This window comes from Chlorocebus sabaeus, chromosome 25, assembly GCF_047675955.1.
Source record: "Chlorocebus sabaeus isolate Y175 chromosome 25, mChlSab1.0.hap1, whole genome shotgun sequence".
Lineage (NCBI taxonomy): Eukaryota > Metazoa > Chordata > Mammalia > Primates > Cercopithecidae > Chlorocebus > Chlorocebus sabaeus.
This window is the reverse complement of record NC_132928.1, coordinates 80790102-81943534: the sequence shown is the minus strand read 5'-3', so window position 1 is coordinate 81943534 and position 1153433 is coordinate 80790102. Positions and strand designations below refer to the sequence as shown.

Below are 1153433 nucleotides of genomic sequence, written 5' to 3'. Positions count from 1 at the left end.
ACTGGCCTGAGGCTGTTTTGCAGTTAACTTTTTTTTTTTTTTTAATACGTAGAAGGCATACACTCTAAAATATAATAGTAAAAAGCATAGCGTAGTAAAAACATAAATCAATGACATCGTTGTTTAGTATCATTATCAAGTACTATTTATTGTACATAACTGCATGTGCTGTACTTTTATACAACTGATAGCACAGGTAGGTTTGTTCATACCAGTGTCACTGTAAATGTGTGTAATGCATTGTGCTATGATATTACAATGGCTATGTCACTAAGTGATAGGAACTTTTAAGCTCATAATCCTATGTGACCATCATATTTGCAGTTCATTGGTGACCAAAACACCATTATGTGGCCCATGACTGTATTTCTATGCATGCTGATACACAAAATGTAAAGTATCCTTATTTTTCTTTTGCCATCAGGTAGAGTTACGTTTATGCCCAAAACACTGGAAAATAGTTAGTTCACTGACTACAGAGGAATTCTGATGGGCTAAGACTAGGGTGAAAATGGCAAGCTATATATGTTACATATGTTAAAGTATAAACAAAGAAGTGTGCACATGAACACAGGTGTGTGTGTCTACAATTGTATTTTATATAAGCCGATTTTTCCCTCACAGTAAGAAGCTTGCAGTTATTAACTATAGCAAAGTCTTCTGGTCTCCTACCCCAATAGCTGTTCTCCCTTTCTTCTTTAGTGACAAAACTCTCAAATACATAACTGCCCCCAAGTAAAAACTACATTTCCCAGCTTTCTTTGCAGCTAGATAGCTCCCTATGACAAATTCTGGACAATGAAATGCACGTGGAAGTGTTCTGTGCAGTTTACAGGAAGCCTCCTTAAAAGACTGTGAACATGCCTTTTGACCCTTTCTTCTTGGTTACTTTCCACTGTCTGGAATATGGATGTGACGGTTGGAGCTTGGGCTGACTTGATGGACCACAAGGTTGAGAGCCACATTATAAGGAGGCTGGAGAGGAGAGTTGGAGGAAGCTTCTTAATTTAATGACTTTCTAAATTTACCATACCAGCCCAGGATTGCATCCTTCCCAACTTCATTTCTATAAGAGATAAATCAACATTGGTGGAGATATACATGGGTGCAGCCATTATGGAAAACTGTGTGGCGGAGGGTGAGGGGGGTTCCCTAAAAAAATGAAAATAACACTAACATATGATCCAGCACTCCTATTCCTGGGTATCCATCTAAAGGAAATGAAGTCCATATGTTGAAGAGATACCTGCACTCTCATGTTCATTGCAGCACTATTCACAATCGTCCGGGTATGGAATCAATCTAAGTGTCCATCAACAGATGAATAGATAAAGAAAACATGGTATGTGTCCAGCGGAATACTAGTCAACCTTTAAAAAGGACATCCTGTCATTTGTGACATAGATGAACCGAAAGGCTGTCATGCTAAGTGGAATTAGACAGACACAGAAAGACAGATACTGCATGATCTCACTTATACGTGGAATCTAAAAAGTTGAACTCATAGAAGTAGAGAACGGAATGGCAGTTACCAGGGGTGAGGAAAATGAGATGTTGATCAAAGGGCAGAAAGGTTTATTTCTGAGGATAGACAAGCCCAGTGTGTTCTCGTTGGGTGGGAGAAGAATGTGGGACCCTCCGTTCCATGCAGTTATTCAGAGACCAATCTTTTCCCATCTCGGCCATTGGAGACTCCAATCATCTTCCATATATGGCCTCCCAAGTCCCCACAGAATAGAAATAGGTATCACACAAGATTATATACAAGGAGATTTAACATGATCCATGCCTAGGGTGGCATTTGACACTTCTACCGACATGTTGTTGGCCAGAACTCTGTCGTATGGCCCAAAATTAACTGCAAGAGAGTCTGAGAAATTTAGTCTAGCTGTATTCCCAGAAAGAAGAAACAAGAGCATAGCCTTCTCTTACCTAGTAAATAAACAGAAAATATAGTTTCCAATATCCCCATTTTAAATTTATTTTCTAAAGGCCCACTTAACAAGGGCCACATGCTCAAGGATACAACTCACTATGTCACAAAATCATCTTCTTACGTCATCTTAATATTGAAGCATCTAAGACTCAAACATTTCTAATAATGGAAGATGAGCTCTCCAAAATGGTGTAGCTTTAATCTCAAGCCCTGGCCAGCTGCTGTTCTTCTTGTTCTTACTGCTGCCTTTCCTCCTTGTTTGTGTGTTTTTCCCATGATGAAGCGTAATTTTTGAACATCTATAGAAGACATTAAGAAAAGCTTCCATAGGGCTCTATATCCCAGCACTTTGGGAGGCCGAGGCAGGCAGATCACGAGGTCAGGATATCGAGACCATCCTAGTTAACACGGTGAAACCCCATTTCTACTAAAAATACAAAAAATTAACTGGGCGTCATGGCAGGCGCCTGTAGTCCTAGCTACTCGGGAGGCTGAGGCAGGAGAATGGTGTGAACCCAGGAGACGGAGCTTGCAGTGAACCGAGATCGTGCCACTGCACTCCAGCCTGGGCGACAGAGCAAGACTCCATCTCAAAAATAAATAAATAAATAAATAAAGCAGGGCATGGTGGTTCATGCTTATAATTTCTCTATTCAGGGTTTAGCATCATTGTCAAGTATTATTTGGGAGGCTGAGGCAGGAGGATCACTTGAGGCTACGAGTTTGAGACCAGCCTGGGCAACATCGCAAGACCCCATCTCTAAAAAAAAAATTTTTTTGAATTAATTAGCTGGGCATGGTGGTGCACACTTGAGGTCCCAGCTACTTGGGAGGCTGATACAGGAGGATCACTTGAGCCTGTGAGATAGAGGCTGCAGTGAGCACTGATTGTGCCCCTGCACTCCAGCCTGGGAGACAGAGCAAGACCCTGTCTCAAAAAAAAAAAATTCACTTAACTGGTAGTCTGTGAGCATATTGCTAGAGACAACAATGGATCATTGAGGCGATAGAGCTTTTTCATTTCCTTTTATACTACTGTTGTGTATTTTGTAGGCTATTGTTATTATAACCTACCTGATACTTGTGCAAAATAAGATTATTGAGGGTATTTTTTTAACAGGGTTAGACACTTCAAAAACAGACGGTCAGACAGACAGATATATAGATAGAATTCTATTTTCCTCCAAAAAATCAATCATGATGGTTTTATTGAACCAACATTTCCCACAAATTCTGGACAATTACCAAAGACAATCCATTTCAGGAAACATGATTGAGATAAAAATAATAGATGCAAAAGGAATAATGTTTAAAATTCCATTTCGGCTTAATAATGAGTTTGTGGCCTGCATCATAAGGCAAGTTATTATCCATCACATTTTATCATGAGACTCTTTCTTGCATTTTTATAAAAATTTTAGAGCCTCTATTTTCAGAACTGCCCAGAAGATGTTGTTACTGTTCACTGTTATTTCCTTTGATGGTTTGATTTTTGAAGTTCAGCTCTTTTTCAGAGTTTTGAGGCACATGATAGGCAGAAGGTAAATTTTAGCGGATTTGCCTATTTCCTAGGGGGAAAATGAAGCAAGATTTAACACTTTGGCTTGTTCACTGGAAATACAAAAATGAATTTAAAATTTTTCTATTAACTAAAATCTGAAGTATTGATGTTTATTTAGGGTACAAGATGAAATGGTACAAAAATGCTTTTCTAAAACCAGGAAACAATTTGAAGTTATAAATGAAAAGACTTTTGATTTGTTTTCTGTATGTTTCAAGAAAGCCCCATGTGGGGGTTGTTTGGGTTTGGGATTACTGGGGTCACATGTCTGACAGTCCTGCCACAGAGCAGGCACCGAAATAGTTTTTGAACCATGAATGTGAATGACCAGGACCCCACAGGCCTGAGAGAAGAAGATCACGAAGAGGGTGACTTGAGAGGCTGGAGGTGGTCCTCATTTCTGGTGAGGAATGAGAGGTTGCCTGAGAATGCCTAGCCCTGCAGCCCACAGGGAACCCTCGCATCTCTAAAGAGATGTAGAGGATAAAGTTCCTAACATGTAATGGTGTGATTATTCCCCTCGCGTCTACCATAAGGAAATCACCAACCATCTGCCAGAGGTTTGTGGCTTAGGGAAGGAGGAGGGATTGCTCAGCTGCCTGACCGTGGCTCTGAGCTGCAGGAAACCATCAGGAGTTCTACAGCCCTTCTGTGCCTTCCGGTGTGGAGGCAGAACTAGACTAATCCCCTCTTTCCCTCAAACCGTTCTCCGTGTATCCAGGCTTGTAGATCTGACCATGGGCCTCCATCACTAATTCACAACCTTTAAAGCTCATCAGAATCGCCTGGGGGTTTTTCCCACAATACTGGTACCAGGGTCCCACCTCAGACTTATTGAACCCAAATCTCCAAGGGTAGGGTCTTGGCGTGGGATCTGAGGATATGTGCCTTTTAAAGCCTCCCTGTTGAAGCCGTTACTCGTCAAAGATCAAGAAGCCCTGTCCTGGCTTATCTCTGCAGTTGAACGAAGCGTATTGTTACTTGAGGCTTTGAATGCAGTTGTCACAGACTTTGGTCACCAGCTTGATCTGAAAAGACTAAATTCATGTCCTCAGTCACCAGTGACTTAACCTCACTGCAGTCTCTGTCCCCACCCCTAAGAGGCAGGGACTAGTCTGGGTATCTTTATAACGTGCCACCGTCTTAAACAACTTATCCAATTCCTAACCATCTGGACTGAGTTTCTGTGAACATATGAATACTCAAAAAAAGAAAGACTGAGTAAGTGCAGGTGGGCTATTAACAACTACAAAAACCGCAACAGTCTGGATACTCATTTAACACCATTAAAAAAATTAATGCATTTCTTGGTAAATAAGTGGTTAGAGTTTTATTAAATATGCCTAAGTTTTTTTCTTTAGAAAACCCAGAAAGTAGATCATTTCCCGTTCAGAACAACCTGGTCTGTAACCAAAGATACTTTCAAACAAGAGGCCGGTCAATGTCAAAACACTGGATTACAGTTATGAGACTATCAAATAACTAAAAAATGAGATTATCATTTTTCAGTTTCCTTTATTATCGCCAGTGCTCAAACTACAGACACAAAGGAAAAAAAAAGACTACTTGGGATGAACATTGTATGGAATTTTTTATTTAGCCTGCTGTCTTTTTGAAATACCGATTTTCATCTATTCTGAGTCTTTTGATATAGATCAGTTAAACTGGAATGAACAGTCTTTTCATCTAGTTTGCCTCATCCTAATAACAAGAATGAAGTGTGCTTTTTTCCCTTTCAGTGGTTTATAAATAGTCCTTATAAAACTGCCCATTACCTTTTTATACATACTAAGCTCATTACTGAAAAATTGCAACTCCTCACACCTCCAGGCCTTTCTACATCTAAATGAAACTCTTTCCACTTAAATGTATATGGCAGGAAAAAATCAGCAAATACGAATGTTCGAACCCCAAGGGGGCAGCCTGCACACAGATGAAAATATGACCATGCACATACACAGTTTCTGTTGCATGACACCAGGCCTCGAGGAGAAAACCAACCCTTGCATAAAAGATCTCACAGAGATAAGTAAAAGAACCCAGTGCTCTGGTATATCCAAATTCAGATGTAAACTCAAAAAAGTCCATAGAAACCCTGACATTGTTTCAAAGCACAGCATAAGATTAATAGTGCATAAACCACAGCACACTTTTGTTAAATTCACATTTACTTAATAATACATATCACCAACTTTGCAGTCAGATCTGAGGCAGCAGGCAAAACAAGTTATTTTTAGGAGTCTGGCCAAGGACCATTTGCTCATTCATGAGAGTGTGCTTTAAGAAGTCCAAAGCCAAGATATCAAGATACACCATTATCCAGGCATGGCTGCAGGGCCAAACCGCCTCACAAGGGGAGTGCCATCCGCCACCCAGGGAACCAAAGGAGAGACAATGTGTGGTTAACACAGGCCCACTGCTATTATGAGAAAAATAGCCAGGAGCATAACCGCTGATGGTGATCAGGGCATTTGATATTCAAAGTATGGCTTACTGGTTGGTTTGGCTAAAGATCTGGCCAAGAATCTAACAGGCAAAATTTATCTGAAGACCAATTTGCTTCTTAGGAAAGAGAGTCAGGTAAGGGACCAACTATGGCAGCAATTTCAGCTCACACGGAAATGCACCTTGCTTGGTTCCCACCGCTTTGCTGGCAGTTTCCTAACTGCTACCAAAGCTGCAGAACCAAAGCTTCCAGTTTCATCAAGATGAATTGCAGCAAATCAGAAGTGATTGGGACATACAGAATGCCTTATTGATGTGATATACCTAACATGGGCCGGGAAGGAAGAGCAATAAGAAATACCTTGGGGCCAGGCATGGTGGCTCACACCTGTCGTCCCAGCGCTTTGGGAGGCTGAGGTGGGCGGATTGCCTGAGGTCAGGAGTTTGAGACCAGTTTGGCCAACATGGTGAAACCCCGTCTCTACTAAAAATACAAAAAAAATTACCAGGCGTGGTGGCGCATGCCTGTAGTCCCAGCTACTCAGGAGGCTGAGGCAGGAGAATTGCTTGAAACAGGGAGGTGGAGGTTGCAGTGAGCCGAGATCATGCCACTGCACACCAGCCTGGGGGATGGAGCGAGACTCCGTCTCAATTAAAAAAAGAAAAGAAAAGAAATGCCTTGGGAAATGAAGGATATAGAATACCTGATTCATTTGTTTAGTTGTCAAGGCTTTGTTGAGCTTTTTTTCACATGCCATGTACTGTGGCAGGCATGAGGGATATCAAGACACACAGAACACCACCCTGCCTTCTAGCGCTTCCATGCATCCTGGCATCTATGAATAATAATATTGCAAACAAATACACCACTCTCACTACAGTTCCTTGAGTTTACCCTAAGAGAAAGGGGTTGGAACCTATTCATTTTTGCATAAATGATTCTCTTTCTGACGAGTGTGACAGTGTTGCCCACTCACTTTCCCTTAGGTGGAGCCTTGTGACTAATTCTGTCTGATGGACTGTGGACCTGTGAATCCTACAGGTCGGAATCGAACAGGCAGCGCCCAACGCTCCAGCTGTCTCATCTCTTGCCAAGGCAGTCAAGGAAACCTCCTGCCGAGACGGCAGAGCTGCACGTGTTACAGCATGAAGGGCGGATGCCGGGGAGGGTCACCCAGCCTGCAGCGGACCTCAGGAGTGAGAAAAGCCATTAAGTCACTGAGACGTGGAGGTTGTTTTTTGTTTTTGCTTTTGTTTTGTACTGCAGTATAGTACCTGCTTAATACCATTCATAAATGTCTGTTTTGCCTAGGACTTTTAGAGAAGACTAGAAATCACAGACTCTGTAGAGATGAAGAGGCTTTATGGATTAATAGACTTACCCAGTGCAGATCAATCTCCCAGTGGAAAGAGATCAACTTCTCCCACTGTGCTTTTTCCTCTCAGTGTAGCTGTCACAGAGACTGTTCCCAAGGCTCTAAGGTGTTAGAGCCGCTGCCTCCCTCAAGCCCTCTGGATGCCACGATGCCTTCAGGTAGTCCAGCCTCAGCACGTCCCTATGTCTTTTCTTCCCAGTTTACTGGAGGCAAGATTGGGATTTTCCAAGTGAAACTTCGTTAGTAAGAAATGGAGATAAAATAAGTACAAATGTATAGAAACAGATGGATTTGCTGAGTATAGATTTCTAATCAAAGTGTATTTGATCTTCCTTTTCCAGAACATTGGGAAGATATGTTTTGATCCTTGCATCCTGAACGTGTTCAGTCCAAACATACCTAAAACAGAAAGGGGAGTCTGAGGTACCTCATGACTTGGCCAGATACTGGCTTTGCTTATCCACCCAAGATTACAACATAGGAGACACCATCTTTTCTATGGAACAATCATATTCCCTCCTAACAACACAACTCTTCAATAGCAATAGTCTCATTAACAATTAATTTGTGATGCTAGAGCACTTTGTGTGTTCCAAGTAACAGCTATAGCATTGTGAACAATAATAGTTATTGCTGTATTTTAAGTCTATTCATGCACAGAAGAGAGTAAGGAAGTTCTTTATAATGTAAATGATTCCTGAGTTCTAGAAATTCAGTTTACCCTTACAAATATGACTCAATTTCAAATTATTCTGTTAAAATATATAATTGTTGGGGCAATAAACTTTTGTTTAGTTTTCAATTCTTTAAAAATAAAGAATCTATATTGAATCTTATTTTGAGGTCAAAGAAAGTGACCACAGATGGAAAGTTAATGCTTTCAAGGTACAGTTTAACTCTCTGGAAGGAGTAAATCATATTTATTTCTGGTTCAAAAAAAAATTAAATAAACTTTCTTCTTATATGTACCTTTTTTTTTTTTTTTTCTTTGAGAGAGAGTCTCACTCCATTGCCCAGGCTGGAGTGCAGTGGCACGATCTGGGCTCACTGCAACCTCCACCTCCTGGGTTCCAGTAATTCTTGTGCCTCAACCTCCTGAGTAGCTGGGATTGCAGGAGTACACCACCATGCCTGGCTAATTTTTGTATTTTTAGTAGAGATGGGGTTTTGCCATGTTGGCCAGGCTGGTCGCGAACTCCTGGGTTCAAGTAGTCTGCCTGCCTCAGTCTCCCAAAGTGCTAGGATTACAGGTGTGAGCCACTGTGCCTGGCCATGTGTACCCTTTTTTTAACCTTCTGTAAACTCAGTGTTTCATAGCGGAGTATGATATAGTGTTTAACAGCACAGACTCTGAAGGTGGATTCGTGGCTTTAATTCCTCCTCTACCACTTAACTACCTATGTGACCTTGAGCAAGTTCCTCAACCCTCCTGGGCATTATCTAACCCGTAAAATGGAGATTATAACTGTCCCTGTCTTAAAGAAGTAACTGACATAGTGCATGCAATTAAAGTGTTAGTTAAATAGAAATGAAGTGCCAAGTGCAGTGACGCACGCCTGTAGTCCCTGCTGCTCTGAATCTCTTGAACCCAGGAGTTCAAGCCTGCGGTGTGCTATAATTGTGCCTATCAGTAGCCACTGCTCTCCAGCCTGGGCAATATAGTGAGACCCCATCTCTTAAAAAAATTTTTAAAATGCACGAACTACCTGGGAAGTCAAACACCAAGAATACAAATTCTTGATTCTCCATAATACTCCAAGGTAGAAGGCAGAAAAGAAAACATTCCTAGGCTGACCTCCATAAGAGCGATGGGTACAGGCTGTTTAGGGAACCCAAATTCAGAAGACTCTCAGAGGCTTTGGCTAACTACATGACAGCAAATGACTCTCTCACATATACCAAAGTCAGACTAAAGATTTTCTAGGGCCAGCAGAATCCACTGGAGCACTGCTAGTGGGACTAAAGCTCACATGGGCATGCCCAGCTCAGCTGAGCACCAACCGAGCCCTGGCATTGGTGGTGTACCCACATTTGCACCTCTGTATTAGGGAATCCAAGAGCTCTGACAGTCAAAGAGATTTGTCTGTTTGTTTGTTTGTTTTCGTAAGTGAAGAACAAACTCATTTGGCATCAAAACTTGTCCTGAACTGAGATGAGGCTATTTGGAGTCTTTATTTATTTCACCGAGTGAATCTTCATATGTTTCGCTCCAGAAACATTGATGAGTTTGCTTATCAGTGCTGCCCCAAGCCTTCCTCGGATGTCATGTTATATGATGTTTGCACCATGTTCCAAAATCTGCAAAGTCCTGAATTCCGAATCCCATCTGGCCCCAAGCATTTCAGATGAGGGATTATGGACCTGTACCTTCTTACATGTGATGATTTCCCCTTGGAAATGGGGAGGTCATTGACAGCTCCAGGCTGTCTCCAGTGTTGGAATGTGAGCTTCATGGAATCTTCCTCTCTTGCCACCTCAAAGCCAGAAGGTGGAAAAAAGGATGGAGCCACCAATGAACGAGAGAGAGAGACAGACTTTGACAAAATATTATAATAGTTCCAGTAAGTCTTTTCTCCTGAAACTACTGCTGTGTGAGTGTGAGGCTTGCTGTAAAAATGTGTAACAGGTGTCTGGATAGGAACTGAGATACAGAAGGCATGGGTGATCAAACCCTAGAGTCTTAGCAACAGCAATATTCCCTCCCTCAATAATCCATGGGTTGAGAGTTAGCCCTAAAGAGTAAGAGGGTGTCTGGGGATGAGTGCGGAAACATCAGCTCTACACAGGAGGTGTATAGACCACAAACTGCTCTAACAGAAAGGCTCTGCTGCCTCCCACACCACATTTATGTTTGCATTTGGTCAGTAATTCCTTCCCCAATCTCATCCACCTTGCTTATTCAGAGCGTCCCAGAAGGCAGCCAATAATAGTTAAAGTGATGGGCAGGCAATTCCTCCCACTCATCATGGGGGCTTGGATCCTGTCGTCGCTGATCTTTCTTATGGATTAGACCAGGTGCCTTCTAAACTTCTCACCCATAAACTTAACAACTCCTACAAAACGATGCCGCCCAGATGCCTGCAGGAGCGCTGCTACCTCCTGAAACTTAGATGATTGTGGCTCAGAGCTCCAAATCCTCATCCTGCAGAAGTTAAAACCCCTCCCCAATGAACCTATGAATTCCTGGTATAGAAAATCTGTCTTTCTCATGATCACCTCTTCCTACAAGTGTTCTCACTGGACCGTACCAGAGACCCATAGGTGAAACTTAACTTCTGCTCCCAGAAAATGCACTCACAAACAGCAAATTAAGTATGGAATAGACTTATGTAAAGATCTGGAGGGAGGCAAAGAAGATGTTTACTTTGCTATGACTCAAAACAAGTTCAAACTGAATATTAGACATCACAGTGCTTTAAAAATAAAATCACCCACTCTGTTATAGGGCATATTGGATTTTTGCTTTTGTTAATAGCTGTAACCCAGCACCATCCAACAGAAAAACAATCTACATGTGCAATTTAATATTTCCTGGTAGTGGTATTAAAAATTAATTTATTGATTTTAACCTATCTTATTTTATCCAATATTGGGAACTTGAACTTCAACATGTAATCAACATTTAAAAGTATTAATGATTTTCTTTAACATTCTTTTTTTCATAATGTCTTTCAACACAATGTATATTTCACACTTATTGAGCTCATTGCAAGAGCTCAGTAGCCAAATGTGGCTCATGGCTGCCTCAGTGGCCAACCCGGTCTTCTCTCCACCCCAGCCTCCCTTCCTGAACCCTTCCTCACCACGCTCACAAATAGTCCCAGGAAAGTCCAAATTCCTCTTGATTTTACAAGCCCCTCCCTGGTATCCGCTCCTATATCCCGGACCTATTTCTGCTTAGTCAATTTCTGTTTTTAAAGAGCCATTTTCCTTAGACATGAGTTGGACTTTGAATAGCAATTTCTTTTCTTCTTTTACCATGGAAACCATTATCATCATCTCAATCCCACAGAGAGGGAAACTTGAGCCCCAAAGTTAAAGACATCATAGATAACACAGTAAGACCATGGCAAGTGCCAGGTAAGCCACAGCTCCTCTGGTGTTGCCTTTCCGCTCCAAAAGGTTGAAAGCACAGGGCCCAGAGCTGTGGACTGGCTGAGTTGTTCCCCTGATTTCCTCTCTGGGTCCATCATGAGCCTGTGTGGGGCTCCCAATGTCCTGGGCTCAGTTGGACCTTTGCTTTTTCCTCTCCCTACACTGTCTCTGACAATGAAATCTTCACCTCAACCTTCAGTCCCATATCTCCAGCTGCCTACTACACACTTCTCGACATTTGCATGTAAATCAGAATTCCTCCCGCCTCTCTCTCTGCCCCCACCACCCTCCTGCTGTCCTATGTACACACTCCAGCTGTTTGTAAGACATAGTCTCTGTCAACCCAGAACCCGGGTCACCTTGGCCCTGCACCTCTCTCGTGCTCCACAAGTTACCAACTACAATTTTATAAGTGTGATTTTGAGACTTTTAAGTGGTAAATTGAATGTTATGAGATAATTTTACTAACTTTTAAACACTATTAGAATACTTGATAGAATTTGAGAGTCACAATATTCATAACTCCCAATTTAACTGGATTTATAAAACTTTAAAATCGTTGGAAGGTTTTCTTTGTTAGGGTTATTAACTTAAGCCAGAGCAGATATTTGAGTTGCTTAGAAAGCTAATTAAGTGTATTAAGTTTATCACTGCAGTTTAAAATGCTTAAAAGAAACTAATAATTAACATAAATGGCACTAATAGTTTAAGGGGAATTTAGTCCTTTCAACTCAAGCCAGTCAAAAACTACTCAACGGGCTGGGCAAGGTGGCTCATGCCCGCAATCCCAGTGCTTTGGAAGAGGCTCATGGGGGAGGATCCCTTGAGGCCAGGAGTTTGAGGTTACAGTGAGCTAGGATTGCGCCACTGCACTCCAGCCTGGGTAACAGAGGCAGGAGAATTTGCCTGAGGCCAGGAGTTGGAGACCAGCCTGGCTAACATAGTGAAATTCTGTCTCCACAGAAAAAGAAAAAAAGGCTTTAGGAAACTAGGCTTTTATATTTGTCATTCTAATAAATTAAATATTACACGAAAATGCCCAGGTCTGTTGTGCCCCTTGAAGATGTGGGGAGGTGGCTTCTCAACTCTTTAAGCGACCATGAGGTCCACTGTTGGGCGTCTTTGATACTGAGTTGGTCAAAGAAGACCAGAGTCAGGTCATTTTCCAGTGGGAATGATGGCTTAGTGGTGCCACAACAGGCAAGGAGAGGGGCCGATGGGGCAGGGAGGATGGGGCGGAGTGGAGAAGGCAGCCACCCATCAACTTTGAGAGAGGCTGGAGCCCCAGAAAACAGAAGAGCCCTTTGCACACATGCTTCAGCTTGGTGCTATTCTCAGAGCTCTTTTGAGGGTACCTTCTCATCTGCCCTCAAGTGCATTCATCAGCCCCAATCGTTCAGCCATGGCAGCTGACACTCCATGAGGGTTGGTGACACGTTCAAGTCCCAGGCCTACAGGCAGCAGAACCTGAGGTGGCCTCTGTGCCTCCTGATTCCTGGTTCTCAGGTTGTCACCACCACACTCCACTGTCCAGAGAAATCAAACACAAACTCTCATGGAGAAGCAGAGGGGTCTCATGGAGCAGATCAATCAAATCTGTAAGCACATATTACATGACCGTCTTGAGATAAGGCTGAAAAATACTTGCCATGGCTTTCATGCTTCTGTACCGTGTGACTATTGTCTCTCTCAGTGGGCTCCATTTTAATGACACAGCATTGTCCCCAGCAGGAGACTGTCTGGTGAATACAAGTGGGGCCAGCAGTATTTAAATCACATTCAACACTGTAGGCACTCCAAGATGGAAGGAGAATTCCCTAATTAAAGTTTTGTTAGATGGCTGTCTTCACTGTTATTAATTTTATCAAAACAGGGCTTCCTTATAGTGTTTCAGGGGTACCATCTTCAGAATTAAAAATCTGCTTTTGAGGAAAATGGGGGGAGAGGGACACAGCACAAAGTAAAGGATATTTCAGATGCTTTAATAAAATAAGAGGCAGAAAAGAAAATAAGGCAGTTAGCCCACGTATGTTTTTGTTTGTTTCAAAGCCATTATAATTAGGAGACAAAATAAAAGATCAATATATCAGACCCATTATCAGTTGCCATTTTAGTCATCAAGCCATATGCCTAGCATGTCTCTTTGATAATAGCCAAACACAAACATTGGGACAAGAATGAAGAATTGCTATAGTACTAGGGAAAAAACAAAACAAAACAAAACAAAAAACAAAACAAAACAAACAAAAAAAACTAGTTATTCCTCTTCCTTAGAGCTAACTTTTGTCACTTATTTGAGCTATAAAAACAATAATGCTATATGTAGGGTTGTTAGATTTAGCAAACAAAATACAGGACACTCAATGTCTTAGTTTCTTTTCATACCTGAAACTGAGTACGTTATACAGAAAAAAGGTAGATTTGGCCCATGATTCTAATGGCTGAAAAGTTCAAGACTGGGCGTCTGCATCTGGTGAGGGCATTAGGTTGCTTCACGATGGAAAGTGAAGAGGAGCCAGTGTGTGCAGAGGTTGTATGATGAGAGAGGAAGCAAGTGAGAGTGGGAGGTCCTAGGGTTATTTATTTATTTATTTATTTTGAGACCTCCATCACCCAGGCTGGAGTGCAGTGGCGTGATTTTGGCTTACTGCAACCTCCGCCTCCTGGGTTCAAGCGATTCTCCTGTCTCAACCTCCCAAGTAGCTGGAATTACAGGCACGCACCACCACGCCTGGTTAATTTTTGTATTTTTAGTAGAGACGAGGTTTCACTATGTTGGCCAGGCTGGTCTCAAACTCTTGACCTCAGGTGATCTGCCTGCCTTGGCCTCCCAAAATGCTGGGATTACAGGTGTGAGCCACCATGCCCAGCCGGTGCTAGGCTCTTTTTAACAACCTGCTCTCAAGGGAACTAACAGTGAGAACTCACTGACTCACCACTCTCCACCCCCGAGGGCATTTTTCTATTCATGAGGGATCCACCCCATGACCCAAACACCTCCCATTAGCCCCACTCCCAACACTGGGGATCAAATTTCAACATGAGGGTTGGCAGAGACCAATATCCAAACTATAATACCCAGTTAATATTTTCATATGAGTATATTCCACATATTGCATGGGACATATGCAATGTTTAGCACATGACTTAGACTAAAAAATTGTTATAAAAATGTTCATTGTTTATGTTTAATTCAAATTTAATTAGGTGTCCTGTGTTTTACCTGGCAACCCTAGAGGTATGGTCATTGTGGTTATGCATGACTAACGTGTGTTTTTTGCAGTAGCATCTGTGAAATGTCCCCCTCCCTTCATTTTCCTCAAAAGCAGATTTTTGTTTGTTTGTTTTGTTTTGAGACAGAGTTTCACTCTTGTTGCCCAGGCTGGAATACAATGGCACGATCTCGGCTCACTGCAAGCTCCGCCTCTGAGGTTCAAGCGATTCTCCTGCCTCAGCCTCCCGAGTAGCTGGGATTACAGGCATGCTCCACCACGCCTGGCTAATTTTGTATTTTTGTTAGGGACGGGGTTAATCCATGTTGGTCAGGCTGGTCTTGAACTGCCGACCTCAGGTGATCCGCCCGCCTTGGCCTCCCAAAGTGCTGGGATTACAGGCTTGAGCCACTGTGCCCAGCCCGAAAGAGAATTTTTAATTGTAAAGATGGTGCCCCGAAACACTATAAGGAAGTCTGTTTTGATAAAAATTAGTAACAGTTAAGACAGCCATTTAAAAAAACTTTAGAAAAAAAATTAAACATGTAGCACAGGCAGAGTCTTCTTTAGTTATCATTTCACTGTTGGATAAAGCAGTCTTTCCTAACCTGATAGAGTTTCCATCTTAGAAAAGTGGAGTCTGGAGGAAGGTGACCAGGGTTACTTAGCTAGACTGCAGTGGAACAGAGTTTAGATCCAGGTCTGTACAAGTCCAAAGCAGCTCTTCATCATGACCCTGTATCACCTCTCAGACATAGAGCAAATAATGCAGGCAACTATTACTTTAAAAAAAAAAGTGGTAAAATACACGTAACAAAATCTTAACGATTTTTAAGTGTACAGTTCATTAAGTGTTAAGTACATTCACATTACATTGTACACAGTACATTGTTGTGCAAACAATCTCTAGAACTCTTGTAAAACTGAAACTGTGTTCTACAAAACAACTTCTTGTTCTTCCTCTGGTCAGCCTCTGGCAACCACCATTCTCTTTTCTATCTTTATAAATTTGACGGCTGTAGATACCTCATAGAAATGAAGTCATGCAGTATTTTTCCTCCTGTGACCTGCTTGTTTTCACTTAGCATGATGTCCCCAAGATTCATCCGTGTTGTAGCGTGTGTCAGAACTCCCTTCCTTTTGAAGGCAGAATAGTATTCCGTTGTATGGATATAGCACATTTTAGTTGGCCCATGGATCCATGGATCAACACTTGGGTTACTTTCAACTCTTGACTATTGTGAAGAGTATCGCTATAAACATGGGTGTCCAAATATCTGTTCAAGACTCTGCTTTCAGTTCTCTTAGGTATATATGCAGAAGTAGAATTGCTGAATCATATGATAATTCTGTTTTTAATTTTGTGAGACACCACCATACTGTTTTCTACAGGGGTTACACCACTTTACATTCCCACCAGTGGTGCACTAGAGTTTTAATACCCCACATCCTCACCAACGCTTGTTATTTTCTGTTGTTTTAAAAATAGTTGTCTTCCTAATGGATGTGAGGAGGGCTCCAGGACAAAATCCATGTCTCCATGACAAAATCAAATAAACTATTAGAGTTGATTTTGTTTTTGCTAATCTAATTATTTGTTTTGTTGGAATCTGAAGAGATGATTTTACAGTTGTTTATTCTATTACTATTATAATGAATGCTGCCATGGTTATTATTAATAGTAATGAGTAGTGTACACTGAGCACCTACTGGAACCAGACATCAACTGGGTGCTATGCCACCATTCTCATTCAGTCCTTGCAACAACCCTACAAAATAGATGCTCACCAGTACTATTTTCACGTGACAGATGAGGAAAAGGCTGCCTAGAGAAACGTTCAGTAACTTATCCAATGTGATGAAACCTTGTAAAGCTGGGATTTGAATCTAAATATTCTGACTCCAGCAGGGAATGGAGGCTCACACAGGTAATCCCAGCACTTGGGAGGCCAAGGTAGGGGAATCACTTGAGGCCAGTTCAAGACCAGCCTACGGAGTGAGATGGGGCAACGTCTCTATAAAAAGAGTGAAAAAAATTGCACAGGCGTGGTGGTGCACACCTGTAGCTTTAGCTACTCAGGAGGCTGAGGAAGGAGGATCATTTGAGCCTGGGAGTTCAAGGTTGCAGTGAGCTATGATCACACTATTACACTCCAGCCTGGGAGACACAGTGAGACCCTATCTCTAAAAAAATAAAAATTTTAAAAAAATGAGTTATTGTAAACTCACTATTTAAAAACCCAAATATTCTGATTCCTACACATGACCCTTTCAGTGGAGCTTCATAAGAAAACACCACCACCGGGTGCGGTGGCTCACGCCTGTAATTCCAGCACTTTGGGAAGCCAAGGCGGGTGGATCACGAGGCCGGGAGACCTAGACCATCCCGGCTAACACGGTGAAACCCCGTCTCTACTAAAAATACAAAAAAATTAGCCGGGCATGGTGGCGGCGCCTGTGGTCCCAGCTACTCGGGAGGCTGAGGCAGGAGAATGGCGGGAACCCGGGAGGCGGAGCTTAAAGTAAGCCAAGATGGCGCCACTTCACTCCAGCCTGGGTGACAGAGCGAGTCTCCATCTCAAAAAAAAAAAAAAAAAAAAAAAGAAAGAAAGTAAAAGAAAAGAAAAGAAAACAACACCACCCTCCCACTCAAGTTGATCAATTTGAGGGTAATTAAAAATGTATTGTACCATGGGACCTTCTGAATATGACTCCTTACAGAGAACTTTAAAGCTTCTTTTTAAAACCTGCTTTATTAAGCTATAATTCACCTGTCATAAAATTCACCCATTTAAAGTGTACAATTCAGTGGTTTTTAGTACGTTCACAGATACATGCAAATGCCATCGTAATCAATTTTAGAACATTTTCATCACCCGAAAAAGAAACTTTGTACCCTTTGGCCATTGCCTCTTATTTGCCTGATTCCTCCTGCCCCTAAGCAACTACTAATATACTCTCTGCCTCTGTTGATTTTCCTATTCTGGACTTGCATATGAATTGGATCACATAGTATATAGTTTTTTTGTGACTGACTTCTTGCACTTGGCATAATGTTTTTAAGGTTCATCCATGTTGTGGCATATATCAATACTTCATTCTCTTTTATGGCCAAATGAAATTCCACTGTATGAATATAGCACGTTTTAATGGATATTTGGGTGGTTTCCACCATTTGACTATATGAACAATGCTGCTCTGAACACTCATGTTCAAATGTTCGTGTGGACATGGGTTTTTATTTCTCTTGGCTATGTGCTGTGTTAGTGTCTTTGGGCTTCTATAACAAAGTACCATCAACCGGACAGCATATAAACAACAGAAATTTACTTCTCACAGTGCTAGGGACTGGGAAGTCCAAGATCAAGGTACTGGCAATATATTAGTCCATTTTCACACTGCTATAAAGATACTACCTGAGACTGGGTAATTTGTAAACAAAAGAGGTTTAATTGACTCACAGCACAAAGCACAAGTGCTGCACTTTCAAAGCATCAGGTCTCATGAGAACTCACCCGCTATCATGAGCACGGCATGGGGAAGCCGTCCCCATGATCCAGTCGCGTCCCACCAGGTCTCTCCCTCCACATGTGGGGATTACAAGTTGAGACGAATGTGGCTGGGGACACAGAACCAAAGCATAGCAGGCAGATTCCAAGTCTGGTAAGGGCCAACATTCTGGTTCATCGATGGCCTTATGCTTGATATAAACTCACATGGTAGAAAGAAAAGGGAGTTCCCTGGGACCTCTTTTATAAAGACATTAATTCCATCCATAGGGACCTGGTCACCCATGACCTAGTCACCTCCCAAAGCCTCACTTTCAAATATTGGGCATTAGGATTTAACATATGAATTTTAACATATAAACATTCAGTCTATAGCATACACTTAGGAGTGGAATTACTGAATTCTATGGTAACTCCATGTTTAATCAGTTGCGGAACTGCCAGACTGTTTTCCAGAGCAACTGAAACATTGTACATTTGCATCAGAAACATATGAGGGTTCTGACTTTCCCATATCCTCCCAAAACTTGTTATCTGACTTTTTTATTCTAGCCATCCTGGTGGATTGAAGTGATACCTTGTGGTTTTGATTTACATCCCCCGTGATGACTAACAATGTCAAAAACCATGGTATTATTATACTTCTCTGTGAAATACTGCACACACTCCTTGCCTTTTGCTGCAGTGACAGACCTGGGTTCAAGTCCATGCTCTGCATTTAAAATTGTGACTGTGGACAAATTACTCAATCTCTCGGTGTCAAGGTTCTCATCTGTAAAATGAGAAAAGGTCTGTAAAGCACTGAGATGTGCACCTAGCAAACAGCATTCAATACATATGAGCTGTTATTATTACAAGGCAGTGAGATAATATCATACATGAGAGTGATTGGTGCTTAAAACACTTCAAGTGCTTTCTCACTGCCTACAGAGTAAACCCAGGGTCCTCTGTACGGCCCACAAGTCTGATTTGTATCTGCTTCTCAAGTTTTATCTCCCAATAATCCACGTCAACCTCTAGGTTTTGATAACACCACACTACTTGTAGTTTTTCCAAACACCATGTCTTATCATATCTCCACGACTCTGTTTATGCCCTTCCGTCTGTCTGAAAGCCCTCCCCAGTTTTCTTGGCCCCAGTTAACATATCCAAATCCTTTAGGACTCAAAGAGATTGGGTTGGGGCCTCTCCTGTGGACGTTCATTGCTTATCTTACCTACTGTTTTATATTGAAATGATCTGTTAGGGGTCTACCTCCAAGATGCAGAAAACACCTACTGTGTGCCAGATAATGTGCTATGCTTTGTGCTATGCAGAATAACATATACGGTTCCTGCTCCCACTAAGCAGAGTCTGAAGGCAAGCAGGGATCATATTTTTTTGAGCCTTGTGATATCCTCAAAGCATAACACAAACTTGCCACATAGTGAGTGCTTTAAAATGTTGTCAAACCAAGCAGAATCGGATTTGTAGAGAAAGGGCAGCCCAGCCCAGTTCTGAACTTCCTCCTAATACGTGTGTTTTGTTGAGTGTTTTAAAGAAGCTAATGGGCAGGGCAAATTCCGGGTAAAATTAAGTGTGTCTCTTAGTCTCATGTCCACCCTTTAAGCTTTCTCTTGTAGGGCCACCAGGCCTCAGATACCCAATGTTATCTTAGCTATGTGTGGGCTCCTGGTTCCCTCTGCCATCACTGTATTTCCCCCTTTCTTTTGCAAAGCAATGGCTAGAAGTCATTTTATTAAAGGAATTCATTCCTTTTAGATTAAGCAGAAACTCATGTTACACTTTCTTGCTTAAAATTTATCCTGGCCGGGCGTGGTGACTCACACCTTTGGCACTTTGGGAGGTCAAGGCGGGTGGATCACTTGAGGTCAGGAGTTCAAGACCACCCTGGCCAACATGGTGAAACCCCATCTCTACTAAAAATACAAAAATTAGCCAGGCGTGGTGGTGAGCTCCTGTAATCCAAGCTACTCTGGAGGCTGAGGCAGGAGAAGTGCTTAAGCGCAGCAGGCAGTGGTTGCAGTGCGCCAAGATGGTGCCACTGCACTCCAGCCTTGGCAACAGAGTAAGACTGTCTCAAACATACATACATACGTACATACGTACATACATACATACATATATACATAAATGCGTAAAATAAAATCTCTCCTATGCTCCTTTCTCTATAGTGTCAGCCTTTCTGACACAGAAGTCCAAATGTGAGATTCTCCTCTCATATACAGCAAGGAGCTCTTGCTGTCTGGGACACACAGATGACACCACTACAAGGAGAGACGTAGTCACTCGACCAGCGCAGAAGCAACATCTAGAATGGCAAATTTCTACCAGAAGTGCCTCAAAGTGCTGATGATTTAAAGTTAATCCCGTTAATATAAAGTTAAACTGGTTAAAAGGATAAGCTCCTTACAGAAGATTCATTTAAGAGGGAATTTTAATGCTGGCAACTTCTACAAGGCAGTGTGAAGAGACACTCTGGGGGACTGAAGTACAGCATCCTCAATGATCAGCATCCTCAGTTACAACTAATCTGTGTTTTTCCTGATGGACATTAGTGGATCAGGTCATCCATGTAATATTATATCAGATATGCAATAATTTGTAACATTATATTGGATAATATGTCCTGACTAATAAAATTCAGGAGTTCGGTCCAGCAAATAGAAAGTAGTCCAGGAAATAAAGTTATCTCCTAACTACTATGGCCACCCAACCTCTGGGTTCTTCCCAAGACATGGCCTCAGACCTCTATCGGGGACGACAAGTGTGTGCCCTGTTGGATAACGATGCATGACTCTTCCCTACCAGAGTGTGAATCCACAAAGGCAGGTCCACTGGCAACTCATCTCTGCTTCTACAGTGCCCAGTAGATTCTGTGGTCCAGAGAAAGAACCAGAAACTCTTGTTGAATGGGAGAAAGAAGAAGGTCAGGAAAGAAGGAGAGGGATAAAATAGAACCCAAAGTTGCCTCCGGCCCCATAGGGCCATAGATGGTCACTATCCAGTGACTTAGAAAGTTAGGAGCAGGAAATGGCATCGTCTGTGCCGTCAAACCACAAACGAGATTCCCTTTCGCCAAAAGGTACAACAGTTGCATTTAGTCGGTTTTACCAAGAGCTCTGTTATTTCATTTAGTTATCACTTCAGAAGTTACCTAAACTTTTTATCAGCTACAGGAGTGATTAATGCTGTTGTGACTGAAGAAGTTACCATAATAAGACTCTTCCCATTGTTCATAACTTTCTAAGATTTCTGTGTCTTTGGCCAGGCGCAGTGGCTCACACCAATAACACTTTGGGAGGTCAAGGTGGGAGGGTCGCTTGAGCGCAGGAGTTCAAGACCAGCCCTGGCAACATAGCAAGAATCTGTCTCTACAAAATTGTTACAAATTAGCCAGTTGTGGTGGCATGCATCTGTAGTGCTGGCTACTCGGAGGGTTGAACAGGTAGGGTTGCTTGAGCCCAGGAGTCTGAAACTGCAGTCAGCAATGATTGCACCACTGTACTCCAGCCCAGGTGGCAGAGTGAGACCTTGTCTCAAATGAATACTTAAGTAAACAAATAAGTAACAAATTAATAAATAAATACACGTCAGTGTTTTGATTAGAGTTTTCTCCATTTTCCATCAGTCCAAAGGCAGCTTTTGGGAGTTTGGGAAATAACTCTCACATTACTTTTAATTTGGTCAAAATTAAATCCTCATTCTTTCCCTCTTACAATAAAACACAAAATAGAAATAAAATATAGAACCAAACACCTTCCCAGGGTGAATCAAGAAGAATTTTGGGTTCAAGTTAGGAAATACTAATTATTCTCTTTTTTCTGAGTCTTTAAAAAGTGACATTTTTTATTACAAATATTGCTTTGCCTTTTCCACAGGCATAATACATTTTACCTTTAAACTACCCAAAGCCCCAGTGTTAAATTGTTTTCCTTCAAAGAGGATGTAATTTCATATTCCACCAGCACAGCATTTTCAGGCTTACCAATTAAGTCTGTAGAAGAAATTATCACCCTTCTAGTTCCAATCCCTCTTACCTAGCAAAAACCGCAGAATGAAGTGGAAAGGCCCGCGTAAAGGTTAGGGAAGCACTCCAGTAAACTGAGTGAATGAACATGGATGCTAAATTTTGAAAGCACCATGAATGCTGGCTGTGCTTTGCATTAATTATTAGCACAGTGTTCCCTCATAGAGAGGAGATACGTCCAAACTTGGACTTTCGTGACAATTACACTTGGAGTTTCATTTTCCCTTTCCATCTTTGTCAGCGCTGGCACCAAGCTTGCTGTTGTATGTCTGGCTCTATCAAACAATAAAAGTAACCCATTTGAAAAGTCAAACAACAGGAGTGGTTTTTAGGAAACCAGAAGCCAAACTGATTCACCAGGTTGGCCTCCTTCCCAGGGAGAGAGATAATGCTAGCTGGTCGCCGCCGTTAGCCTGGGCAGGAGCAGAGCGATCGCACTTCAGGATTCCCGACTACACGACTGGCCAGGCGAGTTAAAGAATGTCTAGGGTGAGAGCGATAATGGAGGTGACTCTGGGTTGGAGCAAACCCTGAATTAAGTTGGTACATTCAAAGTTGCCATAGAAACCCTGTCTGAATGTCCTCGCTTCAGCAGAATTGATTTTATGTTTAAATGTTAATATGCCTCCTTATACTTAATGATATACAAAGTAGACAGAAGATGAATATGGAAGAAAGAAAACGTACTCTAACATCTGAAATACTTAAGCCATTAAATAATTTCCCAATACTAAGTCAGCCTTTGAGACGGATTGACCAAAGGAGAGGTAGCGTGGGTTGCCACGACTGGGAGCTGTTTGGGAAAGTCCTTATGCCTTTATGTCAAATGCCGCTGCACTCTCAAAGGCACTGCTGTAATTCAGCGAACCCAGCTTGTGCTTGAAGCCAAATGAAATGCAAAGTTGCCTTTCAATAGCAAACCTCACTGAGGAAATGCCAGTTAGCAATTGTGAGAAGTTTCAGCTACTGTATTTTCACAGATTGCATTTTTCCACTCCATGTCCGTGAGAAAACATTTGGAGGCTCTTTAAAAATGGTTACATTATCAATTAATCTATAGTATGTTTTAAATAAATATTTCTATTAAATGTAACAAAAACCGGCATTTGTATTGCTTGCACCTAAATTATCATCATCATTGCAAAGCAGATGTGGAATGCAAGCCGAGGCGAACAATCGGCACTGTAATTTGCCCAGTAACATTGTTTTAGATCTAATTAGTGCTTATGCAAATCCTTTACAAAAATGTGAAAACTGCACCAGGATGTAATTGTTTAATGAATTTAGTGCAAAGCACATCTGCATAAATTCCATTTTAGCTGAAAAAACTAAGTTCAACTGCTATTTGCTCCAGAGCCAAAACATTGTGAATTGTGCCCACTGTGCTTTAGCCCTGCTCTGCTGGCTTGGATATTTCAAATAAATACTACAAAGTTAAAGCCTCCAGCTGCAGACCAACCCATCTGTAGATGTTTGTTATATTTGGCAGTATCGTAGAATGATTGTGCCTTCCTGCTGGGAAAAAAAAAAAAAAAAAAAAAAAAGGACGGGGGAAAAAAACAAGGTTTTGTCAGCAAAAAAAAAAAAAAAGTAAAAGTTTGAACTATTCATTGCTCGACAAAAGTTTTGAATTTGAATCTAGCTTACCTAGCAGTGAACTTTAAACACCTGTTCACATGGGGTCTACCATGCAAACCAGAATACTACGCTTTTTTCCCAGTTCTCCCCAACATTCCATTTCTGTTAAAAATCACAGAAAATTGAATTGGACACAAGTTTACTAAAATTGGAATTTAAGCACTTCCTTTAACTTTTCAGAGATTTTACTAGTCACTTTTTGTGGTCAGTGTTTAAACACAAAAATCCATGACTTCTATAAAAGGAGATAAGGTAATTATGGATACTTACATGATTGTCTGGGAAGGGAACACTTCTCCATTTCTGGTTTTTTGCTTTTCCTTTTTCTTTCTGTTTTGGCTTCTCTGGTTTTTTGGTGCAGCACAAATAAACTGCCAAATGAATAATGGTTCCTGTACAAATAGAGGTGGGATAGACGGCAGGGCTTGAGGATGGGAGCAGTGTGGAGATGTTTGGGTCTGAGTTAGAAGAATTCTGCAAAACGATAAACAACAAATATCATTCTTCAGCATTGAGCCCAGTGTTCCAATTTAGGCTGGAACAACCCTGAAAAGTATGCCATCGATGTTCTGATGGAACCAGAAACTGTTGTTCTGTTTCTGTTGGTTATCCATTGTAGATCCATCTTGTCTCAGTCTGTCTCAGGTTAAAGTTCCCTGGAACCGGTCTCTGTGGATTCAGAGAAGAGCCTGCAGCACACTTAAGTGAGGCGTGTTGGTGAGTCACCTGTGACGGAGTTAGGGCACAAGACTGGGTGGAAAGAGACGTTGACTTCTGGTGCAGCTGCAGCCGGGGCCTCAGCCAACCACACGGGGTGCTTCCGAGCTGGGATGTCCCTTTAGTGTTGGATGGAATTGAGACATTGGGGCTGAGTCTTTTCACCCCTGCATCCACCAGGCATTGGACATGATGTTTGTTATATTTGGCAGTATATTTGGCATGAGCTGCCACTGGGGAGGAGTGCAGGCTTGGGTGGGGAGTTCCCTTTGGCTGAGGGACATCTGTGAGCTGACTGCAAACCCTCCCAAAGGCTAGGGAAATGGTGCCTGGGTCCTGAGCAGGGGTCTGGACTGTAAGTTACCACATCCACTCTCATATGCTTGAATCTACTTACTCTGTATTATTGATTTCACCCCGTCTGGGAACCATGCCTTCAGGATTCTCTTTTTATCTTGTCCTGGAGAAACTTCAAAAGGAAGGTTAGTGGGAGGAACTACAGTCTCTGTAGCTATAGCTGGTCTTGACTCTATAACTTCTACCCATCCCCTCACTCCAGCTCTACCCATTCCATATTCCCCTCACCTCCAGCTAGCACCTCTGCTGATGCAGGTGGCTTACACAGTGGGGTGAAACTGAGCCTCATCCCTAGGACCCTGGTCACCTGTGCTTTCAGGCTGTGCATACTGAACTTGTCTGCTTATCATCACAATTTGCCAGGGGACACCAATAGACACCAAAATAGATCACCTGCATAGCAGGCATATCGTTTCCTGCCCCAATGTATAAATAGCAGCCCTACCTCCTCCTGATGACCAGAGTCAATTATTCCCGCCAGGAGGGAAACTCTTCTCCTTGCCTGTTAGTTTCTGGGCACAAGGGTCCTGGAAGACCTGGTGGCAGCTATAGCTTAACGTTTCTTTCTTTTCTTTCTTTTTTTTTTTTTTTAGAGATTGGGGTCTTCCTCTGTCACCCAGGCTGGAGTGCAGTGGTGCAATCATGGTTCACTGTAGCCTCAAACTTCTCGGCTCAAGGGATCCTCCCGCCTCAGCCTCCAGAGTAGCTGGGACTACAGGTAGGCACCACCATGCCTGGCAGCTTAAATTTGTGTGTGTGTGTGTGTGTGTGTGTTTGCGGGTGGAGTCTCACTCTGTGGCCCCACAGGCTGAAGTGCAGTGTGTGTGTGTGTGTGTGTGTGTGCTTGTGTATATGTGTGTTTTTGTGTGCGTGTGTGTGTTTCAGGTGGAGTCTCACTCTGTTGCCCTGCAGGCTGGAGTGCAGTGTGTGTGTGTGTGTGTATGTGTGTGCTTGTGTGTATGTGTGTGTTTGTGTGCGTGTGTGTGTGTTTCAGTTGGAGTCTCACTCTGTTGCCCCGCAGGCTGGAGTGCAGTGTGTGTATGTGTGTGTGTTTGTGTGTGTGTGTGTTTGTGCGTGCGTGGGTGGAGTCCCACTCCGTTGCCCCGCAGGCTGGAGTGCAGTGTGTGTATGTGTGTGTGTTTGTGTGTATGTGTGTGTGTGTGTGTGTGTGGGTGGAGTCTCACTCTGTGGCCCCCGCAGGCTGGAGTGCAGCGTGTGTGTGTGTGTTTGTGTGTGTGTGCACGCACACGGGTGGAGTCCCACTCTGTGGCTCCGCAGGCTGGAGTGCAGTGGCGTGATCACAGCTCAATGGTATCTCCATCTCCCACGTTCAAGTGATCCTCAGCCTCCTGAGTAGCTGGGATTACAGGTGTGTGCCACCACACCCAGCTAATTTTTATATTTTTAGTAGAGACAGGGTTTCATCATGTTGGCCAAGCTGATCTCAAACTCCTGACCTCAAGTGATCCACCTGCCTCGGCCTCCCAAAGTGCTAGGATGACAGGCGTGAGCCACCGTGCCCGGCCCCTGGCAGCTTAAAGTTTAAAGGGACTCTTGCTCTGTCCCCTGGCTGAAGCGTCCCCTCCTCAGAAGCAAACCCTCTGACCCCACAGATCCCAGAGTAGAAGAGATGGGAGGCACAGATTCCCTAAGTGGGCTGCTGGGAGGGATGGTGAGCAGGACTATGCTTCCCTTCGCGTTTTGGTTCCCAGATGTGTGAATTCTACCTCCTGGGGACACAGTACCATATAATGGTCACTGACTTACGGTCCTGGAGGATATGCAGAGTATCATCTTCAAGGCAGTCCCTGAACTGATCTTTACAAGCCTGTTTCATCTCTCCACCAGACCAGCAGCTTCTCAGAGGTAGAATATGGGATAGGACAAGCAGAGCCCATGGTCCAATGCTCCTGCTGCACCTCCTTGGCTGTAAAATTGATTGCTTGGTCTCATGCAATGTGATGTGGGCTCCCATGTCAGTGGAGTAAACACTCTGTGGGCCTTCAGATAGTCACTTAGGCCCTGTAGGCAGGAAAGCTAAACTCATACCTGGAATATGGATCAATTCTAACCAAGATAAATCATTTCCTCTTCTGGAGTGGAAAGGATGCAAGGAATCAACTCCCTGCTAAGTGGCTGTTTGGTCTCTTTGCGGGATGGTGCTCCATCTGGGGCTCCGCATTTGTCTCTATGACTTGCAGGTTGGACATTGAGAAGTAGTAATGACTAAGTCAGCCTTAATGAGTGACAGCCCATGCTGCTGAGCCTACATGGACCCTCCATCCCTGCGGTAGCAGCCACCATGTTTATATACCAACTGTACCATCATGTAGGCGACCATGAGAGAGGCTAGCTGACATGGACGGGTGAATCGCTTTACAGCGAAGAAGTTCCAGCAGGGAGCATTTGACCATGGGCTCTACTCATCCTGTCACTTATTATATCTCCTAGAAGCTGCTGGCCTAATGGAGAGACGAGGTGGGCTTTTAAAGGAGCAGATTAGCTACCGACTTGAAGATGAAACCCTGCATTCTTGGGACACCATCCTCTAGGACCCAAAGTCAGTGACCATTATATGGTACTGTGTCCCCATAGGTACAATACATGGGCCATTGTGTTTATTTGGGTGTTCGGTGCTTCTCCTGCAGCAGATGCTCTCTGGTGGGCATTAAAAGGTGACTCAAGGCCTCCTCCCAGTGTTCTATCCACATGCCTCTTCCCCAGAGTCCTTGTCCCTGATATTCCCATTCTTGCTCCTCCCAGGCCCCTGGCCTAGCCTTTTGCCATCACCCATGAATCTCTGTGTAGGTCACTTTTTTTTCCTCAAAAGTGAATGATGACACAGTCCAAAGTTCCTCCTATTGGGAGAAGGATTTTCCCCTCCCCTTATCTTTCAAGGACACTCCTAGGAGGGACAGCATGCAGCCACTGTTCACTTTTGGCTTGCACCCACAAGCAAATCTGACTCTTCCACACACTAAGGTTGGCCTTTTTCTTCCTCCATCAGTTAATCAATAAGAGGCCCTGCAGCCCTCATGGTCATGCAGGTGGTCATCATAAATATGAATGGAGTGAGAAGGGCTGTGTGGCAGGGGTGGGTGACAGGAGGGTCTGGGCCACCTGCTTATCCAGCTCCGCTGTGTCCACCTGCCCTGCTGATGCTAGATTCTGGATGTGTTACTTCTATTTTACAATGGATTGCTCCTGGGCCCACCTGACCTTATGACTTGTTGGGTTGAATAGAACCCAGATCATCACGGGCAGTCAGGCCACATGGTCACCTGATGTCCCATGTTCATTTCAACCAAGGTCCATTAGCATGCCAGGAGCTATACTTTCAAATGGTATATAATTCTCTGCTGCAGATGGCATGGCCTTGCTCCAGAACCCTAGGGGTCTACATTGTGAATCTCCTATTGGGCTTGCCATAAACTCCACATGGCACTCTTTCCCACCCAGATACTTCTAATAACAGAAGGTCTGCTGATCATACGGTTCAAGCAGCAGGGCTGCCTGCATCACAACCTAGACCTGACGCAGAGCCCTTTCCTGCTCTGGACCCCACTCAAAGCTGACAACCTTCTATGTCACTTGGAAAATGTATCAAAGTCGTATTTCCAAGGAGGAAAATGCTGCCTTCAGAACCCAAAGAGTCTTACCAGGTGATACGCTGTCTTCTTAGTGAGGGGAAATATGAAATGCAGTCAGCTGTTCTGTACTAAATGTTCATGGATATGATGGACACCTGAGTGTTTGTGGGGTTTTCTCACATCCTCTAAAGCACATATGTTAGCAGATCTCTAATTACTTGCCACATCTTGTTAATGTGAACCTATTAACTTGACGTCATCAAATTAGTGGACCAATATAATGTTCTTCAAGTGTCCAGACAGTCCAAGTTCCCTCTGGACTAAATTATTGCAGGGAGAAGAGTTAATGTATGTTTGGGGAGAGGTGGTAAATGTGTACTGTCATCCACTCCATGTGAATGTAACCTGCTTCTGGTACTCTGTTCTGACAGGAATAGCAAAGAACACATTTGCCAAACCAAGGCCACACACCACATACCCGAGGATGTGTTACTACGTTCTAGCAAAAACAACTACAACGACAAAACCGTGTCTGTAATAATATCAGAAATTGGAACTATTACTTGGTTGAGTTTGAGTCTGCATAGTTCACATCCTCTAGAGTCTTTCTGGTCTTTGCGGGGCCCAGGCTGGTGAATTAAGTGGGGTCTGTGAGGAGAACCACTACTCCTAGACACTTGAAGTCTTGTGGGTGGCACTAATCTCTACCATTCTCCCTGGGATGCAATCTTGATTTCATTTTCATTTACTCTTTCAGCCAGGGTAGAGGGGCAGTTTCAGAGTTTTGTTTATTTGTTTGTTTGTTTGTTTTTTGAGACAAGGTCTCGCTCTGTCACCCAGCCTGGAGTGCAGTGGCATGATCATGGCTCACTGCAGCCTTGACCTCCTGGGCTCAAGTGATCCTCCCACCTCAGCCTCCTGAGTAGCTGAGACTATAGATGTATGCCACCAGGCCCAGCTAATTTGGGGGGCTTTTTTGGTAAAGATGGGGTTTCACCACATTGCCCAGGCTGGTCTCTAACTCCTGAACTCAAGCGATCCACCCGCCCTGGCCTCCCAAAGTGCTGGGACGGCAGGCATGGGCCACTGTGCCCGGCCAGAGTTTTCCTATTTAACCTTCACTACTACAATAGTTATCACTCCACAAACTCACAAGTGAAGAAATCAAGGTGGGGTTTTACCAAAGACCAAGTATGTCCATTCCGACGACACACTGAGACTAAGAAAATGAGCATTTGGTAGGTTTGAAGACCCGGGGGACCCACTGTGAATCAGACCAAGCCCAGGTCTTTATTAATCACGCAATGCTCATGCACCCTGTTCTAACAGGAGGAGCACGATGATGCTGCACATCCTCAGGTATTAATGTGAACACAGACCTTGCATCCAACAATCCTGGAAATGTCCGGGTATCCCTCTTCCCCAACCAGATGATTACCTCAGTCAAAGGCTATAGGTTCCTTTGGAGAAATATTGGACAAATCATCATCATGTACAGTTGCTATGGTGATACAGAATCCTTCCTCCTAAGGACCCAGGTTCTCCTTCAGTTAATGGATTCCAGGTCTGAAGACTGACCCACATGTAGAAACTAATAAGGGATCATGATGTTTTAATAGGATGGCTGTCCTTGGCCTCCTGATCACTCATTCTTAATTTCTTTTAGGGTACAGATTGAGCAATACCCTTGTCGGCTCCAATCTGTTTTGCTCCTAGAAATACCAAGCTCTATTAACCATTACGATAGCTCTCTGCAGAGCACCCCCTTCCCAACTCTATCCCAGATGCCCATTATAGTAATTACACCCACTTTGATTCTGCTCGTTAAATCTATTGTTTTGGAATCTTTTCATCCTCAATGCTATCAGGAAGCCCAGTTCTGTAACAACATCTCCCGCCATCAGTCCCTGCCTGCAGAGGACAACCAACAGTGAGCTTCTCCACCATATCAGAAGCCCCTTTTATCAATAGATTCCATACTGCTTTGGAGGGGATGTTTTGGGATCCCTTAGAGTACTGGATCCCTATATATTCATTGATGTGGATCTGGATCCTCATGGGATTTCTCTCTCACTTTCTATAGCATCATCAGAGGATTCCCATATAACAAAGTCAGCTGGTAAGTTTTCAGGATTGAATAGTATTCCCAGTCTAGCATGTCCACTTATCTGAGCCTTTTGATCCCTTCCTCCATCATTTTCCACAGAAGTTCTAGTCGTCCTGGTAGCTCATCACTCTTGCTATACTTCTGAGTGCCAACCTAACAGTGTATTCCTAGAGCAGAATCTCCCAGGTCCTTGCCAGGATGTGTAATTCCATAGCATGGGAGAGACTTCCCATATCAACAAACTCCCTTGTCCAACTTTATAATCCTTTCCCTCTCGATCTCGCACTTTCAGGATCCAGTCCCATACATACATTCCCAGCTTCTGCTGTTGTGTGTTTGCTAGTTCCTATGGATTCTTCAACATATAGTTCCCTTCTTCCGTCACCAGGCCCAACATTTCCCCAACCAGGTTATGCTCTGACTTGGTCCTAGTGGTTGATCTGACAGGGAGTGGATGTGGGGGCGGATCCTGAGGTGGAGACGGGTATGTGCTGCCTTGCAAGGTGAAGACCTCCGCATCATTCTCATGGACGCAGGGGTGGGGGTGCTAACCTCTAACAGGGAGGAGTGGGCCACTTCTGCAGGCTTGAGGACTGCGGAGAACCCAGCTTTTCAGGGCTCACTCAAGAGTGATCAACCCAGATATCCCCATCCCAAGTCTCAGATTCCCACTTCTTCCCAACCAGGGCCATGATCTGGGCAGAGAAAACTTGCTGGGATTAAGGATCCCGTCTTCTCTGAAGCTCCACTAACTTTGTAATTGAGTCCTAGGCATGATCCTCAATTTATTTGTTCTTATTATTTGCCTCTGACTTCAGGAGATGGGGAGCTCTTCACGTGCTGCTAAGGAGGTCCTCCAACTCTCACACGTTGCCTTAAATTGGTGGTTATTCACTCGCAGCCTTTCATTGTCTTTCTCCAGTGTATTGGCGTCGCTCAGAAAGAGCTGTCTGATGTCACTGTACTTTCATTACTGTTCTCTCCCATATCCCAAACTCCTCAAGCACCTGAGGACCCCTCAATTCATCACTGGTGAAAATGTTAATAACTGCCCACTAACTATGCCAGGGGATTGTGGATGATCTAATTTCCAAAGCCCATTTCAGAGTAGGCACACTTAGACCTGCCTCCTGGCACTGTCTTCTACTAGGTAATAGATCTGAGGCACATTTCCATGCAAGAAGGGACTTAGGGAGCATTGGAAGAACAACACCTAGGAGAGACTGAGGGGAGAGCAGGATTCTCAAGCCTTACCTTGGCAATCAGGCATCTGCCGATTCCTAGCACCTCCCGTCTCTTTAAGTTGTCCTAACACCTTTATCTTGCACCCTTTGTAGAGACAATCCAGGCTTCTGTGGTTCTAAAGCAGCTTCTAGATGAGGTAGAGATCAAATCCCTTCGGCTCAAAACATTATCCTTTCAAATCAGACAAGTACAGGTGCCCCCATAGTTTCTCTCTCTGTGTCTCTCACTCCACTCCTCTCTTCAGCCACATACACAGACACACATGCACACATGCACTCAGGCACACACACTTATGCATGCATGAATGTGTGTACAAGCACAACACACACACACACACACACACACACACGTACACTCCTCTCAGAACATGTTCATCGGCTATTAGAAAACTCATGTCCACACCATCACCTCTCTAGGGATTTGGGTGAGAAAAAAGAGGCATAGAAGGCTCAGAGATTATCATTAGATAGTGGTTTCTTTGCTTGTTTTATTGTTGGCTTATTTTCTGCATTGGCAGATAAACGGAGGAAGTAAGCGGGGTGGGGGCTGGGAGGAAGCATCAATTTTCCCCCACGGGTTTTCTTGAGTCCATATTCCTTCACCCAATTCAGCGTACACTCTTCACCAGGAAATGATGTGGTTTTCAGTCTCTTCCTCTGTTTTTGTTTGGTTTTGCTTCTTGAATAAAGTCTTCTTGATATACGCCTTCTCAGGAGCGTAGCCAGGCTTCCAAACCTGTGGGATTTATTTTACCACAGGACTCACCACTCTCTGACAAGTACATTTGTAGAATCCAGATCTTTAGTTCTCTCTTATTCTCACTTGTTTCTTTCTTTCTTTCTTCCCTTTTTTTTTTTTTTTTTTTTTTTTTTTTTTTTTTTTTTTTTTTTTTGCCTTTTCTTGGTTTTAAGAGAGAAAGCAACTGTGGTTACTGTCAATGTTTATTCTCACTGGAAGATATAAAAGGTTTACCTATATTATTTTGAAGGATTTTCTCCTCTCTTGCCTCTGTAAACAAGACTGTGGGAACCAGATTACTGATCATAATTATTTACAAAAATTATTCCATAACCTATTAGGAACCACATTACTACAAGTAGAAGATCTAGCATCTTAATAATATATATCACCATTTAGAGAGACTGAGAGTGACAGGATGCACTGGCATAATAGTGCCGGGGCATTGGAAAGATGTTTAGGACTCTGATGAAGGGTCTGTTATATAGGCACTTGTCATCTACATTTTTCTGATGAAAAGCAGGGGGAAAATGGCTTTCCTTAGCAGAGCTCCATATGAGCCCTGAAAATAGAGCACAGATATGAGAGCACTGCAAATAAGTACCTCCAAACTAACGCAAAGCAGGGAACTAAGTCAAGCAGCTTTCCCTATTCATATTGAGAGATGGGAAGAGTTATAGTGAGTAGTAAAGCCATTAGGCAGCCACTGGAAAGAAAAGAGAAAAATAATATGCCCACAGCTTAATATAGAATACCTAAGCATTAACCTTCAAAAAGACTCACACAAGTTGCAGAAATGGACACACAAAGAGAATGGGGCTTAACAGGGACTGGAGTGGTGTGTTCAACCTGGGGAAGCAGATACAACCACAACTCTTCCAAGTAGGAAGGTCATTTGCTTTGCCTCAGCTTGCACAGCAGCGTGGCCAGTTCCTCAGCCTATTCTAAGGGGCTGGAAGAGCCCAGTTGGTTCAGATGTCCCCACCATGAGACTCAAGGGAAGTCCTGTTCCTCTCAGACGCTGGGGTCATCTTACTCCCTTGTCAGCGATGGTTCAGGAGCAGATATGACACCAGTTCCGTCCAGTGGTCTCAAGGGGAGATCTCCTGGGGCCTTCTAGGGAAAGGACCTTCACACTTACAAAGAAACATAATGAAAAATGGTTTCTGCCTCCTGTTGGATGTTGTTGTGTCTGCCTGTGTCCTGGTAAGTGCAGTGGTTCTGTTACAACCATGAGACCCACTAGGGGAGATCAGCCCACGTCAGGTGAGCAGAGCAGGCAGGCGGAAAGAACCAGAGCTTCCAGGATTGCTTCTTTGCTTAATCAGCCGACTCTGGCCACGTCCTGTGAGTCCTCTCTTTTAGGTAAGATAAGACTTTTTGAAAACTACACTTGTCTGGGCATGGTGGCTCACACCTGTAACCCCAGCACTTTGGGAGGCTGAGGTAGAAGGATTGCTTGAGCCCGGGAGTTTGAGACCAGCCTGGGCAACATAGCAAGACCTCACCTCTACAAAACATTTTAAAAATTAAAAAATTAGCCAGACGTGGTGATGCACACCTGTAGTCCCAACTTCTCAAGCGGCTGAGGTGGGAGGATCACCTGAGCCCAGGAGTTCAAGGCTATAGTGAGCCATGATCCTGCCACTGCACTCCAGCCTGGGTGACAGAGTGGGATCTTGTCTAAAAACAAACAAACAAACAAACAAACAAAAAACAACAAAACCACTTTATTTTTTAGAACAGTTTTAGATATACAGAAAAATCGAGAAGATGTATAGCGAGTTCCCATATATCCCTCACCCAGATTCCCTCTTATTAACATCTTACATTAGTATGGTACATTTGTTACCATTAATGAACCCATATACTGGATATATTATTACTAACTAAAGCCCAGAGTGTATTCAGATATCCTTAGCTTTGCCTGATGTTCCATTCCAGGATCCCCCAGAACACCACACTGCATTTAGTTGTCATGGTTCCTTAGGCTACTCTGGGCTGTGATGGCTTCTCAGATTTACCTTGACAGTTTTGAGGAGTAACGGTGAAGTATTTTGTAGGGTACCTCTGTCCTGTGATTTGTCTGATGTTTCTCTCACAATCATACCGGGGTTATGGTGTTTGGGGGAGGAAGACCCCAGAGGTAAAGTGCCATTTTCGTCACATCGTATCAAGGGTACACGCTTTCAACATGATTTATCACTGTTGATACTAACCTTGACCTCCTGCCTGGGGTAGTGTTTGTGAGGTTTCTCCACTGTAAATTTACTCTTCCTCCCACCCCTTTCTATACTGTATTCTTGAGAAAGAAGTCGCTATGGGCAGCCCACCCTGAAGGAGTTTGAAGCGTGGCCCACCTCCTTGAGGGCAGAGTATTTACATAAATTATTTGGAATTCTTCTGCGAGGAGTTGTCTTTTCTCCCCCATTTATTGACTTATGTATGCGATCATTTATTTATATCGGTATGGATTCCTGGATATTTACTTTATACTTTACGTTGCAATCCAGTACTACTTTATTTTGTTGTTAAAATTGTTCCAAGTGTGGCTGTTTGGAGAGATATTATGTTTTTTTACAGCTATATTCAGTTGGGTTTTCTGGATTTTGTAGCCAAAAAAATCCCAATTGATATAGCTTCCCTCAAAGAAGAGTTTGCTAGATCGTAAGTTTGCAATAAGTTAGCAGAGTAATGCTTTAAAATTTTTTAGCAAGGTATACACAAACAAGAACATTGCATGGAAACCCTACATTTACCCTTCTTTTTGTACTGCTTGACCCAATCTAATTAGAAAAAAAAACCAAACAGATCATCATAGTCAGAAAATGAATACTGGTCTTTGATCTCCTACTAATTGGCTGAGTGCATCATAAATACAGTGATCAAAATAACAAGACCAAAAACTGGGACACCATAGTTAACTACACTATAAATATTCAGTCACCTGTGTAGTTACCATTGGTAACGAATCACTTTTGTTAAGAAATAAAATAAAATCATAGGAAAAGTAAAACCACACACACAATTCCGTGAAAATTCATGTCAGCCAATATCATACTTTAATATTTGATGTGGCTGGGCACGATGGCTCACGCCTGTAATCCCAGCACTTTGGGAGGCTGAGGCAGGTGGATCACAAAGTCAGGAGTTCAAGACCAGCCTGGCCAAGATGGTGAAACTCTGTCTCTACTAAAAACACAAAAATGACCCGGGCGTGGTGGCAGGCGCCTGTAATCCCAGCTACTCGGGAGGCTGAGGCAGAGAACTGCTTGAACCCGGGAGGCAGAGATTGCAGTGAGCCGAGGTCGTGCCACTGAACTCGAGCCTGGGCGACAGAGCAAGACTCTGTCTAAAACTAAAATTGATGTCCAGATGTCTTCGGAGACCCTCATATGTCTGATCACCCAGTATCATCAAGCAAGCCTCTGAGCCTTACTGACAAGCCTTGAAATCTGTTAAAAACAAAAGCGACAATATTTCGCTACCGGAGCCACAGGGCTTATTTGTAAAATTGAAAATAAAATGATAACTGCAAAAATGTTTTAAATACTTAAGTACTGTCAAAAAACCAGGTGTAATTCAATACCGTCAACTCCCGATTACACACACTTGTGGACCAATTGGGGGATGATCTAACCAAGCACACACCACTTCTTTGGTCCTGTTCACAGCATTGGAAATCCCAGACACACCACGTTTTCTGTGGTTAAATCAAATAAAAATGAACATGAAGAGCAGCTGAGAAGAAAACGAGTCAGGGCATGACAGTTCTCTGTGTGTGTGTGTGTGTGTGTAGTCTGGATGTGGATATTTTTGCATGTGGATGTGTGTGTGTCTCCCTGTGTGTCTGTGTGTGTGAATGTATGTAGATGTGTATGTGTCTGTGTGTGTCTGTGTGTATATGTGTGGATGTGAATGTACGTTTCTGTGTGTGGATGTGTGTGTCACTATATGTGCGAATGTGTCTCTGTGTGTATGTGAATGTGTGTGTCTCTATGTCTGGATATGTGTGCGTCTATGTGTGTGTGTCAGTCTTTGTGTGGATATGTATATATCTGTGTGTGTCTATGTGTGTGCGGTGTGTGGGGGTAATATGGGGTACACAGGATGAGCCTGTATCTAGCCTCTACCGGTATTGACAATGGTGGCAGAGGTGCTGGATTAACAAGGGCAGAGGGAAAAGTACCAGGTGATTAGATGGGGAAGTGGACAGATGGAGGCTGGAACTGAGCTGTTCTTTCTTTTCCAGCATTAAGGGCAGAGCCACCTCTTTCCTGACCAGCAACTCTCTCCTCAGTCTCTGTCCACAGGCCAGTGGCAAACTCCAGCAAGGGAAATTGGTCCCAATTCACTCTTTCCCAGGAAGAGCTCTGGTCGCAATGCCTGAAACAACCAGCAGGGGAGGAGCAGGACTCTCGTCATTAGATACTTACCAGGTTACTATTGTAACTTGCAAAACTCTGGCCCAACTACTAAGGAGGTGAGGGGAAGAGTAAGAATTAGTATATGGCCTAGGCCGGGCACGGTGGCTCATGCCTGTAACCCCAGCACTTTGGGAGGACGAGGCAGACAAATCACGAAGTGAAGAGATCAAGACCATCCTGGCCAACATGGTGAAACCCCGTCTCTACTAAAAATACAAAAATTAGCTGGGTGGTGGTGCACGCCTGTAGTCCCAGCTATTCGAGAAGCTGAGCCAGGAGAATCGCTTGAACCCTGGAGGCAGAGGTTGCAGTGAGCCGAGATTGCGCCATTGCACTCCAGCCTGGGTAACAGAGCAAGGCTCTGTCTCAAAAAAAAAAAAAAAAAAGGAGTATGGCCTAATCAGATTTTAATGGAGAAAGCATGGAGTAAAAGAATTTCTAGTGGCTATGGGACAGGTACAGGCTTTGGGAAGGTGTAGTCTTAAAATTTTAAAATAATTGACTATTTCTAAAACTGCAACATTTCACACTAAAACGTAGATCTCTGGTTTCTCTTGGAAGTGTACCTTCTCGCAATCTCGGTGGTCATCATCTCTTATGGGGACTCTTAGCTGACGCTAAATGGTGGCAACCTTCTCCTTAGTCTAGAATCTCTGGTTTCCAGAGTTCCCATATACCCCCTTGCTTCCTTTCTGTCGTTCCCAACCTATTTACTCATTTAAAGTACCTATCTGACCTCAGCATTTTGAGTTTACAGTCTCTGTTCTATGGAGGAGAGGAAAGAAAATGAGGAGAGGTCAGGCACAGGCATTAAGATTTCAGATTTCGCCAAGGAAACTGGGCTTATGGAAGAAGAAGCTGAAAGGCTGAAAAAGGAAAAGAATCTTTTAAAAGATAAAATCTATTAAATGAATAGCACAAGTTAGATATTGGGAAATCATCCTGACTAAAGATTTCTGAGGCTGGACACGGTGACTCACACCTGTAATCCCAGCACTTTGGGAGGTCGAGGCAGGTGAATCACCTGAGGTCTGGAATTCGAGACCAGCCTCGCCAACATGGTGAAACCTCTTCTCTACTAAAAATACAAAAAAATAGTTGGGCGTGGTGGTGGACCTATAATCCCAGCCACTTGGGAGGCTGAGGCAGGAGAATCGCTTGAACCTGGGAGGCGGAGGTTGCGGTGAGCCAAGATCATGCCATTGCACTCCAGCCTGGGCAACAAGAGTGAAACTGTCTCAAAAAAAAAAAAAAAAAAAAAAAAAAAGATTTCTGAGAAAAAAATTTTGGGGAAATCCAAATGCTATCTTTCTGCGGTGTTGAAACAAAACTACCATAAAAAATGAACTGGGTGTTCTTTATCATAAAGGACTTTGTAAAGCACACATTTACAAGGGTTAATTATGCCCAGAATTCCAGGAAACTCTGGAATAATTCCCCCTACGTTAGGATATTATAAAAAAAAAAAAACTTTTAAAATTACTCTGAGACCATTTTCCTATATACAGTTCAATGGCAGATTCAAATCAATCCATTTGGTGGGTATTTTCCCATCTTTAAAAAAGTGACTGAATTCAAGTTCTAGGTGTTAGAATTGTAAAAGAAAAAAAAAACATAAAGAGGGAAATGAGCTTGTATGGAGGTGTCTAAGTAAAATAGCACCATGTGATTTAAAATGTTCCACATATGCCCCCCGCAAAGCTCTTAATATTTGAGAATAAAATTACCACATATGAACCGGAGCCACATGTGGCCAGAGAGGCTCACAGTGAAATCAGCAAGAAACTGCTTATTCAACCTCTTCAAACAAAAATGAATTGTTTTGATGAATGAGAATTCTTTAATGAATTGCCATATGACATGCCAGTGATTTTTTTAATGTCAAGCAGAGAAAGTTTTTATTTGTCTTTTGTTCAGCCATAGCTACTTAAAAATAATAGAAGGTCATGGCCAGAGACAACACTTTCATTATGGCCCTTGAGACACAGGATGTGCCTACACTGAACCCAAAGGGACGGGGATGGGGTGGGTAGAGTTCCTGAATCTCCAACTCTTGGCCTTGTCCTTGTTTTTCTATGTAGAGACGTGTGGTGGTGTCTTATGAATCCAGTGGATGACATTTGGATTCCAGCAGAATCATGTTCATATTTCTTTTTAGTTTTTAAAAAATTGTGTGGGTATATAGTAGGAATCACATCATGGGAAATGGGGCATTCATTTCCTTACATACTTATCCTTTGTGTTACAAATAATCTAATTATACTCTTTTAGCTATTTTAAAATGTACAATTAAGTTATTATGGACTATAGTAACCCTGTGGCACAATCAAAGAGCATGTCTTATTCATTCTATTTTTTAATGTACCCATTAGCCATCCACATCCAGATTTCATACATCCTACTCTGTCAGCAGAAGTGCTGGGTCGCCACATTTGAAACTCTAGGCATATGGTCAGGGATAGCATGTGGACAACTTGGGGGATGTTGCCTGAGTGGGGGTGGCTATTAAAGTCAGAGTTGGAAATGAGAACAGGAGGGCACCCGAGGACTAGTCTGTTTTCACCTACACTCACACTTCTGACACCAAAGGGAGAAGAGTTATCCCACACCCACCAATTCTTCAATTCTTGGTGGACACTGTGTGTGTTATAGTTTAACCCAATTCTGATGCTAACTTCCTGGAGTTAGCATAGACCCCTTGGGTTAAGGACTCAGTCCCACAATAAGACAAACTAGTTGATCGCACAACAGGGTGATGATAGTTGATAACGTCATCATACATTTTAAAATATATGTGCCCCACAAATATATATCCCCACTGCAGATGCCAGTCGCTCACCCCATCTGGTCCTGGCCTCCCAAACTCCTGACTGACCGACTGTAAATCACCTGTTGCCCCGATTCCCCTCCTTGGGTTTGATAATTTGCTAGAATGGTTGACAAAACTCAGGGAAATATTTACTTATGTTTACTAGTTTATTATAAAGGATACAACTCAAGAATAGCCAAATGGGGGAGATGCACTGGGCAAGGGATAGGAAAAGGGGCACAGAACTTTCATGCCCTCTCCGGGCACGCTTTCCTCTCAGCACTTCCACGGGTTCACCAACCCAGAAGCTCTCCAAACCTCATTGTTTAGGGTTTTTATAGAGGTTCCATTACCTTCATTATGTAAGCATGATTGACTGATAAAATCTTTGGCCATTGTTGATTAAGTCAATCTCTTGCTCCTTTCCTTTTCCTGGGTGGTGGGGCTAAAAGCTTCGACCTCTAATCACATAGTTCATCCTTAGGGGTTTTGTCACCTCATTAACATAAACTAAGGTGTGGTTGAAAGGGACTTGTTATGAGTAACAAAAGATGTGTTAGGGGTGACCCTAACACAATGGAAATTCCAAGGGTTTTAAGAACTCCGTGCCAGAAACTGGGGACAAAAACCAAATATATATTTCTTATTATATCACAATATTATGCACGGCAAGGGTACAAATGGAAGAGCACCATCAAAACCGAAGGTCTGGAGTTAAGAGAGCAACATGCACCTGAGATGCCCAACCAGGAGCTTCCCAAGGGCTCCAATGAGCCAGGACTCAGCATGTGGAAAGACACAGCACTGGCAGACTTGCAAGGAGCACCCCCTCAGGCCTCACCTTTGAAAGGCATCAACCATGGCCCCCTTTTAGTGTTCAAGTGGACATTTGCACTTTTTCCTGCCCCATGTCTGCCTGTCTTCTCACCCTCAATCCACCAGGGTTTTGTGGGGCTAGCCTCATTCCTGGCCCACGAAGTGGATGTGAGACCTAGGCTGTCCCTGCAGAGCACCATGTGTGGTGGCCACAGTGACATCTGGGTGGTCAAGCTATCCAGGCCAGGACAATTAGAACAAATGAGACTCCATTCAAAGCCTTTTTTTTTTTTTTTTTTTTTTGAGACAGAGTCTTGCTCCATTGCCCAGGCTAGAGTGCAGTGGCACAGTCGTAACTCACTGCAGCCTCAAACTCTTGGGTTCAAGCCATCCTCCTGCCTTGGCCTCCCAAGTAGCTGATTCTACAAGCATGCACCACCACGCCTGGCTAATTTCTTTTTTATTTTGTAGTGATGGGGTCACAGTGTGTTGTCCAGGCTGGTCTCCAACTCCTGGCCTCAAGAGATCCTCCTGCCTTGGCCTCCCGAAGCACTGGGATTATAGGTATGAGCCACCATGCCTGGCCCAATTCCAAGGCTTTTATTGGAACTGTTGGGGAAGGGGAATTCTTTCTGTGGGCATCCTGAGAAGGTGAATGTTGGTAAGGCCATAGATACCAACATCCACTTACCACCGTAAAAAGAGTGCTTCCCCAGAACTAAGCTGCCCCAGGGGAAATGTGAGCAGGATTCTTAGGAGACCACTTGAGCACCGCACCCCACCAGACCAGATATCAACCCTCCCCTCTCTCAACCCTGCATTCCCATCTTTGCTGCAGTCATTTGAGTTGGGATTTCATTCACCTGCAACTAACAGTCCTGACACTTACCTTGAAGCTGTGGAGTTCTAGGCATGAGTCAAGAAACAGTGCTAGAGAAAAAGAGGGAAAGGAATAGTGAGTTTGAGAGAAAGACGAAAGCACAGGTCTTGGGTGCCGCGCTGCCATCTCAGTGAGTCTGCCTTCCTGCCAGAGGGAGTCTTGACAGTTGCACCCCTTTACAAAACCCTTGCGCTACACTTCATTAGGCTGATCGAATCACCTGAAACCCATCCGTTTTAACAGCAGATCTGCGTATTATGAAGGTTAATGAGAAGCAGCCACCGTGGAACAAGGTACGGCCATCATTTAGCCATGAATTATTTTCCTATTTGTTAGAAACAAGGTAACTGTTTAACCAGATAGGTGTTCTGGCTAATAAAATATAATGATTAATAGAAAGTTAGAGGTTACTGTCCAGTAAAATACCCTTAAACTGGACTTGAGTACACACGTTCGGTATCTCTTATTTATTTTTATTTTTTCATTTATTCAATAAATATGTCACGGTGGCTCACGCCTGTAATCCCAGCACTTTGGGAGGCCGAGGCAGGCGGATCACGAGGTCAGGAGATCGAGAGCATCCTGGCTAACTTGGTAAAACCCTGTCTCTACTAAAACTACAAAAAATTAGCTGGGCATGGTGGCACCTGCCTGTAGTCCCAGCTACTTGGGAGGCTGAGGCAGGAGAATCACTTGAACCCGGGAGGTGGAGGTTGCAGTGAGCCGAGATCGCGCCACTGCACTCCAGCCTGGGCGACAGAGAGACTCCATTTCAAAAAAATAATAATAATAAATGAGTAAAGTATAATAAAATAAATATGTATAGAGAACCTAATATGTGAAAGGCATTACTCAGGGAACTGGAGATATAGTGAAGAAAAAAAGAAATGATAATTCCTCTGCCCTCATGAAGCTTATATTCTAGTGGGAGGAGATCAGTGATAATTTAAAAGTACTTTTAAGTGCTATGCAGAGAATTAAAATCAATCCATGAAATAGACAGTGACTAGACAACAGTAAGATACTTTTGTAGGAATTGACAAGGTGATTTGAATGGAAATACAAAGGTTCTATAATCGTCAAAAACATTTTGAAAAGGAATAAAATGTAAGGACTTAACGTTACTAGATTTCAAGAGAGTTTTTCTTTCTGGTTGTCTAATTTCATCCAGAAATAATACTTGGAGAAATTAATATCTCTTTTCAAAGTGTAGCCTACGGATTACTTAAAAGAGCTTTTCAGACAGTGTAGCTTCCTGAGCACCACCCTAAATCTACTGAATCAGAATCTCTAGAAATGGAATCAAAACACGGATTTATACAAACTCCCCAAATGTTTCTGTTGTATACTAAAGTTCGTACATAACAATGTGTACAAGGATGTAAACAAGAATGATTAACCTGCCTCTCAAATCTCAGATGTTCATAGTGAACCCTGACAGTTTCTGGATTTCTTTTCTTTCTTTTTTTTTTTTTGAGATGGAGTCTCGCTCTGGTTCACGCCATTCTCCTGCCTCAGCCTCCCGAGTAGCTGGGATTACAGGCATGTGCCACCATGCCTGGCTAATTTTTCATATTTTTAGTAGAGACAGGGTTTTACCGTGTTAGCCAGGATGGTCTCGATCTCCTGACCTTGTGATCCGCCCGCCTCGGCCTCCCAAAGTGCTGGGATTACAGGCATGAGCCACCGTGCCCAGCCCGTTTCTGGATTTCATTAATTCTTGAATAAATTTTTAACCACCGACTTGATACAAGATTTGGTGTTATTGGTTAGAATGAGAACCACGTACTCTAAAACCAGATGTGAGGGAGTCAAAGTTGTCATCCTGTTGTGAAACTTTAATAAGACGTTATTTTCAGCAAGACAGAAATCCACTCCCCTGCATGAGCTGGGGGACTGTGGGAAGAGCCAGTATCCCTGAGAGCAAAGCTTAGACTCGTCCTTAAGTATCTGCACAAGTGCTTGGTCGGCATCTGTGGCACACCTTGTAAAAGAGATGTGTAATGGGTCTACTCCTGTGGTTCTCAAAAGAAGACAGTTTTGGTCCTCAGGGAACATCTGGTAATTTCTGTAGTCATGTTTGGTTGTCACGACTGGAAGAGGGGTGCTACTGGCATCTGGTGGGTCGAGGCCAGGGCTGCAGCTACACATCCTACAGTGTACGAGATAGGCCTTTCCCCCTCAACCCCAGGAAAGAACTGACAGATCCAAAATATCAACAGTGCTGCTGTTGAATGTGCTAATTCAAAAACCTGCAGGGAGGTAAGCAGACTGACCCAGTGATGGGGCGATGCTCCAACACTGAGACATGAAAGAGGAACAGGGAACCTGAAGCCTCCCTGAGTGGTATTATGAGGTCTTGCCTGCACGTGCATTTTTCCCACTGAATGACGAACTCTCATTCAGTTTGCTTCATCTCCACATCCTCACAGTCAATCGTTTGCTCATTCAAAGAATGTTTGTTGTATGCCTATGTTGTGTCAGATGCTAGAAATCCAACCATAAACACTTCTTGGCTCATAGCCCACAATCTATAACATTTTGTTGAGTGATTTTCCCATTACATTTAAGAATTTTTGTTGGGTACAAATATATGATGGGTAAGATGCCATAGGCTAAATATTGCATTTTATTCTGTGGCAACACAGATGTTTATGATGTGAGAGCTGTAGGTGAATGTGTATGGATTCAATGAGAGTTAACGAACAAACAGAACTGGGAATCCCTAGTTTAAGAATCCAGAGAAGTACCTTAAGTTGATGTGTGAGCAGGTGCTAGGAGTGAAGCCAGGACCACTGAACCCACTGCCATTTATTGACCCCTTAACCTCACAGATAGGGTTTGGCTGTGTATCCACCCAAATCTCATCTTGAATTCCCAAGTGTTGTGGGAGGAACCCAGTGGGAGGTAATTGAATCATGGAGGCCAGTCTTTCCTGTGCTGTTCTTATGATAGTGAATAAGTCTCATGAGGCCTGATGGTTTTAAAAAGAGGAGTTCCCCTGCATGAGCTCTCTTTTTCTGATAGTGAGTTTGGCTGTGTCCTCACCAAAATCTCATCTTGAATTCTCACAAGTCATGGGAGGCACCCAGTGGGAGGTAACTGAATCATGGAGGCAAGTCTTTCCTGTGGTGTTCTCATAGTATAAGTCTCATGAGACCTGATGGTTTTAAAAAAAGGAGTTCAGGTTGGGTGCGGTGGCTCATGCCTGTAATCCCAACACTTTGGGAGGCCAAGGCGGGCAGATCACGAGGTCAGGAGATCGAGACCATCCTGGCCAACATGATGAAACCCTATCTCTACTAAAAATACAAAAATTAGCTGGGCGTGGTGGCGCATGCCTGTAGTCCCAGCTACTCGGGAGGCTGAGGCAGGAGAATTGCTTGAACCCAGGAGGCAGAGGTTGTAGTGAGCCGAGATATTGCCACTGCACTCCAGCCTGGTGACAGAGCAAGACTCTGTCCAAAAAAAAAAGAGGAGTTCCCCTGCACAAGCTCTCTTTTCCTGCTGCCATCCATGTAAGATGTGACTTGCTCCTCCTTGCCTTCTGCCATGATTTTGAGGTTTCCCCAGCCACATGGAACTCTGAGTTCTCCATTAAACCTCTTTTCTTTGTAAATTGCCCAGTCTCAGGTATGTCTTTATCAGCAGGATGAAAACAGACTAATATACCCACCCTCACCCTTCCTCTCCACCCCTGGAAGCACAGCCCTGGGCAGCTTAAAATATGACCTCCTGTGTGGCAGCTACAGACCCTGTCACAACCTCCATGATGTCTAGGGCCATAACACATAAGCAGAGGAGAGTGGCATTCAAGGGACGGCTAAGAATGGAACATAATGACACAAAATGTTAGCTTGGTATAGTGGGATATAGTGACTCCAAGCCACTTGGAGAGGCATCTGATTAACCCTCAATATCTATTTTCCCTTTAATAACCAAACTTCCCAAATTTGGCAGGGCAATGGTGACCAAGCCAAGGGTTTTATTTCCCCTACCTTCCCAGCAACAGATGTAGCATATGAGCAGATTGCAACCAATGAGATGTGAGTGAAAGAGACACCTGCCACTTCTGCATTACTTTGGTCCAAGGAAGCTGCTCACTGTGCTTTCTTCTCCCCTCATCTCGGCTGGAACCCTGATGTGTTGCTTGTGAGCCAGTTTTATTGGATGGGACAGCATCTCAAGGGATGGCAGATGACAACAGAGAAGGAGTCTGGGCCTCTGGGATAAGCCTGTAGAACAGGGTCAGTGTGCCACCCTGGATGCCCTACCACCTCAGACGTTCATGTAAAAGAGAAATAAATCTACCATCTGGTCTAACCCCCTGCTTTCCGTCTCTGTTAAAATAGCCACACCAAATATACTAACTGATTGAAAAGTTGAATCTGTACCCGAAAGTGCACACAAATCTCAGGGCACCCACCCTATTTCTGGCCTTTATACTGAGTGGGCTCACGTAGTATTATAGAAGGCAGCAATGGTTTCTAAATCCCAGGATCACGGCTTGGCCAACCACATCAGAGTCAGCAAGCCAAGGAGCTTCTTAGAAAATGGATTCTGGGCCAGGCCTGTAATTCCAGCACTTTGGGAAGCCGAGGCAGGCAGATCATGAGGTCAGGAGTTTGATACCAGCCTGAAACATGGTGAAACCCTGTCTCTACTAAAAATACAAAAATTAGCCAGACATGGTGGTGCGTGCCTGTAATCCCAGCTACTCAGGAGGCTGAGGCAGGACAATCGCTTGAACCTGGGAGGCAGAGGTTGCAGTGAGCTGAGATCATGCCACTGCACTCCAGCTTAGGCAACAAGAGCAAAACTCCATCAAAAAAAAAGAAAAAAGAAAAAGAAAAAGAAAATGGATTCTGGCTGGATGCAGTGGGCCTGAATTCCCAGCACAACCCTATCTCTAGAAAAAAAAATTTTTCAATTAACCAGGCATGGCTCTGTGCTCCTGGAGTCCTAGCTACAGGGAGGCTGAGGCAAGAGGGTCTCTTGAGCCCAGGAGGTCAAGGCTGCAGTGGGCTCTGATCACACCACTGCACTCCACCCTGGGTGACAGAGATATACCCTGTCTCTAAAAAAATTTTTGTCATGGATTCTTTGGCCCCAGCTCTGGAGTTTCTTATTCAGTAACCTGTAGAAGGGCTCTAGCACCTATCATTTTATCCAGGTAATTCTGATGTGCAGCTCCTAGACCATAACACTCACTCCAGGCATTTGCTACTTCCCTGCTCTCAGCCTCTGGTGTTCAGGTCACTCTTGGACAGTTGCATGTTCAGGTCACCCTTGGACCCCCCTGTCTGGGGGTTCGTTCGGAGTCTTCTCTCCAGCTTACCATCTTTGGCTCCCTACCTGCTTCTCACCAAGTGTACATGTTCCCCAGGTATGGCATCACCAACAGCTTCAAATAGGAGGCCTCCCACCACCAGCCAAGGCCTGGAGGAGCTTCCACCAGAGCAGCTTGCTGTCCTCCACAGTGCCAGCCTCCCTGCCAGGAAGAGAACTCAGATAGTGGGAAATGTGACAAGAAAAGCTCAGCCTGGACTACCCTGCAATGGTAAGGGTAAACCATGTTGGCGTATTTTGTAATACCTGGAGAGAACCAGGGCTGCTAGAGTCCCTATGAAATGAAAACCGCGGGAGGTTTTCCTATGTTGCAGGCAAAGATTGCAGGCACAGCTGGTCCTGGGTGGTCACTCCTCCAGCCCAGTTCCTCAACTCATGTAAACACAGAGAACCCCTTGCAGTCCCCCAGGAAGTGATCTGCCACTCATGGATAGTTGAGCCCTGAAGAGTTCTTGGTTACTTCCTTGAATTACTCCAGAGTACTTCTTGGACATGTCCTAGTAAAGATCCCCAAGGAATCCCTCTAAGTCATTCATTTCCTATGAATCAGCGGGAGGGCTTGCTACAACACAGATTGCTGGACCCACCCCAGAGTTTCATTTTCAGTGGCTGCTACAGAACAAATGCTTGTTGAATTCCTGACCCTCAGTGTGATGCTATTAGGAGGTGGAGACTGATGATTACGAAAGCTCTGTCTTCATGAATGAGATCAGTGCCTTTATAAAAGAGATTCTGGAGAGCTCCCTTGCCCATCCCACCAGGTGAGGACACAGCAAGAAGGCGCCATGTATGAACCAGGAAATGGGCCCTCACCAGACACAGTGCCTGCTCTGGGACTTCCCAGGCTCCAGAACTGTGAGAAATAAATGTCTGTTGTTTAGAAGCCACCCAGTCTATGGTACTGTATTGTGGTAGCCTAAACAGACTAAAACAGACGTTCTGGGGCAGGACCTGAGAGTTTAGATGGCTAACAAGTTTCAGATGATGCTGAGGCTGCAGCATGAACTTCTTGTTGTGGCTCATGGGGTTCAGGAAGATTAATTTTCTCCAAGTGGAAAAAAGGTCAAAAGGGTGGAAAGGGAACTGGCAACAGGAGACAACACAATATCACAGACAATGGAATGTGGCAGAACTCTTGGATCTGGTTCTGTCCTGCACTGGCTGTGCAGCCAATGCCTTTGTCCCTTTGAAAAACATTTTTTTTTTCTGTAAAACTGGGGATATAATACTTGGTTAACAGGGTTGTTGCGATAATTAAGTGAATAGTGTCTATGAAGCTCCTGCAGTGCCTGACTCAGGTATGCAGTACATGGCCAGGAAATGGTATTTTAAGCCCCTACCTCAGTTTCCCACAATTGGGCCCTAGTAAGTTTGATGACATTGTTTAAAAAAAGATTCAGAGGTCATTAGACCCCAAATGTGGATCGACTCTTTTATTGTGAGTCCTAGAGTGAGGGAAGGCCCTTATCCTCATAATTTACTCTGCAACATTCTGTGAACATTTTCTGCTTTACCTAAATAGTTCTCTGCAATCAAGTCACTCACTAGACGAGGGAATGAATTTCATTTTCTTTGAAATTACACATAAAAGGGGGATGTTTTCCAGGAAGATGTCCTTATAACTTTGGTAATTTATGTCAACAGCTCATTTGCCCTGTAAGGAGTTTTCATTGTCCTTTCCAGTGAAAATGTGAGAGGAAGCGACGTGGTCAAAGTCTGTAAAATCCTAGCATCAGCACCGCCAAGAGCTTCAAGTGTCTGCCGGTCCTCCTTTCTGAAACAGCAAAGCCGGGAGCTCAGTCGCCTCCCTATGCTGAGATCCCAGCTTCTGTACGTGGAACCTCCTGAAAAATCAACCACACCTTTTTCTGTGTTTCAGGAGTCGGTTGTACAATTTGTGAACTACCCAGATGTTTTGCTTCTACCTTCTCCTTTTTTGGGAGCCATTTCTTTTTTACATCTTCAAATCCCTGGTAGAGGTTGGGCACAGTGGCTCATGCCTGTAGTCTCAGCACTGGAGGCTGAGGCAAGTGGATGCTTGAGCCCAGGGGTACGACACCAGCCTGGGCAACAAGGTAAAACCGTGTCTCTACAAAAAACACAAAAATTAGCCCAGCACGGTGGTGCACATCTGTAGTCCCAGTTATTCAGGAGACTGAGGTGGAAGGCTCACCTGAGCCAGGGAAGTTGGGCCGTGATTGCACCACTGCCCTCCAGTCTGAGCAACAGAGTGAGACCCTGTCTAAAAACAAACGAACAAACAAACAGACAAATAACAAATAAAACACTAGTGGAGTGTTTTTTGCACAGTTGGCTCAATAAATATCCCTGTCTGGCTGAGTAATGTCTTCGGCCTGCCTTTTCAACATTTTTCTGTTCATAAGCTCCAAAGGAGTTAGAAAAAAACTAAAGGAAAAGACTATCAAACAGGTGGCACTGATAGATGTGTGGAACAGACTCTGGGGCTGGGTGGTGGGAAGAGCTTATGAAATCCAGAAAGATTGACGCTAGTGGCTCAGTAGCCATATTGAAGAATTGCCAAGACTAACCCATCCAGGTTCTTCCCTACCCACTGTTGCTGGGATAGGACTTTCAGATCCCCTCCTGGTTATTTTACCTAATGGTTTTCCCATCATGTTCACCAACTTATTTAGAAAACATTCTTCTCCTACAAAAGGCAGCAGAGTGGGAGGGTGGGAAGGGCTGAGAGCTGAAAAACTACTATTGGGTACAGCGCTCACTATTCAGGTGATGGGTGCACCAGGAGCCAAGACTTCACTACGACACTATATGGGCAGGTAAGAAACCTGCACTTGTACTTCCTAAATATAGAAAAATGTTTTTTTTGAAAGCAAACTTTCCTAGAGCAAGGCTCTGAGCAATGAGTTGATGCTCTGTGGAAGTAACCAAAGTGGCCCATTAGGAGCCCACGGAGGTAGTCAAAGTGGTCTATGATTGCAACAGGAGAGCAGGACTAACGAGAGGAAATGGCTTGACTATAAGCATCCCAATTCATCACCTGTCTCCTTTCAGGGTTCCCTCTTGCAATGAATAGCACCATCATCCATCTAGTAGTTCAAACCAGTAATCCAGGAGTAATTTCTGGCATTTCCCTCTCTCTCAAACCCTCCCATATTCAATCCAGCATTATGTCCTACCCATTCAAGTTTAGCACGTCAGGGTCTCTCACATTGGTCTGTTTTCTGTACCTTCCGCACCACCCCGGTCCAAGCCATCACCTCACTTGCAGAACCTGTGACAGCCTCCCAGCTGGCCTGCCTGTGGCCATGCCCGTGCCTTCCACTGTGGCAGAGCGGCCTTTCCACGTGCCATCTGATTGTGTTACATCTCTTCTTAAAAGCATCCAGTGATTTCCATTTGCTTTTAGGATAAAGACGAAACTTCACGTGACCTTGCATAGTCTCGACATTGACACAGTGCCTGGTGCGTAGGGGATCCCCTTAATAGGTGTTGAGTAATTAATACGCCACATCTAGCTGTTGAACCCATGAATAAATTAATGAGTGAGTAGATGGATGAGTGTGCCTTAGGACTTCCCCTTAGGACTTTGCAAAATCTCTCCAGCCACCAGCTGAATCTTGAAGGAGTCTTCATGCCATGACAACAGACACAAGGCTCTAATTAAAAACTAAGTTCTACTGTGGCCCAGTGTTGTGGATCTCAGTTCACAAAGCATTCTCCTCATACATCCCACACTTGATCCTTGGATTCCTTTTTCTGTAACCCACCCTGGCAATGATTGGATCACCTCATCCATTTCTCTTGGTGCATAATCTTACTTCTCAGGACTTAGGATTCTGGTTGTCTTCTAAATATGCTTTCATGATCTATCATGGCTCCTGTGCTCCTCCAATGTTACGCATCCCTTGGGCCCCTCCTTTCCTTGTTTTCCCCACATGGGCAGCCCCTACCTAGCTCAACCTAGGTGCATGGGAAAGACCCACACATAGCCAAGGCCCTGAAAGTTTCAGATGTCTGGGTCCCTAACCCCAGAAACATTAGTTCAGTGTCTCTTGGAAGGGTTCCAGAATCTGCATTTTAACTAGCATTCCAGATAATGTATTGTGCTGCATCTAGACCATAGCACCTACCCCAGGTATTTGCCTGTGAGTGCCTTCTGCTAATTCTCTTCTCTCAGCTCCCTGTACCTGCAGGCCAGATGGCACCTTCTTCTATACCAAAGTCTGAAGGGTATAGCCCAAAAAAATAGCTATCCCTGTATAGGCGCAGTGGCTCATGCCTGTAATCTCAACACTTTGGGAGGCCGAGGCAGGCAGATCATGAGGTCAGGAATTTGAGGCCAGCCTGACCAACGTGGTGAAATCCAGTCTCTACTAAAAATACAAAAATTATCCGGGCATGGTGGTGCACGCCTGTAATCCCAGCTACTCAGGAGGCTGAGGCAGGAGAATCGCTTGAACCCGGGAGGCGGAGGTTGCAGCGAGCTGAGATGGTACCACTGCACTCCAGCCTGGGCAACAGAGCGAGACTCCGTCTCAAAAAGTAAATAAATAAATAAGAAAGAAAAAAGAAATAGCTCTCCCTCCAATACAGTGTTTCTAGAACCATGAAGTACTGCCAAACTATAGTTTCATGGATAACATAGTCTAAATTCTATTTGGGACTAGAGTTGTAATAGAACAAGAAACGACGAGACCCTTTCTATATCGTCATTATCATGAAACATGTGATCAGTTTACACTTTACAATTCCGAGTACCCCTCACATAAAAGAACATCTCATGAAGATATTAGTATAAGTTCTCGCACAGTATAGGTGCTCAATAAACATTCTTTGAATGAAGAAATGATTTAAATTTTTTCTCCTCCACCAAAAAACACCCTCTCCAATAGTTACATTAATGGGTTGCCTTTGAAATCAGGGCTGACAATTGCGTAGATGTCCTCATAAGCACTTTTCCATTTTCTATATTTGGAAGTTGAAGGTCAAACACCAAGCAACTGAATCCTATCTGACTGAAAGCAGACTTACTGGTTGGACTCAGTGTCTTGGCTTCTGATAAGATGAAATATTAATCAGACCATTGATTGTGTTTTGAAACTGTCTCTTTTTATATCTAGAAGCTATTCAAGTACACTTAAGATACCACGGCTTTCAGATTTTACTCTGAAGGCCCTACCAATCGAATGTTGGAAGAGCTTTGGTTTAAGTCAAATGACAATTTCTTTCATATTTGGAAAGACAAATGATAATATATTAGGGCTGGAAAATAGCGAGGGAGCATGGGATGCTGACCCCATCCACTGACCCTAACCTGGAGACACTCCAGAAGAGGTAGGAGGCTGAGTCTGGAGGACCGTAGAGCCAAGCTCAGCAACTAACATGGTACAGTGTGGTCTGGAATGGAAGGCAGCCAGAGCCACTGGATTCCTTCTCTCCTGTTGTTCCCTTTTCCCTCCATTGTATCTGCCTGGGGAGATCCCCTTGTACAGGAACACTAGCCCAGAGCCTAGGGAAAGTGGGGCTGGAGAAGTAGCATGAGGGTAACATCAGCACCTGCTGGAATAGGAAACAAGCCAGAGGCTGGCAGGAGTCTGAGCATCTTCTCCCTGCCACCCACCTACAACCACCTTAACTGGGACAGAAGTCCTGGGTAGTTCCCTGGGGGGTGGATGGTGCAGAAAGTAGGGAAAATAGAAAGTAGTGGAACAAGTATGCAATGAGGGTCTGTTCAACCATAGAGGCAGCCCCACTCCCCAAACTGAAAGGAGCCTGAAAAGCATAAGCAAGGCTTTCTCCCATCTCCCACTAAAGGCAAACACTGGAGCCAATGCAGTTGAGAGTCCCAATGGAATAAAAGATGGGTTCACAGAGAAAAACAACAGAACCACTGCTCCAGAGGAAGCAAAAGTAATGGGAGAGACAGAACAAGAATTTTAAACGAGCACAATTAATAGCCTCCAGCATAAGTGGGAGGACTTTGGATACCTGCAAGAGGCACAAGTGACTACGAAGATAAAACTATTAGAAATATTGTATACAGAAATGTATAATTTCCAAGGAAAAGATTTGCTGGTAGATTAAATATCAGAATGGATACAGATGCAGAAAGATGTAGTGAGCTGGAATATCAAGTCGGAGAACTCCCAAAGAAAGCATCAAGAAAGGAAGGAATGTGAGAAAAGCTAAGCAGTGTGGAAAACAGAAGTAAAGCTGTCACTCTCTGCACAATAGGAGTCCTCCAAGGAAAGAAAAAAAGTAAACAGGGAGAAAAGTACTTGAAGAAATAATTTTCAGAATTAGAGAAAGGTTGAAGGCTTCAGATGAAAAGGTCTCATCCAGTGTTAAACAAGATCAAAAAGGGTGGGGAAAAACAAAGTTAGATACTACACAGTGAAATGTAAGAATACCAATGCTAAAGAGAAAATTCTAAAGGCTGACAGAGGGAAGAAACAGGTCACCTTAAAAAGCGCAAGAATCAGATTGCTATGAGGATTCTTGATAGCAGTGGAAAAACATCTTCAAAATAGTGAAGATAAGGAACTTTGAACCTAAACATTTATATTCAGCCAATCTTTTACTTAAACGTGAGTGCAAAATGAAGATTTTTTAATCATACTGAATCTAAGGGAAATTTATGCCACAGTTTTATGCCCCTTTGAAAGAATTCTTGGTGGATATACTTCAAGAAGGGAAATTAATCCAGAAAGAAGCAACAAGGCATTAGGAAATAAAAAGAAGTAAATTATTGATACATGATACAACATAATGCGATCTTGAAAATGCTGTGGTAAGTGTAAGGAACTAGTCACAAAAGGCCACTTAATATATATGAAATGTCCAGGACAGGCAAATTCATAGAGACAAACAGTAGATTAGTGATTGTCGGGGACCAAGGGGAGTAGGTGGGTAGTAACTGCTAATAGGTGTGGGGTTTCTTTTGCGGGCGGTGAACATGTTCTGGAATTAGACAGTGGTGATGGCTTCACAACTTTGTGAGTATACTCAAAACCACTGAACTGTATACTTTAAAAATAATTTTTAAATAAACAGAGAAAATAAATATTAGGGAAGTCAATTTAAAAACAGAAATAAGCTGGGTGCAGTGATTCACACCTATAATCCCCGCAACTTGGGACACTGAGACGGGAGGATCACTTGAGCCCAGGAGTTCAAGGCTACAATGCACTATGATCACGCCACTGCACTCCAGTCTGGTCAACAGAGCAAGATCCTGTCTCTTAAAACCAAAACCAAAAACAGATGAAATTACTGCAAATTTGATTTTGTCACAGTATCAAAAAACAAAACAAAACAAAACATGAGGAATGATTCTCCCTTCCACCTCCCCACACACCACAAATATCTATAGCAGACCAGTCTTAGACCTCCAGGGAATAGCAACCACCAAGAAGGAGGGTAAAGGAAGACGAGACCAAAAATCATACCGTCTCAGTCTGTTTTCTGTTGTTTCTAACAGAATACCTGAAACTGGGTGATTTATAAAGAAAAGGAATTGATTTCCTACCATTCTGGAGGCTGAGAAGTCCAAAGTTAGAGGCAGCACGTATGGTGAGACCCTTGTTGTTAGTGGGAACTCTTTATAGAGTCTTGAGGCAGTGCCATCACGTGGCAAGGGGGCCCAGTGAGTTACCAGAGAGCTCAGCTCTCTCTTCCTCTTAAAAAGCCACCAGTTCCACGCAGTGACAACCCATTAATCCATTAACCCATTAATCCATTCATGGAGCCAGAGACCTCATGATCCAGTCACCTCTTAACAGCCCTACCTCTCAATACTGTCACATTAAGGAAAACTCGTATCAACATGAGTTTTGGAGGAGATAGGCTAACAGTGGTACATATTAAGAGTGTCTTCTTATTCAGGGGAAAGATATACATTTTTATACACTTTAGGCATTGATAGGGAAGAAGAAATGTAAGTGGAAATCTAAATAAAGCAGGGGATAAGCACCAGAGAAATAGCAATATCTGGTGTAGGTGTACCCAAGCATTTTTCACATATTATAATAAATATTCATTTTTTATAAATTATTTTCCTTTTATTTATGCCCTTTTAGTCTTTTAATAAATTCATATACTGTATATACATGAAATATATAGCATATAAATAAAATACATTTTATATCAATACACAAATTTAAAATATTTTATTTTTATTTGCTATATATTTACATGTAATATATTGATAAGTACACTTTATATTTAAAGTGCATTATATTTGGAGATATATTTTCTATAAATTTTATATCAAGGTAGTAAACGGAGCATTGCAAACCTTTGGAGGTTTTTTTTAGAGATGAGGTCTCTCTATGTTGCCCAGGCTGGCCTCGAGCCCTTGGGTTCAAGCAGCCCTCCTGTCTCAGCCCCATGAGTAGCTGGGATTACAGGAACCCACAGCCAGCCTGGCTCAAACTATCATCTCTGTGTTTAATGGGGCTGATAAGCAACTAAGCCATCCTTGGATGTGGTCTTGCTGACTGGGATCTTTCTCACTTTTCTCTGTTTTTCGTTTGTTTGATTCCCACCACTAGAAAGCAAGCTCCGTGGACAGCATGCTCATTGGCTGCCTGTGATCTGCCTTATCCGGAATGCCTCACATCTGCCCCACCGGGCACCCTCGTGGGTACCTTCTGTCCTGCCTCCCACACTCCTGGCCAGTGGCCCCACCTGCCACCCTCGTGGGCACCTTCTGTCCCACCCCCCACACTCCTGGCCAGTGGCCCCACCTGCCACCCTCGTGGGCACCTTCCGTCCCATCCATCCCCCACACTCCTGGCCAGTGGCCCCACCCACCACCCTCGTGGGTACCTTCTGTCCCACCCCCTACACTCCTGGCCAGTGGCCCCACCTGCCACCCTCGTGGGCACCTTCCGTCTCATCCATCCCCCACACTCCTGGTCAGTGGCCCCACCTGCCACCCTCGTGGGCACCTTCCGTCCCATCCATCCCCCACACTCCTGGTCAGTGGCCCCACCCACCACCCTCGTGGGTACCTTCTGTCCCACCCCCTACACTCCTGGTCAGTGGCCCCACCCACCACCCTCATGGGTACCTTCCATCCCACCCCCCACACTCCTGGCCAGTGGCCCCACACACCACCCTCGTGGGGACCTTCTGTCCCACCCCCTACACTCCTGGTCAGTGGCCTCACCTGCCACCCTCATGGGTACCTTCCATCCCACCCCCCACACTCCTGGCCAGTGGCCCCACACACCACCCTCGTGGGTACCTTCTGTCCCACCCCCTACACTCCTGGTCAGTGGCCCCACCCACCATCCTCGTGGGTACCTTCTGTCCCACCCCCTACACTCCTGGCCAATGCAGCTATGGGGCTGGAAACTTCTCCCAAAGAGCCAGGCCAGTTCAGCTCGGAAACCCCACAAAATCAGAATGAGGGGATTGAAAGTGTTTTTGTTCGAAGAGCTCTGGCATGTAGGCCACAGTCCTTCCATGAAACGTAACAAAGTGGGGTAGTCCACCCTTGACCACTTGCCAGCACTGTACAGCAGAATCTGCTTGGGATCAGCGACTGCTACAGGAGGTACGGGCCTCACCAGCTTTGTACTTTAAATGATTCCCAGCACAGCCTCTTCACACCATGCATTGTCCCTTTGCAGCAGAAGGTACGTCCAGATTGCCCCAAGCACCACCCCATCCCAGATGTTCCTGTCAATGTCCTACCAAGAGGGTTAGAGCCTTGCAGGCAAGCAGATCAAGCTTGATGTGGGAGGGGACTCAGATCAGCCTGATGTGGGAGGGAACTCAGATCAAGCACGGCCCCTGGGGCCAGAGTAGCAGATTTTTTTCCCTTTTTTTTTGAGGTCGTGAGCATAGTACCCAATAAGCAGCAGACTGTCTCAGCAGCTGAAGCCGTGTAGAAGACCGCCTTGGAGGCTGGGTGCATGGCCTGTAATGCCAGCACTTCGGGAGGCCAAAGCGGGAGGATCTCTTGAGGCCAGGAGTTTGAGATCACCTTGGGCAACATAGTGAGACCCCATCTCTACAAAAAAAAAATTAAAAAGTAGCCAGACACGGTAGTGAATGTTCACAGCCCTAGTTACTGGGGAGGCTAAGGCAGAAGGATTGTTTGAGCCCAGCAGGTGGAGGCTGCAGTGAGCCATGATGGCACCATTGCCTTGGCAACTGAACAAGGCCCTGTCTCAAAATTAAAAAAAAGTTTTGATTACACAAGGATGATAATGATTCCTTCCTAGGGCTGGCTATAGGGATAAATGAGAAAACATATTTCAAGTGTCCGACTGTGTCTAGCATGTTGTCAGCAGTCAATAACTGATAAAGAGAGCAAGAATGAACGTGCCTAGTCCAGTGTCTGCCTCATGACTGTCACTTACTAAGGCAGCAGGCAGCTCTTAGGAGAAGAGAGAAACAGAAAATCCAAGTTTGAAGGAGGTGGGTCAAGAACAGCAAAGAACTGCAGAGGGTTCTTGACAATATCTGTAAAAATAAATTTTTATAAAATAAATTCATCTGGGGAATCTATTTTGATAAAGTGATTTCTTACTTGATAAAAAAGTCATTATAGAATTGCTTTAAAAAGTAAATCTTTTTCAAGATATCATTCCGCTTATCACAAATTTACTTATATGCCACTTCCCTGAGCAAATTTATTTCTTGGAGTGACCCACATCTATATTAATATTTTAAATATCTTAATAATAGAAAAAGGGTGAATGGATGCTCACTACTTCCCTGGGGAAGATTACAAGAAATTAGCTTAATTCTAGTAAAAAGGGCTTAGCATAGGCATGAGGAAGAGCATATTGGTATTAAGGGCAGTCACAAACACAAAGAAATTAAATTTGCTTTGTGAATGCCTTCGTATAAATCATTAGACACCAAAGTAGCTTCTGACTTTAGCAGCCTATTTCAGAATCGAGGGAGTCAATTAGTGGAGATCTCTTGATACTCACAATTTCTGTATTTTTCAAATGCACTTCCAATCTCGTTATTGGACATCTTTAGATTGGAAAGGAATCCGAATGGTCATTTCATTGAATCCTAGCACTTTCACAGGTGACGCCTGAGACACAGGAGGTAGAGCTGATTTGGCAAAGGTTGCACAGCCAGTTGACTACGCACTTGAGGGGGGAGACCACATCTCCCCGATACTATTTCAACGTTCTCTCTATCTACTGTACTGTGTTATTGCCACCGTTTTATGCTCTTTTGCTGCTGGACTTAGTCTTTATTCCTTCAGCTGCGCCCTCTATACTAAATCTCAGTTGAACCCCAAACACCTTTTTGAGCCTCGTTGCTCAGTGTCAATGGTCCCCGGTAGTTCAATACTTTTCTCTTTCTACTTTGTTGAGACCCTAACCTTAAAGCAAAGGCTCCATCTCCTTCAACGTTACCATTGATGGAAAATAAGTTCAACATGTTTAACAACAATAATTCATGACATTTGATTCTAGTCATAAGGTGCTGCAGGTGTAACTTACGACTTTCACCATTGAAACCATAATTTCTAGAAATGGAAAGAGTAATGTGAGAAAATATTCTCACCACTGGTGAAAAATCACGTTTTCACAGGGTTTGCAAACAGGGAAATATTTGTGGTTTTGTCTCATATGTTTTGCTTTTTTTTGGCAAAAGCAAAAGGCAGTTTTCTTTGCAATGAAAACGGCCTTTCGTTTTCGCCAATGCCTCACATCCATTTTTGCCAAGCAAAAAGCTGTTTTCCCAGGAGAAAACAGCTCAAGCTGAAAGAAAAGTGAAGCACGGTTTGTAAAATTTCCCTCTTAGAAAACAAAAATCACTCCACTCAATGCAAATGCCACCTGAGGGCCCTTGCATGGAGAAAGATAATGAGGGAGTCATGGTTGAACATATATGTAAACAAGCTTATCTAGAAAATAAAAATAAAAAAAAGTCCAAAGTCACATGGGTGGCAGTTTTTAAATGATGCCCAGAATTAGTAGGAGTCCAGTGTTTACCTCTGTGGTCCAAATGAAAAAACTCCTAACATGGTGTTTGTTGGTTTCCCTATGTCATTTACTCTGGGATGGCTTCTGGGTTAATAATGACATTTGCCATCTTGTTATTATACTATGATCCATTTTGACACTCCCCAGAATCCTCCAAATTAGGAAAGACAGGCATTATCTCCGTTTTGTGTAAGTTCACCCGACATGTAGTGGCAAGGAAGGCATGTTGCCCACGTGGCTGGTTTAGACAAGGAGACTGAGGCCCACTTGAGTCACTTTGCCAAGGTGATTTAGCGCCGGAATCTGGGCCAGAATCCAGGTCTTCCAATTCCCTGTTCCTTGTGCTTCACCCGAGTGCTCTTCATAACAAACTCGGATCAGAATTTCCCGATGTGGCCATGGAATTTGTTCTTATTTTTGTTCTGTTTTGTCTTGCTTTGCATTTCCCTGAGGATGATATCTGTAAACCTTTTGGTGTATCATAGCATAGTCTTTAGCAGGTCATTGCTGCTGCTAGAAAGATAACTTCACTGTGAAAAAAATCTGAAGTTTCCAGTAGCCATTCCCATTGCAAATAGATGATACAGCAACTGTCACCTTTATAGAAGTGGACCATTTATTATATAGAAAAATAAAAAGATTGAAACCAGCTTTGTTGAACAGCAATATTTAATGAGCTATTCCTTGAGATAGCCACTCGGGATTTTTTAAAATTCCATGTATTAAAACAAAAGCTGTAACCAGATTGCAAAATGACCCTCAAATTCTTAATTTGTTTAAAATAAGACATTTTATTCTAAATTTCCACATATATCAGCATTCTTGTTTCATAGCTTATTATTTCCCATTCAAGCAGCCACAAAAGATAAAAGTAAATATTTTACATATATTTCAATCCTAGATGTGGACATTCAGGTAAATCTTGGTGTGCCACAAACATACCTCCATTTGCCCCTCTATCTATCCCAGTCCTAACCACCCTCTTTGAATAAAAGCTCAAGTCATACCTCCTAGGAGAGCATTAGACTTCTCTGATCTTCCACCTTTCCCAGTTTCTCCATCTGTGCTAATCTGCACAACAAAATTTACCACTCACAACACAGAATATACTCTTAAAAATGGTAAAGTTTATGGTAAATTTTATATGCATATTTACTCCAACCAAAAAAAATTAGAAAAAAAAGTATGGGTTTATTTTAACCAAGGCCATGCTTAAGTCTAAAGAGTTTAAAAAAAGGCACTTATATAATTTTTTCCCTTAAAAATGTACCACTTAACTGTACGTTGCCTGGATTGTTTCACATGTATACATTAAATCTTTCTAACTTATTGAGAGAAACTTCCTGAAAGCTTAAACTATGTCTAAACCTTTTCTAAGTCTCTCTCAAGACTTCTAACAGTACTGTAGCACAGCAGATCATACATCAATAATTATTGATTAAAAAGACTTTTTATAAAACACACCTCAATTTGATGCTTCTCTTAAAGGTTTAAATAAATATGTGGAAGGCAGCTTCATGGAAAATCATAAAATCTCATCTTACTGCATTTTATCTCAAAATTCTCAATTAATACCACTTAACCATTTTTTTTTTCTTTTTTGAGGTAGTTTTGCCCTGTCACCCAGGCCAGAGTACAGTGGCAGGATCGTGGCTCACCCCAGCCTAAAGTTCCTGGGTTCAAGCTATCCCCCTGCCTCAGCCTCCTCTGTAGCTGAAACTACAGGTGCATCTTACCACACCTAACTACTTTTTTAGTTGTTTTTCTTTTGTAGCGATGGGGTCTTGCTATATTGCCCAGGCTGGCCTAGAACTCCTGGGCTCAAGCGATCCACCAGCCTCTGCTTCCAAAAGTGCTGGAACTACAGGCATGAGCCACTGCACCTGGCCCCGCTTTGTTCTTTATTCTTCATTATGCTTCACATTTGTAAGGAGGAGATTTCACAGAAGCAGAAACAGAGCATACCCTCTGGTAGTAAACAGCAATTTGCAGTAATGAACTCTGATACCTTGGACAGCGCCTTGGCACGTTGTGTGGTTCAACATTCATTCAATTGACTGAGTGGGATATTTGATTAAGTGAGCCTTCAGACAGCAAACAGCTAGGAGAAGAGGAGTGGGCAGGGATGGGCGCCGCAGGAAAAACGGCAAAACAGTGATACTCAATTAGTGCATTAGTGCACTTCAGAAACCCCTAGGGTACCACTTGGAAGCCTGAGGCTTCCTGTCTCTGTATATCACAGGAGGCTGGGGGCTCCCCAGAGTCTACATCAACCAGATGATGGCAGGACATCTGGAGCACGTCTGCCAGTGCTGAGTTGTCCCCACACTGACAAGGGGAGAGGAGGCTGGGGCCAGCTCTAGCCCCCGTGGCTTGGATGCGTAGAAGCTGCTTGCCTTCCAGCGCGCCCTCAGTTCCGCCAGAGCAGGGTCAGTGTCTGTCCTCCTTCCCTCTCCAAAGCGAGTGTTAAGAAGCTGACATTTACCAAAATGAACAAACACCTGCTGCCAGTGACTCGTGCCCTGAGTAAGGACGCTCAGAGGAGCATCTAGAGAGTTTGCGATGAGAATCAGAGGCTCTCGATATTATGACTCTCACTTGCTGTGCATGGCATTTATGACAACCAGCCATACCCCTGCAAGGAGGAAATCCTTATTTCCATGCTTTTACTCTGGGGAGAGAGAGGTAAACAAAAGTCTGCAGGTTTCTTCTTGAGGTCTATCCCAGAGTCTCAGCTTCTTGTTCCTTATTTCTCATATACAGCAGTTCATTTATATTCCACTGGGCTTCTGCACATAAAATTCATCTCTGTGTGGGCGGAAGTAGCCCCAACTTACTTCCGTGCTGTTCACAGAGTTATTTTCATTATTGGTACATTATGTGCTATCTCTGAAACTCACTGTACTTGAAGAAACAAGTATTGGACTCTGGAGGGGTAAAATCTAGTTTAATTGCCTTAACTCTCTTGTTGCCATCAGGGTAAGCATTGTTCCCCATCACCCCTCATCGCCTGCCTATATCACTGAACCTGGGTCTGTGCCTTCAGTAATGAAACTGGCGTGCATCACAGGGACTTAGAATTCAAATTGTGCTCCATGCCGTCCATTTCTATCATGCAACTGCAAATAAGTAAACTAATTTGGCATGTTCCTTAGCCTCTGCTGACAAACAGTCAGACACCGTGCAAGATCCTAAACATGATCTTAAACATAATCACAAACACAAGTGAGGATTTGGCCTGGTCGCGGGGAGAGAGAGCTGGCATTTGTTGAATGCCTTCCATGGGCTACACATTTACACAGGTCTTATTTCATTCATCACGCCCATGCTAGCTCTCGGAGGTGAATCTTGCTAACATTATCTGGTGGATGAGAAAATGGAGGTATGGAGAGGTGAAACAATTTGCCAATGTTCATGCAGCTAATTGGTGGCCGAGCCAGGATTTCAATCCAGGACTGCCTCCTTCCACATCTCCACCCTTTCTTCCCTGCTCTGCGGCCTCTCCTGGCGAGTGCAGGACCTGTGAGACAAGGGCTGAGATGAAGCATCGCTTGCAGTACAGCAAAAGAAAGACCCCAGTGGACCTGTCTGGGATGTCACAAATGCATTCCACGCTGCCCTACATATAATGCTGCAGTGTTCACAGAAAGAAGCAAGGCTCCTTGCCACTAAGCCCCTGGGGAGGCAGCTGAGCTATAGCTGGGTTCCCACATACTCTTTCTATCATGTTCTCAGGCATTTTAAGGCATGATTAGCCTTAAATTATTCCCTAATATTAGACTCTGGTTTTCCTGCTTCCAGAGATAACAGGATATACCCAAGAGGGCTACAAAAAAATTAAAACAGCATTCCTTTTAAAACTAAGCTTTCAGAGTAAAGAACATGAAAGTTCTGTCACGACAGGCTCTAGAGGCAGCCTGGCCAGGTCCAAATGTGAGCTCTGCCACTTACTACCTGATGGACCTTGGTCCATTTGCTCCCCCTTTCTGTGTCTCAGTTTCCTCATCTGTGAAGGTAGGAATCATAACCATACATATTTCACAAAGTTGTGGTGGGATTGCCCGAGTTAATGTACGCACAGCACTGAGATGCTACCTGACCCTTGGAAAGGGCCTGCTGGCCATTGCTGCCCTATAGGCACATTTTCCCCTTGCCCTTGTGCCAGTGACCCTCAAGAGATTTCTCTGATTCTTCTAGATCCATGACACGGTTGACAGGAGTCCTTATGAGCACTTAGACTTACTGGGCTTGGGAGATTTCGTTTTTGTTTTCTGTTCGATATGCCATTGAAACAGGCCCAGGGGCCAGGTGGGGTGGCTCACGCCTGTAATCCCAGCACTTTTGAAGACCAAGGCAGGTGGATCACCTGAGGTCAGGAGTTCAAGACCAACCTGACCAACATGGTGAAACCCCCATCTCTATTAAAAATACAAAAATGTAGCCAGGTGTGGTGGTGGCTGCCTGTAATCCCAGCTACTCGGGAGGCTGAGGCAGGAAAATCACTTGAACCTGTGAGGTGGAAGTTACAGTGAGCTGAGATTGTGACACTACACTCCAAACTCCAGCCTGGGCAACAGAGTGAGATTCTGTCTAAAAAGAAAGAAGAAAGGAAGGAAAGGAAGAAGGAAGGAAGGAAGGAAGGAAGGAAGGAAGGAAGGAAGGAAGGAAGGAAGGAAGGAAAGAAGGGAGGGAGGGAGGGAGGGGAAAGAAAGGAAAGAAAGAGAGAAAGAGAAAGAGAAAGAAAGAAAAGAAAAGAAAAGAAAAGTAAAGAAACAAAAAAAAAAAACACCAGACTTAGGTTCTCTCCTTTGTATCCATGGATTTATCCCTCCTTTCAGGCTTCTGTTATGTGGGAAAGGCAAGAAGGCAGTTTTCAATGCCTTGTGCTGGTAATGCCTCTGACTGAGAATAGAACCTACGTCACATCCTTCCCATTGGCCTTTCCCTGGCATCTCTCTTGACAATGCTCCATTCCATCTTACCCCCATATCCTAGGCCGTGGATGTGTTCTGTGTCCTACAATTGTCTTAGAGCCTCCAAAAGAATCACTGAAGTGAAAGCTCTTGGCCTCAAGGACCTTCCAGCCTGTATCCTTTTGTTAGTTTTTCAATGTCCTTTGCATTGACAAGAACCCTACCTATTGACTGGCTGTCTTTCTGCTGGTAATAGTCTGGCATCCACGTATATATGCAGACAAGTTTGCTGAAGTGGGCAATGTTTATTCTATCCTTGTAGCTTAATGTGGCTGTAGTTAAGAAACATGCCTGAATGTATTCCAAAACAATGATTTGTCATGTCTCTTTTCTCCTCCATTTTTACAAGTTGACATGTTTGGAAATGTGCAATGAGATGTTTTCTTAAAATCATGTCCAACATTGAAGGATGACTAGCCCACATTTGGGGGGCCACGCATTGTTTTCAGCATAGAAAAAATGCAAAGAACAAAGCAGACAGGTCCTCTGCACTGGTGGAACATGCATTCTAACGGGATAAATGGCCGATACACAGACGACAACCAAACAAGCAGGATCATCTGTGTGGAGTGCTATGAGGGAATAAAGGATGAGGAAGAGGCCGAGCAGAAAGCTGGGGGAGGTTGAACGGGGGATATGACAGAGAAAAAGGTGGCAGTGCCAGGGCTGAGATTAAGCACGTGGGAAAGTCCTGTTTGAAGCAGTGACATTTAAGTTGAGACCTAAAGGGAGGAGAGAGCCAGCACTTAAAAGTTAGGGGAGGGCTGGGCGCTGTGCCTCATGCCTGCAATCCCAGCACTTTGGGAGGCCAAGGTGGGCGGATCACCTGAAGTCAGGAGTTCGAGACCAGCCCTACTAGCATGGTAAAACCTGATCTCTACTAAAAATACAAAAATGAGCCAGTTGTTGTGGTGCATGCCTGTAATCCCAGCTACTCGGGAGGCTGAGGCAGGAAAATCACTTGAACCCAGGAGACGGAGGCTTCAGTGAGCTGAGATCGCACCACTGCACTCCAGCCTGGGCAACAGAGTGAGACTGTCTCAAAAAAAAAAAAAAACCTTGGGGGGCCCATTCTAGGTAGAAGCAATAGCAAGTACAAAGTTCCTAAGGCAGAGAAGAGCATAATATTCAAGCCAGAGAAGGAGGGCAAGGGTACAGCACAGGATTGGAGATGTGGACAGCTGTCACATCACACAGGGCCTTGGGGATCATGGTAAGGAGGTTGCATTTGATGATGAAAACATGTCTAACATATTAGCAACTCACACCGCAGGCTGGGCTCCCCACGAAGATCCTTCCTTCCTTTCACATGGCAGACACTTCCTCCAACTTTAACAATAATTGCCTACACCAGGATTTTTCAACAATGCTAAATTAAAGAAGAAAAAGCAGAGGAAGGAAGCAAGTTTTAAAGAAACTTTGCCAATCTAGATGGAAAGGGGAAAAAATACATCTTTAGTCCCTGTGCTCCTATTTTTAAAGCTGTGGTGGCTCTCATCTGGTGTGTTAAAGATGACAAAGATTGGTCAGTGAACAGCAAATTCAGTTCCTTTTAGTAACAGTTTTAATTGCTTTAATGTGAATTCTGGGTATCGGAAAGGGAGAAGTTTATCTGTTACAGACCCATTCAAAATTCCAGATATAATTCATTAATTCTTTTACATAAATAACATAGTTTATTCCTTATTCCATGACCTGAACTTAAATTCAGATAAGACTAGGGCAGCCGATTTCTCTGTTATGTGCTAAAAAATCAGAGTCCAGTGTTAAGAAGCAAAACCTAGAGTAAAAGGGTGACATAAATCCCTTAGATAAACTAGATATTAAATGCTTCACTCTGTATAATTTGTTAATGTAGGCATTAAATGTCATTGCCCCATTAAGAGAGTATCTATTTCTTCTAGATTGTGGTTCAAACTGTTATTTTAAATAGCTGATCAAAGACTACTTAGAAAATGAATGCCATTTAGTTTTCAAGGTCTCTTATTGTTTGCTTTAATTTATCTTAAGATCCTACTCTGCTCTGTGTCACATTCAAAATGAAAAGGAAGACTGCACGAGAATGTTCACTGTCCCCACCACAGTGAATAGAGGAAAAAGAGAAACCCCTTGACTTAGGAATACGAACTTTCTCCCCGGCAGATTTAATTAAACATCTAAATGTTAATAAAGCATTTGTCAGTGGACTCTTTAATTACTTTGAAAGCAATTCACTCCCCCACATTCATTTTCCAGATGAGAAAGTGGAGAATCACAATGATTTAGGAAATAATCTCTAGCACAATGCATTTTGTAATCTCTAGCCAGGAAGAAAACATCTTAGTTTGTTTTCTTTCTTATAAAATTAATGCTAATCATTGTCCTCCCATGTATTTGAAGCCTGGAAGTAAAGATCTCCTCAAATTTAGAGAAAAAAAAAAATCACTTTCCTAACAGCTCCTCTTAGAACAGGCTCCAAATTGCAAAATAAAAATTACAGCATATATCTCTTCTCTGTATTTATATCTTCTGTATTTACATCAGAAGTGAATTTTAATTTAAGAGGCACAGCAACTTGTATTTTAAGAACAAATTAGCCTCATTAGCTAGTGCAAAATGCTGCTCCTCCAGCTATCATTTTGAGATCCTTAAAAATTAGATTTATCTTCCCTTTGCCTTCAGAAGCCAGTTCTCAGATTAAATGACAGCCTTCAGCCACACATAGAGGTAATATTGGCAGATCAGTTGTTGCTTTTGGTCACTGCCTTTGCTGACATCCAAGTACTAAAAAGAAGGAAAAGCGAAGCCATCTGACACCAGCATTTGTCTGGGGAGCATTATTAAAACCAAGTTTTAAAATGGCGACTTCTGAGAGGAACTTTGTAGAGGAACAAGTATCCAGGAAGCTTTCTGGGGTCCTGATAGATGAGCAGTTCCACCTACTTCTTCAGTGTTGAAGGGTCGTGGTCAGGGTAAATCTAACGGCTTTGGAATGAAAAGTATGATAACAATGTAAACTCATTTTTTTTTTCAGCCATGGCCCTTCTTTCACTCCCCTAAAAAGACACTTTAATAATCTCATAGCTAGTTTCCCTCCTTGCAAATTTTAGTTCTCCCTTTTAAACTACAATATATGCTTTCACGCTAATTACACTTCAATCATTCTTGAGTTTTCCAGATAAAAGATCAGGAAAACACTCTTCCATTTCAATGCTCCATTCCTGTTACTTTTAGGCCCAATCACACAGTCCATTTTTCTCATAAATCAGCCCATCGTGTTCATCACTTTTGTTGCTTTATGCTGATTTCCCTCTAGTTCTTCTATATCCGTCTGCTCCCAAGATACACAGACCTGAACACAATATTCCAGGTGTGTCTTTGCCAAATGCACTAAATTACTCCACCTCTCCCTCATGATGTGATGTCTCTACACATACAGCACCAAATCACATTAGCTTCTGTGGCATATTGCAAACTTGTCTAATTTGTCGTCTAGTCTCCCCCGGTCCCTCTGGCATTACTGTGTTCTGGATTTTTCCCTCTTGCTGGTTACCTTTACAGCTTTTCCCCTCTCTAAATCATTGAGGTTACACCTGTCTGACTTAATTCTCATTTTGTTTGATCCTTTCTATATTTTTAACCTCAGAAACCCTGTGTAGCATTTCTCTTTATTCACTGGTGTGTTTCCAATACTTCCTGATTTAATTTCATCTGCAAATCTAATTAACAGGCTGTTTACTACATTTTTTTTTTTCACGTTAGAAATGGACCTGCTCAGAAAAAAAAAGCACTAACAGGGATTCCCGGGGCCCTTCTCAGCTCCTCTCCTACTGGGATAGCCTCAGAAAGTGCAATTAACTTTCTCCGGCTCAGGGGATGGCTGTTTCAGACACTTTACACCATTTTGATGGACAGCTGTGTCTCTCCCCTAATCAGCCAATTTGGAGATAGAACAATTACAAAAGACAGCAATTACGGGATGCAGTCTGTCATTGTGAAGACGGAGGTTGAGAGAAGGAAGAGGAACGAAGAAATGACCCAAATTTAGAGTCAGATGCTAAAAAGATTTCAACCCTATTAAGGGAGTGGACCCAAACAGGGGACTCTGAAAAGCAACGAAACTCCTAGATTCAGGGAGGGAAAAATGCAGACCTGCTTTTCTAGTAAACCTCTAGCCCATCTCCTAGATTTCTAGTAATCAAAGACCAACAATTGTTTTTCGTTGTTCTTAAAGATTCCAAGAGTTTCTTAAAATCATGCTCTGCTATTTAAACAACTACTCTTAGGCCAGGGACAGTGGCTCATGCCTTGTAATTCCAGCACTTTGGGAGGCCAAGGCAAGTGGATCACCTGAAGTCAGGAGTTTGAGACCAGCCTGGCCAACATGGTGAAACCCCATCTCTACTAGAAATAGAAAAATTAGCCAGGCGTGGTGGCGCGCGCCTGTAATCCCAGCTACTCGGGAGTCTGAGGCAGGAGAATCACTTGAACCCAGGAGGCAGAGGTTGCAATGAGCCGAGATCATGCCATTGCACTCCAGCCTGGGCCACAAGAGTGAAACTCTGTCTCAAAACAACAACACCAACAACAACAACAACAGAAACAATAAACAATTACTCTTAAGGTGTTGTATTGTATCTCTCTGATTTTTTGTTATAATTTAAGTAAAATCCACTTTGTTTTTTAAAGTAAATAAGATGACGGGCAAGATCTGTTTCAGAATGATTACAAATCACAGGGCTTTGAAGAGATGTCCTTTTACTGTTTCTTCTTTGGGCTCAGTAATTTCAAGTTCTTGATCTTTTGCTAAATTCACTTTAGCAATTGTCTCAAAAGTAACACATACTTTCTCCATATCCAGTGAAAAGATCTAAAAGTGGGTTACTAACCAATGAGAAAATATTATTTCCCAATTTTAATGGTTATGGTCTTATCAAAACATTAGAAAAACATCATAAGAAACATAATATGTGTCTCCAGTTAAATATGTATTTAATGAGGATGCTTTTTAATTAAATGTATTTTTAATACGGAAGCAGAAGCACAAAAAAGGCAATATGTTTTTTAAAATCAGGTCTCTGGCAGAAGTCATGTTGGAAACTTATGGAGCTTAATAAAGAAATCCTTCCCAACATAGATTGTACAAACATCAGGAAGGAGAGAAACGAACTAAAAGGATGGTTGCCAGGGAAAACTTTTTCATATTTTTCAGGGAGAAAATCACATTACAGGATCTGATGAATAGTTTACAAAAGTCTTATACCTTACCTCTCTCCAACTTTCTTCTCTTCTTATACAATAAGGAAAATGAAGTAGGAAACTACATAAAAATCCAACTTTCCTGTGAGTATAAAAAGGAAGAAAAGGGTTATAGACAGAGATGCCCAGGAGAGACAAGAATTACGAAGACAACCAAATGCTCACTATCAGGTAAGCTGAAAACAGATGGTAGAAAACTTCTGACACCAAACTTTCCTGGAACCCTGAAGCAAGTGGAGTGTGCTCAAATTGGAAGCTTCCACAATGCCTTGGACAGACCTAGGCTTCAGAACATCTGTAGGTGAAAGTAAACTAAATATTTTCTCAAGAACAAAATGAGGTAAGTCCAAATTAGATAGAGCATTGACTGTGAGTACTGGCTTTGTCCTTTCTTGGACATAAGATATCTGTTCTCTTCCTATCTCAGCTTTCTCATCTGTTAAATCTACTCAAATATCCTCTCCCACTGGATCAATTGAATTAATGGAAGTGAAACCTCAAACTTCATACAGAAATAAGACATTTCTCCTAATCAAGATTTCACAAAAAGGCCGAGCACCGTGGCTCACGCCTGTAATCCCAGCACTCTAGGAGGTTAAGGAGGGCTGATCTCCTGAGCTCAGAAATTCAAGACCAGCCTGGCCAGCATGGCGAAACCCTGTCTCTACAAAAAATACAGAAGTTAACTGGGTGTGGTGGTGTGTGCCTGTAATACCAGCTACTCAGGAGGCTGAGACAGGAGAATTGCTTGAGCCTAGGAGGCAAAGGTTGCATTGAGCTGAGATGGTGCCATTGCACTCCAGCCTGGGTGACAGAGCAAGACTTTGTCTCAAAAAAAAAAAAAAAAAAAAAAAAAAAAGGATTTATCAGAAAATGACCAGGCTTGACGGTTCATGCCTATAATGCCAGCAATTTAGGAGGCCAAGGCAGGAGGATGACTTGAGCCCAGGAGTTCAAGACCAGCCTGGGCAACATAGTGAGATCCTGTCTCTCCAGAAAATTAAAAAAAAAAAAAATAGCTAGGCATGGTGGCCCATAATCCCAGCTACTTGGGAGGCCGAGACAGGAGGATAACGTGAGCCCAGGAGTTTGAGGCTGCAGTGAGCTATGATCGTGTCACCACACTTCAGCATGGGTGACAGAGTGAGACCCTGCCTCTTTAAAAAAAAAAAAAGATTTCACACAACTTGAAATGTTTATTGTTACTGAGAGTGTTTATGGTTACTATTAATCACCACTGGAAAAACATTCAATTCTGTATTTATTAATCCTAAACCAATGATATTAACACTTCCATTTTCAGACAAGGGAACAAATAAGGATTAAAAATATTTAAAATATTCAAAATGTCTATTTAATACTTAATTGCATATAATTCTGATTCTATTTATTCAATAACAATCTATTTGAAACAATCCAACTTAGTATGCATTTTTCATAGGATTTCAATTATGAATGTTTATATTTTGGAATTACCCTATCATTTAACTGCTTCTAAGTAGTTTGCTATATTTCCATGTATTCTACTCCTTTTCTTTTCTTTTTCCTTTTTTTTTTTTTTTTTGAGGGGGGGACAGTCTTGCTCTGTCACTCAGGCTGGGAGTGCAGTGGCACAATCTTGGCTCACTGCAACCTCCACCTCCTGGGTTCAAGTGATTCTTGGGCCTCAGCCTCCTAAGTATCTGGGATTACAGGTGCCCACCACCACAACTCACTAATTTTTGTATTTCTAGTAGAGATGGCGTTTCACCATGTTGGCCAGGCTGGTCTCGAACTTCTGACCTCAGGTAATCCACCCACCTCGGCCTCTGAAAGTGCTGTGATTACAGGCGTGAGCCACCGCTCCTGGCCCCTGTATTCTATTTATGACCACATACTTATTACCAATGATGGAAAGTAAAAAGCAAGTCATGCAATACTGACCATATTGAAATTACCAAACATTTGATAGTCATAGTTGAATTGCCAAGCAATGAATGATACAGCAGTATAGTTAAGTTCATTTAGCCACTAGGATTCCTGCAACAACTGGATCAACCATTTTTAGACTGGTTACGTATCAATGAACTGTTGATGAACTTTGGTTGCAAATATGACGAAAATTACCCAGACTACAAATATTTACTCTGATTACTGCAATTGTTAACTGATCATGTATTGATCTAACCTAGTATTCATTGGTTAACCTGCAAATGGTCATGCATGTAGACAAAGTGTGTTATAATTTAGTTTTAACCTCCAACGAGATATAGGCAAGAAAAATACATGTAAAATGTGCTATGAAAAATTCCAGATATATGTGTGTGTGTATGGAAAGTTGGTATTGCCCATTGGAAGTTTGGTAATAAAATGAATATCAAAGAATATTTGTTAACAATTGAAGGACTCCCTGGTGATTATACAAAGAGATTGAGATAAAATTAGCAATATCCATATGTGAAAAGAAGCTTGAAAACAGATGAATACAGTCTTAAGCATCAAAAATGTATACCAGCTGAATGCATTGAGCAATCTTAGCACCACTAAACACAGGATGACTAGATATCATTTGCCCCATAATGTGTTGTAATAGGAAGTACACCACCAGCTATGCAATATTCTTGCCTAAAAAATTGAACTTGAATCCCAACAAGCCTAGAGATCTAAATACCAATTCACAGGAAATACAGGAGATAGAAGACCAGGTTAAATGTCTTTACAAGCCAACAATGGGCCAAACTCAGAACGCAACATGTTCTATGGACCGATGATCTAGTTTATCTAACTAATCAGTAAAAATGAAAAAAAGAGAGAAAATAAACTCTAGAGCCACTATCAGAACCTCATTTGAGTCCTGATTCGAACAAACTAATTGTACAAATGTACCACTGAGACAGACAGAGGACTCTGAGGCTAGACTAGATGATGTTGAAGAAATTAGATGATGTTGAAGAAATATCATTCTGGGTTGTTGTGTTTTTTAAATTGCCCTTGACCATTAAAAATGAACATTGAAGTATTTCAGGGTAAAATGACATTTCAGATTTACTTTCAAACACTCCAGGAAAGTGGGGAGAAAATATGTGTGTGGATGGCAGGGAGAAAGATGAGACAAAGTTAGCAAAATGTTAGTAATGGTTAAACCTACATGATGGGTATCTGAGTCTGTCTACTATCTACTTCTTTAGTATGTTTTACATTTTTTCACACTGAAACATTTTTAAACGAGTAAATGAATCTACACTCCATTTAATTGTTTATTTACATAACATGGTGATAGATATCAGCACAGTAGTTTAGGGGAATAAATGGCAGCTTAAATCTTGATTTGCTTGCAAGTTCTAAACTACGAATCATCAATAAGTTCAATTTTAAACTGTAGTGAAATAATAGCCCAGTAATCTCCATACAGGACTACTCTGGTTTTTATTAAAAACAAATCAAAAAACACGAATTCTTACCTATCTCTCTTTTCCTCTTTTCCCACTTCCAGCAGACTCGCAAGAATGAGCTGCTTTACAGCTACATCACTGCATCTTCATAACCATCCCACGGCTCTCCTGGTAGGGCAAGGGAGGGAAAACAGTGCCTTAGCACCAGCAAGCTCATTGCTAACACACCTAGGGGCTATACCTGATCCACGAATTGATGCTTATCATTCCAAAAAGAGCTGGGACTGGGGTCTTGTTAGGGGTCTGTAGCTGATGCATCAGGAGAATGCAGAGAAAGTGGAAGAAGATGAGGTCTTAAAATTAATATATAAGTTTACCTTTAATTTTGTTTTGCATTTGTAGATGGTTTTATTTTAGGTAAATAGGCTTTATTTTTGTTCACCAGCTCTCCAACATAGTTTTTAAAATTATTATTATTATACTTTAAGTTCTAGGGTACATGTGCACAACGTGCAAGTTTGTTCCATATGTACACATGTGCCATGTTGGCGTGCTGCACCCATTAACTCATCATTCACATTAGGTATATCTCCTAATGCTATCCCTCCCCCTTCCTCCCTCCCCACAACAGGCCCCGGTGTGTGATATTCCCCTTCCTGTGTCCAAGTGATCTCATTGTTCAATTCCCACCTATGAGTGAGAACATGTGGTGTTTGGTTTTCTGTTCTGATTCTCAACATAGTTATTTTTTAAGCCTGGGAAAAAGATGTATTCCAGTTTACCATGGGCAGAAAAGACAAGCTGCCCTGTATGAAAACGTCCCCATTCACACCCCGTTCCCATAAATCCCAGCTCACATAGTACTCAGAAGCCCTCCAGGGATAGCAGAGAGGTGTAATGCAGAGCAACCACTTGAAGGGTGGAAGAAAAGCACATCTGATGTCTTGGAGCTAAGAGAAGGAAAAGGATATTTACATAAGATGAGCCACCAATACATCGGGAAGTTCAATGTGCTTAGAAAGAGACAGTGGCTGGGACAAGCATAGGGGAATCGAATTGCTCCAACAAATTGCATGCTTCATGTTTAATTTTCATTTAATTCCTGAAGAAGGTAGGTGCTCAAAGGAATGACTCACCCTCATCCTCATTCTTCAGAAAAACTTTTGCTGACCCCTCAAGCGTCAAGGCCTGGAAATATCCTCATTTGTTCCCCTGAATTGATCATTTTCCATAAAGTACTTATTGGTGAGGAGAAATGTTCATTTGAGGTTCAGCCACAGAGTAGTGTTTCAGACCAAGGCAAGATGTACAGGGTGGACATGTCCAGCCTCTTCCTCCGAACTGATTTAGCTCTCATCATCTTTGTGGCCCAAGAGAACAGGAAGCCCTCTCACCACCTCCTCCATTTCTTAGTTTGTCTATGTCACAAAAGTGCAATTAACAAATTAATGTATCTGTTTTAAGCAGAAACACTGTTGTCAGCTTAGTCAAGAAATGAACTAGAGTTCAGTGATAGAACTAAAGTGCTGAACAATAAGAATAGTTTCGTTGGGTTCAACATGAGGTTATAACAAAGTAGAAGTAATGGAGAAATTACAATCAGATATGTTAAAATGCCTTTAACTTATTGGGGTTTTTTTTTTTTTTTTAAATCAAATAAGGTAATATATGCAGGGCCAACTGGAAATAAAGACAGCATGTTGTTAATGGTCAACGACTTGACACCAGGGAGAATTAATTAACCCTTAATGTAATGGTTCCCCAAAAGTCTCCAAATACATCTAAAACATTCGCTGTGCTGCAATAATCGTGAATAGAAGCCGATTCATGGTGCTGATTTAGTTCAATATTAACTGAAAATCTAAATAATTATGGATTTCCTTGGGGACATAGAGTAGGTGACATCCAACCAGTTTTTCTCATTTATAATTTCCCATGGGGGAAAGAAGCTAGTTTAAATATATGTATAAAATTTAAGACTTTAAGGAAGACTGAGGCCTGATTTGTTTGGTTTCTTCCTAATAGAAGTTTAGTTATTGTTAGTGAGGGTGATTTTTTTAAATTCTGAATATTGATATTTCTTAGACCACAGGTTCATTTTTTTCCACAAGAATTTGTGGAGTACCTACTATGTTCAAGAACATGTGCTTACAGATTTAAGAACCCATTGTTTAATCCCTTGTTTTGGTTTTATTATTTCTAACAAAGTAATCATTTTTAGCCTTCCTGTGACATGACTGGACTTTAGTGCCAATAAAAAATATTAGAAGAAAATAATTTCTAGCCACTAACAAAAAAGATGCTTTGTTCTTTCAACTTTATATCTGATATTAAATGTCATTACCCAAAAGATTATACTATATTGTATTTTTATTCAAGCCCAACTTACAGCATTTTAGAGGAAATTAGAGCCAAGTCCCATTGGTATTTGAAAGTGGCAATATCATGATTTCTCCATATTTTGTATTCCAGCATTTTTTCTCTTTTCCCAACCTGTTCGGTAGACAGGTTTCCAATTTTGGAGCACATCTTCAAGTGTGATTCTACAGAAAATTGTATATAATTGGGGAATACTCACGATATTTCAGAAACAAATAACCCTCTAAGTTGATAACAAACAAATTTTGGTTCAAACGCAAAGTGTACTTTCATTTCCAAAAATCTGACCTTTATTTTTCACAAAACTCCTATGAAGAAATCCCATTCATGAATTTTATCTATATCAGAACAAAAATATCTAATTACCTCTTCTATGAAATCTGTATTTATCAATTATGGCTTTCTCGGGGAAATTCTAATTTGCAAAAATGTTCCATATTCCAAGCTTTAACAGTTGGAGGTGGATGTCCTTAAGGATGGAGGGGAAAAAAGTTCTTTTTTAAATGGCACATTTACTAATTATAAAATGCTCTTATCTCTCTGCAGCCAAAGCCAAAATGAACATGTGCCTTGTACTAAGAAATCCCAGGATTGTCACAACTTGTGCCAGCTGTTGAGGTTGTGACACCTGTGCCAGCATCGCCAGCTCTGCCCACTGTCATCTGTTCCAACTGTTCCATCTGCACTGTTTGTACCAATTCTCCCATTTCTGCATCTGCACCTTCTGCAGAAATGTTTCCAACAATGCCAGCTGTGTCATTGGTGCCAAATACGCCAGATGTTCTATTTGTCCACCCTGGGCCAAATCAATGCAGTTTTGTGCTCATTAGTTTTAGCTGGTAGATTCTATTTTACAATTTTTTGATTTGTATTTTGATTGAATCCAGGCAAAATCCCCCTTTCAACGATTTTGCGTCTGTCCATCTTTTTGCAACCCCAACTTTATATCTGATAACATGAAGTTGGTCAACGTTATTCTGATCTTATTAAACCAGCCCGATATTAAGTGTGGTACAGCATTTCCTACCGTGTAAGACTATATATTGCAAAAACCATGCAACATAGGGATAAGTTGGCAAAGTAATGAAAAAAGAATACACTGGGTCCTGATAAACAAATTGAGAATGCTTGGAAATCAATATGTTGAGCCGATTAGAGTCATCTATGGCATAATATCCTATTAAGCTGCCTGTTTATTGGTCTTTTAATTGACAGAATTATACAAGTGGATTAATGTTTATGTTATAGACTCCCATTTTCTCGGTTCTGCTCTAGAGAGTATTAACCACGGGTGCACACGGGTGGTAGGGCCAGACCTCCTGCCCTTGCTGTTTCCTGGTAGAACTAAGCAAACTCAAAATCTGGTCCTCCGGCTTGAAGCTAGCTTCTCTCTCCTCTCCCAAATGTCAATTCTGCTGCTGCCAGCACAAACCATTCTTATTCATATGCTCTTCCAGCTTTACAGTTGAAAAAAAAAAAAGTACTTTCCTACTCACAACCCTAATATTCTCCATCACCACACACAAAAAAATAGCGTTTTTTTCTTTTCCTTTCGCATTCAGGGAAGTCTTTTTAAGGCATGCTAACATTCATCTCTGAATTTTAACCCAAATTCTTTCTTCTCAAATCATTTGCAGATGTGGAGGCTGAGCCCAGCGTTTGCCATTTGAAAAGCGAGGGCTTACCAAGAATAGGCGGTCCAGAGGACGTGAGGCTACCTCCTATTTGCCCACCCTGGATCATTTAACTTGCTCTTTCCGATAATGAAAGTTGCATCCATACACTAATGCTTGAACGTGTTAACGATAACATTCTTGACAATGGATAATAAGTCAGCTTACAATCATGTCCAAAGATTTGCACGGGGTCTATATATGTGATGACACGCAGTGAGGAAATATGTCAGCAACTTTATTCGGTTTTCAGAATCCACACAGAAAACACTTAAGTTTCAGACGGGCGCTGGCTCACACCTGTAATCCCAGCACTTTGGGAGGCCGAGGCGGGTGGATCACCTGAGGCCGGGAGTTTGAGACCAACATGGAGAAACCCTGTCTCTGCTAAAAATACAAAAATTAGCTAGGCGTACCATCCTGGCTAACACGGTGAAACCCCGTCTCCACTAAACATACAAAAAACTAGCGGGGCGCGGTGCCGGCGCCTGTGGTCCCAGCTACTCGGGAGGCTGAGGCCGGAGAATGGCGGGAACCCGGGAGGCGGAGCTTGCAGTGAACCAAGATGGCGCCACTCACTCCAGCCTGGGCCACAGAGCGAGACTCTGTCTCAAAAAAAAAAAAAAGAAAACACTAAGTTTCCACAGTGAATCCCCAAGTTCCTCTAAAACGAATGAACTTATCAAGGTTTTTGGCTAAAAAATCCCGGTGATGTCTTATCTTCCCAGACAGAGGTCTGTATGCGGAGGCGCCAGCCCCACGTGGCAACTGTCTCAGCACGTGCCAGTATTCCTGTAGGAGTCCAGCACCTTGCACTCAATCATACTCTTCCTTTATAGGGTCCGTGATTCTCTCTCTGCTTCCTTCCTTCCTTCCTTCCTCCCTCCTTTCCTCCCTCTCTCTCTCCCTTCCTTTCTTTCCTTCTTTCTTTCCTTTTTCTCTCTTTCTCTCTCTTTCTTTCTTTCTCTTTCTCTCTTTCCTTCTTCTCCTTCCTTCCTTCCTTCCTTCCTTCCTCCCTCCCTCCCTCTCTCTCTCCCTTCCTTTCTTTCCCTCTTTCTTTCCTTTTTCTCTTTCTTTCTTTCTCTCTCTTTCTCTTTCTCTCTTTCCTTCTTTCCTTCTTCTCCTTCCTTCCTTCCTTCCTTCCTTCCTTTCTTTCTTTCTTTCTTTCTTTCTTTCTTTCTTTCTTTCTTTCTTTCTTTCTTTCTCTTTCTTTCTTTCTCTTTCTCTCTTTCTTTCTTTCTTTCTTTTCTCTTTGATGGAGTTTCACTCTTGCTACCCAGGCTGGAGTGCAATGGCGCGATCTCGGCTCACCTCAACCTCCGCCTCAGAGTAGCTGGGATTACAGACATGCACAACCACGACCGGCTAATTTTGTCTTTTTCATAGAGACAGGGTTTCTGCATGTTGTCAGGCTGGTCTCAAACTCCCGACCTCAGGTGATCCGCCTGCCTCGGCCTCCCAAAGTGCTCGGATTACAGGCGTGAGCCACCGCGCCTGGCCACTGATTATTTCTTAATATACCAAGTCCTTCACTCTTCTCTCCAAGTTTTATCTGTTTCTGATCCTTTCACTTTGAAACTTTTCCTAATCTTCTCTGAATACATAGAGGAGATAGACTAAATATTACTTAATTAAAATGGTGGCTCTCTATCAAAATGTGCCCAGCTCCTAACTTGAGGGATCCCATCTGAGCCTGCTGACCCTACTTCCAGAAATGCCACCAACGTTTCCATTCTAATTCCCTGCAGTACAACATGCCAGGAGGCAACATCCTTATTTAGGATTAAAATAATCTGTAACTTGTTGGGAGTCCACCCTGTGCCTTCTCAGTACATTTTAATTAGTATAACTTCTGCTCCCCCTGACAAAGATGTTTCCCATGGTGTTTGGGCCCAACATATTCACCGCCTTCATTGATATGAGTCACTTGAATCCTTGCAGGAATCCACAATCATGGAAAACAGAGAATTGAGTGTCAGAAGTGCCAGGTAAGCATACAGAGCTGAGAATGTTCTTCTTCATCTAGCTGGCCTCTTTTATATAAACTCTTAATATGGTGACCATGAGAACCTTCCGATTTGCAAATAGAAAATCACACATTTCAGGTTCCAGTGCAAAGCAGAAAAAGGCCCTGAATGTTTATAGAAATGTGCAATCATTATGTTTAGCTTCCCTTTTTAGATAGTTGTTTTTCTGGAATGAGTAAGTCACCATGGAGAAAAAGACTGTCTATTGATCCTCTGGACATCTGGAGTAAACACAGAACCTCAGTCCTCTTAAATTTCTCAAGTACTGCTCTACCTGCTTCCTCAATCTCACTGTCCATACTTTCAAATTTGGAAGAGAATGGAAAATCTTAGCTTCTTCATTGCATCATTATTGGGTGTATTCGTATGCACTAAACATCATTCTTTAAATCACAAGCATAGTAGCAGCTCTATATTAACGTTCGTGAAAATAATGTAAAATGTGTTCATTAAAATAGTGTCAGTGCAACGACTTACACTGGGTACCATGATCCAGCTACTTCAGTTACTATATGCTTCAGTTCAGTATTTCAGCTCATTGTCATCATTTTCTCACTCATTTCTATACTGTTAATTTTTTAGGAAAATGACACTGTTTGACTCACTAAAATTCTAAGATTTGCATTTGGCTTCTAAATGGAAGTCCTCAAACTCCAGTGTTGATGTACAGAGATAAATTCTCTACCTCTAGAAATGAAATCTATCAAAACGTAGAAGATTCTCCAGATGTTTTTAATAAGGAAAAGAATGTAGAAGAGTTTGAAGGAACAGAAACAGAGGTTAATAGAAAACAAAGTAGGGTAAGGACAGAAAAAGAATAAATCACTGCACCAAATCAATAAGATATATGGGCAGAAGTGGAATGTCCTGGTTAAATGAAACAAAGAGATCAGAGATCATTAGGAATGAATGACTCACAAAGTTACTGAACCATCGAGTAGAAAGGAGTTGTAGAAATGCACTAATCCAACCAGAAAACTGAGATCCTGAAAGGTTAAGTGGTGTATCCAAGCTCACACAACTCATTAATGGCAAATCAAGCCTCGAAAGAATCTCTTTGTGCCTTAGTTTCTTGATCTGTAATGCAGGGATGATAATAATAGTACCTAACCCATAGAGTTGTTGTGAAGATTAAATGAGTTAATGAGAGTAAAGCACTTAGATTAGGGTCTGACAGATTGTAAACACTATGTGTTAGCTATCGTCATCGTCGTCATCATCGTCATCATCATCATCATCATCATCAGGATATTTCAACCTGTGTGATTTAACTTCTCTAGGATCCTACTAACTGAATCTTGCAAATCTCAGCATCAATTTAAAGTCCTACTTTTATCCTGGCTACTCAGAAGGCTGAGGCAGGAGGATGGCTTGAGCCCAGGAGTTCGAGGCTGCGGTGAGCTATGATGGCACCACTGCACTCCAGCCTGAGTGACAGAGTGAGACCTTGTTTCTAAAAACTATTAAAATAAAGTCCCACTTTTATCTTGGGCTATAGGAGCATCTTATTTGCATAGTTTTATTCTGACCACCAAATTTTGCATTATGAACAAAGAAGTTGGAATCTGAGTCTGGAAGTAAGCAATGGCACCAGCACTTGATTTCCTGTGTACTCTCTGGCACAGGACGCAGACATCCAGCTGACGGAGGGGACTCCAAAGTGTCCAAGTTAATGGAAGGAAGCAAAGTCACGATGAATCTAGACTGAGAAATGGCACAACAGTATGACCTGGCTTTAGAAAGAAAGCACACTCTCCATCAGGAGCCTCTCACACGTACCCAGGAAGATACTTCTCACTTACCTCTTCTGTGCCGGTCACAGGCATGTGGGTTCTTGCTGAGCAATAGAAAGAACAAGGCCACAGGGATTCCAGGAAGAATAAAACAAAAACCAAAAACACTCCACTCAAAATGGAATGAGTTAACCATGTTGAGAAATTAGGAGAAGACAGAAAAGAAATGATAGTAGCATATCATAAAAATAATGTCTTATAATTGCAAAGCACTTTATACTTCCCAGTTGTTTACTATGATCTTCTGATACTAGGCTTCAGTATTTGCTAGCACACTAGAATCCCCTGGGTGGGCAGCCTCTGAACAGTAGAATGCCAGATCAATTGACTCACAATGTTTTAGGGATAAAGACCACATATCTGTGTTTGTAAGAAGCTTGCCAGGCTATTCTGATGCACCCAGAGGGTTGAGAAACCACTTTTCTAAGCTCAGTCTCTTCATGAGAGCAGCCTCTAAACAGAGAAATTTCAATGCATTTAAATTAATTATTTAGAACTTCAGAAGTCTGAACTCCAAACATGAAACTTTGCTTCATTGAAAAGATTAAATTGGGTTAATGTTTCCTTTCTAGGTTCCTGTTCTCAGATTTCTTTCCTGCTTCATCTGAATCCATTCAAGCTGGACTGAATCTCAAAAGCTAGAGATAGAACATTAGCTCCTGGGTTAGCTCCATATGCTCCTGTAGGAGTTTGCATCTCTGTTAACCTTGTTACAACTCAAGATCCATTATAACAAGTCTTGTGATGAGTGATGATACAGACGGAAACGCGTTAGAGAGGCGGGCCACTGCACTGGTATTCAGCGCTATCACAAATACACAGTGATACCTAAACCTCATTCATAGCATCAAAGTAGGAATCCATAGTGTATTGGACATATACTAGATAACTTTTTCCAAGCAAATGTTTCAAATCATAATGAAAGCAGTTCATAGTACTTTTGTCCATGTAAGCAGAGTTTCCTAACCTGTGGGCTGTGGCACACTTATGTGGCCCAGATGACTCATGGGGGTGCCAAGATAGTGACCCCGTCATCCTGGGTACAACCAGAGCTTCTGTGCTAGTTGCCTTTAGACATTAACTGTCTCACTCCATTGGCCAAGTATTACCATCTTCTGTATGTGCCATGACGTGAAGAATGTTGGACCCCTGAATAGCACAAGCCAAGCACCGGAGCAGCACTCTCTAGACATCCAGATTCCTAGACCAGTATCATGTTTAGAAGAAGGAGGAGGAGAAAGAGGAAGAGGAGGAGGAGGAGGCAGCAGCAGTAACAATGTGGGGTTCACACGTTTTTATTTTGAATATTAATACAAAGAAACTATCACCTATGACTATAATTCCATAAAAGAAAGAGGATTGTTGTGCTATTTCGAAAATGCTTTCATTTTAAAGTACTTTACATCATGCAAGAGCCTGCAGCCATAAGATACAGTACCAATAAAAGATTTCACAAGAGGAATTGAATCTTTTCCTCCTGAATTTTATTTTGAAAACTTTTAATCCTATTGAAAAGCTAAAATAATCACAATGAATATCAATAGCCCCCTTAGCTATATTCACAAATCATTTGCATTTTTGCTTTATCTCCATCTAACTTGTCTTCCTAAAGAACCATTTGACAGTTACAGAAGTCATGTCACTTCACCCCTAAATATTTTCTCATGCATCTCTAAAGAAAACAAATATTCTCCAAAACAATCACAATACTGTTGTTTCACCTAAGACAATTAGCATAAATTCTAATAATCTAATAGGCAGTTCATATTTGAATTTCCCCAGTTGTTTTAGAAGTGTCCTTTATAGATTTTTTTCCTTCCAAGATTGAATCCAGTTCCATTTATTACACTTGGTTGTTATGTCTCCATAAGGCCTTCAACCTAGAATCCTCCCTGCACATTAAAAAAAAAAAAAAAAAAAAAAGGTTTTTCATGACCTTGACTCTTTGAAGAAAGAGAAGTTGTCTTGTAGAATGTTCCACATTCTAAATTTGCCTATTTACTGATTCAGGTAGAAAGAGCATTTTTAAAAACTCTACAATAGAGAAGAAGGATATAATCTCAGACTAAGTGAATCCGTCGATTTTAATGGAGAAATTGTCTCCTTAGTCTCTCTTCTACTCCCTGTGAAGCGTCAATGACTTGGTCGCAGAATGGCACTTTCCACAGGCCGGCATTAGGCAACCTTCATCCTACAGAATAAAAATGATTCCACCACAGTCCATCCACCTGTCAGTGATACCCCTGGAATAAGCCCCCAGGTTCAGAGGACCGGCCTGAGTTCTGCCAATGTTCACTTAGGCGCTAGGGCAGTTGCTCCTTCCAATCAATCTAGTAGGCTAAGATGATTTTTATCTTACCCTGGATATTGTCTGTGCTCAAAGGAAAATGTTCTGGGGCTCAGGGTCTACTGAACAATTAACTAAAAGAAACTAGAATTCTACATCTGCTGGCATGCCCACGAGCCTCATGTTTTAAAGAGGTGCAAGGCACCCGGGGTACTGCTGAGGACTGGAGTAAGGCTTGCAGATGCCACAGGGTGGAGAGGCTCACCGTGCCCTATCACCCCCTCGCCTGCTTCCTGAACTTGCTCAGTGCCAGGAATGTCCGAATTATCATATGCCCCATTTATTTCAGAGCTCTCCAGTCCTGGATGATAAAACAGAAACATTCAAGCATGAGTGAAGCTCTATCATGGTACCCTGACTTTCATCAAGGGACTTCTTTAGTGATGCTGATGAGGAGGACAGCGTGTGCACACAGAATTCAGGACAGAGAATGACTGCAGGCGGGGCCACTGATTCCTCCTGGGAGCCGTCCACCAGTGTTTGTGGGGTGCCAGTTTTCTTCCTCTCAGGGGCAAGACTGTGCCCCCCGCTCCAGGTGCTGTTCTCCATGCCATATGGAGCTTTCCCTGCATCCTGTAAGGTGCATTCCGTGGCCAGGGAAAAGACTTGCGGCTGCCTCTGTGTTAATAGCTGGTCACTCCGTCCCTGAAGCTGCACCTCCACCCTGCTGATGAGTGCAGAATACAATGAACACGACAAGGACAGAGCTCACCTAAGTATCATAATTCAGGTGCCAATTGCTTTCAAATGGGCATTTATCTGCTTCTAAAAAAGACTTGCCGCGGATTACAACAGACATCGCCCACCTCAGCCCCTCCATTTCCAGCCAGCCGCTCCTGTGTCTGCTTTGTGCCATCCCTGAACTCAGTGCTTCTCTGAGGCCTTGATGGCTGTGTCTCAGACTGGGTTCAGCCAGAGACGGCAGAGACTGTGCTTGGTGGCCCCATTGCCCTCCCCTCGGCCGGCAATGTGTCCTCTCATTGCTTTCATCAGCGTGTCCTCGTCATCCACTGTATCTCAACAGGCTGGACCCAGCACTGGGTTTTTACAGGTGAATAAGACAGGGCTTCTGGTTGAGGGGTTTTAATCAGGCTGGGGAGACATATAATAATGACCGTAGAAGCTCGCGAGAATTTTAATAGCGGGAGGCATTCAAGCTGCCTGGGTGAAGTGGAGAAGATTTCTGCTCAAGCCACGCGGTGGGGAAGCACCAGGCCTTCCCATTTCAGGCAGACTAGACAGTGTGTGCTTTTTATTTCAGGGAAATGTAAACTTGATGAGCTTGATAGGGTGATTGATGAGATACGCTGAGTATCAGAGGGAAGAATCATCAACTTAGAGGTTTCTAGCTTGCAAACATCAGTGCCATTCACTAATAAAGGAAATTCTGAGCAATTGGGTTTGGGGCAGGACAGATGAGCTGTTCATTCATTTATCTTTCAAAAATATTTCTTTTTTTGTTTGTTTCTTTGAGGCAGAGTTTCACTCTTGTTGCCCAGGCTAGAGTGCGATGGCGCCATCTCAGCTCAATGTAACCTCTACATCCCAAGTTCAAGCGATTCTCCTGCCTTAACCTACAGAGTAGCTGGGATTACAGGGGCCCACTACCACGCCCAGCTAATTTTTTGTGTCAAAAATATTTCTTTAGCACCTGTTGAACTGTGCTAGTTTGGGACATATTAGTTTTGAGTACCATCAGAGTACCGATGTGAAATGTTAGTTTAACTCATCTTAAACATGAATCAAGCTCAAAAGGGCAACAGGGATGGAGATATCCATTAAGAAGTCATCAAGGCCAGACACGGCGGCCCACATACGGAATCCCAGCACTTTGGGAGGCTGAGGAGGACGGGTCACTTGAGCTCAGGAGTTAGAGACCAGCCTGGCCAACATGGTGAAACTCCGTCTCTGCTAAAAATACAAAAATTAGCCGGGCATGGTGGCGGGTGCCTGTGGTCCCAGCTACTCAGCTGGCTGAGGCAGGAGGATTGCTTGAGCCTGGGAGGTCAAGCCCGAAGTAAGCTGAGATTCTGCCACTGCACTCCAGCCTGGGCGGGAAAACAAAACAAAACAAAACAAAAATCTTCAGTGTTTTTCCCAGGAACAAATTCTGCTTCTTCGAACCCTATTTCCTGTTTTGACCATATCCTTTCTGTGGACACATGGTCTCTCTAGCTGGGCTAGTGAATATTTATTTAGCATAGTTAGTCACAGAGTGGCCCCTGTTCCATGGGTCGGGGAGAAAGCCTCATCTTCTTATGATTCAACCTGATGTTCTGAGTTTTTGAGGTATCCCTTCCATCCCAGCCTATACTCTCCAAATTAATTATGGAATTTTTTTTTTAAGAAGCGTCTGAGTACAAGACTGAGACTTAAATAACTATATAATGCTTAGGAATCTCCTATATAAAAGATCAAACTGTTCCGAGGAGTTTATTTTCTTGTCACCTGCTATAAGATTATTCATTGCTATTTTATGGCCAGTATGTTTATGTGGTTTGATAATGGCTATTTTGGCAAAATAAAATAAAATAAATAAAATGTGGTTGTCATCTAGATCTTGCGCAAAACATATGAATTATTTCAATGACGGGACAAGATACCACCAGGCGTCATGACACAGCCTGTCCGGACTGCACGGGAGGCTCTTGTGGGGAGAAGGGGAGAAAATAAATCTCCTGGCTACAGAAACTTGCAAACCACAAATTGTAAAACAATAAAATCATATCAAATGCCACCACCTCCTTTAGGGAACTCATTAATCCCAGCACTTTGGGATTGGTCAAAACAAGGAGCTACATTTCTTGAAGATAAACCAGGCAGCCTGTGTTGTCATCACTTGATTGAACTTAGATCCTTCATTGGTATCCCAAGGTGATCAGATACCTTGTAATGGAAATTCCCCAGTTATTAACAGCACAGCAGCACTATTGTGAGCCTAAGTTCTCAACTTGGGTAACAAACAGCATTGCAATCCTCCCTGACTCATCCCTCAGGCTGTTTCACCAGGGCCCAGTAAACTGAGACTTTGGCTCTTGGCTGCTAACATTCCTCTGGGATTCTGTGTGTCCCATAAGACAAGAAGTCATTTGTAAGATCCAACATGCCTGGCTCAGAAGTAAGCACAAGTGTTCATAAACCCTTCAAAAGATAAACACTGTATTAGGGACCCAGCATCTAATAGGTGAATTTAGGGGAAGGAAAGTGTGTTTGTTTCCCAGGTCCACCACAGTAAAAGTGCGGAGTGGTTTAAAACAACAGATATTTGGCCGGGCGCCATGGCTCTGTAATCCCAGCACTTTGGGAAGCCAAGGTGGGTGGATCATGAGGTCAGGAGTTCAAGACCAGCCTGGCCAACAGACTGAAACCCCGTCTCTGTTAAAAATATAAAAATTAGCTGTGCATGGTAGCATGTGCCTGTAGTCCCAGCGACTCAGGAGGCTGAGGCAGGAGAATCGCTTGAACCCAGGAGGTGGAGTTTGGAGTGAGCTGAGATTGCGCCACTGCACTCTAGCCTGGGCAAGAGTGAGACTCCATCTCAAAAAAAAAAAAAGAAACAACAAAAACAAAAAAACCAAAAAACCACACACATACACACCAGATATTTAACCTCTCACAATTCTGGAAGATTGAAGTCCTCATTGATAGCGTGCAGGTGTCTGCAGGGCCATGCTTGTTCCGAAGGCTCCTGGGGAGGAGACCTCCTTGCCATCCTAGCTTCTGCGACTGCTCGCAATCTTTGGCATTCCTTGGTTTGTGGCCTTGTGTGTCTGTGTCCCTATGTCCAAATTTCCTTCTTCTTATAAGAACACCAGTCATTGGACTAGTGCCCACCTTAACCCAGGACAACCTCATTTTAACTTTATTTAACTTTCAAAAATCCTGTTTTAAAGTAAGGTCACACGCACAGGTATCAGGGGTTAGGACTTAAATCTTTTTGGGGGGACACATTTCAACCCACAATAGAAGGGAACTGCAGGTTTTTGGCCTTTGTTCTTTGTCACAAAAGACATAAAAATTTTATTTTTTTTACAAATCCTGGAGGCTACAAATTTTAAGGAAAAAAAAAGTTTCAAAGTTATGTGAAGCAGAGAGGTATTTTGCCATAATTTTAAAATGCATTCTAAATAATTTTAAAAATCCACAAATTTGGAAATGTTATTAGCATTACTTAATTTTATTTTGAACTTTTAACATGTGAGTCAAACATGCTAATAGAAGTGATGGAGACGTACAGAGACAGAACCCCCATAGCGTGGCAGTTGTGGGGATCACTGCGCAGACATGGAAGCGGAAGTAAAAACAATTCTTTGAGCCCCCAAAGATTAGAAATGGGCAGTAATACTTTTAGCACCTCTATATCCTGTCAGTCATTTTAAACATCTAAGACTCCCATTGTAGAAACATGGCACAGAGAGTCCGGAAACTAAGGTTAGATAGATATTTGCAAACTGTAACTGTCCTAGTGTCAATCACAAGAAATTCAGTGGGTGCCTCACATAACTAAGCACTGATCATCGATACCAAGACCAGATACGTGATCTAAATTAGCAAAGACACACTCCATGCTGCTTGGAAAAGAATTACCATAGATGTTATGCTTTGACATGCTTATCTCTTTCCGCAACACCAAATCGCTCTCACATCTCCACAGTAAAATGTTTTTAAAGCAATTTGCAGCTCTGTGGGCCACACCCTGCCTGGACAGTCACTTTTACAATCCTGACTTTCTCATGGAGCTAAACAGGTGAGGATCAGCCCCTGGATACTAGAATCTGGAACAAATGGATTTATAGCCACTCTAAATTGAAGATAGGCTCTGTCACTCCCACTAATATCTGCAAGTCATTGCAAATAGAAAGGACAGCAGGACTAGCCAAATCTATCTTTGGCTTTCTAAAGTCAGTCTCACTGTGCACTGCTCTCTACCAGAGTAAGACTCAAGAATAAATGATTTTAGTGAGTTTTAAAAAATAAATTAATGAATTAACAATTTAAAAAGAATAAACGAGCAGTTTTTTTCTGCCATTCATCTGAGCTCCTGTGAAATAGTTCCAAACAAGGTTGTGCCCAGTTAAATGGAGGAAGAGACCTCAGAAGTTGTCTGGACAGGCGAGGTGCGGTGATTGATGCCTGTAATCCCAGCACTTTGGGAGGCAGAGGTGGGTGGATCACCTGAGGTCAGGTGTTTGAGACCAGCCTGGCCAACATGGTGAAACCCCGTCTCTACAAAAATACAAAAATTGGCTGGGCATGATGGCGGGTGCCTGCAATCCCAGCTCCTGCGGAGGCTGAGGTGGGAGAATTGTTCAAACCAGGGAGGCAGAGGTTGCAGTGAGCCGAGATCCAGCCATTGCACTCCAGCCTGGGCGACAGAGCGAGACTCCATCTCAAAAGAAAAACAAAACAGAGAGAAAAGACATTGTCTGGACAGGGGCAGAAAATACTTAAGACTTACGAACTAAGCCTCCCAAGTCAGTGCCCATCACGTCGATTGGCCAAGCTGCACTAGGAGGCTCTCCATCGGAGAGCACGGAAAGCACATGCTGAGACTTCGCTATCCTAGAGTAGACACCTGCCAGCTGGAACTCGCATTTAAGATTCTCAACAATTAACAGTCACCCTTGCTTTCTTTCTAGGATGCTCTTTCCAAATGCCCTGACTGTGCTCTGCACGGATCACTGAGTCTGCTTTTTCCTCTGGGTGACAGATTCCTCCAGGCAGGGACCTTCTCATAGTCACCCCTGAATTCAGTATCTGATGCATACTAAATGCTCAGTAAATTTTTGCTCAATGAAAAAAACTGTCTCTAGAAAAGACAGTATACGAGGCCTGCCTTTCCAATTTGAGTACAAATTCACTGTATTAGACTTTAATCAAAGTGGTTAGTTCACAGATTACTAAGACAATGAGATGTGATTTGTGTGCTTATGTTTTCATAGGGACAGCAACAAGGGTGGAGTTAAAGTTTAGGGACCCATTTTGGAAAATTATGGGTTTGATGGCAAACTCTAATTGCCAGAAGAGTAGGACGAAGGGTTGGAGTGGGGGTGGGTGAGCGCTAGGGGGCACTGGGGCCCTGGAAACAAGCATTTCTCCACTTTCATAAATGACTTAGGCTGTTTCTACTATTGCTCTTCTCAGCAGATCAGGCCAGTTTAAGGGTAGCCTAAGGCATACCTCTCATGTGCTAATTACCAACAACAATGGCAATCTCTTTTTAGAGGTGAAGCTAGAGAAGTTCCTAAGTTGAGAAAGCGTTCCTGCTACCACACAGCAGAGGTAGGCAGGTGGCGGAGGGCTCAGAAGACTCGTCACCTGTCTGGCTTGCTTCCCTCTCGTCATCCTGTCCCTGCAGCAGGCAGCAGCTGTGTTCCTGTTTTGCCCTCATGGCCTCTGAGACACTAAACTCCAACCTATCTGGTTATTTTTTCTCCCCAGACTCTTACTTCACCATCACAGCAGAGACTCAACGTGTGATCCAAGTTTAGTGCCTTTTTTCCATGCCAAGCAAAGTGGAGTCATATGACCTTGGATGAGGCATCTGGTACACAGGTAGAGGTAGCATGCAGCAAATGTGGTTTAAGATTCAGGGACCCTCACTTGAGGATTCTTTGGAGGCTCTGGGAGGGCACTCAGCAATACTGCATTTCTCATTGTGTAAAGTTCTTCAGACGTGCGTAAACACAGACATATGTCCATAGACTCACGTTCTATAAACTTTGGCCCCCATGCCAGGATCCATCCCTGGTCTCACATAAAAGCTCTTCTTGGACTAACTACACTGTCAGGCAGCCTGACCTGGCCTAGAAAATTCCATTCTCCAAATCCAATCCCTCAGGCTCTTCCCGGGTCCCACCATCAACAGCCCTCCATGTCTCCCCATCTGTTTATCACAGATTACGACTCCTCTCTGATCTTGCTGAGCTTTTCTTGACCAGAATCTGGGGTTGTGCAGATAACAGCTTTGTCTCTGCCTTGGCTTGCTTCTTCATTTTTTCTAAGACTTCCTTTTTCTAGTTGTTTTTTTGGTTTTGTTTTTTTGTTTTTGTTTTTGTTTTTGTTTTTGTTTTTTTGCCATGGAGAATCCACAGTTCTCTCCTGTTTTTAAAGGCACGTGTCCTGATACAAAATACAATTCCATTTGGTAGTAAAAATCACAGAACTACTGAAAGGTTTGTTTTGTTTTATTTTTTTTGAAGCGGGGTCTCATTCTGTCACCCAGGCTAGAGTACAGTGGTGCAATCCTAGCTCACTGCAGTCTTGACATTTTGGACTCAAGCAATCCTCCTGCCTCAGTCTCCTGAGTAGCTAGAACTACAGATGCATACCACCATGCCTGGCTAGTTTTGTGCGTGTGTGCATTTTTTTGTAGATATGGGATCTCACTATGTTGCCCAGGTTGGTCTCGAGCTCCTGGCCTCAAGCAATCCTCCCACCTTGGCCTCCCAAAGTGCTGGGATTACAGGCACGAGCCAGGGTGCCAGGCCTGAAAGTCTTCATGTAAAATTAGGCAGCAGGATTCAAGGTCAGCCTGGTTAAGACAGATTCCTGAGCATTTGTATCTCCCTTTGAAATGATAATTTGGATTAAACTTCAGATTACTAGTTACTGTTAGTTAATGAGTCCATCTTCATTTGGGCATCTCTCCTTCCACTAGGTGATATTAGGGAAGCAGCTCTTATGACATCATCTCAGAGAAGCCTTCTCTAAGTTCATCAAAGGAGCAAGTTCTTTCCTACCCCAGGGCATTTGAACTCCCTTTTCCCTCAGCCCAAAGTACTCTTATTCCATACTCATGAGTGGGCTCATTCCTTCTCATCCATCACAGCACATTATTAAACATCACTCTGGCTGGGCGCTGTGGCTGACGTCTGTAATGCCAGCACTTTGGGAGGCTGAGGCAGGCAGATCATGAGGTCAGGAGTTCGAGAGCAGCCTGGCCAACATGGTAAAACCCTGTCTCTACTAAAAATATAAAAATTAGCAGAGCGTGGTGGTGCACACCTGTAATTCCAGTTACTCTGGAGGCTGAGGCAGGAAAATCGCTGGAACCCAGGAGGCGGAGGTTGCAGTGAGCCAAGATCATGCCACTGCACTCCAGCCTGGGCAACAGAGTGAAACTCCGTCTCAAAAAAATAAATAAATAAATAAACATCACTCTGGTGAGTGGTCTTCCCTGTCTACAGTAAATTTGCTGTCATTCTCTCAGGGCACGTTTGTTTCCTTCTCAGACTACACAATTATATAGGTATTTGTTTGTTTACTTCTCTTTTTTTCTGAGTCTTCCTTTATACCATAAGCTTCATGAAGGCAAGAATTGAGGCCATCTTTTCCTGCATTGTGACCGCAGCACACATCATAGGCCCTAGCCTACAGGCTCTCCATCGATGGCTGCGGAAGGGCTGCTATTGCCATGACAACAGGCCAGATCATTTCCCTGGTCCTGGCTTTTTTCACAATCCAGGCAACAGAGGTGCAGCACATTTGTCCCAGGCTCGTAGCAGAGCGCTCCCTAAATAGTCGGAAACGAGGGAACTTAGTTATTATCAGCGTCTCTTTCCGAGTTCAGGAGTTTTCCTTTGCCAGGTTCCTGGTGTTAGTGAGGCATCTCCAAGGCCTCTATTTTCTCTCCTACACACACCTTCCCCAACAAGCTGGCCTGCAGACTGACTCAGCAGGGGCAGGCCAAAGGAGATGCACAGCGTTCCGACTGAATGGTCTCACCAAGTTCCACCGAGGGCTCCCTCCACTACCTGGGACAGTGGAGTTCCCAGAGATGCAGGCGTTATTTACATAACTCTCCCCTGCAGAGGACACAAGCAGCCGAGGTTTGCTTCAACACCAAGGACAGCTCTTCTGAAAGGTGGGCAGGGAAACCTTCCGCCCTGGTGCGGAACAAGCTTCCAGGGACTCAGCCCTGTGTCCCACTCCCTCCTCTGTTAGGGTTCTGGGCCCCTCTTCCCCTGTAATAGCCTCAGAGGTTCAGAGGGCCACTAGAAGGTTATACTGGGTTCAAGGCCAGACTTCACTCAGCCCCTGAGCTCAGGGACTCTCCCTTGGAATGTAGTATCTCAGACTTACACCTGAGTACACGAAGAATGGAGTATAGGGGGCCTAGGGGGGATGGGGTGGAGGAGGGGAATCCCAGCTTCTTCCATCAGGAATTTACAGTCTAGTCCAGTCTGGGTGAGTCTTGGCAAAATATTAACTTGGAAGTTATTTGTTCCGACTGCCTTTTCCTTCTGTTCGTTCCTACAGAATGGGGTGTTTATGTGAATGCTGGCTCAGATATCTCAGAAGCTAGAGCTTGCGTCTGAGATTAATGGGAACAAAGTAGGCTCTTCATATGTCCTAGGAAGCTCGAGGACCCCACTCCTCTATTAGCCATAGGGGTATGGACATCCTCAGAGACTTGAATCAAAACATGGCTTGGAACCAGAGACTGTTCCCCTTGGAACTGTCCCCATAAGGCAGTCATGACATGGTTAGTGGCTCTGAGGCCAGTATAACTCTGCAGTCCATTTGCTCTGAGAGAGCAGTAGAGACAGTTCAGAGAGGATGAACTCTCACACCCCTGCCTATTGTAGCTGGCAGGAAAAACTTCCAGCAAAGGGTCACATTTAAGGCAGAATGAACTGTTTCTTAGGAGTTTTGCCACCGCAGACAGAGTGCTGCAACCCAAGGGAACCAGCAGATCTGTGAGTGCTGGGCAGTGCAGACAATGACTGCATAAGAGGCCTTGCTCAGATGTCAGCACTGTGCTGTGTTGTACTTGGACTTTTGGCATTCATTGATTGATTGAGAAGATACACAGTGACAAAAAGATGCTATGAATTCAGTAATTCTTTTAAATGGATCGCTATCTCATTAGACACAGAGGCATCTGTACACATTTTCGAAACATAATGAAGATATTTCCATAAGACATTCCACATATAAATATCGGTGGATATGTAGATGCCTAAATTCTTTGCAACGCCCCTGCACTGTCCAGGCATCTACAGCCCTCATATTCTAACCACTGGTCCAACATACTATGTCAAAGGGCCTAGCCCTTCAGGAACGATGCAGGCAGCCATCAATATGCTTTATTCAATGCGGTGACAAACCCAGGCAGTAGCCATCCCCTCAGGAACCAGAAGCCAGGCAGAGGCTTAGACTGCGGACCAAGTGTTGAGGGGGCACAGGCCATGGATCAGCTCCAGGGAGGGAGGCTGGCGAGAGCCATGTACCATGCAAGAACTCCACCCGGGAGGCTGGGGCTCAGGGCAGGACTATGCTTAGTAGAGGCTATTAGAGGTAGGGGTGCTAGAACAAGGCAGGCAGCCATCGACGGATGCAGCATCACAGGGCACAGTGGGATGCAGAAATTCAAGGGGCATACAGGAGATCAGGGCTTACCCTTGGAGCTGGTTGGCAGCAAAGGACATTGGCAGGCATAGAAAGTTAGCAGACGTGGCACAGCGTGGCATTCTGAATCTGCAGGGGCATTTGATTGAATTCTCAGAGCTATTGGATGGGGAATCGGGCTGAGATTGCAGACATCTTTCTATCATCAGGATCGATTCTAGGACCTGGGGCCAGACGGAGCCAGCCAGCAAGGCTGTCAGAACAGTCAGCAAGGGGGACTGAAGACAGCGGCATTGGAGGCCACCAGGCGCTGCTGGCCAGCCTGAGCAAACAGCAGAACGCCCCAGCCTCCTCAGACAGGATCACCCAGACTCAGAGCACACCAGCACACGCTCCCGAAGCTTCTGAGAACTCAAGTAAGTTATTCAGGGGGGAAAAAAATAGAGCTATGGAATAATTTCTGAGCTTCCCCTCTTTATGCACTCTACATACATCATTGCATTCCGTGGGGGAAAACATTAATACTTGGGGCCTCACTTCCAAAAAAAGAAAGTAAGAGTGAAGCAGCTTTATGGGCAGAATCTTTGTGGGCTCTCTTGATTCAAATCCTTATTGTAATTCAGGAGCCAGAAGCTTTGCCACGCCGCCCCCACAACTCAGACTGAAGCTGCCTCTCCAGACTGGAAGAAACAGCTCCTAGAAACAGCCCTCTCCGCAAGCCCTACAGAAACAGTTCCACATCCTTTGTCTATGCATCAAAAACAGGATGATTAATGTAGATGATGGTGGTGCTTAAAAAAGGATCACTGAGACCCAGGGATGTTATCTAACTGCAAGTTTCTCAAAAACGCTTTTCACAAACCTCAAAGCACTCCCCGCATCAAACATACCCAATGGAGCAGCCATAGAAGGCCAGGAAAATACATCGAGATGAGTAGTGTTCAGAATAGTAAAAAGTTCTAGGGATGACCTAAAGTCAAGACAATGCACCATGGTGGGGAGGGAATTCTGCCCTGAGACTGGCATTCATGGATGTCATAAATAAAAACTTCAATAAGAAGGAAAAGCACAGCCCGGGAGAAGGGCAAGCACATAGCTGGTCGGGAGTCTCATGGTTGCTCTGATAGGTGCCACACACTGCCAGCCCCACCTGAAAAGGATGACTTTTTGGCAGGAAAGGATTATAATTAATTCGAGAGGGAATTTTCTTAGCCAGGCATGGTGGTGTGCACCTGTAGTTCCAGCTACTCCAGAGGCTGCGGCAGGAAGCTCACTCGAGCCCATGAATTCAAGGCTGCAGTGGGCTAGGATTGCACCACGGCACTCCAGCCTGGGTGACAGAGTGAGACCCTGTCTCTAACAAAACAAAACAAAAACAAAACAGAGGAAGGATTTTCAAATGAGGCTCATAACCTTCCTTCTCTTTCGTGCTAGCTCAAAAATCCCTTTAGGCAGTAAGGATTCCTACTCAGGCTAGAGTTCCTACACAGCTCATGCCCTGAGATATGCACCTGCTTCCACCCTGACCCTGGCACAGGTACCTCTTCTACAGACCAGATGGGGTGCCCTCCTTATTTTCTTTCCTGCTGGCCACTCTCATTATAGGATAAAGTTTCCACAGGCAAGAGGAGGTATGGCTGGTCCCCTTCCCACTTCATCCCTTCCCTCCCCAACACTGGTAAAGTTTGAAAGGTATAGTTAGTCCCACATGTCAGCAGGGCTCAATAAATAATAAGAACAGCCCCACGGGCTGGCCATTTACCATCTGCCACATATGGGCTCTGTGCCGTGTGCTTCACCTGGGAGATACTGCCTACTGGCTTCTTGTGTGGGGGATACATTTGGTTGCCCACTCAACCCATCCACGCCTCTCTTCTTTCCTCCTAAGGGAATACTGACCAACCTCTCCCCCATGACACTCAAGTGACACATGGGAAATGGACTCCAATCCATCTCCAGAGCGAGGTGCTGATGGGTCTAAATGAATTATAGTGAGCACATTCTCCCTGCCAGAGATGAGCCGGGGAATGCAGACACAAGCTTATGGCCTTCCTTACCAACTGTGCTAGCCTAGGGACAGGCACATGAGCGTGAACCGAGTAGATCAATCAGTCTGAAGGACAGGACCCCTGATCCATGCTTTCGCTCTCTCCATCTGGATGTAAACAGAGGAGCACGTTCCCCCTGTTGCTGTTGGTAGTCATCTGGGTACCATGGGGGAAGCCATTCTGAGAACACAGCTGACACATGGAGACAGGTTAGGTAAGGAATCATTGAGAGGCAGAGCCAGAGCCCTAATCATCCACACCCAGAGCCTGCCCTGCCTCAGAACTTCTTGATATGCGAGATGATAAATACCCAGATTATTTAAGCCAGTTTGAATCAAATGTTACTTGCAGCCAAAAGCATCCAACTGTTATATGTGGAGTAAAATCCTCCTCCCTCCATCCCTCTCTTTGTCCCTCCCTCTCTTCATTCCTTTCTTCTGTCTCCCTCCCTCCCTTCCTTCCTTCCCAGTCTAGCTCTTCTGCTTTTCCAGCTGTGTGACCTTGGGCAAATCTTTTAACCTCCTGGTTTTCAGTGTCCTCATGTCGAATGAAGGAGCTGGACTAGAATAACCTCTAAGATCCCTTCAAACTCTAACATTTATAATAAAAAGATTATATCATATAATACTTCTATGAAAAAGACAAGTATCCTTGTTAAGTAGGTAAACCACTGAGATTAGTTCAAACTAGTTCAAACTGAAAGCAGAGAGTTGCCAAGGCAGTTAAAAAAAAAAAAAAAAAAAAAGATGGCTTGAGAAGACGTGAGGTAACCTCCCATAAGCAGCAGGCTTCAAGTCAATGAACACAGAAAATCAATGAGGTGAAAACCATGTACCCCTGAGAATGAATGAGGTGAAAATAAATTGACCACAAAATCGTATATTCCCTTTTACACTCAGCCAATTGCAGTCACTCTGTTGTGCCTCCTGGCTCCGTCTACCCAAAGAAAATAAGGAGAAAGGGCCCCAAAGCCTTATTCATGAGAAAAGGACAGCAGAAAACACTGGAATGATTGGAGAAAGGAGTGTTACATGGGTCAAGAGGCTCTGAGAGTCCATCTCCAAGCCATTTTTTTCCCTTCTGCATTCACATGGATGTTCTGCTCATTCTGAGTCTCTGGTATTGCATATGCTACAAAGACAAAAGACTGTTTCAGCCCAGAATAGGTTTGCCCCAATAAATAGCTGTCTGGGGAGGCTGCTGCCCCTACCTATCTACTGCTTTCAGTAGTAGGGATGCAGTCAAGAAACCATGAGTACAAGTAATCAGGTGGCAGTCAGTTCAGGGATGAGAACAGGGAAACATTATTCTTAAGAAGCCAGGGACAAGCAAGGTATTCTATGTCCCAGGTAGCAATGGCAGTGAGAGCCTGGGAACAGCACTTTTGGGATCCAAATAAGGAAGGAAAGAGAATGCTTAGTCATGCAGGAAGGAAAGAGAATGCTTAGTCATGCTATCTGGGATCCTCTAAAGAGGTCTTCCATCATGCAGCATGATTCTGGCATAAAAAGAAGTTCTACAAATAGTTGTTGCATTGATGACTAAATTGGGTAAAAATACATCTAAGTGAGTGGAGATACTTTATGGCAACAGGTAGAGGGGAAATTGAACAAAGGCAGGAGCAGTTGGGGATTGTGTCTGAAAATAATAATGGCGGGGGTCCGATGCAGCAGCAAAATAGTTATACTAGAGCTTCTCAACCCTGGTTGCCCTTAGAATCACCTGAGGAGACTGAAAAATAATAGCCATGATACTTGAACCCCAGCCCAAGAAATTCTTATTCAGCTGGTCTGCTGTGGGGCTCGAGTTCAGGTCCTCTGGAGGAGATAAAAACATGGTTCAAACCAGCTCTTACAACTGACTTTTTAAGTACAGAGTTTTGACAAGCAGCTGCTAGGGTGTTTAGTGTGATATGAGCATGTTTCTGCTTTTGTCTCTGCCCACCACCGAAGACCTCTCCTCCACAACTTCATGGCTTCCTCTTTACTTACAGGTTAAACATCCTGGAACAGGGTGGACATGGTAGCTCACCCTATAATCCCAGCACTTTGGGAGGCTGAGGTGGGAGGATCACTTGAGCCTAGGAGTTTAAAACCAGCTTGGGCAATGTAGTGAAACTCTGTCTCTACAAAAAAAAAAAAAAAAAAAAAAAAAAATTAATTAATTAGCCAGGCATGGTGGTGGGCATGTATAGTCCCAGCTACTCAGGAGGCTGAGACATGAGGATCACTTAAGCCCAGGAGTTTGAGGTCACATTGAGTCATGATTGCACCACTGCACTCCAGCACCTGCCGTACAGAGACCCTGTCTAAAATAATAATAATAATAATAATAATAATAACAACTCTGGAACAAATAAATGGCTTTCCTATGCCTTCCTTATTTGCGATTCATCAACCGCAATGTCATCCTTCACACTTTGACATGTCCCAGGGAAATTTCTGAACTCCAAAAATGATGATTAAAAAGAAAAAACAAAACTTTTTAGGAAATTGAGTTATGAGCACTTGTCAAAGTTTTCTTTCAAACTTGATTAAAAAGAAGAGTCCAGAAACGGAACAATCGAAAAGATTTCTTTCTTGGTAGACACATTTGTAGGGGCAAAGAGAGGTTTTTGGAAAAGAAGACCTGGTTCAAAATTATTAAATTCTTGGCTGACAGTCAACTGGGTGGGTAGAATGCTAATTTCTCAAAGATAGGTTATCTAAGCTCATTAAAGTCTATTTTAAAATTGCTTAAGCATTGTATCAGAAATTTTAGTTTCTTACCAGAAGGAAATGGGACATACATCATGAGAAAAGTTTTCCCCAGACCAGGTCTGGGACAATTTTTCTTCTAGAGTCAATATCTTGCAAGTCTCAGACAAGAGGGCATTTCCCTTTTAAAGCAAAGAAAATCATTTGGCACAATCCTCTACTCAACCCTAACACCCACGAGCCATGTTTTCAGACTTTGTAGGAAAAAAAGTTGTCTGATCCAAGATTTCTATACCTGACAATAAATTTTTCACACGTGAGGTCAAACTAAAAATGTTTTTGTTCTGCAGGGATTCTAAATGTATTCCACTTTATTCTCTTTCTGAAAAACTCACTCAAGGACGTACTCTAACAAAACAAAAATTAAATTGAAACAAAATTTCTAGAAAGAGGGAAGCAACCTGTCAAATAATTACAGTGAATAATTAAGTAAAATTTAGAGTGAAATAGGTGATGAAATGTTTCCATAAAATATAAAATGAGACTCCTTAAAATAGAAGCTGTTGTAAACAAACAACAGTAAAAAATAGCACCATCACCTCCAGTCTCTTCTGTGACACCTGTTCCCTATCAGGTGGTGCGAGAGAGTATACACTTGAGAGGCCCATGAGTCTCCTGCCTGGTAGACTGAATTCTTTTTCACTAACTGAGCTGGCTTTTAGCAACATGCCTCCTCCCTCAAGCAGCACCAAAGGTTGAGGCGTTCTGAGCTTACTCCTAAGCATGGCAGTCCTTAGGAGTAACCCTGAAAAGACTATGAATAAAGCCAGAGATTACAGTCAGGGTATAAATACGAAAATACCCTGCTCATCTCAAAGCAGAGAGCAATTTTCAACTCCTCCAAAATACCTTCTACAAAGAGGCCAGAAAAGCAATTGCCTGGTGCATAGTAGGCAATCCATACATGTTTGTTTGGAAGGAATCGATAGTCTACCTGGCTGATTTACCTTTCCACTGCAGTGATGTAAAAGAGTATATCGGTAAGTAACATACAACCATAGTAAGTAACTGTAACACTATCTTGTTACGTAATTTCTTAGAGGTCAAATCATAAGATTGGAGGGCAATAACTTTATTCCTGACTACACATCTACATGTTTGTGGGCTCCAGAATGCCGTCATGAAGCCTGCGGACACTCAATGAGCCAGAGGAAGAACTCTTCCCCAGATATTGTGCTGCGGAGGGTCAGGCGTGGCTTTTGATTCATGAGATTGTATTTTCAAATACATTCATTCAGCGGAACAAAGTACAGGTAGCCCCTTGTATCTGTGGGTGGCACATCCATGAATTCAACCAATCACAGATCAAAAATATTCAGGAAAAAGTGTGTACTGAACAGATACAGACGTTTCTGTCATGTCATTATTGTCTAAACAACACAGTATAACAACTATTTATATAGCATTTACATTATATTAGCTATTAGAAGTAACCAGAGATGATTTAAAGTATGCAGGAGGATGTGAATAGGTTATATGCAAATGCCACTCTATTTTATATAAACGACTGGACAATGCATAAATTTTGGTATTTGCAGGAAGTCCTGGAACCAATTCCCCCACAGATACTGAGGGATGACTGTTGTGTGTGTTGTTCAAACACAGTTTACTTAAACACTTATTGAGCCTTTAGGAGGTGCAAGCAGTGCTGAGTACTTGGTCTCTACGTTTTCTGAATTATTTTTATGCCTTCTCATCTGACCATCATAAAATCCTGGGAAGGAAGCATGGATTATTATCACCACTTTACAGAAGTGAGAACTGAGATCCTGCAGGGTCAACTCTCTGATCCAGAGTTAAACTTTGTAGAACCAGGACTGAAAGGTGGATCTTTTGACATAGTCCAAGAACGAGAAGGAAAAAGCAAAGAATGCAAGATGCAGCTACCCAATGACCGGAAGAGCTGTCCGTGAGCACAAAAGGTATGTGGACCCACTGCAAAGCCCCAGCCACTCACCACACAGCCCTCCCAGCACCTGATATTACTTAGTTCACATACACTATGTGTGAGGTACAATGCCAAGGAGTTTCATGCACATTTTTTCATTTAAACTAATAATCTCTGTGAACCTGCATGGCTATCCTTTCTCTCCCCTGAATGTCTCAAGCTCTTTCCCATCTCTAATCATTTGTTCTCACATTTCCTTTTATGAAATGCTCTTCCTGTGGGTCTCAGCACTCCCCAGAAAGGCCTCCCTTGAATACCTCATTTCAAGGTTCTCAAATATTTTGACTGTTTCTCAGGACTCTTTTCATACCAAAAAGACAGAGGGATTTTGTTTATATGGGTTATTTCCCATCAATATTTCCTTATTAAGAATTAAAACTGAGAAATTTAAACAATTTTGTTAATCCACTTAAAATAACAAGTTCATTACATGATAACATAAATCACCTGTTTTTATGAGAAATGAGTAGATTTGTCCAGAGCAGTTAGTGAGAAGAGTAGCATTGGTTTACAGTTTTGCAACTTTCTTTAATGTCTAGCCTAAGAGAAAACAACTCAATTCTCATCAGTATCTCTCTCATTATTCAGTCTGCTGGGATGTATTCTTTTGGTTGAAGTATATGAAGAAAATTTGGTCTTGTGCAGTTGTATAATTGGAAAAAGGAGGAGTATGTTAATAGCTTTTTCAGATAGTTGTGTATATTTTTCTTTGATATTATACCAACATTTGATATGTGGGAGTTTCTAAAAGCTTAGTGGCAATGTGGAATCTGAAATTGTATCAATGAATGTTTCTACTCTATTACACTAAAATCCATTGGCACACATGCACTTAGAATGGATCTTTTTCCCATTTATGGTTTTGTAACATGCACGCTGATCATTTGAAAATAGTAGTTGACTGAGCTATGGAGATTTCTCAGATGTTGACATTGTATTACACAAAGTTTAAAAAATCAGGTTCATTAATATCAACATTGATCTCATTAGAAAAGTAAGCACTGAGATTCTGTCAAGTTCAAGGTGGAAGATATAAGATTTCTAAAATTCCAATTTTCACTTTAAGTTCAAACTTTATTACTGGCAACAAATACTTTCAGTTACATTTTTTCTTTTTTCTTTTTTTTTTTTTTTTGAGAAAATGTCTACCAGTTACCCAAGTCATAATAACAATAATTTTCCTGTCAATGATCTTTTAAGTAAAAGTGGTATTCCATGAAAAAAGCAGCTAGTTTAGCTAGCAACTCAAACAACTGCACAAATGCTTTTCCTCAAGATAACTAGAGTATTTTGGTATGTGGCAGAAATGCTATATGCATACTTCCTATTTTCCTCCAGAACATTTTTTAAACGTATATTCAAAGGTTGAGTTTTAATAAAATTTAAACACTTCAGTATTTCATCAAGAAAACGTACAAATAAAACTGGCATACTATTTGTTTGTTTTTAAGAATGTATGGTGGTAACAGGTACAATCACTACTAGTACAGTTTGGTGGTATTGCTTGACTCTTGCTGAGGTGCAAGCAGTTTTATCCATTATGACTTTTATTTCATCAGTGCAAATGTAAATACAATGAAAAAAGGAGGCCAGGCATGGTGGCTCATGCCTATAATCCCAGCATTTTGGGAGGCTGAGGCAGGAGGATCGCTTGAGCCCAGGAATTTGAGACCAGCCCTAGCAACATAGTAAGACCCTGTCTCTACAAAAAATTAATAAATAAATAAATTAGCTGAGCATGGTGGCATGAACCTGTAGTCCCAGCTACTCAGGAGGCTGAGATGACAGAAATGCTTGAGCCTAAGAGATCGAGGCTGCAGTGAGCCACGATTGTGCCACCACACTCCAGCCTGGGCAACAGAGCAAAAGTCTGTCTCAAAAAAAAGGAAAGGAAAGGGAGGAGAGGGGATGAGAGGGGAAAGGAGGGGATGAAAGGGGAAAGGAGGGGAAGGAAGGGGAAGGGAAGGCAGGGGAAGGGAATGGGAGGGGAAGGGGAAGAAGGGGAGGGGAGGGGAAGGGAGGGGAAGGGAAGGGAAGTGGAGATGAAAGGAGGGGATGGGAGGGGAAGGGAAGGGGAGAGGAGGGGAGGGGAAGGGAGAGAAGGGAGGGAGGGAGAAGGAGGGAGGGGAAGGGAAGCGAAGGGAATGGCAGGGAAGGGGAGGGGAAAGGGAAGGGGAGGAAAACATCTTAGCATTATTATAAAAATTATCTTGACTTTGTGGGCTCCCTGAAAGGGTTTCAACCTCTACCACCACTCCCTGCCAAGAGTCTGCAGACCACATTTTGGAAAGTGTTGCTTTTTCTGAAAAGGTCCCCTGGGATTGCGGCTCACCATGGTCACTTTCGTCATTCACTATAATATGTAATTCTCATTGTGTCTCTTACCTTCTATCTGTTTTCCCCATTTGAATATAAGTTCCATGTGAGAACTATGTCTCTAGGCTTAGTAACTGCCACGTTGTAGATTTTTAATTTTTTGGTTAATCAATGCATTTTTCTCATTTTCCATATAAACAGGCCAACACTAGGGGGGTCACTGCCTTGTCCCAAGCTTGTAGTGAGAGGAAAAGCTAGGACCAAGGTTTGAAACTCAGTCTCCTGCTTACTCTTCTGGACTAGTCATCAAAAACAGTAAGTTAATTATTAAAAAAGAGCTTCCACAAAATCCCATTTTATTCCTAGCTATAATAAAAAGAATAGATTTCAATGTCTGCAAGACCTAAAGAATGTCTTTCTGACATTTGTTTGGTCGGCTGGTTTTATTGTGGAAAAGAATGCCATCATGCCCAGTTAGAACCCTGGTTTTTAGTGGGAGTGCACTTCTGCCTATCTCTGAGCTTGGAACAGAGATGTTTGAGAGCAGAGGGCCAGGTGGGAAGGGATTGCTGTTCATAGTCCATAGCGTGGAGGACGAGTTACATGCCCAGGTGCAGACAGTTCAGTCCCAGCTATCCCCTACTGCCCAGAGCTCACAATCGCCTGCCCTACCTTCTCTCTAGCCAAAGGGAATTTGAAATTCAGAGGACCCACTTAGAATGCAGCAGCAGTGAGAGGTTACCAACTTCATACCACTCACAGACACGTAAAATGTTAAACTAAGAACCTAATTCAGACACCCACATACTTCTCTCTCACCTACCCACTCCCATCCGGGTTCAGTATCCACTCCAACATTCTGAATTTTCCAAAGGCTACATGGACAGAGGCACAAAAGGACCTGAGGTCATGTGGCTCAGAGTGACCAGGCTTCAACTCACCTACTTTTGTTGTTGGTTGTTTTTTAGTTAATTTTGTTTTGTTTTGTTTTTGTTTTTGAGACAGAGTTTTGCTCTTGTTACCCAGGCTGGAGTGCAGTGACACCGTCTCAGCTCACCACAACCTCCGCCTCCCGGGTTCAGGTGATTCTCCTGCTTTAGCCTCCTGAGTAGCTGGGATTACAGTTGCCCGCCACCACACCCAGCCAACTCTTTTTGTATTTTTGGTAGAGATGGGGTTTTACCATGTTGGCCAGGCTGGTCTTGAACTCCTGACCTCAGATGATCCGCCCGTCTCAGCCTCCCAAAGTGCTGAGATTACATGTGTAAGCCACCGCGGCCGGCCTGTTGTTAAGAGACAGGCTGGAGTGCAGTGGTGAAATCCTAGCTCACTGCAGCCTTGAACTCCTGGGCTCAAGTGATCCTCCTGCCTCAGCCTCTGGAGTAGCTGGGGGTACAGATACATCACCATGCCTGGCTACTTTTTAAATTGTTTGTAGAGAGGGAGTCTTGCTGTGTTGCCCAGGTTGTTCTCAAATTCCTAGCTCAAGCGATCCTCCTTGGTCTTCCAAAGTGCCGGGTGAACTACTTTAAAAGGCATAATAGTAAGCCAGAGACTCGGGTTCTCATCCTAGTCATGTAGTTATTTTCTCCACCTCAGTCCTCTTACCTGTAAACTGATGGATTATGCACATAAAAGGCCAAGCATCAAATGTTTGTTCCGTTCTAAGATGAGTCACTGAAAGGTCTGCAGCAGAGTGAAATCCCTATCCCATCAGATCTGAATCTGCATTTTAAGAGAACCCCAGCGTATGCTTGGAGTTTTCTCTTTTGTACATCACCTACCTTTTTCATAAGCTGTCCTCCTTAACCACCCCGCAGTTCGGTCGTGTGCTGTGCAGCTGGCCCGGGGCGGTAAGCAATCAGAAGGAAACCAGGAATGGGCACCGCACTCCCCTCTATTTGGAATCACGAGGAGGGCCTGGGGCGGCTAACATGGACCAAGCTGAGGGGACTCACAGGCCCTTGGGCCTCCTGGAGCCTCCTGGATGCAGAACCCGGTGCCCGCGGGGAGGGCGTAGTGGCTGCAGGTGGGGCCTGCCAGGGGCCGCGGTGGTGCCTGCCAGGGGCCGCCGTGGTGCCCCTCCGTCCATGGGCTTGTGTTCCTGCGCCACTGGCTGCAGGGAAATCTTCAAAGGCATGAGCGGAATGAGCCGAGGCTGCAGCAGTGCATTATCAGCCGGCTCGCCCCTTTCACAGCCAGGGCCATAATCCCCTCTTTGTGCTCCCTGAGTCATTTATAATTCCTCTCCCTTTCCAGGTCCAAAGACGCGCAGGAGACCAGCCTCCTTCATTCGTTAAGTCGCTTTCTGTCATGCATGGGGTAGCTCTGGGCCCCGTGGCAGAGATTCCAGCGAGTTCCTCGACCCACAGAGTCCCAAGCAGCTCTTCCCACACTCTGCAGTCTGGAGGTGGTGGTGCATTCTGATGAGGGGAGGAAGTGGCCCGGCCACAGCCTGGGGTCTGAGAGGGGGCCTCCCAACCCAGCCCTTTCAGGAAAACACTTTGGGGGCCCCTTAAAAGTTAAAGTGGCTCTGCTCAAACAAACCCACAACACCAGCAACAAAAACGGAATCCACGTTAAGAGGTCCCGGGGAAAGGATTAGGATTAGCCCTCTCTTTCAGACTCACGCACTGCTCAGGATGGCAGGATCCGGTCCAAAATTGCAGGGTTAGGAGGAAAACAGGGCAGCTGGGACTGAACTTTCTACTCCTGGGATGACTATTGTCCCTAGTATTCCACAGGATGCCACTGGGTAAAACTTAGAATTTAAGAAAGGCCTTCAAGACAGAAGCAGAAAGAAAGATTCCAGCAGGGGGCGCGGTGGCTCACGCCTGTAATCCCAACACATTGGGAGGCCGAGGTGGGTGCATCACTTGAGATCAGGAGTTTGAGACCAGCCTGGCCAACATGGCGAAACCCCGTCTCTACTAAAAATACGAACATTAGCCAGGCATAGTGGCGGGTGCCTGTAGTCCCAGCTACTCTGGAGGCGAAGGCAGGGGAATCGCTGGAACCCGGGAGGCAAAGGCTGCAGTGAGCTGAGATCCCACCACTGCCCTTCAGCCTGGACAACAAAGCGAGACTCTGTAAGCAAGCAAGCAAGAAAGATTCAAAGGTGGAGGTTGGCAACCAGTAAGAAACAGACAACAACCACAACAACAAAGAAACAGAGAAAGAAAGAAACAAAAAATGATAGCAACCTTCCTTGAACACTATCTAGATCAAGATGCCAGGTACAGGTAGGGTTGGAATTGCACCACATTCTCTGAGTGTGAGATAGATCATGTTATTCCCATTTTGCAGATGAGGGCACCAAAGCAGAGGTATGTGTTAAACAAATTTGGGATTGAATGGAGGAGCTCTGCTTAGTACCACTCCTTGTCTGTTTTGCAAAACCTGGCTAGTTGGCAGACCCTGGGGAATGCCATGGTTTGAGGAAAGTTCTAGCTCCAAAGTTTACACAGGCCACATCATCTCTTTGAGCCCCAGTTTCTTCATCAGGAATGAGGGTGATAATTGTTGACTTTTCAGGTATGTTGTGAAAATCAAATGAGATCATGTGTTTGCATGAACTTTGCAAAGTAGAAAGCATTTAGCAAATATAAAATAATTTCCCATTATCCTAGTCCATCCCTGGAGGGAAGGCCTTAACCATATCTGCTGAGAAGGGCACCCGTATGTACTCATCATCCATCAGAGAAATTTCTACCTCCACCATTTGTTAAATAGACATTGCAAAAGCCCATTTTCCAAGGGGGCCTCCTTCTTTAACAGAATTCCTTCTTCAGTATGTTGAATATACTGCTGAATTTCAGTTGCCTCCCACAGGTATTTCCTTATAACTTAGAAGCGAATTAGCAGGCATCATGATGATTCTATGGTTAATAACATGGTCTAGGGAAAAACAAAACAAAACAAAACAAAAAACAAGCCTGGCTTTTTTAAGCCTGGTGGCTGAGCTAGGAAAGTCACTGACTATGTCTTTATTTGCTGCTCTGGTCACAGCTCTAGAATGATTGGGGTGAGGTTTTCTCAGGCCCACCCCTGCCTTTTAAATCCTGTATGAGGGCATGCCTGAGAAAAACCAGTCAGGAAAGCTTGGTAGAGATGCTTCTGGAAAGAAAAAGGGAGCATGCAAGATTCTGCATATATCTGGCCTGGAAGGGAGTGTGTCTTCTGCAACGTAGTTGAAGGCAAATGCCTCCCTAGAACTCTAGAACCGGCATACGAAGATCTAAGCCCATATAATAGAGTGCCTCTGGAAGAAATGGCTGCCGCGAGGTACACTGCGGCATGGGCCCAAGTGTACTTCGGACTTGTGAATATTGCTCTATGCACACAGCAGGAAGCCTTTTAATGGATTGATTGGTAAAGTTATTGCCTGTTGCCTATTACATGAGTATCTGTGGCCTATGAAGATGCAAGTCAAGCTGGGTGTGGTGGCTCACGCCTGTAATCCCAGTACTTTGGGAGGCCAAGGCGGGTAGATCACCTGAGGTCAGGAATTTGAGACCAGCCTGGCCAACATGGTGAAACCCCATCTCTATTAAAAATACAAAACTTAGCCAGGCATGGTGGTGCACCCCTGTAATCCCAGCTACTTGGGAGGCTGAGGCAGGAGAATCACTTGAACTCAGGAGATGGAGGTTGCAGTGAGCCAAGATCATGCCACTGCACTCCAACCTGGATGACACAGCGAGAATCCATCTCAAAAAAAAAGGATGCAAGCCAGAACTTTCTTTTTACATGGAATTTTGCTCTTGTTGCCCAGGTTGGAGTGGAATGACATGATCTCAGCTCACTGCAACCTCCGCCTCCCAGGTTCAAGTGATTCTCCTGCCTCAGCCTCCTGAGTAGCTGAGATTACAGGCGCGTGCCACCACGCCCGGCTAATTTTGTATTTTTAGTAGAGATGAGGTTTCACCATGTTGGTCAGGCTGGTCTCAAACTCCCGACCTCAGGTGATCTGCCCAGCTCAGCCTCCCAAAGTGCTGGGATTACAGGAGTGAGCCACCGCATCTGGTCACAAGCTAGAACTCTTATGAAGACCTGAGAGTCAGGAAAAATTTGCATCTTTTAAAAAAGCAGCATGTTTTTTTCTGTATGAAAATGTGAATTCTGAAATTGAGAATATGTTCCTTAATTTTACAATTTACCATATTTCCCATTTTCCTCTGGTAACCAAGAAACTGAGATCCAAATTTGTCAGTCCATTTTAGCAGAAGTGTAAGATTTTATGATTTTTGGATTGTAGTCCTCCAATCCTATCCATATTTTCCATAGCCCTGATTCAATATTTTGTCCGGTACTATATAATATATATTGTAGATACTGTACCCAGTCCATCACGGAATGTGGTTATATATATTTATATTTATACACACACACACACACACACACACACACACAAATAAAATAAAATAAATGTTTCCAGGACCATCTACCTGGGACCCTGGGATTAACAAACATCTAAGAAGAGCTGGCTGGCGCTGTAAGCCTGGCTCTTCCACTTACCCCTTAAGACATTGACTTTACAGGAATTCAGTGAGAATTAATGATGCAGCTGCTTCAGAGAACTGTAAGCTACTTTAGAAGCAGAGAATTTCTCAGTAAAGCCCCAACAACCAAAGAAGTTCGTCTTCTTCTGAATCCTAGCAATGGTCCAGCTCTTGATGAATGTGGCCTTGCCCCAACCCCTGCCGTGCTCTGTTCCTTCCCACCCACCTCAGCCCCGTGGCTCCTGTTGATTTGTTTTCACAAGGTGGTTTGTTTTTCATATAACTTACAAAATTGTCCCTTGGGCTTCTGAATTGAGAATGTCTAGGTGGCAAAGCAAAATCCGAATGATAAGATGCACCAGTACATATTATTATCATTATTTGGTATATGAAAGAGTCTGCTTGTGTTTCATAATGGAAGACTGGCAAGTAAGGTACTGCTGTCTGAATATGTCCCATTAAGGTGGTAGGAGATGAGATAGCACCAGGGTCGATGCCACCTGAAGCTAAATTATCACTTAATATACATAGTGAGCAGCTGATGTCCAGAAGTGGGCATCAAGCTCCTTGCTAACATGATGAGCAATGGCCATCTGTCCCTACAAAGCCAGGCAGCGTGACCTTCAGTCCCAGGCGTTGCTAGCATCATTCTTTCCCATGATGAAGGATGAGAAAAAGAGCAGCTCTGGTAATTCTCTGTTATTAACAACAAGAAAAACCAAAGTTCTTGTCCCTGTTTTTATTACATATTTTCTCCTAAAAAAAAATCGAGGGAGAATCAACAGGAACCTGGTGAGCAAGTGAAAGCTGAGAGCTGTGATTCTATTTCCTTAGAAGGAAGACATATGCATACACTTAATATGCAATTGAAAAGCAAAGCAGCACACATGCATTATACTGGAAATTCCTTCATGTTTTATTAATTTAAACTACATGAAAATATCTAGCTGGAACAACAGCCACAGCTCAAAACCTCAGGCCACTGAACCTCTATTGACGAACGGCGAGAGTCACTCTAATCTGTGACTACTGTTGCTGGCATAGAGAAAGTAAACAATAATAGAAGGAGGTGAGAACAAATCACTACAAAGATAAAACCTTGCCAGTGAGGGGTTTGTAATCTGGATTGACTCATTAAATTCTTATGTGAATTGAATGCATTCCCCCATTTGTGTCCTGCATTCTTTTCTGTGTCTGTCATGCAAGGGATCGTTAGCATCATCAGAACAAAAAGCGAGGGAAAAGTGAGCGACTGCTTCTCGGTGGGAATCCAGCATTTGACAGAGAGCAAGATAACCATGTCCAAGATCAACAACACCAGACATTATAAAATGTTTCTCTAAGCCTGAGCGGTTCTCACAATATCAAGCAAATATGTATGCAGTGTGTTATTTTTGTAAAGAATTCTATTTTTCCATAACCTTTTACTTAGCTCTCAGGATTTTTTTAAGTTTTTTTTTTTTTTTTAAGAAAAATGTAAGTCATTTCCTAAGAACTTGGTTTAATAGACCATTTAAAGAAATAGGAAACATATAATATAGGAGTTGCTTGGTGCATTCCCTTAGCATGTGTTAGATCAGGAGGAAAAAACAATTAGCCACGGCTTAACTGTAAGGATTATTCACTGTTGCCCTCACGAGAGTCTGGAGGGGTGGGTGGGTGCAGGGTAGTGCAGCAGCTCAACGGGCCAGACTGTTCCTGCTCCTCTGTTCCACCATGCTCTGTGGGTTGGTTTTTCATTCTAATAGTTGTCAGCTCAGAGTCCAAAGTTAGTTAACAAATCTTCTGGTATCGTATTCTCTCACGGGCATCCCCAGCAAGTGAGAACGGGGCAGAGGCAAAAATATTTTGCCTTTGCTGGGCTCCCTTTGGATTCGGGAGGGGAAGCCGTCTGTAGACTTCCGTTTGCATCTTATTGGCTGCACTGGGTCTCATGGCCACACCTAGATCAATCACTTGACAAAATGAAGATAAGTTCAGGCCCATCGTGACTCACTCCTGGAATAAAATCTTTGCCCAATTCCTGCTGGAGGTGGGGGGTGGGGGGCAAATTATGGGCAAATGGCTGTTGCATAGGCAGGGAACCCTATCTCGATGTCTATCTCAATAGCCCAGGTCGCCGCCTCCTCATTCTCCAAAACCCTTCCATCCCACGGCGCTTCCTTGAACCTTCTCAAGAATGGCTCATGTAAAGTAGCTGCACACCAGGTGGGATATTATATTTCAAATCTGTTTCCTTTTTGCGTTTCCATATATTTTCCTATTATTTTTCATTCTTCTGTTGGTCTATGTATGTAATTTTGCTTCTGGCAGCATCTGTCTCTTACTCTTTTGTTTGTCTCTGCGCCTTCTCTCCTATCACCTCTCATGTTTAAATAATCTTTTACTTGTACATCTACTTATCCTATACTTCTATTTCTCTAAAAGTACAGAAATGCAGTAAGTCTGCTTATGGCTCCTATATTCAGGGTTATATTGCTAAAGCTGTCACTTCGGTCTCTGGAATCAGAGCTGTCAAGAGCAAGACAAGTTCCCTGGCCAAGTGCTCTCGAGGGCAACAGAGAGTGGGGCCAGGGGCCAGAGGCCAGAGCTCAGCACTCACTACAGGGGCTTGCGACTGGGCTGGGAAGCCCACGAGGGTCCCTGCCCCATTTATCACCCATGAGCAACCATCAGACACATTTAGTTGGGAAACACACACACACAATCTTTGAAAGAAGGGTTCCTATCAGACTGTCCAGTCAATAACAGCTACTTTCCTCCCCTTCTGCCATGCAGGGCCCAGCTCTGTACCAGGTCCCAAGAACACACCTGACCTGAAGCAGGACAGGCTCAGACAGCTCAGCTCCCACACCCTGGCTCTTAGGGTTTGTCCAATCCCAATAGAACATAATAAGGAAACTGCTGATTTCCTTCAAAAAGAAAAAAAAAAAAGGAAAGAAATCCAGATCTGCCTGGGTTAACAAAGAAGGGAGGTTCTCCCTGTAGGAAGAGGCAGCAGGATTTTGAAGCCCAGATGATCATTCTCTGGGAAGGCTCACTAATTATCAACCGCCCCACAACCAAGGCTGGCCTTGCCGGGGCAGGTCGCGGAGAGCCTGCATTCCCTCCCCGTGTGCCCGTGTCACCTGCCTTTTGACCTCCTGGGTTACGGCTGAGGCCAGGTTGCAACATATAAACAAGAATTTTCTAAAGAGACAAGAAGATGGCAGTAAACAGAAACGACTCCAATTTAGCTTCCGGCAAGTCTCCTCAGGGTGTGCCTGCAGCCTGGCTCTAGCTCCTTTATATCAGAAGCTGTCTACGAAAGAGGGCTCTGTGGAACGCCGAAGGCCGAAAGCAGCTCCAGACGCCCCAAGCAGTACTCCTCAACCAGGAGCAAGTTTGCCCCCCAAGAGGTATTTCACAATGTCTGCAGACATTCTCGGTTGTCACAACTGGAGGTGATACTACTGGAATTTAGTGAGCAGAGGCCAGGGATGTCACTAAACATCCTGAAATGCACAGGGCAGGCCTCACAGCAGGGAATTTTCTGGCCCCAAATGTCAGTAGGGCTGTGGTTGAGAAATGCTGCCCTGGAGGAAGACACTAGTTCACCTTTGTAAGAAAAACAGGGGACTGTGGATCTGATTCTGCTAGCATTATCCCATCACCATCACCACCCTGGAGGCTTCTAGGGGAGAAGAAGGGCAGGAAGGACTGCGTATTGGAAAGTCACCAGTGATCACTGCAGCTCATGGGAGAGGGAGGGTGTGGTTACCCCACATTAAGCCTGAGTAAGAGCAGACTTCAAGAAACCCATACCAGCAGTTTGACATGGGTCCTGTGGAATTTAGGAGAAAGAGGAGCTGGTAACCGGCTCTTCCAGGATACGCATCTAAACACAGGAGGCTGACTAGAGGAAAGAGCAACCAGAGGAAAGGCTTCATAGGGAGGAAGCTACACTTCTACCCACAGCACAAAAGAGCTGGCCTAGGGGTGCCATTAAAAAAAAAGGACTCTACCTACAAGGAGCCTTTGGAGGAACAGACACCCCCTGCACAGGGACAGATTGCTAGGATCCTAGGGGCTGAGCATGACCCACACGTAGCCAGAGGAAACGCATTGCCAGAAACAGAGTCCAAGAAGGAATTTTTTAAAGACATGGGGTCTTGCTCTGTTGCCCAGTCTGGAGTGCAGCAGTTCAATCATAGCTCACTGCAGCTTTGACCTCCCAGGCTCAAGCAGTCCTGCCTCAGCCTCCCCAATAGCTGGAGAAAGGATTTCTGAGAAACTCGCAAAGGGACTCAATGAGAGAAAGTCATTTTGGACAGCAGTCCCACCCAGAGGGGACCACTGCCAGACGTCAATGGTGTCCCTAACTCCCTGCACCCACCCAGTGCCTGACCCTGGGGAGCCAAAGCAGCCAGCCAGTGAGCGTGAGATGACGGAAAGCAAGGAGGGAGAATGAGCCGGCCGTGTCCTTCCCTGGCGGGTTTCGAAGTAGAAAGAAGGCCCAAGCTGCGGAGGAGAGAAGCTGTTGTGTGATAAAAATATCACATTTTGAAACTGCACCGGGCTGAACCAGAGACATATGATTGTCAGACTGGACTGGGATTTTGGTTCTCTAAGAATAACCATCCAGGAATGTAAAATGGCACAGCTTCGGTGGAAAACAGTATGGCGGTTTCTCAAAAAGTTAAAAATAGCATTACTATATGATTCAGCAATTCCACTTCTGGGTATACACCCGAAAGAATGGAAAGCAGGGAACTTGAAAAAAGACATTTGCACACCCATGTTCTCATCAGCAGGGTTCACAATAACCGAGAGCTAGAAGCAACCCATGTATGCAACGACACATCAAAGGACACACAAAATGTGGTACATTCATACAGTGAAATACGATTGGCCTTAAAAAGCAAGGAAATTCCAACACACACTCCAACACGGATGAGTCTTAAGGATGTTATGCTAAGTAGTATAAGCCAGTGACCAAAGGACAAACACTGTATGGTTCCATTTGTATGAAGTACACGGTCAAACTCACAGAAACAAAGTAGAATGGTGGTTGCCGAGGGCTGGGGGAGGGGAGAATGGACAGCTAATGGTCGCGGGTGCAGAGTTGCAGTTTGGGAAGATGGAAAGAGTTCTGAAGACAGGTGGTAGCGATGGCTGCACAAGGATGTGAATCTACGTAATGCCACTTAAAAATGGTTAAAATGGTCAACTTTATGTTACACATATTTTACCACAAATTTTTTAAAATTTTAAACAAAGAAACAAATAATAACCACCAAGGTTATGTGATCTGACCCAGACTTCTTCCAAAGAGCAAGTTAGAGTGAGGTCATAGAGTAAGTTCAATGGGCTCACTGGGGTGAAATGAAGTCAGTTTCTACCTGCCTCTTGAGAAGTTCTGACCTGTTTAATAAACTGGTTACTCCTCTTTAATTCCCTGCCACTTGACAACGCCCCCGACTCTGAGCATCTTTTTGCTGCTGGCCCCTCAACCTGACTTCTGAGCGCTGATTTGTGACCAGGACCTCCATGTCCCTGGATACTTATCGTTGGTGGTGTCAAGAAAAGGACACCACATTTCCAGAGGGGCACACCTTTGCAGTGACCCCGCTTGGCTTTCTCTTTACGTTAAGTAAAACTGACCTTTTTTTTTTTTTTTTTGGACATAGCTCTATGACTTTTAACACATGTAACAGCTTTGCTTTTAAAATCACAATTATACAAGAACCCCTTCTAGTTATGGAGTGAGGAATCAAGATTACCTTACAGTGACAAAGAAGAGCCCTGTATCCCAGTCCTGTGGCTGAATTTCCTAGCACTTTCTCCCAGGACATTCGGGGGCAAAACCTTCACCTGCCTCTTCTTCTACTCATTCCCACAGTCAAGGCTGCCGCGCACATCAGGGGGGCTGCAGGGTGAGCACAATTTTCTGAGGGCTAGAAAGAGCTCCACCCTCTCCCCTCCCACAACAGAAGGCAAACATACTGGAATGCACGTTCATGCGAGTGACTTTATGTAGGCTTAGCCTTGAATCTGTCCTCACACATTTCAACGTTGCTGCTTTGTTATTTGTCATAAATTGCTTAATGGACACACTATGCAACAGATATCAACAACCTGATGACTGAGAAGCAATGCCAGCTCTTAAAGAGAACTTTGATCTGGTTTCACATCCTAGCTCTACCACTTCCTAGCAGGGCTTTGTCCTTGAAATCTTGCTACTTCACGGTTTTCATCTGTAAAGTAGGTGTACAGTTGTTAGGGGGATTAATAAGATAAAGCACTTCACACAGAATAGGTATTCAATAAATGACAGCCTTCTGTGCATGTAGGTGTGACCTAAAATGGAACCATGGAATTGCAACAAATAAAACTTCTACTTTTACTCGGGGTCTTATAGAAAAAAATTAAGAGACTCTTTCTGCTTCCATCACAAGACTAATGTACATGGCACAGTGCTTCCCTGGATTACATGTATCTGTTAGGGTGCTTTCAGTTACAAGAACAGAAAACACAGCTAAATGTACCTGAAACCATAGAACTGGTACTAGCTCGCAAAAGACTACAGGTGGAACAGTTTTAGGGTTAATCAGCGACTGGACCCACCTCTATGCAATTAAGCGCCTGGAATCTTTCCTTCTTTCTCAGTGCAGTGACTTTTATCTTCTGGATGATTGCCGTATGGTCCCAGGATGTCTGTGATAGCTCCAAGGGCTTTCTCCTTATACAATAACACATGGGGTAGGAAAAGGAGAAGTTTCTTTAATGTGTTCTTTTGGGGAAAAAAAAAATCCTTTCACAGAAGACCACCACGCAGCCATTTTCCTTATATCTAGTTGACCAGAATCGGGAAACGTATCACATGCCCCTGCTTAGCCAATTACTAATAAGGGGAAACAGACCAGCCGGAATGGTTTGGACCAATCAAAATTCACCCCAGGAGTGAGGTGGGGCTTCTTCCCTGAGTATGCGGGAGAATGAGTAGAAAAACAATTACCAAAAATGACATCTCTGAGGGTAGGGACCAAATCTAATGTGGCATTTTTGCTTAACAGAGGGCTGAGTGTTTAACAGATGCTCACTAGACGATAATTGACATGGCCATTCAGATCCTTACAAAAGCAACAGTCTGGTCTAATAAAAGACTTTAAAAGCACAGGTATATCCCTGATTACTAATCGCAGACAACAAATGTCTGGTAAGTCCCCCTTACATCCCTTGGTAGAAAAGCATGTCTCCTGGCCTCTCGGAAGGAGTTATTGGTCTAAGGAAGGATGGTATTTCCAATTATGAAAATCTGTAGTTATTCACTAATTTGGCAAATATTATTGAACAATTATATGTGCTAGATTTGGGGACACATTGTTGAACTTGATACATAAGGTCTCCATCCTCAGGAGCTTACGGGGGTGAAAAAGAGACATTAAACAAATAAACACTGTATTTATGGGCAATTCAGGAGAAGACTTATAAGTGCTAATGAGGGCCAGGATCCAAGAAAGGTCTAGGAATCAGAAAAGGTTTTACTGAGGAGGGGAGATTTAATGTAACAGCTGAGAAGGAAGTTCCCTTCATTTTAATTGGAAAAAGTTCACTGGAAGGTTAGATTTAAGGAAATCTTTGCGTGCAGGTGTGGATTTAAATGTTAATGCAGACAGAAGGAATGACTTATTTAAAACATTCAGCAATGAATTAAGGATAAGGAAGAAAAAAATAACCAGAGGTGACACGTATTGCAGCAGTATTTGTCAGAGAACTTGAAGCTTTAATTATGAAACAGAAAATCAAGTTTGAATACCTCCTTAGTTGAGAAAATTTAATAAATCTCTCCATTCTCATACTTCAACACTTCATATCACTGGCTAGTTACAAGGCTTAAAATAGAAAGGGCCAGTTGCTTTACAATTCAGTTCTGTACAATAACTTTTCCCCCACAAGCATCTCAAAAGCTTTTTCGGTCACAGCTGATTACATGGAAAGCCTTTATGACTACATATTTTATGATGTAGTTGCAAAATAATTATTTACTTATAAAATAAATATTCAGCCATTAATCTAGTGTTTTCAAAATAAGAATTTACCTTTTATCTAAGACTTTGTAAGAGATACCTGGCAACCCTCCGAAAAACAGGTCTCTCTCATTATGTTAACTGGATACATTTCAGCAGTGTGTTTGTGTGTGCTTGTCTTGCTGGAGAGGGGCCCTAAATCAAGTATGGCAGGTCCTCAAATACCGTCATTTGATTCAACATCTTTTCAAAATAACATTGATGAGAAAGGCCAGGTGCGGTGGCTCATGCCTGTAATCCTAGCACTTTGGGAGGCCGAGGTGGGGGGGGCATTGCTTGAGGCCGGGAGTTTGAGACCAGCCTGACCAACATGGCGAAACCCTGTTTCTAGTAAAAATACAAAAATTAGCTAGACGCGCACCTGTAATCCAGCTACTGGGGAGGCCAAGGCAAGAGAATCGCTTGAGCCCACGAGGTGGAGGTTGCAGTGAGCCGAGATCATGCCACTGCACTCCAGCCTGGGTGACAGAGTAAGATAAGACTCTGTCTCAAAAAAACACTGATGAGAAAAAAGCAGCGCTTCCCCACCAGGGCCACTGTCTGAGTTTGCACAGTCTTCCCATGTTTATATGGGTCTTCTCCAGGTACTCAGTTTTCTCCCATATCCCAAAGATGTGCACGTTAGATAAGTTGGTGTGTCTACAATATCCCAGTGTTAGTGTGGCTGTGTGTGTGAGTGCACCCTGCGATGGGATGGCATCCCATCCAGGGTCCAGGGAGGGTTCCCAACTGCTGCCCTGAACAACCAAGAGGGGCTCTGGCCACCCTCAATCCTGAACTGGAATAATCAGGTAAATAATTCTTACTTGTTTTTATTAATCTTTCTTAAGTGTGTCTATAGCTCACATTTATTTCAATATTTAATATTAGAAGGGCGTTGAGTCTTTATTTAGAATTGTGGTAATGTTTTTGTGACCAGAAATATGCTGTAATAATTTGCTTGTTTATATCATTTAGCCTATGGTAAATAGTTTTGTTATACTCCGTTTCACTTAAAGTTTCAGTTTCCAAGAGCTATCAAGCACGTTAAGACTTAACTGTACTATAATGTGTGTTTGTTCTCCATTGATTCCTACTAGGGTAATACAATTGTCAACCTAAGGGAACAAATAAATTCTGGAAGTGAAGGCTTTCTACACAGTTGTTGCAGGAATACGAACCACAGGCTCTCGAGACGAATGGTTTAACAACTCACCATCGGCCAGACAAGGTCTCTCTCACCCCTGCTGTATTCGCACATGCTGTTCCATTAGCCCCAAACCCTTCCCCTCACACCACTGTTACTCATGCTTTCAATGGGACCACAGACTCAGCTGACCACCATAGAGTCGGTGAAGTCACTTGTTAAATACAGGTTCCATGCCCTACCTTCGGAGATTCTATTATAACTTGGTACGGGAGTGGGGGCACAGAATATGAATTTTTGTCCCCTCCCTAAGTTCCTTCCAAAGCATGAGCAAATTGAGAACCAATGCTAACACCCTCTCCAAATACCACTTTCCCTGGAAATCTCACCCAATCCTCTCAGCTTCCTGTCTGTTCTCCTAAACATCATCTACTTGTAACCTGACTTTGGCACCAGCACACCCAACCATGTGCTTCCCTGCCTCTCCTCCTCCTCTGCCCCATGAACCCCTCCAAAGCAGATCCATCCGATTCCTCTTCCAATTCCTAGCACAAGGCTCAGAATCTTTGAACCTTTCATACATGGTTGTGGAATGAATCAATAAATAAACAACTCAAGAAGAACACGTTCACTATTTCTTGAAGACAAACAGGTTTAGTTGGGGGCGGGTCCTTTGGTACTCAGGTGTGTCTGCTGGAACGCTCTAATGTTGCTCCTTTCGGGTGGGCTCTGTCTCCAGGAGCAGATGACCTCCCTGCAGCGCCACGGGGACGGCCCTTCTTCTGTGAGCTCTGACTTCAGGCTCAACTCCAGGAGGCTTTCGGTTTCCTTTGACTAGGAGTGGAGTTAAAACAGTACTAAACTTTAACAACAGACGTTTAACTGCACAAATTGCAGCCTCGAGAGTCCAGGTTCTCAAAGGCATCGTATTTGAATGAAAGAGAAACATGTGTGATTTGGGGGAGACTTCTGAGTGCATTTTAATAGGGTTCTACCAATTAATTTATCTCCTGGCTTCCACAAACACCATAATAAACTTGTCATTTTCTGAGAATTAACTCTTCGATTAGACGTGTCTGGACAATTGCATATTCACAATCTTCTGAACTCGTCGCCATACTTGGAGGGCAAAGTGGACGAATGCAGAAAAAAGAAAGAAAACAGGGGCCGGCAGCGTTGGGGTGCGCTTCTGCGGCGGCGCTACAGCCGCGCTGCTGTGAGGGGGCTGAAAACACGGGAGGCGACGCTGCCTCTTCCAAAACACCGAGAACGCAACCGGAGGACGCAGCCGCTCAGGAATGCCTGCGTCGCGATGCTCATTGACCATCGCCGAGCTTAAGTCTCGCTGCCTACGCGTTCACAATATAAACAGGAAGGATTAGGGTGACCCCGCGTCCCCAGAGACTGAAGCAGGCCGGGGAAAGCTCTGGTTACCTTGCATCCTGAGCAGCCTGCCCCTTGATGACAAACGTCCCAGATTCGGGCATTCTTTTGTGGTTCATGGGAAAGCGCTGCTAATCCGTGCGAGCCCGCGCGCGCACGTCTCGGCCGCATTCAGCTCGCTCGCACAAGGCGCTGGCGGAGCTCCCCGGCCACAGAGGCCCGCGGGACGCCGGCTGCCCCCACCCCCGGCCCCGACCTCGCCGCTGGGCTTGGCGTCACCTCCACGTGCGTGCGCGCCTCGAGGTTCTCGGTGCAGAAGCGGGTGGGTGTGGGCGTTTGGGGAGGGTGAGGAGGAAAAGCGCTGGCTGCATGGAGAAAAGGGAAAAGCAAGACGGATCAGGTTGGTGTTTTTCTTCCAACCTGTTCTTGCTCGCTTCTCGGCTCTACCCAGGCTGTCTCCCACTTTTTAAGCCCCTCCTTCCCCGCCCCTCTCTCCTTTTCCATCCTCTTCGCACTTTTCAACGCACCAGGTTATAACAGCCTTGCAGGGAGTGGCTGAATTGTAACGACTCTGTGAAGTAGGCACATTTTGCAGATGAGGAAACTGAGGCACACACGATCCCGGGGGGCACTGGATGTGGAACCAGGCCTCCAGAGCGCGCTGTCTCCACCACTAAGCTACAAGTTGCTGATGTCACTAGCAAGGACTTCCCTGTAACCTGCGCTGTCACCCTGTCATAAACACATCTATGTTTCCATCTCAAAGGCCTCATTTAGAGAGAGCAACGAGTTCACACGCCAGTCACATGGAGAAGACGTGGAAGAGACAGTTTAGTTTATCAAAGCGTTTTCCACCAGCAAAGGCTGGCCCAGGTGGAAGTTCTCTTGCTTCAGTAAAGGCGCAGGTTCAATGAGCGCTCCCACCTCCACCGGCTCCTCTTTCCCCTCAAGGAACTGAGGAAGAATCTTTACCTCTGAGAAGGCGGTTTAAAAACCAAGCTGTGACAAACATGGATGACAAATGATCTCCTTGGTATTCTGGAAAATACCGGAAATAATATGCTACATACCTGGGAATAATGTAATAATTCCAAAACAACAAGGCAGGAAACAAAATCTGGAAAGTTCAGGAAGATTTGTTAAGATTTTGGAGCATGAGTCAGAAAACTGTGTTGAATGTGTTGGAGCAGGGGGAGGGGGACGTTTCAACTTCATTACAGATTAAAGAAATGAAACAGCCAAGAGATATCAGATTTCACCTATGAAGCAGGGAGTGGAGGTAAGATCTAATGATGTAAAATATTGCTGGTGGGAATGCACTTAAGAGATGATTTGGAAATACTTATCAAACGCCTCAAAATATGTGTATTTTTGACCCATTAGTTCTATTTATGGAGTTTTATCCTAAGATCATAATTTACAATATGCCAGATAACTTGGATAGAAGAAGAGTCAATGTGCTGTTCTTACTTCCAAAAGAATGGAAACAGATCCACATGCCTGTCAATAGGGAACTCTTCAGAATGTTGTAGTAATCCGCATAAACAAAAACTGTTGGCGATATATTGGTAACAGAAAGAAAGCAAATCTGCATATCACAGTAGCTTTTTTGAAAAAAAAAGTATAAGGAAATATGTCTGGAAGAGCATGTAAAATGTTAACTGTGCTTAAAGGCTGTGAATGAGTTTTATGTTCTCCTGTGTTTCCGTATTTTCCAGTGTATCATCAATGAGTACCTATTATATGAGTAATAAAGAACATTGAAATACTGATTTTTAAGGAAAAAACAAATTTCTCTTTCTCCTTAGTAATTGACGAGAGCAGCCTCTGACTCAAAGGCAGGAAAGTCCTCCAAGGAGGTGAGAATACTCATCCGGCGACGTGACTTTCATCATGGAATGTGAATCTTGCCACATGGGTGTCAGGTACCCATGCAAAAGCATGTCCTTCAGTCAACAACAGAGAGTCCACGGGTCTTAGGTTCACACCGGGGAATTTAACTGAAAAGTGTTGTTATCCAGTGCTTGGCCAATGCCTATCCGAGAGAAGTGATATTCACAGAAGACAGTCCACACGGTTTGCTGACCACTTGCTCCTGCAGGTGTGCTTAGCATACTTTAACTGCACAGCGGTGAGATCATTAGCTCTGCGCAAACCTCATTCAACGAGCACTCCACAGAAATGCCTTTCCTGAGTTATGCTTTCATGTTTTACCCTTGACTTCCTTCTGGGTTTGAAATGAAGAGATCATATGAAAAATACCTTTTCTATAAATCACTTGCTGCAGAGGTTTTGAATGTTGTACACTGTCTCTGTGTGTTGACCCTCCTGATGAAATCCCCCCAGAGCAGTGATGTTTAAACTGAGCTCCTGGAAACTGCTGAGGGGGCTGAGGGACCAAGCTCCTTTTCCATTGGAGGACTCTACTTTTACTTGTTCTATCACAGATGCCAAATACATGACAACCACAGAGCTGCTTAGGAAAGACACAATCTGATACCACCTTGATCAGACCTAGTTTGGGATGCTTTAAAAGAGGGAAAAGAAATTCAACACAGATTTAAATCTCTGCTTCTGGAGGTATGACCTCACAATTGGAAGATTCTAAATGTCACTGAAACAAGCCAGAGATCAGTTTTTTAAAAGAAACAATAAAATGGCCAAGCACAGTGGCTCACGCCTTTTAATCCCAGCTCTTTGGGAGGCCAAGGCCAAGAGATCAAGACCATCCTGGCTAACACAGTGAAACCCCGACTCTAATAAAAATACAAAAAATTAGCTGGGCATGGTGGCGGCGCCTGTAGTCCCAGCTACTGGGGAGGCCGAGGCAGGAGAATGGCATGAACCCAGGAGGCAGAGCTTGCAGTGAGCTGAGATCGCACCACTGCACTCCAACCTGGGCGACAGAGCAAGAGACTCCCTTTCAAAAAAAAAAAAGAAACAATAAAATAAGGTAGGCACGCTGGCGCACACCTGTAATCCCAGCACTTTGGGTGGCCAGTGCTGTAGGATTACTTGAGCCCAGGAGTTTGAGACCAGCTCAGGCAACATAGTAAGACCTTAGTCTCTTTAAAAAAAATAAAAAGGAATAAAAAAATGATATTGTGAAAATCACAAATATATACTGTATTTGTCTCTCAGGACTATAGTAACAAAGTACCTCAAACTGGGTGGGTTAAAACAACAGAAATATATTGTCTCAAGATTCTGGAGGCTAGAAACCTGATGAAGGTGTTCACAGCACCATGCTCCCGACACCGATAGGGGAGAATCCTTCTTTACATCTTTTAACTTCTGGTGTTGGTTGGCAGTCCTGGGCATTCCATGGTTGGTGGATACATCATTTCAGTCTCCAGCTTCGTCACCACATGCCTATCTTTTCCTCATGTGTTTCTCTGCTTTTCTTGTAAGGACACCAGCCATATTGGAGTGAGGGTCCATCCTGCTCTAGCACGACCTCACCTTAAGTAATTACAACCACAACACCCCTATTTCAAGTAAGGTCACATTTTGATGGGCTAGGGATTAAGACTTCCACGTATCTTTTAAGGGGACACAATTCAACTCATAACATTTTCCTACAGCGCTAACGTTTTAAAAACCAATTGTCTGGTCTTGTGTAAATGATATTTGTATCTTGAAATAAAATTCCAATGACTACATCATACCCTAGATTAAAAACCTGTATCCCAATGGCCAGGCGTGGTGGCTCACACCTGTAATCCCAGCACTTGGGGAGGCCGAGGCAGGCGAATCACTTGAGGTCAGGAGTTGGAGACCAGCCTGACCAACATGGAGAAACCCTGTCTCTACTGAAAATACAAAATTAGCTGGGTGTGGTGACGCGTGCCTGTAATCCCAGCTACTCCAGAGGCTGAGGCAGGAGAATGGCTTGAACCCGAGAGGCAGAGGTTGCGGTGAGCTGAGATTGCACCTCTGCACTCCAGCCTGGGCAACAAGAGCAAAACTCTGTCTCAAAAAAAATAAAAATTAAAATTAAAAAATCCATGTTTAGTTTCTTCATATCTAACCTGAACAGGGATGGACTCGAATAGAAAAAAAGAAAAAATAGAGTGTGCTTCCAATGAAGGCATTAAAACAAACTCCAAAGCCATAATTATGAACAGAGGGGAGCCACTGTGGGACTGCGGGCCTCAGTATTTGGGGTCCGGGAGTGCATGGTCTGTCTGTGCAGTGGCTCACTGGTCACATCATCCACTGTGGGCACATCATCCACTACCACAAGCCTGCTCTTCCGCCATTCTCCTTCACTGTGGGCTCGTCATCCACTACCACAAGCCTGCTCTTCCGCCATTCTCCTTCACTGTGGGCTCGTCATCCACTACCACAAGCCTGCTCTTCCGCCATTCTCCTTCACTGTGGGCTCGTCATCCACTACCACAAGCCTGCTCTTCCGCCATTCTCCTTCACTGTGGGCTCGTCATCCACTACCACAAGCCTGCTCTTCCGCCATTCTCCTTCACTGTGGGCTCGTCATCCACTACCACAAGCCTGCTCTTCCGCCATTCTCCTTCACTGTGGGCTCGTCATCCACTACCACAAGCCTGCTCTTCCGCCATTCTCCTTCACTGTGGGCTCGTCATCCACTACCACAAGCCTGCTCTTCCGCCATTCTCCTTCACTGTGGGCTCGTCATCCACTACCACAAGCCTGCTCTTCCGCCATTCTCCTTCACTGTGGGCACGTCATCCACTACCACAAGCCTGCTCTTCCGCCATTCTCCTTCACTGTGGGCTCGTCATCCACTACCACAAGCCTGCTCTTCCGCCATTCTCCTTCACTGTGGGCTCGTCATCCACTACCACAAGCCTGCTCTTCCGCCATTCTCCTTCACTGTGGGCTCGTCATCCACTACCACAAGCCTGCTCTTCCGCCATTCTCCTTCACTGTGGGCTCGTCATCCACTACCACAAGCCTGCTCTTCCGCCATTCTCCTTCACTGTGGGCACGTCATCCACTACCACAAGCCTGCTCTTCCGCCATTCTCCTTCACTGTGGGCTCGTCATCCACTACCACAAGCCTGCTCTTCCGCCATTCTCCTTCACTGTGGGCTCGTCATCCACTACCACAAGCCTGCTCTTCCGCCATTCTCCTTCACTGTGGGCTCGTCATCCACTACCACAAGCCTGCTCTTCCGCCATTCTCCTTCACTGTGGGCTCGTCATCCACTACCATAAGCCTGCTCTTCCACCATTCTCCTTGACTGAAAACGGCACCGCCATCTAGTAGGTTATTCAGACAAACCAGTCTTGACTCCTTCCTATCCATCTCTTCTACCAAATTAATCTCCAAGACTTACCAGTTCTCCCTCGTATCTTTTGAATCGATGTGCTATTAAAAATAAAGATTGGCATTTAGTACACACTTCCCTCATCTCGGGCACAGTTCAAGTGCTTGATGTGTATCAACTGTTTTAATTCTTAGTACAACTCTATGTAGTAGGCACAAAGACGATGTTGATTCTAAAGATGAGGATGTGGAGGCACATAGAGTAATGTTAAATAACATTCTCAAAGTCATAAAGTAAAAAAAGACAAAGCCTGGATTCAAACCACAGATGACTGCCTTCTGAACCCATCCTGTTCTTAATGACAGTCATGTACAGCCCAGAAAGCCTGTTACTCTTCCCTAAAAGTTGGTATTCCCCATCAGAGCTGAGCATTTTATACCTCCCACCTCTTTACCCCTTTCCTCCCTCCCTACCCTCAGCTGATGACGTTGCCTTCCGAAAGAAACCAGAAGCCACCAAATCTATAAACTGGCCTTCGTCAGTTCCCAGCTTTTCTTTTCCTTTCCTTTTTTTTCCCTTTCTTTCTTTTCTTCTTTCTTTCTTTCTTTCTTTCCTTTCTTTCTTTCTTTCTTTCTCTTTCTTTCTTTCTTTCTTTTTCTTTCTTTCTTTCTTTCTCTTTCTTTCTTTCTTTCTTTCTTTCTTTCTTTCTTTCTTTCTTTCTTTCTTTCTTTCTCTTTCTTTTTCTTTCTTTCCCCTCCTTCCTTCCTTCCTTCCTTCCTTCCTTCCTTCCTTCCTTCCTTCCTTCCTTCCTTCCTTCCTTCTTTCCTTCATAGAGACAGGGTCTGGCTCTGTCCCTTAGGCTGGAGTACAGTGGCACAAACTTGGCTCATTGTAGCTTCAAACTCCTGGCCTCTAGCAATCCTCCCATTTCAGCCTCCTAAGTAGCTGGGATTACAGGCGTGTGCCACCATGCCTGGCTAAGTTTTGTTTGGGGTTATTTTGGCGGGGGATACAGACATGGTTCTCACTGTGTTGCACAGGCTGGTCTTGAACTTCTGGGTTTCAGCCTCCTAAAGTGCTAGGATTACAGGCCTGAACCACTGTGCCCAGCCAGTTACCATCTTTTCTATCACCCCAGTTATAATGGAAGAAGTATCTTTCCTTGCTCTTTTAAAAGCCGGATTTTGATATATTTATTTATTTATTTGTGATGAGGTTGGAACTGTCACACATTGAAGACTATTTTTCTTTCTTTCTTTTTTTGCCGGGGCTAACCCTTTTATTACCGGTATAACATTGTTAATTAAAGTTTTTCTTTTTTTTTTTTTAAATTTCACTTTAAGTTCTGGGATACATGTGCAGAACGTGCAGATTTGTTACATAGGTATACATGTGCCATGGTGGTTTGCTTCACCCATCAACCCTTCATCTAGGTTTTAAGCCCCACATGTATTAGGTATTTCTCCTAATGCTCTCCCTCCCCTTGCCCCCCACCTCCCTACAGGCCAAGGTGTGTGATGTTCCCCTCCCTGTGTTCTCATTATTCAACTCCCACTTATGAGTGAGGACATGCCGTGTTTGGTTTTCTGTTCCTGTGTTAGTTTATTGAAAGCAATGATAAAAGCCAGATTCTTAATCTGGGGTCCAGAGATCCACAAGAGGCTCATGGGGAGAATTCAGATGTTTTGTGAATTTAGGTGGGAAAAATATTACATCTCTATTTCCACTAATCCTACAAACCACAGTCATATTAGCAAGACGTTTACCTCTGAGTAATAGAAATCACAGATGTTTTGCTATTGCACTATAGTTTTATGGATATCTCCAAAGAGCAAGTATATCACAATGCTCATCACAATTTCAAAATTATAATAGTTATTAGACCCATAGATATTACTATATATAAGATTGTCTTTTAGGGGGGCTATTTTTACTATTAACCCCCTCCCCAATCTCTAGATGGATAAAGCCAGCTCTCTGCTATCATCTCTAGTTGACTGTCTAATAAATATCTCAAAGTTAATCCATCCAAAACAGAGCTCTTGATTCTCCTCCCCAAACCTGCTGCCCATATCTCAGTATAGAGGTTCCATCATCCATTCAGTGGCTTACACCCACCCCTAGGAGTCATTCTTCATTCCTCCCTCTCTTTCTCTCATCCTCCATTAACACGTTCCCTAAGTTACAGCTGCCAACTTCTTAGTCTACCCCCTTGGAACCTCCTGCGGCCCTGTTCACTCCACTCAACCTCACAGAACTCCTTTCTGTCCCTGAACCCTCCAGGCCTGCTGTCCTCTTGGGGTCATTGAACTCACTGTTGCTTCCTTTTGCTTCTCCAGATTCTCCTGTGTCTTTCGCTTCCTTATCCTCCGGGCCTCAGCTTAAATGTCATCGACAGCATATTTTCCAACCTGTCACTTGTATTTCCACACAAGTTGCTTGCTTGTTTCTTGTCTGTTTCTCCCTACTAGAATGTGAGCTCCATGAGGGCAAGAAGCTTGTCTGTCTCATTCGTTGATCGCATAAGAGACCATTAGCGATGTATTAAATGAATAAATGCTTAACCAGCCACTTATTACGCAGTTCTTTTGAAGATTAATCAAAACAATGCGAGTTCATCCCTCAAACTGTCCCACCTCATGGGGAGTGCTCAGTCAGTTCTCCCCCAACAGAGTCCTCACTCTCTCATAATACCACCACCACCACGGAGAGGATTCGTGCTTGGTCTGACAGATGCGTCCTCCTAGTGACACAAACACAAAACTGGAAATCAATTGGAGTCATAGAAGAGAATACGGCATGCACAAATAGAAATGCCTTTGGGGAATGCAGGGTCCATTTGCTAAAATAAATGCAGATCAGAAAGAATACACATTTTGGAGGGAGGAGATCCTGCCTGGATTTAAGTCCCTGTTCCTTTCCTTCCCACCATAGTATGTTAGCAATTTATTCAATGTCTCTGAGCCTCAACGTCCTAAGCTGTGCACAAGGGTAACAACGTGTGTACCTTACACGTTGTGAATGCTGAGTGGGATAACACACTTAGAGTACAGATAGCAAACTATATAGTATCATTTCCATTTGCCACTATAGCGAGTCCCCTAAAAAGAAGCAAGCACTTACAGTTGCAAGGAACCTTGCAGAGCTCCTATTTTGTCTTATTTTATGATATTTAATGTCGAAAAAAATGAAGATTTTAAAAAAATTTCCATACACTTTACAGAATTGGCAGTTGCAAACAAGGGGAATTTACCAAAAAATTTTTTAATGCCATACAAATTTCTTTCTTTCTTGCTAGCATTGCATTTGAATGAATCCTTTCCCAGCAATCATGCTGACTCGGATTTATATCTGTATTCAGCTTAGACTCCCACTGTTCTTTAGGGGTAATTTTCGAATCTTTCTACACAAATCGATATGCAGTTCCCATTGATAAAGAACAGCCTCAGAGCTTTTACCTCCTGCACACTATTTTGACACGTCAGCACCCTGAAGTTTTTATGTTCTAAGAAAGTAATTTGTCTAAAGGAAGAGGGTATTTTCAAACCATATTTCCAAAAAAATGTCAAATAACAAGAATAAAAGAAGAGATGAGCTTTGGAGTAAAAGAAAGCACCTGAATAAAATAAATCTCAAAAAGAATAAAAAGATCACGAGATAACGTAAAAAGGAAAATGAGAATCTAAACATTTATTAGAAGTGGAAAATGGAAGTGTGGCTGCATTCTTTTCCAGTTGGTTAAGTGACATGAAAATGTTCAGGAAACAGGAAAAGCAATGATTTCAAACCAGTGGCTTTCCCCTTTGAAAGACTCTTTTTTTTCTTTCTTTTTTAGAATTTCAGGATTATAAGAACAAATTACTGGAGTTAATATGCAGATACAAGTCCTTCATTATAGGTGATTTCCATTAGTAATTTTAATAAAAGTTATTACAACTTCAAATAAATACAGATAAGAAGTCAAGTTATAGTCTAACCCCTAACTACAAAATGTGACTAAGGCATTCTATTCAGTGAAAAACCTAATAATTTGAGGGTGCTCAAAGATAAAAATTGTAAGCGTCACCCAGTTATTCCTACACAATTTTGACCCATAGTCACCTTTTTTCCCCTGGATAATAGGATTTTGTTAAAGAACCCCAAACAACTGCTGATGAATCTCTTATTGATCAAAGCCCTTGAAACCAGTTTCTTAATTAAAGGGAAACCTTTTTCCCCAAGAACTTATTACTTAGCAACCTTTCACTGTTTATGTGAATCTATCCTGAAGTCTCTCATTTTAATTAAAAAGAAAAAATTATTTGCCATTCTATTCCTCAATGTTTGGTTCTGTTGCAAATACTGTTTCACATTCCATCTCCCTGCTCTAAAAAAATACATTCTTTTTCTGATTAGAAACAAATTCACATGGGCCAGGCATGGTGGCTCACGCCTGTAATCCCAGTACTTTGGGAGGCCGAGGCAGGCGGATCACTTGAGGCCAGGAATTCAAGACCAGTCTGGCCAACGTGGCAAAACCCCATCTCTACTAAAAATATATTTTAATAAACTAGCAGAGTGTGGTAGTGCATGCCTGTAATCCCAGCTTCTTGGGAGGCTGAGGCATGAGAATTACTTGAACCTGGGAGGCAGAGGTTGCAGTGAGCCACGATCGTGACTATACTCCAACTTGGGCAGCAGGGCAACAGAGCGAGAAAGAAGGAAGGAAGGAAGGAAGGAAGGAAGGAAGGAAGGAAGGAAGGAAGGAAGGAACGAAGGAAGGAAGGAAGGAAGGAAGGAAGGAAGGAAGGAAGGAAGGAAGGAAGGAAGGAAGGAAGGAGAAAGAAAGAAGGAAGGAAGGAAGGAAAGAAAGAAAGAAAGAAGGAAGGAAGGAAGGAAGGAAGGAAGGAAGGAAGGAAGGAAGGAAGGAAAGAAAGAAAGAAAGAAAGAAAGAAAGAAAGAAAGAAAGAAAGAAAGAAAGAAAGAAAGAAAGAAAGAAAGAAAGAGAGAGAGAGAGAGAAAGAAAAGAAAAGAGAAAAGAAAAGAAGGAAAGGAAGGAAAGGTCTTCACAGAGGCAATAAGCTAGGACTTTCATTCCAATCAGCCCGTTCCAGCAGCTGTTTAAATCTTCGTGCTCTAGTTTTGTTTGTCCACATTAGGGCTTTTGCCCAATCAAGCACCTTTGGTTTGGTGGCTAGTTACAGAAAAGAGGTTAATTTGAGGGAAGACTATTGGGTACTGATACCCTCAGGATGCTCCCAGGCTCATTAACACTCTAGTTATTTTCCCTTAAGTTGAGGCACTTATACAGCTTCCAAAAGGTTTGCACAACTTACTACTGCTATACAGATTATAGAATTAAGTAATATAGAAAAAAAAAAAAACAGCCATATCAAACCATAAGGCAATAATTTGCACTAAAGTTTGGAATTTTTTTTTTTTTTTTAAGTATTAAAAGATGCTGGCCAGGTGTGGTGGCTCACTAATTCCAGCACTTTGAGAGGCTGAGGCGGGCACATTGCTTGAGCCCAGGAGTTTGAGACAGCCTGGGCAACACGGTGAAAGCCCGTCTGTACAAAAAATACAAAAATTAGCCATGTGTGGTGGTATGTGCCTGTAGTGCCAACCACTTGGGAGGCTGAAGTAGGAGAATCACTTGAGCCCAGGAGGTTGAGGCTGCAGTGAGCTGTGTTCACACCTCACACTACTGTACTCCAGTCTGGGTGACAGAGTGAGACCCTGCCAAACAAGGAAGGATGGAAGGAAGGAAGGAAGGAAGGAAGGAAGGAAGGAAGGAAGGAAGGAAGGAAGGAAGGAAGGGGGAGGAAAGAGAGAAAAAAAAGAAAATGATGTTAGCTTCACGTGAAAGATTGTTATATTAATTCTATCTCCATGTCTGTCATGGTTCTCCATAACAAAATATCTCGAAAGACTACCATCTCTTGGTTTAAGCTGATTTTGACCGTAAACAGTACAAAGCACATTTGGTTTTGTTAGCTATAAAAAGATTGAGCTTGCATATAAGACACAAGTTCCTGAACAGAAAGGCCCAAGAATAACAAGAGGCTACCACAGCCACCCCTGGAACAATGGTGGACATTCAATTCTTTTCAGGAAATGTGAGAATCATAAATGGAGCTATTTGCAAACAGGAGAGGTAAATTTAAATTCTGAATGTTTAGGACCATACTAGCTAATCACGGGAGCTTGTAATAGATGAATTTTTGAGGGTCCTTATACCTCAGCCTTCTACATCTGTATATATATATCCTTAAATATTGAGTGGTAATTTAAAAATTCAGTCAGTCATTATTATCTAGTCTCTATTTGAGATTTAAAAAAAAACAGGTATCTGGAAACCTCATTTAATGCCATGAAGAGAGAAAGAAATTATATTAGCCTAAAGCACTGTAAGCCTGCCAGCTTATAGAGCACGCATATTCTCAATTACTGAAATAATTTAAAATAAAGTTGGTCATTTTCTTCCCTGTTTGAGTAGCATATGTTACAGTCAAGAGATTTGCTCACAAGTTTTGCCATCTTTCTGAATTGTCCTGTCCTCATTATTTTTTAAACATGTCAATAAGAGCAAACATAGATTGTGCACTTACTATGTCCCAGATATGATATGAAAACACTTCGTGTACACTCTTTCCCCTGCCATAGCGTCCATTTGACAGATAAGAAGCCTGAGGCATGTAGAGAATAAGTCACTTGCCCAAGGGTTTTCAAGTATGGATCTGGGATTTGGGTCTCTGGTGAAGCAGTCGAGATTCTTAGCTGCAAAAATAGAAACTGACTAGCTGGTTTTAGCAAAAAGAAAAAAATTATTTAAAAGATGATATGGAATTTCCAGGAGGGCTACAAAAACAGTCATAAGAAAATGGACTGGAACAGCCGAGCAAGGTGGCTTACACCTGTAATCCCAGCACTTTGGGAGACTGAGGCAGGTGGATCACAAGGTCAAGAGTTCGAGACCAGCCTGGCCAATATGGTGAAACCCTATCTCTGCTAAAAATACAAAAATTAGCTGGGCGTGGTGGTAGGCCTGTAGTCCCAGCTACTTGGGAGGCTAAGGCAGGGGAATTGCTTGAATCCCGGAGGCGGAGGTGCAGTGAGCCGAGATCGCACCACTGCACTCCAGCCTGGGCAACAGAGAGAGACTACGTCAAAAAAAAAAAAAAAGAAAAGAAGTGGACAGGAACAAAGGGAGACTATGCAGGAAGAACCACGGGCCCAATCATGCTACTATACCAGCCTGGCTGATTCCAATGTGCAGTCACATTAGACATGAGCAGCAACCTGCAGCCCCAACAATGCTAGCACTGGGCACCGGACATTGATGCCAGTACCACTGCTCTTGGATACCCTGGAAATCGGATTTTGCAGCTACCACTGCTGCCACCAGAAATAATCTTTCACTCTACCTGCATTTTTGTATCACCAGATCCTAATCTGAAATCTGCAGCAGGTGAGTCCAATTGGCTGAATCTAGGTCATGTGCCAGACGCCAGCTGCAAGGAAGACTGAGAAATGAGTAGTCTTACCCTTTTAGCTCCTCAATAGTGAGGGTGGGATCTAACTTCCACCAAGATTCCCATGGTGAGAAATCTCCTCCTAAGAAGAAAAAGGCCAGGTTTTTTTTGTTCATCACCAGATCTTAACCATTTATGCCTAGTATTCCATTATTGGAACTTTAAGCTTGTGGGAGTTATTTATATCCTACTGCTCAAAGTCATCGCCAAGGTCTGATTTTTCACACACAAAAAATTTTACAACCTCCAGCATAAATGAGTTTTAAGCATTTAGCATGATACCTACCACTAAGTAGATGTTTAACTAATATATGTGAAATGAACAAATGAATGTATGATCCAGTTGTCTCTGGGAGGGACGCAGGGAAAAGCAGGAAAACACTTTCAATAGCTAATAACACGATTGACGTGGGCAAACCAGAAAGCGCATGCAAGTGAAAGTTACAGGTAGTGGACGAGTTAGCATGGAGCCCCTCCTCCAACACACGTGGAAACTGCCAAGGCTAGCACTGGTCTGCTTCCTTACATCCTGGGTATGTCATCTCTACTGGCGGTCCAGATCCCCCACCCACCACAAGCCCTCAGTACTGGTGACTACAGCTGTTGCCAAGCAGACTAGAAACAGCTCATTTGAAGGCATGGAGAAAGCAGTGAGTGCCACCTAGGTACAAAAGGTTTTACAGGCATTATCTCATGTAATCAGAACTTCAACACTGCGAAGTAGTTACTCTTTGCAGCTCCATTTTACAGACTAGAAGAGCTAAGGCTCGGGGAGATCAGCTTGCCCAGCGTTATATAACTAGGATTTGGCAGAATCTGGCTTTGAGTCATATCTCATTGGCTCCACATCCATCCTCCTAAGCGCTACACAACACTATATAACGGAAACTTAAACTATAAAAATAGGTCATTGCGGAAGGCATTTCTGTTACAGAATTTACTAGCTTCACTGTCAACTTATCTCATTATTTCTTATTTCACATTTTTACAGGAGAAATCAGCCTACACTTGAGTTGGCTCCAGTGAGGGAAATGGAGGGCTGAGCTTGATGCTCTCCAAGGTTCTGAAAACCAATGTTTGAAATTTAAAATTTAACTGCCAGAGTAAAGGTAGCATCATTTTATATTGGCTCTTCAATTTTTACACCCAGGGCAAAGCCATCTGTGAGCGGATGAAAATGAAATAATTATGAAATTTAGGCAGTTCTTAAGAAACTAAGTTTTCAACACACCCACATCCATTCACTAAAATTAAGGGATATGAACTCTGAAAACAGACTTCCTTTATACATTTTTGGCTTTTCTCCACAGTTATGAAAGTCAATCCATGCCAGTAATGTCTAAAATCACGATGGGAATTTTTTGAGTGCCGCAGTAAATATATTCTCCTGGATATGTATCATCAGTCCTGGAATGTTGCTGAGGCCAGAGTAAGCATCTGGAACCAGGGTACCTGGTGGCATAGGCAAGAAACAGCCAGTGGGGTGACGATCAGAATCAGAATTGGCAGCCAGAGAGTCTGGAATAAGAAAAGAAATCAAAAGGAAAGGAGGGGAGTAAAGATCTGAAATAAAGAAAAAAAATACCCTAAAAGCTTGAAAAGGGCCAGGCAGAAAGGAGATGAGGCTGTGGCCAGTGGCAAGTCATGGCTTTCAATTCATGGGGAGAAAGGTATCATCTGCTGTCTCTTTACTCCTAATACCAACTGCAGCGATGCTGTTTCTTTCCAAGTCTTTCTACATAGCTCCACGGGGGTTGACATTGGGCTGGACTGACATCTGCTGCTACTTCTTGCTGCATTCTGTGCTATTTGGAGATATTCTATTGATATCATCCTTCTTTGACCTTGCTTCACTCTTCCCCCTCCCAACTCTCCTTCCGCTGTCCTATTTGTAGCAACCGCTTTAGTCCACTAACAAGGGCTCTTTTATCTATTGGTCCTGCTCTTGCTTTTGTTTCTCTTGTCTATTTGGAGTTAGCTTCTTGATAGAAAGCCAGCACGAATTCTCTCTTGTCCTTGAGAAACTGTTGAACATAGCTGACTTGCTATAACCAGCAGGTAAAAGGAGAAGCTAATTCTATATTTCATAGTAGTCTGTTTAGCAGCCTTAAACTTTAGCTAAGCAAATAACCATTTTCCTTTGCAGAAATTGTCATCCTGCCCTTATAATAACAATCCCAAGCCACTGAGTTGCAGAGACCACATGTGTTTAGAATAAATAAATAAAAAGAACTGAGCTCCTGTCATATGGATTCTGGCTTAGGCTGTTTGGATCCTGCCACTGCAGCTGAAGATGGGTTGCTGCTTACAGAATACTAATTGCTATTACTATTCTGAACTGATCTCTCTTGTGAAAGAAAAAAATATGAGAGAAAGCTCATTCTGGGTTGGTCACTCGAAATCCTAAGCTAACTTGGGAGAAATTCTATATGCCACCTATATACATGTATTCACATAGATAGATAGATAGATAGATAGATAGATAGATAGATAGACAGATAGATAGATATTACACACATATGCAAATGTAAATGTATAAACATATATATCTCTCCAGAATTTCTACTGAGATTCTTTTGTGGGTTTGTACCAAGTCAGAAGTATCATGTCTTTATAGTTATAAGTTTTGTGTGCTAACTTTGTCACAGCAGCCTGTCAACAATGTTTACTGTGGGCTTGTGTGTACACAGAACAGTAGAGGGCTGATCTTATTGTTTGCTTGGCTCTGTTTAGATAGAACAAATTGACCTGAAAGTCTGTTTACCAGAGATTCATCATTGATCATGTATTCTTTGATGTACCTTCTGTTTCGTGGATTTAACATCAGATGTTAGCAAACCTGAAGATAAGAGGAAAAGTATTTATCCTTGTACCTGGAGAGAGGTTTTTCTGGTTTGGTGGGAAAGCTAGGAATTTGGAATCAGGGGACCTGGGATTGAACCTTGGCCCTGCTACGTTGCTGGAGCATAGGCAAGTGACTGACTATTTTTGAGCTCTAGTTTACCACCTACAAAATAAAGGTAAAAACCTCTCCTGACTCTATCACAGGATTATCATCCGGATTAAGTGAGACCATAATGTGAACCAGCTTTGTAAACTAAAATACTCTACAAAGCAAGGGATTGGTAACTATGATAATAATTTAACACAGTGGCTATGAAATGGTATGAGCTGTCAGGATTAAGGATCACAGTTCAGAGGATGGCCACTTTAAATTATTGTCAACCTATTTTCCCAAGCACCAGTTAATACTATTTTAATAAATTCAAAATACACTTCCATTTTCTCCGGCTGGGATTTTATTCCATTGGATGAATTGTTCAAAACTGAAAAATCATTAGAAGGGGAAGGAAGTAATTTGATTCAACAAAGATCTTTTCATTTTAACAATATTCTTTCTAATGCATATACGGTAAAGAGGATGATTAAAATTATCTAGAATATATCTGAAAAACCTTACCAAAAAATGAAACAGTTCTGCATATTTTCTGGTTAATTACCTCCTCTCAGGTACCAAATTTATAACAGGACCATTAGGGAGATTTCTAGAGAGATATATCCTCAGTGAAGAGTATTTGAGTACTTGAATGTTCTAAGAGACATTAAACAGCTTTCCGAGGGCATCGTCTTCAGAGGCCTGCTCCTCAGGAGAGGGCCCATTCCTCCTTTCTGGCAAACACTAAATGAACTCACCACAGAAGAATGGAGGAGGGGGTTCAAATACTAGATCAAGGTTTGGGTTAGATCAGTAGTTACCATTTTCGGCTTATCAACCTTTCTCCCCAAGTTAAAAAAAAATCATCAGCTATCACCAGCATTTCATTTTAAAAAATGCAAAGGGTATCTTAACACTGAAAAAGTGTAATAAGTATAATCACAGGTTAAACAACAATCGTCCAAATACAGACAGTCCCTGATTTAACAATGATTCCACTTCACAATGGTGGGACAGTGATATGCCGTTTGGTAGAAACCATTCAAGTACCCATACAACCATTCTTTTTTTCATAGTCAGTATATTATTTAATAAATCGCATGAGTTACTCAACACTTTGTCATTAAGTAGGCTTTGTGTTCGATGATTTTGCCCAACCATATGCTAATGTAAGTCTTCTGAGCATGTTTAAAGTGGGCTAAGCTAAGCTATGATCTTTGGTAGGCTAGGTGTATTAAATGCATTTCCAACTTATAACATTTTCAACTTACGATGGGTTTATCAGGGTGTACCCCATCATACGTCAAGGAGCATCTGTATAATCCTTTAGCTTTTATTGAAGAACTGACATTGTCCTTAGAGTTCTTGTTTTATTGTGAACCTGAAAATCTTCCACTGAGGCCAGCACCTGTTGTTGGGCTAATATTTGGTAGAAGTTGGGAAGCCCTTTCAACCTGAAGATACTATGATCACATAAACATATTTAAATAAAATTATTTACTATTTTTCTAGCACAAAATAGCACTTTTCAATTAGAGTATATGAGCAGTTATTTGTAAAGCTATGGATGACTTTCAAATTTTGAGAGTCTCTGCCATCAGTGAGAGTTTTGATGAAAAACGGTTTGATACTTTCATCACTTAACTCTGGTTACTCACCATCATACAATGAATTCACTTAAATAGCTAACAGAAAGGAAACTAGAAAAAAATCAACTGCAGATTGTTCTCTATTGATAAAATTGCACAAGTTGTTCAGATATTGTAACAGAGGACATTTGACATTTTCCCCCAGGTGTAAGGAGGTGGCAGGTTCGATTTCTCAGGATGTTGCACCAGTGATTTCAGTTGCTCTTTGCCAGGGGTGTGGAATTCATCTGCTGTTTTCTATTTCTATTAGCTGTGAGTTTCTCTGCATTCAAGTTCCATCTGAGAGCCCAACTAAACTTAGCTCATTTTAGAGAGAACAGCTCCCACTGGGAAGGTGTCACTGGATAAAGTCTCATGACCTAGGTGTCTGAGAAATACAAGCTCTGCAGTTTTGTTCCTTAGGAAAGAGAAAAAATACATATGAAAATATCATCTTTGTTTTTCCTAGCCATCATCAGATATTTACTAGGCTGGGCCATTTTATGCCGAAGCACAAGAATCATGATAAATTGTTTCTCAACAGAACAAAGAATTTTTTAAAACAACTGATGTGTTTCCTGTAAGTGGAATGAACAAGATTGTGGCTGTGTCATAATATTCAGAACTTTATAAATGTGCTACACATAGCCTTTTCATTTCATGTTTTAGGCATTCTCTGCCCAGTAGAGAGGCTGAAATGCATAATTGTTTCTGTCTAAATCAGGTTTCCTTTTTTAAAGCTCCTGGAGGGACTGAGTTGATTTCTTGTCCTTATTTTCTCCCCATATTACAGCCTATCCTGAACATCAGCAAATGTAGAATAATGAGTTCAGGGAAAATTAACCCATACTACGCTAAGGCTCATACATTCATTCATTCATTTACTCGACCATCATTTGCTGACTGTCTACCCTATGCAAGGCACTGTGCTAAATTCTGGGGTTACCAAGGTGAAAAAAAAAAAGATTTCACAGTGTCATGGGATCTAGGTTGGCATGTATCAATCCAAAACTGGTCAGGCCAGTGTTTCTCAAAGTCAAAACTTTTTTTTTTAACCACAATCTACTGTAAGAAATAAATGTAATATCTCAACCCTGTACTTGTATACACGCATATACATATCTTCATACACAGGTACTTGTACAAACACAGGCACACCATACTCAACTGAAACAAAATTTTTACAAAACAAACTTCTTCTTTCTGTATGTGATACATCACATTATTTTCTCATATATTTCATTTAATTTGTTTTAAAGACTTATATGGCCAACTAAAACAGCCCACTAGTTAGTCACAATTAGCAATTTGAAAAACGGCAGTCTGGGAGTCTTTTGCTGTAGCTCCGTAAGCCGCTAAAAATATCAAGAAGTATATTGGACATAAAAACAAAAGACATTACTGAATTATGTTAGAGTACTTTGCTTGATCTACCTTAAGAAAGATATTGCTTATCTGAAAATATAGGGCATTCTTTGACATGGAAGTGGTAAGCGTAGCTCTAATTAGGTACCACTATATAAAGTGTAGTAAATGTAAGGCCTTGATTATATAGCAAATGATGGTATATGTGGGAAAAAATGAACAGATGAAAATTCCTTAAATTTAATATTTTGTTCTGCTTCCATTTGCCATGCTTACACACTACATCTTTTACAATCTAAAGGGAAGATCGAGGTGATGCAAATATCTGACACAGAAGTTTTCAGACATATGTCCAAACATTGCATGAAGCAGCAGAGGAAAATCCAAGACATAAATGTGCTAATTTTTAAATACATTCAGAGACTAATTGATAAATTGCCTCATCAATGTCTAAAATATTAGTGTTGTAACTGTTTCGTATTTTTCTCAGATATAACTGCCTGGTTACTTCATCTCAGTCTCCATTGGATTGCCCACTGTGACTTGCTCCCTGGATTGCTTTTTTTTTCATTCTGCATATTCTCTTTAGGGGATTCATCCATTCTCTTGCTTTGAACTTTTTCTTGAATGCTGAGGACTGGACAGCCAACCCAGATCTCCTTCAGACCCGTTAATCAACGCCTATTTGGCTGATCAACCTGGGGGTTCTATAGATACCAGAAAACAAACATATCTGAAGCCAAACTGACCTCTTCCCTCGTGATAAATTATTGCTTCTTTCCCAATGCTTCCTAACTCACAAAATATTACTAGATCAAATCAGCCTGTTCCTACCTAGGAGTCATCCTTTCTTAGGTCCCAAAGCCAATCAATCAAGTCCCTCAGTTCTGCCAATTCTACCTTCTCAATATATGCTTTAATTCACCCCTTCTTCTTCACACACATTGCTGCTGTCAGTTCTGGCCCTTGCCACCTCTCACTGGTGCAAAAGTCTTCCAATTAGTCTCCTGCCCCTGGCCTAAGCCCCTGAGCTACACAGGCCAGGTGGAGAGTCTTTCAGCTCCACCGTCTTTGGGAAGCTTCGAAGTGCCTGCTATACCCACTACCCTCCTCCTAGGGCATTCTTAAGCCAAATTACTTGTTATGTTACCACAAGCCCCACACCTGGCCACAGCTGATGAAAGAATCTGCCCCAGTGGTAGCTGATGGATCGCAGACCTAGAAGGAGATCCAGCATCAGAGACCTGCCCAAAAATGGGTAGGGGTAAATGACGTGGTTTGGCTGTGTCCCCACCCAAATCTCATCTTGAATTGTAGCTCCCATAATTCCTATGTGTCATGGGAGGGACCTGGTGGGAGGTAATTGAATCATGGGGGCAGGTCTTTCCTGTGCTGTTCTCATGATAGTGAATATGTCTCACAAGAGCTGATGGTTTTACAAAGGGGAGTTCCCCTACACAAGCTCTCTTGCCTGTTGCCATGTAAGACGTGACCTTGCACCTCATTCTCCTTCAGTCGTGATTGTAAGGCCTCCCCAGCCACATGGAACCGTGAGTCAATTAAACTTCTTTCCTTTATAAATTACCCAGTCTTGGATATGTCTTTGTTAGTAACATAAGAATAGACTAATACAGTGGGGGTGCTCTGCACTGGATTAAAAGTGGTTGCCAATCAAATCATCCCTCTTGGAGAGCTAAGACACACAAAGAAGCTGCAAAAAGCAGTTGCATCTCTGCATGAGGAGGCACCAGGGACTGCCCAAAGCTGAATGGGCAATAGGATAGCACAGGGGCCAGAGCTGTGGAAACAAGAAAAACGGGAACAACGTCATTCCTGGTTTTATGAGGTCTGGCTGTGCAGTGATAGACATGATTAGATGTCTTCCCTACTCTCCCCATGAATCCTTTCAATCATCCCCTATGAATTAAGCAAGGTTCTATTGCTTAAACCTCTAAGGAGCCCAACATTGCTGACCTCTTCCAATCCATCTTCTACATGGTTGTAAATGAGTCTCCAAAATACAAACATGGGGTTTGTTCCTGCCCCACAATTCCTTAAAACTTCCCCTCCCTCACAGTACAAATATCTCGAGTCCTGAGCATGTCATACCATCTGGCCCTGGCTTTTCTCCCCGGTCCGAGGCTTCTGCCTACACTCCAGTCCAGGTGAACTCTAGCCTATGCTGTGCTCTCTCACATGCCTGACTCTACACACACTTCCTTCGGCCTCAATCTACCCTCTTGTCCCCCTGATAAATTCGTTTTTCAAGTTTCAGCTCACACACTCTTCCCTCGGTAACACCTTTCCCTCGGTAACACTGTTTCCCGATCAGTGCCTTCTACAAACTCCCATGAAAGCGATCAGCATGCACATCGTAAACCTTCAAAAACTTGTAGTCACTCTGCCTCCAGCTGGAATGGGAAGGCAGGGCTTTGTTTAGTAATTCCTAGCAGCCTTAATTCCTTCCCTTGTTGAGCAAATACTTACTGGACACTTACATGCACGAGCCTTTGAGGATGCAACTATGAACAAGACAGGCATAGTCCTTGCTTTCCCAGAGCTATGGCGTGGCAGGGACAATCGGCATTCAATAACACAATGTGGTGGGTGTTACGTCAAGGGCAGAAGAGGGGACGTGGGAGGCAACAGCACAATTGGCGAAGGCCGTTGTAACCTAGATATTCACATGAGACCCAAGTGAGGAGCAGGGCTCCACAGGAAAGTTTTGACAAAAGAAGAAAAGGGGAAAAGGCAAAGAAAGATGTCAGCAGAAAAGGAGGCAGCACATATAAAACCATGAAGGTGAGAGAAAGCTTGGTACGTGCATATAAAAAAAATAAACTCTGTGGAGCTTAGAGTGTCCAAAGGTGAGTGGCAGATGACGAGGTGGGAGAGGGCAGTAGTCAACCCACTGGGGGTGTTTGGGACATGCTACTGACTTGGCATTTTATTCTAAGGGCCAGCGAAGGCTTTTAATCAGGGAATCTGATTTTACTTTTAATGATCAACTAGCTCTTGTGTCAGTTAGATGTGAGGCAGGGAGGTGAGTTAGAGGGCCATTGGAATAACTTAGGTAATCTATGGTGGCAGTGGAGGTAAGGGAAGTGAATGAAATGGGGAGATGAAGGGGCTGAATGATCAGGACTTGGTGACTGGTTCAATGTAGGTGTGGTGGCCTTGTAATGTGTCAGCTTGGCTGAGCTGAACTACCCGTCCTGGAATTCTCTTCTGTGTATATTTCCCGTGAAGGTGGCCCATGAGAGGGATTCTGGCAGGAGACTTGGAGGATGGAAGTGAAGTGACAGCCATCTTGTAACTCACACACACTTCATTGGTGGAGGTAGTGGCCAGGCCTGCTACTGCGCCACCCTCTCCTGGACCTCCTGTGACTTCTCCCACTGCTGATCTAGCTGTGGGTGTCCACGCAACAGCTCACACCACCACGGTCAGAGGCAACAAGACCTGACTCCGTCTCAGTCTGTCCTAGGGGCATCCAGCTCACGTTTATGGGTTCCAGGCTATTTTTATTGTCCTCTTTACATCTGCCTTTCCCGTCTGACTGCCCATTTAGAGGACTTTAAGCTCCAGCATCAAATGCAAAGAGAATAGCCTTTCAGAGATGCATAACCATAACACTATGTAAGATCAAATCTGTGCAACTAGTCCTTTAAAATGTGTGTATGTATATATGTGCTTTCTATTTAAATCTATCTACAAATTTATATATATGTAAAACACACACACACAAATCTTCTGGTGGTTCTGTTCTCTGATAGAACTCTGGCTGATGTAGTAGGGTTGACAGAGATTGGTATAAAGAATAATTTCTAGGTTTCAGATTTGGGCAACAGGGTGGATGGTGATGTTATTTTGAGAAAGAGAAATCCTGGGTAAAGAACATGTTTGAGGAGAAGATGAAGAATTCTCTTTTGGCCAGGTGAAGTACGAGGTACATGCAAGACATTCAATTCAGCAGGTGATCAAACAAGGCAGGTCTGAGCTTGAGACTTAAGCAAACAGCATCAAACATGCCCAGTCACAGTAACAAAATTTCAAAATAAAAAGAACCCAATGAAAAGCCACTTTAATACATTTTAATAATTCTGTACAATAAAACGTTAAAGCATCAGGGTTTCTTCTTATTCAGTATACAGTGAACATTAAAAAAAGTGTTGAATAGTTGAGAGGCAAATTTAGTGTTTTAGAACATGATAATAGCATGTGGTTTGCTAGCTGCTTATGAATAACCCAACTTTCTAACAGTTTTCATAAGTTACTGGAACACAAGCTTTATTAAAATTATAAAAATTATATCAATTTTCACTTTAATAAAGAGTAATAAAGATTCTCCTCCCTAGCGCCAGTTAGGAATTTGATAGTTTCATGAGATTCCCACTCCCACTTTCCCAGATTAAGAGAGCACAAGCAACTGCTTTTACAAATATCCTCTAAAGATCCCTCCCAAAGAGAGATGCTCATGACAATGGAAAATGGAGTAGGAAGAGAAGACGACGATGTATTTCAACTTCATTTATACCCACTAACCTATTTTCTCCCTATTATAATCTGTTTTTTTAATTGACAAATAAAAATTGTGGCCAGGGGCAGTGGCTCACGCCTGTAATCCCAGCACTTTGGGAGGCCAAGGCAGGCAGATCACAAGGTCAGGAGATTGAGACCATCCTGGCCAACATGGTGAAACCCCGTCTCTACTAAAATACAAAAAAATTAGCCAGGCGTGGTGGTGCATGCCTGTAGTCCCAGCTACTCGGGAGGTTGAGGCAGGAGAATGGCGTGAACCCGGGAGGCGGGGGTTGCAGTGAGCCGAGATCGCACCACTGTAGTCCAGCCTGGGCGACAGAGTGAGACTCCGTCTCCAAAAAGCTGTATATATCTATGGTGTGCACCCTGATATTCTGATATATGTAACATTGTGGAATGCCTAAGTCAAGATAATTAACATATCCATCACCCCACATACTTACTATTTTTGTGTGTGCGATGAGAGCATTTAAAATCTCCTCTCAGCAATTTTCAAGGATACAATACATCATTATTACCTAGAGTCACCATGCTGTACAATAGCTCTCCAGAACTTACTCTTCTAACTGAAACTTCCTACCCTTTGACCAACATCTCCCCATTCCCCAGGCACACAAACCTATTTTTAAGATGTCTGTCTGATGCTATTTTTTAAAAATTGATTGTGTCCTGAATTTTTTCAGCTCTCAGGCCTTTAGATTATGGTGCTTCTTTTTCAAATGACAACAATGGCCTAGCAACCTATGCAAATTATTACATCTTTCAAAATGCGCTTGTTTTTCTAAGGGAATAATATATACAAGGAGAGCCTGTCTTATTACAAAAATGCTCTTGAGATTCCTTCAGTTGCTCTAAATAAATAGTTGCATGGCTCATATTTGCACACAGTTTCAATATCAGGATGCCAATATAAAAAGAACCCACCCAAAAATCCCTTTAATAAATTTTAAGAATTCTATACAATAAAAATCTGAAGGCCAGGCATGGTGGCTCATGCCTATAATCCCAGTACTTTGGGAGGCCGAGGTGGGTGGATCACCTGAGGTCAGTAGTTCAAGGCCAGCCTGGCCAACATGGTGAAACCCCAACTCTACTAAAAATGCCAAAATTAGCTGGACGTGCTCGTGGGTGCCTGTAATCTGAGCTACTTGGGAGGCTGAGGCAGGAGAATCGCTTGAATCCGAGAGGCAGAGGTTGCAGTGAGCCAAGATCGCAACACTGCACTCCGGCCTGAGCAACAGAGTAAGACTCTGTCTCCAAAGGAAAAAGAAAAAAAAAAAAAAAAAAAAAAGCCTAAGGCTTTTATAGAGTGAAAATATCACATGATCTCAATATCCTTCATAATCATTTCATTGCATTGCGTGAGACAGGTCAGTATTCAGTTCTCATTCTTTCCAGGGATGAAGGAATACACGGAAATCAGGTGATTTGTGGTAATGTAGTAAGCAGCTGTGTCAAAACTAGAATTTACAACTTTTAATTCTTAATACTCAGGCTATTCAAGCCACAGTCCTGCAAAGTCTGCTTTCCCGATTATAAATGTCAACTATATTATTTATCTGAATTGTAAAATGAAATCTACCATAGAATTCCGTTTATTGCCTTAACTAAAAAATTGGAAAAATACAATCCTGGTGAATACAAATATTAAAACTATAGATAATCTTTTTTTACAAATTGAAAATAGCTTAATTAAACCAACAGAGCAGGTAAGGCAATTCTGTTATTTAATGACAACCCTCATCTGTTTGAAATAACCACCTTAATAATCAATACCGTGTTGAGACTTTCACCTAGCATTTATTTTAAGGGATGTCTTGTTTTGAACAATCATTTTAAATCCTAGTAAACTGAAGAATTAATTAGCAAGCACGGAGGCTCAGCAAACTAATGCTTTAGTCTGTCAAACCATCTGCTCAGGAGCACCCTTCTCCAAATCTTGGCATTATTGAGGATGGGGGAGCACAGTGCTTTTGATGCTTCTGCTGGTAGATAAGTTGCTCCTTGATATTTAACCATTCCTTCTTCCAAATACACAGGAAGAAACTCCATCTCAGAAAGAAGTTTATCAAAGTTCTGGCTCCTTTGGCACTCAGTCAGAACCACAGTAAGGCTAAGCTTTCTTTAAGGGCAAGGACCACATGATAAGATAGCTTATCTATGCAAATAAGTATTGTCCCTCCCAAAGTAGGGTCTGTTTTAATCCAACAGTTCTTCTATTCGTGTCATTTAAAAAATTCCATTCTTGGAATTTTCTTTCACATTGTTTTGCATATTTATTCTCAAACAGTGGGAAAGAATCCTAATCTATTTAATATGGTTGGGTATTTCATGGTAAAATGTTATGTAATTGTACACACCAATGAGACAAAATTTTACTTTATTTTTAAATAATAAGTCAGGAGGCAATTCAAAAAAGGAGTTCCAAAAATATGTTGAGCCAAAGACAACATGATTTAAATAAACATATAGCTTCTTCTAGGGGCTGCTCATATTTGGGTATAAAGTACTATCTCAAAAAAAAAAAAAAAAAAAAGAGTTTCATGTCCCTAAACATACCCAAAGTATTTACCAATTGAAGTGTAAACCTGCTGCTTCCCTCTTCTGATAACAGTACACAGATTTCCTTTTTTTTTTTTTAAAAAAAAAAAAAAAAAAAAGGCCCTCTCACCCACTCTCAGTCCATTTAGCCTGGGGAGGGCTGGGGCTGGGACAAGGGGAGTGCACAACTCAGACCAGATCAACCAGGCACATTCCATCACCCTTGGCTGCAATAATTGGTTCAGGGATCGGCCCTAACCCCAAGCTAGGCTAAGGAAATTTAATTCCAGGACTTTGGCTGAAACTATTGAAAGAGATAAACTTGCTTTCTTTTTTTTTTTTTTTTTTTTTTTGAGACGGAGTCTCGCTCTGTCGCCCAGGTTGGAGTGCAGTGGCCGGCTCTCGGCTCACTGCAAGCTCCGCCTCCCGGGTTTTCGCCATTCTCCTGCCTCAGCCTCCCGAGTAGCTGGGACTACAGGCGCCCGCCACCTCACCTGGCTACTTTTTTGTATTTTTTTTTAGTAGAGACGGGGTTTCACCGCGTTAGCCAGGATGGTCTCGATCCCCTGACCTCGTGATCCGCCCGTCCCGGCCTCCCAAAGTGCTGGGATTACAGGCTTGAGCCACCGCGCCCGGCCGCTTTCTTTTACATTCTTACCAAGTTAAGAATGTAAACTTGTAACTGCTAGAAACCATTATGGAGAGAACTTCCTGAGAATGTAGCCAGTACAGAGTAAGGCGGAGTTGAAAGGTGGAGAAAGAGAATCCTGACAACATTGAGTTGCTAGATCCAGCTCAGCCTGAAGCTGGCACCCTGAGCTTTTCAATTATATGAGCCGACACATTTATTTTCTGGACTGATATCCACTTGTGTGTTTCCATATGTATGGGTTCAGTCAAGGAAAAAAACCAAAATGTTATAACTTCTATGCATATATACAAACATAATGTGGCTTATGTCGTGCCCACTTAGCTTGTTATTGAGTTACTGCTATCTTTAAGCATTTGTGTAGTTCATTTTCCAATTTCATAGCTTCATGAAGTGTTTTTAATTTCTGATCTATTTTACAGTGCTGTAGATTTAGTGGGGGGGTGGGTGGTGAGGAAGAAAAGCTGGTTAATCTTTAAGGTGATTTTCATCAATGACCCCTTATGTTTGAAATAAAATGATTTTGAGTAAGATGTATCCAAAGCCAGCAATTTTAGCTTACCAGGCTAAGAAAATTTAAACCAGAAATCAACCCTGACATCTTTTACTTTCCCTGTGTGTTACAGCCTTCCTTTTGCCACTGAAGTCAGCCGCCCTTCAAGTCTTTCTGACAGGATAGTTTCTGGGCTATCATAAAAGACACTCCTGGTCTATGATATCTCAGCACAGTAAACCCATTACAGGCTGTTTTTCTGCAAGAATCTGATCAATAGATCTGTGTCCCCAGTGGTAGAGAAAGAACCAGCAGTGAGTCCTGATAAACCTTCTCTGGCATTGCTCATTTCCTCAAGTGCTATACATGGAACACACTTATTACTTTAGTCCTCTGCTATTAATAAGCCCTTCTTGAGGAAAAGCTAAAAGCTCTCATTCCATCCAGATGCAAGCAGTATGCAACACCAAGCACCTCTTTCCTGATGTTCTAGCAAAATTACTAACAGTGCATCATGACTCATGCATTCTCAAGCATTCCTCTCTGCACTAAAATCTGAATCCAGGGAATTTGGAGCAAGTTGCCTCTTGGCAACTAGCTTTTCAGAGACTGTAACTCACACCGTGGCTCTGCAGTATACGGTCTCTCCTCACAGAGAAAGGCGGTCACCACTGAAACATTCGCCCGGGAGTTCAGTCGTACATCTTTAAAGTTCCTCAGAGAAATAATGCAATGCGGCTCACTGCAAGCCCGCAGCATCTGCAGAAGATGTGTAAACCAGTCCTTTGCTGCAGACTCCGTAATGCCACCACTCCACATACAAGGAGGCAAAACAGCTTTCTTCTGTTAAGGTTCAGTGCGGAGAAGTAAGCACGCACCAGGCAGCCTGACACATGGAACCGAACGCTCAGACACAATACAATGATGTGTCTAAAATTTCTATCTGTTCCTTTTTCTACCAGAAACCCAATCTCTTGAGTACCCCACTTGCTCTGTGAAACTTGCCCCTCTGTCCTTTCTCTCTGTTCCTTTCCATAGTGATATTCTGGATAGTAAGTGCTTCTGAGAGGCAATAATAGTATTGGATAGCTTTAGTACATTTTTCAAGGAAAATATTCTGGAATCTTTGTGATAGAAAGTTTAGGAAAATATATTTCAACCGTCAAAACTTATATGAAGAGCTTTAACTAGAACCTACGCTACCCTACCCCATCTCACTCCCAAGTAAGGCTACGTTAAGGGGAATACCTGTTTAAAGGAAAAACAAGTATATGGGAAGCTATCGCCTCTGTCTTGGAATAAGTACTACCTGTTTGCATAAAATTACAGCAGGAAGAGGGAGAAAGTAACCCCCAGGAAGTGTGAAAAGGGCAGCGTGCTTCTAGAATACTGTTTTTCCTATGAAGTCTATTTTGGGGAGGGCAAGTAAGGGGAAGAGGTAAACATTTTACTAAAAGTGTGGATGTTGATACAGAATGTTGTTAAGGAAAACACTGATTAGTCCAAAAGTTGCCTCTTATTCTTGAATTCATTTCAAATAAAACTTTCTGTTTAAGATCTTTGAAAGAATTTCTTTTTTTTTTTCTTTTGAGACAGGGTTTCACTCTGTTGCCCTGGCTGGAATGCAGTGGTTGATCATAGCTCACTGAAAACTCAGGCTTCTGAGCACAAACCAGCCTCCTGTGACAGCCTCCCAAGTAGCTGGGACTATGGTTGTGCACCTCCACATCCAGCTGATTTTTTTTTTTTTTTTTTTTTTTGAGACAGTCTTGCTCTGTCGCCCAGGCTGGAGTGCAGTGGCATGATCTCAGCTCACTGCAACCACCACCTCCCAGGTTCAAGTGATTCTCCTGCCTCAGCCTCCTGAGTAGCTGGGATTACAGGCGTGCACCACCACACCTGGCTAATTTTTGTATTTTTAGTAGAGACAGGGTTTCACCATGTTGGCCAGGCTGGTCTCAAACTCTTGACCTCATAATTCGCCTGCCTTGGCCTCCCAAAGTGCTGGGATTACAGGCATGAGTCACCGTGCCCAGCCCACACCCAGCTAATTTTTAAATGTTTTGTGCAGATGGGGTCTCACTACGCTGCCAGGCTGGTCTCAAACTCCTGGCCTCAAGCAATCCTCCTGCCTTGGCCTCTCAAAATGCTGAGATTACAGGTGTGAGCCACCATGGCCAGGCTTTAAAAGAAATTTCTACACGTTACCCTGATAGTTGGTTTGAGCTTTCTTTTGTTATTATGTAACTTCCAACTTTGAGGAAACTACTAGTATTTATAGGTAGTATTCACAAATCATGCAAATTGAAAACATAAAGAAACCTTTAGTTGCAATGTTCACATCACCACCTAGAGTGACTAATTTTTCCAAATTAGTAAAGGAAGTTAGAACAATGAGTCAGTGAGTGGATCACCCTAATGAATAAAAATAAAATTTATGTTTCTCCCAGATGGACTGTATTTTTAAAATATTTATTAAGGTTTATTAATTTTCTGCCTGGATCTTGTTAATAGTTTTTCTCCATATGTGTTTCAATTCTTCAGTATGTTATAGTGTTTATACATGCACAATTCAATATTAAGTCATAGACATGGAATGGACCTTGATAGATAATCCAGATATACAAATAGTGAAGTACATTTTGATTTACTCAGGACTACAAATAGGCTAGCACCTTCTCTTGCCACACTTGAGAACCATTTCAACATTTAACACAACCTTTAAGAAAGAAAGATAGTCTGTGCTGCTCATCGAAATACCATCTACTAAACTATAAATACAGCGAAACCATTTATACGTCTGTTTTTTAGACCTTGTCAAATTTTACACTTAATTAGATTGGCATAGCAGGTCTGACCCTGTGTTAAGGAAATGCTCTTATTATAGACGGCAGCAAGTATATGAATCCACTTAAGCATTGTTTCTTTCTTTATTCAGCAAAGCTTCTGGAGCGCCTACTATGTGTCCAGCACTGTTGTAAGTGCTGTGGTGACTAAAGAAGACATGGTCTCTGTCTTCAGAGAGATTCATCAGTATAGAGGTGGCTGTGTAAACAGCATCACGGTAAAGGTTTTCAAAAGCATGCGGGAATGGCAGCAGAGCGACTTGTGCACAAACTAGAAATTACAAGCCTCTAGTTTTTAGTTAGTTTGTTTGTTTGTTTTGAGACAGACTCTCAGTCACCCAGACTGGAGTGCAGGAGCGCTATCTCAGCTCACTGCAAGCTCTGCCTGCCGGGTTCCTGCCATTCTCCTGCCTCAGCCCCCTGAGTAGCTGGGACTACAGGCGCCCACCACCACGCCCAACTAATTTTTGCATTTTTAGTAGAGACGGGGTTTGCACCATATTGGCCAGGCTGGTCTCAAACTCCTGACCTTGTGATCCACCCGCCTCCGCCTCCCAAAGTGCTGGGATTACAGGTGTAAGCCACCACATCCGGCCACCTCTGGTTTTAAAGGGCGAAGAGTTAAGAACAAGAGAGGCAGCTGGGCTAATGATAAATAATCTTTCAAGTTAAAAAAAGAAAAAAAAAAAAAAAAAAAAGGCCGGGCGCAGTGGCTCATGCCTGTAATCCCAGAACTTTGGGAGGCTGAGGCAGGCGGATCACGAGGTCAGGAGATCGAGCCCATCCTGGCTAACATGGTGAAACCCCATCTCTACTAAAAATACAAAAAATAGTGTGGCCATAATCTTTTCTTGAAGACAAAAGTTGAAGTTTGAAGGGAAAGACGCTAAAAATCCTCAGGGAATCAGTTTAGTAGCAAAGCAATGTGCAGATTGAGAACACATAACACGTGCCATGAAAGAGTCTGTGGGGACTTAAACACCAAGGTTCAGGAGCTGTGTAGAAGCTCAAGTATATTTCACACAAGCCTAAGCAGATGAGTGCAGCGGAATCAAAGAGAATAATAAAGTCCCCTCTTAATTAGAGAAGCTGAGTCTTATAACCCAGAAACCTTTTAATGCCAACCTGACTTAAAGTCTCAGATTTCTCATAGAAGTGGTCTGACTCCAAAAGAGTTAAGGATCCTTGAGTTCGATTTCCTTCCTTCTATTGCTTGTTGCAAATTCTAAAGGAAAATTGGGGCTGGAGGAAATCGTGATTACAAATAGATCAATTGTAAAGGTGCTATATTTGCCTAGGTATTTATATTTCTTTACGTTTTACTCTGGCGTAGTCCAACTGACTACACTATTCTTTAACATGTGTGCAAAGCCCTTGCAATTAAGAAATACATTTGTATAAAAATATATGTGATTAAAATTAATAATGTTTTTAACTCAGTTAATTATGCTTATGGGATTCTTGGCTCTTCGGCGGCTGAAGTACCATGAATCTGCACCCCCTCCACACACACTCATACCTGTAAAGGCAGCTTATCTTAAATGCAGGCAAGATGAAATAACAGGAACAGCTAACATCCGTTGATTTTTGCTATATGGCAGACACTGTATTAATTATTTTGCATGTTGTATTTTAATTAATTCTCTCAACTACCTCAGAATCTAGGAACCATAATTATCATCATTTTATATCTCAGGAAACTAAAAGGAAATTTGCACAAGTTTGCACAGTTGGCAAGTAGCAGAGCCAGAATTCCAGGCCACAGGAGATCTGACCCCAGAGCCCACTCTGTCCAGGATCACATGGTACAAATTTGCCTCTTTTTTCTTGAAATATAAGCAGCAGGAAGGTACTGTCTTCTGAGGAGCAAGAAGGAAACTAATATGGGTTAGAAATGTGAAAGTGGAAAATGAATAGAAGTTGTGAAGAACAGAGAGACAAAGAGCAGAGCTCAAACAAGACACATAGAGGCAGGGCATGGTAGCTCATGCCTATAATCCCAGCACACTGGGAGACTGGGGCTGGAGGATTGCTTGAGGCCAGGAGGTGAAGACCAGTCTGGGCAACATAGTGAGACCTTCATTTCTTAAAAAAAAAAAAAAAAGAAAGAAAGAAAGAAAAGAAAAGAAAAAGAAAATAAAAGAAAGAAAATTTTTAAAGGCACGTAACAAGAATGTCACTAAAAATAATTTTAGTGAGGTTAGCCAGGGTTCTCTAGAAAAGTAGAACCAAGAGGAGATAGATAGACACATGATTGATAGATAGATAGATAGATAGATAGATAGATAGATAGAGATTAGATAGATGACAGAGAGAGATTAGATAGATAGATAGAGATTTATTATGAGGGGTTGGCTCAGGTGATTATGGAAGCTGATAAGTTCCACAATTTGCCATCTGCAAGCTGGAAGCCCAGGAATGTCAGTGGTATAGTTTGAATTCAAAAACAAAGCCCCAAGAACCAGGGTAGCCAATGTTTGTAAGTCCCAGTCCAAGTCCAAGGCTAGAGAACTAGGAGCACGAAGGTCCAAGGTTAGGAAACACAAATGTCCCAGCTCAAGAAGAGACAGCAAATTAACTTTCTCCACCTTTTTACTCTGTTGGGTCCTCAGTGAACTGGACAATGCCCACTTGCACTGGTGAGGGCAAATCTTCTTTACTCAGTCTACCGACTCAAATGCTGATCTCCTCCAGAAGCATCCTCACAGATGCACCCAGAAATCACGTTTGACCAGCTACCTGGGCATCCTTTTGCCCAGTCAAGTTGACACATAAAATTAATTGTTATATTCCATGACTACCTTGCTCCCTTCCAATCTTGTTCCCCATCATTGAACTCTCTTTGTTTTATTCTATATACTTATCACAGCTTGAATTTTTGCTTCTTTTTAATCTTGATCACTTCCCACACTAGTAGTTCTGTTTCCCCTCAGGGTACATATAGCACAAAGCTACACCTTGCACATAATCCACACACAAGAAGCACTTATTGAATTAGTGATTGAATCAATCAGCTAATGTAATTTTCAAAACTAGAGGCTCTGTTCCCAATGATGTCTTTACCAGTCAACTATAATTTATGTTTGTTCTTCTCTAACAACAGGAGACACTACCTAGCACTTATTCTCATGGCTTTCGTCTCTGCCTCTTGGGCTTGTAATTCATATTTGCATAGCAGTCAAGACCCAGGGGCATATGGAAAGGAGGAGGTTGCACTTAAAGAGGGAAGTATGGATCCATTGAGATCAAAGAGAGACTAATTTTATTAGTAGCTTCTGTGCTACTTAAATTTGTCATTAAAATCATTTCAGAATCACCTCCAAAAGGTGATGTCAGATGGATAAGAGAATTTTGTTTCCACCATCTAGGGCCATGTGGAAGCACACGAGGAGGTGGAAGTATAAGGCAAGAGTGGGAGTGTTAAGCAGTTGTGATTTAAGAGCGTGGAGGTAGCAAATGTGGGAAGACGAGGGAATGACAGCACTCAGTTGAGCAGTGGGCTTAGCAATCTGGCAATAAACTGGGAGCTAACAAGGCCCACCTGGAGTGGTTAGTGACAAAAGAAACATTTGTAGCTCACCGAGAAGATTTAATTGAGGAGAAAATAATATGATGTTTGGCTAGCATGAAACTCATGCTGTATCTTGGACCCAACTTCTTTCGGAATTTTGAAACGGGCAAGAAATGACTGACATGTTTGTGCTTCTGGACTGAAAACTTGTTTCTTTGGTGATATTTTAGCACCCATGCCAGCATTATCGTTATTTGCTCCATACTGATTGTATCTTGATTTTCACGTTTCTTAACATGAGACATTTCATTATTGCGATCTTTCTTATTAAAATTGTTTTATTTTATTATTTGATTAACTTTTTGGCACAGATGTACTTTTTATGCTAATCATAGATTTGTGCCTTTTTAACTTTTTATTTTCCATCTTTTTCATGATAGTTCAACTTTGCTTTGTTATTTTATTTTTTTGCTGTATACTTATAAAACCTGTCTTCCATATTTAGTCATAAAAGATTCATTCACCTTAGAGATTCCAATATTCATTTTTTTAAAAGCCTACAGTCCATCTGTTACCATCTCCTCAGATATTAAATTTTATTACCCTTTGTTGTTTCCTGCAACTTTTGGCAGAAAAGACTATTCTCCAATAAGCCCACTTACTTCATATGGCAAAAAATGTATCAAGTTTTTGTCTGCATTCGCTATAGGGAAATTAAGCATGTCCAAACAATGTTTATAGTTACCACTTTTTATGTCATGGGTGCAGTGTGTAGGGTGGGGGATAAGTAGATCACAGATACAAAGGAAAGTCATGGAATTTGGAGTGCTGTATTAGTTTTCTATCACACTATAACAAATTACCACAACAATGGCTTAAAACAACATAAATGTATTATCTCCCAGTTTCTGTAGGGCAGGCGTCTGGCATAGCTTAGCTGAGTCCTCTCCTCAGGGTCTAGGCTGCCGTCAAGGCATCGGGTGGGGTGCGTTCCTTTCTGAAACTCAGGACCTTCTTCCAGCCTCATGTGGTCGTTGGCACCCTCTCATTCCTTGAAGCTGTAGGAGTGGGGCTGACTTTCAGCAAAGCCACTCGTGACTCCTAGAGACCCTATACAGTTCCTTGCCATGTGGTCCCCTCACAAGCCTTTTGACGACATGATGCCTTGCCTCTCAAGGGCAGCAGGGCACCTCATCCATTCTCATAAGGTATAGTCCCATAAAACCTAGCGTATACTCACAAGAGTAACTGTCCCCATCATCTTTGTGGCACTAGGAGTCAATAAAGACCACCCTGACTCGATGGACGCTCCTCTGTTTCTCCTCTGGAGCTATGTCAGGGGAGGCCTAGAAGCCAGTAAAGGAGATTCAGGGCTTCCATGATCATCCATCATACTATGGACTAAATTGTGTCCCCATAAAATTCCCATGTTGAAGCCCTAACCCCCAAAGTGATTGTATTTGCAGATGAGACAGATAAAAAGGTAATCAGGGTTAAATACGGTCATAATGGTGGCCTCTGATATGATCGGATTAGTGTCCTTATAAAAAGGGACACCAAGCTGGGCGTGGTGGTTCACACCTGTAATCTCAGCAATTGGGAAGGATGAGGCAGGAGGATTGCTGGAGCCCAGGAGTTTGAGACCAGCCTGGGAAACCTAGGGAGATACTGTCTCTATTTTTTTTGTAGTTAGCTGGGTTTCGTGGCACACCAAACTGGTAGTACCAGCTACTTGGGAGACTGAGGTTGGAGGATCAGTTTAAGCCTAGGAGGTCAAGGCTGCAGCCTGGGCATCAGATCAAGATGCTGTCTCAAGAAAAAAAGAAGGGACATCAGAGAACTAGCACATGTGCATGTGTCCTGCCAAGTTTCAGGTTCCAGCCCCAGTGGGTGGATGGGTAGTAGATAGCTGAAAGAACACTCGGGGGGCCATAAGCAGGTGAAATACGGCTTTTATTATGTTGTCTCTCTGCCAGCCTTTGTCTCGGCTGCCCAATCCAGCTGCAGCCCTTCTCAGCAGCTGGCTCTGTGGCTCCTGCCACCCCTACGGCTTTTCCTTACAGGGTTAGCAGCTTCACTCTCTCTCTCTGCATGTGAGCTGTAAGTACAGTGTCAGCATGGCAGTTATACCCTTTACAGACAACAGTGGCTCACAGTAAGTATGAGCTTACACAAACAGGTTATATAATGAGTGGAGCTGGGCGCCTGTGCTCCAAACTTGCTGAGTTACACTGGCCCAGATGTCTGCCTTGACCTATTCTTGACTAAAGCACATCTATTTTTCTTACAGCATTCTCTCTCTCTCTCTCTGTATCTCCTTTACTCACGTATCTGACAAAGGACTAGTACCTAGAGTATATAAAGAAGTGTCAGTTCTTTAAAAACTCAATGGTTCAAAACCAAACAACAGCAAAAAATCCAATTAGAAAGTAGACAAAGGATAATACATTTCACTCAAGAGGATATGTGAATGGCAATATGTACATAAAAAGATAGTCAACATCACTAGCTGTTAGGGAAATGGAAACTAAGACTACAATGTGCTATCACTACGTATGTATTAGACCAGCTAAAATGAAAAATAGTGACAACATCAAATGCTAACAAGGACACAGGGAAGATGGATCTTTCATACATTTACATTACTGATGGGAAAGTAAAATAGGACAACGACTCCGGACAACACTTTAGCAGTTTCTTTAAAATCTAAACATACACTTACTCTGTGACTCAGCAATTGCACTCCTGAGCATTTATCTCAGAGAAATGAAAACTTACATCCACACAAAGACCTATACACGATTATTCATAGCAACTGGATTTTTTAATAGCCCCAAATTGGAAACAACCAAAATGTTCTACAATAGGTAAAGAGTTAAATAAATTCTGATACATTCATACCATGGCATATGATTCCACAATAAAAAGGAACAAACCATTAGCACATGCAACAACTTTGATAAATCTCAAAAGCATTATGCTGAGTGGGAAAAAAATAATCTCAAATGGAATACTTCATGATTCTATTCATGAAATGTTCTCAAAATGAAAAAATACTATAGCGATGAAGAACAAATTAATGGTCGACAGGGATTATGGATAGTGGGGAGGCAGGGTGTGTGTGTGACTATAAATCTGTAGCATAAAGGAGATCTTTATGGTGATGAAATAGATCTGTATCTTGATTGTGATGGTGGTTATATGAATCTACATATGTAATAAAATGACATAGAACTATACATGCATGTTATGACAGCGTCAATTTCCTGGTTTTGCTATGATGCTATTGTTACATAAGACGTAACCAACAGGGAAAACTGGGTGATGAATACAGAGGACCCCTCTGAACCATCATTGCAATTTGCCATCACTCTACAACTATTTCAAAAATAAAAAGTTTCAAAATTTGAAAATCTGTGTGTGTTTATATACGTATGTATGTATCTATTTACTGGTAAAATTACTACAATCTTTAGGTGTTTTGTTTTGTTTTAATGATTTTTGAAGCCACTAATTTAGGACAAGAATATTTCTGTACCTCTACTATATTACCTAGTCTGTGTATTGGTGGGATGACCTTGAGTAAACTCTCTGAACTTCTGTTTCTGTAGTTGTAAAATTGGGATAGTTATACTTTACACGCCCACTGAGTTTTTCTAAGGGTCAAACAAGGTAATGTGAAAACCCCAACCCTCAACCTGACAAATGACAGACACTGAGTGAAAATTAATTTGTTTCCTTCCTTCTTGTTTTTCTTTCACTTTGTACTGCATTACGTGATGAATCCTTATTTTCACCTGGGTTTCAAGTACAATTCTGGCTCCATTATATCATGGTTTTCCCCTTTCTCTTTGATATAACACTTTTTTTTTGGTCAAGGTACAGTGGCTTTAACCAAGAGAGTTTCTACAATTATGAACCTTCTTGAAGAGGACTTGCTTAGGTTTTGGGGGTTTTGTAAAATTCTTTTTTTTTCCTTTTTTGAAAATTTCAGTCGCCCCTTTTCCAATGCTTTGCTTAGGTTTTTAAAGGAAATGATTTAGCTGGGTGCAGTGGCTCATGCTCCTGTAATCCCAATAGTTTGGGGGGCTGAGGCAGGAGGATTGCTTATGGCCAGGAGTTCAAGACCAGCCTGGGCAGCACAGTGAGACTTCATCTGTACAAAAAGTTAAAAAAAAAAAAAAGCCAAGTATGATGGTGCATGCCCAGGAGCTTGAGGCTGTGGTGAGCTATGATTGCACTACTGCACTCAGGTCTGGGAGACAGAGCCAGACCCTGTCCACCCCCAACCCAAAAACTAAAAATAAAAGATAACGATAATGATTCACAGCTGAGATAGATAAAGTGAAAGTCTGATGGGTAAAAAGAATGGAAGCTCTTTGTAGAAATGCTCATTCAAATACTGGAGCAGACGATGACTAAGATAAGCGTTTAGTGTCTTTTTGTGCCATAAAGTAAGAAAATTATCCAGAACTAAGGGGATCATGTCTAAAGGAAACAGAAGCCTAATCAAATGTATTTCCACAGGTTTAAAATGGTACAAATTGGGCATCAAAAAGAATTAGTAAGAAGGAGGCATCCAAGACAGTATATTCTCCTTAAATTCCCCGAAAAACATAAACAGCAACTAAAACAGTGAGACAGAAGATTCATGAGTGATCTCTAACAAGAAATCTAGGTGACAAGTATTTTTGTGGTCCCCCAAGTACACAACACCATCACCTACAGGATGTGAGCAGTATCCATATTTGCATTGGAGGAAAAAAGTAATGACCAATGAGCTTCTAATGGTCTTGAGATCATGACAACAACAAAAACCACCATGTGGTACTCATTACAAAGTACAAGTTCATCTGAGAACAATGGCTGAAACTGAGAGGGGGATCTGGAGGATAGAACTTATGGGCAAATTCACAGGAACCATGTTGTAATTAGGCCTAATGATAGAAAAGGTCGAATGGAGCAGTCTGGATCTCATAAACTCTCAAAATTAACAAAGTAAATCTCCCCTACAAACAAAATTCTGCACTGAGGGTAAACTACTGAAAAGAGAATCCAGATTAAGCAGGATTTGAACTACAAAGGCAAATAAAGAGAAAATCTAGTTAAAAACTGGAAAGCAGAGTAAGGAGAAAAGGGAGACAAATATCAGAAATTACTTTTGGTCACTTTGGAGGAAGAAAACCCCACACAGATTTTTTAGATCTCTAGAGCAAGAAAATCTCTTCTGCGCTTCTCCTGAAAGTATAGGAAAAAAGATTACGGTTAAATTTCATACAAAGTTATTATAAGCAAAAAAGAAAATAAGAGTAGAATAACATGTCTGTAGATAATAAAATCATACCACAAAAACAAGCCCGTAAAAAACCCATGAAAATTATAGTTTAATATTTTTAAAAACTAAAAAAAAGCATAGTAAAAATTATTAGACGACAACACATCAAAATTAGCAACTTTGAAAAAATCAGATAATTATTGAAAACAAATATTTAAGAAAACAGGTGACAGAGCTCAAGAAAGAATTAGAAAAAAATAATAATTTTAGAAATAAAAACAAAACCAGAAGGAATACACATATGCTTTAAGAGAAATAGAAAATGGAAATGCAGAAGTTTTAAAAAATAAAAAAAAATCAAGGAAAAGATAAGAATTTGAAAGATAAATATAGAAGATAAACAAAAGGCCAACATTCATGTAATAGGAACCTGAAAGAGAAAATCAAAACAATAGAACAGAATAAATATTAAAAATTATAATTCAAGGCCCAGCACGGTGGCTCTTGTCTGTAATCCCAGCACTTTGGGAGGCCAAGGCAGGACTATCACCTGAGGTCAGGAGTTTGAGACCAGCCTGGCTAACATGGTGAAACCCCATCTCTACTAAAAATACAAAAATTAGCCAGGCATGGTGGGGGTGCCTGTAATCCCAGCTACTCAGGAGGCTGAGGCAGGAGAATTGCTTGAACCCAGGAGGTGGAGGTTGCAGTGCGCTGAAATTGCACCACTGCACTCCAGCCTGGGCAACAAGAGTGAGACTCTGTCTCAAAAAGAAAAAAAAAAAGTTTTCTTTAATTCAAGAAAACTTTTTGAAATAAAAAACAACTTGAAACTATATATTGAAAGGGTACACAGCTAGTAAAAATGTTGGATTTTTTTGTAAAAACAATGCTTCAGACATCAAACAAAAAAACTAAGACTCTTGTAAGGAAGGATAAAAGGCAGATTGCCATCAGACTTTTCAACAGCAGAAAATGTAAATCATGGATTTAATATCCAGGAAAAATTAATTTCAAGTAGGAAGGTCACAGGTAAATTGCTACAAACAGGCAAGAACTCACATAATACTGTTCCCACAGGGACGTCCAAAAAAATCTACCTGAGCTTCAAAAAATGAAAAAGACTAGAGAAACATCGAAACAAGAACTAATGTTGAGCCTTATATAAGTAAATAGTCACAGGAAGAACTGAGACTAAATGACAGGGTCTACAATCATGATCTTACAAGGTCAAATCCAGAATAAAATAGCATAAAAATTATGTTAAAAATAGTACTTTATAGTGTTAAAGGCTATATTCACAATGAAGATATAATAGTTATTGATAGTTACATACCTAATAAAATAGCATGAATTTTCACAGAGCAGGAACACAGAAAAGAAAAGGAGAATCAACGAACATGCAAATAATAGAAAAATTTAGCAGAGTCTTCAAAGAAAGAGATAGATATAGAAGATAGACAAAAGCCAACATACATATAATAGGAACCCAAAAGAAGAAACCGAAGCAATAGAAAAGAGCAGAAAAGGTGAATTAAGAAACATACAAATAACAGAAAATTTTAACATAGTTCTCAAACCAAGACAGATCACAGGGATGACAATTTTAGTGAAGCCACCAAAAACCTGAATCAGTGAGGTAGATGTGCAGGCATATATTGAGCTCTCAAGTCCATTACTAGAAACTACCTACTTCTTAAATTCTCATCAATGCTCATGAAAAATGATCATATCAGGCCATAAAGAAAACCTCAACAAATTCCAAAGAATTGTCTGACAATAATGCAATCCAACTAAAAAATAATGACATTTTTTAAAAAACCAGAAAGCTCTTTCCTCCAGAAAAATTCAGTTAACAACATTTGATTCAAAGAAGAAACACAGGCTGGACACGGTGGCTCACGCCTGTAATCCCAGCACTTTGGAAGGCTGAGGCAGGTGGAGCACTTGAGGTCAAGAGTTCAAGACCAGCCTGGCCAACATAGTGAAACCCTGTCTCTACGAAAAATATAAAAAATTAGCTGGGCATGGTGGCAGAAGCCTGTAATCCCAGCTACTCGGGAGGCTGAGGCACAAGAATCACTTGAACCCGGGAAGCAGAGGCTGCAGTGAGCCAAGGTTACGCCACTGCACTCCAGCCTGGGTGACAGAGTCTGAGACTCTATCTCAAAAGATAAAAATAAATAAATTAATCAAATCAAATAAAATAACACAACACAAACAACATACTTTTTGGACAAATAACTATATTTTTCAAAACAAAAATATTTAGGGAGAATAACAACATCACTTTACATTTTTGCAAACTTCTTTAATGTCTGGCTTAATGTAAGATAACTGGATACTCCTGTCTGTTTCTGCATTCAATTTGTTACAATATGTTGTTTTGGTTGAGGTATGTGAAGATAATCTGGTTTCACACAGTTATGTAGGTGGGGAAAAGAGAAATATGTTAGTATCTTTTTTTGTGTACATTTGGATATTCATCTTTGATTTGATACTATACTAAAACTTGGCAAGGGGTAGTTGCTTAAAGGTTAGTTACAATGTGGGAAATGAAATCAGATCCATTGAACTTCTCATTGTTAAGTACATTAAAATCCATTTGTCTATCTAGCAATTTGGATGGTTCTTTTACCCACATGGCATCATGCATTCATCATTTGGAAAGTATTGGTTCACTGAGTTTTGTAGATCTTCAAAATGTTGACGTATTACAACATACAACACTGAAAAAATATACTTGTTCATATTATTACTGATCTCATCTATTGTAAGCTGTCAAGTTCACGGTGACAAGTACAATTTTTCCAAACTTCTAATTTCCACTTGAGAGCTCCAATGTTACCATTGGCAAAAAATACAGCAGTAATTTTCGTTTAAGTGTCAGGATCACTACATTGATTTTTGAGAAAATCGCTGCCGTATATTCAAGTTTGAATTACCATCTTTTGTTAGTTGTTCTTAAGTAAAAGTGGTGTTCCATTTAAACGTTTAAAAAGTGGCTAGTTCAGCTTGCAACTAAAATAATCCCACAAATGCTTTTACTCAGGATGTTATACTTCAATATGCAGCAGAAGTGCCTTATGTGTATTTCCAACTCAATAAATAGAATATTTAAGTGACATGTATTCAATAAAATTAATATTTTACTCCTTGATCTAGAAGATTTTTAAGTGAAATTTAATTTTTTTTTTTTTTTTTTTTTTTGGCAAGTACGTGTTGAATGGCACTGGCTACACTACAGTTTGTTGTGAAAGCCTTGATTTATGCTAAGGCAGTTTTCTCCACCATCACTTTTACACAATTAGTGCAAATGTCCCTACATGAACAAAGAAAATAACCTTCTACTAGTATCATGGAGATGGTTTTCATCTCACAAACACCCCTGAAAGGCCTTTGGATACTTCTGGGAGTCCATAGACTACACATTAATGAGCACTGGTCTAAACTCTCCAATTAAAAGGTAGAGGTTATAATACAGGGATTAAAAAAAAAAAAAAAAAAGCAAGATCAAACTATATGCTGTCTACAAGAAAGACACTTTAAATATAAAAACACAAATTGGTTAAGTAGATGAATAATAAAAATATACCGTGCAAATGCTGATCCTGAAGCAGCTGGAATGTTTATACTAATATCAGATGTAGTAGACATCATGAAAAAGTATATGCCCATTAGTAAAAAGGGACATTTCATAATGATAAAGGATCAATTTATTAAGAAGACATTATAATCCTGAATGTGTATGTACCCAATAACAATGATACTAAAGACATGAAGAAAATATAGCATAACTAAAAGGAGAAATGGTCAAATCCCCAATTATATTTGGAAATTTCAACACCCCTCTTTCAGCAATTGATAAAACAAGTAGATAAAAAATTTGTAAGGATATAGAAGCCTCAAATGACATTAACAACAAACCTGACCTAGCTGACATTTGCAAAACAATATATCCAAAAACAGAAAACATTCTTTCTTTTGGCCAGGCGCCATGGCTCATGTCTGTAATCCCAGCACTTTGGGAGGTTGAGGGAGGTGGATCACTTGAGGTTAGGACCCACCAGGTCTCTCCCAAAACACATGGGAATTAAGGGAGTACAATTCAAGATGAGATTTGGGTAAGGACAGAGAGCCAAACTATGTCAGCTCCCATCTCAACAAACTAAAACAAATTAAACTCAAAGCAATTGGAAAGAAGAACATAACAAAGACAAGACCAGAAATCAATAAAAATAGAAAATAGAAAAGCAATAGAGAAAATGAAGTCAAAAGATGGTTCTACGGTTCTATGAAAATATTTAAAATACTTTTCTTTTTCTCTTTTAAAAACCATATTTGTATTATAATTAATAAACTTCTATCTTGACTGATTAAAACATAAATAAGATTCAAATTACCAGTATCAGGAATGAAAGAAGGGCTATCACTATAAACATACTGATTTTAGGAGGAGTGTAAAAGAATGTTATGATTAACTTTATGCCAATAAATTCAACAATTTACCTGAAATAGAAAAATTTACTAAAAGACATGAAATGCCAAAACTGACACAAGATGAAACAGAAAATCTGAATATCTCCATATCCATTAAATAAACTGAATTTTTCAATGCCTTCCCAGAGAAAAAACTCTATGCCTACAGAGCTTTACTGGTGAATTCCATTAAATATTTGAGGTAGAAATAATGCCATTTATACACAAGCTCTTTCAGAAAATAGAGTAAAAGAAACACTTTGCAATTCATTTTATGAGGACAAAATAATCCAGAAAACAAGACCTTGCAAGAAAAGAATACTATAGACCAATATTTTTTATGAACAGAGATGCAAAATTATTTTAAAGAATAGCAACTCAAAATCAGCAATATATAGAAAGGATAATACATTGTGACCAAATGGGATTTATCCAGGGAAGGCAAAGTTGGTTTAACTTTCAAAAATCAACTAACGTCATTTACCATCTTAACAGAACAAAAGTAAAAACTAAATAAGTATCCCAATAGATGCAAAAAAAATGCTTTGAACAAAATTCAACATAAATTTTTAATAAAAACTCTTAGCAAACTAGGAATAGAAGAAATTTTTCTCAACCTTATAAAATACCGCAATGAAAAAACTACAACTAACATTTTACTTAATGGTGAAAAACCCCACCTCCCCTCACCATTTCCATTCAGCATGATACTGGAGATTCTAGCCAGAATAACGAGGTAAAGAAAAGACATAAAAAGGATACGTATTTGAAAGAAAAAATCAAATTGCCTATGTTTGCAGATGACAAGATCATATACATAAGGAGCTTACATAAAGGCTATTAGAAATTAATAAGTCAATTTAGCAAACTCCTATGATATAAGATCAATGTACACGTATCAATTCTATTTCTATATGCTGGCAACAAATCACCTGAAATTTTTTACTTTGTTAAAAAAGTACCATTTATAATAGCTTCAAAGACCATGGAATACTTAAGAATAAAATTAACAAGTATATGTAAGACCTATAAATTGAAAACTGAAAAAAAATTGTTAAGGAAAAATTTAAACTGCCCAAGTCAGTGAGATATGTCATCTTTATGAATTAGAAAATCAATTTCTTTTTTTTCTAGAAATTTGATTTCTTTTTTGCTTTTTGTGTTGTTGTTGTTTGTTTATTGACAGGATCTCACTCTGTCACCTGGGCTAGAAGGCAGTGGCACCATCTTGTCTCACTGCAACGTCCACCTCCCGAGCTCAAGTGATCTTCCCACCTCAGCCTCCTGAGTAGCTAGGACTAGAGGTGTGCACCACTATGCCCAGTTAATTTTTTTGTTTGTTTGTAGAGACCAATCTGGGCAACATGGTGAAACCCTGGCTGTACAAAAAAATACAAAAATTAACTGGGTGTGGTAAAGCAAGCCTGTAGTCCCAGCTACTCTGGAGGCTGAGGTGGGAGAATCACTTGAGCTCAGGAAGTCAAGGTTGCAGTGAGCCATGATTGTGCCACTGCACTCTAGCCTGGGCGACAGAATAAAGTTAAGCAAATGGCCCATATAGTCCAGTTATTGCACTCCTAGGTATTTACCAAAGAGAAATGAAAATACTTCTACCCAAAGACCTGTATGGGAATATGCATAGTAGTTTTATTCATCATAACCAAAATCTGGGAATAACTACAATGTCCAACAATAGATGAGTAAACAAATTTTGGGATATCCACACCATGACTCCCAGCAGTATTATGGAATAAATAACTGACACACACAACGTGGTTGACTCTCAAAAACAACATGCTCCACAAAGAAAGCCAGATACAAAAGAGTACATATTGCATGATTCCCTTTATATGAAATTCCAGAAACGACAAAACAAAGCTATAGTTACTGAAAGCAGATAAATAGTTCCCTGGGACCAGTTCCCCAGTGAGAGGTTGACTGCAAAAAGGCACGAGGGAGCCTTGCTCGGTGGGTGGAAATGTTCTTTATTTTGACTATGGTCATTGTTACAAAGGTCTATACATTTGTACAAATCTCTTGGAACTGTACATTTAAAATAGCCAGACATGGTGGCGCTCACCTGCAGTTCCAACCACTTGGGAGGCTGAGGTGGGAGGAGGATCATTGTAGTCCAGGAGTTCGAGGCTGCAGGAGTTATGACTGTGCCACTTCATTCCAGTCTGGGCAACAGAGTGAGACCTTGTCTTAAATAAATAAATAAATAAACAAACAAACAAATAAATAAATAAATAAGATGTTGTATCTTATGTAAATAATCCTTGAATAAAGTTGATTTTTTAAAAAAAAAAAGCTAGAAATTCAAATTTTTAAACTGTGACATTTGCTGGGTGTGGTGACTCACACCTGTCATCCCAACACTTTGGGAGGCTGAGGCAGGAGGCTTGTGGCCAGGAGTTTGAGATCAGTCTGGGCAACATAACAAGATGTCCTCTTTACAGAAAAAAAAAATTAAAAATAAAATAAAAAGTTTAAAAAAGTGACACTTAATTAAAACAAAAAAAACCTTTCAGGCTAAGGTCATACATCTGTGACCCAGAATTCTGCTCTACAATTTACCAAGTGTAGTAGCCAAGGTTTTCCAGAGAAACAGAACCAACAGCAGATATAAATATAAATATATATATATGTTATGTATAATATATACATATATATGTAGATGTATAATGTACGTGTTTGTGTGTGTGTGTGTGTATATGGAGATTTATTATGAGGCATTGGTCCATATGATCATGGAGGCCAAGAAGTCCCACAGTCTGCTGTCTGCAAGCTAGAGACCCAGGGAAGCCAGTTGTGTAATTTAGTCCAAATCCACGACCCTGAGAACCAGGGGAGTGGATGATGTAACTCCCAGTCAAGTCTAAAGGCATGAGAAGGGGGTTTCGGGGCTGGGGAAGCAGAGGGTGGGGGATAGGAGCACTGGTGTAAGTTCTGGAGTCTGAAGGCCTGAGAACCAAGTGCTCTGATGTCCCAGGGCAGGAGATGATGGATGACCCAGCTCAAGAAGAGTGAATTTGTCCTTCTTCCACCCTTTTTGTTCTATCGGGTTTTCAACAGATTAAATGATGCTCTCCCACATTGATGAGGGCAATTTTCTTTACTCAGTCTTCCAGAAACATCCTCACAGACACACCCAGAAACAATGTGTTACCAGCTCTCTGGGCCTTTGTGAGTCCAGTTATGACCCAGAAAATTAATAATCACACCAAGTTTTCTGACACGTCTCTTACGTTAACTTTACAACAACTATTGATTTAAGTACTATTGTTATCTCAATTTTACGATGAAGTCTCATTACATATTTTTCCCAATTTCACATAACTCTTATATAGCGAAGCTGGGACTCAAACCAGAATCTCAACTTTTCAAATCCTTTGTCTGATCCATTCCATTTTATAGTTATCAACAGGTTTTTCTAAAAAGAAAAAATTAATAATCCTAAGTCTCTCCTTCCTTAACACAATGATGAAATTAATGAGCAAGTTATCTTGAGCTACATCTAATTTCCTTTTTCCTATTGTTCAACAGGAATAGTCTTGTACTTAGCATCAGCATAGATCCCTTGAGTCCTTAACTTATTTAATACATTTGTAATGCATTAAGTCTCTCCACAGTTCAAGTTTCTCTTCTTAGGAATCTCTTACGACTTCCCTCATTTTGTGCTCACAGGATTAGAGTTTCTTTTATATCGCATACTGTTAACAAGTGTAACATGGCAGCCCAGCTCCTAAACTCCATAATCTAACTAAAGAATAGAGAAACATAAAATATTATGTAATTAACTTATTTAGAAAAAAACACTGTTCCTCCATAGTATACCAATGTAAGGTGGGCTACTGGAAAAGTGGTTGTTATCAAATGGCAAAATAATATTTATTAATAAGACAAATATAACAATGTATCTATAAATTGTTATGCTTATAAATACGTATACACACATGTGCTTCAGGGTTCCCATACTCAAAACAAATTTGGAACTTAATAAAATTTATATTAAAGTTCTGAATGTATTTCTAAGCAGGAATTCTTAACCAACCTGGAGAAAAGACCCTCCTATGAAATACAAAGTAATAATTCCTGTTTCCAGTTGTTGTGATACAAAACAACACCAACTGTTTTTTCCTAGTCTTTCACTCAACAATCAACACGGAATATTTCTGTGACCTCGGTCACCAAAATCTGTGGGGATTTCTCCCTACCAAGCAATCTTCGTAGCTTCTCCTGTGGGCACCAGCTGGGTGTCTTCTAATTCAATTCAGTTCTGACACTATCTACCTGGAGATAGCATTACATCCTCTAGGTTGAGGGTTCGGTCCTACAAGACTTCCCCCAACTTCAGATGCCAATCATAAGTAGTAGGTTGTCACTTACTCTTCTAACCAGCTATAAATTGGGATTCTTACAGCCCCCTCCTGCGTTCTGAATTTGCTGGAGCGGTTCACAGAACTCGGGAAACTTTTCATTAAGGAAAATATTAAGCAGTGCTCCTCAAAGTCAGGTCCATGGATTAACGTCAGCCTGTGAGTATTTGCTTTCGGTCCAGAAGACAGAAGTCCAGGAAGTGAAACGAAGCATTCTGAAACCTTTACAACAGTTTGACAGAGTACTTTTATGTCTGTTGAATCCAAAAATAAACATGTGGGGTTTGTATTTTGTATGTCTTTTTTCATTTAATTTTTTCCCCTAGTATTGCATGTTATTGTACTTTTTAAAAATACTAGGCTGTGATGATTAAAAGAAAAAAAAGGTCTTTCACCACAGATAATTTAAGAAGCACTCTACTAAAGGAGGTACTTCTGGAAGGATGATCCAAGATGCATGAAATAATGGAGAGGAAAGAAAATGGTAACTATTTGGATAAACAAAACAATTAGTGACTGTATCGACATTAATAATAATATCTTATGGGGATTTAAAAAATGATATTTAAAGATACGCTGTTGCAAAAATATATTCAGTTGGTAGGTGTGGAGATAATAGGGTTCGAACATTATGATTATGGAGACCAAAAAATATTTTTTTTGTTGTTGGTTTTTACCCCTCCCATCACTCTAGGAAGAGGGTAAAGGTACTGATTACCTTTAGGCTTCAAAACGGTAATTGTGTATGTTGTGATTTCTAAAGTCATTACTAAAATAACAGACAATGAGATTAGTTGCCAAATTCATAGAGGAAAGAAAATGACAAGAAGAAATCAGTCAAAAGAAAGGTAAGAACAGCATCAGGCTAAGGGTCATACGCACATGCACCACTAACAGGCCAGGACACAAATGCAAAGTCAGGTATATTAGGGAAACTTGAAGGCAGAGAGCAGCTGAAAATACCACCCAGGCTCTCACTTCTCAGTATTCACACAGAGAGGCACACCTGAGGAGCGGAGCTCCAGCGGAAGGATCCTGTCCTCTGTGATTCTATGTATTCATGAGGGACATGGAAGGATGCAAGGGTCACCAATGAGGCCCTCTAATAGTCAAGATTTCCTGGTCAAGAAAATGATCCTAGGTTAGGGGTTTCTGGAACTCAGCTAATAGTATTTTCTGGAAACTTGATGTGCTTTTATTGAGCTAGTTTCTTCCAAATGAGCTGCTTGTTAAGCTACAGAAAGTGAAGGTGAAAATTAGGACCATTTCTTTTAACAGGAGAGGAAAAGAAGTCTAGAATAGGCAGAGCTAATATAAACTATCAAATAGGATAGTGATTTTTTAAAAACATAGTTTTGTCAATTGTTATATTAAATGTAAATGAACTAAATCCTCTGGTTAAAAGACAAAATTTTCAGACTTCACTTTAAAAATCCACATAAAGTGTAAATATACAAAAAGGTTTAAAATAAAAGGACAAAAAAGGGTGCTCTATGTAAATACTAGCCAGACAAAAGCTGATATAGCCACACATACATACACACACACTCGGATATATATGTATATTATGTGTATATACATATATGTGTACATATGTGTGTGTATATATATACTTATAACCATATATGTGTGTATAGCTCTGTTGTGCTCTGTCTCTTCTCTGTATGCACACACACACACACACGTGTGCACACATAAATACACAGGAACACATACAGTCATGCATTGTTTAATGACAGAGATATATTTTGAGAAATCTTTCATTAGGCAATTTTGTCACTGTGCAAACATCACGGAATGTACTTACACAAACCTAGATGGTATGGCCTGCTACATACCTAGGCCTACTACACATCTACTGCTCCTATGCTGCAAACCTGTACCGCACGTTACTGTGCTCAATATCATAGGCTTACTGGTAAGTATAACATAATGGTAAGTGTTTGTGTATCTAAACATAGAAAAGGTATAGTAAAAATACAGTATTATAATCTTATGGGACAACTGTCATATCTGTGGTCCATTATTGACCAAAATATTATGTGGCACATGACTGTATGTCTGTGTGTGTGTGTGCGTGTGCGTGTATGTGTGTGTAGTTTTTAACATGAAATGAAAATAGATATTATGGTCAAAAGTATTATTAAAGAGGGTCTCTTCATAATAATAAAAGGTTCAATTCATCAGGAAGCCATAAGAATTCAAAATTTGTGTGTTTCTAACAACATTGCCTTAAAATACATAAATCAAAAATTGACAAAATGTCAAGAAAAAGATTTTAACATTCCTCTCTCAGTAATTGATAGATTATGAAGACCAAGAAAGATCAGTAAAGATATAAAATATTTTAACAATATAATTATGATTTTTAAAAAATGTTATAATGGACATATATAGAACACAACACCCAATAGCTGCAGAATGCATATGATTTTCAAGCACACATGTAGAATATTTACAAAAATTTACAAAAAGCTGGGGCTGGGACACAAAGCAAGCCTCATTGAATTTTGGGATTGAAATTGTGCAAAGCATAGTCTCATATTTTGGATAATTGAGAAATAAAATTCTAACGAGAAATCATAACACAAAAATGTTTTTGAACTAAAAGATAATTAAAATATGACATCTCAAACATATAAGACATCACTAAAGAAGTCATTAGAGAAAAATGTATAGATGTACATCCATATGTTGAAAAAGAAGGCAGGCACGGTAGCTTACACTTGTAATCCCAGCACTTTGGGAGGCCAAGGCTGGAGGATTGTTTCAGAAGAAAGGCTGAAGGTGAGTAAGCTATTCATCTATCTCAAGAAGTTAGAAAAAGAACAGCAAAATAAAACAAAGAAAGTAGAAGACAATAATAAAGACAGCAGCAATTAATGAATTACAAAACAAGTATAAAATAAAGATAGTCAGCTAACCCCACATTTGCATTTTTTAAAACACTGGTAAAATTGACAAACCTCTGGTGAGAATCAACCAGGAGAAGGAGAAGGAGAAAGAGAGAGAGTGCACTAATAACCAACATCAGGAATGAAAAAGAGGATATTACAGATTCCTAGACATTAAAAAGAAAATAAGGAAGTATTATAAAACCTTTGTCAATAAATTTGAGTTTAAATGAAATAGAGAAATTCCTAAAATAATCATGATATATTCATCCAATATCATGTAGCAGTAAAATGAAAAAATACAGCCACTCACAATATAGATGAAACTTAAATACGAAAACTAAAGAAATGATTATCGCAAAGATGGAGGAGTGGGTAGTGGTTACTCTTGAGGGAAGAGGATCTATGACTGGAGAAGAGCACAGTGCATCCTGGAGTTCTGCTTATGCTGCTTTCTGGACCTGGGTGGTATTAAGAGTTACATAGGTGTTTGCTTTAAAATGATTGGATTGGGCGGATCACAAGGTCAGGAGATCGAGACCATCCTGGCCAACATGGTGAAACCCTGCCTCTACTAAAAATAAAAAAAAAAGAAAAATACAAAAAACTGGCTAGGCGCGGTGGCTCACGCCTGTAATCCCAGCACTTTGGGAGGCTCAGGCAGGCGGATCACGAGGTCAGGAGATCGAGACCATCCTGGCTAACACGGTGAAACCCCATCTCTATTAAAAATACAAAAAATTAGTCGGGCGTGGTGGCGGGCGCCTGTAGTCCCAGCTATTTGGGAGGCTGAGGCAGGAGAACGGAGTGAACCCGGGAGGTGGAGCTTGCAGTGAGCCGAGATTGTGCCACTGCACTCCAGCCTGGGCAACAGAGCGAGGCTCTGTCTCAAAAAAAAAAAAAAAAAAAAGAAAAAGAAAACAAAAAACTAGCCGGGCTTGGTGGTGTGCACTTGTAGCCCCAGCTACTTGGGAGGCTGAGGCAGGGGAATCCAGGGGAATCACTTGAACCCAGGAGGTGGAGCTTGCAGTGAGCCGAGATCGTGCCACTGCACTCCAGCCTGGCGACAGAGCAAGACTCCATCTCAAAAACCAAAACAAACAAACAAAAAAGATGATTGCCAATCTACGTACATGTTTTATATACTTTCTACATAAATTTTACATTTCATAATTTTTTAAAAATAATACAGAACTAAAAAGAGTGTCATGTGGGTACATTATTTCACTCATGAGTTCTTTCTCTCATTCAAACACAGTATGTAGCACATTCTAACAAAAGCATATTTTTCTAAGTTATTAACACATGATTATGGAGGCTGAGACATCCCATGATTTACCTTCTGCAAGCTGAAGACCTAGGAATGTCAGCAGGACAGTTGGAAGGCCTGAGAACAGAGAGTCAATGGTGTAGATTAAGCTTGTCCAACCTGCGGCCTGAGGGCGGAATGTGGCCCAGGATGGCTTTGAAAGCATCTGAACACAAATTCGTAAACTTTCTTAAAGCATTATGAGATTTTTGTTTTGTTTTGTTTTAGCTCATCAGCTATCGTTAGTGTTTGTGTATTTTATGTGTGTGTGGCCCAAGACAATTTTTCTTCTTCCAATGTGGCCCAGGGAAGTCAGAAGATTGGACACCCCTGTAGATTCTAGTACTAGTCCAAAGTCCTGGGAACCAGGAGCACCAAGGGCAGTTCCAGCTCATCAGGCAGAGTGAGAGATTCCTCCCTTCCTCCACTTCTTGTTTCATTCAGGCCTTCTATGGGAGGAACTATGATCAGCCGCACCCAGGGAGGGCAAGTGCTTTACTCAGTCTACTGATTGACATGCTAATCCCTTCCAGAAACCCCTTTACAGACACACCCAGAAAGAATGCTCACTAGATGTCTGGGCATCCTCTTAAACATAATTAGCTGAGGGTGGTGGTGCACACCTGTAGTCCAAGCTACTCAGGAGGCTGAGGTGGGAGGATCACCTGAGCTCAGGAGTTTGAGGTTGCAGTGAGCTATGATCATGCCACGGCACTCCAGCCTGGGCAACAAAGCCAGATGCTGTCTCTAAAAACATTGAAAAATTTTTAAAAAAGGAAAACTCTTAGCCAGTAGGGCTAAAATGTAATCTCTTTTTGGAGTCCAGTTTAACTCTTCTCTTTTTGTCAAAGTTCTGCTGATGCTCTTCTAGTATCTCACACTTTTACTTTTATTGGTCTACGCTTCTCTGCCACTTCCTCATGTTTGGTTCTTTATTATTTGTGAGAAATGTTCCTTGTTTCTGTGACTGCTCAAAGATCACTTCCTTTAAAAATCTTTTTGGAAGGAAAAAATAGCTTCTAACTGGGAAGTTAGGTAATGAAAATGCTTTTCAACTGAATATAAATGTTGTCACCTGGTGCATCATTATCCAGCCTTTCTAGGGTTCCTATTTAATCTTTTCATTTCTACCATGTTGTAGTCTCTACCACAGCACACTGAACTAACAATTTGGGGCTTGTTTTTACATGCATTAGTTAGATATTAAGTATCGGGTGAATTGGAGAAAAGCATCAGGTTAATTACGAAATAAAAGGAGAGAAAATGTAAATGGATCTAAAAAGAACTTTCGAATTTGAATATGTTGTATTGTTGAGATATGTCCTTTAAGTCTGAATTGAAGGATGTGGCAAATAGGGGTGTGTTTTTTTATTTCAAAGTCAGGACATGAATCATGTAATTGGTAAATGGATTTAAAAAGCACTCTGGCAACAGGATTTAGGAAAGGCTTCTGGTGAACATAGAAACAAAGGAAGGAAAAGTGAGGGAAAACCCAGTTCCATCTTAAAATCTGATGTTTTGGAAAAGAGCTGGGGGTAGCTGCAGTCATTGGGCAGTCAGGGGTGGGGGTCTGAAGGCATGATTTGAAAATTTTAAAAGTAATTCTGGAATAAAGTATTTAATGGGAAACAGACTTGCTTCCTGTTGTTTCCCATGGCACAGGGATATTCATTTAAGAATAATTGGCAATAGAATAATTGTTATTTAATTTATAATGATTTTCTTACAGTGAATTGGATTGATCAATAACTTGTATATTTAAAAATTTACCTCTTCCTCTTTCTGAAGTCATGGTATTACGATTTGAAAAGACATTGACTGAATTTGGGATGGTCCTCAAACACAACTAGATTCAAAAGCTGAATAGATGGGTTGACAAATGAGGACACTGTTACCAGTTTAATCCCCATATGGGCCAATTAGTTTCACATAGAGAAGAACTCTGTTCCAAATCCACAGATTGCACCATTAACCCCAGTCAGCCGTCTCCAAATTGAGTGTCATTGATCACAAGAGGCCCAGGTATGAGTGTCGATAGCTCAGCACAAACCCATCATCACCTCCGAGAGCAGAGCCCTCCTGTTCTCTGATATATCCTTCATCCCAGACACGCCAGAGAACGTTACAGTAGGATGGAGAAGTTGAAGGCCCCTCTGTGCCTCCACTTCCTGCATCCCACAGTGTTATTAGAAAAGGTGAAAAATTGTAGTTATGTAGCTTCCATTTTTGTATGAAATCTACATGCTTTAGAGGAAATTGATAATAGCATTATTGATAAGCAATATGACTGACAAGCAACAAATGATTTATGAATTCATTTTATTAACACTTCAGGGTACCTCAGAAATTCTACCATTGCCTCAAAAGATGAGAAAAGCCAAACACATGTTTTATAGCTCTTAGAACCTTATTACTTCTGGCTAGTTTGTAGAGTAATAAAATTTAATGTCAGGAGTAGAATTATATTAAATGTGAAATCTGTAAAAGACGACACCTAAAGTACTCGACTGGTCTAAAATGTAAATTTTTCTTAATCTTGTTTATTCTCAAAACAAACCAAATCATACCTAACTTCTTGCTACAGAAAAATTTCAGAGCCATCCTTAACTTGGGACTCAGCCTGCAAAATCATCTCAAGGAGTAATTTGGGGTAAAATGAGGTCAGATTAAGGTAATTTAAAAATAGACATTAATAACAATAGTGCCATCCCTACCATCACTTCTACAAACCTATAATAGATGTTGTGGTATGTGGATTCATTTAGCATACTTATCTTTTGGTAATAAAATGTCATTAACTTCATGATAAAACTGATTTTAGCAAAAAGCTGATGCAGTGTTTCTGTGTAACAGAGCCAACACGCTTGGTTTTTTTATGAATCTCTTGAACGAAGCCAAACATTTGGAGAATAAAGGAACAATGATTTAAATCCAATGACTAGGGGTCTGGATAGATTTGCGATCCACTCCTTCTCAGGCAGGAATTACCTGCTTACAGGACTAGAGTTCATGGATATTTTCTAAATGTTGAAACGACTGTATTTTTCTTTATCTTCTGTCTGTATGATGTTTCTTTTTTGCATTCCTTGTCACTCTTATTTCTTATCTTAAAGAGACACCCAAATACTAAACAGTGTTTTCCCTCCCTTCCAAAAGTACTATAGTAAAGGTTTCAGAGAACTAAATAGCTAACCCTTTCTCCCCCTTGTAAATGTGGATCCCAACTGAGAAATACAATACAAAAAAAAAAAAAAAAAAAAAAAGGACACTGGCAAAGAAAATAGCAGCTTGACATTCGTAAAAACTGGATGGGAGGATGTGTATTAGGCCTACAGACAAATGGGCTTGCAAACACTTTCCCCTAGAACCAGAACAGTACATACCACACCCACAGGACAGGCCTCTTTTGGTAGGAGGGAGCATTTGGGCCAACCTGTCTTCCAAATAGGGGGTCCTAGAATGGGCTCAGTGCCCAGTACTTTCCCCCGGACTCCTCCATCAGGTAAGACTCTGGTGAGGCGGGAGTCAGGGATGACACGGGCCAGGAATGTAACTTTCATCCACGTGGAAACAAGAGGGCAGAAGGAAAGGAGGTTGTCCCACCGCAGAGCTGTCTGTTCTTTAAACTTGGATTTTCCCAAGGCATGCTGGAGTTCCTTCCCACAGTACTGACTGTGATTCTGAGGGGCCGGTGCTGTCATAAGGTTGATGTGTTTTCTCCAGTTGGATTCCCAGTGAGACAGACTGTGGGATGGAGACAGTGCTACAGGAAGTTTGTGGGGTGTGCTCTCACAATCAGTGCCTGTCAGGGGGTGAAGAAGGCAGGCTGGGGGGGAAAGTGCTGTGCAGTCACAACAAAGACCCCAGCTGATCTCCTGGTCGGGGCTGGGGGGATGGGAGAGTGATGCCCAGTGTGCCCATCTATACAGGCCAGCAGACTCCTCCTGAACTGAGGCAAGGGGGCTGGACTTTCCACCTTCAGACTCTACGGTCACCGAGAAGAGGGTGTACTTTGTGGTAGAGTGGTTCTCTCAGTAGATGGCAATTCCTAGAAAAGGGACTTAAGTGTCAGTGGCCAACAGTTCCAGCAGCTGGTGAAGTGGCTGCTTCCATCTTGAAAGGAGGGGGCTGTGGATCCGGGTAGTGACTGCGGCATCCACTACTTCATTGAAGGAAGCCGAACACAAGACATATACCACCTAATGCTCAAGGAACTCAACTGTGTTATGGTTCTGTCTTCATCCTACGTTATTTCCAACAGGCATCCAACAAGCATTGCCATGTGGCCCTTCCTCCTCTATGCCATGAAGCATGAAACCTGTTACATTTCTCCCAGCTCTCTACAGAACTCTATCTACGCACATCCTTTTCACATTCACTCTTGTCTTCCAGAGGTGTACGCCTTCCCTTCAAGGTGTATCCCTTTCTGTTGATTTTCCTCCCATATCCCTCAGAATCATTCCTTAGTATGTGATCCATTTTTTCCTTAATTTTCAAGCTCTCCCTCTCAACTAGTTCTTTCCTTTCCCCCATTTATATTATCCAGTTTCTCTCATTCTTTTTTAAAATTTGTTTATAATTTTTTTAAAGAGATGGGGTCTCACTGTGTTGACCAGGTTGGCCTCAAACTTATGGTCTCAAAGGATCCTCTCACCTCAGCCTCCCAAGTAGCTGGAACACCATGCCTGGCTCTTCATTCTTAATTTTTTTAAAAAAGAAGTTTCATCACCTTGGATCCCCTCCTGGCTATCATTCATTTCCCAAATTCAGGTGTGTAGGAAATGTAATATTATTTCTAGAACTCAACTCTATTTCTATTTTGAGCCTCCGTTTTGCTGCGTGGATGGAAAGTTCCTATCAGCCTGGGATTGTGATGGTGCTCTGGAGGGAAGGCAGTGGGGAGAGTGACTGCATGCGAGCAATTCATCTGGACAGAGAAGGGCTACTTGTCTTGGTTGTCCGTTCATACTGTTGTCCTCTGAGATATTGGTCATCTTGATTGTCCCTTGATTGTCAGTCCTCAAAGTTACTTCTGATATGTTCCTCTGTCCCCTCATTTCCATTTGCTGGTGTGCTGGAACCATGATGCTGATCCTGCACCATTGTAGGGCATGGAATCTCAGAAATTGTCCTAAAGCCTGTGCAAACTCAGAAATCCTGATCACACAGGGATTACTGTGTTGCTGCCCAGGTTACACTGGGCTCCAGGATGCCCTGAGGGGCATGACTGCCTTCATTCGCCATCAGGACATGTCTATGTCTGGTCCTTCCTTCCATCCAGGCTCCCTTAGGGAAAGGAAGCACAACTTTCCTCTTCTTTGGGAATCCTGAAGCCTGTCAGGTTGTTGACTCATCCTCTTTCTTGTGCTGTCCCCATGGGGCAGGTAATAGAACCAACCCTTCCCCAGAGACCCACCCATCTACTCCTGTCCTCTCTTCCTCTTGCTAGACTGACATTCTTTCTAGTGGTGGTGGCGGTGATGTGCATGAAACCTTGTTCTTACAGCATCACATCTTCTCCCTCATCCACTGTTTTAAGCCCCAGAGTCATTTCTATTTCCCACTGAGGGCTAGGCTTCTGAAACTAAAAAGCCAGAAAAGGTCCTTTCCTCATCTCTCTGCTCTGTCATCTGCTTCCTGAGGCAAGGATGTTCTAGTTCACTCAATAGCCAGTAAGGCCCATGGGGAGTCAGAAACTAGGGAACAACAGTTAGTATCCCGGACTACTGTAACGTGCGGCTACATGTAAGCAAAGTGCAGGCACAGAACTTGGCTTCCAGTAGGTTTCCCTAAATAATCAGTTTCTCCCCTCATCTCTCCTTGTTTCCCTCTTCCTCAGTTTGCCATTTTCTGTTCAACGAAGCTTTCGATCCCATTACACCACGAAATTACTTCAACCAAGGTAAGCGATGACTTCCCACTTGTAAAATTCTGTAGGCACTTATCAGAGTTGATCTTTTATTTTACCTCTGTGCAACATTCCCACTGCTTTCTTGACATTCTGTCTCACCTTGGCTTTCATAACTCATTTTATTCCTCTTCCTACCTATTTGACTTGTTTTCCTCCATCTCCTTTTGCCTTCCAGTGTTAGTGCTTCCTAAGGTTTGGCTCTTATATCACATTGCTGCTCGGAGCCACTTACCCCATGCTCTGATGCAAGCCTACATCCAGACCAGGTCTTTTAGTCAGATCCCTCCATTTCCATATTCAAAAATGAACCTGATATTAAATCAATAGAGTGCCCAGTGGAGCAGTTGGCACAAAGCAAGAACTCAACCGTGTTAGCTATTGTGTGGATTGCTCTATCTACCTGGAAGTCTCACAGGTGCATTTGCATTTTAACATGTCCAAAACCACTCATCTTCTTTTCTCTTTATAATCCGGCCTCTTGCTAGCCTTATTCTCCAAAATTAGCAACAATAACCATAGTGTGTGCATGTTCATCCATACACACATAGTCCATTCCTCCTCCCAGTGCCAGGGAGGGGAGAATTCTGGGCATCATCCTTCACTCCTTCTTCTATTTGCCACCCTTCTGCCCACTATCTAATTGCTCACTCCTGTTGATTCTATATCATAAGTTATTCGAGAGTCTTCCTTCTCCCTCTCCACTGCTCGTGTATTCATATAGACAGCTCAAACAGGACTTGAATTATCATATCACTCATGTCACTGAGACCTTCCCTGCACCCATTTCATTTTCTTGGAGTCCCCAGTGTTACTCTCTTGTGCTTTTTGGGGTGCTCTTTTCACTGCAGGAATGTCCTCCTCCCTCCACCTGATCGACTTCAGACCTCATTTTAATGCTTAGCTAAAATATCAATAACCTGTCTTTAGGTTGACCTGACTTACTCTCTCTTATTTCACTATTAGTTGCTCCCAGTGGTGTGTTCTCATATCCCTTTATACATATTTCTCTCATAGCACTTATTTATTTTATAGTCACTTATTCATGTCGGTCTCCCTGATAGCTGGAGCTTCTTGGAAGGAGACTCTATGTTGAACTTAAATCTATCTCTAGACCTTCATCTATAGAGAGAGTCGAGAAACGTTTATGGAATTAAGTTGAAGTGAATGCCAAAATAAGAACTGTACGATCTAAGGCTTAAAGCATTTTATCAGGGAAGACAATGGGACTAGGTAAATATGCAGATAAGTTTTACGATACCCTGAGTGGAGATTTAAGAAAAAGAGGGTTATCATAACCATCATCAAGGAGAGAGTGCATAAAGAGTAATGAAAGTTGGAGATTGTCTTTTTCCTCATTCTTCACAAATTTTCCCTTATGGATTCTATGAAGAAACTTCTGCTCATAAATATGATTTCTAGATGTCACATAACTCAAAGACTTTCTCAGATATTTGGAAGAAGAAGACAGCTATAAGGAAGTAACTTTTCAAAGATGAGAGGTGGAAAGAGACAAGGTAGGCAAGCATGACATGCGTATTTAGTAAATTGTTATTCTCTGAACATTGTATACTCAAGGATCCCAACAGCACTTTGAATGAAGAAAGAAAAAGTTAAGGAGTTTAAAGTAGGCCCCAAAGTCCAATATTTTCTCAATTTTTAATACCTTGATAAAGAACAAAGGAAAGCACACCTGTCTTTGGTAATCATAGACATTAAAGGGAAATCAAGGCAGTCTTACATTATTTTTAAAAAATCTGGCCAGGCGTGATGGCTTGTGCCTGTAATCCCAGCACTTTGGGAGGCCAAGGTGGGCGGATCACCTGAGGTCAGGAGTTCGAGACCACCCTGGCCAACATGGCAAAACCTCGTCTCTACTAGAGATTAAAAAAAAAAAAAATTAGCCAGGCATGGTGGCACACACCTGTAGTCCCAGCTACTCAGGAGGCTGAGGCAGGCGAATCACTTGAACCTGGGAGGCGGAGGGTGCAGTGAGCCAAGAACGTTTCACTCCACTCCAGCCTGGGCAATAGAGCAAGACTCCATCTCAAAAAAAAAAAAAAGGTATGTAAAAATCCATCATTTATGATTCATACCTGTATCTAGAGGTTTTCATAGCTCAGCATGACCTTTGTGCAAGTGACTGACTCTCATACAAATTGCACATTCATCCTTTCATTCTTGATTTTGTGGCATCTATACCACAGCATCTTCTGAGATAAAATTTCAAAGTGTCTAACTTTAAATTGCTTAATAAAAAATTTGAGAAATTACCTAAGGGCAAGAGTCTCTAAAAATATTTAATAGTAATGTAGGTAATAATGTATGAAAAAGGCAATTTGTTGGAACATATTTATCAACCAGAAATACAAACATGTAGAGAAGATACTATTTTAATTAATTTTGTGCCTTGAACACCTGTTAAATATCTTATTCTGTAACAGCTGATAATTTTTTTTTTTTTTCTTGAGATGGAGTCTCACTCTGTTGCCCGGGCTGGAGTGCAGTGGCCCGATCTCGGCTCACTGCCAGTTCCGCCTCTCAGGGTCATGCCATTCTCCTGCCTCAGCCTCCCGAGTAGCTGGGACTACAGACGCACACCACCACGCCCCGCTAATTTTTTGTATTTTTAGTAGAGATGGGGTTTCACCGTGTTAGCCAGGATGGTCTCGATCTCCTGACCTTGTGATCCGCCTGCCTCAGCCTCCCAAAGTGCTGGGATTACAGGCGTGAGCCACTGCACCCGGCCAACAGCTGATAATTTTTTAATACATATGAGCACACATCTAAATAAGCAACAGAGAAAATAGTTATAGCACAGAGAAGGTTTTTTTTTTTTTTTGAGATAGAGACGTTCTCTGTCACCCAGGCTGCAGTGCAGTGGTGCAATCATAGCTCACTACAACCTCAACCACCCAGGCTCCAGTTATCCTCTCACCTCAACCCCTTCAACCACCAATAGCTGGGACTATAGGCGTGAACCACCATGCCTGGCTAATTAAAAAATAATAATTTTAGCAGAGACAAGGTCTTGCTATGTTGCCCAGGCTAGTCTTGAACTCCTGAGCTCAAGTGATTCTCCTGCCTTGGCCTCCCAAAATGCTGGGATTACTGCATTTTGAGCCACTGCACCTAGCAGAGAATATGCTTTTTAATAGGAATTTTAAATTGAAGTTTCACCTGAGATCTCAAGATACAAAAGTACGAAATTTCAAGCTTGGTCACTATTATGAAGGAAATAATTCAAAATCTAATCTATGACTCACACACTCTCCTCCACTTAAAACATATAAAATAGTTGAGAAAATTCGAGATAGAAGAGGTTTGTGAAGGGGAGACTTGCGCTCATCACCTTCTGTGCAGAGAGAATAGAGGATGCTTCTTCGGCTTAGGCCGGGGGCTTCCATGAGTTTCCACGGATTGTGTGGAGAGCTTGGAATATGTTTCCTGCAGTGGGGGCTGGACACAGAGCAGGGGCATTTTGTGGACCGGAATCTGACTCCCATTCAGAAAATTGGGAAACAGCCTGCCCAACTGCTTGGAAGAGAATCACCTGCTAGGCAAAGGATGTTTCAATGGTTTCTGTGGCCCAGACAGAGTCCTATCGGAGGGATAGAACTTGCCTGGAGCCATCTGGAGTTGCGCCTATGAGACTTTCTCCCAGAGGGGTGAGAAGACTCCAATAGGACTGAATAAACCAAAGCTGAGGGGACATCAGGAGCGCTGGCTGAAGGTAAGGGTGCATTACCCACATCACAGAGACTGCAGTTCGAGTAGCCCAGAAGCAACTCTCCGAAAAGCCCCTGGACAGCTAGCGTTAAGCACATGCCAGCAGTCACATGGGTGTGCTACCTGTACGGAATACAGGCTTGTGTACTTGGCTTCACACTCTGCTCTCAAAGTTTTAAAATTCTTAACTCTTCTCCAGCAAGGGGCCCAGCATTTTCATTATGCACTGGGCCTTGCAAATCATGTAGCTGGTTCTGTGTGCTAGGCTGAGAGAGAGCAAAGCTGGCTGACAACAGTACCAGCTGGGTAAGAACTGTTTTGTCCTTCACCCAGAGACTGACTTGTGGAGTGGAAGGGGAAAATAAGAAGGGAAATAATAAGTGGAAGGGAAATAGAGAAGCTGAGCCTGCCTGCTTTCCCCACTACAAAGTTTGAATTCCAAATCAAATTTGGAGCTTTGATTCAAATCCAATTACTGAATCAAGATAGTGTTTGCAATTGAAAATGGTCATAGTTCTGTCTAGTCAACAGAAAAATTCTGAGACTGATTTTCTCCTACTATAAAAGGCCAGTATTATTTAATGAAATAGCACAGAATCAACAATTGAAGGACTTCATGGAGGGTTAAAATAGTGAGATGTAGATTTGAAACTTTTCAGTCAATTGTGAAAGTACTTTCATTAGCAGAAGAAACTGTGTTTTAAAATGGATGGGGAAACGTTCTGGAACAGGACAGTATTTACATGAGATAACCAAGGAAGAAGTTGAGGTAATTATCCAGGTGAAGGTTGGAAATTCACTGTTGTTATTTCACTGCTAGCTGTTGCATTGGAAAGTCCAATCCCCATAGAGCTGATTCAGAAACAACTAGAAATGCACACCACCTCAGGAAGTTAAAATTACATACTAAAATGAGGCTGTAGTATTAGAACATGTATTAATTTATCGCATACCACGATTCTCCTGCACAGCCAGGAATAATAATTGTGTATGCTTGTTGCTTTGGAATTAGAACATGAATTCTAGCTTGATGCTCCACAAGCAGTTATTTATTCGTGGTCAGTAACTTTCTGTGACCCAAGTGTCCTGAAATATTAAATGTAATGTCCAGAGATTGCTTTAGTTGCTAACAGATTTAGCTGTCTGACAGCGAGAATATGAATGAAAAAAATTTATTCATACTCTAATAACATAGCAGAAAAATAAAACCTGAGGACAAAATAAGAAGGAGGTTTCCACAGGGCTTTAAGTATCCCATAGCACCAGATTAGTGATATATCTGGCCCTCGGCTATGCTCACATGTTCTTGTACAGGCACCTGGCCTGTGCCTTAAGAAAGACATCAGGACTTTGGGAGGCTGAGGCAGGCAGATCACAAGGTCGGGAGATCAAGACCATCTTGGCCAACATGGTGAAACCCCATCTCTACTGAAAATACAAAAAGGAGCTACGCATGGTGGCGCATGCCTGTAATCCCAGCTACTTAGGAGGCTGAGGCAGGAGAATCAATTGAACCTAGGAGGTGCAGGTTGCAGTGAGCCGAGATCATGCCACTGCACTCTAGCCTGGTGACAGAGCAAGACTCTGTCTCAAAAAAAACAAAAACAAAAAACAAATTAAGAAAGAGAGAAAGAAAGAAAGAAATAAACAAACAAACATCAATCAGGGAAAGGGAGAAAAAGACGATTAGTACTGATAACTATTGTAATGACCTGTATGCCTTAGTCAGTTCGGGATGCTATAAGAAAAATATAACAGACTGGGAGGCTTAACCAACAGAAATTTTAGCTACAGTCTTTTAGACATTGTTCTATTAATCATCTAGGATATATTCACTAATTACAGCTGTAGACTTAATATGGTTATTTCAGAACCACTGTGGTAGAGTGCCAATATAGATTTTTGTATTTGGTTTGTAGCAGCTATTGTTAGATTAACATATTCACATTTTTGGTAAAGGAATCTTAGCTTGCTGACCACTCACTGTGTTTTAGATACTAATATTTCATAAAATGTAATTCACATAAGTTGTTGAAGTAGTTGTAACTACCATTTCACAAATAAGGAAATTAAGGCTTAGAAAAATTAAGCAACTTGCCTGAGATGAGACAAACTATGCAGAGAGAGGATTTGAACTCTGGTCTGCAAGTCTCCAAAGCACTTCTATGTTCTTTCCAATAAATCACTTTACATCCCAAGAGGAAAATACTATATACACTGTACATAGTACACAGATTTATTAGAGCCTTCATTAGAACATTAGAACATGTATTTCTTCCACAAACACGTATTCTGTGCCTGCTTTGTTCCATGCCCTCTCCTAGGACAACACACCCTTTCTATTAAGACAGAAGAGCAGTAACTTAATTTTCATTATGTGATGCCCTGGTCTGAATTTTTGTGTTTCCCCAAATTCATAGATTGAACTCCTGACTTCCAAAGTGTATTAGTAGATGGGGCCTTTGGGAGGTGATTAAGTCATGAGGGTTTGACCCCTCAAGAATGGGATTATTGCCCTTACAAAAGAGGCTCAAGATGGCTGGGAACATTAACTCATGCCTGTAGTCTCAGCTATTCAAGAGGCTGAGGCAGGAGGGTTGCCTGAGTCTAGGAGTTCCAGCCTACAGTGAGCTATGATCATGCCACTGCACTCCATCCTGGGTGACAGAATGAGACTCTTTCTCCAAAAAAAAAAAAAGAAAAGAAAAAGAGGTTCAAGAGAGTTCCCTCACTCTTTCTAAAATGTGAGGACACAGCAAGAAGTCACCAGCTACAAACCAGGAAACGGAACCCTCTTTACACACAAATCTGCTGGTGCCTTGATCTTGGACTTCCCAGCCTCCAGAACTGTGAGAAATACATTTCTGTTCTTTATATGCTACCTAGTTGATGGTATTTTGTTATAGCAGCCTGAATGGACTGAGACATTAGATGCTCTGAAATTCTAAATATCCTTCCAGTTTTAGTTACTCCCAAGAAATGGGGGAAGTACCAAGAAACAGCTCAGTATCAAACTTGGTCATTGGTAGTAAAGAAGAATGAACATTTTTCTTAAAATGCATAAATAACTACTATTGAGAAATGTTAATCTTAAGAATATTTGGTGTAATAAAGAATGAAGGCGTTCTTTGCAAAATTTATGAGGGACATTCCCAGGGATGAATATGCTGGCTGCATTCCATATTATTGGATGTGATGACAAAATAGGGAAGAAATCTAGCACACACTCTGTATGGAGTACCGACACACCACAATCGGCAGATTCTGCCAAATTCATATCGGCATAGTCTAACAGAAAGAACAATGTTATTTAAATAATAGTCCTAAATAATAGTAATTCGATAATAAAATCAAACATGCTTTTATTTTGGAAACTTATGAAACTACTATAGTCCACAAGCAAAAATAAAGCAGAAATAAAAACTTGTAATTCTTCAAATTCATGAAGCCGAGAGTATACAATCCATTCTCATATACTGAATTTTAGGGTTTAATCCATCTAAGATTTAATGCAATCTGACCAGACTGGGAGAAATATTTTGAGGTAGTATGGCTCATACGACACATTCAGTTCTTGTAAACATATTGACGCTAAATTTGGGAACAAAAGAACATCTCGCTGATAAGAGGTATCTAGTAATTCAGTAATTCTGGATACCCCGACTCTCAAAAGTTAAGTATTTAAAGTTTCAGACACTCTTTTTAGTGCTGGTGTCATAAGGGACTACTTTCTTAAAAATAAAAAGCAAGTTGGGGTACTATGGAATAAAAATATCACCTATTTTTGTGTTTTACAGCAAGAAACCTGTAACCCAGTAATTTTACCAATAGTGACTGTGAGAGGTCTGATAATTATGGAAACACTATGTATATTTTATAGATAAAACGAAAATAGGATGAAGTCTGTTTATTCATCAGCTCATAGCATGCTGGGAAATACGGGTAAAGGGGAAAGGCACGGTGGAAGACTTTCTCAGATGGACTGTGTTACCTCAAAACAGCAAATTTTGCTCCAGGGTGGTCAGGGAAACAAGCTTCCCTTACAAACGGATAAAACTGATTTTGTTTTAAACCCTTTTATTTGGTTTCCTACTCCTGTCCACAATCCCAACAGATGCACAGTTCATAAAAGATGTGAACCTCGAAGTATAAATATTAATGCCACACAGTACATAAATACCAGGGGGGCTATAGTATAAAAAAATGACTACCATCAGAAAGTTGTCATGACATAGAAAACAGAATGACGTGCATGTCAGGAGGAGGAACTCTTCTGCAGAAAGAAGCCACAGATATTAACAAAAATGTTGCAATGGGGGAAAATAACAGGTACATCAACAAGGGTAGAGCCACGTGGCGCGATAATAGGGATGCTGGCCAGGTGTTTCCAGAAGCGACAAAACTTGTAAACTTTTGTAACTTTCTGAAGTGCGCTGCATGGTAAAATATGGTCATTCTGCAAAAAAGTGTCCCCAATGCAGTCTCAGAAGTCACTGACTTCAAAATAAAGAAACAGCCTCTTCGTACTGAATGTAGTACCTCGTGGCTTTCCCAAAGTCATTGAAAACGAATATCCCTAAAAAGGGTGTGATTTTAAGAGTGAATTACCATCCGCCCGCTATCTGTGTACCGTGTGTGGACGAATGCTTGCAGCGAGCGGGGCGGAAGGCTGTTCGGAGAGGTGTTCTTGGGCTGCAGTGGTCTCCTGGGATAGTCAGGAATGGTTCGTGCTACGCACTGAGCCGGGGTCCCTCTTCCCCGAGGTGCAGTGGGTGGGGTCCGCGCCTGGACCGCTCCGCGCTCTACGGTTCCTTCCTCATTGGGCACCGCCCACCTCGTGGGCTTCCAGGTGCGAGCCCTAGCGCCGGGCCCATCTCCCCGAGGGGCCGCGGAGGGCCGGAGGAGACGCCCGGGGCCTGGCGGCGCGCGCGTCCGCGGCCAGGGCGGGTGGGTGGGTGAGCCGAGGAAACGGCGGGGCCAGGAGCCTCCGCTCCCAGGCCTCGGGTGCCCGCCAAGGGCCACGCGGGCGCGGGGGAAACCCAGAACTTCCCGCCCGGGAGCGACTGCCCCCGCTCCCGGCTCTGGCTGGCTAGGGGGATGTTCTCGCGAGAGGAGAGGGGGCGCGGGGCGCCGCGGGTTTGGGGGCGCGGGGAAGCCTGAGGACGAGGGCCGGGCAGGGAGGGGAGCAGAGGCGGCGGGCAGGGCCGGGGACGCGGGGAAGCCGCTCCCGCCAGTCGCCGAGAGCCAGCCCCTGACGTCAGGAGTTTTCCTCAAAGTCAACAACAAGCCCCGCGGCGGCGGCGAGAACCGATCGGCGGCGGCCCCGAGCGGGAGGAAGGAGGGGGCGGGGAGGCGGCGGGGGTCCCCTCAGCGAGGCGCAGCCCGGGAGGAGGCCGCAGACCCCCTCCACGCGCCGGGCGCGCCCCGGGGCCCAGAGCCGCCGCCCCGCCGGCGTGACCCGGCCCCCGCCCGAGCGGTGTTTTCTGGTGATGAATTTGTAGCCGATATCCGATTCCCATGTAGAGTCTCCGCCTCCTCCTCTCCCCGCCGCCGCCCTCTCTCCTCCCTCCCCCTCCCGCCGCCGCCGCCGCCGCCTCCCGCTCCAGCTCCGCGGCCCGGCCCGGCCGGCTCCCTCCCTCCCTCCCCTGCAGCCCTTCGCTTGCCCTCCCGCCGGCCGCACCGGGCTCCAGGAGGCCAGAGGCTCTGTGGGGTGGGGGGAGGACAGGAGGGGAGGAGGAGGGAGGGGGGACCCCCGAGTCGCCCCCTCTCCTCCCCCCGCCCCCCCCGGCTCCATCCTCCGCCGCCGCCCGAGCAGCTGCGGGGCCGCCACCGCCGCCGCCGCCTTTGCAGGTAACAGCCACCGCCCCCCACCTCGCCCCCTCCCCGCCTGGCCTCCACTCCCTCTGGGCCCCGGGCCCCGGTCCTCCCTCCCTGCCTCCCTCAGGCTGGGGATGGCGGCGGGGTGGGGTGAGGCGGGGGCTTCTGGGTTGTCACCGCGCCGGGGGCGTGGGCGGGGGCTGGGTCACCGGAGGCTTCGGGCGTGGGTGTGGGTGTGGAGGCCGGGGGATGCCCAGCGCGGTTGACACCGACACCCCCAGCTTTCCGGGGGAAGGTGGGGGGCGGCGGTGCGCAGCGGGCCGGGGGAGGGGTGTTCCCGGCCTAGCGGTACCGTCTGTGTCTGGGCTGCCCCGGCCCGGCGCCTCCAGTCTGCGCAACTCTCGCTGCTTCCCCTCTCCCCTCCCCGCCCGGGCCGCGCGGCGTGGGGAGGGGGCGCCCGCCTGGACCGGGGGCGGTGGCGAGGTTATATAACGCGTGGAGCGCCGGTGTCAGTGTGTTTGGGTTGGGGGGAGGGAGCCGTCTGCCGCGCGCCCTGGCGCTGAGGCTGTCTGCGCGTGGGGTGGGGTGAAGGCGAGGATGCACAGGCGTCCCTGGGGTCTCCTTCCTTTCCCCACCCTTCCCCGCCACTGGCGCGCAGGAAAAGACGGCACCGGTGGGGTGGGGGGGTGTGTGTGTGTGGGAGGTGGGTAACGTGCTTCTCTGTGTTTTTAATAGTAGTGGGGTTTTGATCCGCTTGGGAGTTGTGTGCTAAGAATAGAAATGTGCGGAAGATGCTGGGTTTGGCTGATCCAGTGATGCTGTCGCTGCTGGCGGCGGCGGCAGCTCTGGCTGCAAGTAAACAAACCAGCCTCTTCCTTGTCCACCTCCTCCGGCGCATCGGTCCGCATCAGCCATGATGCCGGTGGGGCCCTTCAGAGCCCAAAGTTGAAGTCTAGCTGGTTGCTGTGTTGACCCTGACGCCGAGGCGGGGTCGCCCCTTGTTTGGGATTTCCCGGGAATCTACAGTTAGCCTAGAGATAAAGAATCTCGTTGGGGTCAGGTTTTTCCAATACCGGTATTTACTTTTTGTGTTCTGAAAGCAGAGGAAATGCTTACCCATAAGTCAAAGCTGGGATGCTGACATTTCTTCCATCAAAATAATGTTGTTATGAAAATAAAACCAACTCAGTTCACCAGTGTGGCATTTTGGTTGAAAGCCTGGTAGTTTGCAATTGATGAAGTTTCCAATTAGAAAGTCAACAGTAAAACCTATGCATCTGTATTGGGTAATTTCTAGCTCTAATAAAATGTTCACACTTTGATTTTATTTGAGGCTGAAGATACAATGGCTTTTTGTAGTTAATACATTGACAGTTGTCTCAAGTCAACAGTTTAGACATGTGTTCCATATTTGGTAAAGCATGGTCGTATATATCTTTTAGTACTATAAATCACTAGGCAACCACTGGGTTTTGTCAGTGGTTGAAACTGACAAATGAGTGAAACTCATGGGTTTAGCTTATATATTTACTTAGGAGACCGAAGGTGGAAGAGTGTAATAAAGATGGTGTAGGAAATGAAGACTAGTCTTCAGAACTCGAGTATCACTTGCAAAATATGTATAAACGAATACAAACATTCCAGGAGGTGGTTGTCTAAAATATGAAAATATTTTATAATTAAAATAGCAACTTACTACTAAATTACTAGTTTTCCAAGGTTTATGATTTAATGCACAATCACATGCAAGATATATATCCAGACTGTAATTGTTTTCCTTTTGCCAGTACATTATCTTGACTTGGAAAGTTTACCAAGGAGATTGTACTTGAAAGTTTACAGGGAGATAGCACTTGAAGATCTTTTTGTTTTCCTTACTGGGGTTGACCCCAATATCTTTGATTGGCTTGAGGTTCCAGTTTTAAAGTGAGGGGGAACAAATATTACATGAATGAGACAATGTTGAAATTTAGATGAATGTAGGGTTTTAGTTTCCAGATGTGTGTTTGTATTGTGGATTTGCAGCATGTTTTCTTAGCATTTTAAAAATAGTCCAAAGTAATCCTGCAAAAATTACGAAATTATTATTTGTATTCATTTGGTTTTCTTTCCATAATTATTACTTGAGTGAATTGTTATCCAATTTAAAATTAATTTTCGGATTGATAATCTTGACATTGACTCTAAGTTGTATATATCAGAGTACTTTTAAGGTTCTGCTTTGGACTTTTAAAAAATTTTATAGATGTAAAATATTTTAAATAAGATTATATTTAACAAATACTGGAGTGTGAACTGTGCTGGTTTAATTAAAAACTTTTAATATTTACATTTCATTCAGAAAATCGCTGTCAGAAGGAATTTGTTTTCAGAATCATTGCAAATCTAAATAAACGTGTTGATTAAACTTACTAGGGAAAAAAATGAACTTAGGGTAGAGTCTTGTGGAAAGTAAAGACTTATTTTTTAAACTGTAGCTTTTGATGTAAACATATGAGAAATTTTCTTTTAAAAATTCAGTGGAAATTTCCAGCTGTCTGGGTTTCTTTAAAATGAGGAACCTGTTTTACAAATTGATTTTGTGGAAGTTTAGCCTTTACTTAAACTTTGTGTATTTTTGTGAGAAGATAGCCATGCTTTCTTTTGTTATTACATCTTTTAGTTCAAGAATTTGTCCTTGGGAAGATAAGGCAATCACTGTTAACCACTGTTAATTGGATGTTTAGCATGATTTGATAGGAGCTTGTTTTTATAGTGTGATTAAATTTTAAAGTGTTAAAAAGAAAAATTTAAGACTATCTTAGATTTGAGCAACAAAATGCAAGAACTGAAAAACCATTTTCATTTTTTTTTGAGCAAATCAGTCTTGTAATCTGACTTGCATTTTTATTTTTAAGTTAATATGCATTAATAATACACACAATTTTTGTTAGAAGATTTGTGTTACTCCAGGTTTCAGCGTCTGCATCAGTATTTTAAATCCTGGTCACCCAGCATATCTTCTTTTGGAAAGATAGTCCTGAATCTTCTGACAACAAATACTTTGCCCTGATCTTTTACATGTGATAGGATTAGATTCAGTTTAGAGTTATTGCTAACCAATGCCTGGTGAGCAGTTGCCATGTGCCAGGCACTGTGATATGTGCTTTACCTGTATTCATTTAATCTTTCAAACAACCCCTGCTACACTTTTGAAAGTGATTTTCACATAAGAAGAACTTATTGTGGCATTCTAAAAATACCTGTTATTTAAACTTCCCTAATTTTACAACGCTTTTAGTGTTTTTCTTGTTTGTACCTATTATTAGACTTAACAGTGACAATTCTAAATTTGCATAATTTGGTACAATAATTTCCATAGCATCAAGTTAATAAAAGTGTATTGACTGGCCCATTAACATACCCTTTCATTTGTTTAAAATGCCAAATTAGATACCTCAAATGTTTACATACTTTATTATAACATCATAGTCTTTCATCAAATTAGATGTAAACTCATTTTCTTTGCCAAGTAATCCTTGAATACTAATGGGTAGGTAAAATTAATATATGCTTCTTGACTTGTTGATGTGTTTTTTTAGTTCTGTTTCTTTTCAGTACCCTATCATCAACTATAGATATTTCTCATTTCTAAATATTATGAGGGGAAAGTAAAAAGATTTGCTAGAAGAAAACACTGGAATTTCAAATGAGAATTCTTCTTCCCTATATTAGATAATTCCTATATATATGGATGCATTTTAAAAATTTATAATTAGGGAGATTGCCAAGACAGATTTTAGGAGGATTTTACATGTATATTGGAATCTATATTAGATAAGAAAGCCTCTGACTATATTTGGGGGACTAGTGATAGGAGGGGAAGGAGGATAGTATTTTTCCGATAACGGAGCTTAGCCCAAATTTTGTCTTAATTGAAATGCTGTTTGAATGTTTTATCTTCCAATTATAAAACTTTTGAGGACATGAACTATGTATGTATAATCACGTCTTTCACTTATGATGCCATCTATATATGAAGTAGATACTCTGCAGATTTTAACTTGCAGAATCATAAATATTAGCTCTGGAAGAGCTATAAAGCTATTCCGAGTTCATCTAATGCTACACTTTTATTTTTATGGCTCGGGAAACTGAGGCACAGATAATTAAAGTGACCTTATACAGCATCACTCTGGGTGGGGCAGGGACTCAAGTTTCTTGGTCTTTCTGGTGCTCTTCCTAATGCACCATTGTCATGAACCTTGTTATAAGATTCCATACCTATTGGTTAGCTCAGTTTAATCTGGGGGTAAATTCTGTCAATCTGATTCTTGGTGTTTAATGGACCGTATATCAATTGCATTTTATATATATGTATGGATTTTTAAAAATTTATAATTAGTCTCCCAAGACAAAGTTTAAAATTGTTTTACATGTATATTAGAAAAATATGACCAACTGTGCAACCAAATTCTTTTTTTTTTTTTTTTTTTTTTTTTGAGACAGGTTCTCACTGTGCTGTGTCACCCAGGCACGGTCACCACTCAGCACAGCCTAGATTTCCTGGGTTCAGGTGATCCTCCCACCTCAGCCTCCTGAGTAGCTGGGACTGCAGGTGCCTGCCACAACTTCCAAGTAATTTTTGTATTTTTGGTAGAGATAGGGTTTTGCCATGTTGCCCAGGCTGGTTGTGAACTCCTGGGCTCAAGTGATCTGCCTGCCTCAGCCTCCCAAAGTGCTAGGATTACAGGCATGTGCCACCATGCCTGGCCATCTGAAGTTCTTTTAGTAGCAGTCCCCAACCTGTCCGTGGTATTATAGATGCCTTCACATAGAGGCAGCCTACACTTTGCATGAGAAATGGAGGGAATAATTTATCAATAGCTTGTTCAGTGATTTAGGTGAAACAGGAATCTAATAAGCATTTTTCTATTAGTTTCAAATTAAAATATTGAGTATATCACGCAGTACAAGTTGCTTTTTTATTTTTAATAATCGTGTTGATTGAAATGGCATTCAGATGCCCTAAACAGGAGTAGGGAAACGGCCAGGAAAATGCTTCATGTTTTTGTAGAAATGTTTTAAACTTAATAAAATCGATTTTTCAGAATTGGCAGTTTGGAAGAACTGATATGTTGTTTGAAAGTTGGAAATTTTGCCTATTCAGGTATTTTACCATATTCTGAACCTCAGGGAAGTTGTCTATAGAAAGAGTTTTAAGAAAATCCCACAAAGTGCTCTTTAGAGAGAAAGATATCCAAAGTGTATTGTTTATGTGGTTCACTTTCTGTATATGATGTGTATATTTTTAACAGGATAACAACTCCGAAAATAGGGACAGACTGCCTTGGAATTATTTGAAGTACAGAACAAATTACCTTGAATTTCCTTTACATTTCAGAATGTTTCTTGTCCCTCAGATCCTTCTAAAAGTTTGATATAGCCCTATGTATTTATTATGGTATATATTAGTTTCACTTACTTCTTGAAATCAGAAAATGCCATAGAATTATATTGTGGTTACCCTTGACCATCATTTGTTTTTCAAACTAGTAACATCCTGTTGTATTTGAACTTCAGATGTCCTTTACTAGTTCAGTTTGGCTGTCATACATAAATAATATTAAAAAATTGTAGGAAGCAAATATATTCTACATAGTATTAATTACAAAGAGTTTAGAGAAAGTTGTATTATTGAATTGTATTCTGGCGTTTAACTTAGAAATTCACTTATAGGAAATTATTAACCTATGAATTTTGTCCTTATTCGTAAAAAAAAGAGTTGGGAGCCTTTTAACTTTATGTAAACCTACTTTTAGTCTTCTGTTACTTCATTTGTGATGCCTTAGTTATATTTAATTTTTAATTTATTTAAAAATGTTTTACTTTTTGGACTTTTGAAAAATCTGATACAGAAAAAATGTTCAGAACTATTTGCAAATATTACATGTTTTTGAGAGTTCATATTGTGTTACTTGGTAGAAAACATAGCAAATTGATGGAAGACTTGCAGGTAGTCCTTTTTTTTATTTATTGCTAACTTATTGTAACTAGGGGAAGTAATGTTACTGGTTGGTCACAGGTTCAAAATTGTGACTGTAATAGCTACAGCACAGATTTGTTTTTTAGAGTCAAATGAATTGATATATGTGAAAGCTCTTTGATAAGTTACAAGTTTGGACAAGATTTTTAAAGAAACCAGTTAGTTTTTCTTACCAACCTGTAATAGTCCTTGTCATGGAGTAGACAATCGATACATAATTTATTGACTGAATAAGTATATGTATGTTACATATTTTTTTGAGTGAATAGTTTCAAAAGATGTTTGAAGAAATTTACTTTTTGCTTAAAATTGAATGGCTGGTTACTACAAGCAAATGTGTCTTTTACAAATTCTTAAAAGTATCATTAAGAAAATATGCCATTCTTTCCCATTTTTCTTCCCATAATTGATCATTTTGGTTAGCTTAATGCTATAATATATATCGATATATTGATAATATATCGATATGTATTTATAATATTGATGGTGGTTTTGCTTGAAGTTGAAACTTAATCTCAGCAAAAATGGTGAAAAGCTATCAAGAAAAAAGGATACGTTTATTGTGTTCTAGTCCTTGTAATTAATGGAGGTCTATAGGAAACATACCTTAAGGAATAGGGCACAGTATTTATTATCATTTTAATTATAATTTATATATAAGTGCTTCTTTAATGTTTAAATTCAGTTTCATTTTTAAGATGGCTCAAGACCATTCTCTCTACTAATTTATATTTGTTTGCATAGCCTGTTCTTTGTTATCTAAGGCCGCATCTTCATCATTCATCCACTCATTCATTTATTCCATATTTGCCAGCATGTGTAAGTGCTAGGCAGTGTCAGATTGCTTTACTAAATTATAATGTGATTGAAGTAAAATATGCAAAATGTTTTGTAAATTATAAAATGAAATTCAAATGCTATTACTGTTATCAAATTCTCAAGCAGTCAGTTCTGAATGAAGATACCTTTTGTGTAACTGTTTTAGGAGTAAAATCTAAGTGGAATCTGTCAAGAATTTTGTGTGAAACTTTATAAGAATGGGAAAAATTAAATTAGCAATGAAATGTTTAATGCAATAAGCTTAAAAGAAAAATAAACCCAATTATGTTATAGTTTGTTGGATGGAACACACTTTTAGAACAGTTAGGAATATAGAAGGAGGTGAACTTTTGTCTACCCTAGGAAACAGATGACAAAGTTCCAACTCGTCTTGTGGATTAGTGTTTTTAGTTAATATGGAAGACTGAATGGGACAGTATATGCTGTTGTGCAGGAGTGTTGCCGCTATAGGAAAATTAAAGAACATGGTTTGCTGCTTACTAGTCAATAGAACTGTTTATTTCTAACTTACCATAATTCCAGAGTAGTAGACCTATGACATCTTTTAAGTTATTTTCAAAGAATGTATCATTTTAGCCAGTAAAGACCCAGGGGCAATTTTTAAAGCTGAAAATTGTGGGTAATATTTGATAATAGTTTTAAGTGAAAATGGGTAAAGCTATCTCTATAATGTATGCTTGGGTTCACTGCCTCTGATGAAGATTATAAATTCTGTCCTGTTGATTTAACATACATTTTCACAGTTTAATCTTACACATATGAGCACTGATAAAAACATTTATCTAAAACACTAATTTTTAGAAACAGTTTCGTTACAAAACAAAATTCATTGATTTTTGGGTTGGTCTGGGTATTTCAGTGTATTGTTTTATACTGAAGAAGTAATGTGAGTGGAAAGAGCATATGCTTGATTGTCTGGTCCTGGTTGGCCATTTGGTGACTGTTTCATTTTGGACAAGTTACTTCATCTGTCTTGGTCTCTGTTTCTTCAGCTATAAAATGAGGGTCGCTCCAGCTTTAACATTCTGATAATAAAATGTTCACTTCGAAATACAGAATCAATTTTGTAAATTTTTTTTTAGTGTTCTTTAAAAAGATACTGTAATATAAGCCATTTTGATAGGAAAGTATGTATTTTATATATGTTTATTGGATATAATTTTTTGTTATTACTCATTATTACCCTGATCTCTCTCTCATTTCCACTCTAAGAATAGTAAGATCTGAATTGTCTTTTATTCATGTTATATAGTTGTATAGTTAAAAACCAAGAATGGCCTTAATAGATGTTGAGCCCCTTGCTACAAGTATTACCAAAGAGAAGGGCTACAGTGCAGCTCTTCTAGAGAGATCATGCACCAGTGTCTGCCGGTATTTGACTTATAATTCTTTATGCAGTATAAGTAGTTAACCTTTTCAGTTATGTAGCTCTATATTATGTAGGCAGTTGGCCATGTTGGATTCTTTAGGATGTTACATCAAATAAAAATGATGTTTAGATTCTTTATTGAAGGTTTTTTGGCTTTTTTTAACATGTGTGGTGAAATAAGTCCTATTATGTGGCCATTTCCTATGACAGTAATAAATTTAGGCTTTGCTGAGGTAGAGTTATACATATTTCTTTTAGAACCTTTAATATGCCAATAGTGACGTTTCAAGAGAATATGATTTGTGGAATTTCCCACTTACTAGCCCACAGGATTTCTCTTTTTCATCTTTATTTTCATTATTTTTCTAGAATTTCTCTAATTTAGTGTTCTGTCAAACAAATGTATTTTAGGAAAATACTTCCAGATTCTAATATCCCTTTTTTTTTTTTTTTTTTTTAAAAGAGACAGTGTTTTGCTCTGTTGCCCAGGCTGGAGTGTGTTGGTGCAATCATAGCTCACTGCAGCCTTGAACTTCTGGGCTCAAGTGATTTCTCCCACCTCAGCCTCCCCAGCAGCGGGGATTGCAGGTGCATGCCTTGATACCCAGCTCATTTTAAATTTTTCTTTTTTTTCTTTTTTTTTTTGTATGGACATAGTCTCACTTTGTTGCCCAGGTTTGCCTTGAACTCCTGGACGTAAGTAATCCTCCTGCCTTGGCCTCCTAAAGTGCTGGGATTACAAGCTAATATCCCTTTTTGACTCTCCACAGCAACAGACTCATGGTGATTTTGAGGAGTCTCAGCCTTACCTATAGGTTCTGCCTGTGACCTCATAATACATAAGGCTGGTGGTCTTGCTTTCAGCTACATAGCTTTTGTCAGTTTATTTAGTCAGGCTACATAGAGAATGTTTAGTCTTGATTCCTGACTGCTAAGTGGTTAGGCTCCACACTTAATTTGCATTGAAGAAAGACCTGTAATCTAATTTAGCACTAGGTTGGGAGTCTAACACTGAACTTAACTGCTGTGTATCATTTATCACAACCCAAGTTGAGAGAGTATGTTTGTGTAGTCCATCTATCCATTTTTCTAGTTATCTAAAATTTATGCATATGATTCTTGACCACATAACACTGGTGTACCTGGACCACATTTTTTGGTCCCCTTTGGTGCAAATGGATTTACTAATGTCATGTTGGCATTTTCCTTTTTAGTTTGAGAGCGACAATAAGCAATGACCCTGTAAAACTCATTGCTGTATATGGGAGGATGTTTTTGAGGACTTTCCTGCATACATCTTATGAAGAAGACTCATGGGATAAATTTGATTTTTGTCCCAGGAAAAGTTGTATTTCTTTTGAGGAACTTTTTTTCCTTTTTTAAAAAAATTTGTGCAGCGTGGACAATATAGGGGGACCCTATCTCTACAAAAAATTTTTAAAAAAATTAGCCAGGCATGGTGATGCCTGCCTGTAGTTCAGCTACTCAGGAGGCTGAGGTGGGAGGATTGCTTGAGCCCCAGTGGAGACTGCAGTGAGCTATGATTGTGCCACTGTACTCTAGCTTGGATGATGGGGGGAACCCCATCTCAAAAAAAATTTTTTTTTGGATACTGTAAATAGGAAAACCTATTGTATTATTTGCATTGTCTTCTTCCCAAGAACTCAATGCCAAATTTGTGGCTTATCTTTCCCCAATATGTGTGCCTTTACTCTGACTTCTTTTTATCTTAAGGCAGTGTAGTTTTGGAATGCAGGCTCTGGAGTCAGATAGCCTGGTTTCAGATCTTGGCTCCACATTTACTAGGTGTGTTGAAATGGAGCAAGTTGCTTTATCTTTGTGAGCCTCAGTTTCCTTATCTGTGAAATGGAATTAATAGTATCATCATAAGGTCATCAAGATCACATAAGAATAATAGATGTAAGAATCTGTAACGGTTCTTGGCACATGTTGAATACTCAATATTTTTTTCTACTTTCATATTCCCTTTGTTTCACTTTATAAGTACATAGTATGAAATCAATTATTTTTTAATCTCCCTAAAATATTTCTTGGAACAGGCAGAGTAAGAATACATAAATGATGATTGGGCATTTTATATCAGTTAAAGTATTTACGACCGGGTGTGGTGGCTCATGCCTGTAATCCCAGCATTTTGGGAGGCTGAGGTGGGTGGATCACGAGGTCAGGAGTTCGAGACCAGCCCGGCCAATATGGCGAAACCCCATTTCTACTAAAAATACAAAAATTAGCCAGGTGTTGTGGCACACATCTATAGTCCCAGCTGCTTAGGAGGTTGAGACAGAAGAATCGCTTGAACCTGGGAGGCGGAGGTTGCAGTGAGCAGATATCGTGCCACTGCACTCCAGCCTGGTGACAAAGTAAGACTCCGTTTCAAAAAAAAAAAACAACAAAAAGTATTCACAATTAGGGCTATTAACTTTTATTCTTTTCCCTCTTTAGCTCAAATACACATCACCAAACAAATTTTCTGTATTATTTGGGTAGGCGTGACTGGTTTTCTTAAGACTTTTGTTGCAGCCTCTTAGGTTAAAAGTTTCACTATCATTTGAAATTGGTCACAAGACTAGGGAAGTGCATTCATTATAGAACTATTTAACAAATAAGTTCCCCAGTTTGAAGAGCTAGACTTTTATGTGAGGTCAGGCCAGTTGAAGACATTTACAAAGAATTAGTTGTTTGTTATTGCTCTGTGAGTTGCAAGAATGGAAAAAAAAGAAATTCTTTCTTCAATACTTCCTTCCAGGCTGAGTCATCACTAGAGAGTGGGAAGGGCAGCAGCAGCAGAGAATCCAAACCCTAAAGCCGATATCACAAAGTACCATTTCTCCAAGTTGGGGGCTCAGAGGGGAGTCATCATGAGCGATGTTACCATTGTGAAAGAAGGTTGGGTTCAGAAGAGGGGTAAGTGCTCCACAAACCAAAAATAATACGGTTGGTAAGAGTGCTAGCAGTGAGTGACGTCTTAGAAGTTGATCTTTTTTCTGATGCTGTTAATCTGTGACATGCTATGTCTAGTAAGGGAGAAATGATATATTTAATATGTGTGTTAGGAATTTGCTTGTTATTAAGGGATTTCTTTGTAATTCTTGATTTTGCACATTTATAATCTAGTTAGGTTTGACTTTCTGGTATGTTGTGTGTATGCATGTTACAGAAAGTGTTGTATTTTCCTGTGGTGTCTACAGGTTCTATAATCTGGAGAGATACCTTTAGAGTCATTTAATATATGTAAAAGTACTATCCTGTATGCATTTAATCACATGTAAATAAGAGAAGCCAGTTTGAATGGCTGTACGGGAGTGGCTTAAAGTAGAAAAGGGGAAAGGGTTCACCCACAAATTCATGGATTAATCCCATAAATTAGGTAAGTAAAGTCCTGATGTAAAAGGCCAAACGAGGACAAGGATTTTGTGTGTGTGTATGTTTATGTTTAATTTCATATTTTTATTTTTCATTATCTAGGTTTAGTATACCTTGTTTACTCCTACTTTAGATAAATAACTTAAGCACATTATTATTTTTTATTATTAAAGGAAGAACCCTTCTATGTAAAGCTTGGTTTATCATCTGTGAGATCACCTGCTTATGTGGTCAATGTATTTATTAGAAATTTAGAGTTTACATTAGTTGCTAGGCAACTACTGTTTACCCACATGGCCAAGTTGAGTAGAATGAGGACTGTTCCATTCTCAGAACTTTTTAGTTCCTGTATATCTACTGCATGGTTAAAAGTTCCCTCCTAAATATTGATTTTAATATTCTTTGATGGGATGTGGTAAATACCTATGCTGAAAAGCTGTTGTCATAGTTAAATGTGATTATGAATTATTTTTTAAATGAGACTTATTGAGTTGTAACTTCTGTAATAAAATTAAGCAATGTAAAGTTATAATTTGATGAGTTTTGCCAGATGTATACAGTAGTGTAACAAACACTCTGATCGTGATATAGTGGTTATTTTCGTTACCCCAAGAAGTTCTTTGTTCTCCCTTTGCAACCCAGTCCTCATCCCTTAACCCTGGCAACCACTTTATCTGCTGTTACTATAATTGCTTTTCTAGAATTTCATATAAATGGACTCATGCAATACATAGTTATTTTGTGGCTGATTTCTTTTACATAGCATAATACTTTTAATATTCATCCATGTCTTGTACATCATTAGTTTTTTTTTTTATGGTTGAGGAGTAGTTATGGTCTGGATATATCACAGTTTATCTGTTAATCACTTGTGGACATTTGGGCTGCTTCTAGCTTTTGGTTAGTACTAATAGAGTCTGGACATTTGAGTTCATGTCTTTGTGTAATGTGTTTTCATTTGTCTTGGGTAATAACCTAGGAATGATATTGCTGGGTCATATGGTAAGTGTATGTTTAACTTTATAAGAAGTGTATGTTTAACAAACTGCCCAGCTGTCTTCCGATGTGCCTATTTGTATTGTCAAGTGTAATTTCTTTCAATGTCATTCTCCTGTTATGAATTGGGAAAGCATTTTCAGATTTTAGTGCTTTATAAAGGCTTTTCTGGTTTACTTTTTAATCATATTTATATTATTTTCCTACTTTTTTTGGAGGGGGATGGCAAATCACTTGAACCTTTTTGAGTTTTACTTTACTAATCTGTAAAATCTGCTTTCATAAGATTGTTTTGAGGGTTAAATGAGATGATGGATGTGGATGTATTTTGACAGTTCTAACAGTGTAAGCTGTTGCTATCTCCACATGTTTATCAAGGATTTAGGATGATTCTTGAGTCTGTTTAATTAATTATATCTTTGAAATACCATAATAGAAAGTATTTAGTCCATGGATTATGGAAAAAAAAATGAATAAGAATTTCTCATCATTTTTCCTGTAGTAGTCAGGGAAAGGGGTTCTAATAATGTGTGTTTATTTTGAGATGAATAGTCGCATAAATATAAGAATTTGAATAATACACAAAGGTATAAAATGAAACATAAAAAATCTACTCCCTATCTGTTCTACCTCCTTTGTCAGAGATAATTATTTTAGAACTTTTTTCCTATTTTTAATCTTATCATTATGCCAATTTTTAATATAATATAGTAAACCTTAACCTTCAGTAACCTAATATCTCCCCATTGTGAAAAATAGAAGGATTTAACTTTTAATACTGATTCTACCATCTTCCTTTTATTTATTTTTTGGTTGCCTTTATGATTAAACTTACAGCTGTTTGACAGTTAACTTTAGAGTGTTCAGACATTGTCTCTAAACTTGTCACTTCATAATTTGTAAAAAAAAATTAGCTTTCCTCGTCATCTTTCCGTTGAATTCCTCACATTCCCTTTCCAGATTGTCAACTATAACATTTGTTTTATATGTCAAGATTTATAATAGTTATATTTGCTGATGCTGAAAAGCAGTTAAAATATTACATTATATAAATAATATGGTTAAACAAAGTGGTATGATGAGATTCTTAGAGAGCGAATGGATTTATTTTATTTTATTTTACTTTAAGTTCTGGGATACATGTGCAGAATGTGCAGGTTTACTGCATAGGTATATATGTGCCATGGTGGTTTGCTGCACCTATCAACCTATCACCTAGGTTTTAAACCCCCCATGCATTAGGTATTTGTCCTAATGCTCTCCCTTACCTTGCCCCCTACCCCCGACAGGCCCTGGTGTGTGATGTTCCCCTCCTTGTGTCCATGTGTTCTCATTGGAGAACAAATGGATTTCTTACACTCTTTTTGTACTCCAGAGCTGCCATACTTTAATTTGGTTTCTAGTTTGGACTGTGGCTATTTTCCTGGATTTTCTTTATTTTTGTTTTATTTTTTTGAGACAGAGTCTCGTTTTGTCGCCCAGGCTGGAATGCAGTGGCGTGATCTCAGCTACTGCAAACTCCACCTCCCGGGTTCAAGCGATTCTCCTGCCTCAGCCTCCCAAGTAGCTGGGATTACAGGCACCTGCCACCATGCCCGGCTAATTTTTTGTATTTTCAGTAGAGACGAGGTTTCACCGAGTTAGCCAGGATGGTCTCGATCTCCTGACCTCGTGATCTGCCCGCCTTGGCCTCCCAAAGTGCTGGGATTACAGGTGTGAGCTACCGCACCAGTTCCTTTTTCTGTATTTTCTTTTTTTTTTTTTTTTTTAAGATGGAGTCTTGCTCTGTCGCCCAGGCTGGAGTACATTGGTGCAATCTCAGCTCACATCCTGTATTTTCTAATTGCCACATTTGCCTCCTGTTGGTAGAAGAGTTCATACCTTCATTATGTCACCTGGTTGTCCAGCTTTTTAATTGTACTGTTTGTTGAAATTCTAGTATGAAGTTACTTCTTTTTGGATATGATGCTCAACTAACATCATGTTATTTGATTTAATTCTTGGACAAATTCTATACTTTCTTAGATCTTACATCTTTCCACTTTCGATTTGTTTTACCATTCTCTAGAGTACTTCCTGAAGTAACTTTTTCAGGAGGAATGTGTGTGGGTGCTTGTCAATATAATGTTTGAAAACGTCTTTTTCACTTTCACACCTGATACATACATTGGCTGGGTATAGAATTCCAGTTTAAAATAATTCTTTAGAATTTTGAAGGTTGCATTCACTCTGCTGCCTTTTAGTAATCAGTTTTACTGATAAGGGATTTGATGCTATTATGAACCATTTCTTTGTAGGTAACTTGATTTTGTTCTCTAGAAGCTTTTTGTGTTGATGACTCCTTCCCCTTGGAATTATAAAATTTAAGGAGGATGAGTTACAATTCTTTTTAAAATTGTTATTTATTTTTGAAATTAAAAATTTGTTTTTTTAGAGATAGTCTTGCTGTGTTGCCCAGACTGGATTTGAACCCCTGTACACAAGATCCTTCTGCCTCAGCCTCTCCGAGGTAGGACTACAGGCTGTAGTCCTTTTTATATTCATCCTATAAATGTTGGTGAACCCTTTGAATATGAAAGTCTAGGTTTTTCTTCCATTCTGGGAAATCTTCTATAATTCTTTGATTACTTCTTTCCTTGTATCTTCTCTGTTTTTATTTTTCTGGAGCTTCGGTATAATTTTTCTTTCATTTTCCATGTCTTTTCCTTTTCTCTCTCTCTTTTTTTAAATGTGAGATTTCCTTTCCTTTTTCTTCCAGCCCTTTACTGATTTGTTTATTTCAGCTGTTACTTTATATTTCTGGGAACTTTTTCTAGTTCATAGTTATCTGCTTTTATCTTATAGATGTAAGCTTTAATATTGGGACACTACATAGATTTCACATTTTTTTCTCCTCTTTGAATAACTCTTTCAATTTGTTACAGTTCTTTTTTGGGTGGTGTTTTCTTCACATGTCTGGTAATCTCTGTTTGCCTGTACATTTATGAAAAGTACTAGATTCACTAGTAGTACCCTCTGTTTTTTTATTTTTGCCTGTATTTATAACAAGTTAGATTCACTGAATGAGGATTGGTGATGGTAGGAATTAACCGTACTCTTGAAAGCATTCATGGAAATACTAGGGGAAACTAAATTTGACATTTTTTTCCTCCACTATTTTTAATTTATTTCTTTAGAGATTTTCAGTATTATTTTAACAATAATTTTGTATTTTAGTCAGCTAAACTTGATTATATAGTTCATTGTAATTTGGCTGAATTTTGGTTCAAAGAATTTCTTTCAGAATAGCATTATTATTGACTGCTAATTTATCCTGGGCAGAATATTATCACTTGAACTTTGGTGTACTCATCTGAAAATAAATATGATAAGATCTGCCTTCTTTACCTCACAGTGTGGTTTTAAGCTTTATGAGATAATGTGCATAGAGGAGTGTTTTAAAATTGTGTGCTCAATAAAAGATATTGATATAGGCCAGGCGCGGTGGCTGATGCCTGTAATCCCAGCACTTTGGGAGGCCGAGGCGGGCGGATCATGAGGTCAGGAGATCGAGACCATTCTGGCTAACACGGTGAAACCCCGTCTCTGCTAAAAATACAGAAAAATTAGCTGGGCATGGTGGCGGGCACCTGTAGTCCCAGCTACTCGGGAGGCTGAGGCAGGAGAATGGTGTGAACCCGGGAGGCGGAGCTTGCAGTGAGCCAAGATTGTGCCACTGCAATCTGGGCGACAGAGTGAGATTCCGTCTCAAAAAATAAAAAATAAAAAATTGATGTAATAAAGTTATAATATAGTTACTACTTTGAATATTAGTCGTTTTTCTTAAGACTACATTTAGGCATCAATTCTTGTTATCTCCTTTCCAGATATAATCTGATTTGTACTTTTAATGTCAATAAGTTGCTTTTCAGTAAGTATCTTCTTAGAAAATAAAAAAAACGGGCTGAATGGTAAATATTCATTATTATGTAGGGTAAATGCTTTCCTAACCTTGGTTATTAGTGATATATTAATAGTGAAATCCTTTTTTTTACACTTTTCTGGACAGTGGAAAATGATAAGTACTAATTGAGATAACACATTACCATCGTATTGTTAGTGTTAGAAATGGCAGTAAAAGAAACATCATGGAGCAAATATCAAGTAAAGTATTGTCTGCATTTTCCTCCTCGATGGATCCAGGACAGTTCCTTACAACTTGGTTGCACATCAACATAGGAGGCGTCTGTGTGTATATTAAATACTTACCAAATTATCTTGCTCAAAGACGAGCCTGTACGTATGTTCTAGGTGACTCTAAATCTCCAAATTCGATTTCGGCACTTCTCTTGTTTCCCTTATAGCTAGTGGTAATATTTGCTATGAAGGTGTTTAGTGTATTAATAAAGTAGGAAATTTAACCAGTTTTAAAGGTCTAAATTATAGAATTAAATAAATTGCAATGGTATTAATTAAGGGCTTATTATAATTTATTAACTTTCATTTGCTTAATAAAACTTTCATAGAAACCTAAGTAGTCTTTTATAAATGTGGAAAGCTAGTTCCTTGATAATAAGTTAAAATATAATATATAACTAGTCAATTCATAATGTTACTGTTTTGAGATTGGCATAAATCTAAGAGGTGCTTTTTGTCATTAAAAGCATTTTGATGAAAATGCTGCATGCAAGTGTTATTTTATTCTACTTTTTGTATTAGTATCTAACAGATTGAACTTTCATATTGTATTCTCTATGTATAACCAGTTTTGGCTTTCAGATAACTTTTTCCCTTAGTTTTCCTTGTACTGACTTTGTCCTTTGAATAATATTTTTCTTATATTCCATGAAATGGTTTATTTAGATGAACTACAGTGTTGGTATCTGGTAATTCCAGGGTAAAAATTTTATGTCTGTGAGTTGTCTCACAAGATAGCTTAATTCCGCTGCACAAAATATACTTCAGCAACATAAAGATTGTGAGCTTGGTTATGCGGTAAGATGTAATTGTTGTTATCTAGTCAAATTTAACAAGTTGTTACAGAAAGCAAAATTTACATTTTTGAGTGTTTATCTAAGTTCAGGGGCCTTTTCTTCTCCTTTATTTTGTACATGCATGTGTTTTTTTTGTTCATTTTTTATTCACAAAATGACTTTAGAAATAAATTATAAAATGATTAGTAGAAAGAAAATGACAGTGTGATTTCCTGTTTACTACCCAGCAGCAAGCTTTTTCCATAGAGAGTAAAGAGCTGTGGTGGTGACTGTAAACCACATGGTACGGTAGAGAAGCTCACTTTGACTGTTGAGGTTATACATGGAGAGTAAACATAAGAAAATTAAATTTATTTTCTAATGGTATTGAAACTCTGAGATTTAATTAATGTATTTACAATACTGTGAAATTAGCTTTTCTTAGAGTTTCAATATATTATTTTTGAAAGTTTCAACCAATAGAATCACATGGAACAGACCATCAAATAAGCTTTCATATGCATTTTAGAGTTATTTATAGAATTGTAAAGTTGCTGTTACACACACGTTTGCTCCTCAATCGACAATCAGGTTTTATGTATTGATTTTGTAAGTTGAAGTCTCATGAAATTCACTTATTAATGTTAAAGATTTTCTTCCTAGATGGTCAAGTTATCTGTAGACATCCACAGTTCTGCTTTTTCCTTTCCAATCTTTATGCCTCTAATTTCTTTTTCTAATCATATTTCACTGGATAGGACCTCTAGTACATTGTTGAATAAAAGTGGTAAGAGTGGATATTTTGTTTTATTGCTCATGTTATTGGGAAAGCATTTATTTTACCACTTAAGTGTCACATTAGCTGTTCCTTTTCTATTGCTGCCCTTTATCAGGTTGAAAAAATTCTTCACTATTCCTAGTTCGGATAGTTTTTATCATGAGTGGGTGGTCAGTTTTTCTAAAGATTTTACTGTTTCTATTGAAATGGCCATTTGATTTTTTCATTTTATTCTGTTAATATGGTAATTACTTTCATTGCTGGAATAAATTCCATTTGGTCATGATGTATTTAAAAAATATAATACCAATTTGGACTTACTGATGTTTTGCTAAGGGTTTTTTACATTTAGAAGAGTATCGATCTGTAAATTTCTTTTCAGTTTTGATGTAATGTTTATGCTGGATTCAAATAATAGGTTGGGAAGCACTTGTTTCTCATAAGGTGGATTGTATTTTTTCTTCAGTGTTTGACAAAACGTATCAGTGAAGCCATGTGGGTTGGAGCTTTCTTTGTGGGAAGATTTTTGATAATAAATGAGATTTCTTTAGATACAAGGTTATCCATATTTTCTATTTCCTCTTGTATCATTTTTGGTAAATTGTACTTTTTAAGGATTTCCTTTTCATCCAAGATGTTCCTCTAAGTTACTGGGTGTAAAGATTTTAATATTCCCTTATCCTTATTTTTATTTTTTTAGTAGAGCCAAGATATGCTCCATTGCCCAGGCTGACCTTGACGTCCCTGGCACAAGTGATCCTCTCACGTTGGCCTCCCAGAGTGCTGGGTTTACAGGTTCCCTTATCTTTTGAATGTCTGTAAGATCTTAGGGATATCTCCTTATTAAATCCTGATATTGGTAAATTATGTACTTGCTCTCTTTTTTCCTTTGATAATCTTGCTAGGAGTTTATTCATTTTATGAAACTTTTTTTTTTTTTGAGACAGAGTCTCACTCTGTCACCAAGCTGGAGTGCAGTGGCGCAATCTCAGCTCACTGCAACCTCTGCCTCCTGGATTCAAGCCGATTCTCCTGCCTCAGCCTCCTGCGTAGCTGGGATTTACAGGCATGCACCACCATGCCCGGCTAATTTTCCCTTTTTAGTAGAGACAGGGTTTCTCCATTTTGGTCAGGCTGGTCTTGAATACCTGACCTCAGGTGATCCATCCACCTCGGCCTCCCAAAGTGCTGGGATTACAGGCATGAGCCACTGCGTCCGGCCAACTTTTTAATGATTTTTTAAAATGATCCATTATGTGGTCTATCATTTGGTCTTTTATTTTTTGGGGGTATAGTGTTATAAATGTCTAGTCCAGATGATTGGTAATGGGTCATAATCTTCTATGTCTTTACTGACTGATTTTTTTCCCCTCTAGTTCTGTCACTTAGTGTTACAGTCTCTAACTATGATTGTGAAATGTATCCATTTCTCTCTTTAGTCTACTTTTTACATTTTATATATTTTGAAGCTCTATTATTATTGTTTGAAGCTCCTTTATTGTTGTTATATCCTCTTGATGTATTGCTGCTTTTATCCTTACGAAATGTTCACCTTTTTCTCAAGTGATACTCTTTATCTTGGAATTCAGTTTGTATGATATTAATATAATCACTCCTGATTTTTTATGATTAGTATTTGCATCTTATATCTTTTCAAATATCCTATTATATTTAGTCTTTGTTTTGTATTTAAAATGTTTATCTAGTAGACAGCATATGTTTGGGTGTTGCCTTTTTAAAAAAATCTGATTTGACAATCTTTACTTTTTAAATGGGAGTTTTTAGGCCAGTCATATTTAATGTAATTATTGATATGATTGAGTTTTCTGTTTGTGTCATGTGTTCTTTGTGTCTTTTTCCTATTTTTTTTGCCTTTGTTAGGATTTAGTATCTTTTCAGTATCCTATTTTATCTCCCCTATTGGCGTGTTATTTATGCGTCTTATTTTAAAGCGATTTAAAAATTTATAGTTAATGTTATTGTTGGTGTGGTTGAACTTAGGCATATTGTTTTTTTTTAAAAAAAATTCCTCTGTTCACACTTTCTTGTCTTCTTTTGAGTTAATTGAATTTTTTTCAGTATATTCCACTAACAGTATGCATTCTCAACAGGAGTGGTAACTCTCCTGTAGGGCAATCATTGGTTCTTGGAAGAGGGTACAGAATATCCTTTTATACTACAATTGTTTGTGGCTCTCCGATCACATTATATAAACAGATATATCTGTGGTATTAACATTTCTTGGTGGGGAACGGAGGGATTTAGAGGGAGTTTTCTAAAGAGGCTCCTTAGGTGAGCCAAGGAAAAAACTTTTATAAACAGTTCTGTCGTCATTTTAGCTTGCATTGCTTTTTTAGGTATGGTTCTAAGGTAGTGGAATACAGAATACATGTGCAGGTTTGTTATATGGGTAAATTACATGTTGTAGGGGTTTGGTGTACAGATTATTTCGTCATTCAGGTAATAAGCATAGTACCCTATAGGTAGTTTTAAGATCCTCACTTGTCTCCCACCCTCTACCCTCAAAATACATCCTTAGTGTGTACTCTGTAAAGAACAGCCAGGGTAACTTTGGTCCCCAGAGGACATTTGGCAATGTCTGGAGACGTGGGGGGGTGGGATGGGCAGGTGGGATTGCTACTGGCATCTAGTGGGTAGAGGCCAGATATGCTGCTGAATGTTCTATAATGGATGGAACAGTATCCCACGACAAAAAATTTTCCAGTTCAAAATGTTAGTAGTGCTAAGGTTTAGGAACTCTGTTCTTGAGATTACAATATTCATTCTGAATGTATTACAGTCTATATAGGGTTAGTATTTTACTGCTCCATATAAAATATAAGACTCTTGCAATGCTATGTTTATATTTGCCCCCACTTCTGAGAGTGCCTTGTGCTGTTGTTCTCCTGTATAGTATATCAACATGTTATAAACTCTGTGTTATAATGTTACATATTTTTTGCTTTATTCATACGTCTTTTGAAGAAGAGCAGGAAAAGTATGGTCTTTCACACTTGTATACCTATTTGCAGTTAAAAAGTTTTTTTCCTGTAGATTTCATTTTCTGTCTGATATTTTTTTTCACCTGAAAAACTTTTCCTTAGCATTTTTTAAAAACTTTTAATTTCCAGAATACATGATGGGTTATATGTTATATGGGTAAATTGAGTGTTGAGGGGGTTTGGTATACAGATTATTTCATCATCCAGGTAATAAGCATAGTATCTTATAGGTAGTTTTAAGATCCTCACTCTTCTCTCACCCTCCACCCTCAAAATACACCCTCAGTGTATACTCTCTAAAGGACAGTGTGTACTCAAATGTGTACTCAATGTGTACACAAAGTACACCCTCAGCGTGTACTCAAAACGTTGAGTATACATTGTCCATGTATACTCAGTGTTTAGCTCCCATTTACAAGTGAGACCATGTAGTATTTGGTTTTCTACTCCTTCATTAATTTACTTAGGTAATAGCCTCCAGCTCCATCCATGTTGCTGCAAAGGACATGATCTCATTCTTTTTTATGGCTGTGTAATATTCCATGGTGTGTATGTACCACATTTTCATCTGCTGTTGATGGGCATTTAGGTTGATTCTGTGTCTTTTCTGTTGTCAGTAGTGCTGTGATGAACATATGTGTACATGTGTCTTTATGATACATGTATGATTTATATTCCTTTGGTCATATTTTCGATAATGGAATTGCTGGGTCGAATGGCAGTTCTGTTTTAAGTTCTTTGAGAAATTGCCGAACTGCTTTCCACAGCAGCTGAACTAATTAACATTCCCACCAGCTATCAAATTAGAATCCTATATACAATTTAAAAAATCCTTCAAAAATGAAGATGAGCTCAGCCACAGGGGCTCAAATTAGAATCCACACTATCAAATTGGAATCTATATATAATTTAAAAAATCATATATGTGTCTGGCTAATTTTTAAAATTATTTTTTATGGAGATGGAGTCTCAATAGCTTGTCCAGGCTGGTCTCAAACTCCTGGCCTCAAGCGATCCTCCCACCTTTTCCTCCTAAAGTGCTAGGATTGTAGGTGTGAGCCACTGTAGCTGGGCTCATCTTCATTTTTGAAGGACTTTTTAAATTGTATATAGAATTCTAATTTGATAATTGTGTTTTTTCATCATTTTAAAGATGTCATTTCATTTTCTTCTGGGTGCCATTGTTTCTGATGAAAAGTCACCTGTTGTTATTTTGACTTACTGTTTCTTTATATAGTCATGTGCCATTGATATGGTTAGGCTTTGTGTCCCCACTCAAATCTCATCTTAAAAATTGTAATCCCTACGTGTCAAGGGAGAGACTAGGTGGAGGTAATTGAATCATGGGGGTGGTTTCTCCCATGCTGTTCTCGTGATACTGACTTGAGTTCTTATGAGATCTGATGGTTTTATAAGGGGTTCTTCCCCTTTCACTCGGCACTTCTCCTTTCTGCCGCCTTGTGGAGAAAGTGCTTTCTTCCCCTTCACCTTCTGCCGTGATTGTAAGTTTCCTGAGGCCTCCCTAGGCATGCTGAACTGTGAGTCAATTAAACTTCTTTCCTTTGTTAATTACCCAGTCTCCGGCAGGTGTCTTTCTTTTCTTTTCTTTTCTTTTCTTTCTTTCTTTCTTTCTTTCTTTCTTTCTTTCTTTCTTTCTTTCTTTCTTTCTTTCTTTCTTTCTTTCTTTCTTTCTTTCTTTCTTCCTTCCTTCCTTCCTTCCTTCCTTCCTTCCTTCCTTCCTTCCTTCCTTCCTTCCTTCCTTCCTTTCCTTCCTTTCCTTCCTTTCCTTCCTTTCCTTCCTTTCCTTCCTTTCCTTCCTTTCCTTCCTTTCCTTCCTTTCCTTCCTTTCCTTCCTTTCCTTCCTCTTCCTTTCCTTCCTTTCCTTCCTTTCCTTCCTTTCCTTCCTTTCCTTCCTTTCCTTCCTTTCCTTCCTTTCCTTCCTTTCCTTCCTTTCCTTTCCTTCCTTTCCTTCCTTTCCTTCCTTTCCTTCCTTTCCATGTAGAGTCTTGCTCTATCACCCAGGCTGAAGTGCAGTGGTGCGATCTTGGCTCACTGCAACCTCTGCCTTTCAAGTTCAAGCAATTCTCCTGCCTCAGCCTCCCAAGTAGCTGGGACTACAGATGCGTACCACTGTGCCTGGCTAATTTTGGTATTTTCATTAACGATGGGGTTTCACCATGTTGGCCAGGCTGGTCTCAAACTCCCGACCTCAGGTGATCCACCTGCCTCAGCCTCCCAAAGTGCTGGGTTTACAGGTGTGAGCCACTGGCCCCAGCCTCGGGCAGTTCTTCATAGCAGTATGAAAATGGACTAATACAGCCGTATAATGATGTTTTGGTCCATAACAGATTGCTAATGATGGTGGTCCCATGACATTATAATACCATATTTTTACTGTACCTTTTCTATGTTTAGATATGTTTAGATACACTAATACTTACCATTATGTTACAGTTGCCTACAGTATTCAGTACAGTAACATGCTGTACTGAGCTCTCCCTCTCACTTTCCAGCTATTTTGGCAGCTCTGAACTCTGTCTCTTCAAACTAGTAAGACTGTAGCTTTCTGAGTTCTAGCCATTCCACTCTAGTTCCAAGGAATGGGAGAGCGCCTTGAGCAAAAAGCCGTATCAGTGCGAATCTCATTTGGAGTTCCCTTCTTTACAGTCAGTTTCCTTCGATTTCTGCTTGCTTTTGCAGCTTTTCTACTGCCTTCAAATTGTCATTCTTTATATTTTATACAGAGTTTATAATTTTATATGTAGGAGGGTTAGTCTGATACAAGTTACTATATGACTGGAAGTGAAATTTTGCTAGGTATGTGTTTTGATGTATGGATACACAAATTTAAGCTTCATGATTCACATACTGTTGTATTCCAATTTAATGCTTAAATTATGAGGAGAAGAAGTTTATGAGAAGTAGGAATGCAGGTTATAAAAATATATCAGGAATTATGAGGACTACAAGTTATAAGGAGTATGAAACCAATAGTTTAAACCAACTGAGTTCAAATCACTTACCTAGAAAGATAGCTTTTTCTTAAGCTCCTATGTAGAATTTCAAGCTAGAAGAGATTTTAAAAGTTATCTAGCCTTTTTTTTTTTTTTTTTTAATAGACATGAGTCTTTTTGTGTTGCTCAGGCTGGTCTCAGACTCCTGGCCTTCAGAAGTCCTCATGCCTCGGCCTCGCAAAATGTTGAGATTACAGGCAGGAGCCACTGTTGGTGGCCGCTCTAGTCTTACATCCATTCATTTGACAGATTTCAAAACTGAGGCCATATTTCAAGTTAGGTATAGAGCCAGGACTAGTTACCTGAGATTTCTTTATTGCTGATCTTAGGTACTTCGTATTTTGTTTCTTTCTTGACATTTAGAAATAGATTGGATTTCTTCAAAAAATATTTTGTATCTTGTTGGGGAGGGGCTCAGAAGTTTTGGGTGGAAAGATTTATAATCCTCTGAGTATGGAAAAGGGGGAGTATCTTCTACCTTGTGGAATCCTCATACTGTTTGAGTAATATTATTGACTGCTCTACTTCCCAGTGGAGAATGCAGAGAAGCTGTACCTCTTGAATGTGTGTTTTCTCTCGTTGAGTAAGTGTTTCCATAGTTACTATATCCTTTGACATAGAGAAACTTTCTTTAGTTTGTGTTGGCATTTTATAATCAGTCACATTACCTTTTGATGTGTGATAGCCCTGCACCTACCACCAATTTTCTGTTTTTGGTTATGCTAGTTTTTCTGCTTGGCATGTTTTTTCCCCTCTTTTTAAGTGAAAATCTCCTATGTTCTTCAAAGCCAAATTATTTACCCAGATCATGGTCTTACAAAATTAGAATGATTTCTTTTGTCTGTATAATATTGCAACAATTTCCTGTCTTGACCTCCTTATGACTTTTTATTGCCTTATTACATAGATGTGTTATTTCTCCTTTCTGTTGTAAACTCCTTGACAGCACTGTGTCTAATGCAACTTTATATTTTATACAGTTTATACTTTTCTTTCTGAAATACAGTTCATTATCTTGAGCACAGTAGTCTCTTAATCAGTATGTGATGCAAGAATGGGGAAGAAAATAACAATTTTAGAAGTTCAGATACCAGTATGCCACAGATACTAGGGCAAAGAACTAGAATTGGGACAGCTGAGGCAGGGTAGGAAACACAGACTAGATCACAGTTATGAAAGCAGCCTAATGTTCAGGAGAGGATTTTGGTAAGGGCAGCACTGGAATTCTAGAACCATGTTGTATATTTGTCAAGTTTTTGTGTGTAGCAAAACAGAACTGACAGGGTAGGAATTGGTAGATTTGACTGAATGGTTATTCCTGACAAAGATGGTGGGTTGTACCCTGATTGTCCCAGAATGGACTAGTAAATAAGGTGTCTAAATTAGGTAAGTAGAATAAAAGATTGAGAATATTGTAGTGTTTGTGGTTTGGAAGATTAATGCATATTTTAAGGATAATTTTTGCTTTACTCTTAGAACTGTAAAGTACCTCTGATTTCATGAAACCTAACTTTCTAAGCCTATAAGAAGAATCTTTTCTACTGTGTTTCTAATGGATCACTTAGATATTGTGGGCAACTAAAGTTGTGCTGTATCTGTTTCATTATTTAACAGCTCTGAGCACTGGTGATCTTTCTTTGCTCTCCTGAGCAATATAAAACAAGTTCTGTTTTCCATTTTTTTTTTTTTTTTTTTTTTTTGAGACGGAGTCTTGCTCTGTCGCCCAGGCTGGAGTGCAGTGGCTGGATCTCGGCTCACTGCAAGCTCCGCCTCCCGGGTTCACGCCATTCTCCTGCCTCAGCCTCCCGAGTAGCTGGGACTACAGGCGCCCGCCACCTCGCCCGGCTAGTTTTTTGTGTTTTTTAGTAGAGACGGGGTTTCACCGTGTTAGCCAGGATGGTCTCGATCTCCTGACCTCGTGATCCACCCGTCTCGGCCTCCCAAAGTGCTGGGATTACAGGCTTGAGCCACCGCGCCCAGCCCTGTTTTCCATTTTATAGGCCTTCGGATTTTTTGAGATTGCTATCATGTCTTCCCTAAAATCCCTTTTTCTAAGCAAAGTGTTCTCAATTCTTTATTGTGTTTATTATTATAAGACAGGGTCTGCAGCCCTCTCATACATAGTACAGTTGTCCCCCAGTATCCATGGGGGGTTGGGTCCAGGACTTCCTGGAGATACCAAAATCTGCCGCTGCTCAAATCCCTTAACATAAAATAGTGTAGTATTTGCCTACAACCTGCACACACCCTCCTGTATGCTTTAAATCATCTTTAAATTACTTACAATACCTAATCCACTGTAAATGCTATGTAAAGATTCTATGTAAGTAGTTGTTACACTGTACCGTTTAGGGAATAATGGCAAGGAAAAATGTCTGTAGGTGTTCCGTACAGATGATTTCTTTTTCCTGAATATTTTTGATCTGTGGTTGGTTGAATCCACAGATGGGGAACCCACAGATATGGAGGGCTGACTGTACTGGTGTCTTACTGTGGAAATAGCTCAGTTTGTCAATGTTTCTCTTACAATGTAGTGCCCAGAAGTGAATGTGTTACTGCAGATGTGGTCGGTGCAGGGAAAAAGCGCAGTGAGATTGTTAGCCTCTTCTCATAGTCTGTCACTGCAGGGGCCTTCAGTGCAGTTAAAGGCTGCAACCACTTTTTTTTAGTTTTACTCTTTAAGGGAACTTTTATTATATTTTGATTATATAAATCATTTACAAAGTCAGTTTATTGTCCAGACACTACCAGTTTACATTCCTAGCACTAATATGTGAAGGTTTCTACTTTCTTATACCGTAGTCATTGCTGGGTGTTACTCTTTTAGTTTTTGCCATCATTTTGCTGTTTTATTTTACATTTCTTTGTTACTGAGGTTTAACGTTGCTTAAATGAATGATTATTACTCTTGTTCTTTAAGTTTTAAATATGAGGCCTATCCTTAAACAGGTTTATAAATTTTATGTTCTTATTTACTCGTAAGAGCTTTTTGTGTATTGAGAATACCTTTATTTGATCTTTTTTGTTGTGAATATTTTTCTAGTTTGAATATAACTTTTAATGTTATGGTATATTTTTGCCTTGTAGAATTTTTTAGTTGTTAAGTAGTTTAATATGTCACACTTTTCCCACTCAGGGAGACCATTGAGGTCATACTTATAAACTCTTCACCTTTTTCCTTTGAGCATCATTATGATGAAAACATTTTGTATTATCTAAGTAATGTATTCTCCTTTAAAAGAGCCAAGCAGTAAATATATAGGGTATGGTGTGACTTCCATATTCTTTCTCAGAAATAACCACTGCCAAGTATGTCATGCCAATATAAAGCTAAAATTTTTAAAAAGTACTTAAGAACTAGAAGAAAATGCCAAACTATAGGTAATATTACCCCTTGTCAAGAGATTCGGATTGAAGAGATTAGGCAGGTACAGGAAGGGGGATAATTAAGGAAATGAGACTTTTACACTTTATTCGGTATAAACATTGCATCTTTGTGTTTTGCCTCACATTACATAAATGATATCGTAATCACTATGTCTTAGAGATTTATCCATGCCATTGGAACCTGGAACTCGAAAAAGAAAAAAGTGACTAGTTTGACTTAACCTGCTCTTAGTGAATCTATTCTTACTTCTTGTCCATCTACAATTTCAAAGTACATCTGATGCTTGAAACAACACGGGAGTTAGGGGCACAGACCACCTGCACAGTCAAAAATGCGCATATCACTTTCGACTCCCTCACAACTTCACTACTAATAGGTTACTGTTGACTGGAAGCCTCGCTGATAACATAGTCTGTTAACACACATTTTATATGTTTTGTGTGTAATGTACTGTATCTTTACAATGAGGTAAGAGAAAAAATGTTATTAAGAAAATGTATTAATTTTTCATCAAGGGGAAGTGGATCTCTTCATCCTTGATGTCTTCAAGTCGAGTAGGCTGAGGAGGAGGAGAAAGGGTTGGTATTGCTATCTCAGGCGTGGCTGAGGCAGAAGCAAATCCAGGTACAAGTGGAGTCATTCAGTTAAACCTATGTTATTAAGGGTCAGCGGTACCTATATATGTCATTTGAGTGTAATGGTTAAGAGGATGGGACTGAATTTCAAATCCTGGCTTTGCCATTTATTAGTGTCTGTGGGCAAAATCCTTCATCTGTCTTAAATTTCTCATCTGTAAAATGGAGATGATGAAAGTGCCTACTTTATATAGGTGTAAGAATCAAAGCTCATAATGTGCGATTAGCTCTTATCTGACTGCATGGGACATATTAAATAGTAAATAATTATTTAATAATCTGTAGAATATTACTAGTTTGACATCAACTTTACTAATATTTAGTATTTAATTCACCCCGTTCTTCTATATAGACAGTCAGGATACTTGCCCTTTTAAGTTTTTTTTTTTTTTTTTAAATCCTTCAGATGCTTTACATTGCTCAAAAATCACTGATGCTGACTGGAACTCAAAGTGATAAGCTACATGCTAACTATCAGTATCAGTGTCTTCATTATGATATTTCTCTTTGGAGAAGACCACTGTAAAAGAGGAGTTAATCAGTATTCTTTTCCTGTCAACTGGCCTTCATGTTGTACTCTCTTTCTCAGGCTTCATCTTTCATATTTTAAAAATTCATGTTTGTCTGTAGTAATTAGAAAAATTCATTATAGGATTTCCAAGTTCTAATAGTTGTTTTCTAGATTTGGTCTTCATTATGGTACTGCTCCTGTATTTTTCAACACTTTTTGTTAAATAGTACTAAAGCAATAAGTACATACATACATCTTTTTCCTCTCATTCAGGATTGGGTAAGGCCAAATAGTCATATTTTAAGTCTTTGGTTAAACTTTATGATTAAAAATGCTTGCTGTATAAGAGCACTACTTTCCGTATCTTACACAGTTGGGAGCTAAGACATTCCATCTAAAATTCCTGGGTCAAGAAATAGAGGCTTAAGTGTATTTTTTTAATGTAGAATACAAGCCAGTAGAAAAGCTAAAAATGAAAATGAAAGTAACAAAAATTGGGAAGAAAGGGCAAGGGTATCTTAATTTCTCAATCTTTATAGTAAGAAGTCAGTTGATGTGGTTAATAGGTGATAAATCAAGAAACATCCACAATGCCAAAAGTATTAAAAGTGGCTGTTTTTGAGAAGTGGAATGGAGAATGAGGGCTTGTGTATATGTGGTCTTGTGTGTATGGAAATGGTGGAAGAGATATTTTTGAGTCTTACATGCTTTTTTTTTTTTTTAGTTACACTTTCTACATGTATTAGTTAATAAAACATCCTACATGATTCCAGTTTATAAACATAAAAGCATACTTTTATATATTGGTGTATGAATGAAAGTGGATTGGATGGAAAAATACCAAAATATTATAAGTGGTTATTTCTGGGTATTGAGTCCTTCCTTATATTATTTTGTATTTTGTAAAATTTCTAAAATGCATGTATTTTATTAATTTATATAAAAATTATTAAGATAAGTTTTTTAGGACTTCCTAACATTTAATTTAATTTGTCACAGGTTTAATTTGTCACACTTATTTGGCACCAGAATGTTTGCTTTTTATTGTACAATTACTAGAACTTTTTTAAATTAAAGGAATTGTACATCATAGTCTTTGCATGCTTAGTAAGGTTGGCATTCTGCTGAAAATAACAGAAAACCTAGCCAACAGTAACAACAAGGGTATAGGTGGGCAGTTATAGTTAGCAGATCAGGATAGAATCATCAAAGATTGAAGCTATCTCTGGTCATCACCATTAGCTTGTTTGCTTTTCATATACTGGTTGCTGTAAGGTTTCAAGATGGCTGTAGTAATAATGGGCATTACATCTCTGTTCAAGGCAGTCAAATGGGAGATGGCTGGCGTCAGCCACACTGTCCCTTGTTTGGAATGCAGAAGCTTTCTCAGAAGCTCGCTATCAGACTTACTTTTCCAGAACTGGGTTATGTGCCGTTCCTAGGTGTTAGAAAGTGAATATTTGGCTTTCCATTTCTGTAGTGGGAAATGGCAAGAGCAAAGGGATTTGGTAGTTGATGTTGTGTTAGACAACCAGCAGTCTGCTACAGAAAGTTTTGGTAAATGTAACTAATGTTTGTACTTCAGCTCTCAATCTGATATCCAGAAGAGACAGTAGTCTTTCCAGAGGTCAGATTGAGAATTTGGCACGCCAACATTCTCTAAAATTTACTCTTGTTGGGGGTTATTCTGAAATGTAGCCATTTTGTTAGGTCCTAGGAGTACTAGGTTTATGCTCCCTTCTTTTTTTTTTTTTTTTTGTTTGTTTGTTTTGCGATGAAGTCTCGCTCTGTCGCCCAGGCTGGAGATGCAGTGGTGCGATCTTGGCTCACTGCAACCTCTGTCTCCCGGGTTTAAGTGATGCTCCTGCCTCAGCCTCCCAAGTAGCTGAGATGATAGGCATCCGCCACAACACCTGGCTAATTTTTGTATTTTTAGTAGAGATGGGGTTTCGCCATGTTGGCCAGGCTGACCTTGAACATCTGACCATAGGCCTGCCTTGGCCTCCCAAAGTGCTGGGGTTACAGGCATGAGCCACTGTGCCCGGTTATGCTCCCTTCATAAAAAAAAGATAGTTTTGGTATCCTGAAGTGATAATGAGTTATGGGATACGTTTGTTAAATTATTTCAATTAGTTTTATTCCGCTTGTAGAATCCAAATTCCTGTTTCTAGCCAGTAATCTGAGGATTATGAATTTTTAATGTAACAAGTCAATTATGTAAGGGTTTTCATTTTTGTTTTTAAGTTACAGTATGCAATGAAATGGATAGTCACAGGTTTTATATCTTATGACTCCACCTCTACCAACCCAAATAATGGTCAGCCAAAAATATCCAAATTTCATAGTTTGAAGTATTAGGTGTTACAGTTACTTGGATTTTCTTAAATCCACGTATTTTAATGGTTATTATCCCTTATTTTCTTATTCCTCTGTCACTGACTCCTTTCAAAATACTTTATGATGCAGATTTGAATAGTTGTCATTGTGATTTTTTTTTTTTTAAGTTCTGGGGTACATGTGCAGGGCATGCAGTTTTGTTTCATAGGTCAACGTGTGCCGTGGTGGTTTGCTGCACCTATCAACCCATCATCTAGGTATTAAGCCCAACATGCATTATCTATTTATCCCGATGCTCTCTCTCCCCTCATCCCTGACAGGCCGCAGTGTGTGTTGTTCCCCTCCCTGTGTCCATGTGTTTTCATTGTTCAACTCCCACTTGGAAGTGAGAACATGCGTTATTTGGTTTTCTGTTCCTGTGTTAGTTTGCTGAGGATAATGGCTTCCAGCTCCATCCATGTCCCTGCGAAGGACATGATGTTGTTCCTTTTTACGGCTATATAGTATTCCATGGTGTATATGTACCACATTTTCTTTATCCAGTCTATCATTGATGGTCATTTGGGTTGATTCCACATCTTTGCTATCGGGAATAGTGCTGCAATGAACATACACCTGCATGTATCTTTATAATAGATTGATTTATATTCCTTTGGATATATACCTAGTAATGAGATTGCTGGGTCAAATGGTATTTCTGGTTCTAGGTCTGGTCTTTGAGGAATAGCCACACTGTCTTCCACAATGGTTGAACTAATTTGCTTTCCCACCAGTGGGGTAAAAGTGTTCCTCTTTCTCCACAGCCTCACTAGCATCTGTTGTTTCTTGACTTCTTAATAATTGCCATTCTGACTGGCATGCGATGGTATCTCCTTGTGATTTTGATTTGAATTTCTCGAATGATCAGTGATGTTGAGCTTTTTTTTTTTTTTCATGTTTGTTGGCTGCATGTTTGCCTTCTTTTGAAAAGTGTCTGTTTATGTTCTTTGCCCACTTTCGAATGGGGTTGTTTTTTTTCTTGTAAGTTTGTTTAAGGTCTTTGTAGATTCTGAATATTAGCCCTTTGTCATATGGATAGATTGCAAAAAATTTTCTCTGTGTAGGTTGTCTGTTCACTCTGATGATAGTTTCTTTTGCTATGCAGAAGCTCTTTAGTTTAGTTAGATCCCATTCATCAATTTTTGCTTTTGTTGCAATTGGTTTTGATGTTTTTTCATCATGAAAATTTTGCCCATGCATATGTCCTAAATGGAATTACCTAGATTTTCTTCTAGAGTTTTTATAGTTTTGGGTTTTACATTTAAGTCTTTGATCTGTATTGAGTTAATTTTTGTATCTGATGTAAGGAAGGGGCCCAGTTTCAATTTTCTGCGTGTGGTTAGCCAGTTCTCCTAGCACCGTTTGTTAAATAGGGAATCCTTTCCCCTTTGCTTGTTTTTGTCAGTGTGTCAAAGATCAGATGGTTGTAGACCTGTGGTCTTATTTCTGAGATTTCTATTTTGTTCCGTTAGTCTGTGTGTCTGTTTTAGTGCCAGTACCATGCTGTTTTGGTTTCTGTAACCATGTAGTATAGTTTGAAGTCAGGTAGTGTGAGGCCTCTAGCTTTGTTCTTTTTGCTTAGGATTGTCTTGGCTATTCAGGCTCTTTTTTGGTTCCATAGGAATTTTAAAGTAGTTTTTTTATTATTCTGTGAAGAAAGTCAATGGTAGTTCAATGGGAATAGTATTGAATGTATAAATTATTTTGAGTAGTATGGCCATTTTCATGATATTGACTCTTCCTATTCATGAGCATGGGATGTTTTTCCATTTGTTTGTGTCCTCTCTGATTTCCTTGAGCAGTGGTTTGTAGTTCTCCTTGAAAAGGTCTTTCACTTCCCTTGTTAACTCTATTCCTATGTATTTTATTCTTTTTGTAGCAATTATGAATGGGAGTTCATTCATGATTTGGCTTTCTGCTTGTCTGTTGTTGGTGTATAGGAATGCTTGTGATTTTTACACATTGATTTTGTATCCTGAGACTTTGCTGAAGTTGCTTATTAGCTTAAGAAGCTTTTGGGCTGAGATGATGGAGTTTTCCAGATATAGGATCATGTCATCTGCAAACAGAGACAGTTTGATTTCCTCTGTTCCTATTTGAATACACTTAATTTCTCTCTCTTGCGTGATTGCCTTGGCCAGAACTTCCAATACTGTGTTAAATAGGATTGGTGGGAGAGGGCATCCTTGTCTTGTGCCAGTTTTCAAGGGGAATGCTTCCAACTTTTGCCCATTCGGTAAGATACTGGCTGTCGTTTTATTATGAGTGGCTTGTATTATTTTGAGCTATGTTCCATAAATACCTAATTTATTGAGAGTTTTTGACATTAAGGGATGTTGAATTTTATTAAAGGCCTTTTCTGAGTCTTTTGAGATAATCATGTGGCTTTGTGTTTAGTTCTGTTTATGTAATGAATTATGTTTATTAATTTGCATATGTTGAACCAGCATTGCATCCTGGGAATGAAGCTGACTTGATCATGGTAAATAAGCTTTTTGATGTGCTGCTGGATTCACTTTGCCAGCGTTTTAAGGAGGATTTTTGCATTGGTATTCATCAGGGATATTGGCTGAAGTTTCCTTTTTTTGTTTTCTCTCTCCTGGGTTTTGGTATCAGGTTGTTGCTGGCCTCAAATGAGTTAGGGAGAAGTCCTTCTTTTTCAGTTGTTTGGAATAGTTTCAGAAGAAATGGTACTGGCTCCTCTTTGTACCTCTGGTAGAATTCAGCTGTAAATCCATCTAGTCCTGGGCTTTTTTTGGTTAGTATGCCATTTATTACTGCCTCAGTTTCAGAACTTGTATTGGTCTATTCCTGGATACAACTTCTTCCTGGTTCAGTTTTGGGAGGGTGTATGTGTCCAGGAATTTATCAATTTCTTCTAGATTTTCTAGTTTTATTTGCATGGAGGTGTTTATAGTATTCTCTGATGGTAGTTTGTATTTCTGTGGGGTCAGTGGTGATGTGGTGATATCCCCTTTATCATTTTTTATTGAATCTACTTGATTCTTCTCTCTTTTCTTCTTTACTAATCTAGCTGGCGTTCTATCCTTTATTAATTTTTTCAAAAAACCGGCTCCTGGAATAGGTTTTTTTTTTTTTTAAGAGTTTGTAGTATCTCTGTCTCCTTCAGCTCTGCTCTGATCTTGGTTATTTCTTGTCTTCTGCTAGCTTTGTGGTTTGTTTGCTCTTAGTTCTCTAGTTCTTTTAGTTGTGATGTTAGGTTGTCAACTTGAGATCTTTCTAATGTTTTGATGTAGGCATTTAGTGCTATAAATTGCCTTCTTCACACTGCTTTAGCTGCATCCCAGAGATTATGGTACATTGTCTCATTGTCTCTTTGTTCTCATTGATTTCAAGGAACTTCTTGATTTCTGCCTTAATTTCATTATTTACCCAGGAGTCATTCAGGAGCAAGTTACTCAATTTCCATGTGGTCGTGTGGTTTTGAGAGAGTTTCTTAATCTTGAGCTCTGATTTGATGGCACTGTTGTCTGAAAGACTGTTACGATTTCAGTTTTCCTGCATTTGCTTAGGAGTGTTTTACTTCCAATTATGCAATTGATTTTAGAGTACGTGCTGTGTGGCACCAAGAAGAATGTATATTCTGTTGTCTTTGGGTGGAGAGTTCTATAAGATATCTTTCAGGTTCAGTTGATCCAGAACTGAGTTGAAGTCCTGAATATCCTTGATAATTTTCTATCTTGATGATCTATCTAATATTGATGGTGGGTTGTTAAAGTCTCCCACTGTTATTGTATGGGAGTCTAAGTCTCTTTGTAGGTCTCTAAGAACTTGTTTTATGAATCTTGATGCTTGTATATTGGGTGCATATATATTTAGGATTGTTAGCTCTTGTTGATTTAATCCCTTTACCATTATGTCATGCCCTTCTTTGTCTTTTTTGATCTTTGTTGGTTTAAAGTCTGTTTTGTCAGAAACTAGGATTGCAACCCCTGCTTTTTACTGCTTTCCATTTGCTTGGTAAATTTTCCTCCACTCCTTTATTTTGAGCTTATGTGTGTCTTTGCCCATGATTTGGGTCTCTTGAATACAGCACACCAATGGGTCTGGACTGTTTATGCAACTGGTCATTCTGTGTCTTTTAATTGGGACCTTTGGCCCATTTACATTTAAAGTTAATATTGTTATGTGTGAATTTGATTCTGTCATCATGATGTTAGCTGGTGGTTTTGCAGACGTGTTGATGTAGCTGCTTCATAGTGACATTGGTCTTTGTATTTCAGTGTATTTTTGCAGTGGCTGGTAATAGTTTTTCCTTTTCTTATTTAGCCTATGAAGCTTAGTTTGACTGGACATGAAATTTTGGTTTGGAAATTTTTTTCTTTAAGGATGTTGAATATTGGTCCCCAATCTCTTTTAGCTTGTAGGGTTTCTGCTGAGAGGTCTGCTGTTTGTCTGATGGGCTTCCCTTTGTAGGTGACCTGGCCTTTCTCTCTGACTGCCTTTAACATTTTTTCTTTCATTTTGACTTTGGAGAATCTGATGAGTATGTGTCTTGGGGTTGATCTTCTCATGGAGTATCTTACTGGGGTTCTCTGGATTTCCTGAATTTGAATGTTGGCCTGTCTTATTAGGTTGGGGAAGTTCTCCTGGATGATATCCTGAAGTATATATTCCAACTTGGTTCCATTTTCCCCATCTCTTTCAGATACCCTAATCAGTCATAGGTTTGGTCTTCTTACATAATCCCATAGTTCTCAGAAGTTTTCTTTGTTCCTTTTCATTCCTTTTTCTCTAATCTTGGGAAGATAGTCTTCAAGCTCTGAAATTCTTTCCTTCACTTGGTCTCTTAGGCTATTTATACTTGTGGTTGCATTGTGAAGTTCTCCTATTGTATTTTTCAGCTCTATTGGGTCATTACATTTCTCTCTAAACTGGTTATTCTGCTTAGCAGCTCCTGTCACATTTTATCATGGTTCATAGCTTCTTTGCATTGGGTTAGAACATGCTCCTTTAGCTCAGTGAAGTTTATTACCCATCTTCTGAAGCCTACTTCTCTCAGTTCATCTAAGCATTCATCTAGTTGTGTGCCCTTGCTAAAGAGGTGTTGTGATCATTTGGAGGACAAGAGGCAGTCTGGCTTTTTGGGTTCTCAATGTTTTTTTCATTGATTCTTTCTTATCTTCATGAGTTTATCCAGCTTCCATCTTTGAGGCTGCTGACCTTTAGGTGAAGTTTTTGTGGGGACTTTTTTATTGATGCTGCTGTTACTGTTTTCTGTTTGTTTCTCTTTTAACAGTTAGGGCCGGGCGTGGTGGCTCACGCCTGTAATCCCAGCACTTTGGGAGGCCTAGACGGGCGGATCATGAGGTCGGATGTATAAGGTATCTGGCGACCCCTGTTGGGCAGTTCTCTCTCAGTCAGGAGGCGCAAGATCCTGGACCTGATTAATGAAATCGTCCAGCTGCCCCTTGTCGGAGGGGATGCACTGTGCTAGGGATTATTGCACTCCTCTGGACTACCTGGATTCCTCAGAGCCAGCAGGGGGAAAGACTAAGTCTGCTGATCCATAGAGACAGCGGAGACAGCGGCTGCCTCTCCCCGCAGGGGCTGAGTCCCAGGGAGAGCAGAGTTCTGTTCCTAAACCCCTGTTGGAGTTGCTAAAATTCCTGCAGGGAGGCCTTGCCCAGTGAGGAGGGTTGGGTCAGGATCTGGCATAAAGAGGCAGTCTGGCCATGATCTGCCACAGCCACTGTGCTTTGCTGTGGGGAATTTCTCCTGGGTCCAAACCGTCTAGTCTCCCTGGCACCAGCAGGGAAAAAATGGCAAACTGGAGCTACAGTGTTGGCTGCTGCCCCTCTGGAGCTCAGTCATCTTAGACAGCGGGCAGCTACAGTCATGGCTGCTCTCCCTTCCCTGGGGAGCTTAGTCGTCTTGGACAGCAGGCAGCCGCAGTGATGACGATGGCCGCTTTCCCTGGGAATCTGGTAGTCTTAGGTATTCTCCAGTTGAGTGGTCGCCAAGCATCTGCACAGCTCTGTGCTTGGGACACAAGGCCCTGGTGGCATCGGCTCATAAGGGGGTTATCCTGATCCATGGGTTGCACAGATCTGTGGAAAAAACATGGTTTCCCGGGCAGGGTAGCACAGTCACTCACTGCCTCCCTTGACTAGGGGTGGGAGCTCCCGTTGCTCCATTGTGGCTCCCATGTGGGCCACTGCACCACCCTTCTTTTCCTCACTCTCCGTGGGTTGCGCCAACTGCCTAGTCAGTCCCAGTGAGAGAACCTGGATACCTCAGTTGCTGGTGCAGGATTCACTTCCTCTTTTTGTTCTTGGTGGGAGCTTCTGGCCGCAGCTGTTTCTAGTTGGCCATCTTGGCCCCTGTCATTGTGTTTTTTATGGACTTCTGCATAACATATTGCTGAAGAAAATGATCAAATTAGACTTGTTTAAAAAATTTAAGTCTTAATGGTTTTCATCAATTGTTGGGTAAACTTTATGTTAATCTTTCTTACCAGTTAGAGATACTGTATTTATTCAACACCAAGCCATTTTTTCTTAGTCCAAGAAAGTGTTATTGCCTTATACTTTTGAGGAGTAAAAAATTGTTCTTGTAAAGTAAATGAGCATATTTGTATCTAGTTTTTGGACAAACTAATTTCTTTGTTTACTTCTAGCGAAATACATGCCAGAAACTGGGATGTGTGAGATACTTAGATGAGGAAACACTTGCCCTGATGGAGTCTAGAGTCTAGTGGGGAAAAAAGACTTCAAGATGAGTCAGTTTCCTCATTGGTAAAATGGGGGTAATAGTACCTATCTATCTCATGAAGGTTATTGTGAGGAGTAACTGAGTTAAATTATGTAATAATGACTTAGAATTTTGCCAGGTACATAGTAAGTGTTGCATAAATGTTGGCTGCTGTTACTATTTCTACAAAATCGAGATTTGTATAAAGTGCTGTGGAAGTGCAAACTAGGCAGCGGTTGACTTTCTAGAAAGTTAGGGAAGTGATCCAGTTTTAATTTGCTCTCAATCCTGCTTCATAGTTTCCTTGTGCATAGTAAGTCCTCACAAACTGTTGAATGAATGAATGAAGCAAAGAATGAGAATATACTTACCTAAGTGGGATTGTTAAGACAGCTTCTTTAAACATCTTAAAATAGGTGTCAATAAAATTGGAAGATGTAATGTTACAATTTAGCATTTATCTTCCATGCCTGAGTTAATTCATGGATAGAAATTAGAATATTTTTTCAAGTAAGTAAATAATGGAAGATAGTTTAAGAAGTGAAAAAGCTGTTACTTTCAGCTAGGTTTTTGAAACAAGCTGGGTTTTCAAACTGTTTGTTTGCTTATTTATTTATTTGAGACAGAGTCTCGCTGTGTTACCCATTCTGGAGTGCAGTGGAGCGATCTCGGCTCACTGCAACCTCTGCCTTCCGGGTTGAAGTGATTCTCCTGCCTCAGCCTCCTCAGTAGCTGGGACTACAGGCATGCGCCACCACACCTGGCTAAGTTTTGCATTTTTAGTAGAGATGGGTTTCACCATGTTGGCCAAATTGGTCACAAACTCCTGACCTCAAGTGATTTGCCCGCCTCAGCTTCCCAAACTGTTGGGATTACAGGTGGGAACCACCGTGCCTCGCCTCAAACAGTTTAAAATATTATTTTCTAGCAGGGTCTTGAAATACAAGTATCTTATACTACAGACTACAGATATTATTCATGTATTTTGGCAGTGTTGTGTTGTTGTAGATCATTGTAGCTACATCAGTTACCAGTGCTGTATAATGGACTGCCCCAATGTTTATTGCCTTAAAACTATAATTTTTTTTTTTTCATGATTCTGTGGTTTGAGTCCATGGTTCTCTTGGAGATGTGACCTAGAGTCATTCCTATGGTTGCACTTAGAAGGTAGCCAGACTGAACTGAAAGATGCTAGAGTGGTTTATTCCCAGATTTGATGCTTGAATGTTGGCTCAGAGTGCCTCAGTTCTCCTCCATGTTACCTCTCTCTAGCAGGACAGCCTGGGTTACTTTAGAGCATGTTACTAACTTCTAAGAATAGAAGCCACCAGCTCTTGCAGAAGTGGCAGATCATTGTTCCAATACATTTTATTTGTGCAACAAGTTACAACATTCACTAGCTCAGATTCAAGAGGAGGAAAAATGGAGACCATCTCCTCATAGGAAGAATAATCAGGAATGTGTGGCCTCCTTTAATCCACCATGATAGCATAGCACCTTGTTATCTTTGGTTAGATATTTGTAGCCTATCCTCCTTATCTGCCCTTTCTCCCCTTATAAGTTTTATTTTTTATCTTTTTTCCTTAATTTTCCATGAATATTTGTAGTTTGTTTTCTGTTTCACTGGTTCAGATTTCTATTCTCTTGATACAAACTGTTTCTTTCTACAGTGGATTTTTGTTCTGCCTTTGTGTTGTTTTACTTTGTCTATGTGTTTTTCTTATCTTTTCTAGTTTACTGGTCATGTATCCTACATTTTAGATGCCTTTTCTTGATATAATTTAATTTTAACTTTATGTAATGCATTTAAAATTTTTTCTGAGAATATAAATAATAGGTGCAGTAGTAGAACTAAAGGTAGTGTCAGAAACAGTAGAGTGGTGCCTACCATGTTATGTTAGTGGCATTAAGACCCTGTGTCTTTGGTTTAGGGATCTAGTGGAACATGACCAGATATCCCCTTTTGCCTGAGATACCCTCAGCTTTTGATCATCACTACTGAGTTTTTACGTGTTTTAGTGAAAGTATGAATTACTCAAATGTTGTGATTTAAAACGTGGAAGATAAGCTGTTGATATGCTAGTTCAAAGAGCAATTCAAACTACTGTGTGACCTAGAAAAACACCATCTTGACCCGTGTAAAGGTGGAATGGCCATTCAGCTCCTATTCCCACCAGAAATGGAATTATAAGCCAAAAGCTATCATGAGCTTTTCCATCATGTGAGCAAGCCATAGTAGAAACCAAATAGGGTCTTCTGATGACTGACTACATCCCTGGCTAACACATTGCCTGCAGTTTCATGACAGACCCTGGTGCAGAACCATCTAGCTAAGCCACTCCTTTCCCACAGAAACTGTGTAATAAAACCTTATTGTATTGAAAATACTAATTTTGGGGGGTAATTATAGCAATAGATAATAGAGATTTTGAGCAGGGCACAGTGGCACACAGCTGTAATCCCAGCACTTTGGGAGGCTGAGGTGGGTGGATCACTTGAGCTCAGGAGCTTGAGATCAGCCTGGGCAAGATGGCGAAACCCCATCTCTATAAAAAAAAAAATACAAAAATTAGCTAGGCATGGTGGTGCATACCTGTGGTCCCAGCTACTTGGGAGACTGAGGTGGGAGGATCGCTATCTCTTAAGTTCTTGAGCCTGGGAGGTGGAGGTTGCAGTGAGCTAAGATTGTGTTACTGCCCTCCATCCTAAGTGACAGAATAAGATCCTGCCAAAAAAAAAAAAAAAAAAATAAATAAGATATATAGATTTTGGTATCAGTGGTTTTGTTTTGTTGTAACAAAAATGGAGTACTGTCTTTTGAATTTGGAAGTGGCTATAAGCTTGAAGGATTTTTAAGCATTAGTGAAAGCATGTAGAGCCTGGAGTTGACTGTTAGTAGAAGTTTGATGTAGAAATAGAAGCCTTTGAGAAGGCTTTGCTTGAGGGCTTAAAGGAAAGTGAGAAAAATATTAACAGAAACAACACAAGGAAAGGGAATCCTTGTTCTGTGGTGGCAGAACGTTTAGCAACTCTCATGTGCAGTAAGATGGAAAATAGAAAAATGTAAGCTATGAATAAGTGATCTAGCTAAGGAGGTTTCTTATCAGAACGTTGAAGAAGCTACCTAGTTTCTTCTTGCTGCTTATATATAAGATGTAAATGGAGAGAGAGAAGCAAAATGAAATACTGTTAAAGAAAAAAGAGCAAGGAACTGTAGGGCTGGAAAATTCCCAGCCTCTTCATATGATCATTAATACTAGAATTAAGAAATGGATTCTGGAAAAGATCCAATCTAGGACACTCATGGGAAAACATGATCTACAGATCAAGCTGAAGATGTGACTTTAATGTCCTTTACGACCTTAGAAATATCCAGGTGTTTTGAAGATGTGACTTTAAAGTCCTTTAAGATCTTAGAAAGATCCAAGGTGTTGCCTCAAAACACCTGCTGGATTTCAGAATTGCTATGGGTCAGTGACTCCCACACACCTCCTAATTGTCCTTTGTTTGAACAGGAGTGCTGATCGTAGTTTTCCTATGCCTTTTGCATCACTGGTCTTGAATTCCTGACCCAACAGAAACTGTGAGATAGTAAAGGCTTATTGTTATTTTAGAGCACTAAATTTTGTGGTAATCTGTTGATAGATAGCTGATGGAGTGACAGTTAAGTTGAATTTGGGAGACTGATAAGATGGCAGCCTTGCAACATTGGCAGGTAGTGGGGTTGCGGGAGAACATTTGATGCAGAGTAAAAGTAAGATCTCTGATTCCAAAGGTCATGATTTGTTAGAATCATGGGATGACTGTGTATCATTGGAAGATGTAAACACAAGAATATTTATGAATATATGTTCTATTAAAAACATTGGTAAGAAGAGTTTTATGATTATGTTTCTGACCAATAATTATTCCTAAGAGCTACAAAATTTTATGTGTAGAATGAGGAAGAATTTTTTCTACTTGTTTTATACTTAGATTGTGAAGTTATGTTTACATAGCTTATATTCTCAAGTTAGTTTATTTTGTAAAAATATTTAAAATAAATGTTAGATATAGTAGGGTTCTATACTTAATCTGAACTAAATCTCTTCAAGATGAGCCCCTCTATCAACTTACTAGTATTTACAGTGATTAGAAAGAAGAGAAAATTACCTTCACTTTTAACTTTTTATTTTAAAGATTTAAAAATATATAGAAAAGCTGGATGTATTGTGTACATGAGCACAAAAACATCCTTAACATTTTGTCACGTTTGCTTTACATATATTTAAAATTTTTGTTTTATTTTATGACCGAGTCTCACTCTGTTGCTCAGGCTGGAGTGGACCAAAGCTCAGTGCAGCCTCTTAACTCCTGGGCTCAAGTGATCCTCCTGTATGAGCCTCCCAAGTATCTGGGACTACAGGTGTTCACCACCACCTGGCTAATGTTTTAATTTTTAAGAGATGGGGTCTCACTAGATTGTCCAGGCTAATCCTGACCTCCTGGCCTCAAGTGATCCTCCTGCCTTGGCTCCGAAAATGCTGGGAATACAGGTGTGAGCCACTGTGCCCAGTTCATATACTTTAAAAAATTTTTAATTGAATCATTTGAATGGAAGCTGTAGATACCACTTTATCTCTAAGTTTTTCTAACCTGTATTTCCAAGGATAGGCTATTCATAATCACAGTATCATTAACACAACTAAGAAAAAACGTATTTCATAATTATGCCTAATATAGTAGTCCGTAAAAGTTTATAAAATTTTTAAAATTCAGGGTCCTTACCATATATTTGGTGTGTCACCTGAGACTGTTTTATTCTAGAAAATAAAAATCTAACATTATATTGCTTTCTATGACATTGATTCTAATTTTTTTTTTATTATGTACTTTTCTTCTTTTTTTTATTTCCATAGGCGTTTGGTGAACAAGTGGTGTTTGGTTACACAATTAAGCTCTTTAGTGGTGACTTGTGAGATTTTGGTGCACCCATCACTCAAGCAATATACACTGAACCAGATTTTGATTCTAATTTTTTTGAGGATTTTATATCAGTTGTTTTGTGAATATTCCACATTCTGAATTTGTCCAGTTTTTCCTCATGATTAGATTCAGGTTGAACCTTTTTTGGTGAGGATACTGCACACATGATACATACTTAAGAAGGTGATTGCTGGATCTCTTCACTGTAAAGATACATTTTTCTCATTTCTAAATCTGTGGGATGATAGTTCTCAATAGCCTTTTACCTCCATTGATGATATTGCCTGAATCAGTTTTTATATTATGAATTATAGGGAAATTGCTTTTTAATGGCATATGTAAGAGATCCATATTTGAGATCCATATTTGCACGGAAAGATGCATTACTACCACTGAAAGAACCCACTCTTGCCTTTTCTTTTTAGAAGTTAATGCATATTTGGATCATAGATTTGAAGGTATTTGTTGTTTGAGTTCCATGTATGCTTATTTTCCTTAATGAGTAATTTTCAAAAACTTTGATTTAATTTAAAACACTAAGTTAATGACAGATCTCTCAGATAGTTTTAGAACTCCTAACAATGAGACACATCAAATAGCTATGTGATATTTATTGAGAGCCTACTAAGGTACAAGGAAACACACTAGATAATATAATGTACTTAACATTAGAAGTTGTAGTCTGCAAGTCCTTACCCATTTAAGAAGATAAGACACATATGCATGTAAAGATAGAAGAATATTTGTGGCAGGAAACCAAAATGCTAAATGACTGGTGTAGTCAGTTAACGCTTTTGGTATTCACAAAGCTAGCACTTTCAGCTTTGACGCGTGCAAAGCACTGCAGGTAGATGAAGTGTCTTGACATTCTGAACTCGGACCTTTCAAGCGTTTTTTTCCTTAATAAATACTTACCAAGTGTGTGCCTGTCATGTTACAGCAACTAAAGAAACAAAAAGAATAAAACGTGCTTCTTGCACCTGGACATAGTCATTGGGTGAGATGAGAAACACAGGAATCTAAAATCATTTAAAAGTGCTGTAGTAAAGGTATCTGCTTAGTGCCATGGTTCTGTAGAAGGGAGAACTAGGAAGTCGTGTTCATTGGGTGATGGGTGTGTGGCGGGAAAGGCTTCACAGAGGAAGGGGCATTGGAGACAGATAGGAATTTTTTCAGGTGAGAAAGGAAGAAGGGTGTTCTAGGCAATAGAAAATAGAAAATAGGAAGCGTGCTGAGGCGTGTGTGTGTGCATGCCATGGTTTTGGGGGAGACAAGTGATGCCATTTTCAGAAAATTTGGGAGTAGTCATAATTTGGGAGGGAAAATGGTTATTCAGCCTTTTGTGTGTGTGTGTGTTGTAATTTTGCCTTATATTGGAGAACAACACAGTTTTAATGGTAGATAGAATTTTTCAGAGAAAGCATATGGAAAATGAACATTGAAGAATGGACTGAAGAATGAACATGAGAAACACATACTTTATTCAGGGAATGAGAGGAAAAGGAGACCTCTTTAGAGAAGTCCAAAAGCAAGAGAGCTAAAATGGATTATAATGTCATTGAACCAGCAGGCAAGATTTTACAAGAGAATAGTGAAATAACGCCACATACAGCAGTGTGCGTGAGGAAATGAAAGCTAAAGGGGCCATTGGATTTGACAGTAAAAGAAATACCATGAATTCAGTTTCAGGGATTTGAGGGGAGGGAGGAAGCTAGACTTTTGGGGAATAAGGAAAGAGTGATGCTTAAATATCAGATTTAAACCATTCGTTTGAAAAATCTGTCAGTGGAAAGTAGGAGAGCAATAAAGTGAGCGGCAAATTTTTTTTTTTTAAAGTTAGAGAAAATTTTTGTATATGTGATAGCAGAGGGGAACGTGCTAGTGTGGTAGGAAATACTATAGCTGGCAGAGAAAGAATAAGATGGAATGGAGGTTGGGAGGAGATGAGAACATAGGTGACATGGTTAGTCTTTGAAAGGAGGAGAGGCAAACTCCCAGTTGGTCCAGAGGGAAGGTGAGCATGAGGGATGAGCAGAGGGAAGGAAGAATTACTGAGAAACAGAAGAGGAAAAAAGAGGAAGCTTCTTTGTGATGGTTGTGATGTTCTCTGTGAATTTGGAGAAGGCAAAATCATCACAGTTTTAGAACTTCCTCTTCTATTTGTGTATCCTGGGAGTGCGAATGAAGAAATCTCTACCCACCTAACGTAACCTATAGTTGGTGAGTGGTATCGCAGAAGTCTGAAAAGCCAAGGGAGCAGAGTTGTGGTATGTTCTACCATTAGAAAAATGTTAATACAAACAAAATACCAGACACTGTAGCACTCTACTACTACTTAAAAATGCAGTTGTTGTACAGCATGGTGACTACAGTTAATAATGTATATTGTATTCTTGAAAAATGCAAATATAGTGGATTTTAAGTGTTCTCACCACAAAAATGATAACTATGTGAGGTAATGCATTTGTTAGCTAGATTCAGCTGTTCTACAATGTGTGTATACTTCAAAACATCATGTTGTATGTGGTAAATAAGTGCAATTATTGCTAATATTTAGAATAAGCTTATTTAGGAACACTAAATGTATTACTGGTTTAATTTCAAAAGTTTTGTTACAGTGATTTAAAAGTATATTTTAGATAGACAAAATGATTAATTGACCTAATTTTAAAATGTTTCAAATTTTGCAGTGTAGTGTTATTTTTAACTGAGGACTTCTCTCTGAGAATAGTCAGTACTATTAAAATTTTAAGCAGCACAAATCCAACTCAAGTTTAAGCAGTCAAGCAAAAAATTAAGACACAGTGGATATATTAGATTAAGTAAATGGGAGTCCAAGATGGACTGATCTCAGGCATGTGTGGGTCTAGAACTCCGATGATGATATCAAGGATCCTCTTCTGCTGTGAGGGCTGGCTCTGTTTCCACCTGCGGTGACTTCATTCTCAAGCAGGCTTCTGTTGTGTGCTTGTGGCCTCAGGGCAACATCATCACGGCTCACTGTCTGAAAGGAAGATAGACTCCTTCTCACCAGTTATGTGGTAAATTTCAGAGGTGACTCTGTTCCTCCTTAAGTCAGTTTTTCATCCCTTAATGTATCACGGTAGCCAGGGGTCAGGGGGACGGCAAACTTGATCGTCTGGATTCTGGGTTATGTGCTCATTTCTTGAAGGAGGTCACTGTGATTATGAGTTGTAGGGGAGTAATGGCTTTTAACATTTTTGGCACATTTCCTTTAAGTCTTATGTATGTGTGTGTGTGTATGTGTATATATGTGTGTGTGTATATATGTGTATATATGTGTGTGTGCGTGTGTGTGTATATATATAGTGTGTTTGTATGTACATGTACATCTTTGTTCTGTAATAAACCAAGTGGTCAAATGAAAGCCTTGTGGTGAAATCACATTCCTTAGGGGAAGGAATTAGTCTTTGATTGCTTATATAAGTGAGTCTTCACAACTTTTTTGGTTTATATTTTCGTAAAGATACAGTGGAAGCCTTTTCTTTTTTATAAGTAAAAATGTTTTTCAAGTACATAACCTAATATTTGTAAGTCCTTCACAGAAATGAAGTAACTCTACATGGATAACTTCAGTAGTAACAGAAAGAAACAAAACAACCATCCTGTCCCCCACTTGCCCCACCAACCTGGATTTCTCCTTGGATTGTGAAAGCAGTATGATGGAAGGGAAGGTACAGCTGGCTTTGGAGGCAGATAGATCTGGACTTTTAACGTTGTTGCGAGGATTTGAGATAATTATACATAGACTCCTTAATATAGTAGTGCTTGGCTCATAATAGGTGCTTGATAAGTGATAGCTGTTATTATAATTTTTTAAAAAAATTTATTGAGACAGGGTCTCACTCTGTCACCCAGGTTGGAGTGTGATCGTAGCGCACTGCAACCTTGAACTCCTGGGCTCAAGACATCCTCCTGCCACAGCCTCCCTAGTAGCTGGGACTACAGGTGTATGCAACCATGCCTGCTAATTTTAAAATTTTTTGTAGAGATGGGGTCTTGCTGTGTTGCCCAGGTTGGTCTTAAACTGGCCTCAAGCAATCCTCCCATGTTGGCCTCCCAAAATGCTGGGATTATGGGCATGAGCCACTGTGCCTGGCCTGTTAAAATTCTTACTGATAAGCATTGACTTTTTTGTGATGCTGAAAACCACTGGATGTGAATCAAGTCCTGGGTTTTAGTCCTAACTCTTTTGGTGACCAACTGTATGCAACCAAAATAGAAAACTACTTGACACACTGGGCCTTCGTTTTCTTGCCTGTAAAAATAAATGGATGGATTAGAAATCTTGTCTAGCTCTAAATTTCTACTATTTAATAGAGTAATTTGGGTTACAGAAAAATACAGAATTGAAGGAATCCTAGTATACTGTAAGAAAATTAATGATCTTGGTTTTGATGTAAAACCAAGAATTCTAGCTTCTCTTCCCAAACTTGCCAAACTTTGTTTCTTTAAAAACAACAATAATGACTGGAAAGTTTACCATAAAAATGCATCTTATTTATGTTCAATAAAATTTCATTTTGATTAGTGTCCCTAAAGTCTCTTCTAGCTCCAATATTTGATATTTCCTTTCCAATAAATTCTAGCCAGGAGTATTGCTTTAAATTATATATGTATAGCTGCTTTAGTCACAGCTGCCTGTCATGGTTTCATTTGCTACCATGTAGTTGTATAGTGTGGCGGGCTCATATGGACCTTTTCATAACAAAATTTGACCCTACCTTACCAGTAGTTAGGCTTCATAAGTGTATTGTGTTGGAGTATACCTGAGGAAGGAGAAATTATGCCAGCAAAAAAGTATACAAATTTACACACAGAAAAATTCTGACCAGGCATTTGGAAATGAGCTGTGACCTTGGGGCCACAGTCAAGATTCCTACAGTCAAGCCAGGTATTATTTAAGATGATTGTGAAAACCAAAGGAAATAATGTACGCAAACTTATTAGCATAGTACTTTCCATGTATATTAGCCCCCCACTATTGTTTTTATCTTATAGGAATATTTTTCCTCATATCAGATTTCAGGAACTAACATAAGATCATAAACAGTAACATTGTAGTTTGGGGTTTCGGTTGGCCTTCTTCAGTTTTTTGGATATGATTCCAGTAGCATCCATATAAAAATTGCATTAGATTTTCCATTGGATATTTGCTCTTAACTAAATGTGGCTGGGTAATTTTTGTAGACCACTACTGTAAGACTAGTGCTTCAGCTTTTTTGAAAGAGTTGATTAAATTGGTAAATATGCAAAATTGCTCTTGGTTTTTTGATGCTCCCTTCTACAAAGTCTGCTTTATGGCTATCATGATTTGAATTTGTTTCTTTATTTCTTTTTTTTTTTGAGACGAAGTCTCGCTCTGTCACCCAGGCTGGAGTGCAGTGGCCGGATCTCAGCTCACTGCAAGCTCCGCCTCCTGGGTTCCCGCCATTCTCCTGCCTCAGCCTCCTGACTAGCTGGGACTACAGGTGCCCGCCACCTCACCCGGCTAGTTTTTTTTTGTATTTTTTAGTAGAGATGGGGATTTCACGGTGTTAGCCAGGATAGTCTCGATCCCCTGACCTCGTGATCCACCCATCTCGGCCTCCCAAAGTGCTGGGATTACAGGCTTGAGCCACAGCGCCTGGCCTTTTTTTTCTTTATTTCTGGGTAGCTCTTCTTGAACTCTGTTTCAAAGAGTTACCCTAACCTCAGAATTCTCACACCTGGCTGATTGGCCTCTAGGGAGTATTCAGAAGGCGGTCTTTGCCCTATTATACTATTTTGTTGGCTGGATAAACATCAGTAGTGTTTAAATAAAATATTTAATAACCCTGAAAAGATTTTTTTTACCATTTTTAAAACTTTATCCATGGCATGGCAAGTCCTGTTTCATCATTTACATATGAAATACATGGGTTGATGGAATTATTCGGTCAAAAATGGGTTTTAATGATTTTTTTAAGTAGTGAACAAGAAAATTTGAATTATCGTTTTTTCTTTTAAGGATTTCATTCTTTGTTACAATTTCCATATCTCTCATAGTTCAGAGATAATAGAAATTGTTTTTAGTATTCATTCATTCATTCATTCAAGAAATGTTTATTTAATACTCATTATGGGATAGGCCCTGAGGACTAACATAGATAACATATCTTATATTTTAAAAAGCTAGTAGCTCATTTTAATTTCATTTCAGAATAATTTTGTAGTTGTAAAATAAAACAAATTTAAGCTATAAAGTCAATTAGCACACCAGTGACTTTTGGGTAGGCTAGATGGTAAACTTCATCTTTCCAACATATTTAGCTTTATTTAACTTGATGTTTCTGAAGTGTTTTGACCTATTCAGCCATCACCCCTATTGAACCCACTTTCAGAAATAATAGTTAAGTATTTGCTAGGTTTTCATTAACTGGAACTGAACATCGTTAGGTTAGTTATGTGATATTTACAGGGCAGAAATGGTGCATATCAACAGTATTTTATGGCTTATCCTAACTAGTTAGGTGACACTGTCTTAATTTGCCCGAGATAGTTCTGGTTTACTCTTGATGCTCCAGTGTGATTATTAATATGTAATCTCTTCTTTTTTTTTTTTTTCTTGAGACTGAATCTCACTTTGTCGCCAGGCTGGAGTGCGATGGCACAATCTTGGCTCACTGCAACCTCTGCCTTCCGGGTTCAAGTGATTCTCCTGCCTCAGCCTCCCGAGTGGCTGGTACTATAGGTGTATGCCACCACACCCAGCTAATGTTTGTATTTTTAGTAGAGATGGGGTTTCACCTTATTGGCCAGGGTGGACTTGATCTCTTGACCTCGTGATCTGCCCATCTTGGCCTCCCAAAGTGCTGTCATTACAGGCGTGAGCCACTGTGCCTGGCCCATAATCTTTTCTTTAAATCTTAGAAGTGCCCTGGGTAAATTATATGGTCGTCTTATAGCTAGCACTCTTAGTTAGAAAACGTATTATGTGCCAGGCAGCATTGTAAGCGTTTTATATATATTAACTCAGGCCTCACAGCAGCCCTGTAAGGTTGGTTTATCCTTGATTTACAGATGGGTAGACTGAGTTACAGAAAAGTTAAGTAACTTGTCTAAGATTGTACACCTAGCAAGTAGTAGGGTCAGGATTCAAACACAAGCACATTTGGTCCTAGAAGGTATACTCCTAAACGGTGTGCTTTTCTGGTACAGATGAGATTGCTCAGTGAACATGTTTAAGAGAAGGATGAGAGGACAGTACTCTGGAGAATACTGACATTTAAAAGCAAGTAAAGGAAATAGAAACTTGGAAATGAGGCAGAGAATAAGAGCTAAAAAAAAAAAAAAATGAACTTTAAGTTATATACAGAATTCAGTTACTTGGGTCCCCCCACTCCCCAAGAATTGTCTTCATCCTTTTTTAACTGGAAAGAAATATTTTTCTTTTCACTGTTTAATAAGTGCCCCAAAGTGCTAGATAGTTTTCCTGTGAAATACAGTAAAAGAGCATTTATTGATATCAGCTCCTTTATGTGTGCTTTGTTTAAAAATTAGAGACATTTTATTTTTTCTTAAGTAACAGAAATCAGACTTTCAAAAAAGCTTTTTAAACCTAGACTAACATTTATGATAGTTTTGTCTTAGATTTGAAAGTTAATTGTAGGAAAGTTATAGAGCCTTTTGACCACCCTATGGCCAGACTTCAGTGTTGTTTTTATTATTTCTACCTCATTTCATGTTGAGTCCAACTTCACTGTCTCTGTTTATCATCCTCTACCCCCAGTCTGAATGTTGAAGAATGCTAAAGTATATTTTATTGCTTCATTGACTAAAACTATGTTTCTAAAACTATGAATTTGCTTAATGAGTCAGCAACTATAACTATAATTAACAGTATAGTTTTTACAATCATAGCTTTGTGGTAAATGTGCAGTTCACAGAGTTTTAAATGTAAATGTTCAATGAAATTAAACACCCAAATCTCATTGCAATAGGTGGTATATATATATTCAGTAAGAGTCACCAAACATTAATTGAGGTTCTATTATGGTTAACTTTTCTACTTTGTACTTAGGGATAAAAAGATGAGTAAAATTGTTTCCTGCATTTTCCCCCACCCATTCCCTCCCCATTTTCCTTCTTTCCTGCCTTCCACAGCCCAACTGAGTGTCTACTTAATGTGCCAAGCACACAGTATATAAAGATACAAAGAGCTCAAGGATGTAAAGATTGAATGAGGATCTAGTGCCTGCCCTAGTTCATTTATCCCTTAGGAAGACAGACCAGTCCTATGTCAGCCAGCTCAGAAAAGTGCAATAACTATTGAAGCCAGGGCCACACCCAGTCTTGTCTGGGTTCACTACCCCACTTTCCACTCATACTTTAAGGATGAACAGAATTTAAGTCATCTAAAAGGAGGAGCAAGATTAAAACAGTGAAGGAAGTATGATGAGTAACAGAAAGGAACTCATTGGTGACTAATGAGAGAGCAACTGCTGTGTTAAGGGGTTGATGACCATGTTTGCCACTGTGGAGCTGAGGGTTAAGGAGCGAATGGGAAATGAGAAAGTAGACTTCAAAAAAGCTGGATGTTGTGGAGAGGAATAGAGAAAATTAGAGGTTGAATGTGTAGTAAGAGCGAGTGAATATGTTTTAGAATGGGGAGATAAGTGTGTTTGTTTGCTGTCTAGGAGTGAGCTATAGAACTGTCCAGGTGAGATGGAAAGATAAGAGAGAGAAGATATAAGAACAAAATCCTGTAGAAAATGAAATAATATCAAGAACATAAATAGAAGGCAGGGCACAAAGTCTCATGCCTGTGATCCCAGCACTTTGGGGGGCTGAGGCGGGCAGATTGCTTGAGCCCAGGAGTTTGAGACCAGCCTGGGTAACATAGCGAGACCATATCTCTACCAAAAAAACCCCAAAAAACCTAAAAATTAGCCAGGTGTAGTGGTGCATGCCTGTAGTCCCAGCTACGTGGGAGGTCAGGAGACTGAGGGGGAGGATCACTTGAGTCCTGGAAGTCAGGCTGCAGTGAGCAGTGGTCATGCCACTGCAGCATTCCAGTCTGGGCAACACAGTGACACCCTGTCTTAAAAATAAAAAAAGGCCGGGCACGATGGCTCACACCTGTAATCCCAGGACTTTGGGAGGCTGAGGCGGGCAGATCACGAGGTCAGGAGATCCAGACCATCCTGGTCAACATGGTGAAACCCCATCTCTACTAAAACAAAAAATTAGCTGGGTGTGGTGGCGGGCGCCTGTAGTCGCAGCTACTCGGGAGGCTGAGGCAGGAGAATGGCGGGAACCCGGGAGGCGGAGCTTGCAGTGAGCCGAGATCGCGCCACTGCACTCCAGCCTGGGCGACAGAGCGAGACTCCATCTCAAAAAAACCTTTTTCTTTGTTTTTTCATCCTAACTTTGAATTACTTCGTAAAGGTGTTTAGTGATCTATTTTATTATGTGGAAGCTCTTCTAATAGGTATACATGCTAAATCATTTAAGAATAATTAAATTAAAGGAACTATATTGTCATGTTATCAGGCATTCCTATATGAAAATGTTAGAAGCTCCTCTTTCATCTATACCTTCCCCACTGTTCAACCCTCCAATCAAAAGCACATTCTCTGTAGTAAGAACAGAGAATATCTATTTTAAGTGCCATTTGTGTCAAATTGTCCTAACTAGCTGTTGGGATTGGGAGGTGCTGTTTGGGTCATAAATAGCAAGTTTTCTCTCCAATAAAGCAATGTCTGAGAATCTCAAGATTCTTGTTTCGTAGATCTGGGTTGAGACCTAGAAGCCAGTTAATTCATTTAGCCTCCAAATGTCTATGGAGTGCCTTCCTATCGTATATCTATTACCATAGTGTGTGGGCAGTGTTAGAAGACATCCTACTCTGTAATTGGAGGACAGATCATAAACAAACAGGGTAATTTTATGTAGTGGTATTCTGTGAAGAAAGTACACCATGATACGTGCCAAAGAATTACCTGGCAGGGGAAAGGAGAGAGAGCTTTGCATAGAGTAATCTTGGGAAGTGTCTTTTGAAGAGAGAACTCTTATTTTTTATCTTGGTTTTTAAAAAAAAAACAAAGTATTTTTTAACTTGTAGTAAAATATATGTAACATAAAATTTACCATTTTAGCCATTTTTAAATGTGCGTTTCAGTGGCATTAAGTACATTCACATTGTTGTGTAGCCATTCACCACCGTCTACCTCCAGAACTTGTTTCATGTTGTACAACTGAAACTCTGCGGCCATTAAACAGGATTTTTTTGTTTTCTCTTTCCTCTCAGCCTCTAACCACCACCATTCTTTCTGTTTCTATAAATTTGACTGCTCTAGTGCCTCATGTAAGTGGATCGTACAGTGATTGTGTGGCTTATTCACTTAGCGTAGTGTCTTCGAGGTTCATCCATGCTGTGGCACATGTCCGCATCTCCTTCCTTTTTAAGGCTAAATAACATTCCATAGTATGAATGTACCACATTTTGTCTGTCCACCTTTGAACTGAGATCTGAAGAATGAGAAGGGGCCATGCAAAGAACTAGAAGAAGAAATGTTACAAGCAGAGGAAAGAACGTGTGGAGAGGCCCTGAGATAGCAATAAACTGGTTGTTGGTCAAGGAATAAACAGAAGGCCTGTGTTGTCAGGATATATTAATAGTAGAGAAAGTGGCTGGAAAGAAGGGTATTAAATGGGATCAGAGATAGACATACATTGGCTATATCGTTTTAGGCTTTGAAAGACCTTGGCTTTTAAGTGGAGTGGGAAGCTGCTTATTAGGAAGTTTTAAGTGGGTTAGTGACTTAATCTGATTTCCATGTAACAGCAAAAGCAAAAATCACCCAGACTGCTATGTGGACAAGCATCCTTGTGAATTCTAATGCAGATCTGTGTTCGCACTTTGAGAAATACTAATTTAGTTCGTAAGTCAGTATCCTGAGATAGCTGATTTCAGAAGAGCGCTCTCAGGGCTTTTGACCAAAAATGACAGATTGGCTATACCTGTATCTCCTCTCCTTTCCTAATCCCTGCCTAAATGGAAGAAAAACCAGAGAGACTGGGAGAGGTTACAACAGGAGACAGACGCTGCTATACCTTTTTGAAATAAGCAGATGGACAGGTGGTCACTGACTTTGCAGAGGAATCACACAGTACCTGTAAGTGCACAACAATACCTGTAAGAAGTGCAATACTGTGTTTGTCCGAAGCTTCCAAGAGGCTCAGTATTTGGAGGCACCAGATACTAAGGAAGATAGGGGTCAGAAATGGAACTGAAAACAGGGAAGCTGGTCAGAAAATCTGTGTACACTGACAGGTGGAATCCTACGATTTTCTCCCTATGTGCCCTTGTAGATGGGTGAGTTCCTTCACCACCAACTCCCTGGCCTCAGGAGAACAAGGTTTATTCTTTGCAAAATTCATGAAGAGGTGTCTGGACTTCGAAACCAGGGGCAGTGGATTGTTGCTTGGTTTAAAACAAGGAGATCAAGGGAAACCTAGGCCTGAACTGTAGAACTCTTAGCTGTCTTCCTCTGTTCTCCTTCCAGAACTCCACAGTCAAACCTGTCCCATCCTTCTCCTGTGGAAGACTGAAGATAACAGCATCTTCAGATACTGATAGGCTTTCTGCTGAGAGTACCTTAAGTGAATTCTACCAATTGTTAAGCCCTGTTCTCCCACACAGATCTTTCAGTCAGTTCTTTTCGGGGGCTAATTCTTAAATACGAACTAACAATCCAAGACTGTTGGTCATTTTGGGGAAGACTCCAACATTTAAAAAAAAACAGTAGACATAGAGAGGTAGAAGAGGGAGTGACACTTGGAACACTGGGAGAAAACAGATACCATAAGGGATCAAAAGAAAACTTTAAAAATCTCCAGTATTATCAGAGAAACATGTATTTCCCTCCCCACTAAAATGATAGTGAACACATATAAAAGCAGAAATCCATGAGGGTAAAGAGAACGGATGAGAGATGACAGCAGGCAAACAACGTCAACTAAATATTGGAAGCTGAGAACCTGGTGCGTGAGTGGTAACAGAATTTAGCAGAGCTGAGAAAGCAGAAACAGTCCTATGGTGTGGGTAGTTGTGTAAAAATTGGTATTCTTTTAATTAATGGTGTGCTTTGCTCTATTTGGACTGCTCGGTTCTTATTTTTGAGCAGTATGCTCTCTCCCAGTTGAAGCTGTTAATGGGCTGTCCACCAATGGAGAAATCAGAATGATTAAAATATAGTTCTTGTATTTTTATGGTTCTCTTAAGCAGTCGTGCATTATACTCTTCTTGTGTCTGAGCCAACATTTCATAGGTGTAGATAACACCCGTTTCTGGTGGCACTGACAGCAGGGTTGAAAAGAATGTTATAAAAGAAAATATGAGTAAAATTTAACTTGAGAATATGTTCCAAGTTTTGTTTGTAAAGTGGTTGTTTAAAACTTGATAGTTCTTTTTGATATAATGTTATAAATTGCAGTTATCCTAGACCAAACTTTAAAAGATGTTTCATTAGCAATTAAATGGGCATTTTTAAGTTCTCAGGGAAACCTAACCCCATTGTATAGTATTTTTTAATGAAGATACACTGGCTGGGTTATGCCTGTAATCCCAGCACTTTGAGACCAGCCTGGGCAACGTGGTGAAACCTCATGTCTACAGAAAAATTAGGCGGGAGTGGTGGCATGCGCCTGTAGTCCCAGCTACTTGGGAGGCTGAGGCAAGAGGATCACCCACCCCTGGGAGGTTGAGGCTGCAGTGAGCTGAGCCATGATGGTGCTACTGCACTCTAGCCTAGGTGACACAATGAGATCCTGTCTCAGAAAAAGAAAAAAAGCTTTTTAATGGTAAAATGGCTACATGGATTTAGATTTAGACTTGAATTCAAATCCTACTTCTGCCATTTTTCTACTATGTAACCATAGGTAAATTACTTAATGTTTCTGGGTCTCAGTAAAATGAGAATAATATCTAATCAGAGGGTAGTTGTGATGATTAATGGAAATTAAAGTAGATAAGCCACTCAATCGAGCTCCTAGACCCTAGGGAGTCAATAAATAGTCATTTTCTTCACTTATTTTTTAATTTTTTTAAAGAGACAGTTTTATTGTGTTGTTGAGGCTGGAGTGCAGTGTTGTGATCGTAGCTCACTGCAGCCTTGATCTCCTGGGCTCGAGGGATCCTCCCTTTTAAGCCTCCTGAGGAGCTAGGGCTACAGGTGTGCACCATTGTGTCTGGCTAATTTTATTTTTTTGTAGAGACAGGGTTTCAGTATGTTGCTCAGGCTGGTCTTAAACCCCTGGCCTCAGGAGATCCTCTTCAGCCTCCCATAGCATGTGGGATTACAGGTATGAGCTACTGTGCCCAGCTGTTGTTTTCAATTTTACTCTTCTGTGGTATGTGGTAAGAGGGAGCATTTGTTTTCTAGAGCCTACAGCATGTGTGGGTCAGTTGAAAATGTATAAAAATTTTGAGTTACGCACGGTGGCTCATGCCTGTAATGCCAACACTTTGGGAGGCTGAGGATGGAGGACTGCTTGTGCCAGGAGTTTAAGACCAACCTGGGCAACACAGCGAGACCCTGTCCCTAAAAATATTTTTAAAAATTTAAAAATAAAAATTTTGAAATGGAATTTGTGTCTTAAAATTCTGCCTTATTTATTTGCAACGTGTGTTTCTTGTCATACATTTGCTGTTATATGCTGGTAGAAAAAGCGTAGAGAGTGGACTCAGGCAATCCAAGCTCCAGCTAACCTCCTGTTCTACTATGAGCTAGATGTGTGACGTTATACATGCTCCTTCTTCACTTTGGGTGTTATTCCTGATTTGCACAGTGAAAAGTGTTTTATTACAAGATGATTTCTAGAAGTTTGTTTCTGTTCTAACATTAGGTGACCTGTGATATGTGAAGCTTAAGACATCTTTTTTCATTACTGGGTTTATATGGGGTGTTGAGGCTTGCAATACATTTACTGTTATAAATTCATCTTAATGTGTTTGAAGGACTTGAGATTATTGGAGATTATTACATTGATAGCTTATGTTTAGCTTTATTACTGGAAAATAGTTCTAGCTGTGAAATCTATTTTTGAGTGGAAATATGCTAGGAGTGGCCATTGCTTTTCTTCCTACAGAGATAAGTGATCTCTTGGTGTTGTACACATGAAGCTCTCACCTTTATTTTTAAAGTCATGGATTTTACCTTGGCTCCTATAAACGCTTCTCCCCTCCCCCACGTAGCTGTAAGCATTCTTACCCCTAGGATGATTTGGAATGTGTGTGTTTCAGATGTTTAGCGATTGTAAAGCTAATCTCAGCTTAATTATCACTGCCAAAGGAATCCTCTGACCCCCAGGGCCAGATCATATTGTTTGCTTTCATGGTATATTTTTCCCTTTTCATAGTCTGGGTTATGTATGTGTGTATAATTTCATAATATCTCATCAGCAAAACTGGAAGCTCTGGGAGGGCAGTGGTGGCATCTCCTTTGCTGACTTTCATCCACAGTGTCAGGCACATGAGTAGCAGCATTGGGGATATATTTTTGAATGAGTGAATAACATGTTTCCCCACAAATAATACATTAATAGAAATTTAATGGTAAATAAAAGCTCAAAATGTTTATTAGAATCATGATTGTAGCCTTTGTTATTACCAAACAGTGAATTTGAAAGGAAAGAATAATGAAGGTGTTTGCATAAATGACTTTTATTATTGTTTGTGCAAGAACAGTGAACGTTCCCTAGTACAGGAAGCAGCTTTAAAAAACTGCTAGCAGAACTAAGAAGTCAGACTGTCCTTGACCCCTAGATCAAATGTTTTCCAGCCTGAGTTTCCTTAAATCTTCTTCAGTTGAGAATAAACATTTTGACAAAATGGAAGATTTACTCTGTTAATGTTTGGTCTTCATAAACAACATTACTAAATTTGCTGAAACAACAAAAAGTTTCTAATTTTTACTAGTTTCATTTTTTAAAAAGTTTGTTTCCTTTTAAGTGCATAACACTTTACCATGAGCTCAGCTGTATTAGCAGATAAACATGTTGATTCATTTGGTCCAGAGCTGCTGAATGAAGCTTGCAGGAGCACAGTGTGTTGTTTATGCCGCCCAGGGGCAGAAGGTTTCTCTTCCTCTCCTCCTTATTGAGAGAAGGGGACTGGAGTAAGTGACTCCCCTTATTTAGGTTTGCCGGAATTGTTTACGAGGGAAGGGGGCAAAATTTCTTCACCACTTATCATTTGTCTCATTTAAATTTTTGTCGTTAACATAAAGTATATGCACTCATACTGTAATAAACATGTTAAATTATGAACTTGAATTGTGAAATTATGAAATTGAAGATTTGTGGCAACAAATTGAAGATTTGTGGCAACCTTGAGTCAAGCCAGTCTATCAGTGTCATTTTTCCAAGAGCGTGTGCTTATGTTGTGTCTCTGTGTCACATTTTGGGTAATTCTTGCAGTATTTCAACTTTTTTATTATTATGATACCAGTTATGGTGCTCTGTGATCGGTGATCTTTGATGTTACTGTTTTAATTGTTTTGGGGCACCATGAAACGTTTACCCATGTAAGGTGATGAACTTAATAAATGTGTATGTTCTTACTGCTCCAGCAACTGGCTGTACCCCTGTCTCTCTCTTTCCTGAGACACAACAATATTCAGATTAGTCCAGTCAGTAACCCTACAATGACCTCTACATGTTCAAGTGAAAAGAAGACTCACACATCTCTTTGGAAATCAAAAGCTAGAAATGATGAAGCATAGTGAGGAAGCTGTGTTGAAAGTTGAGACAGGCGAAGAGCTAGTCCTTTTGAGCCAAATGAATGCAAAGGGAAATTTCTTGAAGGAAATGAAAAGTGCTATTCTAGTGAACCCATGAATGATAAGAAAGCGAAACAGCCATGTTGCTGATAAGGAGAAAGTTTGAGTGGTCTGGATAGATTAGACCAACCACAATATTTCCCTAAACCAAAACCTAATCCAGAGGCAGGCCCTAACTCTTTTTTTTTTTTTTTTTTTGTTGAGACGGAGTCTCACTCTGTCGCTCAGGCTGGAGTGCAGTGGTGCGATCTCGGCTCACTGCAAGCTCCGCCTCCCGGGTTCACGCCATTCTCCTGCCTCAGCCTCCCGAGTAACTGGGACTACAGATGCCCTCCACCAGGCCCGGCTAATTTTGTGTACTTTTAGTAGAGACGGGGTTTCACCGTATTAGCCAGGATAGTCTCGATCTCCTGACCTTGTGATTGGCCCACCTCGGCCTCCCAAAGAGCTGGGATTACAGGCATGAGCCACCTCACCTGGCCCTAACTCTCTTTAATTCTATGAAGAGAGGTGAGGAAGCTGCAGAAGAAAAGTTGGAAACTAACAGAGGTTGGTTCGTGAGGTTTAAGGAAAGAAGCGGTCTCTGTAACATGAAAATGCAAGGTGAAGCAATAAATGCTGATGTAGTAGCTGCAACAAGTTGTCCAGAAGAACTAGCGAAGATCATTGATGAAGGTGGTTACACTAAACAATAGATTTTCAGTGTAGACAAAACACTCTTCTATTTGATGAAGAAGATGTTATCCTGGACTTCCATAGCTAGAGAGGAGTCAATGCCTGCCTTCAAAGCTTCAAAGGACAGTGACTTTCTTGGTTGTAGCTAATGCAGCTGGTGACTTTAAGTTGAAGTCAGTGCTCCTTTACCATTCCAAAAATCTAGGGCCTTTAAGAAATACAGTAAATCCGTATTCTGCCTGTGCTCTATCAGTGGAAAAACAGAGCCTGGAATCCAGCACATCTGTTGATAGCATGGTTTACTATTTTAAGCTTACTGTGGAGACCTACTGCTCAGAAAGATTCCTTTCAAAATATTACTGCTCATTGACAGTGGACCTGGTCACCCAAGAGTTCTGATAGAGATGGACAAGGAGATGAATGTTGTTTTCGTGCCTGCTAACGCAATATTTATTCTGCAGCCCAGGTATCAAGGACTAATTTCAACTTTCAAGTCTTATTATTTAAGAAATACATTTTCTAAGGGTATGACTGCTGCCATTGGCAGGGATTCCTCTGATGGCTCTGAGCAAAGTCAATGAAAAACTTTCCGGAAAGGATTCACCATTCTAGATGCCATTAAGAACATTCATGAACCATGGGAGGAGGTCAGAATATCAGCATTAACAAGAGTTTGGAAAAAGTTGAATTTCAACCGTCATGGATGACTTTGAGGGATTCAAGACTTCAAAGAAGGCGGTAACTGCAGATGTGGTGGAAATACCAAGAGAACTAGAATTAGCAGTGGAACCTGAAGATGGAACTGAATTGTTGCAGTATTATGATAAAACATTAATGGATGAGGAGTTGCTGTTTTTCTCTGTTTATTAAAAAAATTTTTTTTAGAGACAAAGTCTCATTCTGTTAGGTTGGAGCAGATACAGTGGCATGATCCTAGCTCAGTGTAGCCTTGAACTCCCTGGCTAAAGCGATCCTCCCTTCTTAGCCTCCTGAGTAGCTGGGACTACAGGCACACACCACTGTGCCTGGCTAATTTTTTTAAAAAATATATCTTTTGTACAGACAGGGTCTCACTTTCTTGCCCAGGCTGTTCTTGAACTCCTAGCTTCAAGCAATCCTCCTGCTTCGGCCTCCCAGAGTGCTGGGAATACAGGTGTGAGCTACCACCCCTGGCCAGGCATTGCTTCTTATGGATAAACAAAGTAGGTGGTTTCTTGAGATGGATTCTATTCCTTGAGAAGATGCTGTGAACATTGTTGAAATGACAACAAAAGGATTTAGAATATTACATAAACTTAATTGATACAGCAGTGGCAGGGTGTGAGAGGATTAACTCAAGTTTTGAAGAAAGTTTTACTGTGGATAAATAGTATGACACGTTACAGAGATATATTTCATAAGGAAGAGTCAATTGATATGGCAAACTTTATTGTCTCATTTTAAGAAATTGCCACAGCCACTCTAACCTTTAGCAACTACCACCTCAATCAGTCAGCAGCCATCAAGACAAGACCTTCTACCAGCAAAAAAAACTATGACTTGCTGAAGGCTCAGATGATCCTTAATTAAGGTGTGTGCATTTTAAAAGCATAATGCTGTTACACAGTTAGAAGACTATAGTATAGTGTAAACGTAACTTTAATATGCACTGGGAATCCAAAAAATTTGTGTTACTTTATTATGGTAGTCTGGAACAGAACCTGCAATGTCTCAAGGTATGCCTGTATACAGGATAATGTGTGTAGGTTATATGCAAATATTATACCATTTTATATAAGATACTTGAATATCTGTGTATTTTAGTATCCTTAGTGGGTCCCAGAATCAGTCCCCCGTGAATACCCGGGGATAGCTGCACTCACACATAATAAATTGATAGTGGAGATTCTATGAAATGTATATAGAGTTGTTATAATATGCCTAGGATGATCATTGGTATTTTGGAATAGTTTTTAGAATATAACCAAGATATGTGACATCTACTATTACATAAACCTGTGTTTGTTTCAGTATGTTTTTTTTTTTCCTATGTTTTGTTCCATGTTAGATGTCATGAGTTTGCAAAGGATAAACTATATTCCCTGCCTTCAAGTAGCTTACCATCCACGTACCATTTCCCAGAGTGTACATCATTAGCAGGTAGGTATTCCTCAAAAACAGAGTATTGTCTCTGATTAAGTTTCATAGATACCTGTACTAATCAAAATTGAAAGTTTTTTAGAATAGGGTTCTCAAATGTATACATTAGGGAATTCCAGAAAGTGACTATATGTTGCAAGGTTTTCCAAGCTTTGTCGACACATTTTTTTTTCTCATGAAACTTCTGTGGTGGGATCTGAGGGGAATGGAGGTGGAGGAGAGAGTGGCAGTGGTGTTTTTAGGAAGAAGATGATTAATGTAGGAGAGTAGTGGGTGGAACACCTAGGACGGTAGCTGTGTACCTGGCCCAGGTTCCTCAGTCCAGACGGTAGCAAGTCTGAAGACAGGGAGAGACTTCTTCCAGAAGATAACATTGATAGAAACCTGAGGCAAATTAATATACTCAAAGGAGCTTTGTCAGGCTGTTGAGTCTGGGGTGAATTGGGATAAATGTATGGTAGATAAGTATGTAGAAAACTAAATAAATGAGAAACCAATTATTGCAAGGGAAACAAAATGTTATGAAGGAAAAGAAAAGTAATTATTGTTTACTGCTTGGTTCAACTTTGAATACCTTATGTAGTTATAATGATACAAGCCTTAAATATTGATCTAACCAAAGTTAGGATTGTGTTGAGACATCAGGGGTGGGAAGTGTGAAGGATGCCAGGACCAGGAAACAACTATATCTCAGACTTCCTCAACCGACAGTCACTGAATAGACTAAGGAAAGCTTTTGGGAAAAGGAAATATTGGAGAGGGAGCTGGGACTAGTTGTTCATAACGAGCCTTGTAGATCTAGTTAATTTTAAAAAATGTGCATGGGTAACATTTATTTTTACCTTTATCAGATATTTTTCTAGATCAAAATTTTTACAATTGTTTTAGCTTCTCATTGAAATGTTGTCTTACTAGGTTAAAGTTTCACAGTGTGTAATTGGATTTGAAAAATGTAAATTCACTTTGTCGTTGCCTTTATGATTTAGTTACAAAGATCTTATGGATGAGATGATGACTGGCAGTTATTCCACACCAACCACTGTGGGACCAAGGTTGTCTAGATTAACCTAATCCTACAGTCCTTTTATTCTGTGTTTCCCACTCCTAAATTTTAAACTTTGTATCTGTATTATGCTCTTCCGTGCATGTTACATTACACATTGTGTTCTCAGCTCAGTTCTTACTTGGACCTCTTCTTTTTTTGTCTTCTTTAATTTCCTTTTCTTCACAGCTGCTTTAGCATGTCAGTAGCAGGGCTTACTTTGTGTGGTGAGAAGCTACTGTGTGCTTTTCTCTTGACCCTTCTCCCCAAACATGGATGGAAGGGCAGAACAAGAGACCTGTGGGTGAGTAGGAAGGGCTGAGGAATGCTATCACCCTCCAGCATTTCTGGTTCAACAGCTTCTAATCATTTTTACCATCTCCACCCCACCCCTCCCCCTGTGCTTTTAATAACTTCAGGGTTCATGATTGACTGGTTTACTATTATTTGCTTATTACATACTTGTTGGATTCAGAGCTCTTAATTGTTTGTAAAAATGAACTTACTAGTTAAATTTTGCTAATTGAAGTATAAAAAGGAATTGATTGAAGATATTTGTGGTCTCCTGAGCTGATGGGAAGGCCAGGCTGTTAAGATTGGGGCTGCACAGCTAGGAGCAACAATGCCACCATTCCTGAAATAGCTGTACAACAACACTTAGTCACTGAGTGTCCCGCTTTTAAAGACTGCTGTTCTTTTTTTTATAAACTTGCAGGTTGAGAAATTATTGCTTCTATTTTCAATTAGAAGTCTTTGGGAAAATTATGGGATGACTGGATTTGTGTATATCTATAATCCAGAGATAAGGAAAAAGAGGAACCCCAGATTTTCAGGAGAGGGAAGCGTAACTTTGTTCTACGTTGTGCTTGAGTACCTCTTTTTGATCAGGGTTAGAGGATAGCCTTAGGTCAGTGCATTTCCCTGTGTGTTTTTGTTAAAACATAGTTCAGATCCCTTGATTAAAACCCTCCAGTGGTTTCTTGTCTTATGAAGAAGAAAAAATCCTAACTGTTCTTGATGATCTTTAAGGCTCAGAATGATCTGGACAGAGGTATTTACCTTGAAGCTCATAAAGCATAAGGCGCCTCTCACTTGCATAGTATCTTTCTGAAGCTGGACTGAATTGGTTAAGGCCACTGTAGTTTTCCACTTTGTCTTCTTTCCTGTCACACACCTGATCCTTTCAGGCTGTCTTGGGTTGGACAAAGGCAATTCTGGAGTCCTAAGGAGAAGATGAGTAGGATATGTTTATGTGACCTGCAATCATTTTAAAGTTGAGTTGTTGCTAGCTGACTCCATGTAAGAACAGCTTCCAGGAATTTTCTGGCTGTGCACTCTGCCGGTGCGGCTGGCATGGTCAGAGGGTGCTTGGCCGAAGGTTTGCATAGCAATATGAATGCGTCCTATGACACATCTAGCCAACACTGGAAGACGGTGGGTAATGGACGAGAAACCAGGATTGAGTTTTTGCAAGTTTTTAAAAATATTCTTCTAATCTTATAACTCACATGTGAAAGAAACATGAGAGGTTTTCACAAATTCAGTAATTTGAGACATTTACATGGCATCACTAATAGTTGTGAAGCTGAAACTTTTCTAAACTATAAGTAGTAAAAAATAAACATTGATTCTCTATTGTAAACAAAAGACTGAACTATTTTCTGTGTTCTCTCTGTAGAAAAGTATATTATAAAATTGAGTTGGGGCTGGGTGAGGTGGCTCAGACCTGTAATCCCAGCACTTTGGGAGGCCGAGGTGGGCGGATCACGAGGTCAGGAGATCGAGACCATCCTGGCTAACACGGTGAAACCCCGTCTCTAGTAAAAATACAAAAAAAAAAAAAAAAAAGGCCGGGCATGGTGGCTGGCTCCTGTAGTCCCAGCTGCTCACACCTGAGCCTAAGGTAGGAGAATGGTGTGAACCCAGGAGGTGGAGCTTGCAGTGAGCAGAGATCACACCACTGCACTCCAGCCTGGGCAACAGAGCAAGATTTCATCTAAAAAAAAAAAAAAAAAAAATTGAGTTGGACAGTGGCTTGCACCTGTAATCCTAGCTACTGGGGAGGCTGACGCAGAAGGATCACTTAAGCCAGGAGTTCAAATCCAGCCTGGGCAATATCGTGAGACTGTGTCTCTAAAGAAATAATAATAATAAATAGCCAGGCATGGTGGTGTACTCCTGTAGTCCCAGCTACTTGGGAGGCTGAGGTAGGAGGATCCCTTGAGCCTAGGCCTTTGTGGCTGCAGTGAGCTATGATTGTGCCACTGCACCCCAGCCTAGGGGTGGGAAGGCGAGCACAGGAGGCCGTGAGGGCCAGCCCTGGTGGCTGTGGCTACTGTACATGGGTCAAGAGCGTGTGCAGGGTGAGGGCTATGGTGGTGCCCAGAGAGCAGTGCCCAGCATGAGGGAGATCATGGTGCCTGGAGAGCTGGCGTAACACCCAGCATGAAGGAGATGCTGGTGTGCTGGCTGTGGGTGTGAGCTTGCCTGGTGCCAGAACTCGGAGGGGCCAGACTCTTATTTAGTGTTTTTTAATGTGGTTGGCAGCTTCTAAAAATCTGTAATTTGATGTCGTTTCCTTTCTTATTCTGAATAAATACTCAATTTAGGACCTAAATTTGTTTTTATGGTTTTGTGTTCCTTTTTTTTAAAGAGGGCTCTTCCCCAAATTTTATAAGCTTTAAAATTCCATTGAAACCTGAATTCAGCCCTGGATTTCCTTGTCTGCCTTTTTAATCTTGTCTCATACTCACCCCTCATTCCCTGCAGTCTAGGCACTTTAATCTTCTGTTCCTCAAGTGGATTATGTTTGTTCTCATGTCTGGATTTCTGCACTTGCCTGGGCTCCTCTTTCCTTAGCTTTTTGAAGGATTTTCATTATGTACTTCTCAGGACAGGTGTCTTCTCAGAGAGTCTTAAAACACCCAATCTAAAGTATCTTTTCTCCCTCCCTCATCTCTGTCACATCATCCATTTTGTTTTCATAGCATTTATCAGCATCTTACTTTTTTATTTGTTTATATTTTTGTTGGCTGTCTCTGCCTTTTAGAATGTAAGTTCAGTGTACTAATATGAGAGCTGTATTGTTCACTGCTCTCTTCCCAGAGTCTAGAATAATACCTGGACTTATTAGCACTCAACAGGTATTTTTTGGATGAAAAATTACTAAAGAGCTGGAATTTGTACATTTTCTCATGTGTTTATAATAGTAGCATAATTTCTTATTGTTAATTTTGTGTTTGTGTATGGTACTGGTTTCTATTATCAATTGTATAAACTCTTTGGATCTTTTCTGCTGAAAATGTTGACTAAGTTATTATTTACCATTCATTTTGGTTGAACATATTTTGTTATGGACTATTCAGGCAGCCAGAAGACTATAGAGAAGAATAAAATGAGCACTAAAGTACCCATGTCCTAGCTTTGTCATATTTTGTCACCAGATTTTTTTAATGAAGAATTAAAAATTATTTTGTTAACTTTTAATTTACAAATTTTTAATTTTTTTTAAATTCACTTTGATTAACTGAAGTTTATGCATTCTTCTCTCATCTTACTCCTCTTTTTTCCCTACTTACCCAGAGGTATACCTAGTCCAGATGAAGACATAGGGTGGGGTACAAAAGGGGCCTGAGCACAGGAGCTTCTGTCGTGTGGAGTTAGGGTGTGCCACCCTGCTGGCACATGGATGCCATCACTAACCCAGAAGTTCTTCAAGCCCCATGGTTTTGGCTTTTATGTGTAAACATGATTAATCAAATCACTGGCCATCGATGGTCAGCTCAATTTCTAGCTCGTCTTTCCTTTCTAGAGGTTGAGGGTGATGTGAAGCTGAAAGTTCTAACCCTCTAATCAAGCTTTAGTCTTTCTAGTCACTGGCCATTATCCTGAACTGATCTAGGGGCCCCACCCACCAGTTCACTTCACTGATATACAAAAAACACTCTTGTCACTCCAGAAATTCTTAGAAGCTCTTGCATTAGGAACTGGGGACTGAGACCCCATTTATAACAAAAGATGCTTTATCAGTCAGGAAGCGGGAAGAGTTTTAGGAGCTCTGTGCTAAGGACCCAGGAGCTTGGGAGGAAGATAAAAATGTATGTTTCTTGCAATATCACAATATCACAGGCTTGAATACCAGTGTGTAAGGATCATTAGAAGCCATCTTGGAGGGTAGCTACCAGAGTCTCATGTTTCCTTATAAAATTCCTGAAGTTCTTTCATATTTACTGCTTCTTTAATCCACCCAGAATGGGGTGTGTATGTGTGCACGCGTGAGCGCCCATACATGTATTGTGTATGGTGTTAAAGGAATCTAATCTTACTATTCTTTCAGAGATATGCTAATTGTCCCAATTCCATTTGTTAAATAATTCATCACCATTGTTCCGTGTGTATATGGGTTTGCTTCTGGGTTCTCTGTACTAATCTGCTATGATCTGAATGTTTGTGCCTCCCTGCCTCCCCAAATTCCTAGTCGAAACCTAATCCTGGATATGATAGGGTTAAGAAAAGGGGCTTTGGGGGAGGTGATTAGGTCATGAGGGTTCTGCCTGCATAAATGGGGCAAGAAGGTACCCCAGTGAACTAGTTTAGCTGCTGCTTCCATGTGAGGACACAACAAGAAGGATGCCATCTATGAAGAATGGGCCCTTCCCAAACACTGAATTTGCTGGTGCCTTGAACTTGGACTTCCAGCCTCCAGAACTGTGAGAAATAAGTAAGTTGTTTCCTATGTTTATAAGCTCCCTACTTTATGGTATTTTTGTTATAGTTGCCCAAGCAGACTTAAGATGTTTTCCTTTAGCCTATTTTTCTGTTCTTATGCCAATACCACTTTATAAGTGTTGATCTCTGTAAGGCAAGTCTCACCCTTTTTGTTCTTCATGTTTGGCTTGGTTCTCTTGTCTCCAAAGGGCCATTAAGAGAGACTAGTTGGCTGGGTGTAGTGGCGCACACCTGTAATCCCAGCACCTTGAAAGGCTAAGGTAGGCAAATCACTTAGCCCGGGAGTTTGAGACCAGGCTGAACAACATAGCAAGACTCCACTTCTACAAAAAATGGAAAAATTAGTTGGGCATGGTGGTGTGCACTTGCAGTCCCAGCTGCTCAGAAGGCTGTCATAGGAGGATTGCTTGGGCTCAGAAGGTCGAGGCTGCAGTGAGCTGTGATTGTGCCATTGTGCACCAGTCTGGGCAACTGAGCAAGACCCTGTCTAAAAAAGGAATGATTAAATAAATCCATCAATCCATGTGAGTTTTAGAATCAGTTTTCCAGGTTTCATCAAAAATCTTGTTGGAATTTTGCTTATTTTATGGAACATAAAAATACGACCTTTTTGACTTAAAAAGTAATAGATACTTACTAAAGGTATTAGATACATTTAAAAAACTGTTAAAAAATCCATAGGCCCATCACCCAAACATCAACATTATTGTGGCATTAGGAATCCATAAAGATTTGATATTGTAAAAGTGAAATCATCTCTACAACAAAAGGTATATACTGGGTAAAAAATAGGGTTAATATTCTTATACAGTGTGCTTCTATAAATCATTAAGAAAAAGATAAATGACCAGTAGAAGAAAGGACAAAGAATATGAAGAGGCATTCCACAGAGGGAAGTACAAATGGCTAACTAAGTACAAATGGCTAAAAAGAGGAGGAAAATGTGAAGTAAAACAAAATGAACCAGTGCTTCCTCATTCTTACAGCGTTGTATATGAAATGAAAAAAGTTGGAGACAGTCTTTTTAAGTACTGAACAAAAGACGAATTGGCGAATGAATTCATTCATGCTATAGAATTCTAAACAACCATTAAAAAAAAAGATGTGCTAACATGAAAGATGTGCTAAGGTTAACTTTCAAAATGTAAGTGAAACAATAGTTTATATAATGTGGTATCATGTTTATAAAGAAAATTATATGTACATAATTTTTTCCATAGAAAAAAATTTTGGAAGACTATATAGCTCTATTAACAGTAGTTACCAAGAGTGTAGGAGTATTCCAGAGAAGAGACTTTAACTCTATTATTTGGATTTTTTAAAAAGAATCATGCCCTACTTTGCAATTAAATATAAAACATTTTTGGTGTAGTTCCCCTTAGTGTTTGTTTTTTCCCTAGGCATAAGTTTATTTACTTATTGTTTTAAATAGTGGTAATCTCTAGAAAGGAACAATTGTGCTCTTAACATTTTTCACTCAGTGGAAGGATTCATTCAGAGGAATATTTGATGGAAATTGGAGTTAGAATCAATCTAGGTTATAATTCAGATCTACTGAAAATTTTATCTTGACATAATTCAGCCCTATATAAAAGTTAGAACAATTGCAAAGTTCATATGCTCATTACTCAAATTTTAACATTTTTCCACAGTTGTATTATCTTTTTTCCTCTTCTTCCTTTCTTCCCTCCATTCCTTCTCTCTGTCTCTCTCCCCTTCTGTATATATTTTAAATATATTTATATAGATTTTAAGCATATTTTTAAATACTTAAATATATTTATGTTCAAATATATAGAATTTTTTCCTGAACCATTTTAGGGTAAATCTGAGACATGGTGCCTCCTTTAGTCTTACATACTTAAGTGCGTGTTTCCTGAAACAAAGGTGGTATCCTACATAATTATAGTTACGAAAATCAAGAAGTTAACATTGATATAATATGGTTATGCAGATATTGCTAATAATCACCTTTATAGCTCTCACTCTACAAAAAATAATCGTGAGTCATATGTTGAATTCAGTTGCTATGTCTTTCTAATCATCTTTAATCAGGAGGTACATCATGTTGCTTTGTCCTAGTCCTGGTAATGTTAAATTTGATCACCTGGTTACAGTAGTGTCTACCAAGTTTCTTCTTCATTATAAAGTTATTATTTTTCCTTCTTTATAATTAATAGGAATCTTGTAGTATGATTCTTTGAGATTATGTGGTTTCTTTGAGAATATCTGGTTGTTCCTCAAACTTTGGCCCTCCAATTTTGGCATTCATTTAGGTTTCTTACTTGAATACATTATTAATGATTTATGGTAATTTTCTAATTCTGACATTCCTTTTTCACTTTAGTTGGCTTTTTACTATAAGGAGGAAATTTCTTTCTCATGAATTGTGTCTTACTCAATGGGCTATAATCTTTTACTATCATCATTTATTTTGAAATGCTTAAATGATTCTAGATTGGGCCCATGAAAGCACTTTCAGGCTAGCTCTTCAATTCTTTTGACATGTCTCCATCAATTTTTGAGGACTTGCTGGGACAACAAGATATTCCACGCTTGTCATATACTTTCCTAGCTCTAGAAGCAGCTCTCTAGGGAGCTCTGGTTCTTCTTAGTAGAGAATAGTATTAACTTTCCTTTATTTTTAATTCTTTTATTCTTAATTATCTTTGTTCTTCATACAGTGTTTTTCTTTTCCCTATCTTGTCCTGATCCATTCTATTTTTGCACGAGTACTGTACTGTTTTAATCATTTAGGTTTTGTATTTTGGTTAATTATTTATCTTATTAAGTATTTCTATGTATTTGACACTGGTGAGCAACCACTCTTGCTTGTCCCCTGGAATCTCATGATCTCCTGTTTCTTTTTGACCTCTTTCAATGTTCTTCTCAGTCTTCTTTTGAATTCTTCCTGGATGAGGTTTTTTTTTTTTTTTTTGAGACGGAGTCTCGCTCTGTTGCCCAGGCTGGAGTGAGTGGCGCAATCTTGGCTCACTGCAAGCTCTGCCTCCCAGGTTCACGCCATTCTCCTGCCTCAGCCTCCCGAGTAGCTGGGACTACAGGTGCCCGCCACCACGCCCGGCTTATTTTTTGTGTTTTTAGTAGAGACGGGGTTTCACCGTGGTCTCGATCTCCTGACCTTGTGATCCGCCCGCCTCGGCCTCCCAAAGTGCTGGGATTGCAGGCGTGAGCCACCGCGCCCGGCCCGAGGTTTTTAAAGGGTAGCGTTCCCCAGGATTCTCTTTTTGCTCTGGAAAACCAGGCATTGTCACTGCTCAGATATTGCTGGAGGAGAATCTTCATGGTAGGAATCCCTACAAATTTTAGGGACAGTTTGACAAAATATATCAAGCTTATAAATGTATCTTCTCATTTCTGGAAGTGGATCCTGTAGGTAAACTTGGAAATGTTTGTTATGTGATATATACAAGGTAATTCCTACAACTATTGTGTGTAACAGCAAGAGATTTGAATATTATCAACAGTAATCCTTGTTAACATTTTTCTCCCTTTTTCTATTCATATCTGCATGCGGCTGGATTTTCTTCATATATGCCAAGACAACATACAGCAGCAGAGCAGGGAAAAGCCCAAATGTCAATAGGAAATTGGTTAAGTAAATCATGGTACAGCAATACAATGGAATATTACATAGTTGAAAAAGAATAGTAGGATGAGGTCCATTCAGTGACAAGAAAAAAAAAAATAGGAAGAATAGTATTTATATGGAAAATCATGGAAAAATCACTTCAATTTATGTAAAGGAGAGGAAATAAGATGATATAGTTGTATTTGCTTATATTGTCATAAACTCTGGAATGAAAAACAACTAATATTTTATCCAGAAAGCAGGCAGGGTTAAACAGGGCAGATGGATGAGTGTGATGAGACTTTTTACTGTATACCTTTTTAATGTTTGATTTTTGACATATACTATCTGTTTAATTCAATTAAAAAAAATGATTTCCAGTATAACTTAAACCTAGTTTTGACACAGCACACACTTAAACTTTGTACCTCTAAACCATTGGCCTACAGCACAGTATTCTTAACATAGTATGGAAAGCCTTTTGTCTGTCTCTATAGGATGATACTCTGCCACTTCCAGCTTCATCCTTTACATTCTAGTGACACTGAATTTCTAGTAGTAGTTCTCCACATGTGGTACCGTTTTATATTTGTGTATGCTTTACCTATATCTTCTTCATATCTTTTAAGAATCAGTTTGTGTCATCTTCTCTGGGAAGCTGGCCTCAACCCTTGCAAGGCTTAGTTGGGTGATTCACTCATAATACTTTGTATATTTGTCTATTATTGCTCTTATATTGCATTGTAATGATTAGCTTCTTTTTTGTGCTTAGACATAGATGCCCAAAGATTTGCTTTAGTGTATTTTTTTAACTGTATTCCCAGAAGAAAAGCATTAATGTATGTTCTTTGATGTCTTTTTCTGCAGGGTAGGTGCATGCCTCAAATAGCTTATAGTCTTTAATGGAGACATGCAGGAATGCAACTGACATAAGACGGAGTATCATAAGCAAGGTCATACTTTCAAAGAAAGCCAGTCTTTGAAATAAATCTTAAAGATGGTGCCACAGTCCGGATGGAAACATTCTAACAGGGCCTATTTAGGAGCCCCAGATAATGTGGGGATAGCTTCAGTATAAAGGATTCCTGCCTCAAGGTGAATCAGGGAGAAAAGGAAAAACAGCGAAAGATTGTAAGAGGTCTAACATTCCAGTCTAAGGAATTTGAATTTAAATATTATCTTGTGGGCAGAGTAGGACTATTTAATGCTTTTGAACAAGGAATCAGTATCTGTCCTTTCAGGGTGATTTTATGCTTTGTGTAGTGTCTTCCAAAAAAGATGAGAGATGGGGCACCTGTTAATATATTTTATATTATAAAGTACAGTGTTGAATATGGGATCAAAAAAGGAACAGCCAGCCACATTTCCAAATCCCATGTTTTTGACCAGATAGTCCCTTCAACCTAGAATTATGTCTCATTGGAGCAGTGAGATTCTAGTCATCTCAAGTTGTCATGAGAAAGACAACATATATGTTACTTCCACTAGCGATCCCTGATAAATGACTTCCAAATGTTATTAACTGTATCCTGTTCTCACTGCATTGTATTTATTTCTGTTACAATTTTTCTCATACCCTACCTGTTTTAAAGTGCAGGGGTCCCCAACCCCCGAGTGGGGTATCAGTACCAGTCTGTGGCCTGTTAGGACTGCCCCCCACCGGGCCACGGCCCCCCGCCGGGCCACACAGCAGGAGGTGAGCATTACCACCTGAGCTCCACCTCCTGTCAGATCAGCTGTGGCGTTAGACTCTCATAGGGACGCAAACCCTATTGTGAACTGTGCACACAACAGATCTAGGTTGCACGCTGCTTATGAGAATTTAATGATAAATGTAATGCGCTTGCATCATCCCCAAACCATCCTCACTCCCCATCCCTTGTCTTCCCCCAACCCCATGGAAAAATTGTCTTCCATGAAACCGGTCCCTGGTGCCAAAAAGGTTGAGGACTGCTGTTACAGTGTTTGCCTTAATCACACCCACAATTGCTTCCTCCTGGAAACCCTTGTTTTACTTTATGTAACCCACTCATGTAACACTTACTACATTGTATTACTGTCTGATAGCTTTTTGTTTATTTCACCGTCAAACCAAATATTTGTTGAATGTTTCACCAAACATTTCTTAGATGCCAGACCTCAAGGAAGTCATTCTTTGTCAGTTCATATGTTTGACTATGCTACTTGATTATCATTAGATATATGAATTCCTTAAGGACACCTTATTTTATTATTTTTTTTTTATTGCACTTAGCACAACTCATGATACATTTAGGTACTCAATCATATCAGAAACATCAGTGGAACAGTATTGGTTAAAAGCTGGGTTTAAATTCTGGCCCTATCACTGTATCTTGGATCCAGTGTAGGGAGGTTATTTAGTCTGTGTAAGCTGTAATTTTTTCTTCTGTAAAATGGGGGAAATAATAGTTTCTATCTGAATTAGTCTGTTCAAGCTGTCATAACAAAATTTCCTAGTCTAGGTGTTTTCTCACAGTTCTGGAAGCTGGATGTTTGAGATAAGGTGCCAGCATGGTGGTTTTCTGGTGAGGGCTTTCTTTCTGGCTTCTTGCCGTGCCTCACATGATGGAGAGTGAGCAAGCTCTCTTGGGTCTCTTCTGATAAGGGCACTAATCTTACGAGGGTGAGGGCCCCACTCTCCTGACTTCATCTAACTCTTATCTATTCCCAAAGGCCTCATTTCAGATACCATCACACTAGGGGGTTAGTGCTTCAACATACGGATTTTGTTACAGTCTTTAGTGGGGACAGACAAGCAGGATTAATTTATCGAAAGCATTCAGCAGTGTGCCTCTAACATAAAAATGTTTTATTTAACCTATCATTATCATCATCATTTTGACTTGGCCTAAAATTTTACATATGGGATAGTAGAGAAAAATTAGAAGCAATTTGGTGATTTTGCTCTTCATTGATGGAGAGTGTGTGATGACATTCATTAAGAAGGGCAGTGCAGGAAGAAAGGGAGAATTGTAGGCATGCTGTGGAGAGATGCTTTCTTCACTATCAATAGAGATGATGATGATTGTCAACCTCAGGTTTATGGATGAATCCTCAGAATGCTGTGAATAGAAGAAAAGAGTTGCTTTAGTGTTCTTTATATCTATGTGGCCTTTAAAATGCAGTCTTTTAATTTGTTTTTATTCAAATCTTTATTTTCTTTTCTCTGATTTAATTGATAGATTGGGTTTTTCAGTGAGCCTGGGAAAGCAGAAGTACCATTTTGATCTTTGTCTATAAATAATACTAAATTTATTTTGCTGGATTTTGTAAAGCTCTGTATCAAATATTTTGGATCTTAAATATATTTTGGTATTTTAAAAGTAGACTATAATCAGTTTCTGTTCTCTAACCTTTGAATTTAGAGTTTTTCTTCTCTAAGTTAATGAGTCCAGGACTGATTTTATTAGCTTTTCTGGAGATGTTAAGAATTCGTATTCTTTCATTTTTGGCAGTAATTGTCTCCACATTTGCTTTATAGAGTCCTCTTTGGTGGATCCCACAGGTGGGGAGGAAGCACAATGTGGGCGGCAAGCCACCCGGGTGCCAAGGCGAGGGACCGAGGACACAAGCCGTTCCAGTGTAATAAAATATATAAAATAAGAATAGTTATACTAGATATAGATAATAGATATGATTATATAGGGATATCATTAATCATTAGTTTGTAGCATTTACTCTTTATTCTTATATTATAATAATCCTCACTCTACAATCATAACCTAGGAAAAACCAGGGCATACAGAGATAGGAGCTGAGGGGACATAGTGAGAAGTGACCAGAAGACAAGAGTGTGAGCCTTCTGTTGTGCCCAACAGGGCCACCAGAGGGCTCCTTGGTCTAGTGGTAACGCCAGCGTCTGGGAAGACGCCCGTTTCCAAGCGGACCGTGGTCTAACCATAGCCTCAGTGCCAAGGAAAAACACCCGCTACTTAGCAGACCGGGAAAGGGAGTTCCCCCTTTCCCTTGGGGAGTTTTAGAGAAGACTCTACTCCTCCACCTCTTGTGGAGGGCCTGACATGAGTCAGGCCCGCCCGCATTATCCGGAGACCTAACTGTCTCCCTGTGATGCTGTGCTTCAGAGGCCGCACTCCTAGTCCGCCTTCATGTTCCATCCTGTACACCTGGCTCTGCCTTTTAGATAGCAGTAGCAAAATTAGCGAGAGTACTAAAAGTCTCTGATATGCAGAAATAATGGTGTAAGCTGTCTCTCTCTCTCTTCCTCTCTTTCTCTGCCTCAGCTGCCAGGCAGGGAAGGGCCCCCTGTCCAGTGGACACGTGACTCACGTGACCTTGTCAATCATTGGAGATGACTCACACTCCTTACCCTGCCCCTTTTGCCTTATATCCAATAAATATCAGTGCAGCCAGGCATTCGGGGCCACTACCGGTTTCCGCGTCTTGGTGGTCATGGTCCCCCAGGCCCAGCTGTCTTCTCTTTTATGTCTTTGTCTTGCGTCTTTATTTTTACAATCTCTCATCTCCGCACAAGGGGAGAAATACCCACCGATCTTGTGGGACTGGACCCTACACACAGGATTCATAAGATGGCAGGTGGGTGAGGGACTTAGAATCGAGGTTAGAACTGGCCAGGTGTGGTGGCTCACGCGTGTAATCCCAGCACTTTGGGAGGCCGAGGCGGGCGGATCACGAGATCGGGAGATCAAGACCATCCTGGCTAATACAGTGAAACCCGTGTCTACTAAACATAAAAAAAATTAGCTGGGTGTGGTGGTGGGGGCCTGTAGTCCCAGCTACTCTGGAGGCTGAGGCAGGAGAATGGCGTGAACCCGGGAGGCAGGACTGGCAGTGAGCTGAGATCGTGGCACTGCACTCCAGCCTGGGTGACAGAGTGAGAGTGAGACTCCATCTCAAAAAAAAAAGGTGGTAGTGCTTGCTCCTTAATAATAGGAATAGGCCTAGCGCGGTGGCTCACGCCTGTAATCCCCGCAGTTTGGCAGGCCAAGGCGGGCGGATCACGAGGTCCGGAAATTGAGACTAGCCTGGCTAAAAAGGTGAAACCCCGTCTCTACTGAAAATACAAAAAAATTATCCGGGCGTTTTGGCAGGCACCTGTAATCCCAGCTACTCGGGAGGCTGAGGCAGGAGAGTCGTTTGAACCCAGGAGGCGCAACTTGCAGTGAGCCGAGATCGCGCCATTGCCCTCCAGCCCAGGAGACAGTGCCAGACTCTGTCTCAAGACAGACAGACAGACAGACAGATAGACAATAGGAGTAAGGATGGGTGCGGTGGCTTACGCCTGTAATGCCAGCACTCTGAGAAGTTGAGGCAGGAGGATTGCTTGAGTCCCTAAGTGTGAGACCGTACTGGGGAACATGATGAAACCTCGTCTTTACAAAAAGCCAAAAATTAGCCAGGCGTGGTGGCACGCACCTGTAGTCCCAGCTACTGAGGTGGCTGAGGTGGGAGGATCCCTTGAGCCTGGGAGGTCGAGGCTACAGATAGCCATATTTGCACCACTGCATTCCAGCCTGGGTGACAGAGCAAGACCCTGTCTCAATAATAATAATTGGAATAAAATGTGAAATTTGGACATTACATTGTCTTGGTGAAATCTGTAAACACAATGTAATGGTTTTGAGTTTTTTCTTTGTTAATTTTATTAATGATTTATATGGCAGAGCGCTCATGCTCTCTGTATGTACCAGGATGTTATCACAATGCATGCAGTTGACAGTCCGGGAGAGCACAGAGCTAGAGCAAATAGCGTATCCTAACTAGATCTTTTCTTAGGCTGTAGTGGTTAAAAAGATATCCTTAAATTATGGTTTGGGGCTTTTTTAAAAATAACAAAAATTTCAACTCTTAATAAACACTGTTTTACGTGTGATAAGTAGGCAGGTATGCTTCTGGAACCACAGAAATCAAACTTGAGAGAAAACATACAAACAATTATGGAGAGACAGTCTCTAATTAACATGAACATAAAATAACCATCAGGTGACAAACCTTTTCACGAGAAAAATGATCTGTGCCCAAGATCAACATTATAGACATTAACTCAAAGCTGTGGTTTTATACACAAAGCAGTATTGCAGCAATAGTATAAACACAGGAAAAATTCTCGTTGTGAAAAGAGTGGAGCCTGCAAATGTGGAACTATATGAAAAAGGGAAAAGTTTGCAGTGTGTGGAACTATGGCAGGTGTTTATATTTCGTGGTGTAAAAAATAAATTGATATATTGGTTTACTAATGAATTTATGAACTTTTGGTGAATTAATTTAGAGGTTATTCTGTTAGGTGGGGCTAATTGTAAGAAATACTATAAAGTAGGAAAAGTTTGTCTCTAGGACCCTTTCATGGCCTTTTTTTACTTGCTCTTTCAAACCCCTCAGGTAGTGGTCACCATCCGTAGATCATTCTCTGTTCACTGTGTTCGAAAGAGGTCTCCAGGATCTGTAGGTTTTGTTAAGTTGTCTTTAAAATGATGAATAAACACACTAAAGTATTGATGGATTGTTTCACATTTAATTGGGGCTCTTGAAAGTCCAAACAGAATTTTCTCATGGTAAAACTTCAAACATGGATATCCATTAGGGGAGATATTTATAGAGAAGAGAGCTTTTTGAGTCTGCCCCTTAATTTACAACCTGTTGTCAGTTGGGAAGGAAATTAACATTGTTATATGCTTATTATATGCTAGTGTCTGAGTATCTGCGCTAGGTCATACATAGTATAATTTGATTCTCACAAAGAGCTTGTGAGTAGGACATTCTTATTCTCATTTTTAAAAACTTTTTTTTTTGTTGAGGGGGGGATGGGGTCTCACTGTGTTGCCCAGGCTGGGGCGCAGTGACTACTCACAGGTGTGGTCATGGCTCACTGCAGCCTGGAACTCCTGGACTCAAGCTATCTTCCCACCTCTCCCTCCCCAATAGCTGGGACTACAGCTTATTCAAGTTTTATAAGAGATAAACTAAAAGAGGCACAGAATGATGAAGTGACCTTCCTAAAGAGGCCACAGTGGAAGTAAATCGTTAAAATCAGAATTTCAGATTTCAAAGCCTCTACTTTTACCACCAAGCCAGTATTTCATAGTTATTTTATTCTTCCGTTTTACTCATACTTGGTGAACATGACAGTATCTTTACCCTCCAGAATTTCTTTACATGCCTCTAAAGAGATGATTCTCCAGTTTCTTTTTGAATCACCACATGAGACCATTCTGCTTGTCATTGATTAGTCTTACTTGAGCCTTTTGTGGTATTTTTAGTTGAGCATATAGAAATGCCTTATTAGCGGAGAAGACTGACAACTACAATATTCAGTTCTAAATATATTGTTAGGTTTTTGTTTTGTTTTGTTTTTTGCAGATTAGCTAACTCTGAAGTTTGTACTTAGAGCAAGTAAGTATTGGCAAGTTATGTGTGAATAATGTTTGGAATTATCACAGCAAGAATTAACAAATTTATTAACACTTTAGAATAGATGTATTCAGTATTATAAGCAGTCTTAAGATATCCATTCAACAAAGAGTTATGAAGTACTTACATGTGCCGGGGCTGTGTTAGGTTCTGCACAGAATATAACATGGAAAACACATGGTCTGTGCCCTCAATGAGAAGGTAGTTTAGGAGGGAGGCACACATGATGTAATTAATAGAATGCACTCTAATAATCATAGTAATGGAGGTGTGTAGTAGGAAGAGTGGGGGCTATAGGAAAGGAATAGTTAACTGTGTTTGAGGGACTCTGGGAAAGATTCAGAGAAGAGATTGTAGTTTAAACTGAGACTTAAATATTTTGACTATGAGAAAATTCATGGTCTGCTTGTACATTTTACATGTACAACATTTGCACGTACAGCATTTCCCTCACATGTACATATGAATGCAGTATTTCGCTTGAACATCTAGCCTCTTCCTTTTCCCCTGAAATCATACGTAATCATGTAGATTCTCCTTCCCCCATATATCTTTTTAGAAGGCTTCTCTCAGAGCTTCTCAGTTGTTTCCCTTTAGTTCTCTGCTCTCTAGCTTTTAAATTTCTCTGGCTTTTGAAAGCAGGCAGACTCTGTTTCTGCAATCTTTAAAACAGTAATGAATGAAGAATGACAACGGTGGTGGGAAATGTGGAAGAGAACAGGGTAATGGAATTAGGTCCCTGAACACTTGATCGTTTTTGCTGTCACAAAAATGGTTTTCTTCTATTTAGAATAATCGCCAGGCTTAAAAGTGTGACTAGGTATTTCTCAAACACAAAATGAAGTTAGGAAACAGCTGTCTGGAAAGGAACATTGTATTCTGTGGTATACTATTTTCTGGCACATTTTGGTTGTAAGGCTTTTTGGTGATACAAAGGATTCCACTCTGGTTGAGCTTACATATACATGCCTATCTCTGTCTTCTCATATACATGCAGCTTCTCCCAGACGGGCACATTGGTGGATGTTAAAGCAATTAGTTTTATTTGAAAAACAGCATGATATTATGGCAAGAGCTCTGGATTGGAATTAGGAGACTGAAATTCAGGTCCTACCTTGACCTATGATTAATTTGTTCTCTTTGAGCTAGTCAGTTAACCTCTCTTAGATTTTAGTTTTCGTGTTTATTAAATAATGGGATAGGATAACACCCTCTAAGGCTTTTCCTACCTCAGAAATTCTGTCATTTTATTATTGATGGAGTTAGCTGTTCAGCTGACAAATCTGTATTGAGTGCTTCTCACCTTCAGGCCCTGTGCTAGGTGCAGTCAAAAAGAGACATAGAGGAGAGATGTAGATCAATGGAATATAGTTGAGAATCTGGAATTTAAACCATACATATATGGCCAATTGGTAATTCAACAAGGATAGCAAGGTGATTCAGTGTGGAAGAACAGTCTTCAAGAAATGATGATGGTACAACCCAATTTCCACATACGAAAGAATGAATTTGGACCCCTTACCTCATACCACATATAACAATGAATGCAATGTGTATTAAACACCTAAATTATAAGAACTAAAACTCTTAGAATCTTTGTCATTTTGGGTTGGGCAATGATTTGTTACATTTGACACCAAAAGCACAAGCAGTCAATGAAAAAGAAAGTATACTTCATCAAAATAAAAAACTTGTATGTCAAAGGCCACTGTCAAGAAAGTGAAAAGGTCTTCAGCAAATAACAGTTTTTAAGAAAGTGAAAAGAATACAGTATGGGAGAAAATATTTGTAAATCATTAATCTGATAAGGACCTAGTATCCAGAATATATTAAAAATTCTTACATCTCAATAAAAAGACAACCCAATTAACAAATCTGAATAGACAATCTGAACATTTTTCTCCAAAGAAGATAATCCAATGGCCAGTAATACATGAAAAGATGCTCAACATCATTAGCCATCAGATAAATGCAAATTAAAATCATGTGAGATATCAACTCACCTGTTAGAATGTCTGTAAACAATGATAAAAAGTGTTGGTGAGGATATGGAGAAATTGGAATCCCCATACGCTGCTGGTAAGTTTGTAAAATGGTACAACTGCTTTGGAAAACAGCATTTCCTCAAAAACTTAAAACATAAGAGTTATAGGTCTCAGCAGTCTACACCTGAGTGTATTTCTAAGGACATCAAAGTCGTATGTTTGTACAAAACTTGTATGTGAATGTTTGTAGTAGTAATATTCATAATTGCCTCCCACAAATGTCCAATCAGCTGTAGAGTGGATAAGCAAATTATGATTATCCATAAAATGGAGCATTATTCAGACAGAAAAGAAATGAAATAACCTTGATAAGCTCAGCTAAGTGAAAAAAAAACTACACACAAAAGGCTACAATATTGTATGATTCATTAATATGAAATGTCCAAAATAGGAAAATCCATAGGGACAGAAAGTGGTTTCATGGTCAGGAGATGAGGGGACAAGGGAATGGAGAATGACTGCTACCCATGAGTTCCGGATTTATTTTTGGGGTGATGAAAAGTTCTGGTATTAGTAGTGATAGTTGCACTGCCTTGTAAATATAATAAAAACTATGGCTCGTATACTTGAAAATGGTGATTTTTATGGTATGTGAATTATATATGTATATATTTTTTGTTTGTTTGTTTGTTTTAAGGCGGATCGCTCTGTCGTCCAGGCTGGAGTACAGAGGTGCGATCTTGGCTCACTGCAACCTCTGCCTCCCGAGTTCAAGCGATTCTCCTGTCTCAGCCTCCTGAGTAGCTGGGATTAGAGGCATGTGCCTCTACACCCTGCTAATTTTTGTAGTTTTAGTAGAGATGGAGTTTCACCATGTTGATCAGGCTGGTCTCGAACTCATGACCTTGTGATCTGCCCACCTCTGCCTCACAAAGTGCTGGGATTACAGGTGTGAGCCACCACGCCTGGCCTATATCTCAGTTTTTTAAAAGATGTGGCACCTAACTAAAATGAACTATTTTTAATAGGGAAAGAAAAGGGTTCTGTAGGAGGATACAGAATGACATTTGCCCTACTGTGTGAAGTTGACAGCAGACTCCTGAAATAAGTAATATTTCAACAGAGACCTGAAAAATGAATTGGAGTTACTCATGTGAAAAAACTGTTAGCAATGGAAATGAGGAAACATGTAAGAATGTATTAGTTAACAGCTGAAAGCCAATTTTAGCTGTAACAGGTATAAGCTTCTACTTCTGTCGCTATGTAAGATTTTGTCAAAGACTTTTTGCCTTAAGTAGTGTAATTTTCCCATGGAGAACCATAGCAATATAATATTTGTTATAGAAAAAATATATATATATGTGTATATATATGTATGTGTATCTCCTAGCTTCTGGGTAAAACAGGGCATTTATATTTTATTTTTTGATTCTAAATATTTTTAAATTATAGTATATGGCATTTTGTAATTTTAAATATTCTTGAAACCAGAACCAAATTCTTGAATTTGTTTATGCTTGATTTTTCCCCCCTATATGTTTTATAAGGCAATTTTCTAACCTTTGATCCTATAGAACTTTTACTGTTTTCATTACTTTTGACAGTTTGAGATTAGTTTTGGAACCCTGTAAGCAAATAGTAAATATAAGTAGGGAAAATTAAAATATTTCTGTTTCCTGGTAGGCAATAAGACATTAAGAAAAAAATTCAAACTTATACCAAAGTAGAGAGGCAAGTATAATCAGCATCCATGTAATCATCACCAACTTCAAAAATTTTCAGCTCATCACCAATCTTATTTTATCTATGTATCCACCTACTCCTTTACCCACTGGATTATTTTGAAGCAAATCTCAGATATTGTATCATTTCATATGTGAATTTTATTATCTCTAAATGACAAATCTTTAAAAAAATATACTATTGGGTATTTTTTAACTTGAAAATACTTCTTTCTTGTGAGGAAGTATTATTTAAAACGTTATCTGTTAGTGGAAATACTCTATATATAAATTTTTTATTTGCTTATATATCCATTCTAATACATGTTAGGTATGTTTATAAAAATAATTGAGGTTATGAGAATGTGGTTCATATATTAGTCTATGCTCATCTTTGTGATTATGATTAATGAAACCATAGGCATGATAAAACTCTTCTCTATAGCCACTAATTATCTCCTTTTATCATAACCAATGGCCTTAACTCTGTTTTGCCTTCTGGGTGTGCCTATCATTTAATTTATTGATTGCCCCCTCCTTATTGAAACATTCATCTCCCACGGCTTCCCTGATGTTTGGCTTTCCTGGTTCATCCCTCCATTGGAGTGTGCTCTTTTACTGACGTGTTTTCTTCTGATACCTACATAATGTGACTATATCTCATCCTTACTCTGTTCTTGAGCCTTTTCTGCTCTCTGCAAATTCTTAGCTCTTCTGCTGTCTTGGCTACAAATCTTCTTTGTGTATCAGTGAATTCCAGGTACTTATTAAAATAACAAATCAGAGAACTTCACTTTAGTGTGTTGTAGTTGAAAAAAACTTCCCTATGGATATGCCATTGTCATCATAAGTTCAGATTTTTAAAAACTGAGACTATCTTCTTTTTCATTAATATCAATTCCCTTTCAGCTTTCCTCTACTGACAAATCACCAGACTAGAAACATTCATATGTTCCACCTCCTTCAATCTCCTGTGCATGTGCTATTATATTATCTTCTACTGTTAATTATTCCTTCAAAATATATATTATTTATGTTTTCATTTATTGCCTATTCTAGGCATTTTCTTCTTATAGGAAACTTTTCTTCACTACTCTGGTTGGCTAAATATTCATCTCTGTGATTCCATAAAGTCTATGTGTTCTCCACAATCAAGATAATATATTTATGTGTCTTTTCTTCGTTTGAATTCAAGCTCTTGAGTGGCTGAGATTGGAGATTGGGTATTGTTTATGTTTGTGCCATAGAACATGAGACATTGTAAAGCTTGTTAAATGTTAATTGAACTCCTAATCTCTTTACCTGTATTACTGCAATATCTACCTAAGCTCTTGCTTTTCCCTGGCAGAACATTGTGTATAATCTTAATTCTTTGTGAAGCCAATGAAGACAGTAAACTCTCTGTTAAAGTATCCTGTACATTTCCATCATAGGACTAATTGCAATTTAAAATTATTATTAATTTTCTTTTTTATTTTCTTTCTCCCCCTGGAATACCCTCTGTAATGGTAGCCTTACACACAGTAGGACCTTAGTAAATATTTATTGAATATGAATGGATGCCCCTCCTCACCAGTTGAGAGCAGTGCACATATATGTAATACAAATCGTTTAACAGTGATTACAAACCTTAAGCCTTTGCTCTATTTGCTACCAGACTGATCTTTCTAAAACAGTGTTTTTAAAAGTTCACTCAAACTTACTCTGTGCCAGACTTACAATAAGTTTTGGGAATACAGGCACAGATAAAGACGTAATTTTTGCATTTTATGGAATTTGGAAATAGGAAGAAATGCTTAAGTCTTCTTGGACAGGCCAAGAAAAACTTTGTAGAGGACACCTGATATCTTTAAGGTTTTTTTCAGCCAAAAAATTGTATAATTCACAGGTGCCCTTTTCTGTGGCAGTAGGTAAAAACCTGGGTAGCTGCAAAGAGAAGACAGACAGCTGCCAGCAGGGTATTTTTGGCTATTCCTGTGGCTGCCCTCATTCTGATTAACTTGAATGTTTACTCCAGCCTGAGGAGTAACTTTGGAACTTAAATCTAATTCCTTACTAAATAGAGATTATTTTTAGATTATCCATTGTTTTGTTAGCAGAGATAATTGAAAGGAGAGTTTAGTAATGTTTTATGTGACTTTACTGAAGCCAGTTCAAGCTTTATCATTTAATTTTTGCTTGGTTAACGAGGGAGACAGGAGACATTAGCACTTCGCACTAATGCATCATATAACTTATTTATCATGTTAATTTTCTCTTTCAGTCCTGCTAGAATGTAAACTCTGTAAGAAGGGATTTTTGTTCTTTGCTCGATAAATATTTGTGAAATGAATACTTAGGAAGTCATTGGTAGCCTTACCAGGGTAGTTTAAATAAAGTGGTGGAGGCAGAAGCTGGTTTACGTGGTTGAGGGTTGCCTGGGCTTGTGGTTCAAAATCAAACAGCAATGGTAGTAGTTTTTTTTTCTTTTCCTTTGGAAAGTTTGATGGTAAGGAAGATATTTATGAAAATTCTCTTCTTAGCCACTTCTGTTTCTTTTTACTGCTGGTAACTTATAAAGGCTTTTAAAATTAACATGTCCTCTTGTTTCTTTTTAAAATTTAAATAAGTTTTATACTTATTAAATGTATTACTGTAAGCCATATAATCTCAAATACTTAGGACTTTTTAGATTTTTAGAAAAAGCAAAAATTTTAGGTATTTTTCTCCTTACCCTAAATATACAGCTGTGAAATGATGTATCAATAAGTGGTTTTGGATTAATTTTATTTTTAACGTCAAATATGCACCAAAAGTAAATATATGTATAAATGAATTTACGTTATTCAGAATTCTAGAATTAGACATCTGTCTAATGAATGCTGTTCTAAATGTTGCTAAATGATTAATAGTAATTAAAAGGTTAAATACAAGCTGAAGAAAGCTTTGAATTTTGAAATGTTTGCAACAGCTAGTAATCTGACTGATGCAGACGTTTTTGTCAAAGTTGAAAAAGTTAGAGCTAATTAATTTCTTGGGAGACATATGATGAGATTGTAGGTGTGATAACATATTTGAGTAACATATGGTAGTTATGGGGCACCTTTCTAATGACTGAGCAGCCAGTTAAATATAGACTTTTTGGTTTCATTTATTTCATTACCATTCTTTGTTACTGTGTATTTTTAAACCAATTTTGTTTCCTATACTAGAGGTCAGTACTTGGGATTTTAACAATTTATATTTAAAATATTAATAGGAATACGGTAATTCTCTTTGAAATGGAAATAAATTTTAGTGAAAGTTTTCTTAAAAATACAGCTATTTCCTACCAACATATTTGTGTATTACACTTTTAAGATTAAATCAAATGTATAGAGAATTGTATTCTCAGTACCCAGTGTTTCACTCAGATTACTATTGAATGAGGACTTAAAAAATGTTACTTTTGATACACAGCACAAATGTATTTTTTCCCATAAGGATTCATTATTTGCATTTTGACTAATTTTCTTCCAGCCCCTTTTACTTTATAGTTTTATTTCAGTTTCTGAATATTAATAATGACAACAGATTAAAAGGGAATTAAAATTATTTTTATATCTTATTAAAATAGTATCTAACACCTTGGTAGAGAAAATTTTGATGTGAGAATTTTGCAAATAGAGGCATAAAGTGGCGACTTACAGTTTATGTTTTTATTTTTAAAGGTTGGAATTTTACCAAAATTTATATGATTGTAATCTGTTGTATAAGCCCCAAATTTTCTATCATTCAGAAATATCCACAGTGAAATCCGAGTCAGGGTAAAAATGTTTCTGTTGTGCTGCAGAGTCAGCCACTGGAGGGTGTTCATGTTAACGTCTTAGTCTCAATGTTCTGCTGATGAGATTGATGAAAAAGTGAAGACCATCCATTCACAAGTCTTTTGAAATTAAAGCAAAAGTACTCTTCGTGTCTAAAATGGAAATAAACAGAAAAGGAAAAGACTTTTAAACCTTAAAGCAAATACGATATTTAAATTCTGAAATTAGTAAGCAAATAACTGTCTTTTGCTTTTTACTCAAAGACACTAGTCAGTAATAACTGTAATTTTGAATATACTTAAAAATTATATGCAGTTATGAGGTTCTGATAAGTACAGAAACGTCCCAAATTTATTTACTAAACTTTTTTTTGACATTATTGTAGTCGTTTTCATTTAAACTTGAGTATATTATGAAGAATTTTGATGTGTACATCTGCTCTGTGACTCCTTCCTTATTTTAAATCTGTTGCAAAATTTGCCCTTGTCAGTTGGCATGCTTTTAGCCAGTAGTGATAAACAGATATCCATGAAGGGCTGCTAGAGTCTTTTGTCCTGAATGGGTTTTGAGCTCAAGCCTAAAGGTAAAATTAAGGCGAACTTCCAAGTGATTCACAGTAAAGCACTAGCTTCTCATTCATTGAATACAGTTGATAAAATTTGTATTATTATATAATTAGGATTTTAAAGACGGCAAGGTTCTCTGAAATATAGCTTACCAATTGGAAAATTACTTTAGGGGGATGTATTCTGAGACTGTAAAGTTTATATCATTTTTAATTGATAAGATTGTTATTATTAGAATCTTGAGAAACAAAAATTCTGAGTAGGCTATTTATTCACTTTTTAAAAATGTATGGGAATTTCAGTAGAATAAAATGATGATTTAGAAATTGGTTTTAGTTTATTAATTAACAGTAGTAAAATAAACGTTATATCATTTTTCTTTGTTAGAGTAATAAGCCGTACAATTTTGTATAGCTAGTAGGCAATACTTAATGGAGAATGAGGGGACAATTTTTCATTCAGTAGAAAAATTTGATATTTGATTTGATTTCATAGTTGAGTAATTATACTTAGAAATATCAATTTTTTGCTTTCATAAGTTGTTAAAATATTTTCTACTCGGATAAGTCTGTCTTTATGGTCATAAAGTAAGTAAATGACAGATATCAGACCCATAAGCCAACATTAAAATTCACTATAATATACTTGGCCCTAATCCTGAAAGCTCTGGTTCATTCTAGAAATGTTTCTGGAACAGTGAGTACATGATTTTGGGAGATTAGAAGATTTACATTTTAAATACAGTGTCAGTGATCTTTACCTTGCCATGCATAAATTGTGTTGCCAGATGTGCTTAGGTCAGTGTTTTAACCATTCACATATCTTATTTATTTTATGAAATTATTTCATGAGTCTTGAAGGGGGACTTAGGATTGAAATGAAGGGTTTGAGAGAAAGTATGTTAATAGTCTTATTAATAGTACGGAAAACAGTCCGTTTGGAGCGTGGTGCACTCTGTCACATAGAAACGGTTTTTGGATGCTTTCATAGCCATCTGTAGAGGGTGGATCATTGATTATACATCAGTCAGATTAAAAAGATAATTTTGACATTATCTCTTCTTCCTGAAATACCTTGCTTCTGAAAAACGTGTATGAGCTTGATCAAATTATTACAAAGGAGTTTCAGAGGGGGCATTTAATAAACATATTACATAGTAAATTTATTGTCTATGATTTTTAGTATTTTCTGTTGACATAAATTTAGGAACAGATGATTAGCAATCTAAACAGAATAAATGATTATTTTTCCTCTCTAGGAATGAAAGATAATTTTAATAAACGTAATTTAAGTATCCATTTCACATGATTTAGTCACTAAATACATGCCAGAATTTCTTAGACACTCAGAATTACTGAGAAGATATTAAACATATTCTTCAGAAATTTGGGGGTAACTGTAGATGTTTTTGTTCATTTACAGTTGCCAGGTATCCTGACCAAAATCTGTTCTGACTTTTAGAAATTGTCCTAGCATCCTCATTTCTTATGAGGTAGTAGATTTGGATTAGTGACAGTGCAAAGTTGAGACAAGAGAGATTCCAGGATAAAGGAACCAAAATTCTGTGCATTTTTGCTTCAATAAGAAAATACTTATTATATTTCTTAAAATGTGTACATATTTTTAAAAGTACATTTATCTTTTCCTTAAAAAATTTGACATCATTAAGTTAATGGTATCTCTTCCCAAGCTAACATTTCCTTCTTATTGAATATCAAACATGGTGCTATGGGCTTTGCTTGTAGTTATCATTTCTATGTGTTTAAATGGTTAAGAGTAAAGTAATTCATGTAAGTGGGATCATACAGTATTTTTCCCTTTGTTACTGGCCTATTTCATTTAGCTTAATGTCTTTAAGGTTCACCCATTTTGTACCATGTGTCAAAATTTCTTTTGTAAGGCTGAGTAATGTTCTATTGTATGTATATGCCACGTATTGTTTATCCATTTATCCATTGATAGTCTTTTAGTTTTGTGTGAAAATGTATTTATTTTTACCATATTTTTAAAGGATGTTTTTACTGAGTAAGACAGTTCTAGGTCAGGGTTTATTTTCTTTTATTCACCGAAGATAACATTCCTCTATCTAAATTATGATATTTAGCTTGTCCATTGAGTCTTTATTTTTGGACATTGTATTTTTCAGTTCTCAAAATTTGTTTCTCTTCCAAATTAGACATGTCTCTTGTATAGTTTTATATTTCACTGAGGAAAATTTCAACTTTGGCTTCTGTCTTCTTGTACATAGAGTAAATGTAGTTGTTTCATTTACACTCTGTGTCTGATACTTTCAGTATTTGAAGTCCCTGCTCTGGTGTCTTGGCTTATTAGATGCTGGTTATAAATACTGGCCATGCTGGTTATTATTCATATTAGTTATGTTACATAAAGGGGCCACAGATACTTCATCATTGCTCTAGGTGAAATACAGGGCTAGGTTCTTGCAAGTCTCTGGTCATATCTTCATCAGCTGATCAATTACATAACCTTGTTTTATGCGTGCTTCTGTTTAAAGACATCTTATTTAATATTATTTATTCATTGAACTCATGGCCACGAACACTATAACTCATGCCTGAATGAAGCTTATTTAAACAAACATTTACTCTCCATAAGGCATATCATAGCCTTCTTTTGCTGAGGAACACTAGATGAGACTTGAACACTATACCTGAGGGCCATTAAACTGAAATCACCAACAGGAAGCACAAAAATATGAAAAACATGGCACTAAATATACTGTGAAAAGGACATTGTTTGTAATAGGAGAGCTGAAGCAAGAAGGCTGAGTGACACCTTGTTCAGCCTCGTGTGAGAACATGGGCATCAAGTTATTCAAATTTTTTGCTGCTCTGTGCCTGCAAATGACCCCTAAAGCACCCAAATTTTTTTATCACAAATAATTTTAGGTGCCTAGGTGAATCTGCAAATACAGAATCCATGAATAATGAGGATTAAATGTGTTTGCTGGACATGGTATTTGAAAATTATTTGTAGAAATATGAAGCCTTGGACTGGGCATGGTGGCTCCCATGGCAATCCCAGCACTTTGGGAGGCTGAAACTGGAGGATCACTTGAGCCCAGAAGTTCAAGACTAGCCTGAGCAACATAGCAATATCCTGTCTCCATGAAAAAAAAAACAAAACACAAATGTAGTGGTACATGCATGTAGTCCCAGCTCTTTGGGAGGCTGAGATAGGAGGATACTTGAGCCCAGGAGGTTGAGGCTGCAGTGAGCCAAGACCATACCGCTGTACTCCTGTCTGAGCAACAGAGTGAGACCCTGTCTCTAAAAAGACGAAAACAAAATGAAACCTTGAGTAAAGTTATCTTCATTCTGTAACTGCTGGATGCTTTGGAGGCATTAGCAGTCCGGGAATAGCCTAACCCAAGTTTAAAGCCTAAAGTTTCCTGGTCTACTCAGTTGACATGAATCTAAGGTGTAGATCTGTGCAAGATTTAGTGTATTTTTTGGTTCCCCATTGACATTAATGATTAGCCATTTGTGATTCTAGCTTAATGTGGGAATTGATTTATCAGAGTCCTAATATTGTCTTACATTTTAAATTGTTCTCAGTGGAGTATTCATCTCAATTATTTAATCTGATATTTACAGAAGCAGAACCTTCCTTTTATCCTTCTTAATTTTAATTTCTCCTGCCTTGTGATTTTCATATTATCATCTCCTCTTTTTCCTCCTCCTTTCCTAGGTTTGTGAAGCATTTACTACAGTTGTTATAAGATTAAATAACTGTTCTCATTTAAGTACGTTTCTTAGACTTACACTAAGATATGGCCTTCAGATTAATAATGTAAGAAATAAGTTCATTGATTTTAAAAATAAATCTGGACGTTGGAACAAGACCTTGAATTTTTATTTTTTTTCTTTTTAATTCATAAAATTATTCATTACTCATGTTATTTTGGAAAGATATAGCATAAAATATGGTTTAATAATTTAGCTTTCACCTAAGTTTTTATTGTATTTTATAATACAGGATTGGCTGTCATGAAAAAGTTAAATCTGAGACATTCTCTCATCGAATTTGTCCTTGTGTATTATTTTATTTTGTTTTGTTTTGTTTTATTTCATTTTTTGGTGAGACAGGGTTTTACTCTGTTGCTCAGGCTGGAATGCAGTGCAGTGGTCCAATCATAGTCACTGCAGCCTCGACCTCCTGGGCTCAAGCTCTGCTCCCACCTCAGTTTCCTGAGTATCTGGGACTACAGTTGCACACCACCATGCCCAGCTGATTTTTGTAGTTTTATGTAGAGTTGAGGTTTTGGCATTTTGCCCAGGCTGGTCTTGAACTCCTGGACCCAAGTGATCCTCTTGCCTTGGCCTCCCAAAGTGCTGGGATTACAGGCATGAGCCACCCGCCTTTATTCTGTTTTTCAGGGAGCAGCCCCACTGATCCTACTTAACTTCAGTGAGAATGATTTGACTCTTCTGCTCAGAAACCTCCTGTAGCATCCCATCTCAGTAAAAGCCAAGGGTCCTTTCAGGGATCTATAGACTCTAGATGAGGTGTCCCCAACCCCCAGGCTGTGGGCAAGTACTGGTCCCTGGCCTGTTAGGACCTGGAACACACAGCAAGAGGTGAGGGAGCATTACCACCTGAGCTCCGCCTCCTGTCAGATCAGATGCCGCGTTAGATTCTCATAGGAGTGCGAACCCCATTGTGAACTCTGCATGCGAGGAATCTAGGTTGCACGTTCCTTGGACTAAATCTAACTAATGAATCTAATGCCTAATGATCTGAGGTGGAACAGTTTTAGCCCGACACCTTCTCCCCCTACCTCTTCCAAGGTCTATGGGAAAATTGTCTTCCATCAAACTGGTCCCTGGTGCTAAAAAGGTTGGGGACTGCTGCTCTAGATGATCTGGCTGTTCATTACCACTCTGATTGAGTTTCTACTACTTCCTCCCTTTGCTTCATGCTCTTATCATTGCAGCTTTTTTGTCTTCCTGGAACATGTTAGGCATTTCCCATCTTAAAGCCTTGCTATTCCCTATGTCAAGAAAGCTCTTTCCCACAGATATCTACATCGAGCTTCCTCACATTGTTTTAATTTTCCTTAAAAGTTACCTTCTCAATGAGACTTCCCTTGGTTACTTTAGTCCTCCCCAAAGTATTCTATTCCCTTCTTTGCTATGTTTTTCTCCTAGCATTTTTCATACTATGTAACCTTTTTTCTCCCTCATGGAAATATAAACTCCATGAAAGCCGTGATTTTTGTCTACCGTCCTCCCAGTGCCAGTCAAAGAGTCTGACACTTAATATTTGTCAAGTGAATAACAAATGAATGAAATTTATTACCATAACCTATTTAAGAGCCTTAAGTATTACTTAGATAGCTGGGTGTGGTGGCTAATGCCTGTGAGCCCAGCACTTTGGGAGGCCGAGGCGTGCGGATCACCTGAGGTCAGGAGTTTGAGAACAGCCTGGCCAAGATGGTGAAACTCCGTCTCTACTACAAATAGAAAAAAATTAGCTAGACGTGGTGGTGTGTACCTGTAGTCCCAGCTACTCGGGAGGCTGAAGCACCAGAATCACTTGAACCCGAGAGGCAGAGGTTGCAGTAAGCCAAGATGGTGCCACTACACTCCAGCCTGGGTGACAGGCAAGACTCCGTATGGGGGGAAAAAAACCCAAAAGTATTAATTAGATAAATCTGTATCAAAAAGTAAGTAGAGACTGCAAATGTAAGAACTTTGACATTGCATGTATTTTTATTTTGAAATAATTTCAAACTTACAGAAAAGTTCTAAGAATAATGCTTTTTCTTCTTTATCTTTTTTTCTGAGACGGAGTTTTGCTCAATAATGCTTTTTCTAATGAACCATTTGAGAGTGAGATGTTCCGTTACTGTTGATTACTTTGGTGCATTTTTGTAGCATTGACATTCTTTTATGTAAAAAGAGTGTAACTATTAAGGCAAGATATTAAAAGTGATGTATCAATCACTACCATCTAATCATCAGACCCCATTTAGATTTTGCCAGTTCTTTCGATAATGTCTTTCATTGCAAAATTCTAACCCAGGATCTGTGCATTAGATTGTCAGGGCTCTTTAGTCTCTTCATATGGAATGGCTTCACAGCCTTTACTTTTACAACTTTTATGCTTTTAAAGATTTCATGCCAGTTATTTTGTAGAGCATCCCATAATTAGGGTTTGTCTAATGTTTCTTCCTGATTAGATGTAGGTTGTACATTTTTGGCAGCAATATCACAAAAGTGATATTTTGTTCTTATTCTGAATTGATACTCAATTTTGGTTTATTCCATTGTTACTGATATTAACTTTGATCGCCTGAAGGTAATGACTACTAGTTTTCTCCACTGTAGAGGTACTCTTTTGTCCTTTGTTATTATTTTCTAAGGAGGTACTTTGAGACTATGTAAATGTTATGTTTCTCTTTCACTCATTAGTTTTAGCATTTATTGATGTTTCTTGCCTAACTTAGTTGTGACTAAGATGAATGTCAAATGGTGACTTTCTAATTTGTTGTTTCTTCAACATTCTTTAGTTGGGATTCTCTTATAGGGAATCTCTCCATTCATAGATTCATTATTTATTTATATCAGTATGGGCTCATGGATTCTTGTTTTATTCAACAAATGAGTCATAATGTTTTAGTGTTAGGTATTTTGATGTCCCGATTGTCTCAGATTTGGCCAGTGGGATTCCCTTCAAATTTCTATGTCCTTTAACATGTCTCCGTCATTCTTTGAGCACCTTCTTACTCTCTGGCACAATAAGGTGTTCCAGGCTCTGCTTGTGATATCCCTGCTTCAGCCCCAGAATCTGCAGTTTTCCAGGGAATCCTGATTCCTTTTTGTGTGGAGAATGATATTTAGAACTCTAAATCTGGGTATTAATTGTGTTCCCTGTATTGAGTGTCACTGTTGTCAAGCTCTTTCCTTAAAAATAAAATTAGGAAATAATTATATGACATACTCACTTATGGTTATGATTTCTGCATCTGTATATTAAAAACTGAATTTGCATTGATATTTCAGTTTCTGTCTCACACCAAAGAGTTCATTCTAGCTTTATCTTTTTTATATTTGTAACTTCCAGTGAGAAACAGGGGTTCAGTTATCTACAGTATATGACTTATATGGTTCATCTCCTGTATATAACCAATCTCTCAATCATGCTGGCCACTACTTCTTGTGGTCACTTCCTTGATTGGGCTTGACCCTTTCTCCTAGCTTCCCCTTACAGTACCAGCGGATTCTTACTTACTTTGGCCATGCCTAAATACTTAAGAAAAGAAAGGTCTTCACATTTTAATGCATACTTTGGGGATTCCCATATCCCACCAAAGCTTATGCTTTGAACTTTAGGTGAAATTGCCTTATGATAAAAGGGTTCTTTTACTGTCCATTTTTGATGATGTGGATGAGTCTTAGAGTTTTATTCCGGTCTTTATGATTTGCTGTTTTCTAAACTTATGACTAACTTAAGGCTTGTTATGATAAGATTTTTTTTTTTTTTTTTTTTTTTTTGAGATGGAGTCTCGCTCTGTCGCCCAGGCTGGAGTGCAGTGGCCGGATCTCAGCTCACTGCAAGCTCCGCCTCCCGGGTTCACGCCATTCTCCTGCCTCAGCCTCCCGAGTAGCTGGGACTACAGGCGCCCGCCAACTCACCCGGCTAGTTTTTTGTATTTTTAGTAGAGACGGGGTTTCGCCGTATTAGCCAGGATGGTCTCGATCTCCTGACCTCGTGATCCACCCGTCTCGGCCTCCCAAAGTGCTGGGATTACAGGCTTGAGCCACCGCGCCCGGCCATGATAAGATTATAAGAAAACACTCTGGGGACTCCTGAGAGTTTTCTTTGTAATTTATTATTATTTATAATTTTGTAACATAGAGAACATGATTAACATGAAGCTGTAAATTTAGCTAATAGTTTTGCTTTCTTATCAGCGAATCTATCAGTATACTGGTAATTGGAGAATTTCAAAGATATGCTTACACTTTAAACCCTCAATTTCTAGTGCTTCAGGTGGGTTTGCACATATGACAGAAGACAGGCAAGATAAAAAGGAACCAGTATAAGAATTAAAAAAGGAGGCCAGGCGCAGCAACTCATGCCTGTAATCCTAGCACTTTGGGTGGCCGAGGCGGGCAGATCACTCGGGCTCAGGAGTTCGAGACCACCGTGGGCAACATGGCTAAACCCTGTCTCTACTGAAAAAAAAAAAAAGAAAAAAAAATTAGCCTGGCATGGTGTCACCTGCCTGTAATCCCCGCTACTCTGGAGGCTGAGGCATGAGAATTGCTTGAACCCGGAAGGCGGAGGTGGCAGTGAGCCAAGATGTGCCACTGCACTCCAGCCTAGGGGACAGAGCGAGACTCTGTCTCAAAAAAAAAAAAAAAAAAAAAAAAAAATTAAAAAGGACTTGAGTGATACATTTATTAATTTGGCAAATATTTATTTGATTTCATACATATCAAGCTGTTCTGCTGGAAGATCGTGAGTCAAAATAGACACGGTTCTTGACTTCATGGAATAATTTCTTCACTTCAGCATTTTTGAACCAGATAATTCTTCTTCGTCATAGCAAGCTGTACTGTGCATTATAAGATGTTTAGCAGCCTCCCTGGCTTCTACCCATGAGATCAGCTGTCTCCAGCCTTTTTGGCACCAGGGGCGGGTTTCGTGGAAGACAATTTTTCCATGAACCTGGGTGGTGTGTGGAGAGGGGATGGTTTGGGGATGAAACTGTTCCGCTTCAGACCATCAGGCATTAGTTAGATTCTCAAAGGTGCGTGCAACCTAGATCCCTCGCATGTCTAGTTCACAATAGGGTTCGCACTCCTATGAGAATCTAATGCCGCAGCTGATCTGATAGGAGGTGGAGCTCAGGTGGTAATGCTCGCTCACCTGCTGCTCACCTCTGGCTGCGTGGCCTGGTTCCTAACAGGCCACAGTCTCCGGCCCAGGGGTGGGGGACCCTGCACTCGATAACAGCACCTCCTGTCTCTCCATCCCTCAGCACATTGGCAGTAACCAAGAATGTCTATGTTGCCAAATGTCTGCTGAGGTGGGGAGCACGTCACTACTCCTGGTTTTGAGTACCACTGCTCACGGTAAAACCAAATGCAGATACAGACATTCTACAGCTAATCATTCAATGTAATTATCAACTGTGATAAATGCTAATTATGGAAAGTACAGAGGGCCATGAGACTGTAACCAAGAAAATAATGACTGCATAATGAATTTGGAATTCAGTCAAATCAAAGTTTCTCTTGAGTATATAGTAGGTATTTGATATGAGAAAAGAAACTTAAGATGTGGTCTTTTACTTTAAGGATAAGCTGGCTGTGTATCTTCCAAACCAGTACCCTTTTAAGAGTGATAGAGTACTCTATTAGTAATGAAACTGGGACAATACATAGAGATGAGGCAAATTCTACATAATCTACTTCCATGCTTTCATTATCTACGCAAAGAGTAAGACCAATATATGAAACACACAGAGAATAATTCAAGACGGTATGTACATTAAGTGCTAACCTATGTCACATTATTAGAAGAGAGATTCTAATAATCTTCACATTATTAGAAGAGAAGATGTTACTTCTCCATCTTTGCTTTATAGAAGGCTTCATGGGAAAAGATGGGATTCCAGCTCTTCAATTTAGTTCTGGAGGTTTGCCATAAAATGTCTCAACATTCCTATTCAGTTATTTTACACTCTACTACCTAAGCCCCTAACCTGTTCAAGAGTTGTGTTTGACATAGCAGACAATAGAGAACAACTGGAGAGTCTTGATGAGGAATATATCATGATGAAATGGTTACAACTCATAGAAGAAACATTCATTTCTCTACCAACCTTGATCAGCATCAAGGTGCAAAAGAACAGTATTATATGACTATCGGATGTACATACTGAAAGAACATTTCTTTCTTAAACCAAATTCTGTAAGTTTTTTTATTGAAAACAGATTTCCTAGGATCATTTCTCTCTCTCTCTCTCTCTCTCTCTCTCTCTCAGTGGACATTGTTGGCTTGTTTCTCTTTCAACTTTTAGGATCAATTCTGAAGATACTAGATTTTGAGAAACTGTATGTTTAGGGGGAAAAGGGGAAGAAACTGTAGGAAAGTGAAAAAGCATACGCTTTCAGGTTAGTGCTGGTCTGCTTACGTAGGAACTTTCTGCATCCAAATACCTTGCTTTATATTCCCTAGCTTTCTTTTTAAAATGTTGCTTTTACTTCAATTTTTTACACTACTTAAGATCCCATTGATTATATATTTATTTAAGTTCATAGTCATGGTACTTAATGATTTTTAAAAAGGTTTAGGCATGTTCATTCACTTACTCCTTAGAAGCAGTTGGCATTCTTTGTGTTGCCTGTGAAATCGGATGGTGATGTAGGGCTTAAATTTTGAAATATGGGCCATTTGGAGAACTTAAGGCAAATCTAAATGTCATAACATGATGGAGGAAGCATGAAGACCTTGCAACTGGTAGAAACAACAAAAGGATGTAGGAAAAGAATATGTATTGGGAAAGGGGGTAGGAATTATGCCAAAGTTCCATTTGCCCACTTCAAATGTCTGCTTAGGACGAATTCTGTGCCTGGGAAAAGGGATGAAAACTTTAACTTCCTTTCCCCTGTGCTTTCATCCCAAGAGCCTAGAGTTAGAGCTGATTTAATGGTATAACTAGTACTGTTAAACCAAGCTAATAGGCCTTTATGACAGCATCCTCAGAGTTAACTATTTATATAATTGTTCTCTGGAGCAAAGCATTTAGAGTACCCAGAAGCTACAGTGAATTTCACACCACTTAAAAACCAAGGGACTACCTGCAAAGTGTTTCTGTTATTTTAAAATCTAAAGTCTACTTGAATTTGAAAAAATAAAATGAAAAGTTGAAAATAACCAAATCTAAGACTTTTGTGTAATTGAAATGAGGTTGTTTTAGAAAATTAAATTTGGCAAGTGATTAATCCTTAATAAGGAGTAATTGTTTTATCTATTTTAGGGAAAAATTAATTTAACAAACCTATTATTATGTGAAATTTAGGTAATGAACATGGGCAGTACATAATTTCCGTAACATTTATAGCATCGACCACAAAAAGGCTGAATTAGTGTCATCAAATACAAAGAATGTTCATTTCAGAATCAAAGCTGTTCGGAAAGCACTGCTCATGGTTACTATAATTAATTCAACATTTCAGGACTATTTAGAATTGTTATGTCATATCACTTTAGTAGATACACCTTTCAGATGCATATATGTCTGATTTTGGATAAATATATTTTTTGTACTTTTCAGTATACAAATTTTTTTCTTAGTTATAAATGTTCTCTCATTTAATGATTTTTGGTTTTGTATCAAAAGCAAAGAAACTCAGTTATCTTAAATAATAAAACAGAGGTCGCCCAACCTGCACTATTTTAGACCCTGTATACAGCATTTAACCCAGCTCACTGATTGGCTAGCCAATCAGAGTACCAATTCTGTAGTGTCCTCCACTTTTCCCTGAAGCTAGTGGAGTTTTGGTTGAGTGGGGTATAAATATGAATAGCAGATTAGCTAATTAAAATGGTCCTAGATAGTTGTAGGCTCCAGAACTGAAGTTCCTGGAGGACATCCAACCTCCCTGAACTCTCTTGATATCGAAGAACTCACCTGGAATAGCTACAGCCTACTTTTGTGTCCCCCTCCCCACCTTCCCTGCAAGCTCTGTTCCCCTGTGGGCTGGGTCCTGTTTCAGCTCTTCCATGTGTGTCTCAGGAACTATTCCTGTAGACAAATGTCCATTCAGCAATAGAATGCTTTTTCCAGGCTACATTTCTAAATCTGAGTCCCTATGTATCTTCCAGATCAAAGTGCCCCTCTCCCCACAACAGTGGAGTAGATTTGCCAGGGCCTTCTAGCAGAATATCCTGTCTGACTCCATCTTCACTAGACTAAGGAGAAAAAGAAAATCACAAAACAAAAATGAAGAATTTATCATTTTAAAAGATGAATATAGCATTCCCCCTTCCCCTAAAAAGAAATGAGCAACTGTTACTTACATAAAATGTAGATGCAACTGTACTCCTTGTAGGATTACTTATTAATGCTTTCTTGATATGTAAATCTAAATCCAAGCGTTTGGCATGAATGTCCGCTTCATTTATCATTGCCTTGGATATGCTTTAAAGAGTCTGTCACAGCTGGTCTACAAATGGATTTTTGCACACACCAAAACTTGCCTTGTGGCAGATGTTTTGTAAAAGTTGTATAGATGCTTCAAATATTGTTCTTCGTGATTCTGTGCTGCTAATTTTCCAGAAGTCCATCCTTCTCTTTCAGAGTCTTTTTTTTTTTTTGAGAAGCATTTAAAAAAATTATGTTGAGTTTGGTGTAAATTAGAGTTGTGACAAATTACAGAGCAGTTTTCACAAGTAAAATTGGGCCAGTTAGCTCAGAATTAGAAAATTAATCTTTTTCCAAAGCATTATCTCACTTTCTGTGTGTTTATAGTGTTTATAGACTAATAGTATCAGTCAAACAGCTAAAACAAAAGTCAGTTTTTTTCTTTTAAAAAACATTATTTTATCATTTCTTTTTAATGAACAGTTATTGAAGTATTAGCCTTCATTGGCTAGGTATGGTGTCTCATACCTGTAATCACAGCACTTTGGGAGGCCAAGGCGGGCAGATCACCTGAGGTCAGGAGTTTGAGGTCAGCCTGGCCAGCATAGTGAAACCCCGTCTCTACTAAAAACACCAAAATTATCCAGGTGTGATGTTGGGCGCCTGTAGTCCCAGCTACTTGGGAAGCTGAGGCAGGAAAATCGCTTGAACCTGGGAGGCTGAGGTTGCAGTGAGCTGAGATTGCGCCATTGCACTCCAGCCTGGGTGACAGAGCAAGACTCTGTCTCAAAAAAAAAAAAAAAAAGGATTAGCCTTAATCAACAAGTGTTTACTAATAACTTACCGGTAAAGAGTAGTATATTCAGATTTAAAACATTTTGAAGAAATACCCAGAAGTGGGTGGAGGACAAGGGCATTGAGCTTGCTGTCCTTGTAAGATACCGTGTGTGTGTGTGTGTGTGTGTGTGTGTGTGAATGTGTGTGTGTGTGTATGTGTGTGTGCATGCGAGAGGGGAGAGAAAGTGGGAGAGGGAGGCATACAGTAGTTGTAGGTTAACATAATAGAGAATTTCTAAAAACCTCAGGACACATCTAAAGATGATACAAAATGTATGTTAATGCAAGATAAAATTTGGTTTATTAGGGACAGTGAATTATGATTGGAAATAATTAGGGCAAATTTAAACAAAGAAGGATTCAAGCGTTACTTTGAAGGAAAGGAGGGTAGTAAGCAGCACATAATTTTGAGCTAAATTCATAGGCAAATCAATTTCTATTTAGAAACTGAAGCACTTTCTTTATAAAAGCAAGACTTCGCCTCTTTATTTGCTCAAGTGTATACAAGGCCATATTGCATTTAGCCTGTATGAGAAGGAGAAGAAAGGAGAGAAGGAGTTATGAGGGAGATTGAAAGAGAATAAAAAGATCGCTGCACTTTAGATGCCAAGCAAGAGCAATTATTACAGCATTATTTCAGGATTCAGGGACAACAAGGCCTGTGAAGGGGCCACTGATAACCTCATTGGTGACTTTGTGGAGATCAGTAGTAGTGATGGTAAGTAACAAATTGCCAGGAGTTGAAAAGTGAATGGATATTGAAGAAATGGAGACAGTCATCATAGATTTTTCTTATGAGTTGTTTTTGATAAAAGGAAAGAAAATAGATTACAGCAAGCCAAAGAAAGATGATTTTTGGATTGGGTGTTTTGAGCGTGTTCATAGGTTGAAGGAAAGGAGTCAAAATGCAGAGGGAAATTCAAAAAGATCCGAGAGAGATCATCATTTGACATAATCAAATCTTAGATGACAATAAAGATGGGACACAAGAAAGAGGGGTTAGTTCTTGAAAAGTAGAATGTATGAGACTTCCTTTGGTATAAGGGGGTATTCCGAATGTTTCAAGTAGAGAGCTGGGAAGTTGAAGTTATTCACATTTAATGGTTTCCCTGTTTTCTAGGAAGTAAGGGTATTATAAAATGAGAAAGATGGGGTTGGGGGATAGGGGTTTGAAGGGGGTAAAGAAGATGTGGCATGGTTCCTTTAGAAAACAGTCATGATCTAGTCAACTAGAGATGAATGAAATAATTTCCCAGGTTTGCATGAATTATGATAGATTTATTTGGTTTAGTTTCATGATTTAGTATAGCAGTATTCAGAAGAGTTCCACGTAAAATAGATTATATCATATACATAGGATGGAGACTGATAAGATGTGTATACTGAAAGAAAAAATGGATTAGAAAAATATAGAATGATCAGGGATTCCATAGAGAGAATGAGACAAGTAGAAGGGATCTTTTCAACTGAGAAAATAGGGAGAGAATGAAGGACTAGAAGTGGTAAGGAAAAGGAAGGAGGAAGTTCAGTAGAACTGAGGAAATTATAATATTAGCTTAAAATATTGAAGTTAAAGTATTCATGCAACAGTATGTGAGGGCCTGCCATGTGCTAGGTACTGTTCATTTGTATTTACAGCAGATGAAGTACCAAGTACTTCAATGGAGTTGCCACTAGATGTCACTCTGATTCGTATGGTAAGGCTAACCTTGACCACGTACTCAAGATTGGGGCTTTGAAAGTCAGACCTGTATAAACAGGCAATTTTTTATAGCCTATGCAGATCAGTTATCCAGAAATCTTATTCATGTAACTAAACTACTTTTGAGAGAATATTTTCATTAGAACAAAAACCCTCAAATTTGAAAACAAGCGATTGATACTGTCTTTGCATTATTGATTTATTTTTATTATCTTAATCACACTAAATAGTATTTCTCAGTGAACTTTAACATTTTCTGAAATTCTACATCGAAGTTTGTGAAGTTATTTTCTTTATATTGTTTTATTTACTTGTCTGCTTAATTGGTTCTGGTTTTATAGGGACTAATGAATTTTTATAAGCACTAATAAAGCTGCTTCTTTCTAAGTGGTCAGGATTGTGCATGTGAACACCAAAGTTGTGAGTATAGTTTTACTCTGTGTGGCCTTCCTATCAACTAGAAGGAAGAACACTGTCCAGCTCTTTTTTTTTTTTTTAAGTCCCATTCTTGTTTTCTACCCAATCAGTATAGCTTTGCCTCTTTATCTTCATGTTGAAATAAAGGGTCATGTTTAGAAAGCTTGTCAGAATTCCTGCCTATCCACAATTTTTTACAACTTGATTCTTTCAAAACCTCTGAACAATTTTGGATAGCTATGCAATATAATTATTAAACAAAACGCAAAAAACCAGACACACCAACAAACCATGTTGATTTGTCCAGAAACATATAAACAATACCCAGGCATACTATATGTCTTAGAAGATATATTTATGTTTGTGTATCTTCTTTTAATTTTTTCTTCATTTGACAGGGGAAAGATGTGAGATTATACAGCATTGCTAGAACCGTTGGGCCTTATCATAAAACAATTTGCAGGTCGTTATGGTGGAAAAAGCATAGTATCACATTTTTTGCATGTGCTATGCCTAGATATATTTCAGTGCTTGCTTCAGACATCATTTCATTACTGACTCTTACCGATCCTTGTGATTCATTATGATCTTAAGTAATTTTTAGCCATGTTTGCAAGAAACCTATACTATGTCTTAAGTGAACTGTCTTAAATTTATCCCTTTTGAATTTTTCTGTGTTTGTGGATAAAGTCGGTTTATAATAAGTCTAATGTGGTTTTCTATGGTAATTCCCAATGTAATACTAAGAATTTCATTTGGAAAAGTACGTATTTACTAAGCATGATTATAATCTATTTAAAAACAAATATTAAGAAAGCACTTCGCATCAAGTAGCCAGGAACAAAACCTGTGGCACAAACTTGGTAAGCCACAATGAAGGAAAAAAATATGTTGTTTGGAATAACTGACAGAAGATGCCACTGCAACTTGCTTTGAGAATTGTCAGACTTCCCCTTGACTGTAGAAAAAACTTATGTTTTTATTGTTTTTTTAAGACTGCATGTTGTTAGGTACTAACATTTTCGTCTGTTCATTGAAGATATCTCCCTTTAATGTCTTCATTTTCTCTTGGGAAAGAAGTCATTTTGCTTTGGACAAGTGAATGTGAACTTGCTGCATTTGCGGGGCTGTACTGGGTAGAATACAAGTACAAGAGAGAAGATCAGTTAAAACTTAGCAGCAGTGGCAATGTAATTTTACTTTCCCCAAATTTTGTTGAAGCAGTCATTAAGAATTACACTCTATAATAAAAAAAAGCATGAAAATATGATGCAAAAATATCCATTAATGAAATTCTTCTTGAAATTATCCTCTAATTCCCTTTTAATTCTGAAATTCACTTTGCTATATAACTTTCAAAATGAAACTTCTGGCATTTTTGCTTGTTCTTGGAAAAAGAGTTCATTTCTTTGCAGTTTTACAGTGAAAATATCCTGTATTTCTTTTTAGGAATATGTTCCTTTGTTATGCTAGGAACAATAAGTTTATTTAGATAATAGCCATCTACACTCTCTATCTCTAATCCCCAAAGGCCTTAACCTCCATTAGGAACAAATGTAGATTTTTGTTTGCTTGAAATAGCTTCCTGGGCATGTAAAAACCCTTTTGACATCATTATTTAGGGGCTCCCATCCTCTCAATGGAATCACAGCCTAATACAAAAACTTTGCAGCTGGTGAGCTCCCAAAGCCCCTTTTGATGATTGTTGTTAAACTCAGCATGGCAGCTTGCAGTTGTTCCTTTCCTGTACTGCCCCCCACCCCCCATGTTCATGTTCTTCATAACAATAAGAATTCTCCAGAGGTAAAACACAGGGCTGAAAATTTCTGATGCCTCCTTCATCCTCTTGTTTCTTCTCATTCATTTCCATTCTGAGCATATTTATAAAGTTAGTGGAGATTATCAAGGGAAAGATTCATTCTCTCTCTGTCTGTCTCATGCTTTACTGTCTCTAATAAACTAATTTCTTTAAAAACAAAACAAACAATTGAATATCAAAGCATTGAATATGCAGAGGTTACGAGATCCCTCATCTTTTCTGTAGAGTATGTTAGTTTCAGGTAAATTAGAAATCAGAGGTCCTGGCTGTGACTTAGTTTAAACTTGGAAGTTTCTTATGTCATACTATATTCTTTATTGATCAAATGAGGATACAGATAACCCAAGCAAGTGGTAATTAAATGATTTATTAACTCAGTGACACACTAATTGACCAGAAATTTTCCCTAAAGTTTTTGTTTTAACTGGCTGTATCAAGTATAGGCTTATGTTGGTATTATTTAGGGGAAAAAACATTCATCACTCAAGATAAAGCATGTTTAGCTCATTGAAATGTAAAGACAGAATACATTTTAATAGAACAATTACTTATGATGTGATTTAGATATTGTGAGAATAACAACCATAATTGAGAACGATCTAAAAAGACCTGGGACTGATAGGCAAGTTAGAAATGGATGTTAAATTATTGAAAAAAAATATATGGAGACAGACATGTTAGAAAATAAAGTACTCCCTATGTTTGAGTTTAGTAAAATAAGCATTGAAATAGGGCTAAATAGAAATAGAAACAAAGCAAAGTAAAAAAATCATTGAAGATCCGGCCACTGCACTCCAGCCTGGGCGACAGAGCGAGACTCCGTCTCAAAAAAAAAAAAAAAAAAAAAAAAATTATCGAATGAACCTGAAAGATCTTTTTGATTCCACATAGGGAATTTCTTTTTTTGAAGTTGTTGATACCTGCATTAAAGCTGTATTTTAGAGTTAATGCAGATTTTGCTACATTAATTTTTTTGAAGTTCTGAATACATTGAGTTTTGGAAACTATTTTCAGGATGAATACTACGGGTACTGCAGATGCTCACGTTATATAATTATGTGTCTTGAATTAATTAAATCCAACTTCAAAGGCATGTATCGGAAATTCCTTTGCATAATAAAACCTCCATTCCTAGTGCCAGTGATAAAATGAGCAGCAGAATGGTTTAGCTGGGGTGTCCAGTCTTTTGACTTCCCTGGGACACATTGGAAGAAGAATTGTCTTGGGCCACACGATAAGCTAAAAAAAAAATCTCAAAATAAATCCTATAATGTTTTAAGTTCGTGAATTGTGTCGAGGTACATTCAAAGCTGTTCTGGGCTGCATGTGGCCTGAGGGTCACAGGTTGGACAAGCTTGGTTTAAAGGGAATAGGGACAAATTCTCATTCCAGAGAGCTGAGTACTAACCAATATCATCTATTACCACATACTTTTGTGACCCTGGGCAAATCACTTTTCCTGTTTTTGTAAAATAAGAAGGATTGACCAAAAATCATCTCTAAATCCGTACATGTTTTAGTATGGTATGATCATTTTAAAATAAATAATTTTGACGTCTTATCTAATTTTCTTAAAAAGTGATAAGCCCAATACTTTTATTTTTGAGACAGGATCTCCTTCTATTGCCCAGGCTGGAGTGCAGTGGCATGATCATAGCTCACAGCAGCCTCAACCTCCTGAGCTCAAGCAATCCTTCCACCTCAGCCTCCTGAGTAGCTGGGAGTACAGGTGCACACCACCACGCCTGGCTAATTTTTAAATTTTTCGTAGAGGATAGGACCTCACCATATTGCCCAGGCTGGTCTTGAACTCCTGGGTTCAAGTTATCCTCTTGCCTCAGCCTCCCCCACACACACAAAAAAAATCCTACTAGGATTACAGACCTGAGCCACTGCCCCCAGCCTACTTTTATTTTAGAACTGAGAGCTTCAGTAAGATCATAACAGGAAAATTTAAAACCTCCCCCATTAATTGTAAAAGAACATCTTTTTGAGAAATTAAAACACTATTTTTTTTTTCTAATGAGCAAGGACTCATGAACACAGTGATCACAAATGAGATCCCCTCATGTTGATGAAAATAGCCATTTCAGAAATTATTGCTGAACATAGTAAAGAATACTGGAATTAATAGTTGGTGGTGCAAAATATGATAAAAGAGCCTGTTTCTGTTACGTTTAATAATTTTTTAAGGTAAACTTTTTCTTAAAGTATGAGATACGTAAGAGTAAAATAATCACAAGAATACAGCTCTGTAAATATTCATGAAGTGAGCACACCATGTAACACCTATATTTAAAAACGGAATATTACCACTACCTTATAAGCCTTCCCCTCCGCTACCCTTCCAGTCACTATGTTCCACCAAGCAAACGGGATGACTTCTACAGCATATATTAGTTTTACCTGCTTTTGAGTGTGAAATCATATAGCGGCTTTTTCAAAATTTTATTTGTGAGATTTATTTATGTTGTTGTTTGTACTAACAGTTCATTCAGGCCCATTGCTGTATTATATTTCCACTACATGACTAGACCCCAATTTCTCTGTTCTATTTTTGGATTTGTTTTGTTTTTACATTTTGGGTATATGTCTTTAGGTGTGCATACATACACATTTCTGTTGGCTATGTACCTAAAAGTGGGACTGCTGGATGATAGAATGTTCATATGTTCAACTTTTGTAGATGCTGTTAGATGCTTTCTTTAAGTGTTCTTTATATTCCAGCAGCAGTTTATAAGTTTCATGTGTTCTATATCTTCACCAACACTCGGTGACATTTTTGGTAGAGATGTGCCTCTCCCTATGGTTGCCGATGCTGGTCTTAAACTCCTGGGTGTAAGCAATCTTTCCAAAGTGCTGGGATTACAGGCATGGCAGGTGTAGCATCACCCCTGGCCAGTAATGTGGTTTTAATTTGTATTCCCCTAATAACTAATGAAGTGGAATGCTTTTTCATGTATTTACTATTCATTTGGAGTACTAAAATTTTATGTCACTTGCATTTTAAAACATCAAACTTTCCTATGCTAAGAAGGGATGTTGTAAATTGGCTATTTTCTAAAACGTTTGGCATAATCATTCAGTCTGTCTCGGTATTTGATAAGTTGTGAAATTCTTCGAAATTTTTTTTTTACTTAATAAAACTGTATTTCAAACCATGAAATTGATTTCAAATGCTACCTTCTAAGTGTTATTAAAACTATTTATTGATAGTAATTTTTTAAAACAAGACTAGAAAAAATGAAGTGATTTAAACAAACAGTAGTTTTTCCTTCCAGGGAAGTCTTCTCCAGGGAATTTCTTTGCCTGGATGGTCAAGTCCCTTATATACAAAGTTTTTCCTTCCAAGGTAAAATTATTAGGCATTGCAGAGGGTATAATTAAAAGTTGATCTGCCTAATTTTAGGTTTACTGGCCAATTACAACCTTATCGTTGAACACAGAGTTGGGAAGATTCTTGAACAGTGTTTTAGAGCTGTTTTTGAGATGGAGAGCAACTTTTCTATGTGCTCCTACATTTTTGAGCCTTCCGTGCACTTCCTTTGGATCTCTGTGACTAATTTCTGACCAGTGGATTGGGAGTGAAAATAGTATGTGTCACTTTGGCCTGAGGCAGTAAAGCGCTACCTCCTTCTGACCTCTTCTGTTGCAGTGGTGAACATGTACATGTTCTAAAGTTTATGTATTAAGCTAATGTTTGTTGTTGCAGTCAATTTTAAATGACCTGATAGAGTTTCATTTTAGTAAATGGTCTACACATTAAAAAAAAAAAAAAGATACACTGGAGTCCCTGAAATATTTTTATGCCCATAATTTTTTGGGAGTAGAGTGCTGCTTTTTAAAAATACTAGGGTTTGGAGAATATGCTTACGAAGAGAAGTCGGTTTATGATGGGAAAATGAAAAAGGACAAACGTTTGTTTTATCATTCTACCAAATGAGAAGAAAGCTTTAACAAAAAGAAATGTTTAAGTTTTCTGATTATCAGAGTTTTATTTATTTGTTTGTTTGTTTGTTTATTTATTGAGATGGAGTCTTGCTCTGTCGCCCGGACTAGAGTGCAGCGGTGCCATCTCGACTCACTGCAACCTCCACCTCCCGGGTTCAAGCGATTATCCTGCCTCAGCCTCCCAAGTAGATAGAATTACAGACACCCAGCACCATGCCCGGCTAATTTTTGTGTTTTTAGTAGAGAGGGGTTTCGCCTTATTGGCCAGGCTGGTCTTGAACTCCTCCCCTTAGGTGATCTGCCTGCCTCAGCTTCCCAAAGTGCTGAGATTACAGGTGTGAGCCACCATGCCTGACCTCAGAGTATATTTATTGTTTACATGAAATCCGATTATTTTCATAACATTAAAGTGATATTAACTAGTTTTGCTTTTTTTTTTTTTTTTTTTTAAAATTCAATTTAGGAAGGTGGTAACTATCAGAGAGGCATATGACACAGACTGTAGTGGCCCCTTGGTATCCACAGGAGATTAGTTCTAGGTCCCTTGGGGATACCAGATTCCAAAGATGCTCAAGTCGCGGCATAACATTTGCATATATTGTTCTATTGTTATTTTTTACTGTTTTTTTTTTTTTTTTTTTTTTTTTTAATTTTCTGTTTGTAGTTGTTTGAATCTGTGGATGAGAAACTTGGGTTCAGAATGGCCTATCACAAACTGAGGATTATGGAAAAATACTGTAATTTACAGGTTTTTTTTGGATAGTGTTAATACACAGATTACTCACAGTCTAATTGGAATAAAAATATTTAGAAAAATAAAGTCCTTTTCATCTTTAATTTCTAATTCTTTGCACAAAAGTAATTTTTTGGAAAAGCTGTTTCTTATTCTTGGTTTCATTTTAGAAAGAATTCCCAGCAACCAAAAGTAAGCCTGAGTTTGTACCAAGGTAGGAAGTATTTTACATTTTATCATGTCTGCTAGTCGTCTTCTATTAAATTACTTAAGCAACTTTTTATTATAGGAAATTTGGAAATATGAGATATTTAGCACAAGGAAATGATCTTAAATGGAACAAAACTGGTTAAGAAATTGAAGTGAATAAAAAGCATGTTATGAAAATATGCAACACTCTTATTGACCTAATTAAAATAGCTTATATAAGATTATTGTTGGACTATGTCCTATAAACTTACAAGGGAAATCTTGATTCCCTTTCTTTAACTCCTTATAGTTATTGCCAAGAATAATATTCTTACATGTATATTTTTACAAATATGTATGATAGAATTATCACTGTAAAAAAGTTTTATTTTAAAAAATATTGGCATGAGAAACAGATGAATGTTTCTTAATAAAGTTTTGAAGTAGTTATTTATTAGTGTTACTGGAAATGGGTGATTTAGTGTCACTTTTTGGGTCATGTGGATTTGTTTTGAGAGAGAAACAGAGAAACACTCAAGGAAACAAAAATCAACAAAGAGTAACAAAATTTCTGCAGAGAATACAGGTACCTGCTTGCATGAAACAAAGGTCCTATCATGAAAATACTAAAAGTCTTTGAAGAACTAGGCTGGAGTTTATACTGCTAGTATTCTTTACTGACGATATAAGGAACATATAGTTATATATGTGATGAAATGGACATTAATGATATACATTTCCCAGACGTAGGGCTAACACTTCCTTCAAAAGTCGGATTTCCGGGTGTTTCATAGCTTGAACAAATATTTTATGAGACCCCTCCGCTCAAGTTTTATACCCTAGAACTTAATAAATGTGCCTGGAAATTTTATGTAAATGAAGGATTGGGGTTTCTAGAGGTCATGGTGTAAGTCATTCTTTCTTACCTGGCCTTTGTACAATATCAGATACAAAATGAAGAGCAAAGATAGAGGCCAGAACGTACCTACTAATGATAAAAGTCCAAGTGGAGGTCTTAGTTTGAGAGCCAAATGACCTGCTGATTGAATTGCAGAACCAGGCCACCTTTTTCAATCTCACTTCATAAATAAGACAGTGCCATAGAGCAGGGGTCTTTTTCTGTAAAGGGCCAGATGGAAGTGTCTTTGTAGGCATTGTGGTTTTTGTTACAATTGTAGCTACTCTGTGATTGTAATGCAAGAAAATAGATAGGCAACAGGTAAGCTAATGAGAGTTCCAATAAAACTTTATTTAGAAAAACAGGCATCAGCCTTTTGGAGTTTGCTGCTCTCTTGCATAGAAGAAAAAGGCACATTTGCATTTTCTGCAGCCTACTAGTTTCAACAGGAAAACAGGGGCCCAGCAGAATCCTGCAAACCAAGGAGTTTTCCTTACCCGTTTTTCACCAGATAAAATACTCCATCTTACCAGAATTAGAGGGAGTAAAGGGAGAGAAAGAAACCTGAAATAATACTAATGAGCTCTCCTTGTAAGAAGTGGGGCCAATGCTTTTCTCACAAGTCCCTTGACACTAGAATTTACTCTGTTACTCAGGTATACTCCCCTTCCAGTGGACTCAGAAGAACCTATAAAACACAAAGTATTACTTTGTACTGCATTTTCCAAACTTGAAAGTCTCAGTGTTTTGGTGCTAATTTTGGCATAGTTTCTCTTGTTTTTTGGTTAGTGATAGTAAAACCATGTCATGAGCTCCCGGGAAGACCCTTCTCTTCCGGCTACATGTGGTGACATGAGGACTTCCTTTGGCATATTTTGGGTAGCTCAGATGACTCTGTGGATTGATTCATAGTTTTTGAGTGCCTACAAAGTATGAGGTATTTGGATAAATGCTGGGGATACAATAATGAGCAATAGTGACCCAGTTCTTACCCTCACAAGAGCTTGTGCTGTGTAACAGAAAGGGCTCTAAAAAGAAAAAGTGATCTCTGATTCGAAACCTGAGGGACTAGCAGCACATGCCAAAGGGGACAAAGTTCAGCATGTTCCGGGATTTGGAGAAAGCATCTTTTACCTGGGGAACAGAGTGTAAGGGGAAAGTGGAGATAGCTCAGGCTGGAAAAGGAGGAGGGAGCCTCGGTTGCAAAACCTCTGTAAGCACTTGGGTTTTGTCAGATCAACGGGACGTGGTTGAGGGGCTTTAAAGCCATAAGATGATGTGAATGATCTCTATTTTTGAATATATTCAGTCTAGGTTAGAAGAGGCAAAAATTGAAGACCTACAGTTCAGTTGTACTGTTCAACAAGGTAGCCATGGGCCAAAGTGGCTGCTGAGCACCTGAAAGGTAACTAGTGTGATGAGGAGCGAGTTTTACAGTTTAGTTAATTTTGATTTAAAAATTTAACTTACAATTTTGGGCAATATGTTTTCCTTTAACTTTAGTATTTTGATTGGACTACATTTCATGTAAGCTATTGAAAATTTAGAGTCCAAATTGACCTATATTATAGTGTAAAATTCACGCTGGATTTTGAGTTCATGATATAAAAAACAAGAATGTAAAATATCTCAATTTTTTCTATTGGTTGTATGTTGAAATGATCGTATTTTGGATGTATTTGGTAAAATATATTATTCAATTTAATTTTACTCTTTTTTTTCCTCTTTTATGTATGGCTTTTAGAAAATTTTAAATTATATGTATGTGTCACATTATGTGTCTTATTGGACTACTCTGGCCCGATACCAGTTCAGAGGCTCTCATAGGAATCCAGATGAGAGATCACCATGATCTGTCCTAGGGTTGGGGCAGCAGCATAAGGTGGGTGAATTTGGGAGTGATCTAGGAAATAAAACACAGGATTTGCCATTTGATTAAATGAGAGAGATGGTGAATTCGTTACAAGGAAGGAAAAGGGAACCTCCAAGCACAAAAATACAAGAAAATATATGGTAGCGGAATGGCAGATTCAGACACGTAAACAAACAAAAACAATGCACGTTATTTTTTATTGACAAACTAAAATAACGTAGTTAAAACAGTACTCTTCTACCATTGGATTTTAGCATTTTTAATGTTTGCTTTTTAGTATATACTACCTACTAATTGCTTCCTTAGAGTTATATAATTTTGTATGTCTTAGATTATAACTGAACACTAGATTTTACAACATAATGGTTTACCGTCTTTATTTCTGTGTCAGTATCTAGTCATCCTCAGCCAGTACTAAGTGGGAAGTGGGACTGGAGACGTTTATGTATACTTTTGAGCACATAAATTCTCTAAATATTTTCACATTTGATAATATAAAATTTATTTACATTTTCTTTAAGATGAAGCTTATTCCTTCTTAAAAGAACAAGTACTTTATTTACACGTGACGGTTTACTAGACCCCTCCCTAAAGTTGAAGCCCTAACAGTATCTGATGAATGTTAAACGTCTAATACTTTACTCCATTGTCCTCCTAAGAAATAAGATGCATTTCTAGCTTCATTTTCCAGTCTCTTAAGCTTATGAAAGTAGTCGAGACAGTTTGTTGACCCCAAAGAGACCTTTTAGTCTCTGGCTTGTTAGACAACAGAGTCTGTAGTCTTCATTGGCATTCAGATCACAGGCAGCCACTGGGCTCAGTGCAAAGCCAAGCACAGCTTTAGGATTTAGACAAAGCCACCCTGGCAAAGGAACCCAGTTGTCAGGGTAGCTGGCTGTATTGTAAAGAACTGTTGCATAATGGAGAGACCAAGTAGAACTATTAGGATGCAAATGTGAAAAAAATGGTGGAGCTAACCTGCAAAAACAAACATTTCTTTTTTGGTGAAGAGTCTAGTCATTGTTGCTTTCTTCTGTTTTAACTTCTGTGGGCCAGGGATGTAGTTGGTGCAATTTGAGTATATTAGTTATCTTCAGTCATGATGCTACCCTATATTACTTTAAAATGAACAGTTAATTTGTAGGAAGAGACCACAGTACTTCAATGTTTTGGAATCTTTTCATAATTTATAAGTGCATCCTACTTTAGTCTAGATCAATTTTATATGTGATTTTTATTCTAGATTAGATGGGAAATCCTTTTTGCTCTTGATTTTATTTCATCTGATTTATAACAAAATATCATTCTAATCATTATCATCCAATGACTTCTCCCAGTGGATTCTCATAAGTTGTCCTATTTATTGTAGAATTTTTGGCTCGAGGAAAGCTGTTGAAATCCTTAAAACAAGAATTGCTTTATTTTACTGATGTCTTATGGAAGTCTACCCTGTCCCTTTTCTCCTTTTCACTTTCTTTTGTTTGTTCATCCCTGCATTGAGTGCTCACTTTTTCTTTTGCTTTCTACTTCTTCCTTAGTTCTTTCTACTTTTCATCTTTCTTAGCAAAACATTATGGAACCCACACTTTGATAAATGCTGTGGTAGGGAAAGGGAAATAATACTAGTAAGAAGAAGAAGGAATAACAGAAGGGGCTCCTAACCTGGATTTAGGAGTCTGGGAATAACAATTACACCCGTACTGAGCTGTTACTACATGCCAAGCACTATTTTTGGTGTTTTACCTGAATTAATCTCATTTAATTCTCACAGCAACCTTATGAGGAAAGCGGTGTCATCCCAATTTTGCAGGTGAGTATGAGGCACAGAGAAATAAAGTGACTTATCCAAACTCACATTTTGTGTATGATAGAGCCAAGAAAGGCTTTCTAGAAGTTTTGAGTGTGAAGCTGAGATCCAAAGGTAGAGTAAGAGTTGCCTGGTACCCTGGGAATGGAAGCAGGTTATGGGAAGAGGGACCAGCAAAAGTGTGACCGAAAGGACTCTTGCACCTTTCTGGAAGTGAAAGTAGATTAGCAGGGTTTGAGGGATTCTGTGAGAAAGGGACTAGTGAGAAATGATGCTGGAAAGATTACTCTGTGTTCAGATAATTTACATATGTTATTTGTGTGTGATGGTTCCTTTATTCAGCAAATACTTGCGTCTATAAAATGCCAGTTACATGGCTGTTATCTGTTGGGAAGGTGGAAAGAAAATAGCAAAATAGGGGTGGCATACATCTGGATGGAGTTACATTGACTTTGAGGTGTTTTAAAGTAGATGAATCTTAAGCAAAGTCTTAGTACGTCTGTTTTGTTTCAAATCAGCATATGCCCTGACTTTCTCATTTTGTTGTGAGGCTTCCATTTCCTTATCTTTGAGCTTAGTACTTGCAAGGCTCCTAATTTCTTTAAGATTGCTGTAAATACCATTCACTTCATTCTTGTTTTGGTTTGCCTTTGAAACAGCTTTAAGAACAAAATATCCCTATAGTTGTTATTTTTCTGACTTTTAAACCTTTATTGGTAGAGCCATTCTTTTTTCTAATTCTTGCTTTTCATTTTCTTCCAGGACTATGATTCCTTTAGCCTTCTTTAGTTCCTTTCTTTCTAGTAAATTCCATTAACATTGGGCATCAAGTACAGCCATTTAAGGCCTTTTGTGTTTTTCTTGACCTCAGTTTTTTGGAATCTGAATGTGGATTTATCACTACTAACAATGATTGGCAATTGTAATTTCTGACATTGATTGCTTACTATGGTATGTGCCAGGCACTATGCTAATTGATTTATATAAAATAACTTAAGCTTTATAACAACTTTCTGTGGTAGGTGTTACCAAACTATTATCATCCAGTTTTCTAGTGAAAGAAATGGGAGTTTCAGAGGGATTAATGTTATCCAGGTTACACTGATAATAAGTGACAGAGCCAGGATTTGAATCCATGTATTTGACTACAGAGCATATACTTTTTACCCCCATCTCGAGCTTTCTGTCTAGCACTTGCATTTTCTTATTTTTACAGATTAAAAAAAGTATGTGGCAGATGGTTTAGGCTAAATATAACCAAGGCTAAATGCATCTCCCCCTAAATTACTTACCACTGTACTTAATATTTATTTAGGATGTATTTTGTGTTTAGCACTAGCAAAAGGAAGTAATTTTACTTTTTAATAATATTTGAAATACTTACTTTGAACTTCAAATTCATTCTCCCATTCTATTTATTCTTCCATGGCACTGTCTCAAACACCTGTCATTGGCTTCTCTCCTCTACAGTTTGACCCATTAGTGGGGTTTACATTTGTTTCCCACAGGTGATTGTGGCGAGCATGCACCCATTTTTGCAGCTGTCTAATAAAAAGATGGATGCTAACTCATGCTAACGGTTGTTGCTAGGTATGCCACAGTAGACTCTAATAAAGAAAAATGGTGAAAAACATTATGAGAGGAAATACAACAAAATATTTTTCTGGGTACAAAGTAATGTTACAAATTGCTTTTGGTATGAGTAGCCTGTTAAAGTTTCAAATATCATACTTGGATGATATTTTTAGAAACATCTTGAAAAATAGTCATGTGGTGCAGAATGATGTTTCAGTCAGTGATGGACTGCATATATGACAGTGATCCCATAAGATTATAATGGAACTAAAAAATTCTTACTGCCTAGTGACATAACATCATAGCACAGTGCATTACGTTTTTATGGTGATGGTGGTGTAAACCAACCTATTGCATTGCCAGTTTGGTATAAAAGTATAGCACATACAATTTTATACATTTCATGGTACTTGATAATGATAATGACCGTGTTACTGGTTTATACATTTATTATACTGTTGTCATTTCAGAGTGTACTCTCTCTACTTACTTTTTTTTCCTTTTTTAAAGGTTAACAGTAAAACAGTCTCATGCAGGTCCTTCAGGATATATTACAGAAGAAGGCGTTGTTATTGGAGATGACAGCCCCATGCACATTATTGCCCCCAAAAGCCCTCCACTGGGATGAGATGTGGAGGAGGACAGTGATATTGATGATCCTGACCCTGTGTAGATCTAGGCTAATATGTATGTTTATATCTAAGTTTTTAACAAAAAAGTAAAAAAAAAAATTTAAATAGAAAAAAAGCTTATAGAATAAGGATATAAAGAAAGAAAATATTTTTGTACAGCTGTACAGTGTATTTGTGCTTTAAGCTAAGTGTTATTACCAGAGTCAAAAAGCTAAAACACTAAAAAGTTTATAAAGTAAAAAAGTTATAGTAAGCTAAGGTGAATTTATTATTGAAGAAAAAAATATTTTATCATTGTAGCCTAAGTGTACAGTGTTGATGAAGTCCATAGTAGTCTACAGTAATATACTAGACCTTCATATTTACTCACCACTGATTTCACCCAGAGTCACTTGTAGTCCTAACAAGCCCCATTCATGGTAAGTGCCCTAGACAGGTGTACCACTTTTTTTTTTTTTAACCCTGTGTACTGTATTTTTACTGTACCTTCTCTATGTTTAGATTTGTCTAGATACACAGATACCATTGTGTTAGAACTGCCTATAGTATTCAGTACAGTAACATGTTGTTCAGGTTTGTAGCCTAAAATCTAGGTGTTTCTATGATGTTCACTTGGTGAGGAAATTGCTTAATGATGCATTTCTCAGAATGTATCCTCATCATTAAGCAATGCCTGAGTGTAATGGAGTAATGTGACCTGGTATTCTTTTTCCTTTTCATAGTTCACACTGTATATTTTTAAACAGTACTTCAGCGTTTCAGTTTATTTGTGAACTTTGATTTGTGCACTCATTTACACATTCATACATACATTCATTCACTCTTTCATAAATTCTTTACTGATGAAATATTATTTACTGGAAGTGCCAGTGAGGTACAGGAGATACAGCAGCACACAGTGCTGAAATAGTCACAGCCCTGATGGACTTGACAGTGCATTTATCATTGGATTGGATTTAAGAGAATTAGCTACTTTTTTTCTGTTGAGAGTTCATGCCATATTTGACTTTTGGATTTTCTGAGATTTATATTAATACATTTGAAAATCTTGGTTTTAGAATTAGACTGATGGTTACAGGTGTACCTCAGTTTATTGTGCTTTAATTGCACTTTGCACATATTGCATTTTGTACAAATTGAAGGTTTGTGGCAACTCTGTTGAACAAGTCTGTCTGTGTCATTTTTTCCAACAGCATATGCTCACTTCATTAGCATTTTTGGCAAAAAGTTTTTAATTAAGATACGTACTTTTTAAAAGACATAATGCTGTTGCACATTTAATAGACTAGAGTGTAGTGTAAATATAACTTTTATATGAGCTGGGAAACCAGAATTTCATGTAACTTGCTTTATTGCCATATTTATTGTAGAGGTCTGTAACTGAACCCAGAAGCTGTCTGAGATATAACTTGTATACAGATTTTGATTTGGTCACTACATATGTTTATGATTGTCAGGTTATACTTATTGGCATTCTGAAATTTTCCTTTTTTCACTTAGTGTTGTTTTTGTGCTCTGTCTGTGTGCAATGTAGTTACAGCTGTAGCTAAAGCTATTGGTAAGTTATGCCTTTTAGCTGCTGTGTAGTATTCCATTTGAATATGTAGTACTACTTTTTGTTTATTCTTTAATTGATAGACTTTTAGATTATTTCCCCTTTCTTCTAGTCATTTAATACCACAATAATTGAGGTCTCTTATGACTCAAAACTTTAAACAGCTTTGAAAAAGAACAATCTTTTGTCTCATTAATGTATATTTTAAAATAGAAGTATTTGAATTTTGCCTTTAGTATTTGTGATATTTTGCAGAAAGTTCCAGTTGAGTTAGTTTAAATTGAGTCTAGTTTGTGAGCTTTTCATACCTTACCAGTAAAAGTCCTGAACTGGTCATTTTACTTGGAGTGTATGAATTGGCATAGCACAGTACTGAACAGGTAAAAGGAAACAAAGTATAGGAAAGCAGCTAATTATAGTAATTGCAGCTGGTTTCAAAGTACTTCTAACAGTTTGTGCATAATGCTTACTTGAAAGCATCAAATGGGTGCTAGTTGTGAAATAGAACACCTGTTTGTTGTTGAGCATGTGTTTATGCAGATGATCGTTGTTGTCAAAGCACCTTGATGTAGAGTAGTCCTGTTTACATTTACATTCTCCCCAAAGGATTAACAGTGTTCTCTCAATAAATTTGCAGTCTATTCTCCTCTCAAAGGCTGCTGTTTGGAGGGTGGTGTGAAAGAGGCAACAAGTGCTTGCTAATCACTTGAATGTACATAATGAGCTACAGTCTGCTGCACTGGTTTCTTGTAGAACCATAACAATACTGATAGGCAAATGCACGTAACAATAGATGTGTCACCATATAGTCCTTGAGAGTGCTTGTTGTTTGTTCATTGGTATTTATTCTTTATTTTTCTCAACATGACTTAAATTTTTATTATCAGTACACAAACTCACTAAATAAACCAGTGTGTTATTTAACAACTCTGTCATCACTGAGAAGCAGTGTTGTAAATTTCTAGACTACCTAGAGTCTCAGGGTATTATTTAAAAACCCATTTGCTGTATTTAGTAATTCCAAAGATTGAGAAACATCCAGTCAGCCACCATCTCTTCCCTTTGGTAGACTCAGCAAAGGATTGGGGAAGCTTTATAATGGGTAAAAGAGGCAGCTTTAGGTATGCTCTGGTTGGAAGGCTGTTGGCATGGGAAAGCTGGAGGTGTGGGTATCTTGTGTGACTGGTCTGGGGAGCATCTTAGCTTTTTCTGTTTGGTCCTGGGTTGTTATTGCCCAAGTCCTGACTGTTCTGGGCTCTTGGCTGCAGAGTTTGTGGTTTGCCATCCTGGATTGGTTGCAAAGGTTGTGGCTCAGAGTTCTGTGGTTATACATGATCTCACTGTTGTCCATTTCATATTCAGCCTCTCAGTGGGTAGTGTTGTTAAGATGAGGTGAAATTTATTTAGAAAAAAATGTAAATCTATATGAAGAACAATATTAAGTAAATAATGTAGATGGCATATGAATATAACACAAATTGTGAAGGTGGTAAATGAAATTAGGAAGAAAGGAAAAACTGTTACATGGTAATTACGTATGAGGCATTTCACTGAGTGTTTTCCCATTTTATTTCATTTTATCCTCTTCAAAGCTCTGTAAGTACAATATCATAATCCTGAAATTATAAATGAGGATTCTGAGGGTTAGCGAAGTAGATTGGTCCGTGGTTGCGCAACTAATAAACAGGAGCTAGAATTCCAACCCAGAGCTTGCTGACTTGAGCTTACTGACTTGAACTTACTGACTTTTGACTCTAAAAAGAGGCACAAACTATTAGTTTACAAATGCGATCATTCCATGAACTGAGACTTTTCAGTGCTTCACTTCTAGTGCCTTCTATTTCTCTTCACAGAACACTCTTTTTGGATAAAGAGGGTTTAAAAAATAATCTCTCTATTGATTTTTAAATGGCTGCGGTGGCTAGTTTCCAAGTCTGCAACTATGTCCTTGCTTGTCTCAAGTTGGCCTCACTATGTGCGTAGAGGACGCCTTGGCTTATCCTAGTTACTGTTGCTCTACTGAGACCATCCAGTAAGAGTGACTCCGAGCTTGCTCATTACCTCTTCTTGCCCCTTAGTTCTTGTTGTATATCAAACCAAGTGTTTTCTAAATTCTTGTAGACTCTTTGTTCTCTGTTGCCTTATTATTGGTGATACTGCATGCCATTTATCTTAAAAGTATGGATGGCAGAAAACATGAACTGCTACAACATCTTAATATATATCTACAGCAGGCTATTATTATATATTTTTTTGCTTTCATTTTGGCTTGTGGTAGATGCTTGCATATAAGATTTTATGCTATGAGCAGAAATAATCGAAATGTCATGGGATCCTTCAGGTGTCACTTTGCCAGCCGGGAACCTTTGTGGCCTGTGGCGCTCTTACTTGAGTTTCGCTCACTCCCCCTGTGCTCGTTCCACCCACTCAGCCCGGCAGGCTGCACTCAGTTTGCCCAACCCGGATCGCATGCCTGACGAGGGCAAGCCAGGCTCAGAGCAGTGAAGGTGTGTGACAGAGCTAACACAGGGTGCGGCCACAGTGTGCAGCCAGGCGTGCTGGCTGCTGTGGTGGGGCGGGCAGCTCTGGGTGCTGGCACAGGTGCCAGCTCCTTGCCAGACTGCAGCTGGACCAGGCGTGCCACACGCAGTTTCTGGTGCAGTTTCTGGTGCCTGGAAGAGGGGGATGTGGTGGCACCCACAAACTTGGGGATGCCAGCAACTGCAGAGCCTCAAGGAGTGGGTGAGGCATGCTCTCTCATTCTCACCACCCGCGGCTTGGCGAGCAGGGGGAGCATGTTTCAGCTTGTTCAGTCCCACCACCTCACCCCAGCCAGCGGCTCCCAGGCTGGCCCAGCTCCACTGCCACTTCCTGTCACATGGGGCAGCTGCCCAATGCAGGCAGAAGGCAGGAGGTCTATAGTGTTACAGCTCTGGCTCAGGAAATCCTGAGGTCTGGGCTCCCAGAAGTGTCACTGCTCTTCACTCCTGCAGTCCAGCAAATGGGAGCATGTCACCACCCACAGTTCGGTAAGCTGTCCAGGAAAGCGTTGCAGCCCTGTTCATGCCCACTGTTGGGTGGGTCCTGAATTCTGGTCCTTTGTCCAGGAAGAATGAGGTTATGTGGACAACTGGAAGGTGAGCGAGGTGGAGAAGTTTTACTGAGTGACAGAACAGCTCTGCAGAGAGGAGACCCAAAGAGGACACACAGCTCCTAAAGGTATTCCTGACTTGTGTTTGAGTTCAGCTGAAGCTGGGGTTTTTATGGGTGCTGAATGGAGGAAGTGCGTGCTGATTGGTCCATGGGCAGGAGGACGTGTGTGCTGAGTGGTCCATGGGTGGACCTGGAAAAAATACCATTTGATTGGCTGAAAGGCATAAAGGAAATTCGCTCTCCAGGTTGTGGATTCCACCTGGAACTGGCAGCCAGGTTTTCAGGCTTCGTGCTGTGTGTAGCCTGAAGGTTGGGTTTCACTGGGGACCTGTCCCAATCTGCCTAGGAGTTTGTCTGCCTCTTGCCACTATCACAGTTTTATTTCTGAAATACACAAATATTTAAAGCTGTTAGGAAGGTGTCAGTAGAGAGACTTGGAAAATACAGGCAAGATGAAAGTAAATTATTCTGGTAATAAAATAACCCATTCTCATTAGGGAAAATGAAAAATATACATAAAGAAGAACACTATAATCTATTGTCCAGAGATATTACTAATATTTTATGTTTCCATAATCTTTTGTCTATGCACATATTTTTATATTTTTAAAATCAAACATTTGGAATTTTATATCTTGCTTTTTTTCTCTTAATATTGTAAACATTTTCCCATATCATTAAGGACTTTTAATAGCATTTTATAATTATTTACCTAACAGTTCTCCCTGATTATTAGACAGTTAAGATTTCAGATCTTTTTTTAAGGTAAACTTTTGTGCGTGAAATTACTGGCTCAAAGGATATGGTTACTTTCATGTCTGTTTATAATCTATGAGGCACTTGATTATTTTTACTGGAAAGGTTGTACCAATTTATGTTCTCACCATATTCTCATGCTTTAAACTCAGTGCATATGCTCTTATTTTCACTAGTATTTTGAATTCCATCCTTTTAATCTTTTCAAAATCTCAACTTTAATTATTCCCTCTCTTTTTACCAGTCTATCCCTCTCTGCTTTATCGTTCACACCAGCATATAAAGGTGCAATAGTATCTTCCATCCTAAAAAGAAAAGCCCCTCTTGACACGTTACTTCCCATTCCACTGCTGCCTCTATTTCTGCTTTCCTTTTAATAAAATTTATTGCATGGTTTGTCCACACTGGCATCTTTCATATTCTCACCTTGTAGTTAATTTTCTGCTCTAAATTCTAGTTTATTTGGATTTCTTACCCTCTGAAGAGTCTAGTAAAAATCGTTGACATCTGCGTGAACATTTTTCTCTTTCTTTTTCTCCATCTCTTAATATCATTCAGCACAAGTAGCAACTCAATTCTCGAAACCCAGTCTTGGTTTCTCCTAACTCATTGGCTCTTCCTTTCTGATCTTTTATCATTTCTTGATACCCTGCCTGATGCCTGCGTATTGGAGAGCCATGCGACTCCATCTAGGACTCCTCTCTCTAAGGAAGAACTAAGTTTCCCTGAAGTCCTTTTGGTCTCTAATAACTCTTTGCCTCTTTTGGGATGTCTGGCATATGACTCTTGCCTTAGAGTCTGTAGACTGCAAGACTGCAAATGAGTTTGTGCTTTTAGTGACATGTACTTTAAAACTCATTGATCTTAGTTTTATTAAGGCTTTAGATTTTTGAAAATTTTCTTTCAAGTGGTTATTCTTGGAAATGGTGAAGAACTGATAGCATATGACCAGACAGTTTTTCTGCAAAAGCATTGGTATTACCTGTCTTGTCCTGTCTGTTCCCGTAAAGTGTTACGTGAAATCTAACCTAGGTATGATCTAAATTCACAATTGCTAGTATGATGCATTAGCACGCTGTAAGTTCACAAGAACTCCTTGCATTATATTCCCGAATGATTAAAACTTAAAGTGGCATAGTATCAAGTTCTAGCTGCCCAAGTGTCTCCCTCACGACCTATAGATAGGAGTTTATTGCCTGTCACAGAAAGGGCAAACACCACCTGGTTAGAACTTTGGCAGTGTCTTGGAGGAAAGAAAGCAAGAATAGTATGTACTGAGAATCAAAGTTTGGTTGAGGTTGAGTCAATATTGGGTGTGTGTGTGTTTGATTAGGATTGGATGATGACCATTATGCAACAGCAAGGGATTCAAAGAATCTTACATGGTGTTGGGGCTTTCTATTGAAAAGTTGATGTGTGTTTCAGGAGTTTGCTGTAATGAACAATCAAACCATTTGCCAGGGTGAGGCTCTCTGAATAGTCAAGTCGTGTTAGTGTACACTGTGAGTTGTTTAGGGAGTTGGTAGTTTTAGTCTTCAAGTTGTATGTGGTTTCCGTTAAACTATTAATATCATAGGACTACAACATAATACTTCAAGCTCTTAGAATGGCTTTCACTTATTTTTGAGAGATGTAGCTGAGTGCTGTTTATAGTTAGGTCAATTCTTTAAACGCCAACATCTCTCTATGCCTAAATGTGAAATCAGTATTATAATTATTGTTTTTGTAAACTACTAAGATTATATCAAATTTTTTAGTTTGATACTTACAAAATAGTTATGATTTTTTTCTTAGTTCTCTTTTTTTCTTTGCTAGAAAGACTTTGAACTCTAAGGGTGGAGGTTCCTTTTCTGTAGACTTAAGAAAGAGGATGTGACACTTGGTTTCATGAGTTCTAAATACTCCAAGTTATTGTTGCAAGAATAGGGTTTTCAGTTTTGGGATTTCAACCTATAAATTTGAAGAGTAAGAGTCCTTATAATAATAAACTTTTGGGGCTGGAAGCAGTGGCTCACACCTATAATCCTGGCACTTTGGGAGGCTGAGGTGGGAGGATCACTTGAGGCCAGGAGTTCTAGACCTTCCTGGACAACATAGCAAGACCCTGTCTCCACAAAAAGTGAACAAAATTAGCTACGCATGGTAGTGCATGCCTGAAATCCCAGATACTTTGGAGGATTGCTTGAACCGGGAGGTCGAAGCTATGTTGAGATTGTGCCATCACACTCTAGCCTGGGCAACAGAGCAAGACCCTGTCTCAATCAACCAACCAACTAACTTACTTTTGGTATTGTAGTCTGGTTTATGAAGGCTGACCCTAGGATTAAATGTTGTCTTTTGTCTGCCCTTTATTTTTCTTCCCTTAACAGATGCTAAGTCGAACTGCCTTGTCCTGATTTTGACCCACGGTGTGTATTCAGCCTCAGCACTTATTATGTAGGTTAGGCTCCTTTTAAATGTTAATGGTTCACATTTATGTTTGTGTGAATTGCTCATTTTCTGTCATAACCTAGGGGTATGGAAGGAATCTGTTGAAGACCAAGGAGGTAGGCTTTACCACAATACTGACATCCCTCTTCTCAGCTCAGGCAGGGAGCCTTGGCTAGGCCACCTATTGCCACTGCCTAAGTAGAAGGTGATTGGCAGAATCTTATCTACTTTGCTTTGACTTTTCATTGCTAGAGTTTGTTGAAGGATGCCAGATGTTTGGGAAAACAAGTTTCTTTTTACTTTGTATCCCTATTCTTGCCATATTCTTACCTGCTTTTTTTATGAGGATGCCCTGGCTTGTAAGAAAAAGCAAGAAAAATAAAAATATAAATTTGATTCTTAATTTGAGCATTCGGACCCATTTTCAGCTTTATATATCCTTGGTCCATTTTTCTTCCTGTTATTTTGACAACTGTCATGGCTGTGGGACTGAGTGCTTGTTCGTAGATAAAGAACTTTCTCTTGGGTTGAAAAAGAGAATGTTGGTTGATAAGTTGAGAAGCTACAGACTAAGATTTTCAGGAAAATTGATAACTTCTTTTGAGAATTTACTGTTGTAAGTTATAGAAACTGAACTTAAATATTACCAAACAACCATATTAAATATTTGCCATATTTTAGGTTGTTCCCTGCATTGAGTTCACTTTATAGGTGTAAAATATTTTTACATTTAGTAGGTAGATCAAATAATATTAACCCCACAGTTTTTTCCGACAGGTTAAAAAACACCTGACTCTTCATCCTGGTAATTTTTCCAGATTTTATCACTGGAATTTACTTATACATCCTTTAATACCTAAATAATCAGTCTTGTTCTGTTATTATCTGCCTTTCATAAATAATTGAAATGGATTTGGCTTACATATTGGGGCGTGGGTTATCCTCTAGTTGGAACTCTAAATTTATCAAACTTAAGATCCGTTATAATGCCCAGCAACAGAATAATTAAAACAGATTTGAAAAGATGAGTAGTACCCACCAGCACACTAGACATTAATGTTGGAGGTATTAAATTCCAGATCTGCCTGCACTAGGCATTTATGAGAACTAACCTTTTAAAAAGGTCAATAGCTTTCCTATTCTATGAAGTGCCAGATAAATGAGTGAATGTGCATAAACACCTTTCTGTGTGTACTTTTAGCTATTACTTTGAAAATTGTAACAACATATATATTGCTTATCCATTTTGAATCAACTCTGACATCTTTTAGCCACGTATATGTGGCATATGTTTTTTTTTCATTAAATCAACCAAATTATATAAGCCAGTTATCACTTTCACTAATTTTTCTTGGCAATGGTGTTTTGGAAGAATTAAATATATTTGAACTGTGTATTGAAATAGTCAAAGTGACCTTCAAAAGGAATGTAATGATCTGAAACATATTTTATCTTATTTAGTTGTCACAAGGACCTTATTTGGGTGGTTATGCCCTGACCTTTAACCCTTGCAAATCTCCTTATGCAGTGAGCAGTGTTACTGTTGAAGTATATTATTCTTGTCTCTGAAGTAGAGACACACAAATGGCTGAGTTCTGTTCTGTTATCCTGCTAGATTAGTCACATATTCCTGGAGAGTGGTGTTATAATTTTTTTTCCTGCATCTTTGCAGATAGCATGGTGCCCCCATGGACTACCTCACTCACTCTAGTCACTAGTGAAGTTCTACTCATCAACCCTTCAAGTGATAGCTCAAGTTTCACCTTTTTTATATTGTCTTCCCTTGTCACCATTTGAAAGTAAACTCTTCCCTCTGAAACTGTCAGCACTTTCCAGAACTTTTCTTACTGCCTTTATTGCAGTTTCATTTCTTTCTCTCTTTTTTTTTTTTTTTTTTCCTCCTTCAAAGACAAGGCCTTGCTCTGTCTCTGAGGCTGCAGTGCAGTGGCCCTGTCATAGCTCACTGCATCCTCAAACTGCTGGACTCAAGCGAACCTCCTGGAAGTACGGGCGTGCATCATCATGCCAGGCCAATTTAATTTTTTTTTTTTTTTTTTGTCTAGACAAGGTCTTGCTATGTTGCCCAGACTGGTCTTGGACTCCTGGCCTCAGGTGATCCTTCTGCCTCAGCCTCCCAAAGTTCTGGGATTATAGGTGTGAGCCACTGTGCCTAACCCTACATTTGTTTCTTGTGTACCTGATTTTCCTTCTATACCGTAGGATATTTTATAACAATAGTTGCCTTTTCTTCATCTTTTTTTCCCTCAGAAACGGATATGTATTTTTTTGGCCAGAGATTTGAATGATTTAAGAATAATTTTAATTTAAAATTCAGTTTTTTCTCCCAGGAGATACTCAGCTCTTAAGTTAGTATTTCTTAAAGGGAAGGCGATAGTCCACCTGTATTAGAACCCCCTTAATCCTTGGTAAAAATGTAGTTTTCCAGAAAATGAAATTAGAACTGGTAGGTCTGGATCCTAGAAAACGGATGCATTTGTATTAAGTAACATGGTAAGTCATATTTACATGAAAACTTAAGACTCATTCTCTTAAATTATTATGGAAATCAATAAACATTAAGATACCGTAAGTCTTATAATGTAGAAAAAAATTCCTTTTGCATTTAAAAAAAATATGCCTTTGGACACTAACTTCCTTATTGATTCTCAGTTTTTGGTCTTTATTACTGATTTGCTCACCTAATAGTTCTCTGATGTATGTAGGTTTAAGGAATTAAAAATAGAGATATTACTGACTGAACTAATAAGTACGTAAAGCAGAAAATGGTACAACTGCACACTCAGTAATGGGTAGTCCTACCTTTTTCTGGATTCTTTGTTTTTTCCTTTTTTCCTCAATTTTTCTAGATTTTGGCCTACCTTGTTTTATCTCATTTGTTTGTTTGGTGTAACTTTTTCTTTTGAGGACTGCGGAGATGAGGGTCTTGTTTTCCTCTCCTGTATCACACAGCATTGTTACAGTGGGTTAGTAAAGCATTTCTGAGTAACTTGAGGATTATTTATATGTTTATTATAAAATGAAATTTGTTGTATCTGACTCAGAAAATAAGGATGTAAATTTCATAGGAATTCATTTTAAATGAAGTTTCTTGAGAGAGACAGCTTTAACTTGAATTTTGCAGCAGCATCTAAAATGAAGCCAATGAAAACACCTTTTTTTCCCCAGACAGATATTACTCAGGCTGGAGTGCACTGGTGCATTATGACTTACTGTATCTTCCACTTCCTGTGCTCAAATGATCTTCCACCTCAGACTCCCAAGTAGCTGGAACTGCTGGCAGGCTCCACTATTCTTGGCTAATTTTTTTTGTGGTTTTTGTAGAGACAGGCTCTTTACCTCATGTCATGTCCTCAAGCCCTCCCGCCTTGGCCTCCCAAAGTGCTGAGATTATATGCATGAACCACAGTGCTTGGCCTCAGTGGAAACACTTTATTCTTGATTGTGCCATTTTCCATAGGGATTGGTGGCTGGATTGTACTTTGTAGTTGTGAAAGTAATGGTGAGGTAAAGGCTTTGAGTCTAGGGGTCAGATCCTTGAATCAGTAGTAATATAAGTGAGAAGTATTAATGTGATGTAGTGAATTATCTATAATTTCTAGAGAACATTTAACTTGCATTCTTAGATCTGGAGATGGAGGGCCGGTTGATTCAGACTACATTGGCTTCAAAGTGATAAATTCTATATTCGCCTCTACTAGGACATATAGAAAAAGAAAATAGCTTCGAAAGTATGGCTCTTTCTTTCTTCTTTTTCTGAATAGTGACAACAGGCATCTATGAATAGTGATGAATTCAGGAAAACTCTTAGGCTAGACGTTATCTTGACAGTTGGTGGACAGATGCTCCTGATTTGAGTGTGAGACTGAGGTATTCAGAAAGCACTTCAAAACATTCTCCTATGCCAGCTAACATTATTTTCGTTATATTGTGATTGAGTTTTTAGTTGCTTTGTAATAATCCCTCAGATAAAGAGCCTGTGTGAGCTGGGAAAAGTATTTATGATTTATAAGGTCTGAAAAACAGTCATTTTTATAAATTGTTTTTCAGACCTTATTATTACTTATAAACTAATGTATTAAAACACATATTAACAATTTCACCTTGAACATTTTAAATGAAAATAATAAATCTTAATGTTTAAATGAAAAGTGGCCTTGATAATTTTGAAAATGGGTGCCCAGACTTACTGCATTTCTTGAGAAAGATTAATTGCTTCTTAGACAAGTTTCTTATGGTGATAGTTGTTTTTATATTGCGCATGTCTAACATATTATTTGAGGTGTAATTTGCCATGGTATTTCTTTTTCTGAGTTAGTTGATGTTTTATTGAAGACATGAATTGTTACGTGATTCTCTCCATTTAGGAAAAAATTTTCCATCTTTTTCAGTGGGGATTGGGCAGGTCATTCTCATCCAGGGTTCTCTAGTTTAGAATTTGTTCTTCTTCGTCTGAAGGAAGTTGTTAACTTTCTATGTGTATTGTAAGGGCCTTCTTTAACGTCATGCTTTGGTCTCGGGGTGCGATGATCACTAGAAATGGTGAAGTTTTGTGATGGGGGAATTGCCTTTTATAAAACAAATTTTGGCAATTATGTTGTTTTCCCCTTAGCATTTTATTCATATGCATGTCCTCGGAAGCATGCACAGAATATTTAGAAATGTTAAAATTTAGATGGAGTTGCTTTAATGGAACTTTATGTTATAAAGTATATTTAGGTTGTTGCTGTTTTAATGTATATCTTTTTCTCTGAAGTCTTATAGTATAATGTTTCTTTTTTATGATAACCCGTTCAAATGTAAGCATAATATAATAAAACCTTAAGCTCACAGTCTAGTCCTTGCAACACGAATATAGCAGATGTGTCAAAACATATGAATTGTTCTTAATGTTAAACTTTTGTTCGTGAGAATAACGTAACACCTGCTGTGACCTCTACTAAGCTGTGTAAATTTTAATGACTGTAAAATTAAAATGTATTCATAACCAAAATGTGTTTGGAAATTATTTGGAATATCTTATGCTTGGCTCCTTTAGAGATTTTATTATATAATATGTAGGAATTTAAATCTGCTATAAAAATTGAAAATTATTAAAATGCTTATGTGACTTAAAAGTTATCTAGAAAATTGTAATACCTAGGTTACTTTTATCCTTTCTTAAAAAAGTTATCTGCAGGGTAATCTCACCTCTGATGTGCCTTGTCTGGGACCAACAGAAGTGTTATCTAATACTATACAAATTTGTTTCCTTTTAGCGGTGACATTCTTTAATTCTACAAATATTTTGATACCTTCTAAAAGTAGGTAGGATTACATTGGCATGGTAAATTTCCCAGGATTATTAACTTCTTTTTCTCTCTGTTATGTAAAAAACAGTAAGAAAATATAAGAATTATAAAGGCACTACTAGTTTATATTTGGTAGTATAGTAGTGGAAAGGGAATGCTCCCTTTCCTTCCCATCATAAGGGTTATGGCCAATGCTCCTATAACAAAATACAGATTAATAAGAGAAAAGCGTAACAAATCTATTTAATTATAGTTTTACGTGACACAGGAGCCTTCAGAGTGAAGACCCCAAAGATATGGGACAGCTATCCATTTTTCAATGCTTAGGTTCATTGAAAAACGGACAGTTACGTAGAAATAAGACTGGACAAAAAGATTATGATCTAATATGAATAGACTGCATGTAAAAACTCACCAGGACCTGTCTGTTCAGATTCTTCTTGGCCTCTCTCTTGTAATGTTTCTTCCTCCCAGTTATGGGACAGCACACCTCTGGAATGAGGGTCCTATGACCTACGTTAGTGGACAAGGGTAGATCAGAGAATTTCTAGACAGAATTTCTGTCTAGGCCAGTTCCTAGACAGAAAGGTGAGGGGAAGGTTAGAGTAGTAATTGTAGTTTTTATGGCTGGCTTCGGAGAAGAGAGTCTAGTTTTTATTACCTGTTTTGGTGAGGAGGAATTCTGGTTTCTATACTTGCTTTGCAGGGGAGAATGAGGGGCAAGAGGCAGGAGGGCAGGAGAAGATTAGAGAGATCTGGGTTCTGAGGCTGCTTCTGATGCCTTCCAGTGTCCTTTAGTGCAAAACACTTTGCATGCTGAAGTGCCATATTTTGGAGTATTGTTCTCTGAGCTCCAGCATTAGCCCCATTTGCCAATGGAATATGGTGTGGCAAGTACTTTAAAAGAATGGTTTACATACTCATTTTCCCAAGAGTATACTGTGAGCTTTTCGGAATAGTTGAACCATCTGGGAATACGTAAAAAATAAAAGGAAAAGGACAAGAGATTATTGCATTTTGATTGGCTCCAAATTGCATTAATGCTTAATATTTATCTACTTTATAATTTTAAGATACTAATATTTGAGGAAATCTCTTTATTCAAATTACTGGTTTAAGATAATATTGTGATATTAACAAGTCTGTCTTTTTCTCCTCACATCTTTTAGACCAGAGCAGACAGGCCAAGTCAGGCTGAGATCCTATTTACGATAAAAATGGAACACTATGTAGTATTGATAAAACACATGAAGATTATATTATACTTAGTTTTTAATTATATTTTGACATTTGCTCATGTTTGATTTAGAACTTTTTATATATATATATTTTTTTCACTATTTCTTTTGGTCTCATCAAAAAGATTTTAAGATCCTTTTTGGCAAAATGTATGTAACGTAAAATTTACCATTTTAACCATTGTTATTTTTAATTTTTTTTGAATTGGAGTTTTGTTCTTGTTGCCCAGACTGGAGTGCGATGGCATGGTCTTGGCTCACTGCACTCTTCACCTCCTGGGTTCAAGTGATTCTCTTGCCTCAGCCTCCTGAGTAGCTGGGATTACAGGCATGTGCCACCATGCCTGGCCAATTTTGTATTTTTAGTAGAGACAGGGTCAGGCTGGTCTCAACCTCCTGACCTCAGGTGATCTGCCCACCATGGCCTCCCAAAGTGCTGGGATTACAGGTGTGAGCCACTGCGCCTGGCCACCATTTTTAAATACAGAGTTGCTTTCATTTCTTACATGTCTCTCTCAACACCAAGGTTATTAAGTAAGTATTTAAGAACCTATAAGAGATGTTCAGTGTAGCAGAGATTGGCCAAATCCATTTGCACATACTACACCTACTCTGCCCTAGCACCAATCTAGACTGTTTTTCGCAGCTGTCTTGAAGTTAGATGTGGCCATAAGACTGAGTTCTGACCACTCACATGTGAGCAGAATTAATGCATGCCTCCTCTAGGCTTGGGTCATAAACATCTGTGTATAGTGTTCTTTCTCCTTTCCCTTCTGATGGCAGTCATGAAACCAAGGAGATGGAAGAGCCTCTAAAAGGGAGGAGTCTAGGTCCTTCAACCACTACCATTGAAAGGAAACATTTGTTTTGACCTTATGTGTGCCAGAAACAAACTTTGATTGTAGTAAAGCACTAGGTTGTCATGATTTACCTCTCTCAGCAGCCAGCATTACCTTCACTGATACACTCAACAGTGATTTGAGTACGTAATTTAATTTACTCAAAACGTACTTCTCATTTCTTAGGAATTGGAATTGGTAGTCAAGAAAACTAAAGTTGAACTGAGGAGTGAGAAGTTGGGGTGTGACTCCAATTGGTGGAAGACTCGGTGTGGAACTTGATGAGATGAATAAAAAATAATGAGAACAATTTGGAATGTTTTGTTAGGGAATTGATACAAAAAAACAAAGTTAGCAGAGTTATAGCATGAATAAATTAGAGTAATCTTGGGGAGTTGGAGTAGGGGGCATTATGAAATAAGAAAAGTCGCTGAGAGTTGGATAGGATTTAAACACTGTTGGTTTTTTTGAAAAGGAATTTTGCCACATTCCACATGTAGCTTGCAAATGTTTTTGCAGTGACTGTCTTGGCATACGTGATACTCAGCAAAAGGTGGAATGTTTAAATGAATACAACTGCATACCTATATATCTTCTTTGCTGGTAGTTAGATTCATTACTTGAATAATTTCTCTAATGAGTCATTCTCTTAGGGAATGACTTATCCCATGAAAATAATTGGATTATGACTTGTTTTGTACGTATATGAAATCCAGTTTGTTGGACTTCCACAACACCTAAATATAGGTGGAACTTACCTAGTGTTTTGGACATGCAAAATATTAGATAGAATATTTTAAAAGAAAAAACTTTATCAATTCATTTTGCTAGCATTTACTCTTCATAATTGAAGCTGAGGCTGGGCGCAGTGGCTCATGCCTGTAATCCCAGCACTTTGGGAGGCTGAGGCAGGCAGATCACGAGGTCGGGAGATCAAGACTATCCTGGCTAACATGGTGAAACCCCGTCTCTACTAAAAAAAAAATAAAAAAAAAAATTAGTCAGGTGTGGTGGCAGGCGCCTGTAATCCCAGCTACTTGGGAGGCTGAGGCAGGAGAATCACTTTAATCCAGAAGGCAGAGATCGCAGTGAGCCAAGATCATGCCACTGCACTCCAGCCTGGGCGACAGAGTGAGACTCTGTCTGAAAAAAAACAACAAAGCAGTAGATAGGTAAAATGTTTGTGGCTTTAGATAGCTTTTTTTTTTTTAATGCTTTAAAGTGAAGATTTAATAATTATAAATTAAAAATACACTACATGTCTCACTTGATGTTTCCAATTTTCATCTCCTATGTAAACAGCAATACAGAGAAGACATACAATCATTGACTTATGGACACCCATGTCCCCAGTTGTGTATATGTTGGAAATGGTTATAAGACATGGGGATTTTCTTACCTCCTGTTCCTAATCGCTTCAGCTAAAGATCAGATTCCATTCTAAACAAGTGCTAAGAGACCATCTCAACTAAGCCTTGGGTGGTGTTTTAGAAGCAATTGCTACCTCTAACTGAAGAGGAAAGGTCCTCTGTTTTCTTATGCATGGCATCCAATGTAAAATGAATGTAGCTCTCTTTGACCTTACTCTTATTCCCATACTTTAATAGGTGTAATCATAGAAATGTTGCATATTCAGCATAACTGGATTCTAACTTATAATTTATTTTAAAAATAAAAGTACTATTAAAAGGGATTTTAGATTCCAGGATTTCTTACAAGTATAATGTAGAACGTATGTTTTATGATCGGAATTAGCTGTACTTGAAGTCAAAAGAACTGGTTCCATAACATATTTCTTAACTTGAAACCTTGGTTTCCTAATCTGTAAAATCTCCAGTATACTAGAATCCTGGTATCAAAAGTAACCTATGGGACAATTTGATAACACCTTTAACTCAAAACTCCAATTTCTTTGATCACATCTTTCGTATGTGGCCATCCAATGATAGGATGCTCAATGTCTCATTCTTTAATCAGGTGCTTATAGCTTTGAAACTCTTGAGCATAGAATACTGATGGTAATATTACTGTCTGACTTACCTCACTCATATGAAGTAAGGAGAATGAAAGCAAATTATTAAAGTATCAAGTAGTATTTAGATATACAGTGCTTTTTCAACTAATGACATGTAGGAACTAGTTACCATTTGTATTAATAATTTTTTAAAATGATAAACTGAATTTTAAATCTCTGACAAAGTAATGACCATTGGAACCCAGCCTGTTTATTAGGTGAAGTCTGCCAGTGCTTCCAGTATTTTTGATACTACCTAGTCCTTGAAAATTAAAAATCATGACCCACAATTTAAAAGCCACTGGGCATGACTCTTCTTGGGAAGACATTTCTATTACCTAGTATACAATAATAGTAACTAAAAGACTTTAATACAAATCGAAATTATATGGAAGTTACTTAAACATTTCTAAAGTAACACTAAACCACATTCTTTAATGTATTATGTGTCATGGGTGGCATTGCCTGTAAGTGGTAGCAGCAGGCTGAGTTTATGAAGGAACAAAACTTCTGAGGAAGCTAAGGAGCTGGTGGGTAGAGTGTGGAAGATGGAGCAGACAGACTGAGATCCATCCAGGCCTGGGAGGGGAATGGGAAAGAGACCAGAGACAGAAACCAGACTTGACACAATCCCTGAACAAGATAAAAGAAAATGATTTAATCACCTTCCAGATCTAACTTGCAAAAGGGCTACTCTATATTCTTTGGATGAAATGTTAGCATTATTAGAATGACCCATTTTTTCTTGTATTAGCTTCAGTGGATCTTTGTTCCTGGTAACTGAAAGAGCTCTAATAGAGCACTAGGGTTAAAGACAAGAATCAGGGGTAAATATTTGACTGAGGCCTACTTCTGAATGCTATTCTAGACATGACCTCTCCTCTTTTCATTCTTTTTTCCACATCATCGTTATAAAATATGAAGTAATCATTCATTTTTAATTTCTTGTCTTTCTGAATTTAAAATTCTATATTAGGTATTCTCATTGCTTGATTTGTGTTTATTATAGACATGAAGAGTTTGTTTTAAACTATGCATTACTTGAATTTCTGCTGAGGAAGTCCATATCCATATGTTAGGTTTTTTGCGTCTCAAAGTCTTGGATTAGGTTTTGCCATCATTGTTAGTGTATCAATGTACCACTGCATTATTTTCTTAGTGGTATGTCAGTCTTTGACTTAATATTTGCAAGTATTTAATAGTACCCCATGCATTATAAATTAAATTGTATTTGGTACCTGCTAGACCTTATGAGGAACTATTCACATTTAATAAGAAAACAGCAACTCGTTACTTTTGTGGCACATATGAGCTCTTAAAAGATGCAACGTAGGTAAATTAAAATATGTTTACCAGACCCACTAGGATCATTTGTTTCTGTAATTCTTATCTATGAACATTTTCTTACAGCTTTGTTCTAATTTAATTATCCGCATTCCCCCTTAGGTAAAGGATATCAGAATTGTGATTATATGAAGAAGGATTCTTCTTAAAAATCATGTATTCTTGGCAAATAATTCCTTATTAGAAGCTTTTAAAAGTCTTAATTTTTTCCTTATAGACAGTTTTTTCTGCAGTGTTGTCATTGATATAATCAAAATGGTTTCAGGTAGTTCAGAATTTTTTGACAGATTTAACTAAGAAAAACTTTTGATCAAATGCTGTAACAACACCTTTCCTGAAGTCAAAGCCATCATTATTCTGTTAAATTTTCAGATCTTATATTCACATCCCATTTACCCTAAGTATTATCACTAAATGGAGTATTCAGCTTACAGACATATCCTCAACTTGATTTTCCTAAATGGAAACAATTTTTTTTCTCCACTAAGAATGACCTTTTACACTTGATCTTAGCCGAAAGGCCAAAGAATGACTTTTTATTCATATGTGATAAAAAGATAAGTCATTTGGTAACACCTTTGAACCTGTTTTCAAAATAATGAAATTTTTCTCTTCTAAAAATACTTTTTTTCTTTCCCTCATTTAACAAGAAGAGTTATTATGTAATGTTTTTCTGAAAATTTTTAGAAAAAGAATGATCTCCCCCTACTTTGTAGAGAATGATCCCATTTTTTGTTTAACACCAGATAGTATCATGACGTTGTTAATACAGTAGGATTCAAAGTATGCAGAATCAGACTTGTGTCGTTGGTCACATATTTCTCAATCAAAACATCTGTCTATGTCAAAACCAAAGTCAACCCAGTATAATGAACTTTTAAGACCCATGTTAGTATTTAAAAATATTTAGTAAACTGTAAATCTGTATACAAAAGTGAATATTTTTATCCAAGGTGTAAATTGGTCATATATAGCCCAATACCTGTAGCATAGAGGGAAGCCACTATACTAGTAGTGGGTGACAAAGTTTATTTCTGTTAAGCCAAAATGGAGATTTATTATAGAAAATTATTACTGGTGCTTTTTGGATGAAACCATTCCTTCTTAATGTAATTATGCCCAATTTCCTGAGTGGAGTCACAGTCTTTCTTCTAAAGACAGATTACTTCAAGCTTTAGTAGGGACGCTTAGTTCTGTCTTGAACTAATAATACCTTAAAATATTTTGCTTTTTCATGTCCCCAAAATATTGATCAGAAGGATACTTGTGGTCACATAGAAGCTGTAGAAATTCAGACCAGTGATTTTACTCCACTTGAGATTTAAAGGATTCATATGAGTTCTAGTTGAGTATGTCAGTTTTAGAACATAGTTTGTATTGAGTAAACACAGAATATTTTACCTAAAAGGGGCACACAGATGTCATTACAGTGAATTTACTTCTAATTAAACTAATCTTGTTCCCTATATGACTTTTCTCTCAGAAAAATGTCATTTTGATACATATTGTGTCATGATAACCAGCATACTACTAGTGTTATTAAAGTCTTTCTTCAAATAGTAGACAGATTTTTATAGAATTTTGAAGTAGACAAAATCAGTCAATTTATGTTTAGATTTAAAAAAAGGTGAAAACTGTTCTATATTCTCCTCCCTGTGCCAGATAAGTGCTTGGCACATAGTACTTAATAATTATTTAATAAATGACAGAATTTCTTGTCCTAAAATTTTTAGGACACATGCAAGGAAATTCTGTTGCATCTAGGTTTACTGATATATATGAGGAAGAGTTACATCTGCTTCAGTGAAATACGAAATTAAACCAGGTGATCTTTCTGAAAAATTATTCTTATGGTGGCATAATCTTTGAAATTGGCCAGTAGAAATCTTATCAACAGTTATAGTTTATTCTGTTGGAATTTTCAAAATATACTGTACCTTAACTTAGAAACACTCCAGTGAACCTGTGTTCATTAGTTTTTTGTTGAGTTAAAGAAAAAATATTTTTACAAAGTGGACACATTGTTTAATTTTGTTTTGCATTTTACTAGATTGCAGTGCAAGGCCAATAAATTAAACCTAGGCAGTTCTGTTGCTAATTACACACAACTTCTCTTGAGTATCACATATTCAAATCCATTTTATGAATATGGTAGAGAGAATAACAACTGTAAAACAAAGCAGTGTGCATGTAAGTGACTGTTAGCGTGCATTTCAGAAAGGATAAATGCTCACCATATGGTACAATTACTGTGTCCAAGTTTTCAAATTAGCTTCTCTCATCCTCCTTATTACTGTCTTTAAAAAGAGAGGAAAAAACCCAACATGATTTATCTACTCTGCAGCAGAACTCTTGACGCAAAACAGCAGCCCAGTTCTGTCCAGTTTTTTTTTCCCTTAGCATAATAGAGGCTGTCGGACTTTTTTATACTAATTACTGTGTGAGCCTCAGATGAACCCCCTTCAATTCACAGGGCTTTGTTAAGGGAGGAGCTGTCAATGTGTCTGCCCGTTTGCAGCTGTGCTGTGGCTTTAGCTTGCTTAACATTATGCTGCTTTTTAGACTTGACAGAAGGGATTTTTTTTTTTTTTTTTTTTTTTTTTTTATTAAGGCAAAGCAGCCTTGTAGCGAAATGGTTTAAGCAGCTGCATTGTGGGGAAGCACAAAGAAGTTATTATTGTGTCTGTTTAGGGGGGTAGGATGGAGGGGGAGATATTCGGCTGCTGTTGATGCCGATTGTTGACTTGCCATCTGCCAGATAGGGAGAAGAAAAAAATGACAGCTCCAGCAGGGTGTTCAAGAGGTTGTTTGGAGAGACGCATAAACATGTGCAGATGTCGAACTGAATAATGGCTAGAACTTGAGACGGTTTATGATGCTGCTGATGTTTGTGCATATACAGAATGAATGTATGTGTCGATTTGGTTAACCAGGGGTACATACTAATTATCATTGTTTTCCTGCATCCCCCCTCCCTTATTTTGTTAATTAGTTTAGGGGTTTAATACTTCCTCTTCTCTCCCTTATTCATTTCTAGTTTTAGAAAGCAACTTCTTTAAATGGCAATACAAACTTTCTTATTTCTCCGTGTTGATGGTAGATAACTTATTTGGCTAATGTTAGGTGTGAACTGCTAACTGACAAGAGGAGCTTTTGATTAAGAAATCAGTCAGGTGATTTGGTATGATCTTAATGCATACATGAACATTTTAACACTAGTCAGCACATAAACTATTTTAAAGTGAATCGATTTGTTTTATAGCCTACCACTAGGGGTGAGGTAGAGAGTACTCAGTTTATTTTGTAAGTAATTCCATAATACTTTGAACTTCAGTGTCCTTAGTTGTGAAACAAAGTTATATAGTAACCTGGCCTTTTTGATCAGTACATACTCTTTCTCATGGTTGTCATGGATTCTATAAATGGCAAGCGTGCATTTTTCTCAAGCATTAATGAGTTGGTTGTATATTTCCTTCTGATACATTCTTGTCATTAGGTGTTAGAGATTTGATATATCTGGAATGTTTTCAAATGCTAAGATAACATTTATATTTAGATGGAAGTGAGTATGTTTACTTAAATGTCTGGTTTATTACTTTCACCTTAAATAATTGAGAAGAAACAGTAACCTTAGGTAAAACTTCCACATTACTTATTTTCTAGAACACAAAAATTTTTGTAACATTTCAAAACCAATCAATATGAATAGAATAACTAGAAAACAAAAAAGAGAAACTCTTGACTTTTCTCCTTTTTTCTTTTTTCTGCCCAATGTGGACTTATATTTCAAAAAAAAATGTGTGTGGAGAATTAAAAAGTGCTTATTTTGACTTTTGGAACTCATGTCTTCTTAAAACATTTAAGGTTCTGTTGCATAATTATCAAGCAGAAATTGCCTAAAGCGTGGTTGAAAGGCCAATGTACTGACGGAGCTTTGTGTCCAGAGTAATGTCTCTCTGAAGGGATTAAAGGAAGGTTATCTGTTATTTTCTACTTTTCATAAAGAAATAGAGGTCAAGTCTATCTAGAAAAACCGTCAGTTTTTACTCAAGTGACTAATCCGTGTTTGCTGAAAAGGCATAGAAAATCATCAGCCACCCTGACCTCTCCTTTGTCTCATGTATTTATTTCTTTTATATAGGTGGCCATGAATATATCCATATTTGTGTGTAGGATTATGTCCATGTATTTATAGTTTCATAGTCAATCCTAATATCCCTACTAAGTTTGGAGGCAAGTAGTATGCCATTTTTTAAGTAGAAGGTGTTTGTTATTAAAGTGAGAGAGTATGGTTTGCCAGTGGTCAGGATATTAATGAGTGACTGGGAAAAGCAAGCTTATACCAACTTCTATACACAAGCAAACTTGCAGGTCTCTGCTTTATTAATCATATGTTACTTCTAATTCTTTCAGAGCCATTTGCCAAATCTTAGTAGTACAGGAAAATATACATGTTAAGGTGATTGAAATATTAAAGGCAGAATGTCTTTGAAGTTACAAAGACCAGATTTAAATATCACTTAACTTAGATGAGTGAATTTACTCATAGTCACTTAAACTCTTTAAATGTGAATTTCTTCATCTTTTGAAAGAAGGAAACAATAAGTGCTATTCAAGGATCTTGTGAAGACAGAATGAGATAATATATTTAGAATGTCTTGAATGAATTCAGTAGTAGCTGTTAATGTTTTTATTAGGTGTTATGTGCAAGTCTAGAGCTCTGTAGCTCTTACAATTGGAGAATTTATGTAATGCTTTGACTGCTATAGAATAAGAATACCAAGCTGTAGAGCTGTTTGAGAGAATGGTCACAGATAGAAGGTTGTTTCTTGGAACCTTATGTTTATTTAGGGATTTATGATTGTTTTATAAATATGTAGGGAAATTAAAGAAAAAAGAAAACAGTTGGATAAAAGTATTTTGGATGTATGGTATTAGTGGTTACTTAGTTATGATGATTTCATATTTTGTTCTTTTTTTTGTTTGTTTTTGAGATGGAGTCTCACTCTGTCACCCAGGCTGGAGTGCTATGGCATGGTCTCAGCTCACTGCAACCTCCACCTGCTGGGTTCAAGGGGTTCAAGCGATTCTCCTGCCTCAGCCTCCCGAGTAGCTGGGACTATAGGCATGTGCCACCACACCTGGCTAATTTTTGTATTTTTGGTAGAGACAAGGTTTCGCTTTGTTGACCAGGCTTGTCTGTAACTCCTGACTTTGTGATCCACCCGCCTTGGCCTCCCAAAGTGCTGGGATTACAAGCGTGAGCCACTGTGCCTGGCCAGCTGATTTCACATTTTAATTCTACAAAATTATTTTTCTACTTAAAAAAGTAACCTCAACTTATTTTGGAGCTGAATTTTTCTCTGCTACGGCCAATGCTTAAGCTGTATTTGGGTTATTATCTTTAAAACGAGACTTTGGAACACATAGCTAAATCTTCTCTTCACGGAGGTTTAAAGCATTATTTGATTGTCACAACTCTTTATTTTGCAGATGAAGAAACTAATCAAGCTCACATAGGGATGAAAGTGCTGAGATAAGCAAAAGTGTTTTCTTAGAGTAGTAAAGAGGATATGGCTTTGGTCGACATGAGGAAGTCAATAAACTCGAGTATGATTAATTCCCATACAGATGTAGGTGGTGGTTCTTCACATTTTTCTTTTCGAATTGTTGTTTTCATCCGGCATTCACGCTAGCAAATATTACTCAATAATTCTGGATGATGAGTCAAGGGATGTTGTACCTGGGAGAGCTACCTAATTTAGTATTTAAGAGTCATTCATAGGACTGGGTATAGTGACTAAGAACTTCTATTTTGATTTAAAAGAATAAATTGATTACACTAGAAAAATAACCCTCACTTTTGAATGGAGTGCTAGTAGCTTCATATAAGGATATTTTAATGGCACGTGGTGATGGATGCCAATATTTCTAGACAGATAGTTAAGTGTTAGAGTCTAAATTTATAAACAAATAATTTTTGTTGTTTTTTATTAAAAAAAAACTTACAGTAGCAAAGAAGTGGAAATATCCATAGCCTATGAAATGTATCATAAATGAGGATGAAACTGTGAGAACATTTTCACAAATAAGTGAACCGTACTTGGTATGTCTTCAGGATAATTCAGAAAACTTCAGAAACTTCTAGCTTTAATGTATATTTGAATTGTGGCTCGTAAAAATACTGCATGAATAGTAATTTTTAAAAATATTGGCCAGTATGTTGAAAACAGAGTATTTCACTGTCTGACATATTCTTTGAGGCATCTTGCTAAATGTTTTGGCTTAAATTTTTTAATGTGTGTTAGTTCAAAAAAGTCTGATTAAAGATGTGAATAAACGTGATAGCGCTTTTTAGAACAGAAGATGATAAAGATACAAAGGCAGGAAAAGCATAAATCGTGAAATTTGTCTGTTTTCTTGGCCAAGCAATTTATTTATTTGCTTGAGACTGGAACACATCATCAAAGTTCGTAATTTTATACTTTTAAGCAAGAACACATAGAACAGCAGCTGTTGTTTCCTGGCATCTTTTTGAAGAGACATTTAAACGTAAGTATATATATTTATTATAGAAAAGGATTTTATCAAATGACCTTCTTTCCCTTCCCTGAATTTGTAGTATTTTCAACTGTTAAGCTAGTTCCTTTTACCTTTTGTTTTAGTAAAAAAGGATTTGAAATTTAATTTAGATTGTTTTGATCTTAAAATATCCATAATATATACTTTAAAAATAATAAAACTGTTTAATACTAGTAGTTCAAATTTTAAAAATCTAATTTACTCAAAGTTTTGCTAGATAATGGCATAGTTCCTGAGTGGAGAACTATATTTTAAATTATAGAAACAAGGACTTTTTTGAAAAAGTAAATACAAAACCTAAAAAAACACATTTTTACTAAATGGCAATCAGTGTCATCCATGTGAGATCTTGCTGTTTGAAAGTAAATTTGCTGTTTACCTGCTTGTAATAATTTCTGTCTTCCTTCAATAGAGGCTCTTTTTTTTTTCTTTTAATGCTAGATTTTGTTTTTTTTTTTTTTTCTATGTGGGAGAAGTGGTGGAACCTGGAAAGTTGGATACTTACTAATTAACTTATATGTAAAACTCTGACATGAAAATTAGCACTTTCTATATTCTTAAACTGAAGGTCTATCATGGCACTGGATTATATAGGGTTAGTTACTCAGTGTTTTGTATATCAGAAAAAAACTTTGATAAGTGAATGCTAGAAAACTTTTCCTTTCTGTGAAATAACAAAAGGAATAAAACACCCAGTGTACGTTGATTGATTTAGATTCTAGAATGGATAATTCTTATGCTATGTAAAGATTCTTAGTGTAAGAATCAGTTATGAAAACTCAGTGGGTGCTTCAGCTCCACAGTTTGTCAATTGCATTATATTTCATTAATAAATGAGTGATTTGTAACAAACGAGTGTATTGGTATTGACTGCTTTTAATAAGACACTTTGGAACTAAATTGTTATTCTCCTCAGATTACTTTGTCATTACTGAAAGATTGTATATTTTGATGTCCTGCAGTTTTTAAAAACAAACTATTCTACAGAGAGCAAAATAGGAAGTTAGAATATTTATGCAATGTAAAATTCTTACATACTTTTTTATTTGATTGTATTTTGGGTGACTTCAATGATACTGAAGCTTCCATGCATTTTCCTTCCTGATGCCTTGGTTTTAAGAGAATCTTTCCTTTCAGAGTCACTGGAAACATTTGAAAACAGTATTATTATGCCTATTGAGGTACAGATAATGATGAGGAAAGAAATATGTATGTATAATGAGGAAATATGCCCATTTCATTTTAAAAATTTTGTTTTTATTAGAATGATAGGTAAATATTGTTTTCTGAAATTTCTGTCTATGTGTTAGGTAATACTGCCCTCAGAGGGCCAAGGTAAGTAAATTCATTTTTAACATTGAGAAACAGCTTTTCTATTGATATTATCTATAAGCTTTCTTTGGGGAGTGCTCAAAATTATTTATTTGAGTAATTGAATAGTGTTTGATTTGTGGTTGCATTTCTTTGATTTGTTCTGTTCTTTTAAAATGTTAGATATATCCATGCCCTTCAATTCGACGATATCATTTAAACACATTCAGTTCTATTCTAAGAAAATGTTAACATGACTGGCCACAAATTGTCAAATTAGGTGGGTTCATAGAGAGTATAAGAAAATTACCTGGAAAAGTTAAGATGATTTTACCTGGCGAGTGTGTTTTACTTTTTCTGTCTTTGAAAGCAGGTATTCTAGTATTCAAAATTATTTGAAACCACACTTTTGAATATAGAGCAGTATTCATTAAAATGGAAGCATAGATTTCTTCAGTTTTAAAAACTTAAGCATAATCACATCTTTCAAATATAATATGAATCAAGAGTAATTTACTTTGCTGTATATGCAATGGCTATATATAAATATGCTAGAAGTTGAAATATACTGTTATTCCTGTGCACTTATAAAAGCATACTTTTTAAAATAGAGGTAAAGGCCTAATATTGATGTGTGACTTGACACTTCTTTGAATTCAGAGTATTGGGGATTAAATGATGATTAATTTTTGTAATAAGAAAGGAAGAGTGGGGAAGGCCTGATGTCAAAATAATGAGGTGTTCAGCATCATGCTGTATATCCATGTAACAAACCTGCACATGTACCTTCTGAATCTAAAATTAAAAAAAAAACCGAGTAATGAGGTGTGTCCTTTTTTCTTTCTGTATGGAGTAACTTTCTTATAATTTGAAAGAAACATTGAAACGTTTAGTAGTAAATTCAGTAGAAGGCTTTTGATTTGTTTGCCCTATGGTTACTTGTTATTGAATTAAGAAAGATGATTTCTGTGACAGTTGTATTGTCAGTTTTTCACTAGAGATTTCAATTAGTTAAACATAAGTGACACTCAGTTCATTATTCTTAGTAATAATGAGGGATGAGGACAGGACATAAGCAAAGTGAATAACAAAAATATAAATTTTATCCACAAAAAATCAATACCTCCTTTGCTCAGCTAATGTGCAATAGTGATAGTCTAGACAAATTAAATAAATTCCATTTTATTTTAAACACTCTAGTTACTTTTGTGTAGTCTTACATATTGTGCATATTACGTACTCACTAAATCTCCTTTCTTCTTTGATTGGTTTCCTTAGCCTCACTCTGAGATGTTTTATTCAGTTAAATGCTTACATAATGCTTGCTGTGAGCCAGATGTTGTTCTACATGCTTTACAAACTTTATTTCTCCATTATTGTTGTCCCCATTTTCCAGAAGAGGAAGCTGAGACCCAGAGAGGTTAAACGGCATTCACTGTCTCTCACACAACTAGTGAGTGACAGAACTGGCATTTGACCCTAGGCAGTCTGGCCTGAGAGTGTGCGCTCCCAACCACTGTTGGAATCTTAACTCTGTCCTTTACTAGCTTGTGCCAGTGTCTCAGATCCTCAGCACGGCTAACTGTGAAAAGTGAGAATACTGCAGCACCAGTCTCTCAGTGTTGCTGTGAAGAGGGCTCTGTAAGTGAAGCCTGAACACAGTGCCTGACTGAGGACATTCATTTCCTTTTCTTCCTTGTTCTTACCACTTCTTCCTTTCACCACTTAACATGCTATGGCACAAGTCTCAATCAGTACGTTGTCTAAGGAAAACAAAGGAGGGAAGAGAGGAGTTTTGAAGGGCATGGATGCATCCTCAGAATCGTGAAGCTCTCGGTTTGATGCAATGTCATTTTAGGGTCCATACTACTAGACTTTTAGTAGAGGAAAAACTCATTGGTAAGAGTCTAAGATAAAATCCTGTTAGTTTTTATTCTGTAGAGCATTGATGTTAGTATAGGAGTGGGATGGGTGGGTTGAACCACCTGAGAGTTTTTTCAGATGGCACAGGCCACCTCCTGATACGCAAGCACTACAGCCTGCCTTCTCTGCAAACTCCCGGTTACTGCTGTAGTGAGGCACCATTATCGTTACTTGTCATACCCATCAGGCGTGTTCTAACAGAAAAGTGGATTGAGCCACACGAGGTTGTGTTATAGAGAGACTTCTCTGTTTGAGAGAGCTTTTCTGACAGGAGTATAGTCTTTCTTTCAAATGATGGTAGGTTTATTTAGTCATTGAATTAATGGTTATTGCCCACCTCTGTGGTAGTTGCTTGCGTTATGGACTCACTGCTTCCACATTTGGTATTCACTAAGGTTATTTACTGCAGTGTATATACCATGTATGATATTATATTTAGATAGTATAAGGTGGTAAAATGGGAAATATTTACAATAAGGAAGTTTTAAAGTTTCTGATGAAATTATCTTTTTAAATTGGTCTATATTTATAATAGTTTAAAATTCTGTGACTATACTTTTTGAAAATAGTGTAAGAATGACTTTGTGTTAAATCCGGTGTGTGGAACTGGAAACTTTGCTATAATGCAGAAAACAGATTTTTTAAAAAGAAAGCTCTGCTTTCACAACCTACAAGGGTGTAAATGTAAGCAAAATAATAATTTAGCTCACATTTAACCCAGCAGGAAGCTGAGTACAGATTGAGTAATTCTCCACAACATATCTACTGCTAGATAAACTATAGTCACGGTTTATTCTTCATTAAATTGCCAGGATGCTTTCTGTTGGCTAGTCCGTGGGCATGCTTTGTTCTCTGTGTCTCCACCCAACGCCCCTGTGCCTTCCTTACTCACCTTGCTTTTCTCTTAGAGTAAAAGTGGGTACTATAACTCTATTAAGATGTTACTGTGTTTAAGAGAATAATTTAAAAGCATCACTTTGGTTAAAGTAATGTTTCCTAAAAACAACTGGAACAAGGATTTGATTAACCAGTTTACCGAATATCTTGAAACAACTACCAGAATACTTAAGGGTAGATGGTAATGATGCAGTTTTCTGGAAAACAAAAGAAAATTGTAAAGCAGTTAAAAGTACTAACAAAACAGCCATACCGAGATCTTAGAGAAGTTGGCATTCTAACATCTTTTGGTTGGTATGCAATGCATAGGTATTTTTCCCATCATCTCATCAGCTTCAAAGCAAAACATGGACACCAGCTTTCTTTAGGAAGCAGATATGGAAACTATACTTTATAATATTGTGTCTTGGACTTTTGGCTAAGATCAAGTGAAAACTATACTTAATGTAAAAATGACAGGTTCATGCATTATGCATTAGAATAAGAATTTCTTGACTATAATATACTTTTCAAAATAATCATGAAGGAACATATGTGGCAAAGCAGAGGAATGTGGGTACATCTGGAAAGCCTTTAAGGCATCTTGGAAGCACAACACAAAATCACAAAAATTGTAAACACCTTCCATGTGGCCAGTTGCAGTGGCAACATTGACCAGTCCAAGAGCAGACAAACATCTCAATGACCCAGATTTCACCTGGGTGAAATAACCATAAAGAGAAATTCAGGTGTTTAAAAATCTGACCTTATTAATCAGTATTATGCAGAAATCAGTGAAAGACAAGAATGGGCAATATCTGAAAACCTGAAACGTAAAGATGTGTTATTTATTATTCCAGATGAAAGCATCATAAACCTATTACCATGCTTTTGCTTGTGTTACCCTGAGGCTTCAAGGAGGAATGGGTGCAGTGCCTCATCTTGGAATCAACATAGCCGCAAATTGAAGAAACCTACGCCGATATTCTTCCCAATCCTTTCCCCACAGTTATATGTCAAACCAACAAATATCATCGACTACCTTTTTCTGAATCCACCTGAGATGCTATTTAGAAATGCCAAGGAATAGGGGCTGTTGCCATCCCCTAGTATGACATTACGGATCACTAAGAATGGTTAAAGAAATGGGAGAAATTTTCCCTTAAAATTTTAATTAGTCAACTCATCCCCTTTTCTTCTCCACCTCTCACAGCTGCCTTCTAGACTTAAGCTCCACGAGGGCTGGGACTATGCTTGTATCGTTTATTGCTGCCTTCTTAGTGCTTGTATATATTTTGACACTTACTGAGTGTTTTTGATTGAATAACTATTCGCCTATTTTCCTTAAATCTAAGTGAAGATCCTAAACAGTGGCTTTTTTGGTCTAGGTGCTCTTGAGCAGCAGCACCTTAAAATGAGCGAGCTGGGCAGGGGTTCATAATGCTTAGACACTGCTCAGTTTTCACAGAGCATCAACACACACCCAAAGCTGGTTGATGACAAGCGGTCGAAGACATTGTGTAGACATCAGAATAGAATTTAACACTCTAAGTTGCCTGAGGGCAAGGAAAGAACGTGTTTCAAGACTCAGTAAAAGATAAATGATAACCTAAAAATTCAGGTGTTCAGGAGTTGGAAAAGCTAATCAATATATATTTAATAAGTACCTATAATGTGCAAAATCACTTTATTTATTTATTTTTATTTTTTATGAGATGGAGTCTCTCTCTTGTCTCCCAGGCAGGAGTGCAGTGGCGCGATCTCAGCTCACTACAACGTCCGCCTCCTGGGTTCAAGCGATTCTCATTACTCAGCCTCCCAAGTAGCTGGGATTACAGGCGCCGGCTACTACGCCCAGCTGATATTTGTATTTTTAGTAGAGATGGAGTTTCCCCAGGTTGGCCAGGCTGGTCTCGAACTCCCTACCTCAGGTGATCCACCTGCCTCGGCCTCGCAAAGTACTGGGATTACAGGCGTGAGCCACTGTGCCTGACCCACTTTTATTTAAAAAGTTACATTTCATATTGTCCCTGTGCAGTTGAAAACTTACACTAGTTGATTGCAATGTAGATAATAGAAACAAAATTCCTCAGGATTTTTTTTTTTTTTGGAGAGTCTCACTGTGTTAGTGAGGTTGGAGTGCAGTGGCGTGATCTTGGCTCACTGCAACCTCTGCTTCCTGGGTTCAAGCGATTCTCCTGCCTCAGCCTCCCGAGTAGCTGGGATTATAAGCGCTTGCCATCACGCCCGGCAAATTTTTATATTTTTAGTAGAGATGGTCTTGCCATGTTGGCCAGGTTGGTCTCTAACTACTGGCCTCAAGTGATCTGCCTGCCTCAGCCTCCCAAAGTGCTGGGATTACAGGAGTGAGCAACCACGCCTGGCCCATGATTATTTTTAAGACGTCAATAAAATAAGGTTATGATAAGTTGAGTGAGAAGCACATTTCTTTGACTCCCCAAGAGACATGAATAGGCTTCCACTTAGAGCTAATTGTACTCCTCTGTATAAAACTGTAATTGGTAATTTTAAAGACTGCAAATGTTTTATATTTATCATCATGCATTTCTTCAGTAACTATAATTGATTACTGATAAGATATATCGCATAATTATGGACTAGCCAGTATTTTTTGTGCTAATATTATGAAATCTATTAGTAGAAAAGATTTTGCCATATTCTTTTAGGTAGTTCATATGTGAAAATTTGGTGTCTGTCAACAAGCAACTAAATATTTACTACATTGTGAATTATGAAATTAAATAGATTTTATGCTGAAATTAACATTATATCTGTTTTTGTCTTAGGTAAAAATTGACTTATGAAGACTTTAAGGAATATTGCCAAAGATAGTTTCTTAAAGCATGTACATTTATTTTTACTGAAAACTGCCTGTTTTTGATTTAAAACTGCTCTTTGAAAATCATAAAATGTTTATATTTTTATGGTATTGTACATTTGTGTGTATCATTTATAAAAATTCAGAAGAATCTGACTTTTGCTCTTTTCTTTGGAAGACTAGTTTACCCCTCTGATATCCAAAAGAAGTAAAAGTATTAGTCAATACTGTGTTTAGATGTTGGAGAACCTCTTCATTTCTTTACATAAGATACATGTTTTATATATCTGACACTAGCCAAAGAGACTTTTAAAAAAATTAATTGTTGCCTCATTTATGTAAATACTTCTGAATAAGTGCAATCATGATTAGTAGAAAATTTAATGTGTGGTTTGTAGATGGATTATAAATTACATTATAAGTGGTGTTAGTATCATTTGATAATAAACAAATCAAATACTTCAAATATGCCAGGTAATGTTCTAAGGGCTTTTACATTATGTCCTTACAAAAACCCTTTCGGTGGATAAAAACTATGATTTCTGTTTTTTCAGATGAGGACACTGAGATGTGGAGAAGTTAGGTTCATGCATCTAATAAATGATATGATTAGGATTCAGACCCAAGCTGTGTGACTCCAGAATCCTTTCTCTTAACCATTACATTGTTCTACCTAGAGCATTTTAATGATGAGCTTGAGTGGGAAAAAAACTGAAGGGTAATTTGAGAAGTTTGTTGACCTCATATTGATCACGACAATTTGTTGTACCTTTTGTTACACAACATAGCATTTGTTTAAATTAAAATTTATTTTGTTCTGAAAATGTGACCACATGCTTTTCACATTGACAGTATGGCCAACTTCTTTTTTTTTTTTTGGCATAAATTCTATGACTCTCTCCCTCTGTAAATAATAAAGATTGCGAAAGAGGTTATTTTTTCATTAACATAGGCATTAAGTATAGATGTAATCTATACATTTTTTTCCTCAGAGATGGATAAGGACAAATAATCATACATGGTAAAACTATACATTTTTTTTTTTCCTCAGAGATGTATAAGGACAAATAATCATACATGGTAAAAACTTTGTGACTTTGATTGTGATTAAACATGAAAATTAAATATTTAAAATACAGCATTCTGAGGAAAGCTAAGCTTGTACTTGTTTTAGCTTTATGATAAAACAGTAACATCTATTTCTGACATACATGTGAGGATGCTCCCACCGTCTTCCTTATGCAGTGATTAGCTTTGAAGCCTGTTACAACAAGTATGAGTGGTAGCTTAAAAAGCTAGCACCTGTATCGGAAAATTAGAATTTTTGTTTGCTAAACAACTGTTGGTAATTAGGGTCTTGATTTTTTTTTTGCATTTTATCTTAGGTAAGAAGCATATTTTTAAAATGGTGATTGTGTTGTTTCTAGTTGAATTCTAAATGGACTAAATGAATTTCAAATGAATTTTATGGGATTTGTGAAAAACAGTGCTATGGTTTTATAGATTTCTTTTCAATTGGATTGTATCTATATTTGTTTAATTACATCTCAGTGAATCTACCTGATTGTGTTTTCAGCATAGTCCATGACAGCTGAAGGTAGAGATGAGTATTTCTTCAGTATTCTCAACCAGTACCCAGCTCACCTCACATCTTTCTACCTTTCATGAAGTTAGAATTAGAACTAGGTTCTGGAACACAATGTAGCCTTAAAATGAAATCAAATATTCATCAACATGATCTGTTTGTGAGGTCACCAGTCTGAATTATTCCTGAGGGTCTTTCCATTCGCATGTCTGAACAAATCTAGATATTCCTTAGTCAGTCTAGATGAAAGACTATTTGCACATTTTAATCAATCACTGTTTAGTCCAGAGACATACACTTTTGGCTTCTGCTTTGGCACTTAAGACTTCAGCTTTTAAAAAATCAAAATGTGATTCTCAGTAGAGTGTTGATGAATAATGAAATAAAATCTTTATATATGGACTAATTTAGGTTGAAGATTATTAAGTAAAAATACAGTTTTTTGTTATCAGGTGAATGGTAGGAAGTGAACACTGTAAACTTTATTGGTGAGCTCTGGTTTGAATGTATATAATCCATGATAAAGACGATCTATTTGAATATCCTATTCAGATCTTTTAGGTGGAAAGTGAGCATGAATCTAAACTCATACTAGGTCCCATGTCAGGTTGTTATTAAAGACTAAGCCTGGCCAGGCGCGGTGACTCACGCCACCACTTTGGGATGCCGAGGCGGGTGGATCACGAGGTCAAGCGATCGAGACCATCCGGGCCAACATGGTGAAACCTCGTCTCTACTAAAAATACAAAAAATGGGTGGTTGTGGTGGTGTGCACCTGTAATCCCAGCTACTTGGGAGGCTGAGGCAGGAGAATCGCTTGAACCTGGGAGGCGGAGGTTGCAGTGATCCAAGATCGCACCCCTGCACTCCAGCCTGGTGACAGAGCAAGACTCTGTCTGAAAAAAAAAAAAAAAAAAAAAGACTAAGCCTGAGTTCCAAAATAATGCAGTATTTTTACTCAGCTGTGCAAATTCAGGATGTTTTCTGTGGCCAAATTTTACTCAAAACCATTGAGATCGTTTGTTTTAACAAACTACAGGAAATACGTTATTAAGTGAAGTAAGAAAGGTGGCAAAGGTCCAGAATCTGAAGTTAATTAGGACTAAGTAAAATCATGAATTCTAGCAAACAGTTTCTTCTGCCCTCATAATTCACAAATAGGATTCTGTACCATTTACAATAGTGATGTGGATTTTCCTCTTTGCATTCAGAAGGTACTAACTGTGAATCTGTACATGTCCTATGCCAAGAACTCAATGAATAAGTAGTAGTTTTTGGCTCTGTTAGAAAGCCATTGGTCATAGTTTTAGGAGCTGTATTTCCTAGGACTGCTGTCACAAATTAATAAAAAGTGCATGGCATAAAACAACAGAAATTTATTCTGCCACAATTCTGGAGGCCAGAAGTTACAAATCAAGGTGTCAGCAGGTTCACACTCCCTGAGAAGCCTCCAGGGGAGAACCCACTCGTCTTCTCTTCTTGCTTCTGGTGGCTCCAGTGCTCCTTGGCTTTTGGCCCATAGTTCCAATTTTTGCTTCTGTGGCCACATTCCCCCTTCCTTTCCTCTGTGTGTTCAATTTACTCTTAAAAGGACGTTTGTAATTGGATTTAGGGCCTACCCAGGTAATTCTCCAGGGGAAGCCCCTCTTCTCAGAATCCTTAATCGTTAATCACGTGTGTTGCCATATAAGGTAATATTCATTCTTTTTTTTACCATAAGGTAATATTCACCGGTCCTGGGTTTAGGGTATATACATCATTCAGTGGTCCACCATTCAGCTCACTACCAGAAGCCAGAATCCTTGTTGGGAAACGTATTTGTTTTGGTATTGATAACAGCATACTTCAACATAGATATAGCTTCCAGCCAAAGAGTGTGAGAAGGAAGTGGAAGCACCCATTAAGATACATATATATATATAAAGTAAAAGAGGTTGGGTTGAAAGTCTTAACCAGTTGTGACTGCAGTGCATGCTGAAGGTTTATCTTGACTATCCATTACTATTTAGGTGTATATTGGGTGTCGATAGAACAATCTCTTTGGGATACCTGGCACATCATAAATCCTCCTTTTTTGGCAAGACTTTCCATATAACCAGGTTGTGTTTTAAATTAGTTGAAACCTATGGACCATAAACATAAAAGTACGATGCAGTTTGGGTTTAATGCATCATGTGTAAACTTAGATGCAAATTCTGTGTTTAAAATATAAGATTGACGGCCGGGCGCGGTGGCTCAAGCCTGTAATCCCAGCACTGTGGGAGGCCGAGACGGGCGGATCACGAGGTCAGGAGATCGAGACCATCCTGGCTAACACAGTGAAACCCCGTCTCTACTAACAAAATACAAAAAACTAGCCGGGCGGGGTGGCGGGTGCCTGTAGTCCCAGCTACTCGGGAGGCTGAGGCAGGAGAATGGCGGGAACCCGGGAGGCGGAGCTTGCAGTGAGCTGAGATCCGGCCACTGCACTCCAGCCCGGGCGGCAGAGCGAGACTCCGTCTCAAAAAATTAAAAAAAAAAAAAAAATATATATATATATATAAGATTGACTTTTAGCAGTCCGTCTTAAAAGGATTGGTGGCAGGGAGGGTACTTTGTTCTGGGCACTTAGCCTCATAAAAGCTAGGACTTTCTGTCCATATTTTAGAACAGCCTGACAACACGTGCCTCATCTGAACTCTCACTGCCTCAACTTCTGAGCTAGAGACGAAAGTGTTCAGTTCCTTTTTGAACAGTTAGGCACCTGAAACCTGGTATAATACTTGAATTAAGCTCTATTAAGTTGTCTTTTTTTTTTTTTTTTTTTTGGTCCAGCCTCTGTAACAAATTAATAATGAATGCATTCTAAGCATCTTCTCAGAAAGTTCATTCATATTATAGATGAAAAATGACAAGAAAATAGATTCAGGAGTCTTCATTGAAAGTTTGAGATCTGCTTCTGGCTTAGTATGACAGTATAATTGTTGATTGACTCAATTTAAAATTATTTGAAAGTTTATGAGAAATAATACTTTTTTTAAGCAAGAAGGGAAATTTTTACCTTTAAATTTTTTTTCTATGTGAGTGAGTATATCACTGTCTTGGCATACTGTATTATGTTTAAAGGATGCATAATACATTTATTTTTAAATAGCTTTTTGGCAACCAGAAGTCCTGCTATAGATCACAGAAAATATTTTAAAAATTAAAAAATTGGCTTAATGAAAAAGATATAAGATTTATATAATGATGTTTTTGTGTTTTTCATCTGAGGATGTACATAGAGGAAAATTATGCTTAGAATTGAAAATCTGATTTCTTTTAATTTTACATTTCTTGAATAAGTGTGTTCAGTACTGTTTTAAAATAAGAATAAATGGTGTTACTCTGTGTTTTCTTTTATATTTTTCAAATGGATTTGATTCATTTTATCTTTGGTATAATTATTAAACTATTGTTATTTACCTTGACAGAGTTAAAGCATATTGTACCAGTATAAATCTCTTATTGCTGTACAACATTTGAAGTCTAAATATGTCATTAGTTGGAGAATTAATACCTAATGATTTTGAATTTTATATAGGAATAAATGAAATGGAAAAATAAGAGCAATTAGGAATTATTTTATTTTTCAACATGGGAATTATGTATTAGGCATTCTAGTTTTATAAATTTGGCTTATTAAGTCATGTGCTTATTAATATTAGGGCCGTATTTTTTCAGTAAAATGAAGTGAAGAGGGGCATCACTTTTTTTTTCCTTTTTCTTTAAATTTTTGTCCTTACATACTTATGTGGAAGACACTGATCTACATATCCTCTATTTATTCATTTGTTTAATAAATCATGAGTGAGCATTAAGTGGTAGGTACCAGCTTGGGCATGTAGAGAATTATCACTGCAAGGAAAACAACTGACAGTATATGCTGTCACTGATGGAAATTGAGCTTTTAAGCAAAGATTAAATTTGGGAAAACAGATCTGTTGTCATGAGCTTGTCAGCTTTCCAATGTTTACTTTTTTCGTGAGACTGGTATTGATAACAAATGTGATTGTATAATGAAATGTGTCAACATTAGGAAGATCAGCATAGCACGATAAGCCAGTGTTTTCTATGTGACCAATGCATAATGTTATAAAATTATATACAGTGTTAAAGATTCATTCAAAGTCCAATCTAGATCAATGGATTTTCACATAACAGTACAGAAAGTTCATTGATAAAGTTTCAAAATCTACATTGCAACTAACCTTTTAGAAATTATCCCTTGTTGAATTCTGGTGTAGTATCAAAGAATGATATCCATAACTATCTGAATATTTTTCCCTTTTTCAGCTTCATATCTGTTTGAACCAGATTTTTCCCCCTAAATTTAAACCAAAACAACATACTGCAACAGTTTGAAGGCAGGAACAGTTAAGAAAATTCAGCTGTCTTCTATTAAGCCAGACATTAAATAGATTTGTAAAAATGGAAAGCAGTGCCAGTCTTTGCGTTTTTCTTTCTTTCTTTTTTTTTTTTTAGAAAATAGTTATTTTTTATAAAAATGTATTGTTTGTTATATGTAATAAATTTATTTTCAAATGAAGTAAATTTATAAAATCTATTTTCAATTTCAAATACAGTAAACATAGATAAAAATCTACAAAATTTGTTGGTGCTGTAAGTAATATTTAAGGGTATAAAGAGGTTCTAAGATAAGAAGTTTAAGAATTGCTGATTGAAAGGAATGACTCCACATCTGAAATGCATGTTGGGGTGAGAGTGCCTTTTATAGTAAAATATTTGGAGTACGCTTTATGGTAAGAGACTGCACTTCACAGGAAGTAGTAAGGAGTCACAGGATATTTGGAGCAGAAAAGTGATGAAGTGGTACACACAAGATTAATCTGGAGGTGATGGATACATTAGGATGGAAGTGGGGAATGAGTGGAGTGGGGAAAAACAGTTTTAACAGAAGGGTAGATATAATATATTAAGGGTTCAATTAGATTGGGCTCAATCAGAGAGACTTTTGATGGCAGTATTGACCTGTGATGAGGGGAGCCGTCAGATGTTGGGTTTGAGTTTGGGTCACAGGAAGAAGCTGATTTATAGGGAAAATTGAACTGTTTTCAATTTTTTTGTAATTCTTTGCCTAAGCATTTGAGATTTAATCAGCAGGTAGAAATAACCAATAGAGAACTGAATCAATACCAGATAGCCTTCTAGCTCTTGTAGCATCATGGAGCACCTCTGTTGCTTAAAATTAGAAGTTGTCCTTTAGTAGGTAAGCAAATGGTAATGTGGTTGCTAAAAATGTGTATTTTGGTGGCTAGGTGGTATCTTATATTAAGTTCTAATAAAGTATACATTTATTGACTATTATGTACTTGACACTGTACCATATATTAATAGTTATTATGTTTGTGTATGTGTGAGTTTGCATATCGTTTAAAGCCCTGTTAACCCATGTGCTTTCGTTTTCTTAAGTACAGCATTGCAAAAAGGTTATTTTTCTATGAAGAACAATAAAATGTTGCTTAAACAAGTTATAGTCTAGATTTATTAATGAAAATAGACTTCTTTCTTTCTTTTTTGAAAAAAAGGCACAATTAGTGGAAGAGAAACATCTATTTCTTGCCCCTCTTATGATAAGTGTTTTTAATGGAAATTCATTGATATTGTGTGGATGATTTAACAAGGCTTTGTAAAGCAGCTGAAAATACGCTCTGACAACCATCTGATAAAATGAAAAACTGAACAAAATGTGTACTCAGATGATTCTCTGAAGGAATAATGGTGCAAATGAATTATCAAAGTGTGAAATCATTAAAAACAAAGCATGTTTGGGTTTTTATTGAATCTTAATTGTAGGCTTATGTATTTTCTTTTGTAAGCTAAGTTAAAAGAAAATTGCGTAACTAAATTTTTGGAGGCCAGTGTTGTAGGACATATATTGTACCATAATTTATTTTTTGCATAAAAGCTGCTGTTCATTTTTTTCAGCATTAACATGCGTGCTTTCCTCATGTAGGAGAATATATAAAAAACTGGAGGCCAAGATATTTCCTTTTGAAGACAGATGGCTCATTCATAGGATATAAAGAGAAACCTCAAGATGTGGATTTACCTTATCCCCTCAACAACTTTTCAGTGGCAAGTAAGTTAATTATAATTGTTGATTCACCTTGTATTTATTTATTTTTATGATTTTATGTGTCAAATATCTTAAGATATATGAGAAACCTGTGAAAAAGTTTGGGTTTATATTTAATAGAGAAATTTTCAGCTTTGATAGAATTTCAGTTCCTTACCATAGAGGTTATCGATAATATTTGGTCTTATACAATGCAATAGAATTTAATATTTCTATGTAGAACTTGAATGTGATAAATATAATTCCCCAAATATATACTTCAAGTTTTTCTTTATAAAATAAAAACAAGGACCTTTGAACTTGGTTGTTAGATTTAGCATGGTTATAAGATGTTGTGGTACTTAATGCATTTTAATCAGTTTCCTGTCATAATCTTAGCTCTTTTGATTGTGTGATGAGAAACAGGTGATTTATGTTAGAAATCATCTTCTGGGTAGATTTTATGTTCGTAGTTAAATTTTTCTTCCTTACAAATATCTAACAAAAATGTTTAAAACTTACTTAGAAATTTTGTATTTGCATGAACATAGCACAAAATAAACTGAAACATGACAATGATAATGACAATGATTATTATTGTTATGTTATTACCAGGCTCTTCCGACTTTTCAAATTTACTAATTAATCAATGAGAGAATCTTTCTTTGTTAAAGTGTTCTTTGTTAAAGTGTTAAAACACTTTGTTAAAGTGTTTTAAATTACGTTAAGTTAAATAAACTTGTGTTAAGATCTGGCTAGTCTGTATTAATAAGCTAAAATCTTTAATAAGACAATATCCTTAATTTTGATTTTGGTTATATGTTATCTATTGGCCACATTTGGGGGAAAAAAGATGTAAGGGATATTTGAAGCTAAAAAGTGCAATAATATAACAAAAAATTCAAGAAAATAAGTCTTTGAATATTACAAATTTCATTTTACCATTATAAAAGCCCTGATCTTTTTTTACTCCTATTGTTTTATTCAGGTTAGCCCTTTTAGTGGGTTAGAATGGCTACTGTATTTTTTTTTTTTTTAAGAAAAAGATAAAACAATAAACCAAAGGGTTAAAAGATTTGTGAAGTCATTTGAACGATATGGATACTAACTTAAAAAAAAAAAAACCTTTCTCTGTTTATATCAGTGGATTCTTATATAGATATTTTTTTAAATGAGATCACTGTGAAGTATGTGTGTTAGTTAAGAAAAACATCTTCTTTTCCACCAAAATGCTCATTAGATAATAATGGCTTTCTTTCAATAGAAAATTATTTTTTAAACCCTATTATCAACTGAAATAATATATTGTATTTTGTATTGACTTAAGAACACATTTTCATTTTAAAGACTTTTTGGGTGAGCATTTGCTTTAAAGTGATAGAAATTAGCTTTTAGAACATAAGCAGCATATATTATCTCAATGCCCTACCTAAAGCCAGTGTAGCTTTTTAGTTTATCTATTTTACTAGCAAATGTTATTGGTTTTTCTGAAATAATTTATAAAAGTACAGAATTCTTGTATCTGCTGATCAAAATGCAGCATTTTTTGACCTTATGAAATTTCACACCCCAACGAGTTTTAAAGACATACTGTATGTCACAGTCTGCCAACATCTGCTCCAACACTTCCACTGGCAGAGGCTGAAATAAATGCTGCACTCTTGGGGAAGGATCCTATTTGGTGACTGACAGTCAGCTTATTTATCCATGAAATAAATATTGTTTGACATCTGTAATCTTGTATAATCAAGTAGCTGTAGATAGTTGACTTAAACTAACAAATAAGTTGTAGGTCAGCTCCTTAGTTTTCAGAAGTATTAGTAACATGGATCTTACACTAAATAAATTTTTAAAAATTGATTATCACTAACGCTTGACTTACTGCAGTCTTAAATTCTGTAAATAACAATTACGTGAGGAAGTAATGGGTCTACTGAAATGGGTACTAGTTGAAGAAGTTCAAATTCCACCCTGGCCTTAAGCTACAAGTAATAGGACCTTGGGCAGGTTATTCTCTGAAACTTTGATCTTTATTTAGTTTCTTCATCAGCATGTTAGAAACATTTGGATTCAGTGGATTTGTAAGGCCCTTTTTGTCCCTGACATTCTGTGATTCTCTGAGGTGGACTTTGAGCAGGTCCTTGAAGAGTGAGTAGGAGTTAAGCAAATTAAAACAGAGAAGAAGGATATTCCAGGCAGAGGGCAATGAAGAATGTCTTTATGAGGAATTAAAGAAGGAACAGTTGGTGCAAGAGAGGGTTACTTCACCATTGCTTTTCCCTTTGCCCTAGCCCCCTTTAGTACATTTTTAAAAAGATAATTTTACAAGGTATTTCTAGGGTATGTTGGGAAATGTTTTTTATATATATATACACACACACGTATATATACATATATGTATATATGTATATACATATATATCCCTTTGCTAGCTACAATTCGAGTCCCTTGTTTTTCTGATAATTAAAGATATTATTTCATATTTAATCAATATGGGTTTTAATGAAATTTTACAAAAATAGGCTTTTTATCTATATGGAAAAAAACAGAGTATGAGAACTGTAAGGAGCTTGAGAACTTTCAATCTTAATTAAATTTTGAATTGCTTCCCTCCTGATTTAAGTTTTTCAAAAAGCTAGTCTTATACTCATTGTTTTCACTTTGTATCTCACTGCAGTCTAGCTTCCTCCCTTACTCACTTGATTGAAACTACTTATAATAAATTATTGAGTGACCAGTTAATTGCTAATGTAGGGGAAGAGAAATATCTTTTCTTCCCATTTTAGGTTCATGGCTGAGGCTCCTATAACAAAAGGAAGATTAACAAGAGAATAACATAAAATTTCAGTAATAAAACTTTTATGTGACAATGCAGCTTTTGGAATTGAAGACCCAAACAAACACACATAAACTGTTTTTCTTTTTTTTAAGACAGTCTCACTCTGTCGCCCGGGGCCTCCCAAGTAGCTGGGATTACAGGCGCACACCACCATGCCTGGCTAATTTTTGTTTTTTTTTTTTTTTTTTTTTTGGTAGAGATGAGGTTTCACCATGTTGGCCAGGCTGGTCTCAAACTCCTGACCTCAGGTAATCCACCTGCCTCAGCTTCCCAAAGTGCTGGAATTACAGGAGTGAGCCCCCATGCCTGGCCAAACTTGTGTATTTTTATGCTTAGGGTTGATGAAGAGGTGGATAGTCACAGGGACTAAGGCATTATAATGGTAATAAACTGAAGGGAACTTAGTAAGTCTTGTTTATCAGATTCTTTTCTCTGTCCCTGTTTCTTCAGAAATAAGGATATTCCTTTCCTCTGGGTATAGGGTGGGTATCTCTCATATGGGGATCTTATGACTTATTTCAGGGGAAGGTAAAAAAATTATTGCCAAGTTTTATGACCTGTCTCAGGTAAGAAGGATGAGAGGAGGGTAAGAATGACCTTCCTGCTTTTGCTGTTTTCTCAAATGCTAAGGTGCTGTCTTTTGGGAGATCATGTCATGAACCTTGTCAGTAAGTCTAGTAGACATTTTTCAGTTCTTATTTTTCCTGGATTTGTGTCTGGGCTGCATTTTATACTGTTGATATACGTCTCCTTCTTGGAGTGACCACTCTCATCGCTGTGTTCTGGGGTATACCTCTCTCCTGTTCCCCCCCACCCCTTAGGCTAATGCACAATTCTGGTATTTATCAGGGTTCTGGTGGAAGACCCTTCACACTTTGTACCTTCCCTTGCGTGGACACCTTGACTTTTGGGATTTCAGTTACAACCTTCTCTGCAGCTTACTCCCACACTTAAATTTCTAGACTGGGCCTCTCTCCTGAGCGTTAGGTTACTCTGTTCAATTGGCTACTGGACATCTATACCTAGATATTTTTTGACCGGGTGTGTCCTAAGCTAAACTCAAGATAGTTTTGTCCGTTTCTTCCTTTATACTCAGTATCTGAGTTCTGTCTCTGCCTGATCAAAAACATGGATGCTTTCCATGCCTTTTTTTCTCCTTCACATCTTTACCCCACTCCCAATTCATTTCTAATCCTGCTGATTTTGCATATTTCTTGAACCTATTATCCTTTTCTGTAATCACCCCAGAATGAGGCCTCATCATATCTGCTGTAGATTCTTAACTAGCTTCTCTATTTCTAGTTTGTACCACTCGTACTCTTTCTTCACACGGGTATCAAAGTGATCTTTCTAAAATTATATCATAACTATGCCATTCCCCTGTGAAAGCCCTGCCTTGGGTCATCATTGCCTACTGGATAAAGTTAAGCTTCCTTAATACATCATAGATCTCTTCAATCTGCCTCTACTTTCAACTCTTGCAACATCTCTCTTCTGCTCTACAATTGTGTATCAACAATACTGAACTGTTTATAATTCCCTTTACAACCTATGCTGCTTTTCCACTCTGAGGCTTTGTTTATGCTGTTTCCTTTGATTGGAATGTCCTTTGGTCCTCTGTTTGCCTGGATAATTTTCTGTCTTCTAAGACTTAATTCAGATTTTAATTCCCGTCCCTATTCCTTGCTAAATTACTCCTCTCTGCCCTTCTTAAATCTATTGTCTTCTGTTGTTAACACATTGTTTCTTGGTTATCTTGTTCCTGTGCATGTGTCATTCACTGACCAGCAAGTTATTTTAGGGGAAAGAACTTAGTCTTATTTATCTCATATTTCCTAGTGCCTGTATTTTATGACTTAATAACTGTTTTTAAGTGTGAAACATCTAGTCCAGATTTCTCCTTTTTTAGATGAGAATAATGAAGCCTTTAGAAATTCAATGATCTTTTTAAGGTTGCCTTACTAGGTAGTGGTAGTTAAGTATCAAGAATAAAACTCACATGTCTTGACTATCATTTAAATATTACTCCCCTCCCCCACCCACATATTATGACATTTTCCGTAGGTTTACAGTGATGAGACCTGATTTTGGGTCCCATTTCCAACACTTAAATGACTAGATATCTTGGCGTGGAGAATGGAAACTCCACAAGCCCTACAGAATGTGGATAGCAGTATTTGATGTTCACCCTTCTTTGGGTGGATCACATATGAACTATTCATGTGTAGGTGCCAATGTAATGCTACAGAAATGTAAGTAAAAACAAGGGTTTTCAAGGATAGTATGTCTCTAATCAAAATTAGTGTTTGATGGATTTCTGAGGATTGTAGATTGAGATAATCGATACACAAGAAACATGCACTTTGAAAGATAATATAGGATACATACATTGTCTCAGGGCTGCATTTTATTTTACTTTGAGTAAAACAGTTTGTCTATTCAGGAGTCATGGTCTTGCTAACATTTTGACAATTTATGTGAACTTCTGTTGAGTTTACCAGCTTGCTCAGTGCCAAAGTGGGAATAGTTCCCACATGGAGGACATGTGCATTTGCCCGTATGTCTGGGGCTTATCCTACTTCTGATGAATTCCTTCTTACTCTCTGTGGTGGGATGGGAGAAGTGCCAGCCTGTGTCGTAAGAAGCCTCTCCTAGAGTTCTACCTTATTCTATGCTGCAAATATTACCCTACCCTGACAATATTCTTTTCTTCTCTGAAACCTTTCTTCAGTCCCTTCTTAAAATATAGGTCATTCTGCATTCGTAAGCCCCATTTTAAAAGATGAAATGAAATATTTACTTTTTTTCTTTCTTCTTTAACTTTTTTGTTTTTTTTAAGACAAGATCTCACTCTGTCACTCAGGCTGGAGTACAGTGGCACAATTACAGCTCTCTCTAGCCTCAATCTCCCAAGCTTAAGTGATCTCTCACCTCAGCCTCCTGAGTAGTGGGGACTACAGCTGCGTGCCACCTCACCTGGCCAATTTTTTATAGAGACAGGGTTTCACCATTTTGTTCAGGCTGGTCTTGAACTCCTGGACTCATCAAGTGATCCACACCTTGGCCTCCCAAAGTGCTAGTATTATAGGCGTGAGCCACTGTGCATTACCAAAATATTTACTCTCTAACCTACTTTTCTCTCTTTGAAAGTAAGGAAATTATGGAACTTAAACCTACTAACGAACATCTTTATCTCATCCCAGCTACTTGGGTGGCTAAGGTGGGAGGATCATTTGAGACCAGCCTGGGCAACGTAAACCCTGTGCCTTTAAAAAAAAAAAATCTTTGAATAAATATTATTTACAGAGATTTTAAATATGTAGAAAAATCAGTTGATTCCTATTAATGCTTCTAATACATGAGGATAGAGGAAAAACTTATGACTTGATTCTTAGTCTTGTGTAACAGATAATACAACCTAGAATAGTAACCTTGTAATTCTAGAAAAGCTATAAGCTATGTAAGTATATACTATATAAATGTACATGAATTATGAGAGATCAGAATAAATCACTTTTGAAGTGTTGATTGATCGTTATACCCATACCTGATAGTGAAAGGAGTATATAATAAAATTTTTATATGTGAGAATTTGTCATTGACTATGGAAGACATTCACATGGAACATATAGCAATGGGAGGAAAAATGAGATTAATTGCCAAAATGAATTCTGTAGAAAGTAGCTGCCATAGAAGTTGAGAGAAGCAATAGGTAAGTGTTAGCGAGGGTGACTAAGAATTTACTCATGAGATGGGGTTGACATGAACCCTGAAGAAGAGGATTTGATTATGTTTTTGGAAGACAGAGGACATTCTCAGTGAGGTTAACAACAAAAGCAAACAAATGAAGGAAAGTATTAAGGAGTAGCTTGTTTTGTGAATAGTATAGGCAATATCCTAGATGGATGGAGAATTTATGTTGGAGGGAAATAAAAGCTCAGGTTAAAAAGTCTTGAATTTCAATATGATGAAATTTGTGAACATCTGGTTTCCAAATCAGTATTCATTTTTTTTTTTTTAAAGGACCTATCTGGTTATAGTGTGCAGTGGAGGGGATACATCCTTAAACAAACAGGCCGTGAGTCAGTCAGCAAGATACTATTTAGTCCTCATCCTTTTCAGGCTCTCTGCTACCATCCTAGCTCAGTTCTTCATCGCTTCCTTACTGGATTATGTTAAGTCTCCTAATCAAGCTCTTACCTTCAAATATTATCTTTTCTGGAATATTTGGAAGCAATACATAGGATAGATTCATCTCCAAAAAAAGTTCCTTTGCAAATACCATTCTCTTTGCTTAGAAAAATTTCAGATGTTCTCCATTTTTGACAAGGAGAAGCTGAATTATTTTTTAATATATATCCGCAATTAAACGCTTGCCCAAATAATAACTATGTTTATACCTTGTATCTTTTTATTCTTTTTTTTCTGTTACTTTTTAATGTTCTATACATTTTCTTTTTGACATACATTGCTATATTCTAGTCCGGTTTAATTACATACAAAATTCCTAACCTTGTGTTTTTTAATGATTTTTAGATCATTTAATCATTTGATTTGGTACTTTCTTTTTTTTCTTGATTTACTTTATTTAAAAAACATTTTTAATTGATACGTATTAGATGTACATATTTTCAGGTACATGTGATTATTTGATATATTCATATAATGAAATCAAGGTAATTGATAAATCTGTCACCTTAGATACTTGTTTTTTCTTTATGCTATCAAATTTTTAGACAAATGGAAAGTTATGTCTGTTAACCGGTGTATCCCACTGTAAGGAATAGTTGCCTTATCTTAAAAAGTAAATTACTGTAAATGTAATCAAATTTTGCTTCTCGCTTCTATTTTCATAGGTGGGGTTATGTTCACGTATTTGCAGAATTTAACCTTAAACCAAGTTTAGAATTGGGAATGGAGAAAACCTTTGTAAAAATTATTTTTAAATGAGATCATTTTTAAGAAAATTATAATGTAACAATGTCACGTATTTCCTTCAGGCTCCAATTCAAATCATACTCCAATTTGAAAAGAACAGAAATTCAACAAAATGTTCATTCTTTCATACTTTTTCCTTACATTACACAACAAATGTGGAAAGAAAAAAAAACAGAAAAAGTGTATCCCATCTTTTTTTTTTGAGACGGAGTCTTGCTCTGTATCCCGGGCTGGACTGCAGTGGCCGGATCTCAGCTCACTGCAAGCTCCGCCTCCCGGGTTCCCGCCATTCTCCTGCCTCAGCCTCCCGAGTAGCTGGGACTACAGGCGCCGCCACCTCGCCCGGCTAGTTTTTTTTTTTGTATTTTTAGTAGAGACGGAGTTTCACCGTGTTAGCCAGGATGGTCTCGATCTCCTGACCTCGTGATCCGCCCGTCTCGGCCTCCCAAAGTGCTGGGATTACAGGCTTGAGCCACCGCGCCCGGCCAAAAAGTGTATCCCATCTTAATGGAAATGATTGCAGCAGTCAAGAGTTTCAAATCCAGCTGCTAGGGGTGAAAGCAGCCCTCTGCATCTCTGACAGATTTCATCAGTGTTAAGTCCTTTATAATCATAGCTTTCCGTGTGTGTCATCTGAGTTTCTTATTAAATAATCTCACTATTTTAATAGTTCCTTCCTTATAACTACAGGTGACCTGATCAGATTTCTGTTTTAGAGCCTGCTTCCTCTTCTCTGGTGGCTTCCATGATCTCCCAGCCCTTTCCTGATTTGTATTCCCAAGCTAATCTTTTTAGTTACAGTCTTTACTTGCTGAGCCTCTTTCATCAGAATATAAGAATAAATGTGGGGGCTTATTTAGAATCAAAGGGAATGGTAAACTTTTAGAAAACAGTGACCATGTATACTCATTTTAAAAAAGTCTCACAGCATTTATTACAATATCTGGTATACTGGAACATCATTGGATTCGTAGTCAGAAGACCTGACTTTGGGACTTGGTTCTGCTGCTTTACTAGCTATGTGATCTTCGGCAAATCACATAACTTCTCTAATTTTCATTTTGCTCATCTTTGAACAATGAAGCTAATAATAGATCATATAGCCGGGTGGTGTGGCTCATGCCTGTAGTCCTAGAACTTTGGGAGGCTAAGGTGGGTGGATCACTTGAGGTCAGGAGTTTGAGACCAGCCTGGCCAACATGATGAAACCCCCGTCTCTACTAAAAATAAAAAAATTAGCCAGGCTTGGTGGGGCACGCCTACAGTCCCAGCTACTGGGCTGAAGCAGGAGAATTGCTTGAACCCGGAAAGTAGAAGTTGCAGTGAGCCAAGTCCGTGCCACTGTACCCCAGCCTTGGCGACAGAACAAGACTTTGACTCAAAAAAATATATATATATATATTTGAAAACAATTTGTACATTGTAAAATGCTATCCAAATAGTATTAACATAAGATAGAAGGTAGTTAGTAATGTTTGCTAAATTAACTGGCAATCATTCTTCCTTCTTTAGCTAAATTACATTGGAGTGAGGAGGAAACCACTTTACCGAGCTTTCTTTCAAGAGTCTTAAAGGTTTTAGAGACCTTGCTTACAACAATCTCTTGCAGTTGAGGCCAAATGCTATTGTTTGGTTGGAGGAAAATTTCTAGTTTCATTTAATGCCTAGGACTTTGATTAGTCAGGGCTATTCTTTCTTACGACTAAACAAAGTGAGGTACATTCCCAAACCCTGCTCACAGCCTTCTTCTGACCCAAAAAGAAGATGTCACTATGGCTAAAGAAGTAACACCTTAATTCTGTGAAGAAAGTCAATGGTAGCTTGATGGGGATAGCATTGAACCTGTAAATTACTTTGGGCAGTATGGCCATTTTCACGATATTGATTCTTCCTATCCATGAGTATGGAATGTTTTTCCATTTGTTTGTTTCCTCTCTTATTTCCTTGGGCAGTGGTTTGTAGTTCTCCATGAAGAGGTCCTTCACATCCCTTGTAAGTTGTATTCCTAGGTATTTTGTTCTCTCTGTAGCAATTATGAATGGGAGTTCACTCATGATTTGGCTCTCTGTTTGTCTGTTATTGGTGTATAGGAATGTTTGTGATTTTTGCACATTGATTTTATATCCTGAGACTTTGCTGAAGTTGCTTATCAGCTTAAGGAGATTTGGGGCTGAGATGATGGGGTTTTCTGAATATACAAGCATGTCATCTGCAAACAGAGATAATTTGACTTCCTCTCTTCCTATTTGAATACCCTTTATTTCTTTATCTTTCCTGATTGCCCTAGCCAGCACTTCCAATACTATGTTGAATAGGAGTAGTGAGAGAGGGCATCCTTGTCTTGTGCTGGTTTTCAAAGGGAATGCCAAGAAAGAGCCCATATAGCCAAAGCAATCCTAAGTGAAAAGAACAAAGCTGGAGGCATCATGCTACTTGACTTCAAACTATACTACAAGGTTACAGTAACCAAAACAGCATGGTACTGGTACCAAAACAGAGATATAGACCAATGGAACAGAACAGAGGCCTCAGAAATAACACCACACATCTACAGCCATCTGATCTTTGACAAACCCGACAAAAACAAGCAATGGGGAAAGGACTCTCTATTTAATAAATGGTGTTGGGAAAACTGGCTAGCCATATGCAGAAAACTGAAACTAGACCCCTTCCTTACACTTTATACAAAAATTAACTCAAGATGGATTAAAGACTTAAACATGAGACCAAAAAACCATAAAAACCCTAAAACTGTAAAACCATAAAAACCCTGGAAGAAAACCTAGGCAATACCATTCAGGACATAAGCATGGGCAAATAATTCATGTCTAAAACACCAAAAGCAATGGCAACAAAAACCAAAATTCACAAATGGGATTTAATTAAACTAGAAAGCTTCTGCACAGCAAAAGAAACTATCATTAGAGTGAACAGGCAGCCTACAGAATGGGAGAAAATTTTTGCAATCTGTCTATCTGTCAAAGGGCTAATATCCAGATTCTACAAGGAGCTTAAACAGTTTTACAAGAAGAAAACAACCCCATCAAAAAGTGGGCAAAGGATGTGAACAGACACTACTCAAAAGAAGACATTTATGTGGCCAACGAACATATGAACAAAAGCTCATCATCACTGGTCATTAGAGAAATGCAAATCAAAACACAATGAGATACCATCTCATGCCAGTTGGAATGGTGATCATTAAAAAGTCAGGAAACAACAGATGCTGAAGAGGATGTGGAGAAATAGGAATGCTTTTATACTGTTGGTGTAAGTAAATTAGTTCAACCATTGTGGAAGTAAATTAGTTCAACCATTGTGGAAGACAGTGTGACGATTCCTCAAGGATCTAGAACTAGAAATACCATTTGACCCAGCAGTTCCATTACTGGGTATACACCCAAAGGATTATAAATCATTCTGCTATAAAGACACATGCACACGTATGTTTATTGCAGCACTATTCACAATAGCAAAGACTTGGAACCAACCCAAATGCCCATCAATGATAGACTGGATAAATAACGTGTGGTACATATACACCATGGAATACTGTGCAGCCATAAAAAAGGATGAGTTCATGTCCTTTGCAGGGACATGGATGAAGCTGGAAACCATCATTCTGAGCAAACTGTCACAGGAACAGAAAACCAAATACCACATGTTCTCACTCATAAGTGGGAGTTGAACAATGAGAACACATGGACACAGGGAGGGGAACATCACATACCAGGGCTTGTTAAGGGGTAGGGGGTTAGGGGAGGGATAGCATTAGGAGAAATACCTAATGTAGATGACAGGTCGATGGATACAGCAAACCACCATGGCCCGTGTATACCTATGTAACCAACCTGCACGTTCTGCACATGTACCCCGCAACTTAAAGTATAATTAAAAAAAATTTAAAAAACATTAATACAAAAAAAGTGTTCAATTAACATATATTGATTGCTAAAAAAATAAATAAATAAGATCTCACACCATTGGATCAGAGTGAAGAGTTTGGGGTGAGGGCAAGAGGAACGGGGTATAGACCAAATTCTTGAAACCCTGGGCATTGGAAGACAAAGCTGCTGCAGGCTGAGAAAGACCCGTGCGACTATTGCTATTCCCTTTTTAGTCAGAAGTTGTTTTCCTTCAGTATTTTTCTGACTGGTTGAAGAGGATCCCATCCATTGGAGGAAAAATTAAAGGTAATTTGCTTCCTAGATTATTGCTTTTATGAAAGGTGGAGGATGCAATGGAGATTGTTTTTAAAGGAAGACAGGCAAGTAGTTACCAGCTTCAGTAGTTTATATTGAGGACATAGAAGAGATTCCAGCATGACCACCTTCCTTTATTCCATTCTTTTTCCCTCCTTCTTTTCCTCTGTATCTGCCTTCCCCCTTTTCTCTCTCACTCAACTTTTCCGAAGGTCAGCAATCAACTCTTACTTGTTGATAGGTGCTTAAGTAAGGGAACACTCTATATATCATTAGTATCACTCAATTATTTTTAAGTACTTCTGATTTCTTCCTTGATTTTCTTTTCTGCTCATCTCAAATAACAACCATTTGCACCTACTGTATTTTGAAGATTTCTACCTTGTGTGTATGTGTTTGACTTAAAGTAACACAAATTGGAAACATAGGAGTCATCAAAATTAATGTTTAAATATACTTTTTAGGAAGTCTAAATTCTAATGAATATTTAGAAAGTTTTTATTGAGGGTTATTGTGTTCTCAACATTGTACCAGGTACTGAGGGGAAAAAAGAGGGAAATAAGGAAACCAACCTTTCTTTGAGTGTTACTATGTATCAAGCCCCTTCACATATGTTTTCTCATTTTATCTTCATCACAACATTGTGAGGTACGTATTATGCTCCCCATTTTAAAGAAACTCAGAGTGGTTATATGACTTGCTTAGGCCACTATTTGGCAAGTGGCAGAGCCCACAGCATGAACCCATGTCTAACAGAGTGAACCTAGAGTTTTGTGTTCATTTTCTTATTCCATAGGTACAAGATCTAGCCCTTGGCTTTGAAGAATTTATAGTCTAGTAGCAAAAATATGCCACAGACCCTAGGAATTGGTATTTTGAGATGTTTTGCGGCTAAGTTCCGAAGTGAGTTTTGCTATTAATATATGCAGTTACAATTTAGGAAAAAGAGGTATCATTAAAGATGGGATCATCAAGAAAAGCTTCTTTGGAAATTGAGATTGATTGGAGAAATGGTAATATTTCAAAAGATAAAGTTACTTTCTAGGTAACAAGAATAGCATTAATTTGAAAAATTATTTCTGAGAAACTTTGGCTGAATTTCTTTTCATCTTGTCGAAGTAAGTGGGTATGAAATCCTCAGAAATGAATGAAAGCTCCAGATGGTATGTTATTTCCTTATCCCTGTATAGAGTGAAAAATATCAAATGAGGAAAAAGAATAAGTAATAGGAATAAATATGGCATTTGAAATACTTAGCAGAATGCCCTAATCATGTCAGACATTGTTTTCTCGGGGCCACAGTTAGGCACTAGCTACCCTGTGTGTTAGCTTACCTTGTGTTTTATTTGTAGTTTCTGTGGTAACATTGTTGTTCATCTTCTCTCCTAGTAGAATATAAAATAATTTTACTGACAAACACTCCATTTTAAAATCCTACCTACAGAGTTTTTAAAATTTAAGCTAAATTTTAAAATTTAGAAAGCTTGGAAAGGGGTACATTATCTTTTTATATATTTAATTTTTAAAAATTTGCCTTCTTTTATGTAGGGAAGTTGGAGTAGTGTGGATGGGAAGTGGAGGGTGGAGTGGAAGGATCACTACCTGCAGCCTGTGGATGATAAGGCAACTGTAGTGTATTTACTGTATAATTTTTTTATGACCTTATTAAATGTATGGATTATTTTGGTTAAGTTGAATATAGATAACTACTTGATTTATTTGTTAATTTTTTTTTTTAGTGTGTCATTTTAAACTTAAATGTTTAGTTTCTAGAAAGAGGATTGTGTGTAATTAGTTTTTGAAATTGTAATTAGAAAGATGATTGTTTGCCCATTATATTTGGTGTTTTAATCCCAATTTATAATTAATACATCAGAAATTAGGAGGGCAATTAAGGAAGCAAGGGAAGAAAATTAACATTTTTAAAGAGCCTGCTTTTTACAGGGTGTTTTATTTGTGTAATTGCATTTTGTCATCACATGAAAAACATGTAATAAATATTACTTAAAGGAAAAAAAAACTAGATAATGAATCTGAGACCTAGAGAGACCAAAAAACTTTCCCGGAACCTCAAACATGGCAGAACTGTGATTTGAACTCTAATCTAACGCCGGTTTGAATGTGTTTAGTCATATATGGGGTTCAGAGATGACAACTCTCTTCACGTAATACATAGTCAGCACCCACGGAACTTTTGTGCTATGCCGAGTGTCACCCAGTGGGTTAATAGTGGACCCTCATTGTTGTCAAGAGTTGTATTATATATAATAGCGATACTTCTTTCTGCTAGAGCAAAGGAACAAATATAGATGTGGTAGATGGGTGGCTGATAAATTTGATAGAGTTTTATTATGTAATGTTGAGCCAGTCGCTTAACCATCCTGGGACTCAGAATTTTGTGATCTGTAGAGTGAGGGAGTTAGAGTGAAGGATCTCTAAAGTCCTTTCTTCTAAATTCAGTGGTTTGCCTATCAGCAGCAGATAATAATTTCTTGAAATATTGAGTATATTGAGGAGTAGTATAGTAATAAATTACCACTTGTTGAGTACCTTCTGCCTCGTACTTTACATACATACATACATATATGTACATACATACACATACATGTGTGTATTAGTAAGATATATTTAGTCTTACTAACATCCTTGGAGGACAAACAGTCTATTTTATAGCTGGAGAAACTAGGCTCATGGAATTTCCCAGTGGCAAGCAATTCTTTCAGAGATGGAGCTGGGAGATAAACCCGCAGCTTTCAAGTTTCCAGACCAGTTCTTTTTCCATGTTCCTACTTAACTAAAGGATCTTTGACTACCTTACATTAGGGCCTTGAAGTGAGAGGTTTTCTAGTGTGGGCAATTCGGAAGATATGGGTTTTCCATGACTCTAGACTAGTCTTTCTGTCTGTATCGTGGATCAGATCTTGTCATTCTTGACTAGTACATGAAGATGTATTTGAGAGCTTTTGGATAATTCCATTTAGGGACACAGCACCTTAATGTAGATGATTCACTAGTATGTGAAAATTTCAGCCTTGCTCTTCCAACTAAGTCATAGAAGCCATAGGGGAGACACTGATTTTCTTAAGAGGCAGAATCATCTGAATATTTGCCGTAAGTTACATAATCATTGCATTTTTAACAAATTGAACTTGAGGGACGTGTTTTGTTGCTTCCTCTGAGTTGATACATGCTAAATTACTGGCTTTCTGATTTTTTCACCCCTTTATCTTTATTTTAATTTAAAAGCATTTATTATACTTTGAGTAAAGTTAAATGAGGCCTAAGGCCGCATTGGGAGGAAGGACCTTTAAGCCTTGGAATTTAGGAAAGATATAGAGGCGTTCTTTTGGATTGGAAATAATACATAATCAAGCAGATGCTAATGAAAAAATGAAATGCAGGGGAAGAGAAAAGAGACTAGGGTGCCTGTTTGGAAGTTTTATAGAGGAGAGTACATTGCCCCTTTATTACAATAATGTTTCTGAACTATAATAAGGTCTTTCATTGCAAGTTCAGCTTTTTTCATTCATTTGTTTTGTGCTCTGCTTCCTCTGTTACTAATTGTCAGCACAATAGTCTTCCAACTATGAAGTCTCAGTGTCCTTTTGGACCAATTTGTTATTGTCTTTCTCCCTCACCCCCCAACCCATGCACTCAGAATCTATTACTATGGTTGCATTTTTAGACATTTTTAATGTTTTAAAATGGCACTGCTTTTGAAACCTGCCAGAATAGTTCATGATAACTGAATCATCCAACCAGCAACAGTTACTGCTTCCAAAAGCACACTGATAAAGTTTCTGTCTCTGTAGCGTGTTCTTATAAGATAATTTAAAATAAACATGTAATACTCTTTACAGCATTATTCCATATGCATTGTTTCCTTTGAACTTCACCTTAGTCCTGTGGAACGTTTTATTAAAATATTTTTGTTAAACTGTATTATTTACAGATTTACTGTTTGCCTCATAAATTGTTGGATATTTCTGTGCCTCTAGGAAGTGCCATCTCTATTCTTTACCTATTGATGAGTCTTTATTTTTATCAACAGATTATTTTATTATGACTAAGGAATCAGCAAAGTTGGCTTAGACTGACAAGCCTGAACAAATTCCGATATTAGACTCCTGGCAACTTTAGTTACGTGTTAATTCATGTTAGGTTTTTAACATTTTGGCCAATAAACACTTTAAATGTGCTCTCAGCCTTGTTCCAATAATCTGGTATTGACAGAAAGACATTATTCAAATAAAACTTATATAGAGAAGTCCTGAAGCAGTATAATAATACTTGACAGCTTATCTGTCACTTACAGAACTTTGTCTTGTCATGTGATCAGAGCTTGTTGGTGCTTTTAAATATTATGTCAGTGAAGATAGCAGTTATTTTTAATGCATGAATACTAAATAAAAGATTGGTCAGTTTTCTTTGGGAGAAAGCATATTTCAGTTCTCTGTCACCTGTTTGTATCAATTTATTTGCATAAAACTAGAAAGTGAAATACAGTTGACCCTTGAACAGTGCAAAGTTTACCCTTGTGTAGTCAAACATCCATGTTCTAACTTTTGACACCCTCAAACTTAGCTGCCAATATCTTACTGTTGCCCAGAAGCTTTACCAATAACCTAAACAGTTAATTGATACATATTTTGTGTACTACATGTACTATATACCATATTCTTATAATGTCAGCTAGAAAAATGCTATTAAGAAAGTCATAAGGAAGAGAAAACACATTTGCTATTCATTAAGTGGAAGTGGGTCATCATAAAGGTCTTCATCCTCATTGTCTTCATGTTGAGTAGGCAGAGGACGAGGAGAAAGAGAAGGCGTTGGTCTTTCTGTCTTGGGTGGCAGAGATGAAGAGATGTGGAGCAGGTGGAAGGGGAAGGCAGGAGAGACAGGCACACTTGGTGTACTATTATTGAAAAAAATCCATGTATAAGTGGAACTGCGCAGTTCAGACCTGTGTTTTCCAAGAGTCATCTGTATAAAGGTTATTAGAAAGAAAGAAAACTTTACTTCCTTTCATTAACAACCAACATCCTAAAAACAGTATATGATACAAAAAGAGACATGAATTTGGAGCTAGAAAACCTGGATTTGAGACTCAGTTTTACCACATTAATGGCTTGATGATTTTGAATAAGTGATTTAAACATTAAATAGCTTCTTTTTAAAAAAATTTTTGAACTGGAAATGACCATACTTTAGAACTCAACTGAGAGGATTAATTGAGAAATAATGTATGTGAAATCTTAACGTAGTGAAGCAATTGATAATATGCTAAGATAATTATTTAGTAGTTACTATTTAAAAAATAAATTTTGGAGAAAGATATAATAGAAAGCAAAGTTTTCCTACTGATTTAAATTGGCAGAGATTTAAGATGAGATTTTCCCCCTTATTCTTCTAGAGATCAGTGAATGAACTGATTCTTTTACCTTAGTTCATATAGCTTGCTATCAAACCAGATTTTAAAATGAAGTGTTTTTGTTGTCGTTGTTGTTGTTGCTGTAGTAAATACCCAAGAGGCTTCTTTATGTCTGTGGTTGGAACCATCTTTCAAAGCCAGGTTACCCTATTTGGAGTCAGAATTCCTGAACGCAAGTAAAACACATCTATACTTTCCCCTTACAGTTTAAAGAAGTTAGGGAGTGCTTTCCAACGAGGTCACTATTCAATGCCTAGGTTACTGGCTGATATGCTGTGGGTACCTAACAAATATTGTGTAATTAATGTCTAGATTTACTATGGAAAAAAATGTCAAAAATAAAAACATAACAGAAAGGTCTGAGCCTAAGAGGGCAACTCCATTTGGAAGTAGAGGCCCTAAGAAAAACTAATGAATGGTATAGGATGCTAGTAAAACCAGGCAAGTCAGTGTCATGGAAGTCAAGGAAAAGGGACTCAAAGGATAGGGAGCCAAGAACATCAAATGCTGCAAATAAATGAAAATGAGAACAAGGAAAATATATCTGATGAAAAAGAGACTTCAGTAGAGTGGTAGAAACCAGAATTTAGCTAATTGGTTAAGGCATAGGTAACAATGGCTAGCTTTGTAGATTATTTTGAGTGATTTACCAGCAAAATGAAGGAGAGGAATGGGGCAATTGGGGGAAGAGGAGCAGCATTTAATACAAGTGCTTTAAAGAGTGACTTTGAGACTGGGCGTGGTGGCTCACGCCTGTAATCACAGCACTTTGGGAAGCAGAGGCAGGCTGATCACCTGAGGTCAGGAGTTTGAGATCAGCCTGTCCAACACAGTGAAACACTGTCTCTACTAAAAATACAAAAAATTAGCCAGGCATGGTGGCATGCACCTGTAATCCCAGTTACTCAGGAGGCTGAGTCAGGAGAATCGCTTGAACCCGGTAGGCAGAGGTTGCAGTGAGCCGAGATTGTGCCACTGCACTCCATCCTGGGTGACAAAGCAAGACTCCATCTCAAAAAAACAAAAAAAACCAAAGTGACTTTGGATCTGCATCTTGGTCTTTGTATATGTTTATTGTTTATTTCATTGTGGTATGTAAGCACTGATAAGCTACTTTGAAGTTATGTGAGTAGAAATTGTCTCGTTGGTACAGATGGAAATCTCGAGGCATTTAAGTTGTAAGTTACTTCTAAGTGGGAGCTATACAGTGGGTACATATGGACATAAAGGTGGAAATAATAGACTCTGGGGACTCCAAAATGGGGAAGGGTGGGACAAGGACCAGAAAACTACCTGTTGAGTACTATGTTCTTTATTTGGGTGATGAGTTCACTAGAAGCCCATATCTCAGCTTTATACAATATACTCATGTATCAAACCTGCACATGTACTTCATGAATTTAAAATTTTTTAAGAAGTTGTATCACAGTCACATCTAATAAAACTAATCTTTAGTATTACCGAGTACAAATTCATATTCAGATTTCCCACTTGTTGCCTGAAACTGGTTTAGACCAAAATGTATTGAGGACCACGCATTGCATTTGGTTTTTATAAATCTTTTAAGTCCCTAGTAGTCCAGCAGAGTATTAGACTACCCTCCTCACCCCACTTTTGGGTACATTCAGTTATTAAAGAGACTACGTCATTTATCCTGTGAAAGTTCTCTCTTCTGAAATTCTCTGATTGTTTCTGCAAGTTGTCATTTAACTTTTCCTCTACCTCTGTATTTACTGTAAAATGAAGTTAGATCTAAGGATTCCATCAGATTCATATTCAGAATTTTTATCAAGATTGTTTCCTTGGTGAGTCTGTGTACTTCATATTGCGTTATGTCGAGAGGTACCTAGTATTTGGTTGACCAGCTATTAGTAATGCTATCGTTGTTCACTGGGTTATGGTAGTGACCGCGTCGTCTCTTCATTATAAACTTAAGTTTTCCTCCTGTGGTTACCAGATAATCTGTGGTTTGACATGTTGGCACTATGCAATATTTAGTCTTAATTTTTATTTACCAAATGATTTTACCATTGGTGATTTTTTGCCTGAATCAATTATTTTATTAGGGGTAGATTATCTTTTAGCTGTTTTTTAACATGTGATTTCAGTTAGCCAAGGCACAGATAAATTGGGGCAATGTATTAGTCATTCTGTTTGTTATTTATTTGAGACCAGCCCTGTTTAGGCATAGAACCAGAAATCAAATAGTATGGACCTTCCCCTAAAATTTTCAATCTAATGTACATTCTTGTTGGATTGTTTAAATATTTTGTTATCAAATCCCAGTTCATCATGTTTCAAATATAAATAGCTTTTCTTAAAAATAGACCGGGCACATTGACTCACGCCTGTAATCCCAACATTTTGGGAGGCTGAGGTGGGCAGATCACGAGGTCAAGAAACTGAGACCATCCTGGCCAACATGATGAAACCCCGTCCCTCCTGAAAATACAAAAATTAGCTGGGCCTAGTGGTGCACACCTGTAGTCCCAGCTACTCAGAAGGCTGAGGCAGGAGAATTTCTTGAACCCAGGAGGCAGAGGTTGCAGTGAGCTGAGATCGTGCCACTGCACTCCAGCCTGGTGAAAGAGTGAGACTCCGTCTCAAAACAAACAAACAAACAAACAAACTCATAATTATTTTTCAGATTTTACCATGTTATTCAGTAGCATGTTATGTAATGAATGGTTAGATACCCTGTGTACGTCTGAATGATTTACTTCTGTTTCATGCATTATGACTATAAATAAACTGCTTATTCTGGTGTATGAGTACAATGGAGTTTTATGCCACTGTTAAATATAATGATGTAGATCTTTATTTACTGAAATGGAAAATATCCAAAACATATAATATCATCAATCATGGTTTCATTTTTATTTTTAAAAAGTGCTTAGGAAAGGTCTAAAAATGTATGTATTCAAACACTAATAATGGTTATACCTGAATGGTAGGATTATGATTTTTATTATTTCGCTTATACTTATTTATGGGGTTTTCTGTATTAAGCATGGATGATTTATACAGTGAAAGTAAATCAAGAAATATGTTTGAAAGCCAACTTGCCCACACAACAATGTGAATTTACTAATGTCACCAAGCTGTGTACTTAAAATGGTTAAAATGGTGCATTTTATGTTATGTATATTTTACTACCTTTTAAAAAAGCCCATGGCTATTATACTGGAAAAATTAAAATCAAAGCCAAAAAACCAACATGCCTAATTCCTTGAGTCCACTAGATTTTTGCATGCCTCTTATAATTCTTTTAGTAAATGATTTGTGTCGTTTTTATATTTTAACTGTTGTCTCAAAATGACCACAGTATGTTTATTTGTAATTTCAAGTAGGCAAAAAGTATGCAAAGAACAGTTGTTCTAGAAGATTCTTGAGGTGTGTATTTGTTTAAGTAGAGGCAGTATTCGGTAGGTAAACAAGATAGAGAAATATTGATGGGGAAAATACTGGCTCTGTAAATGTGCTTTTGGTAAATTATAGTATTTGTAGTGACCATATTCAAAAAAGAAAAATGTGTTAGGAGAAGTTCACATTAACATATCGTGACTTAAAATTCAACTCAAGTTCATAAATAGTATTTCATGTTAATTCCAAAGTGGTGGTTTATGATAATTAAAATGTCACAATTTGGAATGTGGATGATAAAGTGAAAAACATCTTCTAGAGGGAAATGTAATGTTACTAATCCAATCTTACTCCCATTATTTGTTGAACCCCTTGTATTATGGAATCAAATGTAATAACTTTGTCTTCTCTCCTGTTGGCTTATGTGGAGAGAGATATGTTGAGTCTGGGTGATAAATAAGCAAATGGTTCAGACAGAAATAACTAGCAATGTGGAGTTGGATTGATGTGAGTCTGCAGATCACTTTTCCATTATTAGTAGTTGAACATTTTTTTAATCATTAACTTCATTGGTATTGGAGAATGTGAGAGCCAGCAGCGAAAGAGCCCAAAGGCTCTCTTGCCTTCCTTTCTGCTATCCTTACCACTTTCTTTCCCTTCAGCTTCTCATTCTAAACCACCTCTCATTACTCCTACTTGGAGAAACGAGATTCAAGGATCAGCATCCTGCTAGGAGATAATCCTCATTCCTGTCCATCCCTATATGGTGGAGAGAACCAGAGACAAACACATTGGAGCCCTCACCAGCTCAAACATTATCATCAATTGAAACTTATCCTGGATTTCCTTATATGAGAAAATGTGTCATAGATGGGAGAAGGGCCAAGCATAGGGAAGGTATAGAGAGGGTATAGAAGAGGGAACAAGACAGTACTGTGGCTTTGATAGATGATTACTGATTTTTAAGGCACTTTTCGTAGCAGTATATTCTCTTCAGAAGAGCATGGGATTGGGATTGAGATAGACTTGGAATAAATCCTTAGATAATGACTCACAGTTGTGTGTTTTGGGGCAAGTTATTTAGATTGCCTGACTCTTTTAAATTTGCTCATTTATAAATTGGAAGGTAATAACACCTTTTAGATTTTTCCTTTGGATTAAATGAGTAACATTTGTACACCACTCTTTGTGCAGTGCCTGGAATGTAGTGATCGCTCCACAGTTATCTGCTGCTGGAATTGCTCTCTACCGGGACACCTGCCTAACCTAAGTCACCTTCGCTCAGTAGATTAAATGAATCTCTTAAAGGTTGATGTATTGAATCCTAAATAGGTATTACGCTTTTTTGCCCCTAGAGAGTGAAAACATTAAACAAAAGATAGAAATGCTTTTTGTCCCATTCAAAGAACCTCCATGGTGTATCACACTTTTAAGACCTGAACAATAAACTTGATTTATGGTCATCGTAACTCACAACCAGCATTATTTCATTCTGTGATTTAATGAAAAATGGAATCTATTATTATGCCTTTGTTTTTCACATTGGATGTTATTTTAGAAAGAATAAAATTAGTGTTTAAATGGCTAAAGAGGTTGGTTGAAATGAAACTTTTAAACATTTTAATAAAATCCAAACAGATGATCTCTAAAAATTTTCTTTGGTGTATGTATTTCTTGATCTGACATGTTACAGTCTTTCTAATTGGCTTTCAGGTTTGCAGAGTAATTACAGCTTTGAACAGACTTTGTCATCTGTGGCTCAGAATGGTGTAAAGTTAGCAGAACATTTAAAATTCAGTTTGTGGTTCATGTTGCTCAGGAGAGTTTAACTAGTGTATAACTATCTAATACAAGTAACGGTGTAACAAATAACACTGAGAAGTATGTTATAATAAAAGTTAGCTACCTGGCATTTTGTATAAGCACATTTACTTTACTGATAATCAATTGGTTAATAGTTCTTAGAATCTCTATCCAAAGTTTCTACTTCTTATTATTTATTTATTTTTTTTAAATTTTAATAATTTATTTTATTTAACCCTATATATGCAAAATATTTTTTTATTACACTTTAAGTTCTAGGGTACATGTGCACAATGTGCAGGTTTGTTACATATGTATACATGTGCCATGTTGGTGTGCTGCACCCATTAACTGATCGTTTACATTAGGTATATCTCCTAATGCTATCCATCCTCCCTTCCCCCCACTCCACAATAGGCCCCGGTGTCTGATGTTCCCTTTTCTGTGTCCAAGTGATCTCATTGTTCAGTTCCCACCTATGAGTGAGAACATACGGTGTTTGTTTTTTCTCCTTGCAATAGTTTGCTGAGAATGATGGTTTCCAGCTTCATCCATGTCCCTGCAAAGGACATGAACTCATCATTTTTTATGGCTGCATAGTATTCCATGGTGTATAGGTGCCACATTTTCTTAATCCAGTCTATCATTGTTGGACATTTGGGTTGGTTCCAAGTCTTTGCTATTGTGAGTAGTGCTGCAATAAACGTATGTGTGCATGTGTCTTTACATCTGTGTGATTTATAATCCTTTGGGTATATACCCAGTAATGAGATGGCTGCGTGAAATGGTATTTCTAGTTGTAGATCCCTGAGGAATCGCCACACTGTCTTCCACAATGGTTGAACTCATTTACAGTCCCACCAACAGTGTAAAAGTGTTCCTATTTCTCCACATCCTCTCCAACACCTGTTGTTTCCTGACTTTTTAATGATCACCATTCTAACTGGTGTGAGATGGTATCTTACTGTGGTTTTGATTTGCATTTCTCTGATGGCCAGTGATGATGAGCATTTTTTCATGTGTCTATTGGCTGCATAAATGTCTTCTTTTGAGAAGTGTCTGTTCATATCCTTTGCCCACTTGTTGATGGGGTTGTTTCTTTCTTGTAAATGTCAGGATCAAATTCACACATATAATGTAAATGGGCTAAATGCTCCAATTAAAAGACACAGACTGGCAAATTGGATAAAGAGTCAAGACCCATCAGTGTGCTGTATTCAGGAAATCCATCTCATGTGCAGAGACACACATAAGCTCAAAATAAAGGGATGGAGGAAGATCTGCCAAGCAAATGGAAAACAGAAAAAGGCAGGGTTTGCAATCCTAGTCTCTGATAAAGCAGACTTTAAACTAACAAAGATCAAAAGAGACAAAAAAGGCCATGACATAATGGTAAAGGGATCAATTCAATAAGAAGAGCTAACTCTCCTAAATATATATGCACCCAATACAGGAGCACCCAGATTCATAAAGCAAGTCCTTAGAGACGTACAAAGAGACTTAGACTCACACATAATAATAATGGGAGACTTTAACACCCCACTGTCAACATTAGACAGATCAACAAGACAGAAAGTTGACAAGGATATCCAGGAATTGAACTCAGCTCTACACCAAGCGGACCTAATAGACATCTACAGAACTCTCCACCCCAAATCAACAGAATGTACATTCTTCTCAGCACCACACTGCACTTATTCCAAAATTGACCACATAGTGGGAAGTAAAGCACTCCTCAGCAAATGTAAAAGAACAGAGATTTTAACAAACTGTCTCTCAGACCACAGTGCAATCAAACTAGAACTCAGGATTAAGATACTCAATCAAAACCGCTCAACTACATGGAAACTGAACAACCTGCTCCTGAATGACTACTGGGTACATAACGAAATGAAGGCAGAAATAAAGATGTTCTTTGAAACCAACAAGAATAAAGACACAACATACCAGAATCTCTGGGACACATTTAAAGCGTGTGTAAAGGGAAATTTATAGCACTAACTGTCCACAAGAGAAAGCAGGAAAGATCTAAAATTGACACCCTAACATCACAATTAAAAGAACTAGAGAAGCAAGAGCAAACACATTCAAAAGCTAGCAGAAGGCAAGAAATAACTAAGATCAGAGCAGAACTGAAGGAGATAGAGACACAAAAAACGCTCCAAAAAATCAGTGAATCCAGGGGCTGGTTTTCTGAAAAGATCAACAAAATTGATAGACCGCTAGCAAGACTAATAAAGAAGAAAAGAGAGAAGAATCAGATAGACGCAATAAAAAATGATAAAGGGGATATAACCAGAGATCCCACAGAAATACAAACTACCATCAGAGAATACTGTAAACACCTCTACGCAAATAAACTAGAAAATCTAGAAGAAATGGATAAATTCCTCGACACACACACTCTACCAAGACTAATCCAGGAAGAAGTTGAATCTCTGAATAGACCAATAACAGACTCTGAAATTGAGGCAATAATTAATAGCCTACCAACCAAAAAAAGTCCAGGACCAGACAGATTCACAGCCGAATTCTACCAGAGGTACGAGGAGGAGCTGGTACCATTCCTTCTGAAACTATTCCAATCAATAGAAAAAGAGGGAATCCTCCCTAACTCATTTTTTGAGGCCAGCATCATCCTGATACCAAAGCCTGGCAGAGACACAACAAAAAAAGAGAATTTTAAACCAATATCCCTGATGAACATCGATGCAAAAATCCTCAATAAAATACTGGCAGACCGAATCTAGCAACACATCAAAAAGCTTATCCACCATGATCAAGTGGGCTTCATCCCTGGGATGCAAGGCTGGTTCAGCATACACAAATCAATAAATGTAATCTGGCATATAAACAGAACCAAAGACAAAAACCACATGATTATCTCAATAGAGGCAGAAAAGGCCTTTGACAAAATTCAACAGCCCTTCATGCTAAAAACTCTCAATAGATTTGGTATTGATGGAACGTATCTCAAAATAATAAGAGCTATTTATGACAAACCCACAGCCAATATTATATTGAATGGGCAAAAACTGGAAGCATTCCCTTTGAAAACTGGCACAAGACAGGGATGCCCTCTCTCACCATTCCTATTCAACATAGTGTTGGAAATTCTGGCCAGGGCCATGAGGCGGAAGAAAGAAATAAAGGGTATTCAATTAGGAAAAGAGGAAGTCAAATTGTCCCTCTTTGCAGATGACATGATTGTTTATGTAGGAAACCCCATTGTCTCAGCCCAAAATCTCCTTAAGCTGATAAGCAACTTCAGCAAAGTCTCAGGATACAAAATCAATGTGCAAAAATCACAAGCATTCTTATACACTGATAACAGACAAACAGTGCCAAATCATGAATCAACTCCCATTCACAATAGCTTCAAAGAGAATAAAATACCTAGGAATCCAACTTACAAGGGATGTGAAGGACCTCTTCAAGGAGAACTATAAACCACTGCTCAACGAAATAAAAGAGGACACAAACAAATGGAAGAACATTCCATGCTCATGGATAGGAAGAATCAATATCATGAAAATGGACATACTGCCCAAGGTAGTTTATAGATTCAATGTCATCCCCATCAAGCTACCAATGACTTTGTTCACAGAATTGGAAAAAACTAAAGTTCACGTGGAACCAAAAAAGAGCCCGCATTGTTAAGACAATCCTAAGTCAAAAGAACAAAGCTGGAGGCATCACGCTACCTGACTTCAAACTATACTACAAGGCTACAGTAACCAAAACAGCATGGTACTGGTACCAAAACAGAGAGAGAGAGACCAATGGAACAGAACAGAGCCCTCAGAAATAATACCACACATCTACAGCCATCTGATCTTTGACAAACCTGACAAAAACAAGAAATGGGGAAAGGATTCCCTATTTAATAAATGGTGCTGGGAAAATTGGCTAGCCATAAGTAGAAAGCTGAAACTGGATCCTTTCCTTACTGCTTATACGAAAATTAATTCAAGATGGATTAGAGACTTAAATGTTAGACCTAAAACCATAAAAACCCTAGAAGAAAACTAGGCAATACCATTCAGGGCATAGGCATGGGCAAGGACTTCATGTCTAAAACACCAAAAGCAATGGCAACAAAAGCCAGAATTGACAAATGGAATCTAATTAAACTAAAGAGCTTCTGCACAGCGAAAGAAACTGTCATCAGAGTGAACAGGCAACTTACAGAATGGGAAAAAATTTTTGCAATTTATTCATCTGACAAAGGGCTAATATCCAGAATCTACAAAGAACTCTTACTTATGATTTTTAAAATTTAAATTAAAAGCCCTACCTTGCTTTGGGAATAAAAGGAAAATACTCTTTTAAAGAAGTATTGGCTAATCCATGTATTAACCACCATTTCCTTTAAGAATCATGTGTTTCTGATTCCTTATTGTGAACATGCAAGAACTCAAAAGTTTTTCTATTTACTTGATCACTGGTTTTAACATGGTAATTTAGAGTTTTAACTTTTTTGAATTTGGATTCAGCTTTTTAAGTTATATTTGTTTTGTACAGCAACAAACCATAAGACATTGTGATATTCTCTTGGTAGTCATCCAACTACCACTTGAATATCTTGGTATACAGATTGAATGTGTTTGTAGAGTATTTCATACTGAGATCTATAAAATACAGGTTTATTTCTATTATACTATTTATTTGTAATTACACGTAACATGATTTTTGTTGGACTAGAGGGTTCACAGGACCTGATTAAATCCTTTATATCATAAATGAAATACTACTTTATAATTACATGGGTAGAGTGATTAGTAGTATGGTGTGTGCTATGAGCTCATAGAGTTTCCTATTCATTTTTGTGTGCCCAGCATTTTGCATAGTGCCTGGCCCATAACTGACATTTCATATATATCATTTGGTTCATGGATACTTAGCAAATTTAGTAAAAACAGTCAAGTTGTGCATAACTACTTAGTCATTATGTTACTCTTTTAATATTTTTCCAAACCACTGCATACATAAATACAAGAATTTTATTCTTTTCTAAGCCATTCCTTTTCAGTGATCTGCTTGAGAATGGTAATTAAAGTAATGTCTTTTATTGTTTTCAGCAGCCTTATAAATTATGGTAATTGATATTTGGAATCTGATAATGGCACTTTAAGTAGCTCCTAAAAGTCTGGTATTGAGAAGTTCTTTAAATTATAGCATTTAAACTTCATTTAGATATGGTGTTGAAAATATGCTTTTGATTCATGATAGTGCTTTTAAAGATGATGAACTTGAGGGCTTAGATGTAAAGTACTTTCAAAAGGATCACACCACTGATTGTGTTAGAGCCTGGATTTGAATTTCTTATTCTGATTGCAAAGTCCATTATCTTAATTACCTTATATCACCATAATGGGAACCTGAAGTAAAACTGAAATAGTGAACCTCAGACTGGGCATTCTTTCTTTGCTTCTGTGCTGTATTTCTCTGTACCCCATAGTACATTCTTGAGTATTTCTCTTGGGCACGCCCCTCATTTAAGTGTCTGTCCTCCATGCTTTACATTTAAAGCCAATCAGTTGCCCAGTCATGAAGTATTTATTATATACTTCTATTTCCTATCACTGTCCTACACGCTATAAGAAGAACTGTGCACACAATTCCTAACTTTTAAGTAAGTTAGCTCGTGAACTACTGGCTGGAAATTTAATAGAACTTTTGAAAAGAAGGATATGGGGAGTAACAGTTGGCTTCAAAGAGAATCAGACTGATGGGCAGAGTCAGTCATAGGAATTGGTTGGCTCTTTATTAGTACAAATTAGTATAATGTCTTTGGTATTTTAAAACTTACATCTTTCAAATGAACACTGTTTTTGCTTATTTTTTATGGAATATTTTGTATTTTTTAACTTTTATTTTTCAAAAAGTATGTAATGCTGCTATACAGAGTTGAATTGTGATATGATAGATTTTGTGACCTGTTGATTCTACCACCTATTCATTATTTTGCACATCCCCAGGTTCTCACTTTCCTCCATACCCTTTTTAAATTTCTTAGTTGATTATCGTAATTACTCCCTTGCCTTGCTCCCTTGCCTTGGATTCTCAATTCTTTTCTGTTTTCTTGCTTTGACAAACTTACTTGGTTAAAATACAGCCTTGCTTAAATTCATTACTCTGTGTACCTCACCTGTACACATGCAGCTGAATATATTTGAGAGAAAATACACAACCATGATCTCTGTTACTACTTTAAATTCTTCAGTATTAAATTCAGGTTGGTCCTTCATCCTTCTTGGCCATCATGGTAGATTTCCCTAGTCTGTCTGTACTTTCGTTTTCCCAGAGTGCTATTTCATATCTTTTTTGCTTCAAAGCCCGATGGATCCTTTTGCAACCTATTCCCAATGGCTTTATATCCTAATTCATTGAAAAAAAAAAAAAGAAGCAGTGAGAAAATAATTTCTACCAGCTTTTACTTGCTTCTGTACTCCTAATTGCTTTTGGGCCCTTATATCTTCTCTCTTATTTCATTACTAAACTATTTATACTCCTGATTAGAGCTACCCCTTTACTTGTCTAGTAAATTTAATCCCTTCTTGCTTCTGTAGGAACATTGCTTTAGAAATTATCATTTGGTAGCATCAAAATTACCTTCTTTGTTGGATTATTACTACCAGAATTCATTCATTTGGAAAATATTTATTGAGTACTGTGTGTCTGGCATAGTTCCAAGTGCTAAGAATATGTGAATGGAGCTTACAATCTAGTTGAAAAGACAGTAAGCAAAAAAGATACTAAAAAACTTCTTATCAAATGTTAGAAAACAGTAACAAGCTATGGAAAATAAAAAATAGAGCAGGTAAGAGAAGATGGAGGGAGAGTCCTAGGTAAGGGGTGCAGATTGCAGTATTAAATAGGATGTTTAAGGTAGGCAGCCGTGCGGATGTGTAGGGTGGGAAGAGTGCTAGGCAGAGGGCAAAAAGTTCTAAAGCAGAAAGAGTGTAGTGCATTGTTGAGGAAATGCAGGGAAGCCAGGGTGGCTGGCAGAGCAGCCTGAAAGAGAGTACTAGGGAAGTAGGTCAGAAACTTGAGTAGGGTCCGTGGGAGGGTCAGATCACGTAGGACACCTGCTGATCACTTAAAGGCCTACTCTTCTATTCTTAGTGAACTGAAACACTGCAGAACTTTTTTGCAGATCTTCATTTTAAGAAGATTTCTGGCTGCTGTATTGAGAACAGACTGCAGTGAGGGGCAGGGGAAAGCTATTCTAAGGTTTTTGGAATCATCAGGTGAGAGACAGTGATGGCTTAGTCTGAGGTAGTGGAGGTGGTGAGAAGTTATCAGAAGCAGGTTATGTTTTTAAAGTAGAAATACCAGGATTTGCAGGAGTGAATGTGATGTCAGAGAAGAGAGGACTCGAAGGGGATTCTTGGGTTTTCAGCTTGGGCAATTGAAAGGATGGAGGTGTCGTGTGAGATAGAGAAAGCCATAGTAGAGGTTGGCAGAAGGAGGAGCAGGGTTGAGAGAGATCAAGAGTTCACGTTCGGACGTGTTCAGATGTCTCCCAGAGCACAGTTTCTGTCTTTAACTTCTATAGTCACTCAGCATCTCTAAACAGGAAGAATCTGGTCTTAGGGCAGCTGGGAGGTTTAGGCATTGGGCACGGAGAATCTGAACTAGAATTACAGCAGTGGAAAACCGGTTATGAATGGTCTCCCACTTACAGTAGTTCAGTGTAATGATGTCTTTTACTTTACCATGCTCCTGACAGCAATACACACTCAATGGAAACTGTATTTCAAATTTTGGATTTTTGTCTTTTCCTGGGCTAGTAATTTGCTGTGTGATACTCCCTAGTGATGCTGGGCAGCAGCAGCAAATCATAGCTTGCAGTCAGCCACGGGATCACAACATGCACAGTAGATACTCTACAGTGTACTGTGTTGCCAGCATTTTTCTGGATGCTCTTATTTTTTGTGTTTTCACATCTCATCATGTCGACAAAACATCCATCTATGTGTAGTATTCAATACTGTACTACAAAATAGGCTTTGTGTTAGATGACTTTGTCTAGCTCTAGGCTAATGTGAGTGTTCTGAGCATGTTTAAAGTAGGTTAGGCTAACCTATGATCTTGGGTAGTCTAGGTGTATTAAATGCATTTTTCCTTACAGTATTTTTGACTTTCAGTGGATTTATTGGAATGTAACACAGTCATAAGTCAAGGAGCACCTGTAATGACAAATAGTATCAAAAAGGAAGATCACTTTATCTTTCAGCCTGGGTGATGGAAAAATTATGCAAACCGGGAGGAGAAATGCATTTTAGGGGGAAAGTACTGAGTTTTGTTTCAGGGGTGGTCCAGTAATTCAGCCAGGTAGAAATATTCACTACGTATTTAGACATGTGTGTGTTAAAGTAGAACTCCATGGTGAAAAAAGTTTGGATTTTGATATTGGTAAACTGAGAGATGGTTACTGAAAATGTGAAAACTGCTAGAAAAGAAAAGAAAACTAAGCAGAGACCCTTGGGTGAATGATTTCTCTCAGTGTAAAGGGCCAGTAAAGAGCTAATCTGGGACTGGGCATGGTGGGTCAAGCCTGTAATCCCAGCACTTTGGGGGGCTGAGGCGGGTGGATCACTTGAGGTCATGAGTTCGAGATCAGCCTGGCCAACATGGTGAAACCCTGTCTCTCGTAAAATTAGAAAAATTAGCTGGATGTGGTGGTGCACGCCTGTAATCACAGCTACTTGGATGGCTGAGGCATGACAATCACTTGAACCCAGCAGGTGGAGGTTGCAGTGAGCCAAGATCGCGCCACTGCACTCCAACCTGGGTGACAGGGCGAGACTCTGTCTCAAAAAAAAAGAAAGAAAAAGAAAAAACCACAGCTAATCTGAGTAATGAATTGGAACTGTAAAGACAGAAATGGTGGTTGATAGTTGCTAATGATGGAGATAGGACACAGCAGATAAGCACTGAGAAAAGACTTGAAGTTTTCAATGGAGATAAATTAATTTCTTTGAAAAGAGCAGAGTCAGCAGACAACTCTACCCTAATTTTTTCTTGGTGTCCAATACCACTTATCCTTTAAAACCCAGCTCAGATATATGCCAAATAATAGTTAATGTTTGTCGAAAGCTTACAGGTCTCATATTATGCTAATATTACATGAGTTTATTATTAATTCCTACGTCAATTCTATGATGTAGATACTGTTTCCCACTTAACTGTTGAAGACTAGAGAGTTAAATTAATTTGTCCAAGTTTGTATAGTTAATGGTATGAAAATATAATTGAATCCAGGCACACCAGTGTCAGAATCCATACTTTTAGGCTCATGTTCTTTGACATCTTCCTAGTTATTCACTAACAGAATTTAATCACATTTAGACTGACTAGCTCTCGGAGCTGTGGATACTAAGAGTTGCAGGCAGTTTATATTGTCAAAGGGCTTATAATCTAGGTAAAGATAAGTGATATTTGTAATTTTCTTAAAATGATAAGTAATATTGTAAGATAGTCTATGGTAAGTGACAAATGAGGGATATGGTAATAAGTAATGAGAATTGAGAGGATGAAATGGCCAATCTAGGGCCAGGTGTTATGGAAGGTTTCATGGAAGGAAGAATGTTTGATCTGGACCTTCAAGGATCAGAATTATTGTGACTGCAGGTGATGCATATGGATAGAGATAAAATAAGTGGGGGAAGTATTTCAGATAACAAGAACAGCTGGAGCAAAGGCATAAATAGAGGAAAGAGTAAGATGTGTTTGGGGAAAATTATGTAGTCCAGTTGAGGTGGTTAATGTGGCCAGAATGGGTGAAGGATTGGAAAGGAAGACTAAGGTCAGGTTGTGAATAATACTGAGTGGAGATCCATAGAAAGCTGTGAGTTCACACTGGGTTTTGTCTAAAATAGAACTCTGTAGTTCTCAATTATTTACTTCTTGGTTTAAATATATCCATATTTAAAGAAACATTTTATTTTATTCTTAGAATGCCAATTAATGAAAACAGAACGACCAAAGCCAAACACATTTATAATCAGATGTCTCCAGTGGACCACTGTTATAGAGAGAACATTTCATGTAGATACTCCAGAGGAAAGGTAAGAAATTCTTTTGTTTTCATTTTGTGAAAAAGCAACATTTGTGAAAAAGCAACACTCCATCTAATGTATTTGTGTCTGACTTTATTATTTGTAAATATATGTAAATATATATTTTAAATGCTATAGTCTCTAAATTCTTGTTTCTGGCATAATACATGAATAACGGTGGCTTACAAAATAATATTTAATACATCAGAACCTCTGGGCATGCTAGAAGATATACTTTCAGAGAAACAGAACATTTAAATGTTAAAATATACATTTAAAAAGACATTTTTGACCTGGCACCGTGGCTCACGCCCGTAATCCCAGCACTCTGGGAGGTCAAGGCGGGTGGATCACGAGGTCAGGAGATCAAGACCATCCTGGCTAACACGGTGAAACCCAGTCTCTACTAAAAAAATACAAAACAAATCAGCTGGGCATGGTGGTACGCGCCTGTAGCCCCAGCTACTCAGGAGGCAGAGGCAGGAGAATGGCATGAACCCGGGAGATGGAGCTTGCAGTGAGCGGAGATCGCGCCACTGCACTCCAGCCTGGGCGACAGAGTGAGACTCTGTCTCAAAAAAGAGAGACATTTTTATAGCCAAACTACCTTTTTTAAAAATTGTATGATTGTATTCATACTTGCAATTCTGAGGCTAGTGATAGCAAAAGATTGCAATTAACATGCCATTCTAAATTAATTGCAAGTGGCTGCCTGGAGCACTAGGTTGCTAAGGATTCTGAGATTGGGTCTAAGGAGCGGGAGGGAGGATTAATTAACATTGACTGTCATTATTGCTAAAGTGGGTAGTGACAACACTGTAGTAACCAACTCATCAACTTCATCGGGTCCACGTTTTAATCCTCCTGATCTATCAGTTTTTACGACTGCTTCCCAATTCTATATCCGCTCACTCTGATACTGAGTTAGGTCCAGCGACCACAGTCACAAAACCATTATCCTGTACATGTTATATTTGATCCTAATCAGCAGCTTTGTGAAGTTAAATCTTATTAGCCTTATTTGCCAAATGAATACATTAAGTTTTAACAGTCTTGTCTAAAATTTTAATAAAAGCACAATGGTAAAGTATTATTTTAATAACCCTTTTGATCAGTAGAGTAAATGGTAATGTATGATTGATTAAGAAATATAGAAAAGAGTTAAGCATTGATAATATTTTCTTTTTGTGTACTTCCAATCTTATTCTGTGCAGATGTTATTAGGCCTTTAGTATATATACCGTTCTGGGTATGGGTCCCTGAGCTCCACCCCTCCCCGCATACCCTCCCCTCCCTGTACACCCTCCCCTCCCCACACACCTTCCCCTCCCCACCATTGATCCTGGGCCTTTTCTCCCTTGATAATTAATACTGAGCTTTCATTTTGTTGATATGTCCACCCATAATCCATAACCACTAAGTTGGGCTAATTCCTGTGTATCTTTTCAGATCTGAACTTAAAATGTTATTTTTCCTACAAAACCTCTGACTCTTATAGACTAGGCAGGTTCCCCTGCTAGGTACTTAGATATTTTTCTTTGTACCTTTTCTATCAAGTATATTATAACTGTAATCCTTGTTTGCCTTTCTCACTAAACTTTAAGATTCTTGATAGCAAAGATCATGGCTTCCTTGCTCATTTAAAAAATCTTTAGCACATAGTCCATGGCCCAACACAGTATTTATTGACTGGCTGGATGAATGGAAGTTTTCCCATGTCAATATATATTCTTTGAAAGTGTTATTCTTAGTGGATTTTTAACATCTATTGAAGCACAATTCATTTTGCCATTTGTGTTTACAAAGCTGGATTTCTATCAGATCTTAAGACTCTAAAGTCCTCTGCTATTCCTGTAATAATATACTATTCCGAACCATCCGTTTTCATTTGCATTTATAACTATAAGAAAAAACAGTATTAGTACAAATGAAAAACAACATACTTATATTTGCCATTAGTTTGTGCATTTCTGTATACCTCTAGAATCTGGTGTTTGGAAATTCTATATGACTCTAGATATCATTGAAGACTTAGGGTTAGTATGAGTTAGAAAAAACTCTCTGTTTTTAGTATTCTGCCCAGTCTAAAATTTTTACCTGTCGTAAACTAAATGTGTATCTCTTACCTATCTTACATTTATTTCAGTACATGATATAAGGTTGCACTCTTATTTTTTTCTCAATGACAAGCCCATCGTCTCATCTCCATTCATTAGATAATCCATTTTTTTCTCAATGATTGTGGATAACACATATACATATTTGGGCTTTTAGGATTTAGTCTTTTTTTCCCCTTTGAACTTTCTGTATTCTAGCATTAACACCACATGGCTTTAATTAGATAAACTTTATAAAATTTTTAACTGTTAATATAGCAACATATCCCTTTTTTTTTTTTAATAAAAATGGTCTTAGCTACATTAGTGCATTCTTTTAAAAAATTATGGTAAAAAATTACATAATGTGAAATCCTCTTCCATTTGGAAGGGTATAATAGAGTATTGTTAACTATGTGCATATTGTTGTACAGCAGATCTCTAGAACGTTTTCATCCGGCATGACTGAACCTCTGTTCCCATTGAACAACAGCTCTCCATTCCCCTATCCCCAGCCCCTGGAAACCACCGTTCTACTTTCTGCTCCTGTGAATTTGACACTTTAGACACGTCACATAAGTGGCATCATACAGTGTTTGTCCTGTTACTGTCTTATTTCACTTAGTATAATGTCTTCAAAGTTAATCCATGTTGCAGCATAGTAGAGGATTTTCTTCTTTTTTAAGACTGAATAATATTCCATTATATGTATGTAACACATTTGCCTTCTTTCTTCTCTTGAGACAGGGTCTTACTCTGTCACCCAGGCTGGAGTGCAGTGGTGTGATCATGGCTTACTGCAGACTAGAACTTGGGGCCAAGGGATCCTCCTAACTTAGCCTCCCCAGCAGCTGAGACTACAGCTGCACATGCAACTAATTTAAATTTTTTTTTTTTTTTTTTTGTAGAGACAAGGTTTCTCTATGTTGCCAGGGCTTGTCTGGAACTCCCGGCCTCAAGCAATCCTCCTCCCTCGGCTGGAATTACAGGCATGAGCCACACTCCTGGCCAATACATTTTCTTTCTTCATTCATCTGCTGATGGATATTTAGGTTGCTTCCACCTCTTGTCTATTGTGAATAATGCAACAATGAGTATGAGAGGGCGGATACTTATTTAAGTTCCTCATTTAACTTTGTTCGAATAAATATCCAGAAATGTGATTGCTGGTTCATATGGTGGTTCTACTTTTAATTTTTTGAAGAATCTCCATACTGTTTTCTATAGCATCTACGTTATTTTACATTCCCGACAATGGTGTACAAGGTTTTAATTTCTCCACATCTTTGCTGATACTTATTTATTTTTTATGTTGTTGTTTTTTAAAAATAACAGCCATCCTAGCAGGTGTAAGGTGATATTTCATCGTGGTTTTGATTTGAACTTCCCTGATAATTCATAATGCTAAGCATTTTTCAAATACCTGTGTATCATTTGTATGTCTTCTTTGAAGAAATGTCTATTCAAGTTTTTTGCCAAGTTTTTACTTGTGTTTCTGTTTTTTGTTTTTGCTATTGAGTTGTAGGAGTTCCTTATACATTTTGAATATTAAGTCCTGATCAGACATATGGTTTGGAAATACATTCTGTAGTTTGCTGTTTTGTTTTGTTGTTTGCTGTTTTGTTCTGTTGTTTGCTGTGCAGAAGCTTTTTATTTTGATGTAGTTCTACTCATCTCTTATTGCTTTTGTCAGCATCAAGAAATCATTTCTAAGGACCAAGTTATGAAACTTTTCTCCTGTGGTTTTTTCTTAGGAGTTTGTAATTTCATGTCTTATATTTATTCTTCCATCCATTTTGAGTTCATTTTCTGTGTGTAAAATAAGGCTCCACTTTTATTCTTTTGCATGTTGATACCCAGTTTTCCCAGCACCAATATATTTTCACGTTGTGTTAGTCATGGCACCCTTGTCAAAGATCATTTGACCATATATATATGGTTTTGTTACCTGGGCTCTCTGTTCTGTTCCATTAGTCTATATGTCTTTATGCCAGTACCAAACTGTTTTAATTACTGAAGCTTTAGAATGCATTTTGAAGTCAGGAAGTATGAAGCCCTCAGCTTTTTGCTTTCTCAAGATTTTTTCAGCTCTTTGGGATTCTTTATGGTTTCCATATGAATTTTAGGATTGTTTTTTCTGTTTCTGCAAAAATGCTGTAGGATTTTGAAAAGGATTGCATTGAATATGTAGCTTACTTTGCGGTATTGACGTCTTAACAATATTAAACCTTGCAGTGCATGAACACGGGATATCTTTCCAATTATTTGTGTCTCCTTTCATTTCTTTCAGCAATGTTTTGTAGTTTTCAGGGTACAAATCTTTCACCTTCTTGGTTAACTTTATTCCTAAAGTATTTTATTCTTTTTGATGCTTTTGTAAATGGTATTTGCCTTAGTCCCTTTGGGCTGCTACAACAAAATATCATAAACTGAGTAACTTATAAACCATAGAAATTTATTTCTGACAGTTCTGGAGGCCAGGTGTTTAAGTTTAAGGTGTTGGCAAATTCAGTGTCTATAGAGGGCCCTCTTCAGGGTTCATAGAAGGTGTCTTTTCCCTGTATTGTCACCTAGTAAAAGTGCCAAAGGAACTCTCTGAGGACTTTTCTATAAATGCTCTATTTTAATTTATGAGTTCTATCATGACCTCACAAAGGCCCACTTCCTAATACCATCACCTTTGGGGTTAAGTAACCCAGAACATTTATTCTTTTGTAGATCTAGTATCTGCAGACAATAACAATTTTATCTCTTCATTTCTGATAGTTTTATGTATTATTTCTCTGTGTTTTTAAGCAATGTTTAATAATTTTGATGATAGCACATATACCTTTTTTCCTTATTTTATTGGATACACTTATTTACTGTTAAATATGATTTGTATATGTACTTTATTATGCTGCACATGACCATCCACAATATAAACAAAGATTATTTTTCTCTCTTACAGCTAACTACTTTCACTATCACAGCCATGGCCCCTATACTCACACTCACATACAGAGACACATGTACATGCGCACACATATACCTCGCCCCCGCCGTGTTCCAGATACATTGAACTCTTTGTTGTTTCCCAGGTACTAATGCTATACTGTGCTCTTACATTACCTGTAGCTCTTTCCTTCTTGCCCTTTTCCCCTACTGCTAGGAATACCTCATATCCTTTGCTTGTCTCTTGCTCATCCTGGTCAGTACCAATTCATTTTGCACATCTACATTCAAGAATTACCTTTCTCTTTGGGTCCCCATCACAAACTATTATTATTGTTAGAACACCACTGTACTCAGTGTATAATTGTATCATTTTACCCATAACATTTTATTATACTTCCTTATAATACTAAGGCCCCCCCCCCCCCCATCAGACTGTAAGTTCTTCCTAAGCCATTCCTTATTTAAACTTTAGGAGCACATATGTATTAGACATTTAATTAAATATTTATTAGTAAGTGAATAATCAGTTGGTGAAAATTGTTTGATTTTTGAGTAAGTAGTATATGTACTTTTAAAATATTAATGTACTTCTTTCATAGAGGTCTCCATTATGTTTTTCAAATTAATTACATTTTTACACATTACTTAGGAATTAGAAGATTGAATGCCCACTTTCAGTTAGTCAGGTACTTTGGCCTGATACTCTTTTGCAGGAATTACCCCCCATACCCCTCCACCCTCACCAAATGGTGTAGGGTTATAGTTTAAGTATCATGAATTATGATGAATTAGGTAATTTGGGTCAGTAGTCCAGCTAACTACCATGAGTAAAGCTGGAAAAGACTTTAGTTTTTGTTTTTTAAAAAGGCACCAGAGAGCTGATAAGGCTAAGATGTATGGGGCCAAAACTTTATTGAGGAAAGAAACCCAGAGAGTGAACCTACTTTTCCCTTTGGGTTACCTGTTAGTTCTTGAAGTAGTATTGGAGATGGAGACATTTTGAGTAGCTCCCAGAGCTAGGAGTGATATTTTGGAATCTAGGATCTACCAAAGAGGAGACATGGTAAACCACTACATTTTGGTATTGATAGCTTAAAGGACTGTGCCCTATAAGAAAGAGTAAACTGGAAATAGATTTGCTTTGAGAGGATTGACGTATAACTATAAATTATTTCAGTCCTGAAATTGAGTGAAGGTGATTCAACTTTGCTAGTTTTCTAGGAGCTTGCTAAAAGCAAATGTAAATTCTCTCTAACAGAATATTGTGTCTTCCTAGACCTCACATTACCTCAATTTTCATGTGCTACGTCCAGGACTTGTTAAAAAATGAGTACACGAAAATTCAACACAATGTGGCCAAAATAACAGAGGGAAAAACAGACAATAGAATTATATTCATAGGAACTCTAGATAAAAGAACTATGCATTAATTAGTATGTTCAAGTATATTAAGATTGGGTGAGTCTGCAGAGGGAAAGTATAAAAAAGAAACAAATGGATAATAGCTTTGATTTGTAATCAAGGTAAAATTAAAAAGAAGGAACCCCATAGAAATTCTAAAATTGAAAACAAAACATTTGGAATTGTGAGTTCTAGCAGACGGCTTTCATGGCAAACTAGACCTCACATTAGAGACAATTAGTGAACTCAAAACTACGTCAGAACAGAACGTTTATAATGAAACATGCAAAGATAAGAGGATAGAAAATAAAAGAATAGAATGTAAGATAAAAACAATGTAGTGAGAATGTCTTACATATATATAATTGGAGCTTCAGAAGGAGAGGAGAGAATAGAGCAAAAAGTATTTGAAAATATGATTGAAATTTTTAAAAAATGGCTAAAGATGTCAAACCATAGTTTCAAAAGTCCTATAAATCTCAAGTAGGAAAAATATGAAGCAAATCCCTAATCTCATTAGACTATTCAAAAACAAAGATAGTGTGAAAATCCCCAATATAGATAGAGAAAAAATGTACTTTGCTTTCAGAGCAACAACACCTAGACCAAAAGGTAATGTATCAATATGTGGGATGGAATAATAATGAAATACAATGGAATGATGTTCCCAAATAATGGAATGATAATGGAATATTTCCAAAGATGATGAAATGATATCCCCAAAGTTCTGAAAGAAAATGAATGCTAAGAAACAACTTTTTTTCATGAATAAAAGTAAAATGAAAATATTTTCAGTAAACAGTTGATAGAGGCTGGGCATTGTGTCTCATGCCTATAATCCCAACACCTTGGAGGCTGAGGCAGGAAGATCACTTGAGCCCAGGAGCTCAAGACCAGCCTGGGCAACATAGTGAGATTCTGTCTCTACTCCCCTCACTCCTCCCGCCACCAAAATTTGATAGGATTTCTCACTAGCACACCTGAAATAACTAACCTAGTATTTTTTTTTTTAATTATTATTATTATACTTTAAGTTCTAGGGTACTTGTGCACAATGTGCAGGTTTGTTACATATGCATACATGTGCCATGTTGGTGTGCTGCACCCATTAACTCGTCATTTGCATTAGGTATATCTCCAAATGCTATCCCTCCCACTTCATGCCTCCCCACAATAGGCCCCGGTATGTGATGTTCCCCTTCCTGTGTCCAAGTGATCTGATTGTTCAATTCCTACCTGTGAGTGAGAACATGAGGTGTTTGGTTTTCTGTTCTTGCGATAGTTTGCTGAGAATGATGGTTTCCAGCTGCATCCATGTCCCTACAAAGGACACGAACTCATCCTTTTTTTATGGCTGCATAGTATTCCATGGTGTATATGTGCCACATTTGCTTTATCCAGTCTGTCACTGATGGATATTTGGGTTGATTCCAAGTCTTTGTTATTGTGAATAGTGCCGCAATAAACATACGTGTGCATGTGTCTTTATAGCAGCATGATTTATAATCCTTTGGGTATATACCCAGTAATGGGATGGCTGGGTCAAATGTTATTTCTAGTTCTAGATCCTTGAGGAATCACCACACTGTTTTCCACAATGGTTGAACTAGTTTACAGTCCCACCAACAGTGTAAAAGTGTTCCTGTTTCTCCACATCCTCTCCAGCACCTGTTGTTTCCTGATTTTTTTAATGATTGCCATTCTAACTGGTGTCAGATGCTATCTCATTGTGGTTTTGATTTGCATTTATCTGATGGCAAGTGATGAGCATTTTTTCATGTATCTGTTGGCTGTATGAATGTCTTGAGAAGTGTCTGTTCATATCCTTTGCCCACTTTTTGATGGGGTTGTTTTTTTCTTGTAAATTTGTTTGAGTTCTTTGTAGGTTCTGGATGTTAGCCCTTTGCCAGATGAGTAGATTGCAAAAATTTTCTCCCATTCTGTAGGTTGCCTGTTCACTCTGATGGTAGTTTCCTTTGCTGTGCAGAAGCTCTTCAGTTTAATTAGATCCCATTTGTCAATTTTGGCTTTTGTTGCCATTGCTTTTGGTGTTTTAGACATGAAGTCCTTGCCCATGCCTATGCCCTGAATGGTATTGCCTAGTTTTCTTCTAGGGTTTTTATGGTTTTAGGTCTAACATTTAAGTCTCTAATCCATCTTGAATTAATTTTCGTATAAGCAGTAAGGAAAGGATCCAGTTTCAGCTTTCTACTTATGGCTAGCCAATTTTCCCAGCACCATTTATTAAATAGGGAATCCTTTCCCCATTTCTTGTTTTTGTCAGATTTATCAAAGATCAGATGGCTGTAGATGTGTGGTATTATTTCTGAGGGCTCTGTTCTGTTCCATTGGTCTCTGTCTCTCTCTCTCTCTGTTTTGGTACCAGTACCATGCTGTTTTGGTTACTGTAGCCTTGTAGTATAGTTTGAAGTCAGGTAGCGTGATGCCTCCAGCTTTGTTCTTTTGACTTAGGATTGTCTTGACAATGCGGGCTCTTTTTTGGTTCCATGTGAACTTTAAAGCAGTTTTTTTCCAATTTTGTGAAGAGAGTCATTGGTAGCTTAATAGGGATGGCATTGAATCTATAAATCACCTTGGGCAGTATGGCCATTTTCACAATATTGATCCTTCCTATCCATGAGCATGGTATGTTCTTCCATTTGTTTGTGTCCTCTTTTATTTCGTTGAGCAGTGGTTTGTGGTTCTCCTTGAAGAGGTCCTTCACATCCCTTGTAAGTTGGATTCCTAAGTATTTTATTCTCTTTGAAGCTATTGTGAATGGGAGTTCATTCATGATTTGGCTCTCTGTTTGTCTGTTACTGGTGTAAAAGAATGCTTGTGATTTTTGCACATTGATTTTGTATCCTGAGACTTTGCTGAAGTTGCTTATCAGCTTAAGGAAATTTTGTGCTGAGACGATGGGGTTTTCTAAATATACAATCATGTCATCTGCAAACAGCAACAATTTGACTACTTCTTTTCCTAACTGAATATGCTTTATTTCTTTCTCTTGCCTGATTGCCCTCGCCAGAACTTCCAACATTATGTTGAATAGGAATGGTGAGAGAGGGCATCCCTGTCTTGTGCCAGTTTTCAAAGGGAATGCTTCCAGTTTTTGTCCATTTAGTATGATATTGGCTGTGGGTTTGTCATAAATAGCTCTTATTATTTTGAGATACGTTCCATCAATACCAAATTTATTGAGAGTTTTTAGCATGAAGGGCTGTTGAATTTTGTCAAAGGCCTTTCTGCCTCTATTGAGATAATCATGTGGTTTTTGTCTTTGGTTCTTTTCACATGCTGGATTACGTTTATTGATTTGTGTATGCTGAACCAGCCTTGCATCCCAGGGATGAAGCCCACTTGATCATGGTGGATAAGCTTTTTGATGTGCTGCTGGATTCGGTTTGCCAGTATTTTATTGAGGATTTTTGCATCGATGTTCATCAGGGATATTGGTTTAAAATTCTCTTTTTTTGTTGTGTCTCTGCCAGGCTTTGGTATCAGGATGATGTTGGCCTCATAAAATGAGTTAGGGAGGATTCCCTCTTTTTCTATTGATTGGAATAGTTTCAGAAGGAATGGTACCAGCTCCTCCTCGTACCTCTGGTAGAATTCAGCTGTGAATCCGTCTGGTTCTGGACTTTTTTTGGTTGGTAGGCTGTTAATTATTGCCTCAATTTCAGAGCCTGCTATTGGTCTATTCAGGGATTCAATTTCTTCCTGGTTTAGTCTTGGGAGAGTGTAAGTGTCAAGGAAATTATCCATTTCTTCTGGGTTTTCTAGTTTATTTGCGTAGAGGTGTTTATAGTATTCTCTGATGGTAGTTTGTATTTCTGTGGGGTCACTGGTGATATCGCCTTTATCATTTTTTTTATTACGTCTATTTGGTTCTTCTCTCTTTTCTTCTATATTAGTCTTGCTAGCGGTCTATCAATTTTGTTGATCTTTTCAGAAAACCAGCTCCTGGATTCATTGATTTTTTGGAGGATTTTTTGTGTCTCTATCTCCTTCAGTTCTGCTCTGATCTTAGTTATTTCTTGCCTTCTGCTAGCTTTTGAATGTGTTTGCTCTTGCTTTTCTAGTTCTTTTAATTGTGATGTTAGGGTGTCAATTTTAGATCTTTCCTGCTTTCTCTTGTGGACAGTTAGTGCTATACATTTCCCTCTACACACTGCTTTAAATGTGTCTCAGAGATTCTGATATGTTGTGTCTTTATTCTTGTTGGTTTCAAAGAACATCTTTATTTCTGCCTTCATTTCGTTATGTACCCAGTAGTCATTCAGGAGGAGGAGGTTCAGTTTCCGTGTAGTTGAGCAGTTTTGATTGACTTTCTTAATCCTGAGTTCTAGTTTGATTGCACTGTGGTCTGAGAGACAGTTTGTTAAAATTTCTGTTCTTTTACATTTGCTGAGGAGTACTTTACTTCCCACTATGTGGTCAATTTTGGAATAAGTGTGATATGGTACTGAGAAGAATGGAGATTCTGTTGATTTGGGGTGGAGAGTTCTGTAGATGTCTATCAGGTCCTCCTGGTGTAGAGTTGAGTTCAATTCCTGGATATCCTTGTTAACTTTCTGTCTCGTTGATCTGTCTAATGTCGACAGAGGGGTGTTAAAGTCTCCCATTATTATTGTGTGTGAGTCTAAGTCTCTTCGTAGGTCTCTAAGAACTTGCTTTATGAATCTGGGTGCTCCTGTATTGGGTGCATGTATATTTAGGACAGTTAGCTCTTCCTGATGAATTGATCCCTTTACCATTATGTGTTGGCCTTCTTTGTCTCTTTTGATCTTTGATGGTTTGAAGTCTGTTTTATCAGAGACTAGGATTGCAACCCCTGCTTTTTTTTTGTTTTCCATTTACTTGGTAGATCTTCCTCCGTCCTTTTATTTTGAGCCTATGTATGTCTCTGCATGTGAAATGGGTGTCCTGAGTACAGCACACTGATTGGTCTTGACTCTTTATCCAATTTGCCTGTCTGTGTCTTTTAATTGGACCATTTAGTCCATTTATATTTAAGGTTACTATTGTTATGTGTGAACTTGATCCTGTCATCATGATACTAACTGGTTATTTTGCTCGTTAGTTGATGGAGTTTCTTCCTAGCATCGATGGTCTTTACATTTTGGCATGTTTTTGCAGTGGCTGGTACCTGTTGTTCCTTTCCATGTTTAGTGCTTCCTTCAGGGTCTCTTGTAGGGCAGGCCTGGTGGTGACAAAATCTCTCAGCATTGGCTTGTCTGTAAAGGATTTTATTTTTCCTTCACTTATGAAACTTAGTTTGGCTGGATATGAAATTCTGAGTTGAAAATTCTTTTCTGTAAGAATGTTGAATAATTGGCCCCCACTCTCTTCTCGCTTGTAGAGTTTCTCCTGAGAGATCTGTTGTTAGTCTGATGGGCTTCCCTTTATGGGTAACCCGACCTTTCTCTCTGGCTGCTCTTAACTAACATTTTTTCCATCATTTCAACTTTGGTGAATCTGACAACTATGTGTCTTGGAGTTGCTCTTCTCGAGGAGTATCTTTGTGGCATTCTCTGTATTTCCTGAGTTAGGATGTTGGCCTGCCTTACTAGGTTAGGGAAATTCTCCTGGATGATATCCTGCAGAGTGTTTTCCAACTTGGTTCCATTTTCCCCATCACTTTCAGGCACACTAATCAGACGTAGATTTGGTCTTTTCACATAATCCCATATTTCTTGGAGGCTTTGTTCATTTCTTTTTCCTCTTTTTTCTCTCGACCTCTCTTCTCGCTTCATTTCATTCATTTGATCTTCAATCACTGATTTTCTTCCAGTTGATCAAGTGGGTTACTGAAACTTGTGCATTTGTCGCGTAGTTCTTGTGTCATGGTTTTCATCTCTGTCAGTTCTTTTATGGTCTTCTCTGCATTGATTATTCTAGTTATCCATTCATCCATTCTTTTTTCAAGGTTTTTAGTTTGTTTGTGCTGGGTAAGTAGTTCCTCCTTTAGCTCTGAGAAGTTTGATCGACTGAAGCCTTGTTCTCTCAACTCGTCAAAGTCATTCTCCGTCCAGCTTTGTTCCGTTGCTGGCGATGAGCTGCATTCCTTTGGAGGGGGAGATGCGCTCTGATTTTTTGAATTTGCAGCTTTTCTGCACTGCTTTTTCCCCATCTTTGTGGTTTTATCTGCCTTTGGTCTTTGATGATGGTGACGTATTGATTGGGTTTTGGTGTGGGTGTCCTTTCTGTTTGTTTGTTTTCCTTCTAACAGTCAGGACCTTCAGCTACAGGTCTGTTGGAGTTTGCTTGGGGTCCACTCCAGACCCTGTTTGCCTGGGTATGAGCAGCGGAGGCTGCAGAAGATAGAATATTGCTGAACAACGAGTGTTGCTGTCTGATTCTTGCTCTGAAAGCTTCGTCTCAGAAGTGTACCCAGCCGTGTGAGGTGTGAGGTGTCGGTCTGTACCTCAGTTAAAAATGCAAAAATCACCCGTCTTCTGTGTCGCTCACACTAGGAGCTGGAGGCTGGAGCTGTTCCTATTCGGTCATCTTGGGCGCCCCCCTGTCCTAGTATTCTTTAGACACAATAAGAATAATCTCTGATTGAAGGATAAATACAGAATGGAATGAAAAGCAAAATGCTTAAATCAATAAATAAAAATAGACATTGATTTTTAAATAATTTATGTTGTGCTTTAATTATATAAATGAAAAATATCTGATGTAATAACGTAAATTGAGGTCCTGACAAAAATGGGGTTAATTTTTTGTGAGGTTGCTTTATTTTCTGGTACGAGTTAAAGGTATGGACATATTAGACTTTTTGAAGTCAAATTTAAATACTATAATTTCAGTTACAACTAGTAAAAGGATAGAGTATGATGGCTACCAGGCTAATTGGAGGAGAAATGGAATTAGAAAAAAAATTATTCTGGCATATATTACATAAGTGGACCATGTAAAGCTAAGGATATATGTAAAAGTAATTGCAAAAAAGATGACTGAAAAGCCAACAGGAAAATTAAAATGGAATTCTGAAAAAATGTAAAATAATTTTAAAAAGAGGCAGGAAAGGAGAAAAAGATAAAGATATAGGTTGAAAATAAATAGATTGAAAAAGATCGATCATGGAAACAGTAAGCATAAGAAGGATGGATTGCTATATTATATCATTTCAAATTAAATGTGTTACTATAGATTACTCTGATACTTTATAATGAGAAAAATGTCTGTTGAACAGGATGATATAGCAGTCATCAACACATATAACAGAATTAAAGAGATAAAAATGGGCAATTCCACAACCATATTTGGAGATTTAAAAATTTGCAGCACTTGGTAGAGCAGCTACACAAAAAATTAGCTAAGGCATAGAATAACACTATCAACCACCTTGGTATACCTAATATTTATAGAACATTACACTCAAAAGTGGCAGAAGAGACATTATTTTCAAGTAAACATGGTACATTGATCAGAGTGGAGCATACTCTTATCAGGATAATGCTGGCCTCATAAAATGAGTGTGGGAGGATTCCCTCCTTTACTGTTGTTTGGAATAATTTCAGAAGGAATGGTACTAGCTCCTCCTCATACCTCTGGTAGAATTCAGCTGTGAATCCGTCTGGTCCTGGACTTTTTCTGGTTAGTAGGCTATTAATTTTTGCCTCAATTTCAGAACTTGTTGTTGGTCTATTCAAGGATTCAACTTCTTTCTGGTTTAGTCTTGGGCGGGTGTATGCTTCCAGGAATTTATCTATTTCTTCTAGATTTTCTAGTTTATTTGCATAGAGATGTTTACAGTATTCTCTGATGGTAGTTTGTATTTCTGTGGGATCTCTGGTGATATCTCCTTTATCATTTTTTATTGTGTCTATTTGATTCTTCTCTCTTTTCTTCTGTATTAGTCTGGCTAGATCTATTTTGTTGATCCTTTAAAAAAACCCAGCTCCTGGATTCATTGGTTTTTTTTCTTTGAAGGGTTTTTTCATGTCTCTATTTCTTTCAGTTCTGCTCTGATCTTAGTTATTTCTTGCCTTCTCCTAGCCTTTGCATGTGTTTGCCTTTGCTTCTCTAGTTCTTTTAATTGTGATGTTAGGGTGTCAATTTTAGATCTTTCCTGCTTTCTCTTGTGGGCATTTAGTACTATAAGTTTCCCTTTATACACTGCTTTAAATGTGTCCCAGAGATTCTATTACATTGTGTCTTCATTCTCATTGGTTTCAAAGAACATCTTTATTTCTGCCTTCATTTCGTTATGTACCCAGTAGTCATTCAGGAGCAGGTTGTTCAATTTCCATGTCGTTGTGTGGTTTTGAGTGAGTTTCTTAGTCCTGAGTTCTAATTTGATTGCACTGTGGTCTGGGAGACTTATGGTTTTCATTCTTTTGCATTTGCTGAGGAGTATTTTACTTCCAATTACAGAGTCAGTTTTAGAATAAGTGCGATGAGGCACTGAGAAGAATGTGTATTCTGTTGATTTGGGGTGGAGAGTTCTGTAGATGTCTATCAGGTCCGCTTGGTCCAGAGCTGAGTTCTGTCTCATTGATCTGTCTAATATTGACAGTAGGGTGTTAAAGTCTCCACTATTATTGTGTGGGAGTGTAAGTCTCTTTGTAGGTCTCTAAGAACTTGCTTTATGAATCTGGGTGCTCCTGTGTTGGATGCATATATATTTAGGATAATTAGCTCTTCTTGTTGCAGTGTTCCCTTTACAATTATGCAGTGCCTTTGTCTCTTATGATCTTTGTTGGTCTAAAGTCTGTTTTATCAGAGATTAAGATTGCAACTCCTGCTTTTTTGTGGTTTCTGTTTGCTTGGTAAATATTTCTCCATCCCTTTATTTTGAGCCTGTGTGTGTCTTTGCACGAGAGGTGGGTCTCCTAAATACAGCACATTGATAAGTCTTGACTCTTTATGCAATATGCCAGTCTGTGTCCTTTAATTGGGGCATTTAGCCCATTTACATTTAAGGTTAATATTGTTACATGTGAATTTGATCCTGTCATTACGATGCTAGCTGGTTATTTTGCCTGTTAGTTGATGCAGTTTCTTCATAGAGTCGATGGTCTTTTCAATTTGGCATATTTTTGCAGTGGCTGGTATCGCTTGTTCCTTTGCATGTTTAATGCCTCTTTCAGGAGCTCTTGTAAGGCAGACATTGTGGTGACAGAATCTCTCAGCATTTGCTTGTCTGTAAAGCATTTTATTTCTCCTTCACTTAGGAAGCTTAGTTTGGCTGGATATGAAATTCTGGGTTGAAAATTCTTTTCTTGCCTGTAATCCCAGCACTTTGGGAGGCTGAGGCAGGTGGATCACCTGAGGTCAGGAGTTCGAGATTAGCCTGGTCAACATGGCAAAATGTTACTAAATACAAAAAAGTTAGCCAAGCATGGTGAGAGACGCCTGTATTCCCAGCTACTTGAGAAGCTGAGGCAGACAATCGCTTCAACCCAGGAGGCAGAGGTTGCAGTGAGCCAAGATTGCACCACTACACTCCAGCCTGAGCAACAGTGAGACTCCGTCTCAAAAAATATATATATATTTTCTTTACGGATTTTGAGTATGGGCCCCCACTCTCTTCTGGCTTATAGGGTTTCTGCCGAGAGATCCGTTGTTAGTCTGATGGGCTTCCCTTTGTGGGAAACCCGACCTTTCTCTCTGGCTGCCCTCAACATTTCTTCCTTCATTTTAACCTTGGTGAAGCCTGGCAGAGACACAACAGAAAAAGAAAATGTCAGGACAGTATCCCTGATGAACATCGATGCAAAAATCCTCAGTGAAATGCTGGCAAACTGAATCCAGCAGCACGTCAAAAAACTTATCCCCACGATCAAGTCGGCTTCATCCCTGGGGTGCAAGGCCAGTGCAGCATACACAAATCAATAAATGTAATCCATGACATAAACAGAACCAATGACAAAAACCACATGATTATCTCAATAGATGCGGAAAAGACTTTCAACAAATTTCAACTCCCCTTCATGCTAAAACCTCTCAATAAACTAGGTATCGATGGAATGTATCTCAAAATATTAAGAGCTATTTATGACAGACTCACAGCAAATGTCATACTGAATGGGCAAAAACTGGAAGCATTCCCTTTGAAAACCGGCACAAGACAAGGATGCCCTCTCTCACCACTCCTGTTCAACGTAGTATTGAAAGTTCTGGTCAGGGCAGTCAGGCAAGAGAAAGAAATAAAGGGTATTCAATTAGGAAGAGAGAAAGTCAGATTTTCTCGTTTGCAGATTACGTAATCGTATGTCTAGAAAATCCCATTGTCTCAGCCCCAAATCTCCTTTTGCTGATAAGCAATTTCAGCAATGTCTCAGAATACAAAATCAATGTGCAAAAATCACAAGCATTCCTATCCACCAATAATAAACAGAGAGCCAAATCATGAAACTCCCATTCACAATTGCTACAAAGAGAATAAAATACCTAGGAATCCAAATTACAAGGTATGTGAAGGACCTCTTCAAGGAGAACTACAAACCACTGCTCGAGGAAATAAGAGAGGACACAAACAAATGGAAAAACATTTCATGGTCATAGATAAGAAGAATCAATATCATGAAAATGGTCATACTGCCCAAATTAATTTATAGGTTCAATGCTATCAACATCAAGCTAATATTGACTTTTTTCACAGAATTGGAAAAAAATACTTTAAACTTCATATGGAACCAAAAAACCCGCATAGCCAAGACAATCCTAAGCAAAAAGAACAAAGCTGGAGGCATCACGCTACCTCACTTCTAACTATACTACAAGGCTACAGTAACAAAAACAGCATGCTACTGGTACCAAAACAGAGATATAGACCAATGGAACAGAACAGAGTCCTCAGAAATAACACCACACATCTACAACCATCTGATCTTTGACAAACCTGACAAAAAGCAATGGGGAAAGGATTCCTTATTTAATAATTGGTATTGGGAAAACTGGCTAGGCATATGCAGAAAACTGAAACTGGACCCCTTACTGACACCTTATACAAAAGTCAACCCAAGATGGATTAAAGACTTAAACGTAAGACCTAAAACCATAAAAATAGTATGAAAAAACCCAGGGAATACCATTCAGGACATAGGCATGGGCAAAGACTTCATGTCTAAAACACCAAAAGCGATGGCAACAAAAGCCAAAATTGACAAATGGGATCTAATTAAACTAAAGAGCGGCTGCACAGCAAAATAAACTGTCATCAGAGTGAACAGGCAACCTACAGAATGGGAGAAAATTTTGCAATCTTTTTATCTGACAAAGGGCTAATATCCACAACCTACAAAGAACTTAAACAAATTTATAAGAAAAAAAAAACCCATCACAAAGTGGGCAAAGGATATGAACAGATACTTCTCAAAAGACGTTTATGCAGCCAACAAACATGAAAAAATGCTCATCATCACTGGTCATTAGAGAAATGCAAATCAAAGCACAATCAGATGCCATCTCACACCAGTTAGAAATGCCAATCATTAAAAAGTCAGGAAACAACAGATGCTGGAGAGGATGTGGAGAAATAGGAATGCTTTTACACTGTTGGTGGAAGTGTAAATTAGTTCAACCATTGTGGAAGACAGTGTGGCAATTCCTCAAGGATCTAGAACTGGAAATACCATTTGTCCCAGCAGTCCCATTACTGGGTGTATACCCAAAGGATTATAAATCATTGTACTATAAAGACACATGTACAAGTATGTTTATTGTGGCACTATTCACAGTAGCAAAGATTTGGAGCCAAACCAAATGTCCATCAGTGATAGACTGGATAAAGAAAGTGTGGCACATAAACACCATGAAATACTATGCAGCCATAAGAAGGATGAGTTCATGTTCTTTGCAGCGACATGGATGAAGCTGGAAACCATCATTCTCAGCAAACTATCACAAGAACAGAAAACTAAACATCACATGTTCTCACTCATAAGTGGGAGTTGAACAATGAACACATGGACATAGGGGAACATCACACACTGGGGCCTGTCGGGATATGGGGGGCTAGGGGAGGGATAGCAGTAGCAGAAATACCTAATATAGGTGATGGTTTGATGGGTTCAGCAAACCACCATGGCACGTGTATACCTATGTAAGAAAACTGCACGTTCTGCACATGTACCCCAGAACTTAAAGTGTGTGTGTGTGTGTGTGTGTGTGTGTGTGTGTATAAACATATTCTTGGTCATAAATGATTCTGAGTACGTTTTGGAAGATGAAAGTTATACAGTGTACTATAATCACAGTAGAATTAATTAGAAATCAGCATTAAGACAATAGATGCCAATTACTTGAAATTAACATAATTTTTTATAATCATTGGGTAAAAAACCTCACAAGAGCCATTAGAAAGTAATTTTCAAGGACAGTAATGAAAATAATACATATCAAAATTTGTGGGGTGTAGCTAAATGAGCGCTTAGAAGGAAATTTATAGCCTTAAATACCTGTATTTGAAAAGAAAAAAGTTCTTACATTGTTAACTTAAGCTTCTGTCTTAAGAAACCAGAAAAATAAATTAAACCCAAAGAAAACAGAAACAATAGCATTCAGAAATTAGTGAAATAGGAAACAGAAAAATAGTAGAGAATAATTAATAAAACCAAAACTACTTCTTTGAAAAAAAATAGAATTGAAAAACGTTTTGGGGTATTGTTAAAGGAAAAAGAAAAAGAAGGAAGACACAGATTACTGACACTGACCCAAGAAAACATTAGAAAACCCAGTATCAATGAATGGAAGTGAATTAGTAATTAAGAACCTTTCCTCAAAGGTTCAAACCCAGACAGCCTTGTCGGTGAGTTCTGTCAAACATTTAAGGAAGAAATTTGACCAATCCTCTACAAGCTGTTTCAGAAAATAATGAGAAGGGAATACTTCTCAACTTATTTTACAAGGCCACTGTCACCCTCATTTCAGAAATCAGACAGAACTATTTTAAGAAAAGACAACTATAGCCCAATACACTTGTGAACATATGCAAAATTTCTTAACAAAGTATCAACAAATTAAACAATAGGTAAAAAGGATAGAAGCTTAAGTTATGTGATCAAATGGAGCTTATCCCAAGAATTCAAAGTTGTGTTAACATCTGGAAACTATTAAGCTAATTTCACCGTATTAGTATGATAAAGGTAAAAATCTGCGTGATCATTTTATAGAGATATTGCATTTGAGAGTTTTATTTTCTTTTTCTTTTTTTTGAGACATAGTCTTGCTCTGTCACCCTCGCTGGAGTGCCATGGTGTGATTTCAGCTCACTGCAACCTCCATTTCCCAGGTTCAAGCGATTCTCATGTCTCGGGCTCCCGAGTAGTTGGAATTACAGGCTCCTGCCAGCATGCCCAGCTAATTTTTGTATTTTTGTTAGAGACTGGATTTCTCCATGTGGGCCAGGCTGGTCTTGAACTCCTGACCTCAGGTAATCCGCCCGCCTCAGCCTCCCGAAGTGCTGGGATCACAGGCATGAGGCACCACACTTGACCTGCTTTTGACAAAAATTCAACAAACTTTCATTAAGAGTATGCAGATGGCTAGAAATAGAACATAAATGTTCAGTAAATGTATGTATAAAATACATTAGTAAATGTATGTAAATACATCAGTAAATGTATGTATAAAAGATATACAACTTACATCATATTCAAGGGGGGTGAAAACTCAATGTTAAATACTAACTTGTGAAACAAAGCATGTATGCTGCTCTCTTTACCTTAATTTAACTTTGTACTGCAGGTCTGATCTAGGGCAATAAGGCAAGAAAAAGATGTAAAAAGCATACGGATTGGAAACAAGTGAAGCTGCTCTTGTTTGCATACCACATGATTGCATGTGTAGAAAATGCAGAAAAATAAGAGCTACTAGAACTAATAAATGAATTTAGTAAAGTTGCAGTATACAAAGTCAGTATACAAAAATCAATTGCATTTTTAAATACTAACAAGAACAATTAGAAAGTGAAATAAAACCCTCGACAATAGCATAAAAGAACAGTCTTGTGTCAATGACAGTAATATGTTTTGAGAAACATGTCATTAGGCAACATTGTGTAAACATATTACTTGGACAAACCTAGATGGTGTAGCCCACCCCATACCTAGGCTGTGTGGTGTAGCCTGTTACACGTTACTGTACTGAATACTATAGGCAATTGTAATGCAATTGTAAGTATTCATGTATCTAAACATATAAGCATAGGAAAGGTACAGTAAAACACAGTGTAATAATCTTAGGGGACCACCATTGTGTATGCAGTCCATCATTGACTGAAACATTGTTATGTGGTGCATGATTGTATGTAGGAATAAATTCAGTTAAAGATGTGAAAGATCTTTACACAGAAAATTACAAACATTGCATTGGGAAATTAAAGACCTATATAAACATAGAGCTATACCATGTTCATGGATTAGAAGATTTAAATGATTAAGATATTAGTTTTCCCAAAATTTATCTATAGATTTAATGTAATTCTAGTCAAAATCCAAATAGACTTTAAGAAGTAGACAAGCTGATTTTAAAATTTATTTGGAAAAATAATGATCCTTGGTCTGATAGCCAAATGTCTAAAAATAAAAGCTTGACATAAGTGCTCCTGAGACTGATTGTTCAAACTACAAGCTGAATCCTTTTTTTTTTTTTTGTCTTAGAAATTTACTATAATCTGGAAACAGTTAAAGGTTTTGGCTTTGAAACCTTTCCTTGGAATGTCTGTTGGACCTGATAAAAATCTTGAGGATGTCAATGATAGACTTAAAATAGCTAAGCAAAAAACTGCAGCAAACTTTTAGGGGGTCAACTCAATAGTTAGGATTGGCCAGTTGCGGTGGCTCACGCCTGTAATCCCAGCACTTTGGGAGGCCAAGGTGGAAGGATCACTTGAGGTCAGGAGTTCGAGACCAGCCTGGGCAACGTGGTGAAACCCCGTCTCTACTAAAAATACAAAAATTGGCCGGGCGCTGTGGCACACACCTGTAATCCTGGCTACTCAGAAGGCTGAGACAGGAGAACTGCTTAAACCCAGGAGGTGGAGGTTCCAGTGAGCTGAGATCATGCCATTGAACTCCAGCCTGGGCAGCGGAGTGAGACTGTTTCAAAAAAAAAAGTAGGATAGATATATACAGACAAATAAAATGTAACTGTTCATGTAAATGATTTTAACTCGAGTTTTCAACAGTTTTTTTCTTCTCTTTTTTTCTTTAACATACTTCCACAAAATGCTACTACAGACTTTAGGCCTGTAGTGAAACGCTCTTAGGACTATTTTCATTTTGGGGTGATAGCGGGAGTGTGTGCTTATGTGTACTGTGTGTGTTTGATCTCCAAATAGATTTCATTTGTATTTATTTCGTATTTTATAAAAGGAAAATATTTAAATCATTTGCCATCGTCTATTAATGGGACATTTTACTCATTTTTGTAGGGAAGAATGGACAGAAGCTATCCAGGCTGTAGCGGACAGACTGCAGAGGCAAGAAGAGGAGAGAATGAATTGTAGTCCAACTTCACAAATTGATAATATAGGAGAGGAAGAGATGGATGCTTCTACAACCCATCATAAAAGAAAGGTAGAAAATAATAACTTATTCCCAGCACAGCATTCGTTTGTCTGGAAGAAACATACTAAAAACTACCATTTGCAGAAAGATGTCAACCAATTTTCTTATGATACGTAAATATATTGGTGGGTTTCATTCACATGAATCTGAAAGACTTGTTGTTGTTGAAAACCAGGTAGGTGAACATCGTTTCAGTGAGAACATCGTTTCAGTGATTCAGCACTGTAGCGCTGAATGCTGATAGGGCACATGTGTGACTGATGTGCCGTCATACTGCTTTATAATTTGCATTGTTCCTTATTATTTTTAATACAGGTTTAGAAACTTTGTAATAAAATGTTTTCCCTGATGATTTGTTCCTTTCCACTTTGCATTTCATATTCGCCTGAAAAGCATGAGCAATAATGGCTCAGGTGTACTTTCTGATTGGTGCCCTCAGTCATAGTAAAGTCAGCAGGAAAGTGAACAGTCTTGGAAATAATAACGCTTATTTAATGGCTGCTTCTGAGCCAGTAGGGAAATAGACTTTTCCTTCTCTCAGTGCTCCAGCATAATAAGTACCAATTTATATTTTTATGAGAAATATAAATTTTGTTTTTCATTGCTATAGAAAATTGAAAAGCAATTTCCTTATTATAAAAATGATATTTTCATGATTAATCTAAAGATAGAGGTGTTGAGATAAGCTTGCCGTTTATAACTTTAGAATATATTTGGTTTAATAGATTGTTAATTAATCTTCAAGTAAGAAAATACAAATTTTCAAGGTATTATCCATGAAATTTGGTATTAGCACAGTGATTAAGAACTCTTTGGAGATAGACTGCCTGAGTTCATATCCTCCCTTTTCCATGTTAAACTTGTGGACTTGGGGAAGTTATACAGTCACAACATAAAATTAATTATCCTTTCCTTATGTGAATAAGAATAACATTCTATACTTCATCTGGGCCAAATGTCTGAAATCCCTTTCTGTCTTCATTGTAGATTTCTTCTCTATTTGTTTGTTGAACTGAATCCCTCTTTTCTTTTATGTCAATTTAACCTGCCTTGTTCCTTTGTCATTGCAAAAAAGAAAAACAAAGTCTAGCTACACTCACCTACCTACTCAGAGTTAAGAAAGCTTCTTTTGTACATATGTAAATTATTTCATTTAAAATGAAATGAAATAAAGAATGGTATAAATCAGATATGGTTAAGTAATTGAACCTCAAATTCAAAATACTTCTATGAGTTTTTATTTTTGGAGACTCAGTTAGAGTAAAAAATTCTAAGAGAATCTGTTTTAGAGTGATGTTTATGGTTAATCTTTATGTGGACAAAGAATAGTAGCTAACTTTAATAGCTAATATTTATTGAGCACATATTACATAAATACTTAAAACATTTTTTTTCATTTTGAACTTCAACTATAAGTTGAGTGCCATTATGATTCTTCCCATTTTATAGTTAAGGGAAATAAAGGGTGGAAAGATTAGGAAATTTTCCCCATAATTACACACAGGGTGGGAACCAGTACTTAAACCCAGGCAGTAAGATCTAAAGTCCTCAGTTTCTAGCACTATGTTATAATACTAAAGTTCTACTGATTTTTCTAAGAGTTTACAAGCTTTATTATAAATTGAAATTAACTAATATCCAAATGTCATATAAGGACAGTTTTTCATAATATTTTGAGAAACAGAGTATAATCGTAAGAGAATATCTGCATAATTTTGTTTCTAATATAACTTCATTATAAGCATAACAATTATAGAGATTAGAGAGGCTCAAGATACATGAACCAAGAAAAAGAAAGAAGCTGTATGTTGACGTGTTACAGTATACAATTAAAAGATCTTAAATGTTTGAAGTTCTGTTATCTTTTTTGAAATAATTTAAAATAGTTCTAAATTACTGCAGAAGTTAGTGCAGAAATAGAACATTTGTACCACTACTAACTCCATAACGGTCCTAATGACTTAGCCTCAAGCGGTAAAATACTACTGTCATTTTCATAACATAAATGATTCTAGAACTATACCCTTATGTATATCAATTATCATGCAAAGAATTGCAGAAGTTTGGATTATTTTTAATACTTTAACTACACATTCTGAAATAAGAATATTGTTCTAATAATTTATAGGATATATTTCCTTCTTTAATTTTTGTCAAATGGCATAGGATTTAAAAAATAGGTACTGATTATGGTGACTATGGTGAGAGTCGTCAGACTGCTATTTCTTGCATGAAATAGGGTTCATTACCTCCCTTAGTGGTAGTTTGTCGCCACAGTGTCTGCTCTGCCAGTTAAAAACTCACTTGGAAAGGAAGGATGTTGGGTAGTAGATAAAGAGGCAAGGGCCTCACAGACAGATTTAAGTGCTCTTCTGTGTTTGAATTAAAAGAAAATGTGGTTCTGTGTTTTAATTAAAAGATAGTGTTTCAAAGGAATTTGATTAGAGAACCCAGAAGTGCCTAATCTTGGTCAACCAAGCTACCATTCTCGTATGCCTTGTCAAGTACGTGAAGGGGCATAGCATCAAAGGATAAAAAGCCAAGTGAGAGTCAAAGTTCTGCTTAATTTTTAACTGACTAGCATAGGCCTCTCTGGGATCAACTGGCTGTAATCTCATGATTTACATTTAAAGTATAAGCAGTGCCTTCTGCTTTCCCATTACGTTTGACTCCAGTTCTTGGGATTGTATCACCTAATTCCTGGCTGCAGTAACTCATACCAATGGCTAGTATCCAGAGAAAAAGAGAAGGAAAAAAAGACAATGGCCAGACCTGCTGAAATCTCATGATTTCACACTGCATGAATCTGCTTATTTAAAAGGGAGAAGTGATATAACCAATGTGGAAGTTGACTAATAACATTAGCTCCACCTCTTCTCATGAGAAAGAGCGCCGGAAGAAGTGGGCAGAGATGGAGGCAGAGGAGTGAACTTCATCAGAGCTGTTCTCTTTTTACCTACTTGGTTTTGCTGTTACATTGTAAATGTATCTGGAATTTATCTTTTTTGACCAAATATGCTAATACTGTGGTATTCTTAGAAGTTCTTTATGTTTCTCATTGATTATATGTTTATTTTTAATCTAATCTGTGGTCTAGACAATGTCTTATATTCTGGCGTGCCTGATTTGAACACATTTATTAAGCACTTGTTATGTATACCCCTGTATCTCTTAACCTGAAACAGCCATGTAAACATGTAAAGGGAAGAGTATAACTGTAAAATATTTCCCCAATAAATTCTTAAGATCAAGCTTTGGAGGAGGATTTTTTTTCTGGAGAGTATTCATACTCCTGTTTTTTTCATTAAAGACTTACTGTATCTTTTTCCATAACATCATTCAGAAGAACAAAACATTTTGTAATAGCTTACATTTCATTTGTGAAGACTGCACAATTATTGTGTGTACCATTCTGAACATGAGCATTTGATAGCAAAGATACCTTACCTTTTTAATTTCCTCAAGTTTTGTCAAAATAGATGTGAAATCTGTTTCTGATTTTATCACATACAGTGCTTTTTAACTAATAATAATTTCTATGTAAGTTCCCTTAATTCCCTTTTTCTAAAAAAAGATTGAGAGTCAAACTGACAAGCTGTGAAGTTCAGAGTGAAGGCTGTCATACTTTTTTTCTTTTTTAACCTCATTGCCCTAAGAATTGCAATTTTACTACTATTTATTTATTTTTATTTGAGACAAGGTCTCACTCCCATCACGTAGGCTGGAGTGCAGAGGCACAATCATGACTTACTGCAGCCTTGATTTCACAGGCTCAGGTGATCCTCCCAACTCAGCCTCCCAAGTAGCTGGAACTACAGGCACCTGACACCGCACTTGGCTAATTTTTGTATTTTTTTGTAGAGACAGGGTTTTGCCATGTTGCCCAGGCTGGTCTCAAACTCATGCCCTCAAGTGATTCCCCTGCCTTGGCCTTTCAAATTGAGCCACCACACCCAGTCAAGAATTGCAATTCTTACAAAATATAGTAAAATTTTATAATTAAATATTGCCTTTCATCTGAAAATGTCATAAAGGATTTTACAAATTGTTTTCTAATTTTTACCCCACCAATAATTCAGTTTCATTTTCTATGCTATTTAGTAATAGGGCACAGCAAGTATTATTTTCTAGTGCTTTTAAATAAAAAATGAGGAACATACTGTCCAAGTGAAACTTTGAGCAATAAATTGACATTCTGGCCTGGTTATGAAGATAATGTTTCTGAGTTACTTGCCATATGTATTAGGGTTCTCTAGAGGGACAGAACTAATAGTGTGTGTGTGTGTGTGTGTGTGTGTGTGTGTGTATGGAGCTTATTAAGGAGTATTAAACTCCCACAGTCACAAGGTCCCACAGTAGGCCATCTGCAAGCTGAGGAGCAAGGAAGCCAGTTTGAGTCCCAGTGCTGAAGAACTTGGAGTCGAGAGCAGGAAGCATCCAGCACGGCAGAAAGATGTAGGCTGGGAGGCTAAGCCAGTCCAGCGTTTTCACATTTTTATGCCTGTTTTATATTCTAGCCACACTGGCAGCTGATTAGATGATGCCCACCCGGGTTAAGGTGGGTCTGCCTTTCCCAGCCCACTGACTGAAATGTTAATCTCCTTTGGCAGCACCCTCACAGATACACCCAGGATCAGTATTTTGCATCTTTCAATACAATCAAATTGACGCTCGGTATTAACCCTCATACTGTGGAACAAACTACCTCAAAATTTAATGTCTTAAAACAATAGCCATGTAAATATCTCATGATTGTGTAGTTGGGGCCGTTCTGCTGCTCTTGCGTGCGTGGCTCTCAAGCAGCTGCCTACAGCTGATACATGGGTGGGCTGGAAAATCCAACAATACCTTCCTTACGTGTCTGGGGCCTTGGTGCTGACTGTTGGTTGTGGTGTGTTGGTTCTCCTCCACTTGGCCTCTCTCGGAGTGGTAATTTTTCTTCCAAGGTCTCTCCATATGGCCTCTCTCTCCAGGATAACGTGGACTAACTAACAGCATTAGAGCTGACTTTCTAGAGCTTTCCGAGAGAGAACGCATAAACTGCCAGCCTTAACGGCTTTGTCTGTTACTGGCATAGTATCAGTTTGATCATATTATGTGTTCAAAGCAAGATACAGAGATAGCCCAGGGAGAGAGAAAGTTGACTCCACCCCTTTATGGAAGAGTAGAATGTGCATACAGGGAGAAATTGGAATTTGTGGCAGCCATCTTTGCAGACTACCTAGCATAAATAGCTTGTTATGTAGTATTCCTTGATTTTTTCCATTCTATTAATGCAATTAAATCTATCTAATATTACCTATTATTTGTTCAAACGACACTAGCTGATTTACCATATTTGATATTTAGAGCTACATGTTTGATTTTTAGTTGAATTAATATATCTTATTATTTTCCCTGCTGTCTCTTTGCTACTTTATGTTTTCCTTTGAACTAGAGATATTATTGAATGTAAGACACTGTAATTTGACATTTGGAGAAAATTATCAAAATTATGAACAGCAAAAAATGTTGAAAGTAAATGTAGGCATTAATTTCTAAAATTTTAAGAATTTGTATATAAGATACATGAGAGATACTGGCATGTGGTTTTCTTGCATTATTTTCCTCTAATTTTGGTATTGTTAAAAAATTGGCTTTCAGCCTGGGAGACCACATGGGTTCTTGGCTTTACACAAGAAGGAATTCAAGAGCAAGCAACAGAATAAAGTGAAAGCAAGTTTATTAAGAAAGTAAAAGAATAAAAGGTGACTACTCCATAGGCAGAGCAGCCCTGAAGGCTACTGGTTGACTGGTTGGCTATTTTTGTGGTTATTTTTTAATTATATGCTAAACAAGGGGTAGATTTTCTGGTGAAGGGGCAGGGAATTCCCAGAACTGACAGTTTCCCCCCTTTTCAGACCATACAGGGTAACTTCCCGAGATGCCATGGCATTTGTAAACTGTCATGGCACTGATGGGAGGTTCCTTTGGCAAGATAATATATTATAATTAATGTATAATGAACACTGGGGACAACCAGAAGGCACTTTCATAGCCATCATGGTTTTGGTGAGTTTCGACTGGCTTCTTTACCATATCCTGTTTTTCCAGCAGGGTCTTTGTGTCCTGCATCTTATGAAACCAGACCTGCCACCCTCCTATCTCAGTATCAGGATGATACTTGTCTCAGAATGAATGAGAAGTATTCCTCATTTTAATTTTCAGGAAGAGTTTGTATAAAATTGGTGTTATTTATTCATTAAATGTTTGTAGAATTCACCAGTGAAACCATCTGGGCCTGGAGTTTTCTTTGGTGAAAAGTGTTTAACCACAAACGCAGTTTTTCTTAATAAATACGGGGTTATCAAATTATCTGTTTCTTCTTAGGTGAGCTTTCATAGCTTGAGACTTTCTAGCAATTTGTTCATTTCATCAAAGGTGTCAATTTTATTGTCAAAATGCCATTTATATTCTCTTAGTTTCTTTTAATATCTGTAAAATCTGTAGTGATGCTACCTCTGTCATTCCTGATATTGGTAATTTGTGTCTTCTCTCTTTATTTTTCTGACCAACCTGGCCAGAGGCCTATCAATTCTTATTGATGTTTTAGAACTAGCTTTTGGTTTCACTGATTTTTTTCTCTACTGTTTTTCTTTTAAAAATTTAATGGATTTCTGCTCTGATTTTTACCATTTTCTTCTAATTCTTTTGGGTTAACTTGCTTTTTTTTAAGTTAAGGTAGAAGCTGAAGCCATTGATTTGGAACATTTCTCAGGTTTACTTTAGATAAATGATGAACAGAAAAAAAAAGTTATAAAAGGCACTAAAATTTTCAATGACTTGTAATTTCAAGATAAAACCCAAATACTTGTTTTTATATTTATAAACCTCTAAACTGAGTTTAAATTTAAGTAAACTGATCATATACAATCACCTTTTCTTCTGTGAAAAAACCTATTAATATGAAAGTAAAAGAATTTCGAAAGGAGGCAAGTCCACAAAAATGAAAAGCTGGGTCGGGGAGGGGCTTTAGGGCACCAGTGCTTTCAAAAGTTTGTAAGTTTCTGGAAGAATGTTGATAGAGCAGAGCAGGAAAAGAGTACACAGAGGAGACTGTAGAGAACAAGTGCACATGTGCTTGGCAAAATTCTCAGAATTACCTGACTTAAGAAGGAGAAGTGAAACTGAAAACAGGCAGATTAATTAAAGATACTTTTCTTAGGGCTCCCTGCCTTGCTGTTCTGAATTGCATCAAGTACTCTCTCAGGAATAACAACTGCTTTCTTTGATTTATTTTAACTGAAGTATACGAAGTTCTCAACATTGCTTATGAATATATCCTATATTTCTCTCTGTCTTGGATTTTATCTTTATTTTGCTAGAGTAAACTCTCAGATAGCTCCTTCCAAAGCATTGCTTTTTTAGGCATATTTGGAAATGTTTGTGTGGAACATTTTTGATTATCACATTTTCTGGGGGTAGCAGCACTACTAAATCCTTGAAAACTTGAGTCCTTAAAAATGAGTGAAAATAATTTTTTTCCTCCTTTGCCCTTTTACATAACTGATAATTTGGCTGAGGAATTCTAGTTTCAAAATCATTTTCTCCAACATCTGAGAACTGCTTAAATTATTTTCAGCATCCATGGTTGCTAATGAGACAGCCAATGCCAGTCTGATTCTTTTTCATTTAAATGTACTTATAAATTGGTAAAATTTGTTTTTGAGTGGATATTGCAAACACATACTTATATGCTAACAAATAAATTGCATCAAATACTTCATATTATATTTTTTTAATTTGTATTTTTCAGACAATGAATGATTTTGACTATTTGAAACTACTAGGTAAAGGCACTTTTGGGAAAGTTATTTTGGTTCGAGAGAAGGCAAGTGGAAAATATTATGCTATGAAGATTCTGAAGAAAGAAGTCATTATTGCAAAGGTAACTGATTATTAAAGTTGATTACTAAATTTTTGTTTGCAGTGTACATGTGTTTGTGGGCTCATGAATTTACATGCTAATGTATGCAAGTTCCATTAAACAACCAAAATATGGTTGTAGACTACTGCTACAGTAATTTTTGTGTATTCATATTTGTAATTTTACAAGTTTTCAGACATTTATAATATCTGTGTATTACATACTAAAGCTATTCTCTTGAGGAAATAGAAATGTTTATGTTTGTGTGTTTGGGAGAATGTTTTGTGGTCTATATCGTAATTATACTAGGGTTGCTTTTTAATGTTTTCCCCTATTGTCCTGAATTTCTTATTAAGATTGACTAGAGTAGTGTAGATGATTTTTACTAATAAATTCTAAAGCTTATATAACACCGAATGGAAAAACATACTAAATAGAGTTGAAAATACTAGAATGGTGAAATTAAATTATTTTAGGAAGACTTACTTCCCACCCCCATACCTTTATTCAGCTTAGACGTTTTTAAATAAATAACATATTAATGATGTCAGTTCTCACTCAGAGTTCTGAACAAAATCCCAATTCCCTCAGGAGATATACTTTACAAATTGCTTTATGTCTTACTTAATTCAACAAATGACATAAATCACTGTTATACTTTATGGACTACTTTAACTTCCAGTTATTTGCAACTATAGCTTCCTCATCTGGAGTGTTTTGCCCCATACACATTGTGAAACTTTGTTTCCCCATCTTTGTACATTTGTTTTGATGTCAACTCCTTTACAAGTCAGTAGCCCTATTGGAAAGAACATTGACTTTGGAGTCATACACATCTAGGTTCACATCTCACCTAATAGTCTTTAACAACCAGTAATTTTTAAAGCAGTACTTTGGGGAAGTACTGCTGTCTTAGGGGCATTTGGAAATGTTCACGGGGGGCACGTATTTACTTATCACAGTAACTGAGGAGGAGGGATACTTCTGACAGTTACCAGGTAGAAGCCAAATGTGCTAAATACCTTGCAGTGTGTTGGGCAGCCAATCAGAGCCTTAGTTTTTTTCATTTAAATTGATATAATAAAACCTCTGGACAGGAATATTTTGAGGATTAGGATATGTAAGGTATTTAGCATCCTAGCTGGCACTTATTATTAATTAAGTGATATTTTCTGGGAGGTAGTATAATGTCGGGTAGGTTTTGCCGCTTAGTAAGTGATCCAACTTTTCATGACTTTATTTTCTTATCTGTAGAGTGGAGCTAATAGTAGTACCTGCCTCATATGGTTATTTTCAGGGTTAAATGAATAGATAAGTGTAGTAGTACATGCCATCACTATTAAATAAACTTAATAAATTAAATTACAAATCAAATGAAAATATGCTATTGTTATAAATTTTTGCTATAATTATTTAATATCTACTGTGTATTATTACTACCTACTGTGTATCAAGCATCAGTAAATATCTGTTCCATTCTGTTTTTTTCTTTTATATACTAGCCACACTTGTATCCCACTATTTAATTTCTATTCATCAGACTGGGGAATATCCTATTAGATACTGTCTTATCTCACTACTTAACTTTTCTGAGTAACCCTACAGAATTGGGTATATTTCACAAATGATAGACTATTCTGATTGATGTAGTACCCTGCTGCTTTCTCCCAACAACTCTGTTTATCATTTCTTGATAGAAAATATGCTCATTTATAGCAAAATGATTAACACTATGAAGATGTGGGGTGTGACAAGACCTGGGATTTGGTTCCTGATGTGCCTGCCCTTCTCAGAGCAACATATCAGGGAAGAAATGATGTTGATACCTTTTTACTGGTGATGTTAACTTTGATTGCTTGACTACAGTGGTGTCTACTGTGTTTCTTCACTTTAAAGTTGCTATTTTTCCATTCAAAACTAAGTAGTATCTTAGAGGAAATACTCTGAGACTATATAAATAACGTATTTTTTCTTAAACTTTTATGTACTAATTTTAACATCCATATCAGTGGATTTTGCCCATAATAATTTATTACTGTTGTGTTCTAATGGTGATTTTCTATTTTCCTCATTCCTTATACATTCTTAGTCAATTAAGCTAAAGGTTTATCAGTTTCGTTAATCTTTTCAAAGAACCAACTTTTGACTTTGTTGATTTTTCTCTACTTTATCTGTCTTTGCTTTAATCTTTATTTATTTATTTTTCCTTCTGCTTGCTTTGGGTTTAGTTTATTTTTTTCCTAGTTCCTTAAGTTATAGATTGTTGATTTGTGATCTCTCTTATTTAGTTTAAGCATTTATGGCTTTGAATTTCTCACTTAGCACTGCTTTTGCGGCATCCCATAAATTTTAGTCTGTCGTGTTTGTGTTTTCATTCGTCTCAAAGTATTTCTAATTTCCTTTGTCATTGATTGTGTCTGTTGTTTAATTTCTACAAATTTGGGAATTTTCTTATTTTCTTTATATTATTCTAACTTCATGTTGTAGTTGGAGAAGATACTTTGTATTTGTCTTTTAAAGTTTGTTGAGACTTAATTTGTAATCCAACATATGGTCTATCCTGGAGAATGTCCCCTGTGCACTTGAAAATACTGTAGAGTCTGTTGTTAGGTAGAGTATTTTGTGTATCTTTAATAGAGCATTTTGTGTATATCTCTTAGATTTAATTGCTTCATTGAGTTGTTGAAGTCTTCTATTGCTTTACTTATTTCTGTCTGGTTGTTGTATTCATTATTGAGAGTGTAGGGTGTTGAAATCTCCAACTATTAATGTAAAATGGTCATTGCTTTCTACAGTTCTTTCAGTTTTTGCCTCATATATTTTGATGGTCTTGTTATTAGGTATGTAAGTGTTCATAATTGTTATATCTTGCTCTATTAACTCTTTTATTAATAATATTTTTTGGTCTTTTCTGGCCTTTTCATTTAAAGTCTGTTTTGTCTGATATTAATATAGCTACCCGTTTTCTCTTTTGGTTACTATGGTAGTACCCCCTTTAGCTGCAGTTTTGCTTTTCATAGTTTAAGTTATCCTGAATCAACCACAGCCTAAATATAGATGAGTATAGTAAAATAAGATATTTTGAGAGAGAGACCACATACATCACAATAACTTTTATCACAATATATTGTTATAATTTTTCTATTTTATTTTGTTGTTAATTTACTTTTAATAGTAGCTGTTAATCTACTTTAATATCCATTTATAAAGGATGTGCCTAATTTACAAATTAAACTTTATCATACGTAGTATGTATAGGAAAAAAACATGGTATATGCAGTTGGCGCTCCATATTCTACATCCATGGATTCAACCAATGTGGATTTAAAATACTCAGAAATAATATGGGAAGATGTGCATAGATTATATGCAAATACTATGCTATTTGATATTAGGGACTTGAGCTTCTGTGGATTTTATTATCTGCAGGGGGATTTTGAAACCAATCTCCCATGGGTATCAAGGAATGACTTTATAGAATTTGGTACTATCCATGGTTTTAGGCATCTACTGGGATCTTGAAACATATCCTCCACTGATAAGGGGAACTGCTTGAAACATATCCTCCACTGATAAGGGGAACTGCTTGAAACATATCCTCCACTGATAAGGGAAATTTTTTTTTTTTTCTCTTTCACTTTTACCCTGTTTTTGGCTTTTGGAGACAGCATGGAGTTGGATCGTGCTTTTTGTTTGTTTGTTTAATCGACTTTCCCAGTCTCTTTCTTTTGATTGGAGAGTTTAATCCATTTACATTTAAAGTGAGTCCTGATAAGGACTTACTTCTGTCTTTTTGCTATTTATTTTCTATATGCCTCATTGCTTTTTGTCCTTCTTTTGTGTTTAATTGATTCTACATAAATGCCTTCTTTTGTGGTTGATTTTTGAGTGAAACATTTTAATTCTCTTCTCATTTCCTGTTGTGTATATTCTATAGCTATTTTCTTTGTATAGATTATATTTAATATCCTGAAGTTACAGTACTCTAATTTGTATTTATACCACCTGAACTTTACTAACCCTCAAAAACTCTACTTCTTTACAATTCTGTACTCACTCCTTTCAATTGGAGGAAGTTATAGTACTCTAATTTGAATTTATACCACCTGAACTTTACTAACCCTCAAAAACTCTACTTCTTTACAATTCTGTACTCAGCCCTTTCAATTGGTGGTGTCTTTAAATTGCATCTTTATGCATTGTGTGTCCAAAAACGAGACTACTAATTTTTTAATGCGTGAGTCTCTTTAATCATGTAGAAAACAAAAAGTGGTATTACAACACAAACTTACAGTAATACTAGCTTTTATAATTTTTATGTATTTAGCTTTACCAGATCTTTAATTCTTCATCTGGCTTTAAGTGACTGTCTAAAGTCACAGGTTTATATTTAAACCTGAAGGGACTCACTATAGCTTTTCTTGTAATACAGGTCCAGTGCTAATGAACTCCCTCAGTTTCTGTTTACCTAGGACTATCTTAATACCTCCCTCATTTTTGAAAGATAATTTTGCTGGATTCTTGCTTTACTTGTTTTCCTTCAGCACTTTGAATGTATCAACCAATCGCCTTCTGGCCTTCGGTGTTTCTGATGAGAAGTCTTCGATAATCTTATTAGGGATCCCTTGTATTTGATGATAAACAAGCAAAACAGACTCATTACTGATATGGAAAAAGTTCGAGTGGTCTTGATAGAAGATCAAACCAGCTGCAATATTCCCTTAAGCCAAAGCCTAATCTAGAGCAAGGCCTTAATTCTCCCAATTCTTTGAAGGGTGAGAGAGGTGAGGAAGCTGCAGAAGAACAGTTGGAAGCTAGGAAAGGTTGGTGTGTGAGCTTTAAGGAAAGACACCATCTCTATAGCATAAAAGTGCAATGTGAAACCACAAGTGCTGACACAGAAGCTGCAGCAAGTTATCCAGAGATCTGGCAAAATAATTGTTGAAGATGACTACACGAAACCACAGATTTTCCTTGTAGATGAACCTAGGACTTTCTTAGAAAGGAGAAGTCAGTGCCTGGCTTTAAAGCTTCCAAGGGCAGATTGACTCTCTCAGTAGTGGCTATGCAGTTGGTGACTTTAAGTTGAAGCCATTGCTCCTTTACCATTTCAAAAATCCTAGGGCCCTTAAGAATTATGGTAACTCTGCACTGCCTGTTCTCTATCAGTAAAGCAACAAAGCTTGGATGACAAACACATCTGCTTACAGTATGTTTTACTGAATATTTTAGGCCCACTGTGGAGACTTGCTCAGAAAAAAAGATTTCTTTTTAAATATTACTGCTCATTGACAATGCACCAGTTATGCAAAAGCTCTGATGGAGATATACAAGGAGATGAATGTTGTTTTTATGCCTGCTGACCGAGTGTCAGTTCTGCAGCTCATTATCAATGTCCATTCTGCAACCCATTATTTCAACTTTCAAGTCTTATTATTTAAGAAATACATTTTGTAATAGATAGTAATTACTGCCATAGATAGTAATTCCTCTGCTGATAGATCTGGGGAAAGTTAATTGAAATCCTTCTGGGAAAGATTCACCATTCTAGATGTCTTGAAAAACATTCAGGCTTCATGGAAGGAGGTCAGAATATCAACATTAATAGGAGTTTGTAAGAAGTTGATTCCAGTCTTCGTGGATGAGTTCGAGGAGTTAAAGACTCCAGTGGAGGAAGTAACTGCCGATGTGGTAGAAATAGTAAGAGAACTAGAATTAGCAGTGGGGCCTGAAGATAGGACTGAATTTTATCAGGCCCATGATAAAACATGAACAAATGAGGATTTGCTTCTTATGGTTGAGCAAATAAACTGGTTTCTTGAGATAGAATCTACTTTTTGAGAAGATGCCACGGACATTGCTGAAATAACAGCAAAGGATTTAGAATCTTACATAAAGTTAGTTGATAAAGCAGTGGCAGGTTGTGAAAGGATTGACTCCAATTGTGAAGAAAGTTTTGTTGTGGGTAAGCAGCATGGCATGAGAAAGAGAAACTTTTCTTGGAAGAAAAAGCCAATATGGTAAACTTCATTGTTTTCTCATTTTAAGAAATTGCCACACCGGGCATGGTGGCTCATGCCTGTAATCCCAACACTTTGGGAGGCCAAGGTAGGCAGATAACTTGAGGTCAGGAGTTCAAGACTAGCCTGGCCAACATGGTGAAACCCTGTCTCTACTAAAAATACAAAAATTAGCTGGGTGTGGTGGCGGGTGCCTGTAATCCCAGCTACTCGGGAGGCTGAGGCTTGAGAATTGCTTGAATGCCAAGATCGTGCCACTGGGTGACAGAGCAAGACTTCGTCTCAAAAAAAAAAAAAGAAAAAAAAGAAAAAAAAGAAATTGCCACAGTCACTCTCACCTTTGGCAACTGCCACCCTGATCACTCAGCAGCCATCAGCATCAAGACAAGACCTTCTGCCAGCAAAAAGATAACGACTTGCTGAGGGCTCAGATGACCCTTCGCCTTTTTTGGCAATCAAGTATTTTTAAATTAAGGTATGTACATTTCTTTAGACATAGTGCTGTTACACACTTAATAGACTACAGTATAGTGTAGTGTAAACATAACTTTTATATGCACTGGGACACCACAAAGTTAGTGTGACTTGTTTTATTGCAATACTCTTGTTGTGGTGGTCTGGAATGAAACCTGAAGTATGCCTGTATGGGGGAGGGAAAAAAGGCTATTTGGTTGAGACATGAAACATTGTTTCTTGAGAAACCCAGGTCTATTGATGTAGTGTAACCTTTCCTTCATTACAGGTCTGACCATGCTATTTGGTTGTCCCATGAATAATATTCATTTACTTATACCATCGCAAACACCAAATTAGTGTTCAGTTTTTAGAATTTATCAAAAGACAAAGCACCAAAGACTCAAGTATGGTTACAGAACAGACTGAAAATGTTAAAAACCCTGTCATTGTAAAAGAAATGCTATAGTTGATGGATGTCAGCTGAAAGCATGTTATAGTTTAAAAAAAAAACAAAACAAAACAACAAGAATGAATTGGCGGCCAGAGACAGAGGGTGATGGAGCCATCAGGGTTGCAAAGGCAGAAGTTGATGGAGCCACCATGGGCCTAGAGGATAGAAATGCAAATTACTGAGGATTAGTTATAGACCTTGAAATCGAATTTCCCCTGCTGGGTTTAGAACTTGCTTGGAATCAGTGATGTTTTTATTTCTTCCATCTTCTCCCTTTCTGAATTGGAATATCTATCCTAGGCCTTTCTACCATTGTGTTTTGGAAGCAGATAACTTGTTTTCTAGTGTGAGAGGTCCACAGATTTAGAGGAATTTTGTCCCAGGATGGATTATGTACAGAGTCTCACCCATTCCTGATTGAATGATAACACTTGGGACTTGTGAGCTGATGATACTTAAATGAGATTTTGGACTTAGACTTGATACTGTATTGGTTGAGACTTTTGAGACTTTTGGGGATATTGGGATGGGGTGAATGTTAGGATGGAATGAACTATAGTGGGTTGAGTGGTAGCCCCTAAAATAATATGTTCACATCCTATTCCCTGGAACCTATTAACTCTTGCTTTATTTGGAAAAAGGGTGTATGCATATATAGTTATGCAGATAAAATTAAGTTAAGAATCTTAAGTAGATCATCCTTGCTTATCCGAGAGGGACCTAAATCTAATGAGAAACGTCCTTGTTGGAGTGATGCAAATAGAGATTTCACCTACATAGAGGAGAAGGTGATATAAAGGTGGCAGAGGTTGGAGTGATGCAGCTTCAAGCCAGGAAATGTCAAGGACTGCCAGCAGCTTCCAGAAACTAAGAGAAAGGCATGGAATGGATTCTTCTTCAGAGCCTCTGGAGGGATCATGTCTCTGCCAGTCTTGATTTTGTACTTCTGGTCTCCAGAACTATGAGAAATTTTTTGTGATTTGTTTTGTTTTGTTTTGTTTTGTTTTGTTTTTTGAAATGGAGTTTCGCTCTTATTGCCCAGGCTGGAGTTCAATGGCACGATCTCGGCTCACTGCAACCTCTGCCTCCTGGGTTCAAGGGATTCTGCTGCCTCAGCCTTCTGAGTAGCTGGGATTACAGGCATGTGCCACCAGGCCTGGCTAATTTTGTATTTTTAGTAGAGATGGGGTTTCTCCATGTTGGTCAGGCTGGTCTCAAACTCCCGACCTCAGGTCATCTGCCCACCTCGGCCTCCCAAAGTGCTGGGATTACAGGTGTGAGCCACCGCGCATGGCCAAGTTTTTGTTGTTTTAAGCCATCAAGTTTTGGTGGTGTTTTATTATAGAGGCCACAGGAAATGAATACAGTCAGGTACCCAGAAATGTGAACTTTTCCACCTTTGGAAGGGATATCTGAATCAGATTGCCTGCAGTAATAGTAGTCTACTAAGTGCCTCTTCCCCAGTGCCTTCATATTCTTTCAGAGTTGAATTGCATAGTTACCGAGCTAGAGGACTCTCTTGACTACTAGGCAGTGCAGCTGCATTCACTGTTAGCTCCACATGTGGTGAAGGCACAGTCCATCCCATTAGGCCCTTAGGAGTTCTGGAATAATGGTTGAAAAGTCTAATTAGAGTTTCTTGCTTAGGGATCATTCCTGCTTTGGGCATCCACAATTGTCTTGCAACTCCCAGGACCACTGCATTATGTAGGAGAAAGGAAAGTTGAGGTGATGTAGCTAAAAATTCTGTAGTGATAACATCATGCTCCTCTACCCCTTCCTCCCCATGTCCAGAAAAGTGGAGGAATCTATGGAGCAGGGACCTTCCTTTAGCCATCCTCAGGTTGAGTGTGAGCATACATTTGTGAAGCATACATTTGTTTAGCCAACAAATGTTTCTATTTCCCGTTCCTATTCTCTATCAGACTGTTACTCTGAGGATGATATCTGACATGATACGTCTATTTGATATGATAAGGCGCAGTACCTTCTGTTCCAGTCATCTTACAGTATTTTGAGCTTTTGTATCTACCATTGGTTATGCAAAGCTCAATCCAGTGTAAATGTCTATTTCCAAGAATGACCATTTATAGTCTCCTGGGGATAGTGGCAGTAGCTCAGTGTAGTGTACTTGCCAACTATGTATGGGAGTGGGGGGACTTTTTTCTTGGGAATATATGCCATAGTCATCTGCAGTCTCTCTCCCTTTCTGGCAGACAGGATGGCTCTTTCTGGAATTTTGTGCATCAGAGGGTACAAAAGGAATACATCACTGGCCAGCCCATCTCTGCATTGCTGCATATCTCCCATATCTACTCATTTTGGGGACCCAGATAGCCACCTCAGACAAGCATGCTGGGACATCCACTTGCTGGTTCCAATCATCTCCTGATCCTGAAAGAAGTTGTTTTGATGACCATCAACATGTCCTACTTTAATTCACTCCTTAAATTCCCATAATGCTTCTCATAGAGCCATGCCTCATTAGTAATCCAACCATTTATTATTTATTTTATTTATTTATCTATTTTGAGATGGGGTTTCGCTCTTGTTGCCCAGGCTGGAATGCAATGACACAAACTCAGCTCACTGCAACCTCCATCTCCCAGGTTCAAGAGATTCTCCTGCCTCAGCCTCCCAAGTAGCTGAGATTACAGGCATTCACCACCACACCTGGCTAACTTTTTGTGTTTAGCAGAGACGGGGTTTCACCATGTTCGTCAGGCTGGTCTCAAACTCCTGACCTCAGGTGATCCACCTGCCTTGGCCTCCCAAAGTGCTGGGATTACAGGCATGAGCCACCATGCCTGGCACATGCATTTAATAGTCTAGTTTTTCACTGCCTATCAGCCTGAGCATATGGCCAGGCAAATGGCTACAGCCCATTCATGGGTGTACATCCACACATCAGGGTTATGTTTGTTTAGTTCTTCCATCATTGCAAGGAAAACAGTGTACAACTGAGCCCTTTGAGCTGATTTGTTCTTCGATCAGTTTCACATCAGTCATTCATAGTGTGACAGCCTTCCAAACAGGATGCTGGCTGATTACCTTTGAACTGCCATCATCTGTAAAACAAACCACTTTTTGGTGGTCAGTGAGAGCTCTTTGTGAGACACTAACATTTGAAAAGTAGGATGTGGCAATAGGATCTGGTAGCTTCACAGATGGTTCCAAAGTTGGTCTAGAAGAAAAGAGGAGGCCAAGCGTGATGACTCATGGCTGTAATCTCAACATTTTGGGAGGCCAAGGCAGGAGAATCGCTTGAGTCCAGGAGTTCACACTCAGCCTGGGCAACATAGTGAGACCCTCATCTCTACAAAAAATAAAAATTATCCAGGTGTGGTTGCATGCACCTGGTAATACTAGCTACTCAGTTGGCTGAGATGTGGGATTGCTTGAGCCTGGGAGGTCAAGACTGCAGTGAGTTGTGATTGCCCCCACAGTATTCAGAGTGGGTGATACAAAGTGAGACCCTGTCTTTAAAAAAAAAAAAAAAAAAAAAAAAAAAAAAAAAAAAAAAAAAGATTTTCTTCTATCGAATATGGTAAGTATCTTCTTGCATTCCTCAGCACATTCCTGTTAAGCCATTTTCATTTTGTTACAGGCACTCGTTAGAGTGTTTCTCTGACATTACCCAAGACATGGGTATTTTAAGTTTTAGGATTATGTTATATGCTTTAGTCATAAAGACAGTTTCAGTTAATGCCCAGTAGCATCGTCTCTCTAATGATGTGTTCTCTTTTATCGTCTCTCTAATGATGTGTTCTATACTTTCTTGTCTGGCCCACGATGCCAGTGGTTGCTGCTGGACAGCATTCATGGGCTTTTTGCCATAAGCTCCAGTCTGTTTAAGTATGAGTTGCAGATACTTCTAAAATCATATCTGAGTGTATATCATAAGGACCCAAAGGCATTAATTGATCCACTGCAACTTAGATAATAGCCTGCTGTAGTTTAGGTCTCCATTCATATATGTTCTTTCAGGTAGTTTTACGGATTGAATTTAGCACTAGTCCCCAGATACAGAATTTTTCTTCTGCAAAACTCAAACAAACCAGGTGCAGTGGATGCTTCTTGCTTACTTTCATGGTTATGTAATAACAGCAATTTAATTTTAGTTGCCTGTAGAATGTTATGGGTGGTTCCTGCCCAGGTTATTCGTAAGAATTTCAGTTTGGTAGACCCTGGGGTATTTGCTGGATTTATCCTCTAGCCTGTGGTATTCCTGTGAGCCCCCACTATTTTCAGGTCAGCCCTAGCTTGTTCTTAGGTTTCCGGTACCGTCATCATGTCATCACTGTAGTATATTATTGTATTCTAGACCTGTATCAAGTCAAAATCCCTTCAAAACAAATTATAATAGTAAGCTGATGAGTGCAGATAAACCTGTAGCAGTGCCGTAAGTGTAAATTGGGATCATTCCCACTTGAAGGCAAAGTGCAGTTGGTTTTTTCCTGAGATTGGGACCAAGGAAAAGTATTGGCATAACAATCAGTCTCTCTCTCTCTCTCTCTCTCTCTCTTAAATTGAAACAGGGTCTCACTTTGTTACCCAGGCTAGTCTCGAACTCCTGGACTCAAGTGATCCTCCTGCCTTGGCCTCCCAAAGTGCTGGGATTACAGGTGTGAGCCACTATGTCTGGCTGAGTATGTCTCTTTTAGGTTGTTTTATTTTGAGAACTTCTGAAACCATGTCAGAGACTGCTGATGCTGTAGATGACACTACATTATTCAAGTCTTGATTATCTGCTGTGAGTTTTCATGAGTCATTCACCTTTTTCATGCACGACACAGAGAATTTGTTGGTAATAGCACTCCAGTGTTGAACATGTTGTTAATTAATGTGCTAAATCTCTTTTGGTCAACCATGATACTGTTTCAAATTAACAACCTATGTGAGCTGGGGAAGTTCCATAGATTCTCATTTAGCATGTTCTGACTGAAGGAAAAACTAGCAAGCTTTCTGCAGTATAGTAGCTGAAGCTTTCCCTGGTCAGAATAATATCCTTCCCCAAAACATACTCAGGTAATGTGGATGCAAGTACTTCACATGATTCATTCAAACATACTAATTTTCATCCAAATTTTAATTTAATCCTGTCAACCATTTCATCCTCATATCCTTTCTAATTATTGCCCCTGCTAGGACTTTAACAATAGGTTTTGGAATCAGAGGCACTGAATTTTGTGTCAGGAACCCCTGGAAGCTTTCCTTTTTACCTTCTATTGTACCTACAGGTGTGCTTATGGCCTTCAGTTCCTACTTGGAGATTACTTAAAAAAAAAAAACCCTGGTTCTGTGTCAGTCCTCATCCTGATTAATTTGGTAGCCCATCACCTCTGATGATTTGAACTGAGGTTCTTCATTGTCATTTTTGCCTCCCAGCTTGGTGCATTGCTTGAAATTAGGGTGCATAGAGTGTGTTTGTTTAGGGCCCTTCAGTGTTGGGGGACTAAGAGGAGCTCCCATTGGTAAGCCTAACTTCTGATAATGCAGCATTAAGACCTTTGTGTTAACATCAGTGTCCGTTTTATTCATCCCATCTCTTAGTAACCGTTTAAAATTTCATCCTGCTTGGGACTTCCTTGACTGTCTGTTTTGTCTTTACCCGTTCACTTGTGATTCAGTCTTATTTTCTTAGCATCTGTAAGACCCATAGTAAGAAGCTGAGACAACAAATCCAACACATTTCTTGGATCATTGATAGATTTTGCAGCAGTTATATCAGATGCTGTCATAGAGGGGCCCTTTTAGTCACAGTATTTACCATGATCTAAAGGGCATATTAAGGATGAACAAACATCTTGATGACCATGAAGTTAATCCAGGATGGTTTGCGTATGCAGCTTATCAGCTATGTCACGTATGGAGTGCCACTTGGCATTTAAAGGAGGGGAAGGACCATTTCCCTTTTCAGGGTAAACAAATTTTACAATGGCTTTTACCCAGTCCACCAGACTAGCTGTCCCTTTAGAAACAATCTGTTGTGTGTTTGGATCATGTACAACCATCTATGATTGTTCAGTAGTAAGTTGTAGTTCCTGCATCAACCCCAAGTAGACTTCTTCATTCTGCAACATTCAGAATCAAAGATACTGCTTCCAAGTTAGTCACTCTCACGATCTATTTTCTTAATTGTTCTTCAGGAACCCGATGAATACTAATTCACAAGGCGAGATAACTCCTTCACACATAACCCCTGCTTCCAGTAGTATCATGGTTTTGTCGCCCACCATTTGGACGATGTTCCTGGTGGTCAAAGGCTATAGAAATGCTATCTGGTTTTTTTTCAGCATAATTTTCCACTGGGTTGTATCCTGGAGGCTAACAGTCATAACTCAGCTTAACCAAAATCTGAGCTTTTTGAGCATCAGGATTTCCTTAACACTCTCTTTTACTTTCATTTTAGCTGTTTTAAAATATGGCACACTGGGCCAGGCGCAGTGGCTCACATTTGTAATCCCAGCACGTTGGGAGGCCAAGACGGGTGGATCACTCAAGGCCAGGAGCTTGAGACCAGCCTGGCCAACATGGTGAAACTCCGTCTCTACTAAAAATATGAAAAACTAGCTTCGCTTGGTGGAGTGCGCCTGTAATCCCAGCTACTTGAGGGACTGAGGCAGGAGAATCACTGGAACCTGGGAGGGAGAGGTTGCAGTGATCCGAGATCATGCCACTGCACTCTAGCCTAGGAGACAGAGCGAGACTCCCTCTCAAAGAAAAAAAAAAAAAAAAAACCAGACTGCAATGGCAATAAGACCAGAAGCTCCTCACTTCTGTTTCTAAAGTGGGGCAAGGCCAAGGATGGAGGAGGCTTTCTGTAATTCTTGGAAGCTGGCTGACAGAACTTTGATGAGTACATGAAGAAGGCTCTAGGCATGGGCTTTGTCACTAGGCAGGTGGGAAATGTGAACAAACCAACAGTAATTATCAGTCAAGGAGACAAAAGGTGGTGATCAGGATTCGAAGTATGTTCAAGAACACAGAAGTTAGTTTCCATCTGGGAGAAGAGTTTGATAAAACCACTACAGATGACAGAAACTGCAAGTTTGTTGTTAGTCTGGATAGAGACAAACTCATTCACATACAGAAATGGGATGACAAAGAAACATATTTTATAAGAGAAGTTAAGTATGGTGAAATGGTTATGACTTAACTTTTGGTGATGATGTGGTTGCCGTTCACCACTATAAGAAGGCATAAAAATGTTCATGGTCTGGGGCTGGAAGAGCTCTTTAGTTTTCCTATTTACTCAAGTCTCAGTGCTCTCTTGCTGTTACAGTATGGTTGATTAGATGGTTATTCTTGGTGTGGAGGTGGAAAATGGTGATTTAAGAGTTTGTTATTCCAAGCAGCCTAATTTTAACCTGGAAGTTTATCATGTTTTATAATTAAATTTTTGTCTTTAAAAAAAAAGTGGATACATTTTATAATTTCCTTTGAAATGCAAATCAAATTGGAATAAAAATCTTACATGTGGGGAAAAAAATACAAGTTACCAGTGGATTGTGTATTTAGCTTGTTTCTCATCATTTTGCATTTCTTTGTGTATCCAGTGATCTAAGTCCTTGAGATTTTGGTGTGCCATTTCTAAATTCCATTGACAACTTCTATATGTAGTAACTTAGCACAATACAGCTGCCGTCTCATGCCATTGGTGACTGTATACCCATTTAGGCATCAGAGTTTATTATTGTCTGCCCTGTCATTCTTCCTTTTTCGAAACAATGTTTTTGCCATGCTTTAATGAGTCCTACTTATGATGCCAACTGTGTCAGCTGTCCCTAAGATCACTGTCAGGCTCAGTGAGTCATGACTCACAAGACTCAGAAAAGACTCATGGTTATTATTTATGATAGTGAAAAGGTACAGATTAAAATCAGCAAAGGGAAAACCACATGGAGCAAAATCCTGGAGAAACCAAGTGCAAGCTTTAAGGTATCTTCTTCCAGTGGAGTCACATGGATGATGTAGTGAAGTCAGGGGTCTCCAGAGAGACCCAATCAGATACATATACATATATGAGAGAGGATTCACTGAGAAATGGGCTTATGTGATCATGGAGGCTGAAAATTCCCCAGACAGGCCATCTGGAAGCTGGAGACCTTGGGATGCTGGTAACGTATCTCAGTCCAAGTTCCAAAACCTCAGAACCTGGGAAGCTGATAGTGTAATTCTTACTCTGAGGCTGAGGGCTGTGAACCTGGGTTTCGGTGGGAAACTATGGAGTTGCTGGTATAAATCCTGGAGTCCAAATGTCAGAGAGCCTAGAGTTCTGGTGTCCAAGGACAGGAGAAGAAGAGTGTCCAGTTCCAGGAGAGCACCTTTTCTTTGCTTTTTTAGTCCCTATTTGGGTCCCTAGTTGATTGGATGGTGTCTGCTAACATTGTGGGTGAATATTCCTCACTCAGTCCATCAATTCACATTCCAGTCTCCTCTGGAAACACAGACACATCTATTAGTAATGCTTTACCAGTTCTCTAGGTATTCCTTAATCCAGTCAAGTTGACACATAAAATTAACCATCACAGATGCACTTACTTCTCCCAGCTGTGAAGTGTTGTCAACTAAAGAAGCTTACCTGAGCCTTGGTGTCCAGGGTTTTTATTGGAAGTCAGTCACATAGGCAAGCAGTAGCTGCATGACTGCCCTGAGATGCTCAGAGTTCAACTTCTCAGAGCAAAATCAGGCACGAAGTGTTAAACATGCATCCTGTTGTTAGCATAAACTATCTAGTCAAACTGGTACCATGTGGCCCAAGATCTCCAGCATACAAAAATACGCTGACCAGGCAGAATATTTCAGAGACTCAGAATTCATTTCCCAGGAGTTGGCCAAGGGCCAATTCTGAAGACTGACTTTTCTGGGAATGCGTAGAGTTTGGGCAACCCAGACCTGATGTGTTACCCTTTTTCTGCCATTAAAATAACAGCCCAATGCGTTTGCTTGATTACTGGCATCTCTCTTTCCTTGGACTCTTAAGTTCTTACTGGTGAATCTTAACCAAAATCTCTTAACGTGATCAGCCAGTTACTTTGTTCTCTTCTTTCGTAATCTTTTGAACGTCCATATTAAACATTGCATCAATGATTGTAGTGTATTGTAAGAAGCAGATAATGGTTTGATCTGCTATACCTTCATCAACTGTCATTGTTCTATTGGGAGTATGATTTCATTGATTTATGTTCTAGAATTATTTCATGCAGTTCGTGTAGCTTCTGTTCTTCAGCAGCATGTAACAAGATCATTCATTATTTACTAGTTCATTCACTCATTATTTCAATAAATATATATCGAACACCTAGTTATTTGCTAGGTACTGCTCTAGGCACTGGGACCATTCAACTGACAAACTCCTCTCCTGTGGGAAATTATATTCAAGTCAGGAATTAGAGAATAAATAATACACGTGATAAATAAATAAACCATAGAGTATGTAAGAAACTAATCCACACTACAGAGAAAACTGGAGTAGGGAAATAAGGAATAATGATGGTAGTGATTTTTGGGACTTAATGCAGTTTTAAATAGAATGATTATGGAAGGGCTCACTGAAAGGTGAAATTTCAGCAAGCTTTTGAAGGAGATCAGGAAGCAAGTCCTTTAGATATTTTGAAGGAAGAATGTTCCAGCAGGGGGAAATAGCAATTGAGAAGGCCCTGAGGAAGGGAGCTTACTTAGCACATTCTAACACATTCTTTGAATAGCTAGGAGTCTAGCATGGTGTGGAACAAGAATGGTATAGGATTGTTTGTAAGGATATTGGGTTTTACTATAAATCAAGTGGGAAGCTTTTGGAAATTTTTATGCTGTGTAGTTACACAACCTAGTTTTCAGTATCACTTTGGCTGCAGTGTTGACAATAGACTGTGGATTGGAAGCAGATAGTTTGCTAATTACAGCAGTAATCTAGATAATTGATGATAGTGGCTTGTACTAGGGTAGTAGCAGTGGAGGTAGTGATGATAATGAGATCTTGGGTGTATTTTGATGAAGAACCAACAGGATTGCCTGACAGATTGAATATAGAGTATGGGTGGAAAGAAAAAAGGAGTTGGAGATCTTTGTTAAGACGTTTGGTCTAAGCAACTGAAAGCACGGTGTTGCCATTCACTGCAATGAAGTTGATTGCAGAAGAAACTTTTCGAAGGGAGATTTAGAATTAGGTTTTAGACATGTCAGATTTGCTGTTTTTGTTAGATACTCCAGTTTATGTCATTAATTATACATCCATGCCAAATAGGCATTTCTTGAGTTTAGGAAAGAAGTCTAAATTTGAGGTATAAATTTGGTAGTCTGTCAGCATATTTCCTGTATTAGAGCCATAGTCTGAATGAGTTCACCAAAGGAAGAGTGTACCCAGTGAAGAGAATTCTGAGGACTGAGCCCTGGAGATGCTTACAGAATAAGGATTTCAGAGCAAAGGAAGCAGCAATTGAGACTGAGGAAAGACAGTCACTGAAGAGGAGGAAAATGAAGAGATTAGGATGTCCTGGGACCCAAGAGAAGAACATGTTTTCAGGAGGAAGGAGGGATCACATGTGTTAAATGTTATGTTTGTGGCTTCTCTTCTCAGTAGGAAGTAAGATCGCATTTTGAAAGTGGGAATGAGTGAGGTTGAGATAAAGAGAGACAAATAAATGAAAAGCTTCTGTGCTTGGAAGTCAGCACAGACCTGGGTTCTAGTCTTAGCTTAGTAGCTTGACTAGGTAAGGGTTAGTGTGTACATTTAAGTATACATACCAGGCAAGGGAGAAGGCCTGGGAAATATTTGAAACAACCATCCTGAGAAAATGAAAAATGACCTAAGTAGCAATGGATGAAAGAGGCCTCAGAAGATTCAACTGAGATTGGTGGGAGATTCCAATATTGTTAGTCAATATGTTTGTGTAAATTTATCTTTAGATGTGAACTACAGAGTTAAGAGGGTAGAGGTGAACTTGTCCCAATACTGCGAATGAGAGAGTCAGAAGAAAGACTGGAGTCCAAAGTGATTATATCATGATGGAAGTCAAAGGAGTTCATGTAGCCCTCCATCTAAGGAATATTTGGAACCGGAGCATCAAGAACAAAGTATTAAACACAATGCTGGAGAAAGGTGCAATAATGTTTGTAGTTAACAAAGAACAGTGGTGCTTTCATCTTTTCCATCAAGGTGAGAAGTCTTCGAAAAAAGGAATAGAAATCAAGGAACAGAAAACAGTCTGACAGTTGGTGAATGGAAGAAGTATTAGAAGTCATTATCTGGGCCAGTGCTCAAGTTTTCAAGGAACAAAAGTTAGAATCCAAAATTTAGAGCTTGATAAGTGTGACATCTCTCCTCTGGTGGGGAAAAAAAAGTATAGGTTGCTAACATATGGCTTGTTGAGACAGTGCAAAAGTAAATAATAATCACTGGTAATCATTGTAGTTTAATTTGTAAAAGTGTGTCATATCATCAGGGAAATGCAAATCAAAACCACAATGTGATATCATCTGTATTAGTTCATTCTCACACTGCTATAAAGAACTGCCCAAGACTGGGTAGTTTATAAAGAAAAGAGGTTTAATTGACTCACAGTTCTGCATGGCTGGGGAGGCCTCAGGAAACGTACAGTCATGGTGGAAGGGGGAAGAGGCATGTCTTACGTGGTGTCAGGCAACGAAAGAGTGAGTGCGTGAAGGAGAAACCGTCAGACAGTTATAACAGCATCAGTTCTCCTGAGAATTCACTCACTATCACAAGAACAGCCTGGGGGACACTGCCCCCGATCCAGTCGCCTCCCAGAAGGTCTCTCCCTCAACATTTAGAGATTATGGGGATTACAGTGCAGGATGAGACTTGGGTGGGGACCTGACCATATCATCGTCTCACCCCAGTTACAATGACTTTTATCAAAAAACACAAAACATCACGGATGCTCAAATGAACTCTCCTATGCTGTTGGTGGGAATGTAAATCAGTATAGCAACTATAGAAAACTATATGAAAGTTTCTCAAAAACTAAAAATATAACTACCATATATATATCCAAAACGAAATCATGATATCGAGGAAACATCTACACCCTTAGGTTTATTGCAGTACTGTTCACAACAGCCAAAATATGTGATCAACCTAAGTGTCCATCAATGACTGAAAGGATAAATGTGATAAACATACAGAGTGGAATATTATTTAGCCATAAAAAGAATGTAATAATGTCACTTGCAGCAACATTGATGGAAATGGAACCCATTATGTTAAATAAGCCAGGCACAGAAAGACAAGTATTGCACATTCTTGTTCTTATGTGGGAGCTAAAAAATGGGATTGCATCAAGGTAGACAATAGATTGGTTATTCCTAGAGGCTGGGAATGGCAGAGGGATGGGGAGATGAAGTTGATTAATAGGTACAGAAGTACAGTTCTAATAAGACCTAGTGTTAGATAGTTCAGTAGGGTGACTATAGTTAACAACCATCTACTGTGTATTTAAAAATAGCAAAGAGAAGAATTTGAATGTCTCCAGCATAAAGAAAAGTTAAAGGTTTGAGGTGATGAATATCCCCATTACCCTGATTTGGTCATTACACATGTGGAATGTGTCAAAACAACATAAAACAACTCTGAAATGTATACAACTATTATGTATCAAAAAATATGTGCCAAAGTAACACTTCTCTACCCTCTTCCTCCTGTTTCTCCCACCTGATTCCTGTCTTCCTCTAGGTCTCAAGTATAGCTCTGGGTGGATGAAGGAAATGGTTTAGACAGAATGTGTCTTGATTTCAACTAGATTTGTGGTCAATTTGGGAGAAAATAATGTGAGCAGAGTACCTAGTGAAGTAGATAGTAGGTTGTTTGAAGATGGGAGGCAGTTTTTTGAAGTAGAAATGACCTTTAATGTTGAACTTAGATGTGGAATCAGTTGGTGCAGGGATTAAAGGAGATGACACTCATGGTGTTCTTGATAATTAAGAGTAGAAATTTTCTTTTTCTCCTCTTCTTTGCCATCTCCTACACCTCATTCCCTCAAATAACCTAACTACCACAAAACATTGAGAGGGTCAAATGAAAGGAGAACTTTAGATCATGTGTAGTAGAGGGTGAATGATAAATTGGAGAGGATCAGGAAAATAAATATTAAAAGAAGACTATTCCTTTGCCTCAAGAAATAAAATCCCATTTCCCCTAATGCTTCTTTCCATGAAAGAAATTAGATTTAAAAGTTCATTATTTAGTATTTTATCATGGATAATATATGTAAATTTGTATTTCAAAAGCTTTTCCATGAAAAAAAAAATATTGTATACCCAGGCATTGCTAGAACTCTTTATAATTATGATCAACAAATGGATTTTTTGAAAGGCATCACATTGTTTTAGTCACTGTTTTACTACTATTATTTTTAACTTTTTGTTTTGACATGTTGCTTTTAACTGTAATTAAAAATTATTGGCATCTGTGTTTACTTTTTAGCTTGCGCATACCTTATCTTCATAGCAGAAACTAATTAGTGTGTGAAATACAGTACCATTAAATGTGCATTAATGGGAAGAAATTCTAATCTGATCAGCTGTAAAATATGTTAGAAAATACATTTTGATATGTACATGGTGTTCATTCTAGTTCCATTCTCATAACAAAGAAATACTGTTTTTGCTTTTGCCTCCATACGTCTTTACGTGGTTCCTTGCGTGTGGTCAGACAAATTTAGGGGGTAAAAAAGTCTTCCCTTATGAAACTTATTAAGTGATTTAGAGAAATAACTATTATGTGTGATAAGGCTGTATTAACAAAATAGAATGTAATACCTCACTAACATTTTTCAAGGCACTAGAATATCTTTTCTACTTCCAAATAAATTGCATACATACTTTTCCTTAGTCTTTTCCTAATTTATTGACCCAGATTACTTAACATCTTAAACCATAACATGTAAATGTTATCTTCTGTGAATTTCTTTCTGAACTGCCTATACAAATTTCTATGATTCACTCTCATGTTGGAGGCATGTAACTTTTATATTATTACTGTTAACTTGATATCTCAAAACTATCCCCTTTTTCTTGTTCCTGCTGCCACCATAGTAGTCCAAGCCATCCTCACTTCTCTCTTGGGGTACTGTAATACTTTCTTAATTGATCCTTCTTAGAAGAACATGAATAGACTTTTACAAACATGTCACCCACACCCCATCACTTTCTCCATGTCCCGCACCATCACAATACCCAACTTAAACTCTTCCAATAGCATTGGTTTTCCCTTACAGCCCCATTGACAATAGTGGATAACCTCCACTTTTTCCTTAATACCACTTATCAGAAGGAGTAATTGTTTAAGTTGGATAATTTACTTGTTTGTGTTTTCCACTAGCCTGTGAACTCCATGAGCAATGGAATCTTATCTTTTTTATTAAGTTACTTTATACCAGCACTATTCTTAGCAATTAGTGAGGGCACATCAGCAGTTTTTTTTTTTTTTTTTTTTTAAGTGAATGGACTTGGTTCAGCATATCACAAAATAGCCACTTGTATAATGCTTAATCATGTATTTCATACTCCCTCTGATGCTCACTGACAGTAGTATCCCCTTCTCTGGTTTTTCCAGTTAACACTGATCACCATGTAGGTAGAATTAAAGCTCCATGAGAGCAGAGAATTTTGTTTTTTCAGTGTCCTGTCTCTGATATGCAGACGAATACCCAGAAGATAGTCCTTGCATATGTGTTGAAGGAGTTGGGTGGGTGGCTGGATGGCTGGATGGATGAATGGATGAATGAACTCTTGCACACTTGACATCTTGGAATTCTTTCCTATGATACACGATTCAATTCAATAGACATGTATTAAGTATCTGCTGTATGCTTACCATTATGTTAGGCACAGTATATATGGAAATCAGTAAGTTCTGGTGTCATTTCTGCTTCTGATTTATTTTGTTTTGCAATGTTTGCTATTCTAATTAACTTACGAACTATAGTACGATATGACAGTGGCTTTCAAATTGAGCACTTAAAATTGACTCCTATAAAACAACTAAGACTGAGATGATTTCATGTTTATACTTTCCTTCACTTGTTTTTAATTATACTTTCTGTTCAGACACAATTGATCTGACCTTCTTGGAATGGTTGTAGGATCTTAGCTTCTTTGATTAATGTAGTTATTATCTTTTGAGTTTAAGGTCAAATATTTTTATAATGATAACAAATATAATGCAGTGTCCTGATGTTTTGCTTTCCATGTCTTTCTTATATCTAATTTTGATTTTCTGATAGTGTTAAGAAATTGATTCAGCAAGGGCTTTAAGATCTTGCCAGAATTGAAGAACAGAGATGCTCTGTTAGCTTCAGCAGTTGTCTTCCTTTCGTTTCTTCTTTAAGATAGTGTTACTTCTGAAATACGAAACATTAACTCCAGTTCTCCATATGTTGGCGAAAACACTAGTTTGCTTTTGATAGCAATATGAGATTATGCCCAAAGTTGGGGAAAACATTCTTAGTTTATTTTTGGTTTGAAATATACTTACATTTTAAAATGATCACCTACAGTAGGAGGATTGTGAGCCTTTTTTTGTTTTTTTTGTTTTTTTTTTTAAAAAAGAGGCACATTGGCCGGGCGCGGTGGCTCAAGCCTATAATCCCAGCACTTTGGGAGGCTGAGACGGGCGGATCACGAGGTCAGGAGATTGAGACCATCCTGGCTAACACGGTGAAACCCCGTCTGTACTAAAAAAATAAAAAAAAACTAACTGGGCGTGGTGGCAGGTGCCTGTAGTCCCAGCTACTCGGGAGGCTGAGGCAGGAGAATGGCGTAAACCCGGGAGGCAGAGCTTGCGGTGAGCGGAGATCGCACCACTGCACTCCAGCCTGGACGACAGAGTGAGACTCCGTCTCAAAAAAAAAAAAAAAAAAAAAAAAGATGCACATTAAACCTGTATTCTCTGGAGCTAAGCTATGAGGACGAAAAAGCATAAGAAAGATACAGTGGACTTCGGGGAGTTGGGGGAAAGGATGGAAGCAGGGTGAGGGATAAAAGACTACACATTGGGTATGGTGTATGCTTCTCAGGTGATGGGTGCACCGAAATCTCAGAAATCACCACTAAAGAACTTATTCATATAACCAAACACTACCTGTTTCCCAAAAACCTATTGGAATTAAAAAAAAATGTGTAACACCCGCCCCCCTGCAACCAAAGGAAAAAAATCCCGTAGTCTCAGCTACTTGGGAGTCTGAAGCTGGAGGATTGCTTGATCCTCAGGAATTTGAGCTCAGCCTGGGCAACATAGCAAGACCCTATCTCTAAAAAAATAAGGAAGTGCATAAGGCTGGGCATGGCGCCTCACATCTGTAATCCCAGCTACTCAGGAGGCTGAGGCAGAAGGAATGCTTGAGTTCAGGAGTTCAAGGTTAGAGTGAGCTATGATTGTACCAGTGTACTCCATCCTGGGCAACAGAGCAAGAACTTGTCTCTAAAAATAAAAAAGCAAAAAGCCACAAGCAGAAAGATATATATTTTTATACTCTGTTCCTTTCTATTTCTAAAATGTGTAATTTAGAACTAAATATTGCTTGTGTATTGTGTGTTCTAATAACGAATTTCTTTAAAGTAGGAGACTTTTAGATTCTATATTTATTGTGAAATATATCCTTTCATCCCCCTGAATAAAATGTATTACAAACACGGAGATATTAAATTACCTCATGCTGAAATATTAGTTGATAAATTCTCCCTGATAATTTTCTGGCTGATTTTTATATCATTCTTGATATACTTTGATTAAGTATGATTGAATTTATATGAACTTATACAGCCGTATGAATTAAATCATTAATTTGAGTTTTTTTGTATTTTGGTGGAGAGAATGCTGAGTGGTAAAGGAAGCATGCCACTGTGTTTTAAAATCCTTTTCAATCTCTGGGCTTAACTGCTTACAATTTTAGAGAAATAGTGAAATTATTATTATCAGTGCTCAAAACATATATTGAAGGTTTGCTTTTTTTTCTTTTGTAGGATGAAGTGGCACACACTCTAACTGAAAGCAGAGTATTAAAGAACACTAGACATCCCTTTTTAACAGTAAGTGACTAGAGGACACATGTTATAATCATAACATTTGAAAGTTAAGGAATTTTGTGTTAGAAATTAAATTTTGAAAAATACTATTCATTTAGATATCCCATTTTCTTTGTGGAAAGACCATAAGTCAAATTTCCTATAACTTATTAGAATGTACGGATTTTTACAGTATGTATGCATTGATAATTCTTCCCATTATGCATTTATTACTTTTTTGAGAATTTTTTTTCTCCCACGAATCTCTTGCCTTTAAAAACAAAAACAAACCATAGAATTAATAGATTACCTCTGGCGTTTTAAGGAGACTATTGAGGAGATGACAGATTTTTAAAAATTTCTTAAGTGTAAAGATTTTATGTTTGTTTTATTGGCTTCTGATAAATATTTTGATGATCAGAAGCATTTCTTCAAATATGAAAGGCAGAAATGTTTATTGAAAATATTTTATAGAAATGAGACTTCTTTGAGGGATAGAGTACTTTAAGAAATATGGGAATGCTAAATACATTAGAGGGGGGATAAGCCATGCTATGTTTTTTTCACGAGACAAAGAATAAACTGTGATTGTATGATATGCCTACAATGTAGTTGTTTTGAAAGAAACTGGATTTTTTAGTTCTGTTCTTAGATTCCTTGTAATATAGGGATAATTGGTAAAGTTTCTGTATTTTCCTGGTTCCAATGAACTATATTGAGATTAAAAAATAATAGCTAGGCTTTCAAAAGTGGAACCCTTTGCACTATTTGGAATATCTGAAATAGACATTTTCAGAGCTGTCAGTAGAGACCTAGACTTACTTTGCTACCTTTTTTGGTGTATTTATTGTCTACTATAATAAGATAGCCTTTTGGTATTTTTTAATAACCTATATATAACCTACAAAATTATATAAACCAACTCTGTTGGGTTGGGTTCTGTTATGCAGTCAGTATGCAAAAAGTGATGTTGTCATTGTATTAGAAACCTGAGTATAACAACTGTAGCTAGATTCCTAAGGAACTTCGACTAGTGCAATTTGTTGGCCACGCTGTGAGGTTGCATGGATGAGCACCTCGAGTACTAACGCAGCTTCAAATCAATGGCACATTAGATTGAGAAGTGCTTGTTGCAGTTATGTTTACTTTTACTTGAAATTTTAATTTTAATTTTTATTGTAATAATACCTATTGTGAACTAAACATTTGTTTTATGTTTCTCATAAACTCTTAAGCGCTTTTAAGTAGTAAATAAACTCTTAAGAAACAATAACAGTTCTTTTCATCAATCATGTTTACCATTTCTAAGTGTTCTATTTTTAGTACAATTATTATTATAAGAATACAGGGTTATAATATAACATTTTTTCTTTTTTTTTATTTCAAGTCCTTGAAATATTCCTTCCAGACAAAAGACCGTTTGTGTTTTGTGATGGAATATGTTAATGGGGGCGAGGTGAGTCAATAAGTAAATCCAGTATTTGCATGGTAGTGTTTTCATTATTTTAAAAACATTACTTAAAATGCAAGTTTAATATAGTAGTTCTCCATTTCTTGATAGGAATTTGTGCAGCTCTTAATACTATTGAATGGATAGGAGGAAATTATTTCTGATGAAATGTAAAGATTGTTTTTATATAACTACATTTATATGTTGGAAAGCATAATCATATTCTTTTTCCTGTGTTTTTAAATGTAAAACGTTTTAACAGAAGTATGATTTTTGAAATTATGTTATTAGATTTTGAAAACCAGAAATATAGATTTATTATGTTTTACAAAGTTTCTTTTCAAGTAGTCTGCGAACATTGTGAAAAGTTATTTTACCCATATTCTAAACTCAGTGGAACAATAGTCCATGGGCACATTATGGCTGAGTTTTCTCTTCTTGTTTATAGTAGTTAGAGTACTATGACTGTATTTTTAAATATATATTTTTAAAATATATATATGTGTGTGTGTGTGTGTGTGTATATATATATATATTTTTTTTTGAGATGTAGTCTCGCTCTGTCGCCCAGGCTACAGTGTAGTAGCGCGATCTTGGCTCACTGCAAGCTCCGTCTCCCGGATTCACGTCATTCTCCTGCCTCAGCCTCCCAAGTAGCTGGGACTGCAGGCGCCCACTGACACGCCCGGCTAATTTTTTGTGTTTTTAGTAGAGACGGGGTTTCACCGTGTTAGCTAGGATGGTCTCGATCTCCTGACCTCGTGATCCGCCCATCTCGGCCTCCCAAAGTCCTGGGATTACAGGCTTTTTTTTTTTTGAGACAGAGTTTCGCTCTGTTGCCAGGCTGGAGTGCAGCAGCGCAATCTAAGCTTACTGTCACCTCTGCCTCCCAGGTTCAAGCGATTCTCCTGTCTCAGCCCCCTGAATAGCTGAGACTACGGGGGCGCACCACCACGCCCCGCTAATTTTTGTATTTTTGGTAGAGATGGGGTTTCACTGTGTTAGCCAGGATGGTCTTGATTTCCTGACCTCGTGATCCGTCTCCCTCAGCCTCCCAAAGTGCTAGGATTACAGGTGTAAGCCACCACGCCCAGTCTACCATGACTATATTTAAGAGACTGACAATATCTTACGACTTTGGAGATAAATTTTATAATTTTTATTAGCACATTTCACTCATTACTTTATTCCTTTTCCTTTCTCTTCCTTGGTTTTGATCACAGTCAATGTGAGGGAAAAGTGAATTTACTGGAAAGGCTAACTGGAAATATTTTTATTGTGGACTTTCTGAAATAAATTTAATTGTTAAATAAGGTCTGTGTCTCATGAAGTTAAAATATTCTTATTTTCCAAAATAAATAATTAAATATCCTTTAGGGAATTTTTTTCCTGTAGAATTATCTGATTTGCAGGAATTTGTTTGTTGCAAAACTTCATTCACTCAGGGCTTGCATGGTGGCTCAGACTTGTAATCCCAGCACTTGGGGAGGCTGAGGCGGGTGGATCACTTGAGCTCAGGAGTTTGAGACCAGCCTGGGCAACCTAGTGGGAGCCTGTCTCTACAAAAAATTTAAAAAATTACCTGGACATGGTGGCACACTCCCAGCTGCTGTACTCCCAGCTACTCAGCAGCTGAGGCGAGAGGATCACTTGAGCCTGGGAGGTCAAGGCTGCAGTGAGCTGTGGTCATGCCACAGCACTCCAGCCTGGGTGACAAGAGCAATACGTTGTCTCAAAAAAAAAAAAAAAAATCAAAACCCAAAACTTAATTCATTAATTTGGTAAACACATTTTGAGTGCCTAGGCAGTATGGGTTTATGAAAATGTGTTAAGATATTATCCTTGCTGTGAAGGAGTATATAAATTTCCTTAGTGTATTACAAATTAGAATGTAGTGAAAGACTTAAGTTCTAATAAAGTCATAAAAGAAAATGCTTTGTGGATGATCTAGCACTTAGGGTAGGCTTAATGAGATTTCACCCAGGGAACTGAATCTAGAAGTTGTTTCAGGCAGAGAGGATGGGATGGGGAGAATCACTGGTGGGTGATAGGACAAGATAATTAGATAATAATAACCCAGGCATACAGAACTGGGCCCTTGCAGTAAGATGTCAGAGAAAATATGAAGAAAATGGATGTTGTGAACCTGTAGGATCGGTACATCTTTTTTTTTTGAGATGGGGTCTCTCTCTGTCATTCAGACTAGATTGCAGTGCTGCCATCTCTACTCACTGCATCCTGCACCTCCTAAGCTTAAGCAATCCTCCCATCACAGCCTCCTGTGTAGCTGGGACTGCAGGCACGCATCACCATGCTTGGCTAATTTCTGTATTTTTTTTTTGTAGAGATAGGGTTTTGCCATGTTGCCTAGGCTGGTCTTGAACTGTTCGCCTCAAGTGAAGCACCCACCTCAGCCTTTCACAGGGCTGGGATTACAGACGTGAGCCATCGCACCTGGCCATATTGTTACATCTTAATGACCAATTAGTTAGATGTTGGTAGAAACAAAAAGGTACAATGAAAAGTGATTTTTGGTTGGAATTTGGGAGCCTTAGCAGATACAGTGCAGTTACGAAGAACATGTTAACCTTATACATTTGGTTTTGAAAAAGTTTTTCCTAAGCTTTTAAAGTAATATGTATGTGGAACTATGATGGAGAGTGAATAGTCAGAACTGTGGATGCAGTTTTGGCAGCCATTCCCTTAAAGATTATAATTTAAGTTATGGAGGTGGAAATGAAATTGATGAAACCTCTATGTCAGTATCTATCAAAATTTTAAAATGCACTTATACTTGGACTCAGCAATTTCATTTCTGAGAATTTGTCCTGCAGACATACAGATGCACCACAGAATGATACATAAATAAGTATACTCATTGCAGCATTGTAGTACTTTAAATGCGCATTCAGTAAGGAGTCTGCTTAAATAAAGTTACATTCTTGCAGTGGAATCTCTATATCCATCTAAAAGAATGATGAGACAGCTCAATATGGGCATTTATAGAAGTTAAAAAAAACTAGGTGCAGACAGTATAAAGCATACTTCTGTTGTGTTAAAATAAAGTAAAATTAGATCGTGAACATGTGTATATATGTTTGTCTATGCATCGAGTATCTCTGAAATTATTCACTGGATATTGGTGCTTGTCTTTGGGAAAATCAACTGAGTGGCTGGGGATAAGATGGAGGAAGACTTTTCATTTTTGTATTTTTCTGTATCTTTTGTGTTTTATGCCACATATATGTATTATCTAATAGTTGAAAGTAGACAGACAAATGGAGGGATGAATGGATGACCAAGGGAAACAATAAGACAGATAAAACAGTCCGCAGACAAAAACTTGGAAAAACACTCTTAAGTGTCTCTATTTTTTAAACAGTATTATGTATTCATGTCTATAGTAACAATTTTCACATTGTTTTACAATTACCTATTTACTTGTCTATCTTTCCCACCAAAGTGTTAACTTCCTAAGAGGCTTGTTCATGGTATAACTCTAGCATCTTATTCACTACTTGTACATAGTCGGTGCTTGACAAATATTCATTGGATTATTTGAATGAATAAGTGAACAAATGGATGAACATTCCCTCAGGGATTAGGGATAAGAGAAGTTAGCTAAAAGTGGTACGACAGGAACTACTGAGGATTAGGAAGAAAAATAGAAAGTGAGGTAGTATACAGTTTGTTTTGTTAAAAAAGCTGAAAGTGTAAATTTAGGAGAGGATATCTTTGTATTTATAAAATACATATGTATTAAGTCTTTGTGGAAGGCACTCTGGTAGATATCTAGGGCATAGAAATCTGAATTAAATATAGATCTTGCCCTGAAAGACTTTATAATCTACTGGAGAAAGATAGGGTACAAAAATAGTACTGAGTGTGAAATAATTATCACTTCTATCATAACAGATAGATTGTGGGACTTTGATGGAATGAAGGAAAGCTTCCTAGAGGGCGCTACCTCGCATCTGCACTTCTTTTCTAAACCCAGAGTACTTTTGAGATGAATTAATTGATGATTATTGAAAAAAATTTACACTAAAAGCAGATTTTCAGATTAGCCAGATGATTTTCTTTAGCATTGGTACTCCTACATTATTTTTCTTGTTCAGCATATCTTTTTTTTTTCTTCAGAATTTCTCTTTTGGATTGGGCTATAGATAAGTAATATATTATTTAATATTTTGAAGCAAGTGAACTGATTCTCTAGGGTCTCACTCCATCACCCAGTCTGGAGTACAGTGGTGCGATCTCGGCTCACTGCAACTTCTGCGTCCTGGGCTCAAGCGATCCCCATGCCTCAGTCTCCTGGGTAGCTGGGATTATAGGTGTGTGCCACCACACCTGGCTGATTTTTGTATTTTTAGTAGAAACGGGGTTTGGCCATGTTGGCCAGCCTAGTCTTGATCTCCTGGCCTCAAGTGCCCACCTCAGCCCCCCTGTATGTGGTATATAGTTTTAACATGCGTAGGTAATTACAGTGTTGGTACACACACACACACACACACACACACAGAGAGAGAGAGAGAGAGAGACGAGAAAATAAAAAGTTATTTATATTTAATAACTTTAGTAGGAAATAGAATTGTGTGTATTTAACCTCGTAATTTTTTATTTTTTTAGATTATTAGATATATTTTAAAATATTTAGTTCTTGGAGTATAGTAGGGTTATTTCAATTCTTGATTTATCACGGCTGGGGAGGAAATCTATGCTTAATGTGTTTATCCTTGTGGCAACTTTTTTAATGTTGGTTTTGCTTTGGGTTCACCTTGCCATTTATTCTGCCCAGGGATGCCTTATAAAAATGCAGAAAACGACCAGGCCTGGTGGCTTACGCCTGTAATCCCAGCACTTTGGGAGGCTGAGGTGGGCCTCCCAAAGTGGTCAGGAGTTCGAGTGGTCAGGAGTGGTCAGGAGTTCGAGACCAGCCTGGCCAACATGATGAAATCTCATCTCTACTAAAAATACAAAAAATTAGCCGGGTGTGGTGATGGGTGCTTGTAATCCCAGCTCCTTAGGAGGCTGGGGTAGGAGAATTGCTTGAACCCAGGAGGCGGAGGGTACAGTGAGCCAAGATCACTCCAGCCTGGGTGACAGAGCAAGACTCTGTCTCCAAAAAAAAAAATGCAGATAACTTAGTTGCTATAGAAAGAGTATTAAACATAGTAGTTATATTTTTGAAATAGGATTGAAATAAGAGAGGATTAAAGTAAGGGAAACAATAAACACACATAAACACTTCCCACTAGCAGAATCCACACAAATACCACGACTTAGCCAGTGGGATAGTATCTGTGTGGCATCTAAGGACTTGAGCCTGAGAATATTGGCCCTTTGTAAGCAAGCTCTGGTAAGTTCATAATACCCAAATGGCAGCACACTCAAATCTTTTTATATCAAGTTTTTGCCCTAAGATGAGCTGCTTTTTAGTCTATGCTCTAGAAAGTTTACCTTGAATTATAATTTGAGTTAGGGGTTTAGCATGCTCTTGATTATGCTTGTGATTTTTATGTGTTTGTCAATATCAGTCACATGCCACGTAGCAATGTTGCAGTCAGTGATGGACAGCACAGTGGTTGTCCCATAAGACAAACATGCACAGGTTTGTAGCCTAGGAGCCATAGGCTATAATACCATATAGCCCAGGTGTGTAGTAGGCTATGTCATCTAGGTTTGTGTAAGTCACTCTATGATGTTCACACAATGATGAAATTGCCTGTATTAGTTCTCACACTACAAAAAAATCTGCCCCAGACTGAGTAATTTATAAAGGAAAGAGGTTTAATTGACTCAAAGGTCCACAGGGCTGGGGAGTCCTCAGGAAACTTATAATCATGGCGGGAGGGGAAGCAAACATGTCCTCCTTCACATGGTGACAGGAAGAAGTGCTGAGCAAAGGGGGAAAAGCTCCTTATAAAACCATCAGATCTTGTGAGAACTCGCTCACTATCATAGAAATAGCGTGGTGGTAACCACCCCCATGATTACATTACCTCCTGCGAGGGCCCTCCCATGACATGGGGATTATGGGAGCTACAATTCAAGATGAGATTTGAGTGGGGACGGGACACAGCCAAGCTATATCATTCTGCTCCTGGCCCCTCCCAAATCTTATATCCTCACATTTCAAAACACAATCATGCCTTTCCAACAGCCCCTTAAAATCTTAATTCATTTCATCAATATCCCAGAAGTCCAAGTTCAAAGTCTCATCTGAGACAAGGCAGGTCTCTTCTGACTATGAGCCTGTAAAGTCAAAAGCAAGTTAGTTACTTCCTAGATACCATGGGGGTACAGGCATTGGGTAAATATACCCATTCCAGATGGGAGAAATTGGCCAGAACAAAGGAGCTACAGATCCCATGCAAGTCAAATCCAACAGGGCAGTCATTAAACCTTGAAATTCCAAAATAATCTCCTTTAACTCCATGTCTCACATCCAGATCATGCTGATACAGGAGGTGGGCTCCTATGACCTTGAGCAGCACCACCCCTGTGGCTTCACAGGGTACAGCCCTCCTCCCAGCTACTTTCATGGGCTGGTGTTGAGTGTCTGTGGCTTTTCCAGGTGCATGGTGCAAGCTGTCAGTAGATGACCGTTCTGGGGTCTGGAGGACAGTGGCCCTCTTCTCAGAGCTCCACTAGGCAGTGCCCCAGTGGGGACTTTGTGTGGGGGCCCCAACACCACATTTCCTTTCTGCAGTGCCCTAGCAGAGGTTCCCCATGAAGACTCTGCCCCTGCAGCAGACTGGTCATCCAGTTGTTTCCACACATCCTCTGAAATCTAGGTGGAGGTTCCCAAACCTTAATTCTTGTCTTCTGCACACCAGCAGGACCAACACCACATGGAAGCTGCCAATGCTTGGGGCTTGCACCCTCTGAAGCAATGGCCTGAGCTGTACATTGGCCCCTTTTAGCCACAGTTGGGACTGAAGCAGTTGGGTAGCAGGGCACCATGTCCCAAGGCTGCACATGGGACAGTGCAGTAGGGGGGCCCTACTTTTGGGCCTTGGCCCTGTCCCACAAAACTATTTTTCCCTCCTAGGCCTCTGAGCGTATGATGGGAGAGGCTGCTGCAAAGGTCTCTGAAATGCCCTGAAGACATTTTCCCCTTTGTCTTGGTGATTAACATCTGGCTCCTTGTTACTTATGCAAACTTTTGCAGTGAGCTTGAATTTCGACCCCCAAAATGGGTTTTCCTTTTCTATTGTATTGTCAGGCTGCAAATTTTCCAAACTTTGCTTCTCTGCATTCTCTTCAATGCTTTGCCACTTAGAAATTTCTTCCGCCAGATACCTCAGATACTTTCCTTCAAGTTCAAAGTTCCACAGATCTCTAGGGCAGGGGCAAAATGCTACCATTCTCTTTGGTAAAGCATAGCAAGAGTCACCTTTACTCCACTTACCAGTAAGTTCCTCGTTTCCATCTGAGACCACCTCAGCCTGGACTTCATTGTCCATATCACTGTCAGCATTTTGGTCAAAGCTATTCAACAAGTCTCTAGGAAGTTCCAAACTTTCTTACATTTTTCTCTCTTCTTTTGAGCCCTCCAGACTGTTCCAACCTTACCTGTTACCTGGTTGGAAAGCCACTTTTACATTTTTGGGTATCTTTACAGCAGCACCACACTCTCCATGGTACCAACATACTGTATTAGTCTGTTCTCTGTTCTTATGCTGCTATGAACTGCCCGAGACTGGGTAATTTATAAAGGAAAGAAGTTTAATTGACTCAGTTCTGCAGGGCTGGAGAGGCCTTAGGAAACCCACAATCGTGGTGGAAGGGGAAGCCAACATGTCCTTCTTCACATGGAAGCAGGAGAGAGAAGTGCCGAGCAAAGGTGGAAAAGCCCCTTATAAAACCATCAGATTTCATCAGAACTCACTCACTGTCAGCAGAACAGCATGGAGGTAACCAGTCCTATGATTCAATTACCTTCAACTGGGTCCCTCCCACAACACATGGGGATTATGGAAAATGCAGTTCAAGATGAGATTTGGGTGGGGACACAGCCAAACCATATCATTGCCCACCAGCAGATTTCTCAGGCCATATTCCAGTTGTTCAGTGATGCATGACTGTATTTAGAGCACTAAAACTTCTTGATGGAAGTGGATTGTGAGAGAATTGTTGGCTGTGAAAAATCAACCTTAACTTCTTACGGTCGTATTGGTACAATGGAATTTCATCATAGTTGCATGTAATTTATGTGAATTCAAAGAAGTGGGCTCAATAAGGTATAGCTGAGATAGACAAGTTGATTTAAATGATGTGATTATTCTGCTCTTCTTCTCGATGAGTGTATTTACAGAGTGACCTTAGGATGAGAGATACAAATTTGCTATGCTTTACTCCTTGTTACTTCCTACTTTCTATGCATAGAGCTTCATGGAATATAAACTCTGGTGTTTTAAAATACAAAGCTTTCATAAAATGTCATTGAGTGCATTGTAACTGCAGGTGTTCATTTAGAGAAACTATATTCTGGCCAGGCCTGGTGGCTCATGCCTGTAATTCTGGTGCTTTGGGCAGCTGAGACAGGAGGATTGCTTGGGGCCAGGAGTTTGAGACCAGCCTGGCCAACATAGTGAGATCCCATGTCAAAAAAAAAAGTTAGCCATGCATGGTGATGTGTGCCTGTAGTCCTAGTAAATTAATCAGGAAAGCTGAGGTGGGAAGTTCACTTGAGCCCAGGAACTCAGGGTTATAGGGAGCCATGGTTGTGTTACTGCACTCCAGTGTGGGCAACAGAGTGAAACCCTGTCTCAAAAGAAAAGAAAAAAGACTGTATTCTTGTACCAAAGACAGAAAACCATCCTGGGTTTACCTATGTCAAGAGATGACAGTATGTCGGTCTCCAGTGTAATACCATTCTAAGGAATGTTTGGGAATGATTTGATTATTTTTGATACTTTATGATTAACTTTATAATCTAGTATATTATAGTTCATTCATCTATTAAATATTTAATGATCAGCTTCTGTGGGCTAGACCTCAAAGATTCATAAGTAAGGAAAACCTAGTATTTTCCTTTGATGAGTGACTAACTGGGGAGATAGATGAGAAAATACTTGTATACACTGCAGTGACATGATTGCTCTGATAATACTGGTTACTGTGCATGGGGAAAATGAGCACTTTAATGAATCTCAAGGAGCAGAGGAAAGGAAGGCAAAGGGTGCCAGAGTAGGAAACTCTTCTTAAAAAGTGGTTGCTAAGCTAAGACATAGGAATAACTACACGTTATATCACTAAGGTTGGGAAGGAGAGCATTCCTACACAGGTAAAATGGCATGTGTAGAGTACACAGGAGCAGACAGGTTCTCCCACTCCCCGAATACAGCACAGTATGGATAATGCATAGAGTTCTGCAGAGGAAAGCCAGAGAGTCTGCACAGGTAGTCAGAATCACATTAAGACAGATCTTCACTCTCAAGTCATGTAGATGAAGGCAGTGGAGCATCATGGAAGAATTTCTTTGGGGAAATATTTAGAAAGAATACTTAGCAGTATAAAGCTTGAAGTAGAGAGGACAAAAGTGGAAGCAAGGAAAATACTTGGGAGGCTCCTGTAGTTAGAAGGTTTTCAGTAATTCAATTATAAAAATGATAAGGTCGTCGGACGTGGTGGCTCATGCCTGTAATCGCAGCACTTTGGGAGGCTGAGCTGGGTGGATCACCTGAGCTCAGGAGTTCGAGACCAGCCTGACCAACATAGAGAAACCCCGTCTCTACTAAAAATACAAAATTAGCCAGGCCTGGTGGTGCATGCCTGTAATCCCAGCTACTCAGGAGGCTGAGGCAGGAGAATTGCGTGAACCTGGGAGGCAGAGGTTGCAGTGAGCCGAGATCGTGCCATTGAACTCCAGCCTGGGCAACAGGAGCAAAACTCCATCTCAGAAAAATAAATAAATAAAAAATAAAAAGATAAGGTTATTAATTGAGGCAGTGTTAGAAGGAATCAAATTCTAGTAATATTTAGGTGTTAGAATCACCAGGATTTAATGAATAAATACACGGAGAAGTATCATACGATTTCCTGTTTGCTGCTTGGGGAATTGTGGATACTGGAGTATTTATAAAAATGGAGAACGCAGGAAGAAGAATGAGTTCTTATTGCAGATCCTGCTATACTTGAAGCACCTAGTGTGGCAACCAAGGAGTGGGGAGAGTTAAGTCAGAGATACAAATAGGCATCATGAGCAATGCTAAAACCCAGGAAGTGAGGAAATACCCAATGTGAGGAAAGTATGTACAGTTAGAACATCAGTGGCCAAGAATGGTGCCTGGAAATGCCAGAGTAAGACACGCTACGGACACAGCTGTAGATGCAGTGAGACTCTAGTCCACAGGTGCAGATGCAAGAGAAGCTAAGGAGGATCCTGGGCAGGAGGAGCCAGACAAGGGAAGCCTTAGAAGTTAAGGAGAGATTAGGTACAACAGAGTATATTAAATCCTGTACGATGATAACTGAGAATTGCCCATTGGATTTGACATCTAATAGTCCCTCGAGAGACTACCCGGGATTCTTTCTTTTCTGGGTTGGTCCAAGGTATGCACCTTGGCTGTAGTACAGAATATACAAGGGTTGGCTTGGAGCCCAGTGGAACAAGATTGTAAGAGTGAGTTCAGTGCAATTTCGGTGGGGGCATTTGTAGAACTGATTGTAATATCTGTCTAGTAATATGACCAGTCATACTGCTAATACATCCAAGCAGCTCTCTTTTTATTCCTTAAATGTTACTAAATTTACATGGGAAGCAGAAAAATATCCTGGGAGAATAAAGTAGACAAAATTGACTAAGGAGGTGTTTTTGTTTCCTTTGGTTTAGGAATCTCTACTCAGGACTTGTTTCCAAAATCTTATTCTTAGCTTCATTTATTTCAGGCTTATTTGTTGGACCTCTGCAGTTCTCTCTCAAGTCTGAAATTTCCTGAAGTTAAAGATTCATTAGGGGAGTAAAGGAAAATCATTGTGTAGAAATGCTATTCATCTGATAAATGCTTCACATTCCTCTATTTTCTTTATGTAGGTTGTAATGAGGCTAACAGTTTCAGTTGTGTGCTACTGTTTTTGTCCATACTTAGTTTGTTGTAAACTCTATATTAATTTCTTTGAAAACGTGTATTTGATTTTTTTGCAATATGGCTTTCAGTTTCATGCCTTTCTTGAGATTCTCATGGTTATTCAGATTTCTCATTTGGCTGCCATTTTGTTATCAGTGAACCAAAATATCTCATTTTAAATTCACATAAGACAAAAGCACCAGTAGTCAGCATTCTAGTTCTCCTTACTAGTTTACGGAGGTGTGATCTGGGTGATTTTTAAATTAATTTAATTATCATTTCATATTCATAGTGATGATTTTTAAAATTTTACATAGTTTTCAGGTATATAAACATCTCTATTGTCAGGTGTCTGACAAGCTAATTTCTTTGCCAACTGTTTTAGTTATTAATATATTATGTAGGTTATATCAGAATTCTGTCTTTCACGCTATGCTTTTTCAAAATTCCCAAGTCAGGAAGGATGCATTACAATATTTACATTAGCATCTAAATTAGGGCAATATAAAGTTGGGAAGCATTTTTAGTGTATAATTTTATAATTCAAAGACATTTTAAAAGAATGAATTGTTAAACCAGTATCTCACTGCATTAAATGTAATTGAATGCACTGAATGTAGTTCTTAGGAGATGTGACAAGCCTGAACATGTAACATGCTTGCTTACAAATCTAAAATCTCAGATCAAGTGGCTGAAACTGCAGGGGCCTACCAGGCATCTGTCTATTTACGTGATTCCTTTCCATGTGATTATGGCAGAGCATGGCCATCTCAGGGTAGTCAGACTTCTTATACAAAGGCTGGCTTACCACAGAGTGGGTATTTCAAGGGAGGGAAAACAGAAGAAGCTACATATGTATAATTGGAATCCTTGAGGAGGAAAAACAGGACAGTGACACAAAACAGTATTTAAATATGAAAAACTGTAATTTAAAAACATACTTATAGGCTTTTGTGTTCTCCACTTTTCACTTAGCATAATACTTTAAAAATTTATAGATACTGTTCCATGTATCAGTAGTTATTTCTTTTTATGACTTTGCTCCATTGTATGATGTACAGTTGTATGTTTATGTAGTTGCCACTGGATAGATGTTTGGGTTCTTTGCAGTTTGGGCCTGTTAGAATAAAAGCTCGTGAATATTCCAGTACAAATCTGTGTGAATATATATTTTTAATCTTCTTGGGTAAATACATAGAAATGCAATTTCTATGTCATTTGTTATGATCAACTTCATTAAAAACTGCAGACTCTTTTCAAAATCAGCTGTACCATTTTGCATTCCCAGGATGTTACTTGACAATATCACCACACTTGGCATGATAGTCTTTTAAAATTTTACTCGTTCTGGTAGATGTATAGTGGTATTTTGTAGCTTCAATTTGAATTTTTCAAATAACTGATGGTATTGAACTTCTTTTCTTGTTCTGATTTGCCATTTAAACATCATCTTTTTTGAAGTATCTGTTAAAATCTTTTCTCTATTTTAAAAATTATGTTGTTGTCTTAATATTGAGTTGTCGGATTTCTTTATTTCATGTAAGTGCTTCATCATATATATGTTTTATAAATATTTTCTCCCATTTTATAGTTTGTCTTTTCATAGTGGGGAATTTTTCCAAAATATATTTTTGTTGTAATCTATTGTAATCAGCATTTTAATGCATAGTTTGCCTTCAGTAAAATTAATCAATTTTGACTGTACAATTTAGTGAGTTTTGACAGCTGTATAAAGCAGTTTCCCATCACCACAATCATGATCTAGAATGTTTCTATCACAGCAGAGCCTCGCATGTCTCTTTATTGTCAATGCTCTCGCATCGCTCTCAACCTGAAAATCACCGATAGGCTTTCCAACCAGTATGAAGGACAGACTTCCAAATTAGAGGAAACACAATTTGTTATTTTCTCGTATGATTTATACATTTTATTTTTAAAACATCTTTTTCTAACTCAAGTTTGTTAAGATTTTTTTCTAAAGTCAAAGCTAGACCTGTTGGGTGGAGGCAGGTCGGGGAGATTTTCTTTTATGCTTTCTTCTAGAAGTGTTAATAGTTTTAACACTTGCATTTAGGTCTATGGTCCACTTCAAGTTAATTTTAATGTATACTGCTATGTAAGGGTCATGTTTCGTTTGTTTCTTGCAAAATTATATCTAATTGTTCCAACATTTTTGTTGAAAAGATTGTCTTTCTCCCATTGAATGGTTTGGTACCCTTGTCAAAAATCAATCATATATGTGTGGGTTGATTTCTGGACTCTGCGTTCTGTTGTATTGGTCTATATCTTTATCCTGAAACCTGTACCACACTGTCTTCACTATGCCACACACTTACTTTAGAATAAGTGTTACAATCGGGCAGCTAGAATCTTTCAATTTTGTTATTCTTTTTTAAAATTGGTTTTGCTATCCAATTTCCTTTGCATTTCCACATAAATTATAGAATAAGCTTGTTGAATTCTACATAAAAGCCTACTGCATTTTAATTGTGATTGTGTTAAATCTGTTGATCAATTTGGGGAGAATTGACAGTTTCACAGTGTTGTCTTCTGATTCATAAATATGGCATATGTTTTACCATTATTTAAGTCTTTAATTTCTTTCAACAATATTATGTAGTTTTTAGTGTACAGGTCTTGAAAGTTTTTAAAATTTATCCTTAGGGATACTTTGTAATTATTTTATGTTTTTGTGTTATAAATGGTTTATCAGTCATTGTTAAAAATTTCAATTTGTAATTGATTCTTGCTAATATATAGACATCCTGTTGATGTTTACTTGTTAGCCATTCTAATATTAGTTTTAGTAGTCTTTTGTTGTAAATATATTGGATTTCTCTATGTAGATGATCATGTCAGGTGAGAACAAAGACAGTTTTACTCCTATTTTCTAATATGTGTACATTTCCTTACCTTATTAAGCTATCCAGGACCTTTAGAACAGTATTAAAGAGCAGGATGAGAGCAGATATCCTTGCTTTATACTTAATTTCAGGGCAAAAGCATTCATACTGTCACCATTAACCATGATGTTAGCTGTAGAGTTTTCGTAGATGCTCTTTATTAAGTTGAAGAATTTCTATTCGTAATTTGGTGAGTTTAAATAATCTTAGTTTGATTAGCTCTGCTTCTTTGTTCTGTTCTTATGGTGGTAGCTTTAGGGTTCAGAATATGTATCTTTTCTCATCACAGTAGACTTTCAAACAATATGCTGTCACTTTACTTGTACTGTCAGAACCTTATAATAGCATACGTCTATTTCCTTACCTTCTATCTGAACCTTAAAAGGCATACATCTGTTTCCCTGCCTTCTTTTGTGCAGCTCTTCTCAGATGTTTTACTTCTATGTATTTTTTAACCTTTACAATACACTGCTTGTGCTTTAAGCAATTATCTTTAAAATAATTTGTAATACGAAAAAATGTTTTATATTCATAAAGTAGTCATTTTAAGCGCTCTGTTTTCCTTTGTGTAGGTATACATTTTCATCTACTATATTTTCCTTTTGCATAAAAGCTTCCTTTAGCATTTGTTTTTGTAGTGCAGGTCTGATAGCCATAACTTTTGTTAGTTTTTGTTTGTGTGAGAAAATCTACATTTTGTCTTGAGATGTCTCCCTTTCTTTAAAACAGTTTTACTGAGTATAATAACAAATTATAAATAATTTTCTCATAAAGTGTACAGTTTGATAACTTTTGATCCTTGAAATCATCACCACAATAAAAATAATGAACATCCCCACAAATGTTCTCCTATACAGGAGATTTTAGGAGGAAAGGTACATTTGAACTAAATCTTGAAGGACAGATATGTTCTCCAAATAAGGTTAGTTCATTCGCTCCAAAGTATGTATTAAATGCTTACTGTGTCTGAGTCATAGAGTTCGCTAAGATGAATAAAACAGTCATGATTTCTAGAAGGAGATGCATACTATAAAATAATAAAATAAACCCAATAAATACAATGGCACCAGAGTTCTGTAGTATGAGAGAGAATAATGGAGAACCTACTATAAATTCAGTTATCTCTTTGAGGAATTAGTATTAGATTGACATTTGAAGGGTATGTGGGAAGGAACTTCCTGTGCTCTGATGAGAAAAGCCTGTTGAGAATGAGACTTTAGCGCATGGCTATACATGCAGTCATCTTTTTGCAAGGATGGGTTGAATATCTGTCCACTTCTAAACCGTGGGAGTTCAGCCGCACTATAGTGCAGTTCCTGTTAGGCTATTATGAGAGAGAGTTATAGAGAAAATTTCTTCCTAATAGAATGATGAAATACGCTTGTATGTTTAGTAGTTTGAGTTAGTGCATTTACATTACCGTATTCCTATAGCATGGCTAAGCTTAACAATAAAAGAAAAAAACTATGTAGTCTTTGCGTTTATGAAGGAACTTAACTTGAGAAAGATAAGCTCCCTATTTTAGCAGCAAATAACTCACTTTCCTTTTTGAACAAAGACAAGATTATTCAACTATTATATATGTTTTTTAATACTTCTAATGAAAACATTTTACCTCAAAAACCTTAAAGATGATTTTTCTTATAATTTTTTGAGAAGTATTTCTGAATTTAATTTTATTATTTGCAATACATATTTATGAAGAATATAATGTGTCATATACTAGGCATGGTGCTGAAGATGCAAAGATATAGTATACAGTTATAATTTTCTCATTTTTCTATGCCTTTGCCAAGAAAAAAAAAGAGTATTAAATTTATAATAAGCATAAGTCAGTACATTAATTATTAGTACATTTATTTGAAATCTTTGAATAATTTTTTTTCTATTACAGAAGTGATCATGTACGTTCATTACAGAGAACTTCAAAAAGTCAAAAAGATTATTTTAATTCTGTCAAAAAAGTACTTACTGAATGCTGCTGTCCTCGAGGCAGGCACTGTGCTATGTGCTTAGTATACTATACGAGAAAGACAGATGATCTCTGCATTTAAGAAGGGCATACATAGGCCAGGCCCAGTGGCTCATGCCCAGCACTTTGGGAGGCCAAGGCAGGAGGATCACTTGAACCCAAGAGTTCAAGACCAGCCTGAGCAACATAGGGAGACCCTGTATCTACCAAAATAGTTAAAAATTAGCCCGGTGTGGTAGCCAGTGCCTGTGCTCCCAGCTGCTCGTGGGACTGAGGTGGGAAGATTGAGCCCAAGAGGTTGAGGCTGCAGTGAGCCATCATTATGCCACTGCACTTCAGCCTTGGCAACAGAGTGAGACCCTGTCACCAAAAAAAAAAAAGAAAAAAAAATGCATAGTATTCTGGGGAATGGATACTAAATAATTAAAATTTTTGAGGTATAAAAGAGAAGATAAAAACCACTGTACATCTTACCATCTAGAAATAATTGCTAATACCATGTTAATATATTTCTTCTTTTTATACTGTATGTTTTCAGTTTTATCATTTTAAAATATATACTTGTTGCCTACTAATTATGTAGATAAGCTTTAATTTATTAAAACCTTACCAAATCATTGAACATCTAGGTTGTTTTCATTTTTTAGTCAACTAAGTATAATTTACATATAATGAAACGAACTCATTTTAAGTATATGATTATATTACTTCTGATAAACATATATATGCATGTAGCCCCCATCACAATAAAAATATAGAACATTCTCATTGCCTCAAAACATTCTGCCATGCCTCTTTGCAGTCAGTCTTCCCTGTACCCGGAGTACATCCACACATGGCCCTAGGTAACCATTGATCTGCTTTCAGACACTAAAGATTTGATTCATCTTTTAAAAAATGTCACAGAAATGAACTCATACAATATATACTCTCGTATCTGCTTCTTTCATTCTGCGTAATGTTTTTGAGATTATTAACTTTGTTGCGTTTCTCATTTATTTATTATGAAATCATTATCCTTTGCACAGCTATACCACCATTTGTTAATCTCTTCCTCTGGTGATGTACATTTGGATTAATTCCAGTCATTGCCTAATATGAATAAGCTGATAGGCCTGTGTCTTTTCTCTTTAATTAATACTGAAGAGTATGATTGTTGGGTTTATGGTAAGCATATGCTTACATTTTACAAAAATTTAAAACTGTTGTGTCATTTTACATTCTTAGCGTTAGTGTAATGAGAATTTTAGGTGTTCTGTATCCTCACCAGTGCTTGCTGTGGTCAATGTTTTTCATTTTAGTCATTCTAGCGAGTATGTAGAAGTATGTTACTGTGGTTTTAAATTGCATTGATCTTATGACTAATGATAGTTACTCATACTTTTTGCCATTTGCATATACTTTTGTGACCTGTCTATTCAAATATTTCACCTGTTTCGGTTGTACATCTTCTTAACTGAATTACAAGAGTTCTTTGGATATTCTGGTTACAAATAGTTTGCCAAATATTTGTATTACAAATGATTTCTTCCAGAGTGTAACTTGCCTTTTCATTTTCTCAGTGATGTCTTTTGAGGAACAGAAGTTATTAATTTTGATGTCTCATGGATCAATTCTTGCCTTTTATGGTTTTCACTATTTTGTGTACTGTCCAAGAAATGTTTGTATACCGCAGGTCACACATCTTTCTCCTATTTATGTGTCACATGCTAGATAACAAGTTTCTGTCAACAGTGGGCCATATATATGACAATCCCATAAGATTATAATGTAGCTGAAAAATTCATATTGCCTAGTGATGTAAATGTTGTAAGTCATACAGCAGTGCCTGACTCACATGTTTTGGTGATGCTGGTGTGATGAAACCCGTCCTGCCAGTTGTATAGAAATATAGCACATGCAGTTATGTGCAGAATACTTGATCGTGATAGTACATGACTGTGTTACTTCTTTATGTATTTTACGTATTAATACTTTCCATTGTTTTTTAAAAGTGTATTACTTTTGCTTATTTTTAAAAAATAGGTAACTGTAAAACAGCATCAGGTGGGTCCTTCAGGTGATACTCCAAAAGAAGGCATTGTTAGCATAGGAGATGACAACTTGATGCCTGCTCCTAAAGACCTTACAGTGGGACAAGATGTGGAGGTAGAAGACAGTGATATTGATGATCCTGACTCTGTGTAGGTTTAGGCTAATGTATATGCTGTGTTTTCATTTTTAACCAAAAGTTGAAACGTTAAAAAAAAATAGAAAAATGTTTATAAAGAATGTAAAGAAACAATATTTTTGTATAGCTGTACAGTGTGTTCATATTTTAAACTGTTATAAAAGAGTCAAGGTGTTTTTAAAAATTTTAAAGTTTATAAAGTGAAAAAGTTATAGAAAGCAAAGGTTAACTCATTACTGAAGAAAGAAAAATAATTTTCATAAATTATTTTATACAGTATACAGTGTTCATAAAGTCTGCAGTAATCACCTAGGCCTTCATATGCACTCACCACTCACTCAAAGCAGCTTCCAGTCCTGCAAGTTTCATTCTAGTATTATAAGTGCAGTAGACAAGTGTATCATTTTTAAATCTTCTATATCATATTTTTACTGTACTTTTCTAGCTGTGTTTAGATACACAGATATCATTGTGTTACACCTGCCTAGAGTCTTCAGTACAGTAACATGCTGTGCAGTTCTGTACCTAGAAGTAGTAGGCGATGCCATTTAGGTTTATGTAAGTAAACCCTATGATGTTGGCACAATGATGAATTGGTCTAATTGCACATTTCTCAGAATGTATCCCCATCATTAAGCAGTGCATGACTGCATGACTGTATTTTCTTCTAAAACTTTTTAAGTTGTACCTATTACATGTATAGGTCTGAGATCCATTTTAATTTTTAGGTATGCTGTGAGCTAAGAGTTGAGGTTCATCCCCCCCCCCCCCCCCCCGCATATAGAAATCTTGTTCTTTCACTATCTTTCATTTGAAAGGGCTGTCCTTTAGTCAGACATGGTGGCTTATGCTTGTAATCCCAGCACTTTGGGAGGCTGAGGCAGAAAGACCACTTATGTCCAGGAGTTTCAGACCAGCCTGGGCAACACAGCAAGACCCTGTCTCTACAAAATAAAAAATTTAAAAAATTAGCCCAGCCTGGTGGTACAAGGCAGAATTGGGGGCATTGCTTGAGCCCAGGAGGTTGATGCTGCAGTGATCCATGTTCATACCACTGCATTGCAGACTGGACAACACAGCAAGACCCTGTCTCAGAATAAAAAGACTGTTTTTTCCTGATTGTATAACTTGGGTCAAGACCGTTTTTTCCTGATTGTATGACTTGGGTACCTCTGTTGAAAATTAGTTTGTCACACATATGGGTCTGTTTGTGCACTGTCTATCCTGTTTAATTGATCTTTGAGTCTCTCTTTACATCAGTACCATGCTAACTTGATAATTGTAGCTTTGGGGATGTATTTTGAAATAGAGAAAAACTTTGTTCTTTTTTCAGAATTGTTTTGACTCTTCTGTGTCCTCTGCATTTTCATATGAATTTATTGTCATATTAATTTTTACAAAAAAGCCTGCTGTAACTTTGATTATGATTGCATTTAATCAGTAAATCTATTTAAAAATATTGAGTCTTCTAATTCACAGACACACACTCTGTTTGCTTATGGATTTCTCTAATGTCTGTTGAAACACTGTAGTTACAGTGTATAGGTTTGTATAATTTTTCATTTATTCTTTACATATTCCCATTTTTTCCCATTTACACTTGTTTGTTGTTAGCATATAAGAATATAGTTAGATTTTATGTATTGACCTTGTATTCCATGGCCTTTCTAAGCTCACTTATTAGTTCTAGAAACCCTTTTTCTAAATTTCTTTGAAGTGTCTATGTAGATAGTCTTGCTCTTTGTGAATAATGGCAGTTTTACTTCCATTCTAGTTTGTATGGCATGTATATATTTTTCTGTTTAATTGTCTCTTTGTCTATGTGTCTTTCACTGCCTGTGACTGCTAGTACAGTGTTGAACAGAAGTAGTGAACATTGTGTTTTTGTTCTCTATCTCGGAAAAGATTCAATCTTTTATTATTAAGTGTGATATTAGTCATAAGTTTTTCATCTATACCTTTTATTAGGTTAAGTTCTCTCCTATTCCTAGAAGATTTTACTATCAGTGGACATTGACTTTTCTTTAAAGATTTTTGTGCCTCCATTGAGATGATCATATGGTTATTTATTTATATAGACCCAGAGTCTCACTCTGTCGCCTAGGCTGAACATTTTCCTTCATTCTGAAACATTTTCTTGAACAATTTGTAGTTCAGTGTCTCTAGTGGTGAGTTCTCTAACCTGCATGTCTGATAATAGCTTTTTTTTCCTCTCATTTTTGGAAAGACATTTAGCTATGTATAAAATTCTAATTTGCCATTTTACGTTTCATTACTATAAAGATATCATTGTACTTTCTTCTGGCTTATACAGTTTCTGTCAAGAAGTCTGATTTGTTCCTTGATGCTTCATGTGTCTTTTTTTCTGTGGTCACTGTTAAGCTTTTTCCTTTCAGCTGTTGATTATGATGTGCCTTGGCATGGTTTCCTTCACAGTTCTTTGGCTTAGGGTGTTTTTGTTGTTGTTGTTGTTGTTTGTTTGTTTTTGAGATGGAGTCTAGCTCTGTTGTCCAGGCTGGAGTGCAATGGGCGATCTGGGCTCACTGCAAGCTCCACCTCCTGGGTTCATGCAATTCTTCTGCCTCAGCCTCCCAAGTAGCTGGGACTACAGGTGTCCGCCACCACACCCAGCTAATTTTTTGTATTTTTAGTAGAAACGGGGTTTCACCGTGTTAGCCAGGATGGCCTCTATCTCCTGACCTTGTGATCCACCTGCCTCGGCCTCCCAAAGTGCTGGGATTACAGGCGTGAGCCACTGCGCCTGGCCAGGCTTAGGGTGTTTTAAGCCTCATGGATCTGTAAGCATATAGTTTTCATTCAATTTGGAAAATTTTTGAACATCATTCTTTAAGTATTTTGTTACTCATTTCTCTTGTTCCATCCTGAGAATCTACTTATATACATATTAGATATCTTCATTTTATCCCACTGTTTACTAATGGTCTCTTCATTTCTTTCAGTCTTTTCTCTGTCTTTAATTTTGTTTTTTTTTTTTCCCCTGTATCTTTAAGTTTACTAATACTGTCTTCTCCAGTGTCTGGTAACATCTAGTATATTTTTTATTTCGGACATTTTCATCCCTTGAAATTTGATTTGGGACTTTTTTTTTTCATCTTCATCTTACTGTGCTTCCCTCTACCTTTTGAACTTTTATATTTTCAGCAGCTATTTTATCATGATATTTGTCTAATTATATCTTATGTGTCATTTTTTCAGTCTGTTTTTATTCATTGATTATTCTCCTGATTATCGGTTATTTTCCTGTTTCTTTTTATGTCCTTTAATTTTTTTATTGGATGCCAGACATTGAATTTTACATTGTTGGATGCTGGAAATTTGGTGATTAAAAAATATATTTAGGCATTATTCTTATGTATAAACAGTATGAGCCTATCAGTGCTTGCTTTTAAGCTTAGTAAGACTGGTCCAGAATATCCTTAGCTCTAGCACTAACATGGCTGCACTAAGGAGGCGGTATATTTTTAAAACTCTATTAGATGCCATAGTGTTTAGGAGATCTTTCTATTTTGCTGTGTGAGAACATGAAATATTTTTAACTCTGTGTGAGCCGAGTGATTGTTTCATCTGGTCTTTTTCAGTGGCTCTTTCCCTAGCCTTAGTATTTTCCCCACATACAGGTGCTGCTCAGTGAGACTCCAAGGCAATCCATCGTAGATCTCTCAAGCTCTATCTTTGGTACTGTCTTCTTTCTAGTTACGTGTCTCATGAATTATAGATACCTTGGTCTCCCCAGTCTCTGAACTCTGTATCATTAAATCGAGGATCCTCATAGGCTCTTTTTGTTTCATTTTCTTTTCCTCTCCCTGTGTTACAGCCTGGACATTGTTTCCAGGTAGCAAGCTGGGGTAACTATATCTATCACCTTATTCATTTCCCTTTTCTCCTGGGCAACTGCAGATCTGTGCATTTAGTTATTTATCCAATTTTAGAAAATTTCGGGCATTCTTTTTCAAACGTCTTTCTCCTTTCAGTAATTTATATTACACATGTGTTAGATTCCTTGATACTATCCAACAGGTCACTGAGGCTTTTTTTTTCATGGTTATAATTAATATCGATTATTTTGCTATGATTCCACATTCCTAAGTCCTTTCTCTTTCAGTGTCGAATCTGTTAATTCTATCTAGTGAATCTTTTATTTTAGATTTTTTTTTTAAATCTCTACAGTCTCATTTGTTTCTGTTTCCCTTTATCTCTTTTTTATGTTCATGTACTATTTTAAAGTCAGTATCTATTAATTCCATATATCATCTCTATCATTTTTAGGTATGTTTCTAATGACTGATTTTTCTCTTGGTTATAGGTCATGTTTTCTTGCATCTTGTCATGTTTAGTAAATGTTGATTGGATGTTAAATCACTTGTTCTTGGGTTTTGTTTTTTAATTTTTTCTCAGCTTTATTGAGGTATAATGAACAAATAAAATTGTATAAATTTTAGGTATACAGTATAGTGATTTGATGCATGTATGTATTTTGAAAGGATTGCCACAATTGAATTAGTGAATACATCTGTTACCTATCATTTACCTTTGTGTGTGTGTGTGTAATCCCAGCTCACTGCAACCTCCACCTCCCGGGTTCAACTAATTCTCATGCCTCAGCCGCCTGAGTAGCTGGGATTATGGCACCCACCACCACGCCCAGCTATTTTTGTGTGTTTTTAGTAGAAACGGGTTTCGCTATGTGTGATGAGAATACCTAAGACCTACTCTCTTAGCAAATTTTAAATATACAGTACAGTATCATTAACTATAGTCACGATGCTGTACATTAGATCCCCAGAACTTATTCATAATGGGAAGTTTGTACCATTTGACCAGTATGTCTCCATTTTACTTACCTTCCCTACCCCAGCTCCTGGCAACCATCATTCTACTTTCTGTTTCTGTGAGTTTGACTCTTTTAGATTCCACATATAAGTGGATCATACAGTATTTGTCATCTCTGACTTATCTTATTTAACATAATGCCCTCAAGGTTCACCCATGTTGTCACAAATGGTAGGACTTCCTTCTTTTTATGGCTGAAGAGTATTCCATTGTATAAATATACAACATTTTCATTATCCATTTATCTGCTGATAGATGTTTCTTCTTCGTATCCAAGAAATCTATATAGAGAGTGTTTCCATTCTTGGAATAGAGATACCTGCAGTTCTGCCTTAATTTCAGTGAAAAATGCTACAGTGTATGTGGGAGTGCAAATATCTATTTGAAATATTGATGCCATTTCCTTCAGATAGACATATATCTAGAAGTGAGATTGTGGGATTATATGATAGTTCTATTTTTCGTTTCTTGTGGAGCCTCCATACTGTTTTCCATCATGGCTATACCAATTTACATTTCCACCAACAGTGCACAAGGGTTCCCTTTTCTCCACATCCTTACCAACACTTGCTATCTCATCTTTTTTATAATAGCCATCCTAACAGGTGTGTGGTAATATCTCATTGTGGTTTTGATTTGCGTTTCTCTGACGACTAATGACTGTCTTGAGCACCTTTTCGTGTATCTCTTGGGCACTCATATATTTTCTTTGAAAAGTATATTCAGGTCCTTTGCCTATTTTTTGATCAGATTTTTTTCTTTTTTCTTTTCTTTTCTTTTTTTTTGAGATGGAGTTTTGCTGTTGTTGCCTAGGCTGGAATGCAGTGGTGCGATCTTGGCTCACTGCAATCTCTGCTTGCCGGGTTCAAGCGATTCTCCTGCCTCAGCTTCCCGAGCAGCTGTAATTACAGGCGCCTGCCACCACACCCGGCTGATTTTTGTATTTTTACTAGAGATGGGGTTTCACTGTGTTGGTCAGGCTGGTCTCAAACTCCTGACCTCATGATCCCCCCTCCTCAGCCTCCCAAAGTGTTGGGATTACAGACGTCAGCCACCGTGCCCAGCCAAGTTTTGTATATATTTGGGATATTGACCTCTTATCAGATATATTATTTGCAAGTATTTTCTCCCATTCCATAGGTTTTTGACTCTGTTGATTGTTTTATTTGCTTCACACAAGCAGAGATAAATAGTAGTCACACCTATTTCTCTCTGCCTTTGTTGCTTGTGCTTTTGGTGTCATATCCAGGAGATAATTGCCAAGACCAATATCAAGGAGGTTTTTTTTGGTATGTTTTCTTCTAGAAGTTTTATACTTTCAGGTCTTATGTGTAAGTTTTTAATCCATTTTGAGTTGGTTTTTCAATATGATGAAAGATAAGGCTCCAGTTTCATTCTTTTGCATGTGTATATCCAGTTTTCCTACAACTATTTATTGAAGAGATTGTTCTTTCTCCTTTATGTATTTTTGGTACCCTTGTCAAATGTTTGTTGACCATATAGGCATGGATTTATTTTTGGATTTTGATTCTCTTCCATTGATTAGATAATTTGAGTTTTACGTGAGTTACTGGATTTTGTTTTCTTCTGTCAGAGTGTTAGTTTTTGTTCTGGAAGGCAGTATTTACAAATATGATTGATATTTCAGTCTTGATGTTAGTTTTGTTCGTGTAAGTTCAGGTTTCACTCTGACTCTTTTGAGATATATACTGAATGCCTAAGAGTTCAGTAATGACTCTCCTCTGACTGCATAGAAATTGAATATCTCTCAGCTCTGTGTGAGCTTTAGGAACTATTACATGTATACAGCTTTCCATTCCTTCTCTGCTTGTCTTCATAAAGTTTAACCCCACACATGCACTGCTTAGTATTCAACAGCAGACTCGACTGTGCAGATTCTGTATAGCTTCCTCCTCACTAGTGTTCTGTCCTGCAAATGGCATCTACCTCATCATCCTGAAAATCTGATGTTTATCTTTTCAGCAGTGAAACCCTTGAATTAGGTTTATGATTTTTCCTCCTGAATAATGTGTCAGAAAGTGCCCCCAGACAAAAGGAGGATAATCATATGGCTCACCTCATTTGTTTCTGTTGTAACAGGGACCATCATCATGCACTTCCTGTTGTCCAGTATCTAATGAGTGTTCTATTATATATTGGCTCAGTTCTCATTTTCTGTTTTAGATATGCCCATCAAATGTTTAGGGCGGTTGGGTAAGTTCAGTCCCATTGACTTTTCACTCATATATTCTGATTTTTAACTAGTAGTTAACTAAAAAATATTTAAAAATTGAAATTTAAAATATAAAAAAATCTGAAATTTATCGTACTATATTGTGAGATAAAAATCTAATTTTTCTTCAACATGGTTGGAAGGCCGTTCTCACATTTTTCTCTCTATATACTTCTGAAAAGAATATCATTGTGTAGAAGATGGCTTCTGTATTTTTATGTATGTATGTATCTTTGTTTGTATGTATGTATGTATTTTTGAGACAGAGTCTTGCTCTGTCACTTGGGCTGGAGTGCAGTGGTGTAATCCCAGCTCACTGCAACCTCCACCTCCTGGGTTCAACCAATTCTTGTGCCTCAGCCTCCTGAATAGCTGGGATTATGGCACCCACCACCATGCCCAGCTATTTTTATGTGTTTTTAGTAGAAACGGGTTTCGCTATGTTGCCCAGGCTGGTTTTGAACTCTTGAGCTCAGGCAGTCCGCCTGTCTCGGCCTCCCAAAGTGCTAGGATTACAGGTGTGAGCCACTGTACCCAGCGTATATTTTTATTTTTTGTTTAAGGAAATTTCTAGAAGAGCAACTACTGAACTTTAAAAATTATCTTGCTATCTGTTGCCAGATTGTTTTGAAGAGCGTCTGTTTACATACCAGCCAACAATGTATAAAGATGCTTATCTCACTTCACTTTCACTGACAATGCAAATATTTCATGGATTTAAAATTGTTGTTTTTAAAGTTTTGTCTCTGTTGCATTGATTATTATAAGGTGGCCTATGTTCATATACATTAAAAATTTGTAGCCCTCTCAGGTTAATTATACTTTTACCCATTTTCTTGTGTTTTAGTCTTTTAATTTTTTTATATTAAGGATATGAGCTTTGTCACATGTTATAAATACTCCATTTTATTTCTATCTTTGCTACTTTATATGGCTAAATCTACTGGATTTTCCCTCTATTATTCCATTTCTTTTTTATATTTTTCAACTTTTATTTTAAATTCAAGAAGCTACATGTGCAGGTTTGTTACCTGGGTATACAGCTATGATGCTGAGGTTTGGCATACAAATGATCCCATGACCAGGTACTGAGCATAGTACCCAACAGTTAGTTTTTCCACCCTTTTCCTCCCCTCCTCTAGTAGTTTCCAGTTTTTATAGTTACCATATTTATGTCCATTTAGCTCCCACTTATAATGAGAGCAAGCAGTATTTGATTTTCTATTCCTGTGTTAATTCACTTCAGATAATGGCCTCCAGCTGCATCCATGTTGCTGCAAAGGACGGGATTTTGTTCTTTTTATGACTGTGTAGTATTCATTGGCATATATATACACCACATTTTCTTAATCCCGTCTATCCATGTCTTTGCTATTGTGAATAGTTCTGTGATGAACATGGAAGTCCGTGTGTCTACTTGACAGAACAATTTGTTTTCTTTTGGGTACACACTCAGTAATGTGTTTGCTGGGTCAAATGGTAGCTTCATTTTAAGTTCTTTGAGAAATCTCAAGATCGGTTTTCATAGTGGCTGACTTAATGTACATTCCCACCAACAGTGTTACAAGCATTCCCTTTTCTCTGCAGCCTTATCAACATGTTATTGTACTATTAGACTGATTATTGTTTGATATATTAATGACCGTTCTGACTGGTATGAGATGATATCTCATTGTGGTTTTGATTTATATTTCCCTGAAGATTAGTGTTGTGCAGCATTTTTTCATGTTTGGTGGCTGCATGTATGTCTTCTTTTGAGAAATGTCTGTTCATGTCATTTGCTCATTTTTTATTGGGTTACTTGTGTTTAGCTTGTTCAATTGTTTAACTTTCTTATACATTTTGGATATTAGACCTTTGTCAGATAGTTTATGAATATTTTATCCCATTCTGTAGGTTTACCCTGTTGATAGTTTCTTTTGCTGTACAGATGCTCTTTAGTGTAATTAGGTCTCACTTGTCAATGTTTGGTTTTGTTCAATTGCTATTGAGGACTTAGTCATATAATATATTCCAATGCCGATGTCTAGAATGGTGTTTCTTAGATTTTCTTCTAGGATTCTTATAGTTTGAGGTTTTACATTTAAATCTTTAATGAATATTGAATTAATTTTTGTATATGGTAAAAGATAGGGGTTCAGTTTCATTCCTCTATATATGGCTCACCAGCCGTCGAAGCACCGTTTATTGAATAAGGAGTCCTTTCCCCATTGCTTATATTTATCAGCCTTGCCAAAGATTAGATAATTGTAGGTGGGTGGCTTTATTTCTGTTCCATTGGCCTTTGTGTCTGTTTTCTTGTACAGTGCCATGCTGTTTTGGTTACTGTAGCCTTACAGTATAGTTTGAAGTCAGTTAATGTGATGCCTCCAGCTTTCTTGTTTTGCTTAGGATTGCTTTGGCTATTCTGGCTCTTTTATGGTTTCTTGTGAATTTTAGCATAGTTTTTGTTTTTGTTTTTGTTTTTTTTTTTGCCGGTTCTGTGAAAAATGATGTTGGTAGTTTGATAGGTATAGCCTTGAATCTGTAGATTGCTTCGGGCAGGCAAATATGGCTATTTTACTGATACTGATTCTTCCAATCCATGAGCATGGAATGTTTTTCCATTTGTTTGTGTCATCTATGATTTCTTTTAATGGTGTTTTAATGGTGTTTTGTAGTCCTCCTTGTAATGATCTTTTACCTTATTGGTTAGATGTCTTCCTGGATATTTTTGTGTGTGTGTGGCTATTGTAAATAATTTGGCTCTCAGCTTGGATGTTACCAGTATATAGAAATGCTGCTGATTTTGGCACATTGATTTTCTCTCCTGAAAACTTGCAAAAATCATTTATCAGTTCTAATAGTCTTTTGGTGGAGGCCTTAGGGTTTCCTGAGTATTGAATCATTATCAGTAAAGAGAGATAGTTTAGACTTTTTCTTTTCTCATTAGGATGCCTTTTTATTTCTTTCTTTTGCCTGATTTGCTCTGGCTAGCACTTTCCAGTACTAAGTTGAATAGGAGTGGTGAGAGTGGGCATTCATATCTTGTTCCAGTTCTCAAGGGGAATGCTTCCAGTTTTTGCCTGTAAGTATGATGTTGGCTGTGGGTTTGTCATAGATGGCGTTTGTTATTTTCAGGTATGTTCCTTTGATGCCTAGTTTGTTGAGGGTTTTTATCGTAAAGTGATGTTGGATTTTATTGAAAGCTAATTTGGTTTATGTGGTGAATCACATTTATTGATTTGTATATGTTGAACCACCTTTGCATCCCAGGAATGACACCTACCTAGTCATAGTGAATTAACTTTTTGATGTGTTCTTCAATTCAGTTTCCTAGTATTTTGTTGAGGATTTTTGCACCTATGTTCATCAGGGATATTGTCCTGTGATTTTCTTTCTTGTGTCTTTGCCAGGTTTTGGTATCAGGATGTTACTGGCTTTGTAAAATGATATTTTTGGAATAGTTTCAGTAGAATTTTTACTAACTCTTCTTTGTACCTCACATAGAATTCAGCTGTGAATCCGTCTTGTTTGGGACTTTTTTGGCTGGTAGGTTTCTTTATTACTGTTTCAATTTTGGAACTCAATATTGGTCAGTACAGTGTTTCAATTTCTTCCTCATTCGGTCTTGGGATATTGTGTGTTTCCAGGAATTTATCCCTTTCCTCTAGATTTTCTTGTTCGTTTGTGTAGACACGTAGCCTCTGAGGACCTTTCGTATTTCTGTGGGATCAGTTGTAATGTAATCTTTGTCATTTCTGATTGTGGTTAGTTGTACCTTCTCTTTTCCTTTGTTAATCTCAGTAGCAGTCTAGCAATGTTCCTTATCCTTTCAATGAACCAACTTTTGGCTTCATCACTTCATTATGTATATTTTTAGGTCTTAATTTCATTCCATCCTGCTCTGATTTTAGTTATTTCTTTTCTTCTGCTAGCTTATGGGTTAGTTTGTTCTTGTTTTCCTGGTTCCTCTAGATGTGATGTTAGAGTATTAATTTGAGAACTTTCTAATGTTTTGAGGTAGGCATTTAGCGCTTTCAGCTTTCCTCTTAACACTGCTTTTGCTGCATCTCTCGAATTTTGGTGTGTTGTGTACCTATTTTCATTTATTTCAAATAACATTTTTATTTCTGCCTTGATTTTGTTGTTTACCCAAAAGACATTCAGGAGCAAGATGTTTAATTTTCATGTAACTGCATGATTTTGAGATATCTTCTTGGTATTGATTTCTGTTTTTATTCCACTATGATCCAAGAGTATAGTTAGTATGATTTCAGGGTTGTTGTTTTTTCTTTTCTCTCTTTTTTTTTTTTTTTAACTTTTTTGAGACTTAAATTAAGGATGAGCATGTGGTCAGTCTTGGAGTATTGTTCCATATGCACATGAGAAGACTGTATATTCTGTGGTTGATGGAGAGAGTATTCTGTAGATGTTTTTCAGGTTCAGTTGGTCAAGTGTTGAGTTTAAGTCCAGAATGTATAAGTTTTCTGCCTTGATCTCACTAATGCTAGTGGGGTGCTGAACTCCCCCACTATTATTGTGTTGCTATTTATGTCTTTTTGTAGATCTAATAGTGCTTGTTTTATGACTCTGGGTGCTCCAATATTGGCATACATGTGAGATATATATATATATATATGGAAGATATATACATATATAGAAGATAGATATATGTGTGATAGTTAAGTCTTCTTGTCGAATTGAACCCTTTATCATTACGTAATACTCTTCTTTGTCTTTTTTTTTTTTTTTTTTAATTTACTGCTGTTAGTTTGAAGTCTGTTTTATCAGATGAAAGAATAGTGATTCCTGCTCTTTTTTGTTTTCCATTTGTGTGGTAGTTCTTTCTCCAAACCTTTACTTTGAGCCTATGGGTGTCATTATGTATAAGATGGGTCTCTTGAAGACAGCCAGATCGGATGAGTCTTGTTTTTTTATCCAACATGCCACTCTGTGTCTTTTAAGTGAGGTGTTTAGACCATTTACATTCAAAGCTAATACTGTTATGTGATGTTTTGATCCTATCATGAAGTTATTCGCTGGTTGCTTTATACTTTCCAGTGTGTGGTTGCTTTATACGGTCTGTGGGCTATATACTTCAATGCATTTTTGTGATAGCATTTATTTTTCTTTTGTTTCCATATTTAGAACTCTCTTAAGGATCTCTCATAAGGCTGATCTAGTCGTAACAAATTCCCTTAGTGCTTGTTTGTCTGGAAAAGATTTTACTTCTTCACTTAAGAAGCTTAGGTTGGCAAGATACGAAATTCTTGGTTGGAATTTCTTTCTTTCTTTTTCTTTCTTTTTTTTTTTTTTTAAGAATGCTAAAAATAGGCCTCCAATCTCTCCTGGCTGGTAAGGTTTCTGCTGAGAAGTTGGCTGTAGGCCTAATGGCATTCCCTTTGATCTGCCCTTTTTCTCTAGCTGCCATTAAGATGTTTTTTTTTTCTTCAGTGTTGACCTTGAACAGTCTGGTGACAGTGTACCTTGGTGATGTTTATTTTGTATAGTATCTCACAGTTGTACTCTGGATTTCTTGTATCTGAATATCTGCCTCCCTAACAAGATTACCAAAGTTTTCTTGAGTTGTTTCCTCAAATACATTTTCCGCATTGTTTACTTTTTCTTCTTCTTTCTCAGAAATACCAGTAATTTGTAGGTTTTATCACTTTTTGTAATCCCTTATTTCTTGAATGCTTTATTCATTTTTTAAAATTATTTTTTCTTTATTTTTGTCTGACTGGATTAGTTTGAAATACTGGTTGTCAGGCTCTGCAAGTCTTTTTTCTGCTTGGTCCAGTCTATTGTTAAAACTTTCAGTTGTATTTTGAAATTCCTTATGTGATTTTTTTCAATTCCAGAAAGTCTGATTGATTTCTCTTAAAGATGCTTATTTCTTCCTTCATTTCCTGGATTACTTTAGAAGTAATTTTTGGTTGATATTCAGCCTCGTCTTGGATCTCATTTGGCTTACTTGCAGTCCATACTTTGAATTCTTTATCTGTCATTTCTCAGTTTCCATTTTGGTTAGAGACCATTTCTGAAGAGCTAGTGTGATCCTTTGGTGGTATCACTACATTCAGATTTTTTCATAGTGCTAGAATTCTTATGCTGCTTTTTTCTTATCTGGAGACCCTAACACTAACTTTGTAATTATTTTCATGCGGGTAGGATTTTTTTCTTTCTTTTCTTTCCCTATAATTTTATTATATATTTTTCTCCTTTCCCTTTTCTTCCCCTCCCTTCAGGATGTGACCATAGAGAATTCTGGGTAGGGTCTTTGACTTTGTTTCTTTAGTTGTCTGTGCTTCTTTTGGCCAATTTTATTTTGGGCTGTGGCATTTAACCTGCAAGCCTGTAGATGGCACTTAGAGGTAAGAGCCAACTGCAGCTAGCATGGCTTAGTGTATACCTTGATACTTGTTCACTGACAGAAGCTCTTTGTTGCCATAGGCAATGGCCAATTCATGGAATGTACCATAGTCTGAGCTCACTCCCCAACCCCAGGGTTTGGGGGTTAGCAGAGGGCAGGAATGGCAGGGCCAGACCTGACAGGTCCACGCACGGGTCCCCTGATGACAGACACAGGCACTAGTGCCAATGGAGAGTTCAGTAGGTGGCCACCAAGGGCCCAGAGATGTGCCTAGTAGTGTAGCTGGGAAACTTCCTCAGCCCCAAGTTCTCTGCACAGGGATAGGGGATGGTCTAAACTTCTAGTCCAGGAGAGTAGGTGCTCAAGATACCTAGAGCATGGAGCAGAGGCCCCCTGCACCAAGATCTCTGCATAGGAGGGAGTGGGGTGACTTGAACTCCAGAAGCAGGCAAGGAGGTGCTCTGCATGCCTAGAGATCTGCCTGGGTATGGAGCAGAGAGAGCTCTGCTTTACCATAACCTGTGTCCAGGAGGAGTGCCGTGGCTTAGGCTGCTGAACTAGGCAAATGGTTACTCTGGATGCCGGAGATAAGCTTGGAGATGTAGCAGAAAGGGCCCTACTGCACCACGGTCTCAGGAGAACAGAGTGGGGTACCCAGCAATGGCACATGCAAATCTGTTCCAGGTTTCCAACCTGGTCGTGACTGCAAGTTTTGCAGCCCAGGAGAAACTGCAGCTTTAGCAGCTCTCCTGCTGCCCCAGGCTTGCAACTTGGGAAAGCACAATTCTAGCCCTATTGTTGGGGCACTTTCCAGTTTTGGCTGTGAAGCCCCTATCCCACTCCAGAGCAGGTGTTTTAATCTCTGGTCCAAGACTAACATGCCTGTGCAGCCACACTGCTGGGTCATCAAGGAATGGCTGACTTTTTATGTGCCCAAATTAAAAACATTGTCCTGCTCTTTTTCCCGGGTCTGGGAAAATGCCTGCAGCTTTTCCCCTCACGGTGACTCCAAGCCATTCCCCAGGTAAGCTCCAGGATTGAGAGAAACGAAGTGCTCTCCCTTGGCCTGGGTTGCTTGGATCCCCAGTGGAAGGGTGAGTCACAGAGGGAGGCTCCCTGCCTCTCTCACACTCTGGGGCTTCACTTCACGTTTATCAGCTGGATGCCATCACTGGGGCTATTTGCAAGCCTTCTCCTCTCTGGGATCTGACGTGTACTTCATGATTTCAGTACATTCCTGTTTCCCTCCTTGAATTAAAGCTCACAGAGTTATCTTTATCTTGCTGTGTCCAAGTGGCTGAGGCATGCAGAAAGCCTCCAATCCACCATCTTGGGGAAAAGCGAAAAGTCTATTTCTTCCATTTCTTTTATGCTTAGAAAATTATTCTTCATCTTGAGACTTCATAACTACTTATACATGTTTTCTAGTTTTTAATTTTATGTTTGACTAATACATACGAATTTTGTTATGATATGAGGTGAAAATTACATTTTATGCTTCTTCAGAGTTAATTATTGTTGCACTATTTATTAGTCATTTTCCCATATACCTTATCATATATTGTCATGTTCAAGTATTCTGTATTAAATTTTTATAACCTAAAATAACCTGTTCCTTGCTTCGTTATTTCTTTGGTCTTTAATTTGTGTGCCTATTCCATATGAATTGTAGTTATATAGGTCAGTTTCTTTAGACAAACCTTTTTCTTGAAGGTGCTATTTAATATGTTGCACCAAAAGCCTTCTGGTTCAATAATACCCTAGCTCACTTCATTCAGTTTTTTCTAAAGGAATGGTGTATTATTTCTACCTTCACATTCTCTTTTCAGCCCACCTAAATATGACAATTTACCTTTGAAAAGTAACAGATGACCTAATTCCTAAGTTCAGCAAATGTTCCTGTCTTTCTGAAACTTTATTTTCCCTTCACTTCTTGTATTCTTGCTTCCTTTTTTTACATCTCTTAGTATTCCACATCAATGTCCTGTTTTGCTTCTTTTTTCTGTCCTATGTATAGTAGTACCCTAAGATTCTGCCTTCACGTATCTTTTCAGTTTTTACTGAATTCCTAGACTATTCTTTCTTTCTTAGTCTTAACAATATCCTTTCTATGAATGATTCCCATATCTACCTTCATGACCTTGCAAAGCTGTGTTATCAAATGCCTATTTAGATATCAGCATGTCAAAATAAAACCCGTTGCTCCTCTGTCCCCATTCGCATTCTTTTCCTTTATATCAGCATCTACTCAGTCAGCCATAGAAAAACCTCAACATTGTTGATTTCTCCCTTGACCCAAGTGGTAAAAGCTAGTTCCCTCTGGAATATTGATTCTCCTTATATGTCTGTTACTACTACCTTAGCTGATGTCCCTCAGAAGCTCTCTGCGAGCTCAAATATAACTTCTGATATTTCCAAACATGCTTATTCTTTAAGTGTCTTCTCTACTTTATAATAATTACCTTAATTTCAGTAGAAAAGTTTATGTATCTGGCTCTTGTAACCAGACAGTGATGTCCTTACAGATTGGTACGGTTTTCTCTCATTGTGTCTGCAGCTTTTCACAAGAGTTGTGTCAGTAACTTTTTTGTTGTAGTTTAAAAATTGTTTAGCAGGCTGTAGTCTCAGGCATTTTTAGTTGATTCTCTCATTTTCACCTGAATTGCCTTTGTAAAATTATGCTAATTATTTCATTTTATTTTTAAGTTCCAGGGTACATGTGCAGGATGTGCAGGTTTGTTACGTAGGTAAATGTGTGCCATGGTGGTTTGCTGCACCTATCAACCCATCACCTAAGTATTAAGCCCAGCATGCATTAGCCATTTTTCCTGATGATCTCCCTCCCCTGGCTCCACCCCACAAAGCCCTAATGTGTGGTATTGTTCTCCCTGTGACCATGTGTTCTCATTGTTCAGCTCCCACTTATGAGTGAGAACATGCAGTGTTTGGTTTTCTGTTCCTGCGTTAGTTTGCTGAGGATGATGGCTTCCAGCTCCATTCATGTCCCTGCAGAGGACATGAGCTCATTCCTTTTTATGGCTGCATAGTATTCCATGGGTTATATGTACTACATTTTCTTTATCCATCTATCATTGATGGGCACTTGGGTTGATTCCATGACTTTGCTATTGTGAATAGTGCTGCAATGAACATATGCATGCATGTATCTTTGTAGTAGAATGATTTGTATTCCTTTGGGTATATACCCAGTAATGAAATTGCTGGGTACAAAGGGTATTTCTGGTTCTAGGTCTTTGAGGAATTGCCACACTTGTCTTCCACAATGGTTGAACTCATTTACATTCTCACCAACAGCGTAAAAGCGTTCCCATCTCTCTGTAGCCCTGCCAGCATCTATCGTTTCATGACTTTTTAATAATCACCATTCTGACTAGTGGGAGATGGTATCTCATTGTGGTTTTCATTTGCATCCTCTAATCATGTGATGTCGAGCTTTTTTTCATGTGTTTGTTGGTCACATAAATGTCCTCTTTTGATAAGTGTCTGTTCACGTCCTTTGCCCACTTTTGAATGGGGTTGTTCTTTTCTTGTAAATTTGTTTAAGTTCCTTGTAGACTCTGGATATTAGAACTTTGTCAGATGGCTAGGTTGCAAAAATTTTCTTCCATTCTGTAGGTTGTCTGTTCACTCTGATGGTAGTTTCTTTTGCTGTGCAGAAGCTCTTTAGTTTAATTAGATCCCATTTGTCAATTTTTGCTTTTGTTGCAATTGCTTTTGATGTTTTCATCATGAAATATTGCCCATTTCTTTGTCCTGAATGGTATTACCTAGATTTTATTCTAGGGTTTTTATAGTTTGGGGTTTTACATTTGTCTTTAATCCATCTTGAGTTAATTTTTGTATTATAAGTAAGGGGAGTTTCAGTTTTCTATACATGGCTAGCTAGTTCTCCCAGCACCATTTATTAGAGAGTCCTGGCCAGATGCAGTGGCTCTTGCCTGTAATCCCAGCACTTTGAGAGGCTGAGGTGGGCAGGTCACTTGAGGTCAGGAGTTTGAGACCAGCCTGGCCAACATGGTGAAATCCCATCTCTACTAAAAATACAAAAATTAGCCCAGTATGGTAGCACATGCCCATAAATCTCAGCTACTTAGGAGGCTGAGGCAGGAGAATCGCTTGAACTTGCAAGGTAGAGGTTTCTGTGAGCTGAGATCATGCCACTGCACTCCAGCCTGGGTGACAGGGCAAGACTCTGTCTCAATCAGTCAGTCAGTCAGTCAATAGGGAGTCCTTCCCTATTGCTTATTTTTGTCAGATTTGTTAAAAATCAAATGGTTGTAGATACTTGGTCTTATTTCTGAGTTCTCTGTTCTGTTCCATTGGTTTATGTGTCTGTTTTTGTTACTGGTACCATGCTGTTTTGGTTACTGTAGCCTTGTAATATAGTTTGAAGTCAGGTAGTGTGATGGCTCCAGCTTTGTACTTTTTCCTTACGATTGTATTGGCTCTACGGGTTCTTTTTTGGTTCCATATGAATTTTAAAATAGTTTTTTATAATTATGTGAAGAATTTCAATTGTAGTTTATTGTGAATAGCATTGAATCTGTAAATTACTTTGGTCAGTATGGCCATTTTCCCAATATTGATTCTTTGCATTCATTAGCCTGGAATGTTTTCCCTTTGTCTCTGTTCTCTCTTATTTCCTTGAGCCGTAGTTTGTAGTTCTTCTTGAAGAGGTCCTCCACTTCCCTTGTTAGCTGTATTTCTAGGTATTTTATTCTCTTTGTGGCACTTGTGAATGGGAATTCATCCATGATTTGGTTCTCTGTTGTTGGTGTATAGGAATGCTTATGACTTTTGCACCTTGATTTTCTATCCTCAGCCTTTGCTGAATTTGCTTATCAACTTAAGAAGCTTTTGGGCTGAGAGGATGGGATTTTCTAGATACAGGATCATGTCATCTGCAAACAAAGACAGTTTTACTTCCTCTTTTCCTATTTGAATGCTCTTTATTTTTTTCTCTTGCCCGATTGCCCTGGCAGCATTTCTGTAACTATGTTGAGTAGGAGTGGTGAGAGAGGGCATCTTTGTCTTGTGCTGGTTTTCAAGGAGAATGCTTCTGGCTTTTGCCTATTCGGTATGATATTTGCTGTGGGTTTGTCGTAAATAGCTCTCATTATTTTGATGTATGTTCCTTCGATATCTAGTTTATTGAGAGTTTTTAACATGAAGCGATGTTGAATTTTATTGAAGGCCTTTTCTGTGTCTATTGAGATAATCATGTGTTTTTTGTGTTCTGTTTATGTTATGAATTACATTCATTGATTTGTGTATGTGGAACCAAATTATGCTAATTTTTAACCTAAAATTCTTTCATACTTCTTATCTACAGAAAAAAAGTTCTTGCTTATATCATGTTAGTAAAGACCCTAACCAATCTGATCTCATCTTTTTTTTCCCGGAAATCCTATTATTTCTCTGACTGTATATTATTTTTTATATACATGTGTTCCCTACATGTATTTTCTTGCCATTGCTGTTTTTCCTCTTTAGTATTAATGCTTTCTAAATTTTTATTAATCACCTACTATGTGCAGGTACTGTCCTACGCTGTGTTGGAAATACAAATGAATAAAACTTGAGTAGCACTTTTTTGGGGATTTTTCCCTTAAGTTTTCCATTTATGAAAAACACATTCTTCAAAACTTAAGTAAAGCTTTTTCTTATCTATCAAGTCTCCTCACATGATGCCAGCATAGATTAATCCCTCTTTGCCTTCAAAGTACTTTTAATATCTGAGTATGAAATTTATCACAACCCTCTTTTTTTTTTTTTAAATCAATACCTGTGTCCTCTTCATTCATATTGCTTAATGGCAGGAATTATATCTTTTGTTTAAACCACTTTGTTGAGTTATGATTGATATACAAAATGCTATATAGAAACAAACAAAATGCTAATAGAAACAACTTGATGAATGTGGAGTTAAGTGTATACTCATGAGAACGTTACCACAATCAATGCTTGTAAACATAAGAGATTCCTCTTATCATTGTATTCCCTCTTTTTCTTTTCCAGTGCCCAGCAGTGACTTTAAAATAATTGATACTCACTAAATGAATGCTGAATTGAAAAGTTGATTGAGAGCCAAAGTAGAAACCGAGAAGGATTATCCAGAAAGTGAGGAGGCAAATCAGGAGAGAGTCGTATTACCAAAGCCCAGAAACGTGTTTCAAGAAAGAGGGCAGTAGGTGATGTCCTAAGCTTTAGAATTGGAAGAAGCAGTGCAGACTGTAAATAGATTATTGGATTTGGTGATTAAGAGGTTGTTGGTTATCTTAAGAATAAGTTCCATAAAGTAGTAAGGGTACACATCCGATAGCAGACTGAGAAGTAAATTCTTTCCCTTAAATATAATTTTTAGCTGATATTTTTATAGAAATTGGCTGGCAGACACATTGAAGATACATAGTCTAAATAAAGATCTAGAATCTTGCATATATTATATTGATTTAGGATCCATATTTTTTGTAAAGTTAAATGAGTAGATAGTGGACTTGACATTCTTTTAAGAAAATTTAGAAACCTAATCACTATTTTCATCTCGTTAGAAGTCTACCACAACTCCACATAGAGATCACACAATCTTTTCATCAAAGTTAGTGATATTTTGCATGGCAGAAATTATTTTAACCTGGAAAATGTGGCTCCTTCTACTTTCTATCCTTGTTAGGCTGGTAATAGATAGTATATGTCTAAATATGTAAAATGAATGAATTTTTAAAACTATCCCTGAGTAATTGTATAAATGATTTGATTTTTCACATACTATATTGATTATTTGGAAGACATACTTAAAATTTCTGTAATCAGCATGCCTTTTAGAATAGATCATGTGTTATAGTTTTAACTGACAACCTTTTTTTCCTTGGTGTTTTATAAAATGATGATGCAGTCCCAATTGGTAGCATATGAGATTTGATACAATACGGTAATATAGTAGGAAGCATTAAAGTTTAGAGACTGCAAAAATATTTTAGTTTTAATATAATTATTGTTGTGTTACACTTTTTGGGGCTATAGATGAGATCTTCTCTCTCTCTCTCTCTCTCTCTCTCTCTCTCTCTGTTTGCTTTGCCAGTGGGTCATGCATAAAGCTTATCTTAATAATACACTGTTAAGCAAAGGTGAGGGTGGGAATGGGGAAGAATAAATTTGTAGGGAACCTGTTTTATGTTACCTGAAATAATGACTTGGTGTATGCAGAACAAATCTTAGTTAACCATAATTTTCATCAATTTTGTAGAAACATTATGAGTCAATGATCCATGTAAGGGAATAATTTCTGATCTTGCAGTCAAGAGTGCATTGACTGGTTCATTTTTTTCACAGACATGTATTGTGTATCTATTAATACTGTGATACCTGGCAGTTTACTCAGCACTGTGAACGATCTTTCATTGTTCTAAGCATGCTTCAACAACAAAGATTGATAGTCAATTCCTAGTGCCTGAAACCTGGTCTTTCTTTATGTATGTTGTCCAGTTGAGAGATAATATTTGTAGTTTCTTTAATGAAGAAGTGGCCTGTTGGAGAGCTGGGTGCTTGGTCACAGTAAGCACCCAGTAAATGTTTGTTGACTGTCGAATGGTATATGTTTTAAGTGGTTAACTAGGAAATGGATGGACTTATAGTTTTAAGTGATTACATGAGAAAGGATTGGCATTGTAGCTAATTATTACTGAAAATAGAACATACATTGAGAACCATGATGAGAATAATGGATGTTTCTCAGTTCCTTTTGGGCATTACTAAAATAAATTAAAAACATAAAACCTTAAAGTTTCTCAATAATAATTTGACTTTGACTTTGAAAATATTTCTAGAGATACCATGATGAATCAAAAATTGTGGAATATAACAAGTTCATGTAAATCAGTTTCAGCAAATTGGCAGTCTTGTCTTTGAAATCAAATAATTAAGTAGAAAATATATCTATGCTTGTGTTCATTTATTTTAGTAATGTCTCAATACCTAATCCTTGAAGAGTGAAGCAACAGTATAGTGAGAGGGAAATTGCAATCTGATGATGCATACTTTTTTCCTCTGGTAACTGAAGGTTAAATGGGTAGCAAGCAGAATGCCTTAAACAAGATTGGTATATTGATTAAAACGCTGATTTAACAGCTCACAGTTTCCCCTTGGAAACCTGGAAAAGATAAGCCAGCTGCTGTCTAGGAGTGCTCAGTGTCCACTGAGAGTACACTATCTATCATCACAATATGGTGATGAGAGGTGTTTTATGTTTGTGTTAATTTCCCCCACTAAATCAGTAATTATTACAATCCTGTCCCTGCTGTTTACCCTGCAGCTGTTTTTCCATTTGTCGAGAGAGCGGGTGTTCTCTGAGGACCGCACACGTTTCTATGGTGCAGAAATTGTCTCTGCCTTGGACTATCTACATTCCGGAAAGATTGTGTACCGTGATCTCAAGGTAAAAAAAAAAAAAAAAAAAAGTAATCAAAATTTTTTTTTGCAGAGACTATAGGGACAAACATAAAGTAATTACAAAGTGATACAGTTTTGAGAAAAGCAGCTTTTAGTTGGGAAAAAAGCACTATGTTTAAAAATTTAGTTCACTACATTTGGAGGGAATTTTAGTCACTAACATGTATGTAGTTGATTTATGTGTGAGTTTTTGATTTGCAAAGTAATTTCTACTCGGCTGCTCTGATCAAATAAAAATGTTAAACATGATTAAGTCAAATAACTTTACAAGTTACATTTAAAACAAGTTTTATTATGTTTACAGAAATGTTTTATGAAGAAGCATAGTAAGACTATTGGAAGGAACATACTCATTTTGATTTTAGCATTGACTTTGGGTGGTTTTAAATACCTGAAGCGTTTTAACATAATAACCATTTATTAATGTGCCTAGTTTTTTATTTATGAAAGCACTCTATTTGTTCTGTTGTTAATAGTGTCTTGACTGCTCTGAGTTCCATTATGATGAGACCCTTAGGATAGCTCGGGATTGGCATACTTTCTGTAAAGGGCAGATAAAATAATTTAGGCTTTGATGTTCATATCATCTCTTTTGCAAACTACTCAACTCCATCAGTGTAGGGTAAAAGCAGCCTCAGATAATATGTAAATGAATATGTTTGGCTATGTTCCAGTAAATGAAATAGGCGATGGGCTCAGTTTAGTCCACAGGTTGTCATTTGTTGATCCCTGGAGTAACTCATACAAGGTAATAGTAATTCTCATGACAGTGTTATGAATTAGGTTGACTACATTAAAGGAATTTGTGCCAGGACACATTTTGAATAAATTCTAGATGTTACAGTCTTACTTTTGTAAGAAGCAAATCATATATAAAATTTGACACAGAATTGCCTTATTGATCAAATACTATTTCATGTAACATATTACAATGATTGGTAGAAACAGAAGTTACATGAGGCTTTTATGAAATTCTGTTTTGTTTGAAATGAGGTATATAGAAGCTATAAGATGTTGTTATAGGAAAAACTGAACTATGTACCTATAAAACATCTAGATCAGAGATGACCAACTGTCTAAGTGCCAAAACAGGCTCCAGATTAATACAAATTAGTAGTTTGATTGTATTTAGCCTGAACCTTTTTATAACTAGGAATATGGCAGAATTCAGCATTCGTGTTATCTGCATGGCCAGATAATCCTATACTGTCTAAATGTCTTAATTATCGATTTTTTTGAAGGAGTTAGTTATGTGGTATGACAAAATATGTGTTAACTTTCCAAATATACTTAGAAGTAGTTAGCTCTACTCTTCCTGAGTCCACTTCTTGCATTCCCACTACGTGTTTTATGAATCTTATTTGTAGGAGTGAAAAGGGAAAGGATAGAAACAGGGATGCTTAGATTTTGGGCAATTAGAACAATTTTAAAGTAATAGGTAACATCCAGAAAGCTTAAATTCAAAAGATTGAATTATTAGCTTAAAGACTGCTAAAGAAGAGAATATTCATTTGATTGCAGTATCGATTATGGTCTTGGTCATTATTTCTTTAATCATTTCTGATCAAATGAATCAACATATTGGGGGTGTGTGTGTGTGTGTGTATGTGTTTTTGTTGTTGTTGTTGTTGTTGGGATGGAGTCTTGCTCTGTTACCAGGCTGGAGTGCAGTGGTGCCATCTTGGCTCACTGCAACCTCCAACTCCCTGGTTCTGGCGATTCTCCTGCCTCAGCCTCCTGAGTAGCTGGGATTATAGGCACGTGCCACCACGCCCAGCTAATTTTTGTATTTTTATTAGAGACGGAGTTTCACCGAGTTGGCTAGTCTTGATCTCCTGACCTCGTGATCCGCCCGCCTCAACCTTCCAAAGTGCTGGGATTAGGCATGAGCCACCGTGCCCAGCCAACATATTGGTATATTGAAGCTCATTAAGTGAGTTCCACTGCCCCATTCTTTCTGATGATGGAATTAGACTAAATTTGTTAAACTGTAATTTAAAATATTTACTTTGTTGAACTGTAATATAAAGTACTTACTTTATATATGAATATCAGTCAATTAGTTACCAAATGCACAATTCACCAAGTTTACTTGACAATTAAGTGGTCTCTGCTCCCTGAGTTTATTTCTTAAAAAAAAATAGCCTCAACTTAAAGATCTAAGTATATATTTAGCATAGTACAGAAACTGTAAAGGTACACCTCGAAAAATCCATGTAACATAAGAAATCAAACATCCAAAACTTACACAAATGTTATTTGTATCCATAGTAACATGATTATTTATCATACAATGACGTATTTTAGGTAAGATCACAGAAATTTCGGGCTGGTCTTTAATTTATAGGTGATGTCCTTCAAACCTAGAGGCCTAGTAAATGACTTACTAAAAGTAATGACCTAAGTTGATAGCAGTAAGAATTTTTGGAACTCTTGAATCCTAGCTCCTTATTGAGTGTTCTTGTCACTATATCATTCTGACTTCTAGAGTTGAAATGAAATTATAGTGGGGGGATGCATATGGGGAGATGCATTGGATTAACTTTGGGAATCTTTGTAAGCCTAAACTGCAAATTAAACTGCAGAAGGTAAGAGAATGAGTGTTTCAAATATATTTATACCAGATGTATTAAAGAACATTATCACGAACTGATTTAGGTACTCGCTTTGATCAGTCTCAGATTTGTCTCTGTTCTCATTACTAATAACTTTGACTTTGTTCAAATGCAAATCCAATTGCTATGCCTGCAGTAGCAGCACTTCTCAAGTAAATCCATACCCGTTTGCCACTGTCTCATTCAGCATTGGAGACAAAGCCTTCTTTTATGTGCAGGTTAACTTAAGATATTTTTATCAGTTCCTGTTTCCTAATAAATTAGTGTTTATAGCAACAGAAAAATTATTGAAAGCTTTGTTGTACTTTAGAAAGTAAGTTCATTTAATTTGTCAATACACATCATGTAATGAAGTTTTATTTTTATTAAGGACCCAAATTCCTTGTGATTACTTAAGGAAAACTGCTGTTGCTTTATGATTGCCTAAAAATTTGAAGAAATCTCTTCAAAGACTTCTTCAGTAGTGCAAATTGTATGTTAAAATATTCTTTTCTGCTTAGCTCTTATTTTACAAATACAACCAATGACCATGGCCATCTAAGCACAGCGTAGGCTGAACAGGGTCATTTGCAAAGGTGAATATAACGATACTGGAATTCATTAAGAATTAATTTCTCGCTAGTTTATGGGAGAAAATAATACATAAGTTGTTGCTATATCCTATTTGTAGAACACTTAATCTTGTTTCCCACCTAATGTGCGAATAGTTAACCATTTACAGTATTAATATGAGAAAGCACCAAACAAATTTAGATACTTTCTAACACTTAGTAATGGCACGAAGGGGTGACTTCAGGGAGTTTTACCATAGCCCTCCTCGACCTCGTCAGCTCCTTCATGTTCACCTCAAATAAATGCAGTTTGGATGGGAAAAGCATGCTTGCTTTGCTTGCTGAGTCTCAAGACAGTTTCCCTAGCTCCCACTGCTAACGGAACGGCCACTGGATTCCTCCTATATAGAAATCTGAAGCCACTGCTCTTCATTCCTTCCACTTCTACCATCAAATTGTACTGGTATTCAACTGTGTTCCTTCTTCATAATACATTTGTAAATAGCCTGGCAACCTATTTGGGGTCGATTTACATGATGAGTCCTTTTCTGGATTAAGAGGTTGAAGTGAAGAAACGTTTCTCTTTTGGAATCTCAGCACCCTTTCCTCATTCCATGGTCATTCAGTTTCTGTAGGTCAGCTTGTGACATTTTGGCACTGGATGCCCATGAACTTAAAACTACAATTTTCAGAGTAGGAATTCCTTACTGCCTTCTTGGGCCTGAGTGAGTCTTGGTGCCTAAAACTGAGTTTGATGTATGTGGGCTCAGATGCGGTGTTAGAGTGAGTGACAGGAATTGTTTATTGCTATTGCTGCAGTAGTCATCGGAGCCCTCAGGAACTGCTATTTTCATTCCTTTGGTTAATCACAATGTCAGTCATTTAATTAAAATGATACCATATGTATGGTGTTTTTAAACTTTGAAATATTTAGTCTGGCCTACATTCAAGCATAGCTTCTCAGATTGGGTGCTACAAACAGGTTACAACTATGCCTTGGCAGAGAAGCCTCCAGGCCAGTGAGTTCTGGTTTCAAGCATCTTGTCCAGTGAACCTGGTATGCCCTACCACTTTCAATCTTTATTTTACTGTGAAATGTAAAAGGTTGGGAAGCATTGTATTAAAACAGCAAGGATTTTTAAAGTTTAATTTTATGCTAGCCATCAGCAAGAACAGGAGGAAACATAGTAATTTTTGTTAAAATTTTGTGCCCACTGAGCACAGGAAAAAAGGTTTTAAAATCTACCATTTCTTCATATATGCACTGAATCCAGACCTTCTGTCAAATAATGCCTGTCCACTTCAGCTGGACCAAAAATGTTGCCCTTTTTTTTGGTGGAAATTCTATGAGGAATTCGTCTATGAGAATTTGAGAAAAAATCAGACAAATTCTATGTCTGATTTTTTTTCTCTCCTCAAAAACATGAACTTTTAGATAACAACCCTCTGATAGAAATAGTAAGCACTACTTAGATATTTAATATACAGTCTTGTTTCTTATGATTTCATATTTGACCTCATCACTACTTTTGTTAGTGGATGCATCTATAAGCATAAGCATGCTGCCCTACTCTGCATCTTGGAAATTCAGATTGACTGTGAATATCACACAGATGCGTGGAAAGTGTCATAAATTTAGAGTACCTGAGCAGTCAGTGACAATATGCATTACATATTATGTGGCTAACAAAGGGAAACAGGAAAGTGATTTAGAAGAGAAGACTAAAGAAAGATCATTTGTAATTTTTTTTCTTCCTCCTCTACACAGTAGAAAGATTCCTAAAAATGTATGACTACTGTAAATAATGTAAATACTACTTACATTATGTTAGTGTTAAATGAACCAAGACAGTGATTTCCAGATGTTACTGATATATCTAGGCCATTGATACGCTTTGGAAAGACTTTCTGTGCAGTCTGCAGGTTTACAAATCACCCGCTAATGGTCCTGTATTTTACAGAAACTCTGTTAATGCATCCTGAGTAAAATTATCATGTATTGTATAACAGAACTGGACATTTTATTATCTCCTGATTTATCTTTATACAAGATTAGATTTGGGGATATTGTTTTTTAAGCTAATGCGTCTGTATTTCGTATTTTTGGTGGACAAGTTTTAGTTATTCATGCTCAGCAAAATGACATTTTAGGGTGGTGAGAGAACACAAAATAATTAAATTGATAGAAGAATGTGGACACTACTTCAAAATAACTGAGAAAATATGAGGCTGGGCACAGTAGCTCAAGCTTGTAATCCCAGCACTTTGGGAGGCAGAGTGGGCCGACTGTTTGAACCCAGGAGTTCGGGACCAGCCTGGGCAACGTGGCAAAATACCATCTCTTAGAAAAAGAAAGAAAGAAAGAAACAAAAACTAGCGGGGCATGGTAGTGATGCACACCTGTGTACTCAGGAGGCTGAGGCGGGAGGATCAATTGAGCCTGGGAGGTTGAGGCTACAGTGAACAGTGATTGTGCCACTGCACTCCAGCCTAGGCAACAGAGCGAGACCCTGTCTCAAAAAAAAAAAAAAAAAAGAAAGAAAGAAAATTATAAAACATTTGTGTTTTGTTTTTTTGAGACAAGATTTCACTCTGTCACCCAGGCTGTAGTACAGTGGCACCATCTCTGCATATAACAACCTCCCCACACGCCTGGGGCTCAAGTGAGCCTCCCGCTTCAGCCTCCAGAGTAGCTTGCACCACAAGCACATGCCATCACGCACAGTTAGTTTTTTCTATTATTGGTAGAGACGGGGTTTCACCATGTTACCCAGGCTGGTCTCGAACTCCTGAGCTCAAGCAATCTGCCTGCCTCAGCCTCCCAAATTGTTGGGATTACAGGCATGAGCCACTGTGCCCAGCCTGTGTTTTGTTACTTAAAATAAATTATTGCATATGGAAAAGTATTTTTAATGCAGTCGTTTGGCCGACAGAAATGTTTTATGGGGTTCCACTCTTGAACTTTGTTGTTTTCTTTAAAATACAGTGTTGTTTAGAAGAGCCCACATCATGACAATGTACAAATAAACCATGTTTTAGGGAAAGATCAGTTCATTTATTCAGTTTTTATAGGATGTTAAGTTTGCCTTTAACGTCTCATTTAATTTTCAAAACGATCACATTGGATTGTTACTGTTATTTACTTTTGTTTTATAGATGAAATTGAAACATGTAGAAATTAATAATATACCCAAGGTCACACAGTGAATAAGGGATAAAGCTCAAATTTTAATATGAACCCTCTGACTTGAACCCATAGTCTTATCCATTTTCCTCTCTACTGCCTCCCAGACAGTATACTGCTGTTCCCCATGGCCATGACCCTTACTGCATCTCTCACAATCATCCCTTAGGCTTATTTTACTTCTTACTATGTCATTGTAACGTTTTTAAAAGCTATTTTATAAAACAAGTAGGGTCACTAGCCGTTTTGGTTTCCCCAGGACAGCCCAGTTTTAGCACTTACCTGTCCTGCATTCTGAGAAGCCCCTCATTTCTGGGCAAACTGGGAGTTGGTCACCCTCAGCCTGTTCCTTAGCCAAACCTGTCCTTGCATCTCATTTCATTCTTCATCTCACAACCATGATCTGAGGCTCAGAGATGAAATACGAGGTTACAGAATTAGATGCAAGTCAGAATTTTACACACACATACACACACAGAGAGCTTGGTATTACAAAGCAGTGTTTATACATTTTGGTCTTTCTGTATCCAGCCACTTCAAAAATAACTTTGACAAAATGTGGAGAAATAGTGCATCCTGCCTGTCATGTTTCCATGAAGACTTTCCCATGCATACAACGCCTGTGAGGAGACTACACACCGAACTAATGGGGATGGAATGGTGTAGAAAGTACATTCACACTTTGTTCAATATTATGTATTATTTGGAATTTTTACAAGAATTGTTAAGGTAGTATTAGTAAAAGAGTATTCACTAAAGATCTTCAGCATTTTATGTATTATATTTATATATTAAGCATATTTTTAAAAATTAATAACAGGGCATATACATTTTTATTCAGTAAAACAACAGAAGCTTTAGTATATACTTAACGTTTCTCAATGTGGCGAAGTGGGAGGGAGGAAGAAGAGAGGTTGTTTGAAAGAGGTGGAAAAAAGACAGAAACCAGAGGCTGAGAAGAGACAGACCAAGGCAGAAAGAGAAAATAGGAGAGATGAAGACTCTTGATGTTTCTGATTGGTTTCGGCATACAAGACTTACTGTCATTTGTGCAAATTGGGCTTGATTTATAGGTTCTGGATGGTAGAGAAATATTAGGAAGATGCAAGATAACTGAGTTTGGATAAAATAAAAAATTTTGATTTGGTCAGGCATGGTGGCTCATGCCTGTAATCCCAGAACTTTGAGAGGCTGAGGTGTGTGGATTACTTGAACCCAGGAGGTCGAGACCAACTTGGGCAGCAAAGTGAGACCTCGTCACTATAAAAAATTAAGAAATTAGCCAGGCATGGTGGCACGTGCCCGTGTTCCCAGCCATTCAGGAGGCTCAGGTGATCACACCACTGCACTCCAGTTTGGGTGGCAGAGACTCTGTCTCAAAAAAAAAATTTTTTTTTTAAAAAGGTTCAGCAGTAATTTAGGGTTCATTCAGCTTTCTGTAGAAAAAAATTGAAGCCAGACTTACCTCTGTGAGATACGCTCTACATGAAATGTGTATCAAGCGTTTGGTTCAGTTAGATAGCACATTGAAGTACTATAAAAAAGGACTTTTGTCTATTCTGATCTTTGCTTCAGTGAACACAACTTGCCTAAATGTAGTTAGTGTCTGGTTTATAAGACATTTGACAATATGGCAGAGAGTATGATAAGATGTTTTATATGACTGATATCTGTTTATGTTCTTAAGTGGAGATCTGTTTTAAATTCGATATTAACATCAGAATCCAGGTACATTCTTTCAAATGTCATCACATTAAGGAGTAGAATAAGAATCTATTCCTTAAATGAAAGTTAACTACCATTTATCCTGTTAATATACTTTTCACATTTTATATATTTTTTCTGTATGACCAAAGAAATACCTTTAGGTTGTATCTACATGACTAGGCAAAGTTTTATGGGCCCTGAATACATAAGGCTGTATGATCACAACTTAGAACTCATCTGTATCTTTGTGTGATGATAATCATAATCTTAGGTTCAAATTAGCTCAAGGGGAACTGGCTGATTACATTGTTATTTCTAATTGTGTTGGCTTTGCACAAATTCCTCCTCTCTTACATTTCATAATTTTCCGCTTGAGGCACATGATCCTGTTACTTGGTTAAATCTTTAAGATTTTCTTTGGTGTTTTGAATTAATGGATTCAAAGAGAGTCCAACTTTATAACATTTATGCTATATATTTTAATTAACTGTTGAATGTTTGACTTTGATATTCTTTTTCTTTTTATGTTTAAAAGGGTTGGTATTTCTTAATTACAAAGAACTGCAAAAGAGGATATCGCCTTACCTTACAAAATAAGATTTAGGTTTGATTTACAAGCACCACCAAAAAACATTTCTGTAAGTGAATATTTTATAATAGCAATAGATTCCCAGGAGAAATTGTTGAAAACCATCTGTAAATATCTAGAAGAGGATGCCCATCTCTTTGGGATTGTTTAGATCACATTTTCTTTTTTTAAAAAAGAGAGGATTGATGTCTACTTTGAAACGTTGACTAGGCTTTAATTTTCAGAACTTACAAAATAATGGCTCTTAAAGCAGTATCACTCATTCCTATTGGTTTAAAAATAGAAAATTTGTTCATCCTGAAGTATTTGATGAAACATGTTTCTTTTTACACGTGAAACAACAGGGTTTGTAAGTGCTGAAAGTTCTATTAGCTACAACTACTATGTCCTGTTTCCAAAATATCTTACTCAGCATTCAGTAGTTTTTCAAAACGGTATTTTCCTGTTGCTGAAGACTGTAGAACAAATTATATCATTTTTCTTAATACACAGTTGGAGAATCTAATGCTGGATAAAGATGGCCACATAAAAATTACAGATTTTGGACTTTGCAAAGAAGGGATCACAGATGCAGCCACCATGAAGACATTCTGTGGCACTCCAGAATATCTGGCACCAGAGGTAGGCTTCGGTTCCACTAATAGGAAAGTAACCTTGACATAATGTTTTGCAAAGTAAACCATTTAAGCATTAAAAGTTAACTCTAGTGTCTACTACTTTTATCTATATTTCAACCTGAATCAAATTTTTTTTGTTCTTAATTTGTTATAATGGGATATTGTAGGACCAAGAATATATTGAAATTAAATTTTATAAACTATAAGCACAAAGGTACTAACTAAAGTCGATTAAATCAATTTTTATATCTTGGCCATATCCATTTTATCTTGGCTATACCCATTTTGATTCATTTATTAAAATAGAATAATTGATTTCAGCAAGAATATTTATGTTTTTATAAACCATCTTGGACTTTCCTTAGAAACAACAGTGATTTTTAATTTATAGTATTGCGGGTTTATTTAAAATTATTTTATTGGGAAAATTATTGAAATGACAGTAGCTACATTTTGGAATTTATGTCAAAGGAAGCTCCAAACTGGTAACCTCCCTGTGCTAAGGGTTCCACAATAATTTATTAATTTGTTTATTCAACAGATATTTATTGTATATGTGCTGTATATCAGGTACTTTTCTGGATAATGGGGTTACAGGCGCAAGACAGAAAAGGATCCTAGTCTCAGGGAACTTAGCTTTCAGTGGAGGGAGACAATGAAAATAAAAAAAGAAATAACATAATGTCTTAAGTTTCATAAACAAACAAAAAAAAGCACGATTAAATGTAAGGGTGTGGTGTGGCTGTTGTAGATGGTGTTCCAGTTACTAATGCTGTGTAACAAACCACCCTAGTATTTATCTTCTATAAAATAATGGATTTTCTGAATCAGGAATGCAGATGGGCACAGCAAGGACAGCTAATGTATGCTCCACTCCGTATGAGGTCTCAGCCTGAAAGACTTTACCGTGAGAGCATGATTCTCTGGCTGGAGACTGGAGTCATCCGGAAGCATCTGCACTCACGTGTCTGGCAGTTCTGCTGGCTGTCCACTAGTAACTTATTTGGGCTGTTGGCAGGAGCACTTATATGTAGCCCTTCTGTCCATGGGTCTGGACTTCCTCATAATGACAATTTCAATGCAGTCAGACTTCTTTGGCTCTGAGCCCTAAAAGCAGATGTCCTGGGGAACACGTTAGAAGCTGCACGGTGCCTTTGTTTCCACCGAGTAAACCATCAAGACTATTAACTTTTAAAAAGTTTGATTTCACAGATATTTTTATAATTGGAGTACAATTCATATACCATAAAACTTATTCTTTAAAATACACACTTTGGTGATTTTTAGTACGTTCACAGAGTTGTAGAACTATCACCACTGTCCAATTCCGGAATATTTTCATCAGTCCAGCAAGAAACCCCATACCCATTAGCTCCTCATTCTTCCTTCCTCCGTAGGCAACCACTGATGTACTTTTTGTCTCTATAGATTTGCCTGTTGTAGACATTTCACACAAATGGGATCATACAGTATGGAGTCTTCTGTGACTGGCTTCTTTCACTTAGCATAAAATTCAGTGTTCCTCCCTGTTTTAGCATGTTATTGTTATTTCATTCCTTTTTATGGCTGGATAATATTCCATTGTATGGATAAACCACATTTCGTTTATTTGTTCAGCAGCTGATGTACATTGGGTTGCATCCACTTTTTGGCTACTGTGAATAATGCTGCTGCTATGAACATTTGTTTATGCATCTCCTTTTATGGCCTATTTTCGGAAGTCACACAACATCATTTCTGTCATACCCTTACTCCCCGAAGCAGTTGTAAGCCTGCACAGGTTTAAGTGGTGGAGACAGAGACCACACCTTTACGTTGCAGAAGAGCATGTGAGATGGGAGATACTGCCACAGCCATCTTTGGAAAATAACATCTTTCACAGACAGTATGTTCAGGGAAAGTGATGGTTGATGGAAAGAGATGGTACCTATCGCAAAGGTAAAAGGGAAGAGCTTTCCAAAGAGAGGAGCTAGTGCTCCATTTCCCCTCAAACTCCAATACAGTTTTTGTGGCTATAGGCAAATAGGGAGGTGTTAATACTCGATGTGTGAGGGTAACTATTTAATGAGCATCTACTATGTGCCACATGCTGTGTAAGTGCATTACATCTATTTCATTTAACATTTGGAATAATCTTTGATGATAGGTAGCAAATACAATTTTTTTAAAGGTGAGGGAACATGAGATCAGAACGTTTAAAGGTTATCTGTACACAACCGGGAAGTGGTGGAAGTGTAATGAAGATTCTAATTAGTTTGTCTGACTATAAAGCCCACTTTTACTTTTTAAACTACATACGTCCTGGCCTCAAAAAATCCTAATTTGAAGACCACTTACAAATATAAATAATCATAATTTTTAAATGAATACTTTGTATATTTCCTGCCCAACAGGAAAATGTAATCAAAAGAAATTAGGAAGTAAAATCCCCAATGATGCTCGCATTCCTTATACATATAGTAACTCATGCTAGTCTATTATTCTAATAGTTCTTTTCAACTAGGGATTACATTTACATTTCAACAATGTTAAATTATTGTAAATAAGTGCTACTATTTAAAATACAATAAATTTCCTACTATTTTCTTGCCAAAAATATAATTTTCTCTCTCTAAAAATCTGTAGTTTAGAATTCTCTATTTTTGTGGTTGAATTAGGTAAAACTTTAGTAACACTGTTTCTTGTTTATTCAAATAAGATATTTTCTAGAATAGAATTGTTTTTATAAATGTCACAAAAAAATTATTTGTTTCTCTGGAGTTCAGTTACCCCTGCTATAAATTTGCTATGGAAAAAGATATGCCATATTTAGAATAACAAAATTAGTTGTGTCAGAATTAGGGTAAATTATTTCTGAAGAAGATGAATACATCTCATTTAAGAAGCAGATGATCTGAGAAACAAAGATATTATTTCCTACGCAATGTCATCAGCTGAAGAACAAATTAAGAATTTAATGCAAGAAGAGTACACTTGTTTCTGAATGGAACGTTTATAGTTCCCATAAAATTGTGAGTTTCTCTTTAAAGACAAGAAAACATTTCTGTATACCTTTTTTAATACTTCAAAAGTCTGATCTTTAAAAACCGTTTATATACCCATCCTTGGTTGATACACAGTGATTCATAATTAAAACCTTGACACCATGTTTTTATAGGGAGGAGTGATTATTGTTGTTATTATTTGAGTATGAGAAATCTTGAAACAACTTGTGAAATTGTAGCTTTTATATTTTAAATGTCGTGTCACATCTTGCGTTTTTAAACTCTGACTGTGTTTACCCTTAAAAAATAAGAATTAATTCCTTTATTCTGGTCTTCGGTGGCACCATTTTACTGAAGAACACTCATTCATTCATCAAATAATTATTTATTGAATATTTTTAAAGTATCAGGCATTACCTTAGGTACTGGGAATACAATGATGGTAGAAAAAGTCTTTTGCCCTCAAGTGGCTTGCTGTTTACTAAGGTGATAAGTTATGGAAAACAGTTATTACTGTGCAAGAAAATAACTGCTTCACTAGTTCCATACAGTGGAGTGGAAGGAAGAGGAAACGTGCTTAAGCCTGCAGAGAGGGTCCGGCAGCGGAAAAGGGGAAGCAGGAGAGGAGGCTGGACACATAGATAGGGATTGAAATGTAACAGAGTTTTAGATTTGATCCTGTGGGCTAGGGAAAATCACTTGTGAATTGAGAGCAAGGCGATACTGTGATCAGATTTACATGGTCAGTGTTAGGGAGGGATTGGCAGGAGCTGAAGCCAGCCTCTTCTTTTTACCTCAGATGGTGTCTCTCACTTTTTTTGGACCTTGAAATTTCTAGTACATTACCATTATTAATGCTGGGCTTTTTGTGACAGTATTAGAAGTAGTAGTTGTGTATCAAATCTGTAATACATTCTTGACTGCTGCTTCTCTTGTGAATGACTGTCAACATTTTCCCTTCTGTCTTTACAGAAGATTTGTTTACACATTATGTAGGAATCTTGCTGCAACCTGTACTTCACCTAGCAATAGTGTTCCTTCACCTTTTATGTTGTTTTAATCTGGTATAAAGACGGGTGAAGGGTATTTTGAAGATACTTCACAAAGAGTGTTAAAAATCAGTTTAAAGCCAGTTTATTAAATGTTCAATGTCAGATACATGACAGGTTTTAAAATAAACTTAGGTTTAAGTGAACTTAATTTGTTTCTTGTGGCAAATGAGGAAAACATAAAACTTACAGTATAAATGTGCCATTTGTTGAAAAAAAGATTTTTAAGGTATTGTTCTCTTATCTCTTTTGAGGAAGGATGCAGCTTACAATGCAGTTTTCTAACTTGAGAAGCATTTAACAATACTGTTAATGTAGAAAAGGCTAGTTTTTGTTTTGTTTTGTGTTTTTAACAGGTTACAGAGGTTCAGTTCTAGCTGGCATATGCACTATGCATTTAGTGTGCTACGTCCTGAAAACTGCATTTGCATGTGTAGCTTTAAATGAATGTACCTTTGCTCTTTTGTACATTAGAAGGAAATAAACTTATAGTAAATTATGGATCATATGATATCTTGAGGGGATTTTGTTTTTATAATCTGTGCTGTATTTTCACACCTAGAAATTATAAAAGAAATTAGAAATCACATATAAACTCTTACTGTTAAATTTTATTATTTGATTTGGCTCCTATTGAATCCAAACCATTTTATGCAGTGCTAATTATTTAGAGTCTCAGCTTTGCTCTTGAGTTAGCAGTACCTGATCAACTTTCCAACTGTAAAACAGTTTGAAAATCAAATGTAGCTTACATGCAAGACCCAACAAAATTAAAAGTGTTAAGTGCGTTTTGGCAGTTCACTTTTATTATGCCCAGTCCTCAAATGTACCAGCAGATAATCATCTGAATGTTAGTTATTTTTCACATGCTTATGTGATCACACAAAAAGTACATGCTAAAAAGAAGCAGATGGTGACAGATGGGGAAGGTTGAATAAGGTGGTTTTGGAAACCTAGAGAAATGCACTTCTGTAATAGTGTAAAAATAAAAATTATTTGATAATCGAGTTAGAACTAACAAAGATTGCAAAAAATGACTTGATTGTTGGGAAATATATAATATCTAGCTGTGGTTGCTATTGAGAAAAAAATGTATATAATTTTATTTCATCTAAATGTAAAATGATTTGTTTTTCCAGTTACTGAAGCAGTATTTGATGCATTCTTTTTAGTTTTTTAGAATCCCATTCTTAGAAAACATTTCACTTGCTCTAATTTTCCAGATTTTTTTCTTTGAAACCTACTGTCTTTAATATCTTACATATAATGTAACATAATGTAACATTTTTAAAATAGCTGAAATAGATGAGAATATTTTGATAACTATTTTGATACAAAGATTTGCTCAAAGTCATTGTGTTAGGTCATAGTACAAATGGAGATTAAATTCTATATAAATTAAAAATCAAAGATACATATTAACTTCCAGAAAAGGTAATAAAGGAGGTGCCAGGGCGTGGACTAGTGTTGCAGGTGTGGGAGATGGTTAGAAGCTAACTTGCTCGAAATGTACTAAATAGAATTTTCTTTATTTTAAATCCAACAAAGAATAAATGTAAAATATGTCATTTTGTGGGTGCTGCCAATATTGTTTTTAGGAGATCTGAAGAGAAATGTATGAGGCTAGTTACATATGTTTGCACATTTAATCTGTAGGTAAAAATAGTAGCACATGTAGTTACATTCTGATTAGTCTTTGCACAAAGTTCTACTATATTCCAGCAGATTGTAAAGCTAGTCTTAGAATCTCTATGCTTTCTGTGAAAAGAAAGAGTTGTTTTAGTAGCCTTTCTAAAATTGTGGACAACCCTAGCATTTTATTTACCTATTAATAATTCATATGATATCTATCCACCTGGGGTAATTTTGAAAACCTTAATATTCCTGGTAATTCAGAAAAGATCTCATCACCATGATTAAAGGGAACATTAAAGGAGTAGAGGGATGAGTTCAGATAGAAGTTGTCTGCTCTATAGTTAGAATTCATATTTAAGAACTTCTGACTCTCATATGAGTTGGCTTACTGTTTAGTTGAATATATTTAATTTCTTTCTATAGTATGTTGCTATTTTATATGATTTTCTGGGTAATATTACAAGCCATTCCATTTTATCTCATAATTAGACATTGTTTAAATATGAACTAAAATGGAATTAACGCCTCTCAATGTTTATAAGTGGCATCTTGTACTTACTTAGAGGTCTGTCAGTTCTTAAAGTAGCTATTTTTTGCCCTAACTTCTTTTCAATGTTATATGGTCTTTTGGCTTTAACAGAATATTTGCATTCAGTACTTTGGTATGATTCTAGTTTAAGCACAAAGTTTAATTTTAAATTCTCTGTACCATGAGAACATATACAAAACTAACCCTAACTGGGAACACTAGTGATTACCTATAGTATTTTACAATGGCTATTGTTACTTGGGTTATAAAGGCTCAGTTTCTTGGAATCCCATAATGTCTATTGCTTCAGAATAAAAAAGAAGTATAGAAATCTCTTGGAAGATATGTGTAAGTATGATCTAATCATCATTATTGTATCCATTTAGCCTTTCTCTTGTCGAAGGATTTTTCCTGTGCTAGCCAGAGTTTGCTTTTGAAAGTACGATGTTAACCGTGTACAAGTATTTGTGTGAGCTAGGAGAGGTGGCCATAAAGCGTACAGCCTTCATACAATTCATAGCAAATGGCATTGACAGTTGCTGTCACTTAAAAATTATTAAAGCAGTTGAGAAATAGTTATAAAATATGTATTTATGAAGAAAATACCAAGCAACTGTAGAATTTATAATCTTATGTATTGAAATGGATACTTTTCCTGAAGCTGCAGTTCACTTTAAAATCTGAATGAGAAGATTTATAGGTCTTTTTTTCTTAGCCCATACCTGTGATGTTAAGAATATATGAAGGGCTCCCATAAATGATAAATGATACACATGTATGTTTAGGTATAAAACACACATCTATCAGTTACCTGAAATGTAAGACTACTGGAAAAAACTTTTTTTTTTTTTGAATTAGTGGTAAATTGGTTCATCCAAGTTCGCAGTTTACTTTCACAACATAGGTGTGCAGACAGTTTGTTTAGATGTTTAATTTTTTCCCCCATCTGTTCTGTCAGGATTATTGATTGAGCAGTAAGCCACTCCAGGGCATACATAGCCTCCTTATAATTGCTTGCCTTGGGTGCATTGTGTGGCCTGGTGGGTAGGCTGAGGGAGGTGTTCCTTTAACCTCCTAGTAAATCCTCCTGGTAAAAGAATATTGGAATGAATAGATTTTTTTTTAAAAGGCCCATTAGCCAAATAAATATTTACATTGGTAACTTGAATTGATAGTATCATTTAAAAATATGTAGTTTCTCATTCAGTATCATTCTTTGAAATTAAAACACATTAGTTCTTGAATTGTTATTAACTCACCTGGCTGTTTTCTAAATGTAAGTGTCTTCATCAAATATTGATCAGATATTTCCAGGGTATTTAATGTTAGTTTGTATCTGCTGTAACCTCCTTGAGTCTTAGGTTTTATCATATCAGAAAGTAAAGCAATTTCTGGCTCCTATTAGAAATAAAGCCTTATTTCCTAGAGTTTGTGCTCTGTTTGAGTTTTCATTTGATGTGACCACTCATCAGTCTGTAACAATTGCATTTTTTTTTTTTAATGTTCCAAATCCCCTCTTTCATCTCTGTTTGGGCATTTGTGTTGAAGGTAGGTATAAAGTACAACTACATCTGTGGTTATAAAGGACTGTAGGGGTAGAGGAAATACCAAATGTCTGCTTTCCTATTTAAAGTTTGGGTTTCATTTAAGTCAGTAACGTTGGTTTTATGGAAAAGAGACGCAAGTTTATTTCTTCAAGATAAATCTTTCATTGGATTTTTTCAGGAGCATATTTTGATCTGTATTTATATCCAAATTATATGAGAAATTACCTTTTAATGAAGTTGAAATATGCTCTACCATTGTTGTACCTGTCCGTTATACCGCTGTTTATCATACCTTTCAGCCAGCCCTCACAATAACCATGAAATAAATTAGCCTTTTAGCTAGGAAAAAAAATTCTCAGAGGTAGCCAGAAAGACTTTGCAATCCTTATGTTAAAAAAATGTAAATTGTATATGTTATGTATTTATAGAATAATAAGTGCTTTGAGTAGAGGGAGAGAAAATGTCTTCTTAAAATAATCTGAAAGAGGTTATTGGATTCAAATTGGTTAATTTGACTGTGGGATTTCCAGAGTATTTAAAAGTATTGTGTTTTGAAATAATGTAGACTCAGGAAAGAGAAAGGATATTGTTTGAATAGTGGGAACATATATATCCACATATAAGATAGTGTAATCATTATTTTTATTTATATATGTTTCATCTTATAGCTGTTTGGAGATAGGATTTGAACAAAAATCTTTCTAATTGATGGTGAAATCTCTTAGGTAAAGAGGGATTTTAGTTGTTAGGGTGTTTTCTCCTCAGCATTGCTTAGGTTTGCATGTCAGGAAGACAATACGTTACATCAGTTTTATTCAATACAAAGTGATACGGCAAACAGTTCTAATTATAGCATTATGTATCTGTAGATCAATTAAAGCACGTATGTTCAGAGGCAAAATCACTTATTTTAAGAATCAATATTCATTTTGCAAAGCTAAATAAAATTTATTTTATCAAACAGATTTTTTTACAATGCAATTTTATTTTTCAGTTGCTTATTTCTCTTCAAAAATAAAAACCCCTTTTTTTATGTACTCACTTTCCCTTCTGGCTGCAAACCAGGTATTTAAACAAAAATAAAGGATTGCCAGTTTTGCCAGCTGGGGATGAGAACCCGGCTGGTGAAATGTGGGTTCGGGAGGCAGTTAATCCAGCTTTTATGCTTTTTATGGTTTTATGAAAAAAAGAGGTTAAAAACCACATTTGGCTCCTTTCCGTATATGCCACTGTTTTGTTGGTGTTGTAGGAATGCAGTTAAAGGTTACTTAGATTTAAATTTTTTTGTTGTTATTAGTTAAAATCTTGTGTCAGTTAGATAAAGGCCTACAAACAGTGCATTCTACTAATTGGCCATGAGATAGATCCTTGAATCATCAGAAGTCACTGGTATTTTAAAATAATATATGCAGCATTTCCTTTAACGTAAATATGTAAGTAGAATTTCTTCTGCTTTTTCAGGTTATTTTTTTGTTTTCTATTTGTTCTCAGATTACTCATTTCAAACAAGTAAAAATATGACATTCTTTAGGCTAATGATGAAAACTAGAATTTGTTGTTCTTCCAGAAAATGTTTTTGTTAGTTTGTGATGTACAAAACATTTCTAGAAAAGCATAGGATCTAAACTTGGGTTCATATCCTACCAGTGAAGTTTTCAGTTTTTTAGCCGTAAAGCAAACATTGATATAATTGAATTAAAAATCTTTTCATAATAGAAATGCTTACTGAATAGATCTTTTAAGTAACATATTTTTTCTTATAAATTATATCCTTTGTCTTTAAATACCCTACCAAAGTGCCTTTCGTAGTGTTTTTAGGTAATCATAATGTAACTGTCAAAAATATCACCTGTAATTCTGTGAGATTATTGATAAATTTCAAATAAAAGTCATGTAAGAATAATCTTCCAGAAAATATTTAATTTGAACCAAGGAAGTTTGGAACACAAGTACTACTTTGTCCTTATCAAATGTTCTCTTTTGTAATCGGTTATAAGTGTTTTTAAATTGATAAATTCATATATGTGGTTTTCCTGATCTGGTTTTCCAAAGCTGAGAGGATCAAATAAAGTAAGCTTTAAGATTATCAAATATAGTTTTAAAATAAAATATTCAGAGTTGCATATGGATGAGGAATATTCCATTGGATGAAGAACAAATCTGATTAAAAGATAAAACCAAATTTTTCCTGGGGCAAATGGTAAGTTACCATGTTCCCATTTGAACACGTTGCTCCAACATAGGCAAACGGATACTTTTATATCTTTTCTAACTAAATTTATTTTGCATGTAATATATTTTGGGAAAAATTTAAGGACATATACCACACAGATATTAAGTCCATTTTTTTGCTGTAACAGAAATTTTTGTTGTGAGGTACAAAGCTGTGGCTATTAAAGTTTATTACAGCTCATACCATAAGCTATTATATTCACTTTGTCAATTAAATAGTTCCAGAAAGAGTTGAAACATACAGGGACCTCCAAAGGTTTTCAAACTTAATGATTGTCTTGCCCTGTAGACTTCTCCATTACATTGCCTTTGTTTACTACTGTCTTTCACTGTTTAATTTGTATTACTTAGTTCTTCTTAAAGCAAGAATGTGTAGTGCATGTTATATGCTCTATAATCAGCACACCCTAGCTCTGAGTTGTTACTTAAAGTCCACATGGGTGGAACCAGAATGAAAAAGTCACTAGGCCTAAGAAAAAATATGTAAATATGCTAGCTAACGTTTTTCATTTGATCCTTATGTATATTCATGTACTTGGGATTTTTTTTTTGTACGACCTGCCCCTTTTTTTGTACACTGGCCATTTCTGGATATATATTGAATGTTCCACGTATTTGATGTGATTTGTGTTTTTTGTAGGATGCTTCACAGTTTAAATGTCAAGATCTCAGAATAGACTACCTAGGCTTTGAAAGTTAAGATTCATTTTTATATAAAAATCTTATGTTTTATGAATAATGCTTTAAAAGTTAACATATAATAATTAATCTTTTTACTGATTTCACTTTTAGGTGTTAGAAGATAATGACTATGGCCGAGCAGTAGACTGGTGGGGCCTAGGGGTTGTCATGTATGAAATGATGTGTGGGAGGTTACCTTTCTACAACCAGGACCATGAGAAACTTTTTGAATTAATATTAATGGAAGACATTAAATTTCCTCGAACACTCTCTTCAGATGCAAAATCATTGCTTTCAGGGCTCTTGATAAAGGATCCAAATAAACGGTAAGCCTTGACGCTCAGCGAATTACTGATGAATGTGGTTAAAAATTGAGATATGGAAATTAATTCAAATATAACTAACTCCAAGAAGCAATGTATTTGGTGTAGACATCTTCCCACTGAGATCCTGACTTATTTTTAACTGCATAATATAGAACATTTAAAAATTTTTCTCGACTCTTTCCTAACTTGGAACTTTTATGCAGATTTACCATATAAGGATTTTGAGAGTTTCATTATCCATATTATGAGTGAAAATTTGTTAATTGCTCTGTTACTTGATCTTGTGGGGATAGGAGAATCCCTTTTCTTTCTTTCAGTCTCTGGGCCTTTGTATTTCTTATAAAAGGAATAGACCTATTTTTCAATACTCTCCTCTCACCCGCAGCCTGTGTTAACATATCTAATTGCTTTTTTTTTTTTTTTTTGAGACAGAGTATCACTCTGCCACCCGGGCTGGAGTGCAGTGGCGCAATCTTGGCTCACTGCACCCTCCGCTTCCCAGGTTCAAGTGATTCTCCTGCTTCAGCCTCCTGAGTAGCTGGAACTACAAGCACCCCCACCACACTTGGCTAATTTTTGTATTTTTAGTAGAGATGGGGTTTTGCTAAGTTGGCCAGGCTGGTCTTGAACTCCTGACCTCAAGTTATCCACCCGCCTCGGCCTCCCAAAGTGCTGGAATTACAGGCGTGAGCCACCACACCCAGCCTCTAACTGCTTTTTTGTCATTTGAAAATAATCTTTTCTATGCATAGCTGAAAGGGTTGATGGCAAAAAAAATTGTACACACTTTGTATTTCTGTTTTTGTAGCTATGGCTATGACTTGAAGAATCCTATGGCTCTTGCTGCTTTGTTCAGTGAACTACAGTATTTTTTATTCATGTTTATACATTCATTCATGTTTATAAATTCATAAATCATGTGAAATGACTATTTTCAAAATGTCTTTTAATATGTGTGTTTGTATATGTATATATCTGCCTTCCCATCTAGGTATCTATGCATATCAGTATTTCTCTGAGTCTACTCATTTGAAGCATAGATGATTTCACATATTGTTGAATCTTTTATAATACCTCACATAGGGTTTTATGAAAATGTTTTATTTATGGTTGATGCTCATATATATGTATATGTATATGTATATGTATATACTGACTGGATTAATGAGTGAATCCCAAAAAGTTGGATTTTTAACTCTATCTTAGAAATGGTTTTCATTGCATTCTTCTAACTTTTAACCTTATAAGGAGCATGACTTTATCTTCAGCAGAAATAAGCAAACATAATAAAAGAGATACTGTCTTTTTGCTTTGTGAAGAATTATTCAAGAATCATTTTGTAATCCTAGCTACAGACATTATTTATATGTGTAAAGTGATTTTGTTTTCTTTTTCGGAGCACTTTCACATACATTAACTCCCTGGCTTTTTCAGTAGCCTTGTTGGGTGGATAGGGGAGATACTATTCTCATTTCCATTTCATTGACCTGAAAACAAAGGCCCAGAGAGGGTTAGGTGATTTATTCAAAGTCTCTCAGAACATTCGTGCAGACCAAGAGTAGAAATCAAGTTTCTTGGTGCCTATTTGGTATTTCGTATGTATCTTATTTACAATGCAACAATTTCTTAGTTCAAGTTTTGAAATGTGTTCCGTTTAATAGCATTCTTTTACAATTAAGTAAGGAGCAGCACCTGGTGATAGGTAACCTTTAAACAGAGTAGTGACTTTTATCTTTTTTTTTTCTTTTTTCCTTTTTTTTTTTTTTTTTTTTTTTGAGAGGTGGTCTCGCTCTGTCATCTGGGCTGGAGTGCAGTGGCACAATCTTGACCCGCTGCAACCTCCGCCTCCTGGGTTCAAGCAATTCCCCTGCCTCAGCCTCCTGCCCTCCTGAGTAGCTGGGAGTACAGGTGCACACCACTACACCTGGCTTTTTTTTGTGTGTGTATTTAAGTAGAGACGGGGTTTCACCATGTTGGCCAGGATGGTCTCCATCTCCTGACCTCATGTTCCACCCACCTCGGCTTTCCAAAGTGCTGGGATTACAGGCGTGAGCCACCGTGTCCAGCCAACTTTTATCTATTTGATTTTTTGGTCTAATATTTGGCTTGGTATTCAAGGCAGTGAATTTTTATCTCATCCTTTTCTTATTCTGGCAGGCAACTTTGACCACCCTTTACTTTGTGGCCCTCTATATAAATGGCTAGTAGAACAAAATTTACTTGTGGTTTTCATGTGTATGTCTCATTCTTTTTTCTTTTTTTTAAATTTGTCAGCCCACTCTGTGAATAGCACATAGTCAGTACTTAGGAACTACTGAATGAATGTGAGGCAAATTCTTAGAATATTAGCCGCCTGGTATGTATTAATAGAATAATTCCTGTTTGTTCACCAGGAGGTTGTCTTTGATCTAATGAGAAGATGCAGTATTTTCAATGATCTAATAATTTCTTTTATAATAGATGTGTCAAGCCCCTCCACTGCTGCAGCAAAAACAGGGGATACAAGGATGAGTGAGATGAACCAGTCTCTGCTCTAGATGTTCATAGAATAATCTGGGGCACAAAACATATACTCACAGATGCTCAGGTCAAACTACATACAAAGTACTGTTGAAATTATTGGCTTTGTCTAGGGGATTAGGGGACTTCAGCTGAATCAGAAAGGAGTTCGAATTTGCATTGGCACTCAAGCACAGAAATTTACATGTAGAGTTTAGCTAGGATTGCAAAAGAACATGGCATTTGAGAAGCTCAGTGACTAGAGTGTAGAATATGAGTTGGGTAACATTGGGAAATGAAGCTGATATTAGATTATAAGGATCTTAGGTTTCTTAGAAAATATTTAATCTTTATTCAGAAGAGGATGAGATAGTGCTTAAGTATTTAAAGCAAGGGATAGTATAATCAGATTTGTGTCATGAAAAGGTAACTCTGGCATCTTTGTCATGGACAGATTAGATGAGTGAGGATCCAGGGGCAGGCAGAGCAGTTGAAAGTGTTTATTGGGCCAGGCACAGTGGCTCACGCCTGTAATCCCAGCACTTTGGGAGACTGAGGCAGGAAGATCACTTGAGGTTGGGAGTTAAGGGACTAATCTGGGCAGCATAGCAAGATTCATCTCTGTTAAAAAAAAAATAAAATGCTGGGTGAGGTGGCACATGCTGTAGTCCCAGCTACTTGGGAGGCTGAGGTGGGAGAATCGCTGGAGCCCAGGAGGTCGAGACTGCAGTGAGCCAAGTTGACACCATTGCACTCCAGCCTGGGCAATAGAGTGAGTTCCTTTTTTTTTTTTTTTTTTTTTTTAAAAAGGAATATTTATGGAATTGTTCAGATAATAGATGGAGTCCTTCCTGAAGCTGTAGTACACAAGTGATAGAGGTTATGATTAACTAGAAACTGTGAGGAAGTAGGAGGAGTCAGGAATCCCTCTGAGGTTTCCAGCTAGGGTGATTAACAGGGTATGCAAATCAACGAGACTTGATGGGGGTAGATGTTGATAATAACTTTGGGTACACTGAGTCTGAAGTTTCTATATAAAACCAAGATGGAAATGTCAAGTGAGCAGCTGGAAATAATAGAATCAATGCTTAAAAAAAACCACAGTAACTGACTATATGGATTGGGAGCCATAACTATATCTAGGAGGTAGCTAGAGCCAAGGCAGTAGTGGCGAGGGTAGTGGATAAGAAGAGGGCCTCAGGACAGAATCTTAGGGAACCTCAGTTTCAGGGGCAGAAAGGAAAGAAAACTAACAAGGATCTTGAAAAGTCTTTGGAAACATAAGTAATGATAGCATTATAATACAACTCTTCATTTTTTCTACACAGCTATTTTAAATACTACTGGAATTTTTCTGGTATGTCTTACTGAATTGCTGTTAGTGCTATCCAAGGGTCAACTATCATTTTGCTTTTATTTCTTACTCTCCATCCTTTATGTTCATGCTGTTAGCTCCTCCTTTATCTTCCTATGCAGAGTTGATAGGAAAAGCATGACCTCATGTATTCAGTAACATTAGGAAAATGTGAATTCTGTGATGTTCCTAATAGTAAAGGAATTCATAGTAGCTGAGGATTTAGTTTGGCATTCTGATACTGGAGTTTAGTATTCTAGACATAAATATCTTACTTCAAAGCATATTTTGTTATTATTTTTGAAGTCTTAAATTGTATATTAGAGAGTCATTGACACTGAAATTTTTGACAGTTTCACACATTGAGGAAGTGTGTTAAAGAATTTCTCCTAGCTTCTAAAATGGAAGTCTGATTGTATTCTCAGACTTTGCATAGTATTCATAGCTGATATTTTAGTTTTACATGTATTTGATAAATATAGAATAAATGCTGGCCATGTTCAAAACCAAAGTATTGCTAGAAAACTTGAGGAGTTACAAAAATGGATAACTAAAGCTGGATTAAAACATTTTATTTACAAAATGATTATGATTCTCCACTCCAACTCCCATCTCAAGTACAATTCAAATGAAAACAGTATTGAAATAAACTATAACATAAGTGTAAGAAAATGCCATGGAGCTTTGATGTTTCTCATGCAGACTATGTTGATGCATGCTTGAAAATACTAAATGCTTTTCAGAAACGTGTTTTGGTGCTTTTGCTTCTCTGGTTCCCTAAGCACAAGCTTAGAATGCCTTTTGGATAATCCAGCACTCTCCTTGTCTTCAAAGGAGTTTGCAGTCTCCTGGGGAAGAAACCCTACACAATTGAAATAGAATGAAAAAGAGGGCAGGGTCTGAAATGCTGAGCTCTCACTGAATACAGAACTACCAGTCTGAAAATTCCAAATGCAAACATCAAACAGCACTATTATGATCAAACCTAAAAGTCCCATCTCTGGGGTATAGTTCATTTAGAGAATTTTATAAGGATCTGGGAGCTGGAGACCCAGCTGGTGTGAATCATTTATCATCACTAAAGATACTCAGGTATCAGTTGACTGTTTTCCATTTTGACTGTGTGTCAAAGGATCCTAGGTCCTTCCCAGTCATGTGTTTCTTAGATCTAATAACCAGAAGTCATTAGAATTGTATAATTATAAATGATTTCTGACCTACGATGGCTTGACAATTTTTTGACTTTATGATGGTGCAAAAGTGATGCGTATTTAGTATGCTCCTCAACTAATGATGGAATTGCATCCAGATAAACCCATCTTAAGTTGAAATGTGGGTTTATCTAGACATAACCCATCGTTAAGTTTAGGAGCATCTGTATTTGTTTTCTGTGACCTACTTGGTTTTCTTCCAACCCAGTGGTGTGTTGGAGTTAGCATATACTGGCTCTCAAGAACCAACTGTGAAATTTTCACCAATTTTGTGAGCTGGTTGTAGATTATGGTCATTATTAAAAATTATATAAATTTACTAGTTAAGAATAAGAAAAGCAAAGGTCATAAATACTCAAAACTCATTACTCCTTAATTTGTTATGTTTCACTGTTATCTGTATTTTTGAGATTAGTTATGTCTGCTGTATCTCTATGTACAGAATATATAATGGTTTTCTACGATGCATCTCATTCTGCCTACGTGTTCAGTGACATCTTACTGGTAGCTCAAAATTGGCCATGGTGGGAGGATTTATACCACCAGAATTGGCAAATACTATGAGTTGGGGCTGGACTTACGGTCTTGTTGATTGTTTAGACTTAAGAGAAAATGTTAATAATGCAGATTAAATTTAAAAGTTTGTTGTGTCCATATTCGTTACATTGTAAATAGCACCAAAAAGTGAGTCTTCTTCCACTGTCCCAAAGTTATTAACCATTTAGCAAAGAAGTCACTCACATAACTGACAAGTGAAGTTCTGAAGTCTCCATTGTATCACTTTCAGCTTTGACTTTAGCATAAACGAAAATGTCAACCAGTATTCATGTTGAAACTAATCGTAAGTTACATCCATTAGTGGCTTTGTAGTACAACAAAAATTAACAAGTTTTCTGTGAGAATCAGGTGACTAATTTACAATACACAACATTGTATATTCTATGATCTTTGTAAATTTTGTGTTTTGCATTCTTTATATCAGTAAAATTTAAATTTTTATGTCTGGGGTGTGGTGGTGGCTAGGTCAGGCAAGGTTCGGTCCCAGCAGCTTCATGGCTGCTCTGCTCTGAGCACCTGGTATCTGCTGTGCCCTTGGAAAAAAAAAAAAAAGAAAAAAATTATATTTGTATAAATGCATGATTGCTCACAGAGAGCTGGTTGTTAAGCACTTACCGGTACATATCATTTCTAATAATGAACAAGTCCAAATAAAGCCAACTATATTAAATTCAGATATATAGGTTTATTTTCTCTTCCTTTTCTTGTTCTTTTTCCCTCATTTCCTCCTGTTCTTTCTATTTCTCACTTTTAGTTCCTTTATTCTTAGTAATATGTACTATATTAAATTGAATAAGCCAGAAAACACCAGAATTTCCTTACCTATTATTAATCCATTTTCATACTGCTATGAAGAAATACCTGAGACTGCATAATTTATAAAGAAAAAGGGGTTTATTGGACTCACAGTTCCACTTGGCTAGGGAGGCCTCACAATCATAGTAGAAGGTGGAGGAGGAGCAGAGGCACATCTTACATGGCGGCACCCAAGAGCATGTGCAGGGGAACCGCCCTTTGTAAAACCATCAGATCTCATGAGACTTACTGACTCTCGTGAGAACAGCATGGGTAAAACCCGCCCCCATGATTCAGTTACCTCCCACCTGGTCCCTCCCATGACACATGGGGATTATGGGAGCTACAGTTCAAGATGAGATTTGGGTGGGGACACAGCCAAACAATATTCCTATGTTGTTTCTAACCATTGCAGTGACCCACCAGCAAATACTATTATTCCTCACTCTGCAGATTAGAAAACTGAGGTTAAGCCTCTTTTCTGTTGTCACACATCTCATAAGTGCCAGAGATGGTTGCTTCTTCCAGATCTATCTCCAAAGCCTCTGCTCTTTTCCAAATACTATACTCTTCTGAAGCTAGTTCTTATAAGCATATTAGGAAAAATAGAACTTATAGCAAAAGCTGTTTGCTTTTAGAGCTGTTTATCCCAAGAACTATTTATTGTGCAGAAAATTACACTTTCACAAAACCTTTTTTTTTGTTGTTATGCTTTGAGCTTATGTAAATGTTTTATACTTAGTTTTATTTCTGTTCTCATAGCCTTGGTGGAGGACCAGATGATGCAAAAGAAATTATGAGACACAGTTTCTTTTCTGGAGTAAACTGGCAAGATGTATATGATAAAAAGGTAAGATATCTTTATGGCATAGTGTGTATATATTTTGACTGCACTACTAAAATGAATTTATAGTAAAAATATTTTAAGTGATTAAAAGCTAATGATGTAATGATACTTTCCATTTTACCGACATTTAAGTGATTACTGAACTTCTGTGCACAAAATTTTACTTAAAATTTTGACTCCCTAAATGCCTCTTGAAATTTTACTCAACATGATCACAGAATTTATTTTTCTATTTTTCCCCATAATAATTTGTTAGTTTGCCTCTCGTTATTTCTTTAATTTTAAAAAAGATACCCAGTATTATTTTTTCTTTATAAAACTAGTTAAAAATTTTTAATTTGCCCTTATGTCTTTAATTTTAAAGTAAACACTTCAGATTCATTTATACAAATCTTTGTTTTAAAAGGAATTTAAAGAAATTTGTTTTTAATATTTAATGAAGTAGTAAACACAATGTCTTATTTTGGACTTTTCTGTCATTTGAAACAGAACTTTATTGCCCACAAAATGAATACTGCTAGGCCAGGCATGGTGGCTCATGCCTGTAATCCCAGCACTTTGGAAAGCTGAGGTGGGAGGATCACTTGAGGCCAGGAGTTTGAGGCCAGCACGGGCAACACAGTGAGACCCCACAAAGAAAAATAAAAAAAATCAGCTGGGCGTGGTGGCACACTCCTGAGGAGGCTGCTAAGGCAGGCAGGAGAATCGCTTGAGCCCAGGGGGTTGAGGTTGAGGCTGCAGTGAGCTATGATTACACCACTGTACTCCAGCCTGGATGACAGAGTGAGACCCAATCGCTTAAAAAAAAAAAAAAAAAGAACACTACTAATTATATATGTTTAGTTTTATTGTGATCTGCTTATTACTTGTTTTTATTTATTTATGTATTTTTTGAGGCAAGGTCTCTGTTGGCCAGGCTGGAGTGCAGTGGCACAATCACAGCTCAGCAGCCTCTACCTCTCACCTCAGCCTCCTAAGTAACTCGAACTGCAGGTGTGAGTCACCATATCTGCCTAATTTTTTGGTACTTTTTGTAGGTTTTGCCATGTTGCCTGGTATGGTATTGAATTCCTGGGCTCAAACAATCCTCCCTCCTTGGCCTCCCAAAGTGCTGGGATTACGTGAACCACTGCACCCACCCTTCTTGTTTTAAATACTGCAATTTTTGCTTAAGTTCAGGAATGGGATATTATTATGTCTGTCCCCCGCTACCCGCTTTTTTTTTTTTTTAACCACCTCAGATATTGTTAGTACATTCATTGATTTTGATATTTTGATTTTCAGATGCTTATATAAAATTTTTACTATGAAATATTTTTCATTCAATAATTTACTCCAAATTTTTCTGTAATTATTTTTAGTTCATCCCTTTCAGTTTATTCCAACATTTCATATTTTTCTCTGAAACATTTATTAGTCAACAACATTTATTTCGGGTCTGTTATGTGCCAGGTGTTCTTCTCTGTTAAGCCTTAAGGTAAAGATAGAATTATGTCATATGAATTAGATGAGTTAGGAGGAAGTAACGCAAGCACTTAATACGCAAGTATTATATTACTGGTCACTGGGAGTGTGGTGATTTTCAATCTGTTTCTTGTAACTAGGAATTTAAAATAGGTGCCTCATGTTAGACACCTCTACTCGATTCAACTCACATATCTTGAGTTTCTTCTATGTCTAAAGTACCATGTTAAGTACTGAATCCTTCACAACTTTGATGAGAAGCATTTGAGCATTCTTAAATGTGCTAAATGTTTATTATCTTCTTATAGAAAATTTTACATCCACTTTGTATCACTGAGGATGTTCCTTATGAGTTGCATGCATATATAGGAATGCCCCTAACGAGCTGTGTACTGTTTTCATCGTGTCAGTACACAACAAAAAAACCTGGAAGAGACGAGGGCTTGCTGTGTCTCCCAGAAATCATGCATGGTTTTATTTTTAATAAATAGCTAATAATAAGCTACAACTAAATATCATCCCTTCTAGACACCCTCTTCAAGGAGGACTTACTCCAAAAAAAAGAAGAGGAAAAGAACCATTTCTTTAAGAGACAATGGTTGGGGTGCCAATGTGGCCCTGTAAATTCAAAGAAGGGCCAAAATATGGGCCTCCTTAGTCCTGTGAGGACAATAAGATTAGCTACAAAGTTTCCTTATCTCAGTGTTCAGCTATTCATGTTAAATAAGAGTTTGGCCCCACCTGGAGAAAGCTCTGAGAGCCCAACCAGTATACCAGTAAGGAAGCAAGGCCTATCCTATCTCAGCTCCACTGGGCTAGACACGCCCAGTGTAAAGGTGATAGTAAGACAGCCAGCAGCTACCATGTGGGAATGGAATTAGGGGAGCCAGCAGTTCTGGCAGGGAGGAGGAGCTGCCAAAACAACTTCTGATGACGTAGGTAGATAAATTCCTTCAAGTTGTTATAATTATTTTTTTTAAATGGGTGCCACTTAATTTGAGCAAAAGTGTTAAATATCTTGCATAAAGAAGCGCAACCAAAAAATGACTGTTTCTGTAAATAATAGATTGGTCGTGGATTGATGCCATCTACAGGCTTACTCACGGCATCCTGTGTGGCCCCCGAGGCTCTGGTGTTCTCTGCAGCCCCATACATACTTGAAGGAGCAACTTTATTATAGCAGCACTTTTAAATTTCAGTTTCTTTCTGAAAGGAAAATGTGATTGAGTCTATTTGGGTTTGTATCATATCACAGATGAACACGAAATTAATTTTGAGAACCAGCCTGACGTTAGTAGCTATTTTAATGAATTCAGTTAAAATTTCAGTGTTTCAGTGTAAATTACTAAATCATTTATAAAATAAAACATTTTTATGGAGTCCTTATATCTTTAAAATGTGTAATTTATTGTAAAAGTCAATTAATTCCTAAGATCAGGGATTATTGTTACATTTTTATTAATAAGTTTTGGTAAATTTATTCTTGTTAATTTATTATCACATAATTATTGGCTATTTTTCTACTTATTGCTGCACATCAAGAGGTGATGGCACATCTAGAGATTCTGGCATCTGTTGAGGAGATCTGAATCTCTTCCTAGGCAAAGTAAAAAGTGAAGTAATCTGAATTACAAGTAGCATGATGTTCCACTCTAAAGAGCACAGTATCAAAACATGAAAGAACAAAGTTGGATCCTGTTCCTGGATTTGCTTCTTGCTTTCTTTGTGGACATGGACAGGTCATTTACTCAAGCAAAAGATATGATTCTTTAAGTACCGTCAAGCTTTAAGATTCTCTTGCAGGGTGTTTTGTAGCATGAATTTATCTAGATTAATGTCTGTATAGATTTCTACATAAATTTTACACTCTGTCAGTCTGCTAAGATTTGGTGTGAGACTGTGTTGAATCTGTAGATAGATGTAGGGAGAGCTGACATCTTAACAATGAGTCTTCAGATCCATGAATGCAATTTATCTCCATTTATTTAGGTCATCTTTAATTTCTCTCAGTAATGTTTTGTAATTTTCAATGTTTAAGTCTTACACAAATTTTGTTAGGTTTATCCTTAAGTGTTTCATGTCTTCCAAGGGAAATGATATTTAGAATTTCATTTTCACTTTGTTTTGCTGCCACTATATAGAAATACAGTTGGTTTTTTCATATTGACCTTTTCTCCTACAGGCTTGCAAGAATTAGTTGTAGTAACCTTTTTTGTAGATTACTTACAGTTCTCTGCACAGACAATCATATCTTCTGTATATAAAGTTTGACTTCATTTCTAATCTGTATGCATTTTCTTTCTTCTTTTGCCTTTCTGTATTGGCTAAGACCCTCATTATAATGTGAATAGTGGTAAGAGTGAGCGTCATGACTTTGTTTCTAGTCTTAGGGAGAAAAGCACCTTTCACCATTAAATATGATGTTAATGAGCACATCTAGCAGCCAGATCTGGGTTTCTAAATATCATTCTCCAATAAAAGGAATCAAGGCTTCTTGAGGGTGTGACTGATTTCAGCACTATTATGGGGGAAGAAAAAAAGATGAGCCTGGAGAATTTTGTGATGTCAGAAAGTAAGGAGGGAGCCTTAAAAAAAAAAAAAAAAAAAAAAAAAAAAAGGCAAGACATAGAAAGTACCCAAACCTGAAGAGTCCTCTGGCAAAAGCTGAAACAATTTCAGTAATAAAATATATAGTGTTAGTTTATGATCCAATGGATAAAATATGTAATCATGAGTCTATATTGCATAAATAAGTAATTGATTGTCTAAATAAATAAAGTGTTGAGAGGGACATGTCTTCCTTACAGATGAATTCCAATTAATGTAAAAGAGGTGAGGAAAGTAGGAAATTACCATTAAAACTCCTGAGTGAAAATTGCTCATTCAGGATTCACCTATGAATGCTAAAATTAGTAAGCAAAAGTTTAGGAAAGAGGATATTTCCATACTCTCAAGATATCTCCCTGTGAATATTTATCATTTACAAAGGTAAAATGACTAACTTTACAGTGGAGAGATCTGGAAAACACAGTTTTAACCAAGTGATCACGGTTAACATCACCAGTAAGTAAGATACTGACTTCATGGAACCCATGATAAGATGCTCTGAGAATGGCACATCACTTTTGAAGTGCTCTCCTCCGAGATGCATAACCTCAATATAATCGTGAGGAAACCTGAAAAACTCACATGGCAGGACATGCCTCAAAATACCTAGCCTGATAACTTCAAAAGTGTCAACCTCGTGATAGACAAAGAATGATGATGGAACTCTCATAGACTGGAGAAACTAAGGTGGCATGATGACTTAACTGCAATGTGGGGTCCTGGGTTGGGTCCTGGACTAGGCAGGGGCATTGGTAGAAAAACTGGTGAAATCGAAATAAAGTTGGTAGTTTAGTTAATAGTACTGTACTGATGTTAATTTCTTTGTTTTGATATTCATACTGTGGCTATATAAGATACTAACATTAGAGGAAGGTGGGTAAAGGGTATATGGTAACTATGTGTGCTATATTTTTGTAAGTCTTCTCTAAGCCCAGAATTATTTGAATATAATATGTTATAAAAACATGATGTTAATATAGGTGTTTTACACCTCCTTTATCAGATTGAGGCAGTTCTAGACCTAGGTTACTGAGAGTTTTAAAAATCATGAATGGGTATTGAGTTTTATTAAAGCTTTTTCTGCACTTACTGCAATGATCATATGACTTTTCTCTTTTATGTCCTATTAAAATGGTGAATTAACATTGATTTTCCAAAGTTGAGTGAACCTTGCATTCTGTTGAAAAACCCACTTGTTCATGATGTGTTATTATATATTGCTAGCGTTGGCACATTGTATTTCTAAGGATATTTGCATCCTGAAGTCCTGAGTGATACTACTATGTCATCTTCTTTTCCTAAAATGTCTGTGTATAATTTTCACTTCAGGATCATGCTTGCTTTTTAAAAACAAAAGGAGAAGTACTTCTCTTTTCTCTTTGATTTTATAGAATTGTTTTTGTGGGATTTGTATTATTTATTAACAAAATATTTGGTGGGATTTACCAGTGAAGCTCTCCCTAGACCTGGAGTTTTGTCTTTGTTGGTAAGTTTTTCACTGTGAATTCAATTTATTTAATAGTTGCAGGGCTGTTGTGGTTATCTGTTGTTACTCAGATGAATTTTGCTCTGTGTGTCTTTCAGGGAATTTGTCATCTAAGTTAAGTTTCTCTCTAAGGACTGTTAGTCATGCTTTGCACATTTTGATATGCTGTGTTTTTATTTCAAAAGAGTTTTAATTCCCCTTGTGATTCCTTCTTAAGGGTTATTTGTAAGTGTGTTGATTAATTTCCAATTTCCAAATATTTCCAATTTTCCATAATTCCATAATTTCCAAATATATGGATTTTTCAGTTATCTTTCTGTTACTGATTCCTAGCTTAATTCTCTTGTGGTTGGAGAACATAGTTTATATGATTTTAACTGTTTTACACTTTAGATGATTTGTTTTATGGCCCAGAAAATGACTTACATTGCTGTATATTCTATATACACTTGAAAGAATCTCTACATTGACCCTTGAACAATGCGGGAGTTAGGGGCACCATGCTCAAAACCCAGTAACTTTTGACTCCCCAGAAACTTAACTACTAGTAGCCTACTGTTGACCAGAAGCCTTAATGAACAGTTGATTAACACATATTTTGTATGTTACGTGTATTATATACTGTATTTTTATAATATAGTAAGCTACAGGAAAGGAATATTATTAATAAAATAAGGAAGAAAAAATATATTTACTATTCATGAAGTGGAAGTGGATTATCATAAAGGTCTTCCTCTTCATTGTCTTCGTGTTAAGTAGGCTGAGGAGGAGTAGGGATTGGACTTGGCTGTCTCAAGAGGTGGCAGATGCAGAAGAAAATTCGGGTGTAAGTGGGCCTATGCAGTTCAAACTCCTGTTGTTCGAGGGACAGCTGTATTCTGCTTTTATTGCATAAATTGTTCTACTAGTGTTCATTAGGTCAAGACAGCTAGTAGTATTGTTCATGTCTTCTATATTCTTACTGATTTTCTGCCTACTTGTTCTATTGGTTTCTGAAAAAGGATTGTTGATATCGTCAACTGTAATCGTGAACTTTATCTTTTAGGTTTTGCCTCATGTATTTTGAAGCCCCATTGTTAGTTGCATACATATTTAGATTAAGGATTGTTTTCTTGGTGAATTTACCTCATCTTTTTTTTTTTTTTTTAAGAGATGGGGTCTTGCTATTTTGTCCAGGTTGAATTTGAACTCCTGGGCTCAAGCAGTCCTCTTGCCTCAGCCTTTGGAGTAGCTGGGATTGCAGGCATACATCACTGCACTCATCTTTACCTCCTTATCCTTAGGAAATGTTCTTCTGTATAGACAGCAGCAATCTTTGTTTTGAAATCTACTTCATCTGATATTAATATAAGTACTCCACCTTTCTTTTGCTTTTGTGTAATATATCTTTTCCCATCATTATACCTTTATCCTATGCCAATTATATTTAAGTGGATATTCTTTTAGACAGCATGTAGTCGATTCTTGTTTTTTTCTTATTCGTTAGAAACTATGACTTAATGTAATGTGTAGCCCATTTTCATTTAATGCACTTAATGACATAGTTGGGTTTAAATATACCATCTTGCTGTTTGTTTATTTTTTTCTTTGTTGCTTTTTTTCTCTTTGCCTTCTTTTGGATTTGTTGAATATTTTATGGTTCCATTTTATCACTGCTATTGTCTCATTGTATGTCTGTTTTATTGTTTGGAGGTTGTTTCTAGAGTTTTCAGTACTCATGTTTAACTTAGTCTACCTTCAGTCATAACCAATTTACATACAATAGCGTATTTCTATTTCCTCCTATTCTTTAGGCTATTATTTGCTTACAGTTTACTTTTACATATGTTAATAAACACCACAATACATGGTAATGGTAATTAGATTTTGCTTTAGATGATTCTATTTTAAAGTGGTTGAAAATGCTACACATTAACCATTATTAGCACTCTCCATTCCTTTATGTAGACTATGCTTCTATCTGCCATCATTGTTTTCTTGATTTTCTTTACTATAAGGCTCCTTTAACTCCACTTCCACCTCCTTGGGTTTGGAAACCTTCATGGGAAAATGTGTTTGAAGGAATACAGGATTGGGAAATGAAGGAAATGTGACATTTCAGAATGGGAAAACAATGTGAGAAAAAAATAAAGTAGTAACAAGAGAAGTGCATGAAGATATGCTGACTGGAGGAACTGGAATCTGTGGTGGATAGAATCTGGGTGTAAACAGCGGACAGGTGGCCCGTGAATACAGTGCAGCTTCTTGAAAGTTGACCTCGTATGTTTGCTTGATCTACTTACCAGAACTGTAGATGCTGAAGGAAGGAAATGACATGCGGTAATTGGATTTTTTTCAAGTTTTGTTGGAATAGACTCGTAGGGAGAAGAGTCTGGAAAAGGGAATCTCATTAAGAGACTACTGCATTAATACAGTGTTAAGTGACAGAGCCCTTACTGAAGGAGAACACAGGCAACGAAGGGAAAGGAAGAGTGAATTCCACAGAAATTATAAAGAAATTGAGGACTCCTATTTTAAGTCTAGCAATACTGGGGAAAATACTGGGAGAAAGTTTAAGGAAGAGGATTATAGTTGGTTTTGGTAATTAATTTCAGATAGAGTTGTCTAATGGCTAGAAATATAGCACTAACTTTTGGGAGTGAGAATGGAAGTATGTATGTCTGGAAATTCAGAGTTTAATTAGAGCTGTGGAAATGATTAAGGAGGAGAGGGCTAAGGAAATGGATAGGAGAGAGGGAAGAGGAGATTTGAAAGGGAAGTCAGGAAGGAGGGAAGCAATGAGAACGTGGAAGGTTGGGATTGAGTGCTGGAAAATATTCATGGTCAATAATGGAAGTTGGTTTGAGGACACATTTTTGCAAAGTGTATCAAGATCATTTGTGAAGCATCATGCCAAAGTTGAAGTGGAACTTTTCTGAGTCGTGACTTTCTACTTTCTGTTTGAGATATTCAGCCTGAAGAGCTTGGTGATTGATGGCAGTTACGCAGAGGTTAATGATTGTAAGCTACTGCTTTTACACGTGAAGCAGGGCCAGAGGAGTAGAACAGATGCACCAATGGAAGAGAAATAAAAGGCTGAAAATAGGTTTCTATTTGATATTTTCCTTATCACAATCAAATAATGGCCCACTTTTAAACTTTGGGTCAAAGAAAGATGTGTTCCAAATATCTGCTAGACATTCTGATGGCTAACCCTTCTAATTAGTGTCTTCTTTTGGTCATGAGGCATTGTACTTAGGATATAAAAACACAAACAGCTGTCAAAACCAGTGTTATTTCTGGCATGAAATGTATACAGGTAAAGCTTTAAAAGCCTTCAAATTGGGTTAGGAAATACAACTAAATTTTCCTTACAAAATCTCACCTAGAACAAAATTACACAGCAAACTGGAAAAAATAATGCTAAGCTTAATCAAATGACACAAAAAGTAAACAGAGGCAACAGTAATAATTTGGGGCTAAGTAGATTTCAGATATTAAATGTGATAAGTAGATCATTTGTAGTATAAATGATGAAACATATTTATTTGCACCAAATAACAGCATCTACATGCACAAAATAAACACTATTAAAAATGCAAGAATTAACTCAAGATGGATTGGAGACATAAATATAAGACCTGAAACCATAAAAAATTCTAGAAGAAAACCTGTGAAAAATTCTTCCGGAGATTTACCTAGGCAAAGAATTCGTGACTTAAGTCCCCAAAAGCAAATACAGTAAAAACAAAAATAAATAAATGGGGCTTAATTAAACTCACAAGCTTCTCCACGGCAAAAGAAATCATCAACAAAGTAAACAGACAATCTACAAATTGGGAGGAAATATTTGCAAACTTTACTTCTGAAAAAGGACTAATACCCAGAATCTATAAGGAACACAAATCAGCAAGAAAAAAGTCAAATAATTCCATTAAAAAGTGGGCAAACAACATGAATACACATTTCTCAAAAGAAGATATATGCAAGTGGTCAGTAAACATAGGAAAAAATGTTCAACATCCCTACAGATCCTCAGGAAACTACAAAATAAAACCACAATGAGATACTATTTTACCCCAATCAGAATGGTCATTTTTAAAAAGTCAAAAAACAATAGATGTTAATGTAGATGCAGTAAAAATAGAATGATTACATGCTGTTGGTGGGAATGTAAATTAATACAACCTCTATGGAAAACAGTATGGAGATTTCTCAAAGAACTACTGGTAGATGTACCATTCGATCCAGGAATTCCACTAGTAGGTATCTACGCAAAGGAAAGGAAGTCATTCTATACAAAAGGATACATTTACTCATATGTTTATTGCAGCACAATTCACAATTGCAAAGATAGGGAATCAGCGTAAGTCCTCATCAACCAATGAGTGGATAAAGGAAATGGAATGCACACACACACAAACACACCTTGGAATATCACTAGCCATAAAAAAGAACAAAATAATGTATTTTGCAGCACTTAGATGGAACTGAAGGCCATTATCCTAAATGAGGTAACTCAGGATCAGAAAATCAAATACTGCATGTTCTCACTTAGAAGTTGGAGCTAAGCTATGTGTATGCAGAGGTCTACAGAGTAGTAGAGTGGACACTGGAGGCTCAGAATGAGGGGAGGATGGAAGAGGGAGGTGAGGGATGAAAAGCCACCTGTTGGGTACAACGTACACTATTTGGGTGGTAGGTACACTAAAGCCCAGAGTTGACCACTATACAATTCATCCATGTAACTAAAAACCACTGTACCCTTAAAGCTATTGAAATTTTTAAAACATATTAAAAATTTTAATGCAAGGCAGCTGATAGAAATACACTTATTTAACATGTCTAGAGGTTTATCAGTTCATTGATATTTACAGAGATCTGGCTTTTGCTTTTGTTAGTTTTTCTCCACTGATTTTCTGTTCTCAGTTTCATTGATTTCTGCTCTAATTTTAATTATATCTTTTCTTCTCCTTACTTTGGATTTAATTTGCTCTTTTTCTAGTTTTCTAACCTGAAAGCTTAGATTATTTGTTTTAGATCTTTTCTAATTTGTGCATTCAATGCTATAAATTTTCCTCGAAGCATTATTTTAACTGTATCTCACAAATTTTGATGTTTTATTTTCATTTAGTTAGAAATAGTATTAAGTTTTATTGAATTATTTAATATGTATGTTGTTTAGAAATGTGTTGTTTAGTCTACAGGTATTTTGGAGCTTTCCAACTATCTTTCTGTTACTGATTTCCAGTTTAATTTCACTGTGGTCTGAGACCATACTTTTATATGATTTCTAAAAATTTGTTAAAGGTGCATTTTATGGCCCAGAACATGGTCTATCATGATGAATGTTCTGTGTGAGAAGAGCTGTGTATTCTGCTTTTCTTGGATAAAATATTCCACAAATGTTGATATTAAATCCAGCTGATCGATGGTGCTGTTTAGTTCAGTTATGTCCTTAACTGACTGGGGAGACATGTTGATGTGTCCAACTATAATAGTAGTGTCATCTGTTTCTCCTTCCAGTTCTATCAGTTTTTGCCTCACATATTTTAATTCTGTTGCTGGACACATACACATTAAGAACTGTTATGTTCTCTTGGAGAATTGGCCCGGATACCATTATGTAATGCCCCTCTTTATCTCTGATAGTTTTCCTTGCCCTACTTTGTCTTAAATTAACATAGCTCCTCCCACTTTCTTTAAATTACTGTGTGTGCCTATCTTTTTGCATCCCTTTACTTTTAATCTACCAGTGTCTTTATTTTGAAAGTGGGTTTCTTGTAGACCATATAGTTAGATCTTGTTTTTTTTAATCTACTCTGACAGTCTCTTTTAGCTGATGTCTTTAGACTGCTGACATTAAAAATGATGATTGATACAGTTGGATTAATATCTACCATATTTCTTACAGTTTTTTATTCATTGCACTTGCTGTTTCTTTGTGTGTGTGTATCCCATTTTTATTCTGCCTTCTCTGGTTTAATTGAGCATTGTATAAGACAACATTTTTCCCTCTCATAGCATATTGAGTAAATTATACTTTTTTAACTGTTTGTAACTGCCAGCCCTTGAGTTTGAAGTATACATTTATAACTAATTCAAGTCCTCTTTTAAATAGCACCATAACATTTCACAGATAGTACAAGTGCCATATAACAGTATTCCCTGATCCTCCTGCGTATCCCTTATAACACTGCTGTCATAAATTTCACTTACCCATGAGCTGTAATCAAAAAATACATTGTTGCTATCATTATTTTGAGCAAGCTGTTATCTTAGATTAAGAATAGTAAGAACAGAATTTTATGTTACTTTTATTTATTCCTTTTCTAATATTCTTCCTTTCTTCACATAGATACAAATTTGTAACCTATATTATTTTCCTTTTTTTTTTGGAGACAGAGTCTTGCTCTGTTGCCCAGGCTGGAGTGTTCAGCTCACTTCAGCCTCAAACTCCTGGACTCAAGCAACCCTCTCACCTCAGCCTCCCACAGAGCTGGGACTGAAAGCATAGGCCACCACGCATGGCTAATTTTGTTTATTTTTTTGTAGAGACAAGGTCTCACTCACTATGTTGCCCAAGCTGGTCTTGAACTCCTGGGCTTAAGGGATCCTCCCACCTTGGCCTTCCAAAGTGCTGATATTATAGATGTGAGCCACCACACCTGGCCTATATTCCTTCTTTTTGATAAACTTCTTTTGACATTTCCCTCAGGGAAGTCTAGTGGCAACAGATTGCCTCAGTTTTTGTCTGAGAAATTCTTTGTTTTTCCTTGACTTTTGAAGGATGATTTTGCTGGATACAGAATTCTAAGGTTGGTGGGTTTTTCTTTCAGTGCTTTTAAATATTTCACTCCACTTTAGTCTTGTTTGCATGATTTCTAAAGAGAAATCCAATTTAATTCTTTGTTCCTTTTTAAGTAAGGTTGTTTGTTGTTGTTTTCTGGCTTCTTTCAAGATTTTATCTTTGTCTCTGATTTTTCTGCAGTTCAAATAATGATATGTCCGGGTGTAGACTTTAGGTATTTATGTTTGCTTTTTCTTTCTTTCTTTTTTTTTAGATGGAGTCTCACTCTGTCAACCAGGCTGGAGTGCAGTGGCTTGATCTCGGCTCACTGCAACCTCCGCCTCCCGGGTTCAAGCGACTCACTGCCTCAGCTCTCTGAGTAGCTGGGATTACAGGCACCTGCCACCAAGCCCGGCTAATTTTTGTATTTTTTTAGTAGAGGCGGGGTTTCACCATGTTGTCCAGGCTGGTCTTGAACTCCTGACCTCATGATCCTCCCGCCTTGGCCTCCCAAAGTGCTGGGATTACAGGCGTGAGCCACTGCCCCCAGCCTGTGTTTGCTTTTCTCTGAGCTTCCTGGAGCTATGATTTGGAGACTGTCATTAATTTTGAAAAATCATCCTGAGTCATTACTGCTTGAAATATTTTTTCAGTTCCTTTCTCTCTTCTTCTTTTGATATTTTCATTGCAAATGTATTTTACCTTTTATAACTATCCTAAAGTTTCTGAATGTTCTGCCTTTTCATTGTTTTCTTCTGTTTGTGTTTCATTTTTGGAAATTTATATTGATAATTTTTCAGGCTCACTGATTGTTTCTTTGGCCATGTTCAGTCTATTTAAATAAGTCCTTCAAAGGCATTCTTAATTTCTGTTGTGATTTTTTTATTTCTAGCATTCCCTTTTTATTCCTTCTTAGAGTTTCCATAACTCTGCCTACGTTACCCATTTGTTTTTACATGTAGTCCACTTTTTTCCATTAAAACCCTTAGTATATTGATCATAGATGCTGTAAATTCCTAGTCTAGTAATTCCATATCTGTATCTGGGTCTGATGCTTGTGCTTTAAACTTTTTTCTTTTCGTCTTTTAGTATGCTATGTAATTTTTGGTTGAACATGTACATAAGTACTGGGTAAAAGACACTGAGGTAAATAGCCCTCCAGTGGAGGTTTTATATGTCTTTGGATAGTTTAGCCAGCTCAACTAACTTACTAATTTCAGTACCCAATTTTTTTAAAAATTTAAGGATATAGTCTGCATAGATGATTATTTCATCTCTTTCCACTCTGAGTTTTATTGTATTTTTTTTTTAACCTTATTACACTGATCAGGATTACTGGAACCATGCTGTTTCAAAATGGTGAGATTAAACATTGCATCCCCCATTGAGTATTACATTAGTTGTAGGTTTTTAATACATGCCATCTCTTGGGTTGACAAAATTTTCCAATATTCCCTGTGTTTTGAGCACTTTTATTATAAATGGATTCTGGATTTATGTTTATGTTTATTTCTATTTTAATTGGTTAATACAGTGTATCACATTGATTTTTTAGTATTACATTAATCTTGCATCTCTAGAAGAAAACAGTCACAGAATATTATCTTTTTTATATATTGCTAAATTTGATTTGTTAATATTTTGAGGATTTTGCATCTATATTCATTAGAGATACTGCGTTATACTTTTCTTATACGTCTGATTTTAGAATCACAATAATGCTGGACACATAAAATGAGTCGTGTTCCCTTCTCTTCTGTTTTATGGAAGAGATTGCATAGAATTGATGTGTTTCTTCTTTAAATGTTTGACAGAATTCTCCTGTGAGGCCTTCTGGGTCAGAACTAAAGAAAGTCAGTTTCTTTAATGGATATAGGGTAATTATAGTTATCCTTTTTTTTAAAAAAAAAAATGAGATTTGGTAGTCTGTGTGTAGTTCAAGGAATTTGAAAACTTTATGTCATTGTTGGATTTATTGGAATTAAGTGATTTTAGTATTTTCAAAGAACTAGACTTTATGTTCATTTATTTTTGTTTCTGTTTTATTTTTTTCTCTATATTTTCTGCTTTTTATTTATTTATTTTTGTTTAAGTTGTATTCATGATTTGAATTATTTTATGATAGAGTCATATGGTGCTATATATTTACCTCCCAACACTGCTTTATCTGCATCCTGTAAATTTTGATATGTTGTATTTTGATTTAATTTTATTTCAAAATGCTTAAAATTTTTTGGCAGTTGCTTCTTTAACCCTATGAATTACTGCAGTGTTTTGTTTGATGTACAATATTTGCAGATACTTCAGCTGTCTTTCTGTTTTTGATCACTGTTTTACTTCTGCTATTATTAGACGATGTATTTTGTATAATTTCAGATCTTTTAAATTTATTGATCTATTTAAGAGGTGGGCAGATCATGAGGTCAGGAGATCGAGACCATCCTGGCTAACACATTGAAACCCATCTCTACTAAAAATACAAAAAATTAGCTGGGCGTGGCGGCGGGCGCCTGTTGTCCCAGCTACTCTGGGAGGCTGAGGCAGGAGAATGGCGTGAACCTGGCAGGTGGAGCTTGCAGTGAGCCAAGATGGCACCACTGCACTCCAGCCTGGGTGACAGAGTGAGACTCCCATTTCAAATATATATAGAGTTTATATTGTTGAATCATATGCACTTGAAGAGAATGGGTACTTTGTTCTTGTGTAGAATATTCTATAAATGTCAGTGATAGAATTGGTTGGTTAATAGTGTTAAGTCTTCTGCCTCCTTACTGATAGCTTAATGGCTTGCTCTTATCAGTTACTAAGAGAGAAGCGAAACCTTCAACTATAATTATGGCGTTGACTATTTCTGTTTATAGTTCTATCAGTTTCGACATTTTTTTAGTTCCATGTTTAGATGTACCAAAATTGTAGTATTATTGTATCTTTTTGGTAGTTTTACCTCTTCATTATTTTGGTTAACCAATTTATTGGTGTAAAGATTACAACAGAAATAAATGAAATCGATAATTGAAAAGCAATGGAGAATAGTGACTGAAACCAAAAGTTGGTTATTTGAAAAAATCAACAAAACTGACAAAACTTTAAATGGATTGACTAAGGAGGAAAAAGAGAAAAATGAAATACTGAATCAGAAATGAAAAAAAGGATATTACTACTGACTTTAGAGAAATAGAAAGGGTTATAAGAGAATACTCTGAAGAACCATATGCCACCAAGCTGAGTAACCTAGATGAAATGGACACATTTCTGGAAATACACAAATCACCAAAAATACTTAAGAATACACTGAAAATCCAAATAGACCCCATAACTCTTAAAGAAATCAAATCACTAATCACAAACCTCCCAGCAAAGAAAAGCCCAGGGCCAGATGGCTTTACTGGGGAAGTCTATTCAACACTTAAAGAAAAATTAATGCCAGTCCTTCTCAAACTCTTCAAAAAATTTGAAGAGGAGTGAACACTCTCTCACTTGCTCTATTATCCTGATGTCAAAACCGGAGGCATTTTAAGAAAAGAAAACTACAGATGCAAACTTTCTTAACAAAATACTTGCAAACCATTCAGCAGTATAATTAAAGGATTGTACACCTTAACCAAGTAGATTTATTCCAGGAATGCAAGGATGTTTCAACGTATAAAAATTAATCAGTGTAATGTCCCACATTAATAGAATGAAGGAGAAAACCTACATGATCATTTCAACTGATGGGCAGCATTTGACAAAATTCAACACTGGTTTATGATAAAAACACACACACACACACACACACAACTAGGAATAGAAGGAAACTGCCACAACATGATAAAGGTCATATATTAAAAACTCTTGGAAAGACTGTCATTTAAGGGATCATTTCAATAGTTTGGAAAACCCTCAGCTCACATTATATTCATTGGTGAAAGACTGAAAGTTTTTCCCCTGAGATAAGGAAGAAAACAAAGATACCCACTTTCAACACTTCTGTTTAATGTGACACTGGAAGCTGTAGCCAGAGGAGTTAAATAAGAGAAATAAAAAGCAATAAAATTTGAAAGGAGGAAATAAAACTACCCCTACTAATAGGTGACATGATCTTGTATGTAGACAACCCTAAAACATACACACACACATGCCACACTTGTGCTCTCTTAGAATTAATACATTCAGTAAAGTTGCAGGATGCAAAAGCAAGCTAGAAAATACATTGTATTTCTATATACTAGCTATCAACAATGTAAAAAGGAACTTAGGAAGATCAATTTCATTCAAAATAGCATCAAAAAATGTCTTGGGAATAAATTTAACCCGGGAGGCGCAAGACTTGTACACTGCCAACTACGAAACATTACTGAAAGAAATAAAAGAAGACATAAATGAATGGAAAGCCATCTCATGTTTATATATTGGATATTTAATATTAAGATGAGAGTACTCAAAATGATAATAAGACTCAGTGCAGTTTTTTCTTATGGTAGAATACTATTCAAGAATAAAAAAACGAGTAACTCAAATTTATAAGTATCAATATTGATAAATCTCTAAAAACAAACACAGAAAAACAAATTACTGAGGATATTTACAGAATACCATACTACAAAAACTGAAAATGCACCATAAAAAGCATTGTATTTATGACCAAATATATATATGGGAGAAAAGTATAAAAACTTGCAGGCAAATGATATGAAGTAACTTCAGGACAATATTTGCTTGAATCGTAGGTGATTGCCATTCTCACAGGTTAAAATGGTTGAACCTTTCCAGGTGCAGTGACTCATTCCTGTGATCCCAGCATTTTGGGAGGCCAAGGTGGGAGGTTTCCTCGAGCCCAGGAGTTCAAGACCAATGGCAAAACCCCACCTTTACTAAAAATCACAAAAAATTAGCCGGGCATGGTGGTGCAATACTGTAGTCTCAGCCACTCAGGAGGCTGAGGTGGGAGGATCAGTTGAGCCTAGGAGATCAAGGCTGCAATGATCTGTGATCACGCTACTGCCTCTCCAGCTTGGGTGACAGAACGAGGCCTCGTCTCAAAAAATAGATAGATAGATAGATAGATAGATAGATAGATAGATAGATAGATAGATAGAACATCAATGAGTAGGAAGAAATTAGTATTTAGCAGTAACTATTTTACATCTGAAAAAAACATGTTTGAAAATACATATGGTCCAATGTTAACATCCATTAGACTTGATTATCTTATTTTCTATTCTTAATGCTTAAAATAGTTCTTTTTAAATTTTTAATTCAAGTGGAAGTTAAAAGAAATAGAACAGCAAGCTTAGGCTACTCAATAAAATTGAAGAGTAGTAATGTCCCCTTTGTCATTTCTGATTGTGTTTATTCAGATCATCTCTCTTTTTCAATTATTCTAGCTAGCAGTCTATTTTGTTAATTCTTTCAAAAAACTCCTGGATTTGTTCATCTTTTGTACTTTTTCTGCATTTCAATTTCCTTCAGTTCCGCTCTGATTTTGGTCATTTCTTGTCTTCTGCTAGCTTTGGGGTTGCTTTGCTCTTGTTTCTCTAGTTTTTCTAGTTGTGATGTTACATTGTTAATTTGAGATCTTTCTAACTTTTTATGTGGTCATTTAGTGCTATAAACTTCTTCTTAACACTGCCTTAGCTGTGTCCCAGAGATTCTGGTATGTTGTATCTTTGTTCTCATTCGTTTCAAAGAATTTCTTGGTTTCTGCCTTAATTTCATTATTTACCTAAAAGTAATTCAGGAACACGGTGTTTAATGTCCATGTAATTATATGGTTTTGAGAGAGTTTCTTAGTGTTGATTTCTGTTTTTATTGCGCTGTGGTCTGAGAGTATGGTTGGTATGATTTCAGGTTTTTAAAATTTGCTGAAGTTAAACCATCCATGTTTGCAGACAGTATGGTTCTATACCTAAACAACCCGATCCTCTCTGCCCAAAAGCTCTATAATCCAATAAACAACTTAACAAAAATTGACAAATTAACATAAGCAATACATCAGGATACAAAATCAATGTACAAAAATCAGGATTCCTAGGCACCAACAACATCTAAGCTGACAGCAAAATCGATAATGCAATCCTATTCACAGTAGCCACAAAAAGAATAAAATACCTAGGAATACAACTGACCAGGCAAGTGAAAGATCTTTACATTGAAAACTACGTAACACTGCTCAAAGAAATCAGAGATGACACAAACAAATGGAAAAACATTCCATGCTTATGGATAGGAAGAATCAATATTGTTGAAATGGCCATACTGCCCACAGCAATGTACAGATTCAGTGCTATTCCTATTCAAACTACCAATGACAGTCTTCACAAAATTAGAAAAAAAAATAAATGAATAAACTATTTTTAAATCCATGTGGACCCAAAAAAGAATTCTGAATAGCTAAGGCAATACTAAGCAAAGAGAGCAAAGCCAGAGACATTACATTACCCAACTTCGAACTATACTACAGGCTATAGTAACCAAAACAGCATGGTAATGGTACAAAAACAGACACATAGACCAGTGGGACAGAAAAAATAGCCCAGAAATGTCACACAGTTACAGCCATCTGATGTTTGACAAAGTCAACAATAAGAAGCAATAGGGAAAGGACTCCCTCTTCAATAAATGATATTGCAATAACTGTCTAACCATATGCAGAAGGTGGAAACTGGACCCCTTCCTTATACCATATACAAAAAATCAACTCAAGATAGATTAAAGACTTAAATGTAAAACCTAAAATCATAAAAAAATACCATATAAGATAACCTAGGAAATACCATTCTGGACATAGAACTTGGCAAAGACTTAATGACAAAGACTCCAAAAGCAATTGCAACAAAAACAAAACTTGACCTAATTAAAGAGCTTCTGCACAGCAAAAGAGACTATCAACAGAGTAAACAGACCTCTGCAGAATGGGAGAAAATAGTTGCAAACTATGCATCTGACAAAGGTCTAATATTCAGAATCTATAAGGAATTTATAGAAATTTATAAGGAATTTATAGAATCTATAAGGAATTTAAACAAATATACAAAAAAAAAAAAAACTCCATTCCAAAGTGGGAAAGGGACATGAACAGACACTTCCCCAAAGAAGACATACATGTGGCCAACAGGCATATGAAAAAATGCCTAACATCACTAATCATCAGAGAAATGTAAATTAAAACCATTGTGAGATACCATCTCACACCAGTTAGAATGGCCCTCATTACAAAGTCAAAAAATAACAGATGCAAGGTTGTGAGAAATGGGAACACTTATATATATACTGCTGGTGCAAATGTAGATTAGCTCAGCCACTGTGGAAAGCAGTTTGGCAATATCTCAAAGCAGAATTACCATTTGACTCAGCAGTCCTATTATTGGGAATGTAAATTCTGCAGTAAAGACACATGCACACATATGTTCATTACAACACTGTTCATAACACCTAAGACATGGAATCAACCTAAATGCCCATCAATTACAGATTGAATAAAGAATGTAGTACAGGTATGCCATGGAATACTATGCAGTCATCAAAAAGAACACGATCATGTCCTTTGCAGCAAAACAGATGGAGCTGGAGGCCATAAGCCTAAGCAAACTAACACAGGAACAGAAAACAAAATCCCGCATGTTCTCACTTATAAGTGGGAGCTAAACATTGAGTACATATCAACACAAAGAGAGGAAGAGCAGACACCAGGGCCTACTTGAAGGTGGAGGGCAGGAGGAAGGTGAAGATCAAAAAATTACCTACCAGGTACTGTGCTTATTATCTGGGTGATGGAACGACACGTACACCAAACCCCACCCAAGACATGCAGTTTTCCTATATAACAAACCTACATGTGTGCCACTCAATCTAAAATTTAAAAAATAGAGAAAATTGAAGAGTAAAGAAAGAAGGAGCAGTAGCTAAAGGGAACACATAGAATGGGTGATATTTATTTCATACTCAGGGGAATGATCTAAACGGGAGTGTAAAATTGGAGCTACATAGAAAAAAGTAATATTTAAGATAAAAACATACAGATAGTGAGATGTAAAGTGAATAAATACAGAAAACAATGTAAGGTCTCTGAAGCATAGCTAACCTATAGAAAGGTGGGATACCCTTGTAGTGACATCAATTGGAAAGAAGTAAGATGCCCACCAGAGCAGATGTGTTTATAAGCATTTAGTCAGAAAGTTATGGTAGTTCCTGAATGAAGGCCTCAATTTCTCTCTCTCTGTCTCTCTCTCTCTGTGTGTGTGTATGTGTGTGTTTTAAGAGATGGGGTCTTGTTGTAATGCCCAGGCTGGAGTGCAGTGGCACGATCACAGCTCACTGCAGCCTCGAATTCCTGGCCTTACGGGATCCTCCCGAATAGCTGGGACTATAGGTATAAGTCCCACCATCTTTATGGCAGAAGTTCTGCCTTCTTATTAAGAGTGAGAAGAATGTTTTATGGTTGATATTAGAAATTTTAAGACAGTGACTGTCACATGTAGGGAGAGGCTCAGAGGGAGCTAGAGAGAAACCCAAGTAGGGACCAGTGAAGAGGTATAGATTGCTGGAGGCCCAGCTGAGGTTGAAAATCCCAAAGCTCAATTTTACGCTGACTGCTAAAGCTTTGTTCCTTGAAAGAAAAAATTATAATGATTATAAAACATAATTATATAAGTATTATATAAAGCACAACTTAGAAAAGATTTAAGAGGTATTCCAGGAAGATTGATTTAGAATGTTTGGCTTATGGTGAAATGGATCTTAATACTTACTGCATTCCTACTTCAGAGATTTCCTTCAGAAAAGAAGAAAAATCTTGCCTCTAGAGAGTAATTTAGGTACTTTATAGTTTATCTTGGTCACTTGGTTGATACTCATTTCAATGGGATGGCAACTGATTAAGTAATATTTTTATCTGTCATGTGCAAGGCACAGAGAGCCCTCAATGAAATAATGTCTCCTCTGAACGGGCCTAAGTGAATCTTCCAGACCTTACTCTATTAATTTTAAGTGTTTTGGTTTATTCATTAAACATCTGTGTTTCTATTTGAAGATTAATCTTCATATCTGTCCCAGATTCTAAGTTAGGACTCTTAGTATTTATTATTTTCTTAGATATTTGCTATTTCCAATGTTGTTGTTTTGTTAATTTTTTATTGAGATAATTCACCCTTTAAAGTATACACTTCCATGGTTTTTAGGGTCTTGACAGACTTGTGCAACCATCACCGCTGTCTAATTTCAGAACACTTTCATTTCTTCATTTTTTTCTTGAAGATACATGTTTTCTTCTGGAAAAATTCCCATTCAGTCTTTTTTTTTTTTTTTTTTTTTTTTTTTAACCATTTTTTGTAGTGCAGCTGGCAAAAAAATTTGTTTTCTTTTATGGGATGATGTCTTTATTTTGCCTTCATTCTTAAAGGATATTTTTACTGAATATAAAATTGTGAGTTGATAGTTTAGTGAGTACATATTTAAATATTTCTTCCTTGGAAGTTATATGGTATATTTCACTGACTGTTTTCAAGATATTTTTGTTTGTGTGATGGCTTTGTAATATGTCAGTTGACTAGACTGAGCCACATTTCCCAGGATTCCCTTTGCTATTTAAGATTCTCACAGGAGACCTGGAGGATAGACGTGAAGGAACAGCCATTTTGTAGCTCATTCATGTTGTCTCCTAGACCATCTTATTGTCACGTGACAGTGGTCAGGCCTGCATCAGCTCTACCTCCTCCTGCATCCTGTTAGCCTTGGAGCCTCCTTCTGGGCTGGGGTGTGTGTTTAGTTCCATGATGAAGGTCCCAGCTTTTGCAGGATATCCACACCAGCAAGGTCAGGCAGTACGAATTAACACGGGGTTTCAGTCTATCCTCCTGGGCTCCAGCTTGTGCTTCTAGATTTCATTTCATCTTTCCTGTCCTGGCTTTGCTTGTATCTTCCCTTCTCGACTTACTGTCCTATGGACATCAAACCCCAGCAGTGAACTTGGAGACAACAGCCTTACAGAGACAACACAACTAGCTCCCATAATCAGGTAAATTCAATTCCCTGTAATGTCTTCACACACACACAGAGTAGTTGTGCTTCTCTCATGGAACCGTGACAGACTCTGGTTCTAAGCCTTTTGACTATAATGTGTTTAGGTGAGGTTTTCTATTTATTCTGCTTGGAGTTGCCTGAGCTTTTTAAATTTCTTGCATATCCTTCTTTAACTTTGGAAAACTTTTAGCCATTATTTCTTGAAATATATTTTCTGTCTTATTATCTATCTCTTCTCCTCCTCCTCCTCCCTCCTCCCCTCTCCTCCTCCCTCCTCCCCTCTCCTCCCTCCTCCTCCTCCCTCCTCCTCCTCCCCTCCTCCTCTCCATCCTCTCCCCCTCCTCTCCATCCTCTCCCCCTCCTCTCCATACTCCTCCTCTTCTCCTTCTCTCCTCCCCTCCCCCCTCCCCTCCCCTCTCCCATTCCTTCTCTCTCTCTCTCTCTTCTTCTCACTTTTGGAAGTTGTCCAAAACGTATAAAGTTCTGTTTGTTTTTTCATATTATTTTCCTGTGCTATTCAAATTGGATAATAATCTCTGCTGGTATATCAAGTGTACTGACTCTTACATAATCTCCAGTGTGCTCTAAGCCCATAGGGAGAATTACTTATTTCAGATATTTTATTTTTTTTTTATTTTAGGTTTTTCCATTTGGTCCTTTTCCTAATAGTTTCTGTGTCTCTGCTGAGATTTTCAACCTTTTTACTCATGAACATATTTTACTTTACGTCACTGAAGATAATTATAAAGTCGCTTTAAAATCTTTGTCTACTAATTTCAACATGAGATCATCAGAGCATCAGTTTCCTTTGATATCTTTTTCTAGTGTATGGGTTCTGTTTCCTTTTTTTTTTTTTTTTTTTTTTAATGCTGAGTCATTTTGGAATGGATCCTGGGCATTGTGACTGGCATGTTGTGCCTCTGAATTCGGTTAGGTTGCAGCAAAGATACTGAATTTTGTATTTTCCTAGGTCAGTCATCATGGATGAACTCAAACTGCAAACGCTTTCTTTTTTCCAGTGGGTTAAGATTTCAGGTTGGTTTATTTAGACTTCACGAGGGAGCTTGGAGCCTGCCCTGTGCATGTGTGGTTTAGGAGCCAGCAGAGGTTTGGGGAGATTTTCTACTGAAGGTTTAGGGCTTTTTCTCTTTGGCTGCCTCTTTTCTGGAATTTCACCTCCCTCACTTTAAAGCTGCTGTACTTGTTCAAGCTCTGTCCTCTGATCGTTCATGGCAGTAGAACTGTGGGTGTCTGATTTAAGATTTTTACCCTAAATGGCATAAGCTGGGGCCCACCTTCAGGCCAAAAGCCATAAAAATGAGAAATTCATTTGGTACCGTTCCTTATTCGTAATGCCTACCTCCCCTTTAATACCTACCTGTTTTCAGTTGCTTCCCAGAACCCTTAGATTGTTTTCATGTTTTTTTCCTGAGGTTACAGTTACATGCAGGAGGGTTAATCCAATTGGAGCTGCTTGACCATGACTGGAAGTGAAACTGAGTATTTGTTCTTAATTATGCATTATTGCATGCCAGATGTACACCTTTTCTTCATGTGACACAGCAATGTTTTGTATTCATGCAAGGAAATATCTCACAGATTCACATTTGTGCGACATTCTCAAGAGCTTGTGTGAGAGAGCTTATTTAAACAGTGTGAATTACCAGTGAATGTTATGGTTAGTTCAGTGCAGCCAAAACATAATTCATGGCTGTTCCCCTTCTCTTTTGTCCCAATTCTCAGTCACAAATTCAGACCTCTTTTTAGAGAACGTGTAATTTCATTACCTTTTGACAATGCCTTTTAGACTTCACTAGGGAGCTTGGAGGCTGCCCTGTGCATGCATGGTTCAGGAGTCAGCAGAGGCTGACGCCTGGTGAGTAGGCATCAATGGCCAAAACACCAAAGAACCTCCTGTGAAGATTTTATTGTGTTTACTCACTAAATATTTAGTGCTTATCTATTAAGTCATGCACAACATGACGATGCTTCAGTCAACACACCGCATATACCACAGTGGTTCCATAAGATTATAATAGCATATTTTTACCGTACTTTTTCTACATTTAGATACACAAATGCTTACCATTGTGTTACAGTTGCCTACCGTATTCAGCACTGTAGCATGTACAGGGTTGTAGCCTAGGGGCAGAAGGCCATCCCATATGGCCTAGGTGTGTTGTAGGTTACACCATCAAGGCTTGTATATAAGTACACTCCATGATGTTTGACAATGACACAGTCACCTAACATGCATTTCTCAGAAGAGATCCCTGTCATTAAGCAACCACAAACTGTAGTTTGTGGTAAGTATTATGCCAACAGCTAGCGTTGCAAAGATAGCTAAGATAAAGTCCCTGTCTTCAAGTTGCTTACAGTTTAGAAGAAGAGACATAAATAAGCAGGCGATTTACATTTTCATGTGATGTGGGTTGTGTTTCAGAGGTGATAGAAGTATTTCAGAGGTTGCCTGACCCAGATTTTAAGAGTAAAGGACCTGTTACAGAGGCTGCAGTTGGGATTGGGTTAAAATTAATTGGGCGGTAGTTGATATTGTGATGCTTTAGGATGACTTTAGTATGAATATTTAGGGCCTCAGTGTTTTCATCTTAAAATGAGGGGATTGGACTAGATCTGTAAGAATATTTTCAGTGTGACTATTTTGTCATTTATGTAAAGACACATTGAAGAGATGCTCAAAAAACATACTTATTTTTTCTTTTTAGGGAATAGAGTATTTCAGATCATTTAAAGTCCTGTTTGAGAGTTTACCAGGCTAACAGGAAGTACTCCTTGTGATTTCTTTGCCTGTTCCTGTTCTGATGTTTAGCTGCCCAGTACACACCTGCAAGGGAAGCCTTGGATATCCAATTGGTTTCTGAAAGGGGTGTGTATGTGTGTGTGTGTGTGTGTGTGTGTGTGTGTGTGTGTGTGTGTGTGTGTGTGTGTGTGTTTAGAACCTCATCTGCCCCCCTTGCTATTCTGTTACCCCTTTTTGGAGCCAGAGCTTCAAAACATAGCTTGCATCTTCTGTGTCCTTCATAAAATTCCAGTTGGTTTCCCGCATTCAGTCAATTAGGACAGCGTCTGGGCATAGTAGCTCCGGATAAATACGGGTTCTTTTCCCCAGTAGCTTCCTTGCCGAACATAGAAATAGCTGCCTGCCCCGTGCCTCAAATTGAACTTCTACCTCTTCCTCCTCAGCTTTTAAAGTCCCTGTCTTTCCTTCTCACCACAAATTCATCCCCCAACCCAAACGCTCCCTGTCACTGGGTCTCTCCAGCATTCATCTGATGTGGTGTTAAGAGAGTGGCTGTGGCTGTCAGTGCTAGAACCTGGACAGAGAGCGGGGGGGGTCTTGGTTACATCATCTTTACAGAAATATAATATGAATTTCTCTATAAAAATAATAGATACTTGTTAGAAGCTTTAGTATTATATTTTTATATATTTCTGGTTTAATAGACCTTAATGTTACTGCGTCGTTACCTACCTACATTATATAGCCTTTGTGTGTATGTGTGTGTGTCTATTGAAACAGGTCCCAAGTTTTTTCCAGTTTATATGTAGGCTGCATTTTTCTTTTTTTCTTTTCTTTTTTTAATTTTTGAGCCAGGGTCTCTCTCTGTCACCCAGGGGAGTGCAGTGGTGCAATCACAGCTCACTTCACCCTCAGCCTTCCACCTCAGCCTCCCAAGTAGCTGGGATCACAGGCATGTGCTACCATACCTGGGTAATTTTAAAATTTTTTTTGTAGAGATGGAGTCTCTCTGTGTTACTCAGGCTAGTCTTGAACTCCTGGCCTCAAGTGATCTGCCCATCTTGGCCTCCCACATTGTTGGAATTATAGATGTGAGCCACTGTGCCCAGCCTTCCCTATATAGGCTTTTATAACAAAATTAGCTTGTAAGTTGGAAATTGCCTTTATGTCATTTCTCCCCAGTTTACATACTTATTCAACTTTTGCTCATGTTCTTGAATATTTCTCATGAGAAATAGTGATTAATGGCTGCCACACTGCTGATGTTGGACAGTGCCTATAAAATCAGCTGAAGAAGGGAGAAAGTAGATTGTTTCACTAGGCTGTTAGTGAAGTTCCGATAGTTAGAATAGATGCAACTTGTCCAGAAACACTACTAATGCAAAGTATTTTTGTTCCCCTCTCATGCCTTTTAAAAAGGCTCCCAGTGTTTCACTAATAAGAGCTCTTTTATTGTAATTTATAGGTGAATCCTCTCCAGATATAACAGATCTTCAAATAATGTATCATAGCTATAGATATTTGTGAATAACATCACCTGTGCATAGACCTACAATCAGTAGGATGAGTGCTTATGAAGTTATTTTTGAATGAGAAAAATGTATCACCGAAAAGAAAATACAAGTTCCAATTTCTGGGGATTACTTTTTAAAGTAATGCAAATCATTCATATCATGTGTTAACAAACGCTTCAGAATTCCAGCAAGGAAAGCAGGTGTATTAATTAAACATTTAATGTCTTTTATAGCTAAAGTACTCATTTTGGCAGGTCTATTATGATACAATAGTGGTATATTAATTTGTTATATACCTTGGGCCCCTTGGTACATTTTATATAGGCACAAGATTAACAGCTTGAGCTTCAATTATTACTGTGTAGTTTTGTAAAAATGAAATATAATATCGTGTCTAGTTTTATGTCAAGAAGAATTCACTGGTATGGCACAGCTTAGCATACAATGTAACTAAATAATGTATGCCATATATCCATTAGTTTTGTTAGAAATAAATCCTCTTTTATACTCCTGCTTTTCCACTATGTGCACACCTACATATACACAAAGCATGAAGCCAGTATTTAATAGAAATTAAATAAACCAGAATCTCCACCTATGATTGGCTACTTTCTCGTGTTGTTTCAGAGAAGTGAAAATTACAGCACCAGATTACTATCTCTAGGAGATCTAAACATGCAATAGTGTTGGCAGTTCTTTACAGCAAACATCTATTTTCGCTGATTTTGAACCCTATAAGCCAACACAAAGTGGTGGAAATAACCACAGTTGTTAAGGCAATTAAGATACCATAATCACTGTCTACATCAGCTGCCCCAGAAAGTTTCAAGTTCTCCACTCTATTTCTTAAGCACCTGGAAGGAACAATAGAAGAAAGAATATAGATATCTGATAGTAGCACGTGACCTGTTGCTAAGAAAGGTCTGTGGAGTCTCTTACCTTCAGAGACCTTGGTGTTCACGTATACCCTCGTGTGGTCATTCCAGCCATACCAGAAATACAAAATGTGACTTACTCTAACAACCTTCAGAAAATTCTCTCTGTTCTTTCATTGACACTTTTAGGAAGATAGTAGATGGTAGAGTGATTTCATAACATTTAAAATTTGATAAAAGATCAGTGTGGAAAGGATCTAGGGTGCTTCAACTTTGCTGTCACCATATGGACTTCAAGTTGCATATTTCCATTGAAATGAAATTGATATCTTGAACCCACAAACTTTATCATCTTGTTTAAGATCACTGGATAGTACATTTTCTGAAAGCAAATTGTTTTTCAAATAAAGATTTGTTTCAAGTTTAGTGCGTTTGTCAGAAAAATACGTTGTTTGCAGTTAATGACACTATAGCTATTCATTGAGTTGATCCATAAAAGTAGCTGAGATTTACAGACATATTTATGACTATCCTTTCTAAATGGGAATTTACATTCTGTTGATACAGAAATGTTTTGAGAGATGTGGTTAGAGAAAAAGAAGAGATGAAGATTCTGGTTTAAAGCTGAAATAGGAAATTAATGTATTAATGTGCTAGGGCTGCTAGAACAAAATACCACAGACTGGGTGGTTTAAACAACAGAAATTCGTTTTCTCACATTTCTGGCTAAAGTCCAAGATCAAGGTACAGGCAGGGTTAGTTTCTTCTGAGGTGTCTTTCCTTGGCTTGCAGAAGGCCGTCTTCTTCCTGTGTCTTCATGTGGTTTTTCCTTAGTGTGTCTACTTGTGTGTCCAAATTTCCTCTTCTTGTAAAGATACCAGATTGAGTTAAGACACACCCTTATATCTCATTTTAATGCAGTTACTTTTTTAAAGGCCTTATCTCCAGATAGAGTCACATTTTGAGGTACTTGGGGTTAGGGCTTAAACATACTAATTTTGGAGGGACACATTTCAACCTATAATAATATAATATTTGAAATTTGTTCAGCTATTATTTAAAGTAAATATGAGGGGACTTCAAAAAGTTCATGGAAAATGGTATTAAAAGATAAAAACAGAAAATATAAACTTTATTTCTCAACATAAGCTCCATCAAGTTCAAGATACTTTTGTAAGCCATGATACCAGCTAGTTAGTTCATCCCTAAAGAGCTGAACGTCCTGGTAATTTACCTATATGTCAGTGCAGTCTTTAAGTGAAGAAAAACTAGTTCTCTTTAAAAGCTTTTTTAAGTTTAGGGGAAAAATAAGTCAGAAGGAGCCAAATCAGGACTGTAAGGTGGATGCCTAATGGTTTCCCATGAAAGCTCATGAAATTACCCCTGTTTAATGAGAGGAATTAAGCAGGAGCATTATGCTGGTGGAGGAGGACTCTCTGGTGAAGCTTTCCTGGAAGTATTTCTGCTAAAGCTTTGGCTAACTTTCTCCAAGTGCTTATAATCAGGTGTTATCATTCTCTGGCCCTCCAGAAACTCAATAAGCAAAATGCCTTGAGCACCCAAAAGACTATTGCCATGACCTTTGCCCTTGACCTGTCCAATATTGCTTTGACTGGACCATTGCCACTTCTTCATACCCATTGCTTTATCTTGAGGATTATACTGATAGAACCATGTTTCAACTCCTGTTACAATTCTTCAAAGACATGCTTCAGGATCTTTATTCCACTTGTTTAAAATTTCCATTGAAAGTTCTGCTCTTGTCTACGGCCGATCTGGATGCAATGGTTTTGGCCCCCATCGAGTGGAAAGTTTGCTCAACTTAAATTTTTCAGTCAGAATTCTGTAAGCAGAACCAGATGAGATGTCTATGGTATTGGCTATTGTTTCTGCTGTTAATCACTGGTCGTCTTGAATTAGGGCACAAACAAGATTAATTTTTCCCTTGCAAATTGACGTGGATGGTCTGTCGCTGCGGGCTTCATCTTCCACATTGTCTTGTCCCTTTTTAAAATAAGTTACCCATTTTTAGACTGCTGATTTATTTGGGGCATACTTCCCATAACTTTTCATAAAGCATCAGTGATTTAATCATTCTTCCACTCAAGCTTCACCACGAATTTAATGTTTGTTCTTACTTCGATTTTAGAATTCATGTTGCTCTTACAGGGGCTCTTTCCAAACTGACGTCTTGTCCTTCTTAGTGCCCCAAACTTGATCCTGTACAGACATGTTATAACAAGTTAACGTGAGTTAATTTTGGTGCAGAAATTTTTTGAAATCTGTGCATGGTTTTTTCATAATACACATTTTCCATAAACTTTATGAAGACTACTCAGGAATATTATATATTCTAGAAATTTGTAATGAAATCTAAAGTTGGGGCATCCTGATGATTTTTACGGGACTGCTTCTGTTCAAGTACTGTGGCAATTTTTTTTTTTTTTTGTCGGAGTCTTGCTCTGTCACCCAGGCTGGGGTGCAATGGCACAATCTCAGCTCACTGCAACCTCTGCCTCCCAGGTTCCAGCGATTCTCCTGCCTCAGCCTCCCAAGTAGCTGGGACTACAGGCATGTGCCACTACACCCAGCTAATCTTTATATTTTTAATAGAGACGGGGTTTCACCATGTTGGCCAGTCTGGTCTCAAACTCCTGATCTGCCTGCCTCAGACTCCCAAAGTGCTGGGATTACAGGCGTGAGCCACCACGCCCAACCGTACTGAGGCAGTCTTTTACAAGCCCTACCCCATGACATTCCCCATATACATAATGTAGGGTCTTTGCTTCCTCTACAAATGTTTATATTACACTGAGTTGTCTTCACCTTCAGGGAAAGGGGGAGTGGAAGGGGGAATAATGCTTCCCAGAATGAATATCTTGACTGACTAATTTGTAGAGAAACAATCAAAAGCAAAAGTAGTTTTCATTCAAAGCCTTCACATTGTAAATGCTACAGTAAAAAGACCTTGAGATCAAGAGACCTAGGTTTTTGCCACTCCAGTTCTTATTTGTATAATTTTTGGCAAGCCATTTAACCAGTGTCAGCTTTAATTTCCTAATCTCTAAAAAGATATGCTACGTGCTCACTGACATCTTACTCCACTCCAAGATTTAGTGATTGATTCATTTATTCTGCAAATATTGTTGAATGCTGCTATGTGGCAAAGACTGTTTTAGGGGTTGGGAATATCACATTAGTGCAACACAAAGTTCCAGATGAGACAAGTGGGAAACAAATAGCAAGATGGTAAATTTAATCTTAATTATATCAATAATCACATTAAATGTAAATGTTCTAAACACCACAATTGAAAGACAGAGATTAGACTTGGTAAAAAGCAAGAACTACCTATATGCTGCTTATAAGAAATCAATTTTAAATGTGAGATATAAGTAGATTAGAAGTAATAGAACAGAAAATTATACACTATGCTCACCCTAATCAAAAGAAAACTAGAGTGCTATATTAAATCATACAAAGTAGATTTCAAAGCAAGTAATATTGCTGGAGAAAAGGAGGATTGTTTCATAATAATTAAGGGAGTCATTTCATCAAGAAGTATTAACCATCTTAGTTATGCATCTAATAACAAAACTTCAAAATATATGAAGCAAAAACTAATATAACTATAAGGAAAAATAGACAAATTTACAATTACTATTAGATGTTTCAATACCCATCTTCAAATAATTGATACAGCAATTGAAGAGAAATTGGTAAGATTATAGACAGCTTGGGCAATACTATCAATCAGCTTGATCTAATTGACATTTATGAAACACGCTACCCAACAACATAAGAACACTTATTTTTCTCAAGGTCACAGATCATTTACCACAGTCTACCATATGTTGAGCAAAACAACTCCATGAATTTTAAAGGATTTAGGTACTGTAAAACATATTCTCTTTGAAGGAAATGAAATTAAAAAGACACAGAAAGATATATGGAAAATCCCCAAGTTCTTGGAAACTAAATACTAAATAATCCATGGATCAAAGAAGAAATCAAAGGGAAATTAGAAAGTATTTTGAATGGACTGAAAATGAAAACACAACATGTTTAGCTGTGATATACAGCCAAAGCAATACTTTATAGTACTAAATAAAATTTATAGTACTAAAAGATATTTTTAAATATTAGAAAAGAAGAAAAGTGTAAGATTAATGACCTTAGCTTCTATGTTAAGAAACTATGGCCGGGCGTGGTGGCTCAAGCCTGTAATCCCAGCACTTAGGGAGGCCGAGACGGGTGGATCACGAGGTCAGGAGATCGAGACCATCCTGGCTAACACGGTGAAACCCCGTCTCTACTAAAAATACAAAAAACTAGCCGGGCGAGGTGGCGGGCACCTGTAGTCCCAGCTACTCCGGAGGCTGAGGCAGGAGAATGGCGTGAACCCGGGAGGCGGAGCTTGCAGTGAGCTGAGATCCGGCCACTGCACTCCAGTCCGGGCTACAGAGCAAGACTCCGTCTCAAAAAAATAAAAAAAAAAAAAAAAAAAAAAAGAAACTAGGACTGGGCACAGTAGCTCACAACTATACTCAGTACTTTTGAAGGCCAAGGTAGAGGAGTTCTAGACTAGTCTGGACAACATCGTGAGATCCCATCTCTGAATAATAAAATATTAGCTGGGCATACTGGTGCGCACCTGTGGTCGTAGCTACTCAGGAGGCTGAGGCAGGAGGATTGCTTGAGGCCAGGAGTTTGAAGCTTCAGTGAACTATGATCACACCACTATACTCCAGCCTGGGTGACGGAGTCAGATTTTGTCTCTAAGAAAGACAAAAAAGGAATTATAAAAACAAGAACAAATTAAATGCAGTGTAAACAGAACAAAGGAAATAAAGATTGGGATAGCAATCGATGAAACAGAAACAAAAAATCATAGAGAAAATTGATGAAAGAAAAACTGGGCTTTTGAGAAGATCATTAAAATGGATGTATTTCTCACCCGACTGAATAGAAAAGTGGGAAGACAAATAATAAACGTTGACACTGCTACAGATTATATTGGTATTAAGTGGATAATATAGAAACATTATGTATAACTTTATGCCAATAAATTCAACTTTGTGGCTAAAATGGACACATATCTTGAAAGATACAAATTACCAAGAAGAAATAGATGTCATGGATAGCCTTGTACCTACTAAAGAAATTATAATTGTGGTTAAGATCCTTCTGACAAAGACACCAGACCCACATATTTTCACCAATGAAGTCTACCAAACATTTAAGGAATATTATCAATTCTATACAAATTATTCCAGAAAATTGAAGATAAGAGAATATTTCTCAGTTCGTTCTGTGAGGCACGTACTAACTTGACATCAGTATGCAAAGAGATTTTTTTTTTTTTTTTTTGAGACAGAGTCTGTCTCAGACTGTCTCAGACTGTCTCAGACTCTGTCGCCCAGACTGGAGTGCAGTGGCACCATCTCAGCTCATGGCAGTCTCCGCCTCCCGGGTTCACGCCATTTTCCTGAGTAGCTGGGACTACAGGCGCCCGCCACCATACCCGGCTAATTTTTTGTATTTTTAGTAGAGACGGAGATTTCACCGTGTTAGCCAGGATGGTCTCGATATCCTGACCTCGTGATCTGCCTGCCTCTGCCTAAGTGCTGGGATTACAGGCCTGAGCCACCACGCCTGGCCTGCAAAGAGATTTTTAAAAGAATGCTATAGACCAATATTCTTAATGAACATATATGCTAAAATGTTTAGTTTAATTTTAGCAAATTAAATCTAACAATAGATACAAAGAACCACTACCAATGTGGTCTATTCTAGGAATATAAGATTGATTTAACATTCAAAACCAATCACTATAGTTCACCTATTAACAGAGTAAGAAGGAAATGATTATATCAAATGATGCAAAAAAAAAAATCAAGAAAAACTCATCCTTTTAAAAATTTATTTAAACAAAAAATGAAACGCTCTGAGTGAATTAGGAATTAGAATTGTTTTTTAACATAAAGGAAAACAATTTGACAGTTTCTGGAAAAGTCAAATGTATATCTACCATGTGGCCCAGCCATTCCACTCCTTAGTATTTGTTCTAAATTAAATCATATGTCTACACAAAGACTTGGACATAAAAGTTAATAGCAATTTTGTTTGTAAGTGCCCCAACCTGGAAACAGCCCCGATGTTCGTTGACAGATGAGTGGGTCAATTGTGATACGTCTGTGTACTGAAATATCACCCAGCAAAGTGGGCAAACTGTTGATAACTGTGGTGACATGGATGAATATCAAAGTAATCATGCTAAATGAACGAGACAGACAAAGGGTACATACTATATGATCCATTTGCATAAAATTCTTAAACATACAAGCAAGTCAGTTATGGCAGAAAGTATGCCAGTCATGGCCTGCAGGGGATGGGAGGATGGAAGCACACATGGGCACAAGACGATGTTTAAAGTGGTAGATGTTTTCACCATGTTGATTTTGGTGACAGTTTCATGGGTATATACATATGTCAAAACATATCAGCTGCCTGTTTTTCTTTTTTCTTTCTTTTTTTTGAGAGGGTTTTACTCTTTTGCCCAGGCTGGGTTGAAGTGCAATGGCATAATCTTGGCTCACTGCAACCTCTGCCTCCTGGGCTGAAGTGATCCTTCCACCTCAGCCTCCCAAGTAGCTGGGACTACAGGCACACACTGCCACACCCAGCCCAAGTTGTATATTCTTAACCTGGGCTGTTTAGTGTATGTTAATTACTCATCAATAAACTTTTTTAAAAGTCCTTGCCCTTGTGGAACTTATATTTTATTGATGATGACATTGACAGTAACAAACAAATCTACGTATATCATATGTGGTATACGTGCCTGTGTATCAGATGTTGCAAAGTCTTGAAGAAAAAGCAATGTGAAGATAGAAAGTGAGGGGGAGATAGCTGTTTAATATAAGAAGATGGTCAGGAAAGTCCTCAGTACATGTGGCATTTGAAACAGAGACTATTTTAAGCTCTCCTGTAATCTTTTGAAAACTGTTAAGATAGGTTTCAGTTTGTTAAAGTTACAGGTGATCATTCTCTCATCTAAAAGGACAAGTTTCCCCTAACTTGAAGGTAAATTTAAATTTCTGACATCACAAAGAACCAGATGAAAAGGGGGGAGCAGAGGTAAGCAAAACTTACTCCTAGTGCCCAAGAGAAGCCGATTCCAGCCACAGGAATTTCTTGTGGTTAACTTTTGATTGGAAGGATAAAGACCTATTTTGTGAACATCTGTAGAATAGTAAATCAGAAAAACCCAACCAGAATTCCAGTCTTCCAGTTTCCTGTCAGATAGGGGCAATTACCCCTGGGTTTTCTTAAAAAAAAAAAAAACAAAACCGTTCCAGCCTCTGTCGCCTCTGGTGATCCCCGTGCATGTGCATGTGATATGTGATGCTGGTGAAGACAGTGCACGTAGCCCGAGAGTCAGAGGGAGGGTTTCTAGCAGTGGAGTGACCTGCTTGCTCATGTCCAGGGAGCCAGCAGAGCAGCTAGAAAGAAACTTGGTCTGGCACCATGGCAGGCTCTGCTTACCACTAGCAGAGGAGTTTGTTTCAGGTCAGGGATTAGTAGCCATTACCAGCTGATCAGTGGAATGTAGAGTTGGTTCATCCTCAAAGCTTGACAGTCATGAAGACCTTAGAATAGCTGTGTGCTGGGGGCAAACAAAGAATTTTAAAAAGAAGAGATTAGGAATGCTTTGTAGCATGCACCATAAACTGAAATGTGGTCCTTTATTTTGAAAACCTGCTTTTAATTCTGCTCATCCCACGATTCTTAAAAATATAGTTCTGTCTAGAGAATAATTTAAAGATTTCGCCTTATTATTTAACATAAATTTGGTGACAGAAAGAGTGGGAAAATGCACTGATCTCAAGCCAAATGTGTATTTGTTTCTGTAAAATTTTTATAAAACATGCTGATTTCTGTCATTCTGTTTGCCATGTTCCTATCCCCATGAGAACCGTATTCTAAAGCAGCATCCCCTGTTCTGAATGATGCTCTGCAGAGCACATACTCTGACCCTAATGCTCTGGCTCTGGGCATCCTGTGCTAGAAGGAACCTGTGGGTTCCACCTATCCCTTCAGGCTAGAGCCCTGAGAAGCAGAAGCCTCATGTTAGTTTCTTCTCCCTCCCAACCAGCAGAGGTTCACAGGGCTCCGGCTCCTGAAACCTCCGGTAGCCCAAGACTTTCCTTCCACCCCCGCCTCCGCCACCCCCATGCCTGCCACAGGTGCAACTTGAATGAGATGATTCCTGCCCTGTCAATCCCAGAGGAGCTACTCTTAATCTCTTCTGGGTTGTGGTCCCCTTTGAGGATCTGATGAAAGCTGTGGGCAAAAATTTGCGTGTAACTGCAGGGGCTGTCAAGAAACCCTTTTCCAGAGCAGGGCGGGCATCGATGCCCACTTCCTATCAGCAAATTCTTAGCAAAGTCCAAAGTTGTAGTTCTTTACGAAGGGAAAGGCAGCACTCTCGTCTCTACCCTGGTGGTAGCTGTATTATTAAGTTGTATCTTTATTAATACCTTCTTCAGCTAGTACTAGAAAGAGGCTGCCCGGAGAGGAGCCCACATCCTGGCACACTGCTCCCTGTCAATATGGTTTTGCATGTATGTTTGTTATTGGGGGAAAAAACCAGGACAGATTTTTCAAATCCCTCTCCTATTCTGTGGTTTTCCTTTGTTGTTTTTCGTGATCCATTAGATTTTATACAGAACCACCAATTACCTACCGGTTTGTTTAGACTATTGACTGGGAAGCCAAATACCATGTCCCCCTTACACAGCGACTCAGCATTGTAGACTTTTGTTCTGTTCATTTAACTACGTGCTCTCTGCATTTTTCCCAGAAAGGAATTTTCCTGAATTGAAATCAGTTAATAAAACTCTTTTTCTTTCTTTTTACAGCTTGTACCTCCTTTTAAACCTCAAGTAACATCTGAGACAGATACTAGATATTTTGATGAAGAATTTACAGCTCAGACTATTACAATAACACCACCTGAAAAATGTAAGTAAATTTAGAAGGCAATTGATAAATTTCTAATATAATTTCTTCTAATGTAATTGAAGAAAACAGTCTTCTAAAAACTCATCTGATATTTTCAAGATCAAATTCCACAGTGACTTACTCCATTCTATTTAAGAATATTGAATATTGAATTGAATTGAAGAACATTGAGTTCCCAGTGGAAATATCAAAAGACAGGTAATATCAAAGGACTGCAAGAAATGCTTTTCTGGGTAGGATTAATTATATATAGAGAAATTGTAGATGAAATTACAGACTAGCCCTTCCTTACCGTTCTCCAATAGATTCTTTTGACACCAACTGAAAGGACTGTGAAATAGAGACTCCTCTCTTTCCTAGACTTCGTTCATTCCCACATCACCTTCAGAATTTTGCCAATTTTGGCCTCCTACTTACTTAATAGTTTTAAAATTCACTTAGAGTCACTCCTTTTTACTTGGCTTTCTCTTAAATAGCATTATCTGTGAGGACATAATTTAGTTTGCTGGTTCTTTTGGATACATATAAATTACATATTTATGAAAACTAGGTGTTCATGTACCACTTCAAGTCAATTCATATACATTAGTATGTCTCACACTTAGAGAAATACCATAAATCAGTGGAGCTGTAATGAGGGAAAAGGTGATCAGACATAATTGATAAACATTTTCATGCTGACAGAGGTCTGTGTGTATCATCACTAACTTAGGAATGCGAATACGATTGTGTTTCGGGGCAATATTTGGAGGGCTGCAAGGATGCTTCAAGTCACACATTTTTTGGTTCACATCATAGTTTTTCTCTCCTTTTCTTTTCGATTCCTTTCCTATATGTCTTCTCTTCTCATTCCTTTTTCGGAAGCAGATTCATCAATAGTGCTGATGTGGACTCAGTGTCCGGGAGAGGGGAGGTTGGAGGCTAATGCTGTGCCCAACATGGTCACAGGTGACAGATTCTCCTGTCAAGAGGCAAACAAGGGGTTATGTGGGCCAAGAGGTCTTAATATGGGGACCATGGTCTGGCGACAAGGGGACTGTGAACACCCTGAAAGTGAAGATATAATTGTGTGTGTGTGCTTTTCTTTCTTTAGATTCACATAAAGTTAAGGTGCTCCAGGTCCTGAAGTTGGATCAGCCATAGTCAGGGAGCAGGGCTTACCAACTTGACCGATGTCCAGTCTAAGTTGTGAAATACCAATACATTGAAGTGAGCTACTCATGGTCTATCCTGTGGTGAGGCAGAGTTTCCACTCAGTCTTGTGCCATTGCTAGAATTTTAGAATCACTAAGAGTCACTGACAGACAGTGTTGGAAAGCCTGTGGAGTCATGGGCAAGTAGCTCAGGGCTGAGTAGAAATAATGGGCATAGGCCTTGGCCTCTGTCCCCAGCATGGACTGTGGCATTAGAATTTTCCAAAATGCTGGGTAACACCAGTGAGTTTTTGGATCCGCCCATGGGCAGTTCCTGCCATAGAGCCTTTGCTAGGCCCTTTCATTTGGATATAATCCTAACTGTAATCAGACCACACCATTCCTCTGCTTAAAACCTTCCAGTGCCATTCCATTGCACTCTAAATCCAATTTGCTCACACTGGTTTGCACAGCACTGACTGATCTGGGCTCTGTCCACTTCTCTGATCTCTTCCTGCTGCATCTTCTCCCACTGTCCCTGGGTTCCAGCCACACCTTGAACATGCCACAGGTCACCATGCCTCAGGCTCTGGGTACGGTATTTATGGTGTCCATGCCTGGAATGCTGTTCCCTGATCTTACATGGACGGCTCCTTCTTGTCCTTCAGCTCTAAGCTTGCATGTCATTCCATCAGAGAACCTTCTTTGACCTCCTAGTCTGAAGAACATCAGTCTGACAACACTCCCTCCCACCCTTCATTCTCTACACTGGCACCTTTACTTGCTGGTATTTTTCTGTTTGTTTGCTTAGTGTCTCTTTCTACCACTAATGTGCAGTGGGTTGGAGAGGAAGGATCTAGTTTGTCTCATTCGTTGTGAGCCCAAGCTCCTGGTTAGATGCCTGGCACAGTGTGTGTATGCAATAATACTTGTTAGGTGCATAAATAAACAGAATATGGTGAGGGCCTAGGAACTTCAGAGCTGGGAGGACACCCAGGTTTGCCTCCCCTCTGAATGTCCAAAGCAGACATTGGGAAGGTCCTGACAGGTCTCTGTCCTCAGTCTCAGCCTCTTTGAGAAAGTTTCTATTCTTAAATAGAGCATTTGGCATTTGCACACTCTTTAGAGCAAGTAAATACGTTATTTTGGAAGTCGTAGAAATAGGAAGGCTCTAACATATCAGGAGTAGATATTTTACTTCAGAAAGCTAAAAGTGAAATCCCAATTTGGGACCCAGAGTGAGGCTGAAAAAGCCCAGGACTCAGACCTGGGGAACCCGTCTTATGTCCTGCCTCTGCCCCTTACAGCTCTGGGCGATGGCCGGTCACTTTGTCCACTGCAAAAGCGGGGAGCAGGGCTGATACTCTCTCGGTGGCCTGTTTTTGTCCTCCTATGTGCCTGAGAAATTTAGGAGAGGCACTGAGAGTTCTGCAAATTTGAATCACCCTATTTTCAATTCTGCTCAAGCACCAGATTGGTTAGTCCATAGTATTACTGTGTGCTGTGGTCCAGTCCATTTCGGGGGACCATAGGCCCAACCCAGCGAGCACCTGGCTGCAGGAGCGGCGTAGTGGAGGGCTGGCATAGTGGAGGGCCGGCGGACAGGGCCAACTAATGCTGTGCTCGGAAATGTGGGACTGGAAAGACCAGAGCAAATCAAAATAGATTTGGTTACAAATAAGGTCAATTAGAAACTGTTGTATATGCCTCTTAGTCAGTTATTTTTTCGTGATTGACTTGAATTTCAAAGCCCTAGCTTTCAAGGACCAGAATCTCTGCGAAATTCATCTTACCTGCCTTATTCCTTACACCACACCCACGGGGCACTTGTCCTGATGAGAATTTGTCGTTAGTTTGCATTTTATTGCTCAATTTCTAGGACTTCTGAAATGAGACTGAAATGTTAGAAAGTGTTAGAAGTCCCCCAGCACAGTTTCTAGAACATAATTTGAACCTAGTTCCTTGGCTTCATTAATCAGCAACATAAAAGCCACCAAGAATGCTTTTCCTGGCATGTCACATTTTACCGCTAACAGCAACTCCGTTATTAAATAACATATGTCCTTTCAGACATGGGTCATGCTGTAAAAGCCCTACAACCTTGGTGTCTTTAAATGATCACAGGTTCACTTCTAGATTGAGACAGAGATACCTACGAAGCCTGTACATTGTAGTAACTTCCAAGATGGTTATCAAAATCCACCTGCAATTGTCGGCCCACGAAAGTCTGGCTTTTTGTCTAGGCACAGTGGTGCACACCTGTAATCCCAGCACTTTAGGAGGCCAAGGCGAGCGGATCACTTGAGGTCAGGAGGAGTCTGAGACTAGCCTGGCCAACATGGTGAAACCCCCTCTACAAAAAAATACAAAAATTAGCCAGGCGTGGTGCTGCATGCATGTGATTCCAGCTACTCGGGAGGCTGAGGCAGGCGAATCGCTTGAACCCGGGAGGCGGAAGCTGCATTGAGCTGAGATCACAACCCTGCCCTCCAGTCTGGGCAACAGTGCAAGACTCTGTCTTTAAAAAAAAGTCTGGCTTTTGTGGGTGTCAGAAATGGAGTGTGGTCCTGCCCTGCCCCTGGGCCCTGGACAGTATGGAAACGAGAGCCCAGCAGTGTCATCTGTGTCTGACAGGGCACCCCACAATTGAGGGGTGGGGAGGGCGCTGTGGACTTACTGTGTTTTTCCCTATTCAGGACCTCTGTAGAAAGGAAAGTCAGATGAAAGAGCTCAGCAGAGTGTGCCCAGGCAAAGACCAGCATCGACGCATCTGCAGGCACCTCTGTTCAGCAGCCGCTCCTGCTGTCTGTGTGGCTCAGCACCGCGCAGCGCTCAGCACTGGGGGCCATGGGGCCCTGGGCTTCCTGTCTTAGGGGAGCAGCCTCGATGGTGGTGAACTGCAGCTTCTGGGTTCTTCTAGGGCAAAGCGGCAGTGTTTTTAGTTTGACAGTTCCTGGATCCATCCTAGATTTCCTTAAGGGGCAGATAAAAATGAGAATCAGTGAAACCTTAAAACGGTGATTACATTGAACATAACCTTTTTCTTGCTGCTTTGAATAGTTTAATTGGTAAGAAACCATTGCAGCTCCCTAACTGCTAACACACAGAGGTTTCGTTGGTCAAAGTCCAGGGTAGCACCGTCGTTAGCAGTTGTCTTCCCACTTGCCACCTTGCTTGTATAAAACAGAGTTCAGTTATTGTTCAGAACAAATCAGCAGTTAGAAAGGCAAAATGTTCCATTTTCTACAAACAGCTGCAGTGACATGCCAGATAGTCCTCACTGGCATTAATAATGAAACAGATTTGGGAATGTGTCATCTTTCGTTATTGCCATTGATGGTCCTCTGCCTTCCCCTTACAGAAAAAGAGGGTTTCTTTGAGATCTGGTCACTTTTACTGCCATATAATGACGTCCGTTAAATGTTCTAAGAAAATCAGGCAGCTGATGTTCCTCATGTAGAGTTGATCATGGTCTTCTTTTTCCAGATAAGTGTTTTTGAAAAACATAGTTCATGCTCATTGTCATCACTATTCCCTATGCACAGCCTCTCACAGCAGGAACTAACTTGTGTACATTGACAGGCTCAGGGTCAGCTGCCACTTCCTCCAGCTCCCCTCCCACCATCCTGCCCAGGCTCTCACCTCTTTTAGGGCCATGATCAGATGTTCACACCTCATTGTTACCAAGCCTGCCAACAGAAAAGGGCTGGAATGATGGAGGGGGTTCATTGGCTTTAAAGAATATCAAGGATTGGAGCCCTCAGGGATATCTGTGAAATTTCCTAGATTCAGAATTGCGAGGACTGTGTTACTGAAGTGAGAGTGAAGGCTGTCTCAATTCTTAGCTGACACCCAGCAAGAGTCCCTCCTCTTCCAAAAGAGTGTCCAGCACCTGCCCCTGTGGAGCGTCTGGCTAACCTAGATGCTGAACCTCGCCAGGCTAGAGTGAGTCCTGGTCATGGCCCCAGGAGCCCAGGCAGCTCTCCTGCCCTTCTTGGCTGAGCAGGACAAGCACCAGGCTCCCCACTGCTGTCCAGAGCCAGCTGCATGTTTGCTGTGCAGAAACACTGAGCAAAATAAAGCTGTTGGTGAGGAAAATTGTTTATTTGAAATGTGATTGGCACATGTCAGAATCTGAACATGAAGGTTTTAGCTGCCTGTATTCTCTAGAGAGTGTTTATACTCTGTGGCTCCACCACGGATACACCATCATTCCCAGCTCCTTCCGTTTCTACTGTAGCTAAAAAAACTGCTGAAGGTATTTGATCTAAAAGATGCATGTGACTTGCTTGGTACAAATACTGGAACCAATGACTTTATAAGGAGGTGGAGATTTCCCCAAACCTCAATACCTTCTAGAAATGCTGACTGCAGTTGCAGTGGTCTGTCTGCAGAAGGAGAGAGGGCCTCCGAGTTCAGTGTCTTCCACAGAGCAGGGAGCCACGAATGCTTCTAGACGGATCCGTTCTTGCCTCATGCAAGGATATCTTCTGATACGTTAGAGGCCAAACATTCGGGCGAACGCCAGCTTGAACCCCATTTCTTAGAATCTTCTGCATTAAGAATGGGATACAGAGAAGAAAAACAGTGAGACAAGAATGGAAGTGTTTATTCTTCAGACAAAGGCAGAGCATCCTCCTCTTTAGGGGGACAGAGTCAGAGCCTCAGTGCAGTGGGATCTGGCCTATATGCTTTCTTTGTTTACACCCACGTCCAGCTGATGCTCCCTGGAGAGGTTAGAATATTTTTTTTTTTTTTTTTTTTGAGACGGAGTCTCGCTCTGTCGCCCAGGCTGGAGTGCAGTGGCCGGATCTCAGCTCACTGCAAGCTCCGCCTCCCGGGTTCACACCATTCTCCTGCCTCAGCCTCCCGAGTAGCTGGGACTACAGGCGCCCACCACCTCGCCTGGCTAGTTGTTTGTATTTTTTAGTAGAGACGGGGTTTCACCGTGTCTAGCCAGGATGGTCTCGATCTCCCAACCTCGTGATCCACCCGTCTCGGCCTCCCAAAGTGCTGGGATTACAGGCTTGAGCCACTGTGCCCGGCCGAGGTTAGAATATTTTTTAAAAAAATTGGTAATGAACTTCCTATATGGGTTTGAGGAAACTGAATTATTTTGCTTGAAGAGAAAAGGGTTGAGTATTGGAAAGATTCACTGATTTCCATTGCAGGACAGCATATAATTAAGCTTAGAGGAGAGCACGGGGGATTTAAAGTGGAGCACCTCCCCCAGGAGACTGTGGGTCCAGGGGGTCCTTGGGAACTTTGTTCAGAGTTCTGCGGTCCATGGGCCTGATGGGTGCTCAGCCCAGAGCAGATGTGTGGGAGTGCATGTTGACTGAGTGGCTGACCGTGTGGCCACATATCAGGAAGAGCTTCCGACAGCACAGGACTGTCATCACAGGACACTTATGAGAAGAGGGTGCTGATCATCTGTGATCTTTGAAATAGAGAAAACCAGGAAAGCTGAGAGGAGGAACACTGTGATTGTAAGCAGCCTGTTTGGATGCCTTTCAAGTCTCTTCGGTTGTTTCCTGATGAGCCAGGCCTCAGATGTTGACATCCTTCCCTCTTTTTCTTTCACTGAGCCCCTTCATGCTAAAGTTTTCACATAGGGAAATTAGGAAAGGTGAGTTAAGCCAGATGTTAGATGTTGGATAACATTTCATAGGAAGCTTTATTTTACAATTGCTCTTAAAGCCTCACAAAGAAAAAATACAAGCACTTGAAGACATTTGATGATGGATTCTATACAGACTTTGGATGCTGTGGGTTTCACTGACTTGCGATTTTGATATATGTGGTTACATGAAACGAGAGGTTACTGAAGACTGCTCCTTCTTAAATACTTCTGTTTTCTTCAATACCATTGTTTTCACTGTTTCATTGAGTTGAGTCTTGAAATTTTGATGTCTTAGAGATGATTCTACAGTATTATTTCTTCATAGACTATGTATTTATGAAAATCAGATGATTTTTAAAGTATAATCACTCTAAAGCTTATCGATAAACACAAGTTTATGGGAGCTATTGCCTCTGTTCATCTTTCCTATGTTCAGAGTTTACAAAACATAGACCAGAGATAATGTTGCAAAAAATAAATGTAAAATTAAAATAGCTGTTTCCTGCCCACAGATGATGAGGATGGTATGGACTGCATGGACAATGAGAGGCGGCCGCATTTCCCTCAGTTTTCCTACTCTGCAAGTGGACGAGAATAAGTCTCTTTCATTCTGCTACTTCACTGTCATCTTCAATTTATTACTGAAAATGATTCCTGGACATCACCAGTCCTAGCTCTTACACATAGCAGGGGCACCTTCCGACATCCCAGACCAGCCAAGGGTCTTCACCCCTCGCCACCTTTCACCCTCATGAAAACACACATACACGCAAATACACTCCAGTTTTTGTTTTTGCATGAAATTGTATCTCAGTCTAAGGTCTCATGCTGTTGCTGCTACTGTCTTACTATTATAGCAACTTTCAGAAGTAATTTTCCAGCCTTTGGAAGTCATGAGCCCGCCATTGTTCATTTGTGCACCAATTGTCATCTTTTGATCTTTGAGTTTTTCCCTCAGTGAAGGCTAAATGAGATACACTGATTCTAGGTACATTTTTTAACTTTCTAGAAGAGAAAATCTAACTAGACTAAGAAGATATAGTTTATCAATTCAGAACAAGCAATTGTGGAAGGGTGGTGGCGTGCATATGTAAAGCACATCAGATCCATGCGTGAAGTAGGTATATATCACTAAGCTGTGGCTGGAATTGATTAGGAAGCATTTGGTAGAAGGACTGAACAACTGTTGGGATATATAGATATATATATATATATTTTTAAATTCCTGGTGGATACTGTAGAAGAAGCCCATATCACATGTGGATGTCGAGACTCCCGGGCAATCATGAGCCAGTGAACACTGTTCTACCAAGAAACGAAGGCACATGCACAGCCAAGGTCACTTACAGGGTCTTATGAAACAGTTTGCGCCAGAGAGCATCTTTCCCCCGTGCTTGGAAACCTTTTTTCCTTCTTGACATTTATCACCTCTGATGGCTGAAGAATGTAGACAGGTATAATGATACTGCTTTTCACCAAAATTTGTACACCAAGGTAAACAGGTGTTTGCCTTATTTAATTTTTTACTTTCAGTTCTACGTGAATTAGCTTTTTCTCAGATGTTAAAACTTTGAATGTCCTTTTATGATTTTGTTTATATTGCAGTAGTATTTATTTTTTAGTGATGAGAATTGTATGTCCTGTCAGCAAACACAGCTCCAACCTATATAAAATAGACTTACTGCAGTTTCTTTTGACCCATGTGCAAGGATTGTACACGCTGATGAGAATCATGCACTTTTTCTCCTCTGTTAAAAAACGATAAGGCTCTGAAATGGAATATATTGGTTAGAATTTGGCTTTGGGAGAAGAAATGCTGTCATTTAACCCCTTGGTACTGAAAATGAGAAAATCCCCAACTATCCATGCCAAGGGGTTAATGAAACAAATAGCTGTTGACGTTTGCTGATTGAAGAATTGAAACATTATGATGACCTGGCAACAAAAAGTAATGAAGAAAATTGAGACCTGAGTGATGATAAGAAATGATCTTTACATGGCAAAGTGAACACATCTTGAGGATTTAGGAAGCGGGCAGTGAAGGCTAAGAACCTGGTGTGTTTCTTGGGATCATGGTACATTTGTCACTGAATTAAGCCATCAGGGAAAAAACAACAAAAAAAGAGAACACCTCCAGCTTTTCTTTTTCTGTATATACTCATGTCCCCAGATTCCAACATTTCTCACTGAAAGGGGGCATGTATGCAAACCTCATCTTTCTCCTTCATTAATGATGATCTTCAGATTAAACCCTTTGGTGCTAGGAGCTGACAATTTCCAAAGCAGCCTATGAAGTCCTAGGGGCTGGGGCCATTCTTGCGGCAAGCAGAAGGCCATCCCACTCCGTGGAGTGATCATGGAAATGGATTTTAGTTAAACTCTCTGACAGCTCCCAAATGGAAGACTACAGTGTGATGTAGTATTATGATTGCATTGTATGAAAGAGCAAGTGACTTTCTAAGCAGGATGAATCATATTCATATGCAGATGTCTTAGCCTCTTGACGCTGGAAGTGTGGATTTATAGCTATGAAACCACTGCTGGCAGTGGGTGGGCCACTGGGACTGACGGGGGTTAAAGGGCATTTTACTAAGGCAGCTAAGACATATTCAGACATCAATGTTATCCTTATTTTTCATATTTCTACCTGAGTGAAGTTCATCCTTAGTATTGAGTAGGAAGTTACAGTAAATGGTAGTTCATTCTTACTTACACACAGTTAATTTTTTTTTTCACTTGGAATTATGTTGAATGTTTCATTTTGACAAAAAAGTAGACTAGAAGGTATGTTCTTTAAGTTGTCTTGCATCCATTATATAAGAAAGAAACAGGTGAGAGGAGGAGCAGAAAGCTGAGACTGGCTGATGTTCAGAGCACTCACTCCTCTGGAGGGAAAGCATGGCGCCGTACACTAAGCACATAGCTTTGTGTTGTTTTGGTTTTTTCCCCCAGATCTCAAAGTGATTCCCGTGACCTTGGCCAAGGACACTTCCTAAAGTGTAATGACTGGCACTGATATTGCCCCAGTTGGGCCACTCCTCACACTGGCTCTCAGTCCCCAGCCACGCCTGGGGCTCAGTCACTTCCATTCCAGCCTCTGAGACTCCACTGGGGTCACACAAGGTGTCTTCTTGGCTTTGATTTTGAGAATCCCCTATTTTCACTTCCAGATCTGTCAGCTGCCATGGAGGAGTAATAGAAAACCAGAGATGTGTGTACAGGGAGATTTCTAAAACTTCCCTTGTGTCGCCCATAGTTGTAGTCTTGGGTTCTGGCAGGTGGAACACCCTGAAACCTGGAATCATTCTATGAGAATACAGTTCACACTTCGCAGACTCCAGCCCGTACTAACTCCATGAAGCTTGACTTCTTGTCAGAATGCAGCCATCTTGGAGGAAATTGGCCATTTCTGCTTGGATTGTTGGCAGGGTCACGCTCAGCTTTGCTTTCTACACTAATTACATAGCATTATTCAAGTATTGTTTTCCATTTCCCATCCCTGATTTCCAGCTTCTTCAAGCTGACTGTTCTTGCAGGGGCCACTTGCTTCTCCTAGAGGACAAAAGTAAGGGCCTTCCTTACTAACTGCAGGGTCTCTATATTACACCTCAACGTACACACTTTGCTGCTACTGTTTGTACTGTCCACAGTAGAATTTCCTCATCTTGCTCCTGGTAGTGCATTACAGGCAAGCATGAAATGTAAAGTATTTATTTAAATAAAAAGAAAACCTCTAAATTGGTAATTGAATTACCTCCCTGTAGCTTTATAGTTTGTGACATTTCTTGACCTTGCTAGTTCTTTCATTAGATCTGTGCAAGATCTAGTCATCTGGTTAAGGATTTTAAGCAGATGCAACTATAAACCCAAGAAACTGTATTACTCTTACTGTTGGTCATACTAAAACTGTCTATTTCCTTAAGTATATGGCCCACGAGGATGTGAAATAACTAGGAGAAACTGTTTTTGTACACTGTACATCCTTAGTATTTTTACACGTATATGATAGGGATGAACATGATTTTCCTTCGTGCAGACAGCTTAAATAAAGCACTATGTCAATCTGCTACTTCTCTGTTTATTGTTGTTGGATGTGGTTCTATAATCCCCCCAAATTAAATCTTCTTTAATGAAAACAGATTTTTAATAGCCCCAGCTGGTATTAACCTACCTTGTATAAAATGTGACAGGAAAATATACAAATTCCTTGTAGCTCCAACACACATAGGGGATCATTTTTACTTCAGTGGAATGGTGGTAGTGCGGTTACGCAAACTTTGATGAAGGGCTGCTTCCGAGGGGAGACGCTGACTCAGCACTGGATTTAGGATGGATGTTCTGTGAAGCCAGGGATGGAGGAGGTCTCAGACCTTGGAGACATTCAGACCCTCATCATCTATACAACACATGGTTTGGACCCAGAATCTGAAGGAATGTAGCTTGTCATTAATGTCTTCCTGATAATGTACTGCTCTGCATACTTCCTTTCTTAGAGTGTATTTCTAACGTGTCATGGCAAATTAACAAACTTAGACACGGGTGATGTAGATGGGTAGGACGGCTGGACTGCAGTCTGACTTCACGTTGAATCATTCTGGATGGGGCCTTTTTCTGATTTTACCTCATAAAGCTACTATTGTAGAAACTTGGCTTTGCTCCTGTGATGAAGCCAGACAGAGGAATGGCTTTTGGGACCAGAGTGAGTCAAGCGCGTATGTGTACGTCACACAGCCAAATTTGAGCACATTCTCACATGTGCTCTTCTCTCAAAACCACTGGGGTTGACAGATCCAGGAGGCTAAAATAAAGTGACCTCTATAATTCTTTAAAGGTGCTATTTTTAGAATATTGTATAATTTATTCACAGTATATCTAAAACAGAATTAAGGACAATTAAAATATCTTAGGTGACAGCCTTTATGTCTAGCACATTTGATGAAAAACTTCTGAATCTGAATAGAAGTTCTACTGTTTCAGGCTTGAGCCTTTTACATGCTGAAGAGATTCGAATGGTCTGTGTGTGTAGATCATGCCACCGCCTCCAAAGCCTAGTCCACACCGCTTCTGAGAGGCAAGGCTGAGCGTGTGGTGACATCCGCTCTGTGCTGAGATGGGGATGAGGATGACGGCTCGCTGGCCAAGCAGGGTAGCCGAAGGTCAGGGACCTGTCCCAACTGCAGCCTTGCCTTTAGTGTTTGTCATTCTCAGATACAACACAGTATGTCCAGTGTCCATTTTTTGTTACTTTAAAGCATTTGAGGGCTTAACTGTGTATAGTAGAAATACTATTTTAGACAAATAATTATCTGTGTACAGATATTTGATAGACTCTAAGTAAATTTTCTAATTTCACTAAGTACGTTTTTAGGCTCCTCTCAAATACTGCATATTGAAGAAAAAAATCTGACACCACCGAGCCAAAGATGCTTTTTTGTCTGTTTTCGTTGTTTAACAGAATGGAAAGAGTAATGCATAGTGCTTCCTGGTGTCTCGTGCACAAATTAGGACAATAAATAAAATGGAGTCTGATGGGACATTGATTAAAGGTGAAGGATGATATATAGATCATGAAAAGAAAAATGAATGGCAGGAAAAAAAGTGTGGTCCTTAATATACTTTGGCCTAGTTAAAATATGTGCCTTTTTGATGTGTTTTGTTCATCACTACAAGATAAAAAGGAAACATTACAACTCAAGTCTTTAAAAAGTTCATTTATTGAAAATCATATGTATAACCTAGCATCCGAATGAGCAGATTGAAACACGTAACTTCAAGCCATTTCTGAAAACATACACCAGGAGCTCTGCTCATCTGGAGTCAGACTCCAGCTCCAGCCCGGCTGTGTGCAGGGATGGCGCATGCGCTGAGGAGGACCAGCCCCTGCAGGCTGAGGCGGTGTCACCCGGGGAAGGTCGTGGTGCGTTGTGGCATATTCAGTCTAAATCAGATGAATGTAAATATCTCTTTGTAAATCATTTATTTCACTCTGTTCCATCCAGGTCAGCAATCAGATTGTGGCATGCTGGGTAACTGGAAAAAATAATAAAAAGTAAGTTTCAATAGCTCATGTTCTTCAATGTGATTTGTCTTCTCATTTGCTGGTTTAGTCACCTTTTATGATGAAAACTGTTGGAGAAAAAAAAAACCTGTTGCTGAAAATGTGGAAATCATATGAAAAGTTTGTGCCTCATCTTGTCCACATCAAAGCCCTTGTCACATACGAAATAAGGTTAACTGGTTTAATGGGTTAAATCTGAAAACAACCTAGACTACAGACACTCGTGCCTCTTAAATAAGGACAGGCTGGTGTTAGGACATGGCCAGAGAGCCATCTCTTCTCCTCTCCAGGAAAGGACACATTGATTTGTGCCAGAATCTGTTTACTGAAAATTTTTCGGACCTTAACAGCAGGTAATTCTAGAAGAAAAACAGGGTGTAGGCCAAGTGCCCCTAAGAAATTCCTCCTGAAACAAAACAAGCTGAAACATCTCCAGATTTATAGCTGCAAACGATTTATTGTAACATATAGAAAGTATTTTCACATGGAAACCTCGAACCTCCCATGTGTTGGAAGAGGGGGCTGGGTGTACTGAGGTCTCTTAGTTTTACACAGATACAAATGTTCCAAAGCTGCTTCATGCGAATTGGGTTGGGGGAGAATCGCAAGTTCAGAAAGTACTGAATACGGTTCCTGGCCTCTGCTGCCATGGCTGCCCAAATTAGTTTAAACTACATCAGGAACTAGAATCAGAAGCCACTGGAAATGGTTCTGTTCCACAACACATGGCTGGCGTTTCTGCTCTGCACCGCACTGTGTGGGAAGGTGACTGGGCCACGGTCCTCGCCCTCTAGAGTGTAAAGTCCAGAGAAAAGCCAAGACGGTGGTTTCCAAATCCCGGTTTCCGCATCAGTTACACTGGCACGCACTGCAGAGCCAGGCGCCCAATCTGGTCCCTCCGTAGTTAGGAACCATCTGCCAAAAAGAGAAGTGGGCCTGCCCCTCCCCAGTGAGGATTTTCCAAGCTAGACTCCAAGGGAGGACTCTGTCAACCTACTTTAAGCCGTCATTATGTGGGGATTTCCAAGACAGGACAATGAGTGAAACCGAATCTGCATTCAAGAGAAATATATGAACATCAGCCCGTTGCCTTTGACAAGAAATGAGAAAAAGTAATGTTTCCATTTCAAGTAGATTTCCCAGTGTGTGAGAGGCCCTGAGGCCAGCTTTTCTGGAACAGGTGAGTAGTGGGGCGGTCTCAGCAGGGCAGTTAGAGTAGCTGGGGGGCCTGGCCTCGGGCTGAATGCAGGCGGGGCTCTGGCAGGAGGCCTCACTCCTCCTAGTAAACCTGCCGTCCGATGCGCACAGCCCTCGCAGGCCTGTGGAGCCAGGTGGACTGTTTCCTGGGCCCACAGGGTGCCTTGTTCGCCAGGCCCTTTCTGAGTGGCCCATGGGGAGTCCACCCCGTGCGCTATGCCCTAGAGCCCTGCCATTGCAGAGGGGACTCCCTTCTATCCTCAGTGGGAGGGGACTCCCTTCTACCCTCAGTGGGAGGGGACTCCCTTCTACCCTCAGTGGGATACTCACAGCAGAGACTGCCACCAATGCAATCTGATCGTCAAACACATGGTTTGCACCAAGCTGACCTGCCTTCCAGGCCAGCGGATCGAACTGACCCAGCACAGTCCTGCTAAGTGACTGGTTTGAATGGCCCTCCACCCCTGCTCCATGGACTGGCCACGTAGGGCAGGTGGCCTGGTGGCCTCGCTCTTGACACAGTGGCTTCCTAACCTTAGAAGTGCTAGGATGACTCTGAATACAAAAAGGGTAAGCATAAATCCCAACAGATAACACTTCAAAAGAAAAACAGCCCAACTCTCAGCTTAGCACAGTGGCTTACACCTGTAATCCCAGCACTTTGGGAGGCTGAGGCAATAGGATTGCTTGAGTCCAGGAGTTGGAGACCAGCCTGGGCAACAGAGCAAGACCTCATCTCTACAGAAAAATTGTAAAAATTAGCCACATGTGGTGGTGCACACCTGTAGTCCCAGGGACTCAGAAGGCTGATGCAGGAGGATTGCTGTAGCCCAGAATTCAAGGCTGCAGTGAGCTATGATCGTGCCACTGCACTGCAGCCTGGGTGACAAAGTGTGACCGTGTCTCTTAAAAAAAAAAAATGAAAAAAAGAATTGAATTTTGGGTAGAAAACACACCCACACACACACAATACAGAATAGGCGTGAAAACCTGAAATAAAAGTAAAAAGTGTTACGGAATTTTCTGATAAGCTCCAGGAAACAGGCGATTCTCATGCTGAGTCTACATAATGCCCGTGGGCTCCCAGGCCACCTGGCAATTTATCAGTATGGGAGCTGTTTGCTGCTGGCACTCAGGTGACCTCCTCATTCCGTGGGCCTCACCAGGAACTGGTGGAAGGCAGCCTGATTCCTTCCTGCGGCAGACCGGCCGTGACCGTCTGCATGGGCTTTGAATTTCATGCGGCTCAGGTGAGAAGCTCTCTACCCATCCCCACTTTCCCACTGTCGGACTCACCGTCCGCTGTGCAAGCCCCCGGGCCTGCAGCCGTGCCTGCCCCATGGAGAGCGTTCAGTCAGCACTGGGGGGCTGGATAATCTATCCTAGGAGCTCACCGTTTTGTCGCCTCCGTTTGCTGACTCTTCGGTACCCCACATTTCTCTGACCCTGCAGCATGTCCCGAGACAGAAGTCGTAGTTACTGCCCACATCTGGCTTATCTGCCGTTAGGGATATCCATGATGCTTATTTCCAGAAGGTCCTGTCATCAGCCCCACAGTGACCGTGGTCTCGCTGTCCAGGAAAGAAGCACGTGCGTATGCCAGCGGGACGTGAGCCCTCAGCCAGTGTCTCCCATCCTTCTGCCCCTTCCATTTGTCATCATGGCCCTGCTGTGGCCCTCCTGTGGCTCCCCTGCCGTGCCGTCCACAGGTGGCGGAAACGCACGCCCAGCTGCAGGCACACAGCTGCTAACCCATTTTCTTTCTTCTCGTTTTAGTCTTCTCTCCACAAACCCTGCCTCGTTCATTTCTGAAGTTTGTTAAGTTCTGAGTGTAAGAAATGAGTTGCTCTGGGTGACCTGAACTGTTCCCCGGGCAACCACGCTGTGGGGTCCAGCCAGCCTTTTCTGCTGCTTTGTTCCCAAGCCAGCCAGAGAGGCCAGAAGTGGCAGCCCGGGGAGATGGTGGCACCCCTCGCCCCTGCTCACGGGAGACCTGCCCGGGCTTCCCACTTCATTCTCTCTGTGGGTGGCTCTAGCCAGCCCTTCGGAAGGTAACATCCCCTCCCCGCCCCCCGCTATCTGCTCTGTCACTGGCGTGCCGTCTGTGTTTGGCCAAGTCAAAACATGGTCCTGGTTCCTTGTGTGTCTGGCAATAAAGCATCCATTTGTAACTGGAGAGGGCAGACCCTCCCCCATCTCCATCTGGGGCATTTCAAAGCTGGCCCTGAGTTGACAGAGCTCCAGGGCAGCCCCTGCCTCGCTTGGTGGCTCGCCTCCCGCCTCCGCCTCGTGTTCTGGGCGCCAGAGCTAGGGCTCGGCAGCTGTTCTAGCCAGGCCCGGCTCCGCCCGCACCCGCTCGGGTACCTGCCCCCATCCACACATCCTGTGGCCTGAGAAGAAGTTCATTTCCCTGCCCAGCCACTTCCCAATTCCATTCACTTCATTTCTCTGAGCCTTATTTTTCTATGTACAAAATGGTTATTTATCTCAAATGGCCCTTTCAAGCCCACGATGATCTCAGCACTAATCCTGCTGGTTTCATAACCATCCGTGCTGGGCTCTGGGTGATATCAGGCACTTCCTTTTAAAGGGAAGCTGGTTCTTTTTTCTTTTTCTCTGCCAGAAATCAAGTGACATGGAAGCTAACACAAGTCTCTGAAGCGACGCAGAGCGGAGATTCGAACCCAGGTAGTTTGACCTCAAAGTCTAGACTCCCATGCAGGACTCTCCTTCTTGCTCTAGCAGATGAGGGGGAGCCAGTTTGATATCTACGGAATTAACCTGCCAAATTGGGCAGGAAGCCTGGATGAAATAAGCCACGTGAGCTCTGGCTTGCCACCAGTGCAGTGAGGAGAGAGGTGCCCTCAGCATGCTGGGCAGAACGTTGTGGAAGCACAGCCTTCCAGCAGGCCCGCCCACCTGTTAGAAGGAGTGTTCCTCTACAGAGCTGAGGGGCGGTCGGCCACCTTCAGGCCCCCGCGGCCCTGCTGTCCCCAGCACAGTGACTGAGGTTCTCGCTGAGGGCCTCATCCCCTCCAGGTCAGGCCTGTCCAGGAACCTTGCTCTGTCAGCTGCAGAGCAGGGCAGGAGCTCATGGTTAAAGCCATCCCAGGGCAGCGGCCACTCTTCCCTCCTGGCTGCCCAGCTGGGCCTCTGACAACAGCAGCCACACGGCAGTCAGAGTTCAAAGCCCTCCTTCCCTTCCACTGCAGGCGTTGGCTTTGCTGCTTCTGGGCTCCAAGAAAGGAACGGGGCCGTAGAAACCAGAGAAATGGTAAGGTAGCCACAGAGAAGGCCGCCTCGCAGACACGAAGTGGGACTTTCCATAAGACAGCATCTCTAGCTGGACTTGAGGGGGAGAGGGAGGCCCCAGCACACAGGAGGCTAAGGTGGAGGTCCTGGCTCTGAGGTGCCGCCTCTCCTCCCCAGGGCGCACCCAAGCCCAAGGGTTCCTTCCTAACCACGGGGTCTGAGTTTGTCATCTTCCAGCTTTCTCAAGTCCCCTGAGTCATCAGAACTTCCTCTCCACACAGGCAGGTCTGTGTTTTATATGAACCATGTTTCCATGGTAAATAGATTTTAAGAATTCCCAAAGGACAGACAGTGTCACCAACAGCAGAGAGTGGAGCCTCTGGCTGCCTCATGTTTGAAAGTGTTAAAAATAAAGACAACACTGACATTTGGGGTTGTAATGTGACGGAATTACAGTCTTTTAAAGGCAAGAACCACTGATCTACACTACATGTAATATTCAGTGTTTTGTTCACTTGTCTAATTGGATTAAAATATTTAGCTCCCTTTAAAATCTTGATTGTGAATTTATATTGCAAAATGTAATGTCTGACTCAGGAAGCAATAAGTAGAGCAAATGTATCTGAAGGAATATAAAATTCAATGCACTTTTCTCCCATGATTCTCATTCTGAAAGTACTCACTCTTGGACAAAGTGAACTGGTAACGGAAGAGCAAGTCTGGCTAAAATGAAGCCCTGCGCGCTTTTCAATATTAGACACAGGGTGCTCAGTCAAAAAAACACGAAGTTTAACTCTCTGCTGTTGGAGGTGTTTGGGGAAGTTTCGCCGAAGGTCGCGAGATGCTTATGTTAGACATGCAGCACCCGGGGCCTCGTGTCATTCTTTAAAAACACTCAGGCAGCAGGGAGTTAATGACATTTTAGCTGCATATGTTCAAGTTTATTTAAAAAAATATGCAAGTCACTTTGGTTGACAGTGTCTTGTACACAGTTTTGAAAGAATCAGGGCAAACTTTAACAGAGTCAGTTTTTATTTGAAAAATATTTTCTGGGAATGTATCAGTGTTTATTTTTGAGACTGACAATTCGGGTGAAAATCAGGATAAAAACAAAAAAACAACAATTTGGTTGAAATCAAATTGTTTGTTTTCATCTATTTAGAATTCTTTCCAAAAAATCTTGGTTCAGGAGGAGGCTTTTTAATTTATTTTATTCAGTGTATTTGCTGTTCTATTCAAGCACCATCTGTCTTACAGGTAGCTAACTTTGTGGTAGCTCCTAAGTCAGCTGGGCGAGGCCCCCAGGGCTCCTAGAAGGACCATAGTAAATTAGGTGACACCTCCAAGGCCTAACATGGGCAGCCTGCAGCAGCTCTGCCTTGCAGGCAGGCCTCCCCAGCAGGGAGTGTTGGTCCCCTAGAGCTGTCACTTTTCTAGAGCCTCCCTTCTCCCTTTGCTTGAAGTCGCAGTGGGCCTTTCCTCCTTCATCTTCTGTGTCTCTGCGTCCCCTGCTTGTTTTCGGCTCTCTTCTATGAGTCCTTTGGTATAATGAGATAATGTCGATGATCTTGAATATAATCACATATGGCTGCTGGATCCATGCACAAGTTTAAATCAAATTAGAAAGTAAATTCACTGCCAAGAATGCTTAAAAGTCATAGGGCCAACTGATTAACCACTGACAAGTCAGTTTCCGACTCTGTTTCTAAACTGTAAGTGATTCATATGAGGGGACTAAAAGGGAATCACTCCCCAGACTGAACACTGCAGATAGAACCAAACAGCCTACTTAGGATACGACGGCCATCAGAAAATGCAAGTCAGCTGAGACCGTATTCATTACCAAATAAGCACGCAGACACAGAAAATCAGCTTGATGCTTGAGACCATCCTCTAAGGGGACAGATAATTTCTGTTTTCCCCTCTCCCAGATGCCATTCTCCCCAAGACTCCTATTTCCTCACCAGCCGGCTCCAACCTTCCTAGCCAGATGTTAGAGCCCCCAGGCGCTAGGTTGCAGACCCCTGACCCTGCTCCAAGCTGTCAGGCCCTGCCCAAACTCCCCCAGGACCCACTGACCTCACCCCGAATCCCCTCCCCCCTGCCCCCCACCAAGGTTTCAGCCTCCCCCAGCCAGGGCCTCCTTTCAACAAGAGGTGAGAGTGTGACTACCCAGTTTCAAACAAAACACAGGCCAGAGTGTCTCCCTGGAGGCCCTGACCCTCTCGCAATACACAGTGCGGGGAACTGCGTCTAGGCAAAGCTGGCCAAATGCTTCAATGTCTGTTCTCCACAAGGAGAAGAGCGAGCCATTTCATGACATTTAAAAGCCATTTTCTTGAAGTTGTTTCCCCTGGGTGAGGCAGGAGATCAATAATGCCATTATTTGTAGTCACCCAAAACTAAGAACAAGCCAAGAGGCCGGGCACAGTGGCTCATGCCTGTAATGCCAGCACTTTGGGAGGCAAAGGTGGGCAGATCACCTGAGGTCAGGAGTTCGAGACCAGCCTGGCCAACATGGAGAAACCCAGTATTTACTAAAAACACAAAATTAGCCTGGTGTGGTGGTGGCGCCTGTAATCCCAGCTACTTGAGAGGCTGAGGCAGGAGAATCGCTTGAACCCAGGAGGCGGAGGTTGCAGTGAGCCAAGACCATGCCATTGCACTCCAGCCTGGGTGACAAGAAAAAAACTCATCTCAAAAGAAACACAGCCGGGCGCATTGGCTCACACCTGTAATCTCAGCACTTTAGGAGGCTGAGGTGGGCGGATCATCTGAGGTCAGGAGTTCAAGACCAGTCTGGCCAACACGATGAAACTCCGTTTCTACTAAAAATACCAAAAAATTAGCTAGGCATGGTGGTGGGTGCCTGTAAACCCAACTACTTGGGAGCCTGAGGCAGGAGAATCACTTGAACATGGGAGGCAGAGGTTGTAGTGAGCAGAGATAGCACCACTGTACTCCAGTCCCGTCTAGGTGACGGAGCGAGACTCCGTCTCAAAAAACAAAGCAAAGCACAAGCCAAGCCATGAGCCGAGAGCTGTAGCCAGTGGCCTGAGCCCTGCCCACTGCAGACAGCCCCGGGGAGGGGAGCGGGAAGGGTGGCAGGTCTCGTGGCCAAAAGCATCCATGTGGCAGCTACCACTACCAGGGGGGCTCCCTCTGCCAGCCACGTCGTTTTGAGTGTTTCAGAATTCAAGCAGAAACAAGTTAGAATAATGAAACCTGCTAACAGGCTAGACACTTGCTGTCGGAGGCCACAAGCCAGCCTGAACCCCACCACCAGGCGCAGCGGGGCTCAGGACCCAGGACAGGGAGTGAAGGAAAGGGATGGACTTTGCTTTGGAACCGCTGCCCGACCCATTCTCTACTGGGTATTAAGTGGACAGAGATGTTTAGAGTTAGACATGCAAAATTAAGCTTAACTCATCCAGGCTGAGAAAATGGAAGCCTTCAGTTCAACCATCTCTAACCCGGCCATGAGGACAGCTGTCACCTCAGCGGCCCAGGATCTGGACCTGCAGGCCACTCCAGGAACACAGAGGCTGGCTGAGCTCTCCAGAGCCCTCAGGCGGGCGGCACCTCCTCCAAAATACCTGCGTGAACCTACAGCAGCCTCGCTCACATCACGGCTCAGCAGAAGCCTAGCTCACAAGCTGATTCCGTGACAAAAAGGCATTGCAGGGGCTGAAGCCCACTGACAGCCCCTACCTAGAGGTGAAGGCCAGGCTTAGCCAGAAAAAGCGGGCTCTGGGTTTAGATATTCCACAGAGCGCTTCCAAACCTGGATCCCTGCCTCCTCTCTGACCACTAGTATTTGCAACTGAAAGCCAACATTCCCTCTACCAAATTTCTTTTGTCATGTTCATATTAAAATAACTCCAAGTGTAATATTTGAATCTGAAAGGCCGCTTTAGAGACGAGCCAGATGGGCCAGTATCAGATAGCACAGGATGGGCAAATCATCGCTGTTGCTTCAGGCAAAAGAAGAAAGACCTGCTAGTTTTTTGACGATTTTTTGAGGTTCGGGGTTTTTTTAATGCATTTTGTGAAAATTTTGCAACTCACTTGGCAATAACCAGATTTTTAAAGCCCTGGAAGAGGCTTCTAAGCATCGGTGATCCACGTTAAGATCTAAGTGTGCTGTAAAGCAGGCAGATGGGGAGTTAAAAGGCAAAGCCCACGTTCTCCTGACCTAGTCCAGAGCCCAAAGGAAGCTGCCGTGTGCTTCAGCTTCCATGGAAGACTGCCCACAACCTGAGGTCTGACAGAGTTCTTGGCTTTAGAGGCCAAAGATTCACACATGCCAAGAGTCACGGTCCCTCCCTCCTATGTGACAAGAGCCTAGTCACCTGCCAGGAGACCTAGTGGCCCCAGTGGCCCTGACCTTTGGCTGGCCAGGCCTAAAGCAGATGCCGCTGGGGCCCTCCCTGGGGACCTGCCCACAGGGCTGGGTTCTGAGCTGGGTCTGGTGGAGGATGAGGGGGTCATCCTGAAAGTAGAGGACAGGGGAGTGGCACTGGTCCTACGGCTGCTGCTCTGCAGGCCTCTGCCTTCCCTGAACCTCTCCCAGGACCCTCTGAAGATGAGGGAGAAAGTAAACACCCTCACATGTCCAGCCTGTGTGCCCCAGGGCCTGTGGGGCATCCCGCCTGCACTCAGCACACCCACAGCCCGTGAAGCCAGGCGTGCACCATGCCCACTGTGCAGACGAGAAACTGAGGCTGGAAAAAGGCTTAAGTTACTTGTCCGAAGCGGGGGTGGGGGCTTCAGCCCAGTGACACAGACTGGAATAATTCTCTGTTCTTTCCAGCTCCAAACACTTCGAAGGCTTTCAAAACGTAGTGTCCTCCAGAATCACCCCACCAGCTTGGCGAAATTCAGGTTCCAGGACCCTGCCGTGGAGCGCGCCAGGTGAGGCCTCGCCTCCTAGCTTAGCAGTGGCAGTGCGGCTGTGGCTAGGACTTTGAGCGGCCTGCTCCCCCACGGTCCCGGTGAGCAGTCCCAGAAGCATGGGGACACAGGCGTTTCCACCTGCAGGCCTTAGCTCCCAGGCGCCTGGCTGTGCTCATTTACTGCCTGTGAACACGTTTTGCAGAGGGATTTCGGGCTGAGTGGGAAAAGTCAGTACTTACAGGTTCCTTGAGCACAGGGTCATTTTGTAAGGAGAATGAGACTCCTCTTCGTTTCCATTTCCAGATGCATTTTTCCTATTCATCACTCCAAGCGTGTACTGCCTGAAGTCCCCAGGGCACTCACAGAGCACCTGGGTGCAATCCTAATGAAAGGCAGAGGCCTTGGTCAGCCCAGGACCGCCTCATTATCCTAACAAACTGCTTGATGGGGCAAGATGCACAGCCTCTCTAACAGGCAGAGAAGCGATTTAGAAAACAAGAGGTTTCATACCGCGTTCAAAACTCACCGGACACTTTCCTTCCTCCCTTTTCCCTGCTGGTGGCCCTGGATCTCACCTGAATGGGGAAAGCCTGGGCTGTGGAGTCAGGCTCAGGTTCCATTTGTGGTGTCCCTACCTACCAGCTGTAATGCTTGTCTGGGCCTTGGTTTCCCTATCTAAAACATGGAGACAATAATGTCAGCACCGCCGGCTTGTTCAAGGGTAAAGGGAATTAATGCATGCTGTGTGACACTGCCGGGCGCTCTGCAAGCACTCCAGATAGTAGCCCAGTAATCAGCTAATTTAGGACAAGATGCCTGCATTCTATTCAAGACGACTTTGCTAATTGAGAACACCTCTTTCCTCAACCAATTCAAACCATACACGACCTTCAGAGGCAGCTCAAGGCCACCCTCCTCGAAAAAGCCTGTTCTGCCGGCCACGGCCGTCCTCACGCTTCTCCCTGCTCTCGCACCCTCCGCGGCCTGCACGGCGCAGCTTGGCACTTGGTGTGGTTCGTTCATTCGCGGGCCTGGGTCTGTTCACCCGCACGGACTTTAACCCCCTCACCAGGACGGGCGCATGGCTCCGCTTCTCCGGGTCCTGCACTGCCCAGCACAGTCGTCAGGACCTCCCTCCCAGCTTACTGCTAACTGATGTGATCCATGGGAAAGCCGGCCTGTTGAGCTGCATAAAAGACCCACCTGTAGACTCCCGCGTGTTCTTGGGTGGGCTGAGCCCGCCCAAGGACTCCCACCTGCGCCGCGTTCTGCACAGTACCTGGGTCCGCAGCCGGTCCACCTCTTCCGACAGGCTCTGCCTCTCCAGGAGAAGCTGGTTCTGCTTGTTGAGGAGCTGCACCAGCTGCTGGGCTGTGGCCTGGCTGTGCTTATCCAGTTGCCTTAGCCTGAAGAAAAATCCACCGCAGAATTAAAGAGGGATAACGTCAGCCTTTCAACAGGCCCAGGGGCTGTGTGTATCTGAGAGAAGCCCCTGCTAGGGAACCATAACCAGGACGCCTAAGGTGACCCTGAGGTGCCAGGCTCTGGCTAGCAGTGGGCCCTTGGTACGCACTGTGTGAAGGTTACATTCTAGCAAATGTGCGTGGGAACTGGGAGCCATCTCAGTACACTATCAATTAGAAAACACGCAGATAAGTGGGGTAACTAGAAGAAAAAAGGAAACTTTGAACTAACAAGTACAGGTCAAAGATGAGGGCCCAACTGCCGCCATTGTTCAGCTGGAAAGGTCTCTGGCAGGCTGAGCGGACGGCCGCCCCGGCTGGGGACGTGGGTGAGGGCCGTGGAAACACTGAAGTAAGGGTTTTCCATTATTAATCACTCAGTCAATCACGAGCTCCGGCATCGCTGACCAGATGTCTTTAAAGATCCTAAATTTATCATTCTGCTGATGGGCGCTCCTCTCCAGACTTGCTAATTCACTCAGACCATTATCCTCATCTGTCCACAGTCGGCTTCCTCCAGCCAGCAGCACACTCACTCATGCAACTGTTGGCTTTGGATTAAATTCGGAATTGAACCACTACCCAGAAGTGTTCTGGAAAGAAGCGAGATGTGTGGCCTGCCTCACGTCCTCACCCGTCAGAAGCACCAGCAGGCACGTTAACTCGGATTCGCACAAGGAAAAGGCCATTAAAGCTCAAGGTGCATTTCAAACTCCAGGCCAGTGAGCCGAAGACCTCGTGGGCCGTTCTGCGGACCCCGGCCTCTGGCTGCCCTCAGTTCGGCTTCTCCTGGGGCTCCGAGCACAACTAAACATTGACACGGCCACATGTTTGGGCCTTGGGGTTGGGACCGGTTCCTTCACAGAAAAGGCCGCACGTGCGGGCACAGGAACCACTGCCCTCTGGGAAACCCGGCGATGGTGGCACCTTCCTCCCGCGCAGCGCTGCTCGGCCCGCGCCCTCCCATTTCCCCACGGCTACTCCGGCCCTGCCCCACCGCCCTTCTCAGCCTCCGCTGGGTTGGGCTGGAGGCTTTGGTCAAGAGGCCCGAGCCCCCAGCCCTGGGCCTTCCCCAGAACGCACCGTGACTCCCTGTTTTCTGCCATACCCAGCGTTGTCCGGTCTGTGGGGCGCCTACCTGTGTTGGGGAGGCGGGGGCCGCAGCCTAGGCCCCAGCCCGGGCAGAGCCGGCACTGCGCATGCTCCCAGGAGGCCCCGCCCCCGGGCTGGGCGCCTCCGAGTGGCCACGCCCACAATCCGCACCACCGCCGCCCCTCCCTACCCCGCCAAGGGCCTCCTGCTGCCTGCAGGTTCTGGGGAAAGTGTAAGGACTCAGGGACGCCCTGGCGCCTCTTTCAAGCCTAGGCAACAGCCTGGCCCTGCCCTGCCTCCAGGATCAGGCTGGCCTCAACAGAACAGCAAAGATCTTCCATCCAAGTAGGAGTGTTTCCCTGTGTGTGTGACATATATACATGGTGATGCTCCAACACCCTACCCCATCCCATCCCATCCCATCCCATCCCATCCCATCCCATCCCATCCCATCCCATCCCATCCCATCCCACCTCATCCTACCCCATCCTTCCCTCTGATCTTGGAGGAAAAGTAGGTTTCCTTCTGGCGATAACTAAGGCCATAGCTGCTTTGGGAAGCCTCATCCGCCCCTACCCGTCCCCATCACGCTGGGGCTGAGGCAGCCTTTCCTGGGAGCTACTCTCAAAGCCACCGCACTGGAGCAGATCACAGCAGCTCTCCTGCATGGCCCCGGGAGCCCAGGCTGTCCTTAGCAGCGAGTGGCCGGGAGAGAGGAGGACATCCCGGGCCAGCGGGCTGGGGAACCTGCCTAGGCCGACCCTCTGACACAGGCAGGCGGCCACTATTCATCTGAGTACCTGCCCTGCTGTAGGGCCCAGGAGTGGGTCCCGTTGAAGAGACAGAGATGGTAACAGCTCTTTTCTTGAGAAGCAGACAATCCGATGCTTCTGTATTTAAATCAGCAGGTGAAAAGCATCACTAGTCCTTGAGCTCTAGAACCCTAAGGTGGCTTTTCCCCTCCGATGAAGGCCTACCTGTGGAGAGAGCCACTAGCTAAGAGCAACTGAGGTGGTAGCCCCGTGGCTTCCTGCTTGCTTGAAAATAATGGAACAGAAACGTGACAAATGACACCATGACATGACTGCATAGCAAGAAGGTGCCACGAGCAGCCATTGTCCCTGTGGTCCCTTGCCCTGTGCTAGGATCAAACGGGATGATGGTCCTTTGGACCAATGGGTTCGGTATGTGGTTTTGAACTCCTGAAAAGGGATGGCAGCCCATCCAGGGCAATGGGCAGGGCCAGAGCCGCTCTCACAGCATAAACGCCGGGCCTGGCAGGCCACCCTGGCTCCACCTTCAGCGACGGGGGTTCTAGGCCAGTTCCGGCCTAGACCTTCCTCCTATGGAGCCCTCAGAACCTGGAGGAGGCTTAGTCCAGAGTGCTTTGCAACCTGGGGCCCTGGGAAAGCTATAGAGATTACTGGGGTGGGGAGGAGGAAGGAGACACCACCCAGACCCGCTGAATCAAGTGCCTGGGTGTGAGCCCCGCAGGACAGCAGGGGACCAGCTGACCAGGTTTCCACAGAAGCACCCCTGCTGTGAGGAGTGAGATCCCTGAGAGGCGGGCAGCCCTCCCTTCACAGCTAAGAGCTGAGGATGGATTCCCATTGACTCCATTTTAAAACCAACTTGAAGACTCCCTATATTACAAATACTGGAAAAGAGGTTTTTTGTTTTTTTTTTTTTTTTTTTTTTTTTTTTGGAGACAGAGGTGTGCTTTTGTTGCCCAGGCTGGAGTACAATGGCACGATCTCGGCTCACTGCAACCTCCTCCTGGGTTCAAGCAATTCCCCTGTCTCAGTGTCCCCAGTAGCTGAGACTACAGAAATTCACCACCACGCTCAGCTAATTTTGTATTTTTAGTAGAGATGGGGTTTCTTCATGTTGGTCAGGCTGGTCTTGAACTCCCTCGCCTTGGCCTCCCAAAGTGCTGGGATTACAGGCATGAGCCACCGCACCCAGCCCGAGACTTTTTTTTTTATGGAGTCTCACTCTGTCACTCAGGCTGGGGTACAGTGGCTCGATCTTGGCTCACTGCAACCTATGCGGCCCTGGTTCAAGCGATTCTCCTGCCTCAGTCTCCCAAGTAGCTGGGATTATAGGCTCCTGCCACCGTGCCCAGCTGATTTTTGTATTTTTAGTAGAGACGGGGTTTCACCATCTTGGCCAGGCTGGTCTTGAACTCCTGACCTCGTGCTCCACCCACCTCAGCCTCCCTGAGTGCTGGGATTAAAGGTGTGAGCCACCGCACCCGGGGGAGATTTTTTTAAAGTTGTTCATTTTTGGAAGAGCCTCCAACCCTGCACAAACCAGCCTACGCCTCTGTTAATGGATGCCTCATTGTTAATGGATGTCTCATTGTTAATGGATGTCTCATTGCCGTCATTCAGACGAGATTGCTTGGGGTGTCCTAGACACTCAGGCTCTCTTTTCTTTTCCATGGTGGTTACTGCTCTCTCATATTCGTGGTCCTGAGTTCACCTCTTCATCCACCCACAGTTTCAAATAGCACCTCTGATGACTGCTAACACCTACTGAGCCCCTGGGCTCACTGCGCCACAATTACCTATGTAAATTTAATTGATTAATCAATAAACTACCTATTACATTAAATAATTATCTTAATTAAAAGTTCACTACAGTCCTGGGAGGTACATGCTAGTATCATCCCCATTTGACAGATAAGAAAACAAGCTGAGATGTTGATTAACTTGCACAAAGTCACACAAGTAACCGGTACAGCTTGGAGTCAAATCCAGCCAGTGCCCAGGTGTCCTTAACCATTGTTAATGGTGGTTAACTCACTTAATTCACTAAATGAACCAACCCTTGGTAAACACCTTGTTTTGTTTTGTTTTGTTTTGAGATGGAGTCTGGCTCTGTCACCCAGGCTGGAGTGCAGTGGCATAATTTTGACTCACTGCAACCTCTGCCTCCCGGGTTCAAGCAATTCTCCTGCCTCAGTCTCCCAAGTAGCTGGGACAACAGGTGCATGCCACCACACCCGTCTAATTTTTATATTTTTAGTAGGGATGGGGGTTTTCACTATGTTGGCCAGGCTGGTCTCGAACTCCTGACCTCATGATCCGCCCACTTCAGCCTCCCAAAGTGCTGGGATGGCAGGCATGAGCCACCCACCGCACCCAGCCAACACCTCTTAAGGGTCAAGTACTAATTTAGGTCCTGGGAGTCCATCAAGAATGATAAATGCTCCCGGCTCTCGGATGGTTCCTGGCCAATGGAGGAGACTCACTTGTAAAAAAACATGCTCAACTCAAACAGGACACTGAGGCATGAAGAGAAATGGCCAATATTGCAGATGAGAAGCCTGGGCGGGCTTGCGCCTGCTTAGACGTGGCTCATCATCATCATATGCTGAGCACTTACTATGTCCGGCACTGGACTCACTGTTTGGCACTCACAATTCCATGAGGCAGGAACTAATTATTATGCCACTTTAAGGATGAGGACACAGAGGCACAGGCAACATGAATTATTCATTCAAAGTCACTCAGCGGGCAAGCTGGGATGGGAAAGGATGAGTGGGTGCTGTTCTGGCCAGGGCCAGGGGCGGGACCTTCCCATGTGGGGCCGGCAGTGCAAAGGCCACTGCCTATCTGGAAACTGCAAGCTGTGCAGTGTGGCTGGACCAGAGGCTGCAGGCTGCTCAGAGGGAGGTGACGCTGGACTCTGTAGCCAAAAAAACAAGTATGGACTTCATCCTGCAGGCAACGGCAGTGCCATTTACCAGACAGAGGATGGCAGGAGGGACCGGCCTAGAGTAGAAGAGAAGTTCTGGGGTCAGGGCGAGTCCGAGGTACCTGTGGAACACGCTCCCACCAGGCAGTTATGTAGCTTGGGGCTTAGGAAGGGCCGAGCTGGAGCTCTAGCGGAGTGGGCCAAACCTGCTGGGAGGCGAGGCCATGAAGGCGGGGGCAAGATTTGCCTGGGAAGGGTTGGCACAGATTGTCAGTGTGGGGAGTTTGTTAAAAATGCAGATATCCGGCCCCCAAGACCCCCTGGCTGAGAAGCTCTTCTACAGTGAGAGGGAAGGGCTCGCCCCAGGATAGGGGTTTAGGAACCGCCGCATTCAAGGGCTAGTAGCGGACAAGAATCTGGCAAGACACTGAGAGTGGGATCCTGGAGGGAGGAAAACTGGGAGATGGAGGTCCAGGGAGGAGAGGGGTCAGGGCGGAGTGGCCGGTTTGTGGGAAATGCCACCTGGTGGCGAAGCGCCCTGCAGAGGCTCCTGGCTGGGGCAGAAGCCAGATTTCAGGGGCTGGAAGAGAGAGGCTCTTCTGGTGAGGGGCTGGGCTGGCGGGGAGGTCGCAAGATGGGGTGCGGAGGGTGGGAGCCGCTGGGGAGGAGGCCCTGGAGGAGAGAGGGGCAATCTTCACGGCAGAGGACAGCGGACTTCCCGAGGGAGGAGGGCGCCTTAGGCAGAAGATTGAGACTCTCCCCCCGCCACCGAGGCAAGAGTGGAGGCAGGAGCAGGGGCGGGTCGAGGAGGGCGCTCTTGCTCAGCAGCCTCCAGGATCCCCCACGTAGCCGGCACCACTGTTTGCTGAGAAAGGGGACGAGGCAGCGGGGGTGGCGGCGCGGAAGCTGCTGCGGGGACCAGGGCGCGGTGGGAGGCAGGGACAGCCGCCCAGCCCAGGGGGCGCGCTCCGAGGAAGACCCGGGCACCCGCCGCCTCCTCCCCCGCTCCGCAGCCGCCGCCCCGTGCCCTCCACCTGCGACCTTCACCCCCATCACCATCGCCACGGGCCTGGAAACCTCTTTCAGCGTTCCAGTCTCAGAGCAACTGTCGCTTTGAGAGTGCAATTTCTTGTTCTGTGTGTCTTGGTTTTAGCCTTTTCTTCTAGGAGGCATTAAGTCATGAACAGGGTGAGGGGCTTTTGCCATCATGGGGTCTGCGGAGTGTTTAGGCACCAGCCCCCGCTGCCAGAAGCGCCCCACGGCCTGCGAACCACACACACCCTCCATGCGGCAGGAAACACAGAATCGCCAGATTTCAGAGCTCAACCCCTAATTCAGACCCGTCTTTCCCCCCGCCTTTATCTCATCTTTACAACAGACGGGGATTGCATCCAGGGCCCCCAGGATGTGGCTGGTATCTTCACTGTGCTGTCATGGAGCCCTGGGAGCTGTGGCCAGGCCCCATCAGGGGCAGGAAGCCAGTCCTCCTCCCAGGAAGCCCCTGTGCTCCCCGGCCCTTACAACACAGGGTAGGGCCCGCAGGTCCATGAGGAAGGACACTTGAAGGAGCCCGCACCCAGGCTAGTGTGGCCGTCTCAGGCACAGGGTCCATGTCCTTCAGGATCTGCAGATGTACAACTGCCACCCCTGCCTGGGCAGGACTGGGGACCCTGGTGGAGAAAAGCAGCTGCCCTATGCAGGGGTAGAATGGGCATCACGGGCTCCCCTTCCACACAAGGGCATCGCCAGGAATTTCGGGCGTGTCAGGGGCAGCAGTTACCATGGGAACAAACACGCCCAGGTTTCTAAAGGCAGATGCTGATGAAATCACAGGGGACTCATAAGTGTGCTGGGCCCAGACAGATCTCCACTGGTCCAACAGCGATCCTCTGAGCCGCACCCTGCAAGCATGATCAGAACCAGCATTTAAAAAAATATGCAAGGCTTCAAGATAAGATGGAGCAAGTGGTGAAATACAAAACAACTTTATAGAGCTGAGTGGGCTGGGGAAAATATCTTATGCAAAACAGAAGCAGTGCAAGCTGCCAGCTCTGGTCCTATGCTTCAGACACTCATTTGCTATGAATACTGTGAAAGCAAGTGAATACATATATTTAAATTTTTTTATGTTGTATGTGATACATACAAAATATATGCAATGTATAAATAAGTTATGAGGTATAATAACCAAATGAACACTTGGGAACCTAGCACCAGCCCCACAGGGCCACTACCAATGGATTTCTTCTCCAGGCCAGCCCCTTCCTTCCCCAGAGGGGGCCCGTATCCTCATGCGTTTCTGTTTTTCAATGAGAGTTTTTTGCTTCACTGGACAATTCCCCCTGGGAGCTACCTACAGACTACAGTGGAAGGTTTTAGTTGTTGTTGTTTTGGGTTTTGTTTTGTTTTGGTTTTGGTGGTAATGGTAAAATCTTTTGTTCTGAAATGTTTCCAGACCAGAGCCTCCTCCCTGTGGTCCCTCTGACTACAGCAAAGATTGTCCTTTCTCTTAGATAAGTGTTCTCAAAGTGCTTAGACTATTTCCCTGGGAGTGGCATCCTCCTCATGAAAATGAAGAACATTTTTCAAACAACATATAGACTTCAAAGGTGCAAATACATGAACTGTAAAATATGCACTCACTTTTCTACTCCTCCCAGCGGCCTCCTCTAATGTTTACTGGGCATTTACTAAATGCCCACATTGTAAGCATTTTACATTCCTTAACTAATTTAATCCTCATAACAATACTATGCATTAAATTATCATCTGCATTTTATGCATGAGAGAAGCTAAGTACAGAGAAGCGATCATTTGCCCAAGCGCACACAAGGTAAGGCAGAGCCAGGATTACCTAATCCACCAAGGCCACAGAGCAAGGCCCACAGTGTGACTCATCACTCTCCTTCTTAGACTCTGTCCTGGTCTCTCACTCCCCTTTGGTCCCATCGTCTCAGGCACCTCTTCCTCCTCCATCAGACCTTCAAATGCTGGTGTGACCCAGGGCTGGGCTCAGCACTCTCCTGACTGGAAACGTTCTGCCTGCATGATTTTTAAAATCTACACTCATGACTCCAAGTGGAGAGGACAAGGATCCTGAGCACTTGATCTCAGCCTCGGGCCTCTCCCCTGCATTTCCAAGCCCACTTCAAACTCGCCACCTGACACAGTGGAGTCATCTCTCAATGCTCCTCTCTCTGTGACCCTCTCATGTGGGTGGGACCACCCCTAGTCACCATCCCCATGGCTCAGTCTCCTGGTTCCACAGATGAGCCCTTTAGGCCTTCTGAACCTCTCCCATCCCATCCCATCCCACCCCACCCATCCATCCATCCCACTCATCCATCCATCCATCCATCCATCTATCCATCCATCCCACCCATCCATCCATCCCCCATCCATCCATCCCACTTATCCATCCATCCCACCCATCCATCCATCCATCCCACTCATCCATCCACCCCACTCATCCATCCATCCCACTCATCCATCCACCCCACTCATCCATCCATCCCACTCATCCATTCATCCATCCCACTGATCCATTCATCCCACCGATCCACCCATTCCCCATTCATCCATCCCACTCATCCATCCATCCCACTCATCCATCCATCCCACCGATCCATCCATCCCACTAATCCATCCTGCCCATCCATCCATCCTGCCCATCCATCCCACCCACCCATCCATCCCACCCATCCACCCATCCATCCCATCCATCCACCCTTCCCACCCATCCACCCATCCCACCTATTCATCCACACATCCCATCCATCCACCCATCCCCCATCCATCCATCCCACTCATCCATCCATCCCACTCAACCATCCATCCCACTCAACCATCCATCCCCCATCCATCCATCCCACTCAACCATCCATCCCACTCAACCATCCAGCCCACCCATCCATCCATCCATCCCACTCATCCATCCACCCCACTCATCCATTCCATGACCTTCACTCTTGAAGTCCAGCTGCCAGCACTTCACATCCAGGTTCCTGCACAGCCTTCTCATAGAGTTGTGTGCTTCCACACGGCCCCCTGTAATCCATACTCCCCACAACAGCTAGACTAGAAGGATCTCTGTAAACAAAACTCCAGTCCTGCCTCTCTGCTTGATGATTACCTGTAGCTCTAATCCTAATCCTATGAATGCTGAACTTGGAAATGGGGGACATGGGTTCAAAACCCTATCACAAGCTAGCTATTTTACCTTAAGCCCGAAACTGAATGTCTCTCTCAACCTCAGGTTCTCCATTTGTAAAACTAACAATATAAGTAATCTCCAGACCTTCTGAACCATCAGCTCTGAGGGTGGGGCCCAGCAGCATGCATTCTAGTAAGGCCCCCTGGATGACTCTGATGAATCCTTAGGCATGAGAACTACTGGTACATTCTAATTCACAGTATTAATCACACATACAACATGAGTTCTTCTGGAGAATCATCTTTGTGTGGCTTCAATTTTCATCATCAAAACAACCAACTGTCTATATGAAAACTCTCCTAGTCTGCTCCTAAAATACTCTGGCATCAGTCATGAGAACTTAAGTAAATCCTGTGATCACTTTGAATCTCAGTTTCCTCACATGTGAAATGAGAGGAGAAAACTAGAAGTGAGGTCAGCACACTTCAGACTGCAGGCCACTGCCTGTTTCTGTATGATCTGCCAATTGAGAGGGATTTTTACATTTTAAAATGATTTTTTAAAAATCAAAAGGAGTATAATATGTGAACACTGCATGAAATTCAACTTGCAGTGCCCCTAAATAAACTTTCATTGAAACTCAGCCATGCCCATTCATTCACGTTTTGTCTATGGCTGCTTTTGCACCATCACGGCCGAGGAGCTGCGACAGAGACCATATGGCCATGGAGCCTACAATATTTATTACCTGACCTTTTAAAGTTTGCCAGCCTCGGGGCTAGATGACTACATTCTCTTCCAGCTCCATATTTCTACAATCCTATTACTTTACAGATTTTACTGTGTTCCTATCTTCAAATATCGCTAGCTATTTACATAGCAATACACCTAGTCAGCAAGCTGAAGTTTTGAAAACGCGATTACCGCTCTAGGTCATTAATTCTAGTGAATAAACCATGTTAATGTAAAGTTGTATTACTTTGTTCTACCACTTAACCATTGCTGCGGCATTTTACATAATTCCATCTCATGAACGAGGTCCCATCAGCGAGAACAAGCAGTGTGCTGAGGCTTCTGGAACACGCTGTAGCCCATTATTCTCGCCCAGAACATTAAGGCACTTTTTTTTTTTTTTTTTTTTTTTTGAGACAGTCTCACTCTGTGGCCAGGCTGGAGTGCAGTGGCACAATCTTGGCTCACTGCAACCTCTGCCTCCCGGGTTCAAATAAATGATTCTTCTGCTTCAGCCTCCCAAGTAGCTGGGACTACAGGCACAGGCCACCATGCCCAGCTAATTTTTTTTTTTTTTTTTTTTTTTGTATGTTTAGTACAGATGGGGTTTCACCACGTTGGCCAGGATGGTCTTGATCTCTTAACCTCGTGATCCGCCCACTTCAGCCTCCCAAAGTGCTGGGATTACAGGCGTCACATTAAGGCACTTTTAGTGGCTGGTTTGCTGTTTAAATTTCCTTTGCCTAAATCTATCCTATTCGATAATGGTTTCAATAAGGAATTCTTCCTGAGGATCGTGCAGTACGGGATGGGGTAACCACCTTCAATGAAGAGCACGTATGTCCTGCACTGCCCCTTTCCTGGCTCGTTCTCTCAGATTCCTAATTAGCCTTGGCTGCCTGCGGAGGAAGAACAGGGGGCTCCTTGGGGATGCCCCCAAGTGATGGGGTGGATCAAATCCTGCTCTTCTCATCAAAAGAATCATATTATGTTAGGGCTGAGAGGCACCTTGGAGAACACTCAGTTCAGCCCATTATGGTGAAACCAAGAAAGTATAAGTGACTTGCCCGAGGTCAGGCAGCCTGTCTGTAGTAAATCTGGCGCTAGAGCCCACATCTGTTGACTCCAAATCCAGTGAGCTTTGCAGCATCTCAAAATCCTTTTTTGAAAGGCCCGACGTTCTTCTATTCCATGTGAAACATAAGAATTTAAGGGAAGGACCCTGAGAGAGAGAACACGCAGGGCAATCTTCCGGGCAGCAGCGGACACCAGCTCCTTTTCCGAGGCCTGGGGGCCAGAGAAGAGAGAAATCCCTAGGCCAGGGCTTCTCCAGTGAGCTCAGTGAGGAGAACCCGATTTGATTTTAATTCTTTTAAAATTTCCAATCTATTGCAGTCTAATGGTTTTGTGGAGTACAAGAAAAAGGAAGAAGCAGTGTTTGATTGCTTGGAAAATTTCTGACGCAATTTCAGTTCTTGCCTCATCCCAGACCAGTAACAGTTTGAGGACCGTACTCTGGAAACCACACTTTGAGACACAATTGATCTCACCCATAGACTGGTGTTGGCACGAAGGATGCAAAAAAGGCCAGAAGCTTGGAAGGCCATGTTGGGAAGCCCACAGTGCCACAGAGCCCCCCAGTGAATACCCAGTGAATGGGCCCATGGCCAAGGGGACACTTTCAGCTCTTCAAGCTCCAGCACTGCTGCCTCCGACAGGACCCTAAAGCCTCTGACAATGTCACTGAAGCTCCTCAAAGACCAACTTCTTAAAACAGTGCTTCTACCAAAAAGGAGGCAGAGTTTCATCTTAGGTCCATTAGATCTGTTGTATCACTACCTTGTAGCCTTCTTAAAATACAAGTGCTATCTAACCAAGGCTGAGTTTGTAACACCTTTGGAAGACTGAGCATGAATAAAGGATCCTGACACCACGAAACAAGAGTGACAGCAGTTGAGACGTTATGAATCTTAGACTTTGAAGAACCTAGAAGACCATCTGCCTGAAGCAAGAGTTACCTTGATCAGCTTTGTCTCAAGCAAGAGCAGAGTCATGGTGAGGATAGCCCCACTGTGCAAAGGAAATGGGACAGAGGAATGGAAATGGTTGAAAATCAGAATCTTTGCAGAGTAATATCTATGCTGCATGTAGCTCAAGGCCATAAAGAAGCACCAGCAGGAAAATCCACACTGCCATGCACACCATACCCTACCTCACCCTAAAGCCATCCTTAAAAACTGGTTTATTTGGAAATAATGTCAAACTTATAAAAAGTTGCAAGAATATTAGAGAATACCAACATACCCTTTATCCAAACTCACCTATTGTAATAGTTTTGCCCCATCTGATTTATTATGCTCTCCCTTCTCTCCGTGTGTGTGTGTGTGTGTGTACAGAACCAGTTGACAGTAAGCTGCATGCACCATTGCCCTTTTATCTTATATGCTACAGTGTGTATTTCCTAAGGATAAAGGTATTCTCTTATAGAACCACAGTATATGAACAACTACGGTCAATTTTATATTGATCTAATAGTTTCATCCAACCTACTGAATTGGATTCTAATCTTGTTGACTGGCCCAATAATGTTCCTTTCTTCCCACTCCAGAAAAGATCCTTCATACTTAGTTGGCATGTCTCTATTTAGACTTCTTTAACCCAGAGTGATTACAGGCCAGTTGTATTTTGTTGAATGCTATTTGCAATTAAATTACCAACAGTCCTAATGGAAGACATGGAACTATCAGACGCATGGAGGTCCTGTTCAATTGCCATCTTGGGTTTGGGGGACACACTGCTGTGTTTTCAGGAAGTTTCTGTTTGAATGGGGTCTTCCTGAGACTAAAACCCTCCTGTTGTGGTCCCAGAGTATGTCACGTTCCACACTGTGGTGAGGTCTTCCTCAATTTCCTTCATATTTGACCATTCTTGGGATAGTCAAACTAGCCACAGAGGTGTGATGGAATAAGATTGGGCCCACGGCAGCTAAGTAACCAGATTCAATCACTACAGCTCACTTATTGGCACACATCTTAATTAGGTTTTAATGCAAGTAATTTGATAACAACTCCTGGCCATCCACTACAGAACTGTCAATGCTGAAAGCTTTTTATTTAGCTCCTCTTCTGTCTAAACCAAGGCAGGCTCCCCGCTGACCCTTGTCAAAGAACCCCATCTGCTGGTTGCCACGGTAACTGAAGGCGACCAATTGAGCTGAACACAGTGACTCAGAAATAAAATCTGCAGCCAAAGGAATTCTGCAAAGAGCAATAAATCATTTAGTAAAAGGGGGTCCTCCACACAGTGATGAGTGTTGGGATAATATGATGGCATAACTCTTCCAGCTAGAAGGTCCATGACAGATCAGAGTGATTGGGCCTGCTGGAGGGCTCATTTGGTTTCTAGTGGGCTCCAGCAGCAGACGAGATGGAGCCTGCCCAGTTGTGTGCCACTGTGGGGGAGAAGGAATATGCAGAGTCAATTTTTAATATTTGGGCTGCAAAATTTTGCTTTTTGAAGAGTGGCAAGAGAACCAGTCTAGGCTTCCAACACTCCTTCCTCTATTTTTCAAAAGTAGCACACATTCACAGAATGCCCCATTTTAGCCCAAAAAGCACCTTGAGCCTTGAGGAAGGTGACAAAGAACAAATACCAAGATTGGAATATGCCAGTTTAGCACCATCTCTCTGTCATCAATCAACTTTTAGGTGTTCCAACCAGAAACCCTCTATGTGCACAAGCCTTGCGTCCTCGCGAAAGCAGGGGAGAGCCTGGGATTCAACTCAGAGGCCCCAGAGATCTCCGAGGATGGTCTGATAGAGGGCAAGAGCTTTGTCTCTCCCCAGGACTGGGTTAGTGTTGCTTATGGAGTCCCACACACATCCTTCCCACATTAAGATTTCCTGAGGAAGTGCCGCCGGAAGGAAGCGGGAGCAGGGGCCTTTTTCGGGGCTGCTCCCGGTGACAGTACACAGTGGCCCCTCACCCCTCACAGCCCAGGCCATGGGTCCCAGTCACAGCCCCCACTCCTGGTGAGCGCCTGCTGGGTAGACTAGGAAACCCCTGCAGGCAATAGAAAGACCCCAGACCCAGACATGCTAAATCATCCAGACAGTATTCACTGCTATATGCCTGTCTCTTGGTTGTGTTGGGAGAAGCAAGGGTTAGTGGCAGGAGAACTGCCCTGATAGCAAATGACAACAGGAGAGGGACTCTAGGACAGGGCTTAGGGCCTGTGCGTGTCTGGGAGGGGCTGCAGGCAGAGCTCAGGGCCTGTGCGTGTCTGGGGGCGGCCTGCCCTGCCAGCTCCTCTCCTCCCAGGCTGAATGCCACTTTTCACAGAGGTGCATTGGCAGGATCCGGACATTCTCCCAATCCCTGACCCACATGGCAATGGGGTACCCTATTACTAAGTCATCCCTAGAGATATTTTCTGCCTCAGAAAAGAGCAACTGCTAAACAGAAGGTAGATTTTTCCCCCATTCTAAATGCTGCCAATAAAATGCTTCAGTCTCGGAGTTGAGTGAAACTCCGTTGAGGGAGTTAGGAGCGGCTGTGCACGCTCAGGATGAGCCTCCTCCCTTACTTAGCCAGTCCGAGGAGCGCATCTAGCCGAGCCCTCCGCTGCCACGCCGCATCCCGGGAGCTCCCAGCCCGCCTTCCACCCCACGCTGGGCAATTGTGCCTCTGCAGGTGGAACAGACCGCAGGGCTCCACGTGCGCCTCCCGCACGCCAGCACCTGCTCTCGGGGCCACCGCGGAGCGCTCCAGGCAGGAGATATCCCTCTCCCTCGCCGGGCAGGGTGGCCTAGGCAGCCAGGTCTCAGCGCCGCCGGGCGGTGCATGGTCCTCTCGGCCTCCCTGCCCACCCAGACCTCCCGATTGCTTCGCCTCTGGATACTAGGCCCGGGCTCCGCCGAGCAGTGAAGCCGCGCGAGAGGGCCCGGAGCCCGCACCTGGAGGACAGCCGGCCGGGGCTTGGGGAGGCTGGGTGCGGAGCATCTGGCTCAGGCGACTCCGCGGGGGCTCGCAGGGCCTCTGGACTTTGGCAGAAGGAGAGGATTAAACCGGGATGACGGTTGAGAGGAGGAGATGGGTGAAAGCTTCATTAACTCCATGCTCACGTCCCAAGTTCTTTCCCCTGAGAGGCAATGAGTAAAAAGGTTGATTTCCCCGCGATGGGAAAGGTGCTGCGTGATTGCATTTGCTTTTCTTACCTTTTAATTCCTTATTTGTAAACAAATGAATCATTGTTTGTCAGTGATCATGGAAGACTCAAATTTTAATAAACAGGAAAAAAAAATCTTGGCTAACAGGTCAAAGAAATACTGCAACCCGTTTACATTTCTATGTTAGTGATTAAGCTTCTCATGTGACTTAATTGAAACTGGCAAGGACCTTAAGAACTCAGAGAAGTCTTTCTGCCCCCCTCCCACTGCCCCCGTCAACTCTTCTCCAATAACCAAACTCATTTTTAAGACCACTCCTAAAAAGTGCCATGGAAAATGGGGCTTCCTGAATCCATAAAAGTATTTTCAGTCAGTACTGCTTCATGACAGTTGTTCATACTTGAATTCCCTTCCCCTTTTTACAAAGTTACCGTTTAGTTTCACTTCTGAGCCCTACTTCCAATTCTTTGTCTCTGCTCACTCTCCCGCTTTCTCCTCCATATTTCAATTCCCAGACACTCTTGAACTTTTGCACACGCTGCCAGTTTGAGCCTGCACAGAATAATCAGTATATTAATTCCACTCGGAGACAGTAAGATTTTTCTAACACAATCTGCCCAACCTGAACTCTTTCCTTCAGAAACACTTCGCCTTTAAAAAGAAACTTCCCAGCATGAACCTCATAAGAAGCGACATGTAACAGACAGTGCATGTGGCGCTGGGCATGCAGCTCAGAATTAAAAGAGAATTTTTTACTTTGTTTCTTCAGTGCCATGTGCATAATGTACATGTGGATGAAACTGACATCAGACATTTAAAGCAAAAAGGGGTGGGGGGAGGGGGATGTGATGGTGGCGGGAAAGAGAGAGAAAATATGTTGATAAAAACAGTAACTTCTGTTAATCTACATTTTTCAGTCACTGTCTTAATTAAGAATGTTAGGAAATATGTTGCAGTTTAATTGCATTGTTTCAAGAAATTCTAAGACTGACAAATTTGGGACCATGTACACTTGGAAGGTAAAAGGGATTAAAGTAGTGATATCTTCCAATTGGTGGATAACAATCAAAATTATGCTTTCTACAGATACCCCCCTCACCCCCGCACAGATCCTAAACTCGGAAGACAAAGTAAGAATATCCTAGCACTTAACATGTTCAGCATGAAATGAGCTCTGAAAATTTAAAAACGTGTTTTAAAACCTATGTATATGAGATGAATTTTAAATACAAAGAATTCACACAGGAGAAATAGTACCTTATCTGAAATTTCTGGTTGACATTTATGCTTGTAGAAAATATTTACGAAGGAATTTGGTAACAATCTTCAAATGATTTTCAGATGACCTTGTTTAAGATAGTAAAAGTTGTTTGCTGGAGTCACAAGTCCATAAAAATAATAACAGTTTGAAGACACTTGAGATTTCTAGACTTATGTCCTTTTCTCCTACTAGAGTTCAGTCACACATTCTCCAGGTTTCATTTCTTTTTTTGAGGAAGGCTTTGCATTGTTCCACAGCAAATAAATGAGAATGTATTTTCATTGCTCAAAGTACCTTTGAGGGAAGCTGCAATAGGCATGACAGCTTCCTATCTCCCACAGTTGACCACAGGCGACTCATTTTTAACCTGGACACAGCTGACCGTAGGTGAATTGATTTTTAACCTGGAAGCTGCACTTCTTACCTGCTCCCGTTGTTGGGGTCCTGGGCAGTTGGGGTCATTGCCTGTGAGAAACGAAGAAGGGCACTCTGCCCCCATGGCGTGCAGCACAAACCAGGTACTGACCTCTTTCTCCAGTCCTGGACTTAGAAACAGACAACCAAACAAAAACGCCCACCAGGTACTGACCAGCTACTCTCAGGGACTCAAACTGATGACTTAATTCAAACTGGTTTGATGATTTAGTCAGAAAAATGGACGGGTTCTTTGTCTGAGTCAACTAGCCATTTTATCTTCCATTAAGCACAACGTATGATACACCTGGAGCCTCAGGCTTTGTTATCTATCCCAGGGAGGAGGCAGACCTAACTATTTTAGCAGCTACAGACACTGCACTGCATATGCAATGACCCTGACACACCAACAAAACAAGATCTGTTTGCCCTAATACGCAGCTGAAATGTCCAAAGAGCCTTCCTAAGAGAAGAAACTCACCAGATCTGTTCTAGCTGTGAGGTCTCACTGCTCCTTTCACCTCCAGCCTCCCCAAGTAAGAATGGCCTGAGAACCTGACCACAGTTGAAATACTGCCCATGTGTTGCCAGCCTCACAGTGTTTCAATTCTCCAATTTACAGTATATTAATACAGTATTTAAATTATGTATTAGAGTCCTGAGGTCTCCCATTGCTGCATAAATGGCACGTGTGACCTAATAGTTCAATGCTTTCACTAGTATGAAATTAGAATAATTTTTTAAATGCCACACATGAGGTCCAAAATAGTGACGGTACATATTTCTCATGTGCTTAACACCTGGGACCACATAAAGCTCTCAGTTTACTCATTAAGAAATGAAAGATTTTCCATCTCCTGAGGCTTCCGGGAATTCTGATGGGTGGATACATCCTCCCTCCACTCCCCAACCCCTAATAGCAGGGCAGCCTCCTCCGAAAAGGCCTTTGTCAAGAGGCACGAAAGGCTGGCCTGCTGAGCCTGGACCCCCTGTGGAGGGCCGAGGGAGAGGACACAGAAGAGGACTGGGGCATTATTAATTACCAGATTAGGGAGAGAGTAGAGTTCAGGCAGACACAGAGCAGACAGAACCCACGAGCGTAATAAGTTGAAAAGTTCCGAGTCAAGTCTCAGAGTTCGAAGAACATTAAATGAAGAATACATAATACTGGGGGAAAAAGGGAAGCAGTACCCGCCCGAGGGCCAATTGCCTCTCCAGCAGCGGCAAGGCTGTTCCTGGGCGTGCAGGACCATTTGTTCCATTACACAATCTCCTGAAGCCATTTAGAGAGAGCTCAAACAACTGCCTGTACCAACACGACACATGGCTTCCCATCCCGACTCTGCTAATCCAGACGCTCCAACCATCTTTCCTTAAGATGCCATATGGTTGGCAGAAGCCTGTAGATCTAGCAGCACATCTGCTTGTACGTTTCTTCTTCCCTCCATCCCCCCAACAAAAGAGGGATAGAGAGACAGACCGAGGGGAGAGCATGCTTGTGTACCTCTGCCTATACAGATATTTCTTCTTATGCACTCTAACAACAACAACAACAACAACAACAACAATGAAAGAGATGACCAGGAAGCACGCAGGGCTCGATCATTTTTAACTGGAGAACATAGCGATTTTTCTTTTGCTTGTTGATGCTATAAAAGAAGATCAGAAAAACAAAGGGTGGACAGTCTCGTTTCTCCCAAGGATGGTGACTTTAAAACCACTTCAAAGCTTGCTCTCTCTGGGAATCCTTGTGATGCTTTCTTGCCACAGGAGGGGGACAGCACCCTTGCCTGAATCTATTTCTTCTCTTCTTTTCGGTCAAGGAAGACAGACAAGCTGAGAAACTAGCAGATACCCAGAGCCTGCTTTGTTAGCAAGCACAGCACGGCTGTATGCTAATGAGTCGGCACCGACACAGGGCTTTTTTGGTATGATGAGCAAAGATTGTTGACACCGTTGAAATCCTGGCTCTCCTGGCCTGTGAGTGCACGGGCTGCTTCCTTGGAATCCAGCCCCCAGTGAGACAGGCTGCAAAAAAAAAAAAAAAAAAAAAAAAAAGGAAAAGGAAAAGAAAAAAAATCCTACTCTCCTAATGACTGAAATCTGGCCATTTGTAACTTAGAGCAGTTGGGAAAAGTGGGGGCATTAGAAAAATATTCCATCAGGCCAGGGATCAAAAAGACACAGGTGAAAAGTATGGGTTTCCTCTGAACTAGAAGGGAAACTTGGTAAGCACATGTGAGTGATGATGACCAGGATGCTTTAGGGGCAAAAACCCAAAAGGCAGAGCAAAGGGGATGCTGAGGCCCCAGTCCCGTCAGGGGCAGCTGGAGCACTTGTGCCACATCTGGGCAGAAAGCACTGCACACATGGGACAGCCTCATTGGTGCCTTCATCTCAGGCAGGTGAAAGGTGAAGCATCTGATCCCCTTGTAAATCTGTTTAGACCTTGTGTTGGTTAACCAGACATGGTTTTTCATGTGTGTGGAACTATGATCCAGTGAAAAAGCAAAGCAAATGTTTTACTGTTGCTATACTTGTTTGTTTTTTGTAACAAAGAAGGGTGGAAAGGGAAGTTACATGTTTTGAGTATGGTGCACATTATCTGAAGTACCCTTTACTTGCTGAGAAACTCTAGGAGATGGGTATCATTATTCCAATTTAATAGATGAGGAGACTGAGGCTTAGAAGATTTAAAAAAAAAAAAAAAAAAAAAGAACACGTTCACAAAGCCCTGTAGCTAGGAAGGGACCAAACCGAAAAGGCCATGCCTATCTCCCTACAATACGCTAGGTTCCAGATGCACACATGCACTCACAGGCAGATACATTACCTCATGAATATGCCCAGGGTCCAATATGCCAATCTGAGCAGATCACTGTGAGCTGGTGAGCAATAAGCTAGTTATCATTAGTATGCAGGCAGGGGCATCAAATTGTAAATTCAGTTTACTTGTAATCCACAATATGAATGAAAATTCATGTAACTAAAATGTAAAAACATGAGGAGTGACTGAAAAAGCATTGAAAATTATAATAAAAATCAGAATTTATCCATTCAAAAAAGTATGCCCTTCAAATTATTCACCTTGAGGACAGCATGTGTATTTCAACCACACCGCCATTGCCTAGGACTCTGCTGACATGTTCTTTTATTTGGAACTGCCTTCATAGCCAAGGACTTAGTGGTACAAATACTTTTTGTAGGTAGCTACATACACAATTTGTGAGTGAGGATGTATTAAGTGCATTTCATCAAAATCATACATTTTAACAAAAAAAGCAAGCAGTGGATGCTATACTACTCAAAAAAATGACAAATCAGCCTAAACTAGATAATATGAGTCCAATTCAACCATTAATAAAGTCAAGAAACTATTATTAGCAATTCTCAAGGTTATCATCATTGATATGTGGCTATGTAGAAGGATAAATCTGAATTTAAAATAAAACAGATCTGGGTCGAAATCTGAGCATGATCCTAAGCAAATCCTCGTAAGCCTGTTTCCCCATTTGCCATATAAAATAATACTATGTCTCTCACAAGACTGTTGTGAGAATTGGAGAGTATATAAAGTGACTGGTGCTTAGTAGATCCTCAGTAAATAAACATACAGTCATTATTTTCACAGGGTGCTTCAGAGCATATACAAAGTGCTTTTCACATACATTAGCTCAGTCAACTCTGACACCCAGCTCTGTTACGTAGGAAGTATTTCTTCTATCTAATGAATGAGGTCATTGTGATTCAGTAATAAAAATAGCAAAAGCAGTAAACAATATGTATTGAGCCCTTTCTATGTGCAGTTACTGTGCTAAATGTTTTTTCAGCCATTTTATTTGTATTAATTAATGTTTTTAGAGACAGGGTCTTCCTCTGTCATGCAGGCTGGAGTGCACTGGCGTGATCACAGCTCACTGCAGCCTCAAACTCCTGGGCTCGAGTGACCCTCCCACCTTGGTCTCCCAAAGCACCGAGGTACAGGTATGAACCATTGCACCTGGCCCCATTTTAAACTCTTAACATCAGGCCGGGCGCGGTGGCTCATTCCTGTAATCCCAGGACTTTGGGAGGCCGACGCGGGTGGATCACCTGAAGTCAGGAGTCCGAGACCAGCCTGCCCAATATGGTGAAACGCCATCTCTACTAAAAATACAAAAATTAGCTGAGCGTGGTGGTGGATGTCTGTAGTTCCAGCTACTTGGGACACTGAGACAGGGGAATTGCTTGAACCCAGGAGGTGGAGGTTGCAGTGAGCCAAGATCACACCACTGCACTTCAGCCTGGGTGACAGAGCTGACTCTGTCTCAAAAAAAAAAAAAAAAAAAATTAACATCAACCCTTTGAAGAAGGTATTATTGATAATATTATGATCCTCATTTTATGGACCGAGAAACTGAGGCTGGAAGATGCTACAATATCTTGCCTAAGTTCACACGGGTAGTAAGTGGTAAAGCTGGAACACGATCCCAGATCTGTCTTCTAAACCTATTATTGTAGCGATGGCTGGAAAATCCTGTTCTCTTTTGTCCATACAACAATGTTCTTGGGTGGAACTCATCTAAAGCTACTGGGCATTTGACAAGGAAGTTTCGTAGCCCAAAAATCCTTTCCTTACTAAATTTCTGTGTATGCTACCAAACTTTACAGAGTTCATGGTTCAATCATCCTATGTATGTTGACACACACTCATACATGTGTATGAATGCTGGGTGCTCCCTACAGCATAGTTAAAAATTAAGGCAGTATTCTTTATTAGATGGCAGGACATGACATGTGTTTCAATGTTTCACACACGAATACACACCAACAAAGCTGTCATTATATATGTGGAATCTGATTTAACATCACTAAAATTGTCAGAAATTTCTTATCAAGAGAATAGTCTTTCAGTAAAAGTGAACTATCCAGAGAAGGCTTCCAAATCAAAATTATTTGCAAAGGAGGCTAGAACATTTGGAAGTTCCTGATCAGATGCTGACATGAAGAAATGTAAACCGGTGGAACTCAAATGTGGATTTGTGGTGTACATATGTGCTTAACCAGACAACTCTCTCTGAATGAAGCCACTGGGCTTCTCTTGTGAACTCTCCTCTTGTATCTGATGACAGAAGACAAGGATGCTGGAATCTCAGCTGGGTTGTTCTCTATCATTCTGTTCACTCCCCCACTGGTGTCTCCTTAATCTGACTGGAGCGGGACTGATTGCCATAAGCCAAGTCTCTCTCACTGGTTCTCTCCTCTGGTACCACAGCTTCCACACTCCTGATTTCACTGCTGACTTCAATCCAGTTCAAAGTGGAACAGGGAACAGGATTTAAAAAGACAAACAAAAAAACGAAAGCCTTTGCTACCCCTCCAGGGCTTCCAGATTCACCAATCTTTGATCACATAATCAGTCAATGGTCAACAGCAGTGTCCAGGGGGGGTCCGCGCACAATAGGTTGTGAATGGAGATGCGTTACTTGGAATTTAGTGCTGTCTGGGCACAAGGTGCCCCATAGGTTTCCAACTTTAAGGGTATAAATCTTGACGGCATCTAGAAAGGATTCTGGAAGGCAGCATGTGGAAGCGGCACTCCTATCCCTCCAGAGTGGAGACCTGCATATTAACTGCTCCACCCAGAGTGAGACCTGGTTCCCCAATGCCAGACACTGTCAATTATTTGCCTCTCATTAATTTAATAGGCTGGAATAGTCCTGGGTTGTACCGCAAAAACAGAAGTATTGTTATATTCTAACTCTGCTAACAGTACGGGCAGAATGAACTTTCCCTGCCGGACTTGAGCGCCTTCCTTAGTCAGCTTGTCTATACTGAATAGGACCTGTAGAATATCACCTCCCAGGCATAATACAGGCTGATTTCCTATTACGGGCTGCTTCCTGTGCTGGACACTTGAAACAATTCACCTAGCTAATGTTTGTTGAGTACTTACTATGTGCCCTGCACTTTTCTTAACATTTCTGTGTAATAACTCATTCAGTCCTTGAGAGAAGACTGTGACACAGGTAACACAACTGTTACAATTTTACAGAGGAAGAAGTTGACGCCCATGTTAAGGAGCTTGCCCTCAAATCGCATAGCACAGAAATAGTAGAGACGGGATTCGAACTTAAACTGTCTGGGTTCAGAACCCGCACTGTTAACTACTCTTCTCTTCGATGAGTCTCAGAGGCATTAAGTAGGAAAGGGTATGAGGCCCAGCCTACCAGCCATGGGAATCTGCGACATTTAGCCTCTCTGGGCCTGAATTTCTTCAAAGTAAAATTTAATTTTAATAACAATTCTTCTACCTACGTCACAAGGTTGTTAGACGATCACAGATATCAAATAAATCAAATGTTGCTATATATCAAATGCCAGTTCTCATCATCTTTATCACGGCCTCACAAATTGCCATCCTTTGGGTGTTAACTTGGGCCCCCAAAATGAAAACCAAAGTCCTTTGCTTTGCCAGTTAAATACAGGAGCAAAGACTTGCTCCTACTGCATTGCTATTGCAGCGCTTTTACCAGAATGGTCTCAGAAGAATTGAATAGGTAATGAAATTAGCCAACCCCACTAAGAGAAAGAGTGATAGTCGGCCCTAGAACAGGCTATGGAAAAAATGAGGTGTATCTTGTCTTCAGAAAGCCCTGAGGTCATGCTAGTCATCTGCCTGTGGTACACCAGGATATTAAAATAATACCACGACAATAGACTGAACACAGTTAACATGATGAAAAGGCAGATGAGATTAGACATAAAAAAGAAATGCTGCCTTTCTGTTAGAGACAGAAAAAACTGTTAATACAAATGAACAGCTGTTTGGGAAGAAAACATTATTTCCAAAACCCAGACAAAGCTCTATTTATTACATTTCAGAGACATTTAAATTATAGTGTCCGAAAAATGATCCTATCGTGGGTATCTGTGACACCTAAATTATTGGAAAATCTGAAAGGTAAAGCTGAAACAGAGGCTGTGTGAAAGACTAACATACAGAAAGTTCTTTTTCTGAAAGGATGAGGTGAATAAATCTTTTGCATGGGATAACTGAAGGAGTACTAAGTTTCAGGACTAAACTTTTTGAATATCCAATAGAAGAGTCCATTCAAAATTGATTTAAAGATGTTAATGTATGCTCTTCCAAAATTCTAACAGCAAAATTCACGACTGTTGCTATTCCTGTGTTCACACTGGTTCTCCTGGCACGCTACTGCCTCCAGCTCCAGGCCTGTCTCAGATGCTCCACAGAAGGCCTGGTCAGCTCTCTCTGGCCACGGTGCCAGGCCAGGCCTGTCATGGGAGGCGTTGGGCATGGCAGCCACTGAGGCAGGCCTGGGCATGAATTTGTTCCCACCAGCCCTGACCCTCCCAAAAGAGACCATGACTCACCCGTGCCTTTCCCAGGGACTAGCATGTACCCAGCCATCTCTAGGCATTTCTAGAGAATAAACTGTCACACTTTAGTAAAAAAAATCTGGCTAAGGAAAAAGAAAGGAAACTGTATTTAGTCGGCCCTAGGGAAAGGGAAAGAATGATCAAATGATCAGTCACACTGGGAGTCACTGTTACAGCCCCCTAGAGGAGGAATGCGGTATCTCTGTCCAGTCAATTCAATGCAAATGCAGGAATTTGAATGGAAAAACACCACCTGGAAGAATGAATACTCAAGTCTATAATCAGCTGTGACAGGTACTGGAGCTTTCAATCTAGGTGTCCTCAGGATGGGGCGACCAGGACCTGAATGCAGTGGGTCATCCAGCAGGAGTCTCCCTCACCCTATGCAAGCACACTTGCCTGCCTGCCTTTTCCCTTCATCAACTTCTTGTTTATTGTTCTACCTTACTTCCTACACACCTCACAGGGTGTTGTGCAGCTCAGTTCGTTTGCGAAGGCTTGAGAGTTTTCTGATGAAAGGTGTTATGGTGTTATGTAAATACACAGTATTATTTTGTCTTTATTCCAGCAATACTGGTTTGAAATAGTTCAATGTGTGTAAATATGTGTAATAATGTGTACTAATTTGATTTTTTTAGCAATTCCTTGGCATCCCAGTTAACTAAGTGGCAGCAACCTTACTTGCCTGATGAAATATTAAGTATAGTTTCAGAAAACTATTCATTGGTCTTTGTCCCTTTCAAATCAAATGCTAACTATATTAGTCGTCTAAGCACTTGTAATAATCTGCTTGAATATCAGAGAGAATTACCAAGTTGTGACCTCCCGTGAATAAAACAGAGGTATATGCAAAGGCCAAGGTTTATAACATAGCAACTAGCCCGCCCTAGAGGATGGGAACAGGTGTACAAGCTCCCCCAAAACAATTCGCGTAACTGGAAAACCCAAGTGTACAACATTCAGAAAAAGCACCATCAATGCCACCACAAGCTTCCAACTGTAATTTACAAAAATAAATATCACTTTTAGGGGCCGGGCGCGGTGGCTCAAGCCTGTAATCCCAGCACTTTGGGAGGCCGAGACGGGCGGATCACGAGGTCAGGAGATCGAGACCATCCTGGTTAACATGGTGAAACCCCGTCTCTACTAAAAAATACAAAAAACTAGCCGGGCGAGGTGGCGGGCGCCTGTAGTCCCAGCTACTCGGGAGGCGGAGGCAGGAGAATGGCGTGAACCCGGGAGGCGGAGCTTGCAGTGAGCTGAGATCCGGCCACTGCACTCCAGCCTGGGCGGCAGAGCGAGACTCCGTCTCAAAAAAAAAAAAAAAAAAAAAAAAAAAAAAAAAAAAAATCACTTTTAGGATCAGGTGTCAAACGGGGCCATGTTAATTTTGATAGCCACTTCTGTTCTTCTCTAGGAACACTATTTCATCCAACCATGTTAACAATTTTGGGTCAAGAGGATATGAGCACAACAACCCAACTTTCCACACAAGGCTCTGAATGAGGGGCTATTTTCAGTCTTCTCTCTAGCCGGTGGCCCCTACCCCTGCTGGCTCTCACAGGAACACCGAGAGTTCACATCCACCCCTTGGATGGGTATTGCCAAGAGATTTCATTATTTAAACGGTCTATGTGGCCATGTGCCCTATTGGCAGAACGGTCTAATTACCCTCCCTATCAAAGATGTCGGAGTACTACTCATGCAAACAGAGTCAAAGGCACAGGCTCTGGACTTGTCACAAAGACGGGGAGAAGATGTCAGTGGATTACTAAAAAACTCAAAAAACTAATCATATGGTGAATTTAATGAGTAATATTACCATGGATAACATTTTTGTCACATATATTATTTTTTCCCTCCCAAGATAAAAATCTGGCTTTAGACCCATACTGTGAGTGGATTGTGCTACATTAGGCATTATAGGAAGCCGCTCCGTCAGGTTGGTCTTGGGGCTGGACAGACACAGGAGCAGCCCCGGCTGGCTGGCTGGGCAGTCAGGAGGTCCAGCAAGGCACAGAATCATGCCCTCATATAGGGGATGTCAGGGCTGCCAGCCAGAAGTCATGTGCTTCTTCTCATTTTGGGTCTTAAGTCTAAAATCGTTTTCTAAAGTGTGCAATCCAAAAAAAGATCAGAAGAGAAAGGGCCTTAATCTCCTCTGCATACACTGCCTCTCCCTAGCCATCAGGTGTCGCCACTCTACAGAGCCCCTCTTGGTCTCCTCATGTTTACCTGTTCCTTCTTCTGTACCCTACACATGGCTCTTACCACAGTGCACTATGACTGTCTGCCTCCTGCACTAAAATGTTAGCTCCTTGAGAGTCAGGACTGAATCCTGCTGGTACCCATAGCATCCAGCACAGGGTCCAACACACGCGGCTGTTGAATGAAAGAATGCATTTTTAAGAACAGTATCAGTGGACTTGACTGTGTTTTGAAAGCTCCTGTTGGCCCTGGATCAGATGTCCTCACAGGGTAAGGGGAAAGATTTATTTATCTTTTAAAATAAACAGCTTTCAAAGAACCACTGACAAAACCATTTCCACCTTTGGTCGAAGCCGAGAGTTCGTTGCATGTGTGGCAGTCATATACTTTTTTCATCTTCCCAAGAGCCTAGGGTTTGTTTTTTTTTTTTCTTCGCCAAAAGAAAACCAGATAAGAGAAGGCAAATGCCTTGGTGCAGAAAAGGCCTTGGGGACCTTCTAGGTAAACAATTTCGTGGGCAGCAGCTGGAGACCCGACAGCACTGTGATTTTGCTAAAGCTGTTGAAGCGCAATGCACACATAGATGCCGGTGTCTTCTGGCTGTACCAAAGGTAGGAATTTTAAGATAATGTGAAAAAAAATGTAATGTAAACTTGTTCTACTATTCATGCATTCATTGCATTCATTTTTGCTCAGCAAATATTTTCTGAGCACCTACAATGTCTTCTTTACTGGGCGCTGGGATACAGTGGAGAACAAGACAACCAAGGCTGCACTCTGAGGAGGTTGCAGAGTCGTTAGCAAGATGGCATTTGTGAAAAAGATGTGTGTGTGACAGTGTTAGGAGCGAAACCTCACTGGTTACTGTCCCTACCTTCATAGCCACACAGCCACTTACCTAAAAAGATATTGCTTTCTGTCATGTCTTTATATGCAGGAGATGACTTTTGCTATCATTTGTTTATGAAGAGTTATTTTTAGAGGCAGGGATGATAGGGACAAGAACACTGGAGCTCACCACTCCCCAGGTTCCTCCTCTTCTAGGTCATGCCTCCCAGTTCCTGCAGCTGGGTGAGCCAGGTGACTGAGTTCTGGCAAATGGGGAAGGGCAGAAAGTAGTGGGCCCAATCCTTGGCCTGGCCTCCACACCTTTCCTGCAGCCCCCTTCACTCCCTCTGTGCTACACTGATGCAGGGTTGAGAAGTGGTGGAGAGAGGGTAAGATAAAGTGAAATCTTAGAGTAAAGAACCAATGGGATAAGATCTCATCCCAAAGATGTTGTTTCACTTACCTGAAGTCCAAGTACCTCTTATGAGCTCTGACCACAGCGGCTACCAAAATATATTAGGTATTAGCCCTTCCCCTCAAAGAGGTCATGACCCTTTTGGGCTTGGAAAAGACCTTTGCACATGGGAAAAAGCAGTAAATATGTGTGTGAGGGCTGTGGGCCAGGTGAATCTTCTTAGAATTCAGAAGAGGAATTCATTCAAGAAAACATCTCCCTCGACTCTAAAGCATTGTATAGTATTGAGTTTTAAAAATGTACCATGGTACATTTAGATGCACCAATTGTCCAGAAATAAGGAATGGGATGAAAACGAAACAGACTGCCTCAGTGGTAACAAAGGTTCCAATGAAATAAATGTCGGAACTCAGCAGAATGGTCATGTAGCTCAGCTCCGTCTGGCTGTGCCAAGAAAGAGAAAACATCTCTCATCAGTGCAAATTTTTTGAAGATGAAGAAAATGGACTTCTGAAGCCTCTTAAAGACTCTGAAAGTCATGCCACAGACACAGTTAAAGGAACTGGTAACTCCTCAAAACCATGCTGCAGGATTAAAGCAAAGACTTCAGATGCTAACTCTCCCCAAACAGAATTCACGGGGACCTCGAGGTCAGTGACACCTTTCAGAGCACAGACTGGAATAGTCAGAGTGACCCAATGTACTCTCCCTCTGATCAACCTTATATTTGACTGCATTTTAGTAAATTATCCATGTAGTTGTATTTTGACAGCTCTCTTTACAGCAGTAAAACAAAATGTGTGCATCGCAAATGGCAAAGATTCAAATTTCAGCTATGTTTATCCAAAATAGCACTGAACTGCTTCTGTACTTATGCTATACTGCCTACAGCTTTACGGAAGGGAAGACAGATGGGATGAATTTAGCAGGGAAACAGCTGTGGCTTGAAGAAGAGACAAGCAAAAGTTTTGCTATCAGGCTTCATTATGTATCAAGGTACCAGTAAAATGTGTATCCGTAAGGCAGCCAAAAAAGTGTTTTTCATTTGACTAGTGATAATTACCTTTTCTCAACAGCTGACAATGTTCTAAGTAGCATTAAATAGGTATAATAATTAAGCAATAAGATACAAGCGTCAGTGCCTCTCTGGGAATTGTGGTTTTCTTCAGGTGTGCTGGGAGGCACAGGCTAAGAGGCCACAGACTTCCACCACCTGAGAAACCGAACAGGCCTAACATGCTGCCATCAGGGGTGCAACAAATAGAAAAAGGAGAAAAAGTTACACAGGGGAGAGGGAAGCTGGGGACTTACTGGTGTGACCACAACATTACTGAAATAGAGTTAAGCCAATGCCCATCTCCAGTATTTCCATCTCTTTCTTAATAATAAATATTCTTCGGTCACACTTTGTTCTGGTCACCTAGGGCTGCTCTACCTATAGCTCGTGAAAATGGAAAATTGGGCTTTTTGTCCTCTGAATCATCTTTATCCATTTTTAAATGTCCAATCAGATGTTCTTCAAGATGGACCTGCTTCAACTCTCTGCGAACAGGAAATGTCCAGTTTTGACATGGCTGGCGTGGTGATCAGTCATGCTGTGAGTTGGGTGGCCTGTGCATGACTGTTTCCTGCTGGCACCAATTCCATTCCCGCGGGTCACCTCAGGGAAGGCTGACCAACATGCCATCGGAATCCTCCCATAGATCTTCCTAGAGAAAGTAGTGCTTGCTACACACACTTTGTGTTTAAAATAAGAAATCATCCATTTTGTGAGAAAAAATCATGCCTCTTTATCTCAATAGAGGCTTCTTATTGGGTGACCAAAAAACAAAACAATGTATGAGAATTATTAACACCTGATAAATTGCTCTAATACATAGATTCTTTACAAATCTAATGTCTGTCACACTGATGAATAACATCACGTTCTACTCAGATCAATAACATTAATACTGCCATGGTAACAGAAGGGAGAAAGGCAGAGAAAGCCTTAAAAAAGAACAAACAAAATAAGACCTATATGCAATAATCCCTTGAGTGACAGTGACATTTGGTAGTACAAATTTTCCTAAACAGCTTGGAATTACCACATCACCATTTATTACCACTGAGTGGTAATAAAAAAAAAAGCATTAGCATACTCAGAAGCATGTGCAAACTGATGAGAAACTTACTAGCTTCTTGAGGCCTGGGCAGGAGGATCATTTAAGGCCAGGAGTTCAAGACCAGACTGGGCAATGTAGTGAGACCTCATCGCCCGAAAAAAATAAAAACATTTTTCGGTGTTGAGGATGTTGGTACGCCTGTAGTCCCAGCTATTCAGGAGGTTGAAGTGGGAGGATCACTTCAGCACAGGAGTTAAGGCTGCCATGAGCTCTGATTGTACCACTGCGCTCCAAGCTGGGCAACAGAGTAAGACCCTGTCTCTTAAAAAACAAAAACTTTTTAGCTTTCTAAATATTTTAGTATCACCTTCCATTCCCACTCATTCAAAAGGTTGTGTTTTCTTTCATTTTAGGTACAATTTTTCTACCCCCCACCCCCCAAGCCTCTCTGTAATATGCCTCCATTATTCCGTGACTTGTTTCTGGCAGCACGTGCTGAACCTCTGGCCTCCTCCATCTTATTGCATCTTGAAAAGCCCCATGTTAGCCACTGATTTTCCAGGTCCAACAGGACCATCTTCTCTTTAGAGGCAGAAAGATACTATGGTCTTTCAGTGACAGCACAAGCTTTCGAGTCAGGCAAACCTATTTAAATTCTAGCTTTCCCTCCTAGGCCTGTGCAGCTGTGGCCACACTTCCTCCCTCCGAGCCTCCACCTCCCCAATCATAAATTGGAAGAAACCCTGAAAGACGATTGTAAAGTACAGTAACGTCTGAGTGAACTGTCAATAATGAGGGACTACTTTTTTCATTATGGGAAGGAAAGGCTTTACCAAATTGTCCTTTCTGTCACTCTTCTATTTCAAATTATTGCTCCTCTTCTTTTTCTTCTCACTGTCCATAATCTGCCTCAAATTTAAGGTAACATAAACACATTTGAAACTGGTAATATTTTACTATCTCCACCACATTTTTCTCCATCTATCAGAACACAAGAATTTCCTACATAGAGGAGATTCATGCAATAGCTTAAGGCACGTATCCTGGGACTCAATTCAGAAACTGATCAGATGTCCCTTGTAGGAAAACAGTGGCAGTTTAGTGGCAGGAATGCCATTTAGAGATCACTGAGAATGGGAATATAAAACAATGCCACATCTGATTGGAATCACAGGAAGAGCTTCTAAAAATTTTTACTATTATGGGAGCTAAAGTATTGCTGAGATTCTTCAAATCAGCATTCCTTCTTCCCAGAATGGGCAGCAACACTGCCCAGGTTCAAGTTCGGCATCTCTCACATAGTAGCTGTGTGACCTTCAGCCAGTTACTTCACCTCACTGTGCCTCAGTTTCCTCATTGCTAAAATGGGGATATTGCTAGTACTCTCTTCACGTGGTGGTTATGAAAATTCAGTGGGTTTAAAAGGTAAGTGCTTAGAAGAGGAGCTGGTATACAGCAAGCACCCTCTAAGCTGCTGCTACAACAGTGATAAGAATTACAATGATGATTATTATATAGTTGTTACATCTTACATAATTATATATTATATAATAACAATTATTGCAAGAGGTGTCAGGAAATTTTTACATGGTAGCAAGAAGTTTAACACAACATTCAGTGCTGTCAAACTGTGGAAATTAGGGAATCAAGGAAAGGGCCAGAACCAAGAATTCTTGAAACACAAAAGCAGAGGCCAGGATCCCTGGCCGGGGAGGCTAAAGGATGGTTGAGCTTCTTACAGCAAAGACCTTAAGATTGTGTGTGCTGAATAGTCAGATGTCTTCACGAGAACACTTCTAAAATTAGTAACTCACTCTGACCCACACAGAAGTCAAGAGGAGGACAGAACATAACTGTATCTTGTGTCTTCTTCATTTTGGGATGGGTCCTGAAGGTTCTGCAGGACCTCTATCCATACCAGGACACCTGACAATTATATTTCTGACAGAGAGTGATGCCTTGCATATGATAGCCAAATTTTAAAATCTGTTTAGAAAAGAGAAGAAAACGCGTATTAACAGACTAGCAGCAACGTTGTCTTACAGTGTAAGTCAATAAAATCCCTGTCTCCTGGTTTCCTCATGTTGTAAATGGTAATAACCACCCTTGATAACCACTTAACAGAGGGATTGGAGAGTGCCAGCTAAAATTTGCAAAGTACGCTTGAGGTTGCAATTATGTAAACATAGAAATGATCTCTCTTTTAAGAATCAATTTTGAGCGACTTAAATCAATGTGTTAAGGACAAAAGCTTCATAAAACGCATGAAAAATTGGACTTAGATACCATACTTTGAAATCAACCATCAGGATTACAAATGTCACGTATGCACAGACTGTTACCAGCAGAGAAGTTCAGAAGTAAATACACAGCATTTGAAAACCTAATCCTCAATGCATGATGCTAGTCAATAATGGGAAGCCACTGCAAATACGGAAACTGACAGGCCAAGCAAAGCAAATATATTTTTACTTAAAAGGTGAATTCTTTCTGTATATTTTCTACAGGGCTCCTATAAGTCATTTAAAACATTCAGTTCCGAATGGCCACTTTAAACAGAAAGAATGATGCTTTGGATCTAAAACCAATGATGAAACAATGCGGACATTTACATGAATTATTTTTGGTTTTGTGATAATTTTCATTGTCAATATGACACTGAGAATGAAACTTCTTTTATGGCTTCAGGATCAACAGAATAGACACATGCTATTCTGAATATGAATATTTATAAGATTTTTCCTTAAAGAAAAAAATAGGAAATAATCAATAAATTAATTCTTTACAAAATAAGGTGCACTCAACCAAAAGAGAATGGGAGATCTGCTGATTCCTCACAAAGCATTAATGTTTCTAGCGTGCGTGATAAATACCTACGATCTTCCGCCCATTTTCCTTTTTGGAAGTTTATCACTGTATATTCTGTGACAATCTGCTCCCCTAGAATTTGGAATTTGAATAAAACAGATTTGGTTGCTTTTTCCTCAGATGAATGCACAAAGACCCTTAAAAAACAAATGTTCTTTAAAAGTGTGATGCCTGTATTTAACATTTATTAAAGATATAGCATCTACCAAAAGATTTTCAAGTTGAACTCTAGGTATTCCACCCCAATTCTACAATAGAAAGTTAAGTATGATCAGATTACAAAGTCCAGGAAAAGCACAATAAGAATGAAGAGATAGAGAAGGAAGATTGCCCCATAAATAAAATATAAAATAATCCCCAACCCCTTTACCAAAACCAAGTAAATTGCCTTCCCTCTACCCCCTTTTTAAATGCTGGGAATGACCCACTTTAACCTAGGCATATTGGTATAAAAATAAAAGCAAGAAAATCTAGCTTTCTTGATGTATTTACATGAAAATAAACACATAGGCATAGCTAATAGCTCACTCTAATTTCTCTCTAAGCAGAGCCTCCCATACAGGTTTACTATTACATTCAGAGACATGCATTTTTAAAAAATACTATTTACTCTGCCACTTCATCTCCAAATTTGTCATCTGACTATATTTATGCAGCTTCATTAAACTAATCCCCAGAAGGGTCCCACGTCATTTAGCTTTTGACAACCTGAACAGCTCACTGACCCTGGGTCATCTGCATGACCCAAGCCAGCCACAGAATTAATAACAGAATTTCCCTACCAACCAGGGCAGGATCAAGGATGAGAGCAGAACCCGATGACTCTTCTCAGACCTAATTATGTCAGGCTTCCCTGTTCAGTAAACCAAAACAGGGAGAGAAAACTGAGAAGAAAGGCTTTCCACCAAGATAAATTCTGCATGCTCCTGGTTCATTCGATGAATAAGGAGTTGGAAGATCCAGAAAACTAGGATGATGGAGACGGAACTGACTGGGTCCATGCTCCGAGCTCCCACAGCCTGTAGACCAGCGATCAGCCCACACCAACAGTCCTTGCTCCCGGAACACACATCCCTCCGATCCAGAGGCCGTCGTGACCCACTTGTTTGCTTCCTTAGGGGCCACAACAATGCCCAACCAAATATTTGGACAAATGAGAAACTAATTTGTTGAGTAACATTATCAAATGTACTTTGCACTTACACAGGGTTCTAATAAACTAAATCACATTTATATGCATTACAAGGGGAACTTACTACAATGAATTATGTTGCTAAGTGAAGAATGACTACTTAACTAATCTATTTTGTAAATATGTATGTTGGGTTTGGTAAAAGTGAGATATATTGACAACAGTTTGGCTTTCTATCAAGCTGAATTTGGAGTAAGATATTTTGAATTAGGGTCATTTATTAAATTTCAGAGCCTCTAGTCTCTCAGCATGATCAAGAGTGATCAAGATAGATGGAAGTAGGCCAGGCACAGTGGCTCTCGCCTGTAATCCCTGCACGTTGGGAGGCCAAGGCAGGCGGATCACTTGAGGTCAAGAGTTCGAGACCAGTCTGGCCAACATGGCGAAACCCAACTCTATTAAAAAAACAAAAATTAGCTGGGCGTGGTAGCTGACACCTGTAATCCCAGCTACTTGGGAGACTGAGGCAGGAGAGTTCCTCCAACCCAGGAGGCGGAGATTGCAGTGAGCTGACATAGCACCACTGCACCCTAGCCTGGGCAACACAGCGAGATTCCATCTAAAAAAATACAAATACAAATAAAGATAGATGGAAGTAAAGCAATTAATGTTTAGCAACTGGCCTACTTTTTCATGTTAGGGCAAAATAAAACTTCAAAATTCCCTAGGAATTTTTTGTTAAAGCTTTCAAAAGTTTTCATTTCTTCATTCTGAAATAGATTTCCTCCTTTCAAAATTACACTTTTCTTTTAAAATGTGCCCTAGATTTTCCTCGTCTTGTGAATTACGGCATTTTAATCCTAAGTAGTGTATATAGTTTCAAAATTAATAGTGATTTTGGTTGTTGAAAGCAAATGAACAGTTAGAAAATTATGTGATGGTGGATTCTATTCATTTTGTCAAGCAGTTTATTTCCACCGTATCTGGGAAGTTTTCTCTGATTACCCCAGACACCTACCACAGTGGATGGCACATTTGTTACGCTGACTGAAATCCTGAGCAGGTGAATGGCCCACTCTTGCAAAATGCTATGCTGCTCACTAAACAAGATAACAGGGACAAACAGAAGATAGTACAGAGCACGGGCTTTAGATATCTCAGTTGTTGAATAATTTAACTTCTCCAACTCTCCTTTCGCTCCTTTGGAGAACACTATTATTATCATTATTATTATTATTAACAACAATATGTGAGATAACATATTCTTAGCTGCAGCCAAATTCCTATTAGCCACTCAAAAACTGTGACCTCTTCCCTTACTCGCACTTGTTCCAACATGCACAGTCGGGTACAGTGATGTAGACTGTGGCGCGCTGGGGCTGTAGGGTAAGGAAAGAAGTGCATTCAGAGTAGATGCATTACCTCCCACACTTCCAAGATAACCAAACGTGAGTGAACCAGGCCTCTCTGACCAGCTGACTGGGTGTGAGTGCCGGGAATAGGACACTGATTTTAGTCCTATGGAAATCAGTTCCCAGATGCTCTGCTTGGCCTCTGTGTCTCAGTTTCATAGTTTCAGAGGAAGACAATACTAATAATTCATCTTGCACAGTATATATGAAAAGAAGTATCTATTTCATGTTTTAAAGGTCATTGAATATATAACAGCTAGATAGTTAAAGCAAAATACCATATTCATCAGTGAAATAGAAAAGTTTAGCAGCATTCATCTGTTCTCATTTTAAATTTACCACAGTATGTAAATTAGAGGATTTAAAAAAGCATCAGGCAAAAATCTGAGCTAGGTGCGAATGAAAAGCACAATCAGAAGCAAATTTGTGACTGCTTGAAGTTAAGAGTTTGCCAAATGGGATGGTACTTAGATTTTACTACTAATCTGAGTTTATGTAAAGCCAACAGAAAGATCCCAATCATTGTTATATACCCAGAGTAGGAATTTGCTGCTAAACTGCTGGAGAATATCGGTCTCAGGTTGGCTTTTGTAAACATCTTATTTTATGTGCTGAAATTATCACAGGAATACTACACACTGAGCTGAACTTTAAACACTCAGTCCCAGTATTATATACACAGCCTGAAGAAAATAAACCAAATAAAATTTGGATTAGTGGCTGAATTACCTGATTTTAAAAATATTTTGCTGCAGTTGAGAGAAACTATTTAGCCAGGAACAGCAGTTATTCTATCAACTTAACATTTCAAGATAACGATTGATGGCAAAATGAGATAACCTGATCATTTGAAACGGGATTTTCTTACATCCAGAACATTCACACTGTATCAGAAATGTACAGAGGCGGGTTTGTGATTCACACTCTTGTAGAGCTCAGTGGGCCAATATGTTACATTGAGACATCAGCCTACTATTTAAACAGCACCCTGTCTGGTTTCTATGGAACAAACTACCTTCAAAAACAAAATGAACCATACTAAACGAAGCCAAGGGAAAGTCAAGCTCAGGAGTGCTGCCATAGTCTCGACTCTGAGTCAGGAGACCTGGACTTTTATGTTGCACTGACTCTGCAGTCTTGGGTTGGGGCCTCAAGCCCACCAAGAAGAGGGTAATTTACAAGCGACTGCAGAGTACAGCTGGTGGGACAGGGAGACAGATGCCCACCTGAGTGCCAATCGAAACCTGCTCCAAATTTTGCGATCCCCAGTCTGAATTCCCAGAGTCCTAGAATACTTTTGATTACTTCATGCACCCTCAAATAACATCATGATATCTCATCAACTCCAGAAAAGGAGAGTCATAAGATCAATGTATTTTCTACCTCATAATGCCTAGTCATTCTGAACACTACACTTTGTGAGTGCCTACTATGTTCCAGTCACTGTACCGGGCAGCAGGAAACCAGTGATGAGAAAGACAGATGAAGTCCTTGCCTCGTGGCACTCACAGTACAAAGAAGGAAAACAACAGAGTGAGGGGAGTCACTCAGTTCCTCAATGTTTTGAGAGGCTGCTAAAGGATAAGACCTAGAACCTTGCCCAGCACAACAGAAGCCCTCACGGAATAATTGGATCTGCTTCTCAGAAAAGAAATGAGTAAACATTAAGTTTTATATACATTTTCTGAAAGTTCACAGCCCATCTATGCATTTCAGTATAAGAATCTCATTGCAGGTTCACACCTGTAATCCCAGTACTTTGGGAGGGTGAGGCAGGAGGATCACTTGAGTCTAGGAGTTCAAAACCAACCTGGGCAACACAGTAGGACCCCATTTCTAAAATAAATAAATATATATATATATATATATATATATAGAGAGAGAGAGAGAGAGAGAGAGCCAGGTGTGATAGTGCACACTTACAGTGTCAGCTACTCAAAAAGCTGAGGGAGAAGGATCCCTAGAGGCCAGGAGTTTGAGGCTGCAGTAAGCTGTGATTCACCACTGCACTCCAGCTTGGGTAATAGAGCCAGCTACTGTCTCAAAAAAAAAAAAAAAAAAAAAAAAAAGATCATCTCAGGGGTAGGGAGAAGTCAAAAAGGCACGACGGAGAAAGAGAGAGAGGAGTCTAACTCTGTTTGCAAGGGTTACTACGGGAGGTAGTGAAAAGGGGAAGATGAAAAACCTCAACTGAGCCTGTTACTGTTTGCATTTCCTTTTACAAAGTAACACATGCTTAGTGCAGAAAACTTAGAAATGGTCAGAAAGTGCAGTGGAAGAAGGCACACCAGTAATCCCAGAGAGCACTACTGTATTCCTTTCTGGTGTGTGGCCTCTTGCCTCTATGTGTGTGTGCACACATGGAAATGCATGAGCATGCACACGCAGGTGTAACGAGAAGTAACAAGAGGGAGACAATTTTATTCAGCAGCTGTGTGGTTGTTAAAGGGCCTTTGATGGAAGGGTTTTTTAACTATGGGTCATGACCCTTTAGTGGGTCACAAAATTACCTTAGCAGGCCACAATCAACTTTTTATTTTACTTTTTGAGACAAAGTCTGGCTCTATTGTCCAGGCTGGAGTGCAGTGGCAGTGATCTTGGCTCACTGCAACCTCTGCCTCCTGGGCTCAAACAATCCTCCCACCTCAGCCTCCTGAGTAGCTGGGATTACAGGCATGCACCACCAAGCTGGCTGACTTTTGTATTTCTTTTTTTGTAGAGACGGGGTTTCTCTATGTTGTCTAGGCTGATTTTGAACTTGTGAGATCAAGTGAGCCACCCAACTTGGTCTCCCAAAGTGCTGGGATTACAGGCGTGAGCCATTGGGCCTGGCTTAAATTTCCTTTAGTATATATATGTAAGTGTCTGTATGCACGTGTGTACAATGTGTGCTTACTCAAGATGCAGGCGACTCTGAATATGTACATTTAAGGCAAGAGTTGTGGCAGAACTGGATGGTTCTGCATAATAGAAGGGGGTGAGGAATGTCTGGCTCCTAGAAATATGAGAAGGCAAAGAATTAGAAAGTTATAGGGTTAAGGAAACTGGGAGATAGGAAAAAAAAAGTTCCAAGTTGGGAATGCAACCAGGAAAGGACTATGGAGGGGAGAACTAAGTATTAAGGGAGATTGTTATGTTGTTTCTAAGGGAGGTATAGCATGAATGTTTTCCATCTTCTTATAATATCTTCAGTAAAATCTACACTGATCAGCAGTACATGTGTGCCTATGAAATCCTTTGGGAAACTCAAGGAGATGCTGAGTTCTAGGTACAAACTGACATGGGGCAAAATTTGAGTCTACATGTGTGAGATACACAAGCTAGAGTATGAAGATGATGTTACATTTGGGTACATATCCATCTAGAGATCTATGACTATGTACCTTCTGTGTGTGCAAAAGATGAAATAAAGTATACTACTTTTATCCTATTTCCCCTTAGGGGATATATTTTGAACATTTTGTCATATCAATAAACGCTTTTTTTTCAACAAGTCATTTCAGCAGCATTTTAGAATTAAATGCTATATTAATCCTAATGCCTGTAATCCCAGCGTTTTGGGAGGCCAAGGCGGAAGGATCACCTGAGGTCAGGGGTTCGAGACCAGCCTGACCAACATGGTGAAACCCCGTCTCTACTAAAAATACAAATATTAGCCAGGTGTGGTGGCACACACCTATAATCCCAGCTACTCGGGAGGCTGAGGCAGAAGAATCGCTTGAACCCGAGAGGCGGAGGTTGCAGTGAGCCAAGATCGTACCACTGTACTCCTAGCCTGGGCAACAGAGCAAGACTCTGTCTCAAAACAAACAAACAAGCAAAAAAACAGGTTATATAACAAAACAAACGAACAAAAATAAACAAGTTATACATACCCTATGCTGTCCACACATATCTCTGCTAAAACAGGGGCTAGCAAGGCTAGAATACCTGCTTTCCCACCAGACGAGAATCTCTGGAAGTCAGTGACTGATTTATCTTCCATTATCTCCAAGGTCTGCAGAATTCCTATCATGTAATAGGTATTCAATCATTTTTGTATTTTTCGCTGGTTTTCTGTTTCAAAAGAACCAAACTATACAGTAGCTTAAAGGAGTTGCAAATTAGCTAATGAAGTCAGGGGAGTTCAAACCCTAATGGCGTGCTGGAAAGAACTGAGGACACATATGGAATCAGCCTATATTAATCCTAACCACTACCTAAGAACTTTTAAATGAAAACAATGTCTGTTCCTACAGAATCATTCATTAATTCAATACAGTTTCATATACTGGGACTTCAGAGATTGATAACACATGGTTCACACTGATGACCTCACAATCTAATGAGAGAAGGACACTGAATGCCGTGAATATGGTGCTCTAAGAGCTAGAAAACAGAGACATTTACCATGAGAAAAGGACTGACTAACTGCCTAGAATCAGGGAATGTTGGCCTCTAGAGAAAGCTCATGTTTTTAACCCTGCCCCTACCCAACCTCAAAAATCCCACTCTGAAAGAATAGTTCTGGTGAGAAATTTGGCAATCAGATCCAAACACATTTTCAAGCTCTTCCTTGGAGCCATTTATTGAAGTGGAGAAGACAGAATCCCAAGATGGGAGTGTGGACCTAAGGGGAAAGGGCCAAGGGACTGTCCGAATTGCCACATTTGCAGTTACTGAGGCCTCCCTACTCTAGGCAAAAAGCCAAAAGGAGTCCAGGACTCCATGGTCCAGTCGGGCCTAACAGGAGGTAACCCTGCTAGTGAACACAGTGGCATAATTCAAAATGAGAACTATGAAATGCAACACTAACACTCTGTGTTAAGGGCCATGTGGAAAAACTGGGGCACTTCCAGACGTCGGTCACAAAAATAATGATTTTAAAGTGGAAGAGATACAGAAGTTAAGTATATTTGGTTTGAACAAGAAATGATAATGTGTTTCCAAGGATCGTCTTCCAAGGGCTGTTCTGCCTGGCTATGTGAAAGAAGAAACGTGTTTCCCAGCCTCAAGTCTATGCTATCTCCTTCATCTATGATACAGAAATCACTAGCAATATGTAAAAAGCCAAATTTAGCTGATTTTTTAAAAACAAAACTGTCACAAATTTTGCAACTTACCAATTATTCTTTAATGTATCAGCCGCTGCGGAAATCAAAAGCTTGGAAAATATATAATTCATTCCAAATGGCTATCATAAAATTTGTAAAGTCAGAGTCATTTATGTAACTGCTAACAACCTTAGCAAGTCGCTCCATTAAACATGACCTACAAACCTTGAAAAACAAGGATCAGCTAATAACACAACGAGCTGTTAAATAGCCTAACTAGAGCGAGGGAGCCATTCCTGCTCTAATGAGATCAAAGCATAGTTACTAGTGTGATTAATACTTATTGAGTGTCCACTGGATGTGCATCATTATACAATAAAACTATAGATTTTTATTACTTAATAATAGTAATCAGACACACATATATTGAGTAGGTTTTCCAAACATGAAGATATACATGAGAGGTTATAAAATGTTTTTTACATGTTACACATACACATGAAGTTCTGCTTTTGTCTCATTTTTATCCTTCTACAATTTTAGGAGATAAAAAGGATGATATAAATATGATGATTTTAAAAAAGAAGATAAAAAGGACTATAAATTCATTTAGTAAATGCCTTCTAAGGGCCAGGATCTGAATTACAGGCAAGAGATACAAAGATGACCAGAGTACGGTTCCTGTCCTTAAGGAGTACACAGTCTAAACAAGTCGGACAGTCAAAGAATAATTATCATGTCCTGTATGTTTGAGCAAACTGCTGTCTGAATGAAGTACTGAGTAACACAGAGAGTGGCGTTCAGGAAGGCTGTACTGGAGGTGACGACTGACCTGGTCTTGGGAAATAAGAGGTCTCTAGGCAGGGGAGGAAAAGGTCTTCCAGGCAAGAGCACCCGGACTGTGAATTCTCAGAGACAAGGGTTAAGTGTTACATATCTTTTCAACCCCGAAGCCTACCACAGGCCCCTGCTACCATTGTTAGAACGCAATACATATCTGAAGAATGTATGTATGTGTATTGAAAGAACTATAAATAAAACAAATACACGAACAAACACCAACCACCTCTCTACTTCTATTCACACATGATTCTAGATTCCTGAGAAGGAAGAGCAGAACAACAGAAAATCCCTTTTCAGAGCCCATGAACTATAAAGAAAAGATGTTTACTCTCCTTGTTTGCTACAGCCAGATTTAGTAACGGACATAACCAAGCCCTGGAGGACCTGTTTCTCTCTGAATCTACGCCTTGACAAGGTCCCAGGAGCCTAGATGAGCCACATCTCAAGCTTCACCTGTGGATGACACCTCCCATTGTTCAGTAATGCGGACGCCTGCAGCAGCTACAGCCTTGAGCAGCTCCCCTGGCCCATGAGTTAGGAAGCAAGGACTCGGGAATCCTGCTGCACACTATGGTATCAGGGAAATAAAGCCAAAATAAAAGCCACGGTTGGGACAGGAAGGGTGAAAGATGATCACAAGGCCACACAGAAACTAGCTCCTCTAAGAAATGCCACAGGGAGCCATTTACACGCTTAGTTAGGTGACATGTCTCCAACAACCACCCCACAGGGAAGTCTGAAGCTCTTCACGCCATATCTTCTTACCTTTCTTTGTAAAGTTTTAAATGTTTACAAATATTTTTATTTATATTATTTTAACTATAACTTAAATTTTAAAAATGGTTAATAATTCTGAAGACTTATCAATGCTTTTAATATCCTAATGTACATTTTGACTCTCTAAAAAGTAGATAGCTTATGCAGTATGTCCCAAAACTAAGATATCATGCAATCCTTTTTTCAAAGACTATCTGTGAAGGGCAGATTGTCTATAAAACACATTTGTAACAGTGCTGCCCCACCCCTTTGGGTCACAGCAGTGTAGCAAAGGAGTAAACAGGCAGTTATTTAAGACAGTGTATGTATCACCATCTTGATAGACACTAAGACCTAATTAAGGAAGAAAAATAGAATGGATGCTCAGATCCCCTTCTTCCCCCCAAAATAAAAGGAAAAGTGGAAGGATTATATTCGCCCAATTTAGAGAGAGAATAGTTGTTCATTACCTATTGATTTGTGTATTCCTCATTTAGCAATGAGTCTTAATGCATTCATAATGTCTTTTAAGAATGAGGCATAGTTTTGTTTTGTTTTTGAGATGAAGTCTTGCTCTGTCGCCCAGACTGGAGTGCCGTGGCACGATCTCGGCTCACTGTAACCTCTGCCTCCTGAATTCAAGTGATTCTCCCGTCTCAGCCTCAGGCTTACAGACACGTGCCATGGTGCCTGGGTCATTTTTGTATTTTTAGTAGAGACAGTTTTGCCATGTTGGCCAGGCTGGTCTCGAACTCGAACTCAGGCGATCCGCCTGCCTCAGCCTCCCAAAGTGCTGGGATTACAGACGTGAGACACTGTGCCTGGCCAAGCATGGGTTCTTAATCCAAGAGTTTCCTAAACCCATTTGAAGTTATTTGTATTTTCAGCCATTCAGTCTTCTAAGAAAGTAGTTCTTCCATGACTTTTATGCAAGGAGTAGATCAGCTCCCCATCCGAGAAAGCAGGCCGCAGCCCCAGGCAGCCCCAACCGGGCAGCAGGTCGCCTGACAACCTGTACATGAGGTATATTCTCCAGGCTGAACAGTGTCCACTGCTTTTATTGCCAAGTAGCTATGGATGGTTTGCTCAGTATATAAAAGCTCCACTGGCCCAGCTTCTGGGTGGGGTGAGGCTGATGTTCTTAAGCCAGGAACAGAGAAAGCAGAAAGGGAACAGATAAACTTCCCTTTCTTCTGCCTCCAAGTTGGCCTTTCTCTGACACAAAGAAAAAAATTGGTCAGGTGCAGTGGCTCATGCCTATAATCCCAATTGGAGGCCAAGGTGGGCAGATGGCTTGAGCCCAGGAGTTCGAGACCAGCCTGGGCAACAAAGTGAGACCCTGTCTCTATAAAAAATACAAAAATTAGCTGGCATGGTGGTGCATGCCTATAGTCCCAGCTACTCGGGAGGCTGAGGTGGAAGGATCAATTGAGCCCAGGATGTTAAGGCTGCAGTAAGCAGTGACAGTGCCACTGTACTCTGGCCTGGGCAAGAGAGTGAGACCCTGTCTTAAAAAAAGAAGGAGGAAAGGCAGTTCATGGAGAATGCAATGCAGATTCTTCTTAACCAGTTCTTATGTTGTACATCTGTACTTGTCTGACTCAGGTAGTTCCTTCCAAAGGACAGGAGAAGCTCTCCAAATGGAGCACCACTTACCCTGATCATCCAACAGCAAACCCTTTCCTTTTCCCTCTGTCAAACACATGAAAGATGTCCACAGCACACTCAGTACTATGGCCAATGACTGCTGCTCTCCAGCATAAATGGGTGCTTGTGTTCCCACCAGTTGTGCTCTACTTCCTAAAGTCAGCCGTGTTTCTTCCCAAGCCTATGTGTGCTGCTTACATAAACGTAATTCCATCGTTGATGAATTCAGAAATATGAGTGTTAAAAAAAAGAGTTGCTGATTCTATGAAAACACAGTGGAATGATTTAGAAACATTCAACAGAGCTGAATTTCCACCCCACCACACACAAAAAGTTTGTCCAATTAGGTGTGCCTGAAATAAATGTAAAAGACTTGGTGGGCAAGGCCATTAAAACAGGAAATTCTGCATGAAGGCTGTTTCCCAAGTGTCTTCACGTCCTCATTTGGTTTAGAGAAATCAAAATTGGGTGCAATAAAAGATGTATTTTGGGCGTTGTTTATCCAGGGCAAATGACATGGCATGCCAAATCAGGTGATCCTTACACACAAAAAATATGTCTTAGCCCCACATATACATCACCTGTCATGTATTTTTTGACCTTTCAATTAACCATTAACCATCCAACTTCTGTTCTCAAGGTCACTGGACAAAATAGCTTCTGGTAAACATCTGATTATTTATGTCCATTTTACATTTTCCTTTCATCATTAGTACTAGTCCACCTCCCTATTTCTGGAAGCATGTAAGTTATTGAGTGGGTAGAGTAGAAACACTAGACCTGATGTCAGAAAACAGATTCGAGTCATGACCTGGATTCTTTGGGCTTCGTTTTCTTATCTATAAAATGTGGTGCTGGGGATGGGGATGGGAATGGAGGCCGGGAGCAGATGATGAGAGATTAAGTTGGACTAGATAATCTTTCAAGTCTCTTCTGATTCTACAAAATGACATTCTATGTAACTTGGGTCATATAAGGCAGGCAGAGCTCCTTAAACATGTATTAGTCTTTAGAAATACATTAGAAAGGCCGGGCGCGGTGGCTCAAGCCTGTAATCCCAGCACTTTGGGAGGCCGAGACGGGTGGATCACGAGGTCAGGAGATGGAGACCATCCTGGCTAATACGGCGAAACCCCGTCTCTACTAAAAATACAAAAAACTAGCCGGGCGAGGTGGCGGGCGCCTGTAGTCCCAGCTACTCGGGAGGCTGAGGCAGGAGAATGGCGTAAACCCGGGGGGCGGAGCTTGCAGTGAGCTGAGATCCGGCCACTGCACTCCAGCCTGGGCTACAGAGCGAGACTCCGTCTCAAAAAAAAAAAAAAAAAAAAAAAAAAAAGAAATACATTAGAAAATAACATTTGGAAAAATATATATTTGTTATTAATGTTGAGAATAAGTAAATTTACTTGAGATAAGTAAACTTTTTTAGGAATTTTAATTTAAAAGGAAGAAAATACAAAAGTAACCACATATATAAATGATTAAAATAAGATATAAGTTACCAACATAAAATAGAAATTGAAATCCTTATAATTTGAGAATAAGAAAAGATCTAAAAGATGTTATATCTTAAATGTCCATGCTAGCTATAACAACAAACTTTTAGAAGAAACTATTCTTACTAATTTACAGTTCCAAAGTAGATTACAAAGTTGCATTTCTGGGAATGGCATGTAGTATAAAATTTAAAAATATCCAGCATTAACTTTAATTTCACTAACAACAATTATTGATTGGTGGAAATAAATTACCCAAAGAAACAAATGCCACTTTAAAATCTTTAGAACTGGCCTGGCGTAGTGGCTCATGCCTGTAATCCTAGCATTTTGGGAGGCTGAGACAGGCGGACTGCCTGAGCTCAGGAGTTTGAGAACAGCCTGAGACCAGCCTGGGCAACACGGTGAAACCCTGTTTCTACTAAAATCTAATCAGCTGGGCATGGCAGCGTGTGCCTGTAGTCCCAGCTACTCAGGAGGCTGAGGTAGAAGACTCGCTTGAACCCGGGAGGTGAAGGCTGCAGTGAGCCAAGATCATGCCACTGCAATCCAGCCTGGGCAACAGAAAGAGACTCCATCTCAAAAAAGCAAACAAAAAAAAAACCAAAAACAAACAAACAAAAAACAACAACAACTTTAGTTCTACAACAGAACTAAAATAAAGCTAAGCCTAAGACTTAATCTAAATCACATCTGAATTCCCTTACTAGCAACGTGGCTTGTCAAAAATAAGTATTTCTAGATAAAAAGAAAATTATTGGCGCTTACTACCTAACATATTGTTTTGCTGTTTCTTTCATTTTAATTATTAATTAAAATGGTGTCTGAATTACCTTTTGTGCCACAAAAATTATACAAACTAGTCTCATATAGAAACATTAGAAGTTTAAATCTAAGTACACATGATCCTTTCGAATAACCATTTGTCATTTGTCAGTGGGAAGACTAAAACAAGTGTAATATTCAGTTTGTGTGCTGCCCTGGAATCTATATCCATTTCAAGTTTTTTTTTTATGATTCAGCTATTCCAAGAGTTCCAAGAGTCTGAAAATATTTCATTAAAAATTAATGTGTTATCCACACAAATGGCAAATATTGAAAACTAGGAATATAAATAAAAAATAATAAAAATAGTAAGTCTACTAATACTGAAGAGGAAGGAAGACAGGAGGGGAGGAGAGCATGTGAAAAGGAGAGAGATTTTAAACATCCGGTTTCTATTCTGGACCGTTATGGAAACAGACAGACATAGCAAGCGGAAGCCAAATTTATTCTTGGGCTCTGACAGGATTTGTTTTCGATCTTGTCATTATTTTTACTATATTCCTCCTAATAATATTTCTCCAGCGTTCTAGATTTCGTGACCGACAATACCGGTCTCATTCAGAGCTTACAAATGAGAACTGTGGAGGATTCGGGCACATTGGTGGAGGCTAGCTGCCTTGCTAGGTTACTTGCTGGGGGTTTAAAACTTTCCCAGGAACTTTCTGCACTACGGCACACAATTATGTGCATGCACATGGCCCCCCATCCTATGCATCCTTCCCAAGTCCCATTAAGTGATCTGCCTAGGACCTAACACAACCTCTGGCAGAGCAACAACTACCTGGTCTGTCCTAAAAGGGTGAAGACGAACAAACGATGACCATTTCACTAATGCTGGTACAAAGGCAACAAAAGCTCCATGCATCCTCTTTGCCCTTTTTGTAAGAATTATTCCAAGTTAAATAGCAAGCAAGTACCTTCCTTATTCTATCTCAAGCCTTTCCCTTTACATGTCACGGAGAGAAAGTTACACTGCTTATCAAACATGCAGCCACGGACACACACTTGTTCCTACATCAAAATAAAACACAATAGAGCTCCTCTACGCCAAGATAATGAGGGCACTATTTTGAAAATATGAAAGATTTGTTTAATGCAGACTATAAAAACATCTCTTTGCATCAAAATAAGTGTCCCTCTGTATTGCATACTGATTATTTTCTATAGAATTTAAATTGTACATAAAATTATATTTGTGCCTTGTTTAATGTAAATTGATTGTCTCAATTATTGGGAAAGGATTTGAATTTTAATGGACTATTTTGCTGGAGATATGCCAAGCAAATCAGCAAAAACTCTAATAGCTCTAGCTGGAGGTACACAGCCAAACATTTAAATCAGGAAGAAGATGTGGTTCCAAGAATTGGTCCTAAAGTAGTCTGAAAAGGTTTGTAAGCTTTTCTCCATGACGAAGAAATCAGCTTTAACTTTCAGTGTTGGAAGACTCTGTGACTGTGAGGCTGTCGTTCGGGTTCTGTCTGAAAAAACTGGAAAGATCCACACACGAGTGGAAAGAACTTTTGTGGCTATATATATATATATATATATTTTTTTTTTTTTTATGTTCTTTTTTCCTACAGATTAGGTTACCTATGAAAATCAGGGCTTTTCCCTGAAGGCAGAACTGACGTCAAATCCAGCAGCATTGTGTCATGCAAGCACTGAGACACACTTGAATGGAACGCTTCCCTGTCTTTGGGAAGGCCACACCAGGAGGCTGGCTGCACACGCATCACAGCCACATGCCACGTAGTTACTGCTTGACATGTCTCCTTCTTATAATCCAGAGTCTAGGACGTCAAACAAATCTCCTCCATTCTTACTATCACAGGCGGGAGCCGACCTTAGCCATCTTGCCACCCAGACGGCTGCTACACTTTTATTGTTCCACTACAACCAGTGAGACCAGAGGTGCAGATACACATCTGCCGCAAATCGCCACCCTTCTACTAAAATCCTTTCCACAGTTCCTCAGTCTCAAGAAACACTGTTGATATCGATGTAAAAATCACCTGTTGGTGTAATATGATGAACTTATACAGCAAAGTTTACGCCTCATTATTAACCAACATGAATTCATTTTGAATGCTACCAATTAGAGGTACTTTATAAAAACACAAAGTCTTATTATAATAATTTCCATCTTTAAAGAGTCTCTTTTTGCCATGGAAAACTGACAGTACTAATGCAGACACACATGCAGATGTTATAACAGCACTGAGTATAAACTAAGCTTTGGGCCAGTGAATAAAGATTTCTTCTGTTATTCATCAAACTTTCCTGAATGAATTTCTATGATGCTAAAGAATCAAGCTCAATATAAGACATTTCTTTCTATAACAACATTCAGAAAGTCTAGAAAGGGTCATAAATTATGACCAATGACAGTTGTGACTCTTCCTATGTTCTGATCTGACTCGTATAAAACAATCCCAATGCTAAGATAGTTCAAAGTCTGTATTATATATCTGTACCTATATTTACATATATATTTTTTAACAAACCTAGAGTTTTCTGACAACTAGATTTTTGATTAAAATTCTCTGTTCCCTAATTAGTACATCTCAGATTTTAGATAATAAAGTCTAGCCATATGAATTTGAATAAAATGCTACTCCTAGGCACACCATTGACCATTTTACTGTAGAAGAGTATACATTCTGACCAGATTTCCTTCTAGAAATGAAGTGGGTATTCTAGAAATGAAGAACCAAAGTAACAGGACTGTGGAAAGAGAGCAGGAAAGTAATGTAAAATTGAGGGTAGTATCAGACAAAGAAAAAGATAAAGAAATAGCAGAGAAGTAGCATGGGCTGGTTAGAAAACAATTCAGCATGAACAGCACATTTGGCATCTTAATTCCGATCCGTCCCCTGTACCCACATTTGCAGAGGACTGTGTGAGCTTCACTTAGCAGCCAGAGTCAGCAATACATCAGTTAGATGGATGCCTACTTTCTTTTAATGACACATTTGCCTAACATAGAAATATTACAATTTACATTTAGTGGAAAAGAGTGACTCAAAAGCCACTTTAATGCTGTTTTTCTACATTCATACAAAATGCCTTTAAAATACCCACTCCTTAAAGCTGAATATTTTCCATAGATAAGAAGGAGAAAATGGTTCTGCCCATGTTCATATACAAAATAAATTATTTTATGGATAATGGAAAAATTTTAAACCAATTAATTTCTAGAAAACAAAAGTCCAGAAAATATCACTAAATATCATCAAGATATGATCACAAAACCAAACATTTACTTTAATCTGCTAAATTCCCACCACCAGCAGACTGCATGCTACACATGGCCAAAACAATGCACAAAATTGCTTTTCCCCCTTAAATATGCACATTCAACTCAACACAGGAAGACACTTTTCAAAAGCACTAAAGGCACTGCTTTCCTTATGCAATCACCTCAGAAGTTATTTTGTTCAACATTACCAAAGAAATGTCAAAAAGCCATGGTATCCCACAAAGCAGTTAATTCATTATGTTTGATTGAGTCTAGATTTCAATCTTTTGTGCAACATCAAAAGTGCACAATTGGAACACTGCTGCCTACAGGGCCTTACACACAGCTCCCACCCCATGTCAATGCCTTCCAGCCATTTCCCAGAATTCCTGGAATTCTTCCTGGAACTGATCCACAGGCTTTCTGACAGGCAAATTGAACTACCCTTCCCAAGTCAGGTGAAAAGGGTCTGCCTTGGAACCAAACCTCTGAAATGCAGCCTGAAATTGAGCCTTTCCTGAGACAAAAGCAGCCTGAAATTGAGCGTTTCCTGAGACAAAAGTGGGGTCCTGCCTAGCAGCAGAGCTTATTTAGCTTCAAAGGAAGACCTGCTATTTAATGTTCTTCTTTTCCTTTGCTTTTTTTTTCTAATTTAATAATGATATACTATTAAGTTTGAATTGCAGAATAAAACCGAAGAACTTATTTTATTTAACAAAAACATACACTGTTTTGTACACGCCAGGCAAGCTCTAAGCTCATTTAAGTCTCATAACCCTACGAGGTGGGAACTTTTCTGTTTTTCTCTCCTATGGATGAAGACACTGACTCACTGAGGGGTGAAGTAACTTGCGCAAGGTCAACAGCAGGTTCGGTGGTGGGACTGGCATTAGAACCCAGGCAGAAAGCTCTGGAAACTGCATATTCTTAACCATTATGCACCATATGCTCCATTAGCAATTAAAAAGTCTTTTTAAAAGCTCATTTAGTCTTGCTATAACCTGGGAAGCTTTCTAAGGCACATTAGCCTGAAAGGCCCCTAGTAGAGAGAGAATTTGACTCTTAGATGTAACAAACACTGTCACTACCAAGTTGGGATGGGAAAATCTGCCAGAGAGCTTCGTGGACTAGGAGTTGGGCGGCTTGTAGTCCAAGCCCCGCTGAGATGCTGGCTTGCTGCGGAAACTCAGGTAGGCACTGCAGTACAGTAGTTAAAAGCATGGGCTCTGACCTCAGATACTCCTGCATTCCTAGACTAACAATGCCACATATTAGCTATGTGATGTTGGGGAAGTTATATAACTTCTCAGAGCCTCAATTTCCCCCTCTAGAAACAGAAGGCAATACTACTATCTCTACAGAACAGCTCCACTGATGTGTGTGTGTGCATGCGTGCGTGTGTGTGTGTGTGTGTGTGTGAAGTCTCACTCTTGTTGCTCAGGCTGGGGATGTGTGTGTGTGCATGCGTGCATGCGTGTATGTGTGTGTGTGTGTGCATGTGTGTGTGTGTGTGTGTGTGTGTGTGTGACGAAGTCTCACTCTTGTTGCTCAGGCTGGGGTACAGTGGTGTGATCTTGGCTCACTGCAACCTCTGCCTCCTGGCTTCAACTGTTTCTCCTGCCTCAGCCTCTGGAGTAGCTGGGATTACAGGCACCCACCATCCCACCTGGCTAATTTTTTGTATTTTTAGTAGAGATGGGGTTTCACCATGTTGGCCAGGCTGGTCTTGAACTCCTGACCTCAGGTGATCCACCTGCCTTGGCCTCTCGAAGTGCTGAGATTACAGGCATGAGCCACTGCAGCCGGCCACATGATTAAATTTAAAATGGTAAACTGGATGCAGTGACATGCACCTGAGGTCCCAGCTACCTGGGAGGCTGAGGTGGGAGGATCGCTTAAACCCAGGAGGTTGAGGCTGCAGTGAGCCATGATTGCACGACTGCACCCCAGCCTGGGTGACAGCGTGAGACCTTGTCTCAAAAAATAAAAAATAAAATAACATAAAAATAAAAGAAGCAGCAGTCACCAGTATTGTAACACATTATCACACATTGTTTTCCATTCTTCCACACCTCACCTTCCGTACCCTCACTCTCACTGCCCAGGGACTGCAAACAAAATAAGCATTCATATTTAATCCTTGTGCAGGTTCTAAGACAGTAGGAATGAAGGAATTGGCAAAATCTTCATTGAAGTCACTCACTTGGTTAGTTAACATATCTTAAAACAGAAATGGAAAGATACAAACCAGAGGAATGTCATACGAATGGAAGTAGTTGGATAATGCAAGGAAAATCACTGGTAAAAATGTCAATAAACTCAGAGATCAGAAACCAACTTCAAAGTTAAAGATAGGCCATGATCAGCAGAAAGTTATCAGGAGCCACTCCGGCTCACCAAGGATGAGAAAAGCCTTATGGTACTGAAAACGCTAACATCACAGAAACGTTTTTCCCCTGTTTAAAAGCCTTCAAAGGACCCTCTCAGAGTGCTCAGAAGAAATCCTAAACATCTTTACATGGTTCAAGAGAAAGACTCTTCCAGGTCTAACTTCTGAGGGGTCTACCTCCTACTAGGAGGTAGGAAGGCGTGCGCGCGCGCACACACACACACATGCACACACATACACACAATCACTCCCACTCTAACAATGAGCAAAAGCCAGATAATCTTCAAAATCATATTTTTTTTCTTGAGCCAATCAGACAGCAGAGGTTGCAAGGTAACTAGCTGATGTAAATTCCAAAAGGTGACATGTCTCTCTGAAGACAGAACAATTGAACCGTTTTATCTTTGGCATGGCATGGAAAGGGGAAAAGGCCACTGTAAAAGTAGATTAAAGGAAAGCAGCCAACATTTTAGTGGGTTCTTAGAGTGTGGGCTAGTGTGCCAGCCTGGAACCCTGGTAGCCCCAAGCACAAGAGGACAAGAGAAACCTGCACTCATTATTGAACTTTTCCACAGCCTTCCTCCCACAGGACGCACACAGGAAAGACTGGAGGCGGGGCAAAAAACCTGCGGGCAGCTTCCCCACTCTGAGATGGGACATGAGCACTCCCACTGCCCACTGACTAGACTCTATTTTTTCACATGAAGCAAAAGCCTCAAGCTCCTGGGGGAGGGGCAAGAAACCTTCTCGGGAAAAGGCCCACTGTGTCCAGGGGAAGGTGAGAGGCAAAAGCTGTCTTCCTCTGGGAAATGGGTGGAACCTGTTGCCCCTGATCCTAGGAAAAATGTGAACTGTCACTGAGGGAGGGCAAAAGCAAAATCCATCAGTGGTGTGATGCTAAATGTTTAAAAAACAGCTTTCTGGATGGGCACGGTGGCTCACACCTGTAAGCCCAGCACTTTGGGAGGCCGAGGTGGGCAGATCACGAGGTCAGGAAATCCAGACCATCCTGGCTAACATAGTTAAACCCCATCTCTATTAAAAATACAAAAAAAAAATTAGCCGAGCATGGTGGCGGGTGCCTGTAATCCCAGCTACTCAGGAGGCTGAGGCAGGAGAATGGCATGAACCCAGGAGGCGGAGCTTGCAGTGAGCCGAGATCATGCCACTGCACTCCAGCCTGGGCGACAGAGCGAGACTCTGTCTCAAAAACAAAACAAACAAACAAACAAACAAAAAAACAGCTTTCTGGGGAAAAATAAGTCCTGATTCATAGTGTCTGAAAATTTCTGTAGTGTACCTACTTCTGCCATGGCCAATTTTAAACTATCAATGTGATGTCAAATGGCTCACACATTTCTAAAAGTTTAATATTTAGCTCCAGCAAACCACTGCATCTAACACCGTGGAAATGGCTGGAAACCCCATCCCCAGCCCCACCATAGGCCGTGACGAGAGTCAAACAGAAATGCTACAAATGAAAAAACAAAGAATACAACATCAGAAATAAAGAATTCCCGTGATGGGTCTATCAGCAGAATGGACTCAGCAGAGGGAAAAAAAATCATTAAATTTGAAGATTGACCAATAAAAATTATCCAAAATGAAATAAAAAGAAGAGAGAAAGAAGTTGAGGATGGGGGTGGGGAAGAAACTAGAACAGTACATCCAAGAACTGTGGGACAACATCAAATGTAGGACATCATCACATGGTCTTTCTAATGCATAACTGGAGTCCTAGAAGAACAGAAAGACAATAGGAAGATTAAACCCCCTCTTACTGTCTCTGCCTCATTTATTGTCCTTCTCCCTTTATGTTTTAAAGCAATAGTGAGTTCTTGAAGAGACCATGTTCTCCTTGACCCCCAAGATCTTCAAACATGTACACCTTTTTTCCTGTTAAGAATTTTTCCATGTCATAGCTGGCGCGGTGGCTCACACCTATAATCCCAGCACTTTGGGAGGTTGAGGCAGATGGATCACAAGGTCAGGAGATTGAGACCATCCTGGCTAACATGGTGAAACCCCGTCTCTACTGAAAAATACAAAAAAATTAGCCAGGTGTGGTGGTGGGCGCCTGTTGTCCCAGCTACTCGGGAGGCTGAGGCAGGAGAATGGCGTGAACCCGGGAGGTGGGGCTTGCAGTGAGCCGAGATCATGCCACTGCACTCCAGCCTGGGCAACAGAGCAAGACTCCGTTACGGAAAAAAAAAAAAAAGAATTCTTCCATGTCATTTTAGGATTTGACGATAGATATTATTTCTCAAAAGAATTGTGCCCTATACCTCCAAACCTGGGTGACATGCCAGTCTGATGGGCACACACAGCATCCTGGGTTTATTCTTACCATAGTCTATAACACCTATATGATTACTGTATACTTCTTGCACTGGATTAGAAGCTTTTAACGGGTAAATATGTCTTTTTTCCTTTTGTAACTAGTGCTGAATGCATGTTAATAAATATAGGGATATATTAATAAGTTAGAAGGTGCAAAATAAAGCAAAAGCCAGGCAATCTAGTTTAGGTTTTCAAATTTAAAATTCAGTGTTTAAAATTATAGAGTCTAAGGCAAAGCAACAAACACAACTACAGAAATGAAAAATCTGATTTAACTTAAAAGTTCTAAGTTAAATTTTAAGTCTAAGAGTTAAGATAATGAAAATTCTAATCAGAAGTTCTAGATCTACCAAAAAGATAAACCAAAGAGAGAAAATCAGCTTTAGAGAGTGAATTGACTAAAAGAGGTTTACATTGGATATATGGAAGAAATTTTTCAGGGACTTTCAGCACTGAAATGCACCTTTTCTCCCCTCTAATATAAGAACAGAAATTTACCTATTCTGTCTTTTTGGCAAAAGACCTTTCTAAAGATAGATGTTTAATAGTCATAGCCTCTTGTGGTTCTTTGTACAATGCTAACGTGTGTAGCAAGCATTATTAATTGAATATTTTTGTATTATCCAGAGTTAATTGTAGAAAAAGCAAAAATAACAAATATTATAAAAATATTAAAATTGGCAGGTTATAAAGGGTTTGTCAGAATTTTTGCCTCCAAACAGGCATTAGTTATTTCCTAGCATTAACATAAAATTTTCCCTCCCAGAAGTAGAAGTTAACTCTGCTGGCCTTTTATTTTTCTGTTCCTAAAAACTTAATGAAGTTACAATTGGGAATTTAAAAAGAGTGTTCCTCTCAGATAAATGTAGTTAACTGATCTTTGACAAACAGCAAAAGTAGTACAATAGAGCAAAGATAGAGTTTTTAACAAGCAGTGCTAAAACAACTAGATATCTATATGCAAAAAAAGAATGAATCTAGACACAGACTTTACACCCTTTACAAAACATAACTTGAAATGGATCATAGATTTAACTGTAAAACACAGAACTATAAAATTCATAGAAAATAACATATCAGAAAATCTAGGTGACCACAGGTATGACAATAACTTTATAGCTACAACACCAAAGGTATGATCCATGAGAAAAAGTTGGGGCAAACTGCCCAGGGCCCCTTCCATGCTGTGGAAGCTTTGTTCTTTTGTTCTTCACAATAAACCTTGCCACTGCTCAAAAAAAAAAAATTGATAAACTGGATTTTATTAAAATTAAAAACTTCTGCTCTGCAAAACACAATATCAGGAGAAGGAGAAGACAAGCCACATGCTGGGAGCAAATATTTGCAAAGCACACAACTGATAAAAGGACTATAACGTTGTTTAAGTTATTAAAAGAACTCTAAAAACTCAACAGTAAGAAGATAAAACCTGATTGAAAAATGGTCAAAGACCTTAACAGAGTCCTCACCAAATAAGATATACAGATGGTAAATCAGCATAAAAAAAGATGCTCCACATCATATGTCATCAGGGAAATGCAAATTAAAACAACGAGATACCATTACACACCTATTAGAATAGCCAACGCCTAGAACACTGACACCACCAAATGCTGGTTGGGATGTGGAGCAACAGGAACTCTCATTCACTGCTGGTGGGAATGCAAAATGAAACAGCTACTTTGGAAAACAGTTTGGTGGTTTTTAACGAAACTAAACATATTCTTAACATACAGATCAGCAATCATACTCTTCGGGACTTCCCCCGAAAGTTGAAGACATCCACACCAAAACTTGCACATAGATGTTTATAAGCAGCTTTCGTCAAAATGACTAAAACTTGGAAGTGACCAAGATGTCTGTCAGTAGGTGAATAGATAAATAAATTGTGGTACATCCAGACACTGAAGTACTATTCAACACTAAGAAGAAATGAGCTATCAAACCATGAAAATACATGGAAGAAACTGAAACGCACATTACATAGTGAAAGAACCCAATCTGAAAAACCTACATACCGTATGATTCCTACTATAGAGAATTCTGAAAAAGGCAAACCTAAGGACACAGTAAAAAGACCAGTGGTTGCCAGGGCATGGGGTCAGGGAGGGATGAATAGGCAGAGTACAGATGATTTGTAGGACAGTGAACATGCTCTGTATGATATCATATCATGATATACAGATCACATATCATATATCATGATATGTATGATATGATATCATACAGAGCATGTTCAATAATAGATATATATCATATGTTTGTCCAAAACCATAGAATGTACAAAACCAAGGCTGAACCCTAACATCAACTATGGCCTTTAGGTGATTATGATGTCCCAATGAAGGCTTATCAATTGTAACAATTATACCACTCTGGTGGGGGATACTGATAATGGGGGAGGCTATGCATGTATGAGGTATATGGGAAATCTTTGTACCTTCCTTCCAATTTTGTTGTGAACCTAAAATTTGTGTGAAAAAATTTTTTAGAGTGTTTCTTATTCCTAACTATGCTGAAAATATGATTTTAAGAAAGCAGCTAGATAGATGTATCCCTCTTGAAATTTTATTTGGGGCTCAGACTGAAAACTTTCACCACCAAATAGAGGACACACAAACACACACACACACACGCACACACACACACGACACACACATTCACATGTTCACAAACACTTAGAACATCATAGGCATATCCCAAGTTGTGGTCCAAAATGTCGTTCCATAAATCAGTTGTTGAAAATTCAAAAGGCATTTTGCTTTAGAAATAACATTATGTAAACATGGTATTTTGGTTCACAGACTAACTCACAAGAGTCAATTTAACCTATAATATAAATAAACAACCATTTAGAATCTAAGTCTCTGAAGTTCCTGATACAATCCCAGAATCCAGAACAGAGCTCAGCATGTATTAACGGTCTAATAAATATGTTGAGTGAAGGATATGAATGAATAGCAATGTGAAACATTTGTTGAGCACTAACGTTGTGCCAGGAACTATTCTAAAGACCTTTTCAGAGATTATTTTAGGCAATTTTCACAACCCTACAAGGTAGCATTTTGGAGATCAAGAAAGTGAGGAAGACGAAGTTTAAGATTAAGGAATTAGCTCATGGAGCTACAAAGCAGCCTCAAAGAAGTAAACTGAGGAGTGTCCAGAGAATTTGGTTTTAGGATGGATGCTGTTAAGTATGATGCAGACTGTCTCTCTACTTTTGGCTTTAGGTCTTAAAAACAAAGGACTAGATCTTGAAGGTAGCTCAAAGAATGTAAGTTCCATAAGGACAAGGCTGTCTACGTGTCCTCTGATGTATCCCAAGCACATCAGCAGTGTATAAACACTCAGTAAATATTTGATGAATACATCAAAGGGTGTTTTTTTCTTCTTCCCGGGCAGTGGGCCTATCCTAGGCAAAAGTGTAACTTATAGTTTCTTTGGCATTGTCCCAACTTTGTTTTGTTGCCTCCTTTTCCCATTTAATGTTCTCCCTGGTAATCAGTCCCAGCAGCCGCCTTGTCCCGGCTAAGGGAACTGCACAGCCCGCTTTAAATCACTCATTATTCATTCCCAGATCAAAATTCTAACTCCCACAGAGTGGCAAAGCTCCCAACTTATTGGGAGGGCAGCAGTCTGATCTGGCCTTCCCACTACAGTATACACAAACGTGTCTTCCAGTCCTCTCAGGGAGTTCTCAATGCATACAACTGGTTTATTATAAAGGGATGGCTTGAACCCCAATTGGCTTATAATTTTTGAATAATTTGAAAAAGGATGAACTTTCCTAAGTGATTTCCAGTATTCGTAGCTTCCTGCTTTCTTCTATGTGATCCTCTCAGATTGTCTGTAGTTAGACCCCTCAGGTGAGACAGCCTCCCTAATCCAAACATGTCAATGGTCCAGTGAAACAAACTCTAGGGATAACAGGAACATTTCAAAACAAACAAGATGTAATAAGATTCTTTTCTAGCAACATATACATCTCTTACCATTTCTTCATAAGAGTATAATTTTATATTATAAAATAATGGCATATAAATCTAATTTTGTTAATTTGCTCTTAATAGCAGTTATTTAAAAACAAAGATTTGCAAGCAGCAAATCAAAGGAGTGCCTCTCTACAGCAAATTGGTGAGGTGGTGGCAGGAGGCGGGGATCATATATCTGCTTTAGCAAAACAGATAATGGGTGATTCATTTCTGAATTACAAGTCATACGGGACTTAAAACGTAGTTATTGGGAAACCATTACACTGCTGATGCAAGTACGCAATACTGCACTGTAGGGGGTTAACAAAACAATCCAAAACAAACTAAATTATTGTGATGAAGCTAAAGTAAGCAAGAAGAGCAGCATTTGAAAATGAAGATGGCCCCGGAACAACACTGATATCATAGTAATAGAATCCTTTCCGCAAATCATCACTAGTCAAACGAGCAGCGCTCAGGCTACGTCGCACGAGCTCTGCTGGGTGTGGAGGCGGCCAGTAGAATATTGCATTAGCAATCTCAGTAAGTTCTTTTGGCTTATAAAAACCAAATTTCAGTACTTTTAAATTTTTTACTTAATAGATTTTGAAACTGTCCGTAAGAACTGATAAAAACACCTATAACTCGGGTTGAGTCTTTTGCTCATCACTACCCAGGGAGCTTGGGTCTACATCTTGATCACTTTTCTAAGCAAAGGATGAACAACTCAAGACATTTCCCCAGGGGCAGTGGAAGTTTTTGACCATACACCCAAACCTCCGTAACAGACCTTTAGGTTTATATAAAACAGAGAACAGGAGATTGAAACAGATACACATTTTCAGGGCAGCCAACTCCTGTCCAGCCTGCCAAGGGAGGCTGGTTCCTCAGGAGAGCCTTTCTCCTTGCGTCTGCATTTCTGGAGGCATGGCAGCAGCCGGGAGTGACCTCCCAGGAGGTGGCAGGTGCTGCCATGGCTACTCTGCACTGCAGAATTGCAATACTTAGGCCAGCCCAAAGAGGAAGTCTGCAGTCACGGGAGTGAGGCAGAGTATATCTCTTTTTTGAGACAGAGTTGCACTCTGTTGCCCAGGCTGGAGTGCAGTGGTGCAATCTCAGCTCACTGCAACCTCCACCCTCCGAGTTCACGCAGTTCTCCGAGGCAGTGTATCTTTTACATCTGTGTGTCTCCAGACCTAGCACAGTGAATGGTAAAAAACAGATGCCCAATAAACCCAGAATAAACTAAGTCTGGCCTCAGGTTACCTTTCCAGCACCGTATCCATAAGCCTGCATTTATCAGCTCATACCATCTCTTCTGCTACAGCTGCTGCGATGGCAACAGGGCAGGTGACCCTTTGCCCAGTTCACTATCATTTTCTGCTCAGCACTTGGTGTCCCAACCCACCTCTCTTCTCAGGAACCTTATACGCCGCACTTTGTCTACCTCAGCATCTCCAAATTTCTTTTGCCTCTCAAACCCCTTTCATAGAAACACATGCAATTTATTAAATCATCTCACTACTATATATAATAAAGAGGAACTTTTTAAGTAAAAGCATTACATTTAAAATAAGCGTAAGTTTGAATTTTGTAAAATAAAATTTTAATTTTCCTGTGCAATAAATAAGCCACTATTTCATTTACATAAATTAAATCCATAGTGAATTAATTATGAAAGAAAAAGGCACCATTGGCTAATAACATGTCTTCACACCACAAGATACTCTAAAACATAGATTTGAAATTAAATCCATGTTATAAAATCAATAACAAATAAAAACAATTTCATGATCTGTTTTGAAATGTTTGATTTTTGAATGTAAAATTCAACTGCTACTATTACAGCTTTCTCTCTTTTTAAAATTTTCCCATTTTTTTAAACTTTTAAGTTCAGGGGTATATCTGCAGTATGTTATAGAGGTAAACGTGCATCATGGGAGAGTGTGAAGAGATTATAACTGTCACCCTAGTATTAAGCCGAGTACCCATTAGTTATTTGTCCCGATCCTCTCCCTTCTTCCACTCCTCCCCTCCGGCAGGCCCCTGTATCTTCTGTTCCCTCTATGTGTCCATATGTTCTCATCATTTAGCTCCCACTTACAATGAGAACATACAGTATCTGGTTTTCTGTTCATGCACTAGTTTGAAGAATAATAGCCTCCAGTTCCATTCATGTTCCTGCAAAGGACTCTTTTTGTTTTTAAATTATGAGATTAAGATTAAGATTTCAGGCTTCTATTTTCAAGCACTTTTCTGAAAATAGTAAATAGTGTTAATTCCCTGAATTAAAATGTCTAATTACATACAAATCAATATTATATTTTGTATTTTTAACACTGGCTTTTGAAGAATCAGATTTCTATCACAAACACAGCACTTACGGATTTGGTAAAGATCATCCTGAATCTAGTTTATAGAAGAATTACCTATTTTAAACTCATTACTAGATTGTTACACTTCAGTCAGAAGCTGTTTTTAGACAACGGTTTTTATGGATATAATTTAAACAAAAGTGGGAAAAACTCCTGTACAACTGTGTAATTGATGAAACACCTGGGATTACTGGGAGTTGGTGACAGTGAACACCCAGAGGAGAGGACGCAGGTGCTCAGCAGTGCTCCACTGGCTCTGGGGCTTGTCCACTCTGAATACACTGGGGGATTTTCACACAGCTCCATCTTCTGTGGAGAAATATGTGAATTGATACTTACTTTTAAATACCAGAAAAAAAAAAAAGGCACTGCTATCTTTAATGTGAATTCCCTGGACTGCCTTTGTGAACACCGGGGGTTCCAAACCACCAGTTGAAAATTTAACTTTCTTCATTTTTATAACTTGAATGATCTTTACAATCAAAATTTAATGCACTCACATCTACTCCAACTTAAAATAAAATGTTCCTTGCTCCAAAATGCCCCTCCCAATACATTCCCACCACTGGTGTCTCCTACTTCTCGCTTTCCCTTGCAGCCAAATTTCCTGAACAAGTGGTTTATGTTTGCTAACTTTTCAATCCACTCTCATCTTGTTTCTGCACCGACTCTTCAACTAAACTTGTTTTGGTTAAGGTCACCAGTGATGACCGCGCCATTTTCAGTCTTCTGTAATCACTGGGCACATCTGGTAGAGGACTTCCTCTTTCCTGAGGCATCTCCATCCTCCAGCATGCATCAGAACATGCTCTTCAGTCTCCACTTATTTCTCAGGTGCTTTCTTTCAGTTCCTGTTGCCAACCTCTACGTTTCCTTTAAAAATATTAGTGTTCTTTAGGAGTCAGTAAGCCCTCCTTTCTTCTTACTCTATTTTTTTACTCTAGGTGACTTCATTTACTCCCAAGGTTACAAACATCCTCTATAGGCCAGAGGAAATTTCTGTCTCCAGTCCAGACCTCTCTCCTGAGCTCAGATCCTTACATCCACTGCTATTCAACCTATCCATTTGAACAACGCATTTGAACATTAAATTCATGGCCAAAACGTAACGCCTGATCTCATCCCAAACCCAGGCCATCTCAGCCACAAACCTGCTTCTTTAGAGTGGTCCCTAGTTCTCAGTTAGTAGCAGCACTAGGCACCCATTGCATGTCAGAAATATGGGTGTCATCCTTGACATGCTCCTCTTCTCCACCCAGCACTGCCAGTCAAGTAACTCCTGCGGGTTCTACTTCCTACACATTTCACCAATGTTTACTTCTGTCACCAGTATTAGCGCTCCAGTCCAAGCATCATCATTGCCGCCTAATTGGGAGCAGTCATCCAAAAGCTCCCTAATTATTTTTTGTTTGTTTGTTTAGACAAAGTCTTGCTCTATCACCCAGGCTGGAGAGCAATGACACCATCTTGGCTCAGCGCAACCTCTGCCTCCAGGGTTCAAGAGATTCTCCTGCCTCAGCCTCCCAAGTAGCTGAGATTACAGGCACTCACCATCATGCACAGCTACTTTTTGTATTTTTTTTTTTTTTTTTTTGAGACGGTGTCTCGCTCTGTCGCCCAGGCTGGAGTGCAGTGGTGCAATCTTGGCTCACTGCAAGCTCCGCCTCCCGGGTTCATGCCATTCTCCTGCCTCAGCCTCCCGAGTAGCTGGGACTACAGGCGCCCGCCACCTCGCCAGGCTAGTTTTTTGTATTTTTTAGTAGAGACGGAGTTTCACCGTGTTAGCCAGGATGGTCTCGATCTCCTGACCTAGTGATCCGCCCGTCTCAGCCTCCCAAAGTGCTGAGATTACAGGCTTGAGCCACCGCACCCGGCCTACTTTTTGTATTTTTAGTAGAGACGGGGTTTCACCATGTTGGCCAGGCTGGTCTCAAACTCCTGACCTCGTGATCCACCCACCTTGGCCTCATTTTCTTCCCATTAGTAACAAGACAAAATAAAAGGTCCATGATAAAAACATAAAGACTGGCCGGGCACCGTGGCTCACGCCTGTAATCCCAGCACTTTGGGAGGCCAAGGCGGGCGGATCACGAGGTCAGGAGATCCAGACCATCCTGGTCAACATGGTGAAACCCCATCTCTACTAAAAATACAAAAAATTAGCCGGGCATGGTGGTGGGCACCTGTTGTCCCAGCTACTCGGGAGGCTGAGGCAGGAGAATGGCGTGAACCCAGGAGGCGGAGCTTGCAGTGAGCCGAGATCTTGCCACTGCTCTCCAGCCTGGGTGACAGGGCAAGACTCCATCTCAAAAAAAAAAAAAAAAAAAAAAATAGTAATAATAATAAAAATAAAAAATACATAAAAAAATAAAGACCCTGCCTTTAGGTCCAGCCCTTGCCTACCTCTCCAACCTCATTGTATGCCACACTTTCTTTTTCCCTTTATGTTAGACACACAGTTCTTGGTGTTCCTCAAGTACTATGCTTTCTTATCTTAGAAACTTCCATTTTATAGATTTTCCTTCTCTAGAACAGGAGTCAGTAAAATTTTTTAGGAGACAGCAAGATAGTTTGCCAATTCCTGATCTAAAAGGCTAATCATCTAACCCCACTGCTTACCGATTCAAATGTCATGTTCCATTGAAGCTTTTCTTAATCAATGTTAAGTGCCCTGCTGGGGACAGTGGCTCACACCTGTAATCCCAGAGATTTGGAAGGCTGAGGTGGGAGGATGGTTTGAGGTGAGGAGTTCAAGACCAGACTGGACAACATAGCAAGACCTAGTATCTACAAAAAGTTTAAAAAATTAGGCCAGGCATGGTGGTTCATGCCTGTAATCCCAGAGGAGGCCGAGGTAAGGGTATCACCTGACGTCAGGAGTTCGAGACGAGCCTGGCTAACATGGTGAAACCCTGTCTCTGCTGAAAAATACAAAAACTAGTTGGGTGTGGTGGCAGGTGCCTGTAATCCCAGCTACTCTGGAGGCTGAGGCAGGAGACTCGCTTGAACCTCAGAGGCGGAGGTAGCAGTGAGCTGAGATCGTGCCACTGCACTCCAGCCTGGATGACACAGTGAGACTCTGTCTCAAAAACAAAAACAAAAAAAGGGCCAGGCACAGTGGCTCATGCCTGTAATCCCAGCACTGTGGGAGGCCAAGGCAGCTGGATCATAAGGTCAAGAGATCGAGACCATCCTGGCCAACATGGTGAAACCCTGTCTCTACTAAAAATACAAAAATTAGCTGGGCGTGGTGGCGCATGCCTGTAGTCCCAGCTACTTGAGAGGCTGAAGCAGGAGAATCGCTTGAACCCAGGAGATGGAGGTTGCAGTGAGCCAAAAGATTGCGCCACTGCACTCCAGCCTGGGTGACAGAGTAAGATTCTGTATCCAAAAAAAAAAAAAAAAAAATTAGCAAGGCATGGTGGTATGTACCTGTAGCCCTACCTACTTGGGAGGCTGAGGAGGGAGGATCACTTGAGCCCAGGAGTTCAAGGTTACACTTCAGCCTGGGCAACAGAGTGAGATATTCTCTTACAAATAGTTTTTTAAAAAACAAGTCCCGTTATTAAATGTACTTGTACCACCAAATGTATTTCTCCTTCATAGAACTGGTCATGATTGTACAGTTGGCCCTTGAGCAACATGGGGGTTAGAAGCGTCAACCCCCTGTATAGTCAAAAATCCATGCATAACTTTTGACTCCTCTCAAATTCAACTATCAATAGCCTACTGTTGACCAGAAGCTTTACTGATAACATAAACGGTTGATTAACACATATTTGTATATGTATTATATACTATATTCTTACAATAAAGTAAGCTAGAGAAAATATTAAGAAAATCATGAGAAAATACCTTTACAGTACTGTACTGTTATATATTGATGCGATAAGTTTATACTGTCTGTTTACAAGATGAATCATCTGAAATGACGGCAGCTGCAGCTGCAAACTTCAATCTAAGCTACACATCAAGCAGTGCAACTTTTGCTTGTAATGTCATGACTTTTCTCTGCTTCTTGAAAGTACTTCCAACATCAGTAGCCGCATTTCATATGGGTCCCACAGTGTTATTCAAGGTTTATGGTATTGCAGTAAACATGATGAAAAATGCACAAGAACTGCAATAGATCACTTGTTACTGCAATAAGCAATTTAGTGGAGAGAGAAACTGTTCACATGCAGATGATTTAGTACACACAGGGTTTTCAGTGGATACTACAATACTTGAGCGCCTCGCAATAGCAACAGGAGGTGGTTACAAAATTATCACAGTAGTACAGTGTGTACTACAGTTAATTTCATGCAGTTATGATTTAATACTGCATCTTTACATTTTACATTTCTCTCAATTGCAAATGGTACCATGTATGATCTGTGTTTGTGTGTGTAAGTTTTGATAAATTTTAACTTTTTATAATAGAGTTGCATATATTTCATGGTAGTAAATGATAAAGACCAGCATCTACAGATATTTTATGTGTTCATGACACACCTAAATTTAAAACTTCTTTTCATTATTTCTAGGCTACCTGGTTTATCTGCAGGTTTTTTCAAATTGTTGCAAATCTCCAAAAAATTTTCCAATAAATTTATTGAAAAGAATCTGTGTATAAGTGGGCCCAGACAGTTCACATCTGTGTTGTTTAAGGGTCAACTATAATTAATTAGACAGTTGTGAAATTCTTTTGCTAACATCCATCTTCCCTATAAGGATGTAAGCTCCATTAGAGTGGGAACTATATCTACTTTGCTATTTTATTCCAGCATGTGGTAGAAAATGTGACACATAGTAGCAATCATTCAATCACTCACTCAATCAATCAATCAATGTTGAATGAATGAATCATAATTTGCTACCTGACCTTCATTCGGCACGTTTGTCTTTCTTAGGCTTAGTTCTCCATCTGGAAATGGAGATGATAAATACAGCTACTTTCAAGGCTGCTTCAAGGTACATAAGGTAACAAGTGTGAGAGCATTTTGAGAACTCTAAAGCAATACACAAATGTAAGAAAATAAATGGAAAGCTGCCCCAGGTGCACAGGACTGGGGCAAAGGCTGGCCCAATGGCCAAATCCGCTGGCTCATTTTGTTGGTCCTCTGGCTAAGAATGGTCTTCACTTTTTCAAAGGGTTGTAAAAAACACAAAACAAGGAAGACTATGCCACAGAGACCATGTGTGGCCTGCAAAGTCCAAAATATTTACTCTCTGGCCCTTTACAGAAAACGTTTGCAGACCCCTGGCCTACAGAAGTGCCTGGGCTTAAGTAAATATTTTAATAGTGAATGAATAATTGTTACTTTGCAAATATATGCATATTTTGGTATTTTGATGACTGACAGGCAGTGCCATTATCTGACTGCCTGTCTTCCATTCAATAAAGCAAGTAATCAACATAAAAATGTCTCCCCCCTCCCCAGGCTAATATGTTACTTTACACTTAAAAAATACAAGGAGTCTATAAATATTTTCATTTCCTTCAATTATATCAAGAACTGTTTTTGAAACAGAGAAGGCAGGGATGACTGGGAACTGGTGTGGGGATACAGAGCTGGAGGCCATGCGAACTGTGTCCCCTGGAAGGGTGACTGCTATCATTGGGCATGCGGTTGTCACGTGGAAGTCCAAGTCCACAGAAACCTATTCACTGTCTGCTGTGAAATACTGAGATTATTTTCTCCCCAGGGAATCCATTATCACACAGAAATGAGAAATGGCACATGGATAAAAATAATAAGAGGCTGTACTTATTGCCAAAAAAAAAAAAAAAAAAAAAATCCCCAGTACTGCACAAAAAGAAAAGGATTTGGAGTCAAAAGATCAAGATTCAAGTCTGAACTCTACCACTTATTCCATCTGTCACTTTGAGCAAACCTATTAGCCTCTCTGAGCTGAATTTCTTCATCAAGAAAAAGAGAATAATCATTGATGACATTTAGTGGGTGGCCTGTATGAGCCATGTGCTTTACTATATTATATACGATCTTTCTATCAAAATGCAAAGTAGATATGATTAGTGCCAATATATAGGTGAAGAAACAGTCACTCAGAGAACTTCAGTGACTTGCTCAAAGTAACGCCACTAGAAAGAAGCAAAGGTTTTGTTTGTAGCCAAGTTCTGACTCTAGCAATGCTATTAGTGCAACCTCTGATAAGATGTTTAAACTCTTTAGACCTACTATCTGCTTTACCTCACAAAAAGCATATAAAACCTAATTTCTAGGAGAGGTGATTTGAAATTCCTCCATACTGCAATATTACCAACTTACGTCTTAAAGGAAAATGGCTTTCCTCCATTCTTCCATGTCAAATCTAATTCTATGTCTTCAGAGACTAACAAAAAGAGGATGTACTCTCCTCTTTGTATATAATAAGAACAATGTAAATTAAGGAAGCATAAATACATAAGATAAAAGTATTACATTTTGAGCATGTCCGGAGTGGCATAATGATGATGAATTCTACTTATTCCGCAGCAATTCCCCTTCTGCGTGTAAACCAAACACATTCAATACATGACACGTGAGTTGATCATGAAACCTTGATTACCTTTGCTTCATTATCTCATGTACTCTCCCATGCTGGACACACTGTTCCTCCAATTCTTCATTTCTTCTCTGTAACTTTCCCAATTTATCATATGTATACCTTTTTTCTTGACTGAGTTGAGCTATTTCAGATCTAGAGAGGTGAAAACACAAAAATAATAGATGTTAAAGGTTCTTATTACTAGGGCATATTGTTAGTATATAACCTTAACATTATCTTAAACTCCGTACTTAAACATAATAGTATAATGAAAACTATATCCTTTGCAAAAGAAAATATTTCAGAAATGGCAAGATACATTGTAGAGACTCACGTGTTACACAGAAAAAGGAATAACAACTTATTCTAATAGAAATGGCTTCCCTAAGGAACAAGACAAAAATGATAATGATCAAAACTCTTTTTTAAAAGACTATCATTCAATTAACAAATACTTACTGAGTGCTTGTTATAGGCCAAACACTATGCTGTCAAAGAAGAAACCCTAGGCCTAATTTCTATCACAGAATTTCTTTTAATTAACATAACCAGCTGAATGGCACACGGTTAAAATAAAAATAGTTCTTTAATGGTTAATTTTATGTGTCAACTTAGTTGGGCCATGGTGCCCAGACATTTGACCAGACATTATTCTGGACATTTCTGTGAGGGTGTTTTTTAGATGATATTAACATTTAAATTAGTAGACTTTGAGAAAAGCGGATTGTCCTCCACCTCGGCGGGCTTCCTCCAATCCACTGAAGGTCTTAATAGAAAAAAGATTGACCTCCCCTGAGCAAAATGGCAGTATCCTGTTGTTTGTGTCTTAAATGACAATCCAAGTCTCAAAATTTGAAGATCAGAAAGATGTTTATCCAAGAAAAATTATATTCCTTTCCTTGTATTAAGTAAACTCTAAATTTCTGCCTACTGCCACCATCTCCTCACGCCCTAATGCCTAATCAGTTAGAACGGAGAGTTTAAAACTCTTGTACATTATGAGTCGTTTTCAGGTTAATAATTGGTTTGTTTCCTGAAGACTCCTGACATAAAATTAATTCCCTTCAAAGAAAGGATTCTTCCAGTAGGCAAGATAGCCTTTTCTTCCTGGTCAGGAAAGGATTTGGATTTGCTAAGGGAAATTTTACTTTACAAATTGTTAATCCCAAGGACCAGGCTGCTCACGTGTATGGGGCAAAAACTCCTGCTTTTAGTTCACCTCATTCTTCATTTTGTTTTCATCTTGGTTCAAATGTCATCCCACGGGAAGCTTGCCCTGATTAATACCTTGCAGTTCTCAATATGTCAGCATGTTTTTTGAAGCTACCTCTAGCCTTTATGCATACATTAGCTTATAATTTATTCTTTTAAATTGTGCTCTGTGCCTTGTCTTTCCTACCAGATTCTGTATAAGAGCATGGATTATCTCATTTTCAAGTTCAGATCAAGTGTTCAATCTACATTTGCTTCTCTTAATAAGAATCTACCCATATTTGAAATAGTCCAAAAGGAGTTAATAATGACATGTTTCTCCTTTCAGAATCACATACAATACAAAAGAATTTAGAGGCAGTTATAATAAATTTTTGATCTGGTATCCCTTCCAAGATTAGTATCTCCTATCATACCATGCACTAAAATAAATTCCAAAAGAAGAAAAAAAAAATCCTTAAACCAGATTAGAAAAAAATGCAGAACACTGATCTTTTCTCAGGCACTTTCCAAGCAAAAGGCACTTTTTAAAAAATCACAAAGAAAAAAATAGATTTTACAATACAAAAATACAAAACTTTTACACATAAAAAAATCATATATTTAAAATATATCCTAGGGTTGTGTGAGAGTATTCATTGTAGCACTGCTTCTAGAAACAACCTTTCTTTGCAACCCATAATCTGGAAACTTAACCAAGAAATCTATCCACAGGAGCCTGGTTATGTTACTTATTAATCTGATAATGTGGCTATTTATAAGTGATATTTATTGATCTAAAACTGTGACATATTTATAAAAAAGAGAAAACATTAAAAGTCAGCATGTATGATGTGATTTCATTTTATAATTTAGAAAAATATTTTGACATGTATACCAACTATTAATACTGATTATTTCTGGATAGTAGGATCAGGAATGTTTTCTCTGTTCTTTATTCATCTTTCTAAATTTGTAAAATAGATATGTGTTTTATTTTTTAAAAATAAATTCATTCTGATTTTGAAACAAAATCATAATAAAACAAAATGTAGATGTCACTGGTGGGGGAGGTTGTGTGTAGAAGGAACAGGGAATATATGGGAATTCTGTACTTTCTGTCCAGTTTTGCTATGAACCTAAAACTGCTCTAAAATATAAAGCTTATTAATTAAAATCAATGTAAACAACAGGAAATTATTTACAAAAATAAGACAAACATTAAAAGCATCATTTAATGAAACACTAACTGCACTCTCCATCAAAATTCCAATTAAAAGTATAAGAAATATTTAAAATATCTACAGAAGAAACATAAATGATCAACAATATTTACAACATATTCAATTTCACTATTATTCAAAATATAGCACAACAAAACCAGATACTACCACCAAATATTTACTGCATGCCACTGTATAACAAATAGTGAAATCCATCCTTTACATTCATGATCTCAATTAATCCGATAAGGTACTTGTAAGGGTTTATTTTCTTTTCTCTGTGAGGTTAAATATGAAGTTTAATGACTTGCCTAAGGTCATCCAAGTAGGCAAGCCCAGATACAAATACTACTTAGTCCACCTCTAAAGGGGTCGTTCCACCCACTGTGCAATATTGCTTCTCATTCTTTTTAAAAAAATCTCACTTCTTTGTAATGTTATTTACTAATATGGCTACATATACAGTGATTAGAAGTTAGTGTAGTACTTAAGCAAGGTAAAACACATTAATACCCTTAAAAGGATTCATAGTCTTGGACTAGCAATTAAGGAAACAATCAAAAATTTAGACTTAGGTACAAAGTTTTTGTTGTATTATTAGTCATAATGGTTAAAAATTAGAAGCAACTTAAGAGCCTAATAATTCTTATCCATGCAAATCATTTAATAAAGTTTTGTTTTCAGAGTATTTACTGATATAGAAAAATGTTCATTAGATATCAAATGAAAAAGCAGATGCAAAACTGTATATACAGTGTAATCTCAATTACAATATAAATGTACACATACATACACACGAAAAATGACTGAAGGGAAATATGTCAGAGGTAAGAAGAGTTATCTCTGGATGGTAGTGGCAGGAAATTTTCCTTAATTCTTCTTTGTATTTTCCAAATTCCCTGCATTGAGGATGTCTTACATAACCACAAAAATACAAATGTTATTTATAAAGTACATATCACTATCAAGTGTGTTATTGCAACCACCTTTTCTTCTGCTTCGCATATTTTTGTTTTTTTCTTTATTTATAATTGTAATTTGCCTACCAACTTCCATTTCTCAATAAAAATTTGACATATATGCCTGCACGTCATCCTTTTTCTGTCTGGAGTTCACGATATATTCCTAGAACAGTAGTCTGCAAAGCTCAAAGAGCAAACTTACAAGTTTTCTGTTAGTTTGGAGACACATTTCTGGCACGATTATCCTGTGTCGTATAAAAGGATAATTGACTCTAATTCATTTTCACAGAAAATTTAGGCAATTTCTGGCTTTGCAGAAGCATGAACTTTCCCCTGTATTTTTATATCAGTTATATTGTATAATTGCATTTGCATGAAATATATTTTACTACTACATTTCAGATTAAAATGATAACTGCTTTCAAAGGGAAATATAATATCCTAATTTTTTATCCTTTTAGGTTCTAGTTTGACTTTTGGTAACAATTAGCAGAGGCCAATATCAGTCTCCTCTTGTAGAAAATATAATTTTTATAGTATCCCAACCTAACATCATGTAAACATGTAAAGGAAAAAAACAGTTCAACCGGGTGTGTGTTCTTCACCTCAATTAAACTCACACAGTTGGATACCTACTGTTGCCAAAACAGTAATATAATTTATACATTATAGTCCACACAGTAAAACTACACTAAAAGTCATTTAACAATATTTATAACACCATAAAGTATAGTGTTAAAATATATGAACTGCAATATGTACCAAAATTATAAAATTTGTTTCTCATCATCAGTGATTAAAACCAGGATCATTGCTCTAGCCTCAATACTCACAACCCTGGTGACAGATTAGAATTCAAATCTTAATGATCAATTTACAATTAACAAGATAGAAGTGAAACAAATTAAACCAACCATTATATATAACGAGACCCCATGGACTCCCATTGTTCCTCTTAATTACAAAACGCAAATCACAAATACACAATGGGCAGTGTTAGACATCAGTCCACAAGCCTGACAACCCAGAAAGTGACAATGACAGAAAAGAAAGCAGCAAATCCACATAGACCCTGGTTCTACGCTCTATCCGGTTCTTTTCAATGTGCAAGTGGTGGAAGCTAAACCCTAGCACACACTTCTCTCCACTCGGTGGCTGGCAGAGGCTCACTCCTTGCCAGCACCCACTCCTTCCAAGCTCTCCCAGGCCAGGTGTTAGATAGCACTGCAAACCGCACTGCAATGTTTCACTGCTGATTCATCTAAGTGCGTGGGGAGAGAGAACGCTTCCTTCACTTTGATAAAGAAAAATCACAGTTGTACCAAAGCTATTTAAATAGCTCCGTGTACCTCCCTCAAAAAACAACCCCATAACTGTAATAAGCTCTCAGAGTACTGGGGAATACAGAAGGAAGGAGAGCGAAAGTTTATGTGAGCTTCAACTAAAATCAGCCAGAATGTCTGCCTGGTGCCAATTAAAAGCAAAATGGAATTAATTCTCTTGCCTGATGGTCAAAAACAAGCTATATAAAATGCACAGAATCGGCAGTTCACTTTAAGTTTAAAATGGGGCGTGCCATTCACAAATGCCAGGGTTACAGACACCACTACATGCAGTGTGGAGTACACTCAGGGCGCAAACTACTGTGCTAATCACTATGGAGGCTTCCAGAAAACAGAAGCAGTCATCACTGCCATAATGCGACTTACGGTCTACTTGGGGAGAAAACACATACAACAGACCCACACACGGAGGTACCATTTCAAAACATTTTCACAGAGCAGCGGAGCAGCCTAGCATGAGGCTGGGGCAGAGCAAGGGTGTACGTGCCCACCGAGCCCGCGCGGTCAGCTTTCCCGTCATTCTGCATGGGCTCCAGTCAAATGACTAGACCTGTTTAAAATCTTGTTTTAAATGGTAGGAATCCATTTGTTTAGTTGGTATTTTGAATAACATAAGACTCTTAGAGTAATGTTGCTAGTAACAGAGGAGGGAAAAATATGTCTTAATTATTGTTCAATACAAAATAAATACACTTACTTTCAAGAAAAATTTTACTGTAATACTCTGAGGAAAAGCTGGACCAAAATTACCATACAGATTGGATAAATATAAAGTTGGAGACTGAGTTTCCACAATGACAAAACTTTGGAAACTCCAAGATTTTCCTTACCTCAAAGCACAGGGAAAATTATCTATCCCAATAGTCTGGCATGAGGTATGCAGAGGACACTCCTGGAGGGCTTCTTCAGGGTTTACTACATTAATAACTTGTATTTTAAAAGAAGCAGTTTGAGCCCTTCAAGTTTTGTAGGTGGTTTCAAAGCAGAAGGTAACATCAACATGGAATGTTAAATTTAACATGAATGAGTTAATTGAAAATGTCATAGTAGGAAGCCAGGGAGAAACGAAACCGGAACTAAAAGAAATTAAGAACAACCAACCCTAAAATCACAATTTGTCCTATTCACTACTCTCTTGTGAGGTGCACAAAATGCACTTTTCGTAAGTTTTAGGGGTGCTTAAGAGTTTTAAAACTAGTAAGTAACAATTTATCAAGTGTTTACTACTTGCCAGGCCTTGGTTGAGACAAATTGTAAAGTTAGAGTAGGTGCCTGTTTTAATTCATCAGAGTTACAAAATACAACTAGATCCATGACTGTTTTAAAAAGGCTTTCATTGTGGCATAGACTTATGTCCATCAGCAAATGACAGTCAGACTTTCCATGGCAAAGACAATAGCTATGTAAAGTGATACCCAAATTTCAGTCAAGACCCTTAAAAATGCTATTGTGAAAACAACCGCAGCTAGTGTGTATTACAACGTGTCAGGCATTGTGCTAGGCACTTGATAACGTGTATGTACGTGTATCTACATATATAATTCCAATTCCCATAACAATCCTGCAGCATGGCTTTGGAAATGTTTTTACAGAAGGAGAAGCTGGGGTTTGGGGAGATGAGGCCATGTACCCAAGGTTACAAAGCTCCAAGTGGGAGAGTGAGATTCAAACCTAGTTCCTCTGAATTGCCACGTGTTCTTTACTGCACACTGCCAGTCATCCACAATGGAACAGACTGGCATCAAAAGTCAGATCAGGAGGTGCGAATAGCACCACACCTATTTGTTTCATTCATTCATCATTTATTCATTAAGTGCTATCTATGTGTCAGATACAAAAGAATACATCCAATTTACAAAGCAGTGTTCAGGAGCTGGAGGAATGAGAAGCAGGAGAAGCAGTAGAGGTGCTGAGTTAGACCAGTACAGGCCAAGATGACAGATCTAGAGGAGGAAAAAGAGGGCCTAGGGGCAAAGAGTAAGTTAACTGTTACATGCCAAGGACGCTTACTTCTCTACGGAAATTTAAAGGTTAATTTTTCCTTCCCAAACTTTCTCATCATAACTACTATGACTTGAATTTTCTTTAGCAATAAATGTAAAATATTATAATCACTGTAAGAAAGAACATATACTTTGGAACCAGAAATATCTAGGTTAGAACCCTAGCTCTCCCACTCACCAGTTATTTAAACAGTTTTGGTTTCCTTATCTGGAAGATAATAATTTCTGTCTCAAGTTGTGGTGAGAATTAAATAATATATACCAAGCACCTTTTTGTCTCTTTTATATAATAAATTTCCCTAATTATGTTTCCTTGGAGAGCAAGATCAGTCATCATTCACAAACCAATTTTAGACCTAACACATTTATATAAAACCCAGATTAGTATCATTTTATCCCTAAATGATATAATCTGGTTTGTTTGCTTCTAATAAATTACTTTTGGACCTATGTGGTGCAAATCAAGTATTTCTGGTTAAGAATAGCTACTGTAGATATTTTATGGGTCTCTTTCATGACCAAATCATTTAGTTTTCATGGTCAAAGCTCCTTGAAATATCCGGTATTTTGGCACCTAGGTTTTCCCCTACCAAAATACAATCTTAGTATATGCCAGGAAGGTGCGCATGTCAGAGTACATTCTTGGTGGTTACAGGAGCCTCTGCCTTCCTGTGAGCAGGGAGAGTTGGATGCACGAGCCCTCTGATTCCCCAAAAGATTCAGGGATGGGGGTTCTATCAGCTAAGACAGATTGTTGATGCAGGATCCCAAGATGGAGCTCAGAGTGATCAGATATGCCCTGATCCTCCCGGAAATCCTTTCCGAATGAAACATCTAGGTGAGCAGTTTGTTTGCTGAGACATATTTCCTGCTCTCAATAGATCTACGTAAGTTTCAGAAAAATCCAGAAGAGAAGACACACAGGCTATTTTTTCATTATCATACAAAGTAATATGTGACATCGTATCAGTTATGTGAATATTGCCTTCTATAGTTCAATTTCAAGTGATTCTGTCCAATGTCATTCATTGACAAAAGAAGAAACTATAGTCCAAGTACGTCAAATACATTTGTCCAAGATGATTCAGTTACTGTCGGAGCTGAGATGAGGAGTCAGGCTTCTTGCAGTTTAGAATATAAAATAATTCATTCATTGAGATAATCTGACTAGAAAGTGTGTAGAAAAAAGTCATTAAGATTCCAATCAATGGATTTATAAAAGAGTAGTATGCCTATAAAATGAATGATGGCTGTTCTATTAAAATATAACAATTTTAGGGAAGAGAAGAATAGTTTTGGTGTGTTTATTTCAAAGTACCATCTACTTCATTTTTATATATACACATTTCATCTGTTATCATTTAACCTAAAGATAGCTTTTGTGTTCATGGTGAATTGTAACAATAGATTAAAATGTGTTAACCATACCAATGTAAGATTTTATAACTGCTTGATTTATCTGCATCTTTATGTTATTACCATATTTTCTTTCCTGAAATTTCAGTTTTCAATTCTGAACATTAAAATGCCAAATAATAGTACACACATCATCATGAAAAAACATAAAAGTGTATGGACAATTAAGAAAATGTCCATATGTAGAAAATATTTTCAAAGAAAACATCAGCAGATACTTAATTTTGACATTATAAAACAGTGTAAATGCTGTTTTTTAAGGAAAAATTAGAGTAATCACACAAACAGTGCTCTTGAAAGTATTCTATAACATCACCTACCTGGTTTTTTGAGAGATTTGTTCCAGTTTCTTGGCTAATGTACAGCATTCTTCCTTTAACTTTGTCAAAAATGTATTCTGGGAGGTCAGCAACAAATACTGCTCATTTTCTAGAAATAACAATAAACCCCCACCAACGTAAGATGTTTATGGTTGTCGATCTGCAGTGCTTCCATACATAGAGTGGTAAAGTGTTTAGACCCCTACACATTTCCAATAAGCCACTAGATCACCTTCAATGTCCTAAGTCAAAGGACTTATCATCTGGAAAGACACTCAATCTTGGGAGTCGTTTATTTTCAACATAAGTATACACCAGAAACATTTTTTATCAGACCAGCTTGGTGTAACATTTTGACATGTTAATAAAGTGTCAAATACCTCAAGTGGAAGCATAGACACTTATATCTTTGTAATATGCAAGATATTATATTTTAATTTTGACAATTTTACTATAAACAGTGTCAAAAATTCTCACAACCAGATAATTCAAAACTAAAATCATCGAGGAATTCTCTTCTACACTGTAATTCATGCTTTGTTTCATATTTGCACACATGGTTTACTACCACCCCTCCCCCCAATCTTGCATACACTTCTCTAATTATGAAGGTAAAAATGTGTATTTTCTTTAGAATTTCAATTTCATTGTCAACAGCATGAGCTTCAATGGAGATCTGGTCAAAGAAATTGAAAACGGTGTGATTTTGTGTGTGTGTACAAAAGGAAATGTTCTTAAGGTGGTTTTAACAGTTAAATACACTCTAATCTAGTGCTCAGATTCTGCCCAAGACTCTGATCACTAGGATCATGCTAGCAGTGGGAGCAAACAATAATTTATCCTCCAATTTCCTCTTTCTGTTTTTAGTGGAGAAACATCTACTAAACCTGGTGAATTTTTGTTTCTTCTGGCCAAATGCTGTTAGAAGAAAATCTCTACTGAAAGTGCTAGAGGGAATTATGTGAGTCAATATGACATTTGCCTCTTCATAAGTAAATAGATTATTTAATGGCTTGCATGTTAGCAATTTTTCACCCATAGGATAAGAAATAATTTTTACCGTACCATCAAATATAATATATATTAATACATTAAATCATATGAAAATTACCTCTAAGCATAAGTTTTAAGAGTCCTTTATTTCTTTTCAATTTTAGCCAATGATTGGCCAAAAGCATACAGCATACAAATCAAAATAAATCAAGGCACTAAAATTAAGCAACATTTTTCTGGAAGAGACAGGATCAATTAAACTTTTGTTTTAATAGTACAATCAGTGTGGAGTATGTGGTGTGGAATTATAATGACTGACACTGTCTTGTTTTGACTAACACTGTCTGTGAACACACAACTCAAAAGTGAAAGAAACTACATAATGCTCTGACTGAACAAATCAAACTGTCTATTTTCAAAGTGCATTTTACTTTCAAATTAAAGGTAAAGAGTTACTGGCCAACTCAGTCTGCAGAATAGTGCCAATGTGATGAAAGATGGCAATTTTTAGCCAAGCTGCCAGCTGTGGTCAATGCCTTGTATTAGTGAATTTTAACAGCAGTTGTGAGAACTTGAAGAATGCAAAGGATTAAACATCACTCTAGATTGGGTTGGGGGAGGTGGGGAAATCATACAAATGCTAAAAATGTTCGAAGCTGCAAAGATTAAATAAAGGAACATATCAATTTGGAGCCACTGAATTACATCCAGCTGCGACAGTGAATTAAGAACCGATTAATGGCTAAAGCTTTTCTCCAGTTTGGATGCTGAAGCAAACTCATTAGGCTTTTAGAGTAGCTATAATGTGTGTACTGTGGGAACTGTTCAATGCTATTCAGGAGACTCTAACTGTAAGCTCAGAGCATTTCCCGCAGAGCTTCTGATGCTATTTTCTTTATATAACATGTGTGCCTGAAAACCCAGCCAAAAACAAGCCCTTTGTTTTTCTACTTTGTTGTGGTCTCTCTCAGCTTTACGTTTCTTGAACACAGGTAAATAAACTCATAATCCAGATGGTGCAACAGATGTGAGAGCAGCACTCTGAAATCAACAGACAGTGGGCAATACTTTCCATTTTCTCTTTTAAACGCTAACTAATATGTAATTCGGAATCTCCGGTGTAGTTAGCATCTGCTCCCTTCGGCCAGCCAAAGGTTACAGGTGTTCCTGATGTCATTTCACAGTAAGGCGTGGGCCTGGCTTGTGAGCGAGTGCCCAGGCTCTAATCTTTCCCTACCACCTACCAGTTTTGTCATGCTGGGCCTCCATTTGCTGTATCTTCTGTGTCAGCTCCTGCTCTCTTTGCTGGGCCTGAAGGGCTTGGGCCTTTGCTTCCTTGCTAAAGCTCTGCTGAATGCTATCTTTTTCCTGTCTGCAAAACAGAGAGGAGACATACAGAAATTTAATCTGCAGATGCACAAACCCCCACCATGTCCCCTATAGACCAGAGAGAGCTGATACGTAGTAAATTGTTAAGCCTAGGAAGACAATGACCTTTCTATTGACCCTCCCCCACTTTAGAGGGAAAATCCAAACAACTTTCCATACAATGTTAAATACGTGCCATGAATGCAAATGGACTAAAGTATGCAGTGTCAAAAAATCATAACAACTAAATAATGGTATTTTGTAACTTTAAAACACAAACCTTTTTTCTCTAACATTCTTAATATTTTACACTACCAATGAATCTTTCATCTTCTGAGTGGTCAATATTTCCTAGAGATACTGGAACTCTAGGAACAGCATGATTCGATCCTTAAACAAAACTTAAATTCTTAAAACTAAGCTTTGTAGACCACTTCTGTTTTCACTCGAAACTTAAAATGGAATCTTAAACATAATGCAGGAGCCTCTATCTAGAGGCGAGTAAATGATTCTGCAGTGCCACATGCATGTTTTCACTAAATATCTTCACACATCAGGCCATATAATGTGAATATAAATACGAATATGAATATGAATAACTTCCCCCAGCACTTCATAAGAAAATCCCTCGTGGGTCACAGTGAAAGAAACTGCAGGATGAAAAGCTTCTGTAGTCAGACAACAGCCCATCGCACTGTGATAGGACACTGACCTATCCCACTGGGTCAATAACCCAGCACAGTGGCTCCAAAGAGAGAAACTTCCTAAACAATTAGAATCTGGGGAATGCAAAGGACTTCAATGCTGGCAGCACTGTGGACACTGACAGTGTGTGTGTGCATGTACATGTCCCCCCCCCCCGCACACACACACGCACACACACACATATTAGGATGGTTCTTCAAACTCTAAATATGGGGTAAGTGATATGAGGGTTTCCTTCAATTAACTGACTTAGTTATTTCTAACTCCTGATCTCCTTGTGGGCATTTCTCATCCATGCTGCTTTAGTTTACTAATTGAGATATTTACTGCTTACTCTTTGCCAAACTAAAAATAAACAATTCCATAAAGCTATCACTACTAGTCTATGTACCGCTGTGGAACTTCAATTCACTGGCTTCTAATTATAAAGCAACATAAGGAAAGCCTGTATTAAAATTGGTCAATGCATGTGGTAATGTTGTAGCGTAAAATTCTGGAATGAAAATACACCCACACCTCACTCAAATGGAATCATCGGGGGTCCATGCTAAATGTGAAATAAGGTCCTGTCTGGTACTTCTAATAACACCTCCCCCCGGGATGTGGTCCATGGTCTTACGTCGCACTCAGTTCCAAACTGGTATATACAACAAATGGACAGTCAGACTAGGCTACGTTTTGCCTCCCCAGTCACACCATGTATTTTCCAGTCATGGATCCCTGCATATGTCTCTTCCTCTTCCCGGAAAGCCCCGCCACCTGCCCACTCAATCCCCCTGTAAGATGTATACATACCACTACCCCCTTCAGGCCTAGCTCACAATTCTTCCCCTCTCCTTCCTCCCTCCTGAATTAACTATTCTTCCCGCAATGACCTCAATATATGTTGTGTACAATGTACAAAGATAGTATGTATCACACTTTAGTTATTGTTTTACATGCCTGCTTCCTTTGTCATCTTTGTCTCTATACCCTCGGCCCAGCTCAGTGCTTGGCACACAGAAAGTGGGCAGTGAATATTTCAGGATTGGATGTTGTTATACTCTTGTCATAGGGGAAAGGAAGGCTGCTATCTTTATGTGTAGCTGGAGAATCTGCTTAAGTCTTACACGAGGAGGCAAAAACTTTTCAGACATGTTAGAAAAAGGTGCTTGGAAGAGAATGGTTCTAATGGCTCTGCCAGTTGGAGACCATGCTGCTAAAGTAATCAGCTTAAAAAAAGCCCTGTGGACTCTATCCATCCCCAGGTCAGACCCCCCGCTGGGGCAGGAGACAGAGATAGAAACCTGGGGCTCTGCAACCCCTAACAATTGGGTGACATAAATGCATTCTCCAATGCCAATACCCATCTGGGAGTGAGAGGGGCACTACTAATAATTATATGAGGATAAGAGTCATAACTGAAACTACCCATCACAAACTGGTACTTACAGTTCCCCAGTGTAAAGGGGTTGTCAATCTCACCATCAGTTTTCAGAATAGGCTGCCTAATTACCGATATTCTAAATTGACTATAGGCCAGGCGCGGTGGCTCACATCTGTGATCTCAGCATTTTGGGAGGCCGAGGCGGGTGGATCACTTAAGGCCAGGAGTTAGAGATCAACCTGGCCAACAAGGCAAAACCCTATCTCTACTAAAAATACAAAAATTCGCTGGGAGTGGTGGTGCATGCCTGTAAACCCAGCTACTTGGGAGGCTGAGGCTGTAGAATCACTTGAACCTGAGAGGTGGAGGATGCAGGGAGCAGAGATTGTGCCACTATACTCCAGCCTGGGTGATAGAGTGAGATTCTGTCTCAAAATAAATAAATAAAAATAAAAAATAAATTGACTATAGAAAAGAACTGTCATAATTGCAGTCCTTTTTATAAAATAAAACAAGTTAACAGACTTCTACAAACAAATGTTGAGTTACATACACATCAACTGATGTTTCTTGAATCCTTCCCCAACTTTCCCTCTATTTGGGACACTATACATTATGTTTCATTGCCTAGAAACATGATACAGTCTTGCTTTCCAACCTCCTTTCCCTTCCACTTTCCTATGTTGCCTTCTCTCCCCTCTTGCAGGTTCTTTCTGACTTGGTAGGCTTTTTATAAATTCCCAGAATGTTAGAACTAAAAGGGAACCTCAAATGTGTTTCATCAAACCCTCTCACTTTACAGTTGGGAAAAAAAAAAAAAAACCTACTAAAAAATCCCCAAGGGTCACAAAGAATTTGAAGTCTGCTTATAGGTTGCACAGTGAATGATTTACAGGCAGAGGTAGGATTAAAATATTTTTATCTAGGGAAACCTATTTTATAATACTCTGGAGCTCGGGTGTGCAATCTTTTGGCTTCCCTGGGTCACACTGGGATAACTGTCTTGGGCCACACATTAAATACACTGAAACTAACAGTAATGATTGCTGATGAGCTGAAAAGAAAAGAAAAGAAAAGAAAAGAAAAGAAAAGAAAAGAGCATCACACACACACAAAATCTCATAATGTTTTAAGAAAGTTTACAGTTTGTATGGGGCTTCATGCAAAGCTGTCCTGGGCCGCCAGCTGGATAGCTTACTCAGCTTGCGGCCTCGATGGTTTTGAATGCGGCCCAACACAAATTCATAAACTTCCTTAAAACATTATGAGATTTATGCACGGGCCTTTTTGGTTTTTTTCCTTTTTAGCGCATCAGCTGCCATTAGTGTTAATGTCTTTTATGTGTGGCCCACAATTCTTCCTCTTCCAGTGTGGCCCAGGAAAGCCAAAAGATTGGCCACACCTGCTCGAGAGGTAATACAATAATGGATTCAAAAAATTGTCAAAAGCACTTACACATTCAGGGAACGACTAGAGAAGAATGTAAATCAATGCATTAAAGATGTATCATAACTCTCTTATGTGAAAGGCACTCTGCTAGGCACCGGGTCAAATAAAGAAGACATGCTCCTTGCCCCTAGTAGGGAGTTCAACGTGGCCAAAGAGAAAGTAGATGGTAAAATACTTCGTAAGAAAGGTACAAGGGGGAAAATTTACCAAAGCATAACAAAATGAGAGTCAAATCCAGCTGGGAGTGAGAGCCTGGTGAAGGAGAGTCAAGCCAGTCTCTCCAATTGGTTTGCTTTAATTCCCACTCAAAACACTGAGTAAAAAAGAATTTCTTGTTAGTTATGGAGCTGAAATATTTATTCACAATCACTCAAAACCAGAAACAACTTAAATGTCCATCAACTGTTTAACGGATAAACTGTGGTATAGTCTTACCACGGCTAGGAAGAGTAGAAATAAAAAGGAACAATGCTACATACAGCACTTGGTTGAACCTCAAAAGTAGTACACGTAGTTTAAAAAGCCAGACACCAAAGACATATATTATGATGTCATTCACAGGCCATTCAAGAAAAGTAAACACTAAGGGACAGAAAGTAGATCTGTGTTGCCAAGATTTGGAAGTAGGAGAGGGGTACCAGGGAGCAAAAGAGCACAAGGACACGTTTTAGGTTGATACAAATGTTCTTCTATGTTATGACTATGATCTTTCCACAATTCTATATATTTGTCAAACCATCTTTACCTGCACAGTTAGAAATTGGTGATATTTTATTATACTTAAATTTACCTCAATAAAACTGATTTTTAAAAGGAGCAAATCAGTGGCTCACACCTGTAATCCCAGCACTTTGGGAAGCTGAGGCAGGTGGATCACTTGAGCGTTGAGCCTAGGAGTTCAAGACAAGGCTGGGCACCTGGTGCAATCCCATCTCTACAAAAAAATGTACAAAAATTAGCCAAATGTGGTGTTGTGTGCCTGTAATGCCAGCTCTCAAGAAGCTGATACAGAAGGATCACTTGAGCCCAGGGAGGTCGAGGTTACAGTGAGCCATAACTGCACCACTGCACTCTAGCCTGGGTGACAGAGTGAGACCCTGTCTCAAAAAAATTAATTAATTAATTAATTAAAGGAGCAAATGATCTAGAGTAGGAACATCCACCTTTATTCTCCAAGTTATTCACATCACCTGCAATCCAGGCATGTGTGGGCCATGTCAATGTTTTCTTCACAAAAATTCAGAATTAAAAGGAGTCAACAAGGACTGGCTAGGCCTCAACTACAGACTACATAAACATGGAGGCATAGTCACTCCTTTTTACCAATTATAGTTCTGGTTGATTGCATTTTCTGAAAATGGTCACAATGATATTTACCATCCCGTTTTTTAGAAATGGGACTGAAGCATTAACCTTATATTTTTGATACTCAACTTTTTCATATCATTTATTATTTTAAATCTTGCAATTTAAAAAATGTTCATGTCACAGAGCAAAAATGATTTGTTAAACAGATTTTTTAAAGTGTATTTTCTAATGACGTTAAATTTAGCTCAACAATGACCCTGGGACAGAAACAATGAAAGGCTCAAGTCTGGGAACAAGGACTGGGTAGTTGTGGGGCTGAGGCACCAATCCCACCTTCCATGTTCCTATTCACCTTTTTACCAATGTCTAAAGTTCCAGTGTGAGACATACAACTCTTTTGGTTAAAAGGTGTTTCCCTTTTAAGATAAAATATTGAGAGCTTTGTGATAGTAGCATCTAGGTATGAAAAAACTTGTGAGAATTTATAACATGCTTATTGGCTGAAAATCATTAAGGAATACAGACAGAAGGGGCAGGGAGGTGCTGGGTACTGATGTGAGTTTAGACAGAAAATGTACATTTGTCCCAATATTGGTGCTATTAGCTTTGATAGCTTGATTAACATCACTGGTGTACCAGATGATATTCAATGACTGGCCTCCAGGGGGACAGGAAATCCCTCTTTTGTAGTATTTATCAATTTTCAGTGTAGACACTTCCACCATGCTCTATTTTAAGCTACCAAAGTGACATCCCTGAATACCAAGTTGGGAAGAAATACACATAACTGGCTCTCATGAGCTGGTACAAGTCAGACTCAGCAAAACAGTAGTTAGGTGAGCTCTAGCAGGCTTCTCTACCGTAAAGTTACTGTTTCCTCTTTGTATCAGGTTGGTGCGAAAGTAATTACCTTTAATGGCAAAAATCACAATTACTTTTGCTCCAACCTAATAAGTAAGAGGTAATTTGTTGGGAGATGCCGAGACTACGCAAACCTCCTATTCTTCAGCGAGCTCTCACCTAATAGTTTTACATCCAAAAATGACTTTTTTGCTCCATCATTCTTTCTCTATTTTTTAGTTAACATTGTAATATAAGAAAGAGCTTTCCCTTCTCTATCATTTATTAATTCATTAATATCAGCATGGAGTCATGGGTTCATATCATATTCAGTGGGTTATAATCCATTATGATTATTATTTTTATGCTCAATTTATCCCGAATTTTGCCAGGGGGAACCCTTTCAAGGTGGTTCCTACGTGACATATCTCTATTATTCTTGTGACTTTCTATCTCCACAAAATGTTGCAGGCTCGTCTTGTAATGTCCTTGTACCAGTCTTGGAATCAGCATTTGAACAAGCAGCTCTTTTTGTGCCTTTAATGGAGAATGGTATTTAGAAACCAGGATCTGTCACTAGGTGGTGCTCACTGCTACTGCAAAGTCATTGCTTCTAGGTCACCTTGGTGGACTAAGTCTGGATATGAATATACATATAAGTTGATAAATGTGAATATAAATATAAATGTTTATCTGTATCCTATATGAATATATGCATACACATTCATACTGGTCTTTCCAATTACAAGCCAACAACATACACAGAACCTTATCTCCCTTTTTTCCATAATTGTAATTTTTTCCTCAGTAGTAAGAAACTTGGTTCCTATTATCCTCAACATACTTATCTGTTTGTTCAAACTTGGAATACACAGAAAGTAGTTTCAAAATTAATAATCTATGGAAAGCAAATCTACTAGCAACTAGAATTAAATATTTGCTTATAGTTTTGTTTTGTTTTGCCTTGTTTTTTAAACAAATGTATAGGTACTTTTTGAGTTTATTCTCTTTGTGCTCTGGGAAGATGACACCTTGAGAGGCAATGGAGTACAGCCAAAACTCACAGAGCTAGAGGGTCAGAGTATGGCATCCACCACCTTATCACCTGTGTGACTATAGACAAATAACTTTCATCCTTTAATCCTGGGGTTCTTCATTCAAGCAGAACAAAAAATCCAACTTTAAAGGACTAATCATTTTAAGACGCTACCAATTACTAATGTTGACACATAAGCTAAGGTCCTTACATGCATTCTTTTATTTAATCCTCATACCAACCATAGAAAGTAGGTTTTCTTAGTATCTTCACTTTATAGGTAAGAAAATGGGGGCCTAGAGAGGTTATACAGTATGTTCATGTTCTTTAGTTCTTAAAGGTTATAGTCAGAAAATCCAGGGCTCTCTGACTCCACGGTGAATCACTATGCTTCAATCTCTTCTTTTATCAGGGATGTAGAGAAATGAGAGAAGGGTGAAAGGATAACAAGTTTCTATTTCAATTATCTCTATGGGAGTGTGCCATCTAATAGCCATATTATCCATCTTAACAGCCAAATCCCAAGCAACTAGTTCTCCTTCTTCTTTCCCTGCTGTCCTCTAGGCTATTAGATTACTTTCTCCTACAATGACACCATCAATTAGTTGTGTCCTTCTTAAAGACATATATTCACCTTTGCAAAAACATTGAAAGGTACCACAAACACATCTCCTGCCTCAAGTGGCCACAGACTCTAGAAAAGATGAGATGTGTGCATCAATCTGGAATGTGCATCAAAAATTGAGTCCATGAAGAACAGGAACCTTCATTTTGCTCAGTAATTTATCCCCAGAATACGGAATAGTGCCTGGTATACAGTTGTGTGGTCAATGTACATTTGATGAATGAATAAACAAATGAATGAATGATCAACTACTAAAAGACAGAAAGTACTAAGTATCCTCACAGGGGTAAATATCACCCTGTCTCCTGACTACAGTCAGAGAATGTGATAAGATAATCCCTATTTTTGCCAAGAATTTATTATTATTATTATCGGCAATAAAACAAAACAAAAACAATAATAAAATTGGTAGACAGCATGATGTCTTCCATGTTTGAGAATAACCCAAAATTCTATGCTTATTTACAGCTAACAGGGGCTATATTCTCTTATTTGAGTAAATGTAGAACTATTGAGAAGAAACAGAAAGGAAAACACAGGAATGAGATTCTGGAATCTCTACTTCCTTAAGTATGCAAAAGACTTAATGGCATCATACATATTTCCTGGAGTAAATTACTTCTATTTTCTTCACTGCAAAGTATGTCAGAACTTCAAGCACAATGTTGAAAGATGAGTTATCAGATCAGAGAATGAGTCATGTCTAGGGAAGAAAGCAGAAACAGAAAGGAGGTCAACTTCTTTCAAGGGAATATACACAAAAGGAAGGAAATATTTAACAGAAACATCTCTAAAAATAATTTTCCCTCCAAAAATGTTCTTACAGTATCTCTAAAATAATTTGAAAACTTACCTTCAAGGCAAAAGACAGTACAGTAGACTAGCTATTGCCTGTTTCTATTACATATGCACAATCCCATTTACTTTTAAAACAAAACCACAGACTCTTACTATCAACTCCAGTTACTATCGCATCATCCTTTGCATGTCTGTACTTTCTATTTTAAAAGGCACATTCAAATGCACCGACCTCGCTATTCTTCATAACATCTCTATGGGGCAGGGAGATGGAACAGATATTCCTGTTTGATAGATAAAGCATCTCAAACTCAGGGAATTAAGAGATTTTTCTCAAAGCCATGCAGTATTAGTAAGTAGCAAAGCTGGAATCCAATTCTGTCTTCCCACTCCAAGTCCAGTGTTCTTCCCATTCCATGGCACTGCCTCACATGGGGTTTGTTTAATCAAACAGTGGATTGCACATCCATTCAACAAATACTTAAGCAACTACTTTGTGCCAAGCACAAAAGTATGGGGATGCATCAGTGTGCAAGATGTAGACCACGGCCCCAAAGAGTCTATGGTCTAGTGAACAAAATAAACAAGTTTTGGGGAAAAAAAAACAACTCATGGTATAGTAAATATTAAAGTAGGGCTAAATTCCTACCATTATACAGGTGGAAAGGATAGGAAGTGGGGAGTGGCTGGGGACAGGGAGGAAGGATTTCAGGAAACTTAAAAAAAAATCAGAAGCTTAAAATATGAGTAGTAACCTGCTATACAAAGAACATAAAGAAGATTATTACAAGTGAAATGGACAGTTTGTGCAAAGACTCAGGGTGGAGAGAGAACCAGGTGCCCCGAGAATACTGCGAACGGTTTTAGCATGGCTGGATGCTGGAGGATATATGCTGTGGGGCAGCAGTGCGCAGTTGGTGGAGGGGAGATTACTGAAGAAAGACGAGACTTGGAGATGTAGGCAGGAGCCAGAATATGAAGCTATTTTTAAGGCCCTCGTCCTGAGGGAAATAGGGAGCCAATGTAGGGTTTTAAGCAGCGGAGTGTTGTGATCACACTCATGCTTTAGAAAGATCACTCTGGCTGCAGTGTGGGGAACAGATGGGGAAGGGACAACATTAGAATCAGGGAAAGCACTTATTACTACAGCAATAGTAAGAGCAATTTCTATAATGGTTTCTTTAGATATGGTAGATACCACAGGTAGATACTGAGACTGAACAGCCTCAGTGCATTTGATAATGCACACTTCATTACTTCTCAGTCTTCAAATGTTTTCAATAGCTCAGGGTGCCCGATGCATTAAGTGATTGTATGGGGCAAAGATCCTGAGAGAGTAAAGCGCCACCATATCCTACTGTACAACACTCAGTGCCCGATTAAATGATAAGGACAAATCTGCTACTATCTAAAATAAATTTGATCATGATTTTGCCTTTGTATCTTCATATTTTCAAAAATTCATGTTTTCTATTTCAATTTGTCTATATAAACTAATGACTTTGATGCATTCTTGGCTTTCATCTCTGAAAAATATCACTTGATCTACAAATTCCCAGTAACTAATCCTTCTGATGAGTAACTTCAAATCAGGTATCAGTAGGATCAACATGCATTCTAGTGGCATTTCTATAACATGTCAATGGAAATTCATTATTATCAAATTGTAGCATAATTAATTGAAAAGTTTCTATTCTATTATTAAAATGTTTTACAAATTAATTTCTAGGACATCTTATTAAATGGGGAACATGTTGGCTCCCTTGTGGCTATAAAATTTATTCAGAACTATGTATAATAGTAAGAATTATAATTTATATATTTTTATTATATTTTATCTCATGAGTATGACAGAGTAATGCATCATTTATCTAGAATGTTGAGAACATGTTCCATATACGAGAATTTTCCAGGTATTAGATCCATAGAATTCTGACCATTTGCAGTAGAAATATGTCTAAAATGTGTTAATTATGTCTCTGTTTTCTTAAGTAAACTATACCAAATACAATAAGCTCTCCTTAATAATTAACATTCATAATTTGAAACAAGGTAGGCCTACGTACTGTTGCTATTCCTTCTGCTAGTGAGCGCCTATGGATCATTGCTCTTTGCCAGATCTTTAAGTGCTTAATAGAGTGGCTAGAAACAGAAGGCACTCAATAATATTCATTGCAAGAAAGGTCTCAGATGTTATTCTAAAGAACCAAAAGCATACTGGTCTTCTTATAATTTTTTATTGGTTGGTTTGCTATGATTTGCTGCCATGTTTTTTGTTTCGTTTTTAATTTTTTTCCTTTTTGCTTTTTAACATCTAGAAGTGTGTCATGATAGTTCCACAGATGCTGCACAGACAAGTGCAAGGGCTTTGTGATCGTTACTTGTTTCTTAAAAGTGCTTTTAAATGTATACCTCAATTTACAGCTATATTTCAAACTAGCCAGAAGTCTAAGTTTGGACCAGGCGTGCTGGCTAACACTGGTAATCCCAACACTTTGGGAGGCCAAGGCGGGCAGATCACCTGAGATCAGGAGTTCCAGACCAGCCTGGCCAACATGGTGAAACCCCATCCCTACTAAAAATACAAAAAGTAGCCAGGTGTGGTGTGCGTGTCTGTAATCCCAGTTACTCAGGAGGCTGAGACAGAATTGCTTGAATCTGGGAGGCGGAGGTTGCGGTGGGCCGAGATTGTGCCACTGTACTCCAGCCTGGGAGACAGAGTAAGACTCTGTCTCAGAACGAAAAAAAAAAGAAGTCTAAGTTTGAGTACATGGGGAACTTCTGTAATAAAGATAGTAGAATTTTCATTATTGCTGAGACGGTGTGCCTTTGGTCAAACATCCAACATGCATGTATACAGAAATTACAGCTGTATTCTATGGACTAGTAACCTTGACTTGGCAACAAGACCACTGTAGTCCATTTTTAAAGTTTGATTGAGAACTCTGTAACCTCTCCATCTTTGCACACAATTCTAGAGGTAGAAAGCACTATATTTACAGAAGAAAAAAACCAACCTGAGCCCAAATTTTCTGATTCCTACTCCACTATTCTCACTCTTCTAAATAAAAAAAATTCTTGTTCTTGATACAATAATTAAGTCACTTTCTTCATCAAAACATTTTGACTTTTAGTCATTTTATGATTTAACATTATTTCTATTTGACTTTGTAGTACTTGCTTGAAACTATTCTTATCTACATCCTTAATTATTTCCTCTGCTTCAATAACCTGTATCTGCTGGATCTTTCTCTTCCTCTAGCCATTTCTTAGTATTCATCCTCACCATTCCTGTAGCTACAGAGCTGCCCTTTCCATTCCTGGAGACCTGCTTCTTCCAGCCTTCTAAATCTATCTTCAAACTAATTTCCACAAGGTAGCCTGCCCTGAGTATATTCAAACCAGAGGACTTTGTGCTCTGAGAAAATAAGTATAAGCAACTGAAATCCTAAAATACCCCTAAAAACAATAGGATACTTTCAGCCTTTATCCCTTCGCATGTAAGCTCCACTGCCAGCAGGGCACCTGTACATAAGGAGGCAGAAGTTTAGAGAACAGGCTTTGGTGTCTGCTAGACTTACCATCAAAGTCGCAGTTCCTCCATTTACTAGCTGTGTGCCCTAAGTCAGTGGTTCCCAACCTTTTTGGCACCAATGACTGGTTTCGTGGAAAATAATTTTTCCATGGACCAGAGTGGGGGTGTGGGGATGATTCAACTGCATCCCATTTATTGTGTGCTTCATTTCTATTATTATTACACTGTAACATATAATGAAATAATTACAGCACTCACCATAATGTAGAATCAGTGGGAGCCTTGAGCTCGTTTTCCTGCAACCAGACAGTTCCACTGGGGGTGATGGGAGACAGTGACGGATCATCAGGCATTAGATTCTCATAAGGAGCGCACAACCCAGATCCCTCAAATGCGCAGTTTACAGTAGGGTTAGTGCCCCGATGGGAATCCAGGGCTGCTGCTCTGACAGGAGGTGGAGCTCAGGTGGCCCCAGGTTGGGAACTCCTGCTCTAAGTCAGTCACATAACCTACGACTCAGTTTTCTTGAATGAAAAATAAGGTTAATAACAGTACCTCTCCTCATAGGACTATGAGGATATTACATATAAAATACTGTTAGTACAGCACTGACATATAGTCAGTTAAAAAATAGTAATAGTACTTATTTTATTATTATCATCCTTATTATTTCCTAGAAGATGACTACTCAAACTGGAACAATCAATATAATTATCTCAAAGACAGCCATGAGGAAAGAATAAAAATTTTCCTTGATTTACTGACATAAGCTCCACAGTGGGAGGCAGCATAGGCCAGCACTGCACACACAGGGCTAGGCTTCAGCCCGGGCTCCCCCATGTGCTAGGTGTGTCACGTCAAGGCGGATGCTCATCTCAGTGTAAGCCTCACTTTTCTCACTAAACAAATGATATTATCAGGATTATGTGAGAAGCTCCACATAAGGCAACTGGCAATGTCCAGCCCAGATCACCATTTGAAAGGTTCCTAAACTGTCTAAATCCAGTTAACAGATTAACAACAGATTGTTAACCCTAGTTAACAATTAAATCTAGCTATTTAATTGTCAAATTTATTTTCAACAGCTCTTCAACATATAAAGGCAAAGATGAGACAGTAAGATATAGAAGAACTTATTATAATGTGATGCTCATATATTTAATCATTCATCTGCTCTTCAAGTAATGGCCAGTAAGTGGTAGCTTCCTCTGTCTTCCTCCTCCTCTGCAAAGTGGCAGTTCTTCAGAAAAAGACTAATCAACATGAGTCCTGGCTACTGCCTCCAAAATTCAAGACAAAGATGCCATGATTTTCTGGTTTTAATAAAATGGTTCCTATTTTTGTAGAAACAATTCAGGGTTTAAGCTCATGGGAATCTGCATCTCTGACGGGCATCGTGGGAAAGCTGGAAAAGTGAGAAACAAAAGTGTAGGGTTGTGACATCTGGAGTGGCAGCCACTGGCCACGTGGGGCTAGTAAGCACTTGAAATATGGCTAGGTCGGATCAAGACATGCTGTAAGTGCAAAATACACAAAGGGGTGTGAAGACTTAGGAAAATAATTTAAAACATGTCATTAATAATATGTTATATAAATCACATGTTGAAATAATACTATTTTCTATACATTGGGTTAAATAAACTATGTTATTAAAATTAATTTCACCTGTTTCCTTTTGCTTTTTTTTTTTTTTTTTAATTGAGACAGAGTTTTGCCTGTTGCCCAGCTCACTGCAACCTCCGCCTCCTGGGTTCATGCAATTCTCCTGTCTCAGCCTCCTGAGTAGCTGGGACTACAGTTGTGCACCATCATGCCTGGCTAATTTTTTTGTATTTTTAGCAGAGACAAGGTTTCTGCACGTTGGCCAGGCTGGTCTCGAACTCCTGACCTCAAATGATCTGCCCACCTCAGCCTCCTAAAGTGTTGTAATTACAGCTGTGAGCCACCGCGCCTGGCCCCCTTTTACTTTTTAAAATGTGGTTATTTGAAAATTTTAAATGACATGTGTAGTTTACATTTTGTGGCTCCCTCTGTATTTCTATTGGACAGCACTGGTCCGAGTGCCACTCCTTTGTCTACCACCCTATAGCAAAGCAGCATTTTAAATCCTGATTCCACAAATAAAAATAACCAGGTGCCCAAAACTACTAAACATAAGTGCCTCATGAAGATATCAAAACTCATAATTTTCAAAAACTATTAAAATGACCCTTTTTAACCTTGATAAATTTCTCATTTAATTCAGCTACTCACCTATTATTTGAAAGGAGAAACAAAGGAGAAGAATTCTGATAGAACACTAAGAACAACGGAAGCTGAAGTAGTCACAATAATATACCAAAACGATCCTTGGGTTTTTTTTTTTTTGTTTTTTTTTTTTTGCAAATCTGATTTGGTTTGAAGCAACTCCCAAAATACATATTCACATTTAAAATTAAATTAGAAAGCATTATGAAACAGTTAATCCATACAGCCAAGCTGGCAAATTATTTTAAAAATGTTCGGTTATGTACCTGGGTCGCAGACTCCTTCCTAATAAGTGAATGTAAATAAAATTGGAAAATCTTCATCATTGGATAGTCTTTCTATAATTTTTAAATGGCAAATAGATTCTCTGAAATGTTTCCCCGTGGATTTCTTTACTCAATCTCTAGTAATCATCCTTATATCATTCATTACTTGTTTCTAGTAAGAAACGACTAGTTTCAAAGTTCATCTAGAGGACCTTGCAGTCATATTAGCCTGTCAGTCAATGTGTCAGCCAGTTTAGGAAGCTATCCCACTGCCTGGGGAGTTAATCTGTTGCCTTCGTAGTTTTCGCTTATTCCCAAACATTTTCTGCACCTTGAGGAATACAAATAAGCCAGTGAATGGTTTCAAACTTTTATAAAAATTGCTGGAGTTGATTTGTTGAAGGAAATGTAATTTGAGAACCCAGAAAGCGGGGCGGGTGGGAGAGCTAGGACCACACATAGTAAGTCTTCATGAGAATCACAATTCCAGTCGTTATCGTTACAAGACGGTTATTTATAGAAAACCTCACCAGTAGAAACTGCTTGACATAATTATAATTTATAGGCACCTCCAAGTGTATTTACAGAAAAATTAGCACATTATGAGTGCTAAACTTCTTGACTTCCAGAGCTTACTGCCCATGAGTTGCTCTATTTCTTCCTAACACAGGAAAGAATACACATAAAAGGGAGGAATATTGCCATATCGTGGGTTGAAGGAAAATAAAACCTAGTGCAGAGTCTGACTTCGGGGCCCATACTTCAAATCTGTGCCAATAATTCCTGGCAGGAGATTGTCTAAAACGTTTACACAGGAGAGCAACCACAATACCATCCTATTCTATGAAATCTCATTCAAAGAGTCATGCTTTAAAAGGCGTCAGACTTCAAGGAACTGACTGGCAATCTAGTTATGTAATTGTCAAATTTGTTTTCTAGAATAAACACATAATTTAAAATAAATAGAATTATCACATAAAGGCAAAGTTGGGACAGTAAGATATGGAAGAACTTGGAACATGACTCTGGCACAGCTGTCTGACTACTCTTGAAGTCTGGTAAAAGATGCTTCCCCACCCCACACTCCCATTTTAGAGAAATGACTAAACGAAAATTGAAAGTTACCAACCTATCTACTCTTTCCATGAGCCATCTGTGTTTTAATGAAAGTGAAGCTGCGGGGCAGGGCGGGATGGAGTAGGGTGTTGCAGAGATACAATAACGAATAATGATGAGATACAATAACGATGAGATACAATCCTGATGAGACACAATAACGAATAATCCCTGTATGACAGTTTGCAGCAGTCCTACTACAAATTAATTCAGTTCAGTTTTTCCCCAAGTGTATTCCTAAAAACCTGATTCCTGGAAGATGTGTGGAGATTTGACAGAAAAGCTTCCGTAAGTCATATAAATTTGGGAAACCCTGAAACCTAAATTCCTTTCTAAGAGACTCACAGTGTGCACTAACATATTAAAAGTGCTGAGAAGCCCTTACTGTCAAGAAACCTGGTTTAGCCTGTTGAATACAACTTTCCAAAAGGAACTGGAGACAGAAGTTATTTTTCACAACATCCACCATCAGAGGCAATATAGTGTAATGGATAAAATCATAGGTGGGAGCTTAACTGCCTAGGCTTAAGTGCCTACTGCACCACTTAGTAGCACTGTGACCTGGTCAAGGTACTAATCTCTGGATACCTCCGTTTTCTTATCTGTCAAACGGGGTTTATGGCAGAATCTACCTGGAAGGGTTATGTGGGGATTAAGTGAGTTAGGGTATAGAATGTGCCTATCACAGGGTAAGCAGCGTGTATGCGGGACGTTATCTTCACTACCCCTCCCAGAAGTAGTTCCAAGAAGCAGGGTAACTGGGTGCCATGGCTGACGCCTGCAATCCCAGCACTTTGGGAGGCCGAGGCGGGTGATCACTTGAGCCCAGTCAGGAGCTTGAGATCAGCCCGGTCAATATGGTGAAATCTCGTCTCCACTAAAATCACAAAAATTAGCCGAGTGTGACAGTGCATGCCTGTAATCCCAACTACTCGGGAGGGAGAGGCAGGAGAATCACTTGAACCCGGGAGGCAGAGGTTGCAGTAAGCTGAGATCGCGCCACGGCACTCCAGCCTGGGCAACAGAGTGAGACTCCAGCAAAAAAAAAAAAAAAAGTTCCAAGAAGTGAACTTGGTAATTACTGTTTGCAAGCTAAAGAACCTTTGTGTTTTGTTTGTTTCAAGAACCAGTAACCATGTGCCAAAATCCAAAATTAATTTTTTTTTCCTTTCCAAAACAGGCTGTGAAAGTCTTGCACTGAAGGATTTTAATGGGGTTTCTCAGACAAGTCATATCATCAATGAGAACAAAGAAGTATAACGTGGAATGCAGGAAGAGCACTAGACTCGGTGAAAGGAAATTCACTCCACTTTTTGCTGTCACTCACCCACTGTTGGTACTAGGCAAATCACTTAGCTTCTCTCAGCGTTCTCACACATTATAAGTGTTGGGCTAGATGGGAGTTTCATTAATTCATTTAAGATGATCATGAGTCACAGAAAGTTTATAACTTTATATACTATTTTCTAGATTTTACACACATACACACGTATGTGTATATGTAATTACATACACCTTGTCTGGTAGGTTGTAAGATACTTGTGAAAAAGGATCACGGACCCTTTATTTGGAAAATTTACATAATGCCTAGTGTAGCTAGAACAGAACATGTACTCAATAAATGTTGACTGAACACCTGTTTAACAGCAATCAACTTGTTATCCCTTCATTCAAGAAAATTAAAGACTCGTACCACATAAGACACTTTACTAGGCACAACTAAATTTACATATTTCTGGGAAGCTATTGGTTCTACCTGTAAGAAGTTTGCAATTTAATTTGTGATACAACTGTCAAATGATGACACTGATCATTGCAGTTTCTTTTTACTGCCTTTCAGTTTGAATCCCATAGTTCAGGTGAGTTTTATGTTACTATTTTACAAAGCAGCACCATGCTGGTAGCATTATTATATAAATATATTTGGTAATTATGATGGAAGAGATGGCAAAATCAGTATACTATAACCAAAGCAAGGCTACTCCAATCAATTTTATATAAAATTTTAGATTAATAAGAAGTTATTACATAATTAATATGAAATTATTAGATAAGAAGTTATTAATAAGAAGAATTCCTTAACAAGTGGGAGAAAAAAGTACATTTTGCAGATGATTTTAAAATACAGGTCATCAACTTCCACTTACTAGAAGAAATCCTTACCATTTTTCCTTCAAAATATAGTTGTATATTGCCTCATCCAGATTAAAAAAAAAAAAGACCAAAATTGATGATCTTGATATACAGCATAGGAGTAAATCAACATCTTCTATAACTGCTAATCTAATTTCAGTTCTTTGTATTTACCGACAAAAGCATGCCACAAATCACAGACATTCTCTCTAAACTCAAAACATCCCAAAACATTCAGCCTTAATCAAACATAACCTATTTGATCGGGCAGCTCTGAAACAAGGCACGTCAATACAGTACTCATTTACTTTGTGTCTTTAATCTCTGTGAACAGTGTGCAGAAACTTTTGTGGATTATTTACGAGATCTTTAAAACCTCAAAATAATTGTGCATTTTCATCAAGTTTCCTGGTGATAGCTTCTTAATAGCTCCTCCTCTATTGGCGTCTCTTTGTCAGAAATGTAATGTAGTAAAATTTTCAAGGAAAACTGTGGTAGACAAGAGCCCACATAAGTGGTATGTACGAATTGGCCACACAGAGTATTAGCAGGGATATCTTTGGTTTGCAGAGGAGAAAGTTACATTTTAATTGGTCTTAGAAAACAAGAAAGTCCTCATTTCTTGCTTCACTGTATGTATACTGTTCTTTTTGTAAATCGTACTTGGGTTTGCAGGTGTCTGCCCAAAGGCAGGTCACTGAAAGTCAATGAAAATCAGGTCAACCTCAGCAGCAGAAATTCACCTGCAGATTGTGGCAGGCAAATGTGTATTTTAAAGAGCATTATTCCTACTGAAACAATCAAACCGGACTTAACAAAATGAACAGAGATCCAAAACAACAAAAGCAACCAACAGCATCTATTCTAACATTGCAAATTTCTTAGATATTACAGATGTCACCCAACAGTGCATGCATTTGCTTCCCATATGTGAACAAAACTGAGGCATCACAAGATAAATTTGAATGGAACGTTAACCTTCACTTTAAATTTTTTTCTTTCCTAGCTGACGACACAATTTTAGTATTATCATAATGGAGCTTCTGGCTGGAAAAAATTAAATTAATGGATGGATTTTAAAAAGCTTAGAAACTTAAAAAAATAAACAACTTTCAAATATCTATACTTGATGGTGTCAAGAGCCAAGATGAATGTATTTCAATTGCAACTTCCAAACTAAACTCACAAATTACTACCATTATGCTAAGTGTTAGCTACCCCACTGTGCAGTTTTGCTTTGTGAATTTTTACCTTCCTCTATGAACACTTTTAGCCACTGATCGCACAGCCTTTCAATGTTTTCTGCCTTTTCCTTTAAATAAACTGGCTCTGGCTCCTTCCATCTGGTTCCCCTTCCGTCAGCAACCCTGCACCTGTTCACACCTCCTCTCCTGTTGGATTCCACTGAACATTTCCTCCTCTGCCAGGGCTATTCTGGCACTCGCAACCTTTCTGTCATTCAATCCATCTGTCAGAAGTGAACTTTGTTTACCGCAAGCTTCTGCTTTCTTCTTCAAGAAGCAAAGCCCCTCAAGGTCATTGTCAAATGAACTGTCGGCATGGATTTAAATCCTCTACTGCTAACCAGCAGAAGATGAAGTTCTGTTGTGTAATGTACTTGTGAAAATTACTTTTGGGTTCAGGAAGACAATAATTTGGAGTCAAAGTAGTAAGACATGGTGTTTTAATGATCATTTGTAAAACCAGACAGCTGATAAGTATTTTCTTCATGTGTGTCTGCACTTCTCATTATATTGAATGTGAACTATATGTATAAGAAGCAAAATAAAAGTTTTAAAGTGAAATCAAAATATCATAAACAAGTTTACACTATGTAAAAATTGCATCATACTAGATAGCATTAACTTGAGGAATAAATATTTTCACTAATGAATTAGCCAAGGGAGAGAGTATTCCAATTAAGAAATTTTACACTGAAAGGCTTAAAATGTACAAATATGTACCATTTCAATTATAAGCTATATATTAACACACAGCTCCATTACTGCTTTGAAAAACTTAACCCATAATATACAAATCAATTCATGTATATTATAAATTCCATCATTTAAAAAACAAAGTTCCATTTCAATAAAGTTTAAATATATGCTGCCAAACAAACACATAATCTATCTAAAGAAATACAAGTTGTATCAATAGTCTAGTTCTGTGAAAAAAATAAACTCATAGAAATTAGGTGAAAATTATACTCTCAATTGAATTTATTTTGTGGCAATGATAGCTATCAAGTATTTACTCTCCCTTCATAAATCAGACACGAAATCACTCAATGTTGAATTATTTACTAGTATTTTAGATATCATATTCTTTAGGAAAAGGGCAAACCAATGACTCAATTCAAATTTCTTATCAGAAAATGGAAGATCATTTTTTAGGAGAAAATACATGGCAAAAAGTAACACCGTTATAAATGTGAACTTAAATGTGAACCTAAATGGCACTTCATTCACAAGGCTGCTTTTATATTTTGAAAGATTATCCTAAGATTTAATCTTATGGCAGATGCTTGTATCAAGTAAAATCAAACGAGTCTGTAAAATTTTGTAAATTTTTAGAAAAAATAAAAATTAAATATTTTTTATTGATATAAAATTGAATGTCAATTTTATTAACAAAAGCAGTGGAGAAAACATGGAATTTAAAATTTAAATCTTAAAGTTCTGATTAAACATTTATAATTTATAAAAAGCATTTTATCAAAGCAGTTTTTCAGACATATTTTTAAAAATTGTGAGGCTAAATTAAAAACAAAACCAAAACCAAAAGGATAGGTTAAAATCTAAGTACTGAGACATGCTTCTTAGCTATAATTTCAATTTTATTGCTGACTTTCAAAATACCCAGTGTCATATAAATCATTCTCATGTAATATATAATGTAATTTAATATATAGATTTTATACTCAAAATATGAATTCTAGGGGGTGTTTTCTTCTTCATCTTCCTAAAACATCATTTCTAAATAATTTCTCTTCATGTGGAGGAAATTTCAAAAATATTGCTTAAGTTTACCCAGCAAGTTTGTTAAAGCTTTTCTGGATATTTTTTCCTTTAGTGTAATCTGTGCTTGACAGTAGTTTGGTCACCTGGATCCCTGCTTCTGAATAGCATTGAAAGAATCCTGGTAATTTGATCACTTCCATGGTCTGATTTGCTATATAAAAGAAAGAAGCATTTGCAAGATGCTAGTTTAATAGAGGCTGCTTAAATCACCGTGAAGGAACTCTTCACTCTGAGTAAATTGCATTTCAAAAACACACTAGTAGCCTTCTTTTGGATAATTTGTACGATACGAACATAAATAAATGAAAAACAATCAGTTTTAACATCACTTCCAGTCACACACAGACGCATAAATGCGATACACACATACACTTTTCTCTTCCATAAACACGCAAGAAAAAGAAAAGGGAAACGAAATCATTACTTTTATAAATGGACTGATTTAGGAATTCAGAGAATATTGTTAATATTTACCTGCTTAATGCGTAATGGCTTATCTTATCTTTCAAACAGAAAAACTAGGAAAAAGTTTAGATAGTTTGATACTAACACCGGAAACACAAATTTTACAGGGAGAAAAAAAAAAAGAAAAAGAGGCATTGAAGCAATGTTGCCAGGTTACACTACCGAAGAGTAGAGCCGTTTCTAAGGGCACTGCTAGGTGAAGACGAAGAGCTGATGTCACTCACATTCTTTAATATCAGTTTTCCTAAAACAGCATATGGACGTAGGATGGAAGGTAAAATATTTAAACTCCTTAATAAAGAACTGACCTTAATTTATCTACATTCTGAATGAGACTTGCAGTTCCGCTTTTCTAAGAACTGCAAATGATGAAAATACTGTAATTATCTCTGGTTTATTTTTTTTCTGCCTATATATTTATGAAGTCTTTTAACAACAGAGGATATTCATTTTTCCACCCCCTTCCTCAATTACCTTAAGGCAAGACCTTCTTTCAGATGTGGAAATATTTTCAGGGCTGCAGGACAAAGAACTGGGATATTTTCATAGAGTTGATCAAGGGGGAAAATGGATTTGCGAGATTCTGTTAAGAGTAAGAAGAGACTAAATGACAACTTTAAATCTGCCACAATCATTTACTAATGTGCTGCTATATCAAATAAGTCTAATTTTTTGACAGCACCAAATTAGATTTATTGCAGAAACTGCTGCATAAATAGCATATGGCTATGTTATACCACCTATTTCAAATCCTGTAAGGTTTTCCCCTCCCCCTCCAAAATGAATGAATTGAGCCAAGCTATAAACCTTCTGTAGAAAAAGAAACAGACAAGTCCAAAGGCAGATGTAGGAGATCTGGATTTCTTTGTTAAACTCATCATTTTAATAAAATGTCCCAACTCTATACTTCAAGAACCATGACTCCTTAATAAGTTATTAAATTTTAACAGGTCAGTTTTCTCTTTTATTTGCAGAATGATTTGGTTTGATTTTTGTTTTAAGGTTTTTGGCTCTGAATTATGCTTATATTTTGATGTTCAACTGACAGTTACATGGGGGAAAAAAGAAGGGCAAGTGACTGAATCAAACACAGCTTAAATGAGCTTATGAAAAATTATTAAGTAGGAATGCATGTATCACATGGTTCTTTTTCGTTTTTCATTTTGTGAAAGACATATGTGGTAGAAAGCATATCAAAAAATCTTTTCTAATTTTAACTATAGCTTTGATACTGCAAACTCTTTGATGCATAAAATGTATAAAGTGATCATTCCATGTGCCACACTGTCTACGTTAGATTGGCAGAACCATACAAACAGCAAAAATCAAGGTTCCATGGTAGCTGGGACTGAAAACTCACAGGACAAATTCAGAGATGGACAATTCTTCCTTTCTCAGTCACTACCCCAATGCCCACCCCCACCCTCCAAGTTTGACACAATTCAACTCAATTTTCCTTTTTGAACAAAGTTTCCGTTCTTCTGTAGATGGGAAAGACATTGCAAGGTCTTATCTCAGACCAATGGGCACACCACTGCAAACATCATGGCACTCGGCTACCCCGCAGACTCCCTCGCTGTGGTCAGTCTTCCCAGCTGCCCTATCTGTTACTGTCTGATTAGTTCTGCTAAGGAGCCCCTCCCCTGCCAGCTTTCGGTGCCATCTGTTCTACACAAGATGGCTGCTGCCCAGCAACCTAACACTGCCCTCCTACCTGGCACCCGGCTACCATCCTTACCCCAAAGTGCTAACACAGGTTCTCACTGCTGGCAGAGTCAGGATTTCATTACTACTACTTTGACAAGTGCAGGGTTGTTTGTAATTTCTCTTTTATCCTGATTTTGATTGTACAACCACCTCCCACTGATTCAGTTTGCTTCAGTTTTGTTGCTCACAGATTTTACTCTCCACATTAATCTCCCTCTGGCATGTTACTGCATCTGTTCCCTTTTTTATTATTAATTTTCAAATTCCCACCATTTTTGACAAAAAGGAGGTAATCTACACTCTGTTTCTGCCCATTTCATTTTCTTTAATTTGGAAGATAAGTATGAAAGCATGCCAAAGAAGTTAATTCTCCGTTAACAGTTTATTTTCTGGCATCCCTCAGCCTTTGTATATGAAAAACAGATAGGAATAAATGTTGACTGAATCACAACAACATAGTCGCAACCATTCCTGCATTTAATGAAAAGCAAACATATGAAACAGCATCTAAAAAGTTTATTAGTTACATGAGTTGTCTCATGCTGCCATTCTTTTTCCCACTTTTAACAGATAATTCTTTGTGCAAATCAGTTTGAGTGCAGGATCTGAATTTGGGTTCCTCCACAGTTCTGACTTGGTCTCGATGTTCACTGTAGATGGATTTTATCATTCCTTAATATCATTACCATCTTTCCTCAAACCAAACATCGTTAACTAATTCAATAGTGAATGATTCCGAATAAATGCCTGACTTCAGAAATAGGTTAAGATTAGAGAGCTGCCATCAGTGCCACAAAGCAGAACTGAAAGAGCCCCTAGGTTACAGAGCCGCTTCCATTAGATATTGTTTTGACAAAGAGTTAATATCAGGAATGGCAAGACAGTTTGCCCTCTAAAGACAAAGAGGATCATTTAAGATGTAGAAAGTCAGAAATAACACATTTAACAATATATTACTCTGTGCCCCAGATTTTTCAGCACCATAGCCTTGCCATAAAGAGCTTCAGTCAGGTGATCCTGCCCTTAATTGCTCTAAAGTTTTCTAGACTGATCAATACACTGACTACTCATTTTTTACCCGAACTCATATTAAAAGCATTGGAGTGCCTGAAAAGAAAAACAATACTTCAGATTTACAAAACGCTGAATGAGTTAAAAAGGTTTTGCATACTCATATATATCCTCATAAAATCACAGTTAAGGTCTGTAGGAAATCAAGTACAATAGGGGATTTTCCCCAAGGTGACAAAAAATAATCAGAAATAGAACTAGGACAAGTGTCAAGATCAAGCAACATCCAGCCTGGTGAACTACACTTCAGATGAGCCACTGGGCAAAGGGCAAATCTGGAACACTGCCCAAACCCACGGTGAATGCTTCACCTTGATCACCTATCACCCCCATCTCCTGCATACATTCCAATAGAGACTTGCTCTTTATTTTGTTTACCTCTTTTGTTCATATGGTTCTAATGGTTATTTCCTCAACACTGGGTTCATTCTTTTGGTGAATCTCCTGGTCAGGAATAGGCTTATTGAAGTTAGATACAGGAAAGGTGTCAAAGGGATGCCCTGTTTATTCACTGGCACCCACCCTGGGGAAGGAACCCTGTTGATACTCTGAAACCCAAGCAGCCTGTGGCTCTCCCTCCCTACCCACCGCGGCTTGGTCAAGGCAGGAGATGCTCAGCCCTATCACAGGCAACCCTGCCTGCTGGGGAGAGGTCACATAGAGCCAAGGTGGAATAGAGTCTTAGCTCAGCTAGATGGCAAGCTGCTTCCAAATGGTTTCTGACCTGTTTGGTGCCTACTCTGAGCTCCCGAGATTGACTGCATCCTTTGCTTGGCGGCTCTAACAGAGTTGCAGCATAATAACAATGTGTTTACTTGAAGCGGGCCCTGGTCTCCCATGAGACATGGCTTGGGAGAGGGCACTGAGCAGACTGAATATTCCCCAAGCCTCTTACTTGCTCAGGATCCTTAAAATGAGTTTTAATTCCAAGATGTATCAATCAACACATCACCACATACTTTGTGGGTATTACGGAAACATTAAGGGAAGTAATGCCGAATAACTGATGTAAAGAACACATTCACTAGGAGGAGGTGTTTGAGAAGAAACTAAGTATCAAAGCCGGGCACAGTGGCACACTCATGTCATCCCAGCTACTTGAAAGGCTCAGGCGGGAGTTTCGCCTTGAGCCCAGGAGTTTGAAGCCAGGCTGGGCAACACTGCGAGACTGCGCCTCTAAAATATATATATATATATGTTAATTAATTTTAGAAATTCACCAAAAGAAATTAAACATCAAGTTGATGGGCTTTTGTTATATTCCTTTTACTTCAAAATAATATTGGAGAGCAGAACTTTCTTTTAGAGACATACTCTGGCTTAGGGCTACTATGAGAACAATTCTCTGTTTTTGCTTTTTCTTTCCTATTTTCATTGAACCTGATGCTCATTGTTGTTGAGTCAGGCAAGTGGTGTGGGCAATACATTCTCGGCTTCCTCTGGGCTTCTTCAGGAAATGAGTTGGCTGCCGCTGCCACCATGCTCCAGGCTGTGGGCCTATGTGGCAGGGGAGACGAGTGCATCCCCAGTGGAGATTTTCATTGCATTCACATTTGGGCTTCACAGAACTGAGAGGAGCGAGCCAGGGAACGTTAAGCAGAACCTGCAAACACACATTTCCTGGCAGTGCCTGACTTTCGAACCTCTCCCGCCCCGGGCCACACTGAGACCAGGGTTCTCAGCCCTTCAAACAGGTGGAGCAGAGCAGGCTCAGGCGGTGCGGCGTCCACCAGAGCAAAATGAAATGCCTTTTCTTTCCTGGCTCTCTGACAGCCTGTTTTATCTGATACCGGGTGGGGGAAGGAAAAGAGGACGCAATTTAAAACAGCACCAAGGCCATCTATTTCAAGCCTTGAAGATGTTGGTTGCACATATATCCATTTAAAATTATTTTTGACACATTCTCTGCTTAATTTATTCATGAAAGGAGTACAAGAAAAAAACTGAGCTTAACTTTGAAATGGAAACTTTAGGCTAAAAATTCTTGAATAAAACTCAGGAGAAAAAAAAAGATAAAAGTTCACTGTAAAATAGCAAGAATATATATCAATGTTATAATATCTTCTTCAAATAAACAGAGAATGAGTTTGGCTTTTTGACCTAAGTTTGTTGTTATCTTAAGATGAGTGCAGTTCCCCACCGCCCCCCTCTTTTTTTTTTTTTTTTTTTTTAACATTTTCCCAACAATAAAGAGCAGAGGCAACTTTATTCAATGTTTACAGAAAATCTGCTAAACACCCAGTGCCTAACTTGGTGCTGGGGGCACAGAGATGAAAGAGCCCTGGTTCCTGGTCTGGGTGCTGAGATTGTACAACACCAAAAGTATTTCTATCTCAGTTTGAAACAAGCTTTGGCCCTTCATCCCCTGCCCACTCTCCTCCCTCCTGGATGCCCAACCTCAAGCTTCACCTTCAGAGGCTCGGCTTCCTCATCTATAGAGGATTGTTTTTTCTTAGGTTTGCTGGAAGCAGTGAGAAGCATAGCATCTCAAGCTTCTTGTGGTAAATGATCAGCATATTTGTTTTAATTTCGAATCTTTTGCAAATAGTTTTCTAAAACACAATAAAAATGAATTACTAGAAAAAATTTAAAAGATACCAGAAAAAAAAAAAAGCTCACTGATCATGCACTTGAAAATTGTGGCAATTAAAAATTGATATAAAATTTGCCAAAGACTTCTATAGATTTCGGTACTTATCTTGTCATAGACACTAACAAGTGTCTATGGCCCATCATGGGCCACAGCTGGAACAGCACTGCTGCAGAGACCAAGCACAGTACATGTGCGTGCTGGAGATTTAGCCGTGCATCTTTCTTTTTATATTCTAAGAGTTTTCTAAGTAAAACAACAAGGAGAGCCTGTTGTGAAGAACTGATGATGTCTCTTTGGACCTATCACATGTTGACAGTGGAGAATATCATGTTCCAATGTACATGGACAAAAATGTGCTCTTTGCTCCCCTCTCTCCACTTCAAACCATTTCTTAGATGAAAAATCAGGGATTGCATTTTTATTCATTTATTATTATTATTATTATTATTATTATTATTGAGAAGGAGTCTCACTCTGTTGTCCAGGCTGGAGTGCGATGGCAATCAAAGCTCACTGCAGCCTTAAACTCCCAGGCTCGAGCAGTCTTCCCAAACAGCCAGGACTCAGGCACGCACCACCACGTAGCCTCCCCGATAGCTAGGACTGTAGGCACCACCATGCCTGGCCAATTCTTTTAATTTTTTTTTTTTTTTTTTGATAGAGCTGGGGTCTTGATATGTTGCTCAGGCTGGTCTTGAACTTCTGGCCTCAAGTGATCCTCCCACCTTGGCCTCCCAAAATGCTAGGATTACAGGCGTGAGCCACGGCACCTGACCAGGGATTATATTTTTAAAAAGACAACAAGGGGCAACAGTGCAGACATTTGGTGTTTTACTCACCCAGGACCCCTGACACCCTTCCCCTAGTAAGAGCACCTCCCCTTACTTAGTACAACTTTCTTTCCTTATTCTATGTGGTTTTGAAGGGGCTACCAGCCACAGCACCCAAAAGTGCGTGGGTGCACCCAAGGATGATCCTAACCAAAGGTTTTGAAATTGGAAGTGAAGGAGCCAGGAAGTCACATTCTTACAGTTTGAGATCAAGGGTATTTCCTTTATCATCAATTTCAGAATGAAGGATGTTTTACTCCATGGTATGGAAGAATCTGAAAGAATTAGCAAAATTCAGATAGAAATTGAGCCCTATTCTGGAAAGTGAGAATATGATAGCATGCTGGCTCCAGGAAACACTGAGGCCAGCTGCACCTGGATTGTACATGGTCTCGTTATAAAAATTTATCACTTTATCCTTTTTGGATTTCAATTAACCCTAAAAGTCCTGACTTGAATTGATAGGCTGGGAAGTCAAACAACTAACCTCAAGAAAATATCTGTACTAGAGGCCAGGCACAGTGGCTCACACCTGTAATCCTAGCACTTTGGGAGGCTGAGGCAGGCAGATCGCCAGAGGTCACGAGTTCGAGACCAGCCTGGCCACCACGGTGAAACCCTGTCTCTACTAAAAATACAAAACTTAGCTGGGCATGGTGCTGCCTACCTGTAATCCCAGCTACTTGGGAGGCTGACATACGAGAATTGCTTGGACCTGGGAGGCAGAGGTTGCAGTGAGCTGAGACCACACCACTGCACTGCAGGCTGGGCAACACAGCAAGACTCTTGCTTCAAATTAAAAAAAAAAAAAAATCTGTACTAGTTACTATGTGGAAACTGAAAGCCCTGGCAAGGCAGCCTCTATCACTCTCCCCACATGATCTATCCATCCTAATAGGGTAACCTAGTGACTCCTCTGCTGTACCCTTTTCTCACTTTCAAAAAGATACAAATCCTATAGGTCAAGCTGCTGTCTCTCTAGGTCACAGGCCAGATCTTCCCATTTGGATCACAAAAGTAGGTCACAGTATAATACCTGTTTGGTGGACTCTCACTTAGATTCCTGCTCTGAGAAATTCTTTGAAGTACATATATATTAGTAAAAAGATCATTTATATAAAAGGAGAAATAAGAATTTTTAAGATTTTGTACTTAGGGCAATCTGAGTTCTAAATTCTCTGGATAATAAACAAAAGAAAGCTTCCTGCAGTAGTTCCCCTAAAGATCAGATACAAGAAAAAAAAAATGCAGGATTAAAAAAAAATGTGTTTCAGTACATGGGCAAAAGGTATGGAAAAGAATGTCTCAGTAAGCAGTTAATAAGAGTCACATAAATGTTAAGAAGTGGTTGCTTTCTTCAGCCATATCGTAAATTAACCCGACCACGTGTGTGTAAACGGTAGTCGTATGAGAGGAATTTGAATCCTATAGCTCTTTACAGATATTTGGACATGTCAAAAACAAATACTTGAAAAATTTCGACTTTTTAATAAAAGCCTCTCTTTCTTCTTGGGTGAAAATTAAGGAAGTAAAGGAGAATGACAATTGCATTATAACATGTTTAAATGACAATGGCAAATAATAGGCCAAAGGAAACTGTGTTTCTTAGGAAAAATTCAAGCCAAAATTCACCGTCATGCATCATGCATAAGAGAGCAGCTAACACTCCTTTCCATTCTTCTTCCTTTCTTTCCTTCTTCCTTTCCTTTCCTTTCCTTTCTCTCTTTCTTTCTTTCTCTTTCTTTCTTTTTCTTTCTCCCTCTCTCTCTCTCTCTTTCTTTTTTGAAATGGAGTCTCACTCTATCGCCCAGGCTGGTGTGCAGTGGTGCAATCTCAGCTCACTGCAACCTCCGCCTCCGGGGTTCAAGAGATTCTCCTGCCTCAGCCTCCCGAGTGGCTGGGACTACGAACGCGGGCCATTATGCTCAGCTAACTTTTTGTGTTTTTACTGGAGATGGGTTTTCACCATGTTAGCCAGGATGGTCTCAATCTCCCGACCTCGTGATCTGCCCGTCTCAGCCTCCCAATGTGCTGGGATTACAGGCGTGAGCCACCATGCCCGGCCAGAAGCAGCTAACATTTATTTCTATTATAAATTAATGTTACTGATTTTCTAAGTTGTCTTTTTCAGAACAATTGCATTAATCCATTTCTCTAGTAATTTACATAGAATCACAGCTTAATGGATAAGGGTACAAGCTTTGCAGGCAAATTACTGGGGTTCAAAATCTGCTTTGATAACATATCAGCTGTGTAACCTTAGATGATTCCTTTCCTTCTCTGTGCCTTAGTTGCCTCAGCTGTATATTAGAGAAAATAAGAATCTGTACCTTATAGAGCTATTGATAGGATTATATGAGAAGCTCTCAGCTTGGTTCCTGGAACAGTAGAGGCTCAGCAAATGTTAGCCACTGCTGTTAGCTATAACTCTATTAATTTTTAAAGAGTTGCTACATGTAGCATGGTACTACACAGATACTAGGATCAATATATTGTTGTTGTTGTTGTTTTTGAGATGGAGTTTTACTCATTGTCCAGGCTGGAGTGCAATGGTGCGAACTCAGCTCACTGCAACCTCTGCCTCCCGGGCTCAAGCGCTTCTCGAGCCTCAGCCTCCCGAGTAGCTGGGATTACAGGCTTGTGCCACCATGCCCGGCTAATGTTGCATTTTTAGTACAGACGGGGTTTCTCCATGTTGGTCAGGCTGGTCTCAAACTCTTGACCTCACGTGATCCGCCCGCCTCGGCCTCCCAAAGTGCTGGGATTACTGGCGTGAGCCACCATGCCTGGCCTAAGATGAATATATTCTTACTCCGAGGTGATACCGTTAGGTGTCTGTATGATCGTTGTGTGTCCTATACTTAACTTACTCTTATGCGTACATGAGCACCTCCCAAATCCCATCAATTTCCCTACACGGAATGCCCTTCATTCCCATTTTCCTACATCCAAATCCTACCAAAATCAGTAAGAAGTAATCTGTTTCTCTCCCTGTAATCCTTTTCTAGAACCTCCCTTCTAGATCTTATCATTTATCTTACCAACTACATGTGTATTTTCTTTTTCTTTCTTTTTTCTTTAACTTTAGAGACAAAGTCTTGCTCTGTTGCCCAGGCTGGAGTGCAGCGGTGCCATCACAGCTTACTGCAGCCTTGACCTCCTGGGCTCAAGCCATCCTTCCACCTCAGCCTCCAGAGCAGCTGGGACTACAGGCACACACCACCATGCCCAGCTAATGTTTGTATTTTTTGTGGAGATGGGGTTTTGCCACATTGCCCAAGCTGGTCTCAAACTCCTGGGGTTCAAGTGACCTGCCCACCTCAGCCTCCCAAAGTCCTGGGATTACAGGCGTGAGCCATCACACCCGATCTACTCATGTCTTTTCTTCTCTTCCCCGCTAGCCTGTAAGCTCCTGAAGGGCAGTAGCTGAGTCCACTTTATATTTCTATCTCCCATCATCCCTAGCACAGCGTCTTACGACAGAAAACGCTCCATGTAGAATGGGTGAATAAATGGATGAACAATTTTAAACGTACCTGAAAGTCTGTTATGGAAAAGGAAGAAGTTGCTTGAGTAATATTAACAGTAATAACTGGAAGAAAGCAGCCTTGCTTTGTTTTCATACATGCCAGGCTAGATATGTTTAGCGTTCATGCTTACGAGGCACTTGTTTCAAACACTGTCATCTTTTTCTTTTTTTCCCAGAGATGTGGTCATGCTATGTTACCCAGGCTGGCCTTGAACTCCTGGGCTCAAGCGACTCTCCTACCTCAGCCTCCCAAATTTCTAGCACTGCAGGTGTGCACTAAGCACATGACTTCCACTGTCATCTTTTAATTACGGGGAAGTCTAGTTTAAGAGTTTGTGTGTGTGTGTGTGTGTGTGTGTGTGTGTGGTTTTTAAACACGTACATGTAAGTGAGAGGCCTGGTGCAGTTTACTAAACCTACTTGCATTGTTAGAATGATTATCATTGGATTCTGATATACTTAAACATATACATTTATGCAAAGTTAAAAATAAAAAGTGATTACAAAATCATAATACAGTATCATAGGGACAAGTAAAATTCCCAATAAAAAAAATTTAGCCTTATCACCTTCTTATACTTTTTACTCTGATATATGTGAGAAGATATTTATTTGTATAGCAGTACTGAGCTTGAAAGAATAGTCATACATTTGGAATATATTCACATTTTTATTAATGACTTATTGAGCTCCAACTCTTTGTAAAGTGACGAGCTAGGAGCTCTGAGAAATATAATACTGATAAGACCTCTCCTACTTGAAGAATAACACATTCCAGAAGCAAAAAATAGCAAGTACACAAAAAACTTCCAAATATTAATTCTTTTTTTTTCCCCAGATTTTGCTTTTTCCTCCTTCGAGTAATTCATTTGCTCAAATGTCATCAGCTCAAAGTGGGAAGAAGGATTCAAGGGGAGAAGTGCTCCCTCTGACAAGAATCAATTTGGAGGCCTAGGTAGAAAAATCAGGATTTCAGGGAGACCTTGGTAAGAAGAAAAATCAGGACTTCAGGGAGACCTTGGTAGCGCTTAGTAATAGTGCTAGAGAAGGTCAGAGGGGTATTCTAGGTATAGAGAACAGCAAATGGGAGAAAAAGCCCTCCAAAAGTGCAAGGGGAGCTGTGTGTACTTACATTTGTCTGGAAATCAGCAGGTAAGAGGGTTTCACCTTGGATGAAATAAGACTGGAAGGTTGAGAGCCTATCAGGATGACCTCGCATGCCATGCTGTCATTTGCCTTTCTCTAATAGAGCGGCACCATGGAAGGTTTTCAGAGTATAGTAAGTAACAGAGTCAAGGCAGAGGCTGATGAATATTCACTGGGCAATGGTCAGCAAAAGAGACTGGAAGAGTGTTGAGACAATTTTGATAACCTTTGTGAGAGGTCAGCAGAACCTAAGTTACAATGAATTTAAGTGGTGGGTCTGAGGGTCATTTCAATGAACTTTCTAAACTTCAAACTAAGAAAATACCTTAAACAAAAGATCGTCCAAGCAATTTAAATGCCTAATGTCTAGAAACAGGAAGTTAATAATGGGTTGTCTTAAATCATGATTGGAATCTTTGATTATCAGAACTAGAAGGAAACTTATAAATCATCTAGTCCCACCTCATTTTATAGGTACATAAGCAGGCCCAAAGAGTTAAAGTAATTTCTCAAAAGTTGCAAAGAAATCCTGGAGTGAATGCCTAGAGAAGATACTATAATTCAAGTTTCTTCAATCCTAGGCTGTCTGGGGACCTCCCTTAAGGGAAAGCATACGGTTTTAATTGTTACCGCCCCCTACCCCCCCCAAAAATACTCTTTGAATCATTCTTCTTTATTCTTTTCTTATACATCCAAAGACCCCATTTCAGTCTTATTGGCTGGTGGCTGTTCTTCCATTGTACTTTAAAACATGGTCCTTTCTATGTGCTTTTAACCACTTCCTTAGCTACAATGAATACATTTATGTAAAAGGGGATCCAGATCTAAGCCTCTAGTCATGACCTTTCTCCTCACACCAAGCCAACATTGGACATCTCCACTGGGGTTGCACAATAAAAAGTATTCTTTTCCTCGGCTACCTCTTTTAAGTTCCTCAGTTGGCTTAACAGATCCTCTAGTCAACTTGGGTTAGAAAACTTACAGCCACCTTTAATTCTGTCCTCTCTTATTCATGACTCCACATACCTCCTGAAGATGCGACTTCCTTTCCACTTCACGGGATAGCCATAGCCAAGGGCTTCATTACTCTCTCCCTGGACTATGGTGCTTATATTCTAATTGGGGTCCCTGCCAGTCATCTCTTCTCAACCCATCTATTTTTCACAAAGCTCTTCAATTACCTTCTTTAAATACATATTTGAATCTTGTCATTATTCAAGCCCTCCTGACTTCTTACTTGAACTACCAGCCTCCTAACTGAGAAGCTGGCACACTTTTTCTGTAAAGGGACAGATAGTAGATATTTTAGGCTTTGAGGACCATATTCAACCCAAATGTGGTAGAGAAATACATAATAAATGAAGGATAATGGTGGCGTTTTCTAATAAAATTTTACTTATGGATGTATAATCTTCATGTGTCAAAAAATATTGTTTTCCCTTTTTTTCATCAACTTAAAAATATAAAAACCATCCTTGGTTAATGGTCACACAAAAACAGACGATAGGTCAGACTTGGCCCATTGGCTGCAATTGCTGACCTTGGGCTAACTGGTCTTTCTCTCTCCTAGATCAACTCTCAAAGCTCACTTTCCACACTGTTCTCTGAGTCAAGCTCCCAACCCAGAAATTCAATCTCGTTGACACCCCTGCTTAAAATGCATCAAGAGCAACTGAGAATGGGCGAAACTCGGGAGATGGCCCCTAAGGCTCTTCTGCTGGTCCCTGCTTCCCCTTTCCAGTCTTATCTCCTACCAATCACCTAATCTGATAGTAGAGTTATGTTTTCTCCCAACTTTATGTCTCTGTATTTATTGGTCTCTCTACCTGGGGTACCCAACCCACCATTTTCCACTTTCAGAATTCTCACTCATGAACTCACTAATCAAGATTGCTGCCAAATATCTCCACCTCCCTGACTATCCCTTTCTCACTGTCAGCTTTCCCTGATATCAGCTTTCCTTGACTACTGCCTTCACCTCTGGTGCAGACTGGGCCAGACCTCCTCCCTATGTGCTCCTGTGGTAATCATCACTTTTATCATTGCACTGTTGTCACACTCCATTATATTTGAATATACAGATGTGGCTTCTTTACTAGAGTATGAGCAATCTAAGGGTAGAAACTGAGTTTTATTTTTTCTCTCTATGCCTAGGACCAAGCAAAGTACTTAAAAGATAGTAGGTGCTCAATAAATATTTGTTGACTAAGTGAATGTTACACTCACCCATTTGGGTCCTTTAATTAATGCTAAATTTCTATTTTCTTTTTTTTTTTTTTTTTTGAGACAGGGTCTTACTGTGTCACCTAAGCTGGAGTGGAGCGGTGCAATCATAGCTCATAGCAGCCTTGAACCTCAGGGCTCAAGTGATCCTCCATCCTCAGCCTCCTAAATAGCTGGGTCTATAGGTGCACCACCATGCCTGCCTAATATTTTTTGTTTTTTGTAGAGATGGGGTCTCATTGTGTTGCTCAGGATGATCTCGAACTCTTAGCCTCAAGTGATTCCCCTGTCTTGGCTTCCCAAAGTGTTAGAATTACAGGTGTGAGCACTGCGCTTGGCCTCCATTTACTATTTTAAAATCCAATAAGGAGAAACACCAAAAAAGTGGTAGGCTATTTTTCTTTTAGGTTGATGTACAGATTTCTACTACACTTTTTGAATTTTCTTTGCCTCTAAAGATTTGGATCCTTATTTCATCATTACTTTAAACATGGTTTTCATATTCAATTTTAAACTTTGTTTAGAATATGCCATTTGAAGTGTTTAAGTTGAGACTGTGTGGTAAGGTGTTATCTGTGTGGGAGTTATGTATTTCAGCTGATCTACACTGAAAAAGAATGACACAACATTTCTCAGTCACACACCTGAGTATACTGAATCAATAAAGCATGGTGAGGGGTAGCAAACTTAAAAAAAAAAAAACAAAAAACAGAAAAAAAACAAAAAGACAAAAAAGTGCTATATATCAGAAATAGCCCAACAACCAAGTCACATTGTCAGTGCAAAGGGGAGATATACACAGTTCCTTGCATTTCTAATTGTCATCTTTAAATTTATGAATGTGGATTTTATAAAACATGAACACAGACTAAGCATAAAATGCTTACAAAAGAGTACTGTACTTAGAAAATAATTTTTATTTCCTGTAAAACTACGTTTAAATTTTTGTAGAATTGTTTTAAATAAAGCTCAACAAAAAAAAAAAAGCTTTCTATGGAACCAAGCAAAACCGTTTTTCTTAAGAACAAAGGAATTAGTTACCACTCGTCCATTTTCAGCAGTTGCTGCATCTTAATATGCTCTACTTGCAAGAAATTGATCTTGTCAAACACTACAAATTGATACTACACGGGAAAACTCTCTATGGACTCTGACTTCAGAAATTAACTCTCTGAATAAGACAGAATGGCAAAAGGGGCAAAACCAGCATTAATATTTATTTACTGAAGCTCAGCCACACTGAGACGTTAAAAGCTGTCCTATTTCTGAGGTTTAGCAGTGCTTAGCACACAAATGGTTGGTTCTGAATAGAAGTCTGACAGAAAAGAAAAACTATTAACATTACCATGATGAAGCTAAATTCTGAAACTTGTAAGATTAAATAACCACAGGAATTATGCTAACATTAGGTTCTCAGTTCTACAATGACAATACTTTAAATGAGCATTAAAAGAACAGTCATTATTCTGCAATATTAAGCAATTTTTTTCTCATATGTTTCATCTATTAGGATTTTTTTCTAGATACCATACATGTATAAATAATGTATTTTCTTTCTTTGCTTTCTCTTTCTTTCCTCTTTCTTTTATTGTTTAAAAGGGAAGATGTAAAATCATTTGGAATATTATCATAACAAAATGTTTCATACAAGGTTTGATTTTAACAGAACCAGAGGCATCTTAACACTCACCCAAAACTTTGGGAGGTTCACCAACCTCTAGAATATTTTTTTCTCCAAATGCAGGCTGTTCAAGTGGTGCTTTTCTCCATCTGTTAGCATACCGTGCTCAGAATTACATTGTCATATTTAATGTAAAAGGGATCAGTCCCCTTTCATAGTTTAAATTCAACATATTACTATGATTGGAAGACCAGTGTTTTTCTAATTTATAAACCAAACCAAATATCATAAACTTACATGTTTATTTAAACAAAGTTCTCTCTAAAAACTGAAAAACTCTAAGAACTGAGCAACCCCAAAGGCTTGATGTGAACACTGAAAAATCGTAATAAAACTCAAAGTGAAAAGAAACCACATATGATAAAGTGAAATATCTACTCTCTCTGTTTGAATTTTTCTTTCTATGTGTGTATTTGTGTGTGTGTGTGTATGTTTTTCCAATGCAGCAAATTCACAATGCTTACAACCTAAAGAGTCTTAATGTAATTTAGGGCCGAGCTACATATTTACTAAAGTTGATGACAATGATGATCACATCACAAAATCTCATGATGGAAACAAAGTAATCTGAAACCTCAATGGTGTAAGCCCGGTTATAATAATGATTTGAACATGAGCAGTGCCAATCTATTTCATCTCGAAATTTTACACCTCCTTAGGATGCAGATTCCTTATTTCGTATCAGTTCCATTTCAATTTGCACCTTACAATTTATTTACTTTGTCTCTCTCACCGAGAGTATTTATTATTTTCCTAAATAAATTCCTCACATCCTTCAGTTCAAGATTTTTATTAGACGTAGAATTAGCAGAAGAGGTAGTAGTGGTGGTAGGAGAAATATGTCATTTTGCTTATATTGATAGAGAATCACCTAAATATTTGAGCGTTGTAGATGAAAGGTTTTGTAATCTATCAGTAACTCCCTGCCACACTTATCATTCACATGTCTGGGTGTTTTGCTCACCACATCTCCACTTTTCTTAATATGCCTGAAAGCTATGTGTGAATTGAATGACTCAGACTAACTCTAACAACTGTTTGGAAGCCTGTGGCAAAAATCAGTGGAATGAAATCGGTGCTATGGCGCATAATGGGATTAGGGAGTACCTGGTGAGGTGCAGTTGGTGCTCAGATTCGCCCAGCAGTTCTGTTAGTCTCAGGCACTCCTCTCTGGCCCGGGCTGCCTTCTGCTGCTCCTGTTCCAAGTGTTGTTTGCTTTCACCCAGTTCTATTCTCAATTTCTCTATTTCCTTAGGTACAGAGAAGGGGAAAAGCATCCATATAAAATACATGCACTTGAATTCAAAATTAGCTCATTTTTAGTTTTTTGCCATGAATTTCAATGTGATAAAAAATTATTAGAAAATGTAGGCTAACTTCCATTTTATGACAAAAGGAATTAGCACATCCAAAAATGCACATGAGTAAGATTTGATTTTGGATTGTAAAATGAAGTCTAATTTTAAAACTGAAACGATTAAATGAGAGCAGTCAAATTGGATAATTGCACTTTCACTCTAAGAGTTATTCCCTTTAAAAAGTAATATTTACTTAAAATGTGACTACCTTTAAAATGTGACATTTTTGTGTGAGATTCAATCAGACACATGCAGTGATTTACATCAAGTATGTACTTTTTATTCTAAAAGATAAATTTATGGCTTCATTTGGGTGTTTTGAAACCCAAATTAAAGGTAAAATAAATAATTTAAGAGATTTTTAGAAAATTGTGAGGTGTAAAAAATGGCATGATTATGATGTTCAATATTACTTGGAAAAAATAATCCAGGGAAAAAAAACAGCATGAGAAATTTAAGCATTGAGAGTATATGAGATTTCTGAGCTAAAATAATATTTCCATTTAAATTTGTAATTTTAAAAGTCAACAAGAACACTCTAAGACTAATAAATATGAAAATATATGAAGGTTTATTTTTTGGTTTCAGGGTGAAATTATCCTTATCTTACTGAAACTCAAATATTTCAAAGCAAAAATACCTTATATAGGCCATAATTTTAAATAATTTATATATTAAAGTAGAAATATTTATTTATCAATAGAACATCTGTAAAATTAAGTCAAAGAAAATAAAAGATGAACTTTTAAAAATATTTAGGCTATTAAAACAAGAAAAAAAAAAGAAAGGGCAGAAATATTTTCAAATTCAGCAGAAAGCAAGAAACAAATTTGATACAGAAAAAATGCAACCTCCTTTTGGAAAACAAAATTATGTGTAAGTAGAGGGATTTAAACTTAGTATTTAAGTAAACTTCCAAATTTTCTCATGTCCTTATTCAATATTCTGAACAACCTCCAACTGCATTTAATACATCATGTAGGATAAATTAAATAATTCATTTACACTTTTTCTTGTATTCATAACAGTACAAATATTCAGCTTATCTCCATCAAAACCATACATTAACCAACAATATAATAACTTAGTACAGTTCTCAAATATTGGTTTATTTGAAAAACTATGAAATAATTATATCATTTTCATTCAGTGTAGATTTTCTGTATCTTTCAATTGAAATACTAAGTTAAACTGACTTGTTTCTTTAAAATATTGTGTTATTAAAGTTAAACCCATATATTCCCAATTTCATAATTAAATATAATTAAAGAGATAAAAATAAATAAAGAGTATTAAATGTGTATTGTTTAACCTTTAAAAAATTAACAAAAGCAAAGAACTATAGAATTGGAAAGATATGCTAACTTTAAAACTTCAAAAATTCATTCATTAATTTTCTTACACAGTCCTATAGGCAAGAAACTATACTAAATAAGATGATGAATTCAGAGTTCCCATCTCTAAATTCAGTAGTTAATAATTCATCTGGGTAAATGAGACATATATACACAAGAAGACTATCAAAATGCAAAGCATATAAAAACACCAACTGAGTTATAGTGAAAATTCATGCCTCAGTAGCCAGATGAGGGATATATTAGCATGAACAAGAAAAGTGAGAAAGAAGTGAGGGCACAAAAGCTCTGGAGTGATACTTTCGATCACATGAAAGCTCTTTAATTGTAAATTAATAACACTACCTTTTTCTTATAGATCATAGGGTGACATTAATGGTTTAAACAGGTATGCAATATGACAGAGGCTGAGCTTGAGAAAACTGGATCAATGTGTACAATCAATTTAAGGTGGCAAAGAATGGCAGAAGGAAGGCCATGAAAAGATAATTGCAGTATTCCAGACATGAGGAGTGGAGGGACTTAAAACAGAAATACAAAGAGAATATGGTGATTTTATGGAAGTAAAAGGAGCGGAATCGGAAGACCAAAGATGACTCCAGAATTTTGAATTGAGAGAAGACAAAAGAATGACAGAAACAGAAAATGTATAAAATTCCAAACTTTTTTTTAAAAAGAAAAGATACAATTTTTGTAAGCACTATGCAACAATAACAACGTATGTACCTTACACTGGTAATTAGATTTTAAGTATAAATTAGCTGCTTTCTTTTACTCATGGACTAAAAAGTCAAGGGTTGCATTGCAAGACAGTCCAAACACAGAGGTAAAGAACATGGGTGTGACAGCCAACACAGATCAGGGCTCCAGACACAGCTCTGGCACTTTTCTGTGACCTTGGACAAGTCATTAGACTATTATATAGTTTCTTCCTTCCAAAATTGGAGTGATAACAAGCTCCTAAAGCTGTTGTGAAGATTAAATGAGGCTGGGAATTCTTAGTAGAGTGCCTAACACACAGTAAAAGCTGAATAAAAGACAGCGAGTATCATTATTACTGATTTTTCCCTTTGTCTTTCAAGAACAGAAAAGTGGTAAGAAAAAATGACCCACCTAAGAATATATGACTATCTCTAAAGAGTTCTCAATTCATAAAACTTCCCCCTTCTCAATAAAGCAGTATTTTGGTGAAAACTGAATAAAACTTCATCTATTGTAATTTCAAAATGTGAAATGCATTTTTGTTAGGAAGATGGAAAATTACTGCCTGCTTCTGATTATCCATGCCAGCAAAAGAGCTTATTGGTGCAGATAATCAAAATCAACAAATAATCTAACCAGCTGGACCAGGGCTCAACACTTACTCCCTGAGTCAGGAAAATCTGCCATGGCACCAAGTCCAACCGTTAGAAGAGAAATCTCTTGCCAGAAATGCCATGCTCCCACTGGCAGGATAACCCTTTGCCTCACCCAACTAGGTCAGGGCTGCTTCCCTGGCTGTATATAGTAGCTTGGGGATGAAAGACCAACCATAGCCATAGGCCAATCGTACATTACTCTCAAAGCACACTATTAACCTGCATGTCTACGGTGCAGTTTGATGTGGCCATCTTTTGGCTAACTGGGCAAAGGCAGGTCCAGCTAGCTTTACACCTTATCAAAAGATATCTTTCAAGTCATGACTATAACCACCAGAACAACTCAAAGTAGAAACTATTAAAAGTGATCACTGCTAGAAAACAGTACTGGGGATCGAATGTGGAAAAGGGGAGACTTGATGCTGTTCATTTATATCCCTCCACACTGTAGGAAGTTTTTTTCTTAATCATGGGCATATGTAACTTTATTTTTATTGTTGATTAAATTTGCCCATCAAAGTAATGCACCTAATTTAAGTCACATAGTACTAAATGGCTCATAACAAGGAACAGCAGTGCCCATGACCTATGTTCCCTATTTCAAACCTAATCTCCAATGGCACACACCATTAGCTCTTCTGATGTTTATCTTCATATTTTTAAAAGACAAACTTATATTGCTATTTCTTAAGTTTTCCATATTAGACCTTTCTTATGGGAAGAAGGGTGACAATTTAGGTCTCGTACCACCCACCCTACATACCCACCTCATGCTCCCATATAATGATTTTGGTTAAAGCATTAGTCAGTAGTTCATTTACATTATAATGATTATGAAAAATTTGCTCACTGAGAAAAGTATTCTCTTGTTTAAATTAACTTCTTACATATCATTTTATTATTTCTAGAATTAATTGCCTAGTTTTTTAATAGTTTGTTTTTCTAGATAACTGACATTTTTCCCCAAATATTCAAACATATCTGTTAAACAACCATCAACAGTATTTTTTTCAAATAACCAAACATATTAGATAAAGTATAAGTTCTTTTAAAAAAAAATTTCTGGATATATCCCTCTTGGCACCTTATGTATGGCCTGGTTGATCTCTATCTTGTGACAAGTCTTCTCCATACTCTTTTAGAGTTCTTTGTTTTCTGGGTCATAAGTCATTATGTTTCTCAATTTATTCCCTTTTTTGGTATGAAAGCTATCTCCAGGTAGCTTTCATAAGAAAAGGCACACGAAAAACACATTTTTGAGTATTCACATGCCAGAAAATGCTATTACTGTATGCATACACTTGATTGTTTGGCTGGGTATAAAACTCTATTTTGAAATTAGTTTTCATTCAGGATTTTTAATAACTATTTCACTGTCTTCTAGATCCTAATAGTACAACTGAAAAACCCTGTACCATTCTGATTCTTAGTACCTGGTCTATGATTTATATTTTTTTCTTTCTGGAAACTTTTACAGTCATCTCTTTTTCCTTGTCATTTTGAAATTTTGCAATGCTGAATCCTGGAATGGAGCTGTTTTTCATTCTTTGTGCAGAGTTTTCAGTGAGTCCTTTTCAATCTGAAGGCTTATTTTTTTTCACTTTGAGAATGTTTTCTTCTACTATTTCAAAATATTTTGATGCCATACACTTTAGCTCCAGGACATTAGTTGTTGGATTGATTATCTCATTTTCTTATATTTTTCCATCTCTGTCTTCTGATTGTAACTTCTGAAAGATTTCTTTGACTGATGACACCTCATTTTGAATGTTAAGAAAATTTTCTACTCCTTTGGTATTTCTATGAGCTATTTCTTTTTATTGACACTTTTTGACATAGCATGCTAATTTTAATCTATGAATATAATATCTTACCTATTAGAATATACAGTATTTAAATGTTTTCCTTTGCTCATTATATGTTGCCTCAGTTTCCTCCAGGTTCCTTTCTTGTTTATCTGATTTGGACTCTCCATTATGGTGTAGGTTTTCCTCAAATACAGGGTAATACTTGGCTATCCTTTTATATTTAAGAATGAGGCAGTTAATAAACATGTGGGTTTAATAGTTTTGGGGTAATATGATAGTTTATTCCGACTGTTGTTCAGCAAATATTCACTCCCATCTCTCTTCCACTGAGAGTGGACTACATTACGTCTCCCCAGGGACTCTGGGCTTAGCCATATGATTTCATTTGGCCAGTAGAATTTGCATGGCTATAAGGTAAGCAAAAATCATAAATATGTTTATGTTTAGCTCATGTTCTGGTGATTAACCAAGAGAAGTGTAGGCACTGGGTAGCCGCTGCCCCTTCAGCTTAGCCCGCAGAAAGAATACATGGAGAACAGACCCAAACCCCAACCATAGCCCAGACAACGCACAACCCACAACCTGAAGCAGAAACACCCAGTCAAATAGAGCACAGATCAGCCAAATCTTACTTGACCTGCAGACTCATAAATATGAACATACATGATTGTGGGTGCAAGCCACTGAGTTTTGTCAATATAAAATTATTACTTGAAAGGAATAAGGAGTGTTACAACTATACATCACCTTAGAATTTTATTTGATCTTTGAAACAATTGCATGAAACATACAGGGCAGGTATCTCTGTTTATACATATAAGAAATTTTGGGTCAAAGACATTGAGAATTGTCTAAAGCAGTACACCCAAGCCTTGAACCAGATCTTCTAACTTCACTGCCTTCACCACACCATACAATAAATTATGCAGTTGCTTTCAAACATTTTTTTGGCCAAGATCCATAGTAAAAAATTCATTTTAAATCACAATTCAGAGACACACACACATATAAATGTAAGAAGCATTTCATGAAACAATATTAACTCTTATGATGTGTCACGCACTCTGACATTTCCTATTCCATCTTATTTTATTCTACTTCTTTTATCTTATCTTACATATATTTTTATTTATTTATTCATTTTTTTTGAGACACTCTGGCACCCAGGCTGGAGTGCAGTAGTGTGATCACAGCTCACTGCATCTGTGACCTCCTGGGCTAAAGTGATCCTCCCACCTCAGGCTCCCAAGTAGCTGGGACTACAGGCATGCATCACCATACCCAGATAATTTTAAAAAAATTGTTAGTGGAGACAAAGTATCGCTATATGGCCCAGGCTGGTTCAAACTCCTGAGTTCAAGCAATCCTCCCACCTTAGTCTCTCAAAGTGTTGGGATTATAGGCATTAGCCACTATGCCTGGCCAATTCCACTTCTTTTAAAAAAACATTTCCTGCTTCAATCTATAAAATTGATTTCACAATCCTACAATTTGAGAAGCATTCTATACTTCAGATAATTAAAATATATTTTTACATAAATTAATAGAATCAAATAAAAAGTTTCATTAAAAGAAATTCTACTATACATTTTTCCTGATTTCCTAAGAAAAAATATCCAAAGAAATGAATGTAAAACCTATTTGAAACATTATACAACATCTTAATTCAAAAGGATAACTTTGCCTGGAAAGAAAAGAAGCATAAACTATAATACCTCAATGGTAGTGATTTATTCCTGCTACTAAACATTATGTGACTTAAAAATTACTTTGCCATCTTTAATATAGGGTGACTTGTTTGTGTAAGAGAAGATGAGAATGGGGAGAAAAAAAATTACAGTACAGTAAGAAGACTAGATCCAAAAACCCTCACAAGTTAAAAGAAGGAACTGGTACATTTGAGGCTGACAAATTTTGACAATGTGAATTTATCACTCAGAAGCCAATGGATGAATTCAAAGAATATATTTCCAAAAGCAAGGTAGTACATAATACTGAATTTTGAAACATATAACCTATCACTTGGGAGAAAATAATTTATATAAAGTTCTGTGTGTGTAAAAAAAAAATGTACTCGTTGGAAATTTAGTATTTACCAGTTCATACTTTTATTAACTTACAGATGTTAAGATTGATTTTGTCAAATCATTAGTAAATTTTTGTCTACAGCTGCACTAGCTAGCTTTGGCTATTTAAATTTAAGCTAATTAAAATAAAGAATTTAGTTCCTTACTTGCATTAATCACAGTATAAGTGCTTGGTATCCACATGGTGATTCCATGGCTACCATATTGGAAAGTGCGGGTTTAAAATATTTTCATCATCACAGAAAATTTTTTGGCATAGCACCGGTCTAGAATATAGCAAAATGTATTTCTAAGGCTCATTTTCCAAGCTAGACACTTGGGGAACCAGCCTATGTGAACAAAAGGATATTATAAGTAGTAACTCATTTTGGAAACAGCCAAAAATGATTGTCCTCTTCACTGTGGCAGATGTAGAAGGTTGCTGATACCATTCTAGAAATCCTGTTCACGGTTACCATTGTTGATTGCACATAACACTGACTTAATGCTTTTATTGTGGACCTAATAGTAACACTGATATCCGTTAACATTTTTGAGTGCTTACCATGTACCAGGCACTGTCTTAGCATTTTATATTTTAAAATTCCATTCTGTGTTCATGACAACCACATAAAAATAAGTATCCTATTCCTGTTTTACAGATGAGAAAACTGAAGCTCACAGATGTTAAGTAACTTACATAAGATTATACAGTGGCAGAGCTGAGATTTAAAACGGAGTTTGTCTGATTTCAAGCCCTATAATCTTTCTACTACACCATATTGTCTCCCTAAACAATCCTAGATCTAACAGAAAATAAAGAGGAAATGACACAGTCTGCCTTCTAAAACCTCTTGGCCTATAATGTGACATAGGTGGAAGACACAAATAGCACAGAGACAACTGGAGAAGATACAGCTCAGATGACACGGATCAAATATCATGCTACCAAACACAAGGATCTCAATGTGCAAAGCCCTGGGCCTGGTTCACTCTGAGGAAGCATTTCTCCTGGAGACTTTAGGGCTAGTGACTTGAAGACGTCCTGAGGTTTGGATTTGTTTAGCCTCAGGTCCCACTGTCTACACCTTTTACAACATGATGAACTCCATGCCAGCCTAAGAATCAACATGCAACTTCACCCTCAGCCTTTCCAACAAAATATGCAACATTTTTGTGGAACTTTTCAGTTTTCCAATTGCTTCCGATGTGGCTATTTAATCAATCCTTACTCTAAGCAAATATTCTTGAAGGAATTTTAAGAAACTTTTTTTTTCTTTGCATAATGTTAACAGAAGTAGCATCAACTGATCACTTAAATTCAGAAGCACTTCCTCAGAGCTAACGTAGCTCTCAGCCAAAACAAGTGTTCAAAACAGATGAAATGGAACTATGGCAGGAAAGAAGTGCCTTTCTAAAAGTATGTGTCTAAAGAAGAGAAGAATTTAAGACATCTGATATAAAGCTGACTGTATTACATTGTGACAATAAAGCAGACTTTTCGACTAAGCCAAGTTTACACCACTGTTCTGTCATGCCAGGAGATTCAGCAGCAAAAGAATCACTACAACTCTGTGGTCAGTTTACAAAAATGAGTTCAGGTGATAGCTCTACTTTTTTGGACAGGTTTAATACTTTATGTTTGCTAAAAGTGAAAAGAAAACTTGCTTTGCATTCTTAGGAATGTAAGTTTCTGATCATCATAGACAAAATATCAGGCCATTTGTTAAATCTGCAATTTTTTTTCTTTAAAATAATACAGGGCCTTTTTTGCCCCAATCCTATCATGCTTTTTCAGTGTTCTAAATGACTAAAACATTAACAAGGTTCAAGGTATTGTATGCTGACATATTTGCATGCATACATAGAGATCTTGACTTTTTATGTCTGCTGATGCTAGGAGCAGATATAAAAGTTGTAAAGGAACATTAAGATAGCCCTGGATGAGGGAAAAATCTGAAATAAGATGTGATTGTTGTAAAGCTATAAAAGAGAGGTGATACATTTTTCAAATGATACATTGCAAAAGAGTTGTTAAGGTATTGTGAATATTGCCAAGAGTAACTGGGAGAGGTAGATTCAGATTACAGATTGAAATGGATAAAGACAACCCAAAATTGTGAGTAAAAAGAGGTAAAGTGAAAGAAGACAATGTTGAAATAAATAGAAAAGTCTTAAAATAATGAAGGAGTCAAATATATAAATCTCCTAACTGTTGACCACACTAGTTATCAGCTGTCAATGGTGTGGAGTTTTAAAATTGTCTGACAATAAGTTTTGCATTGGTTCAATACCAGAAAATGTATCAAGAGCTGAACTGTAAAAGACAGCCATCAATTACAATGTTAAAGAACCTACCACTTCAGAAGCACACCTGTCCCTTGCCCAGGTTGTAGCCTTCATTTCTTACTTTTAAGGCCCCCTGTTTCTGCTCTTGAGTTTGATGCAAATGGCCCCCAAGAGATGCAATCTCTTATCACCCTGCTATGTGGTACACTTCATCCTTGTCTTCAAACATTATGATTATAAAATCAGATGGTTCACAGTTACTGCAATAGGAACATGTAGTATAGCTGCAACATGTAACAGAAAGAGATAAATGGAAGAAGTATGGGTGACTCCACCCACCATTCAACTCAATGAGTGAATGCCTTGGGGTGAGCACGAAGAGTGAGACATGAATCCACTGAGCCCTTGGTCGGTCACGGTACGTGTGTACCTTTCATAGTATGACCGTCTGACAACACTATGTGGTAATTTCATCTACGAAACAGGTATATTTTTCATATAAAGCACAAACATTGCCAAACACAAGTCAACTTGTTTATCGACTCTCCATTTGATTAAATAGCAATCTATCCCAACAATAAAAGTAAAATGATATGGGTTAAAATCTTCGAGATAGATAGGGTATGAATGTCTCCAATGTGGCAGGAATATATGGCTCTAAATGCATATAAAATCAATATAGACAAATCCATGTAGACTATTAAATTATGAGGAATGGATGAGATGTTTTAAAGTAATTTTGATCACATGCAATATTTAATCTTTTAGGTTGAACTTGGAACAGAACCCCCTCCTGAAATGTCATGCCACTGCGATGAAATACACTGAGTTTATCTTACTAGTAGGATTTATTTCACTGGCTTCACAAATAATTTTTAGTCTATGTTTATAAACATTCTGGAGATGGAAGGGACCCGTTATACCTTACTACACTTACTAGGAGAAATTCATTGTTTTTGCCTTCACTTGTGAAGATCTTAGATTTGTCCCTACAAATATCAAGGGTCTGATATCACTGTAAAGATTCTGAAAGCGGCTTCCTAATAGCGCTCTTCCCCCTCACTCAGCTGGGGGCTGACTGTTTTTAGTACCTGACTACTGGAGGACTACAATGTTTACTGTACCTGTAGGAAAAACATCCCAGGAGTGGTGCTCAATCACTTACAAATCCACCTAAACGAAGTATCATCCAAGAGAATGTTTCTACGTTTTGTTCAGAGCTGCATCACAAGAGCTATGTTAATGAAGTTAATAAACTCAAAACATTTTGGATATTTGGCAGTTCCTTGTTTTGCAAAGCTGGTAATCCTATGGCATCTATTCTACTGCACATACTATAAAATGCTATATTGGGACATTTAAATATGATGGTCTTATAATGTTTGTGGAGAGAACATAACTAAAAAGACTAATGTAGACTTATATTCCTTTGCTTGGTATACCTATAAAAGGAATCCTTTAATATGCTATGACCACCCAAATGTTATGATTTCTAAAGAAAGAAAGGCTCAAAAAAGTAACAGTTTGGCCCTTCTTTTCTTTTCTCTTCTTTTTCTTTTCTTTTGAGACAGGGTCTCATTGCCTTAGTGTCACCCAGGCTCGTGAGATTATAGCTCACTGCAGCCTCAACCTCCCCAGCTCAAGAGATTCTCGTGCCTTAGTCTCCCAAGTAGCTGGGACTATACGTGTGTGTCACCATGCCGGGCTAATTTTTGTATTTTTTTTTTTTGTAGAGATGGGATTTTGTCATGTTGCCCAGGCTGGTCTTGAACTTCTGGGCTCAAGAGATCCTCCTGCCTTGACCTCCCAAAGTGTTGGGATTACAGGCATGAGCCAATGTATCTAGCTGGCTTCTCATTTTCTAGAAGAAAATTATGTCAGCCATGTACTTGACATTCCAATTTAATGAAAGAAAAAATTATTTTCCACTTAAAATGTTAATATATAAGACTAATTTTATATACATGTATATTTACATATATTTAGATATATGCATCTATTTTAAGATATATATAATATATTAATATTATATATAGATGCATATATTAAATATATGTAATATATTCAAATTGACTTATAATGCTATTTAATAAAATAGCCCTTGGTACATTAGTAAACAAAAGTACCAGGAAGAAACCGAGACTCCTTCTTTTCTTCCCTGCGATCAAGCCATGATCCCTAGGTAGAAAAGCAGAAAGAGGGTAGCTGGTGAAGAACACCCATTGTTTCTCAGGTGAGAGTCACCAGTGTAAAGGTGCCTTTCACCTGTGTTTGTTAACAAATTGGCACAATTTTTTTAAATAGCAACTCTAAATTTACTTAATGTAAAAAAAAAAAAAAAAAAAATTACACTTAACCCTGACCTAATCCTTTTGAAAGCCCCTCAGAAGGATTTTTTCTTGCTATATTAGCTGTATTCAAATGAAAAATAAACCTGGAGTTGTTTCTTTCAAAATGAACTGCAAAAAAACAGGAAAACATCTTTTCTGGTGGGATATCTCCATATAGAAAAAGCAGTCTTTCCAATGGCCAATAAAAACCAAAAATATAAAAAGTACAAAAGCTGGTAGATAAAAGAATTACCAAAGAAAAATAATCCTTAAACAGTTACCCAAAATGCAGGAAAACATGTCATAGCATAATAAAAAGAATATTCATTACAGTTATTGACTTTTATTACCATTTGAAAATAGTTTTTTTTGCCAACTGAGAAAATCATCCAAAGCAAAAATAAAATATAATAAAATAATTCCCGTTTAGGAAAGCAAACTGTTAATTTATTCCCTTAAACTATTCCTTCCCAAGCTCTCAATTCAATACAATAAATATTTCTGAGCACACACTATGTGCCTGCTATGTGCAATGTGCCAGACATTTTAAATATATATATATATATGAATCCAGATGGCCAGATAATTTTATAGATATCTACATATACATATACGCACACACATATACACACTATATATACTATATATGAATAATATCCAAGCTATTTCACTCTTCACTTTATTTCTTTCATAACTATTAAAATATTAATTGATTCTCTATCATTTTGATAAAAAAGAAGTGCAAGTCCAATGATATATCTAAGTTACATCATTTCCTCCTCAAGTTTACAATCATCTGGGCTACAGTAAATAACAGAAATTCTTATATTACTCTTATTTAGTTTTCATAAAAATTTACAGCAGGAAATTATAAGTATTAATATTAGGGCTTCAGGATTCATATTAAGTGAAGTCCCAACATCATTTTCACATTATGTTGTTATATTTTGGGCTAATTATATTCACTTATGTCTAAACATTAAAGCTATTAATTACTCAATAGAGTAAATTGCATTGAAATTATATTGAAATATAAGAATAAAAAAACTTGGTCACATTGCCCACTACTAATTACAGTGGTGTAGCTCTTGCACCATTCCCTATGTATAGAAATATGGCTAAACACAAGTAAAAAGCAAGACTAAATATAAAAACCACACTAAAGCAATTTTAATAAATAAGAGAATGACAGGCACTTTCAAATAAGACAAAGATGCTTTCACTATCTATAAAAGTAAAATAAACTTAAATGAACTGAAAATATTGCTATTAGTAAACTTACAACCGGTTTTGCCTTAAGAAAACTTCATAAGTCAATTTAAACGCAAGAAGTTAATGTATTATTGACTTCAAGTTTAGAAAATATCTTTTTCATTATTAAATGTATTTACAATGCACTCAGGTTCTCATCATGAGGTTAAAAATACCTAAAAACCGACAAGGATGCCATTCATAATCCTAAATTAAAAAAACAGTTTTTAAAAAAAGTTTGTTCAAAATTGACACTATTACCTTAAATGAATAGCAGCCTAAAGGTCATTTCAATATGGAATTTTCAACAATTTTCTATACTTCTACATATGCTTCAGATGTAATACTTTCTCAGATACTAAAATTACAGGAAAACCAACATATATGCAGGCATGCTTTTCAAAGCCAAAAACTTTTTAGTGTAGATATAAAAGTACTGACAACTACAAAAGCCACAATTTCCAAAGAAAGTTAGATAATTAGTCTGCTACTATTGCCATAGTAAATATAGTTTTTTAGATATGGTATCTGCTACTAAAAATTATTGTGTAAAAGAAACTGGCCCATTTATTCTTAACCAGAACAATAGGAAATTTTTGGCAAAACTATTTTGTCTCTTAGATGGTGCACACATTTTTTTTTCTAATATCACAAATTAAAACTCTTATACTAAATGGTACTCTTATAGAAACTCTCTAGAAAATAATCAAATATTCTGATTGCTAAAGGGAATATACAATGAAACTTTTGGGTTATTTTGTACCTAACTTTTAAGACTTTGATGCACAGTATTTATTTAGCAAATATAATTCCTGTTCTTTAAATACTGTGCTGCTTATATTTTTTTCTAAAGTGTACTCCTATCTAAATGGTCCCAAAAACATTTGGGAGTAAACTGCCATGCGAACATAAAATATTTTGTTCCATAAAAAACAAAATAGGCCTTTAGGAAAAAAACATGCAGTTAGGGATACATGACACCTCAGTCATCATCTTAATCTATCCCCTCCCTTTACAGGTGGGAACGTGGGACCCCAGTGAAATTAAACCACTCACTAAGCCCACTCAACTGTACTAGAACTCAAGCTCCAGACTCTTCGCCGATACCCATTTCCCTTCAAATGTGGAATAATGCCAAGCCACAATGCTAACTCAGTTACAAGCATAAATAAGCTTCTATTGGCAATAATTAACTTTTCAATGCAATAAAGAAAACATATCATCTGTTTCTCCTCAGACAACTGTTAATCAACAAGAACTTTTTCATTTTGCTCTTTTATTCTCTTTATTAGTTCTGTCAATCTCTGACAAGTAGAACAAATGTTAAGACTTACTCTTTTTTTTTTAAGCAGCATCTTAAAGCCATACATATTATTTCTTAATTTAGAGGGGAAAAAAATGCATTTTCTTAGGTTTGGTTTTTGTCAATATTACTGTTTGGTATAGGTGCTAGGACAAAAGAAAATGTTTATTTTCTCTCAAACCAAGAAAACCTCAAACATTTGTTGTACCCATTAAAGGTCTCCCAGCCTTCCATTTCAAACTAAATGATTTTGTTTTGTAGGAAACGGTATTTTAATTTTTCACTAAATGAACTTCAAATAACTGAGAAAAGGAAGTCCTATTCTTGTCCTCTGGATCACTTAACACTTCAGACCATGGAATACAGCTCCTCTTCTTGCCTACACAAACACACCGGCTCTAGCTGAGGTCACCTCTCCTACCTACCTAGCTACCCAGTTTCTGTTACTCCTTGGTGTACCTAATTACAGAGAACATCAGTATCAGTGCTCTGGCTCCCAAATCCTAAAGAGAGCAGGAGAGGTAAAGCATTACCAAAAACATACCTAAAGCATTCTCACCTTTAGGCTCTTACTAACATTTATGCTTGGATGCAAAATATTCTGACCACCCAAACAGCATGTCTGTGTTCAACTTACCTTTAAGCTGTTACTCTGCTTGTTGGTGACGCAAAATAATTCCTCTTCCACTGGAAAACTGGACAATTTAACCTTATTTTGTTGGAACGTTTTCACCAAAATTAATGAAATGTTCTTATGTGAAGAGGAAACAGCAATTTTAACAACAAAACTAGGTTTATTTATAGAGACATAACTGATTGAAAAAAAAATCCTTCTGTACTGAGGCATGGTGTACGTGATCTCACCTTATGGGGAGTTTTTAGAAAACTCACTTTAGCTGTGGGTTATGTAAATATTTCTGTAAAATTCTATTTGAGGAACTTAAGAATTTATTGAATTTTGTTTTAACTCAAAAATAACCTATACTTTCTAACTAATTTTAGCAAGCAGCACCAAAATGTGAAGTAGATTTTTAGCTAATATTTTGAGTGTGTTCTTTTAAATTAACAGCTTCCACATACAAAGGAGTAAACTCATCTCTTCAATTTACTGACCATCCATTCTATTCCTATGTATGTATACAGCTTTTCATAGTTTAGAAAACACTTTCATATACATTACTGAATTTACATGCTGTGATAATTAGAAAACTAGCATAATTCCTGCTTTCACCCATTTTCATAAAGAAAAATAAAATAGGCATAGAACAGAGAGATATAGGGTAAATGATTAGGACAAAACACTTTGAAATGGAGAGTAAGTCAATAGAATGAATAGGAAAAATCTCAAAAAATGATTTTAAAGACCCAAATTTCCAATTTAGCCCATTTATCCAGGTTATCTATGTGAACAAAATGGAATTTCAGGCAGACCCATTTCAATTTTGCCCTCTCATTGGGAGTTTCCCAGCACGGGTTTATATCCTGCCAAACTACAAATCTGCTCCATATTTACAAAGGCACTTGGAGTTCTGAGCCATCCATGCCCGATGTCTTCATTACCTGCTATCAATGCAAGCTTCTGTCGCATGGTTCATTGCTATCTAAGCAAACTACTTATACATAGTAGGCATAAAAACAAATTTTTTTAATTGACTAGAATTATTTTGAAGAAGGCAATGGTCTGGTTCTTAAACAGAAAAACAAACATGACCTGGTTCTTAAACATCAATTGGAACAAATCATATGGAAGACAGAACAGCAAATATCAAATTATAAGGAAGCTACAGGTCATGGGCTCTGCGATGCTTTCTGTGCTATACTATATAGACCACTAACTTTAATGAGGATGCCACCGATGTGCTAACCAAGTGTGTCTGTGACATAAACCTGAGGGGAATAATTTATTATGGCAATATGTTGAAAAGAAGCTCCAAGAGAGCTTGGACAAGCTGACACAACAGGCCCAAATGAAAATGACCAAGTTCCAGACAGGTAAATGCAAATGTCTATACTCACGGCCCAGTCGTAGGTCAGCAGACACATGCCGTGAGGGGTTTTAACTGAATTTTAAGCTCCATAAGGATGTACAAGGAGACATGCTCGAAAAACAACAAGGTAAATGCTAGTTGGCTCTGATGCTAGATGAACGTAAGCTTAGGCAATACCTCCACCGCCAAGCACTGCGTGCTTCGTACCAGCAGTCTCATGTTCAGTAATCGTCGCGACTCCGGAAAGGAATGTGGTAAAATGGGACACGGATGGGACAAAGATGGAGGTGGAAAAGGTAAGAATCACAACATTAGTAAAACTAGTAATTATCAGTATGTATTGAGCAATTATTATCTGGCATGCATTGTACTATGAGGTTAACATAGATGACCTAAAATTTTACAAAATCCTATAAGGTAGGAATTGTCTCTCTCCTCATTTTACAAAGAGGAAAACTGAAGCTTGCACATTTTCAGTAACCTGTTCAGGTTCAGCAGGTAGTGGGTAGTAAAATGAGAAATTTACTTGAGGCAGTCACTTGGCCATCTCTTCACCCACCTATCCATCCAATTACTGTGACCCTAATTGCAATCAGGGCATTGGAGCATCAGAATACAAAAGAGAGTAAGACAAGTAAAAGTCTCTGTCCTCAAACAACTTACATTCTAATGGAAGAAACTGATTGTTTAAAAGCAAATGAACAATAAAATAATAAAAACCTTATAATAAGCTTCATGAAGGAGGGGAATGAGGCGCTGTGAGAGAATAACAGAGTATACATTAGTAGCCAGTGAAATAGAGACATGGAATTGGAAACCAAAAGAAAGAAAAGGAGCTGGTTAAGCAAAGGAAGAGTGGGAAAGAATATATGTGGAAGATGTTTGTCCAAAGGCCGTGGAGTGTCTGAGAAGCTAAAGGCAAACTACGGAGGCTCCAGTGCACGGACAGAGGAAGGGTGCGTGAGAAGAGGGTGGAAAGACAGGCAGTGGGGAGAGTATGCAGGGCCTTGTAAACTGTAGAAAGGAGCTTGGATTCGTGTTTCTAAATGCAAATGGGAAGCCATTCCAAACTGCTAAACGGAAGAGCAATGCAATGCAATTCACATTTTGCTTTTGCGAATGTGCTGAGTATGAACTAAAGAGGGCATAACTTTATGAAGCTAATGTTGTGATAAGGAAAGATGATAATAAACAAATGAGTAAGATATGGAGTAAAATAAAGCAGAAAGGGGGCAGGAGCACTTGGAAACTGGTTTACAACGTAAAACAAGGTAGTTAGGAAAGTCTCACAGAGATGATTTCAGCGATGACTTGAAGGGTTAATCTTGTGATCCACAGGACAGCCCAGAGAACCCGGTGAAGAGAAGAGTAAGTCCAAAGGCTCTGAAGTGGTTGTGGGGGCAGACTGGTTAGCACCTTGGAGGTCACTGTTAGACTTTGCCTTTGACTGTTACTGAGGTAGGAACCACTGGATAGTTTCAGAAGGGTGACAAGATTGGACATACGTTTTTTTTTTTAATTTTTATTTTTTATTTTTTTGACATGGAGTCTCACTCTATTGCCCAGGCTGGAGTGCAGCGGCACGATCTCGGCTTACTGCAAACTCCGCCACCCAGGTTCAAGCGATTCTCCTGCCTCAGCCTCCCGAGTAGCTGGGACTATAGGCACCTGCCACTGCGCCTAGCTAATTTTTATATTTTTAGTAGAGACAGGGTTTCACTATCTTGGCCAGGCTGGTCTTGAACTCCTGACCTCCTGATCCAATTGCCTCGGCCTCCCAAAGTGCTGGGACTACAGGAGTGAGTCACCTTGCCCGGCTGACATAGGTTTAACAGAATTTCTCTGGCCCTTATGCTGTGAAGGGGCTAGATAGGGAGAAGTAGGGAACCCCAGTTAAGAGACTGTTGCTGGCCAGGCGTGGTGGCTCACGCCTGTAATCCCAGCACTTTGGGAGGCCGAAGTGGGCAGGTCATGAGGTCAGGAGATCGAGACCATCCTGGCTAACACGGTGAAACCTCATCTCTACTAAAAATACAATTAAAAAAAAAATTAGCCAGGTGTAGTGGCAGGTGCCTGTAGTCGTAGATACTCGGGAGGCCAAGGCAGGAGAATGATTTGAACCCGGGAGGCGGAGTTTGCAGTGAGCCGAGATCACGCCACTGCACTCCAGCCTGGGTGACAGAGCGAAACACCATCTCAAAAAACAAAAAAAAAAAAAGAGAGAGAGAGACTGCTGCAATAACACAGCTGAAGATGACAGTACCTTGAACTAGACGGTAGCAGTAGATACATGTGAAGAAGATATATGGACAGAAGAAAAGCATCTGAAAAAAAATGCTCAGTACCATTCATCACTAGGGAAATGAAAATTAAAACCACAATGAGATACCATTACATATGTACTAGAACAACTAAATATAAAAAAGACTGATCAAGCATTTTCAATACATATAACTGCTAATACATGAGTATCATTATAAAAGGAGTTATTCTCATCTTGATTCTAAAATTTTTATCAGACATAGCACAACAAAGACTGACCTAGGAGTGAGAAGCTCAGTCATCTCATTTAGGTACTATCACTAAGTATTTAAGGTTTGTTCTTAGCTCACTATGCATTCACTCAATCAACAGATAAATATCTGCGGTAGGTCTCCTCTGTGCTGAGTACCGGACACACGATGAAAGGTAAGCTAAGACCCTGACTTTATGGACCTTACAGTCACTTCTGGCACATCATTTCAGTTTTGTGGGGCTCTGTCTTTCCCTCCTCATCTGTTGCACCCCCTCGTGCCCTCCAGGTACACACAGAACAGTGCCTTTGTGACTCTGTCCCATTTGCCTGAATGGCCTTCACTTCCCACTCTCGTGCTCCCTCCAGACTGGGCTAAAATATGACTCGGATGATATATATTTTTTTCTAAAATAACAGCTTTATTAACATTATCCACACACCATAGAATTCACCCACCTAAAGTATACAATTGAATGGTTTTTAGTACATTCATGGAGTTGTGCAACTATTACCGCAATCGATTTTAGAACATTTTATTACCCCAAAAGAAATTCCATGGCCCTCAGGAGTCCCTCCCGTTTGTCCCCAATTTCAGACTTGGACAATCACTAATCTTTCTGTCTCTATAGATTCACCCATTCTAAACATTTCATATAAATTGAGTCATACAATATGTTGTCTTTTGTGACTGGCTTCTTTCACCTGACATGATGTTTTCAATTGTGAGTCTATCATGCTATAGAATGTATCATTACTTGATTCTTTTTTACTGCCATGTAATAAGTATATATATACACACACCCCACATTTTATTTACCCATTCATTGATAGACATTTGGGGTGTTGTCAGTTTGGGGCTACTATGAATAATGCTGCTATGAATATCCGTGTAGAAGTTTTTCAGTAGCATGTTTTGATTTCTGTTGAGTATAGACCAAGGACTGGAATTGCTAGATCATATGGTATCTCTATGTTGAACATTTTGAGAAACTGCCAGAATGTTTTTCAGCCTGTATGACTTTAAATTCTACTAGCAACGTATGGGGGAGTTCCAGTTCCTCTACATCCTCACCAATGCTTGTTATTATCTGTCTTTTTTATTATACTTATCCAAAGTAGATGTAAAATGGTTTCTCATCTTGGTTTTGGTTTGCATTTTCCTGATAGCTAGGGATGTTGAGCGTCTTTTCACATGTTTATTAATCATTTGTTAATAATGCAGTTATTATTAACATATCTTCTTTGAAAAAGCCCTATGAGGGTCTTTTGTCCATTTAAAAATTGGGGTGTCTTTTTATTATTAATTGTAAGTGTACCTTACATATCCTAGATACAAGTTCCTTATCAGATACAGGAGTTACCAAAAATTTTATCCCTTTCTGTGGGTTGTCTTTTTTCTTGATAATGTTCTTTAAAGGTCAAAAGTTTTTAATTTTGGTGACATTCAATTTATCGATTTTTTTCTATTGTTCTTTGTGCTTTTGGTGTCATACCTACGAAATCATTACCTAATCTAAAGTCACTAAGATGTATGCCTATGTTTTCTGCTAAGAGTTTGATAAGTTTAGGTGCTGGAGAGGATGTGGAGAAACAGGAACACTTTTACACTGTTGGTGGGATTGTAAACTAGTTCAACCATTATGGAAAACAGTATGGCGATTCCTCAAGGATCTAGAACTAGATATACCATATGACCCAGCCATCCCATTACTGGGTATATACCCAAAGGATTATAAATCATGCTACTATAAAGACACATGCACACGTATGTTTATTGCGGCACTATTCACAATAGCAAAGACTTGGAATCAACCCAAATGTCCATTAGTGACAGACTGGATTAAGAAAATGTGGCACATATACACCATGGAATACTATGCAGCCATAAAAAAGGATGAGTTTGTGTCCTTTGTAGGGACACGGATGCAGCTGGAAACCATCATTCTTAGCAAACTATCACAAGAACAGAAAACCAAACACCGCATGTTCTCACTCATAGGTGGGAACTGAACAATGAGATCACTTGGACTCGGGAAGGGGAACATCACACACTGGGGACTATCATGGGGAGGGGGGAGGGGGGAGGGACTGCATTGGGAGTTATACCTGATGTAAATGACGAGTTGATGGGTGCTGACGAGTTGATGGGTGCAGCACAGCAACATGGCACAAGTATACATATGTAACAAACCTGCACGTTATGCACATGTACCCTAGAACTTAAAGTATAATAATAATAATAAATAAAAATAAAAAAAAAGAGTTTGATAAGTTTAGCTGTTACATTTAATCTTTCATCCATTTTGAGTTAATTTTTGTCTACACTATGAGGTAGGAACCCAAGTTCTTTCTTTTACATGTGGGTATCAGGTTTTCCCAGCACCATTTACTGAAAAGTCTGTTTGCTCTCTATTGAGTTTTATTGTCCTTGCTGAAAATGAATTGGCTGTAAATGTGTAAAATCTTTCTGGACCCTCTCCCACCACAGTAGGCCACACCTTTCGCTAAACCCCCATCACATTTACCTTCCTCACCAGACTATAAGAGTTGTTAAGAGCAGTAAATAGATTTATATTTTTCATTGCAATCCCCGTGCCTATGTGTTTGCAACACATAATAGGTTATCACTAACTATTAGTTAAATAAATGGCTGCATGGAAATAAGGTAATTACTCCCAGCTGACTCACAGCCTAATCATCTACAGAATGGAGGGGTGGACTAAGTTATTAAAGTCTTTTTGACCCTTGGTGCCCACCAAGCCATTGCTCTTTATTATGTGAGGCCCTTCCTTCCAGGCCATTGAAATAGGAAAGACTAAAGACAAAAGTTACTTTCTTTTTTTTTTATTTTCTTGTTTTTTTGAGACAGAGTCTCGCTCCGTTGCCCAGGCTGGAGTGCAGTGGCATGATCTCAGCTCACTGCAAGTTCTGTCTTCCAGGTTCAAGCAATTATCCTGCCTCAGCCTCCCGGGTAGCTGGGGCTACAGGCGCGTGCCACCACGCCTGGCTAATTTTGTGTATTTTTAGTAGAGATGAGGTTTCACCGTATTAGACAGGATGGTCTCGATCTCCTGACCTCATGATCCGCCCACCTCAGCCTCCCAAAGTGTTGGGATTACAGGTGTGAGCCACCGCCAAAAGTTACTTTCATAAATTCCATTGCTATGTGGATAAGAAGCATCTTCTGAAAAATGCCAAGGTACATAAAATTATTATTATATATTATTATTACTTTTCAGACAGGGTCTTGCTCTATCACCCAGGCTGGAGTGCAGTGGCATGAACACAATTTATTGCAGCCTTGACATTCTGGGTGTGAGTGATCCTCCCACCTCAGCCTCCCATGTAGCTGGAACTACAGGCACATGACACCACACCTGGGTAATTTTTGGATTTTTTTTTTTTTGTAGAGACAGGGTCATACCATGTTGGCTAGGCTGGTCTCAAACTCCTGAGTTCAATGATCCTCCTGCTTTGAGCTTCCTGAAGTGCTCAGACGACGGGAATAAGCCACCATGTCTCTCATGAAGTTATTCTCGACAATCAGCAGTGGTTGTAGGGGAAAAAGGATTTTCATACCAGTAGTAGTTTTTAAAAATCCATTATCGCGGTTCCCTTCTGAAAATCCTGATGTATTATTATATTGATGGATATGTGGTCACGTTTGCCTCTTCTGAGTTATTGTTTAAGGTGAAGCAGTGTAAACAGGGAAAAAAAAAAGTCCAATTCTTCTTAGTATAAATGCCTTTAGAATGTCTTCCTCTAAAATCTCTCCCATTTTCTCTTCCCACGTCCCCGCTCCCCCCTACAACCGGCTACTTTTCTTTTCTCTTCTTGTTTTTATAACTAAGGATAATTCTAGCATCTTTCTTGCTCTCCTAGCCATTGAAATAAGTCTATGGTATGTCAAATTCAGCATTGAGATACTTCAAACTTCATGTTCTGCTCAAGAAAAATCATCAGTAAGTCTCATTAAGGTTATAGATTAATAAGATATATAGAAAGATATATATCTACATATGGATTTAAAATACATACAGATATTTGATCCATTTGTTAGTCTGTGTTGACGCCGCCTTTAAAATGAAACATGTCTGGTGCTTATTATATAAAACCTTGCATAGCTTAAGTTGCTATACACATAGTGGACCTTCAGTAAATTAGAGAAGAAACACTGATCCTCCTACAGTTCTATGATAAATTTAGTTGAAAATGACACCTTAAGTTTCTAATGCAAACTAGGATATGACAATCACCTCTCCATATGAGTGAATTCAGATTTCTGTGCAGAACATTCTAAGCAAGCTAAAGAAGAGTCCACACCAGGTGCAGTGGCCCAGGCTTGTAATCCCAGCACTTCGGCAGGCAGAGGTGGAGGGATGGCTTGAGCTTAGGAGTTCGAAACCAGCCTGGGCAACATAGCAAGACCCGGTCTCTATAAAAAATACAAAAAGAATTAGCCGGGTATGGTGGCATGCACCTGTGGTCCCAGCTACTTGGGAGGTGGAGGCAGGAGGATCACTGGAACCCAGGAGGGGAAGCCTGCAATGAGCCGAGATCGAGCCACCACACTCCAGCCTAGACAGTAGGGTGAAGCCCCAAATCCAAAAATAACAATAATAAAGAAAGAAAGAGAGAAGAGTCCAACAGAAAAGGTAGCATTTGCAATGATCTTTCGAGTAGAACAATTCTTTCTCTTCCATCTTAAGATCTCCTTAAAAGTTTATTTTTACCTCCCTTGTTTCCTTGGCAGCCACACTTTCTATAAAGATATGAGCATCTCCTTGCACTTTAATGGGAACTTTCATTGACAGCTTGACTCATGAAGAAAGGCTAATACTACTACTTGTATAATTTATTACCATGGAGAGAGGGTGTGTGTGTGTGTGTGAGAGAGAGAGAGAGAGAGAGAGAGAGAGAGAGAGAGAGAGAGAGGTATCAGGACTTCAGTTATAAGTAGAGAGATTTTATACAAAGAAGAATTTTCCATTCCTATAGGGAACTCCAGAAATTTTCAGGGACGGCAGAAGGCAGGCCAGAAATAAAGACCCTGCGGCGTTCTTGTCTTTTTCCTAAATGTAAGTGTAACAAATCCACTGAAGTACAGATGTTAACACCAAAAAGAGTTAAATTAACTTGACCATCTGTTAAGAAGAGTAATATGAAAGCTCTAAACACCTTGCAATTCATTAACACTCATGAGCAGCCTAGAGTTAGATCAGGAATCTCTGTGTAGGGTGTTCTGTCTCACATTGAACTCCAGTGAGGGTCAGGAAAACATGCCGGGGATCTGTAGAACTTCTAAGACAATTGCAAAATTGTTTCTGGTTTCATTTGGATGATTTATTTTAAAAAGAATCCCCAAAGCAAAATCTTAAGATGATCATAATTCTAGGTCATCTGTGGCCAGAACTGCCACAGCTTTTCATTGCATGCTTGCATTTATGAGGGCACCAAGTGAAAACAGAAAGTGAAAGCATTAACTATTAATGCTTTCTCCAGCGGGAATCCACCAATGTATTCCTGATCATCATAAGTTCACATACCTGAGAAACTCTGGCCGAAGAGATTTACTTTCACAGGTCTTGTAAAAGCTGGCTACTCCCCCACAATACTACCTTTGACACTTTGCTGGTGCCTCAAATCTTTCCAATAGGACTGAAATTTTAATTCAGATTGGGGTTTTAATCCTTGTTGCAAATTAGATGATGTCTGTCTTGTAAGTAAACTTAACTCTTTACAAAGCTGGACATTTTATTGTTCTATTACCAATCATAACGAAAATATCTAAAATTACAGATGACAGTCAAAATTCATTTTTATAATCTTAACAAAAGTGTCATGTTTATAAAATGAGAGTGAATAACTGGAAAATACAGAATAAAACTTGAGGCTCCATGCAATTTCTATTGATTTTATGAATATTGAATTCACAATTAAGAGGGGCAAAGAAATATTTCCTGTGTTTCTAGAAACGTAAGAATTTAGAGTTAGAGAAAAACCTTTGCTACCACTTGTCCAAAGCTTCTCACTTCACTGGGAAATAAACTGAGGCTCCAAGAGGCTTGCTCAGGAAGTTAGCTGGAAAAGCCAAATCAGAAAGTCAAGTCTTTGCACTCACAGTCCTTAGGCAAAGTAGTACCCTGTATGATCTGTGTTTCACCTTTCATCAACAGTCATGTGCTAATCTTCCACAAATCAAGATAATTGTCAATTCTTTATTTCTACGAAAACAATCCTATATGACTCTAACACTGTAAATAAAATGCCATTTTATTTATGTTATCTGAAATTTGAAAAATCTTAAGATTTTTCCATTATGTAAAAACCACTACAAACCAAATGAAATACATATGCATACATTCCCAAATGATAACATGACTTCTATACCTGACTGCAGGGCATGCAGTATATTATAAGTAGACAATTATATTGGGATTCTGAGTATTACTGAAACCCTTTTTCTATGGGCAATCTATTATAGCAGAGAAGTGGCCCTTGAAATATGGAGGTCAGTTATACAACAATGCTATGGAATCAAAAGACACATATGTCTTGAGTGCACCCTCCTTTCTCACCCCCATTCCTTTCCTCAAGCTGCCATGTTGAAACTTCTAACCAAATAAACTTCTTCTTTTGTCCATGCTGGGCAACATTTTTTTTTCTTTTTTCGAGATGGAGTCTCGCTCTGTTGCCCAGGCTGGAGGGCAGTGGTGCAATCTCAGCTCACTGCAACCTCCGCTTCCTGGGTTCGAGCAATTCTCCTTCCTCAGTCTCCCGAGTAGCTGGGATTACAGGCGCACACCACCATGCTCAGCTAATTCTTGTATTTTTAGTAGATGCGGGGTTTCACCATGTTGGCCAGGCTGGTCTTGAACTCCTGACCTCAAGTGATCTGCTCACCTTGACCTCCTAAAGTGCTGGGATTACAGGCATGAGCCACCATGTCTGGCCCTGGGCAACATTCTAACCATCCTGCAAGGATGTTATCTTTCCCTCCCAAATTCCCATGCCTTTTGCATTTGGCTGATAGTTACTATGTTCTCTTTGACATACATTTATTGGCATACCTGGCTGACATACTCCTTTCTGACAGAAATTGATTACAGCCAAGTAGAGTGTACATAATATATGGTTATTGAATTAAAGCAACATACGAAGTTTAGGGCAAAAGGGCTCTAAATCTGTCATAGTGGCTGTTCTCAAAGTCTAACTTACTATCATTTTCCCTTAAATGTACATGTAAATGGCCACAGTAAAGTGATCACTATGAAGAATAAGGAGCAACACAGAAAAAATCGTTAAGATAATGTTAAATGAAAAATGCAAAAACCAAAACTAGAATCTATTTATATTTGCAAATATTATAGATACATATGTACACAAAGTGGAAGGTAAAACAGAAAAATAAAAACAATTTGCACTGTTGGGTGATGGAATCACTGGCTTCTGTTAATGTGGTTATGTTTATACAATAAATGTTTTTTTTTTTTTTTTTTTTTTTTGAGACGGAGTCTGGCTCTGTCACCCAGGCTGGAGTGCAGTGGCCGGATCTCTGTTCACCGCAAGCTCCGTCTCCCGGGTTTACGCCATTCTCCTGCCTCAGCCTCCCGAGTAGCTGGGACTACAGGCGCCGCCACCTCGCCCGGCTAGTTTTTTGTACTTTTTAGTAGAGACGGGGTTTCACCGTGTTAGCCAGGATGGTCTCGATCTCCTGACCTCGTGATCCACCCGTCTCGGCCTCCCAAAGTGCTGGGATTACAGGCTTGAGCCACCGCGCCCGGCCAATAAATGTTTTTAAATGTATACATATGTAGTAATTAGTAATATTCATATTGGATATTAGTACTAATATTTCTGGACTATAAACAAAAAGCAAGCATATGTAGTTGTCTTCTCTCTAATGTCTCTCAGCTTGTTGGCCTGCATGGACACATTCAAATAACTGCCACTACCTGGTAGCTACCAGACTGCAGAGTTGGTACCTGAGAAGGCACTTTGCAAAGTTGGCAGTTGGCTGGTGAGTCAACTTTTACAGTCAAAACAAGCATGCAAAAAAAATGTTCAAAGAACCAAAATACATGTCATCCACTGAAACTGAAAATAGAGCAAACATTATATTTCTTCAGGGCACACAGGAATATTCTTAGAGTCCAGTTTACAGTTTTCTACTTCCATCCAAAGGCAAACATTTATTTCTTAATGTTTCTCCTATAAAGCATATTATTTCTAAGAAAGCTGGTTTTGTTTGCTATTTGTACTCTTATCCTCTAAATATACCTAAATTGCTATTTTCAGATGTATTGTCTCTGCTTATACATTTGATTTTTTTAAAAAAAATTATTACGTTGAATAGCATTATCATCTTTGTTGGAAAATCAAATGACAAGTAGAAATTAATAGATTCTTTTTTGAGCATGTTAATTGAAAGCACAGTGTATGAATGAGGTATACTTACACAGCCTCAGAAAACAACTGCCTAAATCATTAACAAAGTGACTAAATGTTAAATGCCCCAATGATCTCCAACTCGGTATTATTCGCTGGATTGATTTGGAACTGCTCCTTTAGACAGAAAAATTGAATTATATTTTTTACTGCTAATTTTGTGATTTTACCAAAATGTGATGATTTTAAATGAAGAAAGTAATTCAGCACAGTGTTTTAGAAAAATAAGTTCAATCAATAACTTAGACTTTTATTAAATGAACATATTTTAAATTATTTGCATAATCCAATAAATCCTACTTGTCCCATTCAAGCATCATCCAGGATAAGAACAAAAGAGGCTGATTTATTAGACATATGTGAGGCTGAAGAATTTTCTCAGAATTCTTGATTAGGCTGTGATAAGAACACAAATTTATCTAAGTATGCTGAACAATGCTTTAGGGCATACTTAGGAGAAGATGCTATAAAAAAGCTTTATTGCATCACACACATGGAACCAGATTCTCCCTCTCATGGGCTGTAGCCAGCATGAAGTTCACACTACATTAATTTGCACTTGTCGATATGCTGCTTTGCAAGTATTCTTAAGGCATGTTCGAATGTGTACTCTGACTCCTCAACTAGAATATAAACTCCCTACGGGTAGGATCTGGGTCTCCTAGTTATTACCCCCACAGTGCCTAGCATACTGGTCTGGGTAAGCCAAGCCCTCTGGAACTGCTGTTGTCTTCGTGAGGAGCAGGGACAAGAATGTGCTAAGCCTACAGACTGAAAGAGGGTGTGAAGAATACTGGAGAGCAACTCTGTCATCACCAGGACCGAGTGATTACATGTACCAAAGGCAGGCCCAAATGGCCCTTCTCCCAGTCATTTTGTAGAGGGAGAAGTGAGACTGCAGGTGGTACTTGGATAAGTTTCTGAAGTCTGGCTCTTGAGAAGTCATCCATTATCTTAGCATATTCCCCAAAAACCTTCTGAAAAAGAGTACATAGCTTTACAGACACAAAGCAGAGGATAGAACGGAAGAGGATTTTACTGTAATCTGTAAGTGCTAGGTTTCAAGTAGAAAAGACTAACACTGCTGTTATCCACTTTTAAAAGACACAACAATGTCTTTCTAGGACGCTTCCAGAATCAAATAGAAGACTGGACCTCAGAGGTCCATCAGCTGGGTCTTCGGGTAAATCACATTGCTGCTACTATTTAAAACTAAAAATTCCAGGGAAAAGGTTCCATGGCCTGTTGCAGCAATTTCAATCTTCTTACTGTCAGAAAATTCTTGTCTCAGGCTATTGTGATTTGTAGTTGCTGTAGTTAAATCCCTTTGTTCTTGTTCTGTCCATATTGAAGACTCAAATCAGGTGTTTAACTTTTTCCTTGAAATAATCTGTCAAATCCTTGAAGACGTGAAGCAATGTTGAAGTCTTCTCTAAGCAAAAGGTATGATTCTTCAACTTTTCTTTATTGCTTTTATATTTCTCTAAATTTAAAAAGGACTGACTTAGGCCAGGAGTGGTGGCTCACGTCTGTAATCTCAGCACTTTGGGAAGCCGAGGCAGGTGGATTGCCTGAGCTCAAGAGTTCAAGACCAGCCTGGGCAACATGGTAAAATCCTGTCCCTACTAAAAAACAACAACAACAACAACAACAAAATAGCCGGGCATGGTGGCGTACTCCCATAGTCCCAGCTACTCGGGAGGCTGAGGCAGGAGAATTGCTAGAACCTGGGAGGCAGAGGTTGCAGTGAGCCAAGATCTCACCACTGCACTCCAGCCTGGGCGACAGTATGAGACTCCGTCTCAAAAAAAAAAAAAAAGAAAGAAAAAAGGACTGACTTTTAGGGCTTAGAGGCAGGCCTTCTTCTCCTTACACAAAGCCATACAATATAGATGCACTTCTTCCAACAGTCTAGTTAGTTCAACTGAATTTAGGCGATAATTTCTGTGTTGCTACACTCCATCCTTCATGTCAGTGTCCAAGTGCTGAATCACTGCCGTAGATATGAGCAACCCTCAAATCCTTTTTTTGCCCTCATTTTTCCGGCCAAAATTTTTGGATCTATTTCTTTTGTAGAGATACCCCACCCTGAATATTTGCTTTGATTGCTCCATTAAAGTCATTTCAAACTTGATGTTTTCTACTCAATAGTAGCCACAACTCCAAAATTATAATTTATACAATACCAGTAAAAAAAAAAAAAAAAAAAAAAAAAAAAGCTTTCTATATCAGCCTTATCTCTGAAAAATAAAATTACAACCAACCTAAAAACAAAATTGTAAATATAAAATATAAAATAATACTGTATTTACACTCCCATCCAAGCTACTAGTAAGTCATGTGACACTAATAAGAGAATGCCATGATTATCAGTGATACACTCACTTGGTAATGCCATTAGATTTTTAAGAGACCAAAGATGTGGCCCATTTGTTGTACTGCAAAATACTCTAAAACCATTGTTATTATTTAAGACACATGGGTCTTCAAACTCAAAGCTCAGCATCCTAGTAACTCAGAGGAAACTTAAAAAATACAGTTGTATTTCTATACTCAAGGTAGGGATTGACAACTTTTTCTGTAAAGGGTCAGACAGTAAATATTTCAGGCTTTGTGGGCTATATGGTCTCTACTACAGCTCCTCAAGTCTGCTGTTGTTGCAGGAAGTAGCAATAGGCAATATAGAAATGAGTAGATATGGCCGAGTTCCAATAAAACTTTATTTGTAACACAGCTAGCAGGCCAGATTTGACCTATGAGCTGTAGTTGGCTAACACTTTTTTATGAATACTGGGCACATTAGCATATTGAATATGCATACGTGTCTGTATATGTAAGTGGGGTATATACACACATATTAGTATGCAAAATCTCCATTTGCCCAACCCCCTGGTCATGGCAGTTTCTTGGGCACGTGACCAGTGCAGTCACACGTGCTGTTTCAAAGGGAGCTTAGACTTGCAGTTTAACACTCTGTGGTCAATGTCTTGAAATTATCAGCAATTTTATCTTAGAATTGTGGTTTTTTTTGTTTTTGTTTTCCAAAACAGAGTTTGACTCTTGTTGCCCAGGCTGGAGCGCAATGGCACGATCTCAGCTCACCGCAACCTCTGCTTCCGGGTTCAAGCGATTCTCCTGCCTCACCCTCCTGAGTAGCTGGGATTACAGGCATGCACCATCATGCCCAGCTAATTTTTTTTGTGTGTGTGTATTTTTAGTAGAGACAGGGTTTCTCCATGTTGGTCAGACTGGTCTCAAACTCCCGACCTCGGGTGATCCGCCCACCTCGGCCTCCCAAAGTGCTGGGATTACAGGTGTGAGCCACTGCCCCCCTAGAATTGTGTTTTGTAGGTGTACTCTGACGGAACAATGGAGACTGAACTCCTATATCTAGTCTCATCTTTCCACTGCCTCAGTGCAGCCCTAGGCAGCTCTCAGAAATATACTCCTCTCTAGCTTCCTTTATCCCGCCCTGCCCTGCTGCTGGGGTGGGGTCCTCCACCCAGGGTGGGACCAGGGCATGTCACTGGGGGAGGTGTGTGTTCTGCTGTGTCTTTTGCCCCTGGCAGAATCCTGAGTGTGTGTTTAGAGAGGACTGAGTCAAGTGTGCCCATCCCTGGCATCTTAGAGCCGGACAGGGAGGTAAGAATTCCCGCCCCAAGCTGGCAGTACCACAGCACACTCAGTGGATTCTGTGCAGAGCCTCTTACCCATCCCTGATCCAGACAGCAAATGTGTTGCAATATGGAGACTGCAGTCTCTCAGGGGTCACCTGTCTGACTTCCTTGCGGGGGGGGGGAGAATGACCCCCCTGCTCTATGCTGGGACATGGTGTAGATCCTGTGGCTAGAGGAAAGAAGAACCCAGAAGCTGACAGGCCACATGTGCACACCCAGTCACGGGCACCTGTGGGGTCTGCACTCCCCCATAACTATCATCCCTATGCTGAAGAAGCCTAACATCAAATAGCAAATAAAAAGAGCCATGTCCAGCCTGGGTTAGTGAGGGAGGAGGGGCAAGAACAGACAGACTGAAGAAGAAAGGAAAATATTTTATATTTTAGTTCTTTTTACTATCACTTCTTTCCTGCTTTCTGAACAAAAGGGTCTTGTATTTTCACTTTGCACTGGGTCCTAATCAAAGGTTAGGGGCTATAAAGAATCATTTTCTGAGATTCATTTACCAAAAGGGAAATTGACAAAAAACTCTATGTATGCATCACTGATTTCAGGTCAGCTCATCCGTGCAATGTTAGCGCTTCCTGCAACATTTCCAAATCTTAAATACAAGGCTCTGAAATTAATGATGAATTTGGGGTTTCAAATGCTAGGAAGCTCCTTTTGGGATGTGATTATCAGGAATGCTGCGTGGTAGCCATTTCCTTCAAATAGTTTGCTGTAGGATTAATTTATGCCTCTTTAGAATGATAATGAGCCATTTTATAAAAATAAAGCACAATCAAAATATTATGTACAAAATGTAACAGACAACAACAAAGAAAGATGAAATTTTACTAAGAGTTCTGTTTATTTCCTATTAAAAAGGGTAACACCAGATCATTCTAACACACAAAAACATACTTGTTTTCCTAATTTGAATAAACCAACTGTAAAAGAAACATTTTTGAGACAAAGAAATGTGAATATAGGCTGGGTGTTATTTGATATTAAAGAAGTATTGTTAACATTGGTAGGTATGATAATGACATAGTATGTAAAAATATCCTTCATAGATCCACATGGGTATTTATGAGTACAATAACATAAGGTCTGAGATCCATTTAAAATACTTCTGCAAAAGAAGAAAAAGAGGTAGAAGAAGAAGACAGAAACGAAGAGGAAGAAGATGAAGACGAGAAGGTGGAACAGAAAAAACACGACAAAGAAGATGAAGGTGACGATGAGGACAGAAGTGGAGAGAAAAAAAGTAAGGTAGATGGAATAGGATTGTGGAAGAGGATTGGAAAAATGATGAGTGTAGGTGATGGAAATGTGAGGACCCATTACAATATTCCCTGTACCCTCATATATGCTTTTAAATTCCCCTGATCGAGTGTGTGTATAACCATTGCCTAAAAAATTTTCTAATAAAAATCACAGTGCATATTTCACATTCTCCTTCATACCAAATGCCTTTTTTTTTCTGGTGCAAGAAGCATCCTCTGAGGCTGACAGGAATTATCTAAGCTGAAGAGATACAAAGGAGTTGATGGGAGGGATAATCCGCCCATCGGTTCCTGACACAATATAACGAAGAAAAGAAGAAAGTGGGTGGAAGAGGCTGCCATTGTTACTCTCCTAACCTTTCCTTCTAATTATGCCAGAGCCAAGGCTCAGGTCACAAGGAAAATTATTTTGGTGGTCAACCATTTGCCCTATTTTGTATACATCAAAAAGGCTCTTGTTCTCACACATTCCAATCTCACAGTTTCCCACCTACTTAAAAAATGTATCAAGTGGTCAGATGAACTAAAACATGAATAAAATGACTATATTATGAAGAACACCTTGTTTGCAAACCTACAGATAGCCTGCTTGTGATGCGGAATTGTAAGATGCACAACACTTCAACATTTAATCTACTTTCTATTATTGTAGGCATTTCAGATAAATGCTCAACATGCCCCGCTTTTAAAAGTTAAATGTAAATTTCTCTCTTGAGTGCAGATGGTGGCCAAGCAAAGTAGTTCTTTGGTCTCACAGACAGAAGGTCAGGTCATGGCTGAAAGACCAAAGAACAATTGCTGCTTTGCTCCTCCAAATCATCCATGGAATGAGACACCACTACTTTCTTTTCTGAAACTGTCTGTTCAATACAAAATAGTTAAAAGAGGACCTATAAGATTTCCTCACATTCTGTTGGGAAAAAAACGGTAACAAGCACATCACATCACATCACATCACAAACATCTTGTAACTGTTCAGAGGTCTTATTCCTAAAGCTGTGACTCTCCTAAAAAGGCAGTCTCTATCTAAAAACATACCACTAAATGTCATTATGAAAACTACTATTGACAGAAAACTACTGTTCTCAGAAAATGTTTACAAATCAAAACTGCTCCTTGTAAATCTGGCAGCTTTAGCCTCCATACCATCACGGATTAATTAAAATGAGATTTAATATTGTAAATACTTCTAATATTGCAAATGCTTCTAAACAAGTTATTCCTTTACAAGTGATATTATACTCTTATTGTTCCTGATGGGTTTTTTTTCCTCTAGAAAATTATAATGGAATTTTAAATAACTGAGACTCTTTCCTGACGTATTTTTCCAGTTAGTCCAAAATATTATGCTGTCAAAATGCTCTCAAATAATACAAAAGACCAAAAGTATGCCAATATGATTCCTTTAAAAAAATTACAATATATTAGGAAAGAAAAGTTATCTGTGATAAACTCAGTAGACCTAGGCCTTCAGTCCCTGATAGAAAGCATTTTCCATTCCACTATCAGGCACGCCCCCAACTGGATGAAATAAAATGTTTCATTATTTGCACATGTTAATAATTAAAAGTCTTCTGAAAATTTAAAACTCATTACCACAACACCAAATACAGTGGTTCAAAGGCAGAATTTTACTTTGGTTGCCAAGATTTTAATTTAGTACTAAGGATTTCAGTTATAACTTGAAAAGCTTTTTGTATTAATCTTCATTATCACTTTTGTTTTCAATACTTTTCCCAATTGTCTTTGCATCATTTGTTGTAAAGACTTCATTGGCTCAAAAGAGAAAATACGTTGGAAAATATGATGAAAAACCTGGAACTAGAAACATATTTGAAAAAAATTTATTTGGAGCAACCTCCTTCTAAATTCTAAAACAATTATTTTAAACTATTGACCCTAAGAACCCAGTCTTATTATTTTCATTGAATAAACAACCTGCTTTCATTGAACATAGAGAATGAACACCTTCAAGGTCCTGTACTGTAACATAAAAACAGAAAATCAAAAGTCAGCCTATTAGAACTGCCTCTCTAAAAACTTTAACCATGTTGTCAACTAAAATTCGAGTATCTACTTCATCTCAATAAAGATATAACATAAAACATCTGTTCAAACTGAAATTAAAGTACGCAGCTTTTATCCACTAACATTTCTAATGTCACCGTATTTAGGCTTCATGAACAAACGTATTCATGGTTATCTCAGTTAAAACTGGTTTCACTCTGCCAACAATCAATTTGATTGACATATTTACATATCAACTCATCTCATCTTACGAATTTTAAACTTTTTCATTTAAAATTGGATTCAAGTTGGCATCTTTCAAGAACTTTATGTATGTATATTTTAGGTTCAAACTGTGCATTAGAACATTTCTTTTTACTTTTGTAAGTAATAGATACACATATCCAAATGTATATTTATGACCTGTCAGATTGGAATTGTGTATGCCTGCTGTTGTATTCTCACCATTTCATGTGAAAGGTGATAATTTTAGGCAACTATAAAAGAAATTCTCCTAACAGTATAAACTGGATCATCCCATTAGTTAGAAACAATACAAATAAATAACTTAGGAATAAAACAACATCAACTTGAGAAAGAATGTTACTCATATCTATAATTGCTGCAATTATGCTGTGTCCTCTCTTACCTGATCTTTAATTTCAAGATCCCTGTTAGTTTTTGCTCTGAACTCTCTGTGCTCCTTTTCTGCCTCATCCTTCTCCATGTTGGCTTTATTCAGCTGATAGCGCATTTCTCCACACACCTGTTAGATTGTAAAAACTGGATGATTACCTGCTGGAATCTTCCAGGCAATGCCTGCAATTAGATCCTTTGGTGCCCCCTAGAGGTCATATGGATAAAATACAACAAAACTTTTCTAAGAATGCCATTTTCTACTAGAATACTCAACGTAGACTGTTAAGATTCAGAAGCAACATCAGGGATTATTAATTCTAACAACTTGAAATTATAGATAAATAAATGCATAACTAAGGAATTTAAGTAATGTGCCCAAGATTATTTTATATAACGGTTTCAATTGCATATTATCAACCAAAATGCACTATCATCTAACCCTTAAATAGGTAAAGTTAGCAGTTAAAATGTTAAGCTATGTTATTATTCATTCACATTGATACAGTTAAACATTCACTCTATCTGACAAAGTTTTCTTTTAAAGATTTAATCAGTTATGCTCTTTAAAAGGAAACGTATACAGGAATTTTTGTCTGCTGATAGACATACTATTGATATTTAGGTCTGTAGTATCCAGTATTGACTGCAAGGCTTGCAGATGTCATCTTATCATACACAATGCCAGGTATTCAAGTTAAGGAAGATTTTCTGGCAAAAACCATAGACTGGAACTAAGCAGACTATGCACTTACGGCTGTAACATTCAATATAAAAGGAAATAATTGTAATATAGCATCAATAATGAACATACATGGTATCTTAAAAGTGTTGCGTACCATCCTCTATACTTAACACTAAGAACTTTGTTTTATTTATTTTTTCCAATCTAGGGCTGCTACAGACACGGAAATATATTTGAAAGGTGTTATTAGCAGATAAATCTAAACAAGCAGATTATGGGCCTTTTGAGAGAACTGAGAACCTATGGAAAGTTCAGTGAATGTAGAAGTCAGCTAAGCTGGCTTCTAATTTACAAATATATGGCTCTTAATATATTATCTCATGGTTATGCTTTCTTGAAACTTTTCAAGTATTTGGTATTTCTCCAAAAACAACAATTTTGGAAACTTTAGAAATCAGTTTCATCATTACTGAGGTATCAGAACAGACTAAGGCATAAAACCTGTATGCATTTAAGCTGGGCATAGTGGCGCATGCCTGTAGTCCCAGTTCCTCTGGAGGCTGAGGCGGAGGGATGGCTTGAGCCCAGGAGCTCAGGACTGCGATGCACTGTGCTACTGTCTGTGAATAGCTACTGCACTTCAGCCTGCGCAATACAACAAGATCCTGTCTCCAAATAAACAAAACAGAACTTAAAAAGTAACTTTAAAAATAATCTACGTTTAAAAGCTATGGTGACAAGACAGAAGAAAAAGTCAACAGGCTTCTCCCCAATGGCCCTCAGAAAGCTAGAACAATAACAAACTTATTAAAAATTCTGTTGACAGTTCAAATGCCTTCAGTGTGCGAGAGTTTATTCTTCCCATTTCAAAAATTATAAATTTATAAAAACTATTCATTTTAAGCCTAAATAAAAATTACAAATTCAGAGTGACAGGAAAAAAAATGAGAGGAGCCATATTTTATTTTCTTTCTCATTTGTTCACTATTACTATTTATTTCTATGAATAAAATGGAATAAAACCCTGAATTGATAATGTCAGAAGATAATGATTATACAACCATGATGTTTAAAACCCAACACCAATACAAACTTGTTAGGTAAAAACTGTTTAAGCATCAGGTTACATTTAAAATGATTTTATCCCTTCATTTTACTCCTACGGTTCCCTGCTTTACTACTTTCAGTTCAGCATTTGCTACGTTTATCCACAACACTGAAATTCTTTTTCAAATACATTAGCACATTAAATTGAACCAGAGCTACATTATCTCCATGTTGGAAGCAACTTCAAGGCGATTTAGTCTAATCACTCTTCTGATGCATACATATGTCCTTTCAGCTAGTTCTTGAGACAGAGAACTCTCTCTCTGCCGTACCGACTTCAACAGAAAGCTGCCTCTCTATTAACAGCTGAAAACTGTCTTATCATAGCTTTCACCTATAAATCTAGGTTAAGCATTCCCATCCTTCTAAACTAATTCCTTCACTTCCACCCTATCTCCACACAAAAATGTGAGCGTCTTACACTTTTACATTAGCTAATAGGAATTTTAAAAAGCAAATGGAGAATTATAGAAACTCAAGAAAAAGGAGAAAATGGCTCCCTTTCCTAATATATGTTAAAATTAATTTTAATTACTGAATTACACAGCAACAATGGCATTACAAATATGTCAAAATTTTGGAAAATACATGGAGGAATAAAAGGCAACATGGAAGGAGTATTTTAAGCAAATTATCTATATATTTAGTGGTAAAAAATAAATTGATTTTATCAGTTTCTTTGTTTTAAAGCAATTAACTATTGAAGTCTAGATGGACTACTAGTATTTCTTAGAATATGTATCTTAATCATTGCCAGTAAAGACTATTAAACATTTTAGTTCTTGATTCATGAACCAGCGACGCCCATAGCACAGACAATGTAGTATTTTCAAGTATAAATTTAAGCACCAATACAATAAGATCATGTAGTATTAGAATCTTTATTTTAATGACCAAGTCTGAAAAGGAGTAGGAAGTGGAAGATTTTTTTATGTCAAGTATACCTTTTAAGTTGTAAATATATGTCTTTGGCAATTATTGTAAACACCAACCCTATGCTATCTATGGTAAAAACAAGGTACTGCTAATTAATTTAGAAAAATGAGATTTATCAAATATTCAATAATTGAAGTAATATAACTCTTATTTATTTGTAAGTCTGTCTCCGCCACTCAACCCTTAAGCTCTTCAAGGCCGTGACTTGTGTCTAATTCATCCTTGTACATGTAATACCCATTAAGGGGCTGCACACAGTAACTGAATGTTTGCTGAGTAACTGTTAGGTGGCCTTTTATCATTCTTGAAATCACAAAACTTTTCTACTCCAAACTTCCTCCTGAGAACAGTAAGAGTTTTGTACATTAGGAAAACATTTTTCAAAGAAAATATTTCCTTAAGTAACGATTACACTAAAATCTCTTTCCGTACCTTTGTGACCTCCATTTCCCGAGAAGCAAGCTGGCTTTGAATTTCCTCTAGTTGATTCATAGCTGAAATCTTTTCCTTTGTAACCTTTTCCACCTGGGCCTCCAGTTGGGCAATATTCTGAGACAAGATCAACATCTGTAAGGGAAAATAAAAGTCCTAAACAATAATGTCATTTTACAAAACAAATACCAAAACTTTCTTGAATTAATAGCATCTCAGCATAGTCACTGGGCTCTGTGAGCCATTTTTCTGTGGATTGGGTATGTTCATTTTTCTCCTTCCTCTATTCACCTATGCCCAGTGAACTGAAATATGTACTTCTCTCCTATTCATCCCCCGATCTCTAACCTTACTTTGAAAAATGTATAACAAGGTGATAAAAACAAGGTGTTGGTTGAAACCCTAAGGTGACAGATATCAAACACCCAATTAAGTTATGAAACAGCATGCCACAGATACATTCAGAGGAGATACAGAAGCAGACAACTCTTAAACCCTTCTTCCACATGGAGGGTATAAAAGGACAGATGGGGAGAGTTAGGGAGGAAGTTCTTTACAGAGAGCAACTGGTCTGCTGTGGGTCCCACTACCCTTCCCCCAAAACCAACAAAGACGAGGCTCTGTGCAGTGCCCTTTGTTGGTAAAACCCCAACTGAGCCCCTATTATCTAGTTCTCCCTCATTTCTCCTATAGGTTTCAGCTCAGCCATTATCTCCAATCCTCTAGGAAGTCTTCCTTGACTCCAGTTCCCAGCACAAAATAGGTGACCCTTCCCATGTTCAGGGTTGATATTCAGCTAGTGTGCACCGGAACAGTCATGCCTGTTGTTTATAGCCTGTATCCACTCTCACTATTTCCCACACTGTAGAGATTAATATTTTGAATATCACTATGGCATGTGCTCCTACAATCTCAGTATATATACCTCCGTCACACCACGACCTCTGTGTACCTCGACCACAGTACTCATCCCACTGTTTTTAGTTGTCTGTTTCTTCATTAGAGTAGAAGTTCCTCAAGAGGTACCAAATATTTGATGAATGAATAAATAATTAGAATAAATGGCTTTCCAACGGACTCTAAGGATATTAGGTTCTCAGTTTTTCTTCTCAAGATTAGAAATGCTTTCTAGATCTTAGATTTATCTTTTATAGCTTTTGGTTTCTAATTACGTTTTGTTCTTTTCCAGGAAGTCGCTCTTCTAGGCTCTTAATTTCTTACTGTACTGGCAGTTTTTAAAATGTAGAAGCAGCAAAATATATAGGAATATCTATCAATTTTTATCTGTTAAAACAAGAACTGGTCCCACATTTTAAATAATGATGTTTGAAATTTACCATTGTATGCTGACATGGGTGTGAATTCAGTTTTATAACTTAAATCAATTACTAAAATTCTATGATAAAAATCAAAATCAACATTGAACCAAAGTTGTAGTAAATTAAGACCCTAGATCAATCAAACAAAGACAGGTGTCTGCCTTTGAACTACAGAACTAGCTAAAGTTTACCCTATGAAAATAATTTAGGCAGATATATTAATTAATTTTTCTGAAGGTAGTGGAGAATTGTATATTTGACTTATGGTTGTTTAGATGTCCCTATCATCAAAGGATTGTCTACAAATCTAATTTTCACATACAATTAGTTTTACTAATAACAAACTAAAAAAATATTCTTGAGCACATTACAATATAAACCTAAGGTTGAAAAGAAGTTAAATATAACAAATCAAAAATATCAATTTAATTTCTTAATTTAAAATTTTGAGTTCATGAGTACACATATCATGAATGTGTAATTATAGCTTTTCTGGAACCATATGACAGCAACAAACTTCAATTACCAGCTACTAAAAATCATATTTTACTTATTTATGTGGACATACATAACTGACGGTAAACATCGTAACATTGTATGGTTTTTGAAGTAAATATACTTTTATTTTGCTAATTATAAATTCTAGTCCATTTCTCTTCTAAGGCATGTCACAAATCTCTCCCGTTCCTTAGGATTCCTCCCTCTGCCACCCGTCATTTCCTTACTTTGCCCACTACCTGTCTGCTACCTCCTGTCGCGCACTTTCTGAGGTCTCCCCTCCTGTTGTCACACCTTCTTTTTCCCCACGCCCACCATCTGGAAGTCAACATTACACGGCAGGAGCTTCTCCATCCACATCTGTTGCAGAGCCAGAAGTAACACAGACACAGCTGCAACACTGCTGGATGTCCAGGACGTTGACATCAGGTAAGTCCTTTAAACTTTGACAGGGGCAAGGAAGAGACAAGGACACCCAGGTTGGGAGAGGTTGATAGAAATTTCTGCAGAGCAGTCCCTAGTGTATTGAACATGGTATGAAGCTGTACTCCCTATGCAAGAGATAAGAATTAAGGATTTTAACAATGGATACTGTCAAGGAAAGCAATTGAGAAAATGTGTGGACCTCAGGGGGTGCTCAATAAATAAATGATCAATGACTGAATGAACTAACAAAGCTGAGTGCTCAGTGCAACCAAGGACCATTAATGAAGATAACACACAAACTCACAGCAAGTACTGTTGATGGGGAATGATTCAAACCTGTCTAGGTAGAAGGCATCTGTTCTCCTACAGTTTCCCACACAAATGGAATTTTTTAAAAAAAGAAAAGTAAGGGAGGAATTAAAAAAAAAAAAAAAACAGAAAGAAAATCTGTAAGTTTCACAAGTATTCCTACTGTTAGGAAAGCAGAGGTTCTTGTTCTAGCACTAACTTTAACTACCTAGCACTTACAATGTTATAATTAATTGGTTAGTCATTATGTTCTTGTGCCAGGCAGTGTGATATGCATTCTCTCTTTAAATCCCCTTAGAAAGGCCGGGCAGCGTGGCTCATGCTTGGAATCCTACAGCTTTTGGAGGTTGAGGCAGGAGGACGGCCAGGAATTCAAGATCAGCCTGGGCAACATAATGAGACCCCATTTCTACAATTTTTTTTTAACTAGCCGGGCACAGTGGCACATGCCTGTAGTCTTAGCTACTCAGGAAGCTGAGGCAGGGGGATTGCTTGAGCCAAGTAGTTGGAAGATATGATGAGCTATGATCACACCACTGCATTCCAGCCTATGTGACACAGTGAGACCCTGTCTCTAATAAATAAATAAAAAATAAATCCCCTAGAGAAGGAATTATATCGAATTAATTTTATTTGAAAAAATGAGATTCAGAAAACTAAGTAACTTGCTCAAGTTCATTCAAACTAATAAGTAAAAGGTAAAGCTGGGCTTTATATAGAAGTCTGTCTGCTTTTACTAACATGAAGGGCCAAGAATTCTATCCAATAAGGCTCCTTCTCTCTTTCTCTAAAACGGTAGCCACAAGCTAAAATTTATTAAATGGCCATGGTAAGTTAGACATTATATCAGATATTTTCTAAACATTATCTCACTTAATTCTATCAATTCTTGATGTATTAACTTCATTTACTCCTCTGAAACTTAGAGAGGTTAAGTGAATTGTTCAAGGTCACAGAAAGGTCAAGCTGGATTCAACTCTAAATCCTTTTACTTCAAAACCATTTTCTGCCATTTCCTGATGAGAGCTGGAACCTCAGTGCTAGGACCACTGTCAGCTCTTTATTCATACATCTTTATTTAGAGCAGGATCTTGAGACAAATGTCAGGGCTTCCTAGGGACAAAAGCATCTTCAATGACTCTAGTTGAGAAATGTGTGGTATTGAATACAGACCTAGAAATAAAGTCACACACATACAACCATCTGATCTTCGACAAACTTGACAAAAATGTGCAATGGGGAAAGGATTCCCTAGTCAATAAATGGTGCTGGGATAGCTGGCTAGCCATATGCAGAAGAATGAAACTGGGCTCTTACCCTTCACCATATTCTGGTGTTTGCTAGGTTTGCTGTTTGCTGTTTGGTGTTTGCTGTTTGCTATTGATACCATTCTCTCTTATACAACACTCAGTCCTACATGGGCCTTGGGAAAGAATTGATGACTAACTTCTCAAAAAAAATTGCAACAAAACCCACAAATTGACAAGTGGAACCTAATTACATTGAAGAGCTTCTGCACAGCAAAAGAAACTATCAATAGAGTAAACACACAACCTACAGAACGGGAGAAAATAGTCACAAATTATGTATCACAGAAAGGTCTAATATCCAGAATCCATAAAGAAAGTAAACAATTGGCCGGGCGTGGTGGCTCACGCCTGTCATCCCAGCACTTTGGGAGGCCGAGGCAGGTGGATCACGAGGTCAGGAGATCGAGACCATCCTGGCTAACACGGTGAAACCCTGTCTCTACCGAAAATACAAAAAATTAGCCGGGCGTGGTGGCGGGCGCCTGTAGTCCCAGCTACTCGGGAGGCTGAGGCAGGAGAATGGTGTGAACCCGGGAGGTGGAGTTTGCAGTGAGCCGAGATCGCGCCACTCACTCCAGCCTGGGCGACAGAGCGAGACTCCGCCTCAAAAAAAAAAAAAAAAAAAAAAAAGAAAGTAAACAATTGAACGAGCAGAAAACAACCCCATTAAAAAATGAACAAAAGACATGAACAGACACTTCTCAAAAGAAGATACACAAATGGCCAACAAACATATGAAAAAGTGCTCAAGATCACTCATGAATGATATGGTTTTGACTTCTGCCCCAGCCCAAATCTCATATCACACTGTAGTCCCCAATGTTGGAGGCGGGGCCTGGTGGGAGGTGATTGAATCGTAGGGGCGGGTTTCCCCCTTGCTGTTCTCATGATAGTGAGTTCTTACAAGATGTGGCTGTTTAAAAGTGTGTAGCACCTCCCCTTGCTCTCTCTTCCTCCTGCTCCAACCACAGAAGACATGCCTGCTTCCCTTCCACCATGACTGAAAGTTTCCTGAGGCCTCCCCGGCCATTCTTCCTGTTCAGCCTGCAGAACCATCAACCAATTAAACCTCTTTTCTTTATAAATCACCCAGTTTCAGGTATTTCTTTATAGCAGTGCAAGAACAGACTAATACACTAATCATCACAGAAATGCAAATCAAAACCACAATGAGATCCCATTTCACACCAGTCAGAATGGCTGTTATTCAAAAGTCAAAAAACAACAGACCGTGGAGAAGCCACAGAGAAAAGGACACTTCTGCTCTGTTGGTGGAATATACATTAGTTCAGCCACAGTGGAAAGCAGTTTGGAAATTTCTCAAATAACTGAGAACTACCATTCTACCAGCAATCCCATTACTGGGTATATATTCAAAGGAAAACAAATTGTCTTACCAAAAAGACACACGTACTCACATGTTCACTGCAGCACCATTCACAATAGCAAAGACATGGAATCAACCTAGGTGCCCATCAAGAATGGACTGGATAAAGAAAATGTGGTACATATACACCACTGAATACTACGCAGCCATAAAAAATGGAATCAGGTCTTTGGCAGGAACATGGATGAAACTGGAGACCATCGTCTGAAGTGAATTAACGCAGGAACAGAAAATCAAATACTGCATGTTCTCATTTACAAGTGGGAGCTAAGCATTAGGTACTCACGGATATAAAGATAGCAACAACAGAAACAGGGCAAGACTGGTGAGGAGAGGGAGGGAGCGGGGCAGGGGTTGAAAAACTAACTATTGGGTACTCTGTTCATGTAGGGGGTGACAAGATAATTTGTAAACCAAACCTCAGCAACATGCAATATAACCAAGTAAAAAACCTGCACATGTACTCCCTTGAATCTAAAAGTTAAAAATAAATAAATGATAAATAAAAACTGTGCTGCATTTCCATCACCACCTTTATTCATGAAACAACTGTCAGCATAAGAGAGAGGTTCTGTTACATACGAAGGTACCTGGAACACTGCCAGGCACACTTCAGCCTTCGTTTTTCCTTTCTTATCAGGAATTCTCATCAACATACTTCTACACAGTAGAACTACTCAGCAAGGCAAATGGTTTCCAGCAAACAACCAAAAAATACAAATGTCCTAGGTGTGAACAATAGCTGGTGTTTGCTATTGATACCATTCTCTCTTATACAACACTCAATTCGTAACTTCATCTCCTTTCCATGTCTTATTCATGTTGGTTACAGGTGGCGTTCCTTCCCCCATACTCTGTGTTTCTAAATCCCATCTATTCTTGGAAGCTCAATTAAAATGCCATCTTTTCCACAAAGCCTTCCACGATCTCTGGCAGACAATCAGTTCTGACCCTCTGAACTCTCAGCATTTTAGTCATAACTTCTCAATGGCATAGGGACTTTTTTCTTTTCCTTGTAATTCATTCCTTCATTCATCTAATATATACTGAGCACATTTTATATGAGAGGAATGTGCCAGGCATTGAGGATGTTACATGCAAGGGACTCACTGAACGAGGGGAAGCAAACTATTCAACATGAATTTGCAATGAATTGAGTTATGGGAGCCCACAGGAGACTATCCCAATTCAGTTATGGGAGGCACTGAGAGGAGATGGTACCAAGAAAAACTCTTGGGCCAGGCGCAGTGCTCACGCCTGCAATCCCAGCACTTTGAGTGGCCAAGGAGGGTGGATTGCTTGAGCCTAGGAGTTCGAGAGCAGCCTGGGCAACATGGCAAAAACCTGTCTCTACAAAAAACACAAAAAATTAGCGAGGCATGGTGGCACGCCTATGTAGTCCCAGCTACCTGGAAAGCTGAGGTGGGAAGATTACCTGAGCTCAAGAGGCTGAGGCTAAGTGAGCTGTGATTACCCCACTGAGCTCCAGCCTGGGTGATAGAGTGAGACCCTGTCTCAAATACAAACAAACAACTCTGAAGAATCAGTGAAAGAGGGCAGAGGAGGATTCCTCTAGGCAGGGGGCAAAGCATACGCAAAATCCTGCACTGAAAAAAACAGTATGGAAGATAGGCATATGTACATGCTTGGGGAAGTACAAGTAGGTCAGTGTGGTGAGGGTGCAAAGAAGAAAAATGAAGGAACATAAGACTTGAGAGCCAAAGAGAGGAAGAATATTGTAGAGTCTTCATGCTATGATAAAGGATTCTAAATTTCATCCAAGGTTGCAGGGAGACGTGAAAGGATTTCAAAGCAAGAGCCTGACATGTTGAGAAAGATCATCCCAGCGGCGGTTTGGAGAACAGATAGGAAGGAGGTGAGACTGCAGGCAAGGACACCACAGGTGCTACAGGAACCATCCAAGGATGAGATATGGGTAGCAGTAGGATGGAGAGACAGGGCAATGTAAATGCTCAGGGGCTTAAGTCATAGAGCCTGGTGATGATGAGATGTGTGGGGTGAGAAAGATGGGGGAGAAAAGGGTGACAAGATTTCTGTGCTGGATAACTGGATAAACAGTGGGTTCACTGGGATAGGGAAGGTGGAAAGTAAAGCTGGTTTGGGAGCTCAGTGTACAGTTAAGGATTTAGAAATCAAATAGCTTTAGTCCTGAAGCTTTAGGTCCTAAGGCTATATATACATGGAACTCAAGCCACAGTACTGCTAAAGACAACTAAATCTTTAGCTCCCTGCTAAACTCTAGAACCTCCTATCAAGCTGCTTTCTGGATGTGTCTCCTTTATTGCCTCAAAGGCACTTTAAACTCAGAGTAATGTAAAAAGCACACATCATCATTCTCCCAAATCAAGAATTTGAATTCAAAGAAATCATAAAAGGAAAGAGAATCTTTTAAGGAGAATAAAACTGAAAAAAAATCAATAAATATAGCACAAACAGATCTTCAGTGAACATAGCAATGGTAATTTCATTGGCTGTGGCATGGAAGTTGAAGTAAGTGAGAGTTGACAAAATAAAGACAACATGTATGGACAAATCTTTCAAGAAACTCAACTATTAAGAGAAAGAGTCAAAGAGGGAGATGGAATTACTGAAGTGGTTTCCAACTTTGGCTGCACGTTGGAATCACCTGGGTGGGTTTCAAACATACTGACACCTGGATGCTACTCTCAGACATTTTGATGTGATGGGCTTGGGGTACTGTTTGGACAATCAGATTTTTAGAACTTCTTGTGTAGCAAAAATTAAGAACCACAGATTAGAAGAAAGATTGTTTATTTCAACAGTAAGAGACATTTGAAAGTATTTTCCTGAGGATAAGAAAGAGACTGTAGTGAAGGAAAGATTGATTCAGAAAAGTGGAGGGAACAAATGGAATGAGTTCGAGGGAGTAAAGGAAACGGCGTCCATGGGAAGCAGAAAGGATTAGGAAGAGGCCTTTCCCATTCAGACTGGGTTGGAATACAGGTGAAAATTTATTTTAAGGCATGGGGAAGATAAATAGTTAAGGTGGTCATCACCCAGTGGCTTTAATTTTCTGTGTTAGGGAAGTAAGGCTCTCTGCTGAGAATAAGAGGAAAAGTGGTATTATAGAGAATTTGAGAGGACAAGTGATGTCCAGACCGGGACCGCGAAAATCACCTCCAGACCGGGACTGCAATAACCACTTCCAGACCTGGACTACGAGAATCACCTCCAGCTGATCTCCAGGCATCGATTCTGCTTCTCCTTCCAATCCATTTTTCTCAAATATAAATGGCATCGTGACACTGACAAATTCAAAGCCATTCAATGGCTTTCCATCCCTTTTTCGACAAAACTGAAATCCTTCATATGGATTTTAAAGCCATTCATGATTCCATCCCAACATAAGTCTCCAAACTCATTCCCACTACTCTGCTCCTCTCTCTCTATGCTCCAGCCATCAGGGCCGTCTCCAAATTCCTAGAAAGTGCGATCCTTTCCAGGTCCAGAGTCTTGGATATGTTATTTTCCTGGGCCTGAAACCCTCTTCCCCTCTTCACCTGATCACTCATCAATGCTTTCAGGTCTCATTTTCAACATCTCTTTCTCAGGAAAGTCTTTCGTGACTGCCTAGACGAGGTCAGATTCCTGTTACACAAGTCCACGGTATCCTAAACTGAACCTTATGACTTTATCGCAATGATGATCTAAAACTCACCTATGAAAATATTTGTGTAATGTCTACTTCTCCTACGAGTTTGTAAGCTTCATGAGGAAACTGCATCGTTCCTGTGACTACAACATTCCCAGCCCCTCCAGTTAATATCTGTTGAGTGTGGAATGAAGAAGAGAGAGGAAGGCATAAGAGGACTGCTAGAAAGCACTGAAAGAACCACGGACGCGGAAGACCTGGAGTCTACAGCTGTGTCATCTGCAAGGCTGTGCGATTTTTACCAGCTGAGATCACCAATCCAGGGCAGAGAAGGTAGGTAGTAGGGTTTTGACAGACACAATTTTAAAAAATGGATAAGAAGACAAGGACATTTACAGAAAATGCCTCAGTTTACTCTTATTAAGACTTAAAACTCACAGGGCAGAAGTTGTGATTTTTCTCTATACATATCTTTAGGCCTCCACACTGCTTTGCACACAGTACATTCTCAGTATATATTGATTGAATGAGTTAATTATCATACACTGGAATCTTACAACAACACAGAATTTGGAGTACAAGCTGTGAGTCCACTTTTAAAAACAAACATGTAACGCAGTTGTTTTGGTTACTTGATGGACCACAACTTGCTCAATTCGAGTCTAGTTAGAAATTTTAAAGCTAGGTCCCACTCAACTCTGTATTCTAGTTTGTGAACTCTTTTACAAAGACTGCTCATTTCATATTATCTGTTCCTTTTGCCTCAAATTTCTCTCTTCATCTGGTTACCATCATTATTCATCATGTAATTTGTCAGAACTGATTTCATACAGAGTGCATAATCACTTTTTCTTGGTTACTCAGTTTCTTACAAGTGTTTTCATCTTCTGCAGGTTTAATTTAGGGGTAGGAGATAAAGCAGGGGAGTCATCTCTCCTTGATTTAGCCAAGGTTGAAATAAAATCTGGGTATCTTCATAGCATGCCTCTGGGAAACATGACAGAGGGAATCCAACAGAATGGCAGGATTTACAGTAAATTTTGTAATTTCATTTTATGGAATTTAACTGATTATTTTATCTGAAAAGATCAACACAAACTATTGAGAAATATATGAAATGATAAAACATTTTTATGAACTCTAAATTATAAGAAATTTAACTACTTACATAATAACAATTTTAAAATTTAAGGTTCATTCAAGAACTCCAGCCTATGGAATCATCAGTGGCATCATAAAAAACCTTTCTTCTGCAATGTGGATAACAGCAGAGTCCTTAAGTACCTTTGATCCCATGGACTCCCTTTCTTTCGTTATTTCCTTTTTCATCATGTCTTTCTCAATGGCCCTTTTCTCTTGCTGAGATGCAAGTTCTTTTTCAAGTCGCTCCGCCTGCCTCTCCAGCTCCTTCCTCAACTGGTCACACTGGATTAAAGCCTGCCAGGATAGAAGAGATTGAAAGAGGAGTTTAGAATTTGGAAAAAATATGGGGAAAATGAGATAATTAAGCTTTAAGTATATTTAAAATAGTTAAAATCCACTATAAAGCCCATTAGAATAATTTTGTATTTGTTTATCAATACCACTTATTGACCTAAGAGAGTATCCAAACGTTACATGTATTGACATAGTTCAGTTTTCATGATTAAAGGCATATTAATTAATCAATGACAAAATTCAGGTAATGAACCTTGATGAAGGCCACAGATGAGTCAGAATTTTTAAAAAGGGAACCAGGAAAACTAAGTGCTCAAATATTTTCAATTACATATCATGTTTCTACTACAAGAAATACATAAGCATCCAACTTAACTCATTTCTTATTTGCTCATGGATAAAAATTATTGGAATACTTCAAATGATAGATCAAAATACTACAATGAAATATTGAATATATCATTACACACAGGCATCTTTTGTTTAATACTATATAATAATCAAGTTTCCTTAAATATAACCAAGAGAAAATTTAGTTCACTCCCCTTAAACATCAACTGAAGTAAAAATTATGTAATAATCATAAGTTAAATGGAAAGACTCAAGACAGTATCCACTACTTAGTTTTATGAGGATCTTCCATTTCTGGTAAAGTTCATAACTGTCCTTTACTGTAAATTTCCCACTCTGCATTTCCAGAAATAAAAACTCTCTGACTTCATTTTGGTCACTTTTACAATATCTTTATTTATAACACCCAATAATAAAATATGACTTCAAAAATCCCAATTTGAAGAGGTCTTTTTTTGTATAAATGTATGGGGTACAAATGTAATTTAGTTACATACACAGATTGCATAGTAAAATCCCAATTTTAAAAAATCCTAATAAAAGTAAGGTACTATAGCATCTTATAGTCTTATTCCAGTGGCCCTTATGTACGATATCCACCTTACACAACCTCTCTTTTCTCCTGAAATGGTAGAAAGAACCCCAGGTCTCATATAACTCACATGCTACATGATTATAAATTTCATAGTCACATTTGATTTTAATGGAGACTGAAATGGCCTCAGTAAGCACTGTAAGTTTTATGCATAGTTATGCTTCCCTCTGGTGAAAGCTATAATAAATTCAGACAATAAATATCTAGGATATGTGAATTTTCATCTCTTCATCTGGAAAGCATTAAACTCCAATTTCTTTTGGTCTTTCTGAAAAGTTTCTATGCTCCCAGGCATAAAATGTAAAGGTAAAATTCAATTGTCTCAGATTAACTAATAAACAAATACAATGAGTAAAAATGATTCTTCTAGGGAGTTAGTCCCAAGTCCAAATTCCAGCTGAGAATGCCTGGAAAAGGAAATTTTAAATTAGATATTAAAATGAATGAAAAGGCATAGTTTTTCTATAATTTAAGCCCTTGGAGCTTGAAATATGAATTAGTTACTTTTGTGATTCGAAATGTAATTGCTCTTGCGAAAAATATTTCACATGAATCTAGTAAATGTTCATAACTCTCCCTGATATAATGAATACTACTGGTATGAATAGACAAAATGCTTACTTAATATAAACCAATATACCCAATCAGAAAGTTTTCAACTGAACAAAAACTCAGGAGTCAACATCATTAAGTATAGGAACAGCGGAAGAGACTGAAGATCTAAAACCAGGCTACCATGAAAGGCACCTACAGAATCAATTCAAAGAACTCAATCAACTAAGGAACAAACAACAGTAAATAATCCTAGCATGATAAGAGGTGTAATGCCAAGATAGGATGATACAGTGAAAAGCACAAAGTGAGAAGCTGTAAAATCATGTAAACAAAACCACTGCTAAGGCCTTGGTTTTGTGGATGGTCTTTTCTCTATTAGGACTGGCCACCACCAATGGTTGAGGATGAGTAATGAGCAACACAACACTGATTACAAATATTAGGTTAAAACCTGGTTATTGGCCAGGCGCGGTGGCTCATGCCTGTAATCCCAGCACTTTGGAAGGCTGAGGCAGGTGGATTGCTTGAGGTCAGGAGGTTGAGACCAGCCTGGCCAACATGGTGAAACCCCGTCTCTACCAAAATACGAAAAATAGCTGAGCATGGTGGTGCGTGCCTGTAGTCCCAGCTACTAGGGAGGCTGAGGCAGGAGAATTGCTTAAGCCCAGGAGGCGGAGGTTGCAGTGAGCCGAGATGGCGCCATTGCACTCCAGCCTGGGCAACAGAGCGTGACTTGGTCCCCAAAAAACACACAAAACAAACAAACAAACAAAAAACTGGTTATTGATGTCTCTTAGCGTGTAACCAACAATTCCATATTATCAAATAGCTTTTAAGGCTAGGCGCGGTGGCTCACGCCTTTAATCCCAGCACTTTGGGAGGCCAAGGCAGGCGGATCATGAGGTCAGGAGATTGACACAATCCTGGCTAACACTGTGAAACTCTGTCTCTACTAAAAATACAAAAAACTAGCCAGGCATGGTGGTGGGTGCCTGTAGTCCCAGCTACTCGGGAGGCTGAGGCAGGAGAATGGCTTGAACCCGGGAGGCAGAGCTTGCAGTGAGCCGAGATCACACTGCTGCACTCCAGCCTGAGTGACAGAGCGAGACTTAGTCTCAAAAACAAACAAACAAACAAATAGCTTTTACTTCTATTTGCTTTAATTTTAACATATATGCTTGGTCACAATGAAGAAAATAGAAAAGCGTAGTAACACTTGGAATCAGAAAAATGATTTATTCTTTCTAAAGATAACTCTCTCAACTGGACCGCACATACTAAAAGATTTGGGTGTAGTAAACAAATATTTATACACTATTTCCATTAAAGCTTTCTCTTAATTCTAGAGTTTCTTCTCCTATTTTCCAGAATCCCTGTCGATTGAGTACCCCATAACCATTCAGTAAAGACATAGTAACCGACTTCTCAAAGGCTAAGTCAGTAAAAAGTCAACTACCATCAAATGATGGATCTTTATAGTAACTGAATGCTATACACGGGCAATTGCCATTAAATGATAGATCTTTACAGGTGACAAAGTTAATTTGGGGCCTGCGGCTGTCATTTCTCTCAGTAGTTCCCAAGTCCTGGCTTCTCTCCCTTCCCTGAACACAGCCCTTTCCTTGAGTCTTAGGAAGTTGGGGAATTATACATTCCCCCCATCCAGCAGACTCATTCCTGAAGGTACATTTTCTTTTCTGGGAAATTTCTTTAGCTGTGGTCATTCTATGTTGACATATTAACCTTTTTTTCAAACACAGTTTATTGGACTTGATATTCCCAGTCCTGGTTTTATTAAACCAAAGGGTAGGCACTACTATCTTAGGCAGTCAAAACATTTTCAAAAACAAAATTTATATCTAGTCAACTAAAATTTTAAAACAGGAGACCTATTGTAGACCATATAAAAGTCCTTCCCAACTGCTAGGGCTAGTTTTCAAGAAATCTTTGTGACAGAATAATTCATAACTAAGGAATTAAGATCTTATGAAACTATACAGCTCACACCTGTGAACATGAACTTTAAGGCTTATAAACATTTTTATTTTTATGTAATAATAAAGCCCACAAAATTAAAAAGATTAACACATTTCAAGCATCTAACTTACAAATAATGCAAACTATTGATTTTAATTTATAAACCCTTGCTAGCCAGAAATTTACCAGACTATCCCTATGTACCATTTTTCAAGATACTTAATACTTTGTTTTTGTTTTGTGACAGATGACACGCCTATCAAGAAGTATTGTTTTCTTTACTTGTGACTACAACTCAGTGCTTTTCTGGTTTTATTTTCAATCCAGGTTTCTAATTCCTGCCTTTCTGACTCCCTGTAATCCAAGAAACAGAATATGTACAATTATTATGTATACATAATAATTAATTTTTTAAAAAAGTTCACACCACTTACCCATGAAGGTATATGGCAGGATAGGTCTTAGCAAATTTGAAATAAATACTTTGCTCAAGTTGTTATGAGTAAAAAAGAAAAAAAAAATTTTTTTCCTTAGAGGGTTATGTCATTACAGATATGCTCATGGTAACTTCATGCCACAGCCTGTACCTTCAGGCCTTTCCACACACCTCTCAACAGTTTCCCTTCCCAACATAAGCAGGCAGGCCTAAGGCATGGTTAGCCTTTTTATCTGCTTCTCGTAGCTTTATCAAGGTGTCTTGTAGCTTTATCAAGGTGTCACTGCAAAAGCCTCTACTTTTTCTCACTATTTAGTCCCAGGTGAACTTTTTTCCTCTTTTAAAATGATCACCAATTGAGACAACTTCCATTTTCAAACAAAAACATTTATTGAACACCTACTATGTGCCAGATACTTTGCTAAGTGGCATATATGGATTATTTAACCCTCTAAATACATTTTAATTGGTTCTTATCACTCAATTGAAGAAACTGGTACTTCAAGATATTCAGTAACTTGCCCAAAGCAGAGACCTAGAAAGTGGAAGAGTAGGGAGTTTATCCAAGATAGTTCCACACAAGAATCTATGCATGGCATTATACACTTCTCAAGTTATGTATTTATTTTCTTAGGCATTTTCACTGCCACTATGAATGTTAAATATGTAATTCCTTCTACTTAGCATGTGATACCCAAATGTCACACTAGATGGCAACAAACGTCAAGGAACTAAACAAAGTAACCATTTCATTGCTCAGTAATGTAAGTAGTAGGGTTTTAAATTAAAATATGTATGCCATCTGACTTTTTAATATGCTCAGAAAGCAAAAATTCTAATGTCTTCCAGATAAAAACTACTAGACTTGCAATACATTTTGTCCTTGCATTCATTATTACTAATTTACTGAAAATGCTATAGATTCCTAACGAACAATAGCGTTGCTTGCTCTCAGCTATTACATTTTTTAAAAAAATTAATTACAAAACTTCACATTAATAATAATTGACTTCCATTCAACAAACATTTATTGTTAATTAAGACGTAAATGGTCATGTGTGAAATACAATGATAGATGTCACAGACCTGATTTCAAGGTCTTCTGGTAGAGAAAACTGTGTAAACAACTACCAAAATTATACACCACATCAACAGGAATATAGAGGAAAAAGAAGTTAATTCAAACTACAAGGGGCTGGGGAAAACTTCTGGGAAGACTGCCACTGGAATTGAGCCTCACAGATTGAATAGATATTTCACAGATTAATACAAGGCAGAAAAATATACCTTGAGCAAATTAATGCAAATGGCCAAATGTAGGTCATGTTCTGGCAACAGTGAAGGTGGTAGGAAAGAGTAGAGTGAAAGAGTAGAGAGTGAAAGAGACGACGAGCCAAGTTGGAGTGGGGCCAGATTCGTCTTTTATTCTACTGCAAGAGGGGAGCTACCTAAACAGGGCGATTTATAACTCAGGAATTATAAATGTTATGAAAGCACTGTGAAAAGTATGCTGGAATTAGATGAAATTTGAGGGAAACCAATTAGAAAGCTAGTGTAACTGTCTGCATACTTGGTATAAGAATACGTGAAGTATACCACTGGACACGGTGGCTCACACCTGTGATCCCAGCACTTTGGGGGGCTGAGGAGGGAGAATCAGTTGAGCTCAGGAGTGCAAGGGTGTAGTGAGATACGATCACACCACCAAGCCTGGGTGACAGAGTGAGACCCCGTCTCCGAAAAAGAAAAAAGAGCATGTGAAGATGTGAAGACTTGAACCAGGGCAGTGGTGTAAGAATGAAAAGGTAGGCATAGTTACATAGAAATTTGACTCTGAAGAGAGAGGGAGAGCAAGCTTGGGAACTGATGGAATGTCAAGAGCAAGCATAGCGAAGAACCAAGATGTTTTAAAGAATGCAAGCCAGGGCTGTGGTCAAGATGGTGCTGCCTTTGTTTGAAGACGATCACAGAGAAAATGGTAGAAGGAAAAGGAGTGGTAGATGGGAAGGCGGAGCCAATGAACAGTTTGGTTGTGTAGAGTTTCAGACGCCAGCAGTCTATCATCCATAAAAAAGATCTAGTAGCAGTAAAACACTAGGGCTGGGGCTCAGGAGAGCAGTTAAAGCTAAAGGCATAATGTGGGCATATTCACTGGTAATATTTGGCCACGTGAGGAGAAATGAATCCCAGGAAGTCAAGGCAACATGGGAGGAGGGCTGGGAACTAACTCTGAGGAACATCCACACTTAAGGCTTGTGGAAAACAAGAAACAAGTTAAAAGAGACTTAAGAGTGGACAAGAATGGTACAATGTGGACCCATGAGAGTAACGTATCAGCTAAATCAAGGGAAAAGAGATGGTATGTTATGATAGGAGAGTTAACGGGGTTCCAAATCTACAGAGTTTGAGTCCAGTGAGGATTAAGATGAGGTCACTGGGTTTGGCAATCAGGAAGTGACCAGTGATCATTAAGTGAGCACTTCAGCAACATGAAATCAGGCTACAGTTCGTTCAAAGCCTGGCTGCGATGTGCTCAGAAGTGAAAGGAAAGCTACCAGGGTGGACAACTGTTGTGAGATGTCTGCCAGTGAAATGAGGAATGGACAGTAATAAACAGAGTGAAAGATGATCACAGCAAAGCTGCTTTTTGTTTACTTAAATGAAGGCTGTGGGCAGGATGAGAGGGAAAAACAGTGAAGAGGAAAGGATAAAGGACGCCAGAAAAATGTGATGACACAGAAGTGGGAGACATCAAAAATGGGGAGAAAGATGTTCATCTTGGGAAATAACAGGGCCAAAAAAGAAAGGAGAAATTAGGAGAGGAGGCATTCAAGGGATGAGAAGATGCTGAGGAGGCTCTTGTCAGTTGGTCCTTAGTCAAGTGTGAAGTAGGTCATCTGATGAAAGTCAGGTGCCAGCAGTGGAGTTGGAAGTGAGGAAAATGGAGTTCCTGGCTAGAGCATATAAGGTTTTCAACTGCAGAGAAAAGAATTGTTCAACAGTACCTACAACCACTGAAGATGACTAGGATTACTCTTCAGTGGAATTCATTAAGTAGATTTTTTTTTAAGATGGAGTCTCACTGTTGCCAGACTGGAGTGCAGACGTGTGATCTCAGCTCACTGCAGCCTCCGCCTCCCGGGTTCAAGCGATTCTCCTGCCTCAGCCTCCCGAGTAGCTGGGACCACAGGCGCATGCCACCACGCCCAGCTAATTTTTGGAATTTTAGTAGAGACGGGGTTTCACTATGTTGGCCAGGATGGTCTCGATCTCTTGACCTAGTGATCCGCCCACCTCAGCCTCCCAAAGTGCTGGGATTACAGGCATGAACCACCGCGCCCAGCTATTAAGTGGCTTTCTAAAATGACTTCCTTCGGCAATGCTTAGGAGGCTCAAACTAGTCATCAAAAAAAAAAAAGGTGTGATTGGGCCTAAGTTTCACTGGGTACTTTTGCTGGCAAAGTAGGTAAGCTGGAAAGAAGGAATTGTAGAGTGCTAGTGAGAACTGAGTTGCAATTTCCTTCCTCAGTGGATATTTACTCAGCACCAATTTATTATGTGCTGAGATCTATGCAAGACGCTATGGATTTAATGGTGATCAGGATGGAGAAATTCCGTAACCAAGGGACTAGCGCAAACTGATTAACCATTGTTGAAGTTGTTACAGATAGCACTGAGCCAAAATTGCAAGTCACGTAGTCCAGGCATGTGCAATGGGGAAAAGCTTTAACCTCCTAATTGTTTTTATTTTATTTTACATTTTTGTGGAGTCCATAGTAGATGCATATATTTGTGGGGTACATGAGATGTTTAACCTCCTCACTGTGAATACCACCAGCCTGGCAGACGGGCTGCACCGGCATCACCTGGGGCTACTCAGAAAGGCCTCTGAGACCAATCTTCCTGATCTTGCTGCAGAATGAGACAGATTTGAGGGTGGCCTCTTGCCTCCTTGCCAGTCAACTTGCAATAAAGCCTTTTCTTTTCTTAAAAGCCAGGGCCATAGCATTGGCTTCTATGTGCATAGGGAAGCAAGCCCTTGGCTTGGTGACAATTTTAAAGTTTAACAGAGATTTCTCCAAGAACTTAATATAGAGCTACCATTCAACACAGCAATCCCATTCCTGGGTATATACCCAAAGGGATATATATCATTATACCAAAAAGATACATCAGCTCAAATGCTCATCACTGCATTGTTCACAACAGCAAAGACATGGAGGCTGGGCATGGCGGCTCACACCTGTAATCCCAGCACTTTGGGAAGCCGAGGCGGGCGGATCACTTGACGTCAGGGGTTCAATACCAGCCTGGCCAACATGGCAAAACCTCGTCTTCACTAAAAATACAGAAATCAGCCTGGCGTGATGGTGCACACCTGTAATCCCAGCTACTCGGGAGGCTGAGACAGAAGAATCACTTGAATCCTGGAGGCGGAGGATACAGTTAACCAAGATCACACCACTGCACTCTAGCTTGGGCGACAGAGCAAGATTCCGTCTCAAAAAAAAAAAAAAAAAAAAACAGACATGGAATCAATCTAGGTGCCCAACAATGGCAGACTGGATAAAGAAAACATGGTACATATATACCAGGGAATGTATACATCCATAAAAAAGAATGAAATCATGTGCTTTGCAGCGACATGGATGTAGCTGGAAGCCATAATCCTAAGCAAATTAATGCAGTAACAGAAAACCAAACACCATACGCTCTCATTTATAAATGGGAGCTAAACGTTGTGCACACACGGACATAAACATGGGAGCAACAGACACTGCAGACAACTTGGGGTTGGAGAGAGGGGGGCATGGGCTGGAAAAGTACCTACTGGGCACTATGCTCAATACCTGGGTCCACCATGTAACAATCCTACACACGTACCCCTGTATCGAAAATAAAAGCTGAAATTTTTTTTTAAAAGTTTAATGAAGGATACAGACAAATAAGCAATAATAATACATTTTGATAAATGCTATAATAAGTAGTGGTTCTCAAATGGGGGCAAATTTGCCCTCCAAAGGACATTTGGCAATGTCTGGAGACATTTTCGGTTGTCACAACTTGGGGAAGGAGGGTAAGCTACTGGAATTGAGCAGGTAGAGGCCAGGAATGCTTCTAAACATCCTACAATGTGCAGAACAGCATCCAAAACAAAGAGCTACGTAGCCCAAAATGTCAATAGCGCCAAGGTTGAAAACCCCTGCTATAAAGGCGTATTAGGGGTACATCAAATCCAGGCAGGGGAGATCAGAGGTTTCCTAGAGGGAGTACCATGTGGGCTAAAACAGGTAAGGCTAGAGAAATATACAGGCAGTGGAGTGGAGAAGAATGTGTATGGCACATACAAAGACTCAGAGGCTGGAGAGAGGATGGGATAATCAGTAGGGTTCTCACCACTACCACTATTTATTGAGAAAATATTTTGTGCCTGCCTGGGTTTGTATAAGATAACCAATATACATTTTAACATGCAGTCCTCATTCACAATCCTACGAGTCACGTATTTCTCCGTTTTACAGATGAGGAAAAACTGGGGCACAGAGAAGTTAAAGTAACTTGTCCAAGGTCACATAGCCAGTGAATGGTGGGGCCAGAAGTTGAATCTAGGTCTGGCTAACTCTAGTAAGCCCATATTCACTCCCTAAACGCTCCTGCCTTTGACAATAGCTGAGTGTACTGCGGGACAGGGTGTGAGAGGAGGAAAGAAGCAGCAGCCTTGGAGGACAAAAGAGAGCCACGTTATGACAGACCACGGGCATGGGAAAGAATGTGGAGACTGTCTTGAAGGCAGTGAACATTCACTGAAGGATTTTAAATCAGAGTCACATGATCAAATGTGTCTTTAAGAAAGATTGCTTCTGGCTGCAGTGTAGGGAGTGGAACGAAGGAGGGAGGCAAGCTAGGAAGAAGTGTAGTAGATAAATCCAGAGATTACTCAGCTTCCATAGGAAAAGTGTTAATGAGGGAAATAATTCAAGAAAACGTTAGAAACTCAGATCTGTACTTAGTGACTGGTTAAAAGTTACGGGTGAAGGACAGGGTGAAATCCAGTTTTCTGATCAGAGCATGTTAGTGGATAAAAGTGCCATCCAGTAAGATAATACAGAAGGGGCAGCAGATTTGGGAGAGTGAATATGTGAGTTCAATTTGAGAGTGTAAAATTTATATTTAAATAGGTAGAAAAGAAGACCAGCCTGGACACAACAGATAAAATGAGAGATAAAAAGAATGCTGAAGAACTAGAGGCAAAAATGAAGACATGGAGCAGATTTAACTTTGACAGGGAGGAAAGAAGAGGGAAGGCTCTAGTCAGAGAGTGTGGTTTCAGAGTTTGAGATCTTAGGGGCACTTCAGTTCATGCGGGAGGTTGGCGTAGATGTAGTAGAGTTAAGGAAGCTGAAGAGTATTAGCGTTTTGTGTATCAACAACATGGAAATTCAAACATTTAAGGATGACAAAAGAGACAGAATGAAGAGGAAAAGGGTCAGATGTTAAAACTTTTAAAAAGGGGCCAGGCGCGGTGGCTCACGCCTGTAGTCCCAGCACTTTGGGAGGCCGAGGTGGGTGCATCACCTGAGCTCAGGAGTTCGAGACCAGCCTGGCCAACATGGTGAAACCGCGTCTCTACTAAAAATACAAAATTAGCCGGGCATGGTGGTGCATGCCTGTAGTCCCAGCTACTTGGGAGGCTGAGGTGGGAGAATCACTTGATCCCAGGAGACTGAGGTTACAGTGAGCCGAGATGGTGCCATTGCACTCCAGCCTGGGCTGGAATGAAACTCTGTCCCAAAAAAATGATAATAAAAATAAAACTAAAATAAAATAGAAAGGGTCAAAGAGCACCTTCTCGATTGAGAAATTTCATTGACTAGGGAGAAGAGAGACAACACTGATTTCAAAGAGGAGTGTGATATGGTTTGGATACCTGTCCGCTCCAAATCTCTCATGTTGAAATGTGACTTCCAGTGTTGGAGGTGGGGCCTGGTGGGAGGTGTTTGGGTTATGGGGGTGGATCCATCATGAATGGCTTGGTGCCGTATTAGTTATCCTGAGGTCTGATGGTTAGAAAGAGCCTGGCCCCTCTCCTCTGCGCTCAGTCCTGCTCCCTTGTGAGGCTTGCTCCCCTCTACCTGCTGTCAGAGTGAAAGCTTCCTGAGGCCTTACCAGAAGCATATGTTGGCCCCATGCTTCGTATGCAGCCTGCACAACATGAGCCAAAATAAACCACTTACTTCTCTTTACAAATTACCCAGTTTCCACTCTTTCTTCATAGCAATGCAAAACAGATTAACACAGAGTGGTAGCTTAATTTCAAAGAGGAATAGGACCTGAGAGTAAGTGTCAAAACAAAGCCCTGGAAATGGCAGTCGGGAGTGAAGTAACTGCGGTTTCCTCCGTCACATTCACATGAGATGACTTGACTGACACAAGGGCATTCGCGGAAGGTTTTGAAAGTCATGATATCGAGGGACAGCTAGAGCTCAGAACAAATGAAGAAACAGGAGAGTTTGAGGAAACAATATGGTGGGGAGTTTGGTTATAACTGAACCTAAGTTTCAGAAGGCATGAGGGTCAAATGGGAAGAGTTATGGATGAACTGTATAAAGACAAATGGACATAGCAATGGCTGACAAGAGGCTTAATGCAGAATTGAATAGCCCTAATTTTGTTTTAACTTCTATTTCAGGTTCAGGGATACATGTGAAGGTTTGTTATACAGGTAAACTCATGTCACAGGGGTTTGTTATACAGATTATTTTATCACCCAGGTATTAAGCCCAGTACCCAGTAGTGATCTCTTCTGCTCCTCTCCCTCCCCATACCCTATATCTTCAAGGAGATGCCACTATCTGTGGTTTCCTACTTTGTGCTCCTAAGTTCTTATCATTTAGCTCCCACTTATTAGTAAGAATATGTAGTATTTGGCTTTCTGTCCCTGCATTAGTTTGCTAAGAATAATTGCTTCTGGTTCCATGCATGTTCCTGCAAAAGATCTGATCTCATTCTTTTTATGGCTACATACTATTCCATGGTGTCTATGTTCCATATTTTCTTTATATAATCTGTCAGTGATGAACATTTAGATTGATTCCATCAATTTAGGATTGATTCCGTCAATTTAGGTTGATTTCATCAATTCCATCGTTTACATTTGCTATTGTGAAGGTTGCTGCAATCAACATTCACGTGCATGTATCTTTGTGGCAGAATGATTTCTATTCCTCTGGGCATATACTCAGTAATGTAGCCCTAATATTTTAATAAAACACTGAGATTAGTATATGGTTTAGACCAGTGCTATCCAACAAAACTTTTCATGATAATGAAAATGCTCTATATCTGCACTGTCCAATATTCGCTACATGTGGCCATTAAGAACTTGAATTGTATGCTAGTGTGTCTAGGGAAAATACATGCAACTTTAACAGATTACGGTGTGGCCCCCAAATACAGTAATGAATCAACAGTAACCTCCTATTCTTCAAACTGCCTTTATTTTTTTTTTTTTTTTTTTTATTTTTTTTTGAGACGGAGTCTTGCTCTGTCGCCCAGGCTGGAGTGCAGTGGCGGGATCTCGGCTCACTGCAAGCTCCGCCTCCCGGGTTCACGCCATTCTCCTGCCTCAGCCTCCCGAGTAGCTGGGACTACAGGCGCCCGCTACCTCGCCCGGCTAGTTTTTTTGTATTTTTTTAGTAGAGACGGGGTTTCACCATGTTAGCCAGGATGGTCTCGATCTCCTGACCTCATGATCCGCCCATCTCGGCCTCCCAAAGTGCTGGGATTACAGGCTTGAGCCACCGCGCCCGGCCCAAACTGCCTTTAACACCATCTGATCACTAAGTATAAACTGTTATTCTCCTTAGGTATGTTTGAGTTACCTTACAGTAAGTCCAGACTCAAAGATACTACTAAGACCAGGCATGGTAGCTCACGCCTGTAATCTCAGCACTTTGGGAGGACGAGGTGGGCAGATCACCTGAGGTCATGAGTTCGAGACCAGCCTGGCTAACATAGTGAAACTCCATCTCGGCTAAAAATACAAAAATTAGCTGGGCATGATGGCCCATGCCTGTAATCCCAGTTACGTGGGAGGCTGAGGCAGGAGAATCACTTGAACCCAGGAGGCAGAGGTTGCTGTGAACGGAAATCATGCTATTGCACTCCAGCCTGGGCGACAAGGCAAGACTCCATCTCAAAAAAAAAAAAAAAAAAGAAAGAAATGCTACTAAATATGTACATATATTATTATCTTTGGTATATTTGGATTTTCTCAAAACTTACCAATTATTGAGGAAAAACATTTGTCTTTAATCATATATGAACATAAACAAACTAATGCCTGGGTGTTAAGATTTTTGCAGCATTGCAAATTATCAGCAAATAAAAAGATTAAGCATATAGGTCTCTCAAAGTATTATACTGTACTACATTCTCTGAACAGTGGTACAACAGTATTTGCAGAGGAATAAGAATTCTCCAAATAGCAAATTTGTTTAATTCAGAAAAGTCAACATTAACAGATTGATAATTCACTTTGTGTGTTTGAAAAACAGAGTTTAGTTACAGAAGAATAACCAAATAAATAGAAGAAAAAAGAAAAAAAAAAAAAAGACGTTTTTATTTGCATCTTATTAGACTTGCCTTGGTTTTTTCAAAATTGGCTTCCTCAGATATTTGCAAAACTTGTTTCACCTGTTCATAAGCACTTGCTTCTCTTTGCTGCGTATCTGCCAAGCTGCTCCTTACGGAAACTAGTGCAGACATCAAGTCATCTCTTTCTCTGTCAGCACAAAAAGAACATTCAAAACAAGAAATGATCAAATGATCATGTCTTCATAAGTCAGGGAGGAAAAAGCATTAATATGTATTAGAAGAGCCAGAGTAGGCCGGCTGAGCACATATTAAATAAAGCACACCCCAGAGAAAGACCCTCTGTCCTCACTTGGCGAGCGGCAGGCAGAGCAGCCGGAAAGGCCAAGAGCCTTCGTGGCAGGACTGCATCTGTGTGGGACAATCATCTATTGTGGAGATAGCTGCAGGGGAAAGCCCAGAAAAGAGCAAATTAGTTTTTTAAAAGTTGGGGGGAGGCTCCCTTAAATTTGTATGTTTTACTAGTTTCAAAAGGTTTGGCCATTATAAGACATAGAATGCTGTTTGTGGTCTAATGTCTTTCATTTTTTTTTTTTATTATTATACTTTAAGTTCTAGGGTACATGTGCATAACGTGCAGGTTTGTTACATATGTATACTTGTGCCATGTTGGTGTGCTGCACCCATTAACTCGTCAGCACCCATCAACTCGTCCTTTACATCAGGTATAACTCCCAATGCAATCCCTCCCCCGTCCCCACTCCCCATAATAGGTCCCGGTGTGTGATGTTCCCCTTCCCGAGTCCACGTGATCTCATTGTTCAGTTCCCACCTATGAGTGAGAACATGTGGTGTTTGGTTTTCTGTTCTTGCAATAGTTTGCTGAGAATGATGGTTTCCAGCTGCATCCATGTCCCTACAAAGAACACAAACTCATCCTTTTTCATGGCTGCATAGTATTCCATGGTGTATATGTGCCACATTTTCTTAATCCAGTCTGTCACTGATGGACATTTGGGTTGATTCCAAGTCTTTGCTATTGTGAATAGGGAGTCTTTATAGCATTCTTGCTGTTTTAATGAAAAACCAAGAAAAGTAAATACCTCTCTTCCAATATTTGATGGTTTACAATTTGCTTCTGTTTAATGCTAAATATGTGTGACAGAATTCATCACAATGAATAAATGTTGACCTGGGAAAAAAAAAAAGAAAACTTCCAGGGAGATAATTCACCCTAACTTCCTGATAGTGGTGACTTCTCAGGAGAAAAAAAAGAGGTAATAAATGGGTAGACTAGGGTTTTGTTGTGGGTGCTCTCCTCTGCACTGTAGGTCATTTCACAACATTTCTGACTTCACCCTTTGGTTAATAGTAGTGCCCTTCTCCCCAGTTGTGACAAGCAAAACTGTTTTCAGAAATTTTCCAGTGTCTCTGCGGCAGGGGAAAAAAATTGCTTCTAGTAGAGAACCACTAGAATAGACTGTCTTTAGCATCAGTTCTCAAAAGGAAACAGGAGTGGTGGAGGGTATCAGAAGAGAGATATGAAATAAAATTATAAAATGTATTGCAGCACTATTCACAATAGCAAAGACTGGAACCAACCAAATGCCCATCAATGAGAGACTAGATAAAGAAAATGTGGCACATATGCATGATGGAATACTATGCAGCCATAAAAAAGAATGAGTTCATGTCCTTTGCAGGGCATGGATGAAGCTGGAAACCATCATTCTCAGCAAACTAACACAGGAACAGAAAACCAACCACCACATGTTCTCACTCACAAGTGGGAACTGAACAATGAGAACACATGGATACAGGGAGGGGAATATCACACACCAGGGCCTATTGGGGGGTGGGGGCTGGGGGAGGGATAGCATTAGGAGAAATACCTAATGTAGATGATGGGTTGATGGGTGCAGCAAACCACCATGGCATGTGTTTACCTATGTAATAAGCCTGCACATTCTGCACATGTATCCCAGAACTTACAGTATAAAAAAAATAAAATTATAAAAAAAAAAAGTGGGGGGAGGTGCTGAAAAGGAAAAATGCAGCAAAGTAGGGAAGGTAGAAATTGTAAATCAAAGTAGCAGTCAACATTTTAAGAAAGGACTGAGGCTTTGTCCATGCAGCAGATTCTCCTCTCATTTATTTGAACAAATAAATGTCCTTTCCTTTTTATCTTTCTCCACAATCCTCTTTTTTGTGCTTCTCTTTCAATTACATTCTTTCAGTTACTTATGAACACTTGTTGTTCAATGATTAGTACTGCTGAACTCCTCAAATCTCCTGGTTACGCATATAATATTCACAATTTAACACAATCTTATCCCACTGGGTTTGATCATTGCCAAGACCCACCCCTCTTCAGCAATTCTCAGAAGTACTTTATCCTAAGCTGTTTATTGAGGGTAGAAGTGAACCAAATGCCAAAATGCTCTGGCATGTAAAATAGCAAGGATACAATCTCATAGATTACATAAGTCTCATATAAAATATTCTAGGATATTTGCAATTTATCGACTGAATAAAAATATCCAGTACACCAAAGAGAAAGTGAGGCAGGAAACTTTCAAGACACAAAAAGCAAAAAATGTATGTTGGACTGTTACATATGGTATTCCCCATTTTGTTAAACAGTTGAAGACTAAACCACGGTTTCAAAATCAGTTGAAATAAATGCTTGCAGTTTCCTTTTCATTGCCAAGTTCTTAAACTATGAGAAAAGAGCCAACTATGATTTTTTTTTTAAATTAGCAAGTTTTAAAGAGTCATAGTTTAGAGGATTATAAACTCTGCTTGAATCACTTCCAGGATTAACCAATGATTCAATTTAAAACATCTCTTAAAGGTAAAATAAACTATTTGTGGTATTTGGAAAGCAGCCACATTTGAAGAAACATGTAACACTGAACAAAGTTACAATTATTAGCAGTTTCATAAAAGTCTTTTTTATTTAAAAAAGAATAAATTGCTACAAATATAAAATTCATGGAAGCAGAGTGATCTTCACTTTAGAATTTCCTGATTTGTTTTAAATTGATCAAAGTAATTTTTCTTCCAAGGAAATGAAAAAAGAAGTAAATTGTTTAAATTGAATATAATCAAACACAATTACTATGTAAAAAAGTGGAAGAATCAAGGCAAGATTAAATTATCCCAGTTAAGTAAAAAAATAAACACCAGCAAAATTGAGTATGTATCTATTTATATTTCCATAAAAGTTCGATAACATAAAAGGGGTCTAGCTTCATCAAGGATATGCAATCCAGTTAGGACCTATGATTCTAGAAGAAAAGAAAAATTCACTCTGTAAGGACAGCAAGTCAATATAGGCATCTTACAGTCACCTTTCTTAAATCACTAAGACTTAATGAAGAGCAAAAGTAACTATTCAATGAGATTCTTATCTGTTTCTGATACCATGCAATCACCAAAGCCAAAGTTCCAAAGGAAAAGAATGAACAAAAAAGGCTGGGCGCGGTGGCTCACGCCTGTAATCCCAGCACTTTGGGAGTCCGAGGTGGGCAGATCACTTGAGGGCAGGAGTTCCAAACCAGCCTGACCAACATGCTGAAATTCTGTCTCCATTAAAAATACAAAAATTAGCTGGCTGTGGTAGTGCACACCTGTAGCCCCAGCTACTTGGGAGGCTGAGGCACAAGAATTGCTTGAACCTGGGAGGTGGAAGTTGCAGTGAGCTGAGATCGTGCCATTGCACTCTAGCCTAGGCGACAGAGTGAGACTCCATTTTTTTAAAAAAAAGAACGGTCAAAAAAGCTCCATGTTTGTAAGTATGCAAACAGACAGATCCACAACAGGACAAAAATCTAACAAACCTGCTGCTTATGGGAAACTTATGTCTAATAGATTTTCTCTCTTTTCAGAATATGCTCTTGTCAGGAGTAGTGTTTGTCACACAGTAGATGCTCAACAGAATAAGCAATAAGAAAACAAATAAATGAAGAAAGAGTCTGCTATAGGATGGTGTCAAAAGACGTGGAGTAAAGCTCCCTCTCAGTTCTAATATTTCATGATCTAAACTGAAAACATTACCTATTTTGAATCAGAAACTAGAGTTCAGTTGCTCTGGTTCAAAAGTGTTTCAGAATATTAACTCACCAAATTTAGACTATAGAACCACAGAAAATTATCACAGATAAAACTCCAATATACAGATAGCTTGTTAAGCCCATCATTCGACAGTGAGACCACAAAACGATTACACTCAAACTCCGTGTAACTGCTGGGCTGACACGCTCCACCTTTCTGTAAGGCAAATGCAACGCACGCTTCAAGGTAGCTTTGAGCCCACCTGGGAAGCTTGCAGGTAGGTAGTCATTTTGGCAATTTAGGATTATCTAATCATCCACTCAGGTGTTACTAAATCTTGGTTTTGGTTTGGTTTGGTTTTGACTCAGCCAGTCCACATACCAAATAGCAGCAAGCAACCCCACAAATAATTTTTTTCGAAAGAGCTCTGGGCTGGCAGTCCCCTCTCCTCAACACAAGGCCTTGCTTCCTGCTCCATTCCTGTGTCCATCTGGCTTCATCTTGTCTGAGCTTTCCCTTTTTAGCCCCACACTTATCCCCTGGGTCTGACAGTGCTACTTATCTAGTCTGCCTTTCAGAAACAGCCGATTCCAGCCACCCAGGGTAACTGCCCAGTTAGCTACAGTCCTGCTCCAGATCCCGCAGTCCACAGGGCCGGCCCAGAGCCACACCTGAATGAGGCTCTCACAGTGGGAAGCTGTACAGATACACATGGCATATCAATATGAAAGGGAAAGGGCAGTTCTCCAAATTACCATCTTCCATAGCCAATGTTCTGTGAGTGCTTGTGCTTGGAAACACCTTGTGGATGTGTCGATCAATGTAATCAAGGAGCTTCTTGAAGCAAAGCCAGTAACACCGTGTTAACCCTGCAACGTTCCATGATCCAGATGAAAGAGCAGCTGAGGCAGAAAGATGACGTAAAGATCCCGAGTGTTCTGGGGTGAAAAGCATGCACTTACATGCACTAATGAGCATGTAATATTTAAGAACCTTAGTGCAGCAATCGGGGCCAAAAGGACTGAGAAGGTCCCTTAACAATCTCAGCCAAGTGTTTAAGCAAGAGTTGGTCTAATGTATATGCATGAGCTTCATCTTGAAACGTGGAGTGGCTAAGAAATGTCTTATAATTTCTAAATTACTCCAGTTACTATTAATTTTAAGCATTAGTAGGCATCACTACTAAATGCTACTATGCCGTTTTTACAAACAAAGTCTAGAAGGCTGACTACAACATTTCTTTGTTCCTCAATTCTGGGAAGTTCCTGCTGTCGTCTTTTAAAGCCAACTATGCAGAGCACGGCCAACGATCCACTCCAAAATCACAAGCTGGATTAAAGCCCCAGAAAAGTACCCTTGGAATCATTTCTCTTTTTTGAAAAGTACCGTGAAACTTCTCCAAGGTACTATGAGCTACAGAAAAGAATTTAAGCAGTTCCATCTTCATTACCATGTGAGGGTATTTTGATCATTAAGCAAGAAAAAGAGGTTACTGTTACTCTTAGCTCCCTTATGGCATAAAGAGGTCAAGTGAAAGGCGAAAGGTCAGAAACAATATGAAGACTTCAAGTCAATGTAAAAAATATATCCAATGTCATCAACAGTTGTTAAGTATATTCTCCAAAAAGTCCTTGAGTCCTAAGAAACCAGAAACCACCAGAAACATATGGGTAGCCTGGTCTCCAAGTCATGCCTGATCTCCTCCCTGTCAACTGTACAAGCCATTCTGTTTTTTTTTTTTGAGACAGGGTCTTCCTCTGTTGCCCAGGCTGGAGTGCAATGGCACAATCTTGGCTCACTGCAACCTCCGCCTCCCGGGTTCAAGCAATTCTCCTGCCTCAGCCTCCCAGGTAACTGGGATTACAGGTGTGCACCACCATGTCCAGCTATTTTTGCATTTTTAGTAGAGATGGGGTTTCACCATGTTGGCCAGGCTGATCTCAAACTCCTGACCTCAAGTGATCCACCTGTCTCAGCCTCCCAAAGTGCTGGGATTACAGGTGTGAGCTACCATGCCTGGCCATCAAACCATTCTTGTGTCAAGAATGTATATTCAAAATAGTAAATGCTAAAGGATGCAACAAAGGAGCTGAAAGCTGCTGTCACAATACCACATTTACAAGGAAACTTTTGATTTATCATATTTAAGGTATCATTTTTAAACATTCTATGTTAAAGTCATCCAGGTAATATGATAACAGCTTACAGAGGGGTCAGGCTTCTAACTATACATAAAACTAGAAATCCAAACCCAAAAGGTGCTGGACACTCTTCAAAGTTAGCATAGGACTCAATATTCAGCACTCTGCATTAGTAAGTTTAAAGAAACTGAACACCAGCTTAGGCCAAGAGAATGATACAGAAAAAGAATTCATTGACAATAAAAGCAGAAACCATTCAGTGTTAATAGGTTTAATATCCTTTCCGATATTAATGCAGAACATGAGACAATGATATTCTGCTGACAAGGCAGAAAATTGAACTAAGTAGATTGACATTTACTTCAAGAGGCTACGAGCTTAAATTTAGGATAGAGACAAAGGAATACATAACTGATCAAGAATCTTAATTTCTGAATGACTGCCAGGCTTAGAAGTAACCGAAACATTACAGCTTCCTTTAAAAATATTTTTTCATAATCTAGAAGGATAATATAAAAGGCAACATAATAACCTGTTATTTGTTGGTTACTTTTTTTTTTTTTTTTTTTAATTTCTAAATTTTTTGTAGAAACAGGGTTTCACTATGTTGCCCACACTGGTCTCCAACTCCTGGCCTGAAGATCCTCCTGCATCAGGCTACCAAAGTGCTGGGATTACAGGCATGAACCACTGTGCCTGGCTTATTAGTTTTGCTAGACTATCTAGTTTTAAGCTGTGGCTCTTTTTATGTGCAACTTTTAATATGCTTTCTTCTTTCTAAAATTAATTTTTAAACTATATTCTCCTTGCAAAATTAGTTACCAATATTGTTAAAGGCCTATTTGACACCCTTTCAACTTCATTGCCTTTGTCCACCTCTCTAGTGGTAATCTCTATTAAATATTTGGTGCTTACTCTTTCAAATATTTTTCTGTGCATATCTATGAACCTTGAAGGGGAAAAATGTAGTATAGTTGTATATGGACTTAAAAAATACAAAAGGTTTCATACTGGATGTATTTTTAGCCATTTTGTTTTGTTTTCCTGCAACAATGTATTTTGGAGATGGTACAACATTAATACACATAGAACTACTTCCGTTTTTCATACTATGCACAAAATGTCATAGTTTATCTAAACCATGTTTAGTTACTCTCCTTTGAACGATATTTAAGTTGTTCATATAATTATAAACAATGCTACAAAAAGCATTCCCTATACATACCCCATTATGCATGTATATGAGTTTTTTTTCTTGAGGGTAGATTTTGAAAAGTGAAATGCACAATTTGAATATTAATAGACAGTACTAATTTACTTCCAAAGTATTTCCACCAATTTATGAACCCACCAGCAGAATATCAAAATACTTGCTTACTCATGACCTCACCAACTCTTGAAATTATCAATCTTGTTCTATTTTGTCAGTCTGATGGATTGGTTTTTTATTTTTTGATTGTATTTCCTCAGATACTAACAGAATAAATACATTCTCATATGCTGACACCTTCCTCTTTTGTTGCTCACTGATTTCTATTCTTTACCTACTTTGCAACTAGGCAGCTTGTCCTTTTTGTTTGTTTCAAACGAAATTTATTCTATCGGTCTTTTGTTATGTATAGTTCAAATATTTTTTTCTCAGCCTTTTAGCTGAATATGTAATGTTTTATTGTAAGAGAATTTATTTTTTAATAGAAACAAATGTATCTTTTTTCCCTTATGACTTCCACTTTTCATGTCATCCTTAGTACTATAACCCACAACTATAAGATATTTTTTATATTTATTTCTAATGCATTTATAGTCTGAATTATATCTGAACCTTCAAAACCACCATGAATTTATTTTTGTAAGGTACAGTTCTGTTCTTGTTTTTCAGATATAAACAGGCAAATGTTTAACTTCTCTGAACCCCAATTTCCCTACCTTTAAAATGAGGGTAATAATATCTACCTCATGAATGCTTTAAGATTTTTAAAAATTATGTTCTTAAATTGCCTAGCACAGTCCTTGACATATAATAAATGTTTACATTTGTTAGTTGTATCTGAAAATAGTTAATACATATTTAATAGTTATATTGAGCATATATGAATAAATTAACAACATATTTAATACTTAAAATACTTAACAAAAACAGAACCAAGCAGTATAGATCATAAAAACTACCGGTCGGGTCAGGCGTGGTGGCTCACACCTGTAATTCCAGCACTTTGGGAGGCCAAGGCAGACGAATCACGAGGTCAAGAGATCGAGACTATCCTGGCCAACATGGTGAAACCCTGTCTTTACTAAAAATACAAAAATCAGCCAGGCATGGTGGTGGGTGCCTATAGTCCCAGCTACTTGGGAGGCTGAGGCAGGAAAATCACTTGAACCCAAGAAACAGAGGTTGCAGAGAGCCAAGATGGCACCACTGTACTCCAGCCTGGCAACAGAGAGAGACTCTCTCAAAAAAACAAAAACCAAACGAACAAACAAACAAACAAAAAAGCTACCAGTCAGTCCACACTGGAAATTCTGTTCATATAACAAGCAGTAGGTTAGGTCAGGTGTGGTGGCTTATGCCTATAATCCCAATACTTCGGGAAATTGAGGTGGGAGGATCACTTGAAGCCAGGAGTTCAAGAACAGCCTGGGCAACATAGTGAGACTCCATCTCTACCAAAAAAAAAAAATTTAATTAGCTGGGTGTGGCGGCACATGTCTGCAGTTACCCAGGCGGCCAAGGCAGGAGGATCACTTGAGCACAGAAGTTCAAAGTTGCAGCGAGCTACGATCATGCCATTATATTCCAGCTGTGGCAACGGAGTGAGACCCCAACTCAAAATCAACAGCAACCTGCCCCCGACCCCAGGGGCTTGGCCGTGTGTGGAAACCACAGCTACAAGACATATTGATCATTCTTGGGAGTATGGAAGGTACAGAATGGTTTTCATATTTATTGAGCACTTACTATATGTCAGGAAGTGTTTTAAGCACTACATAGGTTTTCTCTAGTGACCCCTCAAGGTAACTCTGCGAGTTAGGTACTTACGTCACCATTTTAAAAATGAGAAAATTGAGGCACAAAAAGGCTAAGTAACTTTTGCAAGGTTCCATGGTGAGTTGGCAGTAGAATCAGAACATGAACCCAAGCAGTCAGTTTCAAAAGCAGTACTTCTGGTCACAGGCTAACCTGCCTTAGTAAAATCCCAAAAAGATTAAATCTCAAGAAGCAGGTATTATTCCTCCAAACAACAGACTCCAGGCTCAGAGAAGAAAAGTAATTTGTTGAAGGTCAGGACATGGAGCAAAATCGGTCAGACCTTAATGACCACAGTCATGCCACCCCTCCACAGCAGCTCCGGCGGGAGGATCTCTGACTGTGGAGTAGTCAATGCCAAAATGCCTTGTCACATGAACAGCGAACATTTACTGGGTGCCTACTGCCAGCCAGACACTCTGCTAGGAACAAAGGCTATGGAAATAAACAAAACACAATTGCTGCCTCCAGGTGTACACAATATATTGTAAAATCACAGAAGAAAGGAACCTAAGTCAGTTGAGGACAAAATGGGGCAGGGCTGGTGAGAGACTTCTTCTAAAAGGAAGTGATCTGGGGTTATTTAAGTGAGCAGAGCAGACAGAGAGAGGTGACATTGAGCACACAGAAAAGTAGGGGGCATAGAAGAACATACACTATAAACTGCCACTGGGTTCCATATGACATAATAATTCTCAATTTCCACTGAATACAATTTTCACAGGAAAAGGTTCCCTCTGGAATAGTGAAAACAGAACAAAACAGATGAACACAGAGAATTGTTTCACTCAGCTTAGATGAAAACTTCGGCAACACAAAAGGTCATCTGTAACTTGTTCTCAGTTAACCCTCAAATATCAATAGTGGGACACAGTGGGTCCTCATAATATTCCTTACAACAGACACATGATAAAGACATGGTAATAACTCATTCTACATGAAGTACAGCAGAAAAATTCAAGATATGGCAAAACCAAAGGAATTTCTATTACACTCACTTTTGTTAAGAACAGTATTCGATTTGTAATTATAGATTCACAGAACTGGACAGAATCGTAAAGACTGTCTAGTTCAATTCTCTCACTTGAAGATGGACTGAAACCAAGAGATACTATTACCTATTCCAAGTGACAGGGTTTCTGTTCAAAGCGACATGGTGACAAAGCAGAACCTAACCATTTGTCTTCAAGGAAGCTACAATGAAGGAACCTTTTAAAAATCCATTGTATTTGAAGACTAACAATAATCACATGTGACTTAGCATAGGGCTAAAATAACACAATGCTCCTTTAAAGGCAGAATTTTCCATATTGCCAAAGACTCCCTGTGTAGAAGCATACTTACTTCATCAGTCTTTCGATGGTCTGCACGTGAACGTTACTATGGGTCTGGGAAAGAACAGCTTCATGCTGAGCACATTTCAAACAAAGACCAGCAACCCGGTTAGAAGTATTAGCAGCCAGAAGAAACTCTTTATGCTTTAGTTGCTCTTTAAGATCTTCACAAGTTCTCTGATATTCAGCTAAGTCTTTCCTAAAAAGAGGGGGAAAAAATTCTAGAAAATGGCCAGGTAAAATTACATGACTTTAAAATGAATCATCATAATGTTAACTACTACTATCATTTCTGGGCATTCACCTGATGCTTTAATTTACATCCAATACCTTATTAATTTTTACCATGACCCTGAAACTTTTGGTGTGGTGATCGTAATTGACACGTTGAATATGATGAGACTTGAATATATTAAATAATTAGCTCAAGTTCTTGTAAGATTTTAATATTAGATTAGAGTCTGCCCAATACTGGCTCTCTTGTTCCAGAATCCAACCTCCATTAATGCTATATTAACCACAAAACAAAAATAAAACTCCAAATATAAATCCCAAATAGTTTTTCTTAAAAAAGAGGTGGGGTAATATAAGACAACATACTTGAGGTGACGAAAATAACCTCTTTCAAGCATTAACCTCTTAAAATTTTTAGAGTACCTTAAAACTTCACATAAAAAAACATGGATTTTTATCCTTGACTAGTTTATTACTGCCCATTGTTCTTCAGGAGGAAAACATTAGATAGATAATTATCTAACAGCAAACTTCTACAAAGATCTGTTTCAAAAGAAAGTAAGTTATAGAAGGAAGTTACATAGAACTTGCCAGTCATAAGATTTCAGGGGTAGTAGCTATTAGCTGGAAACACCGGCTGCTAAAGAAAGGGCTGGGGGTGGCGGGAGCTGTGAGTGTGGGTGTGGGCGCAGTTTTTGTTTGTTTTTATTTTATCAGCTCACCTCTGGATGAAGTTTTCTTCAAGGTGACTTTTTAAGGATTAAATGACTGGTGCATGGGTTGTAAAGTTGCGCTAAAGTCAACTTGGCGACTGAGCTTCCTTGCCTAGATGACTCTTTTGTACCATTGTTGTTGTTGTTTTTATTATTTTTATTTAAAAAAAAAAAACAACTTTCGAGCTGAAAAATGAGACTACTGAAGGCAGGAACTTTATCTCCATCTCTGTCTACTCCCTACTGTCATTGTCAGAGTCTCCATGCTCAGGGGCTATGGCCATCATAACTGGTTCCCTGTCACAGAGAAGAAGTCAACAGCCTGGCTGTCTGACAACTGTTGAGATTTTGGGGGTTGTCAAGCAACCCAGGAGAGGCAGAAAAGACCCACAGGCAATCTAAGGGTTAAAAAAAAAAGCTAATCTAATGGCATTCCAAAGTTGAGGGGAAAAAAGGAACCACTTCTACCCTATCCCCAAAATAATAACACCAACGTGGTAAGTTTTCTTTTTCAATACCACGTAGAGAATGTCTGACTTTCAAAGGCTTTATAAAAAGAACTTGGGAAGCACATTCCAAAGTCGAAGGGTCCCCATTACTAATTTCGGTCAGGTCCAAACTCAAAACACTCAAGTAGCTTTGGTTACCGGCAATGGCAAAAGAGAAAGTTGAAAAGAAGACTGATTTTATTTAAGAAAATGCCTCTTTAAAGAATCTTAAATTATAGTAAAAGAAAATGAAGAAACAGAAGGATTCAGAGAACAAAGTCTAGTTCATTGCAAGTTGGTATTGTAATGTAATTAAAGATGAAATATCTGGATTCTGAATGAGACAAAGTAAGTCACATTCCCCTAAGTACAATGATCTAGAAACACATCACTTTAAAAACTGAAGAATCAAGTCATAAAAAAAATCAAAATAAAATCAAGTAGGTCAAAAAGCAAGAAAGCAAAAATTAGACTAATTTTTAAATGTTATGTTTCTTTGTAAAAACAAAAAGTCAAAATCTCCAGAGAAATCCTAAAACTAATCAGGGTAATCTATGAAAAACATAAGAACATTTAAAAAATAAACAAGCATGTTCAATGAAAGCTATGAGTTCTGGCTTTTTTTTTTTTTTTTTTTTTTTTTTAAGATGGAGTCTCCCACTGTTACCCAGGCTGGAGTGCAGTGGCGTGGTCTTAGCTGACTGCAACCTCCACCTCCTGGGTTCATGTGATCCTGCCTCAGCCTGCTGAGTAGCTGGGACTACAGGTGTGTGCCACCACACCCAGCTAATTTTTATATTTTTAGTAGAGACAGGGTTTCACCATGTCGGCCAGGCTGGTCTCGAACTCTTGACCTCAAATGATCCACTCGCCTTGGCTTCCCAAAGTGCTGGGATTACATGCATGAGCCACTGCAACCGGCTGAGTTCTGGCTCTTAGTATTACTCTAGTTATGTCTCTAGATAGGATATGGCATGGAAGATTTTAAAATTTATTTCAAATTGGACTTATTAAAATAAAATGATAAACAGTATTTGAAAGTTTATTTGATTTAAAAATACTTCATTACTACTATTTAAAAATAATCTTTAACAACAAAAACATTAATTCCTGCTGTCTTTTTCTACTCATTATATGTAAATCACTAATGGTTAATCTATAATATATAGGTCTTACTGGGATCTCTAATAAATAGATTCTATAAAAACTATGTGAAGATTCATCATATACACTCAAATTCATCACGCATACAAATACTCAAACTATTATATTATCATTACAATTTTAAAATTAGATGAAGACTATCTACAGAGAAAAATACTAATAATTTGAAAACTAAAGTGCTTTATTTTCATTATTATTTTACTTGAATATCATAATTTCTATAAGAGCAGTTAGTGAGTTAGTGATTCTTTTTTTTTTTTTTTGATACAGAGTCTCACTGTGTCACCAGGCTGGAATGCAGTGGTACGGTCTCAGCTCACTGCAACCTCCTGGTTCAAGTGATCCTGGGTTTAAGCAATTCTCCTGCCTCAGCCTCCCAGGTAGCTGGGACTACAGGTGTGTGCCACCACGCCCAGATAATTTTTGTATTTTTAGTAGAGACAAGGTTTCACCATGTTAGCCAGGATGGTCTCAATCTCTTGACCTCGTGATTTGTCTGCCTCGGCCTCCCAAAGTGCTGGGATTACAGGCGTGAGCCACCACGCCCAGCCACAATTCTTATTTTTATGAGAAAACACAAGTATTTTACAACTGATGAAGAAATAGGAATGTGATTTGAAAAATAACCCAATTTTAGGCCATTTTATCCTTTAATAATCTGAGGAAAGTTTTTAAATTATATATAAAATGTCAGCAAGTAAGTTTGATAATGACTAAAACTAGAAGTTCAGCAAACATTCAAATATATTTTAAGATCATTATGCTTTTGGTATGACTATAAATGGATGATTTCACTTTACCTCAAAAACTTCAGTTGGGATTCCTGAATTTCGTACTTTTCCTCATAAGAAAGTTTTAGCTTCTCCTATAGAAAAGAAAAATAAAAGTACATTTTTCTCCATGTCCTGTGTTTTATAAGTAAAATTTAATTTTTTTTTTTTTGAGATGGAGTTTCACTCTGTTGCTCAGGCTGGAGTGCAGTGGTGCAATCTCGGCTCACTGCAAGCTCCGCCTCCTGGGTTCATGACATTCTCCTGCCTCAGCCTCCCCAGTAGCTGGGACTACAGGCGCCCGCCACCATGCCCGGCTAATTCTTTTGTATCTTTAGTAGAGACAGAGTTTCACCGTGTTAGCCAGGATGGCCTCGATCTCCTGACCTCATGATCTGCCAGCCTCGGCCTCCCAAAGTGCTGGGATTACAGGTATGAGCCACTGCGCCCACCCATAAACTTTAATTTTTAATATTAAGTTCAATTTTTTAATTTTTACCCAAGGTGGGGGAAACATGTCTTCCTAGAAAATATTTTCCTAGTCCACCCCAAATTTTCTATTTTTTTGTGTGAATGCCTGCAAAGAACTGCTGAGTCATAAAATTGATTTTCTTTTTCTTTCAAAATTGCATATATCAGGTCTTATCCCTAAAAATGTGACTCTGGGGAAAAAACAGTTGTAACCCATAAGGTCCATTAGGGCAAAGATCAGATCTTATTAGAATCCTTCATTATGGCTGTTGAATATTTGACATACAATAAATATGTGCTAGATGAATGATCAAAAGTAAAGTTTTAAATCACATGATAGACTAACTCCTACAAGCCTCTGTTGGTATCCAGTTATTCTTTCATTCAACAAATATTTATTGTGTATCTAAGATGACGGTGGCTTGAACTTCAAGGACCTTATAAAATATCCCAGAAAGGAATAGAAAAATGAAGAATTTCAATTACAGCTGACCCTTAAATAACATGGAGGTTAGGGGCATTGAGCCCTGTACAGTTGGAAATCCATGTATAATTTCTTTTTTCTTTTTCTTTTTTTTTTTGAGACACAGTCTCACTCTGTCGCCAAGGCTGGAGTGCAGTGGCATAATCTCGGCTCACTGCAACCTCCACATGCTGGATTGAAGCTATTCTTGTGCCTCAGCCACGCAAGTAGCTGGGATAACAGGTGTATGCCACCATGCCTGGCTAATTTTTGTATTTTTAGTAGAGATGGGGTTTCACCATGTTGGCCAGGCTGGTCTCAAACTCCTGGGCTCAAGTGATCTGCCCGCCTCAGCTTCCCAAAGTGCTGGGGTTACAGGCATGAGACCCTGAGCCTGGCCCCATGTATAACTTTGACTCCCCCAAAACTTAATCACTAATAGCCTACTATTGACTAGAAGACTTACCAATAATATAAACAACACATATTTTGTATGCTATGTGTATTATATACTGTATTATTACAAGAAAGTAATCTAGAGAAAAGATAATGTTATTAGGAAAATCAGAAGGCAAAGAAAGTGGTATTTTCTTCATTAAGTGGAAGTGGATCATCATAAAGGCCTTCACCCTACCATCTTCACAGAGTAGGCCGAGTTGGAGGAGGAAAAGGACGGGGTGGTCTTGTCTTCTCGGGGATGGAGGAGTTGGGAGGGAAGGCAGGAGAGGCAGGTGAATTTAATTTTATGGAAACACGTGGTCATTTCTGTCTCACTTTGTTATGCTCTTTCTTTTTCTCCAAAATTGTTTCTACACAATATCGACCCTTCTTCCATTTGCTTTAGTTCCAGTGCCTATATCATAGAAGGGTCCATGTCATAAAAGAAGTCAAAAGCAGTCTTGAATAATCAGAACCCTTCTGCCAGATTATCTCATGTTAATTTGCTTTCTGGCACTGCTTCTTCTATGTCTTCTTCCTCATTTCCTGGCACTAGTTCAGAAGCACTCATCTCCATCAAGTCATCTTCTGTTAATTCCTTTGTGTGGTGTCTATTAGCTCTCGAATTTCTCCAAGATCCCTATCTTGAAACCCTTCACTCCCAACCTTTTCCACCACATCCACAATCTCTTTCATGATTTCCTTGACTGACTGCTATAAATCTTGTAAAGTCATGCAGCACATTTGGACAAAGTTTTCTCCAGCAGGAATTCATTGTTATGGGTTTGATGACTTTCATGGCTTTTTCTATAACAATGATGGCATTTTCAATGCTGTAATCCTCTCACACTTTCATGATGTTCTTGCTACTGGGGTTCCCTTCCACTGCGCTGAAAATCCTTTCCATAGAGTATCCATGTGTAATGAGTCTTAAAGATCCTTATGACTCCCTGGATCTTGAGGCTGAATTAGAGACACCATGTTTGCAAGCAAGAAGACGACTTTGATGCCTTTAGTGTTGAACTCATGGGGTTCTGGGTGGCCAGAGTCATTGTGCAATATCAAGAAACTTTAAAAGGCAGTCTCTTACTGGCAAGGTACTTTCTAACTTCAGGAACAAAGTATCAATGGAACCAGTGTAGAAAAAGGTTTCTCATTGTCCAGCCTTCCTGTGGCACAACCAAAAGACTAACAGTTGGTGTTTATCTTTTCCCTTCAAGTCTCATGAGTTAGGAGCTCTGTAGATAAGGGCAGTCCTGATCATAAACCTGAGTACATTTTACAAAACAATAGAGTTAGCTTATCCCTTCCTGCATCAAATCCTGGTGCTCACTTCTCTTCCATACTAATAAAAGTCCTTTGTGACATTTCCCCCCCCAGAATAGAGCACTTACATCTGCATTAAAAACCTATTCAGGTAGATATCATTTCTCCTAAATAATTTTCTTCCTTTTTTTTTTTTGAGACAGAGTCTCACTCTGTCACCCAAGCTCGAATGCATTGGTGTGATCTTGGCTCACTGCAACCTCCACCTCCTGGGTTCAAGTGATTCTCGTGCCTCAGCCTCCCGAGTAGCTGGGATTACAGGCACATGATACCATGCCTAGCTAATTTTTGTATTTTCAGTAGGGACAGGGTTTCTCCATGTTGGCCAGGCTGGTCTTGAACTCCTGACCTCAGGTGATCCGCCCACCTCAGCCTCCCAAAGTGCTGGAATTACAAGTGTGAGCCACCACACCCAGCCTCTCCTAAATAATTTTCATCATGGCATCTTGAAACTTGTCTGCTGCCTCTTGGTCAATAGAAGCTGCTTCTCTTGTTATCCTGACATTTTTAAAGCCAAATCTCTTTCTAAAATTATCAAACCATCCTTTGCTGGTGTTAAATTCTCCAGCTTTACATCCTTTACTTTCCTTATTTTTTTAAGTTGTCATAAAATGACTTCTTTTTTCTTCTCAAATTATATTAGAGTCTACAGGTACGCTTTTCTTTAGAAATCCTGTACCCACATAAAACTTGCATTTTCCATGACAGATAAAAAGGCATTGGGCAAAAGTATAAAGTTTTTGTGCGTGTTGGCATGGCTACAGTGATGGTTTCACAAATTTTCTTTTCTTTTTGTACAATGGTCCTCATATTGGATTAGTTTATCTAGAAATGGGGCAACCACAGCTGCTGACTTCAATCTATGGAACGTATCAAGCAATGTAACTTTTTCCTGTAATGTCATGACATTGCTTCCTGGGAGTGCTTCCAGCATCACTAGTGGCACTTTGCATGGGCCTCATGGTGTTATTCAAGGTTTACAGTATCACACTAAACATGATGAAAACTACACGAGAACCGCCAAGAGATCACTTTTTACTGTAATATGCAATTTACTGAAGAGACAAACTGTTTACACAGAGATAACTAGTGTCACATGGTATTTTAAGCAGATAATTGAAATACCTGAACTCACCACAATAGCAATAGGAGATGGTGATGAAATTATTATAGTAGCACAGTATGTGCTACATTTAACTTTATGCTGTTATAATTTAATACTGCATCTTTATGTTTTTTTTGCATTCCTCCTGACTGAGAATGACTCCATGTACAGTCTGTAAGTGATAGTGTTCATAGGTTTTGATAAATTTTAACTTTCTATAATAGATTTGTGTATATTTTATGGTAGTAGATGATAAAATAGACTATTAGCTACATATATTTTATTCATTTATGACATACCTCTTTCTTAATTTTTTCATATTTCTAGGCTACATGGTTCATCTGCAAGTTTTTTCAAACTGCCACAAATCTCAAAAAAATTTCTGATATATTTCTTCAAAAAAATACACATATAAGTGAACCCACACAATACAAACCCATATTATTCAAGGGTCAACTGTTCATAAATTGCTCTAGTGAAGTATATGGAAATTGAAAAATTTAGAGAGGCAGGAACTCCTAATTCAGTGAAAGAGAAGTAAAGAAGGCCTCACAGAGGAAATGTTAAGTCTTGAAGGATAATTTCCAGTAGAGCAGAAGGCACAGAGGCTGAAGGAACCATGCTATATGTTTGAACAGTAAGTAGATCAGTATCACTAGAATGTAAAATGCGAGGTGGAGGGGAGGTTGGAGATGGGTAAAGTAGGTAAAGGTGGGCCACAAGAAGAATAAAAATATCAAGACTTTTATTTGGTACACATGTCTCCTGTACTTTCCCCCTAGAAGAAACACTGGAGGGCCACTGAAAACTTTTTATCAGAATTGAGTCTTAAATCATAATTGAAGTGTGAAGAAAGGGAAACCAGGAATTACAAATACATAGGTAAGAGATAAGCACATGCACAAAAGCAATCAAGCAGTAGGAATTAAAAAGAAAGGATTTAGTACAGAGATATTTAAGAGAAAAACTGACAGAATTTTATGACAGAATAGATATAGAGGAGAAAAATACACCAAAAACAATCCTGGGTTTCTGAAGTGAGCAATCAAGTGAATACTGGTACTAAAGATTTTTTTTCAGACCAACAAAAAAAGCAAAAGGGAATCATAAAAAATAATTCATGGCTGGGCACAGTGGCTCACGCCTGTAATCCCAGCACTTTGGCAGGCCAAGGTGGGTGGATCACGAGGTCAGGGGTTCAAGACCAGCCTGGCCAACACAGTGAAACCCCGTCTCTACTAAATAAAAATAAAAATTAGCTGGGTGTGGTGGCAAGTGCCTGTAGTCCCAGCTACTCAGGAGGCTAAGACAGGAGAATTGCTTGAACCTGGGAGGCGGAGGTTGCTATGAGCCAAGACCATGCCATTGCACCCCAGCCTGGGCAACAGAGTGAGACTCCGTCTCAAATAATAATAATAATAATAACAATAATAATAATAATAATTCAAAGAAGACAGAAAGAGAGGTAAAGAGGAATAAATAAGAGATGGGTAAAGAAGAAGCCAAATAGCAAGATGGTGTATTTAAACTGAGTTGTATAAATAATCACAATAAATGTCAGTGGTGTAGATACCCAAATTAAAAAGCAAATATGGCCAGGCACAGTGACTCACACCTGTAATCCCAGCACTGTGGGAGACCGAGGCAGGTGGATCACCTGCGGTTAGGAGTTAGAGACCAGCCTGACCAATATGATGAAACCCCGTCTCTACTAAAAATACAAAAATTAGCCAAGCATGGTGGCATGTGCCTGTAATTCCAGCTAACTGGGAGGCTAGACAGGAGAATCGCTTGAACCCGGGAGGCAGAGGTTGCAGTGAGCCAAGATTGTGCCGCTGCACTCCAGCCTGGGCAACAAAAGCGAAACTCTGCCTCAGGAAAAAAAAAAAAAAAAAAAAAAAAAAAAGCAAATATTGTCAGATTGGATAAAAAAGCAAAACCCCACTATATGCTTTCTATAAAAACCCACTTCAAATATAAAGATACAAATAGGTTAAAAGTGAAAGGGGGGAAAAGATATACCATGCTAACACTAGTCAAAAGAAAGTGACATTCAATCAAAATATAAAACTCATGTGTTTTCTCTATAGTGGCAATGAGGGGTTAGAAAATAAAAATTTGGAAAATATGTATCATTTATGATAGCATAAAAAATAAAAGGAATAATTCTAATTAAAGATGTATGAAACCTTTACTCAGAAGACTATGAAAGGTTATTGACAAAAATTAAAGATGACTCAAATAAGTGGAGTGATATGCAGTTTACAAGGATTAGATAATATCATAAAACGTTAATTCTCAAATGACCTATAATTTATAATTTAAAGTCATCTCAATCAAAATCCCAAAATGACTTTTGGAACTTCACAATTCTGAACTGTATTTGGAAATGCTAAAGGCCAAAGGATAAAGAACAATGTTGGAAGACTTGGTCTGCCAGATATCAGGCTAACAATCAAGATAGTATAGTATTAGCACAATGAACTAAAACACAGTCCAGTAATAGACCCAAATATATATGGACAACTTATTTATGAGAAAGGTACTATCGTAAAGGTAAAGGACTACCTTTCGAAGAAATGGCACTTGGATGTATAAATACATAGGAAAAGAACAAACTATGACCCCATATACAAAAATAAATTCCAGGTAGGTTGCAGATCTAAATGCAAAAAGTGGAACCATAGGCCAGGAGCAGTAGCTCACACCTGTAATCCCAGCACTATGGGAGGCCGAGGAGGGTGGATCACTTGAGGTCAGGAGTTCAAGACCAGCCCGGCCAACATGGTGAAACCCAGTCTCCACTAAAAATACAAAGTTAGCTGGGCATGGTGGCATGTGCCTGTAATCCCAGCTACATGGGATGCTGAGGCAGGAAAATCGTTTGAATCCGGAAGGCGGAGGTTGCAGTGAGCTGAGATCGTGAAATTGCACTCCAGCCTGGGCAAAAAGAGTGAAACTTCATCTCAAAAAAAAAAAAAAAAAAAAAGGGCAGGGGAGGGTACGGTGGCTCATGCCTGTAATCCCAGCACTTTGGGAGGCCGAGGCAGGTGGATTGCCTAAGGTCAGGAGTTCGAGACCAGTCTGGCCAACATGGTGAAACTCCGTCTCTACTAAAAATACAAAAAACATTAGCTGGGCTTGGTGGCATGTGCCTGTAATGCCAGCTACTCGGGAGGCTGAGACAGAGGAATTGCCCGAACCAGGGAGGTGGAGGTTGCAGTGAGCCGAAATCGCACCACTGCACTCCAGCCTGGGCAACAGAGTGAGACTCTGTCTTAAAAAAAAAAAAAAAGAAACTGTAATTTCCAGAAGATTATGTAGGAGAATATCTTCATGACTGTGGTTGGAAAAAAAACTTTTTAAAAGGACATAGAAAACAACTACATAATCAAGGAAAACAAACTGAAGTTCTAGCCATCAAAGCAAGCAACATGCAAACTATCAAGAGAGTTACAAGCGAAGCCACAGAGTGGAAATAGATATTTATAATACATATACTGACAAAGGGCTTGCATCCAGAATATATAAAGAACTCCCTAAATAAATATGTCAGATACATACCTCAATAAAAATAATAAGGATATCTGAATAGGTGGCTCACAAAAGAGGCATCAAATGGACAATAAATATATGAAACGATACTCAATCACACTAGTAGTTAGGGGAATGCAAATGAAAATCACAAGACAGCAATCTAAGTTCACCAGAAAAATCGACAATACTATATGGTCGGTAAGGACATGGAGCAAACGTATCACTCATATACTACTGGTAGAAGTGTAAACTGATAAAACACCCTTGGGAGGTTGTCATTACCTACTCAAGTTGAACACAGACATATCCTGAGACCAAAAATTCCACTCCAACATACATATGCAGCCTAAATTTGTGTAATACACACCAGTAGATGAAAGAATGTTCATAGCGACACTGCTCACAATAGCTGCAAACCGGAAATAACACAAATGTTCCCTGACAGTGGATGGATGAAGTCATATGTTCATATAGCAGACCCACCAAAGAAAATGAACAAAGTTCAGCCAATGCGACAACATGGATGAATCTAACAAATATAATGGTGGACAGAAGAAGCCAGATACAAAAGAATACATACTCTACAATTCCACTTACATAGCATTGAAAAAAGAGAACTTAAAATGTTTAAGGATGCATACTTGGGTATTTTTCAGAAAATTCAGGATGGTGATTAGCTTTAAAGGCACGAAGGGGCAGTAACCAGCAGGAAGCATAAAGTGGTGATAATTACATAGGTGTTCATTTACAGATAAATCATTGAGCTGTAAATTTTTGTTTTGTGTACTTTACTGAATGTTATGTTAAATTGTGTCATTAGAAAATATAAAGGAGGAGGGTATAGTCAACCAATGTCCACGTTATACAAAGCGGCTATAAGGTTTACAGCAATGAGAACTGATAGCTGGAAGAAGAGCAGTTGGGGTGGACTATAGGGGGCGGAACTCAACTGAAGCATATGGAAACAAGAATGGGAGGGAAAGAAGTGGAGACATAAACATAAACAACTGCTTGGAAACATTTTGGTATTTAAAGGAGAACAAAGATGAAAGGTGATAGTTGGAAGTGAATGTAGGGTCAGGAGAATATATTTTGGGTTTGTTTGCTTTACGGGAGCTATTAAAGAACGTACTCTGCTAAGAATAAACCATTGGCCGGGTGTGGTGGCTCAAACCTGCAATCCCAGCAGTTTGCAAGGCTGAGGACGGTGGATCACTTGAGGCCGGGAGTTTGAGACTAGATTGGGCAGCATGGCGAAACCCCATCTCTACCAAAAATACAAAAACTAGCCAGGTGTGGTAGCGCATGACTGTAGTCTCAGCTACTCGGGTGGCTGAGGCAGGAGAATTGCCTGAACCCCGGAGACGGAGGTTGCAGTGAGCTGAGATTGCACCACTGCACTCCAGCTTCAGTGACAGAGCAAGACTCCATCTCAAAAAGAAACAAAAAACAAAAGACAGGAGAAAAGTGTGAAACTAGTCTCGAACGTTAGTTTGACAGAAATTGTGGATGACTTGAGACATTGGTCTTTATCCTATGGGCATTAAATAGCTACTGTAAATTACTCAGGGAAGGAAGAAAAGATATAATTTACTTAGTCTTTCCAATTTTCTTTTTTGAAGAAGGGTACTCTTTCCCAAGTAGAATGAAGCTTGGATTAGGGACTAAGACAGGGGAGGGCGACTGGACAGAAAGAACCTTTAGAAAACTAATAACATCTGTGGATGATAACGAGAACCTGAACTATGATTCACTGTATCTTCCCCTGGAACATTCCATTTACAGTGTTAATCTCACACTTTCATCATTGTTGATCAACTCTGACATGTCACATTTAATGCAAAGAAAACTTCAGGTTACCAAAAGAAGAATAAAGTTCTGTTAAATACATCAAAGTATTGAAAAGTATTATTTGGTCTTAAAATAGAATTGTTTTTGACACTTTGGGAAATTAGGACATTCAAAAGCAGCTGTGTGTACAGGAGAATTTACAAAGTCACAGTATGCCTAGGAAAGATACACACTTGGAAACATTCTGAGAAGACCGTAAGCTTTCACCTATGGCTGATCCCTAGGCTCAGAGCAAGCCTGGTTAAATGGGAAAAGAATGTCCCAGCACAGAGCCAATCTGAAAACACTGGGAGAGGTGGGCTGTTCTCAATCTCTCTCCCCACCTCGCCTCCACCTTTGGAGGGGAGTGGGGGGTATTTGTTTTCAGCTCTGGGAATTCAAGGAAATCTCTGTCAAACATTAGCTGAACATGAGCTAATAGAACGTAGACTTCAATAATCACACATGACATGGAATAGTCTTCACAAAAATAGTTTGAAAAAGTCTCAACACAAAAGGACTACTACAGCCTTCAATAGTAAAATAAGACAGCAAATCCTAGGAAAGAAGGAGTTAAAGATTTCCAGAGTAATCACATGATAGTGAAATGCTCAATTTTCAACAACAAAATAACGAGGAATACAAGGAAACAGGAAAACATGCTCACTCAAAGGAATGGAATAAGCTGACAGAAACTATGCTTGAGAAACCACAGACATCAGACTTACTGGGAAAGACTTTTAAATGACTGTCTTAAATACACTCAAAAAGCCAAGAGACAAACATGGACAAACAACTAAAGAAAATCAGGAAAACACATTATAAAAAGAAACCAAACAGAAATTGTGGAGCTAAGAAGTATAACAACTGAAACAAAAAATTTACTAAAGGTGTTAAAGAGCAGATTTGAGTAGGCAGAAAAAAGAATTGGTGAACTTTAAGAAATGACAATTAAAATGATCAAGTCTGAGGAGCAGAAAGAAAAAAGAATGAAGAATAACCATTTGATCCAATAAGTCTATTTCTGGGTATATCCTTAAAATAATTGAAACAGGGTCTCAAACAGATACTCATATGCCAATGTTCACAGCAGAAATATTCATAACAGTCAAAAGAAACAACCCCAATGTCAGTCAATAGATGAATGGACAAAGTTTGGTAATATACATACAATGGAATATTATTCAGTCTTGAAAAGAAATTTTGACACATGCTACAACAAAAAGAACCTTGAAAATATTATGCTAAGGGAAATAAGCCAGACACAAAAAGACAAGTATTGTTTAATTCCACTTATATCAGATATCTGAAATAGGCAAATTTATAAAGACAGAAAGTTGAATAGAGGTTACCAGGGGTTGGCAGGGAGGGGAATGGAGACATTATTTAATAGGCACAGAGTTTTTGTTTGAGATGATCAAAAACTTCTGAAAACGGATAATGTTAAGATTAACATTATGAACGTAGTTATTACAGATAAACTGTACACTTAAAATGGTTATAATAGTAAATTTTGTTATATATATTTTACCAGAATAAAAAAAAGTACAAAAGAGAAAAAGAAAAAAGATGTATAAGAGAAAAGCACCCAAATACTCACCACTTCTACCTGCTCACCAGCAGATGCAGCTTTGCCAATATCTGCATTGTCATGGGAAAATGGTCTTTTGACAGTTTCACCCACCCCAGAATCTTCACCTGTTGTAATCCAAGAATTCTGCATGTTTCCCTAAAACAAAATGTGCCAGTAATTGCAACTGAATTCAACTTTAAATAAACATGCATACTTTACCAATAGAATATCGATTCTTTTTTTTTTTAATAAAACTTTATTAGAAACCTTGATCTTAAATTTAGACATTGAGAATTAAATTCCAGGAGAGTCAATCTTTCTCAAACTATAAATAAGAAATACAGTGGTTCCACTGTTTAACTTAACATTTCTTTTTCATAATCTATATGGCCAAAAATCTTAAATCAAAAGACATGACATTTACAGACAAAAACCATAGATTTAAGACCCTACGCTGCTGATCACTAGTTAACTGATGCTGGAAAATCACAAAACTCTCTACTTTAGCTTAGTTTTTTCAGCCTAATGTGCATCATAGGGTTAACATCAAGATCCAATAAGGTACTATGTCTAGAAACCTTTTAGAGTCATTAATTGAGAGTCATTCATTTATTCTTTGGATTATATGTGCAAAATTGAGAAAAAGGCATAAGCACAAAACTTCATGTGACTAAAATCCAGGAATCTCTGAATATTTTTAACCTCTGTAGGAAAATGTTGTAAGATCTATAACACTGCATTTCAATCTGTTTCCAGGCATTAAGAACAACTATTTATTTGCCTCATAACCCAAATTCATGCTCCCCAATAAAAACTGAGTATCTAACATTAGGGTATAAAATGCCAGCTGAAAGAGTATTCACAACCATAGACCTAATTCAATAATTTGATAAGATTACTCACTGTCAGACATAGAAAAGATCTTAGAAATCAACCAAGCCAAACTCTCACTTAATAGACATGGAAGAGAGATAGCAAAATGATTGCTATTGCTAGTACTGGGCTAAGCAGCCATGTTTCACATACATGGTTTTATCATTCTACTCTGCCTTCCTCTTCCTCCTGCTAGTAGTCTCCTCTCTTCCTGAGAAAATGAAAACTGACTGATTTTGTTACCATAGGGTAAACCAAACTAGCATCTGGAATTAGGACAGATGATTATGGATGGAGTATATGAAATCATGAAGAACAGAAGTTGCTACGTTCTGTTCTGGATTCCTACTATGAACAAAGGCATTCAAGTCTCCAAAATTAGGGTGACCAGCCACATCCTTTGATTTCTGGAGCCCTCTAGGAACTCTGGCACAATCAAAGCTAATACATTACATTGAATTTACATATGGTTCAAATATGTACCTTTCTCTGTCCAAATATAAAGCATCCAAGAAAGAAAAAGATCTTTTGCATCCAACAGCGGCTGGTAGAATTTGTTTCCTCTCTAAATATAGTTTCATTTTTGAAATAAAACCAAGAGATTAACAAACAAATTATGACGTTGGTACAGAGAAAACGAAATGCAGTGTTTTAGATTTGATGCTGAAGTGGGACGTTGGCTTTCTTCTTGGAAGTGTGACTCTTCATTGTATATGGTTGTGAATACCGATTCTTATCTATGATGAAAAGAAAAAGCATATGCTTCTACACTACAGGATCTCCATGGTGATAAGAGTATCTTTTTGTATGCTATTAAGATGACTGGTGGCTGGAGTCCATGATTAGAAGACTAGAACTTGTAGCCCCACTCTCCCACCTCAAGCGGGGAAAGGACTGGAAATTGACTTAATCACCAACAGCCAATGATTTAACCAATCATGCCTATGTAATAAAACCTCCATAAAAATCTTATATGATAAAGTTCAGAGAATTTCTGCATTGGTGAATGCATCCACATGCCAAGAGGGTGGTGTACCCAAACTACACAGACAGAAGCTCTTCTACCTAGGACCAGCCTGGACCTGTGCCTCTTCAATTGGCTGTTCATTTATATCCCTTATATAATAATAAACCAGTAATAGCAAGCAGAGTGTTTCCCTGAATTTTGTGACCCATTATAGCAAATTATCACAAATTATTGTAGGAACCCCCAATTTACAAACAAATTAGACAGAATTGTGGATAACCAACAGACCTACTATTTGCAGTTGGTATCTAAAGTAGCAGGTAGTCATGTGGGACTGAGCCCTTTACCTGTGGGTCTGATACTAACTGTGTAGTGAGTGTCAGAATTGAATTGAATCACTGGACACCTAGTTGGTATCTACAGAGAAATGGAGAATGGCCAGGTGTAGGAGACAACAGTCCCAAACATTTGGTGTCAGAAGCGTTATGAGAAAAAGGAACAGTTTTTTCCCTTTAATGTCCTATATTATTATGATCTTCTGCCTTTCCGAAAGATAAATATTTATCTTTAGTAAAAAGAAACAGTGCGTGTGCAGTGACAAACAGAGTTGACATGCAGCCTGCATGCCAGGGATTCAAAAAGGAAGAAGAATAGGCACTGTGACAAACCACAGAAAGGTGTACCAACACAAGGAAGCAGCCGCTACTCAATTCCAGTCAATCATCGCCATGTGGGAGTGAAAATTCATATTACCAGATATCTGGTCCTTCATATGAAACATTATTAAATACTGGCTCAAAATTTATCAAACAAACCAAACATGCCTGAGTTGAATTTAGTGTACCCATTGTTAGTTGCAACCTCTGTCACCCTCTCAACATTCAATGTAGTAAGCAGCCCAACGATCTGGGGAATTTATGTGCACAAGAAGGATTAAAATACTTATATTAATTTAATCCAACAAATAATTATTGAACACTTGCTAAGGGCCAAAGGATATGGTAGTAGTCACAAGAGAGGACAGGTCCCCAAACACTGAACTATACTGCAGTGTCACAACATGCTAGAATGCGGTAAACTACATTCACCTAAAGCAGTACTCTGAATTCTATTTCATATTCTTCTGGAAGTTCAGTTTAGTGCAAACATTTGTGTAACACCTACGGTGTTCAGACACTGTGCTAAGAGCTTGGAGGACAAAAATGAGCAACATCAATCTTAGCTTCAAGGAGTTTACAGTTTAATAAGGGAGGCACACAGCTAGGCAGGTCCTTTCGATATAATAATGTGAGTGCTAGGCTAAAGGTGTGCACAGGGGCCTCTGCCAAAACACAGGAGGGATACTAAGGGCACCCAGAAATCCAAGGAAGGTTTTCTAGAAAAAAACTGACACTGGTGTGATACGTTGAAGGATGAGTAAGGGTAAGCTAGATGGAAAGGGCATTCTAAGAAGAGAGAACCTCATGACAAATATCACAGGGGTATGGAATAGCATGGTGCCTGCAGGGGGGTCTTAGACAATTCAACATTACTAGAGGTCAAAATATAAGGTGATGAATGTCAGAAGATGAAGCTAAAGAATCAAGTAAGGGACTTGAGAGTATACCACACCATGGAATGAGTCTGCACTTGATTCTCCAGGTAGGGCCAAATCCCCTAAGATATTATTGCATTTAAAGTTGTTTTTGAGATCAGTGAAGGAGGGTGGTACTAATGTTCTATGGAGAAACTGGAGGAAGCATGGAGACCACAGATTGCTGACTTACGATATAAAATATTATCATTCTTTGGAAAGAAGTGCTAATCTAATGGATATTTTGTTCTTTCACAGATAGCTTTAAAAAACTTGAACGCTACTTAACCAAGATTTCTTTTTTAAATCTAAGTATGTTAAATCCCTGAAGATCATTCAAGACCTTTGATTTCTTAACTGGATGGGGTGGGGGGTGGTGGTAAGAGAGGGGATGAAAACAAACATGAAAAAAAATTGCCCCATAAATTTTCTCCTTAAAAAAAAAAATCCTAGATCTTTAAAGGAGGACACATGACAAAATGTCAAATAAATAACTTGTTTTTGTATTATTGTGATTTTGTGAACTCTAGAGAAAAGCTTTCCATGAGGAAATATTTTATGAGAAGGAAAAGTGATGAAAAATCAGGACAGCAATGAAATATACTTTGAATGGCTTGCTTCTTTAACTTCTAGGTCAAAAACTAGACCAAAAGTTGAAAGTCTTGCAGGCTACCATCCAGGTCCAGGGTTACAAGCCGGAGACAATAAAAAGGAGGTTTTTCTCTTTTCTGCCAGGGAAAACTTCTATCCTCTGCAAACAAAGATGGTTTGGTTTACTGTCGACGAGCTCTTCCTAATTTACGCAGAAAAGCCGTATAATTTAAGGTTCTACTGGGTGTATTTAGAGATTTAGACAGTCCTGGGTTTGAGTCCCTGCTTTGCCATTATCTAGCTCTGTGACATTAGGCCAATTACTTAGGTTACTTAACAGTTGTGTACCTTAATTTACTCCTCTGAAAACAGAGATAATAACACCCGCCTTGTGTGGCTATCGCAAATCTGAAGTAATATAATGTAAATAAAGTGTTTGATGCAGTGCCTGGCACATTATAACCACGTAGTCATCAATAAACGTTAGTTATTACTGTATGTGATGGTTAATACTGACTGTCAACTTAATTGGATTGAAGGATGCAAAGGATAGATCCTGGGCATGTCTGTGAGGGTGCTGCCAAAGGAGATTAACATTTGAGTCAGTGGGCTGGGGAAGGCAGACCCACCCTTAATCTGGGTGAGCACCATCTAATCAGTTGCCAGCAAATATAAAGCAGGCAGAAAAACGTGAAAAGGCTAGACTGGCTTAGCCTCCCAGCCTACAGCTTTCTCCCATGCTGGACGCTTCCTGTCCTTGTACATCAGACTCCAGGTTCTTCAGCTTTGAGACTCGGACTGGCTTCCCCTGCTCCTCAGCTTGCAGACGGCCTATTGTGGGACTCTGTGATTGTGTGAGTTAATACTACTTAGTAAACTCCCCTTTATACATATCTGTCCTATTAGTTCTGTCCTTTGAGAGAACCCTGACTAATACACCATATAAATGTTTCAATTATCTTTTTTAAAAGGCATTATGAAACACTGAAAATCTATGCTGAAATCAGCAAATTTCAATACAGCAAGGGAAGATTTAGCATCAATATTTTAATTGACTCTTTACAAAAACTCCATCCCCCCAAAAGAAGGTATTTCTTGACTTTTTTTATATTTAAGATATCCTAAACACTTTTATTCATAACTTCTGCCACAGCACAATGCACGTGTTGCTGAAATGTCTTGTTTTTTGTTCATCTTGTTTTTATTGAGGCAAGGTCTCACTCACTGTTGCCTAGGCTGGAATGCAGTGGCGTGATCAGGGCTCACTGCAGTCTTGACCTCCTGGGATCCTTTGACCTCAGTCTCCAAAGTAGCTGGGACCACAGGTGTGCACCAGCATGCTCGGCAATTTTTTTTATTTTTTTTATTTTTAGAGAGATGGAGTCTCACTATGTTGCCCAGGCTGGTCTGGAACTCTTGGGCTCAAGTGATCCATCCACTCACATGATCATCCTTCCAAACTGCTGAAATTGCATGCATAAGACGCTGTATCTGGCCTTGAAATGTTTCAATTCACTTACACAGGTAAAATGTGGGGGTAACCATTCGACAACAACAAATAACAGGAGACTAACATTAAAATAGATATCAAGGTCATCTGGCATATCTGCAGTAATCATTTCAATATCTGCATTACATTTAGCTCACATGAATGTTTAAAAAAACAACAAAACCTCTCTAAAACCTTATCCTTCCTATGATTCTGACTGTAGTTTTGTTTAGCACATTTTCTTTGCTCATGCAGCAAGGCATGTGTGCTCTTACCATCATTTCCTTCCCCTTTTGCATTACTCATTTCTCTTGCCCTCTGATTCACTCGTCTGTCTAATTTCCTTTCTCACTTCACTTCCCTTTCTTCCACTTCTTGGCCGTTATATAAATACTGAAGACTATGAATAATTGAATCACTGCTTGCTAAGTGACTACATATTTGGAAGAAAAGCAAATGAATATTTTTAAAATAAGCTACTTCTAAGTATTTTATATATGGTGATATCTTCTTCAAATTGACATTAAAATAATAAGCAACTAAGATGGAATTTTTACCATTAATAATTATATAAATCTTCAGGAAAAAGTTACATAGTGAGGAGAAGAGAATTGATCACAAACTTAAATGCAATTGCAGAAAATTAAACTGAAATACTAATTAGCCCACTTCATTTATCAGAGTTAATACACTCCTATACTTCTCAATAGCAGACTCTAACATATACAACTCCAGGATTAAAAACAAGCTATCAATTCAGGTTAAAAAAAAAAAAAAAGACCTCAAAAACGAAAATTAGAGGATATCTCAGTCAAACATCAAGACTTTCATGTTTTCTTAACAGCTGATTTACTAATGACGACAAAGTCAAAACCACCAAAGTAAACTGCAAAGTGAAGCTGGAATAGGCAAGCATGAAAACTTCCGCATGGAAAGTTGCATTTGTCTCAAAAAGCAGAAGCTGTGACTATATCTTACAGAAAAAGTTTTAAAAAGTTTAAGACAAAAGTACTCTGATAAGTCATAAGAAAGTGGTTTAAGCACTATTTAAAAGTCACCACAATAATTCTCTGTCACAGAATTATAGGGATAATCTGACCCAACGTTCTTCAAACTCTGGGCCACTGACATTAGAATCACTTAGGCAACTTGATAAAAGTTTAGATTCCCAGGAGCCAACCAGACCAAGTGAATCAGACTCACAGGGCCTGGAGTCCAGGAATTTGCATTGAAAACTCCTGGTACACGTTAATCTTCTCAAAATAACAATAAAGAAATAAAGGACATACGGGATTAAGCTATGTAAAGCCTTCTAAAATTACTTGCTAAGCACTAGCCTTCTTAGGGACAATGGGAAGACTAACATTTTGATTCTTGGACCCTAAGGCCAATGTTCTTTCTGCTATATCATGCTGCTAATTAGACTTATCAGATTTCAGATATCAAGGACAATTTAGAGAAATCCAGCAGAAATCTAAGCTAAAGTTCTGAATGGTTTCTAGACTTAGCAAAGTCCTTCCTGTATAACACATTTCCTGCTTTCAGACCTGCTCTTTCCATATGGTAAGGCAGAAATGGTACACTCAGGAAACCATAGCAAATATTACGAGATTATTTCATTTGAGAATTCATTCTACCACAGTGAAATTTGGTATTTGAGGTCTCAAACAAATACTAACATAGTACTTTGGCCACACTTCAAGGAGAACTAAGCAGCTAAGAAGGCAGGGAGAGAGGGCAGAAGTGAATATTCACACTAAATAAAATGTATGATTTAAAAGAATGCTCACAGATGCATCCAGAAGTGTTTGTTCCCTTAGTGTCTCCTCCTGTCTTTGAGATTTCAGCTCTTGCTGGAGGCTTTCATTTTCAAGCACAACTGCTTGTATTTTATTTTTCAATCCAGAGAGTTCCTCCTATAATAAGAAACATCAAATACATTAAGCATTATTAAGCAGTGTTTTTATTTGTTGATTACAGGACCCAGCATGATATAAAGTATGGAAGACTTATGTTCTCCTTTTCCTGAAATATAATTATATTTAGACAAACAAGGCAACCTAAACATTAGCTAGATACTAAAGAGAAGGCTAAGGTATATAGTAATGGGCCTGCTGGTGGCATATCACAAAAGTGTGTCGTTTCTGACAATTTCCTTTTCTCCAAGGAATCAAGGCTCAAAGAAAAGTCTTAATTAAAAGAGTTATCCAAGAGATTTTAAAGAAGTAGACTCTGAAAAATGAGTTAAGACATATTATGACTAATGATCAAATACCATCAACTTGTTAAAAACTGATGGAAGATTAAATAGAGGGAGGCTCTGAGACAGAAAGGCATAGACAGGTGTGATGATTACCTATGAAATGGTAGCCAGATAGGAGAGAATTACAGTAAAACATTTCATGGAGAATTCTTAAAGAGTATTTCCTTGGCCTCACAGGATGTAATGTAAAGAATTAACAAATCAATAACAATTAAAATTACAGGATGTAATGTAAGAAATTACAGGTCAACAATAATTAGAATAGCTATTGAGTGGACCTCAGTCGCTGGAAAAACAATTCAATAACATCAATATATCAATCATATAATACTTAACCTAATATTCATTACTAGTGTAATCACAAGCTATTGTACAACATGTGAAAATTCCCCTCAATTATTATTATTTTTAAACCCAAAGCTATACTAAAAGCTGAAATTAAAAAAATATTGTGGACTTTCATTTTTCAGTCTGGAATGTAATGAGCTTGGAACAGCTCACTCCCATCTTCACAACAGGAAAAATGTTGAACAAACTGGAAATCAACAACTCTTCTTAGATTCATCAGATAATTGAGTCACAGGGAAAACTGCTGCCCCAAAATTGACGAGACGAGTGATCACTGAGACACAGAATTTACAGGAGGAAATCAGAAACCTCTGGAGGAGGTAGAAAATCTAAACTGTAATTGATGACTTGCTGGAAGCTCAGTGTCAACAAGTTTGAGAGTTAAAAATTCCAGGCTGGGCGCAGTGGCTTATGGCTGTAATCCCAGCACTTTCGGAGGCCAAGGTGGGCGGATTACAAGGTCAGGGGTTCAAGACCAGCCTGGCCAATATGGTGAAACCCCATCTCTACTAAAAATACAAAAATTAGCCAGGTGTGGTAGCACACGCCTGTAGTCCCAGCCACTCAGGAGGCTGAGGCAGGAGAATCGCTTGATCCTGGGAGGCCGAGGTTTCAGTGAGCCGAGATCACACCACTGCACTCCAGCCTGGGTGACAGAGCGAGACTCTGTCTCAAAATAAATAAATAAATAAATTCCAGGAAGACCCAGTCATAGGAGGACTGCCCTGCTTCCCCAGTTTTATCTCCAGGACACTACCAGATTTTCACAGTAAAAACTAGAGAAAAATCCCCTTATGCAACCTAAAGAAAGAAGAAAAGCAGCCAGTTTGAAATATGCTCAGCACGTTGTATTCCTTGTAACAGGCCTGACTCGAGGGAAACGACTTTACCAGAGCCGAACTGACTGGGGGACTGCTGTCACCTAACTGGCCTAAATAAAGAAATCCAGCTCCAGCCCCCTCTTGCATTCAGTGTGGGAGAAGGGGCCTCCGGCTTCCTCTAGCCTTCCTGTCTACCTTAAAGGGCAGGGGAGACTGAGAAGCACTTGTGAATGTCACAGCCCAAGGCAAAGGCTTATTAAAAGACTCAGATCTAGTCATAGGCCTATTGAACGCTTCCCTCTACTCCCACATCTAACGACCACATCACTAGGGCTCCTGTATACTAACAGAGAAATTCAACAGAAAGAACTGCATATCTCAGACTATATTTAGGAAGAATTCACTAGGGTAATGAAGAGATAACAGAAGAGACAAGACCAGGACATGGAAGGAAATTTTAGCCTCTGACATGTATAGTGACAGCAAACACAGCCTAGCTTCTAGCCAGATAAACATAAAAGCTCATGCTAAAGGCCTACTTATCTCAGTTCCTTTTACCAACTATGTCATGTCCAGCATTCATCAATTACAAGACCTGCTAAAAGACTGAAACACAGTTTGAAAGGATTTAACAAGCATCAGAAACAGTCTCAGATAAGGCAGAGATGTTAAAATTATCAGACCAGGAATTTAAAATAATTATAATTAAGGCCAGGCACGGTGGCCCACGCCTGTAATCCCAAGCACTTTAGGAGGCCAAGGTGGGAGGATCACCTGACCAAGGTGTTCAAGACCAGCCTGACCATCATAGTGAAACCCCACCTCTACTAACAATGCAAAAAAAATTCGCCAGGGGTGGTGGTGCATGCACGTAATCCCAGCTACTTGGGAAGCTGAGGCAGGAGAATCGCTTGAACCCAGGAGGCAGAGGTTGCAGTGAGCCGAGATCACGCCACTGCACTTGAGCCTGGGTGACAGTACGACTCTGTCTCTAAATAAATAAATAAATAAATAAATAAATAAAATAATTATGGTTTGTATGCTAAGGTCTCTAATAGAGAAAATAGACTATATGCAAGAACAGCAGAGTAATATAAGTGGAGAGATGGAAACTCTATGAAAAAGATGAAAAGAAAATGCTCAAAATAAAAAAACTATTAACAGATATGAAGAATGCCTTTGAAAGGCTCATCAATAGATTGGCCGTAGCTGAGGAATGCATTAGTAAACTTTAAGAATTGTGAATAAGAATTTCCAAAAAAGAAATGCAATAAGGAAAAAAACTGAAGACAGAAAAATTATACGAGAACTACAGTACAATTACAAATGGAGTAAGAAATACATACATACAACAGGAACACAAAAAAGGGAAGAAAGGAAAAGAAGAAATATTTCAGTCAATAATGACTGAAAAATTTCCTGAATTAATGACAGGCACCAAACCACAGATCTAGGAAGCTCACAGAACACCAAGCAGGATAAATACCACCACAAAATACACTGAAGAATATCATATTCATACTGCAGAAAATCAAAGACAAAGAGAAAAATCTTAAAATAAGCCAAAGTAAACAAACAAACAAACAAAACCCCAAAATCAGGCTGGGCGCGGTGGTTCATGCCTGTATTCCCAGCATACAGGGAATGTATGCCTTGGGAGGCCGAGGCAGGCAGATCACATGAGGGTCAGGAGTTCAAGACCAGCCTGGCTAACATTGTGAAACCCTGTCTCTACTAAAAATACAAAAATTAGCCAGGCATGGTGGTGGGCACCTGTAATCCCAGCTATTCAGGAGGCTGAGGCATGAGAATTGCTTGAACTGAGGAGGCTGAGACTGCAGCGAGCCAAGACCTCGCCACTATACTCCAGCCTGTGTGACAAAGCGAGACTCAGTCTCAAATAATAATAATAATAAAACAAAAATCAAACAAACAAAAAAACAAAAATCTTACCTATAAAGAAGGAAGGATAAGAATTACCTGGGAATACTTTTCAGAAGCCATGCAAACAGGAAGAGAATAAAATGAATCTAATATTTAAAGTGTTAAAAAAAAAAAAAAAAAAAAAACCCACCAACCTAGAATTCTGGATTCAGCAAGATTAACCTTCAAAAGAGAAAGAAAACTATTTTCTTAGACCAACAAGAATTGATGGAATTTATTGCTAGCATATATGCTTCGCAAGAAATGTTAAAAAAGTTCTTCAGAAAGGAGAAAAGATAAGGTGAGAAACTGCCATCTACATAAAGAAAAAAAGTATTAAAGAAGGAGTAAGTGGATAGAAAATATTTTCTTATTAATTTATTTGACAGATGACACTTCGTGTTCAACATCATAATTGCAATAGTGTTTGTAGTAATTGTAGTTTATGGATAACTGAAATTAATGACAGATATTATAAAGGATGAGAGAGGGCTTGGGAATTCTATCATAAGGAATTTGTACTATTCAAGAAGTGGCACAGGGTTACTTGAAAGTAAAGTTAGTTATAAATATTTACTGCAAACTCTAAGGCAACCAGTAAAGAAAAAAAAAGACGAAGTAGTATAGTTGATCAACTGATATGTTAAGACAGGAGAAAAATGCAATCATACAAAAATTAGCTGGTTGTGGTGGCTCACGCCTGTAGTCCTAGCTACTAGGAAGGCTGAGGCACAAGAACTGATTGAACCCAGGAGGCAGAGGTTGCAGTGGGCCAAGATGGTGTCACTGCACTGCAGTCTGGGCAACTGAGAGAGACTCTGTCTCCAAATATAAAAAATAATATGCAATCATATAAAATGCTCAATCAAAGTTACAGAAGGGACAGGTGCAGTGGCTCACACCTGGTAAGTGCAGCACTTTGGAAGGCTGAGGTGGGAAGATCACTTGAGGCCAGGAGTTTGACACCAGCCTGGGCAACACAGTGAGACTCCATCTCTGCAAAAAACATAAAAATTAGCCAGCCATAGTGGCGCAATTCTGTAGTCCAAGCTACTCGGCAGGGAGGAGGTGGGAGGACTGCTTGAGCCCAAGAGTTCTAGGCTGTAGTGAGCTTTGATTACATCACTGCCTAGGTAACAGGGCAAGGCTCTATCTCTTTAAAAAAAAAAAAAAAAAAAAGCCAGAGAAGACAGAAAAAGAGTGAAAATTTTTTAAAGAAACAAAAAATAAAGACAATGAAAATAGTAGTAACAAATATGTTATACATTGATCCAATCATAACAATAATCTCTTTAAATATAATGGTCTGAATATACCAAGTAAAAGATAGAGACTGTCAGAGTGGTTAAAAAAAGAAGAACAACAAACTATATGTTGTCTACAAGAAGCCTATAATAGCTGGGCAAGGTGGCTCACATCTGTAATCCCATTACTTGGGAGGCTGAGGTTGGAGGATCCCTTGAGCCCAGGAGTTCAAGACCAGCCTGAGCAATATAGTGAGACCTCATCTCTAACCAAAAAAAAAAAAAAACCTCAAAACAAAAAAAGAAGCCAACTATAAATACAAAGACACAGATAGATTAAAAATAAATGAATGAAAAAAATATCATGTTAACACTAATCAATAGAAAGTTGGAGTAGCAATATTAATTTTAGACAAAGCAGATTTCAGACCAATGAAAATGATCAGGGATACAGAGGTACATTACATAATGATAAAGAGGTCAATTCACCAAGAAGATGTAACAAGTCTTAATGCATATGTGCTTAATAAAAGGGTATCAAAATGTATGAGGCAAAGGAAAACAGATGAATCCACTATTACAGTTGGAAATTTCAACATCCCCTGTCAGAAATGATAAAAATCACAAAGGACACAATTGAAATGAACACCAGCATCAATCAACTGGATCTAACTGACATGTACAGACTACTTCATTCAAAAACAGCAGTACACACGTTTTCTTCAGGCTCACACAGAACATTCACCCAGGCAGACTACAATGTACAACCCTTCACAAATTTAAAGGAATCGGAAAGTATGCAGTCAGACAACAATGGAATTAAACCAGAAATCAGTAACAGAACGACAGCTGGGAAACTCCCCAAATACCTGACGATGACACAACACCCTTCTAAATGACACACATGAATCCAAGACGTATCAAAATCCATTTAGAAATATTTTCAACTAAGTAAAAATTAAAATACAACTGATAAAAAGCTATGTACTTATTAAAAGGATGCAGCAAAAGGAGTGCAAAAAAATTAGAAAAGAAGAAAGACTTCAAATAAATAATCTAAGCTTCTACTTTAGAAGTTGGAAAACCAACAGCAAATTAATTCCAGAGTAAGCAGAAAAGAACATATAGTAAAAATCAGAGTGAAAAAATGAAATTAAAAATAGAAAATCACTAGAGAAAAACAACAAAATCAAAAGTTGGGTCTTTGAAAAGATGAATAAAATTGATAAGACTCTATACAAGTTAACTAAGAAAAAAAAAAGAGAAAATACCAATTAGATTCTATCATATACTAAGATCAGAAGTGAAAACGGGGCTATCACTACTGATCCCATGAACATTAAAAGGATAATAAAGAAATGTTTAAAAAACAGGATAACAAAGAAATACTATGAACAACTCCATGATCATGAATTTAGTCACCTAGATGAAACGCACCAATTCTTTATAAGACACAATCCATGAAAACTCACAGAGGGAAGAATAGATAATCTGAATAAACCTATATTTATCAAGAAAATTAAATCAACAATTAGCAACCTTTCAAAACAGAAAGCACCAGGTCCAGATAAGTTCACTAGTGAATTGTACCAAATATTTAAGAAAGAAATTATACCAATTATCTATAACATATTTCATAAAATTCAAGAGGAAGTATTTGCTAACTTATTTTATGAGGCCAGCATTAACCTAATACCCGAACCAAGTGAAAACAAGTGGAAAATTACAGATCAATATCTCTAATGAATGTAGATGAAAAAATCCTCAACAAAATACTGACAAATCAAATCCAACAATGTAAAAAAGAATTCTACACCAGGATAAAGTAAGATTTATTCTAATTACACAACATTGGTTCGACATTTGAGGATCAGTTAATGTCACATCAACAATGTAGAGAAGAAAATTCATAATTTTAACCGTAGATGCAGGAAAAGCATTTGACAAAATGCGGCAGCCATCTATGATAAACACAGATGGTCCCTCACTTGCGATGGTTTGACTTATGATTTTTTTGACTTTATTATGCTGCAAAAGCAATATGCATTCAGTAGAAACCATAATTCAAGTTTCAAATTTTGATATTTTCCCAAGCTAGCAATATGCAGTATAATATTCTCTCATGATGCTGGGCAGCAGCAGTGGCAGTGAGCTGTAGCTCCAAGTTAGCCGTGCAATCACAGGCGTAAACAACCAATATTCTATAGTATATTAAATGCATTTTCAACTTACAACGAGTTTATCAGGACACAATCCCATTGTAAGTCGAGAGGCATCTATACTCTCAGTAACTAGGAATAGAGGGAAATACTCTGAACTTGATAAAGAACATCTACAAATAACCTTAGCTAACATATTTTATGGTAACAAAGTAGTTTCCCACTAAGATCAAGAACAAGGCAAAGATGGCCCCTCTCACAACCATTCAACATCATTCCAAAAGTCTTAGCTAATGCAATAAGACAAATAAAAAAATAAAATCTGGCTGGGCACATTTGCTAAAGCCTATAATCTCAACACCTTGGGAAGCCTACGCAGGAGGACTGTTTGAGCCCAGGAATTCAAGACCAGTCTGGGCAACATGATGAGACCTCAACTCTACAAAAAGTAATAATAATAAAACAATAGCCAAGCATGATGGTGTGCATCTGGGGAGGATGCACAGCCACCAGGGAGGCTGGGGTAGGAGGATCACTTGAGCCCAGGATGTCAAGGCTACAGTGAGCCATGATCATCCCACTGCACTCCAGCCTGTACAACAGAGCAAGACCCTATCTCAAAACAATTAATTAAGAAAAATGAATGAAAAATGTAAAAAACACAAAATCTAAACATATTGGAAAGGAGAAAATAACACTGTCTTTGTTTGCAGATAATATGCTTGTTGATGAGGAAAATCCCAAAGAATCAATAAAAATGCTGGAACTAATAAGTGACTTATACCAAGGTTGCAGAATACAAGGTCAATACACAAAGTCAATTGTTTTCTTCTATATTAGCAATAAATCATTGGAATTTGAAATTAAATACATAATACCATTTACACTAAAAAATAAAATAGGTAGCTGGGCACAGTTCCTCATGCCTTTAATCCCAGCACTTTGGGAGGCCGAGGTGGGTGGATCATGAGGTCAGGAGTTCGAGACCAACCTGGCCAACATAGTGAAACCCCACCTCTACTAAAAATACAAAAATTAGCCAGGTGTGGTGGCACATGCCTATAGTCCCAGCTACTCGGGAGGCTGAGGCAGAAGAATTGTTTGAACCCAGGAGGCAGAGGTTGTAGTGAGTCGAGACTGCACCATTGCACTCCAGCCTGGATGACAGAGCGAGACTGTGTCTCAAAAATAAAATAAAATAAAATAAAATAGGTATAAATCTCACAAAATTTGTAGAAGATCTATTTGAGGAAAACCATAACACTGATTAAAGTAATCAAAGAAGATCTAAGTAAATAGAGATATTCCATGTTCATGGATAGGAATATTCAATAGTATCAAAATGCCAGTTATTCCCAACTTGATCAATAGATCCAACACAATTCCAATCCAAATCCTATTTTGTGGATATCAACAAACTGATTCTAAAGTTTACAGGGAGACAAAAAAGTCCCAGAATACTCATCACAATATTGAAGAAGAACAAAATTGGAGTCCTGATATTACCCAACTTCAAGACTTAATATAAAGCTACAGTAATCAAGATAGAGTGATACTGGCAAAAGAATTGACAAGTAAATCAATGGAACAGGATAGCCCAGAAATAGATCCCAAAATATGGACAACTGTCCTTCAAACATGATCTAAATGTAAAATAAACAATTATAAAATACCTAGAAGAAGAAAGGAGAAAATACAGTGAACTTTGATTTGGTAATAAATTTTTAAATGCAAAGTTAAAAGTACAATCTATGAAAGAAAAAATTGGTAAGTTAAACTTCATTAAAATTAAAAATTTCTGCTCATTCAAAGACACTGTTAAGAGAAGTAAATGCCAAGTCAAAGACTGGGAGAAAATACTTGAAAAAAACATATCTGATAAAGGATTGACATCCAAAATACAACAAGAATTGTTAAAACTCAACAATAAGGAAACGAACAACCTTATTTTAAAAATGGGTGAACGACCTGAACAGACACCTCACTCAAAGATGTGATATAGGTGGAATACTGGCACATGAAAAGATGCTCAGCGTCATTTGTGATCAGGAAATTGAAACTAAAACAGCAATGAAGTTCCACTACACATCTATTAGAACAGCTAAACTCTAAAACACTGACAACACCAAATGCTAATGAGGATATGGAGAACAATGAGACCTCTTGGACACAGGAAGGGGAACATCACACACCGGGGCCTGTTGTGGGGTGGGGGGTGAGGGGAGGGATAGCATTAGGAGATACACCTAATGTAAATGACGAGTTAATGGGTGCAGCACACCAACATGGCACATGTATACATATGTAACAAACCTGCACATTGTGCACATGTACCCTAGAGCATAAAGTATAATTTTAAAAATTGAAAAAAAAAAGACCGGTTCAAGATCTCTCTCTCCCATAAAAACATTCCCAAAGACATTAGCTTTTCCTAACTTTCTTCTCTTATTATAATTATAGCTTATACCAAGAAGTAAAGGCCTATACTATATTCTCTAATGTACTGCTTATGGTGTTAATAGGGAAAAGTTCTGTCTTCTCAAGTAGATGGTAAATACATTCTGCTTTGTATCTTTCAAGTTTTATCCACAACATCTTAGGGATTAATAGAGCCTTGTTAATGAAATGGTTCCTAGGATATTATTTCAGCTTTACTGGTAATCCAAGACCACCTGTATATTAATGACTGTGTCCTCCAAGAACAAACAGGAAATTACATGTTAAGATCAGAAATTCCCTGGTAAAATCAGGACAGTGAAACATCTAAAGCCTCCTTAAGTTACATACTGGCCTTGCATCATCTTAAAATGTCAACAATATAATACATAATATCATATACTATATATAAAAACATGATACAAGAGATATCAGTAATTCCTATAAAAATATTGTACAATCTAATACACTGAAACTAGAAAGAAAGAGGGAGAGAAAGAAAAGAAGTAAAACACGACATACTTTGGAGACATTAAAAGGCTCTATTAGCATTAATGACATTAGTAAACTGCACACAGTTGAGCATATAACCCTCTAGTGTCACAAGCTATATATGATGTGTTTGGTTTCTTGATCACTACTGTCAGTACCCTATGAACCATTCTCATTCAAAGTCAAAGTAAGAGCCCTAATACTGACAGTGGAGAAGAACTGGTCTTGCCAGTTTAGAATCCCTGATTATTGTACCCCTGCCCCAATAGGTTGACAAGTGTGGGAGAATGATTGCTATTTGTATTCCAAAGCATTTGCCATTTGCTGGGTTACAGAAAGTGGGGTGAGAAGGAAAACTTCTGAAATATGAGAGCATATTATGAAATCATTAGACATAGTAATGAACTACTGCGAAATCAAGCAATCAGAAATGGTATGGTCAAGAGCATCATTCCCAAGTCTGACAAGCTCTTGTGACACATCAGTCTCTCAATCATGTAAGAATAGCAATTGTCAATGCATTGCTACAAACATGAAGATTTATAGTAGCAAATTTGTATACAATGTATAGTTAATATAAGCTTTAATTTATTTAGTTTTAAATTCTTAATGAGAAACTTACCTTGCAGAACGTAACTTCTGCCTCTAAATGATGAATATACTGAGACTGGTCATTAATAATAGGAACAAGGTTGTGCATAGTAGGCATATTGGTTTCCTCATGTTCTAATGACCTCTATGACAAAAATAAATAAATAAATACATACATACATACATAATTTTTAAGAAGCAAAATTAAGCATGTTTGGATTTAGCAAGGAATCAGTTGTTACCTTCTCCACACTCAATTGTGCACTGATGTGATATAAACATAGAATTGATCACAATGTAGCTTACAGTCTTGATATAGTTTGGATGCTTATCCCCCACAAACCTCATGTTGAAATGCAGCTCCCAGCATTGGAGGTGGGGCCTGGTGGGAGGTGTTTAGGTCATGATTGAATGGATGAATACCTCGGTGCTGGTGCTATCCTCATGATAATGAGTTCTTGCTCTGAGTTTTGGTGAGATCTGGTTGTTTAAAACAATGTGACACCTCTCCTCACTTCTTGCTCTGGCTCTCACCACATGAAATGCCTGTTCCCCTTCCACCTTCCACCATGACTGAAAGTTTCCTGAGGCCCTCACCAGAATGAGATGCCAGTCCCACACTTCCCATACAGCCTGCAGAATCCTGAGGCCCTCACCAGAATGAGATGCCAGTCCCACACTTCCTATACAGCCTGCAGAACCATGAGCTGATTAAACCTCTTTTTCAAATATATGACCCAGCCTCAGGTATTTATCTATAGCAACACGAGAATGGACTAACACAAATACTTGCTTCTCTATCCTATAAATTCCACAAATACACAAGATTCACGGACGTGAATATCATTTTGTTTTTTAAGATGGATGGTGAAAGTGGTTATAAAAAGCACATATAGTGAATGGAAAAATGCTGGGGTAGCAGTAGTATAACTGGCTTGGAATGAACTATTTTAACAAATTGGAAAAACAACATTCCATTCAGTAATGCTGAGATACAAGGGACAACTCTCTCCAAGAAACTGCCACGGAAGAGGATTTGCTAGCTAAAACTGCAGCAGCTCCGTGAGGGAGAGATTCTTTAGGAACTCTTTGATGCCAAGCCTGTGTCAATGCGATAAAATTCCATCTCAAAAAGGATACATTAGCAAAACATAGTTTTCGATTTTTGACTCTAGTATTGAAGGCAATTCAAGTGTACGCTGTTCTGGAGCACAGAACCTCCAAGAGTAGAGTCCTGAAGTAGTTTTACTACTTTTTTCGTTGAGGGGTCCAACGAAGAGATTTCAAAACAAACACTAATGTTATTTTAGCTCTGTAGCATTCCTGGAACTTACTGCTAATGTATATCTTACCTTATCTTAAAGTGACTGTGATACAGTTTGTAAAATCATATACACATCACATGATTTTTTTTTAAAAGGATGAGGAAATCAGGAAAAGGGAAAACAAGGGTCACCCAGTTAAACAAACCCAGAGGAAAGCTTGAAATGAGACACAGTGTCTGTTTCTCAGCTGTTCTCTTTCTCAGCACAGCAGAAATTTTAAACGATAACCAAGCACCAGCTACCATGGCAGAATAAAATAAAATAGAGCTCTGCTTTTTGGTGTATTGAAGATATTTAAAAACCAAAGTAACTCTAACTAAATGAATCATCTGTCATGAGTAGAAATCAAACAATTAGAATCATCCTTCATTAACAGAAATAGGTTCACAAGGTAAGCAAATATAAATTACTACTATGAGTATACAGCAGGAAGTCAATGTGAAAAATAAAAAGCTCAGGCTAATATTGTATGAAACACGTTCACCTGAAATCATTTGTGTCTACTTTAAAGGGCTTTAGTTTGGATATCTACATTTTAAGACAGTAAGTAATAACTTCTTTTCCATCTCAAGAGTGCCTCAGTTTTACTCTCAATATATGCATGTATTTCTAATACGTTATACTGGCTATGAAAGTGCATTCTAAGGGTATAATCTTAAAAAGCTAATTATTACTATTATGGTTTATAATTATTACATGTAGGCTATATACATTTAGAGTCTAAGTTCCGTTCTTTTACACAGCTCCATATAAATAGACTTGTATATTTTAAAGTGTACTCTGTATCTACTAAATTGATTCTCTTAATGAAGGTCTTCCAGCCTGCCTGGATTCAATAAGCTCCATAATATCACTTGCTCAGGCTTTAAAAAACGAATAAGCATGTCTGAGGATTCAACAGAAAAAGCAACTGCATCTAGGTAGACTTAAAAGCATTCCACCAGTGTGTGCTTAAGAGCATGCTAGAAACCAGACGTCAATAGTAATAAATTCATTAAATAATGAGATATTTTATTAAAAGTATAAAATCTATATCTATAAATACTGAATATGCATATGAAGTACATTTCTCTAAAGTTGGAATTAAGCTTAAAAGTTTGTGTCAGCCTGGAATGAAGTGCTCTTATGGGAGTGATATTCTGACATTTCAGTGGTGAAGAAAAGAAAGTAACATGTCTCCACACTTTCCAGCATATAGGCACTGTATTGAACTATAAAACACATTGAAAATGTGAGGTTGCTGCTCTGACATGTTATGTTTGTGTAACACTTCATAGGTTTCTAAAGAATTTTAAGTATGTAATCTTATCTCGTTATTCCAAAAACTCCGTGAGACAGGCACTATATCCTAAAGAGTATGTGATAGACCTTAGATAGAACTAAGCCCTTGACTATTATTTTGGCCACTTAAATCTGGTTCAGAGTTCTTTCACTCATATCTATCTCAGCCTTTAGCATATAAAATGCTTTAATCAGGAATAATATACTCTGTCAAAGCAATAAAAAACAGCCTCAGAAGAAATACAGCACGACTTCTTATATATCATACAATTTTATAACCATATATTTTAACATATAGAAGAACATTACATATTAAAACATATTATTTTGAGGCTGGGTGCGGTGGCTCATGCCTGTAATCCCAGTACTTTGGAAGGCCAAGGCAGGTGGATTACCTGAGGTTCAGAGTTTGAGACCAGCCTAGCCAATACGGTGAAACCCCATCTCTACTAAAAATACAAAAAATTAGCCTGGTGTGGTAGTGCACATCTGTAATCCCAACTACTAGGGAGGCTGAGGCAGGAGAATCAGTTGAACCGGGGAGGCAGAGGTTGTAGTGAGCCAAGATCATGCCACTGTACTCCAGCCTGAGCGACAGAATGAGACTCCATCTCAAAAAAAATTAATTAATTAAAAACAAAATGTACTATTTTGACATTCAAAATTTTAAAATATTACAAAGGCGGGCTACAATTATAATTAAGTAACTTCTAAAAATGATGGATGATAGATATGGCCCTCTAAAAAAGAAATTACTAAAATCATTAGTTTATCTTTTACATATATTCTCCTTTGACTTATCTAATTTATATTAATTTATTATATATTTATATATTTGTATTACATATTTTGCTAACAGTTGCAAAATAAATTCTCCAAACTATTCCCTTGCTCCCAGTTTCCAAGTGAATAGTAAATTAAAAAATCAAGATTCCCTCTGCCATGGAAATCTATTTTTTCAGCCAAAATCATCAGAGGGAAAAGAATTACTTTTAATGTTTTTCACTATTAGCATGCCATGCTTAAATTTTTTCTGCAACATGTACTACAAAATGACACAGTACAGTAAAACATAGGAATGCTTTGTCAAGTTGGAAAAGCTGATACTTACCAAAGAGGACATTTTTCTTCTTGATGGAGATACTTCACTTTCCTTATCTGCTTGTCGGCGCAACAAATCTTTGAGCTGATTAACTATAGAGCAAAAGCAGAGGGTTTATTAACCTTATTTGAGATCCATGGTTTCTTACCACCCATCCATCTTTCCAACTAATAAAAATTGCTGAAATATATATTATGCATCAAGAATTCTGCCATCAACTGGGGATACAAAGACCAACGTCAGAAAAAAAAAAAAAAAAGAATTTCTACCCCTTAAGTGCTAAGAATCTAGCAATGAAGAGAGAGACACTGATATAAAATAAGTTTGTATGTAGACCTAGAGCTGTGCACTGTGCTACAAGAAGAGGAAGCACCTAATTGTGCTTGTTTTCACAGAGGAGATAACACTGCAAGGACGAACAGGAAGGAGTTCACCAAGTAGAAAAGGATAAGAAAAATTCCAATTAGAAGGCACTGCACATGTCAAAGCATAAAAGCATAGCGAGGAGGTCATTATAACTAGAATATGAGTTGTGAGATGGATGATTAACATGAGAAGTACACAAAGATGAGCCAAAGAGGCAGGTTGGAGCTATCTTAGGAAAACACTGTTATTTTGTAACTAAGAATTTCGGACTTTCGCCTATAGGCATTGGGAAGTCAAACAAAAAAAGATTAAGCAAGGGAATTAAATTATCTGATTTGTGTTTCAGGAATAACATCATAGCAGCAGAACGAAGAATGAAAGGACTTATTATTCTATGGAGTTTAAAAAATTCACTATGCATCATTCAGGCTAGGATCGACTTTCATACTCACCAGCATGGCTCTGTTGTAATTCGGGCCAGGCTGTCCTGGCATCCTCATTTCCCACACTGGTGCTAAAAGAAAGATTTGGTGCATCTTCTCCAATAGTGACATCACCTTCTTTCAGGGCACATTTCAGTTGGTGAATGCTTCTACTGGCACGTTCTGCAAGAACAACCTGATGAAAGTTAGGACCAATGAAATCTGGGTGACCAAATGGACACTTGCTCAAGAAGGCAGTTTTTAAAGGTGAAATCATTATTTCTCGTACTTTATGGAAAAAACGCAGAGTTCTGTTTCTAGCTTGCTGAGGGATGTGCCAGAGATGGTGAGAGAAGATTAACTTCATGGTGTAGAGGTAGGACTTGATGATCTCTAAGGTCCCTATCACTGTCACAGTTGATTTCACTACATATAGCACCACCAGCAAGGAGTATTAAATGACAGAACTCTTCCCACCAGCTCCCATTAAACAATAACTTGCTAAGGGAAGTGCTCTCCTTCCCCTCATGCTTGACTCCTCTACCAACCTGGAGACAGAGGAGGACGGGAGGAGCAGTGGGGATGTGGGAAGAGCCAGCAAGAGGGACTGCATCACACCCAGTCCCAACCTAGGGAAGCCTCATTGTCCCTGGGGACAGGAAATTCCTCCCCCACCAAGAAACATCCACATGTCTGGCTTAGTTTTGATCAAAATTTGCATAGCTGAAATGCTTATAGTGGCAGCCCCGGTAGTACAGCTCTTCCGATATACTGCTGGCTAACCACACCTCACAGATTCTTGGTTAGTGCAACTGACCACCCCTAGAACACACAAAAACTGTCTAAAATGAAGCATTTTTAAGGTATATTACTGTGATAGTTCATCTCTAAAAATAGCCTCCAAGGGGTTGCAGTGAGCCGAGATCACACCACTGCACTCCAGCCTGGCAATAGAGCGAGACTGTTTCAAAAAAAAAAATAGCCTCCAAGGAACCCAGCCTCATTCCCTTGTTGTCTTCTGATCTGAAACTGATGGGGCCTGTAATCTGCATTAACCAATAAAATGCAATAAAAGTCACACCATGTCAGACCCAGGCCTCGTCTTTAAAAGGACTGGCAGCTCCTGCTTCCTCTTGGAATGTTTGCTTTTGGGAGCCCTAGGCCGCCATGTAAGATACCTGGCTACCCTGCTGGAGAGACCTGGGAAGAGCATACATGGAGAGGAAACGAGAGGCCCTGAGACCCCGTGAAGAAAGAGAAAAGCCCTCCCCGCACACACCCCGCTGCCCCCACTCCAACTGCCCAGTCCTCCAGAGGACTCTAGCACCAGAGGCCCTCTAACTGCAATGGCATGAAAGAGACCTGATTCATTACCAATCATGCATGAAAATATATTCATAAACATCTATTCTGTAGGACCTTGAAAAGTAGTTTACATTTTCTCCAAGTGCATTGATTTCAAAGTTTGGAACAGAAACAAAAGCAATGTTAGTACTTAATAGAAAAAAAAAATCTCCATGTTACACAATATCTAATACAGTTTCTTTACTTACAGCAACTCATTTTCTACTTTGATAAAAGAAAACATGTATCTCAGGTCAGCGTTCGACAATGAAATTCTATTACTCAACTACACAAGAGACAGAGTTAATTTATCACCATATTTTTCTCCATACCAATCCTATGTCCACACAGATCTTTCTTTGAAATGAATTTGGTGCTGATTACTAATGAAGACTGGCCTCCTCTGACTCATCACGAGTTTAAGGAAGTTCAGATAAGACACATTCCTGGTTTTGGGAATATATGAAACCGTGACAGTTTTACAATAACTTAGTATTAGAAAATAGAGTAGAAAAGAGATTTGGTCATGGAAAAGGAAAATGAAGTGTTACATGATAAGCAATTCAGTTCATGTAGCTTCAGATTTATGCCCTCAAATCCACAAATAAAACACTTATCTTCATTGAATCTATTAGAAAGGACAGAGATATTTTAACTAACATAAAAATGTATTCCAGGTAAAAGTATTGTGCTGTTGGTGATTACGGAAGAAACAGGAGTATGGCATGACCATGAGGAAGCAAAAAAAAAAACAAGGAACTATGCAACCATGAAGCGAATGCTTAGTCTCAGAGATCGGAGGCTTAAAGAAAAGGACAGAGTAAAACCTAAAGAGAAAGAAAAGAAGGATCCCAGCACGTTAAAGGAAAGAGAAGTTCCCCAACACCCTTCCTACTTATTTTTCCAATATAACACACAGCTGGGCCCACCTTACCACATCCTTGTTGATACCAACTTCATCAACTTTTCCACAAAAGTCAAATGGACTTAGTGCAGTCAATGATGGACTGTCTGTATGCCAAGTGTATCCCTTGGATAACTGATTGTGTAATGGCTGAAATTGAGAAATTGGGGCAGAAGTATCGAGTGGCTCTAAGGATCGCCAAGGATCCAAGATTTGAACGATTACCACAAACACACAAAGGAACCTATGCACATGACTGCCTAGTACAGAGAGTAACTCAGCCTAAGTGTGTAAGTGTTACATTGTACCCACAGTTCACTGGGACTTTTTTTTTCTTCTTCTTGAGAGGGAGTTTCACTCTTGCTGCCCAGGCTGGAGTGCAGTGGCGCAATCTCGGCTCACTGCAACCTCCACCTCTCAGGTTCAAGTGATTCTCCTGCCTCAGCCTCCCGAGTACCTGGGATTACAGGCACCTGTCACCACACCCAGCTAATTTTGCATTTTTTTGGTAGAGATGGGGTTTCTCCATGTTGGTCAGGCTGATCTCAAACTCCCAACCTCAGGTGATCCGCCCGTCTCAGCCTCCAAAAGTGTTGGGATTACAGGCATAAGCCACCGCGCCTGGTGACCGGGACCTTAAAAAGAAGAATCCATAATATTCCTGGAATTCCTATTATGTATATTTCCTTTCTTTTTTTTTTTTTTTGAGAGGGAGTCTCACTGTTGTCCCCAGGCTGGAGTGATCTTGGCTCACTGTAACCTCCGCCTCCCAGGTTCAAGCGATTTTCCTGCGTTAGCCTCCAGAGTAGCTGGGATTACAGGCACGCACCACCACACCCAGCTAATTTTTGTATTTTTAGCAGAGACAGGGTTTCACCGTGTTGGCCATGCTGGTCTTGAATTCCTGACCTCAGGTTATCCACCCACCCTGGCCTCCCAAAGTGCTGGGATTATAAGAGTGAGCCACTGTGCCCAGCCTAGGGCAGCATTTTAAGGGCACTTTTCATTCCTTTTCTAATATTCTTGTTTAATCTTTTAGAATTTATAACATTCAAAGACTACATGTTAAATTGTACTATGAACACAATATTATGTGAAATAATGAGCTATTGAATTCAACAACTATCCCAAAGAAAAGTGATACAAAAGGCTTTAAGGTTTGTTTGTTTGCAACTACTGACTTCAGAGGTACTAGAGACAGAGAGGAAAAGCAGGAATTTGCAAGAACTGTGCCCTAAAACTAAAACTACAGAGTTGACATTTCAAAGTCATTTCAGCGCTACATTTCAAAACACGCTAAGTGCTTTTCAAATATATAACAAAGCAACAGAATTATATACTGTAACAGATAAACCCAGTTAATCTGAAGAAGAAGAACACTCAGATGATTTAGGACAGATGAAAATCCCATGGCTCTTCAACTGGAGCCATTGCAACTGAAGCCCCCATAACCCTTACTAAGAGCCCTACTCCCCAGATGCAGTTATCTGCTCCGTACATTTAAGGAAACCAGATTAGACAGAAGGTTCCAGTTATCGTTTCCTATCCAATTGCTAATGGGACACAGTTTTATCTGTTTCTAACCAAGAGAGAGAACACGCTCATTTCCTCTTCTCTCCTGAGAGGAGAGTAAGGGTATTTCACGATGAATGCATCCTGATTTCTTTTCCCCAGCACCAACCAGGAACTGACTATAAACTTAACTATGACTACAGACACCAGCAGGACCCCGAGTCCTACAGATCACATGAACGTAAGTGCAAGTAAATAATATTTCTGCTAATGCACTATCCAAACATCAATCAGTACAATGAGCACTTAAACGGTACCTGAGCTAATGGCTGCTGGCTAATTTCAGTCTGTCTTGTCCATTTTCTTTTCTTTTTTTTTTTTTTTTTTTTTGAGACAGAGTTTCACTCTTGTTGCCCAGGCTGGAGTGCAATGGCGCGATCTCGGCTCACTGCAACCTCCGCCTCCCAGGTTCAATGGATTCTCCTGCCTCAGACTCCCAAGTAGCTGGGATTACAGGCATGCACCACCACACCGGGGTAATTTTGTATTTCTGGTAGAGACAGGGTTTCTCCATGTTGGTCAGGCTGGTCTCAAACTCCTGACCTCAGGTGATCCGTCTGCCTCAGCTTCCCAAAGTGCTGGGATTACAGATGTGAGCCACCCTGCCTGGCCTGTCTTGTCCATTTTCTTAGTAGAGTTTCCCTACTTCCTATGTTCTAACTCTTAGTTCACCATTAGGCCTCTCTTCATCAAGATGTTTTTGAACAAAATGCAAGTACATTTCAGTCTAGGAAGAATCACCACTTATATATACACTGTGAATTATTAATTTCTTCATTCTCCATCTGTCCTGGGGGATGTGAAAGAGAATTGCCCTGGTGACAGGGAGGGGGGACCACTCCCTGCGAAGCGCCCAGCTGTCTCTGAGAAAATATGCAATGAACTATTCCTCCCTAGGCCGAGACACGAGATGCACTGCAGCTCCCAGTACAAGCTTAGATTAGGGCAGACACGCAGAAAAATGAAACCACAGTGAGATAAGAAATACATATGTCTGTCCACACTTGACTGGGCCTCAGCCTAGTTCAGAAGATTGCTGTCACTGCTTATGAAGGAACCAACAGGTAGCACTACCAAGATATAAACAGCAGAAGCAAAAAATCAGACAAAGCCAACTTTGTGAAAGGCAATTACAACTGTGAAAGAGATTACAAGTACTATGTAGAATATTTTTTTGTTTAAATCTCAAAGAAAATACTATCCTAAGACTCTGATATCTGAAAATATGCTAAAGTGCTTGGTGCCAGGAGTAAAAGATAATCTGATAAAGAATGTAAACATCTTAAGAAAGCAACATCTGGAAGATCATTAAAGATATATGGGTGGTGGCAAATCCAGGAGATTGGCTATATGCATTCTGAGGGATACACCTGGTATTTCTTTGGCACCAACGGGGAGGACTGATGCACCTGTCACTTTCCACTGATAAAAGAAGTAAACCTAGCTAGGCTGGCAAAGAACATAGGTAAAATCACCAGCAAATACAATCTGTATATCCTTACTTGTAATTACTGTAAAGTAGGATTCTTGCAGAGCAAGGTCTACGAGCAAAACCTGTACTTCTAGATCATGATTTCTCAACCTCAGCACTATTGACATTTTGGACCTGATAATTCTCTGTTGGAAGGGGCTGTGTTGTGTCAGTTTAATAGCATCCCTGGCTTCTGCCTACCAGAGGCCAGCAGCACTCATTTCTACCCCCAATTGTGACAATAAAAAAAAAAATCAATAAAACGAGATCAATTAAACAAGACAGTTTTCAAGTCAATGAAACAAGATCAATAAAACAAGAGTTTTCAGTGTTGAGGGGAGACTTGCTATCACACTGACCACATTACTACATTGTAAGTGTTGCCGCCTCTTGATGGAAAATGAGTGTGACAGTGAGCTATTCTGCCACAGGAGTGCTGGTAGGGAGGACACAGCCTGAGACCGGCAGTGCCGCGATGGGACACATCTGATCCAGTGTCAGGAATAGATGTTATATCCATCAGAAGCTAGAGCTCAGAATTCATATTTAGCTTAATTTTGTTTCAGGGCCTAAAAGCAATATTTGCCCTCAGGCCATCCCTTTAAGTATCCAGTGGGCTTTTTTGAAGTTCCGCCATCATCAAGGTTGCTTTAGGCAGTGCACAAGGGCACTTCTAGCTGCCTTGTCTACTTTTGGACTCTGAGAAGAGTTACCATCAGGTAAAACGGTGAAAACCTTAGCACAAACTGGCAATATCTTGGGATGTCTTTAAACATCCCAAGAGAGAATATTATTACTCCCCATATCTCAACAGTTTGAAAAAAACTTACCCTATTCCTATTTCTGACAAAGAACATGCAAAAGTACCCTTATAATCTCCTAACACTGAAACATATCTTTGATTTAGATTATTCCAGGGATAACTATTTACTTGTAGAACATTCCTTTCTTTTCTGGTTGCTAAATCCTGTCTTTTGTCAATTTTATCTCATCAGTAGTAGGAAAGAAAACTTGAGATTGTACTTTTAAGTTCTAGTAAAATAAAAGATCATAAAGTTAAAAGTACTAAGAAAAGCCACATGAGGCCAGGTACAATGGCTCATGCCTGTAATCCCAGCACTTTGGGAGGCCAAGACAGGTGGATCACTTGAGGCCAGGAGTTTGAGACCAGCCTGGGCAACATGGTAAAACCCTGTGTCTACTAAAAATGAAAAAAATTAGCCAGGCATGGTGGTGGCACCTGTAATCACAGCTACTTGGGAGGCTGAGGCAGGAGAATCGCTTGAACTCAGGAGGCCGAAGTTGCAGTGAACCAAGATCACGTCACTGCACTCCAGCCTGGGCAACAGAATAAGACCCTGTCTCAAAAGAAAAAAAAAGCCGGGCACCGTGGCTCATGCCTATAATCCCAGCACTTTGGGAGGCCAAGGCAGGTGGATCACCTGAGGTTGGAAGCTTCGAGACCAGCCTGACCAACATGGAGAAACCCCATCTCTACTAAAAATACAAAATTAGCCGAGCGTGTTGGCACGTGCCTGTAACCCAGCTACTGGGGAGGCTAAGGCAGGAGAATCACTTGAAACCGGGAGGTGGAGGTTGTGGTAAGCCGAGATTAAAAAAAAAAAGAGAGAGAAAAGCCACATGAGTATATAAAACAAAAAATGAATATGTGTAATTTGAATTTTATTGGCAAAAAACCCCTCATGTTTATGTGTATATATTCATATATAGTGTTTATGGCAAACAATATTTAAAAATCCAGAAAACATGTGAGAAAAACAAAAAAGAAGAAAAAAGAAATACAAGTTTTTTGAGAAAACACGAACATTTATTTGAGTTACACACATTTTCTTAAGACAGCCAGATGATATCACTGCTGGCGAATACACTGACCAAATTGTCGGCCAGTAAGACTAACACAGCCCTTCTACAATTGTGAGCCACTTTGCAGGATTTGGATAGATGTGCTAATTATATACAAGAAAAACATAGAAAGTCAACCTTATCTTTGGTTTTCTTGAACTACATCAATTCATAAAGATAAAGCCCATCCCCGAGATTGTATATTCTCTTCCATATTCATCCGCTCACTTTCTGTGTACCTGGTTCAACTCCTTACTCTCATTTCCATAAGATAAAACATAGCCCTTATCATTCATCTGATCCAACCAAGTGCTGAAGGGAGGAACATTAATGATCAAAGCGTCAGAGAGTGGTGTCTAAAGGGGAGTCAGGCTCTGTGTGTGTTTCGCTTGGCTTCCTTCTTGGAAGAAAAGAGGGAGGAAAAGAGGGAAAAAGAGAGAAGGAAAAAAAAAGGAAGCAAAGAGGGAGGGAGCAAGAAAGAAACTGAAATGTTTTGAGAAAAAGCAAAAATTGCCCAATTTGGCCATAAGCCTCATCATTTCTCTAATGTCTTGCACTGACTTCATCATACCTTTTGATCATTTGCTTGGCACCTAAAGGCAATAATTCTCACATCCAGTCCAAACTTTTCATTTTACAGATGAGGAAATGGGAATCCAAGAACAGTTGCTTTCACTTGCCTAAGGTTACACAGATGGTTGTCAGCAAAGCAAAAGTAAGTTCAGTGACCTGGCTCCTAGTTCCACATCCTCTCCTCTGACTCCACCACACTCTTGCCGTAAGTTTATCTAAAGGCTGAAACACCAAAATGTTGAAAGGGTAAAACCAAAACGCAAAATGTATATAAAAAATTATGAGTTCCTGTCATACAAGAAGTCTGTTTCATTTTTCCTTATACTCACCCAACCAAAGGTGGCTAGGAATTAGGCGAATAGGTGAGTCATGTATATAGGTGGTGTTGATAAAACTGTTACCTATTCCCAATGCTGTAGCAAGAGATGAGACATGATTCCGCTATTAAGGCTAGGATACTGCATTTCTAGCAATTTTTCTCCTTTCACTCAAGTGTGCAGTACTTAAAATAGAGCCTGGATTGCCTGTGATTGTGGCTTTTTTCACTCCTTCTGGGCTCTGAAATAGTTTACTTCATACCTCTTGGCTTTATACAATGATGTATTGAATTTAGAGAAGGGGCATGTGCTATCTTGCCCACTTACAAATGTAGTTCTCGGCCATTCTGTGGGTGTTGAATTACAACTACCCATAGAGTAAATGAACACCTAACCATACTGCCAAGAGACCTCCCAAATCACTCCCACTTCTAGATTAAATTCTGTGGTTCCCAGGATACCCAGTATATATCCACTTTTAACCACACTGGAAACTTTCAGACCATTTACGATGTAGGAATAATACAACAGATACGTGCGGGCAACAAAGCCTTCCGGTTTTTCTGCCAGAACTCTCATTTTGAAGAAGTATTACTAAATGTCTCTAATTTCTTGTAAAGGGGCATAGGCGACCCAAAGCAAGAGATATCTTTAGAGAACTCAAAGAGCAAATCACTGAAAAGTGTTAAGGGAATGGATGAAAGGTGAACATGGAGCTGCCCCAAGATCATCAGGGTCAAAATGAGGCAAGGATCTCATTTTAAAAGCAAGAAAGTAAATGCTGACTCAGTTTTCACATTACAACTTCAAATTCTTGATATACCATAATAGTACCAAAATTAAAGAAATAAGGAAAAGATCCTTTTTTTTTTTTTTTTTTTTTTGAGATAGAGTTTCACTCTTGTTGCCCAGGCTGGAGTGCAGTGGCGCAACCTCCGCCCACCGCAACCTCCGCCTCCCAGGTTCAAGCGATTCTACTGCCTCAGCCTCCCGAATAGCTGGGACTACAGGCGCCTGCCACCACACCCGGCTAATTTTGCATTTTTAGTAGAGACAGGGTTTCTCCATATTGCTCAGGCTCGTCTCGAATTCCGGACATCAGGTGATCCACCCGCCTCAGCCCCCCAAAGTGCTGGGATTACAGGCGTGAGCCACCGCGCCCGACCTCATTTTAAAAACAAGAAAGTAAACGCTGACTCAGTTTTCACATTAGAACTTCAAATTATTGATATGCCATAATAGTACCAACATTAAAGAAATAAGGAAAAGATTTTTTAAAATGGAAGTACGATCACGGAAAATAGGAAAAGCATTTTGCATTTTTATGCAGCTACTTCCTAGCTGAATATCAAATGAAGGGATATTAGTAGTGACTACATGTGCAGTTACTTACAAGCCAGAGGAATAACAGGTGAGGAAAGACCAGACTGTTTATTAGGTTTCCATTAATCATAAACTATGCAAGGCATTTTGGGGAAGTAATGGTGGGTACACAAAACCAAACAAACCAACAAAACCAAAACAAATTAAGGCACAGAACTTTAAACTGCATTTTATCTTACTACATAGTAATACAATTCTTAAATTATTAGGCACACTCAAAATAAGGAATTTCCACATAACTCCAGCATTGTTTATTAAGAAACAGAATATTTTACTTTAAAGGGAATTATCGGTTGGCCGCGGTGGCTCACGCCTGTAATCCCAGACTTTGGGAGGCTATAGTGGGCAGATCACTTGAGGTCAGGAGTTCCAGAGCAGCCTGACCAACATGGCGAAACCCAGTCTCTACTAAAAATACAAAAATTAGCCAGGCATGGTGGTGCATGCCCGTAATCCCAGCTACTTGGGAGGCTGAGGCAGGAGAGTTGCTTGAACCCAAAAGGCAGAGGCTGCAGTGAGCCAAGATGGCACCACTGTACTCCAGTCTGGATGACAGAGCGAGACTCCATCTCTAAATAAATAAATAAATAAATAAATAAATAAATAAATGACATTATACTACTCAAAAACGGCAATTTATATTTGTGAAGAACTTCTGACTGTACTTAAGTTCAGGGTTAATTCTGTTTTGTTTCCTTCCAGAAGCTGTTATACAAGCTAACATACAAAAATAAAAGTGCTACTAAATAAATGATATGTCCTGAAAAGCCCATAAACATTTCAGGTTACATTTCTCGATTCACTGTTAAAATTACGACTATGTATTTTTTAAAAGTTGTTCAACTTTTTCTATCCCTTGTATTCGCTCCTGGTGAAACGTTTCCACTACCTTATATTGTTATCACACTAAATTTAAATTTTATTTCAAACTAATTTTAAAATGTATTATCCTTGAATGAAAACTCTTCATTCTGTAATTATTGAAAGCAGTACCACTAGTATTAAACATATTACTATAACATTAATTTAAAAGGAACCCCTTTACTGCGTTAAAATGCCTAATGTTAAATAGCCTCCAACAATTATATAAAGACTTAAAATAAGGTCAAAGGAAGAGAAGCATCAGGAAAAACTTTCAATGAAAACAAAAAATGTTTGCCAATCTTAAAAATTAAAATTACTCATATCATTGTGCACAGTATTTTTCTTGCTTCCAAATGAAAAGTTACAAGTGTTTATTTTGTATCTAACAGCTCTTGAAACATCAGTAGCTTGAGGAAGGTGTTCATTAAAACCAGTTTTTTTACTCCTGCAGTTTGAATACTGAGGATGTTGACAGTTTGTAACACAATTGACAGATGTAACAATGCATAGTAACCCTTATAAAATCTACAGTCATGGAAAGATAAACTTTCTAATACTGAAAAACCTTCACTTTGCTCTAAGTAACAAGTATAAATAATAACTAACATTTAATGAGTGCTTGTCTAGTAAGCAGTGATGTTTACCCTTATTTTCTATCATAGTAATCTATAATTTTTTGTTGTCTTTCTCCCCAAGTAATCTAGAAGCTCCATGGGGATAGGAACTTTGTCTTGTTCCTTACTGCCTGCCTAGCACCTGGTATGCTTAACACATAGTAGGAGGCACTGACACATAGTAGGCATATTATGCAGAACAACATATGCTTCATAACTTAGTTTCTAAATGTCGTAAACAGTCATGACTTAGAGGGTTATGAAAATGCAACAGAATAGAAAGCAGAGTTTATTACATTTAGTAGAATAAAAATTCTTCACTGAAACCTATAGTTTATATGTACACATATGTCCCATATAAAATTTATTTCTTACTATAGGTAAACATTTTAAGGAGTCTTAAAATCGCTGCTTTATGGGATTATTTCATTTGCTCCCCACAATAACCCTATGGACAATTCCATAACTTCCATTATAACAGAATTGAAATTTCTAGATGCCATATATATTGTCCAAGGTGACAGCGCCATCTAAAAGTACAAACATTAAGTCCAACAGAGCTTAAAAGAAAATAAATCCAGACATTTCTTGTACAGATACTTGCTCATAGGCTAATGTGGTAAGACAATCTCAATTAATAAGGTTTTGATAATAGTAATTATGGCTTGATTAGATAGGCTTTGAAGACAGACAAGCCTGATAATACCTGGCTCTGCAACTAACCAGCTGTGTGGGCTCTGGCCTGTAATTCAACCTCTCTGAGCTTCGATTTCCCCATGTGTAAAATATTCATACAACTGTTGTAAGCTGCAGATGATTTACTGTATGCAAATAGCCTAGACCAATTAAATGGGGGCTGTTGTGATTAAAATAATTATTAGTGTTTCCCCCCTCGGATTCTATAAATCACATTCAATCCACTATGCCATAATTTAAATGTGTAACAACTGTGCATCAGACTTTTATTGGATTAAACAGCAAAGTATGGGAACTGGGCAAAAATGGCATAGAGCTATCCAAGAGCCTCTGCTGTCGCTGGTTGAGAAGGATGCCAAGATCAAGGAGTTGATTCAGGTAACTAAGGGAATCTGAGGAAACATCGTTGCTTAACTGTAAAAACTAAATCAAACTACTTCATCCTCCTCAGAAGACCACAGCAAACATCCATCTTGCTCCTCTGTAGCCAGGATGGGGCAGACCCAGGTGTTAGGAGACGCACCTGGTCCGCTCCCGCCCACTAGGCCCTGGACACCTCGGGGCTAGGGACAGAGGTTTGGAGCAACTCACCCCGGAGACTCCGTTGATACTGCCCCAGAATCTCCTCCAGGGTAGAGTTCTCCGGGGACTTCGCCATGCACACACTCTAGGCCCAGAGGTGGGAGTTACGTGGGGAAATGTCCAGCTTTCTCCCTTCCGAAAACAGCAGGCCTGTGGCCGGGGAGCGCCCGCCTGCTTCCTGCCGCGGCTGTCACAGGGGAGCCTAGAATCCCGCACGAAGCTCGTGGGGGCTCTTCCCACCCACTGGCCCTCGCGTTGGACCTCGGGAGTTGTAGTCCTCACGTTCAGAGCCTCCAAGCTCGACAATCCTGAGAGCCTTCCAGTCACACTACAATTCCCAGAGACCACTGCGCACCAGGCGCTAACTCGGACGGTTGGGCTGCCAGAGCCTGTTGCCAAGAGACAGGCCTGCAGGCCCCGCCCTCTTCCTCCAGCCCAGCCTGCTTTAGTCCCGCCTCCATCCCACTCTTCTGCCGCCTGGACCACCCCAAATGACAGAAAGGGCTCACTGAAGGCCTTGACGCTTCGAAACTTGCTAATATGCAGCAGTTGATCCCTAGGTTACTCAAGGACGCAGAGAGGAACCTCTGAACCCTGCTTCGATTGCGATATTTTTTTAAACGGTCGAATAAATCCTCAAGAAATAGAAGCTCTAAATCCTCCAAACAGCCTAGATTGTAAAGGCGGCCGACACTACAACTCCTAGCATGCCCAGTAACCGGACCTCCACTTGGAGTTGGCGCTCTGCCCGCTGGGAACTGTAGTCCTTGTTGGTTGCGGTCCCACCTAACTCCGAGGTCCTCTTCATTGTTCTAGCTGGTCTTTCGGGGCACGCCTGCGCAGTGGGCAAGCTGGAAAAACGTGTGGGTGAGACCCTCGCACAACCCCTTTTCATTGTCTGTGTCTGGCGCCTGCGCAGTAAGGAATCGCTGGAACTGGGCAGGAGGAGGGGATAGGGTCCGGCTCCTCGCCCTTTCCCGAGGCGCCTGCGCACTAGGCAGCCGCTCTTTGCCGTTACCGCTATGTGTGGGGCGTGTGTGGAATAACGTTATTGCCCAGCGGAGCTGAGGGCCCCGGAGCTCGACCGCAGCGGCAGCGACGACAACAGCGGCGGCGGCGACGACGACGAGGTGGGGGGAGGACGGCGTGCGAGAGACTCACGGGACGCGACTCGCCCCGCCTCCCCCGTCCGGTCCCTCTCGCCACTGTGAGGGGTAAGTGATGCGATCGGCTGCTCGGTGTAGGCGCCGCAGCCGCCGCGGCGGCTGCTTTTCCACGTCCTGCTCCTCGGGTTTGCAGCGAGGACTCGGGCGCGGCCCGCCGCGGGGCGGGGGTGCGGGGCTGCGGGGCTGGACCGCGAAGGGGGCGCTTCCCGGATGCTCCGCGCGGCGCCGCCACCCCCACCCTCTGCCCGCCCAGGACCGGGGGCTGGACGGGACCACCCTTCCCATCCCCCACCCGCCGCCCTCGGGAGCTCCAGTCCTGCGGCCCCCCGGCTTTCCCGAGCCCCTTGCCGCCGCCTCCGCGTCCCCTAAGTGCATTGACTCATTTTCAGCTTTCTCCTGGCTTTGTGCAGCCCTCCCCCTTCCGCCGTAGCAGTTTGCGAGGGGTGCGGGCGGAGCATTGGAGGGAATGGCTGCGCTGTCGCTGGGGAAGGGATTTTTCCCCGATTGGAGCAGTTCCCCGGGCCGATCCCTTTTGTGTGGTTGGTTTTGAGGTGTGAGGCGGTTGGCGAGGTCAGGCGAGGAGCCTTTTGGACGCGTTGGGAGGGCGTGGAAGAAGCGCTGTCATGCACCCTGCCAGGCGACTGCACCCCGCGGAGGCTCTGGCTCCGTAGTAAACCCGGGGGAGGAGAGAGTGGCTTCCTGTCGGCTTCATTGTCCTAGGATTCAAATATAGGGTTTTGGTACGTTTCGCTTCCATTTTATACAAGCGATGAAAAAATAACATTTGCAGCTGTCTAACGCAGGGCGGGAAGACGTGGGATTTGTATACCAAGTCACAGAATCTCTGTTCGGTGGCGTTTCGTAGAGTTTTATTTATTTATTTAATTTATTTTTGAGGAATGTAAGGGAGACAGGGACTATGCCTGCTGGAGTCCAAGCACTGCCAAGGTGATCAATATAAAATTACTAGGTGACGTTGGAGCCTGGGCTGGAGAGGGCCTGACAACGAAGCTGTTGTGTCAGGGAAATGAACCAGCAGAATTGTTTTTTCAATGGGCGGGTAATGCATTTATGTTCCTGAGGGAATAGATACATCTTTCCGTTTTATTTTTTAAGCAAGTAAAACAAAACAACTGGCCCAGTTCATTTCTGTTTCCGAAGTTATCTCATTTTTCTTCTGTTAATGAAAATTCAGCCATTTGGGAGGAATTTGGCGAAGCAGATGATACATTTGATTGAAAATGCATCTTTTAAAACGATTTCATCCTCAAGTTTACAATGCATACAGCCATTTGCTGGCGTTGCTTCTTAAAACACACCAGAAGAGAGGATAAAGCAGGATGGGGAGGAGCAGGTGGAGGAATAATGGGAGAGGAGAGAGTGACATTTTGACTATAGTATCTGGATCTTCACTGGTATAACCCTAGCTGGGTATGCTTCAGAGACTTAGGAATTCAGCTCTGGAAACAGTACACTGATGAATAGCAAGTTACGTATTTTTCTGTCATTATTTTTTAAAAAGTAAAACTAGGGCTGCCTTTAGCTCTTCCTAACTTTGTAGGTAACACGGAAGAGCCCAAGTGCACTTGACAGAGGAAGACACTAAAACTCAGAAAGTTAACTGACTTGTCTGCCCAAGCCAGACTGTTAATGGAAGGCAGAGCCAAATGAAACTCAAGGTCCATTCTGCAGAGTGATCTTTCCTGTGTCCCCCAGCCCTTTTACCCTGTGAAAATGTATAGAAAGCTTCTTTACGCTCTCCTTGAGTAGGCTGTGACTATCACTGAACTTGATTCTCACCGTTATTAATCAAGTTCTTGCCTTTGTGATGTAAAAGTAGTAAATTCTCCTGAAATGGACCTTTAGTTGTATAAAGTAACTTACTAAATGAGGAAAGATGTCCTAACATGTGCTTTTCATAAAAACGAAGTGTTGCAGTGTTTTCCCTACTACTTAATGGTAGGTTTTAGTATTATTTCTTGAAAATCAATAGTGTTTTATAATAATATGATGATCAACTCTATAGGCTATGTTAAAAATAAACATAGCCCTCTGCATAACAAGAACCTAACAAGAACAAGAACCTGTGATGTTTATTTTACCCCAGTTAATGAGTTGTAATCATTAATGAGTTATTAGTGATTACTTTCAACTTAAACTAGAATTTACATTTTAAGATATATTAACTTTGTTTTTTATTGGGTTGATTTTGCCATAAAGTGCTCTCTTCTTGCCTTATAATTTTAATCGTTTAATTTTATGTTGCATTTTAATAGACTTCTTTAAAGGATTTATTATTTATCTTAAATTTCAACTTTAAAAAATCTAAATTTCAGTGTGTGGAATTATATTCAGTCATGCTTTAAATGTATTTTACTGGTAAATTTCATTGTGTTCTGAGATTATTTTGTATGGAAATAATCTGCCTGTTCCCTATTTTAACATTAGAATAGTGAAATTTATACTGTAAACCTTAGCATACATTCTGCATATTAATGCTGCTATGGTACTTTTTAAAATTCTGTGCTTCGTGATTTGTTTGATTTGTTCTAAGTATCAGTTTCTTGTTCCTTTTTATCTACTGAAAAAAAGAACTAGTTTTATTATTGTATCTGATTGCAATTAGATAATGCTCATCTAGTACTAAATATTGTATATGCTTAAGTTTTTTTGTCAAAATTTTTTTTATTCCACAAAATTCTATTCCTGAAAAATATTTTTTCTATACTAATTAATATGTAAAGACTTTTCTTTCTTATCTGTCCCAAACACTGGGATGTTAAGCAGTGTACTTTTCAACTAAGTATCTGACAGACAACCTGATATTTAATTGCTAACTAAAAAATCTGTACAGTTGCAAATTATTCTGGAAGTATAACAAAAGAGCAGTTACATGCCATTTAAAGAATGCTTGGTGAGTAGATAATATTGACTGAAGCATTCAATGTTGATCTGTTTCATTAAGAAATGGGATACTTTTGATGGGAATAAATATCAGACCATCTTTATCTCATTAATAACCAAAATTTCTAATCAAATACCCTAGGTTTTGATTTACTTACTCAAATATTTCATGAAGCATTGTTCAGCAGTGAGTTAGCCATTGTGAGAGATAAAAAACATCTGTCTGGTAGTGTGGTTGATTAAACTGGGTATATTGTACAGTTTAGCAGAAATGTTTTAGCCAAAGCCAGTGACATAGCCAATGTGTGTTACCGGTAAAGCCCACTTTTGTATCAAATAAAGGTGCAGAAACAAAACAGCAAAAGCAAAGTTAAAGAAAACCTCATAAAATCTACTTACATACAAACAGGGATTGCGACAAAGTATAGAAGTGGAGAAGAATCCCAAGCATGCATTGTTGAGGTCTGAAAAACAAATGACACATAGCAGAGAACAAGTCATTTTTTAGGTATATCCATAATTAATAAATGATATAGAAAATATTACCCTTTGAAACACAATATTTATTGAATAGTTGAATAATACCTACTAAATATTGAACATCTCCTAAGTGCCAGGAAGTGTATGTGTCTGTGATGTGTGTGTATTTAATGTATGCAACAAATTTCTAAATTAAGGTATTAGTTTTACACATTGAAAAAATTTGAAGCATAAAGTTAGTGAATAACTTTGCCTCTGTGTTACACATTCCTAACTGATAGGGCCTATAATTGAACCTTTGTCTTTCTGGCTAAAGCCAAAATTCTTTCTACTCATCTTAGTAAGTTAAAGAGTACCACTTGTTTCCTTACTCTGGTTCATACAATTTTAGAATTCAAGGGAACTTTAGAAGTCAGCTCATACAATGTGCCACCCACTACTAATATCTCTGAGATGTTATTGGGTCCAACTTCTCCACAAACCCTTCCCTGGACATAGAAAAGCCTGTTTAGCTTCCAAAAAGTGTAATAGGAAGATCTTACTTAAATTGAGCTAGTAGCTGCTTTTACTATGTAACTTCTTCCCATTGGTTGCAATTCAGTCTTTAGAAGTAAGATGAAGTAAGGTTTTTCTCAGTGTATTAACTAGATTTTCTCTTGTCTAAATGTTAACAACACCTCCAACTTCATGTGGTTTCCTTTGCCATCCCTCACATCTCTCAGTTGGATTCAATCAGTTCTGTCAGTGCCATTCTTTGTGTTCTGATCTTGTTTCCATATTTAATTCTGCAGTTAGGGTCTGAATGCAAAGTGCAGTGAAATTGTCCCTTTTCTTATTTCAAGCCATACACTTGTGTTTAAAGTCTAAAATTGTATCAACTCTTTAACAACAGTAATCTCTGCTAATTCAAAGCAAAAAAACAGAGAGAGAGAAAAACGTTATATGGCTTCTCAAGTTATAGTTATGTAATTCAAGGGATTATTTTCTGAGATTTTATTCTCCTTTTCTAATGTTCATAAATGGCCTTTATTAAATGATAGTGTTAGTAACACCTGTTAATGATAGGTGTTAAGTTTCTTTTGATGTTGGTCATGGGGTTTTGTTTTCTTTTAGTGTTCCTAATTAACCAATAAAAAGTTGGCAGCCTTATGTTGATTCTTACTTTGTTTTCCAGAAAATTGGTCTGGAAACCACTGACGTAGTCAACATAAATCAACATTTTTACACATAGCTAGATCTCTCCCATTGTGTATATACACACTGATGATGTTTTTAAAGCAGTATTTTACCATTGCACCCTATTAAATTTCATCTCCGTGAACGTAGCCATAGTTAAAACTTGGGATCTTCTTGAATCATGATTCGTTCATCCAAGGGATTAGCTTTCCTTCCTGGCTTTTTGACATTTATAAATTTAACAGGCCAAACTCTTAGGTCTTCATCCTGGCCATACACTTAATATAGCCAAGGACGAAGCCGTGCACATCTATAAATAGAATACATGTTACGTAAATAAAAGATGCTGGGAAGAAAGGTGACACAAAAGTAATGAAAACCATTTGCATGGCTTTTGTTTGCTTGTTTTTTGGGGTTTTTTGTTTGTCTGTTTTTGTTTTTGTTTTTTTGAGACGGAGTCTTGCTCTGTCTCCAGGCTGGAGTGCAGTGGCGCAGTCTCGGCTCACTGCAATGTCCGCCTCCTGGATTCAAGCTATTCCCCTGCCTCAGCCTCCTGAGTAGCTGGGACTACAGGCATGCCTGGCTAATTTTTTGTATTTTAGTAAAGACAAGGTTTCAGCATGTTGGCCAGGATGATCTTGATCTCCTGACCTCATGATCCATTGCCTAGGCCTCACAAAGTGCTGGGATTACAGCTGTGAGCCACAGCACCTGACCTTGTTTTGTTTTTTAAATTAAAGAGAAAACCATTATATCCTCCAGTAGTAAAGGAATTAGATGAAGTTTACAATATAGTGGAGGATATGGATAATTCTTTTATGATATAAAGTCACATAAGGATAGATGCGATGAAGAAAAATTAATCAAGGTAAAGAGATAGTGATGGAGGACTGCTCTTTTAAATTTATTTTCAAGTGTTCATTCAGGTAGTTTTCAAATAATATGTTGAAAAGAAATAATATGAAAAACCTCTTCACCCTACATCTTATCTGCTGAGTTACCACTTTTGCCAATCCAGTAAGTAGCTATTTTTATGATTTCTTACGTATTCTTCAGTGAACTTTTTTTTTTTTTTTTTTTTTTTTTTTTTTTGAGACAGAGTCTTGTTCTGTCACCTAGGCTGGGATGCAGTGGCAGGATCACAGCTCATTGCAGCCTTGACCTGCTGGGCTTAAGCGATCCTCCCACCTCAGCCTGTTGAATAACTGGGACTACAAGTATGTGCCACCATGCCCAGCTAATTTCTTGTAGAGATGAGGTCTCACTATGTTGCCAAGGCTGGTCTTGAACTCCTGAGCTTAAGTGATCCTCTTTCCTCAGCCTCCCAAAGTTCTGGTATTACAGGCATGAACCAACATGCCTGGCCATGAATTTTTCTTCACCTCAAGCAAATATAAATATATATTTTGTGTCCCCTATGTGACACAAAAAAATAGCCTCTTTATCCACTATGCTACACCTTGAGAACTGTTTTAGAGTGGTTAGGGAATCCCTCTTTCTGAGGTGACATTTAGCAGAGAGCTTGCATTAGGTAAGGAAGCAAGCCTGTAGGTATCTGAGTGGAGAGTATTCTACTCCGGTGCAGTGGTTTTGAGGCAGGAATGGGATAAGTGAATTTGGAGAACACCGTGGCTGAAGGTGAGTGAGGAAAAGGTGCTTATAGGAGGAAATGAGGTTGCATAGAGATTTTATTGGTTGATTTTAAGTACTGTGAGTGTTCATTGGAGGATTTTGAGCACAGCCAAAAAGTTGGGTTATATTTTTAAAGAATGGCTCTGGGTATTCTTTAAGCCACTGGGAACCATGAGATAAGCAAGGAAATGATTGGAATGATCTGGTTTAAGAGACGTGAATGGTTTAGAGTAGAGCAACAGTAGTGGCATTAGTGAAAGTTACTAGGTTCTGGCTTTAGAGAGTCAAATGTTTTGTACATGTTAAGTTTGAAGTGTCTGTTAAACACCCAAGTGGACACCTCAGGTAGGCAGTTGGAGATGTGAGTCAAGAATTCAGAGGAGAGGTTTGGACTGAAGATAGTTAAATGTTAAGCATCACCAGTAGACTTAAAGGGATCTCTTGGGTAGGGAGTTAGACGGAGAAGAGATCCAGAAATTGAGAACTGGTACTTTCCACATGGAAAGCTGAGCAAAAGAGAAGGTGCCATTGAGGAGGATTGAAAAGTGGCCAGTGAGGTGTGAGGAAACTGAAGAGTATATTGTCCCACAAGCCAAGTAAAGGAAGTATTTTTAGAGATAAGGAGTGACCTGTATCACCTTTAATCACCTAAATACTTCCTAAGAAATCAGGCAGTATCCTCTTTCTTCCTGAATAGTCTCTGAGAAAGCAATTTCCTTTCTTCCATCTGGTTTATCAACATGAATGTTCACAGTTATTCTCCCCTGGAAACTACGAAATCTAAAGCCCTGAACAAAGTTTTACTGATAAAGAGGCCAATGCAGTTTCCTACGTGGATGGGTATGGCCGCTGCTGCTGCCTCTGATGTTTGAACAGGAGAAGCGATGCTGTTGCATGGGAAGAATTTTTCAGGAAGCTAGTGATAGGCCAACTACCTCAGAGCTTTATTGTGGTAGCCACATGAGGTGGATGTAAAAGCCAAATGAAAGGTATAATTGCAGGTAGGGGTCTCCTTCCCTTACTGCCCCAAGTGTGGTACCAACTTGATGGTGTTAGATTTGAAGAACTATGTTGGCAAATAAAAATATTTTTCATTTTGAGTCTGTAGGAATGGTTTTTTACTTCCTCTGCATTCTATCCCCGTAGGCAGTTTTGCACATCATTTTATAATATTCTTGAGGGTAGAGAAAAGGGCTTGATGCTAGAAAGAGGATAAAAACAACCAGGCCGGGCGCAGTGACTCACACCTGTCATCTCAGCACTTCGGGAGGCCGAGGTGGGTGGAACGCCTGAGGTCAGGAGTTCGAGACCAGCCTGGCCAACATGGTGAAACCCTGTCTCTACCAAAAATACAAAAATTAACCTGGGGTGGTGGCGCAGGCCTGTAATCCCAGCTACTCAGGAGGCTGAGGAAGGAGAATCGCTTGAGCCCAAGAGAAGGAGGTTGCAGTGAGCCAAGATTACATCACCGTACTCCAGCCTGGGCAACAGGGTGAGACTCCATCTCAAAAAAAAAAAAAAAAAAAAAAAAAAAACAAGTTTTAAGAAAATAGCTTTTTTCCCCAATCCTGAATTCATCCTTTAATTCTAAACAGTGTCCAAATAAAGAGACTTTAGGTGGAAAAGTAAGCAATTTAAAAGACTTGCTTACGTTTTTTTCCTTAGGCCGGCCAGGAAGGCTTTCTTCTTTTAACCAACTTTTTTCTGGAAGGTGTTCAACTGAGTACTGGTTTGTCACATGTTACACGGAATAGAAAAAGTGCACATTCAAAGCTGAGGGACTGGTTAGGGGTTTTGAACGGTTGGCAGCCAACTAGAAACTGATTTGAGGAAACAGGAGGGTAGGAGAAATGAGTCTCCTTGATGATAATAGGGGTTAATTGCAGAATACTTATTTTGGTGAAAAAGGAGCATCGCAAATACAGGACTTTCTGCGGTCAGCTTTTGGAGGCAGTGAGGCTATAACGGCACAACATTTAGGTATCTTGCAAACCTTATATAATATGATTTGCTATGGTTGGTCATTACATACTTCTCCTCGGATAAAAAGAAATGCATATAATGCATTGCAAATTGAAGGCCCTTTTATTTTTTAATACTTTTTTATATTAAAAATCTAATCCTAATACATGGCAGAAAATTTAGAAAACAAGATTTTCTACCATTAAGTACTATTACAGTCCCACTAGCCAGTAACCGTGTTATATAATCTTGTCTATTCTGGTTTAATTTGGTAACATTTTATCGTGAAGTTAAACTTTTTGGCTCCAACTTTTAATGGTGGTATAGAATCTGTCTTCTGAAACATATCATCTACTTACATACAATTTATGAAAATTAAAGATATTTTTAAAATTGCATTTTTAAAATTGTAAACAACAGGCTGGACGCAATGGCTCATGCCTGTATCCCAGCACTTTGGGAGGCCAAGACTGGCAGATCACTTGAGGTCAAGAGTTCAAAACCAGCCTGGCCAACATGGGGAAACCCCATCTCTACTAAAAATACGAAAATTAGCTGGGCTTGGTGGTGCGCACCTGTAATCCCAGCTACTCGGGAGGCTGAGACAGGAGAATTGCTTGAATCCAGGAGGCAGAGGTTGCAGTGAGCTGAGATTGTTCCACTGCACTCCAGCCTGGGCAGCAGAGAAAGACTGTCTCAAAAAAAAAAAAAAAAAAAAAAAAGTAAACAACACTGTAATGGACATTTCTAACTCTGAATTTCTGTGCAAATCAGTGTTTTTCTTTGATTTCAACAAATTATGGTTAAAATACAATGCAGATGCAAATGCAGAATTCTACTAATTAAACCTTTTCTAACTTCAATAAAATTACCCCCTCCAGTTTATATTAGTTTATTCTTCTACCACTGGCATATGAAACTGTGTGTTACTTCAACCCTTCATCAGTGCTGAATATTGCATATCTTTTTTAAAATTTGCTTTCTTTTTTCTTTTTTTTGAGGCAAGGTCCCGCTCTGATGCCCAGGCTAGAGTGGAGTGGTATGATCATGGTTTGCTACAGCCTTTACCTCCTGGAGTCAAGGGATCCTACCCACTCAGCCTCCCAGGTAGCTGGGACTGTAGGCATGGGCCGCCATGCCCATCTAAGTTATTTTATTTTATTTTATTTGAGACGGAGTCTCGCTCTGTTGCCCGGGCTGGATTGCAATGGCGCGATCTCGGCTCACTGCAACTTCTGCCTCTCAGGTTCAAGCGATTCTCCTGCTTCAGCCTCCTGAGTAGCTGGGATTACAGGCGCACACCACCACGCCTGGCTAATTTTTGTATTTTTAATAGAGATGGGGTTTCACCATGTTGGTCAGGCTGGTCTCGAACTCCTGACCTCATGATCTGCTCACCTCAGCCTCCCAAAGTGCTGGGATTACAGGCGTGAGCCACCCACCACACTGGCCAAGTTTTTTTTATTTTTCACAGAGACAAGGTCTCATTTTATTGCCTAGGCTGGTCTCAAACTCCTGGGCTCTAGCAGTCGTCCTGTTTCAGCCTCTCAAAGTGGTGGGATTACAGGCATGAGCCACCCAATCTGGACAGTTTTGCCACTTTGATAAACAACAACCAAAAAAAACCTTATTTAAATTTCTCTTACTGGTAACACTTAACATTTTTTAAAAATACGCTTATTGGCCATTGTATTTCCGACCTGAATTGCTTGTGTGTGTTCCTTTTGCTTGTTTTTCTAAAGGATTGTTCATCATTATATTCACTTGTGACAGATTCTAGGATCACCATACTTCTGTTGTATCACCCTGCTACCCTCACTTGTAACAGCTTTTGTGTAATAGATACTGTAAAAAATTTTTCCCAGATTGTCATTGCCTTTTAAATTTGTTGTTTTTACCCAACAAAGATTTTAACATGTGTATAATCAAATTTCTCATTTCCTTTTTCTTATGAAATAATCTCACTCCCCAAAATTTTATTAAATTCATGCCTGTCGTATTTGTGATTTGAATTTTTACATACAAATGTGTTAATTGATAATGTTTTTTTAATGTATTTAGTCATATATAGCCTGCTGTGTCAGTTTATTGTATAATTCACCAGAGTTTTTACTTTTTTTTTCTTTTTTCTTTTTACTATCTTTTTTTTCTTTTTTTTCTTTTGTTTCACTTTGTCCTCCAGACTGGAGTGCAGTAGGGGGGATCTCGGCTCACTGCAGCCTCGATCTCTTGGGCTCAAGTCATCCTCCTGCCTGAGTTCCCCAAGTAATTGGGAATACAGGGCACGCGCACCCACACGCAGTTAATTTTTTCGTATTTTTGGTAAAGATGGGGTTTCACCGTGTTGCCCAGGCTGGTCTCAAGTTCCTGAGCTCAAGCCATCTGCGTGCCCAAGACTCCCAAAGTGCTGGGATTACAAGTGTGAGCCACGACGCCTGGCCCAAAGTTTTTACTTTCTAAACTATTTGTTTTTTAATTTCCTCTTTTCACTAGAATTAAATTGGGAGATACATTTTTGAGGGTGAGTGTGAGATGCAAGGAGCTCTCTGTTTTGGTGGGGTGGTTATTCTAGATTTTTTCTTTTTTTAAAATGGAAATTCTCAGATATACAGGAAAGTTGAAAGAATTTGACAGTGACCACGCATATACTCACCATGTTGATTCTACCAGTAACACAGTACCAGTTTTATCACATACCTAGCCGTTTATTCATCATTCCATTTATCAGTGTATCTTGTATTTTGATGCATTTCAAAGTAAATTGCAGATATTAGTATTTGTGTGTGTCTGACTAAAGTGCTCTTAAATTAATTGAGGCTAATTATGTTTCAGTTTTACATTTTCTGAATGTACTATTGAAATATTTTCCAACCTATCACTGTTATATTTAAAAAGACAGTTAAAAAATGAACATACTGTTTTTCACTCCAGTAGTTTTGGTGAAGTAGGTGTTTCTGTAAACAGGTAGCTAACTACATTGACACAGATGACATTGAGTTATTCCTTTTGGGAGTAGGGCGTGTGTGTGTGTGTGTGTGTGTGTGTGTGTGTGTGTGTGTGTGGTATCTACTTTTAAAGAGGAATGATGACCGGGCGTGGTGGCTCCTGCCTGTAATCCCAATACTTTGGGAGGCCGAGGCAGGTGGATCACGAGGTCAGGAGTTCGAGACCAGCCTCGCCATCGTGGTGAAACCCTGTCTCTACTTTAAAAAAATACAAAAATGAGCCAGGCCTGGTGGCACGCAGCTGTAGTCCCAGCTATTTAGGAGGCTGAGGCAGGAGAATCGCTTGAACCCGGGAGGCGGAGCTTGCAGTGAGCTGAGATCCGGCCACTGCACTCCAGCCTGGGCGACAGAGCGAGACTCCGTCTCAAAAAAAAAAAAAAAAAAAAAAAAAGAACATAACTCATCACTAGAATCTGGCACTTTTTCCTAGTGGATATTGGGTTGATTCCAAATTAACATCCCCTGCCCTTCAAATATAGTAAGATGAGGGGTAGGAATCGTTCATCAAAGAACGCTGTGTTGACAACCATTTGCTTTCATCTACTTCTCAGATGTCTGCTCTTGCCACTAAGATTTCTAATGTTTGACTTTCCTTTCTCTCTTGTTCTTGGGCCCAATTTGTAGTCTCCTCCTCCAGTCTGCGTTCTAAATCAGTACATTATGCTTTTCCTGTGCTGTAATATCTTTTCTGTTTCTTTCTTTTTGATCTTCCTAGTCAGCTTCATAGCCCACTCCCCCTACCCTCCCGTCTTGTCAGCCCATGCAGTCCAAGCTGAAGGAGTCTATTTGAGAGATTAGAAAATATCCTTTTTTTTTTTTGCTCTTGTCGCCCAGGCTGGAGTGCAATGCCGCCATCTTGGCTCACCGCAACCTCTGCGTCCTGTGTTCAAGGGATTCTCCTGCTTCAAACACCCCATTAGCTGGGATCACAGGCGCCTGCGGCACGCCTGGCTAATTTTTGTATTTTTAGTACAGACAAGTTTTCTCCATGTTGTCAGGCTAGTCTCAAACTCGTGACCTCAGGTGATCCACCTGCCTCGGCCTCCCAAAGTGCTGGGATTACAGGCGTCAGCCACCACTCCCAGCCTACATTTTCTTGATATAGTTAGGATAATTTCTCTATAGCTGTCATCATATCATCACCTTCTTTTATATTTTAAAATACCTTTATAGAAGGTGAAGCATTCTTACATTTTCATTCACAAAGCAGTCATTTTAGTTGTAGCGGCATTTTGGTAAAGGAAGGGATGTTGTTAACATTGTTTTATAAGGCAATTAAATTACTAGTGCCTGGTTTTTTGCACTTTCTAGTTCTGTAGTCTTAATGGGGAGCACACCTGTAGTTTGCACCAGTTGGCCTGAACTGAATCTGTGATTCAAAATATTCATATTCCTTGGTACTTCTAAATAATTCATGCAAAAAGTTGTGTTTCATTAACTTTTCATTTTTGTGTTCAAAGGTACCCTCCTACACAAAATAAAATTTGCCTTCTGCAATTCCCTGTTCATTTAGATATTATTAAAACTTTGAACTTTGTTTTCATAGTGTAAAAATGGAATATTAAGCACTTTGTTGTTGAAATTAGTGCTTCTGGCTGGGTGTGGTGGCTCGCACCTGTAATCCTAGCACTTTGGAAGGATGAAGTAGGAGGATCACCTGAGGTTAAGAGTTCAGGACCAGCCTGGCCAACGTGGTGAAACCTCGTCTCTACTAAAAATATAAAAATTAGCCAGGCATGGTGGCAGGCACTTGACATCCCAGCTACTTGGGAGGCTGAGGCAGGAGAATCACTTGAACCCAGCAGGCAGAAGTAGCAGTGAGCTGAGACCGCACCATTGCACTCCAGCCTGGGCAAGAGAGCAAAAACTCTGTCTCAAAATAAATAAATAAATAAATAAATAAATACATACATACATAAATCAGTGCCTCTTAAACTGTGCACAGTGGTGTCAACAGAATTAAAAAAAAAAATACAGATACCTATACCTTACCAGTTATATGATTATAAGTTGAAGTCTTTAAGTATGAAGCCTAGACATTGATAAATACATACACACATAAAGTGTGCTTATGTGTACAAATGTCCACAAGTGATTCTAGTCCTAAGAGCCATTAACTTAAGGTGATCTCCTTAACCAAGGGTGTTCTTCTGAGGAAATAAGGTGGAACATCTAACAGTGGTGGTGAACGGCTTAACTTTCAAAGTGAGGAGATGAATATTGAAACTGATCCTATGGATTGCTTATTGCAATTCTAGTCTGATTTATTTTATATTAAATGGATTGTGTTTTTTTTTTTTTTTTTTTTTGGAGACAGAGTTTCTTGTTGCCCAGGCTGGAGTGCAGTGGTGCGATCTCAGGTCACTACGACATCCACCTCCCAAGTTCAAGTAATTATCCTGCCTCAGCCTCCTGAGTAGCTGGGATTACAGGCATGTGCCACCACGCCTGGTTAATGTTGTATTTTTAGCAGAGACAGGGTTTCACCATGTTGGCCAGGCTGGTCTCAAACTTCTGACTTCAGGTAGTCCACCCTCCTCAGCCTCCCGAAGTGCTGGAATTACAGGGGTGAGCCATCACCACAGTCGGCCAGATTGTATTCATACTACTAAGTAATCAGAAAATTCCCAATGAATTTTATGTCAGATTTCTAATATGGCTATTGGCCTCTTGATAAAACTTCACCAGAAAAAGTTTGTATTGTGCCACTACTACCTATTAATGTTTGCTGAACATTTACTAAAGTTTCAGGCATCCATACACGGTACAAGAGATACCAGGATTACTAATAGTCACTTTACTCAAGCAACTCAGTTTATAAGGGAAAATAGACAAAAATAAGTATATTTTGTAAGAAGAAGTTTAGGAGTTGCTGTAGGTGTATGTGAAGGGCAGCATGGGTGATGAGAATTGGGAGGCTGGGAATTCTATGGGTGTTTTCCTGGGGGAAGTGGTTGCTGAGAAGCTCACTATGAAGGGTCTTGGGACTGCACAGAGCTTTCACTTTCAAATTCAGTTGAACATGAAACACAAGGGAGGGGCAGAGTAACATGGGAGCTAACAGGGCTTTTTACTCAAAACTGAAGAGTTTGAATTCTATCTTGAACTCTACAGGGAGCTATTGAAAATTGGGGAGTGAAATTATTAGATTTACTTTTATAAATGTAATTTTGATAGCTGGATAGAGGAAGGATTTGGAGAGTGGAAGGTTAGAGACAAGGGATTCAGGTAAAAGAGTTCTGCAGTAATTTATTGGTAAGTACCAGTGGGATAAGAGGAAAGGCACCAAGAAAGATATTTAGGAGGTGGAATCAAAGGGACATAATGACTTACTTAAATAAAGCGGGAGTGGGAGATAAGATATCTGGGCAGTTGGTGATGCCATTCACTAAGACAGGGAGAACAGGAAAAAAGGCACATTTCTTTAGATGAAAGTGTTCTGTTTTTTAAAAATTAAATCTGAGGACCTTGAACTGAAAATGACTAGTAAGCGGTTAGAGGGAAGGTCTGGATCTTGTAAAAAACGTTTTGACTTGACATTATATGTGTGACATTATAATAAGCAATATTGGAAGCCCAGGGTTTTCAAAGAAGTCCCAAAGGGATTACGTATAGGGGAGTAACCTCCTAAAAACAGAATTTAAAGAAAAAGTAGACACTTTAAATGAGGAGTGCCCGCAGAAGTGAGAGGAAACCAGAGTGATGTTTATAGAAGGCAAGAATGGTCAAAGATATTGAGAGGTAATTTAAGATAGCAGTACTAGAGATCATTAGATTTAACAATTAGGAGCACGTTTTCAACCATGAGCTCTTAGCACAATAGTTCAAATTCCAAAAATTGCTTTGACTTCAGAAATTCAAGTTTACTAATATGTGGACTGAGTTCTGTTATAGAATTACTTTCTGATTAGGTGATTTGAGTTTTTCTTTAATACATGTATATACACCATACACTCTGGTACGTTTACTATAAGAAAATTCAAACATAATGAGGAAAATTATACTTTTTTTTTTTTTTTTTGAGATAGAGTCTCGCTCTGTCGCCCAGGCTGGAGTGCAGTGGCCGGATCTCAGCTCACTACAAGCTCCACCTCCCAAGTTTACGCCATTCTCCTGCCTCAGCCTCCCGAGTAGCTGGGACTATAGGCGCCCGCCACCTCGCCTGGCTAGTTTTTTGTATTTTTTAGTAGAGATGGGGTTTCACCGTGTTAGCCAGGATAGTCTCGATCTCCTGACCTCATGATCTGCCCGTCTCGGCCTCCCAAAGTGCTGGGATTACAGGCTTGAGCCACCGCGCCCAGCCTTATACTTTTAAAAAATGTATCTACCATTAGGTTTTGGGTTACTTCCACTTGTTAACTATTAATGCCAATAATTTTTTATCCATGTTAGCTTCTTTTTACCCTCAAAATTGCAGAAACTCTTCTCTAAATGAAATATATCAATATTCTTTTATTTTTTTATTTTTTATTTTTCCAAGACAGTTCACTGTGTTGCCCAGGCTAGAGTACAATGGCACAATCTTGGCTCACTGTGTCCTTGACTCCTGGGCCCAAGCAATCTTTCTGCATCAGCCTCCCTTGTAGCTGGGACTACAGATGCATGTCACCACACCTGGCAATTTTTTTTTAAAATTTTTTGTAGAGACAGGGTGTCACTTTGTTGCCTAGGTTGGTCCTGAATTCCTAGGCTCAAGCAATCGTCCCACCTCGGCCTCCCAGGGTTCAGTATTCTTTAGGCTGGCTATGCCTAGCAATTCCTCCCTTAAGAGAATTCTTGTATTTCACCTTCTCAATCAAACTACAAAGAAATTCCATTGAACTGTTACATACCTCATGGTGTAGAGGTATGTAATAGCCCTAGGTATGTACATACCTCTGGTAAAGATAAACCTAATCACTTTAAACATCCGTAGCCTAAGAATTACAGTATATGAAAGAACAGTCTTGCCAGTGCAATGAATATTTAAAAATTTTAGACAGAAGATAGACCCGATTGTTTATATAATTTACTAATGTGTATGAAAGTCATAATGATGCTATCTTTTTTGAGATGGATTCTCGCTCTGTTGCCCAGGCTGGAGTGCAGTGGCGCAATCTCGGCCCGCTGCAACCTCCACCTGCCAGGCTCAAGCAATTCTTCTGCCTTAGCACCCCCAGTAGCAGAGATTACAGGCACCCGCCACCACATCCAGCTAATTTTTTATATTTTTAGTAGAGATGGGGTTTCACCATATTAGCCAGGTTGGTCTCGAACTCCTAACCTCAGGGTGACCCACCCTCCTCGGCCTCCCAAAGTGCTGGGATTACAGGTGTGAACCACCATGCCTGGCCTATAGTGATACTCTCTTAATTAAATTAAAATACAAGAGCACTTAATTTTCTTTTGATTAAATTTTTCTTTTCCGCATGCATTATTTTATCAGCCATTCTGCATGTTTATATACGGTAAGTATGAGATATTTAACGAAAGCCATCCTTAAGGTAAATAATAGTGTCATTTGTTGGTTTGAGAACTGAACTAGCTAGAGTACCACTAGCCACGTATGAATATGTAAATTTAAATTAATTAAAATTAAATGAAATTTAAAATTCATCTTTTTAGTTGTATTAGCCGTATTTCAAGTGCTCAATAGTTAATATATGGCTTGTGGCTAATGTATTGAACAGGAACATTTCCATCATCACAGTCTGTTGCACAATGCTGGTATAGAGATTATTTATAAAAATTATAATTTAACATGAAGATAAAAATAAAAACTGCATAATTTAGGCTAGTAATTAGCAACTTACTGTTATACAGTAAAGTGTGTTAGTGATCTATTCACTAAATACATTCTTGCTTAAAATAGAGCCTGAGACTTTTCAGTTTTCTACACTTTGAAGTTTCAATTCAGTTTTCATATGTTATACTGATGCTGCGATGGAAATGATTTGTACCCACCTCCCAGATAGTTAATGTATAGTGAATCAGAAAAGGTATTGAAGATGAACAGAAACTGTTTTTAAAGGGCACAAGAATTAGCGATATGCTAAAATTAATTGCAGGCACATGACAGAGAAATGGTTGTCATGAGTGAACTAAGAACAGTGAATCAAAGCATTTGGCTTTCAGGGTTTTACAGACCCTAAACTCAGACTGCTTTCTTCCCAGTGTCACTCCCTCCTGTAGACAGTTTCAGCTCTTTGAAACGGCTTTGTATGTCTTTTCCTGCTCCTAGTGCTCTATGATCTGGCAGTTTTTCAGATTGATAGTTACTTAGTGAACCTGGAGATAGTTTACTATTCTTTCAGATTCTAGGTTTCTAATCCATGCTGTACCCCAGTTTACTAAATTTGCCTCATTTCTCTAGATTGATCCGCTGATTTTGGTCAGCTGATTTTTGGTTTTTGTTTTTAATAACTGATTGATTCTTTCTTGTTTGGGAACTTCTCAAGGAGAGAATTTTGGAGCCTGCTGGTGGCCAAACAGGAAGCTGAGAAGATTGAAAGTAGGGAGAAATTTACATGAACTGTCAGCATTTATTGCCCAGAGTATCAGAGAACTTCTTGTTAAGTTAAAATATATTCCTTGTCAGTCATACTCCAACTGTAGCCATATCCGAGACTAGCGTAATCACCTGCATCATTTTAAGGTATATTTAAGAAAAATACAAAGGAGATAGTGATTTGTGGGAAAAGCCCCGTATTTGGTAGCTGAAGGTCCAGATTTGAATCTAGGTGGTTCCTGTGTATACTAGATTTGTAACCTTGAATAAGCCTTTAACTTTAGTTTTCTTAAGGGAAAAATGTTTCTTGAATGCTTGTTTTGGGAGTTAAATGAAAGAATGCAAGTATTAATAGAAGCAGTTAGCACAGTTACTGGCACAAAGGAGGTACTTGGTAAATGTCTGAATCTAAGTCTTAATTGATTTTTTGGTGTAAAGCAACAAAATTATGCTTTAATAAGGGTAGTACAGTTTTACCAAAGCAAACAAGTCATATTTAACATTTTTCATAAATTGGCAAGGAAAACCTAGCAAGAATTATTAATGCCTAGATAATTTATGGAAAAATATAACATTTTTTCTTAGGTGTTTTCTTTTAAGCATTTTATTGAATGGTTTTTATGAAGAAATCTTTTATTAAATCTCTGGCTTGCTAGCTTTTCCTGTCAAATCTAAGCCTTCTGTTAAAAATATGTAATAAACTCAGATACAGAATGTGTGGCTTGGTATTTGGAATGTCATCTTCACTTATTTTTGTGAGAAGTGTTTTTTTTGTTTGTTTGTTTTAATGCTATTTCAGATTTAAGTTGCAGCTGATATTTTTTCTTTATACCTGTTTGCTTTAATTGCCTTTTACAAAAGAATTAATAATATATATGGCAGATGATAAAGGTAAAATTTAGAGTAGTCATTCCAGAATAATCATGAGCATATGAAAGCAGAAAATTTCCCAGTAATGAGTTTGTTCACATGAGCATGAAACAAGTATCTTGGTAAGTATCCAAAAAAAGCACAGCTGTGGATTTATTCTTTTGGAGTAGCTATATAAATAAGGGTGGAGATTTAAAATAAATGAATTTTTTTCCAAGAGTGTATTTCATTCTGTGTGCCAGATCAAATTAATTATACAGCAGAGCTGAATTTTCGAATGAGTTCTAAGCACACGTTAATTTTGCAAAGATAGTGCCCTAGACCACCCCAACCAAAACAGCACCACCTGAGTTATCCTGTCCTCTTTGCTTTTTCATGTTTCTTTCTTCCCACTGCCCCTGAAGTTTTCTTATTCATTTATTTAGCTATTTGTTTATTTTGCCTCTATGAGATTAGGAAATTTTTCTATATTGATCCACTCTCTTTCCCCAGTATCTTATGGTGCTTACGACTTGTGAATGAGGAAACAAACTGGGTTTTATTTTATAGTACTCTATAAAATGGGGTTCTCATGTATAATCAGTATATAATGTTTATGTCCATTTTCTAAAAGTTGAAGAATTTTTGTAGCTAAAAACAATTATGTATGTATACACACATATATGTGAAATTCTTAGAACAGTGCCTGACTCATATTAAGTCATCAATAAATGCTACCAATTATGAATAAAACCGTTTGCTTTTATAATATATGATTTGCATTTTTTTGATCCTGAGTTATTATGACGTATGTTTGGACTTTATTTGATAATGAATCCTGAGTTGAAATGCCGCCCCAAATTATTCCCTTCATTTTCAGAAGTACATGGCATCAAAAGACAGACCTCTGGTGTTGAGGATATATTTTCTATTAGAGACTTTTTAGGGGTGAAAATGTGAAATAGGATTCCTGAATTTATACATTTGTTTAAAATTGTATCTTTTAGATACTTTGTATGATGGGGTAAAAAGACATGGCAAAATTACAGATGCCAGTTGATGCAAACCCTTAGTGTGTTTATTTTAGTTGATAAGCTTTACTGCTGGTTCAGATTACAATTTTGTAAGGTAAAGTTTATCACTTTTACCCACCCTTTGTTTATATTTTCATTGATTTTATTAAGAAAACCGAATCTTCTTTCTCCTACAATTTATTCTTTCAGGAAACAAAGCTAGGTCCTGGGCCAACCCCATGGAGATAATTGTTACCCTTTCATGCCTTTTGGTACCAAAAGAAAAGTTGTCACATGGATGCCTAAGTAGATAGTATCTTATTAAAATGAGAAATGCATAGACTAAAGGAAAGCATTTTCTACTGTGTAGACTCATAGTCCTAAGGTGAGGCCAGCTATTTCTTTCTCTGCAATAGCAGGAGTTGTGGGGTAAGAGGAGGTTTATTCTCTGTAAAGCCATCTGGTGATGAATCAGCCAGCCAATTGCCAGGGCATAAGGATAGACTGCCCTTAACATGTGTTTTAGCTCAAGTGATTGTATACATTGACTATCATTTATATAACAATGATTTTTTCTCAGGCTTAATAATCTGAGTAAAGCAGTTTCTTTTTATGGGTGATATGGTGCACTATTTTGTAGTTCTCTTGTAATGCTGTCATATATCAAGTGCACTGTTTATTATTGCCTGACTTGATTTAAGTATTACAGTAATTAACATCATTCAGACCCCTCTTGCCATCGTTCCTCAATTTAAATGATATGTGACTAGGAACAACGTTTTAAATATATATATATTATATATTAATGTTTATGTAAATATTTTTTATATATATATATATATATGTATGTTTTGAAATGGAGTCTCGCTCTGTCTCCCCTGCTGGAGTGCACAGTGGCAAGGTCTCAGCTCACTGCAAGCTCCGCCTCCCGGGTTCACGCCATTCTCCTGCCTCAGCCTCCCGAGTAGCTGGGACTACAGGCGCCGCCACGATGCCAGCTAATTTTTTGTATTTTTAGTAGAGACAGGGTTTCACCATGTTAGCCAGGATGGTCTTGATCTCCTGACCTCGTGATCCGCCCGCCTCAGCCTCCCAAAGTGCTGGGATTACAGGCGTGAGCCACGGCACCCAGCCTAAAGTATTTTGCAGTAAAATGTACATATTTTTGAAACCTGTGTAGTGAAGCTGTGTGCTCTGCTCAATAACTGCAGAGTTTTTCTTTGTTTCATGTTTATTTAGAATGTAAAACTTAGATTATTAACATTTTAGTCCATTAAATCATGAAAAGAACTCTGATTTAGCAGGAAAGTCAGTTTTTAAAGTTAATGATAGCTTTAAATGTAAATGTAATGATAGATTCATGTAAATGGAACTATGATGCTGGGCCAGTGTTCACATCTATCTGACACCCAAGTGTCTGAACTTTAAACTTTTCTCAGATTGCGGGTGAAAACAGCTTTATGTGACAGAAAGATAAAGAATAAGAAAGAGACAACCGAAGAGGACTATAACTAGGATTTAATGGCTAGATTTAATTGCTGTCAAAGGTTAGATGATTAATTTCACCTCCTGCCCCTGGAGATTTCTAGGTTATCCTCACTTCAAGACTTGTAGCCGCTCCAAAGCGACTCATTCATTGAAAATAGCTTGTCAAATGCTCACTGTAGATGAAACATTGGGGTAGGCTCAAGGGATACAGTGATGAAAAAATGTTTCTGTATTTCAACTCTGTGCTGATTTAGAATGATACCATCCCTACTGTCACCATCCATGTCCGGAGTAGTGACAACCTCCTGTTGTTCTAGTAACACCCTAGGCTTATCTCTGTCGTGGCATCTACTAACTACCGTTCCCTGCAGTAGTGAGTTCCTTGAGGCAAGATTTGTTTGTTTGTTTTATCTTTGTGTGTCCTTGATCCTCAAAAGTGCCTGGATTCCGCAGGCTTCTCAATAGCTGTTGAAAGAAGGGAGGGATGGAGGAAGACAGTTGTGCTGCCTTCAAAGAGCTCATCAACTTGAGGTATAATCATATCGTTACAGTATATAATTATTAATGCAAAAAATTATAGTTTAAATTCTAGCATAATAAATGTTTGAACAAAATATTGTGGGATTACAGAGACAAGAATGGCTAACTGTGCCCTGGGGGAATGGGAATAAACTTATTGAAAAGCAAATCTGTTAGTTTTGTACCTTCTCATACTCTTTGAGATTTCCTAAATGCTGAAATTAATAAGTACTGAAGATAGAGACTGATAGAATTTTGTATTATGTCTAGTCTGCTTTCGAGAATACGTACTACAGTATTAGAAGAGACACTGAAGGCCAGGCATGGTGGCTCACACCTGTAAGCTCAGCACTCTGAGAGGCTGAAGCAAGTGGATTGCTTGAACTCATGAATTCACGACCAGCCTGGGCAACATGGCAAAACTCCGTCTCTACAAAAAATACAAAAATTAGCTGGGTGTGGTGGTGCACACCTGTAGTCCCTGTTACTCAAGAGGGCGAAGTGGGAGCCTGGAGCTTGAGCTTGGGAGTTGGAGGATGCAGTGAGCTGAGATACTGCCACCGAACTCCAGCCTGAGCAATAGAGAGCCAGATCTTGTCTCAGTAAAAAAAAAAAAAAAAAAAAAAAGAAGAAGAAGAAGAAAATGGAAAAATTTGGGGGTTTGCTTTAGTTATATTATTAATCACTTTAAATGAAGTGCTGGAATTACAGGCATTAGCCACCACACTCAGCATAAAGATGGTTTTAATTCTGTCATTGATCTGTTTGTCTTCTGTATGTTATGTGTTTTTTTCTTTTATTCCTTTATTATTGTCTTTTTAAAAATTTAACTTTTTGTGGTGTATCATTTTGATTTCCCTTTTCTTTCTTTTACTGTATATTTTTAATGTATTTTCTTAGTGGTTACCTTGGCAATTCCAATTAATATCTTAAACTTATAAGCCTAGTTTGAATATATCAATTTAGTTTCAAGAGTATACAAATATTTCGTTTGTGTACATCTCCATTCCTCCCCTGTAATATTATAATTGTCACAAATTACACCTTTATACATTCCCTTTCCAGTAACAGATTATAATTATTGCTTTATGAACTTGCTTATTAAACCATATAGGAAAAACAGATGTTACAAACCATATGAAAAGTATGAAAACAGTGGATTTACATTTACCTTTATAGACACCTTTATCAGTGGTTTTAAAAAATTTTTATCACAGTTTTAAGTTGCTGTCTAGTGTCCTTTCATTGCAGCCAGAATGTCTTTCACATTTTTTGTAGGGCACTGTGCTGACGAAAAAAACACAAAAACTGTCAGCTATTGTTTCACTAGAAATATCTTAATTTCTGCTTGCTTTTATATACACACACACACACACACACACACACACACACTTGAAAGATAGTATTGCTGGGTATAAAATTCTTGGTTGACAGTCTTTTTTTTCTTCTCCTTTCCCACTGTCAATCCCACTGCTTTCTAGTCTCCATAGTTTCTGAGAAGAAATCTGCTGTATATCTTGCTGAGGCTCCATTGTACATGAAGAGTCACTTATGTCACTGTTTTCAAAATTCTTTCTATTTCTTTAGGTTCTGACAATTTGATTGTAATGTTTTTTGTGTAGAGCTCTTTGAGTTTATCTGCTGGTAGTTTATTGATCTTCTAGGATGTGTGTATTGATTTATTTTGGAAGTATTTTTCCATTAAGACTTCAAATACTTTTCTGTCATGTTTCCTTCTGGGACACCTATAATGTATATGTTAGTATGTTTCATGATATCCTGCTGGTGCCTCAGGCTCTGTTCATTTTACTTCATTTGTTTTTCTACTTCTCATATTGGAGATAAGACAACCTCAGTGTTCTTATCTTCAGGTTCACTGAACATTTCTAACTCCTGCTCATATCTGCTTTTGAGCCCCTCTAATGAGTTTTTCTTCAGTTTTTCTGCTTTTCATCTCCAGAATTTGTTTAGTTCCTTTTCATAATTTCTGTCTTCCTACTGATATTCTCATTTTTCTCATACACTGTTTTGCTTATTTTTTTGTTGATGGTTTTCTTTAGCTCATTCAACATATTTAAGAGAGTAGATAGTTGATGTAACACCTTCGACTAATAACTACAATGGGCGTTAACAGGAGAGATTCTATCAAATCTTTTTTCTTGTTTCTTTATTTTCATTATGTTATTTTTTATTTTTTGAGAACTGTACTTTTTATCTTATTTTTATTTATTCATTTGTTTTGAGGCAGTGTTTCACTCTTTTGCCCAGACTGGAGTGCAGAGCTTGATCATGGCTCACTGCAGCCTCAACCTCTTGGATGCCACCATGTGCAGCTGTTTTTTGTTTTTTTTTTTAATTTTTCATAGATGTGAGGTCTTCTTATGTTACCCAAGCTGGTCTTGAATTCCTGGGCTCAAGGAATCCTCCCTCTTCCACCTCCCAAAGTGGTGAGATTACATACATCGGCTACCATGCCTGGTGAGAACTAGACCTTTTAAACATTATGTTGTAGTACATCTGGAAACGTAATTCTTGCACTCTCCAGGGACTGCTGAATCTTACTTGTTCAGGGTTGAAGTGATTATCTGTTTGTGACTTTTGTAAACAGTTTTTGCAAGGTGTGTAGTTTTTGTTATATGTGGTCACTGAAGTTTCTTGTGTTTCGTCTGTGGTCAGCTATTGACCTAATAAATATTGCTTTAAATATCTGACCTCAAAAAGGAGAAAGAAAAACAAAACACACATACATTGTCTTTGTATAATAAATTCCTTGGAAGTTTCTTAGATCCATGGGTATTGAAGTACTGGTGGCCTGCTTTTGTGTTGGTTCCTCAGTAATCAAAAGCAGCAATGAGATCATGCAATCCAGTATTTGGAAGACTAGGTCCTTTTTGTGTACCTTGGCTCCAGGAAGCCACACTAGGAATGCAGGACGCTGTCTCCAGGCTGCTTCATGGAGCTGTTGGGGTTGTGGCTGTGGAATGAGTGATAGCTGCTACCATGAAAGATGGAAATTCCGTGACATTTATCACCCTCTTTTACTATATGCCAGAGTTCCAAAATAGTCACTTAAGATAATTTCTGTCAATTGCATCTTTAGATGATATCTTGGCTTTTTTTTTTTTTTTTCTTACAGGCGGGATACCTGAAATGCAGAAACATAATGTATATATTTTTGCAGTCATTTAGAAAGCATGAGGGACTGGTAATTTAACTCAGAAAGTATACTCTAAAACCCATGTCTATTTGATTAATCCAGAAATTCTGGAAAGAAATGTACCTGCTATCACATCTGGTTAAGACCTTGGTCATATTCTGTACAAGTTGGAAACCCAGAGGCTCCTTTCCCACCATTTAGAGGAACCTGAGTTGAATCATGTACCTTGGCTACTGAAGAAACTACTAACCAGGTTTCAGTTTTATCCATGTGTTTGGTCCATTGATCTATTTGTCTATCTTTTCTTTCTTTTTTTTTTTTTTTTTGAGATGGAATCTTGCCCTGTCACCCAGACTGAAGTGCAGTGGCACCATTGCAGCTCACTGCAACCTCTACCTCCCGGGTTCAAGTGATTCCCCTGCCTCAGCCTCCCAAGTAGCTGGGATTTTAGGCGCACACCGCTACGCCCAGCTAATTTTGTATTTTTAGTAGAGACGGGATTTCTCCATGTTGGTCAGGCTGGTCTTGAGCTCCTGACCTCAGGTGATCTGCCCACTTCGGCCTCCCAAAGTGCTGGGATTATAGGCATGAGCCACCCGTCCAGCCATGAGATGGATTTTCATATAAAATTGTGTGAAAAGTTCATTAATATGGTTGCAGATTCCATATTCCAAATAACCTTCAAGAAACTACTGCTTGTATAATTTTTATGTAGTATCAAAGAAATTACAAAATAATTACAATTATTTGAAAAGCATATTAAAATACCTCTCCCTTTTCCACCTGTTTGTATGAAGCCAAGTTTTCTTTATATATCATTCAATTAAGCAGTATATGGCAATGGATTAAATTCAAAGCTGATATCAGGTTTTATTTTTTTAAGGTAGACATTAAAGAGATTTGAAAAATATAAAATAGTGCTACCTTTCTTATTTTTGTTTTGGAAAATATGGTTACTTTGTCATAGAAATGTTAGTAATTTTTAAATGAAATTGGATTATTGTTATTTTAAATGAATTAATAAATACCAGTTTCATTTCTAATATGTAAAATATATATATATGTATGTGTGTGTATTGCTCATGTAGACAAATGCTCTTTCGAGTTCATTTTTTAAAGAGTTTTAAAGAGTCCCAAAAACAGAATGTTTCAGAATTGTTGCCCTAGGAAAATGTATTAAGAAAATAAAGTACACATGAGGAAAAAGAAATTGAAATTGCATTCTGTGGTTTACACTTGGTAGACAAAGGAGCAGTTTATTTGGTCAACGTAGTTCTTAATCAGGTATCATAGATACTCACTGAATTCATTGTGTCTTTCTCAAACCATTTATACCTAAGACATTTATTGGTACAGTATTGCTATTTTTCTGATGCTAACATGATGCTAACATGAGCATTTACTTGAGAATTATAGACCTTTATAAACTATACTAAAAGGCTTTCAGAAGTATGAAAACTATAAACGTTTGCTAGTTGAACACCTACTTATTACCTTAATCTCTTCCTTTTTAATTGTACTCTTAGTCAATTCTGTGGGCTTACTTCACTGATGAGAATTTAGTATATATGTATATATTTCCTGGGACCTGTGGACAGTTCATTTAGTCAAGTATAAATGTGAATGAATGCAGTTTTATTCTTAGGCCTTCCAGTGTTTGGTGAATAGCCCACTAAAGCTGAAAATATCTGAATGTATATTTTTCTTCATGTTTCTCTTCAGGATGACGTAGCTTTGCCAAAGACTTAGAAGCTAAGCAGAAAATGAGCTTAACATCCTGGTTTTTGGTGAGCAGTGGAGGCACTCGCCACAGGCTGCCGCGAGAAATGATTTTTGTTGGAAGAGATGACTGTGAGCTCATGTTGCAGGTAATTTTGTCAGCCTTCTCTATATGTGTTTACTCAAAACTTGAGATTGGTATATAATCTTTTTCTACTCCTTTAGAAAACAGTGCTATTTAGATTTGAACTTTCTCTCCTTTTAGCTCCAGCTATTATTCTAATTAATTTTTTGTCCCCTTGAATCATCTAAAAAAAAAGTTCTAAGTCTTGAGGATTCTATTTTGAAAAATAAGTTCTCAGAATAAGGAAGTTTATTAGTAAGTGGAAAGTTTCACATTATACACTTTTAAAATAAGACATTGCAAAAATTAGCACAGCATGGAGTAAAACTGAATTTTGATCACTGATACTTCAGTGATAAAGGAAGTTAGTTTCAGCTCTTCATTATGATGCCTGCCAGGAGTTCAAGCATAAGTAAAAATTGTTGACTATTTTTAAAAGCAAATTTTATTGTGTATATTTAAGGTATACAATGTGATGTTCTGTGATACATACAGATAGTATAAAAGTTACCGTAAGTTACTCCAAGTAAAATAGATCCTCAAGAGTACACAGCCTCAGGAAGAGGGTCTCTAGGAGTTAGAATCAGACGGAGGAGGCGTAGACTCTTCAGGGAAAACACTATAAAACAAGCTGATCCAACCTGGGCCCTAGGATGGCTTTGAATGTGGCCCAACACAAATTCATAAACTTGCTTAAAATATGAGGTTTTTTTGTAACTTTTTTTTTTTTTTAGTTCATCAGCTCTTGTTAGTGTATTTTATGTGTGGCCCAAGACAATTCTTCTTCTTCCAATGTGGCCCAGGGAACCCAAAAGATTGGACACCCCTGCTATAAAAGGACAGGGGCCAGAAGTTTAACAGGAAAAAAGGCCTGGTCAAAATTGTCTGTCTTTGCAGTTTTACACTCACATCAGCTAAGGTTTTCCCATTAGTATCAGAAACGTGATGAAGTTAGCAGTCTTTGTTAGGATTTAAATTACATATTTCTGAGGGATTTTTATTAAATTTTCATTGAAATATCCAAATGGGTTGTGAACATCAAGCTGTCATGCACCTTCTGGTTCAGCTTAATTTAGAGGAAATGTGAATTTGATTATGTAGAAATGAAAACAGATTAATGCTTAAGTGGTTAGATATCTATTACATATTCTTCCTGTTCCCTCAGTTTTCCTTGACCCAGTCACTACATATTATGTTCTGTAATCTTTCTCTTCTGCTTAATTCCTGTGGTGGGTGCTGAAACACATTGATGCTTTATATACATTTCATAAATAACTAAAAATATAGGATTTTTCTTCCATTGGCTGCTTATTTTAAAAAATAGTTACGCAAATGGGATTGTCTTATTCTGTGAATACTAAACTGATCTTCTTTGCCTTGAGTTGCTGACTACTCTTCTTGAAAAGTTGTTACTGTCTTTATTAAACAAACAAACGATGTATTCTTGGGATCCCACATAACAGGCCCACTCGTCACTCCCTAATCGCCGAAGTTGTAATGGCATCTCACTCGACTCAGTGGACTCTGTTGTTCTCTTAAGTGTGCTCTGTCTTTTGCTGTAGGTGTTTATGTACTGTCAGTGTTCACCATAAGCAGTTGGAGGGCAGGGTACACTGTAGATTAAGGATATTCCAGATTTCAAACAAGTTGTAGACGTAGTGAAGCAGCCTGTCCTAAATTACTTCCTCCCCAAATCATTTTTTCTCAATATCCCTGATCTGTGTTTATCACACTCCTTTGAAAGCCACCATTCTCTGGCTCCATGAGCAGCCATTCGACTCCTTTATTCCTGTATCTAATAGTAACGTTTCACTTTACTTTGGAATTTACCTTTTCTCAACTCTAATTTGGTTTTTTTCTTTGAATTTCAGTCCATTGTCCAAAGGATTTCTGCCCTTTTTCTGTGTACTCTTTTCCTCAGAGGCAGATTATTTATGAGGATCCATTAAGTATTTATTGAGAGCCTACATGTACTTGAAATCTCACTTCTCTTACAACATTTGGAGGTTTTATCCTTAGACTAGATCAACTTGATAAATCGACAATGTGGTGAAATTATTTTGCTGAGTGGTGCTATGTTGCTTCTTACCAACTTAAGAACTGAATTTAGTATTTCATTAGCTTAACCAGAAGAAAAAAAAAATTTAAAACAATGAAGACAAAAATGAATTTTAAGTAATTTTTAGATTTAATGCAGGAGTTTTTTAAAATCTCAAGTTGGTCCACCCTCAAGTCTCCAGCAATTAATCACTTCATCTTTAAGTTGGCCTACCGATTGCTGTTTCTCACAGTAGCTTCTGCTCCTGGCAAGCTGTAATTCTCTCTGTATTTGCTTGTCTCTCTACTTTTCAGGATGGTAGTTTGCCTTGTGACCTCAGTCTCTGATAAAAGTAAGATGAGTTTTTGGTTTTCAGTTTGTTCAACATTTTTCTTATTATGAAGATGGGAGTGATGACTTCAAATTCTTTGCATGTTGAACCAGAAACTGGAAGTCATGTCTGTTCCCCATTTTTGATACTCCCTTTGCTTTTAGTATACCAGTGTTCACACAGTAACCCTGTAATACACGGTGATCAAGTTCCAATTCATTGGCTCACAGACTGTTTCTTCTGTGACTATAATGATATTTCCTTTCAATACCAGCTTCCACAGGCTTATAGTTCTTCTTTCGGGTGCTTCCATCTGCAGACAACTTACTAAACTCTGGAGAAAGACAGAGAAAACTTTAAAAGAAACTTAAAAGCAATTTTCAGAAACCACAGTTTGCCATTAAAATACCTTTTTTTGACTTCCAGTCTTTTTCCCTCTTAGAGCTGTCCCATGAATTCCAGCTTTAGAACCCATATTTTAAGTGAAGATGATTCTGTTCTGAAACATGTCATATTGTGTCCATTTTCCTCTAAGTCTTTGGACTCTGTATATAGTTTATGCTCATTTTTAGTTTTGAAAGAAGAAAATCCTACAAGGTACATTTTTTTACAATAAGATATATAAAACATGGTAAAATTATAATTCACATGATTTCTCTATAACAGTTTTAAATTTAAAAAAATTAATACATTCAACAAAGTCAGCTGATGTCAATTCTCAATAGTAGAACATGTGAATTTAGTAGAAAAGAATATCTTTCAAATTCAATGCTTTCCTCTTTGGGGAGTGATGCTAAAACTTTTTGTTGTGTAGTGGCACTATTTTAATATCATTTAATCCACATTAACTTTGATATTTCTGTATATTTACTGTTCTATTAATGCTAGTATCTAGCCAAAATGTGGTTGGTATTTATTCTAGTATTTTCTTGTGTTTATTAACTTAAAAAATTTCTTTCAGTCTCGTAGTGTGGATAAGCAACATGCTGTCATCAACTATGACGCCTCTACGGATGAACATTTAGTGAAGGATTTGGGCAGTCTGAATGGGGTAAGTTAAGGTTAGTGAAGGATTTGGGCAGTCTGAATGGGGTAAGTTAAGGGTTTATGAACATTTAGTGAAGGATTTGGGCAGTCTGAATGGGGTAAGTTAAGGGTTTATGAACATTTAGTGAAGGATTTGGGCAGTCTGAATGGGGTAAGTTAAGGGTTTATTTTTTGTCTTATTTGAACATTTGCTTAATATTGTAAGAAGAAAAATCAGATTACATTTCCTAGCTACATTTTCTTTATCTTTAATTTGTATTTTATTTTTAAATGCTTATCAGGTACATAGCACTTTGGGGACCATCCAGTAGAATATGAAACTAGCCCATATTCCAAAGAAACTGTGTAAGCAGATGAGTCCAGAAGGTGGTTGTCATTGTCTGTGATGGCTAAAGAAGACTTCTTTAAGGAGCTGGAACCTAAGCTGGACTTCACTGTATGGCTGTAATTTGTATGAGGGAAAACGGTAGAAAGTCATGGCAGTAAGAATGCAAAAAAGTGCTCTCAAGGACAGAGAAGTACTGGTTAACTTTAGAAAATAAAGATGGAGCCGGGCACGGTGGCTCACACCTATAATACCAGCACTTTGGGAGGCCAAGATGGGGAGATCACCTGAGGTCAGGAGTTCGAGACCATCCTGGCCAACATGGTGAAACTCGTTTCTACTAAAACTACAGAAGTTAGCTGGGCGTAGTAGTACATGCCTGTAGTTCCAGCTTCTCAGGAGGCTGAGACAGAGGAATCACTTGAACCCAGGAGGCAGAGGTTGCAGTGAGCCAAGATGGCACCACTGCACTCCAGCCTGGGTGACAGAGGGAGACTGAGTCTCAAAAAAAAAAAAGAAAAGAAAAGAAAGATAGAAAGGTGCCGGAGAGTAGACAACTTTCCCTGCTAGAGTAAAAAAGGTGAAACAACACAACCATTTGCCTTCACAAGTATAGTACATTATCTAAACACCAGTGTTCATTATTCTTGGAATTCATACTTTGAATATATTTTTGTGTTACTGAAGTGAATTTTTTCTTATTTCTTCATTTGGTCTTTCTAAATTTGGCATAATATAAGTAGCCACAAACTAAAAAGAATGCTAAAGTATTGAATTATTTCTCTTATTTCAGTTTCTTCATTTTCTTATGGTTCTGCAAACACAAGCAAATACTGTGTTGTTCATATCTGTGCTATTGAAATTCTTGAAGTGAATTTAACAGAAATAAGTGTATCCCAACTGCTTCAGGCTACTCATGCTTTTCAAATGTGCATCAAACATTGTATACAAGAATATGCAGAAATGTGGCAAGTATGGTAATACATTTTTTTTTTACCAGTTCTGAATTGACCTGCTACTGAAGGACTTTTATATTTATTCTTTGAGATAAATACAAATTTTTTGTAGGCATGTTTTTCTGTTGGTTTTATTCAAGACTTTTTTTTTTTTTCTTGGTTTTATTCAAGCTTTTTTTTTTCTCAAAGCACATAGAATTAAGTGTATGTTCTTCATGTCTGCCTTGAAAACTCTCACATTTGGCATTATTCACCTTTTCAGATTGATGCTCCATCATTACATTTTCCCTTGCTCTTCTTCCAAAACAGCAGTCTTCCTGCTATGCTATGTCTTTCTTCAAATAACTTGTTAGATTTTCTTCAGTCTACTATTTCTCCCATCTCTCTTGCCATTCATAAAAGTTGTACACATTTTTTAAAGTAAAGCTCAAATTCTACTTCTTTTTGAAGAGATGAAACAGAGGCCCGTTTACTTAGGAATTTTAACCTGCTGATGTTGACATGTTGAAAGGGTTAAAATTAACAGAGATGGGCAAAGTAGGTAGAAACTGTTGTAACATTAGGCATGAATGTTAGCAATTTTGATTCTCAACTCCTCTTTGCTAGAATTTCTGTCTTCCTTCTCCACACACATAAGCCTTTGTGTACTTGATTAGCCTGGTATTAAATCTACTTTTATACCTCTGTAGCTGTGCTGAGTTATGAGCTCCTGAACAAGTTCATGTGCCTTCTGCTTCTGTGAACACAGTGCCTAGCAGAGAGTTCTGCACAGTGCATGAACCCAGTAAATCTTCCTTGAGTGGAATTGAATTAATTTTCTACTTGAAGAATTTATAGTGAAAAATTTTAACTTCTATATGTGGATTATTTTAACAATGTTATATTGTTTTTAAGTCTAGGAAGTTTCATCTTGACAACAGATGAACAGTGGTAGTCTGTATGTCTTTACATTATTATTTTGGAAAATAGTAAGTGGGGATTACATCAGCATTTTAGTCTTTTAAAAGACTATGATCAAATATGGAAATTACTTGGCATTGGTTCCAAAAATAATCAGGTGAAATATGAATGATATCTTTCTTATAATTTGATTATACTCAATAATATTGTGAAAGATACTAACTCATGGAGAGCAACATCTGCATTTTGAGTTAGAAATCAGTACCAGGATTTGGAACTCAGATATGTTATTTATCAGCAGTGTAACCTGGGACAAATCACTTAATATCTCTGAAATTCAGTTTCCTCATATATACTCCCTTCCAAAGTGTGGGAACGTGTTATGAGTTGAAGTTTCTGAAAGCAGAGCTGCCGTGCAGAATCTTGCTTCAGCTATTAAGTGATGAAATAATTCCTGTTCTGTAGTGTTGTTATGAGGATTAAAGGTAACAGTACGTTTGAGCGTGTGCTTAGTGTAGAACTTTAAAGCATTACATAAATTACAAATACACTGTTACCCAAATGACAGCCTAAGAAACATGCCATAAAGGCCTTTAGCCGGCAAAACATGTCACAAGTCTAGGAGGTACCAACTGTCATGCATTTTAGTCATAAGAGAACTTGTAGACTATTGTGCACAGACTATTTACTATTCTTATCCATGTTATTCTAGAACTTTAAGTATCAGGTTAAAAGTAGAAATTGTGGAGGTAGGGGACACAGTATAGTGGTTATGGACCCAGCTTTGATGTCACCTTGGACAAGTTACCTAAGTTCCCTATTCCTCAATTTTTTAAAAAATAGAAATAATAAAATGGTACTCACAGGTTGTGTGAGTGTGTTGTGTATGTTGTGAAGATATAAATAAGCTGATAATTTTAAACACAACAGTACATAATAAGCATTGAGTAAATGTAAGTTATTTTTATCATGGTAAGAAAAGCAGCAAAGACAAGGTTAGCACCCTGTAGCCTATACACTTTTCAAAGAATTCACTGTTACTGTTTAGAAAAATCACTTACCAACTAAATTCAACGTAAAAATGATCATTTCCGCTGCTGTCCCCTTTCACCCTATCCCAGAATACACTCCCAAGGGACCTAGATCTACAATTTATGGAATTGCCGCCAGAAGTGAGGTTGTTCTGCCTGAGAAAGCTACAGTCGATTCCGTTGCTGATATTTTCATGGGCCATTTTCCTGCAAGCCCATTGAAGGTTCTCTTTCTTTGGGAACCCCTGTTTGCCTTCAGTTCTCTGGTAGCCACCATGGCCTCTGCCACACCCTTCCTGTGCCATTCCAAGCCTGCCATTTGTTGCTGTACTGCCCCCATCAGCAGTCTGTGTTCCAGCCACACTGTGTCCCCTTTGCACACTAGAGTTCCTGCCAGCATCAGACCTGTGTGGTATAGAGTAGAGAATGGTCTTCCCTAAAGGTTGAAAGGAAAGGTTAGGTAAGGAAAGGAGGTTTTTGTAGGTGGCAGAGAGATTGAGGTGGTTGTACTCTGTTCACTTTCCCAGATCATCAATGTAATGTATGCTGGCTATATGATTTTATACTATCAATTATGTCATTTAGTTGTATGTAAATTAAATAGGTATTTATTTAAGTTTGGTTTGCTTCTGTGGGGTTAGTGGTTTGAATGGAGGAATTTTGGGAGCTGGTTTAGCTTGGGCACCTAATCTTTCTTGATGTGGAATGCTCATAGAATTTGTAGTTCAGAGAGCTGAGTGCAAGTCCCAACATTGCCACTTCCGGACTCCAAGCTCTTGATGATTACTTCATTCTCTTTGCCTCATTTTCCTCACCACCAGGTAGAGGTGTGTTTAAATGGCACTAACAAAGAAACAAAACTCATTTTTTTTCCATATCTAAGCTATTAAAATTTGTTGTAGTTAAATGATTTTTCCTCTTGCTCTTTGAAATTTTCTCTCTTCCAATGGTAATTTTAGACCTTTAGGAGACTATTTCCTCACAGATGTTTTCACTTGCATTTTTGTGAACTGAAACTTTGTGTCTGGCTCATATTTCCTAAGCCTTTTTAGACTTTAGGGAATAGTTCTGTCATAAATGGCAGCATGTTAAAATTATATGTTTCTTCATCTCTGAAAGTGCCGAGTACACATGTTCAACATGCAACAGGTGTTTAATATTTCAGAGAGTTATGCAGTCTTAAACTTAAATGGATCTTCTAGGTCACTGTAGGCCTTTTGAATAAATGTGGTGTTTTAGATTATTAGAGACAGTTTCAAATAAAATTGGCTCAGAACTTCAGAACTGTAGCACTCCTCTTCAATACTGTATCTAGTTGTTTATCTTTTGCCTAGCAGACATTAGTAAATTAACATTTTCTTTCATCCTTTTTCATCATTTTCCTCATTTCTCCTGTTTTGTAATTACAATCATGCATCCCATAATAGCAGACCACATACACAGCAGTGGTCCCATAGGATTATAATGGAGCAGAAAAATTCCTGTCTGTGTTACAATTGCATACAATATTCAGTATAGTAACATGCTGTATTGTATAGGTTTGTACCCTAGGCGCAATGGGATATACAACACAGCCTGGGTGTGTAGTAGGCTATATTATCTAGGTTAGTGGAAGTACCGTAAACTCTGTAATGTTCGTACAGTGAAGTAAATCACTTTGTGATGCGTTTCTCAGAATGTTTCCCCGTTGTTAAGCAATGCATGACTGTATCCTCCAAATACTTTGGGAAACTCAAGACATAAGTTTGAAAACACTCTGAAATCTTCATTTTGGAAATGAACCTGAAGTTAGAGTTTATGTCTCAGAAGCCTTTGAATTTTCTTTGTATTCCAGTTTCAACCTTTCTGTAAAACATGTTGGAAGCTTGTGATTTAGGACAACTCATAACTCATTCTAAGATATAATCTAGAGTCTTCATGATATTCCACTATCTCCATATATATGCTTGAAACTAAGATTGTAACTTTTTCTAATTTCTTTGGTAGACTTAAAACTGTTATTTTATGGCATATTACAAAGAGCTATTTATGCATAGGCATTTGAGGGTTTAATAACCTAATCCATTTATGTATTTTACTGTAACTTCCTCACCATGGAAGGGTAGTTTTCTCAAACAAGCTATTATGGCCATCTCAAATCTAGTAATATAGAAGATGATAAAAATGAAATTAAAAAGGAAAGAATAAAGTAATTTTTAAAATTTCAGTTTATCAAAGAAAAACTTGTTGGGTGTTTATTTGATGTCTGCACAGGCAGTTAAGCATACTTTTGTTGTGTGTTCTATAAATCTAGAGCAAATTCTAGGGCCTTAACTCTAAGTAAGCCAGTAAAGATAGTCATCACCATTTAGCATCTGTATCCAGTGGACCCTTTTTTAAAAACATATGTACAAATAATTTACAAAAGAATAAAAATATATTGTACAAATAATTTACAAAAGAATAAAAACATTGTATAAATAATTTACAAAAGAATAAAAACATATTGTATAAATAATTTACAAAAGAATAAAAACATATTGTACAAATAATTTACAAAAGAATAAAAACATATTGTACAAATAATTTACAAAAGTAAGAATAAAAGGGTAATTAAAACAACTTGAAATTTTAATAAAAAATTAGACATGACAAACTCAAATTTTCTTCCATGTTTCCCTGGTGTTTAAAGGTATATACTACCCAAAATGGGCAGTGTTGTTTGAATGCGACTAACTGCTCATCAGTTGACATGTATTCACCTGGAACATATATCCGTCTTATAAATGCCGATTCCACATCTCAAGTACTGTGTGTCTGTAGTTGATTGTAGTGTATTATTTCTGGTTCTTCTTGTTCTTGCATGGTCAAAACACAGTGTTTTAAAAACTTTGGCTGGGCGCAGTGGCTCATGCCTGTAGTCCCAGCACTTTGGGAGGCCGAGGTAGGTGAATCACCTGAGGTCAGGAGTTTGAGACCAGTCTGGCCAACCTGGTGAAACCCCATCTCTACTAAAAATACAAAAATTAGCCGGGCATGGTGGCGGGCGCCTGTAATCCCAGCTACTTGGGAGGCTGAGGCAGGAGAGTGGCTGAAACCTGGGAGGCAGAGGTTGTAGTGAGCTGAGATCCGCTTTGCACTCCAGCCTGGGCGACAAGAGCGGGACTCCATTTCAAAAAAAAAAAAAACCTTAACAGCTTATAATTTTGTTAAAAGGATAGCCATGTTTTTCCTCCATAACTACAAAACATTTGTTACTTTTATATTTATAAACAATAATTAGAAGCTCAACCCAATAATTTTATGTCTACATCATCTCTTTCCTTCTAGTCACCTTTGTATAGATACTTGTGTTGAGAATATGTCCACCTACATACTATGTCAAATAAGTGTTGGAACACAGATGTTAAAAAAAAGGAAGAAGGCTGTCAGTATTGCTTGTAAAATATGACACTTCTTTTAAAATGAGGCTGGCCACGGTGGCTTATGCGTGTAATCCCAGCACTTTGGGAGGCCACTGCGGGAGGATTGCTTGAGCCCAGGAATTCAAGAACAGCCTGGACGACATAGTGAGACCCCATCTACAAAAAATTTAAATATTAGCAGGGTATGGTGGCATGAGCCTCTAGTCCCAGCTACCGAGGAGGCTGAGGTGGGAGAATCACCTGAGCCTGGGAGATTGAGGCTTCAGAATGAGATATGGTCCGTGCCACTGCACTCCGTCTTGGGTGACAGAGCGAGACCCTGTCTCAGAAAGAACCCCAAAAACGAAACCGCCAAAATCCCCACAAAACCCAAAATCATTCATATTCTTTTTGAAAAATACTGCATGATTCTTACTGAATGACTAACTGGATGAAACTTTCTTTTTTTTTCTGTGGAAACGTTGTTTCTCATTGATTCTTGCATTAGAGAAAATGTGTCTATGACTGTCTTCATCTGAAAACACAGAGTCGTCTAATTTTGCTTATGCTGTCAGCTTTATCTTCATTATCGTAGTCTAGAATCCCGCTCTCTTGTGTTTCTCTTGTAATTATGAAATATCTTCCTGTCTGTTTTCTTCTCTTTGCCTTTATGAATGTTAAATCAGAAATTCTGAATTTTCAACTGTGCTCTTTAATAGGTGAAAAAAGAAACCCCAAAATGTATTAAGATTGTATCTCCAGATGTCTTTTATATCTTCTTGGAAAGATGATGAATATTTTGGCCACTGCAGTAAGATAACTAAAGAATGATGAAATAGTGATTTATTTCACTATTGCATCATACTTCTAGGTCTGTACTTTTCACTACAGTAGCCACTAACCATGTGTGCCTGTTGAGCCCTTGAAATGTGGAGTAGTCTAAATTTTAAAGACGTAGTACCAAAAGGAAAAAAAAGAATGTGAAATATCTTGTTAGTTTTTATATTGATAATTTGCTGAAATGGTACTGTTTTGGATATATTAGGTGAAATGTATAATATATTATTAAAACTAATCTCACCTCTATCTTGTTTCCTTTTTTATGTGCCCACTAGAAAATATAATTTGGCCAGGCATGGTGGCTCACACCTATAATCCCAGCATTTTGGGAGGCCAAAATGGGCATATCATTCGAGCCCAGGAGTTTGAGATCAGCCTGGACAACATAGGGAGACCTTGTCTCTACAAAAAAAATACACAGAAATTAGCTGGGCGTGGTGGCATGCACCTGTAGTCCCAGCTACTCAGGAGGCTGAGGCAGGAAAATCACCTGAGCCCGGGAGATCAAGGCTGCGGTGCACCAGGATCGCACGACTGCGACCCTGAAAGAAAGACAGAGAGAGAGAGAGAGAGAGAGAGGAGAGAGAGAGAGAGAGAGAGAGAGAGAGAGACAGACAGACAGAAGAAAGAAAATATAATAGTAAATGTGGCTTATGACATTTTTTGTTGGTTATTGCTTCTGTTATTTTGTCTTATTATTTGGGTCACTTTTAGCGTTGTTAGGAATAATTGATAAGGAAAGATTAAATAGTTACTAGGATGATAAAATAGCAGAATTTCAACGTATCGGAAAAATAAGAGCACTGAAACCTTATAATGTATCTCAGATTCCTAAAAGGATCCAAAGGACCCCTATGACAATAGCAAACTGAATTCAGTTTTATTCTATTTTCTTAAAGTAAATTTTCTTCTTCTTCTTTATAATAATTCCAAAACTAAAAGTAGTGAAATGTCAGTGCTTACACATAGTCAGAATTTCTCAAAAAGCTAAAATTGGGTCAAGCAAACCCTGATGGTGTATTAACAGTTAAATATTTTACCCTTTACAGTTTGCCAGCTTTAGATTAGGAGCTTTTCTTGGCACCATTTTTAGGAACTATTCTAAGTGCCTAAATTCATCTTGGCAGCACTGGGTTCTTTGTGTGTTACCAGTAATAGAGATAAAAGGCTTAGTATAAAATCATTTATCATCCTTCAGGCTGCATGGCACATCTTATGATACTCAGGCTGTATTAGCCACCATATGATATGTACTTTTAACTCTCAGATTTGAGAATTTGCTTATCTAAAATGTAAGAATTAATACCTCATATGTAACCTAACATCTTTTTTTGTTTCCTTGTAGACTTTTGTGAATGATGTAAGGATTCCAGAACAGACTTATATCACCTTGAAACTTGAAGATAAGCTGAGATTTGGATATGATATCCTTAAATGGTTTTATGTACTTATTAAATTTATTCAAATATGTTTACTGTGGTGTAAATTAACGTTTTTGAAACACAATTCACAATATAGATATGCCAGAATTTCTATTTATTGGGTGCCTTCCTATACTAAAATACATATGTATTTTTAGTTATTATGCCTGTTCCTAAAAATAATCCTGGAAAAGTTGGGGGACTCAGCGTTTGTTTGTTTTCTTTCTCTCTCTCTCTCTATTTATATAGTTTCCGCAGCAGTCTCGCTGAAGTGCTATTGCATATATAATTTGAGCATCAAAGAATGTAACTGGGGAGAGGACAGGGGAATGTTTAATTTTAGTCTGGCCTAGGGATTGCTTTCAGGTGGAACATGATGCATGAATCAGCCTCCTGGGATGAATGTAAGAATTTAAACCTACTTTTCCTTCCATCCCTCCCGTTACTGTTTTATGCATCACAGCTATATTGCCTATTAAATACAAACTTTTCAATATCCTGTGTCTTCTAAGACCTGCGCTCTCTGATTAATCCACAATATGCATTTAGTGTGTATTTAAAATTCTTATGTTTAAAATTAGGAATCGAATAATTGAACAAGAACATGATTGTATTAAATTGCATGGGGTAGCGTGAAGAATCTCTAGTGAAGGGAAGGAGCATCATTGCAGAAGAAGGAAGACATTTCCATTCATAGTAGGCAAGAAGCTTTGTAAAAAGGACTTATGTACATTTAATTAAAATACAGCTATTCCATATTATGCTGAATTTTTTTTTTGAGTTTTAGTTTTTTTGAATTACTACTTTTATCGGGACTTTGGTAATAAAGAATGTATTAAGCATAGCAATTTGGATGGACTTTTGTCACTGTAGCAGAAGAAGTGTAGTCTCAGCTAAATAGAGTTGATGCCCAAAGTAAATGTATTAACACTATATGAAATTGTTCCTTGAAATTTATGAAAAATAGGCTAGGTGCTGTGGCTCACACTTGTAATCCCAGCACTTCAGGAGGCCGAGGCGGGTGGATCATGAGGTCAGGAGTTCGAGACCAGCCTGATCAACATGGTGAAACCCTGTCTCTACTAAAAATACAAAAAAAAATTTAAAAATAGCCGTTCATGGTGGCACGCACCTGTAATCCCAGCTACTCCAGAGGCTGAGGCAGGAGAATCGCTTGAACCCAGGAGGCAGAGGTTGTAGTTTGCCAAGATCACGCTACTGCAGTCTAGCCTGGGCAACAAAGCGAGACTCCATCTCAAAAAAAAAAAAAACAAAAAAATTACAAAAAATAATATTACAACTTTTTAAAGTTTAAATCTAAAAAAGTTTTGTAGCATACCTTACAATGTTCACACTTGTAGAGCCAAAGGAATATACAAAAAGCCAAACCATTAAATAGTAATACTTGTGTATATTTTAAGTCTTTAAAAAAATATGCGTCAGTGAAATAATTAAGAATTAGCATTAAAGCCTTAATGAATGGTTGTCATTTTCCACCAGCCTAAGTTTCATCAAGAACAAATAGAAGTATATTTTGAATTTAGGTACCTCCTTTAATCCATTTGGCATCAACTGTTTCGAATCATGAGAAAACACTAGGAAATTCAAGTTTTAGTAAAACTCTGTAAAGTTAACTTTGAATTTTATATCAAGAAGAAACTATTGAGGAAGAAACCTCATGCTTTTACAGATAGTATACCATTTTCTTAACAGCAAACTGACATTTTTCTCTTACATACCAGGTCATAATATGTCTGTCTAAAATTGTTGGGACAAATGTTTTATCCCAAAGACTTTCTTAGGGTTGTACACTTAATGTTGAGCCATAACTACTGTCTGGATGCCCAGAGGAGGCTCATATAATTTTATTATTTTAAAATAGGATCTGTTATAGTGGCAGAAATCATATTATATATGTAATTTTAAAAGCAGATTTTATTTACTTACTTGTGTCTGTATTTAGCTATACTAGATAGAAGACATTTTTGTACTTTATTCTAATTAAAATTAATCTTAATAGGCAATCTATAAACTGCTATACTTTGGAGTGAAAAACTATTTTAATTAAAATGCTACAGCAGGCCGGGCACGGTAACTCACACCTGTAATCCCAGCACTTTGTGAGGCCAAAGCAGGCGGATCACCTGAGGTTAGGGGTTCAAGACCAGCCTGGCTAACACAGCGAAATCCCATCGCTACCAAAAAATACAAAAATCAGCTGGGCGTGGTGGTGGGCACCTCTAATCCCAGCTACTCGGGAGGCTGAGGCAGGGAGAATTGCTTCAACTTGGAGGCGGAGGTTGCAGTGAGACGAGATTGTACCACTGCATTCCAGCCTGGCTGACAGAGCGAAACTCTGTCTCAAATAAATAAAATAAAATAAAATAAAATAAAATGCTGCAGCACTAGAAGGAGCAATTTAACATGGATTGAGACTAGAATTAGGCAACGTAAGTCTCTTTTCTAACTGGAGAAATAAATGATTTGGAGAAGCACATACTCAGTGAAATATACAAGCTTTTAAAATGACAGTAAACTCATGAGGAGTACTAAAATGCTGTAGTAATCAAGAAAAACTTCAGAAAGTGGTCATCTTCAGGTAGCCAAAAATGAGGCTGATAAGGAAACCTAAGTTTATTCATTTTCTAATTATTTATTAAATGTCTCTTACGTTGCAGGCATAGTCCCAGTGGTTTGGGGGAATATAATTGTGAATAAAATAGTTGATAATCACTGTCCTCCTGTAGCCTACACTTTAATGGGATTGAAGGGACTGACAACACACACTAGAAGTTAGGGTATTAGAGGATGGTAAGTTCTGTGGAAAAGCATGTGAAAGGGGGAGGCAGAGAGCTAGTGTCGCTAAGTGGGAAGTTAGAGTTTTGAAAAGAATATTCATGAAGACCTCAGTGAGAAGCCAGCACTGGGGCAACGATGCGGAGAAAGTAAAGAAGTTAGCCATGTGGACATGCGGAGAAACTGTCCTGCGAACAGATGAGCGCACAGTGCACAGGGCTTGAAGCAGAGACATGTTCGACGTATTGGAGGATAGCGTTGAAAAGCCAGCGTGGTCGGAGCCAGCAAAGAACTTGCGTATATTGGGGGTCAGAATATATCAGTTGTCATAGGATATTATACGGATTTTGACTTTTTTTCTGAGTGAAATGGGTAGTCTTTGGAGGTTTGTTTTTTTTATCAGAGGAGTGATAAATGACATTATGTGTAAAAAGATCCTCTGGCTACTCTCGTTCAAAGAAAACTAAGGGTGAAGTGGGCAGGCATATAAAAAGAGAGACCAGTTAGGAGGCTACTGCAGTAGTTCTGGTGAACAATAAAGGAGGTCTGGACCAGGATGATGTATCTGGAGGTAGAAATGATTCAGTGTATATTTTGAAGATGGAGCCAATAAAATTTTCTGATTAGATTAGATGTAGAGTAAGAGAAAGAGTCAAGGATGAACCAGAATTTAGGCCTAAGCAATATGAAAAAGGAAGGTATCATTTTAATAACTGATAGAGAACTCAGTAGCAGAGCAGGTTTTGTGGAGAATATGGGAAGAATCATCTCAAAATACCAGCTTTAGGCTTAACCAGGTTTTCACAGTTTTTCTGTTTTCTATTTGATTTGTGGAGAATATGAGAAGAATCATCTCAAAATACCAGCTTTAGGCTTAACCAGGTTTTCACAATTTTTCTGTTTTCTATTTGATTTGTGAAGAATATGGGAAGAATCATCACAAAACACCAGCTTTAGGCTTAACTAGGTTTTCACAATTTTTCTGTTTTCTATTTGATTTCTGTTATCTTTATTCTAAACTTTCTCCTAGGTGGGAGCTGAGGTCATTCAGCTGAGACCTTTCTTTTCTCATTCTGGTGTTTAGAGCTATAAATTTTTCCCCAATTACTACTTTAATGTTTCTAATTTCCCTTTTGATTTTTTCTTTGAGTCATAGATATGTTTGTTTAGTTTCCAAATATTTGGGGAGTTTTCAGCTATAATTCTGTTACTGATTTCTAATTCCATTTTGCTCAGAGAACATACTTTGTATGTCTCAAATCCTTTTGAATTCATTGAGACTTGTTCTGTGGCCCAGAATATGTTCTATCTTGGTAAATGTTCCATATGTACTTAAAAAGGATATGCATTCTGCTATTTGGGGGTTAGAATGTTCTATAAATGTTAGTTAGGCCAGGTTGGCTTGGTGGGTGTTCAGGTCTGCTGTATTTTACTGATTTATTGTCTTCTTACTCTTTCAATTAATAAGAAGGGGGTATTGAAATCTCAGGCTATAATTACAAGTTAGCCCCCTCCTTCTTGCAGAACTTTTTGCTGTGTCATTTGCAGCTCTTTTATTAGTCGTATAGACAACTGGGATTATTATGTTCTCTTGATGAATTATCCCCCTGGACCATTATGAAATGATCTACTTTATCCATAATAAGATTCTTTGCTCTGAAATCTGGTTTGTCTTAATATTATAGTTGTTCTAGCTTTCTTTTGTCTATTTATATTTTTTAACTTTTACCCTGTTTGTCTTTACACATAAAGTAGGCAGCATGTAGTTCTTACTTTTTTATCTAATGTGATAATTTCTGCCTTTATTTGGTGATTTAGGCCATTCACATTTAATGTGATAATTGCTGTGGTTAGGTTTAAATGTATCATCTTGAAATTTGTGTCCTGTTTGGCCCATCAGTTTTATGTTTTCTTTTTCTCCATTTCTGATTTCATTTGAGTTATTTGAATAGTTTTTATTATTTCATTTTATCTCCTTTGTTGGCTTATTAGTAATAATTTTTTGTTGTTTTAGTGGTAGCTTTAGGACTTAAAATTTGTCTTTAATTTCAAGTTTTATCTTCAAGTGACTTTATACCACTTTACATATTATGCAAAGACATTACAACAGTATACTTTTGGGGCTGAGCGTGGTGACTCACGCCTGTAATCCAGGACTTTGGGAGGCCGAGGTGGGCGGATCACGAGGTCAGGAGATCAAGACCATCCTGGCTAACACGGTGAAACCCCCATCTCTACTAAAAATACGAAAAATTAGCCAGGCGTTGTGGCGGGTGCCTCTAGTCCCAGCTACACGGGAGGCTAAGGCAGGAGAATGGCGTGAACCCGGGAGGCGGAGCTTGCAGTGAGTGGAGATGGTGCCACTGCACTCCAGCCTGGGCAATAGAGCGAGACTCCGTCTCAAAAAAAAAAAAAAAAAAAAAAAAGCAATATACTTTCTTTTGTCCTACCTCATACTACATTGTTATTAGTAAAAAGTCAATTGTCATTTAAAGAAGTTTAAATAATTAAAATATGTATTTTGAAATACATTTTTTATGCCCTTTGTACTTATGTCTTATACCCATGAAGCTTCAGTTTCTGGTACTCTTCATCCATTTGTATAGATCCATATTTTCATATAATGTCAGTTTGTTTCTACCTGTCGGACTTCCTTCAACATTTCTTGTACTATGGCTTTGCTGATGATGAATTCTGTCAGCTTTTATATGTCTAGAAAAGTATTTCACCTTAGTTATTGAAAGATATTATTGGCTGGGCACGGTGGCTCATGCCTATAATCCCAGCACTTTGGGAGGTCGAGGCGGGCGGATCATGAAGTTGGGAGTTTGAGATCAGCCTGGCAAACATGGTGAAACCCCACCTCTACTAAAACTACAAAAATTAGCCAGGCATGGCGGCATGCACCTGTAATCCCAGCTACTCAGGAGGCTGAGGCAGGAGAATCGCTTGAACCCAGAAGACAGAGGTTACAATGAGCCAAGATCACGCCATTGCACTCCAGCCTGGGCAACAGAGTGAGACTGTATCTCAAAAAAAAAAAAAAGATATTATTGCTGGGTATAGAATTCTGGGTTGGCTTTTTCTTATTTTTAGCACTTTAAAGATGTTGCTCCACTGTATTCTCACTCACATTATTTTTCCTTTGTCCCTGGCTTTGAACTGTTTGATTATGATGTGTCTTGGTGTAGCTTTCTTCTTTCTTTCTTTTTTTTCCTTCTTCCTTCTTCTTTCTTTTTGTTTGTTGCTTTTTTATCAACTTCTTGGGGTTTGTTGACCTTCCAAAATCCTGTGGCTTTATAGTTTTAATCAAATTTAGAAAAAATCTCCACCATTATTTATTTTAAAGTTTGTTCATCTCTTCTGGGTTGATTTCCATTGATTAATTTTTACACTCACAGTAATTTTTTATTGGATGACGGGCATTGTGAATTTACTTTGCTGAGTGTTATATGCATATTTTAGTATTTGTATCAATATTATTTGAGCATTGTTCTGGAATACAAGTTACTTGGAAACAGTTTTATCACTTTGGGTCTTTAAGATTTGTTAGGCTTCTAAGATTATTCTGGGCTAATTATTACCAACTACTGAGGCAAGACCTTTCTGTATGTTCTATGGGAGGGGGTCAGTAAACTCATTGACCAAATCTGGCCCTCAGGCTGTTTTGCACTGCAGAGTTGAGTAGCTGAAGCAGAGCTCTTGTGGCCTGAAAAACCTGAAAGATTTACTATCTGGCCCTTTACAGAAAAAGTTTGCTGACTTGTGCTCTACCCAGTGACTCATGAATCATGCATGAGGTTTTACAGTCTGGCTGTTGGGAGTAGGCAGTATTCCTGACCCTGTGTGGGCACTGGGTACTATTATCTCTAATATTATTTTCCAGAGACTGAATATCTTTGGAATTCTCTTTCTGTGCAGGCTTCTCTTCAGTACTCAGTCCTGTGAATTCTGGTAATGTTGATTTGCTTGGACTGTTGACTTCATTTCCACCACAACTCAGGGAGTCTGCCAGGCTCTGTCTGGATGATTCTTCCTCGCAGTGTGACCTAGAAACTTTCACAGGGCAGTGAGTTGGGGCAGTGATTGGACTCTTGCTTTGTTGCCCTTCTCTCACAGATCATTGTCTTTTGTTGCCTGAAGCCAATTGTCTTGTGAAACATTGTGTCATGTGTTTTACCCATATTTTAGTTGTTTAATGTAGGAGAATAAATCCAATTCTTTTTACTCCATCTTATCCAGAAGATTGAGAAGTTGATTTGGGGCATGTTGAATGTAAGGTTGTATACAGGGGTGAAGTAGAAGCTAAAGATGTGAGTGGGGATTTTTATTATATAAATAATATTTAAAACCATAAGACTGAATGAGATCATTAGGGGACTGAATATAGATTGATAAGAGGTTCAAGGACTGACACCTGGTACATTCCCAATATTAAGAGATGGGTGAGATTAGGAACCAGTAAAAGAGACTAAGAAGAAACCACTAATGTGCTAGGAGGAAAAGCAGAGTACAGTATGGTTTCCACATTTCATGGGAAATTATTTACACGTTACTTAAATATCTTGAATCACAAGATCCACCCCCTCATCATTTTAATAGTATAAGTCATCGTAAGTAAGAACCCAGTACCTTCTATTTTAAAATTGTGATTTATATATTTTCCCAAAGAAGTTGTATATTCCTGCATAATGGCCCACAAAATGATTGGGTTAATCATATTGGAAACCAGGTTAAAGAAAACTCCAACACATGTCATAGCGTCTAAAACTATAAAATCTGTGCTTCTAGCACTATATGTACCACTGTTTGGTGGGCTGTCCAGATAATGGCTGCTGAAATGATCAAGGGGAAGTTAAACGTAAGCAAAAATTAAGAACTTTCATTAAGAGAAGTTAAGATTTTTCCTTATTTATGTGGTTGATATAACAAAACATGAACATGTTAATATTTTTCGAATTTCAAAAATAGAGGACATTTCTCAAAGCTTAAAAGAACTACATTTTAAAAATTAATGGAAAGGAGCTTTTTTGGATGAAAGAATGAGGTGATAGAGAAGTTTAAATCAGTTGTTTGAAAACTATGTTTTTAAAGAACAGGGTCTTCTACAAGTTGGAAAGATAGTCATCTCCTAAAATAAAATGATACATTTTTCTGAAGGTATAGGCAAAATTAAACAAATAGATAAAATTTTCTCCTTAGAAAATTTCCTGCTCTTAACTTTCTTTTAAACTCTTATTGTCTCCTAGGACCTACCTTACTAATACTCTGTGGACTCTAATTTAACATAATTGTATGTTTTATTATCAATTATTGTTAAATGAGGGAAAATTTCCATATTTTTAATGAAAAGGAAACAGTTTTGGGTAACTCAGGAATTTCTAGGGATAGCCTTATTACGTATTTTTTTAAATCACATGTATAAAATATATTAATTTTGAAAAATAGGTTTTTCTGATCTTTCCTTGTATAAAATAATTTTATTCAAGTATTCTTACTTATCTGACATGATTTTTGAAAGACATGTTTACAGTGATATCTGACACTTCATATTTTAGGTCATACTCCTTGGAATAACTGACGCGGTTTAAAATTTTGGTGTGTTTTTAATCTTGTCATTAAAATAAAAGAGTGGGAGGAACCGTATCTAAGAACACATTACTAGTGTTCAGGGGAGTGTCCACAGTCCTACTTTTAGATAAACATTTCTTGAATAAATTGACTTAGGTCAATACAGGGGGATGGCTTAGAATAGCAGTCATAGTCTTGTATAAAGAAGTGGGGAAATAACCTATCAAATTATGATTTTTAATAATTCAAACTTTTTATAGCTTACTGATATCATAAGTTATTGTACCTCAGGTTGTCATTTTTTTTGATTAGCAACTTAAAAATAGCTACATAGGTCTGCACCACTAAGAAGATGGTAGCCTTGGAGGGAAAAGCTGGGGCTAGAGCAGTCTCCAGATCTCACAGTTAACGCCAGAGTTCCCGGATGAATTAATGACCCAAACAAGAGGCTTCTTGAGGTCTTCTTCGTTTCCACACACACAAACCTTCTTGGAAGGTAAAATGTTTGAGCCTTAGAAGGATGACTCCTCTCAAGCTCTCCATGACCTGAAGCGTGTCTGGGTTTAAAGAGGATACCTTAGATGGGCCCTGGGAAATTGTCTTTGGGCACTCCCAGGAGGTAAGCCTGAAGCACCCGAAAACCCTCACAACAGGCTGAAATCACTTGTGTTTTCCATGGAAAAAATGGTAATGATTGTCAATTTTTTTTCCCATTAAAAAAAGTAGGAATGCTATGAATTTTCTCTAGCTGTTTATGAGTTTTTGGGGGATAAAACAAAGTTACTAGACAGTATTATTATTATATTTAAAGCAAAGTTTTTACCATAATATTGCTTCAGGGAACTCACATCTGTAACCACATTAGATAAAGAGCAATTTTCAGAAGAGAATGAAAAACTTCAATAATATCTGCAGTAGTCATGCCAGTGTTTTTCTATATTATATATACGTGTTTATATAAAATTCATATTATATATTATATAAATATGTGAATGTATGTATACTTATCAAATTCTAGGTTTTTTCTTATAATAGCTTAATCACACTTTTTGTCTTTTTAAAGAAATTTCAATAGCTTTAGGGGTACAAGTGAGGTTTTGGATACATGGATAAATTGTACAGTGGTGAAGTCTGGGATTTTAGTGCACCTGCCAACTGAGTAGTATACATTGTACCTCAACAGGTAGTTTTTCATCCCTCATCCTGCTTCCGACTTCCCCACTTCTGATTATCCAATATCCATTATACCACTCTATATGCCTTTGTGTACCCATAGCTTAGGTCCCACTTGGAAGTGAGGACATGTGGTATTTGGGTTTTTGATTCCTGAGTTACTTTACTTAGAATAATAGCCTTCAGTTCTATACAAGTTGCTGCAAAAGACACTATTTCATTCTTTTTTATGGCTGAGTAGTATTCCATGGTATACATACACCACATTTTCTTAATCCACTTATCAGTTGATGGGCATTTAGATTGATTCCATATGTTTGCAATTTAGACATTATCTTTTATTAAATATACTTAGTTATGAGATGTGTATTTCCATATGTACCAGCAAATATATACCAGTGTATGAATGTGACAAAAAGGAAAATTTTAATATTTCAAGGCTATAGGAAAAAGCAATGTAGATTAATAGGAGAGCCCTGGCCTGGGATTCGGTTGACTAGACTCTTGTTTTGGTTTCTGTCCATCCACTGCCCAAGTTCTTTATTTATGAAACAGAAGGATTAATGGAATTGAACAGAATATTTCCCAAAACTCTTTATATTTACAATTCTGAATTTTTATTTTAACAAGTAGAAACCCAGAGTAAATACAAGTTTCCTACTTCCCTTATGCTTGGGAAGTCATCTTTTTCTCCCCAAGTAGTCATGATAGTTACAACTTTCTACCCTTGAAGTCATAAGTGCTCTAAACTGGCAAAGAATAGAATTTAGTACATGGTTATAAAAGTCCTTTCATTACAGAGTTAAGTAATGGTGGGAAATGTGACCTCTACTCTTTAGTGAATAGATCTTTTTAATATACAGAGGCATTGTTCTTTTTGGCTTAATAATGAAGGCATTCATTATATCTAGCACTTGGTTCTAATCTAATCTTGGTATAGAATCCATTGTTTGATAATGTAATATGACCTTGATTGCAGTTCATGGGGAACAGTCATGGCTATGGTCGCTGTAAGGACCCTAATTATAGCTTTTCTTTTGTACTTGCAAAGTGAACTATATTTTTATCAATGCTTATGAAGTTTGAGTAATCAAATTCTTTTAGGAATTACTGTTGATTAATCATTGATGAGATATTTCCTTACATTTTTGTGATTAGCTATCAATATGATTTGATGCATGTTTTCTTATATATATGTTTTCACATAATTTTCTTCATTGTAGTTATCTCATACTGTTGTTAGTGAAAATTGAAAATGTCTCTGTGCTCTGATTAATTATCCAGTTGTTTGCTTCTTGAGGGCCACCTTTACTTAGAATTAGAAAACTTGCTGGATCTTAAGGTTTTTAGTATTTTTAAATGAAAATGTTTATATTTGTGAGCATATTTTAAGATTTAACTATTCAGGGGAAATATAATAATTCTGCTGTAATTGCCTGTTGAAATAGAACAATTTCCAAATTATATTTGATGATCATTTTTAGCTCAATTACAAGACATTTGAGGTTATGTTCTTCCTTAGCCCCGTTTACATACAAATCTTTTCACTGTAGTACAAGGAGAAATGAGGGTCCCCGAAGAAGCTCTTAAGGTAACAGTTTTTACTTAACTTCTTTTGCAAACCTACTATTCACTATGGTTGATTTTACTTCTTGATGTTTCACTTCCATTTTTAAATGTTTTATAGCATGAGAAGTTTACCATTCAGCTTCAGTTGTCCCAAAAATCTTCAGAATCAGAATTATCCAAATCTGCAAGTGCCAAAAGCATAGATTCAAAGGGAGCAGACGCTGCTAGTGAAGTGCAGCACAAAGCTACCGAAGCACTGAAATCCGAGGAGAAAGCCATGGGTAAGCTGGCCTCTCTCTAAAGACCGTCTTTATACTTGATCTCGAAGACACTGCATGCTTTGTTCTCAGAAAGTTGCCATGTCCATATAAAAATAATGTATAATAGTGATAATTTCAGAGTGTGTTTTAATGCTGCCGGTGCTTTCATTAGGAAATGTTATAAAACACATAATTATATATGGCAGTTGTATATGGGTGTGCTTAATATGTTTAAATGTTTAAGGGAAGTAAATATAGTCATCCTCCAGTATCCATGGGGGCTGGTTTCAGGACTCCCATGAATACCAGAATTCTTGATACTGAAGTTCCTTATGTAACATGGCATAGTATTTGCACATAACTTATGCACGTCTCCTCCTGTATACTTTAAATCATCTCTAGATCTAGATCACTTTAATACCTAATACAGTGCATACACATCACTTCATTTGTGTAGTAGTACTTGGCATAAGGCAAATTTAAGTCTTGCATTTTGGAACTTAGTGGAATTTTTTCCCCAAAGCATTTTTCATCTGCAGCTAATTGAACCCATGGATGCGGAATACCCACAGATTCAGAGGTTTAACTGCGTAGTTTACCTTACAATGTTTTTATTATTTTATGTTTGTCTGCGTTTTCTTCTGCAGCATAACAACAAAAATGAATTAAAAGGAAATTTTTAAAACTCAAATGTAGCTGTATCATCATATAATTTATAATTCTCGGAATGTTATAAAATGCCTCACATAAATAATCCCGTTCAAACAGAAACAAGTTTTTAAATGGATAGGCATTACTACATTTGCTCAAACAAAAATATGTTAGTTCTGTTAAGAACTAGTTTGTGTGCCCTTGGGCTTGAAAAAAAATTAGAAAATGGGTGCTCATGCCAACATTTAATTTAGCTTTGTCTTTTACATTTAACCTTAATGAGCCACTTCTGATCAGACTGGTTTTGTTCTTCCCTAGTTAATTATTGCCTAGTTTCAACAGACTTGTTCTTCTGAGGTCACTTTCTGTCTAAATTCAAGTAAAATGCCATTTGTTACAAGTGGTTCAGTTATATACCAAACAAGTCATAACACTTGAAGAAAAAGCTACTGGGATATGTAGCACGTTGTTTGACTTAGATACCACCCAGTGGAAATAGTATTTATTTAGTTATGTCCAACATTGGATAAGATCTTATCACAAATACAAAGCTATTCAGGATAGATTACATTTTAGCTATCAAGACTGTACTTTGCTTTTTAATTTAAGTAATCAACCAGGCAGTTCTAGCATTCTGCGAAAGCGTATTTTTTTCTGTTTCATCTGCTCTAGACAGATTTTTCCCACCTCTTTCCAGATATTTCTGCCATGCCCCGTGGTACTCCATTATATGGGCAACCGTCATGGTGGGGGGATGATGAGGTGGATGAAAAAAGAGCTTTCAAGACAAATGGCAAACCTGAAGAAAAAAATCATGAAGCTGGAACATCAGGTAAAAAATCTCAATCACTGTGACATTAAATGGATATTTTGGGAAGCATCTGTAATCTAAGCAAACAGCTGTCTACCATGAAAAGAGATGCTCTAGTATTCTATAATTTGATGTTTTTTAATTGATGAATGTTTTAATGGCCTTGTTATTTTAATGTAAAATTTAAAATTATGAGTGATTATAAGCAAAGTATTAATTTTAATATCTTTATAAAGCACCTTTAAAATATTTTTTACAGTTGAAAAGAGATGTTAAGATTTGGAAAGCAGATTAATGATGTAACTAGGCATTTTAAGTATATAAAAATAATTATTAAAATATATCAATTAGACCAAAATAGTAGGCACAAATTTTGTGTTTTATTAGATCCCCAGCATATAATCATATTTTTAAAACAAATTAGTTAATTTATTCTTTGAGATGGGATCGCACTGTTGCCCAGACTAGTCTTGAACTCCTGGACTCAAGCCATCTTCCCACCTCAGCCTCCCGAGGAGCTGAGATTATGGCACACACCATTTCATGTCCAGCTTAATCATATTTTTAAATGAGCAATTTCTACTTTGTTCAGAAATGTGATATGAAATTACAAATTCTTCAAAACCTCAGTGTGCTCATTGTGATGAGAAATGGCAGCAACAGGATTAGTTGAGTTTGGCAGCCAGCATGAAAAAATAGTTCTGGGTCAGATTCTCAGAGTAATAGTCAAGTAACATATGTTTGATATTTCTGATACTATTAATGGAGTGGTTCAGTCCATAAACCAGAAAATCAAGACTTCCAGGAAATAAATGGAGGTGTCAGTTGCCACATAAGGACCTTGCAAAGACATGAGAACAGAAAGATGGAGCAGCCAGTTTTTGAGATAACAGCAGATAAGGATCCAGAACTGGATCTTAAAATCCTGTACTTAAACAGGCACCTGGGCTCAGTATGGAAGACTAAGTCTGGCTCTGAAACAAGGATAAATTTCATGAGAACTTTTCTCGATTTTCTACTTTTCACCCTAATTCTACAAGATAAATAGGACATTTTTCTTAGCTGGAGAATAAGAACATTGGTTCTTTAGGTATGCTCTAATGGATACAAGTTAAGAAAGCAAGCATTGTCAACTTGATCGTACGGTGCCCAAGGCTGAATTTGTCAACTTTGCAAATAAATTCGCATCCCAGCTTTATTTGTTTCTGTCACCAGCAGTTTTCATCATGCCCATGCGCAGAAACAGTATTACTTTGCACGCTTTCAGATGTAAATAACAAATGCTGCCTGAGACAAACAGGAAATAAATTTCCTGGCTCACATAACTGAACCCCATCAGGGTTGTTTACTTCAGCATCTCAGCAATGTCGTCATCAGCTAGCTAGCTTCTCTCCGCCTCTCAGTCTTGCTCTTCATAGTGGTTGCAGACTGAGGAGTTTACCCTCACTCTCATAGGCTGCCTGCCAGTAGCAGCAAGGGGTACATGCTGCTTTGATCACATCCAACAGAAAAGCGAACGTGTTACTTCCGGAAGACCTTCCAGAATTTGGAAGAAGAACTTTGCCAAAAGTTCTCAACATCTCTCCCATCTCATTGACCTCTCAGCTTCAGGAGAGGGTCACGTGCTTATTTCTGAACCAGTCCCTGGCAAGGCAAGTTAGATTATCCTTAAACCAGTCTTGCTCACCTTGAAGCTGTGTGTGGTGTTAAGTTTTCCCCCAAGCCACATGATCCGTGTCGGTAAAGAGTGGATACCAGAGACTTTTGGAGTCCTTTGAGGAGGAAAGAACAGGGAAAGGATATTGAAAGAAAACCAAGGATGTCTGCTTTATTTGTAAATTTTGTGTATTCCCTTCCCTTCACCTTGTTTGTGTAATCCTTAGGTCTGTAGGTCTGTTGCTTTCCCCACACTGCCCCCCGTCCTGAGTCATGATTGGGCTACCAACCTCCTGGTTTCAACCCCCTGCAGTTTATTTTGTATAATACATTTAAATTGATCTTTATTTTCTTTGCTTAAGAAACTACAATGATTGTCTTTTGCCTGCCAAATAGATTTTAAACTAAGTTTTCTATGTCAAAGTTTTCTAATTTTGTCCCAATTTCCATGGTTGCTTTACCAGTTGTTTGAGTGTTTATGTCCCATTACCAGTTGTTTGAGTGTTCTCTCCCAGTGGATCCCCCGTAAAGTATGCTAATTCCTGCCTGCTCTTTTCCCACAAACATAAATACACACATACGTTAGGTGATAAAGAGATACATTCTAAAGGCTGTCTATATTTATCGTCAATACTTTACAGTTTCATTATGTTGTGTGTATGCCTCCTCTCCACAACTAAACTATACGTGTCTTATTCAAGTACCACATAATATACTATCATTGTGCCCTAGAGCCGCCTATTACTGAGAGGGGGAAAGATTTACCAATTAAGTGATTAAGAAAACATAGCTGAATAGAATTATCACCAAACTCTGAAAATCACTAATTTTTGTCTTGCCATTAACATTTTAGCCCTCCCCTGTCACCCACAAAACAGCTTTTGAAATCTGAAGCACATAACTTCTAACATACAATGAAGTGTATATGTAATATTTGTACAGGAGGCAAATTTACATGATTTACAGTAATAGCTAACACTGCAGTAGTGTTTACTTTATCCAGACATTCTTCTAAGTGCTTTGTATGCATTTAATTATTTAATCATCACAGGAGTACTTAAAGGTGTAGTTACTGTGATTTTGTAGATAAAGAAACTAAGGCATACTGAAATTAATTTACTTGTCAGAGTCACCCAACTACAAATAATGGGGCTGGGATTTGAACTTAGATTGCCTGACTCCAGAGTCCATGCTCTTAAGCAGAAGAAGTTTTAATATTTCAGCCATCATTATTCTTGTAAACACAATCACTCTAAAAGCGTATACTTCATAGGGTACAGATACTTAAACACTCCAAAATCAAATAGCCATAAAAATTGATCCCTCATAGCTCAGCATAATAAAATAAATTTCAAATGTGAAGCATCCAGCAGTACTTTCATCTCTATGAATGTAACTGAATTCTCAGCTTGTGTGCTCTTTCTGCTAGATGAACAAAAGCTGTCTCATAATCTTGGCATTCTTTTTTGAGTAATAATTCAGTGACTTATGTCTTGTGTCAAATTCCTGAAAGTGCCCTGTCTGATTAGTAATAGCCTTAAGAGACTCTCACTTGCTTTCTTATGTTAGTATGAGGATATTACTGTTTCAGGTTTATCATTTGCAGCTTTTTAAAGTATAGGATGAGGGAAATAGATTACTATCTTGAAATAATTTATGAAGCCAGCAGAAATTGTAGAATCGGATTTGAAATGTATATCAAGTGTTCTTTAATTTGATCATTTTGAAATTAAGGTATTTTTAAAAATTTAAACGTTCTTTTTTAAGTTTCAAATTGTGGAGTATACATGATTAGTTTCATAATTTACCCTGTAAGCATACTCTTAGTGAAAGCAAAAAGTGATTTGCTTCTTAGTAATTAATTTTTAGAGTTACATTCCAGAAAGTATAATAGCGTGTTTGCTACCTGGTAATTTTTAACGTCCCTCTCTGTGGGTTCATGTATATCCAGAAACTCCTGAAGGCTTGCCATATAGTTTAAAAAGCCCTGGTTTAAGCAGATATTTACTATAGAGCAATTTCGTTCTCAGAAATTGTGTGACTATTTTTAATCGTATTAACACAGAAAATTTGTCCTCAATTTATTTACAGCTATGCTTTTCTACCTCCTAACTTGGTCTCAACAATTAATTTAGGTTACAATTAAAGGCCTTTTTATTGTTGCACACATTTTGAAATGGCATGTGCAACTGGGCATCATAGATTTTTGGCTCTCTTATATTGATTTTTAATCACGTGAAACTAAATTTGGAAATGTTCAAGTCGTAGCTCCTTCTAAGCAAAAGGAGCTTCTTGGGTCTTCTTAATTTGACATACTTGAACAGACTAGGTTGGATGGATGTCTTAAACAGAATGAGCTGTTATAATTATAGTCCTTGTCATCTCAAATAAGTTTAATATTTCATTGAATTTAGTACAGAATGAAAAGAACATTTATTCTGGATGAAGTATAAATATCCCTTATAATACATTGTGTTAAAGTAATACAGTCATAAAGTACCTTAAGAACATAAGCAGATTATCACCAATTGCTTTTCTGGTGTAGATATATGGAATTAATTACAGCATAGTCATTAAATAATTTTTTAAATGTAGTAATTGAGGTTAATAATATAATATTAGTCTAAACAAGTATTTACTATATTATTTAGTTTAATTTGGTATAACAAAATGAGTTTTGAAGATAGATGAATGTTAAATTTCTAAATTCCAGAATATGTTCTGTTAGTGTTCTGAGGGAGGAAAGGTGTTTTATTTTTCTGTGTTGATTAGAAGATTCCTCATAGTTTTTCTATTAGGTACTTCTCAAGTGTAGTTGGACCACACTTCATCTGTTTTTATCATCTTTAGGGAAATGAATCCTTCCACATAATGAATTTTCCAGATAATTGAGCTTTACTTTTACAATTGATAGTTTTTTTAAAGTTTAACCATTTCCTAAGTTTCTATTAAATTCATTACCCATATTACCACCTTCTTAAGCAGAGAAGGTTCAGTATAATTTAAAACTTTTTCTTATGACTCAGAATCATCATTAATCATCAATATCAGTATTACTATTATTATTCATATATATCAAGAGCAATATCAATATTGATATGAATAATCAATTATATTAGTAATATAGTAATACTGACATTGCCTTACAGTAATGTCCTCAGGAGACTGTAGTATATAAGACTGTTTCCCTATATACTGCATAGTACTGGACTACCATGTTTTTGGGGCCATTTGTCTGCTCTTGTTTTTCATCTTATCTCTACCACTTGGTGCAGTCTGTCTGTCCTTAATCCTCACTTTTGTACCCTGCCCAAGATTTGCTACATGTGATCTGAGTAAATAGTAAAAATCTCTCAGTGAAGATCTTAACTGTTAGTAAAGTTTCTGAATACTCAAGGATAGGCATTGTCATATCTGTCTTGGGTTTTTTAGAGTGAGATTTTGGTATTAGCTTTTTGTCTTCCTGATTCTCAGCTGTTTTTGAAGGTTGAGGGAGAAGCATTTATTTGCATATCTGCTTTGTTCTGGGTAACTTACATGATCTCACTTAATACTCATCTCACTAAATCTTCACAACAATCTTATGAGAAGATACTGTTTTCTCACTTTATGATGAGGAAAATGAGGATTGCAGACTGATTAGAGGTAAGATTTGTCTGATTTCAGATCTTGTCTGGGCTTTGCACGAAACCAGGCTGCCTGGTTGTGATCATCAGATCATAACATGCTGCCTTTCCGCTCTGTTGTGCCACTTGACATGGTTAGGTGCTTGATTTCTAGATGAATTAGTTATTAACTTGTGTAAGTCTCAAGTTTCTAGCTTTGAGGAAATGCGAGTTTGAAGTAGTGCTAACTTGGGAATGGTAACCTCCAAAACAGTGCAGTGCAGTTGTTGATCTCAGCTGTTTTAATGCATGAAACATGTTGAAACATGTCAATATTAGCATGTGAACTTTTTTTGCAAGGGAGGAAAATTGAGATAATATTCCTTTGAATCATGAGCAACAAGTGGTTGATAAGTGCTATATCCCTGGCCAGCTTTTTTGTGTTACTTGCTTCATAGCTGAGCCATCAATTTTATTTGGCTCTCTGTATAGTGGATCAGTTTTATTTGGCTCCCTGTGTAGTGGGTGAGTTTCACTTGGCTCTCTGTGTAGTGGTATTAGAAACTACCATCTTGACTTTGTTCTGGCACCTGAAGGATGAGCAAAGCAAAAACAAACTATATGTATATATCTGTATGGGGGGAGGGAGAGAGGACAGGTTTATGAACAAGTTGTACTGTGTGGACTTGATCAAGTACAGTACATTGTACATAGTAAAAAAAAAAAATCAGTCTGAAAAAATAGAAAAATAACATTAATGAACTATTAATATATGAGGAGTAGTTAATGTTTTATTCTAATGGAAATTTTAACTAACATGACTTCAGAGTAAACACTCAAAAGTCCAGCTGAACATTTTATTTTTAAGAAAAAGGTAAATTCACTCTTTATTTAATCAAACTTTTTTAAAACTTTAGGTCATGTCATATAAATGTATGATTATTTCTCTGATAATGTAGAGTTTTTCCAATACTATTCTTTCATGTTCAGTGATAGGAAAACTGAGTAGATTTTAAAAGGGATAATTTTTCACAGTGAAAATTATAATATATTCTTTCATATTACATGTTCTCCTTGCCTTCTGTTTAGATTTTTTTGACACTTTATTCTTATTATGTTTGTTGTGAAAATGGAGTTTGTTGTCTTCAGTGCCCTACCCCACACATTTGATTACGAAAAGGATATTACTATATCATTCTTCTGTAACCTAAAAGCAGTCAGGTTTTTTATTATTTCATATTCAGACTGCTGTCAAGAAACCAATTATAGTACCTGACAGATCCCACTAAAATTTAATCTTTGAAAAGATGTTTCAAAAGATCACATGCTTCACTTAATTAGAAAATGTTTGGAAACAACCTAGTCTCCCTGTATTGCCTTGTTTTCCTAATAAATTGTCTGTAAATGATTTTTCTATTAATCTGTTTAAAAGCAGAGTTTATTTTCGAGCTTTAGGGAAATATATCTCATTTGAACTTGCTCTTCATCTTGATAATGGACGTGCTTTGCTGCTTCAACAACAGGACAATATCGTCTTTAATTTTTTTCTTTTGCATTTGCACTACCTAATAACATGCCAAAAACATTTTAGTTGTCATTTTCATTTATTCATAAATGCATTTTATTCATGTATTTTATTCATAAATGCATCTGTTTTTAGACTGTTGTATTAGACTCTGAGGCGATAGAAGAGTAGTGATAGTGTTCCAGAGTTGCTTGCTCCTTCTGCCAACTAATGTTAATCTGAGGTTTACAATTCAGCTTTCCTCCAAGAATTTTTGACACTTTTGCATATTCTGCTGTATAGAAAAGTAAACTGATTTTCTTCCAGAGTCATTGTCTGGAAACTGAATTTCCCGTTTTAACCTTATTTCTTTCACACTGCTGCTTGGATTGCAAACCACATGTTTTAGTCTTTATAAAAAGTTTGTATCTTCTTGCAAGGATCGCACTTCAGCAATATCTTTGTCATTCTGAAAGTAATGTTTCTGAATGTAGTGGTGAAGAATGGTAAGTGGAATCATTACTTCCAGAAGGTCACTTACATGTTTACTTCATGTTTGTATTCTCATTTGAGCACCTGTTCTCCTTTGGAGCACTACATGTGTTCATATATGTTTCAGATATCTTGGTGACTTGAGAAGGAAGTTCATGGTTTTTCTGTCACTTTATATATATACATTGAACATGCATCTCCATCTACATTTTATTTTAATTCTTTTGGACCTTAATGAATTCTAGATCCAAGTTGGAAAAAATATGGACTTAGCCATGCAAGATCCATTTCTTACCTGCTTTGCTCTCATTTGCCATTGCTGCTGCTTATCTTGCATCCCCTGTTGGTAATCAAATAGCATGTTTATAATCAAGATTCTTTTTTCTCTATGACATTTGTTCTGTGATATAAATGCCATTGGTTTTCATCCAGACTGTGATCTGCCTTCTAGTTCTCATGGAGTAGTACACATGGCCATTACCAGACTCCTTCAAGTGCCAGAATCAATCAAATATTTTGAATTTTCTCTTATTTTTCTCATTAGGGTGCAGCATAGATGCCAAGCAAGTTGAGGAACAATCTGCAGCTGCAAATGAAGAAGTACTTTTTCCTTTCTGTAGGGAACCAAGTTATTTTGAAATCCCTACAAAAGAATTCCAGCAACCATCACAAATAACAGAAAGCACTATTCATGAAATCCCAACAAAAGACACACCAAGTTCCCATATAACAGGTGCAGGGCATGCTTCATTTACCATTGAATTTGATGACAGTACCCCAGGGAAAGTAACTATTAGAGACCACGTGACAAAGTTTACTTCTGATCAGCGCCACAAGTCCAAGAAGTCTTCTCCTGGAACTCAAGACTTGCCAGGGATTCAAACAGGAATGATGGCACCCGAAAACAAAGTCGCTGACTGGCTAGCACAAAACAACCCTCCTCAAATGCTATGGGAAAGAACGGAAGAGGATTCTAAAAGCATTAAAAGTGATGTTCCAGTGTACTTGAAAAGGTTGAAAGGTAAAGTGATTTGCTCATTCAGAACTTCCTATTTTATGATAAAGAAAATCCAGTCTTCAGTTACTATACTACTAGTAGATACTTACGTGGTAGAAAACATTCTGCTTTTTTCAAAGGTTATATTTAATTTTAAAACTCAACAGGAAGCCACACTACCCATGTCCAACTTCCTCGCTCAAATTAGTCTTTCTTCATTTTCTTGACAAAACCAGATTGGTTTTATGAACTTATATTTATGCTGTAAAGCCTGTTTCTTTTTCTTCTAGAAATACAAAATTTATTAAGGTCACCAGTAGGATTCCCTAGCAGATGAGTTCCATCATTTTCTTGATTTAAGGAAAAGCTATATTCAATTCTGTTCTCTATTATCATCAATACCTAGATTCTGAAAGACTTTTTAAGTTGGTATGAGCCAAATGTTCCACTTGGATAATACAGTCACATCATTGATGGGAGTGCTTCAAAGTGTTCTCAGTGGTTACTCATAAAACAAAGATTTTTGGTTTAGAAATATTTGGTAGGATCTGTTAATCAAGTTTACATTTTTTTTAATATTAGGACTTTATGAACATTAGAGTTGAATGTTCATTTTTGAAATAGTTATATATACTTTGTTTGTATAGAACTTAGCCAAAATTAGTAAAATTCGATGTTTGTACATTGATGTATCAGCTGATCCGTTTTTTCTCATTGGTTTTGCCAATTAAGTTTATTTTAGAATTAATTGAATATAGATTTATGTTACTCTGTCTTACTTTTATTTAATAAGCTATCTATAAGGAAAATGATTTAGAACAAATTGTGATTACATGTTTATCTGAGCATTCTGTTACTATATTAGGAGTTTGTACTCCTAACACTTCATCTAGTACTCGAGCATGTGATAGGTACTAATTTGATTAAACAATGGGTGATTTCTCTGTCAATGACAAGACTGGCCCTGATTTAATCTATATCTTATGTCCTGGCATTCTGATCAAGTCGTGAAGAAATAGTATTTGTATACTTATTTCTGATTTGCTTCTAAGACATTTCAGGACAGTGAGATGATGTGATTACCTAATTATTTGTTGGAGCCTATTACAATATTTAATTATAGCTATCAGCAGTTACCTGGCATATGTGTTTTTGAGACATGACTGTGACCTTTTACTTCTAGACAATACATAATTGAGACATTTTATTTATATTTATGTAGGTTAACAGTCACAAATAAATAGGCTGTTTATATGAAGTGGATAAATAATATTGATATCCTAGTACAGTATAAGAGGTAGCTGAACCTTGAGAATTTAGAAATAACTTAGACTTTTTAAAACCACTCTTAATAAACAAAAACAGGTAAAATATCCTTTTAAAAGATAATCATTTTTAAAATATCTTTATTAAACCCATTTATATTGTAACTTATTTTAGTCATCATAACTTTTCTGTATTGGCTATTATTTTTTAAGCCATTATTATTATTATTATTTTTTTTTTTTGAGATGAAGTCTGGCTCTGTCGCCCAGGCTGGGGTGCAGTGGCCGGATCTCAGCTCACTGCAAGCTCCGCCTCCCGGGTTTACGCCATTCTCCTGCCTCAGCCTCCCGAGTAGCTGGGACTACAGGCGCCGCCACCACGCCCGGCTAGTTTTTTGTATTTTTTAGTAGAGACGGGGTTTCACCGTGTTAGCCAGGATGGTCTCGATCTCCTGACCTCGTGATCCACCCGTCTCGGCCTCCCAAAGTGCTGGGATTACAGGCTTGAGCCACCGCGCCCGGCCTAAGCCATTATTTTAAAACATTCTCTCCTCACAAGACCCATTTGTGGACCTAATTCCAAATAGAAGGATTAATGTCCACATGTATACTATATCTGTATTTTAATGATTAGATATTTTAAGCCCTTACTAGAAATTATGTAATCATATTACTGTTGTCCTTCAAAATTGATTTATAGGTAGACATATATTCCAGTACGGTGGCAGTGTGAGAACTCTTCTTTTAGATTTGCCTTCAGACCATTTTACAAGCCATTCAAGGTAGTGTTTTTGTGAATATAACTCATTTTTGATCCAAGATAGATTCATTTTACTTTTCTGGACATGTATATAAATGACATGTGACTTTCTCCAAAAGTCAGAGCTTCCATCATTAGATAACAATTTTCCATGATTTAGGATATAAAAGAGTGTATAGCCAGACTCTAAATAAATGTAATTATAGTAAATAATAAAAATTTTACAAAAATTAGGTTTTCAGCAACTGTTTAGATCAAAGAATTGAAAGTAGGCAAAACAAAACTAAAACAAAAACTTTGCTCCTACAAGAGTGAAGTGCAGGGACTTTGGGACAGTGAGGAAAATAAAGCCCATACACTTTGACCCTTTAGGAGAGTTGCCACTTCTTTTGGCCACACCACTAACTTGTTACAGCTAACCTACCCTAAAAATATTAAAAGGACTTCAACATACTTAGGCATGGCTAATGATAAGCAAAGGAAAGAAAAGAACTTGGTGAGGACTGTTTCCTAGTGACCGTTTTACTGAGTAGAAACAGAAAATTGCAGCTGCGATGAGATGTTGACTTGTATAACACCAACAAAATATAAGAGGGCATGGTAATTTTCCAAAAAGGAAAATGACTAATTTATAAGAAAAGTTTTGAACTACAAGTTATAGGAAAGATATTTGAAAGGGCCTGACACCACCAAGTGCCAAATTTTATGTATTAGAATCAGAATTAAATTCTGTGAAGATGGTATTTTCATTAAGATTGTTCAGTATGTGCAGGATCTATTCTTTGTTCTTATGGTGCAGCGAATATTGGAGTTTAGTTATCTTCAGCTCTTAGAAACTGGGTTCCTTTTCAATAGAGCCAATACAACAGTGAAATAGGTTGTAAAATCCAGTGTTTGTAATGAAGTCTGTATTTGAACTAGTGAGTTTGTTTGGGCTTGCCCTTCATCTGCTGTTATTCCTAGCTTAATTACCTGAGGCAGGGATTTCATTAATTAATCCCATTTTTTCTTTTCAGATTGCATTTTGAATAGTCAACAATTTGAAGAAAGATCTTCAGATTTGTTGTCATATATGATTTTTATAGTATTAATCACTATTACTTTGATAGACGTGATCTCCAAATCACCTTCCTTTTGATCTTACTCCCTTTGTTTCCGTTGCCTATTACTTTTCCAATACGTGACCCTTTTCTGTGTGTTCTGTAGTTCTCTCTTCTGTGTCTTCTCATTCCTTTTATGCACCACATTTTTTAAAACTAGTGCTTCTGTGCTAAATCATTGGGATCAGTTAGTAATCTCTAAATTCATTAGGAACAACCTAGAGACATTAACACTCAACTTTTTCCCTAGACATAGGTTGTTTGCTTCTCCCACCCCCCAGGTCTTTCAAGTCTGATCATTATGTTGTTTGGAACCATATTATTCAGTGGGCGTTCACATTAAAATGTGTAGCCCAGGTAAGTTTAAAAATCAGATTTAGTCCTGGAAGCATTAGAATGTATCTTGTTGACTAAATTCATTTATAGCTAAAGAAGCTTAAAATTAATTTAAGCTCTGATTTGTGATTCCATTTAAAACATGCATAGAATAACTCTTGACTTTCTAATAATTTCATGCTAAAATAATACAATATCATTTGATTATTTTTATCATATACTTATTATTTAGTTAATGAGAATTTTAAATGAGAAAAAAAGTAATTTTTGTGTCATCACATCCAAAACCTAACAGAACCATGAAGGCTAACTATTTAGTGGCTTTTACTTGCTCTAAAATAGAACAACCTTTGTTAAAGAGGTGATCTTTCAAAATTCAGATATATTCTAACCTGATATGCTTCATGGGGAAGGTATCTGGTAATATTTAGCACCATGCTGTTTGCCCAGTGGGTCCTTAGATCTAGGTGGAGATTTCATAGATGACCCTTTGCATTGATAGACCTCTCAGCATGCTTTATTTAACTCTTTGAAGCCACTAGAATTTCTAATGCAAATGCAGTTTTCAAAAATTCTCATAACTGGAAAGATATTTGGAAAAAATTGTGCAATAATTATTGGGGACTACAAATTTGAATCTTTTTAATAAAAAGGAAAAAATAGGCTGAGCTTCTGAAAGTATTGAACATCAGTGAAGCTTAAGATTCATCACATTTTTACAATACTTGTGTTCTCATTTCCTGTGTAACAGTAAGCATTTCAGTGACATTACCCTTTTTCTTGTCTTTTTTCATCTCTAATGCTAGAGTCAAATTTTTTATTGCTAAATAGTGTGTATAATTTGAAGGCAGAATTAATGTTTATTGATGTTAGGAATACAAATATCACAGAAATAGAGCATCGATTATCTATTAAGACATTGATGAAACATTATAAAGTTAAAATTTGCAGAAAGAAAGGCGATCCTATTCAGTCATTTATAAAGGACCTCATTGTTAGTTGATAAAATTTGAATGTAACCATTGCAATTGAGCAAGTTTGCAGAGCCTGTTACTGAAGAGAACATATGACTTTGGATTGAAAAGGAGGAGGGGAACAAAACAAACAGCACTTTTGTATATGCTTCTAAATTTCTACATGGGATTTTTTCCTTCTCTATTGTGTGGTTTCTTTTTGTGTGCAGGAAATAAACATGACGACGGCACGCAGAGTGATTCAGAGAATGCTGGGGCTCACAGGCGCTGTAGCAAACGTGCGACTCTTGAGGAACACTTAAGACGCCACCATTCAGAACACAAAAAGCTACAGAAGGTCCAGGCTACTGAAAAGCATCAAGACCAAGCTGTTGTAAGTCAAACTGCTTTTATGATTGCATTCTTTGATGAAGACAATCCCAGAAAAAGAAGGTCATATTCTTTTACTCAAAGTGCGGGAATCTTGTGTCAGGAAACTACATATTCACCACCACATACAAAACTTGAGAAAGCAAAATCTCCAACAGCAGATGCCAAAGTGGTTTCTTTGTCTTTACAGACTAGCTCTGCGCATCACAGAGGGGGGCATGGTGTTCCACATGGGAAATTGTTAAAACAGAAATCAGAGGAGCCATCGGTGTCAATACCCTTCCTACAAACTGCATTGTTAAGAAGTTCAGGGAGTCTTGGGCACAGACCAAGCCAGGAGATGGATAAAATGTTAAAAAATCAAGCAACTTCTGCTACTTCTGAAAAGGATAATGATGATGACCAAAGTGACAAGGGTACTTATACCATTGAGTTAGAGAATCCCAACAGTGAGGAAGTGGAAGCAAGAAAAATGATTGACAAGGTAAATAACTGAAATTTGAGTGTGATCTTAGTCGTTGTGTGGTGTATTTGACTGGTGGAAATTATTGGAGAGTCAGCATGAGATGTTGTCATGCAGTCAGTGGTTTGTGAATTTTAGGGTTTTGTTAGGGAACTGCAAGACTAACAGTAAGACCAACATGCTTTGTGATTTTATTTGCTGGTACTCTGCATTTGCCTGAGTTTCATACATAAAGCTCTGTACATTTAAAAGGTTTGGACCTTTTAAATTTGTGTAAATTAAAGATAGGTTTTAAAAATATTATGCTTTAGACATTCTTGCTTTGCATTTATTTTAAAAATAAAAAGAAAGCAACCAACCAACAAACATTGCTGTAACTCTGTTAACATAAATGTAGATATTAGCCAATGATAGTTAACCACAGATTTCCCACCTACTGATTTCATGTTGGAAGCAGATGAAAATACATATTTTAGCTTTGTTCTTCGTCTGTATTTTTTCTTAATTTGTATTCACTGCTGTCGTTGGTGATAGAAGTATATGAAAACAAAATCAGTTGGTTATGATTTAGTTTACTGGTTTAGCCAAGTATATGCCCAGTCATGATGGTAATCTACATTTCAAGTATGTTCTTTGATATTACTGGTTAGTATGTATAAGGATTGTTGCATGGTTTAAAAAGTAATTTTTCTCGGTTTTGCCAATGGTCGTGAAAGGTTGACTTTAGAATCCGCTATTAAGGTAGTTGCAAAAGTCACTGCGGTTTTTGCCATTACTTTCAATGGCAAAAACCGCAGTGACTTTTGCACCAACCTGATATTACCTCTTGAAAAATAGCAGTATCCGTTTGGCTTAACATTAATCTTTTGTTTGAATTCTTGTTACTCAAATCTGCTCTGTGGGTTAGCAGCATAAATATTACTTGGAAGCTTGTTAGAAATGCAGTTTCTCAGGCCCATCCTGTATATACCAAGTCAAAATCTACGTTAGAAATGAGATCTCCAGTTGACTTAACGTGCACATTAACATTTGAGATGCACTTATTTAGATGATAAGTTTCTGGAATGGCCTCTCAGGGAGGAGGGCAAGATAGATAACCCTTTGGGATGCAGGAAAAATATTAGAACTTATGTTTACTTTTATTTTCATATTTTTAATTTTTATTTTGGATTGTGTCCTATAGTGTATAAAATCTCTTACTACACTGTAAAAGAGTACGTATAATTTCTAAGCATACATTTATCGTGGAGTACATGCTTAAAGTTTACCACTGGGCTGCTCAACTCCAAACTTTTGGAGACCCATTGTCTGGGAAATAGGTGAGCAATATTATAGTTGTTAATAAGAGAAGTATAGTGTTTAAGAAACATCTAATGTTTCTTAATGACTGATCATAATGGCTGATGTTTTCCCATTAAAAGATTATTTTGCAGCGAAGGATTATATATATAGATAGAGAGAGAGAGAGAGACAGAGAGAGAGCGCGTGCAATTTAAGAACATGAACACTTGTAAGCAGACAGATCTGGGATTAAATATAAACTTTACATGTGCTAATGTGTGCCCTTGGGTAAAGTTACTCTTTAAGCCTCAGTTTCTTTTATCTCTGAAACAGAGGAGGTATCACTAGATTATAAAAAGAATTCAATAAAACATATAAAAGGCTTATCACAATACCTATCTTATTATATTGCTTTATAAGTGTTACTTTATCATTACTGTTATTAGGAGTTTCCACATTTGAATCTCTACATCAAGTATTAACAAATCCCAGAATATTCTTTCAGCGCTGAAAGAGTCAAATATAAAACCACAGTGGAAGTGACAGTGTGAGGGGCTAGCTTGACCAGGTTAGCAGAAAGCCAAGAAAGAAGTCATTGTAGCAGATGAAACTCTTCGGAAACTGCTGGATAGAGAGGGTGGCCACAAAACCTGGTTTACACCTGTTGCCTACAATTGTCATAAGCATCATTTTTTATTCTCAGAGTCCATTTTGACAGCAAATTATGTGGTCTCACTATGGATAGAGAAACCCAAGGCTTTAGAGCAGGAGTCATTTAAAGGAGTAACAATAGTAGGTGCTCAGGTACATAGTTCAAAGACTTTCTTAGTTTGTATGAACCAGAAAATGAAGCTGAGACCATATTGCCGGGAAGAACAAAGCTCAGTACATTATCTTGTGACTACCAAAGAAAAAGAGCTAAGATTCCATTCTCTTGAATCCACATAAAGCTCAAAGCCAAATTCGGGCTAATTACAGTCAGGCTCTGGGAAAACAAAAGCTTAGAACCAGGAATCATATGTCTGAGTTAGATGAAGTAACCTGTGGGTATGAAGAAGACAAAGACCAACAACAGCCAGAAGGAAGGCAGAAAAAGCACGTTGGGAGGATAGGAGTAGATACAGGCATCATATCAAGTTGCTTGGACGAGTGTTGTCATCCAGTTTCTCCATTTTGAAGTTTGGGTGTGTGGGATGGAAGTTGGGGCTATCAGCTGTTGTTTGTCTGAACTTAAATGTTCTTTTGTCCTGGAAACGTTCATGTGGTCTAACTCTTCTTTTTCACGTCATCATTTGAGATGTGTTCATTGATTCCTTTATTGAGCAACTTTAATTCAACATTAACTATGTGCCAGGCTTTGTGTCTAGGAGAGGGTGATTCATAATGGAAAGACTGAGCTCTTTCCCTCGTGAAATGGCTGTGTACTGGAATAGATATACACAGACAAAGACCAAGACTTTAAAAATAAAGTTGTTGGAGGAAAGCTACCAGTAGCTTCTAAGAGGAGATCTCAGGTCTTCCTCAGAGAACATTCCTTCCTCAGAGAAGTCTTTAGTCATCCAGTGAAAAAAAAAAAAGTAGTCACTGTCATCCACTTGTTTCATTTTAATCATAAACTTTATTACTGCTTCACTAGTTCACTGTTTATTCATTTGCCTCCCCACTCCCATTGGAGAGAGACACAAACAAATGTAAACTCCATCACTGTAGGAACCTGGTGCCAGCATATAAAATGTCCTCAATAGATATTGCCAGCTGAGCTAGTGGTGAAACATACGTAATTAATCCCATAACAGGCATGCTAGGTAGAGTTTTCCGGAAATATGGAACAGCCTATTCGAAAGCACAGGAGCACACATGACTTGTTCAGAGGACCAAGTTACTTTTGAAGAGATGAGATTGGACTTGGTATTGAAGTTCCTTATATATCATACTAAGGACTTTAATGCTGAAGGCAGTGGGGAATCATTGAAAACATTTAAGTAGGGCAATGATATGGTCAAGTCACTGTCAGAAATGTGAAGTATGGATTGAACACTGGAAATGCCAGAAGCACAGAAGGCAATCTAAAAGCTGCTGTCATGTCCAGTAGTCAATCAGCTAATGCCTAGATCTTAGGTAAGAGGTCTAGGCTAAAAATAGCCCAGATCTTGGAATCTGGGAATTATTAGACAATAGAGGGCAGCTGTCTTAGTATGTTTTGTGTTACTATATCTGAGACTGGGTAGCTTATAAAGAACAGAGGTTTATTTAGCTCACAATTCTGCAGGCTGGGAAATTCTAGAGTATAGCTGCATATATGGCTGATTTATGTTAAGGGCTACATACTGGGTCAAAACATGATAGAGAAAGTCAGAGGGGAAGTGGACATACGCAAAAAGGCAAAACGAGGGGCTGCCTCACTTTATAACAGTCTACTATGAAGGGAACAAATCCATTCGCATGAGAGCAGGAACTCACAAGACAGCATTAATATGTTCATGAGAGATCTGCCTTTTTGACACAAACACCTCCCACTAGGCCTCACCTCCCAACACTGTCACACTTTCACTTAAACTTCTACATGAGTTTTGGCAGGGACAAACCACATCCAAACCATAGCAGTAATTGAATACAAAATAAGAGATGAGATCAATCAGAGAAAATGTGTAGGGTGAGAGGAACTAAAGTATGAAAATCTCAGCAACACCAACATTGATGGACAAAGGAGAAAAGTGAACAGAGGAAACTGGAAAGTATCAAACAGGAATAAGAGAAAACCAAAGGAATATGTAGCACCTTGGAATCAAAAGCAGAATGAAGAGAAGCCAATAAGCAACAGTATCACATGATACAATGATGTTAACTATGATGAGCACAGAATATGCCTTTTCAGTTTTTCTCCAAAATACATTGTCATTCTTGGTCTAAAGAAGATGAGCAAACCATGTATTCGCATCTTCCCCTGGGAAGAGTTGCGTAACATTGAAATAGGGTTTTTTAAAGAGATGACCAAGTTAAACTGCTGTCTCCTTATTTTTCTGTGCTGGTAGTAGTTAAAAGATAGTGAGCTACCCTCTTTTTCTGTCGCCAGGTTATGAGATTACAGCATTTGGGTTTATATTTTGGGGCTGTCTCTGTCAATAGATCACCTTATTTTATGCATGTCATCAAATTCACCTTTAAAATGTTAACACAAATACCTGATATTGATAAAGACCTCTTAAGCTTTACATCTAAGTTTACATGGAAATACACTATAAGAAAGTGCTGTTGACTGCCTAAAGGCATTTATCTCTCATAGTAGTAATATCTCTCCCAACCCTCTCTCCTTTGGCCTCTCTGATAACTACCTTCCCATCACAGTACCAGTTTCTTCTCTCCACTCTTCCATCAAAAGAGATAACCACTGAGGCAGGAGGAGGACCTTGTCAGGGTTACTTCCTAGCCTCCTAAGATAAATAGGAGAAACTTGCGGTAAGAACAGAAAGTTAAACATTAAATGAACAAGAAAAAATCTTGATCATTGTGGAGGGCTTGAGGAACTCTCCTCTTAAAAGCAATATTTCTTCTCATCAATTTCATACCATAGACAACTCTGCCAGATACTTTTCTTGCCCCGAGTTTTGATTCTTGTTCATTGTGTCAATGTATCTACCCCACAAAGCCTCTTATTAGCGTCTTTTCTTCCCTCATAGGGCCTGGTCACTGCTGGTTCTATAGGCAACAGTTGGTAGGGAAGAATCTAGAGCCAGGAGACCTGTAACAAAACTAGAAACACGGGAGGAAGAACATTTACAGCAGTGATTCAAACAGCTCAAGAAAGTCGGTGCTGAGGACCTGGACCCTGGGAAAATATTCCAAACCCTGAAAGTCACAGCAAGATTTAAGATGAGATCCAAGTAAGATCCAGGAAAATGATGATAAACTAGAATCAAAATCTATGTAGACAGTGCTACATAGAACTCAGAGGAAGGCAGGATGTCCAAAGTCCACTGAAATAGAAAATTAGATGTACATGGGAACTCAAGGAGTAGAAGATCAAATAAGAGCCTTGGACAACAGGAGAAGACTTTGATAAAAGAGTCAGCATTTGTATTTGTGACTGAGCAATTTTTTCTATATTGAGAACTTTTTCTTTTTAATTTCTACCAGGGAGGTTTACTTTTGGTTTCTCTGATCAATTCTCCTCAACCCTTCTTCACCTCTGCCGCCTCCTTCCTGGGTATAAGAAACCCTCTCCTGCGATGTTAATTTCCAAAGCTTCACGAGGGAACCCTCACCTTTTATTCAGTCACAGGCCTAACATAATAGGTTTGCCCTCATTTTCCTTTCTCTCTTGTTGTATGAAATTCTGTTTATTTTCCTCTTTGAGGAACTTTCCACTTAAACTGTGCCCTCAATCTAATAAGTTCTTCCTTGTGTTTTTGGCATGCCTAGCTTCTCATAATTCATTTTATTTATTCCTTCCATCTTTTTATAGTGGAAAATATATATAACATAAAATTTATCATCTTAACCATTTTTAAGTGTAGAGTTTAGTGTTATTAAATACATTTATGATGTTGCACAACCATCACCACCATCCATCTCTGTAATTTTTTGTCTTGTAAAATGGAAACTCTATACTCATCTCATAATTCACTTTGAATTGGTTTTACTCACCACTCTATTTAAAGTAGCTCCATCATTCACTTCTTATATCTCTCCATCAGATTACCGTGTTCTGTTTTCTTTATAGAACTCACTTCCATCTGGTTTCTTTTCTGTTTGTCCACTCTAAGATGATGTTATTTGTCTTGTTCACATCTGTATCCCTTGTGTCTAGAACAGTGTCTGGCATGTAATAGACATTCAATAAATATCTTTTGAATGTGAATGAATGAGAAAGAAATTTGTGATCTGCTTTTTCATTTGTTAGCATTTGTATATGATTCATTGTATATTGGCTAATTTATTTCAATGAATTTATAGATTGCTTAAATCCAACCAGGCCCCCACAAAGAAATTTTTCTGCATTTTTATATGCTGAAACTAGTTTATATCTTGATTCCAAAATAACTTATTAAAATACATAGTTTAAAACCTTTTATGTATTATAAACTTCGCTTTGTAATATTAAGTATGAAAACTGCGAGGATGGATGGATGGATGGATGGATGGATGGATGGATGGATGGATGGATAGATAGATAGTCTTAGAAGAAAAAGAAATGTATAAATTTTGGGGAGATGCTGTGATAAAAAGACTAGACTTACCTTTGAGTTCCTAGCAATACCTACCTGGCAGCTTCTAGCTGGAAGATCTGCTTGGCAAGGAAAGGGAAAAATGATTATTGATGAACAGCCAGCTTGTAGAGACTATAAGAGGAAATGCATGACAAGGGAATGAACCATAAAGAGGAGAGAAATTGGACATTTTAATTTTAGAGGCATTAGATGAGATCTAAGTATGATTTGAAGATATTAAATAAAGAGCAAATTGAGAAAGATGTAGGAAGGGATGGGAGGGAAGAGATTATGTATGTAAGACTTCTAAGGAATGGGGAGAATCAAGGACACAAGTTAGGTTAAGAGGTAAGACAAAGATTTAAGAACATGCTTTCACCCAGAGGAGCAAAGGAAGAAGACAGAGGCTGGGTGCAGTGGCTCACGCCTGTAATCCCAGCACTTTGGGAGGCCGAAGCAGACAGATCACAAGGTCAGGAGATCAAGACCATCCTGGCTAACACGGTGAAACCCCGTCTCTACTAAAAATACAAAAAAAATAGCAGGGCATCTGGCATGAGCCTGTAATCCCCGCTACTCGGGAGGCTGAGGCAGGGGAATCGCCTGAACCCGGGAGGTGGAGGTTGCAGTGAGCTGAGATCGCACCACTGCACTCCAGCCTGGGCAACAGAGCAAGACCCTGTCCCCCCCCAAAAAAAAAAAAGAGAGTCCCATTTAAAGAAAATATGAGATAAAATTCGCATAATATAAAATTGACTGTTTTAGCCATTTAAAGTGTACAATTCAGTGGCTTTTAGTACATTCAAAAGGTTGTGCAACCATCAGCACTATCTTAATTTCAGGGCATTTTCATCACTGCAAAACAAAATCTCATCATCATTAAGCAGCCATTTCCCATTCCTTCCTCTCCCAGCCTCCTGGTACCCACTAATCTACTTTTTGTCTCTATGGATTTGCTTATTCTGGACATTTTATATAAATGGAATCATACTATATGTGGCCTTTTGTGACCGACTACTTTTCACCTGGAACAATGTTTTCAAGGTTCACATGTGTTGTAACCTGTATCAGCTCTTCATTCTTTTTTTTTCTTTGTAATTTTTTTTTTTTTTTTTTTTTTTTTTGAGACAGGGTCTCGCTCTGCCACCCAGGCTAGAGTGCAGTGGCGTGATCTCGGCTCACTGTAACCTCCACCTCCCGGGTTCAAGCGATTCTCGTGTCTCAGCCCCGCTAGTAGCTGGGACTGCAGGCATGTGCCACCACGCCTGGCTAATTTTTGTATTTTCAGTAGAGAGGGGGTTTCGCCATGTTGGCCAGGCTGGTCTCAAACTCCTGACCTCAGGTGATCCACCCGCCTCGACCTCCCAAAGTGAGGCATGAGCCACCACGCCCTGCTCATTCATTTTTATGGCTGAATAAATATCTTACTGTGTGCATAAACCACATTTGCTTCATCCATTCATCCGCAGATGGATAATTATGTTGCTGCTTCCTTTGGCTGTTGTACCACTGCTGTGGATGTGTATGTACCTGTATTTATTTGTGTACCGGGATAAATTATAAAATGTCTCTCCTGACTCCCTGTCTGTGCTCCTCTAATAATTCCGTCTGAATTTTACATTTAAAAGTTGGTTACAAATAGGTGATAAAAATCACAGTGTTTAATATTCAGAATCATTTATTCCATTGAATTTTAAGGGATTTTTCTTTTTAAAAGTAAAATTAGATTTTCCTGGACAGTTACAAAAATAAATTCTCCTCTTAAATCATCCTGATTTAGTTCTTTGACCCTAGTGGCTAGAATTCTGCATAATTCTTAAAGTAATTATGTGTCAAATTATTGGGCCGTGGGAACCTTTACTGTTGGTTTGATCTAGCAGAGACTCTGCTCTCCTTACCCAAGAAGTCTTTGCTCATTTGCTCATTGAGGAGAAAGATGTTCTGGTTATCTGAGGTTGAAACTTGACTACATTTTTACTTGGACACCTTGATGTGATTGATATACGAATGCAATACTATTATTCTATTGTTACTTTAAAATAAGACTGTAGAAGTGAGGTATTTAATCTGCCATTATATTTCTCATTTCTGTGGGAAGATGAATTCTGAATTCCAACTGATTTGGATATTTTTTAAGCTAATAAATTAGCACTATTGCTATTGAATTATTTTGCTTTATGTTGTATTACTATATTTCTATGCCTACATCTTACCCCACGGCACTTCTCTTCGTTCACAGTGATCTCTGTTTTCTGTCACAGTCAGCAAGCTTCCTGTATCTGATGTTACTAAATGTAAATTTTGACCTCTCTGCAAATATTCAGTAGGTAGGGTATTTATCCCCACGAAAGTTAACCCTGTATCCCTCATCCTCACCATTCTGATTTCAGAACTGGATACTGTGGACTTTCTTTGCACAGACTGAGCTTTTAAATAATAATGACTATGATTATAATATGCTAGTGAAAAAAATCAGAATCAAACTTTTCATAGGTTTGGTTTGTATTGTACGAGTTTGTTATCTGGAGAATGTTTAGTCTCTTTAAACTTAAAACTAAAATCTAAAAATCTAGTTTGGTTCTTATGGATATTTGGTTTTAATTACAGAATATTCCTGCATGGTTCTTTCAGGTGACATCCTCTTCTTTTTATAAGCTCCTTTATTAGACCTAACCTCCTCAAAAGCAAAGACCATCATATAGATTTTGTAATCCCCTGCAGTGGCTGGCTGAGTAGCCTGCGGAGAGTAAGTGCCATTCCTCAGTAACAGGCTGTTAAAATTGTTTACAGTAGCCACTGAGCTTTGGATGTGAAATACCAAATACACAAAAGTGTTCAGAAGAAAAGATTGTTTCATGATTGTTGGAGTGGGATAGGGAGGGAGGTACTGCCTTCTTACCCCAAACCTAGAGGCCATGGGGGAGGGGTCACGGCTCATTCCACAAATAGAGATGTGTCTACTCAGATCGGGGGACATGTAGGAGAGAACATGTGAAAGCCACTTCCTACCCCCAGTACGAACGGGTTGTCTGTAAACATCTGCCAGGCCCAGACAGCTCTGCAGGCAAGTGCAAGTTCACAAAGAAGTTTTCTACTCCTGTCCTATTCTGCCTTCCTTTGATCCTACTCTGGAAGAATTAGAAACTGACAAACTTGGGGTGCAAGCATAAATATTAGGTATCTCATCTCCTTCCCCACTGTGGACTTCTAGCCTACAGAAGTTCCTAGCTGAATGAAAGACCTGGATTTTGTACTATCACATATTTGGGATTTTGATTGAGACCAGACCAGAGAAGAGAATCATGAGCCTAGAGCTGAGATACTGTGTTCAAAATACCTTTGAGGTCGGGCGTCATGGCTCACGCCTGTAATCCCAGCGCTTTAGGAGGCCGGGGTGGGCGGATCACGAGGTCAGGAGATTGAGACCATCCTGGCTAACACAGTGAAACCCTGTCTGTACTAAAAATACAAAAAATTAGCCGGACATGGTGGTGGGCGCCTGTAACCCCAGCTACTTGGGAGACTGAGGCAGGAAAATGGCATGAACCCAGGAGGTAGAGCTTGCAGTAAGGCGAGATCACACCACTGCACTCCAGCCTGGGTGACAGAACGAGACTCCATCTCAAAAAAAAAAAAGAAATACCTTTGAGCCCCTTCCAGCAGGTGGGATGACAGTAAGCAACCGTCTATGGTTGGTAATTGAAGTGAAGCCTTGCATGTTCCTAGGTGAAATCACCTAGGACCAGAATCTAGAATGAAAAGTGAGAAAACCTAGCATACTTGGTCTTGGTTTTGAGGAGCTCTCAAGTTCTGTACAATTATCAGCCCTTTTTTTCAAATTGTAGGTATCTTTTATAAGTGTGGAAAGTACACTATAAGTATATAGACAGTATAAACTTTATATCTTTGTTTTCACATAAAAGTTGTCACAAGTGGGTATTTTTCTTCTTAGACGAAGAAACGAATAGATATGGATTTCAATCTGGACTGGTAGTCATTGCTATCATTAATTTTTCAAAACATTATCAAAACAGATGTGAAACTTGAAGGCTTCTTTCCCCACACCATAGTAGGTCAGGCCCTACCACTTAGTTTGGAGAAGAAATAATTGTTACTTAATAATGTATGTATAGCTGTCTCTATATGCTTTAAAAGGAATCTGTTGAGCATCATCCAAGTATTTTCTGTCTAACTTCAGCTCCACTTCCTCACAGGATTAGTTCTGTGTGTGTTTTTTGTTGTCATTTCAAAGTGGTGTCAGAAGTGATTTAGAGAGGTTCATGATATTTTATTTGAAACTGCTGGTACTTAGATGTTTGAGGAAATCAAGTTTTTAGTGTTGATTAGAATTAAATATTAATCAGAAAATCACTCAAGGTAATTTCTAAATTACATGTCAAAGAGATGCAAAAATGCAAGTACTTATGTGGTTATTTTTACTTTCAAACTTGAGTTAGATTTTTGTTAGTAATTATAAAAAAAGGAAATAAACCAGTAAAACTGGAGTTCAATGACTTGAGTTGGGAATGGTTAACATTTTTAAAGACAGACACAAATAACTTGAATAGCTATAATTTGCTTTCTGTGCACGTGGGGGATAAAGGTAGAGGACACAGGTTATGCTCTGGTTTTTTCACTGCTGTTAAGTCACCCTAATGTTAAGCAAAACTAAGCAGTTTTTGTTTTTTCCCTTGTGTACACTGTGCTTCCATGTATTAAAATTCATATTTGATTTAAAATAATATATAATTTTCTCCTAAAGCAAAGATAATGTAAATATTGAGGAGTTCAAGGAATATTAAATCATAATTCTTGACAATTATAGTTATGTTAGAATTAAATATTAAGTAATAAGGCCATCTAGTGGTAAAATTTTCAAGTTTTAATGAATGAGAAAGTCTGATATCTGTTTCACTAAATGTGAACTTCAGAGCTTATCAGATAGCTGTACTATAAGACCATTAAAACTTTATGTCAGAAAATAGTTGAGCCTGAGGTAGTTTCTCCTTATAGAAAATGAAGGCTCTCTGGTTATATCCTAAAGATCCTGTCTGCAAATTGCTCATTCAAACACATGATATTTTTCTAGATTGTAATAATCAGAGCCACAAACAATAACTATAAAGAATAAAAATTGGGAACAAAGTGGAGATTTAATAGCAGAATAGAATGTTAAAATTTATATGCCTAAAATTTTTCCAATCTGTTCTGCGACATCCAGGGCCTATTATGTGCCAGGAAATGAGTAAGACTCAGGTCCTGCCCGTAAAAGAAAAGCACGCCATTGTTTGTCTTTGTATTTAGAACTTTTCAAAAGTGTTGGACATTGACAAGTTGCTTTTTGAAACAGTTAATCTTGAATAAGCCTGGAATCTGCATTTCAAACAAAGGTCTTTAAGTGATTGTTAGCAAATACAGTTTGAAAATTATGCTATCCACCAAGTTGCAATTATATAATAAAATGGCATCTTAGAAAATTATATGTGTAACTGTGACTCAGATATGTAAATGGTAAACATTTGATGGGGAAGGAACAGATAAAATGAGCCACATGTTCATAGTTTTCCAACAGGTATCACAAAAATAATAGAGCAAAGAAGCTGAAAAGAAACAGAAGAGATACTCTTTTTTCTAGCTCTTTGCATTATTGTAGTGTTTAACAACATTAAATCTTTTTTTTTTTTTTAAACAGGGTCTCACTTTTTCGCCCAGGCTGGAATGCATTGGACTGATCTCAGCTCACTGTAACCTCCGCCTCCTGGGTTCAAGCTATTTTCTTGCCTCAGCCTCCCAAGTAGCTGGGACTACAGGCGTGTGGTACCAGCTAATTATTGTATTTTTAGTAGAAACGGGGTTTCACCATGTTGGCCAGGCTGGTCTGGAACTCCTGACCTCAAGTGATCTGCTCACCTCGGCCTCCCAAAATGCTGGGATTACAGGTGTGTGCCACCGTGCCCGGCGTATTACATCTTTTAACAAGTAAAATATGTCTTGAATATTTCTTTTTTTTAAATCAAACAGGACATTTGCTAAATGTTTAAAAAAGGATAGTTACTTTCAGCCGGGTGTGTTGGCTCACGCCTGTAATCCCAACAGTTTGGGAAGCCAAGGTGGGCGGATCACCTGAGGTTGGGAGTTTGAGACCAGCCTGACCAACATAGAAAAACCTTGTCTTTACTAAAAATACAAAATTAGCCACGTGTGGTGGCACATGCCTGTAATCCCAGCTACTTGGGAGGCTGAGGCAGGAGAATCGCTTGAACCCTTGAGGCAGAGTTTGCAGTGAGCCGAGATCAGGCCATTGTACTCCAGCCTGGGCAACAAGAGTGAAACTCCGTCTAAAAAAAAAAAAGAGAAAAGAAAAAAGGATAATTACTTTCACATAAGCTGTGTCTGCCTGCTTTCCTTTCCAGCTATCACAATTAGCTGTTACTGTCATTCAAGAAGTTTTCCTTAGTTTTGAAATTAACTATTAACATTAATTTAGAATATTTTTATTTGCCTCTGAAGTTAATTATATTATTCACATATTAATCTTGTGCTCAGACTTTTCATTTTCATTTATAAAATAATTTTCCCTTCTAGGTGTTTGGAGTAGATGACAATCAGGATTATAATAGGCCTATTATCAATGAAAAACATAAAGATCTAATAAAAGATTGGGCTCTCAGTTCCGCTGCAGCAGTAATGGAAGAAAGAAAACCACTGACTACATCTGGATTTCACCACTCAGAGGTATACATCTCTTCTGTGTACCTATTTGTATGCGTAAAGTATAAAATCTTTTTTTTTTTTTTTTTTTGGTCCAAGACGGAGTTTTACTCTGTTGCCCAGGCTGGAGTGCAATGGCACGATCTCGGCTCACTGCAACCTCTGCTGTCTGAGTTCAAGTGATTCTCCTGCTTCAGCCTCCCAAGTACCTGTGATTATAGATGTGCACTGCCAGCCCGGCTAATTTCATATTTTTAGTAGAGACAAGGTTTCACCATGTTGGTCAGGCTAGTCTCGAACTCCTGACCTCAAGTGATCCACCCACCTCAGCCTCCCAAATTGTTTGGATTACAGGCGTGAGCCACCGCACCCAGCCTGAATTCTTATCATTTGTAAATTACATTATTTTAAGCAATTAATGTATCTCCTTATAAAATGCTTCTAAGAACTAAATTTTTACAAATTTATTTTCTAATGATAGCCTAAAGCAATTTTATAATAATTCAACTTTAATTTTCATTAAGTTTTAAAAATATTCTTTTGTCAATGAGGAAAATATTATGTTTCAATAAGCAGTTAATGAGCTATATGCTCATGGTTCTGATTGGCATTATGAGATAAGACAAGAAACATATGCTGCTTAGGCTTTCTTGGAAGTATATGTTTCCTGTATATCATACCGGAAACATGCACCCAGGCACTGCCTAATAGATACAATTTATATACCTCAGTAACTGCAAATACGGTACAGCCCAGGATATAATTAGAATAATACGAAATTAATTAAGGATTGCTTGGTTACGATAATTACAGAGTCAGTATGTATAGTAGAGCTAGAAAGATCTGACCCAGAGCTGCCACTTTTAGCTCAGAGCTTTTGAATCAGTCACTTCTCCCTTATCTTCGGTTTTTTCATCTACACAAATGGCATTTTTGATAAAATCTATTTATAGAGAATTTAATGAAATATATAAAGCATCCAGCGTGGTACTTGCCTGAGATTTATGCACTTAACAAATGTTTTTTACCTTTATCAGAAATGATATTAGAATTTCATACAGCCGGGCGCGGTGGCTCAAGCCTGTAATTCCCAGCACTTTGGGAGGCCGAGACAGGTGGATCACGAGGTCAGGAGATCGAGACCATCCTGGCTAACACGGTGAAACCCTGTCTCTACTTAAAAAAAATACAAAAAAATTAGCCGGGCGAGGTGACGGGGGCCTGTAGTCCCAGCTACTGGGGAGGCTGAGGGAGGAGAATGGCACAAACCCGGGAGGCGGAGCTTGCAGTGAGCTGAGATCCGGCCACTGCACTCCAGCCTGGTCGACAGAGCAAGACTCCGTCTCAAAAAAAAAAAAAAAAAGAATTTCGTACCACATTGATGTGTCAAAAAGAAATATAAAAAAAGTATCTAAGGCAGAAGTATTAATTATTATTTACTCAGATAATAAGAGCTAGCATTCAATGGAAGCTCTCATTCATGCTATAGTGTCTCTCAGGAAATAAGCTAATTTGTAACATAGAAATGTAAATTAATATAAAATAGAAAAAAGAAAAAAATATAAAAGAAAATCTTAAGGTATAAATAAAGAAAATATAAATAAAATGTTACATTTGTATGAAGTATAAATAAGATTTGTTTTTTACATACAGGTAAATAGACCTATATGTTTCTTTATTAATGTTAAAATTGTTTCTTTATATGGTCTACTTCCTGAAAACTGTCAAAGGAATTACTGTATTTTAGTGCTCGTTATTTCCCCATGATTGGGAGAATTTTAATTCTGGTTTCTGTTTTATGAGATGTTTAATTTACTTATTGAAAGCAGGTGATAGTTATTTGAGGCAGTATGTTGCCATTCTGAGTAACCCAGGAATGGTTTTGGTAAATGTGAATTTAAATAGACTCTCTTCTCTCTTCTCTATTCCCTGAACCCCTGCCAAGCAAAAGCTATAGCCCTAGTAGGTTCTTCTGTAGGAATTACCTAACAGGCCATTTAGAACACTTCACAGAATAGTTTTACATAAGCATGTGTCAGTGACACTCATACTGTTGGTATTCTTAGTATGGTCCACATGGCTCTGGTACCACCTTCACTACTCAGAAATGTGGGCAGGTAACAGAAAACCTTGGATGGGATTAAGGATGCAGCAGGCTTTAGTATCCTTAGGAGGCTTCACTGTATGTGTGTCATTCTCTATACTTACTATTCTTCTTCTTTTTTTTTTATTTTTTTGAGGCAGAGTCTCGCTTTGTCACCCAGGCTGGAGTACAGCAGCACAATCTCAGCTCACTGCAACCTCCGCCTCCCGGGTTCACGAGATTCCCCTGCCTCACCCTCACAAGTAGCTGGGACTACAGGTGCACGCCACCACGCCAGGCTAATTTTTGTGTTTTTAGTAGAGACGGTTTCGCCATGTTGGCCAGGATGGTCTTGAACTCCTGACTCAGGTGGTCCACCCGCCTTGGCCTCCCAAAATGCTGGGATTACAGGCATGAGCAACCACACCTGGCCTATAGTTACTATTCTTACATACTATTCTTGAAATCATGTAGTGATTTATCTATTTGAAGTCTTCAGTTCTTCAGTGTTTAGCTTGTCATTATTAATCTATTAAACCTGGCACTTTTTTTTTTCTTTTTGAGACAAAGTCTCGCTCTGTTGCCAGGCTGGAGTGCAGTGGCGCAATCTCAGCTCACTGCAACCTCCACCTCCTGTGTTCACGCCATTCACCTGCGTCAGCTTCCCGAGTAGCTGGGATTACAGGCATGCGCCACTATGCCCAACTAATTTTTGTGTTTTTAGTAGAGACAGGGTTTCACCACGTTGGCTAGGATGGTCTCAATTTCCTGACCTCATTATCTGCCTACCTCAGCCTCCCAAAGTACTCGGATTACAGGCATCAGCCACCATGCCCAGCCCAAATCTGGCACTTTCAATGAAATATTTGTTTTGACTAGTTCAAAATAAAGTTTCCGTCATAGCTTTCCACTCCCTAGTTGTCATTACAGTTTTCATATGAAGCCTTGGCTTGTCTAGAGATTTTTCATTGAGAATTTAATGAAACATAGTTTCATTTAGTAACATAGTTTGTTTTCAGAGAAAATCTTTATTTTCTAGAGAATTTTTATTTTATGTAAGAGGAAATGTAATAAATGATAATATAGCAAGGTGAGGTTTACTTATGGGTTTGTGTGACAAGTTATTGTGACTAAATGAAATTGTCTTTCATAAGACTCAGATATGACCAGGCTGCATGATTTCGTTTTCTTATTTTTCCCGTTTAGGAAGGCACATCTTCATCTGGAAGCAAACGTTGGGTTTCACAATGGGCTAGTTTGGCTGCCAATCATACAAGGCATGATCAAGAAGAAAGGATAATGGAATTTTCTGCACCTCTTCCTTTAGAGAATGGTATTCTTTCTCTTTCTGTCTTTCTTTCTCCCTTTCATTCTTTATCCCTTTTTTCTTCTCTTTCACCATTTCTCTCTCTTTCTCTTACTCTTTCCTTCTGTTTTTTGTGAATCATATATCAGTTGTTATTATAAAAACAAGCCAAATCTATATAGTAAGAAGTTAAACCTAAATAAACATATTCACATATTCTCATGCTGATATATGAATTTATTTTGTAAGTAAAACGCTGATTTTTATTAGATATTGTATATTTTGAGGGATATTAAGCAGGGGACAAATTCAAAATGATAAAACTGTTCTTTGAGAAATTCTGCGGACTTCATAAGTTGAGACTTCCTAAGGACAGGTGAACAGACACCAGCTTGGATTTAATAGTTCATTCCAAGGCACTTTTCCTTTTAGTTGTAAATTTCTGCTGTTGAAAATAAGAATGGTTTTTAAATTTTGTGTTTTTGCTTTTAAATAAAAATTCTTCCTACTCTTTCTGACATGCTGATATCTTAAGATATGATTTTGACTAATGATGCAGCTCTCATTAAAGCATAATCTTAACTGAAGATAAGGAAATAATTTGTAGATGAAGCATAATATATATGTGTGTATATATATTGCATATGTAGATGAAGCATATATATATTGTATATATAAATTAAAATTTAAAAATAAGTTGAAGACAGGTCTAAATGATTTCATTCATAAATACAACAGATATTTATTGAGTGCCTACTTCATGTGATACATTTAATGAAAAAGAAATTAATACTCTTACAAATCTATGTAGTATGATTTTTATTACAAACAAAATGAAATTTATTTAAACAAAATGAAATTGTTTGCCTTCAAGGATTTCATTATTACATTTTGTTCATTAGTTAAGACCCTGAAAGGGGGATGAGGAGATAGTGGTCAAAAGGTACAAAATCTCAGCTAGACAGGAGGAAGAAGCTTGTTTTTTTCCTGAGGTCTACTGCACAGCCTGGTGAATATAGTTAATAATGTAGTATTGCACCTTTTAGATGTTCTCATCACAAAAAATGTTTACTCTTTGAGGTGATGAATATGCTAAGTAGCTTGATTTAATTATTTCACATTGTATCTGTGGTCAACATTTTATACACCATAAACATATACAAATATACATTGTCAATTTACAATAAAAAATCAAAATAAAAAACTTATCCAAGTTGAAAAATAAATACCCATTTATAGTTAAAAAACAAAAAGACCCTCGATGAGATTTTGTATGTGGTTTTTATCTGTTTTCTTAATTTCGTTCTGGTTGCAAATGGAAATTTGTCTCAGGCTTGTGGCACCCCAAAAATCTGTTTTAAGAATTTTATAAGTATTAGAAGTATTTGAGGAAGCTACATAGCAGTGTACTAGAAAAGCTACATCATTTATATATATTAGAATCTAGAAGTTATTGATAGTATTATCAAAAATTCTTTTGAAGGAACAGAATCATTTGGTTCATATGCCCTGTGTTTAGGAAACAAAGAAATGAGACAGAAGGCTAGATAAATTTACCAAAGAATCTGTTATAAAATTATTAAGTATTATCTGTGAAAAGCAAAGTTCTACTCGTTATGAAAAATAATAGACCACTTAGCTTTCATGATCTCATTTCTATTCATATTTAAATGAACTTATTTACATAAGCTTGATAAATCCACTTAAATCGTAAAATGTTTTTGTTAAACATATTGAATGTATATGAGGAGGGGGCAGTATGAGAAATACTAGAAAAATACAAAAGGGTAAAGTAGCCATTACATTCTAGATGTTTCAGTTAGTACTAAGGAGATAAGACATATGAAAGAAAAAACAAAACAAGATATAACATGATTAATGACCAAATTAAAGTTAAATCTCTCAGTTCAGTAAGGATTTTCCTCCATCATAACCATTGTATTGATACGATATTTAAATTCTGAACTTTTAGGATTATAAAGAGAAAACAAAGACCCACAGAAGCTGTATCTAGTAGTATCTTTTCTCCATTTATCCCTGAAGGATTAGGAAGCTTTATATGTTAATTTATATTTCCCTGAAAAGATGTCTCCTTTTTCTCAGAAATACATTCCATTTTTAACAGTCAGGAAAATCCTTAAATATTCTCAAATTCTCTCATGTGGAAAAATCAAAATATATATTTTCTCATCGGCTTCTACTTGAAAAAAAAAAGGGATTTTGTATTTCCATATGTGGCATTAATAATCAGAAGACTATAATTTAAAACTTCCTCAATTTATAAAATTTTGCTATGTCCTGACTATGAAAATTCTGCTATTTCATACTTATAATTTTTAAAATTCTTTTAATCAGCTGTAGATTTTTTTGAAATGTTGTTAAAGCTCTGTGTTTTTCATTGTACTTAGGAAATCCAAAAGTGTCATTCTTTGAAGTAGATAATACTTTTTAAAAACTATATATTTTGTTCTTCTCTACTGGGTAGTTGAAAATATAGAAAATAAACAATGTTTATTTGACATTCTCTGTATAAATCTACAATAGTTAGATTCTGGCTTTTTGAGCAAACTTCAAGGATGGAAGGTTACAAAAGCGAGAATGAACACAGTGAACTTTCCTTCTATAAAACACATTAAGAGGAAAGAAGAGCAATATATTTAGGTTTAAGATCAGATGTCCCTTATATACCATTATGACTGTAGTTAGTAACAATGCATTGTGTATCTGAAATAGCTGAAAGTAGATCTTAAATGTTCTCACCACAAAAAGGATAAGTATGTGAGGTAATAGATATATTAGCTTGACTTAGCCATTCCATAATGGCATACATGTATCCAAACATCATGTTATACACCACAAGGATATATAATTTTTGTCAAGTAATAAATAGAAAATTAAATATGTGAAAGGAGAAAAATGATCAGATGACTCTAATTTTCATCTCATACAATTGACCTTCCTGACTCCTCTAGGAATTGCTTATTTGTGCAGCTTGAAATTGTACTTACTTTTTAAACTACTTAGTCACAATGCTGGCTCACTTGTTTTTTAGGCTAAGTCATTTTTAATTACATCTCAAAATGTAATGTAATATAGCTGGCCCTCTGCGTCCATAGGTTTTGTATTAGTGAGTTTTGCATCTGTGAATTCACCTGAGGACTGAAAATATTTGAGAGGGAAAAAGAAATGATCGCGTCCCCACCGAACGTGTATAGACTTTATTTTTTGTATTTATTCACTAAGCAATACAGTATTAACAACTATTTACATAGCTTTTACATTGTAATAGGTATTATAAGTAATCTAGACATGATTTAAAGTATATGGGAGGGTGTGAGTAGGTTATATACAAATACTACATCACTTTATATAAGGTACTTAAGCATCCTTGCAATTTGGTATCCTGGGGGAAGAAAGGGTCTGGAACCAGTCTTCATGGATACTGACAGACAACTGTAGGGTGCTCCTTTTATTTTTATTTTTTTATCTTAATCAATTCCTTCTTTGTGGTTTTTATTTTATAGAGACAGAGATCAGTGAGTCTGGCATGACAGTGAGAAGTACTGGCTCTGCAACTTCCTTGGCTAGCCAGGGAGAGAGAAGGAGACGAACTCTTCCCCAGCTTCCAAATGAAGAAAAGTCTCTTGAGAGCCACAGAGCAAAGGTTATAACACAGAGGTCAGAGATAGGAGAAAAACAAGACACAGAACTTCAGGAGAAAGAAGCACCTACACAGGTATACCAGAAAGATAAACAAGATGCCGACAGACCCTTGAGTAAAATGAACAGGTCAGTAAATGGAGAGACTCTCAAAACTGGTGGAGATAATAAAACCCTACTTCACTTAGGCAGCCCTGCTCCTGGAAAGGAGAAAAATGAAACTGATAAGGAAACTTCTTTGGTAAAGCAAACATTAGCAAAACTTCAACAACAAGAACAAAGAGAGGAGTCTCAGTGGACACCTACTAAATTGTCTTCCAAAAATGTTTCAGGTCAGACAGATAAATGTAGGGAGGAACCTTTTAAACAAGAATCACAACCTCCAGAAAAAAATTCAGGACATTCTACAAGCAAAGGAGACAGAGTGGCACAAAGTGAGAGCAAGAGAAGAAAAGCTGAGGAAATTCTGAAAAGTCAGACTCCAAAGGGAGGAGACAAGAAGGAATCCTCCAAGTCATTAGTGCGACAAGGGAGCTTCACTATAGAAAAACCCAGCCCAAACATACCCATAGAACTTATTCCTCATATAAATAAACAGACTTCCTCTACTCCTTCTTCTTTAGCATTAACATCTGCAAGTAGAATACGAGAAAGAAGTGAGTCTTTAGATCCTGATTCTAGTATGGACACAACCCTTATTCTAAAAGACACAGAAGCAGTCATGGCTTTTCTAGAAGCTAAACTACGTGAAGATAATAAAACTGATGAAGGACCAGATACTCCCAGTTATAATAGAGACAATTCTATTTCACCAGAATCTGATGTAGATACAGCTAGTACAATCAGTCTGGTTACTGGAGAAACTGAAAGAAAATCAACCCAAAAGCGAAAGAGTTTCACTAGCCTCTATAAAGATAGGTGTTCCACAGGTTCTCCTTCCAAAGATGTTACAAAATCGTCATCTTCAGGTACTAGGGAAAAAATGGAAAAGAAAACAAAAAGTCGTTCCACAGATGTGGGTTCAAGAGCAGATGGTCGTAAATTTGTTCAATCCAGTGGGAGAATAAGACAGCCTTCGGTAGACTTAACCGATGATGATCAAACCTCTAGTGTACCTCATTCTGCCATCTCTGATATTATGTCATCTGATCAAGAAACTTACTCTTGTAAACCTCATGGACGGACTCCACTTACCTCAGCTGATGAGCATGTACATTCCAAACTGGAAGGAAGTAAAGTAACGAAATCTAAGACTTCTCCGGTAGTATCTGGTTCATCCAGTAAATCGACCACCCTTCCAAGGCCACGACCTACCAGGACTTCCCTCTTGCGCAGAGCACGACTTGGTGAAGCTTCAGACAGTGAACTTGCCGATGCTGACAAAGCATCTGTTGCTTCTGAAGTATCCACAACAAGTTCTACATCAAAACCTCCCACAGGAAGGCGTAACATCTCTCGGATTGATTTATTGGCTCAGCCTCGTAGAACACGACTTGGATCACTGTCAGCTCGTAGTGACTCTGAAGCAACAATTTCTAGAAGTAGTGCCTCTTCGAGGACCGCAGAAGCCATCATTAGAAGTGGAGCCAGATTAGTACCATCAGACAAATTTTCTCCTAGAATTAGAGCTAACAGTATCTCTCGACTCTCAGACTCCAAGGTCAAAAGTATGACCTCAGCTCATGGCTCTGCTTCAGGTAAATTGGATCCAGATTTCTAATAGCATTAGCATGTTGTATATTTTGGGGTTCCTTTTTTTAAAAAAAAAAAATTAAGTGTCTAGTTGTCTTCCCAAGATACTCATTCAAAACAAAAGATGTGATATAACATATATCATATATCACCTTATGATATATGAGGTGGCGGGGGAGGTTCTATAAAATAGTTTTATGTAGCATAGTAAATGGAAAAGTCAGAAGTTATATATACTTCCAATTAAAGTCCTGGGGCAAAATAGTGATTTCAAAATTAGGAATTCATTGAGCTGATTTAGGAGTTTTAATTTTCCAGTTGGTAATATATTTGGATGTGTGTGTGTCAAAATTAGATTATCTGGCATTATCTGGTTTAAAGTATGGGAATTAACATTGTGCTTCTAAAAGCATGTGTTTAACCTTAAGTATCCTCACATAATTCAAAGCCCTTAAGAACTTGAAGAAAAGCAGCATATGCTTTATTACTCCTTTCAGAGTTAAATAATCAATGCTTTGGTTTTTTTTTCCCCTGTTTTGAAATGTCTCACATACTTTACTTATACTTTTTAAAGTTAAATCTGTTTATAGTTGGAGTAGGTGAAAACTAACCCTTAATTTATTTCAGTGGAAGAAGATGGATTCATGGGGAATCACTCAGCATATATTGGCCAAACTGGGCTGTAGAAATTTAACTGGTTATGAGCATTATCTCACAAAGTGCTGTTACATCGTTTAACTCTAGTAATTAGGTGTAATTGAATATAATAACTACAGAAACTACTTACTCTCCACCAGAATTTAACTGATGTTGTTATATTTGTTTGCTTACGTACTTTGTGTTCAGAGCTGAAGCCATTGAGAGACATGTGTGACCAAAGAGTCATGAGGTGGATATTTGTTTGTATCCTGTAAGCCTGTTCTCATTACTTCATAATGAGCCTCCTACGTGGGCGTGGCTGCACAGGCCAGTGTGGGAGGCTAGCTGTTATAACAGGCTTGCAGATGCATGATTATTTTCAGTAGGCAAACATCTCGGTGAGCCCTAAGTCTTGAGTTGAAAGTGGAGGGGAAGTTGATATGAAATTTCATCTTTTTATTTTTGATTGGTTTACATCTACCACACTATATCCTACAAGACCCTAAAGGAACGGTACTTTGCATATGATACTTTTTTCACTTTTCTTCCTCTTTTCACTGCTGCTTTCCTCCACTCCATTCACCTCTCTCTCTTTGCTGGTCAGTGGGTTTGGTAATGATGGTCACTGTCTATGGTAGAAATGGATGTAGGCTGAAGCTGGATAACATATAATCATGATTCCAAAAAAAAATTAGGCAACATTTTCCTTATCACCCCAGTCCTCGTTTCCACACTTGAAGCTTTGATTGGTGGTTCATAAATTTATTGCCAAATATTTTAAAACTTTTTTTTTTTCATTCTGTTGTTGCTTATGGTTCTACTTCTTCAATTCACATTTCATCTCTGCTGCATTTCCTGAAGAAATTTCTTCTGCTATACTCCGCGTTTTATCACCTCATCTCCATTAAGATATGTGTGTATTTTCCTGTCTTAACATAATTTCTATGTTACCAGGTAGCTTGGAGTACCTCTTAACACATAATGTGGTTTTATTCCTTGATATTTAGGATAAGGCTTGAGATCCAAGCTAAATATGATGACTTCAGCAAGTCTAAGAAACAACTGTAAGATACTATATATAAAGCTACATTTCATTTTCTGCTTCTTTGAATACAGAATGATAAATATTCAGTTTTCTGTGTCCAAAAAGAACCTTGAATTGTATATGAAATTTCCTAGGACAAATTGAAGTACATGATTTTGGTCTTTTCATACTTACTAGCAGTATATTAAATAATGAGAATCATGAAATTTAAGAGTTAGAAGGGTTATTCCCTTAAGGGAACTGAGGCCAAGAGAGGAAATAACCTGCCCTGGGCACATGGCTGTGGCAGAGGCGGAATGAGAATCAAAGGCTTTTAATCCCCAGCCTGTTGTTGTTCTGCCATATTTATTCTAGCTCTAAGAAATAGTTTGAGTGTTTACTTGTATGCAAGCTTCCAGAAGACAGCTGGAATCTACTGGATTATTATCAGGAGTATATGCAAGGCCAATATACAATATAAAGGTTTTGGTATTGTTTACTAAAATCTTTGCAATTCTGATGTTTTACCCAGTTTATATTCTCTATTCCACCTTAAGAGCATAAAGCCACATTGTAATCTGGGATTGTATATTCAGCTTCTCTCAAGGTACCCATTTATAGTATTACATCTTATCTAGGACAGTAGCCAGGATCTTTCATTCAGTGTGAACTTACTATAATAGCTGTATGGAGAAGGTCATCAAACAAACAAACAAACATACCTGTTTGATTTTGCTAATTTAGATGCCTTTGATATTATAACATTTCTGTTTAAGATAATTATACTATTTTGAATGAAAAAAAAGAAAATTTTTATCTTTTGAAAGATGACTTAAAAGAATGTTAAATCATGCCGATCAGTGTTGCTGTGCACGGTATAAACTGTAAAGACCTTGGAAATAATCTGAACCTAGCACCTTTGATATTGTTCCAATTGGATATGTAAAAATAATTCTGTAATGTTTCCAATTCCATATTTTAGATGATGTCTTTAAAATAGTTTTAGGCCAGCACAGTGTTTCCGGCCTATAATCCCAGTATTTTAGGGAAGGGCAAAGTTAGAGGATTACTTGAGCCCAGGAGTTCAAGGCTGCAGTGAGCTGTGATGACACTACTGCATTCCAGCCTGGGACAAGTGAGACCCTGTCTCCATTAAAAAAAAAAAAAGAGTTTTTTTGAAGAAACGTGTGTGATAAAAATAGAAGATTGGAAATCTCAGATTTAGCATTAAGAAAAGAGTTCTGTATGTTTCTCTGATGTAATTTGCAATTTGCTTCTAAGAGTTTAACTAGTTTTTTTTCCCCCGAAACATTCCTTCAATGATTTTTTGTTTGTTTGTTTGTTTGTTTGTTTGAGACAGAGTCTTGCTCTTGCTGCCCAGGCTGGAGTGTAATGGCATGATCTCGGCTCACTGCAACCTCTGCCTCCCTGATTCAAGTGATTCTCCTGCCTCAACCTCCCAAGTAGCTGGGATTACAGGCGTGTGCCACCAGGCCCGGCTAATTTTTTGTATTTTTAGTAGAGACGAGGTTTCACCATATTGGTTAGGCTGATCTGTCCTCCTGTCTCAGCCTCCCAAAGTGCTGGGATTACAGGCACCCGGCCTCCTTCAGTGATTCTTGATATCAGGTTGTAACTGAGATATCCAGATTTATTTTGGCAAGATATATTTAAATTTAAAGACCTTGAATTATCAAAATAAAGCACTTGGTTTTCATTATGTTTTAAGTGCACATTTTAGAAAATAAAAACATTATGTTAATATCCTTAAAATTTTTTTTGACTGTTTGCTGTCCCTTTTTAATTTTAATCTTCACAATTTATAGGCAGTAGAAATTAAATGTTGGACATGCATGGCTTGAATTAACTCTTTCTCCAGGTCAAAGGACAAAACAGAGCATTGTCAGCAGTTTTTCTCCCCAACTGATCTTATTGCTGCATGCTCGTAAATATACATGCAAAACATGTTTGTGGTAATTTTCCACTAAAATATTCTGATATAGTATGAAGATGCAATGTGTATTTTCTGAAGTGTGTTTGCAAAATCTGTAGTTGCACGTTTTAATGCCAACAAAGAAATTAGAACATTCACAGAAATACGATACTAACAACTCTTTTTTTCCTTTTTAATTCTCTAGACATCATAAATGATAGTATGTTTTTGTAGTGAATATAGTAGTTTAGTACTACAACACAAGAGGGAATGTTGCCTATTTTGTAATTAAAAACTAAATTTTGTAATGAATGCTGTAGCCCTAGCTACAAGCTTAATCAAGCCCATCTTGGAACTTTCATTTTAATATACATGCTGTCTAGGCCTTTACTAACCAATAAGTCTCTTAGAGATTGGCGTTTCAAACACCTTTAAATGCCTCAGTAATATCAACCCATCAAATGAGCCTAATAATATATTAAGAAAATCTAATTTATTTTTATAAATTGTTACTTAAGCTGAATAAAATTCAAGAGAAAGAAAGTTTTTCTTCAACACAGGTAGAAATCAGAAAAACTATCATTACATGAGAAATTTGGATTGTCTTTTTAAAACAACTTGACTGGGCACGGCAGCTCATGCCTAGAATCCTAGGACTTTGGGAGGCTGAGGCAGGTAGTTTACCTGAGGTCAGGAGTTCAAGATCAGCCTGGCCAACATGGTGAAACCCTGTCTCTATTAACAGTACAAAAATTCGCCAGACATGGTGGCGGGTGCCTTTAATTCCAGCTACTCTGGATGCTGAGGGCAGGAGAATCGCTTGAACCTGGGAGGCGGAGGTTGCAGTGAGCCAAGATGGCGCCATTGCCCTCCAGCCCAGGTGACAGAGGGACACTCCATCTCAAAAAAAAAACTTACTGGAAACAAAAGTGTAGAATGTATACAACACTTGGAATCTCAGAGAATTAGTTTTGAAGTCTGGGAGTCCATAGACCTGGCTTATACTGTGATTTTAGCAAGGTAAGACGTCTCTGGGCCTGTTTCTTCTCTGTCAATGGAAGAATTTAGACTCATGTCAAAGGTCATTCTGTTCCAAAATTCTATGAAATAAGTAGATGGGGGAAAATTTAAAATATTTTAACTTGAACTTTCTTTGGTGTTAATTAGTGGGTGGTAGAGAATTTAGGAAAAAAAAAAAGTTGGGTAGCTGCTATAGTTTGGAAATAAATGTTAAGAAAGCAAAAAGTTTTGAAATTAATTATTTGAGAAATAACAGGTTAAAGGGCCTAGCATTGAACTCCCTTTCCCAGTTCCTTCTCCGCCAGTAGCCATCATTTCACTCAGTCTCTGCTCTGCTGTTCGTTGTTACACAGACTCAGTGTGTCCAGAGGTAACTGGAGCTTTTCTTCATAGTACACCGTGTGTGATATGTTTTCCACTGGCAAAGGGAGCTCTTAATTACTTAATAATTTTTAATCACATTTTTATTTCTGTGCTATATGCTGATTATTTTATCCAGTTTCCTCCTCAATTTTAAAAGAACATACCTAAAGATGTTACCTTTTACTTTTTAAAATATGCTGTATTCTTTTTATTGCTTTTCTTTTTGTGTTTGAGACAGAGTCTGGCTCTGTCACCAGGCCAGAGTGCAGTGGTGCAATCTCAGCTTACTGCAGCCTCTGACTCCTGGGTTCATGTGATTCTCCTGCCTTAGCCTCCCGTGTAGCTGGGATTACAGGCATGCACCACCACGCCTGGCTAATTTTTGTATTTTTAGTAGAGATGGGGTTTCGCCATGTTGGCCAGGAGGGTCCCAACCTCCTGCCCTTGTGATCCGCCTGCCTCAGTGTCCCAAAGTGCTGGGATTACAGGCGTGAGCCACCGCACCTGGCCTCTGATTGGTTTTAAAAGATATTATTAGTAGCTTTACTATTCTTACTGACTTCTAGGTAGACCAGCCTATGAAAAGAGATGGAAAGTTTGTGAAAAGGAAGTTTTTCTCTTACTTTTTTCCTCAAAATGTAATTGCTTTTTGATCCTAAGCTCAGACTATTTAAAGTTATTCTAGCATGGCTCTACTTATATGTGGTCACCTGACGTTTAACATATATTAACAGTACTTGGCACTCAGTCTCTCATTCTGCTTTCATGTAGTCAGCCATCGATGCCATTCTTTCTAAGTTACCTCGAAATTAACTGTCTTAGTTTTATCATACTTATGTTTTCATATGTTCTCCAGTTTATTAAAGCTCTTTGTTAATTGCCTTTCTTTTCTCTCTAGTTTCCAATCATATGTATGGTGACCATAGTTGCCTAATCAAAAATCAGGAAATTTGATGTAACAATTGATTTTTTTCTTCCTTATGAACACTTTTGTAAGATAGCAAAATAGACACACATTTAGCATTTAATGAAACACTTTTTTGAAAAGTACAAATTTGTTTACAGTATTTCTGATTTTGCCTGCCATATTTCTAATTCTTTTCTAAACGTCTTTACTCTTGTCCCTAAACTTTTCCTAAAATTGGTTTTAAGTCTCAGGATCACTTCAACTCATGGAAAATTTATATCTAGAAATGAGTACATTATCACCATGGTAAAAATAGTATCTATGTTAATAAATTATCTTACAGTGTTAAAATCAGAAATTATGTTTAAGCTCCTCAAAAAAATCTATGACTAATTACCTAGCATATGCATTTGCATACACTTTTACAGAGAGCCATGAACTTTCTGCGTATGTTCATTCTCTCATATCTATGAATGAATGTAGTTCCAAACATCAGGATCTCCAGATAGGGGTGTGAATGAGGACAAATCGATAGGCTCTAATTGATGGCATATTCCTCATTATAGAGTTCTCTGTTTCTTAAGCCAGTTCTGGTGGCAATGCATGCCAGTTTTATCTGAGAGCAAGCTCAGCCTTAGAGATCCCCAGGTAAAAATGTACTTTTTGGAGGAAAAGACATAAAAGGCATAACATTCGAGTGGAGGAACTTCTGGGTTCTATGCAGCTTAGGGTCAGTTTCTATTGAAAAGGAAAAAGATGCTAAGGTTTTATTACTTTAAAACGCCGATAACATTTAATGCTTTTCACTAGGTTTCGGAAAAGTAAGTATTTATATCCAGGAATTCTTACATTTTTTCCAAAATATTTGTTAAAAATTTGCTAGCCAACACTCAACTAAGTGCTAGATATACATTATTGGATTAAACAGACATGGTTCCTGCCCTTGTGAAGTTTACCAGGAATTAGCCTTTATTTCTCTTTTTTACCTCTATTTATGCTTCACAAATTATTTGTATGTTTGATTATCATATTAACAGTAGTAAAGTGTCTGCTTTGTCTTCTGATTTTTTAAATGTTTCAGCAATGCCATTTTTTTAAATGTCTTTACTAACTGTAAATAAGAAAGTGATTGCCACTTTCTTTAATGTGACTCTTCACAGTATCTCCTGTGCCTTCAGTGTCAATGGTTGTGACAAAAGCTTGTAGAGTTTTGCTTTTTGTAGATTTTATGCCATTGTCTATTTTCACCATATGCTTTCAGTGTCAAAGCAGCAGAGAGTTGTACTGAAGATGCTTTGTTGTGTTTTTTACCGTGTAAAAAGATTTTTTCCAACCATAGCGTAACAGGATGTTGAATGACAGAGGTAATGTTTTTTTTTTCTGCCATAAAGGCATAATTTCCACAGCCGGAATTATGCACGTCTGTGTGTTGGGAAAAGAGTTTTTACCATCTCCATGTTGAAAGTCCATGTGGCATGAGGAAATCTTTTCCCTTGTTTTTATTTTTGTTGTCGTTGATGTTGTTACTGTCTTTTTTTTTTTGGAAAAATTCATATTTTCACTCAAATAAGAAATATTTGCAATTGAAAAGTGCTCCACTTAAACATCGATGGATAGAGCTTGCTTAGTTGTTTATCATTAGTGAAATTTTTCATCTGAATGTTTATTCACCACACTATGGAAAACATGGTCTTTTGATGTTTTCATTGTTTTTAATTCACCAAAGTGTAATGTTTCTATCTCTAAGGAGTAGTAGACTTATGGTTTTTGTGAGGTATGTGTACGTCAGTTATTGAAAATTGTGCTGTGTGTGCGCTCTCATGGTGTTTTGAAGTCATGACTTTTACCTCCTTTAAATGATAACATAATAATTCTTTTTTTAATAATTAAACTAATTTAGTAAATTCAAGATGGAGGCGCTTTCCTACTGATTATGCTTCCACCTCAGAAGATGAATTTGGATCAAACCGTAATTCCCCTAAACATACCCGTCTACGTACTTCTCCAGCCCTGAAAACCACTCGCTTGCAGAGCACTGGATCAGCAATGCCTACTAGTTCTTCATTCAAGCACCGGATTAAAGAGCAGGAAGACTACATCCGAGATTGGACTGCTCATCGAGAAGAGATAGCCAGGTTGGTTTTCAGAACTTACCTTTAAGAACTGAAAATTTCTAAGAACATTACAACTTGGTAACAAATTTAGCTTGTACTTCATTTTTACTAATAGTCTAAGAACTGAAATCCACAGATAACTGTGAACTCTGTTTAGTCAGTAGTATTACTCTCTATCCAACTTTTTTCCTTTTTTTTCTATACCTGTGCCACTAACATATTGTAGAACTGATTTATTTTGACCTTTTCTCTCTCCCCTTTCCTCCCTTTTTAAGAATTTCTTTTATAGATGGTGATAAGTAAGTATAACTTTGAAAGGGAGGCAGTATCAGATCTACATAATTAAGAACTGTGCAGGCAATTTATGGATTACTTTCCTTTAAACTTCCAAAGATGTAATAGTATACCTGTTAGAGGTGTGGCTAATGCTCTCTGGAGAGAATTAGGGTAAGCAGATTTTCACTCATACTTTTAGGAGCTCATTAAGTATGGTCAGTTCAACCCTTTAGTAAGTAAAACAAAATATGATTATTTTGAAGATTAAATAAATATGTTTATAGTAACTTTCAGATTTAGGTTATGTACAAAAAATAAAATTTATGCTGCAGATGATTTTTAATTAATAACATAATAACTTACTATGGCTGAACTTTGAAGAGAGATTATACTCAAGCAGATGTTATACTACTTAAAATATAAGGATTTTTTGTTTAAAGTTTGTGAGATGTTAAATTTTATTGCACTATACCATTTGTTACCTAAACATTTTCACTGTGTACATACTAAGCTTACTTCTGTCTTTAAGACCTTAATCTTCAAGTTGTATACTTGAGAATGTTATTAAAGAGTTTATACATAATATTTCATAGATGCTTTTAAAAAGCACAAACTTTTACTCTATCTTAATGTTCATCTTTTTTTTCTTTATTTCATTGACTTCTGTGAATTGTGTTTTTTCTGGCTCATTGGTTTGATGTTTAGTTTTTTATTTTTAAAGACTATTCACTTGTCATTGCTTTTATTCTTGGAGAAAACATGCCTTTCTAATCTCATTGTGCTGCTTAAAACATTTTTGCTTTAACATACAAATAGCTTTTTAGGAGAGTAATTACTGAAGCATTTTAAGCCAGTTGTTCTAGTTAGAGGAAAGGCATATATGTGCTTTGGCATCCATGGATCATTATGGGCCGACAAAATGCTTGTAGTGAGAGCATCTTGACACATTTTTTGTACTTCGAGGCGCAGCTAGCAACCACAGGTCTTACTCTTGTCTCATCATTTTTCCCCTTCCCTTGAGAAAGATGTCCATATACAAGATCCAGTGCTGCCGCTATGTCTAGATGCCTCCTGGCAGGAGGCCTCCTCTCTCAAGCTCCCTCTACCCCAAACTAGAAAGACTAAAACCCTTCTTCTGAGCCAAATACACTTCCCTACCCTCAAATAAAAAAATAGTTGTAATACAAACAGAAGAGGGAATAAGGGTTATACACTGTATTTTCACTTGGTTCTATTTTGCTATGTGCATAGTGTTACTATTATCAATGTGTACTTTTTATTATCTATGGCAGGACTTTAAGGCCAGGCTATGTAACCTCTAGTGATGTTCATACCTTATCCCTCTAGTTTGTCAGTAGCACTATGCTAATAAAACTTGACTTTGGGATTTTAATTTTTCAAGATATCCTTTCCAGACATATCTCAAAGCTAGAGAAGTGGGGTTTTTTTGTTTTATTTTATATGGAGAAAAAAGGAGGGTAGTGGAGGAAAGAAGGAAAAATACAAAATATGGAAGGAAATGTTGATATGTAATTTTCTATAGGGCAGTGATAAGTTTGCTTAGCATGAGAAAATTCATTTTCAAATGGCTGTGAATCACAAACTAAGTAGAATATGAGAAATAATTTTATGTATTTACGTGAACTACTACTGTCACCTAAAAGACTCCTGTGCTAAGAGCAATATTTGAAGAGTAGTAAAGACACTTTTATATGAAAAATATAGTACTGAGTTTTAATTTATTATAAAAATGTTTTTTGCTTTAGCATACTCTTTCTGTTTAGAATTTAGGACTATTTCACTTGATTAGCACTTTGTTAATCTGTACATAGTAACTGTTTACCTGCATTTAAATTTAGAGCACAAAAGCAAGCTCCATTTAGAATATAAAGTATATAAGCGAGATATGGCATATTTGGTCTTCAGTTTGACAAGGGAAAGTTTCTTTCAGGTATCCCTGATGCATGTACTTTGTTAGCTCCTGCCTCAGTTTCTCTGTTATGAATACAGATATTAACTTCCATCTAATAGGAATGTAAGACATGATGCAGACTTTCATGAATATTAGGGTAAATAGAGCTATAATACCAGCTTTACAGATGACCAAATGAAATATATTTAACCAAAAAATTATACTGGATGATTATCTACAGTAACACCTCAAAGATAGTGCAGGTTTGGTTTCAGACCACTATAGTAAGGCAAATAGCTCAATAAAGTAAGTCACACAATTTTTTTTGTTTCCTAGTACATGTAAAAATTATGTTCACACTATACTGTGTGCAGTAACACTGCTTCTTAAAAAAGTGTATACACCTAAACAAGTAAATATTTTAGTGCTAAAAACACTAGTGATCATCTGAGCCTTTAGTAAGTCATCAGCTTTTTGTTGGCATAGGGTCTTACATCCCTGCTGATGACTGCTGACTTATTTGAGGGTGGTGGTTGCTGAAGGCTGGGGTGACTGTGGCGATTTCTTTTTTTTTTTCTGAGACAGTGTCTCGCTCTGTTGCCCAGGCTGGAGTGCAGTGGCGCGATCTCAGCTCACTGCAAGCTCCGCCTCCCAGGTTCACGCCATTCTCCTGCCTCAGCCTCCCGAGTAGCTGGGACTACAGGTGTCCGCCACCACCACGCCCAGCTAATTTTTTGTATTTTTAGTAGAGACGAGATTTTACCGTCCTGATCACGAGGTCAGGAGATCGAGACCATCCTGGCTAACACAGTGAAACCCCATCTCTACTAGAAATAGAAAAAATTACCTGGGCACGGTGGTATGTGCCCGTAATCCCAGCTACTCGGGAGTCTGAGGCAGGAGAATCGTTTGAATCTGGGAGGCAGAGATTGCAGTAAGCCGAGATTGTGCCACCACACTTCAGCCTGGGACAGAGTGACACTCTATCTCAACAACAACAACAAAGTCAAAATGACTCCTTGATCCATGGGCTGCAGAGTGGATATTAGCAGGCATGAAAACAACATTAATCCCCTTGTACATCTCAGTCAGAGCTCTTAGGTAACCGGGTACATTGTCCAGGAGCAGTAATATTTTGCAAGTAATCTTTTTTTTCTGAGCAGTTTGTCTCTAACAGTGGGCTTAAAATATTTAGTAAACCACACTGTAAATATGCCGTAATCCAGGCTTTATTGTTCCAGGTGTAGAGCACAAGCAGAGTAGATGTAGCATAATTCTTAAGGGCCCTATGACTTTTGGGATGGAAAATGAGCGTTGGCTTCCAACATAAAGTCACCAGCTACATTAACCCCTAACAAGAGAGTCAGCCTGTCCTTTGAAGCTTTGAAGCTGGGCATTGTCTTCTCTCTGGCTGTGAAAGTCCTGGATGGCATTTTCTTCCAATAAAAAGCTGTTTTATCAACATTGAAAACCAGTTGTTATTATAACCTCCTTAATCAGTTATCTCAGCTAGATCTTCTGGATAACTTGCTACAGCTTCTGTATCAGTACTTGCTGCTTCTCTGTGCACTTTTATGTTAAGGGGATGGTTTTGTTCCTCAAGCCTCGTGAACCGACCTCTGCAAACTTTTCTTTTGCAGTTTCCTCACCTCTGTCAGCATTCACAGAGTTGAAGAGAGTTCAGGTTTTGCTCTGGATTAGTTTGGCTTAAGGGAATGGGAATGTTGTGGCTGGTTTGATCTTCTATCCAGACACTCAGACTTTGTCCATATCAGCATTAGGCTATTCAGGCTGTTTTGCTTTCATATCATTCCTGTGTTCACTAGAGTAGCACTTTTAATTTACTTCAAGAACTTTTCCTTTGCATCCACAACTTGACTGTATGGCACAAGAGGCCTAGCTTTTGATGAGTGCTGGAATAGTAAGGCAGAACTTAAAATGGTTCCATGGTTGATCAGATGAGAGATTGGTGAGAGTAGGGAACCCAGAAGGTATGGAAAAAGAAGATAGGTTGTATTTTGGTCATACTGACACCAAGATGCCTAAAGGATAGCCCTGTGAAAAAATCTAGCAGACAGTTGAACCGTGGCTGTGAAACAGGAAGCCGTGAGAGCTAGACTCATCGTTGTAGAGTCATTCGCAAAGAGTAAATACTTGGAGCCAGTAGATGGTATCACCAGGGAATGGTGAGGGACCTGCAAATGCAGCTGAACTCTGAGATAAGCTCAGTGACAGGGATGCAGTGTAGCTGAATGGTGAAGAATACGGACTGTGGACTCAGACCATATTCTTGGTCTGAGATTCAAACCCAACTCGACCACAAGGTCTGTGTGACCCTGGGTGAGTTAATTAACTGTACTCTAGTGATCTCATCTGTAAAATGGACTTAATGGTGCCAACCTGAGGTGACAAGTTGATGCAAATACTTAACCTAGTGCTTGACATATAGTCAGCAGTCAATAAATATTAGTTATATTTAAGAGGGATACAGAGAAAACAGTGGTTTATGATTATAGTTAGAACTTTATTTGGAGTTTTCAATTTTCTGTAGATCTCACATATTTAAATTTATGAGAATCCAGATATACTTGGAATTTCAGAATCAGCATTACATTCCTACAGTTTATAAAATGCTAGGCTTACCTTATTTGTGCTTAAGAATCCCAGCCAATGCTTTGTTCAAATTTTCAGTCCAAACTTAATTATTACAAATGTTTTTGTCCTCTTGGTAAAAACAGTGGTATGTAAGTGGCTTATTTTTTAATATTAAAGTAATCATTAAATAGATGGGTCGGCTGGGCGCGGTGACTCACGTTTGTAATCCCAGCACTTGGGAGACCAAGGCGGGCAGATCGCCTGAGGTCAGGAGTTCGAGACCAGCCTGGGCAACCGTGGTGAAACCCCATCTCTACTAAAAATACAAAAATTAGCCGGGTGTGGTGGCGTGCACCTGTAATCCCAGCTACTCGGGTGGCTGAGGCAGGAGAATTGTTGAAACTTGGGAAGCGGAGATTGCAGTGAGCCGAGATCGCACCACTGCACTCCAGCCAGGGTGACAGAGTGAGACTCTGTCTAAAAAAAAATAAATGTATCACAGAACACCTATCAATCCCATTCCCTGGTTTGTGGACCCCAATTGAAACTCTCTTGGCATTGTAAGACAAAAAGCTTTTATTATTACTGAGTCTTTTACACATAATTTTATTAGTGAAATTCAAGTAAAAAGAATACTGATCAAATTCTTTGAAAACATTTTAAAATAGAACTATAGTTTATGTTTTTCAAGCCTAAAATATTTGCAGTTACAGTTATGAATGAGTGGTAATCTTAACAGTAAAAAACCAAATTACTTGTAATTTTAATACATTATTAAAAGCTTTGTGCTTTTATTGTTTGTTTTGTTGGTAGGAACCAATTTAGTTGTCAGAATTAAATGGTATGGGGTTTTCTTAAGGCAATATAATGCTTTTCTGTGTATTGCAATTTAGCTAACAAGTCTTTAATTACAATATAATTGAAGGATATACTACATTTGGAGTTGTGAGTGGAGGTGAGCTTTGATAATACCAAAATGTTTTTTGTTTTGGAGAAAATATTATGGAAATAAAAACTACCTTAATCAAGGAATAAGGCATATCTGCTAAGTCAGTTTTAAGACATAATTTATTGATTCATAATATCTAAAGTCTAGGCCCTGTTATTTTGTTGGGCTAGTCAGATCCAAACAGCAAGAGTAGGGAAATAAATCATCTGCCCATAGGTTCAGATGACAGTGATTCTTCAATTTCTCTGTAGTTTCCCACATTTCCTAAAACTTCATTATTCCTTCCTCATAGTCTCTACCCGCGTTTCTAAAAATACTCCGGCTATCTCAGGTCTTGTTTATTGAATGAGGACTTTCCTGTCAGATGACATCAGACCATCTTCTTTTAACTTACTAATTTTGTCATTGGTGGAAATAGCATGGGTTTGCTAAAACCTGCAAAGTTATCCTCTTAATTACCTCTTTATTTGAGACTTTCTCTGCTTATTTGAAGCACATTCATAAGTCTAGTTTCAAGACTAGAATCTTTCTACATTTTACCAAATGTAACTTATCTGTAGTAATAAACATTTCATTGACAATAATTTGAGGTGCCTTAAAAAAAATTAAATCCCTGTCTCTTGATGGCTAGAAGTAGACTCCATGTACTTTGTTCGAACTCTGCTTTTGTAGTCAGGTCACTCATTAAATTGCTCTTGCTGCCCAAAAGAAACCTCCAATTTCAACTCATTATTATCCCATCCTAAACCTTTTGTGGCTCAGAGTAACTCTCCCAGTTCTCTATACTTTTGTTGCAGAAAGAATGGGGTTTGCCAAATTTTTTTCGTTAAGGTCTTCTATTATTGAATCACAATGCCACTAACATCTAATAAAATTTTTTTTTTTTTTTGAGGCAGAGTCTCGCTGTCTCCCAGGCTGGAGTGCAGTGGCGCAATCTCAGCTCACTGCAAGCTCCGCCTCCCAGGTTCACGCCATTCTCCTGCCTCAGCCTCCAGAGTAGCTGGGACTACAGGCGCCCGCCACCACACCCGGCTAATTTTTTTTGGTGTTTTTAGTAGAGACAGGGTTTCACTGTGTTAGCCAGGATGGTTTCAATCTCCTGACCTCATGATCCGCCTGCCTCGGCCTCCCAAAGTGCTGGGATTACAGGTGTGAGCCAAGGTGCCCAGCCTAACATCTAATAAATTAACTGACAGTTTCCACTAATGGAAGAGAAAGATCTTTCCTTTTCATTAGGAAACTTTTTTGTGAACCTTCCTTATAGTTGGTATGTAAGTCAAATATATGAGTTAATCAATACATAAATTAATCTTTAAGCCTCTTGACTGAACTTTTTATTCTTTATTGTACCGTGAGATCATAAAATCATTCATAACCATTGCTTTGTAAATACCAATAAATTTTTTAAATTATTTTATTTTGAGACAGTCTCACTCTGTCACCCAGGCTGGAGTGTAGTGGCACGATCTCAGCTCACTGCAACCTCTGCCTCCCAGGTTCAAGCAATTCTTGTGCCTCAGCATCCCGAGTAGCTGGGATTACAGGTGCATACCACCACACCTGGCTAATTTTTTTGTATTTTTAGTGGAGATGGGGTTTCACCATGTTGGCCAGGCTGGTCTTGAACTCGTGACCTCAGGTGATCCGCCCACCTCGGCTTCCCAAAGTGCTAGGATTACAGAGGTGAGCCACCACGCCCAACTGATACCACATAAATTTTGTTGAATAAATAATGCCTGGAGTCTTCCCAAATTTGTCTGTGTCTCCTTTGTTTTTTGTTGTTGTTTTGTTGGATTTTTTCTTTCTTTCTTTTTTTTTTTTTTTTGAGACAGAGTCTCACGTTCTTTTGCCCAGGCTTCAGTATAGTGGCATGATCATGGCTCACTGCAACTTCCACCTCCCAGGTTCAAAGGATTCTCCTGCCTCAGCCTCCCGAGTAGCTGGGACTACAGGCGCATGCCACTATGCCTGGCTAATTTTTGTATTTTTAATAGAGACAGGGTTTCACCATGTTGGCCAGACTGATCTTGAACTCCTGACCTCAAATGATCCACCTGCCTCAGCCTCCCGAAGTGCTGAGATTACAGGTGTGAGCCACTATGCCCAGCCTCTTTTGTTTTTTAAAAGATATCTAGCTCATTATCAGTAGGCTGTGAATAGTTTAAATGCTTAAGATTCCAATTTGAAAATTTTTAAGTCAAACTCTAAAGATTTTTACATAGCTCATTTTCAAAGTCATGGTTTAAAATACAGAACTCATGTGAATGGCATTTCTAGGAAACCTTAGGTGAATTTCTTAGGATCAGCTTGAGCTGTTTACAGTGGTAACACATCTGTATGAAAGGCATGTCAAGAAGAACTGAAGATCAGATGTGGCTTTACCATAAGCCAGAGGCTGTATTAAAATTAGGTGTTGTCTAATAAAAAAGAAAGAAGAGATCCAGTTAATGACAGAATCGCATAAATGTGGTTATGTTCATTGCTTTTAACAGCTGAGAAAAATAATCTTGAATGATGGGCCAAAACCAGGAAAAGCCTTCAGGGGAAAATGTAGTTATAAGTATTTACAAGGCATGTACATTTTTTTAAATTACAGCCTTATCACATTAAAGCCTCATCTGGGTACTTTTTTGTATGCCAAAAAAAAGTACTGTATTTTTATTTGTAGGCAGTGTAGTAATAAGAATTCTGTCTTTTATTTGGAGATAGAATTTCCAAGTATCTATTTGACCTTGCTAAGCGTTCGTGCTGCGTAGCCAGTGATACTGAGCATTCCATCTGGATTGCCTCTAGACAGGGGACTCACAGTTGGTCTTTACTAGTTAGGGAACATCTAGAACTTTTTGCTCATACACAAAATAAAAACCTTATATATCCTGTTTTATAGGTCCAGTTGGTGCCTGCATTCGTGTACTTCTAGCTTGACTTTTTACCCCCTCTGTGTGCTATAACGGGGTCTCTTACAAGTGTACTTTTTCCTGCATTGTATAAGCAATGAGAATTTTAAATGAAATGAAGTGAATTTGCTAATATCTCGGGGTTTTTTTTTTTTTTCTTCCCGTGCCTTGTAAACCTTAAACCACTATACTTGTTCTATTTGAGGTGCAGGGGAGAGCATGAGTGAGCTAATCACTTAGAAGGAAAAATGCAAGCTAAACCAAATCCTTAATGAAGCAACATTTGTTTTTACCTATGGAAATAAAAAACTTTTTAGCTACATGCTTATGAATTTTTACTTTATACTTACCTTTGAAGTTTTGGGGCCCGATACAGGATCCTTGACTCTGTAAAAATAATACGGCTCTTTATTATTTGGCTGACTGGCTTTTATACCGTTGCAAGGAGTTGGGAGGGAGAGGGACCACTAATTTCTTCTCCATTCTTCTTCCCGTATCTCATTACCATGATCTCTATTCAGATTCAAAGTTTCCCTGGTGCATCCTATTATAAATCATATTTTTTATGAATCGCTGACCGTATTTGCCACTGTTGGGGAGGCAAAAAAAAAACCTGAAACACAGAGCCTATGTTCTAAACGGGTTCATAATTTATACAAGGATTAAAAGCTAATTCCTGTCATTCTTACACCTTTGCATCCTCATAGCTTAGCTCCCACTTACAAGTGAGAACATGTGGTGTTTGATTTTCCATTCCTGAGTTACTTCACTTAGAATAATTGACCTTAGACTTTTTTTCCTTATATTTCCTTTTTCCAGCTTTCCTGAGTACCTTTCAGCTGATATCCCCTTTTTCCTCTTTTTTTTTTTTTTTAAGTTCTAGGGTACATGTGCACAACATGCAGGTTTGTTACATATGTATACATGTGCCATGCTGGTGTGCTGCACCCATTAACTCATCATTTACATTAGGTATATCTCCTAATGCTACCCCTCCCCCTCCCCCCTCCCCACAATAGGCCCTGGTGTGTGATGTTCCCCTTCCTGTGTCCAAGTGATCTCATTGTTCAATTCCCACCTATGAGTGAGAACATGTGGTGTTTGGTTTTCTGTTCTTGTGATAGTTTGCTGAGAATGATGATTTCCAGCTGCATCCATGTCCTACAAAGGACACAAACTCATCCTTTTTTGTGGCTGCATAGTATTCCATGGTGTATATGTGCCACATTTTCTTAATCCAGTCTGTCACTGATGGACATTTGGGTTGATTCCAAGTCTTTGCTATTGTGAATAGTGCCGCAATAAACATACGTGTGCATGTGTCTTTATAGCAGCATGACTTATAATCCTTTGGAAATATACCCAGTAATGGGATGGCTGGGTCAAATGATATTTCTAGTTCTAGATCCTTGAGGAATCGCCGCACTGTTTTCCACACATCTACAGCCATCTGATCTTTGACAAACCTGACAGAAACAAGAAATGGGGAAAGGATTCCCTATTTAATAAACGGTGCTGGGAAAATTGGCTAGCCCTTTTTAGTCTTACAAAACTTTTTTTTCTTACTAAACTCTTCTAGATTGTGTGGAAATCATGAGCTTTTCTGCAACAACCCTTAAATGTCTGTCCTTAAACTCATTTTACATTTTAACACTTCTGGTCATTTACAAACTAGACTGAATTATTTCTTAAAAGCTGAGTCATTACAGTTATGATCTCTTAGCCAATGTTAAAGTAACAGGAGGTTTGACTTGCTGTCATTAGCTTTGGTTTTAGGATTCTAAAGCTAGTATACTTCAAGAATAGCCAACCAGTTGCTTTTTTCCAGTAATGTCAAAGGAAACTTAATTCCAGTGGTTCATGTGTGTATCCTCTGGAAAGTTTTACATGTAAAAACTTTTGAAAACGAATGTGCTATTAAAAAATAGGGCAAATTTTTGGCTGGGCACAGTGGCTCACGCCTGTAATCCCAGCACTTTGGCAGACCAAGATGGGCAGATCACAAGGTCAAGAAATCAAGACCATCCTGTTCAGCATGGTAAAACTCCATCTCTTCTAAAAATACAAAAATTCGCTGGGCGTGGTGGCGCATGCCTGTAATCCTGGCTACTCTGGAGGCTGAGGCAGGAGAATCGCTTGAACCCAGGAGGCAGAGGTTGCAGTGAGCTGAGATCGTACCACTGCACTCCAGCCTGGCAACAGAGTGAGAGTCCGTCTCAAAAAATAATAATAAATAAGGCAAATTTTTAAATAGCTAATTTAAAACAATATTTTGTTGGCAGTTTAAATCAGTAAAGTATGATAGTTTGTTTCTATTGTGGTTGTAATGATATATAATCTTACAAAGATGGGTATGCATATCACGAGAACTATAGTTTTTAATATATCCTTTAATGTTCCAATATACCCAAAATGTACAATTATTTTTGCCAGTATACAGCCTTTCAGTGAAAAAAGTGTTATGACTGAGATAGTTTACATAGTAAAATTACAAACTTTGTGACTTAAAGTACATTTATCATGTTATCTCACCTTTTTTTCTTAAATAATGCATACTTCTACAGAATTGTTGAAACTGAGTCAGTGGTTCTGACACTCGGGAAAACATAAAGACTGGACTAATGTTAGAGAACTGAACCCTTAGTTTCTGTTTTGTTCCTTTGGTGCTATTTTCTTATCTAAATTTTGTAATAAAATGGAATTAAATGTGAAAATATCAATTAGGTTTTCAAATCAACAATATATGTTGTATATACATTAAGATTGCTCATTTTAATACATATTTTACCTTATCACATGTGGAGATTGCTGTTGTCCATGTTTTTTCTAATTAATTTATACTGTTTTCCACAAATATTAGAAACTTCATTGTACAGATCATCTGCATAAAAAAACTTTAATGAAAAATAGTGTTTTGGATACACTGATGCTTATCTGTATTTTATCTCATTAAGCTTCGTTATTCTGTTTCTCATTCTAGTTCATTTATTTTGGGGAATTGCAAGGATTTGCTATATTATATAAGGGAACACTTTAAACACATTTTCAAAAGAATCACATCAACAGTTAATATGTTTTTTAAAATTATATATGGAGCAATCATGTGAGATATAGCATGGCATAGTGAAAAGAATTATGGCACTTAACTATTTGTGACCTTGGCCAAAAAAATAGTCACATGTCTTCTCCTGTGTCTCATTTTCCTTATCTGGAAAACAAGATGATTAATACTTCTCTTACAGAGTGGTGGTGGGAATTAAATGAGTTGAGGAATATGAAGCTGCTTTGTAATGTACTCATTATATTATAATGGTGCCTTCTATTTATTCTAAGCTTCATGAGGACAAGGACCCTTTCTGCTTCTTCATTGTTGTAGTCTTTAAGACTTAGCACAGTGCCTGGCACATAATAAGGAATCAGTAAATATTTGTTGGTGTTTTTCCTGCTTTTTTGTGTTGATAAATAAATGAGGAATTAACTGTCATTTCTTACAAAGTTCATATATATATTGACCATAAATTGTTTCTGTTGGTCCATAACTTCAACCTAGTTCTCTTTTTAAATCTAAATTTTTATGTAATTACTAATGTGCTTGAAAGTCTTTCAAACTTACATTTTGCGTAAGTTTAAAAAAACGTTACTTTAAGCCAGGCACATGTCTGTAATCGTAGCTATTTGGGAGGCTGAGGTCGGAGGACTGCTTGAACTCAGGAGTTTGAGACCAGCCTAGGCAATATAGCCAGACCTCCTAGGCTTTTTTTTTTTTAAGTTACTTTTTATTTCCTTTGGATTTTGAAGTTGCAGAAACTTTCACATATACTTTTAATAATATTCTGTCATTCCAAAACCTTTTCTGTGGAAATAGCCACATTGAGTTTATGGGCAGTGGATGCAACTTGGAAAACGTTAATATCTTACTGAAACGAAATGTTTCTCAAAAAACAAGAATATCAGTGGTAGGTTTTGTAAGTTTCTCCCTCTTAAAAAAAAAAAATCTAAAAGAAAAATCTGTTTTCCCCTTTGATTATCACTGGTAACAGTTATTTAGTTCTTCAGTCCATGTAGGTAAAAATGCAAATGACTTTATGGAAATGAGCACTAAAGCTTGGATCCGGTCCTGCCTTAGCTACATCTAAATATGTGATCATGAGCAAGCCATTCAGGTTCTCTGAGATTGTGATAAAGTCAGATAAATCCTTCCTCAAAAGAACTTGGTGGGCCTCAAGTGACATAACATGTACTAGAAAGTGCTGTGCATAGTGTAAAGTGCTCTACTAAAGAGTGCAGAGTTCTTAATTTCTTGGTACTGTAGACCCCTTTGGCCATCTTGTGAAGCTTGTAGAGCCCTTCTGAGGTGTAAACATAAAAGAATTACAAAGAAATCCAATTATATTGAAATTCAGTTATGAAAATATTTGAAAGTAGTAATTTATGGTTCTTTATTAACATTAAATAAAATGGTATTGTTGTGTGTTTAATGACTTCACTAATTTTGAAGTAGTGATGACCGTAAATGATGTTTTAAGATACCTGTAGCAACTGTAATGTGATCTCTGTTGATGACAAAAATCACCAGTAGTGCTAATACCACTGTGGTTTGTTGCCTGTATTTATAATTGAAAGAAATGCTAAACGTCACTTAGAGGTTAGTGAAAATGATATTGTAATTGTTTTTTCTCATTTAAGTTCATGAATTCCTTGAATTCTATCCATTATTCCCCAAGTTTAAGAACCCCTGTGATATATTAATGCTAGTCATTAACACTAACAGTGTATGTTAAGGGCATATCTCTACTCAAGGGTATTTAAAGTACATTTATCAAGGTGATGTCTTGTAGGTTATTTGGAGTTTAGTTTCATCAATCTTAATTTTGGAATTAAGGTTTAAGAGTTTGATTGTATTAACTATAAAATAGTTAATAGTTAATTTGGGGTACAAATATTTAATTAGATATACAACTTACATGACTGATTATCTCATAAATGATTGTTTGTAGAGCTGTTTATTTAAGAGGGATTAAACTTCTTTTCTAAAATTATTACCAGGATCAGCCAAGATCTTGCTCTCATTGCTCGGGAGATCAACGATGTAGCAGGAGAGATAGATTCAGTGACTTCATCAGGCACTGCCCCTAGTACCACAGTAAGCACTGCTGCCACCACCCCTGGCTCTGCCATAGACACTAGAGAAGAGGTAGGAGATCTTCATGGAGAAATGCATAAGGTTCTTTCTTTTCTTTATTTCTTTTGCTTTTAGCTTTTTGCTTAGTTTATTTTAGTTATGTCCACCCTCCCTGTTTGCATGAAGCTCTGCATTTTCCAACTTTGCTTTAACAGTTTATTTTATATTTTAGTCACAAAACTAGTGAAGGCTAACATTTGGTCTACTATTAACATGAAGCTGGAAAATTCTTTAGAAACAGCATTTTGCCTGCTAATTCTTGGTCCATAGGTTCACTTGAAACGTGAATATAAATGGTACCTTGAAAAGCAACCCAAAATTTGATACATGATTGTATAAAGTTTCTATAAAGTTTGACTATGAAAATGCTCCAATTGAAAGTATTTTCATTGCTAATTAACTAGAAGATACTCCGATAACAAAGAAAGAGAAAAATCCTACAGTTTCACTGCTTTAATAATTCTTTTGATAAATACCCATATACTTAAAGATATTTTGAAAAATTGAAATATGTATGTAATATACACACATACAAATACATATTCAGAACATTTTTATAAAGTCTGGAATACGAGATAGCATATATAGACTATTACCCATCCAATATCAATATCAGGGCCTCTTACAGTACAACTCCAGGAGGCACCATTTGCATAACATTGCTCCAGACAGCGCCTTTAACATATAATACAAAATTAGTGGTACTCTTTGGCCATGTTGGCTGTTTTGATCTGGGACAGATATGTAAGCAAAGGATTGGCATTTAAAAGAATGAACTTCTGTGTTTGGAGATTGGCAGACTGGCCTTGCTGCCAGTTTTAATACAGACCAAAGAACTAGGAATGATTTTTACATTTTTGAATGGCAGGAAAAAATATCTAAAGAATACTAGTTTGCCACATGAAAATTACATGAAATTCAATTTTTGGTGTTCATAAATAGTTTTATGAGAACACAGCCACACTCATTTGTTTAACTCTCATCTATGGCTGTTTCTTTGCTACAGGGGCAGAACTGAGTAGTTGAGAGAAAGATTGTATGGCTACAAAGCCTGAACTTTTATTATCTGTCTCTTTATGCATAAAAGTTTGCCAGCCCCTGATACTAATTGTTCTGTTTCTTCAGTTTTACAAGATAATCCTAAATAGTAGGCAAAAATGGCTAGCCTTTCTGACAAATTTAATTGTGGTAAACTGTGCTAATAATATTTTCTTCATTTGCTTTTTGTCACATTTATTCTTTAATCTGATTCTTTAATGGTCACTTTTTTGTTTGTTTTCCTTCAATGTGTTGTTTAACTTATTAAATGATACTTCATCAATCTGTGTAGAGTTTTGTTACCACATTGATCAAATGTAATTGTATATGAAATCATCGTTATTGATGAAAACCTTAAGGATCGTCCTGGTGGCAAGACATACACAATTCTTCTGGTACATTTAAAATGATGAAGATATTATTTTCTCAGCTTTCTAACTAAATTTTACCTAACATGATTATACATTCACTCAGACCCAGTAAAATTACTTAAACATTCCATTGAATAAATTTCATTTTTTTTTTTTTAATTTCAGAATATTGTACTAGGTTGATTCCCTCTTCAGTAAACCCGAGTTACTTAGTATTGTATGTCTGTGATTTGCACTGTAGATGGCAGTATATCATTTTTATTAGAATGTGAATTTCTGTAGCATTGTTAAAAGTTTATTTGACTGAGACCAAAATATTTATTTTGTGGTTTAAAAAAATATTTTCCTTTTGTAAACTTAATTGGAATTTGCAATTTATGTATCTTGTGAAGAAATTTGACACCTGGATTTGGGGAGGAAAAAAGGAAAAACAAGATAGGAAACTAAAAGAAAAAGAAACATTATTTTATACTGGTAAGGCAATGTGAGTAAAATGAAACTCATTGTCCATCTACGTGGCTCAGCCTTTTTTCTATTTACCGTCTGTTTTCCATTTGGAGAAAATCTTATCCATGGAAGAATTAAATTTAACATAGTTACATATTTTGGATTTTGAAAATAAAACCTATGTAGATGAACCTCGATTTTATAAAGGAAGTACCTTTGAAGTGCTTATAAAAAGAAAGAGTAATTGGTTTATTGAAGATGTCATGCCTCTGTTACTACTTGAGAATGGAATAACTTCTGTCTAATCATAAAAATTGTAATGCCAGTATTGGCACTTTTTCAAATTACTGTGTTCTCATAAAGGTTTGCTTTTGTCCCGTTAGTTGGTTGATCGTGTTTTTGATGAAAGCCTCAACTTCCGAAAGATTCCTCCATTAGTTCATTCTAAAACACCAGAAGGAAACAACGGTCGATCTGGTGATCCAAGACCTCAAGCAGCAGAGCCTCCTGATCACTTAACAATTACAAGGCGGAGGACCTGGAGCAGGGATGAAGTAAGTAAACTATAAATTTTAACATACAGCAGAAGAAGCATGTTCCGTAAGCGAGAATAGGAGGAACCATTCAGTAAGTAGAGCTGGGGGAAAAGTGATTCTCCTTAATAAATGCAATGAAATTTCACCATGACATCACATTATATACAAATAATTAACTCCAAATGAATTTAGTTATTAAATAATGCAAGAAAAACTGTAAAACTTTTACTTAAAAAATACAGACAAATTTCTTTCAATATTGTAGTAGGGAATGATTTCTTAAGAGAAACAAAAAGTTTTGGCCTTAGAAAATTGATACATTTGAGTATATTAAAATTAAGGACTTTTTCTTTATTAAATAATAAAGAAGGTAGAAATACAAGTTACAAACTTTTGCAAAACATAAAGCCGATGAAGGATTAGTATACAGTATATATAAAGAACTCCCTCCAATCAGTTAAAAAACACAATAGAAAAATCTGCAAAAGACATGAACAACATTTCACCAAAGAGAAAATACCGAGGCGGGCAGATCACTTGAGGTCAGGAGTTTCAGACCAGCCTGGCCAACATGGGGAAACTCCCTCTCTACTAAAACTACGAAAATTAGCCAGGCATGGTGGCACGTGCCTGTAATCCCAGCTACTCAGGAGGGTGAAGCAGGAGAATTGCTTGAACCTGGGAGGCAGAGGTTGCAGTGAGCTGAACCCACACCACTGCACTCCAGCCTGGGTGACAGGGAGAGACTCTGTCTCCGGGGAAAAAAAAAAAAGACCAAAAAAAGAGAAAATATTGAAGGCCTAGAAAACATAAAGGGATGTTTAACTTAACGAGTGTTCAGAAAAATGCATGTCAAGACTACAGTGAGATTATAATCATTCAATTGTTGGCACGTTAAAAAGTCTTAAAATGTTAAGTACTGGAGGAAATGTAGATACATAGGCTTTCTTATGTGTGGTTGGTGGAGGTTAAGTTGGTGCCGTGGCTTTGGAAAACAATTTGACACTATCTCCTAAAGTTGAAAATAAAGACATCACATGACCTAGCCATTTTCTTGCTAGTGTATGTACAAGAAAAACCCCTTCCTATTGACAGTAGAAGTTACATTTATAGTAACATTGTTGACAATATCAAAAACTTGGAAACTGTTTACATCAGCTGAAAAGTGAATGTATAAACTGGTATATTCCCAAATTGAACAATTATAGAGTAAAAAAAAATTTAAGGATATAAAGGAGTTCCTTCATCAAAGAGTGGTTCTTTCAAATGCTACTATGGAAAGAGGTGATTTTAGGAACAACACACAGAGGTGGTATATGCTTAAGGGCTAGGTACAGGAATAGTGTAGAAAGAAACAGTTGACAAGAAGAGATTGATGATAGATTAATATTTGTGGATCCCTGGATTTAGGAATAGGATCTTGAGATTATTATGTAAGAATATGTATGTTTCTCATGGTACTGAGTAGAAAAAGATCTACCTGGTGGAAAAGTATGCAACTAGCCTGAAAGTTAAATTGAAGTATACTAAAAAGTTTTAAAGCATACTTGATCTGTCCTGGCCTAATAGTTGATTTGTTCTTGGTGTCAGGAAAAGGGCCCATTCTCTAATCTTATTCTACTCATTCTGTCCTGATGTCTAGGAAGACAAATTTCTCCAAACGTAATAAAACTATGTGGAAGAAGTTTATGTTTTTAAAGAGAATGGAAACATCTAGATTGATAGTTATCTCAAGGTTGATATCAGGAATTTATTTAATGCTTTGTGACAACAAGCTAAACTTCATGAGCAAAGAAAAGAGAAATATCCTATTCTGTGTTGCAATCTTTCCTTAGACTCTCCTGCCCTTTCTCATGCCTTCCTAATTTGTATATGTCTTCCACCTTTATTTGATTGTTTTCTTAAGGCCCACAAAAACCATTTTGCTTATTTATCCTTTCCTTGACAATGTTACTTTTCACAACCTAAATAACCTTTTATTGCCCACTAAATTCAAATCATTGTCATACTGAAGTTAGTTCACATTTTTCCATGATCACTTCCTTATTTATGCCACTCATCAATGAAATCTCTTTCATTAGAATTATTTATTTTTTTTTTTTTTTTGAGAGGGAGTCTTGCTTTGTCACCAGGCCGGAGGGTAGTGGCGCTCTCTCCACCCACTGCAACCTCTGCCTCCCAGGTTCCGGCAATACTCCTGCCTCAGCCTCCCAAGTAGCTGGAACTACAGGCACCTACCACCATGGGCAGCTAATTTTTGTATTTTGAGTAGAGATGGGGTTTCACCATGTTTGCCAGGATGGTCTTGATCTCCTGACCTTGTGATCCATCCGCCCCAGCCTCCCAGAGTGCTGGTATTACAGGCGTGAGTCTCTGTGCCCGGCCTCATTAGAATTCTTACCGCACCGAATCTCAAAATGTATCTGAACGTCTCTTCTTGTTTTGTAGACCCTAGGCTTTCTGATAAAACATGTAATCGTATTCCCTGTATATTACCATCATCTCCCCCAGTGATCTTTAAACCTTTTTGCCATCTAGGGCCTTATCTTCTGTTTTCTTTCAGACGCTAGATACAGTACTGACAATATAAGGAGCTGATTTTGAAAACCAGATCTAGACTCAAATTTTGTCCTTTTTCTACCATGCTTCATTAGCTTTGCCTTTCATGATTTGGCCTAGGGCTTGGCAAACTTCAGCCCATAGGCCAAATCCAGCCTGTCACTTGTTTTGTAAAATTTTTGTTCCAACACAGCTATGTCCACATGCATGATTTGCTCATTATCTATGGCTGCTTTCACACTGCAAAGGCAGACTTGAGGAATTGTGGCGAGACCCTATGTCCCTCAAAGACTAAACCTTCACCCTCTGGCTCTTTACAGAGGTTGGTGACCCCTGGTTTTGCCCATGCATCTAAGCTGGAGTAATACCAACACCCCGTATAAAAACTTACTATTTTGAGTAAATTTTTTAAAATGTATCTTTCCCACTAGACTCTTTGCTGGAGAACAAGGATTATACTCTTCTTGATTTCCGTATTCACATTACTTGGTGAAAGAATAAATAATAAATTTAGTACTCTAAGTTACTTGTATCTTCTCTTTTATACTTCAGTTGGAAGTAAGAAAGACAGGATCATGATAGTAATTGAAGATAAACTGAGGATAAAATGGATTGTGTTTGGAAACTGATAAGACCAAAATAACATGGAAACTTGACAAGTTATTTAATAAAAGAACTCCTTTGTTAATAGTGTTTTTTTCACTTTCTCATTTTAGTTACGTATTAATTATATTCTTCATTGGTTTATAATTAAAATAAGCAGAATACTAACTGCCCCTAACTATAGTGACTTGCGACTGGTGATCCCAGTAGTTATACAATACAGGGGTAATATTTTAATATCTACTTTTTTCTTTGGCTGTTGCAGGTCATGGGAGATAATCTGCTGCTGTCATCTGTCTTTCAGTTCTCTAAGAAGATAAGACAATCTATAGATAAGACAGCTGGAAAGATCAGGTACATATACATATAGCTTATGTTTTTTTAACTTTAATATCACCTCACTTTGCTTTTTGTTGCTTTTTCTCAAGGCTAAAAATGTATCATCAGAATGAATGTGTTTACCTTTGGAAAAATTTGTCCCAAAGTAAAAATCTATCCAGTACTACTTTATAACTTTAAATTTATTACTAATTCAAAACATAAATAGACCTACAGATTTTATTTAACAGTACTTCAGAAATCTGTGCTGCTATTGCTTATTTCTGATTCCTATAATTAAAATTTAAAATGTAATGAAACAGTATTTGAACATGGTTTGTGAATTGTAATATTCCACACAAATATAATTCTATATTGCTTATATATTGAAGTAATATATTTTATCAGCATTTGATGAGTACCAAGAAGCCATTAAATTTTTTCAAAAATAATTTCAAAAACACCATTTAAAACTTAAAGTATTCTTAAAAACAGTCTGTTTAGCTTAAAACAATGTGTTTTAAGTTATCTTGAGCCTGTATCTTAAAAATGTCTTAAAGGCGGCCGGGCGTGGTGCCTCACGCCTGTAATCCCAGCACTTTGGGAGGCCGAGATGGGTGGATCACGAGGTCAGGAGATCGAGACCATCCTGGCTCACATGGTGAAACCCTGTCTCTACTAAAAATACAAAAAAACTAGCCAGGCGAGGTGGCAGGCACCTGTAGTCCCAGCTACTCGGGAGGCTGAGGCAGGAGAATGGCATGAACCCGGGAGGCAGAGCTTGCAGTGAGCCGAGATCATACCACTGCACTCCAGCCTGGGCAACAGAGCAAGACTCTGTCTCAAAAAAAAAAAATTCTTAAAGGTGTACGAGAACTTCTCTTTACTTTATTGCCTCCTAAAAGAATATTAATTTAAAATTCCTTATGTTAAAAATAATGTACTCTGCACTGTCTTGTCCCGTTTTTCTATTTATTTTAAAATGTGTGTCTTTTTAGCAAAAGTAATACATGAACATGGTTAAAAAATATAAATCTTCCAGAAAAATGTATATTATATCTAATAGTGGTGTGTTTCCCCACTCTGGGTTCATTTCTCAAAGGTTTATACAAATATGATCATATTTTATTTACTTTTGTACCTTGATCTTTTGTCTTAATTAGATCTTTACTTTTCCCAAAGAGTATGAGTGAAATGTATTGACAGACCCCTCCATATTTGATTAGAATATGAGGCGTGCTGCCTAGTGAAAAAACAGCTGAGTCTGGGTGCAGTGGCTCATGCTTGGTAATCCTAGCACTTTGGGAGACCAAGGCAGATGGATCACTTGAGCCTAGGACTTGGAGACCAACCTGGGCAATATAGTGAGATGAAAAAAAAAAAAAAAAATTGGCTGGGCATGGTGGCACATGCCTGTAGTCCCAGCTACTTGAGAGGCTGAAATGGGAGGATCACTGGAGCTCATGAGTTCAGAGTTACAGTGAGCTGTGATCATGCCAGTGCACCGCAGCCTGGGCAACAGAGCAAGACCCTATCTCAAAAAAAAAGCAATAGAACATTTAATGTTTGGCTTTTCATAAGGAGTACCTTGTACATATAAGTAATGTCGAAAGTGTTTTTAATGACTGCCATTACGTACCTATCCATTGTGTTTTTTTTTTTGAAGAGAATTTACCTTTATCAAATCCTATATATTCTTATGAATTTTAAACAGACTTAATTTTTACAGAATAATATTTTAATATTTACTTATTAACAAATAAGTATTAAGTACATTCTAGTCACTTTATAATTAGACATTGACAAAACAAAGACCCCTGTTCTCATGAAATTTACATTCTATACCGTGTAAACCAATCAGCTTGTATTAAGTTAGCTATTTCTGCTATCGACACGATTTGACTTAATTTCGTTATTTCACTTGATTTTCCCTGTATTTTACTACTCACATTTTCTGTTTTCACTTGAAGCCCAATTACCTGGATCAACTTTTTCTTAATACTAAAATCACTGCTTATATTGATGAGATAAAAAGTATAGTAACAATATTAATTTCAGGTATAAACTGGAACCTTATTAACTAAGAAATTTTAAGGGTTATAATTGATTTTAGAGAAATTAAAGTAGTTGCATGCTGTTTATAAATACCACATTTTATAAATCCTGATAGGACTTATAAATGAGTCCATTGTTTTTGTTTTACTCTCACTCAGTGATTAAGTAATTAGCACCCTATTATTGTCTTATGTAAGATATAGTACATGTTTTCCCCTTGTGACTCCATCATTCCCAGGTTTACTTCTTTCACAAGTAAGAGAATCTCCTTCACCGTGCAACTCATTCACCTATGATTTGCTAATATATCCTATGACCAGAGACAAATGAAGTCCACCATTCCGTGGGGTAAAGCCTAACTGAAATTTGTAGGGAAAAAAAATTTTAAGCTTAACTTATTAGTTATTACACATGAATAACAAATCTGTAGGCCTCAATCACACAGCTGCTTATTAATACCATGGTTCATGCCTCAGATTTGGCTCAAGCATTCATTGTAGTTAAATGTAATATATAATTGTTATCATTTTTATTTTAGTTCCACTAAAATTATTTTCTAGAGCTGGGGCATTATGGAAGGATTATTAACCAAAGAAATAAATAAATGAAATAAACATTGGTTAAGATCATATTATGTGGGAATAAAGTCTCCAGACTCATTCATTCATTGAATGATTTTTGATTATATGTTATTTGTCTAGCACTGTTTTTGATGTCCTCACATTTTAGTGTAGAAGGCAGGTAAACAGGTAATTACAGTTCAATGTGTTAAGGGAAATACGTGATGGTTACTATGGAAGCCCATAGCAAGGGCACTTTGGAAATTCAGAGAAGGGCTCTTAGAGAAATTGCCATGCAGTTTAAGTCCTGAATGATGAGGAGAGGAGTTAGTCAAAAACTACGTGAAGTGAAAGGGCCAGAGTATGGTGAGAGATGACACTAGAGAGATGAGGATGAATCTGTTTTGGCAGAATTTGTTAAGTAGTTTGGATTTTATCATTAAAAACCATAGGAAGCTAATATATCCAATATGGGTCCTCTTGATACACCAGTGTTACCCATAAAAATATCATGAGAGTCTTGTATGGTCATGTGGCTTGCACCTGGAAAACCCTGGAGTCTCCTTACCTATAAACAAGTACACCATGTTTTTTTCATCCTACCTACTGAAATACAGGTCTTCGTCCCTGATAACTGGATTCTTAACCACTCATTCATTTATTCAGCAGATGTTCACAGACTACCTGCCCTGTACCATTCTCTTCCTTACCACAGAGCAGCTTTCCTACATTCTGTAGTCTTCCCCCAAAGAAAAATATTTTTTATAGCTTTGACATTGAACTAAAATTGAAAACAAAGAACATATTGCTGATGGATTGATAAACTATATTGTCTCAGAAAGTGACAGAATTTATAAAGTTTAAAAAAAGATGCATAAAAATGCCTCAATAAAGTTATACATAAATACCGAATGTTTGATGTATTGAATTGCCTTCAGTTTGAGCGTTGAGTTTGGACACTATGGCAGGCTTTATGGAAGGTAATGAGGATAAAGCCATTTCTATTATTAAAGCGTTTCCAGTATAGTTGGCAAGGTGAGGCACATATAAAATCAACTATCGTACAAGATAGCATAAAACAGATGAGTGCTCAGTTAGATATATAGAGGCAAAGGAAGGATCACTTTCACCTAGGATGATTAGGGAAGGCTTTAGGAAGAAGATATTGTTCAAAGGTAGACCTGAGTTGTGATAACCAAACCTGAGGGGTAGAGACCTGGGCCTTCTGCATGAAAAGTGCCAGGGTAGTTTGAGCATCAGCTGGTCTTTAAGCTTTGTGTCAGGAGTTATAACCTCAGATGTCTACTGGGGTTCATCCTAGAGGCATGCGTATTTACATTGTATGAACACTGTTGAATCAATTTTTAAATATTTATACAGGAACTCCTGTTGTATGTACAGCATTCTCGTCGCATTCCATGTGAAAATGACCCCCTTAGGTTGTGTCGCACAGCCTTGCATTGGTAGGCCATCAATTCGCAACCCTTAGGTTGTGTCGCACAGCCTTGCATTGGTAGGCCGTCAGTTCGCAACCCTTAGGTTGTGTCGCACAGCCTTGCATTGGTAGGCCGTCAATTCGCAACCCTTAGGTTGTGTCGCACAGCCTTGCATTGGTAGGCCGTCAGTTCGCAGCCCTTAGGTTGTGTCGCACAGCCTTGCATTGGTAGGCCGTCAGTTCGCAGCCCTTAGGTTGTGTTGCACAGCCTTGCATTGGTAGGCCGTCAATTCGCAGCCCTTAGGTTGTGTCGCACAGCCTTGCATTGGTAGGCCGTCAGTTCGCAACTCCGCGTTTGCATGTTTTAGTGGCTAGTACTAGAGAATTGGTTCTGGCTCGTAGGATAGGAGCCTGAGACTTCTGTTTGTTTCTTTCCCTAAAACCAATGGCTTTATCAAAAAGTATTCTAACTTAATTCTTAAATTATTGAATGAAATGAGCTTTGAAATTTTATGTATGTTCATGCTGAAATTTAGCTTATTTTAAATCTATAATGTAATCTGAATATGACTTTGAATGCTATGATTTTTCAGTTTAAAATTGATAAAGACCTTTGAACAAAAACAAGTTCTGATCATTATAGCCTGGTCTAAACTAATTTCTTGGTCTAATTTTCTGATTCTCTAGTATTTAAATATTACATTAAAGTTTATTTTATAATGTCAAAATGGCAAGTTTGGGCTGGGCATGGTGGCTCACGCCTGTAATCCCAGCACTTTGGGAGGCCAAGGCAGGCGGATCACAAGGTCAGGAGATCGAGACCACGGTGAAACCCCGTCTCTACTAAAAATACAAAAAATTAGCCGGGCGCGGTGGCAGGCGCCTATAGTCCCAGCTACTCAGGAGGCTGAGGCAGGAGAATGGCGTGAACCCGGGAGGCGGAGCTTGCAGTGAGCCGAGATCACACCCACTGCACTCCAGCCTGGTGGACAAAGCGAGATTCCGTCTCAAAAAAAAAAAAAAAGGCAAGTTTGACTTCTTAGTTCTGTACCATTATATTTACAAATTGTTTTTTGTGTTTTTTTTTGTTGTTGTTTTTGGTTTTTGGTTTTTTTTTGAGATAGGCTAGAGTACAGTGGCATGATCACAGCCCACTCACTCAGTGCAGCCTCGACCTCCCTGGGCACAAGTGATCCTCCCACCTTAGCCTTCTTAGAAGCTAGGATTACAGGCATCTGCACCACACCTGGCTATTTTTTTTGTATTTTTTATAGAGACGAAGTCTCGCCATGTTGCCCAGGCTGGTCTCGAACTCCTGGCTGCAAGTGATCCACCCACTTTGCCTTCCTAAAGTGCTAGGATTACAGGCATGAGCCACTGTGCCTGGCCAACAAACTGTATTTTAAAATAAACCTTTTATTTCTTCAGTGGTGCATTTTTTTTTCAGGGACCATAGGTAACTATTCTAACCCATTTTCACCAAAGGTGAAATGTCTATGGTTTAACAGTGTTAGATCCACAAACACTATACTCAGTGGCCATCCTCTGGAAAAACTCACTGAATTTTTAGCACTGTGTGGCTAAACAGAGACTTTCTTTATTGTGTAAGTCCATTAAAGTTCTAAGTTGGTCCATGAAATAGTCATTATTTCCTTATTTTCCATCAGTCCTAATGCTGCAAGGACTCTTTTATAAGAACATAATAGTTTAGAAAAGATGGCTGGCAAGGGTGTTTATTTTTTTTGAGTTTAGAAAATTTAATAAGTAGGCAATAAGAATATTCTTATACCAGATTCTAGACCCATTGTTACCTTAAGCAAATGTTCCAGACTCGGTGTGATGTGAATGAATTTCGTGATTTTAGATAAGGTAAGTCTGGTACGTTGATCTTTGAAGAAATACCAGCACAAATATTCACTTAGTTTACTGCTTAAATGCTGTTCAGCTTCCAGTAGTAATAAATTTACATGAGGTTTATAGTGTTTACACTAGATTTCCAGGCATACTGAAGAAATTTTAAAAGAAACCAAAAAAGTAGCTAGTATTTTACATCTTTCTAAAACTGCTGAATCATGTCTGATAGATTCTAAAGTGTTAGAGAGAAAAATGTCCCACATTTGGAAGACACATCAAAATGTTGTGGTCCTTTATTTTATAAGTTATTTGATGTTAGGGTAATGATAGAATAATTATCTTTATTGGCAATTGTTTTTATCAAAAGGATAGCATCCTAATTCCTAATAGGTTATTATGTACAAATATACTAACACAAATTAACAATTTTTAAAGAAAAGCACAGTAAGTACTCCTAATTTTCAGTCTTTAAAATAATATACACACTTTTCTTGATCAATAAGGTGCTTATTCCTATATAAAGAAGTCTTTACAGACACAATTGTTTATACCTAATTCAATCTATTTTCATCTCACTTATTCTCACTTATTCTTATTCTCACTTATACTTATTTCATCTCACTTATTCTCACTGTACTTCATATATTCTCTCTGAACAAAATTGCATTTTCTTTATAAGTGACAGTCACACAGTCGTTTCTCCTTATAATCAGGTGATACATGTTGTTCCAAGACACCCAATGGATGCCTGACACCACAGATAGTTCTAAAACCTAATATACTGTGTTTTTTCCTACACATACATGCCTATGATAAAGTTTAATTTATAAATTAGGCACATTAAGAGATTAACAATGGTAACTAATAATAAAATAGAAGATTTATAACAGTATACTGTAAAAAAAAGTTATGTGAATGTGGTCTTTTTCTCTCTCTCCTCTGCCTCTCCCAAAATACTGTAATAGTTTCGGACCACGCTTGACTGCCACTAACTAAAACCTTGGAAAGAGAAACCGAAGATAAGAGGGCATTACTGTATTGTAAATTATAAATATTAAAGTTTTGAGGTCATAACATCTTTACATTTGTTTTATATTTTGTTTTCAATAAAGAATAAGATAAACAGTAAAAAATGTATTCATGTATTAATAAGCATTCAATTGGAGCTCATACACATGAATTAATTGGTATTGTTGGCTTAGTATTTTAATTCTCAGTTTATGCAATGGTTGGGTTTCTTTTCTTCATGTACCTTTGAAAAGATACGTTGTTTTGGTATCATTAACAAAAAAGTAATAAGTTTTTAAAATATAAAAAGTTATATGCTTATGTTTTTTGATTTATAGAATATTATTTAAAGACAAAGATCGGAATTGGGATGACATAGAAAGCAAATTAAGAGCCGAAAGTGAAGTCCCTATTGTGAAAACCTCAAGCATGGTATAGTAATTTTTCTTGAAGATTAAAACATTTTAATAGAGTTTTATTTTAAGGAAAATACCCTTATTTTTGAGCTATTCGTTGATTTTGCTTTTTCAAAAGAATATATAAATGCAAACTTTTGGGAAATTTTATTGGTTCTACTGACTCACAGGTTTAAAATGTTGATTGTTTCAGAGTTGCAGAGGGTATGAAGGAGGAGCCTTTTGTGTTTCTTACTAGTATATATTGTTCTTGTAATAATTAAACATTAGAAACATGAAATTTTTAAAGAGAACCAAATTTAACTTGAAAATATTAAGTTGACATAAGTTGTTTCCGTTTACTTAATGTAATACTTATCTTTTTAAAAGAATTTGTATAGATTTTCATTGCTCAGAATATAATTATAATATTGAGATTGCAGTTTATATGTTTTTACAAAGATAATTTGAAGGCATTTTTACATAGTCACTGCAAGGTTGATTAATAAGAATTTTTAAAAATCTTTGCGGCCGGGCAGAGTGGCTCACGCCTGTAATCCCAGCACTCTGTCAGGCCAAGGAGGGTGGATCACTTGAGGTCAGGAGTTCAAGACCAGCCTGACCAATATGGCAAAACCCTGTGTCTACTAAAAGTGCAAAAATTAGCCAGGCATTGTGGCGGGCGCCTATCATCCCAGCTCCTTGGGGGACTGAGGCAAGAGAATTACTTGAACCTGGGAGGAGGAGGTTACAGTGAGCCAAGATTGCACCATTGCACTCCAGTCTGGGCAACAGAGTGAGACTCAGTCTCCAAAAAAAAAAAACTTTGCTTAAATAGTAGTAAATGACTTTAAACTTTTCATCTGCTACAATCATCTCACTGAAAAAAATCATTCTATTTCATTGTAATTTAAATATTTTAGTTTGAATCTTGTTTAGTAGATATAATTATTTCATATCATGTTGCTATTAATGTAGTAAGTACCATGTAGATAATATTAAGTGTTCCAAATAAAATGAGAGTGAAATTCATTGCTTGTAAAGGGATACCATTTAGCTAAAGTAGAGGCTAATTTTTGTTATTGCTTTCCCTGCAGGAGATTTCTTCTATCTTACAGGAACTGAAAAGAGTAGAAAAACAGCTACAAGGTAAATTGACTACTGAATTAAGTATAAAGAGCTAATAATTTAGAGTAAGTGCCTTCTAAGTGGTATTTCTTAAAATATTCTTATTGTTAGCATATTATTTGATTAAATGTAATGACATACATAAAATATAGAGTTCTATACATTCACATTACTCATAAAAAGGAATTTTTTAAACCCAGTGTAAAAATTAAAAATATAATAAAGATATATGTGGGGCATATTTTAGTTCATAGGTTTGACAATAGGCTAGATGTCATAAACTAATCGACATTTTTTATGTATTAAATAATACGTGAAAAATATATAATAAAGTTGTGTTAATTAGCATTATTTGTGTGATTTGACAATTCTTAAATTCTGTTGGTGGTGTAACCTGAAACAAACTTACATTCTAATAGAAATAATAGTTGCTTAGTTAAAAGAAATGAGTACATATAGGCCATAGAGACCAGAAGAGAAAGGAGAGGAGAAAATGAAAGAGACTGCCCTCTAAACTTTGAAAGGGACATTGTTTGGTTTGTGTCGGAGCTGGATTGTGCATTAATGCCTGTGTATGTCTTGACCTAGAAGTCCCCAGTGGTACAACAAGCAGGTTCCATAGTCAACTGCTGATTCTACTGAGTCTTTATCTATTGAATAATCATAGGTACATATGTGGATCCTATCAAAATGATTTTTAACCTTTATTCAGCATACCTAAGGGTTATGATACACCCCATGAGTAAAAGCGGCTTGCTAACACAGTGCTTCTTAGCTGGTAGACTGGGGGTATACTTTTAAAACTACCTTCGACATGATTCTTAAACTTCCTTCTCCCAGCTCCCTACTCTGCCCAGTGCCAAACTGAAAATCACAGCCTGTGAACTTTCCATGTCAACCCAAAGATCTTTTGGATTGAAAGCTGATCTTTAACTGACCCCTCCCATACAGGCAGCAAGTCTGTTTGGCTTTACAAGCTGCCCTGCAATATTAGTCTGTAGGCTCTGAGGGAACCCCTGTATCTCAGTGGTATATACAGCTGATACCCTAGCACTCTGGCCAGGCTAAATGACATATTCTGTGGTAGCATTCAAAGTATGCTGATGTTCTTCTGGCCTCTCTAGCCTTGAGGTTACTCTGAACCCTGACTTAGCAGCTAATTCCTCAGTTATCTGAGTGATAAATAGGGTTCAGATATTTATTAAAAATCATATTCCGTATTTTCTCTATCCTCTCACAATAATGAAGACAAATTTCAACAAGATTTTTCTTGAATTCTACATCTTCAAATACCAGACTTACAAGTCTCTGAAATGCCCGTAAGTGACACATCAAAGGACCCAGAGAAAGTATTCAGGGCTGGGTAATTTACAGTACAACTACAGAATAACTAAGAATGGAGTTTTAAATATAATATTGGAAGATTAGCCACATTTAAGATCACATACGCGCTGATAGTTTAAGTATTATCCAAATCATCAACAGTGTTTATACATGAATGTAACTGCATCTAGAATTATTCCCTTTTCCCTCCCTTTAGCAATCAACGCTATGATTGATCCTGATGGAACTTTGGAGGCTCTGAACAACATGGGATTTCCCAGTGCTATGTTGCCATCTCCACCAAAACAGAAGTCCAGCCCTGTGAATAACCATAGCAGCCCGGGTCAGACACCAACACTTGGCCAACCAGAAGCTAGGGCTCTTCATCCTGCTGCTATTTCAGTCTCAGCTGAATTTGAGAATGCTGAATCTGAGGCTGATTTCAGTATACATTTCAATAGATTCAACCCCGATGGGGAAGAGGAAGATGTTACAGTACATGAATGACTTTCTCTTGAGTGTTGAAAAATCATTACCTGTGGAATGACTAGGAATATTGGAAGCAGCATAGTGTTGATGTACACAAAACAAGACAGCTTGGTCAGCTACAATCTTGGAATCCCTGTCTTCTTAATTTTATTTATTTATTTTTGACTTACAATGTAGTATATCAATCCTTTCAAACCATTTAGATAACCACTTGATGCACAAATAGGAAAAAGCAGATTGTGACAGTGTCACCTTTTGTGGTTTTATGATTTTCAAATTGAATTTTATGATTACACCCTTTCCCTTCATAGATCTTTTTTCTTTTTTTAAAGCCATGCTGTGACCTACAAGCAAACTAAATAGCCAACATTTCTGAACCCCTGTGTCTCCTGTGCCAAGCTGCTCCCTGAAATGGACTTCTTCATCTGTACAGATTTGTTAAACCATTCTATTTGCTTCTTAATAATAGGATTTATATTAGTACTCATTACCATTGGACACAATGACAGAAGTACTCTCCACAGTAAAGCAGACCTTCCACAACAGTCACTCTGTGTCCTAAAATTTTCCAACATAGATGTGATTTATATAACTTTGTTGATACATAAATTGTCTTGGGGTTTACGGAAATTAACTATTATGTTTGCACTAAGATTTGCTGGGAGTGGTAGGTGGACATATCTATATATCAATAAGGACTAACCGTCTTTTTTGTACATAGGAGATTGATAATACTGTATTTGTTTTAACCCCACAGTGTTTTACTCCACTTTCAAAAAGATCAATTTGGCACTTTTTTTCATTTTTTTAATGGAAATAAGATTTGGTCTCTCATTTTAGGTTAAATGATAACTAGAAAGATTAAACTAGACAGATAGTTTAGGTGGAGTATATTTTTAAAACTCAGAACATGTATATGTCCTGTGTTACCAAGTTTATATGTGACAGTTGAAAAAAAAATTCCCTTGAAATGATCATGAGGTTAAAATTTTCTTCATTAGGGGACTTGGAGAACCAGTAGTCATAAGATTAGTTGATAGTTTCACTCCCAAGCAATGAATTGCTTCTGTGTGTTTCCCTGTAGGACTCAATAGTAAATCCTGTCTGTCTTACACATTTATAAGGACCCTGCAAGACGACGACGACAGAGGCCTTTGGCCTGTGCTACTAAACAAGAAGCCTATGAAAAATTTCTTCTTTAAACTTGTTTTTTCTCTTTCCAGTAAGTTGACATTTGGATAACTTCAAAAAAAAAAAAAAAGAAAAGTAATTACCTTTGTGTTTCCAGAACACTATAATTGGGGTGTATCTTAATTCAGTTAAATATTATTAGTAGACCTGGATTTTCCCCCTTGACCCTAGCAGTCTATTAAGGTTAAACTGCAACTTTTATGAAATGGTCTTTAATATTTCCACAATAATCCTGTGCTATATTTGTTTTAAGAAACAAAGTAACTCTATACACTTCAAGACTTTACAGGATTTTTAAAATCCTGTATTGTTGGATCAATTAATAAAGATGCAAAAAACTTTTTATAGAGATGTAAAAACAAAAGTATAATGGATCCCCTATTTTTCTTTAAATTCAAAAAAAAAAAAAGTAAATGAACTATTCTCCTTGTAAAGCTAAATTCCCCATTCTGTCTAATAAAGGAAGACTGAAAAAAGGTTTTAAAGAACATAAATGGAAAGATACAAATGCTTTGAAGGAATAAACGAAACGTTAAAACAGGGTCAATCCATTTGAAGAAAAAGTTGGACAAAATAATCAGCATTGCTCCCTCTTTTATTTAATATTTGGGTACTGATTATATCCACATGGAAGTAGAAGGTAAGGAGTTTAGGAAAATATTAGAATCTACTCTGCTTACATTCTTGTTTAAGTGTTTACACAGTTTGGTTCAATTATAAACATTTGGCCTTTTACTATGTTATTTTTATTTTGTATGAATACATTATCCTCCTTATTTATTTTTGTTACATTTATTACTTATGTTATTTTGTTATGCATTTACAATTCCATTTTTAAATAAAGTGTTTCTGGAACTTTATACAATGATTGTATATTTTATTTCTTTTACCATCTTGCTTGCTAATACTTCATCAACTTATCAAATGATTATAAACCATTTCCCAAGGCTTAGCAAAAGCAGGAATCCTCCAGTTCTGTTAATACGTGGTTACTGTGAAATCTCTTATTAGTTTGACTATTTAAAGAAAAAAATTTTCTTAGCAGATTATGATCAATATAATTCACTTAGCTTAATGTCCTAAAGTAATGTGCCTATACAAGGTCTTCATTTTTAACCAGCTTTAGATCATCAGAAAGCTTTATGACAATGATCTATATTGGGAATAAAGTAGAAATTTAAAATACCTTTGTCATCTTAAATTTGATAACTATCAATTTATACTGTTTCTTTTTTATCCTATCACTCAAGCTCAAGAATCTTGAATGTCTCAGTATTATTCAAAATTATAAATTTCACAGCGTAACCTTTTGAGACTTCGTGTGTTCTGGCCTTTTCTTATGTGCATATATGTGTGACCCATTATAGTATCTACCACCATTTACAACTTTCTTGACCACCATGAGCTTTTCATCCTTCTGTACCCTGTATCTTCCTCCCCTTCCTTCCTGCTCACCCATAGCCCTTTCATTCTTCAGGGTCCCACCAAGTTCTTCATACAGCTTCCTACACGTGACCGCACCACATAGGGCTGTGCCACACGCGTGCATTTTCTCTTCCCTTCCCCCATGACATATACACGTTTCTTCCCTGGTAACTAAAGTAATCTTCATTTCCTAGATAGTCCCTTTGCTTTGAAACATCTGTGCCATTTTGCCTCCTTCATCTCCTTGGGTTTGCTTGCCACGTCTCTGCCTGAAAGGATTCAGACTTGGAAAGGAAACCAAACCTGGAAGTCTGAGATCCAGACCCACTCCCTCCTAGCTATCAGTGTGTTCCTCCCTCTTATCTGCAAAATTAGGACATCAATGTTATTATCCAAGTCCCTTTTAGCCTAAGTTGTCTATGACTGTATGAAATGTTCTCCTTCAAAAAGCTTTTTCTGATTCTTTGTCATGATCTTCCTTTCATTGTGTTTGCATAACCCCTTTGTGTTTGCATAACACAGAAAGTTCTTAGAAACCAAAATAAAAATGTATTTAATTGAATCGGCATTAATTGAGATGTATGTACTTACTTTCAAGAAACAGTCTATTGGGAGATAGCTGTGTAAACAATTCACTCTAAGGTGAGGTAGAATGGGATCTCTACACATAGGAGACAAAGGCAGGCTTTTTTTTTTTTTTTTTTTTTTTTTTTTGGTCTTCTAGGTTTAGGTAAGGGGGACAGGCTGGGTGGCCAACAACCGCAGACATGTGCTGCCAGGAAGGGTTTGGGGGAGGTTTATGAGACATCTTCGTCTTTGAGTAATGGTCTCCCGTGTGACAGCAGCCAAGCCTGCTTGCTCCTGTAAGTCTTTAACAGAACGTGGTTGTTTCCATGCTTTAATCGCAGTTAGTTTCAAAAACTACATGGTTGCTGCTTTGTGTTTCACCCCAGTGCTCTAAAAGCATCCTAACCTGCGTGCAGAAATGGGGCAAGGCCTCTTAAACGGAAATGGAATTAGTTACGTTAGTCCTTTTGCTGTTTCACTGTTAACACTTGTTGCTTCTTTTCCTGAATCTTGACCATAAGGAAAAGTTCTCCGTCAGCCACATTCTGTCTCTCACAACACCTCATCACCTGGAACTGATTCTTGTTGAATGTTTAACTTATTCTCTTTAACTCTTATACATCCTGCAAGGTACAACAAACATTTTGTAGATTTTGTTAATTAAAATATTTTAAAGTTATTACCACTATAATTTACTACTGCTACTGTGAGGTCTAACCTTGAACTGAAAGATGAAAAATTCTGTAAATGTTGAGGCAGAGTACATTAGCTCTAGAAATGCTCAACACTAGTTGAGCAATGTCATATTTAGGGTAATTGAAACAAATATAACAAGGAGGGAGGGGCTGTTTTTCTAGGCAGTATAATAAATGCTTTACATGTACTGTCGCTTTCAATGCTCACAACTCATTAATAAGCTGCTATTCCTACATTAGAGATGAAGGAACGGAGCCAGTGGCCCACTTGGGATTTGATCAACATGTATTTGACTTGGAAATCCAAACTCTTTATAACCATTCTCCACGGGCTATCACCCAGCAAACAACTGGTAGAGCCTGGACAAACCAAGTGACTTGTATTCACCCTTTACAGCTCTGTCTCGTGACCACAGACCCGAAGAGGTCACCAGGCCCTTCCTCTGCTTTTGAGTAGAACTTCTAGAGCTGGGTATCCTGACATTTCTCCTAGTAAACTTCTCTACTGATGACAGGCAATGACCAAATGCTAGGAATGTCTGTTATGTGAAACAGATTCTTTGAAAGAGATAATGAACTGTCTCCTTGAAAGCTGGATGTTGGGTGCTTCCGGAAGAATGCTATGAAGAACCACGTCAGCTTATGAGCTGACTGTACTCTCCACTTGTTTTAAAGAGATGAAAACCCAGGGCTGCCAATAGAGACTCTGGTGAGTCCACATCAGGGCTATGTGACCAGTGAGCTGCCTCCCAAGCTATTTATTACAACACTTGTCTCTGAGCAAGGCCAAATAAAATGGAGTAAAAAACCACCCCTTGGACTAACAGAACATGACCATGGAAATCTCTCAGGACAAACAGTGGCTGGAGTGTAGCAAGGCAGAAAGCAGCATGGTCTTAACCTGACACTTAGAGATAAAACAGTAAAAAGTGTAGGGGGCTCCTACACCAATTTGCAATAATGAGCAAGGGTAGTGACAGTTGGATTTTTCTTGAATGAGAAAAATTTCCACCAAATTTGACACGAAATAAACACACAAAGTCTCTTTGTGCTATTTTCATGGTAATGTTTGCACGCAAGTCTCTGGAGCTCTGGCTTTCCGCTTGCTTTTCCAGTAGTGTCTACTCAGTGGTGAAAAGCAGCATTTCATGGCCAAGACTTTCAGCTGTTTGGCAAAGACCATTATGTCCAGCATATGGAGAATCTGTGACCTTTGCCACGTCTGCTGCCTGTTACCAGTCTGTCTGTGGTTATAGTCCAGAGTCTTCCCTTCAAGAGAAAAAAAAAAAAAAATTATCCTAAATTTTTAATTGCCCTATAAGACTTCATAATATGAACAGCGTTTTCAAAAAGGCACAAAGAAAAAATGGTCCAACCACTTTGGAAAACTAGAAATTCCTCATTAATGTACACCTACCACACAACCCTGCCATTCCACTCCTAGGTATTTTACCCAAGTGAAATAAAATCATATGTCCACAAAACCACCCGTACACAATGCTTATAGAAGCCATATTTGGTATAGCCAGAAACTGGGCATTCCAATGTTCACCAACAAGTGAATGGATCCCAAATAGGATGCATCACAAATAGTGAAACATTCATAAAATGAGATCCTGTTCGGCAATAGAAACGAACACGCTACTGACACACACGGTAACATGGACCAATTTCAAAAACATGCTGAGCTAAAGCAACCGACCCAGAAAAGGGCATGCTTGATGATTCCATTTATGTGAAATTCTAGAAAAGACAAAACACTGATAGTGACTGAGATCAGTGCTACTGGGGATGGGAGGTGAGAGGAAATTGCCTACAAAAAAATCACAAGCGAGTTTTTTGTTGTTGTTGTTGTTTTGTTTTGAAATAGAGTCTCACTCTGTCGCCCAGGCTGGAGTGCAGTGGCGCAATCTCCACTCACTACAAGCTCCGCCTCCCGGGTTCACGCCATTCTCCTGCCTCAGCCTCCCAAGTAGCTGGTACTACAGGCGCCCACCACCACGCCCGGCTAGTTTTTTGTATTTTTTTAGTAGAGACGGGGTTTCACCGTGTTAGCCAGGATGGTCTGGATCTCCTGACCTCGTGATCCACCCATCTCGGCCTCCCAAAGTGCTGGGATTACAGGCTTGAGTCACCTCGCCCGGCCACAAGCGAGTTTTTTGGGCATGGCAACAGTTATTGACAGGAGTGAGTACATGTCCTGAAACTCACCAGGTACATTTAAAATGATACTTTGTATCAAATGTAAACTATTTCTCAATAAAGTTGATCCATGTTAAAATGGCACGGATAGTTGTCTATAACTGATGCACATAATTACTTCCTGGAACTGCTTTTTGGGGAGCACGTCACCTCTTTCTCCTGCATTGCTGTACTGATTCTTAGCTCTCCAAAGCATCCCATTACTAGGAAGTGTCACTGTGACTTTTCCAAAGTTACTGCTTTCCTCTCCAGGGTCAGTCTAGGAATCAAGCAGCCTTCAGAGGGAAGAAGTTGACTTTCACAGGACAAAAGCAAACAACGATCATCGTGAAGGGCCATCGTTGAACTGTATTCCTTTTCATTTAGCTCCAGCAGGTGTAATAAAGTGTGCTAACAGACTGTGGTCAGCTTGGCTTCTATAGTCTATTACCACTTGGAGAGATCCCTGGTTCCCAGTGAGCCTTCCTCATCCACACCACCAACAGACGAGCACGAGGCTGACTGCCAAACATATATGTGGTCATTTATTCAAGTATCTCTATGATCAAGAATATTATGTAATCATCATCTGTATATTCATAGGAATGAATACAGTCCTTGTCCTTAAGGAAGAAGTCCAAACACTACCACAAGACGCAAATACATAATTTAAATATAATTTGTGAAAAAGTTTTCATCCCAGATTGCTCCCTTCTACCTAACACTAGGCTTAAAGACTGACCAAACTGGTATTGAATAAATGTTCAATGGATGAATGGATGGATGGATGGATGGATGGATGGATGGATGGATGCATGGATGGATGGATGGATGGATGGATGGATGCATGGATGGATGGATGGATGGATGCATGGATGGATGGATGGATGGATGCATGCATGGATGGATGGATGGATGGATGCATGCATGGATGGATGAATGGGTGAATTAAAAGGAGCAAGCAGAATTCTGATCTCAGTTGTGTCTGAACTAAGATTATGCACTTGGGGCTGGGCACAGTGGTTCACACCTGTAATCCCAGCACTTTGGGAGGCTGAGGCAGGTGGATCACTTGAGGTCAGGAATTTGAGACCAGCCTGGCCAACATGGTGAAACCCCATCTCTACTGAAAATACAAAAATTAGCACGACGTGATGGTGGGCGCCTGTAATCCCAGCTACTCAGGATCCTGAGGCAGGACAATCACTTGAACTTGGGAGGCAGAGGTTGTGGTGAGCCGAAATCCTGCCTCTGGACTCCAGCCTGGACTGGGCAATAGGGTGAGTCTCTGTCTCCAAAAAAGAAAAAAGAAAAAAAGAAAAAAAGATTATGCACTTATTTTTGAAGGAAAAGGCTTCAGAGATTCTGTTAGAGATTCTGTCTACAAATCATATGGCCCATTCCTTGGCCTCCTCTCTGGAAATATAAAGTTCCTGCCGAATCAGCAATTTCTTATTAATTCAGTAGTTTGGTCAGATGTTCCCTCATTGGAAGGAGTGGCAACAGCCCTGAAGGACACCAAGTGCTAGCAGGTAAAAGGGCAGACAATGGGTGAGTGGGAAGGTGGGGAGGCAAACTTAACTCATCCACAGCTTGCTGGGAACAGCCGAGAGGGTGAGAGGAACTGAAGCTGCCTACTTTTTTTTTGATATTTCTAAGCACATGCCCCCAGATCAGACCTCAGGTCACCATATCAAACTATAATATTTGACTGATGTTCTCTAGAGACTCCTTTGTTTTATGTTGTTTTTCCAGACATGCAGTTCCTAGAAGAGTCCACGGTGCCTGCCACCATGGAAAACTGGCCAATGGCCTGAGTGGGATTTACTTTTAGCTGGGTTGTGCTAAGCTGTATGAAAGCAAATATAAATTTCAAACAAAGAGCCAGAAGACAAACATACTGAACCTCATGGCTTGGATGCAGAAACCGATATTTGTATCAGGAATCTGCTCTCCTGGAGAGAAACGGAAAGCTCTAATGTATTAGATCTCAGAGTTCTCCATATTTTGACTGGGTGCGGTGGCTCATGCCTGTAATCCCAGCACTGTGGGAAGCCGAGGTGGGTGGATCACGAGGTCAGGAGATCGAGACCATCCTGGTGAACACGTGAAAGCCTGTCTCTACTAAAAATACAAAAAGATTAGCCGGGCGTGGTGGTGGGTGCCTGTAATCCCAGCTACACGGAAAGCTGAGGCAGGAGAATGGCGTGAACCTGAGAGGTGGAGCTTGCAGTGAGCTGAGGTCACGCCACTGTACTCCACAGCCTGGGCAACAGAGCCAGACCCCGTCTCAGAAAAAAAAAAAAAAAAGAGTTCTCCATATTTTGTTTCTCATGAAAGCCCACTAAATGCACAGTCAGTATTTTAAAATGAACCACATAGTAGAATATCACTCAAATATAAAAAGAAATGAAGCACTGATACATGCTCCAACAAGTACGAACCTTGAAAACAGTATGCCAAGTGAAAGAAGCCAGCCACAAAAGACCACATATTGTACAATTCCATTTACATGTAATGTCCAGGAGGGAAAATCTACAGAAACAGGAAATAGACTAGGGGCTGACTATGGCTGGAGGTGAGAGTAGAAGTGGGAGGTTAAGAGTTATGGTTAAAAGGCAGAGTTTCCTTTTGGCGTCATGAAAAGATTCAAAATTGATTGTGGTGATGGTTGCACTGCTGTGTAAATACATTAAAAACCATTGAATTGGCTGGCTATGGTGGCTCACGCCTGTAATCCTAGCACTTTGAGAGGCCGAGGTGGGTGGATCATGAGGTCAGGAGTTTGAGACCAGCCTGACCAACATGGTGAAACTCCATCTCTTCTAAAAATACAAAAATTAGCCAGGCGTGGTGGCACGTGCCTGTAGTCCCAGCTACTCAGGAGGCTGGGGTAGGAGAATCCCTTGAACCCGGGATGCAGAGGTTGCAGTGAGCTGAGATCGTGCCACCGCACTCCAGCCGGGGTGACAGAGCAAGACTCCGTCTCAAAGACACACCAAAAAAACCCATTTAATTGTACAATTACAACAGGTAAATTATTGCATATATATTTATAACAGGTATGTGAATTATCTCTCAATAAAGCTGTTAACAATAAAAGAAAATAATGAATGATGCATCTTGATATGGTTTAGCTCTGCGTCCCCACCCAAATCTCACTTTGAATTCTAATCCCCATTATCCCCACGTGTCAAGGGCAGGACCAGGTGGAGGTCATCGGATCATGAGGGCAGTTCCCCTAAGCTGTTTCGTGATAGTGGGTGGGTCTCACAAGATCGGATGGTTTTATAAGTGTCTGGCAATCCCCCTGCTTGCACTCATTCTCGCTTTCCTGCTGCCCTGTGAAGAGGCGCCTTCTGCCACGATTGTAAGTTTCCTGAGGCTTCCCCAGCCATGCATAACTGTGAGTCAATTAAGCCTCTTTTCTTAAAAATTACCCAGTCTCAGGTATTTCTTTATAACACTGTGGGAATGGATACATGTCAGGTGAAGATGCAACCAATTACGGTGCCATGAAAGTGGCCAGTTTTGCATTTATTTGCATTCCTCCTTGCCTACGTGTCCTCTAGATTTTCCTTTGTGTTGGTTTTAACATATTATTGGTTCCCTCATTAATTAAAGGTTAAATAAAATCTTGGATATGTGTTCTTTTAAAAAAAAAAGCAAATGGGATATTTCTCATGAAGACTTTTAGTTGATCAAAATGAATCATACTGGAAGAACTGGAAAGAATCTTAATATTGCCACTCTAAAACAAGCAGCTACAATGTGCTGACACTGTACTGGGTCCTTCAGTACCTCATTTAATCTTCACAACAACCCAGACTCTTACACAAGAATTCTTAGTCCTATGTTACAGAAGAAGTAGAGGCTAGAGCTAAAGAAGAGACTCTAGGTTACAGAGTAAGTGAGAGAGTCAAAATCTTAACCCTGGTCCAACTGACTTTTTCAATCCTCTATTTTCAGGCATAAAAAGACAACATATTGTAATTAGAGTAAAAAACCAATTGGTGGAGTTAGGAATCTTGCAGCTAAACTTAATATGTTACTGGTTTTGTGCAAGTGCTTTCAGCTGTAGCCTCATTACTTGTAAAATGGGGTGGGGATGATGTTGAGTAGTTGAGCTCTAAGTTATCTTCTTTGCTATTAGTGGCTATTCTGTGGACTTCAGCTATTCTCTTTACTCTCTTCCCCCAGATTTCTGGAAGAAACGTTTTGTTAGCTCTTTATTTGTCAGTAATTCTGCCTCTCTTCCTGTCCTGCTTAATGGGTGACTTACCAGGTGTTCACTGTTTTGTCCAGAAGTTATTCTTCTTTCAACTGCTTCTCCCAGAAATGTTCAGTCTTACTGCTTCACCGTAATGTTTTGCTCATTTCACTTCTGCCCATGTAAAGACTGCCAGTGGTTCGGGCTGGATCAGTATATCCTGGTGATTATGGTATCATTTCCAGGAAAAGGGCCAAGCACTTACCGAACCTCTTCTTTATGGCAGGTGCTGTATGGCCAGTGCAGTATTGTGAAAGTTTGTTTTCCCCATGTTTCTCCCTTTGGCCAACCCAATTGCTCATGCACTGCGAGGAGAGATGTGGCAGGGTAGAAAGCAAAACTCAACTGCAGTTCTCACTGGTTTTGAGATTTTCAGGACCAAAGCCCTTAGTAGAATGATATGAATTTATTTATTTATTTATTTTGAGGTGAACTGTCACATTGTCGCCAGACTGGAGCGCAGTGGCATGGTCTCAGCTCACTGCAACCTCCACCTCCAGGGTTCAAGCAATTCCCTTGCCTCAGTTTCCCAAGTAACTGGGACTACGGGCATGCACCACCACACCAGGCTAATTTTTTGTATTTTAGTAGAGACAGAGTTTCACCATGTTGGCCAAGATGGTCTCGATCTTCTGACCTTGTGATCCTCCCGCCTCGGCCTCCCAAAGTGCTGGGATTACAGGCGTGAGCCACCGTGCCCAACCTAGAATGTATATGATTTTTTAAGAGAAATGAAAAGGAAGCAGATTCTCAGGCTTTGATAGAATGTCTTAGCTGAATGTGAAGAAAGGATTTCTTCCACACTAAAAAAATGAAGATCCTAGGTCCCCAGACAGGTCACCGCAGAGTCACTGGGGAGACAACATCCCGAGGAAAAGCTGCAGCATAGTGTGTCTGGGCAGCCTGGGAAAGAGGCCCCTTGACTTGATGTCCACATGGAAGCAGCAGGGACCCCTAGGACTCCCGGGTCAGGCTCCCGGGACAACAGGCTCTCCAAGGTAACTCCTGTGCAGAGCTTGACAGAGTGTGGGAGTTTGTAGTGTATCTTGGAGGGGGCAGTGAGATACCTCAAAAAGACTGAGTTCAAACATCCTCCCAGCCTCCTGTGAAGGGGCGTTTGAAATAAAAATTAAGCTGGTTTAGAGAAAATGTGATATTTTGTGCATATCCAAGTTTATGAATTACGGATTGATACATAAACATACATATCCATACGTAAAGAGATAGCTCTATATCTATATATATATATTTATATAGATCTAGCTACAGCTATACCTATCTGTGTATATATACATAGCTCTAAATATATATGTGTATATAGATAGATACACAGATATATGTGGAGAGAAAGAGAGGCTATATCTAGGTAATCTAACCTTAACCTTTAACAAAATACTGACGTAGTTCTTTTTCTTTTCTTTTTTTCTTTTTCTTCAGAGACAGGATCTGGCTCTGTCACCCAGGCTGGAGTATAGTGGAGTGATCATAGCTCACTGTAGCCTCCACCTTCCTGGGCACAAATGATCCTCCCATCTCAGCTTCCCAAGTATCTGGGACTATAGGCATGAGACACCATGCCCATCTAATTTGATTTTTGTAGAGGTGGGGTCTCACTATGTTGCCCAGGCTGGTCGCAAACTCCTGAGCTCAAGCAATCCTCATGCCTTGGCCTCCCAAATTGCTGGGATTACAGGTGTGCACCACCGTACCTGGCCTGTGAGGTAGTTCTTATTGCCATTTTTTGGGGTGAGGACACAAGCCCAGGCAGATTTGGTTATTCACTTCTGGCCCCACGGCCAGAAGAAGCAGAGCCAGGGTATCAGCCAAGGTCACTTCCCTGGGACAATCTGGCAAATGAAGGCAAGGCAACGTGGCTCACGCTGGTAACCCCAACATTTTGGCGGGGGGGTCTAGGCATCCAGATCACTTGAGTCTAGGAGCTTGAGACTAGTCTGGGCAACATAGTTGAAACCCTGTCTCTACAAAAAATACAAAAAATTAGCTGGGTATGGTGTTACGCACCTGCAGTCCCAGCTACTTAGGAGGCTGAAGTGGGAGAATCACCTGAGCTGGGAGGTCCAGGCTGCGATGAGCCCTGATCACATCATTAAATCCCAGCTGAAGCCACAGAGTGAGATCCTGACTTAAAAAAAAAAAAAAGTGCCTCCACTTTCACTCCCTGAGGTGTTTCTATTTGGTTAACAAATTTTCAGTTCATCCACATTCGATGACCACAGTGCTTGCCATCACTTCCTGCTGTCTCGTTTTCGAAAGCCAAGAGAGCAGCGAGTAACGCCTGGTGCTTGGGGCACATGCCCTGCGTGGCGCATGCCCTTTGCAAAGTCATGGGAGCTGCGGCTCCAGGAGTCAGACACCCAACAGCGTGGATCCTTTGGTTTCCTTCCTTTCCGTGCCTGGGGCGTTTGCAGAAAGCTTGCGGGCACAGCCAGCTGGAGAGTGCTGGGGAGGGTGGGAGCTGTTTGGGTTAGGGTCCCCAGGGGTTTTACGGTTCAAAGCGGGTGGAGCACATCTTGAGGGCCTGATGATGTTTACCATTTAGGAAGCCATTTAAAAGACAAAGAATACAAAAGTATGGAACAAAATTTGTCAGTAAAGTGAATATTTATTTAGAAAGAGACAAGAAATCACAACAAACCAAAAGTTTCAAAAAGCTGGGGGGAGAAAAGCCACAACATCACCAAATCCAGGAAATATAAACCTCTACAATTTTTCCTGCATTTAAAAAAATTTATTTTCAACGGACAAATTAAAATTATGCATATTGTTGACAACATGTTGTTTTGAAATATGTATACATAGTAGAATGGTTATTAAATCGAGCTAATTAACATATGCCTTGCCTCACATACTTTTCATGTTTTTGTAGTTCAAACATTTAAAATCTACTCTCTTAGCAATTTTTAAGAATACGGTATGTTGGCTTTTTTTTTTTTTTTTTTTTTGAGACGGAGTCTTACTCTGTCACCCAGGCAGGAGTGCAGTGGCCCGATCTCGGCTCACTACAACCTCCACCTCCCAAGTTCAAGCGATTCTCTTGCCTCAGCCTCCCGAGTAATGGGGATTACAGACATGTGCTATCATGCCTGGATAATTTTTGTATTTTTTTTTTTTTCTTAGTAGAGACCTGGTTTTGCTGTGTTGGCCAGGTTGGTCTCGAACTCCTGACCTCAGGTGATCTGCCCTCCTTGGCCTCCCAAAGTGCTGGGATTACAGGTGTGAGCCACCGTGCCCAGCCCAATATATTGTTATTAACCAGAGCCACCATGCTTTACGATAGACTTCTTGAACTTATTTTTTCTATTTCACTGAAATTTTGTATTCGTTAACCAACATCTCCCCAACCACCCAGCCCCTGGTAACCACCACTCTACTCTGTTTCCATGCAATCGACATTTTTAGATTTCAATTATATAACAGCAAAACAGCAAAAGAACATAACTAACTCCATTTTTGTTTAAGTGGTCTTCACCCATTCTGGCACATAGGCTGGGATAATTTTAGAGCACTGAGATAAAACACAAAAACAACCATCTGAGATTAAAGGAGAAGTATGTAAACTATGTTTCTTTTAAAGATTTATAGGAGTGGGGCACAGTGGGTCACACCTATACTCCCAGCACTTTGTGTGGGAGTATCACTTGAGTTCAGTTCAAGACGAGTCTGGGCAACATAGTGAGACCCCATATTTACAAAAAAAAAATGGAAAAATTAGCCACACAAGGTGGTGTGTAACTATAGTCCCAGCCACTGGGACTGAGGCAGGAGGATTTGCTTGAGCCCAGGAACCTGAGGCTGCAGTGAGCTCTGATCATGCCACTGCATTCCAGCCTGAGTGACAGACCAAGATCCTATTTAAAAAATAAAATAAAAAGACTTATAGAAGCATGTGACCTGACTAAAAGCTAAGACTTTCCCCATCTTCTAGGACCCTTACTGGCACCCAGATGTCTGTAGTCAACAGTCACCTATTGATCCCAAGCCCCTCCTCTTCCCTCTACCCTTAACATAAAAAGAGACTGAAATTTGTCCTGACTTAAGACAGCACTTTAGGATGCTAGTGTCTTCTTGGTTTACTGGCTCTGTGAATAAACCTGGCTTTTGTCCCACCAACGCCTTTTTTTTTTTTTTTTTTTTTTTTTTTTTTTTTTTTTTTTTTTTTTGGGAGATGGAGTTTAGCTCTTGTTGCTGCCCAGGCTGGAGTGCAATGGCGAGATCTGATCTCTTGGCTTGCTGCAACCTCCACCTCCCAGGTTCAAGCAATTCTCCTACCTCAGCCTCCCAAGCATCTGGGATTACAGGCACGTGCAACCATGCCTGACTAATTTTGTATTTTTAGTGGAGATGGGGTTTCATCATGTTGGTCAGGCTGGTCTCGAACTCCTGACCTCAAGTGATCCACCCGCCTCAGCCTCCCAAAGCGCTGGGATTACAGGCATGAGTCACTACACCCAGCCTGTCCCACCAACTCTTGTATCTCATGTTTGACTTTTGGTGAGTACCTGAACCTGGGTTTGGTTACAACACATAAATGAGATCATGCGGTATTTGTCTTTCAGTGCTTGGCTTATCTGAGTTAGCATAAAATCCTCCAGGTTCATCCATGTTGTCACAAATGACAATTTCCCTTTTTTTTTTTTTAAGGCTGAATAGCATTCCACTGTGTATATATGCTGTACATCCCACATTGTCTTTATCCACTCATTTGTTGCTGGACACTTACGTTGCTTCCATATCTTGGCTATTGTGAATAGTGCTGCAATGAGCATGGGAATGCAGATATCTCTTCAACATACTGATTTCATTTCCTTTGGGTAGATACCCAGTAATGGGATGATTGTATCATGGCAGTTCTATTTTTAATTTTTTGAGGTATCCCCATACTGTTTTCCATAGTCGTTTATATTTCTAGCAATAGTGTTGAAATATAAATAACTATATAAACTTATAAATAAAAATTGTCTCCATATCCTCTCCAACACTTGCTATCTTTCGTCTTTTGGATAATAGCCATTCTAACAGGTACGTGGTGATATAGTATTGCGGTTTTAATTTGCCTTTCTTCGATGACTAGTGATGTAGAACTTTTTTTTTAATATATACCTATTGGCCATTTGTATGTCTTCTTTTGAGAAATGTCATTTCCTGTGTCATCGGGCTATATTCTCTTTGCTGGCCTCAATATGTGATGACAATTTTGTAATATCACTTTCCATGGAGAGAAGAGAAAGATGCTCGGTCTTTCCTCCAGCATAGTTGATCAAGTTTGTTTTTGATAGTTGAGGTGTACAAAATAAGACTTCACACATAGGTGCGCTTGCTATTTTTTGTATTGCTATAAGTCTGTGCCAAAGAAGCACAGGAGTTCTGATGAATTCTATTTTTTTTTTTTTTCGCTATTCCCATCAGGAAAGAAAACCGACGAATGGTACATTTATAAATGTTTATGTTGCATTCACAAGCATATTCCTGGTGAAAAACTTACTTTTGATGAGGCATTAATAAAAATCTGCCTCTCTCTTTACAATATTATATGTCAGATCATTGAAAGGTTATTTACCAAGAACTTCAACTAGACTTCTTAACAGCAACAAAAAAAAAGCTAGAATGCAGAGGACTAACATATATTGTTTATGGGTGTGTATATTTATGCAGAAGAAGTATGAAAGTAGATGTGGGGATGATACACACTAATTTTTTTTTTTTTTTCGAGATGGAGTCTCACCCTGTCACCCAGGCTGGAGTGCAGTGGCGCAATCTCGGCTCACTGTAACCTCCGACTCCCATGTTCAAACAATTCTCCTGCCTCAGCTTCTCCAGTAGCTGGGATTAGAGGCACCCACCACCACACCCAGCTAGTTTTTGTATTTTTAGTAGAGACGGGGTTTCACCATGTTGGCCACTCGAACTCCTGACCTCAGGTGATCACCCACCTTGGCCTCCCAAAGTGCTGGGAATTCAGGTGTGAGCCACCACGCCCAGCTGGTACACACTAATTTTTGAATAGAGTTATGTCCAGGGATGGGGGGAAAGAGAGGGTGATGCACACTGGGTGAGGCAGGAGCTGGACTGTAATATTTTGTTTATTAAATAAATAGCATGTTTGTTTACTGAAAAGATGGGTTTGAAGCAAATAAGATAAAATATTAATTAATAGCTGTTTGATCTTGGTGGTATACCACAGAATTTATCATTTTCTGTGTTTTTTGTAAGACCTGAATTGTTTCACTTTAAAAAAAATGTTTTAAGATATATTTCCTTTTCCCCTTCATTATGTTTAAAGAATACCAATCAGCTAAAGGACTGAAATTGAGAGTAAATTTCCAGTATTTCTGATCGAGAGTAAATCGTTGGATCTACTTGTCATAAACTTGATGGAGACAAATGTAAAAAGAAAAAAATGGCACTGAACTTTTCTGAAACTGAACTAGCACTTCTGAAAAGAATAAAATCACAGAATCTAGATCCATTAAGCTTATTCTTTGGCTCCTGCAATTGCAGACGTGAGTTCTTAATCCAACATTCAGACCTCTGTATCTCCTGCTTTGCATTCAGGAAAATTTAGATGAATATATATCAATGAATATCTGAATACCTAATAGAATTACTAATGGTGATATTGGAATTTCATTTTTCTAAGTTTTTTTTCTTTTTTAATACAAAGTTTCTTCGGTCAGTGACTCAGCTGCGGTCTCACCTAGACACAGGGTATGGACTTCTCCAAGTATCCAAGTATCCCTTGTGAGTTCACCACAGGGTTATATAACACATTTCCCTGGCTTACTGCCTTAACTGGCCTCCAGAATTTTCTAAGTCGGGAAAGTGTTCCCAGAAAACAAGATTGAAGGATTGGCAAGGGTGGCACAGGGAAGGAAGGAAGATAATAAGAGTACAGTCTCAGCTTGGTCACTCCTGTAGGCAGCTGGGGCATGACTGCCCAGGGGCTCCTAATGAGCCACGGAATGCACCTCAGAATGGACTGCCTGTGCGCCTGAAAGACAGAGGGAGCCTTGATTCATCAGTTTCCAGCTCCAGTTCTTCAAGGGGTGCTCTTGGGGCACTCATTCTCTTGTGCGTTGGGATGATGCTTGTGTGAATGCTGGGCTGGTTGCTGCAGGTGTTCATGCTGTGGTGTCAAAAAGCAAGAGAGATGCTGCAGCAGGGGGGCGGTGTGGGAAGGTTCCATCTGCTCAAAGTTGCTTGCTGTAGCAGTGGCTAGAGTAAGAGATGGACCAAGGATAGGAGCCAGGCCATAAGTTTTGTGCCATCCAGGTCGATCCTGTGAAAATAGCCATCTCCTGGGTTGTGTGAAATAAAAACCTACAGCTCTACCCTTCTTCAATCACACAAGAGAAGGCAAATCCATGTGTTGTTCCCATCTCGTCACTCGGGGAGCAAAACCGTACATCAGGGTAGCTGACTTTTAGCACTAGAAGTTATTTTTTATTCTTATGTGTTTGAATCAAATAATATTGTATGAAATAGGCCATGTCCTAGTTTTCAGAGAAAGCAGTAAATCCATTCCAGAGCCCCTCGGGAGTGTCCAGATGCGATGCATTTGGAGAACATGCTGTTTGTGAAAAGCCATTAGGGTTATTACATCCTTAATGGAATAAGCAAAAAGGAGGCATTTTCCCCTTTTACAATTTTGTAAGTGTGCATTATAAGGATAATGATGATGCAAGGGCTTCATTAGGACAATATGTTGCCTAAACTGCATCTTTTTTTTTGAGACAGGATCTCACTCCCATCACCCAGGCTGGAGTGCAGTGGCATGAACATGGCTCACTGCAGCCTTGACTTCCCCAGGCTCACTCAGGTGATTCTCTCACCTCAGCCTCCCAAGTAGCTGAGATTACTGGCATGCACCACCACACCCAGCTAATTGTTTATACTTCTGGTAGAAACTGGGTCTTGCCATGTTGCCCATGCTGGTCTCAAACTCCCGACCTCAGGTGATCCACCCTCTTCGGCCTCCCAAAGCGCTGGGATTACAGGCGTGAGCCACCATGCCTGGTCTAAACTGCAATATTTTTCTCGATTTTCAACTTTGGATTCTCTAAGTAGCCATGATTCATCCTCACTGGATTTGGAGAAAGAAAAAAAAAATACATGAAAATATTTTTTCTCTTAGACGCTAAGATCCTAATGAGAAGCTTATAGTTAAGGCTGTCTTACAAACACCTGCAATAACCTGCTAGAAATGCCAGTATCAATACACAGGCCGTGTCTGCAACTGTCCAGTTATAACTGTTGGCTGCACATCTAGGGAAACTGAGGAAGAACACAGCCCAAAGTGTGGGTAGCCTGAGGAGTTCACCAAACCCCAGGCTACCGGGAGGAAAGGAAATCCCAGGAGCCTTGAGTTAGGTGGTTTTTAAATAAAACAGTGGGCAGAATTATTTGATGCTTCAATAGGAAATGTATGGGCATCCCCTCACCAAGAGGCTTTATGAAATCCTGCTGAATTGCTTGAAAAAGAATCCAGGTAACCCATGCATGACAGAGTCAAAATGTTTTGCGAGAGAAATGAAGAGGATTTGGGGTGTGTTGGGGCTGACATCTGGAAGGCAATCACGTGCTGCTCCGCACTATACTCCCGTGAGCTCAAAATCAGAGAGGATTGGCGGAAACTCACCACTGGCCTGAGCCAGGGGCGGGGCCCGGAGAAGACGGGAGGCTGATATTTGTTGCTGAACATCCATCATGTGCCACATAGTGAAGTGGAAAGTGGCTGCTCACTTCCAGGTCTGTCTCAAAGTGAGTGTCCTGCTGCTCCAAACCACGCAGGGTCTGGCTCCCACCTGTACTCGCTGCTCTCCAGACATTGAACAGGGAGCTGGGCAGTCGCCAGGCCTCAGGGTCAGCCTGGTCCTAAGGGTCTGACTCAACCCCAGCAGCCAGCTGGGATAGCTTCCAGGTAAGGGTCATAGGACCTTACGTAATGTCCAATTTTATCTGAGTCAGCAAAAGAGCTCATGTTGCTCAAGGAATTCTACAGGGAATTGCCCAGAGTGGAGTAGGCTGGAATGAAAAATTAGCACACCAAAGGAAGAAAAATTAAATAACTTCAGTGTTTCCAAATTGTGTTTCTGGATACCTGGGATCATGAGACTCTAGGAAAATGTGATCCACTTTTTTGTTGTGGTTTATCCCAAAGCAGCCAGCTGACCTCTTTGATGAGACCATTACTGTGAACTGCAGCAGCAGCGGCCAGGCCATTGTCTATCCTGTGTTTTAACTGGCAAAGCTCTACCATATACTTACATCACAGAATGCTCCGAATAACTCTGTTGGCGTGTTTTACTGACCCACTGCACAGATGAGGAGAGATGGAGTGCACTAGTGACCTCCCCGCAGTCAAAGAGCTTCTTTGTGGTAAGGCCAGCATCACCACCTGGATCTGCTGACTCTGGCTCCAGAGGACATTCTGTGACACAGGAGAAGCGGAGATGAGACGGACTTCATCCAGGGTGCACTGGGAATCTGCCTATGTATCCCACAGACTTCAGGCTTACAATGTTTTAAATTCAACCCCTGATCTCCCATCTTACACCAAGCCCACTTTACCTGGAGCCTTCCCCACCTCAGTTACAGCAATGCCTTTTGTTAATGTGTTTTTGATAAATATCTTCTCCCCCAGCTTTATTGAGCTGTAACTGGCAAATACAATTATATACATTTAAGGGGTACAATGTGATGATTTGATATGTTTATATATTGTGAAATGATCACCATAATCAAGTGAGTTAAGATATCCCTTGCCTTCTATGGTTATGTGAAAGGAAGATAAAATCTCTGGGATCTCAAACCCCCTAGGCCGAAGGCAAAAGTTAAGTTTGGGAGCTGAGTCATGCAAAAAACAACTACAACAACAGCAAAAAACAAAACCTGCGTTCCTTTTGTTCCTAAACTCATAGCTGCAGGATAGAAGGCCACATACCTCTCCAGGTGGCTTCCCTCACCCTGTGTATTAGTTCACTTTCATGCTGCTGATAAAGACACACCTGAGACTGGGCAATTTACAAAAGAAAGAGGTTTAATTGGACTTACAGTTCCACGTGGCTGGGGAAGCCTCACAATCATGGCAGAAGGCAAGGAGGAGCAAGTCATGTCTTACATGGATGGCAGCAGGCTAAGAGAAAATTTGTGCAGGGGAAATCCTCTTTTTAAAACCATCAGATCTCTTGAGACTTATTCACTATCAGGATAACAGCATGGGAAAGACCTGCCCCCATGATTCAATCACCTTCCACCAGCTCCCTCCCACAACCTGTGGGAATTCAAGATGAGATTTAGGTGGGGACACAGCCAAAGCAGATCACCTTGACAATGTAAAATAAATAACAGTTTATCTTTACAGGTATGGAACAAAGACAAGACTAGAAATCATCCCTCTGCCCACCCTGAAACAAATGCATATTTGACTTCTTTCTCTTTGTATATTTTTATCTTATGTAAAATGCAGATTTACTGAGGGTGACAAGAATGCGTAATTGACTGTTCCTCTACACCCTCCTTTCACATGAAACACGTGAATTCAGTAAGCACTAATGAAAGTTTCACAAGAATGTAACCACTTGTCTCGCTATCTACCCACTCTTTTCTTTCCTTTTTCCCCTCCTGCTGTTCTTTCCCCTTTAAATATTGAAATCTTCAAAACTCTCTTTGGAAAATACATGGACCACAGATTGTACGGTAACTTGTGTTTCTTTTTCCCAGTGCATCCTCAACCTTGGCAAAATGAACCTCTAAATTGATTGAGGCCTGTCTCAGATACTTTTTGGTGTACGAATACCTTGTGTGTGTGTCTGTGTGTGGTGAGAACATTTAAGATGTACTCTCTCTTAGCAAATCTCAAGTATACAATAATCAGTAACCATAGACACCATGCTGTACGTTAGATTTCCAGAACTTAATTCATCTTCTATCTGAAAGTTTGTACCACTTGACCAACCTCTCTCCATTTCTCTCACTCCCCAGCCCCTGGCAACCACACCTCTAATCTCTGCTTCTGACTGTGACTTTTTAGATTCCAAATGAGTGAGGTCACCCAGTATTTGTCTTTCTCTCTTTATTTCACTGAGCATACTGTGCTCCAGGCTCATCTATGTTGTGTCAAATGATAGGATTTTCTTCTTTTAAGGCTGAATATTATTCTGTTGAGTATATATACTCCACTTTCTGTATTAATCTGTTGACAGACAAGTTGATTCTACACCTTGGCTATTGTGAATAGTGCTGCCATGGACACAGGAGTGCAGATATTTCTTTGAGATATTGATGTTGTTTCCTGTGGATGTATTTCAAGAGTGGGATTGGTGGATCTTATGATAGTTCTATTGGTAATTTTTGGAGGAAGCTCCATATTGTTTTCCATAATGGGGTACGAGTTTGTTTCATCTAACAGCTTACAAGTGTTCGCTTTTCTCCACATCCTCACCAACCCTTGTTATGGCTTGTCTTTTATAATAGCCATCCTGACATATATAAGGTGCTATCTCATTGTGGTTTTGATTTGCATTTCCCTGAAGGTTCGTGATGTTCAGCATCTTTTCATGTACTTATGGGACATTTTGGTGTTGTCTCTGAGAAATATTTTCAGGTCCTTAAGCCAACTTTGTTTTCTCAGTTACCCAAGTAAGCAAATAAACGAACAAACAAAATCCTTAGAGTCATCGTTGTCTCTATTTTTCTCTCACACCCACATCTGATTTGTCATGAAATGCCATGGACTTGACCTTTAAAAATATCCAGAATTTGACCACTTCTCACCACCCTCTCAGCTGTCTCCCTGGTCTGAATCACCGTTGACATTTGCATGGATTCTTGTGATGGCCTCCTAATTGGTCTCCGTGCTTCTTCCCTTTGTCCCCAGTATAATAGCCAGAGTTATCTTTTTTTTTTAGACAGGGTCTCCCTCTGTCACCCAGGCTGGAGTGCAGTGGCACCATCTCTGCTCACTGCAACTCCCACCTCCCTGGGCTCAAACGATCCTCCCACCTCAGCCTCTGGAGTAGCTGGAACCAGAGGCAGGCACCAGCATGCTCAGCTAATTATTTCGTATTTTTTGTAGAGGCAGGGTTTCACCATGTTGCTAGGCTGGTCTCAAACTCCTGGACTCAAGGCATCTGCCCACCTTGGCCTCCCAAAGTGTTGGGATTACAGATGTGAGCCACCGCACACAGCCCAAGCTGATGTTTTTTGTTTGTTTGTTTTTGAGACAGAGTCTCACTCTGTCATTAGGCTGGAGTGCAGTGGCGAGATCTCACTGCAACCTCCCTCTCCCGGGTTCAAGCGATTCTCCTGCCTCAGTCTCCGGAGTAGCTGGGACTACAGGCGCCCGCCACCACACCCAGCTAATTTTTGTAGTTTTAGTACAGATGGGTTTTCACCATGTTGGCCAGGATGGTCTCGATCTCTTGACCTTGTGATCTGCCTGCCTTGGCCTCCCAAAGTGCTGGGATTACTTATAGGTGTGAGCCACTGCACCCATCCCAGAGTGATCTTTTAAGAGGTGACTTAGATAATAAGCCTCTGCTCAGACCCCTGTACTAGGTCATTTCACTCAGCGTAAAAACTAAAGTTCTTATGACAATGACAAAGTCCTCTTTGTTTGTTCCACCCCATTGCTGTGATTACCTCCCATAGGAGGAGTAGCTACTACGTGCTCCCAATCTACTCCAGCCACCCGGCTTCCTTACTGTTCCTCCAATATCTCAGGCACGATCTTATTCCAAGGCCTTTGCTCTCGATGTTCCATCTTCAAATGCTCTTTCCTCATATTTTGCTTAGCCAAATCCCTCACCTCCTTCAAATCTTCTCAGGGCTTGAAGAACTGAGAACTGTTTAACCCCATGTCCTGCGGCATATCATTGCATTCTAATCCTGCATGCCCTATTCTTTTTTTCTATGACTGTTATTTCCTTCTATGTTGTTATACATAGGAAACCAGTAAACTGTGCTATTATTGAAATGCATACTCTGACCCTCTCAGTAGGATATTCTTTCCCCACCCACTGGCCTTGGACATGGCCACATGACTGGGTCTGATTGCTGACATAGAAGCAAAAGCATTGTCATTTGTAGGCAGAAGTTACAGGAGCCAGCATGTGGTTTACTATGTTCTTTGTCCTGCCATAATGCCTTCTGCATTTGACTTACGTCACTTAGCAGTAGTATTTTTGAGTTCACCCATTTTTGAGTTTGACACCTTGTTCCTTTTCATTGCTGAATAGTATTCCGAAGTGTGAATGAACTACGATGTGTTTATTCAGAGTTGCAGACAATGGCTACTCCACCAGGCTGGGTCCCAGAAGGATGACAATCTGTCGCAGAGCTGTCGTTAACCAGCAATGATCAGGTCCCATGGGTCAGAAATGAACTATTGTGCTAGAAGCCGCTGAGATTGTGCAATAGTTCATCTAACCTAACTGATACATATCTGTGTTTTCTGCTCATTGATGGATCAGAAGCATATAGAAAGCGTTTGAAGTGTAGCAGGTCTTTAATATTTGTTAAATGAATGGATGCTGAGGAATGTGATTTAAGGAATGGCAGGAATATTTCCAATCCTGAAATATCCTTCCCTCTCTGGTTTCTGAAACTTGAAATTGTACTATTGTAAATTTACCCTTTTAGGTTAAGTACCGTTACTCATTTTTAACATTATTAGAAGTATGCCATAATTGTTTTAATTAGCTTTTTTAGTATAAATGATGTGTTAAACATGATTTAGGACAAAGAAAACACACGCTAGTAATTGGAAAGAGTGCTAAAAAATTCTCTCTCCATTCGTCAAATGACTCACAGGTGAATAACTTGTTTTAGAAACTGAACCATAAAAAAAATTGGGCACCTGTTTTTAAAATCATTACACAATTTATCTCTGATTCTCAAACTTCTGTTATCATTAACATTATTTTTTTAAGTTTTATAATTTTTTTTTTTTTTTTTTTTTTTTTTTTAGACAGAGTCTTGCTCTGTTGCCCAGGTTGGAGTGTAGGGGCGTGATCTCGGCTCACTGCAACCTCTGCCTCCCAGGTTCAAGACATTCTGCTGCCTCAACCTCCCGAGTAGCTGGGATTACAGGCGCATCTGCCTCAGTCTCCTGAGTAGCTGGGATTACAGGCGAGTGCCACCATGCCCAGCTAATTTTTGTATTTTTTAGTAGAGAAAGGGTTTCACCATGTTGGCCAGGCTGGTCTCAAACTCCTGACCTCAGGTGATTCACCCGCCTCACCTCCCAAAGTGCTGGGATTATAGGCGTGAGCCACCATGCCTGGCCAAATTTTATAATTTTAAAATAGTTTTATTGAGATATAATTTACATAAAATAAAATTTACTAATTTCAGGTATACAGTTCAATGCCTTAATATATATATATATATATATATATTTATTTTTTTTTTTTTACACAGAGACTTGCTCTGTGGCCTAGGCTGGAGTGCAGTGGTGCCATCACAGCTCACTGCAACCTCCGCCTCCCGGGTTCAAGTGGTTCTTGTGCCTCAGCCTCCCAAGTAGCTAGGATTACATGCTGTGCCACCACACCCAGCTAATTTTTTGTATTTTTAGTAGAGATAGGGTTTTGCCATATTGGCCAGGTTGGTCTTGAACTCCTGTCCTCAAGCTACCCACCCACCTCGGCCTCCCCAAGTAGTGGGATTACAGTCATAGGCCACTGTGCCCGGCCCAGTTAGATGACTTCTGATATTTGTGTGCAGTCATGTAACTTCTACTGCAATCAAAATACCGAAGAGCTCCTTCTCCCTATAAAGTTTCATTGTAATTCTTTGCAATCAATCTTTTGCAAGCCCCAGCCAAGGGCAACCACTGATCTTCTGTCTCTATACTTTTGCCTTTCTAGAAGTTCATACAGATGGAATTATATAGTCTGAGTCTTTTGATTTCGACTTCTTTCACTTAGCAGTAATGTTTTTGAGCTCATCTATGCTTTTGAGTAATACTTTGTTCCTTTTTTTATTGCTGAGCAGTATTCCGAAGTGTGGATATGGGCCGGGTGTGGTGGCTCATACCTGTAATCCCAGCACTTTTGGAGGCCAAGGCTGGCAGATCATTTGAGGCCACGAGTTCAAGACCAGCCTGGCCAATATGGTGAAACCCCATCTCTACTAAAAATACAAAAATTAGGCATGGTAGCACACACCTGTAATCCCAGCTACTTGGGAGGCTGAGGTAGGAGAATTGCTTGAACCTAGGAGGTAGAGGTTGCAGTGAGCCGAGATTGCACCACTGTACCCCAGCCTGGGCAACAGAGCAAGACTCTGTCTCAAAAATAAATAAATAAATAATAAATAAATAAATAAATAAAAAATAAAAAGTATGGATATGCTGAAAAATAAACAATTCCCTAGCCCCCCGGTAACCTTTATTCTACCTTCTCTCCCTGTAAATGTGACTACTCTTGGTCCATCACAACAGTGGAATCATCCAATCTTTGTCCTTTTGTGACTGGCCTATTTCACTTAGCATAGTGTCATCTATCAGTGTTCATCTATGAGGTATCAAATTCTCATTCTTTTTAAGGCTGAATAATACTTCATTATGTTTGATTCCGGAGGCCAAGAGTTCGAGACTAGCCTGGACAACATAGTGAGATCCTGTCTCAAAACAAAATTAAGAAAAAATTAGCAGGGCATGGTGGTGCACATGTGTAGTCCAGCTCATCGGGAGGCTGAGGTGGAATGATCACTCGAGCCCGGGAGTTCAAGGCTGCAGTGAGCTATGATTGCACCACTGCATTCCAATCTGGATGACAGAGCAAATTTTCTTAAAAAAAATGTTAATGCAATAAAACCTTAGCTCATTGACTAGCATGTATTATGTTCTATATATTATGCATTAGAAATATTTCCAAGGCAGAGATTTAAAAAGAGAGCTGGGCAGGGTGAAGTATTTTAAGACAGGAGTTACAGTTATCAGTGCCTAGGTGATCATTAGCAATCTTTGATAGAACAACAAGGTGAATATAACAATAATTAGAACTCCAAGAGAGTAAAAGTTGTGCTTTAGTCAGTGCTGATTTTTTCTGTTTTTGTTTTTTTCTGTCTCCCAGGCTGGAGTGCGGTAGCACGATTTCGGCTCACTGCAACCTCTACCTCCTGGGTTCAAGCAGTCTCCTGCATCAACCTTCTGAGAAGCTGGGATTACAGGCGCCCACCACCACGCCCGGCTAATTTTTTGTATATTTGGCAGAGATGGGGTTTCACTATGTAGGCCAGGCTGGTCTTGAACTCCTGACCTCAGGTAATCTGCCCACCTCGGCCTCCCAAAGTGCTGGGATAACAGGTGTGAGTCACCGTGCCCGGCCTATTCAGGGCTGTTTTTACAGTCCCATAACAGTACCGAGCACATGGAAGTTATTAAATAAATGCACAGACAGATGAATGAATGGAACAAGTTTCTGTGTTTCCCAACAGTTGGATGAGGGCATGTACTCTTTTCTCTCTCCTGTTACTTATCAGTGTTTTCAAAGTCGACTTTTTATTATTTCAGAATAGCTTATGATGTATAGACATGGTGTGAAGATGGTACAGAGAATTCTTATATACTCCCTCATCCAGTTTTCTCTGTTGTTAACATCCTGAATTACCGTGGCGATGCAGCTGTCAAAATTAAGAAACCGACATTGGTCCGTTGTTATTAACTGAACCATAGACTTTATTTAGATTTTACCAGTTTTCCCATTTGTAACCTCTTTTGTTCCAGGATCTGATCCAGGATGCCACGTTACATGTAGACATCATGTCTCTGCAGGTCCCTCTGGCCTCTGACAGTTCCTTAGTCTTTCCTTGCTTTTTACGACCTCGGAATCTTCGTGATCATTCATTTTTGAGAAGTAAGTCTTGACAGATCTCTTCTCCCTCACTTTCATCATGGCCATGGGGTCCCTTTGGCCTCAGGGGGGACCGCAGCCCAGATTCCTCCTATACTTGCTGGTGTTTATATCAAGTGACACACCTCATGCCAAAGTTGACTCATTTAACGAAAAAGCTTGGGCTATGCAATGGTTGGCTTCCAGAGCTTCCTTGTTCAGCCTTATCTTGGGTTGTGTAAAATTGGCATGCATGGCCCAGCACAGTGTCTCGTGCCTGTAATCTCAGCACTTTGGGAGGCCGAGGCAGGCAGATCACGACATCAGGAGATCATAGACCATCCTGGCCAACATGGTGAAACCCTGTCTCTACTAAAAATACAAACATTAGCTGGGTGTGGTGGCGTGTGCCTGTAATCCCAGCTACTCGGGAGGCTGAGGCAGGAGAATCGCTTGAACTAGGGCGTCATAGGTTGCAATGAGCTGAGATCGTGCCACTGCACTCCAGCCTGGCAACAGAGCAAGATTCCGCCTCAAAAAAAAAAAAAAAAAAAAAAATAGCGTGCATATTGTGAACATTTTATTAAGAGCTCCACTGCTCAGCCAGGCGCAGTGGCTCACGCCTAGAATCCCAGCACTTTGGGAGGCTAAGGAGGGCGGATCATAAGGTCAGGAGATTGAGACCATCCTGGCTAACACGGTGAAACCCCGTCTCTACTAAAAATACAAAAAATTACCTGGGCGTGGTGGCGGGCGCCTGTAGTCCCAGCTACTGGGGAGGCTGAGGCAGGAGAATGGCGTCAACTGGGGAGGTGGAGCTTGCAGTGAGCCGAGATCGCGCCACTGCACTCTAGCCTGGGTGATAGAGCAAGACTCCACCTCAAAAAAAAACAAAAAACCAAAATCAAACTAACCCCACTGCTCACACTGAAAATTCAACTAGAAAGGTCAGCTAAGTAAAAATATTTCACGTAATACTAGTGTCTTTCTTTCCGTATTTGTTAGAATGCTTGTGTCTTTCTTTCCGTATTTGTTAGAATGTTTTGCCTGTGATTTAGAGAAAAGTCTACTAACAGCCTCACCTCCTTTTAAGTCCTCGATGCTTCATTTCACCCTTCTTTTAAACGGGATACATTTCTCAAGGAATAGTATGAGGTTTAAGGTTAGGGAAGTTTTTTCCTGTCTGTGATTTAAAATAATTTCAACAAAAAGGAATCTTCCCGCCTGGGCACAGTGGCTCACGCCTATAATCCCAGCACTTTGGGGGGCCGAGGTGGGCGGATCACCTGAGGTCAGGAGTTCGAGACCAGCCTGGTCAACATGGTGAAACCCTTCTCTACTAAAAATACAAAAACTAGCCAGGTGTGGTGGTGTACACCTGTAATTCCAGCTACTCAGGAGGCTGAGGCAGGAGAATTGCTTGAACTCAGGAGGCAGAGGTTGCAATGAGCCGAGATCACGCCACTGCACTCCAGCCTAGGCAACAGAGCAAGACTCCATCTCAGAAAAGGAAAAAGGAATCTTCAGTCACCACAATGTATATTCAGTTAACCATCTACTATGAGGACTGAAAAGTGCCTTAAAAGCTAATATAAAGTAGTCTCTAGGATAAGTCATATCCACACACTATCCAAGCTGAGCCACTTATGCTGAAATTTTATCTGTAGTTTGTGTCTGACTCATCTCACAAGTCATTATTGATTAAATAGGTTTTTTGGGGGAAAAAAACCCCACACATTTTATACTTGGGTTATAAGTCACATGAAACCGTCAGATCTGAAGGTTAAAAGTGCATGTTAGATTTGAGGAAATACAAGACTGACTTACATAATGGCTATACTATTTAAATCTCAAAATGTAGGCGTGGAAAACATGTTTAGATGCAAAAGGCTATATTGGTCAACTCAGGCTGCCATAGACTGGGTGATTTAAACAACAGACATGTATTTCTCACAGTTCTGGAGGCTAGAAATTCGAGATCAGAGTGCCATTATGGTTGGATTCTGGTGAGGGCTCTCTTCCTGGCTTGCAGATGGCTGCCTTCTTACAGTGGTCTCACTTGGCAGAGAGAGAAAAAGAGCAAGCCCTCTTGGGTCTCTCCTTAAAAGGACACTAATCCCATCATAGGGGCCCACCCTCGTGACCTCATTTAACCCTAGTTGCCTCTCAATGGTCCCATGTCCAAATACCATCACATTAGGGGTTAGGGCTTCAACACAGAGATTTAGGGGTACACAAACATTGAGTCTGTAACAGACCAAAGACATCTGTCTAAATCTTAGATCTAAATTCATCCCTTCTTATTTCTGTCTCCTGCTTACAAACCCCCTTGGCTTCCCACTGCCTGTGAGCTAGAGTAGAAACTTCTGAACATGGTACACAGGGTTCTTCACAACAGGGTTCTGCTTATTCTTATTTTATCTAACCTGCCCCCCCAACTCAACGCATGCCCAGGCCACAGTCCACCATTTCGAATTCTTTCATGCCCCCAAGCCTTTGCAAGTGCTTCTCCTTCTGGCTGGAACACCCTTGTTTTCTCCATGTTCTCCTGAAAACTCTCCTCATATGCCTTAGGCCAGTGGCCCACAACATACTCTGAGGTGAGAAGGCACGTGCAAGGGATTGAAGAAGGAAATGCTCCTAGGAGAAAATAGAGAGTGGAGGAGTCAGGACAGGGAAAGGAAAGGAGCCAAACAAGGGTAGCATTTTAGGTGAAGGCCCATGAAGGATGGTGGCAGCCTGATCCTGCAGGGGCTCTGGAGTAAGTGATGGCCTGGAGTTGTTCCACCATGAGGCAGGGATCTGGACCTTCATGCTCCTTGTACTCCATCAGTCACTGGCTTGCAATGGGGGGGGGGGGGAGGCAGGGTATCCTAAAACTCCCAGGTACTTGCAGCTGTCTGTGCTGGGGCTGCTTTGCCTGCACAGTCTGAGGACGGTGCTCTGAAAGAGCCAGAGACATGTAGCATTAGAGCATTAGAAGCAGAAATATGAACCCCAAGAATGAGGTGCTAGACATGGTCAAAGGGATCTGAGGGGTACAGATGGGCACCGACATGTCCACTCCACCAAGAGCAACATCAGCTACTGCTTCCTTTCTGCTGTTTCTCCACATTCTGCAAAACATGCTTCATCCTCCCTGCCACGCCCTTGCACTGGTACACATATGTTACTGATGTATTATCTCACAGGGCATTTACATGTCCACTTGATTCTCCTCCTGGCCAGGGTGTGAGCTTCACTTGCTTCTCCTCCTGGCCAGGGTGTGAGCTTCACTTGATTCTCCTCCTGGCCAGGGTGTGAGCTTCACTTGCTTCTCCTCCTGGCCAGGGTGTGAGCTTCACTTGATTCTCCTCCTGGCCAGGGTGTGAGCTTCACTTGATTCTCCTCCTGGCCAGGGTGTGAGCTTCACTTGATTCTCCTCCTGGCCAGGGTGTGAGCTTCACTTGATTCTCCTCCTGGCCAGGGTGTGAGCTTCACTTGATTCTCCTCCTGGCCAGGGTGTGAGCTTCACTTGATTCTCCTCCTGGCCAGGGTGTGAGCTTCACTTGATTCTCCTCCTGGCCAGGGTGTGAGCTTCACTTGATTCTCCTCCTGGCCAGGGTGTGAGCTTCACTTGATTCTCCTCCTGGCCAGGGTGTGAGCTTCACTTGATTCTCCTCCTGGCCAGGGTGTGAGCTTCACTTGATTCTCCTCCTGGCCAGGGTGTGAGCTTCACTTGATTCTCCTCCTGACCAGGGTGTGAGCTTCACTTGATTCTCCTCCTGACCAGGATGTGAGCTTCACCAGGGCCCAGATCGGGAATGATTTATTGACGAGCTCAGGATAGGTGTTCAAAATGTACACTGAAGGCATGAATTATGTTAACAAGGTCACTTCACATTTAAAGACCCACTCATTCTAATTCTTTTGTTTTTGTGTTCTCAAAAATATTTTGAAATGCTTTTTGGAAGTAATAAGTTCGTGTAGGAGAAACAGCTCCACTTGGAATCATTAACTTTTTGTTTCCGTAACTGTCACCTGGGGGCTGGGATTTTAATGAAATCGGGGCTTTGCCCTGACTTCCAGTCTGGCTTAGGGGATGGTTACTAACTGTGTGGATCAATTCCCACCAGGACAGACCATTAGCTCTGTCGGAGTACGGCTTCTCCCCATCTTCTGCCCTCCTACCCTTGGTCTATGTACTACTGAATTCCTTTTCCGACAACGGCATTGAGGGAGATTAATGTATAAGAGAGGCCGAGTGCGGTGGCTCACGCCTATAATCCCAACACTTTGGGAGGCTGAGGCTGGTGGATCACCTGAGGTCAGGAGTTCAAGACCAGCCTGTCTAACATGGTGAAACCCTGTCTCTACTAAAAATACAAAAATTAGCCAGGCATGGTGGTGTGTACCTGTAATCCCAGCTACTGGGCTGAGGCAGGAGAATCACTTGAACCTGGGAGGTGGAAGTTGCAGTGAGCCCAGATCGCACCATTGCACTCCAGCCTGGGTGACAAAGTGAGACTCTGTCTAAAAAAACCCAAATATATATATATATACACACACATACATACATACATATATATATATATGTGACAATGCTAGCTGTCCTAAAAAATTCTGGGCAATGTCATTTTAGATAATACCATCAACGGATCTGTCATTCTTGAACACAAGTTTACACTTGTTTAAAAGTTGATTTAAGTTTCCAGGTGGTGTCATCTTTTGATACCAAAGAGAGGCATATGTCACCTAGCTGCCACATTAAACAAAATAAATTGCACCCTCCAGATACTCATTTAACAAAAACAAGTGCCTGCTTTGTTCACAGCATGAGATAGGTGCTGACAGAATTCAATGATCAGGAAGGTCCATTCTAAAAGAGTGAATAGACTAGCCAGAGGTATAACAGGGTTACATAGAAATGCTAGAACAAATAAAAACTTACATGTGCCTTTAGAGAGGCACAGGAATGTGTTCTGTGCATCCATATGAAACTTTTATCATCATCTATATATTTTAAGGCAATTTTTGATTTTACAAAAGAATCTGTCATAGGATTCTTCTAAATGACAACTTTTGTGATTGAATTAAAACTGGCATGAGGCCAGGCGAGGTGGCTCATGCCTGTAATCCCAGCACTTTGGGAGGCCGAGACAGGTGGATCATCTGAGGTCAGGGGTTTGAGATCAGCCTGGCCAACATGATGAAACCCTGTTTCTACTAAAAATACAAAAATTAGGAGGGCATGGTGGTGGGTGCCTATAATGCCAGTTACTCGGGAGGCTCAGGCAAGAGAGTCACTTAAACCTAGGAGGTGGAGGTTGCAGTGAGCCAAGATTGCATCACTGCACTCCAACCTGGGTGACAGAGCGAGATTCTGTCTCAAAAACAAAACCAAACCTGTCACTTGACCTACTGCAAATGAATTTACATGCAGCCCTTTGGCCATGTGTTTACTGGGTAAAAGATGTCACTCCATAACCTCCTTTTATTTGTCCCCAAGTTACCATGAGTTTAAGTGATAATTAATGTTACGCAGCATCTAAAAAAGGCAGAATCCCAAGGTTGGAGGGGTCACTAAACAGAGACTTCCATTTAGAAAAACAAAACAAAACAAAACGAATTCCTGTTCTCTGAGAGCAGCTCCTAAACACGCAGACCAGACTTGAACCTCATTCTCTCTTGTGTGTCTTCTTTGAAAAAATTCCTTTGTGCTCAGGGATATTGTGAGAAATAGAATTACATCAGCTAGTTGGTTTCTAATCAGCATCTGAACACCAAGTTCCAGATGGCAATGCAGAGTTTTAATTTCACTATGTGCTGAAATTATTTATTGATCCCTATTAAAAAGCCAGCAGCACCATATTCTGGACTAGACTTCAATAATTCTAAATGATTTAGATCTGCATTGTAAACATGGCTGCTGCGCCCTGACTGTGACATTTCTGGGATGGCATTTGATTCTGTTTTGCCTCAGTGTATTCACAGGTGGCCAGTTCTTATTTATAGATGGAAACCTTCCACCTTTCTTCCCCCTTACATTGAAGCTTTGAGAGTTCAGACCAGTCTCAATAATAGCAGAGATGCTGGTCTGGCAGCTGATGTCCCACTGGCTATAGATCCCGATGAACATGAAGCTCAGAAAGTCAGACCTGAGTATTAGGGAACCAGAGAAAGACGAGCGGGGTCGATGTGGGGTGGAGGAGGAAGAAATGAGGATGGTCCAGAACTTCGAGACAGACCAGGGCCGCCAGCTCACAGCATCAGGCCAGTGCTCAGATCTAGAGCAGTCAGTGCTCAAGGACAGACAGGCAGGCATCTGGATCCAGGTGGTGACAAGCTCATTAATTCAATTAAAAAACATCGGTTGGGCATTGTCTTAATCCTTTTGTGTGGCTATAAAGGAATACTTGAGGCTGGGTAATTTATTTTAAAAAGTGGTTTATCTGGCTCACAATTCTGGTGGCTGGAAGACTGGGCTTCTGGTGAAAGCCTCAGGCTGCTTCCACTCATAGAGGAAAGCAAAGGGAAGCAGGTGTGTGCAGAGATCACATGGCAAGACAGGAAGCAAGAGAGAGCAGGAAGGTGCCAGGCGCTTTTTTTTTTAAATTTAATTCACTATCGCCCAGGCAGGAGTGCAGTGGCACGATCTTGGCTTGCTGCAACCTCCACCTCCCAGGTTCAAGCAATTCTCCTGCCTCAGCCTTCCAAGTAGCTGGGACTACAGGTGCGCACCATCACGCCTGGCTAATTTTTGTATTTTTAGTAGAGACGGCGTTTCACTGTGTTAGCCAAGATGGTCTTGATCGCCGGACCTCGTGATCCACCTGCCTTGGCCTCCCAAAGTGCTGGGATTACAGGCATGAGCCACCATGCCTGGTTTGGGCTCTTTTTTCATAACTAGTTCTCCTGGGAACTAATGGAGTCAGAGCTCACTCCACTCCATGCCCCACCCTGGGCATCAATCTCTTCATGACGGATCTGCCCTCATGACCCAAACACCTCCCATAAGGCCCTACCTCCAGCACTGGGATCAAATTTCAACACGAGGTTTGGGACGACAGAGAGTCAAACCACAGCAGGCACCTACTAAGTTCAGAGAAATATCTAGAGTCCAGGCTGATCAAGTCAAGAGGCAGGGATCAGGAAACAAGGTTGCAGAAATGAAGGGACAAGCCAAAGAGCTCTGCCAACAAATCCAGGATGAGGTCCCCGTAGATTCGTGTCCATTTCCATGGTGACCATCCCCAGGAAGCTTGCCATTTTGAGCAGGATTTCTCAAACAGTGGCCTGCAGACTTACAGAATCACAATTTTGCTAAAGGGAGAAGAGTGAACCATGAAAAAAATGCCGATTCTAGTGTCGCATCCCAGACAGACCGAATCGGAATCCCTGAGGATTCTGAATTTCCAAATAAAGTCACTCACTGCCCCCTGGGATTCTTTTGCAGCTTTTTGAGAACCACAGGTTTATAGGGATCTTTCAATGACTTTGTTTTGGCAAATGAAAAAAAAATATTTGAAAAAGCAGTTGCTGGAGTTTGGACAAAAGCTCAAATTTAGTAAGAATTCCCATAACCTCTTCACTAGATTTCTCTATTGGCACCACGACAGTCATCATTTATGTTACTGACGCTGAACTCGTGAAATAAAGTGATGCTGGAAACGAGTCTGGAAGCCCGGCCCTCTGCACCCTCCTTCCAGTCAGAAGTACCCCATTGGGAAGTCACACAATGTCCCGTTGAGACTGGCCCTTCCTGGAGGCAAAGACTTACGTTTTGCACGTCTCGGTATGCCCTGCTCCTAACCCATGGCTAGAGTATCACAGAGGTTCAATCAATCATCAGTTAGCTCTGCTTTACGACCCATTCCAAAATTCAGTGGCTTAAAACAGCTGTCTTACTATTGGTCAGGAGCTGTGAGCCAGCTGCATGGGCTGATCTATACTTGGTGCAGCTGAGGTTAGCTGTCAGCCACGCGTTGGGTCCATCTCTGCTCCTCGTGTCTTGCGTTGCCCTTGAACTAGCAGGCCAGCTAGAGCATGTTCTTCTGGAAATGGCAGAAGCCCAAGAGGGAGAAGGAAAATACATTGTAGCCTCTGAAAGTTTATGCACAGAACCAGCTAAACCATCACTTTTGCCTCCATTCACTTAGGCAGAGGAGTGACACGGCCAAGCCTGATGTTATGAGTTGGGGCAGTTTACATCTTGAGCAGAACTGCAAATTGATGTGGTAGAAATGATGGATTTAAGGAGGGATGAAAAATCGGGGGCAATAGTCCAATCTACCACTGCTAGTAAATTCATGATCAAAAGCAACTTTTTATACTTGCTGGAGGGCAGAATTGGGAAAATGGGGATGCAGGGCAGTTTCAAGGTGACAGTGAATTACCAGCATCATAGATTCATTAGGAGGCTTCATATAATACTTACTACCAGCTCTCTGTGCTGATGAAGACTGCTTTTGATAATTCGTAACATTTGACCTTGCATAAGCCAAATATAAGAATATCGAAGGCCAGTTGTAGTTTTACACATAGAAAGTAAACAAAAGAATACTCAGTCCTCACGTTTTGCAACTCTGTGGGATTTGTGTGAGCAGTGAAAAGCTGTGGCTGCCCACAGTCACACACCTCCCCTGGAGAACTGAAGTGGAATCCGAGACCGGATGTGGTTATGCCTAGAAATTACCTGTTTGCGATTTAACACTTGGTAAATGGCACTAAAAGCTCATTAATCTTCAATTAGCCATAAATAGGCATCGCACATCTTACTACAGTTTCTTCATCCTGAGAAACCATTAGCCCTTTCTGGGCAAAGGCAATTATGTGAACAGGCAGAAAGCTCATTGCATAGCTTAAGTGCAGGTCTCTAGTCCATAATGGTACTTAAGACGCGGGCTGCCTGTGATTCTTGATTGATGCCGTGTGATGACCCAGGCCTATTCCATCACACAGTGATCCTCAGCACACTTCCATCCCCAGGCTGCTTTTATCAGCTTGAGTGTTCCAAAAATCCCACCTCCTTGATCACTTCAGAGGACTGTTGCAAGGATGGAAAGGGTATGTCTGTTATTATTACAGGGATTAGGAAGCGGAGGAGAAATCTGAGTCCCTGAATCCCTTGGAAATAAGAAATTGAAAATGCATGTATATTCAGAATTTAAGGTAGAGAAAGTAGAACTCTCCTTTAATCCAGTAGCACAAAATCCTCAATGTTCCTTGCATCTCTTGTGAACTCAATGACCCTTGAATGACCCAATATATGTCTTGGTCCACCTATTTTTTTTTTTTTTGAGATAGGGTCTCTCTCTGTCACCCAGGTTGTGGTGCAGTGGTGTGACCACAGCTCATTGCAGCCTCAACCTCCAGGGCTCAAGCGATCCTCCTACCTCAGCAGGGAGTCCCTCAGCTACTCGGGAGGCTGAGGTAGGAGGGAGTTACATGGCCAAGCCAGATGTTATGAGTGAGGGCAGTTTACATCTTGAGTAGAAGGAACTGCAAATTTACACAGTAGAAATTATAGATTTAAGGAGGGATGAACAACTGGGGCAATATGGGACTCCCTATAGTCCCTCAGCTACTCAGGAGGTTCAGGTACTACAGATGTGTACCACCTCAGCCTGTAGGGACTACAGGCATGTACCACCATGCCTAATTTATATATAAAAAAATATATATACCATATATGTAAATTATACACGTATAATTTACATATATACATATGCAATTATACATAGATGTAAATTATATGTATAAATTATATATGTGAATATATATTTATATAATATATAATATAATATATAATATATAAATATATAAATAGATATATAATATATAGATTTATATATTTATATATTTATAAATATATAAATATATATTTACATATTAATATTTATATATAAATATTATATGTATATACATATAATATTTATATATAAAAATATAATACACATATTTATATGTATTTATATAAATATGTATACAAATATACATAAATATAGATGTATATAAATATACACATTTATATATTTATAGATGTATGCAAATATACATATATTTACATATATAAATATATATATATTTATAGAGGGGATCTTCTTATGTTGCTCAGGCTGGTCTCAAACTCCTGGGCTCAAGTGATCCACCTGCCTCAGTCTCTAAAGTGCTGGGATTGCAGGTATGAGCCACTGCACCCAGCCTTTGTTCCATCTTTATGGCTTCTAAACAATTTTCTGAACACTTAGAACTTGCAGCCCTTATTGTTACAGTGCTGCCTACCCCTTCAACGAAGGTGATGGTGGTGGTGGTGGTGCGTTTGTTTCCTACTTGGCTTCCAGAAACCCAGCTCTTAAAGAGAAGTCCCCCAGCCCTTTGTGCTGCCAGCTGCTCTCCGCTGCGGGCCTGTCTTCATCAGGTGTTCCATTGACAGATGCTGCTTTTCTCCCTTCAGACCACCAGGCATGGCTCTACACGTGCATCCACTGGAGATCAATTGAAGTTGGTCTGGCTCTCACAAATGGAGTCTCTTTGCCACTGTGTCTATGAAGGATTCTGGCCGCTGCTTTCACCAGTTTTGAGCACCACTAAAACACTTTGGGTCCTAATTAAGCTGTTTCTAGGTCTTTCCTGTCTCACAATGGAAAATGACCTCTGGGCCATCCCTAGGAAAAAAATGTGTTACCACTGAGGTCTTTCCTGCATCAGACTACATTAACCTCAAGAGCTCATGCTTGGATCATCATCCTTTTAAGGCAACTAAAATTCAAATTCATTAACTATCCCATTCTATTCTGGCTCATTCTGCAGTTGGTCAACCTTGTTCTTTCTTAGAGCGGATACCCTCACCTCTTTCCTCGTGACCTTGGATATTGAGGGGAAGTTCTCTACAGATGGAATCTTTCTTTAGCATTATTTAGTGGGTTTGTATTCTCCTGTAAGTCTCTTTATTCCCTCTCCATTAAAAAGCAGTTTGAGCTGTGTGTATGTGGAGAATTCATCATGGTGTTCTGGCAGGATTTCCAAATACAGGGAAAGGTGATTGTAAAACAATTCATTATGTGATAAACTTGGATAGACCACCCACAGACACATTTTTGATTGTCAATGCTAATTGGGAGAAGAAAGAACATGGGTAATGGAAATTCTCTGCTATCCCACAAATGCTATTTCAGTTGCTGTGATGGTTTTTTAATGTGTTGGTATAGCTTGGTTGAATTACATTTCCCAAAATTACCTTTCCTATTGGTTTTTGGTTGGGATGGGCCACAAAACCGATTCTTCCGGGAGATTTGTGGGGAGCGAGGGAAGTTGAAGCCATTGTGTAGCTCACACACCTTGTCACTCATCTCCTGGCTCACCTTGTGTTCACATGAGGCAGGGGTCAGGCCTGCAACTGCTCCACCCTCCCAAGCCTGCCTCAGCTTCTCCCACTCCTGAGTATGTGTTTAGCTCTGGGATGGTGTTGGTTACTGCAGGACATCAAGGTCACCATCAAGGTCAGATGCAACAAGAACTGAAAAGGGCTTCAGTCCACTTTTGTGGGCTCCAGCTCAGCTCATAATTATGGTTTTACATTGCTCTTCCTTTTTTTTTGTTTTTGTTTTTGATGGAGTCTCGCTCTGTCACCCAGGCTGGAGTGCAGTACTGCTATCTTGGCTCACTGCAACCTCTGCCTCCCGGGTTCAAGCGATTCTCCTGTAATCCCGAGTAGCTGGGATTACAGGTGCCTGCCACCATGGCTGGCTAATTTTTTTGTATTTTTAGTAGAGACGGGGTTTCACCATCTTGGCCAGGCTGGTCTTGAATGCCTGACCTCCCTATCCACCTGCCTCAGCCTCCCAAAGTGCTGGGATTAGGTGTGAGCCACTGTGCCTGGCCTGCTCTTTCTCTGTTAATATCCATATTTCCGTTCTGATATATTAATCGTTTGTATATTTGCCCCACCCAAATGTGATGTTGCATTGTAATCCCGGGTATTGGAGGTGGGGCCTGGTGGGAGGTGACTGAATCATGGGGGTGGGGGTAGAATTCTCATGAATGGTTTAGCACCATCCCCTTGGTGCTATTCTCACCGTAGTGAGTTCTTGCAAAATCTGGTTAAAAGTGTGTGGCACTTCCCCCCTTCCTCTTGCTCCTAGTTTCACCATGCACCATGTAAGCTCCCGTTTTGTCTGCCATGACTGTAGGCTTCCAGAGGCCTCCCCAGAAGCCGATGCTGGAGCTGTATTTCCTGTGCAGCCTACAGAAGCATGAACCATTTAAACCTCTTTTCTTTATAAATTACCCAGTCTTAGGTATTTCTTTATAGCAATGCAAGAACAGCCTAACACATTTCTCAACTGCCTACCCTATAGACGTCAACTTCCCTCAGACACAAAAACAGCTTTTCTGAGATGACTTAACCAGCTCCCACAATTGCTTAAGGTTAAATACCTCTGTCAACCTAAATAACAGAGAGAAGCTCTCTAAAAGATACTTATTTGGGAATAAAGCACTGCAATGGAAATATGCATGCAACAGTAAACTATGTTGGTATTCAGGGAGGTTAAAGGAAGACAAAGATTTTTACAGGAAAAAATAAGGAGGATTACATAATTGTTTTGAAATAATTATCCTGGGCTACAAAGAACAATAGCAAGGGTGATGCCAGTCCGAGAGTGTACAGGCAGTCACTAGGCAGATGTCCTTGCAGGAGTATTTTTTATGTAAGGTTGTGACAGCCTTTGTGCAAAGTTGTAGTTTTTATTGTTTTTGGTGGTCGTTTCTGTTAGCAGGCATGTAAGCATGAGAATCCTCTCTTCTTTTCCTTCCCTGATGCTATTTGTCAAGGTTATCTTAACATAAGTGACTCCATTTTGATTCTGACAACTTACACACCTCTAACAAAACCCTGTATATGTCTATTTCTATCTCTATGATCTCTGCCTCTACCATCTCTATCTCTGTTTTCATCTCATCTCTATATTTCTATCTTCTAAAAAATCTCATCTTTGTTTCTCTCATCTATCTCTATCATTTCTATATCTCTAACACCAGTATCTATATCTCTATTTCTATCTTCTAAAAAATCTCTTAATACTTCTGCTTCTGGTTGACCTTGAGTGATACAGTTGCTATGGTCAAATGCCTCCCAACCAAGTAAGAAGAAAAGTTTTGAGGAGGTGAAGCAAATTCTGGAGTCTCCAGAGAAGAGGAGGGGTTTGCTAGGTGGAGCAATGCTGATTTCACTATCTTGAGCTTGGGCTGGACTTTCACTTCCTGGTTCACAGGCTGCTGATAAGATTTGTCTCTCTCTTTTTTTTTTTTTTTCTTTGAGACGAAGTCTCCCTCTGTTGCCAGGCTGGAGTGCAGTGGCACAGTCTCAGCTCACTGCAACCTCCACCTTCCAGGTTCAAGCAATTCTCCTGCCTCAGCCTCCCAAAAATCTGGGACTACAGGTACGCACCACCACACCCAGCTAATTTTTGTATTTTTAGTAGAGACAGGATTTCACCATGTTGACCAGGATGGTCTCCATCTCTTGACCTCGTGATCCACCCGCCTCAGACTCCCAAGAGATTTTTCTCTGTAACACTGTTTTAAGCAATTTGATTATGATGTGTACTAGTGTAGTTTTCTTTACATTTCTGGTGTTAGGTTTTTGTTTTTTGTTTTTTACTTTCTTAGGTTTGTGAGTTGATGGTTTGCATTAAATTTGGAAAGATTTTGGTTATTTCTTCCAATGTTTATTTCATTACTCCTACTTACCTCTTAAAGATTCTAATTACACACATATCAGACGCCTTAAAGTTGTCCTGATGCTGTGTTCATTTTTTAAGTCATTTCCCCGCTGTGTTTCATTTTACATAGTTTCTACTGCTATGTCTTTAGGTTGACTAATCTTTCCTCTGCAATATCTAATCTGTCATTAATCCCTCTAGGGTATTTTTCATCTCAGATTTTGTACTCTCAATCTGGGTCTTCTTAAGACATATCTTTATAACTTTCATGACTACTTAGCATGCTCCATCTTTCTTCTACCTTTTTGAATATAGGAAAATAGTTTTAATGACTGTTCTGACACGCATTGCCTACCAATTCTATCATCTTTGCCATTTTGGGGTCTATTTCTATTGATTAATTTTTCTCCTCAAAAGTTGTACTTTCCTGCTATTTTGCATGTCTGGTAGTTTTTGATTGGATGCTAAACATTTTGAATTGTTACCTTTTTACACTGAATATTTTTGTGTTTCTATGAAATTTTTGGGCTTTGTTCTTGGATACAGTTAGTTAGAAACATTGATTCTTGTGAAGCTTGCTTTCACTAGGTGGCATCAGAGCAGTCTTTAGGGCTAATTTTATCCCTCTATTGAGGCAAAACTTTCCTACTGATATACCCAATGTTCCATGAATTATGAGATTTTTCTATTCTGGCTGGGGAAACACAAGTTCCAGCCCCATGTGAACTCCTTGGGTAGTTTTCTCACACAAATGTGCTCATTAGTATCAGTACTGTGCTAAACAATCGAGGGGGAATCCTCTGCAGATCTCCTCAATTTTTTTCTCTGTTCAGTTCTCTCTTCTTGGCATTCTGCCCTGTGAATTGTCACTGTCTTGGCATGCCGGACTCCCAGTTCTGTCTCCTGATGTCTGGGAGGCTGCTGGGCTCCACTGATATTGCCTTCTCTGGGTTGTACCCTGAGAACGCTCTCCGGGCAGTAAGTTGGGACGATTGTAGGACTCAACCTGTAGGAGCCCCTCTCAGGTATCATTCTCCTGTACTGGTTGATGTCAAATATCTGAAAGATGTTGTTTCATATACTTTGCCTGTTTTGTTGTTGTTTACTAAGGATAAATCTGGTCAATATTACTGTATCTTAGCTAGAAGTGGAAAGCTTTAATTAGTTTTTAGGTAAAATTTTTTTCTGCTAAATATGTGTAACCTAAGAGTATCCTGTAATTGTAAAACAGCTACTAACAAAACAAAATACACAAAAGCCCTGTTATCACATTCAATTATTTCTACATATAAGTGGTAACCTTTTAATACTTTTACAACTAAAACAAAACACTCAAATCAATTATATGCTGAGAAAGATGTAAGATGGCTTTTAATATCCATAGCCCCCAACTTGAAATTTTTGTTGTTATTATTTTCATTAATTACCGTGATTACAAGTCATTGTAAATATATAGGTCTAAAATACACTTATAACTGTCATAATCTATTATGTATAGAAATTGTCAAATTTTCTGTAAGAATACATTTTTAAAATGTGCTCCAATGCTTAAGAATAAGTTAAAAACAACAGTTTTAGACACTATTGTGGAAACTTTTCTTAGCGATTGCCACAACAGAATATATGTAGGCCAGTTTAGGTTCAATGAATGGGGTAAGAATAGTGATAGAAAGGCTGGGCATGGTGGCTCATGCCTGGAATCCCAGCACTTTGGGAGGCCGAGGCAGGCAGATCACGAGGTCAGGAGATCGAGACTATCCTGGCTAACACGGTGAAACCCCGTCTCTACTAAAAATACAAAAAATTAGCCAGGTATGGTGGCACACACCTGTAATCCTAGCTACTCAGGAGAGTGAGGCAGGAGAATCGCTTGAACCCTGGAGGTGGAGGTTGCAGTGAACCGAGATGGCGCCACTGTGCTCCAGCCTGGGTGACAGAGCCAGACTCTGTCTCAAAAAAAAAAAAAAAAAAAAAAAAAAAGTGATAGAAAAAGGTTATCAACCACAAAATAATGAATAGCATCAACTCCTAATGCTGACATAGGCTTATTTCTAAAGTAGTACTGTTAGGTTCAAGATTTTAATTTTATTGCATCACTTTTCTCCACACCAGCATTTCCCAAACTGTCTTTAAGAAGACATAAGACATTCAAAACACAAGTTTCAGGAGATGTTAACAGGCCCTCTGTGGCTAAAAGAGGTTCTGGGAATAAATAAGTTTGGAAGAAACATTGAAAAAGCCTGCATATGATGTCTTATGCTTAAATATGCATAATATGCATAATGCATATTAATATTAAAGGATCTGACAAGTCCTGCTTAATTTGGTTTAATCAAACGTTGTATTAAACTTAATATTTCCTGAGGGAAAAGTGCTATTTGCAAAATCAGTGGGGGAAACTCTGTCTAGATGTTTAAAATATGTATAATAATCGTGTCATTGCAATGATTATTTCTAGAACCTTACCATGGGCTGGACCCTTAAAATATTAAATGCTCCTATTTTGTTATTGTTCTAATGCTGCATTGTATAATATGTAGCCACTGGCTCCATGGGGCTATTATTGAACTTTTAATTAATTAAAATTAAATAAAACTGAAAATTCAGTTCCTCAGACTAGCTACATTTTAAGTGCTCAATAGCCACATGTGGCAAGGTGCTAACCACGTAGGACATGACTCTGGTTTTTTTGAGTCTAAAAGTAAGTACTGTAGTAATGCAAATTATCATAAATTTCTAAAACAGTCAGTGTAGACACTGCCACCCAGAGTTCTCAACCACCTTTGAAAACATCAATTTATTAATCTTCATAAAAGTGTTGTGAAGTAGAAAGTGTAATTCTTTCCAGGAGAGAGAAGCTCAGGTGCTTTTGTTTAAGGGAAATTTTAGTTGCTGGATATAATTTAATTGCTCCATTAGTCATTTGTGGAAGTTCCCTGTGGTTTTCTGGATGTGCCATAAGCAAAAGCAATGAATATAAAGCAAAGCCCGAATTCTCACCATTTATCATAGGAAGTTGGGGAGCCACATGCTTTCCAGTTACCCTAACAGGTACAAGTAGGGATGGGCATGTGCCATTTGCTCCCAGCCTCTGGATGTCGCTGCAACCTCTAGTACTTCTCTCAGGAGGGGACGGGCACTCTCCTGGCCCTGTGTTTTAGGACCTGTCCATACACCTACCCCAAACATCTCTTCTAGCCAGTGTAGCAAGGGTCAAAACTTTAACACCCATACTGTTTAGATCTGCAAAGGAAAACAGCTTCTTGATTTCTTTACACCTAATCCAATTAATCTTTTACAGGAATCCCTGCCTGCAGGAGGGAGTGGGAACAATAACTTTAAACTTGCTAATTACTGAACAAACTCTCTTCCTTTTTGGATGATCCTGTTAGGATAACACGGACTTTCAGATTTCTGCTTTCAGTCCCTCTCCCGGATGGTATCTGGGTGTGTTTCTGGGACACCCGTGATGGTGGAGCCAGGAGGGAGGAGGCTGTGGAGCCTCTGGGAGTTGTCAGATTTAGCAAATAAAATACAGGACACCCAGTTAAATTTGAATTTTAGATAAACACCAAATAATTTTTAGCATAAGCATGCAGCTAAATGAATATTGAAAAATTGTTTGCCTCTGGAAGGCCGAGGTGAGATGATCACTTCAGCCCAGAAGTTAGAGATTATAGTGAGGTGTGATTGTGCCACTGCACTCCAGCCTGGGTCGATAGAGCAAAACTTTGTCTCTAAAACAATAACAGTAATAATTGTTATTATTTGTGTTTTATCTGAAATTCAAACTTACCTGGCATCCGGTATTTTGTCGGGTGACCCACAGCACTTCCGCATCCCCTCATGGCAGACTTCCGGCTCATCTGCTCACCATGTGGAAACCCGGCGGAGACCCAGGGAAGCTCTCTGGTCAGCTCCCTAGTCAGCTCCCCGCCAGAATCCTGCTCTTGTGGATTTGTGAGGCTGAACATGAGGTTTCCAGAAGAGGCTAGTATCTTTCCACCCACCAGCAGGGAAACAGACTGGTTTTCTTGGATGCTTTTCTAGCTACCTCACCATTTCCTCAGCCTCATCCCCAGGTGTGGTTCAAATCTTAGGGAAGTAAGGAAAGGAGACTGCTTATGTCTGACCTTGTTCTTTCTCTACCTCCGGGTTCCTTTTTGCACTCCGCCGGGGGAAAATAGTCAGGCTTACCTCTTCTATTCCATCTTCTCCTTCTTTCCAGTAACATGAACATCATGCCATGGCTTAGTCTTTTTTTTTTTTTCATGTGTTTTAAAAATTTAATTTAAAAGAACTTTTATGGATACATAGCAGGTGTGTATATTTATGGGGTACATGAGTTATTTTGATACAGGCATACAATGTCATGCCTTAGGTTAAGGGCAGGGTACTTTCTGTGACAGGAAGAGATGATGATCTGGAAAGGCTAGATATCTCTTCTTATGGGACTATTTGAAACTGGGAACAACCAAAGATGAGAACACATTGATTTTAAAAGAGGATACAGGCCTGGCGTGGTGGCTTATACCTGTAATCCCAGCACTTTGGGAGGCCGAGGTGGGTGGATCACCTGAGGTCAGGAGTTTGAGACCAGCCTGGCCAACATGGTGAAACCTGGTCTACTAAAAGTACAAAAATTAGCCAGGCATGGTGGCAGGTGCCTGTGACCCCAGCTACTCGGAAGGCTGAGGCAAAGAATTGCTTGAGCCTGGGAGGTGGAGGTTGCAGTGAGTCGAGACTGCACCACTGCATTCCAGCCTGGGCGACACAGCGAGACTCCATCTCAAAAAAAAAAAAGGATACAATCTGACTCTCATACAAATATAAAATGGACACACATGAAAGATTTCATGTAACTTGTTAATTAATGAGGGAACCAGAAAATTGTTACAAATTGTTCAAAGGAGAATCCAAACAGCAGACGCAATTATAGTCTATTATTAAGCATGCTGAATGTATTTACATTAAAACACATAAACAAACAAACAAAAAAACCCTGTCTTCTTCCACTTGAGGGAGGGAAGCCAACTGAACTTCCTTGGGACAGAATTTATCTTTGTATGGCAGAAATTATTTGATTACTAATATGTTTCTACAGGTAACTTCTGTTTCCACAGGGTTGTGCAATAGTCTGGTCAATCACAATGAAAGGCAGGAATAACCCAGATGGATGAGACAGTTAGGATGCCTACTCAATTTCAAAGTCTTTCTCGATTTTTTTCTTACAATTTAACACATTAAGAGCACTACCCGATTATAGGTGTTTTTCCATCCTCTGGAGTCACTTATAGCCCCTAATTTGACTTTGACTGATTGATTTTTCTGCAGAGAGACACAAGATAAGAACTTTCCTGGGCCTGAAGTGGTGAACATATCTTGAATTCTACAGTCAAATATATCTGAGTTTAAATCCTGGTCCTGCTTGTTCTAGCTGCATGACTTTGGGAAAGTTGCATGATTTTGGGGACTCAATTTCCTCATCTGTTAAATGGGTACCATGAAACCTAATCTAGGTGGGTAAGAGGATTAAATGAGATGATGTACAGCAATTTCCCAGCACAGTACCTAGAATACAGTAGGTTATCAACAAAGTTTGTTGGACTGAACTGCTGATGAAGTTTGCTTCTGTGTCAAGGTTTCCTCGTTACTGGTTCCTTGTTCTATTCTGTGGACTGAGGAGCCCCAGCATGCCCTCTTGCAGTGGTTCTGGATGCCAGTTGACTGATGGATTCCTACTCCAATGCCAAAGACACAAAGGAATTAAGGAACTTAGACCGATAAAGTTAATCCTCTAATTTTGCAAGAGACTGAGACCCAGAGAGTAAACAAGTTGTCTGGGTCACCCAGATGGCAAAAGGTAGCCTGGCACAGAGGAAAGGACAGTGAGTGCTGAGTCTAGTCTTGGCTCTGGCATGTGCTTGTCTGACTTTGGGTTATATTAACAGTTACTATTTACTGGCTGACTGCTGCTTGCTAGGTGTTGGGCATATGCTATGGACTGAATGTGAACCCCCAAAATTCGTATGTTGATGCCATAATCTCCAATGTGATGGTATTTGGAGGCAGGGTCTTTGGGAGGTCATTAGGTCATGAGGGCTCTGCCCTCATGAATGGGATTGGTGCCCTTATAAGAAGAGACATGAGAGGCTCTCATTCTCTGCCATGCCATGACACAGCAGGAAGGCATCTGTCTGCAAAGCAGAAAGAGGGTCCTTTCCAGAACCAGATCATACTAGCATCCTAATCTTGGATTTCTAGCCCCCAGAACTGTGAAGTAAGTTTGAAGACTGTTTAACTCACCCTATGTATTTTGTTATGGTGGTCTAAGACAACTAAGAGAGCATATTATAATCATCTAATTTCAGTCTCACAATGCTATTATATCAATCTGGACTCACTCCACTCACATCTCTTTGGCTCATAAACCAAAGGTACCACACTGCCTTCCCCTAGGTTTGTTGAAGAACTATGATTCTCCACTTAATGGATCTCTTTGTCTCCAGTTCCCTAGAGACTGTAGAAACCATTAAATATAAACTTTCTCTACTTCCTCTATCATTTCCTTCAAACCTATACATCCCCATCCTTCCTTTCATCCTTTATTTCCCATCTCCTGTACTTGGAGGAAGGGCTCCTCCTGGCCAAGATGAACCCCTCCACCCAGCTCTTGACTATCCGTCTTCTTTCTTCCTCCAAAACTCTTCACCATCTTTGGTAGCCTCTCTCTTCCTTGTCTTTGAAACTTGTCCTTTCCACTGCCTCCACGCCATTAGCAAAAAAACCTGGTTGGATCTGTGCTACAAACATTATACTCTAGCATAAATCTCATCTCTCTGTTTTTCTTCCTGATTAAACTTACTGCAAAGTACTGTGGCTCTCCGTCCTCGATACCTCTCATATTCTCACTCCTCAACCCATTGCATTGCTTAATCTTAAAAACAAAACAGAACAAAACAAAAAAACTTCAGTTTCAATCTTGATTGAATGCATGGAGGCGTCTATTCATATGTAAATGCAAATACAAATGAAAAATAAGTGGCTTATTTTTTTCCTGTTGAAAATAAGAAAAGGAACTTCTCTCCTTCCACGTCTCTCTCCTTCCTTTTCTTAGAGCATTTACTTCAGAAAACTTGTCATTATAAATTCTCCCTCCTGTCTTTGAAATGCATATAAACCCTCTGGAAAACTAGCTAGCCCTTTTTGTCAGCTTTAGGGTCCAGGAGTAAGGTCTTTCTCAAAGACATGGAAACCATCTCTTTGGAACTTAAACATCAAGGAAGAAAGGAAATAGCACCCCTGTCTCCCAGGTTCTGTGGAAGTGTAGACGCCTAGCTTGGGTGATAGTGGGTGCCTTGTTCCAACTTTCAAAACTACCTCCTGTGACAAAGATATGAAACATTTATTTTCCTTTGTATAAAGCAAATTAACTAACATAGATAGTCACCCCAATTGCCAGGGTAATCAAGGATAAACTATGTGTGAAAAATGGTGCTGTCAATTCTTCTTACTTGAGGACTAGTTATTGTTTATTTTGAGAACATGTATGTCATAGGTTATTTCTGCTTGACTGTATAAAAGGGTGAGATTGGCCGGGCGTGGTGGCTCATGCCTGTAATCCCAGCACTTTGGGAGGCCGAGGAGGGTAGATCACGAGGTCAGGTGATTGAGACCATCCTGGCTAACACGGTGAAACCCCGTCTCTACTAAAAATACAAAAAATTAGCCAGACGTGGTAGCGGGCACCTGTAGTCTCAGCTACTCGGGAGGCTGCGGCAGGAGAGTGGCATGAACCTGGGAGGCCAAGCTTTCAGTGAGCCAAGATCGCGCCACTGCACTCCAGTCTGGGCAACAGAGTGAGACTCCGTCTCAAAAAAAAAAAAAAAAAAAAGGTGATATTTCTTTCTGTCTTTGTGGATTGCCTATAGTGCACATCACATTCTGGTTTAATGCTTATTCAATAATGAACTGTTTTGTTTCTCTACTTCCTTTGTGGAAAATTTTGGGGTTGAGAGATTCCGAATTTAATTACATTTCACTCACACATACTTGGGAGGGCTTGCCATAGATTACACTCCCATTTGGCTCTGTGACATCACTCTGCACTGTGTTTTGTCCTGGGTCTCTGGCATACCTTTGCCTCTTGCCCTAACTTACTTTCTTTGGCCCTCCCATTAAGCAATATGTCCTCCCAGTTTCCTGCTTGATTTCTAGTTCATTTGTTCGTTCGTTGTTTTCTTTTCTTTTCTTTCTGTCTCTCTCTTTTCTCTCCTTCTCTCTCTCTCTCTTTCTCCTCCTCTCTCTCTCTCATTCTCTCCTTCTTTCTCTCTCCCTCTCTCTTTCTCTCTTTCTTTCTTCAGAGTTTTGCTCTTTTTGCCCAAACTGCAGTGCAATGGCATGATCTCGGCTCGCTGCAACCTCTACCTCCCGGGTTCAAGCAATTCTCCTACCTCAACCTCCCAAGTAGCTGGGATTACAGGCATGTGCAACCATGCCTGGATAATTTTTTGTATATTTAGTAGAGATGGGGTTTCACCATGTTGGTCAGCTGGTCTCGAACTCCAGACCTCAGGTGATCCACCCACCTCAGCCTCCCAAAGTGATGGGATTATAGGTGTGAGCCACCACACCTGGCCAAGTTCTAGTCTTTTCTTAATATGAAAAGTTTCAGCCATGCTAAGGATTTCTACAACTGACTAAATGTGATGAGGGTTATTTTTTAAAAAAATCTTCAGTCCAGATTTCATTTCCAGATTTGAATTTTAATTGTCTATTGGACACCATCATGGAGCACCTTTTCCCATTAGCACCTAAAACTCACCATGACAGAATAGTGGAGTAGAAACAAATGATTTTGGTTTGGTATTAAAAAAATCTTTGTTCACATACTAGAGTTGAGTTATAATTGTGATGATTAGCTCTGTGACCTTGGAAAAGTTATTTCTAACCTCTTCAAGCCTCACTTTTCCATCTGACAAATTAAAATAATAATAGTGTTAGTATTGTCATATGCATCCGTGTGAAGAGAGTCCACCAACAGGCTTTGTGTGAACAGCAATGCTGTTTATTCCATGTGGGTGTAGGCGGGCTGAGTCCGAAAAAGAAGTCAGTGAAGGGAGATAGGGGTGGGGCTGTTGTATAGGATTTGGGTGGGTAGTGGAAGATCACAGTCAAAGGGGATTGTTCTCTGGTAGGCAGGGGGGCGGGGGGGGGGGGTCACAAGGTGCTCAGCAGGGGAGCTTCTGAGCCAGGAGAAGGAATTTCACAAGGTAATGTCATCAGTTAAGGCAGGAACTGGCCATTTTCACTTCTTTTGTGATTCTGCAGTTACTTCAGGCCATCTGGATGTATATGTGCAGGCTTGGGCCCAGAGGCCTGACAAGTATGAGTATTATAAGAAATAATTTATAGAAATCAAGAAAACAATTTGATTTACTCTAATATCAAGAAGAATGAAATTCTAGGAATAAATTAGACCAGGGAAGTAAAAGATCTGCATAATGAAAACTGTAAAACATTAATGAAAGAAATTGAAGAAGACACAAGTGAATGGAAAGATATTTCATGTTCATGGATTGGGAGAATTAATAGTGTTAAAGTGTCCATACTATCTAAAGCAATATAGATTCAACACAATCCCTGTCAAAATGTCAATGGCATTTTTCACAGAAATAGTAAAAGTTATTCTAAAATTCATATGAAACCACAAAAGACCTGAAATGGCCCCCCCCAAAAAATCTTTAGAGTGAAAAACAAAGTTATAGGCATTACACATTCTGATTTCAAATTATATTAATAAAGCTATGGTAATCAAAACACTGTGGCACTGGCATGAAAATACAGATGTAAAGCAATGAAACAGAATAGAGAGCCCAGAAATAAACCCAAGCATATAAAAATCAACTAGTTTTTGACAAGGACATCAAGAAAACACAATGGAGAAAGAATAATCTCTTCAATAAATGGTGGTGTGAAAATTGGACATCCACCACTGGGGAGACTGGACCCTCATCTTACATCATACACAAAAATAAACTCAAAAAGGATGAAAAATCGGAAACCATAAAATTTCTATAAGAAACATGGGGGGAAAGTTTCTTGATAATTGATCTTGGCAATGGTATTTTTGGATATCACACCAAAAGCTCAGGCAACAATAACAAGGATGAATAGGTGAGACTACATCAGACTACATCAAACTGAAAACTTTCTGCGCATTGGCTGGTTGTGGTAGTTCACATCTGTAATCCCAGCACTTTGGGAGGCCAAGATTGGAGGGTCACTTGAGGCCAGGAGATCAAGGATCACCCTGGGCAACATAATGAGATCTGTTGCTACAAAATAAATAAATAATAAAAAATTAAATGAAATAATCAACAAAACGAAAAGACAGCCTACCGATTGGGAGAATATACATGTATAAATTGGGACTGTCCTGGGCAGACTGAGAAAAATGATTGCCTTACCTTTTTCTGAAAAAATTACTACCTGCCCTTGGGGCTGTGTTTTCGTCTTACCTAAGAATTTGCCCATGGGTGCAACAGCATGCTGACACAAAGCAAGAAGGTTGTATAGTTCTGATCTTAAAGTGGAAAAAATCATCTGTGGTGAGGAATGGAATTGGACTTGGTGCAGCTCTATCTTGACTGGGAGCCATAAAGGCAAAAATGTTGAAGACTAAACACCCCAGCCTTTGGGCATCTACAGTGGATTTTTGGGATTGAGTTGCCGGACCTTAGGATTGCAGGTTTGGAGGTACTTTGAATAAAATGGAAGTTCCTTTCATAAAAACTATCGAAGCAACAAAGGAGGAAGGCCTTGGTAGAGTGAAATGTTTCATTGTATTTGGACTCTGAGGTGCAGAGATGTTTGGAGAAATCTGTTAGTGGTAGGATGGGAGGAATTTGTCTTGAGAGCTAGAAACTCTGAGGTCAGGTTTTATTGTGATGTACCTAGGTAGGAATTTTCTTAATGCACTCATCATGCATGCAGTTGATAGCACGTTGAATCTGTGGCTTGATATCTTTTGTTTGCTTTGGAAAATTCTTACTGTTTTGGAGGGGGCAACCTCAAACTTACAGAAAATTGCAATAACAATACAAGTAACTTTTTTTCTCTGAAATGTTTATTGATAAGTGGCTGATATAATGCCCTATCACTCTTGATTAGTTTAATTCATATTACCTGTTGACTAGAAATTCTACAAAACCAGAGTACAATGATCAAAGTGAGGAAATTAACTTGAGCTTACTACTGCCAATGAATCTTCAGACCCCACTCAAATTTCATCAATAGTCTCAATAATTTTCTTTATATCAAAAAGATGAAATCCAGAATTAAGCATTTAGATTTCATGCCTCTTTAGTTCCCTTTAGTTTGGAAAAGATTGTCTATTTTTCTCGACTTTTATAACCTTGAAATTTTTGAAGATTACAGGACAATTTATTTGTAGAATGTCTCTCAGTTTGGTTTTTTCCTAATGTTTCCTCATTATTAGATTCATTTTTTTGTAGGGGTGTCACAGGAGTGATGCTTTATTTTCTCATTGTATCTACCAAGTGGCTCATGATTTTGATTTACTCTGTTACTGATAATGCTCAACTAAACCTCTTGATTAAAGTGGTTCTGCCAAGATTCTCACCTGCCAAGCTGCACTTTTTCCCTTTGTAAGTAATACATAATTTGGGAGAAGATACCTTAAGACTACATAAATATCTCATTCCCCTTAAAACATTTCAATGTATTTAATTATTTATATTAATATGGTGTCATGAATTCCTACTTTATTCAATGGGTTACAATTCTGTTATTGTTATTTATTCTGATGTTCAAATTGTCCCATATTTGGCTTGTTGGAATCTTTTCAAGTTGGCTTCTCTGCCTTTTTTTGGTCATATCTCCATCATTCTTTGAGCATTTTCTTACTTTCTTGTACAAAAAGATATTCTGGGCTCATCTTACACTTTCTCTGCTCTTGCTTTGAAATTACCATTTATTCAATGAGCTCTGTTTCCCTTTCGAGGAGGATAGTTTTTAGAAACCAAGTTCTAGGTAGCATGTGTGCTCATTGCTGTTGAGGTGTCGCTGCTTCTGGGCCCTTTCCGTGAATAGAGCTGGGAAAGTTCGATTATACTTTGTTAAACCTTTTTATCATGTCTCATATGTCTCTTAAGTTATTTTCTAAATTTTGCATTCTTTGCTTCTCAGTGCTTTTATTCTACTTCTGTTCTGTATCCAAGTTTACTTGTTTTCTTGCCAACTTTATGCAATTTTCTGTTAAACCTATCTGGTAATATCTTAATTTTAGTCATTGAAATTTTCAGTTATAGAAAATCCATTTGATTCTTTAGTTTTCTGCCAAAATTTACCATCTTGTACTTTAATTCCTTGGCCAGTCTTATAATTCTAATGTATGAAGCTCCAGGGATCTATTTCTTCTGCTTAATTTCTCTCTCTCTCTTTCAATTGACTACTTATTCATCAGTCAATCAACTAGGCTAAGGTAGGATCAGAATCAGGAATAGAGACTGTTTGAAGTTGAACTTTATTCCAGGTATAGCTCTTTGGGGTTCCAATAAAAATCTTGAGGTGTTTATCAGGATTCTCCTCATCAGGGGCCCCTGAACTCTAATTCTCATGTTTTTAGCTCTGTGAAATTGCCAATACCTCTGCTCTGTTGACTAGAAATTCTACAAAACCAGAGTACAATGATCAAAGTGAGGAAATTAACTTGAGCTTACTACTGCCAATGAATCTTCAGACCCCACTCAAATTTCATCAATAGTCTCAATAATTTTCTTTATATCAAAAAGATGAAATCCAGAATTAAGCATTTAGATTTCATGCCTCTTTAGTTCCCTTTAGTTTGGAAAAGATTGTCTATTTTTCTCGACTTTTATAACCTTGAAATTTTTGAAGATTACAGGACAATTTATTTGTAGAATGTCTCTCAGTTTGGTTTTTTCCTAATGTTTCCTCATTATTAGATTCATTTTTTTGTAGGGGTGTCACAGGAGTGATGCTTTATTTTCTCATTGTATCTACCAAGTGGCTCATGATTTTGATTTACTCTGTTACTGATAATGCTCAACTAAACCTCTTGATTAAAGTGGTTTAATCAAGTGTGAAACCTGGTGAAACCCTGTCTCTACTAAAAATACAAACATTAGCTGGGTGTGGTTGCAAGTGCCTGTAATCCCAGCTACTCGGGAGGCTGAGGCAGGAGAATTGCTTGAACCGGGAGGCAGAGGTAGCAGTGAGCTGAGATTGTGCCATTGCACTCCAGCCTGAGGGACAAGAGCGAGACTTCATCTCAAAAACAAAAAAGCAACAAAAAAACAGTTTCACAATTTTTAAATAAACAGGACTCCTCTGAGTGCTTACAGAGTGGATAAGAGGTACGGAGGCGTGTATTGTGTTCCAATATTGGTTGTCGATCTGCTATGTAACTTTTGGGAAAGTCACTTTTAAATGCCTATGTGAAGTCTCTTTATTGGTAGTAAACTAGTCCTATATAAGGAGTGTTTGATAAGCGTGAATAAGAGAACTTCTCTCTAGGGCTAAAGATGTTCTCTCAGTAAACCCATATTGTGAACACATCATTATGTTTTTGTAGGTCACTAGGTTATGTTTAGTGGTGAGTAGCTTTGTCAAATTATATAAAATATACTTCATACTAGACTGTTTAAGGTAAAGCAAATATTAACCATTTTTATTGAAGTGCATTTCCGTGGGTAAAAATGCCTCATTCTTCTCAACCATTAAATCGCTTAACAACACTTACCTCCCACAATTATTGTAAGAATAAATTGTGACAGTATAAAAAATGTGAATGCTTAAAATTCTACTGTCTTGGCAATTTTCAAGCATACAACATATCATTATTAACTATAGTCACCATGATGTACAAGGGATCTCTTGAACTTACTCCTCTTGTCTAGCTGAAATTTGGTATCCTTTGACCAACGTCTCTCTAATCCCCTCACCCTCCAGCTTCTGGTAACCCCCACCATTTTACTGTCTGCATATATGATAACAATAATTCTTATTTGTAGGTACTTCTATATGGCTATGTAAAGAACCATAATGATGTCAAAGGGGGATTATCTTTGAAACGCTCTTTGTTTCTGTGATTAATCGGAAATTTTGTCCATTTAAGTGATTCGCTACTCTGATAAAAATTCACACAATGTAACTGTACTAAATAACTTTGTTGAAAAAATATGGCTCCCATGGTACAGCTATTTTTTATAAATAAGTTAACCTGAAAGAGGCATGTTCAGAGCACTAGATGTCTCCAGTGTGACTGTGCTTCCCTTCAGGACCTTCCATTACTACCTGATAATACATTCAATACTACGAAGATTCTAGCTCATTATCTTTAAGGAATACCAGAAGAAAAAAGTGTTATAAAAGTTTACTCTTGCCGGGGCATGGTGGCTCATGCCTGTAATCCCAGCACTTTGAGAGGCCAAAGTGGGCGGATCACCTGAGGTCAGCAGTTCAAGACCAGCCTGGTCAACATGGCAAAACCTGGTCTCTACTAAAAACACAAAAATTAGCTGGGTGTGGTGGCGGGCGCCTGTAATCCCAGCTACTTGGGAGGCTAAGGCAGGAGAATCTCTTGAACCTGGGAGGTGAAGGTTGCAGTGAGCCAAGATCATGCCACTGCACTCCAGTCTGGGCACCAGAGCAAGACTGTGTCTCAATAATAATAATAATAATAATAATAATAAAGTTTACTCTTAAAAAATGAGTTAACACTGGTCCTACTGGAACCATGTTCTAGCATTTTCAATGCCTTGGCCTTTCCTGCTGCTGTTTGTGTGGTGTGTAAATTCTGGGGTTGATATGAGTCTACAAACCAAAAGTACTCTTTCTGTCTCAGTTTCGTTGTCGTTAAAATGAGATATATCCAGTCGAACTAAAACGATAGGATTGTAAGAATAGGATTGTTCCTCTGGATGTTTCCTCTGTACTTGGTTTTCAACTTTACCTGAAAAGAATTTCAAAACTAAAAATATCATATGAATAAAAAGGGAGAGTCTGCAATTTTGAAAGCATTTCAGGCCCTACGGAATCTGTAGGCATATTAACTTTATATAATCAGAGATGCAACAGAGAATTACTTAGCCTTGCAATATCAACGTGATACAATTCTAATAGCACAATGGCATAAAAACATTATAAGACACCTGGAAAAATAATATACAGCATATAATAAGTAAAATTTATCTCAAAAGCATTTGTCCTCAGGTGATCAAATCCTAATATTTATAGAAAAGTTGCATATAAATATAGGAGTGAAAAAAAGAAGAAGAATACTAGGTTTTCAAAGGACAGAGGAAATTTGAGGGGCCCGGGTGTTTTTTTTTTTTTTTTTTTTTGAGACAAAGTCTTGCTCTGTCGCCAGGCTGGAGTGCAGTGGCGCGATCTCAGCTCACTGCAACCTCCACCTCCCCGATTCAAGCAGTTCTCCCGCTTCAGCTTCCTGAGTAGCTGGGACTACAGGTGAGGGCCACCGTACCCAGCTAATTTTTGTATTTTTAGTAGAGATGGTGTTTCACCACATTGGCCAGATGGTCTTGGTCTCTTGACCTCGTGATCCGCCCACCTCAACCTCCCAAAGTGCTGGGATTACAGGCGTGGGTCACCGTGCCCGGACTTGGGGGGCAAACTCTTTAAATAAAAAAGCAATATGACCCTAAAATCCAGTTAAAATGGAATGTTGTGCTAATGAAAGGAACAAATCAACAGAAGTTTTCCAGTCTCAAATCGGCCCTTTTTCAGGTTTTTGGAACACAGGTGACCCCATTGACTCTATTTCTAGCTAAAGGAATACATATTCTTCCTGCCACCCAACAAACCAGACAGAAGAAGAGAAGTTAAGAGAGGGAGGAAAATATACAAAAGTAAGAGGGGGAATAGAGGTATATACCAAAAATCATAAAAGCTTACTTTCTTCAAGATCGGAGAAGAAACTCCCTTGTTCCATCAGCAAATTCTCCACTAGGGCTTTTATGATGCCCTTGGCCATGTACCAAGGGCGGGTAGCACTGCTGATGCATAGTGATTTTTCAAAAGCAGACACAGTTTTACTCAGTGTCATGACTGTTTTTCAATTTTCTGAGACAGTGCCTTCTTGCATCCATGGGGACTGACCACTCCCTCCACCCTGCCCCGGCACATCACTTGGTGCCCTTGGGTTCTCTGAAATGAGCCATTGTAAGATTATAGTTGCATACGGGAGTTTGGGGAGCAGAGTGGAGTGTTGCTTCCTTTCAAAAGGTAATTAATCGCGTGTGTATTAAAGGCCACTGCTTTTCCCGGCTTGCTCTTTGTTCTCCATCATCTGTTGTGGGTCACTTGTGCTTTCTGTTTTTAACACCCACATTGCTGAAGTCATTTCTCCAATTCATGATCCATGAAACTGCTTCAGCAGTGAAAATAGCACCCCTCAGGTTCAAGTCAACATTTTTATATTTCCCTGTAGGTCAAGATCCAAGCTATGGAAGAAATCAGGATATGTCAATTTTCCAGAGCAGCCAAGTTCTCTAAAAATGTGCCTAGCCATGTAGTTATGTAGCCTCACTCTCAGTTAAACAAAGAAAATTAAAAAGCACACCAGAAAATACTTTTCTTGTTAAGAATACATGTTTATTGTAGAAAATAAAGGAAAAAGAAGAAAATATAAGGCAACTAGAATTCCTCTAGTTTGAGATAACTATTATTTATTTGAGTGTGTGTGTGTATATATATACACATATATATATTCAGCTCTTTTTATGGACTGTATACACACATATACTATTTTATAAACTTTTTTTTAACAGAATAGATTATATTCAGTTATCTTTGTTATCACCACAGCATTTTTTTTCTTGAAGACCTTCTGGAATGAGGCGTTTGCTTTTCTATCTAGAGACCCTATCCTTTCAAAAGGTCCTTTCTCTGTCCCTGGAAAGAGCTATTCTGGCCACAATTACTGCCAAGAAAGGAGGTGTTAGACAAGGCCTAAAGTTAAACAGAGCACAACTGCTCTGTTTTGATGAATATTCTGTTTTGAGAGGAGTTAGAAGCATTCTAAGCTTCAGGATATTTGGTCATTACTCATTTGTCTGAGAAGTAGCAAACTTCAAAGATTAAGTATGAAGAGATGAATTGTGTAATGCCTAGATGTCAGTACCAGAGAAGGTATCTGAGCAAATTCAGAATTTTACCCCTGTCTCCATGGGCCTAATGTGAAGAACAGTCATCTGTGTAAGTGGGTCTTGGTGTATATGGTACTGACGCCAGGTCACTGAGTCAGAAACTTAGAGCCAGAAGGAAAGTGAGATGCTCTACAGCCCAGTGTTCTGGAATTTCTTCTGCAGTGGCCCCCAACAGCAGGTGGCAGCCTCGTCCATGATTGTATTCTTAAGTGACATGGTATTACTCTTTCTCTTGGCAATCCATTTCACTGATGGATAGTTCTAGAGGTCTGAAATATTGAGATTTAAGATCTAGCTCAGTATTATTTATATGAAGATAAATTCTGCTTTCCAACAACTCTCCTGTATGTGTCTAATGTCTGCTGTGTGGAGCGCCACAGATTATGCTTCATACTTGTCTTCCTGAGTCTTTTTTATCCTAAATACTCTGAGTTTTTGAATGGTCGACATGCCAGCTGGCTTTCTCTGCATGTACTTCTTGTGTGTAAATTTCCTTCTCTGTGAGGTATTCATATTGAACACGACCTCCAAGTGTGTTTGGGTCTGTGCAGAAGACAATAGGATGTGATTTCTGGTGATTAAAACCTGGATTGTACATTACTGCAATCAGACCCTGAGACTGAATTAGCATTGTTTCATAGCATCTGAGTTGCTGTGTTGGAGGAAAGTGCGTATGATGGGCATTTGTTTGCTTCCCCACCAGATTCTCTACTTTCATCCTTCCTGCAAGGTTCCCTAGGAAGCTGACTTCTACTGAATGTACCACTCAGGTTCTCTGCTTTCTAGATTCCAGTTGAGTTTGGTCCATGGGAGGCCTTGGCAGAAATTGTGAAATTAAGAGCAAATAATTACTTAACCATTAGAAAAAAATAACAATGAATGTGTCCTTCTATCCGTGGCTTCAGTTTCTGTTGGGGAGCCTTGGTGCCAGTCCCTGGGGTCTTCACTATTTCTAATTAGTTCCCATTTTAGTCTGCTTTTGTGTGTGTATGTGTGTGTGTGTGTGTGTTTGTGTGTGTGTGTGTGTGTTGTTATAAAGGAATACCAGAGGCTGGGTAATTTTAAAGAAGAGAGGTTTATTTGGTTCACAGTTCTGCAGGTGTGCAAGAAGCATGGTGCCACCATCTGCCTCTGGTGAGGGCTTTAGGCTGTTTCTACGCATGGCAGAAGGGGAAGGGAAGCTGGCATGTGCAGAGATCATGTGAGAGAGGAAGGGGTTTGTGCCAGGCTCTTGTTAACAACCAGCTCTTGTGGAAATTCAGAGAGCTAGAACTAGGCGAGCATGGTGGCTCGCGCCTGTAGTCCCAGCACTTTGGGAGGCCAAGGCAGGCGAATCACCTGAGGTCAGGAGTTTGAGACCAGCCTGACCAACATGGTGAAACCCCATCTCTACTAAAAATACAAAAATTAGCTGGGCATAGTGGTGGGCACCTGTAATCCCAGCTATTCAGGAGGCTGAGACAGGAGAATGGGTTGAACCCTGGAGGTGGAGGTTGCAGTGAGCCAAGATTGCACCATTGCACTCCAGTCTGGGCAACGAGAGCAAAACTCACTCAAAAAAAGAGGAGAGAGAGAGAGAATGAGAACTCACTCATCACCAAGGATGGCACCAAGACATTCATGAGAGGTCCTCACTCATGCCCACAACACCTCCCATTAGGCCCCGCCTCCAACAATGGGATCACATTTCAACATGAGTTTGGAGTGGTCAAATACCCAAACCCTAGTAGTTCCCTTAACCCTGGTAAGAGACCCTTCATCAAACTCTTTCTACTTAACCCTTTGAGAGTACAACAATTTTCTGCTAGGACCCTGACAGATAGAGGGACCATACAGACCACTAAAACGCTGAGGAAGTTTTCAAATGAACTGCACCCAACAGACCTCCTGATTCTGAATATATCAAACTTTTAGTTTTTATTTTATTTGTATTTTTAGATGGAGTCTCACTCTGTCGCCAAGGCTGGAGTGCAGTGGTACAATCTCAGCTCACTGCAACCTCCGCCTCCCAGGTTCAAGCGATTCTCCTGCCTCAGCCTCCCGAGTAGCTGGTACTACATGTGCATGTCACCACACCTGGCTAATTTTTTATTTTTAGTAGAGACTGGATTTCACCATGTTGGCCAGGCTGGTCTTGAACTCCTGACCTCATGATCTGCCCGCCTCGGCCTCCCAAAGTGCTGGGATGACAGGCATAAGCCACCACGTCCGGCCAAACTGTTTTTTAAAAACCAAAATAGTACTTTGAACTTCTCCAGCAGGGAGTTATTCAAGTTGGTTGTCAGCCAGTTATTTCAGGTTGTTGAGATCATCTGACTTTTGATTTTATTAATCATCTTAACCTTCCCTTCCAACAGTTTGCCAACTTTGTGCAAATTTTATTAATGTGTGACTGCTGTCTTTATCCATGGAGAGGCAGTATAGTATCATGAGGAAAAATAGACTTTGGAGTAGGCAGAAATTAGGTTTGAATTACTAGCCACGAGGTTTTGGAAACATTACTTAAACTCTGTAAGCTTCAATTTCTTTATCTATAAGGTAGGTATAAAGCCTGAAAGTGGGGCCAGGCACGGTGGCTCACGCCTGTAATCCCAGCACTTTGGGAGGCCAAGGTGGGTGGATCAGGAGGTCAGGAAATCGAGACCATGGTGAAACCCCGTCTCTACTGAAAATACAGAAAATTAGCTGGGCACAGTGGCGGCCGCCTGTAGTCCCAGCTCCTCGGGAGGCTGAGGCAGGAGAATGGTGTGAACCCGGGAGACAGAGCTTTCTGTGAGCCAAGATCGGGCCACTGCACTCCAGCCTGGGCGACAGCAAGACTCCATCTCCAAAAAAAAAAAAAAAAAAAAAAAAAACCCGAAAATTTTGGCATGAGTTTAGTGAAACTGTCTGTGAAGCCCTTATGGCCTGCTTGGTCCGTGTAGGCATTTGATAAATGGTGGTTTTATACAGAGGAGAGAAATGCAAGCTATCTCAAAAAGAAATCAGGGAAATAAGAATGCCATCTGAAATCTGTCATATGAGAATGAGAGGAGTGTAGACTGGTTTTGAGTGTGGGGTGAGGAGTGTAGGGGAGAGGAGGAGGGGAGAGGAGGAGATAAGTGAATTGCCCCTCAGACATCCAGGGAGGAGAAAAATGAGGTCACTGGGAACTGCAGTCATTTGAAGAGATAGCAATCAAGCATTTCTTTCACAGCCCTGTTCATCTTTCAGTGGCTTTGCTTCTCCACATGCTTTTGCTCCTTAAATTCTCTCTGCCTTCTCCTATCTCCTCTCCAACCATCTCTTCCCTTCCTTAATTCAGAAGTTTTCTCCCTCTTTTCAAGGCATAGTGCTTTGATTTATAAATTAGTTCTATGTTTCTGTTTTCTAATTTATTAGTTTCTGCTTTCTTATTTATTTATTTTGAGATGGAGTGTCAGTCTGTTGCCCCACTTGGAGCGCAGTGGCATGATTTTGACTCACTGCAACCTCCGCCTCCTGGGTTCAAGAGATTCTCCTGCATCAGCCTCCCAAGTAGCTGGAATTACAGGTGTGCACAACCATGCCTGGTTAGTTTTTGTATTTGTAGTCAAGACAAGATTTTACCATGTTTGCCAGGCTAGTCTGGAACTCCTGACCTCAGGTGATCTGCCCACCTCAGCCTCCCAAACTGCTGGGATTACAGATGTGAGTCACTGTGCCTAGCCTGCTTTCATATTTATTAACACATTATTTCTACTTTCCTAGGGATAATTGTTCAACCTTTACTAGCTTTTTTGTTGTAAATACTTAGTATATTCATTTTTATTGTGCTATAGCTATTTCCCACATGTGATTTTTTTTTTTTTTTTTTTTTTTTTTTTTTTTTTTTTTTTGGAGACAGGATCTTACTCTGTTGCAAAGGCTGGAGTGCAGTGATATGATCATGGCTTGCTAAAGACTTGAACTCCTGAGGTCAGGTGATTCTCCCACCTTAGCCTTCCAGGTAGCTGGGATTACAGGGAAGTACCACTATACCTGGCTATTTAAAAAATTGTTTTTCGTGGAGAGGGAGTCTCCCTATGTGGTCTAAGCTGGTCTCGAACTCCTGGCCTCAAGCGATCCTCCCACCCTGACATCTCAAAATGCTGGGATTGCACATGTGTAATATTTTTATTGTCACTGTTTTCCACATATTCTGGAAATTTTATTTGATCTTCTCTGCCTCCTCCTCCTCCTTCTTCTTCTTCTTCCACTTCTTTTTCCACTTTTTTCTTTTCTTTTTCTTCTTCTTCTTCCTCTTCTTCCTCTTCCTCTTCTTCCTCCTCTTCCTCCTCCTCCTCTTCCTCCTCCTCCCCTCCTCCTCCTCCTTCTTCTTCTTATTCCTCTTCTTCCTCTTCCTTTTCCGCTTCCTCCTCCTCCTCCTCTTCTTCTTCTGCTTCTGCTTCTTCTTCCTCTTCTTTTTTTTTTTTTTTGACAGAGTCTTGCCGTGTCACCTAGGCTGGAGTGCAGTGGTGCAATCTCGGCTCACTGCAACCTCCATCCTCTGGGTTCAAGGAATTCTCCTGCCTCAGCCTCCTGAGTAGCTGGGATTACAGGCATGTGCCACCAGGCCCAGCTAATTTTTGTATTTTTAGTAGAGACAGGGTGTCACCATGTTGGCAAGGCTGGTGTTGAACTCTTGACCTCAAGTGACCTGCCCGCTTTGGCCTCCCAAAGTACTGGAGTTACAGGCGTGAGTCACTGTACCTGGCCTGGATTTCTTTTTGACATAGAATTATTTAAGATAAAGCTTTTAAATTTCCATGCTGTAATTTCTAGTTTTGTTGTGTCATAATCAGAGAATATAATCTGTAGCATTTCTATGTTCTCTACTTTGCTTAGATTTTTTTTGGGGTGGTGTGTGTAATATGTACTCAATTTTGTAAACATTTTATAGACATATAAATTTCAATGTTTACTTTTTCAGGCTATAGGCTTTGCTACATAATTTTTGTGTATTTTTTGGACCTCATATAGATTCTTTTATTACCTTTTTGCTGTGGTATGAGATTAGAAGGGTAAATTAATGTCTTATTTACCATCATTTTTCTTTCTATAGCTCTTTTCATTTCCTGATCTTTTAGCTTTATGAAATCTTTATGTATAAAAATTGTACATACATATCTTTATGCATAATGTTTTGGATTTTACCCATCATAATGAGCTTTTTTCTCTCACTTGAATTTGACCTGGCCTGGTGTTAACAGCCCAGGTGTAAAATTCCAGTGAGAAAGAAGTCTGATGAGGAGTCAGTAGGATCTTTGGGTTGTTGAGAGCTGCTCAGGACCATGGACAGCTCCCTGACCTCCAGGGAACATCCTGATTCAGTGTTTTGAGTATTGTGAAGCACAGTTAGAGCAGAAACATGGAGAATCACCTTAAAATGGTACATTGGCTTCTGGTCTTGCATAAGACTTCATTGAGGCCTAATGGGCCCTGCAGGTCTACTGTCCAAAGTACAGAAGTCATTCCTAGTGTCTATTACTATCCCTTTAGGCAAGATTATTCTTTTGATAAGGGAGACTGCATTAAACTATTTTGGCTGAGGCATATTTTTATAAATTCATCCAATTAGCTTCCCTCATTGGCTCACCAAACATTGTTCTGATTGTAATTTAGCATGCCATATAATTTCATCTGCAAGGAGAGTCTGTACTAGGCATGACAATGCTTACATATCAGCCCGTGTGACTGCAAGAGTCTCAGTATAATTTGATAACATGACACTCAGATTCCATACATTATTCTCTGTGTGCTTAGTGAGTGTGATGACATCACCTCCAGAAAGATTCATCCTTTCTCACATGTTGATAAACCAACTTTTGCATCTACAAGGTTGAGAGCCAGAAATTAAAACCTTATTAGTTCACTAAGGCATCCCTATGATGGCAGTCTTCCAACTAGCTCCATTCTGGGGCACTGTGACATCACTGTACACTTTCCAATAAAAGCAGGGAGTGTATGTGATTAAAGGGAGAGCACTGTGGTACTCCTGCAAAATATCCCCTCCCAGTTCACATTGACTTATTAACCAACACTCATGATCATGTGAAACCCTAGAACTGGACCTGGGTGCCTGGCAGGATGACATGGTGTGAGGCCCAAGCAGCACTGTGGGAATTCAAACATCTGTTTACTTCCAAGAGAAAAAATTTAAAGCAAAATAATATCTTTTAACAAACGTTTATATTTGACTAAAGAAAAGAAAGCAAACACTTAATTTATGAATTTGCTAATTGCTCTTCTCAGCTGAGAATATCTGTGTTGAATATTAGTCATCATCCAGATTTAGCACAGAATAATCCCAAGGGTTAAATGACATTGTTCCTACAGTGGGCACCAGAAAAATGGCTATAAAAGCAATCCTGGTCAGGCACGGTGGCTCATGCCTGTAATCTCAGCACTTTGGGAGGCTGAGGTGGGAGGATCACCAGGTCAGGAGTTTGAGACCAGCCTGGCCAACATAGTGAAAACTCATCTCTACTAAACATACAAAAAAATTAGTTAGGCACATGGCAGACACCTGTAATCCCAGCTACTTGGAAGGCTGAGGCAGGAGAATTACTTGAACCTGGGAGGCGGAGGTTGCAGTGAGTCGAGATTGTGCCAATGCACTCCAGCCCAGGTGACAGTGTGAGACTCTGTCAAAAAAAAAAAAAAAAAAAAAAAAAAGGAAACATAAATAAAAGCAACCCTAACACTACTGAGGCTGTTGACAGTGGCACTTTGCTCCTCTGTTAGGGTCTTGGGAAAAATTTTCCCCCTGAGTACAGTATAATAAATTTGGTTCTTATTTCTCTTTCTTTCCTTCTCCCTTTCTTCTTCCCTCCCCACCACCACATGCACACACACAAATGGACCAGCTTGTTTATATTTGACTTTCTAAAAACCTGTTACTAGGAAGGCACATTAATCCTTTTCTCCTGTGCTGATAGTAATTAGGCAACTCTGGTTTCTATCTGAGGCAATTTCTTACGTATTAAATGCCAGAAAAAGGGCATCCCTCCATTTTTATAGAGAGTCTTTCTTTATGAAGACTAATGACCACATTAGTTAATTAGTCAATCAATAATACTTACCAAATGTCAGTAGAGTAGAAGTGAACACCAACAGAAAATCACGTCTTACAAATGCAATTTACTTGGCATCCTAACATGCCATGTCATAATAATTATTGAGGCTTCTCTTCTCTGTTGCAATGGTCTAATGAATGTGGCTAGAGAAATATGGGTGCTCATGTAGCCTCCTGGAAACCCCTGTATGACTTTTCTGGAAGTGAGGTTCCTGGATAAAGATGAATTTTTAAAAGCTGGAATGAATCAGCAGCAATAGCAGAAGGAGAAAAGTGAGTGAGGGCTCTCCAAGAAGCATCTGGCAGGCTAAGGGTTCTGAGGGAACTCTGGTTTCAGAAGCAACTCAGGAATTACTTCTGTCATATTAGGATGGGATGGTAGAAGATTGGGAACTGTAGGGATTAGGAGTTATTTAATTTCCTGTCTACAATCCTTAGAAGAGGTTTTGAGATTTGCAACCTAGGATCTTAACTAATCATCTTCCCTCAGCATTGATAGAATTCTTTATTGTACATGTTCATATTGGATTAGTCAGCATGGGCTAGATGATGCTGTGTTAACAGTCATTCTCCAAATCTCCATGGCTCAACAGGGAGCTCTGCCTGTCATGGTCACTTGGGACCCAGGCGTGGGGTATCAGGGCTACAGCACATGGAAAATGTATGAATCTCTCTGATTCTTAACGCTTCTACTCAAAGTGACATGTCATTCTGCTCATAGTTTATTGGCCAAATGAGTCATATGGCTCTCCCTAACTCCCAGGATGGTATGAGGTTGCATACCATACTCCCAGGATGGTATGAGGGTATCAGGGCTACAGCACATGGAAAATGTATGAATCTCTCTGATTCTTAACGCTTCTACTCAAAGTGACATGTCATTCTGCTCATAGTTTATTGGCCAAATGAGTCATATGGCTCTCCCTAACTCCCAGGATGGTATGAGGTTGCAATCCTCCCCGGTTTCTAGAAGGAGAACCAGCCCTAATCACAATGCTACATGTTTATAGCTTATCTCATAGAGTTTACCGTATTCTCCTGGTATAATTTTCTTATATGCTCAACTGGAGTGGAAGCTCTTAAATAGAAAAAAATCACAGTACATTTCCTTTAAAAGATCTATTTCACAACTCTGGCATGGTGGTGCACAATGGAGTCCTTAGTAATGGATTCCATCTCTTCCATCAAATAGGATCTTGAGAACTGAAGTTAAAATTTGAATAATGAAGGCCAAAGGAAAAAAATTAAATGACTTTTAAGACAATTGAGATAAGAACAACCGTGGCATCAGCAAAATTCAATTTAATAACGTATTACATATTTTGCAGAAAAGTGAAAAATTGATAGCCAAATCAATGCATCATTAAGCCACCATTTGGTCTAATTTCTTGCTGAATTGACAAAACAAAGCACTAGTTTAGTTATATAAACATGGCTGATGCTGATACAAACAACAGAATTTGCTGGTAGCATTATCATTGGAAAATAAGATGTGTGCTTAATTCTTGCATGTTCTGAGCCCATCTAGGAAGAATATAAAAGATGAAGAACAAAGTAATCACAGGATGTTATGAACGTATCACCTTTAGCTGAAGTAGTTTTGGCTAAATGTGGCAATAGTATTTATTACAGCTCACCTTTTTATAATGAAAGGCTATGGACTGAACATTCTTATTATTGCCCATTTTCTTACCACTCTATCCCAACACAAATTCACATGTGTGCACATGCACACACATACACACAGGCACATGCACACACACTGGCACCCACACCCATGCAAGTGGTGCACACAGAGCAGCCCAAGCAATTTCAATTGTTGGCAGCTTTGCTTTTATTAGGTATTAGTCTACCGACTTGCTTTCTCTTTAGAGAGACTAAATGAAACCAAACTCACTTCCACCCACTTAGCCTGCTGGAACCTATAACAGTTACTGTAATGTTAATAGCAGCAAAACAATAAAAACCAGTCAGCTCACTTAACTCCTGAAGTCTGCAGTTTGGTGTTCAGCTTTAAAACATACGCTCTGGACGTCCTGTGGTGGCTCCCAGAGGCTTTGGTGAGTCATTGTCAACCCAGTGGCTAGAGAAGTGCCGGAATGCCCCTCTTAAATACAGAGCCATGTTTGTCCTTCAGAATGGCTGCTTGAACGAATTTATTGCTCAACTTGAAAGGCCATTTTTTATAACCCACTGCAGTCGTGCTTCATGGTGTTCTCCACCTATCCTGTAAAGTGTATTGGGAAATTACTTTTGTAGATTTCCTCACACTGCAGTGACTAGGGAAATCACCCATCCATTATTATCTAATGAGAATAGAAGTGGAACATCTGGAAGCTCCGCTCCCATCCTCCTGCCCAGCCCCCACAGACACCTACCTCCTGCCCTCCCTGTCTCAGGTGAGCAGAGGGCCCGCCTTTGGAGGTTGCCTCCCTTCCACCTTCACCAATCCTATGACCAGATTATCCCCAAGGAAATCTCAATTTCTAGGCAGCAAGAGACTCATATAAAGGTAAGATCATTGAGAGATTTTTTCCCTCCATGATTGTCAGTTTACATTTTCCTGGGGTCTACAAATCTGACAGCGTTTATTAACTTTTCCAGTTGACCTCTGTCTGATGCTGGGCTGTCACCATGCCCAAGACTGAGGGGACCCACAGTCTAGCTGGAAGGCTTGGATCCATCCCAACTGTCCTGCCCCTAGCCTGTGGGCAGCAGAGAGCACTCAGGCTCCTGCAGAGTCCCATGGGTGGGCTGCGTGATCTTCCACTGTGCCTCCCAGCCACGCTGAGCAGCAAAACAGACCATGAACAGGTTTCCCCTGCATTCATGTGTTTGATTTGTCCTTGAGTGTCTTTGGATGGGTTTGTTCCCTCCTTGTCCAGTACGTCTTGGTCATCCTGAGTCCTGGGCTTGGCTCCCAGGTCGATTCTTTCCCTGACATAAATCAGACACTGTGGGCAAAGACACCTGCAGCCTTGGAGAGACCAGAGATGCTGGATGTTTCCTGTTGGAACTCAGGAAAGCTGAGAGCCTTTGATGAGCATCTTTTGGTTCATTAGTTAAAACCACGCTGGGTTCTTCATAGTGGTTAGTTAGCTCTGGGCTACAGGATGGTGGAAGACATTTATTTTCTTCTTTGGAGTCACCTGGATTTTCTGCAATGGACATGTATCGATAAAATACATGGTGCTATTCAGAAATTGCCCCATCATTGGCCAGGGATGGTGGCTAATGCCTGTAATCCCAGCACTTTGGGAGGCCGAGGTGGGTGGATCACAAGGTCAGGAGATCGAGACCATCCTGGCTAACACGGTGAAACCTTATCTCTACTAAAAACTACAAAAAATTAACTGGGCGTGGTGGCGGGTGCCTATAGTCCCAGCTACTTGGGAGGCTGAGGCAGGAGAATGGTGTGAACCCAGGAGGCGGAGCTTGCAGTGAGCCGAGATCGCGTCACTGTACTCCAGCCTAGGCGACAGAGGGAGACTCCTTCTCAAAAAAAAAAAAAAAAAAAAAAAAAGATATTGCCCCATCATCATGTTGCTGTTGTTATTATTGATATTATTGTTTCTGATGGATAGAGATCTAGGCCTGACACTCTAAGACATATGAACAGCAAGGCCGGGCATGGTGGCTTGCACCTGTAATCCCAGAACTTTGGGAGGCTGGGGCAGGCTGATCATCTGAGGTCAGGAGTTCGAGACCAACCTGGCCAACATGGTGAAACCCCATCTCTACCACAAATACAAAAATTAGCCAGGCATGGTGGCACGCACCTGCAATCCCAGCTACTCAGGAGGCTGAGGTGGGAGAATCTCTTGAACCCGGGAGGCAGAGCTTGCAGTGAGCCGAGATTGCACCACTGCACTCCAGCTTGGGCAACTAGAGCGAGACCCTGTCTCAAAAAAAAAAAAAAAAAAAAAAAAGTGAACAGCGTTTACTTTGATAAGCATTCTTACATCTTAACCCTCAGGAATTTTAAATAGAAGTGTTCCATGTGATTGAATTAACAGATTTAGAGAGTGGATGATTGTCCTGGTTATTTCCTTTGTCCTCCTGGTAGCTGCCTGCACTCACAGCATGTTGGGAATGGTGATTATAAATATAACCATGCTCTCTTCTTGTAAGTGGAGAGCCCAGGTCCCTCTTATCCGGTATGTGACTCTCTACCTCAGGATAGTCATACTCTTAGGCTTCCTGGATTTACTCAGGGCCAAAGGAGTGGTCAAAGTCCTTTTGGTTTTGCCCCATTCCTTTTGGAAAACATTTAGTTTACGCCTATGATACAGATCGCAAAATACAGACACATATTCTTCCTACTATGATCTGCATGTCCCTTTGCAAGGCCATGCAATGTGACTTCACTACTCCTTTCATCAAGAGAAGGAGCCTCTTTACCCTAACCTGGGCAGGTCTTGCAACTTGATTTGCCAAAAATTATGAAGGAAGCAAAGTTAATGTGACTTTCAAAGCTAGAACGTAAGAAGCCTTGGAGCTTCTGCTTTTACTGTCTTCAAATGCTGCCTGAAACCACCGTAAGCAGCTCCAACCTACTGGAGGATAAGGGGTCAGCCCCAAAGCATCAAGGCTCCCATCAACAGCCAGTCCTGTGAGTGAGGCCATCTTGGACCTGCCAGCTCAGTAAACCCTTTCACTGAACACAGCCCAAGGAAGGAACCCTGGCAAAGTTAAATCATGTGGTCAGTTTGCAGGGTGGTTATTACACAGCAGCAGATGATTGAAAATGCCCCGTGTCGTCTTGGGGACTGAAACACCCACATTCTGTTCATGTCGATCCACGGTGAGCAGAATATGAATGTGGGAGTGGTGCTGGTTGCAGGTGAGGTAGAGAAGCAGTGACCAGAGCACAAAGACCTGATGTTCCAGGTTGGGAGTTTACATTTGCTCCTAACAGCAGCCATCGATGGATTTAGGCGAGAGAGGAACATGGTCAGATTTTCATTTTAGAAAGTTACTCTGGCATCCATGTGGAGAATGAACTTGAAGGTCACAAGGCTGATGGAGCCAGGAAGACCATTTGGGAGGTGATTGTAGTAATCTATTTAAGAGTTCACTATGAGCTGGGGAATGGAGGAGGTGTTAGAGAAGAGAAAACGGATTTGAAGAGCTGAGGGATGTTAAAAAGGCAAAATTGGGCCAGGCATGGTGGCTCACGCCTGTCATGCCAGCACTTTGGGAGGCCAAGGTGGGCGGATCTCAAGGTCAGGAGATTGAGATCATCCTGGCCAATACGGTGAAACTCTGTCTCTACTAAAAATACAAAAATTAACTGGGTGTGGTGGCACGCGCTTATAGTCCCAGCTACTTGGGAAGCTGAGGCAGGAGAATAGCTTGAACCCAGGCAGCAGAGGTTATAGTGAGCTGAGATCGCACCACCGCACTTCAGCCTGGTGACAAAGCAAGACTCTGTCTAAAAAAAAAAGAAAGAAAATTGTTGGGACTTGTAATTAATTGGATGAGGAAACCGAGTGGCAAATGGTCTCAGCTCTATACATGGAGAGCCCTGGGGACATAGGGAGAACACATTTGGAAGGAAAGATGATGATTTTAGTTCTGAAAATATTGTTTGTGGAGGAGGCATTCCGATGGAGAATTCTGGTAGGCAGTTTTATGTAGAGAACTACATCTAAAGAGGTCAGAAGTGAACTTCAATAAAGTTGAGGTGACCAATGATCATCAGTTTTAAAGAGGACATATTTTCCTTTTCTGTTAAAGGGAACACACCTGTAAGTCAGAAAGCCAGACTTTTATTTCTTCTGGCCAAAGGTTATTGTACAACCTACAGAAGAGAATGTAAACACTGATCTTTAAGACGAACTGTAAAGCTCAAAAGAGAATAAGAAAAATTGTGTTTCATGATTTACGATGGATAACATTTTAGAGTTGATTTCATAAGAGAATTCATTAAGCCAATAGACAGCCATGGCATTTTAACTGTAGTGTTTAAGTATCTTTAGCTCTGATTTTTTAATTAGCAGAAGCAAATAAAAAGAGCTTCGTTTTAACCAGGAGAAATCTCTCTTCTGTACTTCAGGTGACTACATTTGTCCAGATGCTGCCGTTCAAATAATCACAGTGATCGCCAACATAATGGTTAATTTCCTGAGAAGTAAGTTCATGCTTTGCCTCAGTTTGCTCCCCTGTAAGATCAGACAGAAAAATAAGAATAAAGCCAACTAATAGGTATTGATTGCCTCTAGAACAGCTATCAACATAAAGAGCCAGACAAAACACATAATAAAGAATTGTGTTAGTGCCAGAGAGAATTTAGAGATCATTTGCCCATCTGTTTCCCTTCTCCCATTTCTTTCTGTCCCCCATCCCCCCAACTCTGATACAGACATACAGGATATTAGTAAAGGATAGTGTTTGTTGAGAGCCTTTTACGTATCAGGCACTGCTTCTACACGTTGTATACATACTAACTCATTCAATCTTCAAATCAATGCTATAGAGTAGCTATTCTTATTCTTTTTTAAAAATTTTACAGCTGAGGTACTGAGGTACAGAGAGGTTAGGTAACTTGTTCGAGGACACCAGGCCAGTCAGGGTGCCACTGGACCTAAGACGAGGTAACCTGGCTCTGAGACCAACCCCACAGAGAAGGATGTGGATGCCGACAACACTGTAGGAAGTTACAAGGAGCAAAAGAATAGCAGCCTCAGCCCTAAATTCCACTGCGAGTTTCCCTCTAATCTTCCCTGCCTCACTCTCAATCACATAAAAAGCTGATCAGGAAGCAACTATGCATGGTCCTCGTCTCCACACCTCCAGCCCCAGCTCCCTTCCCCAGACTTGGTGCCAGCCTGTGCCAGCCCCCAAGATGGCAGTGTGGAGCCATGCACCAGGTCTGCCGCACACCCAGCAGTTGGCTGTGGGTTGTTTCTATCTGTCAGGGTCCTGGCAGGAAATGGTTTTGCTCTCAAAGGGTTAACTAGGAAGAGTTTAATGAAGGGTCTGTTTACAAGGTTAAGGAACTAACTAAAAATGGTGAAGCACCCAGGGGCTGGCACCAGAGCTTCCCCACAGGAACTGAGGCCAGAGAAGGATACACTCATTGTTGTTTTAAAGACTGGTTAACTAGGCCGGGTGCGGTGGCTCACGCCTGTAATCCCAACACTTTGGGAGGCTGAGGCAGGTGGATCATGAGGTCAGGAGATTGAGACCATCCTGGCCAATACGGTGAAACCCCGTCTCCACTAAAAATACAAAGAAATCTCCGGGCGTGGTGGTGGGTGCCTGTAGTCCCAGCTACTTGGGAGGCTGAGGCAGGAGAATGGTGTGAACCCGGGAGGCGGAGCTTGCAGTGAGCCGAGATGGCGCCACTGCACCCCAGCCTGGGCGACAGAGCGAGACTGTCTCAGAAAAAAAAGAAAAAAAAGAATGGCTAACTACATATTTGCTCTTTCAACATTTCTGCTGGGGCCTTGCATCTACCAAACTCACCCGTAATCTAGAGAGCAGGGATTCCTGAGTGGCACATTCAGTGGGAGTCAGCTTCCTAGGGATTTATTTATTTATTTATTTATTTATGAGACAGAATCCTGCTCTGTAGCCCAAGCTGGAATGCAGTGGTGTGATCTTGGCTCACTGTGACCTCCACCTCCCAGGTCCCTGTTCAAGCAATTCTCCTGCCTCAGCCTCCTGAGTAGCTGGGATTACAGGCACGTGTCACCATGCCCAGCTAATTTGTGTATTTTTAGTAGAGACGGGGTTTCACCATGTTGGCCAAGCTGGTCTTGAACTCCTGACCTTGTGATCCACCCACCTTGGCCTCCCAAATTGCTGGGATTACAGGTGTGAGCCACTGTGCCCTGGCTTCCTAGGGAATCTTGTAGGAAGGACAAAGGCACAGACTCTGTCTGCTGGGGGAAGTAAATGAATGCCTATCACATGTACTTTCCTCCGGCAGAGCAACTCAGATGCTGTGAAACATGCTAAGTCAGCCTCGGGGTCTATTGCAGTAATATTGTACATACTCTGGGTCTTAATCATAGGAAATTATATGCCCATTGCCCTGTGTGCAGTCCAGAGCACACTTATGGAGGGCCCATAGTCTTCCTTTCAGACGTCTTTTGTTTGCTGCTCCCTCACTTTATTCAGATCTCTCTGCACAAACAAGTGGCCTTCCCATAGAAGACTGCCCAGAGAACCCTATGGCAATCCTACCCTCTTATTCCACTTTATTTTTCTTCAAAGTGTTTATTACTCCCTCTTTTTATGTTAGGCTCTATATTTCTGTATTTTCTGTCCTCCAACTTGAAAAGAACCTCTGAGAGGGGAGGGACTTTCCCAGTCACATTCACTTGTCCCAGAACCTACGATGGTGCTTGACATATCACAGGGGTTCCTTAAATATTTATTGCTTGACAATGGGTATCATGGCTCAGCCTCCTCTGGGGTTAGGAGGCTGGAGGGAAGAAACCTAAGTATGAGTGCAGTGAGAGTAAAAGAATTCAGCAGCTCTAATCGGGGAATGAGTCTGGTGTGTGATGGGATCTCAAGGCTTGATTCCTAGTCTAAGACCGTTTCTGGAGTTTGCTGACTTGATCCCCATCCTTCATCACTAGCACTTTGATGGGAGGGAGCTGAGCATGGATCTTGACTCTGGATTGGTTGGGGGATGTAAAACTGGGGGTACGGTTGGTGTTGCCCAGGCTTAGCTCTGCCTAGACACAAGTGAGGGCCAAGATCTGGTTTGTGTTTCATGAGCTCTCCCAGGATGAAGACCCAGTCAGGCTGTCTGAAGAAGGGATGTTCTTGAGTAGGAGGGAAGGTCTTCTTCAGTATGAAAAATCCAACAATAGCATAGTCCTTAAGAGCCTGGGCTTTGAAGAGGGAGAACAGACCCGTTTAAGGCATGAAAAATAAAGGAAACTCTTGAGTCTCTTCAAGGAAAATTCCAGCCACCTGGCTAGCCTCAAGAAGTAGATGAGCACCCTGATAAGTAAGAAGTTATTAATAGCTTAAAACAATAGCCAAGAAAATTAGAGCCACAAAATGTTTGTTTCCCTATAGAAACTAGAGATAACATCTTAATGTATGTCCCTGAGTTGTTTTGTAGAAACCCAGACCCGCTAAATGGAAAATACCACCTGTTGACATGTAGATCTCAGATAAGGAGGAACTGAGGACTGAACTCTGACAACTCTTCTTTGTTGTAAATTTCTTCCTGAGGGACCTGGAGGAAGTCACGCTCACAGGCCAGAGCAGAACATTCCTTTCTGCTGACCCCAAGTTTGTAGCCAAAGCTTAGCCAATCACAAATCAGAAAATCTTTGGGTTTTTGTTTATTTGTTTGTTTGAGAAAGAGTCTCGCTGCTGCCCAGGCTGGAGTGCAGTGGCACGATCTCAGCTCATTGCACCCTCTGCTTCCTAGGTTCAAGCAATTCTTACGCTTCAGCCTCCTGAGTAGCTGGGATTACAGGTGTGCACCACCACGCCCAGCTAATTTTTGTATTTTTAGTAGAGATGGTGTTTTGCCATGTTGGTCTGGCTGGTCTCAAACTCCTGGCCTCAACTTATCCACCTGCCTCGGCCTCCCAAAGTGCTGAGATTACAGGTGTGAGCCACCACACCTCATCTCAAATCAGAAAATCTTTGAATTCATCTAATGGTCACCTATCCTGTGGGCCCTCACTTTGAGATGTTTTGCCTTTTTTGGCCAAACCAATATGTAGCCTCCATGTATTATATGACCTTGCCTGCAACCTCTGCCTTCCCACCTTTAAAAAAGCCTTACACGTAAGCCATCAGGGAGATTAGGTCTTAAGCATTAGCTGTCTGATACTCCTTTCTTGCTGCCTGCAATAAATGCCTCAACTTCTGTGTCACCAATGCCGATATCAGTGCTTGACTTTGATGTGCTGGGTGAGTGGACCCAAATTCGGTTTGGTGACCCTTTGAGCTTAGATTCAAAATTCTAGTTTTGTTGCTCTGCAGTTTTGTGACCTTGAGCAAGATACTTAACCTCTCTGAGCCTTGTTCATATGTAATAAAAAGAGCTATACTTACGTTGTGAGATAGTCCTTGGGATTCAATGAGATAAGTATTCACTTAACAATACTCATTATTACAAAAGAATCACCTCGTCTCTGAAGTGGGCAATTCAACCCATTTCTAGGAGATTTTTGGCATGATTTCAGATATTTTGGTGTGATTTTGTGAATGGGTTTATTATTAATAGTTTTCATGCTCCAGAATTTTTTTGAATAGTAGGTTTTCCCAATGTACATTCCATGGAATACTCATCTGGGTGACGTTAATAGACATCATTCAAAAGCTGAGCGAACATTGCAATGTTTACGTCATCTGTAAGGAGCTGAGTGGCTACAGCACATATCTAAGACGGGGCTCTAATTCTCAGTATTTTCCAAATTTATTAGATCACAGATTCTTCTGTTAGTGAAGTACTTAATGAAACTTAAGTTCTGTGAAATGTACTTTGAAAAAAAGTGTACTTTGAGAAATATTGCTTTAAAAAGAAAAAGATTGAGTCCTGTATCAGGGGAAATATCTAATGTCTTATTATATTAAACAAAAAAGTCCCACTCAAGAAAATCATCTTATTGTTCATAGACTTTAGGTGAGGTAGCGGGGCCAAAGGATAGATGACTGTTTCTTTTTCTGTCTTTTGTTTTTTCTGTTTGAGACAGAGTCTCGCTCTGTGGCCCAGGCTGGAGTGCAGTAGCGCCATCTCGGCTCACTGCAAGCTCCGCCTCCCGGGTTCACGCCATTCTCCTGCCTCAGCCTCCTGAGTAGCTGGGACTACAGGTGCCCGCCACCACGCCCGGCTAATTTTTTGTATTTTTAGTGGAGACGGGGTTTCCCTGTGTTAGCCAGGATGGTCTAGATCTCCTGACCTCATGATCCGCCTGCCTCAGCCTCCCAAAGTGCTGGGATTACAGGCGTAAGTCACTGCGCCTGGCCAATAGATGACCATTTCAAATGATCCAGGCTAAGCCAGGAGGAGAGCTCAAAGTCTGATCTGGTGAGTAAGTTGTGAAGGGAATATGATGAAAAAGTGCACTTCTATTGCAAAGAAATCATGAGCTAGGTTTATACACTATGCTGTGAATGGCCAATAGATTATAAATTCAACAGTCTCCCTGTCACAGCTATGGTAATGATGACTGTTTAGGCCTTAGGGGAGCTTTAGGGAGAGCCAATTTCATATTTAAGTCATACTGACTTAAAGTGAAATATTTGAAATCATTGTTGAAATCACGTGGAGGTCGTCAGCAAGCAGGTGAGGTTGGAATGCCTATCATTTTCCTCAAGCTCACGTCCTCTCATTTTCTTATTTGCAAATCTATTCAGCTCAGAAAGTACACCTATGGTTAGTCAAAAATCACCTCCTGATGTTCCTTTTAAAGGAAGCTTCCAAGTTATTTGAATAGCTTCCAAGCTATTCATCAAGAAACAAAGCAAATTCAAAGATTGTGTCCGTAGGCACAAACTGGATTTTAACAAATGCTGGCTGCATAAACAATTGTTTCATAGAAAAGAATTTCTGTTCCTCTTTTCCCCTGCTTCTCATTCCTATTGGTTTCAGACCTGGGTTCAAACACTAGATGTAGAGGCTATAAGCTATTGGAAGTACATTTGAGCCCGAAATAATCTGAATCTCTTCTGCCTTGGTTTTCTCACTTGTAAATGGGGATTTTTCTGCCTATCTCAAAGGTACCTTACAAGGATCGAGGGACAGGAAGTGCAGCAAGTGGCCAATGAATAGAAGCCTGGTTTTCTGAGCATCATTGCAGCTACGGGCTTCAGTCTACCAGAGAATGTGAGGTGTTATTCTTCTAGGGAAGTGGTTAGAAAAGAAAATGAAAGTAGCAGCACTCTTTTCCTAATGCAACCATAGGTGGATGACCAGAATCTGTCATCCATAATGTAGAAGCTGCTGTGCCTGAGGACATAGAAAGTGGGCAGAGGTGGAGGGGCAAGGTAGGGAGTGGCGTGGAAAGTAGGGAGAGTTTGATCCTAGCCTGCACTGCTCCTCAGAGGTACTTTAGCCCCTTTGGAACAGTATTAGAAAATCATGGCTCTATCAACTCATGTCTGAAAATCAATTGCTATTTCAGAGCAGGAGCTGACCAGTCTTGGAAATAAGGAAAGGAGAGAGACAGCCAAGCCAGCAGCTCCTAGGATTAGTCACTTTGCCTGGAGCCAGCTCTTGGAGGTTCCCCAGGAGCTGTCCAGCCTTATGTCATGTCTGGTCAGCAGAGTCCCAAAGAAGCTTGTCATTCTCTAGGCATTTGTGCTTACATTCTGATGGGCCTAATAGCAGGGAGATGACATGGAGTCCAGGCAGAATGGCTGATATTTCTACTGGTTGGGACCTCCATCTTCTCCTTCATACCTTTCCTACCTTTCTTTGCCCATGCATTCAACAGACATTCATTACCCAATAAATGCCAGGTAGTAAGCCAGGACCTGTGGAGAGAAGATGAATAAGACACCGTCTTTGTCTCTCAGGAACTCTCAGCTTCTTAGGGAGGCACATGTACATCCTAATAAACACAGTGCATCTCATGAATGTGTAAGTTTAACTTATTGATATAGGCACACACAGAGGGACTTCATTACTAGCAGGACCTATAGTATTTCATGCCCACTCTCTTTGCTTCCCTTACTGCCATATCATCCTTCCTTCAAGGAATTTGGAGGGATGGTAGACTGAAAGTGGCCCTTTCTGCATTTTTCTTCTTGAAAATAAGCATTTGCTCTCTTCTTAGAGGCTGACTATACTGATAGCTACCACTTCGTGACTGCTTATTATCCATTGGATTATTGCTAAGCCCTTTACATATATTTTATCATTTAATTTCATTGAATCTTCGCCATAACACTTCAATGGAGATATTTTTCCAAAGAAGGAAAAGTGAAACTCAAAGTAGTTGTATTAGTCTGTTCTCTCATTGCTATAAAGAACTGCCTGAGACCAGGTAACTTATAAAGAAAAGAGGTGGGCCGGCATGGTGGCTCATGCCTGTAATCCCAGCACTTTAGGAGGCTGAAGCAGGCGAACCACGAGGTCGGGAGTTAGAGACCAGCCTGGCAAACATGGCGAAACCCCGTCTCTACTAAAATACACACACACACACACACACACACACACACACACACACACACACACAAGTTGGGTGTGGTGGCACGCACCTGTAGTCCTAGCTACTCAGGAGGCTGAGGCAGGAGAATTGCTTGAACCCGAGAGATAGAGGTTGCAGTGAGCCAATACACTGCACTCAAGCCTGAGTGACAGAGCGAGACTCCATCTCAAAAAAAAAAAAAAAAAAAAAAGGTTTAATTGACTCACAGTTCCACAGGCCATACAGGAAGCATGGCTTGGGAGGCCTCAGGAAATTGACAATCATGGCAGAAGGTGAAGGGGAAGGAGGCATGTCTTACATGGCTGGAGAAAGACGAAGAGAGCTAAAGTGGGGGTGTTATAGACTTTTAAACAACCAGATCTCATGAGCACTCTATCATGAGACAGCACTAGGGAGATGGTGCTAAACCATTAGAAACCACCCCCATGATCTGATCACCTCCCATCAGGCTACACCTCCAACACTGGGGATTACAATTCAACATGAGATTTGGATAGGGAAACAGAGCCAAATCATGTCAGTAGGAAAGAGATTTTTCCACACAGCTTAAAAAAAAAAAAAAAAAAAAAGGCAGAATCTGGCTGTGTGCTTAGGTTAGTCTGACCCCCGGGCACACTCACCTATGCCATTTCTGATTGCAAAGAACCTGATCCGGAAGCCTGATCCCAATATGGTCCTAGAGCCAAGAGATGAGGTGTGAAGTAGTCACCTAGTTTGTGTGCTTTCAAATCAGCTATGTCAAGAGATTCTTTGAAAAATCAGTCATCTGGATTAAGCAATGCGTAGGTATGAAAGGATCCTTACAGGAACTAAACTGTTTCTTCATTTTGCTCCGTGTTCTTTCTGTGGCTCTACCGATTTTGTGGGTTAAGAGCAAGGCATCAAAGCTTATTGCGTTTTTCTTTGACACTGAATCGACTGGTTGTCTCAAGAACAGGGAGTCATCGCCCTAGTCTCATCTCATAATGTTTACATTTTTTTCTTTCAACTAATGGAGATGGTGCTCCCTGCCCTCTCCAGGAGACCGCAGGGTCTAAATGAAAACCTGCATCCCTCATCCTAAAGGGAGCCTAAGGGCAATAATGATGGCCCTCTATTTGCAATAGATTACACTTTTCCCATATAAAGCTCTTAGAACTGTCACTGTAAATGATGTGCTGATTGGAGATAATGGTGACAATGATAATTTTATAATTGTACTTTGTGCTTCTCATCTCCTCCTGGGATCACAAAAGGATTTGTACATGTCCTTACTCAAAATAGATCCATTGGTTAAACTATTATAAGATAAAAAGGGTACAGATAAAATGCTGCCCATTGAGGCCCAAAGGGGAGAGAGCCAAGTGGACTTAGAAATCCCTGGCCGGGCACGGTGGCTCACACCTGTCATCCCAGCACTTTGGGAGGCCACGGCGGGCAGATTACCCGGAGGTCAGAGGTTTGAGACCAGCCTGGCCAACATGGTGAAACCCTGTCTCTACTAAAAATATAAAAATTAGCCAGGTATGGTGGTGCATGCCTGTGATCCCAGCTACTTGGGAGGCTGAGACAGGAGAATCACTTGAACCCAGGAGGCAGAGGTTGCAGTGAGCTGAGATTGCACCATTGCACTGCAGCCTGGGTGACAGTGTGAGGCTCTGCCAAAAAAAAAAAAAAAAAAAAACAACAACAACAACAAAAAAACAACAAAAAAAACCCATTCATTGTCCGTTTCTCCAGAAAATACCCCGTTTCATATAACTGTCTAAATGATGGTTTAAGTATAAGGTCTGCACAAGACTGTGCAGGTGAACCTGCAGGATTAGGAGGGTAGGGATTCCCACCTAGGTGGGCTCACTTGCTCTGCCGTATCTGGGTGGGATGCCAGCCTGCTTCTGAGATTGTCAGGAGGCACCAAAAAGGCTCCCCTAGGGTTTCTGTCATTCAGCTCAAACATTTCCTCTGCTGGGCAAATGTGGAAAAGAGGCATTAAACTGGCGCTCCCACAACTGAAAGGAAAGCAGTTCTCTTTCTGTTATGGCTCCTTCCTCTTTGGACTCTTCTTCCATTCCAGCCTATGCCTTTCTTGGAAAAGCTGCTCTACCAATAGCAGAGAAGAAACAGCCCTGTGTACCTGATATGCTACCCGGGGCACAGGCGATGGGACCAGGGATAGACACCTGAGCTGATCTGGGCAGATGCCCTCTTCTGGCCATTGAGAATTGACGGCATAAGGCATCTAGAACATAATAGTATTTTTACATACAGCAGGGACATCCACCAGGCTGAGGGGGACCAATTTTATTTTAAAAATGTATCCCAAACTTGGCCAGGCATGGTGGCTCATGCCTGTAATCCCAACACTTTGAGAGGCCAAGGTGGGCAGATCACTTGAGGTCAGGAGTTTGAGACCAGCCTGGCCAACATGGCAAAATCCCATGTCTACTGAAAAATACAAAAATTAGCCAGGTGTGGTGGCATGCACCTGTAATCCCAGCTGCTAGGAAGGCTGAGGCAGGAGAATTGCTTGGACTGGGGAGATGGAGGTTGCAGTGAGCTGAGATCACACCACTGCATTCCAGCCCGACCAATAAGGGCAAAATTCTATCTCAAAAAAATGTATCCCAAACTTGGAAGTAAAAATAGGATGACTGTACGTCTTTCTAATGCCATACTGGAAGGTTGCCTAACAGACCACCAAAGCTTTTTTTTTAACTCTCTAAGGGAATGTACTTTTGTTTGACTTACTATTTACTATTGATTAGGGCCCAGACTCTGCCAAGTTACATGTTAATTTTTGTCTGGTAGAGAGGCAAATGATTTTTGTCCTGTAAAAAGATTTTATTGCTCTACAGGACATTAATGAGTGAGGTTTCCAAATTAGCAAACTTATGTCAGCATGCTGTTTCTGATGGTCTATCCAAATCTTTCTCCTTCCAGTTCTCTTTTCAAACAGCTTTACCATCCTCTGGTTCTTTCTTTTGTGAAGTAAACAGATCTTTATACGCACTCCCTATAGGCTTATATAAGAATCATGTTTTCACTTTCTGAAAATTATGCTTTGACAATTCCACTGAACAGGCTGGGGAAAATTTTATGAGAGTTATTGAATCCTGGTCAGAAGCAAAAAGGATAAAACCAGGCTATCCTCTATCATGGCTGATCTGAGGTTCATTCCCAGAAATGAGGGTCTTGGATCAGGGTCAAATATGTGGGTGGGGCAGGCTCAATTGCTGAGATACCCATCTCATGAGGAAGGATGGGACTCGTATTAGGGGAAACAAAACGGGAAGAGTGAAAAGATTAATCCTTTCACTAAACTGGGAAAACAGAAGAAAGTGTTGTTGGATAAAGAAGGAACCTTAGCACAATGAGCAGAGACAAGACGGTAAATGTTCCTTATCCAGTAAGCTCTCATGAAAGGCCAGTGCTCACATCATTAGTAATGTCCAGAACTAATAATATCAGTAGTAATAATACTCATAATGTAAATAAGTAGCTCTCATGTTTTGATTGCCAATAGTGCTAGCAACCTTACATATATCACTCTCTTTACCCCAGCCCTGTTAATTGATACTATGATGAAGAAAGAGAGTCAAAGAAAAGAAATGACTCACTTACGTATTTTTACACAGTTAGAATTGCTACAGAAAGGATTTAAAGCCAAGTCTATCCAATTCCACAGTCTGCCTGCCTGCCTGCCTGCCTGCCTGCCTGCCTGCCTGCCTGCCTGCCTGCCTTCCTTCCTTCCTTCCTTCCTTCCTTCCTTCCTTCCTTCCTTCCTTCCTCCCTCCCTCCCTCCCTCCCTCCCTCCCTTCTTCCCTCCCTCCCTACCTCTTTTCTGCCTCCTTCCCTCCCTGCCTCCTGCCTCTCTCCCTTCATATCTCAAACATGTATTGAGTGTCTACCATGTGCCAGGCACTGTGTCAGGCTCTTGGAATACAGCAATAAGCCAAGTCCTTGCTTTCAAAGAGTTTACAGTCCAGTGAGAGGGACACAAAAACAAATGTATCTCCATGGCAGCAAATGCTATGAAGAAAATCAGCTTCATTTTTATTGTTTCATGCCCATCGTGCAGGTTTCCCACAGTCCATCACCCCCCCGCCCCCCCCCCCCCCCACCGTCCCCACCAATGTAGTGCTTTCCTCTGTCCTGGAGAATCGGAAGGACTTCACAGAAACATCTGCAGTCCCTTTGTTTCAGCGACTTTGGCACAGAGAAGCGGACACAGTGGCAGACAAAGCTGCTGGAAGCTGTCAGGCTACTGGCAGCCAAAAGCTTAATCACATGTTCCAAAGGCAGTGTGCGTGTGATGTTGCTTCTCTGGCCCTGGAAGGGAGACAGGGGTCACCTCCTTGGGAGTCAGAGTTGGCCCCTCAGCTCCCAGGGGTGAGGCTGAGCAGCTTCGGAGGACTGACTGCAGAGACCAGGAAGGGGCCATTCACTCTGATGGGAATTGGGAATCGGGAATCATTGATGCTCGAGCAGCAGCTGAGTTAAAATTCATGCTAAGAAATCAGCATTCATACGTGTACATATTTAAGTCAGGATCTCAGTGAAGAGGGCATGACAGTAGTGAAAACAGATGCCAGACCTGAAGTAGGCTACCTTATGGTTGCTGCTTCATCTGTTCCTCTACACACACACGCACACACACACACATACACACACGATTCCAGAAGCTTCTGGGACAGTGCCAATTTAAAGGCTCTGCCTGAAAAGCACCTACTTAAAGTGTTGGGAATTTTTTGTTGGATTGTTGTTTCATTCACAGGGCTTCTAAATATCACTTTTGCATTTTAACCACTTCAGGGAATTCCCCCTGATTTTGAGTGTGAATGGGTATGAAAGACCAGGGGTTGTTCACCAGAAGCCTGGAGCATTCAGGTGAAAGGCTGTTCTGCAGGGAAGGAGGGAAACAGAGCAGGCTGAGATGGACTGTCAACCTTGAAAGGCCTTACACAGTCCCTGCCAGGATAATCTTTGCCTCTCCCTTCTACTGGGGAAAAGTCTGGATTGCTAAGACCAGGGTCTCTATAGCGGCATCTCTAACACTCAGGCCCAGTCTCATGGCTGGGTTCCTGTTCTTTTCATTTGCGTGTGCCCCTCAGTGGGATCCTCTGACTCAGCTCCTTTCCCTCCTGTTGGGCCAGTACTTGCAGCAGGTCTCCTGATGAAGCTGAGGTCATGGGTTCATGAGCCCAATGATCACCATGCCGACCGCACCACTGACCTGGCTCCGTGTAGTTGCAAACATGGCTGCACGTTGGAATTCCTAGGGAGAGTTTTAAAAATCCCAACGACCAGGCGTTGGGATTTTTGAGAAATCAGAATCTCAGGGGTGGAATGGGACCGGTAATTTATAGAATCTCTCCAGCTGATTCCAATATTCAGCCACATGAGAGCACCAATGCCCTCAGTCCTGAGAGTGAGGGCGGGTCTCCTGAATCCGTTCACACAGATGGAAGTGCATCCGCACACGGGTCAGGCCTCACACAACATCGGGCTTGTTGGTAGGCATATGCCTAAGTTTCTGTGCAATGAATGCATGCCTTACTGGTGATGGGTCAATAGCAAGGCGTCCAGGGTAGACAGTACCCTGCCTCGGTGCCTAGCATGAGACATATATCCAGGACCGTGTTTTTATTCCCATCTTATGGATGAGAAAACTGAGGTTCAGAAAGGGTAGGCAAAATCCCCTAGCTCACCTGGCTGGAAGGGGGCAGAACTTCCCTGTACGTGCTGAGAACGCCACTGTTCCAACACAGGGGAAACGTCTGCAAATTTCACTCTGTGTTCCGTGGGTGACTTGCCAAAATGACTTGCCAAAGCCCTTTAGGGCCAATAAATTAGAGTGTTTGCATCAAATTTCCATGCAGAAGAGCCAACTCAAAACCTTAGATCCAATTCCATTGGTTCTCATAGCTCTGGAGTGGACGGATGCTAGTCATAAATCCTACAAGTTGATGGCAGGACTTTTATTTATAATATTAACTCTGATCTGCCCTTGGTGGTGGTCTGACTCAAGATAGATGGAATATTCAAAGCAGTAGTAATCCTTTTAAAAGTTATATGCACTTTTGCCCAGATATCAAGGGTCTCTGGCTGAGTCAGCCTGCAGAAGCAATTGAGCAGACTAAGTGATGTTGAACCACGAGAAAGTGTCTTCCCACTTAACAAATCAAGGGTCCATGGGATGGAGAGAAAGAAGGGAATAGAGTTTGTCACTTGGGCTGGACTGGCCCCAGTGGCGATGTGTTCCCTTTGATTGGTGGTGCTGGGACAGCAAGGCAGTCATCATTTAGCCCACTAGTGCTAAGGTGGAAGGCATCCCTAGGCAAGGACAAGAGGATGGGCCCTGCAGAGTATTTTGGGTAAGAAACAAGCTGAGTGAATGGAGTGTTTCTTCAGGGAGCACACTACAGATGAGCCAACAAATCCACGACAGTGGGAAATGAGGTGGGACAGGGACACAAATACACAGCTCACTCACCAGCACATTCCCACCTCCTCAGCACAGAAAACCACAGGGACAAACAGACCAGAAGGCTATTCATCCATGGGTCTATCCCATGCCTTGATCAGTCTTCCTAAATCCCACCTTTGCCAAAGCCACTCCAGTCTGTGAATTTTCCATGACTTCCTGATGCACATGGAAAGATGTCCAGACTCCCAATCTCAGGTTCAATGCTCTCCAGAATTCCACCTTTCCCTACCTTTCTGGAATTATTTTCCATTGACTTGCCATCTACCTGGGCAAGCTGGAATGGTTGCTTTGGCTGTTTTCTGAAAATGCCCTGAGGTGTCTCTGCCCCAGGCCTGTCTCCTCTGCCCCCAGAGCACTCCCATCCTTACACCCAGAGCTGCTCAGGCCCCTGCTTCCTGCAGAGACCAGCTCACAGACTTCTTGTTTGTCAGTGGTCATGTGACAGTGGTCTTGTAAAAGGAGAGCAAGTTCTAATCTTAGAGCATTCAGCAGGTTGGTTTTTTTTTTTTTTTTTTTTTTTAGAGCTGGTGTCTTGCTCTGTTGCCCAAGTTTGAGTGCAATGGTTCAATCATAGCTTCATTGCAGCCTTGAAATCCTGGACCCTAGTGACCCTCCTCTTTCAGCCTCCTGAGTAGCCGGGTCCACAGGCACGCACCACCATGCCCACCTAAACACAGTCTATCTTTATGTGTGTGTGTTCATCCGTCACCAGATGTTCATGGAAGGTAGGGCAGAAACATTTTGAAAAATAATTTTTCCCTTTAAAGAGTCATTTTAATGATGACCTAGTAGGTGCTCAGATACATCAAGTCGATTCACTGCCTATGGCTGTGTAACAAAGCACCACAGACTTGGTGATTTAGAACAATGCCCATTTACTATCTCAGGGTTTCTATAGGTCAGAAGTGTGGGCGCTGCATGGCTGGATTGTCTGTTGAGGATCTCACAGGGCTGAGATCAGGGGTAGCCAGGGTTGCTTCTCATCTGGGGCTCCAAGTCCTCTTTCCAAGCTCATTGGTTGTCGGTAGAATTCAGTTCCTGTGGTTGTAGGACTGAGGTCCCCATATTCTTCTTGCTGTTTGTCAGTCTGGGGTGCTCTCAGCTCCTCAAGGCCACTCTCGGGTTGTTGACACAGGGTGCCATCCATTTTCAAAACCAGTAGGAGGATTTCTCTGGCACTGGATCTCTTTCGCATCTCTGACGTTCTCAGTCTCTGACGTCTAGATCCAGTTTTAAAGGGTTCATTTGATTTGGTGAGACCCACTCAGGACCATTATTTTGTTGTGCCTTCGTGCATCCCTTTTTCTGGGAAGTGGGTTGTCAGGTTCTCAAAAGGGTCTAGGAATGTTCACCCATCACAGACATCCACACCAGGCCAGTTAAGTCAGAACTTCTGGAGATTCCACATTCTCCTGGGCAGCCTGGGTGGAGAACCACCTATGTGGAAGGAACACTGGGCTCCAAAGATAAGGGGACTTGGTTTTATCTCATTACTGGTGTCTATTTGCTCTGAGACCTTACAGAAATCACTCAACTTCTCAGGGCCTCATTTGCAAACGCAGCTGATAAAGTAAGCTCCATCTCTCACAGTTGTCAGGAGGATTAAAAGTATATAAAGGTGCTTTGCAGGCTCTGAAGTGTGAGCATTTGCCAACTGTCTTGTTGGTGTGAAGAGACACTGAAAAGTGGGTGGGACACAGCATTTTAAGTGAAAAAGAAGGCGAAGCTTATCTTTATCAAAGTTAAATATTAGATACTGTGTACTTTGTAAAATCTGTTGCTGCTGGGGACCAGGCAAATTGTTATAACCTTCCTGGAAGGCAATTTCCCATGTATATCAGCAGTTTAAAGAATAGCCAAACCATTTGACCCTAAGATAATGTTTGTAGGGATTTCTCTTAAGGATTTAATCAAGGACACATACACAGATTATAGTAGTTCAAAATTGGAACCCATCTACTTAACAATAAGGGATTGTTTACACATGAAATATTATTTAAACATGAACATTATATTGCCTTTAAATATCTGACATGGAAAGAAGCTTATAACTCAGTCCTATTTCCTTATCAATGTTCTATCAACAAGAGGCAGGAGGGGTCCTGTTTGGAGCTTCCAGGTAGGGGCTGGGGACAAGGTGTGGATGGGGCTCCTGCTGGCCCTGCGGCGAGGTCATCAGGGACTGCTATTGGTCTCAGCAAGGGAGTGAGGCTGACCAGTTCTCAGCTGCCTTTCAGAGAAGAATGAAATGCCTTCATCAGAAGTCGGCTCCCCTCACGACCCTGGAGGGAATTCTGCCCACTCACAGACTCTTTCCTATTCTGGCCTCTGCTGATCTGAGTATTGCTCCCTGTCACAGTCAGTTTGGGGACTGACCCTCCACGAAAGTCCTGGGACCTCCTGGCGGGCGGAATGCCTCTCCTCTGTGACTCCCCTCCTCTGCCATGGCGGTTGTGCCCCTTCTTACCTTCCATAGGCACAACTTTTCATGGGCCTCTTCCTTTCTCCCCACCAGAAAATCACACCCTTCAAAGGCAGGAACTGTCTCTATTTCATCTCAGTATCCAACGGGCCTAGCCTAGGGCCTGGCCCAGAGTAGACGCTCCAAAAAACTTGTCCTGAACGGAACGGGCATGCAGCCGGGGCCTGCTGCACTGTGTTGTTGGGGATCGGGGTGACTTCCAACCACACTGGGAGCCGTCTCCCTCTCTGATTCCAAGGGAAGAGTCAACAGCACAGATGGGCGCATCCCAATGTCAGGAGCTGACACTGTGATCAAAGAAAATCATTTCCATTGCTCCTATAAACGAAGAGTGAAACTTGGTAAAATATTTGAAGAGATGTATTCTCAGCCAAATATGAGTGACCATGGCCCTTGCCATAGCCCTCAGGAGGTCCTGAGAACATGTGTCCAAGGTGGTGGGGGTGCCGCTTGCTTTTATGCATTTTAGAAAAGCATGAGACATCAATCAAGTATATTTAAGAAATACATTGGGGCCGGGTGCGGTGGCTCACACCTGTAATCCCAGCACTTTGGGAGGCGGAGGCGGGTGGATCACGAGGTCAGGAGATGGAGACCATCCTGGCTAACACCGTGAAACCCCGTCTCTACTAAAAAATACAAAAAATTAGCTGGGCAAGGTGGCGGCGCCTGTAGTCCCAGCTACTCGGGAGGCTGAGGCCGGAGAATGGCGGGAACCCGGGAGGCGGAGCTTGCAGTGAGCTTAGGTTGTGCCACTGCACTCCAGCCTCGGCGACAGAGCGAGACTCTGTCTCAAAAAAAAAAAAAAAAAAAAAAAAAATACATTGGTTTGGTCCAGAAAGGCGGGACCAAGGCGGGCCCAAAGCGGGAGCAGAGGGGTGCCCCCAGGCTATAGGTAAATTTCGGTGAGTTTGTCTAAAGACCTGGGATCCATAGAAAGGAAATGTTCAAGTTAAGATAAAAGATGGTGAAGACCAAGGTTCTTTTGAAGTCTTATAGTGGCTGTCCTCAGAGACAATAGATGAGAAATGTTTCCTATTCAGATCTTTAAAAGGTGCTAGACTTGGCCAGGCATGGTGGCTCAGGCATGTAATCCCAGCACAGGTGGGTGTGCATCACAACGTCAGGAGTTCGAGACCAGCCTGGCCAATATAGCGAAACCCCGTCTCCACTAAAAATATAAAAATTAGCCAGGCACGGTTGCAGGTGCTTATAGTCCCAGCTACTCAGGAGGCTGAGGCAGAAGAATCGCTTGAACCCAGGAGGCGGAGGTTGCAGTGAGCCGAGATCATGTCATTGCACTCCAGCCTGGGTGACAGAGTCAGACTGTGTCTCAACAACAACAAAAAACTGCTAGACTTTTAGTTAATCTCTTTAGGATTGGGAGGGCCTGGAAGCAAAATATCTAGCTATGTTAACAGATTCTTTACAGATACAAATTTTCCCCCACAAAGACAGGGCCATTTCAAGATATGTACAAAGAAGCCCATGTTTTGGGGTAAAATATTTTGATTTTCTTCTTTGTGTCATAATGTTATGACAGAGTCAGGTTGGAAAGTAAGTCACAATATATAGGGTTAAATAAAATTCATCTGATGAGAATTTATGGTTTGTAGGGCATCACTCCCCAGACCCTTTAGATAGGGAATTTGGGTAAGATTAAAAAAAAAAAAAAAAAAATCAGAGCTTAGTCCTCACTTCCAAGGGTGCTCCTGTCATCCTCCACTCTGCATACCCAAGCTGGGCTGGGATTTTTGTATTTTTTGTAGAGACAGACTCTCGCTGTGTTGCCCAGGCTGGTCTCGAATTCTTGGACTCAAGCGATCTACCTGCTTCGGCCTCCCAAAGTGCTGGGATTACAAGTGTGAGCCACTGCACTCAGCCTTGTGCTGGTTTAATTGATTATACAGTTGACCCTTGAACAACATGGTTCTCAATTGTGTGGGTTCCTTTATAAACAGGTTTTAAAAAATAAACACATTGGAAACATTTTTTGAAGATTTGTGACAATTCGAAAAAACCTCAGAGATTGACTGTATAGTCTAGAAATATTGAAAAAGAAATTAAGAAAAAAATTAGGTATGTGATGAATACACAAAATATATGTGGATGCTAGTCTATTTTATCATATAGTACCACAAGATATACATATATTTATTATATAAAGTTGAAATTTATCTAAACTTATACACATACTTACAGACTGTACATGATATCATTCACAGTCAAGAGAAATATAAACAAATGTAAAGAGGCAGTATTAAATCATAACTGCATAAAATAAATTTTGGTACATATTGTACTGCTGTAATGATTTCAGAGCCACCTACTCTTCCTATTGCATGAGCTTATGTTTTGTGAGTATCCACTTGAAACCTCTTCGTGTGAGAAGTTTCTCTCTCCAGTAAATTGCATATCATGGTAAAAAGTGAAAAAATAAAATAAAAATAAAATAAAATAAAATAAAATAAAATGGCCCTGCCTTCCTACGCAGTCAGGTAGAACACCCCCTTCCCTCATCTGGGCCTGCTGAGCAGGGTCTCACTGATCCCTACACTGCGTGTCCCTTAGACCTTTCCTGAGACCCAGCCCTTCCCCCGGTGGAAGGGAGAATTATTTGAACAGTGTGGGGTTTGGTGCCAGACAGACCGGGACCCATGTCTAGGCTACTGAAGCAGTGAGCTGTGTGGCTTTGTGCACGCTATTTAGACACTCTGAGTTTTAATATCCTAATCTCTCATTGCCAGGCAGGTTGGTTGGGAGGAACAGCTTAGATTGACCTATGAAAGCATTTGTAGACTCAGAAGTGTTCACATGGCACTTTGGATCAAATCATTGTTCCCGCTGCTTCAAACTGTTGTGTGATGAGTTTCCAAAAATCATTGCCTGTGATCTGCAGGAGGAGGCGGTGTCTGACAATCACCAGATGCGCTTCCATTCCATGCTTGCTTCTGCAGTCCTGTTCTAAGCTCTGGTCTAATATTCTTCCCGCCCACGGAGCTCTTGCCACTGCCTCACTGCAGAGACTGGAACCCTGTGCTTTAACTCCCAGTTCAGTATAGGGAAGTGTTTCTCAAAGTATTATCTGCGTTATCTGCTGCCAAATTGCCTGGATATTGGTTAAAAACCAGACCTCTGGTTCCCCTTCCAGACTTAAGCATCAGAATTGGCTGCGGGGATGAGTGGGAATCTACACTGTTATAAAGTTCCCCACAGGCATCTCCTGCATATTAAGGCTCAAAGATCATGGACCCAGTCCCTGGATACTGGGCACAGGCGTCTCAGATGCTGTCTGTTTCTTCACTTCCCTGACTGGCCTGGGCTCTGGGGTTGGGCCCTCCCCATTTCTGGATTTGTAATACTTGTCTTCTATCCCCTTTTTATCATAGTGTGCTTTTGCTTGCAAGTCAACAAAAACCCAATCCAAAATGATTTAAATAAAAAGAGCACTTATTGTAAAAGTTCAGAATAAACTGCCTTCAGGCACGGCTTGATCCAGGGGCATACACTGTGTTACCAAGAGGCAGTTTCTCTCTGCCTCCTCACTTGGCTACATTTTTCTCTCACTCGTGCATCCTGAGCCATTCATAGAGCTCAGGAGGATGAGTGCTCTGATGGAGCAGGGTATGGTGGTGGTGAGTGCTATCAAAAATAGAATGAGATAATGACATGGCTCAGATGACTGGAGGAACACCAGGGTTCTTGGTCTAGCATACATTTGGACAAAATGGCACGGACACACCTGGAGTGGTTTTAAGGAGCGAAAACTTTAAAATACAAGAAAGAAGGAAGGAAGAAGAAAACAGCTTCCCTGTACAGAGAGGGAGAGGGGATTTGAACAGACGGAAAACCCCAGTGGGGAGGGGGGTGTAGGGGGAAGGGAGTGTGTGTGGTGTAAGCAGCTAGTTATATGAGGAGACCAGAGGAGGCGGTGTCTGACTGGCATAGGGCTCAGAGGATTGGTTTGACCAGGCATGTCATTCACATAGCCTGTGAAAAAACTGGCCCTCCCACTCTAGCCTTTTAAGATGCAAATACAGGGGCCATGATGTTCTAAACACGTGGGGATATGTGGGGGCGGCCATCTTGCCAGGCACCTGTTGGGGGGAGGAAGAAAACGGCTGGAATCTCCATATTTGGGTGGACCTAGTATCTAATGGCCTGCATTTGCATGTCAAAGCTTGCTGGTGGCTCTTAGAGTTGGGGCTCTCCTGTTAGACGAGAAAGGTTTCTGGATCTGCTTTAAAAGAAACAAAAACTTCCCAAGGAGCTCTTTTCCTCTCTGTCTGCCTAAAATAATTTCTTAATAACTCCTATAACAATAAGGGGGTGGTGCATTCCCACATGTAAATTGAGGCTTTTCCCAGAAATAGGGTGAATAGATGCTGAGTTACCCCAGTCAGCAAATGTCCATTTATCTCTTTTGTGAGCTCTGGACTCTGCACAGGGACTGTGGTGACACAGGCTGGTAGCACTCTGTCCTGTGACCCTGTGGCTGGGTCAGTTCCTGTGTCTGCGACAGGATGCCCTGAGTCCCCATGGATTCCTCAACCCCACACCCTGTCCCACTCTTAGCCAAGTCAGCCATGTCCCTCTGAGGGCTACGCCGCTTCATTAGGCCCGGCTTCCTAAGTACCTTTCATTATCACCTGGGCCCAAACCCAGAAGCAAAACCGAAATTTCTTTTGAGATCTAGAGTGGGAAATGGTCAGTTGAATTGAGCTGTAACTGAAGGTGAGGAAACATCTTCTGTGAAAACCCTTTCCTCGGAGGTGATTTCAGTCATATTTTCCAAGCTCAGGATAATTTACCCCCCACCAGGGTGCACGGCGGAAGGTCTGACTGGAAGGCCCCGAGCACAGGGGTTGATTGCCAGCTGCTAAGAGGTTGCACTTTGTTCTTGAAGGAGAAAGCTGCAGGTTGAGAGAACATTCCCCACCTTGCCAAGGGTGACAAAGCAGGAGACTGCTTGAGGGCTGACATGGGAGTTAGAGATAATGAAAGGAGAGGAGCAAGAAGGAGCCATGGCCTGGTTCTGCATCTCAGCATGCTGGTGGGGGGATGAGCTGTTCACCTTCTCGCGCCTTTTGTTGGGCTGAGACATTTTCAGAAAGCACTGCCTCCTGGACAGAGGCTCTTCCCCACAGGGCAAATGTAATTAGATGAGAGAAAAACAAAGCTCTGAAACCCTAATTAGGTGCAAAGCCCTCAGGCTTTATACATCTAAACAACTAAGGAACAGAGGATAAGATTCTCCAGTGGGCACTCCCTCGCCAGTCCTGGCTGAGCTAACGGTGGAAGTGAGAGCTGTGCTACAGATCCCATGGCTGGCTTTGTTGTTGTTGTTTGAGAAGGAGTTTCACTCGTCACCCAGGTTGGAGTGCAGTAGTGCGATCTCGGCTCACCACAACTTCCGCCTCCTGGGTTCAAGTGATTCTCCTGCCTCAGCCTCCCAGGTACCAGCGCCCACCACCATGCCTGGCTAATATTTTGTGTTTTTAATAGAAACAGGGTTTCACCATGTTGACTAGGCTGGTCTTGAACTCCTGACCTCAGGTGATCTGCCCACCTCAGCCTCCCAAAGAGCTGGGATAACAGGCCTGAGCCACTGCACCTGACCCTGTGGTTGGCTTTTACTCCTTCCATTCTGCCACCCTGAAGCTGGTCCTGTGGAATTTGCTTGTTTTCGGCATGTCCAGAAATGGAGGTCTATCAGTTCTTGAAATCGGATTGTTTTAAGTAACTGATGTGCTGGGATGACAGTGAAGAAGACAAGATAGGGATTCTTCTTCCTAAACTTTAGGGCCTGAAGGGACTCCTCATCAACAGTAGATGGGAGTTTTAATTTCCCTCTGGGATGGAGGAAGTGGAGAGGTGATCCAGGCTGGACTGAAATCTCTCAAGCCTGGGAGATTTTTGCCCAAAGGCTTGTGACCTGGGAACAGCAGAAACATCGGGAAAACTGGACTTTCACGTCAGCATTCTGGGAACTTCCCCAGTCTTTCCAGGGTGGGATCATCTGGCCCCAGTTATGGGAATAATTCCACATAAATAGAAGATGACTTGGGAAGTCAGGGAGGAGGTGGAGGACCACTGTTCCGATCAGCCTCCTTTAGCCTCACAGTGGGGTTGGTCTCAGATGGTGCCCGGGAACCTGCCAGCAGCGGCACTGTGCTAGCACCAAGACCAGGGGTGCAGGAACCCAGCTTTGCTTCCTACTCATGTCTCTCTAGCCACTGAAAAATGGAGTATCAGTGAGGAATGTCTTAGAGGGCTGTCTTTGGTCCTCTTGCCAGAGAACCAATATTGGTTATGAACAATCGGGCCACATCTGGTGTGCAGAAATATGAATATTTTAATAGTGCTTCATAGGGTATCGTAGTATCTTATAAAAAGCGGCCCATCGAATTACTGATTCAATCATTTAAAATGCATTAGCAGAGGATGCCTATCAGACTAAGATGTCCGGATATCTGACCCAGTGAAAAGGGTCCAGGTAAGGAACACATATTAAACCTCTTGGCATTCTTGTGTGAGCACCATGCATGACGCGGCCATCAGTATCACTGTTTTCTTTGAGTTTTTGCTTGAGTGCTGAGATGTGCCAGGGGTCATAGATCCTTGTTTGCTTCTAGTCCTGACCTACATTGTCCATAAGCGAAATAATTTGTTTTCTTGAACCCATCATATGAATTATTTTGTTTTTAATCAATAAAAACAAATGGTCTTTATTTAACAACAGAAAAAATTCCAGTGAGGCCAGGCCACAAAGGGTTTCTGTAAATGTCATATCATTTCTGTTCTGTCCCCTCAGCTAAGGGTATAAAAAGTTCAGGCTACCTCCAGGGGCTCTTGCCTACTTAAACAGTACTGCTCAGAGATGAGCTAGTACTTTGTTTTAAAAGTAACATTTCTTTTTTTTTTTTTTTGAGACGGAGTTTTGCTCTTGTCGCCTAGTCTGGAGTGCAGTGGTGCGGTCTCGGCTCACTGCAAACTCTGCCTCCTGGGTTCAAGCGATTCTCCTGCCTCAGCCCCCCCAGTAGCTGGAATTACAGACGCCTGCCACCATGCCTGGATAATTTTTGTATTTTTAATAGAGACGGGGTTTCACCATGTTGGGCAGGCTGGTTTCAAACTCCTGACCTCAGGTGATCCGCCTGGCTGGGCCTCCCAAAGTGCTGGGGTTACAGGTGTGAGCCACCGCACTTGGCCCTAAAACTAAAATTTTTAAGCTTTGTACTTACGACACCAAAAGCACACAGACCGACATCTAAGTAATTAAGCCAGCCATTACAATGTTCAGTTATGTCGTGCAAAAGGATCATCTCCAGTGAGTTCTCAAAGAATTCAGTAGTTTGATGTTATGCCAGCACAGCCTTTACTGAGTCCTCTTATAAATCTTAAAGAAAAATTTTTAAAAAACTTTTTTAGGGCTAGGCTCTTGGTCTGTCACCCAGGATGGAGGGCAGGGATGCCATCATTGCTCACTGTAACCTCAAACTCCTGGGCTCAAGCAATCCTCCGACCTCAGCCTCCTGAGTAGCTGGGACTACAGGCATGCCCCCATCACATTTGGTTAATTTTAAAAATCTTTGTGTAGAGACAGGGTCTCACTATGTTGTCCAGGCTGCTCTCAAACTCCTGGCCTCAAGTGATCCTCCTGCCTCAGCCTCCCGAGTAGCTGGGATAGATCCTAACAAATGAAAGCGCCCCCAGCTTTGAACTACCTCTGGGGGCAGATCTCACTGTCCCCTTTGGGGACTGAGGATGTGGTTCAAGAGAGAAGAGTATACTCTAGGTAGACCTGCTAATTCTGTTCCTCTAAAGAAGGCAGGGAGAGGAGAGAAAATGCATTTCCGTCTGCTGCCTAAAGGTTTATTTGCTTGTATTCCTTTGGGAAATGGAATGACTGTGTGTGCCTGGGTTATAGTTGATGGAATAAAGTATCATTTTATGCTGTACCCGAGAAATAAATAATATCTGAACCTACATAAAAATAATAAAGTGGGTCAGCTCCCTCTGGGCACGTTCTGTGTCTGCCCCGGGACTCCCACTTCCATGAATAGATATGGATAATGCCTGCCATTACTTTATAGTTATGGGCCTGTCAACCCTACACGTATTAATACATCCCTAGGCTTTCTTGTAGTTCCATAAGGTAATAAAAACAATTTCAACAGCGATGCCATATATCCAGTTGGACATATCTTAAAACACTGTCTGCTGAATTGTAAACTGTTGCACAGGGTAGAGGCTATTTTGCAAGGGCCATCCCCCACCTGCCCCCGCCCAGCCTGGTCCCCCTAGTATCAGGGCTTGAGCCGGGGCAGGACTGGCCAGTCCGTGATGCCTGTGAGTCTGAGTTCAGATGACTCTGGAATAATCCTTGCTTCTAGGGCCTGTTCTACACTGCTGAGTAGTTCCCGCCTGCCCACCTTTGTCACTCTTTCGCTTTATGACTTCAGAATTTTTTTTTTTTTTTTTTTTTTTTTGAGACAGAGTCTTGCTCTGTCCCCCAGGTTGGGGTGTAGGAGTACAGAGGCATGATCTGAGCTCACTGCAACCTCCGGCTCCTGAGTTCAAGCGATCCTCCCGCCTCAGTTTCCTGAGTAGCTGGTATTACAGGCGTGTGCCACCATGCCTGGCTAATTTTTGTATTTTTAGTAGAGATGGGGTTTCTCCATGTTGGTCAGGCTGGTTTTGAACTTCTGACCTCCAGTGATCCACCCGCCTCAGCCTCCCAAAGTGCTGGGATTATAGGCGTGAGCCACTGCGTCTGGCCTGAATTTTTTTGAGTCCTTGGTCTTAAATTGAAAACAAACAAACAAACAAAAAACCAAAAAAAGAAAAAAATAAAATAGTCATCACCCCATTGACCCTGAAAGGAATGGCTCCGTTAAGTATCCATTACGCGCCAGCCGCTGCTGTAGGCACCTTGTGTGTTTTAAGTCATGACATCCATCATCATAGTAACCCCGACATGGCAGCTGCTGTCATTGTTTCTACTTTGCCTGTGAAGAGGGCGAGGCACTGACAGGATAGGTCATGTTCCCAAAAGCACATGATCAAGAGAGAAGTCCAGGCGATCTAGCTCCAGAACCTAGCTCTTCATACGCCAGCGCCTCCATCAGGAGCAGTTGCTTACAATATGCCTGGGAACCTTAGAAACACAAGACCAAGGAAGCTTCCTGGGTTCCAAGCTGCTGCATTGCCTCTGTAGCTCCCTCAAAAGGCAGTTTTAGTCACTGAAACAAAACAAGGCCAGTTGCTGTGGCTCAGGCCTGTAATCCCAGCACTTTGTGAGGCTGAGGTGAGAGGATCACTTGAGCTCAGGAGTTTGAGACCAGCCTGGCCAACATGGGGAGACCTGTCTCTTCCTAAATAAATAAATAAATATTAGAGGGATATGGCTGGCCAACTAGTCAGGTCCCAGCTACACGAGAGGCTGAGGCAGGAGGATCCCTTGAGCCCACGAGGTCGAGGCTGCAGTGAGCTGTGGTAGTGCCACCACTACACTCCAGCCTGGGCAACAGAGTGAGACTTCGTCTCAAAAAGCCAAACTGAAACAAAATTAAAAAACAACAACTACTAAACAAACCCCTACTAAATAAAGCCATTTCAAGTCTTCTATTTGCTTCAGCTCAGCTGAGCCTCGGTGTCCCACATGCTGTTGCTGGGCAGAACACTTTGATTTACTTTCCTCCTCCCAGCTCAGAAAGCTTTCTTAGGCCCATGGGAGCCGTGCTTGATGACCAGCATGCAATTATAAATGCTAAGATCGTAAAAATAGGAGAGGTTCGTTTGCTTAGGAGTTTCCCCTTCCAGGCCAGTCCCTCAATTTCTTAATATATAGTTTCCATAAGTAAGTAGTGTCCCAGCCAGGTGGGGTGGCTCACGCCTGTAATTCCAGCAATTTGGGAGGCCAAGGCGGGCAGATCATCTGAGGTCAGGAGTTTGAGACCAGCGTGGGCAGCGTGGAGAAACTCCCTTTCTACTAAAACTACAAAAATTAGCTGGGCATGGTGGCATGTGCCTGTTGTCCCAGCTACCTAGGAGGCTTAGGCAGGAGGATGGCTTGAACCCAGGAGGTAGAGGTTGCAGTGAGCCGAGATTGTGCCACTGCACTCCAGCCTGGGCGACCGAGTAAGACTCCATATCAGGAAAAAAAAAAAAAAAAAAAAAGAAGTTTGTCCTTATGAGGCCATCCAGTCAGACCTTTAACTCAAGCACAGAAATGCAGCACAAAGACACACAACGAGGCACTAGTCAGAGCTCAAATCCTGGCACCACCACTGGGCAGCAGAATGACTTTCAGGAAGTGACTTGACTTCTATAAACAGTTTCCTTACCTGTAACATGTGGATGATATTAGTACCTACACCATAGTATTTTTAAGAGGAAGCATGCAAAAAAAAAAAAAAGAAGAAGTGCTTAGCATACTTCCAGAAACATAGTAAGCACGGAATAAAGGAGGCTGTCATGGTTATTAAGGTAATCTCATCTTTGCTCAAATACTTTCAGTGATGGGGAGCTACTGGCCTCCTAAGGTAGCTTGTTCGAAAGCTCCAGTTCGAGGAGTCTTAGGATTCTAGATACGGAAGGCCAATTAATCCAACTTCATTCATTCCCTGGCAAGAAATCTGAGGCATGGAAAGATTAAATGATTTATCCAAGGATGTACCACTAGTCAAGGGCAGGGCCAGCACTAGAACTTCAGAGCATCTGATATCTGCTCCATGTCCTTTCCTTTCTTCAATTATGACTGAGTCTGCCTTCCTGTCATTTCCCCTACAGGTCCAACTTTTTTTCTTTCTTTCTTTTTTTGAGACAGAGTCAAGCTCTGTCGCCCAGGCTGGAGTGCAGTGGCACGATCTCAGCTCACTGCCAGCTCCACTTCCCGGGTTCACGCCATTCTCCTGCCTCAGCCTCCCGAGCAGCTGGGACTACAGGAGCCCGCCACCACGCCCGGCTAATTTTGTTTTTGTATTTTTAGTTGAGATGGAGTTTCACTGTGTTAGCCAAGATGGTCTTGATCTCCTGACCTCGTGATCTGCCTGCCTTGGCCTCCCAAAGTGCTGGGATTACAGGCGTGAGCCACTGTGCCTGGCCCAGGTCCAACTTTCACCCTGTTATGGTCCCTGGCAGTACATCCTAGATACCCTAAAAACATGAGTGTTGAAGTGAGAGTTTGCATGGCCCATGACCAGACTGTCATAAATGCTAGAATTCTTGTTTTTGTCTTGGCACTTCACAGATAGGAGATGGAACCAGAAGAGCTGTGCTTGTTTTTGAATATGGCATGGCTCTGTTATTTCTTATATTTCCTTTTCACATTGTGTTGAAACAAGCTCTTGCTCTGTCACCTAGGTAGAGTGCAGTGACATGATCGTAACTCACTGTAACATCAAACTCCTGGGCTCAAGTGATTTTCTCAGCTCAGTCTCCCAAGTAGTTAGTACTTGCCACCATGCCTGGCTAATTTTTTTTTCTTTTGTAGAAGCAAGGTCTCACTATGTTGCCTAGGCCGGTCTTGAACTCCCAGGCTCAAGTGATCCTCTCTCCTTGGCCTCTCAAAGTGCTGGGATTACAGGCATGAGCCTTTGGGCCCAACCTTGTGTTCTATCAAAGAGTAGTCTTAATGCACAATTATTCATATTATTTTACCTGGACTCGTTTTGAGTAACACTTTATTCATCCTTCAATCTATCAGCTTATCTCTTAAAATGAGTGTCTACTCTTTGCCAGACACCATGATATACAGAGGAAAAGACATGCTCTCTGCTCTCCAGATGCTAACACAATAGTAGAATGACAGTCCCATAAATGATGGCAATTGAGCAATAATTAATATGATGGACATAAGATGGGTGCAAGGTTCCCTGGAGCAGAGAGGAAGGGGGTTCAATCTGTCTTGGGTTAGGGGTATAGGTAAGAATGGAATGGGCTCTGGAAGGGAGACGGCTGAGGAGGTTATCTGTGGCCATGCAGGAGTAAGTGGTGCCATTTACTGCGGCAGAGACAGGCTAACTGTTCAAGCATCTGTCTTCCCTTCTTCCTGTGCTTACCAGTGATCTTTGTGGTCGGGAACCCAAGTGACTGAGGCTTAGACAATAAAATCTGAGCAGAAGTGATGCCTGCGACTTCACGGCCTGACCCACAGACTCTCTACCTTGCAATTCTTTGTGTGCCTTCTCTGTTTCTATGTGAACAAAGACAGCAGATGGGAAGCCATATGTCTGTCACAAGATGGAAGGGTCTGGGTGCCTGGCTCAGATAAGCGCCTCCTACTGATCAAGAATGTGTGTTTTGGACTTTATGTTCGTGAGAAATAAACTTGTATTATGTTGAGAGTCATTCTACATTTTGGGGTTCATTTTGTTGAAGCAGTCAGTGTCACTTCTAATACTGTGATTACTAAACTCAGAAGTTTGGATTTATTTATGCCATGTTGAAACCCACCAAACTAACCATGCTGGTTTGGAAAGATACAACCAGTAACGCTGGCTTCTCAGTGTATTAGCCAGCGGACTAACTTGGGAGCTAGACTCACAATATGTTCCTTTCCTGGAAAATTCCATTTGAGATATATTGGGCCCTTTATCCTTAAGGAAATCATCTTAGCCTTGATTGAAATGTTCCTGTTTCTCCTAGATAACATGGCTTACTTTAGAGCAGGTTGCTGCTGCTAAAAAATCTACAGCTTTTTTTTTTTTTTTTCTTTTTTCTTCTAAGCAAAAAGGAAGGAGCAGGGGAAGCAACTTTATTCCCTATAAAGAGGAGGAAAAGAGGACTCACAGCTTATGCATGAGTGTGGAGAAGACAAGACAGAGAATTTTGTCTCATGCCAATGTGACTTTTCAGGGTTTTCCCTCTAGTTTGCTGGACTTCTCACATGTCTTACTTGATCTTAATCAGATCATATATTTCAATATATTTTTCTTGTTATTTTGACAGCTCTACCACAAAATTACCCATGGGATTGTGTGTTTACTGACACAACCAGAAAAGGAATAAATTGGAGAACTTAAAAGAAAAAAGATGTTTGGATATTAACATTCTTCGGGTACATAAATGTGCAACACATTTTCTATTCATTTATGCATCTGTATTAGTTACTATTGCTGCATAACAAATCACTTCAAAACTTAGTGGTTTACAACACCAATCATTTGTCTTCTTGTAAAGTTTCTAAAGGTCAGGAACGTGAGAATGGCTTAGCTGGGTGGTTCTGGCTCAGGGCCTTTCATTAGGCTGTGGTCAAGATGTTGGCTGGGAATGCCATCATCTCAAGGTTTGCCTGTGGCTGGAAGACTTGCTCTGCAAGGGTTCATGTACATGGCTGTTGGCTGGAGGCCTCAGTTCCTCATTATGTGGGCCTTGCCATAGGGCTGCTCACAATACGTCAGCTACTTCCACTCAGACTGAGAGATTCCAGACAGAGCGAGGAAGAAACTGTGGTGCATTTTGTGATCTAGTCCCTAAAATTGTATGCCTTCACTTCTGCTTTATGCTAATTTTTAATACTTTTTACATTTTTATTTTTGTAGAGATGAGGTCTTGCTACCTCGCCTAGGCTGGTTTCAAATATCTGGCCTTAAGCCATCCTCCTGCCATGGCCTCCCCACACTGGGATTACTGGTGTGGGCCACCATGCCCAGACACTTCTGCTTTGTTTTGTTCATTAGAAGTGAATCACGAAATCCAGTCTACACTTAAAAGGAGAGTAATTAAGTTCTACTTCTTGAAAGGAAAAGTGTCAAGGAATTTGTAGGGGTGTGTGTGTGTGTGTATATATATATATATATATATATTTTTTTTTTTTTCTTTTTTTTGAGACAGAGTCTCACTCTGTTGCCCAGCCTGGAGTATGGTGGTGTGATCTTGGCTCACTGCATCCTCTGTCTCCTGGGTTCAAGCAATTATCCTGCCTCAGCTTCCCAAGTAGCTGGGGTTACAGGCACCTACCACCATGCCTGGCTAATTTTTGTATTTTTAGTAGAGATGGGATTTCATGATATATATATGCTGGGCATGGTGGCTCACGCCTGTAATCCCAGCACTTTGGGAGGCCGAGGCAGGTGGATCATAAGGTCAGGAGATCGAGACTATCCTGGTCAACATGGTGAAATCCCATCTCTACTAAAAATACAAAAATTAGCTGGGTGTGGTGGCACGTGCCTGTAACCCCAGCTACTTGGGAGGCTAAGGCAGGCGAATCACTTGAACCAGGGGGTTAGAGCTTGCAGTGAGCCGAGATAGCGCCACTGCACTCCAGCCTGGAGACAGAGCTGCTGGAGACTTTGGGAGGTGAAGGCAGGAAGATCGCTTGAGCCCAGGAGTTGGAAACCAGCCTGGAGAACATAGGGAGACCCCATCTCTACAAAAAAATAAGTTAGCCAGACATGGTGGCATGTACCCGTAGTCTCAGCTACTTGGGAGGCTGGGGTGGAAGGATTACTTGAGCCTGGGAGATCATGGCTGCAGTGAGCTGTGATCGGGCCACTGTACTCCATCCAGGCTGGCAGAACAAGATCCTGTCTGGAGGGGAGGAGGGGGGAGGATGGGTCAGCTTGGACATGTTTTCAGCCCCCTTTCTCCACTATAGAGTATAATATCAGTCAATCAGTTATCTTTGCTGATTGACTGCTATGTCTCAGAAAATGCAAAGAAGGAAAATATTATATATGGAATATGGAGTTGAGGACACACCAGAATTCTGTTTTTCACATGATTATTTCTCAATCATAAATACAACATACATGTTTAGATGTGCTTCATGCTGTGTCATGATTATTTCTCAATCATAAATACAACATACATGTTTAGATGTGCTTCATGCTGTGTCATGATTATTTCTCAATCATAAATACAACATACATGTTTAGATGTGCTTCATGCTGTGTCATGATTATTTCTCAATCATAAATACAACATACATGTTTAGATGTGCTTCATGCTGTGTCATGATTATTTCTCAATCATAAGTACAACATACATGTTTAGATGTGCTTCATGCTGTGTCATGATTATTTCTCAATCATAAATACAACATACATGTTTAGATGTGCTTCATGCTGTGTCATGATTATTTCTCAATCATAAGTACAACATACATGTTTAGATGTGCTTCATGCTGTGTCATGATTATTTCTCAATCATAAATACAACATACATGTTTAGATGTGCTTCATGCTGTGTCATGATTATTTCTCAATCATAAATACAACATACATGTTTAGATGTGCTTCATGCTGTGTCATGATTATTTCTCAATCATAAATACAACATACATGTTTAGATGTGCTTCATGCTGTGTCATGATTATTTCTCAATCATAAATACAACATACATGTTTAGATGTGCTTCATGCTGTGTACTTATGAGCGTGAAAGAAACCTTTGTGCAAACAAAGATTTACATTTTTTCCCCACGAATTCTGCTTTTTGGCCAACATGCTTATTTATAAGTTGCAGATAGACTAAAAAGTAGAAAACAATGAAAGAAAGCATAACTTTTATGACATTGACACAACGAGCTACTTACAACTCACGATAATAGTAACTATAAAAAATTATGTACTCACTGTGGGATTGATTAATTCAGGTGAGTCTTTTAAAAGTACAGTTGACTCTTGAACAACGTGGGTTTGAACTTCATGGGTCCACTTATAAGTGGATTTTTTTCAACCAAACTTGGATCAAAAATACAGTATTCATGGACAAGAAACCCATGTGTATAGAGCACCAAGTTTTTCTGTACACAGGACTGACTACAGGACTTGAGTATGGTCGATGTGGAATATGTGGGGATTCTAGAACTAATCTTCTGTGCAAATAGAGGGAAGAATCTACTCCCTCTGATAAATGGATAAATGGAAGTAACCTTGGGTAACCTTGGATGCTCTGAGATGTACCAACTCTGACTTCAGAGAAGTAATGCCTTAGAGTTCTAGGAGCCAACTCTACATAACCTAGCAGCCCTGAGCAGGACGCAGGAGCTGAAATACCCACTGAAGACTCTTCGAATCACATGTCAGAAGTCAGAGGCAGAAGGGTCGTTGAACATGTACTAGTCCAACCTCTCCATTTTACACTGTAGAGACAGGCTCAGAGAAGACAGGGGACTCACTCTACATCACTCAGTGGTTGGTGGCAGATGGGAGATTGCAACCCAGATATCCTGGTTTCAATCCTGACTTATTTCCCTAAAACCCACTTTGCCTCTTGCAGTAGCAGTCCCCAAGGGGGCTTACTGAGCAGGGGCAATGCCATGTTTCCAGGGGGAAAGGCAGCTGGCTGTCGTTAACTTCTATAGCACTCCTATTCTTTGCAAATTGCCATCCAAACATTTTGTGCAATGTAAAGATAACCAATATTTTTGATAACTTACTGTTGCTGGGAACTGTTCTCAAACTCATTTAATTATCATGAAAACCCCATGGGGTTGTGATCCCCTTTTCATAACCAAGGAATCAAGGTACTGAGAGGTTATGGTAGTAAGTGGCAGAGCTGGTGCTCAAATCCTGACAGTTTGGCTCTAGAGCTCATGCCCTTTAGTGCTAGGTTATAACTGATTCTAACTCCCCTGTTCACTGACAGTGTTTTTCCCCTGCCGGGACTCTTTGCTTCTGCTACAGCTGGGCTCCTCCTGTGTTTTCTTAATTAACCTTCAAGGCCTACAGCAACAGCTCAACCTCATCCAGGAAGTCTTTCTGGATTTCCTCCAGGTTGCGAGGCAATAATTTTGCTGCCAGATCCTTGAAATACTCCTTACTCAAATACTCCTTATTCAGCACTTTCCTGCCCCTCAGTACAGCAGCAGCTCTTTATACACAGGTGAATTACAGCCTAAGGCAGTGGCACCAGGAGTGGGCTAGAAAAGGGAGCGCTGGGCTCTAGTCCCTGTTGTGTTACCATCCTGTCTGGTGACTCTGGAAAGTCTGTCAAACCATCTGAGCTTTTGAATCTGTAAGAAGAAGTGTTGGCCGTTCTGTAGTCCCCGTGAAATGATTGATTCCGGTAAGACTTGTCAGTCTTAGCAGTGTCTTACCAGACTTAGCAGTGTCTGCTAAAGCATGAGGTGGGAAGATGCTGGGAGCAGGCTGTTCGTGTGCTTACAATCTGTCACCCCACAGATTGCTCGCTCTGTACAAATGGAAAGCAAGCCTTTCGTCTGGAGAGATCTGGGGTCACCGTCTCAACTAAGAGGTTGAGCATCATTAAACAGGGGATGGTATGAACTTGGGAGCCTCTTGATGTGACACCCTACAAAATGCACAGCAGCATCTATGAACGTTTTGTTTTTCTTCTGACAGATTTATTTAGGTATAATTCATACATCACACAATCCACTCATTTAAAGATACAGTTCAAAGGCTTTTTATATTCACAGAGTTGTATGACCACCAGAATCTAATTTTAGAACATTTTCATCACCCCCAAAAGAAGCCCCATAGCATGAGCATTTCTATATCTCCCTCCTACCACCCCCAGCCCTGGGCAACCACAAATCTACTTTCTTTTCTGCGCATTTTCTTATTATGAACATTTTATATAAGCAGAATCATTTATTATTAATATGTGGTCTTTTGTCACTGGCTTCTTTCACCCAGGATGTTTTCAGGGTTCCTCAAGATATCAGCACTTTATTCCTTGTATAACATTCCATTGTATAAATATGCCACATTTTATCTTTTTTTTTTTTTTTTTTTTTTTTGAGACAGAGTCTAACTCTTTCACCTAGGCTGGAGTGCAGTGGTGTGATCTTGGTTCACTGCAACATTTGCCTCCAGGGTTAAGCGATTCTCATGCCTCAGCCTCCCAAGTAGCTGGGATTACAGGTGTGTGCCACCATGCCCAGTAAATTTTTGTATTTTTAGTAGAGACAGGGTTTCACCATGTTGGCCAGGCTGGTCTCAAACTCCTGACCTCAAGTGATCCGCCCACCTCGGCCTCCCAAAGTGCTAGAATTACAGGCATGAGCCATCGCACCAGTGAATATGCCACATTTAGAAAAAATCTATTATTTAATGGACAGTTGAGTTGTTTTCCAGTTTTTGGCTGTTATCAATAATGTTGCTATGAACACTTGTTCCAAGTTTTTGTTTGGACACGTTTTCATTTTTCTTGGGTGTATATCTTGGAGCAGAACTGCCAGATCAGGCGGGAACTCCATGCTTCGTATTTTGAGGAGCTTCCAGATTGTTTTCTAAAACTGCTGCACTGTCTCATATTTGCACTTAAGTTTTCTTGTCAAACATGTTTAATCTGGTTAATCAAGACTTTCAACATAATTTCTGGTTTATAGGAAACATTGAAAGAGGAAAACATTAACGGACACCGTGAGGGGCAATGAAGCAAATCTATAAAGTAGGGCATCCTCTAACTGGCCTGAGCACTTCCGAAAGTCAGGGCGCCGGTGTCCTGACAGAAGAGGAGTGGTGACTGAGATTAAAAGGTACTAAAGAGGCTGAGTGCGGTGGCTCATGCCCGTAATCCCAGCAATTTGGGGGGCCGAGGCGGGTGGATCACTTGAGGTCAGAAGTTTGACACCAGCCTGGCTACCATGACAGAACACTGTCTCTACTAAAAATGCAAAAACTAGCCAGGAGTGGTGGTGGGCACTTGTAATCCCAGCTACTCTGGAGGCTGAGGCAGGAGGATCGCTTGAACCGAGGAGGCAGAGGTTGCAGTGAGCCGAGATTACGCCTCTGCACTCCAGCCTGGGCAATAGAGTGAAACTCTTGTCTCCAGACAAAAAAAAAAAAAAAAAAAACAACTAAAGAAACATGACAACCAAATCTAATGTATAAACCTTAATTGCATTCTGGTTAGAACAACACAGTACCAAAAGATGTTTTGGGGACAAGTTAGGATACTTGAATATACATGGGATATTAAGTGGTATTAGGGAGTTATAAATATTCTTAGATATAATAATAGTACTCTGGTTAGATAGGAGAATGTTCTCATTTTTAAGAGATGTGGCTGAATTATTTAGGGGTTTTAAGTGTCATGATCTCTGCAACTTTCAAGTTGTTCAAAAATATCACACACACACACAGCAATGAAGCAACTAATGGCAGCTGTTCGTTTTTTAATCTAACTGGATGAGTATGTCGGTGCTCAGTATATTCCTTTAGCTTTTCTGACTTGACATTTTTCATAATAAAAAGTTGGAAAGAAAGGAGACCACACACTCCATGATTGATAATTTAGCCATCTCTCCCCAGTTAGACTGCAAACCCCTGAAGGTCGAGGGCCTGACTCTGTACCTCTGTAGCCAAACCCAGTACCCACAGGTTTCTGGGGCTAATGCCTCAATACAGGTGCCTGGTCCTTAACCAGGGGCAACAGAGACATTAGCACAGACCAGCAATTCAAAAAATGTGGCCGCAGAAGAAGAAGACGTTGTCATTCTTCACTCTTTATAGCCTTAGCTTGGAAAATGAGAGGGTGGTAATTGCAGTCATGTTCCCGACGCCTGCCAGCGAAAACAAACTTTTCTAACTTTGCTCTCAGAGCAGTTGATGCAAAAAAAAAAAAAAAAAAAAAAGAAATCAACCAGCCTCCCAATTAGCATCACTCATTTTGATTTGATTGCTGTTTCTGCCCAAGCGAAAGCAAGTTAGCTAAGTAAAATCCTGAAACCACACATAACCCTGGGCTACTGCACTCATATGACTGTCCTAAAAGATACAGGCTTTGGAAAGGTCCTTGGTAGATATGCATCATCTCATTACATAGGCATGGTGACTGCTTTAGATTAAAAGATAGGGGGCATTTGAAAGACTAGCCCTGGTGGAGGGTATCATCCTGGGGATATTACAGAACCATTAGGGTCACCCGGGCCAACTGAGTGCAATCCTAATATAATATGATTTCAGCCTTCCATTTTCTCCCTTGCCCTCATTGCTAGGAGATGGGAAATAACTGTCCTCTGCCAGTATAGCTGCTTTCATTTTGAAACATAAATTGAGCCACTTTTTCCTCTATGGTATCGGTTTTAGGATTATGGAGTGAGTGCTATACATAGAACACGTACCTCAAGAGAAACTGAAAATCCAGTGTCTGAACTAGATAAGTCTATGCGGCCATTTCTCATTCAAAGACAGCACATCTCAAACCTCTTGGAGACTCCTAATTTCAAATGTTTTACCTTGTTATTTCTATAAACCGATAAAATGTCCTAGACATTTCTTTTTTTTTAGAATTAAATCTATATTTCTCAGATCGCTTACTTCTAGCCCCTTGCGATACAAAAATCCTATTTCATACAATATGTTCTATCAGTTTTTGGAAAGCATAGTCACTATGCAAGTTGTTGCACAGCAAGAATGGGCTGTTTCCCTGGTAAAGAACAGCTTCATTTTATCCAAAAGCCTGATCACACATGCTTAATTCTAAGAACAGCGCTGGTTTAAATATTCTGCATTTTTGCTAAGTCATGTATTCCAACCATGTATCAATCCAACATGTACTAAACTTTTATTTGCAGAAAATATGGTGGCCATTGCTCTACTCACATGCTAACACTGTCACCGTTGTTCTGAACCAATCCCTTCATTAACAGAATTTAGGCTGTGTACAGGTGAAACTGGTCTCCATTAAGATTTCTAGGAGGACAAAACGAACCCCATTACATTTCACTCAAGGAAAAGAAAACGGAGACAAAAATCAAGTGACTTGCCCATGGCAATGTTTTCTAAGGTGTGTTTCAGAAAAAAAATGTTTATGTTCAAACTGACTTGGGAAGAGCTGCAGACCAAGTGCGTCTGTTGAAGGTCTCAATGCACACTAATGTATCGAAGGCTTAAGAAGCTCCTGCAGTGAGTAATCTGTTTAACTCTGTTTTCCTGCAGTGTTCTCTAAATGTATTGCCCTACAAGATGTTTTTTAAAAATTGCGTAACATCAATTAATATCTCAAAGAAGACACTTTGGGAAATGATAACCTTTAGTTACTACAAAGAACAACATGATCCTCAAAGTATATAAAAAAGTTTGGACACACTCAGAGAAATTGAATGCTAACTGAATATTTGATAGTAACAAGTTAATACTTTTTTAAAAAGTATAATAATGAGATTCTGGTTCTGTGGAATTTTTTCCTGAAGTTGTTAACACACGCTGAGTTATTTACACATGAGATGATTTAATATCTGGGGTTTGCTTAAAAATAATCCAAAATGGGGCAGTTTAGGGTAGTTGGCTGTATAAATTGAGATCAGACATCAGTTGATAACTGTTTGAGCATGATTTTTTGTAAAAGAACATGATCATGTTTTTAAAAATTCTCACATTGAAGATCCAAGTGTCTGAGGGTTGCTTTGATGACAAGAACTTCCTTCAAAAAGTATCTCTAAGTGACTTCTAATTTATACAATAATAGTAAAATGAGTATTTCTTTTTATTACTATTTTGTAAGACAGAGTCTTGCTCTTTTGCCCAGTCTGGAGTGCAGCGATACAATCTCAGCTCACTGCAACCTCCGCCTCCTGGATTCAAGCGGTTCTCCCACCTCAGCTTCCTGAGTAGCTGGGATTACAGGCATGCACCACCACGCCTGGCAAATTTTTGTATTTTTAGTAGAGATGGGGCTTCACCATGTTGGCCAGGTTGATCTCAAACTCCTGACCTCAAGTGATCCGCCTTGGCCTTCCGAAGTGCTGGGATTACAGGCATGAGCCACCGTGCCTGGCCCAGTAAAATGAGTATTTTTAAACAGATACTAAAAACCTGAAGTAGGAGCATTCCTTAGCATCCAGCTAAGGGCTGCCACCATTCTATAAGCATGTGCTAATTAATACATTGACATGGTGGAGAAGTGAGGGGTATTCCAATGCATTTTATGCATCCACACACTTTATTTCCATGGGTGGAATTTGTGAGAATCCAGAATCTTAAGCCAGTAGACGAAAGGTCTTGTTTAACAAGTTATGACTAGGAGTTCAAGAGACTTTATATAACATGGTAAGCTCTAGTGGCTCAGAGTCACAGTAGAGCAAAGGACATGGCTTTGGAATCAGATTATTGAGTTTGCCTCTAGGTATTAATCCTCTCCAGCTATGTGGTCCTGGGCAAGGGACTTTAGATCTTTTTGCTGTTTCCTCATCTATAAAGTTGGAATAACAACAATAATAATATCCTTGTTAGAAAGCTGTTGTGACTTTTAAACCAGATAATCTAACATAAAACACTTAGTGAATATTTATATATTTATTTATTTACTTTTATTATTTATTTCTTTGAGACAGAGTCTCACTCTGTTTCCCAGGCTGGAGTGCAGTGGTGTGATCTCAGCTCATTGCAACCTTTGCCCCTTGGGTTCAAGCAATTCTCGTGCCTCAGCCTCCCAGATAGCTGGGACTACAGGCGTCCACCATCACACCCAGATAATTTTTGTATTTTTAGTAGAGGCAGGGTTCTGCCATGTTTCCTAGGCTGGTCTCAAACTCCTGGCGTCAAGTCATCTGCCTGCCTCGGCCTCCCAAGATGCTGGGATTATAGGCATGAGCCACTGCGCCAGCCACTTAGTGATTATTTCATAATTATCCATCATCGTCATTGCCATCAACATCATCTTTCTAGGTAGTTCATGGCAGGGATGGCTCATGCTCTGAGTAACTCTTAGTTAAGTCCTCTCATTACTGAGTAAATGAGCTCACTGACCAAGATGCAGAGAGGCTAATACCGTTGAACCGGCTTTTGAGAAAAGAAGAGATTTACTGCGAGTCGCCTGGCAAGCGGACAGGAGGACGTGCTCAAATCTGTCTCCCTGAGCTGGGGTTTGGGTTGGTTTTATAAGCATAAGGTGATGAGATGTGATCTGATTGGATCTTGCAACGAGATGATGCTGGGAGGTAGGATCTGTCTGGATCCTGCCATGGGGTGATGCCAGAGTTTGATCTAATTAGACCCTGGATCCTACCATGTTGTATCCAGTCTGAATTCAGTCCCTTCCCCTCAGTCTGAGCTCTTAGGTTTCCCCTGTGGTTGCACACTTGGTTCCTCTGGGCATGCTCAGGCTATGTGACCTTCAATCTGTGGTCCATGACAACTGAAAAACAACCACAACATTGTGACCTAAAAGTGGAGCCAGATTGGTCCAGTGTGGTCACACTCTGAGCCTGCGTTTCTCAGCAAAGAGTGGGAAACAGTTATGAAACTAATGGGAATATGTAGCCATGAAGTAACCGCAACAGTTTCAGAGACACAGAATACTTTTCTCTCTCTTTTTTTGAGACAGGGTCTTGTACTGTCGCTCAGGCTGGAGTGTAGTGATAAGATCGCAGTTCACTGCAGCCTCTGCCTCCTGGGTTCAAGCAATTCTGCCACTTCAGCCTCCTGAGTAGCTGGGATTGCAGGGGCATGCCACCATGCCCAGCTAATTTTTGCATTTTTGGTACAGACAGGGTTTCACCACGTTAGTCAGGCTGGTCTCGAACTCCTGACCTCAGGTGATCTATGCCTCGGCCTCCCAAAGTACTGGGATTACAGGCATGAGCCACCACCGTGGCTGGCTGAGACACAGAATACTATTTTATCTGTGTTAGGAAGTATGTTTTTCCCTTTGAACAGCCTTTCTTACAACTTGTTTAAATGAGAAGGGAAAGTGATACCACCTCAGTCTACTGTGTTGAAATAGAAATTGGGTCGAATTCTAAATATTAAGCCTTAATAAGTAGTGTGTTAAATACCATTGATGATGTAGCTTATTCTAGTTTTAAATCATTGTAACATTCCTGAACAAAGCATGCATGGAATGAATATTTACATTTTAAATTCTAAATTTTATAATATCTTTTATAATAATTTCATAGATATAGCACCTAAGGGAAAAAAAAGTTAAGAGTGATTGTGCAATGAGGGGCTTAGGCATCTAAATGTTTATTTCAAGCAACGTTTAGTCTTTGCATATCTTGAATTTCCCTGCACAATTCCTTTGAGAATTTAAATAACTGTTAACAAAATGTCGGGGGTTCGATCTAGGTCCTATTGCTCTTTGCACAGAAAGCCAATCACTGGGGCTGAGCGCAGTGGTTCACACTTTTAATTCCAGCACTTTGGGTGGCTGGGACAGGTGAATCACTTGAGCCCAGAAGTTCAAGACAAGCCTGAGCAACATGGTGAAACCCTGTCTCTACCAAAAATACAAGAATCAGCCAGTCTCATAGCCCAGCCTCAAAATAAAAAAAGAATAGATTAAAATAATAATAAAGCCAATCACTAAGACAATGAGTATTGCCAAGGAAAAAGACTTTAATTGATTGCTGCAGCCAAAAAGATGGGAAATCAGTCTCAAATGCATCTCTGCAACTGACTAAAATTAGGGGTTTACACAATAGTGAAGGAATTTAACTACATGTTGGAGAACAGAATTAGAGAGGGGTAAGGAAGAGGATTTGGTCAACAGGAACTATGTGTAGGTGAACAGGAATTAGGGAGGGGTCTGGGATCTCCTTGTCCAGATGCGGTGATCTAATAAGCTTCAGTTCTTTGATACTATCTGGGAGGCCTGATGGTGGGTTTCCTAACAAAGGAACTCAGATAAGACAAATGTAGGTTTCTCAAGTTTTAAGACCAGAGGGGTCCATTTCTATGTTTATTTTTTTTAACCTATAAACTTCAGTTCTATAGGGATATTGGGCTGGTTTCATAATCAGTTCAGATGATTTGGGCAGTTAAATTGAAAGCATGCATGTGTTTTAAAACTTCAGGCTTTTGCATTTCAAGGGGAATGTCACAGTGATTCCTTAGGACTTAAAAGAAAATCTGCCTCAGATATTCAGAAACTTTTAGCAATGTAAGCACCTCCTAATCTTCATTCTGATCATGAACAGCAGTGGAAGAGTAGCCTGGTCTGGGCTAAAGGCTTTGTAAAATAGTTTCTGAGCAAATTATTTTACTTTTGCTAAGTTTTGCATTATTTATCTATTAAAAAAGTTTTTCAGTGGCAATATTTGATTCAAGAGTTAGAAGGTCTGATATATGAAGTTTAGCATATAACATGCTAAACACTAGTCATTATTAATTATTTATAAATAATTGTTAAGTGACTTATAGTGTTTTAAAATTTTTATTTTAGAGACAAGCGCTCTCTGTCACCAAGGCTGGAGTGCAGTGGCACAATCATAGTTCACTGTAACCTCAAACTCCTAGACTCAAGAGATCCTCCTGCCTTAGCCTTCTGAGTAGCTGGGACTATAGGCACACATCACCACACCCAGCTATTTTTTTTATTTTTTGTAGAGACAGGTCTGCTATCTTGCCCAGGCTGTTCTTGAACTCCTGGCCTCCAGTGATTCTCCCACCTCAGTCTTCCAAAGTACTGGGATTATAGGCATGAACTATTGTTCCTGGCCATCTATAGGTTTTTTTTTTTTTCTTTTTTTTTTTTTTTTTGAGTGGGAGTCTCATTCTGTTGCCCAGGCTGGAGTGCAGTGGCGTGATCTGGGCTCACTGCAAGCTCCGCCTCCCAGGTTCACACTGTTCTCCTGCCTCAGCCTCCTGAGTAGCTGGGACTACAGGTGCCCGCTACCACGCCCTGCTAATTTTTTGTATTTTTAGTGGAGACGGGGTTTCACCGTGTTAGCCAGGATGGTCTCGATCTCCTGACCTTGTGATCCACCCACCTAAGGTGCTGGGATTACAGGCATGAGCCACCGTGCCCAGTCCTAATAGGCATTTTTAAATCAATTTAGCTTGAGAAGAGGTTTTGAAATGTTGATGAAACCTGTCAGGTTCTTCCCCCTTTGGAGATTATGTCCACTTTTGGCCTACGTTGGGAATGAAAAACTTGTTTGTTCCTCTCTCTTTGGAGGAGCATGAGTTTAATTCAATAGGTTACTTTATAATCTCAGCTCTCTGAGGATCTGAAAAATGGTATCCTCTTAAAGACCTTATCACTTGTTCTGGTTGTAGAGTTGGCAGTAACATTCTCTTGTGGCTTTCTATGTCCTAAACTCAAGTGGAGCATCGAGTGGTCAATGCTGCTTCCCTGACCACTGCTGAGAAACTGTTCATGGAAAAAGACATTAGACAGTGAAGTTGGACCACTGCCCAGCTAGGTGAATCACCAGAAGAACTGATCATCTTTAAAAAGATGTATTTTAAAGGTACCTTGGAAATATGTGGGTCAGCTTCTTCAACATTCACTCTATGGTTTCTGGCTAGCGATCAGGTTGTTGGATACATTTCCTAACAGAGCCCAACTCCAGGAATGCTTAATTGTATAAAAATGTATATATCCAAGAAAAATATGGTCCTGTGGGCCTTGTGATCTATATTTCAAAGAGCGGTGGGCTTTGCCTTTCTTCCCTCCTTTCCATTTCTCTTTTCTTTGTGATGAAAACAAGGAAAGAAATCCGCAAACCTTAATCAGAAAGGTTTTATTTCATTTCAAATGACCAATATAGGTAGATTTGTTTTTCCCGTTTTGCCTCGTAGCTGGCACTTGCGGACATAGTTTGTTTTCTCAATTTGTAAGCAAATCATCCTATGTCATCATAAAATGTGAAGGAGTGACCGAGTCCAGAGTCCTTTGATTGAGGACACACTCTTTATCTCTAAAGGAAATTTCCTAAGCTGTTTAGTCCTTAAGATTGCTAGCTGTCCTTCAGGGTATTAAATGTCAGGGAGTCTATGACACTTTTATCACTGTGTTAGAAAGGTATTATATAATCTCAGCCACGTGTATTCTCTCTGCCTCTTTGACCTCCTTATTCTCCTGAGTCCCAAATCTGATAATAAAAGGAACACTTAGATTAAACATAAATAAATTTAACCAGTCTTTATGCTGTCTGTTTGTTATTAATCTCCCACTTCCTACCTCCAGAGGATGGCTCTTTATTCCTGTAATTTACTGTTGAGAGTCAGGTTCTGCAAAGAATAAGTGGGAATTTAAAATGGCTTACGTCTGATGGTACAGTATTGTCAGAACTTGCTGGGGTAAGTTGAGAGCTGAATATCCTAATCTCAGGCCCCAATTCTCTCCCCAGATATGGGAGCTGACATTCATTCAAATTGCTGAACTAGAGCATAAAAGTATTTGAATCAAACTAGGGTCAGAGAGAAGAGACCCACCCTTTTATTGGAAACACAGCAGTAGCTGATCATCAATGAACAGTAGTCACACTCACATTCTCCCAGGCTCGAATCCATTTTTCTCTGCTCCACTGAGCATGCAAAAATAAAGAGCTCTTGGCCAATGCAGGGATGACCTTAGCATTTCTGCTGTTTATTTATGATCATCTGGAGTCATTGGCTTAAGGCTAAGTAGATTTTTCTTGGTCCAGTCACGTAACTGAAGGGGATATGCACATTAGAGAGGCAAGAAAAACTACTACAAGGGGTGGAGGGGGAATGCGAGAGACTTACTTGATTCTGAAGCAGATGCAGGTTGGAATATAGTCCTAGAAAACTAGGATCCACTTTGCATGACAAGGGAAGAGCTGAGGAATAAACATGAGGTCAAGGTAAGAGTGAGCAAGTGCCATTTGTTTAGTTCCAAAGAATCTCCTCATTGGAGGAGGTGCCTCATTGGAGGCACCAACAGGACTGGATATCAGGTCTCAAACCACAAGGCAATCTGCTTTCTCCCAACTAACCAATAAGAAGTCCGGCCTAAAGAGCAGTATCCTAGATGAGGCTAATTTGTGTTTCATCATCCCCTTCACACTTGCTTGGTGTCTTTAAGAATCAAGAATATCTTAGTGTCCTTGGCTATTGGCACAATTATATTTAACCCGTCAATTATTCAGAAAGGGGCAAAGATTGCTACAGTCTGGACACTAGAGTTATCTTTGAATAGCCAGAAACCAAGCAGGGGAATTAAGCTCGGTTAAATGCATGTCCTTACTATTAGGCTTGGGCCAACAGGCCAGGCCTATTGGTTACCCTTAGTACTGATTTGGAAATGTATGTGCAAATGCCAGTGAGAATCAATCTCTCTCTCTCTCTCTCTCTCTCTCTCTCTCTCTCTCTCTCTCTCACATACACACACACACATACACACACACACACATACACACACATATCCTGGAAAAACTGTTTGAGCCAGGGCTGTCATTTAAACAGTTTGCTGTGTCCAGCTGTGTAGGTACCTTTTTTGTCTCAGTTGGCTTGTACGCAACACTGGCATGTGATTAAAGGGAGCATAGGATTAATGTCCTTCTTGACAACACCATCAGCAGCATAAGACCAGGAGATAATTTATTTTTAAGAGCACTATCAATCTGACCATGATTTGTGGCTGGCTTTCCAATCGGGCCACAACCCTCAGGAGAAGCTCCCCAGTCCAGCCTGGCAACAAATACATTCCTCACCTTGATGAGTCTAAACCTCAGACAGCAGCCAGAAGCTGAAGAATCCCATTGCCTCCTCTGAAAGCAGGAGACTTTATGCACAGAAACATACAAGAGCTGGACCAAAGGCAGGGACCACATTGTGTCCACCAAACCATCCCCAGCATGAAGCGTCCAGCCTGGCATGTGGCAAGTACTCGCCAACAGTTGGTGGCTAAATTATTCTAATAAATGATTGGATGAATGCATGTAAATACTTTAAGTTTTTGTCTTAAGTTTATTTGCAAGCTTATTGGTAAAGCTCAATCCAAATATTTATATCTTATGCAGAATTTTCTTAGTAGGAGTAGGGGGATGGGAGAGAAGTAATATGGAAGTGGCAAGACACACTTTTTTTCCATGAAAACAATTATTAATTTTGCCAGAAAGTCAAAAGCAGTGGTTCTCAAACCTTACTAATTACTAGAGACATTCAAGGAGATTTAGAGAAATACAGATTCACTAGATATTTCGAATTCATTGGTTTATGACTGAAACTGACCCAGTAGTCCCATCAAACTGATTTTTTTTTTTTTTTTTTTTTTTGAGACAGAGTCTTGCTCTGTCACCCAGGCTGGAGTGCAGTGGCGTGATCTCAGCTCACTGCAAGCTCCGCCTCCTGGGTTCACACCATTCTCCTTCCTCAGCCTCCCGAGTGGGTGGGACTACAGGTGCCCGCCACCGTGCCTGGCTAATTTTTTGTATTTTTAGTAGAGACGGGGTTTCACTGTGGTCTTGATCTCCTGCTCTCATGATCTGACCACCTCGGCCTCCCAAAGTGCTGGGATTACAGGTGTGAGCCACTGTGCCCGGCCCCCATTGAACTGATTTTTATGGTTTCTTTTGAATAAACATGGAAATTGGCACTCCTAGTCTTGAAACTTGAGAAAGTTGCATTTGTCTTATCTGAGTTCCTTTCTCAGGAAACCAACTATTCAGCCTCTCATATAGTATCAAGAAACTGAAACTTACCAGATCACTGCATCTGGATGATGAGATGACAGACCCCTCATCCTTCATGACTGCCTGACTGACTACCTCTTTCCTGTTGACCAACTCCTTGTTCTAACTTCTATTTCCTGTTTTCCTGCATGGTTACATTTCTTCCCTGCTATATAAACACCTAATTTTAGTTAGTCAAAGAGATGGATTTGAGACTCATCTCCCATCTCCTTGGCTACAGCACCCAATTAAAGCCTTCTTCTTCAGAAATACTCATTGTGTTAGTGATTGGTTGGCTTACTGTGTGGCAAGCAGCAGGACCTAGACTGAACCCCTGACATTTTGGTAACATGATGGGGCCCAGTAATCTAGATTACAAAAATTGATCCTAAGATCTTCTTTTGATGAGTCAGGCGTTGGGAGCTGCTGGCTTAATGTGTCCCACCTTCCTAGTGAATGTAAGTATGAGCTCATTGCTGCTTCAGGTTTCTTTGTTTTTCTTTTCTGGGCAGTGGCATTTTAATAGGGACAGGACTAAGGAGAGGGGACTAAGTTGATTTTAAAGTGAAAATTGTGAAATAAGGGCAATTTGTCTGCAATATTCTGCTTCTTTGCCACTATGGGCTAAATTGTGTTCCCCCACAAATTCATATGTCAAAGTCCCAATCCCTTACTAGGGGTTATTACTTCATAAAATGACTACATTTGGAGACACCGTCTTCAAAGAGGTGATTAAGGTTAAGTGAGGTCATTAGGATGGGGCCTTATTTCAATATGACTGGTATCCTTTTTAGAAGGGGAGATGAGGACATGAACACATATAGAAGGAAGACCATATGAAGACACAGGGAAAAAAATGACCCTTTGCAAGTCAAGGAGAAAGGTCTCAGAAGAAAGCAACCCTGCCAACACCTTGATCTCACTCTTCTACCCTCCAGAATAATGAGAAGACAAATGTCTGTTGCTTAAGTCCACCAGGCTGCGGTGCTTTGTTATAACAGCCCCTACATACTAATACACTCTTTCTGGAACCCTCTCTTCATGGGGAAGGCAAGGACTGTCTTGTATCTCTGAGGTCTCCTCACAGAATTGCTTCATCTGGGGCTATCTCTACTTCCAGATGCATGCCTTTTATTCAATTCAGAGATCATCTATCAACTCATGCCACCTAAAGTGCTGTTGCTGGACAGGCACAAGGGAGCCGAGAAGATGCTGTTTCAAGGTTCTCATTGCACCATCACCATGGACCTGTCTGCAGGTCAGTCCCAATGGAGTTTGCTAGGTGACTTCTATAATCTGATCAACAAATTTCTGTCTAGATTATTGTAGATCTTCTAGTCTAAATGTTTTCTTTAAGAATGATCACTGGCCAGGTGCAGTGGCTCACACCGGTAATCCCCTCACTTTGGTAGGCTGAGGTGGGTGGATTACCTGAGGTCGGGAGTTCAAGACCAGCCTGACTAACATGGAGAAACCTTGTCTCTACTAAAAATACAAAATTATCCAGGCATGGTGGCACATGCCTGTAATCCCAGCTACTTGGGAGGCTGAGGCAGGAGAATCGCTTGAACACAGGAGACGGAGGTTGCGGTGAGCTGAAATCACGCCATTGTACTGCAGCCTAGGCAACAAGAGCAAAACTCCATCTCAAAACAAAACAAAACAACAACAACAACAAAGAATGATCACCAAAGAGGAGCTCCTTGGGATCATCAATATTTTCTTATTTATTTTTGTATCTTCAACATCTAGCAAAGTAGCTGATACATAGGCAATGCCCAACACCCCCTTGTTTTCAGAATCGAGGGGATCACCTTGCTTCCTCTCAAACCCTGTTGGTGTCTGAGATCTCATTAGTTATTGACATGGCAAGTTCCTTACTTAGCATAATGATTAGGGCATATAATTTAGAAATACATTATAATTAATTTATATTACAAATTTAATATTGATTATGATGCTAATAAGGAAATAAGACTTTCTTATTTATAGTGTTGGTACAGTCTTCTTTCCATTGGTCTTAGCTCTGACCTATGAAAGTCTCTCTCAAACCTGAAATCCATTTAGGATCATGTACTTTTTTGCACCTTACTATGTGGTAGGCACTGGGTATACAGTGATGAACAGATGTAATTCTCACCCTCACTGAGGTAGTCTAGTAGTGGGGGCAGATTAAAATCTAAATACAAATACATAACCACAGATTGCAAAAAATGTATGTAAGATGCCATGAGAGAGGCCAGCAGAGCCACTTTTTTGTAGAATAAAGACTCAGAGAAAGGAGCTTTGAAAAGTTGCATTTAAACTAACATCTGACCGTTGAGTAGCCATTACCCAGGGAGAGAAGGGGAAGGAATATTCCACTTGAGGGTGCAGCATATGTGGAGACCCTGAAGTAGAACCTAGTCACATCCAGGAGCCAGAAGGTCGCAGTGTGGCTGGGGCGAGGGGTGTGTGGGATTGAACAAGGGAGGGTGGTGAGCAGTGGCACTTTGTACATTTGAAAGGATCATTGGCATTGTTGACATTTTCGCTCTAGTTTCACCTAAATGGTGAACTACCACCTTACGAGGATGTGGTTTCTGGTCCAGATGCCTTTCTGAGTCCCTCTGTGCCAAGCTTGTGCTTGGCTTGAGCCCAGATGGACAATCCTTCCAGCAGCCCTAAGAACTTGTGTATCTATCCCTGGTAGCTTATCTTGTATGTCTTAGTATCTTCTTTTTTTCATGTAGCCTTCTGACATAGGAGATGGGGTTCTCAATTAGTAAGAATACATGAATAAACATATGCTAATCATAGGGGGCCGGGTACAAGGCTGATGCGTGTAATCCCAGTACTTTGGGAGGCCAAGGCAGGAGGATTGCTTGACGCTAGGAGTTTGAGACAAGCCTGGGCAACATAGTGAGATTCTGTCTCGGCAAAAGATATAAACATTAGCTGGCCATGTTGGTGCACAGCTGTAGTGCTAGCTGCTCAGGAGGCTGAGATGGGAGGATTGCTTGATCCCAGGAGTTCAGGGCTGCAGTGAGTTATGACTGCACCATTGCACACTCCAGCCTGGGTGACAAAGTGAGACTCTGACACACACCAAAAAAAAAAAAAAAAAAAAAAAAAAAAGAAAAAAAGAGAAAAAATATGGTTTGGGTCATAGCTTATTTCTTCCTTTGTAAATTTCCTGCCCTCACAGGGTTTCATCAGGACTTCACTTTCTACCTAAAATATTGTAGTTGTGTCTTCACTTCCATCCTAGACCATAAACTCCCGGAGCAGGATCCAGGGCTGCTCCGAGGCTGGGACCTCATCACTGGGCTGTTTTCCTTCCTCTTATAAAGCCCTCAGCTCTGCAGTACAACTGCTACAGAGTGGGTACAAGTCAAATATTGGAACTAACAGTGGAAATCAGAAAAAAACCCCACACAAATCTATGCTAAGTATGCATTTTGACCTAGAGGGGATTTTATTTTACATTGCTTTCTGCCTTATTAAAGATATTAAATGGTTTGTGATACCAAGATCCAGGAAAGGTATCTTTCTAGTCATGTTTTCAGTTAAAAAGACATAGATCAGCCAGTCGCAGTGGCTCACACCTATAATTCCAGCACTTTGAGAGGCCAAGGCAGGTGGATCACCTGAGGTGAGGAGTTCGAGACCAGCCTGGGCAACATGGTAAAACCCTATCTCTACTAAAAATACAGAAGTTATCCAGGTGTGGTGGCATGGGCCTGTAGTCCCAGCTACTTGGGAGGCTGGGGTGGGAGAATTGCTTGAACCTGGGAGATGGAGGTTACAGTGAGCCGAGATTGTGCCACTGTATTCCAGCCTGGGTGACAGAGTGAGACACTGTCTGAAAAACAAAACAAAACAAATCAATTAAGAGAGTAATCTGACCCTTGATTTGAAGATTGCCAGGGACCTTCAGTCTTTGTAGAACATTGTTAATTAGTAAGTTGTGCCTTACAAGGGCTTTAGTGTATTTTGTAACAGTAATCCTTGTGGTTTATAGTTTTCTTTGGTTCTTTCAGAAGTTTATCACTTTTCACAGAGTTGCTCTCTTAGTTGAGTTACTGAACTAAATGTACCCCTTTCAAAGGCAAAGGATTGTGTCTTATTCAATGTCGTGTTTTAACACTTGGCATAGTCCCTGGCACAAAGAGGTGCTCATAGGCATTTATTCACTTTATTATGGAATTCTGGGATGCGTAGACACTTCCTGGAATGTTCCTGTTTATGTTATGATGTTAATTACATTGTATTGAAACTTTAAATGTAACTCATAACCTCAGGCCATTATAAGGTTTTTTTTGTCCAGGTCCTCTGGTAGCATGAGGAGTTTGAACTGGGAGCAAGTACCTTGTCCCCTGTGCTACACTGGACTGGGAATTCCCCACAAGTCTTGGAGAATAGAGTCGTTTCTTACTTAGCTTCATAATTATTTGACACAGTCCTGGATGTAGGGTAAGTGGTCACCAAATGTCTGTTGAAGGCTGTGAATGAATGTATTACCAGAGAAGGAATTGTACCGGTTCTATGGTTGTGATCACTAGAAGAGTGAGTTGTCAATTCTGTAGAGATTCGCTTCTTCCTTAGAGTCGGCTTCTAAAATTTCTGTCCTCAGTCACTGATGATAATACTGTCTAGAAGAATCTTCCTTGAGCATTAAATCAACCTGTCAAAGGGGACACTGTGGCTATCCGGGGCTAAATTCTCTGCTGCGTCTTATATGGGGAAAAATCATGTTCTTTGGCTGGGGATGCGGTTTGAAAGGTTCCTTTCAGCCATTTCAGGGAGCACTGACCATCTCCAGAATCTGTGGCAGAGATACAGATGTCTTGTTTTGAATACAAACTTTCGTATAACCCCTGGGGGAAAACTTTACAGGGAAGGTCAGAACAAGTCCTGCCTGTAGTAGAAACTGTCATGATGCTGTGATTAGAGTGATAAAGAAAGCCCTCAACACTCCACGCACTCCCAGGAGTGCCTCCCCTATGCCGGAGAACCTGCCATCCTCATCACTTCTCAAAGACTGAGAAGTCTAAGGAAGACAACACATTTGCTAGTTTACACAGTAGCAGGGATTATTTTAGGTAAGGTACTCATATATTTTAAAAAATCCTGTATTAGATTGCAAGAGGAAGTGTCAACAGGGAGGCAGGGCAGTGATCAGGAGGTAGAGCTTAGAATTAGGAAGGAGAGAAAGAGCGAGAGGGAGAGAGAGGGAAAAAGAAAATGAGTATGTGTGGGGTGGGAAGAGAGGAAAAAGAGAGTAAGAGAGTTCATTTTATGCTACATCCTGAATGGAGCCCATGGGAATCAGAACACTAAATTTATGTCCTTATCTTCTACTTCTTTTGTTGTTATTACATCTTAAGTTAATGTAGGGAAGGGCAGAAATAAACTAAATATTCAAGTATCAGGTATTGAAACAAAACCCTCAAAATTGGCAAAAATGTTAGCCTTCCGAGGGTGGGAACTTATTTACTACTGTATCCCTAGTGTATAGAACAGTGCCTTGTACCTAGGAGGCCCTGGACAAATATTTATGAATAAGAAAATGAATGGATCACTATCAAACACTTAAAGAAGAGTTAATATCAATTCTTCACAGACTCTTCCAAAAAGTAGAATAGGAGGGAACATTTCCCAGTTCATTCTGTGAGTCTTGTATCACTATAATGCCAAGCCAAAGACATTGAAAGAAAAGAAAACCGTAGACCAATATCTCTTATGAATATAGAGGCAAACATCCTAAAGAAAATTCTAGAAAAAACAGCAACATACAGAAAGAACTAAGCACATGGAGAAGTAAGATTTATCCTAAGGATGCAGGGTTGGTTTAACATTTGCAATCAATTAATGTAATATACCATATCGATGTGATAGAAAACAAAAACCGTGCGATCATCTCAATAAAGTATTTGACAAACTCCAACATGATTTCTTGATAAAAACAGTCAACAAATTAGTAATAGAAGGAACTTCCTCAACCTGCTAAAGGACATCCACAAAAAACCCACAGAGATATATTGTTCTCATCATTTCTATTTAACATTGTGCTGGAGGTTCTAGCCAGGGCAATTCATCAAGAAAATGAAATAAATGGCATCCACATAGGGAAGAAAGAAACAAAACTGTCTCTAGTCTCAGACAACCTAATTATGTATGTAGAAAATTTCAAGAAATCCTCTAAAACACTTTAAAAACTAATGCATGAGTTCATCAAGATTTCAGAATATAATATCAGTATATAAACATTAATTATATTTCTATATACCTGCAACAAACAATCTTAAATGGAAAGTAAAACAATTACATTTATAATAGCATAAAAATGAATAAAATACTTAGGAATAAATTTAACAAAGAAGTGCAAAGCTTCTATGCTCTGGAAACTACAAAACATTGTTGAAATAAATTGAATAAGATTTCAATAAATTGAAAGAGATTCCATTTCCACAGACTGGGATATTGTTAAGATGAAAGTCCTCTCAAAATTGATCTACAGATTTAACACAATTCCTGCTGGCTTTGTTGTAGAAATTGACATACCGAGTCTAAATTTCAGAACTGCAAGGGACTCAGAATAGCTAAAATAATCTTGAAAAAGAACAAAGTAGGAGAACTCACACTTCCTGATTTCAAACTTATTATAAACTAATGTTAATCAAGAGAGTACTGCCATAATTGAGTAGAATTGAGAGACCAGAAATTAAACCAACGCATCTATAGGTAATTGATGTTCAACAAGGGTGCCAAGACCATTCAATAAGGAAAGAATAGTCTTTTCAACAAATGGTGGTAGGGCAATTGGCCATCCACATGCAAAACAATGAAGTTGGACCCTTGCCTCACACTAGGTACAAACATTAATTCAGAATGGATCAAAGACCTAGCTGTAAGAGCTAAAATTATGCAACTCTTAAAAGAGAACGTAGAAGTAAATCTTCAAGACCCCCAATTTGGCAATGGCCAAATAGAGCAAAAGCACAATCAATCAATTAAAAAAATTATCAGTTGGGTTTCATCAATATTAAAAACTTTCATACTCCAAAGGATGCTATCAAGAAGTTGAAAAGACATCCCACCAGGCACGGTGGCTCATGCCTGTAATCCCAACACTTTGGGAGGCTGAGGCAGGCAAATCATGAGGTCAGGAGTTTGAGACCAGCCTGGCCAACATGGGGAAACCCTGTCTCTACTAAAAATACAAAAATTAACCAGGTTCAGTGGCATGCGCTTGTAGTCCCAGCTACTCGGGAGGCTGAGGTGGGAGAATCACTTGAACCCAGGAGGTGGAGGTTGCAGTGAGCCGAGATCATGCCTGCCTGGGTGACAAAGTGAGACTCCATCTCAAAATAAAATAAAATAAAATAAAAACCCATGGTATGGGAGCCAATTTTTGAAAGTCATATATCTGATAAGGGAGTTGTATCTAGCACATGTAAAAACCTCATACCACTCAAGAATAAAAAGAGAACCAACTCAAATAATGGACAGAGACATGAATAGAGATTTCTCTGTTATTTAAACAAATGGCTAGTAGCACATAAAAAGATCCTTGACACCATTAGTCATCATGGAAATACAAATCAAAACCACAATGAATCACTTCATACACACTAGAATGGCTGTAACAAAAAAGTCAGATACAAACAAGTGTTGGTGAGGATATGGGGAAATTGAAACCCTCATATGTTACTGGTGGAAATGGGAAATGGTGCAGCCACTTTGGAAAACAGTGTGACAGCTCCTCAAAATGTTAAACATAGAGTCACTCAATGACTCTGCAATTCCAGGTATATATCCAGGAGGAATAAAAACATATGTCCACATTAAAATTTATACCTGAATGTTCATAGCAGCATTACTTACAATAGCTGAAACAGCCAAAAGTTGGAAACAACCAAGCGACCATCAGTTGATGAAAGAATAAAGCAAATGTGGTAGATCTGTACAATGGAATACCATGTGGCTAAAAAGGGTCCATAAAAATCACTGATATGTACTATGACATGAATACATCTTGAAAACATGATGCTCAGTGAAAGAAGTCAGTCATGAAAGACCACAAATTATCGTTCTATTTGTGTGAATGTCTAGAACAGGTTTTCTATGGAGACAGAAGATAGATTAGTGGTTGGCTATGGAAAAGGCTGATAGCAGTGTTCAGAGGTGATAGTGAAACAGTATGAGGTTTCTTTTGGAGTGATGAAAATATTCTAAAATTGTGGTAATGCTTGCACAACTCTGTGAATATACTAAAAAGCACTTAATTGTATACTTTAAATGGGTAAATTGTGCAGTATGTGAATTATATCTCAGTAAAGCTGTTACCAAAAAAGGATATCAATCAATAACTTGAGAGTGTGAGAATTTAAATAGTTTATTATAAAAAGAACTGTATCAAGTACATCCCAAGTTCTAAAATTAACAAAACCTTTAGAAATCACGAAAGGTTTTGCTTTTTCTTTTTTTAAATTAAGTTCATTAGGGTTGAGCGTTCAGCCTGCTTTGATTCACTCTGAAGTCCTGCCCAGCTCTCAGATTCTGTGGCGCTATGTTTTAAGGAGGAACTTCTTAGCAAGCAATGTGGAGACAAGTAAAACAACATGATGCATTTACATACATTTCCACCTGTGGAGTATAGAATTGGACGAAACTGTGACAACCTGTCTAATTCCTATAAAGCTGAGCTCCCTGGTGGCCCAGGCTTAGCACAGTGTGGCATTCGCAAGAGCAGCAACCTGACATTCAGCAGCGAGTTTTGAAAAGCAATTTTAATACTATGAATAATTCCCTAGATCATTCTCAATACGGAGCAAGCTTATTAAAATCTTTTTCCCACTTGCCTGTCTTTGTGAGTAACTCACGAACATGACAGTTACTCTTGTAGTTTCTTCCTCGCTTATCTGAACTCAGTGCCACACCCCCGCCCCGCCAACCTTTTAGTTTTTGAGATGGAGTCTCACCCTGTCACCCACGCTGGAGTGCAATGGCCCGATCTCAGCTCACTGCAACCTCTGCCTCCCAGGTTCAAGTGATTCTCCTGCCTCAGCCTCCGGGGTAGCTGGGATTACAGGCGTGCACCACCATGCTTGGCTGATTTTTTGTATCTTTAGTAGAGACGGGGTTTCACTATGTTGGCCAGGCTGGTCTCAAACTCCTGACCTTGTGATCCGCCCACCTTGGCCTCCCAAAGTGCTGGGATTACAGGTATGAGCCACTGCGCCCGGGCTGTTTCCCCTTTCGAAACTCTTTCCAACTCTGTTCTGGTGGCTCTCCTTTTTTTTTTTTTTTTTTTTTTTTGCCATCTTCTGTCTCTAGTCTATACTCATTGACCCAAAATTATCTGCTGTTTCCCATGTAAATAAACTCAGCTCGCTTTGATGCCTTTTAACATCCCTCCTGTCACTTATTACCCCATTTTCATATATCCAAGAAAGTTCACAAAGACAGAATTTACCTTAACATGTAAAAGAAGGGAAGTTGCTGTAATGTTGCTTTTCTGGTGACATCATGCAATACATTCACAAATTAAGAGGTGACAGGTCAAAACTGCAGGTAGAGGCACCTATGAGAAGAGGAAATGGGCATCAGTCTATGCTTTCTGGAATCTTCTATTTACCAGGGCAGCCAGAACATTGGTTGCAGCTAGGAGAAAGATGACTTAGTTCTCTGTGTACTCAATGACTGTCAGCCCAATTTGAAGAAAGATTATTTAAAATCATAGAAGCCATGGCTCCCCCATTCACATTCATCCTCTTTGGTGGTCTGACCCTAAACCTTTAAGGTCCATGAAATTAAAAGGCATCTTAAAGCTCTAGAAGAATCCAAAATGACTTGTTTAAAACAGAGGCCTGAGGATGATGCTTCAAATGCCAACATAAAAACAGGCTGAAGGGAGATAAGAGATCATTAATTCCAGGAGCATTCAGACTGCTTTTCAGGTTATTTGTCAGTCAATAGCATTTATTGAGTGATTGTCCTCTGTGTATCAAGCACCAAACTAGCCTTTAAATTGCATGTTCTGCAAAGAGAACTCCCCTTACCTCCCCCCGGCCACGGTAAGTATATCTTTCTCTGCAAACGAACTACTTCTGGTCATTTTGGGTATCTCTGAACAGCAGGTAAAGAGACTGATGCTCTAATTTCATGAAAATACAGGAGGCAGAGATTGTTCTCCTTGGTTCCCCTGCTTATTCTCCTCGGTTCCCCTGCTTATTCTCCTCTACGTTGGTTAGAAAAATTTGGTCAATGATGAAATCCACACTGGGATGGCTCAGGTTGACTTTAGAAGATTTGCTTGATTAAAAATGATTTTTTTTTTTTTGGAGACAGAGTCTTATTCTGTCACCCAGGCTGGAGTGCAGTGGCACGATCTTGGCTCACTGCAAGTTCTGCCTCCCAAGTTCATGCCATTCTCCTGCCTCAGGGACTACAGGTGCCCAACACTAAGCCCAGCTAATTTTTTTGTATTTTTAGTAGAGATGGGGTTCACCATGTTAGCCAGGATGGTCTCGATCTCCTGACCTCGTGATCCACCAGCTTTGGCCTCCCAAAGTGCTGGGATTACAGGCGTGAGTGGTATCTTTCTTTGAGAAAAGACAAGAAGTATCCTGTGCACATTCATGGGCATCACTGTTTGAAATGTCAGTGGAGTTTTCTAAGGGAAGATGCCAGCAACGTGCAATCAGTTAATGAGTCTAGAGTCATTTGGTATCTGAACTCATTGAGAGAATAAGTTCTACAAGGGCCGAGGAACCAGCTATTCTGATTTGAACTCTTTTTTTTTTTGTCCTCAATTTTCTTTTTCCAGCTCACCTTTTGGCTATTTTTGAATTTATTAGCACCAGTGAGTAAAGGTTAAAGGAGAGGCAAAGAGCAGCAAGTTTTGCTGTCATACTCAACTGAAATGTTCTGGGGAGTCTGACATGAAACAAATAGCAGAGTTTTTAAAAAGAATCTGTGACTTCTACGCTTTCTGTGTATAGATACTGAAGAGCAGTAACAAGTAGCAAGGTGGAAGAGCCTGACTTCTCATCTGCTTGTGGGCCACCATGTGCACCTGGCTGGCGGTTCCTCCCAGGCACCCTCTTTTACACTGTTTCCACTTCCGTTCTTTGTAAATTGAAATGTACCTTGCTTGGCCTTGGCTAACTTTAGGAAGGCATGCTTGGCTGAAGATGACTTTCTGAGGAGGAGTCTTCACCATCACCCTTATGCGCAAGTCCGGTACTCTCGCTTTCTTATCAAAATACAAGGCAAAGCCTTATCGGCAACCCGGAAGAGAGACTGTCCTTACAGGTAGGATTCACAAATGCAGACTAGATATCAAGTTCCGCCTTTCCTTTGGAACTCCTCAGCTGCCTTAACAAGATAAGATTCTATATATTTGTAAACTCCAGGTCCAAGATAGGGGCTGGTAAATTGCACCTTTCTAAGACTGCCATGGATTTTGAGCTTGATTGGATGTATATCTAATGAATGAATGGCATTAAGTCTTCAGGTCTGAAAAGGTAGGTGCTGCAGGAAATAAATAGCTGAGAAAATAGGACATTCTTTTTAAATGGCCTTCAGCAATTTATTTGTGAAATGTGAGGATGTTAAAAGAAGAAACTTCTTAAATTCCTGAAATAAAAAGCACTATTACTTCTGGCAGCTGAACAAAAAGTGCTCTGAATCAGGAGTTATCTGAGAGAGGCTGAAAATGAATTCATTCTGCACCCAGTGGGGTATAAGTGCAGTCACCAGAAAGTACGCTGCAACCATTGCACAATATCTGATGTTGCTAAGGTGAGGATGATACCTTCTAATTAGTTTTGTGTTATGGGGGGTTAGGGGAAGGGTGGGAAGAGATAATGAAATGGTTGTGTCTGGGTGCGGTGGCTCAGCCTGTAATCCCAGCACTTTGGGAGGCTGAGGCAGGTGGGTCACCTGAGGTCAGGAGTTTGAGACCAGCCTGGCGAACATGGCAAAACCCCGTCTCTACTAAAAATACAAAAATTAGCCGGGCATGGTGGTGAATACCTGTAATCCCAGCTACTTGGGAGACTGAGGCAGGAGAATTTCTTGAACCCTGGAGGTGGCGGTTGCAGTGAGCTGAGATCCTGCCACTGTACTCCAGCCTGGCAGACAGAGAGAGACTCCATCTCAAACAAAGAAACAAAAAACAGAAAAGGAATGGTTGTAAGCCTTTCAAATATGTGGCTTAGGGTTGCTACTGGGAAGACTGGAACAGAGGAGAAAACTTCACTGAAATTGTGACTGCCCCAGTGTGTTTCCATCCCCATAATTGCCTGAATGCATTCTGAAGCAATTTTTCATAAAACACACTGTGTCTGACAATTGCTATTTTAATTTTCCATTCATTGCCTAGCACATGACTGCTAAGATTTCTTAATAGCTACTTATTGCTAAGAATGAACAGCGTAGTGGACTGTCTACTACTTTCTGGATGGCCAAGAAATCTGATTCTTCTCGGTTTTATTATCGTTATTGCCTGGATTCACTGTAGCCATTGGTTACGAATTCTTGGGCATTTATTTGGGAGATTACAGTTAATAAGGCGTAGCCCGTGTTCTTACAAGCTAGTCATCTAGCAGGGAAGGCAAAGAAATGGACACCTCACCAGAAAGCACTGGAGCAAATGCTGTGCTGGGGGTGTGGGTAAAGCACTACTAAAGGGAGAAGGCACAGAGGAGGAGGTTCTCAAAGACCTTCATTCCTAGGAGGTTTAAGGACAGGTGTCCTCTGTAGAAAACCGTCATGTGTGAATTCCAGGGTCTTCAGGAAGGAGGAGTTCCACATCAGGAAACATAATGCTAGAATTTTAGCTTCCTTACAGAGGGTACCTTGGACTCAGATTTAAAGCGTGAAAAGATTATTGAGTCACCAATTATTTCAATACATGTTTCTTAGATACGCTAACCACATGCAAGAAGTTCTCTCCATACTCCAGAACCTTCCATTCTCGCCACTCAGCCGCAGTGGGTTAATAAATTAAATACTCAGCACATAAGTACCGACCGCTGCATCAGTGATAGGTCATATCCTGCCGAACCGAAGAGTTATGAAGAGTTACGGTCTTGCAGCTGGAGATGCTGTTTGGTTTCTTCCACAGCGTCACTATTATAACTAGATGGTAGTGCTTTGATCAGTGCTGGCATGGCCTGAGGAGTTGGCATTGTATACTTAGATGCTTGAAGAAAGGAACTGATAGGTGACACATCAGTTGGAAAGCATCGTAGGAGAGAGTTGCCCTGTCAATTAGAGGCTTTCCTAGATGTGCCCTTACCCATGGATCATGGAGGGAGATGCTTATGCTGGTGGTTCAAGGAAGGGCTGTGGGGCTGGGCTGTTGAAAGTCCCACAACAGCACAGAGGTGGCATTTTCAGTCATTCTAAACCTCTATTCTCAGATTTCCTTCCATCCCTGCAGAAGGCCCCTGTTGGAACTCAGAGATACCAAACCCTTCCTCCACACGCTCCTCTCCATTGCTGTGGGCCCTACCTAGGGTGGGCAGGGGATTACTGAGCCAAAAGGAACAGTCTCTAACTAATCCAGGTTCTGGAGCATGTTCGGAAGAGCGTGGCATGATGACAGTGCCAAGGCAGGGGTTGTGAAGCTAGGAGAAGACTGGCCTTAGCCCTGATGCCAAGCAGAGGTTTAGAGCTAAGTTTGCAAGCAGCTGGGGATACTCAGTGGAAGCATCGTGTGTGTGGAGGCACAAGGAAACAGACTCCGTTCTCTTTCAAGTATACCTGAACAAGGTCTACCACTGTTAAAATCAGAGAATTTATTGATTTGTTCTTCCTTTCTTTTTTTAAAAAAATTTATTTTAAGTTCACTGGTACTTGTGTAGGTTTGTTACATGGGTAAACTCGTGTCATGGGGGTTCGTTGTACAGATGATTTCATCACCCAGGTATTAATCCTAGTACCTATTAGTTATTTTTCCTGATCCTCTACCTCCTCCCACCCTCCACCCTCCAGCAGGCCCCAGTGTATGTTGTTCTCCCCTATGTGTCCATGTATTTTCATCATTTAGCTCCCACTTATAAGTAAGAATATGTGGCATTTGGTTTTCTGCTCCTGCATTAGTTTGCTCAGGATAATGGCCTCTAGCTCTATTTATATTCTTGCAAAGGACATCATCTCATTTTTTATGACTGCATGGTATTCCATGACGTATATGTACCACATTTTCTTTATGCAGTCTACCATTGACATTTAGGTGAATTTCATGTCTTTGCTATTGTGATTAATGCTGCAATGAACATATGTGTTCATATGTCTTTATAATGGAATGATTTATATTCCTTTGGATATATACCCAGTAATGAGATGGCTGGGTCAAATGGGGATTCTGTTTTTAGGTCTTTGAGGAAGTGCCACACTGTTTTCCACAGTGGTTAAACTAATTTATACTCCCACCAATAGTTCATAAGCGTTCCTTTTTCTCTGCAACCTTGCCAGCAATGGTTTTTTTTGTTTTGTTTTGTTTTTTGACTTTTTAATAATAGACATTCTGACTGGTGTGAGATGGTATCTCACTGTGGTTTTGATTTGCATTTCTTTAATAATCAGTGATGTTGAGATTTTATTCATATATTTCTTTTTTTTTTTTTTTTTTTTTTTTTTTGAGACGGAGTCTGGCTCTGTCACCCGGGCTGGAGTGCAGTGGCCGGATCTCAGCTCACTGCAAGCTCCGCCTCCCGGGTTTACGCCATTCTCCTGCCTCAGCCTCCCAAGTAGCTGGGACTACAGGCGCCCGCCACCTCGTCTGGCTAGCTTTTTGTATTTTTTTTTTTTTTAGTAGAGACGGGGTTTCACCGTGTTAGCCAGGATGGTCTCGATCTCCTGACCTCGTGATCCGCCCGTCTCGGCCTCCCAAAGTGCTGGGATTACAGGCTTGAGCCACTGCGCCCGGCCTTATTCATATATTTCTTAGCCACATGTGTATCTTTTTTGAAAAGCGTCTGTTCATGTTCTTTGCCCACTTTTTAATGGGGTTGTTTTTCTCTTGTTAATTTGTTTAAGAGCCTTATAGATGCTGGATATTAGACCTTTGTCAGATGCGTGCTTGCAAAAATTTTCTCCCATTCTGTAGGTTGTTTGTTTACCCTATTGATAGTTTCTTTTGCTGTGCAGAAGCTCTTTAGTTTAATTAGATCCCATTTGTCAATTTTTGCTTTTGTTGCTGTTGCTTTTAGCATCTTGGTCATGAAATCTTCGCCCATTCCTATGGCCAGGATGGTGTCACCTAGGTTGTCTTCCAGGGTTTTTGTAGTCTTGGATTTTACATTTAAGTCTTTGATCCATCTTGAGTTGATTTTTGTATGTGGTATAAGGAAGGGGTCAAGTTTTAATCTTCTCCATATGGCTAGCCAATTATCCCAGCACCATTTACTGAATAGGAAATCCTTTTCCCATTGCTTTTTGTTGTCAACTTTGTCAAAGATCAGATAAAGATGTGCTGCCTGCCTGCCTGCCTGCCCTCCCTCCCTGCCTCCCTTCCTCTCTCCCTCTTTCTTTTTTTTTTTCTTTTCTTCTTTTCTTTTCTTTTCTTCCTTCCTTCCTTTCTCTTTTTTCTTTTCTTTTCTTTCTCCTTTTCTTTCTTTCCTTCCTTTCTTTCCTTCTCTTCTCTTGTCTTGTTTTGTCTTGTCTTTTCCTTCTTCTTGAGATGTAGTTTCACTCTTGTTGCCCAGGCTGGAGTGTAATGGTGCAATCTCCACTCACCGCAACCTCTGTCTCCTGGGTTCAAGCAATTCTCCTGCCTCAGCCTCCTGAGTAGCTGGGATTACAGGCATGCACTACAACGCCCAGCTAATTTTGTATTTTTAGTAGAGATGGGGTTTCTCCATGTTGGTCAGGCTGGTTTTGAACTCCCGACCTCAGGTGATCCACCCACCTCAGCCTCCCAAAGTGGTGGGATTACAGGTGTGAGCCACCGCACCCAGCCTGCAGCCTTATATCTTGACTTGCTATTCTGTTCCATTGGTCTATGTGTCTGTTTTTGTACCAGTACCATGTTGTTTTGAGTACTATACCCCTGTAATATAGTTTGAAGTCAGGTAGCATGATGCCTCCAGCTTTGTTCTTCTTGCTAAGGATTGTCTTGGTTATTTGAGCTCTTTTTTTTTGTTGTTGTTCCATATGAATTTTAAAATAGTTTTTTCTAGTTCTGTGAAGAATGTCATTGGTAGTTTGATAGAAATAACACTGAATCTATAAATTTCTTTGGGCAGTATGGCCATTTTAATGATATTGATTCTTCCTATCCATGAACATGAAATGTTTTTTCATTTGTTTGTATCATCTCTTATTTCCTTGAAGAGTGTTTTATAGTTCTCCTTATCCCTCCTTGTATTTCACCTCCCTGGTTAGCTGTATTCCTAGGTTATTTTATTCTTTGGTGGCAATTGTGAATGGGATTGTGTTCCTGATTTGGCTCTTGGCTTAACTGTTGTTGGTGTATAGGAATGCTAGTGAGTTTTGTGCATTGATTTTGTATCCTGAGAATTTGCTGAAATTGTTTATCAGCTTAAGGAGCTTTTAGGCTGAGACGATGGGGTTTTCTAGATGTAGGATCATGTTGCCTGCAAACTGGGATATTTCGACTTCTCTCTTCCTATTTGGATGCCCTTTATTTCTTTCTCTTGCCTGATGGCTCTGGCCAGGACTTCCAAAAATCATGTTGAATAGAAGTGGTGAGAGAGTGCATCCTTGTTTTGTGCTGGTTTTCGAGGAGAATGATCCCAGCTTTTGCACATTAGTATGATATTGGCTGTGGGTTTGTCATAGATGGCTCTTATTATTTTGAGGTATGTTCCTTCAGTACTTAGTTTATTGACAGATTTTAACAGAAAGGAGTGTTGAATTTTATTAAAGCATTTTCTGCATCTATTGAAATAATCATGTAGTTTTTGTCTTTGGTTCTGTATATGTGATGAATCACATTTATTGATCTGCATATGTTGAACCAACTTTGCGTACTTGGGATAAAGCCTACTTGATCATAATGGATAAGCTTTTTGATGTGGATTTGGTTAACCAGTATTTTGTTGAGGATTTTTGTGTCAGTGTTCATCATGGATATTGACCTGAAATTTTCTTTTTTTGTTGTGTCTCTGTCAGGTTTTGGTATAAGGATGATGCTGGCCTCATAGCATGAGTTAAGGAGGAATCCCTTCTCCTCAACTTTTTAAGAATCGTTTCAGTAGAAGTGGTACCAGCTCGGCTGGGAATGGTGTCTTACGCCTATAATCCCAGCACTTTGGGAGGTCGAGGTGGGTGGATCACCTGAGGTGAGGAGTTGAAGACCAGCCTGGCCAACATGGCAAAACCCCGTCTCTACTAAAAATATAAAAATTAGCTGAGTATGATGGTGCATGCCTGTAGTCCCAGCTACTCGGATGCTGAAGCAGGAGAGTTGCTTGAACCTGGGAGGCAGAGGTTGCAGTTAGCTAAGATCTTGCCACTATACTCCAGCCTGGGTGACAGATTGAGACTCTGTCTCAAAAAACAAACAAACAAAAAAAAACCCAAAAAACAAAACAAAAAACAAACAAACAAAACACAACAAAATGAAACAAAACACAACAAAAACAGTACCAGCTCTTCTTTGTGCATCTGGTAGAATTTGGCTGTGAATCTGTCTGGTCCTGGGCTTTTTTGAGTAGTAGGCTGTTTATTATTGATTCTATTTCAAAATGCATTATTACTTTGTTCAGGGATTCAGTTTCATCCTGGCTCAGTCTGGGGAAGGTGTGTGTATGTGTCCACAAATTTATCCACTTCTTCTAGATTTTCTAGTTTATGTACATAGAGGTGTTCATAATATTCTCTGATGATTATTTGTATTTCTGTGGAGTTAGTGATAATATCCCTTTTGTCATTTCTAATTGTGTTTATTTGGATCTTCCCTCTTTTCTTATTAGTCTAGCTAATGGTCTATCTCTTTTATTTTATTTTTTTCAGAATGCCAACTCCTGGATTCATTGATGTTTTGAACATTTTTCTTGTGCCTCTGTCTCCTTCAGTTCAGCTCTGATTTTGATGATTTCTTGTCTTCTGTTGGCTTTGGGGTTGGTTTGCTTTCGGTTCTCTAATTCTTTTAGTTGTGATGTTAGGTTGTTAAATTGAGATCTTTCTAACTTTTTGATGTGGGCATTTAGTGCTATAAACTTCCCTTCTAACACTGCCTTACCTGTGTCCCAGAGATTCTGGTATGTTACATCTTTGTTCTCATTAGTTTCAAAGAACTTACTGATTTCTGCCTTAATTTCATTATTTATTCAAAAGTCATTCAGAAGCAAGTTATTCAATTTCCATGTAATCGTATGGTTTTGAGCAAATTTCTTAGTCTTGATTTCTAATTTGATAGCACTGTGGTCTGAGAGAGTGGTTGTTATAATTTCAGGTCTTTGGCATGTGCTGAGGAGTGCTCTGTGTCTGAATATGTGGTCAGTTTCAGAGTACGTGTCATGTGTGTCACGGAGAAGAATGTATATTCTGTTGCTTTTGGGTGGAAAATTCTGTAGATGAGATGTCTATCATGTCCATTTGATCCAGTGCTGAGTTGAGGTCCTGAATATATTTGTTAATTTTCTGCTTTGATAACCTGTTTAATACTGTCAGTGGGGTGTTAAAACCTCCATTATAATTGTGTAGGAATCTAAGTCTCTTTGAAGGTCTCTAGGAACTTGCTTTATGAATCTGGGTGCTCCTGTGTTGGGTGCATCTATATTTAGGATAGTTAGGTCTTCTTATTGAATTGAACCCTTTATCATTATGTATTGCCTTTCTTTGTCTTTTTTGATCTCTGTTGGTTTAAAGTCTGCTTTGTTGGAAACTAGGATGGCAACCCCTGCTTTTTTCTGTTTTCCATTTGCTTGGTAGATTTTTCTCCATCCCATTACTTTGAGCCTATGTGTGTCATTGTATATGAGATGGGTCTCTTCAAGACAGCATGACAATGGGTCTTGGTTCCTTATCCAGCTTGCCACACTGTGCCTTTTAATTGGGACATTTATCCATTTACATTCAAGGTTAGTATTGATATATGTGGATTTGATTCTGTCATTATGTTAGCTGGTTTTTACACAGACTCGTATATGTGGTTGCTTCATAGTGTCACTAGTCGTGTATTTAAGTGTGTTTTTGTAGTTGCTGGTAATGGTCTTTCCATAGTTAGAGCTTCCTTCAAGAGCTCTTATAAGGCAGGTATTCTGGTAACGAATTCCCTAGGCATTTGTTTGTCTGAAAAGGATCGCTATTTCTCCACTTATGAAACTTAGTTTGACCAAATATAAAATCCCAGCTTGGCATTTCTTTTCTTTAAGAATATTGAATATTGGCCCTCAGTCTTTTCTGGCTTATAGAGTTTCTGCTGAGAGGTCTGCTGCTAGTCTGATGGGCTTCTCTTTGTAGGTGACCTGACCTTTCTCTCTTTCTCTGCCTTTAACGTTTTTTCTTTTTTTCTTTTTTTTTGACCTTGGAGAATCTAATGATTATGTATCTTGGGGATGATCTTCTTGTGAAATATGTTACTGGGGTTCTTTGCATTTCCTGAATTTGAATGTTGGCCTCTCTACCTAGTTTGGCGAAGTTCTTATGGATGATATCCTAAAATACGTTTCCCAAGCTACTTACACTCTCCCCATCTCTTTCAGGTACACCTATGAGTCATATATTTGGTCTCTTTACATAATCCTATATTTCTTGGAGCTTTCGTTCATTCCTTTTTATTCTTTTTTCTCTATTCTTTCCTGACCGTGTTATTTCAGAAAGCCAGTTTCCAAGCTCTGAGATTCTTTCCTCAGGTTGGTCTATTCTGCTATTAATACTTTGTTTGCATTATGAAATTCTTGTAGTGTGTTTTTCAGCTCTATTAGGTCAGTTGCATTCTTTTCTATATGGGCTAATTCTGTCTGTCAGCTCTTGTATCATTTTATTGTGATTCTTAGCTTCCTTCGATGGGGTTTCAACATTTTCCTAAAGCTCGATGATCTCTGTTCCGATCTATGTGCTCAATTCTATTAACATTTCTGTCATTTCAGCCATCTCAGCCTGGTTCAGGACCCTTGCCAGAGCAGTGGTGTGGTCATTTGGAGGAAAGACGGCACTCTGGCTTTTTAGTTGTCAGGGTTTCTGCACTGGTTCTTCTTCATCTTTGTGGGCTGATGTTTCTTCAGTCTTTGAAGTTGCTGATCTTTGGGTAGGATTTTCCCCCTTTTATCCTATTTGAGGACCTTGAGGGTTTGATTGTGGTATAAGGTGGATTTAGCTGACTGGCTTCATTTCTGGAAGATTTTAGAAGGCCAGTGCTCAGCTCCCAACTCCTGGACTGTGTGCTCTAACTCTGAGGGACTTGTAGCAGGCCCCAACTTTGTTCTCTGGCTCCTTGAGGTTAGGAATTCACTGGGCTGGGGGTGCTGAGGCACTTCTAGACTGCCGGGCACCACACTGTGATGGATGGTGTCAGCCAAAGCGTTTTGCAATGTGGTAGCAATGGGATCCATCCTTGTTGCATGTGCCTGCAGTGACAGCATGGTGGGGAGCGTGCTTGATGGCTCTGGCAGGGTGCTAGTGGCTGCCAGGGTGCCTGCCTCCATGGGTGCATTCACTATGGCAGAGGCAGCATGGCTGTGGGGGTCGGGAGGGTCTGATGGCAGCTGTGCACATGGTCGTGCTGGTGGTGGTGTGAGCACGGGGGCAGGGTGCTGGCAGGCACAGGTCTGTGTGTTTTCTCTGTGTGCCGTAGGCAGGGGTGGTCACTCAGGGTTGGGGAGGGTCCACTGTTCTCTGCGTCTAGTTTCGCTCCTGCGGCAGTGTTTGCAGAAGGGCAGGGTGCTGGTGGGGGTGGGGCTGTCTGACTCTGTGCCCACCAAGGCTCCAATTGCAATGGCAGTCAGGTTGGGGGAGGTGAGGGTGGAGTGTACTCCTGCTGCAGCGGTGGCGGGGCAGGTTGCATGCACACAGGTGCACTGGTGGGGCAAGGAAGGCAAAACTTTGCTGTGCACACATGTGCTGGCAAAGTGATGTGGGGGTTTGCCATGGATCCAGGGGAAGGCTGCAGTGTGGGGAGGGAGCAAGTGGGCTGGTGAGTGGCCATGGGGGCCACCCTGGTGGAGCTGTCCACCGGACAGGCAGGATCTGCCTGCACAGAAGTTATGATGTGAGCTCCCAGGGAACGTGAGGCTGCCCTGCAAGCAGGCATGGCGAGGCGGGGACCCTGGGGGAGGCCAGGTTCAGATCAGACTGGCCCCATTTGATATGCAAGACCACCATGCAGAGTTCAAGTCTGACAGTTTCCCTAGGGTTAAAGTCTCCTATGAGTGCAAATTGAGCCAAGGGAGATGGGTGTCCCTGGCTGTGTTGTGCTACACATACTCCCACACCAAACCCTCTGGGCTCGATTTCAGCTACTGTGCTGCTCCTACCGCTTCTCTAAGCAGCTCTCCCTGCCAACTCGAGTGTCCGTGGTGGTCCAGGGATCTTCTGCCGGGATTCCAGAGGCCCATGGTGAGAGGGGGCTGCTCCTTGCCAGTTCAACTCACTCATTCCCCCAGGGTTGTCGGGGGCCAGGAGTGAGTCCCAGTGCATAGTAGCCCCATGCAGTGTTCCCAGTTTCCTCCTGCTTCAGCCCAGCTTCTGTGTCCTCCCCCGTGCCCCCAGTTCATTCTCAATGCCTTCCCTCTGAAGGTCTTTTAGGAGTGCGCCAGTCAACTCAGTCCCTTGGTGGCAGCTCTTCCACCTGGCTGTGTCTAGTTGGCCATCTTGCCCTCTCTCCCTACTTGTTTGTTTGTTCTTTCAACACACACTTATTGAACAATGTCAGGCAGTATAATTGTTAATTTTATGTGTCAACTTGATTGGACCACGGGGTACTCAGATATTTGGTTAGACAATATTCAGATATTTAGTTAGACAATAGTCTAATATATATGTGTGTGTGTGTGTGTGTGTGTGTGTGTGTATATATATATATATATTTTTTTTTTTTTTTTTTGAGACAGAGACTTGCTCTGTCGCCCAGGCTGGAGTGCAGTAGTGCAGTCTTGGCTCACTGCAAGCTCCACCTTCTGTGTTCAAGTGATTCTCCTGCCTCAGCCTCCAGAGCAGCTGGGACTACAGGCGTGTGCCACCATACTTGGCTAATTTTTTGTATTTTTGGTAGAGACAGGGTGTCACTGTGTTAGCCAGGATGGTCTCGATCTCCTGACCTCGTGATCCACCTGCCTTGGCCTCCCAAAGTCCTGGGATTACAGGCGTGAGCCACCGCATCTGGCCGGTTAGACAATATTCTAACCAAGTATTGATGTTTTTCTGAGGGAGTTTCTGGGTGAAATGAACATTTTTAACATTTTAATTTAATTTTTATTTTTACATTTCTATAAATGTATGATGTACAAGTATAATTTTGTTGTATGCATAGATTGCAGAGTGGTGAAATCAGGGTTTTAGGGTATCCATCACTCAAATAACGTACATTGTACCCAGTAAGTGAGATTACCATTTGAATAGATAGACTGAGGAAAGTAAATTATTCCCCCGATGTGGATGGACCTTTTCTAAGCTGTTGAAAGCCTACATGGAACAAAAGCCCAAATAAGAAGAATCCTTTCTCTGTGTCTGATTGTCTTCCAGCTGGGATGTCAGTCTTCTCCTGCCTTCTGACTCAGGTTCTGACTGGAACTGTCGCCATCAGCTCTCCTGGGTCTGGACTTCTCAGCCTTCATAATCACGTGAGCCAATTTCTTATAACTAATCTCTCTTTCTGTACACACACACATGTAGCTTATTGGTTCTGTTTCTCTGACAACCTTGACTAATACAAGAATTATTCTATGCACCAAGATAAAGTGAATAAGAAAGTAATGCCCCTGCTCTCACTGACTTTACATTCTTATAATAAACACAGCAAACAAACAAATGAACGAGAATGATATCAAATCATGCACAAGCCTGTGCAGAGAATTGAACAAGATAATATGGTGGTAAGTGACTGGCTGGCTCTTTTAGATTGAGTGATCATGGAAAGTCTTTTTGAGGAGGTGACATTTACACTGAGATTTGATGACAAAACATTAGCCTGCTAGGGCCGGGCGTGGTGGCTCATACCTGTAATCCCAGCACTTTGGGAGGCCGAGGCGGGTGGATTACAAGGTCAGGAGATCGAGACCATACTGGCTAAAATGGTGAAACCCCATCTCTACTAAAAGTACAAAAAACTAGCTGGGCGTGGTGGCACATGCCTGTAGTCCCCGCTACTCAGGAGGCTGAGGCAGGAGAATCACTTGAACCCAGGAGGTGGAGGTTGCAGTGAGCCAAGATCATGCCACTGCACTCCAGCCTGGGCAACAGAGTGAGACTTCATCTAAAAAAAAAAAAAAAAAAAAAAAAATTAGCTTGCTGGAAGACCTGGGGGTAAAAGCTTCCCAACAGGGAGAACAGTAAGTGCAAAGGCTCTGAGGTGGGAATAGGCGTGGCGTGAGTAACAAAGGCCAAAGTGACTAGGATCTAGTGAAAAAGAAGCAAGGGGGTAGAAAATGAGGCCAAAGATTTGTCAGAGCCCAGGTAATGTAGAGTTTTGTAAACTGTAAGCCAGGGAGAGTTTGAAATACATTGTAATGATAATGAAAAGCCATTGACAATTTGGGTTCCAGGTAGTAATAGGATCTAATATGAATTTTAAAAATATCAGTCTGGCTGCTGTGTAAGGACCGAATCATAGGACTTGCAAGATGACAGTGGGTCCATTTTTCCATTACTCTCGCTTCTCCCCAACACCCTACTAAAATGACCCTTAACAAATGTAAATAAAAAGGTAAAACCCATAAGTACGATGAGAATTAAAGAGGACACGATGGCGACACTAATTTAGAAGCTGAAGAAGAGATGGATGAGTGGTATCTGATTTGTCAGCTCCAAGAACGAACCTGACTTGTCAGGTATAAGGTGACAATGGGAGAAGGAGAGATTCTGATTTGTTCTGTAGACACCCTCCCCTCCAAAGCTCTTGCAAAGGCTCAGGGATCACCAAGATCAGGTGCCTCTGGAAATGAGGTCGAGGTGAATGTTGAAGCATTGGTTGATGGTCAGTTTAAGAAGCAAATAGACTTGCAAATTGATTCTGTCATTCCATGCAGCTGGTGACTGTCCTTCCTGCCTTCTTCAGAAGACTGAAGGTTCATTCTTTGAAGGGGTAAAAACTGAGGGTCTCTAGAGTTACCCAGGCACAGTGGGAGAAGAGGTACCGACATAAAAACAGGCGAATTAAATGAAAGTTTACATAGCATATGAGTTCTTAGAAAGTTGACAGCAAAACTTATAACCCTCAGGCAGGATATTAGAAAAACTTTTTCTGGGGAAACTGTACTAGTCTAAGAAAAGAAGTTCAGATACTGACATGAGGATTCCCAAAGAAATAATCTGAATAGATCACCTTGTGGGGAGGTCTATAGTTATGTGCACAGTTAGCCAGCTTTTTAGCACCTCACTTAACTATTCACAGACTGCCAAGGATCACCAGACATTTGGGCTCCATTTTTTATATTATAATATAAATTATTAAAGCCAAACAAATGCACAAACAGAACAAAGTATCATGGAGGAGATTTCCCTATAAGAAAAAGAAAATGCAAAATCAGACAAAAAGTTATTTATACTAATTTCCCTGAAAAGATAAAAGAAGATAATGCATCTATGGATCAGGGATAGAATGCTAGAAAATAGAAACATTTAGAAAACAAAAAGATCCTGGGACCTATACCCACCACCATAGCTGTGATTAAAAACATCACAACAAAACAAAAATCAACTCAGTAGAATGATTCAAAGGAAAAACTGAGGAAATCTTCCTGGAAATGTAGCAAACAAAAAGATTAGGCTGTGTGTAGTAGCTCACACCTATAATCCCAGCACTTTGGGAGGCTGAGGCAGGCAGATCACTTGAGGCCAGGAGTTTGAGACCAGCCTGACCATTACGGCGAAACCTCATCTCTACCAAAAATACAAAAATTAGCCATGTGTGGTGGTGTGCACCTGTAGTCCTAGCTACTTGGGAGGCTGAGGCATGAGAATTGCTTGAACCTGGGAGGTGGAGGTTACAGTGAGCCCAGATTGCACCACTGCACTCCAGCCTGGGTGACAGAGCGAACTCTGTCCAAAAAAAAAAAAAAAAAAAAAAAAAACGGTTAAAGAAAAAAATTATGATGTGAGCACCAGGAATTCCAAAACTTACATAACATGAATTAATCAAAGAGTCATGGAAAAGAGATGGAAAAAAAAAATCAAGAAACAGTTTTGGAAAATAATCCAGAACTAAAGTACAGAAATCTTCAGATTGAAAGGGTTCTCTGAATGCCCAACACTGTGGATGAAAACATACTAACATACATTGTGAAATATCAGAATACTGAGGAACAAAGAGATGATTCTGAAAGCTGTCAGAGGATAAAAATGAAAACATCAAGGCAGTTGTTAACTCCAGGGAAAGAAAACATTGCCCAAGAAAGAAAGGTAACCATTGTATACTGCATGGATTAGCAGTAAATAGTGTTCACTGCTTCTCAGGAGGACTTATTGAAATTTGGGGAATATTTTGTGCAGCAATGTTCTGCGTATTGCAGAATTTATAGCATCCCTGATGCTCACCCACTAGACGCCACGGATCCAGTTTCTCCTCCTAACCCAATACTCTGACAAACCAAAATGCTGCCCCATACTTCAAATTTCCGCTTACGGGCATTGCTGAGCCAGATAGAAAAACCACTGGTTTACAGAGTAATAATAATGTAAATCCTGACTATTAAATCAAAATTAGTGGATTGTGAAGATAGGGTAACTAGGAGGTGCATAGTCAGAGAACGAAAGCCACAGCCTCATTCTCCACAGCAGCAAATCAATAGATAATGCCAAAAACTGACTAGTAATGATTCATTCAGAGATATGGAGGTAAATACAACGGATTAATTAAACAAATTGAAGGTGGCTGTTTTCAGAGAGGGGGAAATAGGATGGTAAAGGAATGACTGGGGAATGCTATTGTTTTGTGAGAGGACTTGTAGAATTATTTGATTTTTTAAAAAAGCATGGGAAAGTATAATTCTGATTAAATTGAAAATGAGATTGAGGGTAGCACTGGAAGCAGAAAACTAGTTAGGAAGATCAATTTTTATCTATCATCTATCTATCTATAATCTATCTACTTACCTATCTCTTATTTATTTATTATTTATTTATTTTTTTTATTTATTTTTGAGACGGAATTTCACTCTGTCACCCAGGCTGGAGTACAGTGGTGTGATCTCAGCTTACTGCAACCTCTGCCTCCTAGGTTCAAGCAATTCTCATGCCTCAGCCTCCTGAGTAGCTGGGATTACAGGCACCCACCACCACACCCAACTAATTTTTGTAGTTTTAGTAGAGATGGGGTTTCACCATGTTGGCCAGGGTGGTCTCGAACTCCTGACCTGAAGTGATCCACCTGCCTCAGCCTCCCAAAGTGCTACCCACCTATCTCTATATCCATCCATCTATTCATCCGTCCGTCCATCCATCCATCCATCCTTTTATCCACATGCCCATTTTACAAAAGGTGAAAATGTGTCTTAGCAGACTTAGAGAGGTTAGTAAGTAGCTCTGGGTCACAGTCAGCCGAGGGAGAAACCAGAGTGAGCTGAAGCAGTTCAATTCTGAACCCGAAGCCCTGATGCCTCTCATCTGTTACATATGAAAGGGCAAGTGAGAGGAAATGGTGAAAGGAGCAGGTAACAGACCTGAGGGAACATTAGGTATTCTCTGAAGATTGCTTCTGCCTTTGAGACTGGTGTTGCCTGGCTGACCTTGGCAGATGTGATTTAAAGAGCTGTCTGCTCATGGACCATGGTAGAAAACTGCATGAATGGAGGGAACCCTGGTTCAAGCTGTTCTTGACAGGCACTCCCAGAGCTACTAAGAGAAGAAAGGGAACTAGCACTGAGTCCCTGGCTTTAAATAAATGCCACCTTCTCAGAGGACCTTTTATTAAAGGCCTTGAGAGTTACATACGTCAGATGGCTGGTCCCTGGGGCACTGTCTCCAACAGTATGTTTAGTGTATTTAGAACATCTTCCCTTGTCGTTTTCTTTTGTGTAACTTCAGAACTATCTTATATAGTATCTCTCTATGAATTTATTTGAAAATAATCTGGAGAATGGTTTGGTTTTGTTTTTTAGCTTTTATTATTTTTTCTTGACACAAGGGAAATAGCATCCCTTTCCCCAAGCACCCCGTTTTTAAACTCCACCCTATACGTCACATCAGATTTTCACATAGACATTACTGTTATTGTTGTTTTATTTTATTTATTATTTTTTTTTGAGATGGAGTCTTGCTCTGTCACCCAGGCTGGAGTGCAATGGCATGGTCTCAGCTCACTGAAACCTCTGCCTCCTGGGTTCAAATGGTTCTACTGCCTCAGCCTCCCAAGTAGCTGGGATTATAGGCACCTGCCACCACACCTGGCTCATTTTTGTATTTTTAGTAGAGACAGGGTTTCACCATGTTGGCCAAGCTGGTCTCGAACTCCTGACCTCAAGTGATCCACCTGCCTCGCCCTCCCAAAGTGCTGGGATTACAGGTGTGAGCCATCACGCCCAGCTGACATTGTTGTTAATTTTATAAAAATATAATCTTTTCTCTTTGAAGAAAGTTGGAAAAAATTAGAAAATTACAAACAAGAAAACAAAAGCCACCCAAATTCTACCACCTAGAGACAACCACTACTTATAACTATGTGGTTTCGAGCCTCTTCATACACATGAGAACTCCTCGAGGGTGTGGTCAGGAGTTTCGTCTACAATTCTCTAGCCCCATTCAGGGCCCCGGCACAGCTGACACTCAAGACGTGTTTGCCAAAGCTTCAGTGAGGCGTGCAGTATTTAAGTAAAAAGTATATTTAAAAATGTAAAAAGAGCTAGCCCACTTGGGTAGAGAGATGAGGAATCTTTGAAAAGTCCGTATGTCAATTTTAAATCACTAAGCACATTTTCAAGATCCTGTCACGGTTCTCCACCATATTGTTCCTTTTCCAGAGCTTATTCCCTATGATGGGTAACGTTCTCTTTGGGGTCTCCTGCAGCATGAGCTCACTGGGCTCATTCCCACCTTTGAGGCTTCCCTTATCTAGAATGCTCTTTCCTCATGCTATTTTGCATATCTACAGCCTATCCATTCTTCTAGTTTCAGCTCAAGTCCAATCTTCTCTCTACGCATCTCTGTTACTTGGCTTCATTTATTTGTCTTTCTCTTCTGGATTCTGCAGCCTGTACAACCTGTAGCGTAGCCCTTCCTTGCAGGCTGACTCGAATCATCTACCATCATCATTGCACCTAGGTTTGCCTTCCTTCTTAGCGGAGGGCTAGGCACAGGCAGATAGTCAATACAAATAAACGTATATTTTAGAGCATTTACTCAGAACCGTTACAACAGCTAATCCTAGGTTTGGGAGGTAGTTCTCCTCTCCTCTCCTCTCCCCTCCCCTCCCCTTTCCTCTCCTCTCCTCTGCCTCTCTCTCTTTCTCTGTCTCCTTCTTCTTCTTCTTTTTTTTTTTTTTTTTGAGACGGAGTCTCGCTCTGTCACCCAGGCTGGAGTGCAATGGCATAATCTCGGCTCACTGCAACCTCCGCTTCCCAGGTTCAAGTGATTCTCCTGCCTCAGCCTCCAGAGTAGCTGGGATTACAGGTCCCCGCCACCATGCCTGGCTAATTTTTTTTTTTTTTTTTTTAATTTTTAGTAGCGACGGTATTTCACCATGTTGGCCAGGCTGGTCTCAAACTCCTTACCTCAGGTGATCTGCCTGCCTGGGCCTCCCAAAATGTTGGGATTGCAGGCATGAGCCACCAGGCACAGCCGGAGGTAGTTTCTAGGTAGTTCTGAGACGGAGGTCTAAAAATTTTCAAGGAAGTGGAATTCCAGCTACTGGGCTTTGGGGTGACTTTTTGGATAGAGCCCAAAAGAGATATGAAATAGAGAGCTGGATTCAGGAGGCTGAGGTAGGAGGATTGCTTGAGCCCAGGAATTCGAGGCTGCAGTGAACTATGATCCTGTCACTGCAGTCCAGCCTGGACAACATAATGAGACCCTATCTCTACAAGAAATTTTCTGAAATTAACCAGGCATGGTGACCCATGCCTATAATCCTAGCTGCTTGGAAGACTGAGGTGGGATGATCACGTGAGCCCAAGAGTTCAAGGCTGCAGTGAACTATGATCGCACCACTGCACTCTAGCCAGGGCAACAGAGCAAGACCTTGTGTCTAAAAATGAAAAAAAAAAAAAAAAAAAAAAAAAGAAATACACAGCTGGCTTATGTGGAGCCTGTGGACTAAGCACAGGCTAACACCTGTGTGAGTTGCAAAGGGCAGCTCACCTTCTGAGCACATAGGAGGATGAGAGAGCTGTCAAGTAAGTGGGAGAAAAGCACAATCATGCAATCTAATGTAGGAACTTTGTACACGGAAATGTTTCCTTAAGCTCTTAGAAAACAGCTTCCACGGGAGCAGATATTTCATGTTGAGTCTGTGAACTAGGGAGGTTTGCAGGGTGAACAGAATGAGCCCACTTGCCTGACAGGCCAGCCCTGACTTGCACCTGGATTATTCGCTTTTGTAAAATGGAAGACCTGGCTGGGTGTGGTGGCTCACACCTGTAATCCCAGCACTTTGGAAGGCTGAGGCAGGAGGATCACCTGAGGTCAGGAGTTTGAGACCAGCCTGGTCAACATAGTAAAACCCCATCTCTATTAAAAATACAAAAAAAAAAGAAAAAAGAAAAAAGAAATTAGCCAGGTGTGGTGGTGCATGCCTGTAATCCCAGCTACCCAGGCGGCTGAGGCAGGAGAATCGCTTGAACCCTGGAGGCAGAGGTTGCAGTGAGCTGAGATCATGCCACTGCACTCCAGCCTGGGTGACAGAAGGAGACTCCATCTCAAAAACAAACAAACAAACAACAAACAAACGCAAGACCTGACCACTAGGGAGAAAGCCAGTACCACTTCTTAGCCCCTCTCTTATTTTGCAATTACCCGTACAAATGGGTGTGTAAATTTAACAGCAACACAAAGGTGTCAGCTGAAGCCCAGGCTGCCTCCCCAGCTTGTTTTCAATCAGGCTTTATGGAAGTTTCTCTTAAAGGCTCCATCCTCACCACTCACCGGTGCTAATCTGTGGTGGTTTGAGTAAACAGGTTCTAAGATGGTCTTTACTTGTAATGCCTTTTCTTCTCCCACACTCCTTCTGTAAGATATTTCACCTCCCAAAGTTGGTAGTTCGCTCCCAGGCTGATGCTCAGCGTGTGGAACTTGAGGAGCTGCGGTGACATCCTGCAGCCACATGGAAGGTGGCTCCTCAGGGGCGACTGCTGGCTGTGTTACCACCAGGGGACCCCGGGCACAGCTTGAAGCTTGGGGACAGGGAGCTGAGAGGCACCTGCGGTTAGAAAAGCATTTCCTGTATCAAATGGGCTTCAGGGGAAATTACCAGAGTAAATGTGGTGAATTCAATCGATTCCACCACAGGAGCTTCCTTCTGGTCTCTCTGTGTGTGCGTTTGAATGAGACAACAAATTAACTGTTCACATATAAAGAGTCAACAGATAACTTATAAGATACCATATCGCTATCTTTGGAAGAAGCTTCCAGAAACAGTTGACTCCAAGACTCCTGCTGGCCTTCTGGCCTTGAGGGATGGAGCAGGAGCAGATACTGACCTGGATATTTTCTCTGAGCCTGGGGTGTGTTTGTGATTGTTTGAAATCTCCGAATATCTGCCTTCCTTCAATACCTATTTCTTGAGTGCCAAGCACAGGGCACTGTCCTGGTGGTGACAGTGGTGGTGTGTGTGTTGGGATAGAGTCGGGGGAAGTAGAAAATGTATAAAATACCTCTGCCTTTGAGGACCTCGATTAGTAGGGGAGATGAGACACATCCACCCAGCTCTCATGGCAAACAGAATTCATTTTGTGAGGTTTAGGGAGGTAAAGTGCTGTGGGATGTCTTAGGCAGTTTGGGCTGCTATAACAAAAATACCTTAGCTAGCTGTGGTGGCATACCCAAAGTCCCAGCTGCTCAGGAGCCCGAGCTTGGGGATCCCTTGAGCCCAGAAGTTTGAGACTAGCCTGGGCAACATGGCAAGACTCCATTTCTACAAAAAAATAAAAAGTAGAAAATTAACAAAAGTATCCTAAACTGGGTGACTTATAAACAACAGACATTTATTTCTCACTTTTAGAGACTGGGAAATCCAAGATCAAGGTACCGGTAGAGTTGGTGTTTGGTGCGGGCTTGATTTCTGGTTCATAGATGATGCCTTCTCTCCGGGTCCTCTCATGGTGGAAGGGCCTCTTTGGGGTCTCTTTATTAAGGACACCAATCCCATCCATGAGGTCTCCGTCCTCAAGACCTAATTACCTCCTAAAGACCCCACCTCCTAGTGCCATTGCTTTGGGAGTTAGGATTGTAACATATGAATTTTGGGGGAGGGCACAGACATTTTGGGGTCGGGATGAGAGAGTGGTGCTGAGGTTGGAGATTCTGGAAAAGGTGGCATTTGAGCATGGCTTTGAAGGAATTTCAAAAAGGTTTTGGGGACTGATGTGAACAAATGCAGGTCAAATAAAGCTCCAAGGTGTGAAACCCAGAACAACCTCTAGCCGAAGTGGGTACAATGTGGAATAGTGGGTGAGGAACATGGACTCCAGAATCAGGCAGCCTGGGTTCCAATTCTCCCTCTACCAACTCTGGCTGTGTGACTGTGAGAAGATCACTTCACATCTCTCGGCTAAAGTGTCCTCATTTGTATGGAAACCCCTAACACTGCCCATAGTGTCTCAGAGGTCTTGTTCATGATCAGTTAGGAAACCATCTTGGCTTTGACGATGATGGGTGCCTCAGCATCCATGGGATTTCCCTTCTTTCCCGAACAAGTCCCCAGACTGGACTTCAACAGTACTGGGGAGCCCCTTCTCTCCCTGCCTTCCTCCTCTGATCTTTTCTCTTCTTTGGTCCACTCTTTGCACCTCAGAGTCCCAGCTCCCTCTAGCAGGTGCTTCCCATCTTGATGACCAGTATTTCTAGATTCAGATACTGTAGGTCAGGGTGGGCTTAGGGCTTTTCCATTCTGTAAATTATAGCATCTGCAAGATAAGTCAACTTTTCTTGCTGATGTTGGTCAGATCCTCACAGACATTAACATTCACAGACTCTCTCGCTATTATCATACTAAGTTAGACCCTGCTTCCACTCAGAGGTGAGGAAGGGGAGTGATGAAGGGAACCAGAATTGTGTTTTTCCACACATAAAATAGAGAGAAGGAAAGTGCTTGCCTTAGAGAGGCTTTGTAGGAATCAAATGAGATAATGCAAGCAAAGCACGGTGCCAAGCACAGAGGAATCTTTCACCAATGATTATTATTAGTGGTATTACAGCTTTAGCTATAACCCAATGCTCTACTCTATGGGGACTAGAGGACCTTGGATAGTTGTAATGGTTCAGTGCTAAAATTTTTCTAGAATCTCTCCTGTACCTATGCTAGGCCCCTTGTTAGCAGCTTTACCTAAGCTATTTCTAAAAACCATAATGGTTAGTATTGCATTCATAAATATTTTATTATTTTTGTTTGCACACAGCCTTATATGTTTACAAACAACTTGACTCTGGCCAACTTTAGCCAGAGGTGTTTTTTCAGGGAGCATTGAGGTCTCCCATAGAATCCTAACAGCGGGACCACAAGATTCAGGAAGCGTTAGAACCTGGGCAGCCCCAGGGACCTGAGTGGCAGGACTTTGTACATCTTCTCCCCAAAAGGTTACTATGAATATGACTTCAATTCCAGCTTTCTGGTCCCAGTTTCCTCATCTGCAAGCAAAGGTGATAATATTACTAGTACATTGTACATAGATGTGTTCTGAGGATGTAAACAAGTTAATAGAAAAGAGTGCTTAGAACAGTGCTTGGTGCACAGTAAACCCTATCTGTGTTTGCATTATTATTTTTATTATTATTATTTTACAGCAAAGATTCTCAGGTTTCTGCCTTTCTGTACAAACATCCAATTTCCAGGAAGGAGAATTGAGTTGTCTTATATTGGGCCAGGTGTCGCCTCAGGCTGAGTCGGGTTGTAGCATACGGGTGGTGATATGCTTAGGCTTTGTGTCCCTACACAAATCTGTCTTGTATTATAATCCCCATAATCCCCATGCATCAAGGGAGAGACCAGGTGGAGGTAATTGGATCATGGGGGCTGTTTCCCCCATGCTGTTCTCATGATAGTGAGTGAATTCTCTTGAGATATGATGGTTTTATAAGCATTTGGTAGTTCTTCCTGCATTCATTCTCCTTCCTGCCGCCCTGTGAAGAGGCTGCCTTGCTTCCCCTTCACCTTGTACCATGATTGTAAGTTTCCTGAGGCCTCCCCTGCCATGCTGAATTGTGAGTCCATTAAACCTCTTGCCTTTATAAATTACCCAGTCTCAGGCAGTTCTTTACAGCAGTGTGAAAACAGACTAATACATAATACAGGTGGGAAGATTACTTGGTACAGTCATGACCCCTTGGGACCCATACCCCTGTGTTTGCAGAGAGGGCAGCCCCCACAGAGGCTGTCTACTGCAGTCACTGTCCCATTTTACAGACGAGGCAACTGAAGGTCAGATATATCTGCCTTCATGCTCAAGGTCACATTGAGTCATCAGTGAAATGTAGAACCTAGATTGAAATGCAAATTTCTGTGCCTCCGAAAGCCTATGTCCTCACCATCTACAGTCTACTGTGTTCCCTTGTGTCCTTCTAAGCCATTCTCATCAAGTATCTTTGAATCAAACTCATGACGTGGCAAACTCACTTGGAGACACAGTAAGTGATGAAGGATAGCAAGAAGACAATGATATGCTAATACCTACTTCACAGTAAACTGAAGACAGAAAACCTGAAGTTCACTTTCCTATTTTAAATTAGGTTACACAGGCCATTAAGCCAGTAATAATAGAGTTTTAGATTTTTGGACAGAGTGTACAATAGCCAGAACTTATTGTTATGCAAATGAAAGCCAGACATTCAAGGTGAAATACCCTGGGTCCAACTTAAAACTAACCTTGTTGCCAACAACAGCCATATAAGGAAGGATGAAAAAAACTTTCAGGCATTTATCTTGGCTTTATTTCACCATATAATTATCTTCTATATGCTGTCTATTTGTGATGAAACCATCTATTTAGTTTCTTAAAATAAAAAAAATTGTCAAGAAGGAGAAGTTGTCTTGGCTTTGAAGCTGGTACTAATGATGGGTCTTTTTTATTATGAAAATCGTTATCTCAGTGTAACTCTGTCCCTTTCTTTTAATTATATAAACACAGCTCATCCAGTCTGATGGTGGCGTCACAGTGAACGGATTTGAGGAGGCTGTGTAGAAAATCCTGCGAGTTCTGGAGGTCCATGGGTTATTTTTAAATTTTTGGTTTTGCCAAAGAATATTCTTGAACAGCAAATCACAAAAGGACACAGACGTGTGCTTCTCTAAACACCCTTTGCTTTACCAATCCCCTGAACATTCCTTACAGGCGGAGATTGTGTCTCTGTTGCTTATGATTTTAACCCCAGTTCCTGACCAAAAGTTATGTGCTCAGGCAGTATTTCTCAAAGTGAGTTGGATTCCAGGTACTTTGGCTTCGATTACCATCATCATCACTATCATGCAGATAAATAGCCAGACAGGCCAGTTGGGATGATCAGTATTTGGGGGACATGTCAACTGAGGCTGAAAAAGGTCAATTTACTTGTCCTCAAATCAAAAAGTCAACAAGTGAAAAAACAGAGGCTGGAATCCAGGGCTCAGGTCTCCAAACTAGACAGTGCTAGTCTCTCTTGGTCTGTTCCCCAGTCTCTGACAGCAGGAATGGCATATGGGGTACCTTGTTTCTGCCCCCTACACCAGATGGGAGTGACGCCAAACGTCTTGGAAGATGATCTTTAGTCGCATGAAATCCTCAGAGGATTGTTCCAATAGGAAAATATTTAAAAATTAATAATAAAAAGATATTTGGAGTGCATTAAGATATCTAGCTCTCAAACATTGCCTGTTCTTACTTATAAGTAGGGGCTAAATGATAAGAACTTACAAACAGAAAGAAGGAAACAACATCCCACTCGAGGATGGAGGGTGGGAGAGGGAAGAGGAGCAGCAAAGATCACTATTGGGTACAGGGCTTAATACCTGGCTGATGAAATACTCTCTCCAGCAAACCCCCATGACACGTGTTTACCTATGTAACAAACCTTCACATGTACTCCCAAACCTAAAATAAAGTAAAAAAACAAAAACAAAAACAAAAAACTTAGCTCCCCAAACCAAGCCAGCATTTATTTCCTAAACCCAGAGCACTGACATTCATTATGATTTCATGGGTTTTTTTCTTTGTAAGATATCAGTAGGCTCCTGTTTTGTTTATAACTTTAAGATGATCAATAACAAACAACGCCATGGTGCCCCCTAACCATTTTGTCTGTTGAATTGAATTCTGAACTCATGACAGGTGTATCTAAACTCCAAACACTATCACATTGCTTAAGAAAATATTTATCCTTCCCAATCTCCAGCTCCAGCTTCTTGAATGTTTTTGCCCTCTTCACGGAACACGTTTCTAATTCTCTTTCCATCTTGATGTTATTTCCTTCCCTAATTCCTCTAAGTCTGGATTATATTTATGGCACACTCAAGGAGCAGTTGCGTGTGTGCTAGAGATGGCTTATATTGGCTTGCTAGAAACAATTGTTAAATTTTTAGGAATTTTGCAAGTTGGTTATGAAACCCAGCCATGATAAAAAAGTAAAATTGCTTAAACTTATAGTCTTTACATATTATTTATATATGTTTATGTTATTTAACATATTACTTAATAAATATGTAAAACATATTTATTGTAATAATATGTAAAACATCACTTTTTAAATTTTTATTTATTTTTATTTTTGAGACGGGGCCTCGTTACCTTTCCCAGGCTGGAGTACAGTTGCGTGATCTTGGCTCACTGCAGTCTCCGCTTCCTGGATTCAAGCAATTCTCTGTGCCTCAGTCTCCTGAGTAGCTGGGATTACAGGAGCCCACCACCACGCCTGGCTGATTTTTGTATTTTTAGTAGAGATGGGGTTTCGCCATGTTGGCCAGGCTGATCTTGAACTCCTGACCTCAGGTGATCCACCCACCTCGGCGTCCCAAAGTGCTGGGATTACAGATGTGTAATCCCACCATGCCAGGCCAAACTCATCACTTTCTACTGATTGGACTACATTTTATTGTGATCTATGCTCTTGGGTTTTTTGTCTATTGTATCGTATCTGTACGGCAGAATTACTCTCTAAAGATGTGCTGCTGTCTATCCCTTCCCAGTTCTATGTTCGGTGATGTCACATTGGTAACTGGAAATTGGTCTTGGTAGGCATATTATCACTGTGGGAACTGACACTGTACAACACAAGGATTTTGTCTTTGTGGAGCTGGTTGTTAAACATTTGCCAGCACACACGCAGTGCGGTGGTGAGGCTGTAGTCATTGAAGAATGGCATGGTAGGCTTTGAGTCTCCGTCAAGCATCGTGTCACCCTGGGTAAATTGCCTAATCTCTCTGAACTCTAGTTTCCTTGTCTGTAAAATGGATTTGTTGTGAGAGTCAAACAGTAGAATGCCTGTAAGGCATACCACAATTCTTTCTTCCCTCATCCACGGAATATGCTTAAAAAAAGATTGCTATTGCAATTGTTAATACAGCAGCCTTCTCTTTTTGTAGCAGGAAGGAAATATGTCTTTTCCAAGATAGCCATGGCTGCTTTTGTCATCTGCAGAAGCAGCAAACCTTGTTTTATGGGTAGATATTTCTATTGTTTAAGAATATGAGCTGATGCAGTTTGAGAGGACCTTTCATGGACAAAAAGTGAAACGCCTCCTTGACACAACCCATTTGGGTGACATTAAGTACAAGATAGAACTGACTTCATCTGCATGATAAAGGGAGAAGAATTTTGAGATCCCGTGGGCAATTCAGGAAGTAGGACTGAAAGCAAAAGCAGAAACATGTAGAGAATGAGAGAGCTCTGAGGAGAGTGTGCAGGCAGGGTAGGGAAAGGGGACTACAAACAGGGAAGCAGATGAGGACTGCAGAGAAATCCATTCAAGGAGAAACTTTCCAAGGTTAGGGTGGGGTGGGATGTCCAGCTGCCAAGGTGAAGTTGTTCCTGGTCTTGGTTTTATCTTCTGCCATTACTGCCAAACCTAATAGAAGTGTGGGACAGGGCCAGGCGCGGTGGCTCATGCCTGTAATCCCAGCACTTTGGGAGGCCGAGGCGGGTGGATCACGAGGCCAGGAGATGGAGACCATCCTGGTCAACATGGTAAAACCCCATCTGTGCTAAAATACAAAAACTAGCCGGGCTGTAGGCCCAGCTACTCAGGAGGCTGAGGCAGGGGAATCGCTTGAACCTGGGAGGCGAAGCTTGCAGTGAGCTGAGATCGCGACAATGCACTCCAGCCTGGTGACAGAGCAAGACTCCATCTCAGAGAAAAGAAAAAAAAAAAGTGTGGGACATTGTGTTCGTAGGGCTTTGGGGAGTCAGTACAAACCAATTAGAAAGGACATAGAAGATTCAGTGGAAGGAAAAGTTGTAATAAATATAAGCTGCACTCCACACCCCTAATGTTCTGGGAATCTACAGAAATCTTAATGGGAGCACTGAGTTTCCCGTAGAATATAATATTCATTGAATATCATTATTTAAGAATTCAATAGATAGAATATTCTACCCATGGCTGGAGAGTCAAGGTCCAGGACAGTTGATCTCAAATGGACGGCACATGGAAATTGGAGCCATTTTACTGAACTATTAAAGGAGAGTCTGGAAGGCTTAGAAGACGTTTAGGCAGCAGATTTTTTTTTTTAATGTTTTAAATTTTTTTTCGAGATGGAGTCTCACTCTGTCACCCAGGATGGAGTGCAGTGGCACGATCTCAGCTCACTGTAAGCTCTGCCTTCCAGGTTCATGCCATTCTCCTGCCTCAGCCTCCCAAGTAGCTGGGACTACAGGCGCCCACCACCACGCCTGGCTAATTTTGTTTTTGTATTTTTAGTATAAACGGGGTTTCACCATGTTAGCCAGGATGGTCTCGATCTCCTGACCTCGTGAGCTGCCCACCTTGGCCTCCCAAAGTGCCTGGATTATAGGTGTGAGCCCGGCCCCTCCGTTTTTTTTTTGTTGTTGTTGTTTTTTGTTTTTTTGTTTTTTTGAGACAGAGTCTCACTCTGTCACCCAGGCTGTAGTGCAGTGGTGCAATCTCAGCTCATCGCAACCCCCACCTCCTGGATTCAAGCCATTCTCCTGCCTCAGCCTCCAGAGTAGCTGGGACTACAGGTGCACGCCACCATGCCCAGCTAATTTTTTGTATTTTTAGTGGAGACCAGGTTTCACCATGTTGGCCAAGATGGTCTCGATCCCTTGACCTCATGATTCAGCCACCTCGGCCTCTCAAAGTGTTGGGATTACAGGCGTGAGCCACCCCGCCCGGCCTAGGCAGCAGATTTGTGGGTTGCAAGTATCAGTGACACCCAAATTATACGCATATATTTACCCAGTCTGTACTTTTAGTCCTAATTTCTCTCAAGCTATGTTCTGCCTCTTCAACTGCCTTTCTTGTGGACCTCTCCACCTGCATCTCAAAATTAACACGTGAAAATCAAGGTTGGTAACTCGCTTCCACAGACATGCTCCTCCATGTTGCTCATTTTTATGAATGGACCATTTCCCTCCAAGGCATTTGAGAAAAACAACTACTAGAAATACCAACCTTTATGTCCCTATAACCCACTACTTCAATTAGAGGGGTTGCTATTCATTGACACCATTTCCTTTTCTCTAAGGGATTCTTGATAGTTGTAAAGCATTTCTATCCAAACTCCCTCCCGTGACTCATACAAAAATCTTGTAAGCAACCAGATTTCTCCTTATTTTACAGATCAGGAAACCAGTACTTAGCAGAGAGGAGTGGTTTGCTCACTGTCATCCCATGACCAGGGCCTTGCTGGTCTTCTTCCTCCTGGGCCAGGTCCTCTAAGACCCATGGCTCTCCTCTTGCCTGAAGGCTGGGTCTACCTGGGGAGATTCCCAGGCCCCACCTCCAGACACAGGTTTTCATTGCTTTACAGCATTGATTCCTTTTTTTTTTTTTTTTTTCTTTGTGAGACAGAGTGGAGTGCAGTGCCACGATCTTGGCTCACTGCAACCTCTGCCTCCTGGGTTCAAGCGATTCTCCTGTCTCTGCCTCCTGAGTAGCTGGGATTACAGGCACGTGCCACCACACCCAGCTGATTTTTGTGTTTTTAGTAGAGACAGGGTTTCACCATGTTGGCCAGACTGGTCTTGAACTCTGGATCTCGGGTGATCCACCTGCCTCGGCCTCCCAAAGTGCTGGGATTATAGGCATGAGCCTCTGCGCCTGGCCTGCAGTGTTGAGTCTTACAGAAAGAGCTTCCCTGGTGATTTTCACGTGGAGTCAATGTTGAGACTGTTCTAGATCTTGATTCTCCAGCCATGGATATTCTATCTATTGAATTATTGAATAATAATATTCAGTTGTCATTTTCCTAAATGATAGAACTAATATTGTTTTCCTAAATGATATGAGTTGGCTACTACTGAACATGTACTAGTGATTCTAAAAAGAAGAGCCATATTTATTACATTTAAGTTTTCCTTATTTCTGCCTGTGCCAGTGTGATTGCCGCTGTGAGATTTAGTAATGGCTTACACACATTGCTGGCTGAGGTCAGTCCTCTATATTGTTTCCTACAAGTGTTTACCATTTGGATGCTTTTCTTTCTGCAAGGGAAGCTTTAACATGAAGAATCAGAGTGCTTTAAGAAAGGGTTTATTTTATTTGGAAGTGGAATCAGTGAGAACAAAAAACAAGAGGCACCGCTTATGGGATGATGATGAGCAAGTCGCTCCTCTCTGCCGAGTACTGGTTTCCAGTTTAATTAAACCAGAGGTTCCCAGAAAGGGCAGGTGCATGGTTCTCAATGTACAGAGACTAAGCCGAGTATCTTAAGGACTTGGAGTGAGGCTTCATCTGATGCTGGAACTACCAGGTGAGTGTCCAGTGCCTGACCCCATCGTTATTGATCAGTGTTGATTCCTTATGCCCTCTCTGTTTCCACCTGGTAAGCATCTGTGCTTTTCTCAGTCCTACAGTAAATACCATTTCTCTCATCACCTTCTCTGAGAGGCCTTCCCTGACTCACGTTGTTAATTTCTCCATCGCTGTACTGCTACAGCATCTCAAGAGATCTTCCTCTTTCACAGGTGTCATGTTATTATGATAGCTTCGTCCTTGTCTCCCCAGCTAGGCTCTGGCATTCTGGTGGGCAGAGATAATGCATTTTCATGGCCCAGGGTATGCCCAGCGTTTACCACACGGGAAGTGCCCATAAAATGCTGTTTGGAATGACTGGCTAAATGAATGGAAGGGTCAGCTAAGCAGGGTGGGAGGTGTGGGTAAGTAGAAGGGCCTGAGGAACAGTGTCCGAGTAGCTAGGGGCACACTGTCCTGATTGAAACTTTATTTAGAGAAATGATGCCTTTGAACGGAGAGTAGAGGGGAAAGCATGTATCATCCAAATGGGCTCTTACATGCTGGTGAAATGGACTGAAGGCAGTGCATTAAACACAAGAGCTTTTCTGTAGGTGCATTAGATGTGACCCTGTTCTATGCTGGAATAGATGGAGAGAGGTGGGCAGGAGTGCCGGGCATCGTATCCGTTATCCAGAAATGTTTGCCACATGAGTGACACAAATACACAGGACTCACTGCCCTGCCATGATTGTCTCGGGTGACATGATGAACGGTACAACTTCTCATCGAGAGATGTGTCCCTTTAAATGACCTGGGAAAGAAACAGAGATTGTGAATCCCCAGGCCAGCACATTGCGGAACAGTAGCCAAGTTACCAACCTCTCAGGTCTTCAGAGTTATTTTTACTTTGCAATGCCTCTTTGAGTACTAGCAATGAAAGGTGTGTCAGAGGCAAAAAGTTAGTGTGGTGAACTTCGGACAACAGCCTTGCCCTAGCCTTCTAAAGGGCTGCAATCACTCTCCTGGCAGGCCCAGAGTAATGAATGCTGTCTCTGAGGGCATGTGGGTTTACAAGATACCTGCACGTGCAATCTAGGAGTGAAGAAAGTTAATGGAGATGGTTTGCTGTTTTTCTCTTCTTCTTTGGAAGAATTTATTTTTATTTATTATTTTTTATTTTTTATCATTATTACTATTTTTTTGAGATGGAGTCTCACTGTCTCCCAGGCTGGAGTGCAGTGGTGTGATCTCGGCTCACTGCACACTCCGCCTTCTGGGTTCACGCCATTCTCCTGCCTCAGCTTCCCAACTAGCTGGGACTACAGGCGCCCGCCACCACGCCTGGTTAATTTTTTGTATTTTTTTAGTAGAAATGGGGTTTCACCGTGTTAGCCAGGATGGTCTCCATCTCTTGACCTCATGATTTGCCCGCCTCGGCCTCCCAAAGTGCTGGGATTACAGGCGTGAGCCACCGCGCCCAGCCTGGAGGAATTTAACTGGGTGTCCTGGATTTGGAGAAGGACAGATTGAAGGGCTTGCAACACCAATGGGTGCGTGTGTGTGTGTGAAAGAGAGAGGGAAAAGGAGAGAGAGGAAGGAGAGAGGAGGCGGGGGAGGGGAGGGAAGGAAAATTACTCTGTTTTTCTGAAGAACAGAAGAAGGGCACTATATAGGCAGAGTTAGGCAGATGTTAGGAAAGACTGAGGGTTGTATAATCCTGGAATTATCACCCTGAGCAGGCGTCTCCGGCACAACTGGCTTACAGGTTACTGGCTTGTGGGCTACTAGAAGGCTAGGTCAAAGACATCGTCTAAAGCTGCTTACAGGAGGCGTGTTCTCAGGGTTTTTCTCAAGGCTCAGCAATGCTGAGCACTCTTTCTTTCTTACATGGGTCCAGCAGGACATTTTCCTAAAGGCTCTGAGTCCTGAGACAGCACAAAGACCATCGAGAAAGACAGTTTGCTGAGGCCTCATGTTTTAGGCTGTAATAAGCCACTGAGGCCTCCCTCTGAGTGAATTTCCAGTCTTCGCCTGCGGTCAAGTTGAACTTCACTTACTTCTGGATTTGGCTCTGTGCCTGTGGGCTGCTCACTCTAGATATCCAGATAGGGCAGCATGAGCCTGGCCAGACTCCAGGAGGCGGAGGTGGAGGTTGGGCTAGCAGCTTCTTCTCCGTCCTGAGAGGGTTGTGTTAATATCCACCCACCATTTCCAACTAAACTGTACAGGATTGTTTCGCTAAGCTGCTCCCATGTCCCCTCACTTGCAATGAGAGTGAAGGAAATATAAAGTAAATTACATTTTCTTTATTGCTGAGCAAGATTCTTTACAGTTACCTCTCTGCACATTGGAGGAGAAATAGACAACAATGTTTTCCAAAGACTGACTCTTTTCTCTTAGTTTTCGTCTGGTCTGAATTTGTTCTTTGTTTTGAAATGCAGTTTTGCATGCCTTCCCACTGCCTTCCAAACCTCACCAGCAGCAGTTAGAAGACACAGTGAATGATCTCACAGTCTAGACCACAGAGAGGGATGAGGAGGGGCCAAGGTGCCCTGAAAGGTCTCAAAGTTTGGTGAAAAATCAACTTGCAAAAGGCAGATTCAAAGGAGAAACGACACACACATTTATGTAGTATGTATACATGGGAGCTTTCAGAATGAAGACCAAAAAACGGGGAATAGTGTCTTTTTTTTGTTTTTTTTTTGTCTGAGACAGAGTCTTACTCTGTCACCCAGGCTGGAGTACAGTGGCGCGATCTCAGCTCCCTGCAAGCTCTGCCTCCCGGGTTCACGCCATTCTCCTGCCTCAACCTCCCGAGTAGCTGGGACTACAGGCGCACGCCGCCGCTCTTGGCTATTTTTTTTTTTTTTTGTATTTTTAGTAGATATGGGGTTTCACTGTGTTAGCCAGGATGGTCTCGATCTCCTGACCTTATGATCCACCCGCCTCAGCCTCCCAAAGTGCTGGGATTACAGGTGCGAGCCACTATGCCTGGCCAATAGTGTCCATTTTTATGCTTAGTTTCAACATAGTATGGACAGCCATGTAGAAATATGATTGGATAAAGAGGGAATGATCTAACGCTAATAGAGTGAGTGGGGAAACCTAGCAAGGCCTGTCTGTCTAGATTTATTTTGAGAAATGATGTCTTTGAGTTGAAACTACAGGGGAAAGCATGTATCATCCACATGGTCTCGTATATGCTGGTGAAATGGACTGAAAGCAGTGCAGTAAACACAAGGGCTTGTCTGTGGGTGCATTAGATGTGACCCTGTTCTATGCTGGAATCTAATGAGAGAGGGCGGGCCTCTCTGAGCAGACATTCCTTCCTTCTTGGCCTCCGTGCAGTCCTTCCTTCTGGGTGCGGGGCAGGACCCTTTCTGGAACGGGGCTCTTGTGACCTACAGTCAAATAAGGTAGGTCAGATGATTTCTTCATGGTCATTTTTTTTTTTTTTTTACATAAAACGACAGAGGGAAAGTTAGAGTAAGATTTTTAGGTTTTATGGCTGGCTTTGGAGAAAAGCAGTTCTGGTTTCTGTGACCTGCCTTGGGGAAGAGGGGTTCTAGTTTTGATGGCTAACTCCGGGGAAGCTGTAGGGGCCAGAAACAGGAAGGCAGGAGAAGGTCAGAGAAAAACATTTGCTTCTGAGACGACTTCTCAGGCCTTCCTTTTGGAGTGGTCTCTGAGCCCCAAGAGTTGCACACTGGAGTCGTGCTTTGGGTTCGCTCTCTGCTACCACTAACTAGTAGGACTTTGGTAAGTCATTTGCTCCTCAGAGCCTTAGTTTTTTCACCTGTCAAACAGGCGAAATGATAATTACTCACAGGGTGCTATGGAAGTTAAATGAGAAAACTGAACAAAATGGGCACTGACTTAATGTTGGTTGAATGAATACATTTGCAGATGAGTGAACCTTGAGCGTGGTTTAGCAGCAGAACCAGGAAAGGTCCTCATGAACTTCGTTCTGATTGCCACATTGTTTCTTTACGCAGGTGGATTTTGGTTAAGAGACCAGTCATCTGATTTCTTAACTGAAATGTTTTCTGACCTCTAAGAAAGTTCTGCACATATTAATGTGTGTATGCAATGAGTGTGTGTGTGTGTGTGTGTGTGTGTATACGTGCATGTGTGTGTTTTCCAGAACGGTGTTTTGGGTCATCTAAACGGTTTCTATTTGGAGAACAGATCACCAAATACTAGTCGTCTTCAGAGAAACATATATTTCAAGCAATGCAAATTGGGACTGTTTTGTGGTTACGCATTTATAGCACCATACTATATACTATAACCTGTGTTTTCTGTTATAATACATCATGGCACCTCCAAAAGAATTAATGAGTAGGGAGATGAAAGGGCATAGAGCAAGAAGTAGTGTCAGATGTGGTGTTTTAGGGCAGTTTAGGGAGATGAGATTAGAAATGGGTGGCTTAATCCTTAGATGCATAAAACATTTTGTATTTTTCAAAGTCCTCTCACTTGTATCATTTCATTTGATTCTAACAATGTCTCTTGGACATTTAAATCAATTATTGTCTCCATTCTGTAGATTGTAAAACACAGACCCAGTTCCTTAGGTAAGTTGTGTAGCCAAGGCAGGATGAAAAGCTGGGTAATCTACCTGGAGTATTCTGTTTCACTAACTGGCCTCCCAGCTTCCATTTCTTCCTTCGGAATCATCTCCACACAGCAGCAAGAGTGACCCTTTAAAATGTAAATCAGATTGGCTGGGTGTGGTGGCTCATGCCTGTAATTCCAGCACTTTGGGAGGCTGAGGCAGGTGGATCATGAGGTCAGGAGTTCAAGACCAGCCTGGACAACTTGGTGAAACCCTGTCTCTACTAAAAATACAAAAAATTTAGCCAGGTGTGGTGGTGGGTGCCTGTAACCCCAGCTAATTGGGAGGCTGAGGTAGATAATTGCTTGAACCCAGCAGGCGGAGGTTGCAGTGAGCCGAGATCGCGCCACTGCACTCCAGCCTGGGTGACAGAGTGAGACTCCGTTTCAAAAAAAAAAAGTAAATCAGATCATGTCAGTCTCCTAAAGAAAACCTTCCCGCAGCTCCCTGTTGCAATTCTGATCAAGCCCACGTCCTTGCAAGGCTTACGGGTCCCTGGGTGAGCTGGCCTCTGGCCCTCTCTCCCCTTCCTCACCTTCCATTCTGCCTCTTGCTATCCCCAAACATGCCAAGTGCTTTCCTGCCTCAGGCCTTTCGCGTGTGCCCTTTCCTTTGCCTGGTATGCTCCTCCCAGGACCCACAGATCACAGGCGTCTTCTCATTATGACACCATGCCTATATGCTTTATAAAATTAATCAGGGAAGAAGCGGGTGGGGGGCAGAGGGAATGAAAATAAACCCAGCTTGCAGCACACTCAACATTCATTGTGAGGTCAGCCTGCTCTCTGAACTGCTCCCTCACAGCAGTTTGGTGCCTATTGTCCTAGAATCACATAGACCCTAGATTGTAGTTCCCCTTAGCTGCTCTATAGTAACATTTTGAACGTTACAAAATATTAGGTTTTCCCTTTGAGATATTCCTTCAGGTCCTGCATACCAGCGACACTAATTGCAGCTGGTCGGAAGGACCCCATGAGAAGTTGACTCACCAAAGGATGTGGTTTCCACATCCTGATGATTTCATTCGCCTTATCCCAACCAATCAACCCCAAATTTCCAGCCTCCTGCCTTCTATAATTCCCTTAAAATCCCCAGTCCAGAACTCCTTAGAGAGATGGGTTTGAGGGTTTCCTCCCATCTCCCTCCTCCCCTCCCCTCCTTCCGTCTCTCTCTCTCTCTCTTTCTCTCTCTTTCTTTCTTTCTCTCTTTCTTTCGACAGAGTCTCGCTCTGTCACCCAGGCCAGAGTGCAATGGCACAATCTCGGCTCACTGCAACCTCCATCTCTCGAGTTCAAGCGATTCTCCTGCCTCAGCCTCCTGAGTAGCTGGGATTACAGGCATGCATCACCACACCTGGCTAATTTTTTGTATCTTTAGTATAGATGGGGTTTCACCCGGGTGGCCAGGCTGGTCTTGAACTCCTGACCTTGTGACCTGCCCGCCTTGACCTCCCAAAGTGCTGGGATTACAGGCGTGAGCCACTGCACCTGGCCTCCTCCCATCTCCTTTCTTGGCTGCCCTGTGAGCATTAAACTCTTTCTCTGCTGCAAACACTTCTGTCTCAATGTAATTGGTCTGATACTGTTCAGCGGGCATATGATCTTGTTAATCTTTTAACAGTCATTTGGGTTTTAGTTCAAGTGTCACCTCCTCAGAAAGGCATTCCTTGACGGTTCTATCTAACAGAGCTTAGTTGCTGCCGTAGCAGAGCTTTCCAGCCAGTGCACCTTGTACATCGGCGTGTTGTTGGTGGGAAAAAAGGATGCTGCCATAGTAACCTCTTCACCCTAAGGAAGGCCTGGGGTAGCTGCTACCCACAGCCTATGTGTTTACTCCAGCGCTCTGTGGACATTATCAATATTGATTGATTGACTGATTGATTGAGATGGAGTCTTGCTCTGTCGCCCAGGCTGGAGTACAGTGGCACAATCTCAGCTCACTACAGCCTCTGTCTCCCAGGTTCAAGCAATTATCTTGTCTCAGCCTACTGAGTAGCTGAGATTACAGCTACCTACCACCACACCCACCTAATTTTCATATTTTTAGTAGAGATGGGGTCTCACCATGTTGGTCAGGCTGGTCTCGAACTCCTGACCTCAGGTGATCCTCATGCCTCCGCCTCCCAAAGTGCTAGGGTTACAGGTGTGAGCCACTGCGCCTGGCCCACTATCAACTTTTATGCATATTATTATGTGAACATGTTTGAGAATCACTGAAGGTATCATCCTATATTACTTTTATCATAGCACTGGTGACTATCTGAAAGTAACCAATTTTTTTGCTTTTTTATTTCACTTCCCTTCACTGAATGAAACAGACTTTATCTAATTTGTTTATCCTTTGTTTACAGGATTGAGTGTTTTAAAACAGCACCTGCCACATAATAAGTGCTTAATATTTATTTGTTAAAACATTGAGCCACGTGTATTGTCAAAAGAGCAGTGGCAGGGTTAGGAAACTGTGTTGGAACTTGAGGTGAAATTCAAGCATTGAGTGGGGGATATCATCCTACAGCTCTTGGCAGGACACTTTAAACTTTAATTATTTTAAGGATTTAAGGTGCTACTAGAAGCCCAGAAATAGAATAAATGCAGTAACGTAACATTATTCTCCAAAAGAACAAACTCATAGCAAAATCAGCAGATTTGACTGTAAGCTAAGTCTGAGGCTGTGCAAGTTTCTGCCAAAATCAGTATTTGTAAATTAATAATATTTATTTAATATTTAATACTAAAACCAAACTGCAGAAATTTAGTGAGATAATAACTTTCATTCTTTGGGGAATGTAATAAAGCCAAGCTATACAAATAAGCTTCTTTTTTTATTGTGAGTTCCTGCTTCCCATACATTTCAGCTTTTAGTCGGTACGTAGGTGAATGAAGGTCAAACCTTATGGCATGAATGACCAAAACTGCTGCAGCTGTAATTCTGATAGCAAACTGCTAATTTTCTCTTCTCTAGGAAAAAACACAGAGGTGCAAAAGGAGTTGCCATTCTGTGTAAAAGGTAAAGCTGTGCTAATAATAGCAATTAGAATTTCATCGGGTGAGTTTTATCTTCATGAGTTTTATCCTTGCGATGCACACATACACACCAAGTTCGCTTAGGGAGTCTTTTTTCTCCCTCCCTCTCTGCATTGTTTTTTTTTTTTCAATGACCCACCCACCCATTTCTTTTTTTTCTTTTTTTTGAGAGGGAGTCTTGCTCTTGTTACCCAGGCTGAAGTCCAACAGCATGATATCAACTCACGGCAATCTCCACCTCCCGGGTTCAAGCAATTCTCCTGTCTCATGGAGTCTCGCTCTGTCGCCCAGGCTGGAGTGCAATGGCGTGATCTTAGCTCACTGCAACCTCTGCCTCCTGGTTTCAAGTGATTCTCCTGCCTCAGCCTCCAGAGTAGCTGGGATTACAAGCACCCGCCACCACACACCACACTAGCTCATTTTTGTATTTTTAGTAGAGACAAGGTTTCACCATCTTAGCCAGGCTGGTCTCGAACTCCTGACCTCAGGTGATCTGCCCGCCTAGGCCTCCTAAAGTGCAGGGATTACAGGCGTGAGCCACTGCACCCAGCCAACTACCCGCCCATTTCTTAACTCACACAACACACACCTGGGTCTTGGACAGCATAGCTCTTTTTCATGTAAGGAACAAACACCATCTCTATTGCCGAGTTGGTAGGAAGTATTCTTACAGTGGTTTCTGTGACATGACTTCGGATAGAATCATTAGCTGGGGTTGCTGGGTAGCCACAGATCCTGTTTCAAGCACTGATTGAGTTCCAAGTCTATCTGTACTTCAATCAGGCACTGTGTGTTGGGGAATGCTTTCTACTCCATCACTGTTCTTTTCATTTTTCAATATTGATTTCTTAGAGATAGGTTTCAGTATTCCGGAGGCATTACCCATGGTAGTAAAGAACAATCTTAAGCTGTGTCTGCATGAGGTCTCTACAGTTGGTTTCATAGTGAAACATTCAGTCAACCAACCTCAGTCTTTAGACGCGGGAACTAAACAACTCACTTTACTGACTTGGCTCCGTTGAAGATCTTAAATTTTGCCTGAATGGACCTGACAGTTTTAGACAGAGCAGCTTTTGCCTGCACTGTAGGTCAAGAAGAGGGGAAAAGAAATTGAGCAATTAGACTGTGTAGCAGGTTTACCTGTAAGAAAGTTCGCTTGAGTTTTGTTTCAATTGAAATTACAACTTTCCTTTCCAGGCTTTTAAACTGCTAATGCCAGAGGCTAGTTTGGGTGACAGCGTGGTTTGATACGTACTCTGTGACTGCAGTTCGAGGTTTTTCTTCACCTTGAACTCCCTCTTGAGGCAGGTGTCACCTTCCTGTTCTGCTAATAAGTGATCCTCATTTCTGCCACTGTGACTTTGCCCTCCCTGAGCCTGTCTTCTTTTGCCCTACACATCACACAGATCGAGGGGGTCCTACGAATGCCAAAGTGAATGATCACAGTCTCTTGGTTAGATGAGATGTCAGCTTTTGGTTAAAACGGACGTCTTTTAGATAATTTTCTATTGCTTACTGCAAGAGTTTTTGAATTAGAAGACCAGCTTTCTGAAATTTGCCTAAGGATAAGAATAGCTATTGAACATGATCCTAGGAGAATAGGGAGTGAGGGAAGGGGGCTCAGGATGCTACAAATGTTCCAGAGGGTTCTTATATCTGGCAAGTTTGTCACACTGAGTTGTACTGGGAGTTGTGGGAGAGAATGCGTAAGTGTGAGTCAAGTCCTTCAATGTCTAGCTGGTGAAAAAGTGTACAGGTCATGGGTTCCCTCAGTTTCTCTGTGCTGAGCCATTTAAACCAGTTCTCAGGCTTGGGTTGGCCATCAGTCCAGAAGCATAGATTTTACATCAAGGCACCTCGGAGCTAATGTTCTACCTTAATATTACAGAGGAGGAAACTGAGTTTTCATTAGGTACTTTATAAAGTGTGAGGGGAAGAATCAAAATTACAGCCCAGATCACCCAACTCAGGGCTGTTTGCATGGGCTGGTCTAGTCAAACAAGGCCAGGTGCCCTGAAGAGCTCTACCCGGGGAGTTTAATGATCTGCTGACACCGTCTTGAAATTCCTCACCATTTTATCTTTGAATGTGTGTTTTGTAAGTGCAGTCTGATGGGACAGTGGAGCATGAACCAAGGACAGATGCATAATACACATGTCCACTGTTGTATGCCACCATGTGAGCATATAGCATTTGCAGTACTGTGCGAGCATAGAACCCCAATTGACTTCTGCGGCATGGCGGTTCATGAGACTCAAAGTGAGTACAAGGTAAATAGTTTCCACCTAAAGTCGAATAACACGCCAGAACTTAGAGAAATCACACTTCTGTTCTGAGTGGAGTTTGAGGACTTCAACCTGAGAGCACAGACTCAGTAGAGGCTGAAACTGTGTGCTGAAGTAGGTTAAATGAGGCACAGTGTACATATGACATTTTCTAACGGGGATACGTGTAGCACAGAAGGTGGGTGGCAGAACCACAGCTATGTTCTTGTGATTCTGATCGGTGCTCAGTGACTATACACATAAAATAAGGTAACTATGTGGTTGAGTGGGTAGGGAGAAAGTTAATGATTGTGTAGGCATTTTAGGGTCTGGTGGAGGGTGATTGATTTCGTCCAGTCTTTGTTCTACATCTGATAAACAGGATTACAACCAGTATCTGCCAGTGAAATAGTTAATAAACTCCAATTACATTGCCGATTGCTGGGGGTTCAGCCAAGCTCTGATTGCTGGTCTCACAGAAAGTCACTGAGACACTGAGTCTCCCTTCCTTCCTTCCTTCCTTCCTTCCTTCCTTCCTTCCTTCCTTCCTTCCTTCCTTCCTTCCTCCTTTCCTTCCTTCCTTCTTCCTTCCTTCCTTCCTCCCTCCCTCTGTCCCTTCCTTCCTTCCCTCTCTCTCTGTCTTTTCTTCCCTCCCTCCCTCCCTTCCTTCCTTCCTTCCTTTTCCCTTCCTTCTTTTCTTTTCCTTTCCTTTTCTTTTCTCCTTTTCTTCTTTCTCTTCCTTCCTTCCTTCCTTCCTTCCTTCCTTCCTTTCTTTCCTTCCTTCCTTCCTTCCTTCCTTCCTTCCTTCCTTCCTTCCTTCCTTCCTTCCTTCCTTCCTTCCTTCCTTCCTTCCTTCTGTCTCTTTCTCTGTTTTTCTTTTCTTTTCTTTGATGGGATCTCATTCTGTCACCCAGGCTGGAGTGCAGTGGTGCAATTGTAGCTCACTGCGGCCTTGAACTCTTGAACTCAAGCCATCCTCCTGCCTTGGCCTCCCAAATGACTGAGATTACAGACAGAGCCACAGTGTCTGGCCATATTTCCAGGAAAGAAAGGCTTTAATGCAGGTGACATCAGCTAGGAGATGGAGATAAATCTCGGATCTGTCTAACTGACTAAAATTAGGGGTTTGTAGAATGAGGAAGGAATGTAACTATGTAGGGGAAACAGGAATTAGGGAGAGCTAAGGAAGAGGAGTTGGTCAATGGGAAGCAGGTAGTCAGTTAGGCCATCGTGATGGGTGTGAGGCCTGGCATCCCATTGTCTGGATGTGGTGAGCTGGTAAGTTTCAGTTCTTTGATACCATCTGGAAAGCCTGATGGTCAGTGGCCTATGAAACGAGCTCAGATAAGACAAGTGTAACTTTCAAGCTTTTTAGGATGGGATCATTTTCTATTTGTATTCAAAAAACCATAAATGTTAGTTCTATGAAAAAATGGGCTGGTTTCAGTTATACAGGCAAGAGGTTAACATTAGTTTGTAGGCCTAGGTTTTATTACTCATGTGCCCAGCTGAAGCCATCTTGGACCACTGTTTAAACTTTTCCTTTTTTTCTGACAGTGTGAAGGTCCATGACTCAGTGTCCCAAAAAGCCACACTTTCTGTTTGGACCAGAATTTACTTCCAATGTAGAAAGGAAATTGAGTTTTAAGAAACAAGCATGACGAGGGAGCCCCATCATGTTCTTACTTGCTTGCGTTATTTCCCAGTGTTAGTCAAACACTTATGCTAAAAATGGGGACATGGAAGGAAAAGGAAATGTAGAGAAACCCACTGTTCCTTTTCCTTTCAGTTCTTCCTTAACCATCAGTAGTTGAAGATAGAGTGCATTGGTAGAATATGTGCACGATCAATAGGTGGAAAAGAGACAGGTGAGTTGGCTTTGTGCAGCATTACCACCATCCTGGTAAGACAAAATACCTATGTATGTATGAGCCATAAAATAGAAATTGGGTAATTTCTGTGATTCTGCCTTAATTAAATGCTCTTATGTTCCCACATAAAACTGGCATTCTATAAAGGTGAATAGTAAAATCTTCTGTTTAATTTGAAATTTCAATTTTGTTCTACTTACAACAAAATTCAATTGCAAAGAAAAAGCATCATGACAAGTGAGAGAGAGGCTGTGGAAGGAAAGGGAAAGCCTTTTATTTTAGCACCTTTAACAGCACTTGTGTCCTCCTTTCTGAACAGGGAGTCTGCTTTTTCATTTTGCCCTGGGTCCCACGAATTATGTGGCTGGCCCTGCTTCAGTGGTGTCTGCATTCTCAGCTTCCAGCAAAGTGCCTGTTGTCCCCTGGGAGAGTCGCAACAAGGGCAGTAGATGGAAAAGGAGGCAGGAAGAGTACCCCTCAGGCATAATGATGTCACCCTGGCTGCTCCAAGACAAATCTGTGTCGCAGCTTTACCTTGGTCTCCATGGAAACCAGTCATGTATTAAAAATGCAAAGTTAAAGCATCTTTCCACTGGCTGTCCCTCTAGGAAGGAATCTCCTTTAACTAAAATATGTTAATACATGCAGCCTGCTACTGGCTCCTGCCAGACCTAGGGTGACATAGTTCTGTCCTTTAAAGCACAGGCTCCATGAGACAATGACCATTTCTCCCCCTTCTTCAAGTCCAGCGAACAAGAGAAGAGAAGAGCAGAACCAGTCCATTGTATTCCAGTGAGTTGTGGGCTTAGGACTTCTTTTAAGACGCAAAAAATTGAGCTTTTCTGTTGCTTAGATTTCTGTTAGGTCGTAGCTTTTCATTTTCTTAGAACTGAAAGTCGAGACCTTTTAGAAGGGTTTGGTCCAAGTCCAACTTGGAAGACTGATGTCTTTCTCAAGACTGAGTTTACTCTGGGGAGAAGGTAGTGAGTTTCAATATGTCTGCCTACCTGGAGCATCAGGGGTGTCTTCTGTGATCAAGGGAGGAAGCCATTCAGGGGGACAGAGCTGCAGACTTCTGCTTGGCTGCTCTGATAGCTCTGGGAACACCGTGCACCTCTCTGGCTGTGATGGGGAAACTTTGCAAGCTGTTTCCGTAACAGCATCAGGGAGATGCTGCATCATGACCCCTTGCTCCCCGAAAGAAATCCTCAAAGAACCCGTCCCCATGAATTCAATCAAGTTAGCCTCTAATTTTCAAGAATGATAATTACTTTACAGCAGGAGTGAAGGATTCTCAAAATCATCCATAGTGATTTTTCTTTTTTCTTTTCTTTTTTGAGACATAGTCTCACTCTGTCGCCTGTGCTGGAGTGCCGTGGTGCTGTCTCAGCTCACTGCAAGCTCCGCCTCACGGGTTCACGCCATTCTCCTTCCTCAGCCTCCTGAGTAGCTGGGACTACAGGCGCTTGCCACCACGCCCGGCTAATTTTTTGTATGTTTAGTAGAGACGGGGGTTTCACCGTATTAGCCAGGATGGTCTCGATCTTCTGACCTCATGATCCATCTGCCTCGGCCTCCCAAAGTGCTGGGGTTACAGGCGTGAGCCACCGCACCCGGCTAATTTTTTGTATGTTTAGTACAGACGGGGGTTTCACCATATTAGCCAGGATGGTCTCAATTTTCTGACCTCATGATCCATCTGCCTCGGCCTCCCAAAGTGCTGGGATTACAGGCGTGAGCCACCGCGCCCGGCCCATAGTGATTTTTCAAACTACAGAACCCCTGTCCCTGAGATTTAGAGATCTTCCTTTACCCTACATTCTCTGTATAGTAGAAATAGGTAAATTGAAGAGCAGCAACAGGTTAGGGCTTTTCCATAAACTGTACTGTATGCTTACAGCACAAGCAATGTCATGCAAACGAAAAGACACAATACCCCCTCCCTAGTCCTCCAAACAAGAACACTGCTTTGCTCTGCAGCTGGGGCCATCTAACTGGAGCTCTGGCCAGATTGCCCACAAACTCACCTGTGTTGCCTCCTGGATGGGAAAAGAAACCAGCACACTAATGGTGCATTTCTGTGGAGAGGAGATAAGTGTCCTAATTAGGAAGACTCTGAAAATGAGTGATTGAGGCATTATTTGATCTCATTTGGGGAGCACTAAAGCCTGAATGCATTAAACAAGAGTGAATTAGAGTCAAAGGGTATGTTAGGCAGAAAGAAAAAAATGGAAAGTCTGTGGGGGAAGAAAATCCTTAATTGAGTTTTCTATTGAAATAACCAATAAATAGCTTGTTAGAAATAGGTCAAAGGAAAATATGTATTTATATATTCATTCCCCATTTTTGTTTCATGTCTGGCTTGCTGTCCAGAAAGCTTTAATTCTGTGGTCTGTTACTTTGAGGGCATTAATGTGAATAACAATGATTCTTGTAGATAATGACTGTAAACACGATAGAATTGTCTGAAGTCTAGTGTGCTGGGAAGTCAGGTTAATTTCTTTGCAGGGCTCTTAAATTGTTCTTTACAACCTTGCTGGAACATCAACTCATGGCAGAAGAATTCTAGGCTTTCCTGCCTTCCCTACCTCTTCTATCCCAACAGATTTAAAAAACCTTTAAAAACTTTATTACCTTTTGTTCTTGCTTCTATTATCACAGTGGCATCGTGCAGTAGAAACGGCGTGGGGAGCTTGGCACAGTGGCTTGCCCCTGTAGTTCCAGCTACTCAGAAGGCTGAGGCGGGAGGATTGCTTGAGCCCAAGAGTTGGAGACCAGCCCAGGCAACATAGTGAGACCCTGTCTCTTAAAAAAGCAAAGAAAAAAGCATGGGGATACGTTAAACAGGTCTGGGTGCAAAGTCCAGCTCTTTTGCACAGAAGCTGTGTGATTTTAGAAAAGCTGTAACTTTCAGATTCATCAGCTATAAAGCGGGGATGATGGTTATACCTACCTGGAATGGTTTTTATACAATTTAAATGAAGTAATGTATATATAGGATGCAGAATGTGCATTATTCAAGAATAAATGTCTCAGATACTTATTTAAGGCAATAGTTCCCTGCGCTCTTGAAATAGCTTACAATCCCTGGAACTTGTGAGTATGTTTCCTTACATGGCAAAGGGACTTTGCACAAGTGACTGAGGTAAAGGCCTTGAGATGGGTAGATTATGCTGGATGATTTGGCCTGCTCCAGTGTAATCACATGAGTCCTTAAAAGTGGAAGAAGGCAGAAGAGAGGGTCAGAACGGTGAGAGGTCAGGACTCCACCCACCATTGTTGTATCTGCAGATGGAGGAAGGGCACAGGAGCCAGGCATGCAGGTGGCTTTTGGGAGCTAGGAAAGGAAAGGAAATGGATTTCCCTGTAGAGCACTCAGAAAGGAACATGTCCCTGCCTACACCCTAACTGTAGTGCAGTGAGATCCATGTCAAAACTTTAACTTTTAGAACTGTCGGGTAACGAATTTTTATTGTTTTAAGCCACTACCTCTTCGGTCACTTGTTATATAGCAGCAATGGAAAATGAATACACTCACCTCAAGTATCATTCTCCCTCCAACAACCAGAGGGGTCTTTCCAAAACCTTGGACAATTCATGTGCCTTTTCTGCTTGCAACCATCCAAATGCATCATTTTCACTCAGAGGACTCCAGTGTCCAACAATGGCCCTCAGGGCACTGTGGGATCTGACTCTGCCACTTCTCTGGTCATAGCTCTGTAAATCTTCCCTTTCTTTTGCTCCATGGCCATTCCTCAGACATGTCAAACTGTTTCCTTACTGCAGGGTCTTTGGTTCAACTCAGGTTCCCTCTACCTGAAATGATCCACCTTCAGAGAGTTGGATGATGAGTAAACACAATTAAAGAAGTTGGCCAGGCCTGGTGGCTCATGCCTGTAATCCCAACACTTTGGGAGGCCAAGGCAGGCAGATCACCTGTGGCCAGGGGTTTGAGACCAGCCTGGCCAACATGGCAAAACCCTGTCTCTACTAAAAATACAAAAATTAGCCAGGCGTGGTGGTGTGTGCCAGTAGTCCCAGCTACTCAGGAGGCTGAGGCAGGAAAATTGCTTGAACCCGGGAGGCAGAGGTTGCAGTGAGCCAAGATTGTACCACTGCACTCTAGCCTGGGTGACAGAGTGAGAGACTCTGTCTCCAAAAATAAAATAAATAAATAAATAAATAAATAAAATGAAGTTAATCCATGTGAACAATTTAAGACCACTAGCTTTAGCAAGGAATTGTCTTAATAACTGTCTCAGCTCATCTATGTGCCTCACTGTGACTTCCTGTCTCTGCTCAGCTTAGCACTGTCATTCTCCATCATTTATCACTTTTTCCACTCTATACTTGTCAGTCTCTGATATGTTAAGTATTTACTGGCTAGTTTTTATTTTCTCCCCTAGTAGACTATACACTGCATGAGAGCAGGAACTTCGTTTTGTTCACTGTTGAGCTGTCAGCCCCTGGAAGACTGTGTGGCACCGGTAGGCTCCTAGTGTTTGAGAATGAATTCATTCCATCAGGAATGCTGAAGAGGGTACGTCTACAATGAATCTGAGGTTGAACTGAGACCTCTAAGATTATTTTCATCTCAAAGTTGAAGATGCTGCTCATTTTTTCTTTTTTCTTTTTTTTGAGTCGGAGTTTGGCTCTGCCACCCAGATTGGAGTGCAGTGGTGTGATCTTGGCTCACTGCAACCTCCGCCTCCCGGGTTCAAGTGATTCTCATGCCTCAGTCTCTCGAGCAGCTGGGATTACAGGTGCCCGCCATGACACCCAGCTAATTTTTTTGTATTTTTACTAGAGACAGGATTTCACCATGTTGGCAAGGCTGCTCATGAACTCCTGACCTCAGATGATCCACCCGTCTCGACTTCCCAAAGTGCTGGGATTATAGGTGTGAGCCACTGTGCCCAGCCATGTTTCTCATTTTCATAAAGCCAGTAAGAGGTAGAACCAGCACTTGAATTTTGATTCTTTTTATTTAAGGCAAAGTTTGTCATAGGTACTTTCTCATGTTCCTTCTAACTGATGCCTTTCTCAGCAGGGCTCTCCCATGGGACTTCTTGGTTTCTCCATGTTTCTACCTCCTGGAAACATATCACACTTGCCTGAGTACTTAGGTACCTGCTTGGTGCCATGTGATAGCTAATACTCATGCCTTAATAAAACAATTACATACACTTAGGAAGCATGAGGTGCTCGAATGGAGCTCGAAAGGTACATGGCCTCAGAACACCTCAAAAGGTACAAAATGTTGACCATGAGATGTGCAGGAGGGAACAGCTTGAAAAGAGTCTCTCCATATCGTATCACATAAAGAGTTGTCATCTGAAGCTCCCGACACTTGAGCTGTGATTTGTCAGTGGTTCTATAGAAACTGCAAAATGTAGGATATGCCTATTTGAGATTGAAGTCCTACAGTGGTATAGGCCATTGATAGTCATCTTATTGGGAGATATTTGTCCCTGGATCTTGGTGGCATTTTGCTGCCACATGCAGACTTTGTGTACACAGAAACACTGGATCAAGTATTTTGAATAAACTGACTTGCTTAGTCTTTTTTGTGTTGCTTTATATAAAGGAATACCTGGAGCTGGATAATGTATAAAGAAATTTGCTTGACTTATAGTTCTGTAGGCTGTATGAGAAGCATGGCCCCAGCATCTGCTTCTTGTCAGGGCTTCAAACTACTTCTACTCATGGTGGAAGGCAAAGAGAAGCCAGGCTGTCACATGGCAAGAGAGGGAGCAAGAGAGTAGGAAGGCGCTAGTCTCTCTTTAATGATCAGTTCTTGCAGTAGCTGATAGAGCAAGAAATCACTAAATATGGCGACGATAGCATCAAGCCTTTCACGAGGGATCTGCCTCCATGATGCAACAGCTCCCAGAAGACCCCACCTCCACATTTGGGGATCAAATTTCATCATGAGGTTTGGAGGGAACAGATATCCAAACTATATTCCTGACTATTCAGGCTATTGACATATTTTTAAAAATAAAATGAATGATGGTTTATCTGATTGGATTAAGAAAATCAAGGCCGGGTGTGGTGACTCACACCTGTAATTCGACCACTTTGGGAGGCTGAGGCAGGAGGACTGCTTGAGGCCAGGAGTTTAATACCAGCCTGGGCAACACAGGAAGACTCCTATCTCTACAAAAAGGAGGAGGAGTAAGAGGAGGAGGAAGGGGAGGCGAAGAAGGATAGGAGGAGGGGGAGGAGAAGAAGAAGAGGAGGAGGGGGAGAAGGAGAGGAGGAGGAAGAGGAAGGAAGGAGGGAAAGGGGATAGGGATGGGGGAGGGAGCTAGGAGGAGGAGAAAAAGGGAGGAAGAAGCAATGAAAAAAGAAAAAAGAAAATCAACTGGTTGTCTGAATTATCAATCGGCATTTTGGTGCAGATAATAAACATCCCTTCTTAAAATATTTTCTTTCTTTTTATTGTGGTAAAATATACATAACATTGACCACTTTAAAAGTGTTTAATAATGCTCCTAATAATTCAGGAGCATTAAGTACATCTACAATGTTGTGTAACCACCACCACTATTCATTTCCAGAACTTGTGCATCATTTGAAACAGAAACTCTGTACCCATTAAGGAAAACTGCCCATGACCCCCTCCTCCCAGCTCCTGGTAACCATCATTCTACTTTGTGTCTCTATGAATTTTCCTGTTCTAGGTACTCTGTGAAATGGGAATCATGCAGTATGGGTCCTATTGTGTCTGGCTTACTTCACTTAATATGCGTTTTCAGGTTCATTTATAGTGTAGCATGTATCTGGATTTCATTCATTTTAAAGACTGAATAATTTTCCATTGTATGTATAAATCATGTTCTGTTATCTACTCACCTGTTAACGGACATTTGGATTTCCACCTATTTGGTATTGCGAGTAACATTGCTATGAACATTGCTGTGCAAGTATCTGTTTGAGCCACTGCTTTCAGTTCTTTTGGGTGTATACCTAGAAGTGGAATTGCTGGATCATACAGTCTAACTTAATTCTTTGTGAAAATTTTAAGGAACTGCCAGTTTTCCACAGCATCTGCACCACTTTCTACTCCCAACAGCAACGCATGAGTGTTCCAGTTTCACCACATCCTTGCAAGCACTTGTTATTATTATTATTTTTTTTTAAGGATAATAGTCATCCTTATGTGTCTGAAATGATACTTCATTGTGGTTTTGGTTATCATTTCCCTAACAGCTAGTGATGGTGAACATCTTTTCATGTGCTTACTTACCATTTGTGTATCTTCTTTGGAGAAATACCAATATAAGTATTTTGTCCATTTTTGAATTACTTGGTTTTGGTTGTGTTTGCTCAGTTTTATGAGTACTTTGTGTATTCTGAATGTTAATCTCGAAGTTTCATAGTTTTAGCTCTTACATTTAGGACTTTGATCTCTTTATTTATTTATTTATTTTTTGAGAAAGAGTCTTGCTCTGTTGCCCAGGCTGGAGTGCAGTGGTACTATCTCTGCTCACTGCTAACTCTGCCTCCTGGGTTCATGCCATTCTCCTGCCTTAGCCTCCAGAGTAGCTGGGACTACAGTTGCACACCACCATGCCCAGCTAATTTTTTTGTATTTTTAGTAGAGATGGGGTTTCACCGTGTTAGCCAGTATGGTCTCTATCTCCTGACCTCATGATCTGCCCACTCAGCCTCCCAAAGTGCTGGGATTACAGGCATGAACCTCTGTGCCCGGCCAGGACTTTGATCTATTTTAGATTAATTTTTGTATGTGTTGTAAGGTAAAGGTCTAACTTCATTTTTTTGCATTTGGATATTCATTTTTTTGCAGCATCATTTATTCCAAAGATGAACCTTTCCCAATTGAATGGGCTTTGCACCATTGTTGACAATCAATTGACTATCTACGTAAAAGTTTATTTCTGGGCTGTATTTCATCAGTCTATATGTCTGTCCTTATGCCAGAACAGCTTTCTTTTGATCACTATAGCTCTGCAATAAGTTTTGAAATCAGGAGTTGAGACTCCTCCAATTTGTTCCTCCTTTTCAAGATTGTTTTAGCTTTTAGAGGTCTCTTGGGATTCTATGTGAATTTTAGGATGGGTTTTTCTATGTCTGCAAAATAACATTGGCTTTTTGATAGGAATTGCATTGAATCTGTAGACTGCTTTGGGTAGTATTGTCATCTTAACAATATGAAGTTTTCCAGTTAATGAACAGGGAATGTCTTTCAATTCATTAATTTGTTTAATTCCTTTCAATAGCATTTTGTAATTTTCATTGTACAAGTCTTTTGATTTCTTGGTTAAATTTATTCCTGAGTATTTTATTTATTTTGGTGTTACTGTAAATGGAATTGTTTTCTAATTTCCTTTTAATATTGCTTATTGCTATATACAGAAATGCAACTGATTTTTGGCGTGTTGAATTTGTATTTTGCAACTTATTTTGTATTTGCTCAGTTGTATTTGCAACTGAATTTATTAGCTCTAATGAATATTTTGTGAAGTCTTTAGAGTTTTCAACATGTAAAATCATGTCAGCTACAAAGATAACTTTTCTTCTTCCTTTCCAATTTTGATGTTTTTTATTTCCTTTTTTGTCCAATTGCTCTGCCTAAAACTTCCAATATTATGTGTAATATAAATGGCAAAAGCGTGTATTCTCGTCTTTTCCTCATCTAGCAGAAAAGCTTTCACCATTGAGTATGATGTGAGCTGTGAGTTTTTAACATATGACCTTTATCATGTTAGGGAAGTTACCTTTAATTTCAGGTTTATTGAGTGTTTTAATCATGAAAGGGTGTTGAATGTTGTCAAATGCTTTTCTGCATCAATTGAGATGGCTGGGCTTTTTTCCCCCTCATTCTGTTAATGTGCTGTATTACAGTGGTTGTTTTCCATGCATTCCTGGAATAAATCTCATTTGATCATGGTGTATAATTCTTTTAATATGCTTCTGTATTCTGTTTGCTAGTATTTTGTTGAGGATTTTTACATCATTTTTCATTAAAATACTGATCTGTAGCTTTCTTTTCCGATATTATCTTTCTCTGGCTTTAGTATGAGAGTAATGCTGGCTTCAGAGAATGAGTTAGGAATTGGCCTTTGTCTTCAATTGTTTAAGAAATTTGAGAAGAATTGATTTTAATTCTTCTTTAAATGTTAGGCAGAATTCATAGGTGAAGCCATCTGACCAAGACATTTCCTTGTTGAGAGGTTTGTGGTCCTGACTCAATTTCTTTACTAGTTATAGATCAATTCATACTTTCTATTTCTTCATTATTTGGTTTTGGTAGATTGTGTACTTCTAGGAATGCGTCCATTAAGACTGTACTAGCTTTAGCGAGTAACTGTCTTAATAACTGTCTCAGTTCATCTGTGTGCCTCACTGCGACTTCCTGTCTCTGCTATAGAAAATGTACCTGGGATTACAGGCGCATGCTACCATGCCTGGCTAAATTAGGTTAACTAATTTATTGGCATACAATTGTTACTAGTACTCTCTTGTAATCGTTATTTCTGTAAGATTGGTAGTAAACTTTATATCACTTTTATTTCCAATTTTAGTAATTTCAGTTCCCTTTTTTATCAGTCAATCTAGCTAACATTTGTTAATTTTGTTGATCTTTTCAAAGAACCACCTTGTGGTTTCATTGATTATCTATCTATCTATCTATCTATCTATCTATCTATCTATCTATATTTATATATTTTTTTAAGACAGAGCCTCAGTCTTGTCACCCAGGCTGGAGTGTAGTAGCGTGATCTCAGCTCACTGCAACTTCCACCTCCCAGGTTCAAGTGATTCTCCTGCCTCAGCCTCCTGAGTAGCTGGGATTACAGGTGCCCAGCACCACACCCAGCTAATTTTTGTACTTTTAGCAAAGATGGGATTTTGCCATGTTGGCCAGGCTGGTCTTGAACCCCCAACTTCAGGTGATGTGCCTGCCTCGACCTCCCAAGGTGCTGGGATTACAGGAATGAGCCACCCCTCCTGGCCTTTATTGATTTTTAACCTCTATTTTATTAATCTCACTCTATTCTTTATTTTTCTTTCCTTTTGCTAGCTTTGAGTAAAGTTTGCTCTTCCTTTACTAGATCCTTATGGTGAAAATTAGGTTGCTAATTTGAGATCTGTCTTCTACTTTAATGCATGAATTTATAGCTGTACATTACCCTTTTATCACGGCTTTCATTGCATTTCATAAGTTTTGGTATGTTGTGTTTTCATTGGTTTCAAGGTATTTTCTAATTTCCCTTTTGATTTCTTCTGTGACCACTTGGTTGTTTAAAAGTGTGTTGTTAACAACCCCATCAAAAAGTGGGCAAAGGATATGAACAGACAGTTCTCAAAAGAAGACATTTATGCAGTCAACAGACACATGAAAAAATGCTCATCATCACTGGCCATCAGAGAAATGCAAATCAAAACCACAATGAAATACCATCTCACACAAGTTAGAATGGTGACCATTAAAAAGTCAGGAAACAGCAGGTGCTAGAGAGGATGTGGAGAAATAGGAACACTTTTACACTGTTGGTGAGACTGTAAACTAGTTCAACCATTGTGGAAGACAGTACAGTGATTCCTCAAGGATCTAGAACTAGAAATACCATTTGACCCAGCCATCCCATTACTGGGTATATACTCAAAGGATTATAAATCATGCTGCTATAAAGACATGTGCACATGTGTGTTTATTGCGGTGCTATTCACAATAGCAAAGACTTGGAACCAACCCAAATGTCCATCAATGACAGACTGGATTAAGAAAATGTGGCATATATACACCATGGAATAGTATGCAGCAATAAAAAAGGATGAATTCATGTCCTTTGTAGGGACATGGATGCAACTGGAAACCATCATTCTCAGCAAACTATCACAAGAACAGAAAACCAAACACCACATGTTCTCACTCATAGGTAGGAATTCAACAACGAGAACACTTGGACACAGGGTGGGGAGCATCACACACTGGAGCCTGTTGTGGGGTGGGGGGAGGGGGGACGGATAGCATTGGGAGATATAACTAATGTAAATGATAAATTAATGGGTGCAGCACACCAACATGGCACATGTATACATATGTAACAAACCTGCACGTTGTACACATGTATCCTAGAACTTAGAGTATAACAACAAATTTTTAAAAATGTGTGTTGTTTAATTTCCACGTATTTGTGAACTTTCCGATTTTCTTTCTATTACTGATTTCTAGTTTTATGATTTCAATCTTTTAAATTTTATTTATATGACTTCAGTCTTTTAGAATGTATTGACTTGTTTTGTCCTTTTATATATGGTCCATCCTGGAGAATGTTCCAGGTGCACTTGAGAAAAAGATATAATCTGCTGTTATAAACTACTGTGTATGTCTGTCAGGTCCAATTGGTTTATGGACCTAACAAATTAGGTTGTTAATTTAAAATCTTTCTTTTACTTTAATGCATAAATTTATAACTGTAAATTTTCCTTTTACCACTGCTTTCATTGCATCCCACAAGTTTGGGTATGTTGTGTTTTTATTTGTTTCAAGGTATCTTCTAAGTGTTGTTCAAGTCCTTTATATTTTTATTGAACTGTCTTATCATTTTATCTATTGTTTAAAGTAGGTTATTGAAGTCTCCAACGATTATTGTAGAACTCTGTTTATTTCTCACTTCAGTTCTGTAAATATTTCTTTCACAGATTTGGGGGTTCTGTAGTTTGTGGCATATATGTTTAAAATGATCAATTGATTCCTTTATTAATACGTAATATTCTTCTTTGACCCTTGCAACCATTTTTTGAGTTAAGTTCTGTTTTTTTCTGATATTAATATAGCCACTCCTGCTCTCTTTTGGTTACATGAAAATATATACATGAGTATCTTTTTCTATCCTTTTAACCTATTTGTGTCTTTAGACCTCAAGTGAGTCTCTTGTAGACAGCATATAGTTGAATCATATTTTTGTATCCATTCTGCCAGTCTCTGGCTTTCAACTGGAGAGTTTAATCCATTAACATTTAAAATAGTTACTGATGAGAAAATGTTTTCTTCTGCTATTTTACTATTTATTTTCTGTATGTCTTATAGATTCTTTGCCTGTTATTATTATTATTATTTTTATTTTATTTTTTTGAGACGGAGTCTTGCACTGTTGCCCAGGCTGGAGTGCAGTGGCATGATCTTGGCTCACTGCAACCTCTGCCTGCTGGGTTCATGCCATCTTCCTGCCTCAGCCTCCTGAGTAGCTGGGACTACAGGCACCCACCACCAAACCTGGCTAATTTTTTGTATTTTTAGTAGAGATGGGCTTTCACCATGTTAGCCAGGATGGTCTTGATCTCCTGACCTCATGATCCACCCACCTCGGCCTCCCAAAGTGCTGGGATTACAGGCATGAGTCACAGTGCCTGGCCTGCCTGTTATTTTTAAAATTACTGCCTATTTTTGTTTTCAGTTGACTTTTGTGTAACATGTTCTGATTTTTTCTTTTTTTTTTTTTTTAATTTTGAGACAGAGTCTTGCTCTGTCACACAGGCTGGAGTGCAGTGGCACCATCTCTGCTCACTGCAACTCCACCTCCTGGGTCCAAGCGATTCTCCTGTCTCAGCTTCGCAAGTACCTGGGATTACAGGTGCATGCCACCATGCCCAGCTAATTTTTTGTATTTTTGGTAGATATGGAGTTTTGTCACATTGGTCAGGCTGGTCTTGGACTCCTGACCTCAGGTGAATCACCTGCCTTGGCCTCCTAAAGTGCTGGGATAACAGGCATGAACCTGATTTCTTTTTTATTTCCTCTTTTGTGTATTCTATGACTCCTTTATAGTTACTATGGGAATTAAATACAATATTCTAAAGTTTTTAATAGCCTAATTTGAATTGATACCTAGTTAATTTAAATTGCCTACAAAAACTGCTGCTGTATAGTTCTGTCCCCTCTTTTGTTATTGGTGTGACAAATTACATCTTTGTATACACTGTGTGCCTAACAACATAGAACTAAAATAATTTTTATGCACTTGGCTTTTAAATCCTGTAGAAAATAAAAAGTGTAGTTACAAACCAAAATTACAAGCCAAAATTACTGGCTTTTATGTTTGCCTATAGATTTATCTTTACTAGAGATCTTAGTATCTTCATTTGTCATTGAGTTGCTGTCTGTCATCCATTTATTTCAACTCTTTTCCTCCAGGGCAGGTCTACTAGTAATGAACACACTCAGCTTTTGTTTGGGAATGTCTAAATTTCTTCCTCATTTTTGAAGTACAGTTCTGCAGATAGAGGTTTCTTGTTTGACAGTTTTTTCTTTCATCACTTTGAACATATTATCCCACTGCCTTCATATCTGAAAGGCTTCTGCTGACAAATCTATTGCTAATCTTTTTAAAAAAGAAATTTTATTTATTTAATTCACAAATAATGATTGTGAATATAAATGTTAAATATAAATATATTTAATTTAAATATAAGGTACAATGTGATTTTTTCATCTATGTATACATTGTAAAAAAGATTAAATCAAGTAAATTATCATATCCATTATCTCACCAACTTTTTTTTTGTGGTAGGAATATTAACAATGTATTATTTTAGTAGCTTTGAAATATACAATTCATTATTATTAACTGTGGTTACCATGCAGTATAATAGATCACTAAAACTTACTCTGCAGTCTGACTGACACTTTGTATTTTGTGATCAACATCTTTGCTTTCCCCATCCTTCCCCCAACCTCAGTCTCTAGTAACTGCCTTTCTACTCTGTTTCTATGAGATCAACATTTTTGGATTCCAAATATACATGAGATTATACAGTATTTGTCCTTCTGTGTCAGGCTGGTTTCACTTAGCACAATGTCCTTCAGGTCTATTCATGTTATCACAAATGATAGGTTTTTCTTCTTTTTAAAGGCTGCGTAGCTGGTGTGTATATATACATTTTCTTTATCCATTCATCGGTTGATGATAATCTTATTGACGATCTCTTGTATGTGATAAATTGCACCGCTGCAGGGATTGGGGAAATCTTTTCCTCACCCTTTGACAGGTTTATGGCTGAGACCTCTATAACAAAAGGCAGATTAACAAGAGAAAAGCATACAGATTTACTTATTATACATTTTATGTGACATGAGAAACTTCATAAAGAAATGAAGACTCAAAGACACAGGTAAACCAGTGGCTTTATTTTTCTTTTTGAGACAGAGTCTCACTCTGTCGCCCAGGCTGGAGTGCAGTGGTGTGATCCCAGCTTACTGTAACCTCCGCCTCCCAGTTTCAAGCGATTCTTGTGCCTCAGTCACCCGAGTAGCTGGGATTACAGGCATGCGCCACCATACCTTGCTAAGTTTTGTATTTTTAATAGAGACGGAGTTTCTCCATGTTGGCCAGTCTGGTCGCAATCTCCTGGCCTCAAATGATCTGCCTACCTTGGCCTCCCAAAGTGCTGGGATTACAGGTGTGAGCCACCACGCCGGGGCAACCAGTGGCTTTTTCATGCTAGGTTTGATGAAGAAGTGGATAGCTGTGAAGAATGTTTGGCTCCAAAACTATGATCTAATGGTAACAAACTGGGGGGGAACTTAGCAAGATCTGTTTGTTCCGATTCTTTTTTGTGTCCCTGTGCCTTCAGAGATAAGGATGTTCCTTTCCTCTGGGTCTAGAGAGGGCACCTGTTGAATGTGGGTCTTATGACCTGCTTCAGGGGAGAAGAGGGGGAAAAGGTCAGAGAATGATCTTCCTAGGTTTTGCGACCAGCTTCAGAGGAGAAGGCGAGGGGGAAGTGAAAGTGATGTTCCTGCTTCTGCTATTTTCTCAAATACCAAGGTGCCATATTTTAGGGTAGTGTAATCCTGAATCCCATCACCATCATCAATATTCTCCTAATCCCCAAACTCTTTGCTCTGTTCTCCATATTCAAACCAAACAGGAGGTCCTCTAGATTTACCTCTGTCCTATTTCTCATATGTATCCTTTTCTCTCTATTCTTATTGCTGCTTAGTTCGTCATTTCTTGTTAGAATTACAATATTGCTTCTTACCATGTTTTCCTAATATGTGTTTGACTTTCTCCATTATATTCTCCACAACCCATAACTGATCTGAAACAATTATGAAAATGATATTCACCTTTTCACACAGTTGTTCGATGGTTCCTCCTGGCCTTGTTTGCGGAGTTTGCGGAGTTCTAACTCTGGCCATGACACGTAAGGTCCCTTTGCACGTGGGCCTCCGGTCTCAGTAGTCTGAATTGACTGGAGGTGTTTCTTCTCGCCTGTTGCCGAGCCTTCAAGCAGACTCACTCATGGATGACACAGCTGTCTGCAAGTGCCTACTGTTTTGTCTCAAAACTTGTAGTGACAGGTGTGTCTTGTCACTTTCTGGTGTACATCGCAGATCTGCCTTGTTTATCGTTCCAAGATGAGCTCCGATGCGAGTGGCCTTGACAGTGCAGAGTATAATCAAATGCCCTTTGAAATGAGGGAGCACAATTTATTGCTGTTAACACAGTTTACAGTTTATGAGGTTATCAGCCCCTTAACTCCTGAGTTTTTTTTAAGCCTTGGTTTGAATCTATAAACACAACTGATTCATGTTGCAAAACTGATGTAAAATATAATTGTTATTGTTTCATTTTATAAATTCCTTACCTCATAAAGTATCATGAAAAAAACAATTAATAAGATTATGTTTTCCCTTCCCTCATCCATCTCACTAAGGAATAGTATCATAATTCTTCAACAGTGAATTTTCTGTGTGGGAGAAAAAGGTGTTTTAACATAAATTTAGTAAATGTTTTAATAATTGCATTACAATTATAAATGCTTCTAATAAGCCAGACTCAACGCTTCTTAGGGTTATCTATGAAAAATGAATAATGAATAAATAAAAATAAGACCTCATTTTGAAATACTATAGGAATTTCATGTGTCCAGTTTTAATTTTTACCAACCATAACCTTTAACCTTTTTTTCTATATATGAAGAAACTTAAATTTTAAACACTAGAAACATGTTTCTGCTTAATTCCAGTCTGAAGTTAGAGGTTTAAGGCAAGAAAAAGTTAAAAAGGTGCAAATAAATGGAGTCCAAGTCTTGGAGGGCATCAAAAAGGAAATTTTCAGGTCCTTTTTTTCCTTTTTATTTTTTTAGAAACAGAGTTTTGCTCTTTCGTCCAGGCTGGAGTGAAGTGGTGAAATCAGCTCACCACAACCTCCACCCCCAGGTTCAAGTGATTCTCCTGTCTCAGCCTCGTGAGTAGCTGTGATTATAGGCATCTGCCACCATGCCTAGCTAATTTTTGTATTTTTAGTAGAGATGGGATTTTGCCATGTTGGCCAGGCTGTTCTTGAACTCCTGACCTCAGGTGATCCACCTGCCTCGGCCTCCCAAAGTGCTAGGATTACAAGCATGAGCCACCATCAAATCCTTTCTTGTAAAATCCAGCTATTCAAGTTAGCTTACAATCATGTTGGTCGTTCTAAATAAAACCGCCTTTTTATAGTAAAAATTGTTTAAAATAAAATAAAATATTGGCTATTTGTCAAGAGCAGGTGCATTTGAATATAAGATTTGAAATTTAAATTAATAATTGCTGAGGAGACAAATTTTTTAAGCAAAAGGAATTGAAAGTATTTTCAAGTTCTAAGAAGAAGAAAAAAATGAAAGTAAGTCACATTCATTCAATAACTTTATCTGAAAATGAAGTCAGTTGGAATTGAATTCAGTGATATATATTACTTAATCATACCATAGGACTTATTTGCTCAGGCAGAAGTTAGTTTACCTTAAACTCAATTAGGAGCACAACCCATTCCAGTACAATGGAATCTCCTCATTGTATTGGCTGTTCAAAATTAAAAGTCCAATTACAGAATTTCCTGAACTTATGCCATTGAATTATTGTCTTATTTTTAAATATAGGATGAACCCCAAACATATAAAATATGATGAAGCATGTGTACTTGACAAGTGTATTGGTTATAAACAATGGAAACCAACTCTGACTAATGGGAGCAAAACAGGACTTTCAGGAAAGTCATCAGATAGCTCACAAATTTGGCGACACATTGGTAAATAAAGCTAGGAGAACAGGAAAGAACCCAGGGAGTCTAGGTCGCCAAGAGCCCAGGCACAGTTCAAATGCAACGGTGCAAGTACAGCCACCACTGTATCCTCCCAACTGAGCCTCTTGACTCCCAACTCCATTGCCTCTGCACCTACAGAACATCAGCAGAACAGCATCCGCCATAGCAGCCAGCCCTACTTCTTGACATTAGTGGATTCAGCCTCACAGTCCCAGAGAGAAGGCACCTCAAATGGGTTTGGGGAGATCAATGTCATATTGGAAGCAAAGCTCCCAAGAGTTATGAACTGAATTGTGTCTCCCCAAAATGCATATGTAGAAGTCCTAATCATGAGTACTTTAGAATGTGACTTTCTTTGGAAATAGAGTCATTGCAGACACAATTTTTTTTTATTTAATAACTGTTAAGATGAGGTAATGCTTGGGTAAGGTGGGCTCCTAATTCAATATGACTAGTGTCCTTATAAAAAGGGGAACTTTGGAGACAAACACACAGAGACAATGCCATGTGACTATCAAGGCAGAGGTTGGGAGATTTATTTGCAGGCCAAATAATGCCAAAGATAGCAAACTACCAGAAGTTAGGGTAGAGGCGTGAAACAGAAGGAACCAGCCCTGCCTATACATTGCTCTTAGTCTTGTACCCTCCAGAGCTGTGAGACAATACAATTTCTTTTGTTCAAGCTGTCCAGGTTATGGTACTTTGTTACGGCAGACTTAGCAAACTATAATACACCCATCTCCAACCAAGACCCCAACAGCAGCAAATTCTCCATTCTCACCACTCCTATTCAACATAGCAGTCAAGTGAAATAAATAAAAGGCATCCACATTGAAATAGGAGAAGTCAAATCTCTGTTAGCTGATGACATGATCTTATACCTAGAAAACCCTAAAGATTCTGCCCAAAGATTCCTAGACCTGATCAATAACTTCAGTAAAGTTTCATGATACAAAACTAATGTACAAAAATAAATTGCATTTCTACACCAACAGTGCTCAAGCTGAGAACCAAATTCAGAGCTCAATCTCATTCATAATGGCCACACAAAAATATTATGTTTGTGCAAAAGTAATTGTGGTTTTTGTCACTACTTTCAATGGCAGAAACAGCAATTAATTTTGCACCAACCTAATAAAATACTTTGAAATACATTTATCCAAGGAGGTGAAGTACCTCCACAAGGATAACTACAAAACACTGATGAGAAAAAATGTAGATGAAACAAACAAATGGATAAGGAAGTATTCCATGCTCATGGGTTGGAAGGATCAATATTGTTAAAATGTCCATACTGCCCAAAGCAATCTACAGATTCAATGCTATTTCTGCTAAATTACCAGCACCACTTTTTACAGAATTAGAAAAAATCTATTCTAAAATTCATATGGAATCAGAAGAGAGCCAAATAGCTCAAGCAATCATAAGCAAAAAGAATAAAGCTGGAGGCATCACATTATCCAACTTCAAACTGTACTACTGAGCTACCGTTACCAAGACATCATGATACTGGTACAAAAATAGACACATAGACTAACAGGATAGAGACCCCTGAAACAAAGCCACATGTCTACAGGCAATTAATCTTCCTCAGAGTCCACAAACATAAACAACGGGCAAAGGATACCCTATTAAATAGTGCTGGGAAAACTGGCTAACCATATGCGGAATAATGAAATTGGACCCCTGCCTCTCATATACAAAATTAAACTCAAGATGGATTGAAGACTTAAATGTAAGACCTCAAACTATAACAATTCTCAAAGAAAACCTAGGAAATACTCTTCTAGACATTGGCCTAGGCAAAGAATTCATGACTAAGTCCTCCAAAGCAAATGCAAAAAGACAAAAATTGACAATTGAGACATAATTAAACCAAGGAGATTTTGCACAGCAAAAGAAACTATCAACAGAGTAAACAGACAACCTACAGAATGGGAGAGAATGTTCACAAACTACACATCTGATAAATCACTAATATTCAGAATCTATAAAGAACTTAACAAGAATAATAACGTCATTAAAAAGTGGGTGAAGGACATGAGCAGACACTTCTCAAAAGAAGACACTTCTCAAGCAGTCAGCAAACATAAGAAAAAATTGTCACTGTCACTGATCACCAGAGAAAAGCAAATCAAAATCACAACGAAATACACCTTCACATCAGTCAAAACAGCTATTATTAAAAAGTCAAAAAATAACCAATGATGGCGAGGTTGCAGAGAAAAGGGAACACTTACACACTGTTGATGGGAGTGTAAACTAGTTCAACCATTGTGGAAAACAGTATGGAGTTTCCTCAAGAAGCTAAAAGCAGAATTATTATACCATTCGACTCTGCAATCCCATTACTGGGTATGTACCCAGATGAACAGAAGTCATTCCACCACAAAGACACAGGCGTGCAAATGTTCCCTGCAGCACTATTCACAATAGCAGAGACATGCAGTCAACCTACATGCCCATCAGTGACAGATGGATAAAGCAAATGTGGTACATACACACCATGAAACACTATGCAGCCATAAAAAAGAACGAGATCATGTATTTTGAGGGTACATGGATGCAGCTGGAAGCTATTATCCTTAGCAAACTAACACAGGAGCAGACAACCAAACACTGCATGTTCTACTTGTAAAAGTAGGAGCTAAATGATGAGAACTCATGAACACAAGAAGGGAATAATAGAAACAGGGGCCTACTTGGAAGGTGGAGACTGGGAGATGGGAGAAGAGCAGAAAAGATCACTATTGGGTACTGGCTTAACACCTGAGTAATGAAACAATCTGTACAACAAACCCCCATGACACAAGTTTACCTATTTAACAAACCTTAACAGGTACCCCCAAACCTAAAATAAACTTTTTTTTTTTTAAGTCAAAAAATAACAGATGTTCATGAGGTTGTGGAGAGAGGTAATGCTTTTACACTACTGATGGGGTGTACATTACGTTCGCCTCCGTGGAAAGCAGTTTGGAGATTCCTTAATGACCTAAAAACAGAATTACCACTTGACCTAGCAATCCCATTACTGGGTATATACTCAGAGGAAAATAAATAGCTCTACCAGAAAGACACATGTACGCATATGTTTATCACAGCACTATCCACAATAGCAAAGACATGGAATCCTCCTAGGTGCCCATCAATGGTGGACTAGCTAAAGAAAATGTCATACGTATACTCCATGGAATACTACACAACCATAAAAGAATAAAATCATGTCTTTTGTGGCAACATGGGTGCAGCTGGAGGCCACTATCCTCAGTGAATTAACACAGAAACAAAAAACTAAATACTGCATGTTCTTATTTATAAGCAGGAGATAAGCATTGGGTATACATGGACACAAACGTGGGAACAACAGATGCTAGAGATCCTGAAAAGAGGGAGGAAAGGAGGAGAGCGAGGGATGAAAAACTATCTGTAAAGTACTATCTTCACTATTTGGGCAACAGGATTATTAGAAGCCCAAACCTCAGCATCATGCAATACACCCATGTAACAAACCTGCACGTGTACCCCTGAATCTAAAAAAATGTTGACTTTCTGATCTTTAATGTAATGGTATTAGGAGGCGAGAGGTAATTAGCCTGACGATAGAACCCTCATGGTTGGCATTACTGGATTTATAAAAGGAACCCCAGAGAGCTGTCTCCTCCCTCTCTGCCAGGTGAGGGTAATACCTGAAGTCTGAAGTCTGCAACTCAGAAGAGTCCTCACGAAAGCCTGACCATATGACACTTTATACTAGACCATGAGTATCTTTTGCAGGCACTTTACACTAGACCATGAGTATCTTTTGCAGGCACTTTACACTAGACCATGAATATCTTTTGCATGTTGTCACTGTTTTTATTGTTTTATCTATCCACCGCAACTCACTCGTGTAGCACAAAGCTCCATTGCCTTGGTAGACCTTCTCCAAACCTTAAAAACCATCAATCTAGGCTGGGTGTGGTGGCTCATGCCTGTAATCCCAGTGGGCAGATTGCCCAAGGTCAGGAGTTTGAGAGCAGCCTGGCCAACACGGTGAAACCCCAAATCTACTAAAAATGCAAAAATTAGCTGGGCGTAGTGGCGGGTGCCTGTAATCGCAGCTATTCAGGAGGCTGAGGCAGGAGAATCTCTTGAATCAGGAGACGAAGGTTGCAGTGAGCCAAAATCGTGCAACTGCACTCCAGCCTGGGAGACAGAGGGAGACTGCATCTCAAAAAAAAAAAAAACAAAAAACAAAAAACAAAAGCCATCAGTCTTGGCCAGGGCTGGGTTGGGGGTGGAGGTGGCTCATGGCTGTACTCCCAGCACTTTGGGAGGCCAAGGCTGGCAGATTACTTGAGGTCAGGAGTTCGAGACTAGCCTGGCTAATGTGGTGAAACCCTGCCTCTACAAAAAATACAAAAATTAGCTGAGTGTGGTGGTATGTACCTGCAGTCCCAGCTACTCAGGAGGCTGAGGCAGGAGAATCACTTGAACCCAGGAGACAGAGGTGGCAGTGATCCAAGATCATGCCAGTGCACTCCAGCTTGGGTGACAGAGTGAGACTCTGTCTCAAAAAAACAAAAACAAACCATCAGTCTTACTAGGGAGTTTTTTTGTTTGTTTGGTTGGTTGGTTGGTTTTTTTTTTTTTTTTTTTTTAAACAAGAGGAGGACTTGTACACAAAAAGTGGGTGAAGCCATTCTATTCGTTTGTCTGCCATGTGTTGTCTCACAGAACACAGAGACCCACTGGGCTGCAGGGAACATTTTATGTGTGTCTGAAGAGGGTGCAACAGTTTGCTAGAGCTCCCATGACACAGTATTACAGACCGAAGGGCTTTCACAACAGAAATTTAGTTTCTCACAATTCTGGAGGCTAGAAATTTGACATTGAACTCTTGGCTGGGGTGATTTCTCTGAGGCCTCTCTCCGTTGCTTGTAAACAGCTGTCTTCTGTTTCTGTGCTCACAAGGTCTTCTCTTGTGCCTCCCTGTGTGCTTGCTCCCTCTTCTTATAAAGACTGCAGTCAGAGTGGATTAGGGCCCACCCCAATGAACCCACTTTATGTTAATTACCTCTTTTTTTTTTTTTTTTTTTTTTGAGATTGAGTCTTGCTGTATTGCCCAGGCTGGAGTGCAGTGGTGCAATCTTGGCTCACTGCAACTTCTGTCTCCCAGGTTCAAGCGATTTTCCTGCCTCGACCTCCCAAGTAGCTGGGATTACAGACACGTGCCACCACACCTGGCTGATTTTTTGTACTTTTAGTAGAGACGGAGTTTTACCATGTTGGCCAGGCTGGTCTTGAACTCCTGACCTCAGGTGATCCACCTGCCTCGGCCTTTCAAAGTGCTGAGATTACAGGTGTGAGTGAGTCGTAACTGCACCTGGCCATGTTAATTACCTCTTTAAGGAGCATATGTCCAAATACAGTCAGATTCTGAGGCACTGAGTGTTAGAGCATGAACATATGAATTTGTGGGAGAGAACACAATTCATCCCATAACATATACTAACTCCCTCCAGAATACGCATATGTCAAATTTGTATAGCTACAGTCTGATAATTTTCCAAAAGGGCTATAGCAGGTACATTGCCACCAGCAGTCCCTGAAGGTAGCTGGTTCCCTGCATCCAGCCTCCCCTGGATGTTAACATTCTCTTAATATTTTGCCAAGCTGGTGTCTGTGTGGCAAATACAATCACATTGTTCCTTTCATTCCCAAGTTTCCCGATGGATGTGTTTGTTGTCTTTCATTTGTTTAATATCTGCTTGGGGTTTCTTTTCCCTGAGCCAACTGCTCAGATCCCCTAGGTTCTCTGATGAGCTTTCTCTCTGGAGTCTCCTGACATTTTCTCTTTTGCCAGGTATGGGATTGTTTTCGTTGTTTCTCAAGACTCCCTTTAATGCTAAAGGAAGAAAAATTATGTTGCTCTGAGTCCAAAGAGTTCTTCTAGAGTGTCTTGCCCTGTGCGCTGTCTCTGACAAGGAGAGGAAAGGCTCCCCTCCTCCATGGCAGGAGCAGGCCCAGCCTCAGGTAGTTTAGAGGGAGTTTAACACAACCCCCCTTGTGGATGATTCTCTGTTCTGAGTCGTGCTGTTGAGCAGCCATTTGACATCCAAAAGTCTGTGTCTTCTCATCTATACAATGAGTGCGGTTTTTTTTGAGGACTCACTTGGATAGTGCTCTTCATACAGGCTATTAATGCAGGTTCTTCATAAGGCTATTAATTGCTCCACAGTTGCCAAAATACTGTGATGATGCCTTGAAGCTATTAATGACTTAATGAATATCTGTGCCCCGCCATCAAATTTTACATTGAAAGTCTAAAACCTTTTTTACCATGAACACTCATGTCCTCCACATGCACAAGTCCCTGAAGGGTTGAGGCTTCCTAGTCTGATCTCCAGATCCCAGTTCCCTGGTGGCTCATGATGCTGTCACTGTGTCCTTCCTGATGCTCCCTAGTATGAAAATGAGTGTACCCTGAACCTGGGGAGATCTGTACTATGCGGCGGGACCCCGCAGCCAGGCACAAGGGAGAGGCTGGTGGAGTCCCTGGTTCCAACCTTCTAGGGTCAAATTGTCCCCTCCTTCAGGAGTTTCCTAGGCTCATAGTGGGACTTCACCACTGTCCTACAGTTCTTGTAAGGGAGGAGACAACCCCTCATATTGTCTTATGCCCAATTTCTGCCCCCAAAGAAAGAAGAAGTAAAAACTAAAAGGCAGAAACGAAATCCATAGGCAGACAGCCTGGCGCCACACCCTGGGCCTGGTAGTTAAATATCGACGCCTGACCTAATAGGTTATGTTATCTATAGATTCCAGACATTGTATAGAAAAGCACTGTGAAGATCCCTGTCCTGTTCTGTCCCATTCTGATTACCAGTGCATGCAGCCCCGGGTCATGTACCACCTGCTTGCTCAATCGATCACGACCCTCTCACGCAGACACCCTTAGAGTTGTGAGCCCTTAAAAGGGACAGGAATTGCTCACTCAGGGAGCTTGGTTGTTGGAGATGTGAGTCTTGCCAAAGCTCCCAGCCAAATAAAGCCCTTCCTTCTTTAACTCGGTGTCTGAGGGGTTTTGTCTGTGGCTCATCCTGCTACATCTGGAGCAGCTGTTGAGCAGGCGAGTGTCTGTTTCTTTCACGGCACACCCTACCACCTACTAGCTGTGTCTAGGGATGCCACTGAAGCTTTCTGAGCCTCAATTTGCACCTTTGAAAAGTAGAGTAGTAAGATGAATCTCAGTGAGGTTCTTGTAGGAACGAAATGGCCTAAGACATGACAGGTGGCTCCTGAGTGCCTGGCTCTGTGGAAAGGTTGCTGGACCTACTGTGGTTGTTCATATTTCTTATTTTTCTTTTCTCCTGACTCAGAAGAAGCTGTTTGCATCATGTCTCAATGGCTCCTGTCTCTATGTTTGGCAAAGCACATAGAAAGCACATCTGTTTTTTGCATTTGTAAAGGAGGTTTGAGATTCCTTCTAGCTAGTCTTTGTCCTCGACAATACAGAGAGAACAGAGATCCCCAGGTGCTGGGAGAGGAATCTGTCCTGAATCTGAAAGGTTTACAGTAACAATTGATCAGATCACAATTCATTCATGGAAACATCCACAACAAAAGGAGGAAACTGTTGGAGATTTTCATGATAGCCTCAACAATTCCATCTGACATTAGGGCGTTAAAGAAGGCATGAGAGTTTTAATTAAAAAGCCAAATTCTTTATTTAAAAGTTATAGAAATTTGAAGGAATAACAATATAAATAAGTCCTTGGGCAGGATGGGGGCAATGGTGACCCCCAGGCACAGCTGCAAGGTCCCGCCTGGGCCTGTCTGTGCCCTTTGGAAAATACATCCCCACTGGCCTGCCAACCAGGAAGGGCCCGTCCTGGGCAGCACATCAGAGGCCCCCAGCTCAGATGCTCAGCTGGGGGCAGGTCCCAGTCGCTGGAGGAAGTGACCACGTCCTGGAGCAGGAGGAGGAGTTGCTGGAATCCCGCCCCGTCCGTCCCCATCAACGGCAGCCCCGGCGGAGACGTGGAGAGGGCGAGCGGGTGGAGTTCGCGCCCACAGCCCGGGTGGCGGCTTGCGAGAAGCAGGCGTTGTTCAGGTCGCGCTGGGACCCAGCCTGGCCCGCGGGAAGCTCTTCAGCGAGGCTCAGGGGCCGGCCCGCCAGCCCTGCTCTCCGCCCCCGCAGCTCTCGCTGCACCCAGGACCGAAAGCAGCGCCAGGCCTGCTGGCCGGAGCCCCGTTGGCCGTCGCCTCTCCGGGGGAGCCTCTTCCAGCTCCAGGGTTGAGGCGAGTGGGGGCAACAGACACCACGATGTCAGGCAACGCCTCGCTGGGCTGGGGCTTCGCAGTCCCAGGACCGGGGCCAGAGGTCGTTGGCTCCGGAGCTGGCCGTGGTGCTGGATCGATGTGTGGGAGGCCCAGGGCTGCAGGTGACTCTGGTTCCGGAGCAGGCAGCAGCTGTACCAGAGCCAGCACTGGAAATGCCTGTGTCTCCAGACATTAAGCAGGAGCTGGAAAAGGAGAATGAGTCACCAACATCAGTCGCTTTCCACTGGCCTTTCTAAACACAGAAATGACCCCACAGAATTTAATGGAATCAGAGCCCCCAAACACCACCCCTGGGAAGTCTTCCAGGCTGCAGGCCGCCTCACTGTCTGCCTCCACAGTGGGCTCTGGAGGCTCCAGCTGCACAAAAGCCGTGTGCATGTGATGCTGCAGGCCCCATCCAGGCCAACTGACCTGCACAGAGGCCGCCTAGGCTTGAATGAAGGACACTTTTAGGACACTTTGACTTTTTTTTTTTTTTTTTTTTTTTTGACTCTCAGGCTTATTGTGGAAAAAGAGATCATGTAGATTCATTTCCAAGTCAGATAATCACCTTTTGACCTCAAGGTTTTAGCATCAGAGGTTCCAAAAGTTATGAGTGCCAGCTGATGTGTCAGGTGTGTTCGCTCATCTGGGTTGCCAGAACAGAATACTATGGACTGGGTAGCTTATACGTGACAGAAATGTGCTTCTCACAGTATCTTCTACAGATAGCGAAGTCCGAGGACAAGCGGTCGGGTGAGGGCTGGTTTCCTGGTTCAGAAACAGCTATCTTTTCTTTCTTTCTTTTTTTTTTGAGACGGTGTCTCGCTCTGTTGCCCAGGCTGCAGTACGGTGGCACGATCTCAGTTGACTGCAACCTCTGCCTCCCTGGTTCAAGCAATTATCCTGCTTCAGCCTCCTGAGTAGCTAGGATTACAGGCACCTGCCACCACACCCGGCTAAGTTTTTGTATTTTTAGTAGAGATGGGGTTTCACCGTGTTAGCCAGGATGGTCTCGATCTCCTGACCTCATGATCTGCCTACCTCAGCCTCCCAAAGTGCTGGGATTACAGGTGTGAGCCACCGCGCCCAGCCAGAAACAGCTGTCTTTTTTGCTGTGTCCTCACATTACAGAAGCTATGAGGGAGCCATCTTGGAGTCCCTTTTATAGGGACACCAATCCATGCATGAGGTCTCTATCTTCGTGACCTAATTGTCTCCCGAGGCTCCACCTCCAGATACATCACTTAAGAGATTTGATTCCAACATATGAATTGGAGGGGACAGAAACATCTGGTCTAAAGCATCACGTTACCCTGAGCCTCTTGCACTCAGAAGGATTCTATAACCTTCTGTGGATATTTGCTGGTCTCCTCTGGAGTTTGCTAAACTTCTCTGGGTTTAGAAAAATCTTTAATTGTAGTTCTTGATCCAGCTGGGTCCTAGGCTTAAATTCTACAGTTGCTGGCAAAACCTGTTTATGGAACAGAAGAAAATTCAGAGGCAACTGGTCATTTGGAGTTTTAGGAGAGTTGTTGGGGAGGGTTTGGGATCTGAACGAGAAGTAGGAGGAGGATAGGATGAAGGTGCAGAAGGAGAGAGATTGGGATGAGAAAGGGGAAGAGGGACATCTGGATATAAGGGTCAACTGGGGGGCAAGAAAGTGGGAGAGGGTTTGCTAAGAAAATGAATCTATTAGGTTGGTGCAAAAGCAATTGTGGTTTTTGCAAAAATCACAATTGCTTTTGCACCAACCTAATAGTTTGTAGTTGCTTAAGTGTGTCAAATTGTGTCTTAGGTTTGGCCAGAGAAGTTTTAATGAAACGGTTCTTGATTCAGAATAGCATTTGAAAGCTTCTGCACACCAACCAAAATGTGCTGCTCATTGGGCCCGAGAAATCTTATTCCTTTTCTTTCTTAAGGAACCTCTCAAATGAGCAATGATGTTCAAAGCAAATGTTCCCCAGAATGGTCATGGAAGGCCCAGTTCTTGATGAAGTAACGCTATTTAGAAAGGCCGGCACAAGAATGAGCATTGTAATGAGAGTGCACACAAGGAGCAGGAGTTTTTCTGGGAAGCAGGGAGGATTCAGACTTAGCCCCATGAGAGCTGGTGACAGGCAGCAGGAGCGTAATGCTTAAGCACCTCATGTCTTGGGTCCTCATCCTGACAGTTGGTGACTTCCAAATGAAGATACAAAAATCTGTTCTGCCAGCAGGTGGAAAGCCAAAAATAAATAAATAAAATAAAATAACTCTCTGGATCACAACCACAATGCACAGAACTAAGAAGGAAGTAGAACGGAGAACTTCATCCAGTTTCATTGGCGACCCATAGCAAAATGTGTCCAAATGGATGTCTGACCAGTGAGAACTACAAATTTGCTGGTGTGTGAGATTGGCTTGAACAACAGCCTTCGAGGGCCTATGACTATGTTCCACCCTCTCATTCTTCTCCTTGTGACAACACTTTTGGATGGCACAAAATAACACAGTAACATAGAGACAGCAAAATGAATAAACAGGAAGACCAGATTCCACCAAGAATGTAAAAAAAATAGGAACTAATAACCAAAACCAGGTATTTATTCTACCAAATGCAGAATAAATACCTAAGGAACTCGGTGCAAAGACAGAGAGTTCAGAACCAGTGCTCATGTATCACATCAGTGCTGATCTGGCAGCCGTGAACAGAAGACACAAGGTGCCTTGGTGGGTGCTGGTCAATCTATAGGGTCCAAGGCAGAGGACAATGCAGCAGATACCTCAGTGGGACCTCCATAATAGCAGTGGAAATAATTGGAGGCCACACAAATGAAAACGAGAAAAGCTGTGTATCCCAGCTTTGCCCTAGCGTGGGAATTAGCCACCATCACTTGTGTTTGTTGGAGACTCAAAGGCAAGCAGAGGAATGGGAGAACTCCAGAGTGGAAAAACAGGCAAGACTCCAGATGTCTTGGAGGCTCTTGACATGGGGAAGCTGCAGGAGGGCTCAGCAGAAGCCAAATATTCTATTTTCCTGGTAAGAGTGAATGTTTGGCCTTCTCAGTTTGGTCCTAAGTTGGAGGTAAAGGCAAAAAGTAGATCAGCTGTCAGTTACTAATAAAGACTAGACAGTCCGGACTGATTGTTGTAGGTTGTGTTCAGAGTTCTCTTTTTATATGTAGACTGGTTGTTATCCGTTTGTGTATTTATCTTTCAAAATGAAAGGAAAAGTCACCACAAGCAATAACATATTTGCAAATGATAAATCTGCTCATGAACTTCTATTCAGACAAAAACATTTCATAGTGCTCATTAACAAAAGATAAACTATTTAAAATGTAAAGTGGATTTCAATAGCCTTTCTCCAAGGAAAATATGCTATTCCAATATGTACCATATCATTAGTCATTACGGACATCCATACCAGCATCACAATGCAATACAACTTCATACTCACTAGAGTGGCTGTAATCAAACGATAGACAATAACAAGTGATGACAAGGAGAGGGGGAATAGGGACCCTCCAGACATTGCCTACAGAAATGCAAACGAATGCAGCCACTTTGTTAAGCCATTTGGTAGTTTCTCAGAGTGCCATATGTAGAATTATCGTATGACTCAGCAGCTTCACTCCCAGATAGGTACCCAGAATAAATGGAAACCTATGTCCACACAAAGACTCATGTGAAAGCTCATAGCAGCACTATCCGTAGTAACCCAAAGTGGAAACAACCCAAATACTCATCAACTAGCAAAAGGAAAAAAGAAAAGTATATCTATAGAAGAATATTATTCAACAATTAAAAAATGTAAATGGGCAATGCACTTGGCTCAGAAGGAGTAGCCATTTCAGCTTTGTCAGCTGCCACAGCAAAGAAGGTGATTGAGGGCTAGTGGCAGGGGTCCTGTGGAGGCCATCACTGTGCCATGGCCAGACGGAGCATGAGTCTGGGGCTGCCTCGTTGCCTCCAGGGTGTTGCAGGCATCTCTGTACACCAGGGACTCCAGGCCAGCTTAGCAGGAAGTCAGGGGAGCCCCCCGTAGCCAAGCTTGGCCAATGGCATGGCCTGCTCTGGGCCCAGGAAGTTCAGAAGCCAGGCAAGCAGGAAGTGCAAGCAGCCCAAGTTAACTACCTCTTTTGTAGGGTTGGTAAGTAAACTATGAGTAAATATTTTAGTTAAATATTAAGAGAAAAAAACTGCTTTCAAAGCATACAGGATAAGTTGAATCACTCATAAAAGAGGACTTCAGAGAGTCTTACAAAAATGCAGCTTCAGTCATCTTTTACTTTTTTGAAAGAAAAAAAAATGCATCATTTTGCATTCCATGTATGATAAGTGAATGTTACTCATAAAGGACTTGAACTCCCTAAGCCTGTGTGTCCACTTCCACCATTAAAGTGGATTCAGGGGCTTGGTATGACTGTCACCAGACAGACTTTCTTTAAGTAATTGATGGCAGTGGTCTTACTGCCTCATCAAACTATATCTGGATATACTCATGTTGCTTTTAAAGGAGCTTCATACAATTCCATGGTCTGCAGAACACGTGGGAGGTAGCTTGTAGCTTCTTTTATTAATATAAACTACTTTCACTTTCTCTGATGACAAATTGACCCAAATTAGGGTTTTTAGACTACTATGACTGCACCTGATGAGAAATTCATCTGTACCAGAGCTGTGTATTATTTTATTTTGTCCTATAATTTTTTTTTCAACTTTTTAATTTAATTTAATTTTTTAGATGGGGTTTCACTCTTGTAACCCAGGCTAGAGTTCATTGGCATGATCTTAGCTCACTGCAACCTCCACTTCCCAGGTTCAAGCGATTCTCCTGCCTCAGCCTCTCAAATAGCGGGAACTATAGGCGTGCACCACCATGCCCAGCTGATTTTTTAAATTTTTTTTATTTTTTGTACTTTTAGTAGAGACGGGATTTCACCATGTTGGCCAGGCTGGTCTCGAATTTCTCACCTCAGGTGATCCACCTGCCTTGGCCTCCCAAAGTGCTGGGATTACAGGCGTGAGCCCTGAACTTTCATTCTAGATTCAGTGGTTACATGTATGGTTTTGTTACTTGAGTGTATTTCATAATGCTAAGGTTTGAGGATGAAAGATCCCGTTACCCAGGAACTCAGCATAGTTCCCAATGGTTAGTTTTTCAACTTTTGCCCCCCTCCCTTCTCCTCCCTGCTCTAGCAGACCCCAGTGTCTACTGTTGCCATCTTCATGTCAATGAGTACCCAATATTAAGCTCTCACTTACACATGAGAACATGAGGTATGTAGTTTTCCATTCTTCTGTCTGTTCTTGTTTGCTTAGGATAATGGCCTCCAGGCTGCATCCATTGTTGCTGCAAAGGTTATGATTTCATTCTTTTTATGGCTGCATAGTATTCTATGGTATATGTTTTAGGCCATTCTTGTATTGCTATAAAAAAATACCTGAGACTGAGTAATTTATTAAGAAAGGAGGTTTAATTGGCTCATGGTTCTGCAAGCTGTACAAGCATGGCACTGCCATCTGCTAGGCTTCCGAGGAGGCCTCAGGGAGCTTTTACTGATGGCAGAAGGTAAAGCAGGAGCAGGCACTTCACTTGGTAGGAGCAAGAAAGAGAGTGGGCGATGTGCCCCATGCTTAAACAACCATATCTCATGAGAACTCACTTGCTGTTGCAAGGACAACACCAAGCCATAAGAGATCCATCACCATAAACCAAGTATCTCCAACCAGGCCCTACCTCCAACACTGGAGATTACATTTCAACATAAGATTTGAGTGGGGACAAATATCCAAACTACATGAGTATATACCTACCACATTTTCTTTTTCCAGTCTGTCATAGATGGGCACCTAGATTGATTCCATGTCTGCTATTGCGAATGGTGCCATGATGGACATGTTCGTGTGTGTGTCTTTTTGGGAGAATGATTTCTTTTCTTTTGGGTATATACCCAGTAATGAGATTGTTGGGTCGAGTGGTAGTTCTAAGTCCTTTGAGAAATCTCCAAACTGCTTTTCACAGTGGCTGAATTAATTTACATTCCCACCAACAGTGTATAAGCACTTGTTTTTCTCTGCAGCCATGCCAACATCTGTGGTTTTTTAACTTTTAATAATAGCCATTCTGACTGGCATAAGGTAGTATCTCATTGTGGTTTTGATTTGCATTTCCCTGGTGATGAGTGATGTGCAGCATTTTTTCATGTATTTGTTAGCCACTTGTATGTCTTATTTAGAGAAGTTTCTGTTCATGTCTTTTGTCCATTTTTTAATGGGATTGTTTTTTGCTTGTTCAATTGATTAAGTTCCTTAAATATTTTGGATGTTAGATTTTTGTCAGATGTGTAGTTTGTGAATATTTTCTCCCATTCTGCAAGTTGTATGTTTACTCCGTTGATAAATTCTTTTGCTGTGCAGAAGTTCTTGAGTTAGGTCCCACTTGTCAATTTTATTTTTGTTGCAATTGCTTTTGATGACTTAGTCATAAATTCCTTCCAGAATGGCATTTCCTAGGTTTTCTTCTAGGATTTTTATAGTTTGAGGTTGTACATTTAAATCTTTAATTCATCTTGAGTTAATTGTTGTATATGGTGACAGGTAAGGGTCCAATTTCATTCTTCTGCATATGACTAGCCTGCTATCCCAGCACTATTTATTGAAGAGGAAGTACTTTCCCCATCCCTTTTTTTTTTTTTTTGACTTTGTCAAAAATTAGATGGCTGTAGGTGTGCATCTTTATTGCTGGGTTCTCTATTCTGTTCCATTGGTCTATGTGTCTGTTTTCATCACAGCTGTGTATTATTGCAAGCATCATAAACCCTTTGGTGGCAAGGGAGGTGATTATTAACAATGCAAGGACAAAGTGCTGCAGCAGCAGCAGTGGCAAGCAGCTGCATGAGAAGGAAAGCTTGGAACGTGAGGTGGTCCCTGCAGGGGCAACACCCAGCATGGCAGACCAGGTGGCTAACAAGGTGGGAGGCGCAGCTGCCATCATCATGGAGCCAAACATATCAAGGAGTGCAGCAAATGTGAAGGTTCTAAGTGCAAATGGCAGCCTTGATTTTGGGAGCAACTGGCTGGGACTTGATTGGTTGAAAAAGTACTTACACAATGATGACCTCCAGTCAGAATTTGTGGGTGTCTCATAGAATTGGATTCCTGTTGGGGGTCCAGGTACAGGCAGTGGTTTGAGTGGGGTACATGTGCTTTCTACAGCCCACATATCACCGCAGAAGGGAATCTGCGGAGTTGGAGTTGAAATGAAAAGGGGCAGCTGAAACATGGTGATACCAAGAAAGCTGAAGCCCCCAGACTTATAGAGGGTCCTAGTCCTGGGGCTACTATGGCAGCAGCATGTGGGTGGAACCACACCCTGGTGTTGCAGGAAGTGGATTCTGCATTTGCCTTTGGAGAGAACAGGATGCAGAAGGTGGGGCTTGGTCGTCAGATAGATGCAGTTCCTAGCCCTGCGCAGAAGATACACGAGGCCAGCCAGCCATTCACCAAAATGGCCCAGGGGGCTGAATTCAGTAGGATGATGGATAGCAAGAACAAAAAAACAAAAACAAAACAAAAAACAAAAACACAAACTTTGTTCCTCTGGGAGCCCTGAATATGGTTACCTGGGACACAACTCATGATGAGAAGTTCATATCCCCACTGCTGTGCACAGAGTCCAGCTGGGAGCTGATGTCCAGGTGAGTGGCTGTCTTCATGGAGAAGAAGAAAGATTAGAAGATTCTGCACACATAGTGGTGCAGATGTGGCCTGTAGAGCTAACCACATGCTGGTCCTGGACTCCCAGAAGCACATCTTCTTCTGACGCTTTGGTGACTATTGCTGGCTGGACCATGTGGAGCAGAAAAACGAGATGGTCCACCACCTCTGGCTTTCCTGGGATGGGAAAACCCCAGATCTATGCTGGTTATGCCCAGTCCTTTGCTGTCAGTGAAGAGGGTGGTGTGTTTTTCTGGGAGGCCACCAACACTTCCCATGAGTCTATCATGCACCTGAAAGCAGTGCTGACCCTCTGTGGCTGGGGAACATGGAGCCTGGCTCATGGGAAGAGAATCGTGGTGGCTGTAGATCATCTGGGGCTGGTCTCTGAGCTTTGGTGAACTGGGCGGAGGGGAATCAGAAGCCCACAGCTCCCACTGCGGCCCAAGACACGAAGACACTGCATGGTGTCTTCTCAGAGCAGGCTGCCATGGGTTACTCACACTCCTTGCTGATGGTGAGAGATGAAAGTGATACCCAGAAACTGCCAGAGTCAACCCCTTACCCTCCAATTCTCCCAGAAACTCCTCCAATTCCGTGTCTCATGGCAGCTTTCATTTCCATGTGCAATGGGACATGAAGTCAAAGGAAGAATTTAAATATGACTATTCTGAAGTACATGCTTTAAACAACTTTTTGGACGTAGTAACATGATGATTGTTATTTAGAAATGCTTAGAAGTGATTCTTCATTATGACACTGAAGACAAGAATTGGTGCTTTCAAAGAATCTGGCAAGTTGAACACATTGACAAAAATGACCTAAGCTTTTCCTATAAAGAGCATTTAAGTTATTTTGGCAACCCCAGGGACCCACTGGTATTTGGAGAGGGGGTTCAGATAAAAATAATGTCAGTCACAAGCACTCAGCTCTCCCAATGGTCTCAACGTTTGTGTAACATTTGCTGTCGCTGACGGAGGTTTGATCAGCAAAGTCCACTTTCAGCTCTGATTCAACCTTAGCCTCTGAGGTCCAGAGCTGTTTGTCACACCTCAGAAATCCTAAAGGCACTTACAGGTTTATCTATGACAGACTGCGTAGGCTCACTAAAATGTCAGGTGCTTTTCCTTTAGCCTCGAATTGAATCTGCTCCATGTAGGAACACTCTTATGCTAGCTTGAAGTTAATGGCTAAAATCTGAACTAATTTAAAAAATGCAATTTTTCAAACAGGCAGCTTTTTCAAACATAAATTTTCCACACCATTGCATCAAAGACTTCAGAGTATTTTTTCCTTTTGTTCTGTGAGGAGACAAGGACTATTTTAATTCCCCAGCTCCAAATTATTCTATTTTCCTGTGTGTTGTTACTATTCCGATAAGGCTGACTTTCTTTTTCATTCCTTTCTCTCACTTCAGTTATCTTCTGCATGTTTAAATAGCTAATTAGCATCAAATCACTTTTTTTAGGTTCAAGTTTGCCAACAATTTTAGGCTTTCGTAATCTGCCAAAACCATTCATCTAAAGAGACTGTTTCTAACTTTCTTTTGAAAATCTGAAACACTTTTGAATATAACATAATATACAAATACAAAAAATGTTGTAATGTGATCTTTTCATCATGGCACAGGTAAGTAGGCTACATGGCTATAGTTATTGTTTTTTGTTGACATTTTAATTTGAATGATGAGGTAGCAAAGAACAATTCCAGGGAAAAATTGTAATATATAATCTCACAATACTAACATAAAATATTTTCATTTTGTATCTTATTCTGTAGTCCTTGTTTACATGCTTTATACGGTTTTGCTTGTTTAGGATTGTTGAAATCATTGCGTGCATGTCATTTTGCTTTTTGTAGTCTTTGACTAAAAGCAACATTATCAAAATAGTGGTTTACCCCAAACAGACAGGGTAAGAAGTCAAGAGTATAACAAGAAAAACTAGTATGCTGAGATAGGGAAGAGGGTGCCGATAGGGACAAAAACATTAAAAGCTTTGGAAGAAGTCAATACTTATGAAATTGACAATTATATTTTCATTCTTTAAAATAATATTTGACATATACATGAGAATATAAATGAAATGTATGTAAGTTTAAAGCATGAGTGTATCACGCCTGTAATCCCAGCACTTTGGGAGGCGGAGGCAGGCGGATTGCCTGAGCTCAGGAATTCGTGACCAGCCTGGGCAACATGGTGAAACCCCATCTCTACTAAAATACAGAAAGTTAGCTGGGTGTGGTGGTGTGTGCCTGTAGTCCCAGCTACTCGGGAGGCTGAGAAAGGAGAATTGGTTGAACTGGGAGGCAGAGGTTGCAGTGAGCTGAGATTGCACCGCTGCACTCCAGCCTGGGCTACAGAGCAAGACTCTATCTCAAAAAAAAAAAAAGCAAGCATGAGTATAATGAATGCCTGGAGCCCACCACCCAACTTAGGATATTGAACGAATATCTATAATTTGCATTTACCTATGTGTTCCACTCTACGCCACCCTACTGCACACCCCCAAAGAAAACCACTCCCCTCAATTTGTGTTATTTCTTTGCTTTTCCTCCTATGTCAGAAGTTGAAGTACTAAGTCATACAACTTCAGACATAAAACTTAAATTTAGAAAGCCAAGCCCACAGAGAACCCAGCAGCTTATAAAACTATCAAAATCCTATAGAAAAAGCAAAGAAAAATAGAATAATGTAAACAAAAACAAAAAATCCAAAAAGCAGTCATTACAAATGTAAAAGATGAAATGAATGACAAAATGAATCTGATTTAACAGTAGAAGGAAGCAAACTCACCTATTGAAGAAAAAAATTCCTCAGAATGAACTTAAAAACAGACATTTAGCAATGTGCCATCTAAAGAAGGCATAGCCAAAATGAACTAACTCAAAACTTCAAAAGGAAATGATCAGAAGTTCACCAGTTAAAATACTAAGTAAGAATATGAAATAGTCAAGAGGGCTATTGAAAATGAGGGGTTCAGCCCTCAATGAGGCTTTTAAAATCATGACATTTTACAAATCAAATAGCAGAGTTTTGAAGTGTAAAAAGCCAGTAAGTATCTTTGTAAATATAAGTAAAAATTGGTAATAGCACAATAGTTGTGGTAGATAATATAACCTCTCAGTTTTTGACAGATTACACAGACAAAAGAAAATGCAGAATATGAGTGATACTTGATACTTCTTTTCAAAGATATATACCAAATCTAGGTCAGGCATCGTGGCTCACACCTGTTGTCCCAGCACGTTGGGAGGCCGAGGCAGGTGGATCGCTTAAGGTTGGGAATTTGAGATCAGCCTGGCCAACATGGTGAAACCTCGTCTCTGCTAAAAATACAAAAATTAGCTGGGCGTGGTAGCAGGGGCCTGCAATCCCAGCTGCTCGGGAGTCTGAGGCAGGAGAATTGCTTGAACCTGGGAGGTAGAAGTTGCAGTGAGCTGAGATTGTGCCGCTGCACTCCAGCCTGGGCAACAGAGTGGGACTCCATCCGAAAATATATATATATATATATATATATGTATTTAATAGCAGCCATGAAAATTAAAACAAAAAATAATCAGAAAGTTATTGCTTGAAAAGAAATTAGGTGGATCTTCCAAACTTCCATATGCTATAATACTTAAGGAAGAAGTACTGATGAAGTCCAGAGAGTTATGAGACATTGTCTGCAGAAGATAAACCACAGGAAAGTATTTTTCCCATTAACTCCCTGTTCTCTCCCATGCCTGCCGTGAATCTGAACTGGTCGCAAACGGCAGCAGACAATCCCAGGCTGTCTCTGCCGCCTTAAGTGTAACCAGTTGTCTGGCTCACTTACCTGCCACCCTCTTCTTGCATACTAAGAATTGGAGGAACTATTGTGTCACAAGCTTAGATTAATCAATGAATAAGGGGCCAGAGACCGTTTGAAATGACATCCTTTTAGTTTCTCACGTTATGAAACCAAAGCAGGTGGTGGAACCACAGGGCCAGAGACTTCTGTTGCTTAGCTTCTGAAGTCCCCTTCCTAGTGCTCTGACCAATTCGACGCCTCTAATGATGGTGCAGAGGTGGGGAAACCACTGCTGGTCTGCAAACTAGGAGCAGTCTTTGAGGACAGGCATGGGATTCCTAACAAGTGATTTCTTGTTTAAAAATAATAAATCTACTTTTGTTTAACTGACAGGTGGCCTAGAATTGTTACTTTCGTTTTTAGAAAATCCATAAGTGGCTGTCTTAGTCCATTTGGCTGCTATCACAAAATATCATCAACTGGAAAATTTATAAAGAACAGATATTTATTTCTCACCCTTCTGGAGGCGGGGAAGTCCAAAATCAAATTTCTGGCAGACTGGGTGTCTGGTAAGGGTCCTCTTTCCGGTTCAGCAAGATGACAAGATGACACCTTCTTGCTGTTACCTGGCATGGCAAGTGAGGTCTCTGGGAACTGTTTTATAAGAGCACTAATCCCATTCATGAGGATTCAAGACTTCATCACTTACCAAAGGGCTCACCTCCTAATATCATCTCATAGGCGATTAGGTTTTCAATATATGAATTTTGGGAGGACACCAACATTTGGACCATAGACATGGAAAAGCAAACCCAGGTTTTGGACTTTGAACTGTTGCTATAAATAGAATAAGACTCTTGGGAACCTTGGTAGGAAGTGAATGTCTGTTGTATTTGGGAGAAACCTAAATCGCTGGGCCAGAGGGCAGATGATGGTGAGCAGAATTGTACTATGGCCCTCCAAAATCCTACCCCCAGTGTACACACTTTGTATAGTCCCCCCTCCTTAAGTGTGCTTGGAGCTAATGAAGATATGAGATGTGACTCTGTGATTAGGTTACCCATCACTTGATTTTGGATTAATAAAAAATGAGATTATTCTAGGTGGACCCTCCCTAATCAGATGAGTCCTTAAGAGAGGTGGCACTGGGCACTTTCTGAAGTCAGAGAGAGAGTCAAAGCAGTAGAGAGAGTCTCTTGTTGGCCTTAAGAAATAAAGTTGGTATGAGTCCTACAACCACAAAGAACTGAGTTCTGTCAAGAATCTGAATGAGCTGCAGGAAGGACCCTGAATTCCAAGTATGGGCACAGCCCAATGGATACCTCAATGACAGCCTTTCAAGACCCGAGCTGAGAAGCTGGCTGAACCCTGCCTGGCCTTCCAACCTACAGGATGGAGATAATCAGTGAGAGTTATTTTAAGCCGCTATTGGTGGAAGTTTGCTGTGCAGCAACAGAAAATGAATGGAAAAAGAATGAGAAATGGCAGAATTTTGTTTTTGTTTTGTTTCTTTTTAAAAAGTAAATGTATTTTTAGTTTTTTTTGTGCCTATAGTTATATTTTATTTCTAGTTTCCTTTTCCCTTCTCCCTACCATCCTTCCCTCTACAAATTTTCCTTTGAAGTTTCGCTTTGCAAAAGTTATCAGAACCAAAATGAAGCCACTAATGTTAAGAAAACCCTGACAAACAGAGTCGAGGAAGGTCATGAAGAGAGGGCTCTCATGCCTGCATGCCTGACAGCAAAAAAGACTCTACAAAAACCACAGCCTTGCACAAAGGCCATCATAAGCTTACACGAAAATTACTCTGCAGGGTCATATTTCCAGCAACTGCCTGTCTAACCTCAGACTGGTATCACCTATGCTACTGATTTTTTTTTTTTTTTTTTTTTTTTTTTTGAGATAGAGTCTCACTTTCTTGCCCAGGCTGGAGTGCAGTGGCATGATCTCAGCTCACTGCAACCTCCGCCTCCTGGGTTCAAGTGACTCTTCTGCCTCAGCCTCCCAAGTAGCTGGGACTACAGGTGCCCGCCACCACTCCTAGCTAATTTTTATATTTTTAGTAGAGATGAAGTTTCACCATATTGGCCAAGCTGGTCTCCAACTCCTGACCTTGTGATCCGCCCACCTTGGCCTCCCAAAGTGCTGGGATTACAAGTGTGAGCCACTGCACCTGGCCACTATTGATCCTTTGATCTTTGTAGCCAAGGATAATGATTTAAACATAATTATGTAGTTCTTCTCATTTTGTTCTTTAAAAATGTTTGTCTGCTTTTATCTCCTTGAATACTGAATACACACCTAATTTACTGTGGCACAGATATTTCCATTGCAACACTCTATTTCCAAATACATTTCTTTTGGAAAGCCTCTCTCTGTTTGTCATTTAAGTTGACATCTTCCTATTCAGACTTGATCCACGTGTCTGTCAGGATGTATGACTGTATCATAGCCAGACACCTGTGTAATCAGTGCAGTTGAAAGGGCCCTGGCCTGGGAGGCACAGAGGAGTCACAGAGTGTTCCTACCTTAGCTAACCCAGGGATTTGAGCAGCACACATAGAACTCATTTGCAAATGAGGCCAGAAGATGTCTAGAGGCCCTATTTACACAAATGCTGTATGATTCTGTGAATGCCCACGTCTGTGTGTGAAAAGGGTGGTGACACTGTCTCTGGGATGCTTTGAAGGGTGGTATAAGTGGGTGCAGTCAATTTGTCTTGAACTTGCAGCCACATCCCCTGGAACAGGCTCATGATATTCCTCAATCACACCACAGCCTCATTGGAGATCCTTATTTAAGCGATGAGGATGGAGCACTCATCCTTGGCAGTCTCTGATGTGGCATTGTTCCACTTTTTTTTTTTTAACCAATAACATGGAAGAACTCTAAAATAGTAAGTGTCAGAAAAACTTGGAAGAACTCCATGTGAGAGTAATTGTCTCTTGTGATCATCTCCTTTTGGGAATTAGAATTAGTCTCTAGCAATTCTAGCAATGTGTAATCAGTATTACTTTTTTTAAGTTCTAGAGATTAGAAGATGCAAAAATCAGACCCTCAAGTAGCTTACATTCTATTTGGGTAAGGTGTATATCTGACCATAAACAACTGTAAACAAATCAGATTTTAAAACCATAAGAGAAATGTAAGCTATATATTATAGTGGTTCAGAAGAAGGAGATTTTAGGGTTGAGAAGTCACAGTGTTCTTAAACTTGTCACCAGTTTGTGGATGTGAAATAATTGAGAGTTGTTGGAAGAGGGAAGATAATTTTGGAGACAGCTGTTGGACAAAGTCAAAGTCACTATTCCTTAGCTGTGGAAGGCTTTTTGTTTGTTTGTTTTGTTTTTTTTTTAAAGACAGGGTCTCACTCTGATACCCAGACTGGAGTGTAGTGATGTAGTGGTGCCATCATAGTTCACTACAGCCTTGACCTCCCAGGCCCAAGCAATCCTCCAACCTCAGCCTCTCAAGGAGCTGGAACTACAGGCATGTGCCACCATGCCCAGCTAATTAAAAATTGTTTTTGGTAGAGATGGGGTTTCACCAATGTTGCCCAGGCTAGTCTTGAACTCCTTGGCTCAAGCAATCCACCTGCTTTGGCTTCCCAAAGTACTGGGATTACAGGTGTGAGCCACAGCCCCCGGTCTCATTTCCCTAGCTATGGGAAGGTTGGGAGTGGTGCTTTCTCCTTCAAACTGTGAGCCTGAGGTGTCCCCTGCAGTTTGAGGGAATAGTGAAGTGTCTGGTTCACCCTGAGAAGCATAAAGGGGCAGAAGAAGTTGTTCTCAGTTGTTTTTGGTCTTAGGACATCTACACATTTAAAAATAACCACAGACTCTAAAGTCATAGCTATTATTTGAGTCATAGCTATTAATTTTTTTTTTTTTTTTTTTGAGATGGAATTTCACTCTTGTTGCCCAGGCTGGGGTGTAGTGGCACGATCTCAGCTCACTGCAACCTCCACCTGTCAGGTTCAAGCAATTCTCCTGCCTCAGCCTCCCGAGTAGCTGGTATTATAGGCATGTGCCACCATGCCCGGCTAATTTTCTGTATTTTTAGTAGAGATGGGGTCTCTCCATGTTGGTCAGGCTGGTCTTGAACTCCCAACCTCAGGTGATCCACCCACCTCAGCCTCCCAAAGTGCTGGGATTACAGGTGTGAGCCATTGTGCCTGGCCCTATTAATTCTTACTATGTTAAAATTAAAAACATTAAATGTTTATTTATTTATTTAAAATAGCAGCAATAAATTCATTAAATGCTAGCATAAATAACATTTATAAATGAAAAATAGCTAATCTTCCCAAACCAAAAAAAAAAAAATATTCCTAGAGAAGCATGGTGTTGCTTTACATTTTTGCAAATCTCTTTATTGTCTGGCTCAGCAGAAGACTGCTGGATTCCGCTTCTGCCTTCAGTCTGTTATAGTATGTTGCTTTGGTTGAAGAACAGGAAGAAAGTTCACCCTCACAGAGATACGTTGTTAGAAAAGAGAGGAGTATTTGAATGGTCTTTTCAGATAATTCTGAATATATCATATAACCTCTGGAAAACATCACTGTTATACTTGTGAGAGAAAGAAAGTTAAAAAGTCAGATGTTATCTTACTATTTTTATGAAAATGGTTTTGACCCTTTCCTAATTCCTATTCAGGAAAACAATAGGATGTTTTAGAGGTAAGCAGTATTGGCACCAAACCCAATTAGTCCATCTTTTATTAATTCTGTCTTTTGAAACTCGTCTCCACTCAAGATCCTCTTCTGTCTTGGGGAAGAGGATCTTGATTGGAGACAAGGTTGAAAAGACAGAATTGAGGTGATATTGAACAAGTCTGAGCTGTTCATGCTCAATTTGCTAGGCAGTGAGGATTGGTGAGAGCCATGTGAGTGGAATCTGTTTTAGGTAAAGTGGCTTTTCTCCTTTCCATGGAGAGTAGAGGCCATTCATAACAGAGACAGTCAAACAAGCAGCATGTTTAACAAAGCTTTTGTCTTTCTCCAGGGGCATTTCTGAGCCTTTTGGCTCTACACAAAATCTATCTTTCTACCCTGCCTTCAGATACTGGGGCTTGTTCTCTCCAATTCTGTCCACAGCAAACCTTGCCTCTGCAGGGCATGCAAAATACTGTCAGAGGGAAAGTCCACTGTGTGCTGAGTTCCACTCTGAGGAAGGCAGCCTCTGATCACACTCCCACAGTATTTCTTTGTCCTTTTCATTCCAACTCTGTGAATATGCTCTTTCCCTACCCAACTTTTCTTTACCTACAATTGCCTCCCAAATTTCAGGAGTCTGGAGCTTGTGAAAGCTTCATTAGAGCTGCTTCAGGGACCACCAGATCAGAGACAATAAATAGGCCCAGAGACAAGCAAATTAAATTAGAGGCTTGTTAGAGAGTCAGGGCATAGTGTGTGCCTTGCTTCTTCCGTTGTCACCCTTGAAGAGAGATGCCTGGCTATTCCTGGACACGGCCAATGAGACTTACGGGAATAAGCCATCCTGGCTCATTTTCAGAGAAGAGCTCATGTAACAAGCGCTGCACCTGAAAATGACCTGAAGAGCTCTGCTTCTTATGCAGAAAAAACTCTGTTATTAAGCCTGTTTAGTAGTAAAGGAGTGGGCAGGCAGTAGGGTTTGCTAATGCTTATGCCAGGCACTAGAGCAAATCATCTCATGTAGTCCTAAGCACAATCTGGGAGCTAGATTTTCTTATCCTCATATTGCAGATGAGAAAAGGAAAGTGCTGAGAGATTAAATGACTTGTCCAAGCCACACCACTAGTAAATGATAGAGCTGCACATCTGACAGGTCTCTTTGCAGCCAAAGGCCCTCCTTCCCGTCGTGCCATACTGCCTTTGCTTTACGGTGTCATCATGCCGCCCAAATGTACAATATCCACCACTGCTTTGTTGTTCATAAGTTTAGTGTCCTTATTAAGAAGAAACTACTTAATAAGAAGATCGGGTCAAGGTTATGCTTAAAGTTTATATTTTTATTTTTATGTTTTAAGACCGAGTCATGCTCTTGTCGCCCAGGCTGGAGTGCAATGGCACGATCTCGGCTCACTGCAACCTCTGCCTCCTGGGTTTAAGCGATTTTCCTGCCTTAGACTCCCAAGTAGCTGGGATTACAGGTGCCTACCACAATGCCCAGCTAATTTTTGTATTTATTTATTTATTTACTTTTAGTAGAGATGGGTTTTCGCCATGTTGGCCAGGCTGGTCTCGAAGTCCTGACCTCGTGATCCACCCACCTCGGCCTCCCAAAGTGCTGGGATTACAGGCATGAGCCACCGCGCCCGGCCTTTCTTAAAGTTTATTACTCTGCTTTTGGGGATGCTGCTTTTCATATTTGTTTTTAAATTTGGAAGGTGGTAGAGGAGAAAAGCTGGGGTTGCTTATTTTTATAAATTGATTCAGAAAATTGTTTTCTCCTTTCGGGAAAAAGAAACGTGTGTGTGGAAAAAATAATTCCTTCCTTCCTTCCTTTTTCTTCCCTTCCTCCTTCCCTTCATATCTCTTTTTTTTCAGATTTCTTTAAGTTTTTTTTTGTATTAAAAGTTTCAAAACACAGAAAAGTACAGATAATGATATAATGAATACCTGTGTAGCCACAAATTCTCCTCTCTAGATTAAAAACAAGTTAGCTCTGAGAATGCTTCTGCCATGCCCTTTCTGCTTGTCCCATCGAATAGAGGAATCGTTTCCTGACTACAGGTTTGAATTAAGATCTGATTTTAGCTCCTGCACTGGCAGACACTTCGTTTCTAATAAGATAAGCTCTTCCTGGTGTTTCAATTTCTTTTCCTCCATCCACTTACCTCCTTTTTATTCTGAAACATGGGAAATCTCCTTGGTACCCATCTTCATAGGGCTGTTTCGAGAATTAATGAGCTGAGAGGTGCCATCTTGAGCTGCTTTAGAGAAAAAAAAAAAAATTAACGCACAGCCTATTTCTCCTGCTTCAATGTTAACGGAAAGCCTATTTCTCCTGCTTCAATGTTAACGCACAGCCTATTTCTCCTGCTTCAGTGTATTTTTAGAATGAGAGTCTGTCTTATTCTCTCACCCATACACGTTCTCAACAGACACCACTCCAGGATTTATTGAGGGATAGAAACTGGGACATGGTTTCTAATTGAATAATGATAATAAGAAAAGATTCAGGGCCCTTCTTAAACATTAGAAAATATGAAGAATAACTGATAATGAAAATAATGAAAATGATAAAGCAGAACTAGTTATTTCCATTATCAACCAGCAAGCAAATACAAGGCAATATAAAGTTATTTCCTGCTTCACCGTGCGTTTGCTCCTTCACTTTTGGGCTTTGCAGAAAAATTTAATTAATATGATGCTACAAAAGCAGTAAGAGGAAAGGCATCCCAGCCCCGCCTTTATTAGTTGCATGACCTTAGGCAAGTTACTTCCACTTTCTAAGCCTCACTTTCCTGCTGTGTAACAGGGACAGAGTGAGGGTAGTCCCTCTATTGGGTGCCATGAAAATCAAAGAAATAACTCATGCACAGAGCCGCAAACAGTGCCCGGCTCGTGATTCACTGAACAGTGTTAGGTGAAGGGATGCCATGGATTCTGCAGCTGATTACCACACTTTTAGCGGTTGTTGTGGATGAAATTTACAAGTGGCCCTTCCACCAAGCTGCCCCATGGCCAGGAAGATCCCCCGCAATACGGGATTCCAGAGCAGCTTGGCTCCTAGGACACGGGCCAGACAGGGAACGACTTTGCCCGATTCCCCCTAAAACAAGGCTTGTTGTCCCAGCTGTGGGGAGCGTGGTTAGCACTCACCCTTCAGCTGTCAGCTCTCTCAGGGTCTGCTCAGCTACCTGGACCTGCCTTGCCTGAAACTCCCCCTTCCGAGGGCTGCCTGTATCAGGCGACTGAATGACACAGGGGCTATTTTGGCCCAACATGGGACTATTCTGATGGGCACCAGTGGGCTTTGGCGCTCCCCATGGGTTTGTTAAGGACTTATGGGATCTTCACTAAGTGCTTTCTTAGTGACAAAAGGCAAGTGGAGGCCTTTGAAACTACTGTCCCTGGTTAAGAAAGTAAATTAAACCAGTATCTCCTTCTGGTGTTGGGTGGGGGAGGGATGGAAGAGGTTAGTATCAACCTTCGGGATGTAAAGGATGCAAGGGTGATCCCCACCATATCTCTGTTGAATTCATCAGTCTGGCCCTGCGGAAGCTAGATGGACCCTCAAGCCCAACCAAGCTGTAGCCCCAATCCAAGCCGCCATTCTGAATGTGGCACCTCCACTGGATCAGGTTAATGCAGCCTCTGGTACTTTGTGGCTATTATGTGTCCAGTGCATTTATTTTTGTCCCACTTATAAAAGACAATCTGAAATAATTTCAGATCAAATGGAATGACCACTATATATAGGTATATTATACAGTATATGTGTGTATATTTACAGTTCGTACCATGAGTGTGCTCGCTCTCCTGCCCTCTGCAATACAGACCTTGTTCATCTGGACATCCACTATATGAAAAAGATGATGTCAACCAGTCTGGATGAGCAAGAGGTGGCTAACATGCGGGAGGTCCTTGTAAGATACATGCACTCCAGACAGTGGGAGAGAAATCTTCTAAGATTGAGGGGGTGGCCATATCGGTTCCATTTTTAGGTACCTGGGGTTCACAGGTACGTTGGAATATCCCCTCTAAACTAGAAGATAAATAATTAAATCTTGCATTTCTTATCAAGAAGCAGTGAGTAGAACACCTGGTGGGCCTCTTTGCGTTTTAAAGGTAGTACAATCCACACCACGCTGGGTGATACAAAAGTGGCAGCTTTGAGTATAGAGCCCAGGGCAGGAATGGGCTGTGTCACAGGTCCAGGCTGTGATCGAGCAGTTCTGATGACAGGGCCATCCATGTATCAGAGATGGAAAAAGACACTGTAGAGTCTGTGACAAGCCTCAGAGACAGCATCACAGTGTAGGCTCTCAGAGTTCTGGAACGTGGCTATACCATCTCCCAAAGAGAATTACACACCCTTCTGAAGAACAACTCCCGGCCTGCTGCTGGGCCCTAGAGATGGAGAACTGACCCTGACTGTGGACACCAAATGACCATGTGGCCAGAATTGCTTGTCAGGAACTAAATCCTACCAGGCCCATGAAGTCACAAGGGGGAGTGGGTCCAGCAACAATATATTATAAGATGGGTGGTCCATTGGGTATTGAGCATGAGTAGGACCACAGGGCATGGGCAAGCTGCATGAGCAGGTACCCTGGACTCCCACAACAGCCATTGCTGTGGTTCTAGCCCTCTCCCTTAGCTCATACCTGTGATTGTTGGGGTATTAATCCTACTGTTAACTGAAAAATCACGAGATCTATAAATTTGGAAGGAGACTATTTCTCTTTCTTTCTTTCTTTTTTGTTTTTGAGACAGAGTCTTGCTCTGTCACCCAGGCTGGAGTATAGTGGCACGATCTCGGCTCACTTTAACCTCCATCTCCTGGGTTCAAGTAATTCCCCTGCCTCAGCCTCCCGAGTAGCTGAGATTACAGGTGCCTACCACCATGCCTGGCTATATTTGTATTTTTAGTAAAGACGGGGTTTCACCATGTCGGCCAGGCTGGTCTTGAACTCCTGACCTCAAGGGATCCACCTACCTCAGCCTCCCAAAGTGCTGGGATTACAGGCATGAACCACCGTGCCCAGTCTAGGAGACTATTTCTTATAAAGGGTTACAGCCTACAACATGGCCATTTCTACAGGCTGGGAAGGATATCTCCAGCTGAAGCCAGGAATAGGCACTTTGAGGGATTAGAGGGTGGCGTGGGGGTTTATGTTGAACAGGTAGGATAAACACACACATTTAACAGGTCACAGGAGGACCCATGAGTATTCATGAGTGGAGTCCTTATGCTTGTGTGTTGAACAAACATGTATGTTATATGCTGTGTGTCCTATGGTTACTTTGGGGTGGAGACTTAACATTTAAATGTATTATAATGAAGCCTTTGACATCAAAAGGTGAAGCAAGTATGTGAAGACTGAAGTGTGTAGCCTCTATAAACTGGCCAGAATTAGCCTGTGGTCAGTGTTTCTTTTTATTTTTCTTTTCCTTTTTTTCTTTTTTTAAAATTATACTTTAAGTTCTGGGATTCATGTGCAGAACGTGCAGGTTTGTTACATTGGTATACACGTGCCATGGTGGTTTGCTGCACCCATTAACCCATCATCTACATTAGGTATTTCGCCTAATGCTATCCCTCTCCCCTTTCCTCACCCCGTGACAGGCCCTGGTGTGTGATGCTCCCCTCCCTATGCTCATGTGTTCTCAGTGTTCAACTCCCACTTATGAGTGAGAACATGCGGTGTTTGGTTTTCTGTCCCTGTGTTTGCTGAAGATGATGGTTTCCAGTTTCATCCGTGTCCCTGCAAAGGACATGAACTCATCCTTTTTTATGGCTGCATAATTGATGGGCATTTGGGTTGCTTCCAAGTCTTTGCTATTGTGAATAATGCTACAATAAACATATGTGTGCATGTCACTTTATAGTAGAATGATTTATAATCCTTTGGGTATATACCCAGTAATGGGATGGCTGGGTTAAATGGTATTTCTGGTTCTAGATCCTTGAGGAATCACCACACTATCTTCCACAATGGTTAAACTAATTTACACTCCCACCAACAGTGTAATAGCTTTCCTATTTCTCAGCATCCTCTCTAGCATCTATTGTTTCCTCACTTTTTAATGATTGCCATTCTAACTGGTGTGAGATGGTATCTCATTGTGGTTTTGATTTGCATTTCTCTAGTGACCAGTGATGATGAGCTTTTTTTCATATGTTTGTTGGCCACATAAATGTCTTCTTTTGAGAAGCGTCTGTTTATATCCTTCACACACTTTTTGATGGGTTTTTTTTCTTGTACAATTGTTTAAGTTCCTTGTAGATTCTAGATATTAGCTCTTTGTCAGATGGATAGATTGTAAAATTTTTCTCCCATTCTGTAGGTTTCCTGTTCACTCTGATGACAGTATCTTTTGCTGTGCAGAAGCTCTTTAGTTTAATTGGATCCCATTTGTCAATTTTGACTTTTTTTGCCATTGCTTTTAGTGTTTTAGTTATGAAGTTTGCCCATGCCTATGTCCTGAATGGTATTGCTTAGGTTTTCTTCTAGGGTTTTTATGTTTTATGTTTAAGTCTTTAATCCATCTTGAGTTAATTTTTGTTTAAGGTGTAAGGAAGGGATTCAGTTTCAGTTTTCTGCATATGGCTAGCCAGTTTTCCCAACACCATTTATTAAATAGGGAATCCTTTCCCCATTGCTTTTGTCACGTTTGTCAAAGATCAGATGGTTGTAGATGTGTGGCATTATTTCTGAGGCCTCTGTTCTGTTCCATTGGTCTATATACTTGCTTTAGTACCAGTACCACGTTGTTTTTATTACTGTAGCCTTGTAGTATAAAGTGAGGTAGTGTGATGCCTCTCGCTTTGTTCTTTTTGCTTAGGATTGTCTTGGCAATGCGGGCTCTTTTCTGGTTCCATATGAAATTTAAAGTAGTTTTTTCTAATTCTTGAAGAAAGTCAATGGTAGCTCGATGGGGATAGCATTGAATCTATACATTACTTTGCGCAGTATGGCCATTTTCACGATATTGATTCTTCCTATCCATGAGCATTTGGGTATGTCTTTATAGCAGTGTGAAAATGGACTAATACAGCAGGAATTTGTTCTGCTGTGGCATCTACTAGCGCCAATTATTTCCTCTCCTTTTCCATGCACTCCTTTTTCTCTCTGTTTTAAATGACCTGTTGTGCCTTTGTGTTGTGTGTTAAAACTGTGAGCTGGCCTGAGGTTCTTCTGGAAGCACATGGTATATAAATCATCAAATAAATAAAGATAAGCCATCTTTCCCCCTCCTACTTCCTAAATAGAAAATAGCCAGAGTGGTTTATTTTAGAGATAAGGAAACTGAAAGATTTTGAGAAAAGAGAAGTGAGCAAATTAGAGATAACTGCTAGACCTTCGGCAGAACGATCTCATTGTTTACAGTGTCCATAGGCGCTTGACCCTAAAAAAGAGGGATTCAAAGCACCCAACCCATTGCCAGTGTTGCTTCTGGGACAAAGAGGAACTGTTTCCATCTGACATAAAAGGTCCCCTTGTCTGCTTTTCTGTTTCATTTTTAATTTTTTGGATCAGTTCAGCAAAAGACATGTCAGTATATACTCTGTATTTACCTCATTGTCTTTGACAGCGAAGTCTCTGAAAAAGAAGTATTTTTTGGCTAATTTTCCTCCTTGGCAGCAATCACAGTTATATTGATATATCAATTTCCTCTGGTGAAAGAGTTTCTTTTTTAGGTATATAATTTTCAAAAGAAATGATAACTTGTTTTTCCCTTCCTGAGACTGTTAACATATTTGCATGGACAACTGGTGTTTGGGAGCCATGAGTTCAGGCTGTTTCCATGTGTGGACAGGGGCCTCCATCCCAGAGTCTCCCTGTTCTGTTCCACGGTCACAGAGTTTGCCATAGGCCTAGGTAACCCTCTTGTTCACAACCAGGTGTGGGGCTGGGGGAGGAAAATACCCAGTTGTCTGAATTTGTGCTCAGAGTGATTCCAGGAATCTGAGGGCAGTCCTGCTGAGGGAAGAGAGAGACCCTCTCATATTGTTTTATACTCAGAAAAGGAAAGAGAAGCGAAACTAAAGGCAGGTAGCCCAGTGCCTAGGAACCAGACCAGAAACCAGGCCTGGGCCTGCCTGACCTAAGCCTGGTAGTTAAAATTTGACCCCTGACCTAGCAACTGATGTTATCTGTAGATTCCAGACACTGTATGGAAGGACGTTGTGAAACCTCCCGTTCTGTTCTGTTTCACTCTGACCACCGGTGCTTGCAGCTCCTGTCACCTACCCCCTGGCTTGCTCAATCGATCACGACCCTCTCATGTGGACACCCTTAGAGTTGTGAGCCCTTAAAAGGGACAGAAGTTGAGCACCTGATGAGCTCGGATTTTAAGACGCTACCCTGCCGATGCTCCCAGCTGATTAAAGCCACTCCCTTCACTATCTCGGTGTCCGAGGAGTTTTGTCTGTGGCTCGTCCTGCTACATTTCTTGTTTTCCTGACCGGGAAGTGAGGTGATTGGCGGATGGTCCAGGCAGCTCCTTAGGTGACTTTAGCCTGCCCTGTGGAACATCCTTGTGGGAGACTCCAGCCAGCCCGAGTGACACGGATCCTGAGAGAGCTCCCAGGTAGGCATTTGCCCCACTGGGATGCCTCACCAGAGCAGTGCGTGGCAGGCCCCCGTGGAGGATCAGTGCAGTGGCTGAACACCGGGAAGGAACTGGCACTTGGAGTCTGGACATCTAAAACTTTGTGAGACTAGTCTTTGGAACTTGCCCACTCCATTTGAGTGGAAGCATGGCCTGATCACCCATGGCGTGCCTTTACCAGCACTTTGGTTTTGGTTTTTGGTTTTGACTTGGTTTGAATACTTGACAGGACTGGTCTTGGGAACTTGCCTACTCCATTTGAGTGGAAGCGTGGCCTGATCACCCATGGCATGTCTGTACCGGCACTTTGGTTTTTGTTTTTGACTTGACTTGGATTGCTTGATACTTTGGTTTTGGTTTTGACCTGGCTTGGATTTCTTGATACTCTGATTTTGGTTTTGATTCTGGTTTGACATAAACTGTAAAAGTGTGTGTGTGCCCTTTTACCCGTTCTTTGTTTTGTAGTGTGTATGTGGTGTGAGCATGGTGTTTTGTCTCGAGGAGACATGGGTGAGGCACAAAGTAAGCCCACCCCACCAGGAACTATGTTGAAAAATTTCAAGAAAGGATTTAAGGGAGATTATGGTGTTACTATGGCACCAGGAAAACTTAGAACTTTATGTGAAATAGACTGGCCAGCATTAGAGATGGGTTGGCCATCAGAAGGAAGCCTGGACAGGTCCCTTGTTTCAAAGGTATGACACAAGGTAACCTGTAAGCCAGGGCACCCAGACCAGTTTCCGTACATAGACAATTACAGCTGGTTTTAGACCCCCTCCCCTGCACTCCACAGTAGTTAAGAGAATGGCAGCATAAGCGGCTGGCAGAGGCAAGGAAAGACCAGCAGAGAGAAAGAGAGGAAAGAGACAGAAAGAAAAAGAGGCAAAGAGAGAGAGGAAAAGACAGAGAGGAAGAGATAGAGAGACAAAGAAGGAGTCAAGAAAAGAGAAAGAGAGAAATATACAAGTAGTTAAGAAAAAAACAGTATACCCTATTCCTTTAAAAGCCAAGGTAAATTTAAAACCTGTAATTGATAATTAAAGGTGTTCTCTGTAACCCTGTAATACTCTAATACTGCTTTGTTGTCAGTGTAAACAAGGGCGTACCCTGAAAGCATTGAGGCTTTCCTATCACAAATCCTTAACCCAGTAACCCGCGGATGGCCCAGATGCATTCAATCTGTAGCAGCAGCTGCTTTGCTAACAGACAAAAGCAAAACAAAACAAACAAACAAACAAAAAAACCAAAAAAAAAACACCCATCTATACCAATTCTAAGTTACTTTAGACTAAACAAGGTCTTATTAATAGCAAAGGATAATTGAAATGCCAAACTTACAAGGTTTTCAACAAAAGTAAAGTTTGCTAAAAGTTCACAGTGTAACATGTATTATAGTAACTTCTAATCTTGTGGCCTTAGACAGTCTAGTCCACAGACATAAAGAAAGTTAGCTTTAAAAAAAAAAAAAAAAGAATGGTTACCTTCAAAAAAAAAAAAAGAAAAACGGGGAGAGGCAGAATTTATGTAAAAAGAGTGTTATATGGTAAATTCTTGTCCTGAAATAAATTAACTGGTTGTTTAAAGAAAGAAATGTTTGTAATAAGTCAGAAAGTTGAGACATGTGGAAGAATTGTCTGTGAAAGTCGTGAAAGAAACAATGTTATAAAAAATTTTATGCAAAAAATGTTGTATAATTTAAAAGTAATAAGGCCTCCTGAGTACTATTGAAGAAACAGTTTCTCTGCAAAGTGTATAAGGAAAGTAATATATACCTTTGGTAAGAAGATTATAAGGAGGCATAAGAATGTGGATTTTTACCTACATTAAACGGTTGAAAAAATTATTGTTTTGAAAGTTTAAGCAAGTTTTAAAATGTTAATTGTAAAGAAAATTCTATGTGTAAACATATTAGCTAAAGTTAAAAAGGTATCATCCAGTTTTCCTGTGAACTGGACATTAAAGTAAAAACACAACGGGTTTTTCTTAAAGCACTAACCTGCTCTTTAACAAAAATTATAAAAGGTTAAAAAGAGTCTATAAAATCTTACCTTCTGGTCAAACATTAAAAATTAGATAAATATGTCTACAAGGTTTTATTAAAATTAAGTTTAACATTAATAACACACTAATATAAAGGTAAAATTTAGCATATCTACTATAAAAATCATACAAAAAGCATTGTTAAATGTAAAATGGTATTTGGCTTTCTCTGGCTTAAAAACTAATACAAATAGGTGCTAAAGGAAACATTCATTTTACTAGAAGATCATAAAAGTTAAAAACTTAAACTTTGGCAATTAAGACAGCATACCAAGATGCAAATGCCTGGTTGAAATGGATCAAATAGTCCATCCACACGTTAAACAAAAGCAATTGTTATGCTTGTGCACATGGCAGGCCAGAGGCCCTGATTGTCCCCCTTCCACTAAGGTGGTCCTCCAGTCGACCAGGCGTGGGCTGCATGGTAGCTCTTTTCCAGGATTCTACAGTCTGGAGTAATAAGCCATGCCAAGCTCTCTCTGCTATAACCCAAAGTCTGGCACCCTGTGGGTCAGCCTCTGAGGGCCAACCAGCCTCCGTCTCCCAACACTAAGTTCACTTCGTGTCTCTCATGACAGCGTTAGGACATAGGTGAGTGTTGACAGAGAGGCACTGGTACAACCAGGTAGGAAATGTTGGAACCTGGTCACTGGTTTATGCAGTTTACTTGTGCCTGATGGTCCTGCTTGTGCCAAATCCTAGGTGTTCCTCCTCCATTGTACAAAGGATTGGTGCTGTGCCCCTTGATTTTATGACTTGATTGGTCTGATAGCTCAGCTCATGATGGGAAATTCTGGCTGCATGGCCACTTGATGATCTAAGGTCAGAGCTCAGTCTCTAGGAAAGGACCCCTTAGTTTTCCAGAAGATGATTTTCAAGTGGTCCAACATCCTAGGAGTACACCCTGAAATTCTCCCATGGGAGCTGCCAGATCCTCAATTCAGTGTCTTTATCTACCACAGATACCACAAACACCATGGGATCTTCTGGCCCTGTTGTAGGACTCTGTCTTGCTCTGGGCTCCATTTAAAATGGTCAGATTTCTGAATCTACTAATCAATGAGCTAGAGTACTATTCTCAAGTTTCGTATATGCTACCTGAAGATCCGAAAAAGCCTCCCAAGAATTGTACTTCTTTCTTAGTGGTAGGAGGTGCAAGATGTAGTACTCATTCTTTATCTTGGAGGAGAAAATATCCTGGCATGCCCCAGACCACTGGATCCCCAAAAACTCATGAATGTGGGAGGGCTCTGAATCTTTGTAGGGTTTATCTTCCACTCTCTGGATTGTATTTGTCTTAGTACATCCGGGGAACCTGCCACTTTCTGCCTATCCCATCCAATGAACATGATGTTATCAACATAGTGAGCCAGTGTGCTGCTCTGTGGAATGTGTGGACAAAAAAAAATCTCTCTTCAGACAATATTATTAAGAAAACAGGGGTGTTAATAGCCCTGGGACAAGACTAGGAATGTAAACTGCTCCTGATCCTCTTTCCTGATGGGGTATTGAACAGAATGGAATTACCAGATCAACAAACACATCCCATGTGAGATGCTGTGCTGATTTGTTCTAGAAAGGATAACATTTCCAGCACAGAAGCCACACTTGGGCTACTTCTGTTTTTTGAGATGGAGTCTTGCTCTGTTGCCAAGGCTGGACTGCAGTGGCACGATCTTGGCTCACTGCAACCTCCGCCTCCCGGGTTCAAGCAATTCTCTGCCTCAGCTTTGGGATTACAGGCGCCTGCCACCATGCATAGCTAATTTTTTGTATTTTTAGTAGAGACGGGGTTTCACCATTTTGGCCAGGCTGGTCTTGAACTCCTGACCCTGTGATCCACCCGCCTCGGCCTTGCAAAGTGCTGGGATTACAGGCGTGAGCCACTGCGCCCAGCCTGGGCTACTTCTTGATTAAGTTTGTGGATGCCTACCATGTTCCACCATGACTCATCTGTTTATTTAAGGGGCCAGACTATGGAATTAAGTGGGGGAAATGATGAGGTCCACCACCATTGCAAGCTTTATGACTTTGAGGGTGGCACCAATCTGCCATTCTGCTCAGAACATGGTATCACCACAGTCTTGGTGGGAGAGAGGAAGGGACAGTTTGGGTGGCTTCTTGGCTTTTCCTAATGACAGCTCTTATTTCATACTTAAGGAACTCTGCCATTTGCCAAGTCCATCCTTTACATCCCTATGCATTTGGAAACTGGGGAGATTACCACCATGAATGGGCCAGAGCCAGGACTCTGCTCATCACCTGCCCTCTATAGACATTCAAGCTGATGTAGGGAACTTGATGACTCTTTGGATCCTGGGGCAGAGGTCAGAGAAGATGCTGTAACCAACAGGATAGGCCTGTTGGGGGAAAATAGAACATTAGAGGAATCACTTTTGTATAGATAGGCATTGCAGGTGAAACTGCTGTTACCTTAGTGAGTACGGAAAGTGCTGACTGAGTACAGAAGCTGTTGTACCTTAGTGAGTACAGGACTAAAACACAGGAATTCTGCTTCCAACTCACCAGAGCTACGCCGCTTCCATAGGAGGACTCTCTACTTACCTTCTGTACTTGTCCCTTTGTTGTGGCCAGTGTCAGTGTTTATGAGAAAGGAGCGGGAGAGCCTTGGAATTAGGTGGACAACTTGCCATCTGCAACCCTGGGGATTATATTATTCTGAATGGTGAGTTTTTCAAAGTGGCCGAGAATTTAACACTGTATACCCCAAAACTTTAAAACAATTTTTAAAAGATTTATTGAAATCTTTCTAAATGACATTGGAAAACACCCATGTCTGTCGCCAAGGGACATCCTTCAGAGGAAAAAAGTGCTTGTGTTCTTTTTCCTCTATAGCTCATTTTTACCAATTCTGTTTTTTTTTTTTTTTTTTAATCACTTCTGTTGAGGTCTCTTTTGCCTTATGGAGCACTAATGAGCTTAAATTTCCAGGCAGAGTTTAATCTGAAGTGTCTATTGCCATCTGAGCAGGTAAAACCCAAAGCAAAACTGCTTTCTCATAATCTTTTCAGACCCTTGTTTGCTTATCTTTTCTACCATTATAAAGCTGTGTGCTAAGATAGAAAAGAATGTAAATGGAAAGTGATTCTAGCAGGGCAGAAAAACAAAAATAAATTATCCTCTAGTAAGAAAACTTCTGGTTCATGCTGCAAGGCTCCTCAAATGGATATGTGTCTTAAACCCAAAGAGCTTTTATTTATTTACTTAAAAAATTTTTAGGGAGCTAACCCAACATTATGGCTTTATTATTTACACAAAATGTGTCAAACAAAGTAGCAATAGACAACGAAGAGATGATGTTGGCGTAGACAATGCCGTATTCGTTTTCTTTTCCTGCTATAACAAGTTACCAAAAATTAGTATCTTAAAACAATGCAAAGAGGTCAGAAGTTCAAATATGGGCCCACTGGACTAAAATCAAGGTGTCAGTAGGGCTGAGTTCCTTCCGGAGGCTCTAGGGGAGAATCTGTTTCCTTGGCTTTTCCACCTTGGCTTTTTCACCTTCCAGAAGCCGCCCACAGTTCTTGGCTCCTGGCCCCTTCCTCCATCTTCAAAGCCAGGAATAATGGGTCAAGTCCTTTTTACATTGCCTCTCCCTGAGCCTGTTTCCATCAGCACATCTCTCTCTGACTCAGCTAAAAAAGATTCTCCCCTCTAAGGACTCAGGTGATTAGATTGGAACTATCCAGATAATACAGGATAATCTCCTCATCCCAAAGTCCTTATCTTAATCACATTTTTAGAGTCCCTTCTGACATGTAAGGGGACATATTCACAGGTTCCAGGGATTAGGACATGGACATCTTTGGGGAGCTCTATTCTGTTTACCATAAATACCTTCCAGTTCAGTCCTATTGGGGTACATCAGGCAAACATCCTCAGGGTCTCTTAGAAGGGTCCTGTTCCCATGCAATTCAATGTCAGTCATGCTCAGCTTGGGAGGGAAATCCCTCCACAGCTAAATCATAAACTATCACCTCAGGGTAAACCCCTAAATGCCCCCTCCTCCTAACAAAGTTTGATCTGGTTTAATCATAATCACTTGACTGACTGCTCTCATCCAGATGTGTCAAGCTGACTCATTTTTATTTTTCACTTATTTATTTATTTATTTATTTATTTATTTATTTATTTATTTATTTATTTTGAGACTGAGTCTTGCTCTGTGGCCCAGGCTGGAGTGCAGTGGTCCCATCTCGGCTCACTGCAAGCTCTGCCTCCTGGGTTCACACCATTCTCCTGCCTCAGCCTCTCGAGTAGCTGGGATAACAGGCACCAGCCACCACGCCTGGCTAATTTTTTTTGTATTTTTAGTAGAGACGGGGTTTCACCATGTTCACCAGGATGGTCTCAGTCTCCTGACCTCGTGATCTACCCACCTTGGCCTCCCAAAGTGCTGGGATTACAGGCATGAGCCACTGTGCCCGGCCAAGTTGACTCACTTTTCTTTTTCTTTTTTTAAATGAATAATTTCAACTTTTATTTTAGATTCAGGGGGTACACATGCAGGTTGTTACATAGGTATATTGAATGACTCTGAGGTTTGGGTTACAATTGATCCTGTTATCCAGGTAGTGAGCATAGTGTCCAGTAGGTAGTCTTTCATCCCTTACCCCACTCCCTGCTCTCCCTCTTGCAGTCCTCAGTTTTTCTTGCTTCCATCTTTATGTCCATGAGTACCCAATGTTTAACTCCCACTTATAAGTCAGAACATGAGGTACCTGGTGTTTTGTTCCTGCATTAATTTGCTTAAGATAATGGCCTCTAGCTGCATCCACGTTGCTGCAAAGGATATGATTTTGTTCTTTTTAATGACTGTGCCAAAGAGATTTTATTAAGTAAACATTATGTTGGTGCAAAAGTAATTGCAGCTTTGCCATTGAAAGTAATGGCAAAACCGCAATTACTTTTTTTTGTTTGTTTGTTTTTTGAGGTGGAGTTTCACTTTTGTCGCCCAGGCTGGAGTGCAATGGTGCCATCCCGGCTCACTGCAGCCTCTGCCTTCCTGTTGGTTTCAAGTGATTCTCCTGCCTCAGCCTCCTGAATAGCTGGGATTACAGGTGTGCGCCACCATGCCCGGCTAATTTTTTGTATTTTTAGTAGAGACAGGGTTTCACTATGTTGGTCAGGCTAGTCTCGAACTCCTGACCTCTGGTGATCAACCTGCCTTGGCTTCCAAAAGTGCTGGGATTACAGATGTGAGCCACTGCGCCCAGTCAAAACTGCAGTTACTTTTGCAGCAACCTAATACATTTATCCTGGACTTGTATCTAATCTTGGCAAAGTGGCTTCAGGATGAAACCTATGTTTGGAGAGATTTGGGTGGTTATTCACTGTAGATCAAATCTAGGTGGTTGATCTGTAAAATGAGCAAGGGTGTTCTTTTCATTAACTCCTTCCACAAACATGTATCAAGGACCAGATTCTGATAGACGTGAGGGACTCATTAGATCAGACAGAGATCCCTGTCCTCCTGGAACATTTTTTTTTGTAGAGATGAAGACAGATAAAACACCACTACTAATGACATCTCATGAGTGTGGTACGATTTGGGAAAAGAAAGCACGAGTCCAGCACTCGGGCGGGTTTGACTCAGCAGCGTCTCTGATGTTTGGGGGATCAACGAGTGGTAAACAAATGCCATTTTACTAAGCCAGTTGCTCCATCAGTCTCTAAAATCTATGTCCCCACCTGACTGTTTCCTCTGAGGACTTGTGTGGAAGGTGGAGATCTAGCACTGGTAGGAAATGAGACCAGGATGGGCATAGTGGCTCATGCCTGTTATCCCAGCACTTTGGGAGGCCTATGTGAGTGGATTACAAGGTCAGGAGTTTGAGACCAGCCTGGCCGACATGGTGAAACCCCGTCTATACTAAAAATACAAAACAATTAGCTGGGCATGGTGGCATGCTCCTGTAATCCCAGCTACTCAGGAGACCGAGGCAGGAGCATCACTTGAACTCAGAAGGCAGAGGTTGCAGTGAGGCGAGATCGTGCCACTGCACTCCAGCCTGGGTGACAAGAGTGAAACTCTATCTAAAAAAAAAAAAAAAAAAAAAAAAAAAGAAAAGAAAAGAAAAGAAAGAAAAGAAACCAAAGGCAAAAGGAGACAACAGATGTTCCTGTACCATCTCAATAGTGGGTGATAGGATTTGGCACTAGAGCAGATGACTTTGTATGCAAGACTTTGCTGATATATTTCATCCTTTTATCTCATACAGAAGAGCTCAACTTCCATTAAAAGATTCTCTAACTCATATTTGAGACATTTCTGTAAGTTTTGGGCCAATTTCTCCTCCCTCCCTGATTTTAATTTATTAATCCTGTGCTGCATTTCTTTCTGGATTTGGCACCTTGCCTTGTTTCATGGTTTCTGACCTTCTGGATTAATATTTCATTAGGGCCCCATTCTTGAGTCTCAGCTTTGACTTTGCCTCAAATACCATCTTTGGTTCTCTCTTGGCTCCACTTTCCACAGCCCTTAGCCTAGCTTAGTCCTAAGTCCAGCCCCTTTCCAGAACCTCTGCCAGGATCAACTCCCACAGCTCTCACATATAGCAGAGGGGTTTGAACAGTTTCAGCAGCATTTTACTCTCATTTTGCTGTAAAACAGAATCAGAGAGGCTAATTCACATTAAGCATTTAATGACTGGAAAAGGCACAGAGTATAATCTACACCATGAAGATTTACCTTGTAACAGTGGCTAATACTTTAAACCAAAGCAATAATTTCAGACTGCATAAGCAACTAATGGAGGGTACATGTTAGTGTGACATGGTTATGTCCTTCCAGACTTGGTTACAACTGAAATGTTTTTATCTTTTCATATACAACTCCCCTTAATTTTAAAACTGCTTTTCTTTCCATAATCGTAATGCAAAGTTTTCAGCCATCGGTTCACATTTCTAACAACTAGGTCATACCAAAGAATTGAGCCACTCAGACACCCTTTATCCACATGAAATTAGGATATGGTGGATGTTTATTCACTGACTTGGATTAATAGCTATTTTTTCTTTTGGTAGGGAGACTGCTGGAGTGTGTATACGTGGGTGTGGATGGAGGTGCATATTTATGTGGCAAGAAAGTGAGGAGAGTGATAGAAGCCAGGTGATAATACTTGGCAGATACAGCCACATCTCAGAATGTGTTCATACTGATTCACCTGCTGGTCTATCCCCCTGGGCTCTTGAGTGGTCATGGCTATATACACCCTGTCATCTGTTATTTCCCCAGCCCCTGGCACAAGATGAGAACTCAGTAAATGTGTATAGATTGAATGAACTGGTGAGAACCGTAGAAATGTCACAGAGTTATATGGGCCTAAATGATCGTCTGGTTTATACCCCACACTTTGCAGAGAGGAAAGTGCAGCCAATAGATAGTGTGTATCCCACCACAGTGTGTTGGCGGCAGATCAGAGATCAAAATTAGATTTTCCAACTCCAAGTTTAATGCATGCTGTGTTTTCTCATACTGTTCTGGGTCTAAAGAGTTTTAAGAAGGCAGTTTGCAAAACTGTTAATCAGATAACATACAATATAATACAGTTTTACTTTTGTTTGATCTTTAGGGAGCCTACAATTTTGGGATTTTTAAGCCATTGAAAACAAGTGCAATATTTAACATTACCTATTTTTTTCTAATAGAATCATTTTCTTAGGGAAGTACACTAGAAATAGGAGTGTTTTCTACCTGAAATGAATTCCTGGTAATGTTATCTATTGCTTCCTAAACCCTGGAAGGTGGTTTAATGGATCTTGCATGACTTGACATTAACAGTTTTCTGTGACCCACTTTTATATAAAAGATCATGTTTGAGAGGGAAGAAAAGAACAGGCAGATATTTAAATGAAGAAATGTCTATTAATGCAAAAAAAGATATCTGAGCTTCTTTATTAGAAAATATATTAAAAGAATTGTAAAACAAAATGAGAGAGTGTGTAGTATTGTAAAGAAGAAAGCTGAATATAAATTAAAGTCACCTGAAAGACATTTCATGCTTTTCTGCTTGACGAAGGGACTTGGAATCATAGTTTCATAATATTTTCCTCATTTTTCTCATATGTGGAAGAGGGAATACAAGAGTGACTAATCGTGTGTGTGTGCGCATGTGTGTGCGTGTGTGTGCGCGTGTGTGTACATGCGTGTGATTAAGGATTAAAGTGAAATTTTATTTTCAGGTGTGTTCTTTGAAAACAAATGTTAATACCCTTAGGAAGAGTATAATGCTGAATTCTGGTCAACAAATCATTGTGTAACATCGTAAAGATAACCACACCCTACTACTGGGTATCTGCCTAGAGGAAAATAATTCATTATATGAAGAAGACCTCGCACAGGTACGTTTATAGCAGCACACCATGGCATTTGCAGAAACCTGGATGGAGCTGAAGACCATTATTCTAAGTGAAGTAACTCAGGAATGGAAAACCACACGTCGTATGTTCTCATTTATAAGTGGGAGCAAAGCTATGAAAACACAAAGGCATAAGAATGACATAATGTACTCTGGGGACTTGGGGAGAAGGGTGGGAGGGGGGTGAGGAATAAGAGACTACATATTGGGTGCAGTGTACACTGCTTGGGTGAGGGGTGCACCAAAAATCTCAGAAATCACACCTAAAGAACTTATCCATGTAATCAAACACCACCTGTTCCCCCAAAAGTACTGAAATCATAATAACATTAAAAAAAACACAGTACTCATACCACATTCTTAACATTAGTTAGAGCATTATAGATTTTTGGTATATACTGGAGAAACAGGGACAAGATGGTAGATGGGAAGCAGGACTAGATTGCAACTCCAACTCAGAGCAGTGTGTGGAGGCTCACATCGTGAATTTTAGCTCCAGAACGACTGCAGGAATAAAACAGGAAACCCAAAGGAACCCACAGACCCTCTGAAGGAAGTGGATTGCTCCTGCAGGACCTGGGAAACACCCCAAATACTATGAATGCCCAAAACGTGGAAGTGGGAAAGGAGATCCTCTGCCCCTGAACACATACCCGCACTGGGGAAACTGAAGGTGAAGTTTACAGGAGAAGATTCTGACCTTACCTGGAGCTGAATCAGTTTAGAGAGTTGAGCAAAATACAGGGGTAGAGGAAGCAGCAGGAATGGCCCCGTGAGCTCACTGGGTCCCCAAGCAGGCCATTCCTGCCTGACTCCACAGGGATCCTTTGAGAGGGCAGCCAGAGACATGGGGGAAGTGCCATAGGGAGAAGGAACTCTCCAGCTGAACTTTGTAACAGTTTGAACTGGTCAAGAAGCCTCTTGGCCAGGAACTCATAGGAGGGCATGAGTCGGGCATGCAGACTCTACAGGGATGCAGACTCTACATGCAGACTCACAGGTGGGAGGTGGGTAGCCTGGGGCAAGTTCTCAGCCCTGCTCACCCACTGCCTGGAAACAGACTCAGTGCTGTTAGAGGGGGCACGGTGGGAGTAAGACCAGGCCTTTAGATTGTGTGGGAGCTGGGTGAGGGCTGTGACTGCCAGCTTCCCCCTACTTCCCTGACGACCTGCATGACTCAGCAGAGGCAGCCATAATCCTCTTAAGAACATAACTCCATTAACCTGGGAACCTCACCCCCATCCTTCACAGCAGCCAAAGTAAGACCCACCTAAGGAGAGTCTGAGCTCAGACACACCTAGCCCTGCCCCCACCTGATGGACCTTCCCTACCCACCCTGTTATCTGAACACCAAGGTCATATACTCTTGGGAGTTCTGGGTCCCTGCTTAACACCGGTTCCTCTCTGTACTACCACAGCTGATGCTGTCTGGAAAGTGGCACCTCCCTGCAGGAAGCCAACCAGCACAAAAATAGAGCATTAAACCACCTAAGCTAAGAACCCTCACAGAGTCCGTTTCACCCCCCTGCTACCTCCACTGGAACAGGTGCTGGTATCCATGGCTGAGAGATCCATAGACAGTTCATATCACAGGACTCTGTGCAGAGAACCCCCAGTGCCAGCCCAGAGCCTGGTAGACTTGCTAGGTGGTTAGACCTAGAAGAGAGAAAACAATAACTACAGCTTGGCCCTCAGGAAACCACATCCATAGGAAAAGGAGGAGAGTACTACATCAAGAGAACACCTGGTGGGACAAAATAATCTGAACAACAGCCTTCAGACTTAGACCTTCCCTCTGACAGAGCCTACCCAAATGAGAAAGAACCAGAATACCAACTCTGGTAATATGACAAAGCAAGGCTCTTTAACACCCTGAAAAAGTCACACTACCTCACTGGCAATGGATTCAAACCAAGAAGAAATCCCTGATTTACCTGAAAAAGAATTCAGGAGGTTAGTTATTAAGCTAATCAGGGAGGGACCAGAGAAAGGCAAAGCCCAGTGCAAGGAAATCCAAAAAATGATACAAGAAGTGAAGGGAAAAATATTCGATGAAATAGATAGCATAAGTAAAAATCCAAAAGTTTAGGAAACACTGGACACACTTATAGAAATGGAAAATGCTCTGGAAAGTCTCAACAATAGAATTGAACAAGTAGAAGAAAGAAATTCAGAACTTGAAGACAAGGTCTTAGAATTAACCCAATCCAAGAAAGACAAAGAAAAAATAATAAGAAAATATGAACAAAGCTTCCAAGAAGTCTTGGATTATGTTAAATGACCAAACCTAAGAATAATTGGTGTTCTTGAGGAAGAAGAGAAATCTAAAAGTTTGGAAAACATATTTGCAGGAATGACTGAGGAAACCTTCCCCAGCCTTGCTAGAGACCTAGACATGCAAATACAAGAAGCACAAAGAACACCTGGAAAATCCATTGCAAAAAGATCATTGCCTAGGCACATTGTCATCAGGTTACCTAAAGTTAAGATGAAGGAAAGAACCTGAAGAGCTGTGAGACAAAAGCACCAGGTACCTATAAAGGAAAGCCTATCAGATTAACGGCAGATTTCTCAGCAGAAACTCCACAAGCTAGAAAGGATTGGGGTCATAGCTTCAGCCTTTTCAAACAAAACAATTATCAGTGAAGAATTTTGTATCCAATGAAACTAAGCATCATTTATGAAGGACAGATACAGTCTTTTTCAGACAAACAAATGCTGAGACAATTAGTCACTACCAAGCCACCACTACAAGAACTGCTAGAAGGAGCTCTAAATCTTGAAACAAATCCTGGAAACACATCAAAACAGGACCTCTTTAAAGCATAAATCTCACAGGAACTATAAAACAAAAATAGAAGTTAAAAAACAAAGACAGAAAACAATAAAACCCCAAAGTACCCAAGCAACAAATAGCATGATGTATGCAATGGTACCTCAAACCTCAATACTAACATTGAAAGTAAATGACCTAAATGCTCCACTTAAAAGACACAGAACAGCAGAATGGATAAGAACTCACCAATCAACTATCTACTCCCTTCAAGAGAGTCACCTAACACATAAGGACTCACATAAACTTAAAGGGGTGGAAAAAGGCATTTCATGTAAATGGACACCATAAGCAAGAAAGGGTTGCTATTCTTACATCAGACAAAACAAACTTTAAAGCAACAGCAGTTAAAAGAGACAAAGAGGGACATTATATAACGGTAAAAGGCCTTGTCCAACAGGAAAATATCACAATCCTAAACATATATGCACCTAACACTGGAGCTCCCAAATTTATAAAACTATTACTAGTAGACCTGAGAAATGAGATAGACAGCAACACAATAATAGTGGGGGACTTCAGTTCTCCACTGATAGCACTAGAGAGGTCATCAAGACAGAAAGTCAACAAAGAAACAATGAATTTAAACTATACTTTGCAACAAATGGACTTAATGGATATATGCAAAACATTCCATCCAACAACAGCAGAATATACATTCTATTCAACAGCACGTGGAACGTTCTCCAAGATAGACCATATGATAGGCCACAAAAGAGCCTCAATAAATTAAAGAAAATTGAAATTATGCCAAGCGCTCTCTTAGACCACAGTGGAATAAAATTGTAAATCAACTCCAAATGGAACCTTCAAAACCATGCAAATACATGGAGCTTAAATAATCTGCTCCTGAATGATCCTTGGGTCGAAACGAAATCAAGATGGAAATAAAAAATTATTCAAACATAATGACAATAGTGACAACCTATCAAAACCTCTGAGATACAGCAAAGGTGATACAGCAAAGCTAAGAGGAAAGTTTATAGCCCTAAATGCCTATATCAAAAAGACTAAAAGAGCACAACTGACAATCTAAGTCACACTTTAAGGACCTAGAGAAACAAGAACAAACCAAACCAAAACCCAGCAGAAGAAAAGAACTAACCAAGACCAGAGCAGAATTAAATGAATTGGAACAAAAAAATTACAAAAGATAAGTGAAACAAAAAGCTGATTCTTCAAAAAGATAAATAAAATTGATAGACCATTAGCAAGATTAACGAAGAAAAGAAGAGAGAAAGTCCAAATAACCACAATGAGAAATGAAATGAGAGATTTTACAGCTGACACCACAGAAATACAGAAGATAATTTGAGGCCAGTATGAACACATTTACATGCATAAACTAGAAAACATAGATGAGATGGATACATTCCTGGAAAAATACAACCTTCCTAGCTTAAATCGGGAAGAATTAGATACCCTGAACAGACCAATAACAAGCAGTGAGATTGAAATGATAATTTAAAAATTACCAACAAAAAAAGTCTAGGACCAGATGGATTTGCAGCAGAATTCTACCAGACATTCAAAGAGAATTTGTACCAATCCTATTGACACTATTCCACAAGACAGAGAAAGAGGGAACTCTCCTTAATTCATTCTATGAAGCCAGAATCACCCTAATGCTAAAACTAGGAAAGAACATAACCAAAAAAGAAAAGTACAGACTGATATCCCCGATGAACATAGATGCTAAAATCTTTAACAAAATACTAGTTTACTGAATCCAACAACATGTCAAAAGGATAATTTACCATGATCAAGTGGATTTCATACCATGGATGCAGGTATGGTTCAACATACACATGTCAATAAATGTGATATACCACATAAACAGAATTAAAAACAAAAGTCACATGATCATGTCAATAGATATGGAAAAATCATTTGACAAAATCCAGCATCCCTTTATGATTAAAACGTTCAGCAAAATCAGAATACAAGGGACATACCTCAATGTAATAAAAACCATCTATGACAAACCCACGGCCAACAGAATACTGAATGGGGAAAAGTCAAAAGCATTCCCTCTGAAAAGTGGAACAAGACAAGGACTCCTACTCTCACCACTCCTCTTCAACATAGTACTGGAAATCCTAGCCAGAGCAATCAGACAAGAGAAAGGAATAAAGAGCATATAAATAGATAAAGAGGAAGTCAAACTGTCACTGTTTGCTGATGATATGATAGTTTACCTCGAAAACCCTAAAGACTCCCCCAGAAAGCTCCTACAACTGATAAAAGAATACAGCAAAATTCCTGGATGCAAAATTAATGTACACAAATAAGTAACTCTTCTATACATCAACAACAACCAAGTGGAGAATCAAATCAAGAATTTAACTCCTTCTACAATAGCTGCAAAAAACATAAAATGCTTGGGAATATACCTAACCAAGGAGATGAAAGACCTCTACAAGGAAAACTACAAAACACTGCTGAAAGAAATCATAGATGACACAAACAAATGGAAACACATCCCATGCTCATGGATGGGTAAAATCAGTATCGTGAAAATGACCACACTGTCAAAAGCAATCTACAAATTCAATGCAATCCCCATTGAAATACCATCATTATTCTTCACAGAATTATAAAAAAAATCCTAAAATTCATATGGAACCAAAAAAATAGCCTGCACACCCAAAGCAAACCTAAGCAAAAGAACAAATCTGGGACATCACATTACCTGATATCAAACTATACTGTAAGGCTATAGTCACCCAAACAGTATGGTACCAGTATAAAAAGAGGTACATAGACCAATGGAACAGAATAGAGAACCCAGAAATAAACCCAAATACTTACAGCCAAATGATCTTCAACAAAGCAAACAAAAACGTAAAGTGAGGAAAGGACACTCTTCAACAAATGGTGCTGGGATAATTGGCTAGCCACACGTAGGAGAATGAAACTGTAACCTCATCTCTCACCTTATACAAAAATTAACTCAAGATGGATTAAGGACTTAAATATAAGACCTGAAACTATAAAAATTCTAGAAGATAACATTGGAAAAACCCTCTAGACATTGGCTTAGGGAAGGATTTCATGACCAAGAACCCAAAAGCAAATGCAATAAAAACAAAGATAAATAGCTGGGATATATTTAAGCTAAAAAGCTTTTTCACAGCAAAAGGAACAGTCAGAAGAATAAACAGACAACCTACAGAGTGGGAGAAAATCTTCACAATCTATACATCAGACAAATATCCAGAATCTACAATGAACTCAAATAAATCAGCAAGAAAGAAACAATCCCATCAGAAAGTGGGCTAAGTACATGAATAGACAATTCTCAAAAGAAGGTATACAAATGGCCAACAAACATATGAAAAAATACTCAACATTACTAATGATTAGGAAAATGTAAATCAAAACCACAATGCGATACCACCTTACTCCTGCAAGAATGGGCAAAATCAAAAAATCAAAAAACAGTAGATGTTGGTGTGGATGTGGTGAACAGGGTACACTTCTACTCTGCTGGTGGGAATGTAAACTAGTATAGCCACTATGGAAAACAGTGTGGAGATTCCTTAAAGAACTAAAAGTAGAACTACAATTGGATCCAGCAATCCCACTACTGAGTATCTACCCAGAGGAAAAGATGTCGTTATAGGAAAAAGATACTTGCACACGCATGTTTATAGCAGCACAATTCACAATTGTGAAATCGTGGAACCAACCCAAATGCCCATCAATCAACGAGTAGGTAAAGAAACTGTGGCATATATATACAATGGAACACTACACAGCCATAAAAAGGAATGAATTAACAGCATTTGCAGTGACCTGGATGAGACTGGAGATTATTATTCTAAGTAAAGTAACTCAGGAATGGAAAATCAAACATCATATGTTCTCACTGGTCTGTGGGAGCTAAGTTATGAGGACACAAAGGCATAAGAATGATACAATGGATTTTGGGGACCTAGGAGGGTGGGAGGGAGGTAAAGGATAAAAGACTACAAACAGGATGCAGTATATACTGCTCGGTTGATGGGTGCACCAAATCTCACAAATCACAAATCACCACCACATAACTTACTTATGTAACCAAACACTATCTGTACTCCAGTAGCCTACAGAAAAATAAAAAAGAAAAAGAAAAATAAATTTAGTATATACCATAGTAGACTCACTATTTCTCTTTTTCTTCCAAAAATGTTTTATTGATTCTTACAACCTTTCTGTTTGATTGTTCATGTGTAAAAACATTCTTAAAATGAGACTTGCTTTCACTGTCAAATGAATTAGCTTTGTCAGGTTATGGGGAAAATCCTATTAGAAGTATTTATTGGGTGCAGTTGAAATCTTTAAAAACCACTATTAAATTTGTGGATTTAAGCCCCAAAGACCCTAAGTAGTAATCAGAAAAATCATGATGATTGCAAAACTTGGACTTTCTAGCATTTGTGCACTATATTCTATATGGTAGATATTCTCTTGGTGTCTTTATTATTGTAGCTAACTAATAACAAATCAGCAACATAGATTTAAACCTGAGAGTAAAAATTCTTTTCTAAGGAATATAAAAATGACACTGAATTTTTATATATACTCCAAATGCATAACGTGTTATTTCTTATTTTCTTCTGATTTATGATTTTCTGAAACATGTGGGTAAGACTGAAAAATAGTAACTTCATTTTTTTAAACCAGAATAGTTTCTAATGATTTTTTTCTCATCAGTAGCTTAAAAATGAAGCTTCCATTTGTCTATTGATTGGGGTATAATGATTTCAGATTCTCAGCATCCAGTAAAATCTGCCAAATAGGCTCCTTTCAATTGCAATTATGCTTTGTCAAATTTATAGGATGTTTCATACATGAGGGATGAAAAGATCCAAATTTTGCTTTATAGAAAAATTCTCTCTCCGATCAATAGGATTTGTGGAGTTGTACCCCATAAAGTTTAGTTGACAAGATGCCATTGGTTGAAATAAAATTATAAGACAGGAATAAAAATAATAATGTGTTTTGTATGTCAGATAAGTCACTGGTTAAAAAGATTGAAAATATTCCCAGAAATTTGTTTTAATCATCAACCAATATTTGATAGGATGCTGCTGAAGAAGTTCATGGGTTCGTAAAATAGTAAAAAGCAAGAAAGATCCTTAAAAATAACTATCAGTCCCTTCTTTTTTATGTATTAATCAGGAAACTTAGATAATAAAGTTAAATAACTTGTGCAGTCTCCCAAACCTAACAAGTAGATGGGACAAGAAACTAAGTCTCCTACCATCACAATAATAGTCTTTCCCAGTTATTTATTCTTCACT

General features: G+C 39.5%; 3 protein-coding genes, 1 long non-coding RNA gene and 2 pseudogenes across 31 annotated transcripts; 4 read left to right on the top strand and 2 right to left on the bottom strand.

Moving 5' to 3' along the window:
- The first annotated feature begins 184921 nt into the window (after nt 1-184921).
- AKT3 (AKT serine/threonine kinase 3) lies at nt 184922-544748 on the top strand. Of its 5 annotated transcripts, none has more exons than XM_007989958.3 (14): nt 184923-185185; nt 196154-196311; nt 339869-339994; nt 372514-372625; nt 394442-394586; nt 402373-402504; nt 426394-426459; nt 427823-427891; nt 467777-467899; nt 477052-477180; nt 487945-488159; nt 495339-495426; nt 531823-531925; nt 544681-544748. In XM_007989958.3, exons 2-14 carry the CDS (start codon nt 196266-196268, stop codon nt 544722-544724), a joined length of 1398 nt encoding a protein of 465 aa, XP_007988149.1. In that variant the 5' UTR covers nt 184923-185185; nt 196154-196265; the 3' UTR covers nt 544725-544748. The 5 variants fall into 5 exon arrangements, with proteins under 5 accessions (XP_007988150.1, XP_007988149.1, XP_007988146.1 ...); XM_007989955.3 differs by lacking the exon at nt 544681-544748 and adding an exon at nt 539194-542748 and having other exon boundaries at nt 184924-185185; XM_073011887.1 differs by lacking the exons at nt 184923-185185; nt 544681-544748 and adding exons at nt 193956-193974; nt 539194-542748.
- LOC119619726 (fatty acid-binding protein, brain pseudogene) lies at nt 415965-426378 on the top strand (annotated as a pseudogene).
- SDCCAG8 (SHH signaling and ciliogenesis regulator SDCCAG8) lies at nt 544378-790626 on the bottom strand. Of its 14 annotated transcripts, XR_012091314.1 has the most exons (20): nt 778244-778535; nt 777985-778150; nt 777176-777258; nt 773490-773603; nt 762972-763097; nt 755716-755844; nt 744976-745040; nt 741587-741775; nt 731072-731210; nt 717360-717512; nt 707193-707327; nt 704046-704162; nt 669483-669625; nt 632560-632687; nt 630323-630431; nt 621886-622017; nt 570826-570946; nt 570182-570366; nt 555364-555490; nt 544378-544711 (listed from the first exon to the last, which is right to left on the bottom strand). XR_012091314.1 is itself a non-coding variant. In XM_007989963.3 (19 exons), the coding sequence occupies exons 1-19, from the start codon at nt 790211-790213 to the stop codon at nt 544663-544665; spliced, it is 2301 nt and encodes a 766-aa protein (XP_007988154.2). In that variant the 5' UTR covers nt 790214-790626; the 3' UTR covers nt 544378-544662. The 14 variants fall into 14 exon arrangements, 13 of the variants coding, with proteins under 13 accessions (XP_007988154.2, XP_007988158.2, XP_037842122.2 ...); XM_007989963.3 differs by lacking the exons at nt 570182-570366; nt 570826-570946; nt 778244-778535 and adding exons at nt 554324-554466; nt 790147-790626 and having other exon boundaries at nt 777985-778137; XM_007989967.3 differs by lacking the exons at nt 570182-570366; nt 570826-570946; nt 778244-778535 and adding exons at nt 554324-554466; nt 790147-790601.
- LOC140710298 (uncharacterized) lies at nt 548193-558545 on the top strand. Of its 2 annotated transcripts, none has more exons than XR_012091316.1 (3): nt 548193-548624; nt 554002-554102; nt 556054-558545. It is a non-coding gene; the product is annotated as an uncharacterized lncRNA (long non-coding RNA). The 2 variants fall into 2 exon arrangements; XR_012091315.1 differs by lacking the exon at nt 556054-558545 and adding an exon at nt 554388-554615.
- Nucleotides 790627-791114: 488 nt separating the features above from the next.
- Nucleotides 791115-918363, top strand: CEP170 (centrosomal protein 170). Of its 9 annotated transcripts, none has more exons than XM_073011877.1 (21): nt 791115-791351; nt 817698-817843; nt 821149-821238; nt 830015-830096; nt 841166-841221; nt 841318-841480; nt 842808-842942; nt 850723-851199; nt 855820-855983; nt 856170-856463; nt 869516-869665; nt 872931-873057; nt 876555-878387; nt 886169-886403; nt 900058-900205; nt 902433-902603; nt 906013-906101; nt 913316-913409; nt 914470-914521; nt 916041-916166; nt 916645-918363. In XM_073011877.1, the coding sequence occupies exons 2-21, from the start codon at nt 817739-817741 to the stop codon at nt 916653-916655; spliced, it is 4602 nt and encodes a 1533-aa protein (XP_072867978.1). In that variant the 5' UTR covers nt 791115-791351; nt 817698-817738; the 3' UTR covers nt 916656-918363. The 9 variants fall into 9 exon arrangements, with proteins under 9 accessions (XP_072867978.1, XP_072867977.1, XP_072867976.1 ...); XM_073011876.1 differs by having other exon boundaries at nt 900058-900235; XM_073011875.1 differs by having other exon boundaries at nt 886277-886403; nt 900058-900235; nt 916041-918363.
- A 47887-nt stretch (nt 918364-966250) lies between these two features.
- On the bottom strand, nt 966251-967904 carry LOC140710218 (uncharacterized; annotated as a pseudogene). The gene has a single exon (XR_012091157.1). The product of XR_012091157.1 is annotated as an uncharacterized protein (transcript).
- Nucleotides 967905-1153433: the final 185529 nt, after the last annotated feature.

Excerpts from the sequence above, each read along its gene's own strand:
- CEP170 (XM_073011871.1), top strand. The coding sequence starts at position 817,739 with ATGAGCTTAACATCCTGGTTTTTGGTGAGCAGTGGAGGCACTCGCCAC. Across the intron at positions 842,943-850,722 it reads TCATGAAGCTGGAACATCAG|GGTGCAGCATAGATGCCAAG; the intron begins GTAAAAAATCTC and ends TTTTCTCATTAG. Across the intron at positions 914,522-916,040 it reads AGTAGAAAAACAGCTACAAG|CAATCAACGCTATGATTGAT; the intron begins GTAAATTGACTA and ends CCCTCCCTTTAG.
- AKT3 (XM_007989955.3), top strand. The coding sequence starts at position 196,266 with ATGAGCGATGTTACCATTGTGAAAGAAGGTTGGGTTCAGAAGAGGG. Across the intron at positions 196,312-339,868 it reads AGGTTGGGTTCAGAAGAGGG|GAGAATATATAAAAAACTGG; the intron begins GTAAGTGCTCCA and ends TTCCTCATGTAG. Across the intron at positions 372,626-394,441 it reads GTAGATACTCCAGAGGAAAG|GGAAGAATGGACAGAAGCTA; the intron begins GTAAGAAATTCT and ends TCATTTTTGTAG.
- SDCCAG8 (XM_037986194.2), bottom strand. The coding sequence starts at position 778,321 with ATGAAGTTAATCTTCTCTCACCATCTCTGGCACATCCCTCAGCAAGCT. Across the intron at positions 741,776-744,975 it reads TCCCAACTGAAGTTTTTGAG|GAAAGACTTAGCTGAATATC; the intron begins GTAAAGTGAAAT and ends CCCTCTTTTTAG. Across the intron at positions 630,432-632,559 it reads GGCCCAGCATGACAAAACTG|AAAATGAGCAGTATTTGTTG; the intron begins GTAGGTGGTAGG and ends TGTTATTTCTAG.